Here is a 1,153,433-nt window from a genome sequence, read left to right as displayed (position 1 = left end):
AACACAAAAAATGCTTTGTTTTTTGTTCGTCTGTGAATTATACTTTACAGTAGCGATAGGATTTAAAAAAATGTAGATAGAAAACAGCAAAGGAGTTACTCACACAAAAATTTCGCTTCCTGTTATTTAATCGATTTTTGTTTGTTTTGTTTTTTATGTCAGTGATCAATGGATTGGGATAAAACGCATTGATAGTCACGCGCGCATTTTTGGTTTTGACGTTAATCGCAAAAGAGTGTGTAGTGGTAGGTAAATAAGAGTAAAAAAGAAAGGAAGAAGAAACGGAAATGTTCGTTTTAAAAACAATGCAATTAGGCGTAAAATAGGGGGCAAGTATTGTGATTGGTTTACTAGATTTTTTTTTTTTGCTCAATCAATTGGCACTTATTTAGGTTATTATTCGACTTGGTTTTTTTTTCTTGAGTGCAGTAATAAATAAATAAAAAGTAACGATAATTTACGGTATGCAACATGGAATGATTTTGCGTAAATCGGCGAATGCAGGAAATCAGGAATGAAATGTGGTGTTAGAGAGAATGAAACTCCGAATTTGAAGCGAATGGAATAATCAACCGAGATAGAGTAAAGAAACAGTGACGAGAAACGAAGTAAATCACACAGAATGAAACACAAAAACCTTATCTTGCATACTTTTCCATAGCTTGTGGCACAATCAAAACCCGGCAAAAAGCAGAATAGATTCACGTGTTTCCATACAACAGTTAATATTATATCCCAGCAGTCAACGGAATCATCTGAACGAACACTTTGGTTGTTCAAAATTGTTGCATTTTGATTTCGCAACCAAAAAAAAAGCTTGTGATAGTAGTGTGGAAATCCCTTTCAACCAAAAGATTTATTTGTCTCGCTGTTTCCTTTTCTCAGCGAAGGAACCAAGACGAAAGTGCAATCCAACAGAAAACTGTTCTCAATGCCGGAGTTGGTGCAAATTTGATCGCGAGCGCACCCTGCGCGCCAAAAGTGTGTTCTTATTTTTCATTTGGGTGTATATGGGAAAATCATTCGGTGTTGTGGTGGACGGTTAGAGGCGAAACGAATGGAAATGATATGTTAGAGAAAAAAGAGAAGACTCGAACGAAATCAGAAAGTTGCGAAAGTAATAGACGAGTTCCAGCCCGAATCGCCACAGAGCAATGACCGTTTTTGGGGGTTATCTTCTTCGATTTTTGTGGAGCTGTAATTTGTTTTCGAAAGTGCCTTGTTGACGGGTTAAGCATTTCCATTGTTTAGAGTGATCGAGACCGGATCGGACTTTGATTAGCACGGCCGTTAAATCTAACTCAGATTTGAGTTTCGTTTATTAAAATTCTCAAATATTGTAGGTCAGTTATAGACTGATTCAATTTCTAGATGGAGCTGGAATTAGGGCCTAACAGCTTCTCTAAACAATGATTTCTTGCGATGATTTCTAGAAATTCAAGGCACGTGCACGCAAACTTCTTCTACCCGATGGTGATGTTGATTTGCGTTGGCTTTCTAGAAATCATCGAAAGAAGCCGTTGTTTACAAAAGCTATTACGCCCTAATTCTAGCTCCATCTAGATTTGTACTCAAAAATGATTAAATGTCACTCATATATGTGCAAAAATGTCATTCAAATGTGAGTGACATTGACACATATTTGAGTAAAATTTTAACTCATTCTATGAGTGACCTACGTTTTTGCGAATTTGAGCAATCGGAACTCAAATATGAGTGAGACTCAAAGGCCATGTAGGCGTCTCCTTATTTTAAGATGAGATTTTCAAGCCTGTCCGAATTGACCCTCATCCATCGCTTAGGCGTCTCCTTCCTTTAAGATGAGATATTCATGCTTGCCTTAATTGAACCTTATTCATATCTTATGCGTCTCCTTTCTTTAAGATGAGATATTCATGCTTGCCTCAATTGATCTTATCTCTTAGGCGTCTCCTTTCTTTGAGGCGGGATGTTCATACCTGTTCCGATCGAACTTTGTGCATCGTTTAAGTGTCTCCTTCCTTCACGCCTGCCTACATCGGATCTTGTTCATCTCCCTCAAACGATCCTTTCTTAAGGGGGGAGTACACTTTGATTTTTCAAAAAAATGCATTTTGATTTTGGCTGAAAATGTTTCTTGGGATGTATACTTTAATTTAAAAAAGACTCCAAGTCCGCCAGAATATTCCTTACCGCTTTACGAAGTGATTTCCTAAAACATGTACCGGCGCGCTGAGAGAGCAATTTTATCTTTAAACGCGTTTATCTCAAAACGGGGTTTTTCAAACTGGCGTGGGAAATAACTCTAACCAGTTATCATCAAATTTGGATATCGCCTAGGTTTTCTTGTTCAGAATTAAATTCTGCTTAGAAATACGTATCCACATTTTCGATTTTGTCAAAAATGGATTTTTAATCGACGATTTTGTAAGCATTCTTAGGGTGAAAAAATGGACTTTTTTTTCTAAGGCCACAACTTTTGAAAAAAATAATTTAAAAAAAATCGGAATACGTATTTCTAACCCAAATTTCATTACTAATCAGGATTTTTGTTCGATTTATGTTCCAGGATCACATGGAAAGGAGTATTTTCCCACGCCGTTTTCCGACTTCCGCGCGAGGACGCCCGCGCGACCTGGTGCACCGGCCACCGGGAGACACCAATCGAGTTCAAAAAAATACAAATTGTAGTTCGAAGGATGACTAATAAATGGGTTATAACATATTTGCCTTCCCTGAGTGTTTTATTGCTTAAAAAATTAACGAAAATGCCTTACTTTTTGGACGTTCAAAGTGTACTACCCCCTTAAAGGCGAGCTTTTCATGGCTGTCCGAATTAAGCCTCATTAACCTAATAGCGCCAAGTCACGACAATAGGCGTCTTCTTTCTTTATGGCGAGATGTTTTTACGTGCCTCGATCGGATCATGTCCTGTCACTGAAGCGTCTCCTTCCCTCTAGATAAGATTTGAAGGCCTATCTCCAAGGGTTTTGTGCATTGTTTAAGCGGCTCCTCCCTCAATACGAGAGTTTACTTCCTGATCCGATCGGACCTTGTCCATCGCTAAGCGTCTCCTTCCTATAGGACGAGATTTGCTTACGTGTCCCGATCGGACCATGTTCATCTCTTGAGCGTTTCCTTTCTTTCAGGCGAGACGTTTATGACGGTCTCGATCGAACCTTGTTCATTTCTTGCGCGTCTCCATTCTTTGAGGTGAGAAGTTCATACCTGCCTCGATCGAAAGTTGATCAACACTGAAGCGTCTCTTTCCTTCGAGGAAAAATTGTTGTGTCAGTCTCGATCGAACATTGTTTAGCCTAGAGTCGATTCGACAAAATCGCTGATGTAAGGATTTACCACAGCCGCTAAATTGTATTCTCCCCAGAAGTCATTTGAAGTTCATGCAGAAGTCCTCGAAGTGAAGAGGAAGGAAATCTTTCGAAAACCGTGATGCGAGTTCCACTGATTTTCTCTTGACGTGACTCTTATATACAGACTCTAGTTTAGCCGTCTCCTTCCCTCGCGACATTTTCTATAACTGACCTGACCGGTGGTCCTTGGTCATCGCTTGGGCGTCTCCATTTTATCCTCTTAGACACTTCTTTCTTCGACGAGAGATTTGATTGTCAGTGTCGATTGAATCTTATTCATCTTTTGGGCGTCTCCTTCCTTCAAGCAAAGATTCTCATGCGAACCTCGATGGGAACTTGTACATTGTTCAAGCATCTCCTTCCATTCACACGGGATTTACCTAACCCTATTGAAGTTTGTCTGTCGCTTAAAAGTCTTCTTTCCAAATAGAAAAAAAAAACAATGAAAAGTACTTCGCGACGTGTTCGGGGTATCATCCAGATTATCAGCGGATGGATTTGTTTAAGTCTCGATTGAACCTTATTCATCTCTCGGGCGTCTCCTTTAATTGTGATGAGTAGTTTATATCTGCCCAGTCAGACCTTGCCCGTCACTTAATCGTATCCTTCCTACGAGGTGAGATCTTTAGGCCGGTTTTGATCGGACCTTGTCCATTGCTTAGGCCTCACCTTCCATCGAAACGAGATTTTCATACACGGCCAGACGTTTTTCATCGGCCTCCCCTTAGCTCAGTTGCTGAAGGCGCAGCTACAAAGCAAGACCATGCTGGGAGGTGGCTAGGTTCGATTCCCGGTCCGGTTTAGGCTTCTCTGGGCATAGAGTTACACAATTATACTAAAGCAAAAATGGTACAGGCATCGAAAGCTATCAATTAATATCCACAGTGCATCTAAAAACACTAAATTGAGAGCACGCAATAAGCTAATATGCGATATGCAATAAGCTTGAAATGCGATGAAGAAGAAAAAGACGAGTTTCATCGCTTAGCCGTTGCCTTCCTTCGAGACGAGATTTCCGTGCATGTATCAATTGAACCTTATTCTTCTCTGAAGCGTCTCCTTTTTTTGATGCGAGGTTGTTCATACTTGTACCTCCTTCCTTCGAGACGAACTTTCATTCCTGATCCGATCGAACTTTGTTGATCGCTTAGGCATCGCTCTCCTTTTTGAGGTGAGATTGTTTATCGATTAAGGCGTCTCCTTGGCTTAATAGTCCCATTTGATTAGGAAATCAAGCAAACATGTGACTGTTATGCTTTTATGATCAATTTAATCAAGGTTAGGATTTCATGGGTACCCCGAACGCAACTTGTCCATTGCTTCTATTTAAATCTTTCTTTTAATACGACATTGTCATGCTTTCCTCGATTGTACATTGCTCATCGCTTAGATTTACACGGTATTGGCAATAATTTACTAACTCCAGTCCAGTTCGCCAGAAAGCCTAATATTTTAATATCATTCCATGTAAAAATTCTGACAAACAAGATCACCACATCTACTCATCGCAGTACACAATGCAATGTTTTCGAGATCGTTATTGAAGACTACGCAAAAGTACAACAAGTTACAACTCCCTAAAAATGCCATTCAAATTCGAAGAAAATGAAGAAACCCCCAACGGCGGATTCTGGCTAAAACCCGTCGAAAGTAAAACCGAAAGTCTTCAAGTAAGATAGGAAGAAGCGTTTCTCGATATCGAATAAACATTTTCGGAACTGAAACAGATTATTGCTGATGAAAGGGAGGGGGAAAAGTTCGACTTACTCTTTGCTGTTCGCTTCCAGACTCTTACGTCGGAGCTCTTCCAGCGTGACTCCGTTATGCTGTTCCCACTCGGCTTTCTCGATATCGAACGCTTTCCGGCGGTCTTCCAGCTCGCGGATCTGAAGTTCCAGGGCCTGGACAGATTGGATAAATTAAAAATCTTGCTAGCGGCAAGAAAATCCATCTTTTGGCACATACCTTTTTCCTCTCCTCGTGCCTTCTGGTGAGTTCGGCCTCGGAATCCTTCAGTTTCTGCTTCTTCTCCTTGACCTTCATTTCGAACACCTGCTCCATCTCGGCTTCCATCTTCTTCATCTTGGACTCGTGCTCGCGTTTCTCTTCTTCCATCTGGGCCAGTGGGTTCCTAGGTGCAAAATCCAACTCAATTAGTCACATCATTTCCAAACTTCCATCTCACAGAAAAATAGGTGCTACAATTACGGCATGAATGAATGATTGAATGAACAAAGCGGCATGCAAATTTAGCTAACTAGGTATGTTTATTGGACCAGAAGCTCAAAAATCGTTTCGAAAAGCCAAACTCAAAAAACCAAAACTTACCATCCAGTACCAGTACCAAATGAGTTTGCATTAATCGTTCCAATATTGCATAAGCTGAATGGGTGAGAGGTGGTAATATAGGTAAAATGAGAATGAAAGGTTTCGTTTTAGTGAATGGTAGTGGCAAAATGATGCATCATTAATCGAATGAATTAGGATTTAGTGGAGCGTGCTTTCGGCGGTCGGTAGCTACCCACCACCGCCCAATGCAGGAACATGTGCGTTTCAGTGTGTGAGAGTGCACAAAAGCAAACAAGCGCCTATTTACAAAACAATTAGTGGCGTTTTCGCTTTCGCTTCGCGATCGTTATAGGTAGGCAACATTGCGAACGAATTTCGGAAACTTACTTATTGCTCAGTTTGGTCTTTCCGTCGTTACCCAAACCGGCCAGCTTTCGACAGCGGTAGTTTTCGTAGTGCACGTTGTTGGTGACGTCCTTGAGGTCCTGCAGATGTGTCCGGATGACCATATTTCGCAGTGCAATGAAATCACAGTGGTCCAGGCTTTCGACTGCAAAGAAGAAGAAACAACACGGATCGTTAGTTATCGTTGGTATTATAGGAAAATATCCTGGAAGGGACACAAACCTTCAACGACACCCCACGGATACCGGCGGCCACGAACTTTACGGCCATCGATTTCGATGATGGCATTAGCACCGACGACGGCAAACGGAACGCGGCTTCTCAGCTGCCGAAGGGTTTTGGCGTCCTCCTCCTCGTCCGATGGGTCCGGGAAGTCGTAGATCTTGATTTTGTGCTGCGCGATTTCGTTGAGAATCTTGAAAGAGAGGAATGAATCGATCAATTTTAGCTGCTTTATTGCACATTTTTTCACACACTGCGCAGATCATGGTGATATAGCTTAACAGCAAATTAGCATCTCAATTGCCACATGTGAAAAGGGCATACAAGCTTTTTGTAAACAAACCTTTGTTCCCTTTTCTCGCCAACCGAGGGTCGCCTACGCAAACCAGCAATATCATCGGGAAGGGGAAAGTTTCCCTTACCCGGCGATGTTAAAGGTTTGCGTTGGTGTCATATGGGTGGCGAGAAAAGGGCATAAGAAGGTTTGTTTACAAAAAGTTTGTATGCCCTTTTCACAAGTTGTTCTTGATCTGTCTTTGTTGAATTATAATCGCTTTGCGAATTGTTTCGCAGTAACTACCAACTTCAAATCATTTGATCCCTGTGCGAAACGGTCCGTTCACGATAGATTTGAAAAACCTTTGAAAGACATCATGATCATGGTATAGAGGGACAATCGATGTTCAGGTTATGTTCGATTGTACGACATTTAAACAAAAAATGTTTCCTTTATAATTGATCACTTTCCCAGAAGAAACGATGACCTAAGCTGTATTTGTATGTATTTTTGTGTCGGTAAAATATGGCGAATACTTAGTCCGATTTTAAAAACATAGTTCAGTCCTGCCATGGACGTTATTCCGTAGCTTCAAGTTACCGAATCGGCTTGAATGATCGTCGGTCGTAGTGGTATATTGTTATGCAAAGAGCCCGGTGGTCTAGCGGTGACCCTTTTTTGCTTAGCAGAGCAGAAGATGCTGGAATCAATCCCAAGCTTCTTTTTGCCGTAGACTACGTCTTACGGTAAGGTACAGGGGGTAAATCCAAAATTGCGAGTGTCACGAAAAGGTGTTAGGCTTTGAACGCTTGTAACTTTGTCATTTATAGGTGAAATTAAAATCCAAATACACCAATCGATAGGAAATAACTCTACGAATATGTTAAAATAAATACTTTTGGCTTTATTGGAACTGGTAGTGAAGTGGGTAAAAAATGTATGGGAAAGTACTGTTTTTATTTAATTGCAACTTGTCCTTCAATAAATAAATATCCGGGAAAAAATGAACAACAAAATCCCTGACTGATTTATTTAAGTTTTCGTTCACTTTCGTTGACCTGAATATGCATCGAATGCGAATTATTCTCACTTATCTCAATTTCTATATGGGTATTTTCATTACTTCCTACCAGCGGAACAGCGTCATCTCTGTACCACATTAACCACATTACCACACGATTAATTTTACCATTTAGTGCGTCCCAGTAAACCGATTGGGACACTGGACATCTTGAATGGTGGTTACATTCAATTATTCCTAATGTTTCTTCTAGAGCGTGGTTTAAAGGCTTGGTCTTAAGTCGTGACTTCATTCGCGTGATGAATAGACTTATGTCCTACCACTACTCGCTAGATGCACATATCCATCGAATAAAACTCCTGGACAGCAACATCTGTCGGTGTGGAAAGGGTTACGATGACATCGATCACGCAGTTTGGCAATGTACGGAGCGACTTTTGAATACACTCGATGCCCAAGGAAGACAACCATATGTCCCTATCAGAGACGTGTTGGGAACCCGTGATCTCTGCTACATGCAGTCGATACGGTCAAAATTTGGTCAATATCAACTTGATGTATTTCTTTCAACTTTGCATTTAAAAAACCTGAACACCCCTCATTTTGAAGGTGTGTGTGTGTAGAATGTTGCTCCTATTTTGATTTTGGAATTCACTCTTCAGTTGTCAAAATGCCGTCCAAGCAAGAAGAGCAGCGTATCAAAATTTTGCTCGCGCATCGCGAAAATCCGAGCTACTCGCACGCAAAGTTGGCAAAATCGCTAAAAGTTGCCAAATCAACCGTTACAAATGTAATTAAAGTGTTTGGGGAACGTTTGTCGACAGCCAGGAAGTCTGGATCGGGGGGAAATCGAAAACCGGAAGCCGCTGAGACGACAAAGAGAGTTGCCGGTAGTTTCAAGCGAAACCCTAACCTCTCTCTCCAAGATGCCGCAAATAAGCTGGGTGTATCGTCTACAACCGTGCATCGAGCCAAAAAACGAGCCGGACTATCGACTTACAAGAAGGTAGTGACTCCAAATCGCGATGATAAACAAAATACGACGGCCAAAGCGCGATCCCGGAGGCTGTACACGACGATGCTGACGAAGTTTGACTGCGTGGTAATGGACGACGAAACCTACGTCAAAGCCGACTACAAGCAGCTTCAGGGACAGGAGTTTTATACGGCAACAGGAAGGGGAAAGGTAGCAGATGTTTTCAAGCACATGAAACTGTCAAAGTTCGCAAAGAAATATCTGGTTTGGCAAGCCATCTGTACCTGTGGCTTGAAAAGCAGCATTTTCATAGCTTCCGGGACTGTCAACCAAGAAATTTACGTGAAAGAGTGTTTGAATAAACGTCTGCTGCCTTTCCTGAAGAAACACGGTTGTTCCGTACTGTTTTGGCCGGATTTGGCATCTTGCCATTACGGTAAAAAGGCCATGGAGTGGTACGCCGCCAACAACGTGCAGGTGGTTCCCAAGGACAAGAACCCTCCCAACACGCCAGAGCTCCGCCCAATTGAGAAATACTGGGCTATTGTCAAGCGGAACCTAAAGAAGACCAAAAAAACTGCTAAGGGCGAGCAGCAGTTCAAGGCAAACTGGCTTTCTGCGGCGAAGAAGGTGGACAAGGTGGCTGTACAAAATCTGATGGCAGGGGTCAAGCGTAAGGCCCGGCAATTCGGATTTGGAAAAGCGGAAGCCTAACTGAATATTTTTCCTGAATTTTATACTAATTGAACATGAAAAATAAATTTAATTTGATTTTTTAAATAAACGATTTCACCGATTTACACGCGTTTTCCCTTGACCAAATTTTGACCGTATCACCCTTTATGTGTTTCTGCAAATGTCTAGTAGAAGAATTTAATTCCTTGCTATTTTGTCTATCTTTATTAGTTTTGGTTTGTCCTCCGTCTCGATGAGCCTTATCGTCGCCCAGTGGTCACAAGCGCCGGTCGAACACCAGACCTGTGTTGGAAAAGTTCGCGATATTTCACGAAGTTCACCAAGGGAAAAGTTCGCGAGTCATAGGGAACTTTGATGAACTTTTCCATCACTGCACCAGACAAATCTAGAACCGCACTACCGTTTATATTGGCGACAACGCTCTGATGAGACAACGAAGCCCCACCCCAAGCTTCTCCCTGATCATATCTGTAGCTGCGAGTTTTCGGACCAACTCCTACTAGACATATTTGGAAATAAGTGAATTTTGTGAAAAACAATGAACAATTAATTATTGGCTCCGTAAAGGCAACACGATTGAGCCTTCCAAATAAACGAACTAGATAAAAAAAACTCGTAGTAGTTAAGAGAATTTCGTTTCATTTACAAAACTTCCTTAATTTTTTTATTAATTAATTTATTTGTACAGGCTCAATCGAATAAACTTTACAGAGCCAAGTTATCATTTGCGTTATACATAATTGATGTCTTAAATCTAGATTTAAAGGAACTGAACCGATTACTCGCGGTCATCTCGAGGTTAGTAGAGATTTACAAAACCTCCTTAATTATTAAGTTTAATGAACTTAAATTACACCTGGAAATTCCGGGAAAATTCATAATACTTTGTGGAACTTCAATAAATTTCGCAACAAATCAACGAAATTCTAAAAAGTTCTGTGAAATTTGCAGTAGTGCAGCGAAGTTAAAAGGAATTCTAAGAACTTTGAGAACTAAGAGAATTGCATTCGTAGCACTTCGAGAAACTTCGCAAAACTTCATAGTGCTGAGATTTTTTTAAAGTTCAACGAACTTCTTAGAATTTTTTTCAAATTTGTAGAAGTTTAGGGAATTTCGTAATAGCTCAAGAAGTATTTACGACGTTCAGCATGCTTTTTAAAACTGCTAAGAAGTTGAATCGCAAAGCCAATGCACAGGGGTCCAAAGATGGGAATTTAGCAAGGTAAAAGTCCTAGTCAGCGGTTCTCAAAGTTTTGTTGATTACAACCCACTTTGAGAAATGCCATATGCTCGCGACCCACAAATATTGGAAAAAACCCAAAACTTTATAACTTCAAAAATATATAACTCTTAAACGAAAAAACACATCGCGGATTTTTTGATAAGTTGTGTAAAAAAGCCTAAATTTTCAAGGAAAACCACAAAAAAAACGTTTATCTCAATTTAACTATAATTATATTTTTACTAAAAAATATAATATATTTTGGTTCAAAAGTTATGATTTTTTTAAAAAAGTCATTTTTCAAAAAATCTATGGTCACTCTAACGACAAAAAACGACTCGCGAGAAAATGGCCCTACAAGATTTGTTTACAAAATGGAGTGAAGGCCATTTCAATTGTTGGTTTTGTTATGCCCGAAAATCGTAAACGGCCGATTTAAATCTGCAATGATCCGAACTGTCAACCATAATTTTTTTTATCTAGATAAAAATAATTTGTCCAGAATAGATCAGACACGAACCAATTCATAACTTTTGCCTCGATTTTTGCATGCGGGTTCATGGCTTAGCTAAATATTCCCCACGACCACGGAGCGAGATGTCAGTAGTGTGCTTTGGTCAGAAATTTTATTGTCTTTGCCGAGGGGAACGACTCTATTTACGATGCAGAAAAGATTGTGTTTAGCTGTGGCTAGCTGCGCGCACGCTGAGTAGATAGAAAGAAGATTGATGACGATTCTGAAGATTTACTGCAAAAAGATGATGCGCGATGCAAGTAGATGAAAGAAGATTTTTCGAAGATTGATTCGCTAGTGTGAGATTTGTTGAGCATCTAAACTTGAGATTTAAATGTGTCCCTATGGTCATTGATGTCGGTTTGTCGGTGACATAAATACCAATTTTTACGAAATTCTGTGAACCACTATAGAGCATTTCCAGCCCAAAACGCAAACCGGTTGGACATGAGTGTTTCCGATTTGAATGAAACATTTCTCACGTGTTCGTTGCTACTAATGGTTGCATTTTTCATTTAAATATGATTTTTTCCTCCAGAGTAACTTTTGAAAAGGGCGTATAACTTGAAAACTATTGATCTTATCAAAATGGCATATGAGAAGAAGTTTTACGTAGTTAAATTATCTTTGCGGAAAAAAATACACTGAAAGAAAAACTTAGTAAATTAGTATTTAAAAAACGTAAAACGATGATTATCTCAAAACACCCCCCCCCCCTTCGATCTTTATATTTTTTTTACCGTATTACCGAAATCTTGGCCTGTACAAAGAATCATGGATGAATTGTTATAATTATATTTTTTTAATTCGCATTAACTTGAGAACGGCTGGACTTAGGAAAAAAGTTTCTATGTGCAAAGTTATCGAAAATTAAGCGTAGAATCCAAATAAATTATTATTTTATTAAAAAATATGCATTTTCATCAACTTGTAAAAATCAACAAAAATTTAAAAAATTATAGATTTCTTTTTAAGAAAGTTACCAGCATACACTTTTCACGAAATTTAAGGGTATTCCATCAATTTTCTTGAAAAAAATTATAAAGATCGAAGGGGGGGTGTTTTGAGATAATCATCGTTTTACGTTTTCTAAATACTAATTTACGAAGTTTTTTCTTTCAGTGTATTTTTCCGCAAAGATAATTTAATTACCTAAAACTTTTTCTCATATGCCATTTTCATCAGATCAATTGTTTTCAAGTTATGATTTTGTGCAAAAAATTAATCCATTTTTTTATACGCCCTTTTCAAAAGTTACTCTGAAGGAAAAAATCATATTTAAATGAAAAATGCAACCATTAGTAGCAGCGAACACGTGAGCAATGTTTCATTCAAACCAGAAGGGGTCGAGACAAAATTAACATTTTTTTTTAACGATTTGAGCTGGAAATGCTCTATACCGTTTTGCTATGGAATGGCTGTATAAGAAATTGCAATGCTTCTGTCCAAGTTGTCTAAAATTCCACGACCCACCTAAGGGCAGCTCGCCACCCACCGGTGGGTCGCGACCCATAGATTGAGAAACGCGGTTTCCTAGAGCATTTAACTTAAATGTTTGAGGCGTAGTGTCTTTTGTAAACGTTTTCAGCTTTAACTTCTTTCGGTCGTTTTTATAATTAGGGTGGTCCTCAAATGATTGATAAAAAAACTAACTTTTTAATTTTTGAAATTACATATTCTTCAGCAAAGTTGTAGCTGAGATAATTTCAAGCTACTTTGGTGAAGAAACCTTTTTTTCCCTATATGTTACCGTTCTCATTTTAGAGCATTTTTTCTGAATGGACTTTTAATGTTTTTATATTATTTGACAAATGCATTAGGTCCTAAGTGACATTGACAGATTCTCTTCTTCGACTTTCTCTTTGCATCCTCACGACCATGACGCGCAGATCGATGAAAGAAGCTATTATCTAGCTTCTAATACGACCAAGGCTGGCAAATGTAGTTTTCAATGAAAGATCTCACGCAATATTTACAGAGATACTTCTGTCACTATCATCGGATGAGAAAATGATGATAGAGATTTTCTTCAAAATCTTATCGAATTTTTTGTCATGACAGAACGTGACAGTGTTGTGTTAATCGTAATTACTAGTTCATTTATTGCTATTAATGTTACTAGTTCCGAGGAAATCTTAATAATATATTCACTCTATCCATTACATACGGTTGCTTGTCTTAATTCATCTAAATCAGTTAGAAATGTTGATGGTAAAACCGTACAAGAATTATTCTCATAAGTGCTTGATCATTGGAAAATGTCTGCACATTTTGTAGCATGTTGTGGAACATTACTGTAAATCATATATGTTAAAACATTATATTATATACTGGGGCTAAGGAAATCAAAGGATTTGTTGACTGGACGAGGGTTCGTGGATTTGCCAGTCCCTTGTCACGTGATTTGTTGTTTAGGTCTTAATGAATATAAGAATACATTTTCAAAAAAGCTACAAAATTGACAAACTAGTAATTCTATTTTTAAAACGACCAGAAGTTTCGCCGAACTCAAAGAGATCCTCCACCACCGAAAAAGCTCGAATCATCGACGATAGTGGTTCATTATATCTAAACAAAGTACGGTGAAATCTGTCCTGTAGTAGTGTCCGCTGCCGAAGAGGACGTTGAGCAGCACGGAAGTCCAGCATAGAAAGTAGCCGGGGAGAATCGACTTCACCATTTAGCAACTTTGCCACGAATGTCGCCTGTTGTAGTCTTCGCCTTCTTTCAAGGGTGTCCATGCCCAACAGTCTACAGGGAGGTTCAACAGATCGCGCCAAGGTAGATGACGCAGTGCTAGCCGGATGAATCGTCGCTGGACACGTTCAATCCTTAAGGTCCCGGAGTCCAAACAACAGAACCGGTTTCGAGAATTGGCCGTACCAGCGCGCAGTACAAGGATTTCAAGCAATATGGATCCGTAAAATCCTTTGCAATTTTCGAAATAAAGCCCAACTGTCGATTCGCCTTGGCAATTATCGAAGTGTAGTGAGAATTGAACATCAGTTTTGGATCCAGCACAACTCCGAGATCAGTAATCACTACAACTCGTTTAAGTGAAGTGCCCTTGATGCGATAATCGAACAATATCGGTTGTTTTGAACGATGAAAGTTCATAACAGAGCACTTCGGTACACTAATAATTAACTTGTTCCGATGGCACCAGTCAGAAAATAGGTGTAGAAGATGTTGCAAACGGTGGCAATCTTCAGTTGAGCGCATAACTAAATATATTTTCAGGTCATCGGCGTAGATGATCACGCAGTCCAAGCCTAATTTCGAAGCAACGTCGTTGAAAAACAGTGTGGACAATAATGGTCCCAAGTTGCTTCCTTGGTGAACACCGGATGTATTGCAGAAGGTCAAAGAAACACAGGAGAGTTTCCTTCCCGTTAGGTAAGAGTTCAGCCAAGACACTAGCTTAGAGCATGATCCAAGACGTGACAGTTTAGCCAACAGCACATTGTGATCGATCTTGTCGAAAGCCGCCTTCAGGTCAGTATAGATGACATCAACTTGAGCCTTGCTTTCCATAGCAGTTATGCAAGTGTTGGTGAAGCTTAGTAGATTCGTCGTGACCGATCTTCCAGGCATAAAACCGTGTTGAACGGTAGAAATATAGCTGTGCGACTGGCGTAGAATCATATCGCTGACAATTATTTCAAACAGCTTTGACGCAGCTGATAAGCTCGTTATTCCTCTGTAGTTCCTGACCATTTTTGATGACGGGAAACATAAATGACTGCTTCCATACCTCAGGAAAAACCCCTTCATCGAGTGACCGGGTGAAAATTGCAGACAGTGGCTCAACTAAGTCAACAGCACAGCGGCAAAACAAAATCGATGGTATAACGTCGGGACCAGCAGAAAGCGAACTTTTCAACTTTTTGGCAGCAGATATGATCATTGCAGGAGTAAATGCGAATGTCGACAGACTAATGAAGTCCATGGGAATGTCTAAAGCAGCAGACTCAGCTTCAATTTCAGAGACAGGAGTTTGGTCAAACACAGAAGCAAAAAATCTGGCAAACAGTTCGCAGCTTTCAGTAGAAGATTTCGCTTCGACGTCGTCAAAAATCACGTTGCTCGGTACAGATGAACTTTTCCGTTTACTATTGACGAACTTCCAAAAGCTTTTTGGATTTCTCCGAAGATTAGTCTGCACTCTCATGACATGAGCCTTGTACAAAGCTGAATTCAAATTGCGATACGCCTTACTAGCACGTTGGAATCCAATCTTGCAAGCCAAGATTACAGATGGCCATCTGATCGTTTTGTCTTCCAAAGGTCTTCAATAAAGCTGATTCACTCTGCTGCAACAAACCATCAGGTAGAACTTTACAACCGGTAAAGTATCTGCAGACATTGGTAATCCTTGCACTGATGGTGGGTTCCATTCACATCACATCACATCACATCACATTTACTTTCAAAAATAAAAAAAAAGTTAGTTTATCTATAGCAATAATTTGAGAACCACCCTAATTTAAAAACGGCTAAAAGAAGGAGCATTTTAAGCTGAAAAAGTTCGTAGAAGACGCTAAACCTCTAAAACTTAAGATTAAAGCACACGGACTTTTGTCTTGCTAGATTCCCTTCCTGGACAACTAATGTGCCGTGGACTCAACCTATCAACACTCTGAAGTTGCCCCATAAGATCTTAAGAAGATTACTCACAAAGCTTTTGCTGAACACGAGTCCTCTGGTCTGATCCAATAAATCTTTGTAAGACTCATAACGTGACTCATTAAATCGATACAATTCAGTGAAACTAGAAGACCCTATGAATTTTTGGAGCGATTGCATATTGATATTTACGTTTTCAAAGTTGTTAAATAGGTTAAAAGTGAGGTTACGCGACGCCATTGCCCACGACAACTTCTAAGTTAACCAACTCGTAAGGCTCCTGGAGCCTTACTGATAAGCGGAACACTTTACAGACGACGGCTACGGTGACCTTCTAATCCAAAGGGTCGAATTCTCTGAGATCGTGGTAACGTCTGCAATGTGATCAAATTTCATCGAAGATCGGGCTAGGACAGGTAGAGTTTACTGAGTATCTGGGGTCCTGAAATCTTGATGCGCTATACTTCGTTGGTACTCAGTTCAATGGGTGATTCTTTGCGGCTTACACTTCTCAATGACGACCTAGCGGCGTTGGATAATTAGCCTTGACCTCCCATCTTTCGTTGATACAGGTAGCGGCTTCCTTTCCAGACAGTTTTGAAGCTGACATAAATAAGGGTAACTCCACCGAACACAATCTCACTTTAACGGGCCTGCAAGATCTGAACTTCTTTCCTGTTCTTGTGGGGACTTACTTTAAAAAAAAAAATCGTTTTCACTTTGAAGAAACGGAAGTGTGGAAAATAACAAACCAACACTGGCAAAATCATCACACTCAAAGCTAGTGCCAATTGCGCACACTTGGCACCAGTTTTTGGCCACACTATAAAGTCATGAGATTAAGTGGAAAATCGTATTAATTCACATTTCATGATAATAATTGAACTCATCGATTGTGAAAAATATGATGATGACAATATCGTGAACCAAAATTTCCGCTTATTAGCCGTTTGGCTAAGAAAGCGACCTTCACTATTTGAAAGTTAATTTCAAGACGCTGAAATGAAGCATTATAAAACTGAAATTTTGTATAACATGTTTTAACTATGTTGCTATATTGAAATTTACAGTGTCCCAAAGCCCAATTCACACATGTCATCTTACAATTCGTTGTAATTCTCACTAGAGCAAAATACTGGAGCTAGGGCTAACACTGGCTCACCTACCCAATTACCTCCTTGGGTCTCTTTAGTTATTCCAAGAGATATTTAGAGTTGGTCGAAAATGTTTCATGGCATTGACAATAGTCTCAACCGATACCGCCTACGCGATGGACATATTTTTTAACATATCTGAACTTAATCCATAGGACCTCTGAAGCCGATCTCTTAAAAGTTAACCTAAAAGATATTTAAAGTTGGTTCATACGCCTTGCTTAGCTCAGTTGATCAAGGCGCAGCTACAAAGCAAGACCATACTGGAGGTGGCTGGGTTCGATTTTCGGTCCAGTCTAGGAATTTTCCGGGTTGGAAAATTTCTCGCCTTCACTTGGCATAGAGCGAAGACTACAAATCAAGAAGACTGGCAACTGTTCCCTTCTCCCATACAAATGCCAAACGTCACTGATAGCAGCGCCTCTGTCAATCAAAGGTGGAACTTTGAAGCACAAGTGTTAGTGAGACTGCTCATAAACAGTGACTGTGTGTGTGTGTGACCTAATGTCACCGAAACGAATAATCATAACACGGTAGGTACTCGTTGTTGTTTTTGTTTTGCTCTACAACATTTCACGGCAATTTGTAAGCTAATCACAGCAAGCTGGTGGTTTTCCTACTCCAAACCGAAAAACTTGTCATGGTGGATCAAGTAGAGGATTGAAACTCGGATCGATGCCTAGTGAAAGTTACTTTTACTTGTGTACGATGAACCGAAATATTGTTTACTGTGCCTGTTGGAAACAATCAATTATAAGGAATTGGCGGCTTCCACCTCCGTTGAGTGAACTACCGTCATTCGGAAGCTGCTGAAAATTCAAGGATCCAAAAAGAAGAAAGCAAGCGTAACTATTCAAATCGACGTATCTGATGAGACATTTATGAGGGGTCGTAGAGTTCTCTGCATCTCTCTTAAGTAAATGTTGGACTAACATACCTTTCTTATCCCTACCAGCTGTAAGGACGTGGCCAGGACAATTCTTAACTGTGACATTCAAATGGTCAGTGAGTACTGTGCCAAGTTGCCGAGTGTCACAACTTAACTCCCCCCGCTGTGGCCAGGTGCCAAAGCCGTGCGGAACGGGCGTGCATTTTACTAATGCACCATACGAAAGCCCATAAATGCATCACTAAAGGGCTTAGGAAAAGTGGAAGGTCCCACCATCATTGTGCATGGCATCACTGCCATAGTTTTAATTTTCAATACTTTACTGACGCATCTGTTCAATTTCAGCTGGTTGTCAGCAGAAAGCAAAGAAAGAATCGTTTCACTTTTTACGACAATCATAAGAAAACCAATAATTGACAGCTATTTATTTCTACCTATGTGTGTGAATGCATGCGTGAATTAACACACCCAATCATACACTGTCTCCACTTTTGCTCAGAAGAGGCGTTGCCGTTACTGTCTCCTGATTTTTGGCAGAGTTGCCAGTCTTCTTGATTTGTAGTCTTCGCATAGAGTTAGGATTGTACTTGCCACACAATTATACTAATGCAAAAATGGTACAGTCATCGAAAGCTCTCTATTAACACCTGTGGAAGTGCATCTAGAATACTAAGTTGAGAGTACGCAATATGCTAATAATATTATGCGATAAGCAATAAGCTTGAAATGCTAGGAAGAAGAAATAGTTGATTCATATGGTTTCTGGACTCAGCTCACAAGGCCAGTAAAGAGAAAACCAAAAAGTCATCCGGAGTTGTTCCATAAGAGCTCTGAAGATGAACAACAATGCTTTTTAACTAACTTCTAAAGCCTCTGAACATGATCCATCTGAAATAACAAACATTGACTCACAAGACCAGTACACTTAATAATCAGATCGATGAAGAATAAGGGGCGGTCTACAAACAACGTGTACAATTTTTGAGAGGTTTTAGACAGTGCTCCACAGTGCTCAAACGATCATTGGCGTAACTAAGAAAAAATCCTGGGGGGGGGGTTGCTAAATTTATGTTTCGAACTTATCACTTAGGCAATTAGCGAACAATTTTGATGTGCATGGAAAATAAGTAATTGTAGTAACAATTCTAGAGGGCTACATTAGTCCAAGGTGTCCCAAATTAGGTCCTGATTAGAGACGGTCTAGTATAAGAGAGGAGGCATAGGTTGTCAAGGCAGTTTGTTTAGAATCCGCTCCTCTCTTATACTAGACCCTCCACAGTCCTGATCGTCCTCCCAACCAACATTTGCACTCATGTGGTTGGAAACTGATTTACCAAAAACCATATGGAAATTACAGTGGGCAAATCAAACTCACCTGTTTCTTAAAGTGGATGATCTCCTCGGGCGTCAGCGTGTCGGCTTTGGCAATGACCGGAATGATATTGACCTTGTCGCACAGCCGCTGCATAAACTCGATGTCCAACGGCTTCAAGCCATGCCCCGACGGGGCGATAAAGTACAAACACACGTGTACTCGCGAGTCCGGAATCGCTGTCCGGTGGACCCGCGATTCCGCCGTCAGGTACTCTTCGTACTTGTTCTCGACAAACTCCACGATCGGGACCCAGCTGTTGCAAAGACAAGATAAACGGGGGGGGGAAACATAAGTTAGAACCGTTCTTTAGACTTCCAATTAATTCAAAGACCTACCAGTTACTGTTATCGACGGCCGTACCGAAACCGGGGGTATCCACGACCGTCAGCATCAGGTTGACGCCGTTCTCTTTGAGTAATACTTTCGTGCCCTCCACTGTCACCGTTTTCTTGATTCGCTTCGACGGACCCGGATGCTGCTCCGGATGGTACACATCCGATAGGAACATCGAGTTGATTAGAGTGGACTTGCCGAGGCCAGCTTCACCTATGGAAAGATGTTCGTACGATTCAGTTACAATCAATGTTGATCGATTGTTTAAGAGTAGCAATTCCGAAACCTACCGACGACCATCAGCGTGAACTCGAAGCCCTTCTTCACTGCCTTCCGGTACACCTGATTCGGTAGATTGGCAAACCCGACGTATCCGTCCAGCTCTTTGGGTTTCGATTTGACCACGGGCTTCTCCTTTTCGTGCCGTTCGTTGAGAATTTTGTTCGAATCGTGGTGTCCATTGTTCTGCATCAGCCCGTCGTGGTGATTGTTGGCATTCAGGATTGCGTCACGTTTCTCTTTTAACGAAATATTGGTTAAACTGTTGGCTAGCCCATTGACGCTGGTGCCATTGCTTGTGACGCTGTTGTGATTGTTGTTGTTGTTGTTGTTATTGTTGTTGTTGTTGTTCATGTTAGTGACGTTAGGTCCGATGGAGCTGTTAGTAGTATGCGAGTTAATTGAATGCTTATCGCTGCTGGCATTGTTTAGATGCGATGCGCTGTTATTCTACAAGGGGGGAAAAAACATAATTGTGAGAACCAGTTATCGTGGTGGTATGTACGTGGACGCGAGACTACCAGACCAGCCAAGGCTAGCTGGAGATGATGGAATGTGGGGTGATGCGTGTGTGTGAGAGGCTAGCTAGCGAGATGCTTGTTCTTATCAGAATATTAAGAAAGTGTATTGATGTATCAGACGTCACAATTCCATACGGCCTCGAGCGAATAAAGCGAGTTAATTAATTTGTATGGGGTGAGTGGCATCAGTTGTAATATTAGGTCATACTTGTGTACTACGCAGTGAACAGGAATAATATGCCATACTTCGAATCACTTGAAATTTTACCTAGAAGAGGATTCCATCTTGTATCTTTAGTTATTATAATTTAGTTGTTATACAAATCTTATACAAGTTTCGGACAACCCTTCAATGCGAAAACCCTATATAGGACAACCCTATAGTAGAATATAAGGGGTCGTATCAATAAAAAGTGATTATGTTGGAGGGTGAGGTGTCGGAATCTTCTACGCTGAATGTAGATATTTATGCCGTCTTCGATTATTCATTAAAATCTGAATACGTAGGTTTTTCGACTGCAATGCATAGTCTAAAACCCAAAAATCGTGATCGTTTGAGATTTGAGTGGAAAAACATGATTGTAAGCATGTGGTGTCTTCGGGGAAGTTCTTGGAAATTGAAAGATTTACTTGTTTTTTTATTAATCACCCTAGAAGGGAGATGAAAAATCTTTTTTTTTTTTCAATGTTAATGCAAAATTGTAGAACATATTATTACAAGAAAGTTTTTTGAAGACATTAACTTTCTATGTGCCCGTTTATAGCCTTGCGAGGCATAACAGACCCATTGGCATTTTTGGCGAAAATGAGTTATACATTGGAATCGATTCTCAAATGCCATCGCTTTACAATGTACACGAAAAGTGTCCTACTTTGTTCAGAAAATGATGATAGTGGTCTACCACTATCTGAAGCACGGAAACTAGTCCGATGACTGTGGGTTCTCCTCACTGAGGATGGATTGCCTTATAATTTCCTTGGAACAGTTAAGAATCTCCTACCAACAACTTGATCAGACAATTGGTTAGAAAACGAGCCATCCAACAGGAAGATGCCCCAATGAAAGGGGAAAAGAGACGGCCCTTTATCCACGAAATGTTAGCAACAGGGAGTTGACATCTTCACTCTCCCCACTCAAATCGCTTCAATTGATGGATGAAAATTTCCCGAAAAATACCAAAACTATGTTTTCCCATCCATAAGAGCCCGCCCATGGAGAGAAAAATCTTTAACAGAGTTGTTTTTCTCAGCTTTCTGTTTTAACAAATGGGACAACTCAGGGCTGGTAGCGATCACTGCCATCAAAAACAGTGATTTTAGTGACCATGTGGAAGAAATAAGTGACCAAATAAAGACTTGACTATTCAACAAGTATCTCATGCACGATATGAACCTTTAAAAAGAAAGATTCAATAGAAAGGTTTTGGCCAAACCCACGGTATTAGTAGACTAACTGCAAAAACCTGGAAAACCGGGAATCCTCAGGAAATTTTATTTTTCCTTAAAATACCTGGAAGGCTCAGAGAATTTAATAATTTTCTTACTTATGATAGGTTAAGAAAAGAATGAATTTTAAAATACAAGCATTTAATTTTTATCATTATTTACATTCACACTTTGAACTTAATAGATCCACAGTGGACTAATATTCAGTAACAAATAAATTTAAAAAAGAAACAGAGGCTTGAAATGTTATTTTTTTGTTTTGGAACATGCATATTTCCTAGAAATTTTAAATTTGAACTAGTTCTGGACTTAAAAGCTGTAATACTTCAAGAAATTTTCAAGAATCTGGAATCAAAATAAATGTACAGTTTGAAAAGCTCGTGGAATTTTATTATAATTTCTAAAGACCTCATTTCAAGGAAGTACTGGGATTTTTTTTCAGAGAAATATCAAATGCAATCTGCTTTTAAGGTAGTTCTGAGCAATTTTAGATTTCTTGTGAAGCCTGAAAGTTTTGAGTAGAATTTCAAGAAACCCTGAATTGAATTAAAAGCAAATTTTAATGAAAACTCTGATATTCTCTGAGGAGCACAACTCCTTCAGAGCAAAATTCCAAGGGCCTTCTGAGGATAATTTTATAAAGTTGTGTGAGAAAACGATTCCGGAGCATAAGTCCTTTGAATCTTTTTGAAAATACTAAAAGGAGGATTACAATTAAATCTGAGAATAACTCCAGAACATCGTCAATGGAATTCGGAAAATAAATTCAGGAGGTTTTGTCAAACAAATTATGAGAAGAAATCTTAGGAATTGTGAGGAGAAATTCCGCTGAATTCTTATTAGACTTTCAATGTGAGTAGAATTCCAAGGGAAGGAGTGAGATTCAAAAGGAAATCTGAAATGAATTCAATGAATATTTGGAGAATTTCAAGGTAACAGCGAGGGAAACTAAAACAAATTTGAATTAGGAGGATAGCTTTATCGAAATGTCGAGGGATATTTTAATAGAAATCAGAATGGACTATTCTGAGGTCTTCAGAACTACTTGAAAGTTAACAAATTTTCCTGAAGTTAATTAAACTGCTTTGAAGTTCTTTTGTAGTTTGAGAAACTAGCCGGATGCTCACAATACTTCTCATAAAATTCTTAAACTTCCCGGAACTTTATAGGACTTCCTAAAATTTCCTCAATGTTTCTAACGTTGCCTTGAAGTTTCGACAATTTTCCTGTAGTATTACAACCATTATAAACGCTCACTAATTTTCCCTGAATTTATCTATGGTTACCTGAAGTTCTCTAAATTTTAATTTTCTGATCTGATGATTTTCATAATTCCTTGACGCTTCCTGACGTTTTCGGATCAATCATGGAATTCATGGAATACCCCGTAATTCCACGGAACTCGTTGTAAGTCTCTGCAAATTTGCTTAAGTTAATGGGATTATTCTGAAGCTATCTGATCGTCCTTGAAGTACTCGGAACTTCGCTGAATATCATGAAACTATCTAAAAGTATCTAAATTTATCAGAAGTTCTCTGGAATGTCTTGAAGATATCACTGCTTGCTGAAAGTTCTCGCATTTTTTTTTTCAATTAATGGAACTTCGTTGATTTTTACTAATCAATTTAGATAAATTTTCGTATTTTTTAAGTTCTTGAAATCTTCATACACGCTTAAAATACTGTCACGTTTTCCGGATGTTCATATAATTTTTATCACATTCCAGAAATTCTCTCGGAGCTTTGCTGAAGTTTCCGGAAATTTCCTGAGTTTCTCGCAACTTCTTTAAGGTTTCGGCAAAAGTAAGATCTTTCAAGAAACTTTCCCGAAAATATCACAACAAAGTTTGTCCTCTCAAATCTCAAACGACCACGTTTTGTTATTTGAGACATAGATTATTATTAATTCGGATAACTTTTGACTCAGTATGTAGTTGCTAATACGCAGTTTTCAAAGGATTTCAGAAGAGTTCTGTTTAGGTTTTTAAGACAATTCTGCGATGAATTTCGGGTGAGACGGTTCCTTTTTGTTTGTTTAATTTTATTTTAAACAGGATTAGAATTTAAATTTAGGAGCTCGGCTAGATTGACGACTACCGCTTTTGCTTACTGAGTAGAAAATCGTGGGTTTACCAGGGAATCAAGAAAATTCTATCTTCCGATGCTTACCGACGATAAAAATACTAGTAAACGGAATCATGATCAGTGTACAGTAAGATCATGGATTATCATTTGTGCAACACATCATGATCAGCAACAAAAACGATAATCTACTGATATGATAACAATCACTTTGTAATGTATCTCGAAATCTAGGAACTTGCTGTCTTCGGAAAAGTTGTTCTAGAGGTCAAATACCCTACACGCAAACCAAAAATCTATTACAATGAATGTTAGTTCCGTTTCCTATCATCCTCTGTTCATGAACATCGCAACGAATGTTAGAAATTGACCATGCAGGCGATGCAATGGTTTTTTGTCTTTTTTATTTCGTGTTCTATCTACGCTCTCGACTATACCAGTAAGCTTGTAGAACGACGCACATTGTAGAACATTGTAGAACAACGCACACACTTGCCTCGAATCTCTCCAGCAGAAAAAGCATACGAAGTCGAGTATGCGAGAAAATGAGCGGTTCATGTTTGCTTTTAGGCTATCCATATTCAGGAGCATGGAGAGAGCAGTGGAGAAAGCACAGGTCTGATAATCGTAACGTTCGTGGTTCGAGTCCAGCCGGCAGTCTGTTTCCAGTTTTTTTCGACATATCTAATTTCCCTCACTAATACACTCTACATTTTTCGGTCTCCAATTTTCTTGCATTGGAGCACAGCTAGGTATAACGCATCCTTGGTTCATGCGGTCTCCACTAACATCCTCTGATGATGAATCCCATATAATTGTAAGCGAATCTTACATCCCCCGGTTGGGTGTACAATATGGATATTTTTGGAATCGGGATGACACATATATGTTGAAAATCAATGCAGGGCACCATTTTGAAATCCGTCATCTCGCCCGTTGGTTTCGGAAAAAAAAACTGTCAAATACCCTATAATATGGGTATTTCTGAGACTGGAATAACGTGTAGATATCGAAAATCGATGTCCACCGCCATTTTGGAATCCAATTTGGCGGCCTTTGGTTTTAGATAAAATTGTCAAATAAACTACTCAAAATGGCGGCCGACATCGATTTTCGACATCAACACGTCATCCCGGTTTCAAAAGTACCCATATTGTAGGGTACAGTTGTTTTTGAAACCAATAGCCGCCATCTTGGATTCCGAAATACCGGCAGATATTAATTTTCTACATCTGCATGTCATCCCTGTTCCGAAAATACCAATATTGCAGGATAATTGACAGTTTTTTTTCTGAAATCGATGACCATCATCTTGGATTTCCAAATAGCGCCGGACATCAATTTTCGACAGTTTTTTTTAATGGAATGCCCCCATATTGGATTGCAAAATGGCGGCAAACATCGATTTTCGATCTCTATACGTCATCCCCATTCCGAAAATACCCATAGTATTGGGTATTTGTGTAGCTTTGTCCTACATGGGGAATTTTCAGTGACGACAGCTGATGATGATGAACAGAGATTATCGCTATTTCATATGATCATGATCTGTTACACAAATGATAATCGCATTATCGTTTCCAGAACTGTCCATTGTGATTTATGGATTTGTACTAATCATGAGTGTAACCAAAATGAGAATGCCATTATCTTTATCTGAATCGTTGATTTTGATTCCCTGGAGTTTACTCCCAAGCTCCTCGAGAACAAAACAATTACTATGGTCGCATCGCCTGCTTAAGCGAATCCTGACCCATCTCCTACCAAACTATCCAAATCCGTAGCATCTATGGGGGCGCCGGTGAGTCGCTGGCCTCCCGTTAAGTAGATGCTACATCAACAATATTCTTCCTTTCCCCGTAAGGGGCTGTCCATAAACTACGTAGACAGTTTAGGGGGGGGGGGGGTAGTAATTATCCACGGCCTATACAAATTTAAAAAAAAAATTGTGTGGACAATTGTCTACGCAGGGGGAGGGGGGGGGTCAAGAATCCCAGAAACCTGTCTACGCAGTTAATGAACAGCCCATAACGGAGAAAATGTGTGTGGCCGGCAATGGTAATTGTCATGCTTTTCCTGTTCTGAACTTTGATTGGAGAACTATTCACTCCCAAACAGTATGCAATCTACGAATTACTCCGTTACACACGCAACGCACGCAAGACAATTCTGAGATGAATTCCAAGGAAATTCTTAGGAATATTTTAAAGATTAATTTCCAAAAGGGTAGCTTTTACAGAGAATTATGGAGAGAGCATGTTAAAGGAATTATCGTGAGAATGATTGATAATACTAAGATTATCTACGAATTTTCTACAGGGGTTTCTTAAAGCGGTATGTAGAAAATTTCCGAGGTTATTATGGACGACAGTTTCAAGGGAATAACAGAAGGAATTATAAGATGATTCTGGAGAATCCTGAGATGTCTTTAGAATCTTCATTCAAGCAAATTCTTGAGAAAATTCCATAGAAGAATATCATATTCATATTCCTATGAAGAACCACATCTTATATAAATCTGGAAATTATCTAGGTATTTCAAAGATAGATAAATTTTCAAAACCCCGGGCACACAAATTTGGTCATTTTTCAGAGGCCTCCAACAGTTGTGAAGATTTCAAGCAAACAAAAAAAAAGATCCCGGTCTAAGAAAACTCTTCAAAAGGGAAAGCCTGACTCGCACGACATAAGTCGGACCCCATTATATGTAAGTCTCAAGTAACCTCAGGACGGAAAGAGTTATGGGATGGACGGAAAGAGTTATGGGATGCTGAAAAAAACCTAAAGACCTATTGAAATCTAAACCTTCTTAAGTTCTCATCCTCTAGGTAAACATCCTAATTAACATTGCAAGTTTTATTGAGGTTTTAAAGCACTCTGAAAGTCAAAATCATGATCTACAGAACCCTCATAAAATCCTCATTGTTACTTGGGATGTCACGATCAGGTATAAAAATGAAACTGTAACGTGCAGAATCGAAACCTAGCTTACTAATAACCCAGTAGATGTAAGTAATGGGATGTATTTAAAAAAAAATTGTCAGGAGACCTACGAGTGGATTTCAAGGCGATTATAAAGAATTTTTTTGGGGGTTGTGAGGTTCAGATTAATGGCTACGAACATGCCCCATAGTGATCAAATAATATGTGTTCATAATTCTGTGTCAGTGTTCACTCGGCTGTCGACAAAAGCAGGCCACTCTCGATGTGTGCTACGCGATCGTCTGTTTTCTCGGCAGCAACCATTGTGTGGTCCTCCTCATTGTTCTTCATCAGCCGTTCTTTCGGTCGATGCGTCGTCGACTTTGGAAAGCAACCGTTTCGTGATGAGTGTGTGAGTGCTGACCACGTTTTGCGTCCACTGCTGCAATGGACGCGCTCTGACCCTCGTTGGCGTACAACAATTTGCCATACAATGAAACTACTGGAAGCGGCTCCAGTTCTGATGGAGGAGGCTTTTTGGATAGCGGAAGATAAAGTGTTTATTGTGTTGTACCTTTTGACTATAGTTTTAAGATGCATTGTATAGTAACCAAGAATCCTCGGCTCTGTAAAGTTAATTCGGTTGAGCCTTATCAAATAAATTAACAAACAATAATTCTGTGTAACACTTTACACTGTAATATTGCAACTATAGTTTACTCAGTCACGTAAAGCCTCTTGCGATGCTTTCTCACTGTTTTGTAAAAACGGGCCAACCTACGGCTGATAAATTTAATAAAACTCTTTAGAGCTCCTAGAAACTACCGGTTTTAATTTTAAAGGAATCGAATTTAAGGATATCGAAAAAAAAACAATCTTTGTAGAATTTCAAGCTAATGTTTTTTTTTAAATAATTATGACGGAATTTCAACAAATTTCTGTAAGAGTTCCAAAGAAACTCGGGATCATGCATAAACGACGTTGCATTTGGGGGGTAGGTGTTCTGAAGTTGTGATTCGACATGTAGGGGAAATGGCTTTAATGTTGGCCTATGGACCTAAGATTGGGCCCATCGCTAAAAATCTGCTGTTTATCAATTTTATCTAGATGAAGATTAGGAAATTTAGTCGATTGTTGAATTAATGTATGGGCCCAAATTAGGGGCATTTAGGCCGACATTACATCCATTTCCCTAATAGATACATCAAAATACGTTACGAGGGGGGAGGGGAGCGGGGCTGAAATTGATCAAAAATATGCTGCGTAATTTATGGCTGGTCTCTAAGGAAAATTTATAGAAACATCTGAGAAGCAATCCAGGGGTATTCTGAAGAGAGTTCCAAAGGAATACTGAGAAGAATTCCAAGGGAAGAGCTTCAAGGTGATTCCGATCAAAATTGCGAGTAAATCCTAAGGAGAAACTCTGAGGTAAATTCCAACGGTATCTAGAATTGGGTTCTTTAATATTGAAAAATATATCGGTTTTTATATATTGTCTGAAAGAGCTTCGTTTTCTGAGCACAGCGATATTTTTTTCGAACCCACACACTTTCATCTTGATTTTTAAATCAAGATTTAAAGCAAAATAATATCAACACTGTTTGACACTAAACTGACAAACTGACAGCTCACTCCCATACAAAGTGATACCGAGGGGCGCTAATAAGGTGATTTTTGCAAATGTAATCGTACTTATTTAAAATAGTTCCAGTGTACCAAAATTGATGAAATTTTGGGTTTGGGTTCCATTTCTAATGCAGATTACGATATGCATTTACCTCAATACCCTTAAAGAACCCATTTCTTGTTTCAACTGGCCAAGTTTGATTGTTAATCTGGCAATCGATCGTGAGAATATTGAAAAAAAAAAAACTGGTTTTACAAAAACTGCTCTAGAAAACTGAATTGATATACCGACATGAACGACACTTCGTGCATATTAACAAGGTGTATTTTTAATTTGAACTTCTAGTAACCCTACTACTATCAGAAAAAATAGTTTCTGGTAGTCTTAATTGCTGTTTTGTTTTGATTCTGCGTTCCGTTTCACATCGTTCCATTTCGCTTTACTCTAAACCATGTGCTAGATGACGTTTAAGCAATTCTTTGTTTGCACGACGTGCAGATTAAAGCGGGGTTCAAACGTCGGGTCAAACTAAAAAGAGTTCAGATTAAGAACGGTCAGATTACCGGGGATCCATGGTAGAAAGCATGCAGAATTATCACAAGAACCAAAACCTAGTTTGGGAAGTAGAGGGTCCAGAATTCCATGAACTTCCACGAGGTACCTTTAACATTGTTGGGATTTCCTAAATTTGCATGAGGATTTTTGAGCTAATGCTATGTTTTAAAACCTATTCTGAGGTCCCATGACTTTTGTTTAGGTTCCCTGGACATATTTAAACTTTTATGGGTTCCTTGAGTTTCTGGTAATTTAAAACAAAAATTGAATCCCTACTCTGAAATCATTTTAAGTATTTTATGTAAACCGAAAACAGTATTCATCGGTTCAATTTCTTCTATTAATTTGCTCAACGGGATTTTTTGTTGTTGACTGCGTGGAAGTAAGTTTTACTTTCACGATGAAAAACAATGGTTAGCGATTAACGATTAGCGTCCTTATCAGGAGTTACTTCTTTAAGCTATTACGTCAACAGAGCACCCAATCGAATCGAGAAAGCCGCTATCGCTCTGCTCCACTCTCCGACTGGAGCTACTTGGCATTCTATCAATGCAAATGGGGCCGGTGTCCTGGATTTCCCTTTCAGTATCAATTGCTGCACATGCACAACCGACGAAAATAATCTCATCGCCAGCCGCCAGACACATACACAAACACACACACACACAGAGATTTCTTCTCCCATCTGAGACACTTACCACTACGTTATTGTTTGCCAGGTTGAGATTGCCTAACACCGGTGGATTCGGGGGCGGCCCAGACGGACTGTTGCTCTCTGATTTGAAGAACATTTCACGCTTTGACTGGAGCTGTAAATGAACGCAAAGAACAGGAAAGAAGGGGAGAATTAGCACAGACATACTCGTCGGTTCATGGGGGCTAAGCCAATTTAAAGCTGTTGATGTTTTCGAATAATGGAGCGCAGCAGCAAGGAAGAATGCCTACTCCGCCGATAATAGATATATAGGTAAGTAAGTGGTGCTACATTGTGAAGTGGATTGAGGGGGAGAGCTGGTAGCTTGCACGATTCGAAAAAAAGGGGAGCAGAGGGTGGTTGCGGTGTCGGTAATATGTTTCAATAACAAAAACATGGGGAGTGGGACCATGCAACCGTTTCGATAGAGTGCACTCGGCTCGGCGGCCACCAACCAAGGCTGGAACAGGAGCGGAAATAGCGGCAAATTTTCAGTATGGTTTTACAAAATAAACCGAAACAGCCTGTCGTGAATAATTGCACACACACACACAAACACACCAGCCGTTCGTACGTATAACACCAAACGACGCCAGGCGGAATGAAGGGAAATCCGAAAGGAGTCTAAAATCAATATTACAGAATATAAATCCTTTCGCGGACGAACTTGGGGGGAAATAGCTCTGAAACTAAATGAATAAATTTGAATATTGACACCGGCCCGCCGGAAATGTGCTGACAAGACAAATGTAATGCCGCAGTGACGACTTTGCAGGTGGGTGTAAATCAGGAACCGTGTCGTCTTGACATGGTTTTTTGCATTTCCGACCTTCCGGATTGACTCTACTTGTGGTGCCGCCTACATGGATGGAGCTTGTATGTGTGTGTGTGTGGTAAAGGATTTATACGGCCATAACAGCGTAACAAAGGTGCAATATGTGACTACCGCTGGACACACAGTTGTGGTAGATTAAACTTTCATGAAATTGCTCGGAGCGATTCCACTACTGTGTTGATTGAAATATGTATGCATGGTGGCAACTTTTCTAGTATCATCTGGGGCTCATTTTCGCTTCGTATAGAATGGGGTAGTGGTTTTATCTTCTTACAGATGGCTTTTTATTGAAACAGAATACCCATCTAAAGATGAGATATTTATGATGGTTGTGGATTAGTAAATTGAAACATCGATCCAATTAATCTTAACTGATGCAGGACTTGAGATTCGATCGCAAATTTAGGTCTATCGTCGGCCACAGAAGTGCTGGAAAACAAATTCTGGATGACCAGAAAGTTTAAAAAAAATATGTTATGTTCAAAAAGTCATTGGGAAATTCTAGATTTCTTTTTAAGGATGTTGTTTTCAGTCCATTTCTTGAGTTTTCAGTGTTTTTTTTCATGCAAAAAAATACTAAATCCCCACTTCAATTTGTTGTGACATTAATTCAGGTTAATACATTTAATTCTTATGACAAGCACAAACATAATGTTGTCGACTCAATGATGAAAACCAAACTCCCTGATATCCAGTCATTTTTGAAAAAAAAAAATAAACTACAAGGGACAGCCCTATGTGGTTGTACGTAATGGTGACGAAGGACTATGTGGTATTGTAGAATAAATCTTATTTGTTAACTGCAGCAGGAGCTTGTGTTTTGTGTAGGAATAGGAATTTGAGCGGAGTTTTTTTTTGTTTATAATCTTTAGCATGACGCGCTTGGTATAGATGGCCCACAGCGACTCACGAAGAGCTGCTGATTCCGATCAATAGCAGTGCGGCTTCTTCCTCCTTCTATGGATGCTCATGTGGGCTAACCCTCGCTGCTTGAAGGCAGCCTTTCGTTGTGTACTGGAGAACACCAGCACTCACCACGCGGTGATTGAATAAACACCGGATGGAATACAACTTTCAAATCTGTGTCAGGGAAATCGCTTTTCGCGGGCAATCGGTGATAGTTTTAATTATCATAGTAACAGTTGCATATTCGGGCAATTTTCAATAGTGACATTTTGAAAAATGATAAAGTCTTAAATTTAACAGATGCGTAGAAATATTTCTGATCGATTGGTGATAAAATTAATTAAATTGGTCAAGAGGCAGCTGAGTTATCATCATTCAAAATCTTTCATAATTTTGTTACATGTTCCATTTTCGGTTTTCACAAAGTGTACCCCTATATAGAAATCACAGAAGTAGTCCTACGTCAAAAATCTGATACAGTGCCTATCGGGTTTTGCAACAAGACCTCATTAGCTATTACTTTCTCAGATATGTACTAGTGCTTTCTGGGCATTTTTTCATGAAATATCCCATGGACCTCAAACATTGGATTCGATACATTTTATAGATTGCAAAAAAGACAGAAATTGCGTGTTACCAAAAACGGAAAGGCTGCGCATTTTTAAAAATTCACAAATTTTAAAAGAAGTCAGCGCCAGGTTATCAGTGCAAGAAGCAACCTGCATGTTAATATGACTAATGTGTGAAGGAAACTGCAACCTTTCTCGATATAAATCTACAAAAACGGCTAAGGGATTAAAATCTTTACAGCAAGTTCATGATCCACTTCTTACCAGCTTACCTCGATACGAGAAAAGATCGTTGGCATGGCAGTTCCTTCACTCTTAGAAGTTTTTTTTTTGACTGTTTTCGAGCTCAACGCTAGGAGCAGAAATGTTCTGTTCTCGTACATCTTACATATGAAACACTTGTCTTTATTCCCATGATATGTTTTCTCCCTTGAGCACGTTTTGAGGCCCAGCTCCAAACGTTAATTCGCGACCAAATTCCTCCGGTGAGAAATCGTAGAAATAGCGCTTTCACCTCCAAAATTCTGTAACTTGATTCCATCTCAATTGCAATTACAGCAAGATCGCAATAGGGTAGAGCACTACTTCGTCGTAATCGCCCATTTCCGTTCTATCGATCAGAAAAGATCAATGATATCAATGATTGCACCATGTACAAATCAATAATAGGTTTGTTCTGATGCGTAGGTTCATTAGCTACAACATAAATCCAGTTAGAGCGCATTATATGAATATTTACGCTCATTGTTCTCAAAACAAAAGAAGCGCTCCTAGCGAATCCTCTTTTTCTACGTTTATCCGTAGGACGAAGAAAATCTAATGGCGTTTCAATGCGTTAGGACGGAAATGAAACTCGTAGAACGAAATTAGAATCAAGAAACAGTGTTAGATTTTAAACAATATCTCAACAATTTGTGACTCTTTATTAAATCCGACGGTACGCATGGAAAGGTGAATGCATTTAGAAGTCATTGACAGAAATATTCCATTTTTTGTTTAAACTCGTTCAGAAAAGAGAGGTAAAGCGCGGGTTGTGCTTAGTACGACGGAAATTAGATCAAAAACCCTACTAATACTTCACTGAGAAGCTAATTTTCCGAGCTAACCAGGTCTACAATTAAGATTTAGGCGTTCAAAGGATTGATTTTTTTGGACACAGCTGGATCGAGCAGGCGCACCAATCTACTAATAAGTAAAGTCACTGAAGAAGTCTGCAAATAGTAGACGAAATACGCGTATCTGTCAAGGATAAGCAATTAAGGTAGAGGAATTAAATGGAAATTATTGAACCTTCTCTCTTTCTTTATACAGGTATTACTCTATAGACGCCCACATTTATCAAGATTCATATACAGTGTATCTCAAAATTGGCCGTACAGATGTCATTAAATTTTAGAAAAACAAAATCAGAATCATGAGAACTCTTCTTTGCATGAGAATCAATTTTCTTTTTTATATCTTGATTTTACTTCTGTGATGCCGAAAAAAAAATCTATGTTTTCATCATCTGATAGTCTTGGAACTTACACAGGATTTTTTTTTCAGAAGAATCTCAACACTTCCTCAGAACTCTTTCTGGTATTTGCTTACAATTTGCTAAATAGCACCCTACGAATTCTCTCTAGAAGGCTCTGAAATTCTCCTAAAAATCTTAATTGGGTTCGCTTTATTACCTTGGTATCACCCAAAGAATTCTTCTGAAATAAATTCTCCTCAGTATTCACTAACTATTCTCCTAAAATTCCCAATGAATTATCTTTGAAATTTCTTCTAAATTTCACACAAGATTCCTTCGAAGTAGTCCAATAAATTCCATGAAACGCTGCTCAGAATTCCCAAGGAACACTTTTTTGAGTTTCCTAAAAAAAATATTTCAGGGAATTTACCCTTACTTGGTTGGAAATCCACAGAATTCTAATTGAATTCTTTTCAGAGTTAGGAAATTTAGGAAGGATCTTTACATTTTCCATCTTCTCTTGAAATTCAACTCACAAGAACTTTGAAGTTCTCCTTAGAAGTCTATTGATATTCTCCTCAAAATTACTTTGCCATTTCAGTCAAAACTCTCTTCGAATTCTCTTTGGAATTTCCTTGGAATCCTCTTCTAGAATTCTGTTGGAAATTTACTTTGAATCCTACTCATAATTCTTATGGGATTCCGCGCTCAGAAATACCATGAAATTCTCCATACATTTCGCCTGGGATTGGGGGCTCAACAGAGCTAACTTGAAATGGATCCTCAGAGTTCACTTCAAGTTTTCCTAACAATTCCACAGCAAAATATAAGATCACATTATGAAAATCCACCAATTTTTGTAAGGAGGTGATGTATGAAAATTAGCAGTAGTAGGCATCATATTTAGGATTGTACTAAGTTATTTTTTTTTCATGCGACAATTTTGACGTTCGTGTCTCAACAAGGGGTTGAAACAGTTCTAGATACACTCTCAGACTTTCTCTTTCGTCAATAACTCAGGAGCAAAACCTTTCCCTGTTGTATTTGACGTTTTGGTCGCTAGATAAGAACCTCTTTTATCAAACTGTGCGGTAGAATTAGCGTGAAATCTGTTTGCATAGCAGTTGTTATGCAAAGAGAAAGTCGATGAAGAGAATCGGTCAAAGCAGATAGGACCATTTGAAATGTTCATCGAGAGTTGACGTTTTTTACTACACTCGCTTCGTTGTCGTGCGCGACAGTCTGTTTTTATTTGAACACTCATGCTCTACCGTCGTCTCTTTCACACAAAACGAGCGGCAGAATAACATTCAAGCTAAAAGAAAATTATCAAAATAGCTATCATATGACATGTGTGATTTCGTTGTAATTCCTCAATTTGGTGTAAATCAAACCATTTCTGATCAGAAATATAATTACTATGACATCATTGCTTGCTATTTTCAGAATTCACACAAGCACACCATCAGCAGCTCTTATTATGAGAAAAACTAAAATACATACATACGTGACGGTCTTCGGCGACAGTGTCGTATGACAGAGCCTGTCATATGACATTTTAGTTTGGTACTGTACTGTACCAGAATTCTTTCTCTGGAAATGCCTTGAAATTGTTTATATAATAGTACAGAAATTCTCTGTAGAACACTCAAAAAAATTCTTAAAGTTCATCCTTTCTTCGCAAAGCATGATTGATCGCCCACGGATGCTGCTCTGTTATTACCAGATCAGCTGCAATTACACAGAGAACCAACAGATGATGTTTGGGACTAACATTCATCCTCAATGTGTAAGAACTGAAGATCTAATATTTAGCAATACCAGCGCCGGCCGTGTCCGAATGCCGGTCAACTAGGGAATGGGAAGGAATTGTGTTGACGTGGTACTCGCTGTGAAGGAAACCGAGAAATCCTCTGCGCTTCCAACGAGAAATCACTGGGATGTTGGATGTGGGGAAAGGTTGCACGCACACGCAGGGATCGTTTTTGGTAGAGCGATTATTATACACAAACACACACACACACACACACACACACACACACACACACACACACACACACACACACACACACACACACACACACACACACACACACACACACACACACACACACACACACACACACACACACACACACACGCGCGCGCGTACTCATCCAATTTCTATTTTTAGATCAGGACCCACACTGTGGTAAATGATGCGATCGGTGTTAAAGAAGAATTTGTTTTTATTAAAATCTAGTGGGTATAGAATAAGGCAAAGTGAAAAATTGCAAGGAAGGAGACGGGCCTGGGATTGAACTCCCGACCTTCTGCTCAGTAAACAGAAATGGTAACCACTGAGCTACCGAGCCTCGTCACTTAAAGTTCATCCTTTCTTCGAATGTTAAACTCTTTCTAAGAATTCACTGGAGCTTCAATTTTTTTTACTTTGCATGACATTCTCCGTAGAATTCACCTCATACCAACAATTTAAAAGGGCCTATTAGCTTTTTTGAGCAAAACTTGTAATCCCCCTTTCCTGCCTTCCCACCGAGAATTGTTTTCAAATTTTGCTCAGAATTATCTTGGAATGCTCCTCTAAATTCTTCTGAAAATTGCATGGAATTCTCATAACATTCTCTAGAAATTCCTTTCGGAATGCGCTTGGAATATACTCCGACTATCATTATAGATCTTCGCATAATTATTTTGGAACTGTACCCTCAAAATTCGCGTTCCTTGGTATTTTTCAATATTCCTGGAATCCTCTTCACTCTTGGGAGATATAGTAAAAACTCTCCTAGAGTTTTTCCTAAAGCTACCTAGAAAATATTCTCTGAAATACCTTGGTGTTAACTCTAGAATTAATTCTAAAATCAGCTCAAATTTGCTTTGGAAATAAAATCTAAAATTCACTTAATTGTTCTTCAAAGTGACTGTAGTTATCCTGAAAATCTAGACGAGTTCAAGGGTCTTGGAATCTTATTGTTTTCGGAGAGAGGACGAGAGATATTTTTCCTGATTTGTCAACTAAATTCATGGGATGTTCCCGGTTACCGTTTAATTCCAGCTTTTTCCGGTTTTCCCGGTTCACTGGTCACTGCATTTCACATATGAAACACTTGTTTTTAATCCCATTATATTTGTTTTGCTCGAGCACATCCGTAAGAAAATTATTCCGGATAATATGCTTAACCAAAAGCTAATTCGCTGGCGGATTCCTCCAGTGGGAAAAAGTAAAAACAACGCTTTTATCTCCAAAATTCTGTAAGTTTATTCCATCTAAATTGCAAAGCAGCAACATTACCATACTAAAACTTGACTGTGCAGCTAATTTTACGAACTAACCAGGTTTACAATGAAGACCTAGAATACTTACTACAGCTACTCTATGCTGTCAAAGCAATGCTAGTCTACGTATCTTTGAATCATTATTCAATCATAAAAGTGCTACTCCAAGCAAGACCATTATCCTAAATTCTCATTAGTTAGTTCTCTGAGCTAATCAAGCTGATAAGAATACAATAAAGAACAAGAAGTATTCAGGAAAAAAAAATCATTATCTTCTCTTAAAGCTGGGTTTACACAAGGCAAGTCAATTGATCAACTCAGTTGAATTCAACTGCCTTGAGCGTATAAACTATGCCATTTAACTGACTTGAATTGAAAAAAGTTGAACCAGGCTCAACTTTTCAAGCCAATTGAATTCAACTGAGTTGATCAATGACTTGCCTTATCTAAGCCCAGCTTAACTCTTAATCATTCTTGCATTTACTCAAAAGCGCTCCATTTGCGCTCAAGGGATTGATTTTTGTTGGACACAGCTGGATCGAGCAGACGCAGAATCTACTTGAAGGTTAAATTTTGACAGACGCAGTTAGGTATAACAACTTTAAAAAAACGCACATTCCCATAAGCAGCTTAATTTTGCAACAACGAACAACGTCTAGCGTCTCTACGGAACTGAATTTTTATCTTGTCTCAACTCAGTAATGTGACAACACCTAGTGTTAGCAAATTTAAAATAGGCTCAAAATCATCGGAATACCCTTTTATTTCAGTATCTTTTGCTCCACTTGCAAAACTGCAACATCAAGAGTTGAACACTTGTTTTGCAAGTGTCGGAGGCAAAGGCAGTCAATTATGACAGAAAATGTGTCGACTACCGTGACCGACTGGTCTCAACCAACTAGAGTCTGTAGTTTTCGAGTTTTAGATAGATCACGGAGTAAGAAAAATCGTCAGGAGAATTTTTACGACACTGAGGTTTGCTTTTTTTTAGATTTTGGAACTTGAATGTACTTTCAAGATTTCTGATGTAGTAAAATTATGACATCTTTAGTTTTGACCAGTGTTCGGAAAAACTCAAAAACTCAAATCTCATGCATAAGTTTATGCGCCTATGAGTTTTGCCTTGCAAAAATCACCGATCAGTTTTCAGATTCCAAAAATCATTTCTCTATAGTATAGCGTTATTGATTGTCATTAATATTGTTTGGCCAACAAATGAAAACTAACGCAACATGCCTAACCATGCTATCAATTGACGTTTGAATAGTTTTTATGAGTTCAAAGCTGAAATGATTTTTCGACGTGGTGAGTGTGAGTGTGTGAATATGCATGAGAATCTTAAGCGTGAATTTTGTTTGCCGCATTCGCACGCGAGTTTATTCTTGCATGGAGGCTTAATGAATATTTGATATTTGAGCATGATTTTCCGAACACTGGTTTTGACTCACAAAAAGTCTTAACTCCAAACTTGAACAAATTTGGAAAAACATTCTAGAACTAAGAATAATCTGAGTTTTAAAAATTTCCTTAAATCCTAGATTTAACATATTCGGCCTGGAGAGACTGCAGGCTCATGAACTTAGGAAAATGATTACTATTTTGGTACATTGATGAATTTTCTAGAGAATTTGAGTATAATGTAAAGGGAATTCTGAAAAGAACTATAAGTGAGTTCTGGGAATTTTTCCAAGGGAACTGTGAGGAGAGTTTTGAGGAGATTACCAGGAGAATTCCAAGAGGATCGAATTCTGAAGAGGGGAAGGGATTCCTGGGAGAACTCCAAGGAAAGTTTTAGTTAAAATTGTTCGAAATTCCAAAATTTCTAAGGCACAAAAGGTAAACAAAATTTAATGCCTAGGATGTTACAAATTTTCAAAATCTGACATCCCAAAAAAATTCCAGATACCGAGATCAATATTGACCAATAATTTTTCATTTTAAGATTCCCGGTTTTCCCGGCACATATATCAAAAAATTTCCAAGTTTATGTATTCAGTAAAAAACGGAAGTTATTGAATGATAACAACTTGTATTTTTTTAATGTTACATGTGGGTAATCCATCTTCATTAGCAAAACTCCAGGACGTTTTTTTAAGGGGGGAGTACACTTTGATTTTTCAAAAAAAAATCATTTTTTTTGGCTTAAAATGTTCCTTGGGATGTATACTTTGATTTTGAAAATACTCCAAGTCCGCCAGAATATTCCTTACCGCTTTACGAAGCGATTTCCTAAAACATGTACCGGCGCGCTGAGAGAGCAAATTTATCTTTAAACGCGTTTATCTCGAAACGGGGTTTTTCAAACTGGCGTGGGAAATAACTCTAATCAGTGATCATCAAATTTGGATATCGCCTAGGTTTTCTTGTTCAGAATTAAATTCTGCTTAGAAATACGTATCCACATTTTCGATTTTGTCAAAAATTGATTTTTAATACACGATTTTGTAAGAATTTTTAGGTTGAAAAAATTGACAACTTTTGAAAAAAAATTAATTAAAAAAAAATCGGAATACGTATTTCTAACCCAAATTTCATTACTAATCAGGATTTTTGTTCGATTTATGTTCCAGGATCACATGGAAAGGAGTATTTTCCTACGCCGTTTTCCGACTTCCGCGCGAGGACGCCCGCGCGACCTGGTGCACCGGCCACGGGGAGACGCCAATCGAGTTAAAAAAAAATACAAATTGTAGTTCGAAGGATTTTTTTTTCCTTTATTAGAGAGATTTTTAGCCTAAGGCTAGTTCATCTCTTTTAAAAATTACAAAAAAGAATTGGGACCTCCAAAGGAGGATCCCAATCTTGGCAAGTGGGCATTTAGCTTAATTATATAAAATATTGTAAAAACACTACCAAAAGGGCCAACGAATTCAAAAGCACAAACAGAAAACACTCAAATGTTGTAAAAAAGATTCGCCTCCTTCAGGAAGGCGATGAGGGCGTCTGCTGCCGGGGACTCGTCGCCAAGCAGATTTCGTATGCTGGTGTTCGAAGGATGACTAATAAATGGGTTATAACATATTTGCCCTCCCTGAGTGTTTTATTGCTTAAAAAAATTAACGAAAATGCCTTACTTTTTGGACGTTCAAAGTGTACTACCCCCTTAAGTTAAAAAAAATTAAATTCAACTAAATGGGTAACTTGATTTATTCAAAAAGAAATTATGAATCACAACGATACATTTTGCAGTCATCTCTGAATTAAGGGTAAACTAAAAATAATAATGAAACAGTCAGCCCAGTGTGTTAGCCAACTGGAAGCGATCCATAGATATGGAGTGATATATAAAAACGAAGACATCATTTCAAGAAGACTGGCAACTTTGCCTGAATTCAAAGGACATATTCGGTACCGCTGCGCTTGAGCTAAGGTGAAACCAACGCATAGTAGAATGAGTAAATACACAAACCTCTCCTCTAGGCTTGGATTCTTTGCTATCAAATTCCCTTTTGAGTGGTAGATGACACGATTGTGTCTGTAAATGTTATTTACGAGACACTTAAAAAAACAACGAGTACCTATCCCCCATATTTTCAAAGCCCCAGAATTGACTGAAAAATAGATGAATTTTAAGATCCCTAGACCGAACGCATTCGTTAACAGTGAGAGATTGAAATAAGAACTAGATTTTAAATTAGATCCAGGGAAAACTTTTGGAGACCATAAAGCCGTAGTCATAACCAACTAGAAGTAATCTTGAAAATATTGGCATTGACAAAATCATGATTCTGATGTTTTGACATTTGTTTAAAGTCGTCCGCTTTTTTTTCAAGACATATAAACACGGAATTAGAAATGTTTTCATCAATCTGGGACTAGAAAAAATACTCAAAATGTAGGATTTAAAAAATTCTAGATCACAGATTTTGCTGTCTTTTTGGAAGAATTGTGTCGTGAATATGAATGAATTTCGAGAAAAATTTATAAAATAATTTATGTGCTAAATTTTTGAAATCAGGAAGATGAGATTAGATTTCTTCATTAATCATACTTTCAGCCGGGTAATTTCGAAAAAAAAACACTGGAAATGACTGTCTTACAAAATTCTTGGAAAAATTCTTAGCAGTTCTGGCCAGAATTCCAAGATAATTTTGAGATAAAGTCCTAAGAAATTCTGAAACGAACTGCAAGGAATCTCTGAAGATCTGATTTCAACAGAATTCTGATGAGAGTTCAAAAAGAATTGTTATCAGAATTTAAAGGGTGTTCTGAAGATAATTTAAAAGGAATTCTGAGGAAGATTCCGAAAAGATATTCAAGAGAATTTCGAGAAAAATAATAAGGGAGTTTTTAATAAGGAGACTTTCAAGCCCTGGGATGGTTCGTCTTCGGCCACAAGGAAGTTGTATATCATTAAAAAAAAAATTGTGGAGAAGAAGCAGAGAGAAAAAAAAATCAAAAAATAATTCCAAAGGATTTCCGAGGCGAATTTTTAGTTCATAGAAAATTTTGAAAAGAATTTCAAATGAATCTAATTCTCATAAAATCTGCAAAGAAATTTTAAGGATTCCAAGGAAATGCTTAGGAGCGTTTCAAGGGCATTTCAAAGAGACTTCCATGGTAATTACCAATAGAGTTTCTGGTTAGTTTAAGAAGAATTCCGTGATAAGGCGGAGTTTTTTTTATCTATAATCGGTTGCTGATCTGGCCAAAACCAGGCCCAGGAGACAATTTCTAGTTCCTCAGTCTCTATTATTTGTCGCTGAGAAGCTGTTCCGAAGACAAGTAGAACCTCCACGAGGTGTCCCATTATTCTTCCCATCATTCGTTCAGTCGCAGCGTTGAACCTGACTATTGACCACGAAAAAGCTTGCCATAAAAAATCGACTACATACATCCGAACATTTGTTTATCTCAAGTCGACGGAAGACATTCCGCGCAACTACCATAAACCGGACTAGTTCATGTTGATCTTCGTCAAGCTTCGTTTACAATTTGGACTTCTACATCAACACATGTCAGGCAGCCTTCAGGTTCAATTGGCTAAACTTGGTGAGTTCGTTCCATTTTGTAAATTTTTATCTGTTCAAACCAGTAACGTTGGGAGATCACCTTTTTGTGGTACGTTACTGGTATAAGATCTACCACCGAACCCTAGTCGTTACAACTTCAAACTAAGGAATCAGGATTTTCCAGTAATCAAAGGATTACATTTTAGTGTTTGTTACTTTTTATGACTTGATAATAGTGACAAGACTTGGGTAGGGACCACCACTTGACTATGTTCATAGAGTTTACATAATCCTTTTCCATGACCTGTACTATTTCCCTAAAATGACCTATGACCTATCGACTTGATTCGAATCATATTATCCTTTTCAAGCCATAGGTAATCGAATAGCATACTTTGTAAAAAATACAATTTTTTTATAAATGCATAAATTATAAAATATGGACCATAGCATGCTGTAATTACGAATGGCATCAAAATCTTGGTAGGTTGGTTTTACATGGTACATATCCCCCGTGTAAATAACTAAGTGTATAGCAGGGCTGGTAGTGCTGATGCGATATAATAGTAGTGACTTTAGTGACTAAAATTACGGAAATAGTGACCAAATAGTGACTTGTAAATACTAAATAAGTAACCATTTATATGGTAACTTAGAGATTCAAATACGGTTTGATATTGAAATAAATTTTGTCATGGAAATTTCATAAATTCCTCTAATTTAATCGACTCTCACAACGGAATCTTCTGTGAAGAGCATTTGAAGTGATTTCATTAATTTAGTTTTACTAACGTTATACATGATGACTAGAAAATAGTAATTCCCATTTGTTATGATCTTGAATTTGATTCTGCGTTCGAAATCTTTAAAATTTTGATATATCTAGGTAGATAACTTCTATAAATCGCTTAGAACTTTTCACAAAATTTCTTCAGAATGATCTCAAGAATAATTCCCCTTCTCTTAAACTTTGAGGCAAATAAGGTTTAAAAATAATATTATTGCATTCTTGAAATTCTTTGCAGAACAATCAACAAAATTCTTGGAAATAGATTATTTTCGCAGTTCGAAATGCATAACATCAAATGTCATGATTAAAGTGGACATTTCATACGATCGATGAATAGATGAAAGTAAAGAGAGGATAGTTCCGTTATAGTGTGAAATTTGTATACAGAAAGTAGAAAGCGAACAAAGGACAATTTTGAGGAAGGTACGAATCGGGTAGAGCATCTCCTTTATTAAGCCCATCCGTTAATGAGGGATAGTGAGGGATGTTTCCCTCTGCCACCGGCAAAAGGAATGATCGCCGATTTGCTCATGTACCTCCGATGTGCGGAAACAGTTCTATCGATTGTTTCACTCTCAAGTCGCCATCTGACGTAAACAACTACCCGATTCGAACCTTCCTCAAAATTGTCCCTTTGATCGCTTTCTTCGTTGCATTTACAATTTTCACACTGTCGTACTATAACGGAACTCATCTATCGTATAAAATCTCCACTTTAAGTCTGATATTTGATGTTAAGCATCTCCGACTATGTAAATCGTTAAATTCACGCATGAAGTAATAACACATGATTAGTTAAAGTATATTTTTTCGATTTTTTATTGATTCTTCTAGGAACTTCCTGAAGGCTCCTTCCATAAATCCATTTTAAATTTATTCGAATTCTCCTTAGAATTTCCATGCAATTAACCTCAGAAATTTCATAAATTTCTGCCTAGAATAATCTTGGACCTCTCCCCTGCATTCAATTGGAAATTCAATTCGTATTCTCCTTAGAATTCCCATAGTATTTCTTCAGAATTCTCAAAACAAAAATCCATCACAGAATAACTTTGAAACTCTTCTCATAATTCCTTTGAGATTGAACCCTCATAATTCGATAATATTGGAATACTTCTCGGAATTTATTTCGAATTCTTTAGAATTCTCTTGGAAGTATCTTCAGAAATCACCCCAGAATTCTTTTAGAACTATCCGCAGAGACCATCTTTGGAGTTCACGGGATTTTCATGGAATTTTCATCAGAGCTCCCTTAAGCAAAATTTCAGAACTAGTTTGAATTCTTATTAGAAGTGGACCTAGAATCCTCATCCAATCATCATAGAAATTTTCTCAGAACTCTCGTTAAAATGCACTCTCAATTATATTGGAATTATTGCCAAAATTGTTTCGGAGCTGAATTTTGCGTCTCTTATAATTTAAACAATAGTCAAAAGCGACGCTCGTATGTGTTAAGCCATGTTTAACTATATAGGTTAACCTGGCGTAAGATTTAAGCGGAGATGAAGAAATCGGTCTTCAGAGCACTTAAATTTACATGAGACTTTCGTAGTCTGTAGTCTTCTCTGATATATCTTGGTTTCATCCCTAGAATCCTTTAATATTCTCTTTAAATTTACTTTGGATTTATTAAAGTACGTAATCATCCTTGAAAGGCAATTGAAAATCTATCACAAACAAATACCTTTGGAATGTTTACAAGATTTACAATTTATTTTCTGGAAAATGAGGTATAGTTTCCCCGATTTTTAATCTAAATTGAAGGCATTTCCCAATAGTTTTGCAGTTCACTGGTCACCCTGGATAAAATTTTCAATTTTTTAACAAATATGTATATTTTGTTAAAACTACTGTAGATTTTCTTAGTGCCAAGAACTAAATTTATGCATTTTGTTGATATTTTTAAATTTCACTCTATTTCAGTAGTGAAAAAGTGACTTTAGTGACTATTTTTAGGGAAATAGTGACTTTAGTGACTTTTTGGTGTAAAAAGTGACTTTTTAGTGACTGGCTTCAAAATAGTGACCTGCTACCAGCCCTGGTATAGCCATAACTGGGGTACATCCCAAACCAAGTTATTCGAGTTCCTGCGACCCATCTAAGGACTGCCTGCGATCCAACGCCACTGATGGGACTTGCAACCCATGGATTGCGAAACACTACTCTAGAGATGCTTTCTTTGAGATTGGTTGCTTTGATGAAGATGCACCAAAAAGGTCGTTCAATGTTTTTCCTAGATTCCTGTTCTAACAAACAGTTTAAAAATAAATAAAAATAAAACGAGAATCAAAATCAGGAACTTGCATCGTATCATCACTTCGACTTCAGAGCAAGACGAGTTGAACCAAGCGATTACTTTGAATTTAAACGATATAAAGTTAACGAGGCAAAACAAAGCAAGACCGTATGCACTGAATGATTGAAACTAATCGAGTACGATTTATCTTCCATAAATTCAAATTAAATTCGAATCGAAATAAAACGACAACAACAAAGAAACAACATTCAATCAAACCTTTTCCCGCTCCGCCTTGTCAATCTTGGTGAACTCGTTCCGGTCGCGATCGATCTTGTTGAACGAGGACGAGTATTTTGGCAGCGTTGGAGGAGGGATCGGCCGGGCCGCTATCGTTGGCTTCTCATGCGTTTTGTTACTACTATGGATGCCGGCGGTGATGGGCGCTGCCGGACTAGTGTTTCCGGCCGATCCTGGCATACCACCCGGAACCGCTCCGGCACCCGGACCGGTGGACTGAAAGTTTGCCATGTAGGCACCCGGTGACGAAAGGATCGGTTTCACCGGCGGAACCGGTGGCCCGGATGGTTGCGTTGGCGTCGATGCACTCATATTTTCATAATCCTGTTGCTTGCAAACACTCTGTAGAAACCACACTGTATTCTCTTCTTATGCGCACCTTTCTATCTAGGCTGGTAGGTAGCTGCCGATCTTGCCCACTGGTATATCACACGACACGTGGAAATCTATCTCTTAACTCTCTTAACTGACTATGTATCACTATATCTAGGTGTATGGCCTGCGGGTAAGTGGAAATATGAAAATTGCACTGTAATTATTCGAATTAATCACACTTGTTTCTTCTTGCTTGCACGGTTGGTTATCCGTGCGGCACACTACCGTGTCAGATGCGACGTAAATAATGTGCAGTATGTGTATTAATTTCCCACTGATTGCATTCGTGAGCTCGTCGTCGTTGTCGTCCTTCCGCGAATCCGCGACCGTGCACACACACGCACACAAACACACCAGCACTCACAATCAATCGACGGCTCTCGTTGCTCTCCAGCTATGCCGAGGGAACCGTCCCAACAAGACAGTGATTGATCTCGAATCAACCGACTACACGACGAATGATGATGATGATGATAACAATAATGATGGCGACACGACAGCAGCTTATGCGTTCTCTCAATCACTCGCGAATCGATACTGTTTCGCGTTTCTGCGGGTCCGATCGAAATAAGCACCGCATTGCTGAACAATATTTTTCCCCACTTACGAACTCATCGACACGCTGATCGAGACGGCAATGTAATCAGGAATCTACTAACAAGAGCATATAGAATTTCAAGTGATTCGTGAAACATTCACTTTCAAATAGCTAGCTACACCCCTGACTGACTGCAACCATGTAAGCGCACACACGCCTAATTGAAATAAATTATTGTTTTAACCAGGCTCAGGGCTCTCGGTTTCCCCTACCCACCATCCAATGATGACGAAGCGACCGCTGGACGCGCCGAACGATCCACAACAGATGCATTTCGTTGCATCGCGCTGCACTCGAGGGGTTCAATTGAGCCTAACCATACCATACGCCAGTTTGTAATTTTTAATATGCATTTGCTGATCATTTTCCACTAGGATTCTACACCCCCCCCCAACCCCAACCAACCGCTTGCCATCGCAATGTAGCACTTTATGGCTATTTTAAGGTTTCCTACCTTTCGTGCTCTCTGTCCTCTCTCGTCGTACTTTTATCAAGAAAGTAGCTAAAACAAGTGTAGAAATGGTCCCAAAGCGGAGCATGCAACGGAATAATTGTGAATGGGGGGGCTTCCCACAATATACACATCAACAAATTTGCTTTTACTTCTTGTAGGTGAAGTGCGCGCGCGAATGAGCGAGTGCGAGCATATTTTACTATGCTAAACGGCGCGTAAATAGTGCGATTAACCCGCTTGCCTGGCTGGAAGGCGATAAGTATAGGTATTTACGCGCGGTAAAGTGTAAATTTAATTTCTACACCTACCGAATGGAAGAAACCGGGACAAAATACTAAATAATGGAGCTCCAGGGTTGATGGATTTAATGGTGATAATTACCATTGAGGGGCCCCAGATAGCCGTGTCAGTAAAGGCACGGAATTACCAAGCTGGAGGTGGCAGGTTCGATTCCCGGTCCGGTCGAGAACATCTTTCGGGTTGAACATTTTCCCGACTTCCCTGGGCTTGCCACGCAATGTAGAAATTCATGCATTTGGGTTGGCATAGAAAGGTCTCAATTTATTAACTGTGGATGTGGTTCGAGAACACTAAGTTGAGAGCAGGCAAACGTTCGTGAAAGAGCGTGAAAGCTAGGTAGAAGAAAGACCATTAAGGAAGTGGTCATCAGTGAGTGCTGGGTTGCGATGATTAACGTAGATAAAAGCATGGAGGTGTATACTGTACCCAATTAGTGGTGCTAATGAAAAGATATTTTTTGACCATTCAAAATACTTCTCAGCACTTGTTTCAGAATCGTAAAAATGTCGTAAAATCACTTCAAGAGGATGGATATACGAACAGCTAATTCATTCGAACAAATGCGAAAGGACAACACTAGCTAAAGGGTGATACGGTCAAAATTTGGTCAATATCAACTTGACGTATTTCTTTCAATTTTGCATTTAAAAAACCTGAACACCCCTCATTTTGAAGGTGTGTGTGTGTAGAATGTTGCTCCTATTTTGATTTTGGAATTCACTCTTCAGTTGTCAAAATGCCGTCCAAGCAAGAAGAGCAGCGTATCAAAATTTTGCTCGCGCATTGCGAAAATCCGAGCTACTCGCACGCAAAGTTGGCAAAATCGCTAAAAGTTGCCAAATCAACCGTTACAAATGTAATTAAAGTGTTTGGGGAACGTTTGTCGACAGCCAGGAAGTCTGGATCGGGGGGAAATCGAAAACCGGAAGCCGCTGAGACGACAAAGAGAGTTGCCGGTAGTTTCAAGCGAAACCCTAACCTCTCTCTCCGAGATGCCGCAAATAAGCTGGGTGTATCGTCTACAACCGTGCATCGAGCCAAAAAACGAGCCGGACTATCGACTTACAAGAAGGTAGTGACTCCAAATCGCGATGATAAACAAAATACGACGGCCAAAGCGCGATCCCGGAGGCTGTACACGACGATGCTGACGAAGTTTGACTGCGTGGTAATGGACGACGAAACCTACGTCAAAGCCGACTACAAGCAGCTTCCGGGACAGGAGTTTTATACGGCAAAAGGAAGGGGAAAGGTAGCAGATGTTTTCAAGCACATGAAACTGTCAAAGCTCGCAAAGAAATGTCTGGTTTGGCAAGCCATCTGTACCTGTGGCTTGAAAAGCAGCATTTTCATAGCTTCCGGGACTGTCAACCAAGAAATTTACGTGAAAGAGTGTTTGAATAAACGTCTGCTGCCTTTCCTGAAGAAACACGGTTGTTCCGTACTGTTTTGGCCGGATTTGGCATCTTGCCATTACGGTAAAAAGGCCATGGAGTGGTACGCCGCCAACAACGTGCAGGTGGTTCCCAAGGACAAGAACCCTCCCAACACGCCAGAGCTCCGCCCAATTGAGAAATACTGGGCTATTGTCAAGCGGAACCTAAAGAAGACCAAAAAAACTGCTAAGGGCGAGCAGCAGTTCAAGGCAAACTGGCTTTCTGCGGTGAAGAAGGTGGACAAGGTGGCTGTACAAAATCTGATGGCAGGGGTCAAGCGTAAGGCCCGGCAATTCGGATTTGGAAAAGCGGAAGCCTAACTGAATATTTTTCCTGAATTTTATACTAATTGAACTTGAAAAAGAAATTTAATTTGATTTTTTAAATAAACGATTTCACCGATTTACACGCGTTTTCCCTTGACCAAATTTTGACCGTATCACCCTTTAAACATTTCCAAATCGACTTTTATATTTCATTAATAAGGCCATAGCATATTTATTTTCGAATTGTTCAAACTGAAAATTGCTAGTTTGCGTGAAAAGCAATACAAGTTAATATTCAGATTTTTTCTGTCTTGTCAGGAACTGGTCATTTTCTCGGGGGTTCCCAAAACTTGACCGGATGTGGTCCTGGGCACTGGGTTTGGTTGTAATTGATCTTGATTTTGAATTCTGATGTAATTTGATGTGGCATGATGGGTTTTGATCCTAGTCAGAGCTGGCAAATATCACGGCCATCATGTTAAAATGAGAAAACAGTTCCTCTCACTATCACGAGACGAAACTACCAATCATGAGCTTTCGTGTCATTTTCCAATAATCAAACACTCGTGAGATAAATTCTCATACGGTTTCGACAACAACATTTCTAGCTCATAAAAAAGAATTTAGGTAAGCCACAGTATGTAATTTTTTAAGAAAATCATTATCATCGCTTTCTCATTCGATGAAAGTGACAGAAGCAATTCTGGAAAAAATCACGTGAGATCTTCAATTGAAAATGATATTTGCCAGCCCTGATCCTAGTAAGCATCTAGCCACTTCCTCGGGGGTACCCGGAACATGTTCGGATGCAGCCAATGTGGTCCATGGCACTCAGTTCGACTGTCATTGATCTAGTTTTTGAATTCTGATGTAATTTGATGTGTCGCATGACGGGGTTTGGGCTCGAGTCAGGAACTGGTTGCTTGCCCGGGGTTCTCGGACCATGTCCGGATCAGTCCTGCAATATTTCGACCATACACGACGATATGGACAAATAAGCTTTGGTCGCTCATTCGAGCTAAAACTCATCTTCAAGGGAAACCATGTCAATTGTCTAGGACAATCCTTGTCAGTGACGAACATGTGAAGTTTTTGTTATTAGCTAAATTTGTAACGCAATTCAATGAATTCAGCAATACAATTCCATGGAGTCGTTATCGAGAACAAGCATCTACGTCCTTAACTGCCTGGATAACAATAATGTGAAACATAATGCTCGAAATTACACTTCATGTTACCAGGTGATTCTTTGCCATCGACGAAAAATGAATGAAGTTTTGAAGAAGGTATTTTTGAGAATCAATCCTTCTAGTGACCAGTGCACAGACGGCTTATATCATCTAGTTTTCACTGGAAATCCTATGTATGAGTGCTCATTGCAAGACAGCCGGTATTACATGATATAAGCCATAGTATGTACGGGGTATAAGTCTTTATTACGACTTTCTTGTGCCTGTTTCGACAATTGGCCTATTGGAACTAGAAAGCTTTCCACAACTTTAGACCCGTGAATCAGAATTTTTTAAACAGTAACCGGCTTTACTCTGATGAACCCAATTGCTGTACCATAACGCTCGGATGACAGTTAAAAAATGGCAATCATGGGTTACTTTGGCATGTCAAAAGCAAACAAACAAAACATGGTGGGTGGTTAGAATACTGTTAATAAAACATTGGTCAGCTCACATGGATACAACGGGATACAAATGACTACTAGATGAAATGATAGTATGTTCACTAAAGTTTCATCATATTGAGGAACCGTCTGCCCCTTTTTGCCTCTTTGAAGTTTGTGGATGCTTGAAATTTGGCTATTTTTGAGCTGATATTGCCTAAAACATTTTCTATTTTGCAGATATAACCTTTTAATCTTCAGCAAAGTTGTGTATTTTATTGATTATTAAAAAGTTGCAGAACATTATAGTCATCTAAAACAAATAATTTCGGAAATATTAACAAAAGACGGAAAAAACCGCTTCATAACTCAAAATCGCAAGCAGATAGAGATATGACGTCTTCTACAAAGTTTTTAGTTATGAAGCAACCTACAAGCTACTTAGCTGAAGACTTTATATCTCTATCTGGTCAAACTAAAAAGTTAGATTTTGCAGCACCACCTGTGGTGAAGTTTCGAACTAAAACTTAACTTCATTCAATGGGTCTTGTCATTTATAAAAACTCTTCACCCCTATTGAAAAAAACCACTGTAAAAGGTGCTAATGAAAAAAGTTCATGGATTTGGCCTTTTGCACCACTGTGCAGTGCTGCAAAAAAAAAGACAGTTAGAATATCAATATCATTCGCTTCAATGTCAGTGCGCAAATGACATTGACATCGTAAAGGGACCACTGAATTTCAAAGTTCTAACTTAAATGTTTCTTACATACGCCAGCTAATTGAGTACCGCTATTTAGAAAACTCATCAGTAGTATTAAAACAATGCAACGGTTCTACAAAAAGTTGCTTTATTGAGATAAAAGTAAGATTTTCAACTTTTCCCTAGTGATTTTCATATGGATAGCCTGATATCATGCCTACTACGAATATCAGTGTCGGAAGTGAAATTAAGTGCTAGACCAATATCTTACGTCAATTGACATTGTTGACAGCACGCAGCACTGCTAGTGACCATGTCAAACATAATTTTGTCAATATCGTGTGAAGTCTTTCAATTACAATGACAACTCTCAGCACTGGTCCAGATGTACAATGGTCCCCAAAGTCGTATTTAGGAAGACAACAATGTTTGCGCTTAAATAGTGAAATTAGGGTGGTCCCTATAGTAATTAGTTCATTAATCAACTTTAAAGTTATTTGAGATAATCCAGCGCAATGTTTTAAAAAGTTGTAAAACAATTTATTTGAAGCAACTTTACTGAAGATACAAATTTTCTATCTCTAATGGTTTTTGTTTTATACTGATTTAAAAAAAAGTAACTTAGGGTGAACCCTAAAAAAATCAGTTTTTTTATATAAACTGTTTATAAAGCGATTTTTTGCTAATTTTTTGTTTTAAAACTTTGTATGGCGCATATTTTTGCCACTAGTAACTAAGCAGCTACCTCTTTCTGTTGAAAAGTTATAAATGCTTTTTGTTGAGAATTTTGCAATTTTCAGATGTTAGATATGATTCCCGGAAAAGCCCGTGAACTTCGATGAAAATCCGGGCATATTATACTTCGTCCTCTCATCGGAAAAAATAAGATTTTGAGCCATGAAAAAATATCAAGACCCTTGCACTAAACTAGATTTTCCGGATACAATCACGTTGAAGAACTATTAAGGGAATTTTGATGTCAATTCCAAAAATATTTGAGGAGATTTTGTAATGAATTCTAGATATACGAACAATTCCAAGGGAGTTTTTTGGAGAACTCTTAGAGAGTTTTGACTAGAACGCCAACTCGATTGTGTGAGTCTAAAGTAGAATTTTTAGGTGATTCTGTGAGAGATTCTACGACGATTGTGGAGAGAATTACAGGTTGATTTCTAATGAATATTCCCAATAAGTTAATTCCCCCGGAGTTCTGACTCCAAGCGAGTCCAAGAAAATTCCGAGGGTATTCAATTCTGTGAAAATTCTAAAGATAATTTGAAGTGAATTGTAAAGAAAGTTTCAAGGGAATTCCGTTCTAGCTCCATAATTTTAAACAGGTTTCAAAGATTACGATCTGGAAATTTGTTCTCAATCCAAATCTCAGAATCTTTAGATTTTTTGTTAATCCTGGATCTTGAATTTCTGTGCACCAAATCTTGAAATTGTTTTAATACATGAATTTACTAAATTGTTTCTTCTGAACTCATGGATATCGTTGCAAATTTGTCAAGAATTTTCCTAGGATCATTCAAAAAAAGTATTCAGAATAACTTTACTTCCCTCAATAATCTTATGAATATCTAGATATAGCAGGAATTAGAGCGTAACAGATTTTGTAAACAATGACTTCGATCGATGATTTCTAGGAATTCAAAGCACGTCTACGCAGACCAACCTAACCATCGGATAGGGGAAGTCTTTCCCTACCCGATGAAGATGTTGGTTTGCGTGGGTGAGCTTTACATTTCTAGAAATCATCAAGAAAAGTCATTGTTTACAAAAGCTGTTAGGCCCTAATTTCAACTCTATCTAGATACATATGTCCGATATTCACCAGATTTTTCTCCATAACATTCTTGGAATTTTGTGCAGAATACTTTAGGAATTCCTTTCCTTAATAATTCTCGAATTTGTTTAATTTGTCTCCATAATTTTCTTTATAACTCGCTTGGAATATTTCTCGGGAATCTCTTGGTGTGTCATTTAAAATTAAGAAATGTTTTCTCAAAAAAATTCCTTGCATTTTACCTCAGAATTCTTCTCAGAATGCCCTTAGTATTCGCTTGGAAATTTCTGGGAGCACTATATGCTCAAAATTTTTTGCCTAACCCTCCCGGAAACTCGTTAGAATTCCCTCAAAATTATTATATATTCACAGAAAAAAGTCTGAATATTACTGATGATGTTGTCTATTCACGCAAAGTAGCAACTTTCAAGAAATTTTGCATACAAAAATTGTCGTTTTCATACAATATTTTAAATGTTTCATGAAAAACTCATAATTTTACACGATCTTTATTGTAAACTCATATGATATATGACGCTCCTTTTATGTGCATCATATTGAACAGAAATTTACACTACTTTTTCTAGCGGAATCTATCTTCAAACTAGCATAAAATGCTCCAAAGAATTTTTTGGGCTATTTTAATAATTAGATGTCCATTCAATTTCTCTTTGATTAATTGATTGAGCAACATTTAAGAGATTTTCAGACACATCTGTCGGTGTGGAAACGGTTACGATGACATCGATCACGCAGTTTGACAATGTACGGATAATGACGCCGCCAGAGAGCGACTTTTGAATAGCCTCGAGGTGTTGGGAGCTCGCGATCTCTGCTATATGCAGTCGATTTATGTGTTTCTGCAAATGTCTAGTATAAGAATTTAATTCGTTTGTCTTTTGTATCTCTTTATTAGTTTTTGTTTGCCTTGTCCCCCCGTCTCGATGAGTCTCATCGTCGCCACTGGTCACCATAACCGGTTGAACTCCAGACGAATCTAGAACCGCACTACCGTTCATACTGGCGACAACGCTCTGATGAGACAACGAAACCCTACCCCAAGCTCCTCCCCTTTTCCTACCCTTCGACAATGTACCCCTCTAACCTCGGGTAAGCCGCGAGTATTCGGCGCAACTCCTACTATACATAGAACAATCAATTATCGGCTCCGTAAAGCTAACGCGATTGAGCCTTACACATAAACGAACTAGATAAAAAAAGAGATTTTCAGCCGTAGGCAGAGCTGGTAAATATCATGGCCGTCATGTGGCAATGCGAAAACAGATCCTCTCCACGAGACGAAACTAGCTATCATTAGCTTGCTTGTCATTTTTCAATGATCAAGTACTCATGAGAATAATTCTAATGCGGTTTTGTCATCAACATTTCTAACTAATTTAGATGAATTTACGTAAGCAACGGTATGTAATCGGTAGAGCTATTATATTATTAAGATTCCCTCGATGAATTCGACGAGATTTTGAAGAAAATCTCTATCATCGTTTTCTCATCCGATGATAGTGCCAGAATTATTTCTGTAAATATCGCGTGAGACAGCCCTGGCCGTAGGTAATCATCAGGCGTAGTTTCAGGATTGTAGTCAAGAGTTGATTCACTTTGAAGGAAAGAAGCTCCAAGTTCCCTAAGAATGTTCCCTTTCGATTTGTTAAGAGTTCCCTGAAATTATAATCATAATCCCCATAATAGTCTCTTCAGAACAATCTTAATACTCATCTTTACATCTCCTTACAATTTTCATGAGATATTTCTCAAAATTACCTGAAATTTCTAGTTAAATTCCATTGGAATTCTCCCCAGAGTTCATTTAAAATTAGTCCTAGCTTAACTCTACAACTATCCTCAAAACTCATTTGGCATTCTCATCATAATTCTCTAGCAAATGCTTCATAGCGTCAGAATTCTAAAATTGTATCCATGTTCAAGAGCCATGATTTGGTTTTAAATCTGTGCTTTTTTAAATACGCAATGAGAGGATCCGGCCGACCATCGCTCCCAAATTTTCTTCTCTCGCCTAAGATCTGACCACTCAGTTGAAACACAGACCTGCTCTCTATACCGCAGTCATCACTCCGTTGAGCATTTCCTGTGTCACTTCCCCCAATAGCACGGAGCAAGAGAGCTTTACGGGATTCCAGTGTAAGGGACGCGCTCGGCAATGACGTAATCCGGACCGCTGATCTACTAGGTTTTCTTGAAGAGGCAGAAATACGAGTAGAAATAAGAAGGAATGTCGGTTACGCGCTCGAAGAATTGAAAATTCGTTAAATATTTCATCGAATAGCTGGAAAAATCTTTAAGTTTAATCGTCAGTCGATTAATTGGACTTTTAGGCATCCCTAGAAAATAGTGTAATTTCATGTTTTTTGGTGGTCCTTGGAAAGTGTCGAACAGCAGAATTGCAACCAGCAAGTGTAGCCCAAGAACCAAAAGTGGTACGATACTAGTTTTCATTGCTATGACAAGGACTGAATCAAGCGGCTTAGAAGCAGAGGGGTGAAAGTCTATTCTCTTCATCGGTTTCCTCTTTTGATGACCATGGCTTCACTAACCTATTTCACACTATTTCTGCTATGCTCTTCTATCACCCAGAACACCAAACGTATCAATGAATGTATTTGCCGTCGAGATATTAACGAAACAGAAAGTCGATGAAGAGAATCTTTGTTTTTTTTTTTAATTCTTTATTTAAGAGATTTTTAGCCTTAGGCTAGTTCATCTCTAATATGAAGAGAATCGATCAAAATCACTTGCACCCTTGCTTCCAACTTTGGTTACAAGATTACAACTCTGTAGAGCATTCTGTGTGGTCGTTAGGGACGTGTGGTTCTGAGCGCACGCCCGACGATCGGAGGGGAATGCCCCTTCGATTTGTTTCGTCTAGAAACGATTCTCTGATGACTGTGTTGGGGAAGCAGCATATGCATGTACGTAATTGGTGGATTTGTTAGTTATTTCGACGCTTTTGGACAAAGATTGTCATTTACCACTTTTTCAATAGTTTCAATAGTTAGTTAAAAATCAACAGTAGAAATATTTCCAATCGATTAGTGATAAAATTATTGAAATTGGTTCAGGGACAGCTGAGTTATTAACGTTCAAAATCTTTCATAATTTCGTCACATGTTCCATTTTCGGTTTCACAAAGTGTTCCGCCATATATAAATCACATACGTAGTCCTACGTCAAAAAAATGGTGGGGTTGTGCACAAGACACGGCCGCAAGGTTGACGTTAAGTTGTTTAGTGAACTTCTAGCGCACTTTTCTTGATGAAAAAGTGATTTCCCTATAAAAGATTGCAAATTTCGGTGCCAAACACTGACGATATCTCTAATTATGCTTTTAGATTAGCATTGTACGTCTCTCCTACATGAAGAATTATTCTATGGAACGGCTGCAGTATTAAAGTTCAAGAAAATGTCTGTAAAGTCTTTCTGACATTTCATTGTTACTTCTGCCATTGATTTTCGGACTTCTGCATCTTGTTTCTAATCCAATTGCCCAACTTTTGACGAATAAGAAATCCGAGGTTCATGCAAGTTCGATTATAGTCGTGGGACTTCGACAAAAATTCTAAGGCCTGAGACATGCTCAAGACCTCAGATGAAGATAAGTTTTTTTTTTAAAGTTGTAAAATCACAAGACTAACAAACATTTCTAGATGCCGGGACTTCGAGCAAATAAAATATTTAAAAAAAAACATGATAGTTTAAAAATTTTGACGATGCTGGTTCTCGAATTAAAAAAATGTCAATAAATTACTTATATAACAAACAAGTAATGCTTCAATGGCATCAATAGGTGAATTGATATTCAACACTCAACCTACCAGGAATTAACGCTGCATCCGTAAACAGTATCTCATTACGAGGAAAAGAAGCTGACTGTCTTCATTGCCGTCTGAATACTATACATCTCTGTTTACATATGACCTGTCGTGCTTAAACCCGTGATCTGTTTCCATTCTGTTCTCACACCGCATCCGCAGTCCCTCATCTGTTCCATACGGAATGCCTTTCCGCTCACATTCTTTCTGCACCATTCAAATTAAATAAACTTCACCATCATCAGCTTGAATGAAGCGACGAGGAGGGCAACATCCCTATCTCGATCATCGCCATCACCATCATCGGTTTCGGCTTTACGAAGCTCAAGCGTTAACAAATCGTTTCATTGTCTAAATTACGTTACACATTTACATTTACCCGCTCTCGCTCGGTACCGCCCCATCACGGTCCCCAAACCTGAACATTCCAACGTTTTAGCTTTAACCAGATAAGAGCCAAGATTTTTAATACGGCTGGAGCATAAAGTACCCACGCGCGCCTGTGTTCCTTCTTTTATGTATGCATCTCTCGTAGACGCGGCACTCTGTGAATGCATCTTGCATTCATTATCAGTAATGTGTCCGCCTTTCTGCTGATCTCTTCTACTCTAACTAGTGTGTAATGTGCAGTGCACTCTTCCCTTTCTTTTCCCGGAAAGAGCACCGTTGATGAATGGTGGCGCTTGAGTTGCATATAACTTCCACATTATAGGGCTTGGTTGCCTTTCTCGAAAACCGTTTAGTTTCTTCCCATGGATATTTGCTGCAAAACAACCGATTGCACCCCTAAATGATTGATGATGGACTTGAGCATAGATTTGAAGGAAAGCCTCCTTACTGTACAACCCGCCGACAACCAGCTGTTTCTCAAAAGCGCGGTTTGGAATTGGTATTCGATTTCTTACGAAAACGTGTGGAAAGAGATGCGGAGCGAGAAGCAGCTTGTGGAAATATGATAATAATAACATAAGGAAAAATCACCATCAGAAGCAGAACAAAAACCCCGATATCAATTTCGAGGGTAATTAGAAATGAATAAACAACGAAGAGGGAAATCAAAATATGAAGGTAGGGGAAAGCGGGGCAAGATGGCAACCCAATAACGAAACTAGGAAATTCCACTAAATTTGATCAGAAATTAGTCTTTCTATAATCCTACAGCAGCTTCAAGGGTTGACCTGGAATCCTATGCTTGAAGAACAAGCATACAAACTTGGTTAAGTTCTATAGAAGTTCGGAAGAAATTATTCATTTTTCAGGAATTAACTTTTATCAGAATAGTCTTAAATATTCTTATTGCTAAACTATCATGCCTAACTTCGTTGTATTGTTGTGTATGGAAGGAATGGCATTGTTACCCTTATAAGTGGTGCTCATCTTGCCCCATTCAATATCAGATCAGTAAAAGGTCATTTAACCTTATTTTTTAACTTCAAACTAACTAACTAACCACAAACATGCATGTTTCCAGATGTTTTGCAGTTTTCAGCATAAGAACATATCCACCAAGTGGTTTACACGCATTTCAACCTCACTTTCAAAAAGTTGTGGTTTATAGACGATGCCCGTCTTGCCCCATATGGCCGTCGTACCCCACTTTCCCCTAAGTTGTTCACACACGTGCACCGCTCAAAGAAATTTGGTTCGCGGGGCCGTCCATCGGGAACGTGACGACTGAAAGCAAAATTCCGAACCACTTTTAACAACGTGACATCAATTTGATACTGTTGTTGTTGTTGTTGTTGTTTGTATTCGATTAAAATTAGAAATGGATGTGACCCACTGCCAATCCAGTCATGGCGTAATTTGTGGAACGTCCTACAATTCTTCAACATCAAACATTAGAAATGCAGAACTATTTTCGGGGTGGCCAATTATTGCGCAGTGCGTGTATATACAGACAGCATACCAGAGTATGTCTGTAACGCGGCAGAATCTAACGGGATCAATACGTGCGAAGAAACAGTTGCAGGTTGCTGCTACTTTCTATTCATTTCTGGAAGGAAAATACTAGGAAGCATAGGGCACTAAATGGGTCACTTTGGTATCCACTTACTTGTCAATGCCTCAATGAATAATGAAGGTATTGCGATCCAATAATTGAACGTATTAGTATAGGAAGACAAACACAGAGGCCTCATTATCGAAGTCGAAATGCTTGTGCTCGTGGAATGGAGTTCTTCACCGCGACGCTTCAACTACAGTTCTTATTTTCTGTGTTGCTATTAGGGGCTTTCCATATACCATGTAACTTTAAGAAGGGTGGTGGAGGGGGTTAATAAATAAACAAATTTCAGGGCTGTTAGAACAGGCGTGGATTTCGCTAAACATTTAATGATGTGAAAATCGCGATGGGACTGACATGATATCGCAAAAATTGCGGAATTTATTTCAATGGCAAGAATTGTTTACGGTAATTTTTAGGAAAAACTATCATCTATCGTGTATTATAATGTATTGATCGCGATCTTAGAAACCTGTTTAGGATTATGTAGCTAGAATGGAATTCGCTTGAAACATTCTTTAGAATTCACTTCAAATTATATTTTAGAATTTCTTCAGAAATGAATATCCTCGGAATGTCCTTGGACTCGCTTGGACTTTTCATCAGAACTCTCTTGAAATTCTTCTCAAAACTTATTGGGAATATTCATTAGAAATCAACCTGTAATCCTCTCCACAATCGTCAAAGAATCTCTCACAGAACCATCTAAAAATTCTAATTTAGACTCACACAATTGAGTTGGCGTTCTAGTTAAAACTCCTTAAGAGTTCTTCCAAAAACTCCCTTGGAATTTTTCTCTGGAATAGCTTGTTCTTATATCTAGAATTCATTACAAAATCTCCTCAAAATTTGTTGTCACAAAATTCTCTTAATAATTCTTCAACGTGATTGTATCCGAGAAGTCTAGTCAAGGGTCTTGACATTTTTTCATGGCTCAAAATCTTACTTTTCCGAAGAGAGTTCAGTTTCGAACCCCCTTCGGATACGGTTGTGTTTGAAGTTTGCTCTCTGTTTTGTGCGTGCCTTTGCTTTCGTAGTTTTCGGCAGCTTTTGCCTGATTAGCGCTGGCACTCTGCCTGCCCGGACGGTTATCCGTGTGTGATTGGTGGTTTTCTCGTTTTCTGGGAAGTTTGATGTCGTTTTCGTTTTTGCTACACTACACCGGTGTAGTGTAAGCAGCAACAAGCGCGAGTCATTGACAGCTCATCATCATTGGTTTGTAAACAAAGGTGCAACCGATAGCTACACCCTGAATTTTTTCGGTGGTTGGGGCCTTTAAACGGAAACCGAACGCCTCCGTTCGAGATGTATGCTAAAAAGTTGCATGTGAGCAAGACTTTCGTGCAGAATACCAAAACTCGAGCTGTACGTTTGAGGTTCAGAAGTCCCCAAACCTTGACGAGAAACCGAATACGGTCGTTGTACAACCAGAAGTTAACGAAACCACACTGCTGCGTAATGGATGACGAGACATATATTCCAGGAAACCTGTATGTGACTGCCAAGGATAAGTGTGATGTTTCCGAGAACCTCTGGACACAGAAGATGTCGAAGTTCGCCAAGAAGTTCTTAATTTGGCAAGCGATTTTTACTTGCGGAAAGCGACGTACACCTTTCGCTACCGCAAGCACCGTGAATGGACAGGTGTGTTTGGAAGAGAGTCTCCAAAAGCGGCTTCTCCCTCTCCTGAAGGCTGTCCGGCGGTCCGACGATCTTCTGGCCGGATTTAGCATCATGCCACTACGCGAAGGACGTGCTAGAGTGGTATAAGGCGAATGATGTCGCCCAAACACTCCGGAACTGCGCCCAATAGAAAAATACTGAGCGTAGCATTTTGATGATTTCTAGAATTTTTCTTAAATTTTTAAATACTTTATTGCAGTGGTGATTTTTTTTTTGCTTAAGAGGGGAATACACTAAGATAAAAAAAAAATAACTTTTCTATGTCTTGTTGAAATTCATGATCATCTGTGGAAACATTGTAGATGAAGCTATTTTAATGAACTTTGTCGAAGACGTCAATATTCCATCTTTTAAGTGGATGAAGTTATAGGGTGAAAATGGAGTACTAACGGTAGTACCCCCTTTAAAAACCGTTTTTTTGCCATAACTTTTTAGTTTGAATTTTACATTTTTTTCAATGTTCAGGGTGGCAAGTGAATTTCCATATTGAAATAACCGATAACCCGTAAAATGAGCGATTTTTAGGGTGTATGACGAAGAAAAGTTGAGATACGACGGACCAGCGCGGAGCCCTATCAAATGTCTGAAATTTAGAGATCTATAAGCCCCTAAATCTTGAGATTTCTGTTTTTGAAACTGCGATTTTTTTAACTTTATTATTGAGATTTTTCTCAATGTGAAATTGCGAAGTGTGATATGAATGCACTGAAAATGTATTTTCGTTATTTCTCTGAAAACCGTTTCGTAAAAATCAATATAGTACATACAACACATCTATCATAAATGGTATGAAACATTCGTTTTCCCTGTCATCTGGCACAATGTCAATATTACGCCTTATTCGTATAATATACAAATTCATCTTCGTACAATCAAACCAACAACTGCGCTTATTATCTCCTAAAGTTCTGATTGTGTGTTGGAGATGGGATACTGGTTTGACCAATACATGCAAGCTACCATTATAAATCAAAATACTGGTCACGGTGGTTGTATGTCAGAGAAAAAAAATACATGCAAGCAGCAGAAAAAGCAAACGAAATCGAATTACCGCTCCATGAGTACTTCTTATTTGCCTTTAGTCTTTCCCTTTCTCGTAGCATAGATAGAGTGATGGATAAAGTGCAGATTTGGCTATTGCAAGGTTCATGATTCGAGTCCGGTCTGAAGCCTAATTTAATATTTTTGTCATTTATTGCTTACAATAATGAAGTTATTTTTACCCATCCTCACTAACACACTCCACATTTTTCGGTCTCCACAACAAACACTTGTGGCCCGCTGGTTGGGTGTAGCGATAGCGAGTGTGGCAGTTCTAACGAAACTAGCTTCATACAATGTACAAATCCATTTCGTTGCAGAAAACAACGAATAAATTCGTAGAACAAACGAGCGATTTCGTTGCATAAACGAAATCTTATTTTCAGTGTGAGGACTCTTAAACAAATCTTTGCTTCTAACATTTTTACGGATTTACAGTTTGTTTAAATTTTCCGCATTTCCGCAAATTGTCAACAATTAAGGATCTTATTTAGCAGAATTTTGATTAAAACATGATTTCAAAATCATATGATTAAAAGATTTCATAAACAACGCTGGTTTAATAACTCTTATTATTAAAAAGACTGACTGCTGAAGTTCATAGAAACTCCCTAAAGTTCGTAGAACTTTACTGAAGCGTTAAGGTCTTTCCTGAAGGGTTCATTGAAGTTTGTATTGCCTGAATTTCATGGGACTTCCCCGAAGTTCGAAGATCTTAGGACTTCCCTGAAGTTCGGAGTTTTTTGAAATTCATATGAATTTCTTAAATATCGTAGAAGTATCACGAAGTTCGTAAAAATTCTCAGAAGTTCGTAAGACTTCCTTCAAGTTCGAAGAACTTTCTCGAAGATCTGAGGACTTCCCTGAAGTTTGAAGGACTTAACTGAATATATAAGGACCCTAAATTTAGAAGAGCTTCCCTGAAGTTCACACGGCTTTAAATATCGAAGGGTTTTCCAAAAGTTTGTGGGTCTTTCCTTAATTTCTTGGAAATTCCCTGAAGTTTGGAGAGCTCCCATGAATTTCGTAGGACTACCTGAAGTTCAATCGACTTCTCGGAAGTTCTAGGAACTTTTTTGAGCTTGGAGAACTATGTTAAGTTCAGAGGACTTCCCAAGAGTATTGAAGACTTCTCTGAAACTCGGAAAAAATCCATAAGTGTCATAGGATTATCCTTAAGTTTTAAGCAATGCCTAAATGTCGTAGAAGTTACATTAAATCTGTAGAAAATTCTGTAAAATTCGTAGTTATTTCCCAAAGATTAAAGGACTTCCCTGAAGTTCGTAAGACTTCTCTGAAGGTTCGGAGAGATTTCCTGACGGTCGTAGGTCATGACAGTAGTTCACATGATTTTCCTGAAACTTGTAAGACTTTCCCGAATTTCGTAGAACTTGCATGAAGTTCGAAGGCCTTAACTGAAGTTTTTACGGATGTCATGTTGAACAGGTACTTCAAAGTAATTACGCGTCAGCACTGCTTAAGTTTGCTATCAATTAAGCACAAATCATACATGCAATTGATCCGAGAAAAAAAATTAAATAAAAATAAATACAAAATATATTTAATAAATTCTCAAGGTAATTTTTTCATCATCAATGTTTAGTTGTGTGAAAGATTTAGCTTGAAAAAAATAGTTAGTTTTGACCTGATTATAAAAAGAAAACTTGACATACATAAAATTTAAAACCCATTTAAATTATACAAACAAGATTATTTTCCTGGTGCACTTATGAAATTCCTGGTTTTTTCCCGGTTTTTCTTGGTGAAAATAAATTCCGACTTTTTCCCGGTTTTCCTGGTTCACTTGCCAACCTGAATGTTCTACAAAGTTGTAAGTACTTTAGAACTGCACATTTCAAAAAAACAAATCGCTATCTCTTTGTTTTAAGGCTTTAAGTCCCTTTTTATAATTTTCTGACGCATCTGTAAGGGGGTGTATCTTGCATGTTAGCAGGTATTAACAGCTTATCTCAACGTTATTTTGTTCAGCATCGTCTAGCCTACTGTTACATATTAAATTCATAGGGGATTCCAAGGGGATCCATAATGAATTTTTTAAAAAGTACCTCAATTTTTTGTTACGTTTTGCTGTTTTCATGACCCATTTTTCCAAGAGTTTACAGTAGAAAGGGTTTCACACTGCTCTTTCAATGCTTATTCTGATCCCCAACAACTGGGAAAATTTTTAACGAATTTAGAATTTTTAATTTTGTATGGGAAATGGAACGATGCTATTCATTTGCTTGTAAACAACTCAAATATTGCTCAAATTTCACCAAAGCTCGGATTTAGATTGAGAATACTATACCAAACAACTTTGCCAACGCTACAACCCACTCTAATGTACACACTTGGAACAAAACATTGAGCTAGTATATCATAAAATTCATTAGTGGATCCCCCTATGAATTGTATGTGTAACAGAAATTACGTCGAGTTTAGCTGCTAATACCTGCTAACCTGCAAGGTACACCCCTTTAAAGTTAGTATTGAAAAATTATAAATCCTTACGTAAATCCTTTACATGAAGAGATAGCGATTTGTTTCGATGAGCAAAAATGTACATTCATAGAGCACTTACAACTTTGTAGAACATAGAAAAAATTTAAAGATTCAAACTAAAAAGTTATGATAAAAAAAGGTTTTTAAGAGGGTACTAGCGATAGTACTTCATTTTCACCCTAAAACTTCGTCCACTTGAAAGATAAAAAATGAGCGTCTTCGACTAAGTTTCTTAAAATGAGTTAATCTACAATGTTTCCATAGGTGTTCATCAATTTCAACAAGACATATTTTTTTTTTTAATTTTAGTGTATACCCCCCTTAACCAAAAATGTTCACTTCTCAATTAAAGTACTCAAAATATGAAGAAACATTCTAAAAGACATCAAAATGCCGCACTCAATAGTTTCGTCGCAAATAGCCATGCCCACTATTTTTGATTTCGTCCCACTGTGCGGCTGGGTGAGGGATAGAGGATGACACACACACACACGCACACACAATCTTATTTTTCCGAAGAGACGACAAATTATAATTTGCACTAATTTTCATCGAAATTCACGGGCTTTTCTCGGTGATTTTAAATTCATGGTATCCCGATTTCCCGGATAACTGGATATCTAAAATCAAAAAATAGCAAACTTTTCGACAAAAATCTTTTATAACTTTTCAACAGAAAGAGATAGCAACTTAGTTACTTCTAGCTAAAAAATATGAGCCATACAAAGTTTTAAAAGTGCCAAGAACAAAAAAAAAACGAGAAATCAATGTAAAAAACTAATTTTTTAGGGATCACCCTAAGTTACCTTTTTAAAATCAGTGTAAAGCGAAAACCATTAGGAATAGAAAATTTGTATATTCAGCAAAGTTGCTTCAAATGAAATGTTTTACAACTTTGTAGAGCGTTCCGCTGTACTATCTTAAATAACTAAATAGTTTATATTTTGAACTCAATAACTATAGGGATCACCCTAATTTCACTCCCCATTGTAAGCTGATTATGTTGTTACTGCGGGAATTCTTAAGATATATCTTCTACTCTAAATTAATTTTAATCAGCTAGAAATGTTGTCAAAACCGTATGAGAATTTATATCTCACGAGTGTTTGATCATTGGAAGATGACACGAAAGCTTATTATAGGTAGTTTCGTCTCGTGATAGTGAGAGGAGCTGTTTTCTCATTTTCACATGATGGCCGTGATATTTACCAGCTCTGACTAGGACCAAAACGCATCATGCGACATCAAATTACACCAGAATTAAAATAAAAAAAATATCAATGAAAACCAAAACGAGTGTCTTGAACCACATTGGCCGTATCGGGCTATGTTCCAGGTACCCCCGAGAAAGTGGCCAGTGGCATACATATATAACCGTTTTCATTCAATATCTGAAATATTCCATGAAATGACTAATAAGTTTATATGATCTTTACTAAAGGGTGTCCACGATGAAATTGCCACACACAAAATTGATTCGCAAAATTCGAGTTTTCATCCGATTGCCATCAAATTTTCAGGGATTGAGAAATAACTATTAAACTTCATTTTACCATTTTACTCGTATTTTATTTACAGTCCATACGCAAATGCCCGCACCTTGGCCTTAACCCCGGCCATAAGATTCTGCACAACCTGTGAATCAACCGTTTTTTGCATGTAAACCCATACTTTCTTCAGTTCCTCGACTGTCTTCACTACCTTAGGTCGTTTAAGAAGGTGCTGCTTCATAATCGCCCAGTACTTCTCGATGGGGCGGAGCTCCGGAGTGTTGGGAGGGTTGAACATTTTCGGCACGAAATTGACTTTATTGTCCGCATACCACTTCAGCACGTCCTTGGAGTAGTGGCATGAGGCCAAATCCGGCCATAAGATTGTTGGGACGTTGTGGGCTTTCAGGAGAGGAAGCAGCCGCTTCTGGAGGCACTCTTTTATGTACACCTGTCCGTTCATCGTGTCCTGGGTCACGAAAGGTGCACTCCGCTTCCCGCACGTGCAGATGGCTTGCCAAACCAGGAATTTCTTCGCAAATTTGGACATCTTCTGAGTGCGGACATGCTCCGGAACGCTGAACTTATCCTTGGCCGTGAAAAACAGGTTGGCGGGGATCTGTTTGAAGTCGGCCTTCACATATGTTTCGTCGTCCATGATGCAGCATTCAACTTTCGTCAGCATGTTGAGGTACAACTTCCTGGCACGGGTTTTGGCGGACTTGTTCTGCTTCTCATCGCGATTAGGGACCTTTTGTACCTTGAACGTTCGAAGCCCAGCCTTAGTTTTGGCCTTCTGGACAAAACTTCGGCTTAGGTGCAGCTTCTTAGCCACATCCCTAACGGAGGCGTTCGGATTTCGGTTGAAGGCCCCAACTACGCGGTTGTGATTTTTGGTGTTGTACGGAATACTTTTTCCTTCACTTCTGGGCTTCCGATCGGTGGTCAACCGTTCCTCGAACCGCTTAATCACTCGCGACACCGTGGAATTCGCGATTCCCAACGTTTTAGCGATGGAACGATGCGAGAGATCCTTGTTCTCGTGATGAATGCGCAAGATTTTATCACGCACGAGCTGTTCTTTCGACTCCATTTCCGCGAGTTTTGATCACAGAACTTTAAAACTTGCAGGATGTAAATAATGCACTATGAACTAAATCCACCCAAATTTTCATTAAATTCTACCCAACGGTTAAAAAGTTAGAGCAATTTCATAGTGTGGCAATTTCATCGTGGACACCCTTTATAAACTTATATGATATATGACGCTCCATTTAAGAGCATCATATTAAACAGAAATTTACACTACTTTTTCGAACTGTGTAGGACAAAAACCCATCATGAAACAAATCAAATTACATCGGAATTCGAAAACAAGATCCTGGTCGAAATGAATGGGACATATGGGACCAATGTAGTCAGATCCGGATTCACCCCCGAATGAGTGGCCAATTTCAAACTTGAGCCAACTTGTCCAACACCTGGAAATGTTCCGGATACCACCTAGGAAGTGACTCAAAATTTGATTTGGTAAAAAGGGTCAGATCTCACCATATATGGACAGATTCGGGTTATTTTTTTTGCTGCTTAATTCTCTACAAGCATGCTTGACATGCACAGTTGTACACACCAACTGCTCATTTGTTAATAACTTTTCACTCAGTTGTTGACATTTAGTTTTCTTTAAAGTAATTGATATATTAGGATCATAGTTTACCGTAGACATGCAAAGAGTAGGTAAATCTTATCATTTGAATTAACACCAATGAAGGTTTACACTTAATGTCCGAGATGTGCAGCGAGCATTTCGTCAACTCTGTGCAAAGTTATTAGCAAATGAGCCGTTCGTGAGCAAAACTGTCTATGCCAAGCAAGCCTACAAGAAAGATGGAAAATGTATTGTTTGTAAATGACGAGTTAGAGGCTTGTTGTGTTCAGAAATGTTGTGAGAGCATTAATAAGAAACAACATTGCCGAAGATCATAACTTTCTAACTCATGTAGTTGCAGTCAGGGCTGGTAGTGCTGATACGATATAATAGTAGTGACTTTAGTGACTAAAATTACGGAAATAGTGACCAAATAGTGACTAGTAAATACTAAATAAGTAACCATTTATATGGTAACTTAGAAATTCAAATAGGGTTTGATATTGAAAAAACTTTTTATGTCATATAACATAAAATCAAATTTATAAATACTCTAACGGAACTATCAACTCTATAGTTTAATCTCCCAATCCATCGTATAAAATTTCCACTTTAAGTCTGATATTTGACGTTAAGCATCTCCAACTATGTTTTTTTTTTTTTTTCCTTTGGTTTGTTTTTTCCGTCGATCTTGTTTTCCGTGCTGAGCACCAATGCTACCGACGTGCCAGGAAGGCAGCTCCCACACCTGGACCCTACCTATCGACCCATCAACTCATGAACCGGGGACCAACGGCTTACTTCCCATCCGAAGGAAGGCGTGATCAAAGATGTTATGCCTCAGAACATCCCGGCGGCGCCGACTGGGATTGAATCCAGGCCTGCTGGGGTGAGAGGTAATCACGCTTACCACTACACCACCGGCGCCGTTATCTCCAACTATGTGTATCGTTAAATTCACGCATGACGTAATAACACATGATTTATTAAAGTAGATAATTTTCGATTTTTAATTGATTCTTCTAGGAACTCCCTGACGGCTCCTTCCATAAATCCATTTTAAATTTATTTGAATTCTCCTTAGAATTTCCATAAAATTAACCTCAGAAATTTCATAAATTTAAACTTAGAATAATCTTGGACTTCTTCCCTGCATTCAATTCGTATTCTCCTTAGAATTCCCATAGTATTTCCTCAGAATTCTCAAAACAAAAATCCGCCACAGAATAACTTTGAAACTATTCTCAGAATTCCTTTGGAATTTTACCTTCAAAATAAGATTCCATTGGAATTCTCGGAATTTATTTCGAACTCTTTAGAATTCTCTCGGAATTTCAGAATTAATTTTAAATTGAGGGGGTTAGAAGGAAAGGGGTGTAAGTGACTTTGATCGATTCTCTTCATCGACTTTCTCTTTAGTTAATAATTCAGCTGCAAACACATTCCTTGATTCGTGTGCCATTCTGGATGCTAGATGAGAACCTCCTTTATCAAACTATGTGGCAGAAATAGCGCAAAATCTGTTTATAAAGCTGTGACTATCAAAAGAGAAAGTCGATGAAATCAAAGCCACTTACACCCCTTTCCTTCTAACCTCCTCCCCTAACCTCTTATTAGAATTGGACCTAGAATCCTCATCCAATCATCATGGAATTCTTCTCAGAACTCTCGTTAAATGCACTCTCATTTATATTGGAATTATTTCCTAAATTGTTTCGGAGCTGAATTTTGGGTCTCTAATAATTTAAAGAATAATCACAAGCGACACTCGTATGTGGTAAGCCAAGTTTAACTATACATATAGGTAAACCTGGCTTAAGATTTAAGCGGAGATGGAGAAATCGGTCCTCAGAGCACTTAATTTTACATGAAACTTTCGTAGTCTGTACCTTGATATTCTCCTCTGATATATCTTGGTGTAATCCCTAAAATACTTTAAAATTCTCTTAAAATTTGCTTTGGTTTTTTTAAAGTTCGTAATCATCCCTTGAAAGACTTTTGAACATCTATCACAGACAAATACCTTTGGAATGTTTTCAAGGTTTACTATTTATTTTCTGGGAAATATATTTCCTTAAATTTTTAATCGAAATTGTAGACATTTCCCAATAGTTTTCCTGGTGTTCTAAAGTTTTGCGGTTCACTGGTCACCCTGTTTAAAATTTTATATTTTTAACAGATATGTATATTTTGTTAAAACTACTGTAGACTGTCTCAGAGGCAAGTACTCAATTTAAACATTTTGTTAATATTTTTAAATTTCACCCTATTTTAGTAGTGAAAAAGTGACTTTAGTGACTATTTTTAGGGAAATAGTGACTTTAGTGACTTTTTTTTGTGTAAAAAGTGACTTTTTAGTGACTGGTTTCAAAATAGTGACCAAGTCACTAAAAAGTGACCTGCTGCCAGCCCTGTTGCAGAGATATTAAATGTTTTTGAAAAATCATTAAAAAAAACAGTTTGATTTCCTGTAAGTTCTCCTACATATATTCCTCAAAGTTGTTTAAACCATCAAATATATCAAATATAAATGTAAAATTTTCTGTAAACGGCAACTTGCTATCATCGATATTTGATAAGTTATTTTCACTTTATGTTCGAAAATCACTGGACTTCCAATACCAATAATTCCTAAACGTGCAAAAAGAAAGCAGATGATTCAGTAACGATATGAAAGTACCGTAAAACGGGGTAACTTTTATAGTTTTTTTTAAAGTATATTCTAAATATTTTTACTGCATTCATGTTTTCAATTTTTTTTAAACAAGTACTGACGATTCTACAGCTAATTCTTTAGTATTATGTTTAACGGAAATTGAAGCATTTGCATTATTTTTTTAGTGTTGTGACCGAACATCAGTATTTTGATTTGGGGTTACTTTGATAATGCTCGATGAATGTAGATAAAAATGCGTGAAACTTAGACAATTTAGTTATTGAAATATGGAACTTTGAATGAGTATATAATCAGAAAACATTATAAGCAATAAGAATACAACATTGAATTTGTGATGGCTATATCGGAAATACATTTCATAACTGATGGTTTGAGTGTTTTTTCAAACAGGCGAAAAACACGAAAATTGTTTTTAATATGTTTGAAAAACTATATACAATATCAACAGAAATACCCTAAGCGACAATATGGAACCAAAGTTTCTAATTCAGAAAAAGCGCAGGGAGTAAATTTAATCATTATATTATACAATCAAAGTTACCCCGTTTTACGGTACTTGAAAATGATAAACAATGGTGACGAAATCAAGCTGCCCGCAAAATACTTGCTCTGAATATTCCTAGCTTATGTAGTGCAATATGTGGCGTTGGCGGCGCACAGCTCTATTTATCACTATAGTGACAAAAACCGCAAAATAGTTTAAAAACGACACTGTAGTGCCAAAACACAAAATCAGGCCAAAAATAAATTTGAAAGCAAAAAAAGATGCCTGAACATATAGCATAAAGGGCCATCAAAACGTTTGAATGATCATACATTTTTAAAAATGCAGTAACACTCCGAACACGATACCTCCGGTAAAATGTGTAACGGCAAACTTGCAATGTTTGAAAAATCATAGCCCAACCATTCATTGGCGAATGTCAAATATATTGGCGTCATTTGGAGCTACACACTTTAAAGATTTGTTTGATATCAATAGATTTAAAATCTATCGATAGATTGCTGAGCAATGATTTCTCAAACATTGTCAATTTTCCGATACACATTTTACCGGACGCATCGCAACTCAGTTTGGCCTTAAAAACAATTAAATGATTTAAAAAAAACCACCAAAATATTGAGAAATGTTCACGCAATTCACAATTCCAAAACTGAGATGAACCGGCAGAGCAAATAGTTGCCCTTAAATCGCTCTCCGAGTTGGAAACTAGTTTTCCTTACGGTTTTTCCCCGCACACTTTCAATATTCGCACCGCAGAAAGTAAATTAAAATCGGAAAAGGCATCATCATCATCATGCAAAAATGCTGCTAGCTGCGGTGGTTGCACGATGGCCAATAGAGGTACCGCACGTTATTTTTTTTTTGCGAAACAAACGTCATATTGAAGTTTCTCTTGCTGTTCACCCGCAACAACAACAACAACAACAACCACAACCGACCGCATAGAAAAGATCGTCTGTTTGATTTATCACTATTTAGCTTCATCCTCATTCACACCATTCTTTTTCTGCCTTCAAAGGGGGGTGAAATGAGGCCGGTGGTGGTGGTGGCGTTACAAAATTACCTGCCATACCCTGACTGCTAAATGGTCAGCGAGGTGTGCATGTGTGTGTGTGTGTTTAAATGGACCTACCTAGTTGCACAGCAAAACCCATTACCGAAAGTAGTTTGCTGAATTTTGATTCACATTTCACACATGTGTGAAAGTTTGTTGCTCCATCCAAAATGAAATAAAAAAAAAAAAACAAAATCGAAACCGAAACCAATCACGTAATTTCCAAAAAAGATAAAACTCAGAAAAATTGACGAAAATTGTCTTCGAAAACAGACAGGTCAGTGTCTCCTGCTGTTGATCACACAACAGAAAACTACGACGAATCGGACAACACTCTCGCGGGCTGTCCGTAAACTACGTAGTTCGTTGAGAGATTTTAGACCGCCCCCTCCCCCCGGTGCGTGGACCATCGCCTATACCAATTTTTGGATATTTGTTTTGGCCGCAGACACTCGCCAATCCCCCTCTAAAGTGTCAACGTGGTTTTTGAACAGCCCCCTTTCAGTTTTGAAAGGAAGACAAGTAGGAAAGAGAGTTGCGCACCGCGGAGAGGACATGATTGATTAATTAAAACTGGATTTCGGTTTCTCCTGGCGTCGTCGTCAAAATCGTTGCCGTGCGTTTCTGGCTCGGTTGGTGTTATTCAACAAGGCGGTGGCGTCGCAGGTTCAGCCCCTGAATGGTATCAAACCAAAAAAAAAACGGCTTCAGAGAGTGGAAACATCTGAAGCAGGTTTCATTTTTGTTTTTGAGTCATTGACCATGGCCATGTCCAAATTAAGATATGTATGCAAGGCATCAGTTGCATGTACCCTAGCTTGGTGGGATTATATTTGTTGCGTAATGTTTTTTTCCACGTAATCTGTTGGTATTTTATCAGCATCGGTAAATAATTTGGTAAGAACTATGGCAACCACCGTCACCTGGAATCGGTCTATTATTCATATCGAATCGAAAACTCAGTTTTTGGAAGAGTTGATACCCGAGGATTTGCTCACACTTAATCAAACTTTTGGTAAGATTTGATTCCCAAAAGCGTGGACTTGATCCCGGAACGTGCGTTAAAATAACTATCGAAATGCGCGTCATTAAAAGGAGGGTTGCAATTTGCATTTGCAATTTTTGACAGCTTTTAGAAAAAGCTCTTTTTGAGATTCGTGTAATCTCGTTCGAGGCGACTTGAGGATATTTATAAAGTAACGCAAGAAGTTTCCATACAGGGGAAATGACGGCTTCGACTCTACCTATCATCGTGAGGGGGTGAATTAAGTAATTGAGCGCTGATTATTTGCATGAAGGTGCATCATATTCCAGAGCATCGTTTTACAAAAAGTTAATACTCTAAGACTTCATTTACCCCCTGACGATAATAGGTAAAGAAGTTCCGAATCCGTAATTTTTTCTAAGTTAATGCAAAACCCGTATAACAAATTGATTTTTGCGCTGAGGTATATTCAAAATTAGAACGGGATAAAGCGTTTCCACTTTCCCTTAAATATCGACTAATAATCGCACTGAAGAAACTTGATAAAATTCATCGTTCTTACAGGAAAAGGAGGCATCAAATATGTTGGGGATAAGGCAACTTTTGTTCCAAAAACCCTTATTTTGTACTCGGAGATGAATTAGCCTACGGCTAAAAATTTCCCTCATATAGTTAAAAAAAAACTTGTTTTGTAAAAATAACTCTCATAAAGGCGGACTAAAAGTAAAAAGGAATGCCCCTCGCGCGCCGCTAGCACGCCTATAGTGTTGGGAATCGAAAATCTTTGACAGTGGTTTGTTTACACTTCTATAGAGAACAACTGGTGCAAGTTTGATTAAAGTAGTCGATCGGTCCGGTTCCAAGCTAGCTAAAGTGCTAAAGATTCAGAAAACAACAGTTTGTCGGGGGCTCAAAACCTACAAGGAAACCCTGAGTGTGGAAAGGAATCAGCGGACCTACGAAAAAACTGGAACCAGGGATCGTCAGTTGCGCAGGTGTGTTAAAGCCAACCCCGGTCTTTCGATCCGAGCTGTGGCCAGAAGGTACAACGCCAACTTTCAAACGGTTCGGAACATCCTTGCCAGGGAAGGATACAAGTCGTACAAAGCCAGTAAACATCCGAACCGGCCTATGAAGCAGAATTCCGTGGCCAAAAAGCGCGCAAGGCTCACGACCGTGTTTTAACGAAACACAAGGGCTGCACTTTGATCGAACACGAAACATACGTCAAACTTGATTTTAAACAGCTTCCCGGTCAAAAGTTTTACATCGCGACTGGACGTGGGGATACGCCGGGAAGATCCAAGTTCCTGTTTGCCGACAAGTTCGCGAAGAAGGCCATGAGTTGGCAAGCGATTTGCAGTTGTGGCCTGAAAACGGAACCATTCGTCACATCCTCGACGATGACATCCCAAGTTTACATCGAAGAATGCCTGGAAAAGCGCGTATTGCCGTTCATCCGCAAGCAGCTTTTGGCCCGATTTGGCCCGCTGCCACTACTCCAAGGTGGAGTGGTATGCTGCCAACAAGATCGATTTTGCCCCCAATGAATCCTCTGAATTACCCAGAATTTCGATCAATCGAAAAATACTGGGCAATTTCAAAGCAGCGACTTCGACGAAGCGGCGGGGCAGTCAAGGACATCCAGCAAATGCGGGCAAAATGGAAGAAATGCGCTGATTCCGTGTCCGTTTCCTCTGTGCGGGCGCTGATGGGCTCATTCAAGAGGAAGGTTCGAGATTTCATTCGACCTGGAGAAATGTAACCATCTAATGCTGTAACTTTTGAGTTTTAATAAAAGTACCGTAAAGCAACCATTAATGGACTTTTTTTAAATTTATTGAATCGCGAATTACAGGTTTGTTTGTGCGCACCAATTTACTTTTAGTCAGTCTTTAACTTGTAATTATGATTTTGAAACTAAAACTGATACGGTTCTCCCTATGAATTTATGAGGTTTTTCCAAATATTGAGAACATGGGGCAAAACAGGTGGAAATGGCAGATTACATTTTGAACCTATTTTTATTTGATCGCCGAGGCTGTGCCTAATTATCAATTTAGTCAAGCTTCTGCATTAATTTTCCATCAGCATGCGGTGACATCTATCGGAAACAACGCATAATCTGTTGTACGTTAATTGTTCACAGAGGACAGTGCAGTGCAAAACATGTCAGCCATTCCAAAGCAAAACGATATAGTGGTTCTCAGCATTTCGTAAAAATTGAAAGTTTTGTTCCTCATTAGGGTCATTAGGTGGTCCTGAAAATCGTTTTTTTTTTCAAAAATGACTTTTCAAAGATCAAAATATCAAATGAAAGGTAATAAAAAAATAAAATGATATTGCAAAAATGAAATTTTGTATTAAAAACATTGATTGTATTTGTTTTTTATGGGTTCTTATTCTCCCTCTGTTAAGTGTTATCACCGAGCTCCAACTTGCTCCATTGTCGGGGACTGATGGTGGATGCGATTTGGCAAAAGAATTTTGTAACAATGAAGAACTCTTTTCACTTCACCGTGCAGTGTCCGGGTCGGATGGTATTTGTGGTGATATACTGCCCATAAAAGCATATCAGTCCCACCTGGAAAAACAGCAAGCCGAGAAAAACGTCGTCGAAAATTTATTCATCCGTAGACCCTTATGGATGGGACAACCATGTTTTGGCATTTTTCGGCATATTTTCTAAACAAAACATGTGACTTTTAGTGTACAATGTAAAATACAGATAGTTTATAATCGATTCCGATGGATAACTCAGTTCTGATAAAAATCCATATGGGACTGTTATGCTTTTATGGGAAGTATAGTTGCCTCTTTCTTACCAACGTAGATCCCATCCGGACACTGCACGGTGTAGTGAACAGATCCCTTTCCGCTGCTCCTCCTTTTCCTCTAGTCTGATATTATCTGCAAGCCTCGATCAACTCGACTATCTGGCAGCAACTGGCGGTGGAAGCGATTTGACCAAGATGGATTAGTATAGGTGGCACAGTACTCACGGTGCGCTAGTGTTGGTGAGTTATTTGTCATAAATGTTCATGAAAAGTTCACGGTGCCAAACGGTGCCAAAATAAAAAAAATACGGGTGGATTTGGTCACAAATGCCTTGCCAAATTGATTCCTACGCAAGTGATCAATCTTTTAAGGTTGATTGTAGCAAAACTTGCCAACCGTCATAGTTCATTTTAGTAAACTAACTAACAGTTTTCCCCGAGCTCCGATCAGATCGACCGTTTTGCCAGTAAGCGCTGTGCAACGCAAATTTGCGCACGAGCTGGAAAGTGATGTCCGTGCCAGAGAATATAGATTCATCCCACCCATTTGCTCTTCTGGTTAGTTCGCGAAATATTCCTAATTTGTTTGTTAAATTTCTTAATTGTTTAACTATTTTCGCTATTTGTACTATACATCTAAAAAGTGCTGGATAAATTATCCGTCGAATGACATATTGCATGACATATTTTCCATTAATGGTTATGAGAAATATACTTTTGAAAACTTCCTCCCTTTTTGTTACATGACTCATTTTAGATTTTGTAATGTGGTCCCCAGGATAGACCATGTACATACAATTTATATACGTTAAACTATAGCAGGGTGACCAGTGAATTTTCATTTCAGAATTCCCGGTTTTTTCCCGGTATTCCCAAATCAAATCTTAATAATTTCCCAGCCGTTAATATTCAACTAAAACTGAAAGGAATTGACTGAAAAGATAAAAAAATGATTTAAGGTGATACTCTAAGGAAGCCTCAGCGTGAAACTTCAAAGGCACAAATGTCAGCTTCCACAAAATATACAAATTTGAAATTGCTACTCTTTGTTTGCTGTGCTACCTACCTACCTACTACCTGTATCTACTTTTAGTAAGTGGCATCATGACTAACATTGATTGATACATATTGTTTGCTAAGTACCCATTAAAGTGATGAGCTGTGGTAGAAAGGGCACTGTGATTACCATGTTTAGAACTTGTTTCCAGCAAAAGAAAGATCACACTAAACAATCAAAGCACATCCCCAAAAAAGGCTGAGCTAATGTGAATTTCTCCTACGGATCGGTATTTCGGCAAAATTCAATCTATTCTATTGAAGAATCAAAGTGACGATTGACTCACAAATGACAAGTGGCTGAAAATGGTAATGATATCATTTTGATATCTGTCAAATTGCATGACATTTATTTTAGTACATCATCATTTTTGTAATAGCGGATCTGAAAACTAGGTGTCGCACGACAAATTTTGGCTTTGCTTTGATTCGCCAATAGATCTACGGAAAATTTCGTAGAACCGACTTCACCGACTTCCATCTGTTTTGTTTTTATTCAACACAGCTGACGCGTTGACAGAGCGAGGGAACAGCAACTATTGAAAAAATTGCATGAACGAAGGATGCTCCGGTTGCAAAACAATGCTTGGGAATGTGCATGATAGAGGGTGCTAGTGTGCATGCAAAATACGCTTGACGATATTTTTGAAGATTTTCCTTCGAAGTGTTATGTCGGTTTGTCTGTGCTATAGCTTTCAAACTCTATTTTGCTAGAAAAATATTACATCGCAGGGGAAATGAATGTAATGTCGGCCTAAATGGCCTTAATTTGGGCCCATACATAAATGCAGCAATCGACTAAATTTTCAATAGCGACCAAAAATATCCATTAATACCGTCCCAATGACGCGTTCATTTAGATAAAATTGATAAATAGCAGATTTTTAGCGATGGGCCCAATCTTAGATTCATAGGCCAACATTAGAGCCATTTCCCCTAATTAATTTGTATACATTTTCAAAAACTTGTCCTCCACTGTCCAAAAGTAGTGGAAGTTGCTAACTTTGGTTCCATGAGCAAGTCAAACGCGCACTTTTTTGCCTGTAAATTTGAAGAAATACGTGTATTCTCCTCATCTATCTATGTATGATTTAGGTAAAGAAGTGTGCGTTTGACTAGTAATGTCGTATTAATGGCCCTTCGCTAATTTTCAACTTCTATTCAATTTTCATACTGCCGTACTCTAGCGTAACTACCAACCTACCCTCTTCAGACCATTCTCTAGCTAATTAATTATCACAATAAAGCTTCATGTTTTAGCAGTTCAATCCAATTTAAAAAAAAAATGTTTTTACATTTTCCGCAAGAAAAATGTATAGGGAATGTACTAAGTATTAGTTTGGAATTGGGATAATACTTAATGTCGCATAAGGAATCGGTTGCATTTCGATTTTTTTTAAGAACTCAACGTGTTGTTAAGTCCCAAAGAAGGCAGAAGAGGTCTACAGCAATTTCTAGCCAGATGAAGTCCTAGAAATGCATAAATGATTCATTTGCAACTGTTTAATTAAAACATGCATCGCCATATGTTTCCCAACAGTGACAACAAAATGCTTAACCAGCAACATTCCCAAAAAAATGAAATTCTTCACATTCCTCATGAAAGTGAATTGGACGGAACCCGTCTTTCGGCAGGCAGAGTCGTAAAAGCGTCACCGCTCTAATAACGAGCCACAGTCCAGTCACTTACGGTCGAACTTTATACCGTCCGCTGCGCGCTGCTGTTCCGATTGCTCCACATTGATCGAAGCAGATATCGACAGTCCAAAACAAGGAAAAAAATGCGATAAAACCAATTAACCGAGTCAAGCTTGGTAGTTCGAACTCGTAAAAGTCTTATAAAACGAAGATAATCGAAACCGGTCGAATCATCGCTTTAAACCTGGGTTGGTATGCACGCTCATTTTGGGCTGGTTCGTTGCTAGCTACACACAACCACACAACTTCCAGGTATAAGTTTTCTGCTGTTTCTTCGAAATTGACCTTGAAAATCTTACGCAGCACAAAATAAAGGACCGTAAAGACTCGAAATCCAGCCACTTAGTGCATAAATCCGGACACTTTTGAAAGTTGATTATCACTGCCTATCATTCTCAAAATAGGCCGTAAAATTTGCCATGAGCAACATCAAGTAATATTTAATAGTATAGTAAATTAAATATCCGGTATTCGATGCATTACGGTACCTATCACAATTTTATTAGCGCTCATCCAGAGTACTTTTAGTGACGGAATAAAATTGAGCGTTTATAATTACACACCCCAACAAAAATCACTAACGTGTGTGAGCACTCCGGAATCGTCATAATCCCGCCCTCACAACAATAGTATAATCAATATACCGAAAAGAGCACTGGTGAGGGGATGCAGACGAGTGCGCTCAATAATACACAGGTAGAACAAGAACCGTTCTGACTTGCCCCTAACCTAAAACAACGTACAACACTACCGAACTGTTCATAATCATAACCATCATCGACATGTTCGAAGGGGAGTATGTACCAAGCACGCGAATGATGTGTATTATTAAATTAATAAAATCCACTCTGCATCTAGCTGAACTGGAGGGTGTCTGCGGTGATTGGTGTATTTCAAACTGAGTGCTCCCAAAGATTCTCCACCAACATGACGAGCACTAAGTTTGAAAACAATGTTAATGTACCGCAATTTTGTTAAATAAGAACAATGGTTCAATACACAGCTAATCAAACTCATATATGGGTCATTCCATCTCAAGTGACCGAGCAATTGGATCGACCCTCTCCGATTTGAACCAAAATTTGTGGGTCTACTTACTTTAGGTTAAAACTAGCACCAGGCGAATTTATTTGCAGAAAAAGTAATGTAATTATAAAGAGCCAAGACTTTCAAGAACCCAAAATAACGAAAAAGTTGAAAACAGAATAAAATTAATAATTGCAAGAATCACAAAATGGCAACACTTCAGAAAAAAAACAGATCTCATCATCATTTGATTCAGCATACTCACATATTTGATCGTTTTGAACAACTTTCAAAATATAGAGTTCTCCAGATGCACAAAAGTGTGTGTGAGGCCGCGCGCTACCTTTTTAAGTATTTGTTATATCGCGATACCTGTTTGGTTCTTCTTCTTTTTGATTATTATATATGGATGTTGGATTTTAGTGTTCGTGAGATTGCGCTTGGAGATCTCTATACTTACATTCTACATCGAAGCGTTTTGGTGTCATGGGAAATAAAAAAAACTTTTAATCATTGAAATTCAATATCTCCGAAACGAAACATATTGTTTATTCTCATTAAGTGATTCGTATGTACAAATGTCTGCTGAATACTTTGGTGCTATCAAAATAAAAATAAATAAAAGTAGGGCATTTTGCATTTGAAATTTTAAAATTAAAAAAAAAATAACCGAGTTGGCAACACTGTAGACAACTAACGATCACAACATTTAATTAATTGAACGTTCAAAATGCTTAGGATTTTTTTTGGCATAAAATAAGTAGGCCCACCAATTTCGGTTCTAATCGGAGAGGGTCGATGCAATTGCTCGGTCACTTGAGACGGAATGACCCATACACTAAACGACAGATTATCTCACTACTAAAACTACACGTGTCAGATAAATATTAAGCGTGACGTCACGAAAACAATATAATTCTCGATTATTTTTTCAAGGGACGTATCAGCTTTTGTAAACAATGCATTTGATCGTCGGTTTGGCGTAACTGCGGATGCAATGCATCGAATTGGGCAAGTCAGATCTGATCATCAATGGCCACAACCAGCAGAACCAGAACAGTCTTAACGAGATGCACCGGAACACGATTGCGGCTTAGAATCAATCTTGTGAGTTGAGTTGGTTTCACGAAGATAGCTTCAGGGGGAACTTTAGGTACACTGACCCCACAATTATAAATGATCAGCTAAAAACAATTATGGATCAGTCAGTCTAGCGTGTTAATCAAATGGAGGTGATCCATAATTTTGAGATTAGTTTACATAGCTTCAACATAAATACAATTTTGAGAGAAGTTCAGAGGGAAATTTTGGGTTTCAAGGAAAATTTAGGAAAGCTCCGGAAGGACTAAAGATATGTTCCGGAAGAACTTTCTCTGACAGCTTTCGGAGAATTGTATGGGAACTCGACAGACATTGCGAGGAAACTTTAGCGAAGATTCGAGGGATCTTCAGGAAGTTCCGATTTCTGAGAAAACTGCTGAAAACTTCCCAGCATTTCACGAGGAACATCAAATAAGTTCCATGCACTTCCCGGTTCGTGAACTTCTCAACAGATCCGTCAGATTCTTGAAAGTTTCTTTAACTGCTCTGAAATTCTGTGGATTTCTCTGAAAATACCTGAGCATCTCTGAAGTGCGTTAAACTTCTCTGAAAATACCTGAGTTTCACTGAAATTGTGTTAACGGCTATGAAGAACCGTGAGCTTCTTTGGAGATCCGTGAGCGTCTTTAAAACTCCTTGAGCTTCTTTCAATTTTTGTGAACTTCCCTGCAATTCCATGCACTGCTCTGAATTTTCGTAAACTTATCGGCAGTTTCGTTTGCTTGTCGAAAGTTCCGTAAACTTGTCGGAAATTCCGTAAACTTGTCGGAAAATTCTCGGAAGAGGAGAAGTTTAAAGAACTTCCTATAAGAAATTCAGAGAAGTTCAGAGAACTTCCGAGGAAAAGTTTAGCGAACATCCAACAAGAATTTAGAGAAATTTCGACTTGAAGTTTAGAAAATTTTCGATCAACAGTTTTCAGAATTACCAACGTTCTCGTTCAGAGAACTACTGACGAAAAGTTCAGATAAGTTCCGACGAGATGTTCAGAGAACTTCCCACAAGAATTTCAGAGACATTTTGAGATGTTCTGAGATCTACCGAGGAAAAGTTCCGAGAGCTTCTGGCGAGACATTCTAAGAACTTCCGAAAAGAAATTCAGAGAACTTCCGACAAAACGTTCAAAGAATTTCCAAGGAGCGGTTCAGACATCTTCTGACGAGAAGTTCATAGAACTCTCAAAGGGAAATTTCGAGAGGAAATTCAGAGAACTTACGAAGAGAATCTCAGAGAAGGTCTCTGAACATCAAGTCGGAAGTTGTCTGAACCTCTCTTTGGAAATTATTTGAACTTTTCATCGCAAGTTCTCTGAACGTCTCGTCCGATGAGGTGTTCACAGAACTTCCCACAAGAAGTTCAGTGAAATTTCGAGAAGATGCTCAGAGACCTTGCGAGGAAAAGTTCCGAGAGCTTCTGGCGCAACATTCTAAGAACTTCCGAAAAGAAATTCAGAGAACTTTGGACAAAAAGTTCAAACAATTTCCAAGGAGCGGTTCAGACATCTTCTGACGAGAAGTTCAGAGATCTTTTGAGAGTTCAGAGAACTCTCAAAGGGAAATTCCGAGAACTTGCAAAGAGAATATCAGAGAAGGTCTCTGAACATCTAATCGGAAGTTCTCTGAACCTCTCCTTGGAAATTATTTGAACTTTTCATCGCAAGCTCTCTGAACTGCTCGTCAGTAGTTCTATAAACTTTTCGTCTGAACATGTCGAAAGTTCCGTGAACTTGCCAGAAGATCCACGAACCTCTCAGAAATTGTGCAAACTTCTCGAAAGTTTCCTGAAGTTCAGAGAACTTTCGAGGAGAAGTTCAGAGAACATTCCATCCCCTCTATACATTCATAGAACTTCCGACCAGAAGTTCAGCGAAAGTCAAGAACTTCAGAGACCGACGAGATGTTCATAGAACTGAGGATAGGTTCAGAGATTTTCCGGCGAGAAATTAAGAGAATTACCGACTAGAAGTTTGGAGAATTTTCGACGAAAAGTTCAGAGCACTTGTGAGGATAGGTTGAGTGAACGTCCGACGAGACGTTCAGAGAACTTCCGAGGAGAAGTTCAGAGTATTAGTACAAGACACTGAAGAAGTCTGCATATTGTAGACGAAATACGCGTATCTGTCAAGGATAAGCAAATAAGGTAGTGAAATTAAATGGAAATTACTAATCCTTCTCTCTCTCTCTTTATACAGGTATTCCACTAAGACGCCCTAATAAAAATAACCATAAAAGAGAGCTTAACGGTTCGTTTATGGTATGTTTATTAGGGCGCCCACATTCATCAGGATTCAGTTCAGAGACTTTTTACAACACATTCCGAAGAGAAGTTCAACGAATTTCCGAAAAGAAGTTCAGAGAACTTCCGAGTAGAAGTTCAGATATCTTCCGAGAAGTATTTCTGGGAACTTCTTACTAGAAGTTCAGAGATCTTCCAGGGAGAAGTTCCTAGAACTTCCGAGGAGAGGATCACAGAACGGCTGAGGAGCGAATCAGAGAACTTCCATAGAAAAATTCAGACAACTTCCGACGAATTCGGTGAACTGTCAATGAGAGGTTCAGTGAACTTCCATCGAGAGTTTCAAAGAACTTCCAACGAGAAGTTCTTATAACTTTCGAAGAGAGGGGCTTTATTTTCTTTGAACATTGTATAGCCGTCAGAGCTGTTTTTTTCAGTACTACGATACAGAGTCTACACATGGCACTATCACTTGAAATATTCTAGAGTTCAAATCTCGGACACCATTGTGACTTTGCGCTTGAAAATTGCTTTACCATATTTACTACACTGCAGCAGACGTTGGGATGCATATTTCGTAATTTTATGTTTTCTGATGGCTAAACGGGAAGATTCGAAGTGATAATGATATCCTTCAGAAAAAGGTTTCCAGACGTTTCTGGTCCAACAATTGAAAATGGCCTATTAGCTTTTGTAAACAAACTTTGTAACATTGCCGCCTTGACGGGAGGCAGGAGTAGCCGTCAACTATGCTGATGATGGTACAGCACGCAACAACCACCCTACTGCTTTCTCTCTGAGATGGCCACGTTGGTCATGACGAGAGGAGCAACACAATAGTTTGGTATAGAAGAATTCTAGATAAACATTTCAAAAGGTCCTATCTGCATTGATCGATTCTCTTCATCGACTTTCTCTTCCGTTAATAACTCAACTTCAACAGCATTCCCTGCTGTGTTTAACGTTCTAAGCACAAGATAGAAATTTCTGCTATCAAACTGTGTGGCAAAAATAACACGAAATGCATTTGCGTAGGCGAGGTTATCAAAAGAGAAATTCGATGAAGAGAATCGATCAAAGCAGATAGGACCATTTGAAATGTTCATCGAGAATTGCATTATAACACACCATCGACTAGAAATCCTTTCGGCAACGTGGGGCTTTAGGTAGTGATGAAACGTCGCTAGAACTATTCCACAGCCGCAGGCAGTATTTGAGCAAAGTCAGGCGCACACTTTTTGTCTGTACATTTGAAGACATATTTCATATCTCCGCGTACATCGTACGGGTTAGGCAAAGAGTGTGCGTTTGACTTGCACTATCGCATTAATGGTCCTTCGCTCATTTTCAACTTCTATTCAATTTTCATACTGCCGTACTCTATCGAAAATATCTACCTACGCTCTTCTAAGACCATTCTCTAGCTAATAAATTATCACACCAAAGATTCATGTTAGATACCATTTCCAACCAACTCTGAAACTTTGTAAGTCCTTTCCTCGGAGAGCGTTGGTCGCCCACGCAAATCAACAACATCATTGGTTTGCGTGGCAGGCCTACGATTTGCGAGGAAAGAGCTTACAAATGCTGATAGCCCCATTTCAATTGTGGGACCAGTTTTTCCAGCGAGCTGAATACACGCACACATATATACTCATAGGCGATAGAGAATGGCTTCGTGCTTTCAAAGTTTCAGCCCCTCTTGGTGCTTACCGAATGGGATATTAAAATTTAATCTCGATTTTTGAAAATCTAGATTAAATCGCGTATTATCCTCGATGGAGCTTACCGTTATTAGAGTTCAAAAAAAAAAATATTTTGGTATTTTTCTATGAAATACTTTGTTGTTACCTCCAGATTTCATTCTAAAATCTCTTCAAAATTCTCTTAATATTTAGTTCATCAAAGTGACTGTATCCTGAAAATCCAGTTCAAGGGTCTTGATATTGGTCCAGAATCTTATTTTTCCCGAATTGTCATCGAAATTAACGGGCTTTTACCGGTTTTCTAGATTACCCGGTTTGTGACCAATAACAACCAATGTACAACAAACATAAATTTAAATGTACAACGAACCAGCCAAAGGCTGAAAGTCTTTTAAATCTAAGAACTTCAAGAGAGAAAAATAGTTGGAAATTTTCCTATCCTGAGTACGAAACTTTAATAAGTTGACACTCAGAATCACAAACATATTACCAAGGTCCATTCTTAGTCCGAAAAATTGTAAATTTTTCGATGTCTCAAAACAAGTTCGGAGTTTCAAATGTCTCTCTTTTTATTCTTAACTTAATAATTAAAAACTTGACTTTATCCACCTATGGTGAGATCTGACCCTTCTTACTTATTCAAATTCCGACTAATTTGCTCAATCGACCAAGAGTACCTAGACTTGAATAACAATTATACCTAGGACAAAAATCGAGTTCTCCAAAATTAAAATCTCGTTGGAATACTCACTGATTTTTCTCAAAAATTTGCTCAAATATGAGGAAATCAATGAGTATACTGCTGAGTAAAGTTTTCCTCATGTTCAGCAGATTTTTGAGTGGCAATCAGCGGTTTTATCCTAGGCGGTAAGACAGCTGAGTAACTTGAAACCGATGCTGTCAAGCAAAGTAAGTTGACTTGCTTTCCAGTTTTCAATCATGAACCTCGATGTAAATGTCAATTAAAAAAGAAAACTAATAATCTATTCCCTATATAACTACACAACATAAGAACGGTGAATTCGTACTATATTTAAAAATTCCTCAAGATGAGAGGGATCTTTTACAGACTATGCGAAACTTCACAAATCTCTGGTCGAGTACCAACATGGATAGTCCTTGTTGTTAAACATCGGTTCTTAAAAACTGTGTTTATTTGAAAACCAAATATGTTGTCAGACGATATTTTCTTTAATCAGAAAATCGAGACTACTTTGATCATTTTTGGGTAAATGTGAGTAACTCAAATTTACTCGCTGCAAATATATTTACTTTGAGTACAGCTGTGTTGTCCCTAGGTTTTATCATTTTTACTCACTCACTCACTCATTCATAACAATCACGGATTGTGACTCTCTGAAAGCTAAATTCACTGGTTTTATGTGTCAATCACATAGTTCACAGAATTTCCCCTACTGTTGTTGATTTGCGTGAGCGAATCGCCCTACGTAGGCAGTTTATTTTTAACAATCAGATTTTTAAAAAGTCTCAGATTTTTCTCAGTTCGTAATCTTAAATAAAAAATTGTCTAGTTTGAGTTCATAGAAATTTATCAATAATTATTGCAACAAAAATTAAGTTGAGCCTTTTTCCAAAATATGGCCTAATGACCATTTGGCCCAACGGTGTTCGGTGGTTTAGTGGCCAACCTTGCATTATTCTGGGGGGACTTTGAAGAGCTTTTGAGATCTCAAATTCAAACTTAAGCGTAATATCTGAATTCGGGGACTTGTAAAATTAGTCTCTTAACCAATTACAAGGCAGTTTGAAATTCGGAAAACACATTATGACTTTTTAGCTTTACACAAATTTTAATAATTGGATACTTGATCATCTGATGTTGAATATGAGCTTCACAATTCTTTTGGAAATCTAATATAAATATTTAATAGGAATTCCCATATAGGCTATAATTGCAACACACCATAACAGGAACGTATCTACCTCTAAGACTGGGTTGACTGTATATCTAAGTAAGCCAAAGCAGTCGATCGCTGGATTACCTCCGGATCCAAAAATAATTCAATAAAAACTCCACTCCACCAAACAACAAATCCCATCTGTTATTGAGCCTTTTGAAGCATACTTATTCCACTAGTAAATGTAGACCTGAAAAAATCAGAACCAAATAACACAAACAACCAGAGGAGCGCTGGAGTCGTTCCACCATTTTCACCTTCCACTGGCTGGTTGGAAAATCTCTGACTGGTGGTAGCACCGTCAGTTACCGTTAGTCGCATATTCCATATTCCACCCGCGCAATAACAATAGTGCACATTGTTTTTATTACACTTCCCGAGCGGAAAGAGTGAACTCACCGAGATCGGTGATGCTCACTCGTTCGCATATGGGCGAAGGGACCTCATCAGATCCTCACCACAGAGGAGCATCAAATATTCATTGTGTGCTCAGCTCAATCTCTCTCTCTCTTTTTCGGTCCAATTTTGGACCAGGCAGGCCGTTCCTTTGCCTTAGCCATTTTGGAACGCCGAGCAAATGCACAAACACGTTCGTTCGTCGAGTTGGATAGAGAGGAGTTCAGGTTCGTTCGCCTACGACCAAGGCGCAAGGGTTATGAATGGAGGAAATTTAAACCCTAAGCCGAAAAGAAGGTCCTCCAAGCTGGCACAGAGCGGGAAGCGCGGGCGGCGAGGGTGATGTGAAAAAACGAATAAAATAAACGAAAATAAGATTATGGCCCCTCGGCTTGGTCTTTACACGTTTGGAACCAGGGCTGGCAGGAAGCAGTTGAATGTGTCTGATGGCTTTGGCTTACTTGCTGGTCGTCGTCGTCGTCGTCGAGTCGGGGCGTTATTTCTATTTGGATATGCCAAACATGGGCTCCGGACTGACTCGAGTGGAGTGTATTAGAACTTGGTACCGCAACCAGACTGTGTGCCATTCCATAATCGACCGGTGTTTGCCTTTTGGCTTTCTTCCGGTTTGCTTAAGCTCCCATGTTGATTGACAATCATTTCACCCGGATTGGTTCGGATGACGGCGACGGCGACGTCGATGAAGCGCACACAGGTAGGTAATATTCCCTAGGATTATTGCATCCTCCAACTTGGGTAAACGAGTTTAGTGGCACGGTCCATAGTTTTCGAATATGGAACAGGTTTCATGCTGTCGTTGTTGGTACGGAGTTAACGACTATCGACAACTGATAAGAAGTCAAGGCACAAACATCTACAAACAGTGATATCGATGAACATCGGTGGGACCTGTCTCCGAGAGGAGTGGCTGGCTGATAAGCAAGTATATGTGTTTTCGGTTGCATCCAATACGATTGTTTACATTGCTTGAGTAATGTTGAGTTGAACCATTGCCTAATGGGCAAAAAAAAATGAATAAACAGTAGTCGCGAGCTATAAAAAACGATCACCAATGAATATTCATTTTCATATTACACGGCTTTCTCAGTCATCTAGCGTCCGCCTTATTAATGGAACAGAAAATATGCTAAATTGTGAGCGTCATCTCGGAAGCGGCAGCGAGTCTGCAAAGGTCAATTGCGCTTGATTCGTTACGTTTAGTTTGAGGTGATACTTAGCGCGAAAATCGCCATGTAATAGCTCGACCGGCGTTGCATCTTTAAGAGAATCAATGAAGATTGTGTCCTTTGCGCCTAAATTTGCCATGCACTGGGCGGCTAGTCCTGATGCGATGTAATAGTAGTGACTTTAGTGACTAAAATTACGGAAATAGTGACCAAATAGTGACTTTTAAATAATAGGGTCAAACAAAATTGCATCACGGAAAAAAAACGCTGTAGAAAATTACCCATTGGGTATTTTCTCTTGAAATTTTGGGTAGAAGTAGTTTAGAGTGTATTGTTTACACTGTATTTTTATCGCAGTCCGTTTTTCGAAAATTGGTAAAAAATGGCGTCACTCGAAAAGCAACGTCGCGAATTGATTTTGCGCAAGCACCTGGAAAATCCTCAACTCTCTCATCGGGACATCGGAAAACAACTCGGAATCGTGCAGTCAACGGTGAGTCGTATGATTAAATGTTACTACGAAACTTTGAGCATCGAACGGAAGGAGAAATGCAGTCACAATGGATGCTCTATTAGTGATCAGGATCACAAGCGTGTCGTGAAAGCGTTTAAGTGGAATTCCAATGCTTCGATCAGGGATGTGGCCAAAAAGTTGAATCTGTCCAAGTCTTTCGTTCAGAGAGCCAAATCGTACCGATCGGCAAAATACGGTGGGAAAGTCACGGGCCCGGAAACTGTACACCCAGATGCCTCATTGTCTCATCATGGATGATGAGACTCACGTCAAGGCGGACTTCCGGCAGCTTCCGGGGCTACTGTTCTTCACCGCCCAGCACAAGTTTGATGTTCCGGACGAAGTAAGGAAGCAGAAACTTTCAAAGTTTGCCAAGAAATACATGATTTGGCAAGCGATCTGCTCATGTGGCAAACGGAGTCCGCCGTTCGTGACTACCAAGACTGTAAACGGGGAGATCTACCTCAATGAGTGTCTACAGAAGCGTCTGCTTACTCTGTTGAAGCAACACGAGGGCCCTACGATCTTCTGGCCGGATCTAGCTTCGTGCCACTATTCAAATGTTGTCCTGGAGTGGTACGAAGCCAACGGGGTCACTTTCGTACCCGAGGACATGAACCCTCCCCAACGCACCGGAACTAAGGCCCATCGAAAAATACTGGGCTACTATGAAGCAGGCACTACGGAAGCATCCCAAGGAAGTCAAATCTGAGGAAGACATGAAGAAAAAGTGGGTTTTCGTACAGAAGAAGCTGCAGCCAGATGTTGTACAGAACCTAATGAGCGTTTTTTACGTGTTGCAATTTGATGCGGGACACCCTTTAAGTAACCAATAGTGACATTTATATGGTGACTCAAATGCGGTTTGAATTGAAATAAACTCAACTTTTTGTTATGGATCCTAAAAATACATTTCAAAATTTCTCTAATTATATCGAATCGGTTAACAGATTCACCTAGGAGAAGATTTTGAAGTGATTTGAATAATTTTCTTTTGATTACGTTATACAACCAGAAAATAGCTATGATTTTCCTGGAGTTTAATTAATTTGACTGGTTTGACACTAGGTTAAATAAGGTTAAATTAATTGTTACTACCATAGCAGTATATTTCGTAGATTTTGAATTTATGTATACGTTCGAACTCTTAAAAATTTGTATATATATATCTAAGTAAGTTAACCTGGACAATTCGCTATAAACTTTTTACAGAAATTCTTCACAATCTCAAATACTTTTAAATTTATTTACTTGAATTCTCCTTAGAATGCGCATGCAATTAACCTCAGAAATGTTTTAAATTTCTTCTCCGAATGACCCTGAATTTGTATTTCCCTTAGAGTTGCTATGGTATTTCTTAAGAATTCTCAAAACAAAAATCCATCTCAGAATATCATTGAAACTCTTCTCACAATTCTTCTTGGAATTTCTTACGAATTATTTAGGAGTCTCTTGGAATTAGCCTCAGAAATCAAACCAGAATTCCTTTACAACTATCCGCTGACTTTGAAGAGTTTAGAGTTCACGGGATTTCATTGGAATTCTCATCAGAGCTTCTTAAAAAAAAGGGGGAAATGTCGGCCTTGGCAATTCTCTAACCTATTACAGTCAGGGGGTAAACAAAGTCCTAGAGCACTCAAATTTGGCCAATAGATGCTTTGAAACACAATGTATCCTCACGCCAAAATTAAGCTCTTAAGGACGTTGATTACCCCTTGACGATAATAGAATAAGGTATTACCGAAGCCGTAATTTACCCTATCAGAATTTATTTTAAATACTTATTAGAATTTGGACCAAGAATCCTTATCCAATCGTCAGAATTCTCGTTAAAATGTACCTGGTGCTCGTCGCTCAATTATCTTGAAATTCTCCCAAAAATTGTTTTGGAGTTGAATTTTGCGTTTTCAATCATTGAGACGTGACGGGCCGATTTTTCACCTCCGCTTAAGTCTTAAAACAGTTTTAATTATATTGATAAGCCTGGTTTAAGATTTAAGCGGCGGTGAACAAATCGGCCCTCAGAGTACCTACATTAACATGAGACATTCGTAGTGTGTAGTTTGGTATTCTTCTCTGAAATATCTAGGTGTCATCCCTAAAATTCCTTTGAAAATCTCTTCCTTTAGAATTTTCGTTCAAATATCTAGGAAATTTTTAAGTGACTTCTCAAAATCTAGCCCAGACCAATATACTTGAAAAATTTCCAAGGTTCGGGAAAAGGATCTTAATTTTGTCCCCGATTTTCCCTCGGTCATCCTATTTATAATTCTAGACCAACAATTGAAATAGGCGGAGCAACCAAACATAAACAATGGCTTTAAACACATATTTCTGGAGAATCAAAACACACCCACACAAACTAACAATGCCATTCGATAAATGAAGAGTATGTATGGATGAGTTTTGATTCTCGAGAAATTTACGTTTAAAGCCATTGTTTACGTTTGGTTGTTCCGCCTATTTCAATTGTTGGTCTAGAATTGTTAATTAAAAAAAAAATCTACTGTAGGCTTCCTTAGTGCCAAGTACTCAATTTAAACATTTTGATGATATTTTTCACACTGTATATTGGATGGCAAAAAGAGACTTTAGTGACTATTTTTAGAGAAATAGTGACTGACTACAAATGACTACAAACGGTGTTCTATGAACTGAGTTGATCTCTAATTTATATATTCTTGTTTTCCGTACTGAGTACCAAAGCTACCGACGCCATGCCTCCCTGGACTCCCTATCGACCCATCAACTCATAGACCGGGGACAACCGGCTTTACTTCCCCCTGGACCCAGGCCTTTTGGGGTGAGAGGCAATCACGCTTACTACTACGCCACCGGCGCCGCTAGTCTCTAATCTATTAAATGTACGTGAACTGCAAGAACTTATTTTTTGAATGTTAAACAGGGAATGAGTTATCCGGACAAAATAGAACTTATGCTGCTACGATGAAGCTTATTCAGCTTTTAAGCAGCTAAAATGTTTGTTGGGTTCTGGAACTCCGACCTACTTTTTCAAACCTTCCTATAGAACTCCCGGAACATTAAGAAGCGAATGATCAGAGCTCCAGGAACGTCCGTAGCTTGAGCTACGTCTTTAAAACGTCAAGGCATTTCGGTACCGTAAAACGCTTGTTGTGAAAGTACTTGAGACTACGTCTTTGATTAATAAACTGGGATTGTGTGACGTAATAGTGTCAGGATACATGAGCATGAGTATGATTGATGTGTGACGAAATAGTGTCAGGTTACAGGTTATAAGCGAAGACAACAAATCAAGAAGACTGGCAACTCTTCTATTTTCTCATACGAACGCTATGAGACAGGTACAATCGTGTCATCTGCCGCTCAAAGGTAAATGCTTCTAACGAATTTGCTTTGCTTCCACCTTCACTAAATCGCAGCACTATTGTATATGTCGCTTGGATTCTGGCAAAGTTGCCAGTCTTCTTGATACGATATCTTCGTTATAAGGCTCTTCAAATAGTACGGAATAGAGCCACGCAGAGTGAAGCCGATTCTACCTATGGTGAAAAGTAACACACACAAAAACCATGATGGTGGTAAGAGTGCCTAGCTAAAGGTATTGCAGTAAAATAAATAAAATTTATGATTATATGATCGTTAACACATCGTAAGCCTAGAATTTTCCTGAGATTTGTATGAAAATGGTCAAATAAGTGGTTTTGAGTTATTCTGGTTTACGATTCTTTATGGAATTCTTTGCTATTATAATTAAATACGGCTGCCAAATTCTAGATAGAGCTGGAATTAGGGCGTAACAGCCTTTGTAAACAATGACTTCTCTCGTTGATTTCTAGGAATTCAAGGCACGCCTACACAAACCAACATATCCATCGAGTAGGGGAAGTCTTCCCCTAATCGATGGTGATGTCGATTTGCCAGGGGGAGCCACGATTTTCGAGAAATCCTCGAGAGAAGTCATTGTTTACAAAAGCTGTTACGTTCAATTCCAGCTCTATCTAGATTTATGCTTTCAATGGAAGTCAGTTGAAGTTAATACGGAATAGCTCTGTTACCATGCGAAGGGGTCGGGCTGGCTGATATGTTATTGAAACCAACATCTTAAACGTCACAATTCAAGTGTGAACAGCAAAAATGGCATGACTGGATTGTGTAATTTTTTTCAAATGAAATTATTTTCTCTACCTTACTACGTTTTTTTTTCCTTCTAATGCTACTACTTTAACTTTCACTAATTCACAGTGGCGTCACGTAACCTCACTTTTTACATGTGTACCATCTTTAAAAACGTGATATCTAGCAATATTTATGTTCAAATCGATTGAAAATGCACTGAATCTTCTAGTACTGATATTCATCCATTGCAAGCAATATTTTGAGATTTGATAACGTTTTGAGAGCTGTTGCACATGTAGATTGAGGTTAAAACGACGTGACTGCTAATTTACTATCACTTTAAAAAAAATCTAACAGCTACGTATTTCGTTTACTTCTTTCAAACTTGTTCAGTGTCTATGACTAGACATTGAAGAAGTTTGCAAGTAGTAAACTAAATACGAATCTGTTCTAGTTTTTTTTTTTTAAGTGATAGTGAAAGTGAATTAGTGAAAGTGATACAATAGTAGTAGAATTTAAAGGAAAAACGCGTAATAAGGTATGCAATTATTCTACTAAAACGCTCATCGATCAATTTAGATTAGTATCTATTTTTTTCCATATGGCTTCGTGATAGAACATCAAAAAATAATGCTTTATGAGTTCTACATTTATGATTCACAAAATGTAAGCGAAAATATTAAGAATATCTAAAATATCAGTGGCGGCTTTTCCGAAATTCTGTCTTGAATATCCCATTTGTTTACAAATTATAAGCTGTCAGTAGGGCCCACAGCGATGTTAGTTATTGTCAAGGCAAGACAAACAAAATAACTAGCTGGATTGGGAAAAAATCTTTAAAAATTCTTAGACTTCGAACTGTTGCTAAGATTTCATGCTTAAACAATAACTAAGATCCCGGTCTAGGAAAACTCTTCAGACGGGAAAGTCACACGGCACGAGTTGGACCCCATTATAAATAGGTCTGATCAGTAAAAGCCTCTCAGGGTTTCGAAAAAGATATGAGACTCCGAAGTACCTTAGTCTGAGGTTAAGTGCCAGTCCCAGTTAATCTCACAAATACCAAATTGCTTAAAAATTTATCCACAGGTCTCCAAAAAGTCCTCCAAATATTTGTTCAAGACTTCAGCTTTAGGTAACATTCTGAATATCTTAATCTGCCCATCAATTCAAATCACATCTCCCAAACATCCTTTCAAGGGTTGCTCAGAAATTATTCAAAAGACCTCCAGATAATCATAGATCTTGAAAAAAAACCGGAAGATCTTGAAGAAATCTGTTGAAAACTTCAGGTATCATTCAGAAAATCTTCAACTGTACAACAAGGTGATCAAAGATCTCCAAAGTTCCACTGACCAACAATTCAAATCATATCTCCCATGCTGTTTTAAAGATACCAGTTTGCTCAAAAATTATTCGAAAGACCTCCAATTGATTAAAGAGCTCCAAAAACATCCTCAATATGTTTGTTTTAAACTTCAGCCTGATTAGGTATCATTCTGAAATTCTTCAACTACCCGACAATTCAAATCACATCTCAGAGATATTCTCCAAGATTCCAGGTTGCTCAGAAATTAATTAAAATCATACCAACTGATACGAGATCACTTTGAAAACCTCAACATTTCAGATTATTCAGGTATCATTCTAAAGATTTCCAAGTATTTTAATCCATATCGCAGCTCTCAGATTCAGGGTTGCTTCCACTCACTTGCTATAAAAAAATATTATTCGGAATTATGCAATCATTAGATGCAATAATGCTTGTACTTGTAAGTAACAAGAAGAAGTAGTAAAGTATGTGTTTGACTCATAAAACCTGTCAATTTCGCTTTGAGAGCGTCACAATTAGCGATCTTATGATTCGTGAGCGTTCACTCAGAGTGAGCGCTCACGAGTCGTAAAATCGCTGATTGTGACGCACTGAAAGCAATTTTGACAGATTTTATGTGTCTTACATATACTTCATGACCTCTTCTTGTAACTTACAAGTACTTATTAGTATTATACAATATCACGATTTCATAACTCCGAAAAACCTTTTTTTATAGCAAGTGAGTGGAAGAAACCCTGCTCAGATTATCTCCCATATGAAACACGGCAGCTTAGAAATTATGTCAAAGTTCTTCGCGTGTTTTAAGATCTCCATAAAGTCATCTGGATATTTTGGTAAGACGTCAGGTTGATCAGGTACTATTGTACTGAAGATCTCAAACTGATCATTAATTCAAATCACATCTCTCAAATCCACCAAGCAAACACTGGCTCAAAATGGTTAAAATGGATCAATGGTTGATCCATTTACAGTATGCTTCTTGTTTTTGCTTACTCAAATTCAATACTACAGAAAATAAATTAGGGCTCCGGATAATCGAGTCCGATCTGGGTTTTGGGATCCTGACCATATCCCCTGGTTACGGTCTTTGGCAAAGCTGTTGAGTGGCATCAATTCAGATCAATTTCTTTTGTATATAAGGTGTTCTAGGTTCTCCAAATCGTCCAGGACCTCAGACCAAATGATCTAGTAGCTGTTCCAGGTTCTCCAAATCGTCCTGGAATTCGGATCATTCGATCCACTAGATCTACCACGTATAGCGTTCGTGGTATCATTCGAAGAGTTCTGGGACCTCTACAAAGATGCACCTTTTTAATCAATCAAAATAAGTGTCCTTAGTGACAAAACCAAGCGAAGATACTGATATTTGACCAAGAATCAGAACCTTGGTACAAAACTTTTCTTGTTTCCAATCTCACAGAACTGAAATTAAGTATAAACACTGATACTGGCTTCGGAATTTGAATTCAGTCAAAAGAAACTTGATAAGCCTCCGATCGCGCACGGGCACGACCTTTTCTTAAGTTGTGTTATTTTGTTATTTTATAAATCAAAAGACGAACGATTGTGTGGTCGTCCTGCCATGGCGGACTATGAACCAGCCATACGAACTATTGCTTTTATTGATAATGAAAATGGATTCAATACACTGAAGACTATACATTTATTCCACTACCAGCGGCACCTGTTTGTTTAGTGTACATCAGTACGGCAGGTACACACTTAGTGGACAGTTGCATAAACAGCTTCCTCGTAGAATCTAAAATCAACATATTTGATCACGTTTTATAATTTTTGGTAGGATCGAAAATGTGTTTAAAAATTGAATTCTCGATTACTTTTTCGAAGGGACGTATCAGCTTTTGTAAACAATGCATTTGGTTGTCGGTTTGGCGTAACTGGTCGCTCGCTAACGCATACTAACACCACTATCAGGTAGGGGAAAATTCCCCAATCTGATGGTAGTGTTAGGATGCTTAGGCGAACAACAAGTTACGCCAAATCGACGACCAAATGCATTGTTTAAAAAAAACTGATACGTCCCTTTGAAAAAGTAACCGAGAATTAACTTTAAAAGTTAAATGCATACATTTAAAAAGCATTAATTTACTAAAATTCCTATGGAACTCTCAGAGCATTGAAAACCGCAATTTTAATTTAATTTAATTTAATTTAAAAACCGCAAGAACTTCATGTACTTCTGTAACTTAAGCAAGTTCTTAAAACTGAAGAATTTCCGTACTCTGACCTTCTAATCCTAACGCCTTTGAGTTATGGAATGCAACTCTGAGAACTTTGAAAACAAAACAAAGAAAATCCGTTACTTTGAAAACTTCTGCAGGTTCAAGAACTGTTCAACTCCAGGAATATTAAAATCTAGAAGAAAAAACACTCAATAGTCCTCGAGTTTCAGTAACTTCAAATTTTCAACGATAAATATAAAAAAAAACATATTGCGCCCTCTGTCAAACACCACCACAAACCATGAAAACCATAAAAAAAAAACAAATACAATGTTTTCCAACACAAAAACAGAATTTTTAATATGATAATATTTTTCCTAAACAGTATTTTTAAAAACTTTTAATTTGATATTTTGATTTTTGAAATCGGCCCAGTGGTTCAAAAGTTATAAATTGAAATAAATTTTTGAACGAAAAAAAAAACCGATTTTTTGGATCACCCTAACATGGTCACTCTAATGACAAAAAAAAATATGGGTCTAATATTTTGCAATGAGGAACAAAACTACCAATTTTTACGACATTCTGAGAACCACTCTGTTGGCGAAAGCGAACACCTCGCGAATCATAACAACCTTGGCAAGCTGCCCGTCTGAACTGTCTGCAAACGTTCACTACAGTTTCCATGGGGAAGCTATTGAACGTCAAGTTGACAGCGTTGGAATGTCATTGGTAGATGGTAGGTTAAAAGAAAGATGAAAAAGAAGTATATTTTTGGAAAAGTTTGTAGTCAGTGATTAATAAAACAAATTACATTAAACTAAGATTTGAACTACACACAATTGTAAGTATACGAAATTGAATTACATACATGGAACTAAATATTGTGTTAAATTAATAGACAATAATCGAGGATATATACAAGAAGTACGATTACATAGAGTTTCCTGATAGTCGGTCTATGGCCGAGCAACGTATGAAATGCCTGGAGAAGAAGCTGTCGAAGATGCCGGAGGTGTACGACTGTCGTGTGCCGCAACATTCTTTAAGATTGTTATTTTTGGAAAAGTTTGTAGTCAGTGATTAATAAAACAAATTACATTAAACTAAGATTTGAACTACACACAATTACAATAATCGAGGATATATACAAGAAGTTGCAACACGATAAACAAATTAAAATTGGACTAAACAATGTAAGATTTCTATATATTCTACTTTACACTTAAAACTAATTAAAATAAAATTTATAGCTTAAAGCATATTCCCACAAAACAAACTGGGTTTGCTAAAAAGACGTCCGAAGGTCTATGATTGTCGTGTGCCGCAACATTCTTTAAGATTGTTTAACCTCAATTCGGAAGGCGTCTTTCTTCCACCAGTGCACTGGGAACGAGAAGAATGTCGGGAACGAGAAAAAATAATCGGCTCAGCATAGTACGCATGCTGTCGGAAGAGGAAAGTGCAGTGTTCGGTCAATGTCCCGCATGTAATCAGCCGGATGTGGCAGACAAATGGATGGTACAGTGCGATTCTTGTGACCAATGGTACCATTTCATCTGCGCTAAAGTGGATGAGAGTATCAAGGATAGGAGCTTTTCTTGTACTAAGTGTGCACCCCGACCAGCTCCATTAAGTTCGAAATCCAGCAGATCTACTTCTTCGAGTGCACGACTTGCTCGTCAAGAGTTGGAACTACAAAGACTTGCCGAGGAAAAAGCTCTGGAGGAGCAGCTACTGACGCAACAGCAGGATGAAGAAGCTGCATTACAGAAGAAAGCGATGGAACAGGAGAAAGAAAGGAAGGAACAGGCACGGCTCAGGATGCAGGAGTTACAGATGCAGTACATAAAGAAGAAGTATAACATTCTTCAAGCCACCGCAGAGGAGGACGACGACGACAGATGTGTACAGAGTCACCGAAGTATCCATAGCGTTAGGAGCACAGTCCAGGATTGGTTTAGGAAACACCACGATTCGGCCCTGGCCACCGGTAATGGGACAAACAATCTCCCCACCGATTCCACGTCGAACAATGTAAAGTTTCCCAATCGGACATCTGCAAATAACCAGGTTCCTGGTGTCACTTCTACACCAGTCAGTGTTACCAAAGATCTTGAAGGAATAATGCCAACCACAGTAACTTCAGTACCTTGGAATCCATTATTTCCGTTCAGGGGACAGCCTTTACCCAACTTTACTCCTGGAATTAGTTTGCCTCTCCAGTTTCTAACGACAACCTCTGCTAATAAACCGCAAACAACTCAGCAAGGGCAGGTCTCGCAATATCCGATTCTGTCTGATCCAGATCCGTTCAAGCAACATACAATTCATGGAATAAGCACTCCGGTATCAACGACGGCAGCTCTGAATATTTCTCCGCTTACCAGCAGACAACAAGAGATGCTACATTTGACAGGTGTTAATATGTTGCACCCTACGACTACTACTACCGAAACGAATATGCTTCATCGGCAGATACATGATCTTCAGCAACAACTGTACCGTTTGCTTCATCAAGATGAGTCTAAGCGAGGAACGCAACCTACCCATGGAACTAACTACTCTGGCCCGAGCGTGTGTGGTCCCACGGTAACTGCTCTTGGAAGTATAATACCGTTCCAAGGTAGGTCTCAACACAATGTCCCTGTGGTGACCTTCAGTCAAAGTGGTACGAGCTATTGCTCGGTAACTGCTGCAGCTGGTATATCAAATCCTGTTTCTGCATCGGGAAAGTTCGTCCATCCTCTGCTGCAATCGCGTGTAACTAGCACAATGCCTTTGGGAAATTCGGTCACTGTCCCAGTGGTTCCTGGGTTCCCTCCACCTCCGTTTGTTCAAACTGTCCCAAGCTATTCTCAACCGATAGTTACTCCGATGGTTTCGCAAGGTACAGCACAGCCAGTATTGGCAGCTGGACCAACTGCTCAGCAAATCGCCGCTAGACACGTCGTTCCAAGAGAATTACCAGAGTTCTCAGGTGACCCAGCTGATTGGCCTTTGTTTGCTAGCAGTTACGATAACTCTACTAGCATGTGTGGTTATACTGATGCAGAAAACCTTATGAGGCTTCAACGCTGCTTAAAGGGAACCGCTAGGGAAGCTGTACGATGTCATCTCCTTCACCCGTCTTCCGTTCCACAGATTCTAGGAACATTGCAGACACTTTTCGGTCGGCCGGAGTTAATAGTGAAATGTTTGCTTAGCAAGGTGCACTCAACCCCAGCACCGAGGGCAGATAGGTTAGAAAGTTTGATCAACTTTGGTCTGGTGGTACAGAATCTATGCAGTCATTTGCAGTCATTAGGTATGGAGGCTCACTTATCAAATCCAAACTTGTTGCAAGAGTTGGTGGATAAGCTTCCAGCGGGAGTAAAATTGGATTGGGCTTTGTACCAGCGTCAGCTGCCAATGGTGGACATCCGTGCCTTTGGCGATTACATGTCAACGTTGGTATCGGCTGCGAGCAACGTCACTCTGTGCACGGAGGTTTTGAAGAAACCAGAAAAACCTCGAGGCAAGGAAAAGGGGTATTTAAATGCTCATTCTGTGGAGGACGAACACAAATCCGAAAGAAGAGAACCGAAAAAGAGTGTGGATGCTCCTAAGCCCTGCTTGATGTGCAAGAAGATAGGACATAGAATAAGAGACTGCTTTAGCTTCAGGGGTTTGGATCTGGATAATCGATGGAAAACGGTGCAACAGCTAAATCTGTGTAGGCGTTGCCTTACTGCACATGGCAAGTGGCCGTGTAAAGCTCCAGCGTGTGGAACAAACGGATGCGAAGTACGTCATCATAAGCTGCTACATCCTGGTAAACCCGAAGTGAAAACCGAAGACCAGCCTACAACCTCTGGAACAGTGAACGTTCATCGACAACTGCCACGTCAAACCCTGTTTCGTGTTGTACCCGTTATTATACACGGGAAGCAAGCGTCAGTGGAGACCCTGGCGTTCCTCGATGATGGTTCGTCATTCACGTTGGTCGAGAAGGAGCTAGCGGAGGAGCTCGGAGTTAAAGGCAAGGTAGAACCACTTTGTCTACAATGGACCGGTAGCATCAGAAGAACGGAAACAGAATCTCAACTAATTCGCATAGGCATTTCAGGAGTTGATGGTGGAAAAGTGTATGCCCTTGACGGCGTGCGAACAGTCGACAACCTCGATCTACCACCGCAAACGTTACAGTTTGAGCAGATTGCACAAAGGTTCACGTATCTACGGGGACTTCCTGTGGCAAGCTATACGAATGCAGTTCCCCGTATTCTCATCGGCGTAGATAACGCGCAGTTGATCGTTACGCTTAAAAAGAGGGATAGAAAAGTGTACGAACCAGTTGCTGCAAAAACCAAACTTGGCTGGACGCTGTACGGTAATGTTGAAGGTCCAGACGTACCCCAAGAGTATCGTCATCTTCATATCTGTGCGCGATCTCCAGATCAAGAACTTCACGATTTGGTCAAGAGGTTCTTCAACGTGGAAAGCATTGGAATATCGGCAGTACCTGCAATCGAATCAGAAGACAATCAACGAGCTCGTCAAATTCTCAAGGAAACAACAGTTCGCACACCATCAGGAAGGTTCGAAACGGGCCTCTTATGGAAGTACGATTACATAGAGTTTCCTGATAGTCGGTCTATGGCCGAGCAACGTATGAAATGCCTGGAGAAGAAGCTGTCGAAGATGCCGGAGGTGTACGACAACGTTAAGCAGCAGATCATGGACTTTCAAGCGAAAGGATACGCACACAAATTGACGGAAGAGGAGGCGGTCAATAGTGATCCTAGGAGGACTTGGTATCTACCATTGGGTGTAATTTTAAACCCGAATAAACCAGGGAAAATTCGCATCGTATGGGACGCAGCGGCAAAGGTCGAAGGAGTTTCACTGAATTCTATGCTGTTAACGGGGCCAGACCTTTTGACACCACTTCTGTCCGTTTTGTATCGTTTCCGTCAACGAGAGGTAGCAATATCGGGAGACATACGGGAAATGTTCATGCAGATGCTAATGCGTTCCCGAGATCGACAGTCTCTACGATTCGTATTCCGTAACGAACCAGGAGAGCAGGTGGAAGTTTACGTGATGGACGTGGCAATATTCGGAGCAACTTGCTCTCCATGCTCCGCTCAATACGTAAAAAACTTAAACGCTGAAGAGTGGAAAATGCAGTACCCCAGAGCTGCTGTTGCTATTCAGGAGAACCACTATGTGGACGACTACCTCGACAGCGTGGATACCGAGGAAGAAGCGGTTCAGCTGATAAAAGAGGTAAAAGCCGTTCATGCGAAAGCCGGATTTGATATTCGCAAGTGGTTATCCAATTCGAAAGATGTCGTTCAGCAGATAGGGGATCCAATTCCTCAGAACTCTAAAAACTTTATAGCCGACAAGACCACAAATTCCGAAAGAATCCTCGGAATGGTATGGCTGCCGGAACAAGACCTTTTTTCTTTCAACATCAACTTCCGGAACGAAATTCTACCGTTGCTAGATGGTACGAGGATTCCAACGAAGCGAGAAACTCTCCGTGTAGTCATGAGTATTTTTGACCCACTCGGATTGGTAGCGGCGTTCGTTGTACATGGAAAGTGTATTGTCCAGGATATTTGGAGAACCAAAACGAGTTGGGATGAGCAGATCCCTGAACAGATCTACGATCGTTGGCAACGGTGGGTGAACATACTTCATAAAATCAACACAGTGACAATCTCTCGGTGCTACTTTCCTGGTTATGAGCCGAGCAGTTTGGAGAGTGTGGACGTTCACGTTTTCGTGGATGCGAGTGAGACGGCTTACGCTGCCGTTGCTTACTTTCGCATCGTTGATCGTGAAGGCGTACGGTGTGCTCTAATTTCGTCGAAGACAAAAGTAGCACCACTAAAAACCTTGTCAGTACCACGGCTAGAACTACAAGCTGCGGTGATAGGGTCCCGATTGATGAAGTCAGTTGTTGAAGGTCATACGCTGCCAATACGTCGCCGAGTGATGTGGAGTGATTCAACAACAGTGCTCTCCTGGATACAGTCGGATCAAAGAAAATACGGACAGTTCGTTGCTGTTCGAATCAGTGAAATACTCTCGGAAACTAACCTAGGCGATTGGAGACACGTACCGTCAACCCTCAACGTAGCGGATGAAGCCACTAAGTGGGGCAAAGGACCTTGCTTCGAAGACGACAGCAGATGGTTTCGGGGACCAGGATTCTTGTACGAGGAAGAAGCGTTGTGGCCATCCAAGTCGTTACCTAGTCCTGATACCACGGAGGAAATACGACCAATTTATGCACACCATCGTGAAGCACCAAAACCACTGTTTGCTTACGATAGGTTTTCAAGAATAGAGAGCCTACAAAGAAGCGTATCATTTGCTCTACGGTTCGTCGCCAAATGCCGGAAAAGATTCCATACGGAGCTTCCGGACCAAATGATTCTATCTCGAGAAGAGCAACGGAAAGCGGAAACTACTCTGTGGCGGTCAATACAACTGGAAACATATCCGGATGAGATCCTGACCATACAGAAGAACGGTTCACTTCCTCCAGAGCAACAAGTTAAGCTGGAGAAGTATAGCCCGCTCCGAAATTTATCTCCGTTTCTGGACGAAGCGGGATTGCTGAGAGTCGACGGTAGAATAAGCGCAGCACCGGGAGTATCTGATGCAACAAAGTTTCCTGTTATTATGCCGAGAAGCCATTACGTAACACAGCTGCTAGTTGAATCGTATCACCGACGGTACGGACATGCAAACAGGGAAACCGTAACGAATGAGATCCGGCAAAAATTCTATATTCCTGCTTTGAGATCGATTGTTCGACGGGTTGCCAGGCAATGTACGTGGTGTAATGTCTATCGAGCTTTTCCCATGAATCCTCGTATGGCTCCATTGCCAGTAGCAAGAGTCACACCGTACGTTAGACCGTTCACTTTCGTGGGCGTTGATTACTGTGGGCCATATTTGATTCGCATCGGAAGAAGTAGCGTCAAGCGGTGGGTGATGTTGTTCACGTGCCTGACGGTGAGAGCTGTGCATTTGGAAGTGGCAAGTACACTGTCGACTGAATCTTGCAAGATGGCTATCAGGAGGTTCATTTCAAGGCGGGGTGCACCTCAAGACATCTACAGCGACCAGGGCACGAATTTTGTAGGAGCAAGTAGAGAACTAAAGAAGGAGATTGACAGCATCAATCGTTTGTTGGCGGGAACTTTTACTAACTACGACACACAGTGGCACTTCAACCCACCCGCTGCACCTCATATGGGTGGCGTTTGGGAACGTATGGTACGTTCAGTGAAGGCCGCCTTAGAAACTCTCTCCACGTCACGGAATCCTGACGAAGAAACGTTTCGCACATACTTGGCGGAAGCGGAGTCCATTATCAATTCACGGCCATTGACATACGTTCCGCTAGATTCACAGGACGATGAAGCACTAACACCTAATCATTTCCTGCTTTTGAGCTCTAATGGAGTTGTGCAACCAGCCAAGATGCCAACTGATGAAGGGAGAGCCCTCAGGTCAAACTGGAATCACGTCCAGTATCTCTTAGATCAATTCTGGACGAAATGGATCAAAGGATACCTGCCGACCATCAATCGACGAACCAAGTGGTTCAACGACATCAAACCAGTGACACCAGGAGATTTGGTCATCATAGTGGATGAAGGTATTAAGAACAGCTGGATTAGGGGAAAGGTTTTGGAAGTGCATCGTGGAAAGGACGGAAGGATACGCAGTGCAGAAGTACAGACAGCCAGAGGAATACTCCAACGGCCGGTTGCAAGATTAGCGGTGCTCGATGTGTTGAGAAGAGGTATGACTGGAGAAGACATCCAGCAATACGGGGCGGGGAATGTTGGCGAAAGCGAACACCTCGCGAATCATAACAACCTTGGCAAGCTGCCCGTCTGAACTGTCTGCAAACGTTCACTACAGTTTCCATGGGGAAGCTATTGAACGTCAAGTTGACAGCGTTGGAATGTCATTGGTAGATGGTAGGTTAAAAGAAAGATGAAAAAGAAGTATATTTTTGGAAAAGTTTGTAGTCAGTGATTAATAAAACAAATTACATTAAACTAAGATTTGAACTACACACAATTGTAAGTATACGAAATTGAATTACATACATGGAACTAAATATTGTGTTAAATTAATAGACAATAATCGAGGATATATACAAGAAGTTGCAACACGATAAACAAATTAAAATTGGACTAAACAATGTAAGATTTCTATATATTCTACTTTACACTTAAAACTAATTAAAATAAAATTTATAGCTTAAAGCATATTCCCACAAAACAAACTGGGTTTGCTAAAAAGACGTCCGAAGGTCTATGATTGTCGTGTGCCGCAACACACTCTATAGTTTGTTTTGCTATGGAATGGCTGCATTAACATTTCAAAGGGGCGCAATTGCATAAAAGCTAACATGCAAAATAACGACACCAACAGGAACAGGAAGATGAATGTTTTCTCTACCAGCTGGCATCGTTAGTTTGCAGGAATGAGCTTTTATGTTGGGGGAAATCGACGGTTGAAGTTACTGTGTACAAAAGCAGTTTCGCCTTAATTAAATGTGGGCACCGAACTAATTAAAACACATCGAGCGAAGGAGACATCAAGCTAGGGAGAGAGCATTGCTTGCAACATTGAAGGGACCTCGAATTTCATCGAGTTACAGAAATATAGAGTAAGAGAGAGTTGACTGTATAAAACCAAAAGGACACCGTAGATGAACCTTAACCAATTTGATGGATTAATGTATTTCTACTCAATGAAGCCATTTTCACATCAGTTGCTTCATCGTGCTTAATCGGTAGAGTGAACCTTTAAAATAATTGGCGCTTTAACGAGGTGTGCAAAGTGATTTTTATTCAATGAGAATCACCATATCGCTAACAACGGTTAACATATTACCGCAACAATATCCACCAAATTCAATCACATACATCATTAAGTTCCCCCAGAAATATCCATGACAAAGGCTTTCCTTTATCGTCGCCCATCTTTGGCCTCTCGAGAGACGGAGGAGACGGAATACTTCACACAACCCACATACTTTCTGTGGCCAACATATCTTCTGCGCTCTAGCTGTTGTGACTGCTGTTGTTGCAAGTGAAAACAATTCAGCATTGCACAACAACGCCCCGAGTACCCAACACAGAAAACCAGTTGTCAGTCACCGACCGACGACGACGACGACGACGACGGTCCGTTCCAAAGAAGGAAAACTTTCAAACTTTGGATGGCAAAAACTGCTGCTGTCGGGTTATAATATAGGTAAGGTAGGTATGAGGAAAAAATTGAAACAAACCCGCAGTGGTTTGTAACCTTGATTTTTGCTTCCATCCGTGCTTCTGCTGACTGCGGAAAGTCGGATATTTTTTGCAATGACTAAACGATGGACGATCGGTCGGTCGCTAGCATGCAATTTAAGGGTGTTGGCTGACTGTCGTGTCGTGTTGGTTGATGCGCTCGATTGCAGTGCGTTTAAAGCGCAATGCAACTTTTCCAAAGCTCAGACCAGTTCCAACGAAACATTACTTGGGCAATGGACTTTCAAAAGTTTTACAATAGAGGAAGTAACTTTGACTAGTTTCAACGGAAGGCAAAAAAAATGCTCGTCACCAGTTGCCAACCCCAGTACCATCTCCTGAGTACGTAATCCTTGTGTTCCTTCTTCCTGCGCTGTTATATAGATTCTGGTTGGCGTAATTGAGTCACACAAGTTACACCAATACTGCCGCATGACTAAAGGGAACCATCACCCCTCGCTTGACTCACCGCCGCGGTCTTCTTACCCAATCGCTTACCAGCACGGAAACGCTCTCCTTTTGTGGTGGATGTGAGAAGCATAAAGCATAAAACCAAAATCAACCCCAAAAATAATGATCTGCCTGTGTGCCCTGTCCTGTGTGTTTCTTCCTTACGGTGAGGGAGATTTCGCGCCGATGGCAATCCCCCGGTTGAATCGTAAAAGTCACCAATGATTCATTTATGGGCAACGCTGCACTATCATCCTTTATGCTGCGAACCGAAAAATGATCAATCGAACTCGGTCCAGTACATATTTTATTATGGTCTTGCTGATGATGCACAAAGTAGTCTCCGAAGAAGCGTGTATTCGTCTGTCAACAGCAACAACAACAACAACAACGATGCCTGACTGTCACACGACCACAATCACACACACTGAAGGCGACGACGAGTGTAGAACGCAGGGCAAGCGGCGCGGCGCTGGCAGAGGGCGACTCTCCAGCCAGCCAGCCGAGAAGAAAAAAAGGAAGAAAAATCCTCCTTCCAAGGAAAGCGAAAAAAATCCATCTGCACTTTTCATCGCATTTTTCCGACACGAAACCGCACCGCTCAGTGGGAAATTCACACGCAATACATCACTGCACTTATTCACGACACTTTCCAACGCTATTTGCCTACCGAAATGCACCAACCGATCGAGAAAATCGCGAAAACAGCACCGACGGTTGTTCCTTCTTCTTTGATGCGACTGAACACTTTTTTTTTATCAACGCTCTGTTCGCGGAGACAATCACACACAATACCGCTTGATGTGTAGCTCACGACCAGACTGGCGAGGCGACGTCGTTTCTCGCGGATTTGGCTGATGGCTGGAGCTGGAACTGGGAGAAAAAGATGCTCCTTTCTTCGCACACAAAATCGGGACACTTCGAGAGAGGATTTTTTTTTTTTCAAATAATAATCATTTTCGCTCTTCGCCCAGCGCTTCATCAGCCGATAAGGATGTGTGCGTGAGAGTTGACAGCTGACTTTTAGATCACAACAGAGCTGTGCCGATGTTGGGGGTGTTTAGCGCCGCGAGGGAGTTTAGTACAACTATACGAGAGCGCGCGCGAATTGATTCAAACGGGCGGTTACAACGGAAACGTGCAGTTGTCGTATACAATGTCCTTCATATGAACGTCATTGGTTGTGGTGGGGGGTCACATGTAAGTAAACAATAATTCAAGAGTCACATGTGAACAGGGCACGCAAGCTTTTTGTAAACACATCTTTGTAGGCCCTTTTCTCGCCAACCGAGGGTCGCCCACGCAAAGCAATAACATCATCGGGAAGGGGAAAGTTTCTCCTACCGGGTAATGTTGATGGTTTGCTGATGATGTTAATTGTTTTATGGAAAAGTTAGAAGATAATGAAGAAAAACACACATGACACATGTGTATGAGGATATTTCAAGCCTAACAATGGCTTAGGTTCTAAGTAACAACGATTGATTCTCTTCGTCGGCTTTCTCTTTTGTTAATAACTGGGCTACAAAACCGTTTCTTGCGGCATAAGATGCTAGATAATAGCCTCTTCTATTGAACTATGTGTTGAAAATAGCTGGAAATGTCTATACAAGGCCGTGAAGATAAACTTATAAATCCCAGGAACCCGCGCATTATGTTGTGTAGTTTTTACTCCTTCAAATCATTCTTGGAATACTCGTAGTAGGATTTGAATCCGGAACTTTCAACGTAAGTAGTGTCGTATGAAATTTATCTCTTCCTCTCTATTGGCATTTATTCTGATTTATTGATAGTATTGCACATAGATATCACTTTTTTGTATATGATAGTTGAACAAGAAGCACTCGTGAAACAAACCGTGAACATTTTGATCAAATTTTATAATCGCGAATCTAGATGATAGGGGAAATGGATGTATTGTCGGCCTAAATGCCCCTAATTTGGACCCATTCATAACCATACAGCAATCAACTAAATTTTCAATAGCCACCAAAAATATCCATTAGTACTGTCCCAATGACGCGTTCATCTAGATAAAATTGATAAATAGCAGATTTTTAGCGATGGGCCCAATCGTATAGCCATTTCCCCTACATAGACGAAAATCAGGTTGAGCGTCGTGAGAAGTCCATCATTCATAGTTTATTGAAAACCCATTGTTCAGACAGTTGGAAGTACTTTATGAAGCTAGTCTCCACTGATGAAGAGACTCAGTATTTGCAGTTTTTAGAGTCCTTCCTTGGATTAGCTGGCGGAATATTGTAAATGCCTACTCCTTCCGGAGGACCTTCTATCTGTCGCCGACTTCTATCTTGGCTTCCATAGATCTCCCTCAATGTTATTTCCTTACCCATAGTATATCCCATATATTAGCACTCCGAATACGGTGGGTAAAAAACTGTACGCCGAAAACGAAGCCTTCGAAAAACGTGTAATGGCTAGTTTGCAATGACATAACTTAGCCATTTCTTGATAAATTTAAAAAATTGTGGTACCTCTAGAATTCCTATAGGATCTGTAGATTATTTTGATTGAAAATAGGCGAAAAGAGTCGTTACACGTTTTTTTAAAGGTGTGTTTATCAAGGGGTGTTCAACTCTGCACACCTTGATTCGTGCCGAGTTATTAGTTGTGCCAAGTGCTCTGCCGAACGTACCTATCAAGGACAATCAAAGTATACTTATCAAGGTGTTTGGCAACCCTGAAAGTTTTGACTTCTGTAATTTTGTTTACATTCTCAATTTATCTGATGGATCATGGCAGACAATGTGAAAATTTCCATCCCGATGATACTCAGCAAGACCGGTAGTCAAATCTGACCGCCTCCTATGATAAGCTTGTTTTCTTCTTTATTGTTCATTATGCATAACAAAATTGTTGATGTACCTCTATTCTCGCAGAAGATCTTGCTCTGATCCTTCGTTGTACGCTTCGAGATTTGATACACACGACAGTATCAATTCTTGATAGAGCTGGAATAAGGGCGTAACAGCTTTTGTATACAATGACTATAGGTGTTCTGCCATCACCGTTGCATAGTTAGGATCCATTTGCTTGATATTGATAAAATTGTTGGTGTGGCCGTTCGAATTTATCAACAAAGGCAACCGTCGGACATTTTTCGCAATGATTTCATCCTCAATCGAAAACGAATCGTCTCTAGAGGAAACCCGTTTCAGCCGTCTTGACTGCCGTATCGACAAGACGCTCTGGGCCAGCCATGGTGTACAAGAGCTCGACTGAAGTGAGGCCCTGATAGAAGCTGTTCTAGATGAAAACACGATCTGCTGTGATTTTGTCTGTGATTCGGAAGAGACGGACTTAGTTTTGCTAGGTTTGAAGAGATTCACGATTCAGACAATACTTACAGAATTTTTTGAATGATCCCCAATACCGGTGGGTATCCGTTTGTCGTTTACAACTTCTTGATTGAATCCTTGTATCACCAGTTTTATGTATGACATTCTCTCACTAGTTTCATTTGAGTAAACAAAGTGGTAAACCTTAGAAACGATTGGCAAAATGTCAACACTCAACAGTGATGCCGTTTTATATTATATTGTTTGTATCCTACTTGTCAAAGTGTGCCTTAGTGTGCCGAACTGTGTTTCGGCACAGTGTGCAGAGTTGATTGCCCCTTGGTGTTTATGGGTTTTGCAAGTGGCTTGTGATCCATAATTTAGATTAATGGGCACAAATGTCCATAATTATCCAAAATGTAGTCATGGTTCCTATCTATGAAGCCTGGAGACAACGGAACGGTCCTCGAAAGATCCGGAAGATCAGTAAAAGTGGTCAATCCATGAACCTGATTCTAGAGCTCCGCGGTTTTTTTGAAAACATTAGGAACTGTGATATCAGAAATAATTTGGGGTCGTGACATAAACATGGACCTGGATGGCCATTGGACCGTCCTCCGGATGATTCGGAACATCGATAAACGTGGACAATCCACGCAACTTATCCTAGAGCTTCGCGTTTTTTTTCGAAAACATTAAGAACTGTGATATAAGAAAGAATTTGGGGTCGTGGACTTGGATGGCCATGGGACCGTCCTCCAAAAGATCCGGAACATCCGTAAAAGTGGTAAATTCATCAAACTGATCCTAGACCTCCGCAGTTGTTGAAAAACACTAGGAAATGTGATGATAGAATGAATTTGGGGTCGTGACATAAACATGGACCCTGATGGCCATGAGACCGTCCTCAGGAAGATCCGGAACATGCGTAAAAGTGGACAATCCATGGAACTGATCATAGAGCTCCACGGTTTTTTTTTTGTAACATTAGGAACTGTGATATAAGAAAGAATGTGGGGTCGTGACGTAAACATGGACCCGATGACCATTGGACCGTTCTCCGGAAGATCCTGAACATCCGTAAAAGTGGTCAATCTATGAATCTGATTCTAAAGCTCAGCGTTTTTTTTTTTTTTAACACGTGAAACTGTCATATATAAATTATTTTGGCGTCATAACATAAACATGTACCTAGAAGGCCATGGGACCGTCCTCCAGAAGATCTGCAACATCGTTAAAAATGGTCAATCCACGAAGCTGATCCTAGAGCTCCACGGTTTTTTCGAAAGCATTTGGAACTGTTATATAAGAAAGCATTTGGGGTCATGACATAAACATGGACCCGGATGGCCATAGGGCCGTCCTCTGGTAGGTCTGAAACATCCGTTAAACAAGTCAATCAATGAACCTGATCCTAGAGCTCCGCAGTTTTTTTCAAAAACATTAGGAACTGTGATATAAGAAAGAATTTGAGGTCATGACATAAGCATGTACCTGCATGGCCTGGGACCGTCGTCTGGAAGATATGGAACATCCGTAAAATGGTCAATTCATAAAACTGATCCAAGAGTTTTTCGAAAACACGTGAAACTGTGATATAAGAAATAATTTGGGGTTTGTCACTGAGATCCAGCAAAATAAAATGCCGAGCTGCTCGGTGGTGCCCCCGAGGGGGGGGGGCGACTCTATCTAAGATGCAGGAAATTTGTTGCTTTGCTGTTGTGAGATGCACTCGCACTTAATAGATAGAAATATGATTGATTATGATTTTGAAGATTTCCTGCAGAAAGGTGGAGAACGATACGAGTAGATGGGTTTAGATGCAAGAGGTGAAAAAAGATTTTTCGTAGATTGATTCGCTAGTGTGAGATTTTTCGACCATTTAAAATTGAGATTTAGATGTGTCGCACCCCTCGGTGGTGCCCATCTCGGAAAAAAATCTAAGTGTGTAGAACTTCAGGAAACGTCGTAGAAAATCATCGAAATTCCTAAAATTTCAGGAAACTTGTACAAAGTGCAGTAAACTTTGTAGAAGTTTAGTTCAGGGAATTTTGTAAAAGTTCAAGGAACTTGTAAAATTTCGGAAAATTTGTAAAAGTTCAGGAATTTCGTAGAAGCTCGTCAAACTTGTTAGAACTTTAAGGATGTTCGTATCAGTATAGAGAACTTTGTAGCTTTGGGATCTTTGTTTCGCTAATATGTTCAGGAAAATTCTTATGAAAGATTCAGGTTCATTACGGAAGTTAGGAAAAAAAAATGGATCTTAAAAAGTTCATAGAGCTTTGTAGAAGCTCAGAATTGTTTGGAAGTTAAGGGAAATTAGTAGATGTTCAAAGAACATTGTATGAATTGTAAAAAATTAGTTCAAGTTCTCCAAATTTGGCAGAAATTCAGTTGTAGTTATCGGAAAATGAAAAGATGTAAGCTATAGAAACATCTTTGAAGTACTGGGAACGTCGCAAAAGTTGATGGAAATTCCCAGGAATTCGTCGAATATTCCAAATGTTCAGGGAATTTCATATAGACTCAGAGAACTTCAGATTAACTCAATGGATTGGGAAGACGTTCAGACAGCTTTGTTTGAGTTCAAGAAGCTTCAAGTAATGTTCTGAAGATCTGCAACTGTTCAAAAATTCAAATGAGGTCTTTCAGATATCCTTTTAGGATGGAAGTTTGGTTAGATAGTATTTAAAAGATAAACAACTGATCAGAGTTTTAAAGAAAGCCCTCTGGATATTATTCAAGACTTCAGACAAATAATCGATTCAAACTTTATAGATATTGTCGAGAATATTCGATTAAGGTTGTTGAATTAAATGACAATTACTCACACTTCTCTCTTCCTTTTCACAGCTATTCCACTGCAAACGCCAAACGGGAAACTAGGGGAATTAGGATCCCCCTAATTCGATCGGAGCATCCTGAACACTTCCGACACCCCTTCGAACTCTCTTGAATAACTATGCTGTTCGAAAAACCTCTCTAAAGTTCGCCCAAACCTCTCAGCAGTACTTGAAGCTTCACGAATACTTCTTTCCAGAAGCTCCCTGAACCTCTTAGTAGCTCCATAGAGGTAACTCTAAGACTAGTAGGTCCCGAAAAAACGTGTTCAACTTTTTGGCTCAGCTCTGGTACTATCTTCGGTCCCAAGCTAATTGAGGCACCCCTCGAAACATAGGAAAATCCACGACACCCTAATTTTATCTGTAAAACTGCCATAGCGAATCAAAACAAACATTGTGTAGTACTAGAATTTCACCTAGAATGGGGTACGTTAATCGATTTGCTTGGGACCAATAGGCTAGTCAAGTAGTGAGCCAATTTAAAATCGTTAGTTTCCACCGGTTGGTAGCTCTCTATGAAACTCAAAGAAAAGTTAAGTAATTACCAAAAATTAGAAAAGGCTACCTAAACACATTCCACAATAAATACAGAGGTCTTAGGTCACAACGTCCACAAGCCTAAAAGATAAGTCTCTTGAGTTAATCCCGTAAGCCCTCCAGAGTTGACTATGAACCATAAATCCTCTAGATTGAAACCATACGACTTCAGACCCAGACCCTGTGTATTCAGTAAAGTGTTCTAAATTGGCCCTGAAGACATCTTAGGGTGATCCATATTTACCGACTGAGGTAAGGCCTCGATTTCAAAAGGTCTACATCATATTTTTATATGGCCTCTTGACTGTACCCATATAAAGTCTCCAAAATTCGCCCATTAGTTTTATGAAGACTGATTCCTCTGGAACTCTGGAGTTGATTTATAACACACGGAAGTTGATCCATAAGGTGTTTCATGTTGACTCATAAGATCTCCGGAGATGAAACGTAATACCAACAATCAATACGAAACTATTGATTTTAAATTGGCTCACCACTTTAGTAGCCTATTGGTCCCAAGCAAACGATTAACGTACCCTATTCTAGTTGAAATTCTATTACTACACTATGTTTGTTTTGATTCGCTATGAAAGTTTGACAGATAACATCAGGGGTGTGTGGATTCATGCAGAACATGCAGGGGTGAGTGAAATAGCTTGGGACTGCTTCGGACCGTTGTTCTGGTACTGAGTGAGCCAAAAATAATAATGGTTTTCTTCGGGACCCAGTGGTCTTAGAGTTACCTCTATGGTAATACCATAGAGGTAACTCTTAGACCAGAAGGTCCCGAAATAACGTGCTCAACTTTTTGGCTCAGCTCTGGTACTCTCTTCGGTCCCAAGCTAATCGATTCACCCCTCGAAACATAGGAAAAACCGATAACCCCTCATTTTATCTGTCAAACTTTCATAGCGAATCAAAACAAACATAGTGTAGTACTAGCACAAACGAAGTGACAGACGGAGCGGCTCGAAAGCTTTGGTGACTAACCTGCTATTTCAATTTTTCAGTGTACCACATGGCAACACCACTACTACTGGATTGTACCACATGGCAACACTACTACTAGATTGAACTAGCATTTTCACCAAATGTACTAGAATGTTTTGGTTCTATCTCTTTCACTCTACTCAAAACTGAAATGCATAAAAAAATTACAAAATGATACGCACTCTTTGCACACTGTCAAAGAATCATTGTACACAAAATCAACTTTGTTCAAATCAAAACAAAAAAACTAACCCATCTGGTGGATGATGGCACAAGCTTCCAAGAAAATTCTATTACAGTGAACCACATTATTTAAATGGATTTCTTCGCCAGTTAGTCGTCTGTCACTTCGTTTGTGGTACTAGAATTTCGCCTAGAATGGGATACGTTAATCGTTTGCTTGGGACCAATAGGCTAGTCAAGTAGTGAGCTAATTTAAAATCGTTAGTTTCGTATTGATTGTTGGTAATACCCTCAAAGGTGATCATAAGCTCTCCAAACAACATTTTTCCGCCACTATTCAATTCATATTTGAGAAAATTGAAGTATTTTAGGCATTTATATTGTTCACAATAACAATAGTAACTGTATCTCAGTATACAACATCCAAAATATGCGAAAAGCTTTCAAAAATATATGAAAATCGATAACCTTTTAATTTCATAAATTAATAACCCTTTTTGTGAATCTTTCAATGGATAGGCCCTTTTTGTTAAGCCGTTGTGCTTGTCATCACAAATGGTACGCCCTTTGCTAAGCCTTTTCGCAACGTCAAATAAATTCAAAACAAATCATCGACCCTGCCTCAAGCAGCAGGGCCTAGCTTTGGTTTGAAAATTTTCAATCATCGGCCCTTCTACGTCACTAGGCCTATCAATTAAATGAAATAAATGAATGGTTGGCCGTTTTAGCGTGCGGGCCTATTAATGAATCGAAAAATTTCGTTGATCGGCCGTTTCAAAAATCGAGTTATTTTTAATGATTTTTCTCGATTATGCGGAACTTTCCTACACGATTAGTAGCTATCAAGCGGTGCTAAATAAAGAATGGTATCAAAACCCGATTTGTTTACGTTTTGGACATAGTCCCATTTCAAATGTTACTCGAGATATAATGCTTTCGATTTTGCGTATTGAGCAGAAAATCATGGGAGTTTGTTTGATATCGGGAAGAATTTTAAGGCAAAAACCCGTGAAGAAAAGCAGGCGATGCAATATTTGCAAAAACAGCGGGAACAAGCTCATGTTGAAGAAGAAACTGAGGTTCTCCCTACCAATGAAACCATTTCGTGTAGCGATTTTGAGGAAGAAGGGTCAAGCCAAAGACCGGATCAAATTTGTAGTGTAACCTCAATTGAAACATCAGCACAAAACGACAGCCAGGCTGGGTCAGTGTATTTGCCTAGTACATCCGAAAGAGCTTCTCCAAAAACAGGTACGTTGTGATGTTTTACTAATGTTTTTTTTTTCTTTTAGATTATACATACACCTATTACCATCCATATTAATATATTTTGAACGTTCTAGGTTCTCCAAAACCAGCTTTGACACGTAAATCGCAACTGATATGAGTTGTTACAGTTGAGGTAGCTGCTGCATTGGACCGCTGTAAAGTGAGTGATCGAAATGCTGTGTTTCTAATATCATCGATCGCTAAAGCTTTAGGGCACGATGTTTCATCATTATTGTTGAACAAGGAATCTGTCAGAATCGCCAGAGCAGGAATTCGCTTACAAATGCAACATGATTTAAAAGCGTCGTTTAAGCCAGATATAAATTTAACAGTACATTGGGATTCTAAGCTGCTACCTATCATATTACCATCCAAAGCTTTACCAAAAACCGAGCGCTTGGCCATAGTTGTATCAGGCGAAGGCATTAGCAAATTATTGGCTGTTCCACCAATCGAAAACTCTACGGGGGCACAACAAGCAGAAGTGGTGTACAATGCAGTCGTCGAATGGGGGCTTGCGGACAGGTATGATCTTAAATCTTGTATGTTCACCTCAGAATTCGTTTGTTTTCAGAATTATGTTTACATCTTTTGATACTACTGCATCAAACACCGGTAGAAAAAAAAGGTGCATGTCAGTACCTGGACAAATTGTTTAAGAGGCAGCTTATAGGCCTCCCTTGTAGACACCACATACATGAACTGCTACTTGGCAAAGCTTTTAGAATTCTGAAATTTGAAACGTCAAAGTCTCCAAATGTTGAGATTTTTAAGGAATTCCAATCAAAATGGCACATTTTGGAAAAGACTTCATACCACTCAGGTATGGATGATGATTTTTTTAAAATAGCTATTTCGGAAATAGAAAGATTGGCGTTATTGGAGTTTTATGAAAAACAAATTAGAGAGCAACACCACCGTGGTGATTACCGAGAGGTTCTACAACTTGCCATTTTATATTTTTGGGTGGAAACATCGATGAAAAATTACGAATAAGAGCTCCTGGCGCGTTCCACAATGCAAGGTGGATGGCCAAAATCATTTATTCTTTGAAAATGTTTATTCTTCGGCATGAATTTGCTTTACCAGATAAAATTAAAAATCAACTAGCTCGATTTTGTGTGTTCATTGTAAAAATTTATTTGAAAAGTTGGTTTCTTTCTCCGTGTGCTGCGACGGCACCCAAAAACGATCTGAACCTGTTAAAAATATTGAAGGAATATGAAACTGTTGATGAAGACGTTGCGAAAGCAGTACATAAAGGAATTTTAACTCACTTGAAATATTTGGACAACAGCCTTATCGGACTATGTCTGTTCGACGAAAATGTAGATCTCCCGGTTAAGAAAAAAGTCATCAAAGCCTTACTTCTATCAGGTAAATGCTTTAATTGATACATTTGCATTTAATATTCTAATGATTTTTTTTTTACAGATACTCATAAAAACATTACAGCCAGATCCATTGTTGAATCCAACGATATTTCAACGATTGAACTACACTCGTTTGTACAAGGCAGCAGTGGTATTGAAAACTTATTCAAAGCTCTCCAAATTCCGAAGTCGTTGCTGAATGTCGATATCGAGCAGTGGAGTAGTTCCATCGAGTTTAAAAATGCCAAAAGACGGGTTCAATGTTTGGAAGTAGTTAATGATAATGCAGAGCGTGGTATAGCATTGATTAAAACATACAATTCAAAACGGATGAAGATCAAAAGCAGTGCATTTTACAATTAGTTGAAGATCATCGAAAAAAATATAAGAGTACCAGGAAATCTGATTTGGTGTAGCTAATAAGGAAATATATGGTAAAGTATAAAACTTGTATTTTTTCATCTTTTCAGGCAAATGTTCCTCTTGTGTAAAACTCATGATTCCCAAAAAAAAAACAGATTAACGCAATTCAAGATATTTTTACAATTGATTTTAGGAATTTCTGATGAAAAGTTGTGGTTTTTCATATATTTTTGAATTTTTGGACCACCCTCATGAAGAATAATTGGACCACCCTAGTGAATTATTTTGTATTAGATCCTAAATGGTGGTTTAATTTGATGTATAAGCAGGTTGGAGACAATTGTGAACAGTTTTAGAAGCCGACTCATCAATCTTCTATATTCCATATAGAACGCATGAAAAAAAAGTCCCAGAAAGTCGATTCTTGAAAAAAAAAATTTTTTCGGGATAACACCAAATATCGACGTTTCATGCATTTTTAAGACATTTGGCATCAAAAAAATTTTTTGATTTCCGAAATTCCATGTACCCTTGGCCTTGGGAGATTTTCGAGAGTGAAAAAGTCAAACTTTGACGCGTTTGCGCCACCCCTATATCATGTCCGATTGAGCTCAAATTTCGCATAGGGTAATCTTTCGAGGCAATAAACATGTTGTATATGGTTTGTTAGCGAAATTTCATGGTCAAATTTTCCTATACATTCATTGGCAGTCTACTACCCATTCCTTTCTTGACCAGTATTCGGACGAGGTCGACGCTGATAGTTTTAGGTCACCAGTATTTACACACTGAGGATGATTGCCATTGGTTCTCTGCGTAATCCACAGGCGGACAATCATACCCATGCTCATGAGAGAGGAGCAGTGTTCGAAAAATCATTCTCAAATCTCAGTCAATGAGCCTCCCTGCGAGAATGAACTCACGTGCGAATGCGGCAAACAAAATTAACGCTTAAGATTCTCATGCCTATTCACATACTCACACTCACAACGCCGAAAAATCATTTCAGCTTTAAACTCATAAAAACCACTCAAACGTTTTTTTAGCAACAATTGATAGCATGCTTACGCATGTTTTGTTGGTTTTCCAACCCCTGATCATGTTCTGTTTCTCAATTTTAATAGTAAAACTTGCTATTGATATTTGATATTCTCGTCTACTCGGGTACTCATGCAATATACGTTGTCCTTCGCTAGTCCGGGTACGGATTTAGCCTAACCAATAATAATTAACTGAACTATAACTACTTGAATACATTAAGAGTGAAGGGGTTTTCGATTGTCTACGGTCCATTCAAATTTCCAAGCATTTAAGATGCTATAATTTTGAGTAAGTTAAGTTAAGTTCAGTGAAAACTCATTTAGCCGTAAAGGCGTACTCAAAGTAGCCATTATAGAATAGCGAATTAACTGTACTAACAGCGAAGAACATGTCCCGTTTTGAAGGAACTAACTCCATTTCGGAACCAGAATTTTCAGAAAATATAATCAAACTATTTCAATGGTTCACTCATAGATCACGATCAGTAGACAGAAAGTGAAACTTGACTTGAATCATTGTTCCATTTTCGCTTATATTTTGTATGCTCTATCTGTTCAGCAGATCGTCATCAACGGCCACGTAATGGTGATAGCGACAGTTACCCGTCCACCCGCGTGAAAATTAAATTATCCATCTTCTCTTTCACTTGTATACTAATAAGGACCCGTCATGTGTGTAGGCATAGAAGCCAGATATGTATCATGAAGCTGTCACTCAACCGATGGACCAAATTCAACCAACCGTTTCACGAACCTTTCTCACCGCTGGCCGAAGAAATTATTTCACTTTGTTTTGAACATCAGACCCGTCATAATCGGATGGCGGAAAAATGTGCATTTGGTCAAATTTTATTGCCCTCATGGCCGATTGCCGATTGCGTCAAGTGGCATTTCATAAAAAAAGTGCAATTAAATCAGTTTGTTTAATTTTATGGTTATTACCGTCCAATCGAGCATTGGCGGCGCTGGAGGATAAGTTAATTTATTTTATAATGGAGAACCTCCACGGCGCGTCCAGCAAGTGAATCAATGCGCCACGAACGATTCTTCATAATTTCTCGCACCATTTAGGGCCTGTGCGTATGTGTGAGAAAATTGTACGCCCTCCTTAGGGTCTCTGTTTACAATTGGCCCCTTTTACCACCATGTCCAGAACAGCGTACTCGTGTGCAATGCATGTATCTAGGTCATTAATAACACTTTATGTCGTGTGTGCCGGATTGAATGTGGACGACAATCATTGTTTTCTATCAACCGGGCGCTGCAGCCATCGTCTTGGTCATCGTGCATAAATGGTAATGTGTCATAAAACTGTATTTATACCCTCCTCCTAATAGAAGACACAAAAACGGAGAAGCCGTTAATAGTCGAGTGCCGTAGGCAACTATCGGAGTTGCACTTGGGACAAACAATCAATCCAGTCGTTTATTCAGAACCACCCTATCGTAATTCGAACTTGGTCAGAGGCATAATTGAAGACATACGCGTGTTACGAAGTGCGAAACGGTCCGGAACTGTTCAGTTAGAGTCAAGAAGGAGAATTTTCAACACATTAGCTCTACAGTAGTAGCAAGTTTGCTGAAAAGTGCACATCCTCGCTCGATTACGATACGGTCAATGGTCGGACCAGCCATTGTTGAACAATCACTGCCCACGTAAGCGAGTGACAACGTGTATAAATAACGCATCAACTATCCCAAAGTACGTGAAGAATGCCACCTTGGAAGTGTGATTCGATAACCACTCGCCGCTGCCTCCTCCCATAAGCCTCCGGCCATGTCCAAAAATGAAATCGAAATTTGTTCCACGCGTAATGTAAACGATCAAAAAGTAAGCCATCGGGTTGTGTTACAGGTAGGTAACCTACACGCTTACTTGGTTTGCTCTTGCTCGTTACACCCATTTCGCGGTGGAGGTTTATGTTTCAGATTATATCGATAGTGCCGAGCACACCGCGATGATCGTAGTAGGTATATCTAATCAAAATGTAGATACAGCAAAGAGAAAAGAAGACATACGCAATTTACCAAACAGTTTCAAAACTGCCCCCCCCCCCCGCTTGCCTGCCCGCCTTGTCGCAACTCTCTCGGTCTGTTTTTGTGGCTCTAACTGTATGGCCATTGTGCCTGGATTTGATTTAATGTGGCTATCTATATTCAATTGCTGCCGTTTGCTTTGGTTACTGGCTTCCATCGTATAGTATAACATAACACCCATCACCTTGTTGGCCTCCAAAGACTTCTTTTGGGATGCACCCCGTTTGACCATGTACGTACACTCCAACGGGATACATGAAATTGTCTTACAGTTTTGTTAGAATGGTTTGCGAAATTTTCTTACCAGAACAGGAGCCGCTTCCAGTGGTTTCATTGTATGGCAGATTCGCCAACGGGGATCAGAGCGCTTCCATTGCAGCAATGGACGCAAAATGTGGTCAGCACTCACACATTCATCACGAAACGGTTGCTTTCCAAAGTCAACGACGCAGCGACTGAGATAACTGCTGATGAAGAACAATGAGGAGGACCACACAATGGTTGCTGCCGAGTAAACAGACACACAATGAGAGTGGTCTGCTCCTGTCGACAGCCGTGAACACTGCTGGGCAGTTCTGCGTTACCAGATTGTTTTAAAGTTTATCGGTATCAAAGGTTTAAAAAAATCGGTATTTACTATTTTAATTTATTTTATATTTTAGCTGTTTTGAAAGCGCAATTTGTAACTGAAAAATAGCTCCGGGGAATGTTAGAATAAGCTTCAAAAGGAACATCCAGAGAAAGACAAAATGATCTCCTCTGGACGGAATTTGAGGAAACTTTTAAGAATAGTCGGAGAAACATCCGGGAACTACCAAGACAAGAATTGAGAAACTTCTAGTGAATATTCAAAGAAACCATCGAAAAAAAATTGAATGTCACATCCAACGGAAGCCACAAATGTTTCAGAAAATGGAAGTCAATTCCAGAAGCAGCCAGTTCTAGGGGAAGTCAGAAGAAGTTTGGAAAAACCTTCCAATAAAAGTCGAAAACCTATGGCTTATGGACACACTTCCAGAAGAAGACGAAAGAAACTTCCTGAAGACGCTGGCAGACACTTCCTCAGGTAGATTGCAAGACACTTCTGATGAAATTCGGAAGCCACAGCGCCAACGGAACAGTCGAAAGAAACAAGGACATAATTCCGGAAGAAAGAAATTCCTGGGGGATGTTCTGATGATCCAGCAAATTTTCCTGATATTCATAAAACATCCCTGAAGACCCCGCAATGCCCCTGAAGCTTTCGGAACATTCCTGAAATGTACTTAGAAATATTCCATCATTCCACGAGATTCCTTAAAAGTTCTTGTAATTTTCTTGAAGTTAATGGGGCTGTTTTAGAGTTCTCATCATCCTCCAAGTACTCGGAACTTCCCTGATTATAATGAGGCTACCTGAATTTCTATAATCATCTTTGAAGATATCTGGACTTTCTTGAAGATAACTAAATTTCTTAAGTGCTCTCACAATTTTCTTGAATTTATTGTAACATCTTTGAACTTCCCAATTTTTAAAATTTTAATTCTTGGCACTGCCATTAAACAGCACGGAATTTCCCATAAAATGTTCTCACAATGTTCTAATGTTCATGTAACTTCCCTTACGTTTTCTAAATTTGTGAAACATTGCCTGAGTTTCTCGGAAATCCTTTAAAATATCAGCATTTCCTAGAAATTAATTGATCTATCCTGATGTTTACGGAGCTTCCCTAAAGCTCTCTTGATTCCCTGAAACAAATTAAACTATCCTGAAAACCATTAAATTTCCCTGAAGTTCTAATATTTCGCAAATATTTCTGAAGTTTTTGTAAGTTCACTGGAGTTTGCTGGAGTTTCCTGAAATTTTCGGGTCTTGGAATTTGAACAGAAGTTAATGAAACTATTTTTAATTTATCGAAACTTACTCAAAAGTCTAGACTTTTTTGAAGTTTCAGAACTTCTTAAAAGTTCCTGCAGCTAGTGTAAATCTGCAATAAACATCTGGAAACATCCCTGAAGTTCAGTTTCTCGATTCATGGGTAGCCAAAAACGGTGAAGAAATGGAAACATTATTCAAAAGAGCATCAAGCATATGACATTTTCAAAGATGATTTTTTAAATAATTTTGAGGACTCAAAAATTTGAGTTATTTAAAAAGATACAAGTCTCTCATAGTAATTTTCTCCGAAATTCAAGCGCGAATAGGCAATAATAATTTTGATCATTTATAAAAGTCGGTATAAATCGGTATACAATTTCCAAAATCGGTATTCTGAGGAATCTTATTTGTATATCGGTATCTTGTTCGGAAATCGGTATAAATACCGATAAATCGGTATATCTGGCAACGTTCTGATAAAAATCATTTATTCTACACTCAACTTAGCTGAAAATGAAGACAACCTTAACAGATAGACCAACTACCTGCATGAATTTGAATTTTGACATGACAGCATTCTCTTGATCATGGCAACCTCTGAGTATCGAAGTTAACATTTGTTTTCTTCATTCGTAGCTGGATGTTCATTATCGTCTGTGTCGTTGTCAACATTAATATTCGTCTTCATCTGAGTGGAGATGATTTTGAGGATCAAATGCAAATTGATTATTTTCATTTTACCCAAATATAGCGCCGAAGAACGTGTCGAGTTGGTTTTTACGCACAGATCGATGGCAAATTATTGCCTCATGCTGAATTGATGATAATATCACGCTTTTAGGCTCTGGGTTGACAATATTAAAAACAATCATTTGCTCAAAATGAATTGGATTATTTTGCTTTTGAGGACCGCTTTTGATTTTGGCAATTTAAAGTTGGATAATCAAGCACTGGTGAATATCAACAAACTCATTTGTTCATTTCGCTCGTTCCAGCGAGGATTTTCAAAACAAACACAATTCGTCTACACTGGGTTGAAGCATAGAGGTAACTCTAAGACTAGAAGGTCCCGAAATAATGTGCTCAACTTTTTGGCTCAGCTCTGGTACTCTCTTCGGTCCCAAGCTAATCGATTCACCCCTCGAAACATAGGAAAATCCAATAACCCCTCATTTTATCTGTCAAACTGTCATAGCGAATCAAAACAAACATTGTGTAGTAGTAGAATTTCGACTAGAATGGGGAACGTTAATCGTTTGCTTGGGACCAATAGGCTAGTCAAGTAGTGAGCCAATTTAAAATCGTTAGTTTCGTATTGATTGTTGGTTGAAGCGCTACTCCTTGCGTGCGATGGTATATGATAATAACAGATACTGATCCTGGGTGTAGGTTTTACAAGAAAATATTAATTCTGTAGAAAGTTTCTCGTTCCCTACAGTCGTTGGTAAGAACAGTCCTTACATTTCCCGCCAGAAACACTTACACTGGAATGAAAGCAAGCTGGAAAGTGCTCATTTCAGCTAAAATACAAATTTTTTTTAAATTATCACTCATCGATCATAAAACCGCTGATTGTGACCCTCTCAAAGCGAAATTAACAGGTTTTATATGTCATACACTAACTTTATACTCTTTCTTGCGTCTTACAAACACAAATTACAGGGTATGCAATTGTATAATAGTAGTGAAATTAGTTACTAAAATAATCAAAATATTAACCAAATAGTAGATTAGAAACAATTAAAAAGCGACAATTAAAAAGCGACAATTCTAAAAAAAATACAGTTCCAATCTTTTGTTGATTGCGATTTCAAGGGGTGGTTACTCTATACACTTATGTTGTGCTAACTTTTTTCTCGGTGTGCTTCACGTGTGCCGGTAGTGCCGGGAGTGTCATTCATCGGATTGACTTTGTTTGTTTGTTTGTGAAAAATTGAATCTTTACCAACCCGGTTAATATGACAGTTCAAATGCTTTGTTTTGAACGAAGACAACAAACAGTGGAATTCGAACCGAACCAAGACGATGATCCAGAAGCATCCCAACTGCACAAACTGGGCCTCGGTAAGGTGATCAAGTTCCTCCGACCGCTTGACATCGAAACGTATTTGATGGTATTCGCTGGGGAAAGCTGCCGCGGATGTTGCAATCGCTTGAACGGGCACACGCTATCGATGCCATTTGTGTGATTCGGTTCTACAAAATGTTGGCTAGCAAGATTGTTGGTAATGAAATCGTGAAGCTGGTCATCGATCAGGCACGGCAAAAGCTCTTCCGGGGATCTAAACGATGGTAACGTCCCAACCAACATTGGAAGCTGAATAAGAGCTTATTCACGCAAAAATATGTTTCTTCAGCAAAAAAAAAATAGCTTATTCAGCTCTTAAACAGTTCAAATGTTTTGTTGGGCTGGCTCAGCGAACCAGGACAACGCATATGCACGGTTCGAGATGGCCAAGGACAGAAGAAACGTGACGAAGCGTTTAAGTTGCTTACATCGGCGGATTTGAAGACGGAGACACTGCAGAATGCGACGAAAGTGTTCCTCCTGCTAAAGGCTGGTTGCTTCAGCGGTGTCACCAAGGAGCAGTTGGATGCTTTCAAAAAGTGCTACCACAAGCGATTCCCGGTGCGGTTGTGTTCGCTGATGTTGCTACTCTCGTCGTCGTTGGCGTCTTCAGCTACCGTCCATACCAGTACCACCGGAACGAACCTGGTGGAGCAACAGTCATCGAAAGCCACCATGCCGCAACTACAGCAAAATAAAAGCCAACTTAAATTAGATGGTTTCAATCTGTTCTAACCGTTCAAATCGAAAGAACCGAAACACAATTGGTTGGAGAATAGAAGAACTATAAAAGTGATGATGGTTTCAAAATTTTCCACGGGGAAGTATACGAGTGCAATCTTAAAATGCTTTTATTTTGCAAATGGAGCATTTTATTTAAATCGGCTATAGGCTTTACAACTAGAGGCAAGGCCGATGATTTGTATTGCATTTATTTGACGTTAAGAGAAGGCTAAGCGCTAAGCAAAGGGCCTACCATTTCTGATAACAAGCACAACGGTTTAACAAAAAGGGCCTAACCATTGAAAGATTCTTAAAAAAGGCTTATTAATTTATGAAATTAAATTGTTATCGATTTTCATGTATTTTTGAAAACTGGTACTGTTACTATTTTTATTGTGAACAATATAAATGCCTAAAATTCTTCAATTTCTTCATACATGAAAAAAAAAATAGTGGCGGAAAATTTTTTGGCAATTCATGTTCCGGTTTGTTTACATTTTGGACATTGGCCCTTTTCAAGTGTTACGCGAGATTTGATGTAAGTTTTTAAAGGCAAATTATGTACTCTCAACATTGGTCGTAAAACAGTGACTTTTGTGGTAAAATTTTAAGAAATAGTTGCTTTTTGATGGAAAAAGTTACTTTCTATTGAGAACAGTGACCTTGCCACTAAAAAGTGACCTGCTACCAGCTCTGAAATCAAAATTATAACATCTGATAGTTTAATAATTCTGAAAAATAGTAGTTTGGCAAGCATGAATGTAAGTAACTAATACTTTCGTTGAATGGTATGTATCGCTTGATTTGGGTGTACGTTACTGGCTCTGCTGGCTGACCATGGCCAATAAAGATAGGCGATCTAAAGAAGCCGTGAAGTGACTGAAATGGAAAGAGAATGGGCTTCTAATTCTTAGTGCTTGAGTTCATTCATTGCGATATCGTATATTTAGCTAGGCACATTGTAAAGATGCGTTCACATTCAGTCTTTATAAAAAGCTCAGTTAGCCTTGAAATGAAATTTAGAGAACGAAATTATCGCTGATGTGAGAAGAGAAACGGCACCTTTCCTCCCTTAAGCTGGGTTTAGACAGGGCAAGTCAATTGATCGTTCTAAAGCCCTTTCCTCATAAAGTGAAGGCTGACCACGCAAACGAACACCATCATCGTGATGTATTCTATAGGGGAAACTTTTCGTATCCGATGATAGTGTTGGTTTGCGTGAGTGTCCTTCGCTTTGTAAGGAAAGGGCTTTAGAACAGATTATTTACAGATGCTGATGGGCCATTTTCTATTGTTGATCCAGATTTTATGAGACGTTTCTGATCAGCTGATTTTTTTAATTTATGAATGAACTTTAACTGCAGGCAGTAACCTAACGACTCTGCAGCAAGCACAACTCTTGCAAAAATATTGTCAATACTGAAAGGTATTGACAATATATTGATGCAAATATTGACGACGAAAATATTGATGAACATATTGACGCAAAATAGAAAAAGTTTGATATCATGTTTCAATACTTTCCCCTCATTCTCCCCTTATGTTTGACTACAGCAGTAGATGGGGCCTGTTCCTCGACATCTTTTGTCAAGGTGGTTGTGATTTGACTCGGAATATTCCATCGAATACAACAATATTAGTGAAGAGGGAACCTGTATTTATGACCTCCTAAATATATTGAAAATATTAAAATATTAATGGAAATATTGACGAAACTTCTGTCGTGTGGGGTGCACTTGAAAGGTAACAAAATATTATCAAATTCTGCAGCCAAACAATTGGAATTTCTTGTTTTATGTGTGTTATAAAATTGTATCTCCGGAACGACTCATCCGAAATCGCTAATTTTTGGATATGTGATGCAAAATTAAATGATTTCAATTAAAAATATTAAAATAAGATGTTGTTAAAGACCCTCGCAGTTAAAATCAAAAAAGCATTTGTTACGTTATTTTTTTTCATGTAAAATCAAATGTTTCTGAAATTTTCCTGAAAGTAATTTTCCTTATACTACATTAAAAAATCTTTCATTTAAGGGGTCAACCGTAAAAATCGGTCCAACGGTTCGGAAGCTATGAATTTTTTAAAAAGGCAGTTTTGAAAAAAAATCTGACCACCCTAACACGGAAATGGTTACCCTAATGGCGGAGTAAAAAAATACGAGTCTAATATTTTTTGATAAGGAAGAACTATCCAGCTTTCCATGCTCGGTAATGGCAGCCTGTTTGCATTAATACATGTATCCTTCACTGTGCTTTTTGACACTAACTGGAGGGCGTATGTTGTTTCATTTTCTTCTGTTCCTGGCAGAGGGAAAGGGAGGGGTCAAAATCCGAACCTGCAGATAGCACAGTGAAGGATACATTTATTCATACAAACAAGCCGCCATTACCGAGCATGGAAAGCTGGATACCAATTTTCAAGAAATTCTGAGATTTTTTTCTAAGGAATTGCTGAAAGTATTACTATTCCATATGCATTTTTAGCAAGGGGTAAGTCACTCAGCACATTGTGCCGAAATTATATTCGGCACAGCTTGGGCACATCCATCGGCTTACCTTCGGCACAATCTCGTAGGCATTGGATTGTTATAAATAAAATGGGAACACTGCTGGACATTTGTCATTGAAGTTGTTCACAACATTACGTGCTGTTTGACTGTATGCTTAGGAACATCTTCTAATTGAATAGACCAGCAGTGGGCTAATTGAATAGTTTTAGAGTGGGCTCAAGAGAAGGAGGCAGTTAATCAGCACCCTTAATTCAAATAATGCTGCAATTCACACAAAACAAACAACAGAAGTCATATTCATCATCCTCTATATTCGGTCTCTAACAATGTTCCCCACCGATTCCAACTCTTTCCGGCCGCTGATAAACCGTTGCTTTTCACATCATGAAAGGCTAGGCTTCTGGACTGAGGGCATTATAAAACCCTAAAACACAGGACGTTATTATCATATGAACACAAAACACCACAATTTTGCACACCCGCCACTTCTCAATCCCATTTTTGCATGCAATTTCAAACCAAAACATTCAAGGTGTCAGAAATACCGGGTTGCCGGGATGGGTATTTTACAAACAATCGCAGCTTACTCTATGACCGGCATAATCGGCACACCTGCGGCACATTGACAAAAAAGATGACCCAAGATTGGTGTGTGGAGTGACCTACCCCTTGATTTTTAGCGAAAATGTGTTATTATTTCACAGTAGCGTAGCTGACCTAGTGAGCGCCCTCATGAACGGTCTTCCAGATATTTTTATTTGTAATATCCATACCGTTAATTTGAATAGCGTCATTAGAACTATTCCACAGCCGCAGAAGTATATGAGCAAATCAAACACGCACTCTTCTGACTGTGGATTTGAGGACATACCTCAAATCCCCTCATCCATCAAAGCATGGTGTAGGTAAAAGAGTGCGCATTTGATTAGCATTGTCGTATTAATGACCGTTCGCTCAATTTCAACTTCTGCTCAATTGTCACACTACCGTACACTAATAAAAATTCAATGATTATTTTTATGTGTCCCACACATGAATTTTTGCAATTTGATAAACATATGATATATATGTGTCGGACACATAGTTCTTATGTGTACACATACAATTCATGTGAAACCACACATAATATTCATTTGACTCATAAATTTCATGTGTACTTCTGAGTGGATTCTGTTTATGTGTGAACACATGAAAATCATGTGGAATTTTACATGGTAATTCGCCAATAAAAATGTGTCGAATTTTATCAGTGTACTCTAGCTAGGGTTACCACACGTACTCTTTTCCGGCGGAAAATTGCGCGTACTATTCTCTTTTTGTAAAATGATGCTGTTTGTACTCTTTTTATAGTCTCCATACCTTCTAGCAAAAAAAAAATATATTTTCTCTCAGTCTACATATGCCATTATTTTTCCCAAATAGTACATTTTCTCTCGAATTTATGAGATAAATGTTCATTTATTAAGACATGATACGAAAACGTCGCGATTTGCTTCGAAAAAAATATGGTTTGCTTGCACTGCTAGCACCTGTAACAAAAACACTTTCACTTGCCCCTCAGAATATTGTAAATTGTAATTTTTATTGCAGTAGGACCCCTCGTTTCACAGCTTGTCGCAAATCAGTCCGCTCGCGGGTTTTTAATTGTTTGTTTTGTTTACCACGTTCAGCCCGATCGGATTGAATGTTAAAAATTGTTGTTGTCTTCGAGGAAATATCAGTGTGAATTTGCTTTTATTTGTCCGAATCTAATATTTACTTTTAACTTGTATAGTTGTAAGATCGGTAAGTGAAAGAGTTTGTAAAACAATAAGTATTTACTCATTCCAAATTGCTCTTTAATGAACAGGTTCTTCGTGCTGACATGTCTCACCGGAAGAATAAGTTTTCGGACATCCTCCAGAAGGAATTTCCACAGTTCAAACTTCAGTCGAGTTTGAAGTGTTTTGCGAAACTTGCCAAAAGAAGATTTCAATTGCCAACAAAGGACGAACGGATTTAACACAGCATTTGGCGTCACAGAAGCATTGTTCCAATTTGAGATCAGCGGGGTCATCATAAAAGTTGACGGAAATATTTGTAGTTCGAAAATCACCTTTAGAACTGAAGGTATTAGCTGCTGAGGCTACGTTGGCTTACCATGCTGTGCAACACAATTACAGTTTCCTAAACTGTGATTGTGGAAATAAGTTGTCCAAGAAGGTATTTCCAGACTGAGAGGTTGCTGCTAAATTTGAATGTGCTAGGACGAAAACTGAGGCGATCGTTAATGAAGTATTTGGACCACATTCCGTCAAAATGTGCCTGGATGAGATGCGTGAATTGAATATTCCATACATCGGAGCATGCACCGATGGAAGCAACCATGGATCGATCAAAATGTTTCCGGTGCTCGTTCAGTACTTCCATCCAGCAAAGGGGAATCAACATGTAATGCTGTCATTTGAGTCTCTGGAGAATGAAACAGCGGTACGTATATCTGAATTCATGACCAAAAATTTGAAGAAGCATGATTTGATTAACAAATGCATTGCATTTGGCGGTGATAATTGCTCCACAAATTTTGGTGGCATCAATCGTGCAGGGCAAAATAACGTGTATTATCACATGGAACAAACAACTCAGTGTGATTTGGTGGGGATCGGTTGCCCTGCCCATCTGTTGCATAATACTGCTCGCCATGGATTTGATCGCTTGGATGTAGATATTGAGGCTCTGGTTTTGAAGGTTTACGGATATTTCTCGATATAATACACAGTTCGAACAGAAGATTTGAAAATATTCTTTTCTTTTGTTGACACCGAGTACAAGAAAGTCCTGAAACACTCGAAAACTAGGTGGCTTTCTCTAATGCCTACCGTCGAGAGAATTCTTCATCTTTATCCGGCTCTCAAAAGTTATTTCAACTCGATCGACAGCCCACCAAAACTTTTGGAGGATTTCTTCAAGGATGAAATCAATGAAGCATACCTGTGGTTCGTGCACTCCTTAATGTCAATGTTTCACATTAACATCCAAAGCATTGAGGCGGCAGACAACAGTTTGATCGAAGCTGTTTGTGTTATCGAGAACGTACGACAGCAACTTGGGGAAAGATTTTCGCAGAAGTTTCTACCTCTGCAAGTCAAGACGATTCTGCGGGACAGCCTCAAATCTGACGTTGCAGAAAATAATAATAATTCCTTTGTGCAAGTGTACAAAACCTGCATCGACTATCTGGATAAATGGGCGAAACACTTCAATGAGCTTAAACTTTTCGAATGGATGGTTCTGGATAAACTACCGCAGTGGGATGACGTCACAGGATCACTGGAGTACCTCTCTGAGAAAAATGTCCAAATCAACGAAAGTTTGCTATTCGATCAAGTGTTGAATTTCTTCTTGGACTCCAGCGGCGATGACGAGGATTTCAGGAAGTTACATGCAGTTCACAAATGGACCAAATATTTCAAAAGCGTTGTTCCTAGTACTAGTACGGAACTTCTCAAGATTGCGCAATTCTTTTTCGCAATACCAAGCCAGAATGCGAACTTCGAGCGCCTGTTCAGCTTCATGAACAACTACTGGTCGGATGAGCGTAACCGTTTGCTGCCAAAATCTGTTGAATCGTTGATCATGGTTAAATTCAATTACAAGATGGATTGCATGCAATTTTTTGAGATGATCGAAGACAATAAAACATTGTTGGATAGTGTCAGAAGCAGTGACAAGTACAAAAGGTAGTTTTTTGTACGGTTTTATGAGTGTGTATTTTTAAAATCGAATACTTGATCACAATAAAAATGTTGTTAATGTTAAACTTTGTGTTTTCATTAATTCTAAGAAATAATGTACTCTTTTGTACTCTTTTCCACAAAAATCATATGTGTACTCTTTTCAGTTGTGTACTATGTGGTAACCCTAACTCTAGCGGAACTACCAATCTATCTTCATCAGAACTTTCTCTAGCTAATACATTATCGCACTAAAGCTTCATGTTAATATTAGTATAGCATTTCCTCCCAACTCTAGCTGAGTAAGTTAAATGATACTTACTTAACTGTTGATCTGGAACCTCTATTTATTCTATATTGATATCACAATTTCAAATTAAATCTAATATCACAACTACAAGTGTTTTCGAACCAATCTCGGAGCTCTTGGGTCAGCTTCAAAACTTGATTATTTTTTCTGATTTTCTCATTAAGGCTCTCATCAGACATGCTGCTTTGACTGATAATAACTCCGAAGAACTCAAGAGGTATTCAACTCTGCACATCCCAATCTGTGCCCCAGTACTTTATCTGTGCAGAAAGCTAGGTCAAACGTTTTGCTGAACTGAACGCTCCGAAGTGTGGCAATCAAGCTATCAGTCTCAGTAACTCATGAGTTTGGCAACCCTGCAATTATGACTTTTGAGATTGTGTGTTTACATTTTCAAGTCATGGACGGAAAAAGTCGTGATAATATTCAACGAACTAGTTGCCGGTCATCCGCTTCAAGGAAGTGGCACTCGAAGATTAGCCCCTCCGCGAGAAGGAGAAGGGTGACTGATGGCAGAAGCTGTCCATCCTAGACAATACAGTTCTCTATCCTGCGTCATTCTGACAGACGTTTGCCAAAACCAAGTACCCAACCGGCAAGTGGAAGATGAATCTTGTCGGGAAATGCTACAATCTGAAAAATAGGAACGGCTCGACCTAAAATGCCCACCGGCGGTAGTAGTAGCAGCAATAGACTACTACCAACAATCAATACGAAACTAACGATTGTAAATTGGCTCACTACTTGACTAGCCTATTGGTCCCAAGCAAATCGATTAACGTACCCCATTCTAGTCGAAATACTAGTACTACACTATGTTTGTTTTAATTCGCTATGAAAGTTTGACAGATAAAATGAGGGGCTCGTGGATTTTCCTATGTTTCGAGGGGTTAATCGATTAGCTTGGGACCGAAGAGAGTACCAGAGCTGAGCCAAAATGTTGAGCACGTTTCTTCACGACCTTCTGGTCTTAGAGTTACCTCTATGCTACTACCATAGAGGTAACTCTAAGACCAGAAGGTTCCGAAGAAACGAGCTCAACTTTTTGGCTCAGCTCTGGTACTATCTTCGGTCCCAAGCTAATCGATTCACCCCTCGAAACATAGGAAAATCCACTAACCCCTCATTTTATCTGTCAAACATTCATAGCGAATCAGAACAAACATAGTGTAGTACTAGAATTCCGACTGGAATGGGGTACGTTAATCGATTAGATTGGGACCAATAGGCTAGTCAAGTAGTTAGCCAATTTAAAATCGATTGTTTCGTATTGATTGTTGTTATAACGATTGTCAAATAATTGCAACACAGAAACCACCATCAAGATAGCGCTATAACATGCGTTTTGTAGTCTGAACGTACTATAAAGAGACCTCCACAGTCAATTGAATCCGAGTTCAGTCCATAGAATGAGTTGTACGGCTGACTGATTGGTGAACCATCAATCGTACCAGGGTGTTCTGCCGGAGAAACAGCTGCGATTGCAGATACATCTGAAGAATTGTAGGATCTATCGGCACCGGGGGTGTTGTTGACACCGTACATTATCGCTGCAATGCTCCTTACCCATACAGTTGACTCTCGGTCCGGAAGTTAATACTTAATTTTAGTTAATTCTGGCCTATTCTGCGGGGCGTGTTAACTCTGACTAGTTTGTTAGGACTTCTCTGAAACTATGGACATCTCTCAAAAGCCGTTTGGACTTTCTGTAGATGTTCATCCCCCAGAAGGTATAAGGACAAAGAGAGTCTCATCAATTATACAATCTCTCATTATGATTGGGGACAACTTCGCTGGAAAATGGCACTGACAAAAACAAAAAACGAAGAAGTAAACCCTAGCAACGATTGGCAAAATGTCAACACAAAACAGTGATGCCATTTTATATTATATTTTGTGTCGTACTTGTGCCACGATGTGTTTCGGCACAATGTGCAGAGTTGATTACCCCTTGGAAGAACTACATAATGACCCACCACAATTCAGTCGATCACATATTGGTGCAAACAACTCATTTTGAAAATATTACACTAGCTTGCCTTGCCTTACAGTCAGCATTAACAAAACTAATCAGACATGGATGAAACACCTGTTTTACACTGCTTAGTAGACTATATCGTCGTTCTGCTTATTTGTCTACTGAACTTATGCAAACAAATGCAATATGAAACAACAATAGTAACAACGATTTCACTACCATAATTATTACATGACACATACTTTACTATGCGCTCGAAGTTTGAACGCTGGTCCAACCTTTTTATATCAAAAATACGCACTTAAGGTAAAGCGACTCTTCAGTCAAACTATTTCAATTCGTAACAGTTCGTTTTAGGTAATGATCTACTAAAATGAGATTCGTGTCCGTAAAGCAGTCAGTTTTCAGAAGATTTAAAATGTCCCACTTGTTAGGTACTTTTCCAGATAATTTTGAACTATTGCAGCAGCAGTTACCACACAGCTCACCACTCCAACGACATTCAAATATTGATCCTTCCGTCGGTCATACCCGCCGGACGACCCCAAAGGGGCCAGATCACCTTTCACAATCAGAAAACATCACGTTCTTCACTTCATTGCACCCATCTTGGACTCTCTAAATGCATAGTGTTTTGAGCCACTACTTCTTGGAACTACAACAACGCAACGCAACTTTGAACGTGATTGTTCACTTCCGCGGCGCACTCAGTCCAATGTGCATTTGCAAGACTCAATGCAGTTAGTTTTTTTTTTCGTTTTCTTGGAAAACTAATAAAATCATAACCGCGACTTTTTGCACACGTGCTGCATGTCGTTGAGCTCGCATACAAGCCAGGTACCTATTTTAAATGTTGTAAGTTGTAAGAGTTCGCTTCGTTCCAAAGCAAAAAAATAAAATCACCGCTTTCTGATCGCAGCAATCCGTCTGTCGTCATAGATGTGATATAAATCGGCGCCTGCTGCTGCTTTTTTTCTCCTTTGCCACAAAACAGTCAATGATGCAATTGTTCACTTCATATATACAATCGTCGTAGCTTGCTACGGTATCGACTTACAAACTCGGTGCAATCACATGGCGGGCTCAGTCGTAGAACCCTAGTAGTAGGCAATGAATTTGATACTTACAGCTGTCGCAGAAATCCAGCGACGATTGGAGTAGATGTCAGATTTGGATGTGCACATGTTGACGATGGACGTTGAACGGGCGGGTCGAAAGGGCGAGCAGTGGGTACAGCAGCACAGTTACAACGGCGACGGCGTAGACGACGGACAGGAGGGGGCGAACGAATCGTCCAAACACGCGAGGCGTATACCACAGAATCGCGGAACAGAATGTGGTCCAGAATACCGGAGCAGCAGTGCCGCAACAGCCAACGGAAAACGGCAGCAGCAGCAGCAGCAGCAGCATCCGCAGCGGGAGTTCATGAGATGAGGCGAGAGGAAGAAACAACAACAATAATAACATTAGCGCGAGAGAGGAAAAATAGAGCTAAATAATAACAAAGGAATTTGGATGCATATAAAGCCGTATATCTGATGATGAGTAGGTACGAGTGCTGGTACTGGAGTTGGTGTATTAATTTGATTTTTTTTTTCTGTAGTTTGCACGGCTTAGTAGGTCTCTTACAGCTACAGCGGATTTGTAGTATTTTGATTTAATGCTCTTCATACGAGCTCTGTGATGTGGGTTTAATGTTAGAAAAGGTAGCTTAGCTGATTTAAATACACTGACGCTCAAAATTGTAGAGCTGTTTTCTGTTATGAAACTCTGATGAAGAAATTGTTTTAACCCTATCGGGATAGAATTCAGCAATCTATGACAGCAAATAAGAGATTTTCATAAAGGTATGCGCGAAGTAATCGGGAGGCGAAAAATAGGATTTCCCAACAAACATTCATTGCTGAATAGTGGTTTATTCAGCCAAAAATTAACTTATACGACTTAATAATAGAGTTTGTCACCGTTCCTGGTAGATGTGGGCACACAGCTCATCTAGATGAACGGATCAGACCCATTCAGCTCACTAAAGGGAGTCGATTCATTTAAACAGCTCTTCAGCTAACATTGAAATTATAGAAATGGTGACACAAATTCAAAATCGGAAAAAATATAAACAATAGAGCTATATACACACTTAGATTTTTTTACAGAAATCTGTAAAATGTTACCGAAATCTCAACAGCTGAACGTTCGGTAAATAGTTTCACAGATTTCCTGTACTTTTTCACAAATATCTGTGATTTTTTCACAGATATCTGTAAAAAATTACAGGAAAATTGTAAAACTGTTTACCGAACGTTCAGCTGTTGAGATTTCGGTAAAATTTTACAGAAATCTGTGAAATAAACTTAGTGTGTAAGCTTAATTCTACATAAAATCGTAAAAGTAGTCTAAGTAGTCGGCCTATCTTTATTGCATTCGCAGTGTTGCTAGGAACCACCCAGGCATAGGTTGCCAAGACAGTTTGTTTTGAATTCATTCCTCTCTTATACTAGACCCTCTCTAGTCTAAGCTAGAGAGGGTCTAGTATAAGAGAGGAGCGGACTGGCTAGTTTTGAGCCAAACGAACTGTCAAAGCCAGAGCCAATCGAGCAGCGCCTATCTTGATTGCATTAGCAGTGTTGTTAGAAATCATCTTGGCATAGGATGCCAAGACAGTTTGTTTTGAATCCGCTCCTCTCTTATACTAAACACTCATTATTTAAACCAATAAATCCGTAATTCACCACATGGCTCTACTTTTCAATTGAAAACGCCATCAACGCAACAACTGAACAACCACCGCGTAAACCAAAATGCGCGCAAAATGTACCAACAGTAAAAGCAAATAATGTATGCGAGAGATCTACACCTATATCACACGCGATGACATGATAGACATCGTGTCACAGAATGCCCAATCACTTCAAGAAATCTTGAAGTGATTGGGCATTAGACTGATGAAAAATTTTAAATTTTCGCTCTACAGTGCTCAAACGGTTTCAAATCAGGTCCTGATTAGCCTCCCAAAATTTAAGCTCATTTGGTAAGAAACTGCCTTGGCACAAACTATTTAAAGTTTATATGGAAATTACTATGAGAAAACCAAACTTTTTGTTTATTGTATTCTACCCATTTTCCATATGACTTTTTCGAAAATTTCTATAACTAAATTTTCTAAGCTACAACTTAGCCGAATATCGTTTTTCAGCCAAATGTCAAATTAAATTGTTAATAAAGGGTGTCCACGATGAAATTGCCACACTATGAAATTGCTCTAACTTTTTAACCGTTGGGTAGAATTTAATGAAAATTTGGGTGGATTTAGTTCATAGTGCATTATTTACATCCTGCAAGTTTTAAAGTCCTGTGATCAAAACTCGCGGAAATGGAGTCGAAAGAACAGCTCGTGCGTGATAAAATCTTGCGCATTCATCACGAGAACAAGGATCTCTCGCATCGTTCCATCGCTAAAACGTTGGGAATCGCGAATTCCACGGTGTCGCGAGTGATTAAGCGGTTCGAGGAACGGTTGACCACCGATCGGAAGCCCAGAAGTGAAGGAAAAAGTATTCCGTACTACACCAAAAATCACAACCGCGTAGTTGGGGCCTTCAACCGAAATCCGAACGCCTCCGTTAGGGATGTGGCTAAGAAGCTGCACCTAAGCCGAAGTTTTGTCCAGAAGGCCAAAACTAAGGCTGGGCTTCGAACGTTCAAGGTACAAAAGGCCCCTAATCGCGACGAGAAGCAGAACAAGTCCGCCAAAACCCGTGCCAGGAAGTTGTACCTCAACATGCTGACGAAAGTTGAATGCTGCATCATGGACGACGAAACATATGTGAAGGCCGACTTCAAACAGATCCCCGGCAACCTGTTTTTCACGGCCAAGGATAAGTTCAGCGTTCCGGAGCATGTCCGCACTCAGAAGATGTCCAAATTTGCGAAGAAATTCCTGGTTTGGCAAGCCATCTGCACGTGCGGGAAGCGGAGTGCACCTTTCGTGACCCAGGACACGATGAACGGACAGGTGTACATAAAAGTGTGCCTCCAGAAGCGGCTGCTTCCTCTCCTGAAGGCCCACAACGTCCCAACAATCTTCTGGCCGGATTTGGCCTCATGCCACTACTCCAAGGACGTGCTGAAGTGGTATGCGGACAATAAGGTCAATTTCGTGCCGAAAATGTTCAACCCTCCCAACACTCCGGAGCTCCGCCCCATCGAGAAGTACTGGGCGATTATGAAGCAGCACCTTCTTAAACGACCTTAGGTAGTGAAGACAGTCGAGGAACTGAAGAAAGTATGGGTTTACATACAAAAAACGGTTGATTCACAGGTTGTGCAGAATCTTATGGGCGGGGTTAAGGCCAAGGTGCGGACATTTGCGTATGGACTGTAAATAAAATACGAGTAAAATGGTAAAATGAAGTTTAATAGTTATTTCTCAATCCCTGAAAATTTGATGGCAATCGGATGAAAACTCGAATTTTGCGAATCAATTTTGTGTGTGGCAATTTCATCGTGGAAACCCTTTAATTGTTTAAGAGATTGACAATCTTATGGCATGATCAAGCAGCTGTTCTGTGGGCAACACTGTATTTTGCAGTGTGACATAGTAGCCATAATATTTGTGCTCTATTCTTCGCACCAGAAACACCAATGTTGCCTGCTGAACAGTTGAATGAGCATAATCATAAGACATAAGTGACTTGAATCATTAATAACTTTTGTTCCTTACATTTGATTGAAAAGTGGTTTTCAACAAAGTTGTAGCTCTACAATGACTTCAATCATTTTTAAAAGCATAGTGATGTGGTGAATTGTTAGATAGATATGAAGATAAGTTTTCCCATAGTAATTCGCATATAAACTTGAAATGGTTTGTGCCAAGTATAGTTTCTTACTAAAGTAGTTCAAATTTTGGGAGACTAAGCAGAACCCAGTTTGGAACCGTTTAAGCACTGTGGAGCGAAAATTTCAAATTTTGCATCAGTCTATTGGGCATATCAGCCATAATGACGGTCATCTTTGGACTCTCCAAGGAATCACCTATATTCAGATCTGAGCGTGCATGAGTGGAGCGGAGCAAAATTTGCGTTGGAATGAGAGATACAACTAGTACTTCTCTCCCTCTCATACCTTCGCAAAATCTGGCTCCGCGCGTTAAATATCGCTCAGTACGGAATCCACCTTAATGCTGGGTTTAGACTAGGCAAATCAAATGATCAACGCAGTTGAACTCAATTGGCTTGAAAAGTTGAGCCCGGTCCAACTTTTTTCAGTTCAAGTGAGTTGATCAAGTTAGTTGAATGGCATGGTTTACACGTTCAATTTGCGTTCAAATCAGTTGAATTCAACAGAGTTGATCAATTGACTTGCCCTGTCTAAGCCCAGCTTAATTCTCCAGCGGAATTGCTCTCACTATTCTCGGCTTCAGCTCCAGATCATCCGCTTAGAACTGGATCCGGAGCTGAATCGTGAAGAATCGAGAGAAAAAACATTTACGAAGAGCTGGACGAGTCCGAGAGCTGTCATCCTAAACAGTTTCCAGTGAATTATTCGGGTCAATGATTCGGATCTGGAGTTATGATGTGAGGTAGAGAGCTGAATTTCACTTTTCGGTTATTTGCTTTTGTGTAGATTTTCCGCTCCTCCAGAGAAACATATGTTCGAAGAATAACATTAGCAATAATAGGCTGTTTACACTCATGCTAGCACACTAGCTCAGCCAGCTCAATAAACTAGTACGAAATTCAGTTGTTCCTTAAATCTTATACCGATAGATGCTGACGCCCTGTTTCCATTATGCTGGTTACTTTTTAGTACAGTTCTAGTACACTAGTGCTAGTGATCCAGCGTAATGTGGTCTTTACATCTGTGCTGATTTGCTAGCGCTAGTGTACTAGAACTGTACTCAGAAGCAACCAGCATAATGTAAACAGGGCGTCAGAATGAGATTACAGGAACAACTGAAATTCTTGCTAGTTGGTTGAGCTAATTGAGCTAGTGAGCTAGCATAAGTGTAAACAGCCCATAAGAGCCGGGTACGTAAATACATTGGATAATACCAGTAGAAATTTAACATCTTGCAACACATCTACATATCAAGAGCAAATTTTCATTACGTCGAATGTAACAAAGGTAAACAAAGTCGAGCTATCAGTGTCAATCGATGCTCCTGCTATTACACTATATACTGTCCAAATATAGGATCACAACCCATTTTTAAATTTATTTATCAGTCGAATTGCTTTTTGACGTAATCACCTTCCGATCAAAATAGTTTTCGATGTTACTTAAGTCATCCGATTTCTATGGAGATGCCGTTTGCCTTAAGTAACAGCACTGAGAAACCCGTGAAAAGTGTACTTTCGTCGTTTCACTTTCTCATTATTAAAGTGAATAAATCGAACTGTTTGTTGCTAAGATGATTTCGGTGGTCCTAAAATGATGAATGGGCTGCACGTAAGCAGACGTAATTGATAATTCTCCCGAGTATCCTGGTAAATACACTTTGACTTAAGTAACAATAGGGGCCACCAAACGACGTATAATAACTTTTGACTCAAAAACCAGTATTTCTTATCATGAAAGCTAGCGATTTGCCTTTGTATGATTAAAACCCGGCTGAATATGTTAAACATTGCTATCACTATGAGATTATATGTGTTTAATTGGAAATAGGAATAACTTTTCGGTCATCAAAACAAAACTTTATTTTTCTCGGATCGGTGCGAATGTTACTTACGACATAATGAAAATTTGCTCTTGATATGTCTCTTTCTCCCATACAGCCGCTTGGAAGTTTGCTTTCACCGTTGATGCTATCGATCAGTAGCCAAGTGTTGAATTACGCGCGCATCTTGGTTTACGTGGTGACTGTGCAATGCGTAAGTGAAAATATGAGTCCTTTTTTAAAGGATCCGCTATAATTGACGGATTTAATCGTATAGACTTGTGATACCAGTGAGCTGATGAGCTGCTGTTCCTAAAAAATGAACCGTGGATCATCAGCTCACTTTAGTGAACCGGGTCTTTAGAACAGCTCGGGAGCGGATCGCTCATCTCTAGTTCCTGGTCGATATTAAAAAAAACAATTACGGTCCGCTACACGCAAAAAAAACGTTCCGATATGCGTGAACAAAAAATCACGATAAGCTGAACCACTAGTTCTTTCGAATTCAATAACTTAGTTCCCACAAACGTGATCGAGTAAATCGAATTTTTATGAGCATAGTTCACGCCTATTCAGCGCGACTAGCGATTTCGTAACGCTAAGCAAAATAACATGTAAAGCTGCAGCTGACATTTTCAGATTGTTGTCAAACTTATCCCTACTGAGTGATCGGATTCGTTGAGAATAGTGTGTTGATTACAACTTTAATTATTAGTGCATGCAGCTGAGCCGTACCGTCAGAATGGTGGAGTGGAGTTCATCAAGCTGGTCGTAATCCTCGAAGGAAAGGTTGAACCAGTGAACGCCCTGTTCCAAAGCGACGAAGTGGCGTGTCCAGGGCATCTGATCGTTCCTTTTTTCTAGCGCACGGCAGCAGCAGTATGAATTCAATTTCACCACTCCCTTATGTGCGGTACTTTGTATACCATTCAATACCCCCACACTACGCTTTGCATTCATACATACCGATGCACAGTAAAGCGAATAGATACCAAAAAGCATTCCCACTTTCTCTTCTTCAAAATCCTCTCCCGTACAGTCGCTCCCTTTCGCTCTGGTTTCATTCCCATTTTGATTTCATTCAAATTCATTTTCGTTTTGGGTTGGGAATGTCCGAAAAAACAGTCAATGAACGGCATTCATCGAGCAAAGTGGTTGGTGTGTTAGATGCTAAAAAATAATATGTTGGTTTGAAAGAACAATGTTTGGTTTTTGAATATCAACATTCAAGAATCAATATGATTTTTGTTTATCAGAATGAGAGTATTTGAATGAATCTATAGTGCCTTTTCATATAGGATTGTTTAATAAATTTTATTTTTATTAAATTGTCAACCTATTAACTTCTACCTTTTAGAAATTCATCATAAATACATTCGCACGGATTTCAGACCTTGCACTCAGCATGCCACGTTTACTGAGCCAGCTGTTCAACAGGATGAACTGGACAGTTTTTTAGCGGACATGTTTGGAGGCCGTCTAGCAGGTTCAAGCGGAGACCCGAAATGTATCCCAAACAAAACGCTTCCAGAACAGTTAAGTGTGTTGGATGTTGGATTGCGACAACCACACCATGTCAACGTTTGGGAGTACTGGGTACAGAAGAAAATCATGCAAAAGGATCTCTTTGAAGCAGCTGCTGTAATTTAGGACGTTCCATCGATGCAAGTATCAGTGGAACGTGCTTTCAGTGCTCTGGCGTTAACGATTTTAGATCAGCGCACATCCTTGGGTGAAAACACCCTAGAAGATTTGCTCACTATCAAAATAAACCAACCAACTCAAATAATAGAAGTAATGGAATGGTGATGATTTAATGAACTTCAAGGCAACGTGCAATCATTTTTTAACAAGCAGAGACATAAAAACCTAAGTCTACTCTACTTAGGTTTTTTTATTTAAATACTACTTGTTGAACTAAGTAGTAGAGTAGATGTTTGGGGCCTCCCTTAGCTCAGTCGATAAGGAGCAGCTACAAAGCAAGATCATGCTGGAGGTGGCTGGGTTCGATTCCCGGTCTGGTCAAGGAATTATTCGGGTTGGAAAATTTCTCGACTTTCCTGGGCATAGAGTATGATTGGACTTGCCACACAATTATACTACTGCAAAAATGGTACAGGCATCGGAAGCGCTCGATTAATAACTGTGGAAGTGCATCTAGAACACTAAGTTGAGAGCACGAAATAAGCTAATATGCGATAAGCAATAAGCTTGAAATGCGAAGAAGAAGAAGAGTAGATGTTTGTATATTTTTTGACTTATTAATGTCATGCCGAGTTCTTATATATCATCATCGTATGATATTTGACGAGTTTAGTCACGTTAGCTCCGTAAATATTAATATTTTAATAGATTTCTTGAGTTCTAAAATGGTATCAAACATCCATTTCCGACTTCTACAAGTTACGCTGTTTCCGGAAATATCCATGTTGTATGGTATTTGCAGATTCATAGTGTTCTAGTACATCGGAAGTCGTTATCTTGTATTCCAAAATGGCGTCGAAGATCCATTTCTGGCATCTACATTCTGCACCGGTTCCAAAAATATCCATATTGTATGGTATTTGACGAGTATTCATAGTGTTCTAGCATATCGGAGGTTACCATCTTGGATTTCAAAATGGCATCGAACATCCATTTCTGGCATATACATTCCACACCGGTTCCAGAAATATCCATATTGTAAGATTTTTGACGAGTATTTATAGTATTCTAGCATACCTGAAGTCACCATCTTGGATTCCAAAATGGCGTCAAACACCCATTTCTGGCATCTAAATTCCGCACCGGTTCTGGAAATATCCATATTGTATGGTATTTATCCAGTATTCATAGTATTCTAGAATATCGGAAGTCACCATCTTGAATTCCAAAATGGCGTCGAACATACATTTCTGGCATCTACATTCCGCACCAGTTCCGGAAATACCCATATTGCATAATGTTTGACGAGTTTTCACAGTTTTATAGCCATAATAGGTCGCCATCTTGGATTCCAAAATGGCGTCAAACTTCCATTTCCTGCATCTACATGTCACACCGGTTCCAAAAATACTCATATTGTGTGGTATTTGACAAGTTTAATTGTTTGCCTAATCGTGCGGGAGTCCTTCATTTACGCGAAATCCGCGTCGCGGATCGCTGTTTTCCAACGCTTAACCCGCTTAATATGACTGCCGATATATAAAAAAAGATATCATCGAGATGAATCGCATCATACGTATATATTCCAAGCGCTGCTATTTCACACTGGAAAGGAAAATAATGTGTGTGCGAAATGCTTCCGTGCGGTAGCCGATAGGTAATCCGTCTGAATTTACAGCTCCCGCAGTTGGCGATCAACTTGACAAAAGCAGAAGGAATGAATTTAAAAATCGGCATCTGCAAAGCAACTGCACAAAGCACAATGCAGCGTAGAAAGGAAATCTGACTGTTTTTAGATCCCATTCAGTGCGACTGTTTTTTCATCTGGTTCAGTGAATGCCGATCACTGCGAATGATGAATGCGGAAAATGTACAAGTTCATGCAGTCACAGGCAGAATGCGTTCCCTCTTCAAGCCCAAGCGGCACTAGTTGTGGAGAAATTTTTAAAGATTGCCTCAGAGGCGGTGGATATGTTTTGACGTAGGACTACGTCTGTGATTTCTATATGGGGGTTCACTTTGTGAAAACCGAAAATGGAACATGTAACAACATTATGAAAGATTTTGAGCGCTAATAACTCAGCTGCCCCTGGACCAATTTCAATAATTTGATCACCAATCGATTAGAAATATGTCCACGCATCTGTTGAATTTAAGACTGTATCATTTCTCAAAATGACACTATTGAAAATTACATGAATGTTGCAACTGTTGTTATGATAATTAAAATTATCATCGATTGCCTGCGAAAAGCAATTTCCTTAGCACAGTTTTTTAAGTTGAATTCCATCCGGTCTCACCAAACGGTGTTTATTCAATCACCGCGTGGTGAGTGGTGGTGTTCTCCAGTACACAACAAAAGGATCCTCGTAAGTAGCTATCAAGCTATCAAGGCTGGCCTCAACCGCTGATCGGATTCAGTTCCAATGATCGTGTGTGGTGGTGTCCAGTCGTCGGCATCAGAAGCAGCAGAAGTGCTTTTGGCACGTGGCGTTGAACATTGTTCTCCAGTACACAAAAGGCTGTCTTTAGGCTGCCTGCAAGCAGCGAGTTGCAGCCCACATGAGCATTCATAGAAGGAGGAAGAACCCGCACCGCTATTGATCGGAATCAGTAGCTCTTTGTGAGTCGCTGTGGGCCATCTATGCCAAGTGCGTCATACTAGAGAGAACTCCGCTCAAATTCCTATTCCTACACAAAACACAAGATCCTGCTGCAGTTAACAAATAACATTTATTATATAAGACTACCTCTTCCATGCTGTACAATCCAATCAAAACATTGAAAATTATTTTGATGTTGACGTTTTACAGTCAATGAACTATGTTCCCGTTTTCGAGAACAGGATCATGATTTTCAGAATGGAGTTCACGTTTCAATGACTTGTGTTGCCTTTGCTGGTGCCCGGTGCGTTATGTTTATTTTGTGGAACAATCTTCACGATTTCATGATTTTTATTCATGGCGTATCTTCGTAAAAGAAAAATTGACTTTTTCCAAAAACCGTGACTTGAGGTTGTCGAATTTCGGAACGAATTTTTTCCCGTGTAGTGTTGGTGAGTTATTTCCCGTTAATCTTCATGAAAAGTTCAAAATCATCAACGGTGTCAAAACAAAGAAAATTACGGTCGAATTTAGACAGATTTGGACCTGTTCCATATGACTGGAAGGTGTATGCTGGTCACAAATGCTTTGCCAAACGAGGGAGGCGACACATCTTAATGCTCAAAAAATCTCACACTAACGAATATATCTTCGAAAAATCTCCTTTGTTTTCTCGCATCTACTTTCATTGTGCTTCATCTTTTTGCAGGAAATCTTCAGAATCGTCATCAATCTTCTTTCTATCTACTCAGCGTGCGCGCGGCTAGCCACAATGTTTCCTGCATCGTAGATAGTCACCCCAAGGGGTAAATCACTCAGCACATTGTGCCTCGGCATACCTTCGGCACACCTTCAGCACAATATCGTAAGCACTGTATTGTTGTTAATAAAATGGGAACACTGCTGGACAACTGTCATTGAAGTTGTTCACAACATTACGTGCTGTTTGACTGACTGAGGAACTCAGATCAGCAGTTCACTTATAGATCTAAATACGAAATGTAGGTTCTAGAGTAGTCTCAAGAGAAAGAGGCAGTTAATTAGACCCCATTAATATCCTTAATTCAAATAATGCTGCAACTCACACAAAACACACTACAGAAGTCTATCCATCATCATCTATAGTCGGTCTCCAACAATATTCCCCACCGGTTTCAACTCTTTCCGGCCGCTGATAGACCGTTGCTTTTCACATAAAACCCTAAAACACAGGGACTTATTCTATGAACACAAAACACCAAAATTTCGCATTTCGACTACACTTCCCGCGTCATCCATAATCCAATTTATCCTTGCGATTTCAAACCAAAACATTGAAGGTGCTTGCTCTATGACCGGCACAATCGGCACCAGGGGCACACTTGAGGCACACTGACAAAAAAGATGACCCAAGACTGGTATACCGAGTGACCCCTTGAATCACCCCCTCGTTGCCAAATTGATTTCCGACGCAAGTGATCAATCTGATGTTAATTTTGCGAATAAACACGAGATGGATTAATTATAGCAAAACTTGCAATATACAATCATCATAGTTCATTTTAGTAAACATTCTAACACTTCTTCCTTGTGTGGCACCTTTACTAACCCATCTAGGAGTAGTAGTAAAGGGTGTCCACAATTAAATTGCATCACTTTCAAAAAGCTGTAACATTTTCCCTTTGGGTTACTCTTAATGAAATTTTTGGGTGACATGGCCTTAGCATAGAGGTAACTCTAAGACCACTGGGTCCCGAAGAAAATCATTATTATTTTTGGCTCACTCAGTACCAGAACAACGGTCCCAAGCAGTCCCAAGCTATTTCACTCACCCCTGCATGTTCTGCATGAATCCACACACCCCTGATGTTATCTGTCAAACTTTCATAGCGAATCAAAACAAACATAGTGTAGTAATAGAATTTCAACTAGAATAGGGTACGTTAATCGTTTGCTTGGGACCAATAGGCTACTAAAGTGGTGAGCCAATTTAAAATCGTTAGTTTCATATTGATTGTTGGCCTTAGCGTGTATTGTTTCTAGTAGTTTTCAAAATTGAGTCGAAGGAACAGCTCGTGCGCTAGAAAATTGTGCACACTCACCTCAACAACCCACATCTTTCACACCGAGCCATCGGAAAGATGTTGGGAATTCAACAATCTACTGTTTCTCGTGTCATAAAACGTTTCGGAGAATGTTTAACTGTCGATTGGAAGCAAGTGAGTGCAAGAAAAAGTGTTCCGTACTGCGTTGAAGATCACAGGCAAGTGGTTGCTGCCTTCAAACGCAAACCCAACTATTCCGTTCGGGATGTCGGGAGCAGGACTACGTTCATTCAAGGTTCAGAAAGCACTAAACCGCAATGGACGAGTGCACCGATGAATTTTAGTTCATGCACTGACGAACATTTGACAGTAGAGTGGAGTAATATTTACTAATTATGAGCACATTTTTAGTAAACATTGCCTCGCTCTCATGTCATATTTCATCAGTTGATGAACTGGAATCCATCGGATCACTCGTCAACAAACGACAGAATAGGACAGCTAGAAGGCGGGCACGTAAACTGTAAACACAAATGTTGACAAAACCACACTGCTGTATAATAGACGGAGAAACATACGTAATCAAATTCCGGGAAACCAGTATGTGACTGCGAAAGACAAGCTCGATATTTCAGAGTCCCTCAGGAAATAGCAAGTGTCGAAGTTCCCCAAGAAATTCATGATTTGGCAGGCGCTTTGTTCGTGCGGAAACCGGAGCAAGCCTTTCCTAACAACTACAACCGTAAATGGCCAAGCCTACATGAATGAGTGCCTGAAGAAACGACTGCTTCCGTTTCTCAAATCACACAACGTTCCTACATTTTTTTGGCCGGATCTAGCTTCTTGTCACTACTCCAAGTACGTTCTGGAGTGGGGGACGAATAGGGTCAATTTCGTGCCGAAGGATCTCAATCCTCCAAACACACAGGAGTTGTGGCCGATTGAAAGATACTGGGCTATAATGAAGCACGAAGTCCGGAGCAACCTAAAGTTGTTACTACGGAGCATGAAATGTTGAAATCATGGTTGAAAGCAGAAAAAATGTCGATTCAACCGTTGTACAAAACCTTATGGGTGGAATTAAGAAGAAAGTTCGGCCATTTGGATTTGGTGAAGAAATGGAATAAAAATAAAGATTCAAATTTAAATAAAGATAAGTAAACCAAGCTTATATATAGTATTACCAACCGGTGGAAACTAACGATTGTAAATTGGCTTACACTGGACTAGCCTATTGGTCCCAAGCAAATCGATTAACGTACCATATTCTAGACGAAATTCTAGTACTACACTATGTTTGTTTTGATTCACTATGAAAGTTTGACAGATAAAATGAGGGGTTATTGGTTTTTCCTATGTTTCGAGGGGTGAATCGATTAGCTTGGGACCGAAGAGAGTACCAGAGCTGAGCCAAAAAGTTGAGCACGTTATTTCGGGACCTTCTAGTCTTAGAGTTACCTCTATGGTAGCAGTGCTTTCAGCGCGTGACGTTGAATATTGCTCTCCAGTACACAACGAAAGGCTGCCCGCAAGCAGCGAGCTGCAGCCCACACGAGCGTCCATTCACCGAAGAAGGAGGAAGAAGCCGCTCCGCTACTGATTGGAATCAGTAGCTATTCGTGAGTCGCTGTGAACCATCTATGCCAAGCGTGTCACCTTCGTTCCAAGCATCGAATAGCTCGCCAGCCTCATCCGTGTTGAACACCTTAATAACTCAGCATTACTCAACCATCATTTTTCACCATACATTTGTTCAAGAGTATTTTCTGGACATTTTTCAAGGTCATAAATCGGATGCCAGTTCCCATAAGTTTAAATCTAACATACCAAGTATTTTTAAGGCAACATTGGGGGTGTAATATCAAAAACCAAAGTCGGTCTGATTTTGATCCAGAGATGATGGATTTTAATTCTTAATACGCCAATCGATGGGAACTTTTTCTACGAATCTGTTAAAATTAAGCTTTTATCAATTTTCAAAACGGTAATATTGAAAATTGCACGAATGTGCAACTGTTGCTATGATGATTAAAATTACCCAACAAGCCCACTAATTCGCCTTTTTACAATACCATGGGGCATGCTAAGCTTTATATTAGCGGCATATTAGCAACAATCAATACGAAACTAACGTTTTTAAATTGGCTCACTACTTGACTAGCCTATTGGTACCAAGCAAATCGAGTAACGTACCCCATTCAAGTATAAATTCCAGTACTACACTAAGTTTGTTTTGATTCGCTATGAAAGTTTGACAGATAAAATTTGGGGTTCATGGATTTTCCTATGTTTCGAGGGATGCATCGATTGGCTTGGGACCGAAGAGAGTACCAGAGCTGAGTCAAAAAGTTGAGCACGGTTCGTCGGGATCTTCTGGTCTTAGAGTTACCTGGTATTACATTCCCTGAACATTTCATAACAATCGGTTGAGAGACTTATTTTTGGCGAGTACTTCTAAGTGATGCAATTTAACTGTGGACACCCTTTACTCTGCACGGGAAGTCGAGAAATTTCCCAAAAATTTCAAAAATAGACGCAATTTGGAAAATTATTCATGATCCAAAATGGTCGAATTTTAGCAAAAATGTGAATCATAGCCCATAAAAAAAATTATGCAAAGTTACATGCAAATCGGTGAAGGTTGAGTTTTGAAGATTTGTAATTTGGCGTGGAACTGCTCATTTATTCAATCCTTGCTTTTAATGGCTTGGAATCTTACAACAGACAATATGGTCGAAATGAAAATTATTAATTTTGACTTGCCACATTAAGATGAAAGTTAATGCTTTTCCTACTGAATCCACACCCTTTCAAACCACACCCAAATTCGAAATGCACCAATACCAACAACCATTGCAAATTAGAAAAATGGGAAGCATTGAAATTTTGAACATATTCGTAAACACAATATAATAATTCTACTACTGAAATGACAACTTCAATTCCAAGATTCCAAGTTCAGGGTAGTCCTACAAATGCTCAGGGAAGTCTTGTCGTAGTTCAGGGAAGACCTGCTGAACTTCAGCGAAGTCCTGATGAAGTTCAGGGAAGCCCTGCCGAAAGTCCTGCCGAAGCTCAGGAAAGTCCTTCCGAAGTTCAGGGAAGCCTTGCCGAAGTTCAGGGAAGTCTTGCTGAAGTTCAGGGAAGTTCTGCGGAAATTCAGAGATGTTCTGTTGAAGTTCTGGGAAGTTCTACCGATGTCCAGGGAAGTTTTTCCGAACTATAGGGAAGTCCTACCAATGTTCAGAGAACTTCTGCCGAAGTTCAGAGAAGTTCTGCCGAAGTTCAGGGAAGTCCTTTCATTTCAATTCTTGGAAGTTCAGGGAACTCATGTCGAAGTTCAGGGAAGATCTGCCGAAGTTCGTTGAATTATCTTATTATCTTTAAAAGTACCAAGATATTATAGAATATCTTCATCAAATAGGCTGAATTTTTTGCAGAATATCCTCAAATACTTGTGAAACAACATGTGAAAATTGAGGAACCTTTGATTTGAAAAATATTTCATTTAGCAATGGCAAAGGTGGGTGATTTCCAAAATAGGTCAATTTATCTTTAAAAATATCCAGATATATCAAATAGGCTGAAACATTCACAGAGTATCCTTCAATTAGCTTACACATACACAGACTTGAATTGTTTTAATTATTTCATAAATACACGCGTTTCCAACACGACTTAGAAATACTCTCAATTTAGAAATAGTTTTACTATTTATTGCCAAGCCCTTTCATAATTTCTTGCGATAACGCATAGATGACATTGCCGAATAGCATCCGTTTTCAATTATTTAAATTAAATAATTTTGACTTGCCACATTAAAGGGTGATACGGTCAAAATTTGGTCAAGGGAAAACGCGTGTAAATCTGTGAAATCGTTTATTTAAAAAATCAAATTAAATTTCTTTTTCAAGTTCAATTAGTATACAATTCAGGAAAAATATTCAGTTAGGCTTCCGCTTTTCCAAATCCGAATTGCCGGGTCTTACGCTTGACCCCTGCCATCAGATTTTGTACAGCCACCTTGTCCACCTTCTTCGCCGCAGAAAGCCAGTTTGCCTTGAACTGCTGCTCGCCCTTAGCAGTTTTTTTGGTCTTCTTTAGGTTCCGCTTGACAATAGCCCAGTATTTCTCAATTGGGCGGAGCTCTGGCGTGTTGGGAGGGTTCTTGTCCTTGGGAACCATCTGCACGTTGTTGGCGGCGTACCACTCCATGGCCTTTTTATCGTAATGGCAAGATGCCAAATCCGGCCAAAACAGTACGGAACAACCGTGTTTCTTCAGGAAAGGCAGCAGACGTTTATTCAAACACTCTTTCACGTAGATTTCTTGGTTGACAGTCCCGGAAGCTATGAAAATGCTGCTTTTCAAGCCACAGGTACAGATGGCTTACCAAACCAGATATTTCTTTGCGAACTTTGACAGTTTCATGTGCTTGAAAACATCTGCTACCTTTCCCCTTCCTTTTGCCGTATAAAACTCCTGTCCCGGAAGCTGCTTGTAGTCGGCTTTGACGTAGGTTTCGTCGTCCATTACCACGCAGTCAAACTTCGTCAGCATCGTCGTGTACAGCCTCCGGGATCGCGCTTTGGCCGTCGTATTTTGTTTATCATCGCGATTTGGAGTCACTACCTTCTTGTAAGTCGATAGTCCGGCTCGTTTTTTGGCTCGATGCACGGTTGTAGACGATACACCCAGCTTATTTGCGGCATCTCGGAGAGAGAGGTTAGAGTTAGGTCGCTTGAAACTACCGGCAACTCTCTTTGTCGTCTCAGCGGCTTCCGGTTTTCGATTTCCCCCCGATCCAGACTTCCTGGCTGTTGACAAACGTTCCCCAAACACTTTAATTACATTTGTAACGGTTGATTTGGCAACTTTTAGCGATTTTGCCAACTTTGCGTGCGAGTAGCTCGGATTTTCGCGATGCGCGAGCAAAATTTTGATACGCTGCTCTTCTTGCTTGGACGGCATTTTGACAACTGAAGAGTGAATTCCAAAATCAAAATAGGAGAAACATTCTACACACACACACCTTCAAAATGAGGGGTGTTCAGGTTTTTTAAATGCAAAATTGAAAGAAATACGTCAAGTTGATATTGACCAAATTTTGACCGTATCACCCTTTAGGACAACGCAAACTAGAAAACTGAGTTTGTTTGAAAATTAGCACCTATCCTCTACTATTGTAATTTTAAATATTCTGTTGCAAGGTGATTTCCCGGTGAGTTTTTAAAATTCCCGACATTTTTCCTGTTTTCCCTGCACGGCCAATGAGATCAGCTCAAATTTGAGTTCAGTTTACTCATAATCGAAAAAAGTGCAGGAAATCAGCGATGAGTAAATTTGCCGCATGTTTTCTGTGGAAAACCTATAAAAATCTGCCGGAAAATGTAGGAAATTGACGAACATTTTACTCAGTCTAGGGGCAGCATCAATAGACTGAGAGAATCCAATCTTTACTTTTCTCATATTCGAGATTTTTTCCCTGGAAAACATGAGGCAAATTTACTCATCGCTGAGTTCCAGCACTTTCGGCGATTTAGGAGTAAACTTAACTCACTTGTGGTGAATTAAATGGCTGTCCTGCCGAGCCATGAATGCCAGCACCGGATTGCAAGGGTTATTTCGATGATTGAGAAACGTTTTGGAAAGTTTGTTCCGAAAGAAAACGCCCTTTTATTTTGCATGTCGATGTTGTACGTACATCGAATCGAATATTTCACTGCTGTACGCTCATGTAGATATTGAATCAGTGCGGTTCATTCTTTTTCGATTGAGGGAGAGTGGAGGCGAAGGAGGAGAAATTAGTTCGAACGGTTTTTTCTGCTTTTAATTGAAAATTAGCTTCTTTTCAGCTCGGATCATTTCATCTATCGCTTTTTTTTTGGCGGGCGCATCGCAGAACTGGAACGGGAAGCGCCAGCTGCTTGGGGAATAAATTAGGTGCTGAGAGAGCGTGTAAAACTGAGCTTCTCGCGCTTCATCACTTCACTATTGCGCGCTTTTATATACCTAGCATAACTTCCATATTGGTGCAAACTGAAGAAACTTCAATTATCGAACTTCCTGCCTCCAGTATTACACACATCATGAATTTATTCCTCCACAACAATCGTCGGACTGAAGCAAAGCAAATGCTCAGAGCAACTCAAACACAATTCTCTGTGTTTGTTATTCGTAGAATCGTAGGAAGCCATGTGAAATTGCGACCAAGATCATCCGATTTACTTTGACCATCTTCGATCCGACTCCAAGCAATTTGTTAACAATCTACTCTACTGTACTCCCACCCTGGAATGCTTCAGAGTAATTATGGCGCGTATAATTTAAACATTCTTTGTCGCGACGTCCTCCGATGACGGAGTCGAGCACGATTTTATTCGTTTTAAATGATTTACTTCCATTTCTACTTAGCACCAGCCAGCAGTTGTAAACAATGATTTGTCAGTCGGCAGCAATGGACCAAGTCAATGATTTATGGAGCATTTAAAAATTTCTACGGTCGATGTGTCGGTCGAGCGGTCCGGTTCGGGAAGGTTTGCAATAACAAACGCTTTTCCTTTCCGTATACAAAACAAAAACGGCTATAATTTCGCGCATCTGGACTTACCTACATATGTATAACCCATTCCGTACAATAACCTCGCTGAGCTCAGGTTGAGACTGCCGACGACGCGGACCTCACGTGTTGCACTTTCTTCAGGCCAGTCAGTGGAGGCCTTACTTGCGTCATTAATGATGGTCGATTTCCAATTTGTACGCCGCAGAAGCCATTGATCGACCAATTAAAGCCACTTAAATCTGCCAAATGTTTGTCGACCGGGGCGACCAAGGCCCCCCCATGTACAACATGAAAGGAACTCGGTAATGCAAGCTAGATCCATTGCCAATGCTGTTCACATTGGACACACAAAAATGGCAGTCATCGTTATAAAGTTAAGAATAATTTCCGCAAAAATAAAATTTATATATAGCAGCAATCAATAAGTCATGTGGTCATATCTATTCCTAGAATCCTTTAAGTCATGGTCAATTATTTTCAAAATTTGATCTAAGCAGGCGCACGAAGGTGGGGCTTCATCGTTGTGGTGTTTTTATAGCGCATTTTTTTTTATTCACCTACCTATCTACCTGGATCGGGTATCAAGATTGGGTCTGCCCTAACTCGTTACGTTTGTTAGGTACCGCCGTCTTTCGGTACGTTTGCACGACCACGGTCATATACTACCAAACCGAACCATGTGTTACTGTGTGAAGAGTTCTTACGATTACAATTATGATTTTTACAGGGCAGAATGCTATCAATAATAGTGATTTTAGTGACCATGTTGAAGAAATAAGTGACCAAATAGTAACTTATAGTTGTAAAAAAGTGACTAAAAAGTGACATAAGAGAAGAAAAGCCTGATGTTTTGGACTTATAAAATTAGTATCTCATAATTATGTACGATATGAAACTTCAAAGCGAAAGATTCAATTGAAAGCTTATGATCAAATCTACGGTATTAGCCACCGTTGTCTACCGCCTGGGAAAACCTGGAAAACCGGGAATCTTCAGGGAATTTAATTTATCCTGAAAATAGCTGGAGGTCTCAGGGAATCTCATAATTAATCAGGTCAGAATGCACTTTAAAATACAAACATTTAATTTCACACATTGAACTTTATTGATCCAAAGTGCATTTATCGTCAGTAACATTTTTTTTTAATTCAGAGGATTGAAATGTTGTTTTTTTTTGTTCTGGAATGTGTATATTTACCACAAAGTTTTAATTTGAACAAGTTTTAAAATTTTGGACTTAAAAGTTATAATACCTCAAGAATCTGGACTCACGGTTTTAAAGGCTCATGGAATTTTATTATAATTCCTAAGGACCTCATTCCGAGGGAATTCTGGATTTTTTTTTTTTGGAAAACATCAAGTGCTATTTGCTTTCAAAATAGTTCTGAGGAACAATTTTCACTTGTATGTAATTAACTTGGACGACATGTTTGGGAGATAGCAGAAGACTTCAAAGGCAAATCATGGATTTAGAAGTTTGCGGTTGGATCGTCGGGATTTCAGAGGTGAGTTCGGATTGCTAGTCTTGTGTCTGAACAAATGTTGGTGATCGTTTCCTAGATTGACCAACCAACCAACGGGTATTCCTTGAAAAACTTATTTTTAACTAAACAAGCTAAACTTTTGTCACAGTTGACCCCCCAAAAATGCGGATCATAGAGAAAATGTGAATGGAAACCGCGTAAACAGTGTCCGTACTACGTGGGATTTGACTTAATTGGTTACAACATGGACAATCTCGAGATCCTGACCAGATAGAAAGTTACGGTCTTGGGCAAAGTTGTTCTAGAGATCATAATCTTTTTGCTGGTGGACAGTAAAGGGTGATCGGTCAAAATTTGGTCAATATCAACTTGACGTATTTCTTTCAATTTTGCATTTAAAAAACCTGAACACCCCTCATTTTGAAGGTGTGTGTGTGTAGAATGTTGCTCCTATTTTGATTTTGGAATTCACTCTTCAGTTGTCAAAATGCCGTCCAAGCAAGAAGAGCAGCGTATCAAAATTTTGCTCGCGCATGGCGAAAATCCGAGCTACTCGCACGCAAAGTTGGCAAAATCGCTAAAAGTTGCCAAATCAACCGTTACAAATGTAATTAAAGTGTTTGGGGAACGTTTGTCGACAGCCAGGAAGTCTGGATCGGGGGGAAATCGAAAACCGGAAGCCGCTGAGACGACAAAGAGAGTTGCCGGTAGTTTCAAGCGAAACCCTAACCTCTCTCTCCGAGATGCCGCAAATAAGCTGGGTGTATCGTCTACAACCGTGCATCGAGCCAAAAAACGAGCCGGACTATCGACTTACAAGAAGGTAGTGACTCCAAATCGCGATGATAAACAAAATACGACGGCCAAAGCGCGATCCCGGAGGCTGTACACGACGATGCTGACGAAGTTTGACTGCGTGGTAATGGACGACGAAACCTACGTCAAAGCCGACTACAAGCAGCTTCCGGGACAGGAGTTTTATACGGCAAAAGGAAGGGGAAAGGTAGCAGATGTTTTCAAGCACATGAAACTGTCAAAGTTCGCAAAGAAATATCTGGTTTGGCAAGCCATCTGTACCTGTGGCTTGAAAAGCAGCATTTTCATAGCTTCCGGGACTGACAACCAAGAAATCTACGTGAAAGAGTGTTTGAATAAACGTCTGCTGCCTTTCCTGAAGAAACACGGTTGTTCCGTACTGTTTTGGCCGGATTTGGCATCTTGCCATTACGGTAAAAAGGCCATGGAGTGGTACGCCGCCAACAACGTGCAGGTGGTTCCCAAGGACAAGAATTAATTAATTAATTTAGCTTTATTTAGGAGGCTTTCAGCCTTAGGCTGGTTCGCCTCCGAAAGGACAAGAACCCTCCCAACACGCCAGAGCTCCGCCCAATTGAGAAATACTGGGCTATTGTCAAGCGGAACCTAAAGAAGACCAAAAAAACTGCTAAGGGCGAGCAGCAGTTCAAGGCAAACTGGCTTTCTGCGGCGAAGAAGGTGGACAAGGTGGCTGTACAAAATCTGATGGCAGGGGTCAAGCGAAAGGCCCGGCAATTCGGATTTGGAAAAGCGGAAGCCTAACTGAATATTTTTCCTGAATTTTATACTAATTGAACTTGAAAAAGAAATTTAATTTGATTTTTTAAATAAACGATTTCACCGATTTACACGGAAAACGCGACCAAATTTTGACCGTATCACCCTTTAGTTCAGAAAATTCTCACTACGTGGAACTAGTATATACGTGCAATATTCGCATATACAATAGCTCGAGATCCTGAGTAGATAGAAAGTTACTGTTTTCGGCAAACTTGTTCAGGGGGTCAAGACTTTTTGGCTGGTGGACAGTAGCCCAGAATTTTTTCACTAAGCGGCGCTAGTGTACACGTGAAATTCTCATATTTAATATCTCGAGATCCTGACCAGATAGAAAGTTACTGTCTTCGGCAAAGCTGTTCAGGAGATCATAAACATGTAAACATGATCGTATACATGTTAAGTTCTCGCATGTGATACAACCTGACCAGATAGAGAGTAAATATCTTTGGCAAAGTTGTTCAGGAAGTCAACATCTTTTCGTTGGTGGACAGATGTTCAGAATTTTCTCACTACGCGGAGCGAGTGGCGCTAGCAAACGTGTACAATTCTCGCGTATGCTATAGCTCGATATCCTGAACAGGTAGAAAATTACTGCCTTCGAAAAAGTTGTTCATGAGATCAATGCCTATTACTTGGTGCACAATAGTTCAGAATTTTCACACTACGTGGTGTTAGTATACACGCGAAATTCTCGCATGTAAAATATCTCGAGATTCTGACCAGATAGAAAGTTACTGTTGTGGACAAAGTGGTTCAAGAGGTCATAACTTTTTCGTTAGTGAAAAGTAGTCCAACATTTTCTCACTACGTAGCGCTAGTATACACGTGAAATTCTCGCATGTGGTTTATTTCGAGATATTGACCAGATAGAAAGTTACTGTCTTGAACAAAGTTGTTCAGGAGGTCAAAGCCTATTGATTGATTTACAATAGTTGAGAATTTCCTAAGCGGCGCTATACAGATAAAAATTCTGAATTTTAATTTTGATGTAATCATTCATTCACGCAACCGAGCAACTTGCAAACAATGTTGTTTTCAAAGATGGGCTTTTGTATACAATATTTGCACATTGCATGAAATGTGTCAGAACTTTACATGATATATAATGTAAACGTATATGATATGTGACGCTCCATTTATGAACAGAAATTTACACTACTTTTTCGAACTGTGTAGTATACACGTGAAATTTTCACACATAAAATATCACGAGATCCTGACCAAACAGAATGTTACTGTCTTGCGCAAAGTTGTTCAGTCCAAGGTCTTTTGTGTGGTGTACAGAAATTCATTTTTTTTCACATCATTGCGCTTGTATAGACGTTCAATTCTCGCATTAGATATATTTCGGACCTGCTAAACTGTCATCGGAAAAGTTTTCCAGGAGATTAAAACTTTTTCGTTGGACGACAGAACAGAATTTTCTCACTACGCGGCGCTAGGATATACGTGAAATCTTCGCATATATAATATCTCGAGATCCTGAACAGCTACAAATTTACTGTTTTTGGCAAAGCTGTTAGGGAGATAAAGATCTTTTGGCTGTTTAAAAGTAGTTCAGAAATTTCTCAAAAAACTTGGCGGGCGATTCTCGCATATCAAATATCATAAAATACAAATACAATTTGCATCAGCCTAAGTGGGATAAGACAAATATATTCTGGATTTCTTTTACTGGTGAAGATTTTCATGCAGATTTGTGGATACATAAATTGGGGTGAGTCGTTCCACTTGTATACCTCTGATAAATTAGTGGTTACACGTATCTCAGATGGAAAACATTATCTTAAAGATCAATATCGCTCAAACTTCCACCAAATGAATGTTAAGAGTCACCCTTTCATTCTAGGCTAATTTAAAAATGTCTTATCGAGAGATCTAGAACAAAAAAAAATTCCTGTATTTACGTGTGCACGGACAACGAGACTAACTCAGAGAGTAAGGCACTTTTGCTCAGTTGAATGGAGAAATTTATAAAACCGTACACAGTGTTCACTCGGCTGTCGACAAAAGCAGACCACTCTCGATGTGTGCTACGCGATCGTCTGTTTTCTCGGCAGCAACCATTGTGTGGTCCTCCTCATTGTTCTTCATCAGCAGTTCTTTCGGTCGATGCGTCGTCGACTTTGGAAAGCAACCGTTTCGTGATGAGTGTGTGAGTGCTGACCACGTTTTGCGTCCACTGCTGCAATGGACGCGCTCTGACCCTCGTTGGCGTACAACAATTTGCCATACAATGAAACTACTGGAAGCGGCTCCAGTTCTGATGGAGGAGGCTTTTTGGATAGCGGAAGATAAAGTGTTTATTGTGTTGTACCTTTTGACTATATTTTTAAGATGTATTGTATAGTGACCAATAATCCTCGGCTCTGTAAAGTTAATTCGGTTGAGCCTTATCAAATAAATTAATAAACAAAAAAAAAAATAAAACCGTACACTCCCGACACCACAAAAAAACATGCAAATGTTCATATCTTTGTCATTTAACGTCCAATTTTCGTTCTTTTTAGAACATTTGAAAGATTTTCAATGGAAATACGAAGAAGCAAATTGCTCAAAATAATTTTCAAATTTTGTATACCAAAGGTTTACCCAAACTATCACTATGGACGTAAAATGAAAGAGCTTTGAACAAAACACATTTTCATGGGGGTGTATTTAAGCATATGATCGGAAGTATAGGTTACTCAGCGCTGAGTGAACTACGCTTTTGGAAATTTCTCCAGACAACTGAGTAAAACAATCTCACGACTGAGATAGTCCTATGGCTGGACTGGCTAACTCAGGCCTTTTCTTTATGACTTTGGATGTACCTACACACTTAGATTTTTTTACCACCGAGCAGCTTGGTATTTTATTTTGCTGGATCTCAGCAAAAAGCTTGCCACGTGGTGAAAAAATTCTTAACTACTGTCTACCAGCCAAAAAGTCTTGACCCCCTAAACAAATTTGCTGAAGACAGCAACTTTCTAGCTGATCAAGATCTCGAGCTGAATATGCGAGAAAGGGACGTATATACTAGCGCCGCATAGTGAGAAAATTCTGAACTATTGTCACCCAACAAAAAGATCTTGACTTCTTGAAAAACTATGCCGAATACATTTACTTTCCATCTGGTCAGGATCAAGAGATATTTTATATGCGAGAATTTCACATATATAGTAGCGCCGCGAGGTGAAAAAAAAACGCTGAACTACTGTCCACCTACAAAGACGCCTTGACATCCTGAATAACTATGCCGAAGACAGTACCTTTCTATCTGGTCGGGAACTCGAGATATTTTATATGAGAATTTCACGTGTATACTAGCGTCGCGTAGTGAGCAAATTCTGAACTATTGAGCACCAAGCAATAGGCTTTGACCTCCTAAAAAACTTTGTGAAAAACAGTAACTTTCTATCTGGTCAGGATCTCGAGATATATCAGAAGCAAGAATTTCTCATGTATACTAGCGCTACGTAGTGAGAAAATTCTGAACTACTGTCCACCAACGACAAGGTTATCATCTCCTGAACAACTTTGCCGGAGACAGTTGCTTTTTATTTGGTCAGGATCTCGATATATTCCATGTTGTAATCAATTAAGTCAAATCCCACGTAGTATGGTCACAGTTTACGCGGATTCAATTTACATTTTCCCTATTATCCGCATTTTTTAGGTGTTTACTGTAATCAAAGTTTAGCTTGTTTAGATCAAAACAAGTTTTTTGAGGAATACTCGTTGGTTTCAGATCGATTGGTAACTCAGTAACAAAATGGCAATGGAAAACTCATGTGTGTTGTACAAAGTACAACAGCGCGAGTAACGGAGGGTTGAGGAACAAGCAAGCCGGTGCAAATTCCATGACACCGATAACCAGATTCTTTATTCATATTGTTTTCAATAATCAAACGTCATGATTAGCTGGGTTTTGTCAAAAAAGGTAAATATTTATGTTGCTTGTACCAAAGAATCGAGGAAGAAATTATTGACGTACCAAAGAATTGAGTAGAACAATCGAAGAAGTGCTAAAGCAAACCAAACAGTACGGTAAAGGAACGTACTCGGGACTGGAAGGAGATACAACTATCCAGAAAATTGGATTGCGTTAAATTCCTTCGGTTTCAGATAATATGATTTGAAACGTTTCCAGAACCAGGAAGTGTTACAATTGTGGAAATGTGCTGCAACAGACGCAAAATGTCATAACTGTGGCACAAAAAGCCATTTCAGGCTTTGTTGTCGGAAAAGGAAAACAGATGAACCACAGGGTCGTATGGATTATAAACGGAAAGTACACGCCGTCGTTGAAGGACAAACTGATGAGGACTCGGGAAAAGGAGTTTTTCACATTTGTGATGATCATGAGGAGGAAAGTTCCGAAATTTTGAATTTCTACATTGGCGGTGTGCGTATCTGGATGGTCGTAGATTCAGGGTCACCAGCAAATATTTTACAAGAATCTAGCTACCGTGAACTTAAGGAGCGTGGTGCAGATATTCTCAACAAGAGGAACGCTGCCGAAGTGAACCCGAAACACGAAGCGTTTACGTCTGAGGATAAAATTTGTTTTTCAACAGCATTTGAGGCATTTTCTTGTTGCACCCAAAGGACAAACTAACCTTCTGCTCTTGCTCTTGGGGTATTTAAAATCGGCTACAACGTCAATAAAATCAACGAGGCTATCAATACGTCAGTTGAAGAATTTCCGAAAATTCCAGATGTATTGCTTAAGATTCAAATCGACCCAACTGTTGAACCAGTAGCTCAAACTGCTGGGAGATTGCCGATAGCGATGGAAGCTGATATTGAACAGGTAAGAGGTTGTGGTCTTATTTATTATTGCTCAGGGTACTATTTTGTTATAAAATATATAAAATGTGTGTAGGTCATTCAGGATCTGCTTGAAAAAAAAACATAATTGAACGTGCTAGTGGTCCGTTATCCTGGGTATCGCCTCTGGTTCCAGTTCGGAAAAATGATGGGAAAATCAGTCTTTTAAATTTGTCGAACCTCTTAACGGAATCCCTTCATGAAGAGCTTTGAGTGTGTTGGTTTATTTCCTTTAAATTCCGTTATAATTGCTTATCTTTTGACAGATACGCGTATTTCGTCTACTACTTGCAGACTTCATCAGTGTCAAGTATTTAACACAACAGTGGTGTTGAGTACTTGGCACTGATGAAGTTTGCAAGTAGTAGACGAAATACGCGTATCTGTCAAAAGATAAGCAATTATAACGGAATTTAAAGGGAAAATCAGGCTATGTGTGGATAAGCGAGAAGCTAATCGAGCCGTGAGAAGGGAAAACTATCCAATGCCTAATATTGACGCTGCAATTGCGTCAATTCACAAAGTTTCAAAACTATCGAAGATTGATTTAGAGTCGGTTTATTACCACTTTGAGTTAGAACCAGAAAGTCGGAAGATTACAACATTTGCCTCCAGGAGTGGAGTACATACAGGGTGTTTGGTTCCGGGTTTTACATATTTTCGGGGTTAAAGTTATGAAAAAATCCCCATGAAACATAGGGTCGGAAATGACTGCTATGAGAGTTATTCAACATTTTATGTTTTTTTGTATTGCCAACTTTGGTTAGCTATATTTTTTAATCTTAATGTGGTTTTCTGATTTAAACATACCAAATGAAAGATTAAAGTCTTAGCTATCAATGCTCTTTAAAAAAGAACTCGATTAAAGTTAATTATCATACATTAAAATTGAAAAGTATGATGTTTTCATTACTGTAAATTTAGTTGTTCTACAAACCATTTTCCATGCAGTTCCCTAGATTTGTGCCTTTGGTAGTAACCTTGTAGGCTTTATGGTTTCTTCGTAATTATTGATTTAAAACAGCCATAAAACTTGTGACGTTTTCTTAAAATGCGCTATAGTCACCCTATTCGTTCGTACATTCGGCTGTTGCAGTGGACTACGCACATGAAAATTTGGTAGAATGTTATTGTAAATATTGAACTACATTCTTAATTTTCGATTACCGCACCTCTCCTGCTTCGAAAGAAAACATAACTGCGGAGATGTTTCGCGGTATCGAATATTGCTCAGTTTCAGCGGAACACACAACGAGAGACACCGAATCAGCGAATTTTGAGAGCGGAAGGGAGAGAAGTAGGTAGTGGCAGAGGTGGCAACAGTACATTTTTTTGCAAAACCATCGTCCAGAGCAAAACAAAACAGCCAGCACACAGGCGGTCGTGTATTTCTACATTACAAGAAAACGGCGGAGATAGAGAATAGGAAAAATGTCGTAGCCCATTATTTTTCAAACAGTTTATTGAAATTACATTTAGGCTGCAAGCTTGCGTTTGACAGTAAATTATTAACTCCCTTATTTAAGCATAATTTCAACATCTAAGCTTATGCGTGGTTAGTATTCGTTCTTACTTTATAATTGCATGAAATAAACATCAAATAAACGCTATAATTAGCCAGAAATCAGCAAAATTCAACATGACATAAATTTATGTCGCACGCGCCGCTGGTCTTGTCTGCTTCATTGTGCGCAAATGTTCTGTGGTCTGCAGAAAACAGTTTAGAAATGTCATGACATTTTTTCCGCTTGCCAGTTTGTGTTTGTGCATCTTCTCTATGGTCATTGCGCAAAGTATCAAATGTTAAGGAAAAAACGTTAAACTCCAGTACTCGTGCCACCACTGGGTAGTGGTAATAAGTCCATGTCCCTTTTATTTCATAGCACTCGCAGCTCAGCTGCGGTGCTGTTTCAATGGAGCAGTGTGGAGCTGCATCTGTATACACACTTAGATTTTTTTACAGGAGTCAGTATTTTTACTGGATTTTTGGATTACTGACTCGGTTAAAATTCAAATGACTGTTATTCGTAAACACTGGATAAAATCGAAAAAAAAATATTTTTCATCATTACACGGGGTAAACAGAAGTTAGTCTGTAAATTTTCGTAACACATTTTCTCAACTTTGAATTTTTCACAGATTTTTTAAATTTTACCGAAGGGTTCCGCAATTCAAAAACTCGGTAAAAATTACTGACTCGATAAGTGTGTACTGATGTATGGTTGGTGAAGAGGCTAGCATCTGGAGGGTATTCTCGGGCTAGTGAATGCCACCCATCCCCACTTATAATTCAGTAATACACTTTTTATTCATTTTTGTTTGAGCCCTATCTACCCTGAAAATATGTAAAACCCGGAACCAAACACCCTGTTTATAGATTTTGTCGTTTGATGTTCGGAATCAAGTCTGCTCCGGAAGTGTTCCAAAGAGCTATGGAAATTTTATTTCGTGGCATTGATGGCCTTGTAGTTTTCTTGGATGACTTTCTTATTCATGGAAAAACGGATGAAGAACACGATAAAATACTAGAAGAGGTTTTGAAACGACTGAAAGAGTTAAATTTAAGAATCAACAAAAAAAATCCTTTTTAGGAGTAACCGAAGTAACATTCTTGGGACACATTATTTCTATCAAAGGCATAAGGCCAACTCAAGATAAAATTTAAGCCATATTAGACCTGCGTCCACCCAAAAATGTGACGGAGCTGAAATCCTTAATGGGAATGATAAATTTTGTGGGAAAATTTATCCCAAATCAGGCAACGCTGACTTTGGATATGCGCCAGCTTTTGATTAAGGGTGTTCCGTTTATTTGGAATCAACCACACAATAACGAATTGGACAACATTAAGTCCATATTAGGTAGGATTTTATGACCCTGAAGATGAAACTTTGTTGGCCACTGACGCTAGTTCTGTAGGAGTCGGTAGCATTCTTATTCAAGTGAAAGACGGAATCTCTCGAGCAATATATTGTGCCTCCAAAAGTTTGGCCGTTCGCCGGAAAAAATATTGCCAGACTGAGAAGGAATGTATGGGCCATGGAGAAATTGTATATGTATCTGTACGGGAAATGATTCACTTCAATCACCGATTGTAAACCATTACAATACCTATTCAAAACCGATCAAAACCATCAGCAAGGATTGAGAGATGGATGTTAAGGCTACAAGCGTTCGACTTTGATGTACGATATGAACCAGGAGACAAAAATCTGGCATTTTCCCAACTTTCAATTGATGATTCAGGAACAGTAGGAGAAGCAGACGTGAAGAAATGATGCCAATGGCGATAAGCTTAGGAGAAGTGGAGCGGGAAAGCTTACAAGATGAAGATTTGAACAAAGTTAGAGAAGCACTCTCTTCAGGTGTGTGGGACGATGTTCCGATACAATATAGGGCCAAAACAATCAAAGATGATCTGATTGGATACGGAGGTTTGATTCTAAAAGGAGATAGGATAGTTATGCCTAGAAATCTACAAGAGAAAATAGTACAACTGAGTCATCTAGGACATCAGGGTAGCACTGGAATCAAAGCTCACATAAGAACAAAAGTGTGGTTCCCTGAAATGGATAAAATGGTGGAAAAAGTAGTTAACAAGTGCAAACCTTTGTAAGATGGCCGCCTTGCCAGATAAACCAAATCCTATCATACGCCGCATACCAACAAAACCGTGGTAAGATTTGGCTATGGATTTTAAAGAAGGATTACCTTCTGGGAAATCTTTGTTTGTTGTTGTTTGCTACACTAGTCGGTTCATTCAAATTGAAGCGATGAAACCAGCAACATCATAGAGAGTAATTAGTTCGTTATTAAGGATGTTTACTAGTTTCGGCATAAAGGGTGATACGGTCAAAATTTGGTCAAGGGAAAACGCGTGTAAATCGGTGAAATAGTTTATTTAAAAAATCAAATTAAATTTCTTTATCAAGGTCAATTAGTATAAAATTCAGGAAAAATATTCAGTTAGGCTTCCGCTTTTCCAAATCCGAATTGCCGGGCCTTACGCTTGACCCCTGCCATCAGATTTTGTAAAGCCACCTTGTCCACCTTCTTCGCCGCAGAAAGCCAGTTTGCCTTGAACTGCTGCTCGCCCTTAGCAGTTTTTTTGGTCTTCTTTAGATTCCGCTTGACAATAGCCCAGTATTTCTCAATTGGGCGGAGCTCTGGCGTGTTGGGAGGGTTCTTGTCCTTGGGAACCACCTGCACGTTGTTGGCGGCGTACCACTTCATGGCCTTTTTACCGTAATGGCAAGATGCCAAATCCGGCCAAAACAGTACGGAACAACCGTGTTTCTTCAGGAAAGGCAGCAGACGTTTATTCAAACACTCTTTCACGTAAATTTCTTGGTTGACAGTCCCGGAAGCTATGAAAATGCTGCTTTTCAAGCCACAGGTACAGATGGCTTGCCAAACCAGATATTTCTTTGCGAACTTTGACAGTTTCATGTGCTTGAAAACATCTGCTACCTTTCCCCTTCCTTTTGCCGTATAAAACTCCTGTCCCGGAAGCTGCTTGTAGTCGGCTTTGACGTAGGTTTCGTCGTCCATTACCACGCAGTCAAACTTCGTCAGCATCGTCGTGTACAGTGTATTTTGTTTATCATCGCGATTTGGAGTCACTACCTTCTTGTAAGTCGATAGTCCGGCTCGTTTTTTGGCTCGATGCACGGTTGTAGACGATACACCCAGCTTATTTGCAGCATCTCGGACAGAGAGGTTAGGGTTTCGCTTGAAACTACCGGCAACTCTCTTTGTCGTCTCAGCGGCTTCCGGTTTTCGATTTCCCCCCGATCCAGACTTCCTGACTGTCGACAAACGTTCCCCAAACACTTTAATTACATTTGTAACGGTTGATTTGGCAACTTTTAGCGATTTTGCCAACTTTGCGTGCGAGTAGCTCGGATTTTCGCGATGCGCGAGCAAATTTTTGATACGCTGCTCTTCTTGCTTGGACGGCATTTTGACAACTGAAGAGTGAATTCCAAAATCAAAATAGGAGCAACATTCTACACATACACACACCTCGAAAATGAGGGGTGTTCAGGTTTTTTAAATGCAAAATTGAAAGAAATACGTCAAGTTGATATTGACCAAATTTTGACCGTATCACCCTTTATCGAACCATTTCAAACTACGTCTTTGGTGCTGGCTACGAAATATTTCGCTGCGATCGAAACACGAATCATAGTAGGAAAACTACTGAGGGAGGCGTCCTTATCGCAGTTAGTTCCAAGCTGAAAGCAGAAGTTATCGAGGACGATTCCTGGGACACGGTTAAACAAGTGAGGGTGGCTATTCAACTTGGTGATCGTTAATTGCTTCTCTGTGCAGTGTACATCCCTCCAGATCAAACCCGTGACTTGGAGCTTATTGACGCACATTGTCGATCCGTCTTGGTCCCTTCAGACAAAGCAGGCCCTTCCGACGAAGCTATTGTTCTTGGCGATTTTAACCTACCGGACATTGCATGGACTCCAACTCATAGTGGTTTCTTTTGTCCTGATCACGATTGTTCATCTTTCACAAATCAATGACCTGTTGAATTAAAACAACCGCACCCTGGATCTCTGCTTTGTGAGTGCTCGTGATACAGCTCCTTTCCTCTCCACGGCACCCGAACCTTTAGTCAAGGAAGTGCATCATTGTCCATGATTTCAACAGCTCTCCAAACGCTGTGTCATATGACTTCCGTAGAGCTGACCATCGCAGTATTGTCCATGTGCTGTCTAACCTAGATTGGGAGCATATTCTAGATCCTGTAGACGTCAACATTGCTGCACAAACCTTTTCTCACGTCTTGGCATATGTCATTGACAGTCACGTTTCCAAAAAGACCATCCATATCGACTCTCGCGTCCCTTGGATGACGAAAGATCTTCGCTCGTTGAAAAGAACTAAGAAGGCTGCTCCCAGAAGATTTACTAAATTCCGCACACTGCCGCTGAAATGCTACTATGTCAGACTCAACCACGAGTATAAACGGTTGAGTCGTCTCTGTTTTCAACGCTATCAAAGGAGGATTTAACGGCGGCTAAAATCACACCCGAAATTCTTCTGTAACTTCGTAAATTAGCAACGCAGGGAAGTCGGCTTACCCTCTCCATGATTTTTAATGGTGAAACTGCTGGCAATCGACAAGAAATTTGCAACCTGTTTCGCTTTTTCTCATCATCGTACAGCAGAAGTCTTCACTGTGTTCGTTGTGTTTTTCATCATCAGCAGCGAGTGTAACGTTTTGCTTGTGAGCAGCGACCATTACTGGTGATTGTTGTTTGCCATGACTCTACCTCTCACTGCGTGACAAAACGTTCTGTCAGCAATAGTCGGTTGATGCGTAGACGAGTTTCACGTGAGTGTCATGATATTTTGCATCACTGGACTTCAGCTAAGGCTAGATCCGATGGTGTTCCGTCGATTATTCTTAAAAAGAACCTCACTTGTCTTTTAGATCCACTGCGCCGCATATTCCAGCTCTCTCTTTCCATCTTGCTGGAAGACTGCGGATATGTTTCCTGTTCATAAAAAGGGAAGCAAACGCGCCGTAAACAACTACTGGGGAATCACGTCGCTGAGTGCTGTATCAAAACTTTTTGAATTGGTTGTTATAGAGTCCCTAAATGCGCATTGCAAGCAATATCTAAGTATAGATCAACACGGATTCATAACTGGACGTTCCAAAACTACGAACCTGCTATGCCTAACGTCGTACATCACAGACAGTTTGATTGCTCGGACCCAAACGGACTTTATTTACACAGATGTTACGGCAGCCTTCGATACGCCGAACCACGAAATTGCGATAGCTAAGCTTGATGGGCTAGGGATCGGTGGAAATCTTTTGAGATGGTTTCGTTCATACCTCACGGAGCGCCAACTGGCAGTAACTTTGGGTACTTGTCGCTCAGCAAGCTTCTGCGCAAAGTCCGGTATACCTCAGGGTAGCCATCTGGGACTATTGGTATTTCTCCTTTACTTCGGCGACGTTCACCATGTTATCACAGGGCCACGATTATCGTTTGCAGGCGATCTGAAAGTTTTTCTGCGCATCCACTCACTCGCCGACTGCCGTTCTCTCCAAAATCAGATTGACATCTTTGCTGACTGTTGTAGTCTAAACCGACTGGTGATCAACCCAGCTAAGTGTACAATCATTGCTTTCTCACGCAAGAAACAACCGATTATTTTCAACTACAAACTACAAGGCACGACTATCGAACGGGTGCATTGCGTGAAAGACTTAGGCGTTTTTCTAGACTCAAAGCTGACATACTCACCCCATATATCGCATGTCGTCGACAAAGCGCCCAGAACTCTTGGCTTTGTCTTCAAGATTACTAAGAACTTCACAGATCTACGTTGGAATACTGCTCTGCAGTCTGGAGCCCGAACTACAATAATGGGGCCGAGCGAATTGAATCTGTGCAACGACGTTTTCTTCGCTTCGCGCTCCGTAAGCTACCTTGGAGATACGCACTTCGTCTTCCAAGCTACGAGAATCGCTGCCAAGTGATCAATGTCTTACGTATCCGAAGAGATGTTTTCATGCATGATCAGTAGTGACCATTAGGGTGATTCACATGATCCATATTGCCCGACATACTGTAATAGATTCTAAATCATGTTCGAAATTTGAACACATTTAGTTGCACCTCGAAACTACCGCACTACTAGCCTAGCCCTTATGAAGCTTATAATGCAACGATGGAAAAAAAAAAATTTCCATTTGTTTAACTCGGCCTAGCACTTATGTAGGATTAAAACAACCCAAATCAAAATTTTAAACGGGGTACCCCCCATGATTGTGCCTTTAGGTGAGAAAATCTTTCTCGAAAAGTTTCAGCTTACTCGGTTGTAACACGAGCTGGCGCTTTTAGTTCAAAGTTTATAAGGGTGTTTGGTCAAAAAATGTTTGAGAAATTACCCCCGGTGCTACACTCTTTCGATCATAGAATTGGTTCATTATACTCGGTTTAGCTCACAACTTCAGGGCTTGTAGCGTAAACAATAAGAAAGATCGTTGCTCAAGACTAAATCACGATTCAAGTTATTGTTATTGAGATATTCACATTTGAATGCATGAGAGAATTGTGCTCAAAATGTTTGTTCTTGCGCACAACAACTCTCTTGTACCTTGTATCTACTAAAACGAGTCGAATAATTCTGCACAATCGTAATATCACCATATGAGTCACTGCCTACAACGTGAAACACCACACGGCAGAACCACGTAAATTCGCACCAAGCTAAATAGACAACAACTCATTCCAATGGATCATTGAAGATGCTGAGGTTTTGACAGCACCGTACTGTGGCTACCACAGTATTTTACATTGGTTCGTCCGTATACAGTAGCGCCAAATGAAAGCTGTGGTGGGTTCAAAACTCAGCCATCTAAAATGATCCATTACTGTTTATTTACCATATCTAGCCCACTGCGACATGTCTGAGCGCTTCCCTCTGCTCTGCTCTCTCGCACACTTTGAATGTATTTCTACTTGTATTCACACTGTCCCACACGAGACACGCTACAGTTCTTCTTCTTGATCGCGTACAACACAACAAAAAAACACTCAGAAGATCAAACCGAAGAGGTCCAATAAATTACTGGTAGGAGTAACAAAGCCGGCACAAACAGAAACAACACTTCCAAAAAAAAAAACAAGTATACGGGGAACCAAAGTCTGAAACCGTCTGAGGCTAACAAAAAAAATCTGCATCTACGTGCAATATTGCTGGACCGACAAAAATAATAAATAACTTAACTACATCATGGGACGGAGATTGTTAATAACTTTGTGTCGCCATGAACAGCGATCGCGCGCGAATGAAAAACCCTGCCGTCTGCCGGTGACGGAAAAGGCCACCAAATCGGTTTTGTACTTACTTGGAGATTTGATCAGGTTATTTTTAGACGGCTCGATCTTCAGCGAGATCTTATTTTCCGCCTTGATACTCATGTTGCTCTTTTTCGGTGCTTTACTCCGGCCTTCCAATAATGATGGCTTATATTTTCCTATGCGGCATCAATTATAATTGCAAAACAAATGAGCTTCCCTCTCGTTTTGCTTCTTTGTTTTTACTCTGTGTATGAACTTCCACTTCCACTTTTCACTTTTATTGTCGGTCGTTGTTTTGCTACGCTGAACTGATAATGGTTCAGGTCATTAAATTCACTCCACAATAGGTTTCTCTTGTTTTACATTGGATTATTTACCTGCCTCACCACAATCACTCTTCGCTCATACCGAGGTTACCAACCAACCAACGCAGTAGGCTTTGATGACCGCTAGCAACGACCAGGCTGCTGATGATGATGAAGTTTGGTAACGGACCACGGCGCGTACACGATCAACGATCAACTGGAGACTAAATACGGAGGGCAGTGCGAGCAAAATGATCCTCGTCAAACCTCTCTCAAAACCCGATCCCTAAGAATCTGTTTTTACTCTCCTCGGTTACACACTTTTAAAAACGCTTGCTATATGTAATTACACGCATCTGCACAATCGACTGGACTGGAAGAACACTGACTCAAGCAGCTGTCTAGAGAGGATCACGATCTTAGCGTTATGACAAGTCACTTTGAACTAAACTGATCGCGCAGCGCGCGTGAGTACTTTCAATGTGGTACCTACTTTGGTTAGCAAAAACCGCAAGCAGCACGCACACTCGTTTGCCTATAGTTATACCTCTCCGTCAACACCAAGCACCAAGCACCACATTCAAACGACACCACCGGAGAGAGCCCATTTGCACATATAACTCACATTCAGACTGCTGCTGGTACAAATTCCCACCACATGTCTGTGGTCAGAGCAATTTTAACTTGAGTCTCGCGTTATTACTCATTTATCATGTCTACTACTACTAATACTAATACCAAGCTAAAGTGACAACAAAAGAATCTGCCTCATTCGAGTGCTTATTTTCAAAGTAGGTAATCCCCCTTTCGCTTGTTTTGATTTGACCATACGTGGAAAGTAGCATCGTGCCGCTTGGCGCGAGAGTGTCACGTTTCACGACACAACAGGCCCTTTTGGGATGGTGCTCGTGTTCTGCTGCACGGCTCGCTGCATCAACGTCGTCGTCGTCGTGGCCTTCTAGATTGTTGAGATCGGTTTTCATCAGAATATCGAACAACCGACGGCGCGGTATGATACTGGAAGCATGACGCATTGCGCGGCTAAGCCGCGTTAGCTGTTGAATAGAGTGACTAATCACCACCGGATCTCGAAATGTTTCAATCAACGAGATGGATGTGGGGTATCGATTTCGATATCAACCGACTTTTGGTTGATTGTAAAGCGTTCGATTCGGAGAAATCCGAGCATTTTTGGAGTGATTATAGGTACAGGTTGAAATTGGTGCGTTCGTCGATTAGGTGTAGGCTTCATTATTGCTGCATGCCTTATATCGATTTGAATAGACGCTCGGAATGTTATTAGTCCAAGGCAGATGAGATTCAATCAACATTTTAACAATACAACGAAACGAACGAATGTTTGGGGGCAATCTAGTTTACCAATACGAACCAGTGGTCAATATTAGAGTTGCCCTTATTCAGTTGTATGCTGTTGATCAAAATTAGAGATGAACTAGCCTAAGGCTAAAAATCTCTTAAATAAAGAATTAAAAAAAAATGTTGATCAAAATTGGGTTAAATTTTCCAAAAACAACCTAAATTGATGTTTTTAGATGAATTCGTCCTTAATTTATAAATAAATACTATTTGCGATGATGCCATAGAACTACTACGCTTGACTTGAATCGGTGACATTTACGGAAGGTACATGAAATTCTCATAAGGCATAATAGAAACGTATATGGCTTCAGATAGCCTAGTCAGTAAAGGCACGGTATTATTCCCAGTTCGGTCGAGGGAATCTCTCGGGTTTTAAATTTTCTCGACTTCAAGATACCTTCATCCTTATCCCAACACTTTCAGGACTACCGGCATAAAGCCTTTGCGGGATGCATTGAGTTTCTCATAGAATTTACAGGCCTTTTGAGAACGATACAGCTTCTCGATTTCTTCACACTATAACCTAACTCTTCCATGCGATGCTTCTTATCCATGAGTTTTTAGGTCTTCGCTTCTTTTTGTATCGCTTCACATTTGGACGAGTTACTTGCTGCGTCTAAAACCTTCTGACAGTCCTCGTCGAACCTTCCAATGGCACCTTCTGCTGTTTGTCAGCTTTGTCAGCCTCAAGGGGAGTTTCGGTCAGCTCTGCTACAAGGTCTTACGTGTAATCATGTGCGAATTCGGGTAACTTGAGTCGTTTGAGATTGTATCGTGGCGTACCAAATGTTGTTGACAACAGAAAGTCTTTAGCAAACTTTCATCATCACAAGGCAGTCAGTGTTCCGAATCGATTGGTCCTGACGTCGGTGATAATCCAAGAAGTATCTTCCATAAATCAGAACGTGGTCAATTTGTGAGTGTACCGATATGGGACGTCTTCCTGGAATTCATTAGGGCTACCGTAGAAGATGTTTGATTTGTTCGACGATATACAAAACCCAATGCTTTTAGCCCATTTTACTACCGCGTTAACAGCAATCTGTAGTTTCCGACCTAAGAGCTGGTTCTTTCGACCTACTACGACCAATAAGATGTCGTCCGCATATAGAAGAGCCTTTACTCCATTTGGTATCGCACGAAACATAGGTTGCATTGCAACGAGGATCAAAGTGACAGACAATACAGAACCTTGTGGGACTCCGTTCTCCAGTGGATATAGGCCTGAGTGATGTCCTCCTACAGCTACCTTAAAAGTTCGGTCCGCGAGGAAACTGTTTAGAATGTTGTACATGCACCCGCTACGTGCCTTGCTTCAGTGACCGTAAAATTCCGTGTCGTAGGCTTTGGATAAGTCCCAAGACGCGATTAAGCAATGCTCGTCCTTTGCAGCTAGGTAGCTTTCAAGTTCGGTGAAATGCGTGTCAGTACCGTGGCCGGATCGGAAAGCGTGTTGGCGTTTATCAAGCCTTCCTTCCGATTCTAATTCCGTAATTAAACGTCTGTTAACCATCCTTTCGAAGACTTTGGACTTCGGAATTGGTACTATACCCCTGTTCGCCATCTGATCGGGAAGACTCCGCTGTGCCAAATACGATTGAGCAACTCTAGGAGCGCGGTTTTCACTGAGAAAGGTAGCCGTTGGAGCATGGGATACCCAATGGAATCAGGAGTAGGACCCGTAGCTAAGCCCCGTCCTTTGTCGACAGCCCACAAGAGTTCAGCTAGGGAAAAATCAGCGTTACACCACAGACAAACAGACGTATCTCTTTGAAAAAGTTTTTCTTGAAAACATTGTATCTCAAAACATAGGACCTCAGTAACGACATCTCTCGGGCTTCTCGCGGAAAACAAGTTTGCTCGCTAACTCGCAAACAATATTGCATAAAAGTTCTCTAGAATGTATAGAAACGTCAAAGTGATCCGATGCCAGCGCTGCGGCGAGTAGTTCGCGGAAGTGATAATATTCAAATCAGTCGTTAAATGCGTGAACACAGTGAAGAGTTACGTCAGCTTGTCTGTGGTTTTACCCTTTGTGAACCTTTTTCAATGGGTTAGAATAATTCCGTTCTGCTTTTTCCTTCGCTTTTGGAAAGTAGTTGGATAACTGAAGGTTGCCGACCTTTCGGTGTAGTGTAGGGCCAATATTTCAGCCACATCAGCGGGGCATCCATTGGCCCAGATGAACCTCTGATAACTTTGGTGGTGTGGTGGCCCTTGCCACGCAGTGCATTAACGGACTGCCATAGGTCCGTCGTTGAACTAGTAGGAGAGATCTTGGCAACGAAATGTTCCCATGATTGCGTTTTGGCCAGTCGGATCGTCGTTCTTGACACTGCTCGTGCTTCCTGGAAAGCTTGTAGGTCCTCTAGTTTATTCGGATCATCGTCAGAAAGGCGTCGTGGTGTCGCAGCATTTTCCTTCGTCGTTGTATAGCCGTCTTCACTTCAGGGCACCACCAAGGTACCGCTTTGGGACCAGTTTTTCCACTCGAGCTTGGCATGCTTGCTCTTGCTGCCGTAAGTATACTATCTACAAAGGTGTTCAATTCAACGGAGATGACAACTGACGTTAATCGTTCATACTTCGCCCAGTCGGCGCTGTCGTACAGCCATTTTCGAGCAGAGTGAGAGATCAATTGATGACATAGAACTAGAAGCTGGGTTTATGCGAGTGGGATAGAGCGAGATAACGAGCTTCCTCTTCAGAGTATTTTCAGCTATGAAACGTCCCAGATAATCCACATTGCAGGAGCCCCATGCAGGGTGATGGGCCTTGAAGTCTTCAAGTACTGCAGCCGGTTCCGGTAGTTGTTCGAAGAGACTATCATGTTGGTCATTAATTCGACGAGAATTAGGTGGCAGATAGATCGAGACTACTGCAATAGGTTGCGGTAATTGAATCCGCACAGCGATCGCCTGCAAGGTCGTCTGAATCTCTTGTCTCTCGAATGGGATCCCTTCACGGATCGTAAGGCTTACGCCGTGTACCCACGGATAGTTGGAACCGCTTTCCAGTAGTGGGGTGTAATCCTTGCCGATGAAATCGTTAGGCAATATTTGGGCGTTTACCTTCGTTTCTTGAAGTGCTATCACTGCAGGTTGATGATGCGAAGCGAGTTGCTTCAATTCACAAGCGTTGGCTCGAAGTTCACGTATATTCCACTGCAATGCAAGGCATCTGTCGGTGGGGCCAATTTCGACCTCCAAGGTCGACGAAGATGCTGATGTAGACGTTGTGTTATCCATTGCTAAACATGGTTTGGGTGGAGGGGGTAGACTGATGTGGATGACTTGTTTTCCAGCGAGGGCAGCGCATATCGTTGAACATCGTTCGCTGTAAAGTTTGGTTTGTTTTTAGGGTGGCAGTATCTTTTTTTCTGCTAAGTCTGGACATATACTGTTCATTTTGCTTACCGTGTAAAACAAGACAGCAGGCTGGAGTTTTTGGAGACTGGACATTATTTGGTGGTTCTTGATGGAGAGCGAGACTCGGATCGGGATCGTAATCCAGAACGAGTCTCAGTACGCGTTTCTGTTCGAGCCGGTCTGTTGTCGGCATTCTTCTTGTCGGTATGAATGGGCAAGGCCGATGTTGTTGGTTGTGCGTTGTGTTGTTTTCGTTTGCTGCTTGTTATTTCGCTTCCCGCAAGTGAGGCGTTAGACCTGGATCTGTGTTTGGTTTTCTCTGGTCCGTTGAATCTGCTGGAGCTATTACGTCTCGTTCTTTTGACTTCGATGAAGTCCTGGTATGCGCTGGAGTTCTTTACGACATCGGCAACGATCAAACGTTCGTTTACAGATGATTTTAGAGATTTGGCATATTCCGAGCAGGTTTGCGTGTTGTGCACTTTACGATTGCAGTGTTTGACAGGTGACGAGAGTCATCACAGCATCGACAGTTATGTATGATTTAATCAGATTGTTAGGTCGGTGGGATTGTTCTCCTACGCAGGTGTGGAAGCTGCCTTCCTGCACATTTGGTTACCGTCAATGGATGGCAATCGATGTCCGTCGGTGATTGGCACTAGATTGCGGAACAGAGACCGACGTTAAATAAAGGAAAAGAAGAAAAAAAGAAAATGAATCGGATTGATGAGTTTCATCCGGCATAAACGGGCGCTTGTTGGAACGCCGGGGAAAAAGTCGTTCCAGACTTCTTCGCGGACCGAACAGATTTGTCCGAACTCTTTCGTCCTCTGCACCAGTTGTTGATTAGTGATTCTTGGTCGGAGGTCATGGATCCTAACCTCAATAGTACCGTCCTCCATATGGATAGTGGAAGAATATAGAGCTTTCCGTCGTGTTCTAGCTGGTTCTTTGCGTAGACGCGCCCGTTGGTGATTTGCAGATGTTTGATCTGGGTCAGTGCAGAGTTCAGTTTTTGGAAGATGGAGGTAGAGATTTCGGCGTATTAGAGCTTACTCGGTACACCTTTAACGCTGATAACGAAGGTTCGGTCGACCGTAGAGGCCATTTCGCGGCGCGTTGTGGTTCCGTTGATGGAATCGATATTGTATATGATAGGGAAACGGACGGAGTCCGTGGAATCTTTGGGGAAAAAAAACCGAATATATCTGGTGTTTTGGAAACGCGTGCATCCAAAACAAAAACTGTCAAAAGACTGGTAGAATACTATACAAAACAACTTTGTCGAAAACTCCAAATCGATTTGATCTTTTTACAAAAAGTTAGACCAAGTGTTCCACGCGTACCTACAAGCTCATATTTGCGGGGATTAATAGGTCTAAATTAATATAATAATAACTTTTTTCGTAGAAGTCTAATCGATTGGCAGACTTCGACAAAGTTGGTCTGCATAGTATTTCCAATCTATTTCCGAGATTTGGTGAAATTTGAGCAATAGGAGAAATGTAGGTAATGTCGGCCGACATGTCCCTAATTTGAGCCCATCGCTAAAAGTCTGCTATTTATCAATTTTATCTAGATGAACGCGTCTTTAGGACGGTACTAATGGATATTTTTGGTCGCTATTGAAAATTTAGTCGATTGCTGAATTTATGTATGGGCCCAAATTAGGGACATGTAGGCCGACATTACCTACATTTCCCTTATTTGAATTTGTGGAAAGCAAATGAATAGGTTCGTTTCGTCTCGCATACAAGGTTTATAATTCTCCCGAAAATCCAGATCATAACTAGAAATAATCAGAGGGATAGATGCAATGAGGTACAGAGAGAGGTGGAGCAGATCGTGAAATAGGGTTGTATTAGTAAACCAAAAAATCAACGTAAACGCAAGTAGTGACGTCACTACTTGCGTGTACTTGCCTGTATCGTACAGTGGTTGTGTGAGTGATTGCTTCACCTCGGTAATCCAGCTCATTGGGATAGATGGGCGGAGAGAATGTTTTGAGCCAAATGAACTGCCAAAATCTGAGCCAATCGAACATTCCAATTAGAATTTTTCCAAGGATTTCTTATTCTTACTAGAATAAATTTGAGAGTATTGCAATCGAACAGAAATTCAATCACCTTTATGTTTTGTGTGCTTCTCAAATTCAACTAGTTTTTGGAACCAAAAACAATATTCTAACTCTATTGATTAATTGATCTTCGTTGGTTAATGAATGGCAACAAGAAATGTGCAAAATATTGCGATGCAATCAATTATTATTTTGCACGTAAATCGAATCAAAAATAAAAGTCATTTGAAATTCTAGCTTCTAGCAAGGGTTGCAAGATAATTTAGGAACAAATCCCTGCTGCCGAGTTGCATTTTGTTTTCTCCGCCTATCTCTCCCTCTGAGGCTCTGAACCATTTGGTAGATTATTTTAACTTTTGGTTAAAATTTGACAGATGGAAAGTTATCGATTAACCCTGCTATCCGAGCATGGTTATTTCTGACAGACAAGAAGTTAAATTTTGACAACCGTGGCTCGAAAACCGGTCGATCGACAGCACAGGGATTTTCGAATATAGAAAATAACTTTCGAAATGTCACTTTTAACCACGAGTTAAATTTAACTCGGCAAATGGTTCACAGCCTGAGTATTTCTAATCATAACCAAATTCGTTCAAAACTGACACCCTTGTTGGGGAAAAAAGGGGTTGTGATCCACCATATACACTTGACACATCATACTACACATGCAACTAATTTGAAGTTCTAAACAAACTTTAAAGGTCTCCCGAAAATTCAGATTGCCACCAAATTCGTTCATTTGACATAGTTGTTGGGGACCTCAATGTTGATCGAAATGGCTGTGGGAAACAGGGGGAAACAAACAAATGACAGATAAAATAACACTGCTAGTTAAATAACAAATAAATATTATACTGGTCCAAGCATGTTGCTCCTTAGTACTGTCAGTGGCGCAGAAAAGATTGCTGTCTGTATTTTTCTTCTTACCGTTGACATCCTGGGAATCAATTTCCACTAATTTAACGAAATTCACGTATCCTAATTCTAGGAAAGCTAGTTCGATTTCCTGGGAAACAGATTCTAGGCTAGACTCCTACAGAAAGTTTTCGTGGGAGGACCTTGAATGAAATTTTTTAATCGATATTTTTCATATAATGTCACTCAAGTTGAGTCACATTCCGTGCATGAGCATGAGCATGAGCATTGACGACCATACATTTCAGTAGTTGCTACCAGGGCTCTACATTTTCGAAGCTCTAAAATGAACTCGAGATTTGTTTCTCTCATACAAACGTGTTCAACGCTTCATTTCTATAACGCCTTGCTAGACTAAAGGGTGTCCACGATGAAATTGCCACACTATGAAATTGCTCTAACTTTTTAACCGTTGGGTAGAATTTAATAAAAATTTGGGTGGATTTAGTTCATAGTGCATTATTCGCAAGTTTTAAAGTTCTGTGATCAAAACTCGCGGAAATGGAGTCGAAAGAACAGCTCGTGCGTGATAAAATCTTGCGCATTCATCACGAGAACAAGGATCTCTCGCATCGTTCCATCGCTAAAACGTTGGGAATTGCGAATTCACGGTGTCGCGAGTGATTAAGCGGTTCGAGGAACGGTTGACCACCGATCGGAAGCCCAGAAGTGAAGGAAAAAGTATTCCGTACAACACCAAAAATCACAACCGCGTAGTTGGGGCCTTCAACCGAAATCCGAACGCCTCCGTTAGGGATGTGGCTAAGAAGCTGCACCTAAGCCGAAGTTTTGTCCAGAAGGCCAAAACTAAGGCTGAGCTTCGAACGTTCAAGGTACTAAAGGCCCCTAATCGCGACGAGAAGCAGAACAAGTCCGCCAAAACCCGTGCCAGGAAGTTGTACCTCAACATGCTGACGAAAGTTGAATGCTGCATCATGGACGACGAAACATATGTGAAGGCCGACTTCAAACAGATCCCCGGCAACCTGTTTTTCACGGCCAAGGATAAGTTCAGCGTTCCGGAGCATGTCCGCACTCAGAAGATGTCCAAATTTGCGAAGAAATTCCTGGTTTGGCAAGCCATCTGCACGTGCGGGAAGCGGAGTGCACCTTTCGTGACCCAGGACACGATGAACGAACAGGTGTACATAAAAGAGTGCCTCCAGAAGCGGCTGCTTCCTCTCCTGAAGGCCCACAACGTCCCAACAATCTTCTGGCCAGATTTGGCCTCATGCCACTACTCCAAGGACGTGCTGAAGTGGTATGCGGACAATAAGGTCAATTTCGTGCCGAAAATGTTCAACCCTCCCAACACTCCGGAGCTCCGCCCCATCGAGAAGTACTGGGCGATTATGAAGCAGCACCTTCTTAAACGACCTAAGGTAGTGAAGACAGTCGAGGAACTGAAGAAAGTATGGGTTTACATGCAAAAAACGGTTGATTCACAGGTTGTGCAGAATCTTATGGCCGGGGTTAAGGCCAACGTGCGGGCATTTGCGTATGGACTGTAAATAAAATACCAGTAAAATGGTAAAATGAAGTTTAATAGTTATTTCTCAATCCCTGAAAATTTGATGGCAATCGGATGAAAACTCGAATTTTGCGAATCAATTTTGTGTGTGGCAATTTCATCGTGGACACCCTTTATCAGCAAGAAATGATAATGAAAAAGAAGCACGCGTAGAAGGAAACGCTGGCTGTGGATCTTCTCGTCGTTGCTTTGCTCATCGCTTTCAATGTAAGTAACGTCGATTTTCTAGTTAAACAAAACCTCATTATGGCTTTCAATCCCCTTTCACGAACACTCTATCACCGCTCTTTCAATTTGTTTAAAATGCGTTATGTCCCGTTTTCGTTATTTTTTTTTAGATAAATATGTGGATGGAAGATAAATTAAACATATTACGTGTAATCTTCAAGTGTTTTCACGTGAGAAATGCTTTAAATATGTAATTTCATTTTCCGTCATATAGACCTTTTTGACGTTTAATCGTCTTTCTCTATCTAGCACACATGGATGATTTTTTTTTCCTTTGGTTTGTTTTTTCCGTCGATCTTGTTTTCCGTGCTGAGCACCAAATGCTACCGACGTGCCAGGAAGGCAGCCCCAACACCTGGACCCTACCTATCGACCCATCAACTCATGAACCGGGGACCAACGGCTTTACTTCTCATCCGAAGGAAGGCGTGATCAGAGATGTTATGCCTCAGAACATCCCGGCGGCGCCGACTGGGATTGAACCCAGGCCTGCTGGGGTGAGAGGTAATCACGCTTACCACTACACCACCGGCGCCGTTACATGGATGAATGAACGGTTTGTTTTCTCACTAATCTGTTTCCCTCTTGATCGCACTCATTCGATTTAAATGGTGCAGTAGTGTGCGCCGATTAAACGTCAAAAAGCTCTATACGTCATGAAACCTCTGTTGATGTGTTTCATGAAAGAGAAAACTATCAAAGTCGAGCGCTCTTTCGCTCATCCGTTTCACCGAAGCTTGAAAGGAAGACCAATGGAGCGACGGGAGAAAGAGAGACAAGCGATTGAACATTTGTTTGTGCACGCCGACTGAGGTTCTAGAATGCTGCGAAGCTGTTCGACTTTAACACTCTTCGTTGCATCAATTTGGTCGATTGAAGCTGATATTGTGATTGCTACTCTGTGATTGACCAGATTTAGCGAAATTTGCACAAAGAACCATAAGAATAGGGAATGGGGCTTGGGACTAGCAATCCATTCTCAGTGTTCAAAATCCGGAGAATTCTTATTTTTGAGGTCAATAACGGCGCTGGCCACGTCCTTACGGTCATCGGGGAGACAAAGGATTGTTATTTCAACAACCGTTGTTACTAGAAATCGAGTATACCTCTGCATCTTCACGGCTGTCACGGGAAGGACGTTTTTGTTAGTGGGAAGGGTAAGTTAGATCTGGATTCACATTGGGAAGCGATGCAATCTTTTAAAGCCTGTTATGCAAATGACGCGACCCTAACAACTCAGTAATGTAAAGGAGCTTGGGTTCTAACTCACGATCTTCTGCTCAGTAAGCAAAAACGGTCGCTCTAAGGCCACCGTGCCCCTAACAACACAACAAACTACGACCTACGATCGTTCATTATCGGTTGCAAGAAGCTATTACAATGAAATTAAATCCTTCAAAGTATCAAAGTATGCCTTCCGAACCGGATCAGGCGTACGTCACTTTGGCCTAAATATACTTATTACTTTTCTGAATCGTTCTTCCAATTTATGTTATTAACACTTTTCTACAATATAGTGGCCTGGATGATAGATTAACTCATTAATTTTAATGAGGCTCTTCGATTCATTAAGCAAAAAACGGTTGCTCTATAGCCACCGTGCCCCTTACATTACCACAATCTATTCGAATGAAGCGACGTCTCTGTCTGAAAGCAGCCAACAATGTCTTCCAAACTAGATCACGCATACACCCTTTCCGAAATTCATGGTTTGAACAATTCAACTATTGGTTATTAACTGCGCTTTATGCACTCGGAACCCAACGATGGCAGTTTATTATGTTGTGGGAAAGCTCCGGATTAAACCCATGATATTCTGCTCATTAAGCAAAACCGATCCCTCTAGGGTTATCGAGCATCTCAAAACCACAGCACTCCACGACAAGATATGATTAAGTTTTCACTTGGTATGTAATGAACATATTAAAAAGTGCAGATGATGACCTACCTGTTGTATAAAAAAAACCCGAATTTATCCACCTATGGTGTGATCAGACCCTTCTTACTTATTCAACTTTATTTATTTTATTGTCATTATCAGTGACCAAGCCCCCCACCCCCGTGTCATCCAGTGACGCTACGCCACTGCCTGGGGGTACCCGGAATATATCCGGGTGTAGTCTGTTTGGTGAGGCTACCAATCACCTTATCATCGTATTTTAATGTGATTTAATGGGTTTTAATTCAATTCATATTCAAGCAACTTCCCCGGGGTACCCGGAACATGTCCAAGTGTGTCCAATGTGGTCTGGAACACTTAACACGACTTGCATTGATCTTATTTTTGAATTCTGTAGTAATTTGATGTGTCGCATGATGGTTTTGATACGTTTTCCGTTAAATCCAGCGTGAAGGCCCATATTCACCGGATCTTATTCCGGCCATATCTCCGGAACCGGTTTTCCGATTCCAAAACCGTTCAATAGCGTTCAATGGGACCCCAAGACATATCATTTGGCGCCGAGTTTGTCCAAATCGGTTGAGCGGTAGCTGAGAAACGTGAGCACATTCATTTCGTTACATACACACACACATACACACATACACACACACACACACACACACACACACACACACAGACATGTTCCGATCTCGTCGAGCTGAGTCGAATGGTATATGACACTCGGCCCTCCGGGCCTCGGATCGATAGTCGGTTTTTCAAGTGATATCTATACCCTTCTTTGTAAGAAGGGTAAAACACAATTTTATATTGGTCGGAAGTCAAGGCTCTCAAGGTGTGGGGGTAGTTTGAACCCATAATACTTTGCTGCACTAGACACAAAAAAATCAAGTTTTGGCAACTGAAAAACGAGATGTTTGTTTTTAAAGACGGATGCATACATGTAAACATTTCAACAATTTGTTCAAATTCATAAATACAGAATAGCAATACTGCCATTATACACATAAGAGTCCCACGGTGCATAAGGAACATGGGACAGTTACACGTATTGGCAGAATATCTGTATGTCAGATCTGATTCCGATAAAATTCACACAGCCCTTCTATTCCACACAAAGCAAGCTTTGATTTATTGCTCGAACATCAATATTAATAAGATTACACCTCTGAAATCCTCAGGTGTCAGAGAATGTCGATCTATCCATGTATGAACTTCAGCGACATCACAGGTCACAAACCTGTAGATCCACCCCCGTTGGCCCTCCAGCGATTATATGGGCCACATGAATAGTGGAACACAACTTCCATGCGTTGACAATAGGGTCAAACTTTCGTCAATGACGATGATAGCTTGAAACAAAGCGGAACAGCACAACCATTTTGGTGGGACAAGAACGCATAACTGGTCAGTACCCTCAGGCAGAGCGGTGGGACAGGTATAAGAGGTGGAGAAGGTGTCTTTGAATTATAGCGTTGTTACGGAAAGTGTAGTTCAACACGCGAAAATAATAAAATAACTGTTTGAGTGAAATCGAAACACGCTTTATTTAGCATTGAACGGCATCCATCAACAACCGAAAATGTACAACTGCTGTTTGTTTGTTTGTTACGCTGGGTTTCACGTCGTCGACGACGACGACGCGGCGGGACGGTTTTCCACTATGCGGGAATGCGGTCGATACCCGCACATTGCGCGTAATGCTAAAAATTCACGAAAGGAAGCACCCACTCCCGCCCTCCGTCAACGATGTTGGCGTTGATGGGGACTTCATAGACAGTAGCTAGTAGCTCTCTATAGAGTGGTTGTTGAATACGAGCTTTTGATGACCTTTGCGATAAGGTGGAAGGATGCATTCACCTACCAGATGCAGAAATTAGAACACACCAAAATGTGCGCAGTTTTCACATGCTGCCATAACTGGGACACCCACCCCAACGCTCTCGTTGCAATAATTTCCCATCGAAGAATGAAAGAATGCTGTGAATGGAGCGTGAGCCAAGTACTCTTCGCCGCCATAAAGGGCATAAACTTTTATGGGGTGCTTTGCTATCCTTATTTTTCGTGCACGCTCCAATCACTTTCAGCTTGCGGTAGCCGTCGAAGTGCACTGAAGCCAACTGCTATTTCCCCTCGCTACGTCGCACCATCAGACCGTGGATAGAAATATCACATTGCACGAATCCTGGAGTGCCGCCGCCGCCGACACGGGAGAGGTGTCAGGTTTGAAGTTGAGATCCGTGCCCTACTACTACCACTACTACTGCGAAAGTTCCCTTGGTTTTCGAGTTGGTGGAATTATTGGCTTTGCACTACAATCCCAGTTCCCTACTAGGGCAGTCGGTTTGTTGACTCCTAGGGGAACGCGTACGAAGCAGGATTTGTCTTTCGTATTTTGGCAGGCAACATAAGTCTTTTACTTGTGCGTGTATGACCCAGTGAGCTCGGTGTCGTATGGCTACGTGGGGATCGTTAAAGCTTGGCGGTGCTTCGTAAGTATCCTGAAACAACTCCAGGTAATCACTCAATCAACCCACATTATTATTATGTAACGAACAGCACCACCACCACCACCTGCAGCAGCAATACCCGCCTGACGCGAACGCCCAGCAAGGGTGGAGCCGCGGGGTTGTTCAGCGACACGCTAACGGCTGCACTGGCCAAACGGAAGAATCGATTCAAGGAAATCACCGAGGAACTGAACCACCGGATCAACAAGGAGGAAAAGGAAGAACCCTACCAGAGGCCGCTGTTCAACACGGAGAAGATACGTCGCATCATGGAACGGGTCATTGAGAAGCAGTTCGACGTGGACGAAGAGGAGATGCGCTACATCTACGATCCGACGAAGAATTTGCAAATGTGCCAGAACATCTCCAAGCAGATCAAGGATCGGGTTAAGAACATGAACTACAGGAGGTTAGCATTCGATCTGTAGTTGAACTTGACTAATAGAATCAATTTCAGGCACCGGATCATCAGCTTGGCGACGATCGTCGAGAAACAGCAGCAAGGGGTGCACTACAAGATGAAGTACATCTTGGATCCGAAAATGGACGACTACATCCGGCATTACCACGAGACACCACATTTCTACATAATAGCAACTGTGATTCTAGTGCACAAAGATTGACTTAATTTGGTTTAAATATTTCTAGAATAAAGTTGAGTTTGTATTGATGGTGTTATTTATTTTGCGAGTTTACGAAATACAGTCGCTCGTTGGGTTATGTTTAAGTGGGCTACGTTGTAGTTGGGCTGTAGCTAACCAAAATCGAAGTCAAACGTCATTTCTGACAGTGCTGATTCATTTTCGAGGGGCTCATGTATGAACAATTTGCATAGTTGCTTAAGGATTATGATGATATCGGTGTATCCCTCAACCAATTTTCAGCTTGACAGCTCAGCCCAACCAACAAAAGTCTTTCACTAAGTGGGCTACAGGTTTAGCCCAACGAGCGAAAGTTGACTGTACCCCAAATTGAGTATACAAAGTTGGGACTGAGAAGATGACGAATGCAAAACATCGATCTGAATCCGAACGATGTTGTTCATTTGTCGTCTTGGCAGTTCTACACTCTGAATAATTTTCAAAATGCTACGTGAAAACATACGTATATTTTTTCCATCGTACTTTTCACATAAGAGCTACGTCAATCTCATGTAGGGGCACTCATTTCATGGAGCTTAAACGTCACAGGATTATCACATAGAAGTTACGTGATTTGGTCAGTGACATTCATCGGAGGATTCTAGTATCAATATTTTGACACTGTTTATACAAATATTTCCTTAATATCGGCTGGTGGGCCAACCAAAACTTTAAATCGATATATCTCCGTAAATATGGCTCTAATCGCGAAAAGAGGGGTGTTCAGATGCTCGAAATTTGTATATCCGGATTTCTCAGTATAAAATATTCCAAAATCTTTTATTTATCGGCTGGTGGGCCATCCAAAACTTTAAATCGATTTATCTCCGTTAATATGGCTCTAATCGCGAAAAGAGGGGTGTTCAGATGTTCGAAATTTTTATATCCGGATTTTCCAGTATAAAATATTTCAAAATCTTTTATTTATCGGCTGGTGGGCCAACCAAAACTTTAAATCGATTTATCTCCATAAATATGGCTCTAATCGCGAAAAGAGGGGTGTTGAGATGCTCGAAATTTTTACATCCGTATTTCCCAGTATGAAATATTCCAAAATCTTTTATTTATCGGCTGGTGGGCCAACCAAAACTTTAAATCGATTTATCTCCGTTAATATGGCTCTAATCGCGAAAAGAGGGGTGTTCAGATAATCGAAATTTTTATATCCAGATTTCCCAGTATAAAATATTCCAAAATCTTTTATTTATCGGCTGGTGGGCCAACCAAAACTTTAAATCGATTTATCTCCGTAAATATGGCTCTAATCGCGAAAAGAGGGGTGTTCAGATGCTCGAAATTTTTATATCCGGATTTCCCAGTATAAAATATTCCAAAATCTTTTATTTATCGGCTGGTGGGCCAACCAAAACTTTAAATCGATTTATCTCCATAAATATGGCTCTAATCGCGAAAAGAGGGGTGTTGAGATGCTCGAAATTTTTACATCCGTATTTCCCAGTATGAAATATTCCAAAATCTTTTATTTATCGGCTGGTGGGCCAACCAAAACTTTAAATCGATATATCTCCGTAAATATGGCTCTAATCGCGAAAAGAGGGGTGTTCAGATGCTCGAAATTTTTATATCCGGATTTCCCAGTATAAAATATTCCAAAATCTTTTATTTATCGGCTGGTGGGCCAACCAAAACTTTAAATCGATTTATCTCCGTAAATATGGCTCTAATCGCGAAAAGAGGGGTGTTCAGATGCTCGAAATTTTTATATCCGGATTTCCCAGTATAAAATATTCCAAAATCTTTTATTTATCGGCTGGTGGGCCAACCAAAACTTTAAATCGATTTATCTCCATAAATATGGCTCTAATCGCGAAAAGAGGGGTGTTGAGATGCTCGAAATTTTTACATCCGTATTTCCCAGTATGAAATATTCCAAAATCTTTTATTTATCGGCTGGTGGGCCAACCAAAACTTTAAATCGATATATCTCCGTAAATATGGCTCTAATCGCGAAAAGAGGGGTGTTCAGATGCTCGAAATTTTTATATCCGGATTTCCCAGTATAAAATATTCCAAAATCTTTTATTTATCGGCTGGTGGGCCAACCAAAACTTTAAATCGATTTATCTCCGTAAATATGGCTCTAATCGCGAAAAGAGGGGTGTTCAGATGCTCGAAATTTTTATATCCGGATTTCTCAGTATAAAATATTCCAAAATCTTTTATTTATCGGCTGGTGGGCCATCCAAAACTTTAAATCGATTTATCTCCGTTAATATGGCTCTAATCGCGAAAAGAGGGGTGTTCAGATGTTCGAAATTTTTATATCCGGATTTTCCAGTATAAAATATTTCAAAATCTTTTATTTATCGGCTGGTGGGCCATCCAAAACTTTAAATCGATATATCTCCGTAAATATGGCTCTAATCGCGAAAAGAGGGGTGTTCAGATAATCGAAATTTTTATATCCAGATTTCCCAGTATAAAATATTCCAAAATCTTTTATTTATCGGCTGGTGGGCCAACCAAAACTTTAAATCGATTTATCTCCATAAATATGGCTCTAATCGCGAAAAGAGGGGTGTTGAGATGCTCGAAATTTTTACATCCGTATTTCCCAGTATGAAATATTCCAAAATCTTTTATTTATCGGCTGGTGGGCCAACCAAAACTTTAAATCGATATATCTCCGTAAATATGGCTCTAATCGCGAAAAGAGGGGTGTTCAGATGCTCGAAATTTTTATATCCGGATTTCCCAGTATAAAATATTCCAAAATCTTTTATTTATCGGCTGGTGGGCCAACCAAAACTTTAAATCGATTTATCTCCGTAAATATGGCTCTAATCGCGAAAAGAGGGGTGTTCAGATGCTCGAAATTTTTATATCCGGATTTCTCAGTATAAAATATTCCAAAATCTTTTATTTATCGGCTGGTGGGCCATCCAAAACTTTAAATCGATTTATCTCCGTTAATATGGCTCTAATCGCGAAAAGAGGGGTGTTCAGATGTTCGAAATTTTTATATCCGGATTTTCCAGTATAAAATATTTCAAAATCTTTTATTTATCGGCTGGTGGGCCATCCAAAACTTTAAATCGATATATCTCCGTAAATATGGCTCTAATCGCGAAAAGAGGGGTGTTCAGATAATCGAAATTTTTATATCCAGATTTCCCAGTATAAAATATTCCAAAATCTTTTATTTATCGGCTGGTGGGCCAACCAAAACTTTAAATCGATTTATCTCCGTAAATATGGCTCTAATCGCGAAAAGAGGGGTGTTCAGATGCTCGAAATTTTTATATCCGGATTTCCCAGTATAAAATATTCCAAAATCTTTTATTTATCGGCTGGTGGGCCAACCAAAACTTTAAATCGATTTATCTCCATAAATATGGCTCTAATCGCGAAAAGAGGGGTGTTGAGATGCTCGAAATTTTTACATCCGTATTTCCCAGTATGAAATATTCCAAAATCTTTTATTTATCGGCTGGTGGGCCAACCAAAACTTTAAATCGATATATCTCCGTAAATATGGCTCTAATCGCGAAAAGAGGGGTGTTCAGATGCTCGAAATTTTTATATCCGGATTTCCCAGTATAAAATATTCCAAAATCTTTTATTTATCGGCTGGTGGGCCAACCAAAACTTTAAATCGATATATCTCCGTAAATATGGCTCTAATCGCGAAAAGAGGGGTGTTCAGATGCTCGAAATTTTTATATCCGGATTTCCCAGTATGAAATATTCCAAAATCTTTTATTTATCGGCTGGTGGGCCAACCAAAACTTTAAATCGATATATCTCCGTAAATATGGCTCTAATCGCGAAAAGAGGGGTGTTCAGATGCTCGAAATTTTTATATCCGGATTTCCCAGTATGAAATATTCCAAAATCTTTTATTTATCGGCTGGTGGGCCAACCAAAACTTTAAATCGATATATCTCCGTAAATATGGCTCTAATCGCGAAAAGAGGGGTGTTCAGATGCTCGAAATTTTTATATCCGGATTTCCCAGTATGAAATATTCCAAAATCTTTTATTTATCGGCTGGTGGGCCAACCAAAACTTTAAATCGATATATCTCCGTAAATATGGCTCTAATCGCGAAAAGAGGGGTGTTGAGATGCTCGAAATTTTTACATCCGTATTTCCCAGTATGAAATATTCCAAAATCTTTTATTTATCGGCTGGTGGGCCAACCAAAACTTTAAATCGATATATCTCCGTAAATATGGCTCTAATCGCGAAAAGAGGGGTGTTCAGATGCTCGAAATTTTTATATCCGGATTTCCCAGTATAAAATATTCCAAAATCTTTTATTTATCGGCTGGTGGGCCAACCAAAACTTTAAATCGATATATCTCCGTAAATATGGCTCTAATCGCGAAAAGAGGGGTGTTCAGATGCTCGAAATTTTTATATCCGGATTTCCCAGTATAAAATATTCCAAAATCTTTTATTTATCGGCTGGTGGGCCAACCAAAACTTTAAATCGATATATCTCCGTAAATATGGCTCTAATCGCGAAAAGAGGGGTGTTCAGATGCTCGAAATTTTTATATCCGGATTTCCCAGTATAAAATATTCCAAAATCTTTTATTTATCGGCTGGTGGGCCAACCAAAACTTTAAATCGATATATCTCCGTAAATATGGCTCTAATCGCGAAAAGAGGGGTGTTCAGATGCTCGAAATTTTTATATCCGGATTTCCCAGTATGAAATATTCCAAAATCTTTTATTTATCGGCTGGTGGGCCAACCAAAACTTTAAATCGATATATCTCCGTAAATATGGCTCTAATCGCGAAAAGAGGGGTGTTCAGATGCTCGAAATTTTTATATCCGTATTTTCCAGTATAAAATATTCCAAAATCTTTTATTTATCGGCTGGTGGACCAACCAAAACTTTAAATCGATATATCTCCGTAAATATGGCTCTAATCGCGAAAAGAGGGGTGTTGAGATGCTCGAAATTTTTACATCCGTATTTCCCAGTATGAAATATTCCAAAATCTTTTATTTATCGGCTGGTGGGCCAATCAAAACTTTAAATCGATATATCTCCGTAAATATGGCTCTAATCGCGAAAAGAGGGGTGTTCAGATGCTCGAAATTTTTATATCCGGATTTCCCAGTATAAAATATTCCAAAATCTTTTATTTATCGGCTGGTGGGCCAACCAAAACTTTAAATCGATATATCTCCGTAAATATGGCTCTAATCGCGAAAAGAGGGGTGTTGAGATGCTCGAAATTTTTACATCCGTATTTCCCAGTATGAAATATTCCAAAATCTTTTATTTATCGGCTGGTGGGCCAACCAAAACTTTAAATCGATATATCTCCGTAAATATGGCTCTAATCGCGAAAAGAGGGGTGTTCAGATGCTCGAAATTTTTATATCCGGATTTCCCAGTATAAAATATTCCAAAATCTTTTATTTATCGGCTGGTGGGCCAACCAAAACTTTAAATCGATATATCTCCGTAAATATGGCTCTAATCGCGAAAAGAGGGGTGTTCAGATGCTCGAAATTTTTATATCCGGATTTCCCAGTATGAAATATTCCAAAATCTTTTATTTATCGGCTGGTGGGCCAACCAAAACTTTAAATCGATATATCTCCGTAAATATGGCTCTAATCGCGAAAAGAGGGGTGTTCAGATGCTCGAAATTTTTATATCCGGATTTCCCAGTATGAAATATTCCAAAATCTTTTATTTATCGGCTGGTGGGCCAACCAAAACTTTAAATCGATATATCTCCGTAAATATGGCTCTAATCGCGAAAAGAGGGGTGTTCAGATGCTCGAAATTTTTATATCCGGATTTCCCAGTATGAAATATTCCAAAATCTTTTATTTATCGGCTGGTGGGCCAACCAAAACTTTAAATCGATATATCTCCGTAAATATGGCTCTAATCGTGAAAAGAGGGGTGTTGAGATGCTCGAAATTTTTACATCCGTATTTCCCAGTATGAAATATTCCAAAATCTTTTATTTATCGGGTGGTGGGCCAACCAAAACTTTAAATCGATATATCTCCGTAAATATGGCTCTAATCGCGAAAAGAGGGGTGTTCAGATGCTCGAAATTTTTATATCCGGATTTCCCAGTATAAAATATTCCAAAATCTTTTATTTATCGGCTGGTGGGCCAACCAAAACTTTAAATCGATATATCTCCGTAAATATGGCTCTAATCGCGAAAAGAGGGGTGTTCAGATGCTCGAAATTTTTATATCCGGATTTCCCAGTATAAAATATTCCAAAATCTTTTATTTATCGGCTGGTGGGCCAACCAAAACTTTAAATCGATATATCTCCGTAAATATGGCTCTAATCGCGAAAAGAGGGGTGTTCAGATGCTCGAAATTTTTATATCCGGATTTCCCAGTATAAAATATTCCAAAATCTTTTATTTATCGGCTGGTGGGCCAACCAAAACTTTAAATCGATTTATCTCCGTAAATATGGCTCTAATCGCGAAAAGAGGGGTGTTCAGATGCTCGAAATTTTTATATCCGGATTTCTCAGTATAAAATATTCCAAAATCTTTTATTTATCGGCTGGTGGGCCATCCAAAACTTTAAATCGATTTATCTCCGTTAATATGGCTCTAATCGCGAAAAGAGGGGTGTTCAGATGTTCGAAATTTTTATATCCGGATTTTCCAGTATAAAATATTTCAAAATCTTTTATTTATCGGCTGGTGGGCCATCCAAAACTTTAAATCGATATATCTCCGTAAATATGGCTCTAATCGCGAAAAGAGGGGTGTTCAGATAATCGAAATTTTTATATCCAGATTTCCCAGTATAAAATATTCCAAAATCTTTTATTTATCGGCTGGTGGGCCAACCAAAACTTTAAATCGATTTATCTCCGTAAATATGGCTCTAATCGCGAAAAGAGGGGTGTTCAGATGCTCGAAATTTTTATATCCGGATTTCCCAGTATAAAATATTCCAAAATCTTTTATTTATCGGCTGGTGGGCCAACCAAAACTTTAAATCGATTTATCTCCATAAATATGGCTCTAATCGCGAAAAGAGGGGTGTTGAGATGCTCGAAATTTTTACATCCGTATTTCCCAGTATGAAATATTCCAAAATCTTTTATTTATCGGCTGGTGGGCCAACCAAAACTTTAAATCGATATATCTCCGTAAATATGGCTCTAATCGCGAAAAGAGGGGTGTTCAGATGCTCGAAATTTTTATATCCGGATTTCCCAGTATAAAATATTCCAAAATCTTTTATTTATCGGCTGGTGGGCCAACCAAAACTTTAAATCGATATATCTCCGTAAATATGGCTCTAATCGCGAAAAGAGGGGTGTTCAGATGCTCGAAATTTTTATATCCGGATTTCCCAGTATGAAATATTCCAAAATCTTTTATTTATCGGCTGGTGGGCCAACCAAAACTTTAAATCGATATATCTCCGTAAATATGGCTCTAATCGCGAAAAGAGGGGTGTTCAGATGCTCGAAATTTTTATATCCGGATTTCCCAGTATGAAATATTCCAAAATCTTTTATTTATCGGCTGGTGGGCCAACCAAAACTTTAAATCGATATATCTCCGTAAATATGGCTCTAATCGCGAAAAGAGGGGTGTTCAGATGCTCGAAATTTTTATATCCGGATTTCCCAGTATGAAATATTCCAAAATCTTTTATTTATCGGCTGGTGGGCCAACCAAAACTTTAAATCGATATATCTCCGTAAATATGGCTCTAATCGCGAAAAGAGGGGTGTTGAGATGCTCGAAATTTTTACATCCGTATTTCCCAGTATGAAATATTCCAAAATCTTTTATTTATCGGCTGGTGGGCCAACCAAAACTTTAAATCGATATATCTCCGTAAATATGGCTCTAATCGCGAAAAGAGGGGTGTTCAGATGCTCGAAATTTTTATATCCGGATTTCCCAGTATAAAATATTCCAAAATCTTTTATTTATCGGCTGGTGGGCCAACCAAAACTTTAAATCGATATATCTCCGTAAATATGGCTCTAATCGCGAAAAGAGGGGTGTTCAGATGCTCGAAATTTTTATATCCGGATTTCCCAGTATAAAATATTCCAAAATCTTTTATTTATCGGCTGGTGGGCCAACCAAAACTTTAAATCGATATATCTCCGTAAATATGGCTCTAATCGCGAAAAGAGGGGTGTTCAGATGCTCGAAATTTTTATATCCGGATTTCCCAGTATAAAATATTCCAAAATCTTTTATTTATCGGCTGGTGGGCCAACCAAAACTTTAAATCGATATATCTCCGTAAATATGGCTCTAATCGCGAAAAGAGGGGTGTTCAGATGCTCGAAATTTTTATATCCGGATTTCCCAGTATGAAATATTCCAAAATCTTTTATTTATCGGCTGGTGGGCCAACCAAAACTTTAAATCGATATATCTCCGTAAATATGGCTCTAATCGCGAAAAGAGGGGTGTTCAGATGCTCGAAATTTTTATATCCGTATTTTCCAGTATAAAATATTCCAAAATCTTTTATTTATCGGCTGGTGGACCAACCAAAACTTTAAATCGATATATCTCCGTAAATATGGCTCTAATCGCGAAAAGAGGGGTGTTGAGATGCTCGAAATTTTTACATCCGTATTTCCCAGTATGAAATATTCCAAAATCTTTTATTTATCGGCTGGTGGGCCAATCAAAACTTTAAATCGATATATCTCCGTAAATATGGCTCTAATCGCGAAAAGAGGGGTGTTCAGATGCTCGAAATTTTTATATCCGGATTTCCCAGTATAAAATATTCCAAAATCTTTTATTTATCGGCTGGTGGGCCAACCAAAACTTTAAATCGATATATCTCCGTAAATATGGCTCTAATCGCGAAAAGAGGGGTGTTGAGATGCTCGAAATTTTTACATCCGTATTTCCCAGTATGAAATATTCCAAAATCTTTTATTTATCGGCTGGTGGGCCAACCAAAACTTTAAATCGATATATCTCCGTAAATATGGCTCTAATCGCGAAAAGAGGGGTGTTCAGATGCTCGAAATTTTTATATCCGGATTTCCCAGTATAAAATATTCCAAAATCTTTTATTTATCGGCTGGTGGGCCAACCAAAACTTTAAATCGATATATCTCCGTAAATATGGCTCTAATCGCGAAAAGAGGGGTGTTCAGATGCTCGAAATTTTTATATCCGGATTTCCCAGTATGAAATATTCCAAAATCTTTTATTTATCGGCTGGTGGGCCAACCAAAACTTTAAATCGATATATCTCCGTAAATATGGCTCTAATCGCGAAAAGAGGGGTGTTCAGATGCTCGAAATTTTTATATCCGGATTTCCCAGTATGAAATATTCCAAAATCTTTTATTTATCGGCTGGTGGGCCAACCAAAACTTTAAATCGATATATCTCCGTAAATATGGCTCTAATCGCGAAAAGAGGGGTGTTCAGATGCTCGAAATTTTTATATCCGGATTTCCCAGTATGAAATATTCCAAAATCTTTTATTTATCGGCTGGTGGGCCAACCAAAACTTTAAATCGATATATCTCCGTAAATATGGCTCTAATCGTGAAAAGAGGGGTGTTGAGATGCTCGAAATTTTTACATCCGTATTTCCCAGTATGAAATATTCCAAAATCTTTTATTTATCGGGTGGTGGGCCAACCAAAACTTTAAATCGATATATCTCCGTAAATATGGCTCTAATCGCGAAAAGAGGGGTGTTCAGATGCTCGAAATTTTTATATCCGGATTTCCCAGTATAAAATATTCCAAAATCTTTTATTTATCGGCTGGTGGGCCAACCAAAACTTTAAATCGATATATCTCCGTAAATATGGCTCTAATCGCGAAAAGAGGGGTGTTCAGATGCTCGAAATTTTTATATCCGGATTTCCCAGTATAAAATATTCCAAAATCTTTTATTTATCGGCTGGTGGGCCAACCAAAACTTTAAATCGATATATCTCCGTAAATATGGCTCTAATCGCGAAAAGAGGGGTGTTCAGATGCTCGAAATTTTTATATCCGGATTTCCCAGTATAAAATATTCCAAAATCTTTTATTTATCGGCTGGTGGGCCAACCAAAACTTTAAATCGATATATCTCCGTAAATATGGCTCTAATCGCGAAAAGAGGGGTGTTCAGATGCTCGAAATTTTTATATCCAGATTTCCCAGTATAAAATATTCCAAAATCTTTTATTTATCGGCTGGTGGGCCAACCAAAACTTTAAATCGATATATCTCCGTAAATATGGCTCTAATCGCGAAAAGAGGGGTGTTCAGATGTTCGAAATTTTTATATCCGGATTTCCCAGTATAAAATATTCCAAAATCTTTTATTTATCGGCTGGTGGGCCAACCAAAACTTTAAATCGATATATCTCCGTAAATATGGCTCTAATCGCGAAAAGAGGGGTGTTCAGATGCTCGAAATTTTTATATCCGGATTTCCCAGTATAAAATATTCCAAAATCTTTTATTTATCGGCTGGTGGGCCAACCAAAACTTTAAATCGATATATCTCCGTAAATATGGCTCTAATCGCGAAAAGAGGGGTGTTCAGATGCTCGAAATTTTAAAATCCGGATTTCCCAGTATAAAATATTCCAAAATCTTTTATTTATCGGCTGGTGGGCCAACCAAAACTTTAAATCGATATATCTCCGTATCACACCAAATTTCAATCGCTGAAAATCAGCAAAATATTGCTGATTTTAGACTTGAAGAAAGATCAGCAAACGTTCCAGCAAAATAATACTGCCAAATTTTCCAGCAATTTTAACTTCTGTCAAAATGACAACATTTTACTGAAAATCAGTTATGATTTCAGCAATATCCCTTTACTGTTTTTTTCAGGAAAAGATTCTGACATTTGGCTGGTAAATCGAATTCGTTTTCACTAGGAGCTTTTAGCTTCTGAGATCGTTGATACAAATATACAAATAATAAAGACAAAATCGGCAGGATCTTTTTCATGTATAATATATTAAATAATTATATCTAGTATCCGCGCCAGTGTACTTGCCTACATAATCTTATTTATTTGTAGTTTTTTAAGCTCTTCTTCCTCTTGCGGTGTGGAAGGTGGTGTACGAATTCAAAAATACTTGCGACGGTGATGCTAACAGTTTGACAACTCTTTTGTTTGACAGTTTATGTTAGCTGAATTTTTCGGTAAAAATATCGTTTGCTGTTTTTCAGTAAAGCATTGGATCGCTGAACATGATCCAGCAATCCGCTTTACTGATATTAAAAACATAAATTTGGTGTGAGGTTATTATTATTTTTTTTTCTCTTAGATGCTTTTCAGCTATGATGCATACGTCCCTTCAACGTATAACGCCTAAATGCAGACACCATGATATCGCACCCGATCGCTAACCGTTATTGCTGGACAGCCACATGTCGCTTATCAATAGACGATATGGTAGCTGAGCAATCCTATTGTTATCACTTGCCATCTTCTACGATACGGATCAGAAGTTTAGTTTCCATATTTTTCGCCAATATAGACACAAAATTGGGCAGCTAAAACATTTTTTATTCCACGTACCGGTACCAACAAAAATTCCGCATCGATGAATCACGTGGTGCATTTTACTGGTCATCATGTAAGTCAGCAAAACATCGTCAATGGCAATCAAAATTCTAATTCAATTGTGACTGTATCACCTCCGGCTGTCTGTATCAAGGTTCCCCTCGAAGCTGACCGTACCGTTGATCGAGATCAACTTCGACACACCGAATCGGGAGCGCTTCCTTCGTGACGAATTCGGCCAGCGCAACAGCCAGAGCTACACGGTGCTGGGGCGGGGCAGCTACGGCGTGGTCATCAAGGCTCTGTACAAGGGCAAGCACGTTGCGGTAAAGATTGTGGAAAAGCACCGCAAGTACCGCTGCCGGTACGATTCGCTGCGGAACGAGGCAAACGTGCTGAACCTGAAGCATGACAATATTGTGCGAGTGCTGAAGATCATCTCCGGGGCGCAGTACGGGCTGGTGATCATGGAGCGGTTCGACGGATATTGTTTGCAGAGTGTGTTGAATCAAGGATATGAGGTTACGATCTATCATCGATTGTTGTAAGGACAGCTTTCGGTGGTGGGATGAGGTATGCGAGAGTAATGGGGGTTTTCGTGAATTTCAGGATACTGTGTGATATAATCAATGGTCTGTGCTTCTGTCATCGTCATCATATCGTCCATCTGGATGTGAAACCTCAGAATGTTATTGTTTGTCTGTTGGTTCCGGGATGGTCGGTAGGCGATAGATGTTCCTACATACGAAACTACTCGTGCAAGTTGTGTGATTTTGGATCGTCTGTGGAGCTGGATAATTTTAACGTTGCCGAATCGAAGAGTAACCGAGGCACTATTCGGTACATGGCACCGGAAATGCTACGGGGACTGGATGGGATTTCCGATTTGGCTGATGTCTTTTCGTTCGGAGTAACGATGTGGCAGCTCAGCGAAGGTAAAGATCCTTACGAATCAATTGTTTCAAATGAAGCCGTTGCCTACAATGTGGTCAAGAAGAAGATCCGTCCGGATAGCGTTACCACAGCGGAGATCCTACGCTCCGAGCCGGTTGCTATTCCATCGGGGAAAAATTCACACCATCACTTGTCACGTGCCCGCAAGAATAGCGACAACTCGATGGAGTCGTCGGAAACTTACCTGAAAGCGAATGGCAACTCGCACCTCAGCTTCCACAGTAGCATCCTGGTTTCGTCCAACGCTTCCGATCAGCACCGGCCCAGCATCGACTGCACGACCGACGCCATGCGTGACGTTCTCCAACAACAGGGCATTGACCTTGCAGCTAACGCAGTGAACGACGAGGACGATCCGGACGATGCACCGAGCCACGCGGCACTGGATGCATTGTTCGTGCAGACAGTCGACTTGCATTCCGTCAATCAGAATTACATTCGACAGGAGTATCGAAATCTGTACAGGAAATGCTGGCAGCATGAGTCCGTCCTGCGTCCCACCGCCTCTGATGTTCGTTCCACGCTGCACGGCATGGTCGAGCGGATTGTCTGTTGTAAATAGGTAGGTTGTTGCGTATTCCAAGTGTAGTGTTTAAGTGTTGCTTTTATCACTTGTCTTGTTCAAGGCAGATTACAGTAATCTGCTTTTTTAAAGTTTGGGTTTTTATCGTTGCGTGTTTTCATTCGGTTTCCTAGATTAGGAATGTTACGTTAGCCAATAAAATAATCGATATTATTTTATATATCCTTACGCGCAAATTGTGCGATAGTTAAATAAAGTATTGTCATCGCATTAAACAAACGCTTTCTGGGTTTCATTCAATTTCAACTATAATTACTTTACAGTGACCAAACTAACTACACAGTCTACTTAATTATTCAACATCTAACCTTCAAATCAACTATGGTAAGGTACCAACAGATAAAAAGGAAATATTAATTATTTTGTTTAAATTTATGTTTTCCTTAACAAATATTGGTAAGCCTCTTCCTTCGCTCTAGTTCCTCGCTAGTTAATTTACAAACACGTCCACTTTCGCGTCAAACATTCCAAGCTGACTAGAGAAAAACGGTACCGAATTAAAGTAGCAATTCTTTACTATGTGTTGTCCGCTAGTAAATAGTAATTTAATGGATGGAGCAAATGCAGTTTAATGCCTATTTGAAGTGAATTAATCAGCGTTAGTATAAAAAGTATGGCAAACTTTGTTGACTCCGTTCCGGTTGTTGCCAGTACAAGTACGGGTGAGAAAAAAAATATATGAGCGTTTAGAAATCATGGAATATCATTCATCTCTCAGCTTCCGGTTTGGATGGAATTATTGCATAATAGGCATAGTCAAATAAGTGTAATGTTATGGTTCGTTTCTGTTTCACGATCTTTCATACCGGACAAACATAACCGCACGCTTTAGTTTAATTAACTTCGGTGTGAATGTCTTTTTCCTCCATCAATTGGCCCCTTCCGAGCCCTGCTCCTCGTCTCAGCTGCTCTTAATGTAATCCAAATGTAACCGTTCCGTTTCTTCTTTGAGGATCTTGAAAAAAAAAGCGAGGGAAATGTGAATAGTGACAACCTTAAGTATATCGGAGAACTTAAAACCTTAAGTTATAAAACATCTAAACATCCACAGCGGAAATCATGGGTTGTAGACAGATGGGGCGAATCACCTGCCCTAATTCGATGTCAATCATACCAGGTCTGGCCCAACCGGCTTGTTGGTATTAGTGAAATTTTTAGTGGTATTCGTATTTCATTGCAATGTTTATCTTTTTACACGAAACAGTTGTTTTCTGTGACGACATGTCTGCCATTCACAGTATGGAATGTTGTGCTCAGCAATGCTTACAACATTTTTGCTTCTCACACCAGCAAGCTGCCTGTTGTTCCAGACCTTGTATGATTGCCATCGGCCCTAATTCAGTAACAAGTGATTCTTCAGAGTTGATTTGTAATTAAGTAATCAAGGGACAATACAGCTCCATGAGCAATTCTAGATAGAACTGGAATTAGGGCGTAACAGCTTTTGTAAACAATGACTTCTTTCGATGATTTCTAGAACGTTAAGGCTCGCCAACGCAAATCAACAATACCATCTGGTAGAGGAAGACCTCCCCTACCTGACGATTGTGTTGGTTTGCGTGGGCGTGCCTTGAGTTCCTAAAAATCATCGATAGAAGTCATTGTTTACAAAGGCTGTTACGCCCTAATTCCAGCTCTATCTAGAATTTCAGAGTTGCTTTTGAGGCACCTCGGGTAACTCACATTGCTCAGTGAGCAAGATCACTATCATTTGCTTTCTCACTTTTCGCATCACAGCAACATATGAAGGTACGAAGCCGAAAAGCTGCTGTCAAGCAAAACAACAACAAAATCAGGGGCTTCCGGCCTGCAACTACAGGCGAGTATGATTGCGATTCTGAACTTTCGGTACCTAACTTTCCTTCGGTTTCCAGCTCCCGAGATCGCACCTCAAATGACCCCCGGATTTATTATCAAAACGTGCGTGGGCTGAGGACTAGAATCGACTCGTTTTCCATGGCTGTTGCGGAGGCTGAATATGATTTCCAGTAGGCTGTCTACTGGCAATTTCCAGTAGGCTGTCTACCTGGCTCCCAGCCGAAAAAACGACTGCACGATCATCCGTGAAGCATGTGAAATCGTTAGGCTCGATTGAGTCCTCACATTTTTTTCCAAGATCAAAATTTTTGTGTCTTGGAAAATTTCGAAAGCTCTTGGACATGAATATAAATCAAGGTTCAGACAATTTCTGGTTATGTATAAACTACGCAGACAGTTTTTGAGCGATTTCAACTCCCTCCTCATTTAGCATAGATAGATAATTGTTCAAGATTTTTGTTTGGACCGTAAACACTAGCTACCTCCCCTAAACCATAGAGGTAACTCTAAGACCAGAAGGTCCCGATGAAACGTGCTCAACTTTTTGGCTCAGCTCTGGTACTGTCTTCGGTCCCAAGCTAATCGATGCACCCCTCGAAACAGAAAAATCCACGAACCCCACATTTTATCTGTCAAAATTTCATAGCGAATCAAAACAAACATTGCGTAGTACTAGAATTTAGACTAGAATAGGGTACGTTAATCGATTTAGTTAGTTTCCACCGGTTGCCTAAAATATCTACGTAGTTTATGAATAACCCTTTTTTGTAGAATTTTCATCTGAATTATGATGGAAAGTCAACAGAACTTCTAGGGATAATTTTAAAGGATTTGTGGGAAGAATCCAAACGAATTTCTGGCTAGAATTCCAACGGCAATGTAAGAAGATGTTCATGTGCTTCCACGGTAATAATGAGTAGAACTCCTAGATAATTTTGAGGACCTCTTGGCAAATCCCAAGTGTCGCGACTGGATCGATGTTTCCAGCCTCGGTCGTGGTTCCACGAATCTGCTGCTGGTCGCTGTTGGTCCGCTAGTGCCACTATCCCTTTTGCTGGTGGTCCTTTGCTGGTCGTCCGCTCTCTCCACAGTCCGTAATAAGAATGCCGCCAACGAGTTTTTTTTTTTTTTTTTTTTAGTTTAAATGATCTTTATTTTAGTTTAACTTGGACGATTACCATATAAATTTTTACTAAGTGATTTAATTGCTTTCTTCATCTTTAGGTATGGGCAAAATTCAAAATTTGTTTTACAGAATTAGTCCTAGACTTAGTACACGGTCGACCACCTTGGTGGGATTGGTTTGTTTTGTTTTTAGAATTTGAAGAGAAACTACTTAATACTACTATTTACAGCTTAAAACTAACCTACTCTACTATATACACTTAACCTACTATGTACAAATTGCTTATTAAAGCATGTTCAGAAAGATTGCATTTTTGAATAAATTTGGTTGTCATATCATCAATTTTGGAATCTACTTTGGGAATTTCTGCCTCTTGATGGAGGTCTGCTATTCTTGTGTCGAATGGACGATCTAGGATCATCCTCAACACTCTATTCTGTGCAACCTGGATTTTGTTCCTGTGGGTCTGAGCGCACGATTCCCACACCGGATCGCGGGGGCTATGATCTGTTTGTAAACAGCCAGTTTGTTTTGCCTTGAGAGGCGGGATCTGCGGCAAATGAGCGGATACAAACACCTAACCAAGGCGGAGCACTTAACTAGGGTTTTCTCTATGTGCGAGCGGAACAGGAGCTTCTCATCGAACAACATCCCGAGATAAGTAACATCAGTGGACCACTCGACCCTTGTACCATCCATTATTACGGTACAGGAGGAAGACGGTTTAAGTTTTGGTGATTGTCTGTGAAGGAACATGATCGCTTGGGTTTTCGAGGCGTTGATTTTGATTTTCCACGTGGTGGCATAATCAGTAAAGGTGTCAAGGCATCGTTGGAGCTTGTTCGTAATTTCACGAGGCATCCTACCCTTGACGGCTATCGCGGTGTCATCTGCAAACAGAAAGTACACGCAACCGTCTCCTAGAGGAGGGATGTCCGACGTGTAGATGCTGTAAAGCAGTGGTCCCAGCAGACTCCCTTGCGGAACACCTGCTGGGATCGGAAATTGTCCCGAAAGGGAACTATTCAACGACACCCTGAACGACCTTTGCTGGAGATAGTTACGGGTGATTTTCACAAGGTATGGTGGAAAGTTGGAGTTACAAAGCTTGTATATAAGTCCGTCGTGCCAGACATTGTCAAACGCCTTTTCGACGTCTAACAAGGCCATGGCTGTGGACTTGGATACAGCTTTGTTACTCCGGATGTTATTCATCACCCGCACTAGCTGATGATTGGTGGAATGCCCCTTACGGAACCCGAACTGTTCCGGAAGAAGAATGTCATGTTCCTCCACAAACTTGTTTAGTCGGCTGAGGATCAATTTTTCGAACAGCTTGCTCAGCGCTGAGAGCAGGCTAATCGGTCTGTAGCTTGACGGTAGGGAAGGGTCTTGTGCAACTTACCTTGTGAAGAGCTAGTCCGAAAGTGAGTGGAGAGTTGCCCGTGTGTGTTTATGAAGCGTTGCCATAGATACCTCTGTTTACCAGCGTTGAACTGCTGCGCTTACAACGGAGGGCTGCACACATGGCTTGCTGACTCGTTAAGCGTCAAGTTAAGACCTGCGTACACTAGCGCTAATATATGCCACACATGTCCCTCTCTCCTCATAAAAAAAGAATTTTACCCGGTTAACTATGACATCATTATCATCATCATGAAGATTTTTAGGAATCTCTCGTTCGAAAATCGAAATGGATGATTTTTCAATTAATCTCATAGTTGCTCGGAGAAAAATTGACCCGATTGGATTCAAAGACTTCTGGGGCGCAATGTGGGATGTTTGCCGTATAACAAAATGTTGGTAGACTGTGTACTGGTGAACTGAAGCCGTTGTGTCACGAAAATGAAAAGTGGACGCAGGCCTTGTTTTCTCTGCTGCGATCCCTCTAGTTGGAGCAGCTAGAGTGTGTTTCGTGGTTGATGGGGGTTTACGCTGCTGTGAGGAACGAAAGGCGAGAGTGCTGTTTTTAACACCTGTTGAAGATATAGTGGCAGCATATCTATGGAGCTCTTGGAAATCTTCGTGATTAACGTGATATCATAGATTTCTTGGTAACATACCGGGTGATATCAATCCTTTATTTTTTCTTAACTTTCATTCCATTATTATATGAAACATTAAATGTTGTGGACATGTTGTGGTCAGGACCACCAGGGCACCCGATTGACGCGAAATGGATGGGGAGAGTCGAAATGCCAACTCCCTGTCGTTTACATTTCTTGAAAAGAAGGTGGACTCTTCTCCCCCACTCATTGGGACATCCTCCTGTTGGATGGCCTGTTTTTTGACCGGTTGTATGATCCTGTTGTTGCAAGGAGATTCTCATGTATTCCGTGGATGCAAGTGGGCGATGTTGCTCACGGATTCACCCAAACCGTTTTTGGCCCTTCATACAATGGCAGGTTGAATACAATTAGAAATACAAACATACAAATAGAAGCTTCGGCATTCTTCAGCTGCTAGATGGACGAAGGCAGTGCAAAGCGGCTGCTTTTCAACTTCGCCAGCTGACCAGCTTCATGGCGGATCTTCTGCGAGGACACCGGTGTGGAGAACATTAATTTGGCCAGATGGTCGTTCACCAGCATTTTGTCGTTGGATAGCGAACTAACCTTCAGGGCACCCTTGATGAAGGAGGTTGCCTTCCGTTTTTTTTTTTTTTTTTTTGAGTGCTACTGTCCATGACGTCGATTTCCTGTGCCAAACAGTCCTGTTGGTGCATCCGTGATATGCATTAGATAATGCTGGTAAAATGTAAAGTATGCGTTATTTTTTGTTTTGTAATAGGGATCGTGGCGTCATTTTCAAGTAATTGAGGCCAATTGATTTTTTTTTGCAAAAGCGTCGCTTTGAAACGATTAAGGCTTTTTTTTTATTTTATGGCGTCGTTTTGAAACGATTGAGGCAGATTTAGCAGTTTATTTATTTTAGTTTTTTTTCGCGGTGGCATCGTTTTGAAACGATTTGAGCAGATTTTGTGTTTTCTGTAATGGCGTCGTTTTGAAACGATTGAGGCATATTTAGCATTTTGTTTAGGCATTGGCATCGTTTTGAAACGATTTAGGCAGATTTTGCGTTTTCTGTAATGGCGTCGTTTTGAAACGATTAAGGCAGGCTCGGTAGTTTTTTTTTTCGCAATGGCGTCGTCGTGAGACGAATAAGGCAGATTTGGCGTCGTTTATAAACGAATCAACCGGATCTAGCAGTTTCCATTTTTGTTGCGGTGCGTGAAGGCTACGGTTATTCTAAACCGATTGATATTAGCGTGGCCTCTTTATGATAGAAAACCAAATGAGCTTATCGAAGATTCCATATGGCTTAGTTAATTCTGGCAGGATCGCCAATGTGCAACTTACCTTGTGAAGAGCTAGTCCGAAAGTGAGTGGAGAGTTGCCCGTGTGTGTTTATGAAGCGTTGCCATAGATACCTCTGTTTACCAGCGTTGAACTGCTGCGCTTACAACGGAGGGCTGCACACATGGCTTGCTGACTCGTTAAGCGTCAAGTTAAGACCTGCGTACACTAGCGCTAATATATGCCACACAGGTCTTTCCCAGGTTTGCGGATCGGGATGATTTTTGCCACCTTCCAGATGCTTGGAAAGTAGTGCAGCTCCAAGCATCTGTTGAGGATGGCAGCCAGCAGCGAGTGCACCCTCGCGCTGAGATTTTTCAACTCTAGGTTGAATATTCCGTCAAACCCGGGAGCCTTCATGTTCGTACTGTGTTTCAGCGCTGAGCAAATTTGTTCCTCTGTAATCCGTTCTTCTGGAGGGACGGCACAAGGGGAGGCATCTAACGTCTGGACGCACTGCACAACCTGGTTCTCGAGTGGACTTGGGATTGTAGAGCCAAGCAAATGCGACTGGGCAATGTGCTCCCCAATTGCATTGGCCTTCTCTTCGTTGGTGATAAGCCGTTCGTCATTGACTCTAAGTGGTGGAATGGGCTTGGGGTGAGACTTCAGCACCTTGGCAACCTTCCAGAATGGTCTGGAACGGTCGTCCAGGTTCTGAACGAGCCGCCCGAAACTCTCGTTCCGGATTGAGACCATTCTGGAAGCGATCTGCCGATTCAGATCGACCATTTCGTATTTACGCTGCAGATCCCCAGTCCGCTGAAACTGGCGTCTACGAACATTTCTGAGCCGAATCAAGAGTTTGGTGTGGGAATCAATTGCTTGAAACTTACCCCTCACAGGAACTCGTCGAACGCACTCTTCGTCAGCCACGGATATGGCTTGATGGAGACCCTCCAGGGCCCGGTCGATGTCATCCACTGTGTTGAGCGGTGGGTTGTCGTCGATGTGGCGGTCGACCACGCGTCGAAACTGGACCCAGTTGACTCGATGGTAGTCCTTCCGCTGGCACGGTTCAGGGGCCACGTTGTAGCCCAGCTCGGTCAGCACCGGTTGCTGGTCCGAACTCAGGTCGTTGACGGCAACCGGCTTGGCTAATCTGGTGTTTGCCAAGAACAGGTCCAGCGTCGATGGGTTGCCCGTCGGTGATGTGAAGGTTGGTTCGTCCGGAAACCAGACGGAATAGAGACCATGCTGGGAATGGTCGAATAGCAGGCGGCCGTTCTGGTTCTGCTGGTAGTTCCGCCAGGCCTCGTGCCGGGCGTTCAGGTCCCCTCCGATTACAAAGCGGGCATTGGTGTGGGTTATGATGGCAAGGTCGTTCTTGAACTGCTGTGCTGTACCATTGCTAACGGTACATTGCCGGGGGCAGTAGACAACGATGAACCGGACGTTTCCGGTCGATGTTTCCACCTCGACGCCGACGGCCTCGATGATGGAAGTGCGGTAGTGGGGTAGGGTGCAGTACTTGATGCCTTTCTTGATGATGACCGCGACACCGCCCCCCCCTGGAGCTGGTGCGATCAAGCCGGACAATACTGTGGTCGGGCAGCCAGAAGCTGTCACCGGTCTTGAGGTGGGTCTCGGTGAGAAGGCCCACGTCGATGTCGTGCTTGCGGAGGAAGTCTGCAAGCTCAATGTTTTTCGCCCCTACGGAGCGAGCGTTCCAGTTGGCGATCTTTATGGGTTCACGGTCCATAATTAGCGACGAAGGAGATGATAGCTTGGAGCTGTTGTGTTCTTGTTGCGCAGGTGCGCTTGATGATGATGGCCTGGGCCAACAGTGTGACGATCTCATCCGTTGACAGCGGAGAATCGTCTGTAGCTTCACCGGTTGTACCGGCCAATTCCGGAGCAGGGGGTCCGTCGATGGCCCGGAGGCTTGACCGGGTACTGCAGCGGCAGCCAACTGGGCAGCAGCCAACTGTTGGTTGAGCGGGAGCGGCGGCAACACTGGAATTGGCCGTGATTGGACCGGTGATAACGGAGGAAAGTTCTGCGCGTTGTTTTCTGGAACCTTCTTGCGACCGGGCTGGCTGTTGGACGAGGCCTTCTTCCGGATCTCGGCGTATTCGGCCCGCTTCGGACAGGCCTTACTCGTGGCCTTGTGGGCGGCACCGCAGTTGGCGCATGTGGGAGTGGCTTCCTCGATGCTGTCGCAGTTGTCGATCTTGTGGTTTTTGCCGCATTTGATGCAGCGGCTGGCCATGCGGCAATTCCTGGTGCCGTGCCCGAACAATAGGCAGTTCGAGCACTGAGTGACGCCACGGTGGGTGGGTTTATACCGCTCCCACTTCACTACGATGTGGAACAGTGTGCGTGTCGTCTGGAGATCCTTCACGGTTGTGGAGTTCTTCTCCAGATGGACCAGGTAGAGCTGGTCACGATACTTGATGGCCTTGCTGCGGGTCATCTTGTGGACTTCGACCGGCTTGAGGCCGTTCGCCTTAATCTCGTCCATTAAGGTGGTGGTGTCCATGTCGTGGAGCCCGCGCAGCACCACTTTCAGCGGCTTGGTGGCCTCGATGTCGTGGGAGAAGTACTCCAGCTTCATTCTGTCCAAGAGGGCCTGAACTGCGTTGAAGTGTTTTTCGGCCGGGACCATCAGTTTGTAGCCTTCCGTGCACCGTTGAATGGTGCAGCGAAGGCCCTGCTTAATGTAGAAATCCAGCTGCTCCCATAGCCCGGGAGGGAAGCCCTTCACATAGAAGGGTGGCAACTTAACTTTTTTCGGCACCGTCTCAGGGTCCGACTGCGGCTGCGCTCCGTTCTGCAGGGCGGAGAACGGATTGTTGCTCAGCAGCTTTTTTGCTGCTGATACGGTGGCGCTGCTGTCTTCAGGTCTGGGTCGTTTAGTTCCGGGAGGCCCCGGCTGCGGGTCCGCAACGCCTGTCGGGATGGGCAATGGGGTTTTCTTCTGCTTCTTCTGGGCTGGCTCGGTGGTCGCGCCGTCTCCTGGGAGAGTCTGTTTTCCCGGTAAACCGGCACTCGCGTTACCGCGCGATTTCTTACCCATGGCTGGGTCAGCGAGAGCGTCACTACACAACGCGGAGCTAATTCGACTTGCGAACGAACGAACGAAACTAGAGAGAATTCAAATCGACTGAACTGCTCAACAGTCTGGCAGCGAATGATCTATCGATGCCGTCAACGAGCTTAGGTACCTCATATTTATACCTCTAGCTGTATCAAAATTACCGAACCAATCAGATTCCGTTTACATACGGTCTTCTCAGAGGAATTTATTCTACCTTTTTCGGAGGAATTACTTCTACCTTCTCGGAGGAATTTCTTCCACCTTCTTGGAGGAATTTTTTCTACCTTCTCGGAGGAATTTCTTCTACCTTCTCGGGGGAATTTCTTCTAGCTTTTCGGGGGTATTTCGTCTACCCTCTCGAAGGAATTTCATCTACCCTGTCGGGGGAAGTTCATCTACTTTCGCGGATGAATATCTTCCACCTTCTCGGAGGAGTTTCTTCTACCTTCTCGGAGGAATTTCTTGTACCTTTTCGGAGTTTTATTTCTACTCGCGGAGGAATTTTTACCACCTTCGCGGAGGAATTTCTTCCACCTTCTTGGAGGAATTTCTTCTACCTTCTCGGGGGTATTTCGTTTACCCTCTCGAAGGAATTTCTGATACCTTCTTGGAGGAATTTCTTCTACCTTCTCGGAGAAATTTCTTCTATCTTCTCGGTGGAATTTCTTTTACCTTTCGCGGAGGAATTTCTTCTACCTTTTCGGAGGAATTTCTTCTACCTTCTCGGGGGTATTTCGTCTACCCTCTCGGAGGAATTTCATCTCCCCTATCGGGGGAAGTTCATCTACCCTCTCGGGGGAATTTCGTCTACCCTCTCGGGGGAATTTCATCTACCTCCTCGGGGGAATTTCTTCTACCTTCTCGGAGGAATTTCTTCTACCTTCTCGGGGGAATTTCATCTACCCTCTCAGGGGAATTCCAACTGCCCTCCCAGGGAGCACTAGTAGCATCCTCCCAAGAAAGAGGATGGTTCTCATTTTCCGAGTTGCGCCATTGTCGTGACTGGACCGAGGTTTCCAGCCTCGGTCGCGGTTCGATGAATCTGCTGTTCCCTCTGTTGGTCCGCTAGTGCCGCTATCCCTTTTGCTGGTCATCCGCTCTCTCCACAGTCCATCATAAGAATGCCGTCTTAGGTACCTCATATTTATACCTCTGGCTGTTTCAAAATTCCCGAACCAATCAGATTCCGTCAGGTCTATCACGCTTCACGCTCACTAGATTCTACTCATTTCTATTCGACACTAACTCTATCTACTACACCAAGGAGTTCTGACTAAAACTTGGCTTATCTTGGCTGATTCTGATACGCATTCTCAGCACAATTTAAAGAACATTCTAAGGTGAATTCAAAGATAGTTATGCTGTAAAGAATTCAAAGAAAATTATGAATAAATCGAAGGATTTTTTGTAAATGATTCCTACGCTGAAAACGAAACTAACTCAGCCACTTTTAATCAGTTGTGAGTCGTATCGAGACATTTCTAAAAGCAAGTTGCCTGCGAATGAGTAAAGGTGGTTCACTCTCTGGGTAAGATTCGTTTTCAGTGTAAGGAAATCTAAGGAACATTTCAGGGAAATTCTGAGGACAGTTTCAAGCGACCTTCGAGAATAATTCCATGATAGTTTCAAAGAGAGTTCCAACGGAATTAAAATCATAATTCTTAAGAAATTGTTTTAGAATTTCTGGAAGCATTCCAAAGACTAAATATCAGAAGAATACCTAGCGTATGCTAATGAGAATCACAGGCGGGTTGTGAGCTGAATTCCAGTTGAATTTAACGGAAAACTTCAAAGGAAGTCTGAAAATAGTTGCAAGGAACGAATTTTGGAACAACTATTAACAATATGCTGGCAAGAGTTCCATTCTAATATTCAGTAAAATTCTAAGAAGCAGAATCCAAAAGTACTTCTAGGTAGAAATCCAAAAGAATTCCGATTGAATTCAATGGAAATTCGGAGGGCGATTTCAAAGCAAATTTGATAGTTTTGTTTCGACTAGAGGAAAGCCGTTGGATTTTCAGGACATGGTTTACAAATGCCTCGCCGCATACTATTTGCCTCAGCCCTTCGCATTTTCAAGGGCACACTGAAAGTTTCGAGTTAAATTTCCCGATCAGCTAATGGATGATGAGTAGATCTGGGGATTCGCTGAACTTTATTCTTAAGCGGAAGCTAAGGTTCAACGTATTTCAGACAAAAGTTAAGCCCGGTTTAGACGATTTAAGTCGGGGTTAAATTTACTTGTCATGCGAAATTAACGGCCAGACAGCTGGTCGATGTTGACCTTTGGTAGGTCGCTTTCAAATCACTTGAACACCGACTAGCAGATCGGGGGTAAGTACTACACACAATTTTTGTTTTGATTCGCTGAAAGTTTGACACATAAAATGAGGATTTCGTGGATTTTCCTATGTTTCGAAGGGTGCATCGATAAGCTTGGGACCGACGATAGTACCAGAACACGTTTTTTTGGGACCTTCTGGCCTTAGAGTTACCTCTATGCTAGAACCGTGTAAGTCGGCCTTTGAAGAGAAAATTTCAAACCAACAAGCCAAAGGGGCGAATTCAAAGATATTCTGCCTAGAAACTTCTCCATGACATTAAGGTGATACCATACTGCGTCCATAAATCAATGGAAATTCTAAGAAGTTTCTGCCTTCAATTCCAGAAAAATACCAGCGAGAACTCTAAAGATTTCCTGACATGAATTTCAAAAGAATTACGATAATAATTACAAGGGAATCTGAATACAGGTCCAAAGGAATTCTAAGGAGAACATCAATTTTTGCTTTAACTATTTGTTTATATTACTTCTGCGTGAAGTTAACGATTTACATCTTCAACGCTTATTTAAAATAACAGACTAAAGTGGTAATTTTTATACGATAGATGAGGAGATGAAAGTATGGAGTTGATAGTTCCGTTAGAGTTCGACAGTGTGAAAATGGTATATAGAGAGTAGAAAGTGAGTAAGGACAACTTTTAGGAAGGTACAAATCGGGTTGATCATCTCTCTTTACCAAACTCCCCCGTTGGAGAGGGACGGCGGGGGGAATACCCCTCACCATCCGTATCCAACGGGGGAGTTTGGTAAAGAGAGATGATCAACCCGATTTGTACCTTCCTAAAAGTTTTCCTTGCTCGCTTTCTACTCTCTATATACCATTTTCACACTGCCGAACTCTAACGGAACTATCAACTCTATACTTTCATCTCCTCATCTATAGTGTAAAAATTACCACTTTAGTCTGTTATTTGAAATTAGCATCTTCAACTATATTAATTTTTGGATAGCAAACCAAGAGGAGATTAGTGAGGAGAATTCCACGGGGATTTGGATTCCAGGAGAATGTCAAAATGTCATCGAGATTTTGAGGGAAATTTCAACGGAGTTTTGGAGATAATTCAAGGGCTGTGTAGTCGGGAGCTCCTTAAATAATTCTGGTGATAATTCCGGAGAAATTCTGATGAACATTCAGAGGAAACTCTAACAAGATTTCCAAAAGATTTCTAACGAAAATTCCAAAAGCATCGTGCCACTAATTCCAATTGATGTCTGATAACAATTAAAAGGGATTCTGAATCTGAAGATGGTTTCAAGGGATTCTATGTGGCGATCTTCAATTCTACAGATTGTTTCTGGGGTATTACGAGGAAGATTTCAAGGGAATTTTATGGATAATATCAAAGAGCTTCACGTAGCATAAGGGAACTTTTGGGATAGTTGCAACTTGCAAGAGCTAATTCGAGAGAAAATGCCAAGATTATTACTTGATTTCTTGAGACAACCGGCGCCGGTGGTGTATTGGTAAGCGTGACTGCTTTCTCACCCCAATGGGTCTGGGTTCAATCCCAGCCGAGGCCAGTGGGAATTTTCTGAGGCATAAAAATCTCTGGTCACGTCTTCCTTCGGCAGGGAAGTAAAGTCGTTGGTCCCGACCCAGTGTTTGATTGAATGGGTGCGGTATCCTACGAAGGTGTGGAAGCTACCTTCCTGCACATTCGATTGCCGTCAATGGATGGCAATCGATGTCCGTCGGTGATTGGCACTAGATTGCGGAACAGATACCGACGTTAAATAAATGAAAGAAGATTCCTTGAGAAAACTTCGAAAAAGTTGGTTCAAATAAAGTTGATTTTTATCCCATGGCTCAAAATCATTGATATGAATGAATTCAAAAGACATTTTCAAGGGAATTTAAATTATTTTTTGTGAACATTCCAAGGATTTTTTTATTGGTCCAAGCGAATTTGGGAAGAATACTAACGGAGTACTAACTAAGAATTGGCTTTCCTGGAGAGAATTCCTATAAAGTTAATGAGAAAATCTTAAGGTAATTCAAGAGAAAATCCCAAGATTACCCGATTCCTTGAGAAAACTCTCTCCTGATTCAACTTGATTTCAACATTTCGGGACTGAGACTTGTGAGATCTTCAACTTGGATTGTTTTAGAATCGAGAGCATTTTACGCTCTGGGATAATTTTTTTATTCTACAAATTTCCATGGAACTATTTCCAAACTTTCATGAAATTTTCTTCAACATTTGCTTAAATTTGTTTTCTGAATTCCCTTTGAACTGTCTTCAGAATCAGTTTTGAATTCTCTTAGAAATACACTGGAAACCAAGCGGTAGGTTACTCCGTACACCAATCTTGGGCAGTGCGCAAAACATTCAGGTTCAATGATTCTTACCCAATTATTGTTTTGAATGACTGAGCATACGTTTTCTATGGAAAAATGTCTCAATTACATGCTGTGTGAGCGAAGGCAAGCGGTGTGAGTGAGTGACTGAATGCTTTTGTTGGTTCTTTCATTGCCTCGTCCTTTACCGTTTTATACATACGGTCTGGATAGATCAGTGAATTAATCATATTGTCGAGCTGTTTTGAGGCAACCTCCTACCAGAGAATTTGAGAAAGTGAAGTGATAAATTCCTGAATTTTCAAGCTTAGCATAAATAAGACCCTGTTCCCACGAGAATCTAGAAGACAACTTTCAAAATATTATCCCACGGCAAAATTCGCGTGGTAGGAAACGTCATTTTAAACTGCTCGAATGATGTGATCCATTGAATAGAGCAGCGCTTTCACACTCAGCCTAAGCAGTCAATAATTTTACGCTCTGATCTTGGGTCATCTTTTTTTTTTAATGTATCGATTGTGCCGGTCTTAGAGCAAGCTGCGATTGTTTGTAAAATACCCATCCCAGCAACCCGGCATTTCTGACACCTTGAATGTTTTGTTTTGAAATCGCAAGGATAAATCGGTCTAGCGGCAATTTCGGATTTAAATCTCTAAGTGAACCGAGAAGTGAACTGCTGGTCTGAGTTCTTCTGGTATATTTAATTAGAAGATGTTTCTGAATATACAGCCAAACAGCACGTCATGTTGTGATCAACTTCAGTGACCAGCAGTGCTCCCATTTTATTTACAACAATCAAATGCCTAAGAGATTTTATTTACAAGATCAAATGCCGATGGATGTGCCGAATCTAATTGTGGCACAATGTGCTGAGTGACTTACGCCTTGCTTGAAACTTTCCTAGGAATTGACTTAGAATTCTCCATAGATCATTTTGGAGTCATCCTTAGCCGAGGGGGGCGACTCTATCTAAGATGCAGGAAATATTTTGCTTTGCTGTTGTGAGATGCACTCGCGCTTAATAGATAAAAATACGATTGATTATTATTTTGAAAATTTTCAGCAAAAAGGTGGAGAGCGATGCGAGTACATGGGTTTAGATGCAAGAGATGAAAAAAGATTTTTCGTAGGTTGGTTAGCTAGTGTGAGATTTGATGTGTCGCCCCCTCGTCCTTGGCATTCGATATCCTTGAAATTCTTCGCAAAATTTTATTGCAAGGCTCCTCAGAATGCTCCTCAGATTTTTGTTGGAATTCTTTTCTGCATTTTCTTGAAATTCTCATCAGCATTTCATTGAAACTACGCTCAGAGTTTGATTCATTTGGAATTTTTGAATAGTTTCGCAATTGCAAAGGAGCTTGTAAAATCAATATCATGCTTGATATTTTATTCCAATATCACGTGTTATTGGGATCCCTTTTGGCTATATACGGGCCTTATCAGAACTTACAAACACTGGTTCAGCTGTACATAGGCAACAAGGCAAAATTACGTGTCTACGGTTACTTGGGCTGTTATCATCGACAAACCGACATGAATGATCACACAAATTATAAAGAAATTTCTGATCAAAGCACAAAGCTGACATCTGCCGCCATTTCCGCGGAAAATATTTATCCTAGTCACGAACACGCGTACAAAATTTATGAGTTGGTTCGTGTTTAATCTATTTCAGACAAAATATTTTTATCTAGATAAAATATTTCTATGGTTTTGACAGATGGGATCGCTGCACATTTGAATCGGCCGTTATGGATTCTCGATCAAAAGTTAAGTTTAAGTTTCATGTCGGTTTGTCGGTGCTGTTATCACAAATAGGGACTTTTCCAGGCTTAATAGGGGAATTTACGTATTCTCGTCAATCTAAGCAGCGTTCGCGCTTCTATTAACATCTCCTCAACGTCACGCACACATATGGGAAATGGATGTAATGTCGGCCTAAATGTCCCATGATTTGGGCCCATACATAAATTCAGCAATCGACTAAATTTTCAATAGCGACCAAAAATATCCATTAATACCGTCCCAATGACCCGTTCATCTAGATAAAATTGATAAATAGCAGATTTTTAGCGATGGGCCCAATCTTAGATCCATAGGCCAACATTACAGCCATTTCCCTTATGACGTGTTTCTTTGTTTAAATATATCTGCTGCTTGCTTCTCTATCCATTCCAATCATTCAAATCGACAGAATTGTCCAAAACTGCTTGAAAGCGTTTCTACAACGCTGTAAACTTCTCAGGTGAGTGTGACTATTGTCGGCAGCCTTTCCTGCGTATTTACCAGCTGTTCTATTATCGGCAACTCGAAATCAGCAACATATTTCATTTGAAGAAAAATATGGCATAAGTGTTTTGCGAAAGCCGACATTTACCATAGTTAAACTAATTTCAGAATTGACCTTTTTCGATTTCCATGAAACTGCAATAAATCAAATTTGTGCTGAAAATCAACCATTTTGACTTTTGCCTCATTTTTGACAATAGCGTATTCGAAAACAGTATACACTTTTTAAATCAAATCATATCTAGACCAACAATTGAATAGGCGGAACAGCCAACCGTAAACAATGGCTTTAAACACAAAATTCTAGCGAATCAAAACACTCCCACGTAAACTAACAATGCTTTCGATAAAGGAAGTGATGGTATTAGAATAATTGGATGTGCTTTGATTCTCGAGGAATTGGCGTTTAAAGCCAATGTTTACGTTTTGTTGATCCGCCTATTTCAATTGTTGGTCTAGATATCACACATATACCATATCTTCCTACAACTTTGTCTCTTCAGAGTCATTTCGATTTAATTTTTCATGCAATTCTCGATGAACATTTCAAATGGTCCTATCTGCTTCGATCGATTCTCTTCATCGACTTTCTCTTTCGTCAATAACTCAGCTGCAAAACCTTTCCCTCTTGTATTTGACGTTTTGGACGCTAGAAAAGAACCTCCTTTATCAAACTAGATGGTAGAATTAGCGCGAAATCTGTTTGCATAGCAGTGGTTATGGAAAGAGAAAGTCGATGAAGAGAATCGATCAAAGCAGATAGGACCATTTGAAATGTTCATCGAGAATTATTTATTGAAAAATATAGCTGTTTCGAAAAAAGAGGCGAGGGTGAAAATGATCAAATTCCAACAGAAATTTAAATGACAACCCATAAGGAACAATCTGATCGATTCGTAAATGGTTTAGAAATGGTCGCTAGGTCCCGCACCAATCTTGGTAGGTGACCTTATAAAATTCCACCGCACTTTCTGCGGAAGCCCCCTTCGCAACTTTCCAGCGATCCTAACGTAAGTTCAGCTGTCGACCAATTACATCATCAAGTGACTCACCATCATCTCCTCCTGGATCCTATCGGTGATGATCTTTCTGGCTTCCTCCTCCGTGACGGGATTCGTCTTCAACCGCTCCATGACGGCATTCAAATCGATCGGCTTACCAAAGTTGTACGTCAGCTTCTTGCCTAGCCTAAAGTAGTACGGTGGCTCGTTCGGAAGCACCGTTTCCATTCCGATGTGCCAGATGGGAATGATGATTGGCATAATGGGCGATTCGTAGAGTATCCGTCCTACGCCCCACTTGAACCTACAACAAATCGATGCCCAGTGTTCGCAAGTCACACAACTACGACAATACTGACGTTCGTTACCTGAGATCTTCCTTGGTCATGTTGACCTTCCCCTCGGGGAACACGTGCACCCAATGTCCCAGCTTCAGCTTTTCTATGCACAGATCCACGGCCGGTTGATAGACGCCGGCGCCCCGCACGACCGGGATGCATTTACCGTACATGAAGAAGAGCGAATGAAACTTGTTGGTGAAACAAATGTCATGAGCTGCCATCGACCACCGGATGACGTTGTGACTGCACACGTTGCGCAGCTTCAGCAGCCCTAAAATGATGAAGGATATGGAGATTATTAACGGGTTCCCATTGGCGCTAGCGCGCTTTTGTAAAGGAAAACAAATTTACGAAGGCTCAGCAGTCCTGCGGCGTGTGTCACGCAGATTTTACACATACATGAAATGGTATACAACAAAGGTAAGGTTGGTGTTACAATTTTGGCACATTTAGATCCAAAAAAGGTATAGGTACATTTCTGGAAGCTATTGTGGTTCGCATGGATGGGTTCGAAGGGTACTTACCCCACATGCCGGGATCGTCGAAGCATGAGTGATGGTTGGAAACGGTCAGCAGGGGAGTGCCCTTCGGGCGGTTTTCCAGGACATTCTCCAGCACTTCGATGTTGTGGACACGCGTCTTGTTGAGCCATACTGTAAGCAGGAGGGGGAAGGGAATTTTTCAATTGGATTATTTGTGTCACTGCTACTTAGCGGATCTATATTTATATCATGGGGGTAAGTAACGAAAAGCGAAATGGAAAAAGTGAAGGGTAGCGGTATAATCCGCACTGAAAGGAATAGTCGTTCCAAATAATCTAACAGAATAGTTCATTACAATTACATGCTTTGTATATGCGATAGTAGCTGCTTTGTTTAAATCCGCTTCTTCCTGTTTCAATTGACTGATCATTACACAAAGTCCATCTAGTTTGTGTTTCTTCGAAGTGCAACGACGACTATAGTCAGTGCCATTTGCAACTGCATTCAGCACAGCGTAGTTTAGCGTGTCAGATCGATTGCATGATGATTCTTCAAACGGCAGGCTAAAACACGCCACCGCGCTCCTTCCACTGTGTAAGGTGTAGGTAAAAATAAAACGACTTCAAATCGTAAACAACGCAACCAGGCGCTAATCTGCAATTCGCCACTGCTGCTTAGCGCTAAGTCAAGTTTGTCACACGCACATGGTGGTGATGTGCATACATTCATACTAACTGCGCACGCATTCATATTCATATTGAGCGGGTGGGCGGTGAGACGGGAAGGGGCCGACCTTGAAACGCGTCACCCGGCCATCGTCCGTTGAGCATTGCGGCAGCGCAGTTTGGAGGCTTGTTTTTAACACCGAGGAACTGCTGCAAACGACAACAACAACAACAACGACGACGAAGACGGTCTTTCTTGCCTTTGTGTTATCATCACTTCGCTGTTTCTTGTATGCGGGTCAGACTTTGACTAACCGACCATGGGTGAGGTAGGTTTAGTAATGTTGATAAACAGAAAACATGTTTTTTTCATAAGATCTAGATTTTTCAGAAGGATGGTGATCATTTTGGACGATTAAAAAAAATGTATTGCCTCTAATAGCGGTAGGCTGCGTATCTCAAATTTCCTCAATTTTCACCCAGATTTAAACTTTTGTATTAGAGACAATCTCGGGTCAGTTCGCGTTTGACATTCAACGTTAGCAGTTCAGCTCGTGCCGTGCTCTGTGTGCGCATTTTTTCTTCTCTTGCTTGCTGCGGGCTGCCGTTCCGCTTCCGAAAGGCGCTTGTCGAATGTTGTCGTCGTCGTCATGTTTGTGCGTTGAGGTTGTGTTTCAGAAATGCAATCGAAGTATGCCGTGGCCGCTATTAGACGCATTTGTTTTCGGTCGCTGAAATTGTCGGTTCTCATTTCAGCGTTGTTCGCGAGTTGATTCGGCCGGTGAGGAACTGCGTCTTACAGACTTTGTACTGGCAAACTGAAGCCGTTGTGTCGCGAGTGATTGGTGATGGAAAGTGGACGTAGTTTCTCTGCTGAAATCCCTCTAGTTGGAGCAGCTAGAGTGTGTCTCGTGGGTGATGGGGGTTTACGCTGCTGTGTCAGGAACGGAAGACGAGAGTGCTGTTTTTAACACCGGTTGAAGAAACAGCGGCAGCATATCTATGGGAGCTCTTCGAAATCATCATGATGTCATGGATTCCTTTGCAACATCTTTCCTTTATCTTTCTCTTAACTTTCATTCCATTACTATATGAAACATTATATTCGGGTACGGGAGGGTTGACCAGGGCACCCAATTGAAACGAAATGGATGGGGAGAGTGGAAATGCCAACTCCCTGTCTTTAACATTTCGCGAGAAGAGGCGGGCTCTTCTCCCCACTGACTGGGACATCCTCCGGTCGGATGGTCTGTTTTTCGACCGATTGTATGATCCTGTTGTTGGAAGGGGATTCTCATTTACCACGTGGATGCACGTGGACGATGTTGCCCACAGATTCACCCAAACCGTTTTTGGCCCTTCATACAATAGTAGATTGAATACAATTAGAGGTTATTAAACTTGGTCAAGTCGAACAGCGAGGACAGTCCACAGTCTACCGACAGTTGTCTTGCTACAGTGAGTGGTTCTATATCGTATCACCGACGAACCGACATGCCACTGGAGTGTTTCGTTTGTCCGCAGTTCGATTTGTCAAATGAGCGATTCGATCTGTCAAACGGGCGATCAGATCTATCAATCGAGGTGAGACGCAAACTAAGTCAATATATATTTTAAGTGTGTTCGTGTCCTTGCTCACGATATGACGCGATGGGATGAGTAGATATCGGTAGTGTTTAACGTATTTTAAATATGGCGCCTTGGGCAAGAATTTGAATGCAGATTCTATGAGCTGTCACGTCGGTTCGTCGGTGATCTTATCATATCATATCATATCATATTAGGGCAAATCTCGTCTCGGTCCTTCCACTGATGCATTATTTTTCATCATCTTTATCATCTTTCTGGACAATCCGATCGGCTGCAGTAAATAAATAAATACGCCTCTTATTCGGGAGGAAGCCGCAAGGGATTGAAAGTGTCGGCAAGAATATAAAATGCCACTATGGGCTTTTCCGCAACTTGTCCTATTTTTTTATTATTTATTTGTCAGCATCAACAGACTCGATATGGTCCCAATGATGGTTTAACTTAAAATTAAAATTAAAGTCATAAGTTAAAACTACAAAACATTAAAACATGATCATTGACTGTTTCCATTTCTGGAGAAGAATGAAGAGAAACGTCTCCGAAGTGTTAGTCGTGGCAGGTGAAAATCGAATACTGATGAAACTCGGTTAAATACTCGCTGCAGTCCGCCTATTGCACCGTTGATTGCATAGTTTGTCCTGCGTAGTGGCATTCTCAGCATAACATTGTTACGAAGCATTCGGGGTTGGACGTTAATATTTACTTGCTCCAACATGTAACATGTCCGCGACAAGCAGGGCTTTTGAAGTATCTCGTCTGGTGCGAAGAGGCTCCAAGTCGATCAGCTGGCAGCGACTTTCATAGCTGGGCAAATGAAACGGGTCTCTCCAAGGTAAGATTCTCAACGCGTATCGCAGAAAGCGGCGTTGAACGGACTCGACTCTCTCAGTACCGTTGTTGTAGTTCGGACTCCAAACCACAGAACAATATTCTAGAATGGAACGTACCAGGGAACAATACAGTGACTTGAGGCAATGGATGTCGGAGAAATTCTTAGCTGTTCTGAAGATAAAGCCCAATGTCCTTGACGACTTGTCGACGACGTACGAGATGTGTTGCTTATATGTAAGTTGAGAGTCCAGGATGACACCTAGATCTTTTACATGGTTCACACGTTCAATAATGGTGTCCCGGAGAGCATAGTGAAAAATAACTGGTAAACGGCAAACGCTTCAAACTGACGTTGGAGGAATTGACAATCATCGATCGAGCAGATCCGTAAGTAGATTTTGAGATCGTCTGCATACGATAGTCGTGGACCTTCGATAACTAAATTCACGTCATTGAAGTAGAGTAAGAAAATCAACGGTCCCAGATGACTTCCTTGAGGTATTCCTGACGTAGCTGCGAAAATGTCGGACTTTCAGTCACCATGGGCTACCCCACCAACTGACGATTGGCGAGATATGAGCAAAACCATCTCAAGAGATTTCCGCTAATCCCAAGTCTATCCAATTTGGCGGTCGCGATGGCGTGATTTATCTTATCGAAGGCAGCAGACAAGTCAGTGTAGATGACGTCTGTTTGTGACCTTTCAACCATACTTTGCGTGATGTACGATGTCAGACACAGTAGATTCGTGGTAGTAGATCGACCAGAGGTGAAGCCATGTTGATCTTCACTTAGATACTGCTTGCAATGGGAGAGCAGGGGCTCTATGATGATTAACTCGAATAACTTCGAAATTGCGCACAACGATGTAATTCCACGATAATTATCCACGTTCCGTTTACTACCCTTTTTATACACAGGGAACATTTGCGCAAATTTTCAGTTCGATGGAAAAATGCCACACGATATGGACAATCGGAACAGATGTTGTAGCGGTGACAGTAAGTTAGCGATATGCTTCTTCAGAAAGACTGAAGGGACATCATCCGGTCCAGGGTTGAGTGCGGCAGTCGTTATCACTTCAGCGTTGACAACAATTCCACCGAGAGCTTGACCGGAAAGTGGAACGTTGCTTGCTGCTAGAGTCACGTATTCGTTGGTTAAGCTCTCGTCAGAGAAAGTTGTTGGAGAACAGGCGGCAGACTTCCTGTGGAGTGGAAGCGACTTCGCCGTTCAATATCATGGATGATGGTAGACCGGACTCTCTGCGCTGCTCCTTTACGTACTTCCAGAAAGACTTCGGGTGCGACTTGAATTTCCTTTGAATCCCTCGCAGATAATGCAAGTAGCATTGACGGCTGACTCGCTTGAACTGATAATTGAGCTTAACGTAGTGACGTTTCAGTGACATCGTTCGATATTTAGTGAATTTCCTCAACGCGGCTCTCTTGATCGATTTCAGCTTCTTCAATTCGTTCGTCTGCCAAGGGAGGTGCGATGCAATTTGGTGAACGCTCTTAGGTACGTGTCTGTCAATGACATAAGCCAAGACATGTGAAAAAGTTTGAGCAGCGGTTTCGACGTTATCAGAATCGAGTATGTTTTCCCAATCAATGCTTGACAGCACATCGGCAATGCTACGATGATCGGCTTGTAAGACACCGTAGTGGAGATGTCTTCGAGATCCCGAATGTGATTGTCTTCAACAGTAATAACCAAAGGAGGATGATGAGGAACTTTACGAGTGGAGAAGGAGCCGACGAGATGAATGGAGCCGTATCCTGAGCGCTTATGAAACAGAGGTCTAAGCTACGATTGTTCTCGTTAACCGCGGGATTGATTTGAGATAACGTCGCTGCGCTATAGCTATCGAGAAGGCTAACTGATCCAGGATGGAAAGCAGAACCAGCGGGGTCCGGAAAGAGAAAGCCATTGTGGGAAGGTTTCCACGAAGCACCATTTTATGTTCCATCTTTGCCAAGAAACTTGCTGCCTATTTGGGATGAATTATGCTTCTGATTAAGCTGCTCTTCTGGGTGAACGTCTCGTCGGACGTACTGTGAATTTCTAGTAGAAAGTTTTCGGAATTTATCGTCAGTAAGTTCTCAGAATTGGGCTACAAATGGTGAGTCGACAAACTGGAAGGAGTGTTGTCCCAACTGCTCTGGTCCTCACAAGTTCCTACCTCACGCTTCCACGGGTCAGCCGATGACAAAGACCGCCAGCAAAAGATGCTGGTAGCGTAGCCTGGGCAATGTCACCACGATAAAAACATGGATCCGGATCGTGGTGATAGCAAAGTGAGGAGGTGCGACCCTCGAGCGTCTGTTCACCATGGAGGTGCGGCTCAAACAGCGTCTGTCTCGGAGCGAGCGGCTGAATAAGAAATGCTGTATCACGTCAGCTACACCTAAGGTGGCAGCCCCACCAACATGATGTAGGTATCGCGACCCCGGTAAGGTAGCATACTGAAACCCCCAACATTACTCAGAAAAACGAAGAAAGAGAAAACAACGAACGGAAGTTTCGGCAACCGACCCGGCAACGAAATAAGGACAATGAATGGAAACTCGGTACTTGAAATGTCAGAACCTTAAATGAACCTGGACGAGCGGGCCTTTTGGCTCGTGAACTGCAAAAAGTGAATGTGAGCGTAGCTGCTATTCAGGAAGTACGGTGGCCTAGATCCGGAGAACGTGAATTCCGGGCGGTGGATCCCATCGCCAACACTTCCTTCAAGTATCATATCTATCACAGCGGTGGCGATAGGGCAGAACATGGAGTAGGGTTCATAGTGATCGGGAAGCAGATGAAGCGTGTTATGCGGTGGAGACCGGTAAGCGACCGCATCTGTGTATTAAGGATTCGGGGCACATTCTTCAACTACAGCCTGATCAACATCTATGCGCCAACCAACGATAAATCCGATGACGTGAAGGACGCGTTTTATGACAGTCTCGATAAAACTTATGATGAGTGCCCAAAACACGACGTGAAGATTGTAATCGGAGATGCAAATGCGCAGGTCGGGAGGGAAGATTTTTTTCGTCCAATCATTGGTACAGAGAGCCTACATACAGTAACCAATGATAACGGCCTGAAACTGATAAACTTCGCCGCTGCTAGAGGTATGGCCATCAGTAGCACCTACTTTGCACGCAAGAATATCCGAAAGCACACCTGGAGACACCCAAATGGCGAAACTTGCACCCAGATCGATCACATGTTGGTGGATGGCCGACACTTCTCAGATGTCATTGATGTAAGGACTTTTAGGGGGCCTAACATTGACTCAGATCATTATCTTGTTGTCTGCAAAATTCGGGCGCGTCTATCGACCGTTACGAATTCAACGAACCGGAGATCGATGCGTTTCAATATCCATCGCTTGTCAGTAGAAGGTGTTGCTGCAGAGTACCGCCAGAAGCTTGATGAGCGGATTAGCGAAATCAACGTGAACGAGGACCTCAACAATCTGTGGAACACAATCCACGGAGCGGTGAACACAACAGCACAAGAAGTGATAGGTACAGCTCAAAGACGACCACGTAATGGCTGGTTTGATGAGGAGTGCCAGAGGTTGACGGATGAGAAGAACGTTGCCAGAAGCCGGATGTTAGTGTCTGGTACCCGGCTGAACAGAGAGCGGTACAAGGTAGCAAGGGCAGCTGAGAAACGAACCCACCGCAGAAAGAAAAGGCAATACGAAGAACGCGTGATTGCTGAGGCGCAAGAAAGTATGGAACAGAACGATATGCGAAGGTTCTACGCGACTGTCAATGGTGTGCGGAGTAAAACAGTGCCATCTCCCGCCATGTGCAATGACCTTGAGGGGAATTTGCTGACAGATAAAACAATGGTGGCTGCCAGGTGGAAAGAACATTTTGAGACATTGTTGAATGGAGAGAGTGAGGGAGTATCGAGGAACAGAGTAAACATCGCAGACGACGATCAAGCTGTGGAGCCTCCAACGCTAGACGAGGTTAAAAAGGCAATACGTGAGCTGAAAAACAATAAGGCTGCTGGGAAGGACGAGCTCCCGGCCGAACTTTTCAAACACGGAAGTGAGCAGCTGCATCAAGCAATCCACCGGTATTCTAACGAAGATATGGGAGGACGAAGAACTGCCTGCTAGCTGGTTGGATGGCCTCATTTGCCCATTATTCAAAAAAGGGCACATACTCGAGTGCGCCAATTATCGAGGAATAACTCTTCTGAATTCGGCGTACAAAATACTGTCACGCGTTCTGTTTAACAGATTGAGACCGCTTGAGGAGTCCTTCGTCGGGGAATACCAGGCTGGTTTTCGTGAGGGCCGATCAACGACGGATCAAATGTTTACCCTGCGTCAAATCCTTGATAAATTCCGGGAGTACAACTTGCAGACTCACCATCTGTTTATTGATTTCAAAGCAGCATACGATTCAGTGAAGAGAAATGAGCTTTGGCAGATTATGCTAGAACATGGTTTTCCGGCGAAACTAATTAGACTGATTCGCGCAACGCTAGATGGATCGAAATTAAGTGTAAGGGTTGCAGATGAGATTTCGACCTCGTTCGTGACCTTAGATGGATTGAAGCAGGGTGATGCACTTTCAAACTTACTGTTCAACATTGCTCTTGAAGGAGCGATTAGGAGAGCTGGTGTGCAGATGAACGGTACCATCATCACACGATCGTACATGCTCCTTGCCTTTGCGGACGACATCGATATCATCGGAATTGACCGTAGAGCAGTGGAAGAGGCGTTTGTGCCTTTTAAGAGGGATACGGCGAGGATTGGGCTCACGATAAGTTCTACCAAAACGAAGTACATGGTAGTCGGTAGACAGCGTGGGAGCAATAGTGGTGTTGGTAGTGTAGTGTTGTTAGATGGTGAACAATTTGAGGTAGTGGAAGAATTTGTGTATCTTGGAACACTAGTGACATGCGATAATGATGTTACCCGCGAGGTGAAGAGACGTATTGCAGCTGCAAACAGGGCCTTTTACGGATTACGTAGCCAGCTGAAGTCCCGTAGCCTGCAAACGAAAACGAAATTCGCTCTGTATAAGACGCTGATACTTCCGGTAGCCCTCTACGGCCACGAATCGTGGACGTTAAAAGAGTCTGACCGGAGAGCATTTGGTGTCTTCGAGCGTAAGGTGCTGCGAACAATACTCGGCGGTAAACAGGAGAATGGCATCTGGCGGCGTCGCATGAATCACGAGTTGTACCAAGTGTATAACAGTACGGATATAGTGAAGCTTATAAAACACGGCAGACTACGGTGGGCTGGGCATGTAGTGCGGATGCCGGAAGAACGACAAGCAAATATTATATTCAGCAGAGAACCCGGTAGAGGTCGTCGACTCCGGGGTAGACCTCGGACACGTTGGCTATTTGCAGTTGAGGAGGACATCAGGTCGCTAAACGTTCATGGCGACTGGAAGCGATTGGCTCAGGACCGAGTCCAATGGAGAAGAGTACTTCGTTCGGCGTTGAATCAACCTGGCGATTCGTAGCCCATCAAGTATCAAGTAAGTAAGTTCTCAGAATGCTTCATCGGAAGTTCTCTTCATTTCTCGTCGGAAGTTCTCTGTAGTTCTCCTCGGAAGTTCTCTGGATTTTTCGTCGAAAATTCTGTGAGTTTCTCCTCGGTAGTTCTCTGAACTTTTCATGGGAAATTTTGTGAAGTTCTCATCAGAAGTTCTCTGAATTTGTCGTCGAATGTTCTCTGAACTTCACCTCGGAAGAATTTCTCCTTGGAAGCTTTGAACGTCTCCTCGGAAGATCTGTGAATTCTCTGATCTTCTCATAGGAAGTTTTCTGAATCTCCCCTTGACAGTTCTCCGAACTTCTCCTCAGAAGTCCTCTGGACTTCTTGTCGGAAATTCTGTGAACTTCTCCTCGGAAGTTTTGTGAACGTAGCCTCGAAAGTTCTCTAAACTTTTTTTTTGCATGTCCTCTGAAATTCTTCTCAGAAGCACTCTGAACTTCTCGTCCGACGTACTATGAACATCTTGTGCACATCTGAACGTCTTGTCGGGATTTCTCTAAACTTCTCGTCGGATGCTCTCTGAACTTCTCGTCGGTAGATCTCTGTACATTATCGGATGTCACTACTTCATACTATCGCTTTTATTTATTTATTTATTTATATGACTGAACATCAACAGGCGTTATTTGCCCCAATGATGTAACTTAAACTAAACATGAAAAGTACTTAAACAAAACATCAATAAGTACATAACATCTTAAAAAAAGGAACATTACTGAACAAACTAAACTGATCTAGAAAAAAAACGAACTAAACCTCCGGCGAACCAGCTGACGAGTCAGGTCAAAATCAAACAGTGCGGAGACCCTATTGAAGATTCTCTGTAAACCACCGATTGCAGCGAACATGCTATAATTATTTCGCTGTATGGGCAGGCGCAGCATTGAATTATTCGGTAGGGTTCGGGGTTGAACATTGATGTCAATTTGCTCAAGGAGGACAAGGCAATCGGTGCGTCCTCGCAAAATATCCGCAATTACCAATGCCCTTGCTGTATCTCTTCGGACCAACAGGCGCTCTAGATGGATCAGTTGCAAACGACTTTCGTAGCTAGGCAGTTTACGTAGCGCATTTCTCAGGAAACGTCGCTGAACAGACTCAACTCTTTCGACACCGTTGTTGTAGTGAGGAGTCTAGACAAGCGAGCAGTATTCTAATATGGAGCGAGACAAGGAGCAGTACAACGATTTAAGGCAGTAGATATTCGTGAAGTCTTTGGCAATCCTGAAGATAAACCCTAGAATTCTGGAAGCTTTGTCGACGGCGTGCGATATGTGCTGCTTGAAAGAGAGTTTTGTATACAGAATCACGCCTAGGTCCTTAATTTGGCTGACGCGCTCAATTTCAGTGCCTAACAAAACATACTTGAACATAATAGTCTCTTTCTTGCGCGAAAAAGAGATAACCGAGTATTTGGACGGGTTAAGCTTCATACGATTCAGAATACACCAATCAGCAAAAGCATTCAGCTGACGTTGAAGGAAGCAACAGTCTTCAATTGAGTGAATTCGGAGGTAGATAATCGTGGTTCCTCAATTACCAGATCCACGTCGTTGAAATAAATCAGGAAAATCAGCGGTTCCAGGTGACTACCCTGGGGTATGCCGGATGTGTCAGCGAACGTACGGGACTGGTGATCACCAATGACAACAGTAAGATAGCGATCGGTGAGGTACGACTGAAACCATTGCAAAAGGCAGCTGTGGATACCAAGCCTGTCCAGTTTAGCGATTGATATGCGGGGATTCAATTTTTCGAAGGCAGCAGATAAGTCAGTATAAATGACATCCGTCTGAGCACGATCCGACCTACTGTTAGAGATGTAGGAAGTAAGGCACAGCAAGTTAGTGGCAGTGGAGCGACCAGCCATGAAACCATGCTGGTCGATACTAATATACGGCTTACAGTGAACGAGTAACTGTTCCATAACAACGAGTTCGAACGATTTAGCAACAGCGCTAAGCGAAGTAATGCCACGGTAGTTGCCAACGTCCTGTTTGTTGCCTTTTTTATGTACCGGAAACATGTGCACTAGCTTCCAACAGGATGGGAAAACACCGACGTTCACAGACCGTTGAAAACGTGCAGCAGTGGAGACAACAAACTGTCCAAGTGCGTCTTGAGGAACACCGATGGAATTCCATCAGGACCCGGATTGTACGACGACTTGAGTTTCGATGAAGCCCTGAAAAAAATCTCGGGATTGATGTCAATTCTGCTCATGGTTTGGCCAGAGAGTGGTACGTAACTGGCAGCCAGTCGGACATGGTCGTCACTCAGTCTCTCGTCCGTGAAGACACTAGCAAATTTTTCAGAGAACAGCTGACAGATATCTTGCGTAGATGAGGCCACGTTACCATTATGTGTCATAGACGACGGCAGACCAGCTTCATGACGTTGTTCGTTGTCAAACTTCCAAAACTGCTTGGGACGTGACTTAAGCTTTCTCTGCAATCCACGTCGATACTGAAGAAAGCACCGTTTCGCAACTCGTTTGTATGCGTGATTGATCCTGACATAGTGACGTTGAAGGGGTAGTGTGCGGTGCTTGGTGAACTTCCTAAGAGCGGCTCTCTTTTTGGATTTCAGTCGACAAAATTCGTTCGTATGCTATGGTGGATGGGTCGTATGATGATGAATCTTTTTCGGAACGTGTCTGTCAATGATATATGCCAAGACATTGGAAATAGTTTGAGCGGCGGACTCAACGGTGTCCAATAAGTCGTCCCAATCTAAATTGGAGAGTAACTCGGCGATACTACCAACAATCAATACGAAACTAACGATTTTAAATTAGCTCACCACTTTAGTAGCCTATTGGTCCCAAGCAAACGATTAACGTACCCTTTTCTAGTTGAAATTCTATTACTACACTATGTTTGTTTTGATTCGCTATGAAAGTTTGACCGATAACATCAGGGGTGTGTGGATTCATGCAGAATATGCAGGGGTGAGTGAAATAGCTTGGGACTGCTTGGGACCGTTGTTCTGGTACTGAGTGAGCCAAAAATAATAATGATTTTCTTCGGGACCCAGTGGTCTTAGAGTTACCTCTATGATACTACCATGGTCGGCGTTGCGAAAATCGTAGGAAACGGTGGCAGGTGAAATATTAAAATCATGCATCAGCTTAGTACTTAACGTCACCAGTAGCGGCGGTTGGTGACGATCCAGTGGGCGCCTTGCATAAGAAAGTAGCCATGTCCTGGGCGCTTGCAAAACAAAGATCCAAACTGCGGTTGTTCTGGTTAATAACATGGTTGATTTGAGAAAGAGTGGCTGAGCTGTAATTGTCCAGAAGGAGCGAAGCGTAGGAATGGATGACAGAGTGATCCATGTCAGGATAGAGGAAGCCGTTGCGAGTTTTTTTTCCATGAAATCCCCGGGAGATTGAAGGCGGTATCCAGAACAGAGAAAACCGATTGGCAATGGGTTTCGATGAGGTCACGCTCCCGTATACGGTCGGGAGGAAAGTAAACCGCACAGAGAAACAAGGTACGATCGCCCAGTTTAATCGACGTTCACCTCCACCTTTAACTTTTCGACTATTAGCAGCATTCCTATCGCAACGGAAAACTTCATAATCGGCGCCGAACACCTGACGAGAGAGCGTGCGTGAATCCAACCATGTCTCCGTGAGAATAATGATGTCGTAGCAAAGATCCGAGGTAGCTACGCGAAAATCGTCGACATCACAGTTGATACCACCGACGTTCTGATAATACAGCAGCAAGCCTGAAGGAGCAGGTATAGTTTCAATACGTCCTAGAGTCTGAGCAACTTGCGAAGGATGCCTTGATGGTGCAGGCGAATATTGGCTGGAAGCAATGAGCGGATCAGGAGTCGTTGTCTCAAAAGATCGATTCTATTGAATCACGTGTATGCGCAATCGTAGAGACTTTGGCAAGTAAGCGGTGTTCTTCCATCACAAGCATTTGGAATCGCTTTTGCAAGGAGTTTCTTCAGTTAGCGGTGTTCTCGACTCGATTTGACGAAATTTAGGGTCTCTGGTTGACAAAAGACTGTTCTTTATTTCGAAATCCTTGGGGTTTTATAGCCTGATGTTACAAAGGTTTACATTTGGGTTTTGCTATGATCTAATTAATCGGAAAGAGATAGACAAGAGACGCCTGGGACGGAGTGTTGACAAATATTGCAATTTTGGTGCTTACCCTTGCGCGCCCATCGAGGCAGTCGTTTGGTGTTTTGTTTCTTCTGTTTGGCCCTGTAACGCAAGGCCAACCGGTAAGTTATTTGAGTCAACAAAAACATGTGTACATCGTACATGCTTTACTGTCCGTTGAAATGTGTGTCAAGAGGGTGTGCTTGTAAATTACATCGATGACTGCGTTTGATATTTGAAAGAACTTGAATTGGAGCTGCGCTTTCTTGCTTAAGATTTATTGGGTGGGAAGATGCATAGCACAACATCTCATCAGAAGTTCTCTTGAACATTTTTTTCGGAAATTATGCGTTCTGTGAACTTTTCCTTGGACTGTGAGCTTCTGTGAACTTCCCTTTTAGTTCAGAGCATATCGTCTGAAGTTCAAAGAATTTCGCCTGAAGTTCAGACGATTTCGCCTGAAGTTCAGAGGATTTCGCCTCAAGTTCACATAATTTCATCTGAAGTTCAGATAGTTTCGCCTGAAGTTCACATAATTTCATCTGAGGTTCAGATAGTTTTACCTGAAGTTCAAAGAATTTCACCTGAAATTAAGAGAACTTCGCCTGAACATCAGAGAATTTCTCTTGAACTTCAAAGAACTTCCTTTTAAGATCAGAGAACTTTTCTTGAAGTTTTCAGATCATTCATAAATGGCATATGACCTCTTGAAAACTGCTACGGAGTAATTTTACTATCTTCAAGAAAGCATTGTAAAGTCTAAAGAAGTTCAGCGCACTTCAGAGCTGTTTTGTGAACTGCAGAGAACTTCTTCGAAATTTTGCGGACTTCAAGTTAAATCTAGTGATCTTCGAATATCATGTCTAATGTTGAGGTGACTTGTTACTTCACCAGGACAGCGAGCCATCTCACATCTCACACCACGCAGAATAGGCCCGAAATTAAAATCTCTGCACTATGTATAACCTCTCTGAAGCTTACAGGAAATTGGTAAGAGTACTCGAAAGTTAGTAAAACCACTAAGATCTAAGATCTCTAAAGAAAATTGGAAAGCGTAGTCGAAAGTTTGTAAAACCACTAAGATCATAGACTATAACATTTTAAATTTTAGTGACTTATAGAACCATAGATTTTATTAAGTTTATGAACGGTATTATTAACCTAGCTGGGACATTTGTGCGAATGTTTTACTTAAATTAATTAAGATCTAAAGAAATGTCTTAGACAAAGATGAATCTTCAAGACTGTGGAAATCTAAAAAAAAATCTGAGATGTAGCTTTTCTGTTGGAGGTAGAAACCTAGCAAGCGACGAATAATCGAAGCAACCTACAAATAAATGTATTCTCATAGTCTGAAATAAAATGCCATTCCAAGTTTGTCTCTCATCAAGCTAAGACGTATTTTCAAGTAGTAGTAAATCCGGTCTATGGCCATATCACATTCAAGAGGTTTTGGGCCCGAAGAAGTTCAAGATGGAAAGATCCGGAATAACGAAGCAGACGAACGAAAACTACGAAACCTGGAAGCTGGAGGTGGAATTCCTACTGGTTCGCGAAGGACTATGGAAGTACATCGTGCCCGGAGTCAAGCCGGAAGAGGCTGCAAACCGAGCGAACGCGGCGGAGCTGATTGCCTGGGACGAAGGGGATCAGAAAGCGCGTGCGACCATTGGCTGCTGCTGAGCAGGAGTCAACACGGCCATATCCGGGCTACGAAAACCGCAAAGGAAGTATGGAAGAATCTGGAGAAGCAACATGAAGTCACTCACGTCGAAGGTTCACCTGCTGAAGCGGATTTGCGATCTCAAGTTCCAGGTAGGAGACGACATCGAGGACCACCTGGTAGAATTCGAGAGTTTGTTTGAAAAACTGGCCAACGCTGGTACGAAGCTCGACGACGATTTGCAGGTAATCCTGGTGTTCCGCAGTCTACCAAGCTCTACCAAGCAAGTCGACGCGCTGACGACTACCCTCGAAAATCGGTCGGAGGACGAGCTGACGCTGGCCCTTGTAAAGGATAAAATTATCAATGAGGTGCAGAAGCGAAAAGGGACTGTTCCGGCGGATTCAGCGGTATTGAAGGTGGCCGGGAAATCGAAATCCATTGTGTGCCACCACTGCCAGAAGGTCGGCCACAAGAAGCGAGACTGCAGAATTTGGCAGAAGCAGAGCCAGGATGAAGCTTCTCGAAGTGAAAAATCGGTTGCCAAGGAAACCAAGAAGTTTGCCAAGCAACAGGCAAATGCAAGAAAAACGGAGTCCACTGAAGAGGATTTCGTTTTCAGCGCTCGTGAAGGACCAGTGACGAAATGGATCGTGGATTCTGGAGCCAGCTCCCACATGTGCACCAATCGAAAGTTTTTCGTATCCGTTGAGAAACCACGAGCTGATATCCCGATAAGAGATACGGACGAGAATGGAAGGGTCATCCGGTACAAGGCGCGGCTTGTAGCTCAAGGGTTTACGCAGAAATATGGAGTCGACTACGACGAAGTTTTTGCTTCCGTGGTGAAGCAAACAACGTACCGGACACTATTCTCCGTCGCCTGCCAGAAGAAACTTCTCATCAAACATGCAGATGTCAAGACAGCGTACTTGAATGGTGAGCTACAAGAACCCGTCTTCATGCGGTTGCCTCCTGGATGCATAGCGGATGCAGAAAACGTGGTTTGTTGTCTTCGCAAAGGATTGTACGGGTTGAAGCAAGCCGCCCGTATTTGGAACCACAAATTGGACAAAACGCTGATACAAATGGGGTTCAAGCCGTCCAAGAACGATTGTTGTCTCTACGTCATGCAGAACAGAGTTAAAATCGCTTATATTGCTGTATATGTTGACGATTTCATTATAGCATGCGAGACTGAAAACGACTACAAGGCCATCGTTAATGAGCTGAACCAATATTTCACGGAGACGTCGCTCGGGGATATCCAGCACTTCCTTGGTATCCAGGTCTTCCGTTCCGAGAAACACGTTGCACTAAGTCAGAGAGCCTACATCCAGAAGCTTCTGACCAGATTCGGTTTGGAAAACGCGAAGCCATCCGCTTTACCATTGGACCCAAGCCACCTACATCCAAAGGAGGAGATCCCGCTGCCCAATAACCATCAGTATGCCAGCTTGATTGGTGGGTTGTTGTACGTGGCCATGTGTACTCGACCTGATGTTGCAGCAGCTGTTTCAATCCTGGGGAGAAAAACTAGTTTCCCCCTCACAGGCTGATTGGGTGGAGGCGAAGCGTATCCTGAGGTACTTAAAAGGTACTATTGACCACGAGCTAATCCTGGGAGCCGATTCCACGCAATTGGAGGTGTACGTAGATGCCGACTGGGCTGGTGACACCAAAGATCGCAAGTCAACCACAGGCTACCTGATCCGGTATGCAGGTGGTATGATTGGATGGTGTTCCAGGAAACAAGATTGCGTAACATTGAGCAGTTCGGAAGCCGAGTACGTTGCTATAACGAAGAGCTGCAAGGAGTTATGCTGGATATTACGACTATTCGACGATCTGGGAATCCACACCAAGTTTCCGGTTACTATGAACGAGGACAACCAGAGCGCCATCAAGCAACTCGAATCCAACTCCAGCGAGCGACGTTCGAAGCATGTTGACACGAAGTACCACTATGCGCGTCAACTGAAGGAGCAAGGAATCATCAGTCCACAGTACCTTCCAACAAACGAAATGATTGCAGACATGATGACGAAGCCTCTTCAACGTATCAAGCAAACGCGGTTTCGAGATGCAGCCATGATTCTTTCGTCGAGGAGGAGTGTTGGAGGTAGAAACCTAGCAAGCGACGAATAATCGAAGCAACCTACAAATAAATGTATTCTCATAGTCTGAAATAAAATGCCATTCCAAGTTTGTCTCTCATCAAGCTAAGACGTATTTTCAAGTAGTAGTAAATCCGGTCTACGCCCATATCACATTCAAGATTTTCCATATTCTATAGTCCTAGAAGTTAGAAATTATTGCCGGCTTTTGAAAATTTTCCACGAACACAGATTTAAAACCAAAGAGAAAAATAATTGGAAAATGTTCAAGGCTCTTGGACCTGATGAAAGAACCTTCATTTGTGACTTTATCAAAAGTATTTCTATGAGAATTTCTAAAGAATTTTTAGATTTATGTCCAACTTATTTAGAGAATTCTATGGGTAAATTTAAAAGAATTCTGAGGAGTATACAAATGTAAATACAGAGAACTACGAGAAAAATCTAAGGATTGCTTCCAAAGTAGTTTCAAAAATACCTGGTGAAACCTAGGAATGAACCTAACGAATTTGCGAGGAGAGCATCAAATGAATACTAAGGATAATTCCAAGGTAGTTCTGGGGTGAATCCCAAAAGAATTCTAGGAGCAATCCAAGGGAATTCTGTAAAGAAATTCCAGAAATTTTGAGGATAATTCCAGCAGAATTCTTTGAAGTCTTCAAAAAATAGAGCTCTTATTGAGTATTCTAAAGCAGGAGAATTGAAAGAAGTGTTTCTAAAAGAATTGAAAGGAACGTTTCAATGGAATTCGGAGTATTTTAATTCAATTGCTAAAAGAATTTGAACGTAGCTAAAAATGAGCATTCCATGAGAATTTCGATGAACATTTCAAAGCATAAACGAAGATAATTTAAGAATCAATTCCAAGTTGGCAGTTGAAGTTTTGGCAGAATACTCCCAGACCTGTTCCACGCCAAAAAGCAAATTAAAAATTAACTCGACCTTCTCCGATTCGTATGAAGCATTGCACATTTTGAGATAGGATATCATCAAACATTCCTCTTTCGATAAACAAAAACCTTCGTTTCATTTAGGCAGTGTTGAACGCCAAAGCTACTAGACATATACAAATGCAACGTTATCTAGTGTGCTATACACATTAAACAAAAACACTTTCAAAGCTCAGAAAATAATCCAGTTCAGTTACCCATCTAAATTTATCAACATTTGTTTGAACACGACTTTTGCCCAATCTAATTTTAAAGAAAATCTAGTCAAACCCACTGTCCTATAAGCCTTTTCTGATCCGATTTATGATTTCTGAATTCGATCGCTTCGGGAAGAGCTTTGCTTGTCGCCCGCCACTCAACGCACCGCGCACACGACCGTCATCGTGGTAGAGCATAAATCGCGCCAAACAACAATCACAGCTGCAGACAAAGTGAGAGAGAGAGAGAGGGATCAAAAAGCTCGTCAATGTCGTTCGTTGTCCTATTTACCACCGAACAGAGACTGAGGGCAGGCACCACCGACGAACGAACCGACATAAGGCGCCAATGAAGCAAATAAGATTTGACCGCCACACGGGTCGGTGACGGCGGCGGGTTGTGCAACTCCTTAGCACTATATGGCTCATCTACTCATCACTAGACAAGGCCATAAAAACTGCAACTAATGATGAGAGTCAATTTTCTGCTCCACTGCATGACGTTTCCGCTCACGCGGTTCGCTGTAATGCCACGGAAAGTTAAACAGACCCTATCGGCTAGATATCTGGAAACTGGTTTGCCGGAGCTATGCAACGTTCCACTTCGCAATCTTGCAATGTTTCTTTGCATATAAATAGTGTATGCGTATAGTGTGAGTGTGAAACCACTTATGTAAGTTACCGAAAGACACAGAACTGATTACCCTTGACCACACTTACCGATCACAATCTTGGAGACAAATCCCACAAATCCGATAACTCCTGTGCTAGCAATGTGCCACAGACGTGACGGGCGCCGCAGCTGGGGGAATATCCAATCGATGTTGTACGGGATGAGCGGTTGCCCGCCCGCTGCTGCTGCCAGTCCATTGGCGGACGGGGGCTTCAAAATTAGATTAAACAGAAATGAACTCATTAGAATCGTCGCGACGGCGGTAACGGAACCAGTACTGAGCACTTTTCTCATAAATCGGAGGACAGCTCGATACGGACGCGAAATGTCAACTGACTGTGTCCGTTCCGAATCGCGCTCGTAGAAATTACCTTCGAGTTCATGTTTTCGCCGTTTGAATATGTGTGGACGTCAAATTTAATTAGGAAAACTAGCCATACACTAGTTAACTTGCACTACTGTTTCGTCGGATGATCGTCGTCGCGTTTTCCTGCACCGAAGTTCCGCACGAGATTGTTGTGCTCCCAATGATGGTAGTGTTGGATAGGGCAGTGTGCGTCCGTCGCCGTCTTCCCTTGGATGTTTCTTCGGTTTTCCTCGTACTGTCCTTCTCCTACGCTAGCTGCTCTGTACTAGTGTGATCCGCAAGCCAACGTGGTAGTGTATTAGCTTCTCGGATCACATCGCATGTGATAATACTAGATCTTGATTGTACACACCACTAGCAGAAAACTGGTTTTATTGGCACTGATAGCAAGAATGAACAAAATAGAATGCACTTATAGGATCAATACTCTTCTTTTCACTTGGTTGATTTCTTTCGATTTTCTTGTGGCAAAAAGCACTGACCTCGGCACTGACTTTCCTCAATGGAGCACCTGCTTTTTTCCGGTTTTGAGCAGAAATCCACCAATCACTCGCAACGCACTTTCAAACATCACACTTGGACCCTTTCATTATCTGCTAGCAGATTGCAGCCTCAGCTGGTCTAGTCGAAGAAAATACGCACTGTACAGTTATTTCCAGCAGACAAACGACAGACACACGGCGACCAAGCTCGAGCTCTGCAAAATTCTGCCGCAGTTATGAAACCAACGTAAACACGCGACCACCACGCGAAAGCTGGCAGATTTTTGACAGCTGATTCGGACACGAATAAATTTTGGCCTTTCAAACTTGTCCCTCTCTCCCTGGACAAAATCGTTTGAAGGAGGGAGAGGGAATGCATTCGCTCTCTTCTCACCAAACGTCTCGCGCTTTATGAATGAATTAACCATCATCACGAATCATCCTCACTCATCTGGTTGTGGGTGAGAAGTGAGATTGTCGAATCGGGAGGTGTTTCAAGCGCGTAACGGTAACAATCGTAAATATAGGGTTTGTGCCTCATTGTGTTAGTACCGTTAGCACCGAAATTAGCCATGCAATAAGGTACTTGGGTTGAGACAATATTTTTTTTATTATTTTCGGTAACAGCTTTACCCGAAAAAACATACGATTTTATTTTTCTTAATATGTTGGAAAAAGATATCGAAAATCTAATTAAATAATTTTTATTTTCCAATTTTTCTAAAGAAAACTTACATGTGAAACCATTTTTTTCTGTGTAATTTGAGTCCAACTTTCATTCATGATGCGATAGAAAACATATTTTTATAGATGTATTGTTTACAAATGATGATACGTCCCTTGGAAAAATAAATCGAGATTTAAAAAAAAAATCTATCTTGTGGCATTTATCTTACTCTCTCAAATACCCTATACAGAGAAATCCACTGAGTAATTGAATCGAATATTATAATATGATAGATTACACTTAGAAATTATTTAAGAAAAAATATACACTGAGAGTAGTTCCGCAGTTGAAAATACATTGATACATTGATTTAAAACTGAAAGTTGTGAATTTTACCATGACAATAATGTCAATAAGTTTGAGTAAAAACTACTATGCTTCATAGTGCTCTTGAGTCAAGAGTCTTGACAATCATTCCAAGTCAATAGTTCAAAAATCAGGTGTGTTTAAAACCAGCATGTTTTGTGGTAAATTGAACTGCGTGTGGTATGGTATTTTTTAAAACATTTGTTTTTTTTTTCATCTGTTCGGGACATAACACCACTGCGACCAGTAATTTGATCTATTGTAGTATATCCCGTGTCCTTAGTTTAGTGCATGTCGTATTACTCCATCACTATTGAGAAATGATGAAGTATTCGGTTTTGATACAGTTGTCATTCTTGCCTTCATCGCACGGAATCGATTCTAACTGAAAGGTTCCGCTATTTATACCCTTCGGAGTGTTGAAACACCCTCCAAAGGCGCGCCCCTTTGTCAGTCAAATTTGGATTTGTTAGTCTTACCACTTCAAACTAGGGAACAACGAATATTTTTTTTTATATTAATTTATTTGTACAGGCTCAATCGAATAAACTTTACAGAGCCGAGTTAAGAACAACGAATAGAAGATTAGGAATCACATACATAGGTGAAGACTAACTAACTCATTTTTTCCTTGTTTCAATATCATCCTCGGTCCAGGCAACCCGAGGACTTATCACTATCAACAAGGCATAAAAAGTAACAAGGACTAAGATGTGTTCCTTTGATTACTGAAAAAAAACCTGTTCCCCTAGTTTGAAGTAGTCAGGACTAGGAGTCGGTGGTAGATCTTACATCCCGTAACGTACCACGAAAAGGTGATCTACCCACGTTACGGGGTTTTCTGGTTAAGCACCTTGGTAGTAGAATTAAAGGGTTTGTTTTCATTTTTGATTTTGATTTTGATTTTGATTTTGCGAGACAGAAGGGGGTCTTATGAAGGCCAGATCTCAAGTCTCAAGGCCAAATTCCAGAACTTGAGTGGAACATGGTTCTCACGTCAGACTATAATGTCTAAAATGAACCACATGCCCCAACCAACCCCTAGAACGGCTCCCATACACTCTCCATGCTGAATCGTGAGTCCCCCCTTTTCCCATATCATTACATGCAAAATAATAACCCGATGCAGGTCAATTAAATATGCCTAATTGAATTAGTTGCAATGATAGTGTTAACAGTAATGACAGTATAATATAGTAATTTAATAAAATGAATATTTACCTGTTAATAATGATCGAGGTTGGTGAAAAGTATGGGAAGTTGTTAGTAAAAGCAAAAACTCCACTGAATGCTAATAAATGAAACCGATGAATGACTGACTATTTTACGAGAAATCGAGGAAGTAATATTGAATAGTAGTAGTAAAGAGTGATTTGCGGTAGAACAGTCGTTTTGTTTGCGCTCTCGTCGTCTTCAAATTCGCTCATAAGGAAATCATCTTCGCTGTCTTCATCCGAGAAGGAATATAGTTGATATCGTTGTTTTCTTCAAAACTGCATCGTATTGATCTAAATAAAAGAAAAGAGAAAACAAAATCGCCACTCGATCAAGCCAAATTCAAAGATAGTATCTGTGTGATGTAGCATTCCAAAAGTTTTGAGCCAAATAATGAAAATTAATTTTTTACATTTTTGTAACTATTACACTCAATTATTTAAAAGAAACTATTCATATTTTATACTATAATTCTAAACTACATAATTATTTAATTTTGGCTAGTAGTTAAATCAAAACAAACTTTGGTCCGCTACATCACAACTGGCATCACTAGTGTGCATCTTTCAAAATGTAAAGATACAGACAAGCCCTGGGACCTGGTTGCAGTTAAGCAATCCTCAAGGTTATGCCAATGCCCAGGGAATTAAAGGGTTTGTTTTCATTTTTAGTATTAAATGGTTAATAGTTTATGACTTTTGTTTGTTTATTGAATGGTTTCAGAATTCATACAAATATTCTTCAACACTATGTCATAACATTGACTATATAAAAAGTATTCAAGCACAGACAAACAGACGTAACTCTTTGAAAAAGTTTTTCTTGAAAACATAGTATCTCAAAACATAGGTCCTCAGTAACGACATTCTCTGGCTTCTCGCGGAAAACAAGCTTGTTCGCTAACTCGCAAACAATATTGCATAAAAGTTCTATAGAATGTTATATGAGACAGTTAGAAGATACTGAGAGGTTAGCACATATCATCGGCAAGAGACGTGCGTGTGAGAAAATTTGCGAAAAAATCTAAGGGCACCGGTTCTATAGAATGTATAGAAACGTCAAAAAGATCCGATGCCAGCGCTGCGGCGAGTAGTTCGCGGAACTGATAATATTCAAATCAACCGTTAAATACGTGAACGAAGATACACAATGAAGTGTTACGTCTGTTTGTCTGTGATTCAAGTCTAATCTAACTGTTTCGCTGATCGTTGGACATACGAATCGGATTACCAATTAAGATTCATTACATGAAGGCTTCCAATACCCACTTATTCACAATAAGTAAGCTCACGAAGCTCTGGAATTTCGTCACATTCTGAAAGTAGATCATATTAAAATAAAAAAAATAAACAAACGTAACAACATTCATTATTTGAGACCCCCCTTTAGTGCTAGATCTGCCAGAATTTCTTCGATTATAGTTTCCACTTTTTCTTCACCGTTTCCGTTCATAAGTAAAACAGAAGATTGAAACTGATAAAAACAACACAAACCGTATCGAGCAACTTGCAAAACAAAAATGAATTTTCAATACGGCGTTCTCATGAGCTCCGTTTGTCGAATCACGAACCAGAGACAATTTTGACGGTTGAAATTATCGCTATTTTGGTTTATTTTTACTATGTGCATGTTTAAACTGACAACAATGCGATGAGCAAGAATGCATGTCTTACTTAATTTCATTACATAAATGTTTTCAATTTAAATACAAAAGTACTGCAAAAATGACTGACAAACTGCATTGGTGCATAGTATTTTCTTCAACATTTACTGTATTTTCAACAATACATTTCTTTAAATTGACTGATTTCGTGAATGGTATTTCTAAAAGCAATTTGCTGTTTGTTGTTACTACAACACTTGTTTCAGTGTAGGAGAAATGGATGTAATGCCCGAGGGGGACGACACATCTAAATCTCAATTCTAGATGCTCAAAAAATCTCACACTAGCGAATCAATCTTCGAAAAATCATTTTTCATTTCTCGCATTTACTTGCATCGTGCTTAATCTTTTTGCAGGAAATCTTCAAAATCGACATAAATCTACCTTCTACCTACTCAGCGTGCGTGCAGCTAGCCACAGCAAAACACAATCTTTTCTGCATCGTAGATAGAGTCGTCCCCCGTAATGCCCCTAATTTGGGCCCATACATAAATTCAGCAATCGACTAAATTTTCAATAGCGACCAAAAATATCCATTAGTACACCGTCCCAATGACGCGTTCATGTAGATAAAATTGATAAATAGCAGACTTTTAGCAATGGGCCCAATCTTAGATTCATAGGCCAACATTAGAAACATTTCCCCTATATCCGGAATAGGACGTTTGATATCCCAGACTTAGTCTTTTTAAATATTTATAAGCTACCTGGCTTACCTGTCGGTCTACGGGCGGCCTTAAGCTAGGGTAATACCAACATTGGCGTAGCCGGAGGCCGCCTCCAGAATTATCTTGGCACCCCCTAGAATTTTTGGTGTTTTTTTAGAAGCCGGTATTTTGTCAAGCTTGTCAAGTCGATGTTACTATTTAACAGCGATTAATAAAATTGAAGCTCAAATAACGGTTTTTTTAAAGTCCTCTCTATATAATTTCAGGGCACTATTTTGAAGTCCCATTGGAATACTTAGTTGTGGAAATTCCGTACAAATTCAAGAAATTTCATTCATGGAACTTTACGAGAAACGTAGAAGCATAGATGTAACTGTAAGACTAGAAGGTCCCGAAATAACGTGCTCAACTTTTTGGCTCAGCTCTGGTACTCTCTTCGGTCCCAAGCTAATCGATTCACCCCTTGAAACATAGGAAAAACCAATAACCCCTCATTTTATCTGTCAAACTTTCATAGCGAATCAAAACAAACATTGCGTAGTACTAGAATTTCGACTAGAATGGGATACGTTAATCGTTTGCTTGGGACCAATAGGCTAGTCAAGTAGTGAGCCAATTTAAAATCGTTAGTTTCGTATTGATTGTTGGTAGAAGTGCAACAAACGTTGTAGAAGGAATTTTGTAGCAGATCTAAAAATAGTTCAATATACTTCTAAGAACTTCAGGAATCCTCGCTTCAGCTTAGGGAACTTCGTTGCAGATTGTCAGAGATCTTCCTCAAAAAAAGCTCCATGAACTTCTTTGACGTTTTGGGAACTTCGTTCAATTTCAAGGAACTTTCCTGGTGTTCAAAAATATTTGTAGATGTGCAAATATGTCCAGAAATCTTCGCAGAACTAAAAAAAACATGGATTTTGGAATAAATTCAGGGAACCTCGTAGAAGTTGAGGAAATTTTTTTAAACTCAAGGGAGTTTTGTAGATGTTCAGGAAACGTTGTATAATTCACAGGATATTTATCGAGCCATCCTTCCTAGACAGCAGGAAATATTCAAAAGATCTCCATATAGACGAAGATATTAGTAATGCTCTCTGGAATTTTCCAAGACTTCAGGTTGATCAAGTCCCCCCCCCCCCTCCTAGAGCGTGACACAATATATGCATCAACCCTAAGCAAATTATGCCACATGTGCCGCATCGCTTGAAACGCAAAGAAAAGCGAAAATTATCTTGCCCATCATTCCGCATCGACGTTGCTCAATGATATGTATACATCTCATTGCTCGCGAGTAGAGTCGGTGTATAATGAGTCACGCCAAGAGAAAAACAGTTGAACTCGCATCACGGTTTTCGAAAGATTCCCTTTCTTTTCACTTGGCAACAGAGGACTTCTATACATCAACTTCAAATGACTTCTAGCGTGAAAAAAAATAGCGGCTGTAGTAAATCATCATATCAGTGATTTTGTCAAATTATCTTAACAAAAATAGTAGAAATTTGCATTACTGATCATTACCAAACGTATCCCATGACAATTTAATGCTCACTGCGTGTTGATATTTTATATTTTATTGCAATACCTTTCGTGGACCTTTCATAGCGCCGTAATGTTTGTTTACTTTACACGATAGGTAGCCGGTTTGACAGTTCAATAGGTAGACTTGGCTTCACTCTTGGCGTGACTCATTATACACCGACTCTACTCGCGAGCTGCAATGCAAAAGATATTAATAACAAACAAATCTAAAATTTCATAGTTTACCATTGAGTGTGGATTAATCACAATACAAATTGTGACCGAGCGCGGCCTTGAGGTTATTAAACTATTAAATATTCTAGGTAGGTCCTGAGGTAGGTCCTTTTTAGGATTTGGCCAATGTCCACCGAAAATAAATAAAACTCTAGGGCAAGGCCAGCTCCAAGTATAAGCATCAATACCGATGGTGGAAATATTAAATATTTTAATATTTGTGATATTGGTGAATGTCATACTTAGTCTGACAGTTGTTTTTTTTTGTTTTTGACTATTACTATTTTGGGTTTTAAGTGTACATTTGACATTCGTTTAATGAAAAATGGATTTCATACGAAAGGTAAGTTATTCCCTTCACTTTATCCCAATTTTTTTTTAATTTGAATATTTGGTTCTTTGATAAAAAGAACATGAATGCGTGAAATATACGGGATTTACCGAGGGGGACGACTCTATCTACGATGCAGGAAAAAATGTGTTTTGTTGTGACTAGCTGCGTGCACGCTGAGTAGATAGAAAGAAGATTGACGATGATTCTGAAGATTTCCTGCAAAAAGATGATGTGCAATGCAAGTAGATGCGAGAAATGAAAGAAGATTTTTCGAAGATTGATTCGCTAGAGGGAGATTTGTTAAGCATTTAATCTTGAGATCTAGTAGTGTCGCGCCCCTCGGGATTTACGCCCAAAACCCGGGAAAATTTACTTTTCTCAGAGGGGAGAAAAAACTAATTCTGAAGCTGGCCAACACCATTCGTGATGCAGGCTTGGATCAATTCATGCCATCCAGCAAAACGAACAATTTGAAATCCGAGTCAATAGATTCATTTGAAACGGAAGTGTTAGAAAGGATCCAATCATACTTCAAAGAACGGTAAACATTTGTTTGAATTATTTTTCCAACTATTTATCAAATGCTGTGCATCTGTGTTGATTGATTCCAATTTAATGTAAAAAATTTTGCCGGACTCGGAAATCTATCGGCAAGTGTATCTCTGTCGAAAAGAGGATACAGAATGGTAATCATTACCTGTTCTCAATTATTATTCTCTATTTATTTATGAACACGCAAATGCACATGTAAAACAAGGAAAAATAATCAAAGTTGAAGAACGGGGTGGGGGTCTTATCTGGGTGGGATGACTGTAGCCTGTCTTTTACCAACACGAAATTAAAAAAAAAAACATCGACACGCCTAATACCATAGAGGTAACTCTAAGACCACTGGGTCCCGAAGAAAATCATTATTATTTTTGGCTCACTCAGTACCAGAACAACGGTCCCAAGCAGTCCCAAGCTATTTCACTCACCCCTGCATGTTCTGCATGAATCCACACACCCCTGATGTCATCTGTCAAACTTTCATAGCGAATCAAAACAAACATAGTGTAGTAATAGAATTTCAACTAGAATAGGGTACGTTAATCGTTTGCTTGGGACCAATAGGTTACTAAAGTGGTGAGCCAATTTAAAATCGTTAAAGTACGTTCAGACTACAGAGTTATAACAACAATCAATACGAAACTAACGATTTTAAATTGGCTCACCACTTTAGTAGCCTATTGGTCCCAAGCAAACGATTAACGTACCCTATTCTAGTTTAAATTCTATTACTACACTATGTTTGTTTTGATTCGCTATGAAAGTTTGACAGATAACATCAGGGGTGTGTGAACTCATGCAGAACATGCAGGGGTGAGTGAAATAGCTTGGGACTGCTTGGGACCGTTGTTCTGGTACTGAGTGAGCCAAAAATAATAATGATTTTCTTCGGGACCCAGTGGTCTTAGAGTTACCTCTATGGTTATAACATGTTATAGCGCTATCTTGATGGTCGTTTCTGTGTTGCAATTATTTGACAACCGTTATAACAAGTTATAACTCTCCAGTCTGGACAGCGTTTTAGTTTCGTATTGATTGTTGGTATAAGCATAGAGGTAACTCTAAGCCTAGAAGGTCCCGAAATAACGTGCTCAACTTTTTGGCTCAGCTCTGGTACTCTCTTCGGTCCCAAGCTAATCGATTCACCCCTCGAAACATAGGAAAAACCAATAACCCTTCATTTTATCTGTCAAACTTTCATAGCGAATCAAAACAAACATTGCGTAGTACTATAATTTCGACTAGAATGGGATACGTTAATCGTTTGCTTGGGACCAATAGGCTAGTCAAGTAGTGAGCCAATTTAAAATCTTTAGTTTCGTATTGATTGTTGGTATAAGCCTCCGTGCATCCTTGGTGGAACACAACACTTGATTTGGCTGGCCGTCACCACCGAAGTTCACTCCTTGTCCTCCTAAATTCGACATTACTTGGTACCTTGGTACATGATATCAATAGAGTCGGTGTATAATGAGTCACGCCAAGAGTGAAGCCAAGTCTACCTATTGAACTGTCAAAACGGCTACCTATCGTGCAAAGTAAATAAACATTACGATGCTATGAAAGGTTCACGAAAGGTATTGCAATAAAATATAAAATATAATCGAAGAAATGAGCATAAACACGCAGTGAGCGTTAAATTGTCATGGGATACGCTCGGTAATGATTAGTAATGAGAATTTCTACTATTTTTTGTTAAGATAATTTGACAAAATCACTGATATAATAATTTACTACAGCCGCAGTATTTTTTCTCTCGCTAGAAGTCATTTGAAGTTGTTGTAGAAGTCCTCTGTTGCCAAGTGAAAAGAATTGGAATCTTTCGAAAACCGTGATGCGAGTTCAACTGTTTTTCTCTTGGCGTGACTCATTATACACCGACTCTAGATATCAATATAAACGTTCCGTGGTCGTTTTCACTTGATTCGCCATGAGCCTGGTAAGATTTGCTGCCGGATTTTGTAATAGACGAACGGCCAATGCCGAAGCCAAAAACAAAAAATTACGCAAAACTGATGACAAACCAGAGATGCCAGATGATGTTTTCAAAAGTCTGTATGAGTGTCAAAAAATATGTCTGTATTCTAGAAAAATCACTGCATTGGAGATTTCATATTTCCCACATGTATTTTGGCTATAAAATTACTCGCTACACACTAAACTAAAAAAATAAGCATTTTTAAACTTAATAAAGTGCGTTTTTGCGGTTTTTAAAATTTGTATTCTTAGTAGAAAAAATACGAAGTCAAAACTTAAAAAGCATTTTGCTGTTTAAAATCACGCGATTAAAAAAAATTAAAATCCCGTTCAAGGTCCATGTACCGAACCGTCGGAATTAAGTGACAACGTTAAAAAGAAATATTGGCATGTGGGTAAGGCTAGAAGAAGGGAAAATCTATTATTTCAAATAAAAATAAATGAGAAATGATCAGAACCTACCGAACAGATTTTATTATTTAGTCTTATCATACATGTTGCTTGAAAATAGTCGAAAAACTGTTTTTATGATTTTTAATTTAATGGCTTTTTTATTTTAATGGCTTTTCCACAGATAAACAGACATAACTCTCGCAAGTTGTTCATCGAACAAGCATTTAACGGTCAATTTAAAAGTATCGTAGTTGGTAGTACCGCCACCTGTGGCGCGCATAGTCCATTCCCTTGCGTTTGACGTTTACACACTACCGCCATCTGTTCAGCGTACTACCCACCACAGTGTACTCAACAGATGGCGGTAATGTTTTTGCGACGATGTTTTACAGTGAGAAATATTCAATGTGTTATGTCTGTTTGTCTGTGGCTTTTCCATATTTCTTGGACGCTAGGATTCCCTGCATCATAACTGCATCCATCCTGTTATGCAGTTTAGTTTTGTTTAGGGTGATCGACGAAAACATCATTTCTACTGCCGCTGAGGAGTGTGGCAATGCAAGTAGGGTTGGCACAATTCGTCTGAGATAAGGAAAAGCGATTTCGCCATTCACCCGTTTGGTGGTCAGTACCACTCCCCAGAATTCAACACCATCATCAACATTAGTATCCATTGGCATATTCATGTTTCTCATCTCGCGGAAGTCGTCGTCTACCATTTGCATTTCGAATTCGTTGATAACATTTGGGAACATCCGCGTTTTATTTTTGAGATTTTTTGGGTCAATTCCCTACCTCAAAAACCTGGCAATGGTTTACGAGAATCATATCATCCATATTGATACGTTTCCCGATTTGATTTACAAGCGTTATGTAGAAGTTCATCGCCATTGGTCTGAAGTGATGAACATCCTCAAGCTTGATGCTATTGGATGACAAAACATCATCCAAATGTTTTTGTACGCCAGTACCCATATAAACCTTTTCCACCGTAGTTTCTGGGTTGCAAAATTAACGAACTCAGGTCTTCAAGTTTCGCAATGTAGTCTGGTCTCATGAAATTATCGAGGATTTCCTTAAGCAAACGAACTAGCTCAGAATTGAGTCGGAATATTTAAGGCGCTTCCGATTGGAACAAGCGGTTTAGTTTGTTAACTTTTGGTAGAACAAATTCCAAAAACCTCAAGCAAAGCTCCGTCATGGGGTTCTCCAACATACCGCTGATTTCTTTCATCTTCACGGCATCAAGTCCACATTCGAATTAGTATAATTTAAGTATACTCTGAGAGCTGGAAGCCTTTCTATCATCTGTTTCACCACCTGCTTTAATGACAACCAGCGTGTGGTAGCCGGGTGGAGCATTTTCAATGGTTTCAAGTCCATAATTGCTTGCAGCTGTTCAAATTTCGAAAATAAATTTGTTTATTTTATGTTAAATTTCAGGAACCAATTGTTAAAAATCTGTACAAAATCTGTATTAATTTTCAAATATCTGTATAATGTCTGTAGTCTGTATTGGGTCTGTACGAAACTTCAAATATCTGTATAAATACAGACATATCTGTATATCTGGCACCGCTGTGACAAACAGAAAGCTGCATCAGTATAAACATAAACAACAACGGTGAAACGTCATTGAGTGCACGGTGTACGCTATATAAGGTAAGGTACTCCGGTAAATGACGTCATTCCTATCCTTTTAGAGCCTACACGGTTAGAAAAATGTACCCAAAATTAAGTTCTTTTCACTCATCTCGGCACTATAGTCAACCGGTGAACACTCGTGCTTATTTCAGTTACCATGGAGACGTAATTTGTGGTTAGCCCCGGTCCCTTTCAAATTGTATCATTATTCATGAACGGCCTTATATTTGAAATGACGTTTCACATTCATCTAGTGATGTCCGATTTTCATTCGAATAATCGTTTAATCGATTAACGAACCGAAAAGTAAACTATTTATAATCGGTTAGATCATGCCGATATAAGCATTAACATCTCCATAGGATCATCACCGATCGTTTCAAACATGTGCTGCACTCTCATTCGGGGAAAAATGGCAGCACAGCGAACAAAAAATAATCGATTAGTTGTTAATCGAGTAATTAAAAAATGGGACATCTCTGATTTTGGTGTGATTGTTTTGATAAAAATGAGCGCAAAATTTCATCTATTCCGAGGGGGCAGCAAAACCACAAAATTACCTTGAATACGGGGGGTTCTCATTGGATGAAAGGGACCGTGAAAGAAGACACTAAAATAGAAAGTTTTTCTTCCGACCGTTTCATCTTAGTATTCATCTTTGCTATAGTGCAGGAACCCAAAAGTAGGTAAAGCGGGTTAAAGTAATTTTCATTTACTTGTGTGTAGATCGTATGGAATTTTCCAATAGCCTTTTAACCAAAAGTAAGTTAGTTGTATCCAACAGTAGGTAAATATGATTATACTCAACGTTGGGCTCCCACACTTTACTACGTTGGGTGGTTTTGCTCCTCCGTTGTTGACAACATTAGAAGTAAAAAAGGAGACAAACTAGTCAAAAGTAGGTAAAAGTGAACTGGTCGTTGGGTACTTTTTTCTTACCGTGTAGGAGAGCCTTTTGCTGAACAAAATGAACTGATGAATGCACTCGTGAATTAACACACAACATCATTGACGAGTGCACGGATGGATTTGAGTTCACTCACTCGACAAAAAGTGACACAACAGCGGGGCCCTGTTTACTAAAAATGAACACATATATGTTCATTTTTAGTAAACAGGGCCCCGCTGTTGTGTCACTTTTTGTCGAGTGAGTGAACTCAAATCCATCCGTGCACTCGTCAATTGAGTTCTCCAAGCAGGATCTCACGAACACTACACTAATAATATAATTTTACACACACTAGCGAATACTGTCATGTGCATTGTAAGAACCGAGGGGGGCGACACATCTAAATCTCAATTCTAGATGCTCAAAAAATCTCACACTAGCTAATAAATCTTCGAAAAATCTTTTTTCATTTCTCACATCTACTTGCATCGTGCATCATCTTTTTGCAGGAAATCTTCAAAATCGTGATAAATCTTTTTTCTATCTACTTAAAAAAAAAACACAATATTTCCTGCATCGTAGATAGAGTCGTCCCCCTCGGTAAGAACCTAACATCCATTTATGAGTAAAAGTGAACCCATTGTCAATAAAAGTGGCACTACTAATTAATGCGTAATTTAGTATGCCAATTAAGTAGTAACTGTAGCTACTGTAAGCAGAAACTCGTTTTTGTTAAAATAATTTGCTCATTAATGAGTAAAGCCACTTTTATTAAAAATGGGTTAACTTTTACTCATAAAAGGGTATTTGACTGTTACCGTGCAGCGTAGGATTTGTTTTAGTTTTGTTGTTTATTTTTACTTTAGAATGACAATTCTTACAGCAAACAAAAAATTTCTCACAGCGAACAAAAAATTTCATCTCACTAACACATACAGGTTTCACTTTTGCTCAGAAAAGGCGTTCCCTTTACTGTCTTCTGATTTTTAGCAGAGTTGCCAGCCTTCTTGATTTGTAGTCTTCGATTATATGCAAATGCAAAGTAAAACTTGGCAAAACATCGTCAATCCCCTTATTCTTGGGCAGGGCCTGACGATGTGAATCTGATTTTGATCAGTGAACGGGCAACATGTGGTACATTATCTCACTATGAACCTGTCATTTCTAGCCTATCTGAACCATTTCATAAATCGAAACCAAATCTTAGGTTACGCTCATCCTAAGCGGGCCCTCCGCATCCTATCTCTGTCTTACCTCAATGCGAGGGGGACGACTCTATCTACGATGCAGGAAATATTGTGTTTTGCTGTGGCTAGCTGCGCGTACGCTGAGTAGATAGAAAGAAGATTTATCACGATTTTAAAGATTTCCTGCAAAAAGATGATGCGCGATGCAAGTAGATGCCAGAAATGAAAGAAGATTTTTCGAAGATTTATTCGCTTTATTGAGCATCTAAAATTGAGATTTAGATGTGTCGCCCCCCTCGCCTCAATGACCAAATGCCAATGGTTTGAATGTATCAATATATAAATTGGAAATGACGTTCAATCAAATAAACCCATAACCCACTCAATTGGCCAGGCTTCAGAATTGTCCAATGGGCAGTGCGCTATACACTCCAAGTTCTCTTTCTTTCAAAATCACCCCAACTTTGATATTTTACCCATTGAGTGTTGATTAATCACAATGAAACATTGTGATAGAGCACGGACTTGAGGTTACTAGAGTTTTAAATAATCTAGGTCCTATTTAGGATTATGTCTGAAAAATCCAAATCTGGCCAACGCCCACCATCAAAGAACTTTGAACATTACATTATTGTTATTGTTATTGCTCAGTTCACACCCTGGCTGGCTGGTCGTGGCCTATGCTAGACCGTATAGCATAACGACTTTCCTTTCACTAGCAGGCTTTTTGGTCCCACTAGCGTCCGATTAGGGGATAGTAAGAGATTAAAAGAATAAAAAAGAACGATAGAGGATTTTGTTGTTTTGCTGAAAAAAAAAAAAAAAAAAAACGCCGGCTTGTTGTGCAACATCAGGTTTGTTCGCTTTCATTCCGTTCTAAGGGGCAACGTGCATCGTCGTCGTACTCAAATACCTGGGAACCTCCAGAGGTGCACAGGGCCAAAGTGAATGACTTCCATTCTGGGCAGCTGCTTGACCTGGGCCCAGGTCAAATTCCTATCGGCTTGCTTAATTTCCTTGTTGACGCTCCGCCGCCTTAGTATTTGCCTTTGCTGCGATGTTCTGGCGGATTTAATTCATAATCAAACGCTTGCCTGCAGACTTCGTTTCTATTGCTATCGGCTTCTGATGACATTTACATCTGAGATCCATTTGTGAGGCCTCCAGCCATAAGTTATATACCGCAGGCAGCGGTTGATGAGACCTGCAGCTTTTGAGTGTTCTCCACTGGTGCTGCACAGATTCCACGTTTTAATCGAAGTTTCGAATTTTGATACGTTGACCAATCTGATTTGATCTCCGCTTTTGTGTAAATGTCATATTATCACCGACCTTATTACCATCACCTTAGTGTGTGACATCAGGTGTACTACCCATAATCGCATATCAGTCCCATCTTTGCTTGATTTCCTATCCATATGGGATTGATATGCGATTATGGGCAGTGTACGCTCTTCTGTGTTTTCGTTACCAATGCAGTTAATTTGACACGTTTGTTGCATTTCCGTATGTCTCAATATTATTCTTGCTGAACCACCGTCAAGCCCACTATCCAGAGGCAGCGAACCACCTTAACACCTGAAATTATAAAAAAAAACAAATTAAACATTAGCACCAAACCCCCCCCCCCCCCCCAAGCTCCAAGCCATGCAACAGGATCATTTCGTGCCCCATGAAAACTTGATCCAGTTGCTTCCAGGTTCATTGTTTTGGCGCCAGCCGGGAGAGACTTGGTCCTGTACCAAATGCTTTCCTTGTCTCCATTCCGCTCAGCTACTCGCAATTGATTGTGATATAGTGGGCGGAATATTACAATGTGAGGCAATTCAATGCAGACGTCTTCCAAATTTGGCCGATCGTCAGGTAATCAGTGGGTTACCACCTGGCACCTCTTAGCAAGCACTATGCTACGAAGCGGACCGGAAGTTTCAATGAACAACCTCCCCCAAGAACTTTAAACATTACATTATTTCAAAAAAAAAAAAAAAAAAAAATCTGGTGGTGTTCCAGGAGATTCTGCCATCAAACAACATTTGGAGATAGTAAAAGTTGACAAATAGTCACGTGACCAAGGCTTAAGAATATTATCACCAGCTTGGACTTGACAAATTTTCAAAACTCTGGGACATTGCCATTATTTTAGATTTCAGACTTAATTTTTGGTGTCCCGTACAAAGGAAAACTTAAGAATTACGAGCTTGAACAAATGTTCACTACTCTAAGGGCCTTATTACGGGTGTCACTACACGGTGATAAGCAAGTGATACTCATAATAAGAGCCGTGATTACTGTACAAATCAAATGGGAATCAAATCAACGTGACGACAAGTGACAAGTTTTCACCGTGAAGTGACATCCGTAATAAGCCCCTAAGTGAAATATTCGAGATATCGGATTTAGAATATTCTAACATAATTCAATCAAAATATGTACATAAAGGTCAAGTTCAAGTCAGAAGAATCGATGCTGTGTGCATTGACGTTTAACTTGGAAGATTTAATTTTCCATCATGTGAATGGAAAAGCAATGGAGGTACGTATGTTACATACGGGGGATTACGTTCAAAATGTGCGAATGTATGATCCCTTCTCGCTTAAATTCCTCAATCGGAAGGGGAATATATGTTATGACGGGAATAAACATAAATGCTTCTTATGCAAGACGGAGGTGCACCGGCAGAATTCCTGTCCCAAGCGCAAGACCTGGTTAAGCTTGAAAAGCAATCTGTCGAAAAACAAAGGCTAGGAAAAAGAGCAATAATGGCAGCTCGGATAGCAGGACGTGGAAGTGATAGAAGCAAGCGAAAACGAATCATCTTTTTTGCGGTTTACGGATCAGGCGAGATAAGGAGCGCTAGAGGCAGGAGTACTGACTACCATTCTCATTCCTCAACCTTTACGCTGGTATCACGTTGAGTCGAAAATGCGATTTTACAAATCTTCGCCATATCATTCTGCTTTGTGATTTCAGGAAAGATTTAACCTCCAATTAGAATACTAGAGCCATGTTTTCTGACATTCGGTGTGTTCACTCAGACCGAACATCCCGGACATTTCGAAGAAAGTACCACCACAACCAACCATCTACTCTAATAATTTATAATTTTACTCCTCTTTTTACAATCAAATAACTAACATTAAATTGTACTTGTTTCTGTATGCTTAATGTTTTTTTTTCTTCCGGTTTCTGCTATCTGCAACACACTATATCCATTTCCCGCTTCTGCCCCGAATATCTACGCATAAATCTCGTAATTCTGATGGTTTTTGTTTGTTTTATCACTCACTAAAATCTAATTCTGTCCCTTTTCCATACAGCCTAGACTAGGGCCGGGCTGGCTTTGCTACCATCCCCCCGAGGAGATTAGGGAACCCCTCTCTCCCCGCTTTGCTGACACTTTCCGCCTAACTTCTAGGACCAAGGTAATCGGTGTGAAAAAAATTTCGAGAAAAAAAAAGTTATATACTCGTAGTAAATTTACATAAACACTTGTTCCATATTTTTTTCTAGATAATTGCTCTCTATCTGTATCTCATCCGAAATGTGGGTACCGAATGTTTGATTTAGTCTAAAGTTTCTGTTTCATCTTAATTTGGAAAGTCTTGAAGAATGTTACTAACGCGAAATAGGATTGTATATGTATAGTAAATTTTTTTTCAGCTGGTTAAAGAGGAATGGGACGCTATACAGTAAAGTTTTTCGTTTTTTTTGCATCTTTGCCATGTAAGAATGTACTCTAGCTCAAATAAATACTCACCTGGACGCGTGCGCGCACCTATACAATAAACGGGTTACGGTCACATTGCGACGCCCCTTTCGTTTCTCCTGCTTCAATAAATAATAAATGAATGACTTTTCCCTACTACTAGGCTCACAGGCAAACAAAATAATAACATAAAAACGATTTAAAACTTTCAACATGTTCATATAAATAGAGCCCTTCCGGTTGCTGCTCTTTCTCGTGTACGGTTTCTCTGCTAGGACTTTGACGTTTTAATTTTTTGGTGGATGGGAGGTTGGTGGTAGATTTTTGAAATCTCATTCGACTCGCTGCTTAATGTTGTAGGTATGTATGTGTGAGAATGTCTGCTTCAAACTTCGTTAGTTCTTCGGTGAGACCGTTATCAGCTTATGCGGCGTGACGGGCGATATCTGTAATGGGAAAGAATGTAATCACACACAATCACTTGTGACCCGATTGACTTTTGTCTCGCAACGAACAGTAGTGATAAGCAATCTAAGCTACCACAAACTTACCCACAGCGCCCGACTGTTGCTCAGCATATCGTCCGAATCGTCCTCGTCGTTCATCATTACCCGATCCAATCCGGCCGCGTGCGACTGCTGGTCGATGAACAACAAGGTGTCCTTGCTGCACGTGTTTGCCCCCCGAATCATCGACACCGCGTCCGGATCGTAGCCGGACTTGTAGGCCGTAAACGACGACGGTCGATGGTGGTGGCTCCAGAGGATCTCCGGGAAATGCGAGTGCGCTGTTGGCAACGAGAATCGACTGCTCGAATCGGGCGACTTGGTATCGCTCGTGTCGTCCGATTGGTCCGAGGTCGTTGGATCTGTGGATTTTCGCAGTTCCGGCGACGAAGGCTCATCGGTTAGGGTTTTGATGGAACCCTCTTTCGAAGAATCTTCGTCAGGGGTCTCCACTTCGGGAAGTGGTTTGGCAATTTCTTCGGTGATAGAGGGAGACTTTTCCGGTGGTGTCTCGATAGATTCTTCGTTGATATTCTGCGTTTCCACTTCTGCTTGAACGACAGTTGTTTGTACCGTCTCATCAGAGTCAATGTTCGGCTCTTTCGGGACCTTGATTTCGCTCGCTTCACTTTCACTCTCGGAATGTATGGTGGTGGTTTCCTCGATTTCGGCCTTTTTCGGGACAACCGGAACGTCCGCTATAGCGGTAATAGACTTTGTAGTAATAGTATTAGTAGTGGCGGCAACGCCAGCAGGAGGAGCTGATTTCGGCGGATTTACTTTTGGCTTGGATTCATGGGTCACTCCCAACGGGGCCGCTGCTATCCTAGACACCCAGTGATCATTACCGGAGCTAGAACTCGTTCCGGAACATTCCGATCCATCGATTTTGCGTCTTTGGTAGAATAGTATGTAAGCCTCATTGTTGACGATCTCCTCTTGGATGCGATCACTCGGAACCTGTGCCACACGTTGGTCATCAAACTTGTACCACTGGTGATCGTAAGGATTCTTACAGGCAGCTGTGTAGTGTCCAGTTTCCAGAGTGTCCCCCTGGTGGTAGCAAACTGCGTACAAATCGTACCGATTATCCATCTGCAAGTGATGTTGATTGTAATGGTTTGAGGAATGTTTCGTATATCGATTGGTGGTTCTCCGCCAGGGACTCCAATTGTCATCGGTTCCGGTGGTGGAGGAGGCTTCCGCACTGGGATCCCTTGCTAAGTGGGGTGACATATCGAAACCATTCAGAGGAAACTTGACCAATGTGGTCAATTTGGCCGCCTGAGGTCCACGCAATTGCTGCTGTCGGAACCGTTTGAAATGGATCACCATAATGTCCGGAAGCGACCATAGTCCCAATGTTTTCACCACCGGAAGGTACTTCTGACAGTGGGGACACCGCCAAGCGTCCTCCGCACTCAGCGTTTCCGCTTTGGTGTAATGCTCCAGGCACTGCTCCAAAGTTAATGCCGAACTGGCCGGGATTTTCTCCTTCATCTGGCCAACACTTTCGTGCTCTACAAAAGGATCTGTCATATCGCTAAAGAACCGTTCCGGATTAGTCCACTCAATCAGCAGCTTCACGTGTGCCGGACCAGCATCCGTTGGTAGAACCGATAGAGCCAAATCAATCATCTCCGTAAACAGCGGATGTTCGACGTTGGACTCCAAATAGGCATCTGCATCGCACGAGGGATCCTGCAACCGCATCTTGAACATCTCCTGCAACGGCGTACTAAACGCAAATACTTCCGATTTTAAAATACTCGCCATCTCTTTCAACAGCAACTTCTGCATCTCCACATACGAAATATCCCTATTGACCACTATACAGAACGGTGTCCCAAACCGGCGAACCTCTCCGCTCCCGACGTCCCTCCGGGCATTACTAATACACAGCACTATTTGAGTCATTCCTTCCGCCACCGGAGGGCTTTCGATGCAGTACACCGACCCGTCGTCTCCGATCGACGACACCAAATGCGAATCACAGTACACCCTATTGAAGCCCCCCTCGGACACCTCGGCCAGTATCATCCGGTCGACGGCAATACCGGTGTCCGCGTGCAGCTGCTCCCTCAGCACCATCACCGGTGACCCGTGCGGAACGCCCAGACCCAGCTGAACCTGTTTCGGTTGCTGCGAGGCGTAAATCACTCGCACAAACACCGGCAGCAGCGTCAACTGCGGCAGCTGAACCGAGATGCAGTGGAACGGATCGAAGGTATTGCTCTGCTTATGGCACCGGGGACACGTCAGCGAGGAGCGGAACTGGGCCTGAAAGACGGCCTGCACGAACGAGTTGTTGCAGCGGATGTGGTTGGCCAGCGTTTCGGCGGCGATTGCTTCGTCCGAGCGGCCGTAGTTGTTCTGCAATTGGGAAAAAAAACGTTAACATTGGTGGTGCACAGGCATGGAAAATCATTTACATTCATTTAGTCCGCATCGTGCTCTCTTGCCGTGCGGATCTATTTGCTTTTTGCTTAAGGAAGTGTTACTACTACCTAAAGCTACAACAAATTTAAACAGCACTTTTCAGTGCTCAACCTGTAAAAATTTTCTACCTTGTTCAACTCCTCTTATTCCTTTTCGATCCTTGTTTGGACCCTACCCGAGGTAATCCTTCTTGGATATCGATTTGGAAAATTCCTCTTCGATCCTTCAGATTCTTATAGTAATCTGCTTGGAAGTCGATTTGGATAAAACATTTACTGCCGCAATGGCGCCTAAACGCAAAAGAAAGGGGCAAACTCTTGACCCCCCTTCTGAAGAAATTAATTTGAGTAATCAATTTGATTTGCTCACGGATGATGAGAATGATCCATCATCCAAGAAAAATTCTAGTAAACTTTCCCGGCTTAATGCCAAGAAGGAAAAGATTCCCCCTATTGTGATAACCACTACCGATTTCCATGCTCTTCGCATGGAACTTTTGAATTTCGTGAAAGTTAAGTTTTCACTACAAATTGGACGTCGGGGTGAATGCCGTGTATTGGCTGAAACCTTGGACGGATTTAAATGTCTTCTCAAGTATCTTACTGAGAAGAAGCACAAATTTTTTACTTACGACACCAAAACTGAACGTGTGTTCAAGGTTGTCATGAAAGGACTGCCCAGTGGTGAATCCCTGGATCAGATCAAAGATGAACTGGCAAAATTACTTGGAGTTGTGCCACTCCAAGTAATCAAAATGAAAATGAAATCCCGTCCTGGCGATTCGCGCAACGGGATTTCTAATGATTTTTATTTAGTTCACTTCAAGTCTAGTGAACTAAACAACCTTAAGGCCTTAGAAAAAGCTAGCCTTATGCTCCATGTCCGAGTGAAGTGGGAACACTTCAGGAAAACTGGAGGAAATTTCCAAAACCTCACCCAGTGCCGTAAGTGCCAGGGATGGGGTCACGGAACTAAAAATTGCTACATGCCAGCTAAATGCATGAATTGTGGTGATTCCTCTCACGCAAAGGACGACTGTCCTGTGAAGGAAGATCCTAAGAAATTTAAATGTTCAAATTGTGGTGAGAATCACAAATCCAATTTTTGGGAATGTAAGACTCGCAAAGCGATCCTACAATCTCGTTCTAACCGACAGGTAGGAAACGCTCCACGTTTCCGACCAGGTACAAATTCCTCTGCTGTTAACAACGGTCAGCGAGGAACAAATTCTACATTCGTACCCGTAGGTACAAATATCACCCCTGCTTCAAATGTTTCATCTGTACCTACTCCCCTCGCTGCTAACAATGTTCAGCGAGTTAATGGAGCTACCTATGCTGCTATTGCAGCGGGTAGAAATCAAAATACTAACCAACGTTCTAATGGAAATTTTGACAATTTTGACTTAGGAAGCATTACTGCCCCCAAAATGGAATTTTTACAGAATTCATTAATTGACATGATTTCTGATATGCTTAAATCTAACTCCATGTTTGATGCTATTCAAACTGGAGTAAAATTTGCAAATAATATTGTCATGACTTTAAAATTCAGTAATGGATTTTAAAGCATTAAATATTGTAAATTGGAATGCTCGATCTCTTAAAGATAATGAAGACGAGCTATTTAACTTTTTAAGAGTTCATAACGTGCATATTGCCGTTATAACTGAAACGTTCCTTAAACCTGCCCATAAGGTTAAGAAGGACGCAAATTACTTGATTTATAGAAATGATCGTCTTGATGGACCCTGTGGTGGCGTTGCCATCATTATTCATAGACGAATCAAACATAAAATTCTTTCTTCATTTGAAACCAAAGTTTTTGAAACTTTGGGGGTTTCTGTTGAAACAAAATTTGGACAACTTACGTTTATAGCTGCCTATTTGCCATTCCAATGCGTAGGCCAGCAAAAGAATTTTCTCAAGGGTGACCTCCAGAAACTTACCCGTCATAGGTCTAAATTCTTCATTATTGGTGATTTTAATGCAAAACACCGCTCATGGAATAATGCTCAAAGCAATTCCAATGGTAATATTCTGTTTGATGATTGTTCTGCAGGTTATTACACTATTCAATATCCAAACAGCCCAACATGCTTTTCTTCTGCAAGAAATCCCTCCACTATTGATTTGGTCTTAACTGATTCATGTCAACTTTGTAGCCAATTGGTTACCCATGCTGACTTCGGTTCTGATCACCTTCCAGTAACTTTTGAAATATCCCAAGAAATAATTTGTAATCCCAACAGCTCTACTTTCAATTACCATAGAGCTGATTGGGAGCAGTATCGAACATTTATGGAATATAACTTCGATCCAAACATTCCTTTGCAAACCAAAGATGAAATTAATTATGCTCTTGAATCTCTGACTACTTCTATAGTTGAAGCAAGAGCTGCCTCAGTACCAAAATGCGAGGTTAAATTCGATTCAATTATAATAGACGATGATCTTCAGCTCTTGATCCGTCTTAAAAATGTCCGTAGGAGACAATATCAAAGAACACGCGATCCTGCCATGAAAGTTATCTGGCGGGATTTGCAAAAACAAATTAAAAAGCGATTCTCTGCCCTGAGGAACAAAACTTTTGAAAATAATATTTCTAAATTAGAACCGAGTTCCAAACCCTTTTGGAAACTCACAAAAATTTTGAAAAAACCTCAAAAGCCTATTCCAGCGCTTAAAGAAGGTGGTAAAATTTTGATCACAAATTTGGAAAAAGCTCAGAAACTTGCTAAGCAATTCGAGAGTTCCCATAATTTCAGTTTGGGTCTTACTAGTCCTATTGAGAATCAGGTTGCTCGGGATTTTCTGAATATTTTCTCTCGGGAAAATATTTTTGATGATTCCTGGGGGACTGATTTGGACGAAGTAAGGTCTATAACTAAAAAATTTCAAAATATGAAAGCTCCAGGTGATGATGGAATTTTCTATATCCTCATCAAAAAACTCCCAGAGAGTACCTTGTCTTTCTTGGTAAAATTATTTAACAGATGTTTCCATTTGGCATACTTTCCTGATAAATGGAAAAATGCAAAAGTTGTTCCAATTTTGAAGCCGGATAAAAATCCAGCTGAAGCTTCTAGCTACCGTCCAATAAGTTTGCTTTCTTCAATAAGTAAACTTTTTGAAAAGATAATTTTGAATAGAATGATGCTTCACATCAATACGAAATCAATTTTTGCAGATGAGCAGTTTGGATTTCGCCATGGGCATTCAACTACTCATCAACTCTTAAGAGTTAACAATTTAATTCGTTCAAACAAATCTGAAGGCCACTCAACTGGAGTTGCTCTTCTAGACATAGAAAAAGCATTCGACAGTGTTTGGCATGAAGGTTTGATTGCTAAATTGAAAAAGTTTAATTTTCCACTTTATATTATGAAATTAGTTCAAAATTATTTAACTGACAGAACTCTTCAAGTAAATTATCAAAATTCCAAATCTAATCGACTACCTGTTAGGGCAGGAGTTCCTCAGGGTAGCATTCTTGGGCCTATATTGTATAACATTTTCACTTCGGACCTCCCTGATTTGCCTCAGGGTTGCCACAAATCTTTGTTCGCTGATGACACAGGCATTTCCGCTAAAGGAAGAAGTCTTCGTGTTATTTGCAGCAGACTGCAGAAAAGTTTAGATATTTTCTCTTCTTATTTACAAAAATGGAAGATTTCTCCCAACGCTTCCAAAACTCAACTTATAATATTTCCACATAAGCCTAGAGCTTCGTTTTTGAAACCTAGTAGTAGTCACATAGTCAATATGAACGGAGTTCCAATTTCCTGGTCAAACCAAGTGAAATATCTTGGATTAATACTTGACCAAAAATTAACTTTTAAAGATCACATTGAGGGCATTCAAGCCAAATGTAACAAATATATTAAATGTTTGTATCCTCTTATAAACAGGAAATCCAAACTTTGCCTGACGAATAAACTTCTAATATTTAAACAAGTTTTTAGACCGGCCATGCTTTACGCTGTACCAATATGGTCTAGTTGCTGCACTACCAGGAAAAAAGCACTTCAAAGGATTCAGAACAAAATTCTGAAAATGATTTTGAAGTTGCCTCCCTGGTACAGTACAACCGAAGTGCATAGAATTTCGAATGTTGAGACTTTAGCACAAATGTCCAACAAAATAATTAATAATTTCAGGCAAAAATCGTTGCAATCCTCAATTGCAACGATTAATTCCCTTTATACTTAGATAAGATTTAGTTTTAGTGTTTAGTTTTATGATATCAATTGTTATACTGACATGCAGGTTAAAAAACCTGTTTAAAATACTGAATTGCCAAGACATGAACAATGTAAAAACACTTAGATATATATCATAACAATTAAGGCTGGTAAGTTACTGCAGTAACTGGAGCACCTAGGTTAAAATGAAATGTAATTTATTTTGAATTTGAAACAAATAAAGAGTTAAAAAAAAAAAAAAAAAAAAAAAAAAAAAAAAAAAAAAATTTACATTCATTTCGTGCATTCATTTACATTCATTTGCCTCTAACTTTTTTAATCAATAGCATTCCGCAAAATGATGTATATAGATTTTGTAGGTATTGTTATCAACTACAACTTTTGTTAACAAGTCCAATCCGTATCTCTGATGTATGACGAACCAGAGCGAACAGAAGCCACTACCGTTTTTCAGTGAATGTATTTAACATTCACTGAAAAACAGTAACAAGTTCTGCCCGCTCTAGTTCGTGATGCATAAGATATACAGATTTGAGTTATGAACAACAATTGTAGCTAATAACATAAACTACAAAAGCTCTATACATCATTTTGCGGGATGCTGTTGATGAAAAAAGTTAGAGGCAAATGAATGTAAATGAATGTATGATATGAATGTAAATGATTTTCCATGCCTGGTGGTGCATTATAAATTCATACTGTTAAAACCTGTTTGGATCTACTAATGTTTGAGAACCTTAGAAGTCTATCTGAGGAGACTTCGGATTAAGATTATATTTTTTGAAGATTATATAAGAAATTTTTTAAGAGGTTATGCTAGATTTTTACAATATTGAATATTTCAAAATTTTAGTCTTTGGAAAAATGTAAAATTTCAAATACGGCGTAATTTTCAAGATATCTGATTTATAAAAAATCTGTACTCTTGGATTTGGATAACATTTTAACACTTTGAAGTATTGTCTGAAGAATGTTGATGAGAATGTCAAATTGGGTTTGAGGAGAATTTTAAAGGATTCTGCGGAGAATTCAAACGACATTTGACTAGAAGTTCCAGGTAATTTGGAGAAGTATTTCAAGAAATTTGTACGAAGAATTTAAAGCGAAGTCCAGAGTTCCTAGGTAGTTTTTCAGAGAAATCCAAAGCAAATGAGAAAGAATTTAAGCATTCGAAGGAGAATTCTAAGTGACTAAAACCGAAGACTACAAATCAAGAAGACTGGCACCTCTGCCAAAAATCAGGAGACAGTAACGACAACGCCTCTTCTGAGCAAAAGTGGAACCTGTGTATCACATATATAGGTAGAAATAAATAGCTGTCAATTATTGGTTTTGTTATGATTGTCGTAAAAAGTGAAACGATTCTTTCTTTGCTTTATGCTGACGAGTAAAATTTAAGCTGAAATTGAACAGATGCGTTAGTAAAGTATTGAAAATTAAAACTATGGCAATGATGCCATGCACAATGATGGTGGGACCTTCCACTTTTTCTAAGCCCTTTAGTGATGCATTTATGGGCATTCGTATGGTGCATTAGTAAAATGCATGCCCGTTCCGCACGGCTTTGGCACCTGGCCACAGCGGGGGGAGTTAAGTTGTGACGCTCGGCAACTTGGCACAGTACTCGCTGACTAATGTCACTGACCAATCCGATGCTGTTGTTATCATTCTATGGAACAACAGGCTACAACATAGGAAAACGTAGTCTATTCCTATGCACATTTCTTTCCCTTCGGATAATATCCAAGTAAAAAATTATCCGGATAATTTTAACTTGGATATTATCCATTATTTTCCTATCCGGTTACTATCCGAAGCACTCCGAACAGTTTATGTTTAGAATAGGGATGTTTGATATCAAATAATATGTATATGTATGTAATATTATGTATTTTGAAATCCAAGATGGCAGCTTCCGGTTTCTTGAAAAGTAAGAAATACTATCAAATACCCATCAATATTGGGTATTTTTGGAATTGGGGTGATGTCTTTAGGCCGGAAATTGACATCTGACGCCACTTTGGAATCCAATATGGCAGCGATTGGGTCCAGAAAAACTGACAAATACCTTACCCGGGTATTTTTGGAACGGAACGACGTGTAGATGCCGAAATTTGATGTCCAACGCCCTTTTCATATCCAACGGGGACGACGGGTAGATGCCGAAAATTGATGTCATACGCCTATTTGAAATTCAGGATGGCGACCATTTTACACTTTTTCTAAAAAAGGTGGCCACCATCTTGCATTCCAAAATGGCGTCAAACATCGATTTTCGGCCTTCACGCGTCGTCCCCGTTCCGATAATACCCATATTGTAGGATATTTCACAGGTTTTTATAAACCAATGGCCACCATCCTGGACTTCAATCGGACATCGATTTTCAGCCTCTACACGTCGTCTCTTATCCGAAAATATCCATATTGTAGGGTGTTTGAATCTTGTTGAAACCAGACGTCAGGCATTGATTTTCGGTATCGACACGTCGTCCCCGTTCCGGAAATTCCTATATTTTAGGGTATTTACCACTTTTTTCTGAACCCAATGGCCGTACATTTTTGGGTACATATTTGATATCAAACATCCATATTCTAAACATAAGCTAATCGGAGTACTCCGGATACTATCCGGATAGAAAAATAATGGATATTATCCCTATCCACTTTTTTTTCTATACGGATAATTTTACAACTTTTCTATCCGGATAATTTTACTCGAATATTATCCATTTTAAAATTATCCGGATAGGATACGGATAATATCCAATGATAGATTGGATAATGGATAATGCATAGGGATAAGTTTGATGCCTGAGCAGCTCAGTGCTGCACGACCTGATCAAAGTCTCCCCTGCGATCAAAAACACCCCGTTTTACGGTAACTTTTTCTAGCAACCGTTGAAAAAGCAGATTCCTTCAGGTGATATTATTCAATGAAATATACTTTTTTCTTCAGTTTCTTCGTGGGAAGGTCACAAAAACTGTGCGCTAGAACAGGAGGCTACTATAGGAAAAATGAATGTCACGATTATCATCAACGATAGGTAAACGAATGTCAACAATACTGATTGATAGAAAAATTGCTGAAGAAGAGTGTAAACAGCACGACTGATTGAGTGGAGCGGTGAGTGACCAACTTTCATTGTCAACAAAAGCAACTAGGTACGTTGCTTGAGTGAGCGTCCGATTCGAGAGTGATAAAATAAAAAAATGGGTGGCTATGATCAGTTATTTAGTGACTTCTACGGTGACAGTTTTCAAGACTGTCGTTAGTTTCCACCGGTTGGTACTACTAAACGGTTAATGAACGTCAACTTCGAAATCATCAGTGCCAATTATTAAACAACTAGTTGGTTCGTGGACGCCGTGGCGCCCGTTGTAGCTTGTTTTGTTAGCGAATAATCGTTCCATAAACTTGCTGAAATGCTCCATAAACTACGTTGCCTTCAGATTAATTGTCCTATTCATGTTTTTATGAAATAGAGGAGCATAGTGATGATCAAACCAATAGAATTTTATTTTGAAAGCTTTTGTTAGAAGCATCTAGAGGAAGCTTGCCCGTCGCTACGCTCCTCTAACTAAAAAAAACATGGGCAGGACAATAAATCTGAGGGCTACGGGGTAATTGAGCGTTTCTCATTTATGGAGCAATTATTCGCTTTAAACGCTGCAAAAACCTTTTTCGAAAGGCATTGCATCGATGTTAAGAGAAATCTAATTAATTAAAGATGGAAAAAAAAAACTCCTACTGAACCGTCGAACGGCAAACTTGCAATCATTACTCAACAATTTGGTGAGAAATTTCAAATGCTTTGGAAAGTTATAATTTGTATTTTTCATCAGCACCAGAACTTTTGAAATTCGTTAATAAATATATGTGTTATGACTTTTCATAAGTTCGGCATCTTTTCACAAAACCTGCTCATCTTTACATTTTTCATCCACGAAGCATTTTTTTCTGTCACGCAACATTTTGAGACCTAAAATTCTAAGGCCATAAATCACGGTTTAAAGATTTTAATTTAAAAAAAAAACCGAAAGACACGAAAAAAAAGCGTTTCTATGGCCAAAAATTGCGATTGGGTCTGCCAGAGTGTTGTGGTCCATACAAAATTTTAGACTTCCAATACAAAATTTGTTTCGAAGGGGGGGGGGACGGGATAAAAAATAACCAATTTAAGCGTTACGTAATTTGCGAATGAAACCTATGGTACTTCGTTAGCGTTAGCGTTAGCGTTGTTATGATATACTTCGTAGATTGGATACTAGCGACACTCACGTCTCTTCTGAAATTCTCAGTTAGACTACTTTCAGGAATAATGCTGAGGAGTAAACATTGGTTCCAATCTAATCAAGAGTAACAGAAGCATGACTGTCGCTATTCCCGGCCACGCCCATCTTTACCATAACTAGGGATAGGGAAGGAAATGTTGATGTAGTACTTACTTAACACCGACTTAGCGACACCCTCATAAGTGCTACGGAGTTGGAGGGTTGGGTAGGGTATTCGGTTAGGATTCACCTCAAGTTGGCGATGCAACCAAAAGTATGTATTGTTTATTTGTTGTTTATTTAATCTCTCGATAGCCGGCTATCGAAAGAACATATTAATTTTGTTTAGTGATAATGAATTTTAAGAGTCATGATGGAGAGCTTGGGATTAAACCCATGATTTTCTGCTCAGTAAACAAAAACGATCCCTCCAGGGTCATCGAGCATCTCAGAACCATAACGCTTCGCGACAATACAGGACTACGTTTTCGCTTGATATGCAAATAGTTTCCGAGGTTAATGTTCAATATCAAATATACAAATGATGGTGGCGATTTATTGTGCTGTGGACGAATGAAACCTGTGGTACTTCGCATCAAAAACAAAAAAAAACGTTCCTACGGCCAGGAAAAAGAATTTTTATGATTTTTACTCCAAAGTAGGCTTTAAACGTTCCTACACTGATTTGATCTGTCGCATGATGGGTTTTAATTCAATTCATATTCTGATCACTTCCCCGTCGGACCCGGATCATGTCCGGGTATGGCCAGTGTGATCCTGGACACTTAATAAGGCTACCATTGAGCTACGGCCAGAAAAACGCGTTTTAAATATTTTGACTGTCAAAAAAAAAAAAAATAAAAAAATTAAAAAATTAAAAAAAATATAAAAAATAAAAAAAAAATTAAAAATAAAACAAATATTAAAATAAAAAAAAAATAAATGAAACAAAAAATTTTAACATAAAAAAAAATATTAAAAATAAAAAAAAATATTAAAAACTTAAAAATATTAATAATAAAAAAAATATTAAAAATGAAAAAAAAATATTTCAAAAATAAAAACTATTTTATGGCCTGTTATCTGTGACCTTTGGCCTAACTTCTGCGTCTGTTTCAATTGTCTGGGTGTATTACGGAAGGACGCTGGGCTTTTATATGTATTAATGTAAATTAATGAATTTCCCTAGAATTCAGTGCTCTCATTCATTTAATGTCTATCACCAGTTTGCTTAATCATTACTACAAAATCAAGTAACATTTACTTGCTAACTCCCGAGAAGAATCTAGAACTTTTTTCGAAACCTCTGAAAATTTATGATAGGTCTATGACAATTTCGAATTTAAAAAAATCAAAATATTAGTGATTCAGTCACCAGTTAACGTTTCCATCTGTTCGCAACTGTTCTTGTCAGACTTTACACATGGGTTTTAAATTAATCTTTCTAACGCAAATTTGTTACCAAATTAAGTTGTGATTTGATGTGAGTTTTTAAAGTAATTTTTTTTACTCTCAATATTGGTCGTAAAAAAGTGACTTTAGTGACTAAATTTTAAAGAATAGTGATTTTAGTGATTTTTTTATCAATAAAGTGCCTGTTTGGTGACTCACCAAGTCACCAAAAAGTGGCCTGCTACCATCCCTTTTGTATAAGTACCAGCATATTTTGAAGAAGTTTCGAAGGAGAGTTCAAAGTGAATTCCAAGAAAATGTCAAGAAATTCTCTGAACCTTGCTAGTGCTTGGAAACACTGCGTAAACTTTTCCTAATGCATTAGGAAGCTTGATGGAATTTTGAGAAGAATTTCAAATGAATTCTCAGGAAAGTTCCCTTGCAATTCTGGAGTAAATTCCAAGGATAACACTTTCTAAATTCAAAAGGGCAAACCAAGAGATTTCTGAAGCATATTTCAAATGAATGTCAAAGATAATTATGAAGAGAAATTAAAGTGAATTCTCACGAGCAGTGTTGGGAAAATATCAAAAGATAAAATCTCACCAATGAGCATAATCTCATTTGATTATTTTAAGCAAAAATCAACCAGCAAATAACAAGCGGTTGATATTAAAAGCTGTGATAGGGTAGCTCTGATATCATGCTAACAAAACTCACCAGCCACAATTCTCACCAAACTGTGGTGAGTTTGAGCTTCAGGATTTTTGCTGTGCATCCGAACACGAAGCGAAACTTCCATCACTGCTGGCAGCAGTAACTTCGTGTCTGCCATCCTATGAAGAGTAAAGAGAGGTAGCAAACTATGTTTTCTCTTTCTAAGAAAACGATGTGTAACGGAATCATTATTGTGTTGAGCCAATTCGTGGCTACAATTTTACATGGGACCTCTTGAGACCGAAAAAAAAATCATTTGAGTGAGGATTATTCCATCACTGCTAACGAGAGTTGAGAGTTGTTTTGCCCCGTAACGTGGGTAGATCACCTTTTCGTGATACGTTACGAGATGTAATAGTACGTTCAGACTGCAGAGTTATAACATGTTATAGCACTATCTTGATGATGGTTTCTGTGTTGCAATTATTTGACAACCGTTATAACATATTATAACGGCTCAGTCTGGCCAGCGCTTAAGATCTACCACCGATTCCTAGTCCTGACTACTTCAAACTAGGGGAATAGGATTTTTCAGTAATCCAAGGAACACATCTAAGTCCTTTACTTTTTTATGCCTTGTTGATAGCGACAAGACTCGGCTTTGTCCACCGAGGATGATCTTGAAACAAGGAAAAAAATAGTTAGTTAGTCTTCATCTATGTGATTCCTTATCTTCTATTCGTTGTTCCCTAGTTTGAAGTGATTAAGACTAGGGTTCTGATGGATGGTCATTATCGGCGTCATTCCTTAATTTTGTTGCTAAGGAATCCAATTTTGACTGACAAAGGGCCGCGCCTTTGGAGGGTGTTTCAACACTAAATGGGAATATTTTTGGCTACATGACATTAACGTAAATGTTACGTGAAAAGTAGTATGGACGAAAGCTACCTATGTTTTCACGTAGATCGGACGTGCATATTTTTTGGAGTGTAGGGTCCAGGTGTGGGAGCTGCCTTCCTGGCGCGTCGGTAGCATTGGTGCTCAGCACGGAAAACAAGATCGACGGAAAACAAACCAAAGAAAAAAAAAAAAATCAGAAATTTTGCAACTGTGGGACGAAACTATTGAGTGTAGCATTTTGATGTCTTCTAGAATGTTTCTTCATTTTTTGAGCATTTAATAGTTCTAGTTATAGTTTTCATAACTTTAATTATTCTTTGTCCTCTTTACTTTCGAAAAACGATTGCCACGCAAATTGCGTATATCGTGAGATATTAATCCATATGTTGTATTGAACTATACAACATTTTTTATTTGTATGGTACGAACGGTTCGAACGAAGGATTGACAAAAAAAAAATTGTACTTTGCGTAGCCACCATTTCACACGTAACGACGAATAATATTAATGCCTAAGATAGACGCATAATTCCAGTTGGAACGTAACAATAACATTCTGAACAACTTTTTCAAACACAGCAAGCTTCAATGTAACAGAGTAGTCAAGTGAAAGCAATCAATCAGAAGTCAAATGGTACATAAGCGCTGACAGATAAAGAGAATTCTGATCTGAGCTGGCCAGTATACAATGGGTCTTGTCCATCTGAATAACTTTACTAAAAATAGCAACCTCTTATCTAGTCGAAACATTGAAAACTAAACTAACTCGGAGAGTTAGTCACTTCTACATAGAGCTGGAATTAGGGCGTAACAGTTTTTGTAAACAATGACTTCTATCGATGGTTTCTAGGATTTTAAGGCACGCCCATGCAAACCAACAAAACCATCGGATAGGGGAAGTCTTCCCCTATCCGATGAGGATGTTGGTTTGCATGGGCGAGCCTTGATATTCTAGAAATCATCGAGAGAAGTAATTGTTTACCAAAGCTGTTACACCCTAATTCCAGCTCCATCTAGACTTTTACTGATGCGTATGATAAAAATTCTAAAAGCGTAGGTCACTCAACGCATGTGTAACCTTTTAGAAACGTCTCCATACGAATCAGTAAAAGTGATTCACTCTCTGAATAAGATTCGTTTTCGGTGAATGTAGACTGCTTAAGCAAGCCTTTTGAATCAATTTGAGTGAGTGAGGCCAATCATGCGATAGGTCGTGCTATCAAGTTAAAACGTGGAATTTGTTGCAAACTGCAAACTGCGCTTGACCATCCCTTATGCATCTGAATCATTTTTTTTTCTAGCCGAGATGACAAGTTACACTGAAAACTAATCTTATTCAGAGAGTGAGTCACTCATTCGTATGGAGAAATTTCTAAAAGCGTAGGTTACTCATGCGCTGAATAACCTACGCTTTTAGAAATGTAGAGTAAAAGTTACTCACTCTCTTAGTTAGTTGCGTTTGTCACAACGCAACAAACACCTCTTTTTAGCACTCGGCAGTCAAACGATAACTGCAGTCAAATTTCCTACGTTTCCTTTACTTAAGCATTTAGATTCGCGTTATAAGCTGCACTTTTTTCCTGTGTTTTGCTGTTATAGGCCAATGAATAGAAAAAAAGTAAAGAAAATTAAATATATCGAGTGGTACCGGCTCGTCTCTCTGTGCTCTCGATAGTCATAGCGAGCAAACACTTAATTGGTTGTTGACAGCTAAAAATGTTGATCAATGTTCAATAGTTGACCATTCAAGACCAACAATTGAAAAGGCCTCAACTCCATTTTGTAAACAAACCTTGTAAGGCCATTTTTTTGAGAACCGAAGTACGCCAACGCAAACTAACAAAATGAACAGGTAGGGGAAATTCTTCTCTAACCGATTGTGATTTTGGTTTGCAAATGTGTAGGTTTTGGTTCGCGAGAAAATGGCCTTACAAGGTTTGTTTACAAAATGGAGTTGAGGCCTTTTCAAATGTTGGTCTTGCATTGATAAACAACTATCATCTTTATACCAAACAAATTTTACATTCAATCTGAATAAAATGGTGTAATTAAAATTGAATTTCATTCACAAATGAAATGGTCAAAATTTTATTCGAGTTTCGATAAGGTGGTAATTAGAGTGATGCAAAATTTGAAATTTTCGCTCCACAATACTTAAACGATTCCAAACCGGGTCCTGACTAACCTCTCAAAATTTGAACCCATTTGGTGAGAAACTGAGATGGCACAAACCATTTGAAGTTTGTATGGGAATTACTATGGTAAAACCAAGATTTTTGTTCATGTCTATCTACTAATTCACCATATCGGTCTGCTTCAAAAGCTTTCAATAACTTTCCCAGCTACAACTTTGCTGAAGACCACTTTTTGATCAAATGCAAGGATCGAAAGTTATCAATGGTTCAATGCGCTGATGTCTTATGATCATGCTCAATCAACTGCTCAGCAGGCAACATTGGTGTTTCTGGGGCGTTGAATAGGACACAAAAATCATGGCTACTATGTCACACTGCAAAATACAGTGTTGCCTACAGAGCAGCTGCTTGATCTTGTCATAAGCTTACCAATCTCTTAAATAATTAATAACTTTTTCCTGTCTCGTTTTACATAGAAACGATCTTCAGCAAAGTTGTAGCTGAGAAAACTTTCTATAAGAATGGCTATCGAACTGTTTCGCAGCTCAATATGGAAAAAGACTAGAAGGCAATGAACAAAAAGTTGAGATTTCCCATAGTAATTTACATGTAAACTTCAAATGCCTAAGTCTGTTTCTAACCAAATGAGTTGTAACTTTGGGAGGCTAATCAGGACCCGATTTTAAACCATTTAAGCACTGTGGAGCGAAAAAGTCAAATTTTGCATCAGTCTAGTGGCCATCTTGCTTTGTTCCCTATAGCATTTTCCTTGGTCAAAGGAACAGTCGGGAATATTGACTATTCCAGCTAAATACTTTCGGAGTAGTGATAGGATCGGTTTTCAATATTCGTGGGTTGCGACTTTATGGGATTTGTTAAAGTAGGGCGCAATCATCGAAGGTTTGAAAATCGTTGCCTTGAAGTATATATGAACAAATTTCTAGAGGAATTACAAGTCCCTCTGAAGTTTTAACAAATTCTGGATGAGCTATTCTGAGAATAACCTGATAAATCTTATTGTTATCATCGAGCATTTTCTGAATTTATGCAGACATTCCAGAGCAAATATATTCCTGCGCTGGGCATTTCTTTTAAGCAGATAGGTATCCACAACAGGATGCTTCGTTTCACTCGCAAACATACCGTTCCCATACTGAAACATACCACGCAGTACGCGGTGGCCGCAGCGAGGTCAATTAATAACTGACCGTCGACCATGAGCCGAGGGAGTCAATTGAGCTGTTGTGACTGCCGGACTGTTGAATATTTAGCAAATAGTCGCTTGTCCCTGCGACTGAAACAAATCCAGCTCGATCCGGTTTCAAGCCAACGTCACCATCGCAGCCCCTAAGCTAGAAAAGTGTTTTGGTTAACATCTCTTCACTAACAAAAATTGGCAGCGTCATGCTTCGGTAGACTATTCGTATGTTCTCAAAAATTCGCTAACCAAGCAAAAAAATAAATATATTAAGCATACCTTGATCGTTTTGTATTTCCGCTTGGTAGCGGTGTTGAGATCCTCGTGCACCTTGTCCAGCAACCAGAAGAGAAATTCCTGCGCATCGTGCTGCGTCGAGCTCCGGAATTGACTACCGTATCGGTCTACCACGGCCTACAAGCGAGACGGTATCACAATATTCTTCCCGGTTCTTGGGTGAGTTTGAACTCGAAGATAGAAGAAACATTACCTTGAAACTGGAACTGTACTCGGGGGCATCCTTGCACGTCCAGAGGGATTTTAGCACCAGTGCCAACTGTTCCGTCAGCTCACCCTTGGTTCCGAACTTTTTCGCATTGATCTTGTTGCGTCGCTTTAGATCCGCCTGAAAGAGGGAAAACAAATGATTGGAATCGCGCTCGGAATCGCTTGCGAGTGAAGATAAACCGACCTTGTATTGATCCAAAACGAAATACTCAGCCAGGATGTCCGTGTGGCTGAGACACTGGAGGACGGCATTCATGAAGCAGGTGTTGCCGTGGTTCCGCAGGCCGATCACGCCCGGCACCGTATCCGGTGGCCATACGAACCCGTGCGCTGGCGGTGCCGGTGGGATACGATCCCCCTTTTGATTGCCCTGCGAACATTGGGGCAGAGGAGCAAAGAAGTCGTGTTAATTTGCGACTACCTACTTACGAAGGGATTGATTTTTGCGTTGGATTTTTTTGCGAGGAAAAAACACCCAGTGATCGATTTATTTTGCGATTGAGTAACTAAGATAAGTAGAGCTTTTAATCCGGTTGTTTCCATTTTTATGATCTTGGTCAGTTGATTTAATCGCTAATAAAAAGTGATGGGTATGGATATGAAAAGCGGGAGCGCATTCTCGGGGGGTCGCACGATGGAGTATGAAATTTGATTAATTTTAAAATTATTAAAATAGTAGAATGTTACGAAACTCGCTTTTCCTGAAATGCAGAGATCGTATCTTGAAGTCGTTCGTTTAGGATTAGTCTCAGGGAATCTCTAAATTTCTCAGCGAATTTAATCATTTTCTTACTAAGGATATTTTAAAGAAACGTGTTGCTAACGCTGCCAGTCCGAACTTTTCTACTCGGGTATCGCAGTCGTCGCGCCGTCAACCGTCAGGCCACCCCTGAGCGTAAGTAACCACAACAACAAAATAAAGATCGTAGCAAGCGGGAGTGAAAATTTGTTCAGAGAGTGAAAAAATTAGTTGATTTGTCTTCAAATGAAAAGAAGTTTAGAAATTTGTGCTTTACGAGTAGAAATAAAATAGTGTAATTTTAAAGCAAAAGAAGTTGTTTTTAGTGAAAAACAGAAGTACCGTAGGAGTGAAGTAGAAAGGTAGATCTATTTGTTGAAAGTATCCTCTGTGTTCGTATCACTGGTCTAGGGTTGCCATACAAAAAACTTGAAAAGGAGGACATTTCATTTGAGGTTTCGAGATTAGGGAGGACAATGATTCCTTTTCTTAACATTAAAGGAGGGCAATGAGTTTTTATCAAACGTTTTAATAATATGTGCGCTATCACAAAAATCAAGATTTGCAAAGGTTCAATATTGAGATTGTCTTAACTTGTAGTCGTTACCAATTCAGTTAATCTTCTTGTTATACTTCTGAAAAATGCATCAAACTAGCCTTCATAATTAATTGTTGATACTTGGAAATGATTTAGTCTAGCTGATTTGGATGAAAACTACAGTTTTACAGTCTTAAACCCATCCCAACTTTTATCATGTACATTATCAAATTAAATCATTCGATGAATTTTCACTGACACTTCGAAAATAAATTATAATGTTCGATCGTTCGATTTTCGAGAAATTGTTTGTCAAAATTGATTCCTGGTTTGTCTGAAATATCCTGGTTGAATATCAGGTTTATTTGAAATTTTTCCATCTGTCAAATTTAAGTTAAAATTCATCAAATGGATCGCAGCCTTAATGTAGGGGGGTTGACAGCTGTAGTAACCCCTAGTTCCACCATCGAATGACATTTGCTAGATAAGATGAGGTTGTGACATAATTAAACAAATAATCTCTGCAAACAACGCTCTTTGAAAACAATTTTATGAATATGTTACTGGAAAAATGAAAGGATTAAAAAAGGAGGACATTTTTGGGCAAAAGGAGGATGCAGAAAAAATATTGAAAAAGGAGGACATGTCCTCCTTTAGGATACCATATGGTAACCCTACACTGGTCGCACTGTGGGAAACTTGATTGGAGCAAAACTGACGCTCTTTCCCCCGACAAACGAACATTCTGGACAGGACTCTCGACAGCCTGGACACGAACTTCTGCAGACAGGTGAGCAAACACCCGGCCGTCAACGACCAGGACGATTGCTGCAAAACGAATGCATTTTAAAATACATAGGGGAAAAGTTGGCTTCGGCAATACCTTAACCTATTATTGTCAGGGGGTAAATAACGTCCTTGAGAGCTCAATTTTGGCATGTGGATACATTGTGTTTCAGAGAAACTATTGGCCAAATTTGAGTGCTCTAGGACTTTGTTTACCCCCCTGACGGTAATAGGTTAAGCTATTGCCGAAGCCAACTTTTCCCCTACATACAATTTTCCTTGTTATTTTCTGTCACACATTAAACGTAATAGAACCAAAGTGGATTGATCTTCAGTAACAAATAAATAAAGGAGATCTTCAAAGGAAATCGGAAATGAATGCCAGGAAATCTAAGGAATTTGTATGGAGGAATGCAAATGAAATCTTATGAGACTTTCAATGTGAGTAAAATTCCAAGGGAATAAGTGAGATTCAAAAGGAAATCTAAAATGAATTCATTGAAAATTCAGAGAATCTTTCCAAAGGGTTTCTTACTGAAGAAATTGTCAACGTTATTCCTAGGAAAATTCAAAGAAAATTTAATTCGGACTTCGGAGGATAGATTTACCGATGGGACATCCCTTAGCTCAGTCGGTAAAGGAGCAGCTACAAAGCAAGACCATGCTGGAGGTGGCTGGGTTCGATTCCCGGTCCGGTCTAGGAATTTTTCGGGTTGGAAATTGTCTCGACTTCCCTGGGCATAGAAGTATGATTGGATTTGCCACACGATTATACTAATGCAAAAATGGTACAGGCATCGAAAGTTCTCAATTAATAACTGTGGAAGTGTATCTAGAACACTAAGAGCACGCAATAAGCTTGAAATGCGAGGAAGAAGAAGAATAAGAAGAAGAAGATTTACCGAAATTTTGAGGAATATTTAAATGGAATTGCGAAAAGTATTTTAAGTTCATTCCGGTGATATTATTTGGAGAATTCAGAGAAGCGTTCCAAGTGAATTTCTAAAATAATTCTTATTTCGGGCGCGAAACAAAGCGAATGCTGAGGAGAAAATTCCAAGTGAATTTTCCTGAGAAATCTCCGTTGAATATGGAATGGACTGTTCTGAGATCTTCAGATCTACTTGAAAGTTCCCAAAAATTTCCTGAAATTAATGAATCTACCTTGAAGTACTTTTGAATTTTGAGAAACTAGCGTGCTAGCTAGCGTGATGCTCACAATACTTCTCATCTAGTGGCGTCACGTAACCTCACTTTTTACCTGTGCACCAACTTTCAAAAACAGATTTAATGCCATATTCATACACGAATCGGTTGAAAAATACACTTAATCTTCTAGTTAACTCGATATCTATCCATTGCAAGCAATATTTTGATAATTGTTTATGTTTTGAGAGTTGGTGCACAGGTAGATTGAGGTTGAGGCGACGCCACTGTTCCTCAATTTTCCTAACGACCATGGATCTTTTCGCAGAAGTTTTCGAATCTTCTTTAAATTTTAATAATTTCTCTAATGTTAACGGAGCTGTTATAGGTTCTCTGTTCGAATCTTCCCTAAAGTTTTTGCAGGTCTCATGAAGCTTGTTGTACTGCCCTGAATTTAATTGAACTGATCCAAAAATGTATAAACTTCCATGATCTTCTGAACTTTTCTCAACATCTCTGAAGTTCTTTGAAAATCTGGGAACTTCATAACATTTCCCGCAAATTTTCTGAACCAAATGGAACTGAACTCCACCTGAAATTCACCCAATGTTTGAAGCTTACTAAACTTCTTTGAAATGCTCCTGCAATTTGCAAATGTTCGTGAAAGTTCCTGCAGTTCTCAGATCTTTGCTTAAGTTCTCGAAATGTTTTTGAAGATCTCTGCACTTCTGTTCGAAGTTTTTCCTAAATTTCAAAAACTTCTTTAGGCCTCCGCTATTTTCTTGGAATCAAAACGAAATAATTAATATAGGGGAAATGGATGTAATGTCGGGCTAAATGCCCCTAATTTGGACCCATACATAAATTCAGCAATCGACTAAATTTTCAATAGCGACCAAAAATATCCATTAGGGGCTGTTCATAAATTACGTAGACAGTTTAGGGGGGGTTGGCAATTATTCACCGCCCATACAAATTAAAAAAATGTATGGACAATTGTCCACGCAGGAAGAGGGGAAGAATCCCAAAAATATGTCTACGTAGTTAATGAACATCCCCGTCCCAATGACGCGTTCATCTACATAAAATTGATAAATAGCAGATTTTTGGCGATGGGCCCAATCTTAGATCCATAGGCCAACATTAGAGCCATTTCCCCTAGTTGATGATTTTCACTAAAGTTCTCAAGATTTTTCTGCAGTTCATGGAATTGCTCATAAATTATCGACACTAATTGATAGCTTCTTCAATAGTCTAGACTTATTCTGATGTTTTTAAAACTGCCTAAAAGATTTCTGAATTTCATTAAAGTGTTCTAGGCTGCCCTGAATTTATCCCAAAACTGCCACACGTTACGAAACGCATAGTATTATCGGAGATGTCAAAGTTATGTGACCCTTTGGGTCTTGTCGGTCCAGTGGTAGCCAGTGCGAAGATGTTCGTGCAGTGATTGTGGCAGGAGAATCTAAATTGGGATGAAGAGTTGCCGGAAGTACTGCAAGCTTGGTGGCTATCCTTCAGAGCGGAAATCAGCATCGTTCGTGATCTTCGAGTCCCTCGATGGGTGTTCGCAGAGAGTCCAAAGAACTACAAGTTGCACAGTTTTATCGAATTAAAAAATCACGTGTCGCTCCAGTATGCGGTTATTCCATCCCACGGTTGGAACTCTGTGCAGCCGTACTGGGAAGTTAGTTGGCTGATATAATCCGTAGAACAACCAAGTTCGACTATACGGTCACGTGCTGGTCAGATTCGTCGATTGTTTTACACTGGATAAGTTCTCCACCGTCGTCCTGGAAGATATTCGTATCCAACCGAGTAGGCGGAGATCCAGAAACTCACCCACGGATCCTAGTGGCGGCACGTTCCAACTTTAGAAAATCCCACAGATCGTATAGCTCGTGGGGTACAACCAGATGACATCAAGAACGATGTACTATGGTGGCATGGGCCATCCTACTTGGTCAATGGAGCGGAACCGTGGCCAGATCCGTTGATTCCGCTACCGACATTCAGCAGCAGACAACTGCGCAGCGGCAAACGGTTGCACTCGTAAGCATCACTTTCGACGATTCAGTAATCCGCGATTACTCGCAACTGTCATACTGTCTACGTTTCACGAAAAACTGCCGATTGCCGAGGGTTTCTCGTAATGTTGGATCGATCACTCCGGTCGAATACGACGGTGCTTTGAAATCGCTCATCCATGTTACTCAAGCAACAACTTGGCTCTGCGTAGAGTTGACTTCAAATCACCCCTAAAAGATCACCGGTTTTGTACGATTGAATGGACGGCTAGCGCAATCACCTGGATCCTCCGACAGTCGCTTCCCGGTTATATAACCGGCAGACCACCACCTTTCAAGATTGATCGCCAACTCCGTTCACCAGCAAAATTTGCATGCAGGACCCACACAGCTTCTGGCAACACTCCGTCAGCGCTTCTGGCCGATACGCGTCAGAGATCTAGCTCGAAGGACAGTCCACCACTGCATGATTTGTGTTCGTTGTCGCCCACCAGCAAGCAATCAGTTCATGGCTCCACTACCATCAAGCCGTGTCACTACAGTGAAGGTATTCGAACATACGGGGCTGGTTTACTGTGGGCCGTTTTTCGTTCGACCATTGGCAGGCAGAGGCGCGTCGGTTAAGGTCTGGGTAGCAGTCTACGTCTGTTTCGCCGTAAAAGCCGTAGTCCTCGACATCATCGCCGGGTTGTCGACGGAGTCGTGCGTCAATTCGTTGAGGCGCTTCGCGAGTCGTGTCGGGTGCGTTCGTATAATACACTGCGACAACAGTACAACCATAGAGGTAGCTCCAATACCAGAAGGTCCCGAAGAAACTGCTAAAATTTTTGGTTCAGCTCTGGTACTATCTTCGGTCCCAAGCTAATCGATGCACCCCTCGAAACATAGGAAAATCCTCTAACCCCTCATTTTATCTGTCAAACTTTCATAGCGAATCAAAACAAACATTGCGTAGTACTAGAATTTCGACTAGAATGGGGTACGTTAATCGATTTGCTTGGGACCAATAGGCTAGTCAAGTAGTGAGCCAATTTAAAATCGTTAGTTTCCACCGGTTGGTACAACGTTCGTCGGTGCGAATCGAGAAGTTAGGGAGATGCGACAAGCTTTGGTCGATCAGCTCAACGGCACTGCCTGGACTACTGAATGTTTGGAAAAGGGCATCGAGTTTCGGTTCATTGCGTGCGCCGCATTATGGCTATGGGAGGCTGCAGCGAAGGCCTTCAAGCGGCGCTTCTCGAAGATCATCGGAGCAACTACACATCACAACGACAACATGCGCACAGCGATTGCACAAGCCGAGTGCATTACGAACCCCGGTCATTTTCTACTAGGAGAGTCCACCTTTCATTTGCCGGAGCCAGAGCTGTCCCAGGTTCCAACTAATCGCCTCAACCATTTCCAGGCCACACAACGCTCCGTTCAAAATCTATGGAAGCGTTGGTCCAGGGAATACATCGGGCTTCTCCACCGACGACCAGCCAAGTGGAGGAAGTCTCCAACCGAGTTTCATATCGGGACCATGGTCTTAGTGAAAAAGGACAACTTCCCTTCGAACCAATGGCCAGAGTTGTGGCCATTTATCCTGGAAGCGACAACATCGTGCGCGTAGTGGACGTGCGCACGCAGCTGGGCCGTGAATAATCCACTCTTTCGTTGCCTTGTCGGCTAGATTCCGGCAGTGTTCACAACATATTATACCCGCAATTTTATTGAAATTAGTTGAATTGCAGTGAAAAATCCGTAATTTTCCTTCAGCTTTTTAAACTTTATAAACGTCACGGAACTTTGCCTGAATCGCTAATTTTCCCTGAACCTATCTGGACACCCCTGAAGTTTTCTATACTTACCTGAAAGTATCTAAATTTGTTTAATGTTCCGGCAATTTTTTTGATATATATATATATATATTCATAAAACGCTTCTGAAATGTATAGAATACTCAGAATATCCCATAATTTCACGGAATTTCTTGTAAGTCGATGCGAATTTTCGTAAGTTAATGGGACTGCCCTAAAGTTATCTGATCGTCCTCGAAGTAGTCGTAACTTAACTGATTATCATGAAACTATCTTAAAACATCTAAATTTATTATAAGTTCTTTGGAATTGTCTCCGTAGCAGCTGAATCGGCAACCCTGCCGAGTGTAGAAGCCCTGCGGGAATGAGCATGCACTAGCCGCTAGCAAGTGTAGGGCTGTCAAAAGCGAAGAAAGAAACGCGTCGATTGAGTCCTCGTATTATTTTATTATTAAAAATTTGTAATAGTTTGATTATTTTAACTTTGTACATCTCAATCATTCGCATCATATGTAAGTAACAATCATTAGCTTTTTTGACAAGTAATTATTACATATTAATAACTTTAGTGAGACACAGAATTCCCAACTACATAACCTCATTCTCTGGAGGCCTGCAAAGTGGATAAGGCCCACTGTTTTGTAAGATTTGCATTTCAATTATATTTTGCAATATTGTTAAATAAACATTGTTACAATTTCAGCTTTGAAGCGTAATAAAAGCTCTTAAACATCAGTGGGTGCATTTTCTTTGGCCTCCGGCGACACGAATTTATTGAAGATATCGGTGCTTGTTAAAAGCTTTTTTTTTAAATTAATTGAACTTTGATGATGTTCTCTAATCAACTTAGGTAAATTTCTTGAAATTTCCATGATATTACAACTTTAAAATACTCTTACATTTTCCGGATGTTCTTATATTTTTTATTTACGTTCTTTAATGTATCTGCAATTTTCTTGAAATTACTGCAATTTGATTCCCTGAAGCTCTCAATTCTATTGAAGATCGCGGTTTTGCGTTGAACAGCTTTAAACTTTCCTGAAAATCACTGGACTTCCGTGAAGTTCCTGAAATATTTCTAAAGCTACCATAAATTCTCTGAAGGTCTCTGTCCCTGAAATTCTGGGAACATCTTAACCTTTTTTTCAGCACATCATGGAACTATCCTGATTTTTTTCTAAACTCTTGCTTAAAGATCTTTAAACTGCTCCAAAAGCCTGGACTAAAGTTACCTTAAGATCTATAGTGGACCCTACACGATTGCTTTTATTGACAATAATCGTATTGTCAATACATCTAGTAATACATTCTATATTGACGTCAATACATCGGTATTGACAATATTGCTGTCTTCAAATCATCAATATTTAATTGTAAATAATTCCTCTGCACGTCAATATATTGATACGTGTGGGGATCGCTTATGAAATTTCACAAAGATTTCCAGATCTAGCTTTTCTGGGCAATGGCTCTAATGTTGGCCAATGGATCTAAGATTGGGCCCTTCGCTAAAAATCTGCTATCTATCAATTTTATCTAGATGAACGCGTCATTGGGACGGAACTAATGGATATTTTTGGTCGCTATTGACAATTTAGTCGCATGCTGAATTTATGTATGGGCCCAAATTAGGAACATTTAGTCCGACATTAAATCCATTTCCCCTATTTAGCACTTCTTAAAAGTTTCAACAATTTTCCTTAAATTCTCTATGTTTCTGAACTTATCATGACACCGGTGAAGTTCTCTGAAATTCTAGGAACTTCTAAAAAGTTTTTCGGAAGCAAATAGAACTGCTTTGAGGTTCTTAAAGAAAGACGATTAAACGTCAAAAACCATCTATAGAAAACACAACACCTTCGAATCGTTCGAAAATAAGGCATCGATTGGACTACAGGCACCGACGAACCGACGTGACAGCTCATAGAAGCTACTTTCAAAATCTTGCCCAAGACACCATATTTAAAATACGTTAAACACTACCGCCATCTACTTATCCGATCGCGACATATCATGAGCAAGGACACGAACACACGTAAAATTTATATTGACTTGATTTGTGTCTAACCTCGTTTGACAGATATGATTGCCTGTTGGACAAATCAAATCGCTCATTTGACAAATCGAATTGCGGACAAACGAAATGCTCTAGTGGCATGTCGGTTCGTCAGTGCTACAGGTATACCACCGACGAACTTACGTGACAGCTCATACAAGCTACTTTCAAATTCGTGCTCAAGACGCCATATTTAAAATACGTTAAACACGTCACGTCATACCATGAGCAAGGACACGAACCACTGTATAATTTATATTGCCATGGTTTGCGTCTCACCTCGTTTGACAGATCTGATTGCCCGTTTGAAAGTTCGAATCGCTCGTTTGACAATTCGAATTGTGGACAAACGAAATGCTCCTGTGGCATGTCGGTTCGTCAGTGGGTATACCTCGATATAACGTAACTGTCACCTTTGACTTCCATCGTTGATTGCTAGCTAACAATCATTGAATCAACAAAGAAATAACACCATCAGAGATATGAGACAATCCTTCATCAATTGAATTGTTATTTGTGAGATATCGACGGTGGAAGTCAAAAGTGACAGTTACGTTATATCGAGGTTATCAATCTTGAAATAAATTCACGCTAAAAAAAAGTTGAAAGTAGTGACTGATTACAAGAAAAAGGGACTCTAGTGACATAGCCTTTAAAAAGAAGACTTTAGTGACTGGTCACTAAAAAGTGACTCGCTACCATCCCTTGAATTACTATCGCAATTTTCTTGGAATTTATGTCTTAACGGAGTTCTTTAGAGCTCTTGTCAGATTTTTCGAGGAATTGTGGTCGGAAATCCTTTGGAATTATCCTCGGAATTCCATTGAAATATTACTCAGAATCCCCTTCGGAATGTTCATGGGATTCTCGATACAATCTCAATGGAATCCTCCTAACAATTCCCATGTAATGAAATTTTCTAAAGAATTCACTTGTAGTTCTCCTCGTAAAATCTATTGAATTATATTCAGAATTGGAATACTACGGATACTTTCCATAATTCCCTTGAAGTTCTCAATCCCACCGATTGAATGTCAATGAAAGGTTGCTAGGCGCCCCTATTTCGTATCGCTCTTGGCGGGGGCCGTTTTCGCCAACCCATCAACTAATTCGCTGCCTGGAAGTGTGCAAGCTTTCCCTGGAAAGTTCATCCAATTTCCTCCAGAAGAGATTTTCCTTCCTCTTAAGGGTCCGCCCCTCGTGCGTGGTTTGTTTACACTTCTATAGCAAACAACTGGTGCAGGTTTGATCAAAGTAGTCGATCGCGTTCAGAAATAACGTCAAATGGCAAAATCCGGAGTGGCCCCGTTCCAAGCTGGCTAAAGTGCTGAAGATGCCGAAAACAACAGTTTGTCGAGGGCTCAAAACCTACAAGGAAACCGTGAGTGTGGAAAGGAATCAGCGGACCTACGAAAAAAACTGAAGCCAGGGATCGTCAGCTGCGCAGCAAGGCGTTGAGGTGCGTTAAAGCCAACCCCGGTTCTTCGATCCGATATGTGGCAGGAAGGTACAATGCCAACTTTCAAACGGCGCGGAACATCCTTGCCAGGGAAGGATACAAGTCTTGCGAAGCCAGTAAACATCCGAACCGGCACATGAAGCAGAATGCGGTGGCCAAAAAGCATGCAAGGATCTTGTACGACCGTGTTTTGATGAAACACAAGGGCTGCACTTTAATCGATGACGAAACATACGTCAAACTCGATTTTAAGCAGCTTTCCGGTCAAAAGTTTTTATTTGGCAAGCGATTTGCAGTTGCGGCCGGAACCATTCGTCGCATCCTCGACGATGACATCCCAAGTTTACATCGAAGAATGCCTGAAAAAGCGTGTATTGCCGTTCATCCGCAAGCATAGGGGCAAAATCATATTTTGGCCCGATTTGGCCAGCTGCCACTACTCCAAGGTGGTTCTGGTGTGGTATTCTGCCAACAAGATCGATTTTGTCCCCAAGCTAATGAATCCTCATAATTGCCCGGAATTTCGACCAATCGAAAAATACTGGGTAATTTCAAAGCAAAGCGACTTCGATGAAGCGGCAGGGCAGTCAAGAACATCCAGCAAATGCGGCAAAATGGTAGAAATCGCGCTGATTCCGTGTCCGATTCCACTGTGCGGGCGCTGATGGGCTCCATCAAGTGGAACATTCGAGATTTCGTTCGAACTGGAGAAATGTAACCATCTAATGCTGTAACTTTGAAGTTTTAATGAAAGTACTTTAAAGCAACCATTAATGGACTTTTTAAACTTATTGAATCACGAATTACAGGTCTTTTTTGTGCGTATCAACTTAATTTTAGTCAGACTTTAGAATGTTTTATCTAACTTCCCGTAAAAGTTCCTTTCAAATTTCTTCGGATTTTTTTTTTCGATTTTCTCCAAAAATTTCATTCAATTTACTCCGCAGGGGGTCACATCAAAATCTCAATCTTAGACTAACGAATCAATCTGATTTTTTTTTAATTCTCGCGGAAATTGGAACTTGGGAGTTCAGGCGAATCTCGTTTGGGTTTCATACGAATTGTCTTGCACCTGGGATTCAAAAGAATCGCATCTGTCATCCACATGAATCCCGTCCAGGATCGCATAGAATTTTCGCCAACTCAAAAGTGAGTTGCTGGTTGAAAACACACGCAGAGAAGTTAATGAAAGTTCGGAATTTAGACGAATCCCGCCTAAGGTTTAGACAAATCTTGTGTAGATTCAAACGGATCCCGTTTAGGGTTCAGACGCATCCAACCCAGAATTCTGCAATCATTCAGTCGAATCTAATAATTCCTAACTGTGATTCATTCTGAGAAAATATTCGCAGAACTTCAGGAAATCCTCCTTTCAAGCTTTCGATTGACTTCCATCTTCCGTCTGATGGAGGCTTTTCGAGATTTAATGTCGATCAAAATTTTGAAAATCTCCTCTTATCCCATTTGTGCCATGCATCGCAATCCGGTGTTTCAACTATTTTTTTTTTTATCTATCTAGCATGTAACCTTCACCGAATTTACCCGCCCAAATGATTCCATCCCGCACACGATACCATTTTGCGGGGCGCGCTGCTGTAAATATATCTCCCCAAGGTGTGATTTACGAGCCAACCCATCTGGTTGTGTAGCTACCTTCCATGTCCAGTGCTTCACAAGTTCGTGTTCGGCGGCGGAATGTCACCAAACCGACAGGAAGGGATCGTCCGACCCCTCGTCCGCGACCAATTGTGGCTGATTGGGAGCAATCAGCGAAGAAGGTCAATTATATTTCAGCAAAACGCGCGGCGTAATCATCCGCTCCTCCCATCCATTGTCGCCTTGTCGGGCGCGTTCTGACGTTGCAATATTTACCCATCTTTCAGCGAAATGAAACTACAACACATTCGTTTCGCAGAAGGGTGATGGAGCAGGTTTTGGATAGTTAAACAATATACGGTACGACTGTGGACGCGAATCGGTTCGCTCACCGTAGAGATGATAGGCCGTCACACACGCTTGATAGAGTTCTTTTGCAATATGCTACTTGAGAGTCGCCCCCTCAAGTTGAGACTGAGAGCACTCCCTGTGTATATCGCACTATGATTATGATAACCCATTCTAAAGAAGCTGTGCGACGAGAGGCGTGTCTAGGACCTTTAATTATGACATTCCGCTACCAAAATTCGTCTTATCCAGTGCTGCATCTTCGTCGCCAATTGCAGATCAAACCAACCAGAGCTTCGTACATTTCCATTTCGTTTTGCTCGGGCTTTTCTCGATTTCCACAACCTTCCCTCCCTCCACCCTTTAACCCATAACTGCACAAAAACAATCGAAAAAAAATTGAGCGTGGAACCACTTACAGCCAGATTGACATATGTCATTTGTTGTGCAATGCGATTGATGAATTTTTTCACCGATAAGCGCCGAAAGATTTTCTTCTCTGAACCGCTCTTGGCCTCGGAGTAGCCTTGCACCTTCGGATCAGTGCCATTTCCGCCACCTCTTCCTTCTCTACCGCCTCCACCTCCACTGTTGATGGAATTTTGTTCCGAGGTCACGACGCTTGCATTCGTCATCGTCGCTGCTGCTGGTGTTCCAGTTCCGGATTTTTCCACTGCCTTCTTGCCAGTCTGTCGCGACACCGAATGAAATGGATTGCGCGACATCGAGAAGGCTCGCTTCAGCTTGGAACCCTTCCCCTGCGGTTGGCCGCTGGTAATTTTCTCACTTTTGCCACTGGTGCTGCTGGAGTTGTTTTTCGTATTCTCCATTTTCACTGGCTGCTTTTCAGAGCGCTTTTCCACACACCATCCACAGTAATTCACAAACACCGCACGCCCCTGACCACTTTACAGCTCTTTACGGCGACGGATACGGCAGCAACGAGCGGAGTCGGACACGTAATTTTGCACACCCAAAACAAGGGAAAAAAGAAACACGACGACGACGACGGCGGTGACGGACGGCGACGCTCATCGACGACGACGGCCTTTTTCCATTCGAATTCCGAATCACACGAAAATTTGCACAACAATAAACGCGTACACGGGACGGGGGCAGCAGGACGCACTACCTAACTATGCGCTCTAAACTTTCGAAAATAATTACAGCAGCAACCCCGACATTATAATGGGTAGCGGAGTTCCATTGAAATGCATAAAAGCGACCGAACACTCGTTTCTCGATGGACTTGACGACGACTGGACATGGGCTGAGGATACTACTAGACAGAGTGTATGCGTACGCGAGGAACTACTAAAGTGGTGCAGCTCCGCTTGTGTTGGGAGGGAGTACACTTCTTTTGCAAATCTTTCACTCACACTATCGAGGCTCTTGGATGAAAGCAAAACACGTTGTGATCTCCTGTAATCACTGTTTGTTTTCCTCCACTTGTACACGAGCGCTATCGCAGAGAGCCGGGAAGCCCGTGAAGGAGGCGCACCAACACAACACACTGACGTTGGATCACATGCAGCGCTGCCATTTATACAGATTTATCTGTATTATACAGATTTTTTAATCTTAATACAGACCCGATACAGAATACAGATTTATCACAGATTTTTAAATTACAATACAGATTTATACAGATTTTTATAAAATGCTTGAGAAAAAAAAAATTCAAAATTTATAAAAACAAAATAACTTTTTTGATTGTATGGGGATTTACAGTATTAATTGAATATTTCCAATATAAGCATGTATGTTAAATACAAGAAAAGTGCCCGAGCACATTAAAATGGTACAAATACAAGTACTCGTAAACATTTTACTTGCATTGAAAATGTATTTCGTAAGAAATTGCGGATTTTCTGATATTCTCCATACTGCAAAAATGATTTTACCAGCACTGGCGGGGCGACATCTCTCAACTTTTCGGTATATCTACCACACAAATGATGTAATTAATTGTATTCATCTATATTAAAAATATCAAATAGTAATGAACTCGTGCACTTTTTTGCATTTAAAACTGCTTATCAGGAAGATAATGAATAGAAACTAAAATTTCCATACATTTTCAAACGGCTTCATATCACTCTTATAAATAAGTACGGACGATATCACAAATGGCGCAATTATATCCCGTATGGTTAGTACGATAGCCCGAATAGGTGGTTTAAGCACTTTTTATGGTTATTTTGTATGCACTGTATTTGTAAAACAATAAAACATGATTAATTAAGAAAAAAATCGTCAATACAGAAAATACAGATTTTTTAATAGAGTGGATACAGATTTTTTATAAAACCACCTGGCAGCTCTGATCACATGTATAGGCGCACAGATCATTATTCGGCCAAGGCGAAAATGGCGTGACAGCTCCGCCGAGTCAACAATGACGTCAGCAGCAGGGTTGCGTCATGCATGGCAACTGCTCGAATTTTCTGTAGCTGCGTTTCGACTAAAATGAGGTAATAGATTAGGCTCCACAATAGACTGATGCAAACTTTGAAAAATTTGCTCCACATTGCTTAAACGTGTTTCTTGATGAATACTGAGAGCCGTAGAAAGAACAACTTGTTCGTTCAGTGGAATGGCAATGGAATATCGCTTTATTTACTTTATCTTTTTCTTCTAGGTTTTTTAAAGGTCTATAGACACACTACACCGTGCAGTATGTCTCGTCTAATTTTACATAGCATTAGCAATGTTCAATATGGCAAACTATACGCTGTATTCGGGGTACTCGTATACAACATATATTCGTTATAAGTCAGGTAACATAGTAGTGTCATAGAGGTAACTGGTAGTGTGGTAGATAGAGTTGATGTGGAATAATAATGATAAATGATAACTTTATTTGAAGGCACAACAATTTGAGAATTAAATTAAGTAATTAAACATTCAATATGAGCAGAATCTAGTTAGCATGGAACATGGCAGAGGTGATAGTAGAAAAGAGAGCATAAGAACAAAATCCCATTACTTCATGAGGGGAAATCCCGAAACAGCTAGTAACACCAACAATCAATACGAAACTAACGATTTTAAATTGGCTCACCACTTTAGTAGCCTATTGGTCCCAAGCAAACGATTAACGTACCCTATTCTAGTTGAAATTCTATTACTACACTATGTTTGTTTTGATTCGCTATGAAAGTTTGACAGATAACATCAGGGGTGTGTGGATTCATGCAGAACATGCAGGGGTGAGTGAAATAGCTTGGGACTGCTTGGGACCGTTGTTCTGGTACTGAGTGAGCCAAAAATAATAATGATTTTCCCAGACCCAGTGGTCTTAGAGTTACCTCTATGGTAACACTGTGTAAAGAAGGGGAAATTAAGTAGGGTACAAATACGGGCTAGCTGAGCTCGTTGAAGCATTCTTGTGACGATTGTTGAAAGCAACGGATGTACAGCAGCTGCATCAGAAACAGCAGCAGCAGCAGAAATACCGGCAGCAGTGGAAGGAAGCAGATCAGCCGAGATTCGTGTAGCCGTGACAGATCCTGGAAACCTCGGTCCGGTCACGACAGTAAGGTCTATAACTAAAAAGTTTCATAATGTGAAAGCTCCAGGTAATTATGGAATTTTCTATATCCTCATCAAAAAACTCCCAGAGAGTATCTTGTCTTTCTTGGTAAATTAATTTAACAGATGTTTCCATTTGGCATACTTTCCTGATAAATGGAAAAATGTAAAAGTTGTTCCAATTTTGAAGCCGGATAAAAATTCAGCTGAAGCTTCCAATAAGTTTGCTTTCTTCAATAAGTAAACTTTTTGAAAAGATAATTTTAAATAGAATGATGCTTCACATCAATACGATCTCAATTTTTGCAGATGAGCAGTTTGGATTTCGCCATGGGCATTCAACTAATCATCAACTCTATCTACCACATCAACTCTATCTATCGACTGCGCCATTGTCATCGTCTACCCGTCATCTTACGACCGAGGGTGTCATCAGACTGATTTTTTTGTTTGGCAACCCGGTTAATTTGACAGTTCACATATTATGTTTTGAAAAAAACAAAACAACAAGCAGTGGAATCCTATTCGCCTTGACACCAGTCCCGAAGTGACGTTTCTTCACACACATTTTGACAGTTCCTTATGGGGTTTTGCGTTGAGAGAATAAGAAAAAGTCCGCCATGTTTCACACATAGACTGACAGTTACATATGAGATTTCTCCATAGGAGTAAAGAGTAACAGAGCTCTCGTCAATGCCAATCCCAGATCCTAACTGTCGGGACTCTCGGTTCGTTGCTCCCAAATTCTATCAGAAAAGGACTACACTGAACCTAATAACCAACGGTCTCAGCCACCGAATCGACGCTTGGAGCGATAACGTTCTCCGCGGGAGGCACTTCCAATTTCCGACAACTTCTACTGGATTGGAGTATGATGAGGACTCGGATGAACCACAGGTGACGGTGTTAAATGGACGAAGCGAGCGTGCATCATCAGAGGAAACTGGTCCAGATGCTCTTCAGATTCTGATGAACGCTTCGGGGAGGAGTTTCTCCCGAAAGCCATCGACTCAATCAAAGATGCGTCGTCAGCGTTCTAGTGGGAATTTCAACCGGAATCAGACTTCCCTGGCGAAGGTGGGGTTTAATATTTTCACACGGTAGTTCAACGATAGGACAAATGGAGAGAAGTATGATGTCTCTGGCAAAAATCAGTGCCAGAGAACACCTGTAAAAGCTGGGGTGCCCACTAACCAACTCACTAATCACATTCTGTATCGGCATTATGACCAGTACTAGCAGTACTAGTCCCTTCATTATCATCTTTTCAATCAGCTTCCGGAACGATGCCACCCCCTTCCCAAATTCGATCAAACTGTTCTGAAACACCAAAGCCTTCCTCATCAGATCCTCGAACAGTTTGATCGTCTTGAGGGGAGGTTCTCCGACCTCGAAGTCCTCCGGTAGCGACTCCAGCACCATCCGGAAGAATTCCAGTAAGACCCTCAGATTACTGTTGTACTTGGCAAAGATCATCGCCTTGATGACCTCGCTCATTCTAATGTTTTGACAACATATCCGGTGTGAGGAAATTCACGGTTGAAGTTATGAAATCAAAAATCGCATTGTGTCAACAACAATGATTATCATTTTGACACATTCACAGAGCAGGTGCAGATATAGTACAGTGTTGCCAGTAACTTTAAATATCATGAAAATTTCTAACCATGGGTGCCAATGAAAGTGCCCAGGTGTGCCCGTCTGTATTTCTGGCACACTATGCGGAGTGACCAACCCTTTGATCGACGCCCAACAAGCATTGAATGCTGAATGTGAGCTAATAGAGCCCAAAATTTGCTTCTTCTGCTAAAAATTGGCTTATTCAGCTTTTAATCAGCTCAAATTGTTTGTTGGGCGTCCATCGACTTGTTTTCTTTCGTTTACTCCCTTTGAGAAAATGCATCACATATTAGACCGAGGGGGGCGAAACATCTAAATCTCAATTCTAGATGCTCAAAAAATCTCACACTAGCGAATCAATATTCGAAATATCTGCTTTAATTTCTCGCATCTTGCATCGTGCATCATTTTTTTGCAGGAAATCTTCAAAATCGTCATCAATCTTCTTTCTATCTACTCAGCGTCCGCGCGCAGCTAGCCACAGCAAAACACAATCTATTCTGCATCGAAGATAGAGTCACCCCCCTCACGTTAGACTACAGTCAACAATCAATACGAAACTAACGATTTTAAATTGTCTCACTACTTGACTAGCCTATTGGTCCCAAGCAAATCGATTAACGTACCCCATTCTAGTCGACATTCTAGTACTACACAATGTTTGTTTTGATTCGCTATGAAAGTTTGACAGATAAAATAAGGGGTTAGTGGATTTTCCTATGTTTCGAGGGGTGAATCGATTAGCTTGGGACCGAAGAGAGTACCAGAGCTGAGCCAAAAAGTTGAGCACATTTCTTCGGGACCTCTGGTCTTAGAGTTACCAACAATCAATACGAAACTAACGATTTTAAATTGGCTCACCACTTTAGTAGCCTATTGGTCCCAAGCAAACGATTAACGTACCCTATTCTAGTTGAAATTCTATTACTACACTATGTTTGTTTTGATTCGCTATGAAAGTTTGACAGATAACATCAGGGGTGTGTGGATTCATGCAGAACATGCAGGGGTGAGTGAAATAGCTTGGGACTGCTTGGGACCGTTGTTCTGGTACTGAGTGAGCCAAAAATAATAATGATTTTCTTCGGGACCCAGTGGTCTTAGAGTTACCTCTATGGAGTTACCTCTATGGAGTTACCTCTATGGTTTTTGTTGGTAACTTTAAGACCACTGGGTCCCGAAGAAAATCATTATTATTTTTGGCTCACTCAGTACCAGAACAACGGTCCCAAGCAGTCCCAAGCTATTTCACTCACCCCTGCATGTTCTGCATGAATCCACACACCCCTGATGTTATCTGTCAAACTTTCATAGCGAATCAAAACAAACATAGTGTAGTAATAGAATTTCAACTAGAATAGGGTACGTTAATCGTTTGCTTGGGACCAATAGGCTACTAAAGTGGTGAGCCAATTTAAAATCGTTAGTTTCGTATTGATTGTTGGTTTTACTCTGAGTTGCTTTTTTGCAGCGAGTAACTCGCGAGAAACTCACTGTACCTTAAAATTTAGTCGACGTTCATCGATGTTTTTGTCTGGTTACTCCTTGGCTTACTCCATTTATCCCTTTCACATATTAGACGTAAGTCTTGTTTCTAAACAAAATAGAATTGTTTGGCTATTGAAACGATGTGAATTCCAGATTTTGTTCAGAAAATGGCTTGAACGATGCTGGAAAAGCTTCGAAAGGGGGCGCAGTGGCGTGGATGTCCACCGAGAAGAACGTGAAATCGGTGTGGGAAATCACTGTTGGATAAAAACCGATTAACATCCGATTCCCAATTCCAGCTCCGAAGGAAACGCTGCCAACCACTACCCCAGAATGTTCAGCCAGAGCCAGGGCTGGCAAATTTCATTTTCAATTAAAGATCTCACGCGATATTTACAGAAATACTTCTGTCACTATCATCGGATGAGAAAACGATGATAGAGATTTTCTTCAAAATCTCATCGAATTTTTCGTCATGACAAAATGTGACAGTGTTGTGATCATCGTAATTACTAGCTCATGTATTGCTTTTAAAGTTACTTGTACCAAGAAAATCGTAATAATATATTGACTCTACCGATTACCTTCGGTTACTTGCTTGAATTAATCTAAATCAGTTAGAAATGTAGGTGCAATTAAATAGAATTATTAGACCGCAATAGAATTATTCTCATGAGTGCTTGATCATTGGAAAATGACAAGAAAACTAATGATAGGTAATTTCGTCTCGTGATAGTGAGAGGACCTGTTTTCTCATTTTCACATGACGGCCGTGATATTTACCAGCTCTGGCCAGAGCATCAACACAGTCGACACTGCTGAAGTCGAAGAGGAGGAGGACAACGTTGAAGACACAGCTGCCAATGTTTCCGGTGAGTACGATCCTCATCCGGACTTCAAACCCATCATCGATCTACCCGATGAAATCGAAGTGAAAACCGGTGAGGAATACTGAGAACAAATGTTCTGCGTTCGCTCCAAGCTACTGGAGATGGTTCAGAAAGAGTGGAAGGAAAGGGTTCTTGGCGATCTGAAGATTTTCGAAAGAGAAAATCCGATCCAACCAAGTACAGGATCATCGCTATAGACTTTGCTGACGAGAAACCGAAAAACGAAACATGCTCCAAATACAATGAATAATAATTTAAAAAAACAACTTTTTTCCTACTGGATGAAATATTTTCTTTAAAGAAGTTATGTTCAATTTCAACGGAGACTTCCTTCGACGGCCGCAGCAGAATCTCACGATCGCAGTTTCATCTAGCGGCAGGTTGTTGAGCGATGGGGACGGGATCGCTTCGACGAGTATCGGAGGACGGCAAGGTACGTATAATTATCTGGAGTATTTGATCAGGCGGATCGAGTTCTTCTACCACATCAAGCCGGTTGTTTGTTGTTGTTTTGCTTGACAGCAGCTTTTAGGCTTCGCACTTTCATATGTTGCTGTGATGTGAAAAGTGAGAATGCAAATGACAGTGATCTTGCTCACTGAGGCTGTGTTCCATTTGGCGAATTTTCACTTAAACTTGACAGATGGAAAATTTCCAAATTAACCTGCTATTCCAGCAGACTTATATCTGACAGACAAGGAATCAATTTTGACACACACCTTCTCGAAAATTGGCCGATCAACAACAGAGGGATTTTCGAACATTATAATTTAGTTTCGAAGTGTCAAATTTAAGTGAAAATTCACCAAATGGACCACAGCCTGAGAAACGTGAGTTACTCGAGGTGCCTCCAAAAGCAACTCTAAAATTGCTCATGATTAGGAGCTGTCTTACCCATTGGGGTAGACCTTATTCCAAGTACGAAATGTTCGTTTTCTGCAGCTATCACATCGCGTGGTGCAGCATCTTTTGGTTGGGTTCTCGATTAAATTTGTTTAAAAGAAACCATGCTGTCACCCCATTTGCAGCTCCATTTGCACATGTTTGATACATGGCTCATAGTGAAATTTCGGATGAAGAAATATACAAAAAAATTAGTCCAATTTCTTGGAACTTGCGTAGAACGGGTTTGCTTTTAAAATTTCCTAATCCTTGTACTTGAAATACAACTCACAAAGCCACAAAATGCATGTCGATATCAGTAGCAAATTTTGCGCATGCAAATTCAGCGAGTAACTTCCGGTATAATCCACAAACCACCCGAGAAGCTGTCCTAAGCTTAAAACTAAAATACCTTTGGCAATCATGTTGAAACCCAATGCATTGGGTAGCATCGATTGCAAGCCTTTTTCGCAGCAATATTCAGCGATTGTAAGATTTTGGTTCACAATCGTAATCGATCGGAAGATTCCATAGAAAGCGGAGGTTATCATCAGTGCGATGAGATTTCGCATTTCGGCCATGATCGACCGCGCAATGACGAGGCACAGCCCAGCCATGAGGAACGTAGTTCTGTGCGAGAACTTCATCTTATCGACAAAGGCCGGAACTGTGATACGAGTGAGCAGATCGGTCGTCGACAGAATGGACATGCAGTTCGCTGCTTGAAACATGTCGAGGTTTGCTGTTTTCTGGGGAAAAGCAAATATTGAATTTCCTGTAAAAATGGCAGAGAACATGTTGCAAGTACCTACCTGTAGAAAATAGGGAAAGAATAACGAGAAGTTTGTTGACGCCGTATATGCCAGGCCCAGCCCAATAATCAAATTGAGAAACGATACCCGTTTCAGTATGGCCACGTCCATCAATGCAGCTAGCTTGGACCATCCACTATCGGACTTTTTCGATGTGTTCGATGAATTGTTAGCACTGTCCAAAAGAGGAATCCTTTCATTCGAAGCTTCTTCGTCTGTCTCGATCCGCATGTGCCATTCGACAGGTTGTAACAGAGCTGCGCCAACTAGCTGCAAATGTTAACAGTTTTAGACAAATGTACACAAATATTCGCACTTCAAATCATACTCCATTGAATGCTAATCCACCGATGATCAACGTTGTTCCCCGGAAGCTAAAAATATCCAGTAAAAATTGAACCAGCAATGGCATTAGTATTTGCCCAAGTCCCGTACCAGCCAAGGCTAATCCCACCGCTTTTCCCTTATTGTTCCGAAAATAAGAGTTTACTGCCACAAAAGTGGATGACTGAATCAGCCCCAAACCGAATCCGAACGCTACGCCATACGACAGTAAGATTTGCCACATCTGTGTTGCATATGCGCAAGCTGTTAAAGCAGCTCCAGTGAGTAAGCTTCCCAGGATAGATGCTTTTCTCGTTTTTAATTTTTTTATGATTGGTCCAGTGATTAGACCTAGTTTTTAGAATAACAATTTATCTCTGAACTTTATGTACAACAGAATAATATTCTTACCTGAGAAGTTGAGGGATATATTGCACACATTCATGACCAGTGCCGCTCCAAACGCATCCGCTCCTAGCGCAGTTAAATAATCTCCGAACATTAAGCCAAACACGGATATGAGGGATTGGTTGAACACCTTAGGAAAGAAAACTTCATAAAGCAACCACGAGCCAGTGCTGGATAATCTCGACCATACACGGCGATATTGACAAAACAGCTTTGGTCGCTCATACATATGAGCAGAAAGTCATCTACGAGGGAAACCGTGTCAATTGTCAGTGACGAACATGTGCACGAAATTAAATTAATTAAGCAAAATAATTCCATGGAGCCGTTGATAGCAATAATGTGACACAGCATGCTTTTTGTTACTTTTTGACGATTTTGAGAATCAATTCTTCCAAAAATTATTTGGTCAATATCGCGTGAAGTGTTTCAATGACAATGACAAATCTCAGCACTGCCACGATCATATCAGCCACGTCTTAATCTAATGGCAAACATACGTTTATAACAGCACAACCGATCACGACAATCCACCCATATCCACCATCCGGCGGCACTTTATTTGATGTCATGTTTGAGAAATTCACCTGGATTCGAACTAGAGTTTGACATCAAGCACCAGAACACTGTATCCCAGTCAAAACGATGTGATCTACTAACGAGCCACGATTTATCTGACTAGCCGTGATTCATGGAAATAATCTGAAAGCTGGACCACCACCCCACCGTTATCAGATAGTTAGTCAACAGCGTCGGGATGATAAAGCTAGATGTCTTCGGGCTTATATCTATATGTGTATCATATCTTACCATTCTCTCGTGCGTTGCGAGTGGTGCAATCTTGAGACACAACCCACCACGGTGGATACGGATGGTGATCGTGAGCATTCCGTGGGAAGTGCATCTGTTTGCTTTGCTCTCCCCCAGTCTACTTGATTTATGCATATATCCTTATCTCGTTGGTCAAAAATGTTTGGGATGCATTCAGATCGTTGACCTTGTAAAAAAAATGCGTCGGTAAGATCCGGTAGGAAGGACGAGCCTTGACTGTCTAGAAATCATCGAGCGAAGTCATTGTTTACAAAAGCTATTACGACCTAATTCCAGCTCTATCTAGATTTCATTTAACAGTTTTAAATAAAATTTGCCTAATAATTCAGAAGTGTTTAGATAAATTTGATTAATAAAGAATAATAACACGCACCTGCCGATATCATCCGATTTCAGCCACTATTTATCGATAATCTTGGGTGAGTCAGAATTATTTATCTATTTATTCTAATAAGTTTTAGCATAGAGGTAACTCTAAGACCACTGGGTCCCGAAGAAAATCATTATTATTTTTGGCTCACTCAGTACCAGAACAACGGTCCCAAGCAGTCCCAAGCTATTTCACTCACCCCTGCATGTTCTGCATGAGTTCACACACCCCTGATGTTATCTGTCAAACTTTCATAGCGAATCAAAACAAACATAGTGTAGTAATAGAATTTAAACTAGAATAGGGTACGTTAATCGTTTGCTTGGGACCAATAGGCTACTAAAGTGGTGAGCCAATTTAAAATCGTTAGTTTCGTATTGATTGTTGGTTTTAGTGTGTTAATGTTTACTGTCACTTTCTAAATCGCGCGGTTTTCGCATTCAGTCAATCTCATTGTAGAAAAAATCGCAAATAAAGCTGCAGATTCTTTTAGGCCCTAGTTTACCCGAAAAACAAATTACAGTGAAATTTTCAGTGGAAACAATGCTCTGACATTAATATTTATTGTCGACAATAAAAATGATTGTTATAATGTTGTACCCTTCCGAAAACGGCAAAACTGCTACCTATCTGTACAATGAATGTACATAATAAAATGTTGTTACAACGATTTTTATTGTATTTTTCATTTATTTTATTGTTAACATGATTCGATCACGAACAATAATGAACAACTCTATTACAATAAAAATTGTTGTTACATTAAATATTGGTGTGTTTTCATTGTGGGTTACTTCACGAACAATAAAAATAAATCTGATTGAAGCATGCAGACTATGAGAGGGTCAGCAACACTGCCAATGTAATCAAGATAGGCGCTGCTCATATGGCTCTTGCTTTGACAGTTCGTTTGGCTCTATTCGTTGCCAAGTCAATTGAACGCCTACGACCAGATCGGTTTGAGTTGAACTCAACTCTCCTGTATCATCTAAATCCCACTTAATGCAGACCTTTTCCGTGCAGTCAATAATCATACAATAATAATAGAAAAATCCACCACTTGAAAATGTCATGAAATAACTCTCAGGTGGAAGCATATTTCATGGGCGATTCTCTCCAGTTGAATGCATTAACTTATCAACGACCCTCAACCACCAAGGAGACGTGACCTAGAGAGATCGAGTGCAGGGGAGTTGGCTTCCATTTCTCACAAGTTCCGGATCGAATCTCAATCCATAACCAGTAAAAAAAGGAATCACCCGTAACATACATACCACCCCCTTCACTTCCCGGGGCGATGTTTTATTTTTTCGATTTATTTTTAAAGTCGATAAAGTAGATCTGTCAAGCCAACACATACACTCTAAAGTACACTGTTATTTTTTTAATCACTAAATTCGCCAACCAACAGTAAAATAACAATAATATATAATGTTTTTGAAAAAAAATTGTATGGGGAAATCACGAAAATTTCATTGTTAAGATACTTAACAACCCCCCTTTTTTATTGTAAATTTTCCATTTACCATGAAATTTACTGTTTTGTACAACATAAATCAAGGTAAATTTATTGTAGACGTAACAATATAAATCATTGTTAAGACAATAATTTTCGTCTTATTGTTACATTATTTTTTATTGTATTTTTGTTGTTATTTTTTTTCGGGTAGGCCACTACCACAAAACAGAATGAGAAGTGCAAACAAATCGGTGAATCAAAAAACTGGTACATTTTGCTGCTCAACAAGCGATGCGTTGTGGAGGCATTCCACATGGGCTTTCTATGCGCATTCACACTACCATAGCAAGCTGCCTATCTTAACTGCAGGCAAAAGATGCCTTGAACCGCTAGGTGCGCTAGTGTTCGCCAATGAAAAGTGGAGCCAATTTCTGATCCGAAGTTCAACTTTTTTTTCCAATACACTTTTTCCTGGAGCAACAACAACAACAACTGCCCTCACCTACCAATCTTAAGTAGTAAAGCAATCATCAGTTGATGCAGTCTTGGACCCCAAGCAGTCGCATTCGGCCAGATACTGGAAACACACTCAAAATAATCCTCACATCAATGCTACTATTTTTCACGTAAGACTTAAGTGCACCCCACACGACAGAAGTTTTGTCAATGTTTCCATCAATTATTTCATGTCAATATTTTCTACAATTAATTAATTAATTTATCTTTATTAGGGAGGCTTTCAGCCTTGGGCAAATTTTCTACAATATTTTCTGGGGTTCATCAATACAGGGTCGCTCCTCACTAACATGTATGCATCCGATGGAATATTGCGAGTCAAATCACTACCACCATAGAGGTAACTCTAAGACCACTGGATCCCTTAGAAAATCATTATTATTTTTGGCTCACTCAGTACCAGAACAACGGTCCCAAGCAGTCCCAAGCTATTTCACTCACCCCTGCATGTTCTGCATGAATCCACACACCCCTGATGTTATCTGTCAAACTTTCATAGCGAATCAAAACAAACATAGTGTAGTAATAGAATTTCAACTAGAATAGGGTACGTTAATCGTTTGCTTGGGACCAATAGGCTACTAAAGTGGTGAGCCAATTTAAAATCGTTAGTTTCGTATTGATTGTTGGTTTTAGTGTGTTAATGTTTACTGTCACTTTCTAAATCGCGCGGTTTTCGCATTCAGTCAATCGCATTGTAGAAAAAATCGCAAATAAAGCTGCAGATTCTTTTAGGCCCTAGTTTAGGCCACTACCACAAAACAGAATGGGAAGTGCAAACAAATCGGTGAATCACAAAACTGGTAAATTTTGCTGCTCAACAAGCGATGCGTTGTGGAGGTATCAACAATCAATACGAAACTAACGATTTTAAATTGGCTCACCACTTTAGTAGCCTATTGGTCCCAAGCAAATGATTAACGTACCCTATTCTAGTTGAAATTCTATTACTACACTATGTTTGTTTTGATTCGCTATGAAAGTTTGACAGATAACATCAGGGGTGTGTGGATTCATGCAGAACATGCAGGGGTGAGTGAAATAGCTTGGGACTGCTTGGGACCGTTGTTCTGGTACTGAGTGAGCCAAAAATAATAATGATTTTCTTCGGGACCCAGTGGTCTTAGAGTTACCTCTATGCTATTAGTCCCAAGCAAATCGATTTACGTAGCCCATTCTAGTCGAAATTCTAGTACTACACTATGTTTGTTTTGATTCGCTATGAAAGTTTGACAGATCAAATGAGGGGTTAGTGGATTTTCCTATGTTTCGAGGGGTGAATCGATTAGCTTGGGACCGAAGATAGTACCAGAGCTGAGCCAAAAAGTTGAGCACGTTTCTTCGGGACCTTCTGGTCTTAGAGTTACCTCTATGGAGGTATTCCACATGGGCTTTCTATGCGCACTCACACTACCATAGCACGCTGCCTATCTTAACTGCAGGCAGAAGATGCCTTCTACCGCTAGGTGCGCTAGTGTTCGCCAATGAAAAGTGGAGCCAATTTCTGATCCGAAGTTCAACTTTTTTTTTCCCAATACACACTTTCCTGGAGCAACAACAACAACCACCCTCACCTACCAATCTTAAGTAGTAAAGCAATCATCAGTTGATGCAGTCTTGGACCCCAAGCAATCGCATTCGGTCAGATACTGGAAACACACTCAAAATAATCCTCACATCAATGCTACTATTTTTCCCGTAAGACTTAAGTGCACCCCACACGACAGAAGTTTTGTCAATGTTTCCATCAATTATTTCATGTCAATATTTTCTACAATATTTTCTGGGGTTCATCCATACAGAGTCGCTCCTCACTAACATGTATGCATCCGATGGAATATTGCGAGTCAAATCACAACAACCTTGACAAAAGTTACCAAGAAACAGGCACCATCTGCTGCTGTAGTCAAACAGAAGGAGAAAATGAGGGGAAATATTGAAAGATGAAATCAAACTTTTCTAATTTTACGTCAATATGTTCATCAATATTTCCGTCGTCAATGTTTGTATCAATATGATTGTATATACTTTTGAGTATTGACAATATTTTTGCCCGTGTGGTGCTTGCTTTACGTGATTCTCATATGGAGGCACTCAATTCAGTGAGCTTCAACGTCACTGGATTATCACGTAGAAGTTACGTGATTTTCCCGATAAAATGCATGGAGATTCCAATTGACTATTTAATTCCGATTCGATTTAAGCTGTGCTGGCAGTGCCAAAAAGTCATTGAACTGACTTTTATTTGCTTGTGAATAATGCCTTGTTTGGAAACCCGGTATTTTAACAGCTCTTGTTTCTGTTTTGTTTTTCAATGTTTACAAAAACGATACGGACTCCAGTTGGGACTACACATTGGATGCAGCCGTCTCCAAAGATGTCTGCAACGGACGAGCTCCGTTGCTAGACGATTATACGATCTTCGGCGGAAGGCCGACCTCGCATAACGCACGTCAGTCAACCAGCCCTTCTGGGAGCCGGCGGAGGAAATGGATTTGCACCGAATTTTTCACCGCCTGAGTATCATCCGTAGGAAAACTGGAAACCAACACCGACCGGAATACACGTCGGACTGATGAAGAACGCACCGCTAACCCGAAACGGACCAGCCAAATTCATTCAACCGGCACAGCAACAGGGCACAGTGATGATGGTCTACGGACTCGATAACAACACAGCCAACACTGAAAAGCTGAAGTAATGAACAACATTGAATGAACGGAAATGATGGTAGCAAAATTCAGATTGCATTTTCCAAGCAGAACTACTTGTCAGAGGCCACCAACCCCTGCACGCTGCCGGACACTTCGATCAGCTTCAAGGACTACAGCGCCTCCAAGAACAATCGCTTCCTTTCGTTGACACAGGCCAGCAAAAATCACATTCTCCACTTCTTCAATACCCCACCCGTGTGCCGTCCGAGGATCTGGTGCTGACTGCATTCACCACCAAGGACTGTCACCCGTCGCAAGTGCGAATGTTCCCGCTCAAATCAGAAAATTCCTCTTCCGGATTGGTCGAGTTCCCGAGCGTAGCTCTGGCGGTGAACGCCATCATGAAGTGCAACCACAGCTCGATCAATCACAAAGGTACAAAATTCCTGTTCATTATGAAGCTGTGCTTCTCCTCCTCCAAGACGATGAACTGTGCGTGAAGCAACGAGAACATCGAAAACACGTAAGCTTGGTAAGAGCGGAAGCTACCCAAGTAACCACCAAGCCCGCAAATAGCCCGGTAATCGCCGTTTTTGCAATATAAGGTTAATATAGGGCTTCCATACTTTTTATCAGCCGTATATCAGCTTTATATTGCAAAAAGGGTGATTAGCGGGCTTGATGGTTACTTGGGTACTGTTCCTTCTGCTGGTCCGTCTCCTCTAAAATTCGTTAAAAAAGACGGACCACTGCAGCAGCAGCAGCAGCAGCATTGGAAGCAGCCACAGCCGTGGGAGCTGCATCGCTAGTTCTTTCTTCTTCTTTCCTTTATTTAACGTCGGTCTCTGTTCCGCAATCTAGTGCCAATCACCGACGGACATCGATTGCCATCCATTGACGGCAATCGAATGTGCAGGAAGGCAGCTTGCACACCTGCGTAGGATATCGCACCCATTTTCAACACACATGGGCCGGGACCAACGGCTTTAGTTCCCTTCCGAAGGAAGACGTGACCAGAGATTTTTATGCCACAGAAAAATCCCAAATCCGAGGTCGGCTTGGTATGAACCCAAACCCATTAGAAAGCAGTCACGCTTATCACTACACCACCGGCGCCGGCTCATCGCTAGTTCATGTAGTCATGGCCGGAAACCTCGGTCAAGTCAAGATACCGCTGTCAGCTGTTCTTCGTCTGGGAGGAACTGTGGACGCGACTGCCGTCACGGGTCTAACGATTTTGAGAATACATGGCAAAACTTAGTGGAGATTCATGCTTGTTTTGAAAATAATTTGATTATATTGTGGCAACATCAATAACAAATTTTGACACATGCACACTGCGCAGCCGCAGAAAAATTTCAGTGTTGCCAGCGAGGGGGGCGACTCTATCTAAGATGCAGGAAATTGTTTGCTTTGCTGTTGTGAGATGCACTCGCGCTTAATATATATAGAAACACGATTGATTATGATTTTGAAGATTTCCTGCTAAAAGTTCGAGAGCGATGCGAGTCTATGGGTTTAGATGCAAGAGATGAAAAAAGATTTTTCGACCATTTAAAATCGAGATTTAGATGTGTCACACCCCTCGGTTGCCAGTAACTTTAAAGATCAGAACAATTGTAACCATGGGTGCCAAACAGTGCCCAGGTGTGACCAAGCTTGTTTTTGGTACACTGTGCGGAGTAACCATCCCCTTGGCATAAATAGATAAAAAAAACAAAAATGGGCATTAAACACATAATGAAATAAAATTCGACAGAGACAAGGATCGGGAACAGGAACACTAACAAAAATGCACCGGCTTATAACTTCCACTTGATTTAAAGCGAAGACAACAAATCAAGAAGACTGACAACTCTTCCATTTTCTCATACGAATGCTATGAGACAGGTACAATCGCGTCATCTGTCGCTCAAAGGTAAATGCTTAGTTTCTAGATGTCTGTTCCCATCCATGACATATCAACAGTTTTTCACCATGAAATATTGTTGGCGTAGTAGGCAATCAGCCGTCGCTTTCCCCTGTTACATTGTTGGGAAGCCCTCCCTGGCAACGACCCGTTACCTGTTTGTGAAAATTAATAACTGGTCATTCCACAATCGCACTTCGTCTAGTACAGACGTTTAAATAAACTTTTCTCCGTTTTTTCTTGTTAAACCGTATACTTCGTTTGGAGTCTCCCGTTTGTCCCGTCAAGAGGTTATGGGCACCACCGCGAAGGACGTTTCGTGCAACATCCCGTTGCTGCGTGGAAGTGGAGCTGACTTCCAAAACTGGAGTTATCGAGTGCGCCTGTTCCTGGAAGCCAAAGGCATCGCGGATGTGCTGACCGAGGTGGCTCCAACGGAACAAGCTGTAAAGAAGAAGTTTGAAAAAACGGACCGGATCTCCAAGGCGTTGCTGGTGGGTTGCCTGTCGGACGAATGCCTCGAGATCGTTCGAGAGATGGCGACCACGAAGGAGATGTGGGTCAGTCTGGAGGCGGCTTATGCGAAGAAGTCTGTCGCGAGCCAAACGTTAGTACGGAAACAGTTGGCTTGTTTGCGGATGAAGGAAGGGGACATGCGGACGCATCAACTTGAATTCGACGGGCTCGTGAGAAAATTGAAGACGGCCGGAGCAACTCTAGCGGAAAGTGATCTGGTATCGCAGCTTTTCTTGACGCTTCCAGACTCTTTCGATCCCCTAGTCACGGCCCTGGAGAACGTCGCGCAAGAAGATTTGAATTTGGACCTCGTCAAGCAGCGTCTATTGGCTGAAGAAAGGAAGCGATCCGACCGGCAGGGTGATTCAGTTGAAGACAAGTCGGCAGCGTTCTCGGGTGACTCAAGATCCCAAAAGAAGTCCCAGAAATTCCTCGGTAAGTGCCACAAATGCGGGTGTCGCAGCCACATGAAAAAGGATTGTCGCCAGCCTGAAGCCAATTGAGCGAAGAAAGATGCCATCAGTTTCATGGCCGATGCAAACATTGCGGAAAAGCGTTCTGGACGAATCCTTTTCAAGCTTGATTCCGGGTGCAGTGACCACCTGGTTGGCGACAAGTTCGTTTTTGCTGCCCTGAAGAAGATGACCAGTCGCGTGGAGATCAAGGTCTCCAAGGAAGGAGAAGCTATACTTGCTGAACAGATTGGCGAAATCAACGTGACCAGCAACAAAGATGTACATTTCAATCTGAAGAATGTGCTCTTCGTTCCAGAACTACGTGAAAACCAGATATCCGTTAGGAAGATGGCCAATGCTGGGATCGATGTCTTGTTCTCTGGAAACGTAGCAGTTCTGAAGAAAAGTGGTAAGTTACTGGCCACTGGACACCTTCGAGGCAGCCTGTACGAGCTTGAGCTGTCGTTGGAAGAAGTTGAAGAGAACCATTACGAAGTATCGATTGGAAACCTGTGGCATCGTCGACTGGGGCATATCGGCCAACGCGGATTGAAGACCATGGCCCGGAAAGGAATGCTGAAAGGTATGAATGAAAAAGCAACCAAAATTGATTTCTGCGAGGCCTGCGTACAAGCCAAGCAATGCCGAGAACCGTTCAACAAAACGCGAGCTAGGGCCAGCCGGCCGCTGGAGCGGATTCATTCTGATGTTTGCGGACCGATCGATCCGCCGGCATGGTTACATGATTACATAGTCAGTTTCATCGATGACCATACTCATTTCTCGATGATATATTTGCTGAAGCGCAAATCAGAGGTATTCGAGAAATTTCAGGAATTCGAAGCAAAGGTCACAGCTATGCTGAGAAAGTCCATTTCAAGAATGACGGTGGACCAGGGACGAGAGTACTGTTCCACAAATCAGATGCAGTTCTACAAGAGAAAAGGGATACAACTAGAGACAACGGTTGCGTACACGCCCCAGCAGAATGGTGTAGCGGAGAGGTTCAACCGAACCTTGGTTGAAAAAGTCCGTTCCGTGCTCATCCAATCCAATGTGCCGAAGCAGCTGTGGTCCGAAGCAGCCCTCGCCTGCGTTTACTTGATGAACCGAAGCCCAACAAGTGCGTTGCCCTCTGGTGTTACCCCGGCAGAGATGTGGTTCGGTATCAGATCGGATCTGGACAAACTTCGTGTGTTTGGCTGCAAGAGTTTCGTGTGGATTCCAAAGCAGCAAAGGCGTAAGTTGGATGCGAAGAGCAAGGAGATGGTCATGGTTGGGTACGCTCCGAACGGCTACCGCGTTTGGGACCCGGTGGCTCAAAAGCTTACGATTGCTCGAGACGTCAAGTTTGATGAGTCGTCCTTCCCGTACGCTGTGATGCAGCAAGAAAACGATGTCCCATTGACCGTCCACTTCCCGTTCGAGCAAGAGGAGGAACGTTGCCAACCGGCCCCCACAGATGAAATTCGTGAAGCCAATAATGAACCTGAAATCAATCGAATTGAAGCAGAACCCGACGATGATATTGAAGAACCGGTTGAAGAACCAGAAAATACGCTCCCTTCACCCACAGAAAGACGCGAAATTCCTAGTGAATTGTCGTCGAGGCATAGCGGCCGGAAGCGCAGGCTCCCCGGTAAGTTATTTGATTACTTCATCGGTTATAGAGCTATTTCTGGCGAATTGATTTCCGCAGATATACCCGAATCGTTTGATGAACTGCCCCAGCGTGCTGACCGAGCCATGTGAATGGCTGCGGTACGAGATGAGTTACGTTCCATGGAGGAGAACAAGGTCTGGCGTCTTACGAGCTGTCCGAAGGGAGTGAAGCCTCTGAAATCGAAATGGGTGTTTCGGCTGAAGGACGATTCGGCCGGCAATGCGGTCAAACATAAGGCGAGACTGGTGGTGAAAGGATTCCTGTAGAAGGCTGGAGTCGATTACGAGGAGGCAAAACTGGCCACCATCAGGACGGTTCTCGCGGTCGGAGTGCAACAGTGTTTCCATTTCCATCAAATGGACGTCAAGACGGCGTTTTTGCACGGCGACCTGAAAGAGGAATTGTACATGGCGGTTCCCGACGGTGTTGCAGCGTCCCCTAATACAGTGTGCCGCTTACTCAAGTCCCTGTACGGCCTCAAGCAATCCCCAAGGTGCTGGAACGAAAAGTTCAGTGCGGGTGGTACCAGGAGACGAAATTTATATCATTCTGTATGTGGACGATTTGCTCATCGCTGGGAGGAAGATTGAAACGATTGTGAATCTGAAGAAAGCCCTGAGTTCGACGTTCAAGATGACGGACTGCGGTGAGATCAGTCGTTTCCTAGGTATGAAACTAGAATACGACCGTGCGACGAATTCCATGAAACTCTCTCAAGAAACGAAATCGAAAAAAATATTGATACGCTTTAAGATGACGGATTGTAACCCGACCAAGACGCCTATGGAGAAGAACCTGGTTGTTTCCCGTGATGGTGAGTCAACCCAAGAACCGTACCGTGAGCTGCTGGGCACAATTATGTACGTAATGCTGTGCACCAGGACTGATTTGTGTATTTTTATTGACGAATTTCCATGTACAATTCCACATAATTTTCATGTGACCACACATAAACAGAATCCACTCAGAAGCACACATGGAATTTATGAGTCAAATGAATAGTATGTGTGGTTACACATGGCTTTTATGTGTACACATATTAATGCAGATTGCATCTGAAACTGGACTGTCCCAAAAATGCAAAAAGTGTGATAAAAGCTCGGATAAAAGTGCACGTTTCCGTCAAATCGTTTTGATGTCTTAAGGAATAAGTGCACCCGAGACAACAAGACGAGTAGACGTAAACTTGCAATTTTATCACACTTTTTAATAAGTGAAAACGCGCTTATTAGTCCAATTTGGTGTGAAATGCGCAATAAGTATGTGTCTGACACATAGATATCATTTGTTGATCACATTGCAAAAATTCATGTGTGGGACACATAAAAACAATCTTTGAAATTTTATTAGTGTAGGGCTTTACACAAATTGCACCAAACAACCGGGCGTGAATGCCTGGAAGTGATTGACATTTGAGCCATCAGCATTCAGTAAACGTCAGAGCAGTCTCCATTCGAGCTGAAAATGTTTGATTCCACCCCTGCCACACAGCTCGAAACCTTGACCAATCGTGGAAAAACAAGACTAAAGGCTTTTCAAAAAACAACTTCTCTGCCGCGGTGTAACGTCAATTAAAAACCGCAAAAAGTGAACGGCTACAGAAGTTCTCAGCGTAAGCTATCGTTTAAAACGGACAAATTTCGATATTAAAATCGCGTTTTGGGCTAAGTTTGTGAGGTAAGAGGGCATTTTTCTTGATTTCCTTCGATTTATCGATGTTATAACGTTTCTTCCCCGTTTTCCAGGATGGAAAACTTCGATGACCTCTCCAATGATCAACTGCGTCGGAAGATGCTCGAGTTTGGCATGCCCAATATGCCCATCACTGCAACGACCCGGAAGCTGGTGGTAAAGAAATTGAAGAACTACGTCGATAGTGCCAACAGTAAAACGCGCCGGGATACGATTCACGTCACCAAGTTTTCCTCCGACGATGACACGGATACCGCCGAAGAACCAAAAAAGGTCCAGAAGAAGGAATCTAGTCGACGCGTCACCATCGGCGGACCTGCATCTAAGCTGTCGAAAACGCTCCCGGTGGTGCCAGATTTACCGCCACCGAAACCGGCAGCGGCAAAATCCGATAAGCTCGATCCAGCTAACAAGCGTAGGTCAGGTAGAATTACTCCGGTTCTAAGCAAGGATGATGCTCCAAAAGTGACTGCCTCGAAGGAACCGGTGATCATTGAAGACTCTTCCGAAGAAGATGAAGAGATGCTCCCATTATCTCAAATGATGAACCGTCGTGATCGTAAGTCGGCAAGTCCGTCTTTGTCGCGGGCGGAAATGGTCACCACTTCGTACGTTCATCAAGTGGAAATGACCGCAAAACCGCCAATCTTAGAAGAAATGGAAATAGACCTCACCGAGTCGACGGGTAGCGTTGTGGTTGAGCCAGAACCAGAACCGATACCGGAACGCAGACCGCGCCCTCAGCTTACGCCTTCCCGTGAGTCGCACTATACTACCAACATCACATCCACCAGCACAAGTAGTAAGAGGGCAACAATAGGCAGTGGATTTTCCGCAGCTACTACACCCAGTCGTCAAAGTGAGCTGTCTTCGTCGTTTGGACGGCCTTCGCTTGCCACAACGTACACTCCTCGGGAAGCAAGACGCGAAGAAGTTCAAATTGAGCCAACAGATTCTCCCTATCTGAGTGAATTCACCAAACGCCTCTCCCGGTTGAAGACGGAGAATGCCCAACTGAATGCGCTGCGGGATCACCCGATCCGGCGTACGATTGCGCCCAGCTATGCTTCGACCAGGGTAGCCGACGACAATTACGTTTCCTCGCGTTTGGTATCGACACGGGGTCAGCGGCCGGAAGGGCCCAACCGGAAGGAGGGTGAAATTAGAACACACCTGCGGCAGGTCATCCTCTCGTTGGATCAAAAGTATTCGATCAAGAACATGTTCTATCTGCTGATTGTCGCGATGGTTGTCATATTTTTGTTTGTGTTATTTTTCCTGTAAGCTTGGGTACGGTAAGTTGAGCTGGATGACTCAGGCTTGGATGGAATACGAACCAGGTGTGAATGTAGAAAGCTGTTTTTTATTAATTGCGTGTATTGATATTGTTGTATACTTCCTTGTAACTCTTGCGACCTATGTCAATAATAAAATTATTTTTAATTCTCTTAATACTCCTAAATTTATCTTTCAATTTGATGGAGGTTAGGGTGACACTCGATGCAGGAGGAATAAAAATTACCGTTGAATGGGGCCATGTACAAAATGAGTAGATCCACGCTAAATGACGAATCCATCTGACGCGACCTTCTCCGATTTGTATGAAACTTTGCATAATTGTTTGTTATGGTCGACATAACGAGGAAAAGAAAGTTGGTTATACCTACTATACAATGGATTGAAATTCTTGAAAACATTCCTCGGCGTACTTCAATATTTCTAGACGAACAATTGAAATAGGCGGAACAACCAAACGTAAACAATGGCTTTAAACGCAAATTCCTCCAGAATCAAAGCACATCCAAGCAATCTAACACCGTCATCTGATAGAGCAAAGTTCCTTTATCGAATGGCATTGTTAGTTTGCGTGGGAGTGTTTTGATTCTCGAGAATTTTATGTTTAAAGTCATTGTTTTCGTTTGGTTGTTCCGCCTATTTCAATTGTTGGTCTAGATATGTATTCTATTCTAATTTTGAAGAATTGCTTGATGCTGATGTACGAGAATTTTAAGATTCCCTGGTAGTAGACACCCCGGATAAGCTTCAAGAAAACGTTTGTTTAAAAATATTAAAGAATTGCGCTGTTTTGCTCGTGCACTTTGTATCAGTTTTTTTTTACCAACAATATGATATTGTTGGGCTACAAAATGGTGAGTTGACAACCTGGAAGGAGCGGAATACCTAGCCCTGGTCCTCATAAGTTCCTACTTCACGCCTCCCCGAGTCATATGATAACAAAAGACTACCAGCTGAAACATGGACACAGCTGGGTGGCGTAGCCTGGGCAATGTTGCCAGTCCGGCAATAGCAAAGTGAAGAGGTGCGACGCGAACACTGGCGCGGTAACCATAGTACCATAGTACGGTGATAGAGAAAATGCTTCACCAAACCTGAGCGTCTGTTCACCATGGAGGTGCGGCTCAAAACGGCGTCTGTTCTCCATGTTAGGAGCGGCTAATCACCGTCGTTGTGCCAGCGTGGGACTCTAAATAGAGCTGTGCACGATGGTCCCTCGGCGAGACAGGGGGGTGGGGCAGGCCCAAGAAGCCGCCCTGGAAAAAAAAAAACAAAGTTGCAAATACCGAAGAAAGAAATACGAATCGGAACACTTGGCACAGACCTACGCGACGAAATAAGGACTACGATTGGAAACTCAGAACATGGAACTGCAAATCGCTCGGCTTCCCGGGCTGCGATAGGTTAATCTATGACGAACTATAACGCAACTTCGAAGCTGGACGGGACAAAAGGTATGGAAAAGCGGGCATCGAGCGGCTACTTTCTACCAGAGCTGTGGCACCACCAACGAGCTGGAAACCGGCTTTGTAGTGCTGGGTAAGATGCGCCAACGCGTGATTGGTTGGCAGCCGATCAACGCGAGGATGTGCAAGTTGAGGATTAAGGGCCGTTTCTTCAACTACAGCATCATCAACGTGCACTAGACCCGACGACGAGAAAGAAGCGTTCTATGCGCAGCTGGAGCAGGTGTACGACGGCTATTCGCAACGGGACGTCAAAATCGTCATCGGCGACATGAACGCTCAGGTAGGACGGGAGGCATGGTAGGCACGGGGTATGGTAGTTCGAAGTACCTTTTCCCTCCGCAAGGATATCCATAAAGCCACCTGGAGATCACCTGACCAACATACAGAAAACCAAATCGATCACGTTCTAATCGACGGGAAATTCTTCTCCGACATTATCAACGTCCGCACGTACCGCAGTGCGAACATAGATTCGGACCCTAGTTCGGACCACTACCTAGTTGCAGTATGCATGCGCTCAAAACTCTCGACGGTGCATAACACACGTCGAAGTCGAACGCCGCGACCCAACATTGAGCAACTACGGGACGCCGGAGTTGCCCAGGACTACGCGCAGCAGCTGGAAGTTGCACTACCCACGGAAGAGCAGCTTGGCGCAGCTTCTCTTGAAGATGGCTGGAGGGACATCCGTTCAGCCATAGGTAGTACTGCTGCAGCGGCACTAGGTACTGCAATCCCGGACCGAAGAAATGACTGGTTTGACGGCGAATGCAAACTGTTAGTAGAGGAGAAGAATGCAGCACGGGCGAGAATGCTGCAACACCGTACGAGATTGAATGTGGAGCGATACAGACAAAACTCCGTTTTCCGAATGAAGAAGCGTCAGCAGGAAGCCCGAGATCACAAGGCGATGGAAAATCTGTACCGCGTAAATGACACACGGAAGTTCTACGAGAAGCTAAATAGTTCGCGCAAAGGCTACGTGCCGCAAGCCGATATGTGCAAGGACTTGGACGGTAACCTTCTCACGAACGAGTGTGAGGTGATTGAGAGGTGCAAGCAATACTATCATAGAGGTAACTCTAAGACTAGAAGGTCCCGAAATAACGTGCTCAACTTTTTGGCTCAGCTCTGGTACTCTTTTCGGTCCCAAGCTAATCAATTCACCCCTCGAAACATAGGAAAAACCAATAACCCCTCATTTTATCTGTCAAACTTTCATAGCGAATCAAAACAAACATTGCATAGTACTAGAATTTCGACTAGAATGGGATACGTTAATCGTTTGCTTGGGACCAATAGGCTAGTCAAGTAGTGAGCCAATTCAAAATCGTTAGTTTCGTATTGATTGTTGGTACTATGACGAGTACCTCAACGGTGAAGCAGCAGAAAACGAAGGTGGCACGGCAATAGACCTTGGAGCACGCGCAGAAGACGACAGGCTACCGGCCCCTGATCTTCAAGAAGTTGAGGAGGAGATCGGTCGGCTGAAGAACAACAAAGCAACTGGTGTAGATCAACTACCAAGTGAGCTATTAAAATACGGTGGTGAAGCACTGGCTAGAGCGCTGCACTGGGTAATTGCCAAGATTTGGGAGGAGGAGATATTACCGGAGGAGTGAATGGAAGGTGTCGTATGCCCCATCTACAAAAAGGGCGACAAGTTGGATTGCTGCAACTACCGCGCGATCACACTGCTGAGCGCCGCCTAAAAGGTACTCTCGCAAATTTTATCCCGCCGCCTGTCACTATTTGCAAGAGAGTTCGTGGGGAAATACCGGGTGGGATTCATGGGTGCCCGCGCTACCACGAACCAAATTTTCGCGATTCTGCAGGTTCTGCAGAAATGCCGCGAATACAACGTGCCCACACATCATTTGTTCATCGATTTCAAATCCACATAGAACACAATCGATCGAGGTCAGCTATGGCAGATTATGCACGAGTACGGATTTCCGGATAAACTGACGCGATTGGTCAAGTGATGTGCGTTGTTCGAGTATCGGGGACACTCTCGAGTCCCTTTGAATCTCGAAAGGGGTTACGGCAAGGTGATGGACTTTCGTGTCTGCTGTTCAACATCGCGTTAGAAGGTGTGATTAGAAGAGCTGGGATAGACACGAGTGGCACGATCTACAGGAAGTCATCCAGCTTCTTGGCTTCGCCGATGACATTGACATCATGGCACGGAACTTTGAGACGATGGCGGAAACGTACATCAGACTGAAGGCTGAAGCTAGGCGGATTGGACTTGCCATCAACGCATCAAAGACAAAATACATGAAAGGAAGAGGTTCTAGGGAAGACAATGTTAGCCTCCCTCCCACCCCGAGTTCAGATTGACGGTGACGAAATCGAGGTGGTCGATGAGTTCGTGTATTTGGGCTCACTGGTGACCGCCGAAAATGATACCAGCAGAGAAATTCAAAGACGCATTATGGCAGGGAATTGTGCCTACTTTGGACTCCGGAGGACGCTCCGGTCGAATAAAATTCGCCGCCGCACGAAGTTGACTGTCTACAAGACGCTGATTAGACCGGTGGTCCTTTACGACCACGAGACCTGGACTATGCCCGTGGAGGACCAACGCGCCCTTGGTGTTTTCGAACGGAAGGTGTTGCGTACCATCTACGGTGGAGTGCAGATAGATGACGGAACGTGGAGGAGGCAAATGAATCACGCATTGCATCAGCTGCTGGGAGAACCATCTATCGTCCACATTGCAAAAATTGGGCGACTACGGTGGGCTGGGCACGTCGTAAGAATGCCGCACGACGACCCAGAGAAAATGGTTCTAGAAAGCGACCCAACAGGAACAAGAAGAAAAGGCGCGCAGGATCGATCAAGTAGAAGGTGACCTGTGGACCCTTCGCAGACTACGAGGCTGGTGAACTGTGGTCATAGATCGAGTAGAGTGGAGACGACTTCTTCGGACAGCAGAGGACAACAAGGCCTTAGCTTGATTGGTAAGGTAAGGTACACGCAGAGAAATGATTTTTAAATTCAAATAGATATATTTTTGGCTCAGGGCCTAATATATTTTTGGTATTGATTCAAATATATTATTCGGTTAATTCAAAGAAAAATATTTTTGAATCAACAAACCGGTTTTAGAGTCAATAATCTGTCTTTTGATTCTAAAAACCATTTTGTTGATTCAAAAATATGTTTTGTTCAAATAGTGATACAATATGTTTGAATCAATAACAAAATACATTAGGCCCTCAAACAAAAATCCATTTTTCTGCGTGTATGATATTGTTTTTATTGTTTATTGTAGACGTCATCTCGATTAAATGAAACGTTTTCGTGCTACGATTTATAGAAAAATATTGAACACACCATTTTGAAAATTTTTTGAAACAATCGAAACAATTTTAGCGTTAGCAATTAGCTATACCTAATAGATGGCCAGTCGGATTTCATTTCTGAATGGCTACGTGTTCCACAAGATTCCCAACGTTGAAATCATGGCTATTTTGTGATACACCACAAACGGTACTGAAATTGTCCTGGCTTAACTTTTTCGAAAACAATCGCGAACGTTTTTCAAATTTATTAAAATTTTCACATTTCACAATCCATTCATTGTGTTGGGGACACTAGGTTGTTTGTTTGTTTGAATTTTTTTTGTCTTGATAACTTACTTACAGTCAACTAAACACATTCTTACGGTTCGTAATCATTTTTTGATTCATCATCATTCAAGGAACTTCTGCAATCATAGAAAAATAAGCTAGTGAACATGCAGAAATCGAACTTCCTCTTCTTTAATTTAAATTATATATTAGCTCTCTAATTTCCATCTACGTAAATCTATATTGTAATCTGCGTGTGTGTGTGTCTGTTCATCTCGTGTGCTATACGTTCTGTCTTTATATCACTTTTCAAATATTTTCACTATCCGGAAGAGAACGAGACCATCATGCGCAGTCAAACCCCCGTCGCTTTAGTTCCGTTTCCCTGACTTTCACTTACGTCCTAATTTAGAATAAATAGAGTTAATTTGATAAATTTTTGACTTTACACAATCAGAAAGAGAGGAATAACGATGGAACGGAAAGTCGAACCAAAACAAACAAAATATCTGTGATCACAATTCAAGTTTCACGTACGGCTAGTTTTCGGTTATACCCGATTCAAATGGAGCACATGGGCAAGTACTTACCCGATATGCTCTACTTGGCCGTGGGCATCTTTTCGAGGAAATCCAGCGCCAGGACCTTCTCCACCTCGTCGAGGCAGTTTTTGGTGTCCTTCTCGGTGTCGGCCGTGAAGGAAATGTGCGACGGCCAACGCATCGACAGCGTCGAGAAAAAGCTGTACAGATCCTGCAGGGTGTTGATCGACTGGCAGGTCAGCATGATGTGGCTTCCCTTGGTGGTTTGGGCCTTCTGTGGATAAGTAATGGTACCCATAACTAGCTGCATACTTTGGAAATCCCATAAACGCATTCATCCTGAGATTCAGTACCTACCGGCGAATGTGACGTATACCGGAAGTCCATCAGCTGCGATATCCGAGTGACGTGAGGAATGAAGGCTACGCATTTGGCATCGTCGTAGCTTCCCGGTGTTAGATAGTGCTCGTTCTGACTGCTAACGAACGCCCAACGGTACCTGCAACGAGTCGTCGTAGTCGACATGGTTAGGAAATCCACCCAAAACTCCCACAACCGAATTTAGGTTATTTACATTTGAAAGTGCGGCAAAATGGTCGCTGGGAGGACGCATCCCAGCTCCAGCAGCTTCGCCGTCTCCAGCTGTACCATTCGCCAGTGGGGATGCCCGTACGAGTACAGACCGTTGTTGGTGTTGGTCACCCAGGCCGTGTCGAGCCCGGATAGCATCCGAATGTGTTGACTGGAAAAATAAAATTATTGAGACCTCCTTAGTAAGAGCATGGTTTGAGCTTGGGCATGGACCGGATCCACGGAGTTGCGAAGTTACTCAAGGGAGGGAACGTTTTCTTACCTCGATTGCGACCTGATAAACAGTGTGGGACAGTGGTCAGAGAAAGAGAGAAAAAGAGACAAAATATCGACTGGTCAAAATTTGAGCAATACTTCTTCTTTGAACTATGTTGTTTTTTTAATAAGAAAAAACCAAAAGCAAATATTCTACTACAATCAATAGTTATGTGGTGTGATGTCCTACTGTAACAGGCGGAGTCAGAAGTGGAGAAGGAGAGAGCGAGCTGAAAGCGTATGGATGGAAATTTGTATTTACAAAAGCGTTGGATTAGAAACTGAAAGAACCGCGATATGTGGCTACTGGCAGAGCGATGTGATGAGCATAAGTTAGCAAGAGAGACACTTGGAATCCAACCGAACCCGGAACTCACCTAAACTCCTCGGTATCTGTCATCAGTTCTTGCTCGATCGACAGGAACACCTGCACCATTTCGGCAATGATGATCGGCCAGAGGCTGGTCACGTTGTCGGCCGACATTCGCAGCAACAGCACTCGGAAGCAGAGGAACACAGCCGACTGGATAAGGGGGACTACCTGCGGGAGCCGTAGACTGTTGGCAAGTTGTTCTGGAAATGTTCAAAGTTTCAACTAGGATTCTCCGATGACGTTGAGCAGAAGGTCACAAACCTTGAATCTCCGGCATGTACTTGTGGTATTGATCCACCTCGCTGCAGAAGATGACGAAGGCTAACCGCTTCAGCAGTAGTGCCCTCTGTTCGTACTCCTGTTCCTTGGAGGTGAATATGTTCAGCGTTCCGGTTTGTGCTAGTGGCAAGCGATCTGCGAATTAAAGAATTGCACATTACTGAAATTCAAGCTAGTCTTCGGAAAACCTACTCATAAGATCTCTAAAAGTGGTATTATCACAGGTCATCAAACTATCCAGGATAGTTTTCCAGTAGGGCAAGCAGCGGCTATCGAACTGGAAGAAGGCTCCATCCAGCAGCAGATCGAGAGCGTCCTTCCGCCATGCTTTTCGAGTATACTGTGAACATAGCAGAACACATTAGTCACATATGGGGAACGCTCAAATTGATAGGAAACTGACCTGATAGGTGCTCAAACTCGCCAGCAAGTGGGAGCACGCGTGGAACGTTGGAATGTTCTTCACGGTGTGGGTTTTCAGATAAGGCACAATGTTGTACATAACGCCGGTCACGACTGTGGTTACCTTGTCCTTCTCCTGGGAACTGAACACCACATCCAACAGCGGGGCCAGGATGCTTGCCAGGATCTGTTTGGTGTGAGATAAAGGAGAACAAGGGCTTTGGTTATAATTTATTCGGTTTTGATTTTCATTTCGATCGTCCATAAAATCAATAGCAACTATCCCAATAAACATTCATAGCTGAATAATAAATTATATTCAGGCAAAAAATACTTATTCAGCTTTCAATCAGCTCGCTGAGTTTGTTCGTTTTGTTCGCTGCCTACAACAGCTCGGCCAATGTATTTTGTTGTTCAAAATGGTGGAAGTAAAGAAAACGATTGGATTTGTCTTTCCCAATGGAAGTGCGAAGCCCACAATGGACGAAATTGTCAGTTTTGTGAAGGCACTGGATGCTAATCTCGTTGAAGTGGAAGCAACGTATAGGGTTACGGAGGAGAAGACGGTTTTCATTAAGTTCAAATCGGAGGAGTTTGTATGCCTTTAGTGAAGCCAAATTATGCTCGTCAATTTGAAAACAACTAAATCAATTTTGCATTGAACATTGCACTCAGGGATGCCAGATTTAAAAATATGTCTGCATTTTTAAGACATTTGAATTTGTGTAGACATTTTAATCCCACAGACATTTTGAAGGTATTTAATATTTGGTGAAGATTTTTGATGATATGTTGAAAATGATGAACTGAAATTGTTTAGAGTAAATTGTTTTAGAGTACATCAACCAACCACTCCCTCGCTCAAGTGAATTCCCGCGCATTATGTTTCTTTGTTTTTGACAGTTGCAAATAAAAACCCAAACAAGATACAACGCAAAACAGTTCGTCGCGAATTTATTTCCGAAAATTAAACTGAAAATTCCGCTTGATACAACAACATTTTATGGTCCTTCGGTTCCGGATGTCACGATTGACTATGGAAGTACTGACGATCAAGCGGAACTCGCTCTTCGAGAAGATGAAGTGGGAGCTAAATATGGCGAAACGCGTCCAGAACCGGAGCCCTCAACTTTGTGAGGTTAGGGAACGCGTCGATCGGCTGCACCAGCTCGGAAACAATTTTTTCGACTTGCAGAGTGAAATCGCCGTCATTGGAAGCAGTTTCATCGGTTTTCAACTACCGGACTGAGTTTGAGGAGTTATATTATGAAGCCAAATGTATCTACTCGCAGATGGAGGAAGGGTCTGTTGGTGGTGATGACACGTTTGAGGAACCAACCAACAATCTACGGCATGCAGTTTCGGCACTGCTGGAAACGCAACGGTTGCTCCTGTAGAACCAAGCAACGGTTGCTCCTGTAGAACCAAGCCAAACGAGTGCGTTAACTGCCCAGCTAGGGGACTTTCGAGAAGCATCACTTCGTGCCATTGCAGCTAAACCAATGCTCAACGTACGATTCCTCCAATCAACATTCCTATCTTCAACGGTGACCGCAAGGACTGTCGCTCTTTCAAGGACCTTTTTGTTAGTACCATTCACGACAAGGAGACGTTGCGTGACTCACAAAAGCTGCAGTATCTCCTTTCATACCTTGACGGTGAAGCTTAGGCATTGGTGAGCTCGTTTACGATCACGGATGCGAATTACAACCAAGTGTGGGACAAGTTAGTGGAACGATATGATCAACATAAGTTCACCGTTTTCTCGCTAGTGAAGAAATTCCTTGAACAGCCAGTCGTGTCATCTACGCACCCGAGCAGCCTTCGGAAACTAGTAACGACATCCGACGAAGTTATTAGACAACTGAGTGCTATGGGTGCCCAGTACGAATCGTGTGACCCGTGGCTCATTCACCTCCTTTTGGAAAAAAAATCGACAAGGAAACACGTTCTCAGTGGGCCACAAAAATCGTCGATATGCAGAATCCTACGTTTCAAGAGTTCCTGAAATTCCTCGAAAACCGTTGTGATGCCCTCGAGACATGTTCCTCGTTCACGCGGAAGATCTTTACGAATCCGGAAGCTACGAAAAAGGAAATTCGGAAGGATCAAGCGAAGCCTATAGAGAGGAAGTTTCAAAGCTTTCACATCGCACCCCAGCTGTGCCCGAAGTGCTCTTCGGAACAGCATCAGATCTATCAGTGTGACTCCTTCAAAGCCTTAAGCGTCGCTGACCGTAGGGAGTTAGTGCAGAAGTCAAGACTGTGCTTCAACTGCCTCAGGCCGTCGCACTCAGTGAAGAATTGTTCATCGAAGTCTTCGTGTAGGGTCAATGGTTGCAATCAGCGAAAACACACGCTCCTCTGTCAACAGGGTGACAGCTAGGCAGCGCATTTAGTGCAAGCACCGTCAATCCAATCGGCATACAGCTCACCGGCCTCAGAGCCAGCGGTACAGGAAGTTCGCTCAACGAATGAGGTCTCGAGCTTCAAAGCGGATGTACTTGCGACACAGTCGGCTACCAATATTGCGGTGCTACCTACGGCACTCATTAAGATTCGAGGTAAGAGTGGCAGGCGCCGCAGCTGGTACTACTAAGGGGATAGTACATGTGAAACTGTCATCTCGATTCAACGATGAAGTAATCCTGACTACTCAAGCATACGTTCTGGATGTTTTGACTACAACTATGCCAAGTCAGACTTTCGATTTGAAGCGAATGATGTTCTTGCAAGCGATCCCGTTCGACGCTTCGAGAAATCGACGTCATTCTCGGAGTAGAGTTGTTCCTACCTATGCTCCGAATGGGTCAAATTACCGATGAAGATGGGATTGCCAGTAGCACAGAACTCGGTGTTTGGCTGGCTGGTAGCTGGACGATTCGAAGGTGGGGCTTGTATTCAAACACATTGTACGTCCCTCAATGTCGACTCCGATGTCAACATCGACAAATCGCTGCGAATGTTTTGGGAGAGTGAAGAAGTTCCGTCGCTCACAGCTGATGAGATGCGTGCTACTGAGATTTTCAAAACAACTCACAAGCGAGATGAAACTGGCAGATTTGTGGTTCGGCTACCATTTGACGAAACGAAAACTGCGCTAGGAGAATCGCTAGTGGCAGCCGTCAAGAGGTTGCATGCCATGGAGCGAAAAAATTTGGTGAATCCGACGTTTAAGCAGCAGTACGAACACTTTAGGGATGGTCCATTAATTATGTCACGCAAATTTGGCCCATTTTCAACCCCCCCCCCCTCCTCGCTTTGTCACATTTTTTGTATGGACCTTAATTTTTTTTGTATGGATCGTCACAGTTTTCAAAAACCCCCCTTCCCCCTAAATGTGTGACATAATTAATGGACGACCACTTATGTCGGAGTATTTGCGTTTGGGCCACATGGAACCTGTCCCAGACGAGGAAATCGACAAGCAGCCGAACGAATGTTTCTATTTACCGCATCACGCTGTGCACAATGAAGATAGCTCAACGACTAAGTTACGTGTTCATCGGGAGTCTCGCTCAACGATCGATTGCTTATTGGACCTAATAACACTGAAAACTTTCTGGATGTATTGTCTCACTTTCGTAGTTATCCAGTAGTGTTCACAAGCGATGCAGAGAAGATGTATTGACAAGTATGGGTAGCTGAGGATCAAGTGGACTACCTCCGAGTGGTGTTTAGGAAGAATCCCGAAGATCCCATCCAACACTTTCGCCTGCTTACCGTTACGTACGGAACATCATGTGCTGCATATCTAGCTACAGAATCTCTTCGACAAGCCGCTGGATTTGCCCTTAGGAAATGGTCGTCGAATATACCAGAACTCGTCGAGGACATTGCAGATAGTAGAGATGGCCCAATTCCTTTGCTGTTTACAAATGACTCGGATTCTGTTAAAGCCTTGGGTATACGTTGGTCGCCCAGAGAAGACTCGTTCGACTTCAAGGTGTATCTAAACATCGATAGCAGCAACACCAAACGTCAGCTTCTGTCGGACGCATCGAAGCTGTTCGATCCTGTTCCAGCAGCTCTGGTTGTACGACTTGACCTGGGATGACCTACTTCCCGCAGCAATTGAGGAAGAGTGGGTTGGCGTTAAAAACAATCTTCACCTGTTGGAAAAGGTCCGTATACCACGTTGGATTGTTAATCACGAAGAAAGAATGCCGCTTGTTGGGTTCTCAGACGCATCAGAGTCCGCATATGCCGCAGTAGTCTATGGCCGTTCGGTTGATCCGAACGGTGAAGTACGAGTTACACTAATCGCCGCTAAAACCAAGGTAGCACCTATCAAGCAAATTACATTACCACGCCTCGAGTTGAATGCTGCTGTGCTCCTGACGACGCTGATGAAGAAGATCTCTTCTGCTCTCGATCACCTCAATCTGCAGATGCATGCTTGGTCGGACTCAACAATAGTACTAGAATGGTTATCATCGCACCCACGAAAGTGGAAAACATATGTTACCAATCGCACTGCAACCATCCTGAATGTACTTCCAAGAAGCTCATGGCATCATGTAGCTTCCGGAGATAACCCAGCGGACTGTGCGTCAAGAGGAATAACGCCATCTGAACTCTTGGAGCACCCACTCTGGTGGACGGGACCTTCCTGGCTCTACAAGTAAGATGATTTCCTAGATCACCTAGTCGCACAACCTGCAATATGTGAAGCAAACCATCAAGTCACGATTTTAAATACCAATATTGTCCCAAGGAGTGATTTCACCATAGAACAGTATCTTTTGAATAGCTACTCGTCGATTCGAGTAGTATGTCGAATTCTCGCGGTTATCAACCGATTCATTTGTAACCTCAAATCTGTTCGTAGAGAAGACCGAAAAGTGGGAACAATAACTCCAACAGAATGAAGAAGAAGAACAAAAGGTGAAAGCTGTCAAACCGTTTATTGTAATATTTAATCATTTTCTTCAATAAATATAAAAAAAAAAAAAAAAAATAGAACAACAAGCGTCACATGGCTCAAAACGACGCATTCATCACCGAACTTACATGTCTCCATAAAGGAACCAACCTGCCCAGTAAAAGCAAACTACGCTCGCTACATCCTTTCATCGATGGAGAAGGAACACTTCGTGTAGGAGGGAGACTCCAGAACGCCAATCTCCCCTACGAAATGAAGCACCCAGCAATTCTACCAAGTCACCATCGTTTCACGGAGCTGATTATTCAAGACACACACCTTGTCAATCTACATGCAGGACCCACATTGTTGCTAGTGTTTTATTCTTATTAAAAGTCCAAGTGTTAACTATTTATACCAACTTTATTTAAGCAAACGAACTTAACACGGCGAGGACTATATCGATAATGATGGCTGACGGTGCTGCGTATTTTATGCTACCAGCATGTTGTAGTTATGAAAAGATCAGTGGTGCCATCAATACTGCAACATCTTCCGCTTTCTTCAAAAGCATTCAGAACTGTAGATGAAAATCCTTTAACTTTTCCGGCACACCCGTTGACATTTGATTTACCGGCGGCGATATCGGCGACGTTACAGTAGGCGATGTTTCGGCTATCACCTCAGCACAGAACAGAAGGAGAAGTGCAAACAAATCGGTGAATCAAAAAGTGTTCGTTTTTCTGCTCAACAAGCGATGTGTTGTGGTAGCGTTCCACACGGGCTTTCTATGTGCACTCACACTATCATAGCATGCTGCCTATCTTAACTGCAGGCAGAAGATGCCTTCTACCGCTAGGTGCGCTAGTGTTCGCAAATGACAAGTGGAGCCACTTTCTGATCCAAAGTTCCATTCCTGTGACCTCAGCCTCCGTTTGACAAGAAGGAAAAACCTGATTGGATTCTCCGTTCAGCAGCGAGGAAGTTTCATTTAAGCAGATCTCAGGAGGACACATTGGATAGGATGACATTGTGCGGCTCGGCAGCGTATTGGGATCCTTACGCGGCTTTAGGTGGACCAAGGAACGACGGTATTCCGCCCCGTTGACGTTTACCAAGTAGGATCTGTCGTTGTATCTATGGAAAATCATTCCTGGCGTCCAAAGTTTCGAAGATTCAGGATGCGCTTGAACGTATACCGGAGAACCAATATCCAGCTCCGGTAATTTTTGTGTCTTCCGATCATAATGCAATTTCGATTGTTTACGGTTCTTTTCTATTCTAGCTGTAGGAACACCACAGCGGGTTGAGCGTGACAGCAAACGCGCAGCCGGACTAGAACCAATTTTGTTTGGAATGTTGCGCCAGTGAAGCAATGCATACCAGAAGTCAGATCCACTTTCTTTTGCTTTCTTCATCAGGTTTTTTGCGATTTTGACTGGAGCCTCTGCCTTTCCATTGGCTTGTTGGTGATGGGGAGCTGATGAAGCCAATTCGAAGTCCCAATCTACAGCAAACCTGATCATCTTTTGGCTAGTGAAATTTGTACCGTTATCTGTAACGACCCTTTGTGGTACTCCGTAGCGAGAAAATTTTTGCGTACACGCAGCGATTACAGATTCGGGAGTCAAATCTTTCAAAAGATTAACCACAGACAAACAGACATAACACTCGCAAGTTGTTCATCGAACAAGCATTTAACGGTCAATTTAAAAGTATCGTAGTTGGTAGTACCGCCACCTGTGACGCGCATAGTCAATTCCCTTGCGTTTGACGTTTACACACTACCGCCATCTGTTCAGCGTACTACCCACCACAGTGTACTCAACAGATGGCGGTAATGTTTTAGCGACTATGTTTTACAGTGAGAAACATTCAATGTGTTATGTCTGTTTGTCTGTGGATTAACCTCGAAGAAATCCGAAAAATGATCAACCGTGACTTTTCATCGACGGATTCTGTTGTGACGGTGCATACTTAGCACATACTGCACATCCTTTCACCAAATCCTTGATTTGGGAGGTCATCCCCGGCCAGAACAGATTAGCACAAGCCAACCTCAACGTAGCTTCTATTCCATTGTGGCTTGCGTGGCAGCTCTCAATCAACTTTTTGCGAAGAACTTGCGGAATTAGAATGCGATCCTCACGGAATACCAATCCATCTTGAGTCGAAAGCTCATTACGATAACCAAAATACATCTTAATGCCATCAGGAACACTGTCAGCGTACTTGGGCCAGCCGTTTCGAATGTAATCAATGATCAACTGCATCGCTTGGTCCTTTTCTGTCTCCTGCATAATTTCATTCAATCTGGCGCTTGACACGCAAAGAAAGTTGCTCAGCTTCACCTCTTGAATTGCTTCGAACACCTTGAAAATATTCTTCTTCTTGTACTCGTCTCGAGGTTCGATGTTTGACAACGGTGCACGAGACAGTGCATCAGCCATAACGTTATCTCCTCCGGTGACGAATTAGATTGACAAATTATATCGTTGAAGGTTGAGCAACATGTGTTGCAAACGACGAGGTGCTGACAGCTGACAGGTTTGCGAAACACAGTTATAAGCGGTTTGTGATCGGTTTTGACCGTAGCTTTCGGGTTTCCAACAATCAACTGATCGAAACGAACACAAGCGAAGACTATGGCCAGCAACTCCTTCTCGATCTGAGCATAGTTCTTCTCAGTTGCGGTCAACGTTCTCGATGCGTATCCTATTACCATAGAGGTAACTCTAAGACCACTGGGTCCCGAAGAAAATCATTATTATTTTTGGCTCACTCAGTACCAGAACAACGGTCCCAAGCAGTCCCAAGCTATTTCACTCACCCCTGCATGTTCTGCATGAATCCACACACCCCTGATGTTATCTGTCAAACTTTCATAGCGAATCAAAACAAACATAGTGTAGTAATAGAATTTCAACTAGAATAGGGTACGTTAATCGTTTGCTTGGGACCAATAGGCTACTAAAGTGGTGAGCCAATTTAAAATCGTTAGTTTCGTATTGATTGTTGCTATTACCCCGTCACGTTGAAACACTGCTACTCCAAGGCCGATGCTACTTGCATCGCACTCGATAGTGAGAGGTTGATTTACATCATAGTATCTTAACGTTTTTATATCCGATACCAATGATTTTACCTGACAAAACTCGTCTTCTTCCACAGAGGTCCACTTCCAAGGTTCTGCTTCCAGGATCAGCTTTCGAAGGATGGTCAAATTAGTGCTGAGATTCTTGATAAAACGACCCAAGTATGTAATCATACCCACGAACCTATGGACATCTTTCCGATTCTGCGGCCGCGGAAATTCGCGAATAGCCACGATCTTCGACTCATCCGGTTTGAGACCCTCGTCGGTGAGAACGTGTCCGTAGAACTTCACTGATCTTTCACACAGTTTTAGCTTCGATTTGTTGAGTTTGATGTTATGAAGCTCCAACTGACATAGAAGTTTTTCGAGGCAATTGTTATGTTTTGCTAATGCCTCCTCAAGTGTATCTCCAATGCCGTATACGAGTAAATCATCCGCAATGCATTCAACGCCGTCTAAACCTTCGATAACTTCTTGCAGTTTGATTTGGAAAATTTCCGGTGCCGGAGCAATTCCAAACGGAAGTCGTGTCCAACGGTACCGACCAAACGGAGTCCAGAACGTTGTCAGTTTACTGCTTTCTTCATCCAGTACGACGTGCCAGAATCCTTTCCTTGCATCCATGGTGGTAAAAACCTTCGCCTTGCCCAGCTCCGGTAGTATTTCATCCAACGTCACGAATTGAAGATTCGGTCTTTTGAGCGCTTTATTGAGTGGAACTGGATCCAAGCAAATCCGAACTCCTGATTCTGGACCTCCATGTTGAACAATCACGATATTGCTCACCCAATCCGTATGACTTGTTTCTTTGACAATTATTCCATCATTCTCAAGGGATTCCAATTCACTTTTCAGCTTACCTCTCATCGCTATAGGCACCCGTCGTGGAGCTTGGACGGATGGTTTGACACTGTGATCTAGCTCCAAACCAACAGTTCCTGGAAGTTTTCCGTAGCCAGTAAAGAGTTCCCGATGACCATCGACGAGCTTCTGCGCTTTCACCCGATAGACGTTGAACAGCTCTTCCGACTGTGCTGATAGGTGACCTGACTCCGGTTTGCCAAACGACACTGTGTTGCAAAATTTAACTAGTCCGAGTTCACGGGAAGCTCTTGCAGACAACAGCGGACAACATCCACTACTTGAAGCACCAAGAGAAACTTCTTGCCTGACCGACGACATGGGACTTTCACTTGTCCCAGAACGTTGATTGGATTGCCCCCAAAGCTCTGTAGACGGAACTTTGATGGAAGCAGTGGTGGCACTTGAACTCCGGACAACTTTATCAAGGTAGCATGCCCAACAAGACTGGTATTAGCACCGGTGTCCAATTCGCATAAGACGGTTTTCCAAGACTCACCGAGCTTCAGATTGATTTCCGCCAGAACGCTCCCTCCGTTGCTTGAGTTGTCGTAGATCTTGCCAATTTCGTATTCTTCTTCCGTTTCTGTTGACGATTCACTTCCTGAAGCAGATTTCCTTTCCGATTCGCTATCCTCTTTCACTTCTTTTATGCGCTTTGACTTCCGGCTCTTCGATTTCCCTGCTGCTTTGCACACTTTCTCGAAATGGTTTTTGCCCTTGCAGCGGTGACACCGCTTACCCAAGGCTGGACACACTCCCTTCGTGAACTCATGGACATCTCCGCAGAATTTACAGCGCAGTAATTTTTGTTTCGATGCTCCTTTAACCTTCGTTACTTTGTTCACTTCTGGAGAAATTCCGAGCTCCTGTGACCTCTTTGCAGCGATTTCTTCGGCACGGCATAAATCGACAGCTTTTTCCAGAGTGATGTCTGTGATGGTTAACATTTTCGTTCGAAGACGAGGCCATTTATTAGCTGTTACAACTTTGTAAGCCAACAGTTCCTTCTCCAGCGCACCCAGTTTGGCAACCTTCGCATGTACTTTGAGTCTTGTATTGAAATCGTCGATTGATTCTCCGAACGATTGCACAGCCGAAAAGAAATCAAGGCGATCCACGATTACGTTCCTCTTGGCTATCACCTTTTCTTTAATTGCTGCGAGCGCTGTTTGTGGATCCACTCGCTGTTCTGCAGTCAGCTCAAAGTTGAAGAACTTCTTTCTTGCTGGTTCACCAATTACCGACAGCAAAAAGCTCACCTTCTTGGCATTATCCGTAGGAGGCCATTTATTCATATCGATGGCCTTCGAATAGTTCTCCCAGCTCCTCTCAAAGAATTCGAAGTTTTCCGACATGTCGCCCTCCAATGATAGAGGTGACGGCTGCGGTACTGGAACATACGACGCACTTGCTTGTGGTTGTGTTACCTCTCGAAAAGCTGCTGATTCACTACGCGACGATGCTGTTACTGTATTCATCAGATGCGTAAATATTTTCGTTTGATGTTCCAAGAACATCTTGAATTGGTCATTATCCATATCGATGAGGATTTTTGAACCTAAATCACATGAAATTTTTCACTTGACAAAATGGCCGCCGACGCGACGAAACACGAGCGAACAGCTAAGATTTTTTTTTCTTTTCACTCTGTGTAAACAGTTCAATAACTTCCGCGATTTCACTTTATGACGCCGGAAACAGTTAGAAGCCTGCGGCACTTCCTGACACCATGTTTTATTCTTATTAAAAGTCCAAGAGTTAACTATTTATACCAACTTTATTTAAGCAAACGAACTTAACACGGCGAGGACTATATCGATAATGATGGCTGACGGTGCTGCGTATTTTATGCTACCAGCATGTGGTAGTGATGAAAAGATCAGTGGTGCCATCAATACTGCAACAGCTAGCTATACTCAATCAACGATTTTGGATAATTGGATGCCAGAACGTGATTCGTCGGGCAGTACAGAACTGCCTCCACTGCTGTCGTATGAAAGCGAAGACTGCTACTCAACTTATTGGTTGCTTGCCAGCCGTTCGCACCATGCCAGTGCGAGCTTTCATCCACGTTGGGATTGATTATGCCGGCAGAGATGCCAGGCTTATTTTGAAAAAATCTGGCAAAACCCGAATAAAATGTCTGGCAAAAATCTGGCATAGCAAATAAACATAGGAAGCTGCCAGACTTCTCAAAAAATCTGTCTGGCAGAGCTTAAATTTCTCTGGCTATGCCAGATAAATCTGGCAACCTGGCAACGCTGTATGCCGGTCAAATCATCCTCAAAAGCGGCAATCCTCGTAAACCTCTCCTAACCAAGGGTTACATAGTTGTGTTCGTGTGCCTTTCCACTCAAGCTATTCACCTAGAGGCTGCCAGTGATTTATCGTCCGCAGTATTCATCGAAGCGCTCAAGAGGTTCATCGCTCGTCGTGGTTTATGTACAGAGATTTTGTCTGACAATGGGACACATTTCATCGGTGCTGATCGCCAGATGCAGGAGTTTTTCCAATCCGATGAATTTAGAGCTCAAGCAAGCCGCTTTTCTTCGAACGTAGGCATCAAGTGGACATTCATACCACCATCCGCACCCCCACATGGGTGGTTTGTGGTAGGTGGCAGTGAAGAGTGTCAAAACGCACTTATACAAGGTGCTCAGTCATGGACCGCAAACCTTCGAATATCTGTATACTATTCTCACCCAAGTAGAAGCCTGCCTTAATTCAAGACCGTTGTATGCCATATCCAATTCACCGGACGACTACAATGTTTTAACTCCAGGGCATTTCATCATTGGGCAGCCGATGAATCTGCTGCCAGAACCATCAGTCCCAAACGTACCCGTTGATCGACTCGACTCTTGGCAGTTATGTCAGAAGCAGCTAGAAGAAATTTGGCAGCGCTGGAGAAATGAATACGTTTCATCTTTGCAACCACGAACCAAGTGGCAATCTATGGAGGATAACCTGTAGATCAACAGACTTGTTCTAGTAAAAAATGGGAACACTCCACCAGCACAGCGGGAGCTTGCCCGGATTATCGCGGTCCATCCGGATCGTCAAGGTGTTGTGAGGACTGTCACACTTCGCAGAGGATCATCTGAATACCAACGACCGATCCACAAGTTGGTACCGCTGCCGACAGCTTAAGATATTGAGGCTCCTGCCTCAAGTTGGGGACCAACCACTCCCTCGCTCAAGTGAATTCCCGCGCATTATGTTCCTCTGTTTTTGTCAGTTGCAAATACAAACCCAAACAAGATACAACGCAAAATAGTTCGTCGCGAATTTATTTCCGAAAATTAAACTGAAAATTCCGCTTGATACAACAACAGAAATTGATGTTTTATTATAGTTTAAGCAGTCAAGTCATGGTTATTGCTATATAAATGCAGATTTGGAATTTTTCAACAGTTGAAGATCTTCAGATCGTCATCGTGATCAAACTGAAGTCTTAAAAATAATAACCAGAGGACATTCTTGATTTTTTTTAAATAATTCACAAGATTTGACCAAGTAAGCATTTTTTTTTATAATTGATGATCTTCAGAATAATCCTTGTTCAGCCTGAAGTCTTGAAAGAGGACATAACTAAAATCTTTAATCAGCTGGAGATATTTTGAATATTTCGTAATCAACCGTCCGTCTTGGAAGAACATCTGAGATAAGACATTTGATTTTTTGCAGATCCTCAGAATACCTAATACTTGATCAATTTAAAGTCTTTAAAAATAGGTAGATGATTTTATTGAACAAAGAAACCACAGTCCGTTCCCAAATGGCATCGTGGTCGAAGGAACCCTGAGAGGAAATTGCTTATCGGTGGACGCGTACAACCTCCCCAAGACCCTCCCATGGTTGCTTATCAACCGTGGAATTTCCGGAGACGAACTAGCGTTCGGCTGAAAGTCTCCTTAATAAAGATAACTAACTAATCAACTAACTGATCAAATATCTCTTAAATATGAACGAACCACTCTAAAATTCATCGAAGTTTTCAGGATGTCTACAAAGGTTCCTGTACTTCCATGAAGTTTCTTGAACTTATACTCAGTTCCATGATTTTAAACGAAGTTCCCTAAGCTGCTGTCCAATCTCTTGAGCTTATCCGATTTTTCTTATCCTCTATGAAGTTCCCTGAAATGGTGGGAAGTTCCGCGATATTTTTTACAAGCTCACTTAATTCTATCAACATTTCAGACTATCTGGGAATTTCCCAGAAAGTTCATTGAGAGTTGGGAGGAACTGCTATACTAATATCAACATGAAGCTTTAGTGGGATAATTTATTAGCCAGCGAAAGTTCTGAAACGGATAGATTGATACATCCGTTAGAGTACGGCAGTGTGAAAATTGAACAGAAGTTGAAATTGAACGAAGGGCGACAATAACTAATCAAATGCGCACTTCTTTATCTAGCTCACACTACATGGGTAAGAGGTTTTGAGGTATTTCCTGAAATCCACACAACCGTTTGACTTATGACTACGTTGGGTAAAGAAGAGTTCACACCATTGCCTGGGTCCCCCCTCCCCTGCAATGTAACCTAATTATGCCACTATCTAATTAACTTTTTCGCTAAACCAACTCACCGACTGCGCCTGGATGGAGTAGTGCTGATTGGACGGCATCAGCAGCCCGTCCTTGGTGCTCTCGATCGAGCTGAACTCCTCCTTCACCGAGAGGTTCCTCCGCAGCCAGGTGGTCTGCTGTAGGCACGATCCGGCCACGATCGAAATGGCTTCCACCAGCCGGGACGTGACGTCGTGCAAATCGCGCAGGTCCTTCTTGTCCGTAAAGGGAATGACCGAACAGCGTTGGACGAACTCGTTCAGGATCGACAGCGCCACAAATTGGGCCGGGATTTGCAGGGAGAGGCAGTCTTTCAGCAGAGAGTACAGCGAACTCCAGCAATCGTTGAACTGGGTTTGGGCGACACTCTTCAGGTAGAAGAACAGCAACTCGAGGGCGCTGGCTTCGATGTTGAACCCGACCGGAGGTTGATAGATTTGGGGCGGGGATTTGATGACCTGATGCATGGTTAGGATGAAGGAGTCTACGGACATGATCCGAATGCCGGAGATAAGTTTGACGAGCAGGAGTTGGTTTTCGCACGCTTGGGGCAGTGCTTTGGTCATGACGTCGAAAAAGTCGATGCCGTCGGTGCTACCGTCGGCGGAGGTGCTATCGACCGTGGCCGGAGTGCTAAATGTGTCATTGCTACGTTCGTACCAGGCAACGGAAATGGCAGTGAGGAAGTTTGTGCCGTAGTGCAGTGAGATAGGACTGAGAAATTCTAGCAGCTGGTGCTTCACGTGTCGGAACTCGCTAATGCTGGTTTCCCAAAGGGTGGCAATGGTGATGATAATGCGGGGAAGATGACTAAGGATTGCAGTTTTGGCTACTTCTTGGTGACTGTTTTTGGCTTGGTTGACGTTCAGGAGAGAGGAAGAGAGAAACACGTTCACGATACTGTTGATGATTTGACCGGAATTGGTGGCAGGGGAGGTCATATTGCTCGATGCGCTAAAGACATTTGCTAGGGAGATTTGCTGGGAACTGTCCAGTAGACAGTAGTGCGATAATACTGTGATGGCTTCCAGTTGAGACACGATGTAATCGGTGCATTGGTTGTGGACGCGTTCACGTTTGGTGATTCGGTCCAGGTTGGCGCACAGTTGATGGATGATGCTGATGACGATGTTGGTCAGGTTGTTCAACGGGAGACACGTGAGGCAGGAGGTGATCATGTCGGTCCAGTTCTTGTGGATGTGCTTGAGTTTCTCCGAATTGAGCGCGTACAGAACAGCCGACAGGAACATCGGTTGCTGGCTAACGAGCTGATTAGGAATGTACTTGTAGATACGTTTGTTCTCGGGAACTGGTCGCGTCGGAGAGTTACTGGAGAGGACATTCTTGATGCCTTCGTTGAAGCGTTCGTCGTTCCGCTGGAGCATGATTTCGTGTTCGAGTTTGATTACGGCTAGAAGCAGGTTCAGAAGCTCGATCTGATAGGCTTCCGCGTAGAGCCGGGAGCTTTCCGGATCGTTGAAGGCTAGTATCTCATCCGAATAGGTGTGACATTGCGGAGATGTAAAGTAATTGACCGAAGAGGTAAGACAGTAGAGCAGGATTTTCTGGACCTTGCATTTCTCCATCAGATCAGCGATGTAGTTGGCCAGATTCTTGCCGACGTCCTTGACTATGGACAGGAGTTCGGAGAAGATCTTGTTCATCAGCTTGATACATTCCAATTGAATCTTGGAGTTGCCATTCAGATCGTCTTTGGAAGGTTGAGCCTTCTGGTCCTCGTCCTTGTGATAGTAGCTTCGTGTGTAGTAAAGTAGGATCGTGACGATAACTTCCAGATACATGCATCCTCTGTACATGCTTTGATATTCGGCTTCATCGTGGCCGTCGGTGAAACCTTTTCCGAAGACGTTTCTTCGATGCCGCACCAACAACGACCGGATCTGACTGCTGGAAACCGATGTCGTCACCGAAAGGCACAAAAAGAACCTACTATCGTTGGCTAGAATGTGCTCCAGCGTCTCCAACGTATACAGAATCTGCTTGGTGTTGAAGATCGACTCGTAGATTAGGAAATGCGTATGGAACGGGTACAACTTGGACGAACTTCTCCAATTCTTCCGCCGACCGAACCCGAACAACTCACCCTCCCTGCTTTTAATGCCATCCTTACTGTTGCTGCTGCTCCGTTGAGAATCGCCTCCGAAAACGCTACTGCTCGGGGGCGTTTCGGAAGCAGTTACCGACGCCGCCGAAGGATCGCTAGAACCTGTCCCGAACACGATCTCTACATCGTTGGCCGTCGCCGTAACGGACGAGCTATTGGACGTAAACGAATAGTTGAGATTTCGCTCGGAAATCGACGACACGAAGCCCTCGTCATCCACCGTCAAACCCGAACCGCTAGAAGAGATAAGGTAGGTTTTCCGATTCTTAAACCGATCGCCCGATCTGCTCACAAAGTCCACAATCGGACCATCTTCTACGTACCGTTTGATCGTTTCCGTATCGTAAAACCCCGTAGCCGTTGTGGACCGACTGTAGCTCCCTTCGCTCAGCCTGCCCTTCTTTCGCTCAAAGTCCCCATCACTCGCCTCGTCGATGTCCGACGTGGACCGATGGAAATCCTTCTTGTCTACCCCGTTCGGCAGCGACCCCGACTCCATTCCACTCTGCTCGCAATCGATCAATCCCATCGAGTTGGACCGATTCCGCATTGCACTGGAGTTCTTACCATTCAGTTCCGTCTCCAGCGGATTTATGATCACCGACATCTTCGTATAGTTGCTATCCTCTGCCGTAGCCGTTGAGGCCACTTCCTTCGAACTATCATTCGTGATATAATTCGACACTTGACTGCTATTCGACTTGGATCCAATCGAAACTCCAAAGATCTTCTTCTGAATCGTCCTGATCGGACTACGCTTCTTGCTCAGTACGTTGTCTATATGGTACCGGATGCATCCATCCTCGGAACTAACTGCAAAGCATTCCTTGTCCATAAAGGAATCCCCATCCGCCACCAGGTCCTTCTCCCACTCGCTTCCCGTGTCATTGTCCTGCTTGTACCGTTTCGTATAGATGATACTCCTACGCTTGGTACTTTCGTTCAACAGGATCTTCAACAGGGGCTTCAAAATACGTCCCACATCTCCGCGGACCAGCGCTTCCTGAAGCCACTTGGACACGGCCACCTGGATGGACAAATTGCTCGGCAGCGTCAGCACGTCCAGGATCATGAATAGCAGCTTTTCAAACTCCTTCCCATGGTGAGTATCGCGACCGAGTTTCCACAGAAGCTGGAACCGTCGAAAGCCAGCCGGGTCGATTTTCAGTTCCGTGGTCGATACAGTAGGAGTGGACCAGAACACATGCAAGTTGCAACGATCTACCGGGCTTGCTTCCCGCTGCGGTACGATCAGTTTGCTGATGATGACATCCTCGGTGAATTTCGGATCCAAACAGCTGTGGATCCGGTACAGTAGGACACTGATGTTTCGAGCTTCGGTTCGACTAGTTTCCAGATGATTCCACAGCATGGTGGTCAGAACTTGGAAAACTTTTGTCTTCTTTTCCAGGTACAGTACGTGGGACAGCTTCAACAAGGGCATCATCATTACGAACGTGGTACCGGAGCTTCTGGATTTCGGCTTCCGATCATTTGTCCGCAGCAAGCTGATCATGTCGATTAGGGTCTGTGCAGCGGAGAGTTGCGTGTCCAGATCCCCAATGAACGCCGCCAGGATAGTGAGAGCTTTCAACCAACCAGGAATGCTATCGCACTTCTCATTCATCCCACTGTCATTCCCATAGCTAGGAAAGGATGACATTTCCGTCAGGACATTGCAAGCCAACTTCAGTGCACTCCTCAGCGATTCCGATATTCTCACATTGACCAGTCTTTTCAGCTTGCCATTGCTTTGCAACAGTGAGTCGATTTCAAACGAGTTCCGCTCCGGCCCCGTCTCGACTCCACTCCACTGTTCAAACAGTAGTTCCCCATCCTTCTCACGGTCCATCGTTTTGGCCAGGATCGCCTTCAACTTCTTACTATCCGACACTCCCACAATTTGCAACGCCTGAAAGGCATCCTCCAGCTCTGGCAGTAGGGCATTTATCACATACACATCATCATTCAGTAAACACTTGCTATCGCTCGGATTGATAAACAGATTATCCTGCAAGCTGACCTGCTCCGACGACGAACCCGAACTTCCCATCGATTCAACATTCGTACCGTCGAAGATCTGTCTGCACACGTACAGTTCGTAGAACAGCACGTACTGTTTGATACACTTCTCCAGAATCGGACAATCCGGCATCTGCGCCTGTGCAATCTGCATCGGAACCTTGATGACAATGTCCGAATGGACATCCTCCTTGTCGCTGTTCAGGCTGTGTCGTTCCTCCTGACTCGATTCCCCGCCCGTGCCGTCCTCGTTCTTCAGATTCGGCGTCGAACTTGCCGCGGCGATTGTCGTGTGCGAACCGTTGGAGATTATGCTTACGTTGGCGGTACTTTTGCTGCTCCCCGGGGGGTTCTGATCCAGCTCGCTCAGCTTGGTGTAGGATTTGGATTTCTTGGACTTTTTGCTGTACTTTCCCTTCTTGTTCAGACCCTGGCTGGAGCTGGACCGGGTGAAGGAAGTGTCCGTCACCTGTAGGGAGCTCTCGTGGATCTTCGAGTCGGAGTTGCTTTTTTCGAGCGAGATGCTCTCCTTCGCCTCCTGGCCTTCCGGCGTCATGCTGTTGCTGCGGGTGCTGATCGAAAGGTCCAGGACCTTTTCCGACCTGAAAGATGGGAGGATATGGAAAACTGTTAGCATCTATTTGCAATTGGCTTTGGGTTGGTAGGGGGAAGTTGAGTATGAGTTTTTCGGGCGGACTACAGTGGGCTAATCACTTTGCTTTGTGTGTGTGTTCCTTTTCGATATGTGGGATGATTTCTTAGGTTCTCTTGCAAAATAATAATCAAACTTTCCCTGCAAGTTCTAGGAACATGATCAGGAAGATCCTTTAATGGTTATCAAAAGTGACAATTTTAGGAATATCTACAACGAGTTGCCCATGCTTAAGATTTGAAAACATTTCACGAAGCATCGTTAAACTTCCCGTGTAAGTTTCCTGAAATTTCCTGGAAAGTTACTCAGGAAGTCCAAAGGTCAGGTTTAGGGCCAGTGGTCTTCTGGATGCGAATTTAGGAATCTTAAGAAATAATTCTCCTATGAACAATCGAAGGCATGTTCAAGGATCTTCCAGAATACAGAATCTGACAAATACAGGATTTTCGAATATTCCAAACCAATTTTTGGAATTTTGGAAAATTTTCGGATTCATGTTCCAGGATCATTTATAGCCAAGGTATTAGATTTTCCAAGTGCAGGTTCTGGAATCTTCCGAATATAAGTTCCAAAAACTTTTTATGGAAATTTCTTAGGATCCTTAGACGGCAAGTTCGGGGAACGTTCAACACTTAGGAAAACAAGATCATGGAATTTCCGGACACAAATTCTGCCGAAGCAAGTTCAGGGAACTTTCTAAGTAAAGCGATTTTAAAGATATCTGTTAAAGGTTATTTTGAAGTCAATATCTTCGAAATGGAAGCTTATGGAACTTCCAGAAATAAGCACTGAAATTTTCTTTCTTTGTCTAGGCTTTTCACGCTTCTATAGCGAGCGTCTTGGAGGCTCTTAACTTAGTGGTCTGGATGTACTTTAACAGTTATTGAGAGCTTTTTATGCCAACCAATGCATGAATGTGTATATTGTGTGGGAAGCACAGAGGTAAATTGAGAACATTTCCAACCCGAAAGATTTCTTCAACCGAACTGAAATTATGAAATTATAATGAAAATACAACAAGGTCCAGGAACGTGAAAGATGTGTCAGTGCTCTAACAAATTTCTGTAACCTTCGAAGTCATTTTTGAAGAATTTTTGTAAAATTTCGAAAGCATGCTTTGGGATTTTTCAAAGCTACACGGCCAATGAGGATCAACCCAAATGTGAGTTCAGTTTACTCATAATCGCAAAAAGTGCAGGAACTCAGCGATGAGTAAATTTGCCTCATTTTTTCCAGTGGAAACCCTAAAAAATCTGCCGGAAAATGACTCGGTTTTCTCCGAGAAGCCGGACTACTGGAAAACATCTAACACTTGTATATTGAACCCGATCAGATTCTGCACAACTCCACAAAGATCAACTTTAGCTTCTCACCTGAAAACGAACATGGACGACCGACAATACCTGACCCACATTCTATTTCTCTTAGGGATTTATACGACAACAACAACCGGACGACAGTCATGACAGCAACTACGACAGAAACAACTCTGATAAAACTATAACTATGATTTTAGGGAGGGCTCCCACCTTCTAAACTCTGTTATTAGGGGGCTCCCTTATGGGGCCTCCACCCTAAACTGTGTAACTAGGGGAACTCCCTTCTGGAGTCCCATCCCATTACAAACTTTGTAATTTGGGGGACTTCCTTCCGAAGCCTCCAACTACGTACGAGACGAACCAGCCCAAGGCTGAAAGTGTCGTTAATAAAGAACTAAAGAAAAATTGACGAAAACCTTACTCAATCTAGGAGTAGAATCAATAGACTGAGAGGGTGCCAATCTTCACTTTTCTCATATTCGGGAATTTTGTTCTGGAAAAAACCTGGACAAACATGACGCAAATTTAGTCATTGCTGAGCTCCTGCACTTGTTGCAATTTATGAGTAAATTAAACTCAAATTTGGGTTGATCTCATTGGCCGTGCATGTTTTGAGATTTTCCAAAGGCAAGTTCTGGAACGTTCTGAATACAAATTCCAGTAACTTCACAAAACAAGTTTTAGTGACATTCAGAGGCAAGCTGAGGATTTTACAGTTTAAGGATTTTGCAAAAGTAAGCACCAGAATCTATCAGAGCCAAATCCAGAGATCTTAAGGATGTAAGGTTTGGGATCTTCCAAGGTTTAGTATCTTAGGACCATTCTAAGGCAAGTTCAAAGTACTGCTGAAATCAGCCGGGTCGGAAGTCAAGTTTTCACAACTTCCAAAGGAAGTGACCTTCCGGAGGCATGTTTCAAGAATACAGAGATCTTTTTGAGATAAGTAATGGAATCTGCCGAAGGCAAGTTCTGATCTTCCAGAGTCCAGTTAAGGGAACTTCCGGAGACTCTTTCACGGAACTTCCGGTGAGATTTTTGCTTTGGAGACAAGTTCTAGGCACATTCGAAAATCACTAAGTTTTAGGAACATCCAGAGGATCAAGAGTCTACTTTCAACAGTTGAGTTAACATTTCGTGAATAAAGGGCGGGTTCTTCTCCCCATTCATTGGGACATCCTCCTGTTGGATGGTTTGTGTTTTGATCGGTTGTATGATTCTACTGTGGGAAGGAGATTCTCAATCATCCCGTAGATGCACGCGGGCGATGTTGCCCACGGATCTACCCAATCCGTTTTTGGCCCTACATACAATGGCAGTTTGAGTACAATTAGAAGTTACTAAACTTCAATCAAGTCGAACAGCGAGCACAGCCCACAGCTACTAACAGGTGGCTTGCTACAATGAGTTCCATATCATCATCATCATCAACATCATGATCATCATCCAGAGGATCAAGAGTCTGCCGGAAACGAGTGTACCCCATTAGGCATAAATACGTTAGGCGTACGGACGTTAGGCATAAAATACCTTGCTGCTGTGCAACTCTAGAAACCTGTTCCGAGCATGGTAAACAATGCTTAAATTAGACTAAGCGTTAAATAAAAGATGATTCAAGTTATATGAACATTGTTTATTCAATAAGTACAGTTTGGAATCCATTATTTATAATATCATAAGTGAGGTAGCTTAATATTTAAATCCAAGATTAGTAGTGATACCCAACAAACAATTTGTGCTGATTAAAGGCTGAACAAGCAATTTTTTAGCTCTTATTCTTCTTTCAATGTTTGTTGAGTAGTGGTTAAGTAATCTGGCAATGAAAACTCAGCATAGTTTTAAACTAGGTATATCTTGAAACCAATCACATCTAGAAATAAAAAAATCACACATTTGTTGTAATATATTCTTACACACTTATTGCAATTGTCAAAGAAGAAAAGGTTTTCCTCAAAGAACAGTTCATGAAAAAAAGAATGGTAATTCTGTGGTTTTTCATTCAATGACAAAAAACATACCTGTTGCTTCCAGGATTCCCTGCCATACTTTTCGATACAACGATTCTGTTTTTGTTGTCATCAGAACGAAAACTAGCGAACCGTCTGCTGATGTTAGGGAGCGATACTTCCATGAACAGTGACGAGTTGCCGAAACAAACAAGGAACTGTGGATAAAATACCATCTGCAACCAAATATTTTGCCAGTCCAAGACGTTGCAACTTTTCATGAGTCCCAAAAATTAAGGCTCTTTCATTATAGTCACCGATGTCAGCAATCAATAGACGGTCCCCATTATGATCCTTCTGGAATTCATCGGGTAGATTATGCCTAACGTCCTTTATGCTTATCGTCCGTATTGCCTAACGTCCGTATACCAAACGTCAATTATGCCTTACGTCGTGTACCCGCCGGAAACATGTTCGGATACAAATTAGGGGTTCTTTCGTACCATCCGAAGTAGTGTTTCCATTTCCCGGTTCCTTTGGCCCAGAATATACATCCGAATTCTCCCAGAAGTCTCTTCCAACTTTCCTAGCAGTGTTCATCTGATTTTATCCGAAGCTTCTTCCAGAAGTGATGGGCGAAATGCAAAAGTGCGTGATTGGGTGGTGGCCAATCCATAGCAGAATGTGCAAGTTGAGAATCAAATGGCCGTTTCTTCAATGTCAGCATAATCAACGTGCACAGCCCTCACTTAGCAAGTGACGATGACGATAAAGACGCTTTTTACGCGCAGATGGAACGGGAATACGACAGCTGCCCAAGCCATGACGTCAAAATCGTCATCGGAGATCTTAACGCTCAGGTCGGCAAGGAGGAGCAATTCAGACCGGTTATAGGAAAGTTCACCAGCTAACAAACGCCAACGGCCTTAGACTCATCGATTTCGCTGCCTCTAAGAACATTGTAGTACCTACTTACAGCATAGCCCTCCATATCGGTACACCTGGAGATCACCGCAGCAGACAGAATCGCAAATCGACCACGTTCTTATCGACGGAAGGCACTTCTCGGACATTATCGACGTCAGGACCTATCGCGGCGCAAAAATCGATTCGGACCACTACCTTCTAATGATGAGGGAGAGCTCACCGAAGCCCCTCTTGAGAACTGCTGGAGCAACGTGGAAGCAGCCATTAACAGCGCTGCTGAAGGCGCCGTTGGGTTCGTCGAGCGGAATCGACGGAACGATTGGTTCGACGAAGAAGTTTTGGACGAGAAGAACGCAGCGCGGGCGGCGATGCTGCAGCAAGGAACCCGCCGTAATGTGGAGCGATATAAGCAGAAGCGAAGACAGCAAACCCATCTTTTCCGGGATAAGAAGCGCCGCCTGGAAGAGCTGAAGTGCGAAGAAATGGAGCAGCTGTATCGTTCTCAAGAAACACGCAAGTTCTACAAGAAACTCAACGCATCCCGCCAAGGCTTTGTGCCGCGAGCCGAAATGTGTTGGGATAAGGAAGCGGGGGTATCTTAACGGACGAACGTGAGGTGATTGAAAGGTGGAAGCAGCACTACGATGAACATCTGAACGGCGCAGAGGCGGAGGACCAAGGCGGCAGGAGGAATGGCTTCATCGGTACAGCGGATGAGGAGGACATGCCAGCTCCCACGATAGGTGAAGTTAAGGATGCTATCCGACAGCTTAAGAACAACAAAGCAGCTGGGAAAGATGGTATCGGGGCGGAACTTTTTAAAATGGGCCCGGATAAGTTGACCACTTGTCTGCACCGACTGATAGTCAGGATCTGGGATACATAACAGCTACCGGAGGAACGGAAAGAGGGAGTAATATGCCCAGTATATCAAAAAGGCGACAAACTAGAATGTGAGAACTATCGAGCGATCACTATTCTTAACGCGGCCTACAAAGTGCTTTTCCACATTTCGCCGTTTATCGCCGCTAGCAAGCAGATTTGTGGGATGCTATGAAGCCGGTTTTGTGGACGGGCGATCGATAACGGACCAAATCTTTACGTTGCGGCAGTCCTCCAAAAGTGTCGTGAATATCAAGTTCCTACGCACCACCTATTCATCGATTTCAAGGCCGCTTATGATACTATTGACCGTGAAGAGCTATGGAAGAGTATGGACGAGAACGGTTTTCCCGGGAAGCTGACCTGACTGATCAAGGCTTCGATGGATGGTGTACAGTGCTGCGTGAAGATATCGGGTGCGTTATCGACCTCTTTTGAAACTCGCAAAGGACTTCGACAAGGCGATGGTCTTTCCTGCCTCATGTTCAACATTGCGCTAGGTGTCATGAAACGTGCGGGCTTTACCATGCGGTGCACGATCTTCAATAAGTCCAGCCAGTTCATCTGCTTCGCTGACGACGTGGACATTGTCGGAAGAACGTTTCAGACAGTGGTGGAGCAGTACACCAGGCTGAAACGTGAAGCAGAGAAGGTTGGATTAAAGGTGAATACGTCGAAGACAAAGTATCTGTTAGCTGGAGGAACCGAGCGGGATAGGGCTCGCATAGGTAGAAGCGTGACAACCGACGGAGGTGAGTTTGAGGTGGTGGATGAATTTGTGTACCTCGGATCATTGGTAATGTCGGATAACAACTGCAGCAGAGAAATTCGTCGGCGTATTATTGCCGGAAGTCGTGCTTACTACGGACTCCACAAGACCCTGAGGTCGGGTAAACTTCACCTCCGTACTGAATGTACCATGTACAAGACGCTGATAAGACCGGTAGTTCTCTACGGGCACGAGACGTGGACGATGCTCGAGGAGGACCTGCAAGCACTGGGTGTTTTCGAACGACGAGTGCTTAGGACCATCTTTGGCGGGGTATGTGAGAACGGTGTATGGAGGCGAAGGATGAACCACGAGCTGGCGTAACTCAATGGCGAACCCTGTATCCAGAAAGTTGCGAAAGCTGGACGGGTACGATGGGCGGGACACGTTTTAAGAATGCCGGACAACAATCCCGCAAAAATGGTGTTTGCCTCGAAACCGGCCGGTACAAGACGAAGAGGAGCACAGCGAGCAAGGTGGTTAGCCCAAGTGGAGCAGGATCTTGGAAGTGTGGGACGGTCAAGAAACTGGAGACAAGCAGCCACGGACCGAGTGAATTGGCGTAACATTGTGATGCAAGTGCAATCCTGAGGTATGCCGGACCAGGATAAGTAAGTAAGTAAGTTCTTTCAGAAGTACTTCCGATTTCCACGATAGCTTCTTTTGACTTCCGCTGGAACGTTCATTCAACTTCTTCAGCAAGTTTCTTAAAACTTCAATCCTATTCAATCGGTTTAAACTACCCCAAGAATTCAACATCCCTGGAAGATTCTTCCGTTTTCCTTGATTCGTTTTTTCTGACTTCGAATTGAAATGTCTTCTGACTTCCCCTAAAGTATTTCCTGGCTTCTCCCGAAAATGTCGTCTTGCTTCCCTCGGAAATTTCTTCTGACCTATTCCGCACGGCCAATGATATCGACCCGAATTTGAGTTCAAGTTACTCACAAATCGTAAAAAGTGCGGAAACTCAGCTCTGAGTAAATTTTCCAGAGAAAATATCTTAACATGAGAAAAGTCAAGATTGGATTCACACAGTCTATTGGTACTACTTCTAGACTGAGTAAAATCTTCGTCAATTTTCGTCATTTTCCATGAGGCAAATTTACTCATCGCTGAGTGAGTTCCTGCACTTTTTGCGATTTACGAGTAAACTGAACTCAAATTTAGATCGATCTCATTGGCAGTGTGGAACATTCTTCCGATTTACTTTGGAAGATCTTCAGATGTCTCTGGAAGTTCTTCTTCTTCTTTTCGTCTTTTGCTTTATTATAGAAACTTTCAGCCAGTTCGTCTCTTTAAAGGGAAGGGATTCCTGAAGGGGTACCAGGGAAAAATGAAATTACATAGTGTTTGTTACAGAGTTTAAGGATATCAGAGTTCTGTGTCGACTGTTGTAAGAGTAAGGTAAGTGAACAAAGCTGTGATTAATTTCTGATAGAGGGTCAATGTCCGTAGCCTGCGGGGTTGTCGTCGTCATTCTTCCGTTTGTCATGTCATTTAGAGAGCTGATGTTGGGTAAGTGCCGTCGTTCGTCCATTGTCGTGTCATTGTTCGTTGTGGGGTTCTACGTAGATTGGTAATAGCCGGTGTCTTTAAGGAAGTCGAGAAGTGACCTTTCCCTGTCTGGGTCATTGGATAATGCGTCTCTGATGCTGGGACCGATATCGTATTGGTCTCGGAAGTTTTGATATGCAGGACAATTTGACATTTTGGGTAAGCACCCCACAGATTGATTGTGGAATCCATCACCGGGATCCGAGATCGTGTGAAAATCTGGTGTTGCCGCAGCCTAATCTGGACAGCACTCACTGGTCCATTCGGTCTCTGGAAGTTAATCGAAATATTTTCTTTGGAAGTTTCTTTTAGCAGCTTTCATCAAAAATCCTTCAAAATTTGTTTCCCAGGAAATTGGAACAGATTTCCGGGAATCAGGCAACGTGATTTTTGGCAACAGACCTTGGAGTACGCGCAGAAGACGACAGGCTACCGGCCCCTGATCTTCAAGAAGTTGAGGAGAAGATCGGTCGGCTGAAGAACAACAAAGCAACTGGTGTAGATCAACTACCAAGTGAGCTATTAAAATACGGTGGTGAAGCGCTGGCTAGAGCGTTGCACTGGGTAATTGCCAAGATTTGGGAGAACTACCGCGCGATCACACTGCTGAGCGCCGCCTACAAGGTACTCTCCCAAATTCTATGCCGCCGCCTGTCACCATTCGCAAGAGAGTTCGTGGGGCAATACCAGGCGGGATTCATGGGTGCCCGCGCTACCACGGACCAAATTTTCGCGATTCGGCAGGTACTACAGAAATGCCGCGAATACAACGTGCCCACACATCATTTGTTCATCGATTTCAAATCCGCATACGACACAATCGATCGAGATCAGCTATGGTAGATTATGCACGAGTACGGATTTCCGGATAAACTGACGCGATTGGTCAAGTGATGTGCGTTGTTCGAGTATCGGGGACACTCTCGAGTCCCTTTGAATCTCGAAGGTGGTTATGGCAAGGTGATAGACTTTCGTGTCTGCTGTTCAACATCGCGTTAGAAGGTGTGATCAGAAGAGCTGGGATAGACACGAGTGGCACGATCTACACGAAGTCCATCCAGCTCCTTGGCTTCGCCGATGACATTGACATTATGGCACGGAACTTTGAGATGATGGCGGAAACGTACATCATACTGAAGGCTGAAACTAGGCGGATTGGACTAGCCATCAACGCATCAAAGACAAAATACATGAAAGGAAAAGGTTCTAGGGAAGACAATGTTAGCCTCCCAACCCGAGTTCAGATTGACGGTGACGAAATCGAGGTGGTCGATGAGTTCGTGTATTTGGGCTCACTGGTGACCGCCGAAAATGATACCAGCAGAGAAATTCAAAGACGCATTATGGCAGGGAATTGTGCCTACTTTGGACTCCGGAGGACGCTCCGGTCGAATAAAATTCGCCCCCGCACGAAGTTGATTGTCTACAAGACGCTGATTAGACCGGTGGTCCTCTACGGCCACGAGACCTGGACTATGCTCGTGGAGGACCAACGCGCCCTTGGTGTTTTCGAACGGAAGGTGTTGCGTACCATCTACGGTGGAGTGCAGATGGATGACGGAACGTGGAGGAGGCGAATGAACCACGAATTGCACCAGCTTCTGGGAGAACCAGCTATCGTCCACATTGCAAAAATTGGGCGACTACGGTGGGCTAGGCACGTCGTAAGAATGCCGCACGACGACCCAGTGAAAATGGTTCTAGAAAGCGACCCAACAGGAACAAGAAGAAGAGGCGCACAACGGGCAAGGTGGATCGACCAAGTAGAAGGTGACCTGCGGACCCTTCGCAGACTACGAGGCTGGCGAACTGTGGCCATGGATCGAGTAGAGTGGAGATGACTTCTTCGGACAGCAGAGGACAACAAGGCCTTAGCCTGATTGGTAAGGTGAGGTAAGATTTTTGGTAAACTTTCCGGGATGTCCCGGGTAGAAAACACTATTTCGAAGGTAAGTTCAGGGAGGTGGGAATTTCAACGATCTTCCGAATGTAAGTTCTGGGATCTTCCAAAGACAAAATCTGCAAGCTCCGTGAACTGTAGAAAGACTTTTTTTTTTGGGAACATTCTAAGGCAAGTTCAGAACCCTTCCATAGAAATCTTCAGATGGCATTTCTATGAACTTCGGAGGCAAGTTTTAAGTAATTTCGAAGACAAGTTTCAGGAACATTCAGAGACAAGTAGGCTGCTTAGGAAAATGTCTTGCAACTTTCATCGAAAAATCTTTCAAAATTTGTTTCCTGGGAATCAGGAAACGTGATTTTTGGTAAATTTCCCGGGATGTCCCGGGTAGGAAACATTATTTCGAAGGCAAGTTCAGGGAGCTTCCCGTGGAAATTTCAGCGATCTTTTGAGTGTAAATTCTGGGATCTTCCAAAAACAAAATTTGAAAGTTCCGTGAACTGTAGAAAGACTTTTCTTAGGAACATTCGAAGGCAAGTTCGAAACCTTTCATAGGAATCTTCAGATGGCATTTCTATGAACTTCTGAGGCAAGTTTTAGGAAATTTCGAAGACAAGTTTCAGAGACAAGTTGGCTCCTCTTGGAAAATGTCTTGCAACTGTCACCGAAAAATCCTTCAAAATTTGTTTCCCGGGAATCAGGAAACGTGATTTTTGATAAATTTTCCGGGATATCCCGGGTAGGAAACACTATTTCGAAGGTAAGTTCAGGGAGGTGGGAATTTCAGTGATCTTCCGAATGTAAGTCCTGAAATCTTCCAAAGACAAAATCTGCAAGCTCCGTGAACTGTATCAAGGTGCAAGGTCAGAAACCTTCCATAGGGGACTTCAGATGGTTTTCCTATGAACTTCTAAGGCAAGTTTAAGGTAATTTCGAAGACAAGTTTCAGGAACATTCAGAGACAAGTAGTTAAAGGATCTTCTTGAGTCATATTCAGCGATCTTTTGGATTTAGTTCTGACTGGAGTTCTGACAACTGCAAACTTCCGGAGCCATGTTCAAAAGTCCTCCAGAGACATGTTTTCATATATTGTCAGGATAAGTTCTGAAATCATTCAAATACAAGTTCCGGCAATTTCTGAGGTAATCTTCCGAAGCCAGGTTATGCGGACTTCCAGACAAATTCAGGTAGGTTGCTCTATGAACGATGGAGGCAAGATATAGGAACTTTCAAAGACATGTTTGGGTAACATTCAGAGGTAAGTTAAATACTCTTCCGGAAACAAGTTCGGAAATCTTTCGAAAGCAAGTTCAGGGAATTTCAAGGAAAAATTTCAAGGGTTTTTCAAATGCACGTATCTTAGAAACATTTGACGGGAACTTCAGCGAACTTTTGGAGAGAAAGGGCTGATCATAAACTTACGTAGACATTTCCTGAGTGGTCCATTCTTCCCGCGTAGACACATTTTTGAAAATTTGAAACAGCCTACAAGATGTAGATTATGTTGAAGACAAGATAAGATTATGACTTTCGGTGCCTTGTTCTGACAAGTTTGGAGATTTCTCAAACACAATTTCTGGAATCTTCTGAAAACAAGTTTCGGAAACTCTCAAAAGCAATTACTTAGGTAAGGTAAGGTCGGACAACTTCCAATGACATGTTCTCTAGGAAGTTTGGAAGCTAAGATCTAGGAAGTTTCGAAGATAAGCTTCAGGAACATCAATGTTAAAGAATTTTCTGGTGATTTGTTCAAGGATCTTCCGAAAGTAAAATCGTATAGACCTTTTTAATGCACCACCAACGTAGAGGGCACCACGCGAGTTTGAGAGGAAACGTCAACCAAACCGTTTGTTTACATCACAACACAAATTAAAGCATTTTTCATTGAACATCTTGCCAATTTCCATCAGTAATTGTCTTATTTTACGATTTTCCACACATCTGAACTGATTTGCACCTACATTATTCACACACAAGCAATCCGGATGATCATAACCACTAAGGCACTATTGGAATTTTGCATTTTTCTCAACAAAAATATTGCAGAATTCTTGCAACAATGATATAGAATTAAATTTTTCAACTATAGATCAAGTTTTCGAGCATCTTAGATTAATCAATTATCAGGAAAAGTGAAAAGTGTTCCGCTTCCAATGTCTCACGGCAAAAATTTCTGCTCACAACACTCTTATTGACGCTCTTATATTCACCACCAGAGGTTGAATTGATCGTTTCTATTAAAAAGGCGTATTGTTTTCCGACACAAACTCAGGGATCTTTTGGAGGTAAGTAGTTCGAAAGACTTTCGAAGCAAAATTTTAGAAACACCCGGAGGCAAATTTCGGAAGACGATCGCAGGAGGCCGCGCTTGAAAGCTGACGTGTTTTTCTTTTGCTGCGTATTTTTCGTAATCGAATTAAACACATTTTGGCTTTAAATTTGTTAATTCGTGTGCTGAAATTTAGTTGCAAGTGTTCATAAAGTTATCATTTAGTATATCGTGTTTTGCCTGTGTTTGCTTTGAGTGGCTCGGTTGAAGTTGAATCTAACCTCCAAAATATACAACACAGATTCAGTTCCATTGTTTGGTGTCGATTTTCATTGCCTCTCGGGAGCCCGGTTCTCCGAGTTCTATTGAGAAATCGGTCCGGTTGGTGAATTAGCCCGGGAGCGTGTTGATAATGTGTCCGTCGCGAGTTTTGGTGGTGATTCAGTGGCCGACGTTGCCGTGAATCAGCAAGTTTTCCGCTTGCAAAAGTGCTCGGCTGCTGGTCTCTGGTGTCGGAGATTGCGAGCAATATGAAAGATGCCTCGCTGGATAAGCTCAAGACTGGACGGGTGGTAGCTGATGGCCGCGAAAGGTTCCTAGGGAAAGCACTAGACGCAAGCCTCCTCCCAGATGACCATGGCAATGCAAGAAAAATTGTGTTCATCGAAGGAAGTATTAATTAACGTGGTGAGACCAGTCCTTTTCACTTTTCATAATTAAAATAAAAAATAAACTATATACCTGCCAGGATTCAAAAGAACATTTTGAAACGGGAAGTGTACTACTAATATCCAAATTGATAGAGGTAATACATACATGCGGGGCTTATTGTAAGTGAAAGCAGTGGCGTCGCGTAACCTCACTTTTTACCTGTTCAACGACTTTGAAAACGTTATTTAGGGTCATGCTTACATTCAAATCAGTTTCAAAAGGCACAGGATCTTCTAGTTTCACTGATTTGTGCTGATTTGTATCCATTGGAAGCCATTTCTTTTAATTTTTTTAAGTTTTGAGAGTTGTTGAACAGGTAGATTGAGGTTAGGGCGACGCCACTGAGTGAAAGTAACCTCGGAATGGGCGTGACTCTTCAGCCATTCTGAAATGAGTTGCTGGATTTGCAATAGAGCTATCATCTTCTAACTCCCGGACTAAAGCTGTCTATAATGACCATAAATGCGACATTGTAGAGAGAGTTCTTCCATAATAACACTGCCGGCCAGTGGGGGTTAGAGGGAATACACACACACACACACACACCCGGAGGCAAATTTCGGAAAGTTTAGCTCGACGATCTTCCAGATGTAAGTTCAGACATCCTTCGAAACCAATATCTTCATAGCAGGAAAGTTCAAGTAATTTTCCGAAAACAAGCTCATGAATATGATGAAGGCAAATTTTAGGAGCGGAAGGAAAATTGCGGAAGTTCTGAGATAGGTGTTTTGGAGTTCCATTTTTCACACTAAAATATATAAAAAACAGCGAGAATTGATTTCTGAAGACATGCTCTCGCCGTCTTTTTCGCCTACATGCTATTTTGCGGTTTAGATTTGTTTTTGGATCACTTCACTTAAATGCTTCGCCTGGTTTTCTTAAAACGTCATTATCGCCCTTTTGATGATCTGCCCTACATCGCTCACCAAACAGCAGGATGATAGTTTAGAGAACTATTCGGAAACTTCTTGTAACTAACCTTGAAGGGCTTTGATAACAAAACATTCAGAAAGTTCTCAGAGTCTACACACTTTTTTTTGTATTGCGATGGAAACCAACAAAATTTCGCCAAGCTGGAAAAGCTGCAATCCTTCCAGCAAAGAACATTTTAATCGTTTCTTCGTTTCCAAGGCATTGTTGCCCCCCCCCCTCAACAAAGAAAGACACACTTACATAATCATCGGCTGCACCTTGGACACGATCTTGACGCACAGCTTCAGCGAGGCGGCCACCTCGTTCGAGTTCATGTTCTCCGAGTACACCGTCAGCATGCGGATCAGCGAGAGCAAGAACTTGGGCAAATACACACGCGTCGTCTCGTTGTAGATTTCCAACGAAAGCGTTTCGAGCAGGAACTCCGTCAGATAGCACACTTCAACCGTCCCCGGTGGATCGGCGTCTATTCGGATGTGTTCCTTGATATTGACACTGTTCACCGTTGCACTACCGCCTCCGGTTGGCTTCACTAGTTTCTTCATGGCTGCATCCCGATACAGGGTTGTCATGTAGTTCCAGATGTACGACGGATCGAACGAGGAAAACAGGAGATTGGCTTGCTTTTGCACTTCGTGGTTTCCGTTGCACAGCGAAATCGTCCGGATGATGTCACACAGCACATAATCCAGTATGCGTTGACCGATTTCGGCTTTGTCGAGAAGTGAGATCAGTATCCGATATGGGCTAAGATCCGGCGGGTTGGAGGTGATGCTGGATGTTAGAATGAGTTTGTACGCACTGATGAGCACCTGCTTTGAGTTGGACTCGAAGTAGGTGTTGGGGTCACTGGTTTCCCCGTCGTGACCGATATCTTCCAGGTGCTTACCGAGACTGGTGTCCGCCCCGAGAAGCCAGGAATAGAGCCGTCGATTTAGCGACATGTCTCGCCTCAGGATGGTGTTGAGTGCGGTTTTCACTAACTTGGTGACATCCCGCTGCGATAGGATCATTAGGTGCAGGGGAAATGCCAGGAGTAGGAACTCCAGGGTGTTCCGTTGAACTAGGATCACAGAATCGTTCAGACAACTGCACAGACCGGTGACTAGCAGTTCTACACTACCTCCCATCAGTTCTTTCTGCTCGGAGCAAATGCGTTTCTTATCAAAGTGTTCCAGCACGTAGCTTATGGCTGGGAGGCGTACGGAAGCATTCGTGACTATGCATTCCCACAGGCAGGTGTAGAAGCATTCCGGTTTAACGGCGGCGCAAACTTTGTCCAGCAGTGAGCTGGTTCGGTCGAAGTGATCCTGTCCGGATTCCAGACCCGGGAACACACCACTCAGGAATCCACTGAGGGCGGGTCGCAGCTTTTCGCCCAGTGGAACGAAATACTTTTCGTAGATCGAAAGTAGCGTAGGACGAACGTTCATGGCCGAATAGCCCAGCAAAGGGAACAAACCCGCACTGTAGATGAACAGTTCGGAGGCCAACCGATCGACCCCAATGTTGCTGAATATCACATCGTACGACTCCAGTGCCTTCAGGTGCACCCCGGACGGTAGCGCTGGGTGCATGCATTGTGCCAGCCGTTTCGAAATCTTGATCCGCCTGGGAATGATCTGATACTGTGAGTTGGAGGAGATGACCTTGTTCAGTTTTCCGAGAGCCGAAATCAGATCGGCCCACTCGCTGGAGTACTCGAAGTTCTTCAGCGCCTTATCGATGTTGGACATGTACACCCGGTACTTGGACTGCTTCATCAGGTCGTACTCTTCCATCAGTCCGGAGCCCGTGGCCGTGTCCATCTTCAGCTTCGGTGATTTCACCCTGCGAGGAGAAAAAACAAACATAACGAAATTAGCAAACTATCGTTAATTGACTGTAAATTAATTGAAAAGCTACATTTTGCGCAGGGCTTGGGAGAACCTAGATTTGAAAACAACTGCTTCCAGCAGCAGACACTTCCTGAATGCCGTTCGAAAGTTAGTTCACCACCACAACAATGCCCTAATAGCAAATATCAATAACATAGTAAAGACGACAATATAGATTCACTCACAACAACTGTGCTGTCGCGGTAGGTTGTAAACTTGTCTCCTTATCATTCCGGTCGAGTCGAGATTGACAAAGGTAAACATCGAGTTTGCGCACGTGAGTCACCGGATTCGATAATAAATTCTCTTTGGTTGGGCGAGGTATTGAAGGACAGTGTGTCGAATGCCTACTTATCGGGAAACCGAAAAATCTACTTTCGGAACAGAGTTTCATCAGCAAACGAGGTCTTCTACTAGGGCTGTTATCAGTTAAGCCGTCATGCGTTGTGTGAAATTCTCTATTTCAAGAAGAAACAATTCGAGTCTTGTTGCCGAGATGGTCAGTGACCTTCGACAAGTGTTGCGAACTTTACTATTTTGGGAGAGCAGGTCCGCTTCATCGCATTGTTTTGAGTAGTTACGGAGGTAATTCTGAAAACCAAATTATGTAAGCTAGGAAGATTTTGATAACACAGCTCGTTTGTTGTATTTGTTCTACTTGGCACTGAAACTAAACAATTCGATTATCAGTATAGTGTGTTAGCATACAAAGAAGCGTGTGCTACTGCTAACGAAACTAATTCAAGCCAGTACTATCATCTTCTCAGATCAATATCCACCGTTAGGAGGTCGTGTGGCGGGTTTTTCCAGATTTGATATTGTCGTTATCTTTTTATGATTCGCTTGAACTGGAGCAAATGTGTTCATCTTTGATTCTGGTCAAATGTTTTTTTTTAAGAGCTGTAATTTGCTGCATTCTGAGGCTTTGAATTTATTTCAAAACATCAGAATTGTTAATTATTTTAAAATATTAGAAGTTGCGAAGCAATCAAAATACTGCGACTAAGACAATCTATTAAAAAAAACTCTGACTTGAAGAAACTTTCATGAGTCTAAAAAAATGCGAAAAGAAATATCCTATAATTCCACGGAACTTGGTGAAAGTCTCTGCAAATTTCCTTTATTAAATGGGATTGCTCTGAAGCTATCGGATCATCCTCGATGTACGGTGGACTTCGCTGAATATCATGAACCCATCTAAAAGTTTCTAAATTTATTTGAATTATCTCTGTAGTTTTCTGGAATATATCGCATTTTTTAATTAATGGAACTGTCTTTAAATTCTTATCATTTAGTTAAATTTTCGCCTATTTTGGAAGTTCTTGAAATTCCCGTGATAATCATGTAACATTTTTTAAATTCTTTCAATTTTTTTGATGTCAACTTCCCTTACGTTCTAGAAATTCTTTCGGAGCTTTGCTGAAGATTTCGAAATTTCCCTGAATTTCCCGAAACTGCTGTATGTTTTCTACAAGATGTTTTAGGAACTTTTCTTATGTTCCCGCAGCTTGTTTATTAAGCTTCACTGAAAGTCTAAGCATTTCCTTTCACTCCTCAGATCTTCTGTTATATTCTTATAACTGATGTTAAGTTAATAAGACTTCACTAAACATATCTAATATTTCATAAAGTTAAATACAAACTTGACAAAAATCAGTTTTTTTTTTCATAACTATGGCACTATGATAATTTTAAATACCATAAGTGGGGGTGACAATGGGCCAAAAAATCTAAACTTTTCGTTCCCTACCTTACAGCATTCACATTTTAGCAAGGACAACAATTTTAAGTAGGTGAATATGTTCATCAATGATATATTTACGACTGGCATAGAATTCGTTGATTGAAATTGATATCTCATTTTACTAAAATTAAATAAAAAAAGTAGATCAATGTTATAGGAGAAATGGCCTAAATGCCCCTAATTTGGGCCCATACATAAATTCAGCAATCGACTAAATTTTCAATAGCGACCAAAAATATCCATTAGTACCGTCCCAATGACGCGTTCATCTAGATAAAATTGATAAATAGCAGATTTTCAGCGATGGGCCCAATCTTAGACCCATAGGCCAACATTAGAGCCATTTCCTCTATCTTAAGGGGGGTAATATTTTGCTTTTTATTGGTTTTAGTGCTAAAGGTTGAACACGAAAAAATCCGGACACGAAAATATTGTTGGGGTTTTAAAATTCGTTTTATTTTTCATAGTTCAATGTAATAACTATACATTAGTAGGTATTGTTTCAGTCTTCAGGCCATTGCTCGAACTTTCCTTCATACACGGCCCATCATCTTTTGCACTTGTTTGGCTGCCAAATTCCATTTCCGCTTGAAATCCTTCCACCCTGTTTTCTTCAGTATGTGTTTCACAATTGACCAGGATTCCCCAATAAGCCTTAGTTCCGGAGTATTGGTCGGTTTCAACTTCTTGGAAACCACTGTGGCGCCCTTTTCGCTGAACCATTGTATGGTGGAATTTGAGTAGTGGCAGCTTGCCAAGTCCAATAAGCAATCCACCTCATCCAGAAAAGGCAGTAGTCTCTTCCGTAGGCACTCCTCCTGGTAAATTAGCTGGTTCATAGTCCCTGAAGCAACGAAAGTTTCGCTTTTCAGCACACAACTGTAGATTGCTTGCCCGACAAGAATTTTTTGGGGAATTTCGACTTCTTTTTGATTTTTTGGGGCACTCTTCCGGTCAACCGCGGTATAAAATTCCTGCCCAGGAATTGGATCGAAAACTGCCAGGAGCGGATAGACCGGGATTTTCGTTTCGAGCGTGCAGGATCGCGACGTGATTGCTCCGGTGCAAAACGTGATGTAAACAAATGAACTTATCCTGACAACCAATGCCTACTGTGATTCTTTACACTCTTAGCTTGGTTCAGTGAAATTTAAAAAAAAATATATAAAATGCCTTCATGTGTCTAGATTTTTCGAGTTCAACCTTCATCACATCAGTTGAGTTTTGCCAAATAAAATTAATATTTTTTTATTCCAGTAATAATTTGTTTCTAGTCAAAGACTTACCGGATGCTTGGATACGGTTATTATTTTCTCATTGGTTAAAGTAAGTTAATTTTAATAGCACCAACTGAAAAGATACTGAGTTGAGGTCTCGCTTCTGAGTGGATATTTTTGATTGGTTGGGATGGCAGAAAAAAAATCCGAAAACAAGAATGAATATTTGCGCAGGTAGCCATATTCAGCCTCAAATTGGACCTATCTTATATTACAATTAGACCCTAGGGCCAAAAACTGGAGCACTAGTGCCAAAACTGGGATTGCAGCAGGATTCGTTTTGGTAAACGATATATGTACTGAATTGATGTCCTAACGATTCAATATCGCGAAGGAGCTTGGGTTTGAACCCACGGACTTCTGCTCAGTAAGCAAAATCGGTCACCACAAACAATTACGATCAAGTTACCGTTCAACTTGTTTTTACTAGGTTTCCTGACCGACGACGACACCAACTGCTCTTGAGAAGGATTTGATATGGATTTTAGATCAAAACGTTTTTCCTAAAACTCAAGTATTACTTCTTTTACGTACCTGGCCTTCCAACCGAATTTTTCTACGCTTTACATCATATTATGAAAGAAAGCCGATTTAAAGTATAACTCTATAATGTGAAGGAGGTAGTAAGGTGATTCCTTGTAGAGTCCACAAATGGCCGCCACGTAGGCTATACATCAGGGTGGCCAGACCTACCGATTTATCAGTAGTCCTACCGATTCACAGACGAAAGGTAAAAAACTACCGATTTTTCACTTTTCCTACCGAGAATCACAGATTTTTAGTAATCTTGAAAAATTTTCAATACCTATGTTTTGTTTTCCGTGTAATCAGAATTAGCATTAGAATTAGAAATATTGATTTCGACACGTTTAAAGAAGAAGAACTAAAGGACAGTGTATTGTCCGCTCACAAAGGTTTCAAGTATCGGGAAAGCCTTCTTAAGATGGCCTACCGATAACTACCGATAAAATATTTGAGAAGCGATATTTGGATTGTTTTAATTTAATGAAAACTTTGAAAATTTCTGAGGAGCAAAACTCCTTCAGAGCAACATTCTAAGGGCCTTCTGAGGATAATTTTATAAAGTTGTGGGAGAAAACGAAACCGGAGCATAAGTCCTTGGAATCTTTTTGAAAATACTAAAAGGAGGATTACAATTTAATCTGAGAACAACACCAGAACATCTTCAAAATTATATTTTGAACGCATTTAAAGAATAGCTTTCTGATTATAAACCTGGCATTTATCCGTTAAAGTATGTAGTAGACACCCTGTACGAGTAGACACCCTGTAGATAGAGAAAGACGATTAAACGCCACAAAGCAAAGAATGATCTATCTTGAAATAAATTCACGCTAAAAAAGTTGAAAATAGTGACTGATTACAAGAAAAAGTGACTTTAGAGACTTGACCTTAAAAAAAGAGACTATTTAGTGACTGACTTGAAAAAAGTGACCAAGTCACTAAAAAGTGACTCGCTACCAGCCCTGCAATTACACAAATCTCGGAAATCGGTGTCCTATTTCACTTGAAATTATTACTTCATTTATGCTGCAGTGCAGCAAACGTGGAGCAACAATTTGAATGTTGCACGTGCCGTAGAAGCTAATATTTGTGCACTTAAAGTTTCGAAGTGGTTCCGAGAATAAAGATGTCATAACCAGTGTTGGCAAAATCATCAAACAAATGATATTTTTTCGCTCTCATACGCTCTCAATATCACGCTTTATATTGGAGGAAAATACCGTGCTTGATATTGATTTTACAAGCTCCTTTGATATGGCGAGACAATTCACAACGTGTAAAGTAGAAGTTGAGAGTTGAATCGACACAAAAATGATTCCGTTGCACCTCGTTTTCTTAGAAAGAGAAGGTATAATACTGCTATCTCTTTTTTCTTTCTTCACCGATGGCAGATACGAAGCGACTGCTAGGGTAACCAACTGATTTTGGACCCCTAGACGAAGTGAGATCACGTTTATGTCAAAATAATATTATTTGTTTATTATTATTATGCAATTTACATGCGGTTGTGTTCGAAAGCTACTCATCTTGGATGTAAAATGTCACTAGATGTTTTATTTATTGATATATACTCGAAAAATAATTCTTTTCACATCATGATATTCACATATTTTGGACCCTTCCACTTGATTTTAGACAGTGTCCATAATATATTTTGGACACACTGAATGGGAACGAATATATTTTGGACATGCTGAAGTTCTTTCAACCTATGAGCCTAAAATTGATTACGACGGTCACTTCTTCCTATCTCGCATTTGTTAGGTCCGTCTAGGTGGGAAAATTTTCAAAGAAGGTGCCGTAAAACGGGGTGAAATTGATCAGCGGGGTGAATTTGATCGCTGAGTATACCCAATATTGTACTTATGCATAATATTTTTACAATATATACAAAGATACATTCGTACGCTTAGTAACGAAAAACATGTTACACATGAAAAAATAACACGAGAAATTTCAGCGATCAATTTTGCCCCGCTGATAAATTACACCCCGTTTTACGGTATGCATAAAAGTTAACCCCCCGTTACTCGCGCTGTTGTACTTTGTACAACACATATGAGTTTTCCATTGCCATTTTGTTGCTGCCAATCGATCTGAAACCAACTTGTATTCCTCAAAAAACTTGTTTTGAACTAAAAAAGCTAAACTTTGATTACAATTAACCCCCAAAATGCGGATAATAGAGAAAATGTAAATGGAAACCGCGTAAACGGTGTCCATACTACGTGGGATTGACTTAATTGGTTACAACATGGAATATCTCGAGATCCTGACCAGATAGAAAGTTACTGTCTTCGGCAAAGTTGTTCAGGAGGTCAAAGCCTATTTCTTAGTGTACAATAGTTCAGAATTATCTCACTTCATGGTGCTAGTATACATGTGAAATTCTCGTGTATAAAATATCTCTAGATCCTGACCAGATAAAAAGTAAATGCCTTCAGCAAAGTTGTTCAGGAAGTCAAGCTCTTTTCGTTGGTGGAGTAGTTCAGAAATTTCTTACTACGAGGCGCTAGTATATACGTTTAATTCTTGCATATACAATAGCTCGAGTTCTTGACCAGCTAGAAAGTTACTGTACTGGACTTCAAGACTTTTCGACTGGTAGACAGTAGTTCAGAATTTTCTCACCACGTGGCGTTTGTATACATATGCACTTCTCGCATATGATATATCTCGAGATCCTGACCAAATAGAAAGTTACTGTCTTTGGAAAAGTTGTTCAGGAGGTCAAAGCCTATTGCTTGGTGTAGAATAGTTCAGAATTTTCTCATTATGTAGTTCTAGTATACACGTCTTGGGCAAAGTTGTTCAGGGGATCAAGGCCTTTTGGCTAGTGGACGGTAGTTCAGAATATTTCACTTCATGGTACTAGTATATACGTGCAATTCTCGCATATGATATATCTCAAGACCTGCTAAAAATGTACTGTAATTGGCAAAGTTGTCCAGGAGATCAAACCCTATCGTTAATGGAAAGTACATAATTTTCTCACTAGGTGACGTTGAAAGATACGTGAAATCCTTGCATATAAAATATCTCTGAATGACCCGCATACTAGTGCCACGTAAAGGGAAAATTCTGAATTACTGTACACCAACGAAAAGATCCTAACATCCTGAACAACTTTGCCGAAGACAGTAACTTTCTGTGTGGTCAGGATCTAGAGATATTTTATATGCGAGAATTCCTCATGTATACTAGCGTTGCAAAGTGAGCAAACTCTGAACTTAAGTCCACCAGCAAAAAGGCCTTGACTTCCTGAACAACTTTGCCGAAGACAGTAACTTTTTATATGATCAGGATTTCAAGGTATTTTATATGAGAATTTCACGTATATACTAGCACCATATAGTGAAAAAATTCTGAACTATAGGCTTTGAACTCCTGAACAACTTTTTCGAATACAGTAACTTTCTATCTGGTCAGGATTTCGAGATATATCACATGCGAGAACTTCACATGTATACTAGCGCTATGTAGTGAGTAAATTTTGAACTACTGTCCACCAGCAAAAAGGTTATGATCTCTAGAACTACTTTGGCAAAGACAGTAACTTTCTATCTGGTCAGGATCTCGAGATATTCCATGTTGTAACCAATTAAGTCAGAACCCTCGTAGTATGGACACCATTTACGCGGTTTCCATTCACATTTTCTCTATTATCTGCATATTTTGGGGGTTAACTGTAATAAATATTTAGCTTGTTTAGTTAAAAGCAAGTTTTTTGAGGAATACTCGTTGATTTCAGATCGATTGGTAGCTCGGCTGCAAAATGGAAATGGAAAACTCACACTGTTGTACAAAGTACAACGCGTGAGTACTCGTGTTACAAAAGTTGGCGCGAGTAAAGGAGGAAATATAATATAACATAAGGAAACAACTGATCATACCATAAAAAAAATCATTCAGAAGTAAATCTTAATACGGAGACCTGACTCTATGCTTGCAGTCCATATTATTTTTTGTATGGGCTGTTCATAAACTACGTAGACGGTTTTTGAGAGATTTCAACCCCCCCCCCTTCCGTAGAAGACAGTCTCAAACACAAAACACAAAAATTGTATGGACCGTAGACATCTGCCAAGCGCTCCCACCCCCCTAAAGCGTCTACGTTGTTTATGAACAGCCCCTTAGTTAAATGCGTTTGGGAGATAGGAAAACTTTTGTGGAAAACTAGGAACTAGGAAAACTAGGAAAACTCAGAGTGGACCACTCTACGTGTTTTGCCGTTTTTACCATTTTGAATCGCCTGATAAACAAGAAATATATTTAAAAACAGTGAATTCATATAATTTTGATTGATTTACTTACCAATTTAATCAGAAATCTAAAATAATAGCACGATCGACCAACCGGAATTTTGTTTGTTGCTCTTTTGATGATTCTCATTTGATAAGTGTCCAAAATAAGTTGGTAACATTTTTTTACGATCTTTTTTGGACACTTTTTATTTAATACTTTTTAAGTAAAATCTTAAGGTGAAATCTTTATAAACACGTGAAATACATCTTCCAAAGTCAGATAAACTGATTTGATAAAAAAAATCATTGAATTGTATATTTTAGACCAAATTTAAAACAAGTACACTAACGCCGATTCCTCTTGATAAACGTCGAAACATGAAACTTTTTCGATAACATTTTCTAAAACTGCATAAATTGAGCAATTGTAAGCAATTTGAGGTGAACTAATGATCTTGAGACATAGCAAGTAATTGAAAGAATGTAATTACAACATCAACCCAGATGAATTTGAAGAAACTAGACAGTAAGCGAGGAAAATATATGAAAAGGGTCCAAAATATGTAGGGGTCCAATTCAAGTTGGTTACCCTACCAGCCGTTACGGAAGATTAAGTTGCGTTCGGGTACAAAACAAAAATCATGAAACTCAATCTCACCACAGTTTGGTGAGATTTGCAGCTGGTGAATTTTGTTGGCTTGATATTCCGAGTTGCGGTATCACGCGTGCAATATCAACCGCAGTTGTTTGCGTGTAGATTTTTATCTACGAAAATCAACCGTGATCTTGGGCATTGGTGAGATTTGATTTTTTGATATTTTTCCAACACTGGTCACAATGATTCACCTCAAGAATAAATCCCTGAAACTCTGTATTTTGGGAACATTGTGTGATCAAATTAGTTCAAAATTCTCTCACTACACTGCGCTAGTGTAGACATTATTTTCCTATATATGTTATATCTCGGAATCCTCACAAGAACCAGATTTCATATTGTGACACTGGACAGCTGTATCGAGACCCTCCCGATAAAGGTAACTAGGTGGCGGATAGAGCTGGGATGGCTGCAATACAAGTTATGGGCAGATACCCCATTCAAGAAGAAGGTTTCGTGATCGCCAAAATTAACGGAATATTCATATGCAGTTGCAGTTAGACGATGGAGCAGTTCCACGAGACGCTGGTTGGACTTACCGAAGAGCTCATTGGACGAAGACCGGTAGTCATCGGAGGAGACTTCAATGCTTAGGTAGTGGAATGGGGAAACAGATGTACCAACGCAAGAGAGCACATTCTGCTGGAAGCTCTGGCGAAGCTGAAAATTAGGCTGTTCAAAGAAAGGCACCACCAGCACTTTTCGCAGAGATGACCGGGAATCCATTATCAACGTCACTTTATGCAGTCCTTCGCTGGTGGAAAACATGAATTGGAGAGTGTGTGAAGGGTATACCCATAGTGACCATCAGATAATCCGATATGGCATCGGCCGACAGAATAATGTGGCAGTACAGAGGACGAGAACTTGCAACCTGAAGTGGAAGACGAGTTGACAGAATCGTTAGGGAGAGCATGTGACACGACCATGCCGAGGAAACTGGAGCTAAATAACAGACGGCCTCCAGCTTACTGCTGCAACGAGGCGCTAGTTGTCTCAGAGCCAGAAGACGTGTTCAGAGAGCAAGAACAAAAGCAGACAGAGAGAAACTTAGAGGAATGTTCCGAGCACATAAACGAGAGATAAAGCAGAGCAAGTCAAACTGTCAACTGGAACTGGGTCGAGACGCTGCTACCAACGACGCACACCGTGTCGTGATGACGAAGAGCAGATGTCAAGTCATGCCCGCTGAAATGTGCATAGAGAACCTGAAAGTCATAGTGGAACGACTTTTCTCGAAGCACGATCCAACGACCTGGCCACGGGGAGGGAGATAAAGACGAAGTCACCAACGAGCAACTCGTAGCAGTGCCTACTGGATACACTCGGAAAACTCTTGGAGAGGATCATCCTTAACAGGCTGACGAAATGCACCGAGAGGGAGCAAGGATTGTCGGAAAGGCTTTCGGATTGTTCGGATTTCGAAAAGGAAGACCAAAAGTGGATGCAATTCGGACAGTTGGCGTCGAAACAGAAGTGGAGAGGAGATCGATATTACGCCGTGATAACGATCGACGTCAAGAATGCGTTCAACAGCTCCAGCTGGGAGACCGACGTTACTTCCAGAACCGGGTTCTGATCTACGAGTCAAATATGGGACAGAGATCGATTAGGATCACGGTGGGAATTCCACAAAGCTCCATCCTTGGTCCAACGCTCTGGAACGTGATTTAAAAAGGCGGTCTAACACTGAAGCTACCCAAACGAGTTGAGATCGTTGGCTTGGCGGACGACGTCGTCTTACGGTAACAGGCAAGACGCTGGAATAGATGGAAATGTAGGCGATTGAGGCGGTTGACATGATTGGAAACCTAATGCATGAAGCGAAGCTGCAGATAGCCCACAACAAAAGCGAGGTGTTATTGATCAGTAACTTTAAAGCGCTGCAGCGATCAGAAATTACGCAATAAACTAGAAGTGCATGTTGAAATGCCTGGGAGTGACGGTCGACGACCGTTTGGCTTCAATCGCCACGTAGAATACGCCTACGAGAAGGCACCGAAGGCCATCAACGCGATAGCCAGAATCATACCAAACATCTCGGGACCAAGAAGTAACAAGAGACGGCTCCTGGCTAGTATATTTACGTTGATACTGAGATATGGAGGTTCAGCCTTGCTTGCAGCGCTGAAAACCAAGCAGAATTTAAGGAAACCGAACAGTACGTACCAGCTCAACAAACCGTACGCAAAATTTTCAAGACGTTTGGTGTACCCTTTGTTGTATGAATAGTATCTAATCAGAAATTCCATTAATAGTGGATAAATAATGGTTAAACTTGATTTCAAAATCATTTGATGGTGGAGGCGACCCCGGCGTAGTTGTTAACGCCAAAGTCACGAGTTGAAATCTCACCCTGAGACAAGTCACGAATGACACTCTTGGGTGACTATAATAATAATAATAATAATAATAATAATAATAAAAAAAAATAAAAAAAATCTGATGGTTGTAATATTGAAAAAGAAAATTTCCCGATTTTGTCTGCTTCCCGTTTTTGTCAGCCTAAAATTTCAGATGGGGCTTAAAAAAAACGGGAAAGTACTGTAGTGACTAAAATAATGAAAATGATGACCAATCGGAAATACATGGTTCCAATATTTCGTAGATTGCGATTTCCAATTCGAGAAATTTTATAAACTGAAGTTAACCATAAGCATTTTCAGTGCTTTTTGAAAATAAAACATATGGTTTAAGGGTCCCATAGATTTGATCTTGAAAAATAAGCAAGAGCACCGTCCAATTCTAACCAATTTCCTTACTCTGCACTCTTTTATCTGCCTCGAGTTTCTGAAAACAAACAATTTAATATGTTGATATTAGATCCTGATCGCGAATTGGTGATTAGAATGAAAAATTGAGGCACAGAGAAAAATGTTCGAAATCTCGGATTTAGACAAATTTTGACAAATCACGGAAATATAATTTTTTATGCGTTTCGGTCTTAAAATCTTGATCTTGAAAAATTCAGTGATACATTAGATTTTTTTATTACTGGGACTTTAAATTTTAAATCTCTAAGGGGCGATACACAAATTACATAACGCAAAAAAAAACCGGATTTTGGACCCCCCCCCCTATGTCACAATAATTAACGTTTGAAAACCTTTGATAACAAGAACAATCTTGTTCCCCTAGTTTGAAGCAGTTCGGACTAGGCTTCGGTGGTAAATCTTAATGCCAGTAACGCATCACGAAAACCAGTCGTTACTGAGCCTTTATCCCTTATAATAAAAAAATGGTTCTTTGAAAATATTCTATGTCTGACTTGAATATTTTCACAAAATATATAAGTTTTTGACGTAGGACTACGTCTTTGATTTCTATATGGGGGTACACTTTGTGAAAACCGAAAATGGAACATGTAACAAATTAAGAAAGATTTTGAACGTTAATAACTCAGCTACCCCTGGTCCAATTTCAATAATGTTATCACCAATCGATCAGAAATATGGCTACGCATTGATAACAATGCTTCCGAATGTTGATTTTCAACAAGAAACTATTGAAAAACTGGTAAATGTTCAGCATTGTCCAAAAGCGTCGAATTAACTAACAAATCCACCAATTACCTACATGCATATGCTGCTTCCCCAGTACAGTCGTCAGAGAGTAGTAAGTAGACGAAACAAGTCGAAGTGGCATTCACCTCCGATCCTCGGGCGCGTGCGAATAGGGAGGATGGAATTGCGTAATATTTTACACACTCATCGCCATGTTCAGAACCAAACGCAAATTCTTCGAGATAACCACCATCCGTCGTCTGGCTCGCCGTGGCGGTGTCTGACGTATCTCCGGTTTGATTTACGAGGTGTTCTGAAGGTGTTCCTGAAAAATGAGATCTGTGATGCTGTCACCTACACTAAACACGCCAAGCGTAAGCGGCCATGGATGTCATCTACGTTTTTGAAGTGACAGAGACGCACTCTGTTTGGTTTCAGAGGTTAAATCATCACCAACATTGGAAACAAAACGGCTCTTTTCAGGGCCACCAAGCTTATTACAGTAAAGAGTAGGAATAGAATTCATCTGCCTGTTTGTCCATATTCAGAACCACCGACCACACAAAATGCTCATGTGATCAAACTGGAAGCAGGGATACAAATTGTTTTGATCAACCTTGATCAACTTTGAATCGCCACGGCCGGATATTTTCGATGGAAGAAGCAACAATCTAGCATCTAATTCGACGAAGACGGCAGGAAACATTTCTGGATCAACAATAGAATAGGGCCCATCAGCAATTGTAAACAAACCGTTCCAAAGCCTCACAAATCGAAGGCCGCTCACACAAACCAACACCAACATCTTGTAGGTAGAAGTTTCCCCTATCCGATGATGGTGTTGGTTTGTGTGGGTGGCCTTCGCTTTGTGAGTAAAGGGCTTTGGAACGGTTTGTTTACAAATGCTGATGGGCTCTTTTCTATTGTTGATCCAGATTTGTGAAGCCGAGTTATTTACGAAAGAGAGTGTCGATGAAGAGAATCGATCAATGTAGATAGGACCTATTGAAAAGTGACGCGAGATTTGTTTTCCGTACTGAGCTCCAATGCTACCGACGCCAGGGAGGCAGCTCCCAGAGATGTTATGCCTTAGAACATGCCGATGGTGCCGACTGAGATTGGACCCAGGCCTGCTGGGGTGAGAGGTAATCACGCTAACCACCGGCGCTGATACCTATCACGGCGAATGAGAACGACCCAAATTTGAGTTTAGTTATCTCAGAAATAAGTGCAGGAACTCAGCGATGAGTAAATATTCCTCATGTTTTCCCAGGATTTTCCAGGGAAAAATTCCCGAATTTGAGAAAAGTAAAGATTGGATTCACTCAGTCAGATGCCAATCGTCATCGCAAATTCTTCGAGATAACAACCATCCGTCGTCTGGCTCGCCGTCGCAGTGTCTGACGTATCTCCGGTCTGATCTACGAGGTGTGCTGAAGGTGTTCGTGGAAAATGAGGTCCGTAATGCTGTCACCTACACTAAACACGCCAAGCGTAAGTGGCCATGGATGTCCTCTTCAATAAAACGGCCATCAAGCTTACATCAGTAAAGAGTTGGAATATAATTTATCTATGCTTGTTTGTCCATATTCAGAACCACAAGCCCCCAACGACCACACAAACTTGGAAGCAGGGGTGCAAGTGATTTTGATTGATTCAGGGTGGCCAGCAAACCGGGAAATCCGGGAATACCGGGAAATATCCGGGAATTTGGAAAGTAACCGGGAAAAACCCGTGAATTCTGCAAGAGAACCGGGAAAATAAATTAACCATATCATAGGAACAAATTTTTACATCAGAATTTCAGAATAAACCATTAAAACAGAGTGATCCTTTAGCAAATGAATGTCTTGCTCTATTTGTTGCATAATTTTCTTCAGTATACCGTCTTATTGTTTTTAGAATTTAATCACTCAGCAGTATTGCAAATTGATTTTTGTCGTTTCAATTTCAGATGTAAAGTGCATGGTCCTCTAAAGAAAATATTGAAGATGCTGGAGTTTGGAAACAAATATTTGTAAAAACCGAAACTGAATTATTCTTTTCCGGGGTTTTAATTTTTCGTTGTTCAAAATTCTCATGACGAATTCCAGAATTAACTTGGAATTCTGCTCTGAATTATCTTGAAATTGTTCTGAAATAAACCAGAAAACACTCCGCGTAATAATTACCGTTGAATTCTTTTAGGAATTTTCTTCCAACCCCTTCTAAGAATTTATTGGAATCCTTCATATAATTCCCGTTCCCGCCTATCCGGAGACTTTGATTCGTTTAAAAATCTTTTCAAACATTCCTTTTAACTCTATTCAAAACAAAAGATCTCTTTCGAAAATTAATTTATAAACCCCTTGGAGTATTTTAAAGAATTTCTTTCTAATTATCAGCAAAATTTTTGGAATCAATTTTGTTTGGGTTATGTGATGAATCATTCGCACTAGGGTTGAAATTATTGCCAGAACATTTTAAGAACTCTGTTTCTTGTTGAATTCCGATCATAATTCTCTTGGAATTCTTCTTAAAATTCATCAGTCATGTTCCTCACGATGCCCATACAAATCTCATCAGAACCACGTAGGAATTTTCTGCAATGTTTTATTTTTATTTTCACAATTCTTTTTTAAATCTACTAAAATTACCTAACAGTTTAATTTAGAACTTGCATTCTTCTCCAAAGAAATCCTTCCAAATTCATCTAACAATTTCTATGGATTTCATGTAAGAATAATTATGGAAATCTGCTCTTCTCCTTCGAAAACTGTGTGGGAATCCTTCTCAATATTTGTTTTTAATCAACACTTTGAATTCTTTTAAATTTTACTAAAAATTCCAGGGTTTGTCCGCCAGATTCTACAGATTGCTATGTAATTTGTTATTACCCTTAAAATGCTTCCAAGTCTCAGAGCGTGACAATTATGACTCCACGACTCATAAGTATGATGTTTTTTTTTATAAATCTGTGATCTTGAAAAAAATTCAAAATTTCACATTTTAATTATTGTTTCTCCAAATCTTGCATCACGAAGCATGTTATAAATCACAAATTTTGAAGAAAAGTTCTAGTTTCAGACTCTACACAAATTTCAAAGCTCCAGAATCTTGGGAATCTTCTTAAATCACATTTTTTTATCCTATCAGTATATTTTGTTTTTTTTTTGTTGCATATTAACAACCGGGAATTTTTAAGATTTGAACCGGAAAAACCGGGAAAAAACCGGGATTTTCAAAATGAAAATTCACTGGCCACCCTGTTGATTCTCGTAATCAACTTTCTTTTTGAAAAAGATTACTACAAATTTGGATCGCCTACAATTCAAAACCGGAAAGAGTTGAGATAATAGATATTTCAGGCATAATATTTGATAACGGCACAAAAGCATTTGTAAACAAACCTTCTTAGGCCCTTTACACGCGAACCAAAGTACGCCCACGCAAACCAACAACATCATAGCATAGGGGCAACTATCACCTTTCCGTAAGTGGTATTGGTTTGCGTGGGCGTACTTTAGTTCGCGTGTAAAGGGCCTTAGAATGTTTGTTTACAAATGCTTTTGTGCCGTTATCAAATGTTATGCCTGATTTGATCAATTAAAAGAACTTAATGCTCTTCACATTTATTCCGTCCACTAGCGGTCCTACGTCAAGCTTCCGTTTGTGCCCCTAGGCACAGACCCTTCTACTTTTTTCTAATCCATGTCTCTAATCTAATCTAACACCAACACAGCCAGTTCATGCAGGCATCCTGGAAAATGATAGATGTAACTCCATCACTTTTTTTTCTATTTGGGATATGTTGCACATTATAGATGCACAAAATATATCAAAACGGCCAAACCTACGGTGCAGCATTTGAGGGGCAAGATGATTTAGAAACATCGAGCCTGTTTAAATCCAAGATTTAAACACGATGCTTTAGAATCCAATAAATGGATGAAACGTGGACATCTCGTACCGTACGTTCCGTTGTATTGTTATTTATAAATCATTTGTCGTTGGGATCATCTAGTCTAAAAAGGTTAAGTGATGCTCGATTTTCTTCTAGCGGTTGGGACCTGAGCACTAACTCTTGTCCTAGCCCTATATGGCATATGGTTATAGCGCCATTACTCGCATTCTGAAAATAGAAGAAGGGAAGGGAAGGAGAGGAAAAGGACTTGGGAAAAGGAAATGTGGAATTCCTTTCCTTATTAGTATTGGTATCGTCAAGTTTTATAAAAACCATATAAATCATTTTGCCTTGGTCAGAGGTATTATTACGACATTTGAATAAGATTGTCTTATCATTTGTTCAGGCTATCATAACAAGCTATGACCGACGTGATGATAATTTAAGCCCTGGTTAAACAAGTTTAATCACGTTCCCGAAAGCAGTCAACAATGTATCCTAAACTGGATCAAGCGTGCGCCCTACCATTCTAAACATTCCGACGCGTTCCACCCAATATCTATCAATTACGATTTTCTACAATAGTAGCCTGGGATAAATCCTAATGTCTCCCCCCCCCCTCCCTTCCCTCCCCAAGACTCAACTATGTTCTTGCACTCGTAAAATAGATCACACGCGATTGAGGTTATCCCGGCAGGAAACAAACGGGTTGTTTTTAACTGGAATAAGCTCACCAAATACAATCACCATGGCAGCACCAACAATTACATACGCATCGAGTCTTGTCACTATTCATAAGGCATTCAAACTAACAAGGTCCAAAGTGTGTTACCCCGCTCACTGAAAACTCCTGTTCCCCTCCTGTTCAGGGCTAGAGTTCGGTGAAAATCTTGTCCCAGTAACACAACACGAAAAGGTGATCTACCAGCGTTACTGGATTGAAAAGATAAAATGAACAAAAAGAAACGAACACACCAAGTTTAGCCAATTGAACCTAAAGGCAGCTTGAGATGTTGATGAGATACATCAACACACTACAAACACTATTGGCTTCGTTTCCTTGGCCGTGGGTAAAAGACTTCTCTTCTTCCTGTTTGATCCTGATCTATTCGCCGTTCAAGGGAGCTCCACTGCGCCGACGGGAAGCTGGAAATATCCTCGTGCTCCTCCAGCGTTAGTCCTCTGATTCCGGGTGCAGTTTTTTACCCGGTGGTGCTACTGCTGCGAGTGCTTCTTTCTTGCTGCCGGCTGACCAGCGGAACGCGTTTTGCACCCTTCACTCGCGTTCGGCCCAAATTCGGAATTTCATTATTTCAAAACTCGATAAACCGCGCATCCGACCCGTTGCCACTGCAAGTCCGTAGTTGAAAATCACTCGAGTCACAATCAAGTTTCATAATGTAAATCCACTTCAGAATTATTATGTTCAATAAGTAAAAGTGAATAACAAAGAAAATATAGTTGATGGCATGGTCCTATAGAACGCTTTTGAATGTCTTCAGAATCGGCCAACTGGGAACAGATTGTGAGTCTGTAATCGGCCTTAATCGTTTTAAACCCATCATGTGACACCTCAAATCATATGAGAATTCAAAAAGAAGATCAATGGTGGTCACATTGAGCGTCCAGTACCACATTGGCCACATCTGGACATGACCAGGGAAGTGGAGAGTTTCTGACCCATCATGCAGCAGCACAAATCACATGAGAATTCAAAAACGAATGGTGGTTATATCAAGGGCCCAGGATCACATTATACACATCCTAACATGCTCCGGGTACACCTTGGGTAGTTTCCAGGGCGTAAATACGTAAGCATACGTGTCAGATCTCACCATATGTAGGTGGATTAATGCAAGTTTTTAATTATTGACATACCTATTTACCAACAGCTTAAATTAATTTTTCGACTTTCCCCCGACTACGCCACTGCGAATAACGCAAATGACATGCTGTAGCTCGTTACTACGCATCGTTGCATGTGACGTCGATTGAATGTAACTTGCTTTGTTGAATACATTTTGAACGCTTTTGTCAGTCATCATTGCTGCAATGAGTAAATAAAAATACGCTTATTGATCTCCTACTAAGTACCGATTAAAACAAACTGACCAAAAATTCAGCCCCAATATGTTTGCACTCCACAAAAACTGCTGCTGCTGCACCGACACAACGACGACTGACATTTGCGTCTCAAATGAATAATTTATTTTATTTTAAAAATCTGCACACATTTTCCACCACCCAGGCACGGGCAACCCCTGAGGAAGAACAAGGAAGTCTGCTGGCTACTGTTGCTATTGCTGCGCTGCCTAGGTTTTCTCCGTTTTCTCCCATACACCGGTATGACAATAATAAATACAAAACTACGAGAAACCTTTCTCCGCATCGACTCCGCTGGACGGACGGATGGATGGATGGATGGATGGCTTCACATTGGGACACCCATTCGGGTAATGTCTCACTCACACACACACACACACATTCAACTCTTCCTACGGAGGAAAAGCTACTAGCAAAACAATAGACCGCCACCCTCACCAAAGCACTGCAGCAGTGAGCTCCAAGTGTGTGGTTGATAACAACGGCTTGCTTAGTTGTTACCTACGCAGTGTATGTAGGTAGTCATAAAAAATACCATTTGACCCAAATACTCATCGGTCGGTCACTGGTGTTTTTCATTTGCTTGCTTTGATCGAAGCGACCAACCAAACGACAAAACCGGTGCCTATGTCCAGTGCCGGTGCTGCTGCCTCAGCTGATTTCGCTTTTTTCGCTATACATATTGGATAGATATACACACTTTTGTGGTGTGTACCAACGAGGCCGTAGGCAGGTAGAGCTAGGAAAAGGTATTTGAATTTAAAGGGACTGAGAAGAGAACATACTATGTACCAATCCCACCAAGATGGTCATTCTTAAAAACATAGGCCTGATAAGACTAGAAACTTTAAATAATAATTAAAAATTTCTGTTGATGATCTGCTATCTGGGGCGAATACGATCGAGGAAGCCATACATCTTCGGAACGAAATCAGGGATGTTCTGGCGATTGCAGGCTTTAACCTGCGCAAGTGGAACAGCAACGAACGTCAGCTCCTGGGATCTGTAGCCAGTGAGGAAATCTTTTCGATCAAGCTGCCGCAGGAAGAAGATACTGTGAAGGCTCTCGGGATACGATGGATACCACAGGATGACATTTTTTATTTCAAGGTTTCATTCGACATCAACAGTGTAAACACGAAACGTCAGTTATTATCCGATTCATCGAAGTTATTTGATCCATTCGGGTGGATCGCTCCAGTGATTGTGCGATCGAAAATACTTTTCCAGCACCTCTGGCTGTATGACCTGCAATGGGATGATCCGCTGCCTGCCTGTATTTGCGACGAGTGGATCGAAATGAAAGAAACGCTTCACCACATCGAAACGATCCGCATCAATCGGTGGATCTCACATCAAGACGGGAGGCTACAGCTCCATGGATTTGCAGATGCCTCTGAAGCGGCCTACGCTGCCGTGGTTTACGCTCGCTCTATGGATGAAGATGGAAAAGTATGCGTTAATATTGTGGCTGCTAAGACCAAGGTGGCACCAATTCAGCAAATTTCATTACCAAGGCTAGAATTATTGGCAGCAGATTTGCTAGTGGACTTGATGACAAGACTCATGGATTCGTTTTCGGATCTGAAAGTTGAGTTATTCGCGTGGACGGATTCGTCCATTGTTCTACAATGGCTGTCGTCGCATCCTCGAAAGTGGAAGACCTTTGTGGCTAATCGTACCTCGAAAATTCTCAACTTTCTTCCAAGAAATCGGTGGTATCACGTTGCATCTATGGAAAACCCCGCCGATTGTGCTTCGCGAGGTGTTTCACCGATCGAGTTGGTGAACCACGCTCTCTGGTGGACTGGCCCCAGCTGGCTCAAGGAAACTACTACAACCTGGGTATCATCACATGAAGACGAGATATTTGAGGATGAAGAGATGTTGGAAAGACGGGCAAAAGTAACGTGTTTGTCAACTAATGTCATGCCAAACCGCAATTATGACATAGAAAACTTCCTGCTGAATCGTTACTCAGATTTGAATCGCATTCGACGCATTTTGTGCTGGGTCAACCGAGTTGCCATGAACCTCAAAGCTAAATTGTACGGTACTCAAAGCTTCAGTGGACCATTGACTCCCAAGGAGATTGACGACGCTTGTCTGCAACTGGCTCAAGCAGCTCAACAGGATACCTTTCGATCGGAGTTAGAGTCCCTACAACGAAATTCCACTCTACCGAACAACAGTAAGCTCAAGACACTGTACCCCTTTATCGATTCCTGTGGCACTCTAAGGGTAGGTGGCCGACTGCAGAATTCTGCTCAACCTTACGACATTCGTCATCCAGTTATCCTACCGAAGTTACATCGGTATACGCAGCTGCTGCTGTCAGAAATCCACTTGAGAAATCTACATGCTGGACCGACCTTGATGATCGCAACATTAAATCAACGGAACTGGATCATCGGTTGTCAAGCCGTCGTTCGTGCCTTCGTCGATAGTTGTGTGCAGTGCTGTCGGATGAAAGGAAAAACTTCAACGCAGTTAATGGGAAGCCTACTAAGTGTCCGCACGATGCCAACTCGACCATTTGTTCACACGGGCGTCGACTACGCAGGTCCAATACTTATTCGCACCAGCAATCTACGCGCAGCGAAGACATCCAAAGGTTATGTGGCCGTTTTTGTATGCCTATCCACAAAGGCAGTACATTTGGAGGCGGTCACGGACCTGTCTACAAATGCATTTATTGCTGCTCTCAAGCGTTTTACCAGTCGTCGTGGATTGTGTCATCATATCTGGTCCGACCACGGCACTAATTTTGTGGGTGCCGACAGAGAAATCAGAAGGTACTTACAGTCCGAAAAGTTCAACGAAGCAGTAGGTCAATATCTCGGTGATTTGAAGGTGAAATGGACGTTCATCACACCGTCAGCCCCCCATATGGGTGGAATTTGGGAGGCAGCGGTTAAGAGTATGAAAAAGCACCTAAGGGCAGTCGTCGGAAACAACACTTTGACGTTCGAGGATCTTGGTACGGTATTAAGCCAAGTCGAGGCATGTTTGAATTCTCGGCCTCTATGCCAGCTGTCATCATCTATCGACTCCTGTGAAGCCCTCACTCCAGGGCACTTCATCATTGGTCAACCTTTGAATCTGTTGCCCCAGCCCGACGTCAGCCACATTCCAGAGAATCGTTTGGATAGATGGCAACGTATTCAACAGTATACAACAGCTATATGGAACCGTTGGAGGGATGAATATGTAGCCACTCTTCAACCTCGGAACAAGTGGCATGCAGTACAACAGAACCTTACGTCGGGACAACTAGTTCTAATCAAGAACGAGAATACTCCTCCTGCAGCTTGGGATCTTGCTCGTGTGGTGAACACACATCCAGATCGCTACGGAATCGTACGCACCGTGACCCTTCGTCGAGGACAAATGGAATACCAGCGGCCGGTGCATAAATTGGTTTTACTACCTTGTGATTGAGGCAGCTGCCTCAAGGGCCGGGAGGATGTTCGCGAGCCATTCCTACCCCTCGATTGAGAGTGCTGAACCCCAGTTTCAAGAAAGTTTTTTGAAATGCACGACTTCCGCTGTGCGAGCGAGCATCGAGAGTAAAGAAGAACATAAAATCCATTCAGTACACGTGTAACCGTCAACCAGTAAAGAATAAAATTACAGTCCGCTTGCTATACAAATTCGATTCCATTATTTTCAGTCCGGATTTCGATCTCCCGTCTCCGCCAGTGTTTAATTTCCCTTCGTTTGTCCTCTGTGCGTACAATTTCAAATGAACTAAAGTTGAAAAGGCCGGCGCCGATGGTGTAGTGGTAAGCGTGACTGCTTTTTCACCCCAATGGGTCTGGGTTCAATCCCAGTCGAGGTCGGTGGGATTTTTCTGAGGCATGAAAATCTCTGGTCACGTCTTCCTTCGGAAGGGAAGTAAAGCCGTTGGTCGCGGCCCATGTGTGTTGAAAATGGGTGCGATATCCTACGCAGGTGTGGAAGCTGCCTTCCTGTGCACATTCGATTGCCGTCAATGGATGGCAATCGATGTCCGTCGGTGATTGGCACTAGATTGCGAAAAATAAAGTTGAAAAGACGCATATGTGTCACTTGTTAATTCATACATTTAAACCACACAAATATCCGAAATAAAGATCATTAAAAAGTAAAAAAAAAGAACATAGGGTAGATAACTACTTCGGCCTAATCGCCCATTTTGGGCCTATCGAGCAGAAACCTTCAAATAAATCCATGATTTCAGAGTTAACAAGTCAATTATGCGTTTGGTACGATACTTTAGTTAATAAGCTACCGAACAAAGTCAATAAGAACGCGTGATATGAACGTTTGCACCCATTATTCCCAAAAACAAAACAAGCACTCCGACCGAATCAATTTTTATCTTTATCCGATAGGCCGAAGTGAATTCATTGGCGTTTCAATGTGTTAGGCCGAGTTTAGAATCCGTAGGCCGAGTTTGGCGTCAAGAAGCAGTGTTAGACTTTTGACAATATCTCAACTATTGGTTTCTCTTTAGCAAATCTTACGGTACGTATGGAAAGGTAAATAAATTTATAAGTCAGGGGCTATCCATAAACTACGTAGACAGTTTAGGGGGGGGGGGGTTGACGATTATCCACGGCCCATACAAATTAAAAAAAAAAATTGTGTATGGACAATTGGCTACGCAGGGGGAGGAGGGAGGGGGTCTAGAATCCCAAAAAACTGTCTACGTAGTTTATGAACAGCCTCTCATCAGTAATAATAACATTTTGTTTGGTGCTAAACTGCGCTAGATTAAGAAAGACTAAGTGCGAGTTGTGTTTAATAGGCCGGAAATGGGGTAGTTAACCCTACTAAGTAGTTAAGTTAGAAACGCATCCACGTTCAGATAAGGTAAATTACGGCTTCGGTATAGGTAGTGCACAATGTTCCCAAAGCCGTATTTAGGAAGACAAACATATTCGCGCCCAAACTATCACTTTTAGGTATTCGGGAAAGTTTCTTCATATTTTTTGAGCGATCGTCATAAAAATCAGTGAAGTTAGGGTGGTCCATAATATTGGTTAAAAAAAATACAAACTTTTTTATTATTTGAGATAGACCAATGCAATGATTTTCAACAATCAATTCGAAGCAACTTTGCTCAAGACACCAAATGTCTACCTCTTATGGTTCATGAGTTATGATTTTTTTAAACAAGAAGGTTAGGGTGAACCCTAAAAAACAGTTTTCTTTGAATATTTTTTCATACGTTAATTTCCCGTAAAAACGTTATTCAAGACACATTTAGAACTTTTGACGACGCTGAAGCAACCAGTAGGCTATCTTTTTTGATTAAAACTCCGAATACGATGTCTCCGAAAAACGTGTAACGACAAGTTTGCAATTTCTTGATGAATTTCAAAAATTGTGGTACCTCTAGAATTCAAGGGTCTGTAGATTATTTTGATTGTAAAAAGATTAAAAATAGGGTCGTCTACTTTATTCAACAGCGAAAAGAGTCGTTACACTTTTTTTTAAAAAAGTGTTTATGGGTTTTGCAAGTGGCCTAAGATTCATAAATTAGATTACTGGGTACAAATGTCATGGTTCCTATATATGGATCCTGGAGACAACGAAACGGTCCTCCGGAAGATTCGGAACATTCGTAAAATTGGTCAATAAACGAAACTGATCGTAGAGCTCCATGGTTTTTTTTAAACATTAGGAACTGTGATATAAGAAAGAATTTGGGTTTAAGACATGTACTCGAAAAAAATTTCATGCACCAGACAAAAGTGTTCGCCAAAAATTTATTTTAAGTCGGATTTTCTTGAAACTTTCAGGGAATGAACTGGATTATGGATTGTGTTATGTTTCGGCATAATTACTTTATTAAATTTCCTTTCCATCGCTGAAAGCCCGCACCTTTCCCTTAAGACCCCTCATTACATTTTGTGCAATGGTGGAGCCAACCTTTTTGGTCACTTTCATCCATTCTTTCTTCAACTCCAGCTCGTTCTTAAACACCTTGGACGATCTTTCCACCGGACGAATCTCTGGTGAATTTGGAGGGTTGGCGGTTTTTGGTACAAAAACAACGTTATTGTCTCTGTACCAATCCAACGTCGATCGCGCGTAATGGCATGATGCCAGGTCCGGCCAAAATAATGTCTCGCCTCCGTGGGACCGCAGGAAGGGCAACAGACACTTCTGGAGGCACTCGGTGCGGTAAATTTCGCTGTTGATGGTACCCATACTGAGTTTACCGCATTGGCATATGGCCTGCCTGCCAGAGCAAGTATTTTTTGGCGAATTTGTCCACTTTCTTCTTCCTTATGTCTTCCGGAACATCAAACCGTGATTTGGCAGCGTAGAACTCCAGCCCCGGTATCTGCTTTGCATCTGCCTTGATGTAGGTTTCATCATCCATAACCACACACATCGGTTTCGTTAACAACTCTCGATACAGCTTCCTTGCGCGGGATTTGGTCGCCGTGTTTTGTTGATCACGCCGGTTCGGTACTTTCCGGACCTTGAATACACGAAGCCTAGCTCGTTTCATGGTTTGCTGAACGAACCAGGCGGAAAACTTTGCCTTCAGAGCCGCGTCGCGAATCGAAAGGTTCGGATTATGATTGAAATAATCCAGCACCTTCCGGGCCTTCACAGGGTCAGCTGTCTTCGATTTTCTTCCACTTCCAGCCCGCCGCTCGGTCGTCTGGGACTCCTTAAACGATTTTACCACCCGAGACACAGTTGTATCGGTGATTCCCAGTTGTCTTCCGATCCATCTCATGGTCGCAGTCGGATTTTCCATGAAGGCGCGCTAAATTTTCCGGCGATTTTCTTCTTGTTTCGATGACATCTCAATAACCACTGAACCGATTGGTATGAAATTTTGCACATGTTAACAATTCACTCCAAATTAGTTATACCCAGATTTTCATTAATTTTTATCCACGGATAAAAAAGTTACACACGGATAAAAATAGTGCATTTTTTTTCGTGTACAAGCCTTATGACATAAACACGGACCCGGATGGCCATGGGAGCGTGCTTAGGAAGATCAGAAACATCTGTAAAAGTGGTCAATCCATGATTTTTTTTCGAAAATCCATGGTTTTTTCGAAAACACTTGCAACTGTGATATAAGAAAGAATTTGGGGTCGTGACATTAACATGGTCCCAGATGGCTATAGGGCCGTCCGCCGGAAAATCCGTAAAAGTGGTCTATTCATGAACCTGATCCTAGAGCTCCGCGGTTTTTTCGAAAACATAAGGAACTGTGATATAAGAAAGAATTTGGGATCATGACATAAACCTGGACCTGAATGGCCATAGGACCATCCTCCGGAAGATCCAAAACATCCATAAAAGTGGTCCATCCATGAAACTGATCCTAGAGCTCCGCAGTTTTTTTTTCGAAAACACGTGGAACTGTAATATAAGAAAGAATTTGGGGCCGTGACATAAGCATGAACCCGGATGGCTATGGAACCGTCCTTCGGAATATTCGGAACATCGGTAAAATTGGTTCATTCATGAAACTGATTCTAGAGCTCAGCAGTTTTTTTTTTATCTGTGATATAAGAAAAAAATTAGGTCGTGACGTAAACATGGACCTGGATGGGCATGAAACCGTCCTCTGGAAGATCTGGAATATCCTTAAAAGTCGGTAAACCCATGAAACTGATCCTAGAGCTCCACAGTTTATTTCAAAAAATATTAGGAACTGTTATAAGAATGAATTTGGGGTCGTGACATAAACATGAACCTGGATTGCCATTGGACCGTCATTCAGAAGATCCGGAACATCCGTAAAAGTGTTTCATACATGCCCTACGTTGCCGAAAGCATTTCCAGTCGATGGTGTGTTATAATGCAATTCTCTACCCAACTATTGTGTTGCTCCTCTCGTCATGACCAACTTGGTTATCTCAGAGAGAAATCAGTAGGGTGGTTGCTGCGTGCTGTACCATCATCATCATTGTTGACGCCTACTCCCGCCTTGAGTTGTTACATTCAAAGTTTTTTTTTATGTACCGTACTCCGTACTCTAACGGAACTATCCACCTACCCTCTTCTAAGATCATTCTCTAGCTAATAAATTATCAGGGCTTTACATGTTAGATAGAATTTCCAACCAACTCTGAAAATCGCAAACTTTGCGTATGAAGTAACATAAAAACACTTTGAATGCATAACTATCAACCATAAGAGATAGAAACATGGTGTCTTCAGCAAAAATATGCGCTATTAAAAAAATTAAAAGTGTTTAGACCAAGGTCGATCTTTTTATGAAATTAGGGTGGTCCATAAAATTTGTGAATTGAAAATACAATCTTTTTTTATTATTTAAGATAGATCAATGCAGTGTTCTAAGTAGAGTTGTAGAACAATCAATTTGAAGCAACTTTGCTGAAGATATCAAATTTCTATCATACTTAGTGACAAGAGACAGGGCAGCATGAAGCTGTTCAGATCGAGTCTTACAGGTGCGCAAGATGATGATGACCTCGGCCACGAGCGTCACAAGTTCCTCCGAGGTGAACGGAGAATCGTCGACAGGCTCACCTGAGACAACACCAGCGTATGATAAACCAGGGGCGGTGGAGGGACCTGGCATTGGCTGGGCAGCAGCAGCAGCGAGACGATGCTGGACTGTTCGATTGTTAGGAATACTCACATGCTTGACTTGTTGGTTGTTGAGCGGAAGTGGTTCTAAGTTCGGAACATGTCGACGGGGCTGGAGAGCTGGGTACTGGACTTCCGTGCGTGCAGGAGGCGAACGATGATTACGGAGGCGACCGGGCTGGATTATTGATCGTAGCCTTCCGACGGATATTGATGAACTCCACTCGCTTGGGACATCCGCGATTGGAGGCTTGGTGGTTACCACCGCAGTTGACACACGTTGGCTCGATGTCATCATCTTGCTCACAGGACGCAGTCGAGTGAGTTCCAGCACACTTGCCGCAGATAGTCTTCATATGGCAGTTTTTGGTGCCATGGCCGTAGGAGAGGCAGTTCATACACTGCGTAACATCACGATGTTGGGATTTGTAATGCTCCCAACTGATGATGACCTGAAACAGGTCCCGGATTTTGGATCTCAGAGCCGCTAGACTGGTGGATCCCTTCGTGAAGTGCACCAGGAACAACTGGTCACGGAAGCTGGTGTTGTGGTTGGAACGCCGGTTTATTGGGAACACCGCCTCAGGTTTGAGCCCAAGCCGCTCCAGCTCGGATTTAACCACAGCCGCCTCGAACGACGGTAATCCACGCAATACCAGCTTCAGTGGCTTGCTCGATGGCAGATCGTGCGTGAAGAAGTCAACGTTGTTTTCCTTTAGGAAACATCCTGTTTGATTGTACTCCTCCAGGCTGGAGCACATGATTTTGGTGCCGATGCTGCAAAGCTTGAAGCGAGGCAGCAGCTTGTGTTTTGCCAGTTCGGCACGCAGCTTGGCAACATCCTTCTCCGGCGTGAAAAGCGGGGGAATCCGCTCTCTTGCAGCGATGGGAACGACGTCACCATCGCCATTTTCTTCGGGGAGCACCGCAAACTGGTTGGCTTGCAGTACCCGTTTTCCGGCGTCATCCTGCGACGCGCTGTGCTGGATTACCACCTTCTTTGAAGGGCCCGCTGCTGAATCATTGGTACGTTTACGCACCATTTGTTTCGTGTTGGCAAGTTGCAGTAAACTTGCCAGAACGCGCGAAGGTGGCGACGCTTCCACGGCGCAACGTGACAGCACAAACCGAATCGAAGCGAGAACTCGAGCGAAAAAGAAAACGAACTGAACAGCTCAACCGTCGAGCAAAGAGAGCGATGACTAAGCCTAAAGCGTAGATAGCAACTTCTTATATAGACAACCAGCTCTGCCGGTACCATATTTTCTCGCTTCCCATTGGCTATATAATATAGCCAATGGGAAGCGAGAAAATATGGTAGCCTGCCATTCGTCGTCTGGCTCAATGTGGTTATGTCAAGCGTCTCCGGTCTGATCTTCGAGGAAACCCGAGGTGTGCTGAAGGTGTTCCTAGAAAATATGCGTGATGCCGTCACCTACACTGAACACGCCAATGTTCTTAAAACTTATCACCAATGTAACAAAACGGCCTTTTTCAGAGCCACCAAGTTCATTTCAGAAAAGAGTTAGAATAGAATTTATATAGAGTATCCCCTGCTTCCAAGTTTGGTTACAAGATTACAACTCTAGAGAGCAGCGGCGCCCGTGGTGTAGTGGTAAGCATCCCAGCAGGCCTGGGTTCAATCCCAGTCAACGCTGCCGGGAAGTTCTGAGGCATAACGTCTCTGATCACGCCTTCCTTCGGCGTTCCCGGTTCATGAGTTGATGGGTCGATAGGTAGGGTTCAGGTGTGGGCATGCACAGTTGTACACACCAACTGCTCATTTGGTAATAACTTTTCACTCAGATGTTGAAATTTATTTTTCTTTAAAGTAATTGATAGATTAGGCTCATAGTTTACTATAGATATGCGAAGATTAGGTAAAGCTTAACATTTGAATCAACAGTAATCAATTTAACACTTAAATTCCAAGATGTGTAGTGAGCATTTCTCACCTCATTTTTATAATGCAAAAACAAATACAGTTTACTACTAGCATTAAAATCTACTTTATTAAACATATCTATAACAAGCTGACACTCTATTCTATCTAAAGGGTGATACGGTCAAAATTTGGTCAATATCAACTTGACGTATTTCTTTCAATTTTGCATTTAAAAAACCTGAACACCCCTCATTTTGAAGGTGTGTGTGTGTAGAATGTTGCTCCTATTTTGATTTTGGAATTCACTCTTCAGTTGTCAAAATGCCGTCCAAGCAAGAAGAGCAGCGTATCAAAATTTTTCTCGCGCATCGCGAAAATCCGAGCTACTCGCACGCAAAGTTGGCAAAATCGCTAAAAGTTGCCAAATCAACCGTTACAAATGTAATTAAAGTGTTTGGGGAACGTTTGTCGACAGCCAGGAAGTCTGGATAGGGGGGAAATCGAAAACCGGAAGCCACTGAGACGACAAAGAGAGTTGCCGGTAGTTTCAAGCGAAACCCTAACCTCTCTCTCCGAGATGCCGCAAATAAGCTGGGTGTATCGTCTACAACCGTGCATCGAGCCAAAAAACGAGCCGGACTATCGACTTACAAGAAGGTAGTGACTCCAAATCGCGATGATAAACAAAATACGACGGCCAAAGCGCGATCCCGGAGGCTGTACACGACGATGCTGACGAAGTTTGACTGCGTGGTAATGGACGACGAAACCTACGTCAAAGCCGACTACAAGCAGCTTCCGGGACAGGAGTTTTATACGGCAAAAGGAAGGGGAAAGGTAGCAGATGTTTTCAAGCACATGAAACTGTCAAAGTTCGCAAAGAAATATCTGGTTTGGCAAGCCATCTGTACCTGTGGCTTGAAAAGCAGCATTTTCATAGCTTCCGGGACTGTCAACCAAGAAATTTACGTGAAAGAGTGTTTGAATAAACGTCTGCTGCCTTTCCTGAAGAAACACGGTTGTTCCGTACTGTTTTGGCCGGATTTGGCATCTTGCCATTACGGTAAAAAGGCCATGGAGTGGTACGCCGCCAACAACGTGCAGGTGGTTCCCAAGGACAAGAACCCTCCCAACACGCCAGAGCTCCGCCCAATTGAGAAATACTGGGCTATTGTCAAGCGGAACCTAGAGAAGACCAAAAAAACTGCTAAGGGCAAGCAGCAGTTCAAGGCAAACTGGCTTTCTGCGGCGAAGAAGGTGGACAAGGTGGCTGTACAAAATCTGATGGCAGGGGTCAAGCGTAAGGCCCGGCAATTCGGATTTGGAAAAGCGGAAGCCTAACTGAATATTTTTCCTGAATTTTATACTAATTGAACTTGAAAAAGAAATTTAATTTGATTTTTTAAATAAACGATTTCACCGATTTACACGCGTTTTCCCTTGACCAAATTTTGACCGTATCACCCTTTACTGCTTCAAAAAGAACTATGTTCTGTCTGCGGATTTTCGCAGTGATGTTTTGCTTTTCATACCGGTTTGGGGCTATTTGCAACCTTGTAAACATGTAACCCAGCACACTTTATGGTTTTCTGCACAAAACCGACTGACACCTTGGACTTTTTAGCGGCAACTCGAAGTGATATGTTTGGACGGTTGTTGAACTGTTGCACCACTTTCCTGGCCATTTTACTTTCCATTGGACCACTTTTACGACCACTCCCTTCGACTTCCTTCGGGCACTCAGACGCTTCTTGAAGGTTCTTATCACACAAAACACAGTTGTATTCGCAATTCCAAGCTTTTTAGCGATCCGAGGCTGGTAGTGCTTATGCGATATAATAGTTGTGACTTTAGTGACTAAAATTACGAAAATAGTGACCAATTAGTGACCTGTAAATACTTAATAAGTAACCATTTATATGGTTACTTAGAAGTTCTAATACGGTTTGATATTGAAATAAACTTTTTATGTCATGGAACTTAAAATCAATTTCCATAAATTCCTCTAATTTAATCGAATCTCAGAACGGAATCTCTTGTGAAAAGCATTTGAAGTGATTTTAATAATTTACTTTTGCTTATGTTATACATGATGACTAGCAAATAGTAATTCCCATTTATTTTATAAGCTTAAATTTGATTCTGCGTTCGAAATGTTTAAAATTTTGATATATCTAGATTCTAGGTAGATAACTTTAAAAAAAATGCTAAGAACTTTTCACAGAATTCCTTCAGAATGATCTCAAGAACTTTTTTAGAATAATTCCCTTTCTCTTAAACTTAGAGGCAAATAAGCATTTACAAAAATAATATTGCCTTCTTGAAATTCTTTGCAGAAAATCAACAAAGTTTCGTATTTGGAAATGCTTAACATCAAATATCAGAATTAAAGTGGACATTTTATACGATGAATGAAGAGATGAAAGTAAAGAGTTGATAGTTCCGTTATAAAGGGTGATACGGTCAAAATTTGGTCAATATCAACTTGACGTATTTCTTTCAATTTTGCATTTAAAAAACCTGAACACCCCTCATTTTGAAGGTGTGTGTGTAGAATGTTGCTCCTATTTTGATTTTGGAATTCACTCTTCAGTTGTCAAAATGCCGTCCAAGCAAGAAGAGCAGCGTATCAAAATTTTGCTCGCGCATCGCGAAAATCCGAGCTACTCGCACGCAAAGTTGGCAAAATCGCTAAAAGTTGCCAAATCAACCGTTACAAATGTAATTAAAGTGTTTGGGGAACGTTTGTCGACAGCCAGGAAGTCTGGATCGGGGGGGAAATCGAAAACCGGAAGCCGCTGAGACGACAAAGAGAGTTGCCGGTAGTTTCAAGCGAAACCCTAACCTCTCTCTCCGAGATGCCGCAAATAAGCTGGGTGTATCGTCTACAACCGTGCATCGAGCCAAAAAACGAGCCGGACTATCGACTTACAAGAAGGTAGTGACTCCAAATCGCGATGATAAACAAAATACACTGTACACGACGATGCTGACGAAGTTTGACTGCGTGGTAATGGACGACGAAACCTACGTCAAAGCCGACTACAAGCAGCTTCCGGGACAGGAGTTTTATACGGCAAAAGGAAGGGGAAAGGTAGCAGATGTTTTCAAGCACATGAAACTGTCAAATTTCGCAAAGAAATATCTGGTTTGGCAAGCCATCTGTACCTGTGGCTTGAAAAGCAGCATTTTCATAGCTTCCGGGACTGTCAACCAAGAAATTTACGTGAAAGAGTGTTTGAATAAACGTCTGCTGCCTTTCCTGAAGAAACACGGTTGTTCCGTACTGTTTTGGCCGGATTTAGCATCTTGCCATTACGGTAAAAAGGCCATGGAGTGGTACGCCGCCAACAACGTGCAGGTGGTTCCCAAGGACAAGAACCCTCCCAACACGCCAGAGCTCCACCCAATTGAGAAATACTGGGCAATTGTCAAGCGGAACCTAAAGAAGACCAAAAAAACTGCTAAGGGCGAGCAGCAGTTCAAGGCAAACTGGCTTTCTGCGGCGAAGAAGGTGGACAAGGTGGCTGTACAAAATCTGATGGCAGGGGTCAAGCGTAAGGCCTGGCAATTCGGATTTGGAAAAGCGGAAGCCTAACTGAATATTTTTCCTGAATTTTATACTAATTGAACTTGAAAAAGAAATTTAATTGGATTTTTTAAATAAACGATTTCACCGATTTACACGCGTTTTCCCTTGACCAAGTTTTGACCGTATCACCCTTTAGTAAGGCAGTGTGAAATTTGTATATAGAAAGTAGAAATCGAACAAAGGACAATTTTGAGCAAGGTACGAGTCGAGTAGAGCATCTCCTTTACCAAGCTCATCCGTTAATGAGGGACGGTGAGGGGTGTTTCCCCTTGCCACCACTGGCGAAAGGGATTATCGCCGATTTTGTCATGTAACTCCGATGTGCGGAAACAGTTCTATCGATTGTTTCACTCTCAAGTCGCCATCTGACGTAAATTACCCGATTCGTACCTTTCTCAAAATTGTCCTTGCTCGCTTTCTACTGTGAATATACAATTTTCACACTGGCGTACTATAACCATAGAGGTAACTCTAAGACTAGAAGGTTCCGAATAAACGTGCTCAACTTTTTGGCTCAGCTCTGGTACTATCTTCGGTCCCAAGCTAATCGATTCACCCCTCGAAACATAGGAAAAACCAATAACCCCTGATTTAATCTGTCAAACTTTCATAGCGAATCAAAACAAACATTGCGTAGTACTAGAATTTCGACTAGAATGGGGTACGTTAATCGTTTGCTTGGGACTAAGAGGCTAGTCAAGTAGTGAGCCAATTTAAAATCGTTAGTTTCGTATTGATTGTTGCTATAACGGAGCTATCAACTCTATAATTTAATCTCCTCATCCATCGTATAAAATTTGCACTTCAAGTCTGATATTTGACGTTACGCATCTCCGACTATGTCAATCGTTAAATTTACGCATGAAGTAATAACACATGATTAGGAACTCCCTGAAAGCTCCTTCCATAAATCCACTTTAAATTTATTTGAATTCTCCTTAGAAATTCCAAGCAATTAACATCAGAAATTTCATAAATTTCTGTTTAAATAATCTTGGACTTCTCCCCTGCATTCAATTGGAAATTCAATTCGTATTCTCCTTAGAATTCCCATAGTATTTCCTCAGAATTCTCAAAACAAAAATCTATCACAGAATTCCTTTTAGATTGAACCCTCAAAACTCGATATCATTGGAAATCTTCTCGGAATTTATTTTGAACTCTTTAGAGTTCTCTTGAAATTATCTTCAGAAATCACCCTAGAATTTTTTTAGAACTATCCGCAGAGACCATCTTTGGAGTTCACGGGATTTTCATGGAATTTTCATGGAATTTTTATCAAAACTCCAATTAGCAAAATTTCAGAACTAATTTTTGAAATCTTATTAAAATTGGATCTAGAATCCTCATCCAATCATCATAGAATTTTTCTCAGAACTCTCGTTAAAATGCACTCTCAATTATATTGGAATTGTTCCGGAGCTGAATTTTGCGTCTCTAATAGCTTCAACAATAAAGCGACGCTCGTATGTGTTAAGCTAAGTTTAACTATATTGGTAAACCTAGCTTAAGATTTAAACGGAGAAAAAGAAATCGGTCCTCAGAGCACTAAATTTTACATGAGACTCTCATAGTCTGTACTTTGGTATTTTTCACTGATATATCTTGGTGTCAACCCTAGTATCCTTTAAAATGCTCATAAAATTTACATTGGATTTTTTAAAGTTCTAAACATCCTTGAAAGACTTTTGAAAATCTGTCACAGACAAATACCTTCGGAAAGTTTCTTAGGTTTACAATTTATATTCTGGGAAAGGAGGTATATTTCCCCCGATTTTTAAGCGAAATTGAAGGCATTTCCCAATAAATAGTTTTCCTGGTGTTCTAAAGTTTTGCGGTTCAGTGGTCACCCGGGGTAAAATTTTCAATTTGTTAACAGATATGAATATTTTGTTAAAACTACTGTAGACTTTCTTAGTGCCAAGTACTCAATTCAAACAGTTTATTGATATTTTTAAATGTCACCTTAAATAGGGTGAAAAAAGTGACTTTAGTGACTATAAAAAAGTGACTTTAGTGACTATTTTTAGATAAATAGTGACTTTAGTTACTTTTTGGTGTAAAAAGTGACTTTTTAGTGACTGGTTTCAAAATAGTGTAATGAGAGAGAGAAGGATTAGTATTTTCCATTTAATTCCAGTACTTTATTTGCTTATCCTTGTCTCATTGTACAGGTATTCCACTAAGACGCCCACATTCATCAGGATTCAAAATAGTGACCAAGTCACTAAAAAGTGACCTGCTACCAGCCCTGCGGTGGGACGCCTCTGGATTTTGATTGTAAGTGCACAAAAATTTTTCACGGACAATTTCTTGTTTCGACGACATGACTGGAACTACTGTATGAAACTTGACAGTAAACAACACACTATGAATAAGATTTACTCGAATTCGAGTAAATCTCATACAGTTCAATAGTTACAGAAAATTTTCGGTGTGCCATTTTTATCGAATACACCCTTTACTTATCAAATGCGGGGTGACGAACACACTTATAATTTCAAATTTTGAAGAAATTCGTATGCTGAACACACGATCTCGATTTATGAGAATCTACCACCACCACATAAATCGACGGATATGTGTCTTCACATACTCCATACCGTGTTCACTTCACCAATCGTAGTTCCTCAAGAGAATATGATCAGACCATGAAACAAGCAATTCATGGGATTCCCGAGCAACTTCGACCTATTATTATTCCGCGTATTTTTATTGAATAAACTGACCACTGGCTTTAGCGCCTTCCGCAAACTTGTTCCGTTTTTGTTGCTGAGCTGGCAGCAATCAACTTCGCATTGGGGATGATTTCCAACATGCGCGCAGACCATTACACTCAAAGCTTTCATGTGATCACATAGCTAAAAATCCCACCACAAAACCACAGGAATATTATGAGGTCGATGACATTCAGATGAAAAATCATAAAAAATTAACGTGATCCCATAAATGTTATGTGAAATTCAGATGAATTCCATCAATTTTGTGTATGGATGAAAATCATTTGCGGTTCCAATGGAAGCTACATGAAAACTATTTTCGGTGTACTTCATCTTCCCGGATAGTCTCAGTTTGATTGCGGCTAGTCGGTCGATGACCCAGGTACCAGGTAGGCACTCATTTTATTTCCTTTCAAAGATAAGGGAGCAGATGAGTGTGCTGGTCGTATATGATTAGCCCCTCACATTGCTCAATCCCATTGCGCGCACAGGAAGGCGAATTTTATAACAGGTAAATATCACACGATGAATTTTACCATTTAGTGCGTCAGAGTACCCTTGCGAGTGGCAAACCTATTGGGTCACTGGAAATCTTGGACGGTGGCTACATTCAATTATTCCTAATGTTTCGTCGAGAGCGTGGTTTCAATGCTTGGACTTACGTCGTGACTTATATCCAACCACTACTCGCTAGATGCACATCTCCATAGAATAAAACTCCTGGACAGCAACATATGTCGGTGTGGAAACGGTTACGATGACATCGATCACGCAGTTTGGCAATGTATGGATAACGACGCCGCCAGAAAGAGACTTTTGAATACCCTCGAGGCCCAAGGAAGACAACCCTATATCCCTATCAGAGCCGTGTTGAGAACCCGCGACCTCGCCTATATGCAGTCGATTTATGTGTTTCTGCAAATGTCTAGAAGGGGAAATGGCTCTAATGTTGGACTATGGATCTAAGATTGGGCTCATCGCTGAAAATCTGATATTTATCAATTTGATCTTATTGTGATCGTAGCAACCTAGTAATTCGCGTCGCTATATGCACTTGTTATTAGTTGCTAAGTTTCTGAATAAAATTTTCATTCCACTGTTCAACGTCAACCGATAAAGACGTGTTTCAATTACTCTCTACAATTGGTTATGGGCCCAGAATACCTAACCGGAAGACTCTAAAATTTCAAGACCAGAAGAAGTATGTCCACAGGCGGAAGTTTAGGATCCGGACAGCAAGGTCAAGGAGATGGAGGCGCCAACGGAAACGGCAGGACTGAAGCTGGAAGCGTTCGAGTCACCAGAAGTTCTGTGGCACTGCCAGCCATTGACAAGCTAAGAGGCCGGGAGAACTAAACGACGTGGGCATTTGCGATGCGGATGATCCTAATCCGTGAAGGAAGCTGGTCTGCCATCGACGGAGACGGAGAAGGTGTTACTGAGGATTTGAAGTTGCAGGCTCTGGCTACGATTTGCTTAAGCCTCGAGAGCTACAATTACAGTCTGGTGCAGGATGCGTTTACAGCAAAGGAAGCCTGGACGAAGCTGCAGTCTGCATTCCAGGACAGTGGACTAACCAGGAAGATTGGACTGCTCAGAAAATTTACGTCGGTACGGCTGATCAACTGTGCTAGCGTTGAGGCGTACGTGGACGAATTAATGAGCACAAGCCACAAGCTTGCATCCGTGGGCTTTAAGGTGGACGATTCCTGGCTCGCGGCGATGTTGCTGATGGGTCTTCCTGATCAGTACGAGCCCATGATAATGGGACTCGAAGCCTCTGGAGCGGCTTTGACAGCGGATGCAGTGAAATCCAAAATTCTACAGGACGTTAAGCTGGATCGTGGTCCGGTCAGCAGCGGCGCGGAAGGTGCCCTGTACAGTAAAGCGAACCGGAAGAAGCCAAGCGAATCCAAGGACGGTAGCAAAGGCGAAAAGTTATGTTACACCTGCAAGAAGCCGGGTCATTTTGCTGCCAAGTGTCCGGAGAAGCAGCAGCAAGCGAAGGCGAGCAAACACAAGGGTCTCTGTTCCATTTTTGCCATGGGAGACGTCAGCACCAGTGAATGGTATTTCGATTCGGGTGCCACTTGCCACATGGCACGGCCGGATCAGAAATTTCTCGATGAAGTCAAGATGGACCACAACGTCGGAACGGCGAACAATGCCACTATGAAGGTCGTAGCGAAGGGTTCAGTCGTGTTGGACAGCAACGATGGTCGAATCGATGTCAGCGGTGTTCTGAAGATTCCCGACCTAGCCACCAACTTGTTATCCGTAAGTACGATCTGCAAAAAGGGCAAAACTGTTATTTTCACCAAAGACAGATGCGAAGTTCGGGACGAAGACGGTGATCTGGTTGTCACCGGCGTCGAGGAAGGTGGCCTCTACAGAGTCAATTGGCCAGAGAAGTCGTTTTTGGCAAGCGGCATGGAGCTCTGGCATCGACGTCTGGGGCATCTTCACGAAGGTGGTTTGAAGAAGCTCAAGCGAATCGCCAACGGAATAGATTTCCAAGATGGGTCGTTAGAAGGATGTGTTGCCTGTCTGGAGGACAAGCATACGAGGCGTTCATTCCCAAGCAGCGAGTCAAGAGCTGAAGAACTGTTGGAGTTGGTACACTCCGACCTCTGCGGACCAGTGGAGATTTCGTCGTTGGGTGGAAGCCGTTATTTCATGACGTTCCTGGACGATGCAAGCAAGCGGGTGGTGGTTTACTTCTTGGAGCAGAAAAATCAAGCACTCGAAGCGTTCAAGTCGTTCAAGGCCAAAGCGGAAAGACAGACGGGCAAGAAGCTAAAAATCTTGCGTTCAGACAACGGAAAGGAGTACGTGAATGCAGATTTCCGGAAGGTGTTGGAGTCCGATGGGATTCGACATCAAACCACGTGCCCGTATACGCCTGAGCAGAACGGGGCGGCAGAACGCATGAACCGCACGCTGGTTGAAAAGGCGCGGTGCATGCTCAACGATGCGAAGCTGGGAAAAGAGTTTTGGGCAGAAGCTATTTCGACCGCGGCTCACGTGGTGAATCGATGTCCTACTCGTTCCCTGGAAGAGAAAACGCCGGAAGAGGCGTGGACCGGAAAGAAGCCGAATTTGAAGCACCTCAAGATTTTTGGCTCGAGCGTGATGACTCTGGTACCGAAAGCGAAAAGGAAGAAGTTTGATCCCAAATCTGAGAAAGGCATTTTCGTCGGCTATTGTGAAGACACGAAAGATTACCGGGTGTATGATCCAGAGAATGACCGTTTCCACGTTAGCCGAGATGTCATGGTACTGGAAGAAGGCGTCGCTATCTGTATGGCAGAACAACGAGTGCAGCCGGTGGAGTTCATGGAGCTTTGTTCGGATGAAATCCATGATCGTCCTGAGTCCGGTGCAGCTGATACTCCTGAAGATGGTCAACACGCTGTGCTTCCTCTAGGCGAACAACCGAATGGCATCGTCGTACCTGGTGCAGCCGGGCTTGCTGTTGTTATCGATCAACCGGGTGGCAATCCTGGTGAAACCGAAACAACGGAGGAAGACATCGTCGTTGTCGACAGTTCGTCCAGTGAGGCAGACGAATTCGAGGATGCCTGTGCCGATTTTGCGCTCCCACCGCAACTGATTAGACCAGCTGAGTTGCAGCAAGGGTTAAGGCGCAGCGGTCGGGAGCGCCGTAATCCAGGCAAGTATAATGACTTTATTAGTTACGGTTCCTTATCTGGTGGTGTTCATTACCCTCAGTTATCCTTCAACACGACGAGCGACGATGATACGATGGATGATCCGACGAGCTACGATGAGGTTCTGCGGCGGCCGGACCGAGATCATTGGATTGCGGCTATGCGTGAGGAAATTGCATCCCTCAGCGAAAATAGCACGTGGGTGCTCACCGATCTGCCTGAAGGGCGGAAAGCGATTCGGAACAAGTGGGTGTACCGAACGAAGCGAGGTCTCGACGGAACCATCCAGAGGTACAAGGCCCGCCTCGTGGTGAAGGGCTGCTCTCAACGACCTGGTCTGGACTACGACGAGGTGTACTCCCCGGTCGTGCGGTACGCGACCGTCCGGTATCTGATGGCACTGGCGGTGCGGTACAACTTGGATATTGACCAAATGGACGCGGTCACTGCATTTCTACAGAGCGAGCTGAAGGACGAGGAGATCTACATGCTCCAGCCAGAAGGGTTCGATGCGTCGAATGGAAAAGTGTGCAGACTGAAGAAGGCCCTCTACGGTCTCAAGCAGTCCAGCCGCGTATGGAACGCGCAGTTGGATGTGGTGCTGCAGGAGTTCGGACTGAAACGGTCGAGCGTGGATCCCTGTTTGTACTGGTGCATCCGTGGAGGAAAGATGATGTTTGTGACTATCTACGTCGACGATCTCTTGATTTTCACAAACGATCGGAAGCAAAAGAAGAAGCTGAAGGCCCATCTGCACAAGCGGTTCCAAATGAAAGACCTCGGGGAGGCGCAACAATGTCTTGGCATCAGAATCACGAGGAAGCGTGAAGAAGGCAAGCTGTGGTTGGATCAACAAACCTACATCGAAGACATCGTCAATCGCTTCGGTATGGCCGATGCCCACCCAGTTGCAACACCAGCAGATCCAAGCATCAGTTGGACAAGTCGATGGCACCGAAGACGAAATCTGAAATGGAAGAAATGAAGTCAGTGCCATACAAGGAAGCAGTCGGGTGTTTGTCGTTTGCAGCTCAAGTCACCCGACCGGATATTGCTTTTGCCGTCAACGTTGTGAGCCAGTACAGTGCCAACCCTGGCCGTCCTCACTGGGAAGCGGTGAAGAGGATAATCCAGTACCTGAAAGGTACAATAACCAAGAAGCTAGAGTACTCGACAAGCGGTCCAGCGGACATAGTTGGGTACAGCGATGCCGATTGGGGAGGAGATGCGGACGACCGGAAATCCACAACCGGTTATGTGTTCATGATGCAGGGAGGTGCGATCTCGTGGAACGTCAAGAAGCAGCCTACCGTAGCCCTTTCGTCCTGTGAAGCGGAATACATGGCCATGTCTCGCACGATCCAGGAAGCTATGTGGTGGAGTAATCTGCAGTCGCAGTTTTGCGAGGCCAAACCGATTTCCGTGTGCTGCGATAATCAATCGGCAATCAGCATCGCCAACAACGGTTCGTATAACCCCCGGACCAAGCACGTTAGTATACGGTACCATTTCGTGCATGATAGCCTGCAGCATGGTGTCGTCCAACTGAGCTACACGGCGACAACGGAACTGCCAGCCGATGGGTTCACGAAACCGATGACCGTTCAGAAGCAGCAGAAGTTTCGGAAGCTAACTGGCGTCGCGGATTAGGGAGGAGTATTGTGATCGTAGCAACCTAGTAATTCGCGTCGCTATATGCACTTGTTATTAGTTGCTAAGTTTCTGAATAAAATTTTCATTCCACTGTTCAACGTCAACCGATAAAGACGTGTTTCAATTACTCTCTACAATTGATCTAGATGAATGCGTCATTGGGACGGTACTAATGAATATTTTTGGTTGCTATTGAAAATTTAGTCGATTGCTGAATTTATGTAAGGGCCCAAATTAGGGGCATTTAGGCCGACATAACATCCATTTCTCCTATAACAATGTAATACCATGGTCTCTCTTTATTACTTTTTGTTTGACTTTTTCCCCCCGTCTCGATGAGTCTCATCGTAGCCCACTGGTCACCATAGTCGGCAGAACTCCAGAACGAAACTAGAACCGCACTACCATTCATACTGGCGACAACGCTCTGATGAGACAACGAAACCCCACTCCAAAACACCTCCCCTGATCCTATCCTTCGACAATGTACCCCTCTAACCTAGACATAGAATTAAGTGAATTTTGTTACAAATAATGAACAATTATCGGCTCCGTAAAGCATACGCGATTGAGCCTTTCACATAAACAAACTAGATAAAAACTGCTTGAATTTTACTGTTGAAAACAACAACAAAAAAACAACTGTTGAAAGTTCGGGAAAAATGGCCGAAGTCGGTCATAGCTTCTAAGTGTGGGATAAGGATTGATAATCATACTGATCATTTCAAATGTAATGCAAACTGGGGAGAGAAGTTGATCGCTAATTACTATCAAACCTGAATATTATTCCAATCACATCAAGAGTGAACTTTCAAATAGCCGTATCTGCTTTGTAAACAAAGATTCAAATGTCAATATTGATCCAATCTCTGAGCTCGCCCACGCAAATTACAGGTAGCGGAAGTTTCTCCAACATTATGGTATTGTTAATTTGCATGATCGAGCTAAGAGTTTCGACAAATTGACCTTTGAATCATTGTTTACAAAACCAGAGACAGCTGTTTAAAAATTAATTCGTGACACGTTCGATACACAAACAAATACCTCTCAAACGTGTACTGGTAAATGATTCTCAAATGCCTGTATTTGGATTTTAAATTGTATATTTGGTTGATTAAAAAAAGCGTGATTTTCAGCTAGGGTGAAGTTGATCAAGCTGACAATTAAAAATATTTAATGTTATGAATTAGTTTATTAGTGGAATACTCAGAAGAGTATTTTGTATCCATGACAGATGGGTACGTATTTCGATTACAATGTGCAGTCATCATCAGTACCAGTCTCACAGTGGGAATGACACTGATGATGACTGCACATTTCAAAACACTTTCAGCCATATTAAAGTTATAGAATCTTGTCATTGTGGTGAAGTTTTAGTTGTTCGAAAGCTTAACCTATGCAAACCCATTAGGAAAAATAAACAAATAAAGGTTCGATGTTAGCAATACTGAAAGGCTGATAACAAGCACTGTAACTCAAAAACTAAACAAACTGTGTCTGACTGGAAACGCCTATGAGCTTGCCTGTTATAATGTGTACACATTGCTATACAGTTATTTCCCCCGCGTTCGCAGTTCACAGCTCGCTACTGCTGGCTGGCTTTGAGTCATCAATTTCAACGGATCGAGTCGGGAATTAAACTGTTTTTTTTTCTTCTGTCGATAATGATCTATTTTGATACTTTCCCGAGCAAACGTGAGAAAGTTGTGCTGTAATCTAGGCAGACTTAGAATCGGTAATTTGGCAGAACCGTAAACCTTTTTCCTCTACTATAGGAAAAATTTGATATGGAGTTGGTAGCTACTGAATTGTATAAAGTATGGCAATTACCAAGCAATAATACGCTGTGTCTCACCTTTTGCCGGTCCAATGGCAATACTTTTGCGTAGCAAGCGAAACTCAATGTGTGAGACCTATCTACACTAGCACTAAATAGCTCGGGCAATAATAAGAATAACAATAAACAATGCGCCCCCGTGTTCACCTCTGAAATGTAACGTTACGGTTACATCGCATATCGGGAAATAAAAACAAGCGCAGCAGAAAACCCCCATTTCGTTCGCTCGCTTCATCTATGTATGTTAGTTTATAAGTACTACTAGCAATCATCTCATGACGGTCGGATGGAACTTACGTGTCTCTTCTCGCTCGCAGCCACTACTGGCAGACTTGTATATGTACACAAAATGCACACAATCGACTGCCCAGCTACCAGTCCCGAGCGCTCAGCTGCTCACAACTTCCGTTCCTTCCTGTTTAGAGCTGCTCTTCTGCAGAGCCCAGCACACCTGCCAGCTGCAATATTCTAAAGCCTAATATTCCACTCACAAAACACACAACACCAGCAAAGAACAACAAAATAACTGCACTCTTCAATCCTCACCAGCAGAGAACACACACCGTGACCGTGAGTGCGTTATTCTTGATGAAATTCGCACAACCTCTTATTCTTTATGCGAGGCCTCTCCACTGCCTGCTGCTGCTACTGCAGCAGTATTCTTCAACTTCCACCGTGGCCTTGTCTCGGATGTCAGACGAAAGAAAAAAAAAACTGTTCTGAAATTTTCACTTCTTCATCGCAGAATTTCTGCGCCTTTCACGATCGCCACCAAGTCACTTTCACAACCCGCTCCTTCACCGTCGTACCACGCACGGATTGAAGCGAAATTTCGACCGGAAAATGTAATTTTTGCGCAGGAAAAAGTTTATTGAAAATCACTACGAACTGAACTACTATGGTGGAAACGATTACGACTTCTCTTTTTTTTTTTCAACAAACGCGTACCGTCCTCCTCCTGCGACTCTTGAGACTGACGACGACTGTGTTATAATGCTCTTCTCTGTGACTCCTCCATCTCCGTCGTCCGACAAACTGGCTGATGTTTTCGGATTTTTCTTTATTATTTTTTTCGTTTTTTTTTTCTCTGTTGAACTGTCAAAATGCGTGGAAGCGGTGTGCGCTGGTTTACCAGCCAGGCGATTACACCGCGCGGAACCGATTGTTGGGCCCTAAGACAAGACAATACACTGAAGTCTTTTTTTACACGGTTTTTTTTACGCGGTTTTTTTTTTACACGGTTTTTTTTACACGGTTTTCCACGATTTACACGGTACGTTTTTAACGATTTCTCGACAACGATACAACCTATCGACTTGATTCCAATCACATTATCCATTTCAAGCTATTTGTAATCGAATGGCATACTTAAAAAAAAATCACAATTTTTGGTGTAAATACAGAAATTTTTTAAATATGTCTATATGGACCATATCATGCTTTAATTACAAATGGCATCAAAATCCGATTTTTTAAAAACATTTAAGCACAGACAAACAGACATAACACATTGAATATTTCTCACTGTAAAACATTGTCGCAAAAACATTACCGCCACACGCAGAGAAATGGTTTTTAAGTTCAAATGGATATATTTTTGACTCAGGGCCTAATATATTTTTGATATTGTTTCAAATATATTATTCGGTTAATTCAAAGAAAAATATTTTTGAATCAACAAACCGGTTGTAGAGTCAATAATCTGTTTGTTGATTCTAAAAACCATTTTGTTGATTCAAAAACATGTGTTGTTGAAATAGTGATACAATATGTTTGAATCAATAACAAAATACATTAGGCCCTGAAACAAAAATCAATTTTTCTGCGTGCATCTGTTGAGAACACTGTGGTGGGTAGTACGCTGAACAGATGGCGGTAGTGTGTAAACGTCAAACGCAAGGGAATTGACTATGCGCGCCACAGGTGGCGATACTACCAACTATGATACTTTTAAATTGACCGTTAAATACTTGTTCGATGAACAACTTGCGAGTGTTATGTCTGTTTGTCTGTGATTTAAGCATGCGAAAAATCAAAATCTCGTAGGTTTTTTTTTACACGGTTTTTTTTACACGGACCGTACACACTAATCCAGCATTTAGTTGTTCGGTATTTTTTGTACTGGGCTTACACGGTAAAACGAAAGATTTACTGAACATTCAGTTTAAATCAGGTGAATAACCGACGTTTTGCAAAACACAAACTGAACTTCGGTATCGTTTGATGCAAAATACTGAACACAGAATATTTATTTACTAAGAAAGTCGTTAATTTCCAAATTTTCGTGATTTCACGAAAAGTCAGCAAAAATAATTACTGTACCCAAAGTAGTCTTTATTTTTTTACCGACTGGTCATCAAAATAGCCAATAGTCGGTAAAACAAGACCACGAATTGTAAAACTCTAACCTGTCAATTTTATTCCCGACGCCATTTTAGCTTCAGTAAAATCCGGGAGCAAGTGTTTAATCGCGCGGTTTTGTTAAAATTTGAATTATATCATGACGGAACTGAGAAAGCTCGACAGCGAAATTGAAGAACTATTTCGTTAGTACCAACACGTTACTCTCTTTGCAGTTCCTTGGTATCCAACAAATTTTGATTAAGAAAATGGATGTTTGCATTGTTTGCTTTCACTGTCGACGCGCTATTCCGGGGTACGTCAAGGGATTAAGTCGTCATATTAATTGGCATATTATAAACGGTGAATTGCACCAGGATTCATGCTTTTATGACTGCAAATTCACTACTTTTAATATACCTGGGTGACACGGTATAATAATGGACCAAATAACTGTCTTTTCAGTTAAATTGCAGCAAAATAAACAAAAAGAAAATACTGGGTTTTCCAGTATACGCAACTCGAACCAATTACTGAATGAACAGTTATTTTTGACAGATTGACTTTACGGACAGTTCGGTAATGCAAATTATTTCTGTGATGACTACTGGGCGATCCGCAATTCAAAAACCCAGTAAAATTTTACTGACTCCAGTAATCTAAAGTTAGTGTGTATACCCCGTTTAAAAAAAGACCTGAGTGTACATCGGACTTTTTTTTTATTCTTAGCAGGGACTAGTGCACTCTGAGGCAAATGAGCTTAAAGGCCGGCGCACAATGCATACGTTTTCGGGTTTTTTTGGGCTAACTGTCAAAAAACCTGAAAACGTATCTATTGTGCGCCGGCCTTAAGAATTCCTCTCGGAATTTCATAAGGGAACGACACATTTGAATTTCATACACTCAAAAATATTATTAAACACAGAATGTATAAAATTTATACATTTTTCGATTAGAGGCTTTTTACCCATCACTATGTATAAAAAGTAATCTAATGTAGATTTTCATTTTATACTAAATATTAATACTAGTAGAGGAATCTTTTCTGTGTTTTGCTGGATTGCCGGAGACCATCAGCATTCCAAACAAGGAAGAAAATGTTCTGGACTATTGGAAATAAGGAAATGTCTTTTAGACCTTCTGAATCAATCCAAAGAAGTTAAGGTGAGTAGATTTAAGCCCTGCTTTAAGCTTTTAGCTAAATTTCTGGATGCAACTCTCGATTTTACAATTGTGCAATTTATAAACCATTAAATTTTCGAAATAGATAAACCAGAGCGGGTTGTCTTGTTACGCCATATTCAACCGGAACGGCGAGGGATATTGTGATCCGATATGTCCACCAGCAAAGGCACCATGTGTAGCGCCGGTTCGGTTGGGATTGTCATGGGCTGCAAACCAATAAGAACGTTATGGCCTAGATGCTGAAAATCTGCAGCCCGGATGTACATCAATGCGTACAACGAGTACCGGAAGATTGTGATGTTAACAAATGGGAAGAGATTGCTGGCATAATGAGACGATAAATTGATTTCACGACTAAATTCTTCACTGCATCGTGTTCCGGAAGTGTTTGGTTCGTGGATTTCTTAGCAGATCTCCTGTTGTAATATATTGTATTGTTTTTTAAACATGTAATAAAGATAACTGGTTGAAATGCGATATTTTAAAAACAAACAAAAACACTCAAAATTAATATCGTCCCCATTCAGATTAAACAGCGTAAGCATAAATACAAACTATACAAATTACACATAACAGGGATTTATACTTGTCTTCGTATAAAGCATTTTTATACTAAGTGTGTTTTCTCTCTCTCTTTATACCAAGCTATGCGTCGGTCAGGAGAGTTGCAATTTAGCGTAACTTTTAATCTATTTAGATTTGAAAATATTGTGAGTGTACGCTTAACTTATGAATGATTTTCGTCTAACATGAGGTAGCACATATACGCCTTTGACCTTTTCGCTTTCCCAAGCGTTGAAAGACGAGTGAGCAACACAAGGGCCCCATAATCTCAAAGTTCATGGTTCGGTTCCAGTTTGCTCAGTTTTATTTATTTTTCTGAAGGCAAATCAATTAAATTCATACCGGTTTCTTGTGGCTAAAATTCATTCTGATGGAATTCTTGACATAAAAAATTATCGTTAATAAAACTGAAGAAAACATTGGCAGTCAGTGTGGTCATTTTCATTTCTGTTCTGATTTAACTAATTGAGGTATTTTGTTCTTCAGCAGCAGCAGCTGGAGAAATTGAACGTCTGTTATGCACGTTCGCAGTACGTACATAGAGGTAACTCTAAGACCACTGGGTCCCGAAGAAAATCATTATTATTTTTGGCTCACTCAGTACCAGAACAACGGTCCCAAGCAGTCCCAAGCTATTTCACTCACTCCTGCATGTTCTGCATGAATCCACACACCCCTGATGTTATCTGTCAAACTTTCATAGCGAATCAAAACAAACATAGTGTAGTAATAGAATTTCAACTAGAATAGGGTACGTTAATCGTTTGCTTGGGACCAATAGGCTACTAAAGTGGTGAGCCAATTTAAAATCGTTAGTTTCGTATTGATTGTTGGTACGTATCCTTGTTGGGACACAAATCAAGATTAAGCCAGCTGCGGAGGACATTTTGACAGAAGTCTATTATCGTATCATCGAGGAATATGGTTCTTTAAGGATATTGAGCTAAATGCATATTCGTAATCTGCATTAAAAGTGGAACCCAAACCCAAAATTTCATAAATTTCGGTACACAGGAACTATTTTAAATAAGAACGATTACATTTGCAAAAATCACCTTATTAGCAACAATCAATACGAAACTAACGATTTTAAATTGGCTCACCACTTTAGTAGCCTATTGGTCCCAAGCAAACGATTAACGTACCCTATTCTAGTCGAAATTCTAGTACTACGCAATGTTTGTTTTGATTCGCTATGAAAGTTTGACAAATAAAATGAGGGGTTATTATGGTTTTTCCTATGTTTCGAGGGGTGATTCGATTAGCTTGGGACCGAAGAGAGTACCAGAGCTGAGCCAAAAAGTTGAGCACGTTATTTCGGGACCTTCTAGTCTTAGAGTTACCTCTATGTTATTAGTGCCCCTCGGTGTCACTTTGTATGGAAGCGAGCAGTCAGTCTGTTATTTAAGTGTCAAACAGTGAAGTTATTATTTTGCCTTAAATCTTGATTTAAAAATCGAGATGAAAGTGTGTAGATTCGAAAAAATATCGCTGTGCTCAGAAAACGAAAATCTTTCAGATGATGTATAAAAACCGAGATAAAAACCGATATATTTAAAAAAAATAAAGAACCCAATTGGGAAGGAAATTGTTTGTACATCAAGTTTTGACTGGGGCTGAGTAATGCTATGAAAATTAGAAGTTTGTCAAACTAAGGCTTACACACAGAGTTTAGATTACCGAAGTCGGTAAAATTTTACTGGGTTTTTAAACAGCTGAGTTTTCAGCAATCAACTCAGTAGTTTTTGGTTTAACTAAAAACTCGGTAAATGGAAAAATCCCTGAAATGTCAAAATTTGCCGTTTTAGTCAGTAAAAAAATTGCTGACTTTTTCAGTAATTTATTTGTTTACATTATTTTTGCTGAGTTTTCCAGTACTTTGATCAATAAATATCAATGAGTAATAAATAAAATATTTCGGATCTTTTAAGATTTTTATTACGGGGCTCAGGTTTATTTGTTTAGAGGCATAATAGCAATGATGCTGTTTAAACTAATCTTGAGCTATGGTCCAGCTTAATACTTCCTCGCGAGGGGGACGACTCTATCTACGATGCAAGAAATATTGTGTTTTGCTGTGGCTATAGCCGGAGAGCCGAGTCTCATAGCTTCCGTAGCATTATGGGCCGCAAAAATGAACAACATTCCCATGGATTTCCCCTCATACGATGCCCTTCTACTTGAAGCTCATAAAGGTCGCCAAGTTAGTCAAGTTTTAATCGAAAAATCAGTTCAGAACAAAATTTAGAACGCTTATTAAAATCACAAACGAAGTGGCAGACGGAGCGGCTTGAAAACTTTGGTGACTAACCTGCTATTGCAATTTTTCAGTGTACCACATGGCAACACCACTACTACTGGATTGTACCACATGGCAACACTACTAATAGATTGTACCACATGGCAACACTAAATGTACTACAATGTTTTGATTCTATCTCTTTCACTCTACTCTAAACTGAAATGCATAAAAAAATGACAAAATGATACACTCTTTGCATACTGTCAAAGATCATATTGCACAGAAAATCAACGTTGTTCAAATCAAAACAAAAATACTAGCCCATCTGGTGGCTGATAGCACAAGCGTCTAAGAAAATTCTATTACAGCGAACCACATTATTTTAATTGAATTCTTCACCAGTTAGTCGTCTGTCACTTCGTGTGTGATTAAAATTGACTATCATAACATTCAATTCACCTGATATTTTTCTTACAGACGCTTACTTTGAACATTCCCATGCGGACATTATGGTACTACAGGTTTCGTTTAAAGAAAATCTATTATTTCACCCTAAAAAACCATGGTGTTGGAACCATTGAGTTGGAAAGCATGCATTAAGTACTCCTCGCAAAAATTAGAGAAAATGTACTCCCCCTTCCCATTCGTCACTTTGTTCCACTACCTAATGTCACACATTTGTAACACCCCCTCCTCCACAGCGTAACTTACTTAATGGATGTTCCCTTAGAGGCTTGAACTAGCTTCTAGTGGAAAATTACAAAACGTCACAGATTATAAAATATGTGGCGATATTAGGGGCCTGCTCATTAAATGGGTTAATGAGCTGAACGATAACCTTAGAGCAACCGTAACGGTCGTTGTCATTTGCGCGACTATTTTAACAGCGCACAGCGCTCTCATTTTAGTTTAGTCACTCTTCTCCACACCGGTCGCTGCTATCGCGGTTATCAATTTACTCGCTTTTGTCCGTACCGGTAGAGAGCATTTTAACATTTCTACGAATAGCAACCTTTCTCCCGCGCTGCTATCGCGCTGTTAAATTTGGTAGCGCGCTTCTCACCGAGAAGCCGACTGCTATTTTAGTTACTCGTATGGCAACCCCCGATACGGTAGCTGCGCTATGATGAGGGCTGCTAAAATGAGTTTAGCAGCGTACCGTTACGGTTGCTCTTACAAAAATGCTCCATTTTCCAGGTTTCATTTTGTCGTTTAAAAAACTATAATGTTATTTTCAAATTATTGTTATACATAGATTCGGTGGTTCGGTAAACTATGATTAGTCTGTTAAATGTTTAGTAGTCTTGAGAATAAACAGTTTCATTCCCGCATAAACGCGAACCATAAATTGACCTTACCTAAAATGGTTAAAAATTGTTTATAATCCCTGCTAAACTTTAACTGAAATGGTTATGGAACTTTACATGAACGTTTAATGATAAAGTTTCAACCTTATGTATTATGGTTTTTTGGAACTAGACCTTACGAATAATGGGTTGTTAAGAACCATTACCGTCCCAAATTCTTGTTTTCTCCATACATTTTCGGAAAGAGAACTATATTAGAACCTTTTAACTTATGGTTTGAGAACTTTAATTGTAATGGTTATGGTAGTCAGTAAGGTCCACGAATGGTTTTGTAACATCGATCAACTTTATGTGGAATATATCGCGAATTGGTTGCCTGTAATTTACTGATTACCAATTCACGATATATTCCACGTAAAGTTGAGCGATAATACAAAACCATTAATGGACCTTACTGACTACCATAACCGAGACCATAACCATTACCATTAATGTTCTCAAATCATAAGTAAAAACGTTCTTATATAGTTCTCTTTCTGAAAATGTATGGAGAAAACAAGAATTTGGGATGGTAATGGTTCTTAACAACCCATTATTTGTAAGGTCCGCTTCCAAAAAACCATAATACATAAGCTTGAAACTTTATCACACAAACGTTCATGTAAAGTTCCATAACCATTTCAGTTAAAGTTTAGGAGGGATTATAAATAATTTATAACCATTATCGATAAGATCAAGTGATGGTTCGCATTTATGCGGGTTCCCGACCAACCATTTCGTTAATTTTCTTTAATTTTCTATACATCGATCTTCAAAGCCATTCATAAGAAAAATCGATAGCGATCGTCACCATTTCATGAATAATTGTAAAGATGCTAAAAGTCAAATCGTGAATCGTTTATAAAGATCTTTCTCAAAATATTGCTACCAATCGTTACCAATGTTAAAATATCGATTGTGTTGCCAGATCAAAATATCGATTTCTGTTGTAAAATCAAAATATCGATACACAGCTGCTGATTTTATTTGGGATTTTTTATCTGCATAATTTCTAGTTTCGATCCCATGCCATCTGGGGTGTACTGATTTCGTTGTTGGTTGCTAATCCTCGGGTCCACGGCTGCTGTTGATGAGCTTATCAACGACAGGAAAACACACTCTAGTATGTGGTGTATTGAAATTTCTGTAAATCTTTTCATACATGAATTCAATATACCATCAACCAGTCAGCAATGTAGGTGTACTAGAGGCCAAAAAGGTATTAATTTTACACATTGGGTTCCAAATGCCGAGAATCCCACAAAGCATGCTATCACGGGTTATTAAATATATAGACGTAAACTTGAAGAACTACAATGGTAAACATTTGCTGCGTCGCGGCCATCGGTCTTCTCGTTCATTTACCGGCAGATTGCTTCTTCCGATGAAATACCGAATATGTCGATAAATAATATAAACATTGTCATCTGTCACCTGGTGTGTCTCGAACTCTCTTTAACCGGTGATGCAAATCGATAACAAGGAGATTATAAATGTGCATCGATGGCAATCTTTGTTGTTCTTTGTCAAAGTTCAAAGTTACAATGATATCAGTATTTAAATATTTATCGATGAATATTTGTAAAGAATACTAAAGTCCATGTGACATATCGAAATTGAAAGAAATTTAGTATGGCACCTTTATAGATTACTATCATATGACTGATGAAGAAATAATCTTAAATGTAAGTATCGATCAATAAAGATTTTTAAATGTGTACATAGAAATCATAGAAAATTTTTAGTAAAGAATTGCCGACATCAATATTTATTTCTATATAAAGAACTTTGAAGAAGTTTCACGAACGGTTGGTCGGGTTGTGTTCAGCTTTTATTTCATAATATATACAGTCAACAACAACATAAATTCCTCGACAAATCAGTGCCAACATTTCAAAGGGGCGTAATTGCATTTGTAAACAATGGCTTTAGCCGTCGATTTCTCGTGAATAAAAGCTCACTCATGAAAAATAATGACACCAGCAGGTAGAGAAATGTTTCCTCTACCAGTTAGCATTGTCATTTTGGAGAGGTAAGATTTCATTCACGAGAAATTGATGGCTAAAGTCATTGTTTACAAAAGCAATTACGCCCCTTTGAAATGTTGGCACTGAAATATGGAATTCCACTTCCATTTTGGTACTTCCGCCCCTTTCGAATAATAGTCTAGATATATCGTGCTTCCGGTGTAACTGAATTCGGTATTTTAGCCACACACTCCCGTTTGTCCGACAAATCATAACTCTAATCCGACAAATAATGAAAACAAATCTCTGGGGGTCCATATTCAATATGAATAATAAACACTTTGTAATAGTAGATTTAGAGGTAACCGTTCTACCACCAGTTGAAATTTGGCTGGTACTATTAAAAAATGCTCTAATATAAATTTTCTTTTTATGTTGTAATTAGAGCTTCATGCACAATTTATTTGTTCGTTTACAACATTTCGAACGATGAGGCTTTTTAACTATTCATTATTGACTTTGATGATGTTGATGTTTGTATAACGTAGAGCACTGCTTCATGGGCTCACCCCTCGATACCGGAGCAGGGATTTCCATAAAAAAAATGCGAAAAAGAGTGCAGGAACAAGAAGGACGAAGAAGAGAAACTAGAAAATCCTTTTAAACGCAGGAATTTTTGTTATTTTAAATGGCCTGAAAATGACGGCACTCATTGGTGTTTTGCGAACAAACTAGTGTAATCCGCTTTGCAGTTGCTGAAAAGTTTATAAAATGCAGTGGAAAACCCGTGCACCTGTGTGTTGTAATTAGATTAAGCTGCAAATAGAAGAACGGAGCGCACCACTTCCACCAATCCGCTGGTGGCTGGCCAGATCAACAACACCGTCAAACTGAAGCACCATCCTATGAGCATGAACAAAATCCTGCTGGTGCTGATCATTGCCAGTGGGTTCCTGCTGATAATCTACGCCAACAGTAGCATCTTCAATCGGCGGAATATTCTGATGATTTTTCAAAAGACTGACGGTTTTGATGGTGCCGATCATCCGGAAGTGTTAGATAACAGTCTGCTGGCGGGGGGTGGTGGAACGGCGGCCAAGGTGGCTCACCTGATAGGGGGTGACGGTGGCGTTGCACGGTTCGGGGAACTGAAAAGGGTCAAGTACGTCCCGAAGGAGAACAATGCCACCGAGTATAATATCTTTGTGATCTACACGAAGGAAAGCCAGAACTCCAACCTGAGGGACAAGTTCGAGCTGTTCCTGAAGAGCTTGCTCAAGTATGCCACCATCCCGATCCATCTGCACGTGATTACGGACGAGCAGAGCGAAACGTCGGCGGAGGAGCTGATCCGGGAGCAGATTGCCCACTACCGGAAGGTGGTGTTCTACACGCTGTACGACGTGAAGGACTGTGCGGAGAAGACGAGCGACATTGTGAAGAATATGCTTCCGTTGTTCAACTATAAGACGGGTAGGTGGATTGGGGTGTGATCGATTTGGATTCATTAGGAAATTTTCTTTGGGTGGGGTGGATCAGATACATAGTCTAGTTGATAAAGGCACGGTGTTAGCTAGTCGGATGCGAATGCCGGAAATTTTCGCTACTTCCCGGAACATAGAGTAATTGTGCTTGCTACACAAAATACAAATTCATGCATTGGTTGGCATAGAACGCTATCAATTAATAATTGTGGAATAAGTTGAGTTGAGAGCCTGCCAAATGCTGGCAAAAGAAGCTTTAAAAGCCTAGATATTCACCCCTATTCTGTATTTCGTTTCGAACGAAATTCTCATACAAAAAAATATTTTTTTGTATGAGAATTTCGTTCGAATCGAAATACAGAATAGGGGTGATTTCTTTGGGTCACACTCGAGATTTGAGCTCAAATAATAGGTCGCCGTCAGATCTACATAAACTGCCTCTGATAGAATCCTATTGACTTTTATGTCGAAGGGACACTTGTATCCAGTGCTATAATCAAAAAGTGATGAACACTGATATTCATCGTCCCAACTGACAGAAAGTTCCAAATTCTTACGACCTCTCCATTTGCAGGAAGCTACTACAGCGACGCCCTGTTCCTAATCTCGCTCGGACTGCACCGGATCGTCGACGTAAACATGAAACGGGCGATAATCATCGACTGCGACGTGGTGTTCCGTTCGTCTGTCAAGGATCTATTCGACGAGTTCGATCGGTTCGGTTCGGAGCACCTGTTCGGCCTAGCACCGGAACTGACCCCGGTGTACTTGCACATCCTGTTCAAGTACCGAGCCCAAAATCAACACACCCTGTTTGGAACACCATACTACATGAACAAAACAGCAATCGGCAATTCCGTGGGTGGTTTCTTCAGTCGAACGGCGAAGAAAACCAAGCACGGCTATCCGGGGCTGAACTCAGGGGTCGTCATGCTCCGGCTGGATCGCATCCGGCAGTCTCGGCTGTACGCGGAAATCATCAAACAGGAATCGGTCAAGAACATGGTGGAGAAGTACTCGTTTAAGGGTCACCTTGGCGATCAGGACTTCTACACGCTGATGGGATTTGAGTTCCCCGGGTTGATCTACCGGCTGGACTGCGTCTGGAATCGCCAGCTGTGCACCTGGTGGAAAGAGAACGGCTACGGTAAGGTATTCGACAGTTACTTCCACTGCGAAGGGACGATCAAGTTGTACCACGGGAACTGCAACACCCGAGTGCCGGAGTAGGTTGGGGTGGTGGCGGTGGTGGTCCTCTCTTGCCATATCTTCGTAGGGATTTTTTGTTGGCCTAAATCTACTCTATCTCTCTCGCTCTCTAAACCCATTCATATCCTATCGTTCACCCACTTTCATCCTCTCCATAAATCTAATGTTTACGAAACGGCAATACGAATCACGTACTCTAAAAACGCTTCCAGAGCTATATAAGGTTAGATATCTCTTTTAAAGTTTCCCCTTTTCCGTTTCTTTAAAAAGGCAAAAACATTCCATTTTTGTGATCTCATTTTATAAAAATGATCTTTTATTTTAATTTTTAACACATTAACATATTAGGTGTAAGCAATACTAATTTTAAACACACACATACACTGCCGGTATACGCATAACTGTCCATAAGAATACAGTAAAAGCATAGTTGATTTTCGCAACAGATGTCGCTAGTAAAAACTGATGATTTTTACGAAATTAGAACCTGTTGGTACAAGTGGTAGCATTTATTTTTGATCGAAGTGACCTACCAAATTTTAGTTTTCTGCTTTCGCTTCTAAAATCGCTATTTTCGGAGAAAAAAAATCATATCTCCATTCATAATGTTTTTGAATAACTGGTAGGTGGCGTCATGCTGTCAGTAATTGTGAGATCAAAACTGGCAGCTTGCATTAATCCATTGCAAAGCATTTGGTAAAATTATGCGTATAACGACAGGACTAGCGTTCCAAGAAAAGTTGTGCCACTTAAATTTCAGTGAATCTTTTATGAAACATAGATGGCAGCACTAATTACGGAACAAAATCTACATACACAGACAAACAAATGTAACGCTTCATTCCATAAGAATGCTGACGTTTTTATGCAATCCATTTCACTTGCTTAGGTTCCCGAGGTTCCTGACGACCTACTTGCAGGAAGCCATGTTCGAAGTGTTACGTATGTTTGTCTTTGAGATAAAGTGTACAATTCTACTAATTTCTAAACAACTGCTCACGGAGCAATGTTTCATCTTCCACTGTTTTGTTTGGTTCAATGCAATATAGTTACGAAGGGAGGTCACGCGACTTTTCTTCGAAAACTAATTCTCGAAACGTAAAACACCAGTTGCAATTCTATTGATGCAATTTAGTTATCATTGATTTAATGTCAAAACTAAATCTATTTCTCCGTTCTCTACCTATGTAAGTGTTACTTATTATGATTGATTTTATTAGATTCTACGCGAACGAATATATACAAACGTACGTGCGCATATATAATTTAGAGTTGAAAAAAGGAACAGCTCACGACAAAATACGACAGTTGACGGCGGTAGTAGCAACTTTCCAGGAACAATAATTATGCATTTCATTGAAAAGAGAAAAAAAAAATGCCATAAATAGCAGACTATAGTATGTTGTTTCGACTGCTGAAAAAAAAAACAATACTAGTGTGTTGATATGTATAGATGGCGATAGCAACAGTTAATTGACGGAAAACAACTTTAGATTGAAGCAACCAATATAATCGACTGCAATTTTGATTTCATAGTGAGCGATGATAAAAAAAACAAAACAATTACAAACATATAAACCGACGAAATTATATGCTGAAGGAATTGAATACAGTTTTCTTTTTTGAAACTAGACATTGAACATAGCAGGAGTGAGGCGTTTCAGTTTGGATGACATTCCTTGACAGGTCACCTTGGAGGTGTGGGATGTAACTGATGAAATGGATACCACCCTGGAATTTGCAGCCGTTGACAGAGCTGTGCGCGAAGGGAGAGAAAGGACGGCGGGAAGGAGGGGAAAGAAAAAGGAGGATTATTCTTGTAACGCCGAGTTTGCAATTGCGTGTAATTTGCCAAGAATGAAGAGTTTGATTATCCGTAATAAACGTCTTCGATCATTGAAATCGGTTCGAAACACCACATTGGTGACCCGCGACGTCGCAAAACCTTTCAAATTCGGTCGGTATACCCGTTTCGATCACAAAGACCCGTTTTTCGGTAAATCGTATGAAACTAACCTCAAAATGGCTAACCCGGAGCCCAACAATAAAGCGGCAGCAGTAGGTGTAAAATTACCGGACTTCTGGAAAACGGACCCAGCCATGTGGTTTGCGCAAGCTGTTTGCGCAATTTTCGCAATCGACGAGACGAAATTTCACCATATAGTGGCAAAAGTTGACCAGTCTGTCATTTCTCACATTATCGATCTTGTTGCAACACCGCGCTTTCGCCGGAAAACAGGTTGGAACGCACGATCTTGGGGATCTACGTCCTACGCATCTGCTGTCAAAAATGCAGGAACTTTCGGTTGGTTTGGGAATTGACGACAATTTTGTTGAAGATGTTGTTTATCCAGCGTTTGCCTGCGGACATTCGTCCTATCATCACTTGTCACGACGGAACAATGGCCAAGCTTGCGGAAATGGCAGACTGTTGGGGACAACTGGAAAACGGAGTATCCCTATCCACTCCGCCGCCGCTGGACTCGCGGGTGACTGTTTTATCCGTTATCCTTCAGATGTCAACAAAGCGCATAAAGAGTGAATGAGATATGTTGTCATCATGTATGTAAATAGAAGTGTTTTTAGTTCTTCATCGTAACATCGTGTTTTATTTTCATTCCGAGTTTTTAACTAGTTTTAATTTGTATTCGCGTCCAATGTTCGCGTATCGCGAGTTCGGCCACCACGTACGGGTGCGGGATACAAAAGTGGCGACTTCGGTAGTGGAAAAGTTGTGAAGAGTGGTGAAAATATCCCATCACAACGTTACCCACAGTGAAACGAATAAGAATGGATGACAACTCGGGTCCGATTCAGCCGGGAAATGGACAGCAGTTGCCTACCGGCAATGTGTGACCGATTCCGCAGCAGCAACAGTTTAGAAATCCGCCTCCAGCCGGACAAGTGGACCCGTTCCTGCTATGGTTTCAGCAGCAGCAGCAGGGTTATGTCACGGACCTTTTTCGGCAGCAACAGGAGGTTATGCAGCAACATCAGCAAGCGTTTATGGCCCAGCAGGAGCAGCTGATTCGCAGTATAATGACATCGATCCAGGTGCAGGTCCCAGCGAATCCGGAAGCTGTGTTAGATTCCTTGGCGAACAATAGCAAGGAGTTCAGATACGATCCCGACAGCAATGTTACGTTCGCTGCGTGGTATAGTCGATATGAGGACTTGTTCGCGAAGGATGCCAGCCGACTCGACGGAGGAGCAAAAGTGCGCTTGCTGATGCGAAAGCTGGGGATATCGGAGCACGAAAGGTATATCAGCTTTATTCTGCCAAAGGCACCGAAAGATTTTGACTTTGCGGTGACGGTAAAAAAGTTGACCAGCTTGTTCGGTGCTGCCGAATCTGTAATTAGCCGGAGGTATCGTTGCCTGCAAATCGTCAAGCAGACACAGGAGGACTATGTGACGTATGCCTGCCGCATTAACAAATCGTGCGTCGAGTTCGAGCTGTCCAAGCTATCGGAGGAGCAGTTCAAGTGCCTCGTATTCGTGTGTGGCTTGAAGTCGGACAAAGATGCAGATGTGTGGATGCGGCTCTTGTCGAAGATTGAGGAGTGGAATGATGTTACGCTGGAACAGCTGTCGGAAGAGTGTCAACGTTTGTTGAACTTGCGGCACGGTACTGCGATGATTGAGGAGAACTCAATGTCTGTGAAAGCCTTGAAGACGAAGCAGTACCGTTTCAAGGGAACCTAGCCGTCGAAATTCAACCAGTCCGGCAGTGAGAAGGGTAGTTGGAGAGCGAGCAGCGGCAAAACTAGTCCGGAAAGAGCTTGTTGGCTATGCGGTGGCATGCATTACGCCAGGGAGTTCACGTACAAAAGCCATAAGTGCAGCGATTGCAGCCAGGTAGGCCATAAGGATGGCTACTGTTGGAGTGCACTGAAGGTAAAATTCAGGCAACGGAAGCCCAACGTTGCAGCGGCCAAGTTAGTGACTGTGAATTCGTGCAGTGTGCAGGAGCGTCGAAAGTACGTGCCGGTTGGAATCAATAGATTACCGGTGCGTATGCAAATCGATACGGGGTCTGACATCACGATAATTTCGTCGGATACCTGGTGCAAGATTGGCAGCCCTTCAACGTCTGCGTCGACGATCATCGCAAAGACAGCCAGTGGTAGGCCATTGCAGATTGAAGGTGAGTTTTCTTGTTATCTTTCCATTGATCGGCGAGTGTTGCGGGTCACCAAGGAACAGTTACACCTGCTGGGTTCTGACACGATCGAAGCTTTCGGATTGTGGTCGATTCCTTTCGACTCAATTTGTAACCAGGTCAGTAGCACTCCGGCCAGTGTAAGCGGGTTAAAGGCAGAGTACCCGAATGTGTTTTTTGGCGATCTTGGGCTATGTAAGAAAACGAAGGTGAAGTTACAGTTGAAGGTCGGAATGACCCCTGTGTTTTGTCCAAAGCGTCCGGTAGCGTATGCCATGTACAAGACGGTGGACGATGAACTGGACCGATTGGAGCGGAAGAAAATTATCGAACCGAAGAACTTCTCGGAGTGGGCAGCTCCGATTGTGGTGGTTCGTAAGGCGAATGGTACGATCCGTATCTGTGGGGATTATTCAACGGGACTGAATGACGCTCTGCAGTCCCACCAGTACCCTTTGCCTCTTCGCAGGACATTTTCGCTAACCTAGCAAACTGCACCGTCTTCAGCCAAATAGATTTGACGGATGCGTTTTTGCAAGTGGAGGTGGACGAAAGTTCTCGTGACCTCCTGACCATAAACACGCATCGAGGACTGTACCGCTATAATCGTCTCCCGCCAGGGGTGAAGGCAGCGCCGGAAGCGTTCCAGCAGTTGATCGATACGATGCTGGCTGGCATAAAAGGACGAAGAGGACCACAAGAAGAATCTTCGGGCGGTGCTGCAAAGAATCCAAGAGTTCGGGTTCACCATTCGTTCGGAGAAGTGCTCCTTTGGAGAAAGCCAGATTCGCTATTTGGGACATTTGCTGGATCGTCACGGGCTGCGACCGGATCCAGCAAAGATCGAAGTTATTCAGAAGCTGCCAGCGCCTAAGGATGTCAGTGGAGTTCGCTCTTTCTTGGGCGCCATAAACTATTATGGGAAGTTCGTGCCGAATATGCGTACACTGCGGTTTCCACTTGATGAGTTGCTGAAAGGAAATGGAGAATTCCTGTGGACAACCGAGTGTCAGCGTGCCTTCGATCGGTTCAAAGAGCTACTTGGTTCCGATCTTCTGCTAACTCACTACGATCTGCGACGAGAGATCATTGTATCGGCGGATGCTTCATCGATAGGCGTTGGTGCAACAATCAGCCACAGGTTCCCCGGCGGGTCGGTGAAGGCGGCACGTGCGCTCACGAAGGCAGAGATGGGCTACAGCCAGCCGGATCGCGAAGGTTTAGCAGTTGTGTTCGCCGTAACGAAATTCCACAAAATGATCTTTGGAAGGCAGTTTCGCTTGCAGACCGATCACGCACCAGAATACTCGGTTCACGGAAGGGCATTCCCGTGTACACAGCAAACCGGTTGCAGCGTCAACGTTACTGTTATACGATTTCGCCATCGAGTACATTCCAACCGAGAAGTTTGGGAATGCCGACATCCTCTCAAGATTGATCAACAATCATGCCAAACCTGAGGAGGATTACGTGATTGCGAGCGTGATTTTGGAGGAGGATGTACGATTCATTGCGGACGTTGAGCTTCAAGATTGTGGAGCAAGATACACAAGCCGATCAGGGTTCCATGGGCATAGAGATTCGTTGTGTTCTGTTGGGAAATGCATCATGTTCGGTGAACTCTTGGTGATTCCTGAGAAGCATCGATTGCGGTGCTTGCGACAGTTACACCAGGGACATCCAGGGATACAACGCATGAAGTCCATAGCAAGGAGTTATGTGTACTGGCCATCGATTCACGATGAAATTGTTGGGTTCGTGAAGGCATGCAAGCACTGCGCATCCGTGGCAAAATCTCCACCGCATTCCCCAAAGCCTAGTGGTCCATGGAAGCGTGTCCACGTGGATTTTGCCGGCCCCATTGACGGAGTCTACTACCTGCTAGCCATCGATGCCCATTCGAAGTGGCCTGAAGGGGTGCCTACGCAACGAATAACATCCACAGCAACGAATAACATCTACAGCAACGATCAGCATTCTACGGAACATCTTCGCCCGTCTAGGAATGCCCGAAACGCTCGTTAGTGACAATGGTACGCAGTTTACGAGCAGCGATTTCCAGAAGTTCTGCAGTGACAGCGGACGATAACGTCACCACGGCACCTTTTCATCCTCAGTCAAACGGTCAAGCTGAAAGGTTCGTGGACACATTCAAGCGGGTGCTGAAGAAAATCCAGGAGGGGAAGAACTGTGTTGGTGAAGCGTTGGACATTTTCCTTCTAACCTACCGCACAACGCCAAATCGTCAGGTCGAAGATGGAAAATCACCGTCCGAAGCTATGTTTGGACGTCGCATCAGAACCAGTTTGGATCTACTCTACCGCCGATAGAGCCCAATCCAGACGATGAAGTAAGGAGAAGTTTTTCTGCACACGATCCGGTCTACGCAAAGGTGTACAGCAATAATAAATGGCGCTGGGCACCAGGAGTCGTTTGCGGCAAGATCGGCAAAGTGATGTACACGGTCTGGGTTGAGGATCGTAGAATGGTTCGAGCACACGTCAACCAGCTGCGCAGTCGTGGTGGTACTTCAGTTAGCAACCGTACGTCACAATCGTCGGCACCACGACTCGACGTTCTGTTAGATGCGTGGAGTATTCCTAGAACCACGTTGGTACCGCCAGCACCATCTCCACTACCAGGACCATCGAGTCTACACCGTTGCCACCTGTCATTGTCCTCGTCGTTAGCTACGTCTTCGTCCTCATCATCATCGTCTACGTCTACATCAGCAGCATCTCCAGAGTTCGCTTTAGCAGATAGCGGACCAGCTACACCGGTACAACTTCCACGCCGGTCTTCTCGTATCCGAAGGCCGCCGCAGTGGTTTGACCCGTACCACCTCTATTGAAGAGGGGGGATGTTAGGGACAACTGGAAAACGGAGTACCCCTATCCACTCCGCCGCCGCTGGACTCGCGGGTGACTGTTTTATCCGTCATCCTTCAGATGTCAACAAAGCGCATAAAGAATGAATGAGATATGTTGTCATCATGTATGTAAATAGAAGTTTTTGATTACTTTTAATTTTTATTCGCGTCCAATGTTCGCGGATCGCGAGTTCGGCCACCACGTACGGGCGCGGGATACAAAACAGACAAAATGGTAGATACAGCAGGCTTCAGCGGTCGTTGTAAGCGGAAAGGAGTCAGAAAACACGGCGGAAAGTTCTTTCCGGCCGGACATTGATTTTCTCATCGCAGAAATCCGAAAATTGAAAACAGCAGACCGTTCACGTAGCCGATCCGCTTCCAGAACCCGGTTTCCTACCGTAATACGATCACAAGGTGAGCTATGCTGTATCACCGAAACTATGGTCACAACGCACGCCAGTGCCGGCAGCCTTGTTCCTGTTTATGGTTTTGGAATTGAGTTCATCCCTGACTGATTTTTCTGCAATACAATTACTGTGTGAGAGAGAGAGAGAGATTTCAAGAACAGGAACTTTGCCTGTCTACCCGATATCGTTTTGATACTACGTCTTATTATTCAAATAAAAGTGAATTTAAGAGCAAACATTTTTGTTCTACAAGTTTTATTTATTTTCGGTTCGGAAATTCGGAAAAGTCTCGGTTTCGCGTGGTAGAACTTCGAGTCAGTTCTCGGTAGTCGTGCCTTGTCCACTTCCGCAACATTTCGAACGATTAACATTTGGTCCTTCGAGCCGGATCGGCGTGAATCAGCGACAATGGAGGAGCTGATCAGGAAAACAAATGTGGCCTTCGAGAGGCTGAAGAGAGTACATGCGAGTGCAAGGCAGCTGGCAGAACATGAAACACAGGCGTTCGAAGTTCACGGTCGGCTTCGGAAATTGGCCGAGAAGGAGGAATCTTTCGACAGGATTCAAGCTGAAATCGAAGAAGCAGTTCCGGACGAGGAACTTTCTTCGGTGCTCAGTGTGCGTTCGGACTACGAACAACTTTTCTACACACCAAAAGTCTAATTACAAAGTTGCTGCAAGTGAAGGAAGGTCCATCAAGTGCTGGCAGTGACTCTACAGTGGTAGATCCTAATAACGAGCTAAGGGAGGCAGTCCGTGTACTGCTCGAAACGCAACGAACCCTCCTTTCCAGCCAAGCGACAAGTACAACGAATATGGAAGGGTTGGCTGTCCAGTTTCGTCAGTAGCACTTGGAGCCAATCGACACGCAGTTGCCGTCATACAATTTGCCCGTGTTCAGAGCCGACAGGAAGCAGTGGGCTTCTTTTAAAGATCTTTTTGTCAGCGGCGTCTATAATTAAAACCTAACTAGTGCTCTAAAGCTACAATTACTTATGTCCCATCTGGAAGGTGACGCCAGAAGCCTAGTTAGCAGTTACTCTATCACCGACGCAAACTATAAACAGGTGTGGGATACACTTGTTGAGCACTTCGACAAACCAAAGTTCACAGTTGCCCCTCTGGTTCAGGAGTTCTGCGACCAACCGACAATTAGGGCTTTGAATCTTGCAAGCTTACGAAAGTTGGTGTCAACGTCCGACGAGGTAATTCGTCAACTCTGTGCCCTGGGGCCAACTTGCGAAACGAGAGATCCTTGGTTGAATCACATCGTACTGAAGAAGCTTGATGATGGTCTTCGGTCTCAGTGGGCACAGCACATTGTGGATAATGACGACCCAACGTTCGTCGATCTTCTCAAGTTTCTTAAAATGAAGTGTGAAGCGTTGCAGACATGTGCAGCATTCGGTGGAAAACCCTCGGAGTGCGGCAGAAAGGAACCTCATAGAGATGACCGCAAGCAACTCACCGCAAAAAAGGAAATCAAGGCATTCAATGCAGTTAAACAGCAGTCGTGTCCGGTTTGCGCAGAAAGCCATAGGATTTTTGAGTGCACCGTCTTCAATGAATCTTCTGTCCACGAAAGGCGCTGGAGGTGGCTGGGTTCAATTCCCGGTCCGGTCTAGGAATTTTTCGGGTTGGAAAATGTCTCGACTTCCCTGGGCATAGAAGTATGATTGGACTTGCCACACAATTATACAAATGCAAAAATGGTACAGGCATCGAAAGCTCTCAATTAATAACTGTGGAAGTGCATCTAGAACACTAAGTTGAGAACACGCAATAAGCTAATATGCGATATGCAATAAGCTTGAAAAGCGAAGAAGAAGAAGTCATCGGAAACCACCAGAGGAGTTGTCGACCTGGAAATTTCTTCTCGCTTTTGGTACAATTCGGTTGTCAACATCAAGGCCAAAGCAGCGATTGGATCCTGAACGGCTAAACATTGCAGCTAGCGAACCCACATTTTGACAAGCCCGGCAGAATCGATATTATTCTAGGAGCTGATGTTTTTTTTTGGCTATTTTGGAAGATGGCAAGGTAAAAGATGGATCGGGACTTCCAGTGGCGATCAACTCAACTTTTGGATGGATTGTTGCCGGTCAAGTTTTCGACGCCAGCGAGGTGAATTACAACACGGCCATCATCAGTCTCAGCATGGACATGGACATCGACAAGGTTTTTCGGAAATTTTGGGAAGTTGAAGAGGTCAACAGACCGAAACCTTTGACACAGGAGGAGCAAAAAGCAGTGGATTTCTTTAATACTACGCATCGACGAGATGAAACTGGTAGATTTACAGTGCGTTTACCGTTCGACGAAAGCAAACCCGCATTAGGTGAATCGATGTCAGCAGCAATCCAGCGGTTGAAGGCGATGAAAAGGAGATTCGTTCGAGATCCAGGCTTCAAACAGATGTACAGTGAGTTCATGACCGAGTACCTTAATCTTGGTCACATGGAGAAGATTCCAGACGACGAGGTTAACGTTTCGCCGGAGAAAAGTTTCTACCTTCCACATCACAGAGACGATGTTGATTACTTGCGTACTGTATGCAAGGTTGCAAAGACTCATTTCAGCTAAAATAATGTTTTTCGGAATAATAAAACCAAAAGATGGTATGATGGCATGTTTTACTTGTAACTTACAAGAAGAGGTTACAAAGTATGCGTTGGAAACATAAAACCTGTAAATTTTGCTTTCTATGAGTCACAATCAGCGATTTGCTGATCGCTGAGTGAGTGAGTGAGTGAGTGAGTGAGTTTGTGAAAAATCGCTGATTGTGACTCTCATGAAGTGAAATAAACAGGTTTAATATGTCAAACACATTCTTTGCAACCTCTTCTTGTATCCTACCAATTCAAAATTTGATCATGGCATCTAATTATTTCATAATTTAGAAAAACATTGTTTTAGCTGAAATGAGTCTTTGCAACCTTGACTGTATGGAGAGCGGCAGCCGATAAGCCCATTGAACATTACCGGTTGCTGACATTTACGTACGGGACTTCATGTGCGCCATTTCTGGCTATTGAATCCTTACGACAAGCTGCCCGTGATGCCCGTGCGCAGTTTCCAGTTGCAGCTGATCGAGTGCTGAAAAACTTTTATGTTGATGATTTCCTCTCTGGCGCTGCAACATTGGAAGACGCACTCACGTTGAAGAAAGACATCGTTCGAATTACATCGGAAGCAGGTTTTCATTTTCGGAAGTGGTCAGCAAATGATTCCCGGCTGCTGGATGAGAATGCAAACGCTGCTCAACTCGAGGCTCAATCTTCAGTCCCTGTTAATTTACAATCAGAAGCGGATGCAGTAAAAGCACTGGATATTCATTGGTACCCAGCCACAGACTCTTTCGGATTCCGTTTGAATTTCGTCATCGACAAGCCAAACACCAAGCGACAAATTCTATCGGTTCAGCCCGGCTTTTTGATCCCTTGGGCTTGATCTCACCGATAATTGTGCGTATCAAGATACTGTACCAAACACTGTGGTTGCATGACTTACAATGGGATGACCCACTTCCGGCTGTTATCAACAAGGAGTGGAACAACATCAAGGCAAGTTTGGCATCCATTGAAGACATTCGCATTCCAAGATGGATCGTAAATCACCACGGAGCGTTACAGCTACATGGATTTGCTAACGCGTCTGAATTAGCCTATACAGCAGTGGTGTACGCCAGATCCAAAGACGATGATGGCAATGTCAGCATTTCGCTGGTAGCGAGCAAAACCAAGGTTGCTCCTATTCAGCAAGTGTCGCTTCCTCGGCTTGAATTAAACGCTGCCGTTCTTCTTGTGGAGCTCATGAAGCAGATTCTCGAATCACTGGATCACTTGGATGTTACCTTTCACGCGTGGACGGATTCTACACAACGGTATGGCTCACGTCGCATCCCAAGAAATGGAAAACTTTTGTGGCAAATCGGACATCGGCGATATTAGATTTCCTGTCTCGTAGGTCGTTGCATCACATATCATCGAGTGAAAATCCTGCTGACTGTGCATCTAGAGGTTTGCTACCAACGGAGCTGGTTCACCACAATTTGTGGTGGACTGGTCCGTCCCTCCTGTACGACAACGAAGACATCTGAAAGGAAAGTACAGAAGCGGTACACATTACGGAAGACACAACGGAGCAAAGAAGAGCAATTTCGGCGGTTACAGCTGCTGTCAAACCTGCATCGGACTGGAAAGTTGAAGAATATCTCCTGAAACGAAATACATCTTTAAAGGATTCGCAACGAGAGCTAGCGTGGGTCTACAGATTCAAGGTCAACTCACTAGGGAAGCTACGAGGAACTGAGAAGATTACTGGACAACTGAAGCCATTGGAAGTTCATGATGCCAATCTACAAGCATCAGATGTTTGGAAGCGATATCGAACATCTTCGAAAAGGTCAACCACTTCCTTCTAACAGTAAACTCAAATCGCTTTTCCCTCTCATCGATGGAGATGGAACACTGCGTGTGGCAGGAAGATTACAAAATTCCAACCAGCCATTTCACATGAAGCATCCTGTTATACTGGACTATGCTGGTCAATAAAGGCCATCCTACTGCGATCTGTGAAAACCGTTAAAATTTAATGCTACATAGCAGTTTTTGTGTGCCTTGCAACAAAAGCTGTGCACTTGGAGGCGGCTACCGATCTATCATCAAAAACTTTCATATCAGCTTTGCCCAGTCAACTGTGGTCTGATAATTGCACAAATTTTGTTGGTGCCGACCGCCAGCTAAAGGAGCTTTTGGCGTCAGCTACATTCAACACCGAAGTAGACCAATACGTGAGCAGTTTGGGAGTACAGTGGAATTTCATCACACTGTCATCCCCCCACATGGGCGGTATTTGTTAAGGAGCAGTAAAAAGCATGAAAAAACACTTGCGCGTTGTGCAGGAACCACCTGTGCATACAATGCCTGGGTTTTCGTTGCATGCAGGTAACCTATAGCACATACCGTAGTAGGCTGTGTATAAAAGAAAATGATTTACTTAGTTTGACAGTTGCGTCATGACAAAGTGGCAGCGTATTCGTGATTTGTCCCTCGCGCAAATGTCGCAAAAAGACATTTCAATCACCGTGGGAGTATCCCGGTGGACCGTCAAAAAGGTTTTAGACCGAGAAAAGAAAGGACAAATATCTGCGAAGGTGGCCACAGGTCGTCCGAGGTCAGCTCGGGTTTCGAGGGTTATCGCTGCTATCAAAAGGAAGATTCGAGTGAATCCAGTGCGTTCAATAAGGAAAATGGCAAAGTAACACGGGATCAGTGACTTTACGGCACGGAAGATCGTAAAGGAAGATTGCAGGGCGAAGTCGAGGGCGCGAAAAAAAAACTCACATGATTACCAACCGCATCCGGGAGCTACGAGTCGAACAATGCAAGAAAATCTTGATTGTTTACCGTCGATCCCGTATCAAATTCCAGAACCGACCGATATATTAGTTCTCTTCCGGTAAAAGACGTGGCCGACGAACACAAGAACGTGTATCTGACCAAGCATCCTGCTAGCGTTATGGTGTTTGGATTGGTGGCTTCTGATGGCAACAAAATGGAGCCGGTGTTCATTCCAGAAGGCGACAAGGTCAACAGGGAGGTCTACATAGGGATTTTAAGTAAGTATGTTCTTCCGTGGATCAAAGAACAGTACGGTCCGAAGCCAAATGTTGTATTTCAACAAGATGGGGCTCCGTGCCACACCTCGAACCGCACTCAGAAGTGGTTGCAGGAACATCTTCCGTTCTGGGCGAAGGATATGTGGCCGCCATCCAGCCCCGATCCAGACTACATTATTAGAACCTGCCGTGCATTCCGGAAGCGTGTGGAGGCCGTAATTGCAGCAAGTGGAAACTCGATCGATGGTTAACAAGACTCTGAGAAACATCCCCCCTTTGAATAAATAAAAAAAAACTCGAAAACAAAATTTTTGAGATTTTTTTTAATCTTGACATTGCTCAATGGTGCAAACATTATCACGCATACGGTACATAGCTTTATTTTTTGTGGCGGTTTAAGTCGACGATGTGATGGTCGTCTCAAACACCAGCGGATGGATGGAATAGGTGAAGTAATGGAAAGGAAAGGAAGCATCATGCCGGAAGAAGACTAAAAAACAAGTGTTCCAAATGTAAGCACAGGCATAAAAAACAAGTGCTCAAAATGTAAGATGGAGTGGTTTCGGATGATTTTTTTGCCCTAAAAGGAAGCTCGGCAACAACCAAAGATTGACAGGCAAATAACTGGTCTGCATCGTTGGACAACAACAACAGCATTGATTGTTGTTGCTCTTGATGGTTGTATACATTTGTTATGGAATTTCGGAAAATTATCCAATACAAGTTTGACGCTTTTGGTACGCTTAGACAGAAGTAGTTCTGACCAGTATATTGTAAGATTTTCAATCCAGTAAGCTGGCTATTTATGTTCGTCCGTTAATAAATAAAATTCTTCGCTTTAAGTCCCTTATCGGTCATCACAGATGCGGTTTAGCAGGTTGCTCAAGGACGGAATGTGTGATGTTGTCTCTGTTGCATTAGTTGTACTAAAAAAAACATTTTAAAGTCCTCACTGCGCCTCCCCCCGTTCTTCATCCTCTCGACCCATGCGATGCAGTGCAATGTTCTCACTGGCAGTGGAGAATCGTGATCTCCGTCCGGAACCACCGCCCGACTTGAAGCACATCGTTCGTGATACGCAAAGAATCAAGCAGCTGGTTCCCAGCAGACTGGCCACGATGGACACTATCGTCAGACTGCTGGCATAGAGCGTATCGGCCACCATCGGTGGAGACGGTGGAAACCGGTAATGCTCCAACGATTTTATGACTTTCGGTACCTGACCTTTTCGTTTGAATTTATGAACTTTGGTAGGTAGTAATTCAGCTACGTAGATCTGACCACCATCAGCGCTGACTGCCAGTTCGTGAGGATTGTTGAAAGCGTTCTGTGGATTCGTGTCGGGGTAGAATCGACCCACTATTTCGCTGTTGTTCATCGACATGATCAGTCCATTGATCGGTTCCGAGGTCGTGAACTGTGGCCCATTGATCATGAAGAACAGACCGCCGTCCAGAGGGAGGTACTTGATGCTGAATAGCCGACTGCCTATCTGGGTGTTGCTATACATCGAATGGAATGTTCCGTTTTGACCGTGGAAGCACTGGATTCTGCCTTGCTCGCGATCGGCTACGCAAATGAGTTCCCTGTCTTCCAAGTAGGTCAAAGCATGCGGTATAGCGAGGAAGTTCTCCGGCACTGGACCCGGCGGGAGGATGAACGTTCTGGTTAGGACGAACGAATTCTTCCCCCAATTGAGAATCAACTGACCATCGGAAGAGAATTTCATGATTCTTCCATTACAATAGCCATCGGCTACGAAGAAATCTCCATTGTCTAGAACTGCCACCGAGGTGGGCTTGCAGAAACTGGACGAGCCGGTTCCAGGTTCGAAGCGCTCGCCAAGCGTCAGAACCGGTTCGCTGCTGGAAACAGACAAATCGAATTTGAAAACCTGATGCAGGGCGACATCCGTCAGCCAGTAATTATTGCTCTTATCGATCGTGAGGCCATGGGGCATGTAGAAGCTAAAATTAGAGAAGGTGTAATGTGATAATAGATGTCCCTTTTCAGTTCGAATAACGTTGATACTCACAAATTAGCACCCCATTCGTTTAGTAGATCACCGCCCGCACTTTCGAAGCTCAGAAGCGTGGACTCATTGATCGGGCCAGTCTCAACATAGGTGTATCGATTTTTCTGGTCAAACGACGAAATGTTCCACACGTGCGATCCACGATGGAAGACGACCACGTTCCCTCGAAGGTCGAAAGCAACCGCCGAGACGGATCCTAGCTTCCTACTTAGCTTTGGCCAATCCTCCACATATTGGTATTCTAAAAAAAATAAAATAAACTAATAAGTGCCAAGCCATTCAGAAAAACAATCCAACGGAGCCAATTACCGTATCCACTGTTCCGCAGGTTAGTTCCGCTAACATTCGGCACCTCGGCTAGTACCTGCAAAGGGTAATAATAAAGAGGTGTTATTTCAATTTTCATTATTGTCTGGTGAGTGATGAATGGTTTCCTTTCTCCTAACTTACCTGAAGCTGCTGCTGCTGCTGGCTATTTACTGCCCATACAGTCGTTAATATTTGAACCAGAATGTAGATCATCTTCTGGTGCTGCTTTCGCTGCCATTGTGTAAACATTGCAACACTTGCATAGTTTTTCCCCACCTATCGCCACGTAAAATCCCCTAACAAGGCAGAAGCGAGGCCACCTACTGCTTTGAGATTGTTGACTCACTTTGGCGTATGGACATCGATATTATCAGTTACGTTAAATTTAAAAAAATGGATCAGAACGAAAAGGTGGTGACTACGATGATGGATTAGAGAAGCACCGTTATCACACCATAACACAACACAGTCTCAGCTTTCCCTCAGCAACGTCTATAACAGTGTTCAGGTGGAGTCTAACTGCGCGGTCCGACAACTTTGAGCGTACTGACGACTGAACCTAACCAGGCACATTGAGTCAGTGTTGTTGGTATGAATGAATTCTCATACTTATGTATAGGTTGGTAGGTACCTACAAACAGAGATATGAATGAATTCTATGGTTAAGTCTGGATTGAAGCTTTCCTATTTGGTGTGGTATGCGTGGGTCGGATTTGTACACATTGAAATGCTGCACAGCTACAATTCGATTTTATAAACTATTGCAAATGGAAGTTTTTACGAGAGGAGCGACACATTTGCATCTCAATTGTAGATGCTTAAAAAATCTCACACTACTGTGTTACCTGACTTATAACGAATATACGTTGTATACGAGAACCCCGAATACAACGTATGACTCGTCTAATTTTTCAGAGCATTTGCAATGTAAAATTAGACGAACTATACTTTGTATTCGGGGTACTCGTATACAACGTATATTCGTTATAAGTCAGGTAACACAGTAGCGAATAAATCTTCGAATAATCTTCTTCCATTTCTCGCATCTACTTGCATCGCACATTGTCTTTTTGCAGGAAATCATCAGAATCGTTATCAATCTTCTTTCTATCTACTCAGCGTGCGCGCAGCTGGCCACAGTAAAACACAATCTTTCCTGCATCGTAGATAGAGTCGCCCCCCCCTCGGTACAATGCGAAGATCCGATTAAGGTTGTGCTGCTAGTTAAAAAAGGATCCGACATCAGCTGTATGAGATTCATCTCGTACAAAGTCGGATTGGCTCCCAAACTACGTGAAGTTGCTCTTACATCGGATACATGGCATGAATTTGAAGACGGTTAAAAAAACATGTGGATGTTTCGTTTGAACACGCCTACCATCACGATCTCTCCTGTTCCGGGACCTTCCGAGCTCTCAACTTCCATTTTCGGGCTAGACCCAGTATGCTGATTCAGAATTGGATGCCGCGTTGTGAATTGGAACGCTGTAAACCAGAACACACTGCCCGTCGCATTATGGGAGACCTCGAACCACTTGATCCAGTTGCGTTAGCTGTTTCCTGCCATCATCGTCGTTCTGAACCTTCGGTCGAGTTCGGTGGTGGGGTGTCCCAGTCATCGTCTTCAGGCAAGTATGCATACATTAGTTACAGTTTACAGTTCAAAATTTAACTCTAAATCAAATAAAAAACCTTTAGAGTGTAAGCTAACATAGAAGTAAAAAGAACGCAGCCATTATCAAGATTGGCAAGAAAGAGAAATTAGTCAACGTCACTGTCACTGTCTTCTACTGACGCATCGAAAGAAGGCGAACCGAGATGGTTTCCGCTGAAAAAGGGAAAGAAGAAAACGAAGAGGAACAGAACAGTCTTGATTTGGTGGCCCAACGTGGTGGCAGTGAAAGTCGTCGGTTCGCGGTGAAAATTTGTATGGCCCACAGTGAAAGTGCAGGGTAGTAACAGACCACCAACGTGGGCGTGCGCCGAAAACCAACGGGCGGCGTCCGCTTGCAGGGCTCCGGAAGATCGGCGGAGCCACATTAATCCGATTGAAAGTGGAAAGTCTGTTGAGAACGGGTTATTTCACTGCAGTTCCCGAGCAACATAAGAGCCACGTCGCCGCACCAACCCGATAGCAGACGAAAATGTGGAGCACCGCAAGGGCGAGTTGGCAAAAAGGTAACCAAAAATGGCACAAATTAAGTGGCTTTGATTGACCAATAAACCAATATTTCTACTGGGAAGACTGGCACGACATACACAAGGCCTCATCGTTTGGTTCCCGACCAACGTGGAGGAAACAAAGGAAGCCTCAACAAGAGGTATGCTCTTCCTGCTCATGGAGCTCAAAAAGCGTGACACTAACCGCACTTTTATGTAGGGCTTCTTTTTCCCGTCTCGATAGCTGTCACCCCGAACGAGTCCAGCGACCGGCGCACGCCATACCGACGGTAGAGCCTGGACACAATTAAAATCCGGGGGTCAGCCGATAGGTCGACGACCGGGACACGTGCTGTCCGCACAGCCGTCGTGGGAAGGGGTCAACGTCCAGCCGAGATCGAACCAGTGCGTGAAGGAGGCCGCAGAAGGCGTCAACGGCGTTGGCCTAGTAGCGGCGATGGTAACCAGCATTTCCACAATTCGTGCTTACTCCTGTGCCTTCGTAAGGGCCACATCAGTGTCGCCGCAATCCTGGTTGACGTCTGGATCCGGTGAGCCAATTTGATGCCGCTTGCTGGCGTTGCATGTAGAAGACAGAAGCGGATGTAGGTGTAGCGTAGTGTTATGTTTAAGGATGAGGCTTGGCAGATCAAGTTAGTAGGGCTGTAGTAGCAAAAGGTGCCATGTTATCTGGTCTGACATAGACACACTTCACGTAGGAAACTTTTGGTTCTTTAATCATTATTTTGGTAGGAAAACGGAATAGTGCAACTTCTCAAGCATCTGCCGGCTGTTTCCTTTTGAGAAGCACTTCTGATACTGCTAATTTACAACATCCGCTTTACTGTTCGAACAATCCTAATTCATCGCCGGGACGCACAATAGACCGCGTTTGGAAGCTCCTGGTTCCTTCAGCCCAGTTGCTCAGCATAGTCGTCCTGGACCTGTAGCTGGATGTGGATCAGAAGTCTTCCAGCTTGTTTATATAGGCAAGTACCTACAATCAATATATTGACTATTAACTGCCAGAAAAAGCCGATCAAATTTTCAGCAATTCGGACTATGTTAGTCATTGTGATGATGCCTCTGTAACTCTTAATCCTGGGAACTCGGAACGTGGCGTAGAAAGCCCCATGGAAGCCCCCAATCCTTCCGTCTCAGTCCTGCGATCAGCTGCTGTCGAATGTGGAGAGGGGGCGAGTATTCAATCAGACTTGATGATGGTCAGTTATTGCCTGATGTATCTGTGATTTCCGGGGAGAACAGTCGTTCGATTCTTCTACCAAAACGCCGGTGGAATGAATTCGGAAGTTGAAGAGTACCGCCTAGCTGTATCGGATCGTTGCTGCGATGTAATTGGCTCGATTCTCGAACGCTTTCCAGTCAAGTCTTCGGTCCTGACTACGAGGTCTTTCGTTGCGATCGGAAACCTAACAACAGCCGTAAATCTACCGGTGGAGGGAAAGGCCATCGAGAACGATTCTTGGAACTATGTGGAGCAGGTTTGGACAGCCATCCTGGATGATCGCACACTATTTCTATGTGCACTAGACTGATGCAAAATTAGAAATTTTCGCTCCACAGTGCTCAAACGGCTTTAAATCAGGTCCTGACTAGCCTCCCAAAATTTGAACTCATATGGTCACTGACTTGGCACAAATCATTCGAAGTTTATATGGAAATTACTATGGGAAAACCAAAATTTTTGGTTCATTGTCTTCTACCCATTTTCCATATTGCTTTTTCAAAAAGTTCTATAACTATTTTCATACGAGAATTTTTCTAAGCTACTTTGCGGAATATCGTTTTTCAGCTAAATGTCAAATTAAATAGTTATTAATTGTTTAAGAGATTGATAATCTTATGGCATGATCAAGCAGATGTTCTGTTAGCAACACTGTATTCTGCAGTGTGACATAGTAGCCATGATATTTGGGATTCTTCTCACCAGAAACACCAATGTTGCCTGCTGAACAGTTGAATAAGCATAATCATAAGACAACAGTGACTTGAATCATTAATAACTTTTGTTTCGTGCATTTAATTGAAAAGTGGTTTTGAACAAAGTTGTAGCTGAGAAAATTTGCTACAATCACTGCTATCATTTTTAAAAGCACAGTAATGTGGTGAATTGTTAGATAAATATAAACAAATACATAAGTTTTCCCATAGTAATTCCCATATAAACTTGAAATGGTTTGTGCCAAGTCAGTTTCTTACTAAAGTAGTTCAAATTTTGGGAGGCTAAGTAGGACCCAATTTGGAACCGTTTGAGCACTGTGGAGCGAAAATTTCAAATTTTGCATCAGTCTAATGTGCACTGCACATTCCACCTGATCGAGTCCGTGACAATGAACTCATCGATACTCACTGTCGGTCAGTTTTCACAGTTATCGAAGGTGCCACTCCAGTTGATGAGATAATCATTTCGGTGACGTCCATCTCACAGCGGATTCCTGTATCCAGATCCTGATTGCTCTAAATTTCACCAATGAATGACCATACAAAGTACCATCAAATTTCTGATCAAAGCACAAAACTGACATCTGCCGCCGTGTTCGCTAAAAATGTGTATCCTAGCCATGAACACGCATGCCAAATGTATGAGTTGGTTCGTGTCTAATCTATTCCGGGCTAATTATTTTTATCTAGATAGAAAATTTATATGGTCTTGGAAGATGGGATCGCTGCACATTTGAATATGCCGTTATGGATTCTCGATCAAGAGTTAAGTTTAAGTTTCATGTCGGTTTGTCGGTGCTATTAGCCTTCTCGACAACTACAGCGCAGCGACACTTTTTCAAATTAAACATGTAGTTAACGAAAATGATCGTAGTTTGGACCTCTCCTTCGTGAGCACTTAGCACAGGGTTGCATTAATTTCCTCGGCTCCTTGGGTTGAGGACAAACTCGTGCGTGATTTCGACGATTATCCTGCTGCGGTTTCTTATGACTTCCGTAAAGCTGACCACCATAATAGATGTTATGGTGTTTCGCGCCAACCACTTACAACCAATTCCTCAGTTGGACTCCCCTGGGATGAAACCCGCTGAACGACGACCAAGATGACAGCTGAAACTATCGTTGTGTGAGAATTGTAAGACGTGAGATGGGATTAAGTCTGCGCTCGGGTCAAACGATTGAAAGAAAAATATAGAAGAAGGAAAGCAATTCAAACAAGATAGTAAGTAGTTCGAATTACTATGAATTTCGAGAACTAATTCCTAATAAACCCGAATAGGTTAACAGTACCAGGGAACGTTTTATCACAGACAAACAGACGTAACTCTTTGAAAAAATTGTTCTTGAAAACATAGTATCTCAAAACATATAACCTCAGTAACGACATCTCTCTGGCTTCTCGCGGAAAACAAGCTTGCTCGCTAACTCGTAGACAATATTGCATAAAAGTTCTATAGAATATATAGAAACGTCAAAGTGATCCGATGCCAGCGCTGCGGCGAGTAGTTCGCGGAACTGATAATATTCAAATCAACCGTTAAATGCATGAACGAAGATACACAATGAAGAGTTACGTCTGTTTGTCTGTGGTTTTATACTCATTTCGTGAGGAGAGCTGATGGTTAGTTTGGGGTTATGAAAACGTGAGTAAACAAAATTTGAAGAAATATATATTGAATAAGCCTTATAGCCTAGGAAACATTGCTGGAATTATTCTTGTTGGGTACGTAAGGAGATAGTAAGGATGAACCGATGTAGGTACCAACACATAAAAAAAAAATTGTTAATAAACTTGCAGCTTTTAGCTTGCGCTCGGAAATACAAAATCCAGGTGTGCTCAAAAGACCCTTCGAAAGAGAACTCCATCGCCCAACAATAGATGTATTGTCTAGCATGGTATGAGAGAACATCCTTGATCCTGATGACGTTGAGGCTGCAGCGTAAACCACCACAGACACTCCTCGAAAAGAACTCACCACAAAGTGTCTCACTGGCAGGCGAGAGAGCTACGTACACACTTAGTTTTTTCTACCGAGCTCGGCTGTGCAAATCTCGGCAAAAATAAAGGCCCAAACGCAATGTGGGCGGAAGCGGAACGGAAACGGAAAGTTTGACAGTTGACAGACACTAATGACATCAAGATGCTTAACAGAAGTCGATTTGGATCTAACTAGTTTTCAATCCGACAAGTAGGCTTACTCAGATCGGGTTTTTCCGCTGCCGTTGCCGTTCCGATTCCGCCGTCATTGCGCTTGGGCCTTAAGATTCACTGAGATATCAGCAAAAGTGAAATTTGATTGATGAGTCTTAGCTGAATCGCAGCAAACAAATTAAATGTTTGCTGACATCGCAGTAAAACTTGATTTGCCGAGATTTACACAGCCGAGCTCGGTAGAAAAAACTAAGTATGTAGGTTGAAGTGAATCAAGAGAGCAGCTTTGAGAAGATTTACGAAGTATCGCACGCTTTCTCTGAAAGTGCATTATGTGAGGCTGAATCACATGTACTAGCGAGTGAATGCTTTTCAAGTTTCCAACGAGGCATCCAGCGCAAACTTAATCTACACCCGAAATCCTTTTAGAACTACGTGAACGAGCAATGCAGGGAGTCCGACCTCTCATCGTCTATGGAATTCAACGGAGAAGTTGCTGCCACCGCTCAGGATATAATCATAGAGGTAACTCTAAGACTAGTAGGTCCCGAAGAAACGTGCTCAACTTTTTGGCTCAGCTCTGGTACTCTCTTCGGTCCCAAGCTAATCGATGCACCCCTCGAAACATAGGAAAATCCACGAACCCCTAATTTTATCTGCCGAACTTTTATAGCGAGTCAAAACAAACATAGTGTAGTACTAGAATTTCGACTAGAATGGGGTCCGTTAATCGATTTGCTTGGGACCAATAGACTAGTCAAGTAGTGAGCCAATTTAAAATCGTTAGTTTCCACCGGTTGATATTACCCTAGCTGCCAGGAACGTTCCAGTAAATGATCAAACGATTTCCAAGGCCGCGACTATGCTCAAGTCATCCTTCAATCCTGGACCTGATGGAGTTCCATCTGTATTTTTAAGAGACATATTGCTAGCTTGTTAATTCCGCTTCATCGTCTGTTCCGCATGTCTCTCTCCAGTGGCATATTTCCATCCTGCTGGAAATTTGCGCCCATGTTTCCCGTCCACGAAAAGGGAAGGAGCTGTGGATAACTATCGAGGAATTTTCGAAGCTATTCGAGCTTGTGATTACGGAACTGTTGCTGTCCCATTGCAGCATTTTAGTGCTGTGTCTCACACCGTTTATAACCGAAAGCATGTCGGATCGGGTTCAAACGGACGTTATTTATTCAGACCTATCCGCAGCATTCGACAAGTTGAACCATGCTATTGCGATTGCTAAACTCGGCAGGCTCGGTGTATGCGGTAATCTTCTGAGTTGGTTTCGATCGTATCGTACCGGTCGCCAACTAAAGGTTGCCATAGAAGATTGCAGATCAGTTAGCTTCTTCGCCACGTCAGGCATACCTCAGGGAAGTCACCTGGGACCGTTGATTTTTATATTGTGCTTCAACGACGTGCATCTGGTCATCGAAGTTCCTCAATTATCATATGCAGATGACCTCAAAATCTTCCTACGAATCCGCTCGATTGGTAACTGTCACTTTCTTCAACGTCAGCTGAATGCATTCGCTAGATGGTGCAGTTTAAAAGAATGGTAGTGCTCCGCTATTACGTTCTTACGAAAACAACAACCGATAATATTTAGCTATGACCTGCTTGGCTCTACAATCGAACGCGTGAATCAAGTAAAAGACTTGGGTGTTATCTTGGATTTGCAGCTATCATTCAAGCAACACATTGCATATGTTGTCGATAAGGCGTCTAGAACCTTAGGGTTTATTTTTAGGATAGCTGAAACCTTCACCGACATCTACTGTCTAAAATCTCCCTATTGTTCGCTTGTTCGACCGACGCTTGAGTATTGTTCAGCTGTTTGGAACCCAAACTACAACAACGGTGCCAAGAGAATCGAATCTGTACAACGTCGCTTTCTTCGTTTTGCGCTACGTAGATTGGGTTGGAATAATCCGTTTAGATTACCCAGTTATGAAAGCCTTATCGACCTAGAACTTCTCCGAACTAGAAGGGACACAACCGTGGCCGATATCCTGCAAGGAAGGACAGATTGCGAGGCTATCTTGAGGCAAATTGACCTGAATGTTCAACCCCGACCGCTTCGTAACAACCTTATGCTAAGACTGCCTCTACGTCGCACAAATTATGGAGCAAACAGAGTTGCAGCTGTCTTCGACTTTTATCTCTCCCGCGATGCGCTTCTTTGAAAGTTTTCTTCCGTTTTTCGCCGGCAACAATAATTGAATTGTGTTACTTGTGGGCATAACACGTAATCTATTTGGCTTTCCGTGTTGGCGCTCCTCCACGTGATGTTTGTATTGATGCCTATCTTGAAGGAAACTTTTATTCCAATCGACTTGATTATGAGATAAGCTAAAAATGGACCAAATTTTGTTTAAAATTGTTTTACATAACAGTCGGAGATGCTACTTTTCCTTCGATGCTTAAAAATGCGTCCGACTTCGTCTCCACAGCCCTGATAAAAATGGTTTAAATTGTTTTGATTTTGTGATTTCGCAAAATCCGCGCCAATGAGCTATCAAAACGCGCGAAATCCGCGACAAACACAAATTCCGCATCAGCTTAAACGGAATTATACCAAATGGGGTAGTAGCACCGACGAACCGACGTGACAGCTCATACAAACTACTTTCAAATTCGTGCCCAAAACGCCATATTTAAAATACGTTAAACACTACCGACATCTACTCATCCGATCGTCATACCATGAGCAAGGACACGAACCCACGTATAATTTATATTACCCCATATTCTCGTTTTCGTTCGAACTGTATTTTCCATACAAAAAAAAAGTGTTTTGTATGGAAAATACGGTTCGAACGAAAACAAGAATATGGGTGATTGCCTTGGTTTGCGTCTCACCTCGTTTGACAGATCTGATCGCCCGTTTGAAAGTTCGAATCGCTCGTCAGACAATTCGAATTGTGGACAAACGAAATGCTCCTGTGCATGTCGGTTCGTCGGTGGTAGTAGCCCATTTACACAAATCGTCTATTTATAGGTATATGTATGTATACCTTCGTGCCACGTGGAATTTCGGAAACCAATTTTGTGTAAAGTTCATGTCGATGTCAACAAACAAACAATCTCTTTCATTTGCTAAACAGTACACCGTATGTTATTTTTCCCCGGTCAACGCATGATTCCGTGGCGAACAAAAGGGATCGAAAATGACATCTATCTCGCTGTTGATTCCTGTAAAATGTAGTAAAATAACGTTGCATTATAGAAATTACCGTTTCCAAGCCTATTTCGTCACTGACCTTGTTCGAGCAGATAAAGCCACCGATCGTACAGCACGACCGATTCGACCAACGGAGCAAACATCAGTCTCAGCGTGTAAAATTTGACCACCCTTTCCCAGTGGTTTAGATCGTTCGCCGTTTCCGGCGATTCCACCGCCGTCGACGGCAACTCAATTCCAGTTTCGTTGGTTGCCTTATCACAGTATTGCCGGAAGCTGAGGTTGCCCAGCTTGGTGCTTCTCAGTCCGGAATGTTTCCAGTCCGGACGGAGATTGACGATAATTTTCTCCACCGCTGCCCGGAAGGCGTGAACCTTCAACTCTTGGTAATCGCTCTCCAGTTTGCTGTGGTACTGCTCGACGGCATGGCAAGCAATTTCCCTTGCTTCGTAGCTCAAGTACAATCCCAGCTGTTTGCTAAATGCACTTACGGGGAACCCATAATTGGAAGTCATATCCTCGTCGGTCGTCAGTTTCATGTAGCAACAGCAAACCAATTTGATAAACCTCGCCTCCGGGCAGGATAGGAACAGCTTCATCAGGAAAACAGCAAGATCTCCGCACGGATGTAATCCTACGAGTCCAAAATGGAAAGCGCTATCCTTTTCCACGTTGAAAGCATCCCGTATCATTTGAACGAATTGACTTGGATCGATCTCCTCCAAATTTACCTTCTTGCTCAGGTGAATGGGGTGATGCAACGTTTCGATTTTCAACTGTCGCTTCAATCGGGATGATAGCTCTTCGTCCTTCAACCTAGCAGCTTCAACCAATTTTTCGTCCTGTTCAATGCAGCACACTTTGAATCCGAATCCGTAGCACAAAGTGCGAGCTAGATTGCCCTGTCCGGAACCGATATCCACCAAGTGCTCGACCTTCGTCCTCCTACCCGTTTCCCAACATTGCACGCCAAACTTCTCGATTTCGTGACGCTTTTTCAGTTTCACCGATTTATAGAATAAACTTCTTTGAGCGTAAAATCGGCATCGTTCTTCCTCTAGCTGTTCTCCCAAATTTGGCACTTCACCTGGAAGGTTCCGTGCCAGACAATATTTCCGGAAAAGGACCCGTAAGGCTAGAATGGACAACGGCCAAATGTGGGTATCTGACGTTTGTGGGTTATCATGTATCAGCAAATTCTTAAGTTTATGAACGTCCAGCTCGTCGAAACAGGACCGCCAGCACGGTGGAAGACGGTCCCAGTGGTTATCCACGTAGAAGTCCTGGAAGCAATCATGTTTCAAATTGATGTAAATTTAATAGATATTTGATAAAAGAATACTTACTAAAACATACGCATCAATTAACCAGCGGTAGTTGCTTATCAGTTTGTTTGATTCTTGAAGATTGAGTTTTAAATGGGCAGTAAGCTTTTGATTGTTCATCGTTTGGCAGGACGTAAACAAACGTGCGTAAAATTATTGGTGAAACAGTACTGTAGAATATGAACAAAACACATGCACGGCATGAATGAACAGCATAGCATAACGGGACACCCGAATGGTCGATGAAGTGCTGACAGCATAAACAGCATTAAAGCTCCGATTGAAGCTGTTTTGTGTCGTGACAGGAACGGAACAAGGGGTGCATCAATGTGATAATTCAGCCGAACGTTTTATACAAAATTCGACAAATGAAATTATGGGCTCTATTCTTACACTATACACTATTTTTAATTTGCTGGAAACCAAGCTATTCAAAATAAATTTTACTGGATTTTTCAGCAATCATATTTGACAGTTGGTTTACTGGTTGTCTCGAGGGTTGTCCAGTCATTTTTGTTGTAGGCTGGTTTCGCTGAGTATCAGCAATTTTATTTTGCATGTGTGTTCGTTCTGAATAAAGAGAATACTACCATACTACTTGGAATAATATAATTAAAACTTTCATGCTACTATTTATTGAAACATTAGAGTCTTAAATTCATAAATGCTCACACGAAATCAATTTTTGATGTGTAAAGTAGTCTCATTCTTGCCGTAAACTACAGTTTGGCATCCCTAATAGAAAAGAAACCACGAACGAATGATAACCCATATGATATAACTATTCCACAAATGGTTTGCATGATAACCCGAACACGTCGGTAAGTAAAATAACCATAACAATGTTATCAGGGATGTGTGCCACATTTATTTAATTGGCGTTGACGACACCGTTGGAAAATAGTCACTTTTAGCCGAGCTTTTAAATAGCTAAGATTGATAATTTCTCATGGGAATTTTCGGTGGCGTGAAAGGATAGTACCAACTTAATACGAAACTATCGATTTTAAATTGGCTCACTACTTGACTAGCCTATTGGTCCCAAGCAAATCGATTAACGGACCCCATTCTAGTCGAAATTCTAGTACTACTTGTAGAGTTTCGGTTTATTGGAATTTTAATATATAAATACACGCGTCCGTTCCGGTTCGTGGATAGACAAAAACTATTTTATTTCTGCTTCAAGGTTTCTTAATACAAAGGTATCCCAACAAACAATTTTAGCTGCAGATTAGCTTATACAGCCAAAATTTGCCTTATGCAGCTAATTTTTGCCTGTATAAGCTAAGCTGCAGCTAAAATTGTTTGTTGGGATGTTCAGCGGTAGCAGCAATGTATCTATTTGGTTCAGGTATAATATCTTCAAGATTAATACAAGTATAGGTAACTATGCAATGATCGACACTACACTACTCAATGTTTGTTTTGATTCGCTATGAAAGTTTGACAGACAAAATGAGGGGTTAGTGGGTTTTCCTATGTTTCGAGGGGTGAATCGATTAGCTTGGGATCGAAGAGAGTACCAGAGCTGAGACAAAAAGTTGAGCACGTTTCTTCGGGACCTACTAATCTTAGAGTTACCTCTATGCTACTAGTCTTAAAGTTACCTCTATGATAGTACGAAGTCCACTATGTTCTAAGCACAGTCTGACGTTTGCTTATGAATTTTACCACAGGAGTACCGAGTCAACGCCAATAAAAAAATTAAAAAAACTATTATTAGTTCAAAATTAATATGCTCCAGTTATTGACCAATCAATAATAGCCTGAGCGAGTCATGAGTTTTCAATACAGTAATTTTTTTTTTATTAGATTGAATAATTATTATTTTGAATTCATTCGCTTTCCAAATCTTAAGGCCGATGGCAAACTAATGCAAAGCGATGCGTGAATTCGAATGCAAAGAATAAAATCAATCAAGACGTTCAATTTAAAGCTCTTCTCTGCCTAGTTTCCCAACAAACAATTTCAGCTGCAGTCCAGCTTATACAGGCAAAAACTAGCTGCATAACGCAATGTTTGCCTGTATAAGCTGATCTGCTGCTAAAACTGTTAGTTGGGTTATCTTCCGGATGACAATGCTGAGGAAAAACAACGGAAGAAGAAGCTACTGAATAAGCAGAGGCTAGAAACAGGAAATGTAAAAACATGTTAGTTCATCGTATCTCATAAGATCAAAACAAGAGTACTGCATAAGAAGCATGCGTGGCAGCAATTTCAAGAGTTTTGGCTCAAGGAAGTCGACAGTGTAAAGACGTTCCTGTCACAATTTGATAAAGTCCCTAATACAATACAATTATTTTGCCCAATATTCATACAATTATTTGGCTTAACGACGTGTGCAGGGTATCGTCTAAAACATTTGTGGAATAGTTCGATCATTTGCTCGGGTATGGGGTTCTTCATGAAACTGAACGGCTACCCACATTAGATCCGTTTGTGTTGCGTTGACGTAAATTCGGCAGTTAAACAATAGATTTAGCTGTCACTTTGCCGTAACGTGTCCGATTCAGTTCTAATGTAGGTGGCCCTTGAAGAAAACATATCATGTATGCCAATTTTTGCTATCCTTGTCGAAGTCGTATGAAGCAGTCATCATAGCCCTGAATACCATTCAGCTCTATCGACTCTCGAATACGTTAAGAAGCGACCATTGGACGAACTAGTAAAACGGTAAAACTATCAAACAAGAATTCTTCAAGCCATGAAGAGAGAGGTTGTGAATCGGCTTTTACTGGAAGAAATTTTGGCTTCAAGTATTACGGATACGATCATTTTGGACACAAGCGTGTCGATTTGGACGTTATCAAAATCGTTAATCTGAAGTGAAAGAACCAGAATTGGAAAGAAGTAAAAACTGGAATCTTACTGAAAGGTCGCAAGCAGTGCTGAGATTTGTAATTGTCATTGACAGACTTTCGCGTGATATTGAAAAAAATGGTTTATCACGTAGTCACTGATATATTTGATCCTTAAAAAACCTTTGTCAAAATCTCATTCCTTTTTTCGTCAATGACAAAGATTCACCTGGCAACAAAACGTTTAATTTCGTGCATTCTGTGTCACATTATTGTCATCCAAGCAGTTCAGAACGTAGATACTTGTTCACTTTAACGGTTCCATGTAATTGTTTTGCTCAAGTCATTTAATTTCGTTACAACTTTAGCTAATAAAAATGCACGTGTTCGTCACTGACAATTGGCATGGTTTGCCTAGACGATGACTGTTAGCTCAAATTAGTGACCAAAGCAGAATTTTGAATATCGCCGTGTATTGCCGAGATTTTGCAGCACTGGTCGCAAGAAAATGGGTGGTGCGACCGTCATTAGTGGAAACGAGGTGGCGTTTATTTCTACCATGGACAATTATGTTGGTGGCACATTGTCAGTAGGATCTAAACCACCGACAAACCGACATGAAACTTAAACTTAACTCTTGATCGAGAATCCATAACGGTCGATTCAAATGTGCAGCGATTCCATCTGTCAAAACCATAGAAATGTTTTATCTAGATAAAAATAATTTGTCCGAAATAGATTAGACACGAACCAACTCATAAATTTTGTACGCGTGTTCGAGGCAAGGATAAATATTTTCCGCGAACACGGCGGCAGATGTCAGTTTTGTGCTTTGAGCAGAAATTTCTTTGTAATTTGTATGATCATTCATGTCGGTTGGTCGGTGCTTAAAGTCTGCTGCTACGAAAACAGCTGGTTTTTTCAGAGTGGACATGGTGGAAGGAGACTTGTTGGAGCCTTCGCAGACTACGAGGCTGGCGATGAGCAACCATCTTTTTCTTTGGTTTTATTACGTTCCCATTGAGACTTTAAGCCGGCCCTCAACTTAGTGTTCTAGATGCATTTCCACAGTTGCTAATTGAGAGCTTTCTAAGCCTGTACCATTTTTGCATTAGGATAATTGTGCGGCAAGTGCAATCACATTCAATGCCCAGGGAAGTCTTGCTTTGTAGCTAAGGTGGTCCCTACACACTCATCCAGTCAGTAATTTTTACCGAGTTTTTGAATTGCGGAACTGTTCGGTAAAATTTTAAAAATATATGAAAAATTTAAAGATGCGAAAATGTGTTACGAAAATTTACAGACTTACTTCTGTTAAACCCGTTTAATGATGAAAAATAAAATTTGTCGATTTTATTGAATCCTTACGAATAACGGTCATTTGAATTTTAACCGAGTTTTTCAGTAATTCAAAAACACAGTAAAAAAATACTGACTCCTGTAAAAAAATCTTAGTGTGTACGTGCAGCCATGGATCGAGTGGAATGGAGACGACTTCTGTGTACGGTGCAGAGGACACCCAGGCCTAGCCTGGTATGTACAGTATACTCCCGCTCATTCGACAAAATCATTCCAGACTATCGGATTTTGACTTATTAATCCGACTGTCAAATCCATACTAAAACATCAAAACAAACAGACTTACTTTGACGTTTACAGCACAAACCTGAAAATTTACAGCACAATGTATTCAAATGCGTGTTTATACTTTTTGATCCGACACTTTCAGATTAACCTATGGGGATGCTACTCTGCTGCTACTAGCAAAAATCTTGCCTTGATTTTTTGGTGTATTCAAATGACTTTTCAGTGATTTACTAATCTTTTCCGTAGCTTAGAACAATTTTAGGAAAACATACAAAAGGATTTACCGTCTTTTGACTTTTGTACGTTTCTGTTACGTACACTTGCGTAGTTGTATTTTAAAGTATAATGTTCGTTTACACACTATTAACGGTACAGAAGTGCAAGATATGTTAACCTCACTTTTTTCCTTTAGAATATAACAGATAGGGGTGGTTTGCTTAAGAAAAAACCGAGGAAAAAATGTACGCAATCACAAGCTGTCGAATTCCTAAGAAAAAAAAATTGTGGTTCGTGCATTTTAATGTCTACAGAGTTTGCTGACATTCCCGGTTGGTCGATTTCAGACGGTTGCAATAAAGATTCCAGGCCCTTGCAACGGAGTTTGTTGACGTTCCCTACGATTGTAGTGGAGATTTCAGAGGCTGCCAATGAAGCTCTACTAATTACTTCCTGACTTACCTCCAGTTTTGTGGGCCTCCCTTTTTGGATGTGCCTCTGTCGTCAATTGACTTGATTAGAATGTTCCGGCTGTACCGTGATCTGCATCCATTCAATGGAACAATTTGCTTATCGAGGCATCCCATATTCGAAAAATCGTCATATCGTGATGGAAAACAAACTGAATCAGCCCGTTATTTATTTCTGGAACTACCACCATCACCAACATCAGCAAACTTTGTGGTAGAGATGAACCAGCCTAAGGCTAAAAGTCTCGTTAATAAAGGAAAAAAAAAAAAATAAAAGCAAACTTTGTAGAAATAATTTAGAGCCGTCAGCAGTCACTGAAATCTGCACTGCAATCGTCTGGAACCTCCTCCGTCGTGAACGTCAGAAAACTCCGTCGAAATGGTGTGGGACCTCCGTCAAAATCATATGGAGTATCAGTCGGAAATCTCCGTCCCAAACATCAGCATCTCATTTGAAATCAAATGAAATCTTTGTCGATATCGGCTTGAACCTTCTCCGTCGTGAACTTCAGCAAATCCCGTCGAAATGGTGTGGGATCTCCGTCAAACCCGTCTGGAATATCAGTCGCAATCATCGGGATCTTTCATTGGCAGCATCTGAAATTTCCACCAAAATCGTCTGGAACTTCCTTGATCCAGAGATGAACCAGCCGATGGCTGAAAGTCTCTTTAATAAAGAAAGATAAGATAAGATAAGACTTCCTTCATCAGGAACGTCAGCAGTCATCGAAATTGTCTAGCACTGTCATTGACAACATCTGAATTCACAACTGAAGTCGTCTGGAAACTCCTCCGTCGCGAACGTCAGTAAGCTCCATGAAAATAGTTAGGAACCTCTGTCAAAATCATCTGAAATCTCCGTTGAAATCGACTGGAGCACTAACACACAAAACAAAGTTTTGACGTTTCTATCAGACGTGGTTAGAAAAATCTTAGAAGAGGCTTTAAAGTGTTCTGTTACTTTTTTTTATAGCGAATTCGTTTATTATCGGGGTTAACACCAGTTCCAACCTAGGTTCCAACTCAGTGCGAAACCGAACTTTTTGTCGGTGTGAACCTCAACCTGAGCTAGGTTTTAAAAACAACCGAGCAAACTGACGTTTGTCAGAAAACAAGCAGATCCAATCTTGATATCCGGAACAGGTTGGAACTGAATAATAAATGAATTCGCTATTAGTGAATTCGATTGAACCATACCCCTAGCTTTTCCCCGAGCTTTTCCCAAGATTTTGACAGATAGCCAATTGTTCCAATTTTGACTCATCGTCTCTTTCTGAATTCAGCCTCTTTAGGCTGTGTTCAATTTGCTGAATTCTAGCTTCAACTGGTAGATGGAGAATTATCAACTAACCCTGCTACTCAACCAGACGATCATCAACAAAGAAATTTTCTGATATTGTCGAACAATTGGTTTTTTTTTTCAATTTTGAAAAATATATATCGGGTTTAATACACCATCTGAGAGATCTTCATTTTCTGAGCACAACGATATTTTTTTCGATCTCATTTACTTTCATCTCGATTTTTAAATCTAGATTTAAAGCAAATAACCATATCTCTATTTGACACAAAATTAACAAATTGACAAATCAGTGTCAACATTTCAAAGGGGCGTAATTGCTTTGGTAAAAAATGGCTTTAGCCGTCGATTTCTCACGAATAAAAGCTCACACATGGAAATTAATGAAACCAATAAGTAGATAAATGTTTCCTCTACCAGCTAGCATTGTTAATTTGGAGGGGTGAGCTTTAATTGGGTTCTTTAAGGGTATTGAGGTTAATGCATATTCGTAATCTGCATTAAAAATGGAACCCAAATCCAAAATTTCATCAATTTTGGTACACTGGAAATATTTTAAATAAATACGATTACATTAGCAAAAATCACCTTATTAGCGCCCCTCGGTGTCACTTTGTATGGGAGCGAGCTGTCAGTTTGTCAGTTTAGTGTCAAACAGTGAAGTTATTATTTTGCTATAAATTTTGATTTAAAAATCGAGATGAAAGTGTGTGGGTTTGAAAAAAATATCGATGTGCTCAGAAAACGAAGCTCTTTCAGATGATATATAAAAACCGATATATTTTTCAAAATTAAAGAACCCAATTCGCGAGAAATCGCCGGTTAAAGCCAATGTTTACAAAAGCAATTACGCCCCTTTGAAATGTTGACACTGAAATATCGAAGCTCTATTTCATATGATGTATAAAAAACGATATATTTTTTTTTTAAATTAAATAACCGAATTGAGGTCTTAAGGGGAATCGAGAGGGGAATTGAGGTAATTGACCACTTTGTCCAGCGATTCCACAAAAATTGACCAACTAATTTCTATTATTTTATGAAACGCACAAATGATGGCTACTTTTCTCGAGTGTCTAGAAGAAAAAATCTCAAATTAATGTTTTATTTCAAAGTTCAAGTGGCAGTAAACGTCATTTTAACTGCTCGAATGAAGTGGTTAATTGTATATTTGTAATCTGCATGTCAAAAGGAACCGAAATCCAAAGTTTCATCAATTTTGGAGGAGAACTTTTTTGGAATAAGTGTGATAACATTAGACAAAATCACCATCATAGCGTTCATCGGTGGTACTTTGTATGAGAGCGAGCTGTCAATTTGTTAGTTTCATGCAGGAGGAACGACACATCCTCATCCATCTTCATCAACATATGAATTTCTGTCTATTGTTTTGCAAGATATCCTGAATATCCCTATTTATCCTTCTGTCTATTCCAATCTATTCTTTCCATTTGGCTCGCATACCATTGCAGCACTGCCAAATCTTGTTTGAAATATATTGCGCATTTCACACCAAGGAAGCACGTTTTTTATGATTTAAAAGTGTGATAAAAGATCACGTCCACGTGTAATCGTTTTAGTTTCTTCGGTGCACTTATTCCTTATGATGCAAACAACAATTGCTCTGAAGACCTCAAGACAATTTGACCTACATGTGCACTTTTATCACACTTTTTTTTCCATTTTTAGAGCAGTTTCATTTTCGATGCAAGTAGCAATAATGAATCTGAATGGGTGTAATGCATATTCGTAATCTGCATTAAAAATGGAACCGATATCCAAAATTTTATCAACTTTGGTACATTGGAACTATTTTAAATAAGTGCGATTACATTAGCAAAAACCACCATACTCTTTCCCCTCAGTGGAACTTTATGGGAGTGAACTGTTTAGTTTGTTAGTTAAGTGCAGATAGGTGCAGACTACGAATACCCCCCAAGAACCAAGATAAATTTAAACAAAATGTCTATAACTTTTGACCAGCACTGTTCCATTTCCATTTCCCCCCAAACAGACGCCCCTCGTCGAAAGCTTTTGCCACGCTGATGTCAGAAAAATTGTGGAAAAGCTCCCGCGTCGTGTTTTCGTTCGTGGTGTGCGCAACGATAAACGTCATGGCGAAACGATCGTCGAAAAATAAAATTCTGATACAAGCAAAGCAGCAGATTCCCATCGTTCGCAGCATCGAAGTTTGGAACGGAGCAGAGCACCGCAAATACATGTGTTTCACCGACGTTCCGGCTGTATGCTGTGTGTGGAGGTATGAATGTTAAGCCCGTGCATTGGTTTTAATGCGAGAGGTGCCCAGCAACGAGCCAGTAGCACCAACATACGCATAAAGTTTATTCGTCGTTTCGATCTTGCCATCAGCGGAGGTGTAGACAGAGCAGCAAAAGTCAACAGCAGGAAGAGACAGGAGAGTGCAAAAATCTCGCAGTTTCTTTTTTTTTTTCGCCAGCAGAAGCAGGAAAATCCTGATCAATCTGAACCGTACGTAATTCGGTGCGACCGAAGGTGAAGGAATTGTTGGTGTATCGATTCCAAGGAAAGTGTCTGGGACGTTTTTAAGACGGGGAGCGACGACGGCTTGTAGAGAGCGGTCAGCTTTTGCATAATATTTTTGCAGTGTCAGGAGCAAGGCGAAAACTTTCGGTTCGGTGCTCGCAGTGTTGGAATGAAGAAGGAAGAAAGTGCAGTGCTAGATTCGTCGGAGGAACATCCGTGATTTGTAACGCAGTCGAGGAGGCCGTCGCAGTTAGTGCAAGACAACATTCTGGTTCCTAAGGAAAAGTCAGAAGACATCCCACACGACGGCGACGACGAGGAGGAGGACGGTGTCAGTTCAGAAGGTACATGTTTGATGGTGTGAAAGAGACAAAACAGTGATTACAACACGGACCGAGGAGGAGATTGTCTCTGGTTGGGTCCAGGTTGGCAGGAGGTCTTCAACGCGTCTGTGAAAACAACAAGTCAGCCAGGCGAAAGGGACCTCCACAGGAGGAAGTGAGTGGAACTGACAGCAAGCAGAATTCCTACGTTGCATTTGGTGCACCGCTTATTTTTGCGGCTCATGAGGGAAACCTACAGGAAGAGACGTTGTGTGTATTGATTGGATGCAGGAAGGAAAGCTTAAATTGATAGCGAAGTGATAATAGCAAAAAAAAAAACAGTGACACTGAAGAGGCAAGGCAGGCAGGAGACTCGAAGAAGCACTCAACAGGCAACAAGAAGAATCGGCAACCCGAAGAACAGCACACAAGAAGGCAGAATATGATAATGTGATGATATAAGACAAGTTTCAGTTCCACAGTTCCAGTTTTGGCAAGTCGCGATTTTTGAGATTGTCGATATTGGCTGATAAGAGGTAAGTTGACTGTTGTATTTTTTTTTCGCTTGTCTATGTGTTTTTATCGAAATATCGATTTGTTGATGGGGCTTTGCTATAAAAGTTGCTTTTATTTGGACAAAATGTTCAACTCGAGAGAGAGAGAGAGAGGTAGAGCGAGAGATTGAGCATGAGTTGTCATCAGAAGGAGAGGGTTAAAAAGCTGCCAGCAGATTTGCCACTATTGCCCTTCTAAATCATAGCAAATCGCTTCGTTACATTATAAAATTTCTTAAATTGCCATTGGCAATTACTTCTCGGGCTGAAATTGATCATAATGCCTTAAGTTTTTAGCTGCCACTTGGAAACTTTATCGATCATATAGCGATTTTTTTTTCTATTGGGTTGGAACTGGTTCGAAACCGAACCTGACAAACCATCAAATTGACGGTCAGAAAACAGGCAGATTCATCTTGATACCCGATCCAGGTTTGAACTGAATAAAAAACAAATTCGGTTATAGATACTCGAATAGATATCAAGGGAAATTTGGATTAATTTTCCATTATGATACTCCAATAATTAGTTTTTCATAACAAATAAAAGCATGTTTTTCTGCATAACTTTCAATTTTTATTTAACTGACAACGACCATGGGGCTGCGAAGATTATTCTGTCAGTAGCTTGAAAGTTGTGTTTTCGAGCAAACTAAGTGTCTCTGAATCTGAATTATTTAATAAATAACGGTAAGATGTTTACAACATCAGGAGAATTCAAGTGATTTTTAATTGTTTATTTAGGCGCATCTGTGTATTTTAAGATAACAGTTTTGGCATCTTGCTGAAAATACACTTGGCACAAGATACAGGATCGACCAATAGAGTTTGTGTGGCTTCCGATTACTTCAGCTACCAAATATCGAATGATTTTTAGAGTACCCTCAGAAGGCAAACTGTCATATGATTGATGCATTATGGAAAAAAAAAAACGAAAATAGTTTGAACCATGAAACCGAACTTTCTGAACCTCGAATTCGAAGGTGTTTTTTTTTTTCATTTGTTGGCCAACTAAGGGAACTATATTTAGCACCACGGTATCATAATGAGTTCTTGAATCTGCAATGCCACCAACAATTCCATCCCCAAAATCCTGGTATCTGCAGATGTTCTAAACCGATGAACACCTTCTCCTTGACGGTTACGCCGGATTGAAGAGCCTTTGAGTGGGTTGAGTTATTTCCTTTTAATGAATCATATCGCCAAGCCATTTTCTACAGAGATGGTGCCATATAGCAATTGAGAGAAGTGGGAATAATTCGCTTTCGATGCATAGTTTCATAGTTGAAAGTTTTCTCTCACGAGCTCAATCTCTCAGCATGCCATGTATATTGATGTCACACAATATGAGATTTCCCTTTCATAGACTACAAAATGTAGTACCTATCCCTGATAAAATGTTGGAACCCTTATTTATGCAATTAGATTTTCCATCCAGGGGCGGAGCATGGCAAGCATTTTTGTCTCAGATTATGTAAGAAAGGAGGAATTCCGGATGTTTTGACCGCACTGCCCTCTGTTAATAATTAACGGAACTAAGTGTAAGCGTAATTTCCTATAGATGCCACCATTCAGAATAGCAGTGACATCTGAAGGGAAATTAACGCAGAAGCATGGTAACATGATTCATTCCGCTATCAATGCTTATCTTTTGACAGATAAGCCTATTTCGTTCACTTCGTGTAGATTTCCTCAGTTCCACGTACTCGGGGCAGATACCACTGAAGAATCCATCGCATCTAATCTCATCTAATTACAGTGCAGTTCGATATAATAGCATGCCGATTTTCATTCAAAATGATCAACTTTGGCATGTTGTAACTTTGTTCTCCTAAGATAAATTGAGCTGAAACGTTCGCCACAGAACTACCAATGTGTTCAATTTTACGATTACAAATTAAAATATTTTTTAAAGCACCTGTCGGAAAGTGAGATACTGGCGCCCATTGTAGCTAGTTTTGCATGTCGCGCAACAGTTTTTATGTCGTGCAAAATGTTTCATGTTGTGCTAAATTTTAGTGTTTTCCACTTCAACCACCTATAGGTATTTGATCTGTGGCAACAAGGCTTCAATCATATGTGGCCAAAATCGGGAATTTTCTGTGTGGGTTTTTCTTTTCACTGTAACAGGGTGGCCAACGATTCGGAAAATAACGGAGAATTTGAAAATTAATCCGGAAATACAGGAAACATCCGTGAATTCGACGGAAGAACCGGTAATATTTGATAAACTTTAACATCTCCCAACAAACATTGGAATCTAAAGAAGAGCTTATTTATACAAAACGATGCTTCTTCAGATAAAAATTAGCTTACTCAGCCCTTAATCAGTTCAAATTGATTGTTGGGGTGTCCACTTAAATTATAGTGTGCATTGTTGTCATCATTAATGGGAGGTAAGGTTATGATTTTCCAAAATAATATCAATAATATGGCCATATGAAGAAACCTGTGGATTGCAGCCCGTAGATTGATAAACCGTAGTTTTGTCTCGAAATAAGTTAATGATTTATACATTAATGAATGTAGTAGAACCAGTTCTGAGATTTGTCATTGACATTTACAGACTTTCACGCGATATTGACAAACATGTTTTTCACATAGTCACTGACAGACTTGATCCTCAAAAAAAAAAACCTTCGTTAAAATCTCATTCATTTTTTCGTCAATGACAACGATTCTGTGTCACATTATTGTTATTCAAGCAGTTCAGGACGCAGATGCTTGTTCACTTTAACGGCTCTATGTAATTGTGTTACTCAAGTCATTTAATTTCATTACCAATTTAGTTAATAAAAAAATCTACTCATGTTCGTCATTGACAGCACTGTAATTGACATAGTTCGCCTTGACGATTACTGTTCGATCAAATAAGTGACTAAAGCAGAATTGTTAATATCACCGTGTACTGTCGAGATTTTGCTTCACTGAGAAGAACTTTGAAAATACCCAACAGTTCTTAAAATAATTGAATACATGTTTACGCCAGAGTTTCAGAATCAATTAGATAAACAGAGCAAATCTTCTTCAAAAGAAAGACTTCCTCTTTGTGATGCATAATTCCCATCAGTTATTGACATTTTTTTCAAAATTGTCTTTCCTGCTCTAATCCCGGTGTAATGTGCATTGTATTAAGGATAATATTCAAGAAACTAGACGTTGAAAAATATGTGAAAACTTAAAAGAAAATTATCTTGGAACTGTTCTCGTAATTATCCTGAAATTTTTTCGAAACTCGTTTAAAAAATTTCCTTTGAATCCTCCTTAGAATTTATGTGAAACTATCCTGAGGATAAGATTCCTCTAAAATTTACGCAAATCCATGTCTATTCAAGTTTACGCAAAACGCTTCTTAGATATCCTTCAGAATTCTCCTCAGAATACGTTGGAACTCATTTCTGATTTTTTAAGAATTTCTTGTAAGTTCTCCCCAATTTTTTTAACTATCCTCAGAATATCCTTGAAATTCTCTTCTGAATATCCCTCAGTATCGCTGTTTAATTATCTTTAACACAATCTTTAAATTCTAATTATAATTCTCTCTATTTTTTCTTAAAATTCACCTGCTATTCTCCTCAGAACCACCTAGGAATTCTTTCTTGGGATTCTTCTGAGAATTCCTTAGGGTTTAATCTTAGAATTATAACGACTCGGTTGCACAAGTTCCTTTAAACTGGCTTCACCGGTGTGAGCGAATGATGCTTCGTGTATGTTGTTTGGGAGTGACCGCGAATGTGTGAGTAAGTTGTGTGTTGGACCCAGGACCAGGACCAAGTCGAATGCAACTGAAAGCATAGCTAGTGTGTTGCGAACCTCCGTCAAGTTAACAGATAATACAGTTTTACGGTTGAACTGAAACTGTGTTTCAAAAAAGAAATCCGAAAACGAAAAATTGTACAGTTCTATCGATTGTACCGCACTCAAGTTGTTATCTGAAAGGAGGGGGAATCGTTATCTGGGTGGAGGGCGAATCGGGTAGAGCAATCAGGTAGATGCTTACATCAGATGGCGATTTGAGTGTGAAACAATCGATATAACAGTTTCCGCACATCGGAGGTACATGAGCAAATCGGTGATCATCTCTTTTTGCCAGTGGTGACGGGGGGGATACCCCTCACCATCCCTCCCCAACTGGGGAGTTTGGTAAAGAGAGATGATCAACCCGATTAGTACCTTCCTCAAAGTTGTCCTTGCTCGCTTTCTACTCTCTATATACAATTTTCACACTGCCGTACTCTAACGGCAACTATCAACTCTATACTTTCATCTCCTGATCTATCGTATAAAATGACCACTTTAAGTCTGTTATCTGACGATTAGCACCTTCAACTATCGTTATTATATACTAAATCGTTAATTTCACGCAGAAAGTAATAGTAATAGAAACAAAATAGTTAAAGTAACGACAAATTGTTCAAATTATTGAAACCCTAAAAAATTATCCATGTCTGCCAAATTTCCCATGGCTTATAAATTATTTTCTACCAAATAGTGTTTTTTTTTTTCAAAATCCCACATTGTGAGAATTTTTCTAAATCGCAGATTGTTAAAAAATCCAGTTCTGGTTTTTTTTTCATTTGAATACAGTATCAAAATCATTGTTAAATGACAAATCTCGAAAAAATGCCATTAGACTCTAAACAAATGTCAAAGCCTCCGAATAACGCAAATTTTCTAAAAAAAAAATTACGTCGTAAGCACAAATCACGATGTGTTAAAACATGTTCATGTTCCGATATCTTCGTATGATGTTCAAGATGTATAAAACAGTTTCTTAATTTAGTCTCTCACTCCAAAATTTCCATTTAGCCCGATAGAGTTCGGCTGGTGACAGTGACCTTTAAAAAAAAATCCATGGCTCAATTACTTTGTTAATTCTGGTGTTTGGAATCATAAAAGGATTCTAGCTTAAACAAAATATCTAAATTGATTCGAAGTAAAGGGTGTTACGATCAAAATTTGGTCGGCTTAAACTGGACGCATTTCTTTTAATAGAGCATTTAAAAAAAAAACCCCGAACATCCCTCATTTTGCAGGTGTGTGCGTGCAGAATGATGACTCTAATTTGATTTTGAAATTTGCTCTTCAGTTATCAAAATGGCGTCCAAGGTCCAAGCAAGAGGAGCAACGCATCAAAATTTAGCACGCGCATCGTGAAAATCTGAACTACTCACACGTCGAGTTAGCGAAATCGACTTCAAACAGCTTTCTAGGCTGGTGTTTTATACGGCAACGGGAAGGGGAAAGGTGGCAAACATGTTCAAGCATATGAAACTGTTGAAGTTCGCTGGTTTGGCAGGCTATTTATACTGCCGTTACGCGCATAACTGTCCCATGTTCTATGGAATCCTTATGTACCGTGTGACTCTTATGCGTATAACGGCAGTATACCTGTGACTTAAAAATTTTACATCCCGCCATTACGGAAAAAAAGACCATTGAGCGGTATGCCGCTAACAACGTGCAGGTGGTGCCAAAGGACAAGAACCTGTAGCCGGTCGAAATCGGTCTACTAGGGTTTTCCGTAGATTGGTTTTTAAACAAATGGCTTAAGCGCCACCTCCATTGAGGACCACTTGTCGTTTCGGATCCACGGCAAACTCAAAACCCCAGGGCGAGTTCAGTCTAACGCAAAGGATTGGAACGCGCTAGTAGACATTAAGTGCTTGGGATTCAAAAGAAAACACTAATTCCAACCGAATGGAAACTAATCAGAAACCGTCTGTCTACCGGAGCAAATGCACTAGGCGACCTGTTCTCATTACAGGTCAAGCTCTTCCCCAAACACAAAATCTACACGCTTCAGGGCAGAAATGAAGAACTGAGATTCCCAAGCAGTCCGACTTGGAGTAAAACCAAACAACGAAAAACTACAACAACGAACGAACCGTGAGAAACTTCTTCAGACCAGTGCACACATTTAACGAGAAATTCTAAGCTAACAATCAACACAATTATTTAGCAGAACTAAAAAAAACATTTATTTAGAATTTATATTCGTAACTAATGGAACGAGAAATTTATTAACCTAATCATTTTTATTCGGGAACCCTCATTTTTCTCTTTACTCTCTCTCTAATTACCTACCTAACCGTGCGGATTTTCTAAATGGCTATTTATAACTCGCGCTTCATCCAGATTTAATGCATGTATGCAGACATTGTACGTTTCTACTCACGCTTCTGCTTTACCGACTGCTCCTCCCCTTCGTCATTCGCCCCTGCGACGCTCGCTGCACGGAAAACAATGGACTCACCAAATTGTGTGCGAGTCTCGATTGTCTAATTCTGGATCAACAATAGAAAAGGGCCCATCAGCATTTGTAAACAAACCGTTCCAAAGCCCTTTACTCACAAAGCGAAGGCCACCCACACAAACCAACACCATCATCGGATAGAGGAAACTTCTACCTACACGATGATGGTGTTGGTTTGTGTGAGAGGCATTCGATTTGTGAGGAATGGGCTTTGGAACGGTTTGTTTACAAATGCTGATGGGCCCTTTTCTATTGTTGATCCAGAATTCATCAACTGCGTTGCGTGGTGATATCCCTTCTAACTCCGGCCGAAGTTAGGTCCTTCAATGCCGACGCGTGGGGCCAGGGTAGTGGTAATAACGAGGCGGCGCGGTATGCCGAGCGGGAGGTGGGACGAAACTATAGACAAAAAGCCGTCAAACGGCTGTTCAACTGGATGAGCGTATTGTTGCAAAACTGCATAGCAAATAATTTACCTTTTTGTTGAAACTTAAATCGCGCACAGTACCGCACTAGGCTACTAAACTAATTCAATAGTAACTACACCTAATCAAAAGAAATTAACGAACAATTAATTACACTGAATTTAAAGACACTTCTCACCTTTTAAATACCTCTACAAACACTCCGCAAAACTATTCAAAAAAACTTCACAGTCCTGCCTCTTCCACGGGTTGGATTAAAGTGGACGAGGAAGAAGTTGGGATTCCTCAGATAGGCCGCTAAAACAAATTCTTGGCCTTCGTTCCGGAAACCGAAAAACGATCTTATCAAAAGGCGATCTCCGATTCGATCAGATATCTCTTTTCCTCCCAAGTATCCCACATCTGTCTAGCTCATTCCAATCTTTAACTTAAAGTGTTTATCTTATTATTAAATTTCCGACGACAAGTAATCCTACTGGGAGATTATACTCAATCCCACGGATCAAATTTCATGCTACCTCGAATAAGAAAACACAGTTCGCTTTCAGCTGTGGACGGACACAGCAGCATTTGTTCTCGGTGTCGATAGTGCTATCGGCAGTCTGTTTTTCGACCAAGCTATTGTGTGTTGCGCACATTGTTTATCCGCAGTCAGCTAGTCGTGTGTGGAATCCTGTGGATAGAATCAAGAATGAATGGAGTTGAACTTAAAAACACCGTCAAATTTAGCTTTGGCGATGGAGCTAGAAAACCGTCGATGGGCGAAATTTTTAATTTCGCAAAGACTCTGGATGCGAATCCTATGCAGATGGAAGCTATATACAGGGTAGCAGAGGAGAAATCCTTGTTTATTAAATTCAAGGTCGAAGAGTATAACAGTGAACAATTAACTTTCCGTTATGACGATGGAAAGGCAGTAGAGGTACACATGTTGAATACGGATGAATACATTCAGTATGTCAGAGTGTACGATCTGCCTCCTGAAGTGCCTGACAAAAACCTAGCATTGGTGCTGGGGAAATACGGCAAGGTAAAACGTGTGGTTAGGGAGAAATTTCCTGCCGAGCTAGGTTTTGATATATACACTGGCATCCGCGGTGTATATATGGATGTTAAGAAGGAAATTCCTACATCACTGCATTTCCTCAACCGTAAAGTAAACGTGTTCTATCCCGGGAACAAGAATGTGTGCTTTGTTTGCAAGATTGAGGGGCACCAGATGAATTCTTGCCCAAAGCGGAAACCTCGCAGGAAGCTAGAAAAACAACAAACGACGACCCGGACCCGGACGAAGCCCAAAGTGTTAGCAGCGTGGTTACCTGTACAATTGTACATCATATGCGGGTGTTTTAGCCGGCGATGCTTCAGCGGATGCTATTGAGGTGTTCGATGAAGAAGTTATGGCTATCGATAAGACGACCCCATGGACATGGAAGAAGCAGCAAGAGGAAGTCAGCTTGAGACCGAAAGCCATCCATTGTTCTTGATCGCGAAGAAATTGAAAACTGCTATTGAAACACAGAATGTGGCCATGGATCGAGTAGAGTGGAGACGACTTCTTCGGACAGCAGAGGACAACAAGGCCTTAGCCTGATTGGTAAGGTAAGTATTGAAACACAGAAAACGGAAGAAAGAAATTAAGTAATGAAATTGGGTTGTTAGCGGAATGCTTAAATAAAACAGCAAAAAAGGGTTATCTTCCATTTAATTCCACTTAATTAATGTTGGTATCCATCGTATTTCGACTACAATGTGCAGTCTTCATCAGTGTCATTCCCACTAAAGAACTTATCAAAATCTTACCCCCTTAAGTACTCATCCCCTAGGTATAAAAGTCAAGATCACAGGTATAAAAATGAAACTACAATGTGTTGAATCGGAACCTACCTAACTAATTAAAACCAAAGATTTAAGTAAACTAAAGTAGAAAAATCTATTCAACTCTCTAATAAAGAAAATCCCAAAGGCTTTGTAGCCATCATAATGAAGTAATGAAATGGGGTTGTTAGCGGAATGCTTAAATAAAACAGCAAAAAAGGGTTATCTTCCATTTAATTCCATTCAATTCCACAAAGAAGAAAACTGCGGCCACGAGAGAAAGTTAACACGAAACAACCGGCTTCTAGGAAAAAATGAACTAATTTTATAAACTCCTTTATTTCAAATTAATGAAAAACGGTAAGAATCGGCTCCGTAAAGCCAACGCGTTTGAGCCTTACAAATAAATTAATGGATAAAAAAATGAGAAAACTTACGCGCCTAGTGAGCGGAAGAACAAAATAATGAGTGAAATTTCATGCAGGGATAATTTACTCTTGATATGAGTTCACCAGTTGCATGCAAGTGAATTGGGATAGTGCGTGTCGTTTCGAATAGTAACAGTGAACATTTGTAGCATTTGAACTTCATGCTACACAGTGGCGTCGCGTAACCTCACTTTTTACCTGTTCAACAACTTTGAAAACGTCATTTAGGGTAATTTTTCCAATCTAATCAGTTTCAAAAGGCACAGGGTCTTCTAGTTTCATTGATTTGTATTGATTGATACCAATATTGTTTCATCTGTTTACGTTTTGAGAATTGTTGAACAGGTAGATTGAGGTTAGGGCGACGCCACTGATGCTACATTAATTTAATATCTAATCAGAATACCGCTACAACCCTCCCAACATGCCAGAGCTCCGCCCAATCGAACAATATTGGGCCATCATCAAGCGGAACCTGAAGAAGACCCAAAAAAAAAAAACGGTTGGAAGCGAGAAGCAGTTTAAGGAAAACTGGCGTTCTGTGGCGAACTAAGTGGACGAAGTGACTGTATAGAATTTGACGGCAGGAGTTAAAAAAAGCCTGGCAATTCGGTTTCGGCCAACCGGAAGGATAACTGAATATTTTTCTGTATTTTATACTAATTGAACTTAAACAGAAAAAAAAATATTTCTTTTAATAAAAAAAAATAATCAATTCACACGCATTCTTGTTTGACCAAATTTTGATCGTAACACCCTTTATCTCTGGTATAATTTAAACACTTAATTCCGTTTTTCTGCTGAAAATAACTAATAAGTAACCGGGAATTGTTTTAGATTTAACCGTGAATTTCAAAATGAAAATTCACTGTCAATTCATGATGAATATGCATATTGCTAATTGCTTTTGTGAACAAGCACGTCAATCGCCGATTTCTCGCGTTTAAAATCGCAATCTCGAAAACTAATAACACAATCAGGTAGAGGAACTTTTCCTCCGAGGATTCCTCTATTATTTGGTTTCCGTTTTGTTTACGAGATTGAGCTTTTATTCGCGAAAGCAGTTCTAGCGTGCAGGTTAGAGTGATGCAAAATTTGAAATTTTCGCTCCACAATACTTAAACGATTCCAAATCGGATCCTGACTAACCTCTCAAAATTTGAACCCATTTGTTGAGAAACTGAGATCGCAGAAACCATTTGAAGTTTGTATGGGAATTACTATGGTAAAACTAAGATTTTTGTTCATGTCTATCTAATAATTCACCATATCGGTCTACTTCAAAAGCTTTCAACTGTACTTGTAGCAAATTTTCCCAGTTACAACTTTGCTGAAGATCACTTTTTGATTAAATACAAGGATCGAAAGTTATCAATGGTTCAATGCGCTGATGTCTTATGATCATGCTCAATCAACTGCTCAGCAGGCAACATTGGTGTTTCTGGGGCGTTGAAAAGGACACAAAAATCATGGCTACTATGTCACACTGCAAAATACAGTGTTGCCTACAGAGCAGCTATAAGTTTGTAATAAGTTTACCAATCTCTTAAATAATTAATAACTTTTTCCTGTCTCGTTTTACATAGAAACGATCTTCAGCAAAGTTGTAGCTGCGAAAATTTTCTATAAGAATGGCTATCGAACTATTTCGCAGCTCAATATGGAAAAAGACTAGAAGGCAATGAACAAAAAGTTGAGATTTCCCATAGTAATTTACATGCAAACTTCAAATGGCTTGTGCGAAGTCTGTTTCTAACCAAATGAGTTGTAACTTTGGGAGGCTAATCAGGACCCAATTTGAAACCATTTAAGTATTGTGGAGCGAAAAAGTCAAATTTTGCATCAGTCTAGTGCAGGTATGGAGTCGGCTCCCTTTCGTTGGCACTCACTTGTGGACCAGCAATCACACCATTAAAAATAAAAAATAAAAATAAAAATAAACCCCTGAACTCAGCCGTAGCTCATCCCCATTCATCAAGGCAATTCGATTGGGAGCACATAAAACTGCTTACGTCTCACTGGCTGTTTGGACGGTGCTTTGGTGGTGTTCAACTGCGCCTGGCCTGGTCGCTCGATCGACTCTACGACCACAGTGTCGGGGCAGCTTTTCATGTATTCATTATCAATACATAAAAAAGTACATTTTCCAAACACGTCCTCATCTCGCTCATTCTCCCGCTCTGTGCAACTTTTTATTTTTTTTTTCATTTCTTCAGGGGGCACCATCACATCGGGTTAAAGTGCCAATTGGCACCGCGGACAAACGCGGACTCCCCCCCCTCCCTTGTGCGATGAGCGTGAGTGAGCAATATTAAATATTTTGAGAAATAGTCGTCGCCAGTCAATCCGAGAGACTTCCGAGTTATTGATTTTGGGGGGAAATATTTGCATACTTGTTGCTTCTCGACATTGGATTTGCCCGTCGATGGTCCAATGTCGTCGCTCTCTCGGGGCCTCGGGATTCGGGTTGTTTTTCTTTTCGTTTTGGGGGCTGCCTTCCATTACCAAAGCACACAGAATGCCGCCCCCGTGACTCCTTCGCCTCGACCGACTCTCATAAATAATACTACTAACACACAAAATGGGGAACCAATGTCGACGGGCATGTTCATATTAGAAGACGAGCGGGAGCACGCTACTGTTCGACTTTGACTTGGAACGGGAGCACAAGCCGCCGTAGCAGTAGCAGCTCAGCGAGTTTCAAGGACGTTTTTGATATTTGTCTTATTTGTGTACCGCCGTTCTCCCCGTTTCCTTCATTCTTGTCTCATTCCACTTGCATTTGGACGGTTTCTTCTGCTTTTCCGCGCTAGGAACGACCTGAAACGGCGGGTAATTTCTTCGCAGGATGAGGGGTGGCCTAGAGTTAGGGTTACCATAATGGACATAATTGATGTAAATACTGTCAACTCTCCATAACTTGATATTGAAGGGACCGTCGAGTTGTATATAGACTTATATAATAAATAAAATGTTTGTTTTTTATCGTCTATAATTTTAAGAATAATACTGAAATACACCATTTACTGGAATATCTGGCCTTATTATACTCATATCAATTTGATATCCATTTATCCCTCAAGGATGCATTTATGAAATTTGTAATATTAAGCCAATATGCACGAAACACGCAATAGAGCTGCCAGTTATTGAAATTTAATTTGTCAAGATATCAAATGTTCTGGTCATTTCTGGATGTGGCCGAAGGTTATTAGCCCGAATGGTCGTTAAACCAGACTCAAATAAATTTTGACGAGCTTCCTTACACCGTTAGGTTTTAAGATTTTAAGCACTAAGATATGTGTTCATGCTAGTCGGGCTTGTTAGGAGATCTCAGACTGCGATTTTTGTTTTTTTTTACGGAATAGAAGAAATTTCGTACATCCCATGAAATTTGAAAGTTTGACAGACAATTGAAATGCAATGTTTTAAAGTCTCTTAACGAATAAAATATATCTTCACATTCATTTTCCTTCTTTCAAAAGCTGCTCGTTCTTTCAAAAGCTGGTTCACACCAATCTATTTGCCCCAGCCCCAGATTATTTAAAACCCGATTCTGCAGAACGTGTGAAAAGGGCTAATGAGCGAGTTATGTAAACAATTACATTAGACGTCGAATTCTCGAGGATGAATTTTCACAACAACCCAAATTTGGGTAGAATCCTCCCAGATCGGTCAAAACTAATCCTACCTAAAAAAAAAATGAACTATGTTGGGAGCAGTGTTCGGAAAAAACTCAAAAACTCAAATCTCATGCGTAAGTTTTTCGGACAATGATATACAATTTGCTTATATTGCTTATAGAAAGATCTAAACTCCAGGATGATTTGAAGAACTGCTTTTTTTCCTGCTCAGGTCTCTTGTATTGATTTATGCTTTAACCAACATACAAAAACAAGATTTCATTTTTACAGTGAAATTCTTTAATTTTATACGAATTCATGATTCCATGAGATTTTGGAGATCCAGATCATCAACATGTTAATGCATATCTCATCTCATAGTTTTTCTACAAAGTAGACGTATTGTAGAGCAATTCGGCTCAAAAAATTATATGATTACCTCTAAACGGTTATTTTTGAACGCCTTTTTTAAGACAGGCATGATGTTTGAAATTGATGGCTAAAATTCGGCTATTTTGAATCTGAAATTTGTTTTCAAAAAAGCGTTTGCGATATTTTTTAATAAATTGTAGCACGAAAACTTACTCCTAATCGAAATGAGGTCTGGTACAAAGTTGAGAAATAAGAATAAGACAAATTAAATAACAATAAATGATCTATTTATTTAAATATTTACGGATTTCGGTAAACATAAAAATAAAAATACGATAAAAATCGTAAAACATCATGTTTTGGTAAAAATGTCAGTTTATTTTTTGTGAAATATTATTGTAATTTTACGATTTAGATGTCACACATATTGTGGGTGCAAATAATATAAAAAAATAGCGCACGATCCAGAGGTTTAATTTTTTTTAAATGTTCTACGGTTTTTGTAAATTTGTCAGTGTTCAAGGTTTTCAATATTCCAAAAGTTTGCATTTACATAAGATTAAAAAAAAAATCAAACGTGTTTAACGAGGACATTTTTTGTTATTAAATTGTTTAACACTTTTGACGTAGGATTACGTCCTACAGCAACATATTGGGGGTGCAATTTCAAAAAACCAAAATCGACCGCATCACGAAAAGTGGTCAGGTTTTGACCACATATAACTCTATCAATAGCTCATGGATTTTAATTCTAAACAAGCCAATCGATTGGAAAATTTTCCACGAATCTGTCAAAATGAACACTTTATCAATTTTCAATAGGTCACTATTGGAAAAAACACAAATGTCCAACTGTTGCAATTGATTAACACATTATCACCGATGGGCTGCAAAAAAGCGCTTTCCCTAACACAGATTTCAAAATCGAATTCCATTCGGTCTCACTGAACGGTGCTTATTCAATGACCGCGTGTGGTGGTGTCCGGTCGGTCGTCATCAGCAGCAGCAGCAGCAGCAGTGCTTTCGGCGCGTGGCGTTGAACATTGTTCTCCAGTACACAACGAAAGGCTGCCCGCAAGCAGCGAGCTGCAGTCTACATGACCGGAAGAAGCCGCACCGCATTCAGTAGCTCTTCGTGAGTCGCTAAGGGCCATCTATGCCAAGCGCGTAACCCTCGTTTCAAAAAACATACAGCTCACTAGCCTCATCTGTGTTGAACACCCTAATAGCTCAGCATTACTCAACCATCACGACAAAACGGTACTTTTCAGGACCACCATAAATTTGTTAAAGAGTATTTTCTGGACATTTGTTAAGGTCATCAATCGGATGTCAGTTCCCATATGTTGAAATTTTTGATTTTGATCCAGAGATGATGAACTTTAATTCTTAATCGATAGGAAATGTTTCAACGAATCTGTTAAAATTAGGACTTTATCATTTTTCAAAATGACATTATTGAAAATTTCCCAAATTTGCAACTGTTGCTATGATAATTAAAATTATCATCGATTGCCTGCGAAAAGTGCTTTCCCTAACACAGATTTCAAAATTGAATTCCATCCGGTCTCACCGAACGGTGTTTATTCAATCACCGCGTGTGATGAGTGGTGGTGTTCTCCAGTACACAACGAAATGCTCCCCAGCAAGCAGCTAGCTATCAAGGCCGCTGATCGGATTCAGTTGCTCGTCGTGAGCCGCTGTGGGTCATCTATACCAAGCGTGTAACCCTCGTACCAAACAACATACAGCTCGCCAGCCTCATCTGTGTTGAACACACGTTGTTTAACGAAAACACTAGTTTATAAATGTTCTGTCAATCATTTGACAGAATCTCAATCATCTGTATGCAACGGATGAACACTGCTTCCACCTTCTCCAAGAACATCAATTGAGGACCACTATTCCATCGCCCTTCACCAAACTGTTTACCGATAGATCCAGGTGCAATGCATGAGTACCGCTATCATCTACAAGAACATCGAGGAAAAAATTCCACAGCATTGTTCTAAACTGGCTTTCAAGCTTCCAACCCATCGATCCTTTTTAGGACCACAAATGACTGATAAAAGAGTTAATTAAAGAGTTCAAGTAAGCGCTTGTATTCAAGACATATCGTCCAGGATTGGCTTGTACTACATGGACACCAACACAGCACCTCAAAAACAGAACTCTCAAACTGCTTCCGAATTTCAATCTATCGAACTTTTGCACTGATAACGAGTTAAGAAATCAATTTAATATTTACTATACATTTGTTATGACATCGAAACTACCTTTCGTAATCCTACGTCAAATCTACGGTCGTGTCTTGGATACAACCTCTTACTTTTTTTTTCTTCTCAAAATAACGAAAAATAGTATTGGTAGAAAGACTTGATTTTTTCCCCTACAACTTTGTCGCAGAAGTCATTTGGAGTAGAAGTGACGTACGAATACGACCTTTTGAAAAGTGTCGAAAACGTCATGTTGAAAAATATCTTATGATTCAAAATGGCCGATTTTCAGTAGAAATGTTTTTGACGTAGACTACGTCTTACGGGAAGGTACTGGGGGTAAATCGAAAATCTAAAATTGCGACCGTCACTAAAAGGTGTAAGGTTTTGAACGCTTATAACTTTGTCATTTATAGATGAAATTAAAATCCAAATACACCAATCGATAGGAAATAACTCGCGTAAGCTGTTACAATAAAAGCTTTTTTAATTTTCCATAAAAACTGTTTTAAAAATGTACAAATAAAAAGTGATAATTTTATCACTGTTTTCATGAAATAAACGTTCTTCCCAAACCCAGTCGTGATAATCGAGTACCATTTGGTTGCACATCGTGCTGCTTGAATCTGAAAAGTTATAAAAGAGCGCTGTCAATGTGCCTCAACTCATTTTCGCTTCGGACGGCGGGTATGCAGGTAGCAGTAGCAGCAGTAGGAAGGCGGTTTCTGTCAAGCGCGCAGCGTTCGAGTTTTGCACCTCGAACTTTGCGCGTCGTTCCCGTCGAAATCACTGGCTGCTGGTAGCGGTGTCGCCTCGACGGCGCAAGCGCTCCTTGCCTGAATGATAACTACAAATCTCGATTACTTTTTCGAAAGGACTTATCAGTTTTTGTAAACAACGCATTTTATCGTCGGTTTGGCATAACTGATAGCTCGCCCCACATACTAACACCACTATATCAGGTAGGGGAAATTTACCCTATCTGATGGTAGTTGTAGCATGCGTGGGTGGGCTACCAGTTACGCCAAATCGACGATCAAATGCGTTGTTTACAAAAGCTGATCGTCCCTTCGAAAAAGTAATCGAGAAATACTTCTTGGACTGTGAATCAATTGCCGAGTTAAATTTAACTTGTGGTTAAACGTGACATTTCGAAAGTTATTTTCAATGTTCGAAAATGCCGGAAATTGATCAGTTTCAAACAGAACTCAGCCACAATTACCAAAATTTATCTTCTAGTCGGTCCGAAATAACCACGCTCGTATATCAGGGTTATTCGATAACTCAACTGTCACTTTTAACCACGAGTTAAATTTAACTCGCCCATTGCGACACAGCCTTGGAAGCAAAATTAGGGCCATCCATAAATTACGTCTATATTTTTTTCAAAATAACTTCCCTTCCCCCTCGGAGCGTGTTTTGCAATACACCTTATACATGGCCGGTCCCAACTTCTGAAACCCCTCTCCTCCCTCAACTACTACGTTATTTATGAAAGTTCTCTAATCATTGGGCAACAGTGAAAATCAGCAGCACACACCACACAAAACGGGTTGGAAATTTAGGCGAAATTTCGGTATTGATCGTCAATATCTCGCGATCAGAACATTTTAGCCTGAAATTCCTCCATTTAATTCTCGGTACATATTTAATCTATTGATTGAATAAAAAAAATTACTAAATATGTTTTTTTTAAGATTTCGTGCGTTTTCTGAACGCACATCCATTATGTTGCATAAGAAAACGGGGTGTTTCTGTGGTGAAAAAAAAAGGATTTCCATACACAGATTACAGACTCCTGTACCAAGCACTGAAATTATCAGACGGTACCTCTATTTATACTTTTAGATTAGCTATGAAAGGCCATCCTATTTATGCCATAGAAAGGTTTATAAAATCCCAGATTTTTTGCTGATGGGGGCGAGGCATAACAAGCCGTTCGATTGCATAATTTTCCAAGTAGGAGGGACTTACAATGCTTAACTCTTAGCAGTGCCGTCGAGTTTTTTCAGTGCTAGGTACTGAAATTCGGCAGTGAGCGTTCAAAAAGGCCTACTTGTAATGGTCGATTCTCTTCATCGATTTTCTCTTTACATTGCTACAGTTAAGCGAAACAATTCAAGCTGAATATTGCATTAGGTCCTAAGTAACATTGACAAGATTTTCTTCGCCGACTTTCTTCTTGAATCCACTCGGCCCAGATATTTTCAGCACACATATCGATAAAAGAAGTTTTTTATCTAGCATCTAATACGACAAACACAACAAGAAACTATTCTGTGCTCAAGTTATTAACGGAAGAGAAACTCGACGAAGAGAATGCTACTTAGGACCTAATGCAATGTTCAGCTTGAATATTATCTGAAATTTGTTCATTGTAGTACTCTTACAGGTTGTATTGGAATAGTTTGTTCGCGAGATTGAGCTTTTATTAGCAAAAAAACAGCGATTGACATATTTGTTTACAATAGCAATTACGCCCAAATCTTCAAGTTCGCCGTAACTACAAAATGTTGAATAACATTGGTGCAAAATTGTGCACTCCGTTTTTGTGTGTGCATTCTTTTTTAGCGTTTTGAAGTTGAATCGCTGATGAAACCTTATTTTTGATCAATATCAGTACCACATCAAAATTTCAATAGCACAAATATCAGCACTCATGAAACTTATAACAAAGAAACTGGAACTTCACGTTTGCTGCAGTGAAATCACAACCGTCCAAGATTTATGCCCTAGAAATCTTGAAGTGATAGGGAATATCAGTCGTCATGACGGTCATTGTTGGACGCTTCAATGAGGCACCTGAAGAAAGCCTTAGGTTGGCGGCCAGGGTAGACGCCACACGCGACGCGACGCGATGCGTCTCACGCAGAAAATAATAATAAATAATAGGATTCTTTTGAATTGGTCGCATCGCATCGCGAATCGTGTCTACCCTGACCGCCACCTTACTCATATCTGATTGTAATTTAGGAACCAAATGTAATAGAATAGGGTTTTTGATCTCATTTCCGTCCTATTAAGCACAACCCCCGCTTTACCTCTCTTTTTAGAACCGGATGGAACAAAGAATGGAATATTTCTATCAAGTATTACTTCTAAATTCATTCACCTTTCCATACGTACCGTTGGATTTGATAAAGAGTCACAAATTGTAGAGATATTGTTAAAAATCTAATACTGCTTCTTGATTCTAAATTCGTCGTACGAGTTTCAATTCCGTTCTAACGCATTGAAACGCCATTAGATTTTCTTCGTCCTACGGATAAACGTAGGAAAAGGGGATTCGCTAGGAGCGCTTCTTTTGTTTTGAGAACAATGAGCGTAAATATTCATACAATGCGCCCAAATAGGATTTATGTTGTAGTTTATGAACTAACGCATCGGAACAAACATATTATTGATATGTGCACAATGAAATCATTGATATTATTGATCTTTACTGATCGATAGAACGGAAATGAGCGATTACGACGAAGTAGGGCTCTACCCTATGTATTCGCATTTTTATGAGGTACTCAATTTAACCAAGTGTTTACTAAGTAGGACATCCAAAATATGTACACAGGACCGAAATCATAGGTTACTTCTACTGTATTTTAAATCAATATCTTGACAAATGAACGAGAATTTCACTACACAGCTTAACGTAGTCTACGTCAACCATGCGGTCGTGTCTTGTACACAACCCCACCAATTTTTCTTCTTTATTAAAGTGGATTTTAGCCGAGAGCTAGTTCATTATATCAGCAGAAATGTGAATGATTGTCCATAACACACATTTTTGCAAAATTTCATGCATTTCGGAGAAGGTCAACTCTGATCGATGGTTTATTTGGCGTGGAACTGCACCTTGATATCAATCAATTGATAATGTTCGGTTCAATGACCCACTCGGCCCAGTAGCGTTCGGCAGAGTTCCTTTCAAAAACATTACATTAGATCTTTAAAAATATTTCAAATTTCGGACTTCGAACAATTATCTAAATTGTGAAACAATACGTTACGATTGTGGAGCCTTACATTTTTTTATTATTTTTTTTTTCAATTGGGGTGAATTTCCGGTGTTTTGCCTTAAACATAAAATCCTGCAAACTACGTACACATTGTAAAAAAAATGCACTTAAGGTCTACACTGATTGACGAAAACACTTCTGATGAAACCAACATTCTTAATTCCTAATTCAAGAATGTTTATGATTCACCTTGCATCTTATGCTTAATTATTTCACATGATAAAGGCAAGCATATTTCGATCATGTGTGCATGAAAGGGCTTCATACTGCCACTGACAGCCTCCCATAACTCTAGCAGCTCCGGCCACGCACTTCCAGACTACGCGATTAATTATCGCTTCGTTCTTCGCCTTCCGTAGTTCCATATGAAAGCAAGCGCACTGCTCCTCTGTGCACCACCATTCGCCACCATACGAAGCAACTTTATGATTATTAATGTTTTGCCGTTAATACTGGCGAAGTTCGATATATGTACAAGCGTTCTTCGCTTCTTGGGCAGAGCTATGGCAAAAATGTTGTCCCCTGGTCTCCTCTGTCTCTGTCTCGATTGACATCACACGCACGAAACACGCTACTACCTAGGATCATGCACCGGAGTAGTTCCTCGATGGTCAAGCTCGATCGACTTGACCGAGGCTCATCGAAGCCCCCAAAGCCGAGAAAATTAATAACTTCCCTGCTTCTTCGTCCTGCCTGTCGGTTCTTCTTGCTCGTTATTGGTTCACTTGTTGGTCAACGCGCCGCGCACGCGGTTATTAACGTGTGTTGTTATTTTCTTATTGATCCCTTTTATGCTCGCCATCCTCCTCCTCGCCAACACCCGGACCGGGCACGGATACGCCTTCTTGTCTTGCCATCATCATCTTTCGATTTCGATCATCCACCGGAGCAGCAGCGGAGCCTCTTTCGCCAGAAGTCAAGCCATCAGGCCAAAGCAAAAGTTCAAAAAGTGATTGCCTCCGTGTTGACCGCGTCTCTTATCAACGACATTGCTGCTGCCGCTGCTTGGCGTGAAGTTGCAAAGTCAGAGGTCTTTGAAACTTTATCCATACGTTGTTGTTGTTGTTGTTGTTTTTGCGCCGCCTCGCTTGGTTTTTGCCAGTTCCACCAGTGCTACAAAAGTGTATAGACACGAAACGACAGATAAAAACACTGCCCCATGAGAGTGTGGGGTGTGGGACTGCTGACGTAGTTCCATTAGTGGTGGTATCCACTCTATCTAGGGTTACCGGTAGACCAAAGCAAAATATTTGCGTTGAGACAAATGAAAAACCAATTTTTGTCTTTGATCATTATCAATTTAATAGAATTTGCTGATTGAATTTTGAGAAACTTTTCAAAAACTCTCGCAGGCTCTAACAATACATCATTCCTTAATGTACGTTTTTATCAAAGTTGCCAAGAAACGCATTTTTAAACTTGATCCCATTTTCATGATATGGATCAGTGCTGATAAACTTAATCTCTTCTACACTCAACTTAGTTGAAAATGAAGACAACCTTAACAGATTGACCAACTACCTGCATGAGTATGAATTTTGACATAGCAGCATTCTCTTAATCAAGGCAACCTCTGACTATCGAAGTCAACATTTGTTTTTCTTCATTCGTGGCTGGATGTTCATTATCGCCTCTGTTTTGTCAATATTAATATTGGTGGGGATGATTTTGAGGATCAATTTGCAAAATGATTATTTTCATTTAACAAAAATAACGCGCTGAAAAACGTCTTCTTCTTCTTCTTCGCATTTAAAGCTTATTGCATATCGCATATTAGCTTATTGCATGTCTCAACTTAGTGTTCTAGATGCACTTCCACAGTTATTAATTGAGAGCTTTCGATGCCTGTACCATTTTTGCATTTGTATAATTGTGTGGCAAGTCCAATCATACTTCTGTGCCCAGGGAGGTCGAGAAATTTTCCAACCCGAAATATTCCTAGACCGGACCGGGAATTGAACTCAGCTACCTCCAGTATGGTCTTGCTTTGTAGCTGCGCCTTTGCTGACTGAGCTAAGGGAGGCCCCTTAAGGGAGGCACTGAAAAACGTGTCGTGTAGGCTTTTACACACAGATCGATGGCAAATTATCGCCTCTTGCTGAATTGATGATAATATCTATGTTATAGGCTCTGGGCTCGATAATATGCAAAATAATCATTTTGCTCGAAATAAATTTGATTATTTTGCTTTCGAGGATCGCTTCTGATTTTCACAATTTTGGGTTGGATAATCAAGCACTGGTGAAAATCAACAAACGCGTATTCGTTGATGTATAATGAACTCATTTGTTCATTTCGCGCATTTCATTTGCTTAACAGCAAAGGTTTTCAAAACAAACGCAATATATTTACACTGAGTTGAAGCGCTACTCCTTGCTTGTGATGGTAAATGATAAAAACACACACAGATATGCATTTCAATATGAATTTTCACACACATCCAGGGATATTTTTGTTTTGTTTATTAATTTGTTCGATAAGGCTATTTCGAGTTAACTTTACAGAGCCGAGGATTCTGTGGATCGTGAAACTATAGTCAAAAGGTACTGACCCTTATAGACTCGGAAACTACTGAACCGATCGGCGTGAAAATTTGTATGCAGTGGTTTTTGGAGTCGGGAAAGGTTCTTATGATGGTTTGAGAACCCTCCCCCTTCTGTAAAGGCAGAGGCGTCGCGCGCCTCATTTGTTTACCTGTGCACTAAACTTAGTTCGTTATAGTTTACCACCACACCAACATTTATTATATTAATCACTACCTAACGTAACATTTGAACGGCCTATCATCTTGTGTAAACAAAACTTGTATGGCCCTTTCCGCGTTAACCGAAGTAGTACAAATGGCAAAACTGAACTAATTCTCGTTTTTATCACAAGGAAGTCGAAGAATATCCATCAAACACTTCCGAAAACATTTTTTGATACACCACAGTGTCAAAATCTAGAGAAAATTCATGAAGTCCCCTGGGTAGCAATCTTGAATTAATCAACTGTATTCATCAGAACAACACTATCAGAATGGACCAGGGAAGCTCATAAGTTTTGACAGGCGCACCGGCGCAACCATCGGAGAGATTTGATTGAGGAATTTACCTCGGGATTTACAACTGACAAGAGAGTGAGAGTGAGCTTTTGCGCTCTTTTTCTCCATTACTCTCTTTGCCTGCAATCAGATATCCAAGTGCACAGCGAGAAATGCACGCTTTAGGCACCCATACATCACAAATGTTCTTCTAATGTATACTCACACATTCATACCGGTCTGCAAAGTATGATTAATACACGTCCAAAGCGTACCAGACTGCTGTTTCCGTGTTGCTTCCGTTTGACGCTTGACTGCTGAAAGTTTCAATTACAACTAGTGGTGCAAACCGCCATTTATTGTGGAAAATTTGTGGTATGTTTCAAGAGGTGATAGACAAACTTGCTAGCCGTCACCCAAAAAAGCTCGCTTTTGGTGCACATTTTAACGAGTTTTGTCATGGTAGTGATATCGACATGCTTAGGAATCAATGCATTAGGGATTAGGCAGACCATCCGAACTGAATTTAATCCTTTTTGAAGCAAAGCAAGGTCAAAGATTCAATTGAGCCACACTATAAAATAGTGTATTCATGGTCATTTGTGGTCTGGAGTAAAGAAGTACAGCTATAATGTGGCCATAAAATCTATAAAAATCTAAACAATTTTTTTTAAATTATTTACTCCTGTGTCGTGCACAGGTTGCACATGTGGACGCGACGCCACTGTGTAAAGGGGAGTGGGGCTCACATACAAATGAAACAGAAATTTCTGCATAACTCGAGAACTAATCAAGCAAATGGAACCAAATTTGGCATGTGGAGGTATAAGGAGATGGTAATAGAGGGTAGCCCCTTAGATAAGAGGGGGGCTACGTACAATATAGTATGCTTTTTTTTAATCGGCGCAGAAACTCGCGAGCAAGGCCGGGCACACTCAGCCAGTGCTGTAAATTCTCAAAATCATTTGAACATTTTGGATGAAAATGAGAAAAGTAGCTATTCGCTATCAAAGGGGACCTCGGCATGGATCATTCTCGGCGAAAAAGTGAAGCCAACCCTACACCAACCTGACTTCTATCAAACCCCAACCCGATGCTGACCCGACATTGACCCGACATAAACTCAAAATTGACCCGACAACAACACGACATTGGGTCGACATCGACCTTAAATTAGCCTTACATTGATCCGACATCGGGTCGACTTGTCTGTTCGGGACCATTTTGCTGGATTTCTTCCATACTCCACTGTCGTATATCAAATGATACTGAGTGACTCAATTGACAGCGACAATGAGCTTCGAATGAGAAAGGGGCTCTTCAAATTATGGTCATGTGAGAATTCGTTTACACAGAATTGATTGAATGGTTGTATTGGTTCATCTTTAATCGAATGATATGAAAATTTACAGCACTGCACTCAGCTAGTAGCGAAATAAAAATTTAATTTTTGAATCGACCTTATTAGATTTGTATGAAATTTTGAGTAAATGTTTGTTTTGGCCAATGATTCACATATCTGCCAAAATTCGTCCATATTGCATCTTGTAAAATTTTCAAAATGGCTTCCTTGAAAATTTTCAACAAATTGTAGCATGGAAACGGCATTTCTGATCAAAATGACGTCTGAGGCAAAGCTGTGTCTCCGAAAACAAAAACTGTTTTTAAATTTATTTTAAAGAAAAATAATAAAAAAAAAAACATATCTCAAAATGACTTTGTCCGAAATTTTGTTTAAAAAAAGGTTATGAAAAATGCAAAATTTTGAAACGTTCATAACCATGGACACTTGAAAACTGAAAAAAATCGTATAACAAGAACTTTTGATGAAATTTTTGTTGGTACGATTTTTTTGTTTATATACGTAAAAAACGTTTTAACAAAAATTTAGAAAGTTTTACCAAAAGTTGTTGTTCTACAAACTTAAGATTGTGTTTTTTTTTATTCACGCAATTTAGAGGGTTTTTAATTTTTTTTAAAATGTGTACTAGATTATTAATTTCTTTGTTGTTTAGTATACTTTTCCCAGAAAAATATTATTTTCATCTATAACTTTGTCTCAGGATCCAAAATAGCAGAATTTTAGCAAAAATGTAAACCATTGCCAATACAAACAATTACACATCAGCAGGAATGGAACATTTCAAATGACGTTTTTTTTTATTTTTGATCGACCTTCTACGATTATGTTGAAACTTTGCACAGTTGTTTGTTATTGCCCAACATGCCATTTTACATATTTGATTCCCTAGTTTTGTACACGACTAACACTTATGCAAAAATGATACGCATCAATAGAAAAACATATATCTTGCAACGATTTGTTTGATTGAGATTGTGTCTTGGAAGAAGTTGCGGACAAGTATTGTGCCTTTCAAGAAAAAATATACACTGTAAAAAATTATAATTTTCTTTACCAAAAAAATTAAAATTACCAAAAAAAAAATTAAAATTACTCAACTTAACTCAACTTAACGAATATTTGTGAAAAATCACAGAAAATCTGTGAAAAATCACCGAACTGTTTACCGGACGTTCAGCTGTTTAGATATCGGTAAAATTTCACAGATTTCGGTAAAATAATTGTTCGCGCCGGTCACCACTTTCACGGGTATCTACCTAGAAAAAACCATACCACTGCAAGATCACTCACTCGATCATGAGTGACCCGAGTAGATGAACAGTAGGAGATATAGTTGACCTATTCTGCCCAATGTCCCTTATCAATCTATCCCGTACCATATCGATCGCTTCACGATCAACGGTAGGGCCGAGTGTAGGTAGCAAACCGATAAGAAAAAACATCGCACGCAGTGGTGTAGATCCCTAGAATTTTCATATAATTTAGTTCGCAATAAACCTTCCGTACGAGTACATCGTTTTCAGTACACGTCGCGTGTGACTAATTGTACATGTACATTGTAGAATTAGGAAGAAAAATACAGTCCACTTTTTACACCGTCTAAGTCCGCGAGTTTAATTATCTGTGCACGTTATCCGACGACTTTGAAGTCAGTGTTAAGTCCCCGGTTGAACAATAATCTTAGTGTGTATTGCAAAGATTTTCGATAACTATCCGTAGTATTTTGTAAAATACTTATTTTTTCAATAATTCACAACTTTATTGTTTATGATTTGCCCAGCAAATGCACAGTGTCAGAAGGTATTACTTTATCTAAACTACAAAAAAATAATAAAAAAAAATATGCAATTTGAGTAATTTAATTTTTTTTTGATAATTTTGATTTTTTTTTTTGTATAAAAAAATATAATTTTTTACAGTGTTTATTTTTTCTTGGAAGGCACAATACTTGTCCGCAACTTGTTCTAAGATGCCATCTCGATCAAACAAATTGTTCACGAGATATATATTTTTCTATTGATGCGTATCATTTTTGCATAAGCCCTTTTCAAGTGTTAGTCGTGTGCAAAACTAGGGAACCATATATGTAAAATGGCATGTTGGGCAATAACAAACAACTGTGCAAAGTTTCATCATAATCGTAAAAGGTCGATCCGAAACGATTTGCGAATCTGTGTGGAACTGCTGACATCGGAAAAAGTCGATTCAAAAATTAAATTCTGAAAAATTCAGCCTTATCTAAATCTAGGATCAAGATAATTTGCATATGTCATAAATCTCGAAAAAATATCAGCCTAAGACTCTAGATAAATGTTCAGGGGGCAAGACAGCTCCTAATCATGAGACATTTCAGAGCTGCTTTTGAGGCACCTGGAGTAACTCACATTGCTCAGTGAGCAAGATCGCTGTCATCTGCTTTCTCACGTTTCGCATCACAGCAACATTTGAAGTTGCACCTTCATGCGAAGCCGAAAAGCTGCTGTCAAATAAAACAACAATAAAAGCGGAACTCGGAGACACTTAAATCATCTCAGTTTAATAACCTTCGTTCGACCCTTACCAACCGTGAACGTGAAAGGAACCTGTTGCAACCTTACACTTACGACGGTCGAATGCTTATCTGGTTGATGTGGTAGAAACACCCGATCTGCCTGACCAAATACTCAAAATCGATACTCGTCGAAGCAATCCCGTCCCATCGCTTGACAAACTGCCGTTGGATGGAACTGCAAACCGAGCTCTGAATTACCAAGGCGCCGTTCTGCTGACGGGGGACATCCATCCTCGCTTTTGGTGCTTTTCCTGGGCTTTCCGGATGGTCGTGATTCGGTCCCGTTTTTGCTATACACTACCGAGATTTTGCTGCGGCCGTCGACCAAAGTCTCCAGGAGAAAGTCGACGAAGAGAATCTGTCAGCTTGATTTGTGCCTCGTCTTCCTGACGGGTTTTCACTTCGGTTTCGTCCGGTAGATCGTTAATGGGTTTGAAGTTCAAAAGAGGATCGCACTCACCGGAAACAGCAGCTACTTCATCGTCATCCTCCTCTTCGGCTTCGGCAGTGGCAGCGGCTGCACTGATGCTCTGGCTGAAATTCTACGGGGTAAGGTTTTGTAGCGGTGCCTTCGGAGCTGGACTTGGTTGTTGCCCCACCGGGAGATATTTTCAATACCGAAAACTGTGGCGGCGGGTGCCGTTGAAGGGACCATGGTTGAAATATTACTCACTACTCTATGATGTTTGCCATGGTGCCAACGGGAATGTTAGTCGAAAGGGGATCGGAGGATCGGACTGGTGATGCTTTTCCACATTGACTGGTGATGCCTTTTCCAATAGGACTGCTGTTACGACTGGAGAAATGTAAGATGATGGGATCGCTGCATTATAGGTGGAATTTCAGATGTTTAGACGAATATTGGAGAACTTTTTTGATCAGAGATGATCCTTTCGGAGTGACGACTGAGACTGGTTGCTAAGGAGGAAGCACAACCCTGAAAGTTGGTTGGAAGTGTAGGTTGATATTGGTAGTAACCAGGCACCGGCACAGGTTCTTCCATAATATTCCAGTTATTCGAAAGGCTCAGAATACACTTGGGATTACTTTATTTACTAACAAAACTGACGTCTAATATGAGACGTAAGGGAAATGTCTCTAATGTAGGCCTATGGATCTAAGATTGGGCCCATCGCTAAAAATCAGCTATTTATCAATTTTATCGAGATGAACGCGTTATTAGGACGTTACGAATGGATATTTTTGGTTGCTATTTAAAATTTAGTCGATTGCTGAATTTATGTATGGGCCCAAATTAGGGACACTTAGGCTGACATTACCTGCATTTCCCTTATATGCTTAAAAAGAGTAAACGGAGTAGGCAGAGAAAATATTGAGGTACATTGAGTTACTCGCTGCAAAAAAGCAACTCAGAGTAAACTTGTCTCACCTCTTGTAAATGTTAAAGCCTCAAAATCAAATAAATTTTCTTATATCCTTTATTGCTCTTGATTTGCAATTCGGACTAATGAAGGATTCACCCTAGTTATCTTACAACATATGTACGACATAAAGTTTTCAAAACTTCCGGGAAGTTCCAAAAATACTTCTTAGGAGCTTGCTGAATTTCTACAATATTCCTTGAGCATCAAACCTCTGAAGTCCTACGAAGTTCGCTAAGGTAGAACAAAGTTGCCCAAGGTTCTGTGAAAATCTCGAAGTTTTACAAACTTCAACTTTATTCACTAGAAAGATCGCTGAATTTCTATAAACTTTTGAGAATTTCGTTGATTTTCTGCCACTTCAGGGAGTGCTTCTCACTTTTACGAAGTTTTCCAGCATTATTTCGAAGCTCTTCTGCATTTCTTCGATTTCTCTTGAACATCTCCAAAGTCACTGAAATTTTAAGAATATCAATAAAGGTCAAGAAAAATGCCTGAACTTCAATGAACTTCTCCAAATTTCAATAAAATTCTACAAAGTTTGTTGTAGTTCTTCAAAATTACCTGCAATTCTACGAAGTTCATTGAAGTTCAACGAAGTTCGCTGGATTTCAAAGCTAACTGATAATTTGTTGCACTTCTAGAAAGTTACCAGAACTTCTACGCAGTCCCTGAAGTTCTTAAAAGTTTTCTAAAGTTCTATAAATATTCTGAAGATGTATGAAGTTCCTTGATATTCTATAACATTTACCAAACTTTTACAAAGCTCCCAAATCTTCTAGGGAGTTTCCTGAAATCAAATGACGTTCTCTTAAGTCTTACCTTCTACGAATATTCATTGATTTCTAAGAAGGTCCCTGTAAAGGCTCAGTTTTATAAATCTGAAATACTGTACACCTTTCCCCACTCGTAAATTTTAAAAATAAAGGTGTAACATGTGAAGACATAGTTCCATAATTGTGTTACCCTCCACTAACCCTCATACCAAGGAGCTCGCACAGAGAGCCCTCTGCACTATCAGATATCAGGCGGTCAAAAATAAAAAAATCGACTTTCACTAATCCTTATTTCGTTATTTTTGGTCGATAGTAAACATTTCAACTAAGAGAATCTGAAAGTTTCAAGCTTCTAGCAGTTTTAGTTTCTGAGATATCGGTTGTCGAAGTCAAAAAAGAGTAAGAAAAGTACAAATTTTGCCGCAAAAATACACTACCACTCAAATAAAATTTCATCCACTATTTATCATACAACTACCACATCATTATACATCGTTGGAAAGGTAATTTAATAAGCTTTCCGAAAATAAAATCCATTTGAAAATTTGATGGAAACAAAAAAAAAAAAAAAATAAAAATAGAAAAAAAAAATTGAAAATTAATGAAAATTTAACTTTATTGATCACAAACTTTCGAGTCTCGCACATTCCCAGGCTAATTCTCAGCTCTGGATGAAGTTTTGAGTGTACTCTAACAAGTACTGAAGAGTTTGCATGCCCCAACCTGCCCCATTGGAAATATAAGCGATTTGAAAATTTTCGGTTATTATGGGAGATTTCAAATTGTACAAACTTTTTCAACAATTATTTTGCAACTTTTGGAGTTATATTCGGTTGGTATAGTCGAAATATATTGTTAAAGAACATTTTCAGAATATTTCATGACCAACTTTTAAAAAGGGCTTAAGTTTTTGTACAAAAAGAAGTCATCATTATCATAAACGTAAAACTACATTCGTTTATGCTTTATTCTAAAGTAAGTACCTGGGTTATGACGATTATAGAAGCATATGCGTAAGTATGTACCTACGCATATGCGCGGATGAGTTTAATGTATACTTAATTATGTACTTAACCTACTGTAGTGTCAATTTGAAGCCATAGTGTATTTTGTGTAGCTTTTATTTAAACTACTACAGTGTAATTCAAATTTTCGGTTGAGACCAAGTGTGAGCATGGATAATAGAACCATTATTAATCTATTAGACGCAAAATTAAGCCATAGTGACAATGTTCACAGAGCCATTGAATTCATTTGTGAAAATTATAACATCTCGGTAGAAAAACGTAAACGTCTCGATGAAAAGATCCATAAAATCGTTACATCAACAAATGGCATGAAGCTAATCGCACGAAAGAGCGATTTGAGTCGTATTTTCGGAATTGGCTTGATGGAGAATTTGGCATCGAGGAATTCATCGAACAGGAGCAATGTGTTGCCTCAACCTCGGCCTCGGGAACAAAACGTGGACGACCTTCAAAACCTTTCTTGGATTTGAGTGAAAGAGGAAAACGTCGCGTCATCGATAAAGAAGCAGTTGATCCAAAATTCGATACCATCGAGAAAGCTTTGTTATTTGCAAGACGGACCGCTTATAATCGAAAGGATTTTAATTTAGTTAAAGTTATTGGGCATATTTAAAAAAAAAAATAAAACAGAAAAGCTCTAAAACCATGCTGGCTCAACTAACTGATCAACGAGGAATGATGTCACCAGAAGAGGCTTTTAGTGTACTTATCAAGGCTGGATTGAGTAGATTTCAATACGAAGTAATACATAGTGAATCACCTTCAAGATTTCCACCTTACTATGTGATCGGAGCAGTGAAAAAAATATGCGCCCCTCCTAGTGAATTCATCGAAGAAAGTGCATTGAAAATAAGAGTGAAACTCCAGGCGCTGATGGAAAATACAGTGAAACGAATCGTCCAAATAATTGATGCAGAGCTCAACGAGTATATGGATAGCAACGATCTAGTTTCTACGGAACTGGTTCTTCTATGTAGCTGGGGTATGGACGGATCAACTGGATATTCGCAATATCATCAAGTGCTACCAGAAGGATGTCCGGACAATTCAGATGTATTTTCGTCCACTTTAACACCAATTCAGTTGTTCATGTACAATGATCGAAAGGAAATTATGTGGTTTAATCCCATGCCTCAAAGTATTCGATTTTGTAGGCCATTCATCCTTGAATTCATTAAAGAGAGTAAAGAAGTTATTCTGGCTACAAAACAGGATGTAGAAAAAGAAATGAGTGAACTAACGCCAGTGAAAATTGAACTCTCAAACGACAAGTTTATACTTGTTGATTTTGATTTTGTCATCAGTATGATAGACGGAAAAGTCTTAACTTATATCACTGGAAATTCGTCGATGCAAAATTGTCCAATATGTGGGGCAACACCAAATGTAATGAATGATGCAGAGAAATTCGAGGAAGGATTTATATCAAACGAAGAAGCCTTGCATTACGGCATATCTCCGGATAAGATTTTTCGAATGCCTTTTGCATATTGCATATAGAATGGATATCAAAAAATGGAAGGTAACGAAACCGTTCAAAGAACTATATGAACAAAGAAAAAAACATGTGACGACACAGCTTTACGAAAAATTTGGAGTAAGAGTAGATCAACCACGATCGGGTGGAGCAGGTACCAGTACTACAGGAAACGTTTGTCGAAGAGCATTTGGAAATCCCAAGCTTTTAAGCTCCGTGCTGAACATTGATCAAGAGTTAATTTTCAGATTCCGGAATATATTAATTGCTATTAACTGCCAAGAGCAGAATAAACCCGGAAAAATTTGATGCATATTGCAAGGAACCATATAGGCTCTATCTTAAATTGTATGATTGGTACAAAATTCCTGCAACCGTGCATAAAGTTCTCGCTCATGCCGGAGAAATAATCATACATTCACCAGCACCACTTGGTTCATTAGCGGAAGAGGCAGCAGAAAGTCAACATAAACAATTGAAAGAAAATATCGAACCCATCATGCAAGAAAACGATTAAGAGTAGAAAATTTACATGATGTCTTTATTCGTGCCATTAATGAATCGGACCCACTGATCAGTTCCATTTGGATGGCAAAAAGACGACAGAAAAAAGTATCCCTGGATTATCCCGACATCGTGAAAAGTTTCATGATATTTGAAAATTCTGTAAGTGATTCAGTAGTCGATACTAATAACTTCAATGCCTTGGAGGAACTTATGAAAGCAGTCGATGAAATTGAAGAAGAATTTGTTCATGATGATATTGTAACAGAGGAGTAAAAAGAAATTCGTTGAAACATATTTGATTTTGATTATTGTATCATGGCTTTTTGTATTTTTTTTTACAGAAGATTTGTTGAAAAAAATAAACATATTTCCAAAAAAAAAAGGTTTATTTTTTATTTTTTACGGTGTTCCCCCCAATAAAACCATGGTAGGTTGTCTTTGTTCAATAGATTTTATTCTCTGAAAACAAGCTTGAAACTGTAACCTTTATAAAATCGTAAAAATTATATTTTAATTAATCAAAAGTTAGGCCCTTTTCAAAAGTTGTTCGTGAAAATGTTGAAAAGTGATAACGCACACCTTATATTGATGAAACAAAGCAAGAATAATAGCAGAAATTGTGAAAAAATGATAGAAATATTTTTGACCGCCTGGTTGTATGAAAATGCCCCATAGTGACACTTACTAAAAAACAAAGAAAACGCGGAGAAAAAACTACGATTAAAAACAATGTAAATCCCAGTGGGATTCACTTACTCAACAGAAAATTTTAAATAAATTAAAAAGTTATAACATTTGTGGCTTAACGTAGATAATTGAACTTATTAAACTAAACTATAATTAATGATGCAGGAAAAAAAAATAGCAGGAGCCAGAAAAATCTACATATGCAAATGGTTGACACTTTTAGAGAAGATATTCATTTACGTTCCTTATTATTTACTGCTTCAGCTTGCTTTTAAAGAGAATTTTTGTTCATTATTCCTTTCAAGTCGATGGGAAGTGTATTGAACTTTAATGGACCGTAGTTTGTGATGCGACCTAGACCCAAGTTCGTGCATGCTCTACTCCTCAGTAACTCATTTGCATGTCTAGTGCTCTGAAGGTTAACTCAATGTTGTGATGGAAATTACGGTTGTGTAACGTGTTGTGCACATACAAAATTGTTTGAGAATCGCGCAAACCTAGAATTGGAATAATTCTGTGGCATGAACTAGTATAAAGCAAAACTGTGTGATCCCTACATCTATTCTGCATTGAATTTTGTTAAGTTTTGATTTAGCAGCATGACCCCAAACGCTGATTAGGTATTGAAGTATGGAATGAATACACGCGTAATAAAATAGCACCAATGATTCATTGGGCACAAAACAGCGTACTCTTTTCATGAGGCCACATAAAGATGAAACTTTGCTAGCTACATGCTTTAAGTGAGAGTCCCATGAAACCCTAAGTATTTAAATGATTCAACTTTTTCAATGCACAAATTTCTGACACATTTGACGGGGTATTGCAAGATTTTTTTCCGTGACAAGTGGAAAACCATGTACTTTGTTTTTGTCAGATTCAGGGAAAGACGATTGCCGTTAAAATATTCTTTAAGACTAACCAGATCTGATTCGATGTCATTAACAATAAATTGAATACTAGAACGAGGATAGAATAAAGCCGTGTCGTCTGCAAAAAGTCTTGGTGTTTCAAGAAGTTTTAATGTTCTCAAATCGTTGATAAATATCAAAAATAGCAAAGGACCTATGTTACTTCCTTGAGGAACTCCAATATTAACTATAAATCGTTTTCGATCTGAGAGATAGCTTTTTATTAAATCGTTGGCAACTCCTCTAATCCTGTATCGACCAAGTTTCTTCAGAAGAATTTCGTGGTTTATGGTATCAAATTTAGATCGACGAATAAGCCCCCAACAATCTTTTTTTCGGTCAACATCACAGATCAACGCATCAATAAGCTCGGTAATAGCAGTAATTGTTCCACAGCCTTCCCGAAAGCCGTGCTGGAATTTATACAGAACATAATTAGCACACAAAAAGTTAAGAAGCCGGTTAGTTTTCGTTGATAAATAAAGTTTTCCCAAATTTTATTAAGGACTGACAGGGTTGAAATTGGTCGGTAGTTAGAAGGGTCATAAGTGTCGCCAGATTTAAACACTGGCGTGACTTTAGCGATTTTTAAAACATTAGGATAAGATCCAGTTACTATTATGCTATTGAAGAGCTTGGCAATAATCTTAGAGAGTGGACCAATGTTAGCTTTCATCAAGTCTGCCGGAAGATTATCATACCCTCTGCTTTTCCTAACATCAAGCTGACTTAGTAAGATGCTAACTTCGTTCGCACTAGCGAGTCTCAGGACTATCGAATGCTATTTGTCATCCAAGGGCAATGCTCACCTTTTACTCTGACAATTTTAGTGAATGATCTGGTGCACTCAGTTAACAGTTTGTTATAGGTTTCAAATAGAATATTTAGAGTAGCTTCAACATCATTAGTAATTTGAAGATCATTTAACACGATCGATAATGTCCATTCTCAGTTCTTGTTGCCTCTTTCCATTACTCACGGGGAGTTAGGAAGATGGTCGCTAATATCACTGAAAATAGTATAATTCTGCAAATGATTTAAAATATTGTTACTTGCAGGTATTGGTGCTTACATAGCCGTAAGATAAGTTTTTGTATCTAACTACTACGTTATTCTTTTGCAGATTAATTGGGACACTTACATCACCAACAATGAAAAAAGGTTTAGACTAAAATATTCTGAAACTCGTTGTAGTCAAACGAAGGTTGGCGATAAATACCAATAACGTTATACATATGGCCCCGGTGCTTGATCTCTAAATGGACGTAATGCAGGCCATTGATTGTTTGATTATCTATTAATTTGTTATCCAAAGAACTTTTTATAAATACAGCTAAACCACCTGAAGAGGTATCACGGGATGAGAAATATGCGCGATAGCCTGGAATATTGTAAATACCGCTATTCTCCTTCTTCATCCAAGTATCTCCCTCTTCTCCTGCAAGATAAATTTCACAAATCAACAAATTCCTCAAAAGAGCCAGACAAGTATGCTTCCAAACTTGCCCCTAGCTCCCACCCGTAAGATTGTACCCAACTCAAAAACTATGTTGACTCTGTTAGTCTCGTGGACCAAATGACCGTGAACCCCATTATAGTAGTGGTAAATACTATGTATAGACCCCACCGAAAACAGGGTGATCAACCAACTAATATTCACCGCATAATTATGTAACAGTTGACATTTACGGGTCTCTACTAACAGTTCGCAGTCGTCCTTCGTTCGCAAAAAAAAAAAAAATTCAAAACAAAATAAAAAATCCATCAAAAACTCGATCGATTTAACGCGGACTATAGCTGGGATAGGCCTTTCTACTACCATTGTACAGCTACACCGTTCTTCAGTCTCTCGCTCCCTTTCCCTCTGTCTCTCGTTCCTCGCAACAAGGGGAAAGGGGCGCGGAACGACCGGGAAGCCTTTCATCGACGGGGCGTACCGTTCAACTGCAATAAACTTTTTGATAGCGACTTTAGTGCGGCGATAAAAGCCACCAAGCATACAAATATGTGGGGCCTGGTCCTACTTCTGCTAAGTCTGCATTGGTCGAACCAATTTCGCACGAGCGCGCACGTTTTTTTTTTTTTTTTTGCGGGTGAAACGCAATGGTGACGTTTTATTCATTCAGCCGCTTGCATGGATGGGATGGTCGGTCACAGTCGAACACTACAACAAAAGATTCGAAACTCCACACAGCCCGCGGAATGCGTGATTAGCAAAGGCTATGGAACTGATTGTAGTATTATCATCCCGCAGTAGCCGTTGGTGGTGTTGGTCGCTGGACGGTGTTTTCTTCCCGGAGGGACTTCTCGCTGTGTGTCGTGTTGATGGTGCGCTGCTCAAATAATAATCAAAACAAGTATAACAAATATACACAGCAAATTATGGCATCGGAATGAGTCTGAAATCGCTCCAAGTGGAAGAATCCGAACAAGAGTAAGAACCCGTGAATGGACATGGGGGAGATTGAGAAGAAGAGCGTGTTGACCAAGACAATCGAGCGCAGCGATTCCACCACGACGACGACGACGACGACGCTTGATGATGACAACAGCCTGAACCAGAAGTAAAGTGAGCGATAAAAGCAAGTTCTTGAACACTTGAACGCACCGCACCGGCAGCAGTAGCAGCAGCAGCGGCGGCCATCAGCGGCAGTCCATCTCAATGGACGCGCTTGGATGGATCGAGACGAACGACGACGTCAGACAACAATAACAACAGCAACAACATGCGCTTGGGGAGTACAAGGCGCTCAGGTTCGTGTCAGGGCGAAAACTGGATCTGACAGCTTTGTCATGTCACATTGCTGCTAGCTATCGGCCAATCTATCTTTTGCTGCTCGTTCGGGGGCCACTACTTAATAGAGTAGACGGGATGGGCTTTCTCTATCTCGTGGCGCTTGTCTTATCAATCTTCGGTGCAGGGTACAACCAAACTGGAATCCGTCATCTTGATCGAACGCTTCCACGTAGTACAACACATTATAGTAGGTTCTAGTGCAATGTGCATCTATTAGTAACCTGTTCTCTACTCGTCCGGATTCTGGCCGTGAGCGAACGGTGGTAACATCCAAAACGTGGTATGCAATGAACTTCCTTTTGTCCATCGATTGATCCCCTCCTCAGAGCGTGGTGTGGAGAATGGTTTGAAAGGGGTTTGTGATGTTGCTAGCCGACAGAAGTGGTTCTGTTATGACATCATCAATTCGATGAGTGCTGGGAGAGTTGGAGCAAGTGCATTCGAATGCGATGACGACGATGTCGTAGGTTGATAGAATAGAGATTGACTGTGAAAGAGGGAGCAAGGGACTGTAATATTCCTACGCGGAAAGTTTCGTGAGAAGAGTGGATGTAATTGAAACGTACCTAATCAATTTGTTTTGACTGTTGCAGGTCTTTCGTTTGGAGTTTGTTGATTTTTCAGGTTTACATTTAGTTACGCAAAATCATGAATTCCTTTTTTTCTAATTATTTCTTTAATTTTTCTTTGATTTCAGGTATGTTCTATGATCAGCAAAGATGAATCTAAATAATATTACGGTCAGTACAACTTCTTATTGTTTGACTTAGGCGTTTCAACTGGAACATTGCAGATGCTATTAACTTGTTCGTACGTTATGTTACAAAAACATCATCTCTGTTTTCTCTGCTTGAGACGTAAACAGGCATGGTATTTCGTGCATTCATTTACATTTATTTTCCTCTAACTTGTTCAATCAACAGAATTCCGTAAAGTGAATAATAAAGCTTTTGTAGGTTTTGATATGAGCTATTATTAGCATCTTGAATTTTCCTTAAAGTTATGTTCACAACTCCCATGGAATTATTCTAAAAATTATCAAAGAATTCAATTCAAAACGTCCATTATTCTCCACAGAAATTCATTGGAATTCATCTCAGAATTTCTTAGGATATTATCTCAGAATTATCTTGCAATGCTGGTTAGTAGTCCCTTAGAATGTTTGCCAGAATCAACACTTAAATGCCTTTTAAATGCTCTCAAAACTTCAATTGCTATTCTCCTCAGATTTCTGAAGATTTTTTTTTAATTGTTGGAGCCCTGAACATTCTTCCAAGTTGCCGACCTTGAAAGCTTTCCAGGATCAAAATAGTGATTTTTTTAAAATCTGGGATCTTGTGAATTCCATTACAGGGTTGTTACGACAACGCGGATTTCGTGACTTTTGCGATTTTCGCGAATTTGGCGCGGATTAATTATCAGATCAGATGCGGATTTGGTGCGAATTTGTTTATCATATTTGTTCTGGTGCGAATTTGTCGTTTGGTGATTTGCTTATCAGATTCGTTCTGCCGTGGATTTGGTGCGTTTTTAGTTTGAAGTTGGCATGGATTTGGCGCGGATTTTTTTCAAATTACTCGAATCAACCCTGACCCCACATTTAAAAGAAAAGCCAAACCTTTTTCGAAGTCTTGAAGTTTTTTTTTTTATAAATCTTTCTTTATTCTCATTCCCATTATTAAGATTTTCGTTTGTACGAACTACGGAACTACGTAAACAGGCATGGCATTTCGTGCATTCATTTAGTGCTTTCATTTACATTTATTTTCCTCTAACTTGTTCGATCAACAGAATTCCGTGAAGTGATTTATAAAGCTTTTGTAGGTTTTTATATAAGCTATTATTAGCATCTTGAATTTTCCTTAAAGTTATTTTCACAATTCCACAATTCTCAGAATTATCTTGCAATGCTGGTTAGTAGTCCCTTAGAATGTTTGCCAGAATTAACACTTAAATGCCTTTTAAATGCTCTCAAAAATTCAATAGTTATTCTCCTCAGATTTATGAAGATTTTTTTTAATTGTTGGAGCCCTAAACATTCTTCCAAGTTGCCGGCCTTGAAGCTTTCCAGGATCAAAATAGTATATTTTTTTTAATTTGAGTCTTGTAAATTCCACAAAGTTCTACATTTCAATCCCATTACAGGGATGTTACAACAACGCGGATTTCGTGACTTTTGCGATTTTTGTGAATTTGGCCCGGATTTGTTATCAGATTCAGACACGGATTTGGTGCGAACTTGTTTATCATATTTGTTCTGCTGTGGATTTGGTGCTTTTTTAGTTTAAAGCTAGCGTGGATTTGTGGCGGATTTTTTCTCAAATTGCTCGTACCCTCATCCCATATTTAAAAGAAAATCCAATCCCTTTTTTTCTAATCCAATCCTTTTTTTTATAAATCCCAATCTTTAAATAAAAATCATATAAAAATGCTTCTTATAAATGTCGTAGCCTCAGAATTTTCGAAATTTTTCATTCAGTCGAGTATTAGTACAATACACTGAAGAAGTCTGCACATTGTAGACGAAATACGCGTATCTTTCAAAGACAAGCAAACAAGTTAGTGAAATTAAATGAAAATTACTAATCCTTCTCTCTTTCTTTATTCTCAATCCCATTATTAAGATTTTCGTTTGTACGAACTACGGAGTGTTCAAAAAATTTATTTTTTTTCCTCTCTTCGGGACATAACACCACTGCGACCGACCTTAAGAGATAAACTAGCCTATGGCTAAAAATCTCTAAAATAAAGAAAAAAAAAAAAAAAAAAAAAAAAAAAAAACATTGGGACCAGTAATTTGATCTATTGTAGGATATCCTGTGTCCTTAGTTTAGTGCATGTCGTTTTACTCCATCACTATTGAGAAATGATGAAGTATTCGGTTTTGATACAGTTGTCATTCTTGCCTTCATCGCACGGAATCGATTCTAACTGAAAGGTTCCGCTATTTATACCCTTCGGAGTGTTGAAACACCCTCCAAAGGCGCGCCCCTTTGTCAGTCAAAATTGGATTCCTTAGCAACAAAAACAAGTTATGAAACCGATAATGACCATGCATCAGAAACCTAGTCATAACCACTTCAAACTAGGGAACAACGAATAGAAGATTAGGAATCACATACATAGGTGAATACTAACTAACTCATTTTTTCCTTGTTTCAAGATCATCCTCGGTCCAGGCAACCCGAGGACATCACTATCAACAAGGCATAAAAAGTAACAAGGACTAAGATGTGTTCCTTTGATTACTGAAAAAAACTTGTTGCCCTAGTTTGAAGAAGTCAGGACTAGGAATCGGTGGTAGATCTTACATCCCGTAACGTACCACGAAAAGGTGATCTACCCACGTTACGGGGCAAACAATTTATTACTCCGAGATCTCCAATAATATTCCCTAGAACTCGTATGAGGGAGTTAGAAGGAAAGGGGTGTAAGTGATTTTGATCGATTCTTTATAAACAGATTTTGCGCTATTTCTGCCACATAGTTTGATAAAGGAGGTTCTCATCTAGCATCCAGATTGGCACACAAATCAAGGAATGTGTTTGGAGCTGAATTATTAACGAAAGAGAAAGTCGATGAAGAGAATCGATCAAAGTCACTTACATCCCTTTCTTTACTAAAAAATTTCTTGATTAATTCTCCCTCTCTTTACAATTCGGTCTAACGACCCATTCAACTCAGTAGCGTTCGGGCGTTTGACCATAAACATATTCCATGACTAAGTTGCTCAGTAAGTTCTGGGGCTTTGCAAACATAAGAGCTTAGAAAAGTAATGAAAATTTAATTTTTGTAGTATCTCGATAATGTCATTTACTTTTTCTATATTTTATACAATTACTCCACATTTGAGGATTTTACTTCCAGTTGACTAACACACTGAACCAGGCATGGGAAATCATTTACATTCATTTTGTGCATTCGTTTACATCAATTTATGTCAACTAACTTTTTCCGTCAATAAAATTCCGTAAAATGATGTTTTTAGCTTTTATTGAGTTTGATATTAGCTCAAACTTTTGTCAATAACTCAAATCTGTACCTCTTACGCATGACTAGAGTGGGCAGAAGTTGTTATTATTTTTCAGTGTATATAAGAGATACAGATTTAAGTTTTTCACAAAAGCTTTAGCTAATATCAAAACCTAAAAAAAGTTTGCACATCATTTTACGGAATTCTGTTGGTGAAAAAAGTTAGAGGCAAATGAATGTAAATGATTTGCCATTCCTGCACTGAACTTAATGATTCATAATTATTCTTAGCTGACCCATAATTGTTATTTTTGCAAATAATTTAGCTTCTGAAATTTGCACTTGGTCAAAAGAATAATAATTGAATACTTAATGGGTCATTCCACCTGATGTCGATGTCACTGTTTTCCACCACCCTTTGCCAAAACGATCATTTTGATATTCTAGGAAAATGCCTTTTTGGATTTTGCTCAAAAGTACTTGGTTCTTTCTGGGCTACAACCATAGATTTTTGGATTTTTAGAAATTTAATTTTCATGAAGATTTTACTCCACAAAAAAACAAACTTTTAGTTATCTTGACCCATCTTTTTGAAGGTATTTTAATGTAGAATTTGATAGCATCCTTGAACGACAGTAAGCAGACCAATTATTGGACGCTATCCAAATTTTTTCCACTAATCGACAAACTTATCTATTTGCTGTATAAAGAATTTCATTTGAGTTATTAATTTTTGGATTATGGCCAGATGAATATAGGTATTATTGAAAATATCAAAAAATCAAATCTCATCAACGCCCAAGATCAAGCTTGATTTTCGTAGACAAAAATCAACAAGCAAACAACTGCGGTTGATTTTGCAAGCTGTAATATCGCAGCTCGGAATATCAAGCTAACAAAACTCACCAACTGCAAATCTCACCAAACTGTGGTGAGATTGAGTTTAATGATTTTTGCTTTACACCCGAATGCAACCGAAACTTCCATAATGGCTTGCAGCAGTCCCTTCGCGCTTGGCATCGGCAGCGTTGCCAGGTCATTTTCATAAAAATCTGGACCAATTAAAATATAAAACCTGGAAAAATCTGGAAGGCTAAAAAAAAATCCTGTTTTTAACATAATGCTATTGAAATCAAAGTGATGTGCCAATCTCTTGTAAAATTCGGTCAGTATGATCATCTGAATTATTGAATTTATTCAATGTACCAGAATGTTTATGAATTACATGTTTAAATAAATTAGATAAAACAAATAACTTATTAGCATTGCTTAAATCTTCCAAAAGTTAAGAAAAGTATTGACACAGTGTGTCCAAAATGTTTGAATATCCATTGCGCAGCATTTCAAAAATTGAGTTAAATCGTTGGTGAAATACAGCAGAAAATATTTCTAGAATTTCTTTTTAAATTGTAACTTTTTTTTTAAATAATGAAAAGCAAAGAATCAAGCAACTTTGATGGGATGGATTTTTTTAAACTAATAGTAGATGTAGTCCTTACTTTTTGATGCAGTACCATAATATGTCTTAAAGATTTTAATAGTTCTAAATAATTCTAATACAACCCTGAGGTTGATCAGACTTACAATGTAATTCTTGACATCATAGTAGGCAGTAGGCAATTTTATTTTAAAGTAAAATTCACCATGCTGAAGGGGAAAATCAAAGCCTAACATCGAGGTATTCACACACAGTTTACCTAAACTACAGGTAACTCAACTGTTTGCATTAATATTACGAATAATTTTATTATATAACTAAAATGAAAGTCTGAAAGCGGAATTTATATATTTCCTGGGTCCCAGATCATGAAACTTTTTGTTAGTCTGAATTTACATGGAACTCTTTACAGGATATCTTCGTCATTTTTTCGGAGTTCATCAGAGTTCCATCATATTTCTTTTCTGGATTCCCCTAAAATAATCTTGATAATATCCAAACATTTTCAGTAACATTCAAAGAGTTCCCTTGTTATCTCTTATAAATCACTCTCCGATTCCAGAACTCCCTCAATTTCTTTGTCACACTCTTCAGAATGACCGTCACACTATTCTCAGACTTATACGATAATTCCATTTGAGCTGCTTCGTAAGTAAGGTCGGATTTTTTTGAAAACCTTTTCAGTTTTTGCTTAGTACTCAAATACTTTGCCAAAATAGCTCAGAAATTGCCAGATGTTCTTTTGGCATAATTCCGATTAAATTTCTTAAAATTTTATAAAAATGAATCTCCATAAAAACATTGAACAGAATTCCATTGAAATTATTCTCACGATTCGTATCAGCATACTCCTTAAGTTTCATTATAAGAACATGCTTTGATTTCTCTTCTGAATTCTATTTCCATTCTTCACAAAATCTCCATGCAATTGTCATCAGAGTTTTTAAAAGACAAGTGACACTGTCTTCAACCGGAGGTTGCACAGACTGAAAACTGACAACACACCACACCCAGTAGACCAGTAAGGAAATTTTCAGGTTGCGAAAAGTTCCACTGGATGGAGCGGGAATCTAACTCTCACTTCGTGGCACACACAATACGCCTGAAGGACGGGTGACACAGCACGACCACGAAGCTTACTCAGATTGATGGAACTCTACTCAGAATCAACTTGAAATTCTCCTTTGGTTTCGCAAAGAATTTGCCTCACACTTCACTGTAAACTATTTTCAACATTACCTTAAAATTCTGAAATTCTAGGGCAATTCAGAATTCTAAAGAAATTCAGACTGCTGTAACTCGATATTCACCGGTACTTTAAAAAAATGCTAAAAATTATCAGATGCCTTTCAAATTTTCCTTATGAATTATCCTCAAAAGTCTCACAAACATACTTCAAAGTCCTGGTGGTTGTCTAGATTCAAATGCCTTGCTAATTTTCCAAGGCTGAATTTATTGTTTTCAATCCTGAACAGTTTTCGATTTCTCTAAATTAAAAAAAATACGAAAATTCCTCCATATTGAAATTCTGATTTTTTTTAAATATATAAAATATATAAAAATTCCAATTAAACAAACATTCAGGCCCACTATTTTATAAAAGTTTGAAGATTTTTTTCAGCGAATAATCTTTAGAAAATGGCTCCATTTTCATGATTCTGCAACCCATTAACATGCAAACATGTTGTAACAATTGAATGTACGATATTGTAATGATTTCCAACGTTTATGGCCTTTAATAATTAAAGAAGCAGTTTTTATTTTTTGATTAGAGTTTAAATCTATTGCAATGATATTTTTAAAGCAACATGTTTGAAAAATCTGGGAAAATCTGGAACATATTTTAAAAATCTGGAAATATACGTGATCTGTCTGTGTATCTGGCCGGATGACCGAAAATCTGGAAAATTCAGATAAATCTGGAATACTGGCAACGCTGGCCATCGGTAAAGATTAAAAAGTGATAGCAAACTATGCTTTCTCTTTCTAAGAAAACGATGTGTAATGGAATCATTTTTGTGTAGAGTCAACTCTCAGCTTGACTTTTGCACGTTGTGAATAGTCTTGCAATATCAAAGGAGCTTGTAAAATCAATATCAAGCATGATATTTTGTTCCAATATCACGCGTGATATTGCGAGCGCATGAGAGTGGAAAAATATCAATTGATTTCTGATTTTGCCAACACTGCTTCTGGAAAATTGTTGCTTAATATATCTGAAGTATACTTATTTATTTTTAATAGCGTCGATAACAGCGTCACTCTAACCTCAATCTACCTGTTGAACAAGTCTCAAAATGTAAACAAGCAGAAAGATGTTGTTTTAATTCGATACAAATAAGTGAAACAAGAAGATGAATTTTGGGATCTATTTGCATATACAGTAATAACCCGATTTTGTTAGCCCCTTCGCGCATCAGATTTTTATCTTTTAATATTTTCACATAACCTCAATTCCAAATCTTTCTCATCCATTTTCGAGATGGATGTTTAAGGTATACTTTGGTGCAAGGAGACCACTGAAAAAGCGCATGGGCTACGTAGAACATTAGGAAACTACTGTAGATTGTCTCTAAATTACGTTTGCATAGTTGTTGAACAGGTAAAAAGTGAGGGCATAAAACCACTGCGACCAGTAATTTGATCTATTGTAGTATATCCCTTGTCCTTAGTTTAGTGCATGTCGTATTACTCCATCACTATTGAGAAATGATGAAGTATTCAGTTTTGATACAGTTGTCATTTTTGCCTTCATCGCAAGGAATCGATTCTAATTGAAAGGTTCCTTCGAAGAGTGAGAGAGCACCCTCTGTCAGTCAAAATTGGATCTCTTAACAACAAAATTAAGCAATGACACCGATAATGACCATGCATCAGAACCCTAGCCTTAACCACTTTAAACTAGGGAACGAACAAATCACTTAGATGAAGACTAACTAACTCACGTTTTCCTTGTTTCAAGATCATCCTCGATGGACAAAGCCGAGTCACTATCAATAAGGCATAAACAGTAACAACGACTAAGATGTGTTCCTTTGATTACTGAGAAATCCTGTTACTAGTTTCCTAGTTTGAAGTAGTCAGGACTAGGAATCGGTGGTAGATTTTACATCCCGTAACGTACCACGTAAAGGTGACCTTCCCACGCTACGGGGCAAAAATTGAGGTAACGTGACCCTACTGATAGAGCAGACATATCATTTAATTCCTAGCTTACACTTATTTTAGCTATGTCTTAGCAGATCAAATTAATCCAAATAGGAAGAATCTAAGCCAAAATCTATTTCTCGCTGATGTTATGCCGGAACCGGTTCTACGGTGGTCATGTGGTTCTATGGTTGTCGTTCTGAGAGCCATTGCAGGGCTGCTAGCAGGTCATTTTTTAGTGACTTGGTCACTATTTTCAAGTCGGTCACTAAAAAGTCACTTTTTTCATCAAAAAGTCACTAAAGTCACTATTCCTTAATATTTAGTCGCTAAAGTCACTTTTTTACGACCAATGTTGAGAGTAAATAATTTCACTTTAAAAACTCAGAGTAAAGTCTGACAAGAAGAGTTACGAACATATGGAAACGTTTACTGTTCACGAAATCTAATATTTTATTTATTTTTATCTTGAAATTGTCATAGACATATCATATATAGGTTTCGAAAAGAGTTTTAGACCAAATATTCCGGCTATTTTACATTGAGATCTTGAAAGTTGTCCAAGCCTACACTGCAAAAAAAAGTAACGCAAAATTCACCTGAATAAGCACGTAGATATTTTCCATCATACTTTTCAGTTGAATATTACGTGTTTTGGGGGAGAGATTACATTTGAGTGATTCACATAGAAATCAATTGATTTTCACGTAAATTTTATTGGACTTTCCGATGATCTTCAAATTGGCATCACTTAAAAGTTACGGGAATTAGCAAGTAAATGTTACTGGATTTTTTAGTAATGATAAAGTAAATTAGTGATAGACTATAGATATATATTTCGATTTATTTGAGTCATTGAATGATTGCATTCTAGGAAAATTCACTAATTTACATTATTTTATAATTGGCACTGATGATCTCGAAGTTGAAGTTGTTAGCACGTCGAAATATCCATTCCCGTATTCTGTAATTTAATTTTTAATTTATAAATTAATGTTAATTTATTTAACATTTTAAAACTTACGCTGAAGCCTGGAAATTCTAACTCGTCCAACAACGACCAATGCACACTTTCTTCTATCGCCATTTTTGAATTACGAATACGACGAGAAAATTTTCCTACCATGAAATCACGAAAAACTTACGTGAATTTCACTTAACCTTCATCAGCATGACATGTGGACTGGACAAGTGAATCCAGTGGAATTCATTACCATGTCATTGAATTTTTTTTGTGGCACGTGAACCTACGTGGATTCCTATTTTGAAGAGGTCACCTGAATTTTCAGGAGAAAATACCTTTCCCGTTCGTTCAATGTATAATGTCAAAAAATGGTCTAGGCATTTTTTCAAGCTCTCGACTTTTGTTCAAAGGTCAGAAAATTGAATAATCTTTGACCCCCGGTAGCTTTAGTATTTGTCCAAGCATCGAAAAAAAAATCATGTCACAGTTTCTTGAGTTCCTTTTTAAGCCAATTAAATTATATAGAGTTTTTTCCATTCTAAAAATCCGGTAATACAAAAACATAAATTCCAGTTCCAAGTCTTAAAAAAAACTCTAAAATGTATACATAAATCTCTAATTTTTCACGATCGATATTTCAAGTCCTAGTCGCATTCAAATTTGTTTTATGTCCGTGATCATTCCATCTGGGAAAATTTTTCGTCGTGTCATAATAATGAGATTTTTAACGTAGGACTACGCCTGTGATTTCTATATGGGGGTACACTTTGTGAAAACCAAAAATGGAATATGTAACAAAATTATGAAAGATTTTGAACGTTAATAACTCAGCTGCCCCTGAAGCAATTTCAATAATTTTATCACCAATCGATCATAAATATTTCTACGCATCTGTAAAATTCAGGACTTCATCATTTTTCAAAATGTCACTATTGAAAATTGAGATTATAAACAGAGCGAACCCAGCTCAAATTACTATTCCTACACAAAACACAAGCTCCTGTTGCAGTTAACAAATAAGATTTATTGTATAAGACCACGTAGTCCTACGTCACCATTGCGTACAACCCCATAGGGCTGTCCCTTGTCGTTTTTTATTAAACTGCGATCTAGAAAAGTTGTCTAGTTCCCAGAGTTATGATTCTTTTTCTATGTTTCAGGTGTTACAGAAGATTCTATTCTTGGGAGGAATAAGCAAAATAAAAGGCGACTAGTTCGTTATAGCGACTACAAAGAAGAGAAGGATCATCGCTAACTTAGATCTATGTACATTTTAGACTGGAATTCAATGCATCGCTTCATAAATATCCTAGATCTTCAAAAATTGCTGCCCTAAAATAAAAAAAAAATAAAAATAAAAAAACATGTCTAAAATCGGTACTTTGAACATTTTCCTCTGTGCCTCAATTTCGCGATCTAATAACGGCCCTTATTACCGATGTCACTTCAGGGTGAAGTGACAACTTATCACTCACGGTGAAGTGATTCCAATTTGATTTAAACGGCAATCACTTCACCTTGAGTGACAATTGGTCACTTCACTTCGTTTTCACCGTGAAGTGACACCCGTAATAAGCCAACATTCGTGATCTGCAGAGTGAGGAAATGGAGGTTAGAATTGGAACGTGCTCTTGCTTATTCAATTCATACTAATTTTTCTATAACAAATTTATGTGATCCTTAAATCATTTGTTTTGTTTAAAAAAAAGCACGAAAAATACCGGAATAACGGATGATTGGAACCATATCCTTCCGATCAATAAATGTCACTATTGGTCACTTTTTTATTGTTTAAAAGTCATTATTTGGTTACTATTTTCGTAATTTTTCTATTACATAACATACCCACTACCAGCCCTGTTATATGTTTTTTAAAACTTCAAAATTGGCTCAACTAAACTAGAATTTAGGGAACTTTTAATAGTTTATACAGATTTATCAACTTTTGAAAGGACTTCATTGTTTGCAGTTGTTTGTCAAGCTTAAGATCGTTACAAATAATATGATTTTTAAATCATGTTTAACATTGTACTTAAATTAGATATTTTTTGTTTGCCACATCGCACTACAAGCAAAAATCTTAGGGGCGATGGAGGTCGTCTCTTTTCAAAATTAAAACTTAATAGCTTTTTATTCAAAATGAAATCGAAATAAAAAAGATAGAGCAAAAAACTGTTTTTTTTAGAACCACCCTAACTAAATGTCTATAAATGCTCACAGAATCGTAATCCAACGTCAAATCTATGGTCGTGTCTTGGATACAACATCTTACTTTTTTTTTAAACCACCCTAATTAATTTAAAAAAAAAATCTAGATAGAGTTGGAATTAGGGCGTAACAGCTTTTGTAAACAATGACTTCTCTCGATGATTTCTCGGAAGTCATGGCTCTCCATGGCAAATCGACATCACCATCGAGTAGTCATTGTTTACAAAGGCTGTTACGTCCTAATTCCAGCTCTATCTAGAAATGTTCATGCAACGCTATGAACTATGAACTATGTTGATGAGATAGAATGTTGATTTCTTCAATTCAATGGAGCATCTAAACCAGGAAATTTCAGTTCAGAGTTGATTATAAATAATGGCATAGTGGAGTAGATTTGGAGCATCCTTCTACCAGAGTTTTTAAGATTATAAGCAATACATTTTAGATTTATTAGGCCTAGCATCTAAATTAAATCTTCTTATCTCGACGTTCTTCAACTAGAACATCTTATTTCTATGCACTATGTACAAAACAATCGCATGATATGATCCATTATTAAATGCAAGCTATATTTCTGGGTGAATTACAGAGCGTGTCAAAGAATTCTACGCACGGCCTCCTCCCTGCTTGAAGCGTAACGTAATAAATAGATTTGCCCTGCCTGCTAACAAAATAACTTTTGATTTTGCTTCGATTGTGTTGATGACTCTTTTCACGTCCCGGTATTTCAAGATTTGTTATTAATAACAGAATTTGATATAATGATGTTATAATTTAGTTATTCCTTTCTGGTTGGGAGAGATCTAGTAAGAAAGACAATTCACAATGGGATTATTTCAGCTAAGCTGTCCATTAGCAAAAAAAAAAAAAGATTTGCTTGGAAGCGTGGAAGGTCATTTAATTTTATACAGCAGAAATTCCAAAGTAGGTTTTAAATCAGGTCCCCTACGAGTGGTTAAACGGTTCTACACGATACTTTGAAATGGAAATTCAGCCGCCACCCTGACTAAAGAACTTTACCGAGGTCATGGAGCTTCTGTCTTGTTTTGGTACTAGATCTATGGAGTACTACAGTCATGTCTATCATAATGAATTAGTTTCATAAGCTCGACGTGCGCCGTCCTTGCCTAGAAGACACCCCAGTTTCGCAACGTTCCTCCAGGTAAACCACAATCAGTTTGTCATTATCTATGTGCATTTCTAGTAGTCGAGAGTAGGTTCCACTATGAAAGGCTGAGATTTCTTCGCGATTGTCACTGGGTACAGAACGCCACCGGTTATTTGAATAACAAATGTTTCGGTAATTGGCTTTAAGTGTTCGAATGTGTGCTAACAATTTTTGTCAGTGATACAAAGCAAGAAATTATTTGAGATAAATCCATTCGATTTTTAAAGAGATAGGGTAAATGTTGGCTTCGGCACCCATTGACTGTTTTCGGCAACCAAAATTTAAACGTTAATTTCACTATGTTTTCCCATCAACGCACTTCCCTGAATGTGTCCAAACGATTGTTTAGCCTTTCAGCTTCAATCTGATTATATTTGAACGATCGAGCAATCCAGTAATGCTTCATTTTTCTTCAAATAAAGCATACGCACTACAAAATGAGGTTGATTTCGAGTTGCCGATAATAGAACAGCTGGTTAACACGCAGTTCTAATGGGAAGGTTGTCGAAGAAAAAGAGACTGCCGACAATAGTCACACTCACCTGAGAAGTTTGGAGCGTTGTAAAAACGCTTTCAAAACGTTTTGAAAAATTCTGTCGATTGGAATGGATAGAGAAGCAAGCAGCAGATGAATGTAAACAAACAGACACATCATATATGTGCGTGACGCTGAGAAAATGCTAGTAGAAGTGCAGACGCTGCTTAGATTGACGAGAATACGTAAATTCCCCTACAAAAAATCAGTGCCAACATTTCAAAGGGGCGTAATTGCTTTTGTAAACAATAACTTTAGCCGTAAATTTCTCGCGAATGAAATCTTACCTTTCCAAAATAACAATGCTAGCTGGTAAAGGAAACATTCCTCTACCTGCTGGTGTCATTATTTTTCATGAGTGAGCTTTTATTCGCGAGAAATCGACGGCTAAAGCCATTGTTTACAAATACAATTACGTCCCTTTGAAATGTTGGCACTGAAATATAGTTTATAGCAAAACATAAAACTGTCTGACATCGCTGCCACTCTGTGGTGAGATGCAAATCTCGTGACGTATTTGTAGCCACACTCACTTGCACATATGTGCCACACTGCCAGCAAGGGAATGATAAAAAATCCACCACAACAAAAGCAGTGTGAAAGATAACGAAATGACGACGGGTAGGGGGAGGTGAACCAGCCCAGTGGGGCTCCTGTTCCATCCAAGAAGCAACACACATTCTCGATCGCGGTCGTGTTGTGAGCGCGCATGTGATTGCCAGCCAGCCAGCCAGCGATTTTGCTTCGGCTAGTCTCCCGATTCGATGTCAATAACAACGGCGACGACGGACGACAAAATTCTCGGGCGCGCGCGAGAGAGTTCGTCCATTCCCAAAAGATTACCACCAGCACAGAACAGAGCACACGGACGGTAGCTATAGAGATACATACAGTGTGCCGCAAAATTGAGCGTACACCTGAATGGGCAATGCTTTGAAACACATGTTTAATGAGTTTTAATCTCACCGCTACTTGTAGGTAGCATGGCGTCATCTTCCTTTTCAAAATATCGAATTCTAACAGCAAAAAATTCGGTAAAAATAAAGGCTACATCTTTACAATCTTTTTTTTTCGAAATAGGTTCTAATTTAGTAAAAATCTACATTTTTCGGTTTTCTGCATACAAAATAAACCGTCGTATTTTTTTACTGGCGACAACTGTTGCGGAAGTGAACAATGATGTTAGTCTTTAGATAGATTTTTGAAATTTTGGCTGGTAGTTGAACAACTAGTTATTGATTTTTCGGTATAGTTTTGGACTTTATTGGCAAAGCCTGTATGAAGTTTGAGTAATTTTAGTAAAACGCTCGATTTTCAACTTTTTTTTTCCTAAAGGATGGATTTTAGTCAAATTAGTAACATACGAAAGATCTTTATTTGTTCCAAATTCAAAATTAATTACAATTCATTTTAACCTAGGTGTTCCAGCTACTACAGTAACTTAACCAGCCTAAATTGTTATGATATATATCTAAGTGTGTTTACATTGTTTTTGCTTTGGAAATTCAGTAATTTAAAAAGGTTTTCTATTCCTGCATGTCAGTATAACGTTAGACATCTTCAAACAAAAAACTTATATAAAGGGAATTAATCGTTGTAATTGAGGATTGCAACGATTTTTGCCTGAAATTATTAATCATTGTGTTGGACATTTGTTCAAAAGTCTTAACATTCGAAATTCTATGTACCTCGGTAGTACTGAACCAGGGAGGCAACTTCAAAATCATCTTCAGAAGTTTGTTCTTATTCCTTTGAAATGCTTTTTTCCTGGTAGTGCAATATTTAGACCATATTGCAGCGTGGCAAGTGAACCAGGAAAACCAGGAAAACTGGGAAAAAGTCTGGAATTTATTTTCACCAGGAAAAACCGGGAAAAAAAAACCAGGAATTTCATAAGTCCACCAGGAAAATAATCTTGTTTGTATAATTTAAATAGGTTTTAAATTTTATGTATGTCAAAGTTTCTTGTTATAATCAGGTCAAAACTAACCATTTTTTTCAAGCTAAATCTTTCACACAATTAAACATTGATGAACAAAATTTACCCTGAGAATTTAGTAAATATATTTTGTATTTATTTTTAATTTAATTTTTGTCTCGAATCAATTGCATGTATGATTTGTGCATAATTGATAGCAGACTTAAGCAGTGCCGACGCGTAACTACTTTGAAGTACCTATTCAACATGTTCAATAAAAAAGTTCTATTTCTAAAAACTTCAGATAAGGCCTTCGAACTTCATGCAAGTTCTACAAAATTCGGGAAAGTCTTACAAGTTTCAGGAAAATCCTGTGAACTACTGTGATGACCTACGACCGTCAGGAAATCTCTCCGAACCTTCAAAGAAGTTCTACAATTCTTACGAACTTCAGGGAAGTCCTTTAATCTTTGGGAAATAACTACGAATTTTACAGAATTTTCTACAGATTTAATGTAACTTCTACGACATTTAGGCATTGCTTAAAACTCAAGGATGATCCTATGACACTTATGGATTTTTTCCGAGCTTCAGAGAAGTCTTCAATACTCTTGGGAAGTCCTCTGAACTTAACATAGTTCTCCAAGCTCAAAAAAGTTCCTAGAACTTCCGAGAAGTCGATTGAACTACAGGTAGTCCTACGAAATTCATGGGAGCTCTCCAAACTTCAGCGAATTTCCAAGCTTTAAGGTAAGACCCACAAACTTTTGGAAAACCCTTCGATGTTTAAAGCCTTACGAACTTCAGGGAAGCTCTTCTAAATTTAGGGTCCTCATATATTCAGTTAAGTCTTTCTAACTTCAGGGAAGTCCTCAGATCTGCGAACTTGAAGGAAGTCTTACGAACTTCTGAGAATTTCTACGTACTTCGTGGTGCTTCTACGATATTTAAGAAATTCCTATGAATTAAAAAAAAACTCCCAACTTCAGGGAAGTCGTAAGATCTTAAAAAAGTCCTTCGAACTTCGGGGAAGTCCCATGAAATTCAGGCAATACAAACTTCAATGAACCCTTCAGGAAAGACCTTAACGCTTCAGGGAAGTTCTAAGAACTTTAGGGAGTTGCTATGAACTTCAGCAGTCAGTCTTTTTAATAATAAGAGTTATTAAACCAGCGTTGTTTATGAAATCTTTTAATCATACACCGTTCGAAAAATTCATGTAAATTTCTGCGAGATATAGCGCACATAAAATTAATGCTAGATTTGGCATAAATTTACGCGATATTTCGTGTAAATTTAAATTCAATATCGCATAAATTAGCAATGTTGTATGCAAGCTTGTAAACGATTTCGCTGTTTATGCCAAGTATAGCTAAAAATCAAACGAAAGGAGATTTTACGCGATAGACAAAATTCAGTATTTTTTCTGTGTATGATTTTGAAATCATGTTTTAATCAAAATTCCGCAAAATAAGATCCTTAATCGTTGACAATTTGCGAAAAATTTAAACAAACTGGAAATCCGTAAAATTGTTAGAAGCAAAGGTTTGTTTAAAGAGTCCTCATTCATATCACACTTCGCAATTTCACCTTGAGATAAACTAGCCCGTTGGCTAAAAATCTCAATAATATAGTTAAAAAAATCGCAGTTTCAAAAACAGAAATCTCAAGATTTAGGGGCTTATAGATCTCTAAATTTCAGACATTAGATAGGGCTCCGCGCTAGTCCGTCGTATCTCAGCTTTTTTCGTCATACACCCCTAAAATCGCTCATTTTACGGGTTATCGCAAATGTTTCAGTGTCAATTGTAAGCAAAGATGTTTTTGCAAAAAAACATGAGTGAAAACGCTTAGCTATTATAGTTTTAGCACATAGAACGGAAATAGGCGCCATGATACGACGAAGTAGCGCGGCTCCCTACTAGCTTCTTTACAGCAAACAATCAGATAAAGATTTCACGGGCATTCACAAGAACCTTAATACCTATTTTGGTTTGTGAAATTCCGCATTGCGCGAAGCATGATGGTACAAGGATTCACTTTATTTTTTTTATTAAAAATTGTTTTTTAAATGCATGGTTTTTAAAACCAGGAAATTTTTAAATCATTGACCAGGAAAAACCAGGAAAAACCCAGGAATTTCAAAATGGAAATTCACTTACAACCCTGGTTAGTATTACCAACCGGTGAACACTCGTGTTTATTTCAGTTACCATGAAGACGTAATTTGTGATTAGCCCAGGTCCCTTTCAAATTGTTTCGGTTAGATCATGCCGATATAAGCATTAACATCTCCACAGGATCATCACCGATCGTTTCAAACATGTGATGCACTCTCTCTGGTGGAAAAATGGCAGCAAAGCGAACAAAAAATAATCGATTAGTTGTTAATCGAGATATTAAAAAATGGGACATCTCTGATTTTGGTGTGATTGTTTTGATAAAAATGAGCGCAAAATTTCATCTCTTCCGAGGGGGCAGCAAAATCACAAAATTACCTTGAATACGGGGGGTTCTCATTGGATGAAAGGCACCGTGGAAGAAGACACTACAATAGAAAGTTTTTCTTCCGACAGTTTCATCTTAGTATTCATCTTTGGTATAACATTAGACATCTTAAAACTTAAAACTTATGTAAAGGGAATTAATCTTTGCAATTGAGGGATTGCAATGATTTTTGCCTGAAATTATTAATTAGTTTGTTGGACATGTGTTCAAAAGTTTCAACATTAGAAATTCTATGTACCTCGGCAGTACTGTACCAGGGAGGCAACTTCAAAATCATTTTCAGAACTTTGTTCTGAATCCTTTGAAGTGCTTTTTTCCTGGTAGTGCAACAACAAGACCATATTGGCACAGCGTAAAGCATGGCCGGTCTTGAAACTTGTTTAAATATTAGAAGTTTATTCGTCAGGCAAAGTTTGGATTTCCTGTTTATAAGAGGATACAAATATTTTATATATTTGTTACATTTGGCTTGAATGCCCTCAATGTGATCTTTAAAAGTTAATTTTTGGTCAAGTACTAATCCAAGATATTTCACATGATTTGACCTGGAATTTGGATTTCCGTTTATAGTGACTATGTGACTATTACTAGGTTTCATAAAGGAAGCTCTAAGCTTATGTGGAAATATCATAAGTTGAGTTTTGGAAGCGTTGTGAGAAATCTTCCATTTTTGTAAATAAGATGCGAAATTATCTAAACATTTCTGCAGTCTGCTGCAAATAACACGAAGACCTTTTCCTTTAGCGGAAATGTCTGTCTCATCTACGAACAAAGATTTGTGGCAAAGCGAATATGTATATGAGAGATTTTTATTTTGACTACAACTGAGCAACATTTTAAAAAGTTTGGTTCATAGTACGGGAATTTACGTATTCTCGGCAACCTAAGCAGTGACCATCTTTCTATATCCTTTTTCTCTAAGGAACGCCCACATAAGCAGTATTGGTTTGTTTACAATCTTTTGCTGCCAGCTACTCTAACAATTTCAGTCCAAAGAATTGTCGAATACTGTTTTGAAATGCTATTACAAAGCTCCAATCTTATCTAGTGAGAGCGACTATTGCGGGCAACATCTTGTTATTCGGCAACCTTTCTATTTGAGCTGCGTGTTAAACAACTGTGCTTTCATCGGCAACTCGAAATCAGCAGCATTTTGTAGCATTTCACCCTGCTAGATTGCTTTTTCTCAGTGGTAAAAATGTAATCAAATTGAAGCTGAAAGCCTAAAGAATCGTTTGAATGCATTCAGCGAAGTGTTTTCGTAAGAAAATCCAGTGAAATTAGCGTTTCAATTTGAGTTGCCGAAAATAGTCTGTCATGTCGAAGCCATCATTTCCCCTATTTCAAGAAAATTTGTTTTATTTTTTAGAAAAGAAGCTGTTTTCCTAAAATTGAAGCACAGCTGTTCGTTCAATTTTGAGAGACACTGTATGTGTAGGACTCCCTCTGTGTTTGTCTCTCGCGTGTGAGCGACCGCGAATGCGAGGAGCGAGCACCCGAGCCAAGACGACAACGTCAGAGGTAAAGTTGCCGCGAACCTCCCGCACCGAACCGAGACCCATCGTCTCGATCGACTATCATCAGCCGCTATAATCCCCGCGCACTGACTGGTGGCACACGGTGGGTTTTGAGAGGTGCAAATGACCCGAAATCAATTTTGCAATCCTAAGTCAATAGTTGTTCATTTGAATGCTAAATACCTTGTTGTATTGTGATTGAAATGATCACCAACCATCTGGGTATGTGTTGTTGAGAAGTATGTTTCAGTTGCTCAATCACCCACCGCCATTCAAGCTAGTCCATCCACTAATTCCGTCGGTTTCTAGGTATCGTTTCGGCTTCTGGTGAACTTCTGTGCAAAGGCGCACACACACACGCCGAACGGGAGGGAAAACGTGCGGTGGCCTGGTCCCTGCTGTGATCTGGGACGACTTGAATTTCACCGTCGCTTCTACTAGCTACACATCATCGTCATCATCATCATCATCATCATCATCAACGCCATCATCACCATCATTATCTGGCAAAGATTGTTACAACAACGCAAACAACACACCCGGAGCGCGGCTAAGTACATAAGAAGACCTGTTTTTTTTTTGGCAAAAAGAACATCTCGGATATCTCGATCTGATACCGAACGAAATGTTGCTACCATAGGAATGTTTGTGTTGGTGTGAGCGCGAGAGATCGAATTCATGGTTCTATCTCTGCTCGCGGTGCCACATGGGTGTAATGTGGAAGACGTCGTCGACGACGACGATGATGGACGAACGGACGGACGGACGGACGGACGGTGAAGGAATCAAAACACATTAAGAAATATAAGGCACTTTTGGTAGTTCTATTTAGCGACCAGGGTTGCCAAATTTAAACCTGATTTTTCTTTTGTGAAAAAATCTGCATATCTGATTCGCTTTATTCAAAATCTGTGACAACTGAAGACCTAAAACTATTTTGCATTTTAATTTTTTTTTTAATTAATTAAACCAAATTAAACTGTTTTCTATTTTACTTTTTAGAGCATATATTGTCTATTCTAGGAAAAATAAACATTGCAAATGACATCATGCTATAAATGCTAATGTCTAACTACTCGCATGCAGGGTGCTATTCTTTCTCTGAATCGAAAACAGTTTAAAAGGGACCATTTATAATCGACGTAGGCCAAATTTGATATTTTTTAACCCCTCTCGTAGACTATAGTAGAATTTTCTATTATCACCCCCCCCCCCCCCACGTAGACCTTCATAATTATTAAAAACAATTGTTGCAGACAATTTCCCGATAATATATTAAATATGAATAATTGAATATAAGTTCTGCCGGCTTGTTTGTTGGCTATAAAACTTACGTTCAGATCAGCAATATTTTTACAGTACTTCTTTGAAAACTTAAAACCTTGATACGACTGCAATTCACTACAAAATTTCATCAGTATCCGATGTGTTTTCAATAACTCAATCAGTCTTGTAAGCGGTCACCTTAGTCGATGCATTTTTTGTGATAATTGACTGCTTTTGCTTCCGACACTTGCAAAACAAGCTATCAAATTACAGTACCATTAATTAATTAATTTAGCTTTATTTAGGAGGCTTTCAGCCTTAGGCTGGTTCGCCTCCAAATTACAGTACCAAACTAAAATGTCATACGACACTGTCACCGAAGACCATCACGAATGTATGTATTATAGTTTTTCTCACAATAAGAGCTGCTGATGTTGTGCTTGTGTGAATTCTGAAAATAGCAAGCAACGTTGCCATAGTAATAACACATTTTTAATTTACACCAAATTGAGGAATTAGAAGGAAATCACATATGTCATATGATAGCTATTTGATTTTTTTGCTCGAATGTTGCTCTACCGTTTGTGTTGTGTAAGAGAGACGGCGGTAGAGCATGAGTACGAATACAAACAAACGTCGCGCACGACAACGAAGCGAGGGTAGTTAAAAACGTCAACCGTTTCAACCCGTGAATTCAATCGAAGTCGAAGATGTTATTTTAGTTTGTTGAACTGTTAAATGAAATACAGGGATAAACAACAAATTTATCCGATTATTGTATACGTGGAAAAACAAAGCTACTTTACAAATTCTTTCATATATGATTGAAAGTGTCCCAAAACGTCGTCATAAATTTAAACCGCTTGCAATGACTTCATGAACAAAACTTAAGCTTGTACGATCAGTAAGACAGATTTGGTTGTCTAAATGCCAACTCTCGATAACATTTTCAACGGGATTTATCTGCTTTTGTAAACAAAGATTCAAACTAACACCGTCACAAAAAGTTGCAGCAACTTGATTGTGACTAAAATGAGCAACATAGAAGTTATCTCAACCGAATTGTAACAAGTACCAACAAGGACCACCATCCGAAAGGGTAATGTTTTCCCGACAGGAAGGTGTTGTTAGTTTACGTGGGAGTCTTAAGAGTTTCGACAAATTGACGTTTGAATCTTTGCTTACAAAAGCAGATATGTACGTGATACGTCCATGTCTGTCATAGTGGTTCGAAGAGGAACCAGCTTCAAAACCCGATTTGTCTTTTTACTGGGCGCAGAAATATCGACCTAGAACCAACTGTACACTGCAAAAACTAAATTTTAATATTACATGCTAAACAAATGCAGCAAAAGCAGCGTAATGTCAGCATTAATGCACTGTATTGTCCTTTTGACAAGTAATATTAAACCATATTTGAAGTGTATCCACTTTGATGTGATATTAATGTTTTGCTGCGTACCAAGAACCTTATAGAATATTCAGAGAAGTTTCAAAAACTTCAGGGAAGTTCCAAAGACTACAACAACAGCCATTGCATAGCAAAACAATATAGTGGTTCTCAGAATTTCGTAAAAATTTGTAGTTTTGTTCCTTATCTCACGCATCCTTATCCCTAGACCCGTATTTTTTTATGTTGTCATTAGGGTGGTTAAAAAAACCGACTATTTAAAAAATTACGTTTTCCAAAAATTCATAACTTTTGAACCACTGGGCCGAATTCAAAGCTCAAAGCATCAAATGAAAGGTAATTAAAAATACTCTAATATAAACAGTGGCGTCCCGTAACCTCACTTTTTACCTGAGCACCAACTTTCAAAACCAGATTTAATGCCATATTCATACTCGAATCGGTTGAAAAATAAACGTAATCTTCTAGTTTACTCGCTACCTATCCATTACAAGCAATATTTTGATAATTTTTTATGTTTTGAAAGTTGGTGCACAGGTAGATTAAGGTTCAGGAAACGCCACTGAATATAAATAGGGCAGAGAACTACTTCGGCCTAATCGCCCATTTTGGGCCTATCGAGCGGAAAACTTCAAATAAATCCATGATTTCAGAGTTATCAAGTCAATTATGCGTTTGGTACGATACTTTAGTTAATAAGCTTCCGAACGAAGTCAATGAGAACGCGTGATATGAATGTTTGCAACCATTATTCCCAAAAACAAAAGAAGCGCTCCGACCGAATCAATTTTTATCTTCATCCGATAGGCCGAAGGGAATTCATTGGCGTTTCAATGTGTTAGGCCGAGTTTAGAATCCGTACGCCGAGTTTGGCGTCAAGAAGCAGTGTTAGACTTTTGACAATATCTCAACGATTCGTTTCTCTTTATCAAATATTTTGGTACGTACGGAAAGGTAAATAAATTTGGAAGCAATCAGTAATTATAACATTCCGTTTGGTGCTAAACTGCGCTAGATTAAGAAAGACTAAGTGCGGGTTGTGCTTAATAGGCCGGAGATGGGGTAGTTAACCCTAATAACTATATTAAAAAAATCGGAATTTGTATTGAAACACATAGATTGTAGTTGTTTTTTTTATGGGTTTCATGGTTTGTAGACAGGGGGCGCAATATGCTTTTGTATTTTTCTTTGATGTGATGTGTTTTTTTTCGTTTTTGAGTTATATTTTTTTGATGTTTTCAAGTTTTGGATTTCCGTTCAATACTCCTATGCGAATAGACTACCATACGTCTCCATTGATTTAAAGTTATAAGTTATAAATTTTTGAAGAAAGTCATTTTTCAAATTTTCTGAGGTTTGAAAAAAAATCGGTGATAATTTTAACTATCATAGCAACAGTTGCACATTCGTGCAATTTTCAATAGTGACATTTTGAAAAATGATAAAGTCTTAAAGCCACAGCGACTCACGAAGAGCTACTGATTTCGATCAATAGCGGTGTGGTTTCTTTCTCCTTCTAGGGATGCTCATGTGGGCAGCAGCTTTCGTTGTGTACTGGAGAACAATGTTCAACGTCACGCGCCGAAAGCACTGGTGCTGCTGATGCCGACGACCAGACACCACTACACACGGTGATTGGCACTGGATCCGATCAGTGGTTGAGGTCAGCCTTGATAGCTAGCTGCTTGCGGGGAGCCTTTCGTTGTGTACTGGAGAACACCACCACTCACCAAGCGATGATTGAATAAACACCGTTTGGTGAGACCGGATGGAATTTAAATTTGAAATCTGTGTTAGGGAAATCGCTTTTCGCTGGCAATCTGTGATAATTTTTACTATCAAAGCAACAGTTGCACATTCATGCAATTTTCAATAGTGACATTTTGAAAACTGAAAGTATAAAGTCCTAATTTTAACAGTTGCGTAGGAATATTTCTGATCGATTGGTTATAAAATTATTTAAATTGGTCCAAGGGCAGCTAAGTTGTTAACGTTCAAAATCTTTCACAACTTCGTTACATATACCATTTTCGGTTTTCACAAAGCGTACCCCCATATAGAAATCACAGACGTAGTCCTACGTCAAAATATCTTTATCCAATATTATAAAATGTTTGCTACATTTAAAAAGCATTAGCATTTTTCTAGGATTGTGAACTTACAGTCTACATTGAAATATCATTCAAGGCCGCACAATTTTCTTTATTTGTTTGTCTGAGAGATTTCTAATTTTTAAGTCTCAGCATGCTTAAAAATCTCTTAAATTTATCCCGGAATCGTACAAGCTTTTAAAGATTGAGATTTTAGGTACTATACGCATGAACAATTTTCTATTCCCGTGATATTTCCATCTTGGAAACTTTTTAAAGGAAAGATGTATGTCTTATAACGTTGTTTTTCCTTTTAATTCTACTACTATTGCATCATTTCCACTACGACTTTTAAAAACCTAGAGCAGATATGTATTTCGTTGCTAGTTGCAAACTTCTTCAGTGTTTAGTCAATCAATTTAGCGAACAGCAGCGGTTCTCAAACTTTTGTTGGTTGTGACCAGCGTTGCCAGGTCATTTTCAGAAAAATCTAGAGCAGTTAAAATATAAAATCTGGAAAAATCTGGAACGCTTCAAAAAATCCAGTTTTTAACATAATGCTATGGAAATCAAAGTGATGTGCCAATCTCCCGTAAAAATCGGTCGGTATGATCATCTAGAATTTATTTAAAATACTAGATTATGAATTACATGTTTAAATAAATTATATAAAGCAAATAACTTGTTTACTGAATTCATCCTGAAAAGTATCGCGAAGTGTGCCTAAAAAGTTTAAATATTCTTTACGCAGCATTTCAAAAATTGAATTAAATGTGGGTAAAATATTGCAGAAAATATGTTTAGAATTGTTTTTTAAACTGTAACTTTTTTAAAAGGAATAAGAAGCAAAGAATCAAGCAAATTTGAAGGGATGAATTTTTTTTAAGCAATAATCGATGTAGTCCTAACTATTTTATGCAGTACCAGAATTTCAAGATTTTATTAGTTCTAAATAATTCTAATATTACCCTGAGGTAAATCAGATTTACAATTCAATTATTGACATCATACAACACCCAGTAGACCAGTAGGCAATTTGATTTTGAAGCAAAATTCACCTGGCTAGGAATCAAAGTCTAACATCGTGGTACTCACACACAGCTTACCTAAACTAAAGGTAACTCCACTAAAGGGTGATACGGTCAAAATTTGGTCAATATCAACTTCACGTATTTCTTTCAATTTTGCATTTAAAAAACCTGAACACCCCTCACTTTGAAGGTGTGTGTGTGTAGAATGTTGCTCCTATTTTGATTTTGGAATTCACTCTTCAGTTGTCAAAATGCCGTCCAAGCAAGAAGAGCAGCGTATCAAAATTTTGCTCGCGCATCGCGAAAATCCGAGCTACTCGCACGCAAAGTTGGCAAAATCGCTAAAAGTTGCCAAATCAACCGTTACAAATGTAGTTAAAGTGTTTGGGGAACTTTTGGATCGGGGGGAAATCGAAAACCGGAAGCCGCTGAGACGACAAAGAGAGTTGCCGGTAGTTTCAAGCGAAACCCTAACCTCTCTCTCCGAGATGCCGCAAATAAGCTGGGTGTATCGTCTACAACCGTGCATCGAGCCAAAAAACGAGCCGGACTATCGACTTACAAGAAGGTAGTGACTCCAAATCGCGATGATAAACAAAATACGACGGCCAAAGCGCGATCCCGGAGGCTGTACACGACGATGCTGACGAAGTTTGACTGCGTGGTAATGGACGACGAAACCTACGTCAAAGCCGACTACAAGCAGCTTCCGGGACAGGAGTTTTATACGGCAAAAGGAAGGGGAAAGGTAGCAGATGTTTTCAAGCACATGAAACTGTCAAATTTCGCAAAGAAATATCTGGTTTGGCAAGCCATCTGTACCTGTGGCTTGAAAAGCAGCATTTTCATAGCTTCCGGGACTGTCAACCAAGAAATTTACGTGAAAGAGTGTTTGAATAAACGTCTGCTGCCTTTCCTGAAGAAACACGGTTGTTCCGTAATGTTTTGGCCGGATTTGGCATCTTGCCATTACGGTAAAAAGGCCATGGAGTGGTACGCCGCCAACAACGTGCAGGTGGTTCCCAAGGACAAGAACCCTCCCAACACGCCAGAGCTCCGCCCAATTGAGAAATACTGGGCTATTGTCAAGCGGAACCTAAAGAAGACCAAAAAAACTGCTAAGGGCGAGCAGCAGTTCAAGGCAAACTGGCTTTCTGCGGCGAAGAAGGTGGACAAGGTGGCTGTACAAAATCTGATGGCAGGGGTCAAGCGTAAGGCCCGGCAATTCGGATTTGGAAAAGCGGAAGCCTAACTGATTATTTTTCCTGAATTTTATACTAATTGAACTTGAAAAAGAAATTTAATTTGATTTTTTAAATAAACGATTTCACCGATTTACACGCGTTTTCCCTTGACCAAATTTTGACCGTATCACCCTTTATTCACATGACTAGTACGAATAATTTGATGCCAAAGAATAATTTTATTATATTACTAAAATGAAAGTTTCATAGCTTCATTTCTGAAGTCTCAGGATCTTGAAATGATTCTATTTTTCCTGGGTCCCAGATCATTAAATTTTTGGTTAGTCTGAATTTACTTGGAACTCTTCACAGGATATGTTCGCCCTTTTTTTTTAAATTGATTGAGCGTGGTGGAGCAAAATCGATATTTTGAATCACCCTAATATACACATTAGACATAATATACGTTAGGCATAAATTCTTCTGGTGAACCTTTTCAAAGTCCAGAATTTCAACTGAGATCCACAGATGTAAAATGACACACGGATTCTCCTGGTCAATGCAAATCAAATACAAGGACTATCATCAATCTACGGGGGCAATCATCTATATAAATAAAAAAAAGGGTGGTGGGCACTCGCCAAACTTCTTCTAAACATTCCCACCAAATCCTCCGGACATCATCTGGAAAAAGAAGACTAGGAATGTATCCTTCATTCAGTAAGAAGCGTTTCATTCGAATGCAACGTTTCCGGAAGCTTAAAATTCGTATCCAAAACCCTCCATTCCAATCGGTGCGCAAAGAGGTCGTACTGACTCCCACGAATTTGAACTTGTTCGGGGCGCACTTGGCACCACCCACACCCCGTGCGGGCCCTCCCGTTTACAGCTGACCCACTACCGTCAACCCGAGCCGCCGCAAAGTGCGATCCGATTGAGGCTGCGATGCGCGGCTTGAGTGGCAGACGTTCGAAAAAAACAGAGGGAATAATTGCTCGTGAAATTTGAGCACCGTGTGTGTGTGAGTGGCGCTGCCTGTGCAGAATCGGCGTTGGTATGTTGGTTGGTACACCTTCGTTAAATTGCTGAAGGGTGAGATGTGAAAAGTAATGAAAAAAAAAAAACATAGAAATTGCCATCAACAAACACCCAAGATGATCCACAAGATCCAATTTGGACAGTAGCATCTTCGCGCGGAGGATTGTTTTTCGGTAATGTACCTACCTGCCAACTTTCGGGCCTGACGTAAGTATAACCTTTCAACCCGAATTAGCTGCTAATTATGTTCGTCGAAAAAAGTGGCACGAAATAATTGTAATTGCACTTTGGGAAAAATTGACTAGCAAATGCGATTTTGAAAGTTGCTTTTATTGAACAATTGCACAATTCCGCATTTGCAAAATAATTAAAATTCTCCATACTAAAGCGCGTGTTTTAAGGTGTGGGGCCTTCCAACTATAGTTTGCTATAATCATAGTCTAGTGGATTGAATTTCCGGGCCCATTTTTAGCTGTCAAAAAGCGGAACCAATCGAGCAGTACTGAATTTTGCAGTGAAAGTATTGTGATCGAGTCATAATTTTCTGGAGCAGTATTACGATAAGTATAACTATTTTGATGATGAAGATGTAGGTGAGGTTACAGATAAGATTGATTTTCGCGACGTTGCCAACGAATAAGCTGACTTGTTTAACTTTTCACTTTTTCAAGGAGTCATGTGCCAATATTTTCCTGTGGTGCTAGCTTTTTGGCTTGGAAATTTACGTTGCCATTTTTTTGGGTTTTATCTTCGCCAGACTGTTGGTGGGTTTGTTCAGGGAATTTTTCGATGTGAATGTGGTCAAGAACACATTTGAGAGCAAGCGTGAAGCTCCATTTTGATCGTAAAATCCAGCAAGAAGAAGCTCGTTATTCTGCTAAGCAGTGACTGAAAACTGGAGCAGTATGGTCAGATTATTTTCCACGACGATCTATTGTGGTCCGTTTATAATTATCAGCTACATATAATTAACACGTTCATGACTGAATTGATTTACCGGTACAGTTAATGATCGATCGGCTTAGGGCGAAATATTTACCTAGTTTAAGCTGGCCACCGATTGGTTGTGAACACTTGGCTTGCTTGTTGGACAACACAATGATTCATCAACATGTCAATAACGACAACACGCAGGCAGTACAATGGAAAACTTTCGGTTTTTGCCATTTTACTCAGTTGAATTACGCGGTAACTTGATAACTTCAATCGTGATTTTTTGCTTAAGAAGCGCATAGGATCCAGCGGTCCACCTTTACATTCTCTACCATTGGTTGCAATTGATCAATAGTTCATGGCTTTATAAAAAAAGGCCCTCCTTAACATACCCAAATCAGTGTTCACTCGGCTGTCGGCAGAAGTAGACCACTCTCAATGTGTGTCACGCGATCGTCTGTTTACCCGGCAGCAGCAACCATTGTGTGGTCGTCCTCATTGTTCTTCATCAGCAGATCTTTCAGTCGATGCGTCGTCGACTTTGGAAAGCAACCGTTTCGTAATGAATGTGTGAGTGCTGACCACGTTTTGCGTCCATTGTTGGTGAATCTGCCAAACAATGAAACCACTGGAAGCGGCTCCCGTTCTGGTGGAGGACCGCTATTGGATAGCGGAATATAAAATGTTTATTGTGTTGTACCTTTTGACTATAGTTTTAAGATGTATTGTTTAGTGAACAAGGATCCTCGGCTCTGTAAAGTTATTTCGGCTGAGCCGTATCAAATAAATCAATAAACAAAAAAAAAAACATACCAAAATAGTAACCATCATCGCGTTCTGGATCGGATCAATTCCTGGGTTATGCGAATTCATAAAGAAGTTTGTTTTACTGTAACACCAATTACGATTTTTTTTGTGGCACTCTACCAGGAAAAGGCGATAAACCGAAATAAATTTCTAGACGAACATATGAAAAGGATCAATGAGCCAACTTTAAAATGGCTTTATAAAAGTAAGAGGTTATATCCAAGACACGACCGTAGATTTGACATAGGATTACGTGCTCAGTATCAATATTCGGCGGCTGTGTTAGGGAAACGTTTTTTTTTTCTGCAGACGATCGGTGATTATTTTGATCACCATTGCAACAGTTGGACATTTGTGTAATTTTCAATAGTGACCTATTGACATTTGATTAAGTGTTCATTTTAGCAGATTCGTAGAAAAATTACCAATCGATTGGCTTGTTAAGAATTAAAACCCATCCGCTATTGACAGAGTTATAAGAGGTCAAAACCTGACCACTTTTTGTAACGTGGTCGATTGTGGTTTTTTGAAATCGCACCCCCAATTTGTTGAAAGACGAAATCCTACGTCAATTCTCAAAATTGCATTAAGGTGAATCCCTACAACGTCCACAAATGTTCGTTATGATAGGTGACTTGCACGATCACTTCAAATACTCTAGAGACTTACTGACATGTTTACTGCACGGCAGCAAACTTAGAGTTGCATTTCCGTTGTTGTTTTTTTGTAGTACCTTAGATTTGTGCTCTCGAAGTTATAGTAAAATCAATCAAAAACAAGGCTGAAAACGCCAAAATTATCTTGAAAATGAGCAGTTCCACGCCAAATGGCGATTTGATCTGACGCGACCTTCTCCGATTGGCATGAAACTTTGCATAATTGTTTGTTATGGACAATCATTCACATTTAGGCTAAAATTCGGTCATTTTGAATTCCGCAAAAAAGTTCAAAATGGCATACATATTTGATGTTTTGCAACAAATCATAAATTGAAAACGACTCAGACTTCATTTTGATTGCAAGCGACGTTGCAAATATTAAAGAGGGTTATTTTTTGTGATTTAAGTTTTAAACACTCTTTAAAGTGGTTTTATGTTACTTCATACGTGAAGTAACGATTTTCAGAGTTGGTTGGAAGTGCCATCTAACATGAAGCTTTAGTGTGATAATTTATGAGCTAGAGAAAGGTCTGAAGAGGGTAGGTTGATAGTTTCGTTAGAGTACGGCAGTGTGAAAATGGAATTGAAGTTGAAAATGTGCGAAGGGCCATTAATGCGCGACAGTACAAATCATACGCACATTTATTTGCCTAACTCATACATGAATGGATGAGGAGACTTGAAGTATTTCTTCAATTCCATAGGTTTTAGGTAGCAGCTAAAGAGTCTCGTATCGGTTTCCTTGGTCTCTATTAAGCACTGTTGATGGATTATGTGTAGATATTTCTAAACTTTCTGCTACGTCTAGTTTTCAAGGTGAAGATACACAGGAAACTAGACGTAGCAGAAAGTTTAGAAATGTTCAAACATAGTCCATCAACATTGCTTAATAGAGACCAAGTAAACGGATACTCGAGGCTCTTTAGCATGCTACCCTGGCTGCGTTTCTGCTTTTGAACCGTTCTTATTTTGAATTGCGTCATATTTTTGACATGCTGAATCTTATAAAATACTTCCTTTTGTGACTCGGGAGTCACTATCACCTTTTATCGTAAAACCACTTTCGAATAAAAAAAAAACATATATTTTTTTAATCTTTTTAATTTGTCGACCCTCTTAACGGAATCCGTTTATGAAGAGCTTTGAGTGTGTTGGTTTATTTCCTTTAAATTCCGTTATAATTGCTTATCTTTTGACAGATAAGCGTATTTCGTCTACTACTTGCAGACTTCATCAGTGCCAAGTAGAGGTGGGCAAAATAGCTCATCTGGCTGAGTGGATAAAACCCATCCAGCTCGTTAAAGGGAGTCGATTCTTTTGAACAGCTCTTCAGCTCACATTTAAATTATAGAAATTATGACACAAATTCAAAATCGGAAAATTAACTAGTGGTTTTAGTGCTTAAAACTGCATAAAATCGTAAAAGTAGTCTAAACCAATAAATCCGTACCTTACAATATATGGCACTAATATATACAACATGCGCGCAAAATGTGCCAACAACATATCAGTAAAAGCAAAACATTTATGCGAAAGAGCTACACCTGTGTCACACGCGATGATATTATTGAAATCGTGGCACACGATGTTACGCCTTTTCTTAAGCTATGCAATCCAGTCTACATACAGATTTTATTTGTGATGTTAATTCTCCAGCAGAATTTCTCTCACTATTCTCGGCATCAGCTCAAGATCATCAGCTCAGATTCGGATCCGGAGCTGAATCGTGAAGAATGGAGGGAGAAAAAAAGATCCGAAGAGCTGGACGGGTCCAAGAGTTGTCATCCTAAGCAGCTCCCAGTGTCGAGTCGATGATTCGGATCCGGAGCTGAGCTGGAGAGATGCATTTCGCTTTTCGGTTATTTGCTTTTGTGCGGATCTTCCGCTCCCCCAGAGAATTATGGGAGGAGAGGTGAGAGCACATATGCTGGAGGAATAACATCAGCAATAAGAGCCGGGTACATAAATAAATTGGATAATACCAGTAGAAAATTAAGATCGTGTAGCACATGTACATATTTCTCTCTCTCCCAAACAGGCGCTTGGAAGTTTGCTTTTACCGTTGGTGTTGTCGATCAGTATTACGCGCGCGTCTTGGTTTACGCGGTAGCTGTTCAATGCGTAAGTGGAGTAATGTGTCCTTTTTTAAAAGTTCCGCTATGAGTGATGGAATGTATGGTTTAGACTTGTGATATCAGTGAGCTGATGAGTTGCGGTTCCTAAAAAATGAACCGCGGGTCATCAGTTCACTTGAGAGAATCGGGTCTATAGAACAGCTCGGGAGCGGATCGCCCATCTCTAGTGCCAAGTACTCAACATAACTTTTTGTTAATCTATAATCCTACAATTTTGCTCGGAATTTCGTCAAAATTGTCATCAGTCTGAAATCTTATCCCGAATCAGAAAAAAAAAATCCTAGCCTGAGAATCATTTTTTTTTTTCAAATCCCATAATTTTGGATATTTTTCCGAGTCCGTAGTCCGTAAACAAATTTCTTTATCCAAGATCTCAACAACTAATTTTGTATCTAAATTTTTTTCAAGGTCATACAATTTTTAAGTTCGATCTATCGATTTCCAAAAATCGACCATAGTTCAAATGAATCCGGCCTAGTGCCAAGCGAAAAATATTGATGGTTCTGAAACAAAACATAACATTTTAGCTTTCTGAGACTTTGGAAAACTTTGGAGATCTCTGACCTTAAACAATATCCCACTCTCTGACTATGCCCATGTTGAAAAAGCTGAAACCGTTTTCCTCATGCACGAGCTACTCCGCGAAAACATTGACTTATTTATGGTTACTTCGCATATACAGTACCGGACAAAAGTTTATCATCTTGCTTTTTTTTTTCTCCAAAAAAGTTTAAAAAGCTGTTACTTCAAGAAATTGCAGTATTTAAAAGGATACCGTAAAACGGGGTGACATTGGGTCAACATTGAGAAATGTTTATTGATGCAAATAGCTTGAGTAAACAGAAAATGTTGTCTGGATTTTGTTTTTTAAACTCCTGGAGTAAAGTTTAAATAACATTAACTAGTTTTTTTTATTTAAATAGTGCTGTAAAGTTAAGTGCTCTAAATAGTAGCAAAAACACGTTTTTAAAAATGTCAACAGAACAACAAAGGATGTAACACACTTTTATGTGGATATACGAGGGTTACACGCGATATTTAGCCATAAGTACGAAGTTCATTGTGATCGTAACCAAGTGCACTCCTAATGGCAAGGTTACGTTTGCATGTTTTAGGATATTTCAACCAAATTTATGTGACCCCCCATAGAGTCAATGTTGTAATGCAGGGATCGATCAATTTTGACCCCCACTTACGGTATATCAAAAAGAGGCGTTTTACTAAAATTGCCCAAACTTCATAAAGGTTCTGTCAATCCAATAAAAAAGGTCAAAATTAATTATACCGATAACTAGGGGAAATGGATGTAATATCGGCCTAAATGCCCGTAATTTAGGCCCATACATAAACTCAGCAATCGACTAAATTTTCAATAGCGACCAAAAATATCCATTAGTACCGTCCCAATGACGCGTTCATCTAGATACAATTGATAAATAGCAGATTTTTAACGATGGACCCAGTCTTAGATCCATAGGCCAACATTAGAGCCATTTTCCATATTATATACCAAACCAACCAGCACCCAAGATTTCGAAAAACTCCATGTCCTTCCGGAAAAGATACAGCTATTTGAACATTTCTGAAGCAATAAAAAAAACATCACAAAGTGATATACTTTTGTCCGGTACTGTATGTGCAATTACTGGCTTTCAAACTTATTTGATCTTTTCACTTTCCATGGAAATTTACGAATCCTAGGCTCTGCACCCGTCACATCTGTCTGTATGTTTCGCGTCTATTAGTATGAGAGCCGTCTTGCTGCTCAGTGAAGCTATATAGACACTCACAGCAATAGACCTGCCGATGGTAAACCAGTTTGAATGGCAACCAGTGGAGATTTTTGATTCGTTTGCAGTGTTCGGATAATCATTCTCAAATCTCATTCGTTGGAGCCTTCACCAAAACTCTGAATTCTCTTTTGATTAAGAATTTATTTTAAATTCTCTTGCAACCTCAGAATATGATTCCATTGATGAATTCCATTAAGAACTTTCTTTCTTCTTCACAGAAATTTATTGAAATTGATCTCAGTATTTCTAAGGACATTTTCCCGAAATTATGTTGGAATGGTGTTAAAATATCTTTTAGAATTTTTCGTATATTTGTTCAAAAATCCTCTTCAACATTTCTTTTGAATAAATAGAGGAAATAGCTCTAATGTTGGCCTATGGATCTAAGATTGGGCCCATCGCTTAAAATATGCTAGTTATCAATTTTATCTAGATGAACGCGTCATTGGGATGGTACCAATGGATATTTTTGGTCGCTATTGGAAATTTAGTCAGTTGCTGAATTTATATATGGGCCCAAATTAGGGTCATTTAGGCCGACATAACATTCATTTCCCCTACTTCAATTCCATTTAAATCCCCAAAATTCCACAGGTATTCTCGGAAAAACTCCACAACCATAATTTTGAAATTTGTAGAATTCTAAATATTTTTGGGACTTGTATTTTTTTATGGCGTAATCCAGTGTTGGCAAAATCATCAATCAAATTATATTTTTCTGCTCTCATACGCTCTCAATATCACGCGTGACATTGGAACAAAATATCATGATTGATATTGATTTTACAAGCTCCTTTGATATTGCGAGACTATGCACAACGTGCAAAAATCAAGCGGAGAGTTGACTAGACACAAAAATGATTCCGTTGCACATCGTTTTCTTAGAAAGAGAAAGTATAGTTTGCTATCTCTTTTTACTGTTTACCGATGGCAGACACGAAGTGACTGCTGCCAGCCGTTATGGAAGTTTCGGTTGCGTTCGGGTGTGAAGGAAAAATCATGAAACTCAATCTCGCCATAGTTTGTTGAGATTTGCAGCTGGTGAGTTTTGTTAGCTTGATATCCCGAGCTGCGATATCACAGCTTGCTAAATCAGCCGCAGCTGTATGCTTGTTGATTTTTGTCTACGAAAATCAAGCGTGATCTTGGGCATTGGTGAGATTTGATTTTTTGATATTTTCCCAACACTGGCGTAATCTAAGATCTTGGAACTCTACTCGTAATAGCCTTGGAATTATCTTTAAATTTCCTTGAAACTCTCCTAAGCGTTCTTCTTAAAATTCCTTTGCAACTTTTATGAGAATTACGTCCCTTTGAAATTCTTCCTAAATTTTCTTTGAACTCAAAACTCTCATTAGAAATCCATTGAAATTCTCCTCAGACATTCCTTAAAATTCTCTTGGTACTTTTCTCAAGAATTTCTTTTAAATTCTCTTCCATTTGTTTGGAATCATTCTCAGAATACGATTCCGATGATGAATCCAATTAATAACTTCCTTTTTTCTATAAAAAACTGGGAATTCATCTAAGTATTTCTAAGGACATTATCTCGAAATTATGTTGGAATGTTGTTCAAAACTCCCTTGGAATTTTTCGTATATTTGTTCCGAAATCATTTTCAGCATTTTTTTTTTTGCAAGAAATACTTCAATGCCATTTAAATCCTCCTCAAAATTCCACCTGTATTCTCGGCAGAATTCTATAAAAACAATTTTTAAAGTTTTAAGGGCATAATCTAAGATCTTGGAACTCCACTCTTGGAATTATCTTTAAATTTCCTTGAAACTCTTTTAAGAACTTGCATGGAGTCCTTCTTATAATTTCCCTTTAAATTTCCCTTTGAAATTCTTCTCAAAATTTTCTTTGAACTCTCATCAGAAATTCTTCCGAATTCTCCTCAGAAATCCCTTGGAATTCTCGTCTTATTAATTTATTGAATTTTTCTTTTAAATTCTCCTCCATTTTTTGGAATAATCCTCAGAATACTTTTTACAAATACATTTCTTTGGAATTGATCTCAGTATTTATTCGGACATTATGTCCAAATTATGTTGGAATATTGCTTAAAACGCCCTTAGATTTTTTCGTATATTTGTTCATAAATCCTTTCAACATTAAGGGGGTATTCCCAATCTTTTGCCTTTTTTCGGCCTGTTTTTCAATTAATTTTTTTTCAAGGAAAATGAATAGTAATGCGCCTAAATCTTTGGGATTCTTGTTTATTGAACATTAAAGTTTACAAATAAATTTTTTTCGACATAAAAAAAGACATTATTGACGTCACAAAATGGCGGCAAACAGACCCCTGTTCGCCGCAAACGCCTAGACGGGCGAAGACTTTTCTCTGGAACGGCTTCATCTGAAACAGATTTCGTGATGAAATTATAATCTGCATAAGATTCTCTGGAGCTTCTCCCGTTGGCAGCAAAAAATCTTGCAAATTAACAAAATGGCGGCCATATGAAAAAACAGGCGATTTTTCGCCCGCTTTTTTGCAGCTTTAAGGTGCTTCAAACAATGTTAAATGTTAATATTTTTGGCTGAAAGTGGGAGAAGCTCCAAAGAATTTAATAAGGAACAAAATGCGCAAAGATTCAAGTCAATATCTCTTATAGTTTCTGAGAAAAATCTTCGCCCGATAAAAAAAATGTAGTTTCGAGAAAAACGCGTTTAAAGTTTTGACTTTAGTTAAAACCATTTAGGGGTTCTTACCATTAGTCAGCTATGCCTGGACACCGAATTCGCTGATCGGAAAATGGCTTGGGGGGATGAAAGTATATAGTCTAAAGTACAAAAAAACGTGAAAAAAAAAATTTGATTTTTTGAAAAAAAAAGATCGGGAATACCCCCTTAATATGGAATAGGGGAAATGGCTCTAATGTTGGCCTATGGATCTAAGATTGGGCCCATCGCTAAAAATCTGCTATTTATCAATTCTATCTAGATAAACGCGTCATTGGGACGGTACTAATAGATATTTTTGGTCGCTATTGAAAATTTAGTCGATTGCTGAATTAATGTATGGGCCCAAATGAGGGGGAATTAAGGCCGACATTACCTCAATTTCCCCTATATAACAGTCTCTGTTTATCAGTAAATTCTGGGGCTTTAATCCTATGTAGATGAGTATGCTTCAACTTTTAAAAAATGTTTCCTGTAGTTTTGCAGCTGAAGATTTACGCACAAATAATTTCGAAAATTTGCACGTGGTCACGAATAAAACAAAATGTGATAATTGAACACACACAAAACCAGGTATTTTTTTTATTAGAAATCCGAGAAAAACCGCGAATTTCAGAATGATAACTCACCAGTGTTGTGAAAATATCATAAGATCAAATCTCACCAATGACCATAATCTCATTTGAGTATCGTAAACAAAAATCAACATGCAGACAACAGCGCATGGTACTGCAAGCTGTGATACGTTTGCTCTGATATCATGCTGACAAAATTTACCAGTTACAATTCTCACCAAACTGTGGTGAGTTTGAGCTTCAAGATTTTTGCAGTACACCCAAACATAAGCCGAAACTTCCATCACTACTGGCAGCAGTAACCTAGTGTCTGCCTTCTGTGAAGAGTAAAGAGAGATAGCAAACCATGCTTTCTCTTTCTAAGAAACCGATGTGAAACGAACGTCATTGTTGTGGTAAGCCAACTAGTAGCTATAATTTTACATGTTCTGAATAGTCTCGCAATATCAAAGGAGCTTGTAAAATCAAAAATTCGTTAAATGTCAGAAAAGTACCTCAATTCCAATTGCATATTTGGTTATAGCGTGCTCTCAACTTAGTGTTCTAGATGCATTTCCTCAGTTATTAATTGAGAGCTTTCGATGCCTGTACCATTTTTGCACTAGTATAATTGTGTGGCAAGTCCAATCATACTTCTATGCCCAGGGAGGTCGAGACATTTTCCAACCCGAAAAATTCCTAGACCGGACCGGGAATTGAACCCAGCCACCTCCAGCATGGGCTTGCTTTGTAGCTGCGCCTTTACTGACTGAGGTAAGGGAGGTCTGAAAAATCTGCAGATGTTTAAATAAATTTTCAGAATTTTATTGTAGTTTCGGATTTTTAGAGAAATTTGTAGGACTTCAGGTAAGTTCGCTGATCTATAGAGATATTTGCACAACTTCAGAAAAAATAGTAAAACTTCAGAAAACTTCCTAAAACTTCCGGATAGCTCAAAAATTTCCAGATAATCTTTTATGGGGGATTTCCGGTTCAATTGACCTAAACTTTGGATTTTTTTTCCAGGGAACTGGTAAGAGTTAGAGACCTGAGTTTTTTTGTCAAATCTTTATTCATTCTTGCTCTACAACTGGGAATTTTTTCAAGTCCAAAAATCGAAAATGGCGTCCAATATGGCGGCTGCCCGGTGGGTACTTCCCAAAACTGCGAGCAGCCTAGAGGTCGCAAATCGTCACCTAGAAAGAAAATCGGTTCAGTTTCTTGAAGGGTATAGTTCAGAGAATGGAATGAACTAGAATCTTTGAAAAATCTCAAAATTTGACAAAATGGCGGTAACTAGGTAAATGACTTTTTTTCAAATGCCCGCCATTTTGTCAAATTTTGAGATTTTTCAAAGACTCTAGTTCATTCCATTCTCTGAACTATATTTGTAGGTGACGATTTGCGACCTCTAGGCTGCTCGCAGTTTTGGGAAGTACCCGCCGGGCAGCCGCCATATTGGACGCCATTTTGGATTTTTGGACTTGAAAAAATTCCCAGTTGTAGAGCAAGAATAAAGATTTGACAAAAAACTCAGGTCTCTAACTCTTACCAGTTCCCTGGGAAAAAAAAATCAAAAGTTTCGGTCAATTGAACCGGAAATCCCCCTTAATTCTTTAGGAAATTGCGTAGATTTTCAGAGAAATTTGCAGATATCATGATATCATGAAAATCTACAGGGAAAATTACAGAACTTTCGAGAAGTTCGTAGATTATCAGAAATTTTGTGAACATCAAAGATAATTGTTGATCTTTAAGGATCTTAAATCTGCAGGGATTTAAGATTTTTAAGAAAATTTGCAGAACTTTTGAAGAACAAATAGAACTTCAAAGAAATCTGTAGAACTATCGATACATTTGCAGAGCTTTAAAGATTTTTTAGAAAATTTGCAGAACTTCTGAAGAACACATAGAACTTCAAAGAAATCTGTAGAACTACCGAGAAATTTGCAGATCTTCAGGAAAGTTTGTTGACCTTTAAAGATATTTTACCAGATAACAGAAACAAAACTTCAGGGACGTCCGAAGGTCTTCAAAGAAATATGCAGAATTGAGTTCTTAACCTACTAGCTTGTCGAAAGTTGGTATCGACATCCTGGTTTCCCTTCATATCGCAGCTCTTGAAGAACAAGATGAGCCAGATCCCTGCCGGTGTTCCTCCTGAGCAACCATTTCCTACTCCACAAAGTTCAGCTTCGCCTTCTCATTTTATTTAAAATAATAAAAGCAAATACACCTGCCGAAGCTAGAGCAATTTTCCGGTAATTAATGATGGAAGTATTTACTTTTGATTTCTGATACAGTTTTGTTTTACATTCTAAATTGACAGTTCTTTCAACATGTGCAAGCAGTGTGAACACCAGGGGTTCGACAAAGTGTGTCGAAAGTAAATTCAAGCAGATTTTTCATTATGGCGGCGGTCAAATTCAGACCAAGATATCAGATAGTCTAAACGGACCTTTAGGTGCATCGTTGAACAGCAAAGACAAGGAAACAGGGGAAGACGTAGAGATGCTTGAGGAAGAAGTGGTGGAAATGGTTGTGACAACCTCGGAGGCTGAGAAGAACAAACGAGAGAAAGGAAGTGAATGACTCAACAAGTTTTGGGAACATTACTGGTCGAAGAGAAGGCCGAGTGGCTGGCGAAACAGAAAAGAAATGAGGAATCAAGTGAATGGCGGGAAAGGGCAAAAGCACATGGTAAATCATCACTGGCAATAGTGTTGTATAATCAATTGTAAATTTTTTTTAACGTTTTTCGGCCCCGGAAAGTTTTTCAAAACAATTGAGCCTTAGTAAATAAATGATTGGAAGAATGCCCTATAAAGCCATCTTGGCGTCCGCTAGGCCATTTTGATATTTTTCAAGTTGAATTGTAGTAAAATTCGCATCGGGGCAGGTCTATTACATTAGTCTACGTCACTTCCAATTCGACATCGCTCCAAAATTCAAGTAACTCGCAACAAAACACTTAATTCAACATTGCTTCGCACGTTCGCTTTCGCTTGGTCGAGCGGTATGATAAATTCTCGATAATAATAACGAAGCCTGGCAGAAGGAACTTGGCATTTCCTGGAAGCAACAGATGAAAATTTATATCGACAACAAGAATAGCATTCTTGTGCCGCTGGATGTCTTGCGCGCCTGTTGCTTCCACCCGAGATGATGTTTGCTCCTTAGCCAGCCGGTGCTGCACACGTTCGAGGTGTGTGGGTGGATTCCTTGTGGATGGATGTGCTTTTTTTTTTGTGTGTTTCCTTCTGTCGTTCCGCACGAGTTCATCGAGACGAGACCAAGGTAACCAAGGATGCTGATCCGGAGCCACCGTCGCCATATCGACATGCGAACCAACCGCCAAAACAACCGAAAATCTATCGCCACGATGATGATCCCCTTTAACCCCCCTCAATGTTGAGTATGTGTGATTGGTCGATTGTTTCATATAGGTAGTTATGCTTTTTTTCCGGAGAAATGTCAGTTTCTTCATCATTCGAATCGGACAGACACCTGGAAGCAGTAATATCCTTATCTACCCTCCGGACGGTCGCCAAATGGACCGGCAAACTTGACGTTGATGATGGTTAGCTGAAATGAAAGCTGACACACGCACGCTCCTCCAGGGAGTCATAAAACTCGGAACCGAAAGTCTCCGGGAAAGATGAATTGAAATTTAATCCTCATTGGACCCATTTTGTTTGCAAACCCAACCGTGAAAAGTATGTCTATGGGTGTTTGTAATCATGTCCAGACGCAGAGTGGAGTGGTGGGAAAACTTCTTCCCAAGAAGGTCAACAAGAAGCAACTCAGCGATCAGGTAGGGCAAGTGGGCTAGCTATTGGCTTTACGGTCAGTTTTCTATTGGAATTTATAGCTTGTAGCCATCAACATAGTATCCATAAGGAATAACTGGTACATCCACCCCAGCAGATGCGGATGCCTATCGGAAGCGGTGAACATTTTCCCGGAAATATTTTGCTCAATTCCTCAAGTAGATATCTCGGAGCCACTCGAATGCTCCGAAAGATAATAAAACATCAAGTGCCCGCGCCGTGCCATAGTGCTATTACCTAGGATGGAAGCAACTTTCTCCCTGTTTGAAGATGTATTTATTGCGGAAACGGTACGACGACGATGACCGAACGACGTGCTGTTTGCGGTTTCGTGAATTTCAAGGACGAAATCGAAGGCTGTGCCGCGCGTGCGGTTTTTGCCATCAGCTCCACAACAACGGCCAGAAAAAATTAGTAACCTTCAAGCCTAGATATGTATCCTGATGGAGGTGAAGAATTCCAAGGTGGGTGGGTGCAGTGTTGATTGTTTCATTATCAAAAGGTAAAAATATTTCCCTAGTCTTGTCGTCGTCGTCGTCGTCGCCGAGCAACCTGGCGTTTTTTCATCGCCAACGCACCGACCGGGTGGAACATAAACACGCATGACATTTATCTCCCCGGCTTCCAGGCTCCTGCTGGTGGGGTGGGATCGCATGCAGGTTGTGCTAGACTTCTATGGAATGATGAGAGGCATCTTCGCACTGTATACGGTGACTGACCTAGTATATTTTATTTAAGGAGACAACCAACAGTAGATAAGAACACAATTACAATTTCGGGTTTGCATTCAGCAAAAACTTGATTCAAATCCTTACAGTTTCTCTCTCTTTTCGTGCTACTGCTGGCATCCGTACAAGGCTATTTTGTTCCTGTGTTGCTCGTGCAAGTGAATGAATTCGTCCATAATTTTATCATGAGTACATTCACTCTTGATTTCTCTAAATCGGTTAAAATTGTTTTCCTGGGCCTCCCTTAGCTCAGTCAGTAAAGGCGTAGCTACAATGCAAGAACGTGCTGGAGGTGGCTGGGTTTGATTCCCGGTCCGGTATAGGGATTTTACGGGTTGGAAAATTTCTCGACTTCCCTGGGCATAGAGTATGATTATACTTGCCACACAATTATATTAATGCTAAAATGGTACAGGCATCGAAAGCTCTCAATTAATAACTGTGGAAGTGCATCTAGAACACTAAGTTGAGAGCACGCAATAAGCTAAAATGCGATAAGCATTAAGCTTGAAATGCGAAGAAGAAGAAGTAAAATCGTTTTCACAGCATTCTTTGAAACAATGAATATACAGGGTGACCAGTGAACTGGGAAATCGGGAAAACCGAGAAAAACGGGAATTCGAAGTCACCAGGGTTGTGAAAATCGGCTCCAATTCATACTTAAAAAAAATCCGGGAAAATGTTAAAAATCCATTAAAATTTTAAGCAGATTTCAGCAGTCTTCAACAAATCTATCGTGTCGTCACTTAAAACATCATCGGTAACAAACTTTCGCAAAATGGATACTTATAAATTCGAAATTCGTCAAAGCTTCGAGTAAAATACTATAGCAGTGGCGTCGCGTCCACATGTGCAACCTGTGCACGACACAGGTGTAAATAATTTAAAAAAAATGCGTTTAGATTTTTATAGATTTTAATGTGGACACATTATAGCTGTACTTCTTTACTCCAGACCACAAGTGACCATGAATACACTATTTTATAGTGTGGTTCAATTAAATCTTCGACCTTGGTTTGCTTCAAAAAGGGTTAAATTCAGTTCCGATGGTCTGCCTAATCCCTAATGCATCGATTTCTAAGCGGGTGGCGGGTGACAAGTTTGTGAATGGTCAAATGCCTGATGTAAGCCAAGCAGACCTTCTATCACCTCTTGAAACATACCACAAATTTTCCACAATTCATGGCGGTTTGCACCACTGGTTGTAATTGAAGCTTTCAGCAGTTACGCGTCAAACGGGAGCAACACGGAAACAGCAGTCTGGTACGCTTTGGACGTTATCATACTTGCAGACCGGTTTGAATGTGTGAGTTTAAATTAGAAGAACATTTCAAGCTGAACATTGCATTAGGTCCTAAGTAACATTGATCGTTTCTCTTCGTCGACTTTCTCTTTCGTTAATAACTTGACCACATAACCGTTTCTTGTCGTGTTTCTCGTATCAGAAGCTAGATAAAAGCTTCTTGTATCGATTTGTGTGCTGAAAATACCTAGGAATGTCTTTACATGGCCGTGGGAATACAAAGAGAAAGTCGATGAAGAGAATCTGTCAATGTTACTTAGGACCTAATGTAGTGATTAATATAGTAATGGAGAATATGCTTCTTGAATTAATGGAGCATTGAAAGATAAAACAAAAACTAATATCTGGAGAACTTCGAAATTAGGGCGTAATTGCTTTTGTAAACAAACACGTTATTTGCTGATTTCTCGCGAATCAAAGCTAAATCTATAAAACTAACAACACAAACAGGTAGAGGAATGATTCCTTTATCATTTGGTATAGTTTTTTTTTTCTAGAGATTGTGTTTTTATTCGCGAGAAATCAGTTATGGACGTGTTTGTTTACAAAAGCAATTACGCCCAAATCTCAAAGTTCTCCGGATATGTGGTTGTATACTAATAACGAACAAAGCTTGGTGCACAGGTAAACAAATGAGGCACGTGACGCCTCTGTAAACTATAGCTTGAAAAAAATGAGAATTTTCATACAAATTTGATAACATTTGTATTGGAATTTGTCGCAATTTATAACGAAATTGGCCATAACTTTCAAATAATATTTTCCAATCAAATGGTAAATCGTTTAAACAATATGTACCCCATCTTATAATAAAATGTTCATTTTTTTTAAAGAAATAGAACAGATTGTTGTTGTTGTTGTTTTTTTTTTTATTAAGGAGACTCTCACACCAAGGCTGGTTCATCTCCGGAACAAATTGGCTAGATTTCAAGAAAAACATTTTTAAAACCTATTAACGGAATTGATCACAATTTTTCTACAATTTCAGCAAAATGGACACACCTTTAATAAGCACCGATCATTATTTTCAAAATGAATTGATCCTGTCTTTTTACCAAGAAATTAACCCCTAACTGTTAATGATATCGATAAAAAAAATCCAAAATTGATCACAGTTTGCGAATGCCGAATTTTTCAAAAATTTGTCACCATTGCATAACTAATTGGTCCCAATTTTTAAATAAAAACATAGTGTGAACCAGTGTTGGGAAAATATCAAAAAATCAAATCTCACCAAAGAACAAGATCAGTGCAGCTCGGATTATCAAGCAAACAAAACTCACCAGATGCAAATCCGTCCTCCAAACTTTGGTGAGATTGAGTTTCATGATTTTTTCTTTTTGCACCCGAACGCAACCGAGACTTCCATAACGGTTGGCAGCAGTCGCTTCGTGTCTGCCATCGGTGAGGAGAAAAAAGCGATAGCATTATTAAACCTTCTCTTTCCTAGAAAACGAGGTGCAACAGAATTATTTTTGCGTCGATTCAACTCTCAGCTTCAACTTTACACGTTGTGAATAGTCTCGCAATATCAAAGGAGCTTGTAAAATCAATATCAAGCATGACATTTTGCTCCAATATCACGCGTGATATTGAGAGCGTATGAGAGCGGAAAAATATCAATTTACTAATGATCATGCCAATCACTGGTGTGTACTAATATTAACATAAAGCTTTAGTGCGATAATTTATTAGCTAGATAAAGTTCTGAAGAGGATAGATGGATAGTTCCGCTAGAGTACGGCAGTGTGAAAATTGAGTGAAGGGCCATTAATATGACAATACTAATCAAACGCGCACTCCCTTACCTAACTCATGCATTGATGGATGAGGAGATTTGAAGTATGTTCTCAAATCCACAGTCCATACCTCAAATCCCCTCATCCATCAATGTATGAGTTTGTTAAAGATGTGCGTGTGGCATTGGTCCGTCGCTCAATTTCAACTTCTGTTCAATTTTCACACTGCCGTACTCTGTATTTGTGTTGCAATTTCAAAAACCCAAAATCGGCCGCGTTACAATAAGTGGTCAGGTTTTAACCACTTATAACTCTGTCAACAGCGGATGGATTTTAATTCTAAACAAGCCAATCGATTGGAAATTTTTCTACAAATTTGCTAAAATGAACACTTCACTAATTTTCAATAGGTCACGTTACAATCGTTCCAAACAGCTCGCCTCATCTGTGTTGAATACTCTAATAGCTCAGCATTACTCAACCATCACGACAGAACGGTCCTTTTCAGGTAAATTTGTTAAAGAGTATTTTCTGGACAATTGTCAAGGTCATCAATCGGATGTCAGTTCCCATAATTTCAAATCTAACATACCATGTATTTTTAAGGCAACATTGGGGGTGCAATTTCAAATACCAAAGTCGGTTGGGGCATGACAGTGGTCTGATTTTGATCCAGAGATGATGGATTTTAATTCTTAATAAGCCAATCGATAGGAAATGTTTCTACGAATCTATTTAAATTATGACTTTATCAATTTTCAAAAGGTCACTATTGAAAATTGCACGAATGAGCAACTGTTGCTATGATAATTAAAATTATCACCGATTGTCTGCGAAAAGTGCTTTCCAGATTTCAAATTCGAATTCCATTCGGTTTCGTCGAACGGTGCTTATTCATCCACCGTGTGTGGTGCTGTCCGGTCGGTCGTCATCAGCAGCAGTGCTTTCGGTGCGTGGCGTTGAACAGTTTTATCCAGTACACAACAAAAGGCTGCTCACATGAGTGTCCATTCACCGAAGAAGGAGGAAGAAGCCACACCGCTACTGATCGGAATCAGTAGCTCTTCGTGAGTCGCTGAGGGTCATCTATGCCAAGTGCGTAACCCTCGTTCCAAACAACAAACAGCTCGCCAGTCTCATCTGTGTTGAACACCCTATTAGCTCAGCATTACTCAACCATCACGACAAAACGGTCGTTTTCAGGACCACCATAAATTATTGTTGTTTAAGAGTTAATGTTCATTGAACGTTCGCTCGCCTTGCTGCCAGCCACATCACCTTCAAATATCTTTGATAATGGTCCCAGCAACCGAACGTTTGTGGTCAAATTTGTAACAGTATTTAAGTGGTACATAATGACCTTGTCAATCAACCAAAAACACTTCTAATTAAGGTAAGGTTTTACCCAGGACGCTGAAAAAAGCCAAAAATATCTCGAATTTGATTGATCGCGAATATCTCGCGAATCGAAATTTTTAAAAAGAATTTCCTACAATTAATTTTCGATAGAAAACAAGGCGTTTCCGTGATGGAAAAGGGTTTCCCTAAAACAGTCGCCGAATATTGATACCGAGCTCGTAATACTGCGTCAAATTAACGGTTGTGTCTTGGATACAACCTCATACTTTTTCTTTGACTCCGACTCCTTATGCCCATAGCCCAGGAAGTCACCGGGAAATCCCGTGAATTTCGATGACCAATCGAAAAAAAAAACTACAACAGACAGCCCTATGAGGTTGTATGCAATGGAGACGTAGGACTACGTGGTCTTATATAATAAATGGTGTTTGTTAACTGCAGCAGAAGCTTGTGTTTTGTGCAGGAATTGGAATTTGAGCGGGGTTCTCTCTGTTTATACTCTTTAGTATGACTATAATTGCCCTGAAAACAACCTTTTGATATGAATTTTAGTTGGGACATGTTCAGAACTTTAACTCTTTTGGAAAATCTTGGTGGCCTTGAAAAGGATCGATGGTAGTAAAGGCTTAAAGCCTTTGGAAGATTATGATGACGTATAGGTAGCTGGATCTGAAAATTCGGACCGGACAATCCCATATTCTTCGGTTCAATGATTGGGTACTCGCAAGCGTCTCGGCTCGTCTGCTACTGGACAGGAGCTACGCCCTCGATTAATTGAAAATTCGATAAATATTTAATCGAATAGCTGAACAAATCTTTACGATTAATCGTTATTCGAATAATTGAACTTTTAGGCATCCCTAGAAAATAGTTTAATTTCATGTTCTTGGTGGTAAGTGTAACTCAAGAACCAAAAACGGTGCAATGCTAGTTTTCATTGCTATGACGACGACTGAATTAAGGGGCTTAGAAGCAGAGGGGTGAAAGTCAATTCTCTTCACCGATTTCCTCTTTTAATAACCATAGCTTCACTAACCTATTTCGAACTGTTTATGCAATGCTCTTATATCATCCAGAACAACAAACGTATCAACGAATGTGTTTGCCGTTTAGTTATTAACGAAACAGAAGGTCGATCAAGAGAATCGATCAAAATCACTTGCACCCCTGCTTCCAAGTTTGGTTACAAGAGTGGTTCTGAATATGGCGATGAGTGTGCAAAATGTTACGCAATTGTATCCTCCCTATTCGCACACGCCCGAAGATCGGAGGCGAATGCCACTTCGACGTGTTTCGTCTACTAACGACTCTCTGATGACTGTGTTGAGGAAGCAGCAATGTTACATCGACATGTTTCGTCGAGAAACGATTCTCTGATGACGATGTACGTAATTGGTGGATTTGTTAGTTATTTCAACGCTTTTGGACAATGTTTGACATTTAACACTTTTTCAATAGTTTCTTGTTGAAAATCAACAGTCCGAAGCATTGCTTAGAAATATTTCTTATCGATTGGTGATAAAATTATGGAAATTGGTCCAGGGGCAGCTGAGTTATTAACGTTCAAAATCTTTCATAATTTCGTTACAGATTTTCGGTTTTCACAAAGTGTACCTCCATATAAAAATCACAGACGATCCGATCCGGATGCGACGCGTTGCGGCAAAGTGACAGCTAAATTTATTGTTTAGCTGTAAAATTCACGTCAACGCAACGTAAACGGATCTAATCTAGGTGGCCCATAAGAGAGTTTTGACTAGAAACCAAGTCAATTGTGTGAGCTCAGAGTATTTTTTTTAGATAGCTTTGTGAACAATTCCATAGCGATTGGGAGGAGGGTACCGGGATTCGCTAAAAATAGGGAATTGAATTTTGAAGGCATCTTAAAAAGAATTTAAGAGAATTTCTGGTGAATTTTTAAAAGAGTTTAAAGAAAAACTCCAAGATAAAATTTGAAAATTTTAACCACACCATTCTGATAGGAATTCTAAGGAGCATTCAAGCGATTTTTAAACAAAATTTGGACGGAATTAAAAAATATTATGACTGTTTCTTTAGTGAATTTCTGGACTGTTTTAACAACTTTTTCAAGGGATTCCCTAATAAAAATATCCATTAAAGAGAGCTTAACGACGTATTCGGGGTATCATCCAAACCTTTTGTGGGATAGTTTACCCATCCGGGATACAGTTCGTTTATGGTATTTGTTTATTGAGGTTCCCACATGGAATCTCAAATTTATTATAAAAGAATTCTGTGTAGGGAAATTATACGAAAGGAACTTCGTATACTATCGCTTTAGAACAATCCAATAAAATCCTAAACGAATTTTGAAGGCTTCGAATGCACAATCCAAATCAAAATCCAGGAAAAATGCGGCATGTTCAATATTTATGTATATATTTTATTCATAAAAAATGCAACCTTTTAGAATATTGAAAACCATGGATATTTGAAAATGGATAAAAGCCGTAGTACAAGAAATTGTGGTCAAATTTTTGAACTTCTTGTTAGCACGCAATTAAAGTAAGTTTTTCACAGAAATCGATGTAAAATTTCTCAAATATTGTTCCCTGTGTAGCAATTACTTAAGAAAGCAGTGTTGGAAAAGTTCACCAAGGGAAAAGTTCGCGATTCATAGTGAGTTTTCGCGAACTTTTCCATCACTGCTAACAACAAGTTTTAAAGATTAATCAAAAGTTCTTGTTTTACGATTTATGTCAGTTTTAATCGATTTTAATTCAGCCTTGGATTGAATAATTGTTGTACATGAACCACGTTAACCTTTGATCAGCTTTAAGATCTAAATCTGGTGATTTTAATCAGCCGAAAGCTTAAAAGTTATATAAATTATAAGCTTTTTAAGGCATTAAGTAACAGTCTTTTCCAACCCTTGTTCAGCCTTCTAGTTTTATTTAGAAAAAATAATAATGGAAGACCGCTTCATATCTTATATATTTTTATGGGAGTGCAATTAATAAGATTTACATATTTATATTGTTATTAAAAGTCTAAAAATTACATTTGCACATGCATAAATCATACCTACTGGACCACTTAGGCATAGGCATGGCAAAAGGTATGATCATTAACTTGAACACGTCAAATTTAAGATGAATAACAGCAACCGGAAGAGTATTATACAGCAATGCAGAATTGCATACAACAACTGGTGACACAGGGCTGGTAGCGTGTTACTTTTTAGTGACTTGGTCACTTTTTTCAAGTCAGTCAGTCTACTCATTTTTCTGGATAAAATTACCTGAGTTATCCAAGTAAGTAAGTCCAAGATCTAAAAAACATTCAATGTCTTGAAGTTTCGTATTTCATGTACAAGTTCAAGATATTAAAAATATTCGAAGTGCCTGAACTCAGTAAAAAATAAATGATTTATTTCAAGTTTGTAGATAACTTTATGAAAGATTAGAGATCTTCAATGCAGTCCCATTAACTCTACAACAATTGCAGGAACTTTCGAGAAGTTCTGAGGAATGAAAGGAAATACTGAGAATTTCAGTGAAGCTCTATAAACTGGAAGCTTTAAGAACCTCAAAGCGGTTCTTTTAGCATCCGAGATTTTTCAAGAACTTTTATGAAGTTCCTAGAATTTCAGAGAACTTGAGAAATTTAGAAAATTTGAGGGGTATTGTGCAAATTTTTAAGAAGTTCTAAGCACTTCAGAAAAGCTAGATAGATTAAAACTCTATAATCGTAAATTTAGATAAATTCAAGAAAGTTCCATAATGTGCTGAAAAACAAATCGAGAACCCTTAAGATGTTCCGCGAATTTCAGGGAAGTACAGATGCCTTCAGATAATTTATGAAAACTTCAGAAACTTCACAGAAGTCCAGAGAATTTCAGGGAAATTTAAAGGTGTTTACGGGAATTCAGTTTATTTCCTAGCAGAACCGAGATCTTCAATATAACCAAGAAAACATCAAGACAGGTCAGAGAATCAAAGGGCAGTTCAAATAATTTCAAGAAAATATTATAAACCTTAAAAAAGTTTCGAGAAACTCACCGAATTTCCTAAAACTTCAGCAAAGCTCCGAGAGAATTCCAAGAAATTTTATGAACATCCGGAATATGTGAGAATATTTTAAGGGTGTTATATCATGGAGATTTAAAGAACTTAAAAAATGCGAAAATTTAGCTAAGTTGATTAGAGAACATTAACGATGTTCAATTAATAAAAAAGCGAGAACTTTTAGCAGGCAGCGATATCTTCAAGAAATTCCAGAGAACTTAATTTAGATATTTTTAGATAGTGATGTTCAGCGAAGTTCCGAGTTCTTCCAGGACGATCAGATAGCTTCAGAATAATCCCACTAACGTAAGCAAATTTGCAGCGACGTACAAGGAGTTCCTTAGCTTAGCTTAGCTTAGCTTAGATTACAAGGAGTTCCGTGGAATTATAGGGTTTTCCAAGAATTATGATTGATCCTAAAACGTCACGAACTATGATTGATCCTAAAACGTCAGAAGCGTCAGGGAATTATAAATATATATATATATATATATCAGAAAATTTGCTGGATTATTAAACAAATTTAGAGAACAGGTAAGCATAGATAAGTTCAAGGAAAAGCGAGTGTTAATAATGGTTATAATATTTAAGGAACATTTTCGAAACTTCAAGGCAAATTAAATAATTTCAGTAAAGTTGCTGGTTCTAAAATCAACTGATAAATTCAGGGCAGTTTAGAGAACTTGAAAGAAATTCAGTAATCTTTTAGGCACCAGGAAAGTCTAGACTATTGTAGAAGTTTTAAATTAATGTCGATACTCTAAGGGAAGTTTTATGAACTTGGAAAATCTTGATTATTAACTATATTCATTATTTCGTTCTAATTCCATAAAAATTGTGGGAGCACAAAAGTTCCAAAAATTTAGAAAAACTTCGGAAACTTCACAGAAAGACTTCACAGAATTGACAGATTAATCTACTGTGAATCTTTAAAGTACAATGTGTAAATGGAAATAACGAGAAAAATTTAATGGTTGTATTTTAAAATTCATTATTTTCTTTAAAACATCCTTAGTAAGAAATTTTTTGAATTCTTTGAGACTTCCAGGTATTTTAAGGAAACAAAAATTTTCCTGAGGATTCCCGGTTTTCCAAATTTTGAAGTTAGTAGACACCGTAGTTTGGTTATAAACTTTCTATTGAATCTTTCGATTTAAAGGTTCATATCGTACATAAGTGTTCATGAGATAATAATTGAATGAGTCTAAAACATCAAACATTTATTTGATGCGCCTTCTCTTAGGTCACTCTTAAGTCACTATTTTTACAACTATAAGTCACTATTTGGTCACTTATTTATTCAACATGGTCACTAAAATCACTATTTCTGACAGCAGTGATCGCTACCAGCCCTGTGACAGCAAACCGTTCCTCTCATTTTCAAGTGTAGTTAACACAATGTGGACACAAGTGCGCGATTTATTTCGATAGTCATGTGGAAGCTATTTAAGTACCATAATTGAGCTATATTTTTGGAATGCTGTCGGAAAGTTCAGTGCAATATAACAGTCAAAACACAGAAATACAAACGTGAAATACTTCCGACGTCGTCGCAGCTCACTTCTACCTGGAGCTATTCCTAAAAAGCTCCTCTACCTTGTCTCTACTGCTGTCGCTGCTTGGGATTAGAAAGGCAGGCAGTGAATTTAGAAGAACTAAAATGCCGGAAATGCAACAAATGACACTGACTACATTTAACCAATTAGGCTATCAAAATTTTTGAAGTGCATTGCTGATTTGTGGAGTAGTGTTAAGCTAAAATAAGACTTGTTCAGTCTTTAGATTAGCTATCTTATTGAGGTTGAATTATGGGGATACAATTAGCTTCATGCACTACTAATCAACTATATATTCAGCCTGCTGTTAATCAGCTTTGTACACCTTAAATCAACCAATAATCAGCTTCTGTTCTTACTGTTCAGCTTGAATTGTTACTTGGGATGGTTTTGAACATTTCAAAAGTTTGCATTTTTCATAAGCTTTTTTTATTAATTTGGCAAAAACTTTTTGAGATAATTATAAAAAGACTGTTTAGATTTTACTTTAAATAAATTAATATATTTTTTTTTTATTTCTCCGGAAGACATATTTTTGTTCTCTAAAACTTAAGTATTAACATTTGTAACTCTATAACTAAACCGTTGGTCTCGGCCCTTGTGTTGATGGGTTCGATAAGTTCCAGGTGTGAAATTCGTCTCCCTGGCACTCGATTGCCGCTGGTGATTAATCACCAATTGGTAATGACCGCTCGTGATTGGCACTCGGTGGGCGGAACAAAAATAACGGTAAAAAATATGACTAGCAAAGGATTAAATATTCGAAACTTTAGCACCCACCGCCTTCAACCCATTCCCATCCCAAACGCTTTAAAGTCAACAACAAGCACCGATTCCTCTGATTTGTTTAGCAAAACAAAAGCGAGAACTGACTGGCACGGTAGATGCCATTTCACGCATTGATAAACTTCCAAACAGTGAGCAAACTTTTCATTCCGACAAACAAAAACATGCCGGCTTTCATTGTTTCTCCTCCGGGTAACTTTAGAAAATCAGTTTTCCGAACCACTGTGAGCTACCACCGAAGCCAGCAGCGCAGACCCAGCCGTGTGCTCTGAGAGTCCTCGGGCTCTTTCCGAAAATCGAAAGAGAATAATAATCTGTTAATTAGATTTCCACTGAACTGCTGAAATCGTTTGCAAATAATATTCGTGCGAGTATCATTCCCATCTGGGCCTGGCGCCCGGCACCGTCGGCTATGATTAGACGCTATCCGCCGTGATAGATACGTGTTTGATATTGTGGCACGCGTGAATTCACTGTAACCACGATGAACCCCGTCGACGACCGACGCAAATCATGAAATTCTCACGAGGTCCTTCTCCCTGCTGAAGCCGACCGAAAGCTCGCTGGAGTGGGAACCCGAAAAACATTTCCCAGAATCGGGAAACAATTGAAAGCACTGACGGGGAACCACCCACGTCAAACCAGAAAACAGCGGGAGAGAGAAAGCGAAAGTGAATGATGGGTACCTAATTTCTCAACCCAGCGGGAGTGTGTCCTTTGGAGCTTGATAAAAAATGCCAAGAACTTGTCAGTAAAATCGATCCTTTCTTCCACTCGCGTGCCTTCTTATGGGTTCTGGTTATGTGCGTTTGCCTCGTGTCGTTGAGGCGGTGGTGGTGGTGGTAAACAGGTGGTGTGCGGTTTTTGATAATGTTGACGATGATTGGCCTGCCAACCAATAAATATCAAAGCTGAGGCAACGCTAAACGGTTCAACCGGTGAATGACAAAACAAACGACTAAGGGAGATAGAGGCTACCTACGTTTTCTGGCCGTGGATCGTTCCCGTGTGTCACACACAGCTTCCTGTCCGTTCAATCGAAATTGTTTCCAGGAGTTCACCGAGCACCTTTAACCCGTTATTGGCCTTTAGTGCTTCCGTTGTTTCCTGCCTCCTTGCAAATCATTTGACATTTTCCGAAAAGGCTGGTAGCAGGTCACTTTTTAGTGACTTGGTCACTATTTTCAAGTCAGTCACTGAAAAGTCACCAACGTCACTATTCATTTTAATTTAGTCACTTAAGTCACTTTTTTACTACAAATGCACACTAGGCCAGGAATGCAAGCGGATCAAAATGAATAACTCCGAAACGAAGCATTTTCGCGACTTGGTGCATTCGGCAAAGTTTCTCTTTATAATAAGGACCATCTATTGACATAAACAAATCGTTCAAAACTCTTCCGCAAAGATGGCGCCACAATCTAAGTTCTTTCTGTGACGTTTTGGAGACTTAATGTCTCCGGCAAAATTGTTTATCTTGATAAAATAAACAACTCTTTTCACACAATCTCGCAATGATCATAGATGTATCACAGATTGTCAGAGGTTTCGAAAAAGTTCCAGCCCTATGACTATTCAACACTCAACCCTTTTGGTTTAGAGCTAGAGTCTAACTTTTTTTCATGATGAGATAGAAAAAAATATTGTTACATATAATTGTTTTCAAGAATCTATGAAAAAACGGTTTTTCTTGGATTTTTGATATCGTTTTCCAATAGTTTTAGAAAAAACCAAAACAAGGCAGAAAAAAAATTACCGCTAAATATGGCTTCTTGAGCAAAGTCAAGAGCACTTATATCTCAAAAACCATTTTAATTGCAGTTTCAGATACAGCAAACCTTAATTTACTACAGCGCTATATTACTCAAATTAGTTTCAAATTTCAGTAAATTCAGTTTCAAATCCATCCTCAGTTTGCTTCGATTCACCCATGAACGGAAACAAGCCGAAAAATTCGCGCGCACGCAGTAGGCGTCACGTGTGCGCGCGCGCGCGAAGCCGTAAACCGCGTTTCCATGGAAACGCGAGTCCGCGAGCGCTGCCCACCAAACCACGCTCGCGAAAAACACGCCATTTTAACCGCGTCGGTGTTCTTGTCCGGTGGCTCGTGATCGATCGAATCAAAACATCAAATTCGCGCGATGGAATACAATCTGCGGACCGTGACCAAGTCCTACGGAAAGTACAGACATCTTCGGTTCCCGTTGAAGATTTGGATCCTGGTAAATGCTAGCGGGAACCGTTTTCTCTACTGGGATTCGACGGAAACCGTCGTCGTGGTGGACCGAGATGCCACGGAGCAGTATCTGAAATCGAGTGGATCGATTTTCTGCTGCCACAAGCTGGCGACCTTCTTCTGGCTGATGGATTTCAACGGATTCGAACTGGTGAGTGAGTACGGGGACGACGAAGACGAGGACAAGCATATTCTGCTGTACAAGCATTCGTCGTTCACACGGGAAAATCGTGCGTACTTCGAACAGTTGCTTCGAAGTCAGAAAGCACGCGAGGTTATCAACCAGCAGAACGGGAATTGTTCCGTTCATCGGGCGAAAATTCCAAAGAGCGTGAAACAATGCGAAGCGGATGGAACCAGCGGCTCCCAGTCCCGCCTCTCGTCCAGCAGCTTTGCCCAGGAAAAGTTCAGTCTACTGATGGAAATGAAATCGTTGGATGTGTCGATTCGTGAGGCCTATGCAAGTTTGCCGAAGGGTGAGGACGACGATGAAGTGATTCCGGTCATTGAGGTACCGGATACGTACAGTGACAAACCCGCAACCAGTGTTCCGGAATATACCGAGCAGCGGATCATCGCTGGCAACTATGGACGAGGCAATCCGAATGATCTGAAGCGATTTTTCGGGAACTACCTTCCGGTGTACGAAGACTCCCCCGGTATGACGCTTCATTCTTCTAAAGGCGTTTCTTTGTTTCTAAATCAACGTTTTCATTTTCCAGAGATGGTCGATGCTGCACCATCAGAAGAAAAAGTAGCACAAGCTTCGGAACCGACAGAAGTAGCAACCGACGAACCACTGGAGGAAGTGGTTACGGTTTCACCCGAAACATCAAAAACGGAACCGGCCAACACGCTGGCCACTTTCGACTATCAAGATGACGATGGGATGATGGATCTGGAGAACTTTAAGCCCACAATCGGTGACGATATGCCGTTTTTGGGTGCTGGTGCAACGGATGAAGAGGAGCTTGCTCAGGTTAAACACGATACCAAGTGCAACACCGAACCAACGGAGGAGGCACAGTTTCAGCTGTATTCGGATATTCGGGAGACGTTTGATTTGCTGAATGAGTTTTGAATGGTATATATTGTTGAGTGTATCTTAATTGAAAGATATCAATAAAGAAATTTTTGAATTTGAAACAAGACGGTCGTATTTGGCAAATTATTGTTCTGTTTTAAAAGATGTCATCATCATCACATCGATTGGTTCGAATTCTTTATCAAAAATAAATGGTATTGGTATTCTCGTCACCTTCAGTTTTCAATTGGCACGTGGATTGCTGGATTGCTTATACTGAATGTTTAATTTAAAAAAGGCTGTTTGTTAAGAGAAGATGCTTAAATGACGTAGTATTTTAGGGCAGGGTTACTTCCACTCACTGCTATAAAAAAAATGTTTTTCAGAATTATTAAATCATGAGATGGCAAAGTGATAATTAGTACTTGTAAGTTACAAGATGAGGACGTGAAGTATGTGTTTGACACATAAAATCTGTCAATATTGCTTTCAGTGCGTCACAATCAGCAATTTTACGACTCGTGAGTGCTCACTCTGAGTGAACGCTCACGAATCATAAGATCGCTTATTGTGACGCTCTGAAAGCAAAATTGGCAGGTTTCATGAGTCAAACACATACTTTAAACCCTCTGCTCGTTACTTACAAGTATAGCATATCATTATATCATCTAATGATCGCATAATCCGAAAAATATGTTTTTATAGCAAGTGAGTGGAAGCAACCCTGTTTTAGGGTGACCAGTAGACTGATGCAAAATTTGACTTTTTCGCCCCACAGTGCTTAAATGGTTTCAAATCGGGTCCTGATTAGCCACCCAAAGTTACAACTCATTTGGTTAGAAACAGACTTCGCACAAGCCATTTGAAGTTTACATGTAAATTACTATGGGAAATCTCAACTTTCTGTTCATTGCCTTCTAGTCTTTTTGCAAATTGAGCTACGAAACAGTTCAATAGCCATTCTTATAAACAATTTTCTCAGCTACAACTTTGCTGGAGATCGTTTCTATGTAAAACGAGACAGGAAAAAGTTATTAATTATTTAAAAGGTTGGTAAACTTATGACATGATCAAGCAGCTGCTCTGTAGGCAACACTGTATTTTGCAGTGTGACATAGTAGCCATGAATTTTGTGTCCTATTCAACGCCCCAGAAACACCAATGTTGCCTGCTGAGCAGTTGATTGAGCATGATCATAAGACATCAGCGCATTGAACCATTGATAACTTTCGATCCTTGTATTTAATCAAAATGTGGTCTTCAGCAAAGTTGTAGCTGGGAAAATTTCCTACAAGCACAGTTGAAAATTTTTGAAGCAGACTTATATGGTGAATTATTAGGTAGACATAAACAAAAATCTTGGTTTTACCATAGTAATTCCCATGCAAACTTCAAATAGTTTGTGCCATCTCAGTTTCTCACCAAATGGGTTCAAATTTTGAGAGGTTAGTCAGGATCCGATTTGGAATCGTTTAAGTATTGTGGAGCAAAAATTTCAAAATTTGCATCACTCTAGTGACCAGCCTTGTAGAAAAATACGCTACAAAGGGAGAGGGACCAAATTTTGTGCTTCATGAAACGTAAACATACGTTCAACCTAATCCTGATGAATGTGGGCGGCTTAATGGAATACCTGTATATTATACTAGCTCATGTAAAATTTCATGATCTTAACTCCAGGAAAATTAGGAGATCCGGAAATACTTTGCCACTACGACTACATAAACCACATGACATTATAGAGGCGTACAAAGTTCCGCGGGATCATACATTTAATTGGGACAATAGACAATATCTATTCGAGTCGGTAGAACATCAAGATCTGAATTTTCGAATAACGAAGAGAATGAAGGATATGTTTTCTACACAACTATATGTCTCACATCAGACATAACATTTGGCGTACTTTGGTTCGTGTGTAAAGGGCCTTAGAAAGTTTGTTTACAAATGCTTTTGTGCCGTTATCAAATGTTATGCCATGATGTTAAGTGGCCTTACTAAGCGCTATGGATTTGTATATTTAATCAGGACATCGACAATACATTGTTAAGCCTTTACACCATCAAGGATTTAAACTTCACGGTAATTTGTTCACCCCAAAATACCTTGTAGTATAACTATCTATCGCACATGATATTATGAAGTTCGACAAAGCTCTACGGGTTTAAATATTTAGTGGGGACATCGTAGAATACCTTGTTGAGTAAATCATTAATATCCGAACTTCAGGATTATTTGGAGAACTCAAAATACTTTGGCATTCCAACTGTATAAATACTCAACGTGATAATATGGGGCTCCACGAACGTTTACCGGTTTTGAAATTTATTCGAGTCATAGTAGAATGCTTTGTTGACTCTGTAGAACTACAAGATCAGATCTTCGGGATGATTGGGTGAATCCATAATATGTTTTGACGTAGGTCTACGTCTGTGATTTCTATATGGGGTACACTTTGTGAAAACCGAAATGGAACATGTAACAAAATTACTAAAGATTTTGAACGTTAATAACTCAGCTACCCCTGAACCAATTTCAATAATTTTATCATCAATCGAACAGAAATATTCCATCTGTTCAATTTAAGACTATATCATTTTTCAGAATGTCACTATTGAAAATTGAACGAATGTGCAACTGTTGCTATGATAATTAAAATTATCACCGATTGCCTGCGAAAAGTGATTTTCCTAACACAGATTTCAACGTTGAATTCCATCCGGTCTCACCAAACGGTGTTTATTCAATCACCACGTGGTGAGTGGTGGTGTTCTCCAGTACACAACGAAAGGCTGTCTGCAAGTAGCGAGCTGCAGCCCACATGACCGTTCATAGAAGGAGGAAGAAGCCGCACCGCTATTGATCGGAATCATTAGCTCTTCGTGAGTCGCTGTGGGCCATCTATGTCAAGCGCGTCATACTAAAGAGTATAAACAGAGTTCAAATTCCTATTCCTATACAACACACAAGCTCCTGCTGCAGTTTTTATTATATAAGACCACATAGTCCTACGTTACTATTGCGTACAACACCATAGGGCGGCTGTCCCTTGTAGTTTTAAATTCAGTTACATATCTCACATGATGTTTTGAGGTTCCACACAGCGCTAAGGGTTTAAAAAATCAGTTAAGATCTTAACTCCAAGACAATTGACAGAATGGTAGATATTTTGATAGTTGCACTACATGTTATCTGCTCATCTATTTTTTCGATTGCTTTCTATTTTTCTGTTTTCTCAGACCCTGATCTTCATTATTTTGTTTTAACAACTGTTCGATGTCTCAGAATTTTAAATGATATTTACCAAATACTGGATCTTGAAATTCTGTACCTGTGTCTTCATATATAATAATTATGCAATGTTTCATGTTAATCGGAGCAGGTCAAGTCTGAAATGATATTTTCCCTAGAAATGCTACGCGCATGCAAATCGGAGATTTTTTTTTGCCATTTGGCTTGGAACCAGTGCATTTGATCATTTTTGATGAAAATGAGAAAAGCAGTTATTCGCTATCAAAGAGGACCTCCTCCGGATGGGTGGTATCAGTTGCTTAGTCATTTGACGAAGGCATGGATCAATTTCATTTGAAAAACGCTATATATCATTCAATTGAGTGTAACCTACACACAAACGGAGTTCTGGTCGACATTCCGGCGAAAAAGCTAAGCCAACCCGACACCAACCTGACTTCTATCGAAACCCAACCCGATGTTGACCCGACATTGACCCGACAACAACACGACATTGGGTCAACATCGATCTTAAATTAGCCCTACATTGATCCGACATCGGGTCGACTTGTCTGTTCGGGACGATTTTGCTGGATTTCTTCCATACTCCACTGTCCCTTTCCTTTATTTAACGTCGGTCTCTGTTCCGCAATCTAGTGCCAATCACCGACGGACATCGATTGCCATCCATTGACGGCAATCGAATGTGCAGGAAGGCAGCTTCCACACCTGCGTAGGATATCGCACCCATTCACAACACACATGGGCCGGGACCAACGGCTTTACTTCCCTTCCGAAGGAAGACGTGACCAGAGATTTTTATGCCTCAGAAAAATCCCACCGACCTCGGCTGGGATTGAACCCAGACCCATTGGGGTGTTAGAAAGCAGTCAATGGTTGTATTGGTTCATCTTCAATCGAATGATATGAAAATTTACAGCACTGCTTGGAACTGCTCTATTTTCATATTTTTTGCAGCGTTGCCAGATATACTGATTTATCGATTTATATATAATTTATACCAATGATTGTAATAATCAGAATAATTTCTTCCTGTCGGCTCAAATGTCAGAGAAATCTATTGTGAATCTGTTTATGAATATCTCGATTTGTTTGAGCTCGCTAAACAAATTATTCATCTCTGAAAATGTCTTATGCTTGATACTCTTTCGATTAGTGTTTCCATTTCTTACCGTTTTTGGCTACCCTGGAATCGAGAAATACTTTTATCCAGTGACCAAATAGGTCAATGTTATTTTTTTTAACTTCCTAAAGTTTATTTAATTTTCCCTTGGAAGTTGCAATTTTCTTCCACCTTTGGTAAGTTATTAAACATTGTGCTAATTTTTCCTAGAAGATTATTCCGATTTCCTCCGGAACTTTATTTCGGCAATCCCCCAGAAATTTCTTTCTCTCCGGAATATTACCTAGAAGTTTATTTCGACTGTTCCGTACGCCCTCTGGTTTTCACCGGAAGAAGTTTCCAACTTTATCCAGAAGTTTCTTCCAAACTACCTTTGGAAGTTTCTTCTGTGTTCTCCAGGAAGTTTCTTCCGTGTTCTCCAACCAAACCGACAGTATCTATTGAATTCTCCCAGAAATTTCCACTGCCTTAAGTTTGTCAACTCCTCCGGAAGTTGTTTTTTACTTGTATTGGAAGGCTTTTTAGAGCTTCTCATATCTTCCCCATGGAAGTGACTACTCCTAAAATTTTCTGAAGCTTTCTGGCTACCTCTCGATATGTCATTCGGTTTGTTTCCGTAAGTTTCTATATATCGTCTCCTGAAGGTTCTCAACAATTTTCCATCGTATTCTCCCTGAAGTTTATTTTGTCTTCCTCTGGAAGTTTCTCCATAAGCTTCCTCCGGAGGTTTTTTGCGATTTCTGAAACCTTTCTGGCTTCCTCTCGATGTGTCACTGGAATTGTTTCCGAAAGTTTCTATACATTTCAGAAGTTTTTCAATGTATATTTTTAGAACTTTCTTCAAACTTTCTCCTGAAAAGCTTCTTTCTTCTTTCTCTGGAAGTTTCTTTTTGACTTCCTTCAGTAACTAATTCCAGGGCTGTTAGAACAGGTGTGGATTTCGTGATTTTCGTGTATTTGTCGCGGATTTGAACTGTGCTGTTTCAAAAATTGTGGAGTCCGTTTTAACCTTTGCGTTCCGGATTATTTTGCTGTCATCCATTGTGTTGTTCATTTGGCTCTAGTTTTCTACTTTTTATCAATTCAAACCAAACACCCTGCAAATAATCGAGAAATTATCACAGTTCCATAAGTTATACCGGATTTATAAGGTAATTAATCATATCTTCCGGCCATTTTTCACAGAGATGGCGCTGTTCCGCTGGTAGGAAGTGATAAAAATCCCCATATAGAAATTGAAAGAAGTGGAAATAATTCGCTTTTTTAATTTTAATTATTATTATAGTCACTTTAATGCTCTTGGGTCATTCGTGACTTGTCCGGGGTTGAGATTTGAACTCGTGACTTTGGCTTTAGAGGTATGGATGGTAACTACTACGCCGGGGTCGCCCCTTGGGGTAGATACCACTGAAGAATCCATCGCCTCTAATCATCTGTTCGATATAATAGCAGTGCATGCCGATTTTCATTCAAAATGATCAACTTTGATATGTTGTAACTTTGTTCTCTTAAGATAAATTGAGCTGAAACGTTCGCCACAGAACTACAAATATGTTCAATTTTACGATTGCAAATAACAATATTTTTGGAAGCACCTGTCGGAATGTGAGATACTAGGAATTAATCATATCGTCTGGCCATTTTCCACAGAGATGGCGCTGTTCCGGTGGTAGGAAGTGATAAAAATCCCCATATAGACATTGAAAGACGTGGGAATAATTCGCTTTCGGTGCATATTCTGCACAAAAGATACTTTCTGCCCCGCCCCATTCATAGAGATCGGTGGGAAATCCTGTGAGGGGTGAGCTATTTTGTGTGCAGAATGTGTAAAAGAGGAGGGACTTCGGATGTTAATCTAAATGCATATATAGGGATACCAGACATGCTTTGCACTGCACTGTCCTCTGTGAACAATTCTAGATAGAGCTGGAATTAGGGCGTAACAGCGTTTGTAAACAATTACTTTCTTCTCTCGTTGATTTCTAGGAATTCAAGGCACGCCTACACAAACCGACATATCCATCGAGTAGGGGAAGTCTTTCCCTACTCGACGGTGATGTCGATTTGTCAGCGAGAGCCATGACTTTCGAGAAATCCTCGAGAGAAGTCATTGTTTACAAAAGCTGTTCCGTCCGAATTCCAGCTCTATCTAGAATTAACGACAAACAGATTATGTGTAGTTTCCGATAGATGTCACCGCCAACAACAGCAGTGATGATGGAAAATGAATGCAGAAGCTTGATAAAATTATTAATTTCCTGGAGTCTGTCCAGTGTGAGACATTTTCAAGATTTTTTTTTTATATATTTCGAATATGAACATAGCATTTTTCGTTGTCAAATCATAAACGAATCGTATACATGCGGCTAATTGCCATGTGTACCGGATATTCTAGTTTCTCCAAGTCGTCCTTGAGTTCAGTTGATTTGTTCTACTAGACCAACCATGACTGGGATAAAGTCTGTAGTATCGAAATATGTCCAAACAGATTTATAGTGTCTATGTGGATCATGCCCGACCTATTGCTACGTATACAAGATGTGATAAAATCATTCTGGAGTTCTGATTATGTTTCTATTAGATCACCCAATATTTTTAGTATCGGAATATGTCCAAACAGGTTTGCAGTGTCTATTTGGATCATGCCAACGTATTTCCGTGTATGCCTGATGTTATAGGATTTCCAAATCGATATTTCGATACTACAGATATTATCACAGTCTTTGTTGATCTGGTAGAGCAAATCATCTGAACTGCAGGACGATTTGGAGAACCTATATCATCTGGTGTACATGGCAATACCCAGGTAACAATTTGATGCTTAACAAGTGTTGTTCAATCGATTTTAATTCAGCCTTAGTTTGAATAATTGTTGTACATATACCACGTTAACTTTTGTTCAGCTTTTAAACATCTAAATCTGGTGATTTTAATCAGCCGAAAGCTTAACAGTTATATTAATTATAAGCTTTTTAAGGCATTAAATAATAGTCTTTTCAAACCCTTGTTCAGCCTTCTAGATTTTAGAAAAAAATTGAAGACCTCCATATCTTATTTATTTTTTCGGGACTGCAACTAATTGGATTTACATATTTATATTGTTATTATAAGTCTAAAAATTACCTTTGCACTTCGGGATTCGAACCAGCAGTCGCTGATTCACAGGCATAAATAATACCCACTAGATCACTTAAGCATATGTGTGGCAAAAGGTATGATCATTAACTTGAAACACATCAAATTTAAGTTGAATAACAGTAACCGGAAGAGTATTATACAGCAATGCAGAATTGCATACAACAACTGGTGACAGCAAACCGTTCCTCTCATTTTCGAGTGTAGTTAACACAATGTGGACATAAGTGCGCGATTTATTACGATGGTAATGTGGAAGCTGTTTTAGTGCCATAATTGAGTTATATTTTTGGAATGCTGTCTGAAAATTCAGTGCAATATAGCAGTCAAAACACAGAAATACAAACGTTAATACTTCCGACGTCGTCGCAGCCCACTTCTACCTGGAGCTATTCCTAAAAAGCTCCTCTACCTTGTCTCTAATGCTGTCGCTGCTTGGGATTAGAAAGGCAGGCAGTGAATTTAGAAGAACTAAATTGCCGGACATGCAACGAATGACACTGACTACATTTAACCAATTAGGCTATCAAAATATTTGTAGTGCATTGCTGATTCGTGGAGTGGTGTTAAGCTAAAATCAGGCTTGTTCAGTCTTTAGATCAGTTGAATTATGGGGATTCAATTAGCTTCATGCACTACTAATCAACTATATATTCAGCCTGTTGTTAATCAGCTTTGTACACCTTAATTCAACCAATAATCAGCTTTCTTACTGTTCAGCTTGAATTGTTACTTACATAGGCACTGTGAATCTGTCTGGAGACATTGTCCGAGGCTCGGTAAATGTAGTAACTAGTTCAAATTATCTAAACTCCAGGGCGATTTGAAGAACCTAGAACATCTGGAATACTCGGAAATAGGTCTTGCATGATCCACATAGTATCTCCACAGACAAACAGACATAACACATTGAATATTTTCACTTTAAGAGATCGCCGCTAAAACATTACCGCCGATTTGGAGAACCGAGAATTTCCGGTACACATTTTAATAAGTCGTGCATGATCCACAAAGTCACATTTATGGGTCATTCCATCTCAAGTGACCGAGTAAATTTGCAAAATTGCATCGACCCTCTCCGATTTGAACCAAACTTGGAGGAATGACTTATTATAGACCAATATTGAAAAATCCAAAGTGTTAAGCAAATTGGCCTACCCCCCGCCGCTGGCGACCCTCTTTTTTGGGTCGATTTATAATAAACACCAGTTTTCAATGTTATACATCTTTGCAGCCATTAAAGATAAAGACGGCATTGGATGAAACGGTAAGGATTTTGGACGTACAATCGAATGGTATGATCAGATTTTTTTCTCCAGTTTGCCAACTTTGTGATTTTCGCATTTGAAAACTTAAAATGCAAATATCTCAAAATGCTCCAAAATCTGATGACGCCAGAAAGTTTAGCGAAGTTTATTACATATGAAACACCTATAAACAAAAAGCAACATTTTCCATTTAGGAGATATTGAATTTTAAAGATAATATGTTTTAATATTTTGACGTAGACTACGTCTTACGGTAAGGTACTGGGGGTAAATCGAAACTCTAAAATTGCGACCGTCACGAAAAGGTGTAAGGTTTTGAACGCTTATAACTTTGTCATTTATAGATGAAATTCAAATACAAATACACCAATCGATAGGAAATAACTCTGCTACAATAAATGCTTTTTTCAATTTTCCATAAAAAACTATTGAAAAATGTACAAATAAAATGTGATAATTTTATCACTGTTTTCATGAAATAAACGTTCTCCCCAAACCTAGCCGTCATAATCGAGTACCATTTGGTTGCACATCGTGCTGCTTGAATCTGAAAAAGAGCGCTGGTTTTGTGCCTCAACTTATTTTCGCTTCCGACGGCGGGTGGCCAGGTAGCAGCAGCAGCAACAGCATCAGTATTAGCATCAGTATCAGCAGTACTAGGAAGGCAGCGGTTCCTGTCAAGCACACAGCGTTCGAGTTTTCCACCTCGAACCTTGCCCGTCGTTCCCGTCGAGATCACTCGTTGCTGGCAGCGCCGTTGCCTTGAAGCCGTAAGCGCTCCGAAGTGAATCTACCTCCTTGTCTGACTGATAACGCGTTCTACAAATCTCGATTACTTTTTTCGGAAGGACATATCATCTTTTAAACAACGCATATTATCGTTAGTTTGGCGTAACTGATAGCTCATCCACGCATACTAACACCACTATATCACTGATGATAGTTGTAGCATGCGTGGGTGAGCTACCAGTTACGCCAAATCGACGATCAAATACGTTGTTTACAAAAGTTGATAAGTCCCTTCCAAAAAGTAATCTTGGGCTGTGTCCCAATTGCCGAGTTAAATTTTACTCGTGGTTCGAAAATCCCGGAAATTAATCGGTTTTCAAACAGAACTCAGTCACGGTTGCCAAAATTTAACTTCTAGTCGGTCAGAAATAACCACGCTCGGATAGCAGGATTATTCGATAACTTTCACTTTTTTTTAACCACGAGGTAAATTTAACTCGCAAATTGGGACACAGCCTTAGAAGTTAAATAAGGGACCATCCATAAATGACGTAGATTTTTTTTGACCAATTACCTACCCCCCTTCCCCTCATAGAGGGTTTTGATATACCTAATACATGGCCGGAGACCCCTCTCTTCTCTATAATACGTTATTTATGAAAGTTCCCTAAGCATTGGGCAACAGTGCAAATCAGTGCTATGTCTCAAAAATGTTTCTTTTTTAGTATACAGGAAGGGCTTACTCAGAATGCTATTAAAAACCACACAAAAAACGGGTTGAACATTTATGCAAAATTTCGGTATTGATCGTGAACATCTCGCGATCAGAACATTACTAGACCAACAATTGAAATAGGCGGAACAACCAAACGTAAACATTGGCTTTAAACGCCAATTCTTCGAGAATCAAAGCACATCCAATTATAGACTGTTCCAGAAAGTATAAGCACAGTTTCAAAATAACGAAAAGTCATGTTTTTTTAAGTTTTAATAATTTTATTTGGCAAATTATATTTGTATTTGTCTTTCAAATGATATTTTACACTCGTTTAATCAACATATTTAATCATAGCCAAGACTCCTAACTTTTCCTCGAACATGACCCATTAGCTTCTGCACAGTGGTACTTCGCACCATTTTGACCACTTTTGGCCAATCTTTTTTGAATTTTTGGATGTCGTCCGCTGGTTTTATTAATTTTCAAAGCTTTGCTTTGGTTAAAGCCCAAAAAGTCTCGATTGGCCGTGCCTCCGGGCAGTTCGGCGGATTCATGTCTTTCGGCACGAAACATACATTTTGTCTTTTGTACCATTCTAAAGTGTCCTTTGCGTAATGACATGACGCCAAATCAGGCCAAAATACTACTTGACCTTCGTGCTGCCTGATCATCGGCAACAATCGCTTCTGGAGACATTCCTTAACGTATTTCTGAGTGTTCATCGTCTCCGTTGTGATGTACGGACTAGATGTTTTACCACACTCGCATATTGCCTGCCAAACCGTAACCTTCTTACCGAATTTTTCGGTAAAAATTGCCTTCTCCGTTTCGGGGATGTCCTTGCCTTCGCTTACAGTATAGAATTGTGGTCCGGGAAGCGTTTTGTAATCTAGTTTCAGGTACGTTTCGTCGTCCATTATTATACACCCAGAATTTCGACACAATAACGAATCGTAGAGTTTGCGGGCCCGTGGTTTCACGGACGCGGCCTGTTTTGGGTTCCTTTTGGGTTTTTTCTGCTTCCGGTATGTTTTTAGCCCAAGTCTTTCTTTGGCACGCATGACGTTACTCGACGAGGTCCCTAGTTTTTCCGCAACATCCCGAACGGAAGTCGCTGGTTTTCGTTCGTAGGCATCCCTGATCTTTTTATCGATATCCGGACTTACAGGACCGGATTTCCGGCCACTCTTCGGCGCATCTTCAAACGTACACTGTTCTCTATATTTTTTAATCGCAGTTCGTACCGCTCCGACGCATACACCCTCTTCCTTGGCCAATTTTCTCAAGGAGAGCCCACTCACAGTGCACCATTTGTGCACGATACTTTTTCGTTGTTCCGGAGTAAGACCACGCATTTTGACAGGAAACACAAAACTGAGCACTTTTTTGATGCTATGTCATTCAGAAATGAGCAAACAAAAGGACGCAGCCAAAACATGTTGAAATATTTCATTATATTCAAAGTGACCGTTAAAATAAGGTGTACTTATACTTTCTGGAACAGTCGTTAATCTAATACCATCAACTGATAGAGCAAACTTCCTTTATCGAATGGAATTGTTAGTTTGTGTGGTAGTGTTTTTTTTTTTTTTTTTTTTTTTTTTTTTTTTTTTTTTTTTTTTTTAACTCCTTATTTGTTCCAAATTCAAAATAAATTACATTTCATTTTTAACCTAGGTGCTCCAGTCACTGCAGTAACGTACCAGCCTTAATTGTTATGATATATATCTAAGTGTTTTTACATTGTTCATGTCTTGGCAATTAAGTATTTTAAACAGGTTTTTTAACCTGCATGTCAGTATAACAATTGATATCTTAAAACTAAAAACTAAATATTTTGACTCGCTAGAATTTTGTGTTTAAAGCCATTGTTTACGTTTGGCTGTTCCGCCTATTTCCATTGTTGGTCTAGATTTTAGCTTGAAATCTCCATTTAATTCTCGGTACATCTTTTATCTACCGATTGAATTAAAAAAAATACTATTTTTTTTAGATTTCGTTCGTGCGTTCTATTTATACTTTTAGATTAGCTGTGTAAGTCCATCCTTCTTGGAAAATTATACTACAGAACGGGTTATAAAATCCTGGATTTTGGGCTGATGGGGGTGAGGAATAACAAGCCGTTCGATTGCATAATTCTCCAAGTAGGAAGGACTTTCAATGCTTATCTCTTGCAAGGATCGATTTCCTTCATCGATTTTCTCTTTACATTGCTACAGCTAAGCGAAACAATTCATGTTGAAAATTGCATTAGCTCCTAAGTAACACTGAAAGATTCTCTTCGTCGACTTTCTCCTTGTATCCCCTCGGCCATGAAGGTATTCCCAGGTATTTTCAGCACACACATCAATAAAAGAAGCTTTTCTCTAGCATCGAATACGACAAACACAATAAGAAACGGTAATGTGCTCAAGTTATTAACGAAAGAGAAAGTCGACAAAGAGAATCGATCAATGTTATGCTTAGGACCTAATGCATTGTTCAGCTTGAATATTATCTGAAATTTGTTCAATCTAGGGTTGTATTGGCTATCAAATTCAACAAAACGCACGCACGCAAACGCACCGAGATATGTTAATCCAAGTAAGTTATTAACAAAAGAGAGAATCGATCTTGGCGGTTACTGCCTAATGCATGCGCGCTGTTGAATTTGTAATCTGTGATAGATATGGATCCCAAGTAACATTTCTGGTTTTATGAAGGTTCTGTAGACCATGATTTAGACTTGTAGAATACTATAAACCCTTGATAAAACTTGCAATGTTGCTTGGGATGTCACTTGTTTTCCACCACAGGAACGCCCCGTGTTCTTATGCCAAATGCTGCATGTGCGCCTACAAAACGTAAACGAAATCTTTAACAAAGGATGTACCGAGAATTTATTGGAGTAATTTATGGTTAATCGAGATATTCCCGATCGACTACAAAATGTTGGTGCAAAATTGTGCACTCCGTTTTTGCGTGTGCATTTTTTTAGTGTTTTGAAGTTGAATCACTATGGAAAACTTATTACTGATCAATCTCATTACCACATAAAAAATTCAAGAGCACAAATATCAGCTCTCACAAAACATATAACAAAGAAACTGTAACTACACGTTTGCTGCAGTGCAGTACACAAGGAGTTTCAATTTCATGAGTGATGTCACAACCGTCCAAGATTTGTGCCCTAGAAATCTTGAAGTGCTAGGGAATATCAGCCATTATGACGGTATGACAATGACTTGGAGAAAGCCATACCTTCATATCTGATTGTAATTTAGGAACTAAATGTAATAGAATATGTATTCGCATTTTTTTGAGGGAGTCAATTTAACCAAGTTTTACAAAGTAGGAAATCCAAAATATGTCCGTAGGACCGAAATCATAGGATACTTCTACTGTATTTTAATTTGATATCTAGAAAAATGCACGAGAATTTTACTACACAGCTTAACGTAGTCTACGTCAACCATGCGGTCGTGTCTTGTACACAACCCACACAAATTTTTTCGTCTATTCCTTTTACTGAAAGCCGTTAAAAACAACTGTAGCTTTACTAAAAATCTAGCCCTTTCAACTTTCATCAAACCGAATGCGAAAAATGTGATTTGTTCACCAATGTTGCCAACTTTGTGTTTATTGCAGTTGAAAACATTAGACTACTTTGCATATGACTCACTTATCGACATAAAACGATAATTGTCATTCGCCTAGGCTTTGGAATTCATAAGGTAAAATCGGTTTAAAATCCCAAAGTTCAATTTGCAACAATAATTTCCCCCCTGCACACCTGTATCTTGCCAATGACTGATGACATTAGAGCAACAAACTCATTGAATCACTCCCGATGGCTTTCTTTCTCTTGTAATCTATCTTGTTGCCTCGTGCTGATTTGTACAATCTCATCTCTAAGCGTTTGACCGACGACGACGACGACAAAACGGCCAGCGGAAAAGATGGCATTAGTCACACGCTACTGTATCATAGACAGTGGTGGCCGTATAGTGCAAACCACCTACCTACCTATCTAACGAGATAGCTAGGGCAGACCATGCCAGTACGTACATAAAGGAGCGAAGAAGTTGAACAGATTTGACACCGTGCCAAATATTTTTTGCCTCCTCTCCTTGCCATTGCTTGCGGTTTGCTGACCGACTCAATCACAGTCTTCATCAAATCGCAGTCTATCCATCCATCCTAGACTAGAGCAGCTCTAGCTAGCTACCTATCTGCCCTGAAAAGGCGGGCCAACAGCGAATGCCTTTGATTTGGAAAGTGCCAATCAGATCAATCCCTTGTGGATGGCTTTCTAACTGCTGCTGGTCGAGGTTGTAATTCGGCAACAATAACAACTGTAGCGTAGAAAATGTCGAGTACAGAGCGCGCGAGTCTGTTTTATCAAAGTCGCAAAAATATTGAACTAGGGTAGGGGGAAACATGTTCGAAAAACACGTCTGTTGTTTAATGGGTTTCATTTGTTCCGGGTCCGGGATCCGGGGATGAGCCAAGGACAAATGGAAGGTGGTGGTGGTGGTGGTGGATGAATGGCAGCGGTGCTCTTATGTAATTACCGATACGTTTTTTTTTCTTGTTCGCCATCAGTGGTCAACTTTTCATTCGATTTTCCGGGCAAGGTTTTTGGAAGCTGTCGCGTTTTCGGCTCGTCGAACCACAACAGAACGGAATAGCAGATTGCAGTGGTATTGGTGTGGCTGGTGATGCGGTTTTTAGGAATCGGTGACGACGGAAGTGCTAAAGCGGTTGGACACTAAGTGCACCATTCTGTGGGTGGTGGGTTCGAACTGTGTCTCTGTGGAAGCTTCCCAGGGTACGATTCTCGACCAAAAATTGAAAAGAGCCAAGCAACTTCCGTAGGCCCTTTTCAATTGTTGGTCGAGCATTGTTCTGGCAAAGTAGCACAACAGTGGCCTTAGAAAGCTACAATTTAACAGCTGTGAAAATGCTCAACGAACCTGCAGCTGAGAGTAAGCATTAGTTCTGGTAGGACCGTGAAAAGCCAGGAAGAATAAGATGAAGAAGGCGTGTCCCGAACGGTCATGCGCGCATATTGCGTAAACCATCTTGCGCATCGCCGTGTGTCCGTGGTCTCGGTACCCAGAGCGGGGTTCAACCGGGCGTTCGTTGTCGTCGTGGCTGAGCGTGTTGATTGAAGAGCTACCAAAGAACGTCGGTCGGTTGGTTGGAAAAGCCGATGACAGATGATGCGCGGGGGTATGTCGGAAAAAGGGGTGAAGGTGAAGGTGAGGTCGGGGGAGGTTTTTCGGAATGACGACATTTTGTAGATGTCCCGCGAGCGGTGGTCTGACGTGTGGGATTAAGACGAGCTGTGTGGGACAGTGGGTAGTTCCGATCGACATTTTTTCTCTCGTAATTTTTCAGAATTTAAAATGATTTTTCCTTTCTTGTTTCTGTTTCAGATGGATGATTTCGCAATCGGATTTTTTGGGAAATAAGGTAAGTCGATATTTTACGGTACTAGGGTTTAGATCTGATTTCCATCCAGAGTGATTCTACGGCTGGAAAGCTTAAAATTGCAGGTATTCCCTCATGTGACTATGTCTCATAAATTGTTTTCCTTACGGAATACATCTTGCAGATAGGAATTTCAGGTCAAAATCTTGCTACATTTCGACCGGTAGTCAAACAGATTTTTTATGCTTTGGATACCTTCCAGTGATCCGTGTTAAATCAACCCCTTCAAAATGGTGATGATGATGATCATGATGGTCCCACCTCTTCCCCCTACAAAAGATTGAGCTGGTCGATAAGTATGACATCTGAACCACATTAGCAAACAAAAACGAGCTGGTTACAGTTACAGATTAAAATTCCCTCAACAATTTTCAGTTACTTTACAGCGATGACAAAAAAAAGTAAGAGGTTGTATCCAAGACACGACCGTATATTTGACGTAGGACTCTGCTTGAGAAACCACTTTTGAAGTAGGACTACGTCTGTGATTTCTATATGGGGGTATACTTTGTGAAAATCGAAAATGGAACATGTAACAAAATTACGAAAGATTTCGAACGTTAATAACTCAGCTGCTCCTGAACCAATTTCAATAATTTTATCACCAATCGATCAGAAATATTCCTACGCATCTGTTCAGTTTAAGACTACATCACTTTTCAAAATGTCACTATTGAAAATTGAACGAATGTGCAACTGTTGTTATGATAATTAAAATTATCACCGATTGCCTGCAAAAAGCGATTTCCCTAACACAGATTTCAACGTTGAATTCCATCCGGTCTCACCAAACGGTGTTTATTCAATCACCGCGTGGTGAGTGGTGGTGTTCTCCAGTACACAACGAAAGGAGGCTGCCTGCAAGTAGCGAGCTGCAGCCCACATGAGCATCCATAGAAGGAGGAAGAAGCCGCACCGCTATTGATCGAAATCATTAGCTCTCCGTGAGTCGTTGTGGGCCATCTATGTCAAGCGCGTCATACTTAAGAGTATAAACAGAGCTCCAATTCCTATTCCTACACAAAACACAAGCTCCTGCTGCAGCTAACAAATAAGTTTTATTATATAAGTCCACGTAGTCCTACGTTACCATTGCGTACAACACCATAGGGCTGTCCCTTGTAGTTTTTTTTTACCACAAACGTTTTGCTGCTCGGTACATTATGTACATTATCAAAGAGCTTTAGGGGTGATGCGGCTGGCAGCAAGGCGAGCGTACGATCAGTTAAAATTACCTCTTGAACAACAATAATTTATGGTGGTCCTGTAATACTGAGCTATTAGGGCGTTCAACACGGATGAGGCTGGCGAGTTGTGTGTTGTTTGGAACGAGGGTGACGCGGCCCACAGCGGCTCACGACGAGCAACTGAACCCGATCAGTAGCGGTGTGGCTTCATCCTCCTTCTTCGGTGAATCGAGGGCTCTTGAGGGCAGCCTTGATAGCTAGCTGCTTGTGGGGAGCCTGTCGTTGTGTACTGGAGAAAAATGTTCAACCGGCTACCACCACTCACCACACGCGATGATTGAATAAACACCGTTCGGCGAGACCGGATAGAATTCGAATTTGAAATCTGTGCTAGGGAAAGCGCTTCTCGCAGGTTATCGGTGATAATTTTAATTATCAAAGCAACAGTTGCACACTCGTGGAATTTTCAATAGTGACCTTTTGAAAATTGATAAAGTCTTAATTTTAACAGATTCGTAGAAAAATTTCCTATCGATTGGCGTATTAAGAATTACAAATCCATCATCTCTGGATCAAAATCAGACCACTTTCATGCCGCAACCTACTTTGGTTTTTGAAATTGCACCCCCAATGTTGCCTTAAAAATACATGGTATGTCAGATTTATTCTTATGGGAACTAACATCCGATTGATGACCTTGACAACTGTCCAGAAAATACTCTTTAATAAATTTATGGTGGTCCTGAAAAAAAAAACCGTTTTGTCGTGATGGTTGAGTAATGCTGAGTTATTAGGGTGTTCAACACAGATGAGACTGGCGAGCTGTTTGTTGTTCGGAACGAGAGTGACGCGCTTGGCATAGATGGCCCACAGCGACTCACGAAGAGCTACTGAATCCGATCAGTAGCGGTGCGGCTTCTTCCTCCTACTTCGGTGAATGGACGCTTATGTCGGCTGCAGCTCGCTGCTTGTGGGCAGCCTTTCGTTGTGTACTGGAGAACACTGTTCAACGCCACGCGCCGAATGTACTGCTGCTGATGACGACCGACCGGAAACCACCACACACGGTGAATGAATAAGCACCGTTCGGCGAGATCGGATGGAATTCGATCACCATTGCAACAGTTGGACATTTGTATAATTTTTAATAGTGTTCATTTTAGCAGAATCGTAGAAAAATTTCCAATCGATTGACTTGTTTAGAATTAAAATCCATCCGCTATTGACAGAGTTATAAGTGGTCAAAACCTGACCATTTTCCGTAACGCGGTCGATTTTGGTTTTTTTTTAATTTCACCCCCAATATGTTGCCGAAAGACGTAATCGTTAGTCAAAACTATTTATGGGACATGGCTTGAAAATTGTTCAAGAATCTTGAACTAACAAAACGCATATTTTTTTTAAATGTTGTTGCTGATGCTGGGCATATAGAGGTTGACCATCTGGCAGCTTCCGGAGGAAAAGCCCCGGGAGGTCCTAGTCAAGGATTTGAAACACTGGGTGTCAAGGGTGTTTTGGGGCTCCTGTTCGGCTGATTGGGTTCGCTTAAGGGATACTTTTACTCGAAAGATCAAGGGGGTGGGATCTGATGATCTCATGATTTGATCTCAGACAGGTGTCTCTGAACCTTGCCAGGATGAATACTCTCCGTTGTTCTAATGTCTGAATTCCAGCCTGGAGGTGGATCTCAGAATTTGTAGTCCGCGAGAGTAGACCTCCTGTTGATGAGGGGGTACAGTGATCTTAACAAGATATTACACTTTGGTTTTGGTTTAACGAGCTCCCTGAAAATCAGCTTGCTGTCTAGTGTTAAGCCGAGGTAGATTACCTCTTTCGACCATTCCACCACTGTGCCGTTCAGGCAGATCTTATTATTCTCCGACGGAACAAGTCTGGGAGATTTAGAGTGTGGAAAGTTGATGACCTGGGTCTTTGCCGCGTTGAAACGGATCTTCCAGCTGTTGAAATATTCAGACAGGACGTCCAGGCCTCTCTGAAGTTTGGCAGTCAGAGCTCCGATGAGCCTACCCTTGTAGACGATGGATGTGTCATCTGCGAACAGAGACAACGATCCACCATCAGGGAGAGCCGGCATATCGGAGGTGAACAGGTTGAATAGAATGGGGCCAAGGTGCTTCCTTGTTGAACCCCAGCACCGATGTTGAAAGCATTCGATATGATGCCATTCAGAGAGACTCGGAACTTCCTGTTCGATAGACAGTTATTTATTATCTTCACTAGGAATATTGAAAGACCGTAGTGCTGCAATTTGAACACCAGACATTGTCGAACGCTTGACTTGTTCCGTCTGAGAATGTTTGTGACTCGAGTCAGCTGGTGGACGGTCGAACGACCGAAAACCAAACAGTTTCTCGAGTAACAAGTTGTTTTCTTCGGCACATGTTAGAAGCCGGTAATAGACTGCTCTTTCGAACAGTTTTGATAACCCTGAGAGAAGGCTGATTGGTCGATAACTTGAAGGAGAGGACGGATCCTTCCCAGGTTTCCGGATGGGTATGACTTTAGCTGACTTCCAGCACGAGGGGAAGTAGCCAAGTCAGAGGCACAGATAAAAAATCAGTGCCAGATGGTTGTAGAATGTGGAATTCAAGTGTTTGAGTTCCAGATTGAGGATGTTGTCGAAACCTGCGGCCTTCATGGTTTTAGATGATTTGATATAGGCCAACAGTTCGTCAGCCGTAATCTCGGATGCCTCGGAAAAAATTGGGAATCTGATGAAGGTTGGTTGCGTTTTCAGCAACCTTAGCTCCGTGAGGGCTGACGATGTTTTGTCCGAGATTATGGGAGCTGACGAAGTGTTGACCTATCGCTGCTGCCTTCACTTCAGACGCCGACGAATGTTTTTACGACAACACCACACGAATTATGGTAGCAACTACAACAGCAACAACTCTGATTTTAAGGGGGCTCCCACCACATTCCAAACTCTGTAATTAGGGGAAACCCTTTTGGAGGCCCACCCTATTCAAAACTTTGTAACTAAGCAGGGCTCCCATCCCAGCTCCTCGGCAGAAAGTCTCGATAATGGAGAAAACTAAACTAACTCCATGGGTTGTCGAGTCGAGTACTGGGCTGCTCCATTTAGCTCTACAAAAAACAAAAATCATCTCATTCAACGAACTTGGACACCAATTTCAACCAATCGATCCAGTGTGCCCAGGCCCGGGTTCGGAAACGATCCATTTCCCCCCGTTGTCAAGGGGAGAAAGCGGCGTGGTTGTTCTAGCCATCCATCGCATCCCAATGATGCAGCAGGTACGGGCGGACGGGACGGACGCAGACAATTTTTTGGTTCTCTCATTTGAAATGCGGCCGTCGCGACCGACGACGGACGGTGTCGCGTTCGATCTTATGTACATACTGCCTGCCAGCCAGATCTACCCTTGAAGGTAGTGGTGAAAATGCTCGAAACATGCCGAACTCCTCGGCAATATGTGTGTTGGTGATTCGCAAAGGAAAAACATTCGGAAAAGTCGGGTTGTTTTCGTTGTTTTCCCCCCGGTGGATCTCGCGACGAGAGAGCTCTCGGGAGAACTTTGGGAGAGTACCATACCGATGCATGCGATGGCGATGGAGCAACTCGGGGAGAAAGCTACGATCGTAGCTTGAACGTCGGACTGCTAGCTGTTCTATTAATAGCGGATGAAAATCCGTCGGAAAATCAGTATAAACTAGACCTCAACTTGTGTTGTGTACCTACCGTGTGGTTGTCCTGTGTAGTGTATTTGAACGAAGTGCGCAAGATTTTCCAACCCCGGGGCATTGGTGATCGTGGTGGCTGGGGTTAACTTGTTCTGTAGAACAGGTTCAGCAACAGAGGCGACGCACAAGTCGAGAGGATTCGGACTTTTCTGAATGTGGTAAGAAGGCATCCATTTGGACGCTCGACGCATGCCAGGCGGCAATAAAGGAAAAATATGGCGCTTCAAATGCGCGATAAATGGCTTAGCATTATAGTTGACCGCGAAGTTTGCTGGGGCTTCTCGGTGGCGGTAATGGCTTCCCTGTTTTGCTAAATTTAAATCCTATTAGATCACACATGGGAAACGTGTCATGTTGGTTTTCCGCTTCTAGTTTTTCCATCGCTGTACTCTCAACTGGCCGCCCAGCCTACACAGATGGACGGATGGACGTGGTCGTATATTTCATTTTGCCCTTAACCGGGCGCACGCTTTTTGTCTTAGTGCTTCTGAATACTGGGTCGACCTGTCTGCGGTGTGGGCAGCAAGGGGGGGGGGGGTAGAATCGGAAAAGCGGTGGTGGAACGTGGGTTGTGAATCATTGAGTGAGGCATTTTCTTCGCTTCGTTGGTTTTCGTTGTGGTGGCGTTTGTTCTTCGTCTTCTTGGTCTTTCCGAAATTCTCAGAGTACCTCTATCGAGTTAATGTTGTTGAGATTGTTGTTTTCCGCGGGACTGGCTTAAATCCCTCGCGCCTTTGCCATCCGCTGCTGCAAGCCAGATCATGCCAGGCCACATTCGAGCCATTCGAGAGAGAGAGAGAGATAGAGGATAAACGGGAGCAGTTGTGCCAATCGGCGGAGTCTGCGCGTAACATCCGATCCGAGGAGAAGCGCAACTGTCGAGAAGAAGACGTTTGTTTGCAGCTGCTTGAAAAGTCGTAATAATTTCATGGCACGAAGCGGAAAGTTGTCGAAGGATGCTAGGTGCGTGAAAGAACGTGCGTGAGCGAGTGTGGGTTTCTTTCTAGCACGTACCATGACGGCGACGTCGACGGCGGTGGACTGTTGTTACTGCTATCTAAGCTGGTCTTGGTCGAAGTGATGGCACATGGCAAAGTAAATCGCGTACGATGCAGGCGCAGGGAATCGGATTGAGGTAGATGGATGACTTGAATGTAGTTTGGATTTGTTTGTAAACTTGGCAGACATTTGAAGTTGAAACTCATTTCTTCTGATTCGTGATTCAGAAGGGAATCAATTGCACTCCCATTTGTCAGTTTCGAACGATGTGGGTAATCTGACTTTGCTAATCCCTTTATGAATTGCAATTTACTTTTGGAATATTTTCAGTATGGATTAAATGTTTAGTTTGGAGTGATCCTAGTATCAACTAGATTTGTTCAGATTTGTTAAGTCCCTGAAAGTTTTCCTAAATTGATCTTCCGATTGAAGGGTGATGGAATTTACTTGATGTCTTTTAGACTTGACCACGAGGTTCTCGAAATTCGTTGAAGACTTACCTTTAATTCTTTTTAAAAAAAACTGCAGTCGCTTTGGAGATTCTTTCTAAGAGTCATCAGAATATACCATAGAAGTCGACTAGACTTAGCTATTGTATTGTTTATAAACGACGCACTCATTTGGTATTCTTATTCTTTTGGTTTTCACGTCTTTAGATTAGAAAGCCTGATAGTATCCGTTCATTTGTTCGAATTCCATTTGGCTGAAAGTCGCTTAGCCAAACTGACGATTCCGGATGGCATGACTTTATGGCATGACGGAAATTTAGCTATACTTTAAATCCTGGATGTAGCCAAATTTTCTGTCGTAATATTTGTTCGGACTCTGCTTACTAAAATAGAGATTGGAAAATTTTAAACATTCTGGACAGAACAAAATTTTCAAAACAAAATTTTCAAGTCAAGTGTCGAACGTCTTAAGCAAGAGGGAACCCTATTCAAAGCAGAGGATAAACAATAACTTTAAGTGCTCGTTTTCTGGAGCAAGATCCATCACCCTTTACCGCATTTTATGGATCAGCTCTCGATGAATTTTATGCGACTAGACTTACCTATATACCTATTATATACGTATTGTCTTTTAAGTATGCTTGATGCACTATTTAAGCAAGGTGATGCCACTGAATCAGGAAAACCGGGAGAACCAGGAATCGAAAAAAAAACGGGAAATAACCGGCAATTTGATTGGAACCTTACAATAATTTGTTGTTCATGTAGGGGAAATGGCTCTAATGTTGGCCTATGGATCTAAGATTGGGCCCATCGTTAAAAATCTGCTATTTATCAATTTTATCTAGATGAACGCGTCGGTACGGTACTAATGGATATTTTTGGTCGCTTTTGAAAATTTAGTCGATTGCTGAATTTATGTATGGGCTCAAATTAAGGGCTTGCTTTTGCAAGCGGATTTTAACACAAAGTGCATTGTTTCTACTATAGATGACTTCTAAATTTATTTACCTTTTCATACCTTCCGTAAGATTTGGTAAAGAGTCACAAATTGTTGAGATAATGCTAAAAATCTAACACTACTTCTTGAATCCATGTTTGTTTACATTCATTTACTGCTTGCCTTTCGATCCATTCAAATTGACAGAATTGTCCAAAACTGCTTGAAAACTTTTTTATAACGCACCAAACTGGTGATCTCAGGTGAGTGTGACTATTTCCGGCAGCCTCTTTTTTTTCGGCAACCTTTTTATTTGAACTGTGTGTTGAACAGCTATTCTATTATTGACAACTTGATATCAGCTGCAATTTGTAGTACACAACAGGACATAACAGGATTTTAGAGTCGTAAAATTGTAATCAGATTTAAAAAGGAATGACTAAGGAATCGTTTGAATACAATCAGCAAAGTATGTTGATTGGAAAGTACAGTGAAATTAATAAAAATTGGTTGCCAAAAACAGTCAATGGGTGCCGAAGTCGACATTTAACTTATGGAATCTACATTTCGCCGCAAAAAAATTGATAAAATGTAACTACTGTGATTCGGGCAAGATAGAATTGTATCAGACGAGTCTTTACAAAAAAGTAGGATTTTCTGAATAATTTTCAAATTTTATTGAATTGACGTTCAGGGTTGGAATGATTTTGTTTTCCTCTATTTGATTTCCATCGATCTTGTTTTCCGTACTGATATGCTACCGACGTTAGGGAGGCAGCTCCCACACCTGGACTCTAACTATCGACCCATCAACTCATAGACTGGAGACCAACGGCTTTACTTCCCTTCCGAAGGTAGGCGTGATCAGAGATGTTATGCCTCAGAATATCCCTACGGCGCCGACAGGGATTGAACCCAAGCCTGTTGGGGTGAGAGGCAATCACGCTTACCAGTATACCACCGGCGCCGCTAACTATGATTGAACGTTAAATGTAGCCTCATAATCTTAATAATTTTCTCAAACAATTATCGAACAAAAGTTCAGTCCGAGTATTCAAATGTTCGTAGATCTCATTGTTTTCCAAAGCATTTCCTATATCATTCTATAATTTAGCCCACCCAAGTAACATTGCGAGTTTTATCAAGGTTATGAAGCGTTCTACAAGTCTAAATTATGGTCTACATAATCTACGTACTACTTACTTGGGCCTTCTCCTTTTTCTTCTAAGCTTACTGCGCTTTTGTAGCGAGCGTTTCGCCGGCTCTCAACTTGATTTTCTAGATACACTTCTACAGTTATTAATTGAGGGTCAACCAATGCATGAATTCGTATATTGTGTGGCTGGGCTCAACTGGGTTAATTCTTCAATATAATTTATAATATATAATTATGGATGGTTTCACATAATTCACTTTTTAAAAAAGATTCACTTAGTCCTAGAGGACAGATTTATTCGCGAAGTTCACTGTTACACGATTGAATTAAGACTAAAATTCCCTGACTGCCTACTGAACCTAACTACCTCGTAAGGTCCTAACTAGAATGTGCTATCTAAGCAAGACGACATGTCCACGTGCTGGCCATAGGTGCTCGATGACTGCTGACTCGTCGTCTGGTGCCTCGGTGCCGGCCGGTTGGCGCATCGTGGGTAGCTGGTGCCATGGATCAGGTGAACGGCCGGATGTGCTGTGCTGCGTCAGCTTCTTGTTGGTTGATACTGGGTGTCTCTGTTGGATCGGGTTTGGGTTGCTAGGAGTGGTGACCAGGTCCGTACATAACTATATAATTTCGAAGATAGTACCTCAATAAATTAGAGGCAACTTCCAAGGAAATTGTGAGGATAATTCTAACTGGAATCTAAAGAGAATCTGATGAGAATTCCGTGAAGAATATAAAGAAAGTTTAATCTTGAGGATACAATTACCTAGGAATCATGAGAATAAAAGCTGACTAAAAGTAAATTGGTACGCCCCTCGCGCGCCGCTAGCACGCCTCTTGTGTTGGGAATCGAAAATCTTTGACAGTGGTTTGTTTAAACGTCTATAGAGAACAACTGGTGCAAGTTTGATCAAAGTAGTCGATCGCGTTCAGAAATAACGTCAAATGGAACTCGAAAGAAGAAAAAATGTTGTGCACAAACACCTGGAAAATCCGGAGTGATCCGGTTCCAAGCTAGCTAAAGTGCTGAAGATGCCAAAAACAACAGTTTGCCGAGTGCTCAAATTCTACAAGCAAACCCTGAGTGTGGAAAGGAATCAGCGGACCTACGAAAAAACTGGAACCAAGGATCGTCAGCTGCGCAGCAAGGTATTGGGGTGCGTTAAAGCCAACCCCGGTCTTTCGATCCTAGATGTGGCCAGAAGGTACAACGCCAACTTTCAAACGGTGTGGAACATCCTTGCCAGGGAAGGATACAAGTCGTACAAAGCCAGTAAACATCCGAACCGGCACATGAAGCAGAATTCCGTGGCCAAAAAGCGTGCAAGACCCTTGTACGACCGTGTTTTGACGAAACACAAGGGCTGCACTTTGATCGATGACGAAACATACGTCAAATTCGATTTTAAGCAGCTTCCCGGTCAAAAGTTTCACATCGCGACTGGACGTGGGGATATGCCGGGAAGATTCAAGTTCGTGTTTGCCGACAAGTTCGCGAAGAAGGCCAAGCGATTTGCAGTTGTGGCCCATTCGTCACATCCTCGACGATGACATCCCAAGTTTACATCGAAGAATGCCGTTCATCCGCAAGCATAGGGGCAAAGTCATCTTTTGGCCCGATTTGGCCAGCTGCCATCACTCCAAGGTGGTTCTGTAGTGGTATGCTGCTAAAAACATCGATTTTTTCCCCAAGCCACTGAATCCTCCGAATTGCCCGGAATTTCGACCAATCGAAAAATACTGGGCAATTTCAAAGCAGCGACTTCGACGAAGCGGCGCGGCAGTTAAGGACATCCAGCAAATGCGGGCAAAATGGAAGAAATGTCCGTTTCCACAGTGCGGGCGCTGAGAGTTTCCATCAAGAGAAAAGTTAGAAATTTCGTTCGAACTGGAGAAATGTAGCCATCTAATGCTGTAACTTTGAAGTTTTATTAAAAGCACTGTAAAGCAACCATTATGGACTTTTTAAACTTATAGAATCACGAATTACAGGTCTTTTTGTGCGTACCAATTGACTTTTAGTCAGCCTTTACAATGAAAAATATAGGAGAATATCGAGAGAATCGCATTATTTTGGGGGAATTCTGACAAAAGTCTTTCCCCCTTCTGTAAATGGGGAAAGACTTTAAGGACAATGTTAAGAATATGACAAGGAAATCCTGTAAATAGATCTGAGTTAATTAACATGGTAGTTAAAGCATTGACAAATGTGAAGATTTCGGGTGCAGACTAAATTAAAATCCAGGATGACTGTTTTTGTATAGTAACTGTAAAATATGTTCGGTCATATTTGTAACCTCTCTAGGATTAGAATTAAACTCGGGACCTTTAGCGTGAGAGGTGTGGTGCTAAACACTACGTCGAGCACGTCCCCTGGAAAAAATCGGTAGTCGTAATCATGAACCATGTAACCTAGTCAGGGTGCCTTCCATTCATTTTGACTAAAAAAATGTTTTAAGAAATTATGGAATAATAAGATATTATGTAAATATTTTGATTATGTAAACAACAAGAAAATATTGTTAAGTTTGTGTTTGACACATTATACCTGCCAATTTTGCTACATGAGAGTCGCAATAAGCGATATTGTAATTTATCTCACCCACTCTTCGCTCTTCACTCTTCGCTCTTCACTCTTCGTGAAGAGGCGATCAGAAAAATGCTCATTGTGACTCGGTCAAAGCTAAATTTGCAGTTTTGATGTGTGAAACACAAACTATAAAATTATTTCTTATTACTTACACATACAAAATATCATCATAATATCTTATTATTCCATAATTTCATAAAACATTTTTTTTAGTTAAAATGAATGGAAGGCACCCTGAACCTAGTAACTTCATTGATTTCAACCGGGGAAATTTCCAAAATTCCGGGAATAAAGCGGGAAAATACCGGGAAATTGATAATCGGCACTTGCTGGTCACCATGACTAAAGGTAATTTTCCCCAGGCGCCCAGTTTTTGGCACTGAAGGCCTTAGATGATCGTTAAATTTGTCCTGTCAATCTTTTGCGCATGTCGTTGTCGTCGAATGTCTCCGATCTCTGAACTTGAGATTTCCTCTAAAGCAAACAATTATTTGAGCTTGGTTCAATATTATCTGAGATTAATTTAGATTAAGTAGAAGTACCCGCGTTGAGTTGTTCTACTTTTAAAGTTCCCTGAACAAAGCTTCCTGATTTTTTCCTGTTCAAACCCGGCTTTTGGCGGGATAATTTTAATGTGTTTACAGAGCCGAGGTTTCTTATTCACTATACAAAACATCGTCAACCTATAGTCAAAAGGTACAACACAATAAACACTTTATCTTCCGCTGTTCAATAAGTCTCCTCCATCAGAACGGGATCTGCTTCCAGTGGTTTCATTGTATGGCAGTATCGCCAACGAGGGGCAAAGCGCTTCCATTGCAGCAATGGACGCAAAACGTGGTCATCACTCACACACTCATCACGAAATAGTTGCTTTCCAAAGTCGACGTCGCATCGACCGAAATAACTGCTGACGAATAACAATGAAGAGGACCACACAATAGTTGCTGCTGAGTAAGCAGACGATGCGTGAGACACATCGAGAGTGGCCTCCTTCTGTCGACAGCCGAGTGAACACTGTATATGGCGTGTTTGTTTGCTTTATCCATTCCAATCGACAGAATTGTCGAAAACTGTTTGAAAAGTAGTGTTGAGTACTTGGCACTGATGAAGTCTGAAGTAAATAGTAGACGAAATACGCGTATCTGTCAAAAGATAAGCAATTATAACGGAATTTAAAGGAAATAAACCAACACACTCAAAGCTCTACATGTTTGAAAACGTTTTTACAACGCTCCAAACTTCTCAGGTGTGTGTGACTATTGTCGGCAGCCTCGTTTTCTTCGGTAACCTTTCCATTTCAACTGCGTGTTAACCAGCTATTCTATTTTCGGCAACTCGAAATCAGCCGCATTTTATTGTGCATAAAATTAAATTAAATATAAATCTGGCATAACAAGATTGCTCAGAGCATGAGCATGAGCATTGAAGACCATACATTTCAGTAGTTGCTACTCCGTGATTGACCAGATTTAGCGAAATTTGCACAAAGAACCATATGCTTGGGACTAGTAATCTAGTACTCAGTGTGCAACATCCGGGGAATCTTTATTTTTGAGGTCAATAACGGCGCCAGTCACATCTTTACGGTCATCGGGTTAGGGAAAGGATTGTTATTTCAACAACCGTTGTTACTAGAGACCGAGTATACCTCTGCATCTCCACGGTTGACACGGGAAGGACGTTTTTGTTAGTGGGAAGGGTAAGTTAGATCTGGATTCACATTGGGAAGTGAAATCGGGATCGGGATCGGTAAACCATTATTTGTTTTATTTTAAAGGAGCATGAAAAATGCTCAGGATGGGTTGTGAGTTTATAAGATTTCTCGAAGTGGGTTGCAGTCAACGAAATATTGTAACCATTTTTCCCGATCAATAAATGAACCAAGTTGCAATTAGGGTTTTATGAGGGTTCTGCAGACTATTATTTAGACTTGACGTTTGCTTTAAAACTGCGATAAAACTTCTAATGTTACTTGGGGTCACTATTAGTCACTTTTTTTATTGCTCTAAAGTCACTATTTGGTCACTATTTTCGTTATTTTGGTCACTTAAGTCACTACTATTATATTACATATCCACTACCAGTCCTGTCATTAAGCAAAACCGATCCCTCTAGGTTTATCGAGCAAACCACAACACTCCACGGCAAAATATTATTAAGTTTTCATTTGGTATGTAATGAACAAAAGAAATACGCGATAATTCATAATTTCAGCGGTTGATGGTTAATTTTAAATATACTAACGGTACTGCCTACGGTTACTACAACAACGATTACGACAGCGACTACGACGGTGCCTACGACGGTGCCTACGACGGTGCCTACGACGGTGCCTACAACGGTGCCTACAACGACGACAATTTGAATGAATTTGTAACTTACCATTTGTCTAGGGTATAACACCTTTTGGCATAACAGGATTGCTCAGTCGAAAAATGTAATAAGATTGAAGGTGAAAGACTAAGTAATCGTGAAAATAACGTTTAAATTTTGGTGGCCGAAAACAGGCAATGGGTGCCGAAACCGACATTTAACCTATACAAATATTAAAAAAAAATTGTGAAATCATATTATTAAAATACAGCTCTAGACAAATAAATTGATCTATATCTAAAAAAAATCAATTTTTTTTTCATATACTCAAAAAATTCCACACGTTTGATCGAAGTGTTTAAACACTTGATTTTTTAAATGCACACGTTAATTTCTAGTGTTTCAAACTTTGAAATGTTGAAAATCGTTCACTATCTATTCAAGTGTATTGCACATTGAATCACACTACTGTTCAAAACAGATGGATTTTAAGGGTTTTGAATTTCAATACAATGTGAATTGCTTGCTCAGAAAGGTCAACATCGAAAACAAGAGTAGTGACTTTATCCTATCAACCCGCCTCATATATGAGAACAACCGTGGCACAGTGAGATCGAACGAACACTCCGGCAGCAGCACACCCCAACAGTCCATGATCGAATCGCAAATCAGACCCATTAAAAAGATATGTGAAAGCTCTGGCCTCTGTCAGTTTTGTTTATATATTTGTCGATTCATTTTTAGAGTCGGTAAAGTAGAAGTTGATAAAGTAGAATATTGTAGAATATTGAACTATAATGTGCAAAGTTATTGATATCACCATATGAGGCACATAGAATCCAAGTGTGTCACAATTCAAATCCATAGTTTTCAGGCATGGTTCATAGCATAAGATTCATACATGAAATGGATGTGTTTCACAATAAGCACAAATTTAAGTGTGAGACACATGATGATGACGTGTGGAATTTTTTGATTGTATGGCCTTGGTGGCAATCAGAATTGAAAAGAAACTGTGGTCAGTAGAGGGTTAAGCAAAGGTGAAACCTGCACATTCATGTAAATAAACATCATAATTAGTTAAATTTATACTTTCTGGTAAACACTTATCGATGTATTTTTCAACTTAAAGGGTGATACGGTCAAAATTTGGTCAAGGGAAAACGCGTGTAAATCGGTGAAATCGTTTATTTAAAAAATCAAATTAAATTTCTTTTTCAAGTTCAATTAGTATAAAATTCAGGAAAAATATTCAGTTAGGCTTCCGCTTTTCCAAATCCGAATTGCCGGGCCTTACGCTTGACCCCTGCCATAAGATTTTGTACAGCCACCTTGTCCACCTTCTTCGCCGCAGAAAGCCAGTTTGCCTTGAACTGCTGCTCGCCCTTAGCAGTTTTTTTGGTCTTCTTTAGGTTCCGCTTGACAATAGCCCAGTATTTCTCAATTGGGCGGAGCTCTGGCGTGTTGGGAGGGTTCTTGTCCTTGGGAACCACCTGCACGTTGTTGGCGGCGTACCACTCCATGGCCTTTTTACCGTAATGGCAAGATGCCAAATCCGGCCAAAACAGTACGGAACAACCGTGTTTCTTCAGGAAAGGCAGCAGACGTTTATTCAAACACTCTTTCACGTAAATTTCTTGGTTGACAGTCCCGGAAGCTATGAAAATGCTGCTTTTCAAGCCACAGGTACAGATGGCTTGTCAAACCAGATATTTCTTTGCGAACTTTGACAGTTTCATGTGCTTGAAAACATCTGCTACCTTTCCCCTTCCTTTTGCCGTATAAAACTCCTGTCCCGGAAGCTGCTTGTAGTCGGTTTTGACGTAGGTTTCGTCGTCCATTACCACGCAGTCAAACTTCGTCAGCATCGTCGTGTACACCCTCCGGGATCGCGCTTTGGAAGTCGTATTTTGTTTATCATCGCGATTTGGAGTCACTACCTTCTTGTAAGTCGATAGTCCGGCTCGTTTTTTGGCTCGATGCACGGTTGTAGACGATACACCCAGCTTATTTGCGGCATCTCGGAGAGAGAGGTTAGGGTTTCGCTTGAAACTACCGGCAACTCTCTTTGTCGTCTCAGCGGCTTCCGGTTTTCGATTTCCCCCCGATCCAGACTTCCTGGCTGTCGACAAACGTTCCCCAAACACTTTAATTACATTTGTAACGGTTGATTTGGCAACTTTTAGCGATTTTGCCAACTTTGCGTGCGAGTAGCTCGGATTTTCGCGATGCGCGAGCAAAATTTTGATACGCTGCTCTTCTTGCTTGGACGGCATTTTGACAACTGAAGAGTGAATTCCAAAATCAAAATAGGAGCAACATTCTACACACACACACCTTCAAAATGAGGGGTGTTCAGGTTTTTTAAATGCAAAATTGAAAGAAATACGTCAAGTTGATATTGACCAAATTTTGACCGTATCACCCTTTATGTCAGTAAATAAATCAATGCATCACATCGCAGGAAATAAGACAAGTGTTTGAACTGCTACATGGCGAACCTAAACTTTGAAGCAAGATTTTCCTCATTAGACATTGTTGGATAAGCCAAACATGCGCCAACCAGGCACACTCGGACTCATCTATAAACCATGATCCAACTGAAGTAAAAGAAAAAAACATTTCCCACAACTCACCACCAACAACGACGGATGGATGGAGCATAAATCTACTATAATTTGCTTTGCGTGCAGCAACAGCAGCTCTGGAATTCCATTGCGTCGTCGTCGTCGTTGTCGTCGTCCGTGCCAACAACTGCCGTGTCTTTTTATTCCATTATTACCACCGCGGAGAAGGACTTTTCATCGGTTCGTTATGTTCGTCCGGGTTGGAACAGCTCCTACCCATGTAACGTTTTGTTACACTTTATTTTTTAAATTCCCCCTGTCAACGGAACCCCCCCGGATGGGTAAATTAGTTACGATGGATCAAAAAAGTAGCTACCAAAGCGACCAGAGAGAGAAGATGAAAGCCACGCTTGGATTGAGGAAAATGAGATCTGGCTATGGGAAATTTTTTGGGTTATGCCGGTGACAGGAGGTCACGCGTGGGTTAATGGACGGAAAGGTTTTTCCAGCGGGTGGGGGCTTCTGGACTCGCCTCGAGCCCCGGAACGTTTATCAAAATCCCAAGATCCGTTCTTCACCGAACGGCGGTAGTAGGAGGCGGCATTATCAACAATCAATAAGTGGCTGATGTGCTACGACGAGTGTGAAAGGGAGTTCATTAATTTGTTTGGCCAATTTGGTTTACTCTGTTGATCGTCACTCTTGATTACTGGACAAATAGCATGAGTGATACAATAGTGCTAATGTTGTGACGCGGAGGCGGTGGATATTGATGCAAATTTGGGTGGCAAATATGCTGCTGCTGGGCAGGATTTGATAATTTTGGAAATATATTCAGTCAACACTCTATATCGTGATGCAGAAGCTCAATCAAAAGCTAGGTAGAAATCCCAACGGCTTTTGAACACACAAAAACTCCAAATGGTTCAAATGTTTTAAAACGTCAAAATCGGGTTTTAAATGCCAAAATTGTCTCAACATGTTACAAACAGCACCTAAAGAGCCAACGCTGGAACGCTTCGAAACGCTAATATTAACTTGAATTATATTATTTAACTAATCATGTTCGTATTACTTCATGAGTGAAGTTAACGATTTACATAGTTGGAGATGCTTAACGTCAAATATCAGACTTATAGTAAAGTGGTAATTTTTCTAATTCTCTTCTCAGTCACTTAGTAAGATTTCAAGATTGCCACAACAGACTGCAACCCAACTTGGCTCTAGTTTTCGAAGAAAAAAAAATCACGCAAGATTCTGCTTTCAGAATCTAGGGCCATCAACATTATTCGAATTAATAGTAGTTCGTTATCCGCTATTCAAACATCGCAGTATCGACAACGCCAAAAACTTATGACATCTAGGTCGCCTTTCACCCCGTGGCCTCTAACACCAACCACTCAGTCATACGCTTCTCCCTTATAGCAAAGACAAAATCAGTGCTCATCCGAACCTCCGAACCCCTTTCGTGTTGGTGGCTACATGATGAAATTCGCCCGCTTGGCTGACATTCACGAAAACCCGCCGCGCGCACGGTTTAGCCGCAGATAAACCGTAGGAGAAGATCTCCTTTTGCAAGCTCACCACTACCGATTCGCGTTTGTCTCGCCGCATGCCAAGAGGCAGATGCAAATTTCTTCGACACTCGACTGACTCGGTGTTTTTTCTTGATGTGTGTGTGTGTGCGTTCAAAGATGTGTTGTTCCACTGCCGCCTAATTGACATCTCGACTGGCTGAAACATCCCTCCTCATCAATCAAACCTACCACCGCGTGGCGTGGCCGTCGTCGTTCGCTACTGTAACGTAACAACCGTAACAGGAAAAGTGGAAGTGGAAAATCATTAACTCCTCTTTCCCGGTGCCAGCCAGCGGCGAGAGTGGAAGTTCATTAACACAGCTCAGAACCCGTCCCTCGCAAGTAACGATCATGCGACCACGTGTGCCACTCGAGAACACTAGAGGCATGTTTTCGTTATCTCGGGTCCTGGCTGTAAGCAAAACATCATGTTGTCGTCGTTCGTAGCTGCACAAAGCAAAGAGCGCTCGTTCTTCGGAAGAAAGGTATATGTATGTACCTACATCTCCTCCTCCGCTTGGCAGGCATCTGGTGCGCTCCGTAAGTAAGTGGCTATAGAGGTGCTTTTCTTTTTGTCGGTTGAGCCAAGTCGAGTCGAGTGTGACGCGCAGCGCGCCCCATAAGTCATTGCTCATCTTGTCGTCGTCGTCGTCGTCTTCGTCTTTGAGAAGATCGAATGATCAACGAAGGGAGACGACACGGCGGACCGACGGCAGACACGTGCGGCCGTTCTGGTTTCCGGTGTGTCGTCGTCTGGCTGTGCAGTTTCTTCTCCGAAGAAGGGGAACTCCTATGCAGTTTGAAGCCCCTAGCCGACGTGGAAGCTGAGCTGTCATAATCTAGTGCAGGGATCGTCACGCTAATGGTGACGGCTTGTGCGTAGGATTAAGGCCAGTGAGGGAAAGCGATTGCCTCACATATTCTTTGATTTTGAAATTTTCCATCCCTTGATCTTTGTTGGTATGGTTTGTCTTGTTGGCGAAGGTATTTTTTCACCGTGAAAGTTAGTAAATCTTGATTAGTATTTTACTTTGTAAGGTGGTATTATAAATGCGAAATTATCAGGGTGGCCACTAAAACCGTGAATTTGAATACAATTCTGATTTGACGTGCCGTACGAGACATGCGTTACATTTTGAAAAGTTTTCTTAAATCGGGATCTTATTTTTTTGTTAGAATAACAGCTTTACAACTGTTCGAGGTCCCAGAATTTAATAAAAAAAAATCTTAAAATTTATGTACTCAGGTTTTAAAAAAATCATTGTTGAATTACCTGGACAATTTTAATCTTTATGTAAGCTGTAATTCTTCATTGGATATCAATGGATTTTTTTCATTTTCATTGACGCTCCCTTCTTTACAAACCATCCTGTAAGTCAAGCTTAATAAGTATTGCGAATTGCGTTATTTGATTTGTTGGATCGTATAGTTGGAAGGAGATTCTTAAATTCCCGTGGATTTCGCGTAAGTGTCTCTGCTTACGAGTCCGCACCTCCATTTTTGGCCCTTCATACAGCGATATTGTTAATTCAGATCGGCAGCTCAAATTGATCTTGCTATTAAGTGGAGCTGCATAAAATACAAAAATCTTTGGAGGGAAATTCTTAGAATTTACTCTACAATTATCTTACCCAATAAAAAATTTGTGCTGACTAAAGCAGGTCTGGTAGCTTTTTAGTGACTTGGTCACTTTTTTCAAGCCAGTCACTAAAAAGTCTCTTTTTTTAAGGCTAAGTCACTAACGTCACTTTTTCTTGTAATCAGTCACTATTTTCAACTTTTTTAGCGTGAATTTATTTCAAGATTGATCATGCTTTGCTTTGTGGCGTTTAATCGTCTTTCTCTATCTACAGGGTGTCCACTCATTTTTCTAAATAAAATTACAGGAGTTCTCCAAGTTTTTCCAGTACTTTAACGGATGAATTCCAGTTTTATAATAAAAAGCTATTTTTTAAATGCGTTCAAAATATGCTTTTTGGTGGATCAAAAACAACAGCAATTTACCCAAACATTTTCAAGACATGGCAATCAGTTTTAAAGAAACAGCTTTACAATCAAATCCATTGAATGTTGAAGTTTAATACTTACTTAATTTCTCACTTAATAAAGTTAAAAAAAACTTACCTAATTTGAGTAAGTCCAAGCTGAAAATACGGGGAACTTACTGGAAGCTTTAAGAACCTCAAAGCGGTTCTTTTAGCATCTGAACATTTTCGGGAACCTTTATTTTTTTTATTAATTAATTTATTTGTACAGGCTCAATCGAATAAAATTTACAGAGCCAAGTTATCATTTGCGATATACATAGTTGATGTCTTAAATCTAGATTTAAAGGAACTGAACCGATTACTCGCGGTCATCTCGAGGTTAGTAAAGATTTACAGTTTTATGGATGGGGAGAGGGAGGAGGAGGTTTGAAGGGACGGGAACCTTTATGAAGTTCCTAGAATTGCAGAGAACTTCACAGGTGTCAAGCGAACTTGAGAAATATAGAAAACATGAGGGGTATTATGCAAATTTTCAAGAAGTTCTAAGTACATTAGAAAAGCTAGATCTAGCGATTTTTGGGGAATTTCAGATCTTAAGAGCAGTTCTCATGACTTTAATTCAGACTTTTGGAGCAGTTTAAAGATCTATAATCGGTTAATTTAGAGAAAAAAAATTCAGGATAGTTCTATGATGACTGAAAAAAAAATCGAGAACCCTTATTCCGAGAATTTCGGGGAAGTACAGAGCCCTTCAGAGAATTTATGAAAACTTCAGAAATATTTCAGAAATTTCACAAAAGTCCAGAGAATTTCAGTGACATTTAAAGGTGTTTACGGGAATTCCATTAATTTCCGAGCAGCCGAACCGAGATCTTCAATAGAATTGAGAGCTTTAGGGAAGCTTCGAGAACATCAAGGCAGATTAGAGAATCAAAGGGCAGTTAAACTAATTTCAAGGAACCTTAAAGAAGTTGCGAGAAACTCAGGGAATTTCCGGAAACTTCAGCAAAGCTCCGAGAGAATTTCTGGAACGTGATAAAAATTATATGAAAATCTGGAAAACGTGAGAGTATTTTAAGCGTGTTATATCATGGAAATTTCAAAAAGTTATAAAAACGCAAAAATTTAGCTAAATTGATTAGAGAAAATCAACGCATTTTTATTAATTAAAAAAAAATGCGAGAACTTTTTGCAAGCAGTGATCTCCAAGAAATTCCAGAGAACTTCTAATCAACTTAGATACTTTTAGATAGTTTCATGATATTCAGCAATGTTCCGAGTACTTCAAGGACGATCAGATAGCTTCAGAATAATCCTATTAACTTAAGAAAATTAGCAGAGACTTACAGGGAGTTCTGTGGAATGATGGGGTAGCCCATGAATTCTATAATTGATCCGAAAACGTCAGAAGCGTCAGGGAATTATGAATAGGTAGATATCAGAAAATTTTCCGGGCTACAAAACATATTTAGAGAACTACAGGTAACCTTATATAAGTTCAGGGAAAAATAGTGAGCGTTTATAATGGTTATAATACTTAAGGGAAATTGTCGAAACTTCAAGGCAGATCATTTAATTTCAGTAAAGTTGCGTTCTTAAAAAAACACTGAAAATTCAGGGCAGCCTACAGAACTTTAAAGAACTTCAATAATGGTTTAGGCAGGAAAGTCTAGACTATTGATGAACTTAAAAAAAAATCTTGAGAATTCAATTTAAATCATAGAATTATATTAATTATTTCGTTCTAATTCCATGAACATTGCGGGAGCACGAAAGTTCCAGAAATTAAAAAAAACTTCGAAAAATTCACAGAAGTTTAAGAATTTGATGAGAAATATTGTGAACATCGGGCTAGTTTCTCAAACTACAAAAGAACTTCAAAACTTCCCTTGGAATACTACTCACATTGTAAGTCTCCTATGAATTCATTGGCATTTCTCCTCAAAAATTCTCATTATTTGTTTGGCGAACCCTCTTGAGTTTATTTTCCGAATTCCTTTGAAGATGTTCTGGAGTTATTCTTCGATTTAATTGTAATCCTCTTTTTAGTATTTTCAAAAAGATTCCAAGGACTTATGCTCCAGATTCGTTTCTCCCACAAACACAAAATTATCCTCAGAAGGCCCTTGAAATTTTGCTCTGATGGAGTTGTGCTCCTCCGAAATTTTCAAAGTTTGCATTAAACATTGCTTTTAATTCAATTCAGGGTTACTTGAAATTCTACTCAAAACTATCAGGCTTTTCAAGAAATCTAAAATTAATCAGAACTACCTCAAAATCAGATTGCATTTGATGTTTTTATGAAAGTTTTTTTCCCAGAACTTCCTTGAAATGAAGTTCTTAGAAATTATATTAAAATTCCACGAGCTTTCAAAACTGTGAATGGATTTTGAGTTCAGATTCTTGAAATTTTCTTGAAGTATTATAGCTTTGAAGTGCAGAACTAGTTCAAATTTAAAATTTCTAGGAAAGATGCGTGTTCAACAAAAAAAAAAAACACATTTCAAGTCTCTGTTTTTTTTTTTATTTATTTGTTATTGAATATCAGTCCACTGTGGATCTATAAAGTCTAAAGTGTGAATGAAAAGAAAGCGAGAAAATTTATATGCTTGTATTTTAAGATTCATTTTTTTTAAATATCCTAAGTAAGAAAATTATTAAATTCTCTGAGCCTTCCTGGTAGTTTATGGAAAAACAAAATTCCCTGAGGGGTCTTTTCCAGATTTTTGCAGTTAGAAGAATTGAATCTTTCGCTTTAAAGGTTTATATCGTACATAAGTTTTTATGAGTATTCAATAAGTACGAAAAAGTCTTAAACATCAAACATTTATTTTCTCTTAGGTCACTTTTTAGTCACTATTTTTACAACTATGAGTCGTTATTTGGTCACTTATTTCTTCAACATGGTCACTAAAATCACTATTTTTGACAGCAGTGATCGCTACCAGCCCTGCTAAAGGCTATATAAGTCTTTTTTTAGCTGAAGAAGCATATTTTTGCCTGAATATTTTTTTTCTCTAATGTTTGTTAGATAGTAAATTCAATAATTCCCGCGTTAATTCTTTTAAAATGCTCTTCAGAGCTCTTTGTAAAAATACCCCTTGGAAATTAATCTTTGAAATATTCATAAGAATTTGCTTAGAATTCTTCTCAGAATTGTCTTGGAAATCTAAACAGAACTATTTAGGAAATTCCCTTGAAATTTAACTTAGCATTTTCAAAGCATTCAGATTTCCTTTAAATTCTCCCCATAATTTATTTGGATTTCTTCTCAAATCCACGTGACGAGATGATTATCTCAATTTGTCAAAATTTTTTTTTGAATTTCCGTGTAATTCTCTCCTGAAATCCTTATAAAACTATTTTGATCTTACAACTTCTATAGGTCTCACATTTTCTGTGTTAATTCTTGCTTCCGACACTTGCAAAACACAACTCCGCAGTGATTTGATATTTGGGCGTAATTGCATTTGTAAACAAACACTTCAATCACTGATTTCTCGCGAATAAAAGCTCAATCTCGGAAACTAATAACGCTATGAGGTAGAGGAATGATTCCTCTATCATTTGGTATAGTTTGTTTATGAGATTGAGCTTTAAATCAAGAGAGAGAAATCGGCAATTGACGTCTTTGTTTACAAAAGCAATTACGCCCAAATCTTAAATCACTCCGGAACTATCAAAGTACAGTAACCAAACTAAAATGTCATATGACAGTCTCTGTCATACAACACTGTCTCATAATAAGAGCTGCTAATGTGGTGCTTACGTGAATTCTAAAATTAACAAGCAACGATGTCCTAGTTATAATATTTCTGGTCAGAAAGGGTTTAATTTACACAAAATAGATAAATTAGAACGAAATCACGCGTTGTCATATGACAGTTATTTGATTAGTTTCTTTTGGCTCGAATGTTGTCCTACCGTTTGTGTTGTGTGAGAGAGACGACGGTAGAGCATGAGAGTAAGAATACAAACAGACTGTCACGCACGACTACGAAACGAGTGTCGTAAAAAACGTCAACCGTTTCAACCGCTGGTCTCAAATAACAATTTTGGTTTTATCATAGTTTTGAAGACAATGATTTAGACTTGGTCCTTAAAACTTTGATAAAACTTGTTATGTTAAGTGGAGTATTTCATCATATTTTTTTTATTTATTTGAGTGGCTATTTCACTATATTTAATCGTTTCCATTAAACCGAGAAAACTATGGTAGCCAAACGGGAAAAACCACAAACAGATTCCTCAATCTCAGTGGCCACCCTGAATTATTGTCTTCCATTATGCAGGACTTTGCATGTGAAAGCCTCGTATTGCACTTCGATGGTGAATGGTCGATGGTGCGTTGAAACTTCAAGAAGGTTTTTGTCAAATGAATGTCTTTGACTGAAGACCTTTGCCGAATTAGACAGCAGCTATCTAGAGCTTCATTTATGCCCGGTTCACATTTGTGCTGATTCAACATTCAGGCGAAACATGTCAGAAGGCTCTAACTCGAAACGTAAACAATGACTTGGATCGTCGGTTTCTTACGAATGACAACACACCCACTCAAACTAACTAAATCATCTGACAGAGAAATGTTTGTTCTATGAACTAGTGTAGTCAGATTCCGGGGGTGTGGGGTTATTCAAGAGAAATCGACATTTAAAGTCATTGTTTATGTTTCGAGTTATACCCTTCTGACATGTTTCCCCTGAATTGCTTGTGAGCCTATCGCTAACAATAATGGTTATCAGCATAATGTAAACCGTTTTTCGCAGATGATTAATATTTGCGCCACTCATGGTTAATCAGCATTATGAACCAGCACTAGTGTAAACCCGGACATAATTCGAAGGTAGACTACAGTGGCTGGTAAGCTGCTAGACAATGCCTACCATTGATACCACAAGTGACCCCAATTAGCCTCTTGTCGAGTAACTCATATTGCTACCTCTTCGCGGTGCCGGCTGGGGTACGAGAAACCAACCACGATGGACCCTTACTCGTATGCTCACAGGATCCCTTCTTCGTGGTTCATACAGGACGGTATGGACAATCCTTGACTCGAAGCTGAACGGCCAATTTCTCCCTCATGAGAAATGCCAGTTGGAATGGAAACGGCAGCTCGACTTAGAACTCATAGTCCTGTTGGTGTGGACTGCTGTCTAGAGAGCACGATTTCACTACTATAGTCGTTTTATTCTTCGATGTAGACTGTATATGAATGATTACAAGGCATGTTTTCAAAAAATCTTCACGCAGATGGACGAAACTTCGCGTCACTTTTCAAATAGAGCAATCTACATTGATCGATTCTCTTCATCGACTCTGTCTGTCTGCATTCATATTTCGGTCTAACTTTTCTACATAGTCCGTTAAATGAAAGCATTATTAAGAGTATTGAACGATAAGAACAGCTGAAATGGTTTGTGGAGCCGAGTTATCGATGAAGAGAATCGAACAATGTAGATTGGTCTATTTGAAAAGTGACGCGAGAAATGTCTTCACCTATCTTTACCGATACTTTTCAAATTTGTAACCGGGATGGGGGATCTGTGTTCACAGCTATAAAATTGAGTCTTTACAGAAGTTTGGAGAAGTTAAGGGATCATCATTTGACGTTGTAGAATTTTAGGAAACTTCGTATATCTTCAGGAAACTACGTAGAAGTTTAAGGAGTTTCTAGAGTTGTCGCATATTTTTAAGATGTTTAACTAACTTTGTAGAGGCTCAGCAAACTTCGAAAAACTTCAGTTAACTTTGTAGAAGTGCAGAGAACTCTGAAGTCCTTAGAACTTCATTGAACTTTGTAGAAATTTAGCGATCTTCTGAGAAATTTAGTGTAAAACATTGAAGACCAGGAATTGTTCGTTAACCTTAGAGAACTTGTTTAGACCTTAATTCTGATTTCAGGGAACATCGTAGCAATTCAGGAAACTTCTTTAAAACTCTGGGATCTTCGTAGACGTAGGAACTAGTACAATTTTGGGGAACTTCGTGGAAGTTATGGGAACATTGAATTCAGATGAATGCGGGCGTCTTACTGGAATACCTGTATGAAGAAAGAGAAAAGGATTAGTAATTTCCATTTAATTCCACTAGCTTATTTGCTTACCCTTGACAGAAATCATCGCAACTTACCCTTAAAGTTTACCTAGCTTCTAAGTGAAAATGTACCTAGGTTAATATACGGTAAGTTGCAATGGTTTCTTCAGTCGAGTATTAGTATAAGACACTGAAGAAGTTTGCACATTGTAGTCGAAATACGATCCTTTTTCTGAGGTATGACAAAAATAGGAAGCTATGACCAATACTGGTGCACTTATCCTAGTGGAATTAATTGGAAATTACTAATCCTTTTCTTTTTCTTTATATGGGAACATTGTTTTATTTCATGGAACCTCATAAATGTTCGTGAACCTTATTTTAATTTCAGGGCACTTCGTTGATGTTTAATGGTCTTTGAATAGTTCTGAAAAATACAAGCAAGTTTAGGAAACGTCGTGGAAAATCAACGAGAAACGTAAAATTGCTTAACGAATTTCGTAGCAATTGGAGCGAATTTCGAGGAGCTGCGTTAATCTTCATAGAAGTTCTGGGAAAAAATCCAGGAAATTTCGTAGAATAGCAGAAAGAATTCGCAAAAGTTCAGCAAACTTTTTAGAATTTCAGGGATCTTCAAGGTTCTTCGAGCTTAGGGATCTTCGTAGCAGGTTTGTCAGAGATGTCACTACAAAAATGCTTAATGAGCTTCCTGGGAGTCTTATCCAGTAACTTCCCAGATGTTCAGGAATATTCGTAGAAAAGGATGAGGGATTTTCTGAAACTTCGGTGAAGTTCATAGATGTTTTGAGATCTTCGTAATACTAGGTGAGTTTGGAACAAAAATATAAAACTACGAAGAAGTTCACGAACTTCGTAGAAGTTGAAGGAACTTAGTATATGTTCAGAGAATGTTGTAGAAGATACAGGACGTTCTCTCAGATATTCTTCCTAGACGGCAGGTTGTTTACGAAGTATTCAAAATATCTCCAGGCAAACAATTATTTCAGTCAAGTTCTCTGGACATCTTTTCAAGAATTCAGGTCAATCGAGTAGTATTCTCCAATTGTTCATAAATACAAACGACATTTTTTCCCTTGATTTGTTTTCCGTACTGAGTACCAATGCTACCGACGCCAAGGAGGCAGCTCCCACACCTGGACTCTACCTATCGACCCATAAACTCATGGGCCGGGGACTAACGGCTTTACTTCCCTGATCAGAGATGTTATGCCTCAGAAAATCCCGGCGGTGCCGTCTGGGATTGAACCCAGGTCCTTTTGGGTGAGAGGCAATCAAGACGGCTGGTTGATCAAGAAGCATCCAAAAGATCTTCAATTGATGGAATATTTCAATGAAGTCTTTTAAAAAATATAAACTATAAATTCCACTACAGTCTCTCAGATAATCTCCCAAAATGGTTGGTAAGGAAGTATTCAAAATATCTCCACCTTATCGAAAATTTCAGTTAAGTCCCGTTGATAATTTTTCGAGACACGCAATAGCTTAAAATTTGAAGTAAAAGTTTTTATTCTATAGCAAAAGTCTTATCTTGTAGGCTTGACCATCATGAAAACCTTCGCAAGTTTTCTTTGTCTGCAACATGTGTTCAACTAATTAAGCAAAAACGTTTGCCACTAGGCAGACGAGCTCCTTTTTAATCATCGAGTTGCTGTTATTACCATGTAGTCATGTTAACAAATAAAACGATTGACGAATCTTGAATGTGGATGGGATTGAAATTAGACTCATGATGTTCTGCTCAGTAAGCAAAAACGGTTGCTCTTATGCCACCGAGCCCCTCATATCACATTATACCGTTACTTAAGTTGTTATAATTATTCAAACCCGGCACCGACGACAACGATAAGTTTTACAAAATACACGATCTTACCATACATTTTCAATATGAAAGGACCTGGGACCGCGTTTTTCTGCTCAGCAAGCAAGCCACTCCAACCGACGATCCTTCAAATCCGAAGCTAAAAGCTACGAAAGAGTACTTAGGCCTTCATTAAGTTCCACTTTCACGTGACGTTCAATGTTTCGATTTGCTCTTTACGCATTGTTCAGGCAATCACAACAAGCTATGACCGACGTGACGATTGTTTAAGCCCTGGTTAAACAAGCTATTCAAATGAAATTACGTTCTCGAATCTCACTTGGTATGTAATGAACAACAGAAATACGCGATAATTCATATAGTTTCAGCGAATGATGGTTAATTTTGAATATACTAACGGTACTGCCTACGGCGACTACCAAGACAACAGCGAATTTGTAACTTACCATTTGTCTAGGATATAACACCTTTGCCCGGCACCTCCACTTGAGCTTTATGTCTGCTATCTGTCACTGTTTGCAAAAATATCTAATAGAAATTACCTTTGTTGTAATACTTCCTTCAACGAAACAAATTTTCTTGCATTGCCATGAGGAATGTTCAGGCCACCAGCTACCGCTCACAATCTCCGACACTGGCGAGAGACCAGCAGACGAGCACTTTTGCAAGCCGTAAACTTAATGATTCACGGCACCCACCACCAAAACTCGCGACTCCCCGGCTAGTTTACCAACCGGAACGTGTTCAAACTCGTACACGGTGACGAGACTCTCGATAGAACTCGGAAACATTATTTGGTTTCAGGACGCTACGTAAAAGTTCATCGAACGTTTAAGATCTTCAGGAGACTTCATAGAACTTCAGGGAGCTTCGCAGAAGTTCAATAAATTGCGTAGAAGTTTAAAGAACTTTGAAGAACTTCATTGAATTTCGTAGCAGTGCAGACAATTCGTAGCAGTGCAGACAGTTGGCGATTTGGAGAAATTCTTTGAAGTTCGAGGATATTTATCAAAAGTTCGTAGAATTTCAAGAAAACTTTGTAGCTTTTGCGGGAACTTAATATTGCTTCAGAGAACTTCTTAGAAATTCAGGGAACATTGTATAAAATCAGGAAACTTCACGAGACTTCGTAGCATTCCAGGGAACTTCGTAGAAGTTCGGGAATTTTTCTAGAAGATCTACAATTTGTTTAGAAGTTTAGTGAATTTCGAAGTATATGATTAAAGTGCGAAGAAGTGCATGGAACTCTTCAAGTTCAGCGGTACAGTACAGAATGGAAATACGGCAGAAATAATTGGAATAGACCACCAGAATAGAGAAGTAATCTGGGAGCTCTGAGAAGATTCAAAGGGAATTGTGGGAAATATTCAGTCTATGTATTGCTTCCACGGTTGTTTAGAGTAGAATTACAAGGTAATTTTAGAAATTTTCAGAATCCAGATAAATCGTAAGGATGGAGAATTCCAATTCCGAGGAGAACTTCATGGGAGTTCTACAAGACTAGAGCTCCATGAGAGAATTCACGGAAATTCAGCAGAAAATAAATTGAAATTTTTGAACATAGTTACTGAACCTTTCTGTGGAAAATTTCAAGAAGGATTTGAGGATAGTTTCAAGGGAACTATAAAAAGTGTTGATAGAGATATCGTTGCATGGAACTTTTGAAAATATGCTTAGGGAATGCTGGAGATAATTGTAAATGGAATCAATGTGAATTTTAAGGAAACATTCAAATGAATTCTGAGGAAACTTTCAATGGAATTCTGGGAGAAATTTCAAGGAAGTTCTGACTAGAATCTCAAGGTTATTTTGAGTGAAATTGGAATGTAATTTTAACGAGTATTCCAAAGGAATTATAAGAAGTGTTTTGGAGAAAATTCCGAGGAAAATTCAAAGATAATGCTTAGGAGCATTTCAAGGGAATCCCGAGGAGAAGTTCGAGAGAACTCAAAGGAGACGACAGGCCCGGCGTAGTGGTTAGCAGTCATGAATCTCACGCTAAGGGTAAAACCGAAGACATCATATCAAGAAGACTGGTAACTTTTCCAGAATCCAAGCGACAGATACTGTAGCGCTGCACTTGAGCGAAGGTGGAAGCAACGCATAGAAAAATGAGCAAATACACAAACCTTTCTTCTGAGGATGTAATCTTTGCTATCAAAATCGTTCGAAGCATTTACCTTTGAGTGTCAGATTACGCGATTGTACCTGTCTCATAGCGTTCATATGAGAAAATGGAAGAGTTGCCAGTCTTCTTGATCTGTTGTCTTCGCTAAAACACTAAACGTAATAATACTAGAAAAACAGAAAGGAGAATTCCGAGAAAATTAAAAACTTATGTCTAGTATTTGTACTCGAGGTACTAGGTCACTTTCACCTTAAAATTTCAAAGTTTTTAAAATCAAGTGTCTGAGAATTCCATTTCCTTTGTTCTTTCTTCTTGGGCAATGGAACTTAACACCGTCTGTCATTTTGTTCTTTGGCTACTTCCACAGTAGTAAATCGAGAAAGCTTTCTAAACCTCTACCATGTTGGCATTAGTATTATTGTGTGGCTAGTACAATCATACTCTATGCACAGGGAAGTCGACACGGGATTGATCCCACTTTCCACGAAGTAGAATTAGGACCATTATAATCTGCAAACCCTAACTGGAGCGCTTTCGGAGTCTCCGAGCGTTAAACGTTCAGTCCAAATCATAAGAATGCTCAACCGTTTGTATCATATCACCCTCAAGCACAAGTCCAATCATTAAAAAAAATCTTACTCAATCACTCCGTGAGTCAAAACAACTGAATCATTAAGCCATCACAACAGTTGAACATCTCGCATCGGAAAGAAAACATCTCATCCTCCGTTCGCCAACTTCACGACAACGACGACGACGATGATATCCGTGACAACGATTAAGAATGTTTGTGTATCACCTAGTGGAGATTGAAGTGGGCCTGCTTGGCAGGGAAAAAAATCACGGTTCGTCTCGCGCTTTTCTTCCACCACACTCATACACATGGCCGGTGTATGAATGAAAGGCGGCCGATCACGACGACTATCCTCTTCGCATCTTGCATCGTGATGCTGAATGGCGACTCGCAACGCACATACATACCTACCTATAGGTGTATACTGCTCGATAGGAGGTGACGGATAATGCGCCCCCACCGTGCTAGAAAAAAAAAAACCATGGAAAACGTGGTCCCTCGCGGTGTATCTACATAGGAGAGCTTCATGCACAGGTCCGCAGCTTGATAGGTAGGTACATATGAACCGATAGACACAGCCAGCGATTACATAGGATGGCGATCGACGGGCCCCATGCATATAGAGGTATGTGCAAAGCGCGAGTTTCGAGCTCTCGGCCCGAGAATCAATTAGGTTAGGCGCATGTTGTTGCTTCGTTCGTCGTTTTTCCCGGTTTTCATTTCATTGCGTTCGATTGATCGATAAACGTGACGTCACGACGACGTGGAGTCGTGAACCGAACGACAACCGTCAGCAGGATTATTTCATTTGGTTTCATAAACAATTAATGCAGTGAGCGTGTACATAACTATGCATCGCCTGCCCTAACACGGTCAGTAGGTGTATACATAAAAGAAGGAAGTCCGCACCGCAGGAGGGCAATTTATGACCTGCTCGGTTAAGGTCCATTTTTCCCGGTTTCCCGTTGAAATGCCAACGGCCAGACCGCCGATGCATGGGAAAAGCCGCCTTCCACGGAACACGGGCCCGAGCCAACCGAAGTCGGTCGACCCTTTTTCAATGTCAGAGTCAAACAGCTAACTCACGGCGAAGGCAGGGTGGAAAAAATGGGGGGAGGCTTGGCAACGGGACGGAAAACAATAAGCTAAAAAGCTTCACGGTGTTGTACTGGGCGGGATGTCAGGGAAAAAAATGGCAACAAATGCAAAGTGGGAGGCAATATTTCTTCCCTCGTGAAGCCTACTTGGAACCGGCAGCAACATGGGAGGACGAATACACGCAACATAATAAGCGCTAGTTAACATACTTGAGGTACGATCTGCTGAAGCTATTGCGGTTTGTTAAGGAGCCGGCGTGAATTTCACGCAACTATTAAAGCGGTATCATCACTTACACCCATCCACTGGGAATTCCGGGAAAGGCCAGGGAATTCAATGGCACTTCCGAGAAAATTTTGCTTTCATCCCAAAATCATCACCACTTGGTAACACTTTCGTGTAGTGGCAACTACCTGGAAAATCTGGAATTATCGGAGAATTTCAAAATGTCTGGAAAAACCTGGAACTACCAGCGAACTTGGCCATCAATGAGGGAAATCTCAAACTATTAGTTCTATTGAGTTGTTGAATTCTATTTTTTTAATTTGTTGTTAAATTATATATCCAAGTCCCGGAGAATTAGAAGTCCATGAAAATTCATTATATTAATAAAAGTAGCTCAAACATTAGGTTAATTTAGATTTTCGTTATTCAACTCATCCTGACATAGGAGAAATATTGTGACTGATTTCTGAGCCATTATGGAGAGTTTTAATTTCTAATAGTTGATTGAACAGTAATAAGCTCTAGCTTTGTGGTATCGGAATCGACCAACATTTCATATACAAGCTATAATCAGATCGTAAAATTCTTGACAGTTCAGGCTGATTCAGATAGCTCCGCACCATAGCATTCGTTTCCCTATGTACAACACGGTGACTGAGGGAGCTTAGAAAGAGCAAACAAACAAATTTGGTTACTCACGAAGAGGCACACAACAAGCACACAATTGAAAAGCTAACGCGCTGGATTAGTACCAAATATCGCCAGATTAATTTCATGTCAGAATTGCGTGTTCTTCGATATTGCCTCCTACGGACATTTTTCAGACGGATCAAGAGCTAAAGATCATCGTCTATTATAATTGAATCGAATTTAACCTCGCATTTTGGCACTGAGGCAGCTCTTGCTTCAACTGTAGAAGTAGTCGGAGATTCAAGAGCATAACTAACATCATCTTTAGTTTGCAAAGGAATATTAGGATCGATAAATGTTCGATATTGCTCCCAATCAGCTCTATGGTAATGAGACATTATTTCTTGTGATATTTCAAAAGTTACTGGAAGGTGATCAGAACCGAAGTCAGCATGGGTAACCAATTGGCTACAAAGTTGACATGAATCAGTTAAGACCAAATCAATAGTGGAGGGATTTCTTGCAGAAGAAAAGCATGTTGGGCTGTTTGGATATTGAATAGTGTAATAACCTGCAGAACAATCATCAAACAGAATATTACCATTGGAATTGCTTTGAGCATTATTCCATGAGCGGTGTTTTGCATTAAAATCACCAATAATGAAGAATTTAGACCTATGACGGGTAAGTTTCTGAAGGTCACCCTTGAGAAAATTCTTTTGCTGGCCTACGCATTGGAATGGCAAATAGGCAGCTATAAACGTAAGTTGTCCAAATTTTGTTTCAACAGAAACTCCCAACGTTTCAAAAACTTTGGTTTCAAATGAAGAAAGAATTTTATGTTTGATTCGTCTATGAACAATGATGGCAACGCCACCACAGGGTCCATCAAGACGATCATTTCTATAAATTAAATAATTTGAGTCCTTCTTAACCTTATGGTCAGCTTTAAGAAACGTTTCAGTTATAACGGCAATATGCACGTTATGAACTCTCAAAAAGTTAAATAGTTTGTCTTCATTATCTTTAAGAGATCGAGCATGTCAATTCAAAATATTTAATGATTTAAAATCCATTACTGAATTTCAAAGTCATGACGATGTAGTTCGCAAATTTTACTCCGGCTTGAATAGCATCAAACATGGAGTTAGTTTTTAGCATATCAGTAATCATGCAAATGAATGATTTCTATAAAAATTCCATTTTAGGAGCAGTATGTCAAAATTACAAAATTTCAGTTAGAATTATGTTAAATAGTAGTTTGATTTCTACCCGTTGCAATAGCAGCATAGGTTGTTCCATTTACTCGCTGAACATTTTCTTTCTCTGACGCTTTGACGCTTTCTCTGACGAAATTAGAAATGTCAGTAAAAGTCATGTTAGAGCAAAAAAGACTTGTTTTTAACGAATTGAACCTATGTGAATTTGTGGAAAAGCAATTAATAAAAATATAAAATACTATTGCACGACAAGTGAGGTTGACTCAAAGTTGCGATTAGTTCACTCATATTTTTGAAAACGAAGTTAACTCATAGACTGAGTAAAAACTTTCCGAGCTTTTACAGGAATTTATTTTCTAATATGAGCAACATCTCGATGTACATATGAAATTAGTACACGGACATTTTTTTCATGTAGTTTCCATTGGGAATGCACATAATATTTTTCTATTCACAAAACCAATGATATCTATCTGAATTTCACATAACATTCGTGTGATCTCATGAGTTCTACACTCCCGAGCATAAGTTTAAGGACACCCCCAAAAAAACATGACAAATTTGTTATGTTCATATCTCTGTCATGTTACGTCCAATTTTCGTTCTCTTTAGATCATTTGAAAGGTATTGAATGGAACTTTCCTCGTAGGCAAATTGTTTAATATAATTTTCAAATTTTGTGTGCTAAAAGTTCACCCAAAGCTACAATATTTTTCAAAATTTACTCTGCAGAATCGTGACTGATTTTCTCAGAATTGGGTTGGCCAAATTTTGAAATAAAAGTAGTAGTAGATCACTTAGGGATCGTCCATTAATTATGTCACACTTTTAGGGGGGAGGGGGGTTTTGGAAACTGTGACGAGCCTTACAAAAAACAATTAAGGTCCATATAAAAAATGTGACAAAGGGGGGGGGGGGGTTGAAAATGGGCCAAATTTGCGTGACATAATTAATGGACCTTCCCTTATGCTATACCATTCATACCATTCAAATAATCTTTGGAGATCGAAAATTGAACAAAACATATTTGCAGGGGTGTCCTTAAACTTATCATCGGTAGTGTATATGATAAATCACTTAAATTTAATTCAACACATAATTAGGATATCACATGAAAGTTATGTGAAATCCTAATGAATATTTTTCATTGGATATGTGATTTATTCTTCGAGTGTATAGTTCTAGAATGAGTAAATTTTTCATCGATTTTTGACATATTCGAAAAGATTTATGAGGCTCGGAAAATTTTACTAATTCTACAAGTAAACTACGTTTTCTAGAGTTTGAGTAATTTAAACTTAAATTTGAATCGATCTTATATGCCATGTAGTGTGTAAATCCTTTAGTTACTTAGTACTGGTCAACGAGCGGGGGAACGAGCACATTTTAGTGAGAGATTCAACTTTCACCACCTAAATATGGAGAAATCGACAAGTAAAAGAGCAATCTATAAGCTTATTAATACGATTCTAAACACTTCGTGCTCAAAAAGTGTTGATGAATCAGGATCAGGGTTGTTGAAACGATTCAGATAGGAAGGAATTTCGAAATAAAGATCATCGAGAAGTGGAGAGTCATTAGAGTGGTCCTATGAAATCCATCTTTTGCCAATAACTTTTTTATTTCAAATTTCTCATGAAAGTCGTCCTCTGGTCCTCTAGAAACTTTTAAAACTCTTTAAGACGAATGTTTTGAAATTCGTTGCCTGTATCTCTTCTAATAAAAAAGATATACAAAAATATAGTAAAAAATATGAATAAATTCGAATTGATTTTATACGAGTTCAGAATAACATACGTCCTTTCAAATGCCGTAAAAAAACTTAGTTTTTGTTTGCCCCAACCAGAGATATTAACATTTGAAAAGTGCATATTTTTAGTATAAAAACGTCAATAACTCTTGATCGGCGAAAGATATTGACAAGCTTTCTGCAGCAAAAATTTGCACCTTCTTAAGATCTAAAAGTCATTTCAAGACACCTTTGCTGAGAAATTTGAAAAAAGAAAACTAAAGCAAAATAACTGTTTTTATTTTGGCGCCACCCTAACTCAATTCAAGAAAATAGCTCTAAATCGGCCAATTTAAGAGATACAAAAAAGTTGTGTTAACAAAGTTGCTTGAAATTAACTTAGCTATAACTTTGCTGAAGAATGTATACCTTAATTTATTTTAAAAAAAAGTTAGATTTTTGATTTTAATGATATTAAGAAACACCCTAGAATTCATTGTCATAAAAATGAGGGCCTAACTATAAGGAACAACTTTGTAGAAGAGACTTTTAGTCTAAAAATTCAATTTCAGTCTCAAAACATATCATTCCACCTAAATCTGCATTCTGGACCACTGTGCAATGGTCGACATATTCAGACCCAATAAGTTATAGACCAGCCAACGTGAGTTGACGTATCCAAACAAACCGTCCATACCATTTGGAAAATGTTCGTTTTGGATATAACATATCAGCACATGGCCAGGTCTATAACTATGACCGTCTATAACAGTGACAGCTCGTTCGTGTGGTGGATTTGAAAACGCGCTAATTTCTAATGCGTGTTGCAAAATGCATCACACGTGTAATTTGACTAAAGATGTAAAACAGTGTAACCAATTTTCTCTTGATTACAAAAGTCTGTAAACATCTGTGAAAAACCCAAAAAAGTCTGTGAATGTCTGTAACGAAAAAATGTCTGTGAAGAAATAAAAGTCTTTAAATTCACAGACATGTCTGTAAATCTGGCATCTCTGTTCTGGACAGCCGCGCTCATATGGAACAATTTGGGCTGTAGATCATGATTTAGTGTAAATTAAAAATTCTTGGTCAGAACGGAATGTCAAAGGGTGGGGGGAATTTTCTGCACATTTTTGACATTGTACCGCTGTAGATGGAGAATCATGAAAATTTGATGAAAAGGGCAGATTTTTGAGAAAATACCAATTTTCTAAACATTATTTTTACAATATCTCAAAAACGGCTACGTTTAGGATGTTGGTCTTCAAGATCATTTTGATTTGTCATGACCTAAAGAATCATATTCAATTATTGTAACATTCTTATTCATCCTAATTTATCAAATTAAAAAAAAATATTATGAAAAGTTTTTCTTCCGTGAACTTTTTTATTTGAAATTGCTCCATCTTGAATTAACCCTTATAAATTGTCTTATAACATAAGGTCATCGCAAGATTCGTGGGATCCCAGAACATCATCGTTCCATGATTGTTCCGTCAATTTACGCTGCAAAGTTTGGCCAAGTTGATTCCGCAAGATCGTTCTTCACAGATGGATCACTAATAGAGTCGTCCGCTGGTTTTGGTATTTTTAACGAATTTCATAGCGCCTCTCGAATGCTTCAAGCTCCTTGTTCCGTATATGTTGCTGAGCTGGCGGCAATACATTATACGCTAGAAACGATCGCCTCACTTGCACCAGATCATTATTTTATTTTTACGGATAGTCTCAGTTCTGTCGAGGCTATTCGCTCTATGAGGCCGGTAAAGCACTCCTCGTATTTTCTCATGAAAATACGAGAGCTTTTAAGTGCTTTATCTTTAAGATCTTTTGTCATCACCTTTGCATGGGTCCCATCTCATTGCTCGATTCCGGGCAATGAGATGGCTGACTCACTTGCTAAGGTGGGCGCTATGGAAGGCGATATTTACGATCGACAAATCGCCTACGATGAATTTTTCTTCATTTATCGTCAACAGTCACTCGTCAGCTGGCAGAATAAGTGGAGTGAAGGGAGTTTGGGACGATGGCTATATTCGATCATCCCTAAGGTGTCGAAGAGTTCTTGGTTCAAGGGGTTGGATGTGGGTCGAGACTTCATTCGTATGATGTCTCGCCTCGTGTCCAATCACTATTCGTTAAACGCTCACTTGTTCCGTGTTGGGCTGAAGGACAGCAATCTCTGTGAATGTGGACAAGGTTACCAGGACGCAGATCACATTATTTGGTCTTGTGCTGAGCATCGTGGAGTCAGATCTGAACTGTACGATTCCCTTCGGGCTCGAGGTAGACAACCTAATGTTCCAGTTCGGGATATTTTGGCAAGACGCGATCTGGAGTTTATGAAACTCATATATGTTTACTTTAAGAATATTAACATTAGATTGTAAGTTTTATTAACCTTGTGTTTAGTTTGTATTTTGTACGTGTGGGTTTTTTTTATGTTTGTTTTCAAGATGAATAGAAATTAGTTCATGTTTTAGGATTAATTAAATATTTGTATCGTAAACCACATTTCAAACCTCCCTCTCCCTTTTCCCATCCAAAAAAAATTGTAAATCCCCACTAACCTCGAGACAACCGCGAGTATCCGGTCCAGCTCCTTTAACTTTAAATATAAGAAATCAATAATGTATAACAAAAATGATAACTTGGCTCTGTAAAGTTTATTCGATTGAGCCTGTACAAATAAATTAATTAATAAAAAAAAAAAAATAAGGTCATCGCAGAAAAAAATATGAGAAAAATCGTTTTTTGGAATAAAGAGAAATTCACATTTTATATATTGATTTTACATTTTTGTTCAGAGTATATTTTTTTCCTTTAAAGTCCAATCAATTCTCTACAACTTCTTCTCAGGCACAATTTTGATACAATAAACGGTTTTAGAATTAGATTGTTTTTCAAATTTATATGTGAAAACACATAAGCCCTTGTCAAAAATTAGTCTTGAGTCAAAATGGTCTCGTGATCTGTGGTAAAATCACAATTTCCCATACTGAAGACATATTGAAAGTTTCATCAGAATCGGAGGGGCTCGCATCTAGTTGATTGCTCATTTGACAGAGAATTCAGGGTGGCCAGCGAACAGGGAAAACCATGAAAACCAGGAAATAATCAGGAATTTGAAAAGAAGCTGGGAAAAGCCGGGAATTTGACGGGAGAACCGGGAAAAATCAATAAACCTTAACATACATATTGCAACAAAAATAGAAAGTTGAATAACAGCTTGAGCTTGAGCAAACATATGTTTATTCAGCTCAAAAATGGTTTATTCAGCTCTTACTCATCATAAACCTTTGAAATTTTTTGACCTTCGCAAAACTCTCCTCACAGAAATACTCTGGAATTCTCCTCAAAATACCTTGGAATTCTGTGGTGAATCTTCCTCGGTATTCGTTTGAAATTATTATCAGAAAACCCTTTGTTATGTTTATATTTCTTTTTAAATTCTCTGAACTCTCCTTGAAGTTCTCCGCTCAGCTCCCTTGTAATTCTTCTAAGAGTTTGTCAGGGCTTAGTCCAAAAATTAGTTTGGGATTCTTGTCAGAGCTCCGTTGAATTTTTCATCAAGTTCTTCTCAGAATTTTGAATTTTCAAAATTCTATAAAAAGTTCTTAAAATTAATAGAACTCTGAACATTTTTCCAAGCGAACAAAATTTTCCAGGGTATTTTTCCAAATCAGGAATCACGAAAAAAATCTTAATCATGGATCTAGAAACATGTTCAAAATCCCACATTTTGAGTATTTTTCTCAGATTCATATTGTTGAAAAAAAAAAATCAAATCCTGTTTTTCTTCTTAATCTAGGATAGATTTTCATAAGTCACAAATTGACCCATACAGAATTTGACCCATACATACGGATAACCTCTTACCCCAGCAGGCCTGGTTTCAATCCCAGTCGGCGCCGCCGGGATGTTCTGAGGCATAACATCTCTGATCACGCCTTCCTTCGGATGGGAAGTAAAGCCGTTGGTCCCCGGTTCATGAGTTGATGGGTCGATAGGTCCAGGTGTGGGAGCTTGCCTCCCTGGCGTCGGTAGCATTGGTGCTCAGCACGGAAAACAAGATCGACGAAAAACAAATTAAGGTAGAATACGGGTGACCCATACAGAATTTCTTGCTATTATTTGTGTAGTGCAATTTACGCAAAAGCAAAACAGTAGGAATTATGGTGCAGGAAGCTCAAATATATATATTTTTTTGAGATTTTTATTAATCAGCGCCAGGTTTTCGATACGCAAAAAAAACGTGGTGCCAAAACAAAAATACGTCACAGCTAGCATCAATTGTCCTCGATCTGAATTGCCACATTCAGCTCCTCGACAGCGATATAGAAGTCATGCAACGCTACGACCGCACTGCGCGCCAGCAACGTATGAGGGACGTTGAGCAGCAGCTAAAACATGACCCACACACACGCACATATGTTACGATCGTATGATGCAGAGCGTCGTGCACGGTTCTGCGGTGCTGCTGCAGCAAGGATTCGTCAAGTTAATGGAATGCATAGACGGTATTTTATGTCAGTCAAGTCACACACGGTCGGCCGGTCGTTCGTTGCCAAGCCACCCGGTGAGGCTCCCGCACTTTCTAGTACCCAGGGGGTGATTCTTTGCTCAATACTTATGTAAGTCTTTAAATGACTAATTTTAAGCGGACCTGCTTCTGGAGTTCTTGTGCGGTTTTAGTCAAAATCCAGTTCAAAATCAGCTTACACAATTGAACCTTTATTTGTATTCCAACGTAACGTGTACCATGTACAGCCTTTTCCAGAATTAGCAACATATTTATAGCTTGGGAAATCAAAAAGGGTCTTCAACCGCCATGCTCCCCGAAAATCTCATTCCACGAGTGCGTCAACATGTGAATCCTCCAAATAGCGACGAATTGGCCATTTTTATCCCACACAACCCCGCTACCCCGTAATCACGTATTCGAGTGTATGATTTTTCAATTTACGCCAAACGGAAACAAATTATATCGAATTAAATTAGGTGGAAGGCTTCAAAGTAGAGCGTGCGTTGATTCGTTCATTGGCTCATTTACACCTTGTCTTCTTCCCAGCCCCACGCCGCCTCTTAGCACCTGTCAACCCACGACCAACCATTGTGACACAAAATCCAACCAAATCCCAGCCGGGATTGACTCTAAACGACATTGTCATACAGCGTCACACAATCTCTATCTAGTCACACACGCGTGTATTGGCTTGCTGTATGTAAATCGGGCGTTATCGATATTCGAAAGCCAACTCAATAAATGTGCGTCACGCGTCGCCGTCGTCGTCGTCGGAAAAACAACACATGTGCACCAGCAATAGCACCCATCGAACGCACTGTAGCGATGGAGGTCCCTTGGTCATTTGTTTCGACCTGTGTGTGGGTCGAATTTCAAAACAATACAACACAGTCCGGAACGTGCCAAAGAGTAAAACCAGATCTAATTGCTGCGCGCCTATTGGTAAAAGCAAAAGCATGTGCACATGTTTCCTCCGAGGGCATCTGAACGAACGCCATCCCATCATCAGATATGGTTACAAACCGTCTTTTCTCGCGCATAATCGGGAGCATGTTTCCTTTGCATCTGCTTCGGCGGGTCTGTCTGGCAGGGGCATACGTTTGTGGTTAGATTTCGTTGTTTGTTGATTTACAATCCTCAGCGGAGAGTGTTCTTCGCTTTTGCGAAAGGTTTTGTTCTTAATACAATTTGTCAGAAACTGTAGTTTAGGTTAAATGGCACTAGGTATTCGTCAACTGAGCGGTCCATTTGTAGACATGCTCGATTCTTTTTTTTTGGTGGAACACCTGCTCCTAATGTAATGTTCCTTGAACACTTTCTTTTCGTCGTTTACATATTCTCCGTCCGTTAGTATTCTTTTGGTAATGCCACTACAGCTGAAAGCTTTTACTAATTTTGCTTTCATATATTGTGTGCCAAGCAATATGATAGTACTTGTTACGGGTGCTCCCACGGTTAGTGACCAGTTTCTAACCGTGCATTTCTTCTCGTATTCTCAAATACTCTCCATAATTCCGTATATAATTCGCTAGAAATATTCCTCAGAATTACCTTTCCTTTAGTATTTAAAAATAATGGAAATCGCTTACAAAATTTCTTGAAGTTCTCCTAAGAATTGAATTAGAATTCTTATCAGAATGATCTAGGAATTCAGAATTTCTATGACACTACCCTTGGAATTCCGACGTCTGAAAGTCTCATTAATTAGGCGTTAACGAGGATGACATTTAATTTGGATCTATGCTTTCAGGTAAGAAAGTTCGTCGGTTGCAGTGTTTTGTTGTGGTGTAAGGTCCTTGGTGACCTTAGATCGACCGTTTTTGTTTATTCAACAGGAGATCGTGGGTTCAATCCCAAACCTCTTTACATTACTAAGTTGAAAAGCTCTCATAATTTGCTTAATAGGCTACATCACTCTCCAAAGTGAATCCAGATCTAATTGACCCTACCTACTAACAAATACGTCCTTCGTATCTTTTTTACTTTGGGGTATTGGTAATGACAAATGCAGGTATTTTTTTTTTTATCGCAAATCTTCAGTAACTAGCCTTAAAGTACTTGGTAAATTCAGCCATTTAATTTTAATATTTTGATATATTGCGCCTTGTGGTGCAAAGTAGTAGACTCTTGCGCTAAAATAAATCCATTCAAATTTTTTTTCGCACAGCCCAGTAAAATTAAAAAAAAAAATACAATTTTGAATGTAACAAAGTGCTACATTTTACAATAGAGTATCATATCGAAATTCTAGTGGTCATTGAACATTGATTTTTTTTTCTCTAGTATGAGCGAATTCTTTTTGAGAGATTATTTTTAGCGCAGGAGTCTAATTTGGTACGAAATGCGCAATAACAACTACTCCAGCAAGTTTCGTTAGACTTCACAATTTTTTTTACAATTTTCTCCGTCCGATTACACCTAACTTCCCTCAGGAATTGAAAGATTCTTCAGACATCACCAGCAGGTTTCTTCCGTCTTATCCTGGACTTCTTCCGAATACTCTTGATTTTTTTCAGATTTTTCCGGAAGTTACTTACATCTTGGCACGGAAGCTAGTTCCAGTTTAATTATGACTTAGAGGTTCTTCTGACTTCCATCAAAAGATTTCTGATATATTCCGACTTTCATGAAGTTTCCTCCAACAACATCTCGCAGTTTTTTCCAGACTTTCTCCGGCTTGACTCCCTCTGAAAGTTTCTTCTGAATAACAACAGTGAAGACTGGTTCTGTCCTACCTCTCCAAAAAGCTTCAACTAGAAATTTCACTTTATTCATAGTTCTTAGCTTAATTTTCCCGGGAATGGTTTCCTGGTCGATGTGGTCTATTTTGTTGTGAATAAATATATTTAGCAGTGTAGGGAAAATATCAAATCTCACCAATGCCAACTGACTCACAGGTACATATTTTAACTATCACCTGTGCTAACAATTTTAACTTTTTTCCGTACCGGGAAAATCTTCTCGTATATGCCGGGAAAACCGGTTAAAAAAAGGCTAACGTATTGCCACCGTGCTTCAACTTTCGTTTGAAGGGGGAGAGGTAGCTCATCGATTCTTCCGGTTCGCCTCCTAGCATCGTGCTATAAGGTACCAGGCGATAACCAGGGTGGTTGATCGATAGCTCGATGACGTCATTTCGGGAAATTCTCATAGCAGGCGTTGACGATGGGACGTTGTCGAGTTGTTGAATAGCAACTATCGTGGTAACTCACCGATTACCTGTCGATCTGCCAAATTTGGAAAGACGTCTGCATTGAATTGTCTCATATAATAATATTCCGCCCACTATATCACAAGAAATTGCGAGTAACTGAATGGAATGGAGATAAGTTAAGCATTGGGTACAGGACCAAGTCTCCCCTGGGTGGTGCCAAAAGATGAGCGCAATAGAATCATCAAGTTGCCATAAGGCACGGAATGAGACTATTGCATGGCTGGATAGTCAAAGTCTTCCATTCGTTAGTCATTTCAGGTGGATTAGAACAGGTTAAGGGTGGGCGTTGGCCAGATTTGGATATTTCAGATGTAATCCTGGATAAGACCCTGCCATTGAACGTCGCGTGAAAGTGGAACTTAATGAAGGCCTAAGTACTTTTTCGTAGTTTTTAGTTTTCAGATTTGAAAGATCGTCGGTTACAGTGGCCTGCTTACTGAGCAGAAAAACGCGGTCCCAGGTCCTTACATACCAAAGAGATTTATGGTAAAATCGCTTGTGTATCGTGTATTTTGCGAAACTCGTTGTTGTCGTTGGTTCCCGGTTTGAATGGATACACAAATTTGAGCAACGGTATTATGTTATATGAGGGGCTCGGTGGCCTTAGAGCAACCGTTTTTGCTTACTGAGCAGAACATCATGAGTCTAATCTCAGGCCCATCCACATTCAAGATTCGTCAATCGTTTTATTTGTTAATATGACTACATGGTAATAACAGCAACTCGGTGATTAAAAAGGTGCTCGTCTGCCTAGTGGCAAACGTTTTTGCTTACTGAGCAGAAGACCGTGGGTTTAGTCCCAAGCTCCTTCGCGTTATATGATCGTTAGGACATCAATTCAGCTTATCGTTTACCAAAACGAACCCTGCTGCAAACCCAACCCTCTTATCCAACATCCCAGTGATTCCTCGTGGAAGTGCAGAGGTGTTCTCGGCTTCCATCAAAGCGAGTGTCATGTCAACACAATCCTTCCCATTCCTTTCTTGACCTGTGTTCGGGCGCGGCCGGCGCTGGTATTGCCTAATTTAAGATCACCAGTTTTTACACATTGAGGATGATTGCTAGTCCCAAGCATCGTCTATTGGTTCTCTGTGTAATTACAGCTGATCTGGCAGTAACAGAGCTCAAGCTCAAGCTCAAGCAAGCGTATGGCCACCGTGCTTCAACTTTCGTTTGAATGTTAAGATGGTTGCTGCTGAAAAATGGGCCCTATTTTAAAGACACAGAGGCCGACATTAGGGACATTAACCCTATGCATTTTCTTTTCAAATTTCTGGATTAAGAAATCCAGATTAATCCTGATGAATGTGGGCGTCTTAGTGTATGTATAAAGAGAGGGAGAGAAGGATTAGTAATATCCATTTAATTCCACTACCTTATTTGCTTATCCTTGACAGATACGCGTATTTCGTCTACAATGTGCAGAACTCTTCAGTGTCTTTTACTAATACTCGACTCGATAATAATACTGATTAATATTTCCTGTCTTTTTTTTCATTACAGGTATGTACTCAACAACCGAAAGTGTACTAAATATAGAGTTTTCGCTTAAGGTAAGGATTTGCTCCGTTTGAAAACGTTACACCTGTCTTAAAAGTATCAGACTACACTGGATTCTCGTAAGACATTGGAGTTCGCATTTGTTGTTGCTTTTGCGGGCACTTTATAGACTACGTACTGTGACCAATAATTGCGCATCGGAAACGATTCGTGTAATAATGGGATTACTGATTCCATAAAAGCGTATCTCAAGCAAATAAATCATTCATACACCTAGTAATACAATCCGGAATTCCGAAAATTTCTATTTTGGTCGTCTCTCTTCCCGGGCGTCTTCTTCAATGGAACATTGAAATCGGGTGTCACATTTTTCCGAGAATTGGGTCTCCAACAAAACAAAAAAAAAACACGGACAAATCCTCATGACAGCCTTCTTTTGTACATGAAAATCTATACGTTTCATACATTTCAATTTATCTCTGTAGCTTCCTCTATAATGAATCTCATCCTCTGCGCGATTACAAACACGGATCCATCCGTATACTTCCAGTTGACTGACGCAGTCCTTCTTCCAGCCGGGCCCTTTTCCCATTGCCGTTCCCCTTCCCGACCCAGTCCCTTTAAATGCAGGACAAAATCAAAACACATCCACTTATTTTTCCGCTTCCATTCGCTTTAAAGCTGCCTACATCTGGCCCTCTCTCGTGCGCCGTGTGCTCCCATTCGAAGGACTCCGATAGCTTCCACTCTTCCATGTCACACACGGGGTCCGTATCGTGTGCCATCGTCATTGGCAGGCAAGTAGGCACCCGTTTCGAGCTAACTCGACGACAAGATATATGTCAAAATTTCCCATTTTCCACCCCCGGCTGACTGTTCTCTCGCTGTAAGGCCCAACTAATCCAGCCCCGAAGGATCCGCTCCGCGTCGTCGATCCCGCACAATTCGCTTTCTTCCGCATCCTTGCACCTTCTGCTCCTGCTCGTTCCGGCCCTCTTCCGCCAACCGTTTTGCCATTGAACCGGTGAAAAAGGGACACAGGGTATAATTTACCACCACCGCCACATGTGACAAATTATGGAAGAAACATGTGTTCGACACAAATCACTCGTCCGAGGACATTATTTTTCTCTCACGGAGGCGCTCGTTCGCTCGCGTTTCGAAGATCAACAACACAGACAGGATTCTCCGACCGACCGACCGACCGGGTGTCCTATGCTTGGTTAGAGTTTAAATGTCCTTACGCGTAGCATCACAGCTGTGTGCCTGTGTGAGAGCGTGAAGATGTTCGACATTCCCAGAGGATTCACGAACAGCGGCGCGACAGCATTCTGACGACAGAACGAAAGAGGAAAACCCATACACAGTTGCTAGGGCCCATCATCATCGTTGCCGCCGCTACATAATGTGATGATGCTTTTGACAGTAATGTGCGTTGCTCGGATATGTGCTCTGTAGGTAGATAGGCATATGGATGGAGACGATCACCCGCCGCTGTGATCTCGGTTGTTGGTACACATGTTGCTGTATATCAGTAGCAGGAGCAGTAAGCGGCAGCTTAGTGTTGGTCTCTTGGTGAGGAAAATTCGTGAGGTTACTGAGCTACTGCTGGTTGCCATTGTTGTTGATGTTGTTGTTTGCTGCGCTGCTGCTCTGGTTCTGACTTTGGCGTATGTGACACACAGTCGTGCAGGTGCAGTGATGCCGGATGGTTTTCAATGTATTTAAGTGCAACAATTTTTTGAAATTTTCGAGGACGCTATTTTGACAATTTTACAACTTTCAAAATTATCGAACTTTAGGAGAAATGTGAATCATTGTCCATATCAAACAATTGTTCAAAGTTACATGCAATTCGGAGAAGGTCGAGTTTTTCCGAACGTCATTTGGTATTCTGCTTAGAACTATCTTACAATTCTCCTAACAAAGATCCTGAAAACTTACTTGGGTTTCTCCTCAGAATTTCCTTGCAACGGTTTTAAAAGTACCTTGAAATTCACCTCAGAGTTTCCTTAAATTTATCCTCAGAATTCCTGTTGAAATGCATCAAAGGGTTCTCCGTAGAATATTCTCGAAATTCGCTTGAAATTCTTTTCAGAATTGTCTTTTGAATTTTCCGCAGAGTTCTCTAGGAATGCTTCGAGAACTTGAAATTGAAATTTTGGATATATCATCAGAAGTCGATTCTCTTGGAATACTCATCAGAATTGTTTAGAACTATCATCATACACCAATGGCCTTGAAATTTTTCTCAAATTTCTCAGGGAATCCTCTTAAATTCTTTGGAATTACAAAGAGGTACCGTTGTTTGCGGATGGATTATTTTCTGAATTTCCTTAATTTTGGTCAGTATTCTTACTATCGGCGCCGGTGGTGTAGTGGTAAGCGTGATTGCCTCTCACCCAAAAGGCCTGGGTTCAATCCCAGTCGGCGCCGCACAGTGGGGCAGCGAAGCTATTCGTGTGGCCAAAACCTCTAGCGCTGTTGGTTTGCTTTCTACAGCAATACAATGTTCTACAAAGTTGCTCAATATTAAAAGCGCCATCTTTGAATGTTTCATATTAGTTAATTTTTACGCCAAATAGGTGGCGCTCGAGTCTATCTTTTGAACGGAGCATCCTAGCCGAATGGTTTTTGCGGCAAAGTTGTGTAATTTGAAGTGTTGAGAAATATTGTCGAAGACATCGAAACTCTATGACTCAACTTAAGCGAGATATTGGGCAATTAGGAAAACTAACCTCTATAATTGCGTTTTTTCCTTTTTTCACCTATATATACGTCAAATGTATAAGTTTTATACTCTGATAATTAACAAAATGGTTTGACTCATCCAATAAATACCCATTATTTTGTATACCATGCTTTATTATATAGTTATTAACATAATTGTTTCAAAAAAGCGATGCATAAAAATGTCAATTACTCAAAATATAGCAAAAAGTAGCAGCCAATTTTTTTCAAGTGATTAGTGTAGACCTTGTTGGGTAAAATAATGACCACAGTTCAACTGGCAACTGCAGGCATTTTCATATAACATTATTTGAATATTGCATACACACTTAGAAAAATTGATGTAAATTTAGCTGCTCTGAGACTGAAATATACGAGCGTGAAATTTGACATAAAATTGAGTCATAAAAGACGCGAAATTCAATTCAATCAAACGTAGTTTTCGTCGAGTATCGAACTTTTCGGTCTCGGAACCCTTAATTTTACATGACATTTGTGTTTAGTTCTCATACTTTATGTCAAAGATTGATTCCGTCACGTGTAAAATTAGTAATATCTAAGTGTGTATGGTAAATTCTTTCAAATTTGCTGAAATTGTGCTTTGTGTGTAAAACATGATAAGATGTTATTGATCTGAATAGATTACAAACAATCAGAAACACAAGCACAGAAGCACGCAGATTCTTCACTAACGCAACCCAAACAAGTGCAATAACTGGTATTAATGAAGAATTAATTGACCGATGCGATACAATTCTTCGTACGTTGTCTTCCGGATTTTCGATCAACATAACAGCATTTCGAAATTATGCTGAAGAAACTGCTCGTCTTTATGTTAGCCTTTATAAATGGTATCCAATGCCAGCCTCTGTCCATAAGGTTTTAATCCACGGATCGCAAGCAATCCAAATTGCATTGCTTCCAATTGCTATGTTAAGCGAGGAGGCTCAGGAAGCCAGAAATAAAGACTTCAGAAAATGTCGGGAACGACACAGTCGCAAAACAAGTCGAAAGGACATTATGGAGAACGTTGGAGGATGGACATTTTGAACCAGCAGTTTTAAGTCTCCTACTAATCTATTCAGACCAATAACATCTTATCATGTTTTACACACAAAGCAAAATTTCAACAAATTTGAAAGAATTTACCATATGCAATATTGAAATGATGTTATGGTGGTAAATTTAGAGCTGATTACTCACTATTCTTTTGTTATGGTCGACCCCACCTACCTCAACTCCAAGCGCTCGCCAGGGGGGCCACTGAACCGGGAAATTCGGGAGAACCTATCAAGAACCAGGGAATTGAGAACAGCAGGAGAAAACCTTGGAAATAACTTGCAATTTGATTGTAACTTAAATATATATTTTTATTAATAAACATTCAAAGTCTTATGTTTCGAATATTTCTCTAAGAATTTTGAATCCAGTCCCATAATTTGAAAAAGTTTTGTAAGACCAGGATGTTGATGTTTATTCTCAACTGAAATTTCAGAATTTTGTCAATGTTTGGTAATCCTGGATCTTACATTTCTGTGTATGGAATCTAAAACTTAACTAATTTTTTTTTGGAAACCTATCACAGGATATGTTTGAACATTTTCAAGGATTTCCTTCGAATCATTTCAAAATGTCTTCAAAATTTCTTTTACTTTTGGTATTCTCCTCAACAATCTTATGCTTCTGTCCGGTAATCCCTAGAAATCTTCTCCATAAAAGTCGGAATTTTGTGCAGAACACTTTAGGAATTCCCTCCAGAAAACTCTTGAAATTAACTGGTAAATTTAACTTTGTATTCTTAAGAATTCTCGCGAAAAATTGCTTTAATTTCTCTCTATTATATTCTTTATAATTCTTTTGGAATATTCCTGGACATCTAGTAGTTTGCCATTTTGAATATAGAAAAGTGATATCCCATAATTCTGTTGGATTTCACCACAGCATTCTATAGAAGTTTTACTCAGAACTTCATTGAAATGATTCTCACGATGCACTTGAGGAGGATCTCTTGGAAATTCTCTTGAAACTATTCTTAGAATTCCTTTGGAAATGTTCTCCCGAGTCTCCAGGAACACCACTCAGAGTTTCTGTGAAAATATGCTCATCTAGTGGTTTGCCATTTTGAATTTAGAAAAGTCACCACACAATTCAATAGAAGTTTTACTCAGAACTTCATTGAAATGATTCTCACGATGCTCTTGAGGAGGATCTTTTGGAAATTCTTTTGAAATTCTCCTTAGAATTCCTTTGGAAATGTTTTCCCGAGGGTCCTGAAATACTACTCAGAGTTTCTGTAGAAATATGCTCAGCAAAATGAAGACAGTGGTCTACCACTCATTGTAGCACGGAAACTAGTCCGATAGCTGTGGGCTCTCCTCACTGGTGAACTTGATCAAGCTTAATAACCTCAGATTGTCATCAGCAAATCTCTGTATGAAGGGCCAAAAATGAATGGATGGATTCGCCTATTCATTTCCTAGGGACAGTTAAGAATCTCCTTCCAACAACTTGATGAGCCAATTGGTCAGAAAACGAGCCATCCATCAGGAAGATGCCCTAATGAATGGGGAGAAGAGCCCGCCATTTATCCACGAAATGTTAGTAACAGGGAGTTGACATTTTCACTCTCCCGATCCAAATCGCTTCAATTGGGTGCCCTGATGGACCCTCCTCCTTCCAGCCAAATGCTCCCAAAATGTTTGATATATCTTCAAAATTCTAATAAAATCCTTTAGGGATTCTCTTGGAACTGTTTCCAAACAAGCTTAAACTTCTGCAAAGATTTGTTTTAGCTATATTAAGAATTAGATTCCATTGTAATAATTATTCATATTTCATTGGAGCTCTCCTCAGAATTGCTCTTTGATTAATCGATCGATCAACATTTAAGAGATTTTCAGCCGTAGGTGATCGTTAGGTGTAGTTTCAGGACTGTAGTCGTATCATAATTGAGTTAAGTCTCATGGTTAATTCACTTTGAATCCCCTTCCGAATTTCTTTGAAATGCTCTTTGAAATCCCTTCCGATTTGGTTTTGAGTTCTCTTGAATACTGCTTATAATCCCCATAATTGTCTCTTCAGATATACCTTAGCATTCAGTTTAAGTTCTTGAAACACTACTCAAAATTAACTGAAATTTCTATTCAAATTGCATTGAAGTCTCCCTCGAGTTCCTTTATAATCATCCCTAGAATTCCTCTACTCAAAACTCCATCTAGGGTAAATGTTGGCTTCGGCACCCATTGACTGTTTTCGGCAACCAAAATTTAAACGTTAATTTCACTATGTTTTCCCATCAACGCACTTCCCTGAATGTGTCCAAACGATTGTTTAACCTTTCAGCTTCAATCTGATTATATTTGAACGATCGAGCAATCCAGTAATGCTACATTTTTCTTCAAATAAAGCATACGCACTACAAAATGGGGTTGATTTCGAATTGCCGATAATAGAACAGCTGGTTAACACGCAGTTCTAATGGGAAGGTTGCCGAAGAAAAAGAGGCTGCCGACAATAGTCACACTCACCTGAGAAGTTTGGAGCGTTGTAAAAACGCTTTCAAAACGTTTTGAAAAATTCTGTCGATTGGAATGGATAGAAAAGCAAGCAGCAGATGAATGTAAACAAACAGACAGATCATATATGTGCGTGACGCTGAGAAAATGCTAGTAGAAGTGCAGACGCTGCTTAGATTGACGAGAATACGTAAATTCCCCTATCCAATGTTTCGGATTGTGCTAGAATCCTAAATTGTTGTCCAAAAGTTTTTTTTTTGTATAATCTGAGATCTTTAAAATACGCCATATTTTATGTCAGAAATCTCGCAAAGAATGCAAAAAACTGGCCTTGCCTCAAAATATTAAAATTTTCTCATGTAATCTTAAAAAAAATCTTGGTCCGGGAATTCAAATGTTATTCCGTAGATCCATTTCTTTATACAAAATATGCTCAATCTATGAATACTCCTTACTGCCGTTCGAATAATTTATATTAACTCAGGGAAATTTCAAATTCTGAGACATTAAAGAAAGTTCCAAATTTTGAATTTTATTATTATCTTAACTATGTTACCCGAGCAGGAACCGATAGCTAATCGATAACAAATGAATATCTTAATGTGGTATGAAACCAGATTTTGGTATGCTTGTGGTATAAAACCTTGTTTTGATATTATTCAGTTATCGAAATATTTTGTAAAATATCAAATGAATACCAAAATAACAAAATGTGATCTTTCAGTTTTTTGACAATGACACCTAAAAGAGTTATTGAATTGGTATTAGAAGACCTTCAAAATAACAAACTATGGTATTCTGGCATCTAAAAAAGCGTCTGTTATCCGTTTGTTATTGAAATAACAAAATTATTTATTAGTTCGTTATTCGTAAAATATTTTTGAGGTATTACTTTTGGTGTTTTACCTCTTATGTCAGCCTCACTAATACCATATTTAGGTTGCCAGTTATGCTATTTTCATACCTGAATTTGGTATTAATAAGTTATGTTTTCCTGCTCGGGTAATTATGAAACTTATGAAATTTTTGAAAAATTTACTATGTTTGATAGAGACGGGAGGTTTCTCCGGTTTTTTTGCATTTAAAATTAAATGCCGCGACTTTTTTCAGAGACATCAATTGTTGAAATTTTCACCATATGAATCCTGGAAATATAAATACATAAATACACCCCTTGATCCCTATCAGGACTGCATATACACATAATTCCGATCCCTCTGATTGAAACTGGGTAAAACTTGTCTGCTCACCATCAACTCGCCAAAAATACTAACTATTAAAATACTAAGATTGTCAATCATAAAATGCAATCAATTTGTATTGTTGGCTATCGATATCTGAGATGTAACATAAATTCACCAACTTTGGCCAGACCCTTACCTTGATAATCCAAATCCTCTTATCATTGATCTAACCCGCCATGCTCGTTTCATTGTCTTAGTATATAAATGTGAAACGACAAAGGGCGTTACGGCTCACGCACACTGCAGCCGCTAGTGATACGTTGCGGCATAGTGACAGCTGAATCTATTGTTGCAAAATTCTCACGTGACTCATCACATCACATCACATGAGAATATTAAGAAAAATTCCAAAAGTTCTGTAAAGTTTTCCTGAAGTTCAAAAAACTTTCCCTCCGCTAGAATTTCCACAATTTTCCATGTGTTCATAAATCGGCCCTTAAGATCTCCTAATTTTCCTAAAGTTCTCGGAAGTTCATGTAACTTTCATAAAGGTCTCTAAAACTTCGTAAAATTTTCTTGCTTCCCATACAGGGAAGTTCTTGGCATTCTTTGAAGTTCCCTGTAATTCTTTAGATTTCCCTGAAGTCTTCAGTATTTCTTAAAAGATCCCACAGTTTTCTTAAAGTTAATAGGACAGCCTCCTCATTTTCGCAAATGTTCATGGAGTTTTGCTGAAGTTCCGGACATTTTTTGTGGGATTGAACACCCTGAAATGTATAGAACTTCCTTGAAAATATCAAAACGTCTCAACCAATCTTAAGTTCTTTAAACAGAATTGCTCTGAGTTTCTCTAATTTTCCCTGATGTTCAGGGAATTTCTGTGTAGTTCTTGCGATTCTCCTGAAGTTGTTGATACTGTTTTTCCTTTAAGTTCCCTGAAATTCTGGGAAATTCCTGAAATTTTTCTGACGTTTTCTTATCTTCTCTGAAGTTCTCTGGACTTCATGAGTAGTGGAAACTTCTCAAAACTTCTTTCGATCTTTCTGAAAAAAAGAATTAAACTGCAACGATATTCTTTTCACACCCGGACCCGAGCAAGAACCGAAAACATATGGCTATCTCAATTAGGTATGACACAATATAATTATTGGATTGGTATTAGAAGACAATTCAAATAACAAATTATGGTATTCTGGCATCACAAAAAGCATTTGTTATCCATCAGTTATTGTAGTAACGAAATAAGATATTAGTTCGTTATTCATAGAACATTTTTGTGGTATTATTTTTAGTATTTTACCTCTCATATTGGGCTCATCGATTCCATATTTAGGTTGCCAGCTATGCACTTATCTATCGTACCTGAATTTGTATTCGTAATTTATTTTCTCCTGCTCTGGTATCTATTGACCCATCAACTCATGGACCGGGGACCAACGGCTTTACTTCCCTTCCAAAGGAAGGCGTGATCAGAGATTTTATGCTTCTGAAAATCCTGGCGGCACCGACTGGGATTGAACCCAGGCCTTTTGGGGTGAGAGGCAATCACACTTACCACTACACCACCGACGCCGCTAAAAGTAGAGATATTGTTAAAAATCTTAAAATTTATAAAATCACTAGTGCCCCCTAGTGCGATAATTCCGAACCAAACTGTTCACAATTCAAAAAATTGTTGCTTTTGAACATAATTGCAGAAAACAGCAACTTTTTAGTTAGCAGATGTTGACCCCGTTTACACGAAATTTATAAGAATACTAGGGCCACCTAACGAGAGGATTCCAACCTTAATTTTTCACAATTCAAAAAGTTAAGACCTCCTGAACAACATTACAGAAAATAGCAATTTTGTATCTAGCAGGGATCTCGAGATATCGAACCTGCATGCACACAAAGTTTATAAGAATACTAGTGTCGCCTAGTGAGAGAACTCCGACCTGAGCTGTCCTCAATTCAAAAGGTCTTGGCCTCCTGAAGAACAATACAGGAAACATCAACTTTGTATATAGCAAATATCCCAAGATATCGACCCAGCATTTACATGACATTAATAAGAACACTAGTGCCACTTAGTGAGAGGATTCCGAACTAAACTTTCAAATTCAAGATGTCTTAGCCTCATGAACAACATTGCAGCTAACAGCAACTTTGTGTATACCAAAGATCTCGAGATGTTGACCCAGCATTTACACGAAATTTATAAGAACATTTATGCCACCTAGCAAGAGAATTCCGAACTAAACTGTCCACAATTCAAAAGGTTTGTGCTTCCCGAACACCATTGCAGTAAACAACAATTTTGCATCTAGCAGGAATCTCGAGATGTCGACCCTGTATGTACACCAAGCTTATAAGAATTCTAGTGCCACCTAGCGAGAGAATTCCGAGCTAAGCTGTCCACGATTCAAAAAGTTTTAGCCTCCTGAACAACATTGCCGAAAACAGAAACTGTGTATCTAGCAACGATCTCGAGATGTTCATTAAATTTATAAGGACACTAGTGAAACCTAGTGAGAAAATTCCGAACTAAGCTGTCAACGATTCAAAAGGTCTTGTTCTCCTGAACAACATTGCTGAAAACAGCAACTTTGTTTATAGGCTGGATCATGAGATATTGCATGTTCACAAATTTCAGAATTCTGAACACAGTAGTGTTGACCTTCGTTTTCTAAACAACATTGCCTAAGACCGCATGCTTCGATCGAACACATATTACGAGAACTTTATTCTATAAAAGTTGATAAAAAGTTAAGAAGTTTTCTGCAAACACTAACACCACCTAGTGAGTGATTTGCGAACTAAAAAGTTTACAATTTTCAAGAGATTGGTCCATAGAATAATATTGTAGAAGACATGTATAGCTTTTGAGATCTAGTTTCTCGACAATAAGGGGGTAGTACACTTTGAACGTCCAAAAAGTAAGGCATTTTCGTTAATTTTTTTAAGCAATAAAACACTCAGGGAGGGCAAATATGTTATAACCCATTTATTAGTCATCCTTCGAACTACAATTTGTATTTTTTTGAACTCGATTGGCGTCTCCCCGTGGCCGGTGCACCAGGTCGCGCGGGCGTCCTCGCTCGGAAGTCGGAAAACGGCGTAGGAAAATACTCCTTTCCATGTGATCCTGGAACATAAATCGAACAAAAATCCTGGTTAGTAATGAAATTTGGGTTGGAAATACGTATTCCGATTTTTTTTAAATTAATTTTTTCAAAAGTTGTGGCCTTAGGAAAAAAAAAGTCAATTTTTTCACCCTAAAAATGCTTACAAAATCGTGGATTAAAAATCCATTTTTGACAAAATCGAAAATGTGGATACGTATTTCTAAGCCGAATTTAATTCTGAACAAGAAAACTTAGGCGATATCCAAATTTGATGATAACTGGTTAGATTTATTTCCCACGCCAGTTTGGAAAACCCCGTTTCGAGATACGCCGGTACATGTTTTAGGAAATCGCTTCGTAAAGCGGTAAGGAATATTCTGGCGGACTTGGAGTCTTTTCTAAATTAAAGTATACATCCCAAGGGACATTTCAAGCCAAAAAAAATGCATTTTTTTTGGAAAATCAAATTGTATTCCCCCCTCTATAAATAGATCACTGGGCGTTCATGGGTGAAGGTGTGGAGTCCACAAATGGCCACCACGTAGGATATACATGCAGTTCGACTACGAATTTTCAATTACACAAATCTTTTAAATCAGTATGTACTCCATTTCACCAGAAAATATGGAGGCGAACCAGCCTCAGGCTAAAAGCCTTCTTAATAAAGATAAATCAATCAATCAATCACCAGAAATTTCTTCTTCATGTATGCTGCAGATCAGCAAACGCGAAGTAACAGTTTTAATGGTGTACGTTTCGTACGAGCTGATATTTGTGCACTTAAAGTATCGAAGTGGTTATGAGAATAAAGATCTCACAGTGAAAAACCTTAATGGAATGCATCATAACCAAACGGTGGTCAGGGCTCATCTTTTAAACCGCCAGGACTTTGTTAACAAAGCATAAGGGTCCCATACTTTGAAACGTAGACCACTCTTTTCTAATTCAGTTCTGAAATTTAGTCTCAATTGTCTGTCTCACATCAACCAGGTGATTCTCAATTAAAATCTATATGGAATATTATTTCCATTCCAATTGACGAAAAAAAAAGTAAACCGGCAACCCTGTACCGGCCGTTCAAAGCTCTTTCCACTCACCTCCACGCCACAAAAACACCTTCCTGCGTCTCGCACACCGTTAGTCAGATGTTTTTTTTTCTCTTCCTTTTCGTCGCATGTGCTTTTCAGCCATTGCTTTGCTACCGCACGGCCGTTCAGATCGGCTCAAAATTGAGTCGACTCAATTTCGGCAAAAGTACCAAACTTCTCGAGGAAAATCCATGAACATTTTACTTAGTCTAGGAGTACACCACATATATGCGGTGGGTGGTACTGTCCACCCATCGTTGTTCATCAGTTTGGACCAATTACAATGATTTTTGAACTAGATATGTACAGAAAATCAGCTTCAGTCCTTGAAGGACAGCCGAGAAATAGCGGTGGGTGCACAGTAGTGGTTACTGTATACGAATAGACTGAGATTTAGACACTATTCGTCATATTCGAGAAGTTTTACCTGGAAAAGTTCGGAGAATTCAACTCATTTTTGACGAAATTGAGTCGGTCTGAATGACCGTGCTTGGATGGAAAAATGCCACCACATTTCCATCTCAACCCCCCACACCGCCCTGACGGTTCCTTTTCCAACCCGATCGCGCTGAATTGTGTTGGTAGTGGTGGTGGTAGGTTGGTTGTACTCAACTCAGCAGGGGAAAATGCCGCCACCATCATCGTCGTCGTTGCTGTCGTCATCAGGAAAAGCACCGTCGACTCTCTTGCTCTCTCCCTCTCTCCCTCTCTCTCATTCTACGATCGCCCAGCAGCCGCCCTCCCGCAACAGCCCACTACTTCTCCTCTAGCACAAGCAGGGCTGTGTTTGTGCGACCGAATCGGGTCGTGTTCGGCTCCTGCTCGTCTCGAGACACGGTCCGTCGTCGTCAGCCCATATGCAGCCCATTCGTCGTTCGCGTCCGATAATGTAAGGTCAGACAGCCGTCGAGTGCGAGCGGATATCGACACACTACACTCACAGTCACACGAGATCCACGATCCATCGGAGAAGGACTGACTGACTGACTGACCGTGGCTGAGGAAAATCCATCCATCAGAGGAAAACCTGTGCTGCTCTCTTCTTGTCGTTCCGTCGCCGAGCCCCAAGTTGGATGAAGATGATGGGTTTTATTTTCGTTCCTCGATATTCCAATAATATCGCGACGCGTGGAGAATAAATAGCGTGAAACTTTAAAAATAAAGTGGAAGTACGATAATAATAACAGAGCCAACAACAAGCGCCAGTGTGATATTAATAGTGCGAATGTTTTGAAACGCAAGAAATACCTGAAAGGAGGAAAACCGTGGGAAGTTTGTGTTTTTCCGAGTTTTCTTTTTTCTGTGAGTGCATTGCCATAATTCGACGAACAACTGACTGTGTTTTGACGCTCGCACGCTGCAGTTGAAGGAGAAAACGTGATTTTCCTCAACGGCCGGATCCATCCATCCATCTACCCATCCAGTCTCTGCGGGGGAAGAAAAAGGAAGTGGTTTTCCTTGAACGGAAATTGCTGAGTAAAAAAAATTAGGAAAAGAAAAGGTGAACCATCGCAGAAGGAAAGACGGTGGAAAACGGCGAAAACCGAGAGTGAGAGTGACGTTTTAGTGCGGCGTGAAAGGAAGAAGTCGAAAAAGGGAAAAGCGTGATAAGTGAAGTGAGTGCGAGTGCGTCCGTGTGTGCGTGATTTGAGCCGGAGGTCGAGGTGGAAAAATCGAATCTCACCGAAATTTGATTTTCATGAATAATATAAAAAGGTGTCGATATTGAATTATCCCGTAAACCTTACCGACAGACCGAGTTTCTCGGTAAAGGAAGCGCTGAGCTCCATTCATACAAGAGCGCGAAGTGACTACCTGGCTGGTCTGGTGGGAGGTTCGAATTGAGTGGGTGGTGGAAAAAATACCCACGCTTTCTGGTTACCCTGACTGGTTTGTTGGTTTGTGCGCGTGATAGTGTGAGTGTGCTACTGGGGAAAGCCTCCTTGTAGGATCTACAACGCCAACAGGAAGCTTCTTCCCGAGGAGGTACTCTAATATCGTGCTTCCGGTAAAGTGCGGGAAAAATAAGGAAGGAAGGCACTTTCTGGCGTGGCGAAGATTCATCCCTAGGGCCTCTCCATCCGGGAAAGACGCCGAGTTGAGAGTGGATTACCCCGCAGCTTAATTGCATAACACAGCTTCGTCGTCGTCGTCGGAGCCGTCAGCTGCCATCCATCCAACAACAACGCGGTGGAGAAGGAGACGTAGCAAGGTAAAAAATCGTTATTTCACCCCCGACTCCTCCGGCGTGTTCCTCGGCACGAAATTCACGGCTGCATAAATAATCAATTGTTTTGTGACCTTCTGGTTTTGCTGTTGCTATCTCGGAAGCAGCCCCCGACCAAAATCGGGACGTATTTGGTTTTCCCGATAGTTGTGGGCTTTTGAAATGCATTTGCTAGCGGTGGGTAGGTCCGGGACTGAACTGAAGACTGTGACAGACTGGAAACTGCAGTCGGCGTTCTGTTTGTTGACCCAATTTCGTTTCGGTTTTGTTGAATATGACTACATGGGAAGATACGGAGGGGTTTTTTTCGGTCCAGCAGAATGGATTGGATGCGGTGACGGACTAATTTGAGTTGTGTTGATTTTTGATGACTGGTTTCGGTACTTGAGACAGTTTTTTTGGGAACTTCAAAATCAGTTCGCGTGGTATATTTTCGTTTTAATGCATATCATACAAAACAGAGCTTGAAAAGGTTAACTAGGGACATCCACTGCTGTGAAGTGGATGTTAATTTTCTACATCTTTATTATACCTGATGTGATAATTGAACCATTTTAGCGTTCATCGTGAGTTTCGGGCTGCGTAAATTTTCCACTGCGCGATGTTTTTTTTTCTTAAACAATTGAAAGCGCCAGGATGATCACACCAGACCATACATGCATTCCATAGATTCAATGCTTCAACTAGTCGTTGGTGCTGGGAAAACCTTGAAATAACCAGGATTTTAAAAATTAGGGAGTAATTAATAAACTTTAACATAACTTAAATTGTAGGTTGTTTATTATACATTATAAATTTGAAGGTTAGGTTATATTTATTAGTGTTCTAGTCTTCCACATTGTGAACTGTTCTTTTGTAATGATTTGCCAAAATAATATCGATTTTTCATATTCAGAAGTTTCAGATCGTTGTTCCAACCACAAATCTAAATCATCATGATCTTAAAACATCGAAATGGCCAGCGAAGCGCCAACATATTTTGGGCCATATGTAAAAACCTGTGGGTCACGGCCCGTGGATTGAGAAATAGTAGTTTTTTTTTCTCAGATTCGTTGGCAGTAGGCAATATTTTAATGATTTATATATCAATTAGCATGGACAATAGACTGATAAAAAATTTGAAATTTTCGCTCCACAGTGCTCAAACGGTTTCAAATCAGGTCCTGATTAGCCTCCCAAAATTTAAACTCATTTGGTAAGAAACTGACTTGGCACAAACTATTCGAACTTTATATGGAAATTACCATGGAAAAACCAAACTTTTTGTTCATTATCTACTATCTATTTTCCATATTGCTTTTTCGAAAAGTTCTATAACTATTCTTATGGGAATTTTTTTAAGCTACAACTTTGCGGAATATCGTTTTTCAGCCAAATGTCAAATTAAATAGTTATTAATTGTTTAATCTTATGGCATGATCAAGCAGTTGTTCTGTTAGCAACATTGTATTCTGCAGTGTGACATAGTAGCCATGATATTTGTGCTCTATTATTCTCACCAGAAACACCAATGTTGCCTGCTGAACAGTTGAATGAGCATAATCATAAGACATCAGTGACTTGAATCGTTAATAACTTTTGTTCATTACATTTGATTGAAAAATGGGTTTCAACAAAGTTGTAGCTGGGAAAATTTTCTACAATCACTGCTATCATTTTTAAAAGCATAGTGATGTGGTGAATTGTTAGATACATATGGACGAAAAAATAAGTTTTCCCATATAAACTTGAAATGGTTTGTGCGAAGTCACTTTCTTAATAAAGTAGTTCAAATTTTGGGAGGCTAAGCAGGACCCAATTTGGAACTGTTTAAGCACTGTGGAGCGAAAATTTCAAATTTTGCATCAGTCTAATGGACAATCATTTACATTCATTTGCCTCTAACTGTTTTTCATCAACAGAATTTCGTAAAACTATGTACGAAGTTTTTGTAGATTTTGATATCTACCACAACGTTTGGGATTAGGGTTACGGGATGTAATGTCAGCCTAGCCCCTCACTTCGGCCTATCAAGCAAATAACTAATTTATTTAGCAATAATACACAATAGAAATGAAAAGCTAATACCACATCCGCTGTGAAATTGTAATCCGTAAGAAAATTGCCTAGTGTTGGGACAAATTTAGTACATTTATTGCTCTATTTTAAAGAAAAATATAAGTGAAATTTTCTTATTTTTCGATTTCTATGCGAAATCTAAACAGCGGTGGCCATCAAAAAACCTGATAATTTCAAGAATTGAAAGGACTTACCTTTTTGTAACATGCTAGCCTAATAAATCAATGTCACAGTTTTCACTACAATTGCTAATTTAGAAGATTGGACGCTAGAGTGATGCAAAATTTGAAATTTTCGCTCCACAATACTTGAACGATTCCAAATTGGATCCTGACTAACCTCTCAAAATTTGAACCCATTTGGTGAGAAACTGAGATGGCACAAACCATTTGAAGTTTGTATGGGAATTACTATGGTAAAACCAAGATTTTTGTTCATGTCTATCTAATAATTCACCATATCGGTCTGCTTCAAAAGCTTTCAAATTTGCTTGTAGGAAATTTTCTCAGCTACAACTTTGCTGAAGACCATTTTTTGATTAATTGCAAGGATCGAAAGTTATCAATGGTTCAATGCGCTGATGTCTTATGAAATGGCAATGGCAAAAAGGCAACATTGGTGTTTCTGGGGCGTTGAATAGGACACAACAATCATGGCTACTATGTCACACTGCAAAATACAGTGCAGCTGCTTGATCATGTCATAAGTTTACCAATCTCTTAAATAATTAATAACTTTTTCCTGTCTCGTTTTACATAGAAACAATCTTCAGCAAAGTTGTAGCTGAGAAAATTTTCAATAAGAATGGGTATCAAACTGTTTTGCAGCTTAATATGGGAAAAAACTAGAAGGCAATGAACAAAAAGTTGAGATTTCTCATAGTAATTTACATGTAAACTTCAAATGGCTTGTGCGAAGTCTGTTTCTAACCAAATGAGATTTAACTTTGGGAGGCTGCTCAGGACCCGATTTGAAACCATTTAAGCACTGTGGAGCGAAAAAGTAAAAGGGTGCAGCGCATCACTCGCGTCAATTCCGAGGCCCCATCACTGCAGGAGATTGAAGCAGCTATTCGAAGCATGAAATCCAACAAGGCTCCAGGGGTCGATCGCATATCAGCAGAGATGCTCAAAGCTGACCCCATGCTATCCGCACAAATGTTGTATCAACTATTCTGTAATATCTGGGACACCGCGACTTTTCCGGCCGAGATGCAGGGCATCTTAGTGAAGGTCCCAAAGAAGGGGGATCTGACTGTGTGCGACAATTGGCGAGGCATCATGTTACTGTGTATTGTTCTCAAAGTTCTGTGCAAAGTTATCCTGAATCGGATACAGGAGAAGATCGACGCGACTCTCCGACGGCAGCAGGCAGGATTCCGTGCCGGAAGATCTTGTGTGGACCATATTGTCACGCTCCGCATCATCCGGAGCAGGTCAATGAATTCCAAGAGTCCCTTTATTTGGTATTCATTGACTACGAAAAAGCTTTCGACCGTCTCAATCACGAGAATCTGTGGGGCGCCCTGAGACGCAAGGGAGTCCCGTATAAAATCGTCAACCTCATCGAAGCGCAGTATGAGGCTTTCACGTGCAGAGTTCTGCATAACGGAGCCTTGTCCGACCCTATCCGGGTAGTCGCTGGTGTGAGACAAGGATGTATACTATCACCGCTACTGTTTCTCATCGTAATCGACGAGATCATGGTAGGTGCAATTGACCGTGTACCGAACCGTGGGCTGCTTTGGCAGCCTATCACCATGGAGCATCTCAACGACTTCGATTTGGCTGATGATGTTGCTCTACTAGCACAACGGCGCTCTGATATGCAGAGTAAGCTCAATGACCTAGCCGAACGCTCCTCTGCGGCGGGTCTCACCATCAACGTCAACAAGACCAAATCGTTGGATATCAACACGGGCAACCCTTCCAAATTTACGGTAGTGGGGCAAGCAGTGGAGAAGGTCGAAAGTTTCCAATATCTTGGCAGCCAAATAGCGACTATTCGACAGCTCAGTTGGTTTCCGAGATTCTATCCGCCAGACTATGAATATAGCGACTATACTTCGGACTATTACTTCTAGAGCAACATGTGATAATGTTCTATGTGCCGAATGTAAACAATGGCTTTAAACGTCGATTGTACATGAATCACAACCCGAGCAAAGGATTATTCCAAATTGATAACAAGTTCTTATACCCGGTTATCGAGATTTGATAACTGAACATGTTGTCAACGTGGTTGAATAAGCAGCCAACATAACAAAAATTATAACAAAAGAATACTCCTTGGATACCACAAAAAATACTGATTTAGTTATCATTGAAAACATCTTGTAACAAAATGCAAATTTTGTCAACACATTTCAAATTATTTTATCGATGGTACGCTGATAACTGAAATATGACTGGCAGTGTTTATTTTTATACCATGCAAATGATATTTAAAGCTTTGAACTAACCATGCATTATTTCATATGCTTTCATGATAACAAATGATAACAGAACTAGTCGAGGTTGATAACTAAATTAGTTATGCGATAACAACTGAAAACAAAATGATATCTGGAATAACAAGATTTGTTTTCAAGATGATATCAGGTTGTTATTTTACTTTGCTCGGGAACACGTCCACGCAAACTAACTACACCATTTGATAGAGAATACCTACTAGAGTGATGCAAAATTTGAAATTTTCGCTCCACAATACGTAAAAGAACGATTCCGAATCGGATCCTGACTAACCTCTCAAAATTTGAACCCATTTGGTGAGAAACTGAGATGGCACAAATTATTTGAAGTTTGTATGGGAATTACTATAGTAAAACCAAGATTTTTGTTCATGTCTATCTAGTAATTCACCATATCGGTCTTCTTAAAAAGCTTTCAACTGTACTTGTAGGAAATTTTCCCAGCTACAACTTTGCTCAAGACCACTTTTTGATTAAATGCTCGAAATCGAAAGTTATCAAAGGTTCAATGCGCTGAATGGTTTTCCTGAGTGAGTCTTAATCCGCGAGAAATCGACGTTTAAAGCCATTGTTTACATTTGAAACATAGGCCCTTTTCACATGTTGCTCTAGACGTGACTTGACAGTTCGGTACACTCAAAAAATTCCACACGTCATCATCATGTGTCTCACATTTAATTTTGCGCTTATTGTGAAACACATTCATTTCATGTGTGAATCTTATGCTATGAACCATGCCTGAACACTATGGATTTGAATTGTGACACACTTTGATTCTATGTGCCTCATATGGTAATATCAATAGCTTTGCACATCATAGTTCAATATTCTACTTTATCGACATCTACTTTACCGACTCTAAAAATTAATCGACCAATATATAAACAAAAATTCCAGAGGCCAGAGCATTCACATATCTTTTTGGGTCTGATTTAGGATTCGATCTGCTGCCGGAGTCTTCGTTCGATCCCACTATGCCACGGTTGTTCTCATTTATGAGGCGGGTTGACAGGATAAAGTCACAACTCTTGTTTTCGATGTTTACCTTTATAAGCAAGCAATTCACATCGCATTGAAATGCAAAACACTTTAAATCCATCTGTTTTGAACAGTAGTGTGATTCAATGTGCAATACACTTGAATAGATAGTGAAATATTTTCAACATTTCAAAATTTGAAACACCAGAAATTAACGTATATAACACATTGAACCAAGGTGAAATACACTTAAAGTAAATGTGATTGTGCATTTAAAAAATCAAGTGTTTAAACACTTCGATCAAACGTGTGGAATTTTTTGAGTGTATAGGTGTGGTCGTGAGATGATATTTGCTTCTATTTTGATTCTAAAAGTATCGTGGTTTATGCTATCTGGATGAACCGGAAAGAAAACACTGTCTCTTTCTTCCTCATCAGTTCTTACGCATGAAGTGTAAGTGACGTCAACACTGTGGTTACATATGAATGATAAGGAGTGAAAAAGAAGCGTGACTTCACATGCCGGACCTTTGTAGATCGAAGGTCATCTTCGATAGGCCGAAGTTGCATCCATGTATAGACCCAATTTGAGTACAGTAGACCGACATTACATCCACGTACCTGGAGAATTTGCATGTTAAAATGGTGAGTTTTACAATTTTCCGTCGTGGCTAATTCATATCTAAATAATAAGGATATCTAAGCTTGCATGTTGACAGTGATACATCTTTTGAAGCTCAATTATTAAATAACATATGGCATACAATGTAATTGAAGGCTGCATATTAGACAAAGGTTAGGGACATGTACCCTATTTCAAATATGTTTCTCTTATGCATGATTAATCAGAGCGAACAGAACCCACCATTGAAATCGGAAGCCACCATCTTGAATTTCAGTATGGCGTCGGACATCGCTTTCTGGCCTCTAAAAATCACCCCGATTCCAAAAATAGTCACATTGATCGGTATTTGACAGTATTTCACACTTTTTCTGAACCAAAGCCTCCATCTTAGATTTTTACATGGCGTCAAACATCGGTTTTCGACCTCTATACGTTACTGCGATTTCGAAAATATCTATATTGAAGGGTATTTTACAGTATTTCCCACTATTTCCGGTTCAAGGGAAGCCACCATCTTGGATTTAAAAATGGTGTCGCATATTCATATTTTCAATCTTAACTGCGCGAACTTGGATCCATCTTTAAAAAATACCCATATGGATATTTGACAGTATTTCACACTTTTTCTTAAACTGGAGTACCTATATCATCTTGGATTTCAAAATGGCGTCGCATATTTATTTGCAACCTCTAGACGTTACCCGATTAAAAAAAATACCTATATTGATGGGTATTTGACAGTATTTCCACTTTTTCTGAAATCGGAAGCCACCCTTGGATTTCAAAATGGCGTCGAATATCGACTTTCATTCTCTAGACGTCATCCCCATTTCAAAAATACCTATATTGATGGATATTTTACAGTATTTCCCACTTGTCTTAAACCGGAAGCCGCCATCTTGGATTAAAAATGGTGTCGGTGATCGATTTCCATCCTCTAGATATCATTCCGTTTCCAAAAATACCCATATCGACCCATTTTTTTTTAATAAACTGGAAGCCGCAATCTTGGATTTAAAAATGGCGTCGCACATGAATTTTCGATCTTTAGACTCACCTCGTTTCCAAAAATATTCGTATTGATGGATCGGCGTCATATTTCCCACTTTTTCTGAAACCGGAAGCCCCCATATTGGATTTCAAAATGTCGTCGGATATCGATTTCCGGTCTCTAGACGTTTTTTTTTTTTCCGTGTTGGGTGTATTCATCACTGCGACCATTACTTTGATCTATTGTAATATTCCCCGTTTTTATATTGCTTTGTCAGTTATGTCGTATCACTATTTTGTGAAGCGACCGACATAGACTGACCAAAACCATTTTCCCAGCCATTTAGAATGAAATGTACTACTTTACTGGGACCTGCATTCCAAATATCAAAGGGTTCTGCCAGCCCCTTATCCAGAAAAATACGCCTTTTATTGAAGATTGCTGCACAAGAGCATAGCAGGTGTTCAGAGTTTTCCAGAATTTTCCTATTAGCTTCAAATGATATTTACATGGACAATGTCCTGTTATCAAACCAGTATAGACACTGAGATCTTTCTTTGATAATTCAAGAATTTTGCTAGTCATTGAAATGTTCGGAATTATGAACCGTTTCGACTGCCTAGCAATGGAAGTGTTGTTCCAATTGGTCTCCACTTTCATTTTTTTTTCCATTTCTTGATCTCCATTTTAAGAGAACAAGTAGAAACTCCACATAATGGTTCTGGTCCTATGAATTGCTGAGATGATCCTAGCCTGGCTAACGTATCGGCTTTTTCATTCCCTTCAATTCCACAGTGGCCAGGAACCCAATATAAGTTTACTTGGTTTTGACAGGCCAATTTCTGAAGTGACATTGCACATTCCCATACGAGTTTGGAATTGCATGTTGCTGATTTTAAAGCATTTAATGCTGCTTGATTATCAGACATAATGCAGATATTCGAATGTTTATAATTCCTGCGCAATCATATTACAGAGCATTCAAGAATTGCTTGAATTTCTGCTTGGAACACGGTTGGCCAGTAACCCATGGATATTGAGATATCAATCCCTGGACCAGTTACCCCTGCTCCCACACGGTTGTTTAATCTTGTATAAAAAACAGTTGAACCTGGACGGATGTTTGGTCCCCCGCTTTCACAAACATTACGATCAAATTCTGCTGCATTGTATAAACGATCGAAATTATATTTTTACTCCATCCAGTCTTCATTTTTTAATACAAGAGAATCAATATCAAACATTTTTTAAATGCTAAGGTGTCCTGTAAGATCACCTTCAAGGAAGTACTTTGTTCGTTGAATCCTTAAAGCGCTCCTTTCAGCTTCTAATTGGATAAATTGATGCAACGGAATCAGATAAAGTAGAGCATCTAGTGAAATACTCGGTGTGCTGTTCATTGCACCAGTTATTGAGAGGGTAGCTAGTCTTTGCAGTCTCCCCAGCTTCTTCTGAGCCGATTTTTCATTAGTTTTCGGCCACCAAACTAATGATGCGTAGGATATTCTGGGTCTTACAATCGTCAAATAAATCCAGTGGATCATTTTTGGTTTTAGGCCCCATTTCCTACTACAAGTTTTTTTACTTATCCAAAGAGCATTTGTTGCTTTACTCATGACTTGCTCTAGATGCGAATTCCAATTTAGTTTGCTGTCAAGAGTAACTCCCAGATACTTGACTGTTCGTGAAAGTTCTAAAGAGGTTTCTTTCAATTTTAAGTTATTTATAGAAAATTTCCTTTTCCGTGTGCACGGTGCAATAGTGGTCTTAGAAGGGTTTATATTCAACCCTTCTTTAGCGCACCACGACGAAACATAATTTAAAGCAGTTTGCATTCTATTTGAAATGATATTATCAAATTTTCCTCGTACTATTATGACTATGTCATCAGCAAAGCCAATTATTTCTAAAAAGTTTTTGAGAAGTTCGTCAACAATTAAAGACCATAAAAGAGGTGAAAGTACACCTCCTTGAGGACACCCTTTTACAGCTCTAACTGTTATGGATGAGCTTCCAAGATTTGCTGAGATTTCTCTAGACGTTACCCCTATTAAAATAAATCCCATGTTGATGGGTATTTGACAGTATTTCTCATTTTTCTGAAATCGGAAGCCGCCATTTTTGATTTACAATAGCGTCGGACATCGATAGACGTCATTCTGGTTCCAAAATACCTATATTCAGTACAGTATTTCCCACTTTTTCTAAAATCGGAAGCCGCCATAATGGATTTCTTAATGGCATCGGATATTGATTTTCAGCCTCTAGACGTCATCCCGATTTTTAACTGGAAGTCATCATATTTGATTTTCGATCTTTAGACGTCACTCCGATTCCAAAAATACCAATATTGATGGGTATTTTCCACTTTTCTAATGTCGTAAACCGCCATCTTAGATTTTAAAATGGCGTCAGTCATCGATTTCCGGCCTCTAGACGTCACCCCAATTAAAAAAAAGCAATTGATGGGTAAACAAACAACCCGACAATGATAAATTTGACATCCACGTGCACAGATCTATGCGCATGCGCTTAAATGAACTGAGTGAACAATCAGCAAAAGTCAGAAAAACTGCGCGAAGTTGGATCGAACAGCTTCGCTTCAATGCGAACGTAAGTTCATTTATCAATGAAAGACGAAATGAACACGAGCAGTGCGCAAAACAGTCAGGTTCAATCAGCCATTTTCATATGAATAGGATCAGCCATCCGCCTCATCATTCACTGCCTCGTGACAGTCTGAATGATTGGGAAGTAAACGAGTCACTGATAGCAGAGCACTCAGTCAGTATCTCAGTCAGCACGTTTATTCTTCCGTGATGGTTCCCAATCCTTGTTTTGAATGACTGAGCGCACATTTTCTTTGGAATAATGCCAATTGAGGCATTGTGCAAGCTGTGTGAATGAAGGCCAGCGGTGAGAGCCCGAGACGGTTTTATGACAGGTGGGCAGGAACTCACGGTCTCCCAGTGTTGGTGAGTTCTTTGCCGTTAATGTTCACGAAAAGTTCACTATTGTGCTATACAGAAATTCAAAACAAAATTTTTTATCTGCGGATTTGGACTGTTTTGGACCTATTTCATACCACCAAAAGGTGTATGCTGGTCACAAATGCCGTGCCAAACTGATTTCCTACGCAATAAATCTAGCTTTGATGTGAATTTCGCTAATAAACACGAGGAGCATTTCTTATAGCAAAACTTGCTATAACAAAATGGGCGATTCATTTTAGTAAACAAACTAACACTTCTTCCGACTGTGGCACCTATGTATTAGGCGCCTAGGTGTGAGCCGTCTGTTCGTGAGTGACTGAATGTTTTTGTTGGCTCTTTAATTGCCTCGTCCTTTTGTTTGGTACATAGGGTTTTTGATCTTATTTCCGTCCTCCTAAGCACAACCCACGCTTTACTTCTCTTTATTGAACGGATTTTAACAATAAATGAAATATTTCTACCAAAGATGACTTCTAAATTTATTCCCCTTTCCATAAGTACCGCTGAATTTGATAAAGAACTGAGGGGGGCGACACATCTAAATCTCAATTCTAGATGCTCAAAAAATCTCACACTAGCGAATCAATCTTTGAAAAATCATCTTTCATTTCTCGCATCTACTTGCATCGCGCTTCATCTTTTTGCAGGAAATCTTCAAAATCGACATAAATCTTCCTTCTATCTACTCAGCGTGCGTGCAGCTAGCCATAGCAAAACACAATCTTTCCTGCATCGTAGATAGAGTCGTCCCCCTCGACACATTGTTGAGATATTTTTTTAAATCTAAGACTGCTTCTTGATTCCAAATTCGTCCTACGAGTTTCAATTACGTCCAAACGCATTGAAACGCCATTGGATTTTCTTCGTCTTACGGATGAAGGTAGAAAAAGCGAGTTCGCTAGGAGCGCTTCTTTTGTTTTGAGAACAATGAGTGTAAATATTCACACAATACGCTCTAATAGGCTTTGTGTTGTAGCTAGTGAACTAACGCATCGGTACAAACGTATTACTGATTTGTGCACGGTGAAATCATTTATTATACTGACGTTTTCTGTTCGATAGAACGGAAATGGACGATTACGACGAAGTAGTGCTCTACCCTACGTTCTGGATAGAGCAATGAATTGGATAGAGCAGTGCTGCCACACTCAGGCTTAAGCAATCAATAATTTTACGCTCTGAACACGAGTCAAGCCAAAACATAAAAACTGATCAAAAGTGGTTCTGTTGATGGTTAAGGGGATCTGCCCGAAGAGAAGACAGAATGACTTGCAATTGAAAGTGATGGTTGACAGCTTCGTCGTCGCTCGACGATTTGAAAGTGACTTTGTTGGGCCGGATCGTGTTTATGAATCATTTTCTATCCTGATTGGGCTAGGGAAAATAGCTCGACAATGGTTTCCGTTGTTGCCAACTAGCTTAAATTGTAACTTAAATACGGTTTTCAAATGGTTCTCAATGCGTTCGTCATACAACCTTTTTGCAGTAAATCAATCTTACTTCGAGAATACACCCTTACGATCCTTCTCCATGGTGAGCCAACTAGTCTTAATAAGGTTTTGGTGGATGCATCAATGGCAAAGCAGCCTTGACCAGGGTTTTATGAATGTTGTTTTATAGTAGCTTTGGTGTACTTCATAAAACTAAAAATGTTACTTCGGGACAACCAATTTAGTATAATCATCCGTAGTAGCACGCTTGTCACAAATCAATTGTAGAAACTTATATACGACTTATTTCAGTCATAAACAAATTCCTGTAACTTATTGTGATGAAAGTGTGCTACTCGGGATGGCACTAGTGCTCCAGTTTTTGACCCTTTAGATTAGTTCAAATTTGAAATAAATTATCATGGTTTTATTTGCGTGGATATGTGGCAAAATCTATATTCTAACCTTGCATTGAATGAAATTTGGTGAAGAAAGAATAAAATTTAAATTTAAGATAGGTTCAATTGGGGAACCACTAGAGTCAAACACTGGCACACTTACCCTACCATGAACAAAAAAATTGCGTTTTTCTCGGCTTGCTGTTTTTCCACATGGGATTGTTATGCGTTTATGGGCAGTGAAGTTATCTGAAATTCTAGGAACTTCTTTGATGATCTTAAAGCTTCCAGTAAGTTCCCCATATTTTCAGGATGTTAACTTTTTTTTATGATCCCACAGTTCGTTTATGAAGCTTCACTGAAATTTCATGCTTCAGAACTTCTGTAACGTTCCTACAAATGTCTCTAATTGTTTTTCCTTAATTCTGGCAGTTTGAAAATTTTAAATATCTTGTACATGGAATAAGAAAAAATCAAGACATGTTAAGCTTCAACATTCAACGGAATTGATTGTAAAGTTGTTTCTTTAAAAATTGACTGCCATGTCTTAAAAAAGTTTGTGTTAATTGCTATTGTTGTTGTTTTACAAAAAAAATCCTGATGAATTATTAAAAAAAACATGATTAACGCATTTCAAAAATAGCGTTGAAGTTCATGCTCAACAGCTCAACTACAATAACTATTGAATTACAGTTGTAAAAGTGATAATGGAGTGCGTTCGTCCTCTCTGCACATGTTACATCAGCACATTCCGCATCTGCAGTAACATTTGTTTGTATCTCAACTCGACGCAAAAGGTCAAAAAAGCAGTGAGCAGAGAAAGTGCCGTGGAAATTCGTTCCTGCCAGAGTAACATACTATCGACGACATTTTTCCACATGCAGCTTGCAAAAAAATAAGAAATGCCTGCCTTGCAATGCGTTGAAAAATTCATGCCCATCTTCTCGGGAAAACGGAACGCAAGACGTCTTTGCCGGTCACAAAAGTGCACAGAATTCGCATCATCGTCGTCGTCGTCGTCGTCATCGGTTTTCGGGATGGGTAAAATCTTGCAAGGAGAAAAACGGGAAAACGTAAGAACGGAAAAGAAATTAAGAGTGACATTAGAGTGAACCCCTTGCACGGTCGTCGTTGGGTTGAGTTTTCACCGTTCGTTTCCATCCCGGGTTTCAATTTCCATTTCGAGCATCATCAGCGGTTTTCTCCGCCGATGATACTGTCGAAATGGTCCATCAATAATGGAAACAGACCCGGAGAAAGGACGGAAATTGATGCCTATGTGAGGAATGAGCGATTCCTGTGGTTTTATTTTGGCCCCGGCTGGAAACGAGCAATCGAGACATTCCAACTGTGACTGTGAAAGGCAGGGAGAGATGTAACATAAAACGCACAATTTCGATCGCAGTCATTAGCGAGGACAGCGGCAATCGAATGTGAAACTGTAAACTCGGCATTCTGATGGCAGTAAAAGTGTCATTATCCACCACGAGCCATTATTCACCGGGCTGCCATTAGTGTAGTGACTGGGTGTGTAATCGTAGGATAATGTATGAGAAGCAGCAACAGCCCGCGAAAAACTTTGGCTCCTTGGAGTCAACCTTAAGCGGCTATAAGACACGATTCCTTTTGTTCGTATGACAGCAACAGCTGAATATGTCGCAGTTGGGATTTTGGGAGGAAAGAAAGAGAACTCACGAGGATGCTGAGCGTGGTTTTCCGTTGCCGCTGTTGTTGTTGAGCAGTCTCCACTCTACACATAAGAAACTTTTCCACCTTATGTGTTTTTCCTCAACCCATGCCATGTAATCTTGTTTACGTATGTGTATCATTTTCTGCGGTACCATCCATTGCAGCTAAGCTTGTTAATAATCGAAAACTGTTTCCTGCATTTGCGGAATTGAGTACCGAGTGGCATCCAGTTTTGATTGCTATGGAGACGCGTGGTAGTTCACAAGCCCATAGATTTTTCCAACACTCAGACCCATTTGTCTCAAGCTTGTATGCGGTCAATGAGAGCCACTCAAAATTGAGTCGGATTTAACTTAAAATCGCAAAAACTGGGCTACTCGATTTTCCAGGAGAAACTTCTTGAATATGAAGAACATCGTGGAACTTTTCCCGGAAAAGTGAGGAAAATTTAACTTTCTGTAATTTTGAGTTGAATTCGACTCAGCTACTGAGCTATTCTCACCGGCCGTGTAGTCGAAAGAAAAGCAAGAAAACCGTATATGTGTATTTGGTTTCTGAGTGGAAAACAGCAGAGGCAATTCATTTTCATTTGTTCGAAAACATCATCATCATCATCATCAACCGTGGTCGACGGCGGTGATCATGATCGGAGAAAATTCCGAACCCCGTCATCGTCGTCGTCGTCGTCTTGTTTTTCATGGTACTGTAAGCTTGTTTTTCTCAAAAACTCACCGATCTTGCCACAGCGATGACGGTGATGATGATGATGATGATGATTCTTGTTATGTGCTGTTGAATACCATAAGAACTCGGTAGATATGTACTATATAGGACGAACGTACGTAAAGCGTAGTAGTGGCGTCGCGGGGCTGCACATGTAATAGTGTAATCTGGTTGCGACGGTCTTACCTAATAAGATTTTGTTGCCAAATGCTTGTGCTTCTGGCGATGGCAGCATGGCTCGCAAGCAACGCTAATGAGCGAAGTTCAATTTTCTAGCGGCGAGGATGATTCCGATATCTCACGGGAGAAAAGTTTTTAAGCAAGTGGCGATGGCAAACAAATGATTGGATTGTTTTCGTACACTTGGCTACAATGTTGCTCGTTTTATGGCGGAAAGTAGTGTAGCTGGATTGTTCATATCTATTCAGATGTGTTAAATAGTTTGAAGCTGTTTTCGTTTTTGAGTTGTCTAATTAATAATAAACAATCTCTAAAAGAATATTACCTTGCCATCTATAATCATTTGAATTTTAATGGCTGGGCTTATTCTGTTATGTCTGATCAGTACTGTCATGGTAAATTAAGAGCTGGTTACTCACTTCTTAGATGCGCGTGTCCCACCCACCTCATAGTCATGCGCCCTCATTCAGGAGCGTCCTTAATCCTTAAAGGAATTTGAACATCTGCATGTACATACAATTCAGTTCCTTCAAACTAACACTGAGACATGAATAAAACTTGTCTGCATTCAGCTTGCCATAAAATTATCAGAGACGTAGTTCTTGGAACTATGCCGAAGCTCACGTAACTGCCCCAAAAATCTGTAAACATTTGTGAAATTCATGCTCTGGCCTTCCTTGAAGTTCACTGGAAGTCCTTAGAACTTCTTAAAAGCTACACAATTTTCCTGAAGCTAATGGTACTGCCTTGAAGTTCTTCCGAAGTTTTCGAAAAAAACGACAAGGAACAGCCCTATGGGATTGTACGCAATGGTGACGTAGGACTACGTGGTCTTATACAATAAATCTTATTGGTTAACTGCAGCATGAGCTTGTGTTTTGTGTAGGCATAGGAATTTGAGCGAGGTTTTTTTTTTTTCTGTTTATACTCTTTAGCATGACACGCTTGACATAGATGGCCTACAGCGACTCACGAAGAGCTACTGATTTCGATCAATAGCGCTGCGGCTTCTTCCTCCTTATATGGATGCTCACGTGGGCTGCAGCTCGCTGCTTACAGACAGCCTTTCGTTGTGTATTGGAGAAACTCCGATGCTCACGGTACATTCCATAACATCTTTAAACATCCCTGAACTTATTTGGAGTTCCCTCAATTTCTCTAACGATCATGTATCATCTTTGAAGTTCCTGCAATTTGTCTGGAATTCTAGGAATATCCTGAAGTCTTCTAAATTTCCATGTTGTTCTAAAAACTTCTTTAAATTTCTTTTAATTTCCCTAAAATTAATAGAACTGTGCTAAGGTTTTCTGATCTTCCAGTTTTTGAAATTCTCGTTTTTCTGAGTTCTCTGAACTTCTATAAAGTTTCCAACCAAATTCTGAAGTTTTTTTTAAACATCTCTGAAATTCTCTGGACTTCTTAAAAATCTGGAAACTTTTTAAAATTGCCCGTTATTTTTCGGGCATTGCAATGATGCAATGCAAATTAATGATCTTCCTTGACGTTCCCTCAATTTCCCAAACAACCCTGAAGCTTACGGAACTTCTTTTAAAATATTTTTGCATGTTCCTGATGTTCTCAGAATTTGTCGGAAGTTTTCTGATCTTTTCTAACGTTCTTTAGAATTTCCTTTATTTTTATAACTTCTTTGAGTTCCCGCAATTTACCTGAATTGGAAACGAAATAATGAATGTCGTTCTAAGATTTTCACTTAAGTTCACAAAATTTTCCTGAAGCTCATGAAAACGCCCTAAAATCAAGAAAACAAATTCATCATAACTTTGAAAATTTCTCAATGGCTTAATGTGCTTTCCCTTATAAGGACTACCAGAACTACCAGATCTCAGAACTTCCCTTAAGTGCTCTAGTATTTCCTGAATATCAATATATTTAAAAATTCCTCGTAATTTTCATTTATTTATTATTCTTTTCATCGGAATTTTGAGGTCTTAATAAATGAAGATTGATGGGGGAAAAGCCTATTTGGCAAATATTTGCGCATCCCCTATCTTTTCGAAACAAAAGGAACGAAAGCAAAAGGACACAAAACAGAACAGTTATGAAACAGTTATGAAAAAAATAATAATAAAATGGTCTATTGGCGTGCACAGGGTGGGGCAAGGTGGGGCAATTGCCCACCCTTTTAAAAATAAGATTTTTATTTCCACATTTACAAAACTATGATATAAAATAACTTGATTTGAAGGTAAATGAAAACCTTTTATTGCGTCAATTCCTTTGAGATGGTGCCTGAAAATTGCACCACAAAGGTGCATGAAGGGACAAACTTCAATGAAAGGCAAAAAATTGCACCGGTGCATACAACTAAATTCTGGTGTAATTTTTTTTTTCAAGGTGGTTTATGGAGTGTTAAAACAAGAGGGCAAATTAAAGGTTGAAAAAATTTAACTTCGTGGTGGTAAATCAAAGAAAAAGCTTTTTATTGAATATTTCTGGTGTAAAAATATCATCAAGGTGGTGCATGGAGGGACTAATCAAAATGAATGACTAATCATAATGAATTAGTTTAATCACGCTAAAAATCTGGCACATTTAACTGAAAATTTCTGGTGGAAAGTTCGCAACATGTGAATGTAGAAGCAAGGTTTATTCATTTTTCTGGTGCATAATTTGCATCGTTCTGATGAATGTCAGCTTCATTGAAAATTTATGGTGGAAAATTTGCACCATTATGGTGCATGAAATGGTAAAGCCTGAAAATTGACCCAGGTGCATGGTGTAACAAACTTCACTGACAATTTTTGATGCACCGTTCTGATGAATGGAGGAGCATGATTTATTGAAAAATTGTGGTGCAAAATTTGCGTCGCTCTGATAAATGAAATGAACAGAAAATTTCTGATGGAAAACTTGCACTGGTTTGGTAAATGAAGGCACAAGCTTTATTTAAAATTAAGCTATATTGGAAATATTTGGTGGAAAATCTGCACCACAACAATGAACGGATGGGTAAGCTTTTCGGAATAATTTTGGTCTTTAATTGGCATCCTTCTGCTGAATAGAGAAACATACTTTAATAATAATTTCTGGTGTAAAATTTGCACCATTCTGATAATGGAAGGGAAGCTGCTTTACTGAAAATTTATGATAAAAAATCTGAAAATAGGGGCAAGCTTAATTTGGTGGAAAACCTGCAACATTCTGATGATAGGAGAAGCAAGCTATTTTGAAAATTACTGGTGGAAAATGAAAAAAAAAGGAAATCTGCACCAATCAGAAGATTGGAGAAGCAATTTTTATTAAAAATTAACGGTGGAAAATTTGCATCGTTTTGGTCAAATGAAATTTTCTGGTGTAAAGTTTTCTGGGGACAAGTTTGTATTGAACATTTCTGGTGTAAGATTTGCAACAATCTGCTGCATGGAGGGTCAAGCTGAATTGAAAATTCCTGATGTAAAAATTGCACAGTTCTGGTGAATGGAGGGGCAAGCTTTATTGAACATTTCTGGTAGAAAAACTACAACGTTTTGATGGATGGACGGACAACTTAAACTTGACTTCCGAGAAGAACCTCAAAGGTATTGAATTCTGAGGATTGTTCCAAAAGAAAAGATTTCTGGGGATGAATCCATGAAAGTTCTGCGAATGATTTCAAATGAATCTTGTAGATAGTTCCAAGATAATTTCGAAAAGCACACCGAGAGCAGCGTTGGAAAAGATCGCGATATTTCACGAAGTTCACCAACGAAAAAGTTCGCGAGTCATAGTGAGTTTTGGTGAGCTTTTCCAACACTGCCGAGAGAATCAAATTTTGAATGAAATTACAAAGGTATGTTGGGGAAAATTTCAAGGAAATTCCGAGGATAATTTCAAGCTCATTTTGGGAAGAATTTCTGGAGAATACAGAGGCAATTCTTCTGAAACTTTAGGGGAATTTCTGTTTCAAGGTGTACTGAGAAAAAAAGGTCTAAAATATTCCGAGAAGAACCTCAAGGATATTGAATTATTAGGACAGTTCTAAAATATTTCGGGGTAGAGCTCAAAGAAAATTCTGCGGATAATTTGTAGTGCATCCTGTAGATAGTTCCAAGATAATTTCTAAAGAATACCGGGAAAATCAAATTTGGAGTGAAATTCCAAAGGGATTTTATGCAAAATTAAAAGCGAATTCCGAGTATAATCTCAAGCTCATTCCTGGAAAAATTTCTGAAACTCTAAACGAATTTCAGTTTTAAGGTGTTCTGAGAAAAAACATGAAGAGTTCTAAATATAATTTCAGTGGACTTCTGAGAAGAATTTCAAAAGAGCTCTTAGGACAGTTCTAAAAAAAAATCCAAGAAGAAACTTAAGGATATTGAATTCTGAGGACAGTTCCAAAGGAATTCTGGGGAGTATTCCAAGAAAATTCTGCGAATAATTTTTAGTGAATCCAGCAGATAGTTCCAATATAATTCCAAAAAGAATACCGAGAAAAATTAGGTTTTGAGTGAAATTCCAAAGGGATTTTGAGGAAAATTTCAAGAGAGTACCGATAATTTCTAGATCATTCCATTTCCATAATTTCTGGGCAATACTGAGGAAATTCTTCTGAAACTCTGAGGGAATTTCAGTTCCAAGGTGTTCTGAGTAAAAGTCAAGAAGAGTTCTAAAAATAATTCCAGTGGACTTCTGAGAAGAATTTCAAAAGAGCTCATTGAGTTCTAAAAATTTCGAAAAGAACCTCAAGGTATTCTGAGGATGGACTTTTTCCCAACTGTACAAAGGCTGAAGATGCTTTTGGATTCCCTAATTGAAAAGTAGATATAAGTCTGCTATTTATTAATTTTATCTAGATGAATGCGTCATTGGGACGGTACTAGTGGACATTTTTGGTCGCTATTGAAAATTTAGTCGATTGCTGAATTTATCTATGGGCTCAAATTAGGGGCATTTAGACCGACATTACATCCATTTCCCGTATATTGATATCGGCCGACGGAAACATTCGTGGGTGTGAGACGGGTGTTTAAAACAGACGCGACGACCATCTTCAATACCATTGCTGAGGTCCTGACAGCGATGCAGATTTCTTGAGAGCAGGTGATGGCAGTATGTTTTGACGGTGCACTGCTGGAGTACAAGCCAAGTGCAAGGACAAAAACAACCATATACTTTTATGAAGAGCTTTGAGTGTGTTGGTTTATTTCCTTTTAATTCCGTTATAATTGCTTATCTTTTGACAGATACGCGTATTTCATCTACTTCTTGAAGACTTCATCAGTGCCAAGTACTCAACACCACTGATCAAGATTGGATTGATCAAGAGCAATATACTGTTTGTTCACTGCTATGCGCACTGTTTGAACCTTGTACTTGTAGAAGCAGTGTGCATGCGAAAGGAGAATGCGATTCTTATTGGTCATTCATGTCGGTTTGTCAGTGCTATCACCACCATCTGACGTGACTTCAGCTGAATCCAACCACCAAGGCAACAACATTGCAGCAAATGTATCATTTCGGTTGAAGCCCTAATCTCGCAACCATTTGACGAACCGATCATCATCGACATCGTCGATGGGATTAAATTGCAAATTTCCATTGGCTGTCTGAAAGCAGTTTGCGTTAAAGAGGATGAACCACCACCGGAGCAAAAAATAAATAAAATTAACTAAATTGAACAGTAGGGAAATAGTGGAAGGTGGACAGCACCATCCACCACATACTTTGGAGTACTCCCCATGCCCAGATTAAATGCACCATATAAAAAAATTGCCCCTCCTTAACAAGATTCCTTTGCACGAAACATGAATCTAGTCCTATGGCATGGAGCTGTCCTTGGATCAGTCGAGGCCGTCATCGTAGAGTTGATCGGGAGCAAAAAAAAGGAAACAGGTAGCAAAATTCATCTGATGTACATTAAATGGACAGCTACTCTCCGTCTTGCAACAATTTGCTGATTGAAAACAGTTGCATGTGTCGAAACGTATCGTCGCCTATCCAGCAGACTACATTGAATCCGGTGACGAAAGGTTTCCGCTGTGCAGTTGAAGTCGAAAAAAGCATAGAATTCATTGAAACGTGCAGACATGAACCATATTGGTTCATGTAATCCGTAATTAGCTGCTTGTGGTCCGAGATGCAGGAAACTCCTTCAAAGTTCAACCAAAATCCCGGGAGAGCCGATTTCGCTTATCAGCACTTTTGCTGCAAAAGCTAGCTGGTTATTCTTCCGGCTACGTTCAAGAGTTTTAATACCCAGGAGTTGGCAACGATCTTCGTAGGGTGGAAGGTTCGTTGGTTCATTCCAAGGAAGGTGGCGAAGAGCGTAACGAACGAATTTCCTCTGAACAGACTCGATCCTCGCAATCCAAACTGTTTCATACGGACACCATACTACGACACCAAATTCCAAGATCGATCGCACTGGAGAACAGTATAGAGCTGTCAGGCAGGTAGGATCCCGAAACTCATCAGAGATCTCAAAGATGAATCCGAGTTGTCAAAGCTCAATCAAGTGTAATTCCTAGATCACGAACGTTGTCCACACGCTGCAGAGGTTGGTTATCGATCGTGTAATTGAATGCAATAGGGTTTTAGCTTGCTATGGAAAGTGATGATATTGCATTTTTGAATACTCAACTTGGCAAAATTCCTAGAGCACCACTCTCCGAAACTATCGATCAGGTACTACAACCGCAAGCAATCAGTGAAGCATCGCACAACCACGTACATCTTGACATCGTCTGAAAAGAAATGACCGTCAGCCAGCTGGAAGTATCAAACCGATTTCGTTAATTAATACCGAGAAAAAAAAAATGCTGCCTTGAGGAACCCCTGAGTTGTTTGAAAAATATTTTCACGATTCAAACAAACGAGTGAGTGCTTGAGAGACACCGAGCTTCTCGAATTTGACAAGTAGTAGTGGCATCATCAACCCGGTCGAAACCAGGATTGGGATCCGTGTATACGACGTCCACCTGTGCTCCTACCTCCATAGGCATAGGGAAATGAAAGGAGAGAGATTTGTTGAGACCGGACGTTTGGAGTGGAAACCATGTTGGTCAGGGGTTAATAATTAATTTAATTGCCCTGAAGTTCCTTGATATTTCATGAAGTTCCCGTAATTTTCCATAAGTTTAGAAAACTTCTTAACACTCCGAACACGATGCCTCCGGCAAAATGTGTAGCGGCAAACTTTCAATGCTTGAAAAATCATAGCTCAGCTATTTATTGACGAATTTCTAGTATATTGGTGCCATTTTTTAGGTATCGATAGATTTAAAATCTATCGATAAATTGCTGAGCAATTCCTTTTCAAACATTGCCAATTTGCCGGTTCACATTTTACCGGAGGCATCGTTTTCGCAGTGTTAAATGCTTACGAGACCTTGCCCACACATTCTAATTTTTTCAGGACTCTCTGAACATCCATGCAGCTTCCTAAATTCTCGGAAAAGGTCGTAATTCCTTGGAACTTCATGAAACTTCCTGCAATTTTCCATAATTTAAACTGCAGTGAAGATCTTTGATCGTGCTTAAAGTTCTTGGTACTTTCCTGAATATAATGAAGCTTTCTTAGAATTTTCAGAAGTTCACTGATTTTCGCTGAGCTTCCTGCTATTTTTGAAGTTCTTGAAACTACTATGGACATCACAAAATTCCCTTGAAATCAGCTCACAATTTCCTAATGTTGATGTTTATATCAAAAATATTTGATGAAACTCTCGAAACTTAATGAATTCCGTGAGCTTCCCGAAACTTCTTTAACGTTTGTGTAATTCCTTTGAAAATTATTGAACTGACCTTATAGGTTCTTTGAATTATCTTAATGATCTCGGAGCATCCCTAAAGTTGTCCGAATCCTCCTGAAGTTATTGGTACTGTCCTGAAATAAATGGAACTGCCTTAAAATACTTCAAACTTTCCTGATGTTCTCTTGGCGTATTTGAAGTTCCCGAATTTTCAATGAAGTTCTTTGCAGACTTCTGGAATACTTTGAACTTAAGTCACAAATGACCCAATAGCGTTAAAGTGACTATAATTAAAAAAAAACTTTAAACTTCTCGGAACTTTTTTCTGTGTCTGCGAACATTTGATTGATGTAGATTTCTAGGAATCTCCTAGAATTTGTCCCGTCAAACCGAAGTGGACAACATTTATCTTCAGAGATTGCATTTCAAAGAAATAGAACTCATCACTATTGAATAAACCTCGTGGACAGCAACATCTGTCGGTGTCGAAACGGTTACGATGACATCGATCACGCAGTTTGGCAATGTACTTTTGGACTTTTGAATACCCTCGAGGCCCCAGGAAGACAACCATATGTCCCGCGATCTCTGCCATATGCACTCGATTTATGTGTTTCTGCAAATGTCTAGTAGAAGAATTTAATTCCTTGCTATTTTGTCTCTCTTTATTAGTTTTTGTTTGTCTCCCCGTCTCGACGAGTCTCAACGTCGCCCACCTGGTCACCATAGCCGGTCGAACTCCAGACGGATCTTGAACCTCACTACCATTCATACTGGCGACAACGCTCTGATGAGACAACGAAACCCCACCACAAGCTCCTCTCCTAATCCTATCCTGCGACAATTTACACCTCTAACCTCGGTTAAGCCGCGAGTATTCGGCTCACTCCTACTAGACATAGAAATAAGTGAATTTTGTTACAAACAATTAATTATCGACTCCGTAAAGCTAACGCGATTGAGCCTTCCAAATTAACGAACTAGATAAAAAAATAGTAATAACTTCTCTGTATGAGAGGAACTCTTAACAGATGGGCACTCGTTCGGTATGCATTTATGCAACAGAATTAATTCTCCAGTTCTGTAAACCACTCGCATCTTATTTGGTATCTTGAAAAATACGCTGACATTTGTAGAACTGTAAACCAGTCGCGTGTATGGCATTAATGATTTATTAGTTTCAAACATGAGTAAGAACACAGCAAACCTCAAGTAATCCGTCCAGACGTAGATTTAAGCAAAACTTGTAAGTTGCAATTATGAATTATTGGCTTCGTGAAGCTAAATCGAATGAGCCTTCCAAATAAACGAACTAGTTGACTTATTTTCATTTCTTTAATTCATTTTCAAATTATTTTCAATTCAAGGATGGTAGCAGGTAACTTTCTAGTGACTAGGTCACTATTTTCAAACCAGTCACCCAAAAGTCACTAAAGTCACTATTTCTTAAAATTTAGTTACTAAAGCCACTTTTTTTTACAACCAATAAATGTTTTGTTTTCAAAAAATCACATCAAACCACATTTTGAAAAAGATTCAGCGTGTCAAGTATGATAAGAAGAGCTTCGAACAGAGCAGAACTTTGTAAATGGTGTTGATGGAATCACTAATATATGAATATTTATTTCAACTTCGTAATCTGGACATTTAAGTCCGTTATCTTCAAAATTTGTATTAATTTATTATATTTATTTGTGGCCACTGAACCGGAAAAACCGGGAATTTTATTTAAGACTTAAAATGTATTTCCAATACCTATTTTAATTAAATTCTGTTATATTAGAAATTCTAGGTCTGATATTTAGAATATTTTAAAATTCTCCATAACAGATTCAAAAATCTGTGCATTCTGTGCAGAACACTTTAGAAATTTCTTGCAGAATACCACAGAAGAATACTCTTGAAATTCATTCTACATTTATCTTCATATGCTGTATAATTCTCACGAGAATTTGCTTGAATTTCTCTCCATAGTTGTTCTAGAACTTCCCTTAAAATATCCCTCAGAAATCTGTTTTGAATTTTGAAAGTATTCTTCCTTGGATTTCACCTAAAAATTGTATCGAAAATTTTCTTAGAATGCCATTGAAATTCTTCTCAAAATGACATTGAGAAAATCTCTTGGAAATTTCTTGGAATTCTCATGACACTTATTAGAATTTGATTTTTTTTTTCAGAATCTCCTGGAATGCTAGCCCGTTTTCTTCTAAAAATAATATTAAAAATTTCCCCCGCCGGAGGAATTCCATAAAACTATCTTCAAACTAGCTTGAATTCTGCAAAGCTTGTTTTAAGTTATATTAAATGTTTTATAAAATGTGATTGGATAACTTATAAGAGATTTTCAGCCGTATGTGATCATTAAGGACAGTGTCAGAATTGTATCCATATCATCATTAAGTTTTTCAGAATCACTACTCCTAATTCCGATAGTTGTATCTTCATAACTACCTTGGAATTCCCCTTCAGTTCTGCTGAAAATTTTCTTTGAAATGCTTTTCAAAATTACATGGAGCTTCTAGCCATATTTCTTTAGAGTTTTCCGCAGAATTCCTACACTATTCTCATCCAAACTTAAACATGATTTTAATTAAACATTAAATTTTACTGAGCTCAGCAACCAAACGTCACTTTTGCTGATATCTTGGCAAATTATGTTTGCCGGGAGCTCTGCTGTTTCAAATCAAAATGAAGTGTGTGAATCGAATGAGTCATGTTAATTCAAATACATTGTTCAATATATTAATTTTATTTTGGTTCAGTAGAGTTTTGTTTTTTTTTATTAATGTAGCCGCGTCAAATAATCAAACTAGAAAAAACCAATACATGAATTTGTTTATTGTGTGACAAGCACAATGATGCTGTAATCTGAACTGGGAAATGGACCCGCCGTCTCCGACTTGCCTTCACTGACTAGTCTATTGGAAGCCTTTATTTTCTAGGTAATTTTTTAAATTAATGTCTAAGATTTTAAAAATTTTCTTATAATGTTCTCCAAGTCATTGAAAGTCTCACGGACGTGGTCATTTTTGCTGTTACATTCCTGTTTTATTAAATTTAAATACAGCCATTCCATAGCAAAACGATATAGTGGTTCTCAGAATTTCGACAAAAATTAAAGTTTTGTTCCTTATTGCAAAATATTATACCCGTATTTTTTATTTTGTCATTAGCAAATGACATGGTGGTCAAAACATTTTTTTTTCATGTCTAGTCGCATAGGAGTTTGGAGTGATTACCCACAACTTGATAACTTCAAAAAAAATATAACTCAAAAACGAATAAAAATATCGTTGTTTTGTTGTAGAAAAGCCTAAATTTTCAAGTAAAAAATATAAAAACATATTGCGCCCCCCGTCTACAAACCATGAAAACCATAAAAAACAAATATAATCAATGTTTTTCAAAACGAAATCCTAATTTTTCGATATCATATTTTTTTTTCTAAAAAGTATTTCTAATTATCTTTTATTTGGAAGTTGGTTGGAAATGCTATCTAACATGAAGCTTTAGTGTGATAATTTATTAGTTTGAAAATGGTCTTTAGAAGAGAGTAGGTAGATAGCTCCGTTAGAGTACGGCAGTATGAAAATTTAATAGAAGTTGAAAATGAGCGAAGGGCCATTAATGCGACAGTACCAAGTCAAACGCACACCTTTTGCCTAACCCGTACGATTTAGGCGGAGATTTGAAGTATGTCTTCAAATCTACAGGCAAAAAGTGTGCGCCCGCCTTTGACTTTGTACTGTCGCATTAATGGCCCTTCGCTCATTTTCAACTTCTATTCAATTTTCATACTGCCGTACTCTAACGGAGCTATCTACCTACTCTCTTCTAAAGACCATTGTCTAACTAATAAATTATCACACTAAAGCTTCATGTTAGATAGCATTTCCAACCAACTCTGAAACTCGCAAACTTCGCGTATGAAGTAACATAAAAACACTTTGAATGTTTGCATTTGATATTTTGATCTTTAAAATCGGCCCAGTGGTTCAAAAACTATAAAAAAAATTAGAAAAAAGTCATTTTTAAAAAATTAATATGGAAATGGTCACCCTAATGACAGAATAAAAAAAAAATACGGTTCTAATATTTTGCGATAAGGAACACAATTATAAATTTTTACGAAATTCTGCGAATCATTATATCGTTTTGCTATGGAATGGCTGAATAAGTAAATGTAAAATTTTGTGAAATTCTCTTAACTAGTTCCAGTAGAAAAAAAATCTGAATTAAAGTGCAAAGAGACGAATTAATGTTGCTTGAATAGCACATTTTAAATATTTCCTAAGTTAGTTTACTTTAGTTCTATTTATTAAAAAGGGCTTTCAGCCTTTGGCTGGATCGCCTCTAAACTTTGCTATCATAAATATCTTCTAAACTGAACCCACTATCCACGTGAAAAGCTCTCTCATTAGCCATGCACACTATGGACTACTAAAAGCGTACCGTACACCGAGTCTACCCCCCATTCAGAAATGCCGCGGCAAGACTCGCCATTTAGAAGGGACGGGGTAGAGAAGAACAAATGGATCCGCATTGCATTTTCCGTCCTCACCCCCCTCCTGCCTCTTCCCACCGTACACCGTTCGGCCGTTAGTACGAATGAGGCGAAATATGGGCAAAACTAATCGATATATTAATGTCGTCTTCAAGGATGTGTGCTTTGGTGGAATCCCACGGTCACAAGGACAACTGCACTACTTGCGAGCTTGACAGTGGAGGAAAAGTCACGGTCGCAATAACCGACCGACACACATTTTCACCAGCACTAAACTTCCAGTCAGTGGTTGAGTGGTTCGAAAAAAAAGAAGAACGAACTATCGCGTTCTCTACTACCGCTGCTGTGCCCGGTGTTCGTTTGCATGTCACATTAGCACTAATGAATGGTCGCAAACTTTCGAATTAACAGGGCCACAATATTGATGGAGGTGTGAAAAACTTTTGATTGCCGTGCTGAGCATCGCGACGAATGCGGACATCATATCCTTCTACCGTGTGAATTTCGTCCGTAGAAAGTCCACAAATCTTGATAAGATTCAGTCGTTTGCTGGAATAATTTAGTTCCAGTATATTTTCCATATTCATAAAATTGATTTATTTATGTACCAACTATGCATTTTCCCGCCCTTTCGGGTGATGATATTTGTCATTTTGATTTAGCATCGACGAAATTGTAACAACAGAGCGTCGAGAGATAGCCGAGCAGCCGGCAAGGGTAAGCGAGTGAGTGAGTAGAAGTAGAACAAACTGGTGCAGCTGTTCATTAGCACCATGTACCAGGACTGATTGCCTCCACCCCCGCCCCCGCACCGACCGCTTTTTCATATAGCATGTGCCGAAATCGAGAGCGCCACGAGAGACAGTAAAGGCAGAGAGGCAGACGCAGGTCAGACAGTCAGACAGCTGAAGACATGCTGCTGGCAGTGATTCAACCTAATCCGTACAATAGTTCAATAGTAACGCAACAGCCTATAGCTTCAGCATAAATTTTCCTGGAACAGTTGCGCTTCGGCAGCGCGCGGATAGAATGACTCAAAGGGAAAATCTTCTGCTGCAGTGCGGAGCAAATGAGAGCATTTTGTCTTAATGGTTTGCCGTGTGTCGTGGGATCAAGAAGCGCGAGAGGATGTCGTCATCGTCGAACTTTGGATGGTCTCACCATCGTCATAACGTTAACCGGGGGGACCATAAATTACGGCTAACGGTGTTGGTGGCGGTGGACCGTGGTTGCTAGTTAGTTTTCCTAATTTTTGCAGTTGATTGGCAGCTTTTGAGAAAATGTAAATCTGACGGCCCAGCTAACGACGTGTTGCAATCCAACGGAATGGCTCGTTTTTCAATGGACGGACACCCGTTGGAGGGTGGCCACAGTCTTAATGCGGCTAAACAAGACAAGCGAAATTTCATATGATAACTCTGACAACTCTGCCGGTACACATCAAGTTTAAAATAGATTACATAGCAGAAACCTCCCTTACATAGTGGGTTGACGACCCGCCACCTCCACTTACTTCCACGAATTTCTGTTGATATCGGTTTTTCTGATGACACCGAGGATGTGCAGTTTGTGGTTTTCCTAAAACATTCTTTATAGATTAGAAAATACTGGTAATGTATAAACTAGTACACTTGACGTTCGCTAGCTGAAAGGGATTTTATTTTTATTTTTGTAAAAATCGCCATTGTCAGCCCTTTTATTGACAATTGAGCAGTTCCAGGCGAAGTAGTGATAAAATAAAATTTTTCCTCTCATAATTCCATCAAACTTCGCATAATTATTCGCTATGGGCAGTGAACCAAGTTTATGCTAGATTTCGGCCATTTTTACTCGCGCCCAATTTAAATTTTCAATAAATCATAGCACGAAAATGGCTCGTCTAGTCAAAATGACGTCTGATACAAAGTGGAAAGAAACTGGATCGTCTTTTCAGAAAAAAATAGAGGAAAAGTTGGCTTCGGCAATACCTTAAACTATTATCGTCAGCGGGGTAAACAACGTCCTTGAGAGCTCAATTTTGGCATGTGGATACATTGTGTTTCAGAGCAACTATTGGCCAAATTTGAGTGCTCTACCACCCTAACATGGAAATGGTCACCCTAATGACAAAATATAAAAATGCTGGTCTAATATTTTGTCATAAAAATCAAAACTACCAATTTTTACGAAATTCTGAGAACCACTATATTGTTTTGCTATGGAATGGCTGTAGGGTAGGGCGCTACTTCGTCGTATTCGCTCATTTCCGTTCTATCGCTCAGAAAAGATAAATAATATCAATAATTGGGGGTGAAACAGTTTTTGATTTATTGAAATTTTATAGTAGTTGATATAACCAAATTATAAAACCTTCACTGACGACCACATTGCTTTAACAACCTCCTGCGAACCGCTATACAGCCATGTCGTGGCCAATTGGCCCAGTTTTAATGCAATCATTAAAACTTGATATGCGAACTACCTTAGGAGCATAGATTTTATGCCAGTTTTATCACACTCTACACGTGGTTGTTAAAAACTTAAAACATAAAACCTCCTCCAGGTCTGAAAGTTTTAACAAACTTTTGATGACTATCATAAAACTATATTACAACCGCAAAAATCGCTCCTGAAGAAGTTGATAAAACATGATACGTAAAACGTTTTGACAGCTTTGAAGGTTTTAAGATGGGGTTTTTGGATGATAGTTAATATTGAGAAATATTTTATTGTGTTTTTTATGTGAAATCATGATCCTTGTCATTTGGTTATAATAGCTGATATTATTGTATATTGAAAATAAGACGACTTTATTACAATTTTGAACCAATCTGTATATGCTTCATAGCAAGCCGTGTAATATTTATGGTGATTATTATACCAAATAGGAGCATACATTTAGTGCTCCATATGAATACTAAAATATAGGGATATTTTTCATTTGTCTGCATTAGCACCATGCATTAAAGAGTCATTAAAAGATTATCTATTTAGTACAAAACTGTTACTACTGTTGAGCAATAACCAGTCACATATTATTTAATTATACATAAATGTATGAAAGTGTTTTATCGCCTATCAATTAAAGCGTAATTATTCATACTGTGGGAAATTTTTCATACGGCGACACTTTTTTCGTTATAACTTGCTACTCCTTAAACATACCTCAATATAACATATTCTCCTAGATTGGAATTCTATAGCATAACATAAACCTAATGGTTGTATCTTAGCATTTCGTACTCCAAATTGAGAACGTTAAGTTATATTTAAGCTCTATAACTAGCTTGATGGTTTTATTCGGTACAGCGAATCAAAACAAAACAAAACCACGGCAACCTGTCAAAAAGTCAACATTCCAAGCGATCCTCTTATTTTCTCTTGTAATCAAGATGTAAGAAATGCTTATTGGATCCACTAAATACAAGGTTTAAAGCCGTGATGCCAATACTGGCCATCTCCAACCGGATTTAGTGAAACTGTCTGCGTTGTTTTATGAAGGGTTCGTGGATCTTTCGGAAGTGTATCGGAAAGCCGCTTGTTCAATATTTTTAAGAACTCCTTCACCGCACTGTGCCTTATGTTATATGAGGGAGCCCATAACTGTAAATCCTCCAGGAGTTTTATATTGGTGATCGTCTCATCTTCATCGTGTTCAAAAGTACTGAAGGGGTTTTCATTTCATGTATCTGAATAGATTTGTTTTTTTTTTCATATTGGTAACAATTTTCAGATTTTTTTTTTGTTATTGTTGTTGTATATTTCTTATCTGTGAATCTTAGACCTCTGATAAAGATGATAGTTATAATGAGGCTTTAATAAAGGTCTAAGACTGCTTCATGTTTTATATCGGTCATAGAAAGTATGCCATAAAACATAATTGTATGTTTTGTTTTGGTTTTATTCTGCAGTTATAAGTAGTGATACAGAACCACCTTACAGCTACCGTTAAAACTATGAAGTCTGAGTATTAATTTAGTAGTCATAAAACAGTTTTATAGACGACTTGACGGCCTGATTTTATGACAAGCACACAAAACCGTAATACAACCACAGGCTGCAAGGGATGCTATGATAAAACAATGATAAAATGAGAATAAATCTTCCAAGCATTTAGATTGTTACTTGGGCCGTGCACAAATCAATAATAGGTTTGTTTCGATGCGTTATTTTATCCGTAGGACGAAGAAAATCTATATGCTTTTCAATGCGTTAGGGCGGAATTGAAACTCGTAGGACGAATTTAGAATCAAGAAGCAGTATTAGATTTTTAACAATATCTCAACAATTTGTGACTCTTTATGGAAAGGTGAATAAATTTAGAAGTCATCTTTGACAGAAATATTTCATTTTTTGTTCAAACCAGTTCAAAAAAGAGAGGTAAAATGCGGGTTGTGCTTAGTAGGAAGGAAATTAGATCAAAAACCCTATAAGTTAAAAAAAAAATTGGATTTTTGTGTTATTGAAGACCTGGACGATTCAACGACTACATTTATTTTAGACCATATAATGTATTATTATTCATAATGCATAACATAAACTGCAGGAGCTCTACAATGAGTAAATTTGCCTCATGGTTTTACAGGTTTTCCGAATATGTGAAAAGTCAAGATTGGATTCACTCAGTCTATTGGTACTGAAGTGATGAAATTGGGCTGTTAGCGGAATGCTTAAATAAAACAGCAAAAAAGGTTATATTTTTTGTTGTTCTATTGGTACTACTCCTAGACTGAGTAAAATTTTCGTCAAATCTACTCATTTCCCGGCAGATTTATGACAAATTTATTCATCGCTGAGTTCCTACCCTTTTGGCGCAATCGCCAATGGTCGTTCTCATTCGCTGTGCAATATCAATTTTTCTTAAATAGAAGAAAACATATCAAGAAGACTGGCAACTCTGCCAGCATTTAACAATTCTAGTGCATTAAATTACTGTGTATTTTTTTCCTAATGCATTAGAAAGGTTAAGGGACAAATACTGTAGCAATGCGCCTGAGCAGCACTGGATGAACCATGAACATAAAATATAAAACAGAAAACATAAAATAAATCCATGATTTCGGTGTTAACAGGTAAATTATGCGTATGGTACGATACTTTAGTTCAAATGCTACCGAACGAAGTCAATAAGAACGTGTGATATGAATGTTTGCACCCAATATTCTCAAAAAACAAATGAAGCGCTCCGACCGAATCAGTCTTAATCTTCATCTGATAGGCCGAAGTGAATTCATTGACGTTTCAATGGCGTTTCAATGCGTTAGGCCGAGTTTAGAATCCGTAGACCGAGTTTGGCGTCAAGAAGCAGTGTTAGACTTTTAACAATATCTCAACATTTTTCTTTATCAAATCTTACGGTACGTACGGTGAGGTAAATAAATTTGGAAGCCATCAGTAATAACAACAACAAGTTTGGTGCTAAACTACGCAAGATTAAGAAAGACTACGTGCGGGTTGTGCTTAATAGGCCGGACATGGGGTAGTTAACCCTACGCAAACCTCTCCTTTGAGGTTGGTATCTTTGCTATCAAATTCACATGGATGTTTATAGAAATAGGTAGTGATATTTTGTCTGTCCTTTGTCATGTGTATAATAAACCTTAAGAGTTGTTAGTCTTCTTAGTGTAAAGATAAGATAAAGCACAGACAACCAGATGTAGCTTTTACATATTGCCAATTTTTCGTTTTTCTCAAATGATAGTACAGTCGTCTAAGGTGCGGATATTGAATTTCCTTGCGTTTGATTTTAACACACTAGCGCCATCTTTTGAGCTTACTGTACGTTACTGTGTACTCAACAGATAGTGGCGTTTTTTTTTTAATTTTATTTGTACAGGCTCAATCGAATAAACTTTACAGAGCCAAATTATCATTTTCGTTATACATTATTAATGTTTTAAACATAAAGTTAAAGGAATTCAACCGAATACTCGAGGTTAGTGGATGATAATTTTATGGACGTGGACGGAGAAGGAGATTTGAAGTATGATTTATGATACAACAATTTCACTATTTCTAAAACATGTACTTAATCCTATTCAAAGAACATATACAGAAACAAATTTAAAAAACACACGCACACGCACACATTGCACTTAACGCAAGGTTAATCAAACTTACAATCTGATGTTAATATTCATCAAAAAAACAAATAAGAGTTTCATAAACTTCGGATCGTATCTTTATGGCCTAAAAGCCCGAGCTGGAAAGCGGTAGGGTTTTAGCAATGGTGTTTTATGCCCCGTAACGTGAGTAGATCACCTTTTCGTGGTACGTTACGGGATGTAAGATCTACCTCCGATGCCTAGTCCTGACTACTTCAAACTAGGGGAACAGGATTTTTCAGTAATCCAAGGAACACATCTTAGTCCTTGTTACTTTTTATGCCATGTTGATAGGTACAAGACTCGGCTTTGTCTACCGAGGATGATCTTGAAACAAAGAAAAAAATGAGTTAGTTGCCTTCATCTATGTGATTCCTAATCTTCTATTCGTTGTTCCCTAGTTTGAAGTGGTTAAGACTAGGGTTCTGATGCATGGTCATTATCGGTGTCATACCTTAATTTTGTTGCTAAGGAATCCAATTTTGACTGACAAAGGGGCGCGCCTTTGGAGGGTGTTTCAACACTCCGAAGGGTATAAATAGCGGGACCTTTCAATTAGAGTCGGATCCTTGCGATAAATGCAAGAGTGGCAACTGTAAAAAAATCGAATACTTCATCTATAATACTTCTCAATAGTGATGGAGTGATACGACATGCACTAAACTAAGGACACGGGATATACTACAATAGATCAATTTACTGGTCGCAGTAGTGTTAGCTCTCGAACAGAGGAAAAAAATGGTGTTTTATAGTGAAAGATATTCAATGTTTGGTCCAGGTACTGTTCATTAATTTATTATTACAGCATCACAGCATCGAGACGCATTTTGCAGGTTCTGCATTAAGACAGTTAACAATGCCATCTTTCATTTTTTAGCAATTCATTGTACTGTATCATCGTAATCGTGAATATTCGATAAAGCAGTTTTTACACAGGTAATAAATGTTTGTTTTACTTACTATGTGGCCCAACAAATCAATGACGCGATGATTTTTTTTTTAAATTTATATATATATATATATATATATATATATATATATATATATATATATATATATTTTGAAGTGGTGAACTTGGAAGAGAATTTTATTTTAAGTTTATGAAACATGAAGGGTGACTTATTACAGATCATTCGAATGAGATCCTTCCCAGTTATTTTAATTTTGATTTAATTCAATCTTTACCAAATAACGTCTCAAAATTAATTGAGGAAGTTGGCTAGCTTGATGGCTTTTGCTTACTGAATAGAAGATCATCGTCTGTTTAAGAAGTTTTGATCGGAAATCCATATCAAATCCATCTCAAGAGCAGTTGTTGTCGTCGTCTGTGAGGTTGTCACCGGGACCGAAACACAACAACAAGTGGAACGGGAACTTGATCGTATTTTTTTTATATAAGGAGCTCGGTGGCCTTCTTCTTCTTCTTCGCATTTCAAGCTTATTGCATATCGCATATTAGCTTATTGCGTGCTCTCAACTTAGTGTTCTAGATGCACTTCCACAGTTATTAATTGAGAGCTTTCGATGCCTGTACCATTTTTGCATTGGTATAATTGTGTGGCAAGTCCAATCATACTTCTATGCCCAGGGAAGTCGAGACATTTTCCAACCCGAAAAATTCCTAGACTGGACCGGGAATCGAACCCAGCCACCTCCAGCATGATCTTGCTTTGTAGCTGCGTCTTTACCGACTGAGCTCGGTGGCCTAGTGGTGACCGATTTTGCTTATTGAGCAGAACATTATGAGTCAATCTCAAGCTCAGAGTTTTAGTGTGAATCGGATTTATTGAAGAAGAATATCGGATTCGGTTGAAGGAACGAGTACGTAAAAGAAATAGTATTCGAGTTTTAGGAAAGACGTGTTGATCGGAAATCTATAACAAATCCTTCTCAAGATTAGTTTTTATCGTAGTGACAGCAAGTTGAACAGGAACTTGGTTGTATTTTTTTTTTGTGAAATAAGGAGCTCGGTGGCCTTGTAGCGACCGATTTTGCTTCTGAGCAGAAAATCATGGGTTCAATCCCAAGCTCCTTCACATTACAGAGTTATACTGTAAATCGGCTTTCTTTCATAATATGATGTAAAGCGTAAAGCAATTCGGTTGTAGGGCTAGGTTAAAAAAGTAATAGGGGAAATGGTTCTAATGTTGGCCTATGGATCTAAGATTGGGCCCATCGCTAAAAATCTGCTATTTAGCAATTTGATCTAGATGAACGCGTCATGGGGACGGTACTAAGGGATAATTTTGGTTGTCATTGAAAATTTAGTCGATTGTTGAATTTATGTATGGGCCCAAATTAGGAGCATTTAGGCCGACATTACATCCATTTTGCCTATTTGAGTTTCAGGAAAGACGTGTCGATCGGAAATCCATATCAAATCCTTCTCAAGAGCAGTTGTTGTCGTCGTCGGTGAGGTCGCCGCCGGGATAACAACAAGTTGAACGGAAACTTGATCGTAATTGTTTTGTGATATAAAGAGCTCGGCGGCCTAGTGGCGACCGATTCTGCTTACTGAGCAGAATACCGTGGGTTCAATCCCACGCTTCTTCGCGCTATTGAATCGTTAGGACATCAATTCAGCATATCGTTTACCAAAACGAATCCTGCTGCAATCCCAACCCTTTTATCCAACATCCCAGTCATTTCTCGTGTAAGTGCAGAGGTGTTCTCGGCTTTCATTTAAGCGAGTATTACGTCAATATATTCCTACCCATTGCTTTCTTGACCAGCATTCGGACGTGGCCGGCGCTGGTATTGCCTAGTTTTAGATCACCAGTATTCACACATTTAGGATGATTGCTAGTACCAAGCAACGCTTCATTCACCGCACAGAGCTGCCAGCAGAGATATTGAGCCTATTTTATCCTGCATGTTTCCCCCTATTTTAAAGGGTGATACGGTCAAAATTTGGTCAAGGGAAAACGCGTGTAAATCGGTGAAATCGTTTATTTAAAAAATCAAATTAAATTTCTTTTTCAAGTTCAATTAGTATAAAATTCAGGAAAAATATTCAGTTAGGCTTCCGCTTTTCCAAATCCGAATTGCCGGGCCTTACGCTTGACCCCTGCCATCAGATTTTGTACAGCCACCTTGTCCACCTTCTTCGCCGCAGAAAGCCAGTTTGCCTTGAACTGCTGCTCGCCCTTAGCAGTTTTTTGGTCTTCTTTAGGTTCCGCTTGACAATAGCCCAGTATTTCTCAATTGGGCGGAGCTCTGGCGTGTTGGGAGGGTTCTTGTCCTTGGGAACCACCTGCACGTTGTTGGCGGCGTACCACTCCATGGCCTTTTTACCGTAATGGCAAGATGCCAAATCCGGCCAAAACAGTACGGAACAACCGTGTTTCTTCAGGAAAGGCAGCAGACGTTTATTCAAACACTCTTTCACGTAAATTTCTTGGTTGACAGTCCCGGAAGCTATGAAAATGCTGCTTTTCAAGCCACAGGTACAGATGGCTTGCCAAACCAGATATTTCTTTGCGAACTTTGGCAGTTTCATGTGCTTGAAAACATCTGCTACCTTTCCCCTTCCTTTTGCCGTATAAAACTCCTGTCCCGGAAGCTGCTTGTAGTCGGCTTTGACGTAGGTTTCGTCGTCCATTACCACGCAGTCAAACTTCGTCACTATCGTCGTGTACAGCCTCCGGGATCGCGCTTTGGCCGTCGTATTTTGTTTATCATCGCGATTTGGAGTCACTACCTTCTTGTAAGTCGATAGTCCGGCTCGTTTTTTGGCTCGATGCACGGTTGTAGACGATACACCCAGCTTATTTGCGGCATCTCGGAGAGAGAGGTTAGGGTTTCGCTTGAAACTACCGGCAACTCTCTTTGTCGTCTCAGCGGCTTCCGGTTTTCGATTTCCCCCCGATCCAGACTTCCTGGCTGTCGACAAACGTTCCCCAAACACTTTAATTACATTTGTAACGGTTGATTTGGCAACTTTTAGCGATTTTGCCAACTTTGCGTGCGAGTAGCTCGGATTTTCGCGATGCGCGAGCAAAATTTTGATACGCTGCTCTTCTTGCTTGGACGGCATTTTGACAACTGAAGAGTGAATTCCGAAATCAAAATAGGAGCAACATTCTACACACACACACCTTTAAAATGAGGGGTGTTCAGGTTTTTTAAATGCAAAATTGAAAGAAATACGTCAAGTTGATATTGACCAAATTTTGACCGTATCACCCTTTATTACATTTTTCATAGATATCTACAGATCTCAACATAATTCTATGAATTTGTTTTACTTGGGTCGGAGTGAAACACCATTGAGAAAATAGGGCCAGTCTTATGTAAATTCTCTGGGGAATGGAATGAAAGTGGTTCCGTCCATCGCGCGGCTCTGTGAATGAAAACATAGCGATTTTACCCCGTTTCCCCCTATTTTGTTTGTTGTAAATTTTGATTATACAGCTATCATCTCCAAGGCCTTCAGCATTCATCCTTTCCATCTCGATCTAACTCATTCAACATCGTTCGTAATTCTCATGCATTAGGTACACCATCACTATCTCATGATCATACCAGAAAACCTAAGTAATTTCAAAGGTTCACTAAGCGGCAACAACAACAGCACGTAAAGCAGCATGTCCGAATATGAGTAAAGTTATGAAAAGTTTTAGAAAAGGGCAAGACACATGGGCAAAAGGGGCATTGACAGCGTTGAAGGCTGAATCAGTTCGATATGAGCCTGCGTCGGAATCATCGTTGATGATGAAAATCAGACTAGCACTAAGTAAGACCAAAAACACCGGAATTACCATTTTGGCGATTCTTTAAATGTCATTTAACTTTATTTTGGATTGTGACGTTTTCCCTCCTATACGAACTGAAATGTTCATTATTGTCCCATCCATTTGCACCCACCATCCGACACGATGGGTTACATGTGCTGCACAATGCAAGCCATGATTGCACTCGGTCAACTCCTCCGAGGCACACCAGTTGACACGAAAAGAAAGGTGGAAAGCCGCGAGAGAGAGACTTTACGACCATGCCATTTTTCCTGCACGCATTTTAAACCTTAGTTATGGGATTAGCGTGCTTGCTGCTGCCGCCTCGGTGGTCACTCGGGGACTGCTGGGAATGTAGAAAGTAAAAAATAAAAACCATGAATATTCATTCCGCATTTATTCTAGTCGCACTCTGACTTTTCTATTTCTCTCTCTTTGTCTCGTTGCAGATCGTGGGTCGTGTCCCCCTTTGCTGAGGTGCAGGATCGGCGGAACAACCTACGACAAAAAAAAAGGACACCGGCAGTCGTTTCGTTATTTTCAGCCACCGGAAAAAGCAACTGTGTTATGAAACTTGTGTTTAAGGTGGAAACACTTCCTGCTGCTGGAGTGTAGAAGAAGAAGAAGAGGAAGAAAAAGCGGAAGAAGAGGAGAGTGCGCGCACCTGGAAGTCAGGAAGAAGGAAGCAAGAAATCACGGGCAAAAGAGTGCTCCGGCTAGTACCGGCAGTAGTCCAAGCGTGTGAGTGTGTTTGTGGTTGTGTGTTTGTGTGTGCTGTGAGGAAAGCAACGGAGTGCTATTTTCTACTGGCAGGCAGTGCGACATATTTTTATTACGATTCTGGTATTGTTTTTTTCTCGGGGATTCCGTGAATGCTAGTGTCGGCGGTTACGTGTTTTGTGCTGGAGCTTTGCCGTTGTTGATCTAGTGGGATTGTTGGGAGTGGTGCTGCCACTGTCACCACCGCTGCCATCGCCGGCCTCAGTTGGGCAATCAATCCTGGTAAAGCTGGAGGACGTAAATTAAGAGTTTGTTTCAACGGCTGACGGCGGAGCAGGTTCACCGCAAAGCAGGAGGACAGGATGGGTCGGAAAAAGATACAGATCTCACGGATAACGGACGAACGGAACCGACAGGTAGGTGGTAACTCCTTCTCTGAGTTTTTTTTTTATCGAGATAATAGAAATTTTAGAAGATGCTATTTAGGATTAGCACTACTGTTTAAATAAATAAGTATGTAATTTGAAGAGCGGAGGCCAATTGGAATTATGAGTTCTATATTTGAATTGAATTGTTTCAGCTGGTCATTTTTAAACAAGTTACTAAATCTATGCATACCAATGATTATTCTTTCGCTATTTGCATAGCAGTTCTATATAAATAAATAGGAATTTCATAGGATATAGCAGAATAATAGGAATGGGAACTCCCCAAGCTTTTCCAATGACCGTTGATTATTTTGACTCATACGGCACCTTCGTTTAGCTGTATGTTTGATTAAACTCCGTTTGAAATTTTCTTCAGGATCAAAAGTTTATCTCTGAAGCAAATATAAGGTTTTGTCATCCATTACTTCTTCCAAATCTTCCCACTCACTGTTACGTGTCGTTTGAGGCAACCAGGCTTTGATGTTAGGCATGGAAAGCTCTCGATTAACCTCTATTGAAGCAATCAAAGAACACTAAGCTAAAGGTCAGCAACGTAATAAGCCAACGAACGTATGAAGCATCTATTGCTACTTATTCTGTTGCCGAATTGGAATTGAGGGAATTCGAAGGAAAGGGGTGTATGTAAATCTTGAAAAAACATGAGAAAATGGCAGGTATCGATACTTTGAGCGACATTTTATGTACCGTAAAACGGGGTGAAGTTGATCACTCGTTCAATTTTTCAATACTTTTTTTTTCAAAAGCTTTTAAAACGTTTCCCTTTACAAACGATGCATTCTACAATTCTAAATTTTCAATTTTGTGGAAGAGTTAAAATATATGTTATGTTTATGCGTATATGCAAATTTTAATTGTTCCTAAACATCATATCAGAATCAGCATGCATTCTTGTGCTGTGTTGGGTGAAATGACTTATTTTACTTAATTTTGGGCCGTTGAGTCCGAATCTGAAATCATATTTGCAATGAATGATTTCATAGCATAGAAATGATTGTATGTGAAAAACTGTTGAAAATTGCCTACATTTAGGCGTATTTTTAACAAATTTGCTACAAAATATCGAAGACTACAAATCAAGAAGACTGGCAACTCTGCCAAAAATCAGGAGACAGTAACGGCAACGCCACTCTGAGCAGCAGTGGAATCTGTGTATGATGGTGTGTGTTAATTCAAGAGTGCATTCACACACATAGGTAGAAATAATTAGATGTCAATTATTGGTTTGGTTATGATTGTCGTAAAAAGTGAAACGTGTCTTTCTTTGCTTTATGCTGGCAACGAGTTAGAAATCCAGCTGAAATTGAACGTAAGTAAATTTGTTGTGAAAATTAAAACTATGGCAATGATACCATTTACAATGGGACCTTCCTCGATCAGTAATTTGCTATCTCAGAACTATCCTCTTCTTTTTCTAAGCTCTTTAGTGATGCATTTATGGGCATTCATATGGTGCATTAGTAAAATGCATGCCCGTTCCACATGACTTTGGCTCCTCGCTACAACGGGGGGCTTTAAGTTGCGACGTTCGGCAACTTGGCACAGTACTCGCTGACCATTTGAATGTCACTGGCCAATCCGACACTGTTGTTATCATTCTCTGGAACGGGTTGGTCGATTCCAAGAATTGTTAAAGCATACAGAGGATCACTATCCGGTGGATTCATGTTCTGACCAGGGAATCAAAATGAACGATTCAGACATTCTCATTTTGGTTACACTCATGATTAGTACAAATCCATAAATCACAATGGACGGTTCTGGAAACGATAATGCGATTATCATTTGCGTAACAGATCATGATCATCATCATCAGCTGTCGTCACTGAAAATTCCCCATTTCAGACAAGGCTAATCAAATACCCTATAATATGTGAATTTTCGGAATGAGGATGACGTATAGAGATCGAAAATCGATGTTTGCCGCCATTATGAAATCCAAGATGGTGGCCATCGATTTAAGAAAAATTGTCCAAAATTGATGGCGGCTATTGATTTTAGAAACAACTTTTCGCTACAATGTGGGCATTTTAGAAAACGGGATGACGTGTAGATGTCAAAAATTGATGTCGGCCGCCATGTTGAATAGTTTATTTGTCAGTTCTATCTAAATCCTAAGGCCGCCAAATTAGATTCCAAAATGGCGGTTGACATCGATTTTCGACATCTATACATTATTCCAGTTCAGAAATACCCATATTGCAGGGTATTTGACAGTTTTTTTTTCCGAAACCAACGGCCGAGATGACGAATTTCAAAATGGCGACCTACATTGATTTTCAAAATATATGTGTCATCCCGATTCCAAAAATATCCGTATTGTAGGGTATTTGACCTCTAGAACAACTTTTCCGAAGACAGCAAGTTCCTAGATTTTGATATACATTACAAAGTGATTGTTATCATATCAGTAGATTATCGTTTTTGTTGCTCATCATGATGTGTAACACAAATTATAATCCATGATCTTACTGTACACTGATCATGATTCTAGTATTTTCGTAGTCGGTAAGCATCGGAAGATAGCATTTCCTTGATTCCCTGGTTCTGACAACATCTAAAATGGAAATATACACAGTTTGGGATTGTAGTCCTTCAACATTTCATTTTCATTTTCTCCAACATTAGATCCTGCTACGCCTTCCGTTGGATCGTGATGTAGGCAGGGCTTCTGTCTGTCCTTTTTTTCATGCGCAGTCAACATAACCATTCATTCAATTTCATGTAGTCTTTTGTGTGCGGTACTTCGTATACCATCCGTTGCTCCACGCTACTTTCCGCATTCATTCTTCCAAATGCACAGCTTTACGAATAGGTAGAAAAATCAGTTCTTGCTCCCTCTCGTAAAAAATCCTCTCTCGTTTAGTCACTCTGCTTCGTTTTGATTTTTTTTCACATTTTCATTTCGGTCAAGTTCCCTTTGTCGTTTGCTGTAGTGAATGACTGCAAAAAAAATCAGTTCTACGGCAGTCACCTCTAGCGCAGATAGTGTTATATGTTATATTTGCAAACTTAGCAGTGTTGTTTTTAATAAGAAACTGGTTGAAATTGGAAAGAAAAATCGCAGGCAAGAGGAAGTTTCGTGATTAGGCGAAGGATTTCGTTGTGCAAAATTACGTGGGTGTGTGGTGTAGGTTGAGTGGTGATGAAAGTTGTAAATATTTCCAGAAGAATTTTGATGCGGGAAATTTTGTGCGTAATTTTCGCAGTACACATTTTGCGTTGGCCAAGGAAAGGGTTTTTTTAAGGAAGGTGAGGAAGTGGAAGCAAAATCGAAGAAAATGAAATAACGTCCTGTGGCTATTGTCGATTCATTGAGGAATATGCCTTTGTCTTCGATTGACTGGCCCGAAATGCGTGCGATTCTTGACACGCTAGCTAGTGCGTTAGGTACCAGTTTTTCATCGGGGAAAACCAAGAAATGCATTAACATCGATGCTGAGAAAATTCAGAAAAACATTCCACATGAGATGAGAGGACAATTAATTTCACTGAAGATCGACTCTGCATCGCGACATGGTCGTCATATTTTGGGGATTAACGTGCAATTTGAGAATGAAGACCAAATCGTCATAAGAACCCTTGGTAAGATATATATTTTTGTTCAACCGTAGTGCCTCAACAAATTGGATGGTGTTGTGCTAGTGGTCACCACTATTTCATCGCTGTTTTTCAATTGATTGAAGGAAAGCGCAGAAAAAGCGGTGAGCAGATAGTATCACTCTTAATTTATTCATCATTTAAATCTAAGGTGCGGTTCCATTGCAGCATACCTCACTTCACTTCGGCAAACCCCCAAAAATCAGTCTTCCGACAGCGCCATACACACAGCTTTTTTAATTAAACTTCTGAGCAAATCATTTCTTACATTTATATATTTTGGATATCGCTGTTTGTCTTCATTATTTTTGACGAGTATAACGGAAACTTTTACAATATTCCGAAGTAGTGCTTCACTCTACAACCTTGTTTCTAAGAGCATTCGTTCTTAAGCTATGTACTCTTATAGCAAGTGATGTTCTGAAAACCTCGAAAAGTTGAACTGTAATTCGCTGAGATAAACTCTATTTTTTCCTTCCATCTAATATAAACTCTACCCAAGGGCAACATTTTATTAAATTTTGATACTCTGATACCCTTTAGCCCACTCGCAAATAAAATAAACGTAACATTTCCCTAACCACCCGTTATTAGGACAAACCTGTAAGATAATAAAGAAATGACCCCAGTTCGAATGCTTTACCGTTTTTTCCCTCAAATTCGATACATTTTTTACGCTAGAGATTGCTAGGTTGCTAAAACAACAGGCTGAAAATGTTCATAAATTATCTTTAGCATATCCATGACTAACCTCTATACAAGGGTGTTTAAAAATATAGATTTTGCTCTACCCTGCTCAATCGATTATAATTTCTGACTATTCTCCAGAAATTTGAACCCATTTGGTTGCGATCTTATACTGCTCTTTGATTTTTATAAGGAAATTATTACGAGAAAATTTGAGAAAGTTCTTTCAAAAAGTGGTCTCTAAATTTTACATAAGAAAAGATAGTAGGCATACCCGTATATCATTTTGGAAAAAGGCTAAAACGAAGAAAATAAAACAAAATATTTTTTTTCCCTTGTAATTGCCATTTAAACCTCGAAAGGCTATTGTGGTATGAAATAACAAGCAAATTACAACTCAAACGCAAAAGAATAATCTGGACGGACCTACTTTGGCGGAGCTGGAGCAAAATCTGAAAAATCATTGCAGGGGTTTCTTTCCAAACACTTCTATGGCCACTAGAGGCGCTACGGGAACCAACTCCGGGACAATCCATCGGATGATCACAAAATTATGATAAACAGTCTCCTGCTGTAAATTCATGAATTTTGATACCCATATTGTAGGGGTTTCTTCCAAAACTCTTCCATGGCCACTAGAGGCCCTACGGGAACCTGCGCCGGAATGGCCGTTCCGGGGAGAAACCTTAAACTGGTCCTCAAGTAAGCTGAAATTGTTTCTTGAAGGAGATTCTACTTTGATATCGATTCCTTCAATATTCTAGCGAGAGGCAAGAAAATGCTTACTTATGGAACATTATACAAGAAATCCGGATTTCTGGGAACCAGACTATTCCGAATGGACATTGTTGGCAATGTCCAGAAAGAAGACAAGTTTCTGAATCCTATGGTACCAAAAGATTCAAAATCGATCAAATTTGGCCGTAGTAGCAAGTATTTCAATTTGTGGAAGTACCTTGTCGAGCTCCTAAAGGTGTTTTTTTTTGTCGATCACATAACGGTTAATTACTTGGCTACAAAACCGTTGCTGATAATACCTTCTTTTATCAAACTGTGATTTGAAAATAGCTGGAAATTAATATTTATGGCCATGCAAAGATAAAATCGACGAAGAGAATCTGTCAGTGTTACAAAGGATCTGATTCATTGTTCGGCTCGGTAGGAAGAAAGAAGTCGATTTCATTTTTGTACGTATTAACCAGAGACTTCAAATATTAAAAATTAGATCGATTGGTTTGAAAACAGCCGAGTTATAGCGGTGAATATAACATATTTCCTACCGCGTTTATCGGGAGACTCGTACAGCATAGCTCACCATTGGAAAAGAGAAATGAAAACAAAATACGCAGAGTACTCCCGGTCATTCTGCAGCTTCAACTTTCAACATGCACGATAAGCGGGAGAATGAATGAATTGAAAAATCGGCTTCCACCGAGTTGCTGCGGCAAACACCACACAAGCAATCGAGAAAAGGCAGAACGACTGCGCCATTTTGCCAGTCAAACCGACGTGCTTGCTTCGCACATTGAATGCAGAAAACGTACGCGATCACGCAGTCACAGTCGATATGCGATCCCCTTTCAAGCCCTGGATGTAGGTACCGGATCTTTCTTCTTTTTGAATCCTTGAATTTTCAGCAGATTTCGAATGACGGTAGTTCACTCAACGGAGGTGGAAGCCGCCAATTCCTTATACATATTTGATTGCTTCCAACAGGCAAAGTAAACAATATTTCGGTTCATCGTACACACGTAAAAGTTACTTTCACTAGGTTTCGATCCGAGTTTCAATCCTCTACTTGATCCACCATGACAAGTTTTTCGGTTTGGAGTTGAAAAACCACCGGCTTGCTGTGATTAGGATACAAATTGCCGTGAAAGTTTGTAGAGCAAAACAAAAACAACAACGAGAACCTACCGTGTTATGATTATTCGTTTCGGTGACATTAGGTCACACACACACAGTCACTGTTTATGAGCAGTCTCACTAACACTTGTGCTTCAAAGTTCCACCTTTGTTGGTCAGAGGTGCTGTTATCAGTGACTTTTGACATTTGTATGGGACAAGGGAACCAGTTGCCAGTCTTCTTGATTTGTAGTTTTCGAAAATATGCAGTTTTTTTTGTTGAAACTAGAACACCAGATTCTTCTTCTGGGAACACATATCAAGTATGAATGCTAACTTCTGAATATTGCATTGCACAAAAACCTGCATGATCAACTTCATCCCAGAATTGATAATTTGCTTAATTTAGTTTTAATTCTAAAAAATAATTAATCATCCAAATTCGAACATTAGGAAAGCATTTGTTAGTACAGATTTAAGAGGTATTTGTTTATGTGCCAAACATATGACTGGAATAATATTCAGGTTTATCGGTAAAAAGTTTTACGGTATCCCATTTACATTAGGGGCTGTCCATAAATTCCGCAGACACTTCATGGAGCCGGTGTTGATAAGTGTTTACGACTCATATTATCTATTAATAGTGTCCATTTCTATTTGTGACTGGCACCCTCTTTCCTTCTGACCCGCTCAATTGGAATGTGTGATTTTTCTGTAGCTGTTTAGAAGGACTACTTTTTGAATTTTAAAAGGTCAAACTCGGGTCCAAGTACTATTAGAGAAACACGTTTGAAAATTCTAGAAAAGTGATAACGTCCAGAAATGTTCCGATAGCTCCCCGCTGTCCCTTAGATTTGTGTTGTGGTCTCCAACAATGCACAGGGAGCCGTTCTGAAACTTAAATTCAGGGTGGCCAGGGCGAACTGGAAAATCCGGGAAATAACCGAAAATTTGAAAAGTACAGTGTATCTCAAAATTGATCTTCCGTACCTAGAGGGCAATTTTTTGAAACATGGTGAATAGATATGTGTTTTTAAATCGTAGCTAGTGGTTGAACGGATGTTTATTGATTTATTGCTATAGTTTTGGTCTTTATTGGAAGAGCCTGTATGAAGTTAAATTTATTTTAGTAAAACGCTCGATTTGCAACTTTTCACCTAGTGGACGAATTTTAATAAAATTAGTGGTATATGAATGATCCTTACTACGACTAAAAATGAGCCAAATTTTAAGAAGTTATGATTATTTTACTTCAAGAAAATAAGGTTTTTCGAGAAAAAGGCGTTTTACATAAATTTCTCTAGCTTTTTGTAAAATCAACCAAACATGACTTATACTGAGACATGATAAATTTATGTTGAGTTTTAACCAAGGTTGCAAATACTCATTTCAGCTAAAATAATGTTTTTCGGAATAATAAAACCAAAAGATGGTATGATGGCATGTTTTACTTGTAACTTACAAGAAGTGGTTACAAAGTATGCGTTTGAAACATAAAGTGAGTGTGTGAAAAATCGCTGATTGTGACTCCAATGAAGTGAAATAAACAGGTTTAATATGAAAAGCTTTGAGTGGGTTGGTTTATTTCCTTTAAATTCCGTTATAATTGCTTATCTTTTGACAGATACGCGTATTTCGTCTACCACTTGCAGACTTCATCAGTGCCAAGTACTCAACACTACTGTTGTGTTAAGTACTTAGCACTGGATGAAGTCTGCAAGTAGTAGACGAAATACGCGTATCTGTCAAAAGATAAGCAATTATAACGAAATTTAAAGGAAATAAACCAACCCACTCAAAGCTCTTCATAAAGGGATTCCGTTAAGAGGTTCGACAAATTTAAAGAATTGAGGTTTGATATGTCACACACATTCTTTGCAACCTTTTCTTGTATCCTACCAATTCAAAATATGATCATGGCATCTAATTATTTCATAATTAATGAAATGAGAATTTGCAACCTTGGTTTTAACTTGAGATTTTAGAGCCGTTTCATTTAAATTTAAATACAGCTGTGCAATCAATAAAAATTGTATAGAAATCGTTCGATGTTGGCACGGTTCAATTCTGACAACAATACCACAAAACCGTTCGTTTTTGGCACCATGCAAATATTGAACGTAGTTTGAAAATAATGCTCCTTGTGATTAGAATTTTAAATTAAGGAAATATTATTAATAACGTCTACGTCATAAAGATGACTCAACTCAATGAAATCATAAATTAAATTTAAAAATAAAACCGCTCGATTTTGGCAACACTAAATTTTCGGCCTTGTTGCCAAATTCAAACGGATACTGTACTTCTGAAATCGCAATATGGATTTCAAATTTAGCACCTATTTAAAATCCAAATAACTTTTTTTTCAATAACCTTGAAATTCTGCTCAGAATTATCACGGGATGCTCGTTGGAACTTTTCTCGTACCCTGGAATTCTCTTCGGAATTCCCAGAGGAATTTCTTTGAAATCGTCCATAGAAGTATCCTGAGAATTCAATACCTTTCAAAATTTAAAAAAAAAATCTCAAAACTCTCCTCAGATAGCGTCCTGAGTCTATTCCTGTTGAAATTATCTTCAGAACACCGTTTAAATTATGTTTATAATTCTTTTTGAACTCTAGTTAAAATGTTGTACATAGGCATTATCCTTAAACTTCACTTGCTATCCTTCTCGTGATCAGTGTTCACTCGGCTGTCGACAGAAGCAGGCCACTCTCGATGTGCGTCACGCGATCGTCTGTTTACTCGACAGCAACCATTGTGTGGTCGTCCTCTTTGTTCTTCATCAGCAGTTCTTTCGGTTGATGCGTCGTCGACTTTGGAAAGCAACCGTTTCGTGATGAGTGTGTGCATCACGAGCACGTTTTGCGTCTGTCGCGGACAACGCGATGGTCCGAGATACCACTGCACAAGCGACATAGAACAAGCAGAAATCTAAATCTATTGTACCTACACGCCGCACAGAATTGTATTTCGCTCTACACTCCACACAGCAGGAAAACCCAAACATCACGTAGGAATATCCTCGTGGCTCGATCATTCTCGATCGAGTCGGTAGGTATAAAAGTACTGGCACCAAACTTTACCTACATCAGTACAAATCAAACTATTATACGCATCACTTCATCCCGTTCAATATACAATTAATCTAACGCCGCGAGTTCATTTCTTTTCTCCTGACCGAAGCCAACCACAAGCCAATCAATCAGTCTTTTTCAAGGCTAAAAGAGTTTAACTTTCTGTGGCTAAAACCCCCTGAACCAGTGACCATTTCCGGATAGTTCGCTCAGGCGTTGCCAGGCGTTGGAGCTCATCGAAGAGGATTCCCACTGCGTGGACAGCGTCCATTGCTGCAATTGAGGCGCTCTGCCCCCCGTTGTCGTTACTGTCATACAATGAAACCACTGGAAGTGGATCCCGTTATGATGGAGGGCGCTTATTGAATAGCGAAAGATAAAGTGTTTATTGTGTTGTACCTTTTGACTATAGTTTTATGATGCTTTGTATGGGAAACAAGAATCCTCGACTCTGTAAAATTAATTCGATTGAGCCTTATCAAATAAATAAAAAATAATAAAAAAAAATCCTTCTCGTGATCCCCTTACAATTTTACTCAGAATCACCTAGTTCTCCTTGATCAACCATGAAATGACCTTCCTTTTTTCTGCCCAAAAAATTCTCAGAATTCCTTAAGGACCTTATCTCAGAATTATTTTGGAATCCTGGTAAATATTCCCGTAGGATGTTTACCAGAATTTTGTTGTCATAATTTTCTTTTTTCTTTATCAAAGAGGCTTTCAGCCTTTGGCCTTAAATTCTCTTAAAAATTCCATATTAGGTATTCTACTCGGAATTCTATCGATTTTTTTTCATTATGGGATCCCTGGACATTTTTAAAGTTGCAGAGCCATGAAAACTTTCCAGGACCAATATAATGTGTTGTTTTTTTCTCAATCCCAAATTTAGAAAAAAAAACAGTTTTTTTCTACATCTTGAAGATTTTTTTAAACCACAAATCTCGTTTAAAAAATCATAGTCTGATGCTCCTTTTTTAAACTTTATTTTTGAGATTTTTAGCCGTAGGCTAGTTCATCTCGTAAATCTGTTGTTCCTTGAAAATGTTGAAAAGTTTCAGAATTATGAAGTGATCAAACATTTTTTCATTCCAAGATCTCCTAAAACTTTCCCTAGATTTCTTTGGTATCAAATCCAAGATTTCTGATACCAATTTCTCAATTCAATCTCTCACTCTTTACAATTCGGTCTAATGACCTGTTCTACTCAATAGCGTTCGGCATAGTGACTATAAAAATGTTCCATGACTCAGTCATTCTGTAAGTCCTTGGGTTTTGCTAAAACAAGAGATTTAAAAAATGAAGCAAATATAATTATTTATGTATTTATTTATTTAAGTATTCACAGGGCTGCTAGCGAGTCACTTTTTAGTGACTTGGTAATTTTGTTTCAAGCCAGTCACTAAAATATCTCCTTTTTTAAGGCCAAGTCACTAAAGTAACTTTTTCTTGTAATCAGTCACTATTTTCAACTTTTTTAGAGTGAATTTATATCAAGATTGATCATTCTTTGCTTGCGACTCATTTTTCTAAATAAAATTACTTGAGTTTTCTAGGTTTTGTCAGAACTTTAATGGATAAATTCCAGACTTATAATAAGACAGTTTTTTTTAATGCGTTCAAAATATGCTTTTTTTGAAGATCAAAAAACCACAGTAATTAACCCAAACGGTTTTAGGACATGGCAATCAGTTTTAAAGAAACAGCTTTACAATCAAATCCATTGAATGTTGAAGTTTAGCACTTACTTAATTTCTCACTTTAATAAAGTTAAAAAATAAAAACGTACTAAATTTGAGTAAGTCCAAGATTCAAAAATATTCAATGTCTTGAAGTTTCGTATTCCATGTACAAGTTCAAGATATTTAATTTCAAAGCGCCTGAATTAAGGAAAACAAATAAATGATTTATTTCAAGTTCTTCATTGCAGTCCTATTAACTTCACAACAATTGTAGAAACTAAGAGGAATGAAAGGAAATGCTGAGAATTTCAGTAAAAATCCATAAACAATCAGCGGCGCCGGTAATGTAGTGGTAAGGGTGATTAACTCTCACCCCAGCAGGCCTGGGTTCAATCCCAGTCGGCGCCGCCGGGATGTTCTGAGGTATAACATCTCTGATCACGCCTTCCTTCGGGAAGTAAAGCCGTTGGTCCCCGGTTCATGAGTTGATGGGTCGATAGGTAGGGTCCAGGTGTGGGAGCTGCCTCCCTGGCGTCGGTAACATTGGTGTTCAGCATGAAAAACAAGATTGACGGAAAACAAATCAAGGAAAAAAATCAGTAACAAACTGCTGGAACATAAGGGAAGTTAACACACTGAAAATATGGGGAACTTACTGGAAGCTTTAATGTTGTAGATCCTCAAATCGGTTCTTTTAACATACGAAAATTTTCAGGTACTTTTATTAAGTTCCTAGAATTTCAGAGCACATCATAGGTGTTAAGCAAACTTGAAAAATATAGAAAACATGATATTGTGCAGATTTTTAAGAAGTTCTAAGCACCTCAGAAAAGCTAGATCTAAAGATCTTTGATAAATTTCAGATCTTAAGAGTGGCTTCCATGACTTTAGTTCATACTTTTAGAGCAGTTTAAAGATCTTTAATCGTAAATTTAGAAAAAAATTGAGAACCTTTAAGATGTTCTGAGAATTTCAGGGAAGTACAGAGACCATCAGAGAAGTTATGAAAACTTCAGAAATATTTCAGAAACTTCACAGAAGTCCAGAGAATTTCAGAGATCAGAGAATCAAAGGGCAGTTTAAATAATTTCAAGGAAGTACCTTGATTTTGTTTTCCGTCGATCTTGTTTTCCGTGCTGAGGACCAATGCTACTAGCGCTCCCACACCTGGACCCTACATATCGACCCATCAATTCATGAACCGGGGACCAACGGCTTTACTTCACTTCCAAAGGAAGGCGTGATCAGAGATGTTTTGCTTCAGAACATCCCGGTGGCGCGACTGGGATTGAACCCAGGCCTGCTGGGGTGAGAGGTAATTGTTTATTGTTGCCATACATCAACAGGCTGGCTGTAGCCCAAATGATGTTAATAATACTAATCATAAAAATAATAATAGTAAAATTACATGTCAAATAATCACAGAAAGAAAAACAAAGCAACATGGTCAGAATGTAAAAAAAAACATAAATGGAAATACACTAATTTTCTCTGTCAGTCACTGCGGCCGGCGAAAACAGATGAGAATCTCCGACGAAGCGCATCACGTGTGAGGTGAAAGTCGAATACAGATGCGACTCTATTGAACACACGCTGTAGTCCACAAATCGCACCATATGCCCCGTAGTTCGTGCGACGCAGTGGCAGTCTCAGCATGAGGTTGTTACGGAGTGGTCGGGGTTGCACGTTTAGGTCAATTTGCCTTAGGATAGCCTCACAATCTATTCGTCCCTGTAGAGTGTCGGCGATAATCAAAGCTCTGTTGGTGTCCCTTCTAATCCGGAGAGGTTCAAGGTTTATCAGTTGGCAGCGACTCTCGTAGCTGGGCAGCCGAAGCGGATCTCTCCAGGGCAGTCTACGAAGCGCAAAACGAAGAAAGCGACGTTGAACAGATTCGATTCTCTCGGCACCATTGTTGTAATTCGGATTCCAAACCGCAGAACAATACTCAAGCGTCGATCGTACGAGGGAGCAGTAAAGAGATTTTAAGCAGTAGACATCGGTGAAATTCTTAGCTATCCTGAAGATGAATCCTAAAGTCCTAGACGACTTATTGATGACATAAGAAATGTGTTGCCTGAATGTTAGCTGTGAATCCAACACCACACCCAGGTCTTTCACCTGATTCACGCGTTCGAGTGTCGTTCCAAGCAGGTCATAGCTGAATACAATCGGTTGCTTTTTTCGTGAGAACGTTATGGCAGAACACTTTGCTGGGTTCACTACCATTCGATTTAAAGTACACCAACTGGCAAAGACATTAAGCTGATGTTGAAGATTGTGGCAGTCAGCGATCGAGCAAATTCGTAAAAATATTTTGAGGTCGTCTGCATATGCTAATCGAGGTCCTTCGATAACCAGGTTCACGTCGTTGAAGTAGAGTAGAAAAATCAACGGTCCCAGATGGCTTCCCTGCGGTATACCTGATGTGGCAAAGAAGCTAGCTGATTTGCAATCTCCTATAGCAACCATAAGTTGGCGACCAGTAAGATACGAACGGAACCAACTCAAAAGATTTCCGCTCACCCCAAGCCTGTCAAGTTTAGCAATCGCAATGTCATGATTCAACTTATCGAATGCCGCGGATAGATCGGTATATATAACGTCCGTCTGTACCCGTTCAGTCATACTATCGGTAATGTAGGATGTGAGGCATAGCAGATTGGTGGTTGTAGAGCGACCGCCAGTAAACCCGTGTTGATCAGCACTCAGATACTGCTTGCTGTGAGAGAGCAACGGTTCCATAATAACAAGCTCGAATAGTTTCGAAACAGCACTCAGCGATGTAATTCCACGATAGTTATCCACGGCTCGTTTGCTTCCCTTTTTGTGGACAGGAAACATGTGTGCACATTTCCAGAAGGATGGAAATATACCACTGGAGAGAGACATCCGGAATAGACGGTGAAGTGGAGTTAACAAGCAAGCAATATGTTTCTTCAAAAACACGGACGGAACTCCATCGGGTCCAGGGTTGAAGGACGATTTGAGCTGCGTTGCAGCGTTAGAAATCATCTCAACGTTGACATCAATTGCACTCAGCGTCCCTCACCATCCCTCTCCAACTGGGGAGTTTGGTAAAGAGAGATGATCAACCCGATTCGTACCTTCCTCAAAGTTGTCCTTGCTCGCTTTCTTCTCTCTATATACAATTTTCACACTGCCGTACTCTAACGGAACTGTCAACTCTACATTCTTATCTCTTCATCTGATGTATATAAATTGCCACTCTAGTCCGTTATTTGAAATTAGCATCATACGACATAGTTGAATGTAAATTAGTTTTGTTTCGTTAAAACTCATACTAACCATTTTTTAGATGTTTTACTCGGGTGCAGACTTCTTCAGTGTCTTGTACTAATACTTGACTAATGTTTGTTATACCAATAACCATATCGGACGTTTTTAAACACATGCGTAGCTAAGCTTTACTACCTTATAACATTGATTTAACTACCATTTCATCATTGCATGACCGATTTAGATGAAATAGCATTCAATCAATCAGAAATTGAAATTTTTAATTTTGTAATGATTGAGCATAACTTTTGCTGAGTATTAAACGTATTTAAAACTATTAATTAAAATACAAGAAAATTTAAAAAGTATTGTTTATATAAAACAAAAATTACCCATAACCTTAACAAATCTAAACAAGAATCAATTCCCGATAGATTGGAAGCTGTTTCATCAAAATCGGTGCAGAAATTATGGAATGCGAGCAATATCTAATTTTTATACTCAATAACTAAGTACCGAAAGTTTAAAAATATAACAATGGGCAACGAGGGGAAAACTGGGACCCATAAATTCGAAAAGAAGAGATCATTTTCCCATAGAATGTATAGCATGTGACCTTTCCGAACGGTTTCAGTATGTTGTTCAGTATGCATTTACAAAAATTAGATTGGTTTTTCATTCAACTAAACATACATCATGAACAGTTTTGGACTCTCCTTCAAAATTAAACCTATTGTGATCAAATTGGTCCAAAATTGAATGTTTAATAGGTATTTTATGTCAGCCCTAAATTTTTGGTTTTTGAACACGCAAATCATCAAAATCAGCTGCCTGTTCAAAGTGTAGCCAAAAATCGAAATCTTATCCAATAATCATGAAATTTTGAGAAAACATTATTCAATGTGTAGGAAATCTAGAAAAAAAATATAAAATAACAAAAATAGATAGGGGAAATGGCTCTAATGTTGGCCTATGGATCTAAGATTGGGCCCATCGCTAAAAATCTGCTATTTATCAATCTTATCTAAATTGGGACGGTACTAATGGATATTTTTGGATGCTATTGAAAATTTAGTTGATTTTAGTATGGGCCCAAATAAGGGGCATTTAGGCCGACATTACATCCATTTCTCCTACATAAGTTTAAGAGGTTTTCTCCGTGCTGACATCTGCCACTGTGCGCCGTCCCCAGATTAGATTTGAAAATTGTACATTTGATGTATAAACTACTCAGTGCAATCAAATTGAATTGTTAAGGTGTTTGCGAAAATAAGAATAATTTCGCCCCCTTAGTGCTTTTATCGGTATAGCCGGGAAACATGAAACATTGGCACATCATTTCAAGTGTTTATAAAACAAAATATACTCTCGCTAATTAGAAGCGCGAAATCGAAATTATTCAGTTATGCAAACTTTCCCGGACAGTAAACAATTCTTAAGTTGTCAAAACACCCTACGGATGCAATTAGCCGACACGACACGTTCGACTGAAAATGAATCCAAAGCCATAGCTGACTATATAATTTATTAGATTATGCTACCAACGCACAGTGGGACCATTCCGAAAAAAATACGGTCAAAACCCTCGCTTTTCTAGATGTGTTAGCGTTTTGGTGTCATCAGAGAAGTTTCATGAAATCTTATTCTGCATCTTCTGAAATATCCAAATAAAGTTTTATTAAGGTGGTATTACGCTTAGAAAAACTAACTTTTTGTAATCACAAGATAATTTGTTTATGTCTTTGGCAAAGCTGTAGATCTGAATTTCATTAAACTTTGTTCAAGACACCAAGTTTCTACGTCATAAGTCTAGAGAGCTATAAAAAAAACTACCTTAAAGCCTTTTTTTTAATTTTACATGATAAATCTTTACTAATCGATTTCACATGTTCTACAAAGTTTTCAATATTATCAATACAATAATACACTCGGGTCTTTTTTTTACACGGGGGATATGTACAGTTAAAAAAAAAAAAAACCTACCAAGATTTTGAATTTTCACATACTAATCTTCTTAAAAAATGTGATTTTGATGCCAATCGTATTTATAACAATGGGACATGTTTTAAAAATTTCTGTATTAACACCAAAAATTGTGTTCTTTTTAAAGTATGTCATTCGATTACCTATGACTTGAAACGGATAATGTGATTCGAATCAAGTATAGTCAAGTCGAAGAATACAACCTCGTTATCGAGAAATCATTATAAACATGCCGTGTAAACTGCTACTCAGCGGAACCAATCGTTGTAAAAAACCGTTTAAAAATAAACCGCGTAAAAAAAGACTTGAGCGAACACTACTTTTTTTTAAGACACCAAAAAGGCCTATCCTCGTTGATCGATTGATTTCCCATTTAGTGTGTTGTTTCAGACGCAAACTAACATCATCTTCTGTCGAACTGTGCTGCGAGCTTAGCGAGAAATTCGTTTAGTTTGCCGTGGTGAACCAAAGAGAAAGTCGAAGAAGAGAATCGATCAACGAGAATAGGCCCTTTTGTAATGTTACGCGAGATTTCCCCAATTTTGCAGTTAAAATTTCTCTGAAAATGGAAGTTTCTGGCGTTGTTGACATTGTTTGATCAATCATTATATGAAGTACAGGCAAGATTCCTATAGTACGGATTCGTGCCACTGGATTCCTACAATGCGGTTGATTCAGCATTAACGAATACACGTACCAAACACTGATTGTACGGCAATTTGAAGAGATACATTCCTGATGTCTTTGGAGAAGTTGTTAAGCAGATAGTTGGCCACCTTTTGGGAATTGTTATAGAGAATTTGTTTATTTTTCAGTTCCAACCTGGTTTGGGTATCAAGATCGGCTCTGCTTGTTTTCTGGCAAACGTCAGACAAAAAGTTCGGTTTCACACTGTGTTTCAACCCCGACAGTAAACAAATTCGCTATTACTAGATAGAGCTGGAATTAGGGCGTAACAGCCTTTGTAAACAATGACTTCTATCGATGATTTCTAGGAACTCAAGCCACGCCCACGCAAACCAACATAACCGTCGGGTAGGGGAAGTCTTTGATTTGCATTGGCAAGCCTTAACTTTCTAGAAATCATCGAAAGAAATCATTGTTACGTCCTAATTCCAGCTCTATCTAGATTAGTTTCCGGTAGGTCATATTAAGTATTAAGATCCGGGATATCCGTAAAAGTGGTCAATCCATGAAACTGATCCTAGAGATCCGCGGTTCTTTTTTTTTCTAAACCCCTCATACACTACTTATCAGAATTAATTCGGTGTTGTGACCAGAAAATGGACGCTAGGGACCACAGGATGCTCCACTAGCAGATCCGGAACATCCGTAAAAGTGGTCAGTTCATGAAACAAATCGTAGAACTTCGCGGTTTTGTCGAAAACACTCATTATCAGAATGAATTCGGAGTTGTGACAAGAATTTGGACTCTTGGGACTACGGGATGGTTCTCTGGAACATCCATAAAAGTGGTCAATTCTTGAAACTGATCCTACAGCTCCGTGTTTTTTGTTTTGAAACCACTCATAGACATCTTATCGGTGTTTTGTTTTGACTATGAACTCTGGAGACTACGGGATGGTCCACCGGAAGATCCGGAACATCCGTAAAAGTGGTCAATTCATGAAACTGATCCTAGGCTCCGCGATTTTTTAGAAACCACTCACAGACATCTTATCGCAATAAATTCGGAGTTGTGACCAGAAAATGGACTCTGGGGACAACGGGATGGTTCACTAAAAGATCCGGAACATCCGTAAAAGTGGTCAATTCATGAAACTGATCCTAGAGCTCCGCGATTTTTTAGAAACCACTCACAGACATCTTATTAGAATGAATTCGGAGTTGTGACCAGCAAATGGACGCTAGGGACCACAGGATGGTCCACTAGCAGTTCCGGAACGTTCGTAAAAGTGGTCAATTCATGAAACTGATCCTAAAGCTCCGCGGTTTTTTCGAAACCACTCACAGACATCTTATCAGAATGAATTCGGAGTTGTGTTCGGAAAATGGACTCTGGAGACTACGATATGGTCCGCCGGAAGATCTGGAACATTCGTAAAAGTGGTCAATTCATGAAACTAATTCTAGAGCTTCACAGTTTTTTTTCGAAACCACTCATAGACGTCTTGAAGTGGTCAATTCATGTAAGTGATTTTAGAGCTCAGTGATTTTTTTTAACCACTCATAGATATCTTATCAGAATGAATTCGGAGTTGTGTTCAGTCTATGGACTCTAGAGACTACGGGATGGTCCTCCAGAAGATCCGGAACATCCGCAAAAGTGGTCAATTCTTGAAACTGATCCTAGAGCTCCGCGATTTTTTCGAAACCACTTATAGACGTCTTATCACAATACATTTGGAGTTGTGACCGGAAAATCGACGCTGGGGACCACGAGATGGTCCACTAAAAGAACCGGAACATTCGTAAAAGTTGTCAATTCATGAAATTGTTCCTAGAGCTCATCGGTTTTTTCGAAACCACTCATAGACGTCTTATTACAATACATTCGGAGTTGTGACCAGAAAATGTACGCTGGAGACCACGAGATCCGGAACATCCGTAAAAGTGGTCAATTCATGAAACTGATCCTAGCGCTCCGCGGTTTTTTCGAGACCACTCATACACTTCTTATTAGAATGAATTCGGAGTTGTGACCAATAAATGGACGCAGGAGACCACAGGATGGTTCACTTATAGATCCGAAACATCCGTAAAAGTGGTCAATTCTTGAAACTGATCCTACAGCTACACGGTTTTTTCGAAACCACTTATAGACGTCTTATCACAATACATTCGGAGTTGTGACCAGAAAATGGACGCTGGGGACCACGGGATGGTCCACTGATAGATCTGGAAGATCCGTAAAAGTGTTCAATTCATGAAACTGATCCTAGAGCTTCGCAGTTTTTTTTTTCGAAATCACTCATAGACGTCTTATCACAATGAATTCGTAGTTGTAACTAGAAAATGGACGCTGGCAATCACGGGATGGTCCACTTATAGATCTGAAACATCCGTAAAAATGGTCTATATATAAAACTGATCCGTTGTTTTTTTTATCGAAAGCACTCATAGACGTCTTATCACAATACATTCGGAGTTGTGACCAGAAAATGGGCGCTGGGGACCACGGGATGGTCCACGGATAGATCCCGAACATCCGTTTATGTGGTCAATTATTGAAACTTATCCTTGAGGTCCGCTTTTTTTTTCAAAACCATTTCATAGACGTCTTATCATTATGAATTCGGAGTTGTAATCAGGAAAAAAGCCCCTTGGGACCACACGATGGTCCTCCGGAAGATTCGGAACATCCATAAAAGTGCATCGCAGTTTTTTCGGAAACACTCATAGACACCTCATCAGAATGAATTACAGGGCCGTTACAACAGGCGCGGATTTCACGGATTTCGCGGATTTCGCGATTTTCGTGGATTTGAACATTCAGTCGCGAAAATCGCGGAAACATTGTGGAATTCATTGTAACCTTTCCGTCCCGGATTATTTCGCTGTCATCAATTTTGCTGTTCATTTGGCTCTCAATTTTTACCGGTTCAAACCAAACACCCTGCAAATAATCGAGAAATGATCTCAATTCCATAAGTCACACCAGATTTACACGGAAATTCCCTGTGGTCTGTCCAATGTGAGACATTTTTCCTTTTTTTCCAATATAACCATTGCATTTTTCGTTGTCAAATCATAAATGAATCGTATATATGCGAGTAATTGCCATGTATACCGGATGTTCTAGGCTTTCCAAATTGTCCTGGAGTTCAGTTGATTTGTTCTTCTATATCAACCAAGACTGCAATAATGTCTGTTGTATCGAAATATGTCCAAACAGATTCAAAGTGTCTATGTGGTTTGTACCCGACCTATTGCTACGTATGCAAGATGTTACAGGTTCTGAAATCATTCTGGAGATCATTCAGATCACCCAAGACTAATTCAATATCTGTAGTATAGAAATATGCCCAAACAAATTTGCAGTGTCTATGTGGATCATGCCAACCTATTTCCGTGTATGCGAAATGTTCTAGGATTTCCAAATCGATATTTCGATACTACAGATATTATCCTGAAGGACGATTTGGAGAACGTAGATCATTTGGTATACGTGGAAATAGTTAAAGATTATCCACATAGACACTATGAATCTGTTTGGACATATTTCGATACTACAGACTTCATTCCAGTCATGGTTGATCTAGTAAGATAAATCATCTGAACTGAAGAACGATTTGGAGAACTCAAAACATCTGGTATACATGACAATAGTTCATACATGATCCACATAGACACTGTGCATCTGTCTGGAAATATTTCGATACTAAAGACATTGTCCCAATCTCGATTGATCTAGTCGATCAAATTATCTGAACTCCAGGACGATGTGACGAACCTTGAACGTCTGTATTACTCGGAAATAGATCATGCATAATCCACATAGACTCATTGAATCTGATCGGACATTTTTCGATACAACAGACATTATTGCAGAGCAAATCAACTGATGTCCTGGACGATTGGGAAAACCTATAATTTCCGGTATAAATAGTAATAAGTCGTGCATGATCCACAAAAAGTGCTAGGTTCATATCAGAAAAAAAAATATCATGAAATTGTCTCACCATTGGACAGACCCCAAGGAATATCCGTGTAAATACACAACCGTGACGTGACCATCAAGTGTGACTTATGAAACTCTGGTAATTTCTCGATTATGTGCAGGGTTTTTGGTTTGAATCGGTAAAAATATTGAGAAAACTAGAGCCAAATTAACCAGAACATTAAGGACAGTAAAATACGTCAGAGACGCAAAGGTTAATTTTCAAGAAAATTTGCATTAATTTTTTTTAAATAATGTTTCATCAAATCTAGGCCGGTATTATTCAATAGAATCTCATAATGTAAGGGTGTTTTATTATGTTTATAGAACTGCAGATAAATGTATAAAAATTGTAAAGGTAGTTTCAGGTGGGATGGGATAAATTTCAGAGAAATTCTTCCCGGAATTTCAAGAAATTTTTAGGTTGAATTAATGGAAATTTTTTTGGTGAAATTTGTGACCAATTTGGAGCTGGAATTTCTGGGAAATTTCGGGTGGTCTTTAAGAAACATTCAGTTTGAACTTTCAGGAAAATTCCTTGGCGAATTTGCAAAAGAACTTTCAGACGCAATTCTGGAGCGGAATTACATTGAAATTCATCTGGAAAATTCCAGATGGAAGTTCAGGAAAATTTCAGGTGATATTTTATGTTAATTTCATGTGGAATTTGAGGTAAACTCTAGCAGTTTCATGAATCCTAATTTTGGCTCGAAATTCCATGAGAAATTAGAGGGGAACTCCAAAATAAATTATATTGATCGATGCTTTGATGTTGATGAATTTTTAGGTGAAAATTCCTCGGGAAATTTCAAATAGAACTTTAGGAAAATTTAAAGAAAACTTCATGTGATATTTTAGAGAAGTTCCATGCAAAGTTTAGGGTAATTTTAGGCAGATTTTGAATTCTGATTCTGCCCAGAATTTCTCGCAAATTCCGTCTGAAGTTCACCTGAGAATATGTCTGAAACTGAAATTTTTAACAGAATTCCAGTCGAAATTTTTATGGTAAATTTTGGTGAAACTTCTGGAAAATTCTGGGAAACATTTCAAAGAAAGTTGCGAATAATTTTAAGACAGCACTTCAAGGAGATTATAGGCGAAAAATCAGTTAAATTTAAAGAATATTTTGTCTAGAAATTTCCTGAGATTCCGTCTGAAGTTCATCTGAATTCTATTACATAGAAATTTGCAGGTAGGATTAAAAAAAAAATCTTGGTGGAATTTGAGGAAAATTTCTGGTGAAAAATTGCAGATGGAATTAAAAAAAAAAATAGGAAATTTAGGAATATCCAGTCAGTCTCTTTTGGGAAATCCCGGGTAAAAATTCAGGAACATTTCAAGTTAAAATTAATGGAAATTATTCGAATGTAGCGGGAAATTCCAATAATGGAAAACGGAATTTTAGGGCAATTTAACGTAAAATTTTACGGCTAATGTTTCCATTAACATCTATCAAGAATTTGAAACAAATTTCTCTTGGAATTGCTTGTTAAGGAAAGGTTCATTAATTATGTCACGCAAATTTGGCCCATTTTCAACCCCCTATTTTCAATAATTTATACTATACATAAATAACTGAAGATGGTACAATGTTATTTAAAAAAATTAAAGGTTTCAAACGATATTCCGTTAGCTCAGTCGGTAAAGGCGCAGCTACAAAGCAGGTCCATGCTGGAGGCAACTGAGTTCGATCCCCGTCTCTTAATTTTTCGGGTTGGTAAATTTCTCCAATTACCAAATTCTCCAATCCGAAGGTCCCTTCTATATCGAGATGTATGTAAGTAGTATGGATTCCCTGCACCTTTCTAAGTAGACATTTCATAAACTTTCCATTCAATCCCCTGCGATTGTAAAGACGTTACCAGGTGTATAATGCGATGTTGTATTTCATAAAAATTGAGTACCTCGTTTCTTTAAAAAAAATCGACAAAATTTGTAACGTAGACACTAAAACAAGGTACCGTAAAACGGAGTATCTGTCATAATGCGGGTAATTTTGATAGTAGAATATAAAGATTAAATTTACCTTCTGTACTATTTCCCAACTGGAAACATTGCAATAGTGGCTTATTCAATAAAATTTAATAAATCTTGCGATCAGCTTCAATTTCAGGCATTCATTAATCACAGCTAACATTAATTATCAACGTCATATTATGATTGATCAAACAATTTAAATTTTGGTTGCCTGAAACTGCCATTTTCAGAGAAATTGCAATTACAAAATAGGTGAAATCTTGTTTTAAAATTGCTTTACAAAGCAAATGAAGGGATTTTTTTTCCTCTGTTCGGACCTAACACTACTGCGACCAGTAATTTGATCTATTGTAGTATATGCCTTGTACTAAGTTTAGTGCATGACGTATTACTCCTGAAACACCCTCCAAAGGCGCGCCCCTTTGTCAGTCAAAATTGGATTTCCTAGCAACAAAATTAAGGAATGAAATTGATAGTGACCATGCATCAGAACCCTAATCTTAACCACTTCAAACCAGGGCCTCACAAAGTCACTTTAAATCGAAAATCGTCAAGTGACGATGAAGCTGTCAACCATCACTTTCAATTGAAAAGCATTCTGTCTTCTCTTCGAGCAAATCCCCGTCAACATCAACACAACCACTTTCGATCGCTTTTTATGCTGTTTGTTTTGGTTTGACTCGTGTTCATTTCATCTTTCATTGTCAAATGAACCTACTTTTGCATTGAAGCGAAGCTGTTCGATCCAAATTCGCGCAGTTTTTATGACTTTTGTTGATTGTTCACTCGGTTCATTTAAGCGTGTGCGCATAAATCTGTGCACGTGGTTGTAAAATTTATCATTGTTGGGTGGTTTTTTTTTTTGTATTTTGGTATTTTTGTAATCGGAATGAAGTCTACAGATCGAAAATTGATATGCGATGCCAATTCGAAATTCAAGATGGCGGCTTCCGATATCAGAACAAGTGGGAAATATTGTCAAATACCCATCAATATAGGTATTTTTGAAATCGTATTGGCGTCTAGAGGCCGGAAATCGATATCCGACGCCATTTTTAAATCAAATATGGCGGCTTCCTATTTCAGAAAAAATAGGAAATGCTGATGCCGTCCATCAATTTGGGTATTTTTGGAAACGCGGTGACGTCGGGAGATTGGAAATCAATATCCGACGGCATTTTGAAATCCATGATGGCGGCTTCCGGTTTAAGAAAAAGTTTTAAATTATATCAAATACCCATACAAACGGTTCTTTTTTAGAATCACGGTAACATCTAGAAGCAGAAAATCGTTATCTAACGCCGAAAATTGATGTCGCTTTAAACCCAAGATGACGGCTTTGGTTCAGAAAAACTGTGAAACGACGCCATATTGTAATTCAAGATGGTAGCTTACAATTTCAGAAGAAGTGTCAAATAGCCTACAAATGGCATCTTATATCGATTTTCAGCATCTACGCGTGGTCTCCGTACCGAAAATACCCAGATCTTAAGGGTATCTGACACTTTTTTTGAAACCCGATGGCTGCCATATTGGATTTCAAAATGGCATCGAATATCAATTTTCGGCATCTACACGTTGTCCCTGTTCTGAAAATAACCATATTGTAGGGTATTTGACACCTTTTCTGAAACCCTATGGTCGCCATATTGGAGTCCAACATAGCATCGGATATCGTTGTCACCGTGCCGAAAATACCTATATCTTGGTTATTTGACACGTTTTAGGAAACTTGATGGTCACCATCTTGGATTCCAAAATGGTGTCGAATATCGATTTTCGGTATCTACACGTCGTCTCCGTTCCGAAAATACCCATATTGTAGGATATTTGACACTTTCTGAATCCTGATAGCCGCCATTTTGGATTCCAAAATATTGTCGGATATCGATTTTTGCCATCTACGCGGCATCCCCGTTTCGAAAATACGCTATTGTAGGGTATTTGATACTTTTTCTGAAACCCAATAGCCGCCATTTTGGATTCCAAAATAACGTCGAATATCGATCATTGTCATTTTCGATTGCTCGAAATGAAGCGATTCTGCGGAGAGTTTATTTTCTTATCTTTTTTTTTTCGAAAATGCAGAACCCTGCTTCAAACTATGGAACAACGAATAGAAGATAAGGAATCACATAGATGAAGACTAACTAAATCATTTTTTCCTTGTTTCAAGTTCATCCTCGGTGGGCAAAGCCGAGTCTTGTAACTATCAACAAGGCATAAAAAGTAACAAGGACTAAGATGTGTTCCTTTGATTTTTGAAAAATCCTGTTTCCCAAGTTTGAAGTACTCAGGACTAGGAATCGGTGGTAGATCTTACATCCCGTAACGCACCACGATAAGGTGATCGACCCACGTTACGGGGCAAACGAAGGGATAAATTATATTGCCGTCTTTAGAAAAGTTGTGTATTTTGATGATATTGAAAACTTTGTAGAACATGTAAAATCGATTAGCTAAGATTTAAGATGCAAACATACTTAAAATAAGGCTGATTTTAACAGTGGCGTCGCGTAACCTCACATTTTACCTGTTCAACAACTTTGAAAACGTTATTTAGGGACATGCTTACATTCAAATCAGTTTCAAAAGGCACAGGATCTTCTAGTTTCACTGATTTGTATCCATTGGAATCAATATTGTTTTATTTGTTTACGTTTTATGAGTTGTTGAACAGGTAGATTGAGGTTAGGGCGACGCCACTGGATTTTAAGGTAGTTTTGACAAAAATCCATTTATATCTAGCTAGACTTAGGATGTAGAAACTTAGTGTCTTCAGAAAAGTTCCATGAAATTCGAAGTTCTACAACTTTGCCATAAACCTTTTACCTTGTGATTACAAAAAGTTAGTTTTTCCAAGCGTAATACCACCTTAATAACAGGGTGTCCATCCAACCGGAAAAACCGGGAAATCCGGGAAAAAACCGGGAATTCGGATTTACCGGGAAAAAAACGGGAAAAAATGCTGGAAAACCCAAATCGCACCGGGAAAGATAATGTATACTCATCCTAAGTAACAATTTTGGTTTTATCATAGTCTTGTAGGCCATAATTTAGTCTTCAAGAATCATTTAAACCCTTATAAAACTTGCATTTTTACATGGAATCAATCATTTTTTTTTAATATGCACTTCTGTTTAAAATTTTCATATTATGCTTTCACTGTGGTAAAGTATCAAAATTCCTCAAAATTACAAAACAAATCTATTCTTTTCTTTCATTTTTTTGGAGCATGTGGAGCTACCAAGATAGCTTACAGGGTATCTTTTTTCTTCTTTTGGTTGTCATTGGATGAACATTTTTTTGAATTATTTTGCTACAGTTCTCCGAGTAAAGTAGTGTTAATATAGAGCCTAACCGAGACATATCTTGTCACGAAGCTACTTGAAGATAGAGAAGCAAATTCATGCCAATTAAAAAAAAAAGTCCGATCTCAAACTCCTTGCATACCCGATCATGCTTGGCCTGCAAATGTTCGACACCGTACACAATCAACGAACTTAAAAAAAATCATGAGATGATTGGTCCAGAGATAAATTAAAAATAATTTCTGCACTTTGTGCTAATCAGGTACACAAGATTAGTCAGGATATCGTAGAATACCTTGGTTAGCCTGTAAAATATAAAGATCTGAATCCATACCTCTCACGCTGAAGTCAATGTATTTGATTATCTTAGAGATAAATCATCCACCTCAAACGTAGGGGTAATCATCATTATCATGAACTTAAATCTTACCGGGATAAGTCACGAATGATCCATGAGTGTTAAAGTTACTATTATATATAGTATAATATATAATAATATAATAAAAAAAATAATAAAGATCTGAACTCCAGAAATTTTGGAAAACCTAATATTCCAAACCACACAAGCAACATTTTCGACTTCAATGTGGTCTTTAAGTCCATTCTAAGCCTATGAGGCCTCTTCAAAACCATGATAAAACCAAAATTGTTACTTGGGCAATTATATTATGGGGCTTCCCGAAGGTTTACCCATTCTATCATTAAGTCGAATCATCGTATTGATAATCTTAAATTATATTTCGAACGGAGACTTAAAATGCTCAAAAGTGGAAATCGAACAAGATATATATTAACCTGTAAAATATCTCCAATACAATTTAAATATTTTGGCAACACATTGTATTCCACCAAATGTTTTTAGGCATATAGAACTTCAACTCCTGGAAGATTTTAAGAATTTTTAATACTTCGTATTGATTTATGCTTTTTTCAATATACCAAAACAACATTTAGGCTAAATTTTTGCAGGAGACCCTTTGATTTTATACGAATTTATGCTTCCATGAGATTTTGGAGATCTAGATCAACAACATGTTAATGCAAATCTTATCTTATATTTTTCTGCAAAATTTACGTATTGTAGAGCAATTCTGCTGAAAAAATATGATTATCTATAAACAGTTATTTTTTAATGCCTTTTACCGGGAAATATGAGAAAGATTTTGACCGTATTTTTTCCGAATGGTCCCACTGTGCCAACGGTGGCAAATTTCGGCGATCGATCCGTGCCTGCGAGTCGTTGTCAAAGTTGACGTTATCAAAGCTATATTCCATGGTTCCGCCGCCGGCGCTTTATAGATATTAAACCATTCTGTGAATTCCATAATTGGCCTCCAATGTTTAATAATAGATTTTAATTGTGCGAAGAAGCTGCCATGTCACATTCTAATCCCTCTGTTTTTTTTCAATTTTCTCGCCAACATTCCAACAGGTGACGTTCAACAAGCGCAAATTCGGCGTCATGAAGAAGGCGTACGAACTGTCGGTGCTGTGCGATTGCGAAATAGCCTTAATCATCTTCAGCAGCACCAACAAGCTGTACCAGTATGCCAGCACCGACATGGACAAGGTCCTGCTGAAGTACACCGAGTATAACGAGCCGCATGAGTCGCTGACGAACAAGAACATTATCGAGGTACGCCGGAGTGTGCTGTGTGAGGTGGAGTGCCGCTGCTGGGTTTTCCACATGCAAAGTATTACCTGCACCACCACAAAGTTGAATCAAAAGAATAACAACAACTACTACCCCTTTTTTCCCCCTGCTGCAGTCTCTGCATTGAGTAACATACATACACACACACACCCTCCCCTCTCTCTCTCTCTGCTTCTTTTGTTTTTCTTTCTTCTGTAATATGCCGTAATGATTGCGTTAGATTTTGTTGTTACTGCCGCGTTGCCTTTTTCCGTTCTTTGTGATCCCGCCCGACCGACGACTTAACCTTCTACGCGGTGCTTTTATGTTACATGAGTTCCTTACGTTGTTAGAATTTTGTTTTTATTTTCGTTTCTTCCCACTATATTTTGCATTCGTCGTAACGAACAGGTTGTTTGATGTGTTTTAATTATTGCATATTTCCTTTCTCCCACTTGTGCTCCTGTGGTCGCAAAAGGCTTACATCATTTCGGGTGCTAATCATTCAACGAACAAGTAACATTGTATCACTTGGAAAAAAGTTAATTGTGGCAGCGTAGATTTCTGCCTCATTTTTAGCACAGGAAGAGTTGAGCAAAAAGTTTTCGTCCTCGTGAAGTGAACTTTGGCCAACTTATGATGCTCCCGACGAATTCTTAGATAAGAAGTTTTCTTGTATAATGCAACCGGCTTTTCAGAGAAAATAATTCGAAGTGATGTAAAAGTGTTACGAGCAGGGGCAGGTTTTTCCTGGAGTGCTACGGAAAGAATACGTATCTGTTATAAGATTTTGTTCGTGAAATAATCCCACCGGTGGCAGAAGGTCAAATTTATTTTAAGGTCGTTTAATTCGTAGGTTTTTTTTGTTAAGTCGTCTGGAGGTCGCAGCTGTACGAATGGTCATAATCTGAATTCTGAAGGTTCCTACGGCTTCGTATTGATATTCAGCTTGTTGTTGAGATTTTGTAAGTTTAGCTGTCATCAAAATCAGTTCAACTTTCTACATCGGTGAAGCCCTGTCATGGTGGTTACGCATGGTTACTTGGTTACTACATAAGGGAATTTTCGAGATGAATGAATGCTCATGTGTTCCTGTGAAGACAAGTACCAAAGGCATTAAGGACTTTGTGGATGCAAATTTTCATTAGGCGCTCTCGTAGTGAAAAATTATTGGTCCGCCCCTTGCGTTAAAATCAAACGCTAGGAAAATATTTCGCCGAATTAAAAATATAACAATTGTATACTGATTGAGTTGGTCAGATTTTATAAGTTTTTTGCGGGGTACATATCAGCGAAACTTCAGGACAGTTCCACTAGTTTAAGGAAAATTGCAGGAACTTTTATTTGTTCTGAGATATTTTGGAAACTTCAGAGTTTCTTAGAGCAATTTATAACTTCAGGAAAGCTTCGAATACTGCAGATATGTTCCAAGCAGGGTCCTACATTTTCGAAGCTCTAAAATGAGCTCGAGTTTGGTCTCTTTCATAAAACGTGTTTAACGCATCATTTTCACCTAGCTAGACTATCAGCACGAAACGAATATGAAAAACAAGCACGCTTAGAACCAGGGCCCCACAAAGTCACTTTCAATCGAAAATCTTCACGTGACGATGAAGCTCTAAACCATCACTTTTAATTGAAAGTCATTGTGTCTTTATCTTCAAGCAGATCCCCGTCAACATCAACAGAACCTTTTTCGATCGGTTTTCATGCTGTTTGTTTTGGCTTGACTCGTGTTCATTTTAGCGTGTGCGCATAGATCTGTGCACGTGGTTGTAAAATTTATCATTGTTGGGTGGTTTGTTTACCCATCCATATGGGTACTTTTTGAATCGGGGTGACGTCTAGTGATCGAAAATTGATATGCGACGCCATTTTTAAATCCAAGATGGCGGCTTCCGATTCCAGAACAAGTGGGAAATATTGTCAAATACCCATCAATATAGGTATTTTTTGGGATCGCGATGACGTTTAGAGGCCGGAAATCGATATCCGACGCCATTTTGAAATCCAATATGACGGCTTCCTATTTCAGAAAAAAAGTGGGAAATGCTGATGCCGTCCCATCAATATGGGTATTTTTGGAATCGGGGTGACGTCTGGAGATTGGAAATCAATATCCGACGCCATTTTGTAATCCATCAAATCCGGAGTGATTTGAGATTTGGGCGTAATTGCTTTTGTAAACAAAGACGTCAATTGTCGATTTCTCTTGAAATAAAGCTCAACTTAATAAACAAACTATACCAAATGATAGGGGAATCATTCCTGTACCTCATAGCGTTAGTAGTTTTCGAGATTGAGCTTTTATTCGCGAGAAATCGGTGATTGACGTATTTGTTTACAAATTCAATTACGCCCAAATCTCAAATCACTCTGGAAACACCCATACAAACGGTTTTTTTTAAGAATCCGGGTAACGTCTAGAAACCGGGAATCGATATCCAACACCATTTTGTAATCCAAACGGCGGCTTCCGATTTGCGGAAAAGTGTCAAATACCCTAAAATATGGGTATTTTCAGGATGATATCACGCCGTCTTTTTTGGAATCGGACTGACATCTAGAAGCCAGAAATCGATGTGCCAGGCCATCTTGAAATTCAATTTAAGAAGAAGTGTCAAATAGTATACAAATGGCATCGAATATTGATTTTCAGCGTGGTCCCCGTTCCGAAAATACCCAGATCTTAGGGTATTTGACACTTTTGTGAAACCCGATGGCCGCCATATTGGATTCCAAAATGGCATCGAATATCGATTTTTACATGTACACGTTTTCCTAATTCCGAAAATACCCATATTGTAGGGTATTTAACACTTTCTGAACCCTGATGGCCACCATATTGGATTCCAAAGTGGTATCTGATATCGATTTTTGGCATCTACGCGTTGTCCCTGTTCTGAAACTAACCATATTGTAGGGTATTTGACACCTTTTCTGAAACCCTATGGATCTTAGGGTATTTGACACGTTTTAGGAAACTTGATGGCCGCCATTTTGGATTCCAAAATAACGTCGAATATCAATTTTCCGCACCGTCGTCCTCGTTTCGAAAATACCTATATTGTGGGGTATTTGAGACTTTCCCTGACCCCGATGGCCGCCATCTTGGAGTCCAGAATGGCCTCGTTAATTTAATTTTCGTTCAATATAAAATAATATCTTATTACTACACCTAATCTGATAGGGAAGGCTATCGGCAACCTATATTGTGCGGATACTATCCGGATACTTTATTTTGATGCCTGCGTCGTCAGGTGGTGACAAGTCGAATGAGCCCCGAAAAAACGAAGGAAGCAGTTTTCGAGTCATTCATTGCGTCAATTGAAACAAGTCTTTGCTTCAAATGAAATTGAACTGAAGCACTCGACGAACGAAACAAGTGATAGTCCAGTCATGTTTGAAAAGAGAAATGTTCATCGTGACTCGATAACAAGAAACACGATGACTTACACGAAAATGATATTGCTCGAAATGAAGCGATTCTGCGGAGAGTTCATTTTCTTTTCTTTTTTTCGAAAATGCAGAACCCTGCTTAGAACGAAAGGCTGGCTGTGGATTTTCGCGTCGTTGCTTTGCTCATCCCTTTCAATGAAAGTAACGTCTATTATCGAGATGAAACGAAACCTTGTGGCTCTTAACCCCTTTCACCGACACCATATCATCGCTCTTTCAATTTGTTTAATATGTTTTCGTAATTTTTTTTAAGATTAATATGTGGATGGAAGCTAAATTAAATGTGTAGTCTTCAATCTTTATATGCTTAAAATATATATTTTCATTTTCCGTCATGAAAGACGATAATGTGAAGCCCTGGTTTCAAGAACATTAGGAAATATGCGAAACATTCAGAGAAGTTTGAAACACCGAGAACTACAAGATAGTTCTGAGCTCTGGGGATGTTTAAAGATCTTTAAGGGGTAAGTTCCAAAAACTTCAGGGCAGTTTCATGAACTTCAGTAAATCAATCAGTCTATTTTAGAAATTTTAAATGAACTTCAAGAAAGTCCAGACATATTTAGGTATGTTTATTGATCTTTTAGAAAGGTCAGAGAGCTTCGGGAAGGTTCTGAGAACTTCATAGAAGTCCCATGAACATCCGAAAAATTGCGGAAATTCCTGGCAAATTTTGGCTACTCCCGGGTATTTTTTCCCCTGTTGGGTATATTCATCACTGCAACCAGTCAGTGTTGGGAAAATATCAAAGAATCAAATCTCACCAACGCCCAAGATCACGCTTGATTTTCGTAGACAAAAATCAACAAACAAACAACTGCGGTTGATTTCGCAAGCTGTGATTTTGCAGCTCGGAATATCAAACTAACAAAACTCACCAGCTGCAAATCTCACCAAACTGTGGTGAGATTCAGTTGAATGATTTTTGCTTTACACCCGAATGCAACCGAAACTTCCAAAACGGCTTACAGCAGTCCCTTCGCGTCTGCCATCGGTGAAGATTAAATAGAGATAGCAAACTATGCTTTCTCTTTCTAAGAAAACGATGTACAACTGAATCATTTTTGTGTCGAGTCAACTCTCAGCTTGATCTTTGCACGTTGTGAATAGTCTCGCAATATCAAAGGAGCTGGTAAAATCAATATCAAGCATGATATTTTGTTCCAATATCACACGTGATATTGCGAGCCCATAAGAGCGGAAAAATATCAATTGATTTCTGATTTTGCCAACACTGATTCTGCAACCATTACTTTGATATATTGTGATATTCCAAAACATTGGATTAGCTTCTGAAAAAAAATGTAGGTTGTTTAAAGATATTCCAAGAAAAAAGTCCAGGAAACTTCGATCATAGTTCGGAGTCCTATGATCGTCAAAAAATCTGGAACTTAAATGAAGTTCCGGGAAATTAAAAAAATATTGAAAGCATTTATGAGCAATGACGAATCGGAAAAAAAGCTCGATCTTCTCCGATTTGTTTAAAACTTTGCATAATTGTGTGTTATGGGAAATCATTTACATTTTTACCCAAAAATATCGGTCATTTTGTATGTTGATTTTTTTTCAAAGTGGCGTCTTTGTATTTTTTTCAATAAATTGTAGCACAAAAACGTCACTTCGGATCGAAATGACGTCTGAGACAAAGTTGTAGCACAGACAAACAGACGTAACTATTTGAAAAAAATTTTCTTGAAAACATAGTATCTCAAAACATAGGACCTCAGTAGCGAAATCTTTCAGGTTTCTCGCGGAAAACAAGCTTGCTCGCTAACTCGCAAACAATATTGCATAAAAGTTCTATAGAATGTATAGAAACGTCAAAGTGATCCGCTGCCAGCGCTGCGGCGAGTAGTTCGCGGAACTGATAATATTCAAATCAACCGTTAAATGCGTGAACGAAGATACACAATGAAGAGCTACGTCTGTTTGTCTGTGGTTGTAGTCTTTCTTCGAAAATTATAGACGGTAATTTATTTTTTAGTTATTTTGAGTAAAAACTGAAATATCTCACAAAGTATACTTTCAATATTTATAACTTTCAAAGGAAGTTTTAAACATTTCCAATACAAATTTCCAAGCATTTCCAGCGTACTATCAGCAGTATTTTGGATGGCTTGTCGGAAGGAGTTTTTGGAGAAAACAATTCACAGAACTTTCACCGAAGTGTCCCAAAATGTCCTCCGAAGATTTCTAGGAACTCCTGAATTCTAGAGAAAGGTCAAAGGGCTTTCAAATATCGTTTCCAAAACTTTCAAAAATGATTTAGAGTATGGTGAGAGGACCACCATTTTGGAGGGTTTATTGAGAGGAAACAGTTCACCGAACTTCAACTGAGGTGCCCCAACAAATGTTTAGAACATTTTCAGGTACTTCTAAGTTATATAGAAAGTTCGTAAGAATCTCAAAGGAATTCTCGGGGAGAATTTGCAGGGACAGTGTACAGAAATTCAAATGAGTTGAAGATCTTTGAACTTCTTACAAGTTCCTGCAGTTTTCATGAAGCATTTTGAAGTTATCAAAGCTTTCCTGAAGTTCCCAAAATCTCAGATTTTACCTTATTACCACGCTGTCGTCCATGAAATTTTCTCGAAATCCCAAGTATTTCCTTTCATTCCTCGAATCTTCTCTAAAGTTTCTTGAAAACATGAGGATCACTCTGAAGTTCTCTGATCTATCCTGAAGTTCTCGCTATTAATCTGAGGATGTTTCTGGAATTGTCCTGAATTCAACTAAACTGTCCTGAAAATATCTTAACATCCCGACGTTTTTTGCACTTCCTTGAATTTATTGGATCAACAGTTTTTAGCGACAACAGTTTTAACTTCACTGATGTTCTCTGATAATGTTTTGATCTTCTTGAAATTTCTCGCTATTTTTTTTTTATTTTAACTGTCTCAAAGTTCTCGAAAGCTGTTGGAACTTTCCTGAAGTTCCCGCAATTTTCCTGTTATTCATGGAACTATTTTAAAGTTCTCAGAACAGCCACGAAGTCCACATAACTTCTCCTAAATTTTTTAAACTCAATTGGAGTCATTTAAAATCTTTAAACTTCTGATAAGTTCCTGTCAATTTTCCTGAATTTAATGGAAAAGTTCTTGACATTTTCATTTTTTTCCTTGATTTATTTTCTGTCGTGGACCAACGGCTTTACTTCTGGGGTGAGAGGTAATCACGCTTACCACCGGTGTCGCTTGACATTTTCCTGGTTTTTATGGACCTGCGCTAAGATCATTGGAACTTAACATTAAGAATCTTTAATCTTGAAGTGCTATCGTGAAGTTATCAGAAGTTCCTTGAAATTCCGAATTATGATGAAATTCTCAAAACTATGATGAAATTCTCAAAACTATGATTCCCGCATTTTTTTTTACTTCTGATGATAAGGAAAAACTTGAACAGGGTGTCGATAAACTAAAAAAACGGGGAAAATCAGGGAATCTCAGGGAATTTCATTCTAATTCAGGGAAATATTTCTTAATCACAGTATGTAAATAAGTATGATTGACCTCGCTAGTTTCAAACAACTTAATTACTCTGTGTAGTTTGAGTATGGTTGTTCATTTCAAAATTTTAATTAGAGTTGCAAACTTGCGTCTCTTAATAGATGTTTCACCCAGAATCTTAAAAAATATACTCCCTGATTTTCAATGTCGATTTTTTAGAACAGACCTACCCTTTCGCGAAGACAACAAATCAAGAAGACTGGCCACTTTGCCAGAATCCAAGTGATAGATACAATGGCGCTGCGCTTGAGTGAAGGTGGAAGCAACGCATAGAAAAATGAGCAAATACTCTTCTGAGGATGTAATCTTTGCTATCAAATTCGTTCGAAGCATTTACCTTTGAGCGGCAGATGACGCGATTGTACCTGTCTCATAGCGTTCGTGTGAGAAAATGGAAGAGTTGCCAGTCTTCTTGATTTGTTGTCTTCGCCTTTAGGCTACCTCTAAGGAATAGAATGAGCGAAATAAATATGTATAGAAAGGTCAACACCGACGGTAGAAGTGAAGAAGGTCAGTTACGTTATGGGATAACTGTATTTTGGAAGATATACTCAACAACTATTGATCTAGTAGGTAGGGGAAATGGATGTAATGTCGGCCTAAATGCCCCTAATTTGGGCCCATACATAAATTCAGCACTCGACTAAATTTTCAATAGCGACCAAAAATATCCATTAGTACCGTCCCAATGACGCTTTCATCTAGATAAAATTGATAAATAGCAGATTTTTAGCGATGGGTCCAATCTTAGATCCATAGGCCAACATTGGAGCCATTTCCCCTATCTAAGATTTTAAATATTGAGAATAAACATTATCTGAACACACCAAACTCGTTTCGGAGTTTACATGCATTTTGTAAATCTGGTTAGCTCGGAAAATAAGCTTCTAAGTCAAGTTTTTATATTGTGATGTTGTTACTATTGCTGTTGAGATGGAATTTACTTACTGAATTTTAGAGGTGAAAACACTGCTTTTACGATTTCCGGAATAATTTTCTTGCGAAGCTGAAATAATACTTAAAGAAAATTAAACTTATAATGGGATTAGAGACAAGTGTTTCATATGCAAAATGCAGGGGAACTGAGAGCAGTTCTGCCCCTTGTTAAAGTCCCGAAAAAAAACGCGTTTTGATTTTTCTAAAAATATTGGAATAAGATATAGAATACCTAAAAAAAAAAACAAACATAAAAGTCAAGAAAACTTCAGAGCACTCCAAAGAACTTGTGGATAGTTTGTAGAAATTCCAAGAACCTCAGACAAGCTAGTTCTTGAGCCCTTCAGACAAGCTCAGCGATTTTAAGGGAAGTCCCAATAATTTCAGGAAAGTTCCAACTTTTGGGGAAGTTTGAAGATCTGTAAAGGACAATTTCTAAAAATTCAGAATAACTCCATAAATTCTAGAAAAAAAAAATCGAGAAGCTGTAGTCCAGATAACTTCTTAGAAATTTAGAAAACTTCATAGATATTCAGCCATAGCAATACAATATAGCGGTTCTCAGAATTTTGAAAAAAATTGTATTTTTGTTCACTTATCGCAAAAGATTAGATTCGTATTTTTTTTTTGTCTTTATGGTAACCATTTCCATGTTAGGGTGGTCCAAAAAAATTAAAAATTTTTTTTAACGAATTCATAACTTTTGAACGACAGGGCCGATTGCAAAGATCAAAATATGAAATGAAAAAAAAAATACTTTTTAGGAAAAATATAATAATATTAAGCAATGTATTTTTTTTTCGTTTTTGAGTTATATTTTTTTGAAGTTATCAAGTTTTGGGTTTTCGCTCAATACTCCTATGCGACTAGACTACCATGCGTCTCCATCGATTTATAACGATTGTAACATGATCACATGGAAAATAGCGAGAACATTCAAGAAGTCCCAAAAGTTAAAGATGGTGCGGAGAACATCAGGGAAGTTAAGAGACTAAATTAGGAAACTACACAGAAGTTCCGAAAACTTCACGGAAGTGCAGAAAAAGTCGTAAAACTACGCTCTTCAGGAGAGTTTCATCAATTTTAGGGCGAAGAGATAATCCAGCCAAGTACTGAAAGTCTCTAATATAACGAAAAGAAATAATAATGTCAGGGCAATCATTAGAAGAGTAGCGAGAACTTTAGGGTGGTCCACAAAAATTGTAGAAACTTCAAAAAAAGTTCCGAGGAGTGTAAGGAATTACCAAGGATTTCGTGGATGTTTCATGAATTGACTGGGAAATTCTGAGAAATTCTGCAAAATTTAGGCGGTTCCATCAGCTTCAGGGAAATTGCAAAAAATTTTACGAAGTTCTAGAAAAAAGTAGAAGAGTCTGTGCCTATGGGCACGAACGGAGGCTTGACGTAGGACCGCTAGTGGACGGAACAAATATGTTGATCATTTAGTTCTTAACTCTTTCCGTTTTTGAATTGGTGGCCCTGAAAGAGGGGCGGTTGTTTTTTCAAATGGTGGCCACACCAGTGCAAGTCAATGCCGACCGGATGACGGCGGTCTAGTCATGGTGCCTAATACTGATTACACTTAAGTACATAGGTTCGAGCAACAGCTAGCGAATTAAATTTCCTTTTAATCTGCCAAATAAAGTTGAACTTTGGTTTGATTGAGAAAATGAAACATCAAGCATAACATTTTACAACGAATACTTCATATAAAAATTAATTCTTGAATAAGAAAACAAATGACCTGACAAAGATTTTCGTAATCTCGAGCATGAAAAATTAAAATTTTACGAAAATGTGATTGTTTCTTCATTAATTTTTTTCCGATTTGTCTCTTATTACTGGAACTTGATTTTTGAATTTTTGTACTTTTAGAAAAGATAAAAATCACTCAAAAAAAAATCTAGATTCAGGATTTAAGGTCTTTTGAATAGATTAATTCTTTAGAAAGCCAACTTAAGTCATTCTTCAAGATTCTAAGCTATGAACCAACTATTTCTGAACTTCAAATGAAATGGAAGTATATTTTCGATGATCATCAATAAGATCATACTATAGAATTTATACAGATTTTTGTCAGCCAGAAAAATTAAGGTGAAAATACAGATTGAAAATGAAAATAATGTGGCAACACTGCATCGTCTTTGTATTGGTGCGATGCATGCTGTTCCACTCATACGTCGTGTACGATGCTTATCCGTCCATTGCTCGAAAGCAAATGAAGAAAAAACCGATTTGACAAGCGTTTTTGATTATCGCTGCTTTTCTCCTCCCTTACTTTCATTGGTGGAATGTTGAGCGTTCAACCGAGCATTGAGCTCGCTCATGTGAGCATGCGCAATGTGTCGTTTGTTCGATTGGCGCTCTATCGTTGCGTCCGTGTTTGGGATTTTACGTTACATGTCTGAATTTTGATTTTTTTTTTAATGTGACCCCCAGTATAGAAATTAAAGACGTAGTCCTACGTTAAAAACTTCAGAGCAATCCGAACAACTTGAGGAAAATCGAATAATTTCGAGAACATTAAGTCAGTTACATTAAATTTAGAAAATTGCGAGAACAGTCAAGAAGTTCCAAAAACTAAAGATGGTCCAGAGAAGATCAGGAAAGTTAAGAGAGCTTAAGGAAAAAAAAAAATAGGAAATTACACAGAAGTTCCGAAAACTTCACGGAAGTGCAGAAAACGTCGTGAAGCTAAGGTCTTTAGGAGAGTTTCATCAATTTTAGGGCGAAGAGACAATCCAGCCGAGAGAAAAAAACAAATAGTAATTTCAGGGCAATCATTAGAAGAGTACCCTAATAAAAATAACCATAAAAGAGAGCTTAACGACGTGTTCTGGGTATCATTCAAACCATTTGTGGGATAGTTTACCCATACGGCATACAGTTCGTTTATGGTATTTATTTATTAGGGTAGCGAGAACTTTCGGGTGGTCTACAACAAAGTAGAAACTTAAAAAGTTCCGACGAGTGTAAGGAAATACCAAGAATTTCGTGGAAGTTTCGTGAATTTTCTGGGAAATTCTGAGAAATTCTGCAAAATTTTGGGTACTTTTTGGGAAGTTTCAGGGAAATTGCAGAAATTTTTACGAAGTTCTAGGAATTCGAAAAAACTTCAGAGCAATCCGAACCACTTGAGGAAAATCGTAAAAACTTTAAAGAAGTTCCAAAAACCTCAGAGAAGCTAGGTCTAGAGATCTTCACGGAAGCTCAGAGATCTTATGGGTAGTCTCAATCGATTCCGGGAAGTCCAGAATTTCTGGGAAGTTGAATGATCTGTTAAGGTTAGTTTCAATCAAGTTAGATGGCTGCTTGAGGAACATTTCGAGAAACTTTCGAAAGTAGAAAGAAAGTTCCAGGAATTTTCGGGAAGCCCAGAGAACTCCTGCAAATTTTGGAAAACTCCAGAAATGTTTTGAAAATTTTACAGAAGTCAAAATGTTTTCAGGAAAGTTTGAAGATTTTTACGACAGTTCCATTTATGTCAGGACAGTACCAAGAACTTAAGAAGAATTTCAAAACATCAGGTTAGCTTCAGGAACATCAGAGAAGACCAAATAACCCCAGAGAAGTTCAATTATCTTTACCGAAGTTCTGAGAAACTCAGGAAACTTCCGAAAACATCATAAATGTTCCGAGATCTTCAGGCAAGCCCAAAGAGTTTTAAAGAAGCTTAGAGATTTATAGGCATTATTTAGTTCATTTTTCAGAGCTGTTATGAGTACTTTGAGGATGATTATAGGACTTCAAAGGAGTTCCATCAAATATTTACTAGAACTTGAAAGAAGCTCTGAGAAATCATGGAATATTTAAGAAATATCAGGAAAATAGCCACGTTCTCAGGAAATTTCCGAAAACTTCAGAAATGTTCCGAGATCTTCAGGCAAGCCCAAAGAGTTTTAAAGAAGCTTGGGGCAACTTTATTCAGTTCATCATTCAGAGCTGTTATGAGTACTTTGAGGAAGATCAAAGATCTTCAGAGCAGTTCCATTAGATATTTGCTTGAACTTTAAAGAAGCTCCGAGAAATTATGGAATATTTCAGAAATTTCAGAAAAATAGCCAGCTCCTCAGGGAATTTCCGAAAATTTCAGAAATGTTCCTAGATCGTACGGCAAGCCCAAAGAGTTTTAATGAAGCTTAGGGATTTATAGGCAGCTTCATTCAGTTCATTTTTCAGAGCTGTTATGAGCACTTTGAGGAAGATCAAAGATCTTCAAAGGAGTTCCATTAAATATTTGCTTGAACTTTAAAGAAGCTCAGAGAAATTATGGAATATTTCAGAAATTTCAGGAAAATAGTCACGTCCTCAGGAAATTTCCGAAAGCTTCAGAAATGTTCCGAGATTTCCAGGAAAACCCAAAGAGTTTTAAAGAAGCTTAGGGAGCAGCTTCACTCAGTTCATTTTTCAGAGCTGTTATGAGTTCTTTGAGGAAGATCAAAGATCTTCAGAGCAGTTCTATTAAATATTTGCTGAAACTTTTAAGATGCTCCGAGAAATTATGGAATATTTCAGAAATTTCAGAACAATAGCCAGGTCCTCAAAGAACTTCTGAAAACTTCAGAAATGTTCCGAGATCTTCAGGTAAGCCCAAAGAGTTTGAAAGAAGCTTAGGAATTTATACGCAGCTTCACTCAGTTCATTTTTCAGAGCTTTTATGAGTATCTTTGAGGAAGATCAAAGATCTTCAGAGCAGTTCCATGAAATATTTTTTGGAACTTTAAAGAAGCTCCGAGAAGTTATGGAATATTTCAGAAATATCAGGAAAATAGCCACGTCCTCAGGGAACTTCTGAAAACTTTAAAAATGATCTTCTGAGCAGTTCAATTAAATATTTGCTGGAACTTTAAAGAAACTTTGAGAAATCATGGAATATTTCAGAAATATCAGGAAAATAGCCAGCTTCTCAAGGAACTTCCGAAAACTTCAGAAATGTTCCGAAATCTTCAGGCAAGCCCAAAGATTTTTAAAGAAGGTTAGGGCAGCTTCATTCAGTTCATTTTTCAGAGCTGTTATGAGTACTTTGAGAAAGATCAAAGATATCCAGAACAGTTCAATTAAGTATTAGCTGGCACTTTGAAGAAGCTCCGAGAAACTATGGAATATTTCAGGAAAATAACCCCGGGGAACTTTCGAAAACTTCAGAAATGTTCCGAGATCTTCAGGCAAGCCCAAAGAGTTTTAAAGAAGCGTAGGGATTTATCGGCAGCTTCATTCAGTTCATTTTTCAGAGCTGTTATGAGTTCTTTGAGGAAGATCAAAGATCTTCAGAGCAGTTCCATTAAAATATTTGCTGGCACTTTAAAGAAGCTCCGAGAAATTATGGAATATTTCAGAAATATTAGGAAAATAGCCAGGTCCTCGTGGAAGTTCTATGAATATTAATAAAATTGCCGGAACTTTAGAGAAATTAAGAAAACTTCTTGGATATTTAGGGAAGTTCATAAAGGATCGAAACCTTCAAGGCACGTCCAGAGAAATTCAAAGAAGTTTAGAGATTATAAGGGGAGTTCCACGAGCTTCAAAGAGTTTTCGAAAACTTCAGGCAATTAACGGTAACTTCAGGGTAGATCAAAGTTGAAGTTCTTTCAGATCAGCTAATTTAAAAAAAAAATTGACCGAACTTTAAAAAAGTTCTGAGAAGTTCAGGGGAGTCTGGAGAAGTTTAGTGAAATTCAGAGATCTTTATGGCAGTTGGAATAACTTCAGAAATGACTGGGCTTTTGGGAAAGTTTGAAGATCTCGAAGAATTAGTAATTTTCTTTCGTCTCAAGGAAAAGTGCTGATTGCAGTTTTATGATCCAGAGATGTTCTGCCGTTACACGCATAACTGTCTTCTGTTCTATGCAATCCTTATGCACCGTGTGACTCTTATGCGTATAACGGCAGTGTTCATAAGTGTAAAAATGTGAATGATTGTCCATAACACAAAATTTTGCAAAGTTTTTTTTTTGATTATTTGGCGTGGAACTGCTCGTTATTCAATCGGTTCATTTTACCGATTCGTTTTTGAACCGGTGAAAGCCAATCTATGTGGCATGCATTGATTATGCTTATTTAATTATATGTAATTTCCCAGAAATTACAGCTCAACTTCTATGAACCGCTGTTCGTGTACCGGTTCATTATATCGATTCAATTCTGAACCGGTAAACACCACTCTATATGAGATGTATTCATTATGCTTAATTTTTACGTACCGGACCTCGACAGCCCATAATCAATGTGCTGCTATTTTATTACCTCGCAGCACCATTTCTTGAAAAAAACCTCTTTCTTGAAAACCATAAATCGTCGGAAATTTCATAACAGCGGGTGGTCCTCCCGCAACCCGAAAACATTCCGGAGATATTCCGGCATTCGCCGTTGTCCCGCCGTGGCAGGACGATTTTTTTTATGTTTATGGAACTGTCCTGAACTTCTCAGAACTTACCCTTAAAGATCTTGAAACTTCCCAAAAGTAAGGACTTTAATGTAGCGCTTGGAACTTCCTTGAAGTTTTCGAAACTTATCAAAATATTTCGGATATTTCCCAAAATTCTTGGTACATCATTGCCAAGAGTAACGCCCTGGTTCGGCAAAAAAGAAAACTTGCTAGGTCTTGAGAACCCTTATTCCAGTCACAATCATGTTGCAGCAACTTATTTCGATGGAAGCGTGCTGCTTGGGAAGTTAGTCAGTGTTAAAAATAAACCTAGTTTTCCGAGAATTGCGCCGAAACTTTTAACTTCTTCTTATTTTTTGGCTTTATTACGTCCCTACTGGGACTTTACGTTGGCCTTCAACTTAATGTTAATTGAGAGATTTCTAAGCCTGTTCTCTTTTTGCACCTACAATGGCAAGTACAATCATACTCTATTGTCTAGGAAAGTGGAGAAAATTTTCAACCCAAATAATTCATAGACCGGGACCGGGAATCGAACCCCGTCACCTCCCAGCGTGGTCTTGCTTTAAATCTGAACCTTTACCGACTGAGCACAGAGAGGACACTTTTACCTGCTTGCCAGTAAATTTACATAAATTGATTTTTCGCCTCCAGTCCGTTCGTTTCGTAGCACTCGAATTAGTATCCCTTCTTTACGATTATACACCTGTTAATCCGCATTTTACGACCTTCCTACCTTTAGTTATGCTTTTAGTTCCTATGCTCGATTGCATCGCATTGCAGTGTGGTTTGCAGTGTGTGTGTGTGTGTGTGCGCGTGTGTTCCCTGTGCGTGTCCTGTAGTACGTGCCCGTGCGGTAATATTTTCCATTGAGACTACCGAGGCTGCTTATCACACTCTCTCGCTCTCACCGTGCCTCCCACCCGGGTCATATATCGCAGTCGTAATTCCTGTAAGGTTCTGTCTGTTTCACAGTTGCAGGTAAACGCACAGAAGGAGAACAAAAATGGCACCATGTCGCCGGACTCGCCGGAACCGGAAGACAGCTATACGCTCACGCCGCGCACCGAAGCCAAGTACAACAAGATCGACGAGGACTTTCAGATCATGATGCAACGGAACCAGCAGCTGTCGGCGAGCGGGCGGGTGAACATGGCCGGCAATAGCTACTCGCTGCCAGTGTCGGTGCCGGTGATTGGGACGTACAACGATTCCAGCATGATGCAGAGCAGTCCCCAGATGGCACACAATAGTATTAGTCCGCGGCCTTCCAGCTCAGAAACGGATTCAGGTAGGTTACATGTGTGTGGCACCATGCGGCTCCATGGAAATGCGTACTATTATGGAACGTTTCCCTGACGAGCGACAAACCATTCAAGAAAAGGTTTCTAAAGATTATTTAATGCAACTTTTTGGATTGAAACATTAAAAGATTATGCCAGCAACTTTTATTATATTCATCGTTGGATAACAAACCAACAAGGAAGTTACCGTTTTAAATTTGTCACCTAACTTTGCCCTGTACATATTACGACCTTCATGTTCGCATTCATGGCTTCCGAGAAGGCTAAACTTGCTGCAACACAGTCGTTGCGTCACTATACTAAAGAAATTATTCCTCGAGTGATCTGCTCTGCATGTAATCGCACAGTTCTAATCCATTTTTCTCACCCCCATTGCAGTGTATCCCTCCGGCGGAATTCTGGAGATGTCCAACGGATACCCGCATTCGGCGTCACCCCTCGGCGGATCTCCCAGCCCCGGACCGAGTCCAGGTATTGGCACGCACCAGCATAACCACAATAACAATAACCATAACAAAAGTAAGCATGCAAGTGTTTCCTAACGAGTAACAGAGTAACAGTCAGTGATTCTGTTCCATTCACCGATTTAATGTGTTTTGTAAGTGTGTGCGTGAGCTTGCCTGACTGCCTTAGTAGGCTACGATAACGAAATAATCCTGCCGAACCCTTTTCGACGTTTTTTTTGTCCGCGTGGCCATTGCCTGGTATGAATAAATAATAATAATTAAATGACGCGAGAGTACTTGAACCTTGATTTGGATTGAATTGTTTGATTCGTGCCATTGAAAACGCGCTCTAGAGCGTTGTTCCAAGGTGATACCGGTTGCCGCGCCGGAGCAGCAGGCGCGAGCTTGAAATGGGGGAGGCCTTAAAGGATGAGGGGGGAAAATTACCAGGAGCCAATTCGTCGTGATTTGCGTCACAGCGCGCGTGAAGCATAGCGACGGCGACGACAAAAAAAAACAAACGATGACGATGATGCTGCTAGAGGCGAATGCAGAATGGAGGTGGAGGCAATGTCGATATACACACATTTCCCGGGAAAAAGCTTATTGCGCTTTGGCAGCCGAGCGTTGATGTGGTTTTCCCATTTGTGACAGTGGTGCTTGGGCTGTTTGCTGGTGTGTTGGTTTTTTTTTTGCTTTCAAATGCTCTCGTTAAATGAGTTTGCAAGTTTTAACTGGTATGATTTTAATTTGGTTAATGGAATGGTTCCGATATACGGCTGATTGCGCGGAACTAGCGCTGCTGCGGACATGCGGCGTTGCAGTGCGTGTGTTGGCAGTCGGAAGTAGAGCTGCCTAACTAGGTTTGCCGGGGGAAACATTAGGCAGGGAAATGTGAATTGCTGCATTTTGTCATGATTTTATCGGATTTTATCTAGGAAGATGAATCGGCAATTTATAAATGTCTTCTTAATTCGTTCTTAAATTTAAGTTATTCGATAAGCCATAAAGTGCCATAATTCTGCTCATGGCCTATTGTCAAGCATTTAGCTAAAATATTGCGCTGCATTACAGTGGGATTATTTATCCTTTGTCCATGTAGGTACAGGTACATACTACCTATCTACATTTTAAGTATAATTCACAATTTGTAATTAGGGGATATGTGGGTAAAATGCCCATGCTAAGGAAGATCTACATTTCATCAACATAGGGAATCGATATTTAAGTACAATTCCATCTAAATGTTGTTTTAGGCGGCTATTGGCAAGATATTACAATTGATATGCTTTAAAATTCTAGTTCAATTGGGTAAAATTAAAAAGGCCAGCAAAAATTTCATGATTTCATACCATGGAAGCATACATTTAGGCTTTGTCTATGTTCTTCCTCTATTGAATTTCAATGGTTCACGCCTGATGGTTATGCTTTCCACACTACAATTGGTGGAGTGCGTTTCATGAAATCTAGACTAACATTTGCAAGGGGCGGGAGAGCCAAAATGTGAACAAACCATGTTTTGTCACATGTAGAGAGAACAGTTCTCAAACTACTTGATAAACACGAAAAAGTAGAAATCAAATCATCAAAAACGGTTCCTTTTGCATGGCGTATTTCAAATTTTCAACTCTATGATGCATCTGGTTGTTACGCCTTGCACCAAAACTACGAATTATATTGTTTTAATATGCAAAACGTATTGATTCTGTAGTATCTAGTAACACCCGATGCATCCGATTGATATTTCACGTGTAAAGAAGGAACAGAAAGAAGACCTGGTGGAGGATCGACTGTATCGTTGAATATTTTATTGAACGGCTACGCAGTCTTTGTTAAATTGAACGAGTTTTTATTTACCCGACGTTTCGACACGGGGATCCAGCGCTTGCTTGCAGATTTCGTTTCCGCCCCGTCGAAGTGTGTGGCCGACCCACCTCCACTTTCGCTCTCGAATTTCTGTTGCTATCGGCTTCTGATGACATCGACGATGGAGCTCGGCATTCGAGATCCAGTTGTGAGGCCACCAGGCACGAATTATATACCACAGGCATCGGTTGATAAAGACCTGCAGCTTTTGAGTGTTCTCCGCTGATACACGCCACGTCTCGCTGGCGTATAACAACACGGATTTCACGTTCGAGTTGAAAATTCGGATTTTGGTGCGTTGACTTATCTGGTTGGATCTCCATACGTTTCGTAAACTCGCAAAGGCAGCCCTAGCCTTCTTGATTCGTGCACCTATGTCGCTCTTGGTCCCGCCGTCCGACGCTATTTGGCTGCCAAGATATTGGAAACTTTCGACCTTCTCCACTGCTTGCCCCGCTACCGTAAAGTTGGAAGGGTTGCCCGTGTTGATATCAAAGGATTTGGTCTTGTTGACGTTGATGGTGAGACCCGCCGCAGAGGAGCGTTCGGTTAGGTCATTGAGCTTACTCTGCATATCAGAGCGCCGTTGTGCTAGTAGAGCAACATCATCAGCCAAATCGAAGTCGTTGAGATGCTCCTTGGTGATAGGCTGCCAAAGCAGCCCACGGTTCGGTACACGGTCAATTGCACCTACCATGATCTCGTCGATTACGATGAGAAACAGTAGCGGTGATAGTATACATCCTTGTCTAACACCAGCGACTACCCGGATAGGGTCGGACATGGCTCCGTTATGCAGAACTCTGCACGTGAAAGCCTCATACTGCGCTTCAGTAAGGTTGACGATTTTATCCGGGACTCCCTTGCATCTCAGGGCGCCCCACAGATTCTCGTGATTGAGACGGTCGAAAGCCTTTTCGTAGTCAATGAATACCAAATAAAGGGACTCTTGGAATTCATTGACCTGCTCCAGGATGATGCGGAGCGTGACAATATGGTCCACACAAGATCTTCCGGCACGGAATCCTGCCTGCTGCCGTCGGAGAGTCGCGTCGATCTTCTCCTGTATCCGATTCAGGATAACTTTGCACAGAACTTTGAGAACAATTACTGAAACTTACTGAAAGCAAAGAAAAGAAATTACTGGCGTACTTTTATCGAGGGACTTTCTAGAGAAACCTCCATGACAACGCTATGGAAAAAGGCTCGCTATATGCGAAACCGCTCATCCTCCAATGAAGAATACTCCTCTCAATGGATATTCGAGTTCGCTAAAAAGGTTTGTCCAGGCTTTGTCCCAGCACAACCGACTTTACGGGATACAGCCCGAAGTAACGGTTCTCTGGATGAACCATTAACAATGCTGGGATTTTCAATGGCGCTTCTTTCATCGAATAACTCGAATAACATCGAATAACATCGAATAGCGCTTCTTTCATCGAATAACGCTCAACGTCGATTACTTAACCTGTATAATTCCTTTATGGAACTCAATATAGTTCCAACAGCATGGAGATAGGGTAAAGTAATAGCTATTCAAAAGCCTGGGAAACCAGCGTCAGATCACAATTCTTACCGTCCGATCTCTATGCTAGCATGCCTGAGGAAATTATTAGAAAAAATGATCCTATCAAGACTTGACCATTGGGTTGAATCAAACAACCTGCTTTCAAATATGCAATTTGGTTTTCGAAAGAGTACAGGAACAAACGAACCCCCATAAAACCAAAATTGTTACTTGGGAAGGAGCAATTGGCTTCAGTCTTTTTGGATATTAAGGGCGCATTCGATTCAGTTTCCATAGACATACTGTCAGTCATTTGGCACAGTAACGGATTACCCGGTATTTTAAATAATTTCTTGGTTAATTTGCTTTCAGAAAAACAAATAACCTTCAATCTAGGTCAACTGACAACTTCTAGAATAAGCTGCATGGGCTTACACCAAGGTTCATGTTCAAGTCCCTTAATTTATAATTTCTATGTCAAAGGTATTGATAACTGCTTAGGTAATCGATGCACGCTTAGACACCTTGCAGGCGATGCCATGGTTTCCCTGAGAGGTCCACGTGCGGAAAACTTGTAAGGACCTTTGCAAAATTCCCTAGATAATCTGTCCTTCTGGGCTTGAAATTTGGGGATTGAATTTTCAACGAAAAAAACTGAATTGGCAGTGTTTACAAGGAAGTGGTTTCCAGCCCAACTGCGTCTAAATCTTTTGGGCAGAGACATTACACAATTTTTGACCTTCAAATACCTTGGAGTCTACGTATTTAAAACAAAAGAGTCAACGAAGCATTAATTTTCTACGATCAATTTCCGTGACATGGTGGGGTGCTCACTAGACTGATGCAAAATTTTAAATTTTCGCTCAACAGTGCTCAAACGGTTTCAAATTGGGCCCTGATTAGCCTCCCAAAGTTTGAACTCATTTAGTGAGAAACTGACTTTGCACAAACCATTTGAAGTTTATATGGGAATTACTATAGAGAAACCATAATTTCGGTTCATATCTATCTCAAACTCACCAGTTCACTCTACTTTAGAAAATGATAGCTGAGCTTGTTGACAATTTTCTCAGCTACAACTTTGTTCAAGACTACTTTTCGATCAAATGTTAGGAACAAAAGTTATTAATGATTCAAGTCACTGATGTCTTATGATTATGCTCAATCAACTGTTCAGCAGGAAACATTGATGTTTATGGCGCGTAGAATAGAGGACAAAAATCATAGCTACTATGTCACACTGCAAAATACAGTGTTGCCCACAATACAGTTGCTTAATCTTGCCATAAGATTATCAATCGCTTAAACAACTAATAACTATTTAATTTGACGTTTGGCTGAAAAATGATTTTCTGCAAAGTTGTAGCTGATAAAAATTTCCATAAGAATAGCAATAGAATTGGTTAACAGTACAATATGTAAAAATGCTAGAAGACAATGAACAAAAAGTTTTGTTTTCCCATAGTAATTTCCATATAAACTTCAAATGGTTTGTGCCAAGTCAGTTTCTTATCAAATGAGTTTAAACTTTCGGAGGCTAATCAGGACCCGATGTGAAACCGTTTTAACACTGTGGAGCAAAAATTTCAAATTTTGCATCAGTCTAGTGTTCACCCGGAAGACCTCATTAAACTATATAAAACGACTATTCTTTCTGTTCTTGAGTATGGCTCATTTAGCTTCCTCTCGGCAAGAAAAAATCACCCAATCAAATTGGAACGTATTCAATATCGTTGTTTACGCATTGCCCTTGGCTGTATGCATTCAACACACAATATGAGTCCAGAGGTTCTAGCGGGCGTAAAACCGTTTCTGGGAGCTCTCATCAAGAGTATTGATCAATTTCAAAGCAAAGCTCGAATTGAGCACCCAGTCTAGACTCGTGCGAATCTACCTTAATGATATGTCATCGGATATTAGCCTTCCGTGCTCAACCGCCTTTCGGAAACTTCAGGAACCTTGTTCCGTTTATGTTGCTGAGCTAGCAGCAATCAACTTCGCATTGGAGATGATTTCCGACGTGCCCACAGACCATTACTTCATCTTCTCGGATAGTCTCAGTTCGATTGAGGCTACTCGGTCGATGAAACAAGGTAGGCACTCATCTTATTTCCTTTCAAAGGTAAGGGAGCAGATGAGTTTGCTGGTCGAAAGATCATATATGATTACCTTTGTATGGGTCCTCTCACATTGCTCAATCCCAGGCAATGAGAAGGCGGACTCTCTCGCAAAGGTAAGCGCACAACAAGGCGAGAGTTGGCAAAACGGTTGGCCAAGTAATTCTCTTGGGCGGTGGTTACATTCCATTACTCCAAATGTTTCTTTGAGAGCGTGGTTCAAAGATCTGGATGTAAGTCGGGGATTCATTCGCGTGATGTCAAGACTTATGTCCAACCACTACTCGCTAGACGCACATCTCTACAGAATAAACCGGTTATCATGACATCGATCACGCACTTTGGCATTGCCCGGGTTATGACGCCTCCAGAGTACGACACGACCTGTTTCTGTGCTACTTGCCCCTGCCCAGCCAGCATTTGGTCAACCGTTCGAGAGTAGTATATGAAGGAGGCTTCAGAAACCTGTTTCCTACCTAGCTCCTTCCAATCGAAATTGTTAACCATTAACCTCGAGCCCGCCACGAGTAATTGGTACCCAATTCTAATCTAGATTTACTGCTGTTAAAATTGCTAATTAAAAAATTACTGATTTTTGGCTCCGCAAAGTGTCACAAATGACTGAGCCTAGTAAATAAACGAACTAATTAAAAAAAAACAACAACAAAACCGATTGTTTATTTCAGTAAGGTAGACTTATATTGATAGCAAACGTAGCTTATTTGAATGCTAATGTCTGTAAATTCTCGAGCTTTCTGTGGTATACCCGCCATCAGTATCCTCAGATACCTTAGTGGCGGCTTTCGGTTCCGTCTATTAACGCCTCTTTAAACTGTGCAAGAAATTGAGTACAGTTTGTTCTGCAATCCTTTCGTTGTACAATACCTCACGGATTGAACCAACGACACCCATTTCATCCCTCAATGGTGCTCGAGCCGGGCACTCCACCGATAGATGATTTACATCTAAAACCGCACCACATCCCTGGCAGTAGGCCACACTGCCGCTAAAACGAGGTCCATCAGAGGGCCGTGTATGACCAATCCTCAGCCGAGTCAGAACTTTCTGATCTCGAGAAATGGGTACATCTTTCCACTCTTGTGGAGTGTTCTTGAATCACGGTTGTTATGCCAAGATACATTCCATGCGTAACGCGAGGTCTGCTTCACCCAGCGGGTAGCGTCACTATAGGGCACCGAAGTGGCCTCTAGTTGAGCAAGACGACCCTGGTTAGCTAGTTTATCAGCAGCCTCATTCCCTGGTATACCTGCGTGCCCAGGTACCCATACAAAGGCTATGTTAGCGTACCGTTGCACCTCCAACAACCACGGGTGTCCAACCCGCCCATGCTCAAGGGCAGAAAGACAACTCGCAGAGTCAGATAATACAACGGCCTGAGACCCGTTTGCTAGCCTGCAAGCTTGCCACAGCCTAACTCGCTGAGATAACGTGGGAAAATCTACTCCCGTCAAGTTGCTCCACCATCCTCTCACCCTAGCAATTGTGGGCCTGTCATTGAGGATGGGATCCCTTTCTAACAACCTTCCACCAACATCCACCAAAGATACCTTTCCATTCTCCACCAATAGGGAAGCTATTGGTGAAGACCTCAGCGCTACACTCCAAATTGTGTACGCCTCATTGTACTGAGGTTCCAGAATCTTGAGCAGGGAGACACCACCCCTGCTCCATAATTCCGCTCCGTAAAAGATGCTAGGGACAACCAGAGCCCTAGCAACCTTGGTCAATGTACTACGAGAGGCTTCAGAGAAGCGACCATTTAGGGTACGAAGGATATTCAACTTGTTGTTGACTCCTGATGAATGTGGGCGTCTTAGTGGAATACCTGTATAATGAGAGAGAGAGAGTTAACGGCGCCGGTGGTGTAGTGGTAAGCGTGATTACCTCTCACCCCAGCAGGCCAGGGTTCAATACCAGTCGGCGCCGCCGGGATGTTCTGAGGCATAACATCTCTGATCACGTCTTACTTCGGATGGGAAGTAAAGCCGTTGGTCCCCGGTTCATGAGTTGATGGGTCGATAGGTAGGGTCCAGGTGTGGGAGCTGCCTTCCTGGCACGTCGGTAGCATTGGTGCTCAGCACGGAAAACAAGATCGACGGAAAAAACAAACCAAAGGAAAAAAAATGAGAGAGAGAGAGAGAGAGAGAGAGAGAGAGAGAAGGATTAGTAATTTCCATTTAATTCCACTGAGTCGAGTATTAGTACAAGACACTGAAGAAGTCTGCACATTGTAGACGAAATACGCGTATCTGTCAAGGATAAGCAAATAAGGTAGTGGAATTAAATTGTTGTTGACGTTATCCTTCACCAAATTGGCGTGCTTAACAAATCGGAGTTTGCTATCAATAGACACACCAAGCAGTTTCATTTCGCGCACGGCCTTGACCGCATGCTCACCGATACTAAGAAATGGCAGACTCGGTCTGTGATGATGACCAAAGCAGACGTTCGGGGGAAATCACAAACCCAACACTATCTGCCCAGTCAACGACAGATCCTGCATTTTATGCCTAACCACCATACCGTATTTACCTAACACGATGAGGGTAATATTATCGGCGTACAAAATAATGTATACTTCCTTAGGAATGCGTTCAAACACTGAGTTCATGGCAATGAGAAACAGTGTAACCGATATGACAGACCCTTGCGGGATGCCATTCTCCAGCAACCTCGAGGAAGAGGTTGCGACAGCGTTCAAAACTCGGAACCTACGGTTCTGTAGAAAGTTTTCTACGTAGTTAAACATACATCCTTGGAAGTCCCAGTTCTTGAGCAAAGTCAAGATAGGAAGCTTCCATGTCATATCATATGTCTTGGACAAATCGAGGGAGACTACATCTACATGCAAATCTTCCGACGAGGCCTTGTCCAACAAATGATCGAGCTCAGAGAAGAACGTCTACGATCCATAGCCGCATCGAAATGCGTGTTGCTGTGGGTGGATCCGTCCTTGCCTCTCCAGCTCAGTTGACAGACGACGATTAACCATTCGCTCGAGTGTTTTTCCCATGCAGCTCAGCAGAGTTATCGGTCGATAACCATCCGTTTGGGTTCTATCCTTCCCAGGTTTGGGAATGGGAATAACCAGCCCTTCTTTCCACTCGTCCGGTATCTGGCCAGAAAGCCAGACTTCGTTCATAGTGTCAAGAAGAGCCAATCGGCCGACAAGAGGTACTCTCCTAAGCAGGGGATACCCAATGTCGTCAGGGCCCGCAGCCTTACCAATGCAGCGGCGCAGGGCCCAGTTGAGCTTTTCAAGTACGAATACCCTGTTATAGTCTTTAACAAGACTACACTGCCTGTCACGGGAGTAGCGGTACTCCCCCTCAGCCAATGACTTTACACGCAGGAACTCATCACTGTGATTGCTGTTTGCCGACACCTTGACGAATTGATCAGCAAAGGCCTCACTGATAAGTCCTGGGTCTTTCGTGTAATCGCCATTCGACTTAATCACCCTCTCAACATGTCTATTCTTACCACCGACAGACTTTACCTTTCGCCATAGCTCAGCTAGTGGTTTCCGATACGTCCGCGGTGAAAGCAGACCATGTATCCCGCTGCAAGATTACGCTTCTAGATTTAGATCGAGCGAGTTGGAACTCCCTCAATCTGTCGGCCCTAGAAGGATCATCAAGCTGCAACCTACGCAGCGCCCTTAGACATTTACGTCTAGCCCTAATCGCCGTATGAACTTCTGTCCCCCACCAAGGGACAGTTTTCATACCTCCCCTCCCTCCGGCCTTTGGGATGTGACGATGAGCGGCCTTACTCAAGATTTGGGTCCAGTCACCTGGTCTCAGTATCGTCTGAGTGGCGGCGTGCCTCCATCTCCTCTTGAAATCATTGATGCCATTTGCTTTCCTCTTTGTTTCGAATAGTTTCCGCTTACCCAGAGCACAGTACCTTTCTATTGGGCGAAGTTCTGGACAGTTTGGTAGATTGGCTGTTTTTGGCACGTATTTTTCCTCTTGTGCATCATACCATTCCAGGACGGATTTTGCATAGTGACAAGAGGCTTCTGATGAATGGTAGCCACCGCATTTGCAAACATTCTTTCTCGCACACATCTTTGTTGATAGTGCCGGTAGAGATGACACTTTTTGGGATTTCCGACAGCAACTACATATGGCCTGCCAAACCAAATACGGAAGCTTCTTTGTCCGGAAACACTCGGCAACGGCATTCCTTTGCATTGTGCGTACTTCCACTTAATTCGACGCCATTTTACCAAACTGAACAAGAATATTAACATGTTGTACTACGAACTGTCATATAAGTGAAACGTTTCAGCTGTTCGTGAAATATTTCAAAAACTACACTGAAAGAAAAGTGTCCGAAATTTTACGTGGACAGGCTTTAGAAAGTAGAAAGCGAGCAAAGGATAATTTTGAGGAAGGTACGAATCTGGTCGAGTATTCGCCACCACTGGCAAAAAGGGTATGACCGCCGATTTGCTCATGTACCTTCGATGTACGGAAACACTGACGTATTTGTCGTCAGTTTTAGAAATTGCAGCTGTTGTTGCCTCTACCACTGTACGTACTCCTGTCATTGTCAACTTCATGATCTCCAGGAGACACGGATAGGGGAGGTACTGCTACTGTACCTTTCGACAGCTTTCGACCAATGACAGTATGTTTTTCTGCATGAAGTGAACGATTTACAAAGACTTGCTGCAGTGAATATCCTAAACAAAAATCCAAAACCTCAAACACTTGAGTTTAACTTCGATATCTCAAAAGTTGTTTGATGCCCTATATTCGGCAATTTGTATAACTTTGTAAGTTTAAAAACCTTGAGAACTTATCATGCCACAGAATCTAGTGAATGCTCCATTCCTTGCCTCGGAAATCTTCTAAGAATTCCATAAAAGTTTACATGGCAATTTTCTTAAAATTCTTATCATAATCACGTAGAAAATATTCTCAAAATTCTCCTGCTTGTGGTTCACTCGTTCAGCCGAGGTTTCGTATATTATTTTACCAAAATCAAATTGGAATTCACATCAGAAGTCCATGCATAGTTTTTCAGATAATCGCATGAAATTCTATTCCCTTAGAATTCTTCTCTTGGAACCCTATCCTGAATCTTCTTGGAATTGTACTAAGAATTCTTTGGAAATTTGCTCAAAAATCTCTTTGAATTGCTTTTGATTTCCCTGGCCTTCTCCTCATAATTCTCGTAATAGTCTCATCAGAGCTACCTTGGAATTTACCTTTATTGCTCCTTACAATTTTCTTAAAATACTTCTAAAATTTAACTCGATCTTCTCAGTTTTTTTTACAAATATCTCTAGAGTATCTTAAAATTTGACCCAAGCGATTATTTTTTTTTTTAATCTGAGATCTTAACCAATTATCGAAAGATTCAAAAATGTGAAAAACTGAGCTAGTCTCAAAATCTCGAAATTTTCTCATGTAATCTTCGACAAACTTTTCAGTCCGAGATTCCAATGTCGTTCCATGGTTTTCTTAATAAATTTCCTAGTTCAATTTATCATTCGATGCAGAGATCCACTCGGATCTGTCTTATGTTTACTAATTTATTTGAATTATTGAACACAATTTGGCAATTTGATGCAATCTTAAAGCCTTTTGGAGTATTCCTTTTCACCATACATACATTTATTTGTACAACATCACATTTAAGATAAGACATAATCAACAATAGTACGCCACAATACTCGGTTTGCGGCTGCCGCTCTCCATCCTCGGTCATGCCCAATGCTCGCTAGATCACGCTCTACCTGGTCCGCCCTTCGTGCTCTCTGCGCTCCACGCCTTCTTGTGCCAACCGGATCAGTAGCGAACACCAACTTTGCAGGGTTGTTGTCCGGCATTCTTGCAACATGCCCTGCCCACCGCATCCTTCCGGCTTTGGCCACCTTCTGGATGCTGGGTTCGCCGTAGAGTGCAGCAAGCTCGTGGTTCATTCTTCGCCGCCACTCACCGTTCTTCTGCACACCGCCGAAGATCGTCCTTAGCACACGTCGCTCGAAAACTCCGAGTGCTTGCAGGTCCTCCTCGAGCATAGCCCATGTCTTATTAGCGTTCTGTACATGGTACATTTGGTGCGGGGGTGAATCTTTTTTGACCGTAGTTTCTTCTGGAGCCCGTAGTAGGCACGACTTCCACTGATGATGCGCCTTCGTATTTCACGACTCACATTGTTGTCAGCCGTCATTAAGGATCCAAGGTAAACGAATTCCTCCACTACCTCGAAAGTATCCCCGTCTATCGTGACATTACTTCCTAGACGAATCCTGTCATGTTCGGTTCCGCCTACTAGCATGTACTTTGTTTTTGACGCACTCACCACCAGTCCGACCTTTGCTGCTTCGTGTTTCAAGCGGGTGTATAGTTCTGCCACCGTTCCAAATGTTCTTGCGATAATGTCCATGTCGTCCGCAAAGCACACAAATTGACCGGATTTCGTGAAAATCGTACCCGGCTGTTGAGCCCGGCTCGTCGCATTACACCTTCTAGAGCAATGTTGAAGAGTAGGCATGAGAGTCCGTCACCTTGTCGCAGTACCCGGCGAGATTCGAATGAACTGGATAATTCACCCGAAACCCTTACGCAGTTTTGCACACCGTCCATCGTTGCTTTGATCAGTCTGATCAGCTTCCCAGGAAAGCCGTTCTCGTCCATAATTTTCCATAGCTCTGTGCGGTCGATACCGTCGTATGCCGCCTTAAAGTCGATGAACAAATGATGCGTTGGGACCTGGTATTCACGGCATTTCTGGAGGATTTGCCGTACGGTGAAGATCTGGTCCGTTGTCGATCGGCCGTCAATGAAGCCGGCTTGATAACTTCCAACGAACTCGGTCATTTTAGGTGATAGACGACGGAAGATGATCTGGGATAGCACTTTGTAGGCGGCATTCAAAATGGTGATCGCTCTGAAGTTCTCACATTCCAAATGGTCGCCTTTCTTGTGAATGGGGCAGATTATCCCCTCCTTCCACTCCTCCGGTAGCTGTTCTGTTTCCCAGATCCTGACTATCATCCGGTGCAGGCAGGTGGCCAACTTTTCTGGGCCCATCTTGATGAGTTCGGCTGCGATACCATCCTTACCAGCTGCTTTGTTGTTTTTGAGCTGCTGAATGGAGTCCTTAACTTCCCTCAGCGTGGGGGTTGGATCAGTTCTGTTCTCTGCTGCACTGACGTAGTCGTTTCCTCCATTGCGCTGGTCTCCCGTGCCTACGTTCTCCTCGCCATTCAGGTGCGCATCGAAGTGCTGCTTCCACCTTTCAATGACCTCACGTCCGTCCGTCAAGAGGCTCCCGTCCTTATCCTTGCACATTTCGGCTCGCGGCACGAAGCCGTTGCGGGATGCGTTGAGCTTCTGGTAGAACTTCCGTGTTTCTTGGGAACGGCACAGAAGTTCCATTTCCTCGCACTCCGCTTCTTCCAGGCGGTTTTTTCTCCCGAAAGATGCGGGTCTGCTGTTTCCGCTTCTGTTTATACCGTTCCACGTTCTGTCGGGTTCCATGCTGCAGCATTACCGCCCACGCTGCGTTCTTCTCCTCCAAAATCGCTCTGCACTTCTCGTCGAACCATTCATTCCGTCGACTTCTTTCCACGTACCCGATGGTGCTCTCGGCTGCGTCGGTGATGGCTGCTTTTACTGTACTCCAGCAGTCCTCTAGAGGGGGCACATCGAGCTCGCCCTCCTCTGGCAACGCTGCCTCGAGATTCTGCGCGTATGCTAAGGCGACATCCGGTTGCTTCAGTCGCTCTAGGTTGTACCGTGGCGGGCGTCGGTACCGTACATTGTTGATGACGGAAAGTTTTGGGCGCAGTTTGACCATCACCAGGTAGTGGTCAGAGTCGATGTTAGCGCCACGATAGGTCCTGACGTCGATAATGTCGGAGAAGTGCCGTCCATCAATCAGAACGTGGTCGATTTGTGATTCCGTCTGCTGTGGTGATCTCCAGGTGTAACGATAAGGGAGGTGGTGTTGGAAGAAGGTGCTACGTATGGCCATGTTCTTGGAGGCGGCGAAATCGATGAGTCGTAGGCCGTTCCCGTTCGTCAGCTGGTGGGCGCTGAACTTTCCAATCGTCGGTCTGAATTCCTCCTCCTGGCCTACCTGAGCGTTTAGGTCTCCTATGATGATCTTGACGTCGTGGCTTGGGCAGCGATCATACTCGCGGTCGAGCTGCGCGTAAAAAGCGTCCTTGTCATCATCAGTGCTTCCGGAGTGAGGGCTGTGCACGTTGATTATGCTAAAGTTGAAGAATCGGCCCTTGATCCTCAACCTGCACATTCTTTCGTCGATCGGCCACCAACCGATCACGCGCTTCTGCATTTCGCCCATCACGATGAAAGCTGTGCCCAGCTCGCGTGTGTTGCCGCAACTCTGGTAGATTACCTCTGAACGTTCGCACCATGGATCCTGTCCAACACACCTCCTGCAGCGCTACGATGCCGAATCCGCGGTCCTTCAGTAGATTGGCGAGTATTTGGGTGCTCCCGATGAAATTGAGAGATCGACAGTTCCACGTGCCGAGTTTAAAATCGCAAGTCCTATTTCGTCGCTGGGGTCGTTGCCGTTGGTCTCGGTTCGTATTCCTCTGTTGCTGATTTTCCGTTGCAATGCTTTTTTTACGGCTGGTACCATATGTAGATATTAATATGAAACCGGGAGAACTATGATCGGCAACATTAGAAATAGCTTTGGCATTTCCTTTAGTATTCGATCCCTTTGAAATTTTTCTCAATATTTTCTTTGAACTATAGTCAAACTCACCTAAGAAAACCATCAAAATTATCTTCAGAAATCCCTTAGAATTGTCTTGGAAATTTTCCATGAATTTCTTTTTAATTTTTTTCTATTTTTTAAAATTATTCTCAGGCTTAAAGCGCAAAACAATCAGGTTCAATGAGCGATTTTCATATGAATATGAACAGCCATCGACCTCATCATTCATTCACGTCCTCGTGAGAGTTTGAATGATTGGGAAGTAAACAAGTCACTGACAGCAGAGCACTCAGTCAGCACGTTTATTCTCCCGTGATGGTACCCAATCCTTGTTTTGAATGACTGAGCGTACATTTTCTATAGAAAAATGCCTTAATTATAAGCTGTGTGAACGAAGGCAAGCGGTGTGAGTCACCTGTTCGTGGATGACTGAATGTTTATGTTGGCTTTTTCATTGTCTCGTCCTTTAAGCTGGGTTTAGACTAGGCAAGTCAAATCAGTGCTAACATTTGAAAACGGCACAAAAGCCATTTGTAAACAAATGGTTTGTGGGCCCTTTACTCACTACTTGAAGTACACCCACGCGACACAACAGCAACATCGGGTAGGGGAAATTTTCCCCTTCCTGACGATGCTGTTGGTTTGCGTGGGCGTTCTTCGGGTAGCGAGTAAAGGGCCCACAAACCATTTGTTTACAAATGGCTTTTGCGCCGTTTTCAAATGTTAGCACTGAAATGATCAACTCAGTTGAATTCAATTGGTTTGAAAAGTTGAGCCTGATTCAACTTTTTTTCAATTCAAGTGAGTTGATCAAGTCAATTGAATGGCATTGTTTACACGTTCAAATACACGTTTAAAAAAATTGTTACTTTACATTTTGATGTTATTCATTATTATTACTTTTATTTTTTATCAATGACATTTGGGTGGCAATGACATTCACAGGCGAATTTATTCTCATTGAGTCTCCCTAGTGAAGTAGATTTGAGAATGATTTTCCGAACACTTAAGGAATTCCTTAAGGCTTCATCTCAGAATTATGTTAGAATTCTTATCAGAACTCCTTAAAATCTTTTCCAAAAAATAAATTTCAAGGGATGATAAAAATGGGTGTAGGTCATTTATCATAAAGTCGGTAGGCATAATGCCCTTTGGCATAATGTACAAAAAATTTAATTAAAAAAAACAGTGAAGATATTTTCTTCTTTTAAACTTGAGCAGTTCTTTCGAGTTTTACTGTTCTTGATTTTTAGAGTGAATATGTGTGTTAATATGTTAACATATTATGCAATATGACCATTATGCCAAACGACTTTAGGTCAAACAGCCTTATGCCAAACGGCATTAGGTCAAATGTGGCACAATCACCGGACCGGACCGGGAATCGAACCAAGCCGGCCCCAGCATGGTCTTGCTTTATAGATGCCCTTTATCGACTGACCCAAGGGAGACCCACGAATTTCTTGATTTTCATTAACATTATACTAACTGACTTTATTGTTGCAAGTTTGGTTTCACGTCAGAATTTTAAACGTTGTCAACTCACCACTTACAAAGCACAGCAGATTCAATTTTAATAAGACCAGTGAAACCGCAAATTGCAGCTTCTTTCCCTTTCATTTTCCCAACTCTAGTGCAACATCAAGCGATCAAACAAGGTTCCCCGGGAAGTGCGAACGCGAGGTCATCCAACCTCCGGGTGGTGATACCGACGCCCATGAACCCAACCATCAACACCGACGATCTTTCGTACGAGGTAACGAGCTTTCCACTCCGAACAACGACCGGAATCCCGATAATCAACTCCCTGTTATCTTTCCTTTGTAGCAACACTCACGGCAGCAGGCGTCCAATCTGAACACCCCGGTCGTAGCTCTACAGACGCCCATTCCGGGTCTATCGAACTACACGACCACGCTCGGTTCGTTCGGGGCGCAGGACTTCTCGATCAATTCCGACCTGAGCATGATTGCATCGTGGGGTGCGGCAGCCAGCAATGCCCACGCGGCGCAGAATGCCATGAACTCACTCGGACAGCACTCGAGGTAGATAGAACGCAGTAGAACGCTTTTGGCCGCTTTCTAACTTCTGCTGGAACCCTAACCCAACCCTTACCCATCATCCATCCTTCCGCCACATGCCTGCATTATTCTCTTTCTCTATATATTCTTTTTTATTTCTTTCGGTAGTTGGTGTCAAAATTAAAATTGCTCACACTTACTCAGAATATTTTTCAGCAGCGGTCTGCCTCACCTGACCGTACCGAATAGTACACCCCCGCCGTCGACTTCGCCGCTGTCGGTGAAGATCAAGGCCGAACCGATTTCGCCACCGCGGGAACACCAAACGTCGTCCCACCACCACCATCACAGTAATCTCAGTGGCGGAGGTGGCCCCGGGGGAAATAACGGCGGAGGAAATGGCGGCCAGAACAACAACAATCAGCTCACGGTGACGTCGATGGCAGCCTCGGTGGGTCACAGTAATTCGTCCGTGACGCTCGGTAGCAGTTTGAACCATTCACATCTGATACATTCGAGGCCTTCGTCGACGGGGCACCTGACGCCGACGCCAGGTGAGTTGTCTCGGGGACGGGGATGTTGCGGAGAGAACCTTTGGAAAGAACGTTGGAATGCATTTGGAATTTCTGGAAGCACTTTTATATTTGCATGCTTATAAACATCGACAGCGACAGTGTCTTCAAAGTGTTTCAGAGTTAAATGATTCACTCCAAGGATTTCGCAAGGTTTTTTTCTTATTTATTTTAAGAAGATAACATATCAAGGGGCTGCCTCTTGCGTAGACAGTCTGCCATATATATATTTTTTTAATTTGTATGGATCGTAGACGCTCTCCAACGCCAGAGACCTTGCCCGAGCAAAGTCGGTTAACAAAATGAAAGCAAATCAATTTTGATTTTGACTGTCGCGAAATAAGTCTGATTACATATTGTGCTTTAAATTTCTTTCAGGTGTTTCAGCAACTTAACTTCAAGCTGTGCTGTTAACGTCTTGTTGAAAATTGAACTAACGATTATTGTCTAATTGTTTTGTTCAACCCATTTTAGGACATTCTTGACTGGTCCGGGTGGGATTTGAACTCAAGTTTTTCAACGTAAGAAGCACGGATACTAACCATTTACGTCAGGCCCGTATTCAGCTAAATACTATGAATGCAAAATCAGTAATCAAACTGATTTCATTGATAGCAGGATTAGTTTTCCGTTTGATTCAACAGTGTAAAATGTTGCTCTCATTTTTGCTATGTTAACCGTTAAGTAAAAAAATGAGATCAATGGGAGTATTCAAAATAAGTTACATCATAACAGCAAATTTTAATTTCAATTTGATCTCCAGCTTTGCTCGGGTGTAGACTATGTCTAGTGATCTTATCGACTCCAAATATCCAAATAATGGGCCAATTGTTATGTTTTGACTTCTACCTCTTGACTCTGTCTTATAAGTTGCCTGGAAACCTTATTAGTTAAATACAGAGGACGTATGAATCAACCTTACTGGCACTAAGCATCAACTCCAGGTCTTTATTTGGTCTACTTCAGAAAGTATATAGGTTAATTTCATAGCTTTTAAAGCTTCATCAAGGACCATTAATGTTTAACCTTATAGACCTTATGGGAAAAGTTTAAAGATCTTATGAATAAACTCCAGAGGTCTTTCGGGTTAACTTTGCAGATCAGACTGCGGAGGCAGGCCTGTTGGGACGAAAGTTTAGGGGCTGTTCATAAACTACGTAGACAGTTTAGGGGGGGGGGGGTTGACAACTATCCAGGGCCCATACAAATTTAAAAAATCTTGTATGGACAATTGTCTACGCAGGGGGAGGGGGGGGGGTCAAGAATCCCAAAAAACTGTCTACGTAGTTTATGAACAGGCCCTTATAGACCTTACGAGTCATTTCCGAAGACCTTACAGCCTAAGCCTACACACTACGAAAAAGACATGTAAATTTCAGTGCCCTGAGACCGACACATGCAAGCGGCGCTTTTGACATAAGAGTCAATTGAAAAGGACGAGAAAATCATTTCTAGATGAACATTTCAAGAGGTCCTATCTGCATTGATCGTTTCTCTTCATCGACTTTCTCTTTCATTAATAACTCAGCTGCAAAAACATACCCTGTTGTGTTTGACGTTTTGGGTACTCAATAAGAATCTTCTTTATCAAACTAAGTGGCAAAAATAGCACGAAATCTGTTTGTATAGCCGTGGTTATCAAAAGAGAAAGTCAATGAAAAGAAACGATCATATCAGATAGAACCTTTTGAGATGTTTATCTAGATTTCAATCAAATACACTTTTCGTCGAGTTGCATATGTTTCAGTTTCAAGACACTTAATTTTACATGCCACATTTGTTTACGTTCCATGATTTACGTCAAAGCTGAATTACGTCTCGTGTAAAAATAATCATTTCTAAGTGTGTAGATAAGGTTTCAACTCCAAATAACATGTCTCTAGGCTCAAATCCCTTTGCCCTGAGTTGCTGGCTATTATGGGTTAACATTAGCTTCCTAACCCTGAACTTCGATGGTCGTACGGGATAACTACAGCAGTCAACTGAATTATCTTCAGTGACATGAAGGGTCGACTCCGGAGGACTTATGGGTTAACCTCAGTTGCCCTAGGAGTCACCTTATGGGCTGACGTATGCGTTAACTTTGAAGGGCTTTCTGGCTAAATATAAAGACCCTATGGTTACGGGCTATATCTAGGGCCTTACGACTCATCCTTATGGAATTCTGGATCAATTGGGTCAACTCCAGGTATGGATCTTTTTAAGAGGACGCATGGATTTCGTTAAGAGGAACACGATGCCTTCGGTAAAATGTGTAACGGCAAACTTGCAATGTTTGTAAAATCATAGCTCAGCCATTTATAAACAAATTTCAAATCTATTGGCGCTATTTGAAATTTTATACTTTAACGATTTATTCGGTGCAATAGATTTAATATTAATCAATAAATTGCTGAGCAATGGGCTTTCAAAAAAAAAAAAAAATCAATGCTTTAATTTCAGAAGTCATGAATAAACTTCTACCAATTATCGATGCCACGGACAGTCCAGTGGACACTCCTATCCGGTACGCACCCTAGCGACTTCACATTGGAACTGTGTTATGAAAATTTTCAGAATCTCATGACTAAAATGCCATATTGCATCTTCAGATCACCATTTTAAATCGATCTTTAATTTTGATAACGGCATATAGAAAAACTGTTACTCGAAAAATGTTTGCCCAATCAGTTTAGTACATTGGATAATGTTGTAGGGAACATCTGGAACTATTTGAAAAAAAAAATCACTCTTTAAAAAATTTCGCTATTTTTTTTTTATTTAAAATAAAAACATTAAATAAGGGAAATGGCTCTAATGTTTGCCTACATAATCGAGTCAGTACGGTTTTACCGAGTTTTTGAATTGCGGAACTGTTCGGTAAAAGTTTAAAAATCTGTGGAAAATTTATTAATGAGAATATTTGTTCTGAACTTGTACATACTTAGTTCTGTTATCCCCATTTAATGATATAAAATAAAATTAGTCGATTTTATTAATTCCTTACGGATAACGGTCATTTGAATTTTTACCGACTTTTTCAGCAATTCAAAAACCCAGTAAAAAAAATACTGACTCCTGTAAAAAAATCTTAGTGTGTATGGATCGAAGATTGGGACCATCGCTAAAAATCTGCTATTTATCAATTTTATCTAGATGAACGCGTCATTGAGACGGTACTGATGGATGATTTTGACCGCTATTGAAAACTTAGTCGATTGCTGAATTTATGTTTGGGCCCAAATTAGGGGCATTTAGGCCGACATTACATTCATTTCCCCTAAAACTTAAAATCGTTGATGAAAAAAGTTAGAGGCAAATGAATGTAAATGAATGTAAATAATTTTCCATGCCTGCTTCCAAGAAACTCTTAGGGATAATTTCATGAAAATTCAGAGGATAATTATTAAGGCAACCTTAAGTGAAATCAGATAATTCCTTTCAAATGAGTTTTGTGGAACTCCAGAATCCAGGAATTAAAACGTAGGGAGGGTTCCAAAGTAGCTGTGACTAGAATCTCAAGAGAATCCTGAGTAAATTTCGTTCAAAGGAAAATTCCAACAGCATACTGAGGAGGATGCCAAGATAATTCTGAAGAGACTTCCAATGGAGTTCTGACTGAATTTTGAGAAGAATTCTAAAGGATTTCTAAGGAGAGCTTCAAGGTTCTTGTGAGTAGAATTCCAACCCAAAGGGTATTTTGAAAAGAATTTAATTAAAATTCGGAGAATAATTCCAAAGGTGTTCTAATGAGTATTCCAAAAGAATTCTAAGGAAAATTTCAATGTTTTGAGATTAATTTCAAAGGAATACTTAGGAGAGTTTTTTCTGTAATCATTTTACGAGAACTCAATTAATAGTTGGTAGGGAATTTTGAAGAGCATTTCATGGAATTTACGAGATAACTCCAAGAAAATTCTGAGTAGAATTCGAGGGAATTCCAAATATAGATTTTTAGGAGAAAACCGTGGACGCCGGCTTCATTTATATTAACGGGATTCATTTTTAATTTAAACTTCAAGTAACCCTAGAGCATCATAAAGACGGGTTTCTGGTACAGTAACCACTCCATATATGCGGTGGGTGGTACCGTTTACCTACAGTTATTTTTCGGTTGTCCTTCAATAATTTGAGCTGATTTTCTGTAGATATCTAGTTTATGATTGACTCTAATCACATTCCAAAAATCAGCGCAAGGGCAGCCGAGGAACAGTGAAGGATGGACGATACGGAGGGGTTACTGTAGCCTTATTTGATGTTATGCTTTGTTTCTGCGTTCTGTTTCACAATGTTCCATTTCACTTTACTCCACCCCATGAGCTAAATGTCGTACGAGCCAGTTTTAGTTTGCACGGCGTGCAGATTAGGGGGACTCAAATAAAAAAGTGTTCAGATTAAAAACGGTCAGATGACGGCTCTACCCCATTTGACGTAGTGCCGTTTGGTGTAATGGCCATTTGACATACAGTTGTGTTCAATATAATAGCAGCGCAGGCTGATTTCCATACAAAATGGTCAACTTTGACATGATGTAACTTTGTTAACTTATGATCAACTGAGTTGAAACGTTCGCCACAGAACTACGAATATGTTCAATTTTACGACTACAAATTACAATATTTTTCGAAGCACCTGTCGGAAAGTGAGACACCAGGTAAAATTGTTCAAAATAATAGCATTAACATTAAACATTTTTAACTATTATGTACATTTGTTAATTAGGTGGGGATTGTTAGAATTTTGAGGAATGTAAAATTTAAAATCTCAAAATTGAGCTGAAATGCAAATTGTTAGTACTGCTATTATTTGGAACAAATTTTACCTAGTGTCTCACTTTCCGGCAGGTGCTTCAAAAAAGTTCGTATTTTTTAATCGTAAAATTGAACATGTTTGTAGTTCTTCGGCGAACGTTTCAGTTCAATTGATCTTAAGAGAATAAAGTTACACATGATCAAAGTTGACCATTTTGTATGGAAATCGGCATGCGCTACTATTATATTGAACACATGTCAAGGATGTCATTTGTAAAATATCACAAAAATGCGAATCATTGCCCATCACAAACAATTACGCAAAGTTTCATACAAATCGAAGAAGGTCGATTCATAAATTAATCGTATTTTTGCCTGGAACTACTCATAAGAGCATAAATAAAACAGGTAAAATTGCCTGTGAATGTTTTTTTTTCAGTCTAGAATCTAGAATGAAACGATCTATACTTACATCAATGATACAATTTCATGATTTTGCTAAGAATATACTTTTAAGTACGTCTTTAAATTTTTAAACATCAACTTTGAATTCTAAATTGATTGATGAGCTTTTTAGTAGAATAATTGTATGCCTTATTACGTTGTTTTTCATTTTAATTCTACAACTATTGTATCACTTTCACTAATTCACTTTCACTTCCACTAATTCACTTACACTGTTTACTTTCACTATCACTTAAAAAACAGATACGTATTTCGTTTACTACTTGCAAACTTCTGCAGTGTCTAGTCATAGGGCCTTAAATATTACGAGTGTCACGAGTGACCAGTTGTCACTCACGTTGAAGTGATTGCCGTGTAAATCAAACGGGAATCACTTCACCGTGAATGATAAGTTGTTACTTCACCGTGAAGTGACATCGGTAATAAGGGCCATAGACTTAAGTGTATGACTAGACACTGAAGAAGTTTGCAATTAGTCAACGAAGTACGTATCTGTTATAGTTTTCTTCAAGTGATAGTGAAAGTGAATTAGTGAAAGTGAAAGTGACACAATAGTAGTAAAATTTCTGAGGAAAAACAACGTAATAAGGAAAACTATTAATAATTTTGATTAACAGCTTCATATGTGTTTTATAACGGTTCTTGGTACTTAAGTTCAGTAGAAACGTTTGTGGCACTTTATTTATTGTTGTACCCCAAATAGATACGGTATTAAAACAACATGATTTCTCTAAAAACCTGAAAATTTTCCGTTATAGTCCTGGAAAACCTGCAATACTCAGAGAATTTTATTTAGCAAAATGAGTACACACCTTGTCAATGTGGCTGTCTTACCCCTTGGGGTATATATGATTTTTTTTTCGTTATAAAACATCATCAAATTAATAGGGAATTTCCTGCGTTGTATTCAAAAGTCTATAAAGTTTTACGATATTTTTAGAGAATTCACAAATTTTTCTAGAGCAATTAAAATAATCAAAAGTATTTAAAGAGGCACTCTTCGGCCTATAGATTTGAAGAAATACTTCAAGTCTATCATCCATTAAGGAGTTAGGTGAAGGTCCAGTCAACATTTTGGTCCGTATAGTTATATATATATACATATACCGGATATACACAGTGATATACTAACCAAAGAAATCTTATAAGAAACGCAGATTTGCTATATGGGTCATTCCAGCTCAAGTGGGTACAGAATTAAAAAAAAGTTTTGGTCGATGTCACCGATTTGAGCCAAACTTTTTTTTTTCCTTGGATTTGTTTTCTGTCGAACTTGTTTTCCGTGCTGAGCACCAATGCTACCGACGCCAGGAAGGCAGCTCCCACATCTGGACCCTAACTATCGACCCATCAACTCATGAACCGGGGACCAACGGCTTTACTTCCCTTCCGAAGGAAGGCGTGATCAGAGATGTTATGCCTCAGAACATCCCGGCGGCGCCGACTGGGATTGAACCCAGGCCTGCTGGGGTGAGAGGTAATCACGCTTACCACTACACCACCGGCACCGCTGTGAGCCAAACTTAGCCAAGACGCTTATTTTAGCATTCTGAACAAACTCCTTTTTTATTTTACTCTAAAGTGCCTAGATCATTCTGGGCTACAACCCTGGATTTCGAGATCAAATTGACGCTCTAAGATCACGAATAGCTTATTTTGTTGTGGAGTAATCTCTTCTGAAAGGTGAAATTTTTAAAAATCTCGAAAATCCAGGGTTGTAGCCGAGAGGGATCTAGGCACTTTAGCATAGAATCAAAAAAAGACGTTTGTTCAGAATGCCAAAATAAGCGTTTTGGCCAAGTTTGGCTCAAATCGGTGACATCGACCACAGGTGGTGTACCCACTTGAGCTGGAATGATCCATATACGTTCCAAAGTGGAGGCCATATACATAAACACTGGCTTTCCAATAACGATTTTGCCGATTTCAGTATAACAGAAAAGCTATTCCTGCAGCTAGTCTCCATACCTCTACCTTTGTATCCAGAAACCAGAACGAATCCACTACACCATATAATCACTTGTAAGCAGCGAATCCAAACACGTGCCATGACAAACTCGCTCTGTAACATAGCTCGATCGGAGTGATAGAAGGATATTGATATATTGCTTGCCTGCTTTGTTGCAATATACACGGATGAGGACATAGCTTGATCTGAATCGAGAAAAGACATAACAAAAAAAATCCCATTAACACACGTGTATCATCTTCGGCTTTACTTCGTGAAGCAGCTTGCCAAGAATTTGCTCGTTTCTTTCTACCGCCCCGAGTGTGCTGTGTCGCATGGGCTGCTTGTCTCGAAAAAAAAAATGAAGAAGATTATATCATTATTGCTTTCCAATTCTAACATAGCGCTATCATTCGGTTCGTTGATCGCTTGTCATTTTGTCATTTGGAAATGTTTTTCATTCCTTGCTCGTAAGTACAGAGGATTAGGGTAGAGAACTACTTCGGCCTAATCGCCCATTTTGGGCCTATCGAGCAGAAAACTTCAAATAAATTTATGATTTCAGAGTTAACAATTCAATTATGCATTTGGTACGACACTTTAGTTGATAAGATAGGGAACGAAGTCAATAAGAACGCGTGATATGAAGGTTTGCACCCATTATTTCCAAAAACAAAAGAAGCGCTCCGACCGAATCTATTTTTATCTTCATCCGATAGGCCGAAGTGAAATCATTGGCGTTTCAATGCGTTAGGCCGAGTTTAGAATCCGTAGGCCGAGTTTGGCGTCAAGAAGCAGTGTTAGACTTTTGACAATATCTCAACCATTGGTTTCTCTTTATCAAATCTTACGGTACGTACGCAAAGGTAAATTAATTTGGAAGCCATCAGCAATAATAACATTCCATTTGGTGCTAAACTGCGGTAGATTAAGAAAGACTAAGTGCGGGTTGTGCTTAATAGGCCGTAAATGGGGTAGTTAACCCTATATCAATGATAAATTATACGCTTCAAAAAGCCTACTTGGACTTGGAAAGATTTCGATGTTGATGAAAAGCATCAGACTATGTTAACGATTGGATCTTGAGTTGGTTTAGATTTCACGACACCTTCCTCCACATCCTATGAAAATCATATCTGTTATTATACAAATAGTCAACCATTTACGATCTTTCAAAGAGCAGTTGAGAAAATCGCATTCCGATCGTAGTTTTGCGTTAATTGCAACTTGAATTGCAACAAGATGGAATGCTCTTATAGTCTTATTGTTCTTATCTTGATGCAATATAGTGTGCACATTCTTATGCTATCTTTGATTATCTGGGGATGCAATATGCAAGTTAATTGACACTTAACTTTCATCAATTTGATTAAACATAATTTACGATCTAATTTGTAATAACCATTTCAGTTTCAAAAACCTTACAGCTTATTTGTGATACGGTACGATACAAAAATGAATCATCGCCAATAGGTTGAAAATTTGCATTCTTTGTATGATAATGAAGTATGATAATTGTCTACCACTCATTGTAGCACGGAAACTAAGTCCGATAGCAATGGGCGCTCCTCACTGTTTGATTTGATCAAGCATAATAACCTCTGATTGTCCTCAACATGTGACTATATGAAGGACCAAAAACGGTTTTGGTGGATCGATAGGTACGCCACCACGGGATGATAGAGAATCTCCTTCCAGTTACATGATCATACAATTGGTCAAGAAACGAGCCGTCCGACAGAAGGATACCCCAATGAGTGTGGAGAAAAACCTGCTCTTTTTCCACGAGATGTTAACAACAGGGAGTTGACAATTTCACTCTCCCCGTCCAAATCGCATCAATTCGGTGTCCTGGCGGTCCTTCCCCTTCCTATCATGTATTGGTTCATATAATAATATAATGTTTTATATGCTTATTCTTTCCTTTATTTAACGTCGGTCTCTGTTCCGCAATCTAGTGCCAATCACCGACGGACATCGATTGCCATCCATTGACGGCAATCGAATGTGCAGGAAGGCAGCTTCGCACCCATTTAACACACATGGGCCGGGACCAACGGCTTTACTTCCCTTCCGAAGGAAGATGTGACCAGAGATTTTTATGGCTCAGAAAAATCCCACCGACCTCGGCTGGGATTGAACCCTGACCCATTGGGGATTGATTTATATGCATATGCTATCATTTTGTGAAAGTATATAAGGTGGCTTACGTTTGATGATGAAGTAACTTACCTAACTGATAACCATCTTCGTTCTTGTCTTTTGTTGGCCTTCTGGTAGGTGGTTGGCCTAAGGTCTCCTATCCCCTGATAGGACTGCCATCTTAGGTGTAGCTTCCGGGGAAAAGCATTTCTTATTCAGCCGCTGCATGCCAGTCAGACGCTTTTTGAGCCACACCTTCGTGGTGGACAGACGCACCTCCTCACTTTGCTATTGTCGGATTGACAACATTGCCCAGGCTACGCCACCCAGCTGTGTACATGTTTCAGCTGGTAGTCGTTTGTAATCATATGACTCGTGGAGGCGTGAGGTAGGGACTTGTGAGGACCGGAGCTTGAATCACTCTCCTTTCAGGTTGTCAACTCACCATTTTGTGGCCCGATTGAAAATTTGCATTCTTTGCGATTTAACCTAAACATTATACGGCGCATCTCATTCTTGTATGCGATGTTGACTTTATCAGTAGCAATTTACGATTATATTTGTACGCTGGTATACGACTTCTGGTTGTCTGGAGGAGTGTGCTTTGACTAGTACTGTCGCCATAATGGCCCTTCGCTCATTTTCAACAGTTCTATTCAATTTTCATACTGCTGTACTCTAGCGGAACTATCAACCTACCCTCTTCAGACCTTTTTCTAGCCCATAAATTATCACACTAAAGCTTCATGTTAGATAGCATTTCCAATCAACTCTGAAAATCATAAACTTCACGTATGAAGTAACAGCCACAAGAAATCGATATGAATTTCATAGATTTAGCTTATGAAAAATAATGTCGATAATAAAATAAATAAATGGAGCAGACTGGAACCGAACCATGAACGTTGAGATTTCGGGTCCTGTGTCTGAACCAAGCATGGAAAGTCATTTTCATTCATTCCGTTCATTCATTTACATTCATATGCCTCTAACTTTTGCCATCAACAGAATTCTGTAAAATGATATTTAAAGCTTTTGTAGGTTTTAGTATTAGCACAACTTTTGTGAATAATTAAAATCTGTATAAGGGAAATGGCTCTAATGTTGGCCTATGGATCTAAGATTTGGCCCATCGCTAAAAATCTGCTATTTATCAATTTTATCTAGATGAACGCGTCATTGGGTCGCTACTGGAAATTTAGTCGATTGCTGAATTTAAATATGGACCCTAATTAGGGGCATTTAGGCCGACTTTACATCCATATCCACTATCTTATGCATGACGAACTAGCGCGGGTAGAAATTTTTATTGTTTTTCAGTGAATGTAACTTACATTTAACAAATCCTGGTTGATTCTGTTCGCTCTGGTTCATCATGCAAGAGAGATACAGGTTTGAAATAAAGCTAATATTAAAACCTACAAAAGCTTCATACATCATTTTACGCAATTCTGTTGATGAAAAAAGTTAGAGGCAAATTAATGTAAATGAATTTCCATGCGTGGTCTGAACAACTCGTCTGTTATACGAAAATCTTTCATAAGTCGCGCCTACGAAATCATTAAGTCTATTTGCCTCAGTGTACATACCTACACTGCCTATAAAGGGTGATACGGTCAAAATTTGGTCAAGGGAAAACGCGTGTAAATCGGTGAAATCGTTTATTTAAAAAATCAAATTAAATTTCTTTTTCAAGTTCAATTAGTATAAAATTCAGGAAAAATATTCAGTTAGGCTTCCGCTTTTCCAAATCTGAATTGCCGGGCCTTACGCTTGACCCCTGCCATCAGATTTTGTACAGCCACCTTGTCCACCTTCTTCGCCGCAGAAAGCCAGTTTGCCTTGAACTGCTGCTCGCCCTTAGCAGTTTTTTGGTCTTCTTTAGGTTCCGCTTGACAATAGCCCAGTATTTCTCAATTGGGCGGAGCTCTGGTGTGTTGGGAGGGTTCTTGTCCTTGGGAACCACCTGCACGTTGTTGGCGGCGTACCACTCCATGGCCTTTTTACCGTAATGGCAAGATGCCAAATCCGGCCAAAACAGTACGGAACAACCGTGTTTCTTCAGGAAAGGCAGCAGACGTTTATTCAAACACTCTTTCACGTAAATTTCTTGGTTGACAGTCCCGGAAGCTATGAAAATGCTGCTTTTCAAGCCACAGGTAGAGATGGCTTGCCAAACCAGATATTTCTTTGCAAACTTTGACAGTTTCATGTGCTTGAAAACATCTGCTACCTTTCCCCTTCTTTTTGCCGTATAAAACTCCTGTCCCGGAAGCTGCTTGTAGTCGGCTTTGACGTAGGTTTCGTCGTCCATTACCACGCAGTCAAACTTCGTCAGCATCGTCGTGTACAGCCTCCGGGATCGCGCTTTGGCCGTCGTATTTTGTTTATCATCGCGATTTGGAGTCACTACCTTCTTGTAAGTCGATAATCCGGCTCGTTTTTGGCTCGATGCACGGTTGTAGACGATACACCCAGCTTATTTGCGGCATCTCGGAGAGAGAGGTTAGGGTTTCGCTTGAAACTACCGGCAACTCTCTTTGTCGTCTCAGCGGCTTCCGGTTTTCGATTTCCCCCCGATCCAGACTTCCTGGCTGTCGACAAACGTTCCCCAAACACTTTAATTACATTTGTAACGGTTGATTTGGCAACTTTTAGCGATTTTGCCAACTTTGCGTGCGAGTAGCTCGGATTTTCGCGATGCGCGAGCAAAATTTTGATACGCTGCTCTTCTTGCTTGGACGGCATTTTGACAACTGAAGAGTGAATTCCAAAATCAAAATAGGAGCAACATTCTACACACACATACCTTCAAAATGAGGGGTGTTCAGGTTTTTTAAATGCAAAATTGAAAGAAATACGTCAAGTTGATATTGACCAAATTTTGACCGTATCACCCTTTAATCAGTCCCATATGGATTTTCGTTAACTTTGAGATATCACCGCTATACACTATCAAACATCAACTTTCATATAAACCTACGGACTTAATTCAGGCAAAGTAAACGCATATCAGTCCCATCCTTAAATTCAATGGTCCAGAGATCAAGTTAGAGTTTTGCATTTTGTATTGCCATATTTTTCGCTGATATTGCATCTGACTTTTACTTGAAAAAATAATTAATTTTCTCTGATTTTTCAAATTTTTGCATGGGAGTTTCACTTTGTAACTTTGACTTCTCAATGCCTACTTTTTTTCATATGGGACTATTATGCGATTATAGACAGTACACTACCAGTCATAAATATCGACTCGCTTGAAAAAGTATTGTAACATTCATATTGAATATTGCATCACCTTGAAAAGATTTGCGTCACTCCCCGTATTCACATTCTGTTTAGGTGATGCTAATCTTTTCAAGGTGATGCCATACTTATGACGGGTAGTGTATTGATAGGAACCTTAAATTCTTTTCTGCTTCAGTTGCTTCACGTAATACCAAGTAAGTGCAGAAGAGTTATTAAAGTTGGTTCGGATCTTTTACCTTCGAATGGCAAGATTGCTGAGATTCATTTCATAATAAGAATTTTTAACCGATGAAATCACAATAAGGTACTTCACTGCCGGTGGACGCACAATTGTTCCATGTGCTTGGAGTTTCGTATACACATGGGACGATTATGCTTCCACCGATTAGTTCAGAACTTCCTGGAAATGCAACTATCAAGACTAGTGAACCAGAACGATAAACCGAATCAAGAAAATATCGAATTCCCCGAAATCCACCCCGGAGAACAGGTCAAATGAAAGTAACCCTAGGTTCCCCTCTGTTTGCAGGTTCGGTTACACCCACCAACGCACCCTCGCCGGTGGACATCAGACACATAAACGTCGGTGGCCATCTGCCCGATTACGACTCGCCGGTGGGCTCCAACAATGCACATAAAAGACCCAGAATATCCGAAGGTTGGGCCACATAGCCTTTAAAGGATGGCGGCGGTGGCGGTCAGGGGGTTTCCAACGGTAGTCACCATCATCATCATCAGCAGCAGCAGCAGCAGCAGCAGCAGCAGCAGCAACAATGCTCCTATCTGGACGATAATTCGAACCAGATTCAGATGGGTAATGGTAGTGACAGTGAATATAGCCGAAAGTTGCAACAACATCATCAACAACAGCAACAACAGCAGCAACAGCAGCAACAACAACAACAACAGCAACAGCAGCGAGCATCCTCGTCGCAGCACCTCCATCCGTTCTACCACAGTGCGGTCGTGAATAGTAATAGCAACAGTAATCATAGTAGCGCCGGTGGTTATCCGAGTCAGTCCACGTCACCGTACAATAACAACAATAGTAACCACAGCAACAACAGTGGTCACCATCATTCTCCGTCGCCAGTCGGGATGGGCCATATGCAACAACCACAGCAACAGCAGCAACACTACTGAAAGCACGGTAGTTGTAGTAGGGTGGGTGAGGTTCGATTGTGATTTTTCGTAGTCACCATCATTCAGATTCAGAAGAGATTTCTTTTCGACTTTTAAGTTTAAGTGAGAGCATTGTTTGAGTGTGTAGGTGTGAGCGAAGTGGGTTGGTGGGAGGAATGTGCGTGGATCGATTGTAAGAAAAGTGCTGCAGCAGCGCTGCGCAATTGCAGCGCGTGACATCTTAACTTATTGCATAATGTTTCTTTGCGTTAGATATTACTACACCTGTACATATAGAAGGACCCGGGACGGGGAAATACGTTTTCTTTTCAGAGTTAGTCTCTAGTATAATTGTGTAGCGTTTTAGTTTTATTTTCTTTTTGGATAAGTGCAATACTATTGATTTAAATGAGAAAAAAAAAGTACACAGAACCATTAAACCAGAAAGAACCAGTTTTCCAAGTGAAACGTACAGTTCGATCAGTCAATTTTTGAGATAGTAGGGAACAAAAGGGAAGTAGTAGATTAACGACGACCGTCGTGGGGGGGAGGTTAATGCAAAAATCAGATATAATTGTAGGAAAATTTGTATTGCAAATCGTGCAGAGTAGGAACAGGAGAAATCAAGAGGACGTACTGAGTAAAGATAAGGGAAGCTTGTTTCCCTTTTTCTGGATGTGAATGTCGGTGTTTCACAAACAATATGTGTCGCTGTGTTCTTTTTAGGTTAAACAAAACAAAACTCAAAAAAACCCAAAACGGCGGTGTGAAAAAAACGGTGTGATTTGATGATTGCACTTGTGTATTACTTATCTGTTTACATGTGAGATATGTTTGGTGTATCAGAATATAAACAAAACAAAAATCAAGTGAGTGTGTGTGGATGTTGTCCGGGGAAATTTGCGCGCGGGGAAGAATGTGCAGACTGGGAAATCCTGCAGCAGCCAGACTCGAAAGCAGTTGAAGGTTCAAAACCTGTCACCTGTCATACCTAGATGACACTTGCACGTGTTATTCGTTCAAACCTTTCATGAATATCACCGATTCTAGTACGTCATCCGATCGAAGGGTGCCAAGAGATAGTCATTATTTACTAAAAAAAAACACAGACAACCAAACACACACACACACATACACATACTACTACTGCAGTGAAAGCCTTTCAAAGAGCGACACAATCATTTTCCCACTGGGATAAAAACATAAACAAGAGAAAAAGGAGGATTTCGCGCAGAAATCAAAGCAAGCCGTTTTGGCATCTCGCAGTAGGCGCGTGCGCGGAGTGTACTAGATTGTGCAAACACAATCTGGCGCAGGGGGGTGCGTGGTGAGCTAGAGACAGAGATAGGATCACGATGATACTCATAAGCTTAGAAAACGGAATCGGCGGAGACGGACGCAACGCGCCCGGTATAAACACGCAACCACATATCAAATCGGAAGCTGGAGATTTCCGTTCCCGGCGCGCGCGTTGTCTTGTGTTAACACAATAGCACGCAGGTTCAAATTTCGATTGGATTGATGAACACCCACGTGTTAGGGCGGTGCAAGAGTGTGCGCGTCGTAGCGTGCTGATTAGAGAGAAATACAAAACTACCCGAGTTTTAATCAATAGGAAATAGGTTCAAACAAAGCAGAGGAAGAGCCCTAGATGAGATGAAGAAAAAAAACTAAGTAAAACATAGTTTGTGTGCCATTAATAGGATTACGTAAAACAGAGAAATGAATCATGTATATTTTTTAGGGGGGGGAAAGAGAGAGCAGAAAGAAAGGATGGAAGCTTTCATTTTAAGGGATTTTTCTTCGTTTTCTTCCGTTTGCACACACACACACACACACCTCTGGATGATCTAGTACGTCAAGTCAGCTACTATCGTAAAATTATTCTATAATTGTTTCTTAATCTAGTACGTTGCCATAAGACGTTTAGAATCCCCTCTTTTATGACGACGTCGACGGTTCAGCTTAGTAGGCGTTGCATACACAAACACGCATGTATTGGTTTTTGTTTTTCGTCCTTTGTTTCGTTTCTAGTTCTAGTACTGCGTAGCAAAAAAAAAATATTACTAAAACAATCTTAGTAGCGTGGTAGCTGAACCAGCCAAGGAAAAAAAAAAGATATTTATTTCAAAACAATGATCTTGAGTTTGTTTGAGCTTTACGCTATTCCGGTAAAAAGCGGTTTGCTGAAATTAGATGAGAAAAGTTTAATATATGAAACGCTGAAATATTGTAAATTATAGAAGCAAACGAGAGCGAAACTGCAAGCTTTCTGGAGCTGAGAGATAAGCGATAGAGAAAGAGAGACAGAGAGAGATATATAGAGAGAGAGAGCGCGAGAGTAACCAGAACTTCACAGGCCAAATATTAGCGAGTGCTGGAAAACAAAATAAGAAAAAAATGAAAGAGCGAAATTATATCAGCAGTGCTGCAGCAACAGAGAACAGAAAGATATCACATACATTAGCATGGTATCGGTTTTTCTCTTTCTGTTTTTAGCGGATTAGTTGACTTCTAGTTTAAATTTCCTTTTTTCCAGTCATAGGTTTATAAACTCTTAATTTGAAATAAAAGAAAAATAATTTTTACATTGATTCGTTTTACGTTTGTTTGTTTGTTTGTTTGTTTTCGTTCTGTTTGATTTCGAAACATCCCTTTCTTCTGTTTGACTGAAAGAAAATTTCTGTGGGTAGAATCGTAGTTAGTAGCAAATTTCCTGCGCTGGGACGAGGTAGAGTAATAATAACTAATTGTAGCCATTAACACATACACACATACATAATTGTAGTAGAAATAATCCATCCAAAAATGCGAACACAAATTAGATTTAACGAACCTGCAAGACACCTTCCCTTGCATAGAAGCATGATAGCTGTTTACAGTGTAAGTGTACCATGAATAACAACAACATCAACAACAACAACAGCAAAAACAAAAAGAACAATTCATCTACCAGATAATCGTCAAAAAATGCCCCTTTTCAAACAACTTATGTGAAAGGATAGGAAAGAAAGAACTGCGCAGCTTCCTTTCAAATTTAATTTTAACTCACAAAGATACCACTTGGATGCCTATATAAAACTAATCTGATCCTGATTAAAAAAAAAAACAACTGTTGAAACTAACACAATACTAATACTTTTCTACTCGAATTTAAACAACACTGACAAAATTATGCTATGATCTCGAAGCGAAGGAAACAAACCAATCCTTACTAATTGAAAACCTGAAAAAATAAATAAAATAAAACACAGACCACAGACCTAATCCAATGCCCTTTAGAACGAAAAAAAGGGGAAAAACAAACAAATTACATTACAAGAAAAAATATGAATGTTAATTATTACCTCCACTTTGTAGATGCCTTAAACACAGTGCCTATGTAAGTAATCAAGAGAAGAACAAAAATGACCGAACAGAAGAAAAAAAAACCAAAAGAGTTATGAGGAAGGACTCAATCGAGAAAAAAACACACACACACAAACGTTCACAATCTGCACATGGACACACCAGAAGCATACAGACACACAGGCATAAGTATCGTGAAAATTTACATACTCATTCATTGCATTACAGCGTTCAAACAGATTCAAGCATGAACGATACATGAAATAGAATAGGATTTCCAAATGGTAATGTAATACGGATCAGAGTTTGTCCTCGTTCTTGTCTCCATGGCATCGCTTGACAGTGTGTCAGCTTTCGCTTGGAACATGGTTTTTTTTCCAATGGCCTGCTGAAAACGCACCAAAAGCATTCGTTTTCAAGGCCACCCTAGAATAATAGCTTCACATGAATTTTGCACTGCAGACACTGAACTCTGTCACTTCTTTCGACCAGTTCGTTATGATCAATATCAGCTTCAATTGACAAAATCGATGCGACGAAGAGACTGCTAGCTTTCTTTTTCTGTTGAAGTCGCAGCATTCTAGAACCTCAGTCGGCGTCTGTAAATAAATTTTCAATCGCTTGTCCCTCTTTCTCCCGTCGCTTCATTGGTCTTTCTTTCAAGCTTCGGTGAAGCGGACGACTGAAAAAGCGCTTGACTTTGATAGTTTCGTCTTTCATGAAGCACATCAACAGAGGTTTCATGACTTGTATGACGAAAAATGAAATTATATTTAGTGCATTTCTCACGTGAAAACACTTGAAGATTAAACGCAATTCGTTTAATTTATCCAAGGTTGCAAAGACTCATTTCAGCTAAAATAATGTTTTTCGAAATAATAAAACCAAAAGATGGTATGATGGCATGTTTTACTTGTAACTTACAAGAAGAGGTTACAAAGTATGCGTTGGAAACATAAAACCTGTAAATTTTGCTTTCTATGAGTCACAATCAGCGATTTGCTGATCGCTGAGTGAGTGAGTGAGTGAGTGAGTGAGTTTGTGAAAAATCGCTGATTGTGACTCTCATGAAGTGAAATAAACAGGTTTAATATGTCAAACACATTTTTTGCAACCTCTTCTTGTATCCTACCAATTCAAAATTTGATCATGGCATCTAATTATTTCATAATTTAGAAAAACATTGTTTTATCTGAAATGAGTCTTTGCAACCTTGAATTTATCTTGAAAGAGCGTTGATAGGGTGTCGATGAAGGGGTTTTGAAAGCCATAATGAGGTTTAATTTTATCTCGATAATGACCGTTACTTTCATTGAATGCGAACGACGAGAAAATCCACACCCAGTCTTATGTTCTAAGCGTGCTACTTTTCCATTTTCGTTTCGTGCTGATAGTCTAGCTAGGCGTTATGGAAATGATGCGTTGAACACGGTGTATGAAAGAAACAAAACTCGAGTTCAGTTTACAGCTTCGACAATATAGAGCCCTGGCTATGATCCCTGATTTTATTTCACATCTTTGATGAGCTTATCCAGCGCGTGGCCCGTAATGCCGGTAGATCACCATTAAGCGGTGCGTTACGGAGTAAGATCTACCACGTCGAACCCCCACCAAATAGCTCTCTTGTTGGTGGTGGTTCTGAGACTCGTCTTTTTATTTCGGAGAACTGAGATTATATCAAGGGGTAACTCACTCAGCACATTGTGCCGAAATTAGATTCGGCACAGCTTGGGCACATCCATCGGTACAGCTTCGGTACAATCTCGTACGTATTGGATTGTGGTAAATAAAATGGGAGCACTGCTGGAAAACTGTCATTGAAGTTGTTCACAACACTACGTGCTGTTTGACTGTATATTCAGGTACATCGTCTAATAAAAAATATATCAGAGGAACTCAAAACAGCAGTTCACTTCTCGGTTCACTCATAGATCTAAATACGAAATAGTGGTTCTAGAGTGGCCTCAATAGAAAGAGGCAGTTAATCAGACTCTATTAGCACCCTTAATTCAAACAATGCTGCAACTCAAAACAAACTAAAGGACTTAAGTCATATTCATCATCCTCTATAGTCAGTCTCCAACAATGTTCCGCACCGGTTCCAACTCTTTTCGGCCGCTTTTCACATCACGAAAGGCTAGGTTTCTGGTTTGCCTTTGAGAGCATTATAAAAGCCTAAAACACAGGACTTTTTATTATTTTATGAACACAAAACACCAACGTTCCGCACACCCGCCACTTCCCGCGTCATTCTCAATTCGATTTATCTTTGCGATTTCAAACCAAAACATTCAAGGTCTCAGAAATACCGGGTTGCCGGCATGGGTATTTTACAAACAATCGCAGCTTGCTCTATGAGCGGCACACTGACAAAAAGGATGACCCAAGATTGGTGTGCGGAGTGACCTACCCCTTGGATCAGATACGGAGAATGTCGGCTGCGGCAATACCTTTTCCGATTATCGTCAGGGCGTAAATGACGTCCACTATTGGTCAGTGCATCGTTTGGCGAAAACTCAACGCTCAAGGACTTTATTTCCCCCTGACGATAATAGGGGTAAAGATACTGCCGTAACCGTAAATGCTACGTTTACGAGTTTTACGAGACACGTTTTAGACTTTTTTCGGGGAACTGGAACTTGAAACAAGAGGCGCTTGGAATCATGTTATTTATTAGCCGAAGCATTGGTCAAATTTGTTTTCGTGCCCAAATTTGATTGATGTGATAACTGTCTTCTTCTTCGCATTTCAAGCTTATTGCTTATCGCATATTAGCTTATTACGTGTTTTCAACTTAGTGCACTTCCACAGTTTTTAATGGAGAGCTTTCGATGCCTGTACCATTTCTGCATTAGTAATGGAAAAATATAATTTGGGTCTATTTCGGATTTGAATTAACGGAGTTGAAAACGGGTTTCACTCAAGTTCCCATTTTTGTCAGCCCCATCTGAAATTTTATTCTGGCAAAAACGGGAAGCTAAAATCAAGTTTAACCGTTATTTATCCATTATAAATGGAATTACTTATAAATGTTAACTATTCTTACAACAAAGCAAACACCAAACGTCTCGAAAAGTTTGCGTACAGTTGCCGTCTTAAGAGGTACGTACTGTTCGGTTTCCTTAAATTCCGCTTGGTTTTCTGCGATGCAACCAAGGTTGAACCTCCATATCTCAATATCAACGTAAATATACTAGCCAGGAGCCGTCTCTTGCTACTTCTTGGTCCCGAGATGTTTGTTATGATTCTGGCTACCGCGTTGATGGCCTTCGCTGTCTTCTCTCGTAGGCGTATTCTACGTGGCTATTGAATTGAAGCCAAACGGTCGTCGACCATAACTCCCAGGCATTTCAACACGCACTTCTATCAACAATCAATACGAAACTAACGATTTTAAATTGGCTCACTACTTGACTAGCCTATTGGTCCTAAGAAAATCGACTAACGTACCCCATTCTAGTCGAAATTTTAGTACTACGCAATGTTTGTTTTGATTAGCTATGAAAGTTTGACAGATAAAATGAGGGGTTATTGGTTTTTCATATGTTTCGAGGGGTGAATCGATTAGCTTGGGACCGAAGAGAGTACCAGAGCTGAGCCAAAAAGCTGAGCACGTTATTTCGTGACCTTCTAGTCTTAGAGTTACCTCTATGGTACCAAAGCTGAACCAAAAAGTTGAGCACGTTTCTTCGGGACCTTCTGGTCTTAGAGCTACCTCTATGGTAATACCAACAATCAATACGAAACTAACGATTTTAAATTGGCTCACTACTTGACTAGCCTATTGGTCCCAAGCAAACGATTAACGTATCCCATTCTAGTCAAAATTCTAGTACTACACAATGTTTGTTTTGATTCGCTATGAAAGTTTGACAGATAAAATGATGGGTTAGTGGATTTTCCTATGTTTCGAGGGGTGAATCGATTAGCTTGGGACCGAAGAGAGTACCAGCGCTGAGCCAAAAAGTTGAGCACGTTATTTCGGGACCTTCTAGTCTTAGAGTTACCTCTATGGTAAACCCGATCTCCTCTCCACTTCTGTTTCGACGCCTTCTCAGCTCTCTCGACAACTGTCCGAACTGCATCCACTTTTGCTCTTCTTTTTGGAAATCCGAACTGCATCTCCGACAATCCTTGTACACTCTCCTTGTATTTCGTCAGTCTGTTTAGGATGATCCTCTCCAAGAGTTTTCCGAGTGTATCCAGCAGGCATTGCTACGAGTTGCTCTTTGGTGACTGTCGTTATCTCCCTCTCCATCTCCGTACGATGTAGGTGGCCAGGTCGATGGATCTTGCTTCGAGAAAAGTCCTTCCACGATGACTTTCGGGTTCTCTAAGCACATTTCAGCGGGTATGACTTGAAATCTGATATTCGTCATCACGACACGGTGTGCGTCGTTGGCAGCAGCGTCTCGACACAGCTCCAGTTGACAGTTTGACTTGTTCTCGTTTATGTGCTCGGAACATTGGTTCTGCATTTTCGAAAAAAGAAAAGAAAATGAACTCTCGCTTCATTTTGAGCAATATCATTTTCGTGTAAGTCATCGTGTTTCTTGTTATCGAGTCACGATGAACATTTCTCTTTTCAAACATGACTGGACTATCACTTGTTTCGTTCGTCAAGTGCTTCAGTTCATTTCATTTGAAGCAAAGACTTGTTTCAATTGACGCAATGAATGACTCGAAAACTGCTTCCTTCGTTTTTTCGGGGATCATTCGACTTCGCACCCATCAAAATATAGTATCCGGATCAGTGCTGCAAAATTTCGACAATACACGGTGATACTCAAAATTCTGCTTTGGTCACTCGTTTGAGCTAACAGTCATCGTCAAGGCAAACCATGTCAATTGTCAGTAGCATTTTTGTCAGTGACGAACATGTGCTGATTTGTTTATTAGCTAAATTTTAAATGAAATTAAATGGCAAGAGCAAAACAATTATATGGAGCCATTAAAGTGAATAAGCATCTACGTCCTGAACTGCTTGGATAACAATAATGTGACTCAGAATGCAAGAAATTACACTTTCTGTTACCAGGTGAACCTTTGTCATTGACGAAAAAATGAATGACATTTTGACAAAGATTTTTTTGAGGATCAAGTCTATCATTGACTATGTGAAAAACAATTTTGTCAATATCGCGCAAAAGTCTGTCAATGACAATGACAAATCTCAGCACTGATCCGGATAGTATCCACACAATATCGGTTACCGATAGGAATGACATCCGGATTATATGTAGTAATAATATATTATTTTATATTGAACGAAAACTAAATTAACGAGGCCATTCTGGAGTCCAAGATGGCAGCCATCGAGGTCAGGGAAAGTCTCAAATACCCGAGGGGGACGACTCTATCTACGATGCAGAAAAGATTGTGTTTTGCTGTGGCTAGCTGCACGCACGCTGAGTAGATAGAAGGAAGATTTATGTCGATTTTGAAGATTTCCTGCAAAAAGATGAAGCACTATGCAAGTAGATGCGAGAAATGAAAGATGATTTTTCGAAGATTGATTCGCTAGTGTGAGATTTTTTGAGCATCTAGAATTGAGATTTAGATGTGTCGCCCCCCTCGCAAATACCCTACAATATGCGAGGGGAGCGACACATCTAAATCTCAAGTTTAGATGCTCAACAAATCTCACACTAGCGAATCAATCTTCGAAAAATCATCTTTCATTTGTCGCATCTACTTGCATCGCGCATCATCATTTTGCAGGAAATCTTCAGAATCGTCATCAATCTTCTTTCTATTTACTAAGCGTGCGCGTAGCTAGCCATAGCAAAACACAATCTTTTCTGCATCGTAGATAGAGTCGTCCCCCTCGACAATATGGGTATTTTCGGAACGGGGACGACGCGAAGGTCGAGGCGAAGGTGCCGAAGATCGATATTCGACGTTATTTTGTAATCCAAAATGGCGGCCATCGGGTTACAGAAAACGTGTCAATACCCTACAATATGGGTATTTTCGGAATGTAGACAACGTTTGGATGCCGAAAATCAATATCCGATGCCATTTTGGAATCCAATATGGCGGCCATCGGGTTTCACAAAAAGTGTCAAATACCCTAAGATCTGGGTATTTTTGGAACGAGGACGATGCGTAGATGCTGAAAATTGATATTCGATGCCATTTGTAGGCTATTTGACATTTCTTCTGAAATCGGAAGTCTCCTTCTTAAGTTTCTTGATGGCATTGGACATCGATTTCTGGCTTCTAGATGTCAGTCCGATATCAACAAAACCCACATTGATCGGTATTTGACAGTATTTCACAAACCAAAGCCGCCATCTTGGATTTAAAGACGGCTTGACATCAATTTTCCGCAAATCGGAAGCCGCCGTCTTGGATTACAAAATGGCGTCGGATATCGATTACCAGCTTCTAGACGTTACCTTGATTCTATAAAAAAAAAACCGTTTGTATGGGTATTTGATAGAATTTACAACTTTTTTCTCAAACCGGAAGCCGCCATCATGGATTTCAAAATGGTGTCGGATATTGATTTTCAATCACAAACGTCACCCCGTTTCCAAAAATACTCATATTGATGGGACGGCATCAGCATTTACCATTTTTTCTCAAATAGGAAGCCGCCATATTGGATTTCAAAATGGCGTCGGATATCGATTTCCGGCCTCTAGACGCCATCTCCATTCCAAAAATACCTATTTTGATAGGTATTTGACAGTATTTCGCACTTAATCTGGAATCGGAAGCCGCCATCATGGATTTCTAAATGGCGTCGCATATCAATTTTTGATCTGTAGACTTCATACCGATTGCAAAAATACCAATATTGATGTGTATTTGACTATACATATTTCGTAAATCGGAAGCCGTCGGCGTCGGATATCGATTTTCATCCTCTAGACATCATCCCGATTCCAAAAATACCTTTATTGATAAGTATTTGACAGCATTTCCCACGTTTTCTTAAACTGGAAGCCACCATCTTGGATTTCAAAATGGCGTCGCATATCAATTTTCGATCTCTAGAAGTCACCCTCAGAGTTGAAAATTATCTGGGGAGAATCACCCGGGTGCAAGAGATATCATTCTCTGGAGTGAATCTCTGCTTGTTGTCTCCTCGGAGATTTTTCCTGGCACCACTGGAGAGATTTTTAGACACAGCACGAGAGAGTGAGAATGTTGACAGTTCACTTTTTGTCTGTTTATACACTCACTTCCGTGAGAAAGATGGCAGTGCAAATGCGTTATTGTTTCTCCAAAGATTCCGGTAGAGCTTGACGTGAGTGAGTGAAAACATCAATAAAATGGCTGAAAAACGTATACAAAGACAAGAGCGTAGCCGGGTTTTGAGCTAGGGAGGGGCGAAAAAAAATTTCTATGGAAAATTTGGCCGAATGCCATTTCACCGAACGCCATTTCACCGAAAGCCTTTCTGTTGCAGAGTTTAGTGCGGTTTGAGGACGGTACCGAAAAGGTGGTTGTGAATGTTGTGCTTTGCAGGGCAAATGGAAAAACGGCATCTCGTCAATATTCATCGGGTGTTCTGGTGTGGCTAGATCGCTGCTCTTCTCTCCATTTTCGCTGCAGCTGCTGACGGCATTCCAAGTGCCTTCCTCTCGACACATTTCATCGACGACATTCTCCACGTTAAGGACGGGCATCTCCCTTTCACAAAACTGCCTCGAACCTTGGACAGTCGAAGACCACATGCTCCGGCGTTTCATCCACGTTGCCACACTCCGAACAGAGGGGTGACACTGCGGGTCCGAACCGATGCAGATAGTTCACCAAGGTCGAAAAAAATCTGTATTAGTCTACGTGGTTCCGTTAGGTTATCTTTAATAGCGAGACTTTCAGCCAGAGGCTGGTTCATCTCTTTATTAGTCTACGTGTCCATCTACCGTTCTCTGCCGTGTTCCACTTAGCCACTTAGCCAACGACTCCGCTCTCACAACTTTCCGTACTCTTCCGGCTTCCCTCCGCCTGTAGCATTCGCTGTCTTCCACTTTGAGGTTACGGCATGCCCGGACGGTGATATCTTCCCACTGTACCGCTTTACAGTTACTGTCCAATAGAACTTCCGTTTTATGATGAACTATCTGCAGCTTCGCTCCTTACATCCAGTTACCAATCATGTTGATCGCCTCGGTCGCCAGCACTTCCACTTCCAGCGTCTCGCCTGTTACCGTCAAGACGATGTCGTCCGCAAAGCCAACGATCTCAACTCCTTTGGGCAGCTTCAGCGTTAGCACGCCGTTGTACATCCCGGTCCAGAGCGTTGGACCAAGGATGGAGCCTTGTGGAACTCCCGCTGTGATCCTAATCGATCTCCGTCCCATGTCTGTCTGTCGACTAAACTGAAGCAAATTTTAACAATGGTGCGCTGATGCACTTCCCGTATTCGCATTTCCAAAATGTGTACACCAAATTTTAAAATAATTGACTACTGTACGTTAATAGAAAAAGTAACCTTTAAAATATCTTTGTATGCTACAAACCTAAGAGCAGAATTAATGTACACGTGCATCCATCCCGCGTGATAGAGACACGCTTTCTATAAGATCGTAGGTGCCTGGTACATTTCGAGACGTATTATTTCGCGTTTCTTTTTTGTTCCTACGTGCCTCATTCGTGTCACATGTGCTGTGTCTCATGAGCTAAGCTCGGCGAGTTCCAGGGAGATCGGCAGCGTACCTACGTCCTGCGTGCATGCTAAAAAATCAGCAGAGAACTGTTGTAGTCCTTTCACTTTCTCGTGTTGCTGGTACAACTGATTGATTTCAAATCAGCTCCTGATCATTCTCACAAAATTTGTTATCATTAAGATGCGAACTCATACGGCACTTGGCCCTTTGAAGTTTATGTGGGACTTGAAAAATTGAACGTTAGGATAATTAGTTATTAATTGATTAGGAAGATGATGTTCTTCTGACATGGTTCATTTACTACTCAGCAGACAACATTGGAATAATAGGACAAAACATCGGGGCTATTATGTCATAAGGGTAAAATGCAGTGTTGCCCTGAAAACAGCCGATTAATCCTACCAGCAAGTTATCAACTTGGAAATTAATAACAAATTTTCTTGACAAAGTGTACTTAAATTTGTACTTAAATTTGAGAACTGTTCAAATACAAAAAGCATGGTGTGTTCGTTCCAAGTAGTAGTCAACCTGAAAATATGATGAGAAATAAGAAAACTGGATTGTAAAGTTTGGGATGAATCCAACATATTTGTCACACTCAACGGTCAGTATCTGAATCGAAAACCATGTTTTCCAAAATGTTTATTTAGTAGGCTCAATATCTTTGAAAGCTCTGCGGAGCCGAAGGACTAAACAAATATTACAATGGAGATCTAAATCGATTTCCTATTTTTTTTTTGTGATTACAACGCATCGAATCTCGACAGATCCGCAAACCCTTTCTGCCGAGGATGCTGATGTTCGTTTTTGCATGCTTTATCGGCCTCCTGAGGGCACGTCCATTATCACCACCTCTTCATGCAGCACCTCTACCACTTCCTCTGTTGATTTGCTGGTGCTGTCTGACAATGCACCTACAGCCACTACACCAGGGTACGAACTGCTATCCAAGTTGCAAGGAATTTTGTAGTTCTTCAAGAAACTTCGTGGTACTTCAGGGAACTTTTTAAAAGCACAGCAAACTTTCTTAAAGTGCAGATTTTTCTTTAAAGTTCAGCTAACTTTGTAGAAGCTCACCGAACTTCAGTGAACTTCGTAGAGTTTCATCGAACTGCTTCGGTAACTCTTCTTCTACGTACCTGAAAAAGTTATAAGACAACGACACTTCATACACCTCGCAGCTCGTAATTGACAGTATGGGCTGAATGAGGCTATTCATACTGTCGCTAATGTGATTAGTAACACTTTATGCTTCGTTTGACTCTAATGTGCCTTTAACTGTTTTCACTAGAACACTGTCCTGATTTTGAATGTTTATTTGGTATTATTATTATATTTTGTTTTATGCATTAAGACCAACATATGTCAGATGAATCATAACCTAAATTTAGTGAAATTATTTGAAGTTCTGAGATCATGGAAATGTTCAGAAAACTTCGTAGAAGTGGGAACTTTATACAAGTTTAGGTATCTTCGTAGAAGTTTATTGTTTAATGGCAGGGAACCTCTTTATTATTCAGGGACCTTTTTTTTATAACTTCAGAGCTTTGATGAAACCTCATGGACTTGAAATAGTTCAGAGAATTCCACACATATTCAGGAAATTTCGTGCGTCGAACTTTGCGGAAAATCAACGAGAAACGTAGACGTGAAGCAAGCTTTGATGAAGTTTTGAGGACTGCGTAATAATTCGAGGAACTGCGTATAATTGCATAGAAGTACAGGGCATTTTGAAAAAGTTCAGGGAATTTCGTGAATATTGAAGACTTCAGGGATCTTCGTTTCAGTTTAGGGAACTTCATAGCAGTTTGTCAGAGACCTTAAAAATCTCAATGAACTTCCTGAAGATGAAGATTTTGGACCCTCGTTTAATTTCAAGGTACTTTGAAATTTGAGTAAATTTTCTTAAAATTTAGGGAATTTTGTAGGTGTTCAGAAAACGTTGCATAAGTAACAGGATATTCTTTCAGATATGCTCCCTAGACAGCCAGGAAGTTTTAAAAGATCAGCATTTGCTGATGTTCTTAGCGAGTTGCTCAAAAATGAATTAGCGAGTTGCTCAAAAAAAAAGAATGGCTTAAGAATGTGCTTAAGTTTTTGAATATCATAATTTTTCAAATGGATAGATCAACTTTCAACACGACATTTTCCAAATTTAAACCATACACTATGGTAGCATGGTGATTTGATTGGTTGATCTGTAGCAGGTTGTAGCAAATGGCTGTACCACTTTCTGGTTTGTTGTAGCGATGGTGGCGCTTGGTGGTCACTTTGTGGAATTGGTGCCGATATTAAGGCGCTTCCTTCTGACACTGTTGGTATACAAAGGCAAGGTCGCCTATTATCTAACCGAAAAGGTTATTTCTTCTTAGCGATTACGGACATCGACGCGAAAACGATGCCATCAAAACCCGCAGAGCAATGGTCAGCAGAAGCCACCTAGATCGTACCGTGCCAACCAGAAAGCGATTTGAAGGAACGGAACAGAAGGTCGGTAGACTTGGTGATATTAATAATTGGAATGGTAAATATATCACTGCACTGGTCTACACGCTCATCTGAGTAAAAGCCAACGATGCCCGCTCATGTCACTATTTTGCTGCAGCTATTTAGCATAGACCGCGCCATCACCCAGTGGGTCACCGCTTCTGTTATAGAATTTATCTGAATGCTCGATCACATGAGGCACATTAAAAAAAATCTAAACATTTTTAAAGTAATGGTAACAAAGTACAAGTGAAAGCGTAAAAGTAATACGCCAAGAAAAAAATGTTCTGCAAAAAATTCTTCCACCCATTGAATTATCATAACATTGCTGCATTCGTAGTATTCCGATATAATCTATTCAAAATACGTAACATCCCATCTAACAATGTATACCAGTTGTGTTGCCGATGAATGGTTAAATTACGTTGAAAATGTGTGAACGTCTTGCAACGGTCAAATCCCCGTACTAAACAATACCGATACACTTTTTTTAGAATTTTTGTCCATTCTATATTTTGAAAATAACGTGTAAAAAGATGTTAGTCATGCAAGTGCAGTTAAGTGTTGAACCGGAAAAAATAAACAACGAATATTCTAATTGACCGGCAAATTAATGGCTTTTGCTTTTAGAGGATTTCAAGAATTTAAGCACTGCAAATATATGCTACCTTTCCTCTAAAATAGGAATGGTATGGAATGGAATTTCGCTTACCTACCCTTCCAGAACTTCGAGCTCTGCAGTTCTAGCATTAATCATAGCACATGAGATGAGGCACATGAGATCAGCGCGAGCCTCGCGCACGCCAGGATTTTTGGGTGTCGCATTTGTTTCTCTCTCGTATCTTATTCTCGCGTGTCTCTTTCTCACTCGTCACATGTTGTTTTCGTTGCGACGAGAGACGGTTTGTTAAGAGTCTCGGCTGCACATTTTTGCACACACGAGGAAAATGTAACTCTGCCTAAGAGGAAGAGAAGACAATACGGGGGCGAAAACGAATCACTTTTCTGTCAAACGCGAACCAGCTCGTGATTGGCCGATTAGAAATGCGTAAGATAGAAATAGAGATAAAAGAGTAAGAAGTCAGTTGTCTCCTCTTCCTCTTAGCAAACAAACTAACAACCAAAGTCTTCACCGGGGTGATTCTCCCCGGTGAAGCAAACGAACTCTCTACGGTGCTCCGTAGTGATCACTCATACGCTCCGGTGTGTTGGAATGGTGGAGGTGCGAGGTCAGAAACTGTATTTGTTTGCGAAGTGGGAGAAGCGATAGAAACTGAAAACAAAATAAAGATCTCTCGGGTGAGGTTGCTTTTGTCATAGTGCGAGGTGTCTTTTCAACTCATCACCCTGCTTATACCCCGGACAGACTATGGCTTATATCATGTAATATAGGCTTGCTTGCAATGAGCACTCATACATCTAGTTTTACTGGAAATCCTATATATGAGTGCTCATTGCAAGCCAGCCTATATTACATGATATAAGCGATAGTCTGTCCGGGGTATTACACTAGGGAGAATGGCATCCCTGGTCACCCTGATTCAAAAAATTCCCATAGTGATGGGTAAACAAACCACGTGCACAGATTTATGCGCATACGCTTAAATGAACCGAGTGAATAATCAACAAAAGTCATAAAAACTGCGCTAATTTGGATCAAACAGCTCCGCTTCAATGCAAAAGTAAGTTCATTTGACATTGAAAGAAGAAATGAACACGAGTCAAGCCAAAACAAACAGCATGAAAACTGATCGTAAGTGGTTCTGTTGATGTTGACGGGGATATGCTCGAAGAGAAGACAGAATGACTTTCAGTTGAAAGTGATGGTTGACAGCTTCATCGTCGCTTGACGATTTTCGATTGAAAGTGACTTTGTGGGGCCCTGGTCCCAGGTATATCTATAAACGTATCTAAGTGGGTTGTTTATGGTTATTGTGGTAAATGCATATTCGTTATCTGCATTAAAAATGGAACCGAAATCCAAAATGTCATCAATTTTGCTAAACTGGAACTATTTTAAATAAGTACGATTGCATTAGCAAAAACCACCATCCTAGCGCCCCTTGGTGGGACTTTGTATGGGAGCGAGCTGTCAACTTTAGCACGTGATGAAATAGCCTACGGCTGAAAATCACGGTAATAAAGAAAAAAAAAAATAGATTAAGTATCAACGATCAAAAATTTAAATCTTGATTTAAAAATCAAGATGAATGTCTACGGGAACGATTAAAATATCGTTGTGCTCAAAAAAAGGAAGCTCAGATGATATCAGATGATGTATAAAAATCGGTATATTATTCGAAGTTAAACAACCCAATTCTCGTGTTTGTTTTAATTCGCCTTATAAATTTAACAGAGTTTAATGAGGGGTTTAAGAATTATCTTTCGATTCGAGGGGTGCTTCAGTTAGCTTGGGATTGAAGGTCTGGTATTCCATGAGCCAAAAGATTGAGCATGTTTCTTCGGGACCCCTTGCTCGATTTTTAAATTGGCTCACTACTTGACTACCCTGTTGGTCCCAAGCAAACGATTAACGTATCCCATTCTTGTCGAAATTCTAGTACTACACTATGTTTGTTTTGATTCGCTATGAAAGTTTGACAGATAAAATGAGGGGTTCGTGGATTTTCCTATGTTTCGAGGGGTGCATCGATTAGCTTGGGACCGAAGATAGGACCAGAGCTGAGCCAAATAGTTGAGCACGTTTCTTCGGGACCTTCTGGTCTTAGAGTTACTTATATGGATGTGTTGCGTCTGTCTTTTGCATGGCTGATGAGAATAACTCAGAAAGATAATCACTTTGACTAAGTTATATTGGAAATTTAAAAAAAAAACGCAACGTTTCCCAACCTATTTTTAAAATTTATCAAAAAACTGATTAAATGTGACTCTTTATATCTGTGTTAGAGTGTGTGAAAAGGCTGAATGGTTGCCTGTTGGTATTCTGGGCTACTATGATGATCTGTTCGATTCGGTTTTTTAATTATCCCATCTTCTAATTTCAATTGGAATTCTACAACACATTGAAAGGTGAACTCTGATTCTGTACCGTGCATTATTTTTTCCCAGTTCAATTCAAAGCCCACAAACATACAAACACTATCGAACGCCCTTGGCATTGAAGATCCTCTGTTAGAAGCAGAAGGTATTTTAGATGGCATATGTTAACTCAAAAATACCACACTACTCAACACAACCCAAACAAAGACGTTCATTCGTTGACACAAATTGATAACCTAATTAAAAATAAAACAAACAAACATAACGAAAACCTGTTTCTTCCCCATCTTCCTGAGAATAATAATAAAAAAATGTCAAGCGTTGCCCTTAAACACTAAATGAGAGAAAGATAGAACATTATTTTGTACAATATTCGATACAGAAATATAAAATAACATGCCAGTAGCGAAAACCCTTGTTGCAAAGTAAGATTTGGGACCATCAAGAGAGTGGAACTCGTAAGTTACCGTATGATTAGACGAATGCACCGATAGAACAAAACAGAAAAATACTCACACATGCACATTTGCAGAGTTATCAAGAATGATATTAGAAGAGTGAATGAGAACGGCAGAACAAACTAATCAGGCACACTATACAACTGCACCGGTTATTGGTAGAATTTGGGGCATTTCCTGCTTAAACGAAAAAAAAAGCTTGTTCTACGCGAGAAACGGGTCTGCCTTTAGAGAGTCATTTTTAGCGACCGTGTAATCCATAAGATTCGTCAGAAAGTAGGATTTTTTGTTGGATAAAACGTGCCTGAACCGGAAGAGCTACTAGATGATGATACAAACAAACAAACAAAAAACGATCCAAGTAACCGGTTGGCAACGCGTTGCTTGGATACCCGCCACACTGGAACCGTGTTGCCATTCTCTTCGAAGTAGAGTTTCTTAGAAATTTGAAAGTTCTTTGTGCATCTGTATAGGTTCCCTGCGTTCGTTTCCGTAGTGTTCGTGGGAAAGGCCTGTTTAAGGAAGTTAGAAAAAAAATGAAAACAAAAAAACAAAATATGAGCTTATAATGTCAAGCATCCCCGCTGAAAACACGCGAGTAGGTGAAACAATCTGTTATTTGTGAGCGATATTTTTGTCTGTGAAAATGTTTCTTGAGCAAAGGAACTACCAAAAACAAAAACCGTACTACTGTACTAATTGTGATCCCTTAAGAAGATAGGTAAAGTGTTTCGTTTCCTACATTTCTGTTTTCGTTGTTTAGTCCAATTATATATATATACATATATGCGAACCTTTTGTAGATGGTTACAACTATTATACATAACTCATATATATATATTTAGTGAAGAAAAGGCCAGATAGAAAGCAGAAAGCTAAGTTAGACGAAGTTTAGAGCGAACATTGATGCAAAACACGCGAGCATGATAGAAAACTCAATTGAAACAAAAAGAAGAAAAACTTGCAACAAAAAAGAACAAAACTGTACCTTGTAATTAAACTGCGACTACTGATAGCCAAGAATAGAGCAACAAAGTGAAAGAAAAACTACCACAAAAAAAAGAACCGATGAAAGTCGTTATGTTTTCGTTTTCCTATTGTATAAATCTCGATGATAAGAGAGAACAAAGAGAGAATCCTTATGATAAATACTAAAATGGAGTAAAACAAAGAGATCACAACACAAAACAAAAAAAAAAACTAAACTGTAAGTGAAGCCACTGTTATTGTCAATATTTATTTTGCTAAGAGATAGACACTTGATAAATGAAACCATATAAATACAAGAAATGGGTAGGCAGAAGGTGAATCCTCCACTGATTCGCGAGGATAGTGCTATTAACAAACGGTAACAAACAAAACCAACTGTAATGGATGTAAAAAAAAAAAAAAAAACAAACAAATGTGAAATCTAAGAAAAAAAAAAGTGAGACCCCAAACGACCTGACAGTTTTGGAACTGGTCATTTTCTGGAAATTGATTTGTCAATCTAAATACTGAACACACACACACAAAAACTGAAAATTTAAAACAACCAACCTTAAAGTCCCCATGTATATCCCCGAAATATACATGTGTCATCGTACAGGCAGTGAAAGTGAGAGATCAATGAAAATGAATAAAAAAAAATATTAGATGTATATACACGAACATTATAAGAAAAAAAAATGTGTGAATGATGATTTGTTGACGTTGTGGGTATCACAATCAATTTGGAGTTTGTTCACACATTTTCTAATGATTGAGGAGAAGAAAAGTTGGTATGCAAAGAGACGAAAGAGGGGGGCTGAGATGCGTTTTTTTAGGTTTCGTAATTTAAGGACCCTAGTGATTTGATTTAACAATTGTAAAAAAATGAGTCTTCACATCTGAACCTTTAAACTTCAATTCTGTGAGGTGCACCCTAGAGTCAATGTATAATGAGTCAAGCCAAGAGCGAAATCAAGTCTACCTATTGAATTGTCAAACCGGCTACCTATCGTGCAAAGTTAACAAACATTGAAAGCTCCACGAATAAAATATAAAATATAATTGAAGAAATGATCATAAATACGCAGTGCCCATTTCATTGATTTATTCATCTACTACAACCGCTAATTTGTTTTCTCGCTAGAAGTCATTTGAAGTTAATGCAGAAGTCCCATAGAATTAACTCTAAGACTAGAAGGTTCCGAAGAAACGTCCTCAGCTCTGGTACTATCTTCGGTCCCAAACTAATCGATTCACCCCTCGAAACATAGAAAAATCCATTAACCCCTCATTTTATCTGTCAAACTTTCATAGCGAATCAAAACAAACATAGTGTAGTACTGGAATTTATACTAGAATGGGGTACGTTAGTCGATTTGCTTATGACCAATAGGCTAGTTAAGTAGTGAGGCAATTTAAAATCGTTAGTTTCGAATTGATTGTTGCTACTAGTGAGTATATGAGGTATTCTCAAATTTGAGTGAATTGAACATAATTTTGGGTAGAAAATACTCACGAGTAATTCATTATTTTTGCTGTAGTCAAATGTAAACTACTATAAGCGGTTTACTGAAAATTAGCTTATTGAACGGAACATGGGAGATGAGTGAAAAGAACTTATTTTTTTGTAATTTTTCGATTCCGTGTAGCATAGTCGAATGCTACCCGCAGCGTTGCCAGAATGTTTGCATGATTATCGGTATCAAATGATTAAAAAATCGGTATATATCGGTATTCACTATTTTAATTAATTTTAAATTTTTGCAATCTTTATTTAGGCAAATATTGAGAATCTACTAGCAAATTTTTTTAGAAACTTTCGGAAAAAATCCAGAAGTCAGAAAAGTTTGGAAATCGGAAGCTGTGGTGTATACACACAAAGAATTAGTTAATAAAATTAAAAAAACCATTGGTAGAATTAAAAGTTTGCATTGGTTCTTTTTGGTAGAAAGTCGTTAGCATTCAAAACAAAAGTCAAAGAATTATCAAATCAAAAGTTGTCTGATCACTGTTTTTAAAAGTTGAGACTTTCAAAATAAATTGTCCTACTGTCAAAAGAAAGGCTCGACAGGGTTGAAATAAAAAGTGGTTTTATTATATTTAAAACATGCAATTGGGCTTGAAAGTTTGGTATGGATGAAATAAAATGGGTCATTTTGAGTTTGAAATAATAAAAATTCAGATAAAAAACAGGCAACTTTAATATTATAGCACCTACTTTTCATTTTAAATTCTATAAAATATTGGTATCATTTTTTTTTTATTATTTCGGTTTATTTTTATTATAAATAATTTGAATGGTATGATTTTGTATATCCCATTTACTGGTAATCTTTGAGGAAGTACTTCAGGTCCAAGTGAAATACAACATGACGCTTCGTAACAAACGGTTATGCTGGATCTAATAGAACTTTGCGATCGGTCTTGGCAGGTTTCGTTGAGTTCATGGTTCTGATGCGAGGTTTATCACCATGACTAATCATAGAAGATATTCCACGGACGTACCGTTGCATGTTTGCCAAGCTGCGCGCCGGACGCTACTAATAGTATTGTCTGGTCCTCCGATTCTCGCTCTGAATGTTACACCGGATCGGCTAGAGGAAAGCTTTCCACGTAAAGCCACCGTCAATGGCATCCGTAGTGACTTCGATGGTGTTAACACCGAAAATACTGCAAATTGCTTCGTATTTTCCAGGAACTATTCCTGACCTAATTTATTAAATTATAACCTTTAATTAATCCACCCCACCTTCAAAACCAGAAAGAAACTTACCTTGTATTCAACTCCAGTTGCACATTCCGAAATAGGTCACTATTGGCCAAACCAGATTCCATCGCTTCCGCATTCTCGTACTCCATTGACCACTGAGCCTGCGAATACATTTTAAATAAATTATAAGTAAATTGAAAAACATCAACTTTTTATTTGGAATTTATGCTTGGAAATCGAGCAAACTGAATTTGTTTTCCCGGGCAAATGTTTTTTTTTTTCACGTGTGATGGCTGTGGTGCACGAAAAAACGAAACAACCCAACATTTATCAATGGTATTTTTGACAGTTAAACAATTTTCCTTTTGACAATATGCCTTTTAAAAATGACGAGTAGAAAGTGAAAGAAAAACTTTTGAAATAAAAATGTTGCTTTCATTTCAAATATTGTCGTAGTTGAAACTACAAAAGTTGGGAGACTTTTAATTTGAAAATGCATTATTTTTAAACGAACAATTTTTATTTTTTGTGTGTAGAGTTGGTGTAAAATAATAATGATTAAAAAAAAATTAAAATTAAGTCATTAATGAAACGCGTAATTTGAGTAAACCCAAATTAGCGTGAATGTGAATAAAATCTAACTACACGGAAAGGAATGCTGCAGTGGAATCTACCATATTGGGGGTTTAAATTAAACGTAACGCACCTACGTTTTTTTGCAGACTATATTGTGTTATCACAACGAGTACAAGTGTAGTCAAAAACACTATACACTAAACATACATATTTCATGGTGTTTTCAACCGTGCATGCTCAATATTTTACTATGGGTTGTTGCCCTGGGTTTTGCATGGGCTTTAGTAGATTTTACTATAACTAATACTGATTTTTACTATACTCCGTGATGTTTTACTATGACATGGTATTTAGTGTTTTTTTATACATAAAAAAATTCACATTTTTTTCAAAATAAAATGGAGCTTAATTTAAATACAAATAAAAATGATCAACAATCATTCCTGGTATATCCAGATTTTTTTATCGACGACGCTTCCAACCTTGCTTATAGTATTGGTCTTGGTATCGATGCTATTTGGTTTCAAGATCTGGATTTCAAAACAACTTTGTCAGAATTTACTCTTAAATGGTCAGCTCTCCTGGATCGGTAATGTGCTCATCGTCCCCGTTTTTCATGTGTTTTTCTTCAGGTCCATCTGATCCATCAGCATAAAAATCGCTTAAAGTCAACACCTCACGGATTGCTTCCTTCCCGTTTTGGTTTTCCTTACGTGTTTTTCAACTTCTGTTCTACTGTCAAGCATTTTCGTACGCCGAGCAACGGCACCAGGAACCAGTTGTGAAAATCTTCCAGCCTTTTGTTTGATTTCCCCGCATTACAGTTTACCGATCCAATTCCATTTGGAATCGGTCACATCGGTAACGAGCAATTCCAGCAGACTGAGACGGGAGCAGTCCACTTTCGGCTGCTGGAAGAGGCGATCATTATTCGTCGGCATTCGAATTGGTGCTGCTTCTTGTGAGATTTGTTTTTATAACGATCTGTAAACCAGATGCTGTTGTCCAAATCCGTCATGATGGGTGGAAGGTTTGCGCGAGGGTTTGCGTTACTTTTGTTGCACTTTCAGCTGCAAAATTCGAAAAGAAAAAGAGATAGATAAATTCAGATTGATAATTTCATCCAACAGCATCAACTTTGCAAGTCCATAATCTGCCGCAATCAAGTTTAATATAATTTTGTTGTCTTTCCAGAACTGCACACAAATTGACGTTAGCGTGTTTACAAATGGCTGCTATTAGAATTTTCGAATGAACAGAGAAATACCACAAACATGGTATTTTCAACGGCAATATATTGTCAGCTAAATACTATCGGTGCGGTGCGTTTGATTTTATTGCAAATGTGGTTGAAACCGAATGAAGAAAATGGTTTGTGTCTACAACAGTATGGCGCATAGTAGATTCAAACATGATAACGTTAACTATGAGCCGAAAATCTCAACTACAGTTAATGGTCACAAATACTATTTTATTTCTAACTAATGAATGGTAATTTCTACTGAAATGTGGTAAAAGCAATAAAAATTTTCGTAATTTCAACCGTTTTGTGACATGGTAGAACTAAACACGCTTACCTTGTACGAACTACTACACAATTATTCTCAGTGTATCATTGCTTTGTGAGGGAAAATCCCGAGACAGCTAGCAGTGCTGTGTAAAATAGGGAACATTCTTTTGGTATAAATATGGGCTAACTAAGCTCGCAGGAGGCACCGCTCATTCTTTGCTCGACTGTTGAGCTGTTCAGTCCGTATTTTTCGCTCGAGATCTCGTTTCGATTTTGTTTCGTTTTGTGCTGTCGTGTTGCGCCGTGGAAGTGTCGCCACCTTCTCGCGTTCTGGCAAGTTTACTTGAACTTGCAAACACGAAACAAATGGTGCGTAAACGTGCCAATGAGTCAACAGCGGGCCCTTCAAAGAAGGTGCTAATCAAGCTCAGCGCGTCGCAGGATGACGCCGGAATACGAGTACTGCAAGCCAACCAGTATGCAGAACTCCCGGAAGAAAATGGCGATGGTGACGCCGCTCCCATTGCAAGAAAAGAGCGAATTCCCCCGCTTTTCACGCCGGTGAAGGATGTTGCCAAGCTAGGTGCCGAACTGGCAAAACACAAGCTGCTGCCCCGCTTCAAACTTTGCAGCATCGGTACCAAAATCATGTGCTCCAGCCTGGAGGAGTACAAACAAATAGGATGTTTCCTGAAGGAAAACAACGTGGACTTCTTCACGCATGATCTGCCATCGAGCAAGCCACTGAAGGCGGTTTTGCGTGGATTAGCGTCGTTCGAGGCGGCTGCGGTGAAGTCCGAGCTGGAGCGGCTTGGGCTCCAACCTGAGGCCGTGTTCCAGATGAACCGCCGTTCCATCAACAATACCAGCTTCCGTGACCAGTTGTTCCTGGTGCACTTCACGAAGGGATCCACCAGTCTTGCGGCTCTGAGATCCAAAATCCGGGAACTGTTTCAGGTCATCATCAGTTGGGAGCATTACCAACCCCAACATCGTGATGTTACGCAGTGTATGAACTGCCTCTCCTAAGGCCATGGCACCAAAAACTGCCATATGAAGACAAACTGCGGCAAGTGTGCTGGAACTCACTCAACTGCGTCCTGTGAGCAAGTTGATGACATAGAGCCAACGTATGTCAACTGCGGTTGAAACCATCAAGCCTCCAATCGCGGATGACCAATTCCACGCCAAATCGGTCAGTCACCAAACTTGACTATCTTCGATCTGAATGATACTTGGCACATATTTTCAGTGTGATAGACCAAGTATTTTCCGCAGGAGAGGAGACCCTTTTGACTCAAGGGTAATTTTTGAAAAGGGCCTATGTGTTTTTGCACACATACTTTAAAAAAAATGTAATTCGAAAACAGTTGGTTGTAGAAAAAAATTTACTAAGAAGGAGTTGAAGGAAACTAATAAGGCTTTATAAAAAAATACACGGAATTTTTTTTTCGTTTTTTTACAAAAAAAAATTAAAAATAAACCTTAAAATTCAAATAACAAAAAAAAAACGTATTTTTGATTTTTTTTTATATTTTTTTAATAAAAACTTGAATAGAAAGCAGAAGTTTTGAAAACAACTCCAGGATGGACAAACTTTTAATAAAAAAATTTTTCTAAGAGCAACTTTTAAGGCATTTTTGAAGCTTTCATTATTTACGGCAAAATGTTCAGTTTGATGTCAGTATATGAATATAAAAATCATTTCAAACGATAATGCTCATATCGATAAACTTCCTAAATGTAACCGTTTTCAAGATATTTCAAATTTACTTTCATCATAATCAATTTTTTGTAGAAAATATGCCCTTTTCGTAAGTTATACGTGATTGTCCATCAAATATGATAAGTTTTGCAAGATATGCATGTACTTACCTTCAACTTACCCTTGCACCAATAGACTATTGGAAGATTGGTTTTAAACTTATAAGATAAATAAGATAAATAAATGAAATACCCATGCGTTTTTATTTGCATCTTACATTTATTACTTTCGATCGTCTTTAATAATAATAATTTGTACATAAACTTTTGAATGGTATGTTTTTATATGTTATGAATTTTTAATTCTACCTGATTCTGAATAATAAATGTAAAAAGGAAGAATAGCAGCTTGTTGATTATTCCAGTAACTACTTTGGGCAGCATCTTGAAGAACAAATGAATAATTTTCGGAAAAATCACAAATTATGACAACTTTTCCATTTTTAAGAGTATTTTTTTGTATTTCTCAAGAAACTAGACTGCTGAGTTTTAATATAATCATGGGATACCAGTTTTTCCAACTTTTCGCAAAAATAAGGAACAAATCCATCTACTGGTTTTACAAGTTTCTCTAAACTACATCGATCAGTTGAAACCCATTGTTCAAAACATATTTCAGACATACCCTGTTCCTCGAATTTTTCTGAAAAACTTCTTTCAAAATCTGAGAGACCTGGGCAACGTTCACATTCGCGGAGGTAACAATGATGAGCTGCATAATATTTCTTCAAAATAATGGTTGAAATCTTTTTCGAATGAATATTTTCTAAGACAATGAAGCATTAAATTAATATTTTCATGGATGGTACAAACACAAATATTGTGAGAACCTGAACTACCAAGTAATTTGCAATGCTTTGGTTTAAGTGCTGCAAATGAACTAAATCCAATGCTATTTTTACTAACTTCTTGAAATTTAATAAAAGCTTCTCGCAATGTACAAACTAAAAGTCGCTTTTGAATATGAATCTTCTTACCTTCCTTCTTCACTGAAACGTAATCGTTTAGTCCTGGCGTGGCTCTGCTTATCTGGTCGCTTTCGAAGAACTGCAATACCTCGTTTTTAATTTCGGGATCCAAACCGTGTCCTAACCTTTTGTTGGGGGTGGCCAATACTCCTTTCCCGTTTGCCAAGCATCGAGCTTGCAATACAATGTATTTATTTGTTTCAAATTCGTCCATTACCGTTTGCGATGACCAAGATTTCGGCAAAATCGTCAGAATCCTTATTTGATCGTCGCTCGATGAACCTGGATCAGCAAATATCTCCTTCAGTTTTCCGATCATCTCATTGTGTTCCGCAGTTTTCAATTTAAGTTGCTCCAGGTCATCTTCTTCCGCTTGAAAACCAAAGATGCGTTTCTTAATGCCATTGGTAATGTCCATATACTTTCTCCGGGGATAGTTAACATTCTGGAATTTTTTTTGTCGATATTGGCGATACGTTGATACCAGCTATGCCAGCTCAATATTATGCATCCTGGAAAATTGTTGCTCTCCACTATCTTGAGATGATGCTGTTGTTATTGACGTAGTTGATGGTATTTCTTCGAGGCCATGTCGAGATGTAGATGGCTGCGGCTCCGCGATGTCCATGACTGACGGTTGCACTTCTAGTTCCAGATTTTCAGCACATGGTTCGATTCTATTCAAATTCAAGCGACACGTATCACAGATTGATAGAGATGTATCCAAATTAAATTTCCACTCTAGGAACTTATGTTTTTCAATCAAATTTTCGGATAATTTACGAAGCTTTGACGAACACCTTTTATTAGGAAACGGCTTGCAAACACTTGACCTTCTTGAATTCCATATTCAAATTATACTTGTTCACTCAAAAAGATATTTTTAGTGATGTCTGTTTTCAAAAGGATGGTCATGCTTAAATACAAACGTAGGTACCATTTGGATATTAAGGTATAAATATTGTTTTGGTATTGAAGCTACTCTAACAGAGAAGCTCTTTTTTTCATGAAAAATACCATGGAAGACATTATAATGTCCCTAAAATAATGAGATGGATAGGTGCATCAATATTAACAACTTAAATAGGATGAAACTACGCCTGATAATGAAAATAAGTGCAACTTAACTTGTGTTGGTTTCTATATTTAAAATAATAGTGTTTTCATTTCCCCTGTAAATTCTAAACGGGTTGTCTGATTGTTCAATCGTCAAAAGACAAATTGAAGGTAAATATATGTGTATCTTGCTAAACTTATCAAGGCTGATGGAGAATCACGATTAACTTATGAAAATGGCATATTTTCTACAAAAAAAAAATGATTTTTATGAAAGTAAATTTGAAATATCTCCAAAACGGTTATATTTAGGAAGTTTATTGATATGAGCACTATCGTTTGAAATGTTTTTTTTATTCATATACTGACATCAAACTGAACATTTTGCCGTAAATAATGAAAGTTTCAAAAATGCCTTAAAAGTTGCTCTTAGAAAAACTTTTTTATTAAAAGTTTGTCCATCCTGGAGTTGTTTTCAAAACTTCTGCTTTCTATTCAAGTTTTTATTAAAAAAATATTAAAAAAAAAAAAATCAAAAATATGTTTTTTTTTGTTATTTGAATTTTGAGGTTTATTTTTAATTTTTTTTGTAAAAAAACGAAAAAAAAATTCCGTGTATATTTTTTTTTGTAAAGCCTTATTAGTTTCCTACAACTCCTTCTTAGTAAATTTTTTTCTACAACCAACTGTTTTCGAACTACATTTTTTTTAAAGTATGTGTGCAAAAACACATAGGCCCTTTTCAAAAATTACCCTTGAGTCAAAAGGGTCTCCTCTCCTGCGGAAAATACTTCGTATATCATACTGAAAATATGTGCCAAGTATCATCCAGATCGAAGATGGTCGAGCACGATTTCAGGTTTTTTCAGCTCATTCTGGATGGAATCCCTTGGATGTCCCAAGCGAGTGGAGTTCATTAATATCCGTCGGAAGGCTACAATCAACAACCAGGTCGGTCGCCTCCGTAATCATCGTTCGCCTCCTGTACTCACGGAAGTCCAGTACCCAGCTCTCCAGCCCCGTCAACATGTTCCGAACCTAGCCCCGCTTCCGCTCAACAACCAACAAGCCAACCATGCGAGTATCCAAATGATTCCCAACAGTCGGACAGTTCAGCATCGTCTCGCTGCTGCTGCGGCCCAGCCAATTCCAGGTTCATCCACCGCCCCTGGTTTATCATACGCTGCTGCTGTCTCAGGTGAACCTGTCGACGATTCTCGACGTTCACCTCGGAGGAACTTGTGACGCTCGTGGCCGAGGTCATCATCATCATGCGCACCTGCAAGACTCGATCTGAACAGCTACATGCTGCCCTGTCCCTTGTCACTAAGTATGGACCGTGAAGCCATCAAGATCGTAAATTGGAATGCTTGCTCCTTGAAGAGCAAAAACATCGAGTTTGTTGACATTCTCAACGAACGTCACATCGACATAGCCGTCATCACCGAGACTCACTTGAAGCCCGAGCTAAACGTCTTCCTTCCCGACTTTCGGCTCGTAAGGTTTGACCGCACTAGCTCCGGGGGAGGGGGATTGGCCATCGCTGCGAGGCGGAACATCAGCTGCCGGCTACTACCAAGCTTCCAGCTGAAAATTATCGAAATTGAGGTGAGCACATCGCTTGGTCCAATCACCATCATCGCGGTCTACTGCCCCAAGCAAACCAACATTAGGGACGGCTCGGCCGTAGACCTCCGAAGAGACATCATCAAGCTAACACGACGGCGGTAAAATTTCGTCATCGCTGGCGACCTGAACGCCAAGCATCAAACCTGGGGCAATAGTCGGCGAAATCAGAACGGCACAATATTATACAACGATCTGCAGCAAGCCCACTACAACATTCTGTGTCCGGACACTCCCACCCGGTTGAGTCGATCCGGAGCTCATGCCACCATCGACATCTTCATTAGCAACATTGGCGATAACATCTCCCAACCTATCGCCTATCAGGAACTGAGCTCGGACCACTATCCGGTGGTGGCCGAAGTAGGTTGCTCGGCCAAAAGGTTTCAAGTTTCCCGGCGAAATTACCATCGTGTCAACTGGCAGCAGTATCAGCGCTGTTTGGACACAGTAATCGATCACGACGTCCTACCGGAGTCGTACGAAGAAGTCGATCAGTGTCTGCAAGCCATCGAAGAGGCGATATCCCGTGCCAGGGAGCAGCACGTACCAGCATCCAGACAGGTGAGTCATACTCTGAACCTTGACAGCCCAACCAAAGATCTTATCAGGCTCCGTAACACCATCCGTAGGCAGTTCCAGCGTTCTGGGCTGCCCCACTTGAAGACCAATGTCAATAGGCTAACCAAAATTATCCAGGCCAGGATGGTGGAACTCAGAAATAACGATTTTACCAAAAAGATTCGCTCTCTCCCAGATTGTGCAAAACCATTTTGGAAGATGACCAAAATTTTGAAACATAAGTCGAGACCGATCCCTCCGCTTATAGAATATCGGCTGATGAGGTGATAGCAGCTATTAGAAGTACTAAAAACATGAAGGCTGTGGGTATGGATGGTGTAGTCAACCTCGAGTTGAAAAACTTGAGTATTGACTTCTTCAACCATCTTACCGTTATCTCCAACAAATGTTTGGAGCTTGGCTACTTCCCTGCATGCTGGAAGTTAGCCAAAGTGATTCCAATACACAAGCCTGGCAAAGATCCTACCAGTGCCAAAAGCTATCGCCCCATCAGCCTCTTGTCCTCCATCTCGAAGCTATTCGAAAAATTGATACTCAGCCGTCTGCTGGTGTTTTCAAATGATAATAACATCTTTCTCAAAGAGCAATTCGGGTTTAGGAAAGGCCACTCTACCATCCACCAACTCGCACGGGTTACTAACATCATCAAGCGGAACAAGTCCGTTTCCAATACATCTGCCATGGCATTGTTGGACGTCGAGAAGGCGTTCGACAATGTCTGGCATGATGGTCTAGTGTACAAGCTGCATCGATACAACTTTCCGATCTACCTCGTGAAGATCATTAAAAACTACTTGTCGGGCAGATCATTCCAGGTCTACTTGAACAATGTCCCCTCTGATACGTTCAACGTTGATGCAGGGGTCCCTCAAGGCAGCCTGCTTGGGCCTATCCTATTCAACATTTTCACGTCAGACGTTCCTCCCCTGCCGGGTGGTGGTATCCTGTCTATGTTCGCAGATGACACCTCCATCATCTATAAGGGTGAGTGATCCGTGCTCTGGCGAGTAAACTACAATCAGGCCTGGATGTTTTGTCCGACTATTTTAGGAGCTGGAAGATTTGTATCAATGCAGCTAAAACACAAACCATTCTGTTTCCACATTCGTATTCACCTCGGCTTGTTCCGCCTGCTAACGTCAAGATCCATCTTGATAGCACTCCCATTGAATGGTCGAGTGAAGTAGTCTACCTTGGTCTCACCCTCCCCAGGAACAGCAGCAGCAGGAACAGCAACAGGAATATCAGCAGTAGCAGTGGAAGCTTAGCAGCCGAGATTCGTGTAGCCGTGACCGAGGCTGGAAACCTCGGTCCGGTCACGACAGAAGCCAATGCCGGTGGAGCTCTTTTCCAGGGAAAGTTAGGAGAAGCTCGGAAAAACCTTACGGAGAGTGACTTACGAAGAAACTTCCAAAGGAACACAAAAGAAACTTCTGGGGAACTCAATAGATACATCCGGTAGAACTTTAATTGAACTTCCTGGAGAAGACGGAAGAAACTTCCAAGAGACACTAGGACAAACTTCCTACGGTAGATTGGAAGAAACTTCTGAAAAAAGTCGAACGCCAGAGGGCTTACGCAACAGTCGAAAGATACTTCAAGGAGAAGATGGGAAAATATCCGGAAGAAATAGATTCCTGGGTTCTCTGAACTTCCCGATTTTTTTTAATTTTTTTAAAGTTCTCGAAACTGCCGAAGAAAAACATAGCTTCCCTTCAAAACGTTCTCACAATTTTCTAATGTTCATGTAACTTCCCTTACGTTTCTAAAATTTTCATGAACCTCTCGGAACATAATTGAAGTTTTCGAAATTGCCAGAGTTTGTCGGAACTCATTCAAAGGTTCAGACATTTCCTTAAATTTATATGTCCTGATGTTCTCAAAGCTTCCCTAAAGTTATCTCAATTCTCCTGAAACAAATGGAAACTATCCTGAAAACCATTAAATTTCTTTGAAGTTCTTTGGGCTTGTGAAGTTTCCAACATATTTCAGTTTCCTTACGTTCATCCTTACGTTTCTGTTCTCGGTTTTGAACAGAAGTTAAGGCCCAAGCGCAATGACAGCGGAAGCGGAACGGCAACGGCAGCGGAAAAGCCCGATCTGAGTAAACCTACTTGTCGGATTGAAAACTAGTTAGAACCAAATCGACATCGGTTAGGCTTCTTGATGTCATTTGTGACAACTGTCAAAGTTTCCGTTTCCGTTCCGCTTCCGTCCACATTGCGTTTGGGCCTTTAATGAAACTGTCAATAATTTATCGGAACCTACCCAAATTTCCGAACTATTCTGAAGTTTCAGAACTTCTGAAAAGTTACTGAAGTACCGCAATAAAACCATAGAGGTAACTCTAAGACCAGAAGGTCCCGAAGAAACGAGCTAAACCTTTGGCTTAGCTCTAGTACACTGAACGAATTTGACATATTCCTGTTATGTGGAAGTCTAATAAATTTGCGCTATAAGATAATCCATTGAAAATGATATGATTGAAAATGTGTCAGGTAAATTCTATATGAATATCTGATACATTTACAATGCTGATAATTTGGTAACTTTTATATGATCGTCATATGATAAATGAAAATCGATCAAATTATAATAAATAACTGAAATGGATTTGAAACCCATAAGCATAAGCTATACTTTTCACCACAATATAATATATGTGTCATAAATCAATCGAAGTAAAGTTTATGTGAAAATAACATGAAATTTACTTCTTCTTTTGACACATATATTTAATCGATTTCTAAAAATAAATTCTAAAAATAAACATCAGGCAGTGGGAGCTTTCACAGTTGTGCCTTTTTTTTTATTGTAGCTGATTTGGGATTCGATCAAGATCTGTTGAGGTGTGATGCTTTCGGTGTCTGTGCTCGATTCCACTGGGCCACGGCTGACTTCAAGATTGAGCTCGTTCAAATAGCATGAAGTAAGAACAGCTCTCCCGACATGGAATGTAGTGCAACTTTATGCTCGTTTTGCTAGAGTGAAGACAAATAGCACTGACAAATTTATGTTCCGTTTCGGTGGTGTGGTTTGTTCAAATCTTCCTAATGCACCTGTGTCCAATAAATCAACGACTAAATTATATGATTTGATAGAACTGGCTCATGAAGTTCGAATACTACTTAGGGCTGGAATCTGAATTAGCCGTGTAGAAGGCTTACAATTAGAATCATAGCAAAGTAAATATTACAGTAGAATAATTTTTTTTTTCAATCTCAATATGTACATTCTTTTCTGGAACCAATTATCATATGAAACAATAACAAACAAAGATTATTCAATACAGTATCATTGTTGTTAGTAGTATTTAGTTCAACTAATCATTTTAATGAGTGCACGTTAACATCGTTGAAAATTGTTTCAATAATTTATAAAGAACAATCATGTAAGATGTATTTTATTGGGAGCGATATTCATCCCAGAAAAAACATGCAAAAACAAATGCTTGCTGTTGGATTTCTTAAAAGGCATTTCTATATGACTATTTAATGATTGGGATAGATCTGTTTACAATCTTTAAACGTCAAAAATCAAAGCAAGCTATTACAATGAGATATACATGTTTTCCTATACTGCAAAGTTAAATGACAGTCCAATAGTTTCTACATGTCTATTTACACGCGACATATCAACAAACGTCAAAAATCAGTAAAAGCAACTCCAATAAAATATACATGATTATCTTATAAGATATATATTTTAGTGAGCAATATTCATCATGAAAACAGGTATATTTTACTGAATTTTCTCATAGTGCAAATTTATATGATTTTCCATTAGTTTCTAGATATCTGTTCCCACCTATGACATATCAACAGTTTTTCACCATGAAATATATCAGACAATATTCATATACTTCTTACCTTCGCTAACCACGTTCGAAGCAAAGTATTATCAAGTACTAAGTATGTGAAATTACGATAGAAATCATTCCATATCGCAGTCATGGTTTTTAAGTGATAATCCAATGGAATCTATCAATCATCACATAGAATGAATAAATCTGCTGACATTGCTATGTTATAAGATGGATCCAATAAACGGTACATGTCGATTTGTTTCAGTGTACTATCTTCGGTCCCAAGCTAATCGATGCACCCCTCGAAACATAGGAAAATCCACGAGCCCCTCATATTATCTGTCAAACTTTCATAGTGAATCAAAACAAATATAGTGTAGTACTGGCATTTATACTTGAATGGAGTACGTCAATCGATTTGCTTGGGACCAATAGGCTAGTCAAGTAGTGAGCCAATTTAAAATCGTTAGTTTCGAATTGATTGTTGATAAAACTCTGGAAGCATTTCTGAAGTTCCAGGGATGTTGAAAAAACTGACGGGAGGAGACGGAAGAACCTTTCGAGCGAATCCAGAAGAAGCTTCCAAGGGAAGTCGAAATAGCTTTCCAGACGGAATCGGAAAATAACTTACAGGGCAGGGTAAGGTGAACGGAAATTCCTAGGGAAAGTTGGAAGAAACTTCAAAGGGAAGATTGAAGAAATTTCAGGAAGTTCTTAAACTAACGTTTTTATGGGCCTATTTTTCTACTGAATTTGCAGGATTTATTGGGATAAACCATCAGCTGTTTCTCGACTCCTTGGTAACCAAAAACGCGAGGAAATGTAAGCATTAGTCGAAAGAGTATCAAGCATAAGACATTTTTGAAGATGATTTTTTTTTTAGAGCTGGCTCAAAAATTTTAATTTTCAAGAAGATAAAAGAAGATCTCACAATACAGTTTCCTCTGACAATTCAGTGCGGGCAGACAGTTATCATTTTGATTATCAATAAAAATTGGTACAAATCGGTATTAAAACTCAAAAATCGGTATTCTGAGAAACCTTATCTGTGTATCGGTATGAAGTTTGAAAATCAGAATAAATACCGATAAATCGGTATGTCTGACAACGCTGTGCTACCGGCTATCATGTGCATGAACATCACTTTGTTTATGTTCATTTGGCATGAACATTCACAGCTGACAGTAGGTCTGTTCATAGCTTGCTGCTGCTTCCTTTTTCCTTTTTTCGACTACGGACCATTCACGAAGCTAGCTGGAATTCAGCTACAGATCTTCCCATTATCATTAGGTGATTCTCGTCCGGGAACCAATCTAGTTTTTCATAACTTTGACCCTCGCTTTGCCGGCGCCGGTGGTGTAGTAGAAAGCGTAACTACTTTCTCACCCCACAATGGGTCTGGGTTCAATCCTAGCCGAGGTCGGTGGGATTTTTCTGAGGCATTAAAATCTCTGGTCACGTCTTCCTTCGGAAGGGAAGTAGAGCCGTTGGTCCCGGCCCATGTGTGTTTGAATGGGTGCGATATCTTACGCTGGTGTGGAAGCTGCTTTCCTGCACATTCGATTGCCGTCAATGGATGGCAATCGATGTCCGTCGGTGATTAGCACTAGATTGCGGAACAGAGATCGACGTTAAATAAAGGAATGAAGACCTCGAAGTTATTCAACTCGAGGAAATCGATCGATCGACCCTCGGTTTGTAACATATTTGGTTCACAGTAATTTTTAAAACCTGTAACGCAGATAGAACACCTCTAAAGGCCGGCGCACAATAGATACGTTTTCGGGTTTTTTTGGCAGATAATGCATGGGGTAACTGTCAAAAAACCTGAAAACGTATCTATTGTGCGCCGGCCTTAAGTGGTGCGCTACGGCGTAAGATCTACCAATCATTTGTTCTAACCTTTTTATGAACAATAATTATTGAAGTAATGATATTGGCACAGATAAACAGACATAACACTCGCAAGTTGTTCATCGAACAAGCATTTAACGGTCAATTTAAAAGTATCGTAGTTGGTAGTACCATAGAGGTAACTCTAAGACCACTGGGTCCCGAAGAAAATCATTATTATTTTTGGCTCACTCAGTACCAGAACAACGGTCCTAAGCAGTCCCAAGCTATTTCACTTACCCCTGCATGTTCTGCATGAATCCACACACCCCTGATGTTATCTGTCAAACTTTCATAGCGAATCAAAACAAACATAGTGTAGTAATAAAATTTCAACTAGAATAGGGTACGTTAATCGTTTGCTTGGGACCAATAGGCTACTAAAGTGGTGAGTCAATTTAAAATCGTTAGTTTCGTATTGATTGTTGGTAGTACCGCCACCTGTGACGCGCATAGTCAATTCCCTTGCGTTTGACGTTTATACACTACCGCCATCTGTTCAGCGTACTACCCACCACAGTGTACTCAACAGATGGCGGTAATGTTTTAGCGACGATGTTTTACAGTGAGAAATATTCAATGTGTTATGTCTGTTTGTCTGTGATATTGGGTTGTTAGCGGAATGTTTTAAATAAAACAGTAAAAAAGGTTATCTTCCATTTAATTCCAATTAATTCATTTTGGTATACTTGCTGCCAAAACACAATGTAGTCAGTAAAAAAACGTCGGTTAGTTGCATTTATTTAAGCTCCCAATCGAGGGGCAGACCACTCATGTATTTTCGATTCATTCAAACGTATTGGGGATACGTATTGATGAATTGAAATGCATTAATTCCATTTTGTGTAATAATTAGTATTTTAAGTAATCGCGAGTATTTATTTGTTTAATATGCACTAAACGTGTAATGAACTATATTTACTCGCATTTTTACGTACTTTTCAATATTCGTGTTGTATTTGTTTACTTTTGTGTAAGGATGACATTCGCGAGCTACAGGTACCACGAAGCAAGCTACGAAGGCCTCGAAAGACATATTTTATAATTTTTTTCCTTTTGTGACTGACTAGTTTTGTCCATTTCGCCACAATTTATTTATATATATATATTTTTTCCAATAAAGTCGAGTGTAAGGTGTTAAGTGAGTGTAAAGGTATAGTTGAATTTGAAATAATGGACGACCAAAGCTACGACAAGTTCTTCGAAGAAGACCTGCCATTCTGGAATGCCGTTGAAGAACTCTGTCACGAACTTGGGCACGATAATATTCCAGTTTACCTGAAAAATGCACTTTCCCTAAATGGATATGGAAATGTATCGTCATTTATAAGTATAAAAAGTGACAATTTTGAAGAAATTGAGACAACAATAAGATCATTTTCGAAGTCTGGATCGACCTCTGGATCAAAAACTCAGTCCAAAGACATTTTTAATATTTTCTGCAATACTCCGGATCAATTCAAAATTGTGCCAGGACATCGACACCTAATCCTACAACTTGTGAAAATCCTAGCAGACAACAAAAAATCTATACAAGTGAGACATTCAGTGTATGTGCTTACTATGTTTACCATATTTATTCCATTTAATGTTTGTTTTAGTTGACTTCGTCATTCGAAACGCCATCAACATCCAACTCATCATCATCATCAGAACAGAATTGTTACGCACGAATTATTAAACATCTTCTGACAACCAGTTTTCAGATACCTGCAGGACAAAATCTCCATATTATCGTCATCAACAACTCATTGGCTAGAGTGAAATGCTTTGTCTGCGATGAATGTATTGAAATCAAAGCTCGAAGGATGTCAACCACAAATCACCAATGGATGATTGGAAGATATGCAAATCACATTCAATCCCATACTTCCTTATCAGGTAACATGAATACATTATTATCTAAAATGAAAAAGGCACACAAGAGCAAGTCGGGTTTGAAAGTTTTAAAACTATCTGTTAATTTATCAATCATTTTGAATGTTTTGTGCTCTGGTGTTGAACGTTTGAACAGAAATTATTTTACTGTATGTAATATAAAAATGAAGCTATGAACATTCTTCAGTGCACAGCGTAAATATTTACATTTTTTGACAAAAATCATAACAATTTTTTTTATTGTAATTTCTTATGAAAACTCAGATTAGTTTGATATGGAGAACCTAGCCATATCTTTTAGTGAAGTTAAGTTGGGTAACAGATTCAATAATTAATTTGTGAAGTAGTTGTTTACAAAAACACTAACGACTATTTGAAAATTCTGTCAAAATTAAATTTATTTTTTATTCATTTCTACATTTTTTATCTACATATTTTCGACCGATATTTGCTCGACTATGTAATTCTTATTTTTGTGATACCTTAATTTTTTTTCCCCGGTTGTATCTTAGGTCATGATCGAGCTCAATTTACTGATAATGGAAAAGACTTACTAAGTGATAGTGATTCGGAACCGGAAGACACACTTGATCATCTGGTGCTTAAATCATCACGGAATCCAAGACGAATTCAATTGAGTCGCTCTTTAAAAAGGAATGCTGCGATGACAACTGAAGCAGTCCGAGATCGAAAACAGCAGAAAATTACTCAATTTTTCAACTACGCTACGCAAAACGAGGAGAAAATAACAAGTCCAGTTCCTGGCGAATCTACAACCGCTTCCATTGATGTGGACTCGGATTTGAATAAAAAAAATGATTTGGAAGATTTTCGACTTATCATCGAACGTCTACCGTTAAGTTCAATGGTTAAAACAATAATTAGTGAAACGATAAGCAACAACTTCAAAAATCTTCAGCGCAATACAGATGAAGCGAAAGGAACACGTTATACGGAAGAAACCAAAAACATTGGTGCTTACCTTTACCTAATGGGTGGCAAAAAGGATTATGAAGAATTGGTAGTGAATCTAGGACTCCCTTCGCTTTCTACAATTAAGAGATATATTCAAAAATCGTGTGCTAAAGTTATTGAGGGAGAGTTACGTATCAAGGAATTGTTACACTTTCTTGAAAAACACAATTTACCACCAATAGTATTCATATCAGAAGATGGTACTAAAGTTACATCACGACTACGATACGACATAAATACTAATCAAGTTGTAGGGCTTTGCCCTTTACTGAATGAAAACGGACTCCCTAAAGTTCATACCTTTCCTGCCAAATCTCCAGAGGCTATCAAAGAATACATCGAAGAATTTTCGAAAAGTACTATTGTGTACGTGATCCTGGCAACGCCAGTAGCATCCAAAACTTTATCGTATAATCTAATGAGCTTTGGAACGGATAATAAATTTACAGCAGACCAAGTTCTACTGAGATGGTCAATCATGGAGAAAGAAATGCAAAATCATGGCATAACTATTATTGGATATGGAGCGGATGGTGATTCTCGTCTCATAAGCAGCATGAAAATACGAATGGGCCTTCCTCGCCCAGTGATTCCGCAACGATCAGATATTCCTTACTCGTGGAAGAGCTGGTTTGCTGCAAAAGGGAATACATCTATTGTATATATCCAAGATACTACCCATTTGGTGAATAAGTTGAAAAATTCCTTATTATCATCTACAAGAGCACTACAAATTGGTAAATAATTGTTTGTATGGGATTCTTTTAGGTATGGTATTAATTATTCCTATTTTTATTATTTGACAGGAAAACTTTCTGTGTCACGAGGGCATCTTGAAATAATTGTAAAAATAGGGAAAGAATATACAGGGTTGCTAGAATCAGATTTAGAGCAGCACGACAAAATGAGCGTTAAAACGTTCCATAAATTGATTGACCCTCGTGTTATTCTGTGGCTCCGAAAAATCCCTGGTACAGAAGGTACTGTGGGATTTATTTGTATGATGAGGTCGATATTTGATGCCTTTGAGAACCCACACCTCGAGCCGTTGCAAAGGATAGAAGAAATATGGTTCGTAGTGTTCGTAGCTCGTGTGTGGCATTGCTGGATTGGAAGTAAGAAGGAGCTGAAACTAGATGAACATTTTATTACTGACAATGCTGAGTTAGGAATCGAATTGAATGCGCATTCTTTAATTAATTACTTACTACTTTGCCGGGATATCGGTAGGCCTGAATTGTTTTTACCAACGTTAATGAACTCTCAGCATAATGAAAGGTCCTTTAGTAATGCGCGATCAATGACGGGTGTACAGAACACGATCATAAATTTTGACATCTTGGAATACATGAATAAAGCAACCCGTTTCGAATTTTTGGACGAGCTTCGTATTTTGCTCCGTAATAAATTTACATTTGCACGTGAAAGTTATAAAACTACGGAATTCAAAAGCTTCACATTTCCGTTAGATGCAGATATTGAAAAAGCAGTCTTCAAAGGAAGAAAAAGAGCCACAGAATTGCTGGAATTGACTGGATTGGAATGGGACGAATCTGATTTTTCCTGTGTTGTTTCTCGCTCTAAGCATACAGATATCCTTCCACTGGAAGTAGTCAACTTGGAAATGGACCAAGAAAACATTTATGAGATTGAAACAGCGTTTGAGACCTATGAGGATGACTTAAACGAGAACGCAATATACGAAGCAAACGTTCTCTTGAATAAAATTGGTGCTGATCTAAACCAAATTTGTAAAACAAAAAAAGGTTTGCAAAACACAAACTGAAACTACTGCTACTGAACTTACACTATTATTTTTTTACAGGAGTCGATGGAGATTTTCGAGGTTTCTTTAAAATTCTTACGACAACTGGCGAAGTCATGTTAGCACGTGTTAGCACTGTTCTCTGGCTGCTCTCTTCAGAAAGAACAAAAATCAGCAATGATAGGCTCCTAAGGTTTCGTTCTAAATCGGATAAAGAAACTACATATATCAATATTGATGATAATATTGTGAACTCAAATTTGTCCATTGGTGATTGGTTTGTTTATTTGGATAAACGTAGTAAAATTGCCGCGCAGACATTAGGATTCACTTTTTTAAAAGGCAAATTTAAAAGAGATAAGGAATGCACTCTCAAGACGGTCCCGGTGGACCTACCTGAATCTGTTGAACCAAAAGGAATAGGAATAGTATGTAATAAGTTCCGCATCCTAGATGACACCACACTTAGCTTAGTGTCAGATTCAAGTAAGATCAATATTAATAGATACATCGCACATATTCAGAAGCCAATAGTAGGAGAATTACTTAAAATAACTTTAGAAACAAGAAACTACCTGGAAACTTTGACACAGTGCACAAGCACTTCTTTGAGCATGATTTAAGATTTACCACACTCTGTTCGGATCGTTCGAATACATTGTTCTTACTTGAATCTGAATGTTTCGTTTTCATGCATAATCATCCAGCTTTGATCATGTTAAATTTAGAATGGACTACTGTACAAGACAAAGAAAAAAATTTCGGGACTAATAAAATCAATAAAAGAACATGAAATAAGTTTCCGTCGTTTTTGTTAAACAAGGATTTTATTTTGCCCAATGACAAATTACTAAAATCAAATCCAAAACATGTTTCGACTTACTCCTGGCTGTGGTTCTGCTGATCGTTCGAAAGGAAATCCATATTCTGCGACTCGTCCTGATTTTCGTCGTATTCAATTATGTCATCAATTTCTTCGTATCCACTATAAATTACATATGCATCCCTGTAATAAAAATCGAACCTGTTAGTGGAACTCTTTCTAAAGAATTTATATATTCTCACTTCTTAATCGTGTTCTCCAAGTTGCTCCCGAATTCATCTTGATCCTTCGGCTGATCACAACAATTCTCCGGTATGTTTGCATCATCTTCTTGCGACCGAACTTGCGTCTGCACCTCGTGCGAGACCTCGGGCTGTTTCGCAGGCGACCAGTCGTTCATCAAATCTAGTTGAAGTGTTTCAACGTTATGAGGTTGATGCGAGTGCTGAGATCCAGTAGGATCAGTATTTGGACGAAAATAGCTTTCGATTGTTCTTCTGTTCTGGGAAACATGTTGCAATATATGCTGCGTGTAGTTTGATATTATCCAACCCCATGTCCCGTTTTTATTCTCCCTTGAACTCAATATTATAGCTTTTCCGCAGCGGAAGCATAAAACAGAGGCTCTGCGGGATCCACTGATATTAACCGAGAATTTTTCTGATGTCTCCATAGCCTTAGATTTAAACCATGCTAATAGTTTCTGTTCCACTACGGATTTTTGGATTGTTTTGTCGTTGTCTCGGTCGTTGTATTGAGTTTTGACCGAGGTTTTGACCTCAGTTTCGGCGGAAGTATGGCAGTTCTTTAAATTAGCGGATTTCTTTTGCAAAATCTCAGTAGTCTTGCGCTGAAACTAAGCAACCATGTTAATAGTTCAGCAGCAAAAATTTAATAATTAAAAGCAATAGTTTAAAGATACATACCTTCAAAAAAAGTTTGCGGTTGTCTGGTAACTTTTTCATAACCTCCCGTAAAAGGTTCCAGTTTCCTGGTACGATCCGAAATTCTTTGGGACTTCTGTGGTAAATGTGGAAGTTTTCGGAGTTCATTTCGAACATCGTTACCATTTGGTCCCGCGCGAATTGTTCTAGTTCGTCCTTCAAGTTCTCTGAAGCATTCTTCAACACGCTGTCATAGCCAGCAGCCGTAATAAGTTTTTTTAAATAAAGAGGAATTGGATCGTTTATAATCTCCTCAACAACTTTCCAAAACAAAGCACTTTCACGATTAAATTCTTGCGCAAACGCGTCCATTTTTTGTATTTGATTCGATTGCATGCAAACGCTCAAACTCGCGCCCAAACTCAATACTTGTGCGCATAACATGGACTATATACAATTCAAAGCGTATTGGCGTGTATTGAAATCTCGATTGACGTATTACAAAAGCAGTACTGATTTATTGATGCATTGACATATTAGTGGTGTATTCGCCTGAAATAAGGTATTTTTGTGCATTTAAATAGAATTGAAATTGAATACTGCATTTCATGTGTATTAATGTAATGTGTGTATTTCACGAATATTTCGAGTATTAACAGATTTTTCAGTATTTTTTTTAAGAAAACGTATTTTCGATTCAGCACACCACCTAGTGATTTGCCCCTCGCTCCCAATATAGTAGCATAGGTCCCGAATAAACGTGCTCAACTTTTTGGCTCAGCTCTGGTACTATCTTCGGTCCCAAGCTAATCGATGCACCCCTCGAAACATAGGAAAATCCGAGGGGAACGACTCTATCTACGATGCAGAAAAGATTGTGTTTTGCTGTGTTTAGCTGCGCGCACGCTGAGTAGATAGAGAGCAGATTGATCACGATTCTGACGATTTCCTGCAAAAAGATGATGCGCGATGCAAGTAGATGCGACAATTGGGTTCTTTAATTTTGAAAAATATATCTGTTCTTATATATCATCTGAAAGAGCTACGTTTTCTAAGCACAACGATATTTTTTTCGAATCCACACACTTTCATCTCGATTTTTAAATCAAGATTTAAAGCAAAATAATAACTTCACTGTTTGACACTAAACTGACAAACTGACAGCTCGTTCCCATACAAAGTGACACCGAGGGGCGGTAATAAGGTGATTTTTGCAAATGTAATCATACTTATTTAAAATAGTTCCAGTGTACCAAAATGGATGAAATGTTGGGTTTGGGTTCCATTTTTAATGCAGATTACGAATATGCATTTAACTTAATACTCTTATGGTGGTAAGCTCCAACCGGTATTATCCTCGGATTAAATCCCGATCAAGAATGTCCGGCTGGTTTGATGTTGACATCAGAGTTAATCAACATAACTCTGAGCAGACATTTTTCAGATCATACAAACAGGGACGGTATTAAAAGTTAATCCGAGTTGGAGCTTACCGCCATTAAAGAACCCAATTGAAAGAAGATTTTTCGAAGATTGATTCGCTAGTGTGAGATTTGTTGAGCATCTAAACTTGAGATTTAGATGTGTCGCCCCCCTAGGGAAAATCCACGAACCCCTCATTTTATCTGTCAAACTTTCATAGCGAATCAAAACAAACATAGTGTAGTACTGGAATTTATACTAGAATGGGAATACGTTAATCGATGTTCTTGGGACCAATAGGCTAGTCAAGTAGTGAGCCAATTTAAAATCGTTAGTTTCGAATTGATTGTTTTGATAGTAGTTTCTACTGCACAATTCCTTTCCGTGTGTGTACGGACAATCCTAATCGGAAAGTTTTAACGTTGCACGCTATACTGGAAGCATAACTTGCACACAAGTTATGCTCTTCACTCGACGGTGAAGCTTTGACAGTTCTAGCGTTTGAAATCATAAGGGTCTAGCTGCGATTACCACAGTGCAGTGAACCAATTTTCCAAAACTATCGCAAAGGTTGTGTTTGCTATCAAAAGCAACATCAAACGCACCGACGTGAATCTAAACAAAAGAGAAAATCGATGAAGGGAATCGATCACCGCAGTTAGGCTTTTATGATTCTGAATGCTAGAATTCTCGCGTTACCTTTCAAATGGATAAAGCTACATTGATCGATTCTCTTCATTGACACTCTCGTCCGTTAATAACTCGGCTCCAAAAACATGTTCAGCTATTATCGTCTAGTACGATTACTAATAGTTTCTTTTAATACATGTACACACTTAAATTTTTTCGCCGAGATTCCAATAGCCGAGCAGTTCTGCAATTTATTTAGCTGAGGTTCAGTAAAACAATTGCCGAGACTCAGCTAACAAACAGATATTTTGCAGATATATCAGCAAAAAGTAAATGCCGAGGTAATCGGCTGTTGGAGATTTTACCGAGCTAGATTAAGTGTGTAGAAAAATTAGCCCGAAATATGAATGCAGCCAAGTTATCAACGAAAGAGAGAGTCGATGAAGAGAATCGATCAATGTAGATTGGTCTATTTGAAAAGTGACGCGAGAATTCAGTGTCAACGTTTCAAAGGGATGTTTATTGCTTTTGTAAACAATAGCTTTAGCCATCGATTTCGCGCGAATATAAGCTCACAAACGAAAATTAATGACACCAAAAGGTAGAGGAATGCTTTCTAAAGCCATTGTTTACAATAGCAAGTACGCCCCTCTGAAATGTTGATTATGAATTCTGTGCCAACATTTCAAAGGGGCGTAATTGCTTTTGTAAACAATGACTTTAGCCGTCAATTTCTCGCGAATGAAATCTTACCTCTCCAAAATTACAATGCTAGCTGGTAAAGGAAACATTCCTCTACCTGGTGGTGTCATTATTTTTCATGAGTGAGCTTTTATTCGCGAGAAATCGACGGAAAAAGCTATTGTTTACAAATGCAATTACGCCCCTTTGAAATGTTGGCACTGAATTATTGATAACGCGATAGCCCCTGCTGTAAACCAAGGGAGGGGAGGTGGCTGTCAAATACGAACAATCGTCGGCTACCTCGCATAACTGGTTCCAAACGTAAACAAGCCATAAGAAACCTACAGCGTTTGTTTACGTTTGGAACCAGTTTCATACAAGAATGATCAGTAGGCTGATTTGACAGCACGTCCCCCCCAGCTGTAAACATGTATGTTGGTTCTCACCCACAGAGGCAGCAAACTTAACAACTACTACTGTAACATTCTAGACAAACAATTGATATAGGCGGAACAACCAAACGTAAACAATGGCTTAATCGGAAATTTCTCGATAATCAAAACACATCCACGTAATCTAACATCACCATCTGACAGAAAAAATTTCCTTTCTCGAATGGTATTGTTAGTTTGCGTGGGTGTATTTTGATTCTCCAGAAATTTTCGATTCAAGCCATTGTTTACGTTTGGTTGTTCCGCCTATTTCAATTGTTGGTCTGGATATCTACTCATATCAAGCTGAACATTGCATTAGGTCCTGAAAAACATTGACAGATTCTCTTCGTCGACTCTTTCTTTGTAGCCCCACGGCCATGTAAAGACATTCGCAGGTATTTTCAGAAGACAGATCGATAAAAGAAGCTTTTATCTAGCATCTAATACGACAAACACAACAAGAAACGGTTATGTGCTCAAATTATTAACGAAAGAAAAAGTCGCCGAAGAGAATTGATCAATGCTACTTAGGACCTAATGCAATGTTCAGCTTGAATCTCTACAGATCGACTGACTGGCCGCTTGAAGGAATCACACGCACCACCCACAAGCGAGCATTATTGGTGGGAACCGAGAGTGGTGAAGGTCGCGAACAAGCTCGTCGTCGAAACAAAGCAAGGCAAAATTATTTAATAATATCAGTGCGGTCCACTGATCTCCGCCGTGCTGTTCGATACGAGCAAAAGTGGGATTAGTCATCTCACGCACTGAGGGGAATACCCCCATCAGAGATTTTGAAGTGTCTGAAAACAGTGATTCGCGATAAAAAAAACTGATTAGTCCTAAGATTGTCAAGAAAACGACCGAGAGAGTGACAGGTTTCAGCCGAAGAAAATTTATTCTACTCGAGGTAAGTAAGTTATAGCGAATTTGTTTACTATCGGGATTGGAACCAGTTCCAACCCAGGGCGAAACCCTTTTTATCAGTGCGAACCTCAACCTGCGGTAGGTTTTAAAAACTGACGTTTGTCAGAAAAAATGCAGACCCAATCTTGATACCCGATTCAGGTTGAAGCCGTTAGATTATAAAAATAGCCTAAGGGTATTTTATACATATTTCCTACATTGCACGAAAAGACGTCACGCCGAGTTGACTATTGTGCGATAGTCAGCAGTAATGTGTCAAGTGGAAGGCATCCTCGTTTCGTTATGAAATTGAGTCTACTTCTTGGGTCTTCCAATCTACGGCAGCGAATCGTGACGGCGACCTTGTTGTTTACACTAGTTCTCTTATTTTTTGCTTCTCCCACTACACAAACATAGGCTTAGTCAGATTTTCTTAACTACCATCAGTAGTTAGATTCGCAGTCAACAAGTGCTGCAACATCATGGATATCTTCATTCCGATCGTAATATTTTTCGTGCTATTCATCTTCTTCACGCTGTGCGGGATGTGCTGCAAGCGACGGCGAGACCAGGGTGCCGTGATAGCCAGTAAGTACCCGTCAACTAATGACGGGAATTCCGATTCCTAACAGAACCCGTTTTCTTTTAGCCCCGGTTGTGATCACGTCCACCCAGCACCATGTGGGCCCGTATCCGGTTCATGTTCACAATACGACTGCGCCCCCACCGGCCGGAGTCGTCATGCAACATCATAACTCCGGAATGGGAGTCTACCCGATGCCACCGGCACAAGGCATGCAGCAGCCGTTGTCAGGGTAAGTAAAATTCGCGTAATGAATGATTAACTCCCACTGATAAACGATTTGCCTGCATTGCCTTAGAAAACAAAAGTGCTATTTTAGCAAAGTTGTTCACTAATACAAATGGGAGCTACGAAAGCGATAAGGCTCTTCGTTCTTTATTTGTGCCACCATCACATGCGAGTTTACTTGTGGTAGAGAGTGAGTACGCGAAGCCATTCAGCGCAATCAGATGGTCGCAAATGAGTTCAATACTTAATTGACAGGGCAGATTTTCAGGCTAGTTAGTGTACTTTGCCGGGCAGTGCAAGGGTGCTAGGTATAAACGCGCGATTACAGTTTGTTTAACGATAATTCCTATCAGCAATAATAGCGATCTCATGTGAATCGATTCATTTACTGCCGGGAATTGTTGGTATTTGAGGAAGAAATAGTTGCAATTCCTGTTTTGGGATGGAGGAACAAATCAGATATGGTAACATGTTTCTTTATTAAGCTAGAGCTTGAATTGTTCTGTGATTGATAGGTGGTAGAGTGTCAGTTTGGCTTTTTTGATTGCGTCGATGACTCATTGCAGAGCTATGAGCTGTGAAATGATTAATGTAGGTCTCATGAAATTGAGATGAAACTCTTCTCTTTTGGTTCATCTTTTGTTTTTTTTGTTTTTACGTCCCTGGGCTTTGGCAAAACCTTGAGATAGTTTAATTAGGCTACCAGGTCCCAGGGCTGATCTGGATCTTTACCACATTGGAAAGATGCACACTAGTGTTGCCAGATCAGTGTTGATGCTTACCAAAAGTGAATTTGGACCCGCTTATAAAAGCATATTAACAGATTAATCATCACCGTACATTGTTTATTGCTCTGTACTAATAATAAATGATTAAGCACAGCATTTGATATTTTAGTAGGAATGCTGGATTTAGTCACAGTAGAAATCATCTGCTTTTTTTTATAAATCTTTTATTGAATTGAATTTATTTCACGTTTGGAAAGTATCATCACAAATATTCTGCACTCGATCTACAGCTTGTGGGCGGGAAGCGTTGTTTTTGTTATTTTTTTATCTATTTAGTGACTCTACTTCTTAGAAATACGAAGCGAAAGACAAATCAAGAATTAAGCACAAGACCTTCAAGAAAACTAACAACACGAAGTCTGAAAATGGCAATGTTTCATTCAAAACGTCAAGTATTTCAAGAATATCGGGTGAGACCAATCTAAGTGTATTTAATCTTATTTTTGTGTAGTAGGATATTCAATTGAACCACTCCGGGTTATTATGATGCTGTATGATCTTTTAAGCATTTTTCCTAAATTTTGGGATACAAGGGTTTAAAAATTATGAAATCATAAAACAAGATTTACAGGTATTGCAAAACATGGTCCTCTGTACGTTTACTTCCCAACTTTTACTAATACTACTGTTACTCCGACTATCCCCTACTTGAAACACTATTCCTCCCTATCCGGCATCTTAAGATCTTAAGGTTCAATTTACTTTGATGCTTTTTGGAAAATTTCAAAAGCAGTTTTTTCTGACGCATTATTTCAGATTGCAAAAAGCTCGCACTATTCGATTCCTTTTGATATTTTACACAAAATGACGCGAGCTTTTTGCAATCTAAAATAATGCGTCGAAAAAAACTGCTTTTGAATTTTTTAAAAATGCATCAAGGTAAATTGAACCTTAAGCAGGATTCAATTGATCCCTGTTATTATTATTCTATGGTGCCAAATCTTTACCTCTACCCTTGTGCCGTATGGACAGTGATGTTTTACTGGAGACCTGGCCCTATGACCTATAGTCGCTATATTCATAGTCTGGCGGATAGAATTTCGATCTACCAAAATGCGGAACCAATTCAATATATTGTAGACCAACTATTGAAAAGGTACTATCAACTATTATAAACAAAACGTTGATTATTCTTTCCTCGCCAATCGAACGCAAAATACCAGCATCGTCGGATAGGGGAAACTTTCCTCAACCCAAAGATGGTGTCAGTTTGCGTAGGCAACTTTGAGTCACGAGAAAATGGTTTCCGAAGTTTTGTTCGCAATAGCTGATGTGCTCTTTTCTGTTGTTGGTCTTGATTTGCTCGATTGGTTCCGCTATTTGACAGCTCAATTGGTTCCCGAGATTCTATCCGCCAGACTATGAATATAGCGACTATACTATGACCCCCTTCTGTGCTTGAAAATGAAAATGAAAATGAAATCTTTTGTTTTTGTTTTTACGTCAAACATCATGCAATGCATGGCATTACCATTTTATGAAGGAGACGCGTGGTTCATGCTGGAAATATGCCCTGATCAATTATTATTCTAACGAGACTTACTAACAGTGCTGTCATGGTAAATTTTGAGCTGCTCACTCACTAATTTTTCGTAAGTGCGCACCCCGATTACCTCAAATCCCTATCAAGAGCACACTTAATTGAGTTCCTTAACCCTTTGTACCTTTAAAAAAAATAATGCTAAGTTCATTGCCAAAATCCTTCAGAACGGGTATTAAATAAAATTCGGAATATGTCTCAACTAAGAGGCAGACTTATCAAGAATACTTTAGCCTGGGATCATATTGTCCCCAAGATAAAGATAAATTTATGGGTTTTTAACATCATCTGAACTGCCGATCTACGCATAAGAGTCCCACGGTGCATAAAGATTGCATAGAACATGGGACAGTTATGCATATAACGGTAGTGAAAGAACTCGTTTTCTGAGCACAACGATATTAAAATCAAGATTTAAAGCATAATAATACCTTTTTTTTTTTTTTTTTTTTTTTTTTTTAACTCTTTATTTGTTACAAATTCAAAATAAATTACATTTCATTTTAACCTAGGTGCTCCAGTTACTGCAGTAACGTACCAGCCTTAATTGTTATGATATATATCTAAGTGTTTTTACATTGTTCATGTCTTGGCAATTCAGTATTTTAAACAGGTTTTTTAACCTGCATGTCAGTATAACAATTGATATCTTAAAACTAAAAACTAAAACTAAATCTTATCTAAGTATAAAGGGAATTAATCGTCGCAATTGAGGATTGCAACGATTTTTGCCTGAAATTATTAATTATTTTGTTGGACATTTGTTCTAAAGTCTCAACATTCGAAATTCTATGTACTTCGGTAGTACTGTACCAGGGAGGCAACTTCAAAATCATCTTCAGAACTTTGTTCTGTATCCTTTGAAGTGCTTTTTTTCCTGGTAGTGCAACAACAAGACCATATTGGCACAGCGTAAAGCATGGCCGGTCTAAAAACTTGTTTAAATATTAGAAGTTTATTCGTCAGGCAAAGTTTGGATTTCCTGTTTATAAGAGGATACAAACATTTTATATATTTGTTACATTTGGCTTGAATGCCCTCAATGTGATCTTTAAAAGTTAATTTTTGGTCAAGTATTAATCCAAGATATTTCACTTGGTTTGACCAGGAAATTGGAACTCCGTTCATAGTGACTATGTGACTACTACTAGGTTTCAAAAAGGAAGCTCTAGGCTTATGTGGAAATATTATAAGTTGAGTTTTGGAAGCGTTGGGAGAAATCTTCCATTTTTGTAAATAAGAAGAGAAAATATCTAAACTTTTTTGCAGTCTGCTGCAAATAACACGAAGACTTCTTCCTTTAGCGGAAATGCCTGTGTCATCAGCGAACAAAGATTTGTGGCAACCCTGAGGCAAATCAGGGAGGTCCGAAGTGAAAATGTTATACAATATAGGCCCAAGAATGCTACCCTGAGGAACTCCTGCCCTAACAGGTAGTCGATTAGATTTGGAATTTTGATAATTTACTTGAAGAGTTCTGTCAGTTAAATAATTTTGAACTAATTTCATAATATAAAGTGGAAAATTAAACTTTTTCAATTTAGCAATCAAACCTTCATGCCAAACACTGTCGAATGCTTTTTCTATGTCTAGAAGAGCAACTCCAGTTGAGTGGCCTTCAGATTTGTTTGAACGAATTAAATTGGTAACTCTTAAGAGTTGATGAGTAGTTGAATGCCCATGGCGAAATCCAAACTGCTCATCTGCAAAAATTGAGTTCGTATTGATGTGAAGCATCATTCTATTCAAAATTATCTTTTCAAAAAGTTTACTTATTGAAGAAAGCAAACTTATTGGACGGTAGCTAGAAGCTTCAGCTGGATTTTTATCCGGCTTCAAAATTGGAACAACTTTTGCATTTTTCCATTTATCAGGAAAGTATGCCAAATGGAAACATCTGTTAAATAATTTTACCAAGAAAGACAAGGTACTCTCTGGGAGTTTTTTGATGAGGATATAGAAAATTCCATCATCACCTGGAGCTTTCATATTTTGAAAATTTTTAGTTATAGACCTTACTTCGTCCAAATCAGTCCCCCAGGAATCATCAAAAATATTTTCCCGAGAGAAAATATTCAGAAAATCCCGAGCAACCTGATTCTCAATAGGACTAGTAAGACCCAAACTGAAATTATGGGAACTCTCGAATTGCTTAGCAAGTTTCTGAGCTTTTTCCAAATTTGTGATCAAAATTTTACCACCTTCTTTAAGCGCTGGAATTGGCTTTTGAGGTTTTTTCAAAATTTTTGTGAGTTTCCAAAAGGGTTTGGAACTCGGGTCTAATTTAGAAATATTATTTTCAAAAGTTTTGTTCCTCAGGGCAGAGAATCGCTTTTTAATTTGTTTTTGCAAATCCCGCCAGATAACTTTCATGGCAGGATCGCGTGTTCTTTGATATTGTCTCCTACGGACATTTTTAAGACGGATCAAGAGCTGAAGATCATCGTCTATTATAATTGAATCGAATTTAACCTCGCATTTTGGTACTGAGGCAGCTCTTGCTGCAACTATAGAAGTAGTCAGAGATTCAAGAGCATAATTAATTTCATCTTTGGTTTGCAAAGGAATGTTTGGATCGAAGTTATATTCCATAAATGTTCGATACTGCTCCCAATCAGCTCTATGGTAATTGAAAGTAGAGCTGTTGGGATTACAAATTATTTCTTGGGATATTTCAAAAGTTACTGGAAGGTGATCAGAACCGAAGTCAGCATGGGTAACCAGTTGGCTACAAAGTTGACATGAATCAGTTAAGACCAAATCAATAGTGGAGGGATTTCTTGCAGAAGAAAAGCATGTTGGGCTGTTTGGATATTGAATAGTGTAATAACCTGCAGAACAATCATCAAACAGAATATTACCATTGGAATTGCTTTGAGCATTATTCCATGAGCGGTGTTTTGCATTAAAATCACCAATAATGAAGAATTTAGACCTATGACGGGTAAGTTTCTGGAGGTCACCCTTGAGAAAATTCTTTTGCTGGCCTACGCATTGGAATGGCAAATAGGCAGCTATAAACGTAAGTTGTCCAAATTTTGTTTCAACAGAAACCCCCAAAGTTTCAAAAACTTTGGTTTCAAATGAAGAAAGTATTTTATGTTTGATTCGTCTATGAATAATGATGGCAACGCCACCACAGGGTCCATCAAGACGATCATTTCTATAAATCAAGTAATTTGCGTCCTTCTTAACCTTATGGTCAGGTTTAAGGAACGTTTCAGTTATAACGGCAATATGCACGTTATGAACTCTTAAAAAATTAAATAGCTCGTCTTCATTATCTTTAAGAGATCGAGCATTCCAATTTACAATATTTAATGCTTTAAAATCCATTACTGAATTTTAAAGTCATGACAATATTATTTGCAAATTTTACTCCAGTTTGAATAGCATCAAACATGGAGTTAGATTTAAGCATATCAGAAATCATGTCAATTAATGAATTCTGTAAAAATTCCATTTTGGGGGCAGTAATGCTTCCTAAGTCAAAATTGTCAAAATTTCCGTTAGAACGTTGGTTAGTATTTTGATTTCTACCCGTTGCAATAGCAGCATAGGTAGCTCCATTAACTCCCTGAACATTGTTAGCAGCGAGGGGAGTAGGTACAGATGAAACATTTGAAGCAGGGGAGATATTTGTACCTACGGGTACGAATGTAGAATTTGTTCCTCGCTGACCGTTGTTAACAGCAGAGGAATTTGTACCTGGTCGGAAACGTGGAGCGTTTCCTACCTGACGGCTAGAACGAGATTGTAGGATCGCTTTGCGAGTCTTACATTCCCAAAAATTGGATTTGTGGTTTTCACCACAATTTGAACATTTAAATTTCTTAGGATCTTCCTTCACAGGACAGTCGTCCTTTGCGTGAGAGGAATCACCACAATTCATGCATTTAGCTGGCATGTAGCAATTTTTAGTTCCGTGACCCCATCCCTGGCACTTACGGCACTGAGTGAGGTTTTGGAAATTTCCTCCTGTCTTCCTGAAGTGTTCCCACTTCACTCGGACATGGAGCATAAGGCTAGCTTTTTCTAAGGCCTTAAGGTTGTTTAGTTCACTAGACTTGAAGTGAACTAAATAAAAATCATTAGAAATCCCGTTGCGCGAATCGCCAGGACGGGATTTCATTTTCATTTTGATTACTTGGAGTGGCACAACTCCAAGTAATTTTGCCAGTTCATCTTTGATCTGATCCAGGGATTCACCACTGGGCAGTCCTTTCATGACAACCTTGAACACACGTTCAGTTTTGGTGTCGTAAGTAAAAAATTTGTGCTTCTTCTCAGTAAGATACTTGAGAAGACATTTAAATCCGTCCAAGGTTTCAGCCAATACACGGCATTCACCCCGACGTCCAATTTGTAGTGAAAACTTAACTTTCACAAAATTCAAAAGTTCCATGCGAAGAGCATGGAAATCGGTAGTGGTTATCACAATAGGGGGAATCTTTTCCTTCTTGGCATTAAGCCGGGAAAGTTTACTAGAATTTTTCTTGGATGATGGATCATTCTCATCATCCGTGAGCAAATCAAATTGATTACTCAAATTAATTTCATCAGAAGGGGGGTCAAGAGTTTGCCCCTTTCTTTTGCGTTTAGGCGCCATGGCGGCAGTAAATTTTTATCCAAATCGACTTCCAAGCAGATTACTATAAGAATCTGAAGGATCGAAGAGGAATTTTCCAAATCGATATCCAAGAAGGATTACCTCGGGTAGGGTCCAAACAAGGATCGAAGAGGAATAAGAGTTGAACAAGGTAGAAATTTTTTTTATAGGTTGAGCACTGAAAAGTGCTGTTTAAATTTGTTGTAGCTTTAGGTAGTAGTAACACTTCCTTCAGCAAAAAGCAAATAGATCCGCACGGCAAGAGAGCACGATGCGGACTGATATAATAATACCTTCATTGCTGCGTTGCGTTGCGGAGCGTTTGTACCGGAGCAATTCGTAGATTGCATACTGGCAACTGCCATGTATCAACTTTAATGCTCTTATTATGAAAGTGGATTGGATTAGAATGACTAACTTCATCGATTTTACAAAATAACGCAGCGCTCAATCGAAAAAAGTAGAAGGGTCTGTGCCTTGGGGCACGAACGGAAGCTTGACGTAGGACCGCTAGTGGACGGAACAAATATCAAGAGCATTTAGTTCTTTTAATTGACCGATCATCTATTACCTTAACTCTTTCCGTTTTTTTTTAATTGTAATCGTATCAAATGTGTAGTAATTTTTTTCAAAGAGAAAGTTGATGAAGATAATCAATCAAAATCACTTGCACCCCTGCTTCCAAGTTTGGTTACAAGATTACAACTCTGGTGAGCATTTTGTGTAGTCGTTGAGGCGTGTGGTTCCGAATATGGACAAACAGGCACAGATAAATTATATTCCAACTCTTCACTGTAATAAGCTTGTTGGCCTTGAAAAGGGCCATTTTGTTGCCTGGTGATGATTTATCTCCGAAACCGTACATAGTGCGTCTGTCGGTTCAAAGTGTAGACGACATCCATTGGCCGGTTACACCTTCAGCACACCTCGTTGATCAGACCAGAGATACGTTTGACACCGCCACGGCGAACCTGACGACGGATGGCGGTTATCACGAAGAACCTTGCGATGACGCTTAGCACATTTTTTACCAAGACTTTTTCCTCCTTTGCCGAGACCAGTCATTGTTGCTTGTTAGGTAGAAGAGTGGACTACCTAACCTGCCACCACCTTCTTACTGCTGCTATTGCTGCTTCTGCTGCTTGCTCACCACGCCGTCCGAAGCGAAAATGAGTTGAGGCTAGACAGCAGCGCTCTTTTATATCTTTTCAGGTTAATGGGGGTGTTTACACTTATGCTATATCATTAGCGCTAATGAGCTAGCTTCTAGCAAAAAAGCCCACTAGCATAATGTAAATAGGGCATCAGCGTCTACCAGCATGATGTTTCAGGAGCAATTGAAATTCGTGCTAGTGGGCGAGTACACTAGCGCTAGCAAATTCGCACAGATGTAAAAACCCCATAAATCTGAATGATGTGCAACCAAGTGGTACTCGATTATGACGACTGGGTTTGGGAAAAACGTTTATTTCATGAAAACAGTGATACAATTATTACTTTTTATTTTTACCTTGGGCAATGCTTGACATTACCACTTTTTCAATAGTTTCTTGTTGAAAATCATCTGTCGGAAGCATTGCTATTCATGCGTAGTAATATTTCAGATCGATTGGTGATAAAATTATTAAAATTGGTCCAGGGGCAGCTGAGTTGTTAATGTTCAGAATATTTCATAATTTTGTTACATGTTCCATTTTCAGTTTTCACAAAGTGAACCCCATTTAGAAATCACAGATGTAGTCCTAAGCCAAAAAAAACTCATCCGTGCAAAATTAACGAATTAAAATTGCTATCCCTAGCAATTTTTACAAGATTGATTTATTGTTTAAATTTTCTGAAAACCATTTTCTAAGTTCAATTTTAGGAACACAATCATAGTGATCGTTAACTTTGCTCATCAATTGCACAAGTATTCGTTTCAAAAATATTGTTAGAAACATTTACTCCGAAGACAACATACCTGTAAAATGCATTATTTCAATGCAAACCATTTTTTTTGTAACGCAATTCCAAACATTAGAATTCGTTTTCCTTAGCAATCAACTGGCTTTTGCATGTATCTGTGCGTAAGCAGTCTCCAGGTGGAAGAATGTGATTTGGAATGCTAGCACAAAACAGAGAAGCGAAAAAAAGCCACACGACTGGGCGATCCACGAAGGAATTAGCAAGAAGAACCATCAGCACCGAGAGCATGATCAAGCTCGCGCGTGACGTTTTTCATTCGCAATAATTGATGAATATTGTAAGATATCTTTTGGTATTTCAATTAGAAGTATTCTGCGAAAATTATCGATGATTGAAAACGGATGTAATGATTATTCGGCAATGTCATCTATTATGAAAGTGCTTGAAAATAAATAGTAAAAATATGTCTAAATTGAAAGTATTTCTATGTCGTGTTGGAAACGCGTGTATTTGTGAAATAATAAAAACAATCCTGATGATTGTGGGCGTCTTAGAGGAATACCTGTATAAAGAGAGAGAGAGAGAGAGAGAGAGAGAGAGAGAGAAAGATTAGTAATTTCCATTTAATTCCACTACCTTATTGTTTTTATATCTTTATTAAGGAGACTTTCAGCCCTGGGCTGGTTCGTCTCCAGTACTATATATTATATTATTTATATTATATTACTGAACATCAACAGGCGTTATTTGCCCCAATGATGTAACTTAAACTAAACATGAAAAGTACTAAAACAAAACATCAATAAGTACATAGTTAGTCATCTCGTAAAATAAAGGAACATTACTAAACAAACTAAACTGATCTAGAAAAAACGAACTAAACCTCCGGCGAAGCAGCTGGCGAGTCAGGTCAAAATCAAACAGTGCGGAGACCCTATTGAAGAGTCTCTATAAACCACCGCTTGCACCGAACATGCTATAATTAGTTCGCTGTATGGGCAGGCGCAGCATTGAATTATTCCGTAGGGCTCGGGGTTGAACATTGATGTAAATTTGCTCAAGGAGAACAGGGCAATCGGTGCGTCCTTGCAAAATATCCGCAATTAGCAATGCCCTTTCTGTATCTCTTCGGACCGACAGGCGCTCCAGATGGATCAGTTGCAAACGACTTTCGTAGCTAGCCACGGCAGTTTACGTAGCGCATATCTCAGGAACCGTCGCTGAACAGACTCATCTCTTTCGACACCGTTGTTGTAGTGAGGAGTCCAGACAACCGAGCAGTATTCTAATATGGAGCGAGACAAGGAGCAGTACAACGATTTAAGGCAGTAGATATCCGTGAAGTCTTTGGCAATCCTGAAGATAAACCCTAGAATTCTGGAAGCTTTGTCGACGGCGTGCGAGATGTGCTTCTTGAAAGAGAGTTTTGTATCCAGAATCACGCCTAGGTCCTTAATTTGGCTGACGCGCTCAATTTCAGTGCCTAGCAAAACATACTTGAACATAATATTCTCTTTCTTGCGCGAAAAAGAGATAACCGAGCATTTGGACGGGTTAACCTCCATACGATTCAGAATACACCATTCTCTCTCTCTATTTATAATAAAAACAATTCAAGTGTGTGTATGTGTAAGCTAATTCAAGGATACTCTGTGAAAGTTTCAGCCTATTTGATGGAGGTTTTCTGATATATCTGGATATTTTTAAAGATAAATGGAATATTTTTCAAATCAAAAGGTTCCTCAATTTTCACAAGTATTTGAGGATATTCTGCGAAAATTTCAGCCTATTTGATAAAGGTATTCTGATATATCTTGGTATTTTTAAAGATAATTAGATAATTCCATGAACTTTGGCAGAACTTCCCTGAACTTTGGCAGGACTTCGCTGAACTTCAGCAGGAGTTCCCAGAACTTTGACAGGGCTAACCCTGAACTACGGTAGGACTGCCCTAAGGTTCTGCAGGCCTTCCTTGAACTTCGGCATGAGTTCCCTGAATTTCATCAGGACTTCCATGATTTCCAAGAATTGAAATGAAAGGACTTCCCTGAACTTCAGCAGCCCTTCCCTGAACTTCGACAGAACTTCTTTGAACTTCGGCAGGACTTCCCTGAACTTTGGCAGGACTTCCCTGAACTTCTCTGAAGTTCAGTAGAACTTTTCTGAACTTCGGCAGGAGTTCCCTGAACTTCGGCAGGATTTCCCTGAACTTTGTCCTGAAGTTCAGCAGGACTTCCTTGAACTTTGGCAGGACTTCCTTGAACTTCGGCAGGATTTCCCTGAACTTTGGCAGGACTTTCCCGAAGTTCAGCAGGCCTTCCCTGAACATTGGTAGGACTTCCCTATAGTTCGGAAAAAATTCACTGAACTACAACAGAACTTCTATGAATTTCCGCAGAACTTCCCTGAACTTCAGCATGACTTCCCTGAACTTCGGCATGAGTTCCCTGAACTTCATCAGGACTTCCATGATTTCCAAGAATTGAAATGAAAGGACTTCCCTGAACTTCAGCAGCCCTTCCATGAACTTCGACAGAACTTCCCACAACTTCGGTAGAACTTCTCTGAAGTTCGGCAGGACTTCCCTGAGCTTCGGGAGAACTTCTCTGAACTTCGGCAGGAGTTCCCTGAACTTCGGCAGGATTTCCCTGAACTTTGGCTGGACTTTCCCGAAGTTCGGCAGGCCTTCCCTGAACATCGGCAGAACTTCCCTGAACTTCAACAGAACTTCTCTGAATTTCCGCAGAACTTCCCTGAACTTCAGCATGACTTCCCTAAACTTCGGCATGAGTTCCCTGAATTTCATCAGGACTTCCATGATTTCCAAGAATTGAAATGACTCGGCAGGACTTCCCTGAACTTTGGCAGGACTTCCCTGAACTTCGGTAGAACTTCTCTGAACTTCGGCAGGAGTTCCCTGAACTTCGGCAGGATTTCGTTGAATTTGTCCCGAAGTTCGGCAGGACTTCCTTGAACTTCGGCAGGATTTCCCTAAACTTTGGCAGGACTTTCCCGAAGTTCAGCAAGCCTTCCCTGAACATTGGTAGGACCTCCCTATAGTTCGGAAAAAAAATCCCTGAACTACAACAGAACTTCTATGAATTTCCGCAGAACATCCCTGAACTTCAGCATGACTTCCCTGAACTTCGGCATGAGTTCCCTAAACTTCATCAGGACTTCCATGATTTCCAAGAATTGAAATGAAAGGACTTCCCTGAACTTCAGCAGCCCTTTCCTGAACTTCGGCAGAACTTCCCACAACTTCGGTAGAACTTCTCTGAACTTCGGCAGGACTTCCCTGAACTTCGGTAGAATTTCTCTGAACTTCGGCAGGATTTCCCTGAACTTCGGCAGGATTTGTCTAAACTTTGGCTGGACTTTCCCGAAGTTCGGCAGGCCTTCCCTGAACATTGGTAGGACTTCGCTATAGTTCGGAAAAAAATTCCCTGAACATCGGCAGAACTTCCCTGAACTTCAACAGAACTTCTCTGAATTTCCGCAGAACTTCCCTGAACTTCAGCATGACTTTCCTGAACTTCGGCATGAGTTCCCTGAACTTCATCAGGACTTCCATGATTTCCAATAATTGAAATGAAAGGACTTCCCTGAACTTCAGCAGCCCTTCCCTGAACTTCAGCAGAACTTCCCACAACTTCGGTAGAACTTCTCTGAACTTCGGAAGGAGTTTTTTTTTCTTTATTTTTGTGATTTTTAGCCGTAGGCTAGTTCATCACAGGAGTTCCCTGAACTTCGGCAGGATTTCCCTGAACTTTGGCTGGACTTTCCCGAAGTTCGGCAGGCCTTCCCTGAACATTGGTAGGACTTCCCTATAGTTCGGAAAAATTTCCCTGAACATCGGTAGAACTTCCCTGAGCTTCAACAGAACTTCTTTGAATTTCCGCAGAACTTCCCTGAACTTTAGCAGGACTGATCTTCGACAAGGCTTCTCTGAACTTGGGAAGGACTTTCGGTAGGGCTTCCCTGAACTTTATCGGGACTTCGCTGAAGTTCGGCAGGCCTTCCCTGCCTACGGTAAGACTTCCCTGAGCATTAGTAGGACTACCCTGAACTTGGAATCTTGGAATTGGAGTTGCCATTTCAGCAGTAGAATTATTCAAATCATACTATAAAATTGCGTTTACGAATATGTTCAAAATTTCAATACCTCCCATTTTTCTAATTTGCAATGCTTGTTGGTATTGGTGCATTTCGAATTTGGGTGTGGTTTGAACGGGTGTGGATTCAGTATCAACGGAAAAGCATTAACTTTCACCTTAAGGAAAACTATTTGGGAGTGAATAGATTTCCAATCCACGTTCAGAACAGGAAAAGCATGACAATTACCATTGCCGGTCAAGCTCATCTTCTCCGTTACGAGGAAAATAAAGAATGTTGTTGATTTAACATCTACTTAACTTGAGGCCAGCGACTCACCGACGCGACGTTCCCATAGATGCTACGGATTTGGATAGTTGGGTAGGAGATGGGTCAGGATTCACGTAAGCAGGCGATGCGACCATAGTTATTGCTTTGTTTTGGAGAAGCTTGGGAGTAAATCCACGATCTTCTACTCAATAAGCAAAAGCGGCAACCGCCAAGCTGGCCAGCTGATTAGTTCAAATTCCAATACTGATTAAAATAAAATTTTGCAAGCAAAAAGGAAGCATCTTAAGGTTCTACAAAGGGTCATTATTTTGTTTACTTCTTCTTTTTGAAATATTCTTCGATCATCATTTTCTAAATGTATTGGTAAAATTCATTGGAAGTGCATGTCCCCACGCCAAAACTGCCCATTTTTCATAAATATCAACTGGTATGGTGAGGAAAACTTAACCATCTCTTTTCTTCCTTCATTTCAATACAACAGCAAATGTGATGTCACACTATCTAGTGGATAAGAATGTAGCAGACAAAACATAAGCACTGCCAGACTGCGCTGTATGCAAGTTTGTTTACACCCCTGAGCGGGAAAGTGTATAACAGGCTACGTGCACTGCTGCCATCAACCCTGTTAGTGTTGAATTCAATCTTCTGTGACTTTTTTAATTGGACCGGTAAAATGTTTAAAATGGTCAATTATGTTTTATTTAATCAGTTTTTGATATTTATCCACCATTAAATACATCCACTCATCTATGTCAATAAGGCAGACTTCGCAATTAATTGTTTAAATAAACCTAAATTCATTGCTAGAGGCAATACATCTGGCACCGCTGTTTCAATGATACTTTCACGATTGCTAGCAAAGCAGTAAAGTAGAAATGGTTTTCTTTGTGATGAATTTTGTTCACCAAGAGTTTTGTGAAGCAGTTGTTTTGAGTTTCGTGTATTCGATTGCGTTTAATTGTGCTATACTTCGAAGAACACAAGTAAGTAAATACAGTGAATGTATTTTACCCAGGAAATTTTCGTGTTTTACCCACGAAATACATGTTTTAAATTTTCGTATTCATAATATATGAATGTATGTGTAAACTAATGATGATGATTTTATGATATTTAAAAAAGAAGACGAACACAAAATTACTTACCCTTTGTAGAACCTTAACCGAATATGTATGCAGGGTAGGTAGCGTGCCACTTTTTAGTGACTTGGTCACTTTTTTCAAGCCAGTCACTAAAAAGTCTCCAAAGTAGGCCAAGTCACTAAAGTAACTTTTTCTTGTAATCAGTCACTATTTTCACTATTTTTTAGCGTGAATTTCTTTCAAGATTGATCATTCTTTGCTTTGTGACGTCTTTCTCTATCTACAGGATGTCTACCTATTTTTCTAAATAAAATTACCTGATTTTTCCAGGTTTTTCCATAACTTTAACGGATAAATTCCAGGTTTATAATAAGAAAGCTATTTTATAAATGCGTTAAAAATAAGCTTTTTTTTGGTAGATCAAAAACAACAGCAAACGTTTTTAAGACTTGGCAATCAGTTTTAAAGAAACAGCTTTATAATCAAATCCATTAAAAGTTGAAGTTTAACACATATTAATTTCTCACTTAATGATGTAAAAAAAATAAAAAATACTTCGATTTGAGTAAGTCCAAGATCTAAAATTATTCAATATCTTGAAGTTTCGTATTCTATGTACAAGTTCGAGATATTGAAAATTTTCAGTGTACCGGAATCAAGGAAAAAATAAATGATTTATTTCAAGTTCGTAATTAATTTTATGAGAGATTAGAGATCTTCAATGCAGTCCCATGAACTTCACAACAATTGTAGGCACTTTGAAGAAGTATTGAGTAATGAAAAAAAAAATGCTGAGAATTTCAGTGAAGCTCCATAAACAAACTGCGGGAACACAAGGGAAGTCAATTCGCTAAAAGTATGGGGAACTTACTGGAAGCTTTATGAACCACAAAGCGGTTCTTTTAGCATCCGAAAAATTTCAAGAACTTTTATGAAGTTTCTTGATTTAAAGAGAACTTCACAGGTGTCAAACGAATTTGAGAATTTCTATATTTCTCAAGTTCGTTCCCCATGAGGGTTATTGTGCAAATTTTTAAGAAGTTCTACACTCATAAAATAAATCACATAACCAGTGGAAAATATGCATGTGAATTTCACATAACTTTCATGTGATGCAATAATTGGAAATTGCACCACTAAATCACAAGAATCTTATGTGTCCAATGAAATCTATATAATTTCTCATATAGAATTTCTTACGCTATGTGATATTCAGATAACAATCATTATTTTTGTTATTGGAAAAATATTATGTGCGTTCCTAATAGAAACTAAGTGAAATCTTTTTTCAGTGTAAGTATCTCAGAAAAACTAGATCTACACACTTAATCTAGTTCGGTGAAATCTCCAACAGCCGATTACCTCGGCATTTACTTTTGCTGATATCTCTGCAAAATATCTGTTTGTTAACTGATATCTCAGCAAAATGTTATTTGTTAGCTGAGTCTCGGCAATTGTTGTACTGAATCTCAGCAAAATAAATTGCAGAACTGCTCGGCTATTGGTATTTCGGCGAAAAAATTTAAGTGTGTAGAGATCTTTGGGGGATTTCAGATCTTAAGAGCAGTTTCCGTAGCTTTAGTTCAGACTTTTGAAGCAGTTTGAAGATCTATAATCGTAAATTTAGAAAAATTTAAGATAGTTCCATGATGTGCTGAAAAAAAAATCGAGAACCCTTAAGATGTTCCGATTCAGGGATGTACACAGATACCTTCAGAGAAATTATGAAAACTTCAGAAATATTTCAGGACGTAGGGAAAATGAATGTTATGTCGGCCTAAATGCCCCCAATTTGGGCACATACATAAATTCAGCAATCGACTAAATTTTCAGATTTTTAGCGATGGGCCCAATCTTAGATCCATAGGCCAACATTAGAAACATTTCCCCTATATTATATATTTTTTTAACTTATTGTTATTACAGTAGATATACAGTCAGATTCATAACCAAATAACCACACGTTTCCTTCAATTTTCAGCTACAACCAGGCTCCTGGCGGCTACCCTCCGCAGCCATATCCACCCCAGCAGCAGCAGCAGCAGCAGCATCAGCCATCGCATATGCCAATGCCCATGCCGATGCCCATGCCGAGCACGGCTCCCCCTAGCGTAGCTGCCCAAGCGATGATGAATCCCCCGAGCTACGATTCGGTCGTAACGGATAACTACGCCAAACAGGCACCGTACAATCCGCACTTTAGCGGACAGTAACCAAACGCGGCTCATGTGCTCGATCAGACGACGATTTGCTAGTCAAATCCCCACTATCTAGCTGGATTATGACCTCATTTTTCCTATATTTTCGTAAATTACCTGATCAAAAACATTTTTTTTTTAAATCACTACTTCATAGTCAGATTATGTTTAATTCATTAAGGCCATATAATCGTATGCTAAGACGAGATTAGTCATACATTCGATGTTAATAAAGTTGAAACAATACTTATGGGACGATGGATACATGTTGTGAAACACGGACTTGGTGAATCAAGAACGGTGAACTTCATTCCGTTGAGGGGTGAGCTAAATGGCAATCGAAGAGCTAGGACTGAGATATTGAGAGGGAACAAGAAATAAGCGCGACATACCTACCTACTATATACATTAATATAGAAACGTTATTCATATTTCAACAGCCAGAAAGGCACTTTGCAGGGGTAGATCCCCTGTAGCCAACCGAAAGAAAGAGTTTTAATTTGTTTATGTGCGGTTAATTGCAATTCCATATTAAATCAATAATCTACAATATAAGTGCATCGATGGATTAATGTACATAGAGACAACGATTGAGCCGGACGCGAACCGGAATCGATTTTATTTGGTACCTACTTCATGCACTTCATGTATCTTACACTCATTATGCAAATATACTGTTCTTTTCTTTTGATAAACGATAGACGCTTGAGGAGGGGAAGCATTTTCATATGATGACCATCCTGTGTTTCAGCAGTTGGTTTCGAACGGTAAATTCCGGGGATTGGCGAGTGTCTACGGACGGGTCATACCTCAGAACATCCCGGCGGTGCCGACTGGGATTGAACCTAGGCCTGCTGGGGTGAGAGGTAACTCACACATACATTTGATTGGATTCCGATTGCATGTAATAAGGGTGGGTGAGCCAGTAGTGAAAATACTAAGCCAATTTATTAATTAAGCAAAAATATACGATGTATACACAATTGTTATATGTCAATCTATAGCTTTCAACCCTAAGGCTAAAAATCTCTTAAATAATGTTAAAAAAAAAATATGTATAGCTTTCAACCTCTATTTTGATAGAAACATGTTACATTGTAATAAAATTGCATACAATTTTAGAAAACTCATCCTCCATTAATAGGAACACTGTTCCAGTAGTTGTGGTAGTTGCTAACTTTGGTTCCTATGATAGTGGAATGTGTTGGTCTCTTATGGGTTCCACTATTATAGGAACACTACCGCAACTATACTGCCCATAGTCGCATATCAGTCCCATATGGATAGGAAATCAAGCAAAGATGGGACTGATATGCGATTATAGGTAGTATAGGTGCAAAGGAGTGACAATCTTAAGGAAATTTAATGATTTTCCGTAATTTTTGGGCTAATTTTAAGTTTGGAATATGCAAATATGCTTTATTTTAGGACAGCTACCGATGAAAAATAATCTTATTCGGGTCCTCCTCACTATTCCGGCATAACCTCCATACCGCAACTATACTACCCATAATCGCATATCAGTCCCATCTTTGCTTGATTTCCTATCCATATGGGACTGATATGCGATTATGGGCAGTATAGGTACACCACTATTACTGGAACACCTACCCTATGTGTCTCACACATAAATTTCATTTGCGTAATCACATTGCAAAAATCTATGTGTATGACACATAACCGAAATTATGATCAATTCTCTCAGAATGGAGCCCAGGGCTGAAAGTCTCCTTAATAGATATAAAAAAAATCTCACAGTGTGGTAAAGATTGAAAATCGGAGCATCACAAATCTTGCATGAGACTTGACAATCGGGTAGCGATTTCGAGCCAATTTGCTGTCAAATCCGAGCCAGTTGCTGATAGGTCGATTTGACAGTAGCAATCGTGGAATAAAAAGGACAGAGGGATCAAATCTATAGATAAGCGGAAGCACAAAAAGTTGTTTAGGCAACAATGAGAAAAACTTGTATTAGGGTTTTTGATCTAATTTCCGTCCTACTAAGCACAACCCGTGCTTTACCTCTCTTTTCTGAACGAATTTAAACAAAAAATGGAATATTTCTATCAAAGATGACTTGCAAATTTATTCACCTTTCCATACGTACCGTTGGATTTGATAAAGAGTCACAAATTGATTAGATATTGTCAAAAATCTAGCACTGCTTCTTGCTTCTAAATTCGTTCTACGAGTTTCAATTCCGTCCTAACGCATTGAAACGCCATTAGATTTTCTTCGTCCAACGGATAAACGTAGAAAAAGGGGATTCGCTAGGAGCGCTTCTTTTGTTTTGAGAACAATGAGCGTAAATATTCATACAATGCGGTCTAACAGGGTTTATGTTGTAGCTAATGAACTAGCGCATCGGAACAAACCTATTATTGATTTGTGCACGGTAAAGTCATTGATATTATTGATCGATAGAACGGAAATGGGCGATTACTACGAAGTAGCGCTCTACCCTACTGGCATCCGTGAAAAATGTTCATGCCATCATAGAGCTCTTTATTGTGCAGTTAGGTTTTGTTTTCCTTCGTGCGCAAAAGTTCAAAATTAAGTGCAAAGTAAATCTTTGTAACAATGAATCGAGGAGAGGTTTTCCTTCTTCTGTTTTCCGTAAAATAAATCGGAATGTGAAGTGTGGAAAGCGTTTTGTCAAAGATATTTAATGAACAAGATATTCCACTAATCAATTCCTCGAACAAGGCAATGGATACACCACCCTTATGTGATCGCAGTGCCATCTAGTGAGTGCACATTGAAGCTGTTGGGAGTCCCCCGTCAACTTCACCACCAGGGCTCAGTTAATGACAGGTGTCAGTATGACAGATGCCAGCCGAGGGAAGAAGATGATCGATGTCATCATCATTATATTTCGACAGAAAAATCCTTACTTTGTTATGATTGCATCGATTTTCAATCATTACCACGTTATACCAACAATCAATACGAAACTAACGATTTTAAATTGGCTCACTACTTGACTAGCCTATTGGTCCCAAGCAAACGATTAACGTACCCCATTCTAGTCGAAATTCTACTACTACACAATGTTTGTTTTGATTCGCTATGAAAGTTTGACAGATAAAATGAGGGGTTATTGGATTTTCCTATGTTTCGAGGGGTGATTCGACTATTTAGCTTGGGACCGAAGATAGTACCGTTCAACGTTGTATCATAGAGGTAACTCTAAGACTAGACTGCATTGATTGTTGGTTGTATTTATCGTCACAAACCTATTGGCGCTGTTATCTGTCTCTATAAATTCCAAAGAGTGAAGGGGGTCTGGTTTTATGCTCATAATATAACAAAACTTCTTCCGTAAAAAAAAACCATGATGACGTCATGCTCGTTTGGTTACACTAACTGACAGTTCGTTTCGCTACATTCTACTTTGCCTCCGCTTACCTATGGAATCTACACTCGAATCTACATCTATACATGTATAGTATCTATAATCACATCACTCTAACTGGCAGTGATGCCGGAATCAATGTTGACGTCAATGACGTTGTTAATTGTTAATATTTGCGAAATTAAAGTTGGAAAATAGGGTCCACGGCGATAGAAATTCTTGTTTTTTATGGTTGTTTTTATTGTGTTAAGCAAAAATGATGTACAAGGTGCTAAACTGCGGTAGAAACTCCGAATCCAATTGAAATTAAAATAGAAAAATCATTCTGCAATCCTGGCATCATCGGTCAACACCGGCAAACACCATGCACTAATTTTCGACGGGCATTCATCAAAAACATTAAAAAGTGTGAGAAGCTGGATTGTCAAGTCCCGTCCCGGTCACAAATAAGTAAGAATCTTGCTATCGCAATCTATCGTCCTCTAATGCTATCGTCCTCTTCCCTCGGCTGATCATCAACGTCCGCGTTAACATCTGTCATGCTGACACCTGTCAGTTATTGAACCCTGGTGGTGAAGTTCACGGGGAACTCCCATCAGTTTCAATGTGCACTCAACAGATGGCACTGCGATCACATAAGTGTGGTAACTATATGCAGACCCCCTTCACTCTTTGGAATTTACAGAGACAGATAACAGCGCCAATAGGTTTGTGACGATACAACGTTGAACTGCAGCGTTGGAAGAAAACACACACATCAACATCTATGCATGTACGAACCCACACCACTGAGCGGAGGGTACAGCACAAATCAAAACACGAAGCGGTGTCATCACTCATCGTCATCACTCAGCTTTTGCAGCTTTAGTTTGCGATTTCGCTGGCGTTCACAAATACCTTCTTTATAAAATAGGAAAGTAATCATTATTCCAACGTAATTTTTTATTTGAATGCGTGCAGCGCTTTCCAAGGAAGAAGTAAGGATTTTTCATCTTCTTCCCTCGGCTGGCATACTGACACCTATCATTAACTGAGCCCTGGTGGTGAAGTTGACGGGGGACTCCCAACAACTTCAATGTGCACTCACTAGATGGCACTGCGATCACATTAGGGTGGTGTATCCATTGCCTTGTTCGAGGAATTGATTAGTGGGATATCTTGTTCATTAGATATCTTTGATGCTACACACCAAATTTAAATCGCTGAAAATCAGCAAAATTTTGCTGATTTTAGACTTGATGAAATATCAGCAAACTTTCCAGCAAAATAATGCTGCTGATACTTCCAGCAATTTGAACTTCTGTCAAAATTGCAACACTTTACTGAATCTTCAGTGAATTTGTATTTTGTTTGCTGAATTTGCAGCATAAGAATAGATGACAGCTTTTAACTGATTTTCCAGTAATTTTCAGCAAAATATTACTGAATCAACAGCAAATTTATTTATTTTCGTTGTTACTGATTCTTCAGCAAGCTTCGATTTTATATTGCTCTACCAGCAGAATTTTCGTTTTGCATTTTATCAATAATATTATTAAAACACAGTTCATAGTATAACAAAGCATATACGTATTTCATTGGTTTATTGGTTTTAAAAAAGAACTGGAACATGTTTGTTTTGCCGTCTACGTTTTGCAAACGATACCTGCAAAACCATAAGGTTTTTTATCAATAAAATAGCTCAACCAAATAATTCCTTGACATACCTCCTATCTGCCGTGAACTTATGGACAACAATTAACATTTCCAGTTCATTTTTTACACGAAACCTCAAAAATTTATATAATTATTAAAAATACACATCGTGTCTGGAATCGCGGGAACGAAAAATAAAAACTTAATAGACCAAGTTGAAGTTTGTTGTCAGATAGCGTAGACAGGTTTGCGTGATCTGTCATTTGAGTGCTCGGCTTACTGATCATCAGCAAATAATCTGACATTTGCCTGTTTTACTGGATTTCTGCAATAAAAATACTAATACTGAATTCCAGCAAAAAAATATTTTACTGAACCCATTTCAGCAATTTTTATTGCTGAAAATCAAAATCGAAATTTGGTGTGTACACACCAAATTAAAATCGCTGAAACCCAGCAGAATTTTGCTGATTTTAGACTTGATGAAAGGTCAGCAAACTTTCCAGCAAAATAATTCTGCTGAATTTTCCAGCAATGTCAAAATGACAAAATTTTACCGATAATCAGCAATAACAAATTCTGACAGCTCATAGCATTATGCTGAATAAACTCAGTAAATTGAATTTACTTTCACTTGGGGCTGGCAGCTTCTGTTGAATATTTTTGATACAAATACACAAATAATAAAGACAAAATCGCCAGGACTTTTGATGATGATAGTGGTCTATACTCATTGTAGCACGAAAATAATGCTTGACATCAGCAAATCGCTGTATGAAGGGCCAAAAAACGAATGGATGGAATGATCGGCAATTCGCCTATTCATCTCCTTGGGACAGTAAAGAATCTTCTTCCAACAACTTTATGAGTCAATTGGTCAGAAAACGAGCCATCCAACAGGAAGATGCCCCAATGAATGGAAAGAAGAGCCCGCCCTTTATCCACGAAATGTTAGCAACAGGGAGGTGACATTTTCACTCTCCGGAGAGTGGCGTGGAGGTTAGCGGGGTTCAAACTAAAAAGTGTTCAGATAAAAAACGGTCAGATTTTTTTTTAGACTTTATTGAGGAGATTTTTAGCTTCTAAGCTAGTTCATCCCAATTCAATCATTCAACGAAACCTTAAACGACCTTTGCTGGAGGTAGTTACGGGTGATTTTAACCAGATGTAAAGGACAGTTGAAGTTACAAAGCTTGTATACAAGTCCGTCATGCCAAACATTGTCAAACACCTTTTCAACGTCTAACAAGGCCATGGCTGTGGACTTGGATACAGCTTTGTTACTTCGGATGTTATTCATCACCCGTACTACCTGGTGATTGGTGGAGTGCCCCTTTCTGAATCCAAACTGTTCCGGAAGGAGAATGTTATTTTCCTCGACAAACTTGAGCAAACGATTGAGAATGAGTTTCTCGAACAATTTGCTCAGCGCTGAAAGGAGGCTGATTGGTCTGTAGCTTGAAGGCAATATTGGATCCTTACCGGGCTTGCGGATTGGTATGATTTTTGCTACTTTCCAGATGCTTGGAAAGTAGTGCAGTTCCAAGCATCTGTTGAAGATAGCGGTTAGAAGAGACTACACTTTCATGCTGAGTCTCTTCAAGATCAAGTTGAATATACCGTCAAACCCGGGAGCCTTCATGTTCTTGGTGCATTTCAGGCTGAGCAAATCTGTTGTACTGTAATCATATCCGCCGGAGGCACGACACAAGGGGAAGCATCTAGGTTTTGAACGCATTGCGCAACCTGATCATCGAGCGGACTTTGGATAGTTGAGCCAAGCAAATGCTATGAAGCGATATGCTCGCCGATCGCATTTGCTTTCTCCTGTGGGGTGATTAAAATCCGATCGACTTTGAGAGATGGAACGGGTTTGGGATGAGTTTTCAGGACCTTGGCTACCTTCCAGAATGGTCTGGAGCGGTCGTCCAGATTCTGGACAACACGCCCGAAACTTTCATTTCGGAGTGAGTCCATTCTGGAAGCAATTTGCCTGTTCAGATCGGCCATATCACGTTTTTTGCCCAGATCTCCAGTCATCTGAAACTTGCGTCTACGCACATTTCTCAATCGAATCAATAATTGGGTGTGGGAATCAATAGCAACAAACTTACCCCTCACAGGAACTTGTCGAACGCATGTCTCGTCAGCCTCGGATATGGCCTGTTGGAGTCCTTCCAATGCCCGGTCGATGTCATCTACAGTGTCGAGCAGTGGATTTTCATCGATGTTGCTGTCCAGCATTCGACCGTACTGCACCCAGTTGACATGGTGGTAGTCTTTACGCAGGCAGCTTCTAGCAGGAACCACGTTGACACCGACTTCAGTCACCACCGGTTGGTGGTCGGAGCTAAGATCGTTGTGCGCCTCCGGCTTGGATAGTCCGATGTTTGACAGGAAGATGTCCAGGGTGGAGGGATTTCCCGTCGGAGAGATGAAAGTTGGTTCGTCCGGAAATTGCACAGTGTACAGTCCATGTTGTGCGTGGTCGAACAATAGACATCCATTCCGGTTCCGCTGGTAGTTCCGCCAAGCTTCATGGCGGGCGTTCAGGTCGCCCCCAACGATGAATCGGGAGCTAGTACGAGTGATGGCGGTCAGGTCGTTCTTGAATTGGATGCCTAGGCCGTGCTTGTGGTACACTGACGTGGGCAGTAAACTGCGATAAACCGGACGTTTCCAGTTGATGATTCCACCTCCACACTAACGGCCTCGATGATAGAAGTGCGGATGTGGGGCAGAGTGCAAAACTTGATTCCCTTTCTGACGATGACCCCCCCCCATTTCTGACGATGACCCCCCCCCCCAGGAGCTGGTGCGATCAAGCCCGATAATGTTGTGGTCAGGCATGCTATGCTTGCGGAAGAAGTCGATGCTATGCTTGCGGAAGAAGTCGGCAAGCTCAATCTGTTTAGCTCTTACAGAGCAAGCGTTCCAGGTAGCGATGGTTAGCGGTTTAGACACCATATTGGATGATGAACTTACCGAGCACTTGGATCTGTTCGGGCTTATTGCGGCACTTACTTAGAGCACCGGTCATGTTGATAAAAATCTCCATCAGTTCATCTGCTGAGAACAGATCGGGATTATTTGTTTGAGCTGTTGAATGCCTCCAGAATCCAGGGGGATGGAGAACTTTGTCCAGCAGAAGACCCAGACGTTTCTTGAGGGGGCGCAGATCGCATCCTTGGATTCGCTTGTCCATGAAGAGGTGGAAAGTCCTTCGTCCTGAAAGCCGGAGCCTTATCCTTCCTTCGTGCTGGTTGATTGTTCGTGGACGCTTGATTTCGGATACGCTTGAAATCCTCGCGTTTAGGGCATTGCTTGTTGTATCCTTGGTGAGTACCACCACAGTTGGCGCATTTGGACGCCACAGCTTAATCAGCAGCACATTCGGAGGTGGCATGGTCTTGAGCGCAATTTCCGCAGCGTGGCTTAAAGTTGCTGTTGCTTGTACCGTGTCCGAAGTTCAGACACCGCTGACACTGAGTCACATCGCGATGGCCGCTACGGTATGGCTCCCAGCGAACGATGATGGAATTGATGGACCGGATGGCTTTCAGTGCGTTGAGCGTCACCGTTCCCTTCTGGAAGTGTACCAGGAACAGGCTATCTGGATACGCCTTCACATTCTCGTCTCTTCTTGTCATTCGATACATGACACTTGGGACCAGCTTGTACCGGTCCCTGATTTCATATTCGATAAACTTCGGGTCGACATTTGGTAGGCCCCTGATGACGACCTTGAACGGTTTTTCACCGGGGATGTCGTGGGTGAAGAATTCCACCTTGGAAGTCCTCAGGTGGGCGATGAACAAGTCATACTCCGCTTTGGTACGGAGCACCACCTTGGTGCCGATTCTGCCCAATTTGAATTCGGCTTTGACGCCCAGCGACGCCAGATCCGCGATAAGCTCGTCGAGATTGGCATTTTTCACTACCAGCGGAGGTAGCTTCACTCTTGCCGCGCTCATGTCGGCAGCATTTTCTTTATCGGCAGCGTCACCGAAATCTCCGTTCGTCGCAGAGGCATCGTCTCGACCAATCGTGCCATCGGACTGGCCTCGATTCTTCTTCCTCTACTTGCTGCGTTTTTCCAACACAGCTGGCTGGATATTCCCATCCATGGGGAGAACAGCAAACCTGTTCGAGGTAGGCACACCGGAGCTTCCTTCGCCGGGCTTCGCGACCGATGCTTCCCCATTACGGGGCACACACACACGCACGACAAACCGCGAAAGAGGGAGCGCGAACACTATCGCCACGAACTTTTCAAACAACTCGAGAGAGCGAGCTAACACCGAACTGAACTGCTTGACGATCAAGCAGATAATGGTCTGAATCATGAGCTAAAGTCATACAGCAGGGCTCTTTTATATCTTTTCATGTTAAAGCAGAATGATGTGCAACCAAGTGCTACAAAGACTCCTCCCATTATGAGTAGTTTGCTATCAAGTAGCGACACTGGCTCTTTTCCTTTTGCGTACACGGCGAATGTGAACGACCCAAATTTGAGTTTAGTTCACTCACAATCGCCAAAAGTGCGGGAACTCAGCGATGAGTAAATTTGTCTCATGGTTTCCTGTGGAATACCTTAAAAATCTGCCAGAAAATGAGGAAATTTACGAACATTTTATTCAGTCTCGGAGTAGTACCAATAGACTGAGTGAACCCAATCTTTACTTTTCTCAAATTCGGGAAATTTTCCCTGGAAAATAATGGAAAAACCTGGGAAAACATGAGGCAAATTTACGCATCGCTGAGTTTCTGCACTTTATTTCTTATATCTGATATAACTAAACTCAAATTTGGGTCGTTCTCATTCGCCGTGATATCACCTTGAAAGATATCGGCACCGGTGGTTAGCGTGATTACCTCTCACCCCAGCAGGCCTGGGTCCAATCTCAGTCGGTGCCACCGGCATGACATCTCTGATCACGCCTTCCTTCGGGAAGTAAAGCCGTTGGTCCCCGGTTGAGTTGATGGGTCGATTGGTAGGGTCCAGGTGTGGAAACTGCCTACCTGGCGTCGGTAGCATTGGAGCTCAGTACGGAAAACAAATCTCGCGTCACTTTTCAATAGGTCCTATCTACATTGATCGATTCTCTTCATCGACACTCTCTTTCGTAAATAACTCGGCTTCACAAATGTTTCCTGCCGTCTTCGTCGAATTAGATGCTAGATTGTTGCTTCTTCCATCGAAAATATCCGGCCGTTACGATTCAAAGTTGATTAAGGTTGATCAAAATAATTTGTACCCCTGCTTCCAGTTTGATTACATGAGCATTTTGTGTGGTCGTTGGTTCTGAATATGGACAAACAGGCCAAAGTTGGTGATGATTTAACCTCCGAAACCAAACAGAGTGCGTCTCTGTCACTTCAAAACGTAGATGATATTCATGGCCGCTTACGCTTGGCGTGTTTATTGCAGGTGACAGCATCACGGATCTAATTTTTCAGGAACACCTTCAGCACACCTCGTGTGCAAAATATTACACAATTCCATCCTCCCTATTCGCACGCGCCCGAGAATCGGAGGCGAATGCCACTTCAACTTGTTTCGTCTACTTACGACTCTCTGACGACTGTGCTGGGGAAGCAGCATATGCATGTAGGTAATTGATGGATTTGTTAGTTAATTCGACGCTTTTGGACAATGCTGGATATTTATCAGTTTTTCAATAGTTTCTTGTTGAAAATAAACATTCGGTAGCCATATTTCTAATCGATTGGTGATAAAATTATTGAAATTGGACCAGGGGCAGCTGAGTTATTAACGTTGAAAATCTTTTTTAATTTGTTACATGTTCCATTTTCAGTTTTCACAAAGTGTACCCCCATATAGAAATCAAAGACGTAGTGAGTCCATTCTGGAAGCAATTTGCCTGTTCAGATCGGCCATATCACGTTTTTTGCCCAGGTCTCCAGTCCTCTGAAACTGGCGCCTACGCACATTTCTCAGGCGAATCAAAAGTTGGGTGTGGGAATCAATGGCAATAAACTTACCCCTCACAGGAACTCGTCGGACGCACGCCTCGTCAGCCACGGTTATGGCTTGGTGGAGTCCTTCCAATGCCCGGTCGATGTCATCTACGGTATCAAGCGGCGGGTTGTCGATGATGTGCCTGTCTACCACGCGTCCAAACTGGGCCCAGTTTACGCGATGGTAGTCCTTGCGCAGGCTTGAAGCAGAAGCCTAGTTGCAGCCCAGTGCAGCCACCACCGGTTGGTGGTCGGAGCTGAGTTCGTTCAATGCTACCGGCTTGGACAAGCCGATATTTGTCAGGAACAGGTCTAGCGTCGATGGGTTGTCCGCCGGTGAGATAAATGTTGGTGCATCCGAAAACCAAACGGAGTACAGCCCATGCTGTGAGTGGTCGAACAGCAGACGACCGTTCTGGTTCTGCTGGTAGTTCCGCCAGGCCTCATGGCGAGCATTCAGATCTCCTCCAACTACGAAGCGGGAACCGGTACGGGTGATGGTGGACAGGTCCTTCTTGAATTTAGCCGCTAGTCCACTGCTGGCGGCACACTGTCGAGGGCAGTAGACGGCGATGAACTGAACGTATCCAGTCGACGACTCCACCTCCACACCAAGGGCCTCGATGATAGAGGTGCGGATATAGGACAGAGTGTGGTATTTTATTCCTTTCTTGACGATGACCGCAACACCACCCCCCCTGGAGCTGGTGCGATCAAGCCTGATAATGTTGTGGTCAGGCAACCAGAAGCTGTCGCCGGACTTCAGACGGGTCTCGGTTAGAAGGCCCACGTCGATGCTGTACTTGCGGAGGAAGTCGGCAAGCTCAATCTTTTTTGCTCTTACAGAGCAAGCATTCCAGGTGACGATACTCAGCGGTTTAGACGCCATACTGGATGATGAACTTACCGAGCACTTGGATCTGTTCGGGCTTATTGCGGCACTTACGAAGAGCACCGGACATGTTGACGAAAATTTCCATCAGTTCATCCGCTGAGAACAGATCGGGGTTGTTGTTTTGCGCTGTTGGCTGTCTCCAGAATCCAGGGGGGAGGGAGAGTTTTGGCCAGCAGAATCACTGGAAGTTGCTTGAGTGGGATGCACCCGCGAATTCGCTTGCCTTTGCTGAGGAGCACGAAGAGGCGGGAAATCCTCCGTCCGAAATGCCGTGACTTTGTCCTTCTTCCGTCCTGGTTGGTTGTTAGTTGCCACCTGTTTTCGGATGCGTTTGAAGTCCTCGCGTTTGGAGCACTGTCTGTCGGAACCTTGGAGTGCACCACCACAGTTGCCGCATTTTAACGCCACGGCTCCATCCGCAGGGCAGTTGGAAGTGGCGTGTTCTTGAGCGCAGTTGCTGCAGCGTGGCTTGATGTTGCAGTTGCGGGTACCGTGTCCAAAATTGAGGCACCGCTGGCACTGCGTTACGTCACGATGGCCGACACGGTATGGCTTCCATCGTACGATGATGGACTAGATCGATCGGATGGCTTGCAGCGCATTGAGAGTCACCGTCCCTTTCTGGAAGTGCACCAGGAAGAGACAATCCGGGTACGTCTTCACGTTTTCGTCTCGTCTTGTCATTCGTAAGACAGCGATTGGGGCTAGCTTGTACCGGTTGGTTTCAGGTTCGACCATCTTGGGGTCGAAGTTTGGTAGACCCCTGATGACTACCTTGAAGGGCTTCTCACCGGGGATGTCGTGCGTGAAGAATTCCGCCTTGGAATCCTTCAGATATTTCACGGCCACTTCGTACTCCGATTTTGTTCGCAACATCACCTTGGTGCCGATCCTGCCGAGCTTAAACTCAGCAGCAACGCCCAGCGATGAGAGATCGCCAATCAGCGTGTTGACTGGTACTTGCTTCACCACCAGTGGAGGAAGTTTGACTTTCGTCGCACTCGGGCTGGCAGAATTCTCGGTTTCGACGGCGTCGCCGAAATCACCGCTGTCGCTGGCGTTCGTCGCGGTAACATCGTCGCGTCCGCTCGTACCATCGGACTGTCCTTGATTCTTCTTCCTCTTTTTCGTCCGCTTCACCGGGACTGGGTTGGTATCCCCAACATCGGTGGGAAGAGTAGCGTACCTATTTGAGGTAGGTACCGAGTTACCCTCACCACTGTTTTTCTTCTCCGAAGTCTGCTCCCGGAGCGCTGATGGAAATGACCATCAGAGGCCAATTTCGTAGCCCGGTTAAAAATAAACAACCGAGTAAGCAACCATGCACGAGATGAAAACATGCACGGATATACGGAACAACTCAAAATTAATTAATTAATTTATCTTTATTAGGGAGGCTTTCAGCCTTGGGCTGGTTCGCCTCCAAACAACTCAAAATTAAGTAATTTGTACTCACAGCTAAGTGCAACCAGTCAAAATTGAGTTCTTTGTGAAGTATCCAATTTGGAGTATTCTGCAAATATAACGTGTTGAGTGAAATGTAACTGTTTCATGAAAAGTGAATATTGGATAAAAAGTACTTAGTTAGTACTTGTTTTAAACGTTTGGTTGTTGTGTCATACACACTTAGTTTTTGCAAATCTCGACGAAAATAAGTTTCACTGAGATCTCAGCAAAAGTGACATTTGATTGCTGAGTCTCGGATAATGCTTAGCTGGATCTCAGCAAACAAATAAATGTTTGTTGAGATCTCAGTAAAACTTTTTCTGCCTGAGATTTGCAGAAAAAAAACTAAGTGTTTACGATGTATTCTAATGTTTTATACGTGCAAAAATTAACATTGTGATGAACTTTGATTCTAATGTAACTTTGATTCTAATGTTTTAGGTGTGCAACATGTTTTATCGTGATGAAGTTTAATTCTGATATGAACGTATGTGTCCTGATGTCAAATTTTACATCTTTAAGACGTTTGATTCTTATGTAACTTTTGAGGCTAATGTATTTGTATGTACTTGGACGTCACATTGAAGTCTGAATACATTAAGGGTAGGGCAATACACGTTAAAATTTAATGTTTTGAAGATGTCTGCTGATGTTTCCTACATTACAATTTCTATTCGGGTAGGCCGGCAGTGACATTACATCCCGTTTTCCCGTCATCCGACATTTGTTGAATTCTTTCGATTCAAGGTTCACTAGGCAAATTCTAGTACATATGTAGAAGCAAACGAAGGTGGTATCGTTTACTAAAATGAAACCCGAAATATTTCTCATTGTTCGATGAAGTTCCATTTGTTTCCAATACGTCTTCTTCTTCCTTCATTTTCATTGCCATGCACGATAAATTGTTTTGGTTCAAATCGATCAATATTTGAGTTATAATCCTACTATTATAAAAACAATTCTCTTAAATCCAATGTAACGTTGGATTTGTTACAACATCTGCAATTGTGTCATGAATCAAATTTAATTGTAGTCACCACATTTTCAGTTACGCCATCTGGAGCGAGGAAACCGCGTAAAAAAGTTTAAGTTGAAACGTATTCGGAAAAAGTTTTGCTGTGGCATGCCAAGAACGAGAAACAAATCACAATTTATGATAACATCTATAACAATAGAGCAAAAATCCACTTTCGCTACGCTAGGCGAAGACAACCGCACCGGCGAAGGTAACCCCGGCCGACCACACCGATAGAACAACAGTTTCAGCTTCCAAGCGATCCAGTTAACCTTTCCCATTTTTCCTCAGCTATGCAATCAACTGCGAGGTGACGCCACCGTTCAGGTATGATGGGAACCTTTCGCTCTGTGTCACCCATTTTACCACCCACCATTACCACCTCCAACCAATCAAGCGCTTACCACCCTACTCCCGCTCCGGTCACAATGCAATTTGCAATTTAAAATCCCATTCTTAATGGAATTTAATTGAGTAACAGTATCTACGTCGCGCTATCTATCTCTTATCGTCCTGCTCCAGCAATTGAAAACAATTCTCTCAAAGCGACGCGACGGTGTGGTAACGCTTATTATGTTGCAGCAAAATAGTTCTTGATTCCACAACGAACAACCACAAAAAAAATGAAGGGAATTAATTAAGCAAATCACCATCGTCATCGTCATTACTCGTCGAACCAAGAAGAGACGCAGCTAGTATGGTATGGGTAGGTACTTTTTCATATTTTGCCACCCGCGCGCTCTCGGGTTACTCAAAAGTTGCATTCCTTCCATTCCAAAGCTAGTGCCGCATTTTGATCGAATGGCGGAACAGACGGCTGCAGTGCGATAACAAAAGGTGAAAAAATGGAAATTAATTGCCCTTGGTAGAGGGCACCGCTGCCGAATGCGAAAAGATGCACATCTTCACATCATCGTTTCTCGTGTTTTTCGATTGCAGGCGTCAGAGTGGTGGGTGATTTGATTTGAGATCAGCCAGCGTGGGATTAAAGCATTGGGAGGGGGAGCACCTCTTCGATCTCCCCGAAGAATCTTGCAAGTTATGCACAATGTTGTATTTTCTGTGGCTTCGGAGAGCGCGAGAGGCTTTGGTAGAGTCTGGTCGGTATATTCTCAGGTGTGACACGAACACACATACATACTCCACCAGCTGACTGGCTTGATTTGTAAACATCCACTGGTTAGGTTCGGCGCTTCGCAGTTTGGCCACGCGTTGAAGTCTTTGTGGTTTTGTTTTGAGACACACGTGATGTGAAAACCAAAACGAAACGAACGGGCAAGCGTTTGTTTGCTTGTTTGTGTGGGTGTGTGTGTTTTGAGAATGCCACGAATGCCCAACTGAAATGGGAAGCTTTTAAGGGGGGTATGCAACTGTTCCTCTACTGCTAAATAAAATTCACTTAGTTTTCTAGGTTTTTCCAGGACTTTTAATTTGTGCATACTTGTTAAATGTACCATAACGTCTCTTAAGGTTATTTGGTGTTGGATTGGTAGGGTTAGTAGTCGTTGTATAAAATTGTTAATTTGTTAGTAGGAATAATTGTTTTTAAATTTGAAATTTGTCAAAAACCCAAAACAGTTCAGTGGATATGCGTATTACATCAACAACATTCGGGCGAAATTGAGATTTAAGAATGGGTGGAAAATAACGTCTCTCGAGAAGAGGAATGGGATGGCAGAAGGCGCGAAGGAAAACCGACATTCCTCAATCAGTTCGGCGTTCGTGTGCTTCGGATCGTTAAAACTAAGTGTCCTTAAAGTAATGTGAAGTGAGTGGTAGAATTGCGGGAATATCTATCTGTTCAATCAGGTAATACGGCTTTGCCAATTAATTACCGATAGCTAACATTAATCGAATGACCATAGGCCAGTACGACAATTGATAAAAATAAACCCCGTTGCCCTCATAAGACTCATATGGCACCACAACATTCGGTACAGCGCCATTTTGTGAACCAACCGACTAAGTCGGTTAGGAAGCACTCGAGTTGATCCTTAGTGGCTACTGATCCTATCAGTAAAGGACACCATTTCGCTCTGGCCTTGCAAGGTCAAAATCGCTGCATTCCAAGACGGCTCTAAATGCAAAAGAGGACCCCTCTCAGCAGAGTCACTCTGGCCTTGCCTGGACTCTGGTGTTTCTTGTCAACGAGGGTAGACGTCAGGAGATCGCAGATCGACATCAAGTCGAGTCGATCTGTTGACCGATCCACTAGCAAGTAAACTCAAACATCACCACACTGTCAGGCTTGATTTCCCTGACGTCAAGCTCGTCGTACGTAGTATCATCGGTGAGCGCTCGCACATCGGCAGAGTAGTCTTTCGGCAGAGCAGAATCAACGGTTTAATACCGGTACGTTAAACCGCCATAGTAAAAACCCAATGTACACCCATAAAATTTAATAGTAGTTATTTTAGAAAACCAACCCACACCTGCTATAGCTTTTCATAATACATAATTAGTATACCGTGCCAACACCATATTAGACGCGTCCCTAATGATGACGCACTTGTCTAATTTTCATCGCATCTCGATTTTGACAAGATATTTTTTTAAACTTTGTTACACCATCATCCCTAGAGCACAGAAACTAATATTTGCAGAAATAAAATTTCAAAAATAATGATTGAAAATAGTCGAACATTATTGAGTGCGTCGATTTAGGAACCGCTTCGAATATGGTGCCTCCACGGTACACCCTTTGATTACCGTGTTACTTACACTTTTGATAGCCTTTAGTCAGGTTCCAACTAACAATTTTCACAATGTAAACGCTTTACTCATTTCATTTATACAGTCTCAAGCTGTATTCAAACGTTATACGATATGAGGAAACCTTTACTCAACCTCTATACAAGCAAATCTGGCGAACTTAGTCAGCTACTTATGGCTGTTGGAACGGTCGCGAGAAGCTCTTATTGCATATCCATTAACGCTTCTATACAGCTGTAATCCTGCTGTTTAGCTGTGTGTGAACTTGAAAGGCGCTTATTCAACCTTTTCCCGGTAATCCAATAATCACTACACAGCTTTCTCTTGAAGCCGGGTTAAATACTGTTTACGCTTTTTATGAAGGAATTTATTGAGTTTATTTTGCTGTGAATCATTTGAAAATTGAAATTAGCTACAAATCATCACCAAATTATTTACCCTACACCGGAACCTGGAATCGAACTCGAGACGACCTCATTGGCAAACCTTGACACTACCGACTGTGCTACGCCAACACTTTGAACTTATGTAAATAAATCAACATTCCCTTCTACAACAAAATCGCTGAGTAGAGGCTTTATAATAGTACACATGAATCACTTTTCTCGACTAGTTATAAAAGAACAGAGTAAAAGCTGTAAAACTGCACACGTCTAAAAATAAACCTAGTTGACTGTGAAAATGCTTCCGAAGTTGCTCTAACACAATTTATAAGCTGATTACAGGTTGTTTAGTTGTTGAAAAAGCACTTTTGATGTTTATGTTATTCAGCAAGAGTGGTTGGTTGTGTAATATTGAGTAATATATTCACTTTGTTAGCTTTGTTTTGCAGCTACAAGTGGAAAGTTGATTAGTGTGTGTATAGAAGTGACATTAGCGTTTATTGGCTGATGTTATTCAGTGCGACTGACAAATTGAATAATGGTTGTCAGAAAGTTGAGTAAACGCTCTCCAAAACTATTTTGCTAGCTTTTGCTTGTAGCTGTATCTGCAGCTTCTTTTCAGCTACTTTACAGCACAACGCTGGAAAAGTTGGCTTACAAAGCTGAAAATGTTAGTTGGGGTGACAGTACTGCATATGTTGATTGCGAAGCCCCTCCAGATTACCCAATAGTAAGCCGACCTTGAGACACAGCTCGAGGTGTTTTTTGCTACTGAGCATTTTTATCGGTATACAGACAATAGAGTTACATGATTCAGAATTAATGTAACATTTGTTTGGTATGAAGATTATAGTATTTTAATATTAGTAGGTTGGATCCTATGTTCCAGTCCATCGTAGGAGTTTTGAGTTGCCTGACTCAATTCTGATGGTGAACAACCACAAGTTGCACAAGCGTCCATAACTACCTTAAATCGGGACCCCTCTACGTAGTGGCGAAAGTTTTCAATTGCTAGTAATACCCTTAGACACTCTTTTTCAACACTCGAGTACGCTCTTTGGGTTCTGCTTAGTTTCGTACTAAAATAAGCAACTACTCTAGTTTCCCCTTCTAACTCCTGGACCAAAGCTGCTCCTACCGCTGTATCTGACGCATCGCTCTCGATCGTAAATGGTTTCGCAAAATCTGGGTTCGCTAGAATCGGTGCAGACGTCAGATTTCAGATCGGTGAACGTGGCTACTGCCCTCTCAGTCCACTCAAATTTCGTCCTCGCATTATTCAACAAGTCCGTTATAGTGCTATCGGTGCTATTCTTGAACCGTCAATCGCCACACACGTGAACAGCTCAGTCAACAGGCAAACGAGGAATTTAAACTGTATTCGACAGAACCGGGCCTTCTCGAGAGAGATAGTCAGGTTCGCATTCCTTAGTCTATCAGCTACAATTTTCAACAGGCGAAAATGCTCCTCAAGGTTCTAGATGCAATCACGATGTCGTCTAGGTACACGAAAACCGACGGCATCAGGTCAAAGCCAATAACCTTATCCATTAACCTGCACCTGGTGAAGGGTGCATTGGTGACTCCGAACGGTAAAACCTTGAACCTAAAAAGTCCTCTGGTCGTGCGGAAGGCCGTATAGTTTCTGTTTTCTTCCTTTAGCGGAATTTGGAAGTACGCATCTTTCAAATCGATGATCGCAAAGTACTTCACATTTTCCAGTCTCTGAAATATCTCCAGCATATTTCTGATGGGGTAGCTACCCTTCATGGTCATGCTGTTTATTCACCGGGAATCCAAACAAACCCTTATTTTGCCATTTGATGTCCGGATCGGTACTATAGGGTTTGACCACTCACTATAGCATTCCTCAATGACATCCATGTCTTTGAACCTCGGTTTAGATGCTTCCTTAAGTACGATCTCGTGCTCTGTAAAATGTGTCCGTCCCAATTTCTTGCTGAAGGTGTATTCAAAACCTTTCATCGCCTGCACTAATTCCTGTAGATCTCTATCCTATAAATCGGGCACCACTTCCACTGTTTTCACCGTAGGTACTTGTGCCTCCTCTGGGATGTCAAAAGTTGGATCGTCCAACGTTGTGTCGTTCCCCGTTATTGGAATCTTTCGAAGTTCTCCTACAAGTGCCACAGTGAAAGCGATGATCTCGTCCGCATCATTGAACTGTCCTACTTGTTCTGGTCCGTAAACTAAATCAGCCATTGGTGTAATGCCAAAGCTTCGCCAGGAATTACAGCCTAGTATAGGTTTCGCGATTTCCGGAACAACTACTGTTGGTACTACCCGTGTAATACCTTTGTAGGTATATGGGTCTTTCAGGTACCCCAAACATTTGTATTCCGTGTTGTCGGATGTACAGACTCTCTTATTTCGGCCCCTGAGTCCAGAAGAGATGTAAGTTCTGTATTAAACATTGTTGCGTTGAGGTAGGGGCAGTTTGAATGTGAATGGTGTGTATGCGGTCAACTGGATCGAAGTTTGATTCTTCGGAACCTTGTCGTCCTTCGGAATGTGTGGCTCCTCCAGCGTACATTCCTTCTGGTTTCCCTGGTTCTGATCAATCGATCACTCATGAACGGATTGTGCGACCTAGATCACTGCATCTCCAGCAGAAGATCGCTTTGGGTTCTTTGCAGTCTCGTCAATTGAAACCAAATTTCCTGCAATTCCAGCATACGTTTAGTAATGCCTGTGTCACGTACTGTTTTTTTTTTAACTCTTTATTTGTTCCAAATTCAAAATAAATTACATTTCATTTTAACCTAGGTGCTCCAGTTACTGCAGTAACGTACCAGCCTTAATTGTTATGATATATATCTATGTGTTTTTACATTTTTCATGTCTTGGCAATTCAGTATTTTAAACAGGTTTTTTTTAACCTGCATGTCAGTATAACAATTGATATCTTAAAACTAAAAACTAAAACTAAATCTTATCTAAGTATAAAGGGTATTAATCGTTGCAATTGAGGATTGCAACGATTTTTGCCTGAAATTATTAATTATTTTGTTGGACATTTGTTCTAAAGTCTCAACATTCGAAATTCTATGTACTTCGGTAGTACTGTGCCAGGGAGGCAACTTCATAATCATTTTCAGAACTTTGTTCTGAATCCTTTGAAGTGCTTTTTTTCCTGGTAGTGCAACAAGAAGACCATATTGGCACAGCGTAAAGCATGGCCGGTCTAAAAACATGTTTAAATATTAGAAGTTTATTCATCAGGCAAAGTTTGGATTTCCTGTTTATAAGAGGATACAAACATTTAATATATTTGTTACATTTAGCTTGAATGCCCTCAATGTGATCTATAAAAGTTAATTTTTGGTCAAGTATTAATCCAAGACATTTCACTTGGTTTGACCAGGAAATTGGAACTCCGTTCATAGTGACTATGTGACTACTACTAGGTTTCAAAAAGGAAGCTCTAGGAAATATTATAAGTTGAGTTTTGGAAGCGTTGGGAGAAATCTTCCATTTTTGTAAATAAGAAGAGAAAATATCTAAACTTTTCTGCAGTCTGCTGCAAATAACACGAAGACTTCTTCCTTTAGCGGAAATGCCTGTGTCATCAGCGAACAAAGATTTGTGGCAACCCTGAGGCAAATCACGGAGGTCCGAAGTGAAAATGTTATACAATATAGGCCCAAGAATGCTACCCTGAGGAACTCCTGCTCTAACAGGTAGTCGATTAGATTTGGAATTTTGATAATTTACCTGCAGAGTTCTGCCAGTTAAATAATTTTGAACTAATTTCATAATATAAAGTGGAAAATTAAACTTTTTCAATTTAGCCATCAAACCTTCATGCCAAACACTGTCGAATGCTTTTTCTATGTCTAGAAGAGCAACTCCAGTTGAGTGGCCTTCCGATTTGTTTGAACGAATTAAATTGGTAACTCTTAAGAGTTGATGAGTAGTTGAATGCCCATGGCGAAATCCAAACTGCTCATCTGCAAAAATTGAGTTCGTATTGATGTGAAGCATCATTCTATTCAAAATTATCTTTTCAAAAAGTTTACTTATTGAAGATAGCAAACTTATTGGGCGGTAGCTAGAAGCTTCAGCTGGATTTTTATCCGGCTTCAAAATTGGAACAACTTTTGCATTTTTTCATTTATCAGGAAAGTATGCCAAATGGAAACATCTGTTAAATAATTTTACCAAGAAAGACAAGGTACTCTCTGGGAGTTTTTTGATGAGGATATAGAAAATTCCATCATCACCTGGAGCTTTCATATTTTGAAACTTTTTAGTTATAGACCTTACTTCGTCCAAATCAGTCCCCCAGGAATCATCAAAAATATTTTCCCGAGAGAAAATATTCAGAAAATCCCGAGCAACCTGATTCTCAATAGGACTAGACTAGTTAGACCCAAACTGAAATTATGGGAACTCTCGAATTGCTTAGCAAGTTTATGAGCTTTTTCCAAATTTGTGATCAAAATTTTACCACATTCTTTAAGCGCTGGAATAGGCTTTTGAGGTTTTTTCAAAATTTTTGTGAGTTTCCAAAAGGGTTTGGAACTCGGGTCTAATTTAGAAACATTATTTTCAAAAGTTTTGTTCCTCAGGGCAGAGAATCGCTTTTTAATTTGTTTTTGCAAATCCCGCCAGATAACCTTCATGGCAGGATCGAGTGTTTTTTGATATTGTCTTCTACGGACATTTTTAAGACGGATCAAGAGCTGAAGATCGTCGTCTATTATAATTGAATCGAATTTAACCTCGCATTTTGGTACTGAGGCAGCTCTTGCTGCAACTATAGAAGTAGTCAGAGATTCAAGAGCATAATTAATTTCATCTTTGGTTTGCAAAGGAATGTTTGGATCGACGTTATATTCCATAAATGTTCGATACTGCTCCCAATCAGCTCTATGGTAATTGAAAGTAGAGCTGTTGGGATTACAAATTATTTCTTGGGATATTTCAAAAGTTACTGGAAGGTGATCAGAACCGAAGTCAGCATGGGTAACCAGTTGGCTACAAAGTTGACATGAATCAGTTAAGACTAAATCAATAGTGGAGGGATTTCTTGCAGAAGAAAAGCATGTTGGGCTGTTTGGATATTGAATAGTGTAATAACCTGCAGAACAATCATCAAACAGAATATTACCATTGGAATTGCTTTGAGCATTATTCCATGAGCGGTGTTTTGCATTAAAATCACCAATAATAAAGAATTTAGACCTATGACGGGTAAGTTTCTGGAGGTCACCCTTGAGAAAATTCTTTTGCTGGCCTACGCATTGGAATGGCAAATAGGCAGCTATAAACGTAAGTTGTCCAAATTTTGTTTCAACAGAAACTCCCAAAGTTTCAAAAACTTTGGTTTCAAATGAAGAAAGAATTTTATGTTTGATTCGTCTATGAATAATGATGGCAACGCCACCACAGGGTCCATCATGACGATCATTTCTATAAATCAAGTAATTTGCGTCCTTCTTAACCTTATGGTCAGGTTTAAGGAACGTTTCAGTTATAACGGCAATATGCACGTTATGAACTCTCAAAAAGTTAAATAGCTCGTCTTCATTATCTTTAAGAGATCGAGCATTCCAATTTACAATATTTAATGCTTTAAAATCCATTACTGAATTTTAAAGTCATGACAATATTATTTGCAAATTTTACTCCAGTTTGAATAGCATCAAACATGGAGTTAGATTTAAGCATATCAGAAATCATGTCAATTAATGATTTCTGTAAAAATTCCATTTTAGGGGCAGTAATGCTTCCTAAGTCAAAATTGTCAAAATTTCCGTTAGAACGTTGGTTAGTATTTTGATTTCTACCCGCTGCAATAGCAGCATTAACTTGTTGAACATTGTTAGCAGCGAGGGGAGTAGGTACAGATGAAACATTTGAAGCAGGTGTGATATTTGTACCTACGGGTAGAATTTGTTCCTCGCTGAGCGTTGTTAACAGCAGAGGAATTTGTACCTGGTCGGAAACGTGGAGCGTTTCCTACCTGACGGTTAGAACGAGATTGTAGGATCGCTTTGCGAGTCTTACATTCCCAAAAATTGGATTTGTGGTTTTCACCACAATTTGAACATTTAAATTTCTTAGGATCTTCCTTCACAGGACAGTCGTCCTTTGCGTGAGAGGAATCACCACAATTCATGCATTTAGCTGGCATGTAGCAATTTTTAGTTCCGTGACCCCATCCCTGGCACTTACGGCACTGAGTGAGGTTTTGGAAATTTCCGCCAGTCTTCCTGTCACTTCACTCGGACATGGAGCATAAGGCTAGCTTTTTCTAAGGCCTTAAGGTTGTTTAGTTCACTAGACTTGAAGTGAACTAAATAAAAATCATTAGAAATCCCGTTGCGCCAATCGCCAGGACGGGATTTCATTTTCATTTGGATTACTTGGAGTGACACAACTCCAAGTAATTTTGCCAGTTCATCGTTGATCTGATCCAGGGATTCACCACTGGGCAGTCCTTTCATGACAACCTTGAACACACGTTCAGTTTTGGTGTCGTAAGTAAAAAATTTGTGCTTCTTCTCAGTAAGATACTTGAGAAGACATTTAAATCCGTCCAAGGTTTCAGCCAACACACGGCAATCACCCCGACGTCCAATTTGTAGTGAAAACTTAACTTTCACAAAATTCAAAAGTTCCATGCGAATAGCATGGAAATCGGAAGTGGTTATCACAATAGGAGGAATCTTTTCCTTCTTGGCATTAAGCCGGGAAAGTTTACTAGAATTTTTCTTGGATGATGGATCATTCTCATCATCCGTGAGCAAATCAAATTGATTACTCAAATTAATTTCATCAGAAGGGGGGTCAAGAGTTTGCCCCTTTCTTTTGCGTTTAGGCGCCATGGCGGCAGTAAATTTTTATCCAAATCGACTTCCAAGCAGATTACTATAAGAATCTGAAGGATCGAAGAGGAATTTTCCAAATCGATATCCAAGAAGGATTACCTCGGGTAAGGTCCAAACAAGGATCGAAGAGGAATAAGAGTTGAAAAAGGTAGAAAATTTTTACAGGTTGAGCACTGAAAAGTGCTGTTTAAATTTGTTGTAGCTTTAGGTAGCAGTGACACTTCCTTAAGCAAAAAGCAAATAGATCCGCACGGCAAGAGAGCACGATGCGGACTGTCACGTACTGTTGATTCGCTGGTGCTGTCCTCGACATTGTTGGTTGATTTTTCAGACTTGGTCTTCGATCTTAGTTAGGCCTAGTCTCTATCGCCTCCTTCAGGCTCCTCGCTTCCGTATTCTAATGACGTGCATTCAACGTGATGTATGTTTCGCTGATTCCGTGACTCCGTGGTTCTGGAATCAAGTTGTTGTTCAAAACTGTTTCGAACTCGAACGATGGAGATTTTCAAACGGTAGTGCGCGCGCATGTTGTCCCAAACAACCTCGAACTTCCGCCGCATCGAGAGTGGTTTTGAAAGCATCTTGTTTTGTCACTACCCAAGTAACATTGTAAGTTTTATAAAAAGTTTAAAGCATTCTACAAGTCTAAATTATGATCTACAGAACCCTAATAAAACCAGAATTGCTACTTGGGTATTTCCGTGTCGAAAGCATTGAATGATTCGCCACTGTGTTGCTTCCTTTCATGAGTCCTATACCAAATTCCTTGGATCTGGATTCCCAAACCGAAATCTTATCCTCTCTTCGAAGTCATCCCAATCCTTGAACTCATCACCGTATGTGAAGAACTAATCCGAGGCTTGTCCTTCCTAGATCAGGTGAATGTCTCTTAATAGACTCCACTCTAAATTGACTTCCCCGGTTTTCCGTCTCCTGAAACGTTCCTCAGGGTGGGTTCGTTCAATCAGAACCAAAAATTTAAATTAAGAACGAAACAGAAGACTCAAACGGTATGATGGAATGAGATTATCCACAAGAAGAGGTTGCCTCAATCGCAACAAGAGGACTGAGTTGAAAATTGTTCAAAATTTTTGGCCGCAATGCAATCAACCAATCACCTGCATGCTCGCTATGACTATCGAGAGACCAGAGAGAGACGAACCGATTGGGTGGTTATAAAAGAGTTTACCCGTACGTTTTGTTTCAGTTCGTCAAAATTCAGTATGATTTCTCTCCAAAGTGGGGCTACTTAATGAGTGAGTAAAATCACAAACGTTTGAGATAAAATGTTCTTCGATTGTCCTTAAATCTATGAGTAAACAAGTACGTGACCAATGAGAATAACTCAAAATTGAGTAGAATTTGACTGAAAAAAAAAATGGGATTTCTCAGTGAATAAGCCAATTTTTCCTCGATTTTCCAAGACAAACTTCTTGAATACCATTGCAACCGTTTAAACAAAATCATCTCAGAAATAACGATTTTGCAAACAAGATTCGCTTTCCTCCAGATTGTGCTAAGTCGTTCTGGAAAATGGCACAGATTTTTAAAAATAAGCCGAGGCCCATCCCTCCCCTTCCCCTTTCTCTTAATCAGAATTCGGATCCACCCTTGCTCATAACCCCAGTTGAAAAGACCAATGCTCTCGGCAACACTTTGTGAATTCACATAACTTTGGCCAAGGCTTGGTGAGTCCCCATGAGCCTGCGGTATCGGAGGCAACGTCCTGCAGTATCGGAGGCAACGTCTAGAGTCTAGAAAGTAGAATATCGGCTGATTAGGTGATATCAGCCATTAAATGAACCAAGAACATAAAGGCCGCTGGTGTCGATAGAGTGGCCAACCTCGAGTTGACAAACTTGAGTGTTGACTTCTTCGGACACCTTGCAGCGGTCTTCAATAAGCATTTGGTGCTTGGCTACTTCCCTTCATGCTGGATGTTAGCCGAAGTCATCCCAATCCACAAGCCTTGCAAAGGCCCTACCAGTGTCAAAAGCTATCGCCCCATCAGCCTGTTGTCCTTCATCTCGAAGCTATTTAAAAAGTTGATACTCAGCCGTCTGCTGGTATTTTCAAATGATAATAACATCTTTATCAAAGAGCAATTCGGGTTTAGGAAAGGTCAGTATACCATCCACCAACTCGCACGGGCTACTAACATCATCAAGTGGAACAAGTCCGTTTCCAATACATCTTCCATGGCATTGCTGGCCGTTGTAAAAGCGTTCGACAATGTCGGGCATGATGGCCTAGTGTACAAGCTGCATCGATACAACTTCCTGATCTTCAAAAACTACTTGTCGGGCAGATCAGGTCTTCTAGAACAATTCACCTTCTGATACGTTCAACGTTGATGCTGGGGTTCCCCAGGGTAGCATCTTTGGTCTTATCCTCTTCAACATCTTCACGTCAGATGTTCCTTTCCTTTCGGGTGGTGGTATTTTGTCAATGTTTGCGGATGACATTGCCATCATCTATAAGGGTTGAGTGATCCGTGTTCTTACGAGAAAACTCCGATCAGGCCTGGATGTTCTGTCCGACTATTTCAAAAACTAAAAGATGTGTATTAATGCAGCCAACAAAACAGACCACACTTTTTCCACACTCCAATTCACCTCGACTTGTCCCGCCTGGTAACTGAAAAATCCCATCGACCTTTGTCTCACCCTTAAAGTAAGTTGCTGTTGCGTTCCCAGGGTGAACAAAACATCCACCAAGTGCAACATCTTGATTAGGTCACTCTACCCACTTATCAACAGAAAGTCCATATGCTTTCCCTTTAAAACAAGCTTGCCATCCACAAGCAACCCTAATTAAATTTGAATGGTTATTTTGATTAACGACGTGTTCAGGATATCATCCAAACCATTTGTGGAATAGTTCAATCATTTGGGTTATCGTTCGGTTATGGTATTTTTTACGCAACGCAAATCTGGGGGAGCTGTGCTAAGTGCCATCAACTTAAACTTCAAAGGATCCAGAACAAGATCCTTAGGATGATCCTCAACAATCCCTCGTGGACTCGAAATTCTGAGATCCACCGCCTGGCTGGTCTTCAGACACTAGAGGAGCGGAGTACGCTCGGCCTCGAAAGGTTTAGAGATGCCTGTTTGAGATCAAATCACCAGATCATACGCGATCTTTCCAATTAGGTTAACTTTTTAGGAGTTAGGTGGGATATCAAATTCTTTACTATTAAATTGAAGCAAAACGCATCCTGTAAACTAGTTGAAAAACGTAAACACGTTAATTAGAATAGCAAATGTAACAAAGATGAAGAGCCCTTCAAGCTAATCATTTGGAATGTACGAAGATTGTAAAATCATAATCAATGGAAAATGAACGTAATTTAACTACTACTAGAATAAAATTAGTTCGTTATAGCAACTAGCTTTGAGTCCTGCGGAAATTTCAATAACATTGAAAATAGCAAGGGCTTCAACTTTCAGTACGAGTACTTTTTCACCCGTCAAATAAAATAATTGATAGCAAGCGATAGCGTTCCAAGTGTAAATCGATCGCGTCGTTAACAAGGGCATTTACTCAATAGGGAGATGAATTTTCCGGGATTTTCCAAGAAAAACTTCTCGAATATGAGGAAAATCGATAGAGGTTTCGCTCAGCCTATTAGTATGCTGCTATCCTGGGTTAAATTTTTCTTGGATTTTCTCATATTCGAGTAGTTTTTCCTGATTTTCCACAGCTTTTGTGTGTGTGTGTGTGTGTGTGTGTGTGTGTGTGTGTGTGTGTGTGTGTGTGTGTGTGTGTGTGTGTGTGTGTGTGTGTGTGTGTATTCCCTCTAACCCCCACTGGCCGGCAGTGTTATAATGGAAGAACTCTCTCTACAATGTCGCATTTATGGTCATTGTAGACAGCTTTAGTCCGGGAGTTAGAAGGTGATAGCTATATTGCAGATCCAGCAACCCATTTCAGAATGTCTGGAGAGTCACGCCCATTCCGAGGTTACTTTCACTTACAATAAGCCCCGCATGTATGCATCACCGTTATCAAATGGATGTTGGTTATATGTACACACTTCCAGGTTCGAAAATATTTTTTTCAAACTTGGCATGTATTTAGTTTAATTTTGATATTTATTTTTTCTTTTAAATAATTGGAAAGCTCTCACCATATTCTGCTCTTCCGCCGTCGTTAATTGCTTCCTTTGGAATCCCTTGGACTTTTTTTCTAACGCTTCGTATTTCATTCCGTGCTTCACCAGCAATTTCCTTCCGTAGATCGTCCAGCTTCCGGATCATTATGCACTTGTAACTAAACCCAAATGGACACGATTCAACAGCGTACATTAGAAAATTCAGCGGAGATCTGCTTTTTCGCAACAATTCACGGCGGTGGCGAAGTAAGAAAAAACAAAAACCCGGTTTGTTCACTCGCGGTAATCTTAAAAACACATCGATCATTTTTTTTTAAATAACCAAACACAGCACTAATAAACACACGCGAAATTATTGAAAAAGCTTTCAGGTGTCAAAATGCACCAGCTGAAGGACTTATTGCACTAAATTTTCAATAAACTTCTCAGAAAATAAAGCAGCAGCAAATTCAAAACACGTCAGTTTCAATGCACGGCCTACCTCGATCTTCTCGGAAATTAGATCATAAACCCTATATCAAAATAAAATGTTTCATTCAAATGGCAGCAAAAATTCATGTATGGTTCGATCGAAGTGTGCCCTGCTTCTAAACGGACGCAAAAATATTCCGGTTGTCAAATGTTTCATCTATGTTCGTTCGTCGCGTTTGAGCCGGAGGCGCTCTGCCACTTGATAACATTTTTATAGAGCAGTTCACGAGTGCAGGATTTTATGGCCGTGCTAAGGATATTTCCATGTGTATTTTCAACGGAGTTCCGGTCGTTGAAGCTGTGATTCGGGTTTGCGCTGTTTTCGGTTCCGTCGGACGTGTAGTATTTTTTCCTGTATTTTCACCATGTTTATGATGGTGCGTTAGATGGTCAGATGATGTTCTGTGTATGTTTGGAGTAGGAGCGGAACCGCGATCTTTCTGTTGCTCGTGTTGTGGAGATTCAATGCCAGCGAATGCTAGCGACAGGATGCGGTTATGGGTTTCATACGAGACATATGGTGAGACTTTTCCATTATTTTTATGTTTAGCATTCTATGTATCAATGACATATTAAATATTATTATAATCTGGTTGATATAAATTGAAGCATTTTGTATACATCCACCCTTGTAGGTTCACGAAATGCATCGTTGTTTGAATATTTTTATTTGAACTCGAATGATTAATCACATAATCAACTTTGCGACAAATACAACGCAGTGACCGTTTTGATTTTTGTGTCATGTCTCAGATCCCTGATTTTCCACAGCTTTTGACCAGAAAATTCAACTCACCTTCGACTCTTTTGAGCGAAATTCAGACTCAATTTGGATTCGATCTGATCGACGGTGTACATACAATGCTCGTGGAATGGTGCATACCTTCCTTAAAAGCTCAAGCGTTTGTTTACAAACTCTCTACAACACGAGTGTGGTGTTTTCTTTTGCGGTCGTGTTCATACCCATGAAGAAAAGGCACGACGTCACGAGGTACAAACCACACGAGGGGGTGGTACAAGTCTCAACCAACACCACACAGCCAAGACATTCCAACTTCGACTCGAGGCAGGCTTCTCTGCAACTCCGCATCAGCGACTCAGTTGAGTTTGAGATCTTGTTGTGGTTGGAACCTCTGCTCATTCTACGTTCGTCTGACGATTTCTGCCAGAGTAGTTGTTTTGTTGTGGCTATCGTTGTTGTTGTTGCTGTTGTTGCTGCTGCTGCCGCTGCTGCTACCAAAAAGCGGGTGGAAGAGATGTAAGTAGACGAGCGGAGCAGGCTTTGATCCAGCGCAGTGTTCATATTTTTGTGTGTTGCCTGGAGATGTGGTGGCGTGCCGGGGGGTCGGTGAATGATCGTCGTAAAAAGTTGTCAGAAATTTGACTTGGTAAATAAATTTGAGTTTACACATCGGAGAATCGAGTGCGCGTGTGGGAAAATGCAAGTCAAATTCTGCAGATGAAGAAAAAATGTCTACCAGTGGATGAGGATGGTGGAGGAGAGAAGAAAAATCGAGTGCAATGAGTTTTGCAGCGCGAAGATTATTAAGCCCGAATCCGAGTGCAGTGACTGATTTTTTTTTTAGTTTTTATAGCTGTTTTCGCATTTCAGCAGATAGAGAGGAATGTGCGGTGTCGTGATCTGGTCCGACGACGAGTGCTGACTATGGTGGTGGTGGCGCGCCAAAGTCGTTCGCGAACATATGCGTATAATTTAGGTTATATGAGCGCATGGACACGATCGAGCTCTCGAGGCTCATATGTACCTGTTCGCAGGCCTAATTAATTCTATTCGCTGATGGGGAGAAATGCTTGCTCATTTCCCTCTTATTGCCTGACGGAGAGTCACCAGGCCGCCAGACGGCGAAATTGATCGGGCATTACATCATCGATCTTCGATGCTTGTTTTTTTTTTTTTTTTTTGCTGAGTTCAGGAGGACTGCGCTATGCAAGAGTAGTGAGGGACCAAGTAGACACCACCTCGCCGAAGAAGGAGCGGTCGAAAACTGAAGAGTTGTTTGGTAAATAAGAGCCGCCTCGAGCAGAAAAGTAGGTTCCGCGATCGATCGTACGTAACCCTAACAACAGTAACCTCTGCCTCTTCATCGTGCAGTGGGTTTGAAATTGAAGATGCGATCAAAACTTCCGCGTATCTCACGGTGGTGGTGTTGTTCTTGTTGTTGTTGTTATCGAGTGAGATGTCCACCATTTTCGTAAACCCTCTGATTGGGGGGATATTTAAATGAAATTTGTAAACAGTGTGTCGTCTGGAAGTCGATTTCGAATTTCGTCAAGGTGAAAGCTTCTGGCAGGGTTGACTCAAAACAACTTCCAAAGGCAAACAGTTACAAAGAGAAAGAAAAACCTGTTTTAGACGAATAATCGAAAATTTCGATTCCACCTGATGATGGGTTTCGGATTATGTGTGTGGGACAGGGGAGACCTGTCGGAAAACAATACAATGGAGGGACGTGAAATTTCGTATATGTTTCCCCTCGAGAGGCCTCCGCGATTTGTGAATTGATACTTTGCTTTGATGTGCACGTGAGCATAAAATTCGCTTTGTTAAAGCCTCCTCCTCGGCAGCACAACGTTACGGTTGTTCGATCGGAAAGGTTGTTTATCAATAGATGGAAATTTTCTCCCACTTGTGCCACCCGTCTGTTGGAGTGTCATCAAAGGCAATGATTCATTGACGAGTGGTGGATTGTAGTGGGAATTAGTCGCTTTAGAGAGACTACTGTTGATGAAGCGGTTTATAGGTTGTCGAAAGTGGGGGGTTCAATGAAGTTAGAGAACAAGTTGGAATTTGTTTTGAACTGACTTTCATTCCCAAAACTCGTTCTATGAAGAATAAGAACCTATTTGAACAATCATATCAATTTGTTATTGCCGTGCGTTCCTGATTTTAGAAACACGACATTTTATCTACTCTGTTGCATCTAACGTCAAATTTTATTAGAACATATGTTGGAGATCAGAGATAACTGGTAAGGAAGCACTGAAATTTCAGTTTAGAATACCAACTAGATTTTTATCATCATCAAAATTATCGACATGATGATGATGATTTCGAGGCTTGGAAGTATTTGCAGTTACTGCATGGTTGATCAGATTGAGTTGAATGTTCCGCGCAAAAGCCGTGGATAATCAGGAATAACTTCACGTATAGGAGGAAAATCCATGAAAATTTTACTCAATACATATTGGAATATACTAATAGACTGAGTGACGATTTTCCTCATATACTAGAAGTTTTCCCTAGAGTATCCCGGAAAAATCATCTCATGAGTAAATCCACTTTTGACGAAATTGAGTCGACTCGACTCAATTTTGAGTCGGTCTGATCGACCGTGTGACCTTACAAGAGGTCATGATATAACAGGTGGACAGAAAAAGCAAGATTTTGACTCCCCTCTAGCCCTTCGTAATCAAGAGTGGATATAGGTTCGACCTCTACCTCCCTTCCCTGATGACCACACTGAAAACGAAACTAACTCACAACATGAGTAACCATTAATAAGGGATAGAACAATAAATGCCAGCTAGGACCAACCTATTTTGAACTGTTCAATCCAGGCCAGTGACAAGGCCTATACCAACAGCAGCGTTTGACAGTAGACAGCATGTCCCGGGCTCAAATTGTTTATTTTGCTGTGCTGGGCCCGCTGTCACGGTATAACATGTTGCCTACGCGCCTGCCACTGGGCTGGTTCAATCCAAAGCACAATACTCGCGTAACTTTTCAAAAGATCCTAAGTAACAAATGTAAATAAATCGAGTTAATCGATACAAACTATTGCTCTTCTATTATTGTATGTACATAATACAAAAACACCCATCATAATTTACTTGCATTTACGCACTTAGAAAAAATCATGTAAACTTAGGTGCTCTGAGAGTGACATATACGAGCGTCAATTTTGACATAAATTTGAGTCATAACAGACGCGAACTATAGCTCAATCAAACGTACTTTTCGTCAGGCAACGAAATTATCAGTTTCGGAGCACTTAATGTTACATGACATGTTTGTTTACGTCTCATCGTTTATGTCAAAGATGGATTCTGCCACGTGTAAAATTAGTTATTTATAAGTTTGTATTTAAGATAACTATGGTAAAAAATTGTCCAATTTACAGTTTGAAATAATGAATACGTGATTGTTTCTTCGGAAATTTGGACTGCCTGCTCATTTTATAAAGGTGGGGCATGGAAAACCATTCTACACACTTGGAAATTACTACCGACTTCGGTAATTTTTTACCGATCTTTCAACGGCCGATCGTTCGGTAAAACTTTGACCCTCATTGAAAAAGCTGTTTAACTGAATGTCAGCTTTGTTTAAACAATAGAGTCTTGTCATTATGAAGAAGTTTTCCTTGTTTTGAATCCTTAATACTAATGAACTAAAATGCCTGATTTTTACCGAACAGTTCAGCTGTTAAAAGTTCGGTAAAATTTACTGGATGTCGGTAATAATTTCTAAGTGTGTAAGGTTAGGTACTCTATTCTGAAATCTGTGAAAGGGAATCTAGTATCATCATGATCCAGAACAATAGATTGTCCTTCAGTTCTTCTGCTTTAAACTAGAAATACTCAGAGGGAGAGATGGATGGAGAAAACAAAATACAATTCGGCAGCAGGGATTTGTACCTAAATTATCATGCAACCAGCATTTTACCTGACTCATTTATTTTTGGTTGGATTTACTTCTTTCCTTTATTGAACGTCGGTCTCTGTTCCGCAATCTAGTGCCAATCACCGACGGACATCGATTGCCATCCATTGACGGCAATCGAATGTGCAGGAAGGCAGCTTCCACACCTGCGTAGGATATCGCACCCATTCAACACACATGGGCCGGGACCAACGGCTTTACTTTCCTTCCGAAGGAAGACGTGACCAGAGATTTTTATGCCTCAGAAAAATCCTGATTAGATTTACGTGAAAATTAATAATTGATTGAATCTAAGTTCAATTAATCAATAGAGTTTGAATATTGTTTTTGAATCCAAAAACTAGTTGAATTTGAGAAGCACACCAAAAATAAAGGTGATTGAATTTCTGTTCGATTGCAGTACTCTAAAATTTAATTTACTAAGAATAAGAAATCCTCGGAAAAAATCTAATGGGAATTTTCGATTGGCTCCAATTTTGACTGAACATTTGACTCAAAATGTTCTCTCCGTTCATCTCTCCTTATGAGTATTTCTACTTTAATCGTCTCGAAATCAATTTTTCTAATTCTAATGCTAATTCTGACTACACGGAAAACAAAACATAGGTATTGAACATTTTTCAAGATTACTAAACATCTATGATTCTCGGTAGGAAAAGTGAGAAATCGGTAGTTTTTAACAAGGTTGCAAATAATCATTTCAGCTAAAACAATGTTTTTTTTTTTTTAAATTATGAAATAATTAGATGCTATGATCATATTTTGAATTGGTAAGATACAAGAAGAGGTTGCAAAGAATGTGTTTGACATATTAAACCTGTTTATTTCACTTCATGAGAGTCACAATCAGCGATTTTTCACACACTCACTCACTCACTCACTCACTCAGCGATCAGCAAATTGCTGATTGTGACTCATAGAAAGCAAAATTTACAGGTTTTATGTTTCAAACGCATACTGTGTAAACTCTTCTTGTAAGTTACAAGTAAAACATGTCATCATACCATCTTTTGGGTTTATTATTCCGAAAAACATTATTTTAGCTGACATGAGTATTTGCAACCTTGGGTTTTAACCTTTCGTCTGTGAATCGGTAGGCATCCCGAAAATCGGTAGGACTACCGATAAATCAGTAGGTCTGGCCACCCTGGTTTGAGGTCCAATTTGACATACGTTTCATCGTCCATAAGGATGCATTCGTTGAATTTGATCAGCACCTGGTCATACCACTTTCGAGCCCGCATTTTGGCCGTAATGTGTTCCCGAAAAAAATAATTATAATAAAACAACGAAATTACAATGATTTTTACTGTTGAATTTTGAGTACATAAATTTTTTTGTTAAATTATTGTACGGTAGAAAAAATAGATTTCGATTTTTAACGATACAATGGATTGGATTGGATTTATTTTACGGGTTGCTTTACGTTCCGTTTCGGTTGCTTAATAGGCCAATACTTGAAGAAACCTTCCCGAATGCGTATATTCTGAACTTTACTGTGAACATTACCGAGTTTGTTACCCCCAAACGTTCCTTGAAACGTTTCAGCACTGCACAGATGGTGGTTTTGGCTATTTTCAACTCCTTTGCGATTCTCGTATCCGACCATGTCATAGCTTGTGTGCAGAATTAATTCATTTCATTTTTCTTCCATCGTGTGGCAATTTGAGAAATATTTTTTTTAATGTTTGCACAGGATTTCAAGAGAAAGAGATTGTAAACAAAACTCTGTCAACAGATTCCAGAACCGACCAGAAGGAGCGCTGTACCGGACAAAAATAAGCGCACCGATTCTAAACTGGCAGGGCTTTAACAGCTCGGTTTCACAACGAGCAGTTCGGAATGTCCTGGTCTTGGCCCTGATAGCCAGGATATTTTGGTTTTATCATTAACCTTCCGGACATTAGTCCGTAGTCAGCTGTTCTTGATTATTTTACCGATTAGTCTGGGTTGGTATGCGCGGTGCCAGTGTTCGGAAAATCAGTCTCAAATCTTATTCATTGAGTCTCCTTGAGAGAATAAACTCGCGTACAAATCTGGCAAACAAATCTCACGCTTGATATCATCATGAATTTTCACCAAAAGGGTTGGTCATTTCGCGCAGTGTGCCAAAAACACTACCTGTACTGCTGCGCCACGCTGCGCATTTGTCAAATGTAAAAGTTAACAAGATTTTGTTGAGGATTTTCCGTCGCACTTCATCGTTATCTGCTATCAGTTTGCTAATAAACAATTGGCTGCAAGCACTGAACCTCCAACAAACCACCTAATCGCAAATCTATATGGTGGTGGCAGCAGCGTCGATTAGCAATTGCCATGGGAAGCATTATTGATGTATCCGGAACCAAGTATATCGACAGTGGAGGCGGTTTCCTGATTAAACAGCGAATCTGCGTTGATCCGAAGGAGGAAGAGAAGCTGGTTGACGAGAAGGAGGTGGGAAAGGACTCCGTCCTGGTGCCGATAGAGTTAGATGAAAGTACATAAGCACAGCAGGCCGACAGCGAAGAGGAAGATACACAAGAACGTGCCAATCTTGCGATCATAAGGTGACTTACAAGAAGATGAGATCTTCTTGTACGGATATAGTTGAAAGCTTGGAATTCGATTAGTCGATACATAGTTTTTTTGAATCTGAAAAAAAAATCATTGTTGTTGACATAATTATTATTTTTTTTTTAAATTGGACAACCACAACCGTGAATTTTTGCTCAATTCCCACAATGGATTCCCCAACAGCGCACATTTTGAAGCAGTAAATCATGAAACGTTTTTCGGATGGACACAAGAAATTCTCGAAAACTATAAATAAAAAAGACACTTTCTTGAGGAAATAATAAACACTCTTAACTTGGGTTGCTGTCCAGAAACTAATGACCAGAACATCTTTATTCACTCAGAACGAAACCTTAACTTTAACACTTAACATCGCAAATCACATTAGATTTCTAAACCCAGATCAATGGAAGTCAAATAATGTGCCCAGGACCACCTTTCTTACTTCTAGGCGTCTTTCATGAACCCCTAGGGAAGTGACTAGTTTCTGATATGGTCCAAACCATGTGATTTTCCACATAAAATCTCGCAGAAATTGAAAAACAAGATCAGTTTAAGTCAAATATAGTGCTTAAATCCACATTGACCACATTCTGGTATGTTCCGGGTACCCCCCAGGGAATTGTCCAGTTTATGACTTGGGCCAAAACCCAACACGCAACAACATACCAGACAAATTTCAATAAATACAGGTTTTTATTATTATTTCACTGTGAAGCACGAGGAGCCGGAGGACGAACAGTTCAAGGCTTGTTGTTAAAGCCGCACATCAATCCCGAAGACAGCCATCGGAGGTCAATTTCACGGTAATTGCCTGATAAAACCGTGTACGAATGCACACGAGATTAAAAAATGGCTGACCACGAAATCAGGGTGTGAGTAGGTTTTGATTCGGGTTTTGACGTTTGAAATAGAACGGCCAAACGGCTAAGGGCATCTTTAGCGGTGGTCTGATCTAGATCCAAATTTATGTCACATTTGAAACAGCTAAAATGAAATAGATCAAGCTAAAATAGATCAAACTGCTTGCGTACGCACCGGTTGGTCTAGTTTTGGCCGTTCTATTTCAAACGTCAAAACCCGAGCAAAGTCAACCATTTTTTTACCGCGAAATTGACCTTGTGAGATATGTAGCTTTAACAAAAAGCCTTGAACTGTTCGTCATTTTCAAAATTGCTTCCCAGTAAAATAATAATAAAAACCTGATTTTATCCACCTGTGGTCGTATGTAATTTTTCTCGCATGATATCGTGTGTTGCGTTTTGGCTCATGTCAGAAACTGGCCACTTCCCTGGGGGTTCCTGAAAAATGCCCGAAAGTGGGTGAAGTAGTCCTGGGCACTATATTTGACTTCCATTGATCTTGTTTTTGAATTCAAGTGTGATTTGCTGTGTTGCATGATGGGTTTTGGGTCAAATCAGAAACTGGTCATTCCCCTGGAGGAACCCGGAACATACCCGGAAGGGGCCAACATGGCCTGGGCACTATTTTTGACTATCATTGATTTTGTTTTTGAATTCATATGTGATTTGATGTGTCGCGTGATGGGTTGTGGACTATGTCAGAAACTGGCCACTTCCCTGGAGGTTCCCGGAATATTCCCTGAAGTGTCCAAAGTGGTCCTGGGTACTTTATTTGATAACCCTTGATCTTGTTTTTAAATTCTCATGTGATTTGATGTGTCGCGCGAAGGGTTTTAGATTAATTCAAAAACTGGCCACTTCCCTAGGGGCTCCCAGAACATGCCCTGAAGTAACCAAGGTGATCCGGGGTACTTTATTTCATTACCATTGATCTTATTTTTTGAATTCTCATGTGATTTGATGTATCAAAAGATGAGTTTGCAATCTCCAGAACCGGTGTACCGAATCCAAAAGAATTAAATAGCGTCAAATGGGGCCACAAGAAGAAGAGTATAACAACAGAACAAATCATGCAGAACAGAAGTGTCCTTTGAAATTTCCTTCAGAAAATCCGGATGTTCCCTACCTGATCCTTCCCTTGCGATGCTGTTGCATTTGCGACGATGACGGTGCCGATAGCAACAGCAGCATCGGTAGTGCGATAGAGCTGGAACTCCGCCAGTGTCAACAGCAGTCAATTGTTTATCGCTAGATATGACCACTTTGATGGAACCGCCTTCGTTTAGGAGAAAATCAAGGAAAACATCGGTTTGTTTTGCAGAAAAAATCCCAGTACCGAAAGAAAACAAAACATAGTCTCGAGTAGAACAGCTGTCAAACTGGTTTGGCACCAGAGTGGCCAGATTATTTTTTTCATTATCGGTAGCTTCTCAAAACTTTTTTCGGTAGTTATCGGTAGGTCGACTTAATAAGGCTTTCCAGATACTTGAAACTTTTGTGAGCGGGGGGGGGGGGGGGGAATGACTCTGTGCTCCAGAACAATACACTGTAATTCAGATCTTCTGCTTTAAACGTGTCGAAATCAATTTTTCTATTTATAATCTAAAAATCTGTGATTCTCGGTAGGAAAAGTGAAAAATCGGTAGTTTTGAACCTTTCGTCTGTGAATCGGTAGGCATCCCGAAAATCGGTAGGACTACCGATAAGTCGGTAGGTCTGGCCACCCTGTTTGGCACAGTGCTTGCCTTGATCCAAATTTAGTTAAAAATAGATCAAGAATTATACTGGTTTAAAAAATTTACATTTTAGAACTAGTCTAAAACAAAATCTAGACCACCGGTGCAAGAGCTCAGTCTGGATCTGTTCCAACATTTTAGACCAAATCAATTGGACCGCCGCTAAAGATTCCCTAAAGATGTTAGTTTTATACACTGATGATAGTATCGGTAATAATAAAGTGAACACCTCAAGCACACTGCGTGAAATAAAAATAGGGCAGTTTACTGATAGAGGTTGCTTCCTTAACAAAAAATCATTCCACCCTACCCTAATAAAAATAACCATAAAAGAGAGCTTAACGACGTGTTCGGGGTATCATCCAAACCATTTGTGGGATAGTTTACCCATCCGGGATACAGTTCGTTTATGGTATTTATTTATTAGGGTAAGCAGATCAAAACCGGACAACCGCTAATGATCGTCATCGAATTACACCACTGAAAGAGCTAGGTTTTGACAGCGGAACACTTTCGTCGCAGTCTCCAGTGTCACAATTTCCAAATCCATAGATGTAAGGAACTTGACCACTTCGTCCGGTTTCTTCTCGCCAAAAGCACCTCAATCCGTGCATCCGCGTTGTCCCGGTTTGCTGTCAGGTATCCATCGTTGATCACCGGAGCCGATTTCGATCCCGGAAGAGTTCTAGCGATTTAAAAACCAGCAGTTTGTTCCGGAGGATGCAGATGTCAAATGCCAGCAAATTCATTGCCAACCCAACAAACAATTTTAGCTGCAGATTAGCTTATACAGCCAAAATTTGCCTTATGCAGCTAATTTTTGCCTGTATAAGCTAAGCTGCAGCTAAAATTGTTTGTTGGGAAGCATCTACCGCGGTCAGAGGAGCTCGATCATCTTCTAAAGAGTCGCTCCAGTGTGTCCGGTATCATCTCATCCAGCTGAAATGGCTCTCACCCCAGCAGGCTTGGGTTCAATACCAGTCGGCGCCGCCGGGATGTTCTGAGGCATAACATCTCTGATCACGCCTTCCTTCGGATGGGAAGTAAAGCCGTTGGTCGCCGGTTCATGAGTTGATGGGTCGATAGGTAGGGTCCAGGTGTGGGAGCTGCCTTCCTGGCACGTCGGTAGCATTGGTGCTCAGCACGGAAAACAAGATCGACGGAAAAAACAAACCAAAGGAAAAAAAAAAAGCTGAAATGGCTTTAGATCACCGTCTTGGCTCGTATTTTCTGCTTGGTTGTGTTGATCCTTCGCCTTCAAAACAAAACATTTGAAGTGTCAGATAACCGGATTGCCAAGCATGCCGTTATACACAGGCAAACAAAGTTGGTATAATGACAGGCACTCTCTTCACTGCCGTCACAGCTGCGGCACACTGAGAAAAAATATGGCGCAAAATAATAGGATGACCGGCCCTTGATTTTCACGCTCTCACACTCACAACGCCAAAAAACCATTCCAGAATAAACCTCCTAAAAACTGCCCAAACGTCAATTGATAGCATGCTCATGCGTGTTGCGTCGGTTTCCCAACCACTAATGCAAAAACAACAGCAATAACGCAATGAATTTTTTTTAACCTGAAAACTCATTGGTGATTTTTGAGCAAGCTGAATTTTGCATGGCAAAACTCATAGGCGAATAAGCTCACGCATGAGATTTGAGTTTTTTAGTTTTTCCGAACACTGGTGGTTCGAATGTGTGAACGCTGGCTGAATCTTTGGAGGAATGATGTAAAGTTTCGTAAGGCATTGGGATGTTTGCTGAGAAGGAATCCTTGGCGGGGCTTGGTGGAAATTCCCGGACAAAAAAAAAATTAAACCATTATTAAATCAAATTTTGACAAATGCGCTCTGCACAGGTGCAGAGATAATACTGTGTTGCCAGTAGCTTTATAGACCATTATTTTTTCTAAACAGTGCCAATGAGTGTGCCCAGGTGTGCCCAAGTAGCATTTTCGCACACTGTTCAGAGTGACCTACCCCTTGTTGCGTTGCGTTGCGTTTGTAACGGAGATATCCAATAAGAACGGAAAAAGAATGAAAATTACCATTACCAGCCCCTTCTCCGTTTGGGAGAAAGGAAGGATATTGTTGATGAAACACGTACTTAACAGGAAGCCAGTGACTCACATACGGAGTTGGATAGTTTGGTAGGAGATGGGTCAACCATAAACATAAAAAAAAAATCAGCTTCATTGGGTTCTTTAATTTTGAAAAATATATCGGTCACTCTACAGCATCTGTAAAAGCTTCGTTTTCTGTGCCCAACGATATTTTTGTCGATCCCATTTACTTCCATCTCGATTTTTAAATCAAGATTTAAAGCAAAATAATCACTCCACTGTTTGACACTAAACTAACAAATTGACAGCTCGCTCCCATACGAAGTACCAACGAGGGACGATTAGGCGGTGATTTTTGTTAATGTAATCGCATTTATTTAAAAAAGTTCTAGTGCTTCAAAATTGATGAAATTTAGGATTTCGGGTCCATGTGACATACAGATTACGAATATGCAATAATCTCAATGCCCCTAAAGAACCCAATTAGTTGAAGGACAGCCGAGAAATAGCGGTGGGTGGATGGTACCATCCACCGCCTATATGGAGAGCCTACTGTATTATCAAAATTTTGTTCAAAATGGTTTAAAATCATTATCGAATTAAGTTTCAATTCCGGTCAAAGCATCATACCAAATCAAAAATAAACCAAATTCGTGATTTTTTAAAAATACATAGCAGAATGTGGCCCTAGTGTTACTCAAGTAAATTACTTGACTTAACTCAAGCTAGTGGAATCCAAAGAAATTACTTACAGCCATAGGTTTTATAGTTCGTTGCAATTAAAATCTACACCCGGCATAAATCTTCCGCTGGAACGTCCCATAAAACGGCTTCCTGTACAATTCAAGCACTCACCATAGGTACACAGAAATCTTCACAGCTATGACCTTGCCTACTGCTCCCAAGTTTATTACACACGAAGCGCCTACTAACGTTCCTCCATTCAATGGCAAGACAAATAAACACAAAATTAAACCCACGAACTCTAAGGCTGGCCTACTTGATGCACGCTGATTCCGTTCTGTACCTCTATACCTACAGTCATCCATTGAATGCCGCGCATTTCATACCAATATTAATGACAACAACAACCATCCGAGGGAGTGCACACACGATCACTTCCACACTGATTGAAGACTAGAGGGAAAAAAAATGCTAACACTTCAACCTTGAATGTGAGCTGTGAACCCTCTCTTTCATGACTTCTAAGTTTCGCGCAGTTACCCCGGTAGGTAATACCTACACACCGACGTCGACGTCGACGACGACGGCCGAGAATGCTCCTTCTTCGTATAGAGGCGAGCCAGTCGTAGGTGAGTGAGCGGATTTGACGCGTTTTACGGCTGACTGGCTTCGGATGACGGCCGGTCCCCCGCGGATCCTACTATTGTAACGCGAAGCCGTTTGACAACCATCACCAACCGGACCGGACCGGACCGGAGGAGGAGAGTTGAACCGGATTGTTTGAATGCATTATAGTTCAAGGTCTTCGGGGCCTGCTCGCGAGAATAGAACAGCACATGACACTTTACGATTGAGGTTCCTACTTGGTATGGGAGTAGAAATTCTTGCCTCGATGATTGCAAGTGTTCAAGTGTGAGGGGCAAGCAAGATTTACGAGTTCCTGATTTCGCGCTCGTTGGAATCACTTGTGAAAGGCACTTGGGCAGAAGCGTGAACGTTAACCAATCTCCTGAGTCAATATTTGCTGGTTCAATTAGCCTGATTTACTGAGATTTGCCAAGTAATGTTATCAAATTGGGTAAGTGTGCCCGCTTTGGCATTGGTGCTTAAAATTTTATTCGCGTAGATAAGCACTGTATGAATAATAAGCTATGGCAGCCAAATAAACGCTCACTTAAAGAAGGAAAAGCTTCCATAATTTAATGGGACATCATGCTCAGGAGAAAAAACATTGAAAATGAGCCATAGACGAGTTGGTTGGTTGGTTGTCTTTATTAAGAAAATATTCAGACAGACGCTGGTTCAGACCGCCGGCAATAAACGAGTTGAAAGTAGCAAATGATACACACTTAGAAATAACTAAATTTACAAGTGACGGAATCCACCTTTGACATAAAAGATGAGACGTAAACAAACATTTCATGTAATATTAAGTGCTCCGAGACTGAAAAGTTCGTTGCTCGACGAAAAGTACGTTTGATTGAGCTTTATTTCGCGTCTGTTATGACACAAATTTATGTCAAATTTGACGCTCGTATATGTCACTCTCAGAGCACCTAAATTTACATGAATTTTTCTAAGTGTGTAATTACAATGCGCAAAAAATTAAGAAGAATATGCTTTTTACAATTGCCGCTCAGTATCAGCAGTCAGAATGCAATAGTCTTATTAAGGTGAATTGAAATCGTTTTCCGAAAAATCGAGTTATGAGTTAAATCTCAGTCTAATCTAATCTAACAACAACACAGCCAGTTCTTGAAAGCATCCTAGAAAAGTATATATACACACTTAAAAATAACTATTTTTACACGAGACGTAATCCATCTTTGACGTAAATTATGGAATGTAAACAAACATGTCATGTAAAATTAAGTGTTCCCAAACCGAAACATACGCAACTCGACGAAAAGTACGATTGATTGAATTTATTTTATCGTTTCTTTCAACTGATTCTTGTGTCATTTGGGCCGCTTGCATGTGTCGGTCTCAGGGCACCGAAATTTACATGACTTTTTGGTAGTGTGTACATAATTTTTCTTGTCTATTTGATATATGTTTCACATCGAAGATGCGTCACACATGTCAAAACGGCCAGGCCTACTGTGCAGCATTTAAGGGGCAAGACGATTCAGAAAACATCGGGATTTAAACACGATGCTTCAGAATCCAATAAATGGATGAAACGTGGAAATCTCGCACCGTACGTTCCGATTTTGGTAATTATATGATTTGTTGGTCGTTGGAAGCATCAAAGCTAGAAAGGTTAATTGATGTTCCATTTTCTTCTGACGGTTGAGGCATGAGCACTAACTCTTGTCCTAGCCTTTTGTGACTTATGGCTATAGCGCCATTACTCGCTTTCTGAAAAGAGAAAATGGAAAGGACAAAGAGAAGGACAAAGGGAAACGGATTATGTGAAATCTATGAACATAAAGAATATTTTTGAGGTGGTCACTACCCGAGTCTTGTCACTATTATCAAGTCATAAAAAGTAACAAGGACTGAAATGTGATCCAAGGGGCAAGTCAGCTGTACTCAGAGCAAATAGTTTCGCAGCGAGTAGATTTGAGCAACTCATAATTACTCAAAACTGATCAAAGTAGTCTCGCTTTGTTCAGCATATACAAACCTTCAATGAAAAGTCGAAACAGACGTCATCTTTCTACTCGAGATTTTATTTATTTGAGTTGAAGTCATGTATTGGTTAAATTTAATAACCGATAAAATTGTATGAAATCACGTGATAACAGATTTATCGGTGCTATGTGACATCAATCCGCATTAGTCGTCAAGATATCGTAAACAGGGATTTGATTCTTATGAAAACACAGGATTTATCGTAGCTAAAGCATTTTTTATAGGCGATGACGGAGTAATCTACCCTTGACTCGTGAACCTCAGCTGGTGTATTAGTTTCTGTATTGATGCACAACCAGAGCGTATAAACCATACGATATCTACTGAAATCTTATATCAAAGAGCTGGTTACCACAGGAAGACGTATGCGGCGAGAAAGTTCCTTATATCTAGAAAGTAATAATTGGGAAGGAATGTTATTTGATCTTAAAAATGATCAGTGGTGTTCCCAAACTAGTCGCGATCATCGGAAGAACAAGACCTAGGACGCCATCAAGAATGGGTTGGCGAGAAATCGTCGAAAGGAGATTGGAAGGAAGTGTAATCTTTTGTAAAAAGTGGTAGAATACGTACGATATTTAGACCAGAACGGGTTTGCGGCAGGACTCATGTTTTTCGCTGAAAGTGAAATAACTATAGATATGGTTTGTATTGTTGTATTATATAAACAAATACTAACATTCAAAAAAATTATTACCCTAATTGCGTTTTTAATTTTATAAAATACTGCACTTAACAAAACTGTAGAAATTCTTTCTTGATTTCCTGTACTTTGTTAGATTGAGCTACATAGAAGATGTGACTTGCAGCGCTTCTCTAACCTGGAAATCTCTTAGGACGGATTGTTGGTTGGCAGTAGTTTGAAAGTGACAAACATCTCATCGATAGTAGCCTTTTGAACACCTGGAACTTGAAGTGATCGCTCAGACAGAGAGTTTTGATTCTCCTCGAGGACTGCTGTTGTGAAGTGATGGCCGTGTAAATCAAATGGGAATCACTTCACCGTGAGTAATAAGTTGTCACTTCACCGTGAATCGGTAATAAGGGACATGGTCGTAGTTTTTCTGAGTGATATTCGCAACGCCATAGTTTCCATCTTAAGCAATCTTAGATCTTCTTAATAACATCATGACGTGTCTGTACCTCCTGCATATAAGCTTCGGACCGATGTTCCTAGTACTTGTGGACGCTACTTCTCAAAGTTGTCAAAGGGAGGTACGATGAATAGCAGTTTATTAGTTGACAAGGACACTATCCGCTCTTGAGCTTAAACGCAGTGAATTCCAAAAGGAATTCCGGAGAATTCCAGGAGAGCTCAGTGTTAAACTTTCCCTTCCTAGTTTCAGGCAATTTCATTTTCAATAGCTGGACAGCCTTGTTGGTGAATGTCATCATGTTACTCATGGTAATTCAGCAAAATGCTAAATACTGGGAGAAGGAGAAACAAACGACGCCACAAGCCGCAATCTCAAAACAGCTACAAATTTTGCTGCAAATATAAACATCCGATTGGTAATGGTATCCGTTAACTCAAGCCTGGTGGTCGTCTTTAATCGTAGTTACAATCCATGCATTCTGTAACACCGAAAAGAATTATACTATTCAGCAAGTCCAGCATCACTAGTATCTCATCCGCAAGAACTTCAGCACCAGTTTTCAGTTGCGTACGAAATTATTGCAGAAAAATATGTCTATCGCTTTCAGCCCACCGATGATGACATATTGCAACACAAAAATCAGATTCCTATGTGTATGTGATGTTGATCAACGCGAGTGACTCAGAGCGACTCAGAGCGGCCCAACGTTACTGGTTTGAAAAGATAAAAATTTACAAAATGGTTAGAACATATATATTAAAATAAAGGGAAGATCTCAGCCAGTTTCATTAATTTTGTACTCTTACTGTCCTGCTGCACTACTGTTGAACCAAAGGCACTTCCAAGACTTTTCCGGGTTATTGCCAAACAAGTTCAAAAATTCTTCAGGCAAATCATGATCACAAAAAGGGAACTTACAAGTACAAAACATCAAACGTCTAAAAACAGAAAAAAGCACTAGAACGAATCTCTTGCCGAATAGACCAATTGGCAAATCTATGTTGGAACTTGGCCATACCCCCTCCCATTCCCAACCTTTGACAATAGCGCACTCGACAGTTGATTTCTCATCAAAATACAGCACGTAAGCGGCTCTTCGAAATGATGTCTAAGACAAAGTTGTAGAAACCGAAACAGGTGAATATATAAACAGGAACGATCTCACCAAATGAACGATGGTTTGCCCATAGAGGTAACTCTAAGACCAGAAGGTCCCGAAGAAACGAGCTCAACTTTTTGGTTCAGCTCTGGTACTATCTTCGGTCCCAAGCTAATCGATGAACCCCTCGAAACATAACCCCTCATTTTATCTGTCAAACTTTCATAGCGAATCAAAACAAACATAGTGTAGTACTGGAATTTATACTAGAATGGGGTACGTTAATCAATTTGCTTGGGACCAATAGGCTAGTCAAGTTGTGAGCCAATTTAAAATCGTCAGTTTCGAATTGATTGTTGGTTTGCCCGTCAAGCAACAACTTGGAAGACAGTTGCATCTCCTAGTTCTAGCTTAACACTTCATTTTCAAAACTTATTTGCATCGGATCTTCGTAGAAACTCTTGCACAATCCGCCTCCAATCCACTCAGAATCATCGGGCCAGCTTGCCAACCGTCTTATAACAGTTCTGACGAAAAGGATGCTGATATAAAAAAAAACACTTTGAAGTGCATTTCTCCCGATCACTAAAGTTCTATTCGACTATGTTATCGAGTTTTATTGTTTCGGGCTAAAACGCGATGAAAAAATCAATACCAGAAAAAACAAGCCTAAAATTTGACAATCGGAAAATTTTCACGTCCTTACAGAAGCACAGGACACTTCGATGTCCTGTGCTTTTATAAATAAGATTTTTATTCCCATTCCAAAATTATAATATAAAATAACTTGATTTCTTGATAACTTGATTTGAAGGTAAAATAACTTTATTTCATAATATAAGGGCACTGAAAACCTTTTATTGCGTCAAATCCTTTGAGTTGGTGCTTGAAAATTGTACCACAGAGGTGCATGAAGAGACAAACCTCAGTGAACTTTTTTGGTGAAAAAGTTTCTGGTGTAATATTTTTTTCAATGATGTTCATGGAGGTTTTAAAGAAGAGGGTAAATTTAAGGTTGAAATTCACCTTCGTGGTGGTAAATCAATGAAAAGGTTTTTTTTATTGAATATTTCTGGTGTAAAAATATCATCAAGGTGGTGCATGGAGGGACTAATCAAAATGAATAACTCTGGTGGAAAAATTTAATCACGCTAAAAATTTGGAGATGCAAAAAATTTGCAACACTGTGTAGAAGCAAGGTTTATTCATTTTTCAGGTGTTAATTTGCATCGTTCTGATGAATGCAGGCTTCATTAAAAATTTATGATGGAAAATTTGCACCATTCTGGCACATGAAGAGGCAAAGCTTGAAAATTGCACCACAAAGGTGCCTGGTGAAATAAACTTCACTTACAATTTTTGATGCACCGTTCTGGTGAATGGAGGAGCATGCTTTATTGAAAATTTCTGGTGCAAAATGTGCATCGCTCTGATAAATGAAATGAACAGAAAATTTCTGGTGGAAAACTTGCACTGGTCTGGTAAATGAAGGTACAAGCTTTTTTTTAAAATTAAGCCATATTGAAAATTTCTGGTGGAAAATCTGCACCGTTCTGGTGAACGGATGGGCAAGCTTTACGGAAATTTTGTGGTCTTAAATTTGCATCCTTCTGCTGAATAGAGAAACATATTTAATACTAATTTCTGGTGTAAAATTTGTATCATTCTGATGATTGGAAGGAAGTTGCTGTACTGAAAATTTATGATGAAAAATCTGAAAATAGGTGCAAGCTTTATTTGATGAAAAACCTGCAACATTCTGATGATAGGAGAAGTCAACTATATTGAAAATTTTTGGTGGAAAATGGAAAAAGGAAATCTGCACCGATCAGAATATTGGGGAAGCAATTTTTTGGAAAATTTGCATCGTTCTGAACCTCAAGCATATTGAATTATGAGGACAGTTCCAAAGAACTTCTGGAGAGGATTCCAAGAAAATTCTTTGAAAAATTTCTAGTGAATCCTGCATATAGTTCCAAGGTTATTCCGGAAAGAATGCCGAGAAAATTAAATTTTAAGCAAAATTCCAAAGAGATTTTGAGGAAAATTTCAAGGGAGTGCTGGATAATACTGAGGTATTTATTCTGAAACTCTAAGGGAATTTCAGTGGAAATTTTTTGGTGAAAAATGGAAAAAGGAAATCTGCACCGATCAGAATATTGGGGAAGCAATTTTTTGGAAAATTTGCAACGTTCTGGTCAGTTGAAATTTTCAGTGTAAAATTACCTGGGGGCAAGTTTGCATTGAAAATTTCTGGTGTAAGATTTGCAACAATCTGCTGCATGGAGGAACAAGCTGAATTGAACATTTCTGGTAGAAAAAACTACAACGTTTTGGTGAATGGACGGACAACTTAAACTTGACTTTCGAGAAGAACCTCAAGGGTATTGAATTCTGAGGACTGTTCCAAAAGAAAATATTTCTGGGGATGATTCCATGAAAATTCTGCGAATAATTTCTAGTGAATCCTGCAGATAGTTCCAAGATAATTTCGAATATAATACCGAGAGAATCAAATTTTGAAGGGTTGTTGAGGAAAATTTCAAGGGAATTCCGAGAATAATTGCAAGCTCATTCTGGGAAGAATTTTTGGAGAATACAGAGTAAATTCTTCTGAAACTTTAGGGGAATTTCAGCTCCATGGTGTTCTGAGAAAAAAAAGTTCTAAAATATTCCGAGCAGATCCTCAAGGTTATTGAATTCTTAGAGCAGTTTCAAAATATTTCTGGGGAGAGTTCAAAGAAAATTCTGCGGATAATTTTTAGTGCACCTTGCAGATAGTTCCAAGATAATTTCGAAAATAATACCGAAAAAATCAAATTTTGAGTAAAATTTCAAAGGGATTGTAAGCAAAATTTCAAGTGAATTCCGAGGATAATTTTTAGCTAAAGGTTTCAGGGTGTTCTAAGAAAAAAATCATGAAGAGTTCTAAGTATAATTCCAGTGGACTTCTGAAATGAATTTCAAAAGAGCTCTTAGGAGAGTTCTAAAAAAATCTGAGAAGAACCTCAAGCATATTGAATTCTGAGGACAGTTCCAAAGCATTTCTGGAGAGGATTCCAAGAAAATTCTTTGAAAAATTTCTAGTGAATCCTGCATATAGTTCCAAAATTAAATTTGGAGCAAAATTCCAAAGGGATTTTGAGGAAAATTTCAAGGGAGTGCCGATAATTTCTAGCTCATTCCGGGAATAATTTCTGGATAATGCCATAGAGGTAACTCTAAGACCAGAAGGTCCCGAAGAAACGTGCTCAACTTTTTGGCTCAGCTCTGGTACTCTCTTCGGTCCCAAGCAAATCGATTCACCCCTCGAAACATAGTAAAATCAAGTAACCCCTCATTTTATCAGTCAAACTTTCATAGCGAATCAAAACAAAGATTGCGTAGTACTAGAATTTCGACTAGAATGGGATACGTTAATCGTTTGCTTGGAACCAATAGGCTAGTCAAGTAGTGAGCCAATTTAAAATCGTTAGTTTCGAATTGATTGTTGATAAAACTGAGGTAATTATTCTGAAACTCTAACGGAATTTCAGTTCCAAGGTGTTCTGAGTAAAAGTCAAGAAGAGTTCTAAAAACAATTCCAGAGGGCTTCTGAGAAAAATTTAAAAATAGCTCATAGAGTTCATAAAATTTCGAAAAGAACCTCAAGGAGTTTTGAGGATTGACTTTTTTGCAACTGTATAAAGCTTAAAGACAGCTTTTGGATTCCCTAATAGAAAAGTGGGTATTAGTTTGCCATTTAACCTTGGTCTACTGTTGTCTTACTAAGAATTCGTCTTAGAATCTTCTCTGAAAATGTCAAGACATTTGTTCGGGTTTGTCCTTAATATCGTCTTTAAAACATGTTGTATGTTTGGCATCATTTCCTGTCACAACGACTGGTGGTACTTTGGGACAAGTTTGACATGCTCAATCCTTCGCACAAGTCGTAATTCTGTTAACAATCCTGTACTCGCTTGTCAAAATAGTTTTGTGCGCTTTTGTTCCAATCGTTACATATTGTTTAAACCTTTTCAATGATCCTATTAGCCTTGGCATTTAGTTCAAAATTTGAACAAAGAATTAGAACTATAATTTTCGCTGAAAATTACCAAGTTCAACGTACTTGCACTGTACTGTAGCGGAACATATATATTGGTACAGGTATATTGATAATGATGGGATTAAATTGCCAATTCCATTGGCTGTCTGAGGGCAGTTTGCATTGAAGAAGATGAACCACCACCCGAGCAAAAAATAGATAAAATTAGCTAAATTGAACACTAGGGAAACAGTGGTGGGTGGACAGCACCATCCACCACGCACCTTGTAGTACTCCCTATCCCCAGACTAAATGCACCATAGAAGAAAAAATTGCCCATCCTTAACAAGATTCCTGTGCACGCTAGTGGATGTAACTTTCAAAAACAGTCAATAACGGTTACTAAGCGTATCCTATGGCTTATCCTTTCTACTGGCAAACGTTCAATCATCCTGTGACCAGGCATGGAAAATCATTTGCATTCATTTCGTGCATTCGTTTACATTCATTTGCCTCCAACTTTTTTCATCAACAGCATTCCGCAAAATGATGTATAGAGCTTTTGTAGGTTTTGTTATTAGCTAGAACTTTTGTTAACAAGTCAAATCCGTATCTCTGATGCATGACGAACCAGAGCGAACAGAAGCCACTACTGTTTTTCAGTGAATGTATTTTACATTCACTGAAAAACAGTAACAAGTTTTGCCCGCTCTAGTTCGTGATGTTAGTTAAAGTTAAAGAAAAGTTAGAGGCAAATGAATGTAAATGAATGTATGAAATGAATGTAAATGATTTTCCATGCCTGCGCTGTGACACAAATCATGAAATCTTAGAGAAAGTTTCGAAAATTTCAGCGAAGCCTAAATAAATCACGGAGCGCTTCAGAAACATTTCGGAAACATTTCGGAAACATCACAGAAGTTCCAAGAAATTCACGAAAGTCCAGACAATTTCAGGAAAATTTATTTCAATTCCATTAATATCAGGGCAGTTTCAAGAAAATCATCAGGTGAATTGTGAAAACCTTTGTGAAAATACGTTTGATTATCATCAATTCAAGCAATGCATTTTTTTGATCATATCCTATACATATTCTGAATAAACAATACGGATACAATGAAAATTTAAATAGTTACAGATAATTTTTGATATCCGTTTCATAGCTTGGACAGTCCTTAAGATAGTCACCCTATTGTGTATTCCGTTCAAAACGGATTTCCCATACAATATTTTTTTTCGTATGGGACTTTCAAATGGAATAGAGGATAGATGTGAGTGTCAATTGAGTCAGGTACTAGGGCCAAAAACTGGCGCACTTAGCGTACAGTGAAAAATCGTCAACCCCTTGTATCACATTTCATATGTTGACGTTTCGCATTCCACACGACAGTAGATCCGGAGTGATTTGAGATTTGTGCGTAATTGATTTTGTAAACAAATTACTAAGCAATCAATCTTCTACCTGATAGTGTTATTAGTTTTCGATATTGAGGTTTTATTCGCGAGAAATCGTCGATTGACGTGTTTGTTTGCAAATGTAATGACGCCCAAATCTCAAATCACTCCGGAGATGTCAGCATTAAACCTGTAGCCTACTTTTGTAGTTCAAAGCAGGAAATCTCACTAACGATCACGTGTGTCACACAAACACAGTTTTCTACTCCGAAGATTCACTCTGCGACTAGCTTGTATGCTCTTGTACCGACATCAGTTGTAGAGCTGCACCGAAACCGGTCGATCCGCTAATGAGTGGATCACTTGATCTCACAGCAGCGAAGAGTAATTGTCCCTCGAATTGTTCAAGTGCCTCCTCCACCACCGACCGGACCCACCGAGTAGCGCATTACATACATACGAGCGTGATTACGCCATCCATATCCGAGGGCCGCCACTGGTGATGGGTATTAAAGTATAAATAAAAAATGACACTTGCCGTCCCAAGCCAGGTGCACGCTCCGATCATTCAGCATCAGATAGGTAGAGTCGGTAACGTGGTCATGTCGTCGTCGTCGTCAGCTGAAGGTAGGCAAGTGCAAAAATGTTGCCTTCTGGTGAACATGGTTTGATCGGTCAAACCACCCCTCTAAAAGGGAGGCATGATGACGACGGGGGTTCAGCTTCTGCTGTGAGTTGAAGAATTTTTATATTCGAGATCGAGATGATCACTGTCGACGGTGACGGCGAGAACGTACGACTCGATTATTTCACACACAACTAAAAGTGCAAAGAGTCGTCGTGTCTTCTTTCCCAACCGAGAGACGGATTCCATCTTGTTGAGGTAATCGCTAAATTCACCTGGTGCAGAAGCAGGTGTCATAAACCACTTGCAGACTCCCCGCGAAACAGGTTGAGAATGTGGCAAATTTTTTGGGAACAAATTCAAACCAGATGACGATGCAAAGCATCGAGTTTCAGCCATCACCTTGCGCTGTCGCCATGTCATGCCTCTGCAATCAACCGTGTGTGTGTGTGTAGGTTTATAATTGCTCGAGAGATTTGATAGGAAATTGCCCCCTAGGGCAGCGTCCAGCTTTCACTTACTACGCTTCAGGTAGACCCCCTAGAAAACACTATGAGCACGTCGACAATTAACGGATAATCATGTTGGTTTACTCGCCGAAGGTCACTCGGAATGAGTGTTGTAAAAGGCTTTGCGCCGAGGACGGAAGTCAATTGCGCCGAAAATGAGGATGCTAGTTAATTGGAATCGAAGTGGTTTTCAAGATGGATGGCCTAAAAAGGAAGATTGCCTGCTCAGTGCGGGGCCTATTTAACGTTGCTTTATGTCTCACTTTGAAATATGTTTTATTTTGTCTTTGCAACATGTTCACCCTTTACAGGTGCATATATTATTCTCAGACATGCACCGAAATCAATTGGTTACTAAGGCTGTGAACCATTTGTTGAGTCAAATTTAACTCGTGGTTAAAAGTGACATTTCGAAAGTTATTTTCTATGTTCGAAAATCCCCGTGCTGTCGATCGACCGGTTTTCGAGCCACGGTTGTCAAAAATTAACTTCTTGTCTGTCAGAAATAACCATACTCGGATAGCAGGGTTAATCGATAACTTTCCATCTGTCAAATTTTAACCAAAAGTTAAAATAATCCACCAAATGGTTCAGAGCCTAAAGTCGGTTTTACTTATATTTTTTTTCTAATTCCAACACTGGATAGGGGAATTTACGTATTCTCGGCAACCTAAGCAGCGACCTTCTTTCTATAGCCTTTTTCTCTAAGGAACGCACACATGTGCAGTATTGGTTTGTTTACAATCTCTTGCTGCCAGCTGCTCTAACAATTTCAGTCGAAAGAATTGTCAAAAACTGTTTTGAAACGCTTTTACAAAGCTCCAATCTTCTCTAGTGAGAGCGAGTATTGTCGGCAACCAGTTTTTCTTCGGCAACCGTTCCATTTGAACTGCATGTAAATCTGCTGTTCTATTATCGGCAACTCGAAATCAGCTACAATTTGTAATGCGTGCGTTTCATTTCAAGAAAACCTTGCTAGATTGGTTTTTCTCAGTGGTAAAAATATAGTCAAATTGAAGCTGAAAGCATAAAGAATCGTTTGCATGCATTCAGCGAAGCGTTTTCGTAAGAAAATCTAGTGAAAATAGATTTCATTTCCCCTATACGATTTTTTTTATGAGAAAATGGTGCAGTTATCATCCGCTGTTTAGGACTTTTAGGATGCATCCACATCCCTTCCACCGAATGTCATTCATTTTGAAGCTGTCAAACTTTAGTTTTTCGTGAACAACAGCTGACTAGATCAATTTCAAGCATCATATGGCATGAGCAGGGATGGACCACTCTTTTGGGACGCTTTCATTATTTTATATCCAATTGAATTTTCAGTTAACCCATATTAAAATAGACAGTTTAATGCTAAGAGGAAGAGGAGACAATTGGCTTCTTACTCTTTTATCTCTATCTCTATCTCTATCTTACGCACTTCAAATCGGTAAATCACGAGCTGTGGGTGGTATACATTAATACCTGCCTTTAAAAATAACTTTCATAAAAGGGTGAACTAAATATCTCGATGAACATTTCAAATCGTCCTATCTGCTTTGATCGATTCTCTTCATCGACTTTCTCTTTTCATAACCACTGCTATGTAAACAGATTTCGCGCTAATTCTACCACATGGTTTGAGAAAGGAGGCTCTTATCTAGCGTCCAAAACGTAAAATACAACAGGGAAAGGTTTTGCAGCTGAGTTATTGACGAAAGAGAAAGTCGATGAAGAGAATCGATCAATGCAGATAGGACCTTTTGAAATGTTTATCTAGATATAGAATTGGTGTAGAGGACAAAACTTTTTTTTAATTTATTTTCTAAAAATTCCGTTCAAGTTCCGCCAGAAGCTGCTTAGAATGTTCTTCAATTATGGGTACCGGAACTTTCAAGTTCTTATAACGACCTAAAAATGAGGCTGCTTAGCATTCTATAGACCACCTTCAACCAAGCTGCTTAAGCCACAAATAGCCTTTTATCAGAACTTTTGGTTACTTGGGCGATTTCCCCTTCACAATTTTTCAGGCCAAGACTGAGCAGGGCGTGCTTCATCCCTATTACACGGCGAATGAGAACGACCCAAATTTGAGTTTAGTTCACTCATAATCGCCAAAAGTGCAAGTCAATTTCCTCATTTTCCGGCAGATTTTTTAGGTTTTCCACAGGAAACCCTGAGACAAATTTTACTCATCGCTAAGTTCCTGCACTTTTGGCGATTATGAGTTAACTAAACTCAAATTTGGGTCGTTCTCATTCGCCGTGTAGAAAGCGTGGACGAGCGTCGCGATAAGAATCGATCGGCAGATCTCGAAGGTGTGGATATAGCTGTGACAACTCAGCCATGTCCAACCGTTTGCTGCGGCAATAGTAGCTCTTTAATCGTCCTAACATCGCTCAAGAGGAATTTCTTGCTTTCGTTCTTGCCACCAGCAATGTGAAGACTATAGATGTGAGAATCCGCCTCGTGTCGTTCGGTTCCTCCAGTCCATCGGAGACACAAAGGGCATAGAGTGCCATCAAGCTGCAATTCGTTAGCTAGCTCTTGATCAAGCAACGAAAGCGCAGAACCCTCATCCAAGAATTGTTGTGCAGCAGCTCGTGGTGCCGGCAGGTGCATTCATCGTTACCACATGGTTTTGCTTTGCAGTATCCTTTATGGATGCGCAGACATGTGCGGCAGAATCCAAATTCCCTTAAGACGGCCCAACGTGATTCCCTGGACAGCTCCAGAAAACGTTTGCACTTATCGGCCGACTTGCAAGTTCCCTTGCAGATTTGGCAGGATTCCTTCGACGATGTTGATGCAACTGCAGTCTGTTCTTCCGAATCGCTACTGTAGTCTTTAGGACGAAACGTTTCAGAATGGGCGTTGAGGTACGCATTTCCTTTCTTAGCCCCCCGCGCTTCGTTTTGAGTTGGCTTCCCGTCATGTATCGCCGGTGGAAATACGACGACCCTCGCTGCTTCCGCCAAGGCATAAATCCACTCACTGAAGGTCGCCAGATTGACCATGCTGTGCCCAGTTGAGTTATACTATTATACTCCTGCAGTCCACACGCGTCTACGGTGGCACAGAACTTTTGGACATTCACCGAAAAGTCCACTAGCGTTTTCGGCTTGTCTTCTCGAATCGGCGATAAAGAGCTTCCCAATTAGCGATTGTATGATCACCTCTGGTTGACCAAACAGCATCTTCAAAGTGGACAAAATGCCAGGAACGTTTCCGGAATGCATCAGGCGACTCTTGACAGCATCGTAAGCTCTGCCTTTTACGTTTTTCTGCAGTCGAACTATGTTTTCATTCTTCGTAAATCCGCACATCGTGGTCGTTCGGTCCTCTGGATTACCCGAAAACGTAGGCAAATCTTTGGATACTGCTTTTCGTGCTGCAATTTGAGAGCGGGAAAGTTGAAACTGGTCATCATCATCCACAATCGACGATGACCAGTTTCAACAAGTTTACTGGTCATCATCATCCACAATCGACATGTGATGAACTAGCCTACGGCTAAAAATCACAAAAATAAAGAAAAAAAAAAAAATCCACAATCGACGAGTTTACTGAAGGCCTTCTAATTTTGTCACCTGTATTCCTAGCAGGCCTATGCGGATAATACGATTCTCTCGGATGAAGTTGCGTCAACTGCGGTAGAGCGTCTGGAAGGAATTGTCCAGGTTGCTCACGAATCGTTTCTCTGCATGACTCTGCTTCGAGATTCAACGGTGGAGGGTTGAGTTGTGGTTCTGGCATCTGGTTGGAAGGAATTAGATTTCCTGGTCGTTGCATGACCCCTTGACCATTCGCTAGCTGTTGTTGCTGCTCGCGTAGAATTCTCTCCTGTTCCAACTACTGTTCCCACATCCGATTGATTGAGCTCTTGCCGCTGCTGCTGTTGATACTGCCGAAACTGCTGCTCTCTCTCGAACTGCTTCTGCTGCTGCTTCCGTAGCTGGTCTGCGTGCAACCGTTGTTGCCGATGTTGTTTTTGAAGTGTTACTTCCTGCTGCTGTTGTTTTTCCCGAAGCTGTTCTTGCTGCAGCCGTTCCTGCTGTTGTTTCTCGACAATCACTTGACGCCGCTGTTCCTGCTGTTGTTGTTCTTGCAGGCCATCTTGTTCCTGAGCGGCGGTTTTGGCTGTGTCTAAGGGTGTAGGGTTAGTTGTTTGCACCCATTCTTCAACCCGACGTCGATAGACGTTAGAGCTCCCATTCGATCCTCGTTCGCTTGCTAAATCCTCCAGAATCTTATATTTGTTGTCCAGATATTCCTTATACTCCTGGGCAGGGCTCTACATTTTCGAAGCTCTAAAATGAACTCGTGTTTTGTTTCTCTCATACATACGTGTTCGACGCTTCATTTCTATAACGCCTAGCTGGACTATCAGCAAGAAACGAAAATAAAAAAGCAGAACGCTTAGAAAGCCGCTGTGGAACTTCTCGACGTTGCTTTGCTCATCGCTTTCAATGTAACTAACGTCGATTTTCTAGTTAAACGAAACCTCATTATGGCATTATGGCGAACACTCTATCACCGCTCTTTGAATTTCTTTAAAATGCGTTATGTCCCGTTTTCGATCATTTTGTTTAGATAAATATATGGATGAAAGATAAATTAAAAATATTACGTGTAATCTTCAAGTGTTTTCACGTGAGAAATGCTTTAAATGTGTTATTTCATGTTCCGTCATATACGTCGTGAAACCTCTGTTGATGTGTTTCATGAAAGAACCGGCGCCGGTGGTGTAGTGGTAAGCGTGACTGCTTTCTAACACCCCAATGGGTCTGGGTTCAATCCCAGCCGAGGTCGGTGGGATTTTTCTGATGCATAAAAATCTCTGGTCACGTCTTCCTTCGGAAGGGAAGTAAAGCCGTTGGTCCCGGCCCATGTGTGTTGTGAATGGGTGCGATATCCTACGCAGGTGTGGAAGCTGCCTTCCTGCACATTCTATTGTCGTCAATGATGGCAACAGAGATGCCAGATATTTTTCTATGCAATTCCGTAGACTTGTTCAAATCTACGGATTTCTACGGATTTTTTTTTAGTCGTAGGTGATATTTTTTTTAGTTCTAAGGTGATACTTTACGTTAAATGATAAATCGATAAAAGAACCCCGCAATGGTGACGTCGTACTGCGTGATCTTATATAATAAATGTTACTTGTTAACTGCAGCAGGACTTGTCTTTTATGTAGGAATAGGAATTTGAGCCTGATTCTCTCTGTTTATACTCTTTAGTATGACTATGATTGCCCTGAAAAGAAGCTTTTGATATGAATTTTAGTTGGGACATGTTCAGAAATTTAACTCTTTTGGAAAATCTTGGTGGCCCTCAAAAGCACCGATGGTAGTACAGGCGGCATGAATACTACGACACTGTTGCACCTTTAGTTTTGCTTCCCGAAGATCCTTGTTCAGCCATAGCAAGATGTGAGCGTGAGGACTTCCACGGTGCTGAAATTCAAATGTGTCAACCAGCTTGTTGAAGTACACACAGCACGTTGCTGGATCATCATTGACCAGAATTGCTCTTTGTAGTGCAGTTAATTCCTGGATATGATCTGTTAAGTTATTGCTATTGTGTCCTTCGATGTAGGAGATTCAACAAATGGGGCTACTTCATCTCATTTGCACTAAGTGTGAGGAACATCGTAGGCTTTCCCAATTGTCGCATCATGGTGAACAAATTTCTCTTCCTCTGTTGCCAACACTGTACTGAATTCATTTTTGATTTTAGGAAGGATAGATTTCGCTCAATACACTGCTCCATGAATAAGGTTGACACGTGTAATGTTTGCGGTCCCTGTGCACTTAAAAGTGCATTGCAAGCGTTCGGAAACTCTAAAGCGAAGAACTTTCATTGTCATATACAATAAATGTTGTGGATTAGCCACACGGCTGTCTTGACGACGAGTTTCACTGAATGCCATCATTAAATATGTTACCTGAACCCCTGGCTTGAATTTTCGTGGATGGCCGAAACATATGGCAGGAAAAACTATCTCTTCGCCGTGCTCGTCATATATTAATGACAGAGGAACCCTGTTTTGCACGGGAACAATCTCCAGGCATTTGTCCTCATTCCAAAGGAGCGTTTCCTGTTTTCCAAGCAGCAATTCTGTCTCATTATCCACGGCAATGGTTTCCAGCTCAATTTGAGGATCCACTGCAAGGGTTTCAAGACCATATATGGCGATCTGATCAATTGTGATCCCGTAGCGGCGGTACAGTGGTGTCGTTATCTAATAAGAAAGCCACGCTTATGGATTACGTGCTTTTTGATGAACATGAGCATCATACTTTGATGCTTTTTGGAAAATTTCAAAAGCAGTTTTCTCCGACGCCATATTTCCGATTGCTAAAAGCTAGCACTATTCGATTTCTTTGGATATTTTACACAAAATCACGGGAACTTTTTGGAATCTAAAATAATGCGTCGAAAAAAACTGCTTTTGAATTTTTTAAAAATGCATCAAAGTAAATTGAACATTAAAGCCTAATCATCATCGAGCTGACGGGGAAGAAAGCGTCGTCTCTCTTACACAACGCAAACGGTAGAACAACATTCGAGCAAAAAGAAAATTATCAAATAATCATCATATGACATATTTGATTTCGTTCTAATTCCTCAATTTGGTGTAAATTAAACCATTTCTGATCAGAAATGTTATTACTAGGACATCGTTGCTTGCTATTTTCAGAATTCACACAAGCACAACATCAGCAGCTCTTATTATGAGAAAAACTAAAATACATACATTCGTGACGGCCTTCGGCGACAGTGTCGTATGACAGAGCCTGTCGTATGACATTTTAGTTTGGTACTGTAATTTGAAAGCTTGTTTTGCAAGTGTCGGAAGCAAAGGCAGTTGATTATCACAGAAAATGTGTCGACTACGGTGACCGCTTACAAGACTGGTCTCGACACGACTTTTAGTCGCCTTCACACGGCACCGTCGAAAAGTTTTCTCTTCAAGCAAAGATTGACAGTATATTATGGGAACTTTCGGCGGAGTGAAGAGATAGTACGAAGGCCGCCATGTTCCACGCACAGTCTGACGTTTGCTTGCGGGATATTTCATAGGAAGGAAGAGCTACAGAGTCGCCGTCAACGCCAGTTCTATCAAAAAGCGGATAAGTGAGCAAGATCCCTTCAGAATCAGATTATACGCTAGATTGTACACTGAAGAAAAAATCCGTAGAAACTGTACCGAATTCCGTAGATTTTGCCTACGGATCCGTATTTCCGTAAAAATTTGTAATATCCGTAGATCTACGGAGATTTCCGTAGATCTGGCATCTCTGGATGGCAATCGATGTCCGTCGGTGATTGGCACTAGATTGCGGAACAGAGACCGACGTTATATAAAGGAAAGATAAGTGTTTCATGAAAGAGAAAACTATCTAAGTCGAGCGCTCTTTCGCTCATCCGTTTCACCGAAGCTTGAAAGGAAGACCAATGGAGCGACGGGAGAAAGAGAGACAAGCGATTGAACATTTGTTTGTGCACGCCGACTGAGGTTCTAGAATGCTGCGAAGCTGTTCGACTTTAACAAAAAAAAGCCAGCAGTCTCTTCGTCGCATCGATTTGGTCGATTGAAGCTGATATTGTGACGCCCTGCTCCTGAGCTGCCTTTTCCTCAGCGAGTCTTCTGCGCTCTTTTGCTGCTGCTGACATGCCCGTTCGTTGAAGCTTGGCGCGGTTTCTCGCAGACTTTTGTGACGAGGAGATGGACATCTCGTAAATCGCTTCCTCTGCATCGATCACTGGCAACTTGCGACGCTGGATCTGAACGAATTCCAGAGCCAACAAATAGTATAACTAGGCCTTGTGTCGAAGTCCGCTGCTTCTGATCGGGCACTGGTGGCCGTATTATCTCCTCTTCTCTTTGGTTTAAGGTAGTAATCCTATACACAGAGATTCGCGGAAATATAATCAGATGATTTGGCAACGTTATTTGTTTTGTTTACAAAACCTGCCAACACTTGCTGCGGATGTTTCAGCTTTGTGCGTGACTTTATTGGTGTCTGCGTTACGAGTTTGTTTGTTTACGTTGTTTGAATTCTCAGTGAACTGGTGAACTCTTTTTCCTTAAATTTCGAATAACATTTTATTGAATATTTCAGTTCCGAAAAATGCTGAACTTCGCAAAAAATTGCTGGAGTTTTCTGGCCTACTGTAGGATTTTTTCCTGGATGTGGATTCTATGCGTTTGTGCAGTTTATGTTACAATAGACTGATGCAAAATTTAAAATTTTTGCTCCACAGTGCTCAAACGGTTCCAAATTGGGCCCTGATTAGCCTCCCAAAATTTAAACTAATTTAGTAAGAAACTGACTTTGCACAAACCATTTGAAATTTATATGGGAATTACTATGGAGAAACCATAATTTCCGTTCATATCTATCTCAAAATTCACCAGTTCACTCTACTTTAAAAAACGATAGCTGAGCTTGTTGAAAATTTTTTCAGTCACAACTTTGTTCAAGACCACTTTTCGATCAAATGTAAGGAACAAAAATTATTAATGATTCATTAATGTCTTATAATTATGGTCAATCAACTGTTCAGCAGGCAACATTGGTGTTTATGGCGCGTACACGGTTAGAAAAAAGTACCCAAAATTAAGTTCTTTTCACTCATCTCGGCACTATAGTGCAGGAACCCAAAAGTAAGTAAAGCGGGTTAAAGCAATTTTCATTTACTTGTGTGTAGTTCGTATGGAATTTTCCACTAGCTTTTTAATCAAAAGTAAGGTAGTTGTACCCAACAGTAGGTAAATATGATTATACTCAACGTTGGGTTCCCACACTTTACTACCCCTGTTGGGTGATTTTGCTCCTCCGTTTTTGACAACATTAGGAGGAGAAAAAGAGATAAACTAGTCAAAAGTAGGTAAAAGTGAACTGGTCGTTGGGTATTTTTTTTCTTACCGTGTAGAATAGAGGACAAACATCATGGCTACACTGAAACAAAGATAATAGTTAGGAATACTATTTTGCAGAAAACACTTATTTTCAGTATAACTACGCTTAATACCGTTAAATCTACCATGATTTCAGTATAGTTGACTATAAATATAATCAAATTTACTACCATTCTGTCAAGACTACTATGCTGACTCAAACGGTATAGTAGTTTCGATAGAAAAATTAGTCAAATTAAATGAATTTCGTTTCTGCACAAATTTATTGGTGGGAGTATTTAATTTAAACCATCAATATAGTATTTTTGCCAATGGATTTTGTTTCTGTGTACTATGTCCCACTATAGATACTATAGATTCCATAGAACACAAAAAGTTGTTTTGGCAACCATGAAAAATAAATGATTTATTGGCATCCGTGAAAAAAGTTCATGCCATCGTAGAGCTCTTCGTTGTGCAGTTTTGTTTCGTTTCGTGCGTAAAAGTTCAAAATGAAGTGCAAAGCAAATCTTTGCAACAATGAATCGAGGAGTAGTTTGCTTTATCTTTCCTTCTTCCGTTGTCCTCGAAATAAATCGGAATGCGGAGTGTGGAAAGCGTTTTGTGCTCATAATATTACAATACTTCTCCCTCAAACAACACCATGATGAAGTCCTGCTCGTTTGGCTACACTAACTGACAGTTCGGTTGGCTACATTATACTTTGCCTCCGCTTATCTATGGAATCTATAGTATCTATATGTCCCACTACAGAATACAGTGTTGCCCTCAATACAGATGCTTAATCTTGCCATAAGATTATCAATCTCTTAAACAATTAATAACTATTTAATTTGACGTTTGGCTGTACAACGTTTTTCTGCAAAGTTGTAGCTGATAAAAATTCCCATAAGAATAGCAATAGAACTTGTTAACAGTACAATATGGAAAAAGGCTAAAAGACAATGAAAAAAAAGTTTTGTTTTCCCATAGTAATTTCCATATAAACTTCAAATGGTTTGTACCAAGTCAGTCTCTTATCAAATGAGTTTAAACTTTCGAAGGCTAATCAGGACTCGATTTGAAATCCGTTTGAACACTGTGGAGCGAAAATTTCAAATTGTGCATCAGTCTAATGTTATACAATGAAAATTATTTGGTGGTATCTAGTTAAAATTTAATGCTTCTTCCAGTACCATTTTGTACACACACAATTACATTTTGCTAAAGAATCAAGAAATATTGCTAAAAAAAAACGAAATATTGCGTACAGTTTTATTGCGTACTTCACATCAAAAATAAGCGCGTTTTCACTTATTAAATATGGTGATACATTTGCGAATTTTCGTCTAATCTTGGTATCTTCAGTGCACTCATTCCTTATGATACAAGCAATAAGTGCTCCAAAGACAGCAAAACGATTTGATGGAAAAAATGCACACTTTTGGCATTTTTTAGGGCTGTCCAATTTTAGATGCAATCAGCAATATTAACCAAACCGATTCACAATTTGTCGGAGAAGCGGGGAGCGACTGGCAAGCGTCTAGAATGAGCTTCCTAAAGGAGCTTCTTTTAGAATCTTTTTTGGAAGCTTCTTTAGAAGCTTCTTTTAGACGCCCTTTTTAGAATCCTTTTTTACAAGCTTATTGTAGTGGTTTGCTCCAGATTTTTAAAATTCTTGAATCTTATATTTTCGATCAATGAAATTAATGTGATGATCTTATTTATATGAAAATAAATGTTATGCATCCGTGGCTGTTCAAATATTGTTCTTCCACAACAAACTCGCACCAACAATCACGTAAACATGAATGAAAAAGTAACCTACCGAACGTGATATTATGACACTTTACTATCAATAGATGATATTTGACCAAAGCATTAGCACCAATTATCCAACCAAACACACAGTCGGTGCCATAAATATAGTACAAAAAATAACCCGAGCAGAAAACATCTCAGTCCTCGACTCAAGAAAACCGTACCCAATCCTATTTGGAACTCGTTAATGCCGCTAAATGGCCACCTAATAGAGCACGCCCGTTCGTTCGTCCGAGCCAGAGTTGCATCACAGAAAACACCTTTTTCGTGAATTCCACTCACACGACCAGCGACCACTGCACGGATAGGTATGCACGCCTTAAGGAGAAAGAAAAAAAAAAAACGGAAAAGAAAGCGTTTTTATCAGTTTACTCCAGTGGCAGAGAGGTACTAGAGTCTCCATCGCTGGTGGAGAAAATTTACATAACATCCACGCAGCGGTGTTCGCGAAAAAAAAGAAGCCACACCGCGCCGAGCACACACCTAATCTCGTATAATTGATTTAAATGCTGCACGCCTTAAAAATATAAAAGTTTTCCTCCAGGCCGCCAACGGCTAATTACAACCGGCTGTCGAATCCGGCCCACGCACACCCGTTCGACTGCAAATCGAATTTTAATGAAGTTTTTTTTTATTCGCTTTACTTTCAGTTTCATGCAGAGTACCGCGCGGAGCATCTCAGCCCGAATCGCGGAAGCAGGAGCCAATAATCGTAGCAATCTGTGATCGGTCAGTACTACGCGGCGAACCCGGCCTACTCGATGTGTGTAATTTGGTTACGAAAATAACAGCACCGCGGTATTGTGATTTGTGTCCAAATTTGTACCCACAAACAAATAGAGTAGCCGAGCCGGATTGGAGTGGTCTATTGATTCGGAAAGTGTCCAAAAAAAGTGTCTCTGCGAGAAGAAGTGCGTGGTGTGAAAATTAGAAAGGTTCCGTCGAAATCGAAGATCGTTATTCTTCGTTATTGCGATCTCGTCAAAGAGATCAAAAAGTGTGAAACCTGATGCAACTGATCATTGGTTAGGCAATCGTAGTAGCAACTGAGTGGTGTTGGAGTGTTAAATTTTTTTGGGTTATTTAGCTGAAGTCGGTACCAGTTGGCAGTAATCAAATGTGCCAGTAACCCGCAATCGGCGCAAAATGAAGATAAGTAAAGCAAAGAAGCTGTCGTTGCGTGTCGTGATCATCGCGACGACGCTGGTAGTGCTACTGGGACCGGTTGCCGAGGCTCACGTTGCCCTCACGTTTCCACCGGCGCGAAAGTATGACCTGGATTTCCTGGACAATTCACGCACCAAAGCGCCCTGTGGGATGCCGAAAGGTGAGTAACTTAACTTCTCCACATCGTCGGAATGGGATGGGATCGATTTCACAGCTCGTTTGTGCTGCCACCGTGCCGCCGGTTTCCATCTCCGTTAATAAGCGGCCTGCGATTAGATTGCTACTGTGCTGGCTGGAGAGTCGAGAAAGTGTCCCGGACGCGAGGTGGCTAAAATTGGTCGTTAAATGTGACAGAAACGGATGAACCTAACGAGATCGAAGGGGGAAAATTGGGTCTGTTACGGTTTCCGCCGAATTAAGTGGTGAACCATTTTCGAGCGCATTAGTAGACCGACTGGGATTGACGGGAGGGTTTGAGGTAGTGCTGCAAAATCTCGACAATACATGGCGATATTGAAAATTCTGCTCTGGTCACCCATTTGAGCTAACAGCCAGGCAAACCATGTCAATTGTCAGTGACAATGCTGTCTGTTACTAACATGTGCAGATTTTTTATTAGCTTAATTTGTACCGAAATTAAATGACTTGACCAATTACATGGAGCCGTCAACGTGAAGAAGCATCTACGTTCTAAACTGCTTGGATAACAATAATGTGACTCAGAATGCACGAAATTACACTTTTTATTACCAGGTGAATCTTTGCAATTGACGCAAAAATTAATGAGATTTTGACAAAAGGTTTTTTCACGATCAAGTCTATCAGTGACTATGTGAAGATCAGTTTTGTCAATATCGCGCGAAAGTCTGTCAATGACAATGACAAATCTCAGCACTGGATTCAGGGTGCTGCAATATGTGATGCAAAGCGGTTGGTTATCTTTGATTCAAGTTTTTGAGAGTTTAGAATAATAACGTGTGTATACGTACACAAAATCGATCGAACAGCTGTACTTAAATTAAAAAAAACGGCTCTAAAAGCACAAGTTAAAAAGATATGTCTCTAAATTTTTGGCAGCTCAGTATTGGACATATTTGGTTGAGTTTACAAAAAGTTAGAGCAATTTAAGAAAAACGCCTTTTTCGTAACTTCTTGAAACTTTGCACATTTTTGGTCGTAATAAATATCATTCATATGCCGCTAATTTTACTAAAATTCGTCCACTAGGTAAAAATTAAAAAATCGACCGTTTTACTAAAACAAATCTAACTTCATACAGGCTCTTCCAATAAAGACCAAAACTATAGTAATAAATCAATAACCATCTGTTCAACCACCAGTCACGATTTAAAAAAAGTATATCTATTCACCATGTTTCACAAAATTGTCCTCGATCAATTTAGAGATACACTGTGCATTCAACAACAAAGACATATTTTTTCAGTATTTAAATGAATATAAATTTGACTCTGGAAATTGGTACAACAATTAGATCTCGATTTTGGCAACGCGACACTTAGGTCTGTAATCTAAAAATACGCAATGTGTTTTAATCCAACCAAATTTTTCTTATTTTTGTAAGCATTTGGAATGTCAAAGCAAGGACTTTCAGGAAACCATCTAGCCTAGTTTTCAAACATAATTTGAAAACATCAAGCTAGTTTTCAAACAAACGAATCATAGGGTTGGAACAATTGTTGTCCTGAACTTGATAGAAACATTTTTCATTGAAGTAAAGGCTGCCTAAAAGTAAATTGGTACACGCAAACCAAAAATCTATTACAATGAGTGTAATGGTCTTTTGTCTTTTTCATTTCGTGTTCTATCTACGCTTTCGACTATACCAGTAAGCTTGTAGAACGACGCACATTGTAGAACATTGTAGAACGACACACACACTTGCCTCGAATCTCTCCAGCAGAAAAAGCATACGAAGTCGAGTATGCGAGAAAATGAGCGCTTCATCTTTGCTTTTAGGCTATCCATATTCAGAAGCATGGAGAGAGCAGTGGAGAAAGCACAGGTCTGATAATCGAAGCGTTCGTGGTTCGAGTCCAGTCGGCAATCGGATTCCTATTTTTTTCGACATAACTAATTTACCTCACTAATACACTCTACATTTTTCGGTCTCCAATTTTCTTGCATTGGACCGCAGCTAGGTAGGGTATACGTCCCTAACCTCGGTCTAATATGCAGCCATCGATTACGTTTTTAATCATAACTCATCAATGAATTTACCTGCAAACGATATTCTACTGCTAAATGGTATGCTTAGATATGCTTATCATGTCGTTTGCTATCAGAAACCACGAAAAGTTGAAAAACTTACTTTTTTTAAGACAATAACTCACGAGGGAAATGTATGTAATATGGGTCTATTGTCCCCAAATTGGGTCTATTTATGGATGCAACTTCGTCCTATCTTGTTTGATCCTCAAAAAAACGCTCTTGGTAACGTTTTCTGATGTATTTTTTTTTATCACTATCACTGTTAACTTAATGCTCTTCATTCCTCAAAACATTTCTTAGAGAAAATTTTACGAAAACTACATTAAATCACTCAATTTAAAAATTAAAAATTAAAAATTTCGCTTATCGTCTTTTGACCGCAGAATATCTAAATCAGAACATTGTGATGTTCATTATACAGGTTTGGCAGAAAAAATCTCCCTTCCTGTTCGTTCCTTATCATCCAAATGCAAAACAACATTGTTGACGTTACTCTTATTGCTATATGCTGTCAAATGAATTTCATGGGCCATAGTTAGGAACATAGAAAAGAAATGTGTCCCTAAAGTTGGGTCCATGTTTTACTTGTGAAAACGTTGTTAAACAATTAAAATAAACATAAAATATTCAAACAGCAACTGTAAGTTTTACGTCTAGTGTGTATTATCAGGTAATTCCAATCAATAAATGCCATAATCAGGCCATTTGATGATCGTCAGTCAACCTTCCCATCTTAACCTTATAAGTCATGGCGGCTAAAAACTCCGAACATTGTGATATTCTCAACCAGTTTTATTACTTACGAGAGCTGAAAATGTATTGAAATGTTGTGATATAAATTGATTTGTGTGTGGTACACATTTATCAACCATCAGTGATCAATATTTTCCTTATTTTTTGTGTAATATTCCTTAATTAATTATTTATTTGCGTGATAGGCCGAATGAAAGGACTAGACCCACATTACATACCGTAACCCTATATCGCATCCTCGGTTCATGCGGTCTCCACTAACATCCTCTGATGATGAATCCCACATAATTGTAAGCGAATCTTACATTCCTCGGTTGGGTGTACGCCCCTCGCGCGCCGCTAGCACGCCTCTAGTGTTGGGAATCGAAAATCTTTGACAGCGGTTTGTTTACACTTCTATAGAGAACAATTGGTGCAAGTTTGATCAAAGTAGTCGATCGTGTTCAGAAATAACGTCAAATGTAACTCGAAAGAAGAAAAATTATTGTGCACAAACACCTGGAAAATCCGGATTGGACCGGTTCCAAGCTGGCTAAAGTGCTGAAGATGCCAAAAACAACAGTTTGTCGAGTGCTCAAAACCTACAAGGAGATCCTGAGTGTGGAAAGGAATCAGCGGACCTACGAAAAAACTGGAACCAGGGATCGTCAGCTACGCAGCAAGGTGTTGAGGTGCGTTAAAGTCAACCCCGGTCTTTCAATCCGGGATGTGGCCAGAAGGTACAACGCCAACTTTCAAACGGTGCGGAACATCCTTGCCAGAGAAGGATTCAAGTCATACAAAGCCAGTAAACATCCGAACCAGCACATGAAGCAGAACTCTGTGGCCAAAAAGCGTGCAAGGCTCTTGTACGACCGTGTTTAGACGAAACACAAGGGCTGCACTTTGATCGATGACGAAACATACGTCAAACTCGATTTTAAGGAGCTTCCCGTTCAAAAGTTTTACATTGCGACTGGACGTGGGGATGTGCCGGGAAGATTCAAGTTCGAGTTTGCCGACAAGTTCGCGAAGTAGGCCATGAAAACGGAACCATTCGTCACATCCTCGACGATGGCATCCCAAGTTTTCAAAGAAGAATGCCTGAAAAAGCGTGTATTGCCGCTCATCCGCAAGCATAGGGGCAAAGTCAACTTTTGGCCCGATTTTACCAGCTGCCACTACTCCAAGGTGGTTCTGGAGTGGTACGCTGCCAACAAGTTCGATTTTGTCCCCAATCTAATGAATCCTCCGAATTGCCTGGAATTTCGACCAGTCGAAAAATACTGGGCAATTTCAAAGCAGCGACTTCGACGAAGCGGCAGGGCAGTCAAGGACATCCAGCAAATGCGGGCAAAATGGAAGAAATGCACTGATGCACTGAGCTCTGAAGCTCAGTGGAATGATTTGGCAGTAGGCATTCTGCTCCTCAGAAAAATGCTACGCTCGGCTTATTTCAAACTCGCGAGCGAGGCACCATCAAGCCTGCTCATAACCCCAGTTGAAAAGGCCAATGCTCTTGGTCAACACTTTGTGAATTCAAATAACCTTGGCCAAGTCATGGTGAGTCCCCACGAGCCTGCAGTATCGTAGGCAATGTATAGAGTCACCCCCGTATTTGTCCCTGACGTAAGTAGAATATCGGTTGATGAGGTGATAGCAGCGATTAAATCAACAAAGAATATGGCCGCTGGTGTCTATGGAGTAGCCAACCTCGAGTTGACAAACTTGAGTGTTGACTTCTTCGAGCACCTTGCAGCGGTCTTCAATAAGCGTTTGGTGCTTGGCTATTTCCCTTCATGCTGGAAATTAGCCAAAGTCATTCCAATCAACAAGCCTTGCAAAGGCCCTACCAGTGCCAAAAGCTATAGCCCCATCAGCCTTTGCCTTTAGTCTTCCATCTCGAAGCTATTCGAAAAGTTGATGCTCAGCCGTCTGCTGGTATTTTCAAATGATAATACCATCTTTATCATAATCAATTCGAGTTAAGGAAAGGCCACTCTATCATCCACCAACTCATCAAGCGGAACAAGTCCGTTTCCAATACATCTGCCATGGCATTGTAGGACGACGAGAAGGCGTTCGACAATGTCTGACATGACGGCCTAGTGATACAACTTCCCGATCTTCCTTGTTAAGATCATCAAAAACTACTTGTCGGGCAGACTGCATTCCAGCGAGCAATCGCTGCGGTTCCGGAATGATTCTGTCGATGGCGGACGATGAAAGGCCGATCGTGTCGGCAAGATGGTGGTACCACCGCTCGGTGAAATTCCGGTACAATTCCGGCAATGGCGGATGAAGCAAGGCTGACCGAACGTCGGCTGTAGGTAGTGCGATGGTGGGTTGGTTTTCCGATGCTGGCTTCTGACGAAGCCGGTTGACGGCGGCAAGGCCGCCCTCTGTCCGACCGGACAGGGAAATTCTCCCTGACGTTTAGGGTCTTCAGCCCGAGAACGATGTCCTTTACGTTTAGGTCAGGGTAACTAAATGTCACCTAGACCGTAGCGTGGAATGGCGGTCCTTGACTCGCCAACCAGATAGCGATTTGATTGGTTGAAAAAGGTCCTAGCGAGGAGGTAACATCCATTAGTGCCGTTCTTCGACCAATTTCGAGAAAGGGTTAGACTTAACCTGATTCAGCTGAATAAGTGATTTATACTTCACCTTGATTCACTACTCGCACTTAGTATTCTGTTCTTTAAGCATCGCAGAACCCTTCAGCTCTTCACCCGTTACTCCGTGTCGCCATTCTGCCGCGGCCATGCACGCCTTAAGGCCCAAACGCAATGTGGACGGAAGCGGAAAGTTTGACAGTTGTCACAAATGACTTCAAGATGCCTAACCGAAGTCGATTTGGTTCCAACAAGTTTTCAATCCGACAAGTTGGTTTACTCAGATCGGGCTTTTCCGCTGCCGTTGCCGTTCCGCTTCCGCTGTCATTGCGCTTGGGCCTTTATTCAGCAGTCGTTAAGCATGGCCGTATCGTCTGCCCAAGGGGTTTCACCGCAAGTGTTATACAAATTTACTTGAATGCTTGATCACATGGTGCATATTTAAAATATTGTATTGGACCTTTGTAACAGAACGGTCTATAAGGGTCGAGTGATCCGTGCTCTGACGAAAAAACTCCAATCAGACCTGGATGTTCTGTCCAACTATTTCAAAAGCTGGGAGATTTGTATCAATACAGCTAAAACACAGACCATACTAAAACTTAAAAGTCCACCTTGATAATACTCCCATAGAGTTGTCAAATGAAGTCATCTACCTTGGTCTCACCCTTGATAGCAAGTTGCTGTTCCGTTCCAATGTGGACAAAACATCCTCCAAGTGCAACATCTTGATTAGGTCGCTCTACCCACTTATCAGCAGCCACTTCTCCCCACGATTGAGTACGGAACGCCAATCTGGGAGAGCTGTGCAAAGTGCCATCACTTCAAACTCCAAAGGATCCAAAACAAGATCCCTTGGATGTTCCTCAACAGTCCCATGCGGACTCGAAATTCTGAGATCGACCGCCTGGCTGGTCTTCAGACACTGCAGGAGCGGAGAACGCTCATCCTAGAAAGGTTCAGAAAAGTCTGTCTGAGATCAAATCATCAGATCATACGTGATTTAGCACGTTAAGTTAAGTTATGCTCGTAGTTAGGTAGGTTATCACATTTTTCAATTTAAAACAAAAACACTCCCCTCCCCAAAGGGTATCCTGTAAAGTAGTTTTAAAAAAAAAGCGTATTAAATTAAAATAGCCAATGAAACATAGAAGAACAGCCAGATAGGCTAATTAATTGAAATGTTAAATCAATGTACAATCATAATCATCAGAAATAATCATAATTTTACTACTACTAACATTGGACCTACTTGACAAAGGAAATATCAGTCCATATCAGCGAATCAAAAACAAAATTACCCAACATTCTGTGGGAGGGCTTTATAATTCTGGAGTGGGCCTGCTCCCCTTGGCTCTCCCATTAGTCAGGCCAATGGCAGTAGGAAATCGCAACCAAATGAGCTCAAATTGTGGCAGAATGATCAGGACCTGATTTAGTATCGATTGAGCCATTTATTAGGAAACTTTGAACCACCCTATTATGTATATATCATTACAGGTATACCTCGATATACCGTAACTGTCACTTTTGATTTCCATAGTCAATATCACCCTAATAGTAATTGAATCATTTAAATTAATTTTACCATAATGGGGGATTATCTCATCTGTCCGATGGTGTTATTACTTTACTTGTTTGAATGATCGTTTGCGAGAAATCGGCAATGGAAGTCAAAAGTGACAGTTACGTCACAGACAAACAGACATAACTCTCCACATCACATTCTTCGCAAATTAGATTTTAGTTGGGAATGTGCTTGCATTTGTCATGGTGGCGCCACTGAAGCGTTAAGCAAGCCACTACATTTTGAACTTGGCAGTGATGCCAGTTCTTTTTAAAGTCAATTTAGTAGATGTCAGCTCTTGAGAATGATACGGGGACCAAGGCATCCCACTGAAGACATATAAAGTAATGACCCGATTTTTTCAGCCCCCTTTTTGAAAAACTTTTCTAATGTTCTACGATATCCATGCGCTTTTCCAGTGGTCTTATTGCACCAAAGTATACTTTAAACACCTATCTTGTAGATGCATGAGAATGATTTAAAATTGAGATTTTATTAAATTATTTAATGATAAAAGTCTGATGCGTGTCTGAAAGTCTATACCACATACTAATCTGACGACTACAGAATACATATTGTTTGCTATGTACACATTGAAGTGATGAGCGGTGTTAGAAAGGGCATTCATTAGTGCTGCATTACCACGTTTAAAAACTTGTTTCCAGCAAAAGAAAAATCACACTAAACAATCAAAACAAATCCTTCAAAAGGTCTGAGCTTCTGAGAATTTCTCCAACGGATTCGTATTTCTGCAAAATTCAATCAATTCTCTAGATCTACGGAAAATTTCGTAGAACCGACATCACTGACTTCCATCTGTTTTGTTTTTATTCAACACAGCTGACGCGTTGACAGAACAAGGGAAAAGCAACTAGTGAAAAAATTACATGACCGGGGGATACTCCGGTTGGAAAACCGTGCTTGGGAATGTGCATGATAGAAGAATTTCTTCTAAGAGTTATGTCTGTTTGTCTGTGGTTACGTTATATCGAGGTGTGCCTGTATTATGATTTTTTTTAAAGAATCGAGTCACAAAACAATCTTGGTATTCTATGTCAATAGAGCGTTCTTGTCTCGAACACCGGGGTTCCTGTGTTACCTGACTTGTAACGAATATTTATTTATTTATTACACCATCTTCGACTTAGTCGTACCGACTGAATAACTTATAATTAAACATAAACCTTATCTTTAATCCTATTACTAAACACATTTTTAGACAAATTCAAATCGAACTCATCGCTAACGTCATTGAATGCTCGAAGACACGAGTCGAATGGATTATTATGGCCGTAGTTTGTCCTATGATAAGGAACCGCTAGGAGTGGCGAGTGGCGGAAGCGCCTGGGTGGAGCATTCAGTGGAATCTGTTCGAGAAGTGCAGGACAATCGATGGATCCTTTGATGAGGTGCATGTTGGTGCATGTTGACTCGCCTGGCAGAAAGAGGTTCGAGTTTAATCAGCTGGCATCGATCGACATAGGGAGGAAGATTTTCTGGATCGTTCCAAGGAAGTTGACGAAGAGCGAATCTTATGAACCTTTTCTGCACACGTTCGATCTGGTGACCAAACTGGTGCAGCGTACTCCAGGATACTGCGCACCAACGAACAGTAGAGTGTTTTTAGAGCATATACATCGGTGAAGTCAGAAGCGTGTCGACGGATGAATCCTAATACCGAAAAATCGTTGGCTGATATAATCCCTACATGATCGTTAAACCTCAGCTTTGAATCGATGGTGACTCCCAGATCGCAGATCGAATTTACCCGTTCGAGTGTCTATGCGTCCATATAGTACTGATGGTGAGTTTGACCGATACAGCGAGTGAAAGATATTATCTTGCACTTCTTGCTGTTAACGCGCATGCCGTTGTCACCGCACCAGATAAGCATGACGTTTATATCCTCCTGCAAAGCGTCACAGTCTAAAGACAAGGCAATGATGCGATACACTTTGAGATCATCGGCAAAGGAAAGTTTGAATGATGAAAGTAGTATGCACAGGTCGTTAATAAAAATGTTGAAGATTAGAGGACCGAGAACGCTACCTTGCGGTACACTAGACATGATGTTGCATGAATGGGATCGTGCAGAGTTAACAACCACATAAGCATTTCGATTCGATAAGTACGACAAAAGCCACTCTGTTATCCAATCGGGGAATTCTATGTGTCTCATTTTATCAGTGACTAGAATGTGCGGTACAGTCTCGAACGCTTTAGCAAAATCAATATACACCGCGTCTACTTGCCTTCTTTGTTCAATTTCACGAGACAGTTTGGTGACGTAACCCATCAGATTTGTTGTTGTAGACCGATGTTTCATGAACCCGTGCTGGCTCTCCGAGATAATCGAGGAAGAAGCATTATACAAGACCTTGTGGACCAACTTTTCCAAAATGGATTGGTACTATCGATGCCGTTTTCCACGCAGTTGGAAAAGTCGTGTGGACGAACATTTTTTTCAATAACAGTGGAAGAATGCCGTCTGTCCCAAGGCCTTGTTCGTTTCTACATCTTCAAGAGATTTTTGAATTTCCTCTGAAGAAAACTAGAGAACAGGAAGCGTGATGTTATGTGTAGTAATATGGGCAAAGCTGTCATGTCGAAGTACAGGTGACACATTAGTGAACACACTCTCGAAGAACGTCGCAAACAGGTGTTCCGTCGTAATGAACGTTACATGGAATCCGGGTGGAAGATTTCTGTTTCCTAACAAAATCCCAGAAAGAAGCAGGGTTTTGTTTCACACAAGATTCAATTCCCGATACATAGTTTCTATATGACGAGAAAAGAAGTTCCTTGTACGACGTTTCCACTTCGCGGAGGTTAACTTTGTCGCTATCAGTCCTTGTTAAGAAGAACCGTTTGCGTGATTTCCTGAGATTATTCCGGAGATGTCTCAGCTCCGTAGTCCACCATGGTTTGCTGAAAACTGAGGTAATGGGTCGCCTACTACTCGATAAAAACTTCGTACAGCTTTTCATAAAAAAAACTGCAACTGTTTCGTCCACTGTTCTGTTCTGCAGTAGAAGATCCCAGTCGATACCAGCAAACGCATTGTTTAGGAGATCGTAGTCGCATGCTTTAAAATCGAAGTTGAAACTCTCGTCTTGGTCGTCCATTGCAGCCAGATCGTCGCTGCTTTCGTCGAGTAGTAAAATGAATGGTTCGTGATGATTGTGTGTGGAGTAGAGGGTGCGATGACGTCTAGATGCTCAGGTAGGTTGACGAACACGAGATCGAGAAGTCTACCGTTCATGTTGACGAAACTGTTTATCTGCTGGAGGCCGTTAACAAACATATTTTCGATGAGGAATTGTTCGTGTTCCAAAGAAACGTTTGAGGTAGAGCTTCCATCCCGGGATTAATACATTTCGAAGGGGGATCACGTGTACCGCGGCATTTTTTAATTTGAGACTCTTTTACCACTATAAATCTTTCTTGGAATATCTGTAGTAGAATTTGAATCCAGAACTTTCACATTTTATGAAATATATCTCTTCCCTTCGTTTGCCATTCATTCTGATTTTTCGAAAGAATTGCACACATACATCACTTTTTGTATATGATCGTTGTACAAGAAGCACTCGTGAAAAATACCGTGAACATTTTGATTCAATCAGGTTGAGCGTCGTGAGATGACCATCATTCATAGTTGATCAAAAACCATTGAAATGCATTATTAAGATGGCTGGAAGTACGTAGTCTATTGGTCCCAAGCAAACGATTAACGTACTCCATTCTAGTCGAAATTCTAGTACTACACAATGTTTGTTTTGATTCGCTTTGCAAGTTGGACAGATAAAATGAGGGGTTACTGGATTTTCCTATGTTTCGAGGGGCGAATCGATTAGCTTGGGACCGGAAATAGTACCAGAACTGAGAGAAAAGTTTGAGTTACCTCTATTGTACTAGTCTCAACTGATGAAAAGACTCAGTATTTGCAGTTTTTAGAGTCACCGACTTCTATCTTGGCTTCCATGGCTCTCCCTGGCTGTCATTCGTTACGTTTACCCGTTAGTATGTAATCTAATCCTAAAGCACGGCAAAATAGTTTTTATAAATATATTCATTGAGAGAAATCATCCACCATAATCATCATGATCTGCACGGACTATTGTGAAATTTGGCTGACAAACATAATATCACGTCCCATTAGGGAACTTCTTAGATGTCAAGAGACATTCACTTGATTTCAGATAACTTCATAGAAATTCTTGGAACCTCGTAAAACTTCAGGGACCATCAAAGATCTTCAGGATACTTCGTAGAATGTTAAACAACTTCGTGGACGATGATTACGGAACATCGCATGAATTATTTAAAATTCGTACAAGTACAACAAGCTGGGCAGAAAATCAGTTGTACCTATCGAAAAATGAAAAGATGTAAGCTATGCAAAAATCTTTCAAGTATTGGGAACTTCGAAGAAGTTGACGAAAAATCCCAGGATTTCGTAGAATATTCAGGGATCTTTATATAGGCTTTGAGTTCATGGAACTGAGTTTAAGTTCAAGAACCTTCTTGAAAGTACACGAATCTTCGTATAACTGATATTCACGAATTTGTGATGATATCTCTGGATATTATTCAAGACTTTCCAACTTAATTAAGTAATGTCCTGAAGATATGCAAGTGTTCAAAAATTCAAAAGACGTCTGACGGAAATGTGATTAGAGAGTATTTAAAGGATATACAGCTGGTCGGAGATTTAAAGACCTGTGGATATTTTTCAAGACTTCAGGTCAATCAATTATTATTCTTAAGATATTCAACTGTTCGTAAAACTCAAATAACGTCTTTAGATAGTCTCTCAAGATTACTGGTTGGTCAGATATGAGTAAATTCAGGTTGATCAGGAAATCTGAAGATCTTAAACTGGTCAAACATTCAATCAGCTCTCCCAAGATGGCAGATCGGTTAGGAAGTACTTAAAATATTTTCAGCTGATCGAAGATTTCAATTAAGTCTTCTGAATATTTTTCAAGGCTTCAGGTTGATCAAGTACTATTGTGAAGATATTATCCCAAAACTGAACGTTGATCAGGAAGTATTCTAAACATCTCCAGCTAATCGAATATTTCCGTGAAGTCCTATGAATATTCAATTGGATCAAGTTTTATTCTGAAATGTCCAATTTTGGCTACATTATTCATATTCAACATATTTAGGAAGAAGCTTAAAATATGAAATCAAAAACTTTATTTATTTAACAAAAATATCATGCCAGCTTAAAATTAAAAAAAATCCATCGGAAGTCTGCTTCAGCTTCCGCATGTCTTGAAACAACTTTACATATCATGAAATGTCTTCAAAATATCTGCATGAAAAAAATACCTTTACAGAATTTTAAATGTCTTCAAAATGAAGACATGTTGTTAAATCTGGTGTCCCTAGTATTGAAGAAATCTCCTTTTTTTAATCATTCTTCTAAGGAGATGAAACATAGATTTCAGAACATCGTTTAAAGAAATTATGATCATACGAATCTTAAACCAATTTATTATCTTTTTTGACTTCCCGGGATCCCGGGATATCCCGGGATATCAAATAAATATTTCCCGAATCCCGGGATAGTGGAAACCACCGGGAAATGGAAGCTCTACGTTTGAGAGAATGTAACCATTTATATCACCATCCAAATGCCAGCGCAAATTCGACAGGTTAAAGTCACCCAGTGATAGAATAATGTCACCTTCTGAAGAACGGATTGACATATGCTGAACTGCTTTTGCATGAGCTGAATATAAGTCGGAGCATGAATTCGGCGGAAGGTAAATGGTGACGATGTAAAGCGAACGATGCCCCAATCTTACGCAAACTGCCACTTGTTCCAGTTGGTCGCAGTTCGGCAAAGTGACAGGTTCACAAACGATGTTGTTTTTGACCGCGACGGGCACTTCTCCTCCACGCGAGTACTGACTGGTCAATTAACTGCGGTCACATCTGAATATTGACCATTCAATAATTACGTAAGCATTTAGGGGGGGAGGGGGGGTTTTCAAATTTCTTACGATCTCTTATGATGGGGGGAGGGGGGGGGGTTCATACAAATCTTACGTAAGAAAAAGATTGTTAGTGCAGCTTTCCAAATAACAATTCTAGTATTTCCTAGAATTGCGTTTAATGTTCAATTTGCTGGTCCGTACTTCTGACAGTAATCACCATTACCCGAGCAGGAGAAAATAACTAATGAATACCTAATTCTGATCTGGTACCAAAATTTGGTATTGACCAGCATGACATAAGAGGAAAAATACCAAAGAATAATACCAATAATGGTGGGGTTGTGTACAAGACACGACCGCAGGATTGACGTAGACTACGTTAAGCTGTGTAGTGAAATTCTTGTGCATTTTTTCTAGATATTGATTTAAAAAGCAGTAGAAGTAACCTATTATTTCGGTCCTATGTACATATTTTGGATTTCCTACTTAGTAAAACTTGGTTAAATTCAGGACCTCATAAAATGCGAATATATATTCATACATAAATAGAGGTACCGTCTGATAATTTATCCTTTTTATCACCACAGAAACACCCGTGTTCTTATGCAAAATAATGAATGTGCGTTCACAAAACGCACGAAATCTTAAAAAACCATATTAAGATATAATGCGATATAATCGTCTTTTCAAGTCGGGTCGGGGATAAGATATAATCTCATTATACAGGTATTCCACTAAGACGCCCACATTCATCAGGATTCATATTAAGATTTTTTTAATTCCATCAATAGATTGTGTACCGAGAATTAAATGGAGGGATTTCAAGCTTAAATGTTCTGATCGCGAAATATTGACTACCAATACCGAAATTTCGCATGAAGGTTCAACCTAAAGAGCCTGAATTTATAAAGAGGCAACTAATTTTACTTCCAAGGCTGTGTCGCAATGGGTGAGTTGAATTTAACTCGTGGTTAAAAGTGACAGATGAGTTATCGAATAACCCTGCTATACGAGCGTGGTTATTTCGGACTGACTAGAAGTTATTATTATTATTATTATTATTATTATTTATCTTTATTAGGGAAGCTTTCAGCCTTGGGCTGGTTCGCCTCCATACTAGAAGTTAAATTTTGGTACCCGTGGCTGAGTTCTGTTTGAAAACTGATCAATTTCCGGCATTTTCGAACATTGAAAATAACTTACGAAATGTCATGTTTAACCACGAGTTAAATTTAACTCGGCAATTGGCACACAGCCCAAGAAGTATGTCTCGATTACTTTTTCGAAGGAACATATCAGCACAAACGAAGTGACAGACGGAGCGGCTCGAAAACTTTGGTGACTAACCTGCTATTGCAATTTTTCAATGTACCACATGGCAACACTACTACTACTGGATTATACCACATGGCAACACTACTACTGGATTGAACTAGCATTTTCACCAAATGTCCTAGAATGTTTTGGTTCTATCTCTTTTACTCTACTCAAAACATAAATGCATAAAAAAATGACAAAATGATACACTCTTTGCACACTGTCAAAGAATCATTGTACACAAAATCAACTTTGTGCAAAACCAACACAAAAATACTATCCCATCTGGTGGATGATGGCACAAGCTTCTAAGAAAATTCTATTACAGCGAACCACATTATTTTAATTGATTTCTTCGCCAGTTAGTCGTCTGTCACTTCGTTTGTGGTATCAGCTTTTGTAAACAACGCATTTGATTGTCGATTTGGCGCAACTGGTAGCTCGCCCACGCATTCTAGTACTACCATCAGATAGGGGAAAATTTTCCTAAACTGTTAGTGGTGTTGTATGTGGGGCGAGCTATTAGTTATGCCAATCCGACGATAAAATGCGTTGTTTACAAAAGCTTATATGTCCTTCCGAAAAGTAATCGAGATTTGTAGTTATCATTCAGGCAAGGAGCGCTTGCGCCATCGAGGCGACGTCGCTACCAGCAGCCAATGATCTCGACGGGAATGACGCGCACAGTTTGAGGTGCAAAACTCGAACTCTGCGCGCTTGACAGGAACCGCCTTCCTACTGCTGCTACTGCTGCTGCTACCTGCTTACCCGCCGTCCGAAACGAAAATGAGTTGAGGCACATTAGCAGCGCTGTTTTATAACTTTTCTGATTCAAGCAGCACGATGTGCCACCAAATTGTACTTGATTATGAGGACTGGGTTTGGGGAGAACGGTTATTTCATGAAAACAGTGATAAAATTATCACTTTTTATTTGTCCATTTTTAAAACAGATTTTTATGAAAAATTGAAAAAAAAAAGTTTATTGCAACAGCTTACGAAAGGTATTTTCTATCGATTGGTGTGTTCGGATTTTAATTTCATCTAAAAATGACAAAGCTTATAGCGTTCAAAAAATAACACCTTTTCGTGACGGTCGCAATTTTAGATTTTCGAGGTTTAGAGGTACTGGGGGTAAACCTTCCCGTAAGACGTAGTGTACGTCAAAAAAAAAAGAAAATATATTTATTTTCTCACCGCAAGAAGCAATATTTGAAGAGACATCGAAGATACCTATGTAAAATTTGAATATCCTAACTTTCGCCATCAGCTTAAGCGGAATTAAGCTTACCGCCACCGCCGAAAAATTCACGTTTATATTTTTCTAAAAATATTGGAAAAAGATACCAAAAATCTGTAAAAACATCAGTTTTTCTCCGCAAAATTCAAAGGAAATTGACGTATTACAAATTTTTCTGTATCTAAAAAAGTTGGATATAAAATATCGAAAAATCAGATTTTTTTAATTTGTTTTATATCTAACTTTTTTAAATAATGAGATAAAAAAATGTTTTATGTGTAAATTTTCTTTAAAATCTACGAAAAAAACGGATGTTTTTGAATTTTCAATATTTTTTTGAAAGAATTTTAGAAAAATAAAATGCGCGTCAAGGTCGATTTCTACGGACCCGGCGGTAATCTTCCCGTTAATGGATCGTTTATTAATAATGTCATCCACTCTTCCAGTTTACCAATGCTCTAAACAATACTTCAATAATGAATACCAATACGTCAAGGACTATTACTATTGTAAATCGTTTTTTTTTACCTGGTATTTGATTTTCTAAAACCTTGCTTGAAACTGACTGATATCATAACAATATGGCGATTGTTTTGTTGGTTACGTCGAGAGTTGCAAGTTGTTTTGGTGTGATAGAAATTGATCGATTTAAGTACATAGTTTTGTAATTTCCGTAATTTTTAAAACGTTTTTGTCTTGTTATCGTTTTTAAACGGTATGTCTAAACGAGGGGACCTACACATCAAGCTGCAGCGGGCTTTTAAGGAAGCTCATTCGGAATTTTCAGCAGCTGTTGCACAACAAAAAGCGAATGATGTTTGGCGAGAAATCGAAGAAGCCAATAAATCGTTTGACGACTTGCAAAATGCAGTCAGTATCAAAATTCAAAAATTTGAAGCAATGAAACTGAGAAAACGCAGCAGTTATGCGTTATTTTTCAGTAAAGTAAGTAACAACACATACATTTTAACATATCTAATTTACCTTATACTGTACGTTTATTTTAAATCAGGCTGCTTCAACTGATCGGTGAAGTTCTTTTTGCCTTTTAAATGGTTGTTTGAATAAAAAAGTGTTGTTTTGATCACCAAAAAGCCGATTCTTTCGAAATACCGATTTAAGAAAAAAAAAAAATTGGTAAGATCTTACAGGGGGGGAGGGGTGGTATTGAAAAATCTTACTATGTCTTACAAGGGGGGGAGGGGGGGTCTGAAATATTGGAAATCATGCTTACGTAATTATTGAATGGCCCCTAAGGTGTAATCCGAAGAAATTTCAGCATTTCATAATCACAGCCAGACAGTAGTAAGCGTAGTTGAACAATTATGGTCCGTAAGCCTCTGACGTTCTGATAATAAATAGAGATGAACTGTTCAGACGGATTTGGTTTTGATTTGATTCCAAGCGATGCAATTTGTTGATCGGGTCGACTCCGAGGGGTGCTAGTTTGGGTATGAATTTCCGTAATGCTTCCGTCACTTGAGCCTGAATTTGACCTTGATGGAATGTCAGAGGCGTTGCTGTTTAGAAACGTTCCAACGCCATCCGCTAATGTAGAACCACGATGCGAGCTGGAAACGAGTGGAAGTTCAGGGAAAGAAATTGTTCTGCAGTCTATGTACTCGCCTGGAAGTGCAGGCTGGAAGACCTCTAATCTTACTTCAGGCACAGGAACGGGGCGGCTTTGATGGCAGGAACGTGATGCTGAGTAGACTCTGGAAACGGCGACGTGTTCGACTGTGCCTAAAGGACTAGAGGCTTCCAAAATGCTTTGCTACATGCGCCCCGTTGTCATAAATTTGATAGGAATAGCAGATGGCTTATCGGCTGGATAGGATGGTTGAATAACGCTGGCAATATTGTTTTCCACACGAAAACGTGGTGGTATGAAGCAACTGGAAGCAATAGACAATTCAGGAAGTGCATAGTTCGTAACGTGAGCATACTTGCCTGTGGTAACTGGTTAGAAGACCCCCTCTCCATACTCATACACAGGACCGGGATGACTGCAGGGCGCTGGCCGGGGGGGCTCGACTGCAGTATACGTTGTATACGAGTATACAACGTATAGTTCGTCTAATTTAACCTTGCAAATGCTATGCAAAATTAGACGATTGATTCGGGGTTCTCGTATACAACGTATACGTCACTTTTTTCAAGTCTTGATTAATTGAGTTCCTAAATATTGTTTATCATATTGCTGGTGAAAAAGAAAAGTAATTTGATGGTTCGATTGACTTACCCGCGCTGTGTAAATGTCAACAGTATAATGTAGCTTTATAGGATAGATATCGTTCCCGGGCCATTCACAGTTAAATTCCAATGCAATCTTAAGTGGCGTTCAGTTGGAAGAGGATACAAATATTTGCTGTTCCCTCGAGGAACTAGAGTGAACGATATCAACTCTATTCAAACATTGATAATCCAACTTCGACTCGTCGTCCATTTGTGAACACAGAACGCGGTAGGTAAACAAATAAATGCGCTATTGCAATCACTCCTCCATTCTGTGGCTTCTTCAATTCCATTTTTGTTGCGGTATGCTGCACTGACGGCTTTTACCAAAAATAATGTGGACGATCCTAAGTAATTGTGTTCCGTTTAATTTGGCCTGGATCTAAAATTGGGCAGTCAATGACGCAAATAGCAACAAGTTAAATACTCCTGACGGACGTAAAACCAACCCACCTCTGTATCCAGCTTCCACACCTGAAAACCTCGAAGTCGAAGCTGGATGAACAATACCGCTGCTGCTGTGCCTGTTAATGATAACGGACGACGAGAGTGTGAGCGCAGGCGCAGGCTACAAAAGCAAGTCGAACTGGATTGATATGCAAATACCTGTTTGTGTTAACAGCTTATTTCTCCAGTGAACTACTTTTCTCCCGCACCCTGTTTCGAGTGTGGCGAGGATAACCGGTGTGTTAGGTGTCTCACTTTCCGACTCGAAAGCCATCTCATAAAACCTGGTTTTTTTTATTATTAGCTGAAGGTATGCCGCAGGAAGCCAACTTCAGATCTCGAATTAGGGTGGGATCTTATCGGGTAATAGGCGAAAGTGTGTTGGACGTCGCCAGTCGGCTGGAGCATAATTAGATCGATTATCAGGCGGGGTATTAATTAGCTAGTTAAGTGAGTAATTTTACGCGTGTTCATTTGAAGTCTCGATTTCCCTAATGGGTGCAGTGGTAGGCCATGCATTTTGCTTTTGTTCCTAGGGTTACCATTCGCTAGTGTTGGGCAAGGGTTGCCGTTCCTTGGAAGATGGCAACCCTTCAGAAAAGTTGTGATTCATTACGATGAGGCGTCGTCGTCCCATTTTTCTTCCTATGAGTCAGGTGAAATACTCTGTGAGATCGGGGTTGGCGCTGACTACAATTGCGAAGACGCCGACGATGATGATGATGAACGTAATCCGTTTTGACATGAGGCCGCCACAAGAAGACGGTCGTTGGCGTGATGCTGCGTCGTTGTTGGTAACAGTACGTAGGACTACTGTGATGACGATGATGTTTTGCTTCATTTTATTATTTTTGCTTCAACTTGCAATCCGTTAAAGAGGTCGCTTGGGGATAGAGAGAAATTCATTAACCTCTCGCGGCGTCTGCACTGCCGAGTGCCACTAAACTTTTGACCGCAGCGCCACATTGTAACCAGTGCGGCCTGTTTTCCGTTCGCTTGGAATTTGTAATAAATGAAGAAACCTCTTGCGCGAACAGCGTCGAAAGGGCGCTTCGCGCATTCTGCATTACCTGTGTGCGCTAAATAATGTTGTAACTTCAATAATGCTCGTGTTGGAATTGATTGATCTATTGCATTTGAGTGGCACGTGGTGTTGCGTGTGGTAGCAGAAGTAGCGGCAACAGATTTCGGTAGATCGAACCTTTTCTTGGTGGTAATTTCATGCTTTCAATTTCGATTTCCTGTGCTCAATTTTCACCTCGCAACGCGGGTAGGGCTCGATTCCGGTGAATTCCGATTGTTGCATAACTTGAAAATTGGGAGAAATTATAGACTGATGTTTAGGTCGGTACTGTTGAATCCTGTCGAAAACGGCTTCATCATCATCACAGTGTACAGACACTCATAAATTGGTTCATCCACTAGAGCAGCGATTCTCAAACTTTTGTCGATTGCGATCCACTTTGAGGAATTGCATGTGCTCGGGACCCACTAATATATAAAACTGCATGATCGAAACTCAACAACAGGATGGAATTTAAATGATTTGTAAACGTCAAAATAGCAACAACAAACACCAAATCCGAAAATGAAAATGATCCGAACAAATTTAAAGAGTAACCGAAGTGTCAAATAATTCTATAGTATATATAGATAAAATGTATATCTTTCATTCTAGGCTTGACTTTTCAAACATTGATTTTTTTTTCGGGAAAGCCTAACAATGAACCAAACAAATCGAACTTAGACAAATCGACACAACATTCAAGCAAACGTTCCGGTTTGAAGTTCACCAGAATGATGACGAAAACCGTCTTCGGCATAGGAAATGTGAAGCAATTCCTTGGAAAATAATTGCAATCCTTGTTCATCGAAGTGAACGAATCAATTAAAACTGACGGCTGCGATCGATTGCAATGCAATCGGTGCGCTACCACAGCAAGGGCGCAAATGATATACATATATTCCTCGTACGAACGGTTGCATTACATTCCCATGCCAAAAAGCACCCACAACATTCTCATTGCTGAAACAGCCGACGTTTTTAAGGTAATCAACCGAATAACAACGACCGGCGGCAGTGGCAGCAGCACATCGACGCAAACGCAAACTGCCGGAATGCTCAAGTACCCACCTCTATAAACCACTGACATTTGCCCGATCAGGGTTTCGTTGCCATTGGAACTGAATTGGTTTTGATCGGCAGCGGCAGGCAGGCAGCAAGTGGTGCAAAGTGATGGAGTTTTGCAAATTTTCGCGTAGGCACAGTTAGGTTGTGGAGCCAATCAAACACGACCGGAACGTGGTTGGAATGTTGAGATCATGTTCTCCGAACCGGGGACCCAAAGTGGGGTGGATGGGTGGTGCGTGCTTTTCATAAGCTTAAGCTAAATATGCGTTCGCAATGCAATTTGTAGGCGATTGCTTTCTTAGCCTTGGTTTTATCGGTTTAACCTCCACACAAGCGCACCAGGGTAAACAAATTGTAGGTAGGCAAATCACGTTTTTCCTTGTTTTGAACACACGGAGTCAGAGCCACAGGTGGACAGAGCAACAGTGGTGCCAGATTGGATCATGAAACATCGTCTACAATCCAATATGATTAAATTTATTGAAGTTCTAGAATCTTTTTTTTAAATATATAATGCATTTTTTCCAGGCTCATTTGCTGTAGCTTTGCGGAGCCGATATTCATTGTTTAGATCACAAAATAACTTAAAACTAAAGTTGGTACAGCTGGGGGCGATTACTCGCGGTTATCTCGAGGTTAGGGGTAACAAATTGTACCAAATGGATGGCAGGGTAGGGATTGAGAAGTTCCAAAATCTTGAAAACATAATATTATTGGAATGAGATTTTTTTTTCCAGTATGCTTTAACACTTTATTGAATAGCTAAAATCTTTTGCAAGCCTTGAATTTACCTGCTTAGACAGAGATTTTGATTTATTTTTAAATTCCAGAGTTCGGATTTTTTTAGGATACCCTAAGTTTGGGACTGTGGAGTTGGATGAAAAGGGGGTCGATTCCGACTCCTCTTTGAATTAACCGACTCTTCGACTCCAACTCCAGGAAGAAAATAAAGGTTCCTTTAAAATTTCAAGCACATTATTTAAGTAAACATATTTGTAAATTTAATAATTTGTAAATTTATTGATTGTTTTAGAAGATATTTCAGACATTTTTAAAAGAAATTCATTTGTGCTTTTGAAATTTCGAGCTGACAATCAGGGTTACTTCCATTAATTTAGCATAAAAACATTTTTTATGGGATTATGAAACCATACGATATTAAAGACTGGAACGCGCAAAAATTGGTCGACAAAAAATTCGTTTCTTTCAGTCAAAATTCATATCACAAAAATCTTCTTATTTTTCTTATGGTAGTTCAATTCATATATTTAAAGGAATAAATGTTCGTTTATTCTTTTGGTTTGCCAAATCCGAACTGCCGTGCCTTCCACTTAACTCCTTCCATTAAATTTTGCACAGTGGTCTCATCGACCTTATTCCCGGCCGAACGCCAGTTAGATTTAAACTGCTGGTTGTTTTCCATGGCTTTATTAGTTTTTTGAGATTCCGTTTGACCAAGGCCCAATACCGTTTGATAGGGCGGAGTTTTGGGCTGTTAGGAGGGTTGTGGTCTTGGGGTACCACAACCACGTTGTTCGCATCGTACCACTCGATTGCTTTTTTCCCATAGTGGCAGCTCGCCAAGTCCGGCCAGAACAGCACAGGTCTATTATGTTGCTTTGGGAATGGCAGCTGCCGTTTTTCAGGCACTCCTGGACGTAGATCTCTTGATTGATGGTTCCCGTAGTAATGAAAATGTCGCTTTTTAGACCACACGTGCATATAACCTGCCAGACGAGATATTTTTCGGAAACTTCGATAGTTTGATGGTTTTGAAAATTTTAGCCACCTTCCCTTTTCCTGATGCGATACAAAACTCCTGTCCCGGAAGCTGCTTGAAATCCGCCTTCACATAAGTTTCGTCGTCCATGAGGGCACAGTCGAACTTTGTGAGCAGATTCGTATACAGCTTTCGGGACCGCTGCTTTGCCGACGTGTTTTGTTTGTAATCTCGGTTCGCCACCTTCACCTTCTTAAACGTCGACAACCCGGCTCGTTTCTTGGCCCGCTGCACAGTAGTATGGGAGACATTGAGCTTGCCAGCGACGTCTTGGATGGAGAGGATGTTAGGATTCCGCTTATATTTCACCGCCACCTTCTTCGTTGTCGCTGCCACGTCCGGATTACGATTTCCACCGCTTCCAGGCTTCCTAGCGGTCGACAGACGCTCCTCGAACACTTTTAAAACGTTTGTCACGGTCGATTTGGCCACATCCAGCAATGTTGCCAACTTGGCGTGTGAGAACGTCGGATTCTCTTGCTGCGCGAGCAAAATTTTGACACGCTGCTCCTCTTGCTTGGACGTCATTTTGAAAACTGGAGAGCGTTCCAGACTTTATGACGATATTCTGTAGTTATAAGTAACTAGAAGAGCTTTAAATGTTTGTGTTTGACACATAAAATTGCCAATTCCGCTTTATGAGAGTCATTCGTCATTCTACGTGAACAGCGATCCGCAAATCTCTAATTGTGACTCTTTGAAAGCAAAATTGGCTGGTTTTCTGTGTACAGCACATTCCTTATAATCTCTTCTTGTAACATGCAAAATCAAAATTGCATTATAACATCTTATTATTCCATAATATCATAACATATTTTTATGCAAAATAAATGGAAGTAGCCCTGGTGATAATGAGATTGATCAGGAATAAGGTTTCCGCAGTGATTGCCCTTAAATTAAAAATAAATGCAGCAATTCATCCTACGCATCAAGAAATATCATGAGATGATATTTGTGTTAAATTGTTTCATGGACAATGTATTTAAAATAAATTGAAAATTTTAATTTCATGAGCATGATTGACCACCCACGGTTGCTACTCTGTTATTTCCAGATCATCTGTAATTACACAGAGAACCAATAGATGATGCTTAGAATGCTAGAATTCAATGCTCAATGCGTAAAAACGGGTGATCTCAAACTAGGCAATACCAGCGTTGGCCATGGCCGAACGCAGGCCAAGAAAGGAATGGGTAGGAATACGTTGACGTGACACTCGCTTTGATGCAAGCCGAGAAATCCTCTGCCCTTCCGCGAGGAATCACTGGGTTGTTGGTTACGAGCAGGGTTTGTTTTGGTAAACGATACGCTAAATTGATATCCTAACGATCATATAACGAGAAGGAGTTTGACATTGAACCTACGGTCATCTGCTCAGTAAGCAAAAAACGTTTGCCACTAGGCAAACGAGTGGCTGTTATTACCATGTAGTCTTATTAAAAAATTAAACCATTTGTCGAATTTTGAATGTAGATGGGCCTGAGATTGAACTTATGATGTTCTGCTCAGTAAGCAAAAACAGTCGCTCTAAGGCCACTGGGCCCCGCATATCATATAATACAGTTGCTCAAGTTGTTGTAACCATTCAAACCCAGCTCCGACGACGACGACGACAAGTTTCACAAAATACACGATAAACAAGCGATTTGACTATAAACCTCTTTAAAAAATGAAAGAACCTGGGACCGCGTTTTTCTACTCAGTAAGCAAGTCACAACCTTTCAAATCCGAAAACTAAAAGCTACGAAAAATCACTTAGGCCTTCATTAAGTTCCACTTTCACGCGACGTTCAATGTTTTGATTTGCGCTTTACGCATTGTTCAGGCTATCATAACAAGCTATGACCGACATGACCCTGGTTAAAAAAGCTTTTCCAATGAAATTACGTTCTCGAAAGCAGTCGATAATGTATCCTAAACTGGATTAAGCGTGGGCTCTATTTTTTCGAATCAATCCGAGGCGTTCCACCCTAGATCTATCAGTTACGGTGTTCTACAATAGTAGGCTGGAATAAATAGTAATGTGTTTTCCCCCACAAGACTCAACTATGTTCTTGCACCTTACCGACAGTATCGCTTTTCTTATGTTCTAACTAAATCCGCAAAATAGATCAAGTGCGATCGAGTTTATCTCGCCAGGACGTCCAGTTGCAATGTAAAACTTTTGACCGGGAAGCTGCGAGTTTGACGTATGTTTCGTCATCGATCAAAGTGCAGCCCTTGTGTTTCGTCAAAACACAAGAGCCTTGCACGCTTTTTAGCCATGGAATTCTGCTTCATGTGCCGGTTCGGATGTTTACTGGCTTTGTACGACATGTATCCTTCCCTGGCTAGGATGCTCCGCGTCGTTTGAAAGTTGGCGTTGTACCTTCTGGCCACATCTCGGATCGAAAAACGCACCTCAACACCTTGCTGCGCAGCTGACGATCCCTGGTTCCAGTTTGTATCATAGGTCCGCTGATTCCTTTCCACACTCAGGGTTTCCTTGTAGGTTTTGAGCACTCGACAAACTGTTGTTTTTGGCATCTTCAGCACTTTAGCCAGCTTGGAACCGGACCACTCCCGATTTTCCAGGTGTTTGTGTACAATAATTTTTCTTCTTTCGAGTTCCATTTGACGTTATTTCTGAACGCGATCGACTACTTTGATCAAACTTGCACCAGTTGTTCTCTATAGAAGTGTAAACAAACCACTGTCAAAGATTTTCGATTCCCAACACTGGAGGCGTGCTAGCGGCACACGAGGGGCGTACTAATTTACTTTTAGTCAGCCATTATGTAATTGAATGCTTTCCAAGAACCTAGATTAAAAAATAAATGGCCTTGCAAAAGGCCTTCCAAGGGAATAATTGTCAGGAAAACTTTAAGTGAAATCTGAGGATGAAAGAAATCCTGATGAACTCCAGATTCCAAGTGAAATGTACATAAGGAGAATTCCAAAGAATTCTGAGTAGAATCCTAAAGAAATTCAAAGTATGCAAAGGCAATTTTTAACATGTTATTATTTTTAGAGGACTCAAAAAAGTGTTTCTAAGTAATTCTGAGGAGCATTTTGAGAAATTTATGCGGGACAACTGTTATTTAGAGAGAATTCCTATGTTTATTCCATGGGCATTTTATGAGAATATTCAGTAAATACAGAGGAATTTATTTCCGCAGAATTCTTTGAGAAATTCGTAGTTAATTAAGTGAACCCACTTTATAATTTAATGAGAATTGCAGAGTGTTTGATTCAGATGATTCTAAGAAAACCCTTGGGAACATTCTGAAGAAATCCTTCCTTTGTAGAGTGACCAGGATGATACAAACATGACTTTTTGTTTGATAACGAAAAAATCCGGACACATTAAAATCGTTTAAAAACATTTTTTGAGTATTTTTCTTTCGAAATTTCACTGAATAAAGTTAAGAGTGTAAAGAATCACAGTAGGCATTGGTTTTCAGTATAAGCTCATTTGTTTACATCATGGCTTCACCGGAGCAAGCACGTCGCGATTCGATCCTGCACGTTCGAAAAGAAAATTTCAGTCTATCCGCTTCTGGCAGTTTTCGATCATGCTCCTGGGCAGGAATTTTATAACGCGGTTGACCGAAAGAGGGCGCCGGTAGAATATAAAATCAAAAAGAAGTCAAAATTCCCCAGAAGGTTCCTTGTTTGGCAACCATTTTGCAGTTGTGGGTTGATGAGCGAAACTTTCGTTACTTCTGAAATCTGCATTTTCTGGCTGGACTTGGCAAGCGACCACTACTCAACTTCCACGAAACAGTGGTTCAGCGAAAATGGCGTCGCAGTGATTCCCAAGTAGATTAAAACGGCCAATACTCCGGAACTAAGGTCAATTGAGGAATACTGGTCAATTGTGAAGCACATACTAATGAAAAAGGGTGGAACTACAATTGACCTGAAGGATTTCAAGCGGAAATGGAATTTGGCAGCCAAACTAGTGGGAAAAGGGCAAACGATGATGGACCGTGCACGAAGAATAGATAGAGCAATGGTATATGGTAAGAAGAAAGACTGAAACAATGGTCTTACAATAAGCATAATACCTACTAATGTATAGCTGTTACATTGAACTATGAAAAATAAACCGCATTTTTAAACCTCAGCAAGATTTTCGTGCCGGTTTTTTATGAGTTCAACCTTCAGTCGTGCACACTGTTTTTCCACGTGGTGACGATCCAAAGCACATATAGGGGAATTTACGTATTCTCGTCAATCTAAGCAGCGTCCGAACTTCTATTAGCGATTTCTCAGCGTCACACACATACATGACAGGTTTGTTTGTTGACATTTATCTGCTGCTTGCTGTTCAACCAATTCCAATCGACAGAATTGATCAAAACGGGTTGAACATGTTTTTACAACGCTCCAAACTTCTCAGGTGAGTGTGACTATTGTCGGCAGTCTCTTTTTCTTCGGCACCCTTTCCATTTGAACTGCGTGTTAACCAGTTGTTCTATTATCGGCAACTCGAAATCAGCCGTATTTTGAAGTGTGTATATTTAATTTAAAGAAAAATATGGCATAACAGGATTGCACAGTCGCAAAAATGTAATCAGATTGAAGCTGAAAAGGTAAGGAATCGGCTTAATATATTCAGCGAAGAGTTTTGATGGGAAAATACAGTGAAATTAACGTTTCAATTCCGGTTGCCGAAAACAGTCAATGGGTGCCGAAGCCATAATTTACCCTACCTACATATTGTTTTTTTTCCTTGGTTTGTTTTCCGTCGATCTTGTTTTCCGTGCTCCCACACCTGGACCCTGCCTATCGACCCATCAACTCATGAACCGGGGACCAACGGCGTTACTTCCCTGATCAGAGATCTTATGCCTCAGAACATCCCGGTGGCGCCGACTGGGATTGAACCCAGGCTTACTGGGGCGAGAGGTAATCACGCTTACCACTACACTACCGGCGCCGCTATACCTACATATCCATACCCAGTTGATTACTGGGAAATGAATACTTAGATTTCGGGTTGCAATACAAAGATGGCTTACAATAGAAATTATGGATTTTACAAGCAAATTGTCTTCGGAGGAAATATTTCTTACAGTATAGGGTAATGATGATGTGTGATATTGATGACCAAAATTTATGACCTCTATAATTTTCACATCAAATTTAAACACTCGAAATCAATCACCGGAAAATTTAGAAAAGATGTCAAACTTTCAAAGTGTTTTCATGTTACTTCATTCACATATGATTTTACGATTTTTTAAGTTTATTAGTTTACGATTTTCAGAGTTGGTTGGAAATGCTATGCTTTAGTGTGATAATTAGCTAGATAAATGTCTGAAAAGGATAGGTAGATAGTTCCGCTAGAGTACGGTAGTATGACAATTGAATAGTAGTAGAAAATGAGCGAAGGGCTGAAATTATCACACTTAAGCTTCAAGTTAGATAGCATTTCCAACCAATTCTGAATATCAAACTTGTTAGAATTCCTAGAGATGGAAAATTTAGTTGATTTTATTTTCCGGGAACGATTTTTTCACAGAGCCTCACGTTATTTTTAAATCGATGCAGTTAGTCACTCTAAATTAATCCACTATCGCCTTAAGCTCGTGTACGCTTAGGCGAAATGATACACCTTAAGGATTTAATTCCGATTACGGATTCACATTATAAATGGTACAAAAAGTTTTGTAGATCAAATAATGACAACCATTGGAATAAGTATACAATCGCGCGTAATAAGTATTCACAATCGATAAAGAAAACTCGTTGTGAATATGTTCAAAGGAAGATTGATCAGCATCAAAACAACAGCAAAGGGTTATGGAAAATTTTGAAACCTTTATTAAAACCTAGTAATTGCAAACCGTCCAAAACCTAGTAATTGCAAATTGTCCATAACTTTTAATGGCACATTAGAACAGTCAGAACAAGTTATTTCAGCTAAGTTTAATGTCATTGGCCACATCTTGCTGGACATTATTAATGAATCATTACAAACTAGACATGTGCCACAAATTTGGAAGGAATGCTGGAACGATTGAAGCCGAAGAGTTTCGTCCCATCAACATGCTGCACACATTAGAGAAAATTTTGGAACTTGTTGTTAAAGTCCAGCTGTAGGAGTATTTCAATAGTAATAGTTTGTTGATACCAGAACAATCGGGATATCGGGAAGGTCATTCTTGTGAAACCGCATTGAATTTGGTATTAGCGAAGTGGAAAAATAACTTGGAGTGTAAAGATACGATTGCTGCTGTTTTTTTGGATCTTAAACGCGCTTTTGAAACAATTTCTAGGCCCTTAGTTAAGATCAATCAAGAGCTTTGGAATTAAGAGTACTGCATTTGTCTGACAGAACTCAACGGACTGTTTTTAATGATTCTGTTTCCAGTCCCGTGGGAAATACCCTTGGAGTGTCCCAGGGAAGTGTATTAGAGCCCCTGTTATTTATTATGTATATTAATGACTTGCAACGTGTTTTACGATTTTGCGACATTAATCTTTTGCAGATGATACTGTGTTATTCATTGCAGCTAAGGATTTAGATGATGCCATTTTACACTTGAATGAAGATTTGCGTTCTATAAGTAGATGGTTGAAGTATAAGCAGTTGAAATTGAATACAAGTAAAACTAAATTTATGGTAATTTCGCGGAATCGAGTAAATGAGAACGTCTCTGTTGTAATTGATGATGAGACTATTGATCGCGTTCGGGAGATTAAATATCTTGACGTGATTATTGATGACACACTTAAGTTCAACTCTCACATTACCCTCCGAGTTATCCGCATCCCTCAGGGCCCGAGGAAAACAACCTATGCGGCCCGTTAGAGACATCTTGGCGAGCCGAGATCTCGACTATTGCAATTTAATTTATGAGTTTTTAAAACGGATAGATCTGAGGATTTAGTAGTTAGTGTCATCTTGTGTTTCCCCAAGTTGTTAGCTGCCCATCGGTGTACCCCCATGTTTGTCTTTTTCATCAGTTGGTCGCTTAGTTCGAGATTAAGAGCACATTGCTCTCCAAACCTTGTGTTCTCAATCCCTACCCTGCCATCCATTTGTTACAATTTGTTACCCCTAACCTCGAGATAGCCGCGAGTAATCGGCCCTCGCTTTACTAACGTTAGTTTTAAGAAATTTTGTAACCTAAACAATGAATATCGGCTCCACAAAGCTACGGCAAATGAGCCTGGAAAAATAAACGCATTAAAAAAAAACTCTCACATTGACAATGTCATCAAGAAAATTGCCAAGAAGTATGGAATTCTATGTCGACTGAAAAACGATTTAACTATTGCCAATAAAATACAGCTATATAAATCAATCATCTCTCCTCATCTAGACTTTTGCCCTTCCATTTAATTTCTGGCCAATGCAACAGACATATCGAGATTACAGCGCTTGCAGAGTAAAATAATGCGTTTGATTTTGAGATGTAATAGATTCACTTCCTCAAGCTTGATGCTAGACGCCTTAGAATGGTTGTCGGTGAAGCAAAGAATTGTATATTTGACTATGGTGTTCATTTTTAAAGTAGTTAACGGTTTGCTGCCTCGATATTTGTGTGATCGAATTGAAAGAGGAAGTGACTTTCATAGATATAATACTAGAAACGCGGTTGAAATATTTCTTGACTTGTGCTTCACAAAATTCATTATATTATAAAGGAGTAAATGTTTTCAATTCGATACCTAGACATATCAAACGTTCAGCAACACTTACAGAATTTAAAGGACACTGCATTTCACACGTTAAAACTGTCTTTTGAACGGTTATCCAGTGATTTTTTATGAATTGATAAATGATGTATCTTGACGAAGTTATCTCTAACGGATTATTTTATATGGATAGCTGTCATAACGACTTTTTAATAATTATTGTAGCACTGCAAAAACTATTTCTGTTCGCCACGATGGTGATAATGGATTTTTAATATTTGATTTAAAAGTAGATTAATTAAAAAAAAAAGTAGTCTACAAAGGTTTGAGCCTCGCACGCGTATTATGGATATAGAGGACTAAATTTAGCATTTGATAAAAAAAAATGCAATTTTGAAGCTAATTTGGAAGATACCTTGAGTTAGTAGTAAGTTTTCTGGCAAATGTAGGAGGTTCGTGAGCATTCCTGACATTGCTGAAAATTATGTTTCACGCTAAGGCTTCCTTAGAGTATCACCTTAAAAATGTTCAATAGAATCTTTTGTTTCGCGATATTTGATCAGTTGATCTTTCAAGAATACATATGGAGAAGTATAATGAGCACACGGACAAGTTTTAATAAGTGCTGACTATTTAACGGTTGATTGCAAAACATGAGACGGGCCGAAAAGTTGAGAATCACCTGTGCTATCATATGGAGGAGAGGGATAAACGATCACGCTCCACATTTAACCTTCCACTTCACAGTTTTCAAACCTGTTAGCATAAGCATCTTAATTACTAGAGACTCCCTCTTATGCTACTGAGTTGGCTTATGTATTCAAATATTGCACACCATTCAGCTAACAGCGATCATTTTCCACAACCTGTTCAGAAAACCGTGAAATTAGTTTGTCTTTTTATGGCATCCTAGTGGTGATCACTCAATCCGATCCGAGCTGTGACGAAACAACCTATGGATATGATCTAAATGAGCAAATCTAGCAAAATCCTATAAAGTCCACTCCATTCGATTTTAGCTTACATTGAATGAAGCTTTCGTTGAAACCGAATCGCAGTATCAGTAGTTTTATCAGCACCCATCGCAGAGCATCTTCAAGTCACTTTCACTATTTCTCGATCACGCGCAGCCCAGGTACCGAACACACTGATAGCGCACTTCACCTAAGCAGTCGTCTAGTTTCCATAAATAAAATCGCATCGATCGATTTTACGGACCACTACCATTCCTTCTGTATTGGGAGCGAGAAAACATGCAAACATTGGAAAATACCCAGGCAAGCAACCGCCTTTATTGCGAAAACAGAGCTCACAAGCAGCGACTCTTTCACTCCGCGGCCGATCGCTGGAGGGCTGAGGAACGGGGGGTGAGCGCGGGCACACCTTTGGAATGCGGTTCCACAACATTGGTTCGCGGGTCCCGCGGTGTCTCTCTTGGCTTACTGGCAGGTCCACCAGCCAGCAGACTTTTGTATACATAGGTATACATCTGTATGCATAATCCGATTCAAGTGGTTTGTCTTTTTCTCGTCTTGTGTGTGCTTCGCTGCGTTTTGCGACGACCACGACGGCGATGATTATATATGAGAAAAACACTCACGAAGAAGGCGAAAATCCATCGAGTGGATCTGTATTGGATTTGTTTGTTAAATGTTTTCGGATTGCTGTGCCCACCAACGAGCGTTCTGCGATGTGTGAAATTGGCAATGATTGTGGGTTGGAGTTGATGATGATGACTTCGCTTTTGGACTTGGATTGGCAAAGGGTTTGATGTTGTTTGAGTGATCAAGTGTAAAACGAGTGGACATTTTCGGTACTCAACCGATTCGAATGAAAGTCTTTGAGATATGGAGGCTAATTGAAATAAGTTGTCATTTTCTATTGGGAAATGATGAAAATCACCATACAGAAATTAAGAGGGAATAATTCGCTTTCGATGCATATTCAGTTCACAAAAAGTGAACTACAACCTATAGAAATAAGTCAGGGACTTTTTCGTTTAGTTTTTCCCAGATATTATTGTGTAACAAGCTACAATTTAATAAAAATAATATTTTTCCATACATTTTTTACCCGCTTTACCAGTCCCAAGAGAGCGGTGCTTGGCAAGTAATTTTGTCGTAGAATATGTAAAAAACCAGGCATGTTTTGACCGCACTGCACTCTATTAACAATTAACGAAACTTAGCGTAAGCGTAGTTTCCTATAGATGTCTGCATTAATAACAGAAGTGACAGCTGAAGAGAAATTAACGCAGAAGCATGGGAACATGATTAACTTATCACAACTTTGTGAGCTTTGATTAATAAAATAAAAAGTGCACAGCATTGTTCTCCTATGATTTGAGCATACAAGGCGCAACAAATTAATATCAATTTTGGCCAGTTAAATTGAAGAAATACCCACCGGTGTATCGGACGGATACAATTGCTAAGATGGTGCGAAATGCGAGTCAGCTTATTGTTCCACCAATTCCTTCTTCGCTGCCGCCCGCCGCCTTCGAAACCGCACAACAAATTGCGTAAACCAATCTGTCATCGAATCAGGTTTCCATGCCAAACAAAGCAACCTGCGCTACGGTTGCTCTCAGTGAAGGATTTGATCACCTCAGTTGTGCATGGTGGCTTACGGCTGGCCGAAATATCTAACTTCAACGTTGCTGTAAATTAAATTAATTATTTTTTAAACATTCTTGCATATTGCAAAGAAGTTCCATCGAAAATTGACTTTTTAAGCCGTTTTAGCCTATAGGGTTCCCGGTCAGAAGGCAATAACAAGTTTATCGTATCTTGAAATATTTGGTTCCACAGATTTTTGTAACAACGTTTGTTACAATTAAGATGCTGGATGTAATTAAAATTATAAAAAAAAAAACTATCGCACAATCTTCGGCACAGTATGAAAATGGTAAAAAATTATATATTTCTGACATAGCTGGATACAAAATTACACATAAGGATTTAAACTAAATAGGGTGTAAACTGGACATTTTTACACAATTTTGGTTAAACTTTTTTTTGTGTTATTCTAGTTTTACATCGCTGTGCACACACTCCACACTCCGGTACCTTTCATCAAGATTGAGTCAAACATGTTGACGCTATCTTAGAACCCAAACTTCTAAGTAACTTGGCTAGAGAAGTTAGTCGTGCCTTTGCCATCTACTCTACCATAAAAGTCTGTTTAAACTATCTGATTTCTTGCCGGCGCCGGTGGTGTAGTGGTAAGCGTGACTGCTTTCTAACACCCCAATGGGTCTGGGTTCAATCCCAGCCGAGGTCGGTGGGATTTTTCTGAGGCATAAAAATCTCTGGTCACGTCTTCCTTCGGAAGGGAAGTGGAAGCTGCCTTCCTGCACATTCGGTTGCCGTCAATGGATGGCAATCGATGTCCGTCGGTGATTGGCACTAGATTGCGGAACAGAGACCGACGTTAAATAAAGGAAAGGAAAGGAAAAAATATCTGATTTCTTGGTCTGATTTTGACCGCTGCCAGTTTATGACCAAAGGAGGACGCATATTTTTTGCCTGTAGACTTGGAGACATACTTCAAGTCTCCGCGTACATCGTACGGGTTAGGCAAAAGATGTGCGTCTAACTTAAAAAAAAACTGTTGCATTAATGGCCCTTCGCTCATTTTCAATTTCATACTGCCGTACTCTAACGGAACTATCCACCTATCCTCTTCTAAAGATCATTCTCTAGCTAATAAATTTTCACACTAAAGCTTCATGTTAGCATTTCCAACCAACCCCCCCCCCCCCCCAGTATTTTTTGTTTAGTTAGTATTTTTATTTCATATAAATAGTGCCCGAAATGATTGTAAATATGAGCTGCGGAAATTGCAGTTCCACGTGGTTGTTCGATTAAGAAATGTAATGTACAATCCGGAAGAGATCTGCATTTTTCAAACGAGCTTCCTGCCTACATTCAGAAAAGTTTTACTGCGTTGGGAAGTTTTGTCTTGTTTCGTGAAGAGTTGTTTCAATCCTCAATTTCTCCGATGGGTTCCTGAGTCTGATGGAGGGGGGGGGGGGAATGACTTGCTTCCCAAGCAAAGAAACATGTTCTATAACAGTTCTTATAACCAGAGTTGCAAAATCTCACGATTGTCACGAGAGCGTACGTAGCCAAAGGAAAGACCAAAGCATAATTAAACGAATCTCACCATTGACACTCACCATACCAAACCCAGACTGACTTGTTGAGCTATCTGACAATCCTTCGAAAGAGTGACGTTCATATCTGACATTCGGAACCTGAGTGACTAGATGATGAGACGTCTAGACTGAGAGTGACATAGACAACAAGTAATGATTGTTGTTGTTTTGATGATCGTGAGCTTCGTTTTTGTGTTAACAAATCTGGAGAACTTTGATATTTGAACGTATTTACTTTTGTAACAAAACACGCCAATCACCGATTTCTCGCAAATAAAATCTCAACCTGGAAAGCATACACCACAATCAGGTAGAGGAACAATTCCTATATCATTTGATATTGTCTCCTTGCGAGATCGAGCTGTTATTTGCGAGAAATCGGAGATTTTTGGAAAGGGGACGACGTGTAGATGCCGAAAATTGATGTTCGATGCCATTTCAAAATCCAATATGGTGTCCATTGGGTTCATAAAAGTGGCGAATACCCATCAATATGGGTATGTTCGTAATGGGAAGAACCGGTAGATGCCGAAAATTGATGTCACGACGCCATTTTGGAGTCTAATGTGGCTGCCATTGGGATCAGGAAAAGTGCAAAATACCCTAAAATATGGGTATTTTTGAAACGGGGACGACGTGTAGATGCTGAAAATTGATGGAATCCAGGGTGGCGACCATATCGTATCATATTTTACACTTTTTCTAATACAAGTGGTCAAGATCTTGCATTCCAGAATGGCGTCGAACATAGGCCTTCACGTGTCGTCCCCGTTCCGATAATATCCATATTGTAGGGTATTTCACAGATTTTTATAAACCAACGGCCGCCATCTTGGACTTCAATCGGACATCGATTTTCAGCCTCTACACGTAGTCTCTTATCCAAAAATATCCATATTGTAGGGTGTTTGAATCTTTTTGAGACCAATAGCTGTCACATTAGATTCCAAAATGGCATCAGGCATTGATTTTCAGCATCTAAACGTCGTCCCCGTTCCGGAAATACCCATATTGTAGGGTATTTAGGGTTGATGCTTATATTATGTCACGTTCTAAGGGGGGAGGGGAGGGTCTAAGATTTTGTGACAAGCAATGCATTAGGTATAGGAAAAACGTCACGATAGGGGGGGAGGGGGTAATTTTTTACTCGATTTAGCGTGACATAATTAATGCATGGGCCCACCACTTTTTCTGAAACCGATGGCCGCAATGATGTCGGACAAGAATCTACCGATCGTCCCTGTTTCGAAAATACTCATATTGTAGGGTTTACCACTTTTTATGAACACAATGACCGCCATATTGATTGCGATCAAAGACAACCATTGATAAAGCAGAATCCTTCAGGTAATATTAATCAATGAAATACATATACCTTTTTCTTCAGTTTTTTCGTGGGAAGGCCACACAAACTGTGCGCTAGAACCGGAGGCTACTATAGAAAAAATGAATGTCACGATTATCATCAATGATAGGTAAACGAATGTCAACAATACTGATTGATAGAAAAATTGCTGCTGAGATGACACTCACTATGAAGAAGAGTGTAAACAGCACGACTGATTACGTGGAGCGGTGAGTGACCAACTTTCATTGTCGACTGTCAAAAGCAACTAGGTACGTTGCTTGAGTGAGCGTCCGATTCGAGAGTGATAAAATAAAAAAAGGGTGACTATGATCAGTCATTTCTTGACTTCTACAGTGACAGTTTTCAAGACTGCTTATAACCTTTATATGACTGGTTTTGGTTGTAAAGCAGTTTACTCAACATAATTCAATGGATTTGTGTTACTTGGGTTCCTTATGATGTCCGTTTATAGGCATATATGAGATGAAAACCTGCCAGAGTGTTTCTGACCACGCATTAATATTTAAGTTTTGTGATACTATGAAAACATTTTGGTCTTAGAACTTCCCTGAAGTAATTCTGTAATTTTCTCTGTAGATTTTCATGATTCAATGAATATCTGCAAATATCTCTGAACATCTACACAATTTACTAAAGTATTAACAATTCAAGAGCCACATCTGAAAAGGGTATACAAGCTTTTTGTAAACAATCATTTGTAGGCCCTTTTCTCGCCAACCGAGGGTCGCCCACGCAAACCAAAAATATCATCGGTAAGGATAATGCTTCTCCTACCCACTAATGTTGATGGTTTGCGTTGGTGTCATATGGGTGGCGAGAAAAGGGCATAAGAAGGTTTGTTTACAAAAAGCTTGTATACCCTTTTCACATGTTGTTCTTGAATTGATCTAGAAATGTTTGAGCATCTCGGAAGTTTTACGAAGTTCTCTAAGGATCTACTAATTTTTCTGAAGTTGTGCAAATATCTCTAAAGATCAGCGAGCTTTCCTGAAGTCCTGTAAATATCTCATAACATCAATTCTAAAATTTCTTCAAAATTCTGTAAAGTTTTCTGCAGTACTGAATTTCTGTTCTGAAGATCTACGAACTGCCCTAAAGTTCAATAAATTTCACAGTAGATCTCCGAACTTCTCTAAAGTTCTGTGATTTTTTTTTGTTGATTCTTGGACTTCGATAAATTCTGAAATTCTTTGGAATTCCTCAAAGCAAATCTGCAAATATTTCAACGGGATTTGAAGCTTTAAAAAATCTCTGAAGTTGTAGAAATACTTCTAAAGATCTGCGAACTTTACCGAAGTCTGTGAGTTTTGCTGAAAGGTACGAATTTCCTGAAGTTCTACAGACTTCTCTTAAAGTCTACGGCAGTGTTGGGAAAATATCAAAAAATAAATCTCAACCAAGAACAAGATCACGCTTGATTTTCGTAGACAAAAATCAACAAGCAAACAACTGTGGTTGATATTGCAAGCTTTGATATCGCAGCTCAGAATATCAAGCTAACAAATCTCACAAGCTCCAAATCTCACCACACTGTGGTGTGATTTTTACATGATTTTTCAAGATTTTTACTTTACACTCGAACACAACCGGAGCATCCATGACGACTGGCAGCAGTCGCTTCATGTCTGCCATCGGTGACGAGAAAAATTAGATAGCATTTATATACCTTCTCTGTCTAAGAAAACGAGGTGCGACGGAATGATTTTTGCGTCGATTCAACTCTCAGCTTTAACTTTACACGTTGTGAATAGTCTTGTTGAATCAATATCAAGCTTGATATTTTGCTCCAATATCACGCGTGATATTGAGAGCGTATGAGAGCGAAAAAATATCAATTTGCTAATGATCATGCCATCAGTGGTCTACGGACATCTCTGATGCTCTTCAGATCTATCTTTTTCCAACTTACATGGAGTTCTGGCAAAATCTTGGACTTTCGTACTTCACTGAGACTTGTTTTTGAAATTAAAGTACTTTTCTGAAATCTTTCGAATTTTTCTGAAGATGTCACATTTTTAAACTGTGAAGCTTTCTGAATCTCTGAATGTCTCTGAAGATCTGTAAATTCCTTGCAGTTCTGCAGATTTCTCTTAATATCTACTCTTCTGAATTTTTGCAAATATCTTTAAAGTTGTGAAAAGTTGTCTGAAGCTCCGTAGTTCTATTCTCAAGATTTACGAATCACCAGGAGACTCAATAAATTATTCAGTAGATCTGCAAACTTATCTGAAGTTTTGTAAATTCCTCTGTAGGCTCTCGGGCTTCCCTGAAGATTTGGAAATTTTCCTAAAGATCTTCTAAATTACCTAAAGTTCTCAGAACGTATCTGAAAAATTTTTTGAGCTTCCTTGAAATTTTAAATGCTTCTCTCAAGATCTACACATTTCCCTGAAATCGTATAAGTATTAAAAACAAAAATCGCCGAATTTCCCTGAAGATCCAGTAAAATTTCAGAGATTCTAAGAATGTATCAGAAAATCTGCACACTTATTGAAGGTCTTCAAATTTATCTGAAGATCTACGACCACTCTTGTGATTTTTTTTCTCAGAAGTTCTGTAATTTTTTCCAAAGATCTGTAGCTTTGTTATGAAGATCTAGGATCTTTTGTGATGTTCAATAATATTTCAGTAGACCTATAAAATTCTGTGAAATTCTTCAAATTTCACTGTACATTCTTGGACTTGTCTGAAGTTCTGCAAACTTCCCTGAAGAATTGCAAAATTTCCCTTGAAAAGGCCTCAACTTTATTTCGTAAACACACCTTGTAAGGCATTTTTTTCTCGAACTGAAATCTATATTCGCAAACCTAAAACACAAACCCTACCTGTTTGTTGGTTTGCGTTGGCGGACTTCGGTTCGCGACAAAATGGCTTTACAAGGTTTGTTTGCAAAATGGAGTTGAGGCCTTTTCAATTGTTGGTCTTGATTGATATGAAAATATTTTAGCTTGCTTGAAGTTTTGAAAATTGCTTTTCTGAAGATCTACGAAAATCTCTTTTGTGGATTTTCTGAATTTTTGGGATTAAATGAAAGTTAATGTTTTAACAAAAGTTGAGTTGATGCGATTTCTTTGAAAAATTTGAAATTCAAAGTGAAATTGTGCTACAGGTATATATAACGTTACTGACACTTTTGACTTCCATCGTGGATATCTCACAAATAACAACTCAGCCATGCAAATTGGCATGACCAATAGATGGAGGATTATACCATGTATCCGATGGTGTTATTACTTTGTTTGATTTAATGATTGTTCGCTAGAAATCAGCGATCGAAGTCAAAAGTGACAGTTACGTTATATTGAGGTATACCTGTATAACAAAAAAAAATCATGTCTGAAATTTGAAACTGCTTGAAACGTACACAGATATTTGAACTTGGTTTAATCTTTTAATAGAACACCTAACATTTACCGATAATTGTGATCTTGTCAATAGCAGTCACGTCATAATTTTCCTAGTAAGAACGTCTTATTAGCTTCCTACAAAGCATAATCATTCTGCATCCAACAATGCATTACAACGTGCTGATAAGCCACAACCGGTGTGTTCGTTACTCATCACTTAAACGCTTTCAGTTCCACTCAGTAGAAGAATTAGTGCCGGTTACTTGTCCAGTCGGATCGGTACCGCTTATTAATTACCGATTGGAGCGCAAAATGACCGCCAAATTCCACTCAGCATGGCAAATCGCAGCACTAGCATAACCCAGCAGGTACCTTGGCAAACGAAACAAACGATGCTGATGCTAATAAAATAAACCTCCCCCATCACCTCCTCCACCTGGGCCGCCACCACCGCGCACAAAGGCCGGATCTCCCTGTTGATGCATGGAAAATGAGAAAAACTAATGCACTGCGCGGGCTGCGGGGTTGATAGTGCAATAAAACTGTATTACTCGGACTTGAACGTTGCTGTTACAGTTTTATTGGAAACTCATGGCCGGTCACGGTGGCGGCGGTGGCTGGCGGTCGACTGGCGGAACGTGACAACCTGCCAATTAGCGTTGCCGCTCTCACCAAGTTGAGATAGGAGTTGCTGCTGCTGCTGCATATAGAATCGCCATTAGCCCCCCCCCTCCCCCCGTCACCCTGTCTAGGAAGGATCCTTGAAGCGTATCAATAAGAACCTTCCGCGATTCGGTTCAAAGTCGTACATGCTTTGTATTCTGGCGGTCAGTGTATCGGAAAATGTAAACATCAGGTGGCGACCTGGAGAGCCTCGGGGGGGTCATCCATAAAGATGCTCGCAAAGTACCAGAAATATAGACTGAATGGACGATGACGGGGTGATATGTTCAAGGCTGAGCGATTGAACTCACCGAATCATTTGAATGGCCTTGGCAGTGTACCGATCGAATCGTGGCTCACGTTTGATCATTCCGTTGCGAAGCAATAAAAACAGCGCGATTAATGGAGGTTAATGTTTAGGTCTGCATGATTCGGTACTGTGCGTTGGAAAAAAAAAGTGCTAGCAAATTTTACGTATTGTTAAGCCCGATCCTTTTGCGGCTCTCGATCCATGAGCATTGCGTGATCATGTGTTGTGTGCGTTGAAATCGTTTTTACGGCTGTGCTGTGCGATGATGATGATGTTGATGAGTGTAGCCTCTAGGGTGGGTCAACTTTACAACCCCCTGCACTCCACTGCTCTTTCGATGTGTATTGAGGTTCCCAACAACTGTGCCATATTTGAACGAATTTGGTTATGATTTGGATTTACGGGAACACTGCAAAGTTTTGGAAAATGTATATGAAACGGATCGTATTCATTTGCTTGTCGAAAATTAAACAATTGCTAAATTTTTACCAAACTTGGTACTTGAGAAAACTATCTAGAAAAACTTTGTCCAAGATTGCAAAATGATTAGACTTCTGTGCAGCAAGCTATAATTCTTTTATTGTCATTAGAGTTGAAAACTGGTAAAACCCATTAGCGGAAATCGATTTTACTCTCGTTTTATACGTTATACATAGTGTTGCAAGTAGTGCGCATTATGGCGCATCATTGTGCAATTACAGCGCAATTTTTCCGACACGATGTATTTTTTTTATTAGAGAAATTTTACACTTGTATTGTGCATTCATATGTTGTGATGATGTTTTTTCTACTGCATCATTATTGTGGAGTATTGCTTGCAGGCTTGAAGAGTCAATGTTTAATTGTGATCGGGAATCTTGATATTTCCTGCAGTCCAGAAGGATATGACGTATGTCGATGATGGAGCCGCAGCATTCGCATAAAGGTGGGTCTGTTCTGTTGATCAGGAACTCGTGGGTGAGCCTCGTATGTCCTATTCTCAATCGGGTTAGGACCCGTTGGTCTGCGAGGTTCGCGCTGTCCTTCCATTGGCTTGTGTCGGATTTTATCTCGCGGAGCTTAACGTCCTGCGAATTGAACCATAGTTGGTCCCATCGTTCTTTCAAAAGCTTGATCGTCAACTGGAAGATACCAACAACAAAATTGAAATGTTCTTGGAGAAAGCCGGAATTGTGGAAGATGCAGCCAGTCACCAGAGGAAACAACAACATCAGAAACATCGAACCGGGGAAGCAACGTTCGCCGAGCAAGGGGCAAGGGGCAGGACTCTTGCAGTAAAGATTGGATCTTCAACTTCTGACTGGTTCTGCAATACCTCCGGTGTACCTCAAGGAAGTAACTTGGGACCGTTGCTATTTTCGCTGTACATCAATGACGCAACTGTGCTTCTGGAAAATGGATGTTACTTTATTTATGCTGATGATACAAAAATCTATGTGATCGTTGAAAACGAAGACGACTGTCTGCGACTCCAGGAGGCACTGGACAAGTTTGCATTGTGGTGTCGTGCCAACAATATGACCCTCAGCGTACCTAAATGCCACGTCATTAGCTTCCACCGCAAGAAAAATTTCCTTCAATTTGAATATGTCATCGACGGAACCACCCTATCATGCGTGCAGACAGTGCGTGATCTTGGAATTACATTGGACTCAAGTCTCACGTTCAGGAACCACCACAAAGATGTTATTGCGAAGGCACGACGGCAGCTTGGTTTCATTGGAAAGGTGACAAAGGAGTTTCAAGATCCTTACACATTGAAATCGCTGTATGTTAGTCTTGTTCGTCCAATTCTCGAGACAGGCTGTATTATATGGGATCCGTTTCAAATCACCGTGATCGATCGCATAGAGGCCGTTCAGCGCAAATTTGTGCGATACGCTCTTCGCAACTTACCGTGGAATGACCCGGTTAATCTGCCACCCTACGAGAATAGATGCCAACTACTGGGATTGGAAACGCTGGAACAAAGGAGGAAGAACGCGAAAGCTGTATTTGTAGCGAAACTACTGAACGCCGAACTTGATGCACCGAATCTTCTTGCTCTCATCGACATTAACATTCCCGGCTATGCACTCAGGAATACCGAATTTCTCCGCTTACCACGCTGGCGACAGGACTACGACGGTAACGAGCCAGTACGTGCAGTCATGCGCAATTTCAACGATGTTTATAATTTGTTTGACTTCAATGAAAACTCTGTTCAATTTCGCTCAAGGCTAAGAAGAATGAATTGATGTTGATGCTAAGAATTATTCATTAAGACAACAAATTGTCGGATGAAGATATCAAAGTAATAATAATAAAATAACGCTTTGAACTTCTCTTACTGCGTCCATGGCTGGTATTGGGTTATTATGTGGTCCGTTCTTTCTAGCTTCACCCGCTAGACGGTCTGCAGAAATATTTCCTTGAATACCAGCATGACCAGGAATCCAGCAGAATTTTATGTTTTTGTTGCGAACTGCCGCTTCAATACTTTCGATCCATGGATATGTAGACCTACCGGACTCGAGAGCATAAAGACAGGTGGCTAAGTCCGTTAGGATAGCTATTGGGTTTTTGGATGAAGTCTTGAGTGCCAAGTTGAGTGCATAGACCTCTGCTGAGTACACGCTGCACTGACGAGGGATGGCTACGGATTTGCTAACGCCAGCTCCAAAAAGGCCTGTGCCGACTGTATCGTCACTCTTGGAGTCATCGGTGTAAAGTATGGTGTGTCCTTGAAAGTGTCGTTCGATTATATCCTGTACTATGGGTCGTACTATTTCTGGAGGGTCTCCAGCCCTAATAATCTGTTTAACGTCCCAGACGATCGTAGGTTTTGGTACATTCCAGTGCCGTTCTGTGATCCTATTGCGCTGACAGATTCTGGGAATAGTTGAATTGGTTTTTTCGGTATACAGCTGTAATGTTCTTTGAATGACTGGAAGATCGGAGGCGTCACTAATTTTCTCTAAAAGCCGAATCGTCACCCGTCCTAACGATTGTAGAACCAGAAGGTCAAATGGTAACATCATAGAGTTATCTCTAAGACCAGAAGGTCCCGAAGAAACGAGCTCACCTTTTTGGCTCAGCTCTGGTACTATCTTCGGTCCCAAGCTAATCGATTCACCCCTCGAAACATAGGAAAAACTAATAACCCCTCATTTTATCTGTCAAACTTTCATAGCGAATCAAAACAAACATAGTGTAGTACTAGAATTTCGACTAGAATGGGGTACGTTAGTCGATTTGCTTGGGACCGATAGGCTAGTCAAGTAGTGAGCCAATTTAAAATCGTTAGTTTCGTATTGATTGTTGGTAGCATTCCAGATGCAGCCATGATAGCGAGTGTAGTGCTTGTGACGAATGCTCCAGATGCGAGTCTAATCATCCGGTTGCAGGTTGGGGAGAGGATTTTAAGGGCCGTATGGCCTCCTCTGCTAACTAGACCTATTCCGTATAGAAGGCATGACGTGATGATCGCAGATCCTACCTGCAGCAGTGAGCGACGGGCGCCTCGGGGAAGTCTTAATCCAACCATGGTCAGGATTCGTAGTCGCGTGGCGCAGTTTTTGGCATTCTGGGTACAGTGTGCTCTAAAGGTGAAGGTCTGATGTAGCGTGACACCTAAAATTTTGAGCCACTTTGTTCTAGGTACTGGGATGCGATCTATGGTTATATCTTTCTTGGGCTGGTGACGAGCATTAGGGCTACCGTAAAAGATGTGTGATTTGTTAGATGATATAGAAAAACCAATGCTTATCGCCCATTTGACCACCGCGTTGACAGCAATTTGAAGCTTTCGAGTTTTGATTCTTTAGGCCTACTACGATCAAAAGGATGTCGTCGGCATAAAGGAGAACCTTGAAACCATTTGGAACCACCCGAAAAATCGGTTGCATAGCCACGAGGAACAAAGTCACAGACAGAACCGAGCCTTATGGGACTCCATTCCAATGTAGACAGGGGGAAAATTTGCCCCGCTACGGCTACTTGAAAAGTGCCGTCCGATAGGAAGCTTTTCAGAATGTTGTACATGCGTCCAGAAAAGTGCCATTGCTTCAGTGTCCGTAAAATCCCATGTCTCTAGGTGGTGTCATATGCCTTTGACAGGTCCAGAGACGCAATTAGACAGTGCTCGTCTTTTCCACGTAAATAGCTTTCCAGTTCCGCGAAATGAGTTTCGGTGCCGCCTCCGGATCGAAAAGCGTGTAGTCAGTTATCCAGTCATCCTTTCGTTTCTAATTCCGTAATTAGTCGCCGGTTGACCATCCTTTCAAAGACTTTAGATATACAGCTTAAAAGTGTGATGGGTCGAAAAGCAGCAGGTCCGGTCTCAGTGGAATTTGGCTTCCGAATTGCCAGTTGCTTGGGAAGACGCCACTGTGCCAAATGCGATTAAACAACTCTAGTGCGGTTTTTACTGAAAAAGGTAGTCGTTGGAGCATGGGGTAGCCCACGAAGTTAGGACCCGTAGAGAGGCCGCGTCGCTTTTCAAGGGCCCACAAGAGTTCATCTAATGTAAAATCAGTATTGTATCCGTTATGCTCGTCTTTTGATGGATCAGAATATTTACGTTCGGCTTTCTCCTTCGCTATTTGGAATGTTGTTGAGTAGTTGGAGATTGCCGACCTCTTAGTGTAGTGCTGAGCCAGTATTTCAGCTACTTTTAGGGAATCATCGGTTGGACCTGATGGTTGTCTGATAGCTATAGTGGTGTGACGGCGTTTGCCACGCAAGGACATGATGTATGTATAACGTAGAGAACGAGAGTAAAATCGATTTTCGTTTGTGGGTTTTTTTTCAGTTTTCAGCTATAACGACAATACTTTAGGTCAAGTGTACGAGCGTCATTGTTGACATAAATTGAGTCATAATAGACGCGAAATACAGCTCAATCAAACGAGCTTTTCAATCTTGACCCACCCTAGTGTAGCCCATCCGATTACCCATCCTTCGGTTCGTGTCGGTTTTTGTTTTATGAGCAGTTTGATTCTTCGAACCATTAGCCGCCTGAAATTTTATTGGATCGGTGATTTTGTTTGCCAAATTTGAAATTAATTTCGTGAGAAATGCTACTCAGCGCTGAAAGAAGGTGCGGATACAACAACAGTTACTTACTTCAATTGTGTTACTTACTTTCCATTTTCATCGATCATCTTTCATCGCGGATGACGCGGCGTTCCAAACATGGCTGCACCTCCTAAATCACAACCGTCAAACTCCAAAACACAATGTGTAATTAATTCTTAAACTATTCACAATCATTACGTAAGCGCCAACCGTGAAGTGCGGTATCCACATTTCAATTGAAAGCCTCACACTCCGCCTTTCGTCCGCTGATGGTTCTTCCGTCTTGATTGATATGGCCGTACTCCCTCTTCTATTATGCACACAAAACGCCGACCGTCACCTGTCAGCGTAGTTGCTCTCTTAGCAGACTTGACTTTTATAATTACGATCGAGAGATGGCCGTGCACCCGTCGCTCCTCCCTTTCACTCGGCCCTATTGTTCGAATATACCTCTAATCGCATTCATTTTTCCGACAGCTAATGCCATGGCATGTTTTCCCTTTTCAATTTTCATTTTCAGGTTCATTGAAAACGTCGTTCCTGGCCGGAAGCACTTTCAACGTCTCGTGGCATCTGGCTTACCCGCACCAGGTGAGTGTTTGTTCATGTTTGGTGGGTTTTTGGGAATGCGAGCAATCTTCTGAATGTGCCTTCGCGATGAATGGCGACGATGATGGTGATGATCATGGGCTATGGAAAAGCATTCATTGTGGTTGCATAAAATATTTGACATTGAGTGGATTGGTCGCGAAGGGGGTGACCGCTGTGTGTTCTTGTTTTCATGGATCATCATTGAATGGGATTAATCTTGTCGAAGCCTTTGTTGCGCGTGGCTCCATTTTTTGGAGGTTATAAAAGCGGCTCGAGGTGCGGGATGAATTGAGTATCGCTTGGAGCTTAGTTATTCAATTACGGCATACTTACCTTCGTCATAATTTATTATAGCACTTTTAGATTACATTGAATGCGGCACTCAACTGCTTCCATTGATACTTAAATGACAATCGTGGGAAATTCGGTTCAGTTGAGTTTTGGCTTAGGAAGGTTTCTATAACTTTACATTATCAATACATTTATTAGGATGTCTGTATTTGCTTGCAATGGTCTCAAGATTTGCCCATGATCTTCTCAGTGGTCTTGCTTAGCTAAATCTCAAAATTTGTCTCTATCCTGCTGAAATCATGATCATTAAACTTATCAATGTTAAGCTGAACTAACTGCCTTTTGTTATCAACGCAGCGTTGCCATATATACCGATTTCCGAACTACACACCAAAAATTTTTGAATTTTACTGGCGATGTAAACATCGATGCATGCAAATATTCATACATGTAAACTTCCTTTTCACGTAAACTAGCAACTTGCAAGAAATGTTGCAAACAAAAGTGGACAGTTGTTTACAATATATGGGATATTGCATGACATGTCTCATAAATTTACACGATCTATAATCTAAAATTGTATGATATATGACGCTCCATTTATGTGCATCATAGTAACGGAAATTTACACTACTTTTTTTTAGCTGTGTATAGATGGCTGCGACTTCTGCCGAGAAGACCGAGCTTGGGGTGCCAAATTGCTGCTCGTGGTTACGATGTGCCCTGCAACACCCAAGTAACATTGCAGGTTTTATCGTGGTTTTATAGCATTCTACAAGTCTAAATCATGGTATACAGAACCCTCATAAAACCAAAATTGTTACTTGGGCACCTATTCCCACGCCTGCTCAGGAAAGTGATCCATCCCTGTAACGGTGCGCATATGTAGCGTCAACAATCAATACGAAACTAACGATTTTAAATTGGCTTACTACACAATATTTGTTTTGATTCGCTATGAAAGTTTGACAGATAAAATGAGGGGTTATTGGATTTTCCTATGTTTCGAGGGGTGAATCGCTTAGCTTGGGACCGAAGATAGTACCAGAGCTGAGCCAAAAAGTTGAGCACGTTTCTTCGGGACCTTCTAGTCTTAGAGTTACCTCTATGGTAGCGTAGTCTGTCCCTACTCTCCTAGCATTTCCACTACCGACCTTCGTAGGGCAGCAGAGTGTGTCTTACCTGCCTTGAAGCGGTCCTTGATCCGACTATCTACATTTACAGCACTTGTTCGTTAACTGGGCTGTTTTTAACTGGGCGTTCGTTAACTGGGCTGTAGTCCAGTTAAAAAGCAGTTATACGTCAAAACTAGACGTCACATTTAGTTTGACATGTCGTTGTCATAATTTGTAGGGGGCATTCGAATGGAATATTAAGTGTTAATATAAATAACTTTGAATTTATTTTCATTCCACACTGAAATCTCGACTGCAAAGCGCTATTAGCGAAAGCGTTAAGCTTTTCTAAACTCGCGAGTTTGAATGCTGTGAAAATTACAATAACAAACTTTACACTGTTTCAATTCGATGCACGTGAAATTGTTTAACGTCGATTTAACAATCCTTTGAAGTTCCCCTCAGTGTTTTTTTTACGTTTAGCAAGCCAGCCCAATAAGCGAGTGGAATTCGCTAACTGGACTGCGCTTTTAGCCCAGTTAGCGAACAAGTACTGTACTAGAGATGCGTGCCAACTTCGTTCTCCATGCTAGTGACATTTGTCCACTGGGGGGAGCTTTACGGTGGCGGCATGGTGGGTATATACATGGTGATACAGCTTTTTCACTATATAGACGAGGAGGTCGCGGGGGGGGGGGGGAAGTGCGGTTTTAGAGCAATTTGTAAACAAACTCGGTCGCTGTCCCATACAAAAATCCAACATGGCTGAATCATGAATTTGACACATTAGAACACCTATATGTAGTCACCTTCAGTGCTGTAAATTTTCATATCATTCGATTGAAGATGAACCACTACAACCATTCAATCAATTCTGTGTAAACGAATTCTCACATGACCATAATTTGAAGAGCCCCTTTCTCATTCGAAGCTCACTGTCACTGTCAATTGAGTCACTCAGTATCATTTGATATACGACAGTGGAGTATGGAAGAAATCCAGGAAAATGATCCCGAACAGACAAGTCGACCCGATGTCGGATCAATGTAAGGCTAATTTGAGGTCGATGTCGACCCAATGTCGTGTTAATGTCGGGTCAATTTTGGGTTTATGTCGGGTCAATGTCGGGTCAACATCGGGTTGGGTTTTGATAGAAGTCAGGTTGGTGTCCGGTTGACTTTGCTTTTTCGCCGGAATGTCGACCAGAGCTCCGTTTGTGTGTAGGTTACACTCAATCGAATGATATATAGCGTTTCTCAAATGAGAATGATCCATGCCTTCGTCAAATGACTAAGCAACTGATATCACCCATTCGGAGGAGGTCCCCTTTGATAGCGAATAGCTACTTTTCTCATTTTCATCAAAAATGTTCAAATGATTTTGAGAATTTACAGCACTGGTCACCTTGGTTGGCGGTCATGCGGAGGATTCTTTTCCCCTCCTCGTGGAGAAAGATCCTGTCAGAATCTGGTGTTTTTACTGTAAAAGCAGCAACCTTGATGGGAATAGCTGCGTTGAGTCGATGCCGGAAAGGAAGGATTCCCGCTTCAACGCAGGCAGCGTCGGCGGGAGCGAGAATTTGTGATAGCTTATCGGATGCCGAGCATGTGAGTTCTAGTCCGTAGAATAGGCAACTGTCAATTATCGCTAGGGCTACCTAGAAGCGCATGCTGCGGTTTTTCGAATGATGCTGAATGAGTTGACCCTGCTGTGACGGCTTGGAAGTGTTGTTCAGTTGCCGGTTTTCCGAAGAGGTACGCCACTGTCGAAAACCTGTAATCTGGGTGTACAGCCAAAGGAGACCACCAGAATATCGTCGGCCTATGTGAAGATATAGCTGTTGCGGGTCGAACCAATCTCAATCAGGAACAGTGTGACGCTGATAACTGACCCCTGCGGAGCACACGTCTCCTCGCTGAAGGGCTGTGACTGTGTGTTACCGACCATGACACGGAATGAACGATCCGTGTGGAAGTTTTAAACGGACTCGACCGTGGGACCTTTCAGTCCCCAACTGACTAGTTACCTCAGTCCTGTTACCGCTGTCCTCGAGAAACTGCTCAACCTGCGATTGACCATTTTTTCCATTACCTTGGCCATACAGCATGTGAGCGCATTGCACAGTGGTCCAGAATGCAGATTTAGGTGGAATGATATGTTTTGAGCCTGAAATTGAAACTTAAGACTAAAAGTTTCTTCTACAAAGTTGTTTCTTATAGTTAGGCTCTCATTTTTATGACAATGAAATCTAGGGTGGTTCCTATTATCATTAAAATCAAAAATCTAACTTTTTTGTTTGAATAAATTAAGGTATACATTCTTCGGCAAAGTTATAGCTGAGCTAATTTCAAGCAACTTTGTTGAGAATAACTTTTTTGTATCTCTTAAATTGGCCAATTTAGAGCTATTTTCTTGAATTGAGTTAGGGTGGCTCTTAAAAAAACTGTTTTTTTGCTCTAGTTTTCTTATTTCGAACTTCTCAGCAAAGGAGTCTCTAGATAACTTTTAGATCTTAAGAAGGCGCAAATTTTTGCTGCACAAAGTTTGTCGATATCTTTCGCCGATCAAGAGTTATTGACGTTTTTTTGCTAAAAATATGCACTTTTCAAATGTTAATATCTCTGGTTGGGGCAAACAAAAAAAAGTTTTCTTACGGCATTTGAAAGGGCGTATGTTATTCTCAATAATATGGCAAAATTGGAGGTATGTTATTTTTGAAACTCGTATAAAATCAATTTGAATTTATTCATATTTTTTACAATATTTGGGTATATCTTTTTTATTAGAAGAGATACAGGCAACAAATTCAGCTGTAAAACATTCGTCTTAAAGAGTTTTAAAATTCTCTAGAAGATAACTTTCATGAGAAATCTCAAATAAAAAAGTTATTGCTAAAAAACTATTTTTTCCAGGAACACCCTAAGTCAATTCCGAAAAATTACTCTAAAATGAGAACGTTAAGAGATAGAAAAAAAATTTCTTCGACAAAGTTGCTTGCAATTATCTTAGCTACAACTTTTTTAAACAACACATGTTTTTATTTTGTAAAACAAAAAAGTTAGTTTTAAAAATTCCCTAATTTGAGGACCACCCTGACGTTTGCAAACACCAAAAGAAGGGAATTTTTAAGAACAAAAACTTTTTCGGAGACACTTAATGTCCAAATATTTAAACAAATGTACTAGCACATTTTATATAAATTTGTCATTAGAGTGGTCCTATGAAATCCATCTTTTGTCAATAACTTTTTTATTTGAAATTTATCATGAAAGTCATCTTCTAGAGACTTTTAAAACTCTTTAAGACGAATGTTTTATAGTTGAATTTGTTGCCTGTATCTCTTCTAATAAAAATGATATACCCAAATATAGTAAAAAATATGAATAAATTCAAATTAATTTTATACGAGTTTCAAAAATAACAACCTCCAATTTTGTCATATTATTGAGAATAACATACGCCCTTTCAAATGCCGTAAGAAAACTTTTTTTTTGTTTGCCCCAAACAGAGATATTAACATTTGAAAAGTGCATATTTTTAGTATAAAAACGTCAATAACTCTTGAACGGCGAAAGATATTGACAAGTTTTGTGCAGCAAAAATTTGCGCCTTCTTAAGATCTAAAAGTTATGTAGAGACTCCTTTGCTGAAAAGTTCGAAAAAAGAAAACTAGAGCAAAAATCTGTTTTTTAAGAGCCACCCTAACTCAATTCAAGAAAATAGCTCTAAATCGGCCAATTTAAGAGATACAAAAAAGTTATTCTCAACAAAGTTGCTTGAAATTAGCTCAGCTATAACTTTGCCAAAGAATGTATACCTTAATTTATTCAAACAAAAAAGATAGATTTTTGATTTTAATGATAATAGGAACCACCCTAGATTTCATTGTCATAAAAATGAGGGCGTAACTATAAGGAACAACTTTGTAGAAGAGACTTTTAGTCTTAAGTTTCAATTTCAGGCTCAAAACATATCATTCCACCTAAATCTGCATTCTGGACCACTGTGGATTGGTGGTATTGATATGACAATGCTCTCTTTCCACCGGTCGGAGTACATCCACACGTCCATTCAGCCACAGCTGGTTGTAGAGCTCGAGTAGTTTGACCTGCGTCAGAAGTGGGTACCCCTCTTCGCCAGGACCGGCTAGTTTACCTGTGCTACGGCTGAGTGCGAATTGGAGTTCCCTCCATGTAAAAGCTTGGTTGATGCTCGTATTGCTGGGGTCCGCTAGCACGTTGAAGTCATTGTCGTAGCTGTTGATGGCAGTCAGATCGGCCGAGCTCTTCCGCAACGGCCTTGGGTTCTGACACCGTAGAACCGTTGACCTGAAGATGCAGCGGTGCCATGCGCCGCTTTTCGCTGAGGGCGTTGACTCTACCCCACAAATCGACAGATGACTGGGATGTATTCATGCTGTCAAGAAAGTTCATCCATCTGGATTGCTTGGCGTTCCGAGCTTATTGTGGTAGTTGGTGAGCGCAACCGCTGGAAGCTGCTTGACCTTCCGGAGGGCTTTCCGGCGGACCTTGACTGCTTTTTTGTATCTTCGTTCCACCAACGAAGGGCGTTGCGCCACGGGTTACTGTCAGCCTTAGGGATTGATGCGATACGGGGTGCATCGTACTACCTCTGTGAACTCTTGTATACAATCCGGATTCCGTTGCTCCGTATTTAAACGTCGCAAGCGTCTACGGGTGGTGGACGGAGCTGCAGGTGGCATGGTTCTTGCTGGACCGGGTAGTTGACACTCCACTTGAACTTCCCAGAGATTGTTCGGCTAGCTACAGAGATGTTGATGGGTATGGCGTGCCGTCCATTAAGGAACGTAGGTTTACCGTCGTTGAGGACTGTCAAGTCTTCCTTTTCGAAAATGTCTACTAGCATGAAGCCCCTTGAGTCCGAGCGGGAGGCCCCTCAGCTAGGATGATGCCCGTTGAGGTCGCCAACGATAAGTCACGGTTCCGGTAGTTTGCTAAAGACGAGGAGTATTTGACCTCAAAAGTAGACCAAAACTGAAGACAACAAATCAAGAAGAGTGGCAGCTTTGCCAGAATCCAAGTGACAGATACAATGGCGCTGCGCTTGAGTGAAGGTGGAAGCAACGCATAGAAAAATGAGCAAATAGACAAACCTTTCTTCTGAGGATGTTATCTTTGCTATTAAATTCATTCGCGGAAGATGACGTGTACCTGTCTCATAGCGAAATTTTCTCACTACACGGCGCTAGTGTGCATGAATTATTGATGCCCTTGTTTTTGTGATATCCTGAAATCCTTGTCATATAGGAAGTTGCTTTCTTGAGCGAAGTTGTTCAGTGGATCAAGATCTTATCGTTGGTGGACAGAAGTTCGGAATTTTCTCACTACGCGGCGCTAGCGTACATGAATTTGTGATATCCTTGTTTGTGTGATACCTTGAAATCCTTGCCATCTAGGAAGTTGCTTTCTTAGGCGAAGTTGTGCAGTGGACCAAGATTTTATTGTTGGTGGACGGAAGTTTGGAATTTTCTCACTACGCGGCGCTAGCGTGCATGAATTTATGATATCTTGAAATCCTTGCCATCTAGGAAGTTGTTTTCTTGGGCAAAGTTGTTCAGTGGATCAAGACCTTTTGTTGGTGGACAGAAGTTTGGAATTTTCTCACTACGTGGCGCTAGTGTACATTAATTTGTGATATCCTTTTTTGTGTGATATCTTGAAATCCTATCTAGGAAGTTGCTTTCTTGGGCAAAGTTGTTCAGTGGATCAAGACCTTATCGTTGGTGGACAGAAGTTTGGAATTTTCTAACTACGCGGCGCTAGTGTACATGAATTTGTGATATCTTGAAATCCTTGCCATCTAGGAAGTTGCTTTCTTGAGCAAAGTTGTTCAGTGGATCAAGAACTTATCGTTGGTGGACAGAAGTTCAGAATTTTCTCACTACGTGGCGCTAGTGTACATAAATTTGTGATATCCTTGTTTGTGTGATATCTTGAAATCCTTGCCATCTAGGAAGTTGCTTTCTTCCGCAAAGTTGTCCAGTGGATCAAGATCTTATCGTTGGTGGACAGAAGTTCGGAATTTTCTCTCTACGTGGCGTTAGTGTACAGGAATTTGTGATATCCTTGTTTGTGTGATATCTTGGAATCCTTTGCCATCTAGGAAATTGCTTTCTTCGGCGAAGTTATTCAGTGGATCAAGACCAATATGGATGGAACATGGATATTTTCGGAATCGAGATGACGTCTAGAGACCAAAAATCGATGTCCAGCACCATCTTGAAATCCAAGATGGCGGCTTCCCGTTCCAGAAAAAGTGGGAGATACTGCCAAATATCCTTCAAATATGTATATTTTCTGAATCGGGATGACGTCTAGAGACCTAAAATCGATGTCCAGCACCATCTCGAAATCAAATATGGTGGCTGCCGATTTCAGAAAAAAAAAGTGGGAAATACTTAGTTGAAGATGCTAATTTCAAATAACAGACTAAAGTGGTAATTTTTATACGATAGATGAGGAGGAGAAAGTATAGAATTGATAGTTCCGTTTAGAGTACGGCAGTGTGAAACTTGCATATAGAGAGTAGGTAGCGAGCTAGGACAAATTTTTAGGAAGGTTCAAATCCGTTTTATCACCTCTCTTTACCAAACTCCCCCTTTGGAGAGGGATGGTGAGGGGTGTGTCCCCCCGCGTTCATACTGCTAAATACCCTTCAATATGTATATTTTCGGAATCGGGATGACGTCTAGACACTGAAAATCGATGTCCCGTGCCATTTTTAAATCCAAGATGGTGGCTTCCGGTTCCAGAAAAAGTGGGAAATACTGCTAAATACCCTTCAATATGGATATTTCCGGAATCGGGATGACGTCTAGCATGATATTTTGTTCCAATATCACTCGGAATATTGAGATCATTTGATTGATGATTTCGCCAGCACTGGCCATAAGTCTCCAAAATTCGCTGAATCCTTCAAATCATAGCTTCAGCATGTAAACACCATTAGCATCGGTAGCAGGCCAAACAATCAACACCAAGAGTGAAAAACAATGAGACGTTCAACATTCCATCAAAACTGGCGCTCAACTTAACGGATCGTTTCGGATAATGAATCAAACTAAACATTCATTAACCTTCCTCAACACGCATACCAAAATCAAGCGTACAGAAGTATATTAACTCAACAGTGACAACACTACCGCAAGCAGCAATCAACTAATCCTACCAGGTATGACGTGCCACCGCAAGTGCAATCATCATCGCCATCATCAGCGTCATCGGCGCCACCGAGCTCAAATTAGCAGCTCCTCCAGCTGGTTTGCCGGTGGTAGTCGGTGTCGTATCTCGGGCTCTCACAATGGCGGGCATCACCGCGGTCGATACCCGACCGTTGCATTTGTTAAAGTGACAAACCTCGCACTGTTCCGCTCCGGCACATTCCGTATTCCGTGGTTGGCTGGAACACTTCCGGACTGTGTCACCATTTTTCTGCACCAGTATGTAGCATTGGTTCTGGCTGTTGTACGAAGGGCAGTAGGTGGCATCTCCGGACTGGGCGTTCTTGCAGGTTGCATTCTTCGTCGAGTCGCACTGGTAGCACTTTAGCTGGCCCATGGGGTACTCTTTGGAGTTGCATTTCTCGATGCGGGATGAGCAGACGGCACAGTTGGTGCCTTGCAGGCATCGAGTCTGGGAGCTGGAGTCCAGACCGTTGAGACATCCTCGCTCGGTGGTTTTGCCATCCACGAAGCGGGAGTAGCACTGGGTGTTTGCCGGGTCGTTGCAAGGAAGGGCTTCGAAGGCAGTTGCAGTTCCCATACAATCGGGTTCGTACGCACTGGAGCACTGCACGCATTTGTTGGAGTTAAGCAGGACGTTGGGATCATTGCTTCCCGGTTTGGAACCGTACATGCAATGCTGGGGGCTAGTTTTACAAGCGTTTTGCTCAGCTGAGGTTAGGCTACTGTTGCAGCCCAAGCGAATGGGTAAACCCGAAGTGTCAGTTAGCATGATGCATCGATCAGTGGTCGAGTAGATTGGGCAGTATTCTAGTGTGATGGTATCGTGTGAAAGACACGGCGGGCGCAGGCATTGGTAGCATGCCAACCTGTTAGACGGGTAGATGTCTACGTTGCATCGATTTGTAGAGCATGTCGCACACATTGCATTGGAATTGGTATTGTTATGATTGACGCACTGGTCTGCGTCTTCGGGGGAAAGGCTACCCAGGCAACCTCGCTGTAAAATTTGCTGTCCTTGGGAAGTGTTTGTCAGAAGGGTGACACAGGTACTGCAAGATTCGATGTTGGTGAGCGATGATGGGCTTGCAGTGCACGCCGGGTCGTCTTGTGAGTTGCAAGATCTGTGGTGGGGAATTGAGAAGATTCAGAGATTAATTACGACGTTTCAACTGCGACTGAACAGCGTCATTATGCTTTCTTTCGCTTACATTACATTGAGGCAATCAAAATGGTACTCTACGTCGAGAAATTTTTGATCCCGAAAAAATCTCCATCAGAATTACAATCTTCACACTTACACATTATAAATTGGCTTGGGTGGCTTGTCACAAAAATAATTTAAAACACTTTCAACGTTAGTCAAACATTCGAATCTTGTCATTGTAGTGAAGTTTTTGGTGCCTCAATCGTTTAAAAAAATACTGAAGCTATGTATGCTTTTCAAGTGTGTATGTCACTATGTAGATCACACAATGCAATGAAGAGTTTACTTTGCGAACATTTGCAATACTCACAGACACTCAAGATAGTCGAACGTCACCGTTGCTTGATTGCAATTATCGTCGGCGCAAAAATTGCACTTGTTGCTGTTTGCCTTGCAGAAGGTCATTTCCTCCGCACTCATCGATGACTGGCACTTTTTAACGTTTGAACCTTAAAAAAAAAAAACCCCATGATCGTCCGTACCACCTATGAATGATATGCTCACAGCGCGTGATTCTTCCGCATCATGAGTCATTGGTCACCTATCGAGCAAAAGTTCATCCACCTACCTCCACTGCTGCTAGCGATCTGAACACAGTTATCCCACGGATTGGGACAGTACTGATCGGGTTGCGTTCCAACAACACACTTCCTCCTATCGGCCGGGAACACAGCCGTGTTGCATGCGTTTCCGTTTTCAATCGAACACGTCTGGCAGTTTTTGGTGGGATCACATAGCTCGGCGTCCGTTGCCGATCCGAGACAACCTCGCTCCGTTACTGTGCCTATCTGAGAATAAATTAGATTGTCATGATCACTCCCCGCACCATCCTCTAAATCCTCATCCCTAGACGAGACTTACGACTCTGGTGTAGCACTGGGCATCGGCTTTGATTTCTGTGGTCGGAGCAGGACATTGAACTGACGTAAGCTGAGGGGTTGGAATGACACAGTTACTGTCCACGACCGAGGAGCAATAGGCGCACCAGTGATCCTCTCGTCCCTGTAGGTTGCACAGCTCGCCGGTACAGAGAGCGCAGTTTACATCGTCCGTTTCATCGCAAATGGCCTTATCCTGGGCGGTGAGTATCGATCGGCAACCACGATGAACCGGGTTGACTGAAACAAGGAGTGAGAGGGTGCATTTGTCTTTCACTAGATTGAGTGTTTAATGGCGAGCGCTTACATCCGTCGAACATAGTGAAGCATTCATCATCGATGTCGTGACAGGCTCCGATCTCGAGCGATGAGTGCAAACAGTTGGTACCTTGACACGTGTAGCACTGTCGGCCCGGGGCCTGGAGGTTGATCTCGTTTTTATTGCATTCGTACTTGGTGCAGAACCTGCATGCTGATGGATTTGATTGGCAGAATTGTCGGTCCGAATCGGACATCGATTGCTCGCACGTTTTCAGGTACGTTCCTAAGGAAATTGGATTTTGAAAATGTTAATCTGAGAAAATGATCGGCAAAATTGATCGATACCATCATTCCTTTTGGCGGCTACGCAGCTGTCATCCGGTAGGTCACAGTAGCTGGTGGTGGCCTCGATGTTGCAAGCCTGCGAGCTGCATATGACGCATTTTTGTCGATTTAGCGGGAACTCACCACTGTTGCAACCTTGCCCGGTGCAAGTCGAGCAGTGAGTGCCAGCGCATGCCGCCAGATCCATTTCCGACTGAACGCAGCCCCGTTCGGTGACGGAACCGATCTAATGGGAAAATGGAAGCATGTATCACAAATGACAAATACCTTATCCCAGGATTGGTTTGAAAAATATTTCCTTTAGCAATGGCAAAAGTGGGTGATTTCTAAAATAGTTCAATTTATCTAATTATCTTCAAAAATATTCAGATATATCAGATATGGTGAAACAACTTGTGACTCTGTAGCTTGACTTCTAAATAAACGCTTATTTTTTAGCAATTAGCTTACGCATCCACACACTTGAATTGTCTATATTATTTCACAAATACACGTGAATCCAACATGATTTAAGAATACTCTCACTTAAGTATTATATTTAACATTTATTTTCAAGCGCTTTCATCAAAGAGTTCTTGCGATAACGCATAGATGACATTGCCGAATAATTATTACATCCGTTTTCAATCAGCTACAATTATAGCAGAATACTTCGAATTAAAAAAAACCCAATATTCATCAATTATTGCGAACCAAAAACGTCACTCGCGAGCTTGATCATGCTCTCGATGCTGATGGTTCTTCTTGCTAATTCCTTCATGGATAGCCCCGCCTTGTGGCTTCTCTGTTTTGTGCTAGCGTTCCAAATCATATTGTTCTTCTACCTGGAGACTGCTTACGCACAGATACATGCAAAAGCCAGTTGATTGCTAATGCTTGGCGTTACGTTACAAACAAATTGTTTGTATTGAAATAATGCATTTTACAAGTAGGAAATGTTCCTAACAATATTTGAAACGATCTACGGAAATCAATGTGTCAATGTGTAATTGATGAGAAAAGTTAGCGACCACTATGATTATGGTCCTAAAATAGAACTTAGAAAATGGATTACAGAAAATTTACACAATAAATAATTTTTTTATATATTAATAATATAATAAAAATATTTCTTTCAATTTTGCATTTAAAAAACCTGAACACCCCTCATTTTGAAGGTGTGTGTGTGTAGAATGTTGCTCCTAGTTTGATTTTGGAATTCACTCTTCAGTTGTCAAAATGCCGTCCAAGCAAGAAGAGCAGCGTATCAAAATTTTGCTCGCGCATCGCGAAAATCCGAGCTACTCGCACGCAAAGTTGGCAAAATCGCTAAAAGTTGCCAAATCAACCGTTACAAATGTAATTAAAGTGTTTGGGGAACGTTTGTCGACAGCCAGGAAGTCTGGATCGGGGGGAAATCGAAAACCGTAAGCCGCTGAGACGACAAAGAGAGTTGCCGGTAGTTTCAAGCGAAACCCTAACCTCTCTCTCCGAGATGCCGCAAATAAGCTGGGTGTATCGTCTACAACTGTGCATCGAGCCAAAAAACGAGCCGGACTATCGACTTACAAGAAGGTAGTGACTCCAAATCGCGATGATAAACAAAATACGACGGCCAAAGCGCGATCCCGGAGGCTGTACACGACGATGCTGACGAAGTTTGACTGCGTGGTAATGGACGACGAAACCTACGTCAAAGCCGACTACAAGCAGCTTTCGGGACAGGAGTTTTATACGGCAAAAGGAAGAGGAAAGGAAGCAGATGTTTTCAAGCACATGAAACTGTCAAAGTTCGCAAAGAAATATCTGGTTTGGCAAGCCATCTGTACCTGTGGCTTGAAAAGCAGCATTTTCATAGCTTCCGGGACTGTCAACCAAGAAATTTACGTGAAAGAGTGTTTGAATAAACGTCTGCTGCCTTTCCTGAAGAAACACGGTTGTTCCGTACTATTTTGGCCGGATATGGCATCTTGCCATTACGGTAAAAAGGCCATGGAGTGGTACGCCGCCAACAACGTGCAGGTGGTTCCCAAGGACAAGAACCCTCCCAACACGCCAGAGCTCCGCCCAATCAGGGTTACTTCCACTCACTTGCTATAAAAAAATGTTTTTTGGAATTATGAAACCATGAAATAGTATAATGCTAATTAGTACTTGTAAGTTATAAGAAGAGGTCACGAAGTATATGTTTGACACATAAAATCTGTCAATATTGCTTCCAGTGCGTCACAATCAGCGATTTTACGACTCGTGAGCGCTCACTCTGAGTGAACGCTCACTAATCATAAGATCGCTGATTGTGACGCTCTGAAAGCGAAACTGACAGGTTTTATGGGTCAAACACATACTTTACACCCTCTTCTTGTTACTTACTAGTACAACATATCATTATATCATCTAATGATTGCATAATTCCGAAAAATATTTTTTATAGCAAGTGAGTGGAACCAACCCTGCGCCCAATTGAGAAATACTGGGCTATTGTCAAGCGGAACCTAAAGAAGACCAAAAAAACTGCTAAGGGCGAGCAGCAGTTCAAGGCAAACTGGCTTTCTGCGGCGAAGAAGGTGGACAAGGTGGCTGTACAAAATCTGATGGCAGGGGTCAAGCGTAAGGCCCGGCAATTCGGATTTGGAAAAGCGGAAGCCTAACTGAATATTTTTCCTGAATTTTATACTAATTAAACTTGAAAAAGAAATTTAATTTGATTTTTTAAATAAACGATTTCACCGATTTACACGCGTTTTCCCTTGACCAAATTTTGACCGTATCACCCTTTACATCAATATGATTTGTTCCCGAATTCTGTGTTAATCGTGCAGCGTAATATTAGGAACGGAATGACTAATGTGCAGCACTTTCGATGTAATATTCAATAACTATTTTTTCTGTATTCGTCAGATGTGGTGTGTGTGGTGATGTGGGATGCCTTGACCACTTATCATTTTCAAGAGCTGACATCTACTTCCTAGACGTGAAAAAGAACTGGCATCACTGATAAGTTCGAAATTTGGTGACTTGGCAAAGCTTCAGTGGCGCCACCATGACACATGCAAGCACATTCCCAACTAAAACATTATTTGCGATGAATGTGATTGTGAGTGTTATGTCTGTTTATCTGTGACTTTTAGTGCTTTAATTTTGCACGGAAGAGTTTTTCCGATTGAGCATTGCATTATTTTGTAAATAATCGATGAAGTGAGTCATTCTGACCCAATCCATTGTCACCTTAAGGTCAAAGACATATTATACATATAACGTTACTTAATTTTTCATTTCTTTACGTTATTTTGAAGTTACGTTATATAGACGCAAACATTACGTTATATCGTGTTATGTTATATCAAAGCTTCGTTGTATCGAGGCTTTTCTATTGATAATGTTACCTGCGTTAATTTCCCTTCAGATGTCACTGCTGTTCTTAACCCTCCGTTACTCGCGCTGTTGTACTTTGTACAACACACATGAGTTTTCCATTGACATTTCGTTGCTGAGTTACCAATCGATCTGAAACCAACGAGTATTCCTCAAAAAACTTTTGACGTAGGACTACGTCTTTGATTTCTATACGGGGGTACACTTTGTGAAAACCGAAAATGGAACATGTAACAAATTAAGAAAGATTTTGAACGTTAATAACTCAGCTGCCCCTGGTCCAATTTCAATAATTTTATCACCAATCGATCAGAAATATGGCTACGCATCGAAATGCTTCCGAATGTTGATTTTCAACAAGAAACTATTGAAAAACTGGTAAATGTCCAGCATTGTCCAAAAGCGTCGAATTAACTAACAAATCCACCAATTACCTACATGCATATGCTGCTTCCCCAGCACAGTCGTCAGAGAGTAGTAAGTAGACGAAACAAATCGAAGTGGCATTCGCCTCCGATCCTCGGGCGCGAATAGGGAGGATGGAATTGCGTAATATTTTGCACACTCATCGTCATACTCAGAACCACACGCTCCCAACGACCACACCACTGTGTGGTGGTGTTCGGTCGTTGAAATTAATAGCAGCAGTAGCAGTAGTAGCAGTGCTTTCGGCGTGTGGCGTTGTAAATTGTTCTCCAGTAACAAAGAAAGGCTGCCTGCAAGCAGCGAGCTGCAAAGCCCACATAAGCAATCAAAGGAGGAAGAAGCTGCACCGCTATGCTATGGATCTTCGTGAGTCGCTGCGGGTCGGTCATCTATGTCAAGCGTGTCACCCTCGCTCCAAACGACATATAGCTCGACAGCCTCATCCGTGTTGAACACACAGCTCAGAATTACTTAACCATCACTACAAAACGGTCCTTTTCAGGGCCACCAAAAATTTGTTAAATAGTATTATTTGGACATTGGTTAAGGTCATCAGTTCCCACAAGCAGCTAGCTATCAAGGCTCAACCTGTCTATAGAAGGTGTGGAATTGTAGGCCTGAATATACTCGTCTAATTAGTTTTTCCTTGGCTTTCATTCCGCACGATTCGTTACTTTCGTTTAATCAATCACCCTTGTAGTGACGTTGAAAAGATTGTTTCAATCGGCGCTTACATATGAAATTTAATGTGGATTATAGAATTTTTTGTATGTTCCCAAAATTTATGAATGGTTTGCCACTAAATGTTGAGATAATTTATTGATTATTGAATTATCACACTGTGTACCATGAAAAAGCAGCCTGTTTGTGAGTTTTTGCCTGTTTTCAAGTAAGGAGTTATCATAAAAAAAACAAATCACAAGCGGGTATTTCCCGGAGACTTCACAAAGAAATAAAATCAAACAAAATCATCATGCAGAACTAGCTAGGATTTGTTTTACTTCATATTTCACAAAATTGCTTTCGAGTGTTAAGACATCGTCTCCTGCAAATTTTACATTTTTCCCTCTACCAACACATACATCAGGGCTTGATAGATCTCCACAGGATCTATAGAATCCACGCAATTTCAAAAAACCAAAATGCACATCATTACGAAAAGAGGTCAGGTTTCGACCAATAGCAGATAGATTTTAATTCTAAACAAGCCAAACGATTGGAAATTTATCTACCAATCTGCTAAAATTAACACTTAGTTAATTTTCAATAGGTCACTATTGAAAAATAGCAAATGTCCAACTGTTGCAATGGAGATCAAAATTATCACCGAATGTCTGAAAACAGCGCATTCCCTAACACAGACTTAAAAATCGAATTCGATGCGGTCCCACTGAACGGTGCTCATTCAATCACCGTAAGTGGTGGTGCCCAGTCCAGCAGCAGCAGCAGCAACAGGAGTGCTTTCAAGAACAACAACAACAACGAAAGGCTGCCTGCAAGCAGCGAGCTGCAGAGCTCATATGAGCAACCACAGAGAAGGAGGAAGAAGTCCCACCGCTAGGCTAGGATCGGAATCAGTAGCTCGTCGTGCTCAGCTCAGCATTACTCAACCATCACTACAAAACGGTCCTTTTCAGGACCACCATAAATTTGTTAAGAGTATTATTTGGACATTTGTCAAGGTCATCAGTTCCCGCAAGCAGCTAGCTATTAAGGCTTAACCTGGTCTCTATACAGGGTGATTCTGAATAACTGTCACCGATTTCACAAATATTCAATTCTCAATGGGTAAAATGGGTATATGTTCAAGTATTTTTGTTTTAAATGTGTACAAATATCAGCTTGTATTGATAGTAGGCTTTGAAATTTCATTCGTTTGTGATTTCAAGCAACCATTGAGGTCATAATGAAGCATGGCATAAATCTGTAAAAAAAATCGTGTGTTATCTTTTAGAAACTGAAATCTCTTCGAAAGAATGTAACATTTATTTTTGCATCATTATAGAGGTACAAAGGAACCATGCTTGGAAAATCCGTTCAATGTCAGAGCTTAAACGCATCACCAGGACTCAAAAAGTGCTGGAACTAAAGCGTGCGTGCCAGCTGTAGTTAATTTTCATGACAAATGTGGCTGGTAATTAAGGTAAAGGGAGAGAGATCTGAAATAAACTATGCTTAGTTGAAGGTTATATATGTAGAATATCTGGAATATAATGATATCAAAAATTCATGCAAGCGTTCAATCGTTATGACCATTTCTAAAAGGGACAGCTATTCCGAATCACCCTGTAGAAGGTGTGGAATTGTAGACCCGAATGTATTGGTGAGATTAATCATCGTCCGACCATTTTCCAGAATACGCTGGTAGGAAGTGTTAAAATCCATATAGAATTTGAGAGAAGTGGGAATAATTCGCTTTGGGTGTATATTCAGTCCACAGAAAGCCAAGAAAATTAGCTCTCACGAGTTCAATCTCTCGAAGTCCCTTCTATTTTACATATTCTGCACAAACGATACTTTCTGCCCCGCCACATTCATATAACTCGGAAGGAAATCCTGTGAGGGGTGAAATGAATACACTTTAATACCAAAATGCACAAAACTTAAAAATTCATAAATAACAAAAAATTAATGAAAAATAAATGAAAAATAGATGAATCGAAAATACTCAAGTTGACAGTCCATTGGATTTTCTTCATCAACTTTCTCTTTGAAATAAATACTACAAATTTGATACGCTTACAAATAAAAAACGGAAAGAGTTAAGATAATTGATGATTGATCAATTAAAAGAACTAAATGCTCACATTTGTTCCGTCCACTAGCGGTCCTACGTTAAGCTTCCGTTCGTGCCCCTAGGCACAGACCCTTCTACTTTTTTTGATCTAAACAAGCTAAACTTTGATTACAGTAAAGACCGAAAAATGCGGATAATTGGGAAAATTTAAATGGAAACCGCGTAAACTGTGGCCATACTACGTGGGATTTGACCTCTTTGATTACAACATGGAATATATCGAGATCCTGACCAGATAGAAAGTTACTGTCTCCGGCAAAGTTGTTCAGGAGCTCGTAACCTTGTCGCTGGCGAACAGTAGTTCAGAATTTTCTCACTGCGTAGCGCTAGTATACGTGTGAAATTTTTACGTATAAAATATCTCGAGATCATGACCAAATTGAATGTTACTGTCATGGGCAAAGTTGTTCAGCATGTCAAGGTCTTTTGGCTGGTGAACAGTAGTTCAGAACTTCCTCACTGCGCTGCGCTAGTATACACGTGCAATCCTCATATATGCTACAGATCGAGGTCCCGAACAGCTAGAAAATTATAGTCTTCGGCCAAGTTGTTTAGAAGATCAAAGCTTTTTTGCTGGTAAACAGTAAATAGTTCAGAATATTTTCGGTATGCGGCGCTAGTGTGCATGTAAAATATTTGTATATGCCATAGCTTAAGGTCAGAAAGTAACTGTCATCGTCATAGTTGTACATGCGGCAAAGTTCTTCCGGATGCTGAACATGCAAATGTGTTTTGCTCAAAGCTATCTCATGTTACGTCCAATTTTTGATCTCCTTAGGTTATTTGAATGGTATGAATGGTACAGCATAAGGGTTCTACTACTACTTTTAGTTGCAATTTTTTTCCAAGTCAATTCTGAGAAAATCAATCATGATTCTTCAGAGTAAATTTTGAAAAATAGTGTAACTTTGGGTGAACCTTTGGTATACAAAATTTGAAAATGATATTGAGCAATTTTCCTCTTCGTATTTCCGTTCAAAATCTTTAAAATGTTCTAAAAAGAACGAAAATAGGACGTTTTTAGGGCGTGTCCTTAAACCTATGATCGGGAGTGTACGGTTTTATAAATTTATCCATTCAACTGAGCAAGAGTGCCTCACTCTCTGAGTTAGTATCGTTGTCCGCGCACACGCAAATACAGGGATTTTTTTTTGTTCTAGACCCCTCGATAAGACATTTTGAAATTAGTCTTAAATGAAAGCAAGACTCTAAACATTCATTTGGTGGAAGTTTCAGCAATATTGATTTTTTAAAGATAATGTTTTCCATCTGAGATACGTGTTACCAGTGGAACGACTCACCCCAATTTATGTATCCACAAATCTTCATGAAAATCTGCACCAGTAAAAGAAATCCAGAATACATTTGTCTTATCCCACTTAGGCTGATGTAAATTGTATTTTTATTTTATGATCGAGTCAAGTTTTGAGAAATTTCTGAACTACTGAGCATCAGCCAAAAGATCTTTATCTCCTTAACAGCTTTGCCAAATACAGTAAATTTCTAGCTCAAGGAACTCAATTTTGGGTACTTTTTTCTTACCGTGAAGCTTATCGAAACTAACTGAATGATTTTTACTACACTGAAAACCACCCAATTTCTGCCGTGACGGGGTACCAGTTCCCATTTAACCTTCCTACACTGTACCAAAACACCGTCAAACCTCAGACCATTCAAATCGAAACATCGAAATCGCCCTTTCGAATGGTAGCTGCAACCGGATGACGGTTGTTTTGAAATCAGACGATTTTCCTCTCGAATACAGGATGAACATTGTTATGAGCAGGGATAGGGTCTTCAGTTGGAATGCGTAATGTTCTCTGCAGAATGATAGTCATCTTAAATTGAAATGCATTTGGTATTGGTTAAGCCCCATAACGCAAATCATTCAATACGATGATGTAAATAATTCTATCGAACGTCATTTGCTGTTCTAAGCAGACAAACGAGGTGGAAGCATAGCCATCACCACCAGAGGTGGGGCGAACATTGGTAAATGGTGAAAACCGTAGATTGACTATTTCGTCAAGGTGGTCGTGCGTGGTCTGCCCGATATGGAAATCGCCGCGCTGTCGAATGAGCTGAAGAAGAACGGCCTAAGGCCATCGCAAGTCTTCAGGATGAATCGGCACGACGCCTCCCGCAAGTACCGTGACCAGCTGTATTTAGTCCACCTCGAGCGAAACACAACGTGTTGGAAGGACATCGCCCCCGTAACGTCACCCAATGCTCAAACTGTCTCATGTTTGGGCATGGGACCAAAAATTGCCACATGGCTCATCGCTGCAACGAATGTGGCAAACAACACGAGCCCGAAGAATGCGAGAGCATGGAAAACGCCGATCCACAATGCGCCAACTGTGGTGCAGCACATTGAGCTACCAGCAAGTCTTGTCCGAAGCGTGCGGAATTCATGGAAATCCGCAAAAGGGCCTCCACGCAGAACCAGCCGGGTCGGAAAAAGGTACCGGCACGCAATGAGCAGAATTTCCCCGTCATTAGCCTACGGCGTCCGATTCCGATTCTTCCGCCACTACCGCTCAACAACCGTTTGGCTGCTGCTGCTGCTGCTGCATCGGTCCCGCCAACTGCTGAGGTGCCAAACCATCCGGTTGATCCGAGCCGTCAGTCCTATGCGGCAACGTTTTCGTCCCCTCCCCCGGGTCTATCGTGACGTCGAGATGATGCCCCACCGTCGCATGAAAACGAAGAGCTACTCACAACAGAGGAACTTATTACCATCATGGCAGAAGCAATCATCATCAAGCGCTCCTGCAAAACCAGAACCGAGCAGATTCTTGCTGCATCACGTTTCATCGACAATTATGGACCGTGAAACCATCAAGATCGCCAACTGGAACGCTTGTTCGCTCAAGAGAAAGATTATCGAGTTCGTTGACTTCCTCAACAAACAAAACATCGACATTGCCGTTATCACCGAAACCCACCTGAAACCGAAGGTAAACGTCTACCTTCCTGACTTTCGGCTTCTAAGACTAGATTGCTGTAAGGAGAAACATCTGCTGTCGGCTTCTGCCGAGCTTCCAGCTGAAAACCATCGAATAGGGGTAGAAGTCTCCACTCCTGTCGGCCCTATCACAGTCATTGCGACGTACTGCCCCAAGCAAATCACCATCAGGGACGGGTCGGCAGCAGACCTCCGGAGGGACATCATCAAACTAACTCGACGGCGCGAAAAGTACATCATTGCTACACCAGGCTTTAGGGCAATAGTCGACGCAACCAAAACGGCACCATCCTCAACGACGACCTGCAAGAGGCTCGCTACACCATATTAGAGCCGGACTCTCCCACCCGGTTGAGCCGGTCTGGCGTTCACTCCACCATTGACATCCTCATCAGCAACATGGGAGACAACAACTCGCTACCTGTGACCCATCAGGAGCTGAGTTCGGACCACTATCCGGTGGTGGCCGAAGTAGGCTCATCTGCCAACTGATTCCAAGCTTCCCGACACAACTACCATCATGTCAGCTGGGAGCAGTTCCAACACGGTGTCGACTCCACTGTCGACTACGGTGTCCTTCCGGAGACGCCCGAAGACGTTGACCGGTGTCTGCGTTCCATCGAGGAGGCGATATTCCGGGCCAGGGACCAACACGTGCCAGTATCCAGACAGGTGAGCAATACTCTGAACCTTGATAGAATTACCAAAGATCTCATCAGACTCCGTAACTCCATCCGAAGGCAATACCAGCGTTCTGGTTTGCGTGTCTTGAAGACCCATTGCAATCGTCTTACAATAACCATCCAAGCCAGGATGGTGGACCTCAGAAATCAAGATTTTGCTAACAAAATCCGCTCTCTCCCAGATTGTGCAAAGCCCTTCTGGAAACTAACGAAAATTCTTAAAAACAAGCCCAGGCCCATTCCACCACTGACCCCACTGGATCGTCCCGGCAACCCAGAGGTTCATCTGATAACTCCTGAAGAGAAGGCTCGGACAAAACATCGTCAGCCTTTATGAATCTGAGGTTGCTGAAAATGCAACCAATCTTCATCAGATTCCTAATATTTTTCCAGAGGAATCGGAGATTACGGCTATCAAATCATCTAAAAACATGAAGGCCAATGGTTTCGACAACATCCTGAATCTGGAACTCAAACACTTGAGTTCCAGATTCTACAACCATCTGGCACTGATTTTTAATCAGTGCCTCAGACTTGGCTACTTCCCCTCGTGTTGGAAGTCAGCTAAAGTCATACCCATCCGGAAACCTGGGAAGGATCCGTCCTCACCTTCAAGTTATCGATCAATCAGCCTTCTCTCAGGGTTATCAAAACTGTTCGAAAGAGCAGTCTACCACCGGCTCCTAAAATCTGCCGAACAAAACAACATCTTACTCGAGGAACAGTTTGGTTTTCGGAAAGGTCGTTCGACCGTCCACCAGCTGACACGAGTGACAAATATTCTCAGACGGAACAAGTCTGTTTCGAAAACATCTGCCATGGCGTTGTTGGACGTTGAAAAAGCGTTCGACAATGTGATGGCCTGGTGTTCAAATTGCAGCAGTACGGTCTTCCAATCTTCCTAGTGAAGAAGTGAAGGTAATAAACAACTATCTATCAGACAGGACGTTCCGAGTCTCTCTGAATGGCATCACATCGGATGCTTTCAACATCGGTGCCGGAGTTCCACATGGAAGCATCCTTGGCCCCATTCTATTCAACCTGTTCACCTCCGATATGCCGGCTCCTCCTGATGGTGGATCGTTGTCTCTGTTCGCAGATGACACATCCATCGTCTACAATGGTAGGGTCATCGGAGCTCTGACTGCCAAACTTCAGAGAGGCCTGGACGTCCTGTCTGAATATTTCAACAGCTGGAAGATCCGTATCATCGCGGCAAAGACCCAGGTCATCATCTTTCCACACTCAAAATCTCCCAGACTTGTTCCGTCTGAAAATAATAAGATCTGCTTAGACGGCTCAGTGGTGGAATGGTACCTCGGGCTAACATTAGACAGCAAGCTTCTTTTCAGGGAGCACGTTGACAAAACTAAAACCAAGTGCAACATCTTGATAAGATCGTTGTATCCACTCATCAACGGGAGGTCTACCCTGTCCCTGAAAAATAAGCTTGCTGTCTACAAACAAATCATCCTTTCCGTAATAGAATACGGGATGCCAATCTGGGAGAGTTGCGCAAAAAGCCACCATCTTAAACTTCAAAGAATCCAGAACAAGATCCTGAGGATGATCCTCAACACTCCACCGCGGACTAGAAACTCTGAGGCCCACCGCCTGGCTGGTCTTCAGACACTGGAGTTACGGAGAGCTGCCTCCTTCGCAAGGTTCAGAGATTGCTGTAGGCGATCCGACCAACAGATCGTCAGGGATCTGGCACGTTAGGTTAAATTAGGTTAAGTAGGTAGAATAACAAATTAAAACATTCAAACAACATACTTCACAAGAAGAAAATTGAAAAACATTACACAGTAAAACACAACATGTACAACACAAAATCAAAAAGTTCACCAAAGATGAAGAGCCCTTCTGGCTAGCCTCTTGCCCTGTATTAGCAATTGTAAACCACATAACAAATCAAAAATAAAGAAGAATTTTACTACTATTGACTATTTCGTGGTGGAAGTAAGTAATTTTTGTATCCATGATGAATGGTTGTTCAATCTACTCTAAAGCATATCCATACATTATTGTCCTCTGAGCCCTGTATGTGTTACAGCCAATTTTCAAATAAATATCATCCTTTATTTGGAGGACAGTCATATGGATGCTCATCAGTTGATGACGAATTCTGGAAATTCGACAGCGTATTGTCAAAGGGCTCGATCAATACAATAATCAGTCGAAGTATTGTGGATGTTTTCGTTCAGTGTAGGTGTAGTGTAGGGTCATTTTTGGATTGGAAACACTGTTTAAATTTTTCCTAATGCATTTAGTAAGGTTGAATAACACGGTGTAGAAAAAAAGAAATGAATCCGTTAAGCACATAAGAGATACACTTGCCATCTTGAATGTATCATCAATATTTATGGAAATCTTTTTTACATTTTTCCAAATTTCAAGTTTTATTAAAGCTCCACGGAACACTAGAAAGGGTTTGGTGGAGCCCTATGTGCAATATAATCATGATTTTTCCAAAAATTCACCTTTCTGATCTTATATTTGAAATGCATTAAATTTACCTACTCGTCACAAACCACCTTCTTCCATAGAATCCTACCCAGACATTTGCAACTACATGCGTGTCCCACAGAAAGGCATTCATGCCATGTTCTACAACGCACTTTCGTCACCCATAAAACACTATGCTCACAGAAGCCCACAATCCACTCACCACTCGCGAATAGCACTGCGCATCCGTCACGTTCATACTTGGTGCGCCACATTGTACATCTTGCAAACTTCCCGGATCACTGATGCACTTGGCGTCCAGAACCGACGAACAGATGACGCACCTGTGGATGGCCGCACTGAGGACATTGCAATAATCACTGCTGCACTGTTCGCACGTACTTCCTGCACACGGCTCGGCAGCCGTCAAATCCGAAACGCATCCCCGTTGAATCGGCACATCTGATCAATTAGGATAGGAAAACTTCTTCATTAGATTCTGCTGGAGTATGCTCCGATCCGTTTCCGATTTCTTACATCCATCAAACTTGGTATAGCAGTTATCCTGCGAACTGCTACAATTCACCCGGATGCCCAGATCGGCTCCGTTCACACATTCACCTCCGGAACACGAATAACAGCTCAGAGCTTCGGCCGCCTGCGGCCACACTCCGCCAATGGCAAATACTAAAATTACACTTTTGAGAACCATTTCGAACACTTTCCGTCACATCTATTACAACTTAGTGCGCGCTACCATTCGGAAGCATTTCTTTTTATACGAACGAATGCGTGAGTTTATTTCAGCTCGAGTGCTTCCTAAACAGTGCTTCATGAACTGCGGTATCAGATTGCTTACCGATGATAACAAAACGCATCTCAAGTGCATCTGAGTACAATTGTTGCACTTAATGCTCCCTAGATTCACGTGACTTACGCCGATTGTATTTTCGATTCTTCCCTACAGGGTGGCTTCCGACTTGAGGTGCTCGATCAGAAGGAGAAACCCATCATGAACCTGACGCCAATCGTTAAGGGAAAGCCATTCCTTAGCGAGGATGTGACGTAAGCGTGGTTTGACTATTATCGATCGTTGTAACGTTACAAATATTTTGATTTCGGTTTCTAGGGCTCAACAGTTCCAGGTATCGCTGCCGAAGGACTTCACCTGTCCGGATTGTACGATACGGTTAACACGGCAAGCGGGCGAATGGGGCAGTAACTACCTGTTCTGGTCCTGTGCCGACGTGGACATTGTTCATAGGAAGGAATACCATGAAACCTGCTCTGGACATGGAAAGTCCTTTGCACGATGCAAGTGCGAGAAGAAGTACCACGGTAGTCGATGCGAATTTTGGGATGAATGCGTCACAAATCAGGACTGCGGTGTCCAGGGAACCTGCGTGGATCTGGGAGGAACATCGATGCCTCGTAAGCAGTGCTACTGCCGGCTGGGTTGGTTCGGACCAGGCTGCAACAAAAGTAAGAATCGATGGTGTTGACTTTGTTTCGATAGCGATGCGATAACAGCACTGTTTGTTTGTTGTTCCAATATTTACAGAATCGCCAATCAAATCCACGGACATCGATTACTCACTGTACAAGTTGAAGAATTTATCACCCGATCTGAACGTGTACTGGCGTGTGCTGAAGGAGCAGAGTGAAATTGAGGTGGTGATGAAGGTGAACGGATCCTCGTGGGTTGGTTTGGGATGGCGTCCGAGGAAATTGACGGCTGAATGTAAGAACTTCCCGCTGATTGTAGGCGAAGCTGGCTCAGCAAAACCGGAACCGGGTGCAGAGCCTGAACCGGGAGCGGAACCAACTGCTGAACCAGAACCAGGTGCTGAACCGGAGCCTGGAAGTGAACCAGGTAAGTTGAAACCCTACAAGTGTTTGAGTGCTTGAGTTCGAGGTTTGATGTGAAACTTTCCATTTTGTACGTAGAACCGGAGGCTTCTTCGGAACCAACTGCAGAACCAGGTGCTCACCCGGAACCTGAACCGGAGAGCTCATCGGAACCGGAACCGGAACCCAAGTCGCCGAAGGCTGAACCGGAACCCGAACCAGCTGCATCTGAACCGGAACCGGAGGTTGCTTCGGAACCAGAACCAGAGAGCACCTCAGAACCAGAACCATCTGCAGAGGGTAAGGCAGAACCTAGTGCCGAGCCGAAGGCGGAACCCAAATCCAGCAAAAAGAGCAAACGTGCTACTCAAGGTAAGTTCTCCCATTTTGTTGTGTGCATACATAGATTGTTTGCACTTCAGCAACCCTCAGTTCTCATCACCAATATTCCGCAATTCTCAGATTCTCACCCGCCATCGAGTGAACCAGAACCGGAATCGTCCCCGAAAGCAGAACCGGAACCCAAATCCGAACCCGCCTCAGAACCGGAACCAAAAGCGGAAACCACAGCCAAACCAAAACTAGCCGCCCAGAAGAAAGCCAATCCATGGACCCCACGGCACGACTTCAACCCCATGGACTGTACGGACATTGTGATAGGAACGGCCCGGGAGGAAAACCATCGCGTCTGGGATTACTACACCCGAGACCGCTCGACACCACGGTTGGACACCTTCTGGGGTGGCAAATCGGATCTCACCGCTACGGGAGGTTTCGAAATCGACGGCGTAACGACGATCGTGTTCCGTAGAAAGCTGCAAGCCAATGAACCGACTGATCATTCGTTCGTGGACGATCTGATGCACGTGATCTGGGCCAAGGGTCAGGAACCGGGAGCGTACGTGCATGTGCCACCGTCCGGACTGGAGAAGGACATGGCTAGCGTGAAGGACTTTTACATGCCCGATGAACTGAAGTACCACGGTCACCGGATGCAACGTGGAGTTACGCAGATCAATTTTTTGGGTAAGAATCGATTTTGGTTATCTCTGATCAATTGTTCTAAATTTCTTTAAAAATTCCAGAGGGGAAGAAACTGGAACCGATTAAATCTGCCAACGGATCAACGATAATGTCAGCAGACGGAGTCATCGTTCCGTCCGGTCCCAAGAGCCATGAGTTGGAGGATGAATGCCAAGGTTTCTGGAAGTTCCCCAGGGATTGTGAGCAGGACAAGCACAACTGTGAATACTACGCCAGTTGGCAGGTCACCGGAAAAGGAGAATCCATGCATTTCCACATTGAGACCAACAATACTGGAACGTGGACGGGAATCGGCTTCAGCAAGGACCAGAAGATGTCCCAGACTGACTCCATCATCGGATGGGTTGACTTAAATGGGAGACCATTCCTGATGGACACCTGGATCAATGGATACTCGCCACCAAAGCTGGACGTTGGTCAGGACCTGTTCAACGCATCGGGAAAAATCCAGGACGGTATGACCATCTTGGACTTTAGCAGGAAGCGTGACACCATGGATGAGGGTGATTTGGCCTTCACGGATGATCAGTGCTTGTATTTGATGTTCCCTCTGAATGGAGGAATGTTCAACCCGGTCAATAAGAAGATCCGCAAGCACGAGTCCACTCCAGTGGTGACGGACAGCCGAGTTTGCATCAAGTCGTGCCCAAAGTTGTTCGAATATCTTTTCAATCCAGCTGTCACCCCGGCTCCGGATCGCATTGCCTACAGAGCGTCGATCATGCTGACGAACTTGGCTTCCGGATTCGTGGTTCCAGAATCCGGAACACCAGAGTACAATGACCTGTCGAAGTCCGTTACGGAAACGTTCAACGGTATGCTCAAGGGCGTTGGAGGGTTCCACAAGACCGATGTTGTGAATTTCGAGAAGTGAGTTGAGCTTTTGAGTTATTGAAAATATTCCTTTACAATGTTATTAATTTTTTAAGGAACGTCAACGGAGTTGTGGTCAATATGAATATTCTTCTGAACAAGGACGGTATCGAGAGCAACTTGGTGGATGATCCGGCGAAGCTTGAACAAACCATCCAACATCTGATTCAGAACAATTTGTCCTCCGGCAAGGTTGGTGCTCTGTCGGTAGATCCGGATTTCCTGGAATTCGAAGCCTTGGAATGTAAGTATTTTACCCCTAAAATCCTTTGAGACTTTACAGTAACAATTTGACATCACAGACAAGCAACCAATCAAAACCGAACCGTCGTTCTTCGAGCGCGCTGGAACCAGACTGTACACGATCTTGGGTTGTATCGCTGCACTGGTGTTCATTGCCATCGTACAGGCCAGCTGTACCATCTACAAAACCAGAACGACAAAGCGCATGAAGGTTGTAGATCTCACTCCGGAGAAAAAATGTGTTCAAATAACTTTCAAAATCATCCTGATTTCAGGAACAACTTATCCCTAATTCCGCCTGGAAGGACTATTCCTCGAACACAAACTATGCATTCGATAACTTCGAGGGTGACGTGAAGGGCGGCCATCAAGGTAAGCACCGGTCGGACCGGAGCTATAGCAACGGTAACAGCCAGCAGACGACACTGCAGATGTCGCACTCGCCGAACAAGTCGCAGTACTACGAGATCGATCGGACCGATGGAATGCACCGCAGCAACGGCGATCACAGGTAGGCCCACGTTTGCGCTTAATGGAATACCAGCATTGTTGACTTCCGCAACAGATGTCGATAGTAACAGTTTAGTTTGTATGTAGATTGTCGGTTTCACTATTACAGAACTTGGACATTTCTTGAACTTCTCTTCGGAAGACCCTAGAGTACCTCTTTGTAAGCTCGTTTTACTTCCTCTGGGAGGCTTAAGCACCGACAAACCGACATGAAACTTAAACCTAAATCTTGATCGAGAATCCATAACGGCCGATGCAAATATGCAGTGATCCCATCTGTCAAAACCATAGAATTCTTTTTATCTTGAAAAAAATAATTTGCCTTGGGATCTTAGCAATCTGGTTTTTTTGGACGAAGTCAGTTTTGATAACCGTGATATGCTGCGGAAGAAGGGCTATGACATTTTTGGTCAAAAAAAATTCTGTATCGCGGTGAGTTTTGCAGAAAGCCACGAGTTTCCTTTTTGTGTTTCCTCGGCGTAGGTGGAGTGCTAGAATGCTTCTGGACTGAGGGAACTTTTAACAGAAGAATTTTTTTCGAATGCTGCCGGAAGTTCGCCTTGAAAAACAGGGAGGTGGAACAGTATCCAGGTTTACATTCTGTTTGGATTCTTGACGGAGCAAGAATCCATTGTGATGTGAATCTGATACGCTACCTACGTTCGATTGACATAGTTCCGATATTTTTGCCTCCGTATTGTCCGTTTTCAACCCGATTGAGGTAGTATTTGGCCTCATTAAACGGTTTTTGAAAAGACAACACCGTGAGGGTTCTCCAATATTGCCATTACTGCGATAAAACGGGCAGACAACACCACAAAAAGTACAATTTGAGACGCACTTCTAAATCAGTACCGATGGTTTTGTTATTGTCGACACAGCTGACAATATTGCAGTGTTCCAAAACATTTAATTTTTCTAAAAAATCGTGTCGGAAGTGAGCCAGGTTCCCTAATAAAAATAACAATAAAAGAGAGCTTAACGACGTATTCGGGGTATAATTCAAACCATTTGTGGGATAGTTTACCCATCCGGGATACAGTTCGTTTATGGTATTTTTTTATTAGGGTTGCCAGTTTACCGGCGACGTACATATAATTTTTATTTAAACGCACAATATGGTGTTTTCGTTTTAGGACATTTATCGTTTGCACTCTAAATTAAAACACATCACTTCAAATGTTGCACAGCTGTTAGGGGCCTCAATACAAATCGAAAGAGTAATAAAGAGTTAATATTTTTGACCTACCCTTATACTCAGCACTCCAAATAGAGTGATAGGGTTGATCAACATTATCAATAACCGCATGGATGATGATAAAAAGTTTTGATCTCTTAGTGATGTTAAAACCTTAAAATTGACTTCAAAAACTAAAATACAGCAGCAAATGATATTTTTGGGTATGTTTCGTTTATTTTCCTAGCATTTGACTGTTAATTGTGGGTCTATTGTGTCTCGAAATGTTCAAAATAATTATTAGAAACATGACCTGTGTTCATTTAGTTGCACTAAAACTGAATTTCTCTGATGAGGTGACGGGCTTACTCGCACTTCCCCTACCGATAAATTTTGAATAGTTTGAATAGTAGTTTCCGACTCACTCATCCCCTCCGCTAAGTGTCAAGGACAGCTGCTAATACGTTGTAAAGAAGAAGAACTGCGAAGACGTTCTGACCCAAGTCCCTCTCTGAAATACAAGAGTAAACACAATCTATCCCTACTGCTACTACGCTTTTTACTTCCTCGGAATAGATCGAGCTTCGCTGGCAAAAGTTTTTGGAAACTCAAAATCAATTGTATGCAAATGGATCTGCTAATACGAGCGAGACGGGACTTCACACGGAAGCAACGGAAGGGTATTTATCGACGATTTGGAGCAGCTCAGCGGCAATGGCCTTTGGAATTGTACTACAAAGAACCTGTGCTATTTATTGACGAAGCTCGAGACCGCTTCCAGAAACGTTTCAACACTACTATTAGTGCTGCGTCCGTCATCCGGATTCTTCATACAGCAGGACTAACTTGGGAAAAAAATCGAGAGGCGAGCAATCCAGATTCGAAAATCGAACATTCTGAAGTACGCTGACGAGTTGGATTCCATCAGGTGGCAGCTTCATCAAATAGTTTTCCTGGATGAAGTTTCAATTGACTCCAGGAATATGCTTCGGAATCATGGATATGGTGTCAAAGGACAAAAGAGTTCTCTACCGTGGATAATTCAATCGGAAACGACGTGAATCTTACCTTTGCTTTCTGGGTCAATCAGAGATGTTAGAGTCATTTAGAACCGAGGGTACTTTCACCCGCAAAAAGTTTTTCGATTGTATTATTAAATTTGCTTCTCAGAAACAAAGAGTAGAAACGTATCCTGGGCCCCATTCGATATAGATTATGGATGGTACCAGAATACATTGTGACAAAAACATCATTTTATATCTTCGATCTCTTGGAATTTTACCAGTATTTTTACCTGCATTTTATCCTATGTTTAACCCCACACAGCAAGAAACCAATTTCTATAACAATCACCGAAACTTTTCCAAGATTCAGAAATTATTCATGTACTCACTTGTTTCACAAATGTGGTTATATTTCTGGAGGTCATTTTGACCTTAACATCGTTTTGAATCAATCAATGAACGATATTGGATTTTAGAAGAATATGAGTGTAAGAAAGTAAAAATTCATCGGATTCTTTGCAACGAATAAAGTTAGAAAAATAAAAGGTAAAATCAAATTCAGTCAGCCTTTATTCCATAGCAAAATGCATAGCGATACAAAACATCTCAATCAGGCGTGGTCAATATACATCATATCACCTACTTGCTCTCGTAGTCCTCGCCTGAGAACAGTTTCCTGTGGAGCAGTCGAGGTTTGCATGCCACTCACCCTGTCCCGGCAAATGTTCAGTTTTTCCTTCACACCTTGAGCCATCAATTTAACATCGAACACGAAATTCTTTAGTTGATCTGCTTTATCACAAAGCTCTTGAATACTGGAAGAAAGATTGTCCACAATATTTTGTGCAACGGTTAATCCTTGGCGTGTACATTCCAACTGAGTACTTTCAGCAGTAGGTATAGACCAAAACATTCATCTCATATCTCATATCTGCTGGTGGCATTTGCTTCTTTGGTTCTTCTTGCTCGGTCGATTTCAGCTGGTAGCAGAAGACTCTTGTTCACTTCATCCCAAATTGCCACTGAACTAACAGACTGCAAATAAACAAATGCAAACACAGTCATGGTCCTTTCGCGCCAGTTCAACATGATCTTTCCTTCTCCAATCTGGTCAATCTTGATCAAATTCTTCCGTTTGGTGTCCTTCAGGTATACGAATTTTGAATTGTCACGGATATCAGGTTTCTCTTTTTCAGACCAAGACACCTTGATGCCATCCACTTCACTGACATCTATTTCGCAGCACAAGTGCGGTTCGACGAGTTTCCAAAGGCATTCCAAAACTTCCGAGAGGGTATCGACACTTTTTCCGGCACATTCTTTTTGAAATTGATGCACAAACGACTCTTCTGCCTGATGTACTTGTTTATGACATAATCAGCCAAGAAGAATAACTTCTTTTATTGTTCTGGATCTCCTTCTTTCGTTTTCTTCGCACGAACTGGACTCGTCATCTTCATTGGGTTTTTCCACATCTTCCGGAATATCAGGAGTCTTAGCGTACCGTTCTTCCAACCCGCACTCAGCAGCTAGTGGGTCCACATCCTCCTGAGAGTCGTCCAGTTATTCTTCCTCTCTTGCGCTTAGGTTTTCAGGATCTTCATCAAACTGTTCCATCGCTGTGGATAAAAATCTTATTATTAGTATCCCTAATAAAAAATAACCATAAACGAACGATAACCCAAATCATTGAACTATTCCACTATTCCATTCAGAACACGTCGTTAAGCAAATTAACCATACAATTTTTATTAGGGATGTTCTATTCACAAAAATGTAATGAGCATCTTACTTGAAATTAAATGGTATCAGCGTTTGAGAATCTTGCAAAGCGATCAGAAAGAAACTCCAACTTTTTTCGTTGCTCGATCCACATTTGACAGCTGTTTGTTTTGCTTCTTATCTCGAAAATTACTGTTGCCAGATTTAGATATTTTTACACAATTTCACCAAAAACTTGCTGGCAACCTCACTGCGGCATTTAAAATGAAAAAGTGAGCAATTGGTGCGGCGTCTACGATTCAGTGGATGTCTCAATATCGAAGTTTACGTTTGTGTTTGGCCAATCGTGGCTGGATCTTAATTATCGACTGTGTTGTTGTCAATATTAATATTCGTCTTCATCTTGGATGGACCATTTAATTTTCAAGTTATTTTGCTTGAAAAATATCAATTTTCTTGCCTTTGTTGGTTTGGTAGCGACATATTAAACATATTAAACTCTGAACTCTCGTCCGACTATGTGATTTATCGTCTCGATCGGAATCCAGCCACATCTCAACTGCTACGTGGTGGCGGCGTACTGATCGGTGTCAAAAAGCATTTACGTTGTAAGTTGGTTCCACTAGTTAATGCCAACTGTTTAGAGCAAGTGGCCGTGTGTGTTTCGTTGCCAATGCAGTCGGTCTACATATGTTGCGTCTACTTAAGGCCTAACTCGGACTGCGCCATGTACTCCAATCATGCATCTTGTGTTCAAGAATTGTATGAGCTTGCTGAAACTGCCGATACAGTCATAGTTTTGGGAGACTATAATCTGCCTAGACTATCATGGCAATTTGATGCCGACATGAATTCTTACATCACGACCAACGCTTCATCTGAACAAGAAATCGCTCTGACCCAGTCGATCCTTGCGTGTGGATTACAGCAGGTTCAGGATGTACGGAACGTAAACGAGAGATTACTTGACCTGGCTTTCGTTAGTGAAACTGACAGAATCGAACTTTTCGAATCGCCCTGTGGAATTTTAAAACTCGACGCTCATCACAAATCTTTAATCATCAAATTTGACTACCCTCGTAATACTGACGACGTTGGGCTGGACCGCTGTTATTACGATTTCAACTTCTGCAATGAACCCCTTATCAACGCCCGAATAGGCTCGATAGACTGGACGACGCTTTTGACTGATTGTGACGTTGACGATGCTGTTTCCCGGTTTTATGGTGCCATTTTCGATATCATCCACGAATATACTCCGTGTTCACTACAATCAACCATGGTGGACCACGGAACTTAGGAACCTCCGAAACAGAAGCACTACACCAGTTGGTTGAACACAGTTTTCCATGAATATGTATTGCGCATTGAGTCGGAGGCAAAGCGGGATCCATCGTCTTTTTGGACCTACATGAAGAAACTTAGGCGGAATGGCGGTATACCACTCGATGTGTCCTATAAAGAAGGTCGTGCTGACTCCGCGGAAGAAGCTTCTGATCTCTTCGCAAAATTCTTCAAGGATGTTTTTTCGACTACCCCTCCCGCTCATTCTCCGGATGATCGTCGTGACAGGATGAGCAGCATAGCTCATTACAACTTGCATTTGCCGCAGTTGGATGTATCTGTTGAAGAGGTGATGAAAGTTCTTTTATCAGTAGATCCCTCAAAAGGCCCTGGTCCAGACTGTTTGTCGCCATCGTTTATAAAGAAATTTTCTGCATCTCTCGCTTCACCTGTGTCGATTATCTTCAATCGTTCGCTAGTTAGTGGTGTTTTCCCCACAATGTGGAAGGTTGCGTTATGTTAAGTGTCCTGAGCGCCATCCCTGGCGCAAAGGGCCAACGTGAAAGATCTCCATCCTGGGCGATTGTTTGCTTTCGCCTTGACCTGGGCCCAGGTCAAATTCCGGTCGACTTGCTTAATCTCCTTGTTTAGGCTTCGCCGCCATGAGCCCCTGGGTCTGCCTCTGCTGCGATGTCCGGCTGGATTCCAATCCAGCGCTTGTTTGCAGATTTCATTTCCGCTCTTCCGTAGAGTGTGGCCAACCCACCTCCACTTACGTTCCCGAATTTCTGTCGATATCGGCTTCTGGTGACACCGTCGATGGAGCTCGGCATTCGAAATCCAGTTGTGAGGCCACCAAGCACGAATTATATACCGCAGGCATCGGTTGATGAACACCTGCAGCTTCTGTGTGATCTCCGCTGATACGCACCATGTTTCGCTAGCGTACAGCAGTACAGATTTCACGTTAGAGTTGAAAATTCGGATCTTCGTGCGGAGACTAATCTGATTTGACTTCCAGATGTTTCGTAAACTCGCAAAAGCAGCCCTTGCCTTCTTGATCCGTGCACCTATGTCACTCTTGGTTCCGCCGTCCGACGCTATCTGGCTGCCAAGATATTGGAAACTTTCAACCTTCTCCACTTCCTGACCAGCTACCGTAAAATTGGATGGATTTCCCGTGTTGATATCCAACGATTTAGTCTTGCTGACGTTGATGTTGAGACCTGCCGCTGAGGAGCGTTCGGCGAGATCGTCGAGCTTACTCTGCATGTCAGAACGCCGTTGTGATACTAAAGCAACGTCATCCGCCAAATCTAGGTCGTTTAGATGCTCCATTGTAATAGGCTGCCAGAGCAACCCACGGTTCGGCACACGGTCGATCGCACCAACCATTATCTCGTCGATTACGATGAGGAACAGTAGCGGTGATAGAATACATCCTTGCCTCACTCCAGCGACTACCCGAATAGGGTCAGATAGGGCTCCGTTGTGCAGCACCCTGCACGTGAAAGCCTCATACTGAGCTTCGATGAGGTTGACGATTTTATCCGGAACTCCCTTGCGCCTTCGGGCGCCCCACAGGTTTTCGTGGTTGAGTCGGTCGAAAGCTTTTTCGTAGTCAATGAAAACCAAGTAAAGGGACTCTTGGAATTCGTTGACCTGCTCCAAGATTATGCGGAGCGAGACAATATGGTCCACACAGGATCTTCCAGCACGGAATCCCGCCTGCTGCCGTCGGAGAGTCGCGTCGATCTTCTCCTGTATCCGGTTGAGGATAACTTTGCATAGAACTTTGAGAACACAACACAGTAACATAATGCCACGCCAGTTATCGCATACAGTTGGGTCCCCCTTCTTTGGGACCTTCACTAAGACGCCCTGCATCCAGTCAGCCGGAAAAGTCGCGGTGTCCCAGATATTGCAGAATAGTTGATGCAACATTTGTGCAGATAGCATGGGGTCAGCTTTGAGCATCTCTGCTGATATGCGATCGACCCCGGGAGCCTTGTTGGATTTCATGGTTCGGATAGCAGCTTCGATCTCCGGTAGGGATGGCGCCTCAGAATTGACGCGAGTGATGCGTCGCACTCTTGGCGGTTCATGCCGAGATGTTGATGGCTGGTTGACCGACGAAACTTGTAGAAGCTGTTCGAAGTGTTCAAACCAGCGTTTCAGCTGATCAGTGGGGTCGGTGAGCAACTGACCAGTCGCGTCCTTCACTGGCATCCTAGGATTCATCCTTGCTCCACTCAGGCGTCGTGAGATATCGTAGAGGAGACGGATATCGCCTGTTGCTGCGGCTTTCTCACCTTCATCGGCTAGGGAGTCCACCCACGCTCGCTTATCCCGCCTACACGAGCGCTTCACTTCCTTCTCGAGAGCCGAATACAGTTGGCGGGCCTGGTTCTTCGCTCCTCTGGTTCTCGCCCGCTCTATCGCGGCTTTTGCATTTCTCCGCTCCTCTATCTTCCTCCAGGTGTCATCCGTGATCCACTCCTTTCTCTGAGCGCGCAGCTCGCCCAGGTTGTTTTCACTCGTTTCAGTAAAGGCATCCTTGATCGCCGTCCATTGCTCTTCTACGCTGCCACCATAAGGAATATCCGCAGCTCTGGTCTCCAGTTCCTCGACGAATGACCTTTTTACTGCTGGATCTTCCAATCGGCGTGTGTTGAATCGCCGTCCGAGCCGCTCCTCCCGCCGCTGGACCCGCGCGATACGAAGGCGGATCTCTCCAACGAGGAGATGGTGGTCAGACGCGATGTCGGCACTGCGTTTGTTCCGAACGTCAAGAAGGCTCCTTCTCCATTTTCGGCTGATGCAGATGTGGTCGATTTGATTTTCGGTATGTCCATCACGGGAAACCCACGTGACTTTGTGCACTGGTCGATGGGGGAAGAGCGAACCCCCGATCACCATGTCGTTATTGCCACAAAACTCTGCCAACAGCTCACCGTTTTCGCTCATTTCGCCAAGACCATGGCGCCCCATGACACGCTCATAATCCGTGTTGTCGGAGCCGATCTTCGCATTGAAGTCGCCGATGTAGATCTTGATGTCACCTCTCGGAATTTTATCCACGACTGCATTCAGTTGACTGTAAAAGTTCTCTTTGTCCTGTAACTCGGCAGCATCGGTTGGCGCATAACATTGGATTATGGTTAGGTTACGAACCCGCGTTCTGAATCTGGCAACGATTATCCTCTCATTGATAGGTTCCCACTTGATGAGCGCCGCATTTGCTTGGGCGCTAAGCAGGAAACCAACTCCACGGTGGCGGGGAGCGTTTTCACCTCGAATACCAGAATAGAGTAGTACCTGTCCCGACGGCAGCTTGTGTTCTCCAAAGTTTGGCCAACGGACTTCGCTTAGTCCCAGGATTTCGAGCTTCATGCGTCGAGCCTCGCTGGCGAGTTGTGCCAGCTTCCCCTGTTGGGCTAGCGTTAGTACATTCCATGTTCCAATTCTTGTCCGTTGTTTTGCGCTAAAAGTCGTTGCCGTAATATCAGTCCGTGATCTTTCTCTATTGGTTTCTGTAACAGTTGTAAAGTTTCGGGGTTGCAGGTTGCGTCCATCACACCTATTCACAAAGCTGGAAACATCCACAACGTTGAAAATTATCGCGGAATTTCGATTCTAGGCAGCCTCCCAAAAGCTCTGGAGAAGATCGTATATGAGGTCGTATATCAAGCGGTTAGGCCAATAATTACCGAACATCAGCACGGCTTCGTGACGAAACGCTCTACAACAACCAACTTAATGGTGTTTGTCAACTCGCTGATCAACTCCATTGAAAAACGACGACAAGTTGATGCGATCTACGTAGACTTCAGTAAGGCGTTTGATAGGGTTCCACATGTGCTTGCAGTGGACAACATGAGGTGTATGGGATTACCTAATTGGGCCTGACCGCTCAGCCTATGTGAGCGTTAACGGTGTTAATTCGCCTAGTTTCGAGATACCCTCTGGTGTTCCCAAAGGTAGCCATTTGGGGCCTTTAATTTTCATCCTGTTCGTGAACGATCTGTGTAGTCGACTGTGTTCTTCGAAACTTATGTTCACCGATGACTTAAAGATCTTTCGTACAATTAAGTCAAGACTTGACTGTTGCGCACTCCAGAAGGATATTGATTCCCTTTTGCGCTGGTGTACATTGAACGGTATGCAGGTTAATGTCACAAAATGCTGCGCAATATCTTTTAGCCGTTCACGCGAGCCCTTACGACATGACTATAGGATAGGACTCAGTAGTTTGCTCTTCGTTTCTTCAGTTAAGGATTTGGGTGTTATCATCGACTCTAAAGTCAGATTCAATGAGCACATCTCCATGATAACTGCTAAAGCACTCGCCACATTAGGTTTCTTGAAACGAAACACAAACGCATTCCAGGACATCTACGCGCTGAAATCACTATACTGTGCTCTCGTCCGCAGTCTTCCAGAGTATGCTGTTGTTGTGTGGGCACCCTTTCACGTTATTCAAGCTAACAGAATCGAAGCCATTCAGCGAAACTTCGTAAGATACGGTTCACGTGTTCTGCCCTAGAACAATTCGGTAAATTTGCCGCCTTACGAAGAACGGTGCAGGCTGATTGACCTGGACACGTTGGCAGCAAAGAGGAAACTACTTCAGCGACTCTTCGTGTTTGGATTGCTTAACGGTGACGTGGATTGCAATTCTCTTGTGAGCCAAATCTACATCAATGCTCCTCAAAGAGTTTTACGTAGTTACACCATAGAGGTAACTCTAAGACAAGAAGGTCCCGAAATAACGTGCTCAACTTTTTTGCTCAGCTCTGGTACACGAAACGAAAATCAATTATTTAATTCATGTGTTTCACTTATACATTTTTGCCAAAGCATCAGCCTTATACATTCCATAAGACAAACCACATAGGTCCTATTAGAATGCATAAAAGGTATGTGTGACCGCTTATACATTTCATTTGACACATGATCTTTATTAACTTTTTGCAAGGCGTCTGCTTATTAGTTGACTTATACATTTTATGAATAATCAGCAATGGAAATTTGCCAAAAGGTGTAAGGAGATTTCTATCCGTGTACTCTCTTTGGTCCCATTCACCCCGATTCACCCCTCAAAACATAGGAAAATCCACTAACGCCTCATTTTATCTGTCAAACTTTCATAGCGAATCAAAACAAACATTGTGTAGTAGTAGAATTTCGACTAGAATGGGGTACGCAACTCGTTTGCTTGGGACCAATAGACTAGTCAAGTAGTGAGCCAATTTAAAATCGTTAGTTTCGTATTGATTGTTGGCTACACGCTTCTGTCGCACCAACTATGGATTCAACGAACCGTGGACTTTGTGCTGTCGTGTGTTTAATGAAAAGTTTGATGTATATGATTTTAACATTAGTAAGTCTGCTTACAGACATAGAATTCGACGCCTAGCCTAGAAAATACCTGTACAACATTATGTTGAAGATTTAATTAAATAAATAAATTTATTTTCTCTTAACACTGCTCATCAATTGGCGCTTTATTTTTTTAACAGAGCAAAAATCAAGACCAACAATTGAAATGGCCTCAACTCCATTTTGTAAACAAACCTTGTAAAGGCCATTTTCTCGCGAACCGAAGTCCGCCAAGGGAAACCAACATAATGAACGGGTAGGGTAAATTTTCCTCTACCCGATTGTGGTTTAGGTTTGCGAGAAAATGGCCTTACAAGGTTTGTTTACAAAATAGAGTTGAGGCCATTTCAATTGTTGGTCTTGAAATGAGAACACGTTCGTGATATTCTCATTATTTGTTTACAATTACTTGATTGTGCCAATGTATATACAATCCAACTTCCACTTTCCGGCAGTGCTTTTTTGGAAGAAAAATGTTTGCAATATAATCTATTATTATCTTATACTGATCCCATTGCAAACAATTTTAGCCCGGAAGTTGAAAGGTGATAGCTCTGTTAAGATTCAGTAACCCATTTCAGAATGCCTGGTCACTCACGTCCATTCCGAGGTTACTTTCACTTACAACAAGCCCCGCATACACGTAGTACCGATATAAAATGTATATTAGTACTGCATGCCCAACAAACAATTTGAGTTGATTAACAGCTGAACAGGCCATTTTTTAGCTGAAGAAGTTTATTTTTGCCTGAATAAGTTCTTATTCAACATTCAATGTTTGTTCGGGTGTACACTTCCATCATCAAAGCAATTCCTGCTTTGTAGATGGCACGTTTTTAGTAGTATGCATTTCATATTTTTATATCTAGTTATAATCAGTTAGATCTCACCGCTTATGTATTGTGTCCTTGCTGCTGAATCTTTGTCATCTCGATTCTCGTTGAGTCCTGTTGAATAATTGGCATCTTTAGTGAAATAATCTTCTTCCTCTTTCTCTATCACTTTTCGAAGTTTTTCGTATCTCTTCTTGAATATTGTAACCTACAAAGCTAGTATTCCCGGCTATTGTCCGGAGGGCAGAACGCCAACACCAAAATCGTAAAAAGACACGGTAAACTTATCTTCCGGAAGTGGAGGCATAGCACCGAAACACGCGAATAGAAAAACCAACCAGCACAAACCGCTAGCGGACGCTACAGCAGCACAACTATTCAACCAGAATTATTACCCGGGATTTTTCACAATAATTTACAATATTACAACACTGATATACTAATCATGATAAATCTTCATTTATAATAATAAAGGGTGATACGGTCAAAATTTGGTCAATATCAACTTGACGTATTTCTTTCAATTTTGCATTTAAAAAACCTGAACACCCCTCATTTTGAAGGTGTGTGTGTGTGTAGAATGTTGCTCCTATTTTGATTTTGGAATTCACTCTTCAGTTGTCAAAATGCCGTCCAAGCAAGAAGAGCAGCGTATCAAAATTTTGCTCGCGCATCGCGAAAATCCGAGCTACTCGCACGCAAAGTTGGCAAATCAACCGTTACAAATGTAATTAAAGTGTTTGGGGAACGTTTGTCGACAGCCAGGAAGTCTAGATCGGGGGGAAATCGAAAACCGGAAGCCACTGAGACGACAAAGAGAGTTGCCGGTAGTTTCAAGCGAAACCCTAACCTCTCTCTCTGAGATGCCGCAAATAAGCTGGGTGTATCGTCTACAACCGTGCATCGAGCCAAAAAACGAGCCGGACTATCGACTTACAAGAAGGTAGTGACTCCAAATCGCGATGATAAACAAAATACGACGGCCAAAGCGCGATCCCGGAGGCTGTACACGACGATGCTGACGAAGTTTGACTGCGTGGTAATGGACGACGAAACCTACGTCAAAGCCGACTACAAGCAGCTTCCGGGACAGGAGTTTTATACGGCAAAAGGAAGGGGAAAGGTAGCAGATGTTTTCAAGCACATGAAACTGTCAAAGTTCGCAAAGAAATATCTGGTTTGGCAAGCCATCTGTACCTGTGGCTTGAAAAGCAGCATTTTCATAGCTTCCGGGACTGTCAACCAAGAAATTTACGTGAAAGAGTTTTTGAATAAACGTCTGCTGCCTTTCCTGAAGAAACACGGTTGTTCCGTACTGTTTTGGCCGGATTTGGCATCTTGCCATTACGGTAAAAAGGCCATGGAGTGGTACGCCGCCAACAACGTGCAGGTGGTTCCCAAGGACAAGAACCCTCCCAACACGCCAGAGCTCCGCCCAATTGAGAAATACTGGGCTATTGTCAAGCGGAACCTAAAGAAGACCAAAAAAACTACTAAGGGCGAGCAGCAGTTCAAGGCAAACTGGCTTTCTGCGGCGAAGAAGGTGGACAAGGTGGCTGTACAAAATCTGATGGCAGGGGTCAAGCGTAAGGCCCGGCAATTCGGATTTGGAAAAGCGGAAGCCTAACTGAATATTTTTCCTGAATTTTATACTAATTGAACTGGAAAAAGAAATTTAATTTGATTTTTTAAATAAACGATTTCACCGATTTACACGCGTTTTCCCTTGACCAAATTTTGACCGTATCACCCTTAAGTCAACAACAACGAATAGATGGACTCCATTTGCTACTTCAGTGAAATCCAATGCCAATTTACGCCAAGGACCTTCTGGCAAAACTGTCCTTGTCATTGGTTCAACATTTGCCTCCGATACCAGTATACATCCTGTGCAGTCTTTCACGTACTCCTAATTTTTCTGCTGAATTTCCAGACAGCAAGGAACACTTCCCATTTTCGATTACAAAGAACGTTGTGTTGCAGGTCCGGTCTCCAATGACGATTTCCACATCGATTACTCCAAGCACTGTCAACGGACGGTTCGATCCATATCCTCGAAAAATTTTACTGCTGCCCTTTCGTACGTCGAATGCCTTAAATCCCACCTTCTTCAGAGTCTTCCAATCCATTGTACTAAAGACGTCTTCATCAGCACCAGTATCTACCACAAACCGAAGATTTACACCACCAACTATCACTGTGCGTTTACCGTCCAGATGAAACAATTCGCGAATTTCTACTGTGTTAGTAACATTATCCACTTCTCTTACGAATTTGTGCTATCTATTCGAATTTTTACCCTGAAAACGATTTGTTGGCGATTCGAGATTCTTAATTCAGCAAATTGTTGAAATCCGAAAGCTGACAGGACCTTGAACGAAATTCTTGCACTTGTGCGGAAACTGATTCATGAGTTCGCCCAATTTTCAACATTTCTTCAAGAGTAACATCAGCTTCTAAATATTTGGCCCTTAGTTTATCATCGTTTTCGGTCGCATACACTATTTGATCCATTATCATTTCATTGACTTGATCTTCGAAGTTACATGCTGTTGCTTGAGTTTTGAGGCGTAGAACAAATTTATCCAATTTTTCCTTGGGATTAAACTTGAGCTGATGGAACTTGTATCTCTCGTATCGGAGTGACCTCCGAGGTGAGAAATAATTATCCAATATCTCCATTGCCGCCCGGTAACGATTGTCCAAAATGCTTCCAGATACCTCCAGATTTGTTCGCAATTTTCCGAACGTCCGGTCCACCGAAACACATCAACGCATTGTATAGCTCATCGTGGTCATTAACACCTTTTAGCGCAAGGTATGATAAAAATTGTCCTTTCCATTCTTCCCATCGCACAGATGTAGGACCGTCGCCAGACTCGTGGAATGGCAGTATATTGAAATTCAGCTGTAATTAAAATTTTCTGAATATTTGTTCGCATTAAACCACACACGATTTCATTGATTGACTTTTCACTAGCTTTATCTATTTTCAATTAATATAAGAATTATAATTTAATTTTAAAATAAATTTACATAGCGGACTGGAACCCGAAGTTCCCTTCGCTTTTCCCTTGTATGGGATCAGTCAAATTGCCTGGAATCTTTGTTCCCTTCATTTGACTCTCTAAATGGCCTGGAACTTGTATTCCCTTCATTTAGAGACACTTCAATTGCCTCACCTCAGTAGACTTTCAGACAAATGGCCTGGAATTATTATTCCCTACATTTATCTACCTAAATGGCCTGGATATTTTTCCATAATTCCCTTCATTTAGGTTCTGTTTTCAACATTGAAAGATTTAAAACTTCACATTTTCCAAAATGAATGTACAAGTTATACTAGTGGAACTCAAACAACTGTTACTAAGAAAAAAAATATTCGTTACCATGGACATGTTGACGTTTCAAACAATTTTCACAACTTGAAGAAAATTTCCGTCCAATCGACTTGTGATGCCTTGCTGCTCTAACCTTCGCCCTCGTCTTATTTGATGAACTTCAAACACGTACGGGTAACGTTTCACCACTCGTCGCCAATGTAGCAGCTCCAAATAAAACGTCTTGTTCCGATGAGTAGTTGAATATGAATGACGTTTTATTATCAGTATCCTGGCTTGGCCTACTATCATTACATTCTTAAATCTATGCCTACTACAGGTACAAGCCAAAAATCACGACATTTGTGATTGTGACAGCGAAATTGAAACCAACCGTTCGTGGGCAGAGCCTACTGCAATTCCATTTTGTAGAGTTTGGAATAAGCTTTAAAATTGTTATCAAGTAAAAAACTGATCGGGTCGAATATGCTTTTGCTGCTTTCCCTACGACACGTTTATTTAGGTCGAAGTTTAAGGTATGGATAAATCTGGACAACCATTGAGATACATTGTTTTATTAGTTTACAATTAAGTTTTGAGGGATTACCCTAATACTTTATCTTTCGATAGAATCTGACGTAAGCCTTGGTGATGGCCATGATCGTTGAATTTTTGTTTGACAACCATTTCAAGTGACTCCGCACCGCAGATGATAAATAATAAGTGGCAAGTCGCAAGTCATACTTCGCTCAATATAACCTTAGCTGCACTTAGAAAAGCATTGCTAATACCCATAGGATTTCCAGTGAAAACTAGATGTATGAGTGCTCATTGCAAGATAGCTTATATTACATGATATAAGCCATAGTCTGTCCAGGGTATAAAGCTATAATAGAAAGACCATAGGTTTGACGTTAATGGCTAAACGGTTCCATAAAAGGCCAATTTACCCTATTAAAATGAGATACTACGGCACAAGAGGTGAAACTAATAAATCCAACCGAATCACTTATCCAAACTCTTTTCGCCTCTTCTTTTCCCGCAGAAATGGTTCAATGCACCCCCGCGCAGCACACGACCGTAGCGGCGGTGAACGGTCCTCGTACGCCGAGCGAGCCTACTCGTTACCCCGCCCGATGCACCAACAGCAACAACAGCAGCAGCAACAACAACAGCAGCAGCAGCAACACCATCAGCCGCAAATGCAACGACCCAGTGGTTCCGAGTACTACACCCAGGACCGTCGAAGCAAATCCAGGTCCAGCCAGAACCCATCCTCCGGCAATGGGGGTGCTGCTCACTACGCCGCCAGTTCGGTGACCAATGGCAACGGAATGCACTACCAACAGGCCAACCTCCATCAGAACAACGGTGGGGGAAACGGCAGTAGTGGCCACCGCATGCCCGAATCGTCGGATCTGTACTTCACCCCAACGCAGCGAAAGTACTCCGGCGAGGTGGTGAGGGTGTTTGTTGATTACAACAAGGATAAGAAGTAAGCAGAAACGCACGATGTCGGGTGGTAGAAGGGCACTTGCGTGACTTTGACTCGCTGCAAGTGCATCTGCCGATGATCATAATGCGGACATGCAATGCCAGCTAAATGGAAGCGAAAGAAAGTAAACAACCACCGTACCGCAAGCCAGATAACAGTAATTTTTATTTCTTCCACACTTAATTATGAATCATTTTTTGTTTGTTTGTTTGTTTTTCCCACCCTTCAGTTGAGCAAAAAAAAAAAAAAACAGACGATTTCATTTGACTCTTAATTTATTATTTTTTAAAAGCTCTAACTCCTCCTCCACTCTGTTCCACACACAAATCAGGGAGCTGAAGTCACAACAACGAAACATATGCACAGTTTTGTAGGTGAATGTTAAACCGTAAGAATGATGTAAGAAAATCTAGATTTTTTTTTAACCTTAAAGGACAGCAAAGTTCAACCTTCACTCGGATCTACGAATTTTCGGTTGAACGTGTGTAAAATATGGTTTTATACATTTGTTATGTTACTCAATTGTAAGTTTTAGTCAGCCATTATCTTCTAATCGCGGGTAGATCCGTTACGTACACGGTCAATAGTTGAAACGATTAGTTCTAATCACACAATGCGAGAACACATCTATTTCTGTATAATGTTAGCAACTAGGAAGAAGTAGACATAAATATCGGAATGTAATGATAGAGAACTAGGGACTAATTCTGGATACTCAAAGTTTTACTTAGATTTACTTTGACTAACCAAAATTGATCTTCGGTTCAATAGTAATGATGCAATTTAAATATAATATAATGTGAATATATTACGGAAATTTTAGCAACTCAACTGAGTTGTTTTTACAGAATGAACAACTGGAAATGGAACAGTTGCTGGTGGCATGGACTGCCACGATGATGTACTCAATAAAATGTTTTAGTATAGTATACATGAAGGTTCTCAATGTCATAGGACGAATATCACTATCAATATATGAAATGTGGGGCCTCCGATAGGCTAGTCCGTGAAGGGTTGGACCAAGCATCTTCGATTTCCTTTCATGTCTAGAAAATCTAGAAAGACAGAAACTATAACTTCAAGATAACTTGCCGACGCAGTTGGTGGGGACATTTTAAATGAAATTAAATGCCTTGCCTCTGTAATTAATACTATGGACGCACGTTTGCCGTCCCCGCCCAGCCTAATGGGCGAATTGAACAACAAAAACAACCGAAATAACAATGATGCCGCCGACTCCGGTTGGAGGGTTTTGGGCGACAGGAAGGTGTGGAAAGCTGATTGGACGGAGTACGATGCTCGAAAATCGCGACATCTGAGCCAGCAAAAATTGGCTGCAAAGGCTAGTAAGCGGAGGAAGCAGAAAAGGGCCTACCAAAAAATGTTCAACAAAAACAACAACTCACACAATCGTAGCAGAAACAACAACAGCAACAACAAAATCAACCACGACAACTACAACAGAAACAACGACGACTACAACTGCAACACCAATCACGCCAACTACAATAGAGACATCTCCAATAACTATAACAACTACAACAATAACTGCAACAATAACAACATCAGCGCTCAGGGTAATCACATAGTAAGCAGAAAAAATGGCAACCACTTGCTTCCGCTTGACAGAGTACTTCTTGCGGCAGCGAAAGATCAGTTTTCGTGACCGCCGGTTTACTATTGACCTACAGTTCTGTTTCGAAGGGGAGAGATATTGAACCCGTACCCGACGAGTGCTGAATTTCCACCTCCTATAACAGCACATCCAACCAACCGGTCATTTTCAGCTTCATCGTATGAGGCGTGCTCATGCAGACACTCGTGTTTTCAACGCAATTGACGCACCCTTTGGAGGAAGAAAATGTGTTTCTGCTTAACCTGATGCTCTCTTCAAAAGTAGTCTGTGACGTACCGGATGCGGCTGAGAATGAAATTGACGAGGATCACGACGTTTCGCAGGAGATGGACCTGACGCACTTTTCTGAGGCAGACTGTGACGAACCGGATGTGACTGGTAATGAATCCAATATTTTTAATAATATTATAAGCTCTGACGAACAAACAAAAGTTTCATCTGAAACACATTCTACGGAAATTGTGGTATAATGTCAGAATTTTAATCGTTTTCATACGCGCAACAAAATTTGATTAATAATTCTGATGATATATGTAATCTTTTCGCCACTTTTTTTCAAGAAACATACACGAAATTTTCAGATAGTGATCGTGATTATGAATATTTTTCTTATTTTCCTGACTTTTCAATTACTGTTGGCGTAAATAACATTTCGCTTCATGATATTTGGAATGGCCTACGAGATTTGGACGCCACTAAAGGTTCAGGATCAGATGGAATCCCACCTATTTTTATGAAAAACTAAGCAACTGAACTCACAACCCCTTTATTCTGGCTGTTTAATATGTCGCTTGAATCCGGTATAAATCTTACTTAATACCCATGTATTCGAAACTATCGTGGGATTGCTATCATTTCGTGCATTCCAAAACTCTTCGAATCAATTATAAATTAAAACATTGTTGGCCAAATAAAACAAAGAATAACTAGTGCACAACACGGCTTTTTTAAAGGCCGTTCAACCACCACAAACCTTTTGGAATTTGTGGACTTTGTATTAAATTCAATGGACAGAGGTAAAAAAATGGGAATTGAGATGGAGCTCCTCACCTGGATTAAATCGTATTTAGTTGATTGCCAGCAAATTGTAAGATTCAACGAGAAAACATCTAAGCCAATTCATGTTACGTCAGGGGTTCCCCGGGGATGCGATAACGATATGAATATCAAAAAATGTAATCTTATAACGTACAGTAGAAAACTAAACAAACAAAATCTTTGTATTACATTAGCTAATGAAAATGTTCAAAAATGTGAAAATGTAAGAGATTTAGGTGTTATTCTAAATTGACATTTGTGGACCATTATAACACAATAATACATAGAGCAGACAATATGCTTAATTTTATAAAACGTTTCGGTCTCCACTTTGAAGATCCTTATACAATTAAATCACTTTACGTTGCTTATGTGAGGTCAATTTTAGAATATTGTAGCGTTGTTTGGTCACCCTATATGAAAAGGCATGAAGAACGAATAGAGTCAATCCAAAAGCAATTTTTATTATATGCACTACGTAAGTTAGGTTGGACGGCTTTTCCTCTCCCGTCATATGAAGCACGTTGTTTGCTGATCAGCATTCAAACATTGAAAGAACGTCGGGATTACGCAAAGATTTCTTTATTAAACAATATCATTTCGCAACGCATTGACTCAGCTGATCTATGGTCAAGGTTAAATTTGTATGCACCTTCCCGACAATTACGCAATCGACAGTTGTTCGCAGTAGATCGCCATCGGACCAATTTCGCTAAATTTGGACCGGTAAATCAGATGATGACTGTTTATAATCATCATTGTGAAATGATTGACCTAAATATGAACTCAACAGAATTAAAAATATATTTCAGAACCCTACGAAGTCATAGAACATAAGTCCTAATGTTATTATGTAGATTTGGTTGTTCGACTGGTTTTATGGAGATTTCGTTTTTATGGCTTTCTCAGTCTAGGGTAATTCAAACAGTTAGTTTTGCATTGCCCGACGTTTCGGCCGTTTATTGTGGCCTTTTCAAGGGTAAAACAGTCTGCAGTCTGCACTGCCCACAAAAGCAGAAACGTCCCCTCGAAAATGCAATCGAGAAATGTATAAGAACCATACAAATACAAGAAATAAAGATCATTTATAGACCAACAATTTAAATAGGCGGAACAACCAAACGTAAACAATGGCTTTAAACACAAAATTCTCGAGAATTAAAACACTCCCACGTAAACTAACAAAGCCATTCGATAAAGGAAGTTTGCTCTATCAGATGATGGTGTTAGATTTCTTGGATGCGCTTTGAGTCTCGAGGAATTTGCGTTTAAAGCCATTGTTTACGTTTGGTTGTTCCGCCTATTTCAATTGTTGCGTATTTCGTCTACAATGTTACAGTATTTCAATGTTTCGGTTATGATTCAAAACTCGTGACAATTCATGTTAGCATAATCAGACCACGGTTCATCTTACGCATAAGATAATGTATTTAAATTAAAGTACACACTAAGATTATTTCACCGAAATCTGTGAAATTTTACCGAAATCTAAACAGCTGAACGTTTGGTAAACAGTTCGGTGATTTTACACAGATTTCCTGTAATTTTTCACTGAATAACTAGGAAAAAATACAGGAAATCTGTGAAAAATCACCGAACTGTTTACCGAATGTTCAGCTGTTGAGATTTCGGTGAAATTTCACAGATTTCGGTAAAATAATCTTAGTGTGTAATGGTTAAGAATTGACAGAAAATCCCTTACATAACTACCTTGGGTTGATCAATAGAGATTGCTAAAGTATGATTGTGTCAGTGATTTGTATTCATCGGGAAAATTTTCCGCTATGAATTTTTTTCCGATGAAAACATTGTGCGTATACGTATACGTGACGTAGTGTGCGTACAATAAACGTCTGCAATCTCTATGTTGAGTTATTTTGCTGTGTACACTAAATTTGACATCGACATCGACTATAATAGGAACTGACAATATTTCGTCACACATTTTTTGTTGATTTGCACCTCAGTATAGTACACAAAAACGCCATGAATGTTGTGGGATAAAACATTTGCCAAAAAATAGGGGAAAAGTTGGCTTCGGCTGTGACCTTAACCTATTATCGTCAGGGGGGTAAACAACGTCCCAATTTTGGCATGTGGATACATTATGTTTCAGAGCAACTATTGGCCAAATTTGAGTGCTCTAGGACTTTGTTCACCCCCTGACGATAATAGGTTAAGGTACTGCCGAAGCCAACATTTCCCCTGCATTATTTTTTTTCAGTAGCTCCATCATTAGTTTTAAGTTATAGCAACAATCAATACGAAACTAACGATTTTAAATTGGCTCACCACTTTAGTAGCCTTTTGGTCCCAAGCAAACGATTAACGTACCCTATTCTAGTTGAAATTCTATTACTACACTATGTTTGTTTTGATTCGCTATGAAAGTTTGACAGATAACATCAGGGGTGTGTGGATTCATGCAGAACATGCAGGGGTGAGTGAAATAGCTTGGGACTGCTTGGGACCGTTGTTCTGGTACTGAGTGAGCCAAAAATAATAATGATTTTCTTCGGGACCCAGTGGTCTTAGAGTTACCTCTATGGTTATTAGACTGATGCAAAATTTGACTTTTTCGCTCCACAGTGCTTAAATGGTTTCAAATCGGATCATGATTAGCCTCCCAAAGTTACAACTCATTTGGTTAGAAACAGACTTCGCACAAGCCATTTGAAGTTTACATGTTAATTACTATGGGAAATCTCAACTTTTTGTTCATTGCCTTTTATTCTATTTCCATATTGAGCTGCGAAATAGTTTGATAACCATTCTTATAGAAAATTTTCTCAGCTACAACTTTGCTGAAGATTGTTTCTATGTAAAACGAGACAGGAAAAAGTTATTAATTATTAAGGAGATTGGTAAACTTATGACATGATCAAGCAGCTGCTCTGTAGGCAACACTTTATTTTGCAGTGTGACATAGTAGCCATAATTTTTGTCTCCTATTAACGCCCCAGAAACACCAATGTTGCCTGCTGAGCAATTGATTGAGCATTATCATAGGACATCAGTGCATTGAACCATTAATAAATTTCGATCCTTGCATTTAATCAAAAAGTGGTCTTGAGCAAAGTTGTAGCTGGGAAAATATCCTACAAGTAAAGTTGAAAGCTTTTGAAGCAGACCGATATGGTGAATTATTAGATCGACATGAACAAAAATGTTGGTTTTACCATAGTAATTCCTATACAAACTTCAAATGGTTTGTGCCATCTCAGTTTCTCACCAAATGGGTTCAAATTTTGAGAGGTTAGCCAGGATCCGATTTGGAATCGTTTAAGTATTGTGGAGCGAAAATTTCAAATTTTGCATCACTCTAATGGTTATAGTACGTTCAGACTACAGAGTTATAACATAGAGGTAACTCTAAGACCACTGGGTCCCGAAGAAAATCATTATTATTTTTGGCTCACTCAGTACCAGAACAACGGTCCCAAGCAGTCCCAAGCTATTTCACTCACCCCTGCATGTTCTGCATGAATCCACACACCCCTGATGTTATATGTCAAACTTTCATAGCGAATCAAAACAAACATAGTGTAGTAATAGAATTTCAACTAGAATAGGGTACGTTAATCGTTTGCTTGGGACCAATAGGCTACTAAAGTGGTGAGCCAATTTAAAATCGTTAGTTTCGTATTGATTGTTGATAGCAGTGCGGGAGAAAGGTTGCTATTCGTAGAAATGTCAAAATGCTGACTACCGGTACGGGCAAAGGTGAGTAAATTGATAACCACGATAGCAGCGACCGGTGTGGAGAAGAGTGACTAAACTAAAATGAGAGCGCTGTGCGCTGTTAAAATAGTCGCGCAAATGACAACGACCGTTACGGTTGCTCTTAGGTTTCTGAAGCAGAGAAGAAAGTGAAGATTGAAAAATGTGTGTTTGGTGAAAAGTCTAACTTTCTAGTTTCTAATAATATTAAAAAATGAACAATGTTCTCAAAATAGGATTTTATTGAAACACGGGCTCGTAATCACACAAGCATTCCTGAGTAATTGCGCTATTTAAAAAAGTGTGTCGATTTTTATATATCATCTGAAAGAGCTTCGTTTTTGAGCACAACGATCTAACGAAACCGTAGACTTTCATCTCGATTTTTAAATCAAAGTTTAAAGCAAAATTAACTCCACTGTTTGACGCTAAACTAACAAATTGACAGCTCGCTCCCATACAAAGTCCCACTGAGGGGCGCTAAGATGGTGATATTTTCTAATGTAATTGCACTTATTTAAAATAGTTCCAGTGCTCCAATTTTGATCAAATTTCGGATCTCGGTTACATGTTTAATGTAGATTACGAATATGCCTTTACCTCAATACCCTTAAAGAACCCAATCGGAAACAGTAGATAGGGCTTCTTTCGCTATGATGCACGGTATATGCATTTAGGTTAACATCCGACGCCCCTCCTTGTTTACATATTCTGCACAAAAAAGACTTTCTAAGCCCCGCCCTTGACAGGATTTCCAACTTTTTTTTTTTTTTTTTTTATGAATGGGGTAGGGCAGAAAGTATCTTTTGTGCAGAATATGTAAAAAAGGATGGATTTCGGATGTTTATCTAATTGCATATATAGAGGTACCATATATGTTTTACAGTCAGTTGGTGGTAAGTCACCCACAGAATAACATCAAAATATTGTGAGCGATTTTTTTCAGAGGCTAGTTGGGTAAAAAAATTAACGGAATTAAGCTTGTTTTTACTACATTGTAGTTTGCTTAACAATTATTTCCCGTCCATGTTTTTTTCAGGTTGTCGTTGTAGGGGGGTGTTTTGCATAAATAACTTTTCCGGGTTTCGTATTAGGGGCTGTTCATTAGCTACGTAGACAATTTTTTGGGACTCTTAACCCTTCCCCCCCTCGTAGTTAATGAACATCCCTTAGTCGAACGGGACCCACGTCACCTTTAACGACTGACTTGCTCCTGCTTACTGCAGGACCAAGCGCCACGCCATCCGAAGCGGTAATGAGCAGAAGCGTTTTAGTTTAAATGATCTTTATTTCAGTTTAGCTTGGACGATTACCATATAAATTTTTTACTAAGTGATTTAATTGCTTTCTTCATCTTTAGGTATGGGCAAAATTCAAAATTTGTTTTACAGAATTAGTCCTAGACTTAGTACACGGTCGACCACCTTGGTGGGATTGGTTTGTTTTGTTTTTAGAATTTGAAGAGAAACTACTTAATACTAAAAAAAACAGCAAAAGGGTTTATCTTCCATTTAATTCCACTTAATTAATTTTGGTATCCATGACAGATACGTATTTCGACTACAATGTGCAGTCTTCATCAGTGTCATTCCCACTAAAGAACTTATCAAAATCTAACCCCCTTAAGTACTCATCCCCTAGGTAAAAAAGTCAAGATCATAGGTATAAAAATGAAACTACAATGTGTTGAATCGGAACCTACCTAACTAATAAAAACCAAAGATTTAAGCAAGCTAAAGGAGAAAAATCTAAACAAATCTCTAATAAGGAAAATCCCAAAGGCTTGGTAGCCATCATAATGAAGTAATGAAATTGGGTTGTTAGCGGAATGCTAAATAAAACAGCAAAAGGGTTTATCTTCCATTTAATTCCACTTAATTAATTTTGGTATCCATGACAGATACGTATTTCGACTACAATGTGCAGTCTTCATCAGTGTCATTCCCACTAAAGAACTTATCAAAATCTAACCCCCTTAAGTACTCATCCCCTAGGTAAAAAAGTCAAGATCATAGGTATAAAAATGAAACTACAATGTGTTGAATCGGAACCTACCTAACTAATAAAAACCAAAGATTTAAGCAAGCTAAAGGAGAAAAATCTAAACAAATCTCTAATAAGGAAAATCCCAAAGGCTTGGTAGCCATCATAATGAAGTAATGAAATTGGGTTGTTAGCGGAATGCTAAATAAAACAGCAAAAGGGTTTATCTTCCATTTAATTCCACTTAATTAATTTTGGTATCCATGACAGATACGTATTTCGACTACAATGTGCAGTCTTCATCAGTGTCATTCCCACTAAAGAACTTATCAAAATCTAACCCCCTTAAGTACTCATCCCCTAGGTAAAAAAGTCAAGATCATAGGTATAAAAATGAAACTACAATGTGTTGAATCGGAACCTACCTAACTAATAAAAACCAAAGATTTAAGCAAGCTAAAGGAGAAAAATCTAAACAAATCTCTAATAAGGAAAATCCCAAAGGCTTGGTAGCCATCATAATGAAGTAATGAAATTGGGTTGTTAGCGGAATGCTAAATAAAACAGCAAAAGGGTTTATCTTCCATTTAATTCCACTTAATTAATTTTGGTATCCATGACAGATACGTATTTCGACTACAATGTGCAGTCTTCATCAGTGTCATTCCCACTAAGATAAACCCTTTTGCTGTTTTATTTAGCATTCCGCTAACAACCCAATTTCATTACTTCATTATGATGGCTACCAAGCCTTTGGGATTTTCCTTATTAGAGATTTGTTTAGATTTTTCTCCTTTAGCTTGCTTAAATCTTTGGTTTTTATTAGTTAGGTAGGTTCCGATTCAACACATTGTAGTTTCATTTTTATACCTATGATCTTGACTTTTTTACCTAGGGGATGAGTACTTAAGGGGGTTAGATTTTGATAAGTTCTTTAGTGGGAATGACACTGATGAAGACTGCACATTGTAGTCGAAATACGTATCTGTCATGGATACCAAAATTAATTAAGTGGAATTAAATGGAAGATAAACCCTTTTGCTGTTTTATTTAGCATTCCGCTAACAACCCAATTTCATTACTTCATTACTTAATACTACTATTGACAGCTTAAAACTAACCTACTCTACTATATACACTTAACCTACTATGTACAAATTGCTTATTAAAGCATGTTCAGAAAGATTGCATTTTTGAATAAATTTGGTTGTCATATCATCAATTTTGGAATCTACTTTGGGAATTTCTGCCTCTTCATGGAGGTCTGCTATTCTTGTGTCGAATGGACGATCTAGGATCATCCTCAACACTCTATTCTGTGCAACCTGGATTTTGTTCCTGTGGGTCTGAGCGCACGATTCCCACACCGGGGCGGCATAGAAGATCGCGGGGGCTATGATCTGTTTGTAAACAGCCAGTTTGTTTTGCCTTGAGAGGCGGGATCTGCGGCAAATGAGCGGATACAAACACCTAACCAAGGCGGAGCACTTAACTAGGGTTTTCTCTATGTGCGAGCGGAACAGGAGCTTCTCATCGAACAACATCCCGAGATAAGTAACATCAGTGGACCACTCGACCCTTGTACCATCCATTATTACGGTACAGGAGGGAGACAGTTTAAGTTTTGGTGATTGTCTGTGAAGGAACATGATCGCGTGGGTTTTCGAGGCGTTGATTTTGATTTTCCACGTGGTGGCATAATCAGTAAAGGTGTCAAGGCATCGTTGGAGCTTGTTCGTAATTTCACGAGGCATCCTACCCTTGACGGCTATCGCGGTGTCATCTGCGAACAGAAAGAACACGCAACCGTCTCCTAGAGGAGGGATGTCCGACGTGTAGATGCTGTAAAGCAGTGGTCCCAGCAGACTCCCTTGCGGAACACCTGCTGGGATCGGAAATTGTCCCGAAAGGGAACTATTCAACGACACCCTGAACGACCTTTGCTGGAGATAGTTACGGGTGATTTTCACAAGGTATGGTGGAAAGTTGGAGTTACAAAGCTTGTATATAAGTCCGTCGTGCCAGACATTGTCAAACGCCTTTTCGACGTCTAACAAGGCCATGGCTGTGGACTTGGATACAGCTTTGTTACTCCGGATGTTATTCATCACCCGCACTAGCTGATGATTGGTGGAATGCCCCTTACGGAACTCGAACTGTTCCGGAAGAAGAATGTCATGTTCCTCCACAAACTTGTTTAGTCGGCTGAGGATCAATTTTTCGAACAGCTTGCTCAGCGCTGAGAGCAGGCTAATCGGTCTGTAGCTTGACGGTAGTGAAGGGTCTTTCCCAGGTTTGCGGATCGGGATGATTTTTGCCACCTTCCAGATGCTTGGAAAGTAGTGCAGCTCCAAGCATCTGTTGAGGATGGCAGCCAGCAGCGAGTGGACCCTCGGGCTGAGATTTTTCAACGCTAGGTTGAATATTCCGTCAAACCCGGGAGCCTTCATGTTTTTACTATATTTCAGCGCTGAGCAAATTTGTTCCTCTGTAATCCGTTCTTCTGGAGGGACGGCACAAGGGAAGGTATCTAACGTCTGGACGCACTGCACAACCTGGTTCTCGAGTGGACTTGGGATTGTAGAGCCAAGCAAATGCGACTGGGCAATGTGCTCCCCAATTGCATTGGCCTTCTCTTCGTTGGTGATAAGCCGTTCGTCATTGACTCTAAGTGGTGGAATGGGCTTGGGGTGAGACTTCAGCACCTTGGCAACCTTCCAGAATGGTCTGGAACGGTCGTCCAGGTTCTGAACGAGCCGCCTGAAACTCTCGTTCCGGATTGAGATCATTCTGGAAGCGATCTGCCGATTCAGATCGACCATTTCGCATTTACACTGCAGATCCCCAGTCCGCTGAAACTGGCGTCTACGAACATTTCTGAGCCGAATCAAGAGTTTGGTGTGGGAATCAATTGCTTGAAACTTACCCCTCACAGGAACTCGTCGAACGCACTCTTCGTCAGCCATGGATATGGCTTGATGGAGACCCTCCAGGGCCCGGTCGATGTCCTCCACTGTGTCGAGTGGTGGGTTGTCGTCGATGTGGCGGTCGATCACGCGTCGAAACTGGACCCAGTTGACTCGATGGTAGTCCTTCCGCTGGCACGGTGCAGGGGCCACGTTGTAGCCCAGCTCGGTCAGCACCGGTTGGTGGTCCGAACTCAGGTCGTTGACGGCAACCGGCTTGGCTAATCTGGTGTTTGCCAAGAACAGGTCCAGCGTCGATGGGTTGCCCGTCGGTGATGTGAAGGTTGGTTCGTCCGGAAACCAGACGGAATAGAGACCATGCTGGGAATGGTCGAATAGCAGGCGGCCGTTCTGGTTCTGCTGGTAGTTCCGCCAGGCCTCGTGCCGGGCGTTCAGGTCCCCTCCGATTACGAAGCGGGCATTGGTGCGGGTTATGATGGCAAGGTCGTTCTTGAACTGCTGTGCTGTACCATTGCTAACGGTACATTGCCGGGGGCAGTAGACAACGATGAACCGGACGTTTCCGGTCGATGTTTCCACCTCAACACCGACGGCCTCGATGATGGAAGTGCGGTAATGGGGTAGGGTGCAGTACTTGATGCCTTTCTTGATGATGACCGCGACACCGCCCCCCCTGGAGCTGGTGCGATCAAGCCGGACAATGCTGTGGTCGGGCAGCCAGAAGCTGTCACCGGTCTTGAGGTGGGTCTCGGTGATAAGGCCCACGTCGATGTCGTGCTTGCGGAGGAAGTCTGCAAGCTCAATGTTTTTCGCCCCTACGGAGCGAGCGTTCCAGTTGGCAATCTTTATGGGTTCACGGTCCATAATTAGCGACGAAGGAGATGATAGCTTGGAGCTGTTGTGTTCTTGTTGCGCAGGTGCGCTTGATGATGATGGCCTGGGCCAACAGTGTGACGATCTCATCCGTTGACAGCGGAGAATCGTCTGTAGCTTCGCCGGTTGTACCGGCCAATCCCGGAGCAGGGGGATCCGTCGATGGCCCGGAGGCTTGACCGGGTACTGCATGAGCAGAAGCGCGACAGCAGTACTGTTTTATATCTTTTCAGAACGATGTCCAACCAAGTGGTACTCGATTATGATGACTAGGTTTGGGAAAAACGCTTTTTTCATGAAAACAGTGATAAAATTATCATTTGTACATTTTTCAAAAGTTTTATTACAAAAATAAATTAGAAAAATATGTATTTCAGCAGGTTTGCATAGTAATATCCTATCGATTAACGTATTTGGATTTTAATTTCATCTATAAATGGCAAAGTTACAAGCGTTCAAAATCTAACACTTCTTCACCACACATATTTTTTGATTTGCACCCCAGTATAGTCGACAAAGACGTATTTCTACGTAAAAATAATTTTGATATCACATCAAAGTGGATGCACTTCAATCGTGTCAAAAATATGTTGCAATATTACTTGCCAAAAAGGACAAAATTATCATGAGTACAGTGCATGAACTGGCCTTGGCCAAGTAACCAACAAGCCCTTTAATCGCCTTTTTTTGCTATATAAGGCTGCTATACGACTGATATAAAGAACGGAAGCCCTATATTTACCTTATATCGCAAAAAGGGCGATTATCGGGTAGTTAGCGGGCTTCGTGACTACTTGTGTACGCTGCTTTTACTGCATTTGTTTATTTGTGTGACCATAAAAATTACATGAGATTTTGGACATGATCAAAGTGATTTTTTGTTTTGAATTATTTATTAGATTTTTTTGTTTGGCTTTAACCAATTTTGTAGTTCTTTGTGACTAATCAAGAGCTTTAATTATGTATAGTATTATCAGTACAGTTGAAAACCGCAAAACCCCACATGCGACGGTCGACTTTACTCTTGTTATGCACGTTAAACATAATCGACAATATTATTGTCGAACATAGTACGCTGTATTCGCACAATGAAGTGCTATGATGCGCACTACGTCCGACGGTATGTTTAACGTACAGAACGAGAGTAAAATCGAATGTGGAGTTTTCCGGTATCCAATTTGACCGACATTTGTTTTTGAACCAAACCCAGTTCCATCCAATTTGTGTTGACCAATAATCCTTGGCAGCATAAAGTGGCCAACTTATAAGACTGACCTACAAACAACATAGAACAAAGAAAATGAGTTATGTTTCCCGTGCGATCAGAATAACAAATCCCACTCTTATAGAAAACCCAATATCAAAACACATGTGGTATGACTCGCCTCAAGTGGTCTACATGCGTGAATTGTGGGTTGCACAATGGCAATCTCAGTCATTCCATCATCGTCGTCTTTGTCGTCCTCGTTGACTCACAACCCTGACAAATCGGCCCGCGCGACATAATGGGCACTGAATCAGACTCGCCGCCGTGTATGAAGTATAGTTTCGCCCATGTCGCCCTATTGAACGCGTTTGTTGAATAGGTTACAACAATAACAATCAGCCCAAAAAATCAACCCCGATTTGACACCGTGCACTTTTCTCCTCATCCCGTTCATTTCGTTGTGTTGCCATAGCGATGACGAGCGACCGTCAACCGACGGACGACACCTTCGGGCTATTGTTGACTTACGGTTGGATTGGGGGGGTTGAAGTCAATGAGCTGGATTACCGAGGTGAAGCAATCACTCACACAACCACTGTACGATACACGCAAGTACACGCAAGTAGTGACGTCACTACTTGCGTTTACGTTGATTTTTTGGTTTACTAATACAACCCTATTTCACGATCTGCGCCACCTCTCTCTGTACCTCATTGGGTTGAAGTCGCGCTCGCGACATTGCTCGCCTGTCATTAAGATCAATCACCCCTCGCGGTCTTGGTCTTATGCTGGGCAGTGCAGAAGTGGTGTACAGTTTGGATCAGATCGTGACACAAGACTTTTGACTGTGAGCCTTGGGGCGATTGGGTGACCCTTTCGGCCGAACGAGTTCTTCAGAATTTCATCAATACCCATTTTTTTTTCTAGCTGTATCCAACATCTTTCGAGCTTAAGGTTATTCAAATGAAACAATCCGGTCAAGGGGCAATTTTATCATGTTCACAAAAAATTCTGCGAAGAGCAAGTGCTTTGTCTCTTTACATGGAATCGTTTTCAATGTATTCCAGTATAATCACCAAAACCTCAGTGAGGGTATTTTTGTAGTTAAAAAAAGGTATGCTTTGGCTGTTGCATATGTGGGCATGTACATAAGACTGATGCAAAATTTGAAAGTTTCGCTCCACAGTGTTCAAACGGTTTCAAATTGGGTCCTGATTAGCCTCCGAAAGTTTAAACTCATTTGATAAGAAACTGACTTGGCATAAACTTGCAAACTTCAAATGGTTTGTGCCAAGTCAGTTTCTCACTAAATAAGTTCAAATTTTGGGAGGCTAATCAGGGCCCATTTTGGAACCGTTTAGGCACTGTGGAGCTGAAATTTCAAGTTTTGCATCAGTCTAATGTACATTTTTGGGCAAAGCGGGAAATTTTTATTTTTATATATTTTTTTTCGTGCGTACTAAACATCCACTTTTTATAAAGAAGTTATTTTATAGACCTTACCGACACTATCCAAATATGTTCGAGGTAGTTGTGTAGTAGAGTAAATGACGGCTTCGGCAATATCTTATTCTATTATCTTCAGGGGGTAAGCCACGTTCTTGAGAGTTCTATTTTGGCATGTGGATACATTGTGTTTCAGAGCATCTATTGGCCAAATTTGAGTGCTCTAGGACTTTGTTAACCCCCCAGACGATAATAGGTTAAGGTATTGCTGAAACTGACATTTCCCCAATATTGAGAGATTAGCCAAAAAACCATTTTCTCACCAAAGTGCTTTGGGCCAGGTCCTGTATTTAGCAAATGAGCTGATTATCAACACACAGGCATACAGAAAGTGAATTGTGGATGCGGAGCAAACATTTGAGAACATGGTAGAAAAATGGGACAGCTTACTGTGCAATTCGCATGACCTGTCCCTTGAGAGATCTTGGCCGTATCATCGCAGCAGTGCGCACATCGATTAACAGCTACAGCGCGCGGCACACTACTGTTGCATTCATTAAGGGGAGCATGCACCGTTAAATGGGATTTTTTTTTCGTAGTGAAAAAAACATGCTTAGTGGCCATCGTCGTCGTCGTGTGTAAAGCAACTGATTGGGTAGTAAGCACATGTAGCCTACAGTGCAAGCGCTGGTAAGTACAAGCATTATTATGCGAATTCGATTCTGCATTTGCTTTTTAAATAGTCTCGTCATCATTAGTGCAAATATGAATCGGACCAATCGATGGATGGTGCCGCCATTTAAAGGTTGATTAACGTGGTATTTTTGCCTTGTAGGTAGAGGCAGAGCCTTCTGCTGAGCACGGAATGCTATAGAGTTAATAGTGCCGAAGACAGATGATCATCTGGCAAGTGTCGAGATTTGGACAAAAGAAATTTCGCAATACCACCAGTAGGTCCATTTGTCAGGTATTTGTCAATCGGTGTTTTTCGAGGTTGAATGTGCAATTAGGTTTGGTTTTGTTTAGTTTCATCTGCATATTTTAACTTTAGCTATTTAATTTCCAGAGTTGTACAGCGAATTGACCAAATTGACCGACTTCAACTGGCCTCTTGGTTCAGAATTCACTCACCATGCAGCGCTAGTAACATTTGATTCAAAAGGCTTGCTTAAGCAGTCTTCATTCACTGAAAACGAATCTTATTCAGAGATTGAGTCACTTTTATGTAGATTACTCATGCGCTGAGTGACCAACGCTTTTAGAAATGTATCCTTACGAATGAGCAAAAGTTACTCACTCTCTGAGGTAGTTGCGTTTTCTGTGTTTCGACTAGATAGGATCACTCAAAAAATATTCAAATCTAAATAGTATAAAAGCTACGCTAAATCGCAACTCTCCTGACCGACGCATAGCTTGGTATAAAGAGAGAGAATATGAACTTAGTATAAAAATGGATTATACATTCAATAGTATAAACTGCAAATATGCGAATGATGTATAATGTGACTCTATTTGGTAAATTTATTAGTTCTGTGCCATTCGTTGCTTTATTCATGAATTTTTAAACAAATTTAAAATATTCATAAATAACATGTTTAACTTTGTTTAATATAAATAAACTCCATACATAATTTAATATTATTAAATACGCTGAGTAATGAGAAATTTAGATGCAGCCGATTTAAGTCATCTGACCACCCAATGAGACAATTTCCGCATTGTGAATTACCGCCGTCTTCCCATTTTACAATCCCTTTGTGATCCAAGTTCTTCGTGAGCTGTTTGCCCTTCAGCACCTACATAACGCTGTAATCACTGAATGCGGAAATCAACGATCTAGATGTCGTTCCTGTAATCTAATACTTTCAGCACAGACAAACAGACATAACACCCCTAGTAGCAGGCTTGTCACAAATCAATTGTAGAGACTTACATACGACTTATTTCAGTCATAAACAAGTTGCTGTAACTTATTGTGATGAAAAAGTGCTACTTGCAATTTGTTCATCTAACAAGCATTTAACGGTAAATTTAAAAGTATCGTAGTTGGTAGTACCGCCATCTGTGGCGCGCATAGTCAATTCCCTTGCGTTTGACGTTTACACACTACCGCCATCTGTTCAGCGTACTACCCACCAGAGTGTACTCAACAGATGGCGGTAATGTTTTAGCAACGATGTTTTACAGTGAGAAATATTCAATGTGTTATGTCTGTTTGTCTGTGCTTCCAGCTTCATCTCATACGATCCGGTATGCTGGGGGACACCCAAGTTATGTTTGATCCGTTCCCGATTACCGTAGTTGACGAAAAGCACCTCAATGCTATGGATTTTTTCGTCTAATGTCTAATACCATTTACCGTTACTAGATTTGGACGCGCGCAATTCGTTAATCTGAAGATTGGTGCTCACTTCGTCACTCCTAGCTATCTAGGCTGTCGTCAAGGAGATTGCCAATTTCATCAGATGTTCGGAACGCAGACGCAGTTTAATTTGTACGTACGTAACGATGAACATGCTCTGAAAATGCGGCATCGTTGGTATCGCCTGGTTGGTTAATAGTGAGACCAGCAGCATCAGTATCAATCTGGAAGAAAGAGTACGATAGTCACTAGGTGGATATTTACAAAATAACGTCTGGCATAAACAAACCTCTCATCATTTGATACATCTTCGATTTGATCAAAGTGATACTGATCCAACCACAGTGCTATCCAACTGATTTAACTGATTGCTGATACGCTCCGGATTCCACGTAACGACAATTGAGAATAACATCATGGCCGAGCAGTGTGTTACGGTATTAGTCTAAATTTTTCATCTCCGCCAACTTCAGCTTGAGATTTTGGCTTTTCAGTGGATGGTTCTCAATGTCAACCTCGTTGTAACTGCTGTATTGCTTTTAAAAACAATACAAAAAACACTGGTTAGAACCTGCGCAATCAGATTTTCTATCAGAAGGAATATTCGACTCCCTGCGGTTCCACACCACACAGATACTTCGCCTCAATCCTGTCCCTAGAAAACGCTTTGCACCGGTTTCTCGTTACTCTTGTTCACCAGCTCCTTGACATCATTGTTAATTTTAATGTTATCAACATACATGGATGACTAGCTTTGGCAGTTTGTCACCCCGTCACAATTGCTTTAATCAGTGGTATTCACTGACAGTAAATCACCGGACGATTTGAATTTCGATGATGAACACTTCGTCCTCACTTTAGAAAATAATAGATTTTCTGGATACAATCACTTTGAAGAACTCTCACAAGAAAGAAGAAAGTTTTAACTACAACGCCAAGTCAATAGTTCAAGTTCAAAGTAGAATTATCAGGTGGAGCTGTGTGAAATTACATGACGATTGTAAAGAGGGTTACAGGTTAATTTCTAATGAGTATTCTAAATAAATTCCGTGAAGGATGTAAAGAACTTCGAAGAAATTCCGAGAGCATTGAATTCTGCATCAGTGGATTGTGGAACTCCCTACAATCGCCGACGTTACAGCGAATTTTGAACCTACATCAACTGTGTTCGTTGAGGCAAACGGTGCACAGTTTTTGGCGGGTAACCAACTTCAGCCGGGCTGCATACTTGCACGATCTCAGCTTCTTGTCACTGGATGAACTAGGGCCCGGACTACTGACTTCACTGTGGCAGTACACAGCACCTTTCCCTTTCGACTTCTTTCCGGATTGAAAACCACCTATCGACTGGTGCGCCGGTTTGAAATCGACGTCGACGTTGGCCTCGCAAGCATCCTCCACGATATCCATGAGGAAGTCTGTCAGCGTTCGTAGCGTTCGCAGTGTACGCGGTCAGGCAGTTTGGCCACCAAGGATTTTATCAACAGCAGGTTCACGAGGTGGTGCTGAATTTCCGCAGTCCCAAATGGGACAAAGCTCCGCAGGTTGTCCGGTTTTGGCGGCTCCAGCTGGTTGACTTTATCTAGAAGACTCTGGAGCAGTTGTTCTGGACGGCCGTAATGCCGGCGAAGTTTTTCTATGACCCTCGGAATGGATTCTGGAAGAAGCAGCTGACCCGATACCAGTTCGAGTGCGTCGCCTTCAAGGGACTCCTGCAGTCGCATCAGGTTCTCGTGGTTCATGTAGCCACAGACGTTTTGTTTTGTTTTGATCTGCTCCTTCTTCTTTTGGAGCAGCTCCACTTTCAGAGCCCTTTGTTCTGCTTCTTTTTCTTCGCGCATTTTCAGCTCCATTTCCAGCTTCTTTCTTTCAAACGCACGTTGAAGTTCTTTTTCTTTTCTCCGCAACTGCATCTGCGCCTCCGGCTCATCGCACTGCCTCTTCTGCTTTTCCTCCAGTGCTTTAATCCTAGCTTCCACGGTAGACAAGCCTTTGCGAGAACTGACGCTGGATATATCGTCAGTTTGTTTCCGGTTTCGCTTCTTGGCGTCCTCTGCTTCTGGTACTCCTGGGCCTTCTCCTTGCAGGCCTTACTTTGGCAGTATCATCTTTTCGGCAGTTGACCTTCCGCGATTCCCACGCAGCGGGTGTGGAACCAACCGGAACATCCGTCACAACTGACCATTTGTTACACAACACGTTCGAATTCAGCTGAGTCTTTATCATGGTTGTAGCAAGTTTGATTCAGGTAATCTGTTAGAGAACCAGGCATGGAAAATCATTTACATTCAATTCATTCATTCATTTACATTCATTTGCCCCTAACTTTTTTCATCAATAGCATTTCCCAAATTGATGTGTAGAACTTTTGTGGGTTTTGTTATTAGTTACAACTTTTGCTGAAAACTCAAATCTGTATCTCTTATGCATCACGAACTAGAGCGGGTAGAACTTGTTACTGTTTTTTATTGAAAAACAGTAGTGGCTTCTGTTTACTCTGGTTCGTCATGCATAAGAGATACGAATTTGACTTATTCACAAAAGTTGTAGCTAATAACAAAACCTACAAAAGCTTTATACGTCATTTTGCGGAATTCTGTTCAAGAAAAAAGTTAGAGGCAAATGAATGTAAATGAATGCACGTAATGAATGCAAATGATTTTCCATGCCTGGTCAAGAGTCGACCTGGGTATGGGATAGATGAATATCCACCTTTAGTTTATTGTACATCCTAATATTTACTCAACCCTGCGACAGTACATCCCTGCTGTTCTTGGAGATTAGTGTAGACATACGGTCAGAGTTGAGCTCGATCATCAGTGACGTGGCATAATGCCGATGTGCGGTATAAGAGGTGAGGAGAAAGGAAACTAGTGGACTCTTTTATTCTGACGGTGTTCTTATGCAACAGCAGACGTGACGTCACGTCTGTTGCTGCATAAGAAGACGCGAGAACGAAAGAGTCCACTAGTTTCGTTTCTCCTCACCTCTTTTACCGCACATCGGCATAATGCATCGTCTCTTTCTACTGCTGACTTTACTGGAGGTAAGACGTGTGTGCTACGAGCAATTCCACATTTCCATATGCTGGGTGATTACCAGTGAGAATCTTAAGAACCCACATTGGCGATCCTGCCAGAATCACAATCCTAACGAATAAACGGATTGATTTATACATAATCTAGTCTGAAAAAATTAAACTTCCAAACGCAAGCGGTAATCACTCAGCGGGGGAAATTAAAAGTGAGGTTATATTCTACCGTGAGTAAGCGCATTTGCTGATTGAAATAACTACAGATTCGTATGAAGAAAAAAAACCAGGTTGACGAAAACTAACTACCATAAGAAATGCGTGCCTAGGGTGCATTTCGGAATGAACGTAAGGCAGTTTCAGGAGTTCCACTAGCAATGTTGGCTATTTAGCACGCTTGAAGCTTGTGTTATTTTCCAGGACAAAAATTGACCAACGCGAAGAGACGATGCCTAGGGTGCGTTTCGGGACGAACGTAAGGCAGTTTTTAATTTTTTTCAGTGGATGGATAAGAAATACCCCAGAAAAAAAAAACTGGAGAGTTTTCGCTGGCAAAGTTTGCTACCTCGCGTGCTGGAACAGCCACTGAAAACACGTTATTTGAATACGCGCCGGGACAGCCGCTCGAAGAAAAACGACATGTTTTGGTCTCGTTATTTGTCTCATTCTCCGAAACTTAGCCACCAAGAAGTGGCTGCCATGAGTACGTTTCGGAACGAAAATAAAGCAGCATATATTTCACGACTGGAACAACCGAGGGAAAGCAGTTTATTTTCCCATTCCATTGGGTTCTTTAAGGGTATTGAGGTAAATGCATATTCGTAATCTGCATTAAAAATGGAACCCAAACCCAAAATTTCATCAATTCTAGTACACTTGAACTATTTTAAATAAGAACGATTACATTTGCAAAAATCACCTTATTAGCGCCCCTCGGTGTCACTTTGTATGGGAGCGAGCTGTCAGTTTGTTAGTTCAGTGTCAAACAGTGAAGTTATTATTTTGCTTTAAATCTTGATTCAAAAATCGAGATGAAAGTGTGTAGGTTCGAAAAAAATATCGCTGTGCTCAGAAAACGAAGCTCTTTCAGATGATATATAAAAACCGATATATTTTTCAAAATTAAAGAACCCAATTCTTTTGCTAAGTGGAAATCCGATGGACTAAATTCGTTCAATGTACACAATTGCAGCGAAGGAAAATTTGTAAGGATGACCGGTGATTCTGACGATCAGGACCATGCTGAGGCTTTCAACGTCGACGAATCCACTTGCACGAACGAGGCAATTCAGGAAGGTGATTATAGTGAACTCAGCGATGGAAGTATGGAAGAAGAGGGCGACTGTCAAGATGACAGCATTGTCTCTGACACATCATACACCTCACCATCGGGTAGCGGTGAGAAAGTAACGAAACCAGACCAGAGTGGACAACAAGCTCAAACAATGTATTGTGGAGCTGACTCAAACCTTGGGTGCCTACGCACGCCCGACTACATCTCGAGCCCCAGCACCGTATGAGCTAGAGTCTATCTGGAACGCGCCTAGCGATCGACCGCAGGTACCACTTCTGTTGTTCGATGAGATCACATCAAAGCTTTCCCGAGTGGAATTCCAGCCAACAAGATGTGGGAGGCTTGGAATAGATACATCGAAAACTTCGAGATTGTGGCATCTCTGGGAAACGCATCTGATCCAATTCAACGCTCGCAGTTATTGTTTTTGACGATGGGCTAGGAGCTCCAGGGCATCGTCAGGGCGGCCAGATTGCGTCCAAAACTGAGTGAGCCCAACTGCTACAACAACGTCCAGGACTACCTCCGTTCGATGGCAGACACAGTGGCGGAGCACGGATCATTCTGAAATATGTCCCAGGAGGTTGGGGAAATCACTGTATCATTCCATCCACTGGTCCATTCAAGACCGCTTCGTGCGAGCGCAGCTATTGAAAGGACTCTGGAATAAGGAACTGGTGAAGGCAGCAAGAACGTATGGCCACGAAACGAACTTCATTGTTCAGTCGGCTACGAGAGAGGAAGCATCCTATCAGGCGGAAGCTGCACGACCTTCGAACGAGCCAGGCGTTTTTGCGATTCAACAATGAATTGGAAACGACCAGCTACGGAGTGCAGAAAGCGTGGTAGAAAGGACAATGAAGATGTCAACAGACAGACTAATAGCGAATTTGTTTATTATTCAGTTCCAACCTGAATCGGGTATCAAGATCGGGTCTGCTTGTTTTCTTGCAAACGTCAGTTTGATCGTTTGTTTTTAAAACCTAGCTCAGGTTGAGGTTCGCACTGACAAAAAGTTCGGCTTCGCACTGGTTCCAACCCCGATAATAAACAAATTCGCTATAAGCGATACCATGGCACCGGAACGGGAACGCAAGGTCGGCGATCACGCTGCCCGGCTCTCTCTAAAAGTTGCAACGCATGCGGCGAACTTTCCGTAAGAAGCGCGTGAATATGGTTGATCAGAAGCATGTCAAACTTCCTGGTTGGAGTGATAATGAAGACGAAGATAATAAGCCTGTATGTACTTTCTAAGTGAATAACACTTGTTAAGCAATAAAATCCTCTGGGATCTTTTCTGACGACTTGACTACTCTTTTATTTATCTTTTCTCTACGTTTGTTTTCAGAAAATTCACGATCTTTCCCTTGCAGATGTATTGGTAAACTGTTGTGTTGGGAATTTCCCTCCGATCGAATGTATGATCGATTCAGGTGCAGACGTGAATGTCATAGGAGGTATAGATTACTGCTCCATCTGATTGAGCCTTCCTTGGGCAAAGGGTTGCAAGCGTACGGTTCGAATAAACCTATGTCTGTAAAATGCGCGTTTCAAGCACAGATTTCCATGCCAGGAACTGAAAAATCGTCAGTAATCGCAACATTCTACGTTGTAAGCGAGGGACGACGCTCACTGCTAGGACGATCAACAGCGAATGATTTGAAGTTCCTCCAAGTGGGGAAGAGTCATGAGCTAAGCCAACGAAAGAGGCTGGTGGAAAGCCCACCCCGTTGGTTCTCGTGGCTCTAGACCAGGGACCTGGGGCATTCCCGTGCTAGAGAGCTCTGCTCCCACAGAAGTAACATGCTTTGGACACAACCCTCCACCTTTTATGTATCAATTTTGAATGATATTTTCGATAGGACCCCTGCTCTGAATAATCAAAATGAAATCCCATTTCTCGATTGCACATACAAAGTCAACGGAATTGGTCAGCACTGAAAAGTACTGTCGATCGTCGACCTCTTTATGTTCATCATCGAACCAGAGCAATTGGTGTAAACATTTTCTCGTTATATTTAATTAAACTCGAATTCCACTCATGGCGTGCCTCGATTACACGAGACACAGTTGCAGTTGTTCAAGTGTAGATAGCAATGCGGTGGAGGGGTGACGATGATGACATAACACCTCACGCGATTTGGCCCAGAACCGCTGCTCTCCGAAAGTCCACCGGATCGGGCCGCGCTCGTGGAGACAACATTTCACAAGCTGCCATTTCGCGCCAGGACTTTGACACATGCGTGCGTAACCATGATGATGATGCCGACGACCGTCGAGTCCAATCTCGGGCTGCTTTGATGCAACATGAACAGTTGCTATTTGTGGCAAATTGGGTTGTGCGCGGTGCGGGTGAAATGGTTCCAAATGAGTGATGGTAGTACTAATTGAAGACATCAGGATTGGAACCGGTATTTTTGTGCGACGCAGTTGATCCTCGTTCCCCTCTTGGCGTGAGAGTTTTGGACGAATACATTCCAAACAGGTCGATTACTTCGATTACGCGGTCGGCAGGTACAGCTGGTGGTCTTGCTTGAAAGTCTGACGTAGGGCGCAGAGCGTATAGGCAATGGGTTGCATTTATTTCGAAAAATGGCGACATTGTTAATCTTTGAGACCATAAGCACTTTCAGTGGGTCAGTTGATCTCTTTCGGTAGATAAGAAATGAATATCTTGATCGCCACACGCACGCAAGCAGTGCAAGATATTATGCAACGACAACGGTTCGGCGAAATTTGAACATATTGAACACTTACTTGTTGCTGGTATGTTCATATTTTGTTGTGATTCTGGTTCACAACGAGTTCATTGCCTTATTTGGAACGGTTGATGTTGATTGCATATTGATAGTCCATTCACTTAAATCTTTCATTGGGAATTCTAGTTGTCTAAAATACCTAAAACTGTTTCACGTCTGTGCTATCGTAGTGTTTCTTTGTTTCAGAATCTGGAAAATCAGGAGATCAGCGGTCAGAGGAATTTTAAAGTTCTGAGCAGAAGTTAAGTAAACTTTGTTCAAGAATAATGTTTCAAAGAACCATAGCAAACGTTTTTCTTTTAATTGAGTGATTTTTTATGACAAAGAATGTTTTTTTAAACTAGTTCGTTTATTTACTAGGCTCAGTCGTTTGTGACACATTGCGGAGCAAAAATCAGTAATGTTTGAATTTACATTTTAAATAGCAGTAGTTTTAGGTTAGTATTGGGTACCAATTACTCGTGGCGGGCTCGAGGTTAATGGGTAACACTTTCGATTGGAAAGAGCTAGGTAGGAAACTGGTTTCTGAAGTCTCCTTCAGATACTACTCTCGGATGGTTGACCAACTCCTGGCTGGGCAGAGGCAAGTAGCACAGGAACAGGAGGATAATAAGACGTTGTGTAAATTGTTTGGAAAGGAGGCGATGGTCACATCAAACTCTAACATCAGACAAACAAAGGAATTCGTAGATCGCTTGCATGTAGGGAAGATCACGTGTTCCCAATACATTTCTTACTTCACGGAAGGGTTGTCTACCTCGGGCCACTAGGGTATCCAACAGTCGTGCTCTGGAGGCGTCATTACCCGGGCAATGCCAAACTGCGTGATCGATGTCATCATAACCGGTTCTGCACCTACATATATTGCTGTCAACGAGGTTTATTCTATAGAGATGTGCGTCTAGCGAGTAGTGGTTGGACATAAGTCTTGACATCACTCGAATGAATCCCCGACTTACATCCAGACCTTTGAACCACGCTCTCGAAGAAACATTTGGAATAATGGAATGTAGCCACCGCCCAAGAGAATTACTTGTCCATTCGTTTGGCCAACTTAAAAGAGAACTCTGACGTACTAATGGGAAAAATTCATCATGTGAAATTCTTCTATCATAGATCTCGCCTTGTTGTGCGCCCACCTTTGCGAGAGAGTCTGCCTTCTCATTGCCTGGGATTGAGCAATGTGATGGGACCCATACAAAGGTAATCATATCTGATCTTTCGACCAGCATACTCATCTGCTCCCTTACCTTTGAAAGGAAATAAGATGAGTGCCTACCTTGTTTCATCGCCCGAGTAGCCTCAATCGACTGTATCATGGCCCCTCATTGGTGAATTCATATCTTTCGATGGATAATTCGTCGATTGAGGATCAAGATATGATCACTTTATTACAATGGAACTGTCGTAGTTTAATACCTAAATTAGACTCGTTCAAGTATTTGATTCTCAATTCTGATTATGATGTATTTGCACTCTGTGAAACTTGGCTTTCTTCTGAAGATGAACTAAACTTCCACGATTTTAACATTATCCTCCTGGACCGAGCTGATTCATATGGTGGCGTACTGTTGGGGATCAAAAAGTGCTACTCCTTCTATAGAATCTCAATCCTGATAATTTCAGGCATTGAAATTGTCGCTTGCCAAATAAATGTGAAGAACAAAGATCTTTGCATAGCTTCTGTATATGTCCCTCCAAGGACTTCCATAAACCGCCGTCAGCTTTGGAGTTCAGTTAATATCCTTCCATCTCCAGTTCTAATACTGGGCGATATGAACTCACACGGTACTGGCTGGGGCGAATCATACGATGACAATAGAGTGGGTATTTTCTATGATTTATGCGACGATTTCAACTTGACTATCTTCAACACTGGTGAAGCAACACGTATAGCAAACCCTCCTGCTCGAGAGAGCCGTCTTGACATATCTTTGTGCTCAAACTCACTATCATTAGATTGTCTGTGGAAGGTTATCAGTGATCACTTATCAATTATTATTTCAATCAAAAGTGGTCGTCTAAAAACAGATCAGTTAATTCAAGTTCCTTTTGACCTCACGAGGAACATTGATTGGCAAAAATTTGTATCGACGGTAACTCTTGGTATAGATTCTACCGATCCTTTACTACCACTGGAAGAGTATCGTTTCTTTACCGAACTAATCTACAAAAGTGCATTAGAAGCTCAGAAACGACGTGTTCCAAGTGCATCCCTCAAAAGAAGACCCGCCACCCCTGGGTGGGATGACGAATGCACAAAGTTGTATCTTGAGCAAGGAATCCGAATAATAACGCTATGTCAGAAGTGGAAAGCAATAATGATATAATCTTCAGCGTTCTTTTTCATGACAAGCAGCCCGTGCGACACAACTCATTCGGGGCGGTAGAACGAAACGAGCAAATTGTTGGCAAGCTACTTCACGAAGTAAAGCCGAAGATGATACACGTGTGTTAATGGGAATTTTTTTGTTATGTCTTTTCCCGATTCATATCAAGCTAGGGTAGAGTGCTACTTCGTCGTAATCGCCCATTTCCGTTCTATCGATCAGAAAAGATCAATAATACCAATGATTTCACCATGCACAAAATAAAAATAGGTTTGTTCCGATGCGCTAGTTCATTAGCTACAACATAAATACTATTAGAGTGCATTGTATGAATGTTTACGCTCATTGTTCTCAAAACAAAAGAAGCGCTCCTAGCGAATCCTTTTTTTCTACTTTTATCCGTAGGACGAAGAAAATCTAATGGCGTTTCAATGCGTTAGGACGGAATTGAAACTCGTAGAACGAATTTAGAAGCAAGAAGCAGTGCTAGATTTTTGACAATATCTCAACAATTTGTGACTCTTTATCAAATCCAACGGTACGTATGGAAAGGTGAATAAATTTGCAAGTCATCTTTGACAGAAATATTCAATTTTTTGTTTAAACTCGTTCAGAAAAGAGAGGTAAAGCGCGGGTTGTGCTTAGTAGGACGGAAATTAGATCAAAAACCCTATGTCCTCATCCGTGTATATTGCAACAAAGCAGGCAAGCAATATATCATTATCCTTCTACCACTCGGATCGAGCTTTGTTACAGAGCGAGTTAGTCATGGTAGTCGTAGCAACCGTTTTGTCTGTATCGTTGGTTGCTTTATGTGTTTGGATTCGCTGATATTGAGAAATCCGATGCCTTTAAAGATTATCGTAGACATGAAAGATCTGAGCTATTTGAAAAGTATCTAAAGCTTGAAAAAAAGCTTAAAAACTTACTAAAAGCAAAGAAACGAAATTACTGGCGTACTTTTATCGAGGGAATTTCTAGAGAAACCTCGATGACTACGCTTTGGAAAAAAGGCTCGCTATATGCGAAACCGCTCATCTTCCAATGAGAGTGAAGAATACTCCTCACAATGGATATTCGACTTCGCTAAAAAGGTTTGTCCAGATTCTGTTCCAGCACAACCAACTTTACGGGATACAGCTCGAAGTAACGGTTCTCTGGATGAACCATTCACAATGCTGGAATTTTCAATGGCACTTCTTTCATCGAATAACTCTGTTCCGGGAAGCGATATGATCAAATTCGACCATCTTAAAAACATCCCGATATCGCTAAAAGACGATTACTTAACCTATATAATTCATTTATGGAATTCAATACAGTTCCACCAGCATGGAGTCAGGTTAAAGTAATAGCTATTCAAAAGCCTGGGAAACCAGCGTCTGATCACAATTCTTACCGTCCGATCTCTATGTTATCATGCCCGAGGAAATTATTAGAAAAAATGATCCTATTAAGACTTGACCATTGGGTTGAATCAAACAATCTACTTTCAAATACGCAATTTGGTTTCCGAAAGAGTAAAGGAACAAACGATTGTCTAACGATGCTTTCATCTGATATTCAACTGGCCTTTGTGCACAAGGAGCAATTAGCTTCAGTCTTTTTAGATATTAAGGGCGCATTTGATTCGGTTTCCATAGACATACTGTAAGAAAATTTGCACAGTAGTGGATTACCCGGTATTTTGAATAATTTATTGTATAATTTGCTGTCAGAAAAACAAATGACCTTCAATCTAGGTCAACTGACTACTTCTAGAATTAGCTACATGGGCTTACCCCAAGGTTCATGTTTAAGTCCCTTACATTATAATTTCTATGTCAAAGATATTGATAACTGCTTAGATAATCTATGCACGCTTAGACAGCTTGCAGACGATGCCGTGGTTTCCATGAGAGGTCCACTTGCGGAAATATTGCAAAGACCATTGCAAAATTCCCTAGACAAAGAATGTTGTAGTTTTAAAAAAGGACCAAAATTTGCTGGATCTCTAGGGAAGCTCCCTCAATTGTTATCCGAACTTTTTAAAAGATATTTTAACCAGAGAATGATTAAGTAATTAATGACTAATGGTTAATCAAAATTTATGTTTATTAACTATTCAAATAATAATTGTTAATCATTGATCATAATCAATTACCTCATTGTGATGACGGTTAATAAATTTCGTGGAGTTTTTATAAAACTTTAGATTAGGCCAAACATTTTAGGGGCTGTTCATTAACTACGTAGACAGTTTTTTTGGTATTCTTGACCCCCCCCCCTCCTAATGCGTAGACAACCCACGTAACATTTTAAGTTTTATGAAATACTACAAAGCAACTATAAAACAGCATTCATAAAACTATGGTCAAGGCTATTTTGTCATTAATGCATCCACCAAAACCTCATTAAGACTAGAATATGCCTAGTTGGCCCACCCTGGAGAAGGTTCTGAAGGGTGTATTCTCGAAGCTCTTCAAGATTGATTTAATGCAAAAGGTTGTATGACGAACGCATTGAGAACCATTTGAAAGCTACAACAAAAGCTATTTAGCAACAATAAAAACCCTTTCCGAGTCATTTCCCCTAGCCGCATGCTGAATCCACTAGGAAAGCATCAATCAAGATAGAAAAGGATTTATGAATCCGATCTTCTCAAAATAATTAAAATAGAAACTGATGGTATAAAAATCTTGTTGAATATCCAAATTTATTACAATAGTTCTCATTAAGTCGCCTAGTTTTAAGTGGCATATTAAATTTTATGTGAAATGTACGTGAAAACATCGAAAAAATTAAGTCCACCCTTGTAAAACGTCGATTTGACCAATTATTTAACATTGAAAAAAAAAATATATATTCTTCAGATCGAGCTTGGCCGAGATTTTTTTTTACTATTTTCGCATTTAAGTGTTTGCTCATTGCTAAATTTACTAAAATATAGTTATATCCAAGGAACTATAGATTGAAAATCGAAGATTGTAAAAAACAAGCAAACTTATTGTAACATGGCGGTGGCATAAAAGTTGATTTTCATGGGTCATTTGTGAAAAAGTTGTTTTGCTTGCAAAAATTCCTTATTAAATTCATAAGGTTTTAAAATGGCTTTTATGACGAAAACTTGCAGGCTGAATTGTATATATCTAAAGCCATTTTGCTTGATCCTAACCCGTTCAGATTTTTCCGGATGGTTACAGAAGTGCACCATCCAACAATGCAGGGATGTACGCTTGAATGAAATTTTCAGAGAGTTGATTCTTTCGCCGAATAAAATCGCTGCTATGGATCGGAAACCATCTAATCTCCGCTAACTAACAGTTTCAGTGGTTTGCTGTCGTTTGTCATCTATTCGCAAGATCTGGAGAAGGCTGGTATGTTTTTAAACTTTTCACGTTCACTTTACTCTTCTCCGCCAGATGGTCAGTCGTTGATGGTGTGCTGGTTTTTCTAGAGAAGTAAATTTTTCTGAAATGGTCTTGAATTTTTCATCCTACTTCGTCTATCCTTCGAGATTTCTTTGTCATAAATTTGGCTTTTATTAACTATGAAAAACCATATTTAAGCTCAATTTCTAAACAGAATAATTGGAAAGTTTATGATGCACTTTAAAAAGCCTAAAAAGCAACAATAAATGCTTTTTGCTCTAATGCAAAACCTAATTGTTTTATGGTTGCTTTTATAATGATAGAACACGTTTATAATGAATTTTATCAAGACATTCATAAACAATTTCTAATGATGCTTATGCTTGAATTACAGAGCAGTTTTAAGGAGGGATTGAGAACGGTTATAAATTTATTTTTAAAACAAGGTAGTTTTTGACTTTCCTGCCAGACTATTATAAAAGGTTTTTAAATAGCAAAAAGCTGAATTACTAAGCAGGAATGTTTTACACTTTGAAATGCTGTATTTATACTAAATGGATTGTTCATTGCCGTTATAAAACCATCATAAATCAGAGTGGATGCCAAATGGTCACTGAATTGTTACTTGGGAATTGTCCATACAAAATTTTTAAAATTTGTCATAGGTAGCGGCACTAGGTACTGCGATCCCGGACCGAAGAAAAGACTGGTTTGACGGCGAATGCAAACTGTTAGTAGAGGAGAAGAATGCAGCACGGGCGAGAATGCTGCAACACCGCACGAGATTGAATGTGGAGCGATACAGACAAGCGCGGAACAGACAAAACTCCGTTTTCCGAAGGAAGAAGCGTCAGCAGGAAGACCGAGATCGCGAGGCGATGGAAAATGTGTACGTAAACGACACATGGAAGTTCTACGAGAAGCTAAATAGTTCGCAATCCGATATGTGCAAGGACTTGGACGGTAACCTTCTCACGAACGAGTGTGAGGTGATTGAGAGGTGGAAGCAGTACTATGACGAGCACCTCAACGGTGATGCAGCAGAAAACGAAAGTGGCACGGCAAAAGACCTGGACTATGCTCGTGGAGGACCAACGTGCCTTTGGTGTTTTCGAACGGAAGGTGTTGCGTACCATCTACGGTGGAGTGCAGATGGATGACGGAACGTGGAGGAGGCGAATGAACCACGAATTGCACCAGCTAATGGGAGAACCAGCTATCGTCCACATTGCAAAAATTGGGCGTCTACGGTGGGCTGGGCCCATCGTAAGAATGCCGCACGACGACCCAGTGGAAATGGTTCTAGAAAGCGACCCAACAGGAACAAGAAGTAGAGGCGCGCAGCGGGCAAGGTGGATCTACCAAGTTGAAGGCGACCTGCGGATCTTTCGCAGACTACAAGGCTGGCGAAGTGTGGCCATGGATCGAGTAGAGTGGAGACGACTTCTTCGGACAGCAGAGGACAACAAGGCCTTAACCGGATTGGTAAGGTAAGGTAATGTTAAGAATTGTGCATGGACATATATTTTAAATATTCAAGTCCTAAATGTATGCAATTTATTTTGTGTGCACTTTACCCATGGTTCCTATGTCTGAGATTTTACTGCTTACCGCTTAAAAAAACCGCGTAAAAAGCGACTCCAGTGTATATTCGTTATAAGTCATGTAAAACAGTACATACAAAATTCATGGAATTACCTAACTCTGAAAAATTTCTTGAGTTTGAGATGCTTAAATTTATGAGATCCGGACGTTATGTTCATGGACAAACGATCATTGCTTGTTCAAAATCAGTTAGCTTTTAAGGCTCCCCCAATCGAGGTCCAAATTGATGTTATGAAATAAATATAATCAAATTTATTGATTCACCATTAAAATAACAGTAAGCCTCAATGTCATTTTACTTTGACTATATGTTTAGTATTACTTCTGCGTGAAGTCAACGATTAACATAGTTGAAGATGCTAATTTCAAATAACAGACTAAAGTGGTAATTTTTATACGATAGATGAGGAGAAGAAAGCATAGAATTGATAGTTCCGTTTAGAGTACGGCAGTGTGAAACTTGCATATAGAAGTAGAAAGCGAGCTAGACAACTTTTAGGAATCTCCCTTATCAAACTCCCCCTTTGGAGAGGAATGGTGAGGGGTGTCCCCCCCACCACCACTGGCAAAAAGAGATGATCATCGACCCGCTCATGTACCAACGATGTGCTTGAAACAGTTCTACCGATTTTTACCGCACTCCAGTTGTTATCTGAAGGAAAGCATCCAGTCGTAGGTTTTGAAATTGCAGCAATTGTTACCTCTACCACGGTATGTGCTCCTGTCATCGTCGACTTGACGATCTCGAGGGGACACGGGTAGGGTAGGTGCTGCTACTGTACCTTTCGACCAATGACAGTAATTGATGGTATGCCCCATCCAGGGATGGAAAATCATTTACATTCATTTCGTGCATTCATTTACATTCATTTGCCTCTAACTTTTTTCATCAACAGAATACTGTAAAATGATGTATGAAGCGTTTGTAGTTTTTTTTTCATTAACTACAACTTTTGTAAATAATTTAAATCTGAATCTCTTATGCATGACGAAATAGAGCTGGCAGAACACGTTATTGTTTTTCAGTGAATGCAATTTACATTCACTGAAAAACTATGGTGGGTTCTTATCACTCTGATTCATCATGCATAAGAGATACAGATTTTAGTTGTTGACAAAAGATGTAGCTAATATAAAAGCCTACTAAAGCTTCAAACACTATTTTACGGAATTCTGTTGATGAAAAAAGTTAGAGGCAAATGAATGTAAATGAATGCACGAAATGAATGTAAATGATTGTCCATCCCTGCTCCAATCCAGTGTTATGTACTTTGACTATATGTCTACTATAAAACCGATTTGTACCTTCCTAAAAATTGTCTAGCTCGCTTTCTACTTCTATATGCAATTTTCACACTGCCGTACTCTAAACGGAACTATCAATTCTATGCTTTCTTCTCCTCATCTATCGTATAAAAATTACCACTTTAGTCTGTTATTTGAAATTAGCATCTTCAAGTATGTAAGCTCAATGTCATGTTATTGGTCACAACACCGTAGTACATATAGCAAAAACAAAACTAAAATGCAACAGCCCTAGGCCCCCTCCAGATAAATTTTCTAGCTACGCCAATGTTCATTCGTTTACGGAAGCAATAACCTACGTTTACATGAATAGAACATCAAACAATGTGATATCAAATTACTGATTATAACTGGAGTGATTGCTTATCTTCAATCAACAGAGCTGTCCGTATAAACCATATACATACAGTAAAAAGTAATAAGCCCCATTTGATGGAAGTTTGTTTCCGCAGTGGTACGACCGCTTTCGAACGTTTGCAATTCCACCGGACAGTAGAAACCATTTCTTTTTCGCAAATTATACACCGTTCAGTTCAGGTTATAAAAGTGCATAATAATGAACGCTACGCATGCCTTTGAAATTGGTTTCAATGTTATAGACGCGAAATTGATATTTAAAATTTTCCGATATTAATCATAACTTCGTTGCATAAAATTTGGCCGCCAGGCATTTGCGAATGTGTGCTCTTTTTAAGTGAAATTATAAAATTGCTAATGACCATACTAATCGTAAATAAACCCTATCCAATAAATGTCAAATTAAATCGATTTTTGGAATTTTGCCGACCAAAAATGATAAATGTGCGGGTTCTCCCAAAAAGCAACGCACTACCAAAGGTGAGTCTTTTGAAGGGCACCAGACCTACTTGAATGCAGGAGGATAGCGTTACGTAATCGGATTGAAAGTGCCCTCCTTTAACCGACCGACCTTGAAGCATTTGTTTCGGCTCGGCTTTTCTCGTTATCTCGCTTACACCAGAATTGGATCGCCCCCTCGGGGGTCGAATAAAGCCGAGATGAAAAATGTTTTCAGGTTATTGATCGGTTTTTACTGCTCCGGCAGCCATGATCTATACAATGGAGCGAATATTACAAAATCGTAGCAGGCAGCAGGCGACGACTCGAATGAAAGAGCACTGATTGACATTTTATATTCACCACTTTCACCTTCGCTTAAATGTGTATACGGCGCAGAGTGCTCTGTACACCACACACGTGCTTCACGAGACGGCTCCAGTCTTGTGGGTCGAACCGAGTGCTCACTCTACATCCATCATTAATGCTCTGATCCCGGGTGCAAATTATACTGTGAAAATTCCATTACCTCATTGCTCACGGCCTTTCACGGATGTGTTATGAATCACTCGAGCCAATATCGGATTTTCACCGGACCAGCTCCAGCAGCAATCATAGGTTATGGATGCATGCATACAGTGAATAGCGAACAGAAGAGAGTGATCAAACGGCCTTGATGTTATGTCGATCAATAATTGATCGGACACTGCAAGAAGGGGGGCCCCTGGGGGGAAATGAAACATATTCAATTTGAAGCATCCGGTCGTGTACTGTTTGCAGCAGCGCAACCTGGGTGGCCGGGTGACAAATTTCGTAAAAGCCCCTGTGGTCATTTCCCGCGGCGACAATTTGCTTGATATGGGAATTTAATTGGCACTCACGGGTGAAGGTTGCGTGCATTAGAATGGATCCACGGCTTTCAGGTGTAAAATGAGGCGTAACCCTTGGAGGTCAAGGTCCCCGAGATGGGCTGTTGGTTGGCACGCAAGTTACACACCTGATTAAGTGGCACATTGGAAATGGTCGGGTTTTTCTTTTTACTTCAGAAAGAGTGCCAGCCGGGTTTGACGTGTGCATTGGAGCCTGAACACACGCTGCTGGAAAGCGCAAATGTGATAGGTGATCACGTGAGGTGGCGCAGACAGACCGAGAGACGAGTTAATTCGACGAAAGTGAAATGTTGCGAAAAGAAAGGGATCATAAATGCATTTTTGAAAATTTATTGGAAACATTACTTTGATTCTCATCATCTACGAAGGGTAGGTAGCTACACGGACAAAAAGGAAATGTAGTCGCGTTAAATGGGCGGTCGGGTTATAAATCGCACCAGTGCATCATTCCGGTGTAAATTAGATTTTCGCTTGAAGTTACGATTCCTTTCAACGAACGTTGCGGTGATGAACGAAAGTGCACGGCTCAATTGGCGCAATTTGCTCGCCCATTACCATTAAGTCATAAAATTAAGCCACATTGTCTTCGGTGTTGCCGATTTAGATAATATTTGGAAAATTGAGATGTGGTTGCCTTATGGAAGCAAATTAATACAAGCAAAGTGGTGGTGTTAATTTGGATACAACAATGCAGAGCGACGGCAGTGCATACAAAAACCAGACAACACATCAAACATTGGGGCTTATTACGGATGTCACTTCACGGTGAAAACTTGTCACTTGTCTTCACGGTGAAGTGATTCCCATTTGATTTGTACGGCAATCACGGCTCTAATTCTGAGTATCACTTCCTTATCACCGTGTAGTGACACCCATAATAAGGCCCATTGTCTTAAAGCCTTAACATTAGTAAGTTTGAGTCATTTCGGTACTTACTTTGTTTACTTATGTATGCTGGGCACAATCAGTGGTAAGAAGGGCCAACATGGCTGCTTGCATTTGCTTTATCCTTGGCCTAGATAAAAATCCTATAGAATTGCTTGATACCTTATTTCAGGCTGCCTCCGTTGCAATATTCTGCCGGGTTTCAATCCAGCTCTTACAACTCACAAAAACATTCAACATTTGTTTTATTCCCATTTTCATATTTTTCTAGTATATCAGTATTACAAAACCGGAGGCGGAGTGTTCGATTCCCGGTCCGGTCGAAAGAATCTTTCGTTCCGATTTTAGGCGGCCAATTTTCATCTTACTTTCTTTAACAATGGCTGAAGCCACTCACAATTTTGAGTGGATCTATGAACACTTTATGCACTCGTGTGATGTTTTGAAGCCACTGCAACCGATAGCTGTGCAAAATTTGATCGAATTTGGTCAAGATCTGGATTTGCGGGACAGCTCTAAAGTTTGTATGGAAATTATATTTATTTAACAAAACTCTGAACAGTACCCAACAAACAATTGAGAGCTCTTATAAAACACCTGAGTTGATCAAACGTTGAATAATAGCTTCCAGAGTTGTACAAGAATGTAGTTGTATTGCCTTTTTGGTTAAACGCTTCAAAAGCTGCTTGGAGCACTCTTAAATGATTGTTTACGTTTGGTTTAACTATATGCTTTATAAGACCTACGATAACTTTTATAGCACCTTTGTTAAACTGATTGACGAGAGCTATATAGAACGTGAAATAAACGCATCAAAACAAACCATTGGAAGCTCTTATAAAACACCTGAGTTGATCAAACATTGAATAATAGCTTCCAGAGTTGTACAAGAATGTAGTTGTATTGCCATTTGGTTAAAAAGCTTCAAAAGCTGCTTGGAGCACTCTTAAATGATTGTTTACGTTCGACCAATCACCAACCACAATTTTGCTGCTAAAAATAGCACAAGTGATAGGCACGTTTATATGACCATAAGGCAATGATTATTCGACTGCAAGAGAAGTCACTCAAGATGAGCTTCATATACTTCTCTCATATGATCAGAATATGTATTCAAGAATAGAGCAGATGGAAACAGAAGCGGCTGGCAATCCGGGATCATGAGTTCGAATCTTGCTTCGAGAAACCCTCGGTGGAGTAGAGGTAAATTATATATAGGTGTTATTAATAAATGCAAACATTAATTTAATACATAAAGAGTGATACTGTCAAAATTTGGTCAATATCAATTTGACGTATTTGTCCCAAGGCGAACCAGCCAATGGCTGAAAGCCTTGTAAATAAAGGAAAAAAAAAAAAAAAAAAAAAAAAATTTGACGTATTTCTTTCAATTTTGCATTTAAAAAACCTGAACACCCCTCATTTTGAAGATGTGTGTGTGTAGAATGTTGCTCCTATTTTGATTTTGGAATTCACTCTTCAGTTGTCAAAATGCCGTCCAAGCAAGAAGAGCAGCGTATCAAAATTTTGCTCGCGCATCGCGAAAATCCGAGCTACTCGCACGCAAAGTTGGCAAAATCGCTAAAAGTTGCCAAATCAACCGTTACAAATGTAATTAAAGTGTTTGGGGAACGTTTGTCGACAGCCAGGAAGTCTGGATCGGGGGAAAATCGAAAACCGGAAGCCGCTGAGACGACAAAGAGAGTTGCCGGTAGTTTCAAGCGAAAACCTAACCTCTCTCTCCGAGATGCCGCAAATAAGCTGGGTGTATCGTCTACAACCGTGCATCGAGCCAAAAAACGAGCCGGACTATCGACTTACAAGAAGGTAGTGACTCCAAATCGCGATGATAAACAAAATACGACGGCAAAAGCGCGATCCCGGAGGCTGTACACGACGATGCTGACGAAGTTTGACTGCGTGGTAATGGACGACGAAACCTACGTCAAAGCCGACTACAAGCAGCTTCCGGGACAGGAGTTTTATACGGCAAAAGGAAGGGGAAAGGTAGCAGATGTTTTCAAGCACATGAAACTGTCAAAGTTCGCAAAGAAATATCTGGTTTGGCAAGCCATCTGTACCTGTGGCTTGAAAAGCAGCATTTTCATAGCTTCCGGGACTGTCAACCAAGAAATTTACGTGAAAGAGTGTTTGAATAAACGTCTGCTGCCTTTCCTGAAGAAACACGGTTGTTCCGTACTGTTTTGGCCGGATTTGGCATCTTGCCATTACGGTAAAAAGGTCATGGAGTGGTACGCCGCCAACAACGTGCAGGTGGTTCCCAAGGACAAGAACCCTCCCAACACGCCAGAGCTCCGCCCAATTGAGAAATACTGGGCTATTGTCAAGCGGAACCTAAAGAAGACCAAAAAAACTGCTAAGGGCGAGCAGCAGTTCAAGGCAAACTGGCTTTCTGCGGCGAAGAAGGTGGACAAGGTGGCTGTACAAAATCTGATGGCAGGGATCAAGCGTAAGGCCCGGCAATTCGGATTTGGAAAAGCGGAAGCCTAAATGAATATTTTTCCTGAATTTTATACTAATTGAACTTGAAAAAGAAATTTAATTTGATTTTTTAAATAAACGATTTCACCGATTTACACGCGTTTTCCCTTGACCAAATTTTGACCGTATCACCCTTTATATCATATAATCAACGATAACATTTATAGATAAATTCTCTCAATTAATGATAAGAGAGATTAATTGAAAGAATATCAATCAAATACAAAATTTCTGGTGTAAGATTTGCAACATTCTGCTGCATGGAGAGGCAAGCTGAATTGAAAATTCCTGATTTAAAAATTGCACAGTTCTGGAGAATGGAGGGGCAAGCTTTATTGAATATTTTTGGTAGAAAAACTATAACGTTTTGGTGAATGAGTGGGCAACTTAAACTTGACTCCCAAAGAGAACCCCAAGGGTATTGAATTCTGAGGACAGTTTAAAAGAAAAGATTTTTGGGGATGATTCCATGAAAATTCTGCGAATAATTTCTAGTGTATCCTACAGATAAATACAAGATAATTTTGAAAAGAATACCGAGAGAATCAAATTTTGAATGAAATTCCAAAGGGATGTTGAGAAAAATTTCAAGGGAATTCCGAGGGTGATTTCAAGCTCATTTTGGGAAGAATTTCTGGAGAATGCAGACGGAATTCTCTTTAAAATTTAGGGGAATTTCAGTTCCAAGGTGTTGTGAGAAAAAAAAAGGTCTAAAATATTCCGAGAAGAACCTCAAGGATATTCAATTCGTATGACAGTTGCAAAATATTTCTGGGGATAATTTCTAGTGCATCTAGCAGATAATTCCAAGATAATTTTAAAAAGAATACCGAGAAATTTTTTCGCAAAATTCCTAAGGGATTTTGAGGAAAATTTCAAGGGAGTTCCGATAAATTCTAGCTCATCCCGGGAATAATTTGTGGATAATACTGAGGAAATTATTCTGAAACTCTAAGGGAATTTCAGTTCCAAGGTGTTCTGAGATAAAAATCATAAAGAGTTCTAAATATAATCCCAGTGGACTTCTAAGAAGAATTTCAAAAGAGCTCTTAGGAGAGTTCTAAAAAAAATCCGAGAAGAACCTCAAGGGTATTGAAATCTGAGGACTGTCGCAAAGGATTTCTGGGGAGTATTCCAAGGAAATTCTGCGTATAATTTCTAGTGAATCTTGCATATAGTTCCAAGATAATACTGAAAAGAATACCGAGAGAATCAAAGTTTGAATTCCAAAGGAATTTTGAGGAAAATTAGTACCGATAATTTCTGGCTCATTCCGGGAATAATTCTTCTGAAACTCCAAGGGAATTTCAGTTCCAATGTGTTCTAAGTAAGAGTCAAGAAGAGTTCTAAAAATAATTCCAGAGGACTTCTGAGAAGAATTTCAAAATAGCTCATAGAGTTCTGAACATTTCGAAAAGAACCTCAAGAAGTTTTGAGGATTGACTTTTTCGCAACTGTACAAAGTTTAAAGACAGCTTTTGGATTACCTAATTGAAAAGTGGGTATTAGTTTGCCATTGAACCTTCGTCTATTGTTGTCTTACTAAAAAATTGTCTAAGAATCTTCTCTGAAAATTTCAAGTCATTTGTTACCGTGGTTAAAAAGTTACAGCTGTTTATGTGCGTTACAATAAATTCGGGTTTGTCATTTATATCATCTTTAAAACATGTTAAATATTCGGCATTATTTTCTGTCACCCGACTGGCGGTACTTTGGGACGGTTCATCATCGACATCGTCGATGGGATTAAATTGCCAATTACCAATTACTGAAAACAGTTTGCATTGAAGAAGATGAACCACCACCGGAGCAAAAAAAATAATAAAATTACAGGGAAATTAAAATTTCGTTTATACGACGGAATCGCTCGTTTGTTCTACGAATTTATTCGTTGTTTTCTGCTACGAAATTGATTTGTACATTATAAGAATCTAGTTTCGTTAGAACTGCCACACTCGCTATCACTACACCCAACCAGGGAGCCACAAGTGTTAGTTGTGGAAACCGAAAAATGTATATCTGGAGCGTTTGTCAGCCCAAATGGAAGCCTTTGAAACCTATACATAGCATCTCTCGCAAAGAAATTTGTCAGGTGCCGCGAACTTTCGTCCAATGCGACATGGAAGAAGGCACTCGTCAAGTCAATTGTAGAGAACCATTTGCAATCTGGTAAACCGGAGAGAATACATTCCAAGGTCGGCATCTTGAATGGTGTTCAGATGATTGCTTGATTTGGGCCTCTGAGATCCACCACTAATCTTATATCATTTTTACCCTTAGGTACTACCAAAAGTGATGAGCAGTATTATTTGTTCATCGAATCCGTGACGCGCTCAATAATTCCTGATGCCAATAGATCGTTGATGCGCCGCTCTGTCTCGGTTTGAAAAGCCGGTGGGATGTTTGTAAAGATCTTTCTCGACGGCGGCATGGTGTCATCGTATCTGAGAATTACCGGTGGGACATTGAACTTTCGAAACTCTTCAGGTACATGCAGTGACTGAATTTCTCCAGGAAAGTTCATGTGATGTTGCGTTTGGATTGGAACGTCCAAACCCAGCTGTAGAACACTGTATCTAATGGCAGTGTCCCTGCCCAACAACGCGCGTGCTTTGTGGATTACATAAAAAAATTCCATGTAGCAAGGCCGATCATCACTAAGGGTCAGCTCTGCCACAAATGTTGCAACAACGTCAATATGACCTGAAGATGCGTAAGCCTTCAGTGGCTTGTCTGTTCCATGTTTGATGCACAATAACCCAGCTCTGGATTCAGCGTTTTTCAGTAGCATTTCGAATGTATCACCTCCGATCGTGTTTACGTCTGCGCCCGAGTCGATCAAAAAGCTGACTTGGATCCCTGATATTTTGCCAATAATTACTCCATTTTCATTCAAATTCGACGATTCATTCACACCTGAAATGCATGTTTCTGATTCCTGAAAATTTATTTGTATATAAAGTATGAGATTTAGATAAAGGATAAAATTTATACACACTAACCGTCAGCGTGGTTCCCTTCTCGATTGTGTTTTTTATCATTATCAGATGAGCACACGTTAGATGCTGCTTTATCTTTGGAAGAGCATTCTAGCTGTTTGATCTCTCTTTTAGAATCTTTCGTTTTGGACTGGGATACATATTTCTGTTAATCAAAATGGTCATTCTTAGCAACATAAGATAATACGTAATGTACGAGTTCATTGTATATTTATTGATTTTAAAAAGGTAGCTGTACCCGACCAATACAGCATAACAAACTTATATCTCAGTTATATCAACATCTGTTATAAGTAACAGCCGTTGTTATAATTTTGTTTAAGCAATCTGTACTGAAGAAGGAAGAAAAAAATACAAGGCTTTAGAAATATAATTATAGCACAATTAGTTACAATTATTATGAAAAAAATCGTTCAAGTCAACCAAACATAAATTATTAATAAAACAAGGTTAAGGTTATCTTCCATTTAATTCCACTTAATTTATTTGGTATCCATGACAGATACGTATTTCGACTACAATGTGCAGTCTTCATCAGTGTCGCACTGCACATTGTAGTCGAAATACGTATCTGTCATGGATACCAAATAAATTAAGTGGAATTAAATGGAAGATAACCTTAACCTTGTTTTATTAAAAGCATTCCTCTAACAACCCAATTTCATTACTTCATCATAAATTATTGTTAATTTTTCAATCTCGTGTTTTATTTACATTTTCAGAGCAACAAATCATTACAAATTAATGGTATGATAATAAAGTGTAACAATATTTAAAATTAGAGCATTTGATAATCATGATGATTAATTTAATTATTATTATCGTATAAAAACGGTTTACATTTGAAATGTTATTATATATATATATCTATATGCTAATCAATTTGTGTTCTGGCTTTGCAAATGGAAATGTAGTTCAAATTACGTTCCGCGTCTTCACCGTTTGAAATTGTAACATTGACACAGACTCGTAGGGAATCATTAATACAGTTTAGTTTGAGGTTTCCTGAGTATTCATACGTATACATATTTTCATAAAGCTTTTGCGTAGTGAGTATTTCCCCAATAATATAAACATTTTCCGCTGATTCAAGCAGTATTCGATAGATTCTTTGAAACATACCATTAAGGAAAACAAATGAGTCGTCATATTTGAAGTTTTTACACGTTTCTTTAGAACAAATTGGGATACCATTAAAGTAATATTTTCCAATATCACAAAACTGAGTAGCCTTGTATTTACCATCCGGATCAATATTATCAGGTAGAAAACATCGAATGCTTTGATTGAGCTTAACATTGTGGTGTGATGAGTTCCACACTTTTGATATCCAATTTTTAACCGGTAATTCCCTTGTTACTTTTGAAAAATGACATGTTCTGTTAAGCAAAAATTTATTGGATACTTGGAGAACGGGATGATTCTTCGATGTCTGGAATCCTATCAGCATGCCGTTTCCGTTCTCATAAGGGTACAGCGAAGAGTTCCAGAGAGCTCCTAGGTTTCTTACTGTCTGGGCTAAGTGTGTCGTTAAATGTACATTGTATACCATGTTTTTTGCTCCATAGTTCTGCTCAAAATCACGAACAAAATTATCTAGATGCTTGCCACATGAGGTAATAGTGTTTCTTGACACTTTTATCTCCAGAAGCAGAAATATACTTGAGCTCAACATCATTATGTGATCTACATATTTTTTTGGAAGCAAATCATTTAGGCATGGGTAAAGGCAATGAAAAAGAAGAGTCTCCCATTCGCTAGCCTTAAATTTCGAGTATTCATCTACATCTCTTATTCGTCGTGGAAAACTGCTAGGTAGCCGAATTGACTGTAGTCTTTTCTGAACCAACTCTTTGTTTCTACCTATGTAGTACGGCTGCGACTTGTTTTCAGCATCACCTTCAAATAGCAGTTGCCAAATATGCTTCATGACACCAAGGTTTACGAGGTGCATATAGTCTGGCGGCAATCCTTTTATGATATCAAAATCAGGTATGCCGATTAGAGCACTAAGGCCCTTAATTCCAAGTATCGGTTCCATTGAGCCTGACTGATGAATCTGCCACATGATTTTCCTCGTTGTTTCATCATTTCGAACTTCAGTTTGTTGGTACGGATATCGAATTTGATTGTTCACAGTCTTTCCTGGATGCAAACATATGGTACAACCATATGAACCATTAAACTGCTTAGAGCAAAAAACTTCACATCGACCGACTGAATCTAAGCAATTTTGGAGTATAAGTATTTTATAGCTCTCGGAATTAATTTGGATGCCATCGCGTAACTTTTGGGTTTGCAAAATTAAATTTTTGTGAAAAAGTGCCATATCAGGTTTTCCACGATTGAACCAGAGAGCACCAAGAATAAGGTTGTTCTTGTCAAATCGTAGCTTTGGTGGTAAGTTGTTAATCGTTAAAAACAGAGGATAAAGAGGCTTCTTGGTTGTACTTTTGAATGCTGCCGCACCGTCTTCATTCGCTGAAAGAGTTAAGAATTTGGTTTCTTCTCTTGACGTTAGGGACTGTGCCAAAATTCCTCGGTTAATGTCACATATATCCTTTTCAATGATTAGATTTTCGTATTCTTTTATCTGTTCAGAATACTTCAGGACTGTTTCTCTTATTTGCGGTTCCAAAGGAAAAATCACAAAAAAGTCCTTTTCAAGCGAATTACAGTTATCAACAGGACACACAACATCGGCTCTTGGAGTGCCATGGTATCTGAAAAATAAATAAAATAGATGTGATATTTATCACTTTATACATATTACTAACCTTCACTTACCCATAGTGGCATTTTGAACAAAAATGTACACGCTCGAAATCATATTCGCTGGGAAACAATCTCATGAAAATAGAAAAAGACTCTGGTAGAGCTTTTTTTGTCGAAAACACATTGAGCATACGCAATAAATCTTCTACTCCTTGTTGAGGTAAATTATACTTAAGATAATAATTCAAAACCATGAAAAGTACGTCATTAATCTTGAGGTCGTTTCTGAACTTCATGAAGTCATTTTGATTCTGAAATGGAGGAAATATACTTTATATAGTACATTTTAATTAACAACTCAAGGTCTATGCAAAAAACGTGACCCAAACAATATTCCTCACATTAGTATAATATTTCTAATTCTCACCAATTCATTTTCATCTTCGCCATAATATTCACTCTCATTTACGAATTCAGGCCCCTCTGATGCACATTTCAAACTATCAATATTACTGCTTACAGATGTGGAATTTATGCGCTCAGTGTTAATAAATCCTTCATTTTCCGTATGAGCTTCCTCGGTTGTGTTGTGTGTAGAAGAACTCAAGGAAGAAACTGTATCGGTACTGCAGCTCAAAATATCTATATGAACAACAACATAGAAAGTGAAATTCCATCGAAAACTGAAATTATAAATAAAACTGCTCCCGTATCTGCTGTAATTTGCAGATTCCGATAGTTTTGGAATCTACCTTATGGGACAAATACGTGAAATAAACTTATTTCATTGTACATATACCTGGTTCCATATTCTCATGGCTAATTGATAAATTATCACCACATTCTGAAGGCTCATAAACAGTATCAAAAGGGTTTTTTGGAGGATGATTTGTCTTCGAGCGCTAAAAAAATAAAATTTAAATTGTATAGACGTACGAACTTATTAAAAACATGTACCTTTTGTGTGTATTTTTGATTAATCCATGGTTCCATTAAATTAAAATGACGTGGCCTACGTTTTCCATCCATTTGAATTTTTGTAGTGAATTCCGCGATACACTAAAAGTGAATTCTGGAACTATGCAAAATTAAAATCCGCTGATATTTCAATCGTGATCAAGCAAAGCAACAGAAAAACTTCAGAGAAAAGTTCTTTTTCAATGAGGTTCAGGAACGAGGTGGTACAGATCATATAATTCTATTGTAAAGTTGAATCAAAGCAAATGTAAATGCATATTGAACTTTTTGACATTTAATCGGTGTACACTAATGTATCATCTAAATTATACAAGTGAGAGCGAGAGGGAAATAAATTATGACTTTCCTTTATTTAACGTCGGTCTCTGTTCCGCAATCTAGTGCCAATCACCGACGGGCATCGATTGCCATCCATTTATTAGTGTACCTTTATCGCTTGTATTACAATTGCACTGCCTTGCTAATTCATCTCATTGAATTTTTTTCTGCTTCTCGCTAACAGTGTTACCAGGATAAATGATGCATAAGGGATTTAAAACTTTTTGTATTATTATTATTATTATTTCAATATAATCCATAAAATAAAGTAAAGCATAAAGTAGTCGAACAAGAAAAGCTACAAATTCATGAGTGTGTGACTGGTGCATGTAAACATAATTAATCTTGAATAAGATGAAACTGAACTGTCAGTTCTACCAACGGGTAGAAACTAACGAAGAAACGTGCTCAACTTTTTGGCTCAGCTCTGGTACTCTCTTCGGTCCTAAGCTAATCGATGCACCCCTCGAAACATAGGAAAATTCACGAACCCCTCATTTTATGTGTCAAACTTTCATAGCGAATCAAAACAAACATAGTGTAGTACTAGAATTTCGACTAGAATGGGGTACGCCATAGAAGCACTTGGGACCAATGGGCTACTCAAGCAGTGAGACAATTTAAAATCGTTAGTTTCTACCCGCTGGTTCTACTGTGCACTGTCAACAACTATGTTAAATTGAGAATTTCATTAGACTACAAAAATCTTAGTATTATGATTTATTTTTATTTTCGAATTTTATTAATTAAAAAATTAATTATTTTTTCGTCCCATGTATATCTTAAACCCCCCCCCCCCCCTAACGCTCCACCAATTTTGGTGATCCCGATGAAATTTAATAAATATTTGCATCGGCCTAAAAATGATAAACAACAGAAGTTGACTGAAATATTCTATAGAGATTAGTGACGTTTAACGCACGCACACTAGCGAGTGCAGGGCCGTGTAAAGTTGTTTATTATTTTCCTCTGGCTAACCTAAAAAATGTATGAAATTAGATCTGTCAAAATGCGCTTGACAGCTATTTGTTATGTATTTTCCTCGGATTTTCACTAACACACTCTCAAATATCGCATCAACACAACCAGACGTGAAAATCTCAATACGGAAAATGTTACTGAAAACGAACTGGCAACCATATGTCAATCAGTTTTAAAACAAAAAAATACGTTTTATCCTGCAAAAACTATCGAAAATGGGAAAAACCCGAGCGTGTGCTGCTTTGAAGAAGATTCGCAAAATTATGGAGTTTAAAAACGCTTTTTTGTGCTCAAAATGACATAGCTATTTAATTTTCAGACCGTCTAGAAGAACATCGCTTATACCAAGGAGACTCAGCAGCTGTAGCGAGGATGAAGGCGAAGGAATGTGGCCGGCTGATGACACGGGTCATCGCTTATTATGGAAAGAAGGATGGAATCTGTGCTGATTGAGTCGGATGGTACGAAATTTTTTTTTAAACTTGACATGAATTTCAAAGAAAAAGTTAGTAAGCTGTTTTATAACATTCAGTTGGTATGTTTCTACTTACAATTATCATTAGTTGTTTTCATTTGATCTACACAATGTCAAAGCTTTTTAAAATTAGAGTTGAACCTTATGTTTATGTCCAAAAGAGAAAGTAATCACACTTCACTGTTTTATTCCTTTTGACTACTTTTTGGTTTTGTTTTCAATTTTAATCAAAAATATCGAAATAAATAAATGCAGATTGCAGATTAGAACAAAACGTTTATTTATTGATAAATATAGTTTGATCCCAAAGACTTCTAACACATTCAGTAATAATTTAGTTCTTCATTATAACAGGATTTGTTATAATCCTGTTATCTTGTATCATATTTTATGAAACACGATAAGTTAAAATTTTGTTAAATATATAACAAATTTAGTTACAGTCTTGTTAAACCTAGAGGAAATCTTGTTATATTTTTTGTTATTTTAACTACTAACGGTACATGTTTTGTAACAACTGGTGTTATGACAAATCAATATATCAAAATAACACATTCTACAATAAACCTGTTACTTCCTGCTGGTCGGGTAAGTAACAGTAATGAAAACGAGGCCAAAGTTTTTTTTTTAAATAGCCCGTAGCTAAATCAAAACAATCAAAATAACTTCTATATTGAAATGCAAAAATCAATCCAGTAGCTCGCAAAAGTAACGAATGATAAAGTCAGATCAGTTATGCCGAAGAAGGTGAACTTACACAATCATTGACTGCTTCATCCTCGTCGTGCTTAACGATAGCGACCTTCTTTGACGTAAACGCGACTTCTTTGTCATCGTTGCTGATGCGTCGCTTGATCGGTCCCGATGACGGCATTCGACAACAAGCTCGTGCCACATGTCCCATCCGTTGGCAATTAAGACAAGTCTGCTGAATGGACCAACATTCCGTTGCTTTGTGCCAGTTCATCAAACACCTCCAGCATCTGTTTTGCTGGGAGGTTGCCTCTCTGACGTATTCACGACGAACAAATCCTCTTCCTCTAGTACCTCTCCAGTTACCACCAAATCGTGGTTGGTCATTACGTGGGTACCTCTGGCTGCCAAACCGATTATTGTTGAAAGTCTCGTTCCCTGGTTTACCAGCAGTCACAGCTGCCACCTGTACCTGCTGTAGAGCTTGCTGATGATTTTTCGCATACATCTCTTCGTTCATTTGATCCATCTCCAAAGCTCGAATTTTATCCAGTAACTCTGCGAGCTGTCCACCTTTGCGCAGAAATTTCCTGGCCACTTCACGAACCTTGAGATTTGAAGCATGGGCTTGAATTGAGTCCGATATCTGCTCTACCAAGATAGTTTCGTCGAAGTCGCATAGCTTTGCTACCGCAATCACCCGTTTCACATATTTGGAATCTGTCTCGTCTACTTTCTGTGCCAGTGATCGGAGCTTTTGTCGTTGCATAAACAAATAATCTCGAGAACCAAAAAATGAGCCAAGTCGATGGATTGCGTTTGAATAAGGGGCTGTACGAACATCTGGTGAATTGGAATCTGACACTGTTCCTTCAAGAATGTCCAATAGTTTCAATCCTGCCTTTATTTTGAAAATGTTCATCCTCGTAACTTCATCGGATACTCCTGCCAGCTGCATGGATGCCTCCAGGAGATCCTTCCATTGATCTTACGTTTTGCGATCGATATCTTCTTCAGCATCGCTTGGCTTACATTCTGGTACTTGTAGTGATGCAAAAGACAGATTACTCATAGACGTCATCAAAACACTATTTTGCTCATTGGTCGAATTGTCCTCGTGCATAGTAGAGTGTAATCGTACAAAACTACCTTCTGCGAACGAATGCTCCAGCTGTTTCTTGTCAGATCGCACTTTCTTCAATTTCGATCGCAAGGTAGAGTTTAGCTTCTTTTCCTCCTCAAGTTGTTTTGCCAACATTGTTGCATCCTTGGTCGAAGCTCTGGTTATCTTCCAGTTGAAATAATCCATAATGTTTACATTAACATTGTTTAAATTAACATTTTATATTTCAAGAAATATAGTCATTATTTGCTATCTCCTGTTGTTTATTAATTATTCCAAACAAACTTATATTACTACTAATGTCATGTTAATTTACAGATTCAATAAAATCTTACGATTTTCGCTAAGTACCTGAACAGATCGAATGGAAAGTATCAACTCAGTTGGATTTATTATAATTTGTTCAAGCAGTGAACTTGAAGCTTTGGATAAGACTCAACCGGTTCAAACGGACACTACGGAACGCAACAACCCGTTCGAGGGTTGGATTTCATCCTTGTACCCAACCGGGTCAAACGTCCACTATGGAACGCACCAACCCGCTCAAGGGTTGGATTTTATCATTGGATCATATTGCCAATAAATAATCACTTTAGGAAGAAGAAAAAAACTAATCGAAGCAACTTCTTTTTTTTTTTTATTATTAACTTTTGCTTTGAGTATTTCCACAAATTTCACCATCATAAAAGTAATTCAATTATCATCTCATATCTTATATGAATTTAAACCGCTAGTAGCGATTCAAGATATGAATTATTTCAATAAAAATGTCCACGCCATTTTGTATTTAGTAAGAGATTCGTAGCTAGAACGCCATTCTCTTTTAAGAAAAATTTCTGCATTGCGAAAAATTATACGTATACTTTATTCACTATCTGGCCGAGAATAATTAATCAACTATTACTACTTAATTTCTGATGGGAGCGTTATTGGTGTCCACGACTGTGCCATTATCGGATTTCCCAGATTTCTCCATCTTTTCAATCTGTAAATTGATGCACACAACTGAACTGAACTGTTCTTGTTCACGTCTGTCTCAAAACTGATCAAGTTATCCTCTGTCAGCTCTCAATTTCCATGGAAGCTTTCCCGTTTGCGATGCTTTAGCTACGTGTTTTCTCAGAGACGTACTACAATTACAGCTCTCAATTTCTATGGAAGCTTTCCTGTTTGCGATGCTTTAGCTACATGTTTCTCTCAGAGACGTACTAGAATTACCCTAGCGCTTTTGAGAGCTAAGTGCTTTCGTTTTATTTATTTTATTCACATTCTGTTTGAGGTAGCATGCTACTAGGCTACACATGATTTATTATTATCACATGCATTATTGTTATTTGAATACACTAGAACTATTATTACTTTTAATTTATTATCAACATATATTATCTACAATGTGGAGTGTGTTAGTGAGGATGGGTAAAAATAACTTCGTCATTGGAAGGAATAAACATGACAAAGACTTCAGGTCGGACTCGAATCAAGAATCTTGCGATAGTCAAAATTGTTCTTTATGGTAGGAGAAATGGTAAGGCTAAAGGCAAATAAGAAGCACTCATAGAACGGTAATTCGATTTCGTTTGCTTTTTCTGCTGTTTGCATGTATTGGTCAAACCGACAATATTTCAAGAAAAAAAGTAACCCATATCCAACACACAATCCGCACTTTAGGAGACAAGAAACGCAGTTGTTGGTTTGATTGTACGAAGTTGAATTTGTATATTATACGAATAAGAGGTGGTATTAGCATTGCGCCAGATGACAGGAAAAACGAATGTTTCGTACCATTGATGAAAGATTTGTTTTATGTACGATATTTTTTTAACGAAACGGTTTTCAGAGAAATAACGAAAATACATTTTCAGTGTAGCTAAATTAAACCGTAGGAAAACAGTGGTGGGTGGACAGCACCATCTCCCACGCACTTTGGAGTACTCCCCATCCCCAGATTAAAGGCACCATTGAAAAAATTGCCCCTCCTTAACAAGATTTCTGAGCACTCTAGTGATATAAATGCGTTATTACATTCAAGTTATCGAATAACGCATTCTTCAAAGCAGGCAGTGGAAATATTAACGTAATTTGACAAATTCCGGGTAATACTAACATTTAATTAATGCGGCCATGATTTCCTGGGTTCTGTCATATGGTGCTAATATTATTGACCCGTGCACCGAAGAATTGTCCGTTATCTACGGTTGATTTAACTTTCAGACACCTTCAGCACGAACATGGAAAACGTGGAACGTGGAAAACATACCTACCGGAACCTGCCAAGCTCATCAATGGACCTCATTCATACTCTCCTATATGTCTATCGATCCAGTTGCATATCCATCTATTTCACGTGACAGACCGACGCCAACAAACGCCTGTATCAATGTATACCTACATATAAATGAACACCTTTTGCAGCCAATCGGGCAACCATACCTCTATACCTATTTACAGTACAGCACCAGCCCACGGGCAGTTTTCGGGGCCAATTTTTTTTTGGTGGGGCCCCACGTATAAAAACTAAAAACTTCTTCATCGCGCAGAACATTTATGCTCAACTAGATACGAGTCCACATGGTGCAACGAAACCAATAAAAGTCCATTACTAGCAGCGAGATCCTCCCTGTGGTGAAGGGAAAATACCTCGTAGTAAAAAGTGGGTGTAAGTGCATCAGGTGAATGCAGATTTCAAGCAGCATCAGGAAGACGTTGAACAGCGAAACGTACAAGAAGAAACTCCAAAGAGCATGCTTTCGTTTTAAATATTGTGCCGATGATAATAAAGCATAATTAACGCGCTCGAGGAGCATCATCACTACATCCCATCAACAGTTTGTGACTGGTCGGCGCGGCGGTGGAGATTCCAAAGTGCGGGAACATAATAAGACAAAAGCAGAGATAGAGAGACAAATAAAAAAGCTCTGCATATGAAGTGTGTTGTGTATGTCGGATACTGATGCTGCTAGGTTGCTGAAGATAGTGGTGCCCGCTGCCACATGAGCTCAATTCCGTGCATGAAGCCGAAAGTGCAACAGCAGCAGCAAAAGTGAATAGTTTTTGCTTTTCTTTGAAGCACAAAGACAAGGCGGTCGGTTGTTGTTTTCCGTCGTCGTCGTCGTCGTCGTTCGCAGTTTAGGTCTAGTGGGGTCTCAACTCAGCTTAAGTGCGCGTGGTAGTTCGATCGCTAGTGCTGGAGCCAATCCGTCAGTCGGTACCAGACCGTCTCAGTTGGTGGATCAGATTCCCTTGCAAGCAATCGAGAGTGAACGTGATTGAAAGTGAAGCTGCCCGTGCCTAAAGCTACGGTGGATTTTCAACCCAAACTCAAGTGTGAAGTTTGTTTTATGTTTGCCTCGAAGAGTGATAGAAACTAAGCGCGGATTAAGCGATTGTTGTACAAATAACAGTCGGCGAAGAAAGTGATTTTTATTGCTATCAAACTGAGACGTGTTGAATTAGTGAACAGTTTTTCAAGAGGATTGATTAGGCGCCTCGTTAGGAGATTTTGAAGTGGTGCTTGCCAACAGAAGGCAGCAGCAGCAGTAGCAGCTGATTTGCATACGTTTGTTCGAAGCCGGACCGGAATCTCGAAGGCAGAAGAAGCGTTGAACCAACGATCATCATGCGGTGCGTATCTTGTGGCGATTGGGAACTACTTTTGATTAATGGGATTTGATGTAATCGATATAAGGCTGGGGGGATTGATGATTGCTCAGGGAACGGGTTTTCCCATTTATTGAAATGAGACTGATTGGTAGGACTAAATTAGGCGATTTTTTTAAGTTAGGTATTTGTGTGATAATATTGATAAACAATTCCAAATGGATAATAGATTCCAATGGCACATTAATATAATCGGTTTAGAATAGGCATCGCGAGTTCATGGGACGGTTTGAACTTCAAAAACAAAAACCGATCACGTTGGTAGTTATGAAATGTGGAAGTTATCATAGCTAACCACTTATGTTGTTGTAGTTGAAGTTTACTAAAAGTTATTTGGAATTCAATGATTAAATTTGAATTTCAATTCTATTGCAATTTGGAATTTAATTTGTTTTTCATTATGTCTAAAATTTTGAACAAGTTTTAATAAGAAATGTATAAATAGCAATGTATGCGAAAAATTATGGAAATGTTTCAAAAGTTTGTTGAGATCTTATCATGCTATTTCTTGAAGTATAATGGATAAAATCTCGTTACGCGAGAAATATGCTCAATTTTTTTTAATATGAATACAATCAATAACTCCAAAACGAAGCATTTTCGGGACTTAGTGTCTTGAGCAATGTTTCTTATAATGACGACCATATATTGACAGAAACAGGTCGTTCAAAAGTCATCCGTATAGATGGTGCCAAAATCGAACTTTTAACTTTAAAATTTTCGCGACTTGACAAGACGTCTAATTGTTCATCAATAATATAAACAACTCTTTAGAATACGAAAAAATCCTCAGTCTACTGTTTTTTAAGTTATTGGGAAAACGTTAAATTTTTTTTGAAAAAGAGCCCCTACTTGTGTGTAATTGAAGAATGTACACAAAAATCAATTCCCTCTAATTAAAACTAGATTTTTTTAAATCTTCATTAGGAAAATGTTTAGCCGAATGTCTGAAATAAGCTCACCTTAAAACATAAAACAGTTCAACGGGGGTTCAATAAACTACGATCTTAAGCAAGAGCGTAGGCAGATTTCGAATTAGGGGGGAGGGGTTCAAAGTTTTTTTTTTATTCTGAACACCTTTATACCGAACGCTAATGTACCGTATGGATTACTAGGTCGATCGTCGTTTAACCGAAACTGAATTTTCAGTCATACTTCGGCATATGTCATCGGTATTTCATGAATTTGTATAAAAAGACAACATGTTTATAAGTAATGTATCCAGGGTGCCATAATCATTCAAAACTCTAGGGATTGTCTTCAAGTTTCAAGTTTTTTCTAGTCGTATTAAAATTAAGTTAGTTCCAAGTCATACAATCCTCTGATTTTCCACTCCCGGATCTTTTTAATTTTCCTAGAAACCCCGAACAACATATTTTTTAATTTCCCCAAGAGCTTTCTACGTAACAAGTTTCAAGTTAACTCATTCAAATTATTGATTAAGATAACGGAAATCATGCTCAATAACATTAGGAAGAAAACTAGAATTAATAACAAGGGTGGAAAAACCATAAATTGATTTTACGAATTGTTTAAGGAATCTAAAGTTTGCAAGAAATTTAGATCTAAAGAATAGATTTTTTAAGGTTACGAACTCATGTTTTGCTCAATATCTGAATTTTATTTTCACCAGACAGTGGCAGATTTTTAAACATCGGAGTCTAATATAATGCTTCGGTAAATGTTGAGCATTTCGAGAATATGTAAGAGGATCATATTTTTGCAATAATAGTCGTTTTCATGTTGTCGATATAATCAACTCTAAAAGAGCATTTAGAAAATTTACCATTATTTTGTGACTCCGACAATTTAGCAAAGCAAAATGATAAAACATCTTTAGTATCCCTAATTTATTAAAATTTTCAATAAACGTATAATTATAAAGATGTTGCGCGTTTTTTGCATGAAAAAGATTTTAATATTTTACAATTTGATGAACGTTCAATATTTAAAAATTTCTTATTTTATCGAAGATATTCCCAATTCCTCATCTGATCTCATCTCTTTATCATTAACAACTTACAAAATTATTGTTACCTGCAGTAGGAGCTTGTGTTTTGTGTGGGAATGGGAATTTGAGCGGGGTTCTCTCTGTTTATACTCTTAAGTATGGCGCACTTGACATAGATGGCCCACAGCGACTCACGAAGAGCACGAATAAACACCGTTTGGTGAGATCGGATGGAATTCAACTTTGAAATCTGTGTTAGGGAAATCGCTTTTCGTAGGCAATCGGTGATAATTTTAACTATCATAGCAATAGTCGCACATTAAATTTTGAAAAAATGATAAAAGTCTTAAATTTCACAGATGCGTAGAAATATTTCTGATCGATTGATCTTAAAATTATTGAAATTGGTTCAGGGGAAGCTGAGTTATTAACGTTTACAATCTTTCAAAATTTCAGTTTTAACAAAGTGTACCCTTATATGGAAATAACAGACGTAAATTCCACTTATGATTATTTTTAGACCACACTGGAATAAAGTTCACAAAAGTCACAAAAATCGACAATTTTATTTTGTATTCCACCCAATTGTGATGATTTAATAAATATATATTCACAAGTCAAATTTCTGACACATTAAAAACAATTTGAATTCTAATTGGAATTCCCTTCAAACTTTCACCATCCACTGATTTTTTTGAAATTCACACTACAGTATTGTTGGTATTCTCATGAAACCTCGCACTTCAGTTTATTGAATGTATAAAATACTCTAGTTATGTTCAATACAGTTCCTTTGGTAATTTCTTCAGATTTACCTATAAGCATTTTTAAGATACCTTTTGAAATTCACCTTCAACCTGCTATTTAAGTTTGCTAATATTTTGATGAAACCTTCCCCAGAACACTCCTGAAAATTTCTTCAGAACTTTGATAAAATTCTTCTAAGAAGCAAGAGTTCTCCCAACGGGTAGGTCACCCCGCACGCCTTTCTTGGGTCATCTTTTTTTTTCAGTGTGTCGCAGGTGCCGGTCATAGAGCAAGCTGCGATTGTTTTTAAAATAACCATCCCAGCAACTCGGTATTTCTGACACCTAAATGTTTTGGTTTGAGATCGCAAGGATAAATCGGTCTAGCGGAATTTCGGATTTAAATCTATAAGTGAACCGAGAAGTGAACTGCTGGTCTGAGTTCCTCTGATATATACAGCCAAACAGCACGTAATTTTGTGAACAACTTCAGTGACCAGCAGTGCTCCCATTTTATTTACAACAGTTAAATGCCTACGAGATTGTACCGAATGTGCTGAGTGATTTTTCCCTTAAAATTCCCTAATATTTATTAAGAACCCATTGACATTACCTCTCGAGCTAAAAATTTGGTTAAATACTCTAGCCAAAATTGTCAATCTTTGAAGTGCCAGACTTTTGAAAAACAAGCTAATTAAATGAACTTTGAAAATATTTCAATATGTCAGATTTTTAGGAAAGTTTAGGAGTCATTGGAGTGAAAAAATTCAAAGTTACAAATTGGATTTAGAACAAAATATTGTAAAATTTCAGCTCCAATAGGCCTTTTTAATACACCACAGAAGTAGAGTGCGCCACGCGAGTTCGAGAGGAAATGTCAACCAAACCGTTTGTTTAATCAGAATAAGTATTTTGCACAATGCAAATTAAAGCATTTTTCATTGAAGATCTTGCCAATTTGCATCAGTAATTGTCTTATTTTATGATTTTCCACAGATCTGAACTGATTTGTGCCTCAACTATTCATGCACAAGAAATCCGGAAGACCATAACCACTAAGGCATTATTCTATTTTTTCTTTTTTCTCAACAAAAATATTCCTGGTCACCGGCAGGATCCTTGCAAAAACGATATAGAATTAAATTTTTCAACTGTAGATCAAGTTTTGGAGCATCTCAGATGAATCAATTTATCAGGAATAGCGCTTCCTATGTCTCACAGTACCTTTTTTTTGCTCACAACACTCTTTTTGAAGTTCTCTTATTCACCACCAGAGGCTGAATCGATCACTTAGTTTCTATTAAAAAGGCGTATCGAAATCGAGTACTTCTCGGCATATTTCCGGAAACGAATTCCCTTTTCACGATCGCGAATCACCAAATTTTTTATATCGAGCGAAATCTGTTTTCACGACATTTTCGACTTTTCAAATGACGCAAACAAATAACAATGGTAATTACGCAAGCTCCTCGAAGTGAGAACTGTCAAAGGTGATGCAAGTCAAGTCTCCGCGTACATCGTACTGGTTAGGCAAAAGATGTGCGTCTATCTTTAAAAACTGTCGTGGTTAATGGTCCTTCGCTCATTTTCAACGGAACTATCCACCTACCCTCTTCTAAAGATCATTCTCTAGCTAATAAATTATCACACTAAAGCTTCATGTTAGCATTTCCAACCAACTCTGAAAATCACTAACTTCGCGTATGAAGTAACATAAAAACACTTTGAAAGAATAATTAGTTTGAAGTTAGTAGAAATTTTGCTTAAAGGAACTCTGATGAAAATCCCGTGAACTTCAAAATATGGTCTCTGCAGATAGTTCTAAAAGAATTTTGGGGTGATTTCTGAAGATACTTCCTAGAGAATTTTAAAGAGTTTGAAATAAATCCCGAGAAGAATTCCAATAGTATCGAATTTTGAGGGTTCAATCTCAAAGCAATTCTGAGAAGAGTTTCAAAGTTATTCTGTGATGGATTTTTGTTTTGAGAATTCTAAGGACAATACGAATTGAATTTCAAATTGAATGCAGGGGAGAAGTCCAAGATTATTCTAAGCAGAAATTTTTGATATTTCTGAGGTTAATTGCATGGAAATTCTAAGGAGAATTCTAATAAATTTAAAATGGATTTATGGAAGGAGCCTTCAGGAAGTTCCTAGAAGAATCAATAAAAAATCTAAAATAATCTACTTTAACAAATCTTCATGCTTAAGATGCTTAAAGTGGAGATTTTATACAATAGATAAGGAGTACGGCAGTGTGAAAATTGTATATAGAGAGTAGAAAGCGAGCAAGGACAACTTTGAGGAAGGTACGAATCAGGTAGTTGTTTACGTCAGATGAGACTTGAGTGTGAAACAATCGACAGAACTATTTCCGCACATCGGAGGTACATGAGCAAATCGGCGATCATCCCTTTTGCCGGTGGCAGGGGGAAACATCCCTCACCATCCCTCATTAACGGATGAGCTTGGTAAAGGAGATGCTCTACCCGATTCGTACCTGCCTCGAAATTGTCCTTTGTTCGCTTTCTACTTTCTATAAACAAATTTCAAACAATAAAGGAACTATCAACTCTTTACTTTCATCTCCTTATCTATCGTATAAAATGTCCACTTTAATCCTGATATTTGATGTTAAGCATTTCCAACTACGAAAATAATCTATTTCCAATTATTTTGATGATTGTTCTGCTAAGATTTCCAAGAATGCAATATTATTTTTGTAAAAGCTTATTTGCCTTAAAGTTTAAGAGAAGGGGAATTATTCTAAGTTCTTGAGATCATTCTGAAGAAATTCTGTGAAAAGTTCTTAGCGAATTATCAAAGTTATCTATCTAGATATATCAAAATTTTAAAGATTTCAAACCCAGAATAATTGGAAATTACTATTTGCTAGTCATCATGTATAACGTAAGCAAAAGTAAATTATACAAATCACTTCAAATGCTCTTCACAGGAGATTCCGTTGTGATATTCGATTAAATTAGAGGAATTTATGAGATTTGATTTTAAATTCCATGACATAAAAAGATTATGTTTATAAATGGTTTCTTATTTAGTATTTACAAGTCACTATTTCCATAATTTTAGTCACTAAAGTCACTACTATTTTATCGCATCAGCACTACCAGCCCTGTACACAAAAACGCCATGCATGTTGTGGGATAAAACAATTGCCAAAAAATACATAATTTTTTTTTCAGTAGCTCCATCATTAGTTTTAAATTAGGTTTTTGTAGCAGAGAAGAAAGTGAAGATTGCATTGTATGATAACGCAACAGGCCGTTGTTTTACGTGTCAGAAGACGGTACTTTAAATAATGAACAAAATGTTTGTTCACATGTCAATGAAGTAGGGGAGGAAGGGGTATAACGATCATACGGGGTTTTAGCACCTCTTTGTTTTCGAATTTGGAGGACAACCCTAACATTAAATTACCATGCATCATCATGATTGCAAAATAGAATACTGTGACTTTTCTCAAATTAAACGTTTGGTTTGGTTTGAAAATAAGGGGATTCAGTGTTTTGCATAAATAACATTTCCGCGTTTCGTTTAGGGGATGATCATTAATTAGGTAGACAATTGTTTGGGACTCTTGCCCCCCTCCCTCCGCCCACCCCCTCGTAGTTAATGAACAGCCCCTTAGTTAAAAGGGACCCAAGTCACCTTTAACCACTGACTTGCTCCTGCTTACTGCAGGACCAAGTGCCACGCCGTCCGAAGCGGTAATGAGCAGAAACGCGACAGCAGTGCTGTTTTATATCTTTTCAGAACGATGTGCAACCAAGTGGTACTCGATTATGATGACTGGGTTTGGGAAAACGCCTATTTCATGAAAACAGTGATATAATTATCATTTGTTCATTTTTCAAAAGTTTTCTTACGGAAAATTAAAAATATTTATTTCAGCAGGTTTGTAATGTAATATCCTATTGATTGGCGTAGGGTAGAGAACTACTTCGGCCTAATCGCCCATTTTGGGCCTATCGAGCAGACAACTTCAAATAAATCCATGATTTCAGAGTTAACAAGTCAATTATGCGTTTGGTACGATACTTTAGTTAATAAGCTACCGAACGAAGTCAATGAGATCGCGTGATATGAAGGTTTGCACCCATTATTCCCAAAAAAACAAAAGAAGCGCTCCGACCGAATCAATTTTTATCTTCATCCGATAGACCGAAGTGAATTCATTGGCGTTTCAATGGCGTTGCAATGCGTTAGGCCGAGTTTAGAATCCGTAGGCCGAGTTTGGCGTCAAGAAGCAGTGTTAGACTTTTGACAATATCTCAACGATTGGTATCTCTTTATCAAATCTTACGGTACGTACGGAAAGGTAAATAAATTTGGAAGCCATCAGTTATAATAACATTCCGTTTGGTGCTAAACTGCGCTACATTAAGAAAGACTAAGTGCAAGCTGTGCTTAATAGGCCGGAAATGGGGTAGTTAACCCTATTTGGATTTTAATTTCATCTATAAATGACAAAGTTACAAGCATTCAAAACCTAACACTATTTCACCACACATATTTTTTGATTTGCACCCCAGTATAGTCAACAAAGACATAGTTCTACGTCAAAAGGCGTGATTAGAGATATTATGCTTCAGAGAATCCCGCTGGCACTGGGATAGAACCCAGGCCCTTTGAAGTGAGAGGCAGTCACGCTTGCAATCAAAGTTGACGCTTCGAAAATAAATTATAATGTTCGAAAACCCTTCTGTTGTTGATCGGTAGATTTTCGAGAAAGTGTATGTCAAAATTGATTCCTGGTCTGTCAGAAATAAGTCTGCTGGAATAGCATGTCTATTTGAAAATTTTCCATCTGTCAAATTTAAGAGGAAATTCACCGAATGGAACACAGCCTAAGAGAAGCGCCTAGTTAGATAAAAAAAAAATTGAAGGCCGCTTCATATCTTATATATTTTTATGGAATTGGGACTAATGGATTTACATATTTATATTGTTATTATAAGTCTAAAAATTACCTTGGGATTCGAAACGGCAGTCGATGGTTCACAGGCATCAATAATAAAGACTGGAACGCTGAAAAATTGGTCGACAAAAAATCGTTTTTTTTTAGTCAAAATTCATATCACAAAAATCTTCTTATTTTTGTTTTGGTAGTTTAATTCATATATTTAAAGGAAAAAACTCGTTTATTCTTTTGGTTTCCAAATCCGAACTGCCGTGCCTTCTGCTAAACCCCTTCCATTAACTTTTGCACAGTGGTCTCATCGACCTTATTCGCCGCCCAACGGCAGTTAGATTATCCGTTTGACCAAGGCCCAATACCGTTCGATAGTGTGGAGTTCTGGGCTGTTGGGAGGGTTGTGGTCTTTGGGTACCACAACCACGTTGTTCGCATTGTACCATTCGATTGCCTTTTTTCCATAGTGGCAGCTCGCCAAGTTCGGCCAGAACAGCACAGGTCTATTATGTTGCTTAAGGAATGGTAGCAGCCGCTTTTCCAGGCACTCCTGGACGTAGATCTCTTGATTGATGGTTCCCGTAGTAATGAAAATGCCGCTTTTAAGAACACGCGTGCATATGGCCTGCCAGACGAGATATTTTTTCGAGAACATCGATAGTTTGATGGTTTTGAAAATTTCAACCACCTTCCCTTTTCCTGATGCGGTATAAAACTCCTGTCCCGGAAGCTGCTTGAAATCCGTCTTCACATAAGTTTCGTCGTCCATGACGACACAGTCCAACTTTGTAAGCAGATTCGTATACAGCTTTCGGCACCGCTGCTCGGCCGACGTGTTTTGTTTGCAATCTCGGTACGCCACCTGCACCTTCTTAAACGTCGACAGCACGGCTCGTTTCTTGGCCCGCTGCACAGTAGTATGGGAGACATTGAGCTTGAAGCGACGTCCCGGAAGGAGAGGTTAGGATTCCGCTTATATTTCACCGCCAACTTCTTCGTCGTCGCTGCCACGTCCGGATTACGATTGCCGCCGCTTCCAGGCTTCCTGGAAGTCTACAAACGCTCCCCGAACACTTTTAAAACGTTTGTCACGGTCGATTTGACCACATCCAGCAATTTTGCCAACTTGGCGTGTGAGAACGTCGGATTCTCTTGCTGCGCGAGCAAAATTTTGACATGCTGCTGCTCTTGCTTGCACGTCATTTTGAAAGCTGGAGAGCAAACGGTGAAAACTCATCATAGCAACCATTATACACTCAACATCCAAATGCAGCATTTCAGGGTTTTTTTTAATGCAACAGAAATACATACACCAATTTGAATTTGACCAATTTTTGCGCGTTCCAGACTTTACCTACTGGACCACTTAAGCACATGTGTCGCAAAAGGTATGATCATTAACTTGAAATACGTCAAATTTAAGTTGAATAACAGCAACCAGAAGAGTATTATACAGCAATGCAAAATTGTATTGGTGACAGTCAAACATTTCTCTCATTTTCAAGTGTAGTTAACACAATGCGCACTGTTCGAAAAAGTAGTGTAAATTTCTGTTCAATATGATGCACATAAATGGAGCGTCAGATATCATATACTTTTACATTATATATCATGTAAAGTTCTGACACATTTCATGCAATGTAGCAAATATTGTATACAAATGCCCATCTTTAAAAATAAAACTTTGTTTGAAAGTTGCTCGGTTGCATGAAATGAAATACAAGTCTACGTGAATCTGGTCCTGATTAGCCTCCCACAATTTGAACTCATTTGGTAAGAAACTGACTTGGCACAAACCATTTGAAGTTTATATGGAAATTACCATGGGAAAACCTAACTTTTTGGTCATAGACTTCTAGCCTTTTTCCATATTACTGTGTTAAAAAGTTCTATAACTATTTTATGGGGAAATTTCTCAGCTACCACTTTGCAAAAGATCGTTTTTGGGCCAAACGTCAATTTAAATAGTTATTAATTGTTTAAGAGATAAATAATCTTATGGCAAGCTCAAGCAGCTGTTTTGTGGGCAACACTGTATTCTGCAGTGTGACATAGTAGCCATGATTTTTGTACTCTTGGTCCTTTTCATATTGTATCATTATTTATGTACGGCCTTAAATTTGAAATGACATTTCACATTCATCTAGTGATGGCCGATTTTCATTCGAATAGTAAATTAATCGATTAACGAACCGAAAAGTAAAATATTTGTAATCGGTTATATCATGCTGATATAAGCATTAATTTCTCCAGAGGATCATCACCCATCGTTTCAAACATATGTATGCTCCACTCTCATTGGTGGAAAAATGACAGCACAGCGCACAAAAAACAATCGATTAGTTGTTAATCGAATAATTAAAAAATGGGACATCTCTGATTTTGGTGTAATTGTTTTGATAAAAAAGAGCGCAAAATTTCATCTTTGCCGCAAAACCACAAAATTACCTTGCATACCCCCCCTTGATTGGATGAAAGGGACCGTGAAAGAGGACACTAAAATAGAAAGTTTTTCTTCGGACTGTTTCATCTTAGTATTCTTCTTTGGTTTTACCCAAGGGGTAGGTCACTCCTCACACCACTCTTGAGTCATCTTTTTTGTCAGTGTGCCACAAGTGTGCCGCAGATGTGTCGGTTGTGCCGGTCATAGAGCAAGCTGCGATTGGTTGTAAAATACCCATCACGGCAACCATTTCTGACACCTTCAATGTTTTGGTTTGAAATCGCAATGACAAATCGGATTGGGGATGACGCGGGAAGTGGCGGGTGTAAGAGATTTTGGTGTTTTATGTTTTCAAAATAATAAAAGTCCTCCGTTTTAGGATTTTATAATGCCCTCAAAGGCAGACCATAAACCTAGCCTTTCGTGATGCGAAAGCAACGGTCTATCAGCGGCCGGAAAGAGTTGGAACCGGTGGAGAATATTGTTGGAGACCGACTATAGAGGATGATGAATAGACTTCTGTAGTTTGTTTTGTGTGAGTTGTAGCATTATTTGAATTAATGGTACTAATGGGGTCTGATTAACTGTCTCTTTCTCTTGAGCCCACTCTTGAACCTATATTTCGTATTTGGATATATAAGTAAACTGCTGGTCTGAGTTCCTCTGGTATATTCAATTAGAGGATGTTCCTGAATGTACAGTCAAACAGCACGTATTGTTGTGAACAACTTCAATGACAGTTGTACAGCAGTGCTTCCATTTTATTTACAACAATCCAATGCGTACGAGATTGTGCCGAAGGTAAGCTGTAGGTGTGCCGATGGATGTGCCCAAGCTGTGCCGAATCTAATTTCGACACAATGTGCTGACTGACTTACCCCTTGGTTTTTCCAATGTTGCCTGCTGAACAGTTGTTTGAGCATAATCATAAGACATCAGTGACTTGAATTATTAATAACTTTTGTTCCTTACATTTTATTGAAAAGTGGTCTTGAATAAACTTGTAGGTGAATTTCCTGCGAGCACAGCTATCATTTTTGAAGCAGTGCAATATGGTGAATTTTTAGATAGCTTTTATCAAAACAATTGGTTTTTCCATAGTAATTGCCATATAAACTTCAAATGGTTTGTGTCAAGTTAGCTTCTTACTAAATGAGTTCAAATTGTGGGAGGCTAAGCAGGCACCAATTGGGAACCATTTGAGCACTGTGGAATGAAAATTTCAAATTTTACAACAGTCTCATGCACAACTATAGGAATATAACGCTTTTAACGTACCCTATGTAGTAACCATGAGTAACCACCATGACAGGTCTGGATTATACAAAGCGTTAGTTTTTTGGAATATTTCTATTTAAAATGTCTACTTGGCAAACATAAATTATGAGAAACGACCACGATGCGAAATGTTCATTACGTAAAATGTTCATTGCAGGAAACGTCTTCATGCAAAATGTTCCACCTCGGTTATGTTGAGGCCTGGTAAAAGCGCAGCTATAAAGCAAGAGCATGCTGCAGGTGGCTGGTTTGATGCTCGGTCCAACTCATGAAACTTTTCGGATTGCATATTATCTCGACTTCCCTGGGCATCGCTATTTTATCAAATGCTCCTTAAATAATCGTCAATAGTTTTCTGCTTTTATGGGCCTTGAAATAACCCAAATAATTTCACAAAGCGAAGAAGTATTCATTTCAATATGCTTTGATTGTCGATAACTCTTTTACTGTGCCGCAAAATCTTCTCACTCATCACCGAATGCAACCGATCCTTGTTGACTTTTCACCTCCAATCCGTGAAATCACCACTCCACCATCTGCACAACCAACACACCAACCGACCAGTAGAGTGTGTTTCTTCAAATTCAATAATTATGCTCTTCATCTCCCTAAGCTCCCGGCAGACACTCGGTGCTCATGGATTGGAAACATAACGATTTATTTGTTTTTGCACTCCAACCTGCCACCTGACGGGTGGATTTCTTACCCCCTCGTGAAAAGTTCACAAAGGTCTCGTAATCGCAATTTACCCCGCAGCAAGCCATGTGCGAGATCTTACGTGAGAGACACAGGAAAAACAGGTTCGTCGCTTGTTTTCGGCTGATCAGTTGAAATCTTTCTCCCGTTCGGCAGCCGTCGAATGTTTTTTTTTTTTTTTTTTTTTGTAAGTCACTAGGTACGTAGGTCGGTAGGTACAAAAAGGTAAACAAACCTGCACAGAAGCATCGAATGCGCGGGAACATGGTTTCGTTTTCGTGTTTATGTAGCACATAGTCCTGCAACTATCTCAAGTAGCAAAGAAAGAGTGATGGAAAAAGAGGTTTTAAAAAATTACGTTGCGTAACATCGGCGGCAGGTAAATTGAGAGAAACGGTTAATAAAAAGATCACGCCGCTTCGCATTGGAATAATGTCGCTTTTTTTTTTGTTGCTGCTCATAGCATATAATATATATCCACATATTATGTGGATTGACCCATAAATCAACCAAGTCTTGTGTCCCCATAAATGGCCCGAACCGGCTCGTCGTATCGTGGGATTCTCGACATCAAACGGCCAGATACAGTATCAGTGGGGCAACAAACTTGCTCGTTGCTTCTTATACGAGTTGAGCCTATTTGATAGTTGATTGGTATCGATTTTTCTTGGAGCTTATGTTGTTAGATAACACATAGCTCAGCACCAAAAGCAGAGTTCTGCACGATTGCTTGGGGCTATCAAGCGTCAGAGCAAAAATTAATTTATCATCCAGGAAAGCTTAATCGTTTTTTGATGACGAACGTCGCTTGTCAGTCGAGGACCACTCGAAAGGTCTCCTGGTGATAAATGAGCTGTGACTTCTGACTGTAGGTCATAGGTTTCCATAATGTCAGTGAAATACTAACTAATCATGGCAGATGTTTCATGGAAACATTTATTTTTTTCGAAAATATTGAAATAGTCGCAGCTTGAAATTTAATTAAGCATCACGATTGAAGATTCCATCATCTCAACGAGTGCATTGGCACAGACTTTTCGGCGTCCCGGGGGTGAATAGGTTAATGGAATCACGTCTGATGCGGTAGGTAATCTGAGATGCCCAGCGCAGAGACCATCCTGTCACTTTTGCCATCTGCCGGGCTCGTCACGATTTTGGCGGTCATTTTTATGTTTTCTTTCTTGAGCCTACCTTCATATTGATTTAGCATTTGGAAGGGTGATTCAGAACTGGAAAAATTCCGTGAAGGTTTAGTGTCACACGAAATGGTTTTTTTAAGCGGCTTCAAGGGCACAGATACTTTGGCTGATTTCAAGGTGACTGGAATGCATCTTTCTAAACCAGTATCAGTTCCAGATACGATGGACAAGTAATTAGTAGTAGAATTAGATTACTGCCTTGAGTTATTGATGCTCATCTTTTCATGATCAAAATTTACAAATTCATAACAAAACCATCGATCGACTGGAAAACAGTTCCCTTACGTTGATAGCAAACGAATCAATCACTTCCTGAGGTGTAATTCAATTTCAACTCCAGGAAATCATTACTATCGATGACAGGACGTTTCTGTCCGACTGCCACTGCGTCCAACGCTCAAATCCGGCATGCCAGCATGCTGCCCACCTGCAAGTAAGTCATAAAATCCCGACAGAAACGAGTGAAAAGATAATTCACCACATCATTTCGCCTTCATTTTAACATATTATGGCTGCGCGGAAAACATTTATCATTCGTAGCTACGACCACCGCAGCGGCCGTCGCTTTGGCTTTTCCTATTTTATTATTATTTAATAATCATTTCGTTTGCCTCCACCCGTCGTAATGCTCTGAATCATTTCGACCACCTCATTGCAGACTGCGATTGGCTGGTTGCAGTCATAATCGGCTCAATTTTGGTTTTAGTGTCATTTTCCTATCGGAAACATTTCACCCGACTTGCTGAGCAAACATGCAAAAAATGTAGCAAATTTAACCGACAATGGTGCTTCAACTTATCTACGCTTCTCATCCTCTCTTGTCGTTGGAAGCGTGGTACGTGAGTTGCCGTGTACGTACTTGGTTTCAAGGAAATTCACTTTCCCAACTGATACCACACACCTGATGGCTGATGGCTGATGGCTGGCGAGAGCGAAGGAAAGTGAATGGGCCTCTCTCTTGCATCTTGACGGGCTGCAGCCCAAACGGGCAACCCGAGCGAAATTAATCCATCCAATTTGCGAAATGCGCTTTCGATCCAAAGTGGCAGCGGCGCAGAAAGCAGAAATTTTGCACGCACATAATTATACCGGTAGCTGTTGCAAGTACAACAGACTGCAGTTAGGTAGCAGGTTGGTTTTCAATTAATTGTATACAAATAAAAGAAATGGTTGCATTCTTTAATCGGCTGAGATCAATGCACGAATTCCAGCTGTACAATTTTGCATTTCAAGGAAATGGATTGCGGAATTCGGTTGCAATCTACAGACAGCGGTGGGCTTTTCATAGTGGATAGTGAATAACAGTTGGCCTGTTTTCTTGGGGGAAAAAAGCGTTGGGACATGGCCTACTTGAAATAACAATTACCCCCAAAAATATCGTTAAAATTGCAATCATCACTTCATTGCTTATTTCACAACATGCGCATCACCCATAAGCGATAAGCCATTTTGCCATCTTTGCGTTGCCGCCACATCACAAACGTAACCCGGTGCGTACCATTACAGCACAAACAAACATTCAAACCGAAACCGCCGCGCAGTTATTAATTTTCAATTTCAACCAATTTAAGTCAATCGTCGTTTTCCATTGATGCTGAGTCTGGCATATTTTTTTTATCCGGCTTCAGGCGCAGCAAAACAAATTTTACCCAAAAGAGGTTTTTGAACTCGGCGTCAATCAGCAGCGCGTATTGTGGTGCTGACAAAGCCTGCCGGCCCGTGCGGTTGTGCAATTCGTGGAGCTATAACAATATAATGTAACGAATCCAACGAAATTAGTTGGTTGCAGCTATGATTAAATAAAAACAGTTAATCAAATTTGCTGGCCAGATCCAATAATGGAAAAAAGATGTGTTACGAGCTGTCAAAATTCTTTAATGCAACAACTTAACTTGCCTGATACATTTGAGTTATGCGGATCTCTACTAGGGCGGTGCAAAAATTTGATTTTGTTCCATCCAGCTTAATCAGGTCCTGTCAATTGTGTGTGCGTTTTTACAATCCCCACTCACCAGCAGTGCTTTTATGGAAGAACACTGTTTGCACCTATTTTTGTGCACACATTTTTAGCCCTGGAGATGGAAGGTTATAGCTATACTGTACATCCAACGGCCCATTTCAAGAATGCCTGTTCATTAGACTGATGCAAAATTTGACATTTTCGCTCCACAGTGCTTAAATGGTTTCAAATCGGGTCCTGATAAGCCTCCCAAAGTTACAACTCATTTGGTTAGAAACAGACTTCGCACAAGCCATTTGAAGTTTACATGTAAATTACTATGGGAAATCTCAACTTTTTGTTCATTGCCTTTTAGTCTTTTTTCCATATTGAGCAGCGAAACAGTTCGATTGCCATTCTTATAGAAAATTTTCTCAGCTACAACTTTGCTGAAGATCGTTTCTATGTTAAACGAGACAGGAAAAAGTTATTAATTATTTAAGAGATTGGGAAACTTATGACATGATCAAGCAGCTGCTCTGTAGGCAACACTGTATTTTGTAGTGTGACATAGTAGCCATGATTTTTGTGTTCTATTCAACGTCCCAGAAACACCAATGTTGCCTGCTGAGCAGTTGATTGAGCATGATCATAAGACATCAGCGCATTGAACCATTGATAACTTTCGATCCTTGCATTTAATCAAAAAGCAAAGTTGTAGCTGGGAAAATTTCCTACAAGTACAGTTGAAAGTGTTTGAAGTAGACCGATATGGTGAATTATTAGATAGACATGAACAAAAATCTTGGTTTTCCCATAGTAATTCCCATACAAACTTCAAATGGTTTGTGTCACCTCAGTTTCTCACAAAATGGGTTCAAATTTTGAGAGGTTAGTCAGGATCCGATTTGGAATCGTTTAAATATTGTGGAGCGAAAATTTCAAATTTTGCATCACTCTACTGTTCATACACGTACATTATGACGTCGCCTTAATATACAATCAGCCTCGCATGAACACATATCATATCGATATATCAATTGGATACATGTAATGCATTCACACTTCTAGAATAAAAAGAACTTTTTTTTTATTCTGGTGCGTATTTAGTACAAGCAATTTTTTTATAAATATAAACGATAGTAAAATTTAAAAATTTTAAACGAACTTTCGCTGTTTCTTCACTTTTATGTTAATGCCTATTTGTTAACTCGTTGTCCTTCTTTTCATCGCTGCTAGCCACTGATAATCTCCCGAAAGTTTCCCATGTTATTTTATTTATGTGTTCCACGACATTTCAACGTCATTATCTTTGGATGATGATTTTGAGTTCCTAGTTGCATCTTATAAAACCGTAATACCAGTGCGGAAAATAGACATCGCCGATCTCTCGGTTTTTTCTTAACGAGCATCACTCCATTGTCGTATCGCATGTGCTCCATTTTGCTGCTCTTCTTTCGCTTTTACTATGATGACTCCATAGTATCGGGGTGTGTGTGTGTGTGTGTGTGTGTGTGTGTGTGTGTGTGTGTGTGTGTGTGTGTGTGTGTGTGTGTGTGTGTGTGTGTGTGTGTGTGTGTGTGTGTGTGTGTGTGTGTGTGTGTGTGTGTGTGTGTGTGTGTGTGTGTGTGTGTGTGTGTGTGTTTTTATTCTTTTTTTGTTATAGTAAGGTTTAGGAAAGCTTCAAGATGCCTGGCCTGTAGTGAAGTTGGCACGGTGTGGTATCCACTAGTTGCCCCGTGTTCAGCTCCACTAAAACCCATTCCTTACTCTCTTCTCTGCCTGGATCCCCCCGGGACCACTGTGAAGCGACTACTTCGGGGGCTGGCTGTGCTCATGCACTTGTCGTACTCTCAGCGCTAGCTGGCGTTGCTAGATCGCTGCTCAACTCTCCATTTACGCTGCAGCTCCAACATAAACTGCGTGACTGACCTGCTGACAGCATTCCAAGTGTCCTCCTCTCGACACATTTCATCGGCGACATTCTCCACGTTAAGGACGGGCATCTCCGTTCGCACTGCCTCGAACCTTGGACAGTCGAAGACCACATGCTTCGGCGTTTCATCGACGTTGCCACACTCCGGACAGAGGGGTGATGCTACGTGTCCGAACCGATGCAGGTATTTCCTGAAGCAGCCGTGGCCAGACAGGAACTGCGTTAGGTGGAATTTGACTTCTCCGTGTTTTCTGTTCACCCAGGTCGAAAGAATCGGTATTAGTCTATGTGTCCATCTACCGTTCTCCGTCGTGTTCCACTCCTGTTGCCACTTAGCCAATGACTCCACTCTCACAACTTTCCGTACTCTTCTGGCTTCTCTCCGCCTGTAGCACTCGCTGTCCTCCGCCAGGGTGATGCCGATTGGGATCATACCGGCGATAACGCATACTGCTTCCGACGAGATGGTTCTGTACGCACTCATGACTCGCATGGCCATGAGCCGGAACGTACCGCTCAGTTTCCTTTGGTTCAGCTTCGTTTCCAGCGCTGGAACCCAGGCTGGACCTCCATATCTCAGTATCGATGATTACACGCTGGCCAGAAGACGCCTCTTGCTACTGCTGGGACCAGCGTTGTTCAGCATGATTCTAGCTATCGCCTTCGAAGCCTTCTCACAGGCATATTCGACGTGGCTGTTGATGTTTAGCCGGTCATCGATCATCACTCCCAGGTATTTTAACACACGCTTCGAGGTTATGGTGTGCTCCCCGACGGTGATTATTGCCCGCTGTATCGCTTTACAGTTACTGACCAATAACACTTCCGTTTTGTGGTGGGATATCTGCAGCTTCGCTCCTTGCATCCAGTTACCAATCATGTAGATTGCCTCGGTTGACAACACTTCCACCTCTTCCAGCGTCTCGCCTGTTACCGTCAAGACGACGTCGTCCGCAAAGCCAACGATCTAAACTCCTTTGGGCAGTTTCAGCGTTAGCACGCCGTTGTACATCCCGTTCCAGAGCGTTGGGCCAAGGATGGAGCCTTGTGGAACTCCCGCTGTAATCCTAATCGATCTCTGTCCCATGTCTGTCTCGTAGACCAGAACCCGGTTCTGGAAATAACTCCTCAGGATCCTGCACAGGTAGTCAGGGACCCTCATTCTATGCAGTGCTTCGGCGATGGCCTCCCAGCTGGCGCTGTTGAACGCATTCTTGACGTCGATCGTTATCACGGCGCAATATCGATCTCCTCTCTGCTTCTGTTTGGACGCCTTCTCAGCTCTCTCGATCACTGTCCGAATTGCATCCACCGTCGATCTCCCTTTCCGGAATCCGAACTGCCTCTCCGACAATCCGTGCTCACTCTCCGTGTATTTCGTCAGCCTGTTTAGGATGATCCTCTCCAAGAGTTTTCCGAGTGTATCCAGCAGGCATATAGGCCTGTATGATGCTGGATCCCCCGGCGGTTTTCCTGGTTTCGGCAGCAACACTAGCTTCTGTATCTTCCACCTGTCAGGGAAGTGACTCTCGTTCAGGCATTTCTGCAGCACCATCCTGAACATGTCCGGGGATGACTGGATCGCCGCTTTCAACGCTACGTTGGGGATTCCATCCGGACCGGGAGCTTTCTTCACCTTCAATCCTTTCGCCACTACTACGAGCTCCTCGTTGGTGATTTCGACGTTATCTCCCTCTCCTTCTCCGTACGGTGGCCAGGTTGTTGGGTCGTGCTTCGGGAAAAGTCCTTCCACGATGACTTTCAGCTTCTCTGGGCACATTTCAGCGGGCATCGTTGGACCTCTGATCTTCGCCATCACGACTCGGTATGCGTCGCCCCAGGGGTTGGCATCAGCGTCTCGACACAGCTCCTTAAAACAATTCGACTTGCTCTGCTTAATGTGTCGTTTAAGTGCGGCCTTGGCCGCTCGAAACACTTCTCTTCGTTCCTCTCTGTCTGCTTCTGTTCTTGCTCTCTGAACACGTCTTCTGGCTCTGAGACAACTAGCGCGGAGAGTGCTAAGGCCTCGTTCCACCAGTAGACTGGACGCCGTCTGTTATTTGGCTCCAGTTTCCTCGGCATGGTCATGTAACATGCTCTCACTAACATTTCTGTCAGCTCGTCCGCGTTCAGATCTGCGGGACTCCTGTCCACACGAAGTGCCTCAACGAACAGATCCTTGTCGAAAGCCTTCGTCTTCCACTTTCGGTCACAGTTCTCGTCCTCCGTACTGCCACAGTATTCCGTTGGCCGATGCCATATCGTATCGCCTGATGGTCGCTATGGGTATATCCTTCGCATACTCTCCATTCCATGTTTGCCATCAGCGACGGACTGCAGAAAGTAACGTCGATAATGGATTCCCGGCCATCTCTGCGAAAAGTTCTCCTGGTGCCTTTATTGGCCAGCATAGCTTCCAGTTTTGCCAGAGCTTCCAGCAGACTGTGCCCTCTTGCATTGGAACATCTGCTTCCCCACTCCACTGCCCAAGCATTGAAGTCTCCTCCGATGACTACCGGTCGTCGTCCGATCAGCTCTTCGGTAAGTCCATCCAGCATCTCATGGAACTTCTCCATCGTCCATCTGGGGGGTGCGTAACAACTACACATGAAGATTCCGTTGATCACGAAACCTTCGTATGAGCTCGCAACAACTTCTTGAATGGGGTATCTGCCCATAACTTGTATAGCAGCCATCCCAGCTCTATCTGCCACCCAGTTACCGTTATCGGGAGGGACTCGATACGGATCCGCAATGATTGCAACGTCTCACTTTGTTTCTGTTGTCGACTGCTACAACAGTTGCTGAGCAATGTCGCAATGATTGAGGTTTATTTGGGTTACCTCCATTACTGTTGGCCTGCCACAATTTTTTCAAATAATCCTACTTGGAAAAACTTCGAGTGTAGAGCAAAACCGTATAGGAAGTAAAATGTAGGCTGAACATCAGGGAAAAAAATATAATCAAAAAAACAATGCTTAAAGGCCCAAGTGCAATGACAGCGAAAGCGGAACGGCAGCGGCAGCGGAAAAGCCCGATCTGAGTAACCGTATTTGTCGGATTGAAAGCTAGTTAGTATCAAATCGAATTCGGTTAGACATCTTGATGTCATTTATGACAACTGTCAAACTTTCCGTTTCCGTTCCGCTTCCACCTACATTGCGTTCGGGCCTTAATTCGTTTGACCAACATGAACTGAAAATGTCTACACAGACAAACAGACATAACTCATTGAATATTTCCCACTTTAAAACATCGTCGCTAAAACATTACCGCCATCTGTGAGTACACTGTGGTGGGTAGTACGCTGAGCAGATAACGGTAGTGTGTAAACGTCAAACACAACAGAATTGACTATGCGCGCCACAGGTGGCGGTACTACCAACTACGATACTTTTGAATTGATTCGTAAATGTTTGTTCGATGAACAACTTCCGAGAGTTATGTCTGTTCGTCTGTGATGTCTAGGTTGTTCTGTGATTAGGTAAAATTTCAGTAAATTTTTGTAACGCACGACTCGCAGCCTGCGAGATCTCAACCACCGAATACGCTTCCTGTTACTAAAACGAGTGGCTTGAGCGCCACCTCCGGAGAGGACCACTCGTCAAGGTTTGATTTGCCCGGCAAGAAACCCAGTCTCAGGCGGGTTTATGAATGGAAGAAACCGAAATTTAGTTTGAGAGCGATTCAGCAGACTGAAATCCCATGAGGGATTGAGATCCTCACAAACAGAGACCGCTTCAAACGGTCCTAAGCGAAAGTTGATGCTAGCCGTCGTTCTACCGAAACACAACAACCCCACTCACTTTTATCATCACTGGAGGAACTTTCCCTTTCAGATTTCCTCCACCGATCCTGACACGTAAGTGCGGAGACTGTTTTCCCAGGCAGTCCAACCTGGAGTAAAATCAACAAAAAAAAATAACGCAAAATAGAACGACACCAAAATGTGAAGAATCTAGCCAACAAAAATTAACATTACGGGCAAAGCTTTTACTTTACGAAAACAACATTTATTTCAGGGCTAAATAACGGAAATCATTATATGATTTGTTCGTTTTCCTAACCTAGGTTTATTCATGGTACCGTTCCGATTCAAATTTCGGACGATTCAAATTTCGGACACTTTCATTTTTAATTAAATATTACATCCAGTTAGAAACAAAGTAATAATGTTAGATGATGGGCACTAGGGCACTAGTGGTGGAGGGCACTAGTCAAAAAAATTTAAAATTTACAAGACATGTGGATCATATTCGACCGAGATAATCAACTTTTAAAAGTGTCCGAAATTCGAGTTTAAGTGTCCGAAATTTGAATCGGCACGGTACCGTAAAATAGGATATCTTTGACAATGCGGGTAACTTTGATAGTATTATTTAATGATTAAATTTACTCGCTGCGCTGTTTCCAAATCAGATACATTGGTTCCATATTGTACCTTAGGTTATTTCCGTTGATATCGTATTTAGTTTTTATATAGTATGTGTTACATATTTTACAAACAATTTTCGTGTTTTTCGCCTGTTTGAAAAGTCACTCAAACCATCACTTATGAAATGTATTTCCGATATAGCCATCACAAATTCAATGTTGTATTCTTATTGATTATGATGTTTTCAGATTATATACTCATTCAAAGTTTCATATTTAAAGAACAAAATTGTTTGATTTTCACGCATTTTTTTCAACATTCATCGATCATTATCAAAGTAACCCCAAATCAAAATACTGATGTTCGGCAACAAAACTAAAGAAATAGTGCAAATGCTTTAATTTCCGTTAAACATATTACTAACGAATTAACTCTTGGATCCTCAGTACTTCCCTAATAAAAATAACCATAAAAGAGAGCTGAACGACGTGTTCGGGGTATCATCCAGACCGTTTGTGAGATAATTTACAGTTCGTTTGTGGTATTTGTTTATTAGGGTTGTTTTAAAATTACAAAATTTGAAAAACATTCAGGGCAGTAAAAAATATTTAGAATATACGTTAAAAAACTATCGATGTTACCCCGTTTAACGGTACTTGTTTCTTTCCATTTTGTTTGTTTGTGATGGAAAAAATCAAGAAAATCCAAAATCAGGAAAGGTCGAAAATCACTGCTGATCTTGAGATCAGCAAAATCACAAACAGAAAATCACGGCGGATTTTATCTTAGCTGATCTTGAGAGTAGTAAAATCACACAGCAGAAAATCAAGGCTGATTTTAACCTTAGCTGATTTTGCGGGAACAAAAACCAAACGCAAAATCAATAGATTTGTATTATAGTTAAGTAAAAGTCTGACATCCACCGCCATTTTGGAATTCAAGATGGTGATCCAAAATCCAATATGGCGGCCCCGGACAGGGAATATGCATCTAAATCTATGCAATTTGGGTATCTACGGAATGTGCTCTATGAGTGGAAATGAAAAATTGACATCCGCCGCCATTTTGGAATCCAATATGGTGGACCAAATTCCAATAGGGGGCCCCTGACTAGGAATATGCATTTAACCAATGCAATATGAGTATCTACGGAATGAGCACGATGAGGGGAAGTGGAAAATTGACATCCACCGTTATTTTGGAATCCAAGATGCCTGACCAAAATCCAATATGGTGGCCCCGGACTAGGAATATGCATCTAAACCCATGCAATATGGGTATCTACGCAATGTGCTCGATGAGTGGAAATGGAAAATTGACATCCGCCGCCATTTTAGAATTCAATATGGCGGACCAAAATCCAATAGGCGGCCCCGGACATGGAATATATATCTAAACTCATGCAATATGGGTATCTGCAGAATGGGCTCTTGATTTCCAAAATGGCAGTGGATTTCTATTTTCCACTTCCACTCATCTAGCCCATTCCGTAGATACCCATATTGCATGGGTTTAGATGCAAATTCCTTGTCCGGGGGCCACCATATCGGATTTTGGTCGCCATCTTGGATTTCAAAATGGCGGCGGATGTCAATATTCTACTTCCACTTTTCGAGCCCATTCCGCAGAATCCCTATATTATTGGTGAAGATGCATACTCCTTGTCCGGGGGCTGCCTTATTGGATTTTGGTCCACCATCTTGGTTTCCAAAATGGTGGCGGATGCCAATTTTTCACTGCCCCTCATCGAGCCCATTCCGTATATATCCATATTGCATGGGTTAAATGCATATTCCCTGTCCAGGGGCCTCCATATTTGATTTTGGTCCACCATCTTGGATTTCAAAATTTCAGTGGATGTCAATTTTTCACATCCCCTCATCGAGCCCATTCCGCAGATACCCATATTGCATGGGCTTAGATGCATATTTCTTGTCCGGTGCCGCCCCGGAAGAAGTGTAACCACAAACGTCACTGAGTTCACTTCGATCTGTCTTCGAAATATTGGGCAGGGAAAGCAAGTAGATACAATATACACTGACTTGAAAGCTGCATTTGACCGGCTCAACCACTCCATTCTTCTGGCTAAACTACGCAAGATGGGCTCATCTGCCAATTTCGTTCAATGACTCGGATCATATCTCTGCAACAGGACTCTTGCAGTAAAGATTGGATCTTCAACTTCTGACTGGTTCTGCAATACCTCCGGTGTACCTCAAGGAAGTAACTTGGGACCGTTGCTATTTTCGCTGTACATCAATGACGCAACTGTGCTTCTGGAAAATGGATGTTACTTTATTTATGCTGATGATACAAAAATCTATGTGATCGTTAAAAACGAAGACGACTGTCTGCGACTCCAGGAGGCACTGGACAAATTTGCATTGTGGTGTCGTGCCAACAATATGACCCTCAGCGTACCTAAATGCCACGTCATTAGCTTCCACCGCAAGAAAAATTTCCTTCAATATGAATATGTCATCGACGGAAACACCCTATCACGCGTGCAGACAGTGCGTGATCTTGGAATTACATTGGACTCAAGTCTCACGTTCAGGAACCACCACGAAGATGTTATTGCGAAGGCACGACGGCAGCTTGGTTTCATTGGAAAGGTGACAAAGGAGTTTCAAGATCCTTACACATTGAAATCGCTGTATGTTAGTCTTGTTCGTCCAATTCTCGAGACAGGCTGTATTATATGGGATCCGTTTCATATCACCGTGATCGATCGCATAGAGGCCGTTCAGCGCAAATTTGTGCGATACTCTCTTCGCAACTTACCGTGGAATGACCCGGTTAATCTGCCACCCTATGAGAATAGATGCCAACTACTGGGATTGGAAACGCTGGAACAAAGGAGGAAGAACGCGAAAGCTGTATTTGTAGCGAAACTACTGAACGCCGAACTTGATGCACCGAATCTTCTTGCTCTCATCGACATTAACATTCCCGGCTATGCACTCAGGAATACCGAATTTCTCCGCTTACCACGCTGGCGACAGGACTACGACGGTAACGAGCCAGTACGTGCAGTCATGCGCAATTTCAACGATGTTTATAATTTGTTCGACTTCAATGAAAACTCTGTTCAATTTCGCTCAAGGCTAAGAAGAATGAATTGATGTTGATGCTAAGAATTATTCATTAAGACAACAAATTGTCGGATGAAGATATCAAAGTAATAATAATAATAATATTGGATTTTGGTCCACCATGTTGGATTTCAAAATGGCGGTGGATGTCAATTTTTCACCTCCCCTCATCGAGCCCATTTCGTAGATACCCATATTGCATGGGTTGAGATGCATATTTCTTGTCCGGGGCCGCCATATTGGATTTAGGTCCTCTATCTTGAATTCCAAAATGGCGGCGGATGTCAATTTTCAACTTCCACTTAGCGAGCTCATTCCGCAGATACCCCCATATGGCATAGGTTTAGATGCATATTCCCTGTCCGGGGCCGCCATATTGGATTTTGGTCCACCTTCTTGAACTCCAAAATGGCGGTGGATGTCGATTTTCCACTTCCACTTAGCGAGCCCATTCCACAGATACCCATATTGCATAGATTTAGTTGCATATTCCCTGTCCAGGGGCCGCCATATTGGATTTTGGTCCGCCATCTTGGATTTGGGAGCCATCTTGGGTTGAAATCCACCATTTTAATTTCATCCTGAATGTTGACTTGAATTTCGGAATGCCTCAAACTTTAGAATTTCACATATCTTCTAAACCTATGATTTTCGATGATTTTGATCTTGGTTGATATTGATGCTGGTTGATTTTGAGAATCGAAAATCACGGCTGTTATTGGTCTGTAAATCACGTGTGATTTTCGTGGTGATGATGGCTTGTGATATTGGTGCCTGTGATTTTAGGTGATCTTGATCTTGAAAGATTGCTGAGTAGCACCCTATTCCACGGAGGTGGTGTTGCACATTGCACCCCGGACTGGTATGGTGCGGAAATTCCCAATCGAACCCTCGAATTGGTACTGAACTAGTGCCGATTGCCGGTGGCGCAAATGTCAACGAATAATGTTCGTGGGTTCACGTGGTTGATATTGGCGGATTTGTCCAACGCTCTGCCGGAGAACAGTTAAACGGTGTCTCCCTTCCGAATTCTCCACCGAACCGGGAACCTTGACGTTGAAGCGTAGGGTCTAGAGAGCGCGATTTAATTCCTTGGTTGCGGTGTGCCGAGCAAAGCCATCTTTGGCTAGAAGCGATGCGGTGCAAACTTCAATCTGCACAAAACGATCCTGCACAAAAAGCTGTTCGACACATTTCAGTTACATCTCTACACAAAAGACATTATTCACCTTACCTTTCTACGAACTTTGCACACACAATAAATTGACCGCACGTAACTTTTAACCTAAAGTTTGAATTCTTCAGGCTAACGGAAAGGATCGTGAAATGTAACATTAAATTCAGTCTTATAGACTCCTCATATTTTTAATTTCACATACCACGAAAAACACCCCGTGACACTAAGTACACTTAAGTACTAACTACTCGCACTCCCGCCTCTTCCACGGTTCAAGTAAAAGTGAACGAGTTGAAGATCCAGAAACCCTCAGATAGGTGTGACCCCAACGGTCATCGTGGACGGAAGCACGTCAAATTACCGAAGTAATTCAACGACCTTTCAAACGACAATTCTCATCTTTCTCTGAAAACGTTCAATGCTACAAGAGATCTCTTTCCTTATCATGCAATTTCCATATACTATCTTGCTCAAATTTATTTTCGGTTACTCTTTTATACGAGTGACGGACTTTAACGAACAGGTAGCGTATTCGGGCCAAATGGAATGAATTAGCTGAACGTATTGGGAACTCATTGGTTTTGTATGACAAGTGTAACTATATATAAGTGGGCGTACGTTCCTTGGCGGTGAATACATTTATGAATTTAATTGTAAAAAAACGAAAGCTCATGCAATATACTTAAATGTGGAAAATTGTATGATTAGGAGTTCTGTGCAAAAATATAACTGAATAAATATACGTAAAAACGTACATTTTATAATTTATGAAACTGGTCTTAGAGTTCTGCGATTTAAAAAAAAACACTTATAGAACGACTCATTAGAATGAATTAGGACTTCTGACAACCGTTGATTAGTATGACAACCGTTGTTATAAAGACCGTGTTTGCGACAATTGCCATTCAAACGAAAGTTGTGTTTTTGTGGGTCAGGTTATTTTTATTCTGGGATTGTATTCTCGACCTTCTGCTCAGTAAGCAGAAACGGTAACCACTAGTGAGGTGGAAAAAAAAATCGATATTTTGAACCACCCTAGCCACCCATCACACGAGTGCGCCATCGAAGCACGGACCGGCATACGGAGAGCATAAATAACTACGATCCATCATTAGCGTGATTCTTGACTCTGATTATTGCAGCAATACAAAATAACACATGAACAAAACTAATAGTTGTAGTTCGGGGCCAGCTTGCGCCAATCTTCCTCTCTTGCGCACATTTCTTCCATCGCCCCATGAAGGTAACACAAGTGTGTCCCAGTCCCACGATGCAAAACAGTCTTTTCGCGAATCGTCCATCGGTCGATTTGCAACTGGGCCGTTAAAATTATGTTGCAGTGTCTGCTTCTCACTGCTGCTGCTTCAGCGTCTTGGGATGGGAAACTACCGTTGCAGTCTCGTTAAACACCCAATAGAATAGAATTCGTGAATGCCATCCACTTCGCGGCCACCCACCCTCCCCGGCTGGCTCGTGAACGGTAGTAAACGCTGACTGTTGTTCAGTTTCGTTGAACCGAGAAACGTCTGGGAAGGTCATTGCAAGCGATGCATACGATGCCAGATGCAGCGATCGGTGTAAGATGATGAACAATTAGCTGTGCCTAAGTAGTTTGAGGAAGACGATGAAGTTGGTACATCTTTAACAACCTTCCGTCGAGAAGGGGTTGGCGCATGGTTCACACCAAGCAAGTAAGCGGAGCCGACCGACGACGATGGGAATGGGCTGTGAGAAATTATGACTTTTGGCTGAATTTGCTTGTGGGCGGTTATCAGACGATTGTGCGGCTAATAATAATAGGGATGAGGAAAACTGCCTAGCAATTATCACACTTTTCCGAAACAGTGTTCAGGAAATTGTTTTGATTGTTTGTACGTATTTTTTCAGCTTCTTCTGTCTGACTTCCTTTTTGTGAAAATTCTGCTGATGGCTTATTTATGCCCTGGTTACATGAGGGCTGAATTTGCAAGATGACTGACAGTTTGGGTTTCAGAATGATCAGCTTGCTCGAATTGTGTCATGCTGATGGTGAACCTTCAACAAGCTTCCCCTTGTTTGCATTGAAAAATTGAAAGTAAGTCATTTTCGATTCAGATTACATCATAGCACACTCTGACTGTGACGCACCTCACAAGACAGAAACCAAGTAATCTCGGTCAATGATGCCATTATTGCACTTGCCTCTTTTTATGCAAACCGAAATCGATTACAAAATCACATCTGTTCCAGTTGCTGCAATTGTTTTCGCATGTAAATACATACAGATTGAGGGCGGGAAGGCATATGTCGGTTGGAAATGTCTCTCGTCGAACATTAACCGTTAATTATAAGTGATTATTCCACCCATCACACTGAGTCACACTTATCTACCTACCTACATGAACGAACACGCCTTGGAGTCATTCACGTGCGCTCGGTGCATTGATCGAATTTCTTTGAATTTTGATGATTTGCCATTCATAACATAATCTTAAATTTTAATCTCATAACAACAACGGTACCACTTCCCCAGCATTTCGACATTTGATTGAGCATTGTCTCCATACTCCGTCCGCGTGCATGTCTTTGGTGTGATCTAATTTAAATGCTTATTTTTCCAATGAATGCAAAAACTTTCACTCATGTGCGTTGTTTCTGCACACTGGTGCAGAAAATGAAAACAAGTCTCTCGCGAGAAACGAGATCGGTTATGAGATTTTTCAATAAACAACTTTTTCGTTTGATCGTTTGAACATGACCGCGAGCGATTAGCTATGTGTGATGAGTAGCGCGTATAAAGGGAAAGATGTAAATTTTTATGAACAATAGAGCACGCCTTGGAATGTGGCGTGTGTCTAAGGAAATAGCAGTCATCATCACGTTATGCTGAAATGAACTGAAAATCTGATTGATTGGGCCATTGTCGTACCGGATTAGGATTTTAACGATCACGTAAAGTAACAGGGCAAATCGAGAGCAGTTCCGCATTTATGCAATGCAAACTTAGCACGTAGGTTGAGATCAGGATTGGGAGGTAGATGGTGGGTTGTTTTTTGCAAATATACCAGTTAAGATTATACTTTCCTATGATGGTGTGTTTCAATTATGGCATATGGGAATTCCATAGGCCATAATTGGAACACATAACCAAAGAAACGTACATCTTTTCGTCTTCTTCTTCTTTTACACTTGAGCGTTTCTCCGGTTCTCAACTTAGTGCGCTAGATGCACTTATTAATTGAGAGCTTAATATGGCAACAAATACATACATTTGTATATTATGTGTCAAGCACATTGATACTCTATGCCCACACGGTAAGAAAAAATACTCAAAGTTAAGTTAAAAAAAAACTCAACGTTGGGTTCTATCATTTGAGGTCCGCCGTTGAGTGAATCAGAAAAGCGGCGTTGGTTAAAATTTACTCAACTATTGAGTAATAATAAATAAACTCAAATATAAGTTTATTTTCATTGAGGTTGCTTTTATGCGCCTTTAACCATAGACGAGTGGTCAACTCACTGGCCCCGTAATCTCAACGTCCATGGTTCGGTTCCAGTCTGCTCCGTTTTATTATTTTTTTGTCAACTTGGTCAACGCCAGGATTACTCAAAATTGAGTTTTCTTCTTTAACTTAATTTTACCTAGCCCCACGGAAGCCACGTGATGAGTGAAAGGAACTCAATTTTGGGTACTTTTTCTTACACGGTAAGATGGACTTATCCTTTTCCTCACCAGCAGGAAGAAGATCGAGTAGAACGGTGGGGAGTGCATTCCGTCGGTGAAGTTGTTGGTTCGGGATAAGAACGACAAAGACAAGGAAAATTTTGAAAAGCTGCTGGAGGCGATTTGAACATTTGAAAGGGTGAAAAAACTACTCTACAAAGTCTAGCAAAGTGCATCCTGTGAATGTTCCTGATCAACCATCAGGAGTAGGATTTATTACAAAGAATGATATTGATTTTTCAGTCTAGCGTGGATTCGCTATCCTCTAGCAAAGTGTTTGGTCCGAGGCGGATTACCCACAGAGCAGTCATGGTTATGATCCAGATCCCATACAAGGACACGAAACGCCGTCAAATTGAATTTCAGATAGTGGCACCAAACAGAGAATGTTACTGAAAACGATTTTTCACCCGAGTGGGTCCGGACGTGAGTCTTCAGGTTAAATAAATTGTTTTCCGTAGTATGAACAGTTAAACGGCTTCGGTGACGAATTTACCAACGAGTGACGGCTGACTTCTTCCTCGTTTGGAAACGAACGCGAACTCAAATATTGAAACGAATCCTGGAATATGTGCGTCTTCATGTGAGTTTTCAGGATATTCGATTTGAGTGAACGTTTTCTGGCAGATCTAGCTTGTTTGGACGTGTTTGGCCAGTCCTGTTGGATTATGAAATTACGTTCGATTGGCGTCTTGCAGCGAAACTTTTCCAAGCTTTCGCCACCTACATTTCGAAGTGAGAACTACTAGAAGGAGGATAGTTTCCAAATTTTCCAAGTAAAACAGACGCTTTTTGGGGCAAATCGGTCCATAAAGAAAAACTAATAATTTCCCGTGGAAACTTTTGCTTGAATCGTGTAAGAAAACGTGTTTGAAAACTATTTGTTATTATTTCGGTATGGATCGGAGATGTTTTCATGGAAAATTATGCATAACAAGTTTGCACCCACAGGGAGAGGCTACCTCCTGCGCAGCTGCATTTTTCAGAAAATGGTAAATATGTGCGATTTTCACTAAGATGAAAGTGGAAATTAAGTGCATTTACTTAGGAAAGGTTGTATCATGCTGGTGGTAATAGAGAATTGGTTGTATAGGACGCCAATATTCAATAAATGTTCATTTTGGCCTTTTTTAAGCAAACATATTGATACTCACAATTTTCGACGGAAAACAAACCGGAACTTGATTTACTTAACAAGCACCATACTATAAAATGATGCTAGATGGTCTTCAAAGTGATAACAAGATGACAAATCATCTTTATTTTGAGTAATTGAGCAATTTACTTCTGTTTACCATCATATTTACGATGCAGCATTGATGGAGCTGTGAAATGAAATGAATATATCTTTTGAAAGTTCACCTGAAAAAGTCAAAGATGCACATCAGTCTGATCGTAAAAACGTTTTCTTCTTCAATTCGAATGTTATATTGGAAGGATTTCACGTAGGCTTGATGAAAATTATAATTTAATGCTAATTTTCACGAATTTTATATGCAGTCTGTCAACATTATCATCATCATGCAGTGGCGACATCTGCGTTGAGCTTTTGCGGCAATCTTCCAATAGACGAGTGAATAAGTACGCACGTGGGTTGTTGGATTATTCTTCTCGTTGAAAAGCTTTAGAAAATTGTGTAAGCAAGGGACGTTCGTTCGAGTGGGTCCTAACGTGAATGTAAAGTCGATTGCCTTAAGTATTTTCCACAGTTTTCACACTTGTCTGACTTCTGTCCCGAATGAACCAGCATGTTCTGAAAAAGGTTTCATACACCAGGATTACATCTGCAGCGAAATGACCTTAAAGAACATCCACCGGATTTACAATTCCTACCTATACGGCTTTTCAGAGGTTTGTGCTGCACTGTTAGCTTTGCAGCTCTCTAAAACTTCTGGTATACAATGCAATAGACCAGTTTTCGATCTCCCCCATCCGATGGTTCCGGATCCATTATTGTTACCAACAGCTATTCCTGGTAAAGCGTTCTATTGTGAAACTCCTTTTGAGAATGTCAATGAATATAGCTGTAGAAATGGGCAAAGTGTCAAAATGGGCAATCGACGTCAAAAGAATTCAGCGCTAATGTCCCACAAGCGGACATATCGGTCTCTCGATCCGTTCTTCTTATTTCCCCCGTACTAGTTCCAAGCATTGATCTCATCAGTAGCTTGAGGTTCAATATGCAGAAGAAGTAGGCTGTGGTGCTGCCGGACGAATGGATTCAGATTCATCAACGGCATAATGCACTGCCAGTGCACTGATGATCCCACGTAAAGGCGGAGATCTGAATTATTCTTTTAACATCTTTTTTCTAATGTAATTTGATCACTTTTTTAACACACTAAGCGACCAGCAACCGATATTTTCTTATGTAACTACCTATTATAATAACTTTCAGCAAGATGTTGGTCTCCTAATTATTTAATTGGATCATTAAATTGATCGCGGGAAATAATTTATAAACATAGTATACATTTGAAATCAATTTTAACCAAATCAATATACATATAAAGATTGTTTAAGCAAAAAATGATTAAATTTTAATCATTCTTTGTTCAGTAATATATTTTTAGTAAACAACTTCAATTGCAGCTTTCTAGCAGTGCTTCCATTTCATTTAATGAACAATCAATGCCTACGAGATTGTGCCGAAGGTGTGTCTATACTACTTTCGGCAAACTTTGCTGAATGACATACCCCTTGGTTAATGTACAGATTATATATCAATCATGATGAGTAATGAAAAAGTTCTCTTTTGACTTTGATGGTTATATAATAGTTTACTGAGGATTGTAAAAACATGATGAAGTAAGTGTTTTTTTTCGAATCAGGGTGGTGTTTGATTAAATTTGATACCCAGGTTGGTTCTCGAATATAACATTTTCTTTACACTTCACACTTAGAAATACCTAATTTTACACGTGACGGAATCCATCTTTGAGATAAAGGATGAGACGTAAACTAACATGTCATGTAAAATTAAGTGTTCCGAGACTGAAAAGTTCGAAAGTCTGTTTGAGTGAGCTGAATTTGGCGTCTATTATGACTCAATTTTATGTCAAAATTGACGCTCGTATATGTCAGTTCCAGAGCACCTAAATTTACATGATTACAGCCCACATGAGCAACCATAGAAGGAGGAAGCCGGAATCAGTAGCTCTTCGTGAGTCGCTGTAGGCCATCTTTGTCAGGCGCGTCTACTAAAGAGGATAAACAGAGAGAACCCCGCTCAAATTCCTATTCCTACACAAAACGCAAGCTCCTACAAATGAGATTTATTATAGTAGTAGTCCTACGTCACCATTGCGTACAACCATAGAGGTAACTCTAAGACTAGAAGGTCCCGAAATAACGTGCTCAACTTTTTGGCTCAGCTCTGGTACTCTCTTCGGTCCCAAGCTAATCGATTCACCCCTCGAAACATAGGAAAAACCAATAACCCCTCATTTTATCTGTCAAACTTTCATAGCGAATCAAAACAAACATTGCGTAGTACCAGAATTTCGACTAGAATAGGGTACGTTAATCGTTTGCTTGGGACCAATAGGCTACTAAAGTGGTGAGCCAATTTAAAATCGTTAGTTTCGTATTAATTGTTGGTACAACCCCATAGGGCTGCCCCTTGTAGTTTTTAATCAGTGTTTACCATGGGCATAGCCAGGGCGGAGTGCAGGGAGCAACGATGAGGGAGCAACGATAAGTAAATTTGGCGCTTCATCCAAAGGAAAGAAACAATATAGTTTGTTTCTATCTTACTTTACACAAACAACATATGATACATTCATTCTTCATTCATATTCTAATTCTGCATTGGATGTTCAGTGTAAGTGTCGTGCTGGTAAAAAAATCTCAAATGTATTACAAATATATTTGACAAAATGACTTGGTCATCAAAATGACAAGCTAATCGATGCACCCCTCGAATCGTAGGAAATCCACGAACCCCTCATTTAATCTGTCAAACTTTCATATCAAATCAAACCAAACATAGTGTAGTACTAGAATTTTGACTAGAATGGGGTACGTTAATCGATTTGCTTGGGACCAATAGGCTAGTCCAGTAGTGAGCCAATTTAAAATCGTTAGCTTCGTATTGATTGTTGGTAATACTGCCTAGGCTATCTAAGAACCCTACAGTAGATATGAATTGTAAATAGTAATAGTATCCAAACAATAATTTCGTTACTATTAAGCAGACTCACGCTCATGCTTACTGTATTTATTGAGCACTCGTGCTCAGTGCGTTTGATCCGCACAGATCAAAGAAAATCAACAACTTCAAACCTAATCGATGCCCGCTTCTCTACTCTCCAACACAGGCTTTCACTGCATCTCATCGGCATCGCCCTATTGCTGTTCTGCGCAGTCGCCACCGCCCAGCAGCAGTTCAAATCCCAAGCGGCCCAGTTCAGCAACGCCCACAGTTCGGAGGAACGTGAAAACGTTAAAGATTCAACGCCAGCCGGTGCAGCGAACGTAGCCTACCGGGCTCGTCCAGCCTATTCGGCCCAGTACAGCTCCGAAGAGGAGGAAGACGAACCCCAACAGGTCTACAACCGCCGCCAACATCATCCTCAGGACAAAAAGGGCAAGAAGCCAGCCTACTCGAGCGAAGAGGTCGAAGCCGAAGAGGAACCCGATCGGTTATCTCTCCTGTTGGAGAAATCCGATTTCCACTGTACGGGACGCACCACCGGATACTACGCCGACGAAAGTCTAGGCTGCGAAGTGTTCCATTACTGCCAGGAAAATCAGAAACACTCTTGGATCTGCCCGGAAGGCTTTTCATTCCATCAGGTGCACCTGATCTGTATGCCACCGTCCAGCGACAACATCTGCGAACAGTCGTCCAAGTACCACTTTGTCAACGATTACCTCTACAAACCGATCAACATGGAAGAACACATGTCCAAACCAAACGTCACCTTGAGGTATCCCCCATCGATCGACGCAACTTGATTTCAATTGACCGCTTTCTTATCCAACCCTCAGATATTCCGAACGCTATTACCCGGAGAGCTTCTACGTCGATGAGCGTCACAACGACTACGACCGCCAGCAGCGCGTCCACGAGGAACGTCGTCAGCCCGTTCAACAGCAGAAGCAGCAGTATCATGTTCCCCAGCAGCAACAACAGCAGCAGCAGATCCGCAAGCAACCAGCGTACAACAGCCCGACTACTCCGTCCTACCGGCTAGTGTCGTCCCCGAGCCCGACTCACCAGAGCGCGTACCGCAATCCGGAGGAGATCAACATCTCGCTCCAGCAGAGAAGGCCAACCTACTCGCCGACCACTCAGCGCTACGAAGAGGACGACGAGTACGGTAGCTACGAGAGAAAGTAGGCCCCATGCCGAGTCACCGTCGTCGTCTAGTGGTACCTTTAAAAGGGCAGTTTATGTTTTGTAGTTTGTTAAGGACCCATAGTTTGTTAAGGCTGAGGAGCAAAGTTTGAATTCTTTTGCCATTAAATGCGACTTCCTGTGTACACCTTCTATATAGCTATTTCTGTTGTTCTGCTCTCTGTCTCTTCGTAAAACTTCTATTTTATTTGTTTTCTATCTCGGATGACGCGTCAGAAGAAAGAAGAAGAACCATTTCATAATAGATCTTATACCACTAAGATACTTTTATGAACTTTACACCGATGTTGTAACGTTCTTTTACTGTAGTTACAGATATGTTTTAATAACATTTTAAACATTATTTATTCCTAAAATAAACCTAGTTCTGATTTTATGTGTTTATCCGAAATGTACCCATAATTTGTATTTGTTTTAAGAACATTGAATCAAGTAACGATTCCAGTACAAATGGTTCATAAGTGATGTCGCAATATTTGTCATGATTGGAACGTTACTAGAAGCTAGTAACCCAGGTATGGTGCTTACGTTCATCGAATGCATGTTTTATAGCTAGCTAGCACCCCACAGCACAAACGTTTATCTCACATGACGCTCATTAAGTCGAACTTACAAGCGAGAGTCACATGAAGCAAGTTTCACTCCAAGCAGCAGTCGTTTTATTTTTCTCGGAAATGCAGCAAAAGCCTCTGATTCTGAAATTCCTCTTAGTAATGGTAGCATTGAATTGTGTTACAAACAAGATGGTGCGTTAATCCAAAAACAGATTTTCAAATATTCAAAATGCCTTTCTTCCCCACATAGATCGATGAATCAGCTGGTGAGCAACGACAACGTGATCTGCCGATGTCAGTCACTGGTGCGGAGGATATGACGACAACCGAGGCAGTGCAATTGCAAACAGCGAGTAATGTTACCACCCCCATCAACTGTGGCCGAGTGCCTACGTGCGGAAAGGTGTGCTGCAAGGCCGGAACGTTTCCATGAATTTTGTTTCGATTAGAAATATATGTGTTATGAGCTCTTTTCTTGGCCAACCTGTTTAAACGTTGAATGGAATCAATTTGTCGCTTATATTATATGCCAACGAACATTCAGTTCAATTTAAGTACATAGATAATGATAGCCTTATAGTTGTCAGTAGCAAACAACCACTTTCTCTGGAACCAATATTTATCATTAGGGCCAAAGAATGGGGTCGGATGGAGGTTTATAGGTAGCACCACCAGCTGTAAATTAAATAAATATTTCCGTTGGACATAATGGAGGCAAGTTTGTAGTGAGAGCTGATTACTCACTGAGTTCAGTTTGCTCTAACTAAAATTAGAATAGGGATAAATCTTGCCTGTAAACAGCTCACCATAAAACTTAAAAATACTAACCGGTCGATCTGTTATGCCTGAAATGTTTTACTAAGCCTTTCTCAAGGGACATAATGTCACCGATAATGTTATGCAGGCTTCCGATCAGCACTAAAAGCGTAACGATCTTAATTTCAAAAACTAACCCTGATGAAGATCCCCTGGATCGAAACATTTACGATGATATAACTGTAATCAGTAATTTTTCTTGAAGACTGAAAAGCCGTTACAAAATTACTACACAGCGAAAAATAAATTTTAATGTTACATTAAAGAGGATGCACTTCAATCATAGAGGTAACTCTAAGACCAGAAGGTCCCGAAGAAACGAGCTCAACTTTTTGGCTCAGCTCTGGTGCTATCATCGGTACCAAGCTAATCGATTCACCCCTCGAAACTTAAGAAAATCCACGAACCCCTCATTTTATCTGTCAAACTTTCATAGCGAATCAAAACAAACATAGTGTAGTACTGGAATTTATACTAGAATGGGGTACGTTAATCGATTTGCTTGGGACCAATAGGCTAGTCAAGTAGTGAGCCAATTTAAAATCGTTAGTTTCGTATTGATTGTTGATTAAAGTGCATCCACTTTGATGTGATATTAAAATTATTTTTGTGCTGTGTAATTCATCATGATTTATAAACTTCACCAGTGCTTCTCTGAAGTAATTGGGACTGTTCTAAAGTTTTCTAATCTTAAATAAAAGTCTGTTGACTACCCTAAATTTCTCACAAAAATTAAAATTCCTGAAATATTCGTGAAGTTAATTGAACCATAGAGGTAACTCTATGGAAACTAACTAAATTGGCTAACGAAACTAACGATTTTAAATTGGCTCACTACTTGACTAGCCTATTGGTCTCAAGCAAACGATTAACGTACCCAAGGGGTAAGTCACTCAGCACATTGTGCCGAAATTATATTCGGCACAGTTTGGGCACATCCATCGGCACACTTTCGGCATACCTTCGGCACAATCTCATAGGCATTAGATTGTTGTAAATAAAATGGGAGCACTGCTGGACAACTGTCATTGAAGTTGTTCAGAACATTACGTGCTGTTTGACTGTATGTTCAGGAACATCTTCTAATTGAACTCAGACCAGCTGTTCACTTACAGATCTAAATACGAAATGTAGGTTCCAGAGTGGGCTCAAGAGAAAGAGGCAGTTAATCACACCTCATTAGTACCCTTAATTCAAATAATGCTGCAACTCACACAAAACAAACTAATGAAGTCTATTCATCACCCTCTATAGTCGGTCTCCAACAATGCTTCCCACCGGTTCCAACTCTTTCCGGACGAAAGGCTAGGTTTCTGGTCTGCCTTTGAGGGCATTATAAAACCTAAAACACAGGACTTTTCACAAAACACCGAAATTTTGCACACCCGCCACTTCCCGCGTCATCCTCAATCCGATTTATCCTTGCGATTTCAAACCAAAACATTCAAGGTGTCAGAAATACCGGGTTGCCGGGATGGGTATTTTACAAACAATCTCAGCTTGCTCTATGACCGGCTAAATCGGCATACTTGCGGCACACTGACAAAAAAGATGACCCAAGATTGGTGTGCGGAGTGACCTACCCCTTGAACGTACCCCATTCTAGTCGAAATTCTAGTACAACGCAATGTTTGTTTTGATTCGCTATGAAAGTTTGACAGATAAAATGAGGGGTTATTGGTTTTTCATATGTTTCGAGGGGTGAATCGATTAGCTTGGGACCGAAGAGAGTACCAGAGCTGAACCTAAAAGTTGAGCACGTTATTTCGGGACCTTCTAGTCTTAGAGTTACCTCTATGCTTCTAGTTTATTGCGTTCTCCCCAACTTCGCTCCATGCATTAGGTTTCCAATCACGTCAACCGCCTCGGTCGCCAACATTTCCATCTATTCCAGCGTCATGCCTGTTACCGTAAGACGACGTCGTCCGCAAAGCCAACGATCTCAACTCGTTTGGGTAGCTTCAGCGTTAGACCGCCTTTTTAAATCACGTTCCAGAGCGTTGGACCAAGCATGGAGCCTTGTGGAATTCCCACCGTGATCCTAATCGATCTCTGCCCCATATTTGGCTCACAGATCAGGACCCGGTTCTGGAAGTAGCGTCGGCCTCCCAGCTGGAGCTGATGAACGCATTCTTGACGTCGATCGTTATCACAGTGTAATATCGATCTCCTCTCCACTTCTGTTTCGGCGCCTTCTCGGCTCTCTCGACAACTGTCCGAATTGCATCCACTTTTGCTCTTCCTTTTCGAAATCTGAACTGCCTCGCCGACAATCCTTGCTCTCTCTCCGTGTATTTCGTCAGCCTTTAGGATGATCCTCTCTAAGCTGGTTTTAGACTATTCAAGTCAATTGATCAACTCACTTGAATTCAATTGGCTTGAAAAGTTAAGCCTGGTCCAACTTTTTTTTTCAATTCAAGTGAGTTGATCAAGTCAGTTGAATGGTATGGTTTAGACGTTCATTTCGCGTTCAAGTCAGTTGAATTCAACTGAGTTGATCAATTGACTTGCCCTGTCTAAACCCAGCTTAATGCTGGGTTTAGACTAGGCAAGTCAAATGATCAACTAAGTTGAATTCAATTGGCTTGAAAAGTTGAGCCTGGTTCAACTTTTTTCAATTCAAGTGAGTTGATCAAGTCAGTTGAATGGTATGGTTTAGACGTTCATTTCGCGTTCAAGTCAGTTGAATTCAACTGAGTTGATCAATTGACTTGCCCTGTCTAAACCCAGCTTAATGCTGGGTTTAGACTAGGCAAGTCAAATGATCAACTCAGTTGAATTCAATTGGCTTGAAAAGTTGAGCCTGGTTCAACTTTTTTCAATTCAAGTGAGTTGATCAAGTCAGTTGAATAGCATGGTTTACACGTTCAATTCACTTTCAAGTCAGTTGAATTCAACTGACTTGATCATTTGACTTGCCCTATCTAAACCCAGCTTAGCTTGGCTACTTAGCGACGTGGCTTTTTGTGGATACAAACAAAAGACAAGAATGCCATATGAAAAGAGTGAATTTATGATTTTAGTGGTGAAATCAAATGGAAATAAAATTCTAGTTTTATAAACGGATTATGTATTGTACGACTGAACATTAAAACACATTTCTCGCTGGCATCACTGAACTTCCTACAAACTTAGATATTTTTTTGCCAAGATTAGCACCACTGAGCAGCTCGGCATTTTATGTTGCTGGATCTTAGTGAAAAACTTGCCGAGATTCAGCTAGCCTGAGAATAATGAGCAGACGGAGAAGCTTAAAAAAGTATACTTATATATATATATATAGTATACTGACTATATTTAATGGTATAGATTGAAATGGATCGCAAAGTTGTGGAGCGCCTGTGCTACCATGGGAGGAAGAGGGTTAAGGACAAGGATGATGAAATCCCCAAACCTAGATAGAGCTGGAATTAGGGCATAACAGCTTTTGTAAACAATGACTTCTACCGATGATTTCTATGAATTCAAGGCACGCCCACGCAGACCAACCTAACCATCGGATAGGGGAAGTCTTCCCTACCCAGTGAGGATGTTGGTTTGCGCGGTTTGCGGTTTGAGCCTTGAATTTTTAGAAATCATCAAGAGAAGTCATTGTTTACAAAAGCTGTTAGGCCCTAATTCGAGCCCTATCTAGAAATGGCCTTTGTCGTGGCTGTTTTGCCTTGTAGAATCAGCTATGATGGCGGCCATTTGTGGCATCTATGAATCTTGTCTTTAACATGAAGCAATAAGGTTCCATGAAAAGGCTCGGCTTAAACATTCATAAGATGTAGTTATTCATTTTATTCATCAAACGATAGTTAAATTAATTTACATTTGTCACAACATAAGCGTACACTCTAAATAGCATATTATTATTCGTAGGAATCTTACGCTAGAAATCCATTCGCTTCGGGTTGCTTCCGCGTTTTCCGTACTGCTGAACTGTTTGCTTCGGTTCCAGATCAACGCATCCCTTCCGAAAGCAACAAATATCAGTCCTACCGTGGTAGCCCCACCCTCCCCTTTGCAGCATCAGCCGACTATTGCAACGTTTCCCCTTTGGTCACGCAAGCCTCCAGATAGTCGATCCTCCGTTCCAACGTCGTCAGCTTCTCGTTCAGCACGGCCAACCGTGACCGACAGCTCATATCTGCGGAAGGCATGAATTCAGAGCCCATTTTCCAATACTTTCGGCCACAATAAAGTGATTGTTGTTTACTCACCGAAAGAGTTGAGGAAATCGGTGATTCGCTTGATGCTGGCTGTGATCACTTCGATGTACTCCCGGTTGGCCCAGTCCTGGTGGATTTGCTTCTGGATCGCTTCGCGATGGGCGTCCATGGTCGGTTGTTTGTTTGATTAAATTAACGGTTTCAATTGAAGTTGGCAATGGATTCCCTTTAAATTAGTTGTTCAATCAAGCGAACGATTCACGAATTGCAATCACTTTTCTCTCTGCTGCCTTTGCTAGTGAAGTGGAAGATACTTTTAAACGTCAAAATAATGGGTTTGTTGACGTTTTGCTGTGCATTCTGCACACAGCCCTGCTCCGGCGAAGGATGACACCAATACATGCACGCAGTTCGGTGCGGGGGTGTAAAATGTTGAACAAAGGTATGGTTTATCGGAAAATCGATCAAAATATTAAAATTTAATAATAATAATTATTGTTCGTTATTTAATTTAGTAATTTATATTTAATCAAGTTCAACTATATTCGGTTTGTTCACGTTGTTATTATAATAATGCAATAATTCGTTTAAATTTATAAGAAAGAAAACGATGGGCATATAAACTTAACCAAAAATTGCATACAATATTGCGTGCAAAGAGGATCATCTCAGTATCCATTCCCTGCATTTTTCCGACAAGAGTTTACATTGCATTTTCAAAATCACTTAGTCGATCAGTTTTAGACCAACCTTTTACACGGACAGCTCACTTTATTGGTAGGTACTTACTTTTCACTTGTTTGTCTTCTTAACTCCTTGTAAAAACACCCAGGGTAGTTTCGGGAAGTAGATAAACCGCAAAATCGTATTTTAAGCTATTTTAGTAAGCACAGATTTATTCCACTTAAATGACTTAGACACAATGTTCATTCTATTAAAATCTATTGGGTAGCATTTTTGTGGGCAATGACCGTTGCAATCGTAGTTTTGATCTGTTCCATCACTTTAACCGGCGCTTCGGGCGAATCTGCTGGATGGAAGAAGTACAGCATAAATCCGGTAGCCAGAATGAAATGCACCAATCCGATGGTCGGTGTGATGAAGAAGGATAATTTCGAAGTCTTAATCGCCGGCATCAGAATCCAAATCAGGGCGAATCCGGACAGGAACGTTCCCGTTGCAACCAAAAGCCATTGGAAGAGGGGAATCTGAAAACAATTTCAATTACTTGTGCTTATGAAATTAGAATTGAGAACAGCTAACCTGAATGGTCCAAAGGATCGAAACCGGGATGTAAATGCCCATGGAATATCCATAGACGCAGACCAGTGACAATAAGGTAGGAGTGTATGGAGCCTGCTACAACCAGAATTTTAGCGTAATGAATAATCAACAGTAAAGAAATAGTCCTCAAACCTCTTCCAAGTCCATCTCATCCGTCCGAACGCTCCATTTGAGCAGTGCCCACAGAGCAAAGGGCATGAAACTGGTGTACAAAATGATAACCGTTGCCGAAGCCGAAACCAGGTGGAAATTATACCGCCAGTGGTGGTTGCCAGCATTCTGCAGGTAACTGGCCATGTTACCCGAAATGGCAATTGTGAAAATCTATCGCAAAATGAATCGAATATCAATAAAATTCCAAAGAATTGAAAACGTATGAATCTTGTTACTAAAGTGATCACGATCCAGACGGGCCCATAGAGATCCGGATTGGTGGCTATGTTAAGCTTTAGGTAATCGGTCGGTGCCCGCTTTGGAATGATAGACGTGACTATTCGGTCCACCACAGTCATTGTATCGACGTCGAAGAACCTCTGGTAGTACTCGAAAGTGAAGAATGATGAACTTTTCGTCGGTGCAGTTTCTGAAAATATCCATTTATTTGGACTGAACAACCCTCACAATTCATCAAAAGACAAACCTTCACCGTTGTCCGATTCCCGACTGGGTGAAACTTTCTTCGGGGAGTCGATGTTCAGCTGTGCGCTGTCGGAGTTACCATCCTGCATCAGTGGGAACTCCTTGAAGGACAGCAAGTCGTCTACACTTGGCTCCATTCTGCAAATTCTTCTGTGAAACACAAAATTCTCACAAACTTTTCAACTATTGACACATCACAACGCAACTAAAGTGGAAAATCACAAGGTTGTTTATGTTTCGAAGTTTGTTTTGCTTAACTTTTCGCAATCACCCCTCGTTGACGTATGCCCGCCGCCGATGGGACGCTCGCATGTGCTCTTATGGTGCCCAAACGTGTACCTCAAAACTGATGGGCAGTGCGCCACGCTTCAGCCGGTTGCGAGGCCGGTTGTTTAAAGTAAACCAAATAAACTGATTAAGGCTCTGAACCATTTGGTGGATTATTTTAACTTTTGGTTAAAATTTGACAGATGAAAAGTTATCGATTAACCCTGCTATCCGAGCATGGTTATTTCTGACAGACAAGAAGTTAAAGTTTGACAACCGTGGCTCGAAAACCGGTCGATCGACAGCACGGGGATTTTCGAACATAGAAAATAACTTTCGAAATGTCACTTTTAACCACGAGTTAAATTTAACTCGGCAAATGGTTCACAGCCTAAGGCTCTGAACCATTTGGTGGATTATTTTAACTTTTGGTTAAAATTTGACAGATGAAAAGTTATCGATTAACCCTGCTATCCGAGCATGGTTATTTCTGACAGACAAGAAGTTAAAGTTTGACAACCGTGGCTCGAAAACCGGTCGATCGACAGCACGGGGATTTTCGAACATAGAAAATAACTTTCGAAATGTCACTTTTAACCACGAGTTAAATTTAACTCGGCAAATGGTTCACAGCCTAAGGCTCTGAACCATTTGGTGGATTATTTTAACTTTTGGTTAAAATTTGACAGATGAAAAGTTATCGATTAACCCTGCTATCCGAGCATGGTTATTTCTGACAGACAAGAAGTTAAAGTTTGACAACCGTGGCTCGAAAACCGGTCGATCGACAGCACGGGGATTTTCGAACATAGAAAATAACTTTCGAAATGTCACTTTTAACCACGAGTTAAATTTAACTCGGCAAATGGTTCACAGCCTAAAACACCTGTACGCGATGAACGCTTCCAATAGGAAAACGAACGACGTCATCGAATGGCGCATCCTGATTGGCTGACGCAGCCGATGAAAGAGTATAAAAGTAAACAACATTGCATTTCATGTTTCATTCTGTATCCTGCATTTAGCCATTGAAGAGGAAGCAGCGAATAAAAAGGCAGAATTGAGAACAGTGTCTCATTCTTTTCGTCCGAGAACGGAGATTTCCCGAGCATTCGTGCTTCGTCCAGTTCCTGTTCGTTCATCCACTGGTTGCATGTGGTGATCGATTCATCTTCCATAAGTTCCACCTAGTGGCAGTGATGCCACATTTTTTCGAAGTTTAATCTGTATTTTCATCGCAAAAAATCTTTTAAATCTGTATTTGGTTGACAAAAATCTGTAAAAAAAATCTGTACAATTTCTGTGTTATGGTATCAGTGCGGATTTACGTAAATCTCCATTGAGCAAATTTAAAGCTAAGAAGGAGTTTGTTCAATGTTTGGAAACATGAAAAATGACTAAAGATTGCTTTCTTCAAAATCATGAAATCCTACAATCTTGATTTTCAAAGTGTTTTGTATATCTTCTACTGTCTGAAAATACACAACATTAAGAAGATTTCTTAAATGAAGTAACTATCACAATTCCCTAGAATTTGATTTTTTTTATATCTGAAATTACCCAAACCTTTATCTGGACATTGTACATAACACAAAACTTTTACAGGAAGTTTAGTCGAATTGCATACAATATTCTTTATTTCTGTAAATACGCTTCTCAAATATAAAAATATCTAGTTGACTCTTCGACTCACAAACTGTAATCAACCACTTTGTGGGTTTTCTAAAATGGCTTGTTTACCGTGCTGACAAAAATATATTTAATTAACCTTTGTATCTGTCACCGTGTGCCATGGTAAATTAAACAAATCAGACATCTGAACATCAGAAGTCCATCGGAAAGATTTCAAGCCCATTCGAAGCTAAAACAATAATAATTTATTTTGTGAAAAATACGATTTGGGTTTGATGCTCAGATTGAATTCAAGCTTCTCAGAAGGAAGAAACGATTTTTTTTTTTTTCCTTTGGTTTGTTTTTTCCGTCGATCTTGTTTTCCGTGCTGAGCACCAATGCTACCGACGTGCCAGGAAGGCAGCTCCCACACCTGGACCCTACACGCAGGTAAATGCACATAAGATATTCATTAAAATACCTTTTGAAATTTAGCCACAAGCAATTCTCATGATGTTCAATACGATACATTATGAAATCAAATTTATTGGGCAAATCAATTCGTAGGAATTTCTTAAGGACTTGGTAATGAAATCATCATAATGCATAGCTTAGTTCATAATCCCCCCTATTCTGCGAGTCACGTGACTCTCTCTCACCGGTGAGGTGACAATAGTCACCTCGTGTGAGGTGACTCTCCATTTGATTTGCACGGAGAGTCACCTCACACGAGGTGACAATTGTCACCTCACCGGTGACAGATAGTCACGTGACTCGCAGAATAAGGGGGAATGACGTATTAAGAATTTTGAAAATTGAAGCATACACTTTCAATTACCTACATTATGAATTGTGACACCAAGCGAATGAAAATTGAAATGCATAATTTCAAAACTTATACATCAGTGAGAGATGCTGAAAAACTGTATTTACAGATTCCATTGCTGAATAAATCATGCATTGGATCCACAGTAGAATTCTCAATTACATGAAAAGACGGCGTCCTCACTAATGAGTCTGTTGACACCTGCCTTATTAATGGTGACTTTTCGAATAATTCCCGCTACAAAAAAAATTACATAGCTTCGACTTGTATGCGTCCACTACCGTCTCCAATAGCCACTTCCATCTTGAGTTTTGGCTCTACATATTATAACGTTCCTTATGATTTTTTTCAAATAAACACTCTTACAGCTTTCATAATGCGCATAATGAAATTCAAACATGTGGTGCATGAATGGTTTATGTCCAAATAATGAAAACTGATATGTCTTATATGCAACGCATAAGTGACTTATGAAAGTTTGTTTTGCTTCATTTTTGAGTTTACATAATGTTTGAATTTTGGTTTTCTTATGCTCATTTCCCTGCGTGTACCTATCGACCCATCAACTCATGAACCGGGGACCAACGGCTTTACTTCCCATCCGAAGGAAGGCGTGATCAGAGATGTTATGCCTCAGAACATCCCGGCGGCGCCGACTGGGATTGAACCCAGGCCTGCTGGGGTGAGAGGTAATCACGCTTACCACAACACCACCGGCACCGTTGAAACGATTATTTAGCGGAATTGATATAATTACAATACAATAAAACAATACAAAATATATTCCCTTAATTTGAAAAATCTGAAAAATCTGTATATTTTTCAAAAATCTGTAATCTGTATATACAGATATCTGTATCAAAATATTGAAAAAAAATCTGTATGATTACAGATAAATCTGTATATGTGGCATCACTGCCTAGTGGACACTTTTAAAAGAGTTGAACTTTCCTATTTCCCTGCTCATCGGAGCCTTGTGTTCGGCAGTTTTGCCGTGGTCCTTCGAGAGAGACGGAGAGAGGTTTACCGGTTTACTGCGCTGGTGGCTGTAGTGGTTACAGCTGTTGGCAGCTCAACGACTGGTGCTGAAGAGTTTTCAGCGACCCATCGTTCCTACACTGTCCGCTGTGGATGTGCAGCGTTGCCAGGTCATTTTCAGAAAAATCTGGAACAGTTAAAATATAAAATCTGGAAAAATCTGGAATGCTTAAAAAAATCCCGTTTTTAACATAATGCTCTCGCGTAAAAATTGGTCAGTATGATCACCTGGAATTCATTTTAAGTACTAGAATGGTTATGAATTACATGTTTAAATAAATTATGTAAAGCAAATAACTTGTGAGCATTGCTGAAATCATCCAAAAGATGAAAATTATTGACACAGTGTGCCCAAAAAGCTTAAATATCCATAACACAGCATTTAAAAAAAATAATCAAATGTGGGTAAAATACTCCAGAAAATATGTTTAGCATTGCTTTTTAAACTGTATTCTTTTTTTAAGAATTAGAAGCAAAGAGTCAAGGAAATTTGATGGGATGGATTTGTTTTAACTAATAATAATCGATGTAGTCCTTACTAAAGGGTGATACGGTCAAAATTTGGTCAATATCAACTTGACGTATTTCTTTCAATTTTGCATTTAAAAAACCTGAACACCCCTCATTTTGAAGGTGTGTGTGTAGAATGTTGCTCCTATTTGATTTTGGAATTCACTCTTCAGTTGTCAAAATGCCGTTTGTCGACAGCCAGGAAGTCTGGATCGGGGGGAAATCGAAAACCGGAAACCGCTGAGACGACAAAGAGAGTTGCCGGTAGTTTCAAGCGAAACCCTAACCTCTCTCTCCGAGATGCCGCAAATAAGCTGGGTGTATCGTCTACAACCGTGCATCGAGCCAAAAAACGAGCCAGACTATCGACTTACAAGAAGGTAGTGACTCCAAATCGCGATGATAAACAAAATACGACGGCCAAAGCGCGATCCCGGAGGCTGTACACGACGATGCTGACGAAGTTTGACTGCGTGGTAATGGACGACGAAACCTACGTCAAAGCCGACTACAAGCAGCTTCCGGGACAGGAGTTTTATACGGCAAAAGGAAGGGGAAAGGTAGCAGATGTTTTCAAGCACATGAAACTGTCAAAGTTCGCAAAGAAATATCTGGTTTGGCAAGCCATCTGTACCTGTGGCTTGAAAAGCAGCATTTTCATAGCTTCCGGGACTGTCAACCAAGAAATTTACGTCTGCTGCCTTTCCTGAAGAAACACGGTTGTTCCGTACTGTTTTGGCCAGATTTGGCATCTTGCCATTACGGTAAAAAGGCCATGGAGTGGTACGCCGCTAACAACGTGCAGGTGGCTCCCAACACGCCAGAGCTCCACCCAATTGAGAAATACTGGGCTATTGTCAAGCGGAACCTAAACAAGACCAAAAAAACTGCTAAGGGCGAGCAGCAGTTCAAGGCAAACTGGCTTTCTGCGGCGAAGAAGGTGGACAAGGTGGCTGTACAAAATCTGATGGCAGGGGTCAAGCGTAAGGCCCGGCAATTCGGATTTGGAAAAGCGGAAGCCTAACTGAATATTTTTCCTGAATTTTATACTAATTGAACTTGAAAAAGAAATTTAATTTGATTTTTTAAATAAACGATTTCACCGATTTACACGCGTTTTCCCTTGACCAAATTTTGACCGTATCACCCTTTATTTGATGCAATACCAGAATTTAAAGATTTTATTAGTTCTAAATAATTCTAATATTACCCTGAGGTTGATCAGATTTACAATTTAATTCTTGACATCATTCAACACACAACACCCAGTAGACCAGTAGGCAACCTTATTTTGAAGTAAAATTCACCTGGTTGAAGTGGGACTCAAAGTCTAACATCGTGATACTCACACACAGTTTACCTAAACTACGGACAACTCCACTATTCACATGACCATTACGAATAATTTTATGCCAAAGAATAATTTTATTATATCACTAAAATGAAAGTTTGATAGCTTCATTTTGGAAGTCTCAGGATCTTGCAATGATTCTAAATTCCGGAATTTATATTTTTTCTGGGTCCCAGATCATGACATTTTTTGACCAAATTTTGACCGTATCACCCTTTATTTGATGCAATACCAGAATTTAAAGATTTTATTAGTTCTAAATAATTCTAATATTACCCTGAGGTTGATCAGATTTACAATTTAATTCTTGACATCATTCAACACACAACACCCAGTAGACCAGTAGGCAACCTTATTTTGAAGTAAAATTCACCTGGTTGAAGTGGGACTCAAAGTCTAACATCGTGATACTCACACACAGTTTACCTAAACTACGGACAACTCCACTATTCACATGACCATTACGAATAATTTTATGCCAAAGAATAATTTTATTATATCACTAAAATGAAAGTTTGATAGCTTCATTTTGGAAGTCTCAGGATCTTGCAATGATTCTAAATTCCGGAATTTATATTTTTTCTGGGTCCCAGATCATGACATTTTTTGTTAGTCTGATTTTACTTAGAACTCTTCACAGGATATTTTCACCCAAGGCGATCATCCTAAAATTTTATCATACTTCTTTTCTATATTCCCTTAAAATAATCTTGATAATATCCAAACTTTTACGGTAACATTCTAAGAGTTCTTAGCATTACTTCTTTTAATTTCTTATAAATCACTCTCTAATTCCATAATTTCCTCAAACTCGTAATAATTCCCAAGAATTGGCACAATTTTGTGTCCATTTTTCTCTATGAAATTCTGAAAAAAAAAAATTCTTAAAAATTTCCTTGGTACACTCTTCAGAATGACCATCACGTTCTTCTCAGACCCATCCGATAATTCCCTTTGAACTGCGTGGTAGGTAAAAATTGTTTTGAAATCCTTTTCAGTATTTCCTAATTATTCAAGTACTTTGCCAAAATGGTTTTGAATGTTTCCCAGAAATTGCGCATAATTCCGTTGAAATGTCTTAAAATTAATCTTCACAGGACAAAATTCCATTGAAATCAATCTCACGATTCATATCAGCATACTCCTTAAGTTCATCATAAGAATTTTCTATGATTTCTCTTTCGAATTGTATTTCTTTTATTCACAAAATCTCCATGCAATTGTCATCATAGTTGATAAGACAATTGACACCGTCTTCAACCAGAGGTTGCACATATTGTAAATTTAACACTAGACAACGGACAACACACCACACCCAGTAGACCAGTAGGGAAATTTTCAGGTAGTCAAAATTTGCACCGGCTGGAGCGGGAATCGAACCCTCACTTCGTGGCACTCACAATACGCCTGAACGACGTGAAATCACACGAACATGAAGCCCACAAAGATGGATGGAACTCTACTCAGAATTAGCTTGAAATTCTCGTTTGATTTCACAAGGAATTCACTACAGAACTATTTTCAGAATTACCTTAATTATGTAATGTCCAACGTTGATGGACGTTGAGTAGCAAGTTTTGCTTTTAATTGTTTGATTAGATGGTAAATCAATTGCAGTGATATTTTTAAAGCAACATGTTTAAAAAATCTGGGAAATTCTGGAACATATTTTAAAAATCTGGAAATATACGTGGTCTGTCTGTGTATCTGGCAAGACGACTAAAAATCTGGAAAATCCAGATAAATCTGGAATACTGGCAACGCTGGTGGTGTGCGCAGCCAACGGTGCATCGTCCCTTCGCTGGTAGCTGTGGTGTGCACAGCTGTCAGTGGCTCATCGTCCCACTACTGGTGGCTGTGAGGTGCACAGCTGTCGGTGGCTTGATCGAGTTGTGTCGTGGCCCTTCGTTCTAGAGAGGCAACCCGTCGCTGGTGGCTGTACCGTGTACAGCCAACGGTGACTCTTCGATCCATACGCTGGTGGCTGTGAAGTGCATAGCTGTCGGTGGCTCGATCACAAGGTAGGTTTTCGTCTGTGCTGTTGTGGTAAGGGCAATGATCTACCCCAAGAGAGATTGAGTACATAACAACACCAAATAACAATCTTGGACGCAACACTTACACTTGTTACAAATTTGAATCAAAAACTTGTCCAGATGCTGAAACCGAAAACAGTGCTTGTAAATTTTATATTTAGGTACACCGTAAGAAAAAAGTCCCCAACGGAAAGTTCACTTTTACCTACTTTTGACTAGTTTGTCTCCTTTTCTCCTTCTAATGTTGTCAAAAAAAGGAGGAACAAAACCACCCAACAGGGGTAGTAAAGTGTGGGAACCCAACGTTGAGTACAATCATATTTACCTACAGTTGGGTACAACTAACTTACTTTTAATTAAAAAGCCAGTGGAAAATTCCATACGAACTGCACACAAGTAAATGAAAATTACTTTGACCCGCTTTACCTACTTTTGGGTTCCTGCACTATAGTGCCGAGATGAGTGATAAGAACTTAATTTTGGGTACTTTTGTCTAACCGTGTAGAACAACAAACATTAATTAGGGTTATTGACACTTACCAAATATAGCTGCTTCACGTGTATTGTTTTATAAAATCAATATGTTGAGAAATTCCACCCTCATCTGGCTGGTATCTATTTATCGAATCAGAATGGAACCAACACTACCCAACTAACATTTTCAGTTTTGTAAGCCAACTTTTCCAGCGTTGTGCTGTAAAGTAGCTAAAAAGAAGCTGCAGATACAGCTACAAGCAAAAGCTGGCAAAATAGTTTTGGATAGCGTTTACTCAACTTTCTCACAACCATTATTCAATTTGTCAGTCGCACTGAATAACATCAGCCAATAAACGCTAATGTCACTTCTATACACACACTAATCAATTTTCAACTTGTAGCTGCAAAACAAAGCTAACAAAGTGAATATATTACTCATTTGATGGCTTCTACACAACCAACCACTCTTGCTGAATAACATAAACATCAAAAGTGCTTTTTCAACAACTAAACAACCTGTACTCAGCTTATAAACTGTGTTAGAGCAACTTCGGAAGCATTTTCACAGTCAACTAGGTTTATTTTTAGACGTGTGCAGTTTTACAGCTTTTACTCTACTCTTTTATAACTAGTCGAGAAAAGTGATTCATGTGCACAATTATAAAGCCTCTACTCAGCAATTTTGTTGTAGAAGGGAATGTTGATTTGTTTACATAAGTTCAAACTGTTGGCGTAGCGAAGTTGGTAGTGTCAAGGTTTGCCAATGAGGTCGTCTCGAGTTCGATTCCAGGTTCGGGTGCAGGGTAAATAATTTGGTGATGATTTGTAACTAATTTCGATAAATTTGATTCACAGCGAAACTCAATAAATTCCTTCATAAAAAAGCGTAAACAGTATTTAACCCGGCTTCAAGAGAAAGCTGTGTAGTGATTATTGGATAACCGGGAAAAGGTTGAATAAGCGCCTTTCAAGTTCACACACAACTAAACAGCAGGATAACAGCTGTATAGAAGCGTTAATGGATATGTAATAAGAGCTTCTCCCGACCGTTCCAACAGCCATAAGTAGCTGACTAAGTTCGCCAGATTTGCTTGTATAGAGGTTGAGTAAAGGTTTCCTCATATCGTATAACGTTTGAATACAGCTTGAGGCTGTATAAATGAAATGAGTAAAGCGTTTACATTGTGAAAATTGTTAGTTGGGTAAAAGCTTGTTTCGTTTTTGACAGATTGAAAATGAACAGATCTGCATTCATACACAAAAATCAGGTTTGACAATGCGAATTTTTATTTCCGTTGTTTCCACTACATGCATAGGGTAATTTACGTATTCTCGGCAACCTAAGCAACAACCTTGTTTCTATAGCCCTTTTCTCTAAGGAACGCACACATATGCAGTATTGGTTTGTTTACAATCTTTTGCTGCCACCTGCTCTAACAATTTCAGTCGAAAGAATTGTCAAAAACTGTTTTGAAACGCTTTTACAAAGCTCCAATCTTCTCTAGTGAGAGCGAGTATTGTCGGCAACCAGTTTTTCTTCGGCAACCGTTCCATTTGAACTGCATGTAAATCTGCTGTTCTATTATCGGCAACTCGAAATCAGCTACAATTTGTAGTGCGTGTGTTGCATTTCAAGAAAACCTTGCTAGATTGCTTTTTCTCAGTGGTAAAAATATAGTCGAATTGAAGCTGAAAGCATAAAGAATCGTTTGCATGCATTCAGCGAAGTGTTTTCGTAAGAAAATCCAGTGAAAATAGTGTTTCAATTTGGGTTGCCGAAAATAGTCTGGCATGCCGAAGCCGTCATTTCCCCTATATGTATCAACAAGGGCAACGTAATGAATTGTGCGAGGAATTCTAGATAGAGCTGGAATTAGGGCGAAACAGCTTTTGTAAACAATGACTTCTCTCGATGATTTCTAGGAATTAAAGGCACGTCCACGCAAATCAACATAACCATCAGGTAGGAGAAGCCTTCCCCGATCCAATGATGATGTTGATATGCGTGGGCGAGCCTTAACTTTCTAGAAATCAAATCTATCTAGAATTGTAAAGAGATTTTCACGTCCGGTTGTATTGGTGCAATGAGAGCATGTTAGTGAAAATCCGAGGAAAATACATAACAAATCGCACAGCTACACACTTTGGGCTAACTACATAAATCGAAAGACCTTCAGCTCATCTAAGGAATGAACTCCCAACAAACAATTGAGAGCTCTTATAAAACACCTGAGTTGATCAAACGTTGAATAATAGCTTCCAGAGTTGAACAAGAATGTAGTTGTATTGCCATTTGATTAAGAGTTTTAAAAGCTGTTGGAGCACTCTTAAATGATTGTTTACGTTCGGTTTACCTATATGCTTTATAAGACCTACGATAAATTTTATAGCACCTTAGTTAAACTGATTGACAAGAGCTATATAGAACGTGAAATAAACGCATCAAAACAAACCATTGGGAGCTCTTATACAACTCCTGAGTTGATCAAACGTTGAATAATAGCTTCCAGAGTTGTACAAGAATGTAGTTGAATTGCCATTTGGTTAAAAGCTTCAAAAACTGCTTGGAGCACTCTTAAATGATTGTTTACATTCGACCAACCACAATTTTGTTACTAAAAATAGCACAAGTGATAGGCATGTTTATATAATCATAAGGCAATGATTATTCGACTGCAAGAGAAGTTACTCAAGATGAGCTTGATATACTTCTCTCATATGATCAAAATATGTATTCAAGAATAGAGCAGATGGAAACAGAAGCGGCTGGCAATCCGGGATCATGAGTTCGAATCTTGCTTCGAGAAACCTTTGGTGGAGTAGAGGTAAATTATATATAGGTGTTATTAATAAATGCAAACATTAATTTAAGACATATATCATATATTCAACGATAACATTTCTAGATAAATTCTCTCAATTAATGATTAGAGAGATTAATTGAAGGAATATCAATCAAAGATTAAACAGATGCTTGTTACTACTTCTTCCATGATCACAGAATGTGAATTATGGCATAATTACATATTTTTTCAATGTGCACAAATAAATTAAATTAATAAAAACTGTACAAGCAATTATTTTGGCGTACCACGACAATTGTTAAACTAATTTTAATCTGTGAATATTGTGAGTACTTACACCACGGTTATTAAGGAGTCATTAAAAAGTGCTAAAAACGCTTTTCACCGCTTGCTGTATAGTGATTATTTAGGAGTCATAAAAGAGTGTAACAAACGCCTCTCAGGTTCAATCTCTAATACATTTCGAAGCAGCTGTTAGGAGGTGTCTACAAACGTTGTATTAGAGCTTTCACCAAAACCATAAAGGTTGAGTTTAAATATGTATCTATAAACGTTGTATAAAAGTTGCTTCTATCCGGTTGTTAAGGAGTCATTGAAAAGTGCTATAAACGCTTTTCACCGCTTGCTGTACAATGATTATTTAGGAGTCATAAAAGAGTGCAACAAACGCCTCTCAGGTTTACTCTCTACTAAATTTCAAAGCAGCTGTCAAGAAGTGTCTACAAACGTTGTATAAGAGCTTTCACCAAAATAATAAAGCTTGAGTTTAATATGTATCTATAAACGTTGTATAAAAGTTGCTTCTACTCCTATACCGCGTATACATATAATGCTGTAGTTGAACAGCTTCTCCAAACCAGTGTAAACAAGAGTTTTACAGAAGTTGTAATAAACAAATTGTACAGTTATTATTCAGCATGCAGTTGAATAAAATCACAATTGAAGCGTTTCTTCAACAAGAAATTGATTTTGGGTAAACGTTTTACTGAATACGTTAGACAACATCTTTGTATTGCAGTCGTATAGGTTCTTCAAACCAGTGTAAACAAGGGTTTTATAAAAGTTGTGGTGAACACATTGTGCAATTATTATTCAACATGCAGCTGAACAAAATCAAAACGAAAGCGTTTCTTCAACTGGAAATTGTTACTTGGGCTGTTTCATAGATCTCCACCAAACACTTGTAACAATGTTTCGATGAAGTTAGAGATGTTACAGTCAACATACTGCTTGAGAGGTCACGTGAAGATGCCATTATTGCTGCAGTTTTGAACGCAAACGTTAAGTTATAACTATAGTTGAAGGTCACTGGTAATTAAGAATCAATAATTTGGTGACAAAATAATACGCATGAACCACATGATATGTTAAATCAAATATCATAATCAATTCTTAGGGTTGAACAACTGATTTATTGCACAAATATCCAGTACTTCCACCAGACATGAATAACTTATCAACTAATCCATCTATTCTGCGTCTTCAAGGAGATTTCACCTCTGCTTATTATCATTAATCGATCATCATCTGGTCATTGGAAACCTGTAAATTTAAATAATGCCGGTAATCAAATCCACCCATAGTATACTATTCAAACAAATCTTACCATGCAGGATTCCTTCTCTCCTTCAGCTCTCATGAATCAGCTTCAACACCGTTATCCCTCAACATACTGGCCATGCTTCTCATGGTTGTCTGCATTTTGAGTAAATGTGACATGTCATTTTTTGTCGAATCTTCCACCTGTCTTTTCGTCTTAGGCATATTCTCGTCGTACCATTTATTAAATTCATCGTCAGACATGGCGTCCTCTGCATGGCACTGCAGTACTGCCACCATCGCGATCAAGGAAACCAGCAGAATTGTGAATTTCATTTTGGCTTTGAGACTTCAACAACTGCGTTCGACTGTTTGAATTGCACACCAGCTGGTCCTATTTATTCCCGTGGAAACAGAAAGTTCTTATCGGTGTGGCAGTCGTCACGGGTAATCGCCAAACGATTTGGTCCTGAACCGCAACAATCAGCTTGCAAAATTCGATTTTACGTTGCATCTCATGGTTGATGGGAAATCGGAAAATAATGGCAGGTCGAACTGATTAGTTGAGTATTTAAGTGTGTATGAACACCGTTGGTTCTACATATAATCAAACTTTGTATTACCAATTTGATTTATTGTAAAGCACAAAATATAACAACAAAAAAATCAAAATCAGTAATTTCAGAAAGATTTCCAAACGCAAACACCAAATCAAATCTTTTTTTTTTTTTTATAATGCGTATCTCTTTTTTATAATTCGTTTATTTGTCCAGGCTTATTTGCCGTACCTTGCGGAGCCGATATTCATTGTTTAGATTACAAAATTACTTAAAACTAACGTTAGTAAAGCGGGGGCCGATTACTCGCGGCTATCTCGAGGTTAGGGGTAACAAGTTGTAACAAATGGATGGCAGGGTAAGGATTGAGAACACAAGGTTTGGAGAGCAATCCCAACAAATAGTTTTAGCTACAGACTAGCTTATACAGGCAAAAATTAGCTGTAAGCCAATTTTTGGTTGTATAAGCTAATCTGCAGCTAAAATTGTTTGTTGGGATCAATCCTCTGCCAAGAAAGAGGGTTGCTGAAGCCACCCCCATCGGTGGTGTCAGTACTGTAGCCTACAGTTGTTATGCTATTTTTATATGTGCATTGACGACACGTGCATTAAAAAATGTTGTGTGAATAATCATTAATAAAATTTGAATTTTTCATGATTAGCTAGCCTGCTTAAAAAATAATTTAATAAATATTAAATTCCTACAAGTACGCGCTTGTTGAACATTTATCACGATTATTTTGCCACGCAACAAATCAAACATCTATGTGAACGGAGCATAATTTCTCAATGTTTGCATCAGCTGTCTTAGATTGGCAGATAATCGAGCCAAAGAACCAACAACTTTGGCTTCAAGCCAAATGTTCGTGGATGACGTTTCTGGCACTCCGGTTGGGATTAAAGAGCCTGAATTTATAAAGAGGTGACATGTCAAAATTGGAACAATCGATTGTCTGTCAAAGTCATAGGAAAAGTCATTCCAATCGAGCAGAAGACCTGTCAAATGGATAAGATGTCGTCTCTTTATAAATTCAGGCTCTTTAGTTGGGATGAGCTCTTGATCTCGAACTAAGCGACAAACTGATAAAAAGACAAACATGGGGGTACACCGATGGGCAGTTAACAACTTGGTGGAACACAAGATGACACTAACTACTAAATCCTTAGATCGATCCGTTTTAAAAACACATAAATTAAATTGCAATAGTCGAGATCTCGGCTCGCCAAGATGTCTCTAACGGGCCGCATAGGTTGTTTTTCTCGGGCCCTGAGGGATGCGGATAACTCGGATCTAGCAACACAATGGAGCATGACCAAAGCACGTGGTCGATCTCGTGATAACCACTACCACAAATTGCTGCCTGCGAGCCCGATTCAAAGAAATGCGAGTCTAACGAGCAGTGATTGGACATGAGCCTCGACATGACACGTATAAAGTCACGGCTCATGTCCAACCCTTTGAACCAGGGTTTGATCGACACCTGTGGGAGAATAGAATGTAACCATCTTCTCAGATCACTCTCATTCCATTTTTGCAGCCAGTTGGTGAGGACTTGCTGACGGGTAATTGAGAAAAATTCTGCAAAGGCGTCTTCCATAGCGCCCACTTTAGCCAACGAGTCCACTTCCTCGTTACCCGGAATTGAGCAATGAGCTGGGACCCAGACTAAAGTGAAGGTATAAAGGGTGATACGGTCAAAATTTGGTCAAGGGAAAACGCGTGTAAATCGGTGAAATCGTTTATTTAAAAAATCAAATTAAATTTCTTTTTCAAGTTCAATTAGTATAAAATTCAGGAAAAATATTCAGCTAGGCTTCCGCTTTTCCAAATCCGAATTGCCGGGCCTTACGCTTGACCCCTGCCATCAGATTTTGTACAGCCACCTTGTCCACCTTCTTCGCCGCAGAACTTGAACTGCTGCTCGCCCTTAGCAGTTATTTTGGTCTTCTTTAGGTTCCGCTTGACAATAGCCCAGTATTTCTCAATTGGGCGGAGCTCTGGCGTGTTGGGAGGGTTCTTGTCCTTGGGAACCACCTGCACGTTGTTGGCGGCGTACCACTCCATGGCCTTTTTACCGTAATGGCAAGATGCCAAATCTGGCCAAAACAGTACGGAACAACCGTGTTTCTTCAGGAAAGGCAGCAGACGTAAATTTCTTGGTTGACAGTCCCGGAAGCTATGAAAATGCTGCTTTTCAAGCCACAGGTACAGATGGCTTGCCAAACCAGATATTTCTTTGCGAACTTTGACAGTTTCATGTGCTTGAAAACATCTGCTACCTTTCCCCTTCCTTTTGCCGTATAAAACTCCTGTCCCGGAAGCTGCTTGTAGTCGGCTTTGACGTAGGTTTCGTCGTCCATTACCACGCAGTCAAACTTCGTCAGCATCGTCGTGTACAGCCTCCGGGATCGCGCTTTGGCCGTCGTATTTTGTTTATCATCGCGATTTGGAGTCACTACCTTCTTGTAAGTCGATAGTCCGGCTCGTTTTTTGGCTCGATGCACGGTTGTAGACGATACACCCAGCTTATTTGCGGCATCTCGGAGAGAGAGGTTAGGGTTTCGCTTGAAACTACCGGCAACTCTCTTTGTCGTCTCAGCGGCTTCCGGTTTTCGATTTCCCCCCGATCCAGACTTCCTGGCTGTCGACAAACGTTCCCCAAACACTTTAATTACATTTGTAACGGTTGATTTGGCAACTTTTAGCGATTTTGCCAACTTTGCGTGCGAGTAGCTCGGATTTTCGCGATGCGCGAGCAAAATTTTGATACGCTGCTCTTCTTGCTTGGACGGCGTTTTGACAACTGAAGAGTGAATTCCAAAATCAAAATAGGAGCAACATTCTACACACACACACCTTCAAAATGAGGGGTGTTCAGGTTTTTTAAATGCAAAATTGAAAGAAATACGTCAAGTTGATATTTACCAAATTTTGACCGTATCACCCTTTAGGAGCAGTTAGATAAAGTACTCAATTTGGCTCGGATTTCGGTTAGGAAATACTAAGCTAAGACTATTCGTAAAAATGAAATAATGGTCAGAAGGTAGTCAGGCAATTTGATATACTGCGTAGAATGTGGCTGCTAGTTCCGCAACATATACGGAAGAGGGTTTTTGCAGTTGATAAGAGGCGCTATGAAATTCGTTGAATACTCCAAATCCAGTGGAAGCGTTTATAGTTGACCCACCTGTGAAAAAAACTCCTTTTGTTACTGACATGTGTTACTGCCTAGCCAGAAGGGCTAGTCTAAAGGTTCCCCTAACCTCTGGTCTAGCCACGGAGGTCGTCTGGGGTGAGCTACATCCGCCTCTTTTTACTGGCTAGCTCGAGCTTGAGGCCTCTCACTCTCAGGGTCGGCTTTTGTCATGGAATCGCTATCCAAGAGTCCAATCTTTCATAGATTAAACGACACACAAATTCACTTTAATCCTTTTTATTTCTTAACTAACACTTACAGTGGGTTGGGTGTGTTATGGTTGGCCGGCCGGCTGCTGAGGGGACACGTGGTCACGGGCGAGTGGTCGGGGGGGACCGTGATGATACTGGGCACCGTCGTCTGGTTGGGTGCGCTCAGGGAACCAGTCCGTGTGATTGACCGTGGTTCGGGCTACGGCCAGGGTTACCGTCGGGCGTGGCTCACACAGGGAAACAGCACGCGATGTCGGGATGAGCGTCGTCGGTTTAACCTCAAAACTCGAGGGCCGGCTTGGATTGCCGAGATTTGGTCCACAAGGGAGTAACACTGGGAGCTAGCGTGGGTCTTCGCGTCCTGATTGGCGACAAAACACAAGCCGATAAACTTCAGGATACGCGCGGTACAGACTAACCCCTTTGGTTCCGTGGGTGTCTGGGGAAAAACGGCCACAATCGCTCACGAGGTTCTAGCTTCGTCTCCTTAATTTTGCACGATGATCTGATCACTTCCGTGGTACTTTGGAAAAAGCCTCGATTGTTGCTCCAGTCCCAGTAGCTAGGCCTTCATTTCTTCTTCTCCTATTCGTCCTATATCCACCCGGGACAATCCAATAACCGTCCCCTGCAGCAATTTTAACGTGTTGTTGTGTGTACTAAATGTGTATTTTAACAAACTTTGTTCTTGCTTTTATTATGCATGTATATATATAACATTTTAACTTGTAGAGTGTGCAGGTAACTTGTATATTCCTAACAAGAAGTTTATATTAACTATCATATTTATTTTTAGACATGTACACATAAAAATTAGACATTTAACAATTAATAATTGAAATTTTAATACGAATAGTTTTTTATTCGGCAAGCAAGTTGGGATATTACGTCGCAACGGTAACACATGGTTGTACTTGTTTGCAAAAATTAGGGGCACAACCATCTACCGATGGTGATCTGGTATTCCACGGATTTCTTGCAACATGGTCAGATCAAAATTTACAGAGGAACTATAAAAGTCTTGGAAGCAAACACGATTTGAATTGTACGAAAAAGGGCCAATCTCTAGCGTCATGTACTCGTAATAGAGAAAAGCTCATATATATCTCAAACAGCAAGTTGCTCAAATAGTTGTTCATATTTGGTGAAAGCCCACTATCGTGGAGTTTATCCGAAAGGACATCGATACAAACAGAATCAAAAGCCCCCTTAATGTCCAAGAAAACTGAACCCATTTGCTGTTTTTGCGCATAGGCCAGTTGAATTTCAGTTGAAAGCAACGCAAGACAGTCGCTCGTTCCTTTGCCTCTCCGAAATCCAAATTGCGTATCTGAAAGTAAACCATTCAACTCGACCCATTTGTCTAGACGAAAAAGAATCATTTTCTCCAACAATTTCCGTATACAGGACAGCATCGTGATGGGACGGTCCGAGTTATAATCCGACGCGGGTTTGACAAGTTTTCGAATGGCGATAACTCTTACTTGCCTCCAGTCATCCGGAATAATGTTGTGCTCCAGAAATTGATTGAATAAGTTCAATAAGCGTCTCTTCGCGACGTCTGGGAGATTGTTAAGCAAGTTGAACTTGATTCTATCCATTCCTGGAGCTGAGTTGTTACATGAGAATGGAGCAAGTAAGAATTCCACCATCGAAAACGGGTACGCGATGTCAACCGAGCGAATAGAAGATGAACCATTGGTAATAGAAATTTTGATTGGCAAATGATCACTACCGTAGGGATCTTGGATTACTTTCCACGAGCAATCCAACGATAGTGAACTCGAACAAAGTGAGTTGTCGTCGTACAGTTCCCCCCAGCCTGTACCATGAGAGTTAAAGTCTTCCAAGATCAACCGTGGCTCCGGCATAACCGTGCAGATATCCGAGAAACTTTGACGAGAAATCGCAGTTCTCGGTGCAAGATATACTGAGGCAATACTATGGCATTAACCTGACATGCAACAACTTCAATGTCTGTCACCGAAGGCAGATCGATTCTGTGAAAGGAATGGAGCTTGTTGATCCCGAGAAGCGCCCCTCCATATGAATCTGCGCGGTCAAGGCGAATAATGTTGAAATCGTGGAAAGCAAGATCGTTGTCTGAAGAGAGCCATGTTTCAAAAAGGGCAAATGCATCAGAAAGTGAGTTGTTAACTAAAATTTTAAATGTGTCAAGTTTTGGCATAAGACTTCTACAGTTCCACTGAAGAACAGAGATCATATCCCCGACCTCATTCGGAGAGTTATCCATCAAAGGATATGATCGATGCACTGAAGGGCCACCTAGAAGCTAGTTGCTTCAAAAGAGTTTTCACCATTGGCAGCACTAAATTAATAATGCTCCTCGTTGAGTCAGAGATATTGAATATACTGAAGAAGCTATCCACAATACAAGAAAGCGTGAACATGGGGGCATGTTCTTGCTGATTATTCAGCTGATTTTCTGGCCGAAAAACTGGGACATAAGGGGTTTTAGATGATTCCGGAAGTGACGGAAAGTTCTTGTCATAATTACAAGGTTTAAAACCCGGTGGAATGGGTTTCGGTGCATTCCCGTTACCTCTTGATTTTTCTAAGGGGGGAGGGCGGTCCATACAAGTGGCCTTACGAGGCTTTTCAGTGGTGTATTTTTTGGCTCGTTTTCTCGAATTGCCTTTAAAGACAAACGGAGTACCCTCACCGCCCGCTGAGTCAGAGTCTAGATCATCAACTGGCAAAATGGAGAACGTGTTACTGCTTTTTGGAGTGATCTGAGAAGGTGAAGTGGTATTATACAAGAGTTCTGCTATTATTATCTTGGAGCGAGCTTGCAGAGACCGCTTAATGTTGTCCCCCTTGTAAGTGTCAGCCACCTCAGTCAGGAGCACTTCCGAGACTCCCTGACTCCAATGGCCTCAGGGTCGGCACGCTTACCGATTGCAATTACGCGGGCAGGGAATGATCGCACGTGACACACAGAAAAAAATCCACAAGCACTTCACTACTCAAGAATAGACATTTATTTCACTTTCCTGAACTTTTATTCTCCCTCTTTACTACCTTATTCTCCCACTTTCTTACAATCTATCTGACCTGGTTTCTTCGTCGGGGCCCCTCGCAACACCTCCACTATGTGTCTTCGATTGTCGACCGCTTGTCCTCGGTCGACGTCCGCTTCCTCTCCAGTTTCTCATCGTGTATCTCGTTCGCGCGCTTGCTGTACGGGGTGGCGATGACGAGCACCAGGTTACACTTCCTGGGCCTATGAGTTGGTGACGAACTCGGCCGGCAGGCAATGACGGTGTAACCTTCCGGTACGTCTACCGGAATTTCACTGCGTACAGGTGATCTGTACTAAATACAGCGGGGTCCTGCTGTCCTTGACTCTCTCCTCACACTTTTTCACTGCTTCCACTCTTACTTGCGTAAATTTAGCTGGCTTGCTTTCTTGATGAACCGTTTTCGCTGGTGGTCTTACGATCAGTCCTTATTAATTTCAGAGTTGAGTGAGTCATTGGGTCACTGCTCCAGGCTGTCGGCCAGTGACCCGGGCCATTCGTCGTTCATCGCCAGTTTGTCGTGCCCGTTATCCTCCATTCAAAATGGCCATCTCTATCGCCACCCCCCATGGCCTCCCAACAGGCAGTTGTTTGTCCATCTGGTGGCGGGTTTTTGCAATTCTCGGTGGGGTGGATTGTTGCGTTCTATAGTAAGCTGTCCTACCTCTGCCTACTAGGGAGTTTGACAACGGAGAAAACTGCACAACACTCACGAACATTACCTGCCATTATTTTTTTACACTTTAACGGAACTAAACAAAAAACCACGATAATCTAAAAAATACTTGAAACAAAGACACTAGCACTTACAGCACTGCAAGGACTTTCTTGATGCTGCTTGCCACACTGATTGCAGCGTGGTTTGTTCAAACAGTAGTTCGATGTGTGACCTTGTTGTTTGCATTTCGAACAGTTCATTACCCGAGGTACAAACAGACGTACAGGTAGTCGTACCTTGCCAAAAGCTACGTAGTGAGGTAACTCTGAACCCGAATAGGTTCGTGTAACCTTTTCGGGTTCAGCGTTACCTTACTACGTAGCTATCAGCAAGGTTCACACTCAGCTATGTTTTGCTTGTTCGGTAATTTTTTACCGGAAATAATCGGTAAATTTAGTATATTACAGATTTTTCGGTAAACAAAGATAATTTTACCAATATTCGGTAAAACTTTAACGAAGCTTCGGTAGTTTGATTATAAATTTGATGAACTCTGTAAAACAAATACCGAACGAACTGTAAAATAAGCCAAAACGCCGAATTCGGTAAAAAATTACCGTTTGTTCACAAGTAATTTTACCGAAATTTTGTACTATCAAACTGTCAAATCTGGAGAGCCTTTATTTACTTGTGAATGGTAAATAGTGCATCCGGAATCAAGTGCAAATAAAGTTTACAAAAATTACGATGGAGCAGGTAATGATAAAAATTCTTGACCACGATCAATGGATCACCGACATATTTCGTGAGTAATTGTTTATTTAGCAAATCCAATTATTTTCCAGGCATTGTCAGCGATAGCCTGATTTGATTGCAGGTTATTTATCTAGACTGCATCGCATAACATCGGGCTCTAACACATTTCGGCGTCAAATACATTTTTTATTGCACGTATCACAAGTGCAGTGACAATTTTCAAATTAAATAAAAACTGATAAATATTATTTCAAGACTTTTTTATTCAAATTAACTGAAAACGGTAGTAAAATTAAAAAAATAGTGGGAAAATCAGTTTTACAGAACAGTTCGGTAAAAAAATTACCAAATCGCTCCGCAAAAAAGTACCGAATCGTTCGGTAATTTTGACAGCTCATCAAAAAATTGGTTTACCGAACGTTCGGTAGGCATTTCGTTTACCGAACTGATTACCGAACGTTCAGCTGTTGAAAGTTTGGTAAAAAAATTACCGAGTACGGTAATAATTTCTGAGTGTGTTCGCTTTAAGTCGGCAAGGTTGAGCTTTAAGTCGCAAAAAATCGGTGATTGACGTGTTTGTTTACAAATATCAATTACGCCCAAATCTCAAAGTTCTCCGGAATTTGGATTTCTCTTATGCGCGAATGGAAAATGGCAAGATAGAGGCAACATTCCATACGCACATACCTACAAAATGAGGAGTGATCAAGTTTTTGAAATGCACGATTAAACAAAATTCGCCAAATTTGAGTCGACCAATTTTTGACCGTTCCACCCTTTAATATGTCATATCTGGACCCGATTCTATTGGTCATATTTTGTCGAGTAGATGTGATTTGATATGTCGCTTTTTTTTTTTCCTTTGGTTTGTTTTTTTCCGTCGATCTTGTTTTCCGTGCTGAGCACCAATGCTACCGACGTGCCAGGAAGGCAGCTCCCACACCTGGACCCTACCTATCGACCCATCAACTCATGAACCGGGGACCAACGGCTTTACTTCCCATCCGAAGGAAGACGTGATCAGAGATGTTATATGCCTCAGAACATCCCGGCGGCGCCGACTGGTATTGAACCCAGGCCTGCTGGGGTGAGAGGTAATCACGCTTACCACTACACCACCGGTGCCGTTTGTATGTCGCTTTATACAGGGGTTTGAATACACGTACTCAACATCAAAACAACAAAACATATCATGGTACCACTGATAACGTTGCAGATGTTCGGTACGCAGCAAACTTAAGCGATATGACAGCCATATCCAACCGATGTGCGGTAAAAGAGGTGAGGGGAAAGGAAACTAGTGGACTCTTTCATTCTGACGGTGTTCTTATGCAACAGCAGACGTGACGTCACGTCTGTTGCTGCATAAGAAGACGCGAGAACGAAAGAGTCCACTAGTTTCCTTTCTCCTCACCTATTATACCGCACATCGATATCCAACCCCTGGCTTTATATGATTATGACACATGTCAAATATGACGATACGGAATCATAACTTACACACGTAGATGTTTTTGCCGAGATGGGCACCACCAAGGAGCTCGGCATTTAATTTTGCTGTATCTCAGTGAAAAGCTTGCCGAGATTCAGCTAACAAACGGTAATTTTGTCGAGATCTCAACTAACAAACATACATTTTGCATTTTTGTTTTTCACTGAGATCCAGCAAAATAAAATGCCGAGCTGCTCGGTGGTGCCCATCTCGGCAAAAAAAAATCTAAGTGCGTAGAGTCTCATTGATCATATTTCGTCGAGTAGATGTGAATTGATATAGGGGAAATGACGGCTTCGGCATGACAGACTATTTTCGGCAACCCAAATTGAAACACTATTTTCACTGGATTTTCTTACGAAAACACTTCGCTGAATGCATGCAAACGATTCTTTATGCTTTCAGCTTCAATTTGACTATATTTTTACCACTGAGAAAAAGCAATCTAGCAGGGTTTTCTTGAAATGAAACACACGCTCTACAAATTGTAGCTGATTTCGAGTTGCCGATAATAGAACAGCAGATTTACATGCAGTTCAAATGGAACGGTTGCCGAAGAAAAACTGGTTGCCGACAATACTTGCTCTCACTAGAGAAGATTGGAGCTTTGTAAAAGCGTTTCAAAACAGTTTTTGACAATTCTTTCGACTGAAATTGTTAGAGCAGCTGGCAGCAAAATATTGTAAACAAACCAATACTGCGTATGTGTGCGTTCCATAGAGAAAAAGCCTATAGAAAGAAGGTCGCTGCTTAGGTTGCCGAGAATATGTAAATTCCCCTACCTATCACTTGTTATGGTTATGATAGATAATAAATTTGACCATATGGAACCATCATCCGGAACATCTGAAACCGGATGTCAAAATCTCAAATTGGATTTCAAATTCAAACATAAATTCTTCCAGGGAGTGAGCATATGTGCTTAGGACTGCGAATCAAATGTAATTAATGTAAACATTTGATATCTGTTCGAAACATTTGAAACTCTAGAAGAAAACAAAAACAAAAATTGTTAACAGAATACGTTATGCTTTTTCCACTCAGCTGCATGCAACTTACTTGCAGACTGCTGTGATCGATTCAGCTTTTTGTGATATCTTCTCAACCACAACAATACGGATAAATGTTAGCCTTCTTTCGCCTTACATTCGTTGGTGGTGCAACCAACGAATTTCGGCTGTAGTCAAATTAAAAAATTGGGATTAAAAGTGTTTTTTTCCGTTTTATAGCTTGAACAGTCCTTAGATATACCAATGCTAGTATGCTTTCGATCAAACTTAAAAAAAATCGCACCGTCGTGCCGTTCTCCGTGATTTCACTGAAGATTCACTAGGATATACTGCGCACTCGGATGTACTTTCTTAGAAAACACGGAGCGTGGCTCTACGGTTCGAACAAGTTGAAGTTTTATCCGGAGAATACTAACATTAATCTATCTATTCTAAGATGGATTAACTTAAAACTTAATTGAGCTTAACGTTAGCATTCTTTAATAGGGTAAATTATGGCTTCGGCACCCATTGACTGTTTTCGGCAACCGAAATTGAAACGTTAATTTCACTGTATTTTCCCATCAAAACTCTTCGCTGAATGTATTAAGCCAATTCCTTACCTTTTCAGCTTCAATCTGATTACATTTTTACGACTGTGCAATCCTGTTATGCCATATATTTCTTTAAATGAAATATACACACTACAAAATACGGCTGATTTCGAGTTGCCGATAATAGAACAGCTGGTTAACACGCAGTTCAAATGGAAAGAGTGCCGAAGAAAAAGAGACTGCCGACAATAGTCACTCTCACCTGAGAAGTTTGGAGCGTTGTAAAAACATGTTCAACCCGTTTTGATCAATTCTGTCGGTTGGAATTGGTAGAACAGCAAGCAGCAGATAAATGTCAACAAACAAATCTGTCATGTATGTGTGTGACGCTGAGAAATCGCTAATAGAAGTTTGGACGCTGCTTAGATTGACGAGAATTCGTAAATTCCCCTATATTAACAAATAATGAACAATGCTACAAACAGCGATCCATCCCTGATGGAGGGAGTCTAAAATCTCTCCAAAACGGCCTACATGGCTGATATCATATATGACATATATATTAGTTATATACTTTGTTTACTATCCGTTGATGTCTGTTTCGCAAACGAGTGCCAACCATCGACGAAAATATAACTGATTCCTATTTATTGAATTACTGATTCATGAGCTTTTCATCTGCAGATCACCGTTTCCACCCGTCTGTTGCTCGTCAAGACTACGCTTGTTCACCTGCTGGTACCTAGGACATCCCTGCCAGTAGCATTGGTCGTCAGCTGGAATCGATCAGAAGAACCATTTTGTATACATATTCTGGATATCTTCAATTTAACTATCAAACTTACCGTCTCTGTCCAAACGCTCTAGTTCGAACTCATCCCATTCTTCGCCATCGGCTACCTTTGATTCAGCTTGACAATGGAGCACACCCAACAGGAGGAAAGCGAAAATCAGAAAAGTTGCCTCCATATTTGTGAGCAATGGAAATGTAGTCGAAATAGTTATTTAAGAACAGAAAACTTACTCGAACCCGGTGAAGCGGCTCAACAGGTTTTTATTGCTTGGCTGGTAGCTTGTTATGAAAACATATGAAATGCACATTGGTTCCAAACTGCTCGGTTGATAAGTTGAGGTTGTAGATTTGTGCCTGGATTGCGTTTGCATCTCAATCTTCGTCTATGAATGCGATTTGTATATCCAAATAGTCATGCCCTTCATTTTGCTTGATTTTGAAAAAAAGTTAGATTTCTTATATAGGGTAGAGAACTACTTCGGTCTAATCGCCCATTTTGGGCCTATCGAGCAGAAAACTTCAAATAAATCCTTGATTTCAGAGTTAACAAGTCAAATGTGCGTTTGGTACGATACTTTAGTTTATAAGCTAAGGAGCGAAGTCAATGAGAACGCGTGATATGAAGGTTTGCATCCATTATTCCCAAAAACAAAAGAAGTGCTCCGACCGAATCACGTTTTATCTTCATCCGATAGGCCGAAGTGAATTCATTGGCGTTTCAATGGCGTTTCAAAGCGTTAGGCCGAGTTTAGAATCCGTAGGCCGAGTTTGACGTCAAGAAGCAGTGTTAGACTTTTGACAATATCTCAACGATTGGTTTCTCTTTATCAAATCTTACGATATGTACGGAAAGGTAAATAAATTTGGAAGCCATCAGTAATAATAACATTCCATTTGGTGCTAAACTGCGCTAGATTAAGGAAGACTAAGTGCGGGCTGTGCTAAATAGGCCGGAAATGGGGTAATTAACCCTACCACCCTTCGATTTTTTTGTTTTTCTTTATTAACGAGACTTTCAGCCTTAGACTGGTTCATCTCTAATAGCGAATTCGTTTATTATTCAGTTCCAACCTGGATCGGGTATCAAGATTGGGTCTGCTTGTTTTCTGACAAACGTCAGTTTGCTCGTTTGTTTTTAAAACCTAACTCAGGTTGAGGTTCGCACTGACAAAAAGTTCGGTTACGCGGATAATAAACGAATTCGCTATAACCCTTGATTAATAGCCCATAAATATGAGCCTGGGCAAAAAATGATAATGAATTATGAAGTTTATATCAATATTAGGACGATTTTTTTTAGGAAATTATAGAAGGACTGTTCAAATTATAAAACGGACATCAACAATTCTAGATAGAGCTGAAATTAGGGCGTAGCAGCTTTTGTAAACAATGGCTTCTCTCGATGATTTCTCGAATGTTATTGTCCTCTTTGGCAAATCAACATTACCATAAAGTAGAGGAAAGGCCGGCGCACAATAGATACGTTTTCAGGTTTTTTGACAGTTAGCCCATGCATTATCTGTCAAAAAACCCGAAAACGTATGCATTGTGCGCCGGCCTGAAGACTTCTCCTACCCGATGGATATGTTGGTTTGTGTAAACACTTAGAAAAATTGATGTAAATTTAGGTGCTCTGAGACTGACATATACGAGCGTCCATTTTGACATAAAATCGAATCATAATAGACGCGAAATTAAGCTCAATCAAACGTACTGTCGAACTTTTCAGTCTCGGAACACTTAATTTTACATGACATGTTTGTTTACGTCTCATCTTTTATGTCAAAGATGGATTCCGTCTCCTGTAAGATTAGGTATTTCTAAGTGTGTAGGCGTGCCTTTAATTTCTAGAAATCAACGACTTTCTATTTCGTTAATAACTTGAGCACATAACCGTTTCTTGATGTGTTTGTCATATTGGATGCTAGATAAAAGCTGATAAAAGATTCTTTTATCGATCTGTATAGGTACTGAAAATACCTTGGAACGTTTTTAAATGGATACAAAGAGAAAGTCGACGCAGAGAATCTGTCAATGTTACATAGTACCTAATGCAATGTCCAGCTTGAAATATCATCGAGCGATCATCGAAACTATCAATTTTCACAATGTAAACGATTTGCTCATTTCATATATACAGCCTCAAGCTGTATTCAAATGCTATACGATATGAGGTAACCTTTACTCAACCTCCATACAAGAAAATCAGGCGAACTTAGTCAGCTACTTATGGCTGTTGGGACGGTTGTGGTAAGCTCTTATTGTATATCCATTTACGCTTATATACAGCTGTTATTCTGCTGTCTAGTTGTGAGTGAACTTGAAAGGCGCTTATACAACCTTTTCCTGATTATCCAATAATCACTACACAGTTCGATCCTGAATCCGGGTTAAATATTGTTTACTTTTTTGTTGGGGGAATTTATGACCACCGACAAACCGACATGAATGACTATACAAAGTATCATCAAATTTCTGATCAAAGCACAAAACTGACATCTCCCGCCATGTTCGCGAAAAACGTGTATCCTAGCCACGAACACGCATACAAAATGTATGAGTTGGTTCGTGTCTTATCTATTCCGGGCAAATTATGTTTATCTAGATAACAGATTTCTATGGTTTTGACTGATGGGATCGCTGCACATTTGAATCCCCCGTTATGGATTCTCGATCAAGAGTTAAGTTTAAGTTTCATATCGGTTTGTCGGTGTTATGACCACTAGACTGATGCAAATTTTGACATTTTCGCTCCACAGTGCTCAAACGGTTCCAAATCGGGTCCTGATTAGTCTCCCAAAATTTGAACTCATTTGAAAAGAAACTGACTTCGCACAAACCATTTGAAGTTTATATGGAAATTACTATGGGAAAACCAAATGTTTTGTTCATATCCATATAACAATTTACCATATAGCTCTGCTTTAAAAAATGATAACTGAGCTCGTAGAAAATTTTCTCAGCTACAACTTTGTCCTGAACCACTTTTCAATATAATGTTAGCATCAAAAGTTATCAATAATTCAAGCCACTAATGTCTTACGATTATGCTCAATCAACTGTTCAGCAGGCAACGTTGGTGTTTCTGGCGCTTGGAATAGAGCACAAAAATCATGGCTACTATGTCACACTGCAAGATACAGTGTTGCTCACAAAACAGCTGCTTGATCATGCCATAAGATTATCAATCTCTTAAACAATTAATAACTATTTTATTTGACGTTTGGCTCAACAACTACATTCTGCTAAGTTGAAGCTGAGAAAATTTTCCATAAGTATAGCTTTTGAATTTTTGAACAGTGCCATATGGAAAAAGGTAAGAAGACAATGAACAAAAAGTTTGGATTTCCCATAGTAATTTCCATATAAACTTCAAATGGTTTGTGCGAAGTCAGTTTCTTTTCAAATGAGTTCAAATTTTGGGAGACTAATCAGGACCCGATTTGTAACCGTTTGAGCACTGTGGAGCGAAAATGTCAAAATTTGCATCAGTCTAATGACCACCCAACCCAGTAATTTTCCTTGGAGAAACTGGAAAAAAAACCTAACTTTAGGAGCCAGTAGACACTGGCAGAAACTACTGGGGGACGTTAGAGGAAACATCTGGAAAATGTCAAAAGCAATTTCCAAGGGAACTCTGAATAAACTTCCCATGGGAATTGGAAGACACTCTGAATGCATAATTTTTTGGGGAAAGCAGTAATACATTTTTTAGGCTACAAGGGCAGTTGCAAGAATCGTTTGTGCGAAGTTAGAAAAGCTTCCGGGTGAAGAAACTTCCGAGGGAAACCGGTATACGCTTCCGGGGCAAGCTGTGAGAAGTTTTCAGGGGAAGTTAAAAGAGACTTCCAGGAAAAGATGAAGGGAATTTCTGGGAGCCAGACAACACAAGCAAAGGAAGTCACAGAGACTTTTGGAAAAGCTGAAAGAATTCAGATGTCAGAGTAAGTTGCGGCTTGCCTGCTAGCAAATATATCATATTACCAAAATGATCCACTCATGCCTTTTCCAAATATTGCAATGTCGACCCGCAAAATATTGCTTCACGCACCATCTAGCGTTGAAAAAGGTCAGCAACAATCATTCAATTACAATCGAGGGGTGTGAATATAGCACTTATTACAAAAGTAAGGATCACATTATTTTCATTAATTACATTGTGTATATTACTTTAAAATTTGTCTGACATGTCACTGTTGCCATCAAATAAAATAATATGCTGAAATACATTCATTGGAAATAATAAACAATTTTTCATTTGGTTTACCACTCGTAACGATAAAAATACATTGGTAGCCTTTTTGTCCACAAAGGTGCTTTCATTGCTAAAAATTTCGTTCGCCAGCTAAGCGAAAGAGTGGATCATATTGTTAATATAATATATTTGCAGCTAGCCTATAGCTGGCCCGATTTACCCAGGCCCAAAGACGTTCGGATTTGGATGGATTTATAAGAAAAGGAGAATGAAATATGAAATTTACAACGTCTATTTTACTCTGAACTTTTCATCCTCGATATTCTCGGTGTCACTCGGTGGGGCCCCTCGATGATAGAAGCGGCGGTTGCTGCTTGTTCACGTCACTTCGGCACCAGACACGGTCTGTGCCGAGCGTCTCCTTCTACACTTCTTGTTGCCTAGCAGCGGTCCTTGGCGTTTAACGGGGGGATGAGCGAGGCTCCTTTATCGGAACCCGGGTGATGATGGTGACGAATCACCGAACCAATTACTCGCCGTAGATGGTCCCAGTAGTCACCGCAGTGGACTACCCAAGCGAACACTCCTTCGGTTCGGCCTGCTTTGTCTCTACTTGGCTCTTTTCTGAGGTGGCGAGACTGGCTCTGGCAGTGAGGACGGTGGGTGTTTGGGGATCTTTGGTGGTTAGCCGGGAAGCGAAAGAATCCTTTACGCTTAGCTTCCCTTGGCGGCGATCCGAAACCCTTCGCTTATGCAGCTCACGAACCACGACACTTTTCGGGGAAACGACATCACATTCACGCGACAATGCTGGGAATTATCCATCCAGCGGACACACGCCACGAAAACGGCACTCCAACTTCTCGTTTTCACTTAAACGGACGGGGCAAATAAAACCGGTTCAGAATTGCGCAGAATGCATTAGGAGTTGTGGAGTTTTGGAATTCTCTTAAGAATTGCCTTGTAAAGGGTGGAACGTTCAAAACATGGTTGACTCAAATTTGGCGGTTTTTTTTAAATCGTCCATTTGAACATCCCTCATTTTGTAGGGCTGTGCGTACGGAATGTTGCCTTTATTTTGTTTTGCCATTTTCCATTCAGTTGTAAAAATGGCGTTGAAGCAAGAGGAACAGCCTATCAAAATTTTGCTCGCGCATAAGCAAAATCCAAATTATTCCCACACAGATTGATTGCGTCAGAAATTTGATTACGTTTTAATGAACGATGAAATATACGTGAAGGTAGATTTCAAGCAGCTCCCAGGTCAAGAGTTTACCCGGCTACCGGGAAAGGCAAGGTTCAATATAAATTTAAGCAGTAAAAGCTGTCAAAGTCCCCAAAGCAACTCAAAGCATCTATGGGCTGAAAAGCGAAATTTTCATGACAACTGGCATTGTCAACCAAGTTATTCATATAAATAAATGTTTGCAAAAACGATTGCTGCCTTTTTTGAAGAAGCACAGTTGTTCCGTGCTGTTTTGGCCAGACCTCGCTTTCTGTCACTATACTGGAAAAGGACAAAAACCCTCCAAACTCGCCGGAGCTGCATCCAATTGAAAAATATTGGGCAATCGTTAAGCGGAACCTCAAGAAAACTCAGAAAACAGTTGGAAATGAGAAACAGTTCAAAGCAAATTGACGTTCAGCATCAAATAAGGTTGATACAACAGTGGTAAAAAATCTGATGGAAGGTGTGAAATGTAAAACCCGACAGTTCGCATTTGGAAAATCGGAAACCTAATTAAATAATTTCCCTGTAGCCATTTAACTTCAAAAAGAAATAAAGTTTGACCATTTATACATTAACATAATCAGTGTGCACTTAATCATGATTGACCAATTTTTCACCGTTCCACCCTTTAATCGAAGACTACAAATCAAGAAGACTGGCAACTATTCCCTTACCCCATACAAATGTCAAACGTCTCTGATAACAGCGCCTCTGTCAATCAAAGGTGGAACTTTGAAGCACAAGTGTTAGTGAGACTGCTCATAAACAGTGACTGTGTGTGTGACCTAATGTCACCGAAACAAATAATCATAACACGGTACTCGATGTTGTTTTTGTATTGCTCTACAAACTTTCACGGCAATTTGTATCATAATCCCAGCAAGCCGGTGGTTTTCCAACTCTAAACCGAAAAACTTATCATGGTGGATCAAGTAGAGGATAGAAACTCGGATCTATACCTAGTGAAAGTAACGTTACTTGTGAACGAGGAACCGAAATATTGTTTATTTTGCCTGTTGGAAGCAATCAATTATAAGGAATTGGCAGCTTCCACCACCATTGAGTGAACTACAGTTATTCGGAAGCTGCTGAAAATTCAAGGATTCAAAAAGAAGAAAGATCCGGTACCTACATCACGATACCACGGAAGGCGTAGCAGGATCTAATGTTGAAGAAAATGAAAATGAAAGGTTGAAGGACTACAATCCCAAACGGTACGTATTGATAAAGAATATATTTCCATTTTAGATGTTGTCAGAACATCAAACCACCAAATACTGATCCTCTGTATGATTTAACAATGCTTGGAATCGACCGACCCCTTCCAGAGAATGATAACAACAGAGTCAGATTGGCCAGTGACATTCAAATAGTCAGCGAGTACTGTGCCAAGTTGCCGAGCTTCACAACTTAACTCCCCCCGCTGTGGCCAGGTGCCAATGCCGTGCGGAACGGGCATGCATTTTACTAATGCACCATACCAATGCCCATAAATGCATCACTAAAGGGCTTAGGAAAGGTGGAAGATATTTCTGAGATAGCAAATTAATGATCGAGGAAGGTTCCACCATCATTGTGAATGGCACCATTGCCATAGTTTTCATTTTCAAAACAAACTTATAGCGAATCCGTTTATTATTCAGTTCCAATCTGGATCGGGTATCAAGATTGGGTCTGCTTGTTTTCTGACAAACGTCAGTTTGATCGTTTGTTTTTAAAACCTAGCTCAGGTTGAGGTTCACACTGACAAAAAGTTCGGTTTCGCACTGGGTTGGAACTGGTTCCAACCCCGATAATAAACGAATTCGCTATTACTTACGCACAGGGTTACTTCCACTCACTTGCTATAAAAAAATGTTTTTCAGAATTATGAAATCATGAGATGGTATAGTGATAATTAGTACTTGTAAGTTACAAGGTGAGGACGTGAAGTATGTGTTTGACACATAAAATCTGTCAATATTGCTTTCAGTGCGTCACAATCAGCAATTTTACGACTCGTGAGTGCTCACTCTGAGTGAACGCTCACGAATCATAAGATCGCTTATTGTCACGCTCTGAAGGCAAAATTGACATGTTTTATGAGTCAAACACATACTTTAAACCCTCTTCTCGTTACTGACAAGTACAGCATATCTTTATATCATCTAATGATTGCATAATTCCGAAAAATATGTTTTTATAGCAAGTGAGTGGAAGCAACCCTGCTTACGCATCTGTTAAGTTTCAGCTGGAATTTAACTCGTTGTCAGCATAAAGCAAAGAAAAAAACGTTTCACTTTTTTACGATAATAATAACAATAACCAATAATTGACAACTATTCATTTCTACCTATTTGTGTGGTTCGTAACTTTCATACCATTTGCCCATAATCATGGACAATAACTAACAATCACAAAACCGCCATCGTTCTCCTGCAACCGCGCTCGACTGTCATGCTGCTTAATATGTTTTACACCTTCTTTTGCAGCGGGAGGAGAAACGGGACCTAATTTTATTCTAGCCGCGAGGCAATTTAAAACGATAATTTTTACACTACATTCTAATCCTAAAAACATGTCTACACGTATGAAATCTACTAAGAAAACAACAAATTAAAATATTTACAAATAAAGCAGTGGTGAGAATGTTGCCGAGTGTGTGACCAAAATAAAAACAAATTATAACAAACAAGGCACACGCTCATCGCAAACACGTTAAAAGGGTGGGTTATTAATTGTCACCCTAGACGAGGGTTACACATTGTTGATCGATTCTCTCCATCGATTTTCTCTTTCGCGAATTACCCGACTGCAAATGAATTTTCCATTCAGTGAGTTGATTCAGGCGCAAGCTAACATCATCTTCTGTCGAAACCAAAGAGAAAGTCGATGAAGAGAATCGATCAAAGAGGATAGGCCATTTTCAAATGTTACGCGCGAGATCTAGATAAACATTTCAAAAGGCCCTATCTGCATTGATCTAATCTCTTCATCAACTTTCTCTTTCGTCAATAACTCAGCTGCAAAACTTTTCCCTGTTGTATTTGACGTTTTGGACGCTAGATAAGAACCTCCTTTATCAAACTATTTATGTGGTAGAATTAGCGCAAAATCTGTTTGCATAGCAGTGGTTATGAAAAGAGAAAGTCAATGAAGAGAATCGATCAAAGCGGATAGGACCATTTGAAATGTTCATCGAGGAATATGTTTTATCATAGAGGTAACTCTAAGACTAGTAGGTCCGGAAGAAATGTGCTCAACTTTTTGGCTCAGCTCTGGTACTCTCTTCGGTCCCAAGCTAATCGATTCACCCCTCGAACCATAGGAAAATCCACTAACCCCTCATTTTATCTGTCAAACTTTCATAGCGAATCAAAACAAACATTGTGTAGTGCTAGAATTTTGACTAGAATGGGATACGTTAATCGTTTGCTTGGGACCAACAGGCTAGTCAAGTAGTGAGCCAATTAAAATCGTTAGTTTCGTATTGATTGTTGGTTTTATGCTTCATGAGTCAACTGACAGGCAGAAGTTTAAATTGTAATAAATTGTCCAAAATTTCATCTTGTCACTGGATAATTTTTTTCTTGATTCCTGGGCATCATCAGCTGTTTCCCAATTGCCGGGTAACCAGAAATGGCCGGGAAATGGAAACACTAATTATGACACATTTTTTGTTCAGTTTTGCTCTAGTACTCTATAAAAAAGACGCACCGACAAACCGACATGAATAACCATAGCAAAAACAATAAAAATTCTGACTAAAGCACATTAGTGACATCTGGCTCCGTGTTAGCTAATCCATGAACGCGCATGCAAAAGTTATGAATTGGTTCGTGTCTGATCTATTCTGAACAAATTATTTTTTATCTAGATCAATAAATCCTATGGTTTTGACAGTTTGGATCACTGCACATTTAAATCGGCCGCTTACGATTTTCGGCCAAAAATCAGAATTAAGCGTCATGCCGGTTTGTCGGTGGAAGACGCTCTGAAATCCAATCACTCATGGTGGTAAGCTCAAACCGGTATTATCCTCGGATTAAATCCCGATCAAGAATGTCCGGCTGGTTTGATGTCGACATCAGAGTTAATCAACATAATTCTGAGCAAACATTTTTCAGATCATACAAACAGGGACGGTATTAAAAGTTAATCCGAGTTGGAGCTTACCGCCATCAATGCCTTAAAATTCCAATGAGGTTCAATTGGTACGCACTGAGAGAAATCCAGCTACCCTACTGAAGAGTGCACTCATTTATGATTCGAGTGCACCCGCGCACGTAACGTACTCTTCGTGTGATCCTACATGCCAATCAACCACACACCACCAACCAATTGTTGTCGCTTATCCATTCTCATCTCATCGCAGCGTGACTTCCTCCTACCGCCCTTGCTGTCACTCCTTGATTTTCCACCATCCACCCACCCACAGCACACAAACAAACAGCCATTCACTCGTGTGTCGGGGTCGAGGCTGTTGCGGAACCGCATGCAACAGCCTGTTAGATTCAAATCAGCTGGAGCGGCGAAAACTTTCGGCAAATGCGCACATTTTCTGAGCATAACAGTTCCGTACCACTTCCACCCTAGCGTGCTCTCTCTCTCAACGCCCCCCAAATCCCGTTTTCCGATCTCTCTGCCATTTCCTCTCTTACAAATCTCACCTACCGCGTGACGACGAAGATCGGGAAACAGTAAACCAGTCAGCACGTATTATCCTTCGACTCTCCGGTTCTTGCTCCAGCGCTGCAGGATGCGAACGAGGGGCCATTCGATAGTGGTAAGGAAGTTTCCCGAATGATGTGGCAACTTTGGGAACACATTGATGGGCCCACTTGGCCGCGTTTATCCCGGAGAACCGAAGGCCACGAAGCGAAGCGACACGACGACGACGGCAACAGATCCCTATCTCTCGGGGGCCATCGAAGCCCATCGAGCTGATTCCATCCATCATTCGGTTGCGAGTACACGTACCTACACGGACATTCTAAATCAATCTCTTCCACCAACCGTAACGGCAGTGCAGCGTTGTAAAGCTCTTTTGGCTTGTGCTAAAAAAAAACCCCCCAGTGTAGTTTGATGAAACCCATCCGTGAACAATGTGATGAAGTAATCCCCTGGGACCTGGATGAGAAAAGTTCACCGCTCAAGTGATTTATGTCCTCTTCGTAAGAGTCTATTGGCTTTGTAACAAGTTCGGAAGGAGGAAAAGTAGCTCACTCTTTCCAAGTGCAAATCCCGGATCCATCAATCTATAAACGTATCCTCAAGTGGAGTTTCCTTGTTCGTCTGTTCCTCCCATATTCCTCCAGCTCCCGGAGTCGAGAGGAAAAGTTTCGGGGAAAACCTTGAAAAGTGTGTGCGGCTAGCCTAGGTGGATGCAGTTTCAACGTTGAGCACTCATCGTGCTCTCAGCTGCAGCATCTTGCTCCGCCGCGCTTTGTGCTCGAGTTCAGTGCAAACAAACTGCTCCTCTAGGAAGAAAATCGTCAATAAAATACAACCGTCGTGCTTTCGGAGCGGAAAATAGTTCAACCGTCTTTTTTTTTCGTGTGTGCGAAAACGGACGTTTTTCCTCTCGTCGTAGGTGTTAAGGTTCGACGGGGGGATTATGTAGTGCAGACGTGTGACGTCGACGGCAACGGTGTCGGTGCAGAGGTGCGTTGGGTAAAAGTGCAAAAATAGATGCGATTCTCGTATGTGTGTGTGTGTGTATGCGCCGGGGAGCCGCTCTCGCTCATGACTCACATCGTAATCCTAGTAGCCTGAGGGTAATCGCATCGCTCCACCACCATCCAGTCATCCATGGTTTTCGGCAATTAAATTACCTGTGTGCTGTACGAGAGTAACGATGTCGGCAAGGTGCACGATAAAAAGCCTATCACCCACCCACCAAACCACCGTCAACGGAAGTGTGTAGTGTGAACAATAGGCTTACCACCCCCCTGATCCCATAGCAAAAATAAAAAGAAAAGAAAAATCAAGTATATGATACAAAGAAATACCTAAGAAAAATGTTCTTTGTGAAATCACGCCGACCTTCCTCAGTTCCACTAGCCATCGTCCCCAATCGCCACGAGAATCAGAAGCAGCACCAGTCAACAAGGGACGGCAAATTTTCGTTATGAAGGCACCGAATCTCCGCAGATCAAATTGATAAAATCCGAAAAGGAGATTAAACATCACACACTGACAACCGCACGGATCTAAACCCCCCGGGGGCAGGCAGACGAGAATCGAACAGGTGAGTTGAGTGACACGCTAACGTAGATTAGGAAGGGTGTGGGGGGAGGGGGGGGGGGTACACCATAATCTTGATTGTTGATGCGGTGCCTGCGTGTTTTTTTCTGAATGAATGTCTGACCACCAGAGCACGAACGGCTCCTCCGATGTGATTTCGGTAGGGAAATGAAAAGATGCCTGTGATAGCTACGAGTGGCATCGAGCGAGAGATAACGGGGCTTGATCCTAAGGCTGCTTATTGGATTTTTGGGGACACATTCTTATTTGTTTTTTTTTTTCTGGCTTAGGACGAGGGTGTTGCGTAGATGAGAAAGTCCCATGTTTGATATCGCCTAATTTTTTTGTCAGATGCTGCTCTTTGGTATTTGGAGTCAGAAAGCAAGGGATGGAAATAGTTAAAACCAAGGATTCAGCTAGCAAAAAGTGCTGATCCGGATTAGATTTGCATATTTTTGGGGTAAATGCAGAATTGCTTGTAGATTTTTAAAAAGACGTTGAAAAAGGTAGAGGCAATTTCAAATTTGTATCAATGCGTCACATTTACATTTTGGCTGAATTGCCTTTCCTTTCAAAAATTATCTGGAAGAGCTGACTACAAACTTTAACTTAATGTTGAGTGTTTTCGCACGATTAAATTTGCACCCATGACCTTTGGGGCATTGAGCATTTATGGCGAGGTCCTTCCCCGAAGGGTAATGTTTTGAAACGTTCCAAATATGTAGAATAGGGTGTGTTAGATTTCATATAGGCCACCCGCCAGTTTGATTCATAATCCCAAAACATGAGTCGGAGCTAAAAATAGTAAAGATTGATGAAGGTTTAGAGGTCGCGCACATGGTTTGTAATTTGTATGGGAATTACTATGGAAGAATTTAAAATTTCACTTATATCGCTCTAACTTTGGTTCTAGTAGTCTAGATGCTGAAAAACGAACATGTGGTTGCTATGGCAAAGCCCCGTAGCGTGGGTAGATCACCTTTTCGTGGTACGTTACGGGATGTTAGTTCTGCCGGGAGCGAGGCATTTCGCCAAAGGACGTTTTGCCGAACGACGTTTAGCTGAAGGTCATTTCGCCGAAGAGCAAGCCATTTTCTACGTATGCACCTTAAGAGTTTATAAAACGATCCATAAAATATAATAAAACATCGGAGAAAATCCCTAAAAAAGTGTGGATGATTCATAGAAAATATCAATACTTTCAATATTTTATGTAAAATTTGGCAATACAATTGTAAAAATGTACCGCTAAATTTCTATAGAATGAGCATTGAAATTGTACGAATTAACCATAAACATATTGCAATCCATGAAACATTCAGCAATGAACCTTAAACTAAACAAAGTGATCCATAAAAAATCAAGTTTGCGCACTTAAAAATATAGGCATGATCCATAAATTAAACATATATTATTCTTGTTTAGGACACTATTTTTTTTTAAATTTTGATCCATAAACCTTGAAAAATTACTTCACTGCATATCTACTTAGATTTAATGCCCTGCCCGTGAATTTTAGGTAGAGGTGCGAAGCGACGGGCAAGCGTCTAGAATTAGCTTCCAAAAGAAGATTCTGAAGAAGTTTCCTATGGAAGCTTCATTTAGGAAATTCTTCTAACTTATCCTAGACGCTCGCCCATCGTTTCGCTCTTCTGACAAAAAAAAAACACGGTCAGAACAGTAAACCTGCGCAGCTACGCAGTTATGTAGCAATTTTTCTAGGTTTATGGATCAAATTAAAAAGGGTTCAAAACATGAAAAACATATGTATATCCTATAGACTATAATTTTAAAACACCATAAAAGGAACGTCTACCAATAACTGGAACACCTACCCTAGGTATGATCTATGACTTCTGTTATTAGTTGTCATTCAGTGCGAACGCGTTTTCAATTTGCTCGTAGCCACGTGCGTTTTCGTGGTATAGCATATTCTTTTTTTTGCGTGCTCTTCGTTTTTTTATTCTTGTGTGTTATTTTTGACAAAATGAGCTGCGAAATTTGTTCACTGGAAACTACCGTCGATACGGAATTGTGGAGCTGCATCAGGTGTGCGCGCTCATTTCATGCCTCCTGCGTGGGAGTCTCAGTTCAACGTGGTTCTCTACGGAAAAGGGACAAAAAGATTGATGTGCAATCTTACGTGCTACCGTGCTGCAGTTCTTGCCAAGTGCTCGTCACGTTGGAATTTGATCTTAGATTGCTAATTGATCAGCATAAGGCTTTTGAAAAACAACTGGATACCAACACGCAAGTTTTGCATCGACTTGCAAGCCAGAACGAAAAATCTGATTCAATTCTCGAAGCGATCGCAGTCCTGGAAAGTTCACTGTCCACCTTAATAGAATCGGTGTCAAATGTAAATAACAACACAACGTCGAAAGTAAAAAATGCGGTGTCGACATTGTCGCGCGGTCTTGAAGTCAGCGCTTTAAACAAATCCGATGAGGTCGCTGGCATTAAAAACCACCTGACCTCATTATTCAATATATCCATGGAGACGACGAGAAACCGCATCGAGGACTACGTTCGTGATCTTACGGGGGATTTGTCACGTGAGCTGACGAAAATATGTGATGAAGTGACAAATTTGAGCAGTCTAACCATGGACATGGCTGCGCAATGCACTGAACGGTGTTCTACTTCAAATGTGTTGACTGGAGAGCAATGTCTTGCCGACGCAGTTGGTGGGGACATTTAGAATGAAATTAAATGCCTTGCCTCTGTAATTAATACTATGGACGCACGTTTGCCGTCCCCGCCCAGCCTAATGGGCGAATTGAACAACAATAACTACCGAAATGATGCCGCCGACTCCGGTTGGAGGGTTTTGGGCGACAGGAAGGTGGGGAAAGCTGATTGGACGGAGTACGATGCTCGAAAATCGCTACATCTGAGCCAGGAAAAATTGGCTGCAAAGGCTAGTAAGCGGAGAAAGCAGAAAAGGGCCTACCAAAAATTTTTCAACAAAAACAACAACTCACACAATCATAGAAGAAACAACAACAACAACAAAATCAACAACAACAACTACAACAGAAACAACGACGACTACAACTGCAACACCAATCACGCCAACAACAACCACAACAACAAAAACAACAACAACAACAACAACAACAACAACAACAACAACAACAACAACAACAACAACAACAACAACAACAACAACAACAACAATAACAATAACAACAACAACAACAACAACAACAACAACAACAACAACAACAACAACAACAACAACAACAACAACAACAACAACAACAACAACAACAACAATAACAGCAAACATAACATCAACCACAACAACAACAACAACAATTTTGGCAACAACAACAACAATAACATATCTAACAATTATCGAAACAACAACACTAACCGTAACAGTTTCCACAGCAGTGTTAGTCAGAATAGAAACAACTTACCAACTTACTGCCACCTGATCGAGAGCTTCTTGCGGCAGCAAAAGATCGGTTTTCCAGACCGCCACAGGCTAACTATCGACCCACAATGAAATTCCAACGAGGGGAAATCTTAAACCCCTACCCGGCGTGCGATGTATACCCACGTACCGTTCCAGTGCACTTGCATAACGGGATGGCTGCAACTGCATCATGCGAGGCGTGTGTATGCAGGAATTCGTGTTTTGTACGAAATTGACGCACCCCTTGGAGGAAGACAATGATCCGGCAGACCCCGACATTATCCAGGACTTGACGACTTCTCTACATCAAGGAGAGGCACTCGTTTTTTCTACAAAACTGACACGCTCCATAGAGGAAGAAAATAACGAAGATCACGACACTTTGCAGAACGAAACAAATTCGGAACATGGATCAGGGGTAAATAATTTTGATAATAGTTTTATGAATGCCAGGTTACCATCAACTTCTTCACCTAATCTTCAGACCAGTACAGAAATTTTGGTATATTGCCAAAATGTTAACCGCATGAGAAGCGCCGGTAAAATGAATGAAATTAACAAAAATATATTAAGTTCTACTTACTCTGTCATAATGGCTAATGAAACAAGTTGGGATGATAGTGTGAGAAGTGAAGAAGTTTTTGGTAACAATTATAACGTTTATAGAGACGACCGCAATTTTCAATGGTCTGGAAAAAAATCGGGAGGTGGAGTATTAATAGCTATTTCGACCAAATTGAATTCAAAAATCATTATGGCTACTAAATTTAAAGAATTCGAACATGTATGGGTAAAAGCGCAAGTAGCAGATGAAACTCATGTCTTTACTTCGGTATACTTTCCTCCGAACAATGCTCATAGGGACACGTATGATAAGTTTTTTGCAAAATTCCCTAAATAATCTGTCTCTCTGGGCAAAAAATTTAGGGATCGAGTTTTCACCGCAAAAAACTGAATTGGTAGTGTTTACAAGGAAGCGGTTTCCAGCCCAACTGCGTCTAAATCTTTTGGGCAGAGACATTACCCAATCTTTAACCTTCAAATACCTTGGAGTCTGGTTTGATTCAAAATGCACTTGGGGTACCCATATTACGTATTTGAAACAAAAGTGTCAACAAAGGATCAACTTTCTACGATCAATTTCCGGGACATGGTGGGGTGCTCACCCGGAAGACCTCATTAAACTATATAAAACGACTATTCTTTCAGTTCTTGAGTATGGCTCTTTTTGCTTCTTTTTTTACGTAATAAAATCGTTTTCTTTTCTGCACGGAATCGCGAGTTTTCTTCGTTAACCTTCACGACAAAATCACGGTCATAAGTGGAATTTGGAACAGGGTCCGAAACGGAAGTGTGGCGCAAAACCGGTGTCCAAATTGCAGTTTTAAGGGTCCGAACATTGGTGCCGTGACCAGGATTGTGCCGCGGGAAGTGCTTGTTGGACACCATATTGCCAATCGTTTTGTGCTTTAAATTGGTTCGCTTGCATACGGCCTACCCAGCGTTGGAAGGCAACGACCTGAAGAGCAGTTCAACAACCCTACTGCTTTCGGCCCCGTTGGACGGTGTGAATAGTTTGTATAGCACGCTGCTCGGTGGAAATAATAGCAACCGGAGTGATTGCTGCTGCTGATTGTTCTTGCTGCTTTTTGGATGGTCACGATAAATTCGAGTCCACTGGTGATCGACTGGATGATAGACTCGACCAAGAGTCTGGTACTGGATTGAAAGACCAAAACGGTGGTCCTGTGTATTGGCGATTCAGCAAAGGATTTGTTACCGGAGGCGCGTATTTTGTACATACGGTTGCAATACAAGGCCTGTTCAACCAGGCTCACACGGTGAGTACTGAGTTGAGATTTCACTGTGTCGGCGGATATTTTGCAACCAATTCTTGCTTCTCGGTTCTGCATTGGATGAGTGTTTGGCTACACTGCAAATCGCTGCAAGCTGGTGACGTCATCGCTCTAATCGGATCATTGAGACGCCAGACGAAGGTTCCTGTTGTTCCTGTTGGGAGAAAATAAATACAAGGCCTAATTATTTAGGCTCACAGGTGAGCCTCTTTCCAATCGGTCTATCCGTCTGCTTTGTGGTGCTGTGCTTCGTACTTTTTTACAGTTTTCCGCTGCCGCACGCCACCCTGTTGCGCTATGGGGAAGAAGCTGAAGCCGAAGCTGCAAGCGCGGGACAACATCGTTGAATTTCTCCAGCGCACAGCACGATTTCTGAAGAACTACGACCCGGCGATTCATGCTCTCCAGGTGCAAGCTCGCATCAACAGGCTGGACGAGAAATGGGACGAATTTGAGGACATCCAGTCGCAAATAGAGGAAATGGAGGAGCATGAGGAGAAAACAGATCAACACAAGCAGACCCGAGCCGAGTTCGAGGAGTTGTACTTCCAGGTAAGGGCAGGGTTGAAAGCGAAGTTGCCATCCACCACCTCCCCGTCCTCCCCTCGTTCTGCCTCCACTAGCGCACGTGTGGAGGCATGTGCCGGCATACAACTGCCGAAGATAAATTTGCCAGAATTCAATGGGGAATTTGACAAATGGTTGCCTTTTTTCGACACTTTCAAATCGCTGATCCACACCAACCCAGATTTGAGTGGGATTCAGCGCTTCCATTACTTGCGAGCGTCTCTAAAGGGTGAGGCACTCAAGGTTGTCGATTCCTTCCCAATGAGTGAAGCCAGCTACGGGGTTGCCTGGTCTGCTTTGACCAAACGTTATTCAAACGTCTATCTGCAGAAGAAACGGCACGTCAACGCTCTTCTGCAGTTTCCGAAGTTGAAGAAGGTTTCTGCAAGTGGGATCCATGATGTTATCGATGCATTCGATCGGCACACTAAGATCTTGGATCAATTAGGGGAAGTGACTGCAGGCTGGGGAGCGATGCTGACGCAGCTGTTGGTGTCGAAGCTGGACGACGTGACGCAGAAGGACTGGGAAGAGTACGCGCTGAAGAAGGAGGATCCTGCATTTCTACACGTGATGGAGTTTCTGCAAGGCCAAACCCGCATTCTGGATGCGATTGCGGTTGATCAACGTTCCGAAGGTCCACGGTTTCCACTCTCCACTCCATTCGCACCGTTCAAAAAGCCTGCGCCCAAGTTATCGGTCCACGCAGCGTCGGAGAGTTCGTCACCGAAGTGCGTGTCATGTAGTGGTTCGCACTATATCTCCAACTGCCCTGCTTTTACGAAGCTGACACTGGATAAACGGTTCCAGATAGTAAATTCAAAGAAGCTGTGCAGTAATTGCCTTCGGCGTGACCATTACAGCAAAAAACACCATACTTTACTCCATCCGGGGTTAGCGGCAACTGGAACTGGGTCGGTGACCGGAGATCAAGCTGCTGAACAATCGCAAACGGGCGGTTCTGGTATTTCTACGACAGGTGCAGTTGAAGGTGAAGGTCTCCCCCTCTTCGTTAATACCGTCTTTGGGTGGATAGCAGCTGGCAAAGCGGATTTGGGCAGTCTTAACCCAGTCCCATGTTGCCACGTGGCGGTTGACACGACTCTAGAGGAGAAGATCGAACGGTTCTGGAAAATTGAAGAGATGCAGGATGTACCAAGGAGGACCAAAGAAGAGCAGGATTGCGAGGAGCACTTTCAGGCAACTGTTTCTCGAGATGCCACAGGGAGGTACGTTGTGCGTCTGCCGAAACAAATGGGATTCGAACGGATGATCGGAGAATCGAAGGATATGGCTCTGCGAAGACTTGTGCAGCTAGAACGGCGACTGGATAAGGACGAAGAGTTGCGCAAGCGTTACAACGAGGCGATGCAGACGTACTTGGACCAGGAACACATGACGATAATACCGGAGGAGGAGCTAAAGCGCGATAAACGGCTGTCTTGTTACCTGCCTCACCATCCGGTAATTAAAGAGTCGAGTTCGACCACGAAGGTTCGGCCAGTATTCGACGGTTCGGCTAAAACTACATCCAACCATTCTCTAAACGATGCGTTGATGACGGGTCCAATGATTCAAGATCCCCTGTTCGATTTGGTTCTGCGATTTCGCAAATATTTCATCGCATTAGTTGCTGACATCGAAAAGATGTACCTGCAGGTGAAGGTGCATTTAGATGATGCTGCTCTTCTACGAATTCTGTGGAGATTCTCGTCAAATGAGCCCATTTCAACTTACGAGATGAACAGAGTCACGTTTGGATTGGCCCCATCGTCATTCCTTGCAACGAGGTGTTTGCAGCAGCTGGCACACGACGAAGGCAGTCAATACCCACGAGCGAAAGCGGCGCTCTTGAATGACTTCTACGTGGACGATTTTATCGGAGGGGCGGACTCTGAAAGCGAAGCTATCTTGTTGCGACAAGAGTTGGAGCAGCTGATGTCTAAAGGTGGTTTCAGACTGCGAAAATGGGTAAGCAACGCCCAGAGTGTGTTGGCGGGCCTGGCTGCAGACGAACTGGGAACGCAATCTACACTCAACTTCGATCAGGAACAGGTGAAAGCACTAGGAGTTCACTGGCAACCAGGGCCAGATTTGCTGGGCATAGATGTATCGGGTCTCACTGTAAACGGACAGTGGACAAGGCGCAAAGTATACTCCATCATCGCTCAACTATGGGATCCCTGCGGTTTCACGGCTCCAGTCATTTCGTGGGCAAAGATTCAGATGCAGCTTCTGTGGGTAGCCGCTCAAGGCTGGGACGATCCGTTGCCTGCAGACTTGGCTAATCAGTGGACGAATTTCTATCAGCAGCTGCCAGCTCTCTCCAACATCAAAGTGGATCGGCACGCTTTCACTAATCACCCAATTCTGATTCAGTTTCACGTCTTCTCGGATGCGTCCGAAGCTGCGTACGGCGCGTGCATTTTCGCTAGATCCATCAGCCAACTGGGGCAGATAAAAGTGGAGCTCCTGGCAGCAAAATCTCGTCCAGCTAGTTTGAAGAAGACTACTCTCGCAAGGTTGGAGTTATGCGGTGCCTTCATAGCAGCAAAACTATATCGTTCGACCGTCAAAGCACTCGGTATGGAGAGAACTGAAACCTGGTTCTGGTCCGATTCGACAGTAGTACTATCGTGGTTGAAGCGGCCTGCGTACGTTTGGCCAACATTTGTCGCTAACCGTGTGTCGCACATTCAGGAGTTAACGAAAGGTCACCGCTGGAACCACGTCAAAGGCACGGAGAATCCAGCTGATCTTGTCTCCCGGGGAGTAATGCCGAAGGATCTTGTTGATATGCAACACTGGTTCCATGGACCACACTGGTTATCATTGCTTGATCAACATTGGAACACCGAGCAGCACTTGAAGTACGAGGAACCGCCGGAGGAACAGCTGGAGAAAAGAAAGAACGTATTTGTGGCGGTGAGTTCTCCACAACCTCACCCACTGTTGGACCGTTATTCGTGCTATTGGAAACTCTTGCGGATTACAGCGTACTGCATGAAATTCATCCGTAACTGCCGCCGGACATCCCAAAAAACCCCAAATCTCAGCGTGAAGGATCTGCAGGAGGCCAAGTACGCATTGGTCCGGTGTGTTCAGCGAGAGCCATTCGCAACGGAAATCAAAGCACTCGCCAACCATCGTCTCGTTCCTGTTCACTCGCCGTTGAAACTACTCTACCCGTTCCTGGATCAGCAAGGCATAATACGCGTTGGTGGCCGGCTAAATCTTGCCGACGAATCATACGCTGTTCGACACCCCATGATAATCCCTGGCAACCACTCCTTCTCGCGGCAGGTAGCTGTCGCATATCATAACCTGTCACTCCATTCTGGCCCCCGAATGACGCTCGCTCAAATCCGGCAAGAATTTTGGCCGTTACGTGGTAAGGCATTGGCAACTTATACTTTCCGAAATTGCATTCGCTGCTTTCGAAGCAACCCTGTCCCTGTATCCCAACCACCTGGTCAACTCCCAAAACCCCGTACAACTCCCTCTCGTGCGTTTGCTGTCACTGGTGTAGATTACTGTGGTCCTGTCTACTTAAAGCCAGTACACCGTCGAGCAGCTGCGCCGAAAGCCTACATAGCGGTTTTCGTGTGCTTCAGCACGAAGGCAGTTCACCTCGAGCTGGTGGGGGACCTCACCACTGTTGCCTTCCTAGCTGCGCTGCGACGATTCGTATCCCGTCGAGGTTTACCTGCCGAGATCCACTCGGACAATGGTCTGAATTTTCAAGGAGCCAGCAACCACCTACGAGAACTGTACGACCTTCTGTGTGATCCAATTGCAACCTCGGAAATCGGCAATGAAGCTTCTAAGCGTGGCATCGTTTGGAAATTCATCCCGCCAAGAGCACCAAACTTTGGCGGACTTTGGGAAGCGGCCGTGAAATCTGCCAAAACGTCATTGCTCCGAGTCTTGGGCCAGCGCAAACTGTCGTTCGAGGACATGACCACCGTTCTCACGCAGATCGAGGCGGCCATGAATTCTCGTCCACTCACACCACTGTCTGAAGATCCTGATGAGTTGGACGTGCTCACTCCCGGACACTTTTTGACTGGCTCGGCGTTGCTGGCGATTCCCGATCCGGACTACACGGATATCCCTACGCATCGACTACAGCACTACCAGGAACTGCAACAAGTCGTACAGCAGCATTGGAAGCGGTGGAGGCGGGAGTACATCTCGCAGCTGCACAATCAGAACCAACGATTCCCTCAAGCAACCCTGCTGAAAGTGGGTCAAATGGTGGTCCTGAAGGAGGATGGAGCCACGGCCATCGAGTGGCCTCTAGCCCGAATCACCGAAGTCTTCCCTGGCCCCGATGGTGTGGTCCGAGTAGTGAAGCTACGAACCCCCAACGGTGCTGTCTACAAGCGACAAGCCTCACGAGTCTGTTTGCTGCCGTTTGAGAATGTCTCGACCGAAGGATGGAAACGCTGCCAGCCCGGACAGCGCAACGTAGCTCCCGAGGAAGAATCATAGTAATAAGATATGAACTCTGCGTATTAGTTAATAAGTATTTGATGGTTTTGGATTCGTAAATTCTTTAACAGAATTTAGGTGGCCGGCATGTTAGGTACATTACACAAATCCTTAGATAGTTTCATTTTGAACGCCCCCCGTGTAGCATAAATTCTCTGGTGTAGGTTATCTCTCTCGTATATCTACACGGGGAACCTAGCGATAGTGGTGATAGTACACTACAGTACTCCTCTCTTCGATCCACACATATTGTAGCAGGTCTGTTTTGATCACGTTTGCCTATCAGTACGAAATAAATCATCAAGTCGGTCGGTCACCGTCGTCGCTCTTCGCAGAATATAGTTTTCCTTTTTTTACGTATATCCTTCTTTCCCTGGTTCGGATCCAACCTCGACGGAACCGTTCGAACCACAACTTCTTCCTCCTTTACCTTTTCTTTCTCCTCTTTTATTACCTCCGGGATTGCCTTCCCCGGTTGGCTCTTCTTGTGCCGATCCTCTTTCCGCTGCTTTTTCTTCTCTTCCATCTTTTTACGTTTCTCCTCTCGCTTCTCCTGCTTCTTCTGAGCTATATATTCCAGCAGTGGCGTCGATATAATCTTTTCCTCGTCCTTAATCTTATAGGTGAACTTCAGCTTGCTTTTACTCTTTCCAGCCGTGTCCTTCTCTTCCGCTTCCAGTGCCTCCTTGAAGGCAATGAAGTGAGTATCCGTCTCAATCGTATCACACTTCACGTCCTTCTTTCTTGAACGATTCCTCGGCAACTCCTGAAACGGCGCAAACTCTACCACCGCTGGAAACTCCACCCCTTTAGCATCCACAAAAATATACCCATCAAACTTGTCCTTGAATAGATAGATATCCTCCGACCGGGTGAAATTTATGTAAGCCCTAGAGCAAGCGTTCTTCCCCAGTGACCAATCACCGGAAACGAAATAGAAATCGTCATGATCCAGAATCGGATCGATTTGCTTCCGAAACGTTTCCTCATCCATCGACGGAGGCAGCCGGCGGATAATAACCTTCGTCAGCGGTTTCGGAACATCCTTTTTGGCCTTCTTGTTGCGCTTGCTACCACTTCCATCCTTCTTCTCCTTTTTGGCCTTTGGTTTCATCGGTTCGGCCACAGCCGCACCCGCCGCCGTCTTCGCTGGGTGACCATTGTTGACAGTGCCATCGGTAGCGGATTCCCTTCCTCGTGTTTCAGGCAGTTTCTCTTGCGCTTCCACCGTTGTGGGCATGATTCGCCGTTAGGTGGAGAACATTACTCGCTGGAAATAGATTAATGTTGAAAACACTTTCGCCGAATTGAACGCGTTTTCCGGGGTAATTGATTTGTTGGACACTATACGGAAAACAACACTTTGTTTTCTTCGAGTTTTGTTTCAAAACTCGGCAAGAAAAAGCCACCTAATCAAATTGGAACGTATTCAATATCGTTGTTTACGTATTGCCCTTGGCTGTATGCATTCAACACACAATATGAGCCTAGAGGTCCTAGCGGGCGTAAAACCCCTGCAGAACCGTTTCTGGGAGCTCTCATTAAGAATATTGATTAAATGTAGTGTCAGTAACAACCTTGTGATTGAAAACTTCGAAGAAATGCTCGAATTGAGCATCCAGTCTAGATTCGTGCGAATCTATCTTAATTATATGTCATCGGATATTAGCCTTCCTTGCTATAACCCCTCTCGTGTATGCTTTACTAACTACAGTTCCCCCATTGACTATGATCTCTCCATGAAACAGGCTATTCAAGGAGTTCCAGATCAACTTCGACCTATCTCAATTCCCCACATTTTTGCTGAAAAGTACCAACAAGTCAATTGCAATAGAAGATTTTTCACTGATGGATCACGCATTGATGGATCCACTGGCTTCGGCGTCTTCAATGAATACTCAACCGCCTTTCGGAAACTTCAGGAACCTTGTTCCGTTTATGTTGCTGAGCTAGCAGCAATCAACTTCGCATTGGGGATGATTTCCGATATGCCCATAGACCATTACTTCATCTTCTCGGATAGTCTCAGTTCGATTGAGGCTATTCGGTCGATGAAACAAGGTAGGCACTCATCTTATTTCCTTTCAAAGGTAAGGGAGCAGATGAGTTTGCTGGTCGAAAGATCATATATGATTACCTTTGTATGGGTCCCCTCACATTGCTCAATCCCAGGCAATGAGAAGGCAGACTCTCTCGCAAAGGTGGGCGCACAACAAGGCGAGATTTATGATAGAAGAATTTCACATGATGAATTTTTCCCATTAGTACGTCAGAGTTCTCTTTTAAGTTGGCAAAACGATTGGACAAGTAATTCTCTTGGGCGGTGGTTACATTCCATTATTCCAAATGTTTCTTCGAGAGCGTGGTTTAAAGGTCTGGATGTAAGTCGGGGATTCATTCGAGTTATGTCAAGACTTATGTCCAACCACTACTCGCTAGACGCACATCTCTGTGGAATAAACCTCGTTGACAGCAATATATGTAGGTGCAGAACCGGTTATGATGACATCGATCACGCAGTTTGGTATTGCCCGGGTAATGACGCCTCCAGAGCACAACTATTGGATACCCTAGTGGCCCGAGGTAGACAACCCTTCCGTGAAGTAAGAGATGTATTGGGAACACGTGATCTTCCCTACATGCAAGCGATCTACGAATTCCTTTGTTTGTCTGATGTTAGATTTTGATGTGACTATCCTCTCCTTTCCAAACAATTTCCCGCCATTGTGTCCCAGTCTTATTATCCTCCTGTTCCTGTGCTACTTGCCCCTGCCCAGCCAGGATTTGGTCAACCGTCCGAGAGTAGTATCTGAAGGAGGCTTCAGAAACCAGTTTCCTACCTAGATCCTTCCAATTGAAATTGTTACCTATTAACCTCGAGCCCGCCACGAGTAATTGGTACCCAATACTAACCTAGAAATACTGCTATTTAAAATGTAAATCAAACATTACTGATTTTGGCTCCGCAAAGTGTCACACACGACTGAGCCTAGTAAATAAACGAACTAGTTAAAAAAAAAAAAGGTTTTTTGGAAAAGCGGAAGAAATTTTGTCTAGTTTACCCCCTGAAGTAAAAGTACATATATATATGGGGACTTTAACCAATGCAATGTTGACTTTATTTCTGATATGGACAATGAAAGCATCTTACTTCCAGTCGTTGGGGAAAATTAAACACTCCATTTCATTTTTGACAAAATTGCAAATTTAGGACTTAATCAAATTAACCATGTGAAAAATCAACAAAATTGTTATTTAGACCTTTTATTAACAAATACTTATGAAGATTTCTGTGTGACTGAATCGTTAAGTCCCATATGGAGAAATGAAATGTTTCACACAGCAATAGAATATTCTTTATTCGTTCACATAAATTAAAGAACCAACGACTGCGAATTTGATGAAATCTTTGATTACAATTCAGCAAATTATGATAACATTAGAAATAGATTGAACATTGTCGATTGGCAAGCAATATTAAGAACTGCAGGAAATGTTGAATGTGCAGTTGACGTATTCTACAATGTGTTGCTTGAAATAATACTTGAAGAAGTGCCAATTAAAAGAAGAAGACGTCAGAGTCATGCAAAACATCCGGTTTGGTACAACAGGGAACTAAAAAATTTAAAAAATCAAAAGCAAAAAGTGCACAAATTTTATAAAAAATATAATAGTGAAGAAACTTTGGCATACTATTTAGACATTTGCGATCAGTTAAATTTAGCCGTGAATATGGCATTTGAGGAGTACAATTTAAAAACTGAACTTGAAATAAAATCTTGTCCTAGGAAATTCTTCAATTATGTGAAAACCAAATTAAAATCTGATAATTTTCCATCAAAGATGCATTTGGACGATAGGGTAGGTGAGAACTCGGATGATATATGCAATTTGTTTGCAAATTTCTTCCAAGAAATCTATACTACGTTTTCAGAAGAGGACCGTGACCGTGAATATTTTGAATCTTATCCAGAATTTTCAAGTGACATCAGCGTAAGTCAAATCAAGGTTCATGATATCTTAAAGGGTTTAAACAATTTAGATGCATCTAAAGGTCCTGGCCCTGACGGTGTTCCGCCAGTTTTTATGAAAGCTTTAGCAACTGAACTTACTGCTCCATTATTTTGGATTTTCAATATGTCACTGGAATCCGGAAACTTCCCTAAAATATGGAAAAACTCGTTTTTAGTGCCCATCTTTAAATCGGGCAAAAAATCCGACATACGTAATTATCGTGGTATAGCTATTATCTCTTGCATTCCGAAACTTTTCGAGGCGATTGTAAATGAAAAACTCTTTCTTCAAATTAAAAACAGAATAACTACTACGCAACATGGCTTCTTTAAAGGCCGTTGAACAACTACGAATTTGCTCGAATTAATTAATTATTCGTTGAATGCAATGGATAACGGAAACCATGTAGAAGTGTTGTATACAGATTTCAGCAAAGCGTTTGATCGAATTGACATACCCATGCTTCTTTTTAAACTTAAAAAAATGGGAATTCATTACGCACTCCTCAAGTGGCTTGAATCATATTTAACTGACCGCCATCAAATAGTAAAATACAAAGGAAAGACATCATATCCCGTTGATGTCACTTCTGGAGTTCCTCAAGGCTCCCATTTAGGACCGCTTTTATTTATTCTCTTCGTCAATGACATATCTTTCATTATTAAGAAATTGAAAATTTTAATCTATGCTGACGACATTAAACTTTTTTTGGAAATAAAAGATGCCAAAGACATCATCACATTCAAAGAGGAAATACAGATATTCCATACTTGGTGCCAAAAAAGCTTGCTACAATTAAATATAAAAAAATGTAACTCAATTACCATTAGTAGAAAACGAACCCTACCCGATATAACAATCACTTTAGGAAACCATATCGTAGAAAAGTGTGATAGAGTCAGGGATCTAGGTGTTATTTTGGACTCAAAACTTACTTTCACCGATCATTATAACACAATTATTAACAGAGCTAACAACATGCTTGCTTTCATAAAACGTTTCTGATATAACTTTCACGATCCGTATACGATAAAAACATTGTACATTGCTTATGTAAGATCGATATTAGAATATTGCAGCATAGTTTGGTCACCTTTTTCAATCACACACGAAGAAAGAATAGAGTCCGTTCAAAAGCAGTTTCTATTGTATGCACTCCGCAAGTTAGGTTGGACTGTATTTCCTCTGCCATCTTACACAGCTCGGTGTATGCTCATAAATATCCAAACATTAAAAAAGCGTCGTGAATTTGCTATGATTTCTTTCGTAAACGATATCGTATCACATCGAATTGATTCAATAGAACTATTGTCATCCTTAAATTTATATACACCATCTAGGCATTTACGAAATAGAAATATATTTGCTACAAATCGTCATCGTACGAATTATGCCAAATTTGGACCCTTGTACCAAATGATGGATACATATAATAAGCACTGCGATTACATTGACTTTACAATGACAAAAACCAAATTAAAGCAATATTTTAATTCCTCGCATAACGTCAGCTAGAAGTAATGTTTTAACTTGTTCTCAAGACATATTATAAAAAATATAAACAAAGACAAAATTGTAAACATAGCTCTTAAGACAACAATTGTAAAACGGTCTACACTGATTGACGACAAATAAATAAATAAATAAATAAATAAATAAATAAATAAATAAAAATAAAATTACCATTTATTTTTCATATTTTCTTAAGAAGATTATTATAGAAGCTTCTTTTGGAAGCTAGACGCTTGACCATCGCTCCGCACCTCTACCTAAAAAAACACGGCAGGACAGTAAATCTAAGTAGTTACCGAGGGGGCGACACATCTAAATCTCAATTCTAGGTGCTCAACAAATCTCACACTAGCGAATCAATCTTCGAAAAATCTTCTTTCATTTCTCGCATCTACTTGCATCGCGCATAATATTTTTGCAGGAAATCTTCAGAATCGTCATCAATCTTCTTTCTATCTACTCAGCGTGTGCGCAGCAAAGCACAGCAAAACACTATTTTCCCTGCATCGTAGATAGAGTCGCCTCCCTCGGTAGATACGGAGTAATGGAGTAATTTTTCATGGTTTATGGATCAAAATTAATAATAAAACGTGAATAATATACGTTTAATTTATGGATCATGGCTGTTCTGGATATTGGCATAACCCTGCACCGCCAAGTCCAGCGACAACCCTGTGGGAGATTCAGAGAGCTACGATAACGGTCGCTGTCAGAAATGACAGACGTCAGGTTTGGTTGGAAAAGAAGGTACAATTTCAAACCATCTAGCACACGTTTTAAAGCTAAATTAAGTTAATTGCCTAAATTTGAACTAGTGAAGTAGCTACTGAAGTAGGTTAGTTGGAGGTGCAATTCGTGAAAATATTGAATTCAATTACCCTATAGTTGCTTAATCTAGATACTACAATTTGATCCTAAAATCTGGTAACCTACAATTTGTTCCTAAACGCTATATACTTGATTTACCCTAAGTAACTAGTAAGTAGCTCATTCTACATTATTGGCGTGCAAGGGCGTAGCCAGGTTTCGAGCTAGGGTGGGACGAATAAAAAATTACTAAGGAAAATTTGGCCGAATGCCATTTCACCGAACGCCAGTCGCCCCCTCCCCTGCCCCCCTCTGGCTACGCCTATGTTGGCGTGCCTAACTAAAATAATAATTGAATCCCTAAATCCTAAATCTTTGTTGAAAGAGTGACGAAATATAACTCTTGGCTTGAAAAATCTCCCGCTCAGCCTCCTATCGCTTTTCATGGAGGAATTTCTCTTCCTTTGCGCTTTCCTCCTGCTGCAACTGGTCTAGGGATTCCTCCAGGCTGACCTCATTGATACTTCCTTTTCCAAATTCGGATCCGGCATCACTCCTCGCACTATTCTTTCTGCTAGGTGGTTGCTTTGGGACAGACTTCTTGGTTCCTTTTGGCACCTTGAGCATATGTCTAGATAGAGCTGTAATTAGGGCCTAACAGCTTTTGTAAACAATGACTTCAATCGATGATTTCTAGAAATTCAAGGCTTGCCCACGCAAACCAACCTCCTCATCGTGTGGGAAAACCTTACCCTATCCGAAGGTTATGTTAGTCTGTGTGGGCGTGCCTTGAGTTCCTAGAAATCAGCGATAGAAGGCTTTGTTTACAAAAGCTGTTACGCCCTAATTCCAGCTCTATCTATCTATATATCCTCAGAGCAGTCTCGTTTTGATCTGCTTGAAGCTGAAATAGGTTTTATTATAAGCATTAAGATTGGTTTAGATTTTATATTTTAGTTTTAGTTAGCTGTCCAAAACGAGACTGCTTTGAGGAAGTTGCTGTCATTAACCCGAACATGGCTATATTTTTAAGTGTGCAAACTTGATTTTCTATGAATCACTTTCTTTAGTTTAAAGTTCACTGCTAAATGTGTTATGGATCAATTGCAATATGTTTATGGATATGCTCATTCCTTAGAAATTCAGTGGTACATTTTTACAATTGTGTTGCTAAATTTTACATAAAATATGGATCATATTGATTATTTAACGTCGGTCTCTGTTCCGCAATATTGTGCCAATCACCGACGGACATCGATTGCCATCCATTGACGGCAATCGAATGTGCAGGAAGGCAGCTTCCACACCTGCGTAGGATATCGCACCCATTCAACACACATGGGCCGGGACCAACGGCTTTACTTCCCGTGACCAGAGATTTGTATGGCTCAGAAAAATCCCACCGACCTCGACTCCATTCGAAGGCAATACCAGCGTTCTGGCTTGCCTGTCTTGAAGACCCACTGTAATCGCCTAACAAAAACCATCCAAGCCAGGATGGTGGACCTCAGAAATCAGAACTTTGCTAACAGGATCCGCTCTCTCCCAGATTGTGCAAAACCCTATTGGAATCTAACCAAAATCCTTAAAAATAAGCCAAGACCCATTCCACCACTGACCCCACTGGATAGTCCGGCGACCCAGTGGATCATCTGATAACTCCTGAAGAGAAGGCTGCCGCGATAGGTCAACACTTCGTCAGCTCCCATAATCTCGGACAAAACATCGTCAACCTTCACGAAGCTGAGGTTGCTATAAACGCAACCAATCAGATTCCTCATATTTTCCCGAGGAATCCGTAATTACGGCCTTTATGTTGGCCTATATAAAATCATCTAAAAACATGAAGGCCCCAGGTTTCGACAACATCCTGAATCTGGAACTCAAACACTTCTACAACCATCTGGCGCACTTAATCTGTGCCTCCGACTTGGCTACTTCCCATCGTGTTGGAAGTCAGCTAAAGTCACACCCATCCGGAAACCTGGGAAGGATCCGTCCTCTCCTTCAAGTTTTCAACCAATCAGCCTTCTCGCAGGGTTATCAAAACTGTTCGAAAGAGCAGTCTATTACCGGTTACTCGAGGAATAGTTTGGTTTTCGGAAAAGCCGTTCGACCGTCCACCAGCTGACTCGAGTCACAAACATTCTCAGACGGAACAAGTCTGTTTCGAAAACATCTGCCATGGCGTTGTTGGACGTTGAAAAAGCGTTCGACAATGCCTGGTGTTCAAATTGCAGCACTACGGTCTTCCAATATTCCTAGAGAAGATAATAAATAACTATCCATCGGACAGGACGTTCTGAGTCTCTCTGAATGGCATCATATCGAATGCTTTCACCATCGGTGCCGGGGTTCCACAAGGAATCATCCTTGGCCCCATTTTATTCAACCTGTTCACCTCCGATATGCCAGCTCTCCCTGATGGTGGATCGTTGTCTCTGTTCACAGATGACACATCGATCGTCTACAAGGTTAGGGTCATTGGAGTTCTGACTGCCAAAATTCACAGAGGTCTGGATGTCCTTTCTGAATATTTCAACTACTGGAAGATCCATATCAACGCGGCAAAGACCCAGGTCATCATCTTTCCACACTCTAAATCTCCTAGACTTGTTCCGTCGGAGAATAATAAGATCTGCCTGAACGGCACAGTAGTGGAATGGTCGAAAGAGGTAGTCTACCTAGACTTAACACTAGACAGCAAGCTGATTTTCAGGGAGCACGTTGATAAAACGAAAAACAAGTGTAACATCCTGATAAGATCCCTGTATCCACTCATCAACAGGAGGTCTACCCTGCCCCTGAAAAATAAGCTTGCTGTTTACAAATAAATCATCCTTCCCGTAATCGAGTACGGGATGCCAATCTGCGAGAGTTGCGTCAAATGCCATCACCTTAAACTCCAAAGGATACAGAACAAGATCCTTAGGATGGTCCTTAACAGTCCCTCGCGGACTAGCAATTCTGAGATCTACCTCCTGGGTGGAATTCGGACATTAGAAGAACAGAGAGTATTCATCCTGGAAAGGCTCAGAGACACCTGTCTGAGATCAACTCATCAGATCATGCGTGATCTAGCCCTAACGTGCTAAGTTATACTCGAAGTTAGGTAGGTTTTCACTTTTTTCAATTCAAATATAACACCCCTCCAAAGGGCATTTTGTAGAATAGTAGAAAAACGTGAATACGTAAATTAGAATAACAAATTAAACAAAGATGAAGAGCCTGATAGGCTAATCAATTAAAATGTTAAAACAGTGTAAAATCATAATTAACAGAAATAAACAGTAATTTTACTATTACTACAACCACCGACCTCGGCTGGGATTGAACCCAGACCCATTGGGGTGAGAAAGTAGTCACGCTTGCCACTACACCACCGGTGCCGGCTACTAATCTATAGATCTACGGAAAGTTTCGTAGAACCGACATCACTGACTTCCATTCTGTTTTTATTTAACACAGCTGACGCGATGACAGAACGAGGGAAAAGCAACTCGTGAAAAATTGCATGAACAAGGGATGTTCCGGTTGCAAAACAGTGCTTTGGAATGTGCATGATAGAGGGTGCTAGTGTGCATGCAAAATACGCTTGACGATATTTTTGAAGAATTTTCTTCTAAGAGTTATGTCTGTTTGTCCGTGCTATAGATATGCAAAGAGTAGGTAAATCTTAACATTTGAATCAACACCAATGAATGTGCGAGCGGTGCCGGTGGTGTAGTGGTAAGCGTGATTACTTCTCACCCCAGCAGGCCTGGGTTCAATCCCAGTCGGCACCGCCGGGATGTTCTGAGGCATAACATCTCTGATCACGCCTTCCTTCGGAAGGGAAGTAAAGCCGTTGGTCCCCGGTTCATGGAGTTGATGGGTCGATAGGTAGGGTCTAGGTGTGGGAGCTGCCTTCCTGGCGTCGGTAGCATTGGTGCTCAGCACGGAAAACAAGATCGACGGAAAACAAAACCAAAGAAAAAAAACCAATGAATGTTTACTCTTAAAGTCCGAGATGTGCAGTGAGCATTTCTCACTTTATTTTTGCAAGGCAAAAACAAATACAGTTTATTACTAGTATTAAAATCTACTTTTTTACGTATGTATAACAAGTTAAAACTCTATTCTATCTACTGCTTCAAAAAGAACTATGTTTCGTCAACTGTGTGCAAATGAGCAGTTCGTGATCAAAACCATGCCAAGCATGCCTGTTGGGAAGACGGCAGTGAGGGATCATTTTCTTTGCCACAAAATAATAAATAGTCATGAGATGATAGGATTACTAAACTCTCAATCATGAACTACGGAAATGCTCAAGAAGAACTCTAAATTGTAGCTAAAAGAACATAATATGCTCGCAAGAAGGTGACCGAAAGAAACTGCTAACCGAATATCACAAGTGTTCTGTAACCGGAGCAACTTTCCACTTTCTTGCGCTTGGTTCAGATATTTGCTCCAATTGTGAATAATTAACAAGTCTGCGTTTTTCCTCGTTTCACTTTGAGAGATCCGGTAGTGATTTTTCTTTTTGCCATAGGGTAGAGAATTATTTGCTTTTGACGTTGACCGACTGAAGGATGCGGAACAGCGAGTAACAGCACCTAGTAAGAACCATCGCGAACAGCAAACGACCGACAGACCTGCCGACCCACCGAGAGAGCATTATCGTCGTCGTCGGAAGATGGAAATATGGAACGCGGAAAATTGGCATTAATTAGAATTTAATTAAAATTAATGTCGCTGGTATTAAATTTACACACAGCGTCTTCAGAATGCAATTAGGGTCCGCTTTGGTTGGACATTTTGCCGCGATTGGAATTTCTTTAAATAGGAGATAGTCCAACGACGTTCGAAGTGAGCATCCAGGAGGTGGAAAGAGTTTATGAACATTTTCGGATTATACAGGCGAGGTGATTGTTGTGCTAATCACAGTAGATGGGTCATAATGAGTTCAGAGAAGGGTAAAGACGCAGTTTCCTTCGAAGTGAACTTGAAGCTCAAACCTTCAGAGTAGACAATTCTATTGTAAAAGCATTCAAATCGCTCGACCTTCGTTGAATTCATTAATTGAGGAAAACAAACAATTCTGAACCGTCTTTCGCAGGAAAGTTTGTGCAAGACAGCTTGACATGCTAAATGAGAAACTCGCGTTAATTGCTCAACGAACATCTCAAACAAGATTAATGTAAAACTGCTTCATTGTTGCGAAATTGACACTCTACTGGAACATCACATACGTTAATGAAACTGTAGTGCTTTTTTGTAAGGCATTTTATTACATTTACCGCTCCAAAAAGAAAGATGCTTGAACCGTCGCACTGTTACGTAAGTTCTAAGCGAAAAAATATAAAAGAGCGCTGTGAATAAAGCAGCTTGATTTTATGGACTCGAACTACATTGTTGTTTGGTGTGCCTTTAAAATTTTATCTTGCAATGTGTCTCATTCTTCCTAGCAGGAGGGGACCGAAGATGGAATCGAGCATGTGGATCATTGAATTTAATCGAGAAGTCAGATCTGACTCTACACGCCTATAAACGATACCTTCAACGTCAAGCAATTGATTTGACATTCTTCAAAATCTATTCCATTTCATTTGAAGGCATCCAAATAATAATGAAAAAAAAATGGGCAATATTTCTCTGGAAGCCATAAGACCCGCCATATAACGAGGCAGAACTTCTGATTACCGTACATAGTAGAGGACAATCTATTTCCAATTTCAGCACGAGACGGGGCGATGCTATTCGGATGAAAGCTCGTCGAGCAAATCGTTCGAGGATTGTTAAAATGTCTCAAACAGGACACATTTCCTAGAAGGAATCCATACTGATGGGGTGTGCCATGATGAGCTGCCATTGTACGCGTGTGAGGTGGCACGTTAGGTCAATAGCCTGTTGCCGGCGAGAAATTGAGGAATTGCCCGAAAAACCATTTCTAGGATTATTCGGAAAATGCTGGGAGTTTACTATAGCAGTAAACAACAGCTGACACATTCTACCAGGATGTATCCACGTTTTTGCCTGATTGCTTGAAAGTTTTTGTACTGTAACTAAAATAAAATGAAAAGTAATCCTTAAATATGATTGGATGATTGGAAAGTGTGATGAATTTCCTATAAGAATTGAGCACGAGTTTATGATTTAAGTATCCCAATGTGTCTGGGTTCAATCCCAGTCGAGGTCGATGGAATTTTTCTGAGATCTCTGGTCACGTCTTCCTACTGAAGGAAAAAAAAACCGTCGATCCCGGTTGTTGGATGCGATATCTACCCACGTGTGGAAGCCGCCTCCCTGGCCATTCGATTGCCGTTAATGGATGGCAATCTATGTCCATTGGTGATTTGCACTAGATTGAGACCGACGTTATTCTACGGAGGAATCAAGAAGAAGAATATTTAGCGATAAATTTTCATTTTTGACTGGGCCTCACATTAATAATTCAAAAATGAGGCATGTGACGAAAAAGGGGGGTGTTTTCAAACGCATATTTCTACCAAGCAGTGATGGGAAATATGTCATGCAATATCCCATTCGACAGGGAATTTATCCAGCAATGTTTAAAAATATAATAAATACAGTGAAAATAGTTAAACAGCTAAAAAATGTAACGAAAATTGGAAGCACCAAAATTCCCAATACATTTGCTGAGACCAGAAATGGTGAAATGGCGTTCGTTGCTGTGACGTCGTCACGTCCACTTACACCATCGGACTGGCCTTGGTTTTTCTTTCTCTTCTTGGATCGTTTCACCGTGGCGGAGGTGCTCCGGAAGCGCTGTCTTCCCATCACACGATGCGACCGACACTACTGACGACGCGAATAAACGTTTGGAATAAACTATCGAACAACTCGGCAGTGGGAGCAAATACCGGACTGTACCATAGAGGTAACTCTAAGACTAGAAGGTCCCGAAATAACGTGCTCAACTTTTTGGCTCAGCTCTGGTACTCTCTTCGGTCCCAAGCGAATCGATTCACCCCTCGAAACATAGGAAAAACCAATAACCCCTCATTATATCTGTCAAACTTTCATAGCGAATCAAAACAAACATTGCGTAGTACTAGAATTTCGACTAGAATGGGATACGTTAACCGTTTGCTTGGGACCAATAGGCTAGTCAAGTAGTGAGCCAATTTAAAATCGTTAGTTGCGTATTGATTGTTGGTGCTACTATCTGTCTAGGGATTTGCCCTCACAAAGCAATGCTAGTTAGATTTTATTCACATTCACGCTAATTTGGGTTAACTCAAATTAAATGCTTCATTATATGACTTAATTTTCATTTTTTTCAAATCATCGTTATTCCACACCAACTCTATCTACCACATTCTTCCTCTCCTCTACTCTTTTGAGCACAGATGCAACCTCATTGAATTATTTTCTTTTTAGTTTTGTTTTGTTTGCTAGTCGACACAACATATTTATATCTTCCTTGATTTGTTTTCCGTCGATCTTGATTTCCGTACTGAGCACCAATGCTACCGACGCCAGGGATGCTGCTCCCACACCTGGACCCTACCTATCAACCCATCAACTCATGAACCGGGGACCAACGGCTTTACTTCCCTTCCGAAGGAAGGCGTGATCAGGGATGTTATGCCTCAGAACATCCCGGCGGCGCCGACTGAGATTGAACCCAGGCCTGCTGGGGTGAAAGGTAATTACGCTTACCACTACACCACCGGCGCCGCTAGAACATATTTATACATCCTACCTATTTGAATATGACCGTTGAATTCAGGTCAATACTACGAATTTTTAATATCCAAAAACACGAAAACGAACTCAATCTTAGAAATAAATCTCAATAGCATCGTGTCCTAGAGGTGGGCAAAACAGCTCATCTGACTGAGCGGATCAGACCCGTCCAGCTAAATAAGGGGAGATGATAATTTTGAACAGCTCTTCAGCTCACATTGAAATTATAGAAATTTTGACACAAATTCAAAATCATAAAAGAAATAAATGGTTTTGGTGACCCTAAACCAATAGAGCTATATCTTAAAACTACATAAAATAGTAAAAGTAATCTAAACCAATAAATCCGTAAATTACAACATTGCTTTACTTTTCAATTGAAAACGCCACTAACGCATCAACTGAACAACCACCGCGTAAACTAAAATGCAAGCAAAATTGCCATATCAGTAAAAGTAAAGAGTTATACCAATATCACACGCGATGATAGAATTGACGCCTTTTCTCATGCTGTGCAATTCAGTCTACATACAGATTTTAATGCTGATGTTAATTCTCCAGCAAAATTGCTCTCACCATTCTCGGCTCAGATCCGGTTCCGGAGCAGAATCGTGAAGAATCGAGAGAAAAACGATCCGAAGAGCTGGTCGGATCAGAGAGCTGTCATCCTGAGCAGCTCCCAGTGAATCATTCGAGTCGATGATTCAGATCCCGAGCTGAGCTATGAGGTAGAGAGCTGCATTTCGCTGTTCGGTTATCTGCTTTTGTGCGGATCTTTCACTCCCCAGAGAATGATGGGAAGAGAGATGAGAGCACATGAGAGCAGCAATAACATAAGCAATAAGAGCCGGGAACGTAGATACATTGGATAATACCAGTAGACATTCAACATAGTGTAAAACATGTAAATATGTATCGTAAGTGGAGCGTGGAGTCCTTCATTGAAAAGTTCCTCTATAAGTGACGGATTGAATGGATTAGACTTGTTATATCAGTGAGCTGATGAGCTGCGGTTCCTAAAAATTAAACCGCGGGCTATCAGCTCACTTTAGTGAATCGACTCTTTAGAACAGCTAGGGAGCGGATCGCACATCTCTATCGTGTACATGAGCATGACCAATCACTTCATGCTTTAAACAAGTTTAAATATAATTGAACCATCATTTTCACACCATCAACATTAGTATTACAATAAATTTAAACAATAATTGATGACAGCTTCAGCCATATTGATGTTATGATTCTTCATAACATAGCTTTTTTATTAACTTCAACATTATCATAAACTCTAATCAATTTCATGTAATTTACCAATGCCAACGATTTCAAAATAACACCATCAATTTTATCTGAGTTTTACACTTTTTCTAAGAATTTACTAAAACTCCATTATTCCCATGCAATTTACAACTGAATTGTCTTACAATTTTACTCAGAATCATCATAAAGTTCTCTTTCCGAAAATTTGCTAGAGAGAACTTTCTTTTCGAGATGTAATTGAAATTAATTCGATTCCTTATTATCTTACGTGGATCTTGGAATCCTTCACAATCGCCATGGAAGTCTCCAAGTATCTGTTCAATAATGTTCTATGGGTGAGGCTATTAGATAATGACACTTTTCATTTGGTGGTTGTTGCGTGCAATTCTCATTAGTGATTACCGAAAATCAGTTATGAAAAATATCATGACGCTCACTCAACCACTCGTCAACGCATCAACGAACAAACTATCGCTGACAGAACGTTTTGTCGCGCAGTGAGAGGTAGAGCCATGGCAAACAACCAGTAATGGTCACTGCTCACAGGTAAAACGTAACACTGCCGATGATGCAGTACGATGATGAGAAAAAGTGAAACTACAGAAGAAAATGAAAACAATGCCTACGCATTCCAAGTTCGTCTCGGCACGCGCGACTGTGTGAGTTACAAACATAGCTGGCAAAATTAAATGGAAGCTGTTGGGTCCACTCACGAACACACGCACATAAGCAAGCAAAGCAGCAACTGCTTCAAAACGAGCACAGATGAGTGTCGTGATTGTCGGGAATGACCAACATCCTTGGCAAGTAATCGCTGAAACCGCCACCGATGGTTGTGGTGTTAGTTGTTAGTGTTGGTAACAGTTTTTAAGGTACACTCATGTGTGCCGCATGATTATATCACCCGGTGGAAACTAACGATTTTAAATTGGTTCACTATTTGACTAGCCTATAGAGATTAGTGACGTTTAACGCACGCACACTTGCGAGAGCAACGCCGTGTAAAGTTGTTTATTATTTTCCTCTGGCTAACCAAAAAAATGTATGAAAGTAGATCTGTCAAAATGAGTTTGACATCGATTTGTTATGTATTTTCCTCGGATATTCACTAACACGCTCTCATATATATACAACCAGACGTGAAAATCTCTATTGGTCCTAAGCAAATCGATTAACGTACCCCATTCTAGTCGAAATTCTAGTACTCTACTATGTTTGTTTTGATTCGCAATGAAAGATTGACAGATAAAATGAGGGGCTCGTGGATTTTCCTATATTTCGAGGGGTGCATCGATTAGCTTGGGACCGAAGAGAGTACCAGAGCTGAGCCAAAAAACTGAGCACGTTTCTTCGGGACCTTCTGGTTCCTCTATGGTTATATCCCGTTAAAAGTTAATAAAGGGTGTCCACGATGAAATTGCCACACACAAAATTGATTCGCAAAATTCGAGTTTTCATCCGATTGCCATCAAATTTTCAGGGTTTTAGAAATAACTATTAAACTTCATTTTACCATTTTACTCGTATTTTATTTACAGTCCATACGCAAATGCCCGCACCTTGGCCTTAACCCCGGCCATAAGATTCTGCACAACCTGTGAATCAACCGTTTTTTGCATGTAAACCCATACTTTCTTCAGTTCCTCGACTGTCTTCACTACCTTAGGTCGTTTAAGGGGGTATTCCCAATCTTTTGCCTTTTTTCGGCCTGTTTTTCAATTAATTTTTTTCAAGGAAAATGAATAGTAATGCGCCTAACTCTTTGGGATTCTTGTTTATTGAACATTAAAGTTTACAAATAAATTTTTTTCGACATAAAAAAAGACATTATTGACGTCACAAAATGGCGGCAAACAGACCCCTGTTCGCCGCAAACGCCTGGACGGGCGAAGACTTTTCTCTGGAACGGCTTCATCTGAAACAGATTTCGTGTGAAATTAATAATCTGCATAAGATTCTCGGGAGCTTCTCCCGTTGGCAGCAAAAAATCTTGCAAATTAACAAAATGGCGGCCATATGAAAAAACAGGCTATTTTTAGCCCGCTTTTTTGCAGCTTTAAGGTGCTTCAAACAATGGTAAATGTTAATATTTTTGGCTGAAAGTGGGAGAAGCTCAAAAGAATTTAATAAGGAACAAAATGCGCAAAGATTCAAGTCAATATCTCTTATAGTTTCTGAGAAAAATCTTCGCCCGATAAAAAAATGTGGTTTCGAGAAAAACGCGTTTAAAGTTTTGACTTTAGTTAAAACCATTTGGGGGTTCTTACCATTAGTCAGCTATGCCTGGACACCGAATTCGCTGATCGGAAAACGGCTTGGGGGGATGAAAGTATATAGTCTAAAGTACAAAAAAACGTGAAAAAAAAATTTGGATTTTTTGAAAAAAAAGATCGGGAATACCCCCTTAAGAAGGTGCTGCTTCATAATCGCCCAGTACTTCTCGATGGGGCGGAGCTCCGGAGTGTTGGGAGGGTTGAACATTTTCGGCACGAAATTGACCTTATTGTCCGCATACCACTTCAGCACGTCCTTGGAGTAGTGGCATGAGGCCAAATCCGGCCAGAAGATTGTTGGAACGTTGTGGGCCTTCAGGAGAGGAAGCAGCCGCTTATGGAGGCACTCTTTTATGTACACCTGTCCGTTCATCGTGTCCTGGGTCACGAAAGGTGCACTCCGCTTCCCGCACGTGCAGATGGCTTGCCAAACCAGGAATTTCTTCGCAAATTTGGACATCTTCTGAGTGCGGACATGCTCCGGAACGCTGAACTTATCCTTGGCCGTGAAAAACAGGTTGCCGGGGATCTGTTTGAAGTCGGCCTTCACATATGTTTCGTCATCCATGATACAGCATTCAACTTTCGTCAGCATGTTGAGGTACAACTTCCTGGCACGGGTTTTGGCGGACTTGTTCTGCTTCTCGTCGCGATTAGGGGCCTTTTATACCTTGAACGTTCGAAGCCCAGCCTTAGTTTTGGCCTTCTGGACAAAACTTCGGCTTAGGTGCAGCTTCTTAGCCACATCCCTAACGGAGGCGTTCGGATTTCGGTTGAAGGCCCCAACTACGCGGTTGTGATTTTTGGTGTTGTACGGAATACTTTTTCCTTCACTTCTGGGCTTCCGATCGGTGGTCAACCGTTCCTAGAACCGCTTAATCACTCGCGACACCGTGGAATTCGCGATTCTCAACGTTTTAGCGATGGAACGATGCGAGAGATCCTTGTTCTCGTGATGAATGCGCAAGATTTTATCACGCACGAGCTGTTCTTTCGACTCCATTTCCGCGAGTTTTGATCACAGGACTTTAAAACTTGCAGGATGTAAATAATGCACTATGAACTAAATCCACCCAAATTTTCATTAAATTCTACCCAACGGTTAAAAAGTTAGAGCAATTTCATAGTGTGGCAATTTCATCGTGGACACCCTTTAACTGAAATACTGGTGTAGAAATGCTGCTATCACATCCAATTATAATGCACTTCATTTTTAGGCAACGATAATTCCTGTTAAACACAGTAAACAGCGCCTATGGCACAACAAAGATTTAAAAAAAATCCGTCCCCCGCTCGCGACAAACTTTCCTAACAACGTATCATGCATGAACAGAGCTAGCTTGCGAATTTTTGCAGCAACTGTCAAATGTTGACGTAAAATTGAACCAGAAAACCAGAATTTATCGGCTTCACACAAAGTATATTGGAATGACATTTGTGTCATAGATGTGGAATGACCAGACCGGTGATGGATCACCACTGAAGACGACATTTACCAGTTGCTTTTTACTTCTTTCGTCAACTTGATGGATGGTCATGGCACAAACGAAGTGACAAACGACTAACCAGCGGAGAAATCAATTAAAATAATGTGGTTCGCTGTAATAGAATTTTCATAGAAGCTTGTGCCATCAGCCACCAGAAGGGTTTTTTTTTTGTGATTTGAACAAAGTTGATTTTGTGTGCAATGATCTTTGACAGTGTGCAAAGAGTGTATCATTTTGTCATTTTTTAGACCCAAAACATTCTACTAAATCCTGATGAATGTGGGCGTCTTAGTGGAATACCTGTATAATGAGAGAGAGAAGGATTAGTAATTTCCATTTAATTCCACTACTTTATTTGCTTATCCTTGACAGATACGCGTTTTTCGTCTACAATGTGCAGACTTCTTCAGTGTCTTGTACTAATACTCGACTAGTCGCTTGTCGAATCACCCCTCGAAACATAGGTAAAACCAATAACCCCTCATTTTATCTGTCAAACTTTCATAGCGAATCAAAACAAACATTGCGTAGTACTAGAATTTCGACTAGAATAGGGTACATTAATCGTTTGCTTGGGACCAATAGGCTACTAAAGTGGTGAGCCAATTTAAAATCGTTAGTTTCGTATTGATTGTTGGTAGTAGTGTTGCCATGTGCTAAAGGGTGATACGGTCAAAATTTGGTCAATATCAACTTGACGTATTTCTTTCAATTTTGCATTTAAAAAACCTGAACACCCCTCATTTTGAAGGTGTGTGTGTGTAGAATGTTGCTCCTATTTTGATTTTGGAATTCACTCTTCAGTTGTCAAAATGCCGTCCAAGCAAGAAGAGCAGCGTATCAAAATTTTGCTCGCGCATCGCGAAAATCCGAGCTACTCGCACGCAAAGTTGGCAAAATCGCTAAAAGTTGCCAAGTCAATCGTTACAAATGTAATTAAAGTGTTTGGGGAACGTTTGTCGACAGCCAGGAAGTCTGGATCGGGGGGAAATCGAAAACCGGAAGCCGCTGAGACGACAAAGAGAGTTCCCGGTAGTTTCAAGCGAAACCCACACCTCTCTCTCCAAGATGCCGCAAATAAGCTGGGTGTATCGTCTACAACCGTGCATCGAGCCAAAAAACGAGCCGGACTATCGACTTACAAGAAGGTAGTGACTCCAAATCGCGATGATAAACAAAATACGACGGGCAAAGCGCGATCCCGGAGGCTGTACACGACGATGCTGACGAAGTTTGACTGCGTGGTAATGGACGACGAAACCTACGTCAAAGCCGACTACAAGCAGCTTCCGGGACAGGAGTTTTATACGGCAAAAGGAAGGGGAAAGGTAGCAGATGTTTTCAAGCACATGAAACTGTCAAAGTTCGCAAAGAAATATCTGGTTTGGCAAGCCATCTGTACCTGTGGCTTGAAAAGCAGCATTTTCATAGCTTCCGGGACTGTCAACCAAGAAATTTACGTGAAAGAGTGTTTGAATAAACGTCTGCTGCCTTTCCTGAAGAAACACGCTTGTTCCGTACTGTTTTGGCCGGATTTGGCATCTTGCCATTACGGTAAAAAGGCCATGGAGTGGTACGCCGCCAACAACGTGCAGGTGGTTCCCAAGGACAAGAACCCTCCCAACACGCCAGAGCTCCGCCCAATTGAGAAATACTGGGCTATTGTCAAGCGGAACCTAAAGAAGACCAAAAAAACTGCTAAGGACGAGCAGCAGTTCAAGGCAAACTGGCTTTCTGCGGCGAAGAAGGTGGACAAGGTGGCTGTACAAAATCTGATGGCAGGGGTCAAGCGTAAGGCCCGGCAATTCGGATTTGGAAAAGCGGAAGCCTAACTGAATATTTTTCCTGAATTTTATACTAATTGAACTTGAAAAAGAAATTTAATTTGATTTTTCCCTTGACCAAATTTTGACCGTATCACCCTTTATTATATACTGGGAAATCCGGATATAAAAATTTCGAGCGTCTGAACACACCTCTTTTCGCGATTAGAGCCATATTAACGGAGATAAATCGATTTAAAGTTTTGGTTGGCCCACCAGCTGATAAGTGGAATCGATTTTAAGTTTTGGTTGGCCCACCAGCCGATAAATAAAGCATTTTGGCATATTTTATACTGGGAAATCTGAATATAAAAATTTCGAGCATCTGAACACCCCTTTTTTCGCGATTAGAGCCATATTTACGGAGATTAATCGATTTAAAGTTTTGGTTTGCCCACCAGCCGATAAATAAAGGATTTTGGAATATTTTATACTGGGAAATTCGGATATAAAAATTTCGAGCATCTGAACACCCCTCTTTTCGGGATTAGAGCCATATTTACGGAAATAAATCGATTTAATGTTTTGGTTGGCCCACCAGCTGATAAATGAAGGATTTTGGAATATTTTATACTGGGAAATCCGGCCCATCTAATCGACTAGTCGAGTACAAGAAGTCTGCACAGACGAAATACGCGTATCTGTCAAGGATAAGCAAATAAGGTAGTGGAATTAAAAGGAAATTACTAATCCTTCTCTCTCTCATTATTCTACTAAATCTATAAGTATACCCCATTCTAGTCGAAATTTTGTGGTTGCCGAGAACTCCTCCATTATTCGATTTGACAGAACCAGAGTTCCAGAATTTTCGGGGTACATTGACATTACGCTGGTGCTGTAAAACAGTTCCTAGGGTGGTTTTATCAATCCCAACATGCGTTGAATTCGATAAAGCTTATTATGAACTCAATCCTATTGCTATCAACGGAAATCCATTTAAGGGGGTCAATGAACCCAATTAATTTTTCAAATGTGTTGATTCCTTAGAATCAGAAACGACGCTTTCCATCGAACACGTGTAACTGAAATCCGAAGTGTTTGACCCAACAGTGGGAAGTCTCACTTGAGAAAAACATTCCCCGAAATTAAGTGAAATAGGCACAACAAGGAAACCCCTCCGTCTTTCCAAAAATATTTCGTCCTTCTACTGCTTTTCTTCTACTCTTCAGTTCTCAGTACACACCCGTTCTTGGTCAACAGCTCCGTTCACCTCAAAAAATACTTTCAGGAAATTGCAGTAGAAAACAAACAAACAGCTGTCAACTTACCGTCTCCTCGAAAAAAAAAAAAAATGTAATTAGAATACTTCCGGTGAAATGACGAAAAGCCACCCAAGCGACAAAACACTTTTCACGCCTCATTTTCCCACCAAACATCGGGAAAGCCGGCAAACAACAACCGTGCCACAAACTGCCACGTCTTGTGACTTATATTTTCGTTGGGTGCAACTTTTCGGTGCAGAACATCCCATCCTATCGCTTTCTGGATTATTAGTAATAAACGACTGCGGAAACCGAGCATTCAGGTCCAGGCTAAATCACGACTCAACGTTCAACAGGCGACTTTTACACAGGAACCTTGTTGTTACACAATTAATTGCACGCCTCTCAGGCTAAACCCGTAGTGGCAGCCCTCCACTCGTTGTCCTTTTTAGCACCTTTTCTATTTTCTCGGTTCTCCATTCATCAGGGACTGGACGGCGGATGTGGGAGTATTTTTGCTTATTCTCCACGCCCGTCCAACCCCCACTCATTGTATGAGCCGTTTCGAAGTTTCAACGAGTCACCCTTCGTTGTTGTTATCGTTGTCGTCATCGTCGTCGGTCTCGGATCCAATTACATGTTGATAATTGATTTTCGGTTTGTCCTCCCCACGCATCCAACATCGGAAAAGTGATACATTTCGTGACAGTAAAAATGGAACTGCCGTCGACTTAATCAAGCACAAAGCCCGATGATTATTGGGTCACGAATGTGGGTCGGAGAAAAAAGTATGATTGCCGCTACGTGACGTATTAAGATGCACGTCGCTTTTGGATATGACGTTTCGGAAGAACATAGGATTGCTGGGATTTAGGCGACTTAGGGATGAATTTATGAAACCCAAGCCAAGCGATCCTTTTCCCGGCGAAAAATGTGTACCTCCTAATTGATCCCATATCAGTCGAAACCCTCCAAGAAGGCACAAACAAGCTATCAATGTAAAATCGACATATTTTCCTTCGAGCCCAAGCAGATGACGACGTCGGTGAGTAAGAGTAATGTTATCAATCATAACACATAACAAACCGCATCCCCATGCCCTGAAGGGGCAGGACGATAGAAATGAAGATTGAGACCTGATTTTGGACCTTAGTTCGGAATACTACCCGTAGACACGCACAAGACAATGAACATATAAGCGAGATAAATGTTTTCCGTGCGGGTCCATATCACCACGGGACAGCGTGTCAGCGGGCCCCAAAACCGGGTGCTCTCGCCCTGATTGCTATTACCCACAAACCCACACCACCTCGAATTACGCTTCCTCGTTCGTGCTTCAAAAGGAATTCATATCAGGACAACGACGAGGAGGAGGACGACGACGACGACGACAGCCGCAGGAAATGGCGCCTGCACGCGGATTTACCGTTTATTGCGATGATGGGTATTACGGGTATTATCAAAATTGCCACGGGTTATATTTATAGGCCTGTTTCTGTTCGTTCGCCATGTGGAGACAAAACGGTTCGCATTTTTATTCGGGAGCTGGGATTTGTTGCAGAAATTTCATTCCATCTGGTAGGATTTGATGGTGGATATACGAAGGCCCGCATCAGGGATTCACGCCCGGATGAAGGTTCAAAGCGGAAAATAATTAGCTCTCTAGACACATTCCCGGAGCGTGCTTGGGCTGAGGACTGGGGAAGCAGCCATCCGTGAATGATTATCTTCTGCGTGGAAGGATCTTGTTTGAGGTTTGAATTATGAGGCTTGGGACCCTGTTTTTTCCAGATGATACCTTAGCGGAGTGATTTCAGTGGGGTGATGCATTAGTGGGATGATTTATGACTTTTTAGAGAGGACAAACTGAGAATGGAGACTCGCGAAAGAAACATCTTTGTCTGAATCCGTTGGTACTCACCCCAACAAACATTTTCAGCAATTTAAGCTTATTTTTTGCACTTTCGTGTTGTAAAGCAGTTGCATAAAAGCTGTGAATTCAGCGACAGGCAAAAGTGTTTTGACAGCTTATGATGTATGAGTAGCGTCTATTCAGCATTTATACAACTATTATTCAGCTTGTCAGTCGAATTGAATAACAGCAGCTAATAAACATTCAAAGCGTTTTTATGTTACTTCATACGCGAAGTTTGCGATTTTCAGAGTTGGTTGGAAATGCTATCTAACATGCAGCTTTAATGTGATAATTTATTAGCTATTGAATGGTCTTAGAAGAGGGTAGCCTAACCCGTACGATGTACGAGGCGATTTAAAGTATGTCTTCAAATCTACAGGCAAAAAAGTGCGCGCTTGACTTGCTCATGTACTGTCTACGGTTGTGGAATAGTTCTAGCGACGTTTCATCACTACCTAAAGCCCCACGTTGCCGGAAGCATTAGCATGCATGCAAGCATGCAAGTAGAGGCCTTTCCCTATCATTTGCGACCTCATTGAAAATAATCGGTCGGGGAGTCTAGAGCTAGAGTTTATTTTCCATAAGCCTTTGAATGCAGTTTGCAATATCTACACATCTATCGACTTAAATTAGACAGGTATAGGGCTAGGAAAGAGAGAGTTAGTTACCAAGAACTTTTGACCGATCACAGTAGAACTGACAGTTTATTCTCATATGAATTTCTGCTTTGTTTATGTTTACATTCAGCACCATTAACACCTGATCACCCGCACACTCTAGATTTCTAGCTGTTAGTTCCACTGAGAAACATCTTTTGGATCACCTTAGGGGCTGCTCATAAACTACGCAGACAGTTTTTTTTTGGGATTCTCGACGCCCCCCTCTCCCCCTGCGTAGACAATTGTCCATACAAAAATTTTAAAATTTGTATGGACCGTGGATAATTGTCACCCCCCCCCCTAAACTGTCTACGTAGTTTATGAACAGCCCCTTATTGATATTATCTTTTATTTTCAATGAATATCTTTAGTGCGCATTGTGCAAGTTGGCAGAAGGTTTGCTTTGTTTCAATTCAACGTGTTTGTTTTCGTTTATAATTTTGACAAGTTCATACGGGATCGCCTTGTCAAATCTAGATAGAGCTGGAATTAGCCGAACCAGCTTTTTAAACAATGACTTCCTCGAGTAGAGGAAAACTTCTCCACCCGATGGATATGTTGGTTTGTGTAGGCGTGACGTGAATTCCAAAACATCAACAAGAGAAGTCATTGTTTACAAAGGCTGTTCCGCCCTAATTCTAGCTCTATTTAGAATTCCAGTTCGCTTTTAAGATACACATGTAGTTCCAAAATCCTTTATTTATCGGCTGGTGGGCCAACCAAAACTTTAAATCGATTTATCTCCGTAAATATGGCTCTAATCGCGAAAAGAGGGGTGTTCAGATGCTCGAAATTTTAATATCCGGATTTCCCTGTATAAAATATTCCAAAATCCTTTATTTATCGGCTGGTGAGCCAACCAAAACTTTAAATCGATTTATCTCCGTAAATATGGCTCTAATCGCGAAAAGAGGGGTGTTCAGATGCTCGAAATTTTTATATCCGGATTTCCCAGTATAAAATATTCCAAAATCCTTCATTTATCGGCTGGTGAGCCAACCAAAACTTTAAATCGATTTATCTCCGTTAATATGGCTTTAATCGCGAAAAGAGGGGTGTTCAGATGCTCGAAATTTTTAAATCCGGATTTCCCAGTATAAAATATTCCAAAATCCTTCATTTATCGGCTGGTGGGCCAACCAAAACTTTAAATCGATTTATCTCCGTAAATGTGGCTCTAATCGCGAAAAGAGGGATGTTCAAATGCTCGAAATTTTTATATCCGGATTTCCCAGTATAAAATATTCCAAAATCCTTCATTTATCGGCTGGTGGGCCAACCAAAACTTTAAATCGATTTATCTCCGTAAATATGGCTCTAATCGCGAAAAGAGGGGTGTTCAGATGCTCGAAATTTTTATATCCGGATTTCCCAGTATAAAATATTCCAAAATCCTTCATTTATCGGCTGGTGGGCCAACCAAAACTTTAAATCGATTTATCTCCGTTAATATGGCTTTAATCGCGAAAAGAGGGGTGTTCAGATGCTCGAAATTTTTAAATCCGGATTTCCCAGTATAAAATATTCCAAAATCCTTTATTAATCGGCTGGTGGGCCAACCAAAACTTTAAATCGATTTATCTCCGTAAATATGGCTCTAATCGCGAAAAGAGGAGTGTTCAGATGCTCGAAATTTTTATATCCGGATTTCCCAGTATAAAATATTCCAAAATCCTTCATTTATCGGCTGGTGGGCCAACCAAAACTTTAAATCGATTTATCTCCGTTAATATGGCTTTAATCGCGAAAAGAGGGGTGTTCAGATGCTCGAAATTTTTAAATCCGGATTTCCCAGTATAAAATATTCCAAAATCCTTAATTAATCGGCTGGTGGGCCAACCAAAACTTTAAATCGATTTATCTCCGTAAATATGGCTCTAATCGCGAAAAGAGGGGTGTTCAGATGCTCGAAATTTTTATATCCGGATTTCCCAGTATAAAATATTCCAAAATCCTTCATTTATCGGCTGGTGAGCCAACCAAAACTTTAAATCGATTTATCTCCGTTAATATGGCTTTAATCGCGAAAAGAGGGGTGTTCAGATGCTCGAAATTTTTAAATCCGGATTTCCCAGTATAAAATATTCCAAAATCCTTCATTTATCGGCTGGTGGGCCAACCAAAACTTTAAATCGATTTATCTCCGTAAATATGGCTCTAATCGCGAAAAGAGGGGTGTTCAGATGCTCGAAATTTTTATATCCGGATTTCCCAGTATAAAATATTCCAAAATCCTTCATTTATCGGCTGGTGGGCCAACCAAAACTTTAAATCGATTTATCTCCGTAAATATGGCTCTAATCGCGAAAAGAGGGGTGTTCAGATGCTCGAAATTTTTATATCCGGATTTCCCAGTATAAAATATTCCAAAATCCTTCATTTATCGGCTGGTGGGCCAACCAAAACTTTAAATCGATTTATCTCCGTTAATATGGCTTTAATCGCGAAAAGAGGGGTGTTCAGATGCTCGAAATTTTTAAATCCGGATTTCCCAGTATAAAATATTCCAAAATCCTTTATTAATCGGCTGGTGGGCCAACCAAAACTTTAAATCGATTTATCTCCGTAAATATGGCTCTAATCGCGAAAAGAGGGGTGTTCAGATGCTCGAAATTTTTATATCCGGATTTCCCAGTATAAAATATTCCAAAATCCTTCATTTATCGGCTGGTGGGCCAACCAAAACTTTAAATCGATTTATCTCCGTAAATATGGCTCTAATCGCGAAAAGAGGGGTGTTCAGATGCTCGAAATTTATATATCCGGATTTCCCAGTATAAAATATTCCAAAATCCTTCATTTATCGGCTGGTGGGCCAACCAAAACTTTAAATCGATTTATCTCCGTAAATGTGGCTCTAATCGCGAAAAGAGGGATGTTCAGATGCTCGAAATTTTTATATCCGGATTTCCCAGTATAAAATATTCCAAAATCCTTCATTTATCGGCTGGTGAGCCAACCAAAACTTTAAATCGATTTATCTCCGTTAATATGGCTTTAATCGCGAAAAGAGGGGTGTTCAGATGCTCGAAATTTTTATATCCGGATTTCACAGTATAAAATATTCCAAAATCCTTCATTTATCGGCTGGTGAGCCAACCAAAACTTTAAATCGATTTATCTCCGTAAATATGGCTCTAATCGCGAAAAGAGGGGTGTTCAGATGCTCGAAATTTTTATATCCGGATTTCCCAGTATAAAATATTCCAAAATCCTTCATTTATCGGCTGGTGAGCCAACCAAAACTTTAAATCGATTTATCTCCGTAAATATGGCTCTAATCGCGAAAAGAGGGGTGTTCAGATGCTCGAAATTTTTAAATCCGGATTTCCCAGTATAAAATATTCCAAAACTCTTTAATTATCGGCTGGTGGGCCAACCAAAACTTTAAATCGATTTATCTCCGTAAATATGGCTCTTATCGCGAAAAGAGGGGTGTTCAGATGCTCGAAATTTTTAAATCCGGATTTCCCAGTATAAAATATTCCAAAATCCTTTATTTATCGGCTGGTGGGCCAACCAAAACTTTAAATCGATTTATCTCCGTAAATATGGCTCTAATCGCGAAAAGAGGGGTGTTCAGATGCTCGAAATTTTTAAATCCGGATTTCCCAGTATAAAATATTCCAAAATCCTTTAATTATCGGCTGGTGGGCCAACCAAAACTTTAAATCGATTTATCTCCGTAAATATGGCTCTTATCGCGAAAAGAGGGGTGTTCAGATGCTCGAAATTTTTATATCCGGATTTCACAGTATAAAATATTCCAAAATCCTTTATTAATCGGCTGTTGGGCCAACCAAAACTTTAAATCGATTTATCTCCGTAAATATGGCTCTAATCGCGAAAAGAGGGGTGTTCAGATGCTCGAAATTTTTATATCCGGATTTCACAGTATAAAATATTCCAAAATCCTTTATTAATCGGCTGGTGGGCCAACCAAAACTTTAAATCGATTTATCTCCGTAAATATGGCTCTAATCGCGAAAAGAGGGGTGTTCAGATGCTCGAAATTTTTATATCCGGATTTCCCAGTATAAAATATTCCAAAATCCTTCATTTATCGGCTGGTGGGCCAACCAAAACTTTAAATCGATTTATCTCCGTAAATATGGCTCTAATCGCGAAAAGAGGGGTGTTCAGATGCTCGAAATTTTTACATCCGGATTTCACAGTATAAAATATTCCAAAATCCTTTATTAATCGGCTGTTGGGCCAACCAAAACTTTAAATCGATTTATCTCCGTAAATATGGCTCTAATCGCGAAAAGAGGGGTGTTCAGATGCTCGAAATTTTTATATTCGGATTTCCCTGAATAAAATATTCCAAAATCCTTTATTAATCGGCTGGTGGGCCAACCAAAACTTTAAATCGATTTATCTCCGTAAATATGGCTCTAATCGCGAAAAGAGGGGTGTTCAGATGCTCGAAATTTTTATATCCGGATTTCCCAGTATAAAATATTCCAAAATCCTTCATTTATCGGCTGGTGGGCCAACCAAAACTTTAAATCGATTTATCTCCGTAAATATGGCTCTAATCGCGAAAAGAGGGGTGTTCAGATGCTCGAAATTTTTACATCCGGATTTCACAGTATAAAATATTCCAAAATCCTTTATTAATCGGCTGTTGGGCCAACCAAAACTTTAAATCGATTTATCTCCGTAAATATGGCTCTAATCGCGAAAAGAGGGGTGTTCAGATGCTCGAAATTTTTATATTCGGATTTCCCTGAATAAAATATTCCAAAATCCTTTATTAATCGGCTGGTGGGCCAACCAAAACTTTAAATCGATTTATCTCCGTAAATATGGCTCTAATCGCGAAAAGAGGGGTGTTCAGATGCTCGAAATTTTTATATCCGGATTTCCCAGTATAAAATATTCCAAAATCCTTCATTTATCGGCTGGTGGGCCAACCAAAACTTTAAATCGATTTATCTCCGTAAATATGGCTCTAATCGCGAAAAGAGGGGTGTTCAGATGCTCGAAATTTTTAAATCCGGATTTCCCAGTATACAATATTCCAAAATCCTTCATTTATCGGCTGTTGGGCCAACCAAAACTTTAAATCGATTTATCTCCGTAAATATGGCTCTAATCGCGAAAAGAGGGGTGTTCAGATGCTCGAAATTTTTATATTCGGATTTCCCTGAATAAAATATTCCAAAATCCTTTATTAATCGGCTGGTGGGCCAACCAAAACTTTAAATCGATTTATCTCCGTAAATATGGCTCTAATCGCGAAAAGAGGGGTGTTCAGATGCTCGAAATTTTTATATCCGGATTTCCCAGTATAAAATATTCCAAAATCCTTCATTTATCGGCTGGTGGGCCAACCAAAACTTTAAATCGATTTATCTCCGTAAATATGGCTCTAATCGCGAAAAGAGGGGTGTTCAGATGCTCGAAATTTTTATATTCGGATTTCCCTGAATAAAATATTCCAAAATCCTTTATTAATCGGCTGGTGGGCCAACCAAAACTTTAAATCGATTTATCTCCGTAAATATGGCTCTAATCGCGAAAAGAGGGGTGTTCAGATGCTCGAAATTTTTATATCCGGATTTCCCAGTATAAAATATTCCAAAATCCTTCATTTATCGGCTGGTGGGCCAACCAAAACTTTAAATCGATTTATCTCCGTAAATATGGCTCTAATCGCGAAAAGAGGGGTGTTCAGATGCTCGAAATTTTTAAATCCGGATTTCCCAGTATACAATATTCCAAAATCCTTCATTTATCGGCTGTTGGGCCAACCAAAACTTTAAATCGATTTATCTCCGTAAATATGGCTCTAATCGCGAAAAGAGGGGTGTTCAGATGCTCGAAATTTTTATATTCGGATTTCCCTGAATAAAATATTCCAAAATCCTTTATTAATCGGCTGGTGGGCCAACCAAAACTTTAAATCGATTTATCTCCGTAAATATGGCTCTAATCGCGAAAAGAGGGGTGTTCAGATGCTCGAAATTTTTATATCCGGATTTCCCAGTATAAAATATTCCAAAATCCTTCATTTATCGGCTGGTGGGCCAACCAAAACTTTAAATCGATTTATCTCCGTAAATATGGCTCTAATCGCGAAAAGAGGGGTGTTCAGATGCTCGAAATTTTTAAATCCGGATTTCCCAGTATACAATATTCCAAAATCCTTCATTTATCGGCTGTTGGGCCAACCAAAACTTTAAATCGATTTATCTCCGTAAATATGGCTCTAATCGCGAAAAGAGGGGTGTTCAGATGCTCGAAATTTTTATATTCGGATTTCCCTGAATAAAATATTCCAAAATCCTTTATTAATCGGCTGGTGGGCCAACCAAAACTTTAAATCGATTTATCTCCGTAAATATGGCTCTAATCGCGAAAAGAGGGGTGTTCAGATGCTCGAAATTTTTATATTCGGATTTCCCTGAATAAAATATTCCAAAATCCTTTATTAATCGGCTGGTGGGCCAACCAAAACTTTAAATCGATTTATCTCCGTAAATATGGCTCTAATCGCGAAAAGAGGGGTGTTCAGATGCTCGAAATTTTTATATCCGGATTTCCCAGTATAAAATATTCCAAAATCCTTCATTTATCGGCTGGTGGGCCAACCAAAACTTTAAATCGATTTATCTCCGTAAATATGGCTCTAATCGCGAAAAGAGGGGTGTTCAGATGCTCGAAATTTTTATATTCGGATTTCCCTGAATAAAATATTCCAAAATCCTTTATTAATCGGCTGGTGGGCCAACCAAAACTTTAAATCGATTTATCTCCGTAAATATGGCTCTAATCGCGAAAAGAGGGGTGTTCAGATGCTCGAAATTTTTATATCCGGATTTCCCAGTATAAAATATTCCAAAATCCTTCATTTATCGGCTGGTGGGCCAACCAAAACTTTAAATCGATTTATCTCCGTAAATATGGCTCTAATCGCGAAAAGAGGGGTGTTCAGATGCTCGAAATTTTTAAATCCGGATTTCCCAGTATACAATATTCCAAAATCCTTCATTTATCGGCTGTTGGGCCAACCAAAACTTTAAATCGATTTATCTCCGTAAATATGGCTCTAATCGCGAAAAGAGGGGTGTTCAGATGCTCGAAATTTTTATATTCGGATTTCCCTGAATAAAATATTCCAAAATCCTTTATTAATCGGCTGGTGGGCCAACCAAAACTTTAAATCGATTTATCTCCGTAAATATGGCTCTAATCGCGAAAAGAGGGGTGTTCAGATGCTCGAAATTTTTATATCCGGATTTCCCAGTATAAAATATTCCAAAATCCTTCATTTATCGGCTGGTGGGCCAACCAAAACTTTAAATCGATTTATCTCCGTAAATATGGCTCTAATCGCGAAAAGAGGGGTGTTCAGATGCTCGAAATTTTTATATCCGGATTTCCCAGTATAAAATATTCCAAAATCCTTCATTTATCGGCTGGTGGGCCAACCAAAACTTTAAATCGATTTATCTCCGTAAATATGGCTCTAATCGCGAAAAGAGGGGTGTTCAGATGCTCGAAATTTTTAAATCCGGATTTCCCAGTATACAATATTCCAAAATCCTTCATTTATCGGCTGGTGGGCCAACCAAAACTTTAAATCGATTTATCTCCGTAAATATGGCTCTAATCGCGAAAAGAGGGGTGTTTAGATGCTCGAAATTTTTAAATCCGGATTTCCCAGTATAAAATATTCCAAAACCCTTTAATTATCGGCTGGTGGGCCAACCAAAACTTTAAATCGATTTATCTCCGTAAATATGGCTCTTATCGCGAAAAGAGGGGTGTTCAGATGCTCGAAATTTTTATATCCGGATTTCCCAGTATAAAATATTTAGAAATCCTTTATTTATCGGCTGGTGGGCCAACCAAAACTTTAAATCGATTTATCTCCGTTAATATGGCTCTAATCGCGAAAAGAGGGGTGTTCAGATGCTCGAATTTTTTATATCCGGATTTCCCAGTATAAAATATTCCAAAATCCTTCATTTATCGGCTGGTGGGCCAACCAAAACTTTAAATCGATTTATCTCCGTAAATATGGCTCTAATCGCGAAAAGAGGGGTGTTCAGATGCTCGAAATTTTTATATCCGGATTTCCCAGTATAAAATATTCCAAAACCCTTTAATTATCGGCTGGTGGGCCAACCAAAACTTTAAATCGATTTATCTCCATAAATATGGCTCTAATCGCGAAAAGAGGGGTGTTCAGATGCTCGAAATTTTTATATCCGGATTTCCCAGTATAAAAGATTTAAAAATCCTTTATTTATCGGCTGGTGGGCCAACCAAAACTTTAAATCGATTTAACTCCGTTAATATGGCTCTAATCGCGAAAAGAGGGGTGTTCAGATGCTCGAATTTTTTATATCCGGATTTCCCAGTATAAAATATTCCAAAATCCTTCATTTATCGGCTGGTGGGCCAACCAAAACTTTAAATCGATTTATCTCCATAAATATGGCTCTAATCGCGAAAAGAGGGGTGTTCAGATGCTCGAAATTTTTATATCCGGATTTCCCAGTATAAAAGATTTAAAAATCCTTTATTTATCGGCTGGTGGGCCAACCAAAACTTTAAATCGATTTATCTCCGTTAATATGGCTCTAATCGCGAAAAGAGGGGTGTTCAGATGCTCGAATTTTTTATATCCGGATTTCCCAGTATAAAATATTCCAAAATCCTTCATTTATCGGCTGGTGGGCCAACCAAAATTTTAAATCGATTTATCTCCGTAAATATGGCTCTAATCGCGAAAAGAGGGGTGTTCAGATGCTCGAAATTTTTATATCCGGATTTCCCAGTATAAAATATTCCAAAATCCTTCATTTATTGGCTGGTGGGCCAACCAAAACTTTAAATCGATTTATCTCCGTAAATATGGCTCTTATCGCGAAAAGAGGGGTGTTCAGATGCTCGAAATTTTTAAATCTGGATTTCCCAGTATAAAATATTCCAAAATCCTTTATTTATCGGCTGGTGGCCCAACCAAAACTTTAAATCGATTTATCTCCGTAAATATGGCTCTAATCGCGAAAAGAGCGGTGTTCAGATGCTCGAAATTTTTATATCCGGATTTCCCAGTATAAAATATTCCAAAATCCTTTATTTATCGGCTGGTGGCCCAACCAAAACTTTAAATCGATTTATCTCCGTAAATATGGCTCTAATCGCGAAAAGAGGGGTGTTCAGATGCTCGAAATTTTTATATCCGGATTTCACAGTATAAAATATTCCAAAATCCTTTATTAATCGGCTGTTGGGCCAACCAAAACTTTAAATCGATTTATCTCCGTAAATATGGCTCTTATCGCGAAAAGAGGGGTGTTCAGATGCTCGAAATTTTTATATCCAGATTTCCCAGTATAAAAGATTTAAAAATCCTTTATTTATCGGCTGGTGGGCCAACCAAAACTTTAAATCGATTTATCTCCGTTAATATGGCTCTAATCGCGAAAAGAGGGGTGTTCAGATGCTCGAATTTTTTATATCCGGATTTCCCAGTATAAAATATTCCAAAATCCTTCATTTATCGGCTGGTGGGCCAACCAAAACTTTAAATCGATTTATCTCCATAAATATGGCTCTAATCGCGAAAAGAGGGGTGTTCAGATGCTCGAAATTTTTATATCCGGATTTCCCAGTATAAAAGATTTAAAAATCCTTTATTTATCGGCTGGTGGGCCAACCAAAACTTTAAATCGATTTATCTCCGTTAATATGGCTCTAATCGCGAAAAGAGGGGTGTTCAGATGCTCGAATTTTTTATATCCGGATTTCCCAGTATAAAATATTCCAAAATCCTTCATTTATCGGCTGGTGGGCCAACCAAAATTTTAAATCGATTTATCTCCGTAAATATGGCTCTAATCGCGAAAAGAGGGGTGTTCAGATGCTCGAAATTTTTATATCCGGATTTCCCAGTATAAAATATTCCAAAATCCTTCATTTATTGGCTGGTGGGCCAACCAAAACTTTAAATCGATTTATCTCCGTAAATATGGCTCTTATCGCGAAAAGAGGGGTGTTCAGATGCTCGAAATTTTTAAATCTGGATTTCCCAGTATAAAATATTCCAAAATCCTTTATTTATCGGCTGGTGGCCCAACCAAAACTTTAAATCGATTTATCTCCGTAAATATGGCTCTAATCGCGAAAAGAGCGGTGTTCAGATGCTCGAAATTTTTATATCCGGATTTCCCAGTATAAAATATTCCAAAATCCTTTATTTATCGGCTGGTGGCCCAACCAAAACTTTAAATCGATTTATCTCCGTAAATATGGCTCTAATCGCGAAAAGAGGGGTGTTCAGATGCTCGAAATTTTTATATCCGGATTTCACAGTATAAAATATTCCAAAATCCTTTATTAATCGGCTGTTGGGCCAACCAAAACTTTAAATCGATTTATCTCCGTAAATATGGCTCTTATCGCGAAAAGAGGGGTGTTCAGATGCTCGAAATTTTTATATCCAGATTTCCCAGTATAAAAGATTTAAAAATCCTTTATTTATCGGCTGGTGGGCCAACCAAAACTTTAAATCGATTTATCTCCGTTAATATGGCTCTAATCGCGAAAAGAGGGGTGTTCAGATGCTCGAATTTTTTATATCCGGATTTCCCAGTATAAAATATTCCAAAATCCTTCATTTATCGGCTGGTGGGCCAACCAAAATTTTAAATCGATTTATCTCCGTAAATATGGCTCTAATCGCGAAAAGAGGGGTGTTCAGATGCTCGAAATTTTTATATCCGGATTTCCCAGTATAAAATATTCCAAAATCCTTCATTTATTGGCTGGTGGGCCAACCAAAACTTTAAATCGATTTATCTCCGTAAATATGGCTCTAATCGCGAAAAGAGGGGTGTTCAGATGCTCGAAATTTTTATATCCGGATTCCCCAGTATAAAATATTCCAAAATCCTTCATTTATCGGCTGGTGGGCCAACCAAAACTTTAAATCGATTTATCTCCGTAAATATGGCTCTAATCGCGAAAAGAGGGGTGTTCAGATGCTCGAAATTTTTATATTCGGATTTCCCTGAATAAAATATTCCAAAATCCTTTATTTATCGGCTGGTGGGCCAACCAAAACTTTAAATCGATTTATCTCCGTAAATATGGCTCTTATCGCGAAAAGAGGGGTGTTCAGATGCTCGAAATTTTTATATCCAGATTCCCCAGTATAAAATATTCCAAAATCCTTAATTTATCGGCTGGTGGGCCAACCAAAACTTTAAATCGATTTATCTCCGTAAATATGGCTCTAATCGCGAAAAGAGGGGTGTTCAGATGCTCGAAATTTTTATATTCGGATTTCCCTGAATTAAATATTCCAAAATCCTTTATTTATCGGCTGGTGGGCCAACCAAAACTTTAAATCGATTTATCTCCATAAATATGGCTCTAATCGCGAAAAGAGGGGTGTTCAGATGCTCGAAATTTTTAAATCTGGATTTCCCAGTATAAAATATTCCAAAATCCTTTATTTATCGGCTGGTGGCCCAACCAAAACTTTAAATCGATTTATCTCCGTAAATATGGCTCTAATCGCGAAAAGAGCGGTGTTCAGATGCTCGAAATTTTTATATCCGGATTTCCCTGAATAAAATATTCCAAAATCCTTTAATTATCGGCTGGTGGGCCAACCAAAACTTTAAATCGATTTATCTCCGTAAATATGGCTCTAATCGCGAAAAGAGGGGTGTTCAGATGCTCGAAATTTTTATATCCGGATTTCACAGTATAAAATATTCCAAAATCCTTTATTAATCGGCTGTTGGGCCAACCAAAACTTTAAATCGATTTATCTCCGTAAATATGGCTCTAATCGCGAAAAGAGGGGTGTTCAGATGCTCGAAATTTTTATATTCGGATTTCCCTGAATAAAATATTCCAAAATCCTTTATTAATCGGCTGGTGGGCCAACCAAAACTTTAAATCGATTTATCTCCGTAAATATGGCTCTAATCGCGAAAAGAGGGGTGTTCAGATGCTCGAAATTTTTAAATCCGGATTTCCCAGTATAAAATATTCCAAAATCCTTCATTTATCGGCTGGTGGGCCAACCAAAACTTTAAATCGATTTATCTCCGTAAATATGGCTCTAATCGCGAAAAGAGGGGTGTTTAGATGCTCGAAATTTTTAAATCCGGATTTCCCAGTATAAAATATTCCAAAACCCTTTAATTATCGGCTGGTGGGCCAACCAAAACTTTAAATCGATTTATCTCCGTAAATATGGCGCTAATCGCGAAAAGAGGGGTGTTCAGATGCTCGAAATTTTTATATCCGGATTTCCCAGTATAAAATATTTAGAAATCCTTTATTTATCGGCTGGTGGGCCAACCAAAACTTTAAATCGATTTATCTCCATAAATATGGCTCTAATCGCGAAAAAAAGGGGTGTTCAGATGCTCGAAATTTTTATATCTGGATTTCACGGTATAAAATATTCCAAAATCCTTCATTTATCGGCTGGTGGGCCAACCAAAACTTTAAATCGATTTATCTCCGTAAATATGGCTCTAATCGCGAAAAGAGGGGTGTTCAGATGCTCGAAATTTTTAAATCCGGATTTCCCAGTATAAAATATTCCAAAATCCTTCATTTATCGGCTGGTGGGCCAACCAAAACTTTAAATCGATTTATCTCCGTAAATATGGCTCTAATCGCGAAAAGAGGGGTGTTTAGATGCTCGAAATTTTTAAATCCGGATTTCCCAGTATAAAATATTCCAAAATCCTTCATTTATTGGCTGGTGGGCCAACCAAAACTTTAAATCGATTTATCTCCGTAAATATGGCTCTTATCGCGAAAAGAGGGGTGTTCAGATGCTCGAAATTTTTAAATCTGGATTTCCCAGTATAAAATATTCCAAAATCCTTTATTTATCGGCTGGTGGCCCAACCAAAACTTTAAATCGATTTATCTCCGTAAATATGGCTCTAATCGCGAAAAGAGCGGTGTTCAGATGCTCGAAATTTTTATATCCGGATTTCCCAGTATAAAATATTCCAAAATCCTTTATTTATCGGCTGGTGGCCCAACCAAAACTTTAAATCGATTTGTTCAATGTTCTTTCTTCGTAAACTTGTTACTACGTTCATCACCATCAAGCCTTGCTGGAGGACAGAACGATACTTACTAGCTTAAAATCATAATATTTCCATTTACCCCTCACCCAACTCTGTTCCATTGGATTGATAAAAATGTCAGTTGAGCACCCGACAAATTGTTGTCTCCACGAACTACGACCTTAACGGCATATTATTTTCCTAATATCTATCTTATTAGCCAACATCTTCACCGACATTAACAGACAAAACTTCTACCTCCTATCCTATCACACAATATTTACACACGCCTTTGTTCAATAACCCTTATGGATGCTTCTGTTGGATTGCTCTCGAGGGAAAACAAGTAAAACAGACTACAATAAAACCCCACTAGATAACCTCAAAGCAGATGCTTAGTTGTCCGTAAGGTACGAATATGCCATAGAATACCAAATTTAATGCGGTTTTCCTATCGTTCGTTTGCAGGTAAAACCGAGAGCAAAATTAATTCCTATCAGCTCGGGAACATGTAGAACATCACCCACACACACAAAAAGCAACCCAAAAAGTCATGGAAGAAACCCGCCCCACCCGCAAGGACCTAAAAAAGACCCATGCCGACTCCTGGCCGAGTCGTGCGTCGCTTCCGGCGAGCCCAAAAATCATCAAAACCACCGAAGACGACCGGGAGGCCAATAGCATGTTCGACTATTGCCCATCGTCGTCGCATACCTCCTCCTCCGGCGTGCAGTACGAGTACGGTGCCATTAGTCCACGATTCGAACGTAAGAGCGGTCGAGTTTATAGAACCGTAACTAATTGCCCTGACTGATTGGTTAACCTTTTTTTTCAGACAAGCGCTTCGAGTACTGCTACCCGACTGTGTCCAAAGAGGACTCCTCCAATAGCATATCACTCGATAATCATGACATAGATCGTAAGAAGAAACGAATTTACCCCAGCAAAACGCCGGAAAACTCCCTCGAAAAGTAAGTACCAATTATCAAGCGGCTCCATATTTACGTATTTATGACGGTCGACTAACCGATAAACGCACTTCCAGTGAACCGATCCTGGACGGGTCGAACGCCAGCAGCAGTTCAAGGGCGGCCAAATCACCCAGCCATTCGCCTCGGCACTCTCACCGGCAGCTCAACAGTGAGATCAACATCACGTCCAATCCCGGCTATCAGGTAGAGTGAACCGTCCCCACATCGACCGCAAATGTACATTTTGTTACTCCGCCCCTCACGCCTTTACTGATGCGAGGGGCACGTTTTGTTGACAATCGAACTCTATAATAAACTCCCACACTACTAATGCACACATTTCCCGACGACAGGTCCTTCGCAACTCCCACTCGACGCTGGATCGCACGTGTTCGGACAGCGTGGTGTCGTTGAATTATCACAAATCGGCCAGCGATTTGACACAGACGACGGCAGAAGCGACGGCAATGACGACGATGGGACCCGTTCCGGGGAGAAAGGGCCGGCGGCGAAGCAGCCACAAGGGGGGTGGCCTTGCCTACCTGGCCAGCCGAAAGGGTTCGCGGGACTCGGTGAAAAGTGGGGCTTCCAATACGTCGGTGTTTTCCAACGAGGACGTTGGCCCGTTGGCATTCCAGGCTTCCGCCCGTGGTCGGCAACGGAGGACGTCCAACTTTTTGGAATTGCCCAGTAAGATAATACAAACAGTCAGTGTGACAGTCAAGCAAACGTTGGATCGTGATGTGGTTTGTGTGTGTGTTTTTTTTTTCTTTTGCGGATAATTGGCAGTCCCGGACCATGCGAGGCCCCGCGTCTGTTCCTTACCTGAGCGGCCGTACAATCCCAGGCAAAGTGATGACCTGTACCGGTTGAGGCACTTCTCCATCAGCAAGGGGACGGTGGTCAACTGCGGTGATTCCATCATCTCGCGGAGATCCAGGAGTAATACCAGCGTCAATTCCACTGCGAGTCGGTGAGTAGAGTTAAGGGCAGAAATTTGTCATGATTTTATGATTAATCGAAATTATTGAATAATCGAACTTTTTTGATCATTAATCTACAATGCAATTCGTTATCATTAATTATAATCTAACGGCAATAAGGATTCCTGACGGTACAAAAATTCAAATGCAAACTTTTGCCAATTTTGAATATTTTCGGAAAGACGCTTGTTTTACCCAATATTCAGAAATGACACAGTGGGCAAAATAGAGCCATAAAATGGATCTTATATTGGCCTTAAAAACTAGCTACTCTTATGTAAAAAATCACGACAAATCGGTTGCTGATTGTTTCATCGACGGCAGAAGAAGGAACGTGGCATATTTTGCCCAACTTAGCCAAAATGTACCATTAATCTGACTAAAGCCTTGTATAATGTAACGTTCATCAAATCTTGATGGAGAATTTAAATCATGAATCATCATGATCATCATGAATGATAAAACTACGATTAATGTCATGAAGTTGGCGACGAGGAGAATCTGAGAATGTTACTTAGGACCTAATCCATTGTAAGTTCACAAGAATGAGTGCCACGTCCGTCTTTCGAGAAAGATGATGAAGCAATAAAGTCAATCCTCGACGGTGGGGACTACAAAGGCGATAAAGTGGTTGCGGAGGGACTAACACGGCTCCAGATAGCGTCTCGACAGGTGTTTCCGAGTAGCGACGAGCAGGCAAACCAGTCCTGTGGATTCACCAACGCAGAGAATTTGGTCCGTCTACAGGATGCTCTGAAGGGGAAAGCATTGGATACGGTTCGAAATCGTCTGCTTTTGCCGGAGAACGTGCCGTTGATCATCGAGAAGCTGAGGAAGAGGTTCGGGAATCCGGAGATCCTGTCAACCAGATTGGCGACAAAGATCCAGCAGCTAGAGGGACCAATCTCGGAGAGTTTGGAGTCGGTGATCGAGTCCGGAAGTGCCGTCGAAGAGTTTACTCAGCATCTCAAAGCGGCCAGGCTGGTGGACCACTTGAAGAACCCAATTTTGATGCAGAGTCTAGTTCACACGGGTGACTCATCACCGTCTACGGGAAGGTCCGTCAATGGTCGAGAGTTGACGATGTTTTCAACCTACACCATCGCATTCTGCAACACTTCGTCGGTCGGTAGTCTGCTAGGTTGTACCTTAGCTAGGTTTTGCTTCACGCTACGGATCAGCCGTTCCCATGCTCACCCCATGTGTGGCGAAACCGGTGGAATAAATGTCCACTGGGTACGACTCGTAGTGAACTCGCTGGCCAGTCTGTTTTGATCGAGTAGCTCGATTGTCGCCTGAAAGTTGGTCCCACGGTCGCTGTAGATCACAGCAGGAACTCCTCTCCTAGCCATGACGTTTCGAATTGCCATTACGCAGGAGTCGGTGGTCAGTGTGTGAGCGATCTGCAAGTGGATGGCGCGTGTGGTCAGACAGGTCGCGAGAACCCCCCACCGTTTTTCAGAATGTCGGCCCACCGATACTAATATTGGACCGAAATAATCCACGCCCATGTAGGTGAAGGGACGACTGAATGTAGCCAGGCGTGACTGCGGAAGATCACCCATCATCGGAGGAAGTGGTTTTGCTAGGTCATTCTTGCACTGCTGACAGTCTTTCCGAACAGCGTTGTAGGTCGCTTTCAGCCGAGGAATGCGGTACCGTTGCAGGAGCTCGTTGACAATCGTTGCGTGGTTCTGGTGGTTGAACCACTCATGGGCCTCAGCTATGATTAGTCGGGTGACTTGATGACGACGAGGAAGAATAATGGGTTCAGCAGCATCATGATCGACGAATGCGCACGCGTCGAGGAAGGCACTAAGAAAGAGTGGGTTGTTTCGAATGATCCTTCCTTGTGGACTCGTTTGGTGATATCCCGCTGCCAGCGTGGCGATCTCGTCCGCGTAACCTTCGGACTGTGCTAGGCGGAACAAGTAGTTTTCAGCTCTAACCAGTTCCTGCTGAGTTAGCGACCCATTGACACGTTGTTCCTTTCTTGTGGACCGCTTCAGGTTCTGAACGTACCGGAGGACGTACGTTGTGCGACGAAGCAGAGGACTCCAGTGAGAGAAGTATTGTGGATCGATAACTGGTTTTGTTGTTGATTCGTGGAATAGCAAGTGTGGGCGCAGCTCTTCGTCGGTAGTTTTTCCGAAGCCTGGTGAGACAGGCCACTCCTGTTGTTCTCGCCAAAGGAATTCTGGCCCCCTGAACCAGCGACTTTATGCAGATAAATAAATCTGGAGTTCGTGCCCACTTTGTTCCATCATCTGCCACGTTCAGCTTCGTTGGAACCCACTGCCATTTACTAATCTCCGTCGACTCTAGGATCTCGCTGACCCGGAAGGCGACAAATTGGCTGTATCGCCGATGGTCAGATCCTAACCAGCAGAGCACGTCCTTGGAGTACGTCCAGAAAAACCGCTTCGAGACCTTGATGGACAGAGACGACAGTATAGTGTCTGCAAGCCGCGCACCAAGAAGAGCCGCTTGGAGCTCAGATCGTGGGATTGACAGAAACTTCAGTGGAGCTACCCTAGTTTTAGCTCCCGCCAAGGCACATTCGATCGTGTCTCCCTCATTGAATCGAAGGTAGACGACCGCTGCAAACCCATTCTCACTGGCGTCGACGAACGCATGCATCTCAATATCTGCTTCAACGGATGTCAAGGATCGGTAGCATCGGGGGAACCTCGACGGAACTCATCTGTGGAAACACTGCCAGCCATGTCAACCATTTTTCGAACTGCGTATCTTGAATCGGATCATCCCAGCCGATCGCTGTCCTCCAAATCTCCTGCTCGTATCGGGATGATACTTTGTAAGTGTAACGATCTGTCATGGTGTTCCACCACATCCCTAACACCTTCTCCGTTGTAGCTTCCTCACCGATGTTCAGGTTTTTCTCCTCCGTTGCTTCACCTTTAAGCGTTGCCTGAACCCTTTTGAAGTTCGAAATCCAGTTTCGTATCTCGAATCCGCCACGCTCATGAATTTCCTTCACCTCTTGCGCCAGTTTCACAGCTTCCTGTTCCGTTTCCGAGCTTACCAGCATGTCATCGACGTAGTGTCGCTTGATGATGGCGTCGACTGCTTCCGGGTGGTCCTGTTCAAAACGCTTCGCATTAGTGTTCTTGACGTGTTCGGCGATGCTCGGTGAACAGCAGACTCCGAAGGTCATTACCTGAACGACGTACAAGCTGGGTTCTATTTCGTTTTCCTCTAACCAGAAGAAGCGTTGGCAGTGTTGATCCTTATACCGCATCAGAATCTGATGGAACATCTCCCTGATATCCCCGCATACAGCCACCTTGAACTCTCTGAAGCAAATTAATACGGACAGAAGCGATGCCAGCTCATCAGGACCCTTTAGAAGGACCGAGTTGAGAGAAATGCCGTGAACCTTGGCTGCAGCATCCCATTCCATACGTATCTTTCCAGGTTTGTTAGGGTTTTCTACGACGAATATCGGAAGGTACCAGACTCCGTGGAGTTCTTCAGCGGTCAGTTTCCTAACATAACCCTTGCTGATGTGTTCCTGCATCTTCGTCTTCAGCGCGTCCGATTTTCCAGACACTTCCACCGCCGGATGGCCATCGCTTTACTGTCCGGGAGTCGGACATTATCGTACTTCCATAGAAGACCACATTCATAACGGTTATCTCCTAAGCGGGTTAGAGAATCCAACAGGGACTTGAAGAACCCAATTTTGATGCAGAGTCTAGTTCAGGAGCTGCCGTCGTACTATGCCATGGAGTGGGTGGACTACAAGCGACGCGCCCAGTCTGTCGACTAGGAAACATTCGGTGCATTAATGGAAGGTCTCGTAGAGAAGGCGTTGGAAGCAAGCTTCGAGAAGGCAGATGCAAAGGAGAAGGTTAAGAAGCGAGATAAACCACAAACGAAGGCTTTCGTTCACGTCACGGATGGAGATAGCGGCCGGTCTGGGAGTGTGATGTCAGCTGGGAAGAATTCGTCGCCCCAACCCCAGCGCCGCGAGTTGAAGTGTTCCGTGTGCCAACAGTCTGGGCATTACGGAAGGAACTGCCAGGAATTGCTCAAACAGAGTGTTGCAGAGCGGTGGAAAACGGTGACTCGGTTGAACCTCTGTCCACTCATGTCGTATAAGAGCTCGTTGCAAAGGTAGATGGTTGTCCGGAGAATCACAATGCCCTTCTTTATGCTGGACCAGTTGGATACTCGCGAACTCAGGTGCAGTGTAATAGTCATCGTCAGTCGAAATGTGCAGTTCTGTTTAGGATGGTTCCAGTGACGCTGTACAACGGCAAGAGAAGAGTCGATACTCTAGCACTCATCGATGAAGGATCTTCTGTTACCATGGTGGACAGTGAATTGGTAGGAACGTTGGGTGCCGATGGACCAGTGGAACCACTGCAGATGACTTGGACATCTCATTTGGGCACTCGATTCTCGAAATCTTTTATTAATAGAAAATTATAGAATACATTTATTTCAAAAGAGTTATATTAGATTTCGCTTCCATGGGGAATTCAGGCAAAGTAGACCTTTTTTGAGGTTTTGAACAAGAGGCATTAGAGTCTCATATTTGTTTCAAGCCAAGCAGGTGTAGTTTGATGTCATATTTTACGAATTTCTATAGTTTTCTATGCAGTTACCAAAATTTCTAGCAGTACAGGGACAATTTGGGTAAAATAGACGAAAAAGTAAGAGGTTGTATCCAAGACACGCTCGTAGATTTGACGTAGGATTACGAAAAGTAGTTTTGATGTCACAGCAAGAGTATAGTATGTATTAAATTGATTTATTAACTCGTTATGAGTGAAAAAGTTCGATAGGTTGAAATTAGGAAGCAATTTGAGAGTTCTATTTGTGAGGTGCTCTGTCGATGACCATGTAGTACAAGCCAATCCTGGACGATATGACTTGGATACAAGCTCTTAGTTAACTCTTTTGTCAGTCATTTTTGGTTTACAACAATGCTGTGGAAATTTGTCCTCGATGTTGTTGGAGATGATAGCGGTGCGGAAATGGAATATGTATTAGGGAAAACACATCAATCATAGAATCTGGCAGCAAGGCGACCGAACGTTCAATGAAAATTAACTCTTAAATAACGAAAATTTATGGTGGTCCTGAAAAGAACCGTTCCGTCGTTATGGTTGAATAATACTGAGCTATTAGGGTGTTCAACACGGATGAGGCTGACGAGCTGTATGTTGTTTGGAACGAGGGTGACGCGCTCGGCATCGATGACCCACAGCGGCTCACGACGAGCAACTGAATCCGATCAGCGGTTGAGGGCAGCCTTGATAGCTAGCTGCTTACGGGGAGCCTTTCGTTGTGTACTGGAGAACACGCGATGATTGAATGAACAGCGTTCGTTGAGACCGGATGGAATTCAATTTTGAAATCTTTGTTAGGGAAAGCGCTTTTTGCAGGCAATCGGTGACCATTTTATGATCATAGCTACACAAGCACATTCGTGCAATTTTCATTAGTGACATTTTGAAAAAAGATAAATCCTTAATTTTAACAGATTGTTACCGTTTGTAACATTTGTTGATGTATTTCTGTATGTTTATCGTATTCTGCATGTCCATTTGAATTTAAATAATAATTGCCAATTTGACACCCCTAGTTTTAGTACACTATACAGTACCACAGTTTACTACCAACTGCTGGAATAGGTGATGAGCCAACAATTTGAGTTCAGTGGAACATAAGAGAATGGGTACGAGAAGTACAGAGAAAGGGAACGACGAGTAGCAAGGAAACTTCTTCCGCCACTTGCCAAGTAAACTCAAACAAGAGCAGTTGAATATGCTAAAACTCGTTAAAAGTATATTGAAGAAGAGTAAGAGTGTCATAGTAGCAGGAGTGGAGCGAGAGAGTCAGGTATGGTACAGGGATTGAAAAGGTCACATGTCACAATCGGGCCTAAGACCGTTTCTTTTGTGCCCTTTAGGACCCGTTAAGTTTTAGTTCTAAGTACGCTAGATCGAGGTGTTCGGCCAGATCACGCCGACAGGCCTTCCGTGGGCGATTGACCGTTGGAGAGCCGGTTCCGTTCGACGGTCCGGAGGATAGGACTACTTTGGACCTTTTCGTTATACCAGTGGTAGTTCACCGACCAGGGGTTGGAAGCTCGAAGTCATCTGAATGAGTTCCAACCGGATTCGAGGGACCCGCCAGTACCTCGTGTAAGGTGCCGGGACATAACCTCCCACCGAAGAAGCCACCTCTCCACCATCCACCATTGTGACTTGGCATACCTACTGGCGCCACCAAACGACCTTACTCAACCACCGTCACCATCACCAACACCGTAGTCTCCGGTGTAACCACGGCCAGCGTCACCGCCGTAATCGCCGCCACGACGGACGTTAACAACGCCGAATTACCACCACCACGTGCAGCATCACCGCACAAAAGATCCAGCAGTCGCCGGCTGGCCAGGTATCTGTAGAAAACCTACACTATACACGCCACACACACACACACACAGCATGTAATTTGTAGGGAAATAAACCTCTAAAGTGTAATTCACTCCAGCCGACCTTGAGGCTAAGAATTGACCTCCAGATCGAGCTAGCCATCGAAAGAGGTCGTTGAATGACCCACCTTCATTGGTAGGACGTTGCTTAGCCAAGCCCGCCGAGGTGTTTGTCCTGGTAGCCCCCTAGGTACCCCACCCTAGCAGCAACGAGATTCGTAGAAAATTCTCTCCCAACGAGCTCAATCTCTCAACATGCCATGTATTTTGATGACACTCGATGTGTGATTTCCCTTTCACAGATTACTAAGTGGAGTGCCTGACACTACAAAACAGTGTGGAATGTTCATACATTCCAATTGATTAGCCTGAAGGGCTCTTCATCTTTGTTTAATTTGTTATTCTAATTTACGCGTTTACGTTTTTCAACTAGTTCACAAGATACCCCTTTGGGGTGTGTTTTGGTTGAATTTAAAAATAATGTGATAACCTACCTAACTACTAATCACTTATCCTAATTAGCAAGATTGCGCATGATCTCGTGATTTGATCTCAGACAGGCATCTCTGAACCTTTGGAAGATGGGTGTACTCCGCTCCTCCAGTGTCTGAAGACCAGCCAGGCGGTGGATCTCAGAATTTCGAATCAGCGGGGGCTCTTGAGGATCATCCTAAGGATCTTGTTCTGGATTCCTTTGGAGTTTGAGGTGATGGCACTTAGCACAGCTCTCTCATATTGGCATTCCGTACTCAAAGGCGGGGCGGATGATTTGCTTGTGGACGGCAAGCTTGTTTTTAATGGAAAGGGTGGACTTTCTGTTGATAAGTGGATAGAGTGACCTAATCAAGATGTTGCACTTGGTGGATGATGTGTTTTCAGCTTTTGAAATAGTCGGACAGAACATCCAGGCCTGATTGGAGTTTTCTCGTCAGAGCACGGATCACTCGAGCCTTATAGATGATGGCAGTATCATTCGCAAACAACGACCAAATACCACCACCCGAAAGGGGAGGAACAACTGACGTGAAGATGCTGAAGAGAATAGGACCAAGGAGACTACCCTGGGGAACCCCAGCATCGACGTTGAACGTATCAGAAGGTGAATTGTTTAAGAAGACCTGGAATGATCTGCCCGACAAGTAGTTTTTGATGATCTTAACAAGGAAGATCGGGAAGTTGTGTCAACGCCTTCTCGACGTCCAACAATGCCAAGGCATATGTGTTGGAAACGGACTTTTACCGCTTGATGATGATAGTAACCCGTGCAAGTTAGTGGATGGTAGAATGGCCTTTCCTAAACCGGAATTGCTCTTTGAGAGAGATGTTATTATCATTTGAAACCACCAGCAGACGGCTGAGTATCAACTTTTCAAATAGCTTTGAAATGGAGGACAAGAAGCTTTTAAGGCGATAGCTTTTCGCACTGGTAGGGTCTTTGCCAGGCTTGTGGATTGGAATGACTTTGGCTAACTTCCAGCATGCAGGGAAGTAGCCAAGCACCAAACACTTATTGAAGACCGCTGCAAGGTGCTCGAAGAAGTCAACACTCAAGTTTTTCAACTCAAGGTTGACCACTCCATCGACACCAGTGGTCTTCATGTTCTTGGTTGATTTAATCGCTGCTATCGCCTCATCATCCGATATTCTACTTTCGCCTGGGACAACTACGGGGGTGGCAGCGACTCTAGACATTGCCTTCGATACTGCAGGCTCGTGGGGACTCACCATGGCTTGGCCAAGGTTATGTGAATTCCTTTTCAACTGGGGTTATGAGTAAGGATGGATCCGAATTCTTATGAGGAGAGCAGCACACGTTTCTAGCACAATCGGGGCGAATCTTGCTTGCAAAATCGTTATTTCTGAGATCCACCATCCTGGCTTGGATGATTTTGTTCAAACGGTTGCAATTGGTCTTCAGGTTAGGCAGCCTAGTACGCTGGTACTGCCTACGAATCGTGTTGCGGAGTCTAATGAGGTCTTTAGTGGGCCTGTCAATGTTCAGAGTATTACTCACCTGTCTGGATACAGCGGATGTGTAAAAAAGGAGGGACTTCGAATATTAATCTAAATACATACAGTACTGGACAAAATAAATCATACACTCAACCCAAAAAAGTACATTACATCATATGTTTGCTATTTTGCACGCAATTTCAGCAGTATATTCAGAAAAGTTCAAATATTTCTCATGGTGCATTCAATTAGCTGGACGAAAATTGTTATAATATTCTGCTATTTTTGTTACAAATTTAAATAAATATATGCTCACTTTTGTGCTTGGACAAAATAAATCATACACTCCTAAGATTTTATTTTTTAGCCATTGAATAAAACCAAAATCTGAAGATTTGGCATCACGGCGTAATATTTGACAGTTCTTGTTCCGGGAAGCGTGCGCATCGCATCATTGTGTTTTGTTTGCGTCATTTGAAAAGTGAAAAATGTTGGGAAAGCAGATTTCGCTTGATGTTAGGAATTTGGTGATTCGCGATCGTGAAAAAGGAATTTTTTTTCGGAAAATTGCCGAAAAGTACTCGATCTCAGTTGAAGCTGTTCAGCACATATGGAAAAAGTACGAAACACGAGAAATTGTGAGGAATTTATCCGGACAAGGACGTCATCGTGCGACAAGTAATCGTGATGACATCAGAATTGTTCGAATGGCTAAGCAGAATCCGAAGTATCTGTCGAGGCATATTGTGGAATGGATGGATCTCAATGTAAGTCGACGTACTGTTTGCCGGCGACTTAATGAGAGCGGTTTGAAAAGCTGTTTGGCATCGAAGCGTCCTTTTATCAACAAGCGGAACCAACGGAAGCGACTGGAATTTGCTAAAAAGTACGCCGGAATGACTGTGGACTTCTGGAAACGAGTTCTGTGGACGGATGAGAGCAAATTTGAGTTATTTGGACAGAAAAGACGTTCAAGTGTTTTGCGAGGTTCCGGTGACGCTCTTAAGGAACCATACATTCAAAAGACCGTTAAACAAGGAGGCGGAAATATCATGGCATCGGGAGCATTTGCGTGGTCTAGTGTTGGAAGCTTGGCTCATATAAAGGAAATAATGACTGCAGATGTGTACATTGACTTGTTAAGTGAAAATCTGGAAGTTTCGCTACTGAAAACTAGCCTGGAGTCCAATTACATTTTCCAAAAAGATAATGACCCAAAGCACACAGTGAAGAAAACCACGGCATTTTTCAAATCAAATCGGATCAAAACGCTGAAATGGCCTCCCCAATCTCCCGATCTCAACCCAATTGAGAATTTGTGGTCTTACTTGGACAACAAAGTGGATAAAGCATCGGTTTCCAACAAAAACATTTATTTTGAAGCACTTGAAGCAGCGTGGGAGAATATCAATTCAGGATATCTACAAAACCTCGTCGAAAGTGTGCCAAGATGGTTGGAAGCAGTGTTGAAAGCAAAGGGTGGTCATACCAAACACTGAGAGTGTTAAAATGTAAGTTGAAAGTTGAATTAAACAAGAATTTTCAATAAGAAATCAGGCATATGATTTATTTCGTCCAACTCGAAATTCTCCTTTAACAACTTATAAATGATGATTGAGAAAGTCTGTAACCGTTGGTCCCAATCTTGTAGCTTGTTGGCTCCTCCACAAGCATCCCAATGTCATTTGTCACGCCTGCCAGTGAGAACCTAATTCCTTAATCCAAGCCTGTAGAATATCGGACAGCCTCACTGGCGGTTGCATCCTTAGCTGTCATTAGAAAAATGCGCAGAGCCGTCCATTTATTTAATGAGTACGCGTTACACAACTCTCACAGGGTGTTTGTTGACAGCGGTTGTAGCCAAGATAACACCCATCTTAGTAGTCGACAAAGAGTTCCTTGTTTGGAAGGGTTACCAACCGTAAAGAAAAGACATGTCAAACTTCGGATTTTCCCGAAGATATTTCAGAATATTTTAACCAAGGTATTAAATAACCGCTTCAAAGCATTGGTCGCTCTCATTCCTGTCCGTGACTTACAAGGTAGTCGAAGTGCGCGATAATTTAAAGTTGCTTTCTTGCAGTTAGTCGATAGTTGGACGGTCACAAACAATTCATAAAAAGTAGTGCTAGTACAAAACGTTAATAGTACGTTAGCTATTGTTATCCTTAGTCAAAGCCGTCAGCGTCTGGTGTCAGCGTGAAGATTATAAGAAAAGGTCCATATTCGGGCCTTTTCGTTTACGTCTTCTGGTGTCATCCGGAAGGGTTGTATATATCCCACAGCAATAGCGTAGGCCGAGTGCTAGACGAAGCACGTCGGTATCCTTGTAAGAGGCCGATATTCCGTGACATTTTGGGAAGGAAGTTCGGTCAAATTTGATTGAAGGAGAACGTATTGCGGCCATTTTCCCAGCGCCATCTTGGAAGCTGACCAGACAACACGTAGCTGCCAACAATACAGGTCGTCTGCCTGATTAGTCCGTTGATCAACCCCCAATACGGTTGAACCGGGCCGTGACCATCACCCACTGTTCAGAAGCCACCAAGACGTTTCAATTATCACCTGCCGCCACCACCACCAATGCTAGCCACCGAAGCCATCGTTCACCATCAACACCACTGCAGAAAAAACCGCAAGTAGTACACCCATAAAGATGTCTCTCTCTCTTTAAAACAAAAGCCCCAGTATGGGCTAATAAAAACAAATTAGGCATGTAATCAGGTAGTAGTTGGCTTTCTTTCAAGCAAGCATTCCCAAAGGTAATTTATATACACCGTTCTCGTTCTGTATGATTCCGTATCCAAAAAGGGGAACCCAGGCCTCAACCTTTTAAGTCCACTATACCTTAGGTATTTTTACCTTGGTGTTTTGATTGGTAACCGTTCCCTTTACCTGGAAAAGTCAATTGTTGACGAAAGTATAGCGCCGGCTAAAATGAATATTCTGTTGACGTTGTGTGATAGTGCTCATTGAGTATTAGCGACCCAGTGCTCAGCATAACCTTACCCGTTTTCCCTTCTGAGCAGCTAAAAGGCTACAAGTCATACAATATATTGAATATTCTATACCTACTCAGTTTTAGCGAAAAGCATACAGAAGTATTGCAGAACAAACCATTATTGTATGTTTGAATCTACCTGATATATCGAGCTCCAAAGACAAATTATATGGGCGATGATTTATTTTGTCCAGTACTGTATATAGAAGTACCAGGCATGTTTTGCACTGCACTGTCCTGTGTGAACAATTAACGGAACACAGATTATGCGTAGTTCCCGATAGATGTCACCGCAGTGACATCTGATGGAACATGAATGCAAAAGCTTGACAAAATGATAAATTTATAGTAGTCCTGAAAAGGACCGTTTTGCCGTGATGGTTGAGTAATGCTGAGCTATTAAGGTGTTCAACACGGATGGTGAGCTGTATTTTGTTTGGAACGAGGGTGACGCGCTTGGAATAGATGACCAACAGCGCCTCTCGAAGATGGATCCCGATCAGTAGCGGTGGGGCTTCTTCGTCCTTCTTCGATGAATGGACGCTCATGTGGGCTGCAGCTCCCTGCTTGCGGGCAGTTTTTCGTTGTGTACAATGTTCAACGCTACGCGCCGAAAGCCGTCCTGAATGAACTTTTTCTACCTCTTCAAGGTGGTTCGTTTAAAAGGACGTTAATAAATGGAAGCTACGCGCCGAAAGCACTGCTGCTGCTGCTGCTGAGGACCGACCGGACACCACCACACACCGTAATTGAAAAAGCACCGTTCAGGGAGAAAGCATCGAATTCGATTTTGAAATCTATGTTAGGGACAAGGTTGCAAATACTCATTTCAGCTAAAATAATGTTTTTTTTTTAATTATTAAATAATTAGATGCCATGATCATATTTTGAATTGGTAAGATACAAGAAGAGGTTGCAAAGAATGTGTTTGACATATTAAACCCGTTTATTTCACTTCATGAGAGTCACAATCAGCGATTTTTTACAAACTCACTCACTCACTCACCCAGCGATCAGAAAATCGCTGATTGTGACTCATAGAAAGCAACATTTACAGGTTTTATGTTTTTAGCTGAAATGAGTATTTGCAACCTTGGTTAGGGAAAGCGCTGTTTGCAGGCAATCGGTGATAATTTCGATCACTATTGCAACAGTTGGACATTTGTGTAATTTTCAATAGTGACCCATTGAAAATCAATAAAGTGTTCAAGTTCAAGTGTTCAAGATTGGTTGTACAAATTAAGAATTAAAATCCATCCGCTTTTGACAGAGTTAATTGTGGTCAAAACCTGACCACTTTTCGTGATGCGGTCAATTGCACTCAAAATATGTTGCCGAAATCGTGCGTCAATAATGCGACGTAATAATTTTAAACATGGAAACAAATATTCCCAGCCATTTTTCAATCACGAAATGCTTTAAATTACCCATCAAGATTTGAGGAACGATTCATTATACGAGGATTTTTACAGATCAATGGATAATTTAGGGGTAATGGAGCAAAATGGGTCACTTCTCGTCATTTGAAGTCGATTTAGCGTTTTTTTTTTACATAAGGCTTGTACTCGAAAAAAATGCACCATTTTTATCCGTGTGTAACCGTGGGTAAAAATTGATGAAAATCTGGGTATAACTAGTTTGGAGTGAATTGTTTACATGTGCAAAATTTCATAACAATCGGTTCAGTGGTTATTGAGATGTCATTGAAACAAGAAGAAAATCGCCGGAGAATTTTGCGCGCCGTCATGGAAAATCCGACTGCGACCAAGAGATGGATCGGAAGACAACTGGGAATCACCCATACAACTGTGTCTCGGGCGGTAAAATCGTTTAAGGAGTCCCAGACGACCGAGCGGCGGGCTGGAAGTGGAAGAAAATCGAAGACAGCTGACCCTGTTAAGGCCCGGAAGGTGTTGGATTATTTCAAGCGTAATCCGAACCTTTCGATTCGCGACGTGGCTCTGAAGGCAAAGTGTTCCGCCTGGTTCGTTCAGCAAACCATGAAACGAGCTGGGCTTCGTGTATTCAAGGTCCGCAAGGCACCGAACCGGCGTGATCAACAAAACACGGCGGCCAAATCCCGCGCAAGGAAGCTGTATCGAGAGTGATTAACGAAACCGATGTGTGTGGTTATGGATGACGAAACCTACATCAAGTCAGACGCAAAGCAGATACCAGGACTGGAGTTCTACGTCACGGTTTGATGTTCCGGAAGACATTAGGAAGAAGAAAGTGGACAAATTGGCCAAAAAATACTTGCTCTGGCCATATGCCAATGCGGTAAACTGAGTAAACCGTACATCACAATGGGTATCATCAACAACGAAATTTACCGCACCGAGTGCCTCCAGAAGCGTCTGTTGCCCTTCCTGCGGTCCCACGGAGGCGAGACATTATTTTGGCCGGACCTGGCATCATGCCATTACGCGCGATCGACGTTGGATTGGTACAGCGACAATAACGTTGTTTTTGTACCACCCCCCAAATTCACCAGAGATTCGTCCGGTGGAAAGATTTTGGGCCATAATGAAGGCCAAAGTTCGAAAATCGACCAAGGTGTTTAAGAACGAGCTGGAGTTGAAGAAAGAATGGATGAAAGTGACTAAAAAGGTCGCTTCCACCATTGCACAAAATGTAATGAGGGGTTTTAAGAGAAAGGTGCGGGCCGCCGAAACAGAATCCATATGTATTAGTTCATTCCCTGAAAGTTTCAAGAAAATTTTTGGCGAACACTTTGGTCTGGTGCATTTTTTTTTCGAGTACAGGCCTTAAGAGTAGTTAGTTTTCTAGGGCCTCTAACATCGGCAAAATCGATTTTGCCCCTGTGCATTCAATAGAAAAATGAAAAAAAGTAGATATATCTTCCGTAACATTGATAAACTATGTGTTGAAAATCGGATGTTATTATCTAATAGCATATGAAAAATGTGTTGTTCACGAACAACATGGGTATGGAAGGGTTAAAAGTGGATAAAACTCATTACGCAAATCGTTCCATTACGAACAACGCTCGATATGTCATACATATATAGTATCTTCGTTTCTATCCTCGCGATACGGCAGTACTACATTCAAGATGTATTCCATTCAGTTCAATTAAATTAATGCAAAACAAATGAAGCAAACTTAGCCAGAAGCACGATATAATTTGAGCAGATTAATTCAACCTACTGTATTTACACAACCATCCACCCGACAAATCGATCATTTTCTAATTGATTATCAAGCATTCCCACACATCGTTCGCATTACATGTCTCAACTTTTGCAACGCATATATTTATATATATGTATGGCAATCCATCAATAATTCAGCTAATTTACATAATTTCGCGGAAAATCCCCTTCCGACTGGAAAAACAAGCTGCAAGAACATTTCGTTCATTTATTCAATTAACCTTTTGCCTTCGCGATCGTTGGAGTCTGCCTTTTCTCACTTTGCAAAGTCAACATGTTGTTTGCTATATTTGTACAGTAGGGGTACAGTAGGGTGGTTCAAAATATCGATTTTGCTCCTCCAGCCACTCAGTCGATTCTAAATCAGTTCCTGATCAGATCCACAGAATGTGAGCTCATTTAGTTGCAAAATCATACTGCAATGGCCCTTTGAAGTTTATATGGAAATTACTATGGGATAATTGAACATCTGACACATTTTCTCAGCTACAACTTTGCTGAAGATTGCATTTGAATTGAACGTCAGGATAATTATTTATTAATTAATTGGCAAGATGATATTCTTCTGACATACTCCATTAACTGCTCAGCAGGCAGCATTGGTGTTCTTCTTGGGTTCAACATGGTTCAAAAATCCAGGCTACTATGTCATACCTATACATCTTCAGAGGAAGAGATGAACGGAGGGAATGTTTTGAGCCAAATGAACTGTCAACTTCTCATCCAATCGAACATTCCCATCAGATTTTTTCCGAGGATTTATTACTCTTACTTGATCATTTTTGAGAGTATTGTTATTAAATAGAAATTCAATCATTTTAATTTTTCGTGTGCTTCTGTAATTCAACTAGTGTTTAAAATTAAAATAATTATCAATTTTATTGATCTCTGTTGGTTAATTAATGGCACCAAGAAATGTGCAAAATATTGCGAAGCACTCAATTATAATTTTGCACGTACATCGAATCGAAAACAAAAGTCATGGGAAATGCTAGCTTCTAGCAAGGGTTGGAAGATAATAATTTAAATTATTTACATACAAAATCCTGCTGCCGAATTGTATTTTGTTTTCTCCGCATATCTCTCCCTCGGAGTATTTCTAGTCATACTGCAAGAACCAGTGTTGCCCTGATAACAGAAAGAAAGTTATTGGTTTGAAAATCAATTAATAGGTAATTAAGTTGAAGGTCAATCAAAAAGTTGTCTGCAGCAAATTTAAAGCTGATAAAATTTCAAAAAGCAAGCTTACCGAGAAAAGGCTAGAAGGATGAGAACGACATGTTCTTTTTTCCAATGATAATTCCCATATACCCTTAAAAGAAGCAGTGCAGTATGAAATCGCATCCCAATGAGCTCAAAATTTTGCAGAACGACCAGGACCCGATTTAGAATCGATTAAGCGCGGTGTAGCAAAATCGAAATTTTGAACCACCCTATTGTACAGTCTACCCAGCAGAGACCTCTTCTCTTATCATCACAAGCGGTGAACTCCAACTCTCATCTATGTATATGTGTTATGCAAAATTTCAGGGCCAGCGAACGTTCGCCATTCGACGGTTCGTGCTGCGGGGGAGGGTACGCCACGGTTGACTCGCTGCCTTCATCCCCTAACGCCGAGGAGGACGACAGCGAACCCATTCCAACGAGGTGAGTCATTTCAAGCAAAAGTTTTTTGAATGACTTCAGTGAACTATAATGCGCACCGCGCCTTCAATGTCACAGGTACCGGGTGGTGATGGTCGGAGACTCCGGAGTCGGCAAGACGGCACTCGTCTCCCAGTTTATGACGTCGGAATACATGCACACCTACGATGCCAGCTTGGGTAAGCTTAGCTTTAACGAAATTCATTAGCGCTGGCGAATTAAGCGAAAATGGGTCAACTGATGAGAGTCGCCGAGGGGGTGAAATAAGTCTTAAGCAAACACCAATTTTAACACCTTCCACCGTTTCTTTTTCTTTCCACAAGCAGATGACGAATTTGGCGAAAAGACCGTTAGCATTCTGCTAGACGGAGAAGAGTCCGAGATGATATTTATCGATCACCCGAATGTGGAGATGAGTGTAGGTATCACTATTTAAGCTTTCAATTTGAAGAGAAATGTATACCCGTTCCCCGCCCGAGATCCATTCCTGCCCACCATACCACGTTCTATGTACACGGTCAATCAGATCGACTCAAAATTGAGTCGAGCCGACTCAATTTCGGCAAAAATGTGTTGAATTTCCCGGGAAAAAGCCGTGGGAAACCAGGAAAAATTCTCGAATATGAGGCAAATCCATGACAATTTTACTCAATCTAGGAGTGCACTAATAGGCTCTATCGAATGTTCCTCATATTCGAGAAAATTTCCCTGGAAAAGCCCGAAAATTCAATGATGAAATGATGAAATTGAGTTGGTCTGATCGACCGTGTATGTTTCGCAATTCCATATTTTTTCTTCGATCGTCTTCGCTTTGTCCGACGAGGCGACGACCACACCAAGGCATGCAGGATTTTGTTTATTTACATTTCCAATTTACCTTCAATTCGATTGGCAAAAGCTTTCGGATGTGGTGCAGGTCCGATGATGGTGCTAGGATGGGACATCTTCTAGGCCTTCTCTGGAATTGTAGCAAAGAACGACAAAGCTGATAGATTTGAGAGATTTGACTTGAGCTCAACGAAGCTTCCAGAACTTCATTTGACTTTCAAGTAGACTTCGCCCACAATAATGGATCACTTGGTGCGAAGTCTAATTTTAATAAATCAATTTAAATTCAAAGAACTTAGATATGAACAATGAACGGCGCCGGTGGTGTAGTGGTAAGCGTGATTACCTCTCACCCCAGCAGGCCTGGGTTCAATCCCAGTCGGCGCCGCCGGGATGTTCTGAGGCATAACATCTCTGATCACGCCTTCCTTCGGATGGGAAGTAAAGCCGTTGGTCCCCGGTTCATGAGTTGATGGGTCGATAGGTAGGGTCCAGGTGTGGGAGCTGCCTTCCTGGAAAAAAAAGATATGAACAATGCATTTTACGCATTTCACTTTTATTTTTCATTATGGTAGGAGATTAATCAAATTATATAAGCGCCAAAGTTCACAATTTTCATTATTTTATGCTGAAACATGATGAATATAATCAGTTTAAATTAGTTTTGATGCATTTATGTATGTTCAAAACGAAGTGCACTTGAGCTAAATATTAACTGATCCATAATTGTGGGAATATTGCTCTTGGTCACAATTATGGATCAGTTGGTTAAGGTTAATCGCTGCAGAGACCTTACTGTTCTGATCCCTCGAATTATCGCCTCGAAATTTCAATAGCACAAATATCAGCTCTTACAAAACACACATCAATGAAACTGGAACTTAATTCTAGCTGCGGAGCAGCACATATGGAGTATCAATTTCATGAGCGATGTCACAACAGTGACCGAGATTTTTGCTCTAGAAAGTGATACGGCATATCAGCCATCATGACGGCCATTGTTGAACGCTTCAAGGAGTCACCTTAAATGCACCAGTGAAGATTTTCTGAAATTATCCAACTCTTAGGAATTTTGAATGATTCCAAAATCAGCTTCAATAAGGCTGTCCACGAGACAGTTGCGATCATGTGAAAAATCGCTGATTGTGACTCTCATGAAGTGAAATAAACAGGTTTAATATGTCAAACACATTCTTTGCAACCTGATCTGTGATCATAGCATCAAATTATTTCATATTTAAATAAACATTGTTTTAGCTGAAATGAGTATTTGCAACCTTGCATTGGTCTTTTTTTCAGGCTTCGATGAAGCGGACGAGTGTTTGAGTGACTTTGATACAGAGATCGAAATTATCGCTGTTGTGAGAAAATAAAGACACTTTTCACCAGTGGTGTAAGCGATCACAGTACTCGACACATTTTCTATGATAATCCGTTGCCTTTCCGTCTGACTCTTGCAACCAGTGCTGATAAAAATCGTTCCTTCTACACTAATCATAGCTGAAAATGAAGACAACCTTAACAGATAGACCAACTACATGTATGAATCTGAATTTTGACATAACAACATTCTCTTGATCAAGGCAACCTCTGAGTATCGTAGTCAACATTAGTTTTTCTTCATTCGTGGCTGGATGTTCATTATCGCCTCCGTTGTTGTCAATATTAATATTCGTCTTCATCTTGGTGGGGATGATTTTGAGGATCAAATGCAAAATGATTATTTTCATTTTACTCAAATATAGCGCTCGTACGTAACAGCGAAGATTTTCAAAACAAACGCAATTCATCTACACTGGGTTGAAGCGATACTCCTTGCGTGTGATGATAAATGATAAAAACAGACACTGATCGCAAGGATCCTCAAGATTTTGTAGCCAGCCCGGGCGATCCGTCTCTAAAAACGTGTGGTTTAAGCGCCACTCCACAAGGGAGACCACACGCCCAATGTAAATTTGCCCGGTTGAGACTCTCCTAAGGGATTGGAGGCGAACCAGCCTAAGGCTGAAAGCCTCCTAAATAAAGCTAAATTAATTAATTCTCCTAAGGGCGAGTCCATTAAATTTCCTAGAAAGGATTTACGGATCAGGCAATCCGGCTTTCAACTAAACGTCCAAAACGGGAAAATCCTATTATCCCCATAAAACCACAAACCCAATAGTCACTCAGAGAGTCGGTGAGAGCTCACCCATATCTAAAAACCTCTACAAAAGAGAATTTATCATCATCGGCAGTCTCGTCACTTGCCACTAGACGTCGCCCCGATCTGGAAGTGGACTACTCTCCCGAACATTCAAACTCTAAACATGAGGACGGGACACGAAAACTACAACTGAGAACGCGAAGTGATGTCGAATACATTCAATCAATTAAAGCTAGGGAGATGGTCATTTTACGAAAACATTTATTATTACGGAACTATTCAGGCGGTATATTTAGTGCATAACGGGTGTTCCAACATTACTTATCCTACGTATATTTATTTACATGTTCCAATTGATTTCGGTTTACTTCGCTCCTATCTCCTATGTGTGTGCGATTTCTCTCTCCCTAACTAACGTGCTCATGTGCTCTACTTGTTCATGTGTGTGACGTCACTTTATCGGCAACTCAGCTCCAAACGAGTCTGCGCTCCTGGTGACAACGGCGTTGGCGTGGAAAAACGTTACGTTTCAAAGGCGGGGAATGCCACATCACGAGTTCCGAAAAAGCGTGTCACGGAAACTCGGCGCTACTCGCTCATCAGTCTTAGACTGGCAAAAAATCAAATGGTAAAATGTTGATTTACGTGATGGTCACAGTCGATGACCTATCGACGGGTTCGACGCACTCTTTAGTGATCGTCGATGGTGATCCGATGAATGGAGGTGCTTCGCTGACAATGGCGTTTCACACGCCGATGCGATGCCGGTTACTCAGTCGTGCTGGTAGGTTGACAAACCGGCGAGTGGACCGTGTCCACGTGGAGATCCCCTGAGTCTCCTTGGACCGATTATGTAACGGATCCGTCCGCTTCCGGCCGGTTGGCGATTGCCGGGAAATTCCGTCCGTTGGGGAGAAGTTGCTGCGTTTGGGCACGGTGAATTGCTGCGAACGATTTAACAACATGACAACACCAGAACAGTGAGTACAAGCACGAGCACGGACATGGACAGCACATATTGAGCACATCAAAAATTACCTGTATTTCTCTAGCCTTTCTCCTGATCGCACACAATTTTCTACACGCACACTTATTCTACTAGCTAAAGGAACGAACAAAAATCTTTAATTAATTTTAAACACTAGACATCACTTTAAATTACAACGACCACGAACAAACGCGCACACTTCAAGAACGTTCGGAAGTTACGGACGAAATGATCGAGATCGTGAATCCTCAGATAAAGGAAAGTAAAACTCGGACGAACCGGAAGTCCATCATTTCCCGAAATCCTTCGTGTCCTATCGTGAATCTAAAGACACGAAAGATAACTTCCTTTCCTACCTTATCCATAAATTAAATGGACCCGTCTTAGGATAGCTTTTAGAAAAAATGCTTGTGTCTTCCTACTGCCTACCATAAGGAATTAAATTCAAACAATTTAACCTTATCAAATTATATACAAATTTATACAAAATTCCTGATCGTTACAATTTAATTGAAGATCCCGCTCTTTATACCCTTCGGAGTGTAGGAACTTCCTCCAAAGGCGCGCCCCATTGTCAGTCAAAAACAGATTCCTTCGCAACAAAATCAAGCAATAACACCGATAATGACTATGCATCAGAATCCTATAGTCTTAGCCATTTCAAACTAGAGAACAGTGCATACAAGAGAGAGAGCAGCTTAAGGAACACCTTAGGTCATTTAGAAAAATTGTTCTTAAGTGAGCTGCAACTGTACCGAAAAACATTCGTCTTTACTTTCGAAAATTAAAAAGTTATTTTTTTTTTCAATATAAAATAATTTGAGAACCACCCTAACATAAAGAAAAAATGCGCTCAAGACACCAAGGCGATGCAACGTCAAAGTGCACTTATATAAGCGATTCTGCACTTTTAAGATGTCCAATTTCAACTGCAAAATACAATAACTTGTTCACGCTAGAGCCCTCGTAACATGTTATCATTATTATTGACCTGTGTAACGTTACCAAGATAGCCCCAATGTGAACAGAGCATAAAGTTTCTTCAATCGATTGAAAAAAAAGTTCATTTATCTTACTTATTTGCTTTTGTCGTCATACTTTACGCATTGAAACTTATTGTTGAAACGTACCGATCGACACACGAACGTAAGTATAAATAATCGCTTTAAGCTTTAAGTTTCGAACTTAAAAAATCTTCTGGAAGTCTGCCATCGCCCCATCATTCCAAAGCGGGAGGAGTCAACGACACTTTTCGCTATTTCCATCATTAATCTTTGCCTCGTGAGTGCGATAGTCTCGAAGCGATAAATTCTCAGTACCCAATGGATACAGAATGCTCCATCATACAAGAAATATACACAATAATAGCCCCTCGCACACACAGCCAAATTGCCATTTCATGTGTCCGCCGCCACGGCTTTGCCAACTCAATCGAGAAAGACGAGAAGATTTAGATCTCAAAAGCCATTCGCCATCGTCGCGTCTCGTCGCCATTATCACTTCGCTTATGTATCAAATCGATGAGTAATTACTCACTGTCACCTAATTAGAAGGCTCCGACGACGATTCTTATCATATTTCCCCACTTCCTATACATACAAATGCCGCCACTTGATTAGACCTATAGTAGAAAGAGGCTCAATTTCCAATCATCTCATCTCATCCACCAAGCAGGAGAGGCAGTCGGCAGGGGCAGGCAGGTGATGGATGTGTGTCTTTATGTATAGCAGATTGCGGTATGCATGCAAATAATTCGGAACACTTCATCATTTTGATGTTGCATCACCAGTCGGGGAAGAAGATGAAGAAACAGAGGAAGGCAAGTTGTGAGCACATGTGGATCTTGTATGGCACACGTGCGGTGTTTGGAATTACTTAGAAATGTGCCATCTTTGGCCACATCTAGATTTGAGCGCATTTCCCCTACTCCCCCATCCGAGCATATTTTTTGCTAGAGTCAAGCGCAAGTGTCACCCTCCGTTTGTCTGGTGGCACACATATGCTAGGAGGGAAGCGAAATTGTGTACCGTTTTTCCGCACAACAATGAATGCCTCACCGCAAAGCATAAGCAAGCCGCTCTGGCTCTGCAGGGTCGTTCAGACCGACTCAAAATTGAGTCGACTCAATTTAGGGAAAAGTGGATTTATGTAAAGTGAGTTGAATTTTCCGGGATTTTTCAGGAAAAAGTCGAGAAGTTTTTCCTGGTTTTCCACGGCTTTTCCCGGGAAATTCAACTCACTTTACAGTAACTTCACTTTTGCCGAAATTGAGTCGACTCGACTCAATTTTGAGTCGGTCTGAACGACCGTTTGGTTCCAATATCAATCTCTCTTTCATCTTCCTGATGTCGCTTTGCAGTTTCCTTCCTTCCGTCTGGGTTTCGGTCCATTGCTCCCTATCAATTGGGGCTGGGAGGGTGACGGAGTGAACGAAAGCAATGTTAGGATGTGAGGATTTTTTTTAGCATGGGCAGTTGTAGGTTTGAATGTAAGAAGGGGCTTTTAGAAGTTTGTATTTTACTAAGTTGAGAGAAGCATAAGTACACACTACGATTCTTTAACACACAACAATGTTGCGGATATGAATCGCAACCGATGAGCAACAGAACTTATCCGGAGCTCCGATTACTTTGAAATTTGTAGAACGAGATCCGAAGATTTGTCCGGAAAAGATCTCGGCACTACTGGAAACAGAAAGAAAAGAAACAATTTTTACTTGTGAATGTATTTTACCTACCTCGGTTGTAACCCTATCTAGGTGTGTTGTGTGACACAACCAGGGCTCTACACGTTCGAAGCTCTAAAATACACTCGAGTTTGATACAACCTGTTCAAAGGATCATTTCTATAATGCCTAGTAAGACTACCAGCACGAAACGAAAATGAAAAAGAAGCACGCTTAGAACGAAAGGCTGGCTGTAGATTTTCTCGTCGCTGCTTTGCTCATCGCTTTCAATGAAAGTAACGGCGATTATCGAGTTGAAATGAAACCTCATTATGGCATTCTATCCCTTTCACCGACATCCTATCACCGTTCTTTCAATTTGTTAATATGCGTTATGTTCCGATTTCGTTGCAATTTTTATGATAATATGTGGATGGAAGATAAACTTAACATTTTTCATGTAATATCCAAGTGTTTTCACATGGGAACTACTTTAAATATATATTTTCATTTTCCGTCACATAGGCCTATGGATCTAAGATTGGGCCCATCGCTATTTATCAATTTTGTCTAGATGAACGCGATGGTACTTATGAATATTTTTGGTCGCTATTGAAAATTTAGTCGATTGCTGAATTTATGTATGGGCCCATATTAGGGGAATTTAGGCCGACATAACATCCATTTCCCCTACGTCATGAAACCTCTGGTGATGTGTTTCATGAAACACGAAACTATCAAAGCAGAGAACGAATTTCTCGCTCAGCTGCAAGATATGCGACACATCACTAAAGTTGCTTTTCGCAGAGCTGAAAATCGACAATATTTTCACCTCTTAGTCTTAAAAAATGATCTCAAAATCGGTGAGAACACTTTTTCATCACCAATTGGAAACCGAAAATATTCGATAGTGTGTTGCTGGAGTCCGATCAGGAGTGCAGCAAATGCGCGTTTGAGTCCAATGCAATCTAGCAGGAAAAATATAATAAGTTTGTTGGATTAGTTATGACTACAATTTGGTAGGTAGAAATAGTTCAAGTTTTGGCCGGAGAGATGCGCAGCGATACATTCTTTTTTTATTTTAATAGATAGAGGTTCCCTATTTTCGGCAAAGTTGTAAAGGCTGACTAAATTGGTATGCCCCTCGCGCGTCGCTGGCACGCCTCTAGTGTTGGGAATCGAAAATCTTTGACAGTGGTTCGTTAACACTTCTATAGAGAACAACTGGTGCACGTTTGATCAAAGTAGTCGATCGCGTTCAGAAATAACGTCAAATGGAACTCGAAAGAAGAAGAAAAAACATTGTGCGCAAACACCTGGAAAATCCGGTTCCAAGGTGGTTAAAGTGCTGAAGATGCCGAAAACAACAGTTTGTCGAGTGCTCAAAACCTACCAGGCAACCCTGAGTGTGGAAAGGAATCAGCGGACCTACGAAAAAACTGGAACCAGGGATCGTCAGCTGTGCAGAAAGCTGTTGAGGTGCGTTATAGCCAACCTCGGTCTTTCGATCCGAGATGTGGCCAGAAGGTACAACGCCAACTTTCAAACGGTGCGGAAAATCCTTGCCAGGGAAGGATACAAGTCGTACAAAGCCAGTAAACATCCCAACCGGCACATGAAGCAGAATTTCGTGGCCAAAAAGCGTGCAATGCTCTAGTACGACCGTATTTTGACGAAACACAAGGGCTGCACTTTGATCGATGACGAAACATACGTCAAACTCGATTTTAAGCAACTCCCCGGTCAAAAGTTTTACATCGCGATTGGACGTGGGGATGTGCCGGCAAGTTCGTGTTTGCCGACAAGTTCGCGAAGAAGGCCATGATTTGGCCTGAAAACGAAACCATTCGTCACACCCTCGACGATGACATCCCAAGTTTACATCGAAGAATGCCTGAAAAAGCGTGTATTGCCGTTTATCCGCAAACATAGGGGCAAAGCCATCTTTCGGCCGGATTTGACTAGCTGCCACAAGGTGGTTCTGGAGTGGTATGCTGCCATCAAGATCGATTTTGTCCCCAAGCAAATGAATCCTCCGAATTGCCCGGAATTACGACCAATCCAAAATACTCAGCAATTTCAAAGCAGCGACTTCGAAGGAGCAGTCAAGAACATCCAGCAAATGCGGGCAAAATGGAAGAAATGCGTTGTGCAGGCGCTGATGAGCTCCATCAAGAGGAAGGATAGAGATTTCGTTCGAACTGGACAAATGTAACCATCTCATGCTGTAACTTTGAAGTTTTAATAAAAGTACTGTAAAGCAACCATTAATGAACTTTTTAAACTTATTGAATCACGAATTACAGGTCTTTTTGTGCGTACCAATTTACTTTTAGTCAGTCTTTACTATGTTAGATGTATGTCATGTCAAGTTTCATTAGAGCAGAATACTGTTTTAAAACGCAACGCAATGTTTCATTTAAGGTGTACTACTTGTCTTTTAAAACATTATTCAATTGGGATCTTGCTTTCCTGTAAATTTCATGAATTGATTTTGGATAATTTGCTCAAAAGGTTTACTGGAAACATACTGAAGCACAACAGTCCTAATTCTCATCTCAAATATATCAACATATTTAACACATCCTTCCCAAAACCTCGCTTATTCGTAGGCGCTTGATCGAATATGACTTTCACTATTGACATTGCATGTAATTAACAAATATACTAAATAGGAAGATTTATCCTACAGCTTTAAAGGCCAGTTGCCTCCCTAAGCGGACTCCCCGAAATTTTAATCTATTTAATGTTACTAGACTGTCTGAATTTTCTTATTTATGTTCATTTGGTGATTATGATATCTCATTAGTCTAATTTAATAAATAATTGAAATCTCTAATCTACCTTATCAATAATAATCCTTGCTTTATTAATTACCTGCACTTGTGCTTGTAATCTAAAATTTAACGTGTTTCAAGTACTTTTGACTTTGACCTATATTTATTATATCTTAGTTCGTCCCAGGTGACTGTGGCATCTTCTCAAGTTTTAGTATTTTTAGGGTCCCAACTCGCATCAAGCGAGTCAACTCCAGATGAAACTTCGCCGATAACTTATCGGTACGTAGATGTGATATCTTTGTACAACTGGACACAACCAGTGTTGAAGTTAGAATGTACTGTCTTTATTTCTATGCATAGTAACCAGCTACCTGACTTGAAACATGCTGACGAGGAGTCATTTTTAGTTGAACGATTAACGGTGAGACACGATGGAGGCAATCATACTTGCTACATAATGACTTAAGCAGACACTGAAGTAGCCATGATTAATGTGTCTATGTTAAATTTTGATGGAAGTATAAAGGTACACTATATGACACCTTCAAGTGACTAAAATGCTTCACTTTGAAGTTAGTTTTCGAGCTGATTTTTAAATTATATATTTAGGACATATGCTGCAACTACGCTCACACGCTTCCACTACCTATGTCACACCATAAAAATACGTATGGGTATGAGAGTGATGCAAAATTTGATATTTTCACTCCACAATACGAATCCAAATCGGATCCTGACTAACCTCTCAAAATTTGAACCCATTTGGTGGGAAACTGAGATGGCACAAACGATTTGAAATTTGTATGGGAATTACTATGATGAAACCAAGATTTTTGTTCATGTCTACCTAATAATTCACCATATCGGTCTGCTTCAAAAGTTTTCAACTGTACTTGTAGGAAATTTTTCCAGCTACAACTTTGCTCAAGACCACTTTTTGACTAAATGCAAGGATCGAAAGTTATCAATGGTTCAATACGCTGATGTCTTATAATCATGCTCAATCAACTGCTCAGCAGGCAACATTGGTGTTTCTGGGGCGTTGAATAGGACACAAAAATCATGGCTACTATGTCACACTGCAAAATACAGTGTTGCCTACAGAGCAGCTGTTTGATCATGTCATAAGTTTATTTCGTAGCTCAATATGGAAAAAGACTAGCAGGCAATGAACACATAGTTGAGAATTCCCATAGTAATTTTCATGTAAACTTCAAATAGCTTGTGCGAAGCCTGCTTCTAACCAAATGAGTTGTAACTTTGGGAGGCTAATCAGAACCCAACTTGAAACCATTTAAGCACTGTGGAGCGAAAAAGTCAAATTTTGCATCAGTCTAATGGGTATGTCACAATAGAAGCACGCCACAGTGGAAATCCCGAGCCATAGTTCAAACACTTACTATATCTCAAATCAAAATTAAGCACACATAAGATTAGTTACAATACCATGTACAAAAATGGTGTTTAAAATTGTTTTCTGAGTAATACTTCAAATAGAAGGAGCACTGTTGGGCACTTTCTGAAATATTTCAATAGTATAATTCCCTTGCAAACTCAAATAAATCTATCTGCCTAAAATTAAATAAAATAAGAGTGATTTGCGGCAAAACCCGCCAGTATCGCACCCAACGTCAGTACCTATACGTAAGCGTACTACAACGCGGCTCTCAAACAAAGGAGTAACAAGTGTGATATCACTGCCAGACCTTTGGTTCTCACAGAGAGGGGAAGCTTAGTAATCTCCATCGCCTGCCCATGGTGCCATTCTATCGAGGCATGAACCAGCAACGCCGGCATTAAACCAACTGGTGCCCGATGGAAAGTTGTTCGTGACTTAATTTCCCATCTTTCTATTGGACTAGATTGTTAATAACATTATATTTGATATCCATTTTTGTCGATTAAATGCCATAATGTTCCTAAAAAATCAACAAAATTTTACTCAACACAAGCCATGAGTATTGTTGTTTCTTATAGTTTGGATCCTAAGGAATCTGTGAAAAATATAGAAGGGTTAGGTTTCACAAGAGCTTAAAGCAATAAAAATATGTATTTGATATTTGACTTAAGGGGTTACGCCACCCTAGAATACAGAAAAATGCACCAACTTCATTATTTTTTTTTTTGTTATTTAATAAAGTCACATACTAAATTAACTTAAATGGGCTACACATACATAGTACACATAATTAGGGGTGTTTACAGTATTTTTTCATAAGGGGAAACCATGTGTGGCAGTTGGCAGCACTGTGAGTTCCTGGCACTGCTTCCCGTGTAGTGTTACGCGGCCTACACTTTCTTCGTCGTAAATATGAACCTAGAACAAAAACGAGTGGTTTTTCTTATTTTATATAAGAATACCTAGAGAAGTACATACGGAGATGAAAAAAATTTAAATTTTACGCAAATGGGACTTGTTTTTGCAAAAAATCAGTTTTTTCGCCTGAAATTTGTTTCTAAAATTGTTTACCACAATTGCATTTTTTGATCAATTGAAAAGTTCGTAAGTACTTCTCTAGATAATTAATCAGAGAATGCAATCGTCAAAGTCTAGATCAAATTGAGTCAAAATTGCAGATGCTATCGTGTGGGCCGCGAAGAGAAATGTTGTATCGAAAAAAACGCGGTTGAAGTTTGAGGTACAGATTCAGGTACGTGATGCAAAGTTTTGTCATTTCGCTTATGACTTTCGGAATTTTAATTTGTTCGACATGGAACCAATTGTCCCTTATTCTTGACACTTCAGAGTACCAGTTTACGTAAAAAAAAAATCGATTTTTTGAAAATCCTAGGGTGGCGTAACCCTTAAGCTAACAAAAAGGGATTTTAAAAATGGGTGGGGTTGTGTACAAGACACGACCGCATTGTTGACGATCGAATTTTCTCTCATAAATTTAGTTTTTTGGCTCTCTGGGGATGGTTGAAATGTACGAGAAAAAAACAATTTTCATTTAATTTTAGCTTGTTGCTGAAAAAAAAGTATTCGAAATTTCATGAATGATTTCTTTAGGTTATTGTCAAGGTGTGGGGGGTTAAATGGTTTAAAAAATACTACGCTATTTATGGATGGTCCCTTATATTACTTCCAAGCCTATGTCCCATTTGGCTAGTTATATTTAACTCGTGGTTAAAAGTGACAGATGGAAACTTATCGAATAATCTTGCTATCCGACCGTGGTTATTTCCGACCGACTAGAAGTTAAATTTTGGCAACCGTAGCTAAGATCAAGGTTGCAAATACTCATTTCAGCTAAAATAATGTTTCTCGTAATAATAAAACCAAAAGATGGTATCATGGCATGTTTTACTTGTAACTTACAAGAAGAGGCTACAAAGTATGTGTTTGAAACATAAAACCTGTAAATTTTGCTTTATATGAGTCACAATCAGCGATTTGCTGATCGCTGAGTGAGTGAGTGAGTGAGTGAGTGAGTGAGTGAGTGAGTGAGTGAGTGAGTGAGTGTGTGAAAAATCGCTGATTGTGACTCTCATGAATGAACAGGTTAAATATGTCAAACACATTCTTTGCAACCTCATCTTGTATCCTACCAATTCAAAATATGATCATGACATCTAATTATTTCATAATTTAAAAAAAACATTGTTTTAGCTGAAATGAGTATTTGCAACCTTGGCTAAGATCTGTTGGAAAACCGATCGATCGAAATCACCGAGATTTTTGAACATCGAAATGTCACTTTTAACCACGAGTTAAATTTAACTCGGTAATTGGGACACAGCGCAAGAAGTATTTGTAGAACGCGGGATCGTTATCACATCACTCAGGCGAGGTTGATCCACTTCGAAGTGCTTGCGCCATCGAGTCGACGGGGCTCGCTGAAAGCAGCCAGTGATATCGTCGTTCCCGTCAAGCATGGTTCGGGATTCAAACTCGTGAACACTGCGGTTGACAGGAACCGCTGCCTTCCTACTGCTGCTGCTGCTGCTACCTTCTCCCACGCCGTCAGAAGCGAAAATGAATTGAGCCACGACATGTGCAACCAAGTGGTGCTCGATTATGGCGACTGGGTTTGGGGGGAACGTTTATTAAATGAAAATAGTAATAAAATTATAACTCTTTATATGGACATTTTTCAACGGTTTTTGTATGGAAATTTAGAGAAGAATTTATTGTGGCAGGTTTTTAGAGTTATTTTCTATCGATTGGTGTATTTTGACTTTAGTTTCATTCTTAAATGACAAAATTATAAGCGTTCACCTTTTCGTAACGGTTGCAATTTTAGATTTTCTACGTAAAAAAACTCATATTTGAAACCTCTAAAACACATTTCTCAAAGTTGCCGTCTTACAAAAATTCATTTGTAACATTCTAAACTACCATTTGGTGGGTGAGCCTTCAGGTTTCATGACGAAATTCTATTTTGAGACACCCAATTGCTGAGTCTCTGAAAATGTTTTGATGAATCTCAGCAAACAAACGTAAAGTTGGATGAAATTTCAATAAAAGTAAAGATATCTGATTATCAAGATGGTTATGTGGGCATGTTTATGTCTCCTAGCTGATAAACGTTGAACTGTACATGAAATTTATCTCAGTATGCTACTAGACTGTGCAATATTGTTTTGTTTATTTATGAAATACGTGAAAATTACAATGAATGATCTGCAAAGCTGACAAAATGTCCTCATAATAACCCCTCATAGATTGTAATAAATTTGTAGTACAGTAGGAAGCAGGTAATGCTGCAATTACTTTGCCCAGCACCTTCGGGGTTAGTGAGTTTAATTTCTAACAGAAATGTAACCCTTCGCTCTGGTTTACTTTCTAGCTTCTATGAGCCAATTCGTTTATAAGAATAAGATCAGATTCTCCATGAACGATCGCTCTCGTAGTTTTTCGCTAAAGCAGATAAAGCCATTAAGGTTCTCAAATTTATTTTACGCGAGCCCTGACATTTAATAAGATGCTCAAAAAACAATGTATTTTATTTTGGTCCGCAGTATTGGCAGCATCCATATAGGCTGGAAAGACATCTTTCATATTTCGTCATGTCAACTGCAGCTGGTTCTGTTATTCTACAAGTTTAATATAATGATTAATGTGAATCCTGAAATCTACACACCGTGTGATTAAACAAATGAATTCAAGCGTAACTATTCAAATGGACGTATCTGCTTTTGTAAATAATCACTTCAATCGACGATTTGTCTTAACTGCTAACTCACCCACACAAACAAACACCGCCATCAGATAAGGGAATCTTTCCCTAATTCCTTTTGCATTTTCGTAATTTTGTTTTTGACATTACCAATGCAGATCGAAGTAGACGGCGCTGTGAAAATGACGTGTTTTTCTTTTGCTGCGTCGTTTTCGTTCTAGTGTAAATGTTATAAATTAACAATTTCATTTTTTTAAAGTGTTAATTGAAAGTACAGAAGTGATGTTGAAAAGTGCATTAAATAAAAAATTTCAAATTATTATTCGTTGCATGTGGTGCCGACTACTCTAACCTACGCATAGTTACGCTCAGCTAAGTTTATTTACCTTTTCGTTCCTCAGTCCTCGATAGGAAATATCCATCTAATTAAAAACGATCATTTCAAAACTTATTTGCACTACTGCTTGATTGAAAATTTCAGTACATTATCAACACACTTAAAAATTTTCGCCGAGATTCCAACAGCCGAGTAATTCTGCAATTTATTTTGCTGAGATTCAGTCAAACAATTGCCGAGACTCAGCTAACAAATAAAATTTTGCTGAAATATCAGCTAACAAACAGATATTTTGCAGAGATATCATCAAAAGTAAATGCCGAAGTAATCGGCTGTTGGAGATTTTACCGAGCTAGATTAAGTGTGAATGGTGTATATTTGCATCGATAATGTATTGGAGCTGGGCTTTTCATGTGTGAAAATAGCTCCGGAATGTTTGCGTTCTTGAAATGTGCTATTGTAGCTGCGGTAGAGCTGACACCTTCTAACTCCCGGGTTCAAGCTTCTTGCATGCATTAGAAATGATTGCAGGCAGATTTTATCCATAATGAATGTTTGCGTTTGTTTTTCCAAAAATATACAAAATGGCTGGATTCCCACTTCAAAGGAGAACGTATTCCATCGACTTTTGCTGACCTCTGTCCCGGTGATGACAGTGCAGAAACAGTTTCCTCAAACCAAGAAAGAGCCATTTCCAAAACCCGTGCAAATGCTGTTGCAATAATCGACAATGCAAGATAACAGGTAGTTGTTAGAATTAAAAAAATACTTTGAATCTAGATATCTCATCACACAAGCACACATGTTCAAGAATGAACATGAAGAAGCTTTGTGCATACATTAGTACAGCGTTCGCCAACGTGCAGCTAGCGAAGCATAAGAGACATATTCCATCGTTTCCATCGCATGCAGCCAGCAAGCCGTGCGTTGGCGAACGCTGCTTGAATAAACATTGTAGTCTATGAATTCAGATATCTCAAATATCTCAAATATATCTCAAAATTATATGTCCGGCAAACTTTCACCTTTGATTGATGATAAATGGTATAGTAAATGACTTTTTGCTAATACTTACTACTTTTTGAGAAACCGGATTATGAAAATCATGGTAATTTTCACTATTTTGGCTAATATTTCGCTTGTATCGACCCAAAACATTGGAAACTCTTCCTTAAAACTTGCAAATTATCCGACTTTTTTTTCCTTTGTTCGGGACCTAACACTACTGCGACCAGTAAATTGATCTATTGTAGTATATCCCGTGTCCTCAGTTTAGTGCATGTCGTATTACTCCATCACTCTTGAGAAATGATGAAGTATTCGATTTTTTTACAGTTGCCACTCTTGCATTTATCGCAAGGATCCGACTCTAATTGAAAGGTCCCGCTATTTATACCCTTCGGAGTGTTGAAACGCCCTCCAAAGGCGCGCCCCTTTGTCAGTCAAAATTGGATTCCTTAGCAACAAAATTAAGGTATGACTCCGATAATGACCATGCATCAGAACCCTAGTCTTAACCACTTCAAACTAGGGAACAACGCATAGAAGATTAGGAATCACATAGATGAAGACAACTAACTAATTTTTTTCCTTGTTTCAAGATCATCCTCGGTAGACAAAGCCGAGTCTTGTCACTATCAAACAAGGCATAAAAAGTAACAAGGACTAAGATGTGTTCCTTGGATTACTGAAAAAAATCCTGTTCCCCTTGTTTGAAGTAGTCAGGACTAGGAATCGGTGGTAGATCTTACATCCCGTAACGTACCACGAAAAGGTGATCTACCCACGTTACGGGGCGGTGGTTTATCAGACTTAAAAGATACACGGCGTTAAAAATGAAAAATTTGTCGTTTGTATGGAAAATAGTACAAAAAACGTAAATTTCAGTTAAATTTTACAATATTCACTATATCTTTGTTATTTGAAGACCTAGAACTTTGAATTCTTCGGTATTTTTTTATATTTTTTAATGTTCTACAACTTTACCCAAAACATAAAACCTCTATCATGTGAAATAAGAAAGTTAGTATCGCAGCACCATCTATGTGGAGAAAGTTTGAACTAATTTCCATTACCAGATGAAGGCACATATTAAACCGAGAAACTTTGCCAAAGACACCATTTCAATATAATACAAACCCAATGCGCTAGAGGTTTTGTCTTGCTAATTTCGGTTCCTGGCCCAGTGTGCAGTGGAAGTTAGGCTAAGGACGAATCTTCATTCTAATCTACGATTCCACATACTATTAATAAACTTTTACACATGAAAACCTCCTATCGATCAGAATGAATTGTGCATATCTAGAGTAACATTTAAAATGGGTCTATGTCCAAAACGTAAACAAACCAGAAAATGAATTTAAAATTTTTTCGCCACTATTCCATTCATATTTAAGAAAATTGAATTATTTTAGACATATATATTGTTCAAAATAACAATAGTAACTGTATCTCAGTATACAACCTCCAAAATATGCGAAAAGTTTTCAAAAATATATGAAAATCGATAACAATTTGATTTTATAATTTAATAAGCCTTTTTGCAAGTCGGGGGCAACTTGACAGCTCCAGTATATTGCCAGTGTACCCCGACAATTTGGTGCTGGTGGTTCTGTCTAGAGTCGGTGTATAATGAGTCACGCCAAGAGTGAAGCCAAGTCTACCTATTGAACTGTCAAACCGGCTACCTATCGTGCAAAGTAAACAAGCATTACAATGCTATGAAAGGTCCACGAAAGGTATTGCAATTAAATATTAAATATAAAAGAAGAAATGATCATATACACGCAGTGAGCATTACATTTGTCATGCGATACGTTTTGTAATGATCAGTAATGACAATTTCAACTATTTTTCCTTAAGATAATTCGACAAAATCACTGATATAATGATTTACTACAGCCGTTAATTTTTTTTTCCTCGCTAGAAGTCATTTGAAGTTGATGCAGAAGTCCTCTGTTGCCAAGTAAAAAGAAAGGGAATCTTTCGAAAACCGTGATGCGAGTTCAACTGTTTTTCTCTTGGCGTGACTCATTATACACCGACTCTAGTTCTGTCTAGAGTCAGTGTATAATGAGTCACGCCAAGAGAAAAACAGTTGAACTCGCATCACGGTTTTCGAAAGATTCCCTTTCTTTTAACTTGGCAACAGAGGACTTCTGCATCAACTTCAAATGACTTCTAGGGAGAAAAAAAATTAACGGCTGTAGTTAATCATTATATCAGTGATTTTGTCGAATTATCTTAAAGAAAAATAGTAGAAATTGTCATTACTGATCATTACAAAACGTATCGTATGACAAATGTAATGCTCACTGCGTGTATATGATCATTTCTTCGATTATATTTTATATTTAATTGCAATACCTTTCGTGGACCTTTCATAGCATCGTAATGCTTGTTTACTTTGCACGATAGGTAGCCGGTTTGACCGTTCAATAGGTAGACTTGGCTTCACTCTTGGCGTACACCGACTCTAGTTCTGTCAAACTCGCAAATTTCAGAAGTGTCATCTGAAAAGGGCGAATGCGGAAATGATGTACAGTAAACAAAAGTAAAGTTTAAAATTCATTTTATTGTCGCACGCTCACCAAACCACACACGCGACGTTAGTGACATCGGAACTCCAGTGATGCCTGCTAAAAATTTCGCTTTGATTCGCAGTAGTATGCACAATACATAATAAGATTATGAAACTTTTTTATATGTGTACCGCATGAATTTGAGCAGTACATAACCAAAAGCTGATTTGTAAAACGAAGATATATGATTGTCATCAAATGAGAATTGAACATGGATACTTTCGGTGTTTTCAACGCTATTGCTATTATCGTCGATGATGAACAAATAAATAATGGTTTTGCAGCGAGCAAGAGTGTACTAATTATGCCCAGCTAGTACTGCAAAATGTACAATTTGAGGTACTAGCATAAAGTAGCACAACGTTAGTACAAGGATGGTACAACGGTTTACTTTGTACGTATGTCGAAGGCCTTAAATGCATTTAAGCTAAATATGTGATTTATTATTCAATTTGACTGTATTTTAAATATCTTGCTACAACGGATCTGTGATCATGACTCATGTGCAAACATCATCAGAGCTCAAATTTAGCTGATATTCCAGAAAATTCTGATTAACAATTACTTCATATTATCACTACATTTATCAGAGTTCTTCATGGTATTTGTGCTGTTATTGTCACTATGCCCATAACTGTGTAACTAAATAATAGAACAAAACAAATTATGGACTCATCTGTTTCTTGAGGCTTCAAGTTTGGTGAGGAATAACATTAATGATACGGATTATCACTTTAATTTATTCGTTTAAGAAGCTCATTGTGAATAATTTTTTGTAAGACCCTTATTTGATTGAGTTCATTTAATTTTATGTATTTCTTCAATTTTAATTGGATCTACAAAATGTTCCTCATCACACAGCAACACTGCAAAATATAATCAATTTTGTAAGTTTTTGCTTCTTCTTCTTTCCTTTATTAAACTTCGGTCTCTGTTCCGCAATCTAGTGCCAAACACCGACGGACATCGATTGCCATCCATTGACGGCAATCGAATGTGCAGGAAGGCAGCTTCCACACCTGCGTAGAATATCGCACCCATTCAGTCAACACACATGGGCCGGGACCAACGGCTTTACTTGCGTGACCAGAGATTTGTATGCCTCAGAATAATCCCACCAACCTCGGCTGGGATTGAACCCAGACCCATTGGGGTGTTAGAAAGCAGTCACGCTTACCACTACACCACCAGCGCCGGCTGTAAGTTTTTGCGGATAGAATTCTTAATGTTTTCAAAGTTTAAAAATCGATGCACAATTTTATCATGATATTGCGATGATTGTTTACTGAACCCTGCTTAATAAAAAGTCCTGATAGTTTCAAAAAACATGTTGATGAATGCTGTGGATTTAGGATTCTATTTTCAAACCGTTCGTAATATCTTCCAACGTTGAAATATTTGTGGTGATTATTGAGTATTTTCAGTTAAGTTTCAGAAGTCTTGCATGTCAGAGAATACACAAGAACACAAGAATAGAGAAACACAGGATAGTAAGCTTTTGTTTATTCATACGGCCCATGACAAGCCTTTATCGCACCACTATGATCAAAAAAGAAAAATCTGTAGGCTGATTATATTCAAGAGCAAAATAAAATAGAAGACAGCAAAGTATTTTTTTTGTCATTTGATTATTTAAGAAAATGAACCTAAATCAATTTCAATTTGGTTTCAATTTGTTTGAATTATTTTTTTTCACCACGAACATAATAAATTCGCTCTTATCATATAGCATTCTTGCCTGTTGTTTGACATCCACACATGGAGAAACAAAAAGTTGGATTCCCATAGAGAAATATCATTGCGGCGGTGACGGACAATCCCTTTGTTTACGTTCTGTGGCGACATCTACTATTTGCAAGTGGGTACGTGAAACTAAGGTTATCTGTCACCTTGCCGGGGACTTGCCTTTTTGTGAATCTTTCAATGGATAGGCCCTTTTTGTTAAGCCGTTGTGCTTGTCATCACGAATGGCACGCCCTTTGCTAAGCCATTTTGCAACGTCAAATAAATTCAAAACAAATCATCGGCCCTGCCTCAATCAGTAGGGCCTGGCTTTGATTTGAAAATTTTCAATCTAGGTTTACTGATATCTAAGATACCATAGCGGTGCCGGTGATGTACTGGTAAGCGTGATTACCTCTCACTCCAGCAGGCCTGGGTTCAATCCCAGTCGGCAACGCCGGGATGTTCTGAGGCATAACATCTCTGATCACGCCTTCCTTCGGAAGGGAAGTAAAGCCGTTGGTCCCCGGTTCATGAGTTGATGGGTTGATAGGTAGAATCCAGGTGTAGCAGTTGCCTTCCTGGCGTCGGTAGCATTAGTGCTCAGCACGGAAAACAAGATCGACGGAAAACAAATCAAGGAGAAAAAAATCTAAGATACCATAAAATATTTAAAAATACTTAAGAATTATTTAGCGCTAGTTTTTTTTTTATATATATATTGTCATTTTAACACACTTGGGTCATTCGTGACTTGTCCGGGGGTGAGATTTGAACTCGTGATTTTGACGTGAGAGGTATGGATGTTAACCGCTACGCCGGGGTCGCTTACAGCACTAGTTTGTTACCTCCGTTGCTAGACAGATTTCATTTGATTATTTACACGGTGTCATCTGGGATTTTGTGTGTACGTATTTAGAAAAATCAACTATTATTTTTCATTTAAGTCCGTTTAGTAGGAATCGAAGAGGAGACCATTTTGATCCAAGGAATATTAGGGTTTTTGATCTAATTTTCGTTCTACTAAGCGCAGCGCGCACTTTACCTCTCTTTTTTGAACGAGTTTGAACTAAAAATTGAATATTTTTGTCAAAGATGTATTCTAAATTTATTCACCTTTTAATACGTAGCGTTGGATTTGATAAAGAGTCACAAATAGTTGAGATATTGTTTAAAATCTAATACTGCTTCTTGATTCTAAATTCGTTCTACGAGTTTCAATTCCGTCCTAACGCATTGAAACGCCATTAGATTTTCTAAAATTTTAGAAAATTAGATTAGATAAACGTAGAAAAAGGGGATTCGCTAGGAGCGCTTCTTTTGTTTTGAGATCAATGAGTGTAAATATTCATACAATGCCGTCTAACAGGATTTATGTTGTTGCTTATGAACTAACGCATCGGAACAAACCTATCATGGATTTGTGCACGGTTAAATCATTGATATTATTGATCTTTTCTGATCAATAGAACGGAAATGTGCGATTAGGACGATGTAGTGCTCTACCCTACATTGCCAAATCGATTCACCTGTCATTCAGAGGGAGAATAAGGAATTATTTGGAAAGTTAGTGTGGAAGAAACTGCGTGTGGAAGCAAATCCTCTGAACAAATGTTTCTATCCCAAAACCATCTTTCGATAAAGATGGATTTTTCATCCATTTGGACCTTTACCGTTGGAGATAACTTCAGGAATTAACGCTGCTTGAAGCTGAATAAGAAGTTGTGAAAGCGTTCCGTACCATCCGCACATCTCCTATATTGCCACTGAATGAGTTTATTGTAGAAGTGAATCACTTTTGCTCGGATTTGGAACCTTCGAGGCTCATATGCTTACGGCTTATTATTAAGGTTCAATTTACTTTGGTGCATTTTTTAAAAATTCAAAAGCATTTTTTTTTCGACGCATTATTTTAGATTGCAAAAAGTTTGCGTCATTTTGTATAAAATATCAAAAGGAATCGAATAGTGCGAGCTTTTTGCAATCTGAAATAATGCGTCGGAAAACTGCTTTTGTAATTTTCCAAAAAGCATCAAAGTAAATTGGGCCTTAAGGCTGAACATGATCGAACCAACATATCTGGTTTGTTCTAATCTCGGAGCCGCTCTCTCATTGATTCTATCGTTCATCAGAATCGGTTATGTGTTAAAACATTAATATGAACTGTTTGGGGAATGGTTTGAAGAAAATTCATATATTTTAACTAAAGATTATTTTACAGAAAATGTGAACAAATTAGTAGCACGTTTCAACTAAATCGTTTTATTTGGTATATCAATGGTGTGAAATAAATTAATATATCCGAACAGATTAATATTTTCCTTCTTATCACTGGTTTCGAAGCCTAGAAGTAAGGATTTCATGTTGATTTCACATAAAACTTTCGGCTGCTATCAGGATACTCACTGGGGAGTTGTCACCAGTCCGTCGTAACTCATCTTTACTAATGTAAGTTTGTCAAAACGTGGCACGATACGACCATCAGTGGCATTTGCATTCTGTTCTCGAGTCCACCAACCCAACGAATTGCTGGCAGTTATGTTTCATTGTATTGCTATTGCTCTCTGGCAAATAATTAGCGTAGCCCTGGCATCTTTGACCTGCTTATAGTCAAGAATTTGCTAGTCATGCATCTTTCGGAATTCTTAACCAAAATGATATCCAACATACGCTTTTATTTTGGCAGTTCAGTTTGGAATCTGGTTGCGTTGCGACTCTGGACGACAACGGCACCATTAACCTCCAGCTAAGCAATAGAATTCAAAAGTTTGATATAGCACTGAACAGCCAGTTCGAAATCATAAATTAGTTGTGTCCTGTCCCTGCTCTAACTGGTTCGCCGAATTAAAACTCTTTGTTGATGAACTACTAAATTTAATTTAAAATAGATTGAAACTAGTATTAATATGCTTTAGTACGTGATTTTAAATAAAATTTTGACGGAATATCCAGTTTTTTACGATCGCTTATGGCCGCCACAATCTGGCTGAGTTTCTGGTAGGGAACATAAGATTTGAAGTTTGGCTTGTGTCGTTTGACGTGTAAACGTTCAAATTTGAACGTTTACACGTCAAACGACACAACCTAAACGTCAAATCATATGTTCCCTACCAAAAACTCAGTCAGATTGTGGCGGCCATAAGCGCTCGTAAAATGCTGGATACAACAACAAACAACTGCATTAGTAACCGGTCACTACGATTTAAAACATCCAAAATTGAAAATACTTAAAAATATTTAAAAAATACTTATCAGATACATGGAAATATTTAATTGATATAGTTTAGAGTGTTATGCCCCTAGGTTTGGAGCTCGTACCACCTACGACATTGTGCAACCTGGTTTAAGCTATGCTATGTTTTTGACATTATCAATGCAAAGGTAGCTAAGACCGATTTTTTTTTACCGAAATAGTTCAACTTATTCTCACCTTTGAAAATATAGCACTGCTGTTTTTCTGTTGCCTTCTTTTCGATGAAGTTGAGGGGTCTGGTAAAAGTTAATACCAAGCACTCGGCTGTCCAAATCTCGGCAACAAAATTGCCGTGCCGTTGAAAACAATACTAAGTGTGTGGATCTATTTTTTTTTCAAGGTCAAGATTCCTATATTTTCTAAGTCCAAATTCTCAGTATTCAAAAGTTTGCCTAGTGACCATTCAACTCAGTAGCGTTTTTGGCCTTGAAACAATGTACACGATTCTGTTAGTCAGACAATTCGTAAAAATGTACTAGGGTTTGGTTTTGTTTCGAGATTTCGGTCATAAACACATTATCCTAATTCTGGGGCTTTTGCTTCGACATTGATGATCAAAGAACTTTAAATAATCTGAAAAATATCGATCCTGATATTTCACTGCTAGCTACATTCATGAAACCTTGAAAATTGCCATGCACTATCATCGCATGTACCAAGAAACTGCAACGCCACAAAGCTGAAATCCCACATTCCATCCTCATAACCTCCAAGCAGCAAAACATACTAACCTCATTTCCCTAATCTATCCCAATTCAAACCCGTCTATCCTAGCCCAACCAATAAACTAATCTCTTTAAATTACGGTACTTGCATTTCCCGCATGCGCGGGCTCGGCTCTAACCAACAACAACCACCATCATAATCATCAACATCATCATCATCATCATCATCAGGTGGAGAACTCGTTATCAACATATGAACCTCATGCCTGCGTCGTCGTTTACTCGATCGTGGACCGAAACTCGTTCCGGGTCGCCGAGGAGATCCTCAACTATCTGTGGCAGGAAAAGTACACCAAGGAAAAGGCGGTCATCATCGCGGCCAACAAGTCCGATCTGGCCCGATCCCGGGTGATCAACACCTCCGGTAGGTCCAAATAAAGCTAAAGTCGTTACTTATGCTAGCTCATGTTACTTGCATAAATAATTCAACACGCCGCCGCCACCGTCGACGGGCGCACGTTTCTGTTGGTTCTTATTTGTTTCACCGTTAATGTGTCAATTGCAGAGGGTAAACAGTTAGCCACCTCGCGGGACGCGAAATTCATTGAAACGTCCAGCGGAATCCAGCATAACGTGGACGAACTGCTCGTAGGTGTGCTGAAACAGGTGAGTCGAAAGATCCAATGGAGTAGAGGAGGCTATCCGTGGGGAATGCAAATTGAATTGAACCGGCATGCAGCCGGGATGGTCTACTTTTCTCTGTCGGCATTTGCCGCATTGACCGGTACCCGTTTTGTTTGAATGTTAACTTCTTCTTCTTATTCTTCTTCTTCTGTCTGTTTTGGTTTAGATTCGACTCAAGGAACAACGTGAGAAGCGGGCCAGCGCCACCAACCTGCGCAATTCGCGCACCCAGATGTCGCTGCACATTGCCAAGGAAATTTTGCACAAAATCTGTCTCACCGACATAACCAAATCGAAAAGCTGTGAAAATCTGCACGTACTCTAAAGGCAAGAAGCAGAAGAAAATATATACGGAAACCACGGAAAACAGAAGCAGGGTAAACTGAAAGTGAAAATCCACGTATAGGTGTTACCTAATATCAGACTTCCTCAGACTCACCTCTCAAGACTTTTGCAAGCTCATTGCCAAACCAACAGTAGCAGCAGCAGCAGCAGCAGTAACAGCGTGTGTTGTAGTTAAAATCGCGTACATTGTGTATCTACTCTTAATTAATTGATCCCAACGTGGAAGTAAAGCAAACAGGTAAACCTCCAACCTCCAATCTCCAGAGCAGGAACAATGTGAATGTATAAACCTAGTTAGACTTACCCCAATTGAGAGAGGGTTTTTTTGTGAGCGACACACGTGCATATGTGAAGAAGGAAGATAGACCAGCGAGAAACGGAGTCGTAAACCTACATTCGTGCATTCAGCCTATGAGGTTAAACCAGTACACTGGTGTTCGAAATTGATGCTCACTCGCGGTTTTTGGAGATGTTTCTCTACTCTACAACTCTATTTAATTATGTGCCGGAGATATGGCCAATGAGATTTTATTTGAAACACAATTTTCCAACCGGCGTGGATGCTCTGTACGATGGGAAAAGCACAATTTTAAAC

At 40.3% G+C, this 1,153,433-nt stretch overlaps 21 protein-coding genes, 1 long non-coding RNA gene and 2 pseudogenes across 51 annotated transcripts in view; 11 read left to right on the top strand and 13 right to left on the bottom strand.

The window, feature by feature from the left end:
* The window catches only part of pnut (septin 7-like protein pnut), a 215,218-nt gene extending 46,420 nt beyond the window's left edge, over nt 1-168,798 (bottom strand). For 2 of the 10 annotated variants that reach the window (XM_065236906.1, XM_065236899.1), the window contains exons 1-11: nt 105,428-105,517; nt 44,771-45,290; nt 29,479-29,589; nt 19,640-20,078; nt 19,352-19,562; nt 19,017-19,269; nt 6,267-6,459; nt 6,027-6,189; nt 5,679-5,732; nt 5,316-5,481; nt 5,118-5,251 (exon numbers count right to left, since the gene is read on the bottom strand). In XM_065236906.1, coding sequence (XP_065092978.1) covers nt 5,118-5,251; nt 5,316-5,481; nt 5,679-5,732; nt 6,027-6,189; nt 6,267-6,459; nt 19,017-19,269; nt 19,352-19,562; nt 19,640-20,078; nt 29,479-29,589; nt 44,771-45,103 — 2,057 coding nt within the window. In that variant the 5' untranslated portion in view covers nt 45,104-45,290; nt 105,428-105,517. Of the gene's footprint in view, nt 1-5,117; nt 5,252-5,315; nt 5,482-5,678; nt 5,733-6,026; nt 6,190-6,266; nt 6,460-19,016; nt 19,270-19,351; nt 19,563-19,639; nt 20,079-29,478; nt 29,590-44,770; nt 45,309-105,427; nt 105,755-132,978; nt 133,065-168,121 lie in introns of those variants that run through there. The other 8 variants (XM_065236909.1, XM_065236902.1, XM_065236908.1 and 5 more) reach the window with 8 other exon arrangements.
* Nucleotides 98,575-400,910, top strand: Xxylt (Xyloside xylosyltransferase). The gene is made up of 3 exons (XM_065236947.1): nt 98,575-98,584; nt 397,191-398,046; nt 398,632-400,910. The coding sequence occupies exons 2-3, from the start codon at nt 397,479-397,481 to the stop codon at nt 399,285-399,287; spliced, it is 1,224 nt and encodes a 407-aa protein (XP_065093019.1). The 5' UTR covers nt 98,575-98,584; nt 397,191-397,478; the 3' UTR covers nt 399,288-400,910.
* On the top strand, nt 182,129-182,915 carry LOC135713677 (uncharacterized). Its single transcript, XM_065236842.1, has 3 exons — nt 182,129-182,270; nt 182,338-182,697; nt 182,746-182,915. The coding sequence occupies exons 1-3, from the start codon at nt 182,233-182,235 to the stop codon at nt 182,909-182,911; spliced, it is 564 nt and encodes a 187-aa protein (XP_065092914.1). The 5' UTR covers nt 182,129-182,232; the 3' UTR covers nt 182,912-182,915.
* On the top strand, nt 194,309-196,187 carry Mos (Mos oncogene). The gene is made up of 3 exons (XM_065236944.1): nt 194,309-194,504; nt 194,586-194,975; nt 195,041-196,187. Coding segments are annotated over exons 1-3 (1,299 nt in total). The 5' UTR covers nt 194,309-194,502; the 3' UTR covers nt 195,948-196,187.
* On the bottom strand, nt 196,347-233,481 carry Taz (tafazzin, phospholipid-lysophospholipid transacylase). Of its 3 annotated transcripts, XM_065236960.1 has the most exons (8): nt 233,262-233,481; nt 232,784-233,159; nt 232,460-232,622; nt 214,107-214,235; nt 213,934-213,948; nt 213,610-213,853; nt 213,293-213,545; nt 196,347-196,923 (listed from the first exon to the last, which is right to left on the bottom strand). In XM_065236960.1, the coding sequence occupies exons 2-8, from the start codon at nt 232,793-232,795 to the stop codon at nt 196,870-196,872; spliced, it is 870 nt and encodes a 289-aa protein (XP_065093032.1). In that variant the 5' UTR covers nt 232,796-233,159; nt 233,262-233,481; the 3' UTR covers nt 196,347-196,869. The 3 variants fall into 3 exon arrangements, with proteins under 3 accessions (XP_065093032.1, XP_065093030.1, XP_065093031.1); XM_065236958.1 differs by lacking the exons at nt 232,784-233,159; nt 233,262-233,481 and having other exon boundaries at nt 232,460-232,741; XM_065236959.1 differs by lacking the exons at nt 213,934-213,948; nt 232,784-233,159; nt 233,262-233,481 and having other exon boundaries at nt 232,460-232,739.
* Nucleotides 249,645-282,301, bottom strand: Usp15-31 (Ubiquitin specific protease 15/31). The gene is made up of 6 exons (XM_065236833.1): nt 281,391-282,301; nt 268,662-268,847; nt 268,461-268,595; nt 268,250-268,384; nt 250,820-253,147; nt 249,645-250,714 (listed from the first exon to the last, which is right to left on the bottom strand). The coding sequence occupies exons 1-6, from the start codon at nt 281,799-281,801 to the stop codon at nt 250,664-250,666; spliced, it is 3,246 nt and encodes a 1,081-aa protein (XP_065092905.1). The 5' UTR covers nt 281,802-282,301; the 3' UTR covers nt 249,645-250,663.
* LOC135713764 (monocarboxylate transporter 12-B) lies at nt 289,607-291,582 on the bottom strand. Its single transcript, XM_065236996.1, has 5 exons — nt 291,430-291,582; nt 290,933-291,059; nt 290,526-290,872; nt 290,198-290,467; nt 289,607-290,134 (listed from the first exon to the last, which is right to left on the bottom strand). The coding sequence occupies exons 1-5, from the start codon at nt 291,499-291,501 to the stop codon at nt 289,649-289,651; spliced, it is 1,302 nt and encodes a 433-aa protein (XP_065093068.1). The 5' UTR covers nt 291,502-291,582; the 3' UTR covers nt 289,607-289,648.
* LOC135713761 (otefin-like) lies at nt 302,860-304,404 on the top strand. Its single transcript, XM_065236994.1, has 2 exons — nt 302,860-302,979; nt 303,048-304,404. The coding sequence occupies exon 2, from the start codon at nt 303,049-303,051 to the stop codon at nt 304,276-304,278; it is 1,230 nt and encodes a 409-aa protein (XP_065093066.1). The 5' UTR covers nt 302,860-302,979; nt 303,048; the 3' UTR covers nt 304,279-304,404.
* On the bottom strand, nt 309,277-387,920 carry LOC135713682 (protein dopey-1 homolog). 4 transcript variants are annotated; one of them, XM_065236853.1, is made up of 12 exons: nt 345,086-345,194; nt 343,421-345,010; nt 327,623-329,923; nt 325,195-327,535; nt 311,781-311,966; nt 311,570-311,717; nt 311,360-311,512; nt 311,103-311,298; nt 310,733-310,744; nt 310,454-310,621; nt 310,237-310,378; nt 309,277-310,153 (listed from the first exon to the last, which is right to left on the bottom strand). In XM_065236853.1, coding segments are annotated over exons 1-12 (7,455 nt in total). In that variant the 5' UTR covers nt 345,088-345,194; the 3' UTR covers nt 309,277-309,937. The 4 variants fall into 4 exon arrangements, with proteins under 4 accessions (XP_065092925.1, XP_065092924.1, XP_065092921.1 ...); XM_065236852.1 differs by lacking the exon at nt 345,086-345,194 and adding an exon at nt 387,227-387,920 and having other exon boundaries at nt 325,195-329,923; XM_065236849.1 differs by having other exon boundaries at nt 325,195-329,923; nt 345,086-345,196.
* Nucleotides 400,911-413,230: 12,320 nt separating the features above from the next.
* On the bottom strand, nt 413,231-415,138 carry Pal1 (Peptidyl-alpha-hydroxyglycine-alpha-amidating lyase 1). Of its 2 annotated transcripts, none has more exons than XM_065236990.1 (4): nt 414,813-415,138; nt 414,672-414,726; nt 414,363-414,603; nt 413,231-414,294 (listed from the first exon to the last, which is right to left on the bottom strand). In XM_065236990.1, the coding sequence occupies exons 1-4, from the start codon at nt 414,918-414,920 to the stop codon at nt 413,277-413,279; spliced, it is 1,422 nt and encodes a 473-aa protein (XP_065093062.1). In that variant the 5' UTR covers nt 414,921-415,138; the 3' UTR covers nt 413,231-413,276. The 2 variants fall into 2 exon arrangements, with proteins under 2 accessions (XP_065093062.1, XP_065093063.1); XM_065236991.1 differs by having other exon boundaries at nt 414,672-414,719; nt 414,809-415,136.
* Nucleotides 415,139-424,047: 8,909 nt separating this feature from the next.
* LOC135713771 (methyltransferase-like protein 25B) lies at nt 424,048-425,631 on the bottom strand. The gene is made up of 3 exons (XM_065237005.1): nt 425,473-425,631; nt 424,206-425,409; nt 424,048-424,137 (listed from the first exon to the last, which is right to left on the bottom strand). The coding sequence occupies exons 1-3, from the start codon at nt 425,569-425,571 to the stop codon at nt 424,061-424,063; spliced, it is 1,380 nt and encodes a 459-aa protein (XP_065093077.1). The 5' UTR covers nt 425,572-425,631; the 3' UTR covers nt 424,048-424,060.
* Nucleotides 425,632-433,980: 8,349 nt separating this feature from the next.
* Mef2 (myocyte enhancer factor 2) lies at nt 433,981-715,632 on the top strand. 13 transcript variants are annotated; one of them, XM_065236926.1, is made up of 10 exons: nt 433,981-435,186; nt 542,051-542,087; nt 638,163-638,849; nt 666,333-666,536; nt 681,795-682,110; nt 682,502-682,642; nt 698,400-698,551; nt 698,623-698,840; nt 699,033-699,370; nt 712,434-715,632. In XM_065236926.1, exons 3-10 carry the CDS (start codon nt 638,796-638,798, stop codon nt 712,592-712,594), a joined length of 1,584 nt encoding a protein of 527 aa, XP_065092998.1. In that variant the 5' UTR covers nt 433,981-435,186; nt 542,051-542,087; nt 638,163-638,795; the 3' UTR covers nt 712,595-715,632. The 13 variants fall into 13 exon arrangements, with proteins under 13 accessions (XP_065092998.1, XP_065093001.1, XP_065093006.1 ...); XM_065236929.1 differs by having other exon boundaries at nt 699,021-699,370; nt 712,452-715,632; XM_065236934.1 differs by having other exon boundaries at nt 433,982-435,186; nt 681,813-682,110; nt 698,430-698,551; nt 699,021-699,370.
* On the bottom strand, nt 441,795-953,499 carry LOC135713752 (uncharacterized). Its single transcript, XR_010518763.1, has 3 exons — nt 953,356-953,499; nt 441,936-441,984; nt 441,795-441,883 (listed from the first exon to the last, which is right to left on the bottom strand). It is a non-coding gene; the product is annotated as an uncharacterized LOC135713752 (long non-coding RNA).
* LOC135713783 (uncharacterized) lies at nt 525,270-526,469 on the top strand. Its single transcript, XM_065237017.1, has one exon. The coding sequence runs from the start codon at nt 525,287-525,289 to the stop codon at nt 526,460-526,462; it is 1,176 nt and encodes a 391-aa protein (XP_065093089.1). The 5' UTR covers nt 525,270-525,286; the 3' UTR covers nt 526,463-526,469.
* On the top strand, nt 758,574-776,835 carry LOC135713748 (uncharacterized). The gene is made up of 4 exons (XM_065236979.1): nt 758,574-758,825; nt 759,239-759,409; nt 759,471-759,636; nt 775,924-776,835. Exons 2-4 carry the CDS (start codon nt 759,304-759,306, stop codon nt 776,153-776,155), a joined length of 504 nt encoding a protein of 167 aa, XP_065093051.1. The 5' UTR covers nt 758,574-758,825; nt 759,239-759,303; the 3' UTR covers nt 776,156-776,835.
* nahoda lies at nt 806,111-931,802 on the top strand. 2 transcript variants are annotated; one of them, XM_065236881.1, is made up of 13 exons: nt 806,111-806,263; nt 840,341-841,017; nt 886,159-886,229; nt 911,192-911,289; nt 911,354-911,706; nt 911,786-912,097; nt 912,172-912,444; nt 912,535-913,098; nt 913,158-913,986; nt 914,046-914,233; nt 914,292-914,443; nt 914,538-914,743; nt 930,510-931,802. In XM_065236881.1, the coding sequence occupies exons 2-13, from the start codon at nt 840,837-840,839 to the stop codon at nt 930,961-930,963; spliced, it is 3,681 nt and encodes a 1,226-aa protein (XP_065092953.1). In that variant the 5' UTR covers nt 806,111-806,263; nt 840,341-840,836; the 3' UTR covers nt 930,964-931,802. The 2 variants fall into 2 exon arrangements, with proteins under 2 accessions (XP_065092953.1, XP_065092952.1); XM_065236880.1 differs by having other exon boundaries at nt 914,508-914,743.
* Nucleotides 894,735-910,966, bottom strand: LOC135713699 (uncharacterized). The gene is made up of 8 exons (XM_065236895.1): nt 910,762-910,966; nt 910,448-910,686; nt 897,549-897,774; nt 897,250-897,486; nt 896,926-897,182; nt 896,633-896,852; nt 896,375-896,513; nt 894,735-895,981 (listed from the first exon to the last, which is right to left on the bottom strand). Exons 1-8 carry the CDS (start codon nt 910,934-910,936, stop codon nt 894,841-894,843), a joined length of 2,634 nt encoding a protein of 877 aa, XP_065092967.1. The 5' UTR covers nt 910,937-910,966; the 3' UTR covers nt 894,735-894,840.
* LOC135713782 (uncharacterized) lies at nt 916,131-917,399 on the top strand (annotated as a pseudogene).
* LOC135713781 (uncharacterized) lies at nt 917,534-918,540 on the bottom strand (annotated as a pseudogene).
* A 28,810-nt stretch (nt 953,500-982,309) lies between the features above and the next one.
* Nucleotides 982,310-1,018,029, top strand: LOC135713734 (putative cyclin-dependent serine/threonine-protein kinase DDB_G0272797/DDB_G0274007). The gene is made up of 3 exons (XM_065236957.1): nt 982,310-982,800; nt 1,016,627-1,017,238; nt 1,017,300-1,018,029. Exons 1-3 carry the CDS (start codon nt 982,796-982,798, stop codon nt 1,017,649-1,017,651), a joined length of 969 nt encoding a protein of 322 aa, XP_065093029.1. The 5' UTR covers nt 982,310-982,795; the 3' UTR covers nt 1,017,652-1,018,029.
* A 4,773-nt stretch (nt 1,018,030-1,022,802) lies between these two features.
* On the bottom strand, nt 1,022,803-1,023,485 carry HSPC300 (haematopoietic stem/progenitor cell protein 300). The gene is made up of 2 exons (XM_065237013.1): nt 1,023,245-1,023,485; nt 1,022,803-1,023,171 (listed from the first exon to the last, which is right to left on the bottom strand). Exons 1-2 carry the CDS (start codon nt 1,023,360-1,023,362, stop codon nt 1,023,062-1,023,064), a joined length of 228 nt encoding a protein of 75 aa, XP_065093085.1. The 5' UTR covers nt 1,023,363-1,023,485; the 3' UTR covers nt 1,022,803-1,023,061.
* Nucleotides 1,023,486-1,024,072: 587 nt separating this feature from the next.
* LOC135713738 (protein YIPF1) lies at nt 1,024,073-1,038,290 on the bottom strand. 2 transcript variants are annotated; one of them, XM_065236964.1, is made up of 6 exons: nt 1,038,283-1,038,290; nt 1,025,118-1,025,283; nt 1,024,867-1,025,060; nt 1,024,610-1,024,801; nt 1,024,457-1,024,552; nt 1,024,073-1,024,401 (listed from the first exon to the last, which is right to left on the bottom strand). In XM_065236964.1, exons 2-6 carry the CDS (start codon nt 1,025,251-1,025,253, stop codon nt 1,024,135-1,024,137), a joined length of 885 nt encoding a protein of 294 aa, XP_065093036.1. In that variant the 5' UTR covers nt 1,025,254-1,025,283; nt 1,038,283-1,038,290; the 3' UTR covers nt 1,024,073-1,024,134. The 2 variants fall into 2 exon arrangements, with proteins under 2 accessions (XP_065093036.1, XP_065093035.1); XM_065236963.1 differs by lacking the exon at nt 1,038,283-1,038,290 and having other exon boundaries at nt 1,025,118-1,025,342.
* A 21,920-nt stretch (nt 1,038,291-1,060,210) lies between these two features.
* Rgk2 (Rad, Gem/Kir family member 2) lies at nt 1,060,211-1,153,094 on the top strand. The gene is made up of 12 exons (XM_065236914.1): nt 1,060,211-1,061,479; nt 1,109,996-1,110,294; nt 1,110,363-1,110,498; nt 1,110,573-1,110,702; nt 1,110,852-1,111,188; nt 1,111,288-1,111,471; nt 1,127,614-1,127,730; nt 1,127,806-1,127,906; nt 1,128,054-1,128,145; nt 1,152,041-1,152,233; nt 1,152,375-1,152,475; nt 1,152,660-1,153,094. Exons 2-12 carry the CDS (start codon nt 1,110,081-1,110,083, stop codon nt 1,152,816-1,152,818), a joined length of 1,764 nt encoding a protein of 587 aa, XP_065092986.1. The 5' UTR covers nt 1,060,211-1,061,479; nt 1,109,996-1,110,080; the 3' UTR covers nt 1,152,819-1,153,094.
* On the bottom strand, nt 1,072,130-1,073,150 carry LOC135713795 (regulator of nonsense transcripts 3A-like). Its single transcript, XM_065237026.1, has one exon. It carries the CDS (start codon nt 1,073,054-1,073,056, stop codon nt 1,072,130-1,072,132), a length of 927 nt encoding a protein of 308 aa, XP_065093098.1. The 5' UTR covers nt 1,073,057-1,073,150.
* Nucleotides 1,153,095-1,153,433: the final 339 nt, after the last annotated feature.

This window comes from Ochlerotatus camptorhynchus, unplaced genomic scaffold (genome assembly GCF_037179485.1).
Source record: "Ochlerotatus camptorhynchus isolate MF236.1 unplaced genomic scaffold, CSIRO-AGI_Acam_v1.1 ptg000577l, whole genome shotgun sequence".
Lineage (NCBI taxonomy): Eukaryota > Metazoa > Arthropoda > Insecta > Diptera > Culicidae > Ochlerotatus > Ochlerotatus camptorhynchus.
The sequence above is the reverse complement of the archived record's forward strand: the minus strand, read 5'-3'. Positions and strand labels throughout refer to the sequence as shown.

Excerpts from the sequence above, each read along its gene's own strand:
- Pal1 (XM_065236990.1), bottom strand. The coding sequence starts at position 414,920 with ATGTTTACACAATGGCAGCGAAAGCAGCACCAGAAGATGATCTACATT. Across the intron at positions 414,727-414,812 it reads AGCAGCAGCAGCAGCTTCAG|GTACTAGCCGAGGTGCCGAA; the intron begins GTAAGTTAGGAG and ends TACCCTTTGCAG. Across the intron at positions 414,295-414,362 it reads AACGAATGGGGTGCTAATTT|CTTCTACATGCCCCATGGCC; the intron begins GTGAGTATCAAC and ends CTCTAATTTTAG.
- LOC135713699 (XM_065236895.1), bottom strand. The coding sequence starts at position 910,936 with ATGGTTCTCAAAAGTGTAATTTTAGTATTTGCCATTGGCGGAGTGTGG. Across the intron at positions 897,183-897,249 it reads CTTCACTATGTTCGACGGAT|TCAACCCGGTTCATCGTGGT; the intron begins GTAAGCGCTCGC and ends TCCTTGTTTCAG. Across the intron at positions 896,853-896,925 it reads CCCAGTGCTACACCAGAGTC|ATAGGCACAGTAACGGAGCG; the intron begins GTAAGTCTCGTC and ends ATTTATTCTCAG.
- LOC135713734 (XM_065236957.1), top strand. Across the intron at positions 1,017,239-1,017,299 it reads AAACCAAACGTCACCTTGAG|ATATTCCGAACGCTATTACC; the intron begins GTATCCCCCATC and ends TCCAACCCTCAG.
- nahoda (XM_065236880.1), top strand. The coding sequence starts at position 840,837 with ATGAAGATAAGTAAAGCAAAGAAGCTGTCGTTGCGTGTCGTGATCATC. Across the intron at positions 913,987-914,045 it reads GATGTTGTGAATTTCGAGAA|GAACGTCAACGGAGTTGTGG; the intron begins GTGAGTTGAGCT and ends TAATTTTTTAAG. Across the intron at positions 914,744-930,509 it reads CGCAGCAACGGCGATCACAG|AAATGGTTCAATGCACCCCC; the intron begins GTAGGCCCACGT and ends CTTTTCCCGCAG.
- LOC135713738 (XM_065236964.1), bottom strand. The coding sequence starts at position 1,025,253 with ATGGAGCCAAGTGTAGACGACTTGCTGTCCTTCAAGGAGTTCCCACTG. Across the intron at positions 1,024,553-1,024,609 it reads ATGAGATGGACTTGGAAGAG|CAGGCTCCATACACTCCTAC; the intron begins GTTTGAGGACTA and ends TTCTGGTTGTAG. Across the intron at positions 1,024,402-1,024,456 it reads CGATCCTTTGGACCATTCAG|ATTCCCCTCTTCCAATGGCT; the intron begins GTTAGCTGTTCT and ends AATTGTTTTCAG.
- LOC135713748 (XM_065236979.1), top strand. The coding sequence starts at position 759,304 with ATGGATATCTTCATTCCGATCGTAATATTTTTCGTGCTATTCATCTTC. Across the intron at positions 759,410-759,470 it reads CCAGGGTGCCGTGATAGCCA|CCCCGGTTGTGATCACGTCC; the intron begins GTAAGTACCCGT and ends GTTTTCTTTTAG. Across the intron at positions 759,637-775,923 it reads ATGCAGCAGCCGTTGTCAGG|CTACAACCAGGCTCCTGGCG; the intron begins GTAAGTAAAATT and ends TTCAATTTTCAG.
- Xxylt (XM_065236947.1), top strand. The coding sequence starts at position 397,479 with ATGAGCATGAACAAAATCCTGCTGGTGCTGATCATTGCCAGTGGGTTC. Across the intron at positions 398,047-398,631 it reads GTTGTTCAACTATAAGACGG|GAAGCTACTACAGCGACGCC; the intron begins GTAGGTGGATTG and ends CTCCATTTGCAG.
- Mos (XM_065236944.1), top strand. Across the intron at positions 194,976-195,040 it reads ACGATCTATCATCGATTGTT|GATACTGTGTGATATAATCA; the intron begins GTAAGGACAGCT and ends CGTGAATTTCAG.
- LOC135713771 (XM_065237005.1), bottom strand. The coding sequence starts at position 425,571 with ATGAACAATCAAAAGCTTACTGCCCATTTAAAACTCAATCTTCAAGAA. Across the intron at positions 425,410-425,472 it reads TAATTGATGCGTATGTTTTA|GACTTCTACGTGGATAACCA; the intron begins GTAAGTATTCTT and ends GATTGCTTCCAG. Across the intron at positions 424,138-424,205 it reads GCTTTATCTGCTCGAACAAG|GAATCAACAGCGAGATAGAT; the intron begins GTCAGTGACGAA and ends TACATTTTACAG.
- HSPC300 (XM_065237013.1), bottom strand. The coding sequence starts at position 1,023,362 with ATGGACGCCCATCGCGAAGCGATCCAGAAGCAAATCCACCAGGACTGG. Across the intron at positions 1,023,172-1,023,244 it reads CGATTTCCTCAACTCTTTCG|ATATGAGCTGTCGGTCACGG; the intron begins GTGAGTAAACAA and ends TGCCTTCCGCAG.
- LOC135713783 (XM_065237017.1), top strand. The coding sequence starts at position 525,287 with ATGGAATACAATCTGCGGACCGTGACCAAGTCCTACGGAAAGTACAGA.
- Taz (XM_065236958.1), bottom strand. The coding sequence starts at position 232,706 with ATGAGAAAAGTGCTCAGTACTGGTTCCGTTACCGCCGTCGCGACGATT. Across the intron at positions 214,236-232,459 it reads TGTCTCCAAGATTGTGATCG|TATGGCTCAACAAGACGCGT; the intron begins GTAAGTGTGGTC and ends TCCTGCTTACAG. Across the intron at positions 196,924-213,292 it reads GGATCCAGGAGGAGATGATG|ATCCTCAAAGAAGAAACGGA; the intron begins GTGAGTCACTTG and ends TTTTTTTTCAAG.
- LOC135713795 (XM_065237026.1), bottom strand. The coding sequence starts at position 1,073,056 with ATGCCCACAACGGTGGAAGCGCAAGAGAAACTGCCTGAAACACGAGGA.
- LOC135713764 (XM_065236996.1), bottom strand. The coding sequence starts at position 291,501 with ATGACATCAAATAAAGTGCCGCCGGATGGTGGATATGGGTGGATTGTC. Across the intron at positions 290,873-290,932 it reads TATATCCCTCAACTTCTCAG|GTCTAATCACTGGACCAATC; the intron begins GTAAGAATATTA and ends TCTAAAAACTAG. Across the intron at positions 290,468-290,525 it reads GTGGATTAGCATTCAATGGA|CTAGTTGGCGCAGCTCTGTT; the intron begins GTATGATTTGAA and ends TAACATTTGCAG.
- LOC135713761 (XM_065236994.1), top strand. The coding sequence starts at position 303,049 with ATGGAAAACTTCGATGACCTCTCCAATGATCAACTGCGTCGGAAGATG.
- Usp15-31 (XM_065236833.1), bottom strand. The coding sequence starts at position 281,801 with ATGGAGAATACGAAAAACAACTCCAGCAGCACCAGTGGCAAAAGTGAG. Across the intron at positions 268,596-268,661 it reads TCGTTTTGGATCAATACAAG|GCGGATCTAAAGCGACGCAA; the intron begins GTCGGTTTATCT and ends TCCCTCTTTCAG. Across the intron at positions 250,715-250,819 it reads GCAACAGTCGGGCGCTGTGG|ATATCGCCCGTCACGCCGCA; the intron begins GTAAGTTTGTGG and ends TTCCCATTACAG.
- Rgk2 (XM_065236914.1), top strand. The coding sequence starts at position 1,110,081 with ATGGAAGAAACCCGCCCCACCCGCAAGGACCTAAAAAAGACCCATGCC. Across the intron at positions 1,111,472-1,127,613 it reads GTCAATTCCACTGCGAGTCG|GGCCAGCGAACGTTCGCCAT; the intron begins GTGAGTAGAGTT and ends GCAAAATTTCAG. Across the intron at positions 1,127,731-1,127,805 it reads AGCGAACCCATTCCAACGAG|GTACCGGGTGGTGATGGTCG; the intron begins GTGAGTCATTTC and ends TCAATGTCACAG.
- LOC135713677 (XM_065236842.1), top strand. The coding sequence starts at position 182,233 with ATGGCTACGTGGGGATCGTTAAAGCTTGGCGGTGCTTC. Across the intron at positions 182,271-182,337 it reads TTAAAGCTTGGCGGTGCTTC|CACCACCACCACCACCTGCA; the intron begins GTAAGTATCCTG and ends TGTAACGAACAG. Across the intron at positions 182,698-182,745 it reads AAGAACATGAACTACAGGAG|GCACCGGATCATCAGCTTGG; the intron begins GTTAGCATTCGA and ends AATCAATTTCAG.
- LOC135713682 (XM_065236849.1), bottom strand. Across the intron at positions 329,924-343,420 it reads AAGGTGCAGCCGATGATTAT|GTCGGAAAAGGTCCTGGACC; the intron begins GTAAGTGTGTCT and ends CCCATCTTTCAG. Across the intron at positions 311,967-325,194 it reads ACTCCATCCAGGCGCAGTCG|ATCCTGGCAAGCATCCTGGC; the intron begins GTGAGTTGGTTT and ends CACACCAAACAG.
- Mef2 (XM_065236924.1), top strand. The coding sequence starts at position 638,796 with ATGGGTCGGAAAAAGATACAGATCTCACGGATAACGGACGAACGGAAC. Across the intron at positions 698,552-698,622 it reads CCGACGATCTTTCGTACGAG|CAACACTCACGGCAGCAGGC; the intron begins GTAACGAGCTTT and ends TTTCCTTTGTAG. Across the intron at positions 699,371-712,433 it reads GCACCTGACGCCGACGCCAG|GTTCCCCTCTGTTTGCAGGT; the intron begins GTGAGTTGTCTC and ends AAGTAACCCTAG.